The following is a 1,024,581-nucleotide window of genomic DNA, read 5'->3' on the forward strand; positions in this document are numbered from 1 at the left end:
ACTAAAATGGACGGGAATGGGCGAATTCAGTTCGGATGAGCATCATATCTACTACTGTGGGCAAGATTCCCGTAAAAGAAATGGAGTGGCCCTCATAGTCAACAAAAGAGTGGCAAAGGCTGTACTGGGATGCAATCTCAAAAATGATAGAATGATCTCGATATGAATCCAAGGCAGACCTTTTAACATCACAGTAATCCAAGTTTATGCACCAACCACTGGTGCTGAAGAAACTGAAATTGACCAATTCTATGAAGACTTACAACACCTTATAGAAATGACACCAAAGAAGGATGTTCTTCTCATTATAGGGGATTGGAATGCTAAAGTAGGACGTCAAGAGATAAAAGGAACAACTGGCAAGTTTGGCCTTGGAGTTCAAAACGAAGCAGGGCAAAGGCTAATAGAGTTCTGCGAAGAGAACAAGCTGGTCATCACAAACACTCTTTTCCAACAACACAAGAGATGACTCTACACATGGACATCACCAGATGGGCAGCATCGAAATCAGACTGATTATATTATCTGCAGCCAAAGATGGAGAAGCTCTATACAGTCAGCAAAAACAAGACCTGGAGCTGACTGTGGCTCAGATCATCAGCTTCTTATAGCAAAATTCAAGCTTAAACTGAAGAAAGTAGGAAAAACCACTGGGCCGGTAAGATACAATCTAAGTCAAATCCCATATGAATATACAGTGGAAGTGAGGAACAGGTTTAAGGATTTAGATTTGGTGGACAGAGTGCCTGAAGAACTATGGATGGAGGCTCGTAACATTATACAGGAGGCAGCAACTAAAACCATCCCAATGAAAAGGAAATGCAAGAAAGCAAAGTGGCTGTCCAATGAGGCCTTACAAATAGCGGGGGAGAGAAGGCAAGCAAAATGCGAGAGAGATAGTGAAAGATACAGGAAATTGAATGCAGAATTCCAAAGAATAGCAAGGAGAGACAAGAAGGCCTTCTTAAACGAGCAATGCAAAGAAATAGAGGAAAACAACAGAATGGGAAAAACCAGAGATCTGTTCAAGAAAATTGGAGATATGAAAGGAACATTTCGTACAAAGATTACCATAATAAAAGACAAAAGTGGAAAGGATCTAACAAAAGCAGAAGACATCAAGAAGAGGTGGCAAGAATACGCAGAGGAATTATACCAGAAAGAAATGGATGTCTTGTATACCCCAGGTAGTGTGGTTGCTGACCTTGAGCCAGACATCCTGGAGAGTGAAGTCAAATGGGCCTTAGAAAGCACTCCTAATAACAAGGCCAGTGGAAGTGATGATATTCCAGCTGAACTATTTAAAATTTTAAAAGATGATGCTGTTAAGGTGCTACACTCAATATGCCAGCAAATTTGGAAAACTCAGCAGTGGCCAGAGGATTGGAGAAGATCAGCTTACATCCCAATCCCAAAGAAGGGCAGTGCCAAAGAATGCTCCAACTACCGCACAATTGCACTCATTTCACACGCTAGCAAGGTTATGCTTAAAATTCTACAAGGTAGGCTCAAGCAGTATGTGGACCGAGAACTCCCAGAAGTGCAAGCTGGATTTCGAAGGGGCAGAGGAACCAGAGACCAAATTGCAAACATGCGCTGGATTATGGAGAAAGCTAGAGAGTTCCAGAAAGACATCTACTTCTGCTTCATTGACTCTGCAAAAGCCTTTGACTGTGTCGACCACAGCAAACTATGGCAAGTTCTCAAAGAAATGGGAGTTCCTGATCACCTCATCTGTCTCCTGAGAAATCTCTATGCGGGACAAGAAGCTACAGTTAGAACTGGATATGGAACAACTGATTGGTTCAAAATTGGGAAAGGAGTACGGCAAGGCTGTATATTGTCTCCCTGCTTATTTAACTTATATGCAGAATTCATCATGCGAAAGGCTGGGCTGGACAAATCCCAAGCCGGAATTAAGATTGCCGGAAGAAATATCAACAACCTCAGATATGCAGATGACACAACCTTGATGGCAGAAAGTGAGGAGGAATTAAAGAACCTTTTAATGAGAGTGAAAGAGGAGAGCGCAAAATATGGTCTGAAGCTCAACATCAAAAAAACGAAGATCATGGCCACTGGGCCCATCACCTCCTGGCAAATAGAAGGGGAAGAAATGGAGACAGTGAGAGATTTTACTTTCTTGGGCTCCATGATCACTGCAGATGGTGACAGCAGTCACGAAATTAAAAGACGCTTGCTCCTTGGGAGAAAGGTGATGGCAAACCTAGGACAGCATCTTAAAAAGCAGAGACATCACCTTGCTGACAAAGGTCCGTATAGTTAAAGCCATGGTTTTCCCAGTAGTGATGTATGGAAGTGAGAGCTGGGCCACAAAGAAGGCTGATCGCCGAAGAATCGATGCTTTTGAATTATGGTGCTGGAGGAAACTCTTGAGAGTCCCATGGACTGCAAGAAGATCAAACGCATCCTTTCTTAAGGAAATCAGCCCTGAGTGCTCACTGGAAGGACAGATCGTGAAGCTGAGGCTCCAATACTTTGGCCACCTCATGAGAAGAGAAGACTCCCTGGAAAAGACCCTGATGTTGGGAAAGATGGAGGGCACAAGAAGAAGGGGACGACACAGGACGAGATGGTTGGACAGTGTTCTCGAAGCTACAAACATGAGTCTGGCCAAACTGCAGGAGGCAGTGGAAGACAGGAGTGCCTGGCGTGCTCTGGTCCATGGGGTCACGAAGAGTCGGACACGACTAAACGACTAAACAACAACAACATGTGGGATTTTGTGTCAGCGTCATTTGTGCAGCTTCTGTGCTATTCACTTGTGTTCCTTTGGTGGTGAGAGAGGTTGGGGTTGGCCTAGGGTGTAGTTGTTCATTTGTGGTTGGCTGTGGTGGTCTTTGTTTTTATGTGTGAGTGGGGTGGGTGGGTGTTTTGGATCAGGTTAGCCATATTGATTTGTATGCTGTTGGTGGATTTTTGTCATTGTCTTGTTGGGCTGTGTATGTGATAAAGGGGAGCCATACCGGGGTGAAGGCGTCTTCTATTTGTCCCCGTGTCAGTTTCAGTTTATTGGTTAATTTTTCTAGTAAGGCTGTTTCCCATACTATTTGGTACCATTGGTCCATGCTTACTCCTGACAGGTCTCTCCAGTGTCTGGTTATGGTGTTTCTGGCTGCTGAAAGTAGGTAGATTATGAGTTTTAAGTATTTCTTGTTAACATTTAAATTCCACCTTCCCTCCAAGGAGCTCAAATTGGCAGGTGTAGTTCCAGTGGGTTTTTTTTGCTTTTTTTAAAAAAATGTTTAGGGGTGCTCTCATTTTCCGACTCATATTGAAATACTGCACCTCAATTAAGCCAAACTTAGATTCGCAAAATGTTTAGGGGTATGTGTACCCCTGCATCCCCCCAGGGAAAAAAGCACTGCGTAGTTCTCTCCTCAACCCTCTCCGTTTTATCCTCACAGCAACCCTGTGAGGCAGAGGTTCAGCTGAGAAAGTAGGAACTCTTGACTAGCGCAATGGCATCCAGTGAGCTTCATGGCTGAGTGTGGATTTGAACCCTGGACTCCAAAGTCCTGATCCCAAATTCAAGCCGCTACACCACTCTGGCTCTCTAATAGGGCTGAGAGAGATATCAAGATATCGTCCAAAACTGGTTTGGAGTACGTACTGTGATACCGGTTCCATAATTTTTGACCTGGCAATATGGCGTGAATCATGGTGTGTGTGTGTGTACACGCACTATACAAACATCACAATGTGGGTAAAACCACGAAGCCAGCCAATACTTCTCTCGATTCCTGCAGCCCCTGTTCACTCTGCCAGCTCAGATTTCCCCTGCCTCATGCAGGGGGGCAGAAAATCACAAGAGCGGGCGCTGGCAAAAACCACGATGTGGGGAAAACCACGAACCCAGCCAATGCCTCTACAGAGCTGCATTCTTATTTCAGACATCGTGATATATTGGTGTATTGCTATGTGTACCTGGTGATATATCACAATACAGTAGTACCTCGGGTTACAGACTCTTCAGGTTACATACGCTTCAGGTGACAGACTCCACTAACCCAGAAATAGTACCTCGGGTTAAGAACTTTGCTTCAGGATGAGAACAGAAATCGTGCTCCGGCGGCACGGCGGCAGCAGGAGGCCCCTTTAGCTAAAGTGGTGCCTCAGGTTAAGTACTTAACCCGAGGTACCACTGTATGCTGAAAACCAGGTATTGCCCAGTAAGTAGGTTTTATTGAGACAAATAGGGTTCCAGTCTTTTTCCTAGCACAGAGATAAGGCAGTGAAGCCACACACCATGTGTTCTCTCTCTCTCTCTCTCTCTCTCTCTCTCTCTCACACACACACACACACACACCAATTTGCATGAGGCAGAGATGACAGTCCTAAATGGAACACAGTACAGTAGTTGAATTCTCTCATCACCCAAACAGGCTGATATCCACCTTATGGTCTCAGGTAAGACCTTGTGAGTTTCAGCTGCGATGGGAAAACCCTGATCATATCTGGGAGCAGGTTTATGTTGGTCTGCACTGGGTGTGCCCAGGGCAGGAACAGCAGGACCTTAGCAGACGGGATCTGGAGACTACTGGCACCAGACCACCCCCTCAGTGCCCTAGCAGGAACCAGCCCTTTCACGAATGCTAAATTTTTAATTCCGAAATTTAAAAAGGAACGAGAGAAAAGTCCTGGGGGTTTCAAGCTGCTCCCTGATTGAGTGCAGGCAGACACAGTGGCTGTCAAACAAAAGTAAACAGCCCTCTCCCCTTCCCTAATTAAGAGTACAAATCATTACCTCTTCAAGCTAGTCAGCAGTCTAGATTTCCCAAGGTCCTCAAGTGCTCTCCGTTTTGCTAAAGGGCTATTCATCATGTTCATATATTATTATACCCACCCACCCCAAAGCAAATGAAGTAGGAAGGAAGGAGAGCAGGGGAGTGACTAGGAGAGAGAGGGAGCTGTACTCTGTAAGGGAGCTGGTTGGAGGTGTGAGCGTCGAAGGCAGAAGCATTAAGCTACGGCACGGTTACCACTGGTCCCCTTTCAGCCTTCCCCTTCCTCTTGGAGCTCCTAGACCTTTTAACAGCTGTATGGCAGGCAGAAATTCAACCGGTGCAGCTTTTTCTACCATGGAGCTGCAGTGCTGGGGGAAACTGAAATGGTGGCTGCTGTGATAGGAATTTTATTTTATTGCGCAGCAGCAGCAGGAGGCCCCATTAGCTAAAGTGGTGCTTCAGGTTAAGAACAATTTCAGGTTAAGTACAGACCTCTGGAACGAATTAAGTACTTAACCCGAGGTACCACTGTATAAAATTGCTAAATACATATTTAAAAAACAAAAACAGCCCAGTAAACACCCCCAACCCAAACAAGCTTGCTCCATCCTCCGTGTGACAGCCCTTCAGATATCTGAAGATGGTGATTATCCTCCTCTCTCCCATGCTAAACATACCCAGCTGCTTCAACCGTTCCTCATCAGGTCCCTCCCATGTATCTGTGGGAAACGGTTGTCAAGGCTACTCTCTCTCATCCACACATATTTATTCATCCACACAACAGCCACCAATGTATATTTTCCAGTAGGCTGTAGCTGGTTGCTGAAGGAGACAGAATGCTAGGCCAGATGGGTCCTTGCTGCAACCCAGCCCTGCTCCTCTCGCAGTCTTTAGCTCCTCTCGGTTTTAGCATTCCACTCGAGTCCAGGCATCTGGCTCTTGCTGCCTGTGGCCATGTATTTTTCCGCCGGCACAACAGCCTGCGGGGCTCTGCTGGGAACTTCCTGCGGCTGACGCGCCACCGACGACCTAACCCTGCCTTGAACTAGTCAGCTAATTAGTGCCGGGGTTAAACAAGAAAGGAAGGAAGCGCCTCTCTCCAGTGAGCAAATGGCACGACAGGCTAGAAAGCCTCGGTCCTACAACACCTCGACACCCACATATGCCTGACACAGAGATGATCAACCTGAAATATCAGCAGTGAAGCTAATGAGACGTGGGGGGAATGGCAGACAAAATCACGATCGTGAGCTCCCTGTCTGGAAGGAATTGCTCAGTGAAGAAACACTGATCCAAATGTGTGCACGGTTATCATGCACCCCAGACTTGAATCCTGGCCACTTTGCTGTTTTCGAACCAAGTGGAGGGCTGCAATCTGAATAATATTTGGGAGGAAATATGTTGGGGACTGCACCCCTGAAGTGTTCAACTCTAACGGATTTTTTTTGTCATCTGCATAAATATTAAAACAAGACACAGTGTTCTGATTTTCCAGCAATACCCCATGCACTGCTGAATGGCAGAAAATGTGGTTACCTTAGTTCTGGTAGCAAATCTGTGCAGCTATTGGGGCATACCCTGCATAGCACAATTGCAAAGAGAGTTCCAGTTCCTCTTGCCTCCCACCCCACAAGGGCTTGTGCAAACTCCCTCCATCTGACTTTCCCCACGGTAGGTCCCTCACCCCACCCCCACTGCTACTGCAGATCTCTCATTCCTCCAGAAAGTGTTTGGGAGCATTCAGGGGATAAGGGCAACATTCTTGTACTGCCAGATATAACCTATTGACCAGAGATGTATTTCAACGACTTGCTGCTGTAACCTGACTTCAATATGCATAACAGGTTTTGTTGGATTGCACCTAAGGCGGAAAAGAACTCTGTTTATCCAAATGCTTAGACAGTTAAGGAAGCCAGACAGAGGGAACCTGGTTTGTCCCAACTCATTTATGAGACACAGTAGTTCTATTTAGTTATTTATTTCATAAAATTTATGTACCGCTCGATTGTTGTTAAAAACAACCAAAACCTCAGGCTACTGGATAAGGCAGCGTTATAAGGTTGCTATTCATAGTTTCTGCCCAAATATTTGTTGCTAAAGCAGCGTTTGCACAAAGTGAATTCCCCTCTCTTTGCATGAGCACAGCACTGGATTAACTGAAAAAGTATTCAAACGGTTTTGAATTTGTATTTTTAAAAAGAAAAAAATCAACTTATCCTCAACTGAATAAATCTGTACTGTATTGAAAAGCAAAACAAGATCAGGTAAGCATTTATATTGCCTTGTCATCAGCCTTCCTCAGCTTGGTGCCCTCACAAAGTTGGAAAAGCTACACTATATGAATCTTCAGGTGTAACTGAATTATTTAACTAAGTGAGCAGCAGAGAGATCCTTGGATTAACTAGTCGAAGTTAATGCAACCTCCAGATCTGCTCAAAAAGATCTCTCCCACTTTTAAGAAAAGGAAAGGTAATCATCTTCCATCCAACAATTGATTGAGGAAGAACAGAACAAACATTCCCCTCTATTTGCTTCCCCTACATTAGAGCTGCAGGAAACCAACGTCTCATTAATAAGCGGGTGGCATTAAAAAGGCCATTTTGCTATTTCCATTGTGCAGAAGTTGTGGGAAACTGAGTCTCGAACCTTCCCACTGGTTTATTGTGCTGCTTGCACCAGAGATTGCTGGTACTGTACTCGAGCAGGAAAATGATCCGCAGGCCTGTTGTACGCTGTCCACACAGGTTCTCCGACAAACAGCCTCATTGCCTTCACATAATTCTGGGAACAGAAACACAGAAAGTTCACACTTAACATGGTTTACTTCTGAAAAACAAGAATGAAAACCCTGAAAGGAGTGGGGTTCAAAGTACAGGGCTCGAGTCCAACTGAAGGGTTGGGAAACAGCCAGCTTTGGAGAAACGCTGGCTACTTTATTTGAAATATCCATTCCCCAATCCCCATAGCCTAATTGTGTTTGGATTCCTTCCAATATTCACATTTTGCAAAGAGCAGACACTGTAAAGTGAAATCGCTTCGCCTTGTCCCTGCTCTAAGGCAAAAACACCCAGAAACCCATCATGGAAAAGAGATCATGAACAAGTCACAAAAGGGGGAGCCCCTTTTGGAACAGCCTGACACACCAAAATTTAGCATTTAATGCTTTCCCCTCCCCCCTCCCTTCATATTAGCTCTGTGTTTGGAACAGTTTCTCAAGGTGAATTTTGGCTCTTTATAAAAAACAAAAATGAGTACTGCTCAATGCAAAACCAACTCTGAACAAGGCTTGGGGCACACACAGAAGTTATTGCAATGCTAGCCTATATGAAATCAGTATGATTAACATTTATAATTCAATACATGCAGGTTGGAGGGGTAAGAAGAGAAATCTCTTTGCTCGTTCCTCATTTTTAAAATTTACACATAAGACGTCTGACTCCAGTTTCTGTTGCTGATGCACAGCAACATCTCTGCAGTTAACACTGCATGTTTTGCTTTGTTTTTCAACACTGAAGCGCCCTTACTCAGAGTAGACCCTTTGAAATGAACAGGCCTAACTCAAATACGTTAACTTTAACGGGTCTACTCTGAGCAAAACTTGGATGACTGCCACCTAATCTTTCCGGCGATATTAACAGCAAGGCAAAACGTCTCAATTCGACAAAGCACATTCAACAAAATTTGGGGGTCATGATATTGTCACTCTGTCAGGGCCTGCACCTGTTTTCCTACGCAGAGGGAAACCAATAGATTGCAGAGCTCATTCTAAGAGCCGGCCAGAGGCCTCAGACCCGTAGCAAGACAGCGACCTTAAACTTTCTATATCGAATACTTTATACATCCCTCACAACAAGCCAGAGAACAGGACGAGCAAAGCAGATCTCCCAAGGCTCCACTGCATAGTTGCTATGGCAACACCAATCCCTTACTAAAGATGGATTTTGTGACAAGGCCGAAGACACGAGTGCTCCATTTAACTGCAAAGGTAGCAGCAGCAGCGCAGAGCAGAGAAAGCGCATGTGCTCTAAATACTATCCCTGCCTGAACCTTGAGGAATTGATTTCTAATCCCAGAGAGTTGGGAATGGCAGCTTGGAAGACAGGTGGGCTTTATGACCGAACTGAGGTTGAAGCTGCCATGCTTTGATTACCTACAAGGTGCAGAAACGTATGACTTCCAGTCAGTACCAGTGCTTTTTTTTCTGGGGGGGACACAGGGGAACACATACCCCTAAACATTTTGTGAACCTAAGTTTGGCCTCATTGAAGAGCAGTATTTCAATGAGTAGAAAAATGAGAGCACCCCCTAAACATTTTTTTAGGGAAAAGAAAAGCACTGGTCAGTACTATCAACAAAAGTAGGACTGCTGGATTACTGGGGGCGGGAAAATCTGTGGGGAGAAGCGTTTTTAAAAGCTGTTTTTTCTATACTAATAAATGCAGGCAATTTTAGATGAGGAGAAATGGAGCCAGGGCGTGGTCCGCTGAGAAGAAGGTAATTTGTACAAGTGGTCCTTCTGTCCCCTTCACCACGAACCCCTGAAAACCCCTCTCAAGAAAGCAGAGAGGGATCCTCACCAGAGTTGCACAGAGAGCAAGACATTGCAGAGCCCGTGTGGTGTGGTGGTGAAGAGTCTCGTACCCGGGCCTGCAAGTCCGGGGTCAAGATCCTCGCTCAGCCCTGAAGCTCATTGGGTGCCCTTAGGCCAGTCACAGTCTCTCAGCCAAGCCAACCTCACAGAATTGTTGTTGAGGAACAGCTATGTACCTTGAATTCCTTGGAGATTATGGTGGTTGTGGTGGTGATGATAAAAATTAGGGGAGGGGGAGGAATCCCTTCAATGAATTTCAAGTGACTCTCCCCACCCTACTCCACAGGTTTAATATGGCAAAACACAGGTTGTGTTCACACCAGGCGTGTAAAGCACATCTCCCCCCCCCCCCACACACATAAAAATGAATTCTGGTAAACTGTAGTTTACCCCTCACAGAACTACAATTCTCAGTACCCTTAATTCCCTGGGGGAAATGGCATGCTTTAACTGTATGGTATGTCTGTATGTCTGCAGCCAGAGATGGTCATCTTTCTAATATAATGCCCTGTGTGAGGCCAGTATTTTGCTCCCCCAAATGGATCGTCTCAATTAAGGATCTTCTCAATTTTGAGCCCTGCTCAGCTCAGCGCCCTATTCATGGGAACCACTCACAACGCTCTAAATCTGGCACTGATGCAGCCCCAGTTCCCACTGTTGAGATGCAGCCCTAAATTCCTTTTTTGTAAAAAATAGAAAAACAAATAAAAGTGGTCACAGGCTCTGATTTTGTACCCATTGCCTGTTCTTCCCTCATTATCCCACCCACACATTTTTTAATTTAGCAGATTACACTGCAGGTCTCAAGAGTTTTGTTATTAATATGCTGTTCTACAGCTGCAGACAATTCTGTCAACTCTGTGTAGATGTTTATGGGGGGGTGGGGGTGGGGAAGTAATTTCATACAGATTCATCCAGCGTAAATCGGTGATAGATGCCAGCAGGAAGCGTGATCATGTCTCCCTTTTCCATGGCAATCCGGATCCATTTGTCGTCTTTATCGCGAACGTCAAAATACCCACTTCCTTCCAGGATGTAGCGAATCTCATCATCCAGGTGTAAGTGCTCTTCATAAAATATTTTTATCTGGGAAAGGGGAAGGGAAGAGAGAAGGAAGAGGCTTTCAATTTCGCGAATCTTATTACAAGCGGCAAAGCATGTAAAGATTGCAAGATGTTGCGCCAGGAAACCTAAAGCCCCTCTCAATAATGCAATATTTGGCACTGAAAGGAGAGTCCTTTGAGCGCTCTTCAAGCTCTTTACCAGCGTTCTCTAACAGCAACCTTGCAAGGCAGGGCAGAATCATTAATCTCATATTGCAGATCGCTCTTTTGAGGAACTTCCCAATTGAAACCCATAGTCCTTATTCCAGATTTAGTCTGAGAAAATAATAATAATAATAATAATAATAATAATACCTTTACTGTCATTGTACAACCTGTGTATAATGAGCCTCCTCCCCAAAAAACCACTCAAATCTCTTATCAAACAACACACCACCTCGCAAGTCATTTTCGCTATGTTATTTTTCGTTCAACAGCCTAACAGCCCATGGATAGAAGCTATTTTTTAGCCTGTTGGTACGGCTGATTATACTTCTGTATCTCCTGCCCGAGGGTAGAAGATTAAAGAGGTGATGGCCGGGGTGTGAGTCATCCCTGAGAATTTTTCTCGCTCTCCTCAGGCAACAATCCCTTGCGATGTCATCTAGTGGACTCAAGGGACAGCCCATGATATCATGTGCTGTATTCACCACCCTCTGTAGAGACTTTCTGTCCATGGCTGTCAGGCCAGCATACCACACTGTGATACAATATGAAAGGACACTTTCTATTGTGGACCGGTAAAAGGAGTTCATCAGTTGTTGTTTAACATTATTCTTTCACAAGACCCTGAGGAAATGGATTCTCTGTGGGGCCTTTCTGACCACCTGAGTTATGCTGATTTTCCAAGTGAGGTCCTCACTAAGGTAAACTCCCAACTCCCAGGAATTTAAAGGAGACTCCCTCCACACAGTCCCCACTAATATACAACAGGGCAGGTTCCCCTCTCTTCTTCCGGAAGTCCAACACCATCTCCTTTGTCTTACTAGTATTTAGGTGCAAGTTATTCTCTAAGCACCATGTAGATACTAATCACACTGGATCTATCATCCTGAGCAGATTTTGTATATCAGCATCAGCATCATCATTTCTATTGTGCTTTATATTTTAATGGAAAAAAAGTCTCAAAGTGGTTCACAACACATTAAAAGATCAAATCAAACAATCCAGAATAAAACAAATTCAAGCTTCAAGGAAAATATTTCATGTCCTTCTCGAAGTGACATTCCGCTTTCCCCATGTTGAGTTACTTGCCGAATTTATATAGCTGACCTATAGCAGAAGTACTCTAGGAAGCCAGTGTGGTGTAGTGGTGAAAGCGTTGGACTAGGACCTGGGAGATCAGGGTTTGAATCTCCACTCAGTCATGAAGCTCGCTGGGTGTCCTTGGGCCAGTTGCAGCCTCTTAATCCTTAACTGAGGATGGGGGTGAACCATGGAGAACTTGGAGAGAAAGGTGAGAGATACAGTGGTACCTCAGGTTAAGTACTTAATTCGTTCCAGAGGTCCGTTCTTAACCTGAAACTGTTCTTAACCTGAAGCACCACTTTAGCTAATGGGGCCTCCTGCTGCCGCGCCGTCAGAGCACAATTTCTGTTCTCATCCTGAAGCAAAGTTCTTAACCTGAAGCACTATTTCTGGGTTAGCGGAGTCTGTAACCTGAAGCGTATGTAACCTGAGGTACCACTGTAAATGCAATAAACAAGCTCTTCTGCTTAGCTGCTTAAGAAAGCTGGAGGGGCTAGCCAGGTGGAGGTGTCACCAACCAGGCATCCAGAAATCTCCACGTGGTCACAACTGGACCCATGCCAATCCCAAACACACCTGGATGATTGTTAGCTGACTACAATTCCCATCAGTCATGTTCCTCAAGGGCGCCAGGTTGCCCAAGGCTACGAGGGACAGATCTACACTCACGGTTTTTAATAGGGATAATGCTTCTCTCAAACCTATGTTTTTTTCATTGTCCTATATTGAAATATTTTTGTCAGAAGGTAACTGAAACCATCAGCAGGGACTGTATGGAACAACCTCACATTTACAGAGCAAAATATCCTTTTGAAAGATATGCCCAGCACATGGAACCTTACGAAAGGACAATATGAGCGGACTCTCTGGGCCCTTACCATGGCAAAAAGACTGAAACTGATGAATTGGGAAAATAAAAATGCGTCTCCCTTCTACGATTGGATTGAAGACGTATACAAACTCGCAACATATGAACAACTTGCATATAAACGCAGACTTGCCATGGACGAAATTCAACGATATTTGGAATGCATTCTTAAAAATACTGTAATAGGTTAAGCTCTGGTGAAGTACAATAACAATAGTATAGAGTTTTAGGTTTTATTTCCCTCCTCTCCCTTTACTTTCCCTTCTACACAGGTGCTGTTTCTCTTTTTATTTCTCTCTCTTTTATTTACGTCTGACCATGTTTAGTGCACATATAACTATGTACCTTTTAACTTTCAATAAAGATGTCAGAATAGAAAGAAATAAACAACGTGGTTTTTAATGTTAAGGAAGGGTTTTGCTAAGCATTATGGACACATGGCATCCTCCTTATAACGTTCGTAATGCGTTGTTAAAATGTGATACCCAAGGGTGCTGCAACCAGCAGTAGGCAGATAGCCATTTTTGATGGGGGGGGGGGGAGGTTTAAAAAATGCTCTATTTTACAAGTATGCCCTGTGACATTTTAGAACGATATACAGTCGTACCTTGGATCTCAAATGCCTTGCCTCCCGAACAAATCAACTCCCAAATGATCGAAACCCAGAAGTGAGTGTTCGGTTTTTCGAACAATTTTCAGAAGCCAAACATCCTGCATGGCTTCTGATTGGCTGCAGGGCACTTCTGCAGCCAATCAGAAGCCACGCCTTGGTTTTCAAACGGTTCCAGGAGTCGAACGGACTCCAGGGAAAGCATTCTGTTTGAGAACCAAGGTACTACTGTATCTAATAATGTTAAGCAGGTCATTGTAGATCCAGCTCAGGAATCCATGACTGGTGGTTTGTGGGAAGTGGTGGCCCTTTCACCTGCCCTGAATCTCCTCCTGTCAGCCAGTTTCACTGAGCGCCCAGCTATTCAATCTTACCCCAAGAGGACCTGTGGCTATGGTGATGTTATTGTCCTCCAGAACCCATGCTGGCTGGGATGGAGGTGATTCAAGAGTCCAACGAAGTCCAAACCACAGCTCTGTATCAGAACTCAACTACTCTTTACATGATGGATCTGCAAGTAAAATTACCTAGGTGCACCTGAAGTGCATGGAATTGCCAATGAATTATTCTCTTTCCCAGCTCCTCCCTCTGTAAAAGCCTTTTTTTTTTTAACCAAAGGTGCCACCACAACTGACCCGCTTCCTCAAGTGCTTAGTCAGCTCTGGAGGTAAGAGGGAGGGAGAGGAGAAAAACCTAAATTTAGTGGCGGAATGATTTTGCGAGCCGACAACAGCTGAAGTGCACTGGAGCTTTCAGGAGGGTGCGTCAGCCGGCGCTGCCAGGTTGATAATGCTCTTGAGACATGTTACAGGTCAGGGAGATCGCAGAACCTGGCAGAAATAAGCTGGGGAGGCATTCAGACTCCACTCCAGTCGCGAAATTACTAAAATATTCATAGCACTTAAAACGCATCACCTTGACAACCAGACAAGGAGAGGCAGAAGAGCTCCCTCTTTCTGAGAAGTCTGAATAATGACGACTAGAATAGAACCAGCCGGTTTTGTTGCTTTCATTTATAATGTCCCAAGGAAGCGGTGTGGCCAATTGTTCAGAAGCTTAACATACGTCCTTCTGCCAGATAAGTAGGGTGGGTGGTGGTAGTGGTGGGAGGGAGGGAAGGAGGGAGAAGAGGCTCTCCTGCACCTTTAAGAGTTGTGTAGAAGAGGCAATTTCAGAACATATAAATAAGCCTGTTCACTTCAGCAGAATCATGGCTTTGTTAAAGGTACAGGAGCCCTGCCTTCCTTTTTCACCTGGTCACCCCGGAGGTAAAACCGTCAGGGGAGTGTGCTCAGGTCGTATCTCCTCATCTCAGTGTTCACAGAACAAGAGAGACACAAAACGGCAGAAAACATATATTTATGTTGAGAGACAAGGTGTTTGGCAGCATTCAGTCTGTCTTGCCTTCTGCTGGCTCCAAACAGATATGTCGATAGAGGAAACCTGTCTGGCTCGAAATCCTGAAACGTACAAGGCAATGAAGTTTGCCCAATTAGTAATATCATCAGCTCAGGAGGCAGTGTGGTGCAGCAGTTAGCGATCCAAGTTCTAGCAAAGAGGAGTTCAGGGATATATAATAAATAATAATAATAATAATAGTTTCGTGTCCTTGTTTCTCAATTTGATCATTTTATATGGTTTTCTATGTTTTGTGGTATTTTCCGCATTGTGACTTACCATTATTTTTATCGATTATAGTTTAGTAATTCTTTATTGTAAGTGATAAGTGGAAGCTGTTTAATTATTACTCGCTAATATTTAATTTTACTGTTTACTATTGTCTTGTAATTGATAACTGAATATTGCTTTGTTTGATATCAGTTGTTTATTTTGAAGTACAGTGGTACTTCAGGTTAAGTACTTAATTCGTTCCGGAGCTCCGTTCTTAACCTGAAACTGTTCTTAACCTGAAGCACCACTTTAGCTAATGGGGCCTCCCACTGCTGCTGCGCCGCCGGAGCACGATTTCTGTTCTCATCCTGAAGCAAAGTTCTTAACCTAAAGCACTATTTCTGGGTTAGCGGAGTCTGTAACCTGAAGCATATGTAACCCGAGGTACCACTATAGTTGTGACGTATTTTGTACTGGATCAGATTGTTATTACATGTGTGATCTTTGCTGCCTATTTTGTTGTTTCTCTGGCTTATAAACTTGCCTTGTGTATAGTAATATAGAAAGGCAGTATACAAATTAAAAGTAAAATGAACGTTAAATGAAATGGGAGTTCCGGAGTGGCTTTCTCTCTGCCTGTCCTACCTTGCAAGGCTGCTGTGAGGAACAGAGAGGGTGGAGAGAACCACATATTGCATTAAGCTCCTTAGAGAAATGGTGGAATATAAGCCAAGTGATATTAACTTTGGATACTGTAATCCCATTCACTGCACCGTGCCATTGCCAGACGTAAGGTGGAGGAGTGTACTCTAGGGGTTACCAATAAGCAGCAAAAATCACATCAAACTACGGTTTTGCGTGGGAACGAGGAACCTCTGCCCTCCAAACATTACTGGACTACAGTTCTCATCATCACTGACCACACTGGAAGGGGCTGGCAGGAGCTTGATCTAAACATCTGGAGGGCTAGAAACCCCCCACCCCAAATTTAGTGCAATATCCCTGCATTGCAGGGGGTTGGACTACATGACCCTTAGGGTCCCTTCCAACTCGACAATTCTACAGTTCTATCCAAAGCAGGCCAGTGAGAGAGCTCATGCCTACAACCAAAACTTCCCAAATGCTCACTTAACTGCATGTTAAAAGGCAGAAGTGATTCGCATGCATGCATCTTGCTGCCAGCTTTCTCCATTTTTTCTAGTACATTTGCTGTGCCTTTTCACAGCAGCATAGGAGGCAGAAATCAAACAGGTGCAACTCATTGTATCCCCCAGTCTGCACTCCAGAATTCACCAGCTCTTAAGAAGGTACAGGAGCCCTGTCAGAAAAATAACAGGCAGCAACCGAAGGGAAGCACATATCTTCCCATTATAATTTGTTTTGAAATGCACTAGGGCAGGAGGGAGAACAACTGCATGACGGACAGCAAAATCCAGCCATGTCTACTCCGAAGTCAGCCCTATTTAATTCAATTTGGCTTATTTTCAGGTTAAGTAGGGCTAGGATTTCAGCCTTAGTTCTCAGGAAAGGGACAGCCAGTGTTCAAACAGCAGAATCAGACAACTTCTGAAACTGGCACACACTCTAGTGGCGAGTTCCAGCATTTGCAACCCTTGCAAGGCCCAAACAAGGGACAGAATGTATTATACCTTGTCTTCGTAATTCGGAAGCTTATCTTTGTGTATCGTTATTATATCCATCCAGTTGTAGTTCCTTTCTTTCCGGATCTCTGCTAAGACAGGATCGGTCTCATAGTTGTCAGCATCCAGCTGCGGAATTAAGAAAAGGGTTTTGGTGACAGAAATGTTCAAAACGAGGCAGTCATTGCGATCGGCTGCATCCCAAACACTCCTTACGTACAAAACGCTTTTATGACTCTGCAGAGCAGGTTGTTGTGGGATGTGATACAGAAGTAGCAGTCAAGTACAACATTCCTTGTTTTCCTAGATTGGACATGCGGGGGAAAGTTTGGTCCAGCCAGTCGAAAACTTCCTGTTTCCTCCTGGGCTGGGACATACTTCCTTTGCATCTGACTAGAGGTGGGCGTGACCTTACCTGTCCAGGTAACAAAAGGACAAGGCACGCAGCACTCTCTCTCTTTGACTTCCTCCGTCGTTGGAGCAGCATTTTAACTAGAAATGCTCTGTTGGCTGAAAGCCAACAGAGGACACTGGGATTATCCCCATATGGGATAGATCCACATGTATACACTTTGTAATTAAGTCTGCCTTCAGGGATCCAACTGTGAAGTGATGATGTGAGTAAACTTCTTTTATATACTTCAAAGAAGATTGTGGCATGTTTATTCTTTTAAGAGGGATATTAGAGAACTTACCAGGAACCTAGTAATGAAAGGCTTACACAAGCCTGCAACCAGCTATCTGCTGTGTATTTAAAAGGTGAATTTAAAACTCTGCTAAGTAAAGGAACTTGCTAGTGCAAGTTAGGAAGGATATTAATAAGCAATATATCCTCTCCTGCCTCAATGAACATTCCCACAGTTGTCAGTCTTTCCACTGTACTGGTGAGGAAATAATAATAATAATAATAATAATAATAAATTTTATTTATACCCCGCCCTCCCTGGCCAGAGCCGGGCTCAGGGCGGCTAACACCAATAAAATTTCAGTAAAAACATAGCAAGAAAATGAGAAGAAGAAAAAAAAAATCTAAAATACAGGTTAAAATGCAATTTAAAATGCAGCCTCATTTTAAAAGTCAAAACCATAAGGGGAGGGAAACATAAGCGTCAGACTGAGTCCAAACCAAAGGCCAGGTGGAACAGCTCTGTCTTGCAGGCCCTGCGGAAAGATGTCAAGTCCCGCTGGGCCCTAGTCTCTTGTGACAGATAAATAAAGCCCTGGTGCTATTACCTGCTTAAGTCCCGTGTAAGACACTCAAAATATATAAGCCAGGTGCCAAATGGCTCCTTAAACCAAGGTTATAGTTGCCAAAATGGAATGTCTAGTTGCCATTTTGGGGCCAGGCGGCTCTAAAGTCTTATTTTTCAAATGATGTGATTGACTCTCAGTTAATCAGGCTAGGTCAGATGACAACCTTGAGCATGCCCAATGGTTGGAGGTGGTGGGGATTCACAGTCCAGAATTGGCTACTCTTGTTCTGGAAACCGGCAATAAAGTTCTGAGTTTCTGAAACCACTTTTGTTCCTCAAAAAGGGATCGTTGAAAAGCTGGCCTTCCACTGTCAACAGTAGAGCAGGGTTCCCCTAAAGGAAGACTGCTACACCAGCAAGAAGCCTCTGTCCATGAAGAGCTCTCAGCTGTTTTATACAACTTTCCCTTCCTGGATTTCCCTCCAGGCAGGCTGCCATCTTTGGCAGAGCAGCCTTCCAAAACAACAAAATTAGCCTTGATAGGGGGAGCAGCAGGGACGCAGCAAACAAACGAGATTAAATTTAAACGCCGACAAGAATCAAGGGGTCTTCATTGATTATTTCACAAGTTTAACTGTATTTGTTCCGTAACTGCAATGGGTTGCACCTTGAGGGAAGCAGCGCAGCACTCGTGGGAGTCCAAACGCAGGTCCACACTGCTCACTCACCACCCATCCTGTCTAGGATAATCAATGGTTTGTACTGACATTGTAATGTAAACTACAGCAAGCGCTAGAAACTCCTTTGCTGATATGTGTTAAATGAGCAGCCCCAAAGGTTTATGCTAAACCCTAAAGCAGAGGTACTCAAGCTCCGGTCTGCAAATCACTTTTGGCCCCCACAAACTCCACTCAGGTGCTATGAGGAACAGACGCAGAACAGTCAAGAATAGCTGTACATGGCCATGCAATTGATTTTTTTCTTCTTCTGACAACAGAGACAGAGGATGTTTTTTGACCAGAGCTGGATTATCGAACAGGCAAATAAAGCCATAGCCTGAGGGCCATGATTTTCATAAGGGAAGTTTTTTTAATGTTTAATGTTTTATTATGTTTTCATATGTTGGGAGCTGCCCAGAATGGCTGGGGCAACCCGGTCAGATGGACGGGGTACAAATAATACTATTATTATTTTTTATTATTTCTTGTTGCAAGGTGAGATTTCCATCCCCTGCCACCCTCAAGTCCAAATATGGAAAAGGAATGCTGAATAATGTCCTGAGACCAAAGCTGACAAACATTACACTCACCTTGGGATGTCAAGGAAATCTATCTGACTTTTAGAAGACAACTGAAGGCAGCCCTGTTTAGGGAAGTTTTTTATGTTTGATGTTTTATCACTTTATCATTATTATTCTGTTGGGAGCCGCCCAGAGTGGCTGGGGAAACCCAGCCAGATGGGAGGGGTATGTTTAATATAATATAATATAATATGGGGGAATTTTCCTTACACGCAAAGCTGGCACATCCATCAGATTAGAAAAACTATTTTTAAAAAATGTAAGAGATGTGCTTTGATTTCTAGCTTGCATACACACACAAAGTGGTCCTCTGAGACCCCAAAATTTTCAAGTGGCCCATAAAAAAATTGTTTGAGAACCACTGCTCTAAAATAAACTGTAGGATAGAGAGAACACTTAGTTTAAAATACTTCCACGACCTTTGCTTTGTAAACAAGATGTCCCAGGTAAAGAGCCTGCAAAATGTTTTGCTAGCCCATCTGTCTACATGTGCATCTTTAACCTCTGGGATAGCTCAGTTGGTACAGCATGAATCTCAGGGTCAGGGGTTTGAGCATTGCAGGGGGTTGGACTAGATGGCCCTCATGGTCCCTTCCGACTCTACAATTCTGTGGTTCTGTGAGCTAAGCAAATCAATCATTTGTGGTACAGCAGAAAAGATACTCCCAATCCACTTTAGTTGAGGTATGCATCGGTACACTCCACCTATTCAAATATACAAGGGAAGCAAGGGCCTAACCTTTTCCCCAGCCCCAATCTCCACATATTTCAAAAGGAAACAATAGGAGCTTTCCACACTCAATGCTTTTGTATTTCACGCTCTAGTGTCTGTAGTCAAATGTGAAATACAGAGTACTGTAGAAGGTCCGGGGGCACATCATACAGCCACCATGCTGAAGCTAAGCAGAAACAAAGCAAGTGGCCAGTGTAGTAGAAAAACACTGATCAGGGACCACGTGACCGGCATGTGATATGGGGATTTCTGGCACTTACAGGAGGGTCAAGAGTCGCTGTGCTTGACTTGGGCACATGGAAGCTTTCCATACAATTATCACAGGCTGTAATTCTGCATTTTATGGCCGCTGGGCCCAGCAGCTTACGGCTGCTTTTCTCCACACCCGTTGGGGATGGCGATTCATACATTGGAAGAAGAGGTAGCGCTGTGTCATGGGCAGAGTGCTGGAGTAGAGCCAGGAAAGCCAGGTTTAAAAGCCCTCACTCAGCCATGAAGCTCGCTGGGTAAACTTAAGCCAGTCAGTATCTCTTGACCTCACACCAACCTCACCAAGTTGTGGGGATAAAATAGAGATCCGAGGAACTATGTATGCATTCAGCTCCTCAGAAGAGAAGCAGGATCTAAATGTAGTGAATTATTATTATTATTATTATTATTATTATTATTATTATTTCTTATTTCAAAAATAAGGTGGATTCTAGTCCAGGAAAGCTTATGCAGTAATAAATGTTACATCTTTAAAGTGCCACACAACTCTCTATTGTTCTTGCTACCACCACGTTAACAGAGTTACTCCTCTGAGAGTTATTATCAACAACAACAATAAAAATGCTATTATTAATGATAACTACAGCTGTCTCTCCCTCCCATGAGCTCAGAGGGGGCACAGATATGGACTGTGTCGCTTTTATACTCACAACAGCCCTGCGGGGTGGGTTAAACCAGGCATAGGCAAGCTCCGGCCCTCCAGATGTTTGGGACTACAATTCCCATCATCCCTGACCACTGGTCCTGTTAGGTAGGGATGATGGAAATTGTAGTCCCAAACATCCGGAGGGCCGGAGTTTGCCTATGCCGGGTTAAACCATGAGAACATGACAGGCCCAAGTTCACCCAGTGATCTTCATGGCTGAAGGCATTGGCCCTCATAAAAAATACTAATTAACTAACTGACCAATTGCGTCGCAGATAACTCGGTTCTGCACACACCCCTAAACATAAAATAAATAATGGCTGGAGGTGGTCCGGATGCATCTCTCCTCATCCCTGGACCTGATGGCAGCTAGGAGTCCAACAAACGCCCACCACATTGCAAGCGCCTCGTCTCTGCTTGCCGCCCAGCTCTGGCGACTGGAAACCGAACTGCAGCAGTGCGCACCTTCAAAGCACATTCCTCCCCTCAAAGAATTCTGGGCGCTGTAGTTCGTTAAGAGGGGATGGGAGCTGCAGCTCTGCGAGGGGTGGACTACATCCCCCAGATTTCTTTGAGCGGGAGAATGTTGAGTGTGTGCGTACGCGCAGCCTGCGCCCAAAGCGCACAGCCGGCTGTGCGCAGGACTCCGGCTGCTGCGCCCTGGACAGGAGGGAAACGCAGCCCCGCCTGGATCCTGCTCCCCTTTCCAAACCGAGCCCTGGCGCCAGGAATGGCTCCCGTTCCTGCATACTTTCCAGTAGAAGACGCCCAGCTGCTGCAGCAGCGTCAGGCTGACGGGCTCGTTGGGCTCCCGGCGGTGCGCCTGGCGCTGGTCCTCCGCCGACTCGTCCATATACCAGGCTTCCACCATGGCGCGCCCAGGCCGAGCCTCTCCTTCTTCCCAGCCAGCCAGGCTCCCAGTCCCGACGGAGGGAAGGCGGCTCCGCCTCTCCGCTTCCCTGGGAGGGGAAACCACACGCGGGGCTTTCTGCGCAGGAGCAACCGGGTCTGGCTGTGCCAAGAAGGGCAGTTCAAAGTGCGCACTAGCCTCCTAGACCCGCAGCACTTCCCCCCCATCCCAATCCAGTTAAACTCCGGAATTTTTTATTTTTATTATGAGTTAAAGAGATTTTTTTTTAGACCCGTGGAAAAGGAGCAGCGGCCGAGTCTCCACCCCGAGTCGCGTAGTAACTGAACCGTTTGTGCACGTGTGAATTGGCCTGTTGGGGCAGCTTCCCACGGTATGGTGTGTTTCACACCAGCCCGCGCTAGCTGTGTGATATCCGCACCGTGGAAAGCTTAGTAGGGCGAGAGAATTAAAACTTTTCCCCGTTCTGGCTTTTGTTTTCGACCCTTGAAACAAAACAAAACGCATTTCTTTCTGCCAGCCCATTGTGGCTTGGGGAACACAGCCAGATGGGCGGGTGTAAATAATAAAAGTATTATTATTATTAGATCAATCTCCCATAATGTACTCTGAAAATGGAATGGTTCAGAATTAAGCTGGAGAGACCTGCATGTGTCTGCCTCATCTTATTTGCCTGGTAAAGATCTGTATTTGTGTGTATATTTTGTTAACCTGCCCAAGCTGGTACAGGCAACTCTGCTAACACAGGGGTTACATTCCTGGGATAGGACATGAAGCCAAAATAGTGTATAGTCAAAACACATTGGGCACAATGGTGGGTGGAATTGTCAAAGTCGTTGTCGTCGTGTCCCCCCCCCCCCCCGGTGCCCGCTCACTTTTTGCTCCCTTTAATTTTTCTATTTTAAAAAATTGCCAAACATATAAAGCTGAATGTGCACAAGTTAAATGCTTGTAGATTGTGAGTTATCTGTACTTGCACCACAATACAAAAGATCAGTTTGAGTACATATGTTTTGGTACAATAAATGCTTCTCATACTTGTTATTAGATGGCATTTGCACATCGCAGCATCAACCCAAATTAGCTCTCTCATGACGAAACAGGAAATGCCCTGGGCTGATTTCACAAAATCTGAAAATACATAATCTGCTCCTGGAGAAAACTGAACAGCAAATCTTGGAGAATTTGGAGTGTCTGCCAGGGTAGATCAATCAGCGGTTCCATTTTTCAGAAGAGAAAACACAAAAGGAAAAAGGCAGAAACCGAATTATGTCGATTTTCCCCTGGCTTTTTTTTTTTAAAAAAAGTTAAATTCTAATCTAGACCCATGAATTTGATGATGACACTCATAATCAAGTTTTTTAAAAGGAATCAGGGCTAAGAATCCTGCGCATATCTACTCAGAAGCGCAATTTGTTTTCGATGGGTCTTATTCCCAGGTAAGTGTGTGAAAGATTGCAGCCTAAATTCAGTCATAAAATACCGAGAGAGGTCATTCATAATAGACGCATAACATGAGTTATCGACTGACCCTAATAATGCATTCTTGAAAATATATCCCATTGATTTCAGGGGACTTACTTCCAAGTAAGCACCCTTAGGATTTCAACCCTGGTGGCAAATGTCCTGCTGTATAAAAACAAACACCTGAATTGCAGAGATGAGTAGTGTGATAGGAATTTTGAGGTCTTAGATATATGGTAATGTTCATAAGCGTACCAACCAAGCACATACATAGATCAGCACAGGAAGACCAACCTCGAACCATTCTGATTCCTAAACTGAGGAAATGTTTCTCTGCAAGGTCAAAGTGGGAAACCTCCCCTTTGTCTCTTTCCTCACAAATCCTGTCTTAAGGGCACATTTAAGATATGAATAGGGTGTGAGCCTGTGACCTGGCTCAGGAACTAAGTATTTATCATTACAAAAGACTGGCCAGGCTCCCCAGGCCTGCCAGTCAAGTAACCTGCCAGACAGGAGATAAACAACGACTGGAGAAAAACAACATTCAAATTTCTGTTTTAGACCGCCTTTTCTGTGATGTAGGTGTGATGTATCTGAGGGGTGGTCTTAGGTTACACCCCTTCTGTGATGTATGTGTTATGTTTCTGGGGGTAGTCTTGATCTACAGGGTGGCAATTTCAAAAGTCTTTATAAGGCCTTGCGCGCCATTGTTCTGGGTTCCTCCTCTCCTGCGGGTGAGGGGAGCACCCTGTTGCAACAGATCAATAAAGATCAAGCTTACTAGCTGATTTGCTTCTCAGTATTCTCTGGTTGGCCTCTGTTATTTTCTCCTACCAATAGGGAACCTATGTAAGGACTCTATATGGGCTCTTGGATACCCCATAAGGGAAAAGGGCAATTTTTGTTTACAACAGTCCTCAAAATTATTTGTAAAAAAACCCCTGTTCTTCATAGTCCCTGTGCAGTTCTGTTCATGTGAGCTTGTAGCTTGTAGCATCAGATGCTCCCACCTGGAATAATGTGTCACCCATTCAGCTCCTTTTTGGAAAGGCTATTCCTTCCGTCTGAGCTATGCTCAGGTTGAGCTAGTGTTCTTCCATCTATTTTCTTGCCATCTCTGAAAAGTTATTTCATTCTGTTGCTGCCCCTTTAGGGAAGTGATGTTGCCAGATGTTCTGCGAGAAGACTCAGCACGACTTCCAATAGCTTGTGGGAGGTTTACCTTGGCATGTGCGTTTGCAAAAGAAAGACTGGCTTGGTGGGGTTAAGCAAGATTTCTCCTTCCAAGTGGATCTTATCTCCGGTCTTTGTTTGGAAGGTAGGTCAGCCTGAACCTTGGGCGGCTTTGCAGAATTAATTGCGGAAGCTGCTTGTTCTCTCATTGCAATCAACAGTATGCTTGGCAGTGTTAATCTGCTGCTGGCTAATTTAATGGTCTCTGCCTGCATAACTTTAGATAATTGCTTTTGTTCCTTGGGCAACATGTTGAGGAAAGTTGTCATTTGCTCCCCTAGGAAATACCAGGGTGAACAAATGGGCCCTGAAGCAGTCAATCCCGGATTGACTCTTCCCACCCACCCCCCAGCATCAGAGAGAGAACCCAGTGTTGCCGCAAGACAGAAAAAGATTCTTTTTCAAATCCACTGGTCATGGTCACCAGTGGATTATAGAAATATCTAGACACATGTCTAGCTACGTAATGCTGAGTCAGACTGTTGATCCATTTGGCTCAGTACAGTGGTACCTCGGGTTAAGTAGAGTTTGGATTTGATATCCGGCTTGATCACTACCCTAAGGAGTCTCAAAGCGGCTAACATTCTCCTTTCCCTTCCTCCCCCACAACAAACACTCTGTGAGATGAGTGGGGCTCAGAGACTTCAGAAAAGTGTGACTAGCCCAAGGTCACTCAGCAGTTGCATGTGGAGGAGCGGGGAAGCGAACCTGGTTCCCCAGATTACGAGACTACCGCTCTTAACCACTACACCACACTGGCTCTCCTTATTAATTCGTTCTGGAGGTCCGTTCTTAACCTGAAACTGTTCTTAACCTGAGGTACCACTTTAGCTAATGGGGCCTCCCGCTGCGGCCGCTCCGCCACCGCGCGATTTCTGTTCTCATCCTGAAGCAAAGTTCTTAACCCGAGGTACTATTTCTGGGTTAGCAGAGTCTGTAACCTAAAGCGTCTGTAACCTGAAGCATCTGTAACCTGGGGTACCACTGTACTGTCTACACTGATTGACAGCAGCTCTCCAGACAGGGCATGTTCCCAGCCCTACCAGGAACCGAACCTGGGATCCTCTGCATACCAAGGAGATGCTCTTATCATTGAACTGTTGCTTTTGGTGGATGATTTCAGTTGATAGCCAAGACCTTAGCAGAATTGGATGACTGCAATCAACAGTAGTCTCTGCATGGCCCAGACAGTCACGACAACTTCTACTGAAATAACTGGCACAGTGTTGGATAATACCCTGCCTTTTAATAAGATGCATCATGCTGTGCCCACTGTCTTACGGGACATTTTTGGGAGAAGAAAAGGCCAAGGAGTAAACCCTACACCAATACGGAGTGGAGTCCCTAAGACGGTTGGATGACTCCTTTTACTCCTCCTTCCGGCAACTCCTGCAGCCAAGCTTGTGCCAGACGTATTGTTCTGCTTTTCTTTGGATCGCATCAGCGAGGCCAAGAAGGGGGACTTGTTGTTTGAGCAACACTGCCCAGGCTTGCACACCAGAAAGGTCATTTCGGTGCTGCTAGCCCAGCAAAACAATGTGGGAGGCAGCAGTTACAAGTTAACCCAGGGCATAGGCAAACTCCGGTCCTCCAGATGTTTGGGACTACAATTCCCATCATCCCTAGCTAACAGGACCAGTGGTCAGGAATGATGGGAACTGTAGTCCCAAACTTCTGGAGGGCCAGAGTTTGACTATGCCTGGGTTAACCGGTTTCTGCAGCCACAGCAGGTGCTGTGATTCTACAGTGGTTGGACTTCACTCCCAGAGGCACACTCCATTGTTCCTCGAGACAGATGGATGCCAACAATTGTGCCGTGATTTCTTCTTCTTTTTTTTAATAATTTTTATTAACAGGCCAATCAAATCACATTATTTCCAAATCACATTAGTTCCAAATTATACAGCCAGATTTTTTAATTTTGTTGGGGGTACCCATACATCAAGCTCCGAACGGGGGTCCAAGCATCACTTATATTGCTGCTTTAATTAAACAGTTCTATCCAGTTCTATCCAGATAGTCTCTTTATTACTTTCTTCATCTTCTTGTTGTTATCATATATTCCTTTCTTTGCGATCTCTGATAATCTTCACAAGCGGGTTTGAAACAGACATCCTCTGTGTGGGTTTTACACTCTCCAAAGATCTTAGGGACAGCCATTCCACACTTCCATAAAAAAATTATCTTCGGTCTGTCCTTTAATTTTCTCAGGCTTGCCAAGTATATCAGGAGGGCTCTGTCAGGTTAAGATCACATTCCAATAATTATTCACATTCCGGTGATCCTGATCCTCCTCCCCCCGTCTTCCTCAGACAAGCCTGTCTTAGCGAGACGCCATTTAAAGCTGCGTCATAAAATTTTCCTCCGTTCTCCGTTGTTTACCAGTCATCTCTTAATCTATAATCCACTCCACACAGTTCTTGAATTCCTGCTTGTGATTAATAAAATGCAACGATCTTCTTTCCGGGGTGGAGGGTTATTAATATTCACATAAGGCAAAGAAAAGAAAAGTTTTTTCCTCCACCCCCCTTCTATTTCACTCCAAACATACCAGTCTCTTAATGGTGGTTCGTCACTTGATTTATTTGTCCCATCCGTCGCTCCGGTCACAGAGATCCATTAATCAGCAGTCTTATCTCCCGAACTTTGCTTGATGTATGTGCTTTAGCTTCTTTCCAATTATATGTTTCCAATTATATTTTCGAGCTAAAGCGAACCAGCACGCGCTGATTGGAGACAGCGTCAGGAAGCGCCGACCTCATCGAGGGCTTGTGCCAAGTGACCGACACCCCCTTCTTTCGAATCCGGGGGTGCGTTATGGACACCGCTGGCAAGGCAGTCCCCCCATCTCCTTGGGGGGGGGGCGGGAAGGCTGCATACTTCCCATAGCAGCCTCTTAATTACCTCGTATGGGTCGGAGAGATGTTATTGTCGGCCATCTTCCAATGCGCCACCCGGTGGCCCCCCGAATTGTGCCGTGATTTCTGCCAAAGCGATAACAGCAATTACAACTCAGTCTTTATTGTAACCATTCTTGGCTATCCTTGCAGTGCCGGCAAATAATACATTGTAGTTTATGAATATGATTTCTATTCCCACCCCCACCCCACCCCAGTAATGGGGTTGAGAGATGACCTAACCTGGGTCCGGAAAAATAATCTCTCAAAGGACCTGTTGATGGCATTTTACCATTGTACTGTGGGGAGCGTATTAACTTATAGTCTGTGTGTGTGGTTTGGGAGCTGCACGGTCAGGGGAAAAACGATGCTGTCCAGGGTTGTAAAGACTGCGGAGAGAATAATTGGGTGCACTCTTCCCACCTTGGATCAAATCTATGCTTCCAGGTGCCATAAGAAAGCTACAGAGATAGTGCAGGATAGTGCGCACTCCAGAAATGATCTCTTTCAGCTTCTGCCTTCTGGAAGAAGGTACAGGGTTATAAAGACTAGGACTAGCCGCCTCAGAAACAGTTTCTATTCAAATGCGATTTTGGTTTTAAACGCAGTGTAAGGTAGTCTCTATGGGAGTACATTGTATTTAATTATGGGGTATCAGAGTTTTTAGGGGGCTAACCAGGCTGGGATAGCAGGCTTGTTGGTTTTTGAATGTCTGATGTAGATTTTTTTCAACTTCGTTGTTCTGTATGGGACAATAACAATAAAGATTATCATATCATATCGTAGTCGTCACTGTGTTCCGGGAGCGGGTACACAAACACAGTCCCCCACTACAACAGATTATGTAGTCAAGTTTCCTGCATTGGGAGATTGCAGGGGGTCAGTACACCTGGAGTGCAGTAGATGAACCTCACCTGTGGTCCCCCTGCCAGGTAAGTGTGTGTGTGTGTGTTGATTTTGTTAACTGAAATGTCTACAAGTGGAACTTTCATGAAATGTACTAAGGTGTTATGCAACATACACAAATTTTAATAGAATCAGTAAAAGTATCTCAAAAAGCATAATAAAAAGCATCGGTTAAACAGTAGGTACAGGTGGGTTAGAGAGAAATTCACACTGTGAAAGCCCACCTAAACAATTACCATTTTCAGAAGACATCTAAAAGAACGTCGGGATGGTTCCTACCAAACCTCTACTAGTTCAGCAGGAAGTAAGTCTCACTTTATTCAGTGGTTCTTAGTTCCAAGTAAGCGTGCATCAGAATGATTCCTCCCACCGAAACACACACACACACACACACACACACACACAAAAACACTGTGGACTAAGCCTTGCAACTTGTAACATTACAGGCTTTTAGCATGAAGCTAGAAGGCAAGAGCGAGGCTGGAGAGAGACAGGCCGTGCATTCCTGATGCCAGAAGGCAAAGATCAGGTATTACAGCTTCACTGCAGGGCATGTGTGTGTGTGTGTGTGTGGCTTATTCCTTTGATTCGGCTGCCACATAGGCAATCAAGTGGAAAGCTGTCATCATATTGGGCCTGCTTGCACAGAAGAAAAGTCGGGTAGCGTTATTGCCTTTCATCTAGCAGGAGAGAAGTAGGGCAGGTTGCCAGTCTGAGCAGGACCCCACAAATTTATTACGCTCAAGGCTCAATCTATATACACACACATCTCCTTGAACATTAAATTCCAGACGGACATTGCTCACAGCAGGAGCCTAAGGAAACACCAAATGTTGCATCTCGGTGTTGTTGTCGGGGTTTTCCTCCCCTTTTCCTTTTCTCAATTATTTTTAATTCAGCTCCCCTCTCGTTTGCGGATATCCAAGCATATGCCAAGCACAGCTTGCCACACATCAAATGATTTTTATTTTGCTGGTGTATCCAAAACTGACACAGGGCAGGATCAGAAGCGATCAGCAGGAGTGGGGTTTTTTCCCCCCCTCTTGTAAAACCCCCTCCCCAAAAAACCTGCCTGCTCCCACGGATGCCTGGAGGCCTGTATTTTCTCCAGCTCCCCAGACTGCTAGAAACGCACCACGCGAAACACTCCGGCAAATGAATTCTGAGTCAGATACTCCTCACAATGCTCCCCTCGGTCCCTCCAGGCAAAACTGAAGGAATTTCTTCTAAGCTAAGCAGGCCAGAAGGCTGTCTGAAAAAGACAGATAGGCAGAGAGAAAATGAGCTCTAAAGGTGCAAGTAATGGAAGGCTTTCTTAAATCTCTCGGCTCAAGCTAGAAGGCTGGTCAGGGGGAGCTGAGAAACAACAGTCAGCAGTAGGCCATCTTGAGTTCTTGTTTTCAGGTCTCAGAGCTCAGGTGGAGAAAGTTAAATACTGCAGTGGTAATCTTTTTCGTTTCTTTTCCTGGGCTAACGTTCTTTGAAACTATTGCTGGAGCGCTGGGCTTTTTGGGAAAACAAGGGAGCCTTAGTAAAGGTAAAGGGACCCCTGACCATTAGGTCCAGTCGTGGCCGACTCTGGGGTTGCAGCGCTCATCTCGCTTTATTGGCCGAGGGAGCTGGCGTACAGCTTCCGGGTCATGTGGCCAGCATGATTAAGCCGCTTCGGGCGAACCAGAGCAGCGCACGGAACCGCCATTTACCTTCCTGCCGGAGTGGTACCTATTTATCTACTTGCACTTTGACATGCTTTTGAACTGCTAGGTTGGCAGGAGCAGGGACTGAGCAACGGGAGCTCACCCCGTCACGGGGATTCGAGCCACCGACCTTCTGATCGGCAAGTCCTAGGCTCTGTGGTTTAACCCACAGTGCCACCCGTGTCCCAAGAGCCTTATGGCACTTAAAAAAACTATGGGTGAGATTCATGTAATGAGCCTTGTCAGCAGAAGTCCCACACAAGGACTTCAATGGGGCAACGGGGCTTTGCCCCTTCTTCCCCTGTGCATCCCCCAAAATTGAGCAGGGTGCAAGGAGGGATAATCCTGAACAGCAAATGGAAATGCTTGTGCAGATGGAACAATTAGAAGCGCACAACATTTGATTACCCCCCCCCCCTAAGAAATTGTGGCATAAGCCAGCGGGTAATGAACATGTTGCCTGGCAGCTATTGTGACATTTCTTATCCCCGTCCCCTGGCCATGCTACCTGATGGCAGCTGTAGTCCAATGGCATCTGGAGGGACTGAGGCTCCCTATAAGCTGTTGTGGACCAGAGTGCGCCTCATCAGATGCCAGAAATGTTATCCTAAGACGGCAAGCGCATGCACACACACTCATTGTGTTCCGTGGAGCTTTTACCCAAATAAATAGGCATTGAGTTACAGTGAAGTCCTTATTTTATTCAGCATTCTTCAGTTACAATGCAGATTTCATCCCTCAGTGGTAGCTTTGCAAGGGAGAGCGCGGGAGAAATTGCATTTCCAAAAGATCTTCCACTTTTTAAAAACGTTATTTAATAGATGTTTCATGTTCCTTTCAGATATACGTGAACCAAATCCTGTATTACAATACTGTTCCTTGCCTGCCTTTTCCACATGTAAAACTACCATGTGACTAGTGCCTTTTAAATAGCTAGCTATAGTGGCTAAGTTCACATGTTTATCATAAGCTAGGCTTAATAAACAGCAATGAGAATTGGTAGCATGCTGGTGAGCGAAGCCTATTTACTTCTTCCTTCATGTGATTGAGTAAACAAACCAGGAATCACTTCCTGTGGTGTCCAAGCTGGGATTTTGTTGCTCCCCAAAAGGTCAGATTTGTAAGCCAACAACCTCTGTTTAAATGCTGTTTTTTTCCTAATCCTGCCTTATTTGGATGCAACAAACCAAAATTTCAGGTTTGGACATTAAGCAAAGTTCTCCACTCTAACTAGTTGCATGAGCTAACTACAGCTCCCATTCTCCTTGACCATTTGTCCTGCTTCCTGGGGCAGTTGTAGTTCAGCAAAATCTGGAGAAGCAAAGGCTCTCCACATCTAACATTGTTGGCTGACATCCGATAGGTCACATTTAATGTTGTGGTTTATTAAACCAGGATTCATGGCTTGTGTGTGAACATACCCATTAAGTACACAGGCTTCTATTCTGAGTTTGCTCCTGCTGACAGAAAAGGAGGCAGCTTTCACCAATTTCCCCTCCCCTTGCGGCCCCTTGGAAATCTGTTCTCTAAGGTTGAACGACCCTCCAAAATATTGCAGCAGGCTGGAGGGAAATATTATATCGAAAGCTGTTTTCTTCTTCCACCAGCAGGATTCTCTGCTGGATCTAAGGCATGGGTAGGCAAACTAAGGTCCAGGGGCTGGATCTGGCCCAATCACCTTCTAAATCCGGCCTGTGTACGGTCTGGGAATCAGCGTGTTTTCATGTGAGTAGAATGAGTGCTTTTATTTAAAATGCATCTCTGGGGTATTTGTGGGGCATAGAAATTCATATATATTTTTTTCCAAAATAGAGTCCAGCTCCCCCACAAGGTCTGAGGGACAGTCTGCTGTAGGGACAGTCGGCCCCCTGCTGAAAAAGTTTGCTGACCCCTGATCCAAGGCTTCCATGAATGAAGAGTCTTTCCATTTGCAGAAGGCACACTTACAACCAAAGCCTTAATATTTAGAAGATGTGTCATGTGGATGTTTGCGACTAGTGACATACTAGCATGACAGAAGGCCACAAGCCTCCTGGAAGATGGAATTTCCCCTCAAATCTCTCTGGGAGAAAAACTTCTTATTGTTTGAGAAAATAAAAGCTGCTGAATGCATAGGCAGCCTTATCTCTACTAATGCACACACAGAAAGATCTTATTTTATTGTGTATTTTAATGATGTGTGGCCATGTTTTTATAACTGGTTTTATATTTGTATACTGCTTGGAAGTCATTGTGGCAAGTAAGTAAGTAGAAATGAAGGCTATAAACACATTTTTTAGAGTCAAATATACAAGACAAGACAATCGGGAAGCTTGAGGTGCTTTTATTTATCACCTACCCTGATTACATACACCCTGATTCTACGCACATGTACTTGGAAGCAAGACCCAGCCTTTTCACTGTGGTAACATGCCCAGGATTGCAGCCTCAGATCTTGACCAAGGCTCTGATCTGGGAATAAGCTCCATTGAATTCAGTAGGACATCTGAGTAGACAGGGTTACCATTGCAGGACAACCTCCAGACTTTGTAGCCGTTCTCTATGGTGTATATCAGGCATAGGCAACCTTCGTCCCTCCAGATGTTTGGGGACTACAACTCCCATCATCCCTAGCTAGCAGGGCCAGTGGTCAGGGATGATGGGAGCTGTAGTCCCAAAACATCAGGAGGGCCCAGTTTGCCTATGCCTGGCATATATCCAACCTTTTCCACCTTTGTTCAGATCCATTTCTAATTTGAAGCCATCTTTTGCACTACCTGCAGTGATTGTAAAATAGCCTTAAACCAGGAAGGCTGCACTAATGGGCCATAAACAATGAGAGCAAGCTGCAGAGAACTCCAGCCACTTCTATAGGAAGTGCCTGCCTTTTAGAGGTTGGGTTGAGCCACATTTCTGCCTTGACTGCATTACATTCTATGGGGCAAGTCAAAATACAATACCATGCCCCTTAAGCCTGTATGACATTAGCTGGGACATAGAAGCTGGTGACTAAAACTGGCAAAACATCCCCTTCCTTCTGCCAGATGTTTGGTTGACACGAATCATTCCTGGCCTCTTTTAGACATCTAAAAACAAACGGGCCTTTGCAACGTCAGTTTCTTTTTATCAGCCAGTATTTATTATCAATGTTTGCAATTTCTATCCTGCATTTTTATGGTAGTATCGTCTAATTATTTCAACAAAAAGAAAAATAAATTAAAGTGTATCAGGCATGGGGGGGGGGGGAACAAACTTTGTGGGTTGTTTCTTGTTTTGCATTGCCCAAATAAAATAACGTCGTAAATATGCAGAAATTAGACCACTGAAGTCGTCCACGAATCATAGTGCTTCTCGTGGTTCCAGGTTTCTTGATGACAATACAACATCTCCGCCTCCTGGCAAAATAAGCAATAACCTCAGCAGAAGGGGAGAAGCTCTAGGAGGGAGAAGAGTCGCGGAATAAAACATCTGCTGTGTATTCTGAGCCATCACCTCCCAGGGAGATTGGCAAATGACTTCTGCCTTGCCAGTTCAAGGACAGACAGATCAACAGCACCATGCTCTCTGATGGATGAAGGGGAATATGAAGAGAGGACTGGTCAGGAGAGGTCATTAATAATCTCAGAGAACCATGAAAACTGTCAAAGTCAAATCGCAGGGCGTCTGGGCAGGGGAAAAAAAAAAATCAAGACTTGGAATGCATTTCTCTGCACTATTATTGTCAATCCATTTGGAGAGGAACACAGCTACATAAGCAATGGCCACAACACAGTTGCTGGGATCCAGTTGGTGCCCTTGAATTTCCTGGAGGGCTTTTAAACCAGCAGTGGTCTGCTAACTCTAGAAGGATATTTATTTACCATCCCCAATACCAAGTTTGTGCTGGGTGGTAACCCGTGAGCAAATTTTCCATGGCCCCAGGGAACTGGAGGGGGCAGAATCTCCTCGTCCTCTATTGGCATAGGTCAAAATGTGACTCCCGGGGCCTTTCTTATCAGGCCCTTGGGACTCTCTCTGTACGGCATACCCCACCAACCCTACTTTACCCTCCTCCAGTGTTTCTGTGACTGGAGCGCACTTCTGAACTCCAACAATGCCTCTGGGTTGCCTGGTGGATTCTGTGCAGAAACTACCTATCTTAAAAAGTCAGAAATGTAGATTTGCTGTTCTTCCCATTTTTGCTTCTGGCCCCACCCACCAACAACTTGGTTAATAACAGGCTCCCCGCATGTGGATTAAAGTATGACTTGGAGCAGTTTTTTGGGCTGATTTGAGTATATTGTCTTGAGTTTGCTACTGATGTGTATTTGGCACATGCTGTTGTCACCTATGATTTTGGTGTTTGTTGTTATTATCTATCGCAGTTGAGATGCCAAGATGAAAAACAAAAACTTTTATTATTATTTTTTATATAAAACACAATTCTTGAATGTACAACTGTGAAAGAAATGACATACTCTGGCAACACCTTACGTAAAATTCTGCAGTGTTGTAACTCTTCATAACCAGAATGCATCAAAAAAGCATTTTGTTCAAATATCTCTTGCCGTCTTTCGAATATTCCTAAGTATCCAAACCTGAGGCTTCTCAATATCAAGAAATTGGATACGAGTCAGTAAAACGCACATTTATCCATCACAATCGCAGCCTGTTAGTCAGAAATGTTGTGAGTCTGCCCCCAAAGTCAATGGATATTTCTAACACATTCTAGGACAAGGACTTCCCAGCTCCTTTTTTTGCTAGTCGATCAGCCGCTTCATTTCCAGCAAAGCCAGAATGACCTGGAACGTGTTTCTGTTAACAGTAAATTGAACCAGTTACTGCAACTCTACAACCATCTTCATTTTATGACTATCTCCCCACCCTCCACATCTCACGAGACAGCTTTCAGTTCAAAGTGCCAAAAATGACTCTTAAAAAATGCCAATACTCAGTTCTTGTTTTTATCAAAAGCTAGAGAATAGACATGCAAACGGTATGCTATTGTTAAGGCAGCGTGTTGGTAAGACACTTTTTTTCCAGCCCCGCAAAGAGTTAGAAAGCAACATTGTATTTCAATTCCCCCCAAAAAACTAGTGAGAAAAATACACAGGTCAGAATAAAGTGCTGTTTTCTTGTTCAAAACGTAACAATACACTGGCCTTCCCCTGGACTGGTACCAAACACTTGCACATTTCCATTACTATACAGAATTACTTGCATTATTTTGTTAACACCCATTTTTAACAGTATGCACTTGCTATTTATGAAGTCTGCCTTTTCAAACCACATAACTTACCCACTGGATATCCATGCCTTCCGAAAGATTAGCAAGCCTTTCAAAGTCCTCTCTGTTTGTTACATCTGTTCCTTTGTATGTTTTCCAGTCATTCTTCTTCCAGTTTTTAACCCAGCTTGTCATACCTATGTAAGAACAAGATGCATCTGTTGTATCGTGACTTTTTTTTAAGGACTGCTGAAATTGTCCTCGGATTCTACCGCACATCTGCAAAATGCCATCCAGTTGTGTTGTTCAAAGAAGTACACATGGTGGTGAATCCAAGCTAGGTCTAGGCAGGCACTGAATGTTTGCTGTAATAAATTTGCAGCCCATTGTAAGTAATGAATATTCCATTTGACTTTGGGCCTACCATTTTAAGCACCGGTCAGCTTATAGCTGGTCTTGCCTGCCATAAGTAGAAGCTGAAGTCCAGATCTTGAAGGGGTCATTTGCGGACAGGGACCCACTTCAAGCGTAGATAGCGGGTAACATCTGCAGATGTTCAGGTCTCTCTCAAAATAAAAAGTTAAAACCCGATGTGGATTCTAGAGTTACCAACACACTTCTAACCTTTGCTTTTGAGAAGGAAGTCATCTTCTGGGTATATACGGGTATTTATTTATCAGGTTTGTTGGATCCCTGCCAATATGGGTTTTAAACACAGGAAATACCAGTCCCTAGCTTGGGAATAAATGTATCCAAGTTGAAAGAGGATAAATCCAGAAAGGCAACGTTGGCTGGTAAATCTTGGGGCTGGGGTTTGGGTGGAAAAGAAACAGTGTATGGAGAACAGCCTCCCTTGGCCACAATTCTATTATTGATTAAGTATTCTCCGCAGAGCAGCATTTGTTAGCTTTCAATGTAAACCCTTCCCAAGCCGCTTTTAATAGAAAAACACCCAACACTCATTCACATGCCTGCTTACCACCAGGATCTACTTAAACATCAAAAGCAAACATTCATTATATATTACATGCTAAATTCCTAGGTCTTGATCATTGGAAAGTTATTTATCTCTAGCCCACCTTTTCCCCAAAGAGCGCAAGATTGTACACATAGTTCTCCCCTCACTCTCCATTTTATCCATGCAATGCTGTGAGGTAGGTTAGACCAAGAGAATGTGACTGGCCCAAGGTCACTCTGTGAGCTTCATGGCCAAGTGGGACTAGAACTCTGGTGTCCCAGAAAGGTGCTGGAAGCGTCTGGTAAATAATCAAAATACCAAGTTCCATGCCCTGCACAAACTTAATTTCCTTTCAGAAGGCCATTTCACATGCTTCTTGCCTTATTACTTATTCCCAATACACAATGACTTACCTTCGATGGTGAACTTGCTGTCAGTATAGATTGCCAGTTTATTGATATTTTGACTCTTGGCTTGCTCTATTGCTTTGCAAGCTGCCTACGGAAAACATTTAGAATACACAACTCAGCAGAAAGGAAGTTGAACCATCAATACTGATGCCAAGTTTCAAAATTGTAACACAAAAGCAACGTAATCCAATTCTAGCACTATTCGTCCAGAAGTTGATGCAAATTATGTTAAAGACAATTGGGGGGGGGGGGAGCCATGGCCAATTACTTAACTAGGTTTTATGAATTTTCATAATAGCTACATAATTATTCTGCGTCACTAGCCTATCAATCATGCAATCTCTTGTTAGGATTTATGAGATAACTTTTTAAATTGTTCTTTCAATTTCTCCAAACTACGCTCTCTCTCTATATATATATCCATGCAGTTCCTCCCTTGAAACAGACGTGCATTTCCATTAAAATTAAAAGGCTCAAGCACTCAATTGTGCCAATTCTGTGTTCCATTTAACTTACATGTATTTCAGCCCTTTGATTAGTCTGCCGCCCAGGAAGTCTTTCACTACTATTTCTGTAGGAGTACAAAATACATACAACATTCAAGTAATTTTTCTCATGCATGAAACATTTCAAGGCTAATATAGGGATCAAAATATATCTGTGACCTGAAAGACAGTCTCCATGTTTATAAGAATAGGAAAACCAATGTTGTTCTTCCTTCAAACCACAGATTTTCAAATTTAGTGCTACACCATGTTTGTTTCTACCTGAATTGCTCATATTGGATTAAAATAAATGCCAGAGGAAGGCTATGGTCCTCCTGTCCCCAACAGCTCCTGCCAAAAACCCATCCAAGGGTTAGGAAGCCCTGTTGAGTGAGATGGGCTGAGGAACTATGTATGGCACCGAGGGATGAAGTAGAAAGGCCGAAACTTGGACAGAAGCACCTCCTGGGAATGGAAATCCAATCCTTGCTATTTTAAAGTCTTATGTTTTATGTTATTCAGTCAGGCAGACCTCTTATTGCTCCACTTCGGGAGGAAAGTAGGGAGCCAAGTCGGCCACTGCCAGATCTCACATTTCCCCCAAGAGCAACCGGAAGGTTTGAATGGCTTCTCATGCTTTCAAGGCTGCCAGTGCAAGATGTGATGAGTGGCTAGTGCTCTTGGTTCTGAATGATTTAGAGAAAGCCCCTGGGAAGATGACCATGTATTTTTATTATTTTTTTAGCAGTCACTACTTTCCTTTGGTCCACACATTCGTCAAACAAGCCATTTCCTTCAAATGTGACCAAGGAAAGGACAGGATTGGTAGACAACAAATTGCTCCATCTCTGACCACCCACCGGAAAAACAACAGAGGCCATACTTTCCCTCTACATATCACAAGCCCTGAAGATCTTCAGCTGGACAGGAAGACACATTATACTGAGGACTCCAGAAGCAAATTCTGACAGATGCTCCTGGCATTAATTGCTTCTGCCAGGGACATCTCAGTAGCTATTTTGGACACCACTGTGCTAGCCTCCATAATGTGACTTCCTACCAGTCTGGTTTCTGGACATTTGCTTTGGTGGGCAAGGAGGCAGCCACTTTATCCGTCTGAAGAAACATGAACGAGACGGCACCATGAGGCTGACTCAGGCTCCTCTTTGTTGATTAGGAAAGCAGTGGACAGTGGACAGATGCCATGCACACTTTCTCTTCTTCTTACAGCCTGGTCTGCAACCAATGAAACTGTGCTTGGACTGGATTCACCTGGCCAAGTGGATGGGGCCAGGAACCTGCAACTCTTCACAAGAGGCAGAAGATTGGATCAAGAGAGAAGTGGGTCCACCCTCCAGCCAGAGTTTTCTTCTGAAAATAATATTAGTGGAAGGACGGGAAAATACTGTGTCCAAATGCAAACAACAATAGGGATCACTGCATATATATATGTGTGTGTGTGTGTGTGTGTGTGTATTTATATGAATGGTTTTTATAGCAAGTTATTAGACCATTCATTTCTTACTTACAAAGGATGATCGGGTCCCCAATAGACACCAGTTCCAGCACGTGCTTTACGGCGCCCATTACTTGAGCAACACCCATCAGTATAAACAACTGCATAATCTCCTAAAAATGCAAATGGGACAATTAATTCAGCAGGAACATTGCCAGCTGGATGGACATCAAGTATTTTAGTTCTGATATTTAAGAAAGGTGATCAGGACAACCCAACTTACTGCCAAATTAAAGTCTTATTGAGGTTCCCACAGGACATATTTTAGAACAATGGATAAAAAAACCATACAAACAATCCATGTGCTGCTCCCAATGCAGACTAGCTTTCAAGGGACATAGCAAAACTGAGCCACTTTGTTTTGAATTATAGTATTCAGAAAAAGATGGTGAGCTACCAAAATAGCTGTATGTCACATTAACATTATTGTTATTTATTCGGTTTATATACTGCCCTTCATCACAAGATCTCAGGGAGGTTCACAGAATAAAACGAAAGATAAAAAACACAAGCTTTTGTCTCCCATGGGTCTTTGACTCCATCAAAGAGTTATTTCATCTATTTACCAGGAGATATAAAGTGCTTTGTTATACTAAGGGTCATCATCTACTAGAACCTATTACACAAGTTTGTGAATTATTATATATAGTGCAGAAATCTGCAGTAGCTTAAGCAGAGGATAAATTGGATATAATCAAATATAAAATCCTATGTGGACTATTTAAGAGCTCCACACAGAATGTCTGGTACATTACTTTGAACTGTGAAGTAGCTCTCCTTTAAATGGAGGCATTCATATATCCCCAATTCAGTACAGTGGTACCTCCGGTTGCAGATGGGATCAATTCCGGAGGTCTGGTCGGATCCCGAGGTTTCCGCAACATGGGGACCACTTCTGCGCATGTGCGTTGGGCGAAACCCGGTAAAATACTTCTGGGTTTGTCGCGCACACATACCGAAGTTTAGGTTCGACTATACTGGAAAAGCTCTCAAGTGTAAAAATTGTTAGCAGTCAATGTGTTAAGACCTGGATTCCAAACGCTGTACAGCCACTAATGGTGCAGTTCAAAACCTGGACTACTCTGGTTTAGTGCTGGGGCCACTGCCGAATCCACAAACTTGCTTCACACAACAGCAGGAGTGGAAGGTGATGGGGGAAGCAAATCACTGCACCAGCAATTGGGCCCAATGCACTCATGTGACAACAGTGGGGCCAACTCAGGTCCCAAGGGATCCTGGGAAGGTGAAATCCTTCCCTTGGAATACATGTTCCAGCAATTTCTACTGGCTACCGCTGATATGAAACCCACTAGTGGCACTTCTGCTTGCATGTCGACAGGGACACCTCCACCCCCACCCCCAGCAAAGAGGGTTTGGATTGTGTCATAACTTACTAGGCAACAGCTAAGTCAATTTCAATAGGAGTGACTTGTGCATTTCCAAGAGTAAGAAGACTGTAAAGCTCTTTTGCATATTAAATATATATGCAAAGAACTTCCAATGGGGGGGGGGGGACTATTGGTTTTCTTTTTGCTTTTGTTTTTCTTAGGTATTTTGGGGTTTGTTATCTTATATTTTTTATGTTGTGAACTGGATAGAGGGCGGTGTACAAATTTAATAAATAACAACAGCTTAAAAGCCCTATTTAAAAATTTTAAGGAAACGACATTGTTTAGTCACCTGCTACAATAAAGGCACTTACCCATATATGAGAATTCATCTTTGCGTTCTGGAGGTGTGTAAGGTACTTCGGTATATTTTACACGCTTTCTCTCACGTTGGTTCTCTGAGGGCTGTTCATATGGTTTCTTGTATGAACTATAATCTGACCACGATGTTGTCTTCTTACCCCTGAACCTATTATTTGTTGGTCTTTCATAAGCTGCATTATCGAAACCATAGAAGAAACGAAATGCAAAAAATAAAAAATCACATTGAAAGTATAATATTCATGTTCAAGAACCTTATACACCCACAATCACATAAATGAAGTCCCTCTAAAGGAATTAGAAATTAACTCATAAATTAACTGTGAGCAGGACTGCAGAAAAATGCATAACCACACACAGAGAGAGACACAATATACTACAAGCCTAAAGAGTGAGCAGTGCTAACTTGCAGAAGTATGCTTTCAGCGATTAAATGGAGAGCAGCACAGATCCACACAAAAGATGAGCTCGTGGAAATCCACTGGCAATTTCTAAGACTACTTAGCTGTATCTACTACAAAACAATTAGGACATGGTAGTTTTTCCACATATTAGGTACATGTTACAAGTTGTGAGTGGCTTATGTAGATCTGTATTGCCTACTATACAGATAGGCAACAAGTGTGCCAGCTTCTCAAATGTACCAGAAAGGAATGCCCTATTTGGGCTCACTTGATACTTTGGATTCTCAACGAAGTGACACATAATGTAACTCTTCCATTGTTTGGTGTAATGTATCTTGTTGTGTTAAGTTGCTTGGAGACCTTTGAGTACCAAATGACTAACAAAGCCTAACAAATTGCCGTAATCAATTAAGTTTTGTATACAAAACGTACAACGAAACCTGGGGAATATTTTCATGAATCTGTAATTTGTCCTGACCTATCTGAAGCACTTGCTTATTTTTATAGTCCCAACTCTTTCCATGTCCCTTCTCCAAGCACTCAGTCCATGACATTCGGCCACCAACAGAAATATGTGGAAGCACTAAACCAGTATCCTGGGCGAGAGCAATCCAGCGGTGGCACTGAAACACTGAATCTCTCTTTCTGGCAAATACCACACTGAGCAAGAATGAGAGACGGTCAGGTTGCAGTTTAGTAATGCAAAGCACATTAGAAAAGCTCCAGAATGAAAGCACAGGGGTGTGCAGCCTGGCACATTATGCGTCTGCTACAGCACTACAAACACCAAGACAAGTATGAGGAGCACCTTCTGTAACAACCGCTGGGTCATTAGGTGGTGATCCATCTGCATCCCCTGCCAGTGTGCCTAGTTTAAAGGGAACACATTGTATTATGTGACAAAGCAATTGCCAGTACAAGTTCTTCCTGTGCTAGATGATCTGCATACAAAAGTCACGTGGACCAAGCTCCAATGCAACTGTAGGTTTATCAAAACTGCAATTTGATCTAACACTCTCATAAAGCAAAGGAATTATTTTAGTTACAAGGTCTTTCAGTCCCCTTATCTGTTGCCTTTCAGATGTTGCTGGACTCAAACTTGCATCAGCCCCAGACAGAATGACTAATAGGCAGGAATGGTTTGAGTTGTAGTCCAACATCTGGAAAGCCATATTCTCTCCACCTCTGATCTATTGCAAAACGAGATATGCAAGGGGTCTAGACTTTCCCTTCTTTCAGTTGTAACTTCTCACCGCTATTAATGCAAATCCACCACTTTCACTTAAAACCAAGCCAGATCCTAAATCGTCGGTGGAGCAATAACCGTATTTTTCATTCCATAGGACGCACCTACTTTTTTTGGGGGGGGGGGGGAAATAAAGGAAAAAAAATTTTCCTTTATTTTCCCCCCCCCCAAACCAGGTCGGGGAACAGTGGGATGGCGGCGCTGCGCCTCCCCGTTGTCCCCCGAGCTTGTGGGGCTGGCCGAAGTCTGCCCGGCGTGAGGGGCGCTCTGCTTCAGGGTGCCCCACGCGCCGGGCGGCAGGCTGCGGACACCTGCGCGAAGCACGGGGCGTCCTCCGGAGGGCGCCCCATGCTCCGCGCTGCCGGCTGCCGCCCGCAAGCCGTGCGCGCCTGGGGGGAGTTCCCCCAGGTGCGCAAGGCTTGCCGACACCTGCGCGAAGCACCAGACGTCCTCCGGAGGGCGCCCTGTGCTCTGCGCTGCAGGCTGCCGCCCGCAAGCCTTGCGCTCCCGAGGGAGATCCCCCGGGTGCGCAAGGCTTGCCGACACCTGCGCGAAGCACCAGACGTCCTCCGGAGGGCGCCCCGTGCTCCGCGCTGCAGGCTGCCGCCCGCAAGCCTTGCGCTCCCGGGGGGAGATCCCCCAGGTGCGCAAGGCTTGCCGACACCTGCGCGAAGCACGGGACGTCCTGCGGAGGGCGCCCCGTGCTTCGCGCTGCAGGCTGCCGCCCGCAAGGCTTGTGCTCCCGGGGGGAGATCCCCCGGGCGCACAAGGCTTGCCAACACCTGCGTGAAGCACGGCGCGTCCTCTGGAGGGCGCCCCGTGCTCCGCGCTGCCGCCCGCAAGCCATGCGTGCCCGGGGGGGATCTCCCCCCGGGTGCTCAAGGCCTGCGGACACCTGCGTGAAGCACGGGGCGTCCTCCGCCGGGCGCCCCGTGCTCCGCGCTGCAGGCTGCCGCCCGCAAGCCCTGCGTGCCCGGGGGAACTCCCCCCGGGTGCGCAAGGCTTGCAGATAGCTTCCTGGAGCCTGGAGAGCGAGAGGTGTCGGTGCGCACCGACGCCTCTCGCTCTCCAGGCTTCAGTGAAAGCCTGCATTCGCCCCATAGGACGCACACACATTTCCCCTTCATTTTTGGAGGGGAAAAAGTGCGTCCTATAGGGCGAAAAATACGGTAGCCTACATAAAAAAAAAATCCCAGAACTGAGAACTCAGCCTGTGCCATCTGGAAATACAGCCGACCAGTGACAAGTATATCAAGCTTTCTGTGGGAAGCATTTAGCACGCCCACACTAATTACCAGAAGGCTACTCTTAAAATTTCTGCCAAGCACCAACCCTTTACAGAGTGCTTACCACTTGAATGACAAAATGTACCTGTTGATCCATCATTTACGAAGTCCCAAGCATCTTCCTCTGTTGAAAACTTCTTGAAGCTAGCATATTTATATTTGTCAACTTGTTCTTTACATTCCTCCCTATAAAAACATAAAGCTATTATTATTTTTTAAAAATAAACGTGTTATCTCCAATGCCACCTACTCTTCATTCAAGCAAATCTGGGGACACAAAGCTTTCCCCTATATCAGCTGAAGGGCAATCCTCACACAGTTCTTGGAAGGAAAGTTTCCCAACCTCAATAATCCACCATAGTTTTAGCCCTTCAAAGGAGAAAGGTCGGGGCAGGCTACGCAAGCCACTTTGGGGCCTGGAAACATTACATAAACCTAACCAATTTTTGTTTCTAAAGTAACTTAAATGCAAAGCCCCACTGAACTAAGAGCATTGAACTAGTGTGAGGAAGATTTGGGTTAAAACCTGCACACAGTTATGAAGTTCGCCCGGAGCCAGATACCTGCTCTCAGTACCACCACCTGACAGGGTTGTTAGGAGAATGGGTTCTTTTTTAATAAAAAAAAGGGGGGGGGGGAGTGAGAGATGATGTTTGCTGCCTTGAGCTCTTTGGTACAGGCTCAGTGGGTAGAGAACAAGACTTTTTTAATCTCAGGGTTGTGGGTTCGAGCCTTGTGTTGGGCAAGTATGCATCACGGATATAGGTACAGTCATACCTTGGGTTGAAGTAGCTTCAAGTTAAGTATTTTCGGGTTGCGTTCCGTGGCAACCTGGAAGTAACGGAGCACGTTACTTCTGGGTTCCGCCGCTCGCGCATACGCTCAAAATGACGTCACGTGCATGCGCAGAAGCGGCGAAACGCAACCCCCGCAGTCGCGTGTTGCGTTTACTTCAGGATGCGAACAGGGCTCCGGAACGGATCCCGTTTGTATCCAGAGGTACCACTTTTCCTTTCTCCTCTTGTGATGAGGCTGCATTTTAATATTTAAATGTTTTAATATTTTAATGTTGTATTTTAATCTTGTTCTTAAGTTGTATTCATTCAACTTGTTTTTATTATTGCTTGTTAGCCGCCCTGAGCCCAGCCTTGGCTGGAGAGGGCAGGGTATAAATAAAAAATATTATTACATAAATTTGATTCTCTCTATACTTTCGACAGATCAGTTACATCTGTTATTAATTAATATTATTATTGAGAGACAAAAGGTCCGTATAGTTAAAGCCATGGTTTTCCCAGTAGTGATGTATGGAAGTGAGAGCTGGACCATCAAGAAGGCTGATCGCCGAAGAATTGATGCTTTTGAATTATGGTGCTGGAGGAGACTCTTGAGAGTCCCATGGACTGCAAGAAGATCAAACCTCTCCATTCTTAAGGAAATCAGCCCTGAGTGCTCACTGGAAGGACAGATCGTGAAGCTGAGGCTCCAATACTTTGGCCACCTCATGAGAAGAGAAGACTCACTGGAAAAGACCCTGATTTTGGGAAAGATGGAGGGCACAAGGAGAAGGGGACGACAGAGGACAAGATGGCTGGACAGTGTTCTCGAAGCTACAAACATGAGTCTGACCAAACTGCGGGAGGCAGTGGAAGACAGGAGTGCCTGGCGTGCTCTGGTCCATGGGGTCACGAAGAGTCGGACACGACTAAACGACTAAACAACAACAATTGAGAGACAACGCACACGCTCTGGTAAATCAAGAAAAAAATTAATACAATTTTTTTTTACTAAAAAGAAAAAAAAATTCCTCCATGTGGGGGAGGTGGAGCAATGACCCTCGGGGTCCCTTCCAGACTGGGAGGAATACGAAGCCTTTTAGCCCCTGGGAGAGGGGGGACGAGAGACATTGAACACTCCAGATGTGGCTTCGCTTACCAGGTGCGATACACGCCGGTCCTCCTGCCCTTCCGCACCGCGTAGAACATGTTGCCGCTCCTGACGGTTCCGGGGCCGCTGCTGGGGAGAAAACAAGGATGAGCGAGTAAGGCCAGGATCCGGCGCAGCATAATAACTGCCGACTTCGCCTCTCCTGACCTCCCAGCTCCCCCCGCCCTCTCTGCCCGTCTTCGCTGTTCTCCTGCTCTTCCGCTCTCGGGGCAGCCGCGCAGGCGCATAACTAGTTGCTGGAGTTTGAGGGTCAGGCTGAAAACAAGAAAGGCAGCCGACACTTCCGGATCACAAACGGAAGAGGGGGGAGGGCAGACGCAGCAAGTAACCTCCTCCGCCCCTCACATGGCAGCTATTTAAAACACGGACCGACCGGAAGAGGGGTGCTTTTCGAGTCTTTTCTCCCCTAGGGTCCAACCGAGGAAGTGACGACGCGGATGAAAGCAAACAGTGTTGCGCGCAGGCGCGTTGCCACCGCCGCGGTCTCCGCCTCCCCTCCTCAACCGCCTTGCAAAAAGCGGAGGGTGGAGAGGAAGGAAATCTCAAAAAAGGAGACAGAAGCCTTAAGAGTGCGCATGCGCTGGCGCCGAAGGCGGCAAAATGAAAAGCACCGGTGTTAATTCAGTGCACCTTACTCAGAAACAGCCAAATGGGACTGGAGACTTTTTTCACCAACAGCAGCTAATGGCTTTATTCTGCAAACGCTTTAAAGCCAAACTTTCTAGTTCCTGGATTTATTGAGCCTCTGTGATGGACAGTAATTCTACACGTGTTTGCCCAGAAAGTAGTCGAAGTTTACTCCCGGGTAAACTCGAATATATTATAGTCGTAACTTTAGGGACATCACACCAAAGGACAGCAAAAGCATGATAGAAAAAAGGATATGAGCCCCAAAGACATGCTTCGCCAATCTAACCCACTTCTAAGCGCCACTGCACTGCGATAGTAGAATAAGGCTGCAATCGGCCACGTGCTAGAAACCTTTGCCGAGCAAGCCTTAAAAGCCATGGCAGGCTCTGGGCTGCAAACCCAGTGGCTCCACTTCGAACTGAAGCCTCCCTCCACCATTTTCGGCTCATCCGCCCATGCATCCGCTCACCTGCCTTATCTCGCAGATCAGGATAGGCGTGAACTTCTCTCCCTGCGCAGGCACACAAACCGAATGGCGCTTCCTGGACTTCCCGCTCTCCTTAGGAGAGATGGGGAAAAACCACTGGTGAAACAAAAAAGAGGGGGGAACATGCACCAGGGTCTTTGAAAGGTCGACTGTACTTCCAGGACCTTCCATGCATGACCCCTTTCACCAACAATGGTGCTTTCTTACTACCTATTTAGCAAATGCTGTAGGGCAAAGAGCTTCTATTGAAAAGAGGAAATGGTCCCCCCGCCCACTCTAAAATGTAATTTTGGAATGAGCGTATGGATCTCTTGCAACGAGCAGCAAACTTGCATTTTCCGACCCACCAAATACCCTACCTCAGCCTCATGGTTATTGAGGCTCATGGCGATCATTTTAAATCTCCATTTGAGGCTGCAATCCTTTACAATAAATATACACAGTTACCTTGGGGTTCAGTCCCATTCAACAAAGTGGGGATTATTTTTCTAGCAGGTGTGCATAGGGTTGTGATGCATGCTAATTAATTCATGCCTTCTTGTTGTTTAGAACACTGTCCAACCATCTCGTCCTCTGTCGTCCCCTTCACCTTGTGCCCTCCATCTTTCCCAACATCAGGGTCTTTTCCAGGGAGTCTTCTCTTCTCATGAGGTGGCCAAAGTATCAGAGCCTCAGCTTCACGATCTGTCCTTCCAGTGAGCACTCAGGGCTGATTTCCTTAAGAATGGAGAGGTTTGATCTTCTTGCAGTCTATGGGACTCTCAAGAATCTCCTCCAGCACCATAATTCAAAAGCATCAATTCTTCGGCGATCAGCCTTCTTTATGGTCCAGCTCTCACTTCCATACATCACTACTGGGAAAACCATAGCTTTAACTATACGGACCTTTGTTGGCAAGGTGATGTCTCTGCTTTTTAAGATGCTGTCTAGGTTTGCCATTGCTTTTCTCCCAAGACCAAATACCCTATGCAGCTCTAATTTTGCTTGTACAGTACCACGGATCATAAATTATATTTGCAAAGCGCCTAAAGCGGTATTTTGAAACGGATTGCTAAATTCTACCTCTTACTGAGCAAAAAATCAAACCGTATTCTTACAGGTATAGGCTCAAGTAGGCAACTTCCGACTAGACAACATTGGAGCGCTTTTTAAAAAAAACACCCATTAATGCGTGCGTATTTGTTCCCTTGGTGGATTTGCAACTTGGAAGAAGGAAAGGCATGGAAAGTTTACTTTTATTAATACAGCCGACACAACCACTTACTCCCAGTTCCCCAAAAGGGCTCTTCAATACAGCACAGTATTGCCGTTTGGTGAAAGCAGCGCTTTATCCTCTGCCAGGAGTTCCCTCCCGCCGGGAAGCTTCAGATGGGCGGAAGTACCCTTTCAATCCCAAGCTCCCCGGGACGAGAAGTGGGCGGTGTTGCGGCCCTTCCCGGCAGAGAATCTGTGGTGCTCTCGCGAGAACTCTTCCTCTTCCTTAGGCCGGCGCTGAGAGAGGTAGGCACGGCCAGCCGGGGCCTGCTGGGCTGCGTGGGGGCTTTTTCCCGCGGGGGCTCCGGTGATATTACTCCGGGGCGATGGATGCCCTCGCGCCCGGCCCAAGTGTCCAGAGATGCGTCCGATTCGCCGCCCCTTAATGCCCGATGGCTTCCTGGCACGGCGAAGGAGACCCATTTCGGGGATGGGGCAGGGGACGGTGGAAGGGAGGGGGAAATGACCCCCAATTCTCTTTCTCTTGGCTGCTGGAGTTTCCACGGGTCTTCCATGTGCGCCTGGCTTTCGCCGAGTGTTGCACCGAGCACACTGCTTGGGGGGCTCTATGAAGTCTTATCAGTAGCTTTAACCACTAGGCAGGACTGTCTTCCGTGCTTTAGCTTTCCCGGGGGAGGGGCGCGGAGGCCAGTTCTACCTCCCTTTCGCTCCCCCTTCCGCAACCTCCAAGGGCAGCACATGGTCCGTAAACTCCCAGTATTCCCTGCTCGAATAAGAGAGGGGTGCAAAGCAGGAAGCTTTTGCCCCACAGTTGTCATATCTTCCCAATACTGCAGTGTGTGTGTGTGTGTGTGTATCTGTGGAAGTTGTTCAGACGTGGTCCTGCATGAATCCTATTTAAGATGAGGAGCCTGTGTCCCCCTAGGTGCTAATGGGCTATGGCTCCCAGCATTGGCCGTGTGTCTGGAAGCTGCTGGGCTGCAGGTTCCCAAAACCTGTTTCAGATGTAGCTCTGCCTTCCCCAAAAAACTATTTCAGATGGTACCTCTGCCTTGCCACTTAGCAATTCCGGAAAGCATGCTTACATCAGGAAGAACTTAATGATGGTAAGAGCTGTTTGGCAATGAAACAGACTCTCAGAAAGGACTCTCCTTCCTTGGAGGTTTTCTAGCAGACGTTGGATGGCCATGTGTCATGGATGCTTTAGTTAAGATTCCCACATTGCAGGGGGTTGGACTAGAGGACCCAACCGGGTCCCTTCCAACTCTCCAGGTCCATGGTTCTATAACTGTGGCCCTTTGATAAAGCTTTAATAAGATGCTTAAGACTGGGGTTCTCATGTGCTTCTCTAGAGTCGCTTTGTAAGGGTTCTGTGGTAGCTGGAAAATGCATGTTGCTGCTCGCCTTCTGTGTGTGGACTGTTCCACATCGTATTAATCTTGCATTTTAGTTGAGTGCTTCATATCTTAGTAATTGAGAAAAAGGCCTTGTAATATACACTGCTGTTAATGAGCCCATATTGTAGATGTGGGGCCTGCAGTTCTGAGATTATGTCCTCCCCACAGACCTCTAATAAGATCCTGGCTAAACTTAAACAAGCGTGTTATTTTGCTCATAGTAAATACTTTTAACCACTACACTCCTCTTTGTGGTACTTCTGCTAAGAGTGCATACAACATTTTTTAATGTGTACTAAGACTAAATCTATCACTGCTTTTTCCTTAAGTAATATGACTGAGCCAGCCTTTAGAATTGCTTCTTCCACCATCAAGGCTTTCCCTAATTTGATGTCATTGTGATAGGTGGAAATCATTCTTTAAAACAGTACATTGAGATATTGATTGTTTCCTTTGAAATGCAGAAAGGCCATGTTCAGTTCCAGCGCAAAGATTGTGAAGCCCAATGGCGAAAAGCCAGATGAATTTGAGTCTGGCATCTCCCAGGTAAGTGCTCCTTTCAGTTGGTAATATAGGCTGTAATGTGTACAGAACATGTGAGGGTTGGAATCTTGAGGCTCCAATATGATGTCATAGCCCTATATTTTAGTATAGATGTTGTGCTAATTAACATTCAGCAGCTGCAACCAGAGTATCTTTGTAAGCTGTTTGTTTGCAAACTCCTCTACTGTTGACCAATGTTTATGGGAACATTTGAACTATATGTATTTGATATGTAACTGAGGTAGTTGTTGCAGATCCTGCTACATCAACTTGTTGAATATGACTTTGACAGAAGTCAAAGGAACATAGGTATTCAGTGATTTCCCCCTCAAAACGTTTTTTACAGCCAAGAACAACTACAGTTATTTTAGAATTGGTTTGTTGCAGATATTTGTTAACTTTCCTTTTAACTTTCCTCCCTCAAGGCTCTCCTGGAGTTGGAGATGAATTCTGACTTAAAGGCTCAGCTGAGAGAATTGAACATCACAGCAGCAAAGGTAGCTTAAAAACGGTGTTTCTCAATGGCGCAGGCTCATTTTATAGGATGCTTGGTGTATCTAAGCTACCATGTTGGTATTGAAAGTGATAATTTCAGTGTGTGTTAAGTTCTACAGCGTTTTTCCGCCTGGAAATGTCTTTAGCGGACAGATGTGTAACTTCTTGTTGTCTCAGAATCCAACATGGGCATCCATTGAGGTGGCTCTCGCATGGCTCTGCCCAGGTGGCGTATGGGAGCGTAGCCCCGTAAGGGGCAATGATGTATAGTCCTATTCCACAATGTTGGACATGAAGCTTTCCCCCCCCAGACTGAAAAGGCTGGTGTGGGAGGCATCCTGTATATTCCTATAACTTCCCAGCTTTTACAGTTGCTGTGAAGACAAACCATGCAGGACACAAGTGATCAAACTAATTGGATGTGTTCAGGATGAGCTGCATTCATTCATTCATTCGGTTCATGGAAACCAGGAATGTTGTTATGTGCACTGTAGTAGTTGTGTTTGCAGAAATTAGGGAAGCTGTGCTGCTCACCGAAAACAGGTATGGAAAATCAACACACCACTCAAAAGTTAGGAATTTAAAAATTCCTGGTCATGTGCAGTATAAGTTATTATCAGCTTTCTCTCAGATGAGGAATCTGAAATAATGGCTATTTCATGAAGTCATGGCCAGGCTTTCATGAGTTCAGTGAGCTGTGTTGTTTTTCCATCCGTTGGATATATCACATTACACTGTTATTTTTCCTTTGGTGATGTATACTAAAAATGCACACAATCATCGGTTATGTTCCAGTTTTGAGAATCACTGGAGATTATATCTGGAACTGAACAATTATCTTTTTCTTAAACAGGTAAATTGGACTTCCATCCTATACCTGCTTACTTGTATAAAAGTAAAGATGTGTAGGGTTGTGGTAAAGGCTGCCTTAAAGGATTCTGGAATAGGCTACACCGGGTTTGATACTTACGTATCCTGTGACTTCCTCTGAATTATCTAGTACTTGCCACTGTTGGCGGCTAATAAGCCAAGTGGATGTTGGTCTAACTTTTTGTTGGAGTTTATACAACACCCGAGGTGTTTGTAACCTGAGGTACCACTGTAGTTTGTTGGACAAGCGCTTAAAACACTTGGAGGTTTTCAGGTGTGCTTTCCTAGTTGATTTCTTTAAATATATATATATAATTAAATAAGATATTAATGCATTTAATATTGAACTTGATAAATGTGGTGCTTTTCTTCCATAAAACTTAGTGGTGCTTGTTTCTGTTGGTCTGGCCTTAGGTCTACTGCAAAAAGGTGATACTTAGAAGTGCTTCTTAGGTTGTTACCTTAAGAGCCAAAGAGTTTCATTATTGATCCTTTTATTTTTATTATTTATTTATTTCTTTTATATACCATCTTTATCTTCTAAGGATCTCAAGGTGTGGCTTACATGGCTTTCCTCCCCATCTCATCCTCACATCCACCTTTGGTAGTTTAGCCAAGAGGGGACATAATGTAGTGGTAGAGCCCATGCCTTGCATGCAGAAACTCCAAGGTTCAGTCTGTGGTATCTCCAGCCGAATGACCAAGCTGCAAGCACTTATCTGTGACCCACCGCTGGTCAAGAGCAGATCATAACTGAGCTAGATAGACCAATGGTCTAAAGAAGATCCGTGTTTCATGACTGGAAGTAATCCTGCAAATGCTGGATGGTATTTAAAAACTTAAACCATGTTCATTCCCAGTTCTGTTCTTGCTTAGGAAATTGAAGTGGGTGGCGGTAGGAAAGCAATCATCATATTCGTGCCAGTCCCTCAGCTGAAATCTTTTCAGAAGATTCAAGTGCGGCTAGTTCGTGAGTTGGAGAAAAAATTCAGTGGCAAGCATGTGGTGTTCATTGCTCAGGTAGGTGGCAGCTTGTCATAACTTTCTACAAAATGCTGGGTTGGGAGTGTTAATGGAGGTAGAACAATTATTTGTCTGTGAAAGGTGTGCTAAATTGAATCAGAACACTGCAGCCTTGTACCAGTGGGTAGGGAGAGCACTATTATGTTCAAGACCTGCTTGTGAGCTTCCCGTGGGTATCTGGTTGGCTCTGGTATTCTTTACCTTAAATCTGGTTTGTTAATTCCATTCCTAAACATGAGAGAAATGTGCTGATACATGTCATGCTATCGTCTTTTAACAGAGAAGAATTTTGCCGAAGCCAACAAGAAAAAGCCGCACAAAAAACAAGCAAAAGCGTCCCAGGAGGTAATCTCAAATTTATATTATATGTGTAATAATCATGCCTTAATCCATTCCTTTCCGTTTGCCATGAGTGCACATTTTAAACCTTGAAGACTCAAGGGAGAAGACTGTTTTAATCTGACACTTGTGGGTCTCTGATCCTTGCCAGGCATTAATCTTGGGTAGACCCATAGTTCACTGATAGATGACATGTTTTGTGTGTAGAAATTCCTAGCCTCCTGGACTAGGTGGGGCAGTGGTTAGCCTCAGTATAAGGTAGCTCCATATTTATTTATTTTATACCTAAAACCTAAATGCTGCTAGATTTTGTTCACTACCTTATTACTGGCATTTCATAAGGTTTAGTCACCAGATCTGTCTGTTGTACCCCTGGGATTGGGTGAGGGTAGAAGAATGCATCCTGTGGGTGTTTACATGCTACCTACTGTGTTAGTATCCAGTCCACAGAAGTATCCAGTCTTTCTGCTTCTCTAATGATTCTCTGTGGTGCAGATGAAGGGAAAGTTGGCATTCGTAAAAGCATTTTAATTGTACATAATATTTCTGTTTAGCCGTACACTCACTGCGGTGCACGATGCCATTCTTGAAGATCTGGTTTTTCCAAGTGAAATTGTGGGCAAGAGAATCCGCGTAAAACTGGATGGCAGCCGGCTCATAAAGGTTCACTTAGACAAAGCGCAACAGAACAATGTTGAACACAAGGTAAGAAAGGGCATCTCTGTGGCGCGGTGGGTCTGTGTGTCTACCTGCTAACCAGAAGGTTGGTGAGTTTGAGCCCACCCAGGGATGGCTTGTGGGCAGGATTCCTGCATTGCAGGGGTTTGGACCCAAGCACTTCACGAAGCAAGCAGAGTTGAAACTGGCAAGGTAAAGGTAAAGGGACCCTTGACCATTAGGTCCAGTCATGACCGACTCTGGGGTTGTGGTGCTCATCTCGCTTTATTGGCTGAGGGAGCCGGCGTACAGCTTCCGGGTCATGTGGCCAGCATGACTAAGCCGCTTCTGGCGAACCAGAGCAGTGCATGGAAACGCCATTTACCTTCCCGCCGGAGCGGTACCTATTTATCTACTTGCACTTTGATGTGCTTTCGAACTGCTAGGTTGGCAGGAGCAGGGACCGAGCAATGGGAGCTCACCCCGTCGTGGGGATTCGAACCGCCAACCTTCTGATCGGCAAGTCCTAGGCTCTGTTGTTTAACCCACAGCGCCACCTGCGTCCCTTTTTGAAACTGGCAAAGATTACTGCTATTCCGGCTGCTGTGATTAATCTGTGTTCAAGCTGTTTGACAGCCCATCCCCTTGGGGTGCTCCAACGAGCCAGGTTTTCCACCAGCAGTATCTTCAAACAGGAAGCAAAAACTTGGGGAAATGTGCAGCTTTCCTTGGGTGTTCAGCGCTGTCCTTGCTGACTCTGTAGTACACTGCAGTACTGCATGAGAATTTGCAGTTTTAACAACTGGCATGCTGGCACATCTGTACTACCTGATTGTTAGTAGAAAAGATAGTGTTGGTGTGTGCACCTGGCATCACAAGATGGAGCCATTTACGATGAACGATGGAATACAAATGGCAGAGTGATACTGGTCCACTTATTTATCAACACAGGCATTGTTCAGATTTTCTCATAATTTTGTCTGGAGTTTAAAATGCTGTGCTTCTATACAAGTGGAGTGACACAGTTCCATTTCGCAGTACGGTATGGAAGAGGGACTTCACCTCCAAAATTCCATATGGCAGTGCCATGTCTTTTGTATGGCTTCGTGAGCTTTTTTGGGAGGAAGAATGGGATAGAAATTCAAAGAATAAACATTTTCTAAGAAGTAAAGCCATGTACAGCACCGTTTTGAAACTCGCTGTGTATATTTGTACATGAACTATTGTGACTGTAGAAAATGATAGTTTTCTGTTTACCACTTTTATGACTTCTGTTCCTTCCCTTTGCAGGTAGAAACATTTTCTGGTGTCTACAAGAAACTCACAGGCAAAGATGTCGTCTTCGAGTTTCCAGAATTTCAGCTGTAAAGTACAACAAATGATTGAATAAAACAGTTCAGTTGTTCATATATCATAAAAGTAATGTGTTTTTATTAAAACATTTGGAGAGAAAGAAAGGGGAAAAAAACATTTGGAGAGAATGGGAGTCTCTGCTAGGGTTTGGTTGTAGAAGGTTTAATGTCCCACACAACAATCTTGCTACTGCCCAAGGTAGGTAACTGAAAAAGAGTTCTGGCATAATCTTTAAGACCCTTGATCCCTGGCTTTTCTGATAGAAAAAGGAACCAGAACAGTTTCTGATCCAGTGTTTCTGTATGAAACGACATTGAGCATGTCTTGATCTGTAGACCTTAGACCTGCCTGACTGTATTTCTGATATACAGCAGGATGCCAATGTACTTTTAAATGTTTACTGATTTTTAGTCATTTTGGGCATTTTAACAGTAAGCGAATTGTTCAGCAGCACTAACAAGATTTCTGCTTCAATGGCTTGGGTAAAGGGAGAACTCTGGGTACCTAGGGTAGAGTTGAGCTGTCTTACCTTACTCACTGCATCACATTATTGCTGATAAACTTTGATACTGACCTGAGCCAGTTTTGCTACACAAACTTCACAGAAGAATGTTGACCTGTGAGCCATTTTTACAGTTTGGAATGGCAAATAGCTTTAGGTTTTAACTATTGAACTGATGCTGTAATGAATTTGAGGCTGCAATCCTGTACCCACATACCTGGTAATATGCCCCATTGAACTCAATGAGACTTGAAATAGACATGTTTAAGATGATCCATGAATGTAGTTCATGTAGGGGGAATGTCTCTTTATAGTAATGAAAATTGCCTTTTAAAAGTGTGAAGTCTATAGCCTGTTCGCATATATTCTGCATCCCATAAATGTCAAAACAATATAACATAGATCTCATCTATGGCTAGATGTACTTAATTCTGAAGTAATTCTAGTAGAATGGGATATATCAACATTCTGTTCTACACACTTTTGTAGAAGAAGAGGAGTTTGGATCTGATATCCCGCTTTATCACTACCCTAAGGAGTCTCAAAGCAGCTTACAATCTCTTTTCCCTTCCTCCCGCACAAGAGACACTCTGTGAGGTGGGTGGAGTTGGGAGACTTCAGAGAAGTGTGACTAGCCCAAGGTCACCCAGCAGCTGCATGTGGAGGAGTGGGGACACAAACCCGGTTCACCAGATTACGAAATAGTGGCTGCTATCCAAAGGCTCATCCAAAAATTTGCGCACTCCAATGAGGTTTTTTATGCTTTCTATTTTAACGTTGGACCTCTGTAGTGTATCACAAGCTACTTTTGAAAGGCAGCTTAGAATCGAAAGCAAGTTGCTGTGTGTGCGTGGGGGGAATTACTATTTAAAAAGGGCAAGACAAACCCCTCCTGGCACATAGAATTAGCAGGCTATGATCCAAAGAGCTGTCCTGTGGGTTTAGTGTCTTCAAAATTTTGGTGAATATCAGCAGTCTCTTAAGTCTTTAGACACCCACATAATAAATTGGATTGTGAATTATCTCAAGGTCATCACCATTCACTGACATATGCTTAGTAAGACAGGAATACTTCGGACACTAAGATTTATGTTGGATTGTCAATATGGAGGATTTGCATCTCTCTAAAATTCCCAGGCACCCTTTTCTGTATATAGGATCTTCCTAAACTCTCAGCTCTGTAGCTACCCTACCACACTTTTCTCAGGCCTTTACTAAATATTCTACTTATATTGGACATGAATTTAGATAGGTTACAGCAAAACTTACCATAGAGCTATCCAAAACTGGCCAATCTACTCCCCTTGTGATGCTTCTGCTATATTCTTTCCAGGAATGTTCTATTAAGAATGTGAGAGGAATTTGAACTTCAACTTGGGTTCTGCTAATCGTTCTAATAGGGTTAGCTGGCCATGTTTTCTCCTGCTCTCTGCACTGGGTGATCAAAGAATTTCAGATCCTGGGTATCTGAATTGGAGAAGGAAAGATGCATGCAACATGAACTTGTCATCTTTCCCAGAATCACTGCCAAAAGAAACTCTTCCAACCCAGCTGGCTGGTGTTTTTTTTAGACTTCTTCAGTGGGAACCGTCAAGATACATCTTTGAATAAAAAACATGTTGCAAAAGAATATATCGGCAGTCTCTCAATCTGTAAAACTGATTGTTTTGTGACATCTCTCTTATCAAATGGGGTAAAGGGTTATATTCCTACGTGGATGGTTGTCATATTACCTGCCTCGAATATTCATAGTCTTAAAATCCACTGAAGGTTCATGGTGGCGCTGTGGGAAATCAATTATCTGCCCAAGTTTTTAATGAGTCTACTGGGAATGCTGCTGTTCTGCAGAACCTTAGAGTCCATTACATAGCTGTGCCTTGACCTTACCCGTTTTAAAATAAAATCTTTAGGCACAAAATCAAGAATCTGCAGGAAAGCAATTGGATTCTTGGCACATGGGTGGTTTGAGCAACTTTATAATGACGTCCCGTGCAAATTCTGCATTTCAGAATTATCAGTCGGTGCTGTTTGGATAGTGTACATTATGAAGAGGGACTGAAATGCACAGGATTGTCAAAGCATTACGTCATGATAAGTTCAAGTGATCGGTGGAAGAGTTGCGTGTAACCTCCAGCTACCTGTTGTTCTCACATTAACAGTTAATATGCCCTACTGAAGATTCTTTTCTTTGAAGGTGGTTGTTTTGAAGGATGTCCTGAACCTGTAACAATTTTATTTCAGCTTGTTAGGCTTTAAATAGAGGTATCAATTCTACCTAACCTTTGGGTGGTTAATAATAAGGGTTGTTAATAATAAAAAGTTGCTTTTTAACTCTCTTGAGGGATAAAACTAGTCCACCTGGAATGAGACACTCCTTCAAACAAAATGTGTGATACTGGATTGTACTCATACTTGTGAGTAGACTCATTCTACTTGGTTGAGTATCACCCAGATATTCTCTTAAGTTTCTTCAACATCCAAAGTATATCATTTTTAAAAATACAATATGCATTACTTTGAAAACGTCAACCTGTTTATTAGGTTCCCTCTACGCTTTTTAAAAAAATATTTTTGTCTCACTACTATTGCACCGTTTATGGGCAGAGAGATCAATGCACTGGTGATTTGTATGTAACAGAGTCTTCAAAGAGGGGGTGAATGGGGACTGAAATAACCCTGTCACATTCTGTACATCAAACATTCCTTGGTTGCTTGTGAGTGTCTTCTGATTCTTTAGGAACTACTTATATGAATAAAGGGAAATTGTTGCTTTCCAGCTTGGCTCAGAGTTCCTGTGTATTTGAAACTACCGTATTTTTTGCTCTATAAGACTCACTTTTTCCCTCCTAAAAAGTAAGGGGAAATGTGTGTGCGTCTTATGGAGTGAATGCAGGCTGCGCAGCTATCCCAGAAGCCAGAACAGCAAGAGGGATTGCTGCTTTCACTGTGCAGCGATCCCTCTTGCTGTTCTGGCTTCTGAGATTCAGAATATTTTTTTTCTTGTTTTCCTCCTCCAAAAACTAGGTGCGTCTTTTGGTCTGAGCGAAAAATACGGTAATTGCTAGAAAATACAGTAGCTCCCCAGTGAATGCTTCCACTAAGCTGATGCATATGGTTAACAAGTATTCACACTATTTGACTCCTAATTGAGGACCATGTCTTTGACCAGGCTTGCAACCATCAGCTACCAGACAAATAACGACGGTAAGGAAGAGTTTTTACTTGCGTTCAGAAGCTGTTTTTATTTATTGTAATATCCTTTTTCTAATTCCACATTACTGCAGATACAATTCAACCGATCTGCATGAATCCACATGGGCAGATAATAACTTTCTTGGGCCAACAAGCAATGGACCTGATTCAAAGATTTCCTGAAGGGTAGTGAGAAAGAGTACTGAGATCTCTGTTCCTCTTCCATTTCACCGGCTGTTATATCTTGGATGTTCTGTGCTGGCCCCAAACAAGACAGATGGAGACTTGGGACTTAAGCCCCTTGCGGGGGGTACCGCAAAACCAAAGGCACCTCAGTTTTATCTTAGCAGTTCAAAGCCTTCCAGAATATCATTACTATTAATCCATCTACTCTGAGAGATGAACTACTGGAAACCTTGTTCATCAAGAGAACATGTATAATAAGGCCTTTTTCTTATGTAAGTCTCTACTATGATCAATTAATACCACTCAGGAGTCTCCAAACATCAGCTGCTGACAGGACAGTCGCTCCTGCTGATAATAGCCTACTATAATTTGGCTGTGCTCATGGTGGAATATGAGCTGCTATAATCAGTTGTTTCTGGGAGTTTCTTGGTGCATAAGCGAGGTTTTCCCCCTACTGTGCTCTTTCAAGATAAGGAGAATTGGCAATGGGTGTGGTTTATTAAAGGGTCAAATAGTAGTTTTCCACAAATATTTTGTGTCTCTATTTTTAGATGGCCATAGCAAGAGCCTTGGGCTCCAGTCCAGAGGTCCTAGAGCAGTTAGTACTAGGGATATATGAATACGCTGGGGCCTTTTAAAACGTTTTCTCCCAGCAGTTGCCATTATAGTAGTACACCCTCCGAGTACACAAAGGGATCTCTCTATTCTAGGTTATATTCTAGCTTGTGAAGACCTGGGGGCTTCAGCATTGCTTATTGGTTTTTAATCCCATGCAAATTGCACTGTGGGGAGCACGCCTTTATTATAGTATAGAATAGGGTTTCCCAAACTTTGGGTCTCCAGCTGTTTTTGGACTGCAGTTCCCATCATCCCTGACCACTAGTCCTGCTAGCTAGGGATGATGGGAGTTGTAGTCCAAAAACAGATGGAGACCCAAGGGCCTGCTGGAGCCTGTCAGTGGCCCATCTAGTCCAGCATCCTGTTCTCGCAGCAGCCAACCAGATGCCTGTGGGAAACCTGCAAGTTTGACCCAAGCACAAGAACCCTCACCCTGAGATCTCTAGCAACTGGTATTCAGAAGTATTACTGCCTTCCAACTGTGGAGGCAGAGCAAAGCCACTATGGTTAGTAGCCACTTGATAGCCATATCGTCAGGAATTGGTCTAGTCCTCTTTTAAAGCCATTTTGAGTTTTTGGCCGCCGCTGCCTCCTGTGGGAATGAGTTTCACAATTTTGACTGTGCAGTGGTACCTCAGGTTACAGACGCTTCAGGTTACAGACTTTGCTAACCTGGAAGTAGTACCTCAGGTTAAGAACTTTACCTCAGGATGAGAACAGAAATCATGCGGCAGCGGGAGGCCCCATTAGCTAAAGTGGTACCTCAGGTTAAGAACAGTTTCAGGTTAAGAACGGGCCTTCAGAACGAATTAAGTTCTTAACCTGAAGTACCACTCTACTTCATTTTATCTGTCCTGAGCGTTCCAAAATTCAGGAAGACAAGACACATTAATGGCACTATATTGGTTCCAGGGCCTGTACCCAATGCATAAGACTAGTAACATCATGGCAGTACTCTTCTCCACTGTGTTGGAGAAAGGGACTGATTAGGACAGTGGCTTTCATCTCGGGAGGTGAAAAGGCTTTGACTCGCCTTGGAAAACGCAGCTACAAGTGGTGTGTTTGCATGTGGCACAGAACTAACAGCTATTCCCACAGGAAGTGCCTTCTCTTAGCAGCCAAGACAAGCTTCAGTAATGATATGATTATTGCACTTGATTAGGTTTTATCCTTGCTACTGCCTTGTCTTAGCTGTTGTTGGGAGAAGGCAGTCTGAATACAGTTACAATGTCCTGCAAGCAACATGGGAAACAGCAATTGCAAAGTCTCTGTGGCCAGGCAGAAATAGTGCTGGTCAAGAGTTGCAGATGAAGTACAGCCTTCCCCACAATTCAGTTATCTCCAGTTTTTACACTATAGGGCCTTTTTAACACCTATGGTCTGAAGTGGTACAATCCATAATTCCACTACCTCGCTGTGTTTAATGTGTAGAATGTCTCTAAGCCACGTGCCAGGATTTGATGAGAACCATGGCCACGATGCATTTCTAAATATCCCGTCCGAAAACTAAAGGGAGGCAGCAGAAGCTTTGCTCTAGCTGGATCCTGTTTACATTACTGCAACTGGCCAGACCTAAATGGTTAACCAAGGATTTCTCTTCATGGGAAGGAGAGTTGTGAACGGAGAAGCATTCTGCATTCCCCAAAAAAAGCGCATTGCCAAAAGAAGCAGCTTACATCATGGGTCGCTGTAGCGTTCCCACACATTTTGCTCCTAATTACTGTCCTGCTGGACAGCTGAGCTGTTTCAAACAGGAAGCTGTTTATAGATAACGCTTGCAACTGTTGGGTCTGATTTGCTGGATGTCGAAGAGCAGGAGACGAGTTCGCTTCAAATTAAAAACTATCAGGCTTTTGTAAATAGTAGCAATGAGGTTCATCTGCAGAGTGTCCCTCCAGGCAGAGGTTGTGCTGCGGTGCCTGTTTTCTCAGCAACTGTAAGGTAGGCGATGCTTCAAAAGCCTGAGATAAGAAGATAGATTGTGGGGCCACATACACTTGCTCAGTGGAGTGGGTGGTAAACCTAAGGCTGGATTAACAGTGGTGTAGCGTTTATTTTTAAATTTTTTAATGGAAGCTAAGCTAAAGAGAGAGCATATTATGTTCAGTAGAGGAGTATAGCTTCTGGATTTAGTTTTTAACAGTTTTTGAAAAGCACGCATGCTGCAGTGTCTTTTTACAGATGGCGTAGTAGTCACTTGAATATTTACTGCAGTCTGTAGAGAGTGTAAAGTAAGCTCATAGGGTGGAGTTTGTGTTGAGGGGTAGCAGACCAAAAATGAGCTGTCTTCACAGCAGCTAACTAATAAATCTAAGGGGAAAATAGCACAGATAAATGCTAAGCAAAACCTTTCCCAACTCGTAATATGTCCTTCTAGCGTTGCAAAAGGATGGCAGCAATGTTCTCTACATTGCTGAGCCGCAAAAATAATACTGTTCGGCTTTCTTTTTTTCTTTTAAAACAAGAGTAAGGCATACTGAATATGCTTGGCTTAATTTTTTGCCTGCCACGCTGCTGTTAAAGACAGCTAAGTCTTGCCAGGAAAAAAAGGTGGCAGTAATTAAACGGTATTGGCCAACATCTTAGAGGAAGGCGTGGTGTGATCTGCATGGGTGCAAAAAACATTGGAAACTTTTGGAACCGGTGAGATTTTCTAAGAGTCAGATTGGAGGGAGAGCGAGAGATGGAAACGGAGAGGGAAAATGCTCTTTCCCATTGGTGAGTTCTGGTGGGTTCCCTTCCTGACCTGGCCTCTACACACCATCTTCCAGGCAGTACTTAATTAAAAAGTGACAGACTTCAAAATTATAGCCTCTGACTGGGAAATGATTCCAAGAGTGGTTGCTGGCTGTGAAGAACTATCTAGGAGTGAGGGAGAAACTCTCACAGTCATCCTGCTCATTTTCCAGAATGGAGTCCAATGCTTGAAAGGAGCTTTGGAGGTGGTTCTAGGAAGCCCTGACTTGAATTAAGCTCTGCTTCTGAGAAATACCTATGGAAACAAAAAAGGGGGGATGGAAGGCCTAATAGAAACCCCCCCAAAACAAGATTAAAAAAAGAGTTAAAGAGGAAGGATGATGGGTGAGTAGGGTTGGTGGTGGTGTCAAGTCAAAGAAGAATAGAAAATAATAATGGCCACGGCAGTGGGGTGGTTAGTTGTGGAGAACTGAAAAGTGGAAGGAGAAGAGGACAAATGTATGTGGGAACAGGAAAAAAGACAAACAAAGATCCCTTAAATGGTCTCTGAGGTGTGGGAGAGATGCTGTGATGGCACTGCAAGTATTTTTGAGGCACCCAAGTCACCTCAGAATAATCTCCCAGTTCTGGGCGCCGTCTAGTAGCCATTGCTGATGGGAGCTACCTGGACTAGGAAGACTATAAAGGAAAGGAGGTAGGATCCAGGGCTCTGCTCCTAGCAATCTTCTCCTCATCTCACATTTGCAGAAAGCAAGCTTGATATGTTAAGCTGCTCTGGAAGTGCAGTGGGACCGAGGGAACTAACAGACTCGGGGGAAGAAATGAAGTTGGGATTAAACCATCTTCCCCCCAGCCTGGTGCTCTGCAGATGTTTGGCTTGCATTTCCCTTCAGCCCCAGGCAGTGCATCAATACTTGCTGGAGTTGGTTGGAGCTGTAGTACAAAACATCTGGAAGGCACCAGGTTGGGAAAGGATGCGTTTAAAGAAGGCAGTGGTCAGCTCCTACAAAAGCAAGGAGGAAAAGTAAGTTGCTTCTTGCTCTTTCCAGCCATCTCATGGCCAGGCCTAATATTAGGTACCAGTGGTTATTGGACACTTTGAGCCCTGCAGCAATGATGCTGAGTCAGTAGCCCCATTATTCAACCACCTGCGCCATCTATATTTTTGTGGACAGTCTTAACCATCCTGGATGGGCAGCAGCGCAGCTCTCCATATATGCTGCTCACATAATATTTCAGCTGTGTGCAAACGATATTTTAAGCCACTATTCTTCAACCTCAGGTCTCCAATTGTTGTTTTTCAACTCCCATAATCCCCAGCCAATGGTAAAGGATGACGGGAGTTGTAGTCCCAACAACATCTGTTGACAGGCTGAAGAACAATGGTTAAAGCAATGTAGAAGGTTTAGTAGGAGGCAGAGTTTAGTCCTGAAGCCTGTTTCAGTGTCAGGGTTCAGACCTTAAAGCAACTTTATCAAGAAACTGCAACAGTAGTGAGTAACTGCACCAAGCCCTTTACAGATCTAGGATTAGCGAGCTGGGCCTCTCTAGAAGTTTGACAGGTGGAGGCAGAACAGAGAGTTCCAGTCTTTTCTCCCAAACCCTACTCCATCTTCATTCCCTGCCATTAGTGATGCCAGTGCCTCTTTTATCTCATAGAATTCAGTGGAGGCCACCTAGAACCAAGACAGCCCCAATCCATTTTCCCATGCTAATTCAGGAAGAAATTGACGTTTGTTCTTCCTCTTGAGCTTGCAAACAAGAAAAGCAGTGGAAAACAAAACAATTTAAGGCAGTTTTTTCATTAGGTTCGTCTCACCCAATGCATTTGTACTTCTGATCTGTTCCTAAGCGGCTTTCATTTCCCTCAGTTGAACTCTCATAGCGGTTTTGAAAATGCAATTCGGGCCTCCCTAAGGGAACCGTGAGCTGACCTCTCCCACCGTATGCATTGATTGGGCTCGGAGACTGGCTGCCAGCCTTTTCCTCCCAATCAGTGCAGTATAGGACTCTGTAACTGCCTGCTGTGTTGTCTATAGTGTGCGAGTCCCGCTCTCTCTTCGCCCTCCTTCCCTGGGGAACCTTAAAACCTCTTCAGCCTTGCGTTTCCATTTCTTTTGATCTGTTAGTCTGAACTTTTTTCCTGGGCTGAGGACAAGAGTGAGCTTTGGCTTGGCAAAGGCCCCTTTTCTCAGTTGCACTTGGGAGGTTTCGAATATTTCTTTGCTTTGCAAAGACTCTCTGACCAAGTCTGAGAACCCCCGATATAGCTTTCCTGCACAGTTAAGCAAATGACGTCCTGTGGAACTCTATATACCGCATAACACAAGGTACATGATAAGCTGCTTACATGCTGCAAAAGTAGGAGGCACTGGACTGTAGAACACTGCAAACACAGCCTGGAACTACTGGAAGTCTTTGGAATTCCTTTTAACTGTTTATTCATTCTTTCCTTTTAGGAGTAAGGGACAAGCTCATTATGAAGAGTGATCTGGTTTTCTTTGTCTCTGTAATTAGCCTTGCCTTCCTGTCTCTGCCAACATCTGGATATGCTCAGCATATTGCAGAAGAATCCTGCTCTGTTCAGATTCTGGTTCCAGGCCTAAAAGGTAACGGGTGTATCTATTTTCATGACCAATGAAGTTCCCCCGATCCCACCCAGTCATATTTTTGTTTGCTGAGGTTGCTTTCGGGATTGTTAGGTGTTTTCCATTGGCTAAATAGAAAATGGGTTGTACCTCACAGCGGTTGGCTAGAATGCGTTTACCAGGAGTTTCACAAACTTGATCAGAGAGTGTTAAACTGAATCCTGAAAGTGGGAGATAATATTTTAGAGGACACATCAAGTACTAGGGACAATAACTTCATTGGTGTACAGGAAACTGGGTCAGTAGTACAGGAACTTGCTAATGGGCAGGAAAAACCAATAAGGAAGCAGCTGGAGGAAATGATTTATGGTTTTAGTTGTCTTTATACTAATGCACAGAACATGGGGAATAAAAAAGTTGAACTTGAGCTCAGAAGGTAGTAGACTCTCCTTCACTGGAGGCTTATTATTATTATTATTTAAAAAAACTAGATCGTCATCTGTCAGGGATTCTTTAAGCTGTTATTCCTGCATTGTATGGGGTTGGATTAGATGACCCTGGGGGTCATTTCTGACTCAACAATTCTGTGATTCTATGAAATTACATGTGCATATTTGTTTTTCTAAGGCTTCGCCTCTGTAGGGGAAGGAGCTTTTAGTCTTATGGTAGGGAGGTAAAGAAATCAACCACTGGAATTGTAGGCAAGACCTGGGAGAGTTTTTAATGTTGGTGGTGATTAAACATCACTGCATACCCACACCCTTAGTTCTCTGTCAAACCAGGGCTGAGAAAGCTGTAGGTCTCGAGATGTTGCTGGACTCCAACTCCCATCAGCACCAACCAGCATGACCACTGGTCAGGAACGATGGGAACTGTAGTCCAGTGGCATCTGGCTTCAGGCATCCCATGCTTGCTGTAACCTGCCTGATACTGGTACCGTCATACTTTTTATTCATCCCACAATCCTAGTACCTGTCAAAATTCAAACACCGCCCCCCACCAAGGATTGTAATGTGAAAAGTGTTGTGAAATTTGGAAGATTTCCTGATGGCAGAATTTCAAGGGGACCTGCACAAAGGTGTGCCTCCCTATTTCCATATAGGCTGGCATGTAGCCTGTTCTGGAATTCTGCATACTGGTGCTAAATCCAATTTGTTGTTGCATTTCCAGATCACTTGTTAAGAATGCTGTAGAATTTTCTTTTAGGCCTGCATTATATATTTGAAAAAGGGATGCGGGTGGCTCTGTGGGTTAAACCACAGAGCCTTAGGCTTGCTGATCAGAAGGTTGGCGGTTCAAATCCCCACGACGGGGTGAGCTCCCGTTGCTCGGTCCCTGCTCCTGCCAACCTAGCAGTTCGAAAGCACATAAAAGTGCAAGTAGATAAATAGGTACCGCTCCGGCGGGAAGGTAAATGGCGTTTCCCTGCACTGCTCTGGTTCGCCAGAAGCGGCTTAGTCATGCTGGCCACATGACCCGGAAGCTGTACGCCGGCTCTCTCGGCCAATAAAGCGAGATGAGCACCGCAACCCCAGAGTCGTCCGCGACTGGACCTAATGGTCAGGGGTCCCTTTACCTTTATATATTTGAAGTGAATTTGTCACTTAGATCACTGCTGATCAGCTGATGCGTTCTTTAATTCCACCGGATCCTGGACTGCATCTCTGGGGATTTAGAGTTGCCCACCGACTAGGAAAAAATAGATGCCTCCTACATGGCTGTTTCAGTGCATTTAACAATGGCCTGATATGCATAGAACAGTAGATGAAGCTACATGGAAACAAGCACCATCTTCTAAAGTTTGTGCACTGAGCTGCTGTTAAAGACACAGCTGCAGTCACCTGTAGAAAAGAATGACAACCTATTATGATGGTGCAACGCAAGGAATTCGAGTCTCTCTGAAGTATCCTTTTGGATCAACAGTTGTAGTGCTTGCGGAACATGTTTTTCAGAGAAACTACTTGGCATGTCTCTTGACTTCATTCTCCCTAGGGTTAGTTAGTATGGCCTACCAACCCTCCTTCTGCCCTCCTTTTAACATTTCCAAAACATTTTCTGGGAACTGTCGTGCCTGAACATTCTGCCTCTGACCTTAAGGCCGCTACACTTAAAAAAGAGGGAAAGTAAATAAAGGGCCAGTTGGAATAAACTGGAATTATTTAAGAAATGTGATGCCAGATCCCATGCTTTAAGCATTATGGCTGAGTGCTTTTTTTTTACCCAGCCAGATGGGTGGGATATAAATAATAAAAATATTATTATTTATTATTACTACTACTACAAGAAGTAAACACACCTAGCTAGCGTTGCAGCAGTTGTTAAATATTCATGCTTTGGTATTTTAGCAAATGAAGGAAATTTACATTTTGGTTGCTTAATGTCGTCAACATTTCATTCCCAAAGTATAAGGACGTCATTTTTTTGCATTGCTATTCTTGCCAATTGCCACCTAGTTTAATTTGTTGTCCCAGTGTACTTAAGCACTAATGCCTTCTCATGCAAATGATAAAACAAATTCAAGCCAATAAAAAGGTAGCACACAAAAAGGCAGCTTACATCTACAGTGTGTACCCCTTGGGCATATATGTACCGTAAGCTTATATCGCTGTTATGCCATTGTTATGGATTTGCCACAAGGGATCTTTGGAATTGCAGTTTGAGGCAGAGTTTTGCTCGAGTTACCGTACTCCTTACAGATCTACAGTTCAAGAGGGAAGGATTATTCAACTAAATTTAAGCCTAGGACTTCCGATCAGAAGGTCGGCGGTTCGAATCCCAGTGACAGGGTGAGCTCCCGTTGCTCTCTCTCAGCTCCTGCCCACCTAGCAGTTCGAAAGCATGTCAAAGTGCAAGTAGATAAATAGATACCACTCCGGCGGGAAGGTAAACGGCTCTGGTTCGCCAGAAGCGGCTTAGTCATGCTGGCCACATGACCCGGAAGCTGTACGCCGGCTCTCTCGGCCAATAAAGCGAGATGAGCGTCGCAACCCCAGAGTCGGCCACAACTGGACCTAATGGTCAGGGGTCCCTTTACCTGTACCTAATGTGTAGCATGTGGTTGGTGGCATAATGGCACATGCATTATATAGGTATGAGAAAGGCCCCTAAAACACTATGCAGTGGAAGACAAATGTCTTTTGCAGTGAAGACAGGGAAAGGTAGAGCTGAGTATAATGTGGCTGCTCCTTCTGCAGGAGGAAAAGGTGGCAATGCTCTGTCCCTGCCTACTGTGCATAAACTGGGCTGGGGTATGAGTCACTCTTGTGAAGGAAGAATGGTATATACTGAAATTGTGTGTGTGCGGGGGGTGGGGAGAGGGTGACAAAGAGACAGAGACCTTGCCCATTCTGCCTTTATATTTCAGAATGCCATTGCCCAAGCCAAAATCCTGATTTCAAAACCTTGGGGATGAAACTATCCAAATGCAATGTCTGAATTTAGTAGGATGCTTTTATTCATACAGGTAGCACAGCACCCTAGAGAAAATGGAGAGCAGTGTTAAATTAGGACTGGTTGTCTCTTAACTAGATTTAATACAGTGCATATTTATAGAAAGGAATAGTCTATTCTGCAGAGCACAGACTAGGTAGATGGGGGCATTAATCTTGATCTACTGATGCCTTCTTTGACCTTGGAAGAGCATCTTAACTACTCTATCTTAGTTTCCCTGTTTGTAAAGTCAAAGCATTACCACTAGATAAAACTACAAAACCACACAGAGTATGAACAGTTAGCTTACGTTTCAGGGGAAAACCCTTCTATATATTGTCGCACAAATGCTAAAAATGATGGTTGTTAGCATACACAGGTCTGACTGTTTAATGAGTTCCAACAATCTCATATTCCTCAAATGATCAGAAAACACTGAACTATCTGTCTATCTCTGCCTGAGAAAGAAAGGGAGATGGGTCCCAAATCTGCTCTTGGTTCCACATATCCTACCTAATTAGAAGCTATAATCATAATAGTGAAGGAGATTGATGAAGAAATTCAGTGAAGCACAAAATGGCCTGCGAAGGCCACAGCTAATATAAAATCTCTAAAAAGCCATCAGTGCCTGATCTAAACTGTCAGGGGGGGGTAGCTGGCTAGCTTAGAGGAGTGCTAATGAGATGTGGAGCCTTTCATCTGTTGGCTGAAATCCAGCTCATGCCCTCAGCTTCTCCGCAGCCTTGAGTCTTAGTACTTTGGAGCAATCATATTTCTTTTTCTGGAGGATGTCGGTGAGGTGCCTTTGATGCTACAGCAAAGTTCAAAAAAGTACCCACTTCACATCTGGAATGGCCCTGTGGCAGAGGCTGCATTCACACAAAGGCAAAAGGTGTCAGGTAACCTTGTTGGAGCAGTGGCTAAGGGCATGGCTATTTTTTCTAAGGGCATGTACTGTATACACAGCAGTACATTATCCACATTTTCCTTCACAAGGAGGGCTATTGATCAATGAAGACATTTGAGAACATCCTGGAGTTTCCACTGCTACATTTTCTAGTGACCTATGGTACCATTTAAATGTTGCATTTGTCTAGTGGTTAGTGCTTTATATTAGTTTGTGTGTGTGTGTGTGTGTGTGTGTGTGTGTATCCGTATGTCTTATCATGTATTGTTGCTGTTGTTTTTAAGTTGATAATAGAATGGAAACCATGACTAAATGCAAAGTTCTGTCCGAAGTTTACTAACTGCGTTCCCATTGCATGGGTAACATGTATCTGAATGTTCTGTGACCATGCTGTTCTTGTTTTCCGAAACTGAACTTTCTGCATCTTTTTTTCTATTCTCTTTTGCCGTTCTCAAGACCTCATTAGATTCTGACAAGCCAGTTCTTTTCCTCTTGCATTTGTACTCTCTCCCTTTACCTTTCGCCTTTTCCCATTGACCAGGCTTGAGTGTATTTACCTTAGGGAAGAGACCTAGTCTTCATTATATCTTTTTAACTTTTATCTGGAAAATCCCTCTGAAAACTTAAAAAATGGTGGCGTTCAAAAGCCGAGGTTGCTGAGCAAACACAACCAACCAGACCCTTGACACCAGGTGGTTCTTCTTATATCTAGACATATATGCACACACTGACACCCAAATGACATTGAGTGATCTTATAATCAGTTATGCTCAGAGTGGTCCCTTTGGTATCAACTGCAAAATTATTTCAGTGGATCTGCACTGAGTTTGAATGCTGTCCACTCCTATTACTTATTGTAATTTTCACTACAAATCAAGAGGCTTGTTCATATTGAGAATTCAAGCATGTTGTTGTTGTTATTATTGTATCTCCTTTTTAACTACAAAACAGGGGATGCTGGAGAAAAGGGGGAGAAAGGTGCCCCAGGCCGCCCAGGAAGAGTTGGACCTCCAGGAGAAAAAGGTCAGTATTTTTTAAAGAGGGAGGTGATGGAGGTTACTCTTCATAAAACTGTTTATTTCCTAGTGCCGAGTAGAGGGTAATCATGTATATCAGGCTTTCTGGCAGTATTGTTGGGTCCAGTGTTCTCAGAAGAGAAGAAAAGGCTCATAGCATCAGGAAATGGAAGAACTGAGAGCCAGGAACCTAACATTTCTTCTGCCTTAAGTTTTCCTGGCATCATAATTCCATCTTCTGTGATGCAATCAAAACCATGGGAATTCCTGCCCTGTTCTCTATCACCAGAGGGAGTGCTGCTAGATAAAGCCGCTTATACCTGTAGAAGCTATAAAATATGTGGAAATGATGCTGCTTTCCGTTGGAGCAAATATTTCTTTGTTTGAATACGGTTTCCATCTAATTTTTTCCTGGAGCATATGGGAATTATGGCTGTTCATCATGAATCCTAAATATCTGTGATGAGAGCTTGTTCAGAGATGGTCTGAATACCAGTCGTGGAGAACAAACCACCTGCTCAGTGGTGTAGCTTGGCGGGGAGCCACAGGGGAGGTTGCCCCGGGCGCAAAATTTCAACACCCAGTGCTGCCTCAATACAGCTGCCCACTGCTGTCACTAGGCTCCATTGAAAACTGCTTCTCCATGTGAACCAGGAAGTGATCTCTCCAGAATGACTCTTTTCTTATTTCTGCGGCTGCAATCTCCTGGGCGACACGGATGCCGTTAGGCAGTTGAACGCATATGCATACTCCGTCTTGTTTCCCTCCCTCCGCATGGCCCTGCGTGCTGGCAATCCATGCTATGCCACTGCCCTGCTTGTTGGCTTCCTGGATGCATCTGGCTTGCAACTGTTGGAATCAGGATACTGGGCTAGGTCAAAAGTGGGGAAACCTCTGGTCCACAGACCAATTTGGCCTGGCAGGCTGTTGCTTAAAAAACACACCCCACCTGATGTCAGCTGAGTGACATGAGTGGTCCCACCCACTTATCAAAGTTGACCTATAGGTGTGGTGGGAGATAGTGACCAAGCAGAACTAAACTTCCAGTGGATCTGTGTGCATCAACTGATTGAGCAGGTACTTCAGTTCTGCTTTTTGCAGAGTTCTGGCATGAGGAAGGGTTCTCAAAACCAAGATCCAGCAGGACCCTGCTTTCTTGTAATACCAGACTTAGCTAAGGAAAGGTATTTTTCACATTCAGGAAGCAGCCAGAGTGAACAGACTGTATTGCTGGGGCCAGTAATGCCTGGAGCAAAGGGAAGGGTGTGTGAAAGTAATTCCTTGGCCGATCTGGCAATGGTTTATGTTTATAATGATGCTTTGGGACTTGCACAAGCATTTCTGTAATTCCATTTGTGCCAGGCCTGTAAGTTCTAAAATACTTAGGCTCTTTGTGAGTATTATTAAAAAGACATAAGAGGCTATTTTCATTGCAAAGAAATCTTATGAGAGAACAATTGCACACCAGAAACCAATTTATCTGACCCCTTTTATTTGACCTTTCTTCTGGACTTAGAGCACTGGGAGCTCTTTGAGAGAGACCTGGAAGGAGTAGTTAGAAAATAAATACAAAAACTAAATGTGGCATTTGGCTTTAGAGAAGGTATAAAGGTTCTTCCCCCCCCCCCACACTCAAGCTCACCGTAACAATGGCAAATAGCTTTGCAAGAAACGAAAGAAATAGTTAAGAACCTCTGAATACCAGTTAATGTTATACTTGTCAATTTTGTTGCATTATGATTTTTTTTTTAAGAATACACATACAATAATTGTTCCATTTTTAAAAAGAAATTGGATAAAACAGTAAATAGCAATCTTAAAACACAGGGCATCTGATTTCATCACCATCAATAATAATGATATTGATTATTATTCTTATTTATTTTTAATTGAAAATTTAACACCTACTGTTGGGTACTACTCCTAAGAAGAGTGAAGGCTGCTTCTGCATAGAGTTCCAATGTAGAGAATGTTAGGTGACCCTCTGACAGGTCTAAGGATGGGGGAATCTTCCTGCCTTCCTTCTTTTGAATTTCCATTGCACATTTCAGCTTGACAGAAGAGCTGCCTAGGCTTAAATCAATAAGTGATACGAGTTTTAAGTGCTTTATGTTGAGACCCAAAGACGTGAGTGAACCTCAAGGATCAGAAAACATAGGACTACTGAAAAACAAGTTCTTTATTAAGATCAATCACAGTTCAGAATGCATGATGCAAACTCTCAGGTTGGACAGACAAGGCAAGATATTTCTATAATGGTTTTTGTTTGTTTAAAGAGGGGGATGTTTCTAAGCCAGAGATCCATGAAGGATCATGTTAGTATATTGTTCTATTGTCTAATGCAGAGGTTTTCAACCTTTTTGAGCCCACAGCTCCCTTGACCAACTACAGTGGTAGCTCGGATTAAGTACTTAATTCGTTCTGGAGGTCCGTTCTTAACCTGAAACTATTCTTAACCTGAAGCACCACTTTAGCTAATGGGGCCTCCTGCTGCCGCTGCGCCGCTGCTGCACGATTTCTGTTCTCATCCTGAAGCAAAGTTCTTAACCCAAGGTATTATTTCTGGGTTAGCGGAGTCTGTAACCTGAAGCGTATGTAACCCAAGGTACCACTGTACATTCTTTCTGCAGCACCCCTGCGGGGCTCAGGAGCCGAGTTATTTCATCTCTTGTCTGCAGAGATGGCAGCTTCTCACCCTTTTTCAAACATCCTCCCTTGTGGAGTGTTCTCTCAGTCTCCCCTCCCCTCTCCTTGGGAGTCCTCTGGGCAGCCGCTGCTGCCGCCCCTGGTCTCTGAGCTGCCCCATGCCTGCCCCAATGAGAGGTGCTTCCTTATACTGCCCCACAGGGGCCTGGGACTTGTCTGTCTAATCTAATCTCAACAGCAAGGGCTGGCAGACTGGCTGGCTAGGATCTCTCGCCCACTTGCTTGCTCACTCTGAGGCAACCTCAGCTCCTGGCAACAAGCACTCCTTGACCAGCCCCAGAAGCAGCAGTTGCCTGGGGAACTTGTAGCCAAGGCTGCTGCAACAAACAGCTGTGCGAGGCAGAGATGCGAGAAGGCATCAGAGGAGAGAGGGAAGGAAAGAGAGACAGAGGCCAGTGTTGCCCGTGGCACCCCTCAACATCATTCAAGGCACCCCAAGGTGCTATGGCGCACTGGTTGAAAACCACTGGTCGAAGGCACTGAACCCTTTCACACAACTCAATTTTGTATTGAATATGGGGATTATTTGGTTGTATCTGTCATAAGAGCTTCCGTCTTCCTACATACAACTCACCCTGTCATATGTACACAAGCGTCCTATATAATCACTCTAATTTTTCCACGCATGGATGAGAGCTTCAAGCTGGGTACCAAAATGTTGGCTGACGAGACTGCTGCTTCTGTTATCTAGTCACAGAAGACTGTTGTGAATTTTTCCTGCGTTCATGATGAGCATTGCAGCAGCCTCAAATATGCCCGCCAGAAGATGCCACAAAATTAGTATTGGTATCTCACAGCAGGAACTGAGATGGTTTTTCGGTTTTAATGGCAATGCTGTACAGCACTTTTTACAGCAGAGTTGTGACAAAACGAGCCTCTTAAAAAATTGGCTGTCTCAGCTATTTGTCATGAATAAGGGACATATGCAGAATAAGGCACAAACTGGATACAAATATTGCTAGCAATGCTGAAGTATTTGTTTTGTGTCCTTTTCACCGTTTTTTCCAGGTTGACTCGGGGCCTGAGGTTGCACCCTATACATGCTTACTTGGCAATGAACCCCATACTTCTGAGTAGACATGTACAGGATTGCATTATAAAACAATTCGAGACTGAGGAGGGAAGCGTCCATGCACCCAGAAGCCTCAGGATTACTGTAGCAGCTACTGGTCAAGTGGAAAAAACCATTCAGGCGCTCTGTTTGCACATTCTGCCTGTTCACTTACAATCTGCCACTACAGGTCTTGTCCCTGCAGCACCAAATAAGAAACAAGATGGTTGTAATGGGGGTTCTTGGAATATAGCTCACCAGAATCCATGGTTGCTACAGCCTGCTGGGAGCTTCTGAGCATGCGGAGGTTATTCTTAGGCAACTTGTGTAAACTGGCTACCTCTGTACTAGTGTGTGCTCTTCTTGGAATGAGATATACACAAAACAATCCATGTTTTTTCATTCTTCTGCTCATTTTGGGTGCTATTGAACCATGTTGTTGTTTAGTTGTTTAGTTGTTTAGTCGTGTCTGACTCTTCGTGACTCCATGGACCAGAGCACCCCAGGCACTCCTGTCTTCCACTGCCTCCCGCAGTTCGGTCAAACTCATGCTGGTAGCTTCGAGAACACTGTCCAACCATCTCGCCCTCTGTCGTCCCCTTCTCCTTGTGCCCTCCATCTTTCCCAACATCAGGGTCTTTTCCAGGGAGTCTTCTCTTCGCATGAGGTGGCCAACGTATTGGAGCCTCAGCTTCAGGATCTGTCCTTCCAGTGAGCACTCAGGGCTGATTTCCATAAGAATGGATAGGGTTGATCTTCTTACAGTCCATGGGACTCTCAAGAGTCTCCTCCAGCACCATAAAAATCAATTCTTTGGTGATCAGCCTTCTATATGGTTCAATAACATACATTAAAGGTACACACACACACACACACACACACACACACACACACACAGTGAATCTAAGCTCCTGCAACCATTTCTGTTGCATGCATAATAGAAAACCTGGGCAAATAATGAAAAAGATGGTCAGATACTGAAGTGTTGTTGACAATATTTATATCTGATTTGTGCTGCAACGTGCATATTTATCTCTTATTCATTAGAATTTGCTGAGGCAGCCAATTTTTTAAGAGGCTCGTTTTGCCACAGCTCCATTGTAAAATGCTGTATAACGCTGCCATTAAAACTGAAAAACCTTCTTGTTTCCCGCTGTGAGGCTCCAGATAGTTATTTCGTGGTATCTTCCTGAGGCTGCTGTGCACTCCTTGTTAATAAAGACTTTGAATGCATACAGGGAAAAGATCAGCCGTGTAGTCTGCTTAGCATAGATGAAATGAAAGGGCTGTAATCTCAGACCTGTGGTTGTGAGGGCATGATCTATTGATTTCAGTGAACTAATTTTAGTCTCTGGCAACTCTGACTGAGGACTACATGATGCTTTCGGGTATTTTTTTGATACATCAGTGAGACCAAGAGGGGGGGCATTGTGGTCTGGGTAGCCCAGGACCCCTATACATACTGCCCAGGCTTGTGCCCCAGGGAGATCACTTTCGTGTTGCTAACACAGCAGTTTGATTTCACCCCTCGAGGCACACTCCATTGTCTCTCAAGGCTCTCTGACTACTGAGGGTATATGTAAAAATTTACATTTAATTTTTCTTTTATTTTGACACCCCCCCCCCAGGAGAAACAGGGGACAAAGGACAGAAGGGAAGCATAGGGAGACATGGAAAAATTGGCCCCATTGGTTCAAAAGGTATGTTTTCTTTCAGTATTTGTTAGGCGGTTATTTCTGAAAAGTTGTTTAAATTACATGTATTTTGAGTTTTTTTCTGCAAGGAACAAGAGATGATTGACCATGATTACGACAAAGCCATATGTGACGATCATGACAAATAAATGAAGTTGAGTTTCCTTCACATAGGTCAGCATTGGGAAGGCTTAAAAAAACCCATACAACTAGTGTTTCTGGTGTCAGTGTATAAGATAAAGGCTATTGTTTCTACTTGAAGCTATCTGCTGAGAAGCTTAACTTTATTTTCCCTTTCTTAGGAGAAAAAGGAGATAACGGGGATGCAGGCCCACCTGGTCCTAATGGCGATCCAGGTAAACCAACCATATTAGCACTGGTTTTAATGTATTAACATCCAATTTAAGGTCCTAATTAATAAATGTGAAATTATGTATAGTTTGTATAAGCTTGTATAATACGGTTTTTTAAGATAGAATATTTCAGCAGCCATAATATTAGATTAACCACTGAACTCGAGTGATATGCATACAGATGTGAATTAGCCCTTACCAGTCCAACTCATCTTTTGTTGTACCGATGTGTACTACACGCTCTCAAATTCAGCTCATGTCTATGAACCAGTCACACCCCCCACCCCAGCACAATTCCTACTTTGTATGGGATGACCCTGCAGAATCTTAGTTTGAATGCAATTGTGAATGGATATGATTTTCAACAGCCATTTCTATGATCTTAAATAGTTGCAGGAAACTGTGGGCTCTGTTTGAGCGCAGCCAAGATTTTATTGGCTTACTACACGTGGTTGTTCAGGAGAAAAAAATGATGGTTTGCATATCATGCTAAGAGCAGGCCTTGTGGTTTATATTACTTGGCTGCAAAGTGGGAGCAACTGAGCAGCATCTACCAGCAAGGTGTTCGTTTATAGTCTGCCATGGTTTATTCCATACTATGGTTTACTGTGATGTACAGACCATCCCCTGTGATCCCTTTGTGCTGGGATGGACCGTGTTGAGCACAAACAACTGTCTTATATGTATGTACCAGCAGCCAGTCTGGGGGGTTCAATACCTGCAATGCAGCGTTACTGGTATTCTCCAGAGCAGGGGTCTGCAAGGCTTACCGGGCATGGGCCGGATCACTCCCACAGAGATCCAGCACGGCGCTGGAAATCGCATCTGAGCATGCCCAGACGCCGAAACTTGCGCCTGCGCAGAAGCGATTTTCGGCGACTGGGCATGCACAGAAGCAATTTCTGGAGCCGCAGAAGAGAGTCCCTGCGCCATGCTGCACCACTTTAGCGCAGCGCCTCCCTGAGCGGGCGGCTCGGTTCATTGGTGGCTCGTGGGTTGGCTAAACGGCCTCCGTAGGCTGATTCCGGCTCATGGGCCTACCCCTACTCCAGAGGGTTGGAGTAAGAGGATAGTAAGTTAATGGATAAAAGCTGTGAAATATGCACTATTTTGGGACTCGGGTGGTGCTGTGGGTTAAACCACAGAGCCTAGGACTTGCTGATCAGAAGGTCGGCGGTTCGAATCCCCACGACGGGGTGAGCTCCCGTTGCTCGGTCCCTGCTCCTGCCAACCTAGCAGTTCAAAAGCACGTCAAAGTGCAAGTGGATAAATAGGTACCACTCCGGCGGGAAGGTAAACGGCATTCCCATGTGCTGCTCTAATTCGCCAGAAGCGGCTTAGTCATGCTGGCCACATGCTGGCTGTACGCCGGCTCCCTTGGCCAATAAAGCGAGATGAGCGCCGCAACACCAGAGTTGGTCATGACTGGACCTAATTGTCAGGGGTCCCTTTACTTTTACCTTTATGCACTATTTTGGGTAGCCAGCAAACAATGCGAGACGTTTTGTGCAAATGCCCATATGTAACTTGTACACGGGTTTTCTGCAGGCATTCCTTGTGAATGTGGCCAGCTACGAACAGCCATTGGTAAAATGGATAACCAAGTGACCTTGCTGACGACCGAGTTGAAGTTCATTAAAAAAGGTAAGAATGTCCAGACAAACATTCTCCCCTTCCTTGCATGTGGGGAAATCTTGCTTGCTTAATCACTGGTTGATTGTGCTATGCATTAAGTTGGTTTATAGAAATGCAAGTGCTCACTTTTCAGCACTGCCCTCCCCCGCAGCTGTTGCTGGTGTGCGTGAGACAGATAATAAGACTTACTTGCTGGTGAAAGAAGAGAAGAGGTACATGGACGCCCAGCTCTACTGCCAAGGAAGGGGAGGAACGCTGAGCATGCCCAAGGATGAAAACACCAATAGCCTAATTGCTGCTTACATCAATCAAGCTGGCCTCAGCCGAGTTTTCATTGGCATTAACGACCTAGAGAAAGAGGGCCATTTTGTTTACTCCGACCGGTCCCCAATGCAGACCTTCAACAAATGGAGCAACGGAGAGCCAAATAATGCTTATGATGAAGAGGACTGTGTAGAAATGATAGCCTCTGGGGGATGGAATGATGTCGCCTGTCATATTACAATGAATTTTGTTTGTGAATTCGACAAAGAAAATGTGTAGAAATATAATTCCTGCCCCCCACTCCCAGCTCAATTTTTGAATCAAGCTTTGTGTGCAGGTTACGTTGTATGTCTGCACTATCGGTTATTTTATAAGCTGGTGCAGTCCACAAATCCTGAACCGCTATCTGTTTATGGGTGTTTTTTGTGTGTGTGTGTTTGCACATAACACTAAGCTATGGTTGGTTTTAACCATGATTTATTTAATAAGCCATGGGTTGTCTCAGTTTCTTTTGTTTCTCCAAAGCTTGGCTTGTTTCCCAGCCACTCCTGCCTTGTGATTTGTAGTATGATGAGCATTTGGGGTGGGGTGCCCAAGCAAGCCATGCTTAAGCAAGGTTTTCACATAAAGCAAACCATAGTTAAAATGAGTCATGGGTTCACAAGCATATCATGTTTGTTGGCAGAAAATAAACCAGGGTTTGTTTGCTGGGTTGGATTCACCCGTTCAAACAAATTTATTTAGGCTAAACAAATCATGGTTTAGCAGTATGTGCAAATCAGCCTTTTATCTGAAAGTTAGTACCTTGTTGATGAGGTGCTAATCTTTCAACAAGCTTCATATTAGTCTGGACAAATATCCCAGAACACCCTCACCTCTGCCAGTGTTACAAAGTTCTTCTATCACCAAAAAAAAAAGGAACACGACATTTTTATGTGTTTAGTTCAGGTTATGTGGATCTCCATCCTGCAAAAAATCCTCATATCTGATCTGTGTGTGTGTGTGAGCGAGAGAGTGAGTGAGAGATCAGATATGAGGATTTTTTGCAGGATGGATATCCACATAACCTGAACTAAACACATAAAAATCTCTCTTTGTGTGTGTGTGTGTGTGTGAGAGAGAGAAAGAGATGCATACACATTCAAGATTAAGCCACGGCGTATGTCAAGCTTCCCATTCCATTTGTGTGTGTGTGTGTGTGTGTGTATTCTTAGCAAGGGTTTTCTTCACTCATATTCAGCACAGCTTTTTCTTTCTTTCTTTTTCTTTTAAGCCCTGTTTCATGTATTATACTTGCAATGCTCCCTCCCTTCTGTCATGCAGGTGACCTCATGTATGAAGTGGAAATTCACAGCACATGCTTCCTTTTCTTCCACAAAAAAGGAATTCCAATACAGTTTGCTTGTTTTAGCCATAAGGATAGCTACCTTGTGGAAGGAATAGGGACATGCCCACTGCTATTCCATGCAATGAAGAATGCCTCCAAGCGCAACCTTTCACTGAAATGATGAGACTCATTCATTTTAACAGGGCTGGCACAGGAAATCTTCCTAACAGATTAAAGAACAGCACATCATCCTGGAGAGTAGTAGGCATGTTAAGAATAGGACACAGGAATTAATGAAGGACAAACTTCAACATTAAGATGTATAACACAGGGTGCTGGTGTCAATCAACTCCAAGACCTACCCTAGTTACTTTTGTTGATAAAGTATTATAGTGGTATTTTTTAGAAGTATATTATATTAGTATTGTACAGCTGTAAATATAATCTAGGTATTTCAAATATCAATATTCACCCTTCAGAAGGGAAGAGCAGAGTTAACAGAGACATGGTTTAAAGAACTATGGCTGTAATCCAACACAGAATTAAGTATAGGTAAACCGCTTGAAATCGTTGGGCTTAAACTCAGTTCTGCGCAAGATCTTTACACAGAAAATATCCATCAAATCGCTTGTTGAGATTAATGGAGATCTACAACGAAAGTGGAAGGTATAAATGTAGATTTTAGGAAGCTATTTTTGAAGACCTATAGCCACCATTTCTATCTTTTAAAAATCCTACCCTTCTATTGCTGGTTATTAAGTCCTGTGTTGGTTCATAATGATAAAATGTAAACGTTATCTTTTATCACTTTCTGAATCCTAATAAACTATTTCCTTAGCTCTTCCATTACACAGTTGCTAAAGTGGGAATACAGCACTGATGTAAGCCAGTTCAACTCTTTAGGCAGTATTTTAATAGATTATAAATTGAGTATTGCAAAATTATTTACAGAAAACACGAATGCAGGTATTACATTTTCCTTATGTACCCTTTGGCACAGCTGATCATTGTGGCTTGATGGCCAGCACAATTTAGCAAAGTTAATCAAGTCCCAGCCTGTTGCAGTTTAAAGCAATCTCAGTAGCCACAATCCTACTCTGAATTACACATGAATCAGATTGTTCCATTAAATCAGGAGTACATTTTGCACAGAACTGCAACCTAGATAGCTGCCATGATTGTGTTTAGATATTTGCATGCTATTACTGTTTTCTTAAAAATAATAATAATTATCCAAGCAGGTCTTTGTAAGTTGTCATGCAACTCACGAGAACTTTTAAGTTATTCATATTCTGAAAGATGCTTTAAAATTCATTTGCCCATCCTTCCGTTTGTCACTGTAGGCACATAGCTAAATGAATGCTAAGATTTTGTGGGAGTAAGTTGACTCTACAGACTTAATGAATGTTATCCATTTACAACAGAGGATGCAGCTGGTTTCACCTGACGTTTGGCCCTTCATGAAGTTCTATAGTTTTAATTATTATTACTGAGGCCTTAATCCCATGATAGAGTCAATCCAATTGAATTTCTTCTAGCCTGGTTGCAAATCAAGGGAGGTAGCACATGAAACAGTTGAAGTTAAAATTAAATTTGCATTTTATTTCCCAGTTCATCTGCACAAACAAATCCACCTGAAGCCAGATACAAATCCCAGCACTCAAGCAGTGGGTATTAATTCAGGTGGCTTCTCAAGATTGCTGGCGCTGGAATTAAACTGAGAAGTTCATTAATAATGGGTGAACTACAAGACTGAGTCCAGCACATGAACAAGAGTTAAAATTGGTTCACCATCTCTTTTTGACTTTAGGAACAAGATTTATGCTGTTGTTCCCCACAGAGATAGTCATTGGTTTAAAACAGGCACCACCAACCTTTGGCATTCCAGATGTTTTGAACTACAATTCCCATCACCCCTGACCACTGGTCCTGTTAGCTAGGGATCATGGGAATTGTAGGCCAAAACATCTGGAGGGCCACAGGTTGGGGATGACTGGTTTAAAACTTTACAGAAGCATAGGGCAGCAGTTCACTTAACAAATCTATATTTCCAATCCTGCCTATGCATAAACAACTGCATTCACTTATTTAATAGATATAAAAAATGTGGCTATTTGTTATGACTAGTTCATTTCTGCATTAGACTTGCATTGCTATGCTGGTAGTAGAGTGTTTTCCCAAATCTGTTGTTGGGATGTTGTAACTTCTGTGCAGCACAGAGCTATTCCAGAATTCGCTAGCAGACCACCCATCACTAAGTCACTTATGATTCAAGCCCTTTCCCCTTTCTCATTGAGGTTTGTAGAATTTCAGGTAGGGGTAAATAACCTTTCCCCATCCAGACACTGTTGGATTTCACTCCCATCACTACCAGCCAGCAGGAATGATGGGACTTGCAGCCCAACACCATTTTGGAGGGCCACAAGTTCCCCATCCCTGGTTTAAAGCTCTCTGCTGCTTTGCTCATTAGAAAGAACTTGGATACAAAAATGAATGTGGAGGCATGCATAAAATAGTGAATACTGGCCCATGTGATAACTTGGAATAACTGCAGTCTTATGCATAGTTGGTAGTGTATTCTGCTGAAGAAAGCAGGAGTTCCTTCTAAGGCAATACACAGGGGATCAAACTGCAAATCTAATCTTGCCAATGTTGATTCAATGGGATTTCTATGTAAGCAAAAACAACAGGGTTGGGTGTATAATAGGTTTCCTGATGCTGTAACATCCCAGAGACTATGACAAAAACAAGAGTGGATTATCTGTAACTTGATACTGACCCATTGATTTACAGTAGTTCCCAACATTTAAAGCTTTGAGGGTATACGTTTCCTGTTGCGTTCTTCAATATTTATGTTTAATCTAACGATAAGCTTCCTGGTAGCACACAAATGCAAGTACGTAACTAATTTATAGCGACTGGATTGATAAAGGATTTTTTGTTTGTAGCAATTTTGCTCTCAAAAATAAAAGTATGGCAAGCATTTGAAATCATTGTGTATCGTTTTGCGTTAAAGGGAAATAAATAAATAAATTTTATCCCAACTTTTGTTTCCTCTGAGCTTAATTTCTTTTCCCTTGTTTCTACCAGCTTCCCCAAAGAGGTGGAATCCCTACAGTTTAATTACAACTCTAGAATTTTAAAAGACTTTAAGGGGGGGGGGGCGTAATATGTTTGACTCTACGTAGGGTCTTTTTCTCTGTTAGGACGTAAATTGGCTGCAGATATACAGGTACCATGCCTTGGAACCTCAGATAAAGTTAAGCTGAATAAATTAATGGGAGGAAGTTCTCCCTGCTTCCAGGAAGTTATCTGTGGACTCCCCCACCCTGCCAATTTTGGGTGTTTCTTTACTCCCCCAGAAACACCCCTGTGTTGCACCCCCACCCTCTAGAGAGGTGCAGTGTTCACCACTGTGCATAGGTTGCCATGTCTGAAATGTGTTTGTTTAGTAGACAGCGGTTCTCAAACTTTTTTCTGTGGGCCACACTTTCAGAATAAACATTTGCTCGTGCCACACCAAGTTTTTAATTGATAAGAAGCACATTGGAAAACAAAAAGGAACAACTCCTAGCATTTATATTAGGTCTCAGCTCTTCATAAACACAAAGAAGCCTTTCTTTTTCTGATCTTTCATATCTGTCAGAAAAGATATTTTGAAAAGATATCTATCCATTTCCCTACAAATAAATAAAAAATATTTTGATACTACACTACACTACACTAAAATGTTTACCGTATTTTTCGCTCTATAAGATGCACTTTCCTCCTCCTATCCTAAAAAGTAAATGGAAATGTGTGTGTGTCTTATGAAGCGAATGCAGGCTTTGCGGGCTATCCCAGAAGCCAGAACAGTGAGAGGGAGCACTGCGCAGCGCTCCCTCACGCTGGTCTAGCTTCTGGCTTAGCCGCATGAAGCCTCCGCAGGGCAGTGGGGAGCCTTCATCCTGCTGCCCTGCGGAGGCTTCGCACGGCTCTCTCACTTTCCCCACCTCCCGCAAAAGCCCCCAAGAGCTGCGCTCCCTTTAAAGAGCCGCACAGAGTGTGTGTGTGGCTCTTGGGGGCTTTTCCCCGAGGAGGGAGAGGGCAGCCCGTCACTGATGGGCTGCCCTTCTCCCTCCTCGGGGAAAAGCCTGCAAGCGCCACACATACGCTCCACGCGGCTTGTGAAAGGGAGCGCTGAGCAGAGCCTGGAATGCATACAGGCTCTGCTCAGCGCTCTCTTTAAATATATTTCCCCCCTTGCATTCCCCCTCTAAAAATTAGGTGTGCCTTACGGGAAATGTTTCTTTGATTGCCCCTGAACGTTTGCCACCCTCTTCTGCCACACCAGTGGTCTAGAAAAGCTTTGATAACATTCCAAGAGATAATGCACTACTGAAAAAAAGTCCCTTTAGAAGTTATATGGCAGAGGGTTTTCTAGCAATGCCTGTGCAATGCACACCACTGTGTTTCAAAGTGAGATGTGGATACATGGTGGTGGACACGCACCACGTCTCTGTTGCCAATTGCGTCTTCCCAGCACACTAGTACTATGTGTCCCTGTGTGTTGGCAGGTAACTGCTCCCGCCCCCATAGAGACTATAATGTTGTCACGACACATCTGTCTTATATGCTACAAACATGTCAGCAGTGCCAGCCCTGACTTAATCATCTTTGTCCAACATGCAGTTTAATCATCTCTGCACTACCATACTGCCCTCTAGTGCTGTACTGGAAGCAGTTTTTTGAGTTTGCTATATTGCAAGCAAGGCAGCCAGAACACTGATTTGAAATGTGGTGTTAGCCTTGTGTCACTGTTTTTCCTCGTTGCAAGTGCCACTTGGACTGGCTGCTAATGCATTATGCTGTCTCTCTGGCCAGTATATATATTTTTGTGTGTGTGTGTGTGTGTGTTGGGGAGGAAAACACTAGTCTGTTTCAAATGCAGAAACGCACACATTATTTGGAAAGCTAAATTATTCGTTCTAAGCAAATGGCAAGATTTCGACTGCCTGGATTAATAAGTGTCCTAACTGTTCTCTGCTCTCCTGCAAATGTGTACACACATATACCCCTACCCTTTTGAACCTGCTACAGTCGCAGGTATGTGGTGCAACTAAGCAGCAACTTTCAAAAGGAAAGTAAGATGGTATACTTAAATAACTAACACAACAACAATAACGGCACAGGCAGACACATTTATGTCTGAATCCAGAAACAGACCTGGTACTATTATAATCCAAGCTCTAAATGGCAGAAGAAACCTTCAAGTTACGAGTTAGGGCCAGTTAATGCCTACTGTTGTCAAGCAAGCATTTCTAGCGGCAATATAAGTATGCTTTGAAACTCTTAACTCAGCAGTAGTTTCTGGTCCTCAGGAACTTGCAAGGCAATGGATCATCTAGAACAGGGGTTCCCCACTGATAGTCATCGTAACCCACCCAGGGGGTCCGTGGCACCATTCACATAGCAAAGACTACCAAAGAGATCATTTTTTTTAAAAAAACTAGGGGGTCCATGGCTCGGCTTTTGAAAAACAGGGGGTTTGCAGCACTTAGCTAATTGGGAACCACTGGTCTAGAGGTCTGCATACCAGTCCCTCTCCTCAAAACAATATTTCTCTCTTCAGCCCCAACTGATTTTGGACCTGAAACAGGCCTTTCTTCACATCCTAGCCTCTGCATTGTTTTGTAGGGGCCATCTTTACCAGGAGTGAAGAATTGGATGAGGCAGGCAGACTGCATCCTTATTTCTCCCAGCCACCGTAGGCCAGGTTTGACCGGTGAGTGAGGCCCACCCCTCCTGACGTCACAGCGATGTCGCGTGATCTGTTTTCATACAGCGCTCTGCGTGGTGCTTTGCAAGCTCCAAAGATTACTAGATTTAAATGAGTGAGGGAGCCTCTAAAATGCAGGCTGAGGCACATAATATTCAGGAGGGGAAGCAGCAAAAATTCTGATTTCCTTTCCAATGTTACTGTAAGGGTGAAGAGCTCTTTTAAAATTAATTATGCAACAACATTTCTTAAACACTGGTTTTTTATATATATATATGCAAAATGGGTGCCCAATAAAAAAAAAGTGAATCAGCTGTCATTCACATCAATCCAAAGAAACCAATGAATTACTCAAGCTGCCAGAGTAAATAAAAAAATGTCTGCTGTTTGCTCCAGGAGACACAGCACAAAATTGATGGCAGAGACAGAACTGGTGGTAGGTAGAAGAAACCAAATTCAGGTAATGGGCTTGGATCCTGAGATGTCTTGTGTCGGCAGAAAAGCACTTCCACTTGCGCAAGCCTGGTCCCTCTGAATTCGTTCAGCATAGGGCCCTGCTCCACCTCATTCCACACCATTCAAGTGGCAGTGGATATAATGGGCAGAGGGAGTCAGGAAAGCCCTTTTTCATGAGAGCTTATTCGTCTCTGGATTCGCCACACTGACTCCTTTGCAAGGTATCACCCTAAAACAGTTCTGGAAGACCTTTGGCAGGTTTAAAGAATTGAAGTAAAGCCAAGAGTCACCTCCAAAAAAATCATAGTTAACACTAAACTAATATTTGGAAATTAGTTTTAATATAATATAAAATAGATTTAGGAGCCCATTTGTACCCGTTACGGCAGTTCAGGAGATCTGTTGGCGCACGATAGAGAGTACCTATGCATGGCTTATTACAGAGGAGTATGCCATAAAAATAAGGATGAATTAAAGGCAAACACTCAGCAGGAAGGAGCAGAATTAAATAAGCCCATTATTATGCATAGGTGTTGCCTTGAAAAGAGGAATGAAAAAGAAATGCAATACGATAAGCTGTTTAGTTTAGCCATTTTTCATTTAAAACAGGCAGTGGAGGATATAATTGACTTAATATTTCGTATTTCATCAAGTGGTTGGATTTTACCTTTAATGGCTCTTAGCTAGCTTCTGATGGAATTTTGTTTGTGTTAAATTTTTCATTTTATTTATTTCTGGATTTTTTTAAAACATGCAATTAAATTTTATAGGCACATGTGAATAGAGAAGAGAAAATAGAAGCATGAAGGCTTCTCTTTTCATAGCTCCTGGACAATTTTTGGTTTTATGTCAGTAAAACATAAGTCTCTCCCCGCCTGCCCCAGCCTTTTTTTTAAAAAAAGCTGTCTGCTTTAGAGGCAAACTCAGAAGAAATAAAAAATATATAATATAACATTAATAAATTCAAAGAACCTTGGACAAATCTTGGAAATCAAGAGGGATTGCTCGTTGCAAACAGAATGGGAGCATGCAGGGAACCATTTGCCGTGCTGATGGTCTTAGGGCCCTGGCAACTGACCAGCTTCTGATGCTGTCAATTTGCTATTAGGAGAAAAACTACCCATGCCTCCTGTTTCAGCAGATGGGATATGTTGTGCATATATGCACTCACACAGTATTACTACAGGCTTTCTGCCAAGGTAAGTCCACCCTACATGAGAATGATCATCCTCTGGCTGTTGTGGTGCTAATACTGCAAAAGAGACCTTCCATTCCAGGCATGGTTCCAGGAGCAAAGTTTGTGAAGGCCAGGATCGTGGTAGAAAATATGAGTTTAAAATGTGTCACAAACACCATGCTTCGTGCAATTTGCGAGGTTAATTTAAAATACGCTGCTTAAGAAAAATATATATTTTAGATTCATAAAGAGACTGCACATTCTTTTTGTATGTTTGTTTGAGGAAGGGGGTGGGCGTTTACATAGATCCCTTACAGAATCAATAAAGTCTAATGATTGTCTACCGGTTGTGTAACCTGCTTATCGGGGATTGTCCACCAATCCTTTTGAAACACTAGTAGTCTCTTCACAGTGCAGATTATTCACGGCTGTCGTGGACCAAAACTACTAATAGAGTAAGACTAATTGATTTTTATTCATTTCTCTTGAGATGTTATGGCAAAGATATTTTAGACTGAATTATTTAAAATTATCCACAGGAATGTCCATATTTCATGTTTTCCAGTGAACTGTGAAAAGTTTCAATTCAGTATAATTTAACTATTTTGTTCCCATTATTGCTGGTGTGCCAAGATGACACAACTTGGCTATTTTGCCTGTAATTGATTAGCATATAGTTATTAGAATATATAGCACTAGCTTTTACAACTGAAATGCCATTGCTCTGCTTTGAAATAATTATGGTAGCACAATTAATCACATCTTATTTGCAACCTTGTAATTAAAAACAAAAATCAGCATGGTTTTATATTAATAACTGAAGAAAAGTAATCTTTTAACGGTTTTTACAAAAAAGAAATTGCAACCTTTCAGCAGTTCCACTTGGTCAGGAGGACGTCCAAGTATATAAACATAATATGCTTGGACCTCGAAAAAAAGATACTGACAAAACACTCGTGAGTAACTCTGCAGTAATAATATCTTCTCAGAAGTAAGTCCTATTGAATTCTGAGGCGCTTACTCCCAGGTAAGTGGGGTTGGGTTGCAGGCTAAACCTAGCAAACGTGGTAAATAGAGCTGTTCTTTTTAGTTCAGTAACTGGCTAAACATAAAGCAGATGGAAGGAATAAACTTGTTTCAAAATGGAGGCAAGTAGGCAATGAACTGTACAAGGATCTGTATTGTGGATGTGGACCAGTATTTTTATTTAACACCTATAAATGAGCTGGGGTTAAAGAGTGAACAGTGAGGTAGCCAATTTGCAGATGACACTTGATTATTCAGGTGAATACTCAAGGAAAGAGCTCCAACATAATTTCTCCAAACTGAATAAATGGGCAACAAAATGGCAAACAAGATTCAGTGCAAGTAAGTATGTAACACTCATTAGGGGGAACGATTACCAACTTCATATATACACTGATGGGATGTAAGAAAGCTGTGAAAAAGGGAAATTCCATACTTGGGATCATTAGGAAAGGGATTAGAAATAAAACTGCCAGGATCGGAAGACATTTATATATATCTATTGAGTTGCCAAATTGTGGAATGCTGGGCACGCATAAATTAAATATAATTGAGCTGGAAGCAGAAAAGGGCAAACCCAATGAGCAAATGTTAGAATTTCTTTCATAGGAGGAAAGCCTAAGGTGCTTGGGGCTCTTTTTCTTAAAAGGCAACAAATAGATGATCGTGAATAAAGTCTTAGAACATTAGGCACGGTTTTGATGAGGTAGGTATAAAAAATACTGTTCTCCCTCTCTTTTAAACCTAGAAAGTGGGGGGTCACCCTGTTAAACCAGTTCGCCATAAATTCAGAACTGCTGTTAAATTACAATAAATGTACAGAATTTGCTGCCACAAGATATGGTGACACAGCCCACTGGCTGAAATGGGTTTCAAAGAGGATTTAAATCCATGAGGTGAAATGATACTTCAGTTCTAATGGCCACAGCTAAAAGGGAACTGCAGAAGGCCAGCCACATGGGGCCATTCTGCATTTACCATTTATAGTGGTGTAGTTGCTGTTTGATCCAGCGTTTGCCTGCTCCTTTTGGGCACATATCGCTGTTATTAGCGAGTGAGTATGCTGCTTTCCTTTCCACACAAATTGTGGGTTCTGCCTGTACTGAGAAAATATCCATACCTGTAGTAGCCTTGTGTCCCTCCAACCATTAAATTCTGGAGTTATTTATTTGATCACTATTATTTATTTAATCAAATTACAAGTTTGCTTTTAAGAAAGGGGGAGCTTAATGTGATAAGGTGGGGATTTTTGATTTACTTTATTTCTCTTTCCTTTTAGAAGAGTAATATATTTTAAACAAAATTCAGTGTGATCTTTTGAAGAAAGATGACCGTTCATCTCTCAGAAAAGAAGGGCAATGTTTTACCTGACTTTCTGCATCTGAATGACTTGGGATGTGAATCTGTAGGAGGGAAGGTAAATTCAAAGAAATTCACCGAAACAACAGAGGTTCATAAAAGTAGATGATGTTTAGCTTTTGTGCAGGGATTTTGAATTTTTTTTTTTATAAAATCTAACTTCTAGAGATATAAAGTCATTATCCTAATTATTTATGATACCAAGACATGTTTGTCTGTTTGAAAATATTTTGGTAATAGAAACAATAGATTTCCATAATTTATTTTGATAGCATTTTAAAATAAAAGTGCTGCATAAAATATTAATTCAAAAGCAGCTCCTTCCTGCAGGGCTACAGACACAACTGCACACTTTCAAGTGTAATGTTGGTGTTCTTGTGCAAATGATATCACAGGTGCACAAGTTTAAGCGTTATTGAGTGCAATAATAATAGCAGTTGAACTAGGATTTGTGTAGCCTCTTTCTCACATACAAGACACCCATTGGATTTTCCTTTTGTGTTATGTGGCGCGAGCAAGCTGGTGCAATTGGATATCATCCTACAGCACCTTAAGCAATTTAAAACCATATCAAATATAGAACACGATAAGTATAATAGCAATAATAATAATAATAATAATAATAATAATGATAATAATAATTCATCTGTAGCATTTGATTCATTTCAAGATATCCAATGTATCCAGCAAGCCATTCTGGTAAAGATTAAAAAACAGAATTCACTACTCATTGAACCCCCCCCCCCCCGCACTAAAAGTCATTTTGAACAAATGCAGTTTTAGAGCTCACGTAAAAAACCAAGGTGAGGGCTGATAGTATGTCTCAGGGGAAGGAATTCCATAACTTGGGGGGCCATCACTGAGAAGGCCCTGTCCCTCATACCAGCCTGCCTAAACTCGAAGAGAGATTTCCAATGTCGCATGTAAAATAAAATTAGTAGTTACATGTGAATTGTAGCTGTAATTCATGCTGCTTCTTTTTTTGTAAAGGTTTTATTTGCAACGGATGACTTTTTTGCTCCTGCAGAAAATCTCTTAAAGGTAGGTATGCAATATCTATATTGCTCTTCTTTGGATTGCAGATGTATTCTGCTGATAAAGGCCACTGCGATCCTCTGATGAAGGGTGGTGTATAAATTTAATAGATAAATAAAGGCCAATTAACAGTCTAATGCTTAAGGTAAAGGTAAAGGGACCCCTGACCATTAGGTCCAGTCGTGACCGACTCTGGGGTTGCGGCACTCATCTCACTTTATTGGCCGAGGGAGCCGGCGTACAGCTTCCGGGTCATGTGGCCAGCATGACTAAGCCACTTCTGGCAAACCAGAGCAGCACACGGAAATGCCGTTTACCTTCCTGCCGGAGCGGTACCTATTTATCTACTTGCGCTTTGATGTGCTTTCGAACTGCTAGGTTGGCAGGAGCAGGGACCAAGCAACGGGAGCTCACCCCGTCGCCGGGATTCGAACCGCCTACCTTCTAATCGGCAAGTCCTAGGCTCTGTGCTTTAACCCACAGCGCCATCCACGTCCCTCAATGCTTAAGGTATTGCTGCACAACTGCCTTTTCCAAGCTGTGAAAAGTTTGGAGGGGGCACACACTACAGAGTTTCGTTTCCTTTGTATAAGAATAAGCATTTGGCCAATTGTGGTAGTGATAATATACAGTAGTTAGGTATTTTCAGACTCTGGCCTTAATGGCTGTACATGGAAGAGTGTCTCTTTAGGTGGTAATGGTGTGCAATGTCACTTATTTCAAATGGCCTTACATTACAAGGGCTCCCCTTATAAACTAGCTCTGCTTCATTTGGGGTTGTAGCCCACCGGATTTCTGAACTGAATTCCATCCTCAATGGCACCACTATATGGTAGATGCTGTTCAAGTGCTAGGCCTTTTTCAGACTGACACCAATCTCAAGGGAATGGCCATAGGCGGCTAGCCAGCCCACTAGCCCTCCCCTTGCCCAGTTCACTTTTAATTGGGTTCATTTCACATAACAAACACAAAACCCCGAATCAAGGCATTCTGAAGCATCTACAGTGGTACCTCGGGTTACATACGCTTCAGGTTACATACGCTTCAGGTTACAGACTCCACTAACCCAGAAATATTACCTCAGGTTAATAACTTTGCTTCAGGATGAGAACAGAAATCGCGCAGCAGCGGCGCAGGAGGCCCCATTAGCTAAAGTGGTGTTTCAGGTTAAGAACAGTTTCAGGTTAAGAACAGACCTTCAGAACGAATTAAGTTCTTAACCCGAGGTACTACTGTACTATAAACATATAGGTTTGTACTTCTGTCAGCTTTAAACCTTATTATAATGAAGGGCATAATGCAAGCACTACCTTGATCTTTTTTATATTTGTTTGCTTAGAAACAAAGACCAACATATCATGCAGACCTATTCACCGAGTTTGGAAAGTGGAGGGATGGATGGGAAACCAGGAGGAAGCGCAGTCCAGGTAAAACAGCTGAACCGACATTTATTTATTTTTAGAAGACTTTTCTTTTCTGAGAGAATTTCTGAGATTATGGCGAAAGGTGGGTAAGGAATCTTATAAATAAATAGGATGGAAAATTTCCTAAATCTACATATATTAACTTTGGTTGGGTGTTGCATTTTAAAGCTTCTTCCTTTGCGTCTTAGGTCATGATTGGTGCCTCATTCAACTGGGGGTGCCAGGTACGATTTATGGGTTTGAGGCAGACACATCTTACTTTGCTGGAAACTGCGCTCCTCAGATATCAATCCAAGCTGCTTGCTTGAAGCCAGGTAACTTAAGATCTCAAGAACTTTGTAGAGGTTCTGATGATGCTGTATTAAAACATGGAAAGGTGACAGGAAAGGGATCCTAGCGGGAGCAACATCAGGAGAACAGTCACGTTGCCTGAAACCCAGTGGGAGATGAGCATCATTGAGAGATACCATACTTTTCTTCAAGGCCTAGGGCCATAGCTGTCAACTTTCAGATTTGAAAATAAGGGATCAGCAGCCTCACCTGTCCCAGGGACAGTATACAGGATATCTAACAATCCAGGATAGCAGTGGGAAGCAGCGGGAAACGGTGCTGGAATAAGGGAATTTCCCGCAAAAAAGGGGAAGGTTGACAGCTATGCCTAGGGCTAGAGCAGGCATAGGCAAACACGGCCCTCCAGATGTTTTGGGACTACAACTCCCATGATCCCTAGCTGACAGGACCAGTGGTCAGGGATGATGGGAATTGTAGTCCCAAAACATCTGGAGGGCCGAGTTTGCCTATGCCTGGGCTAGAGGTTACGAAAAGTCATGGAGGGGGCAAGGAAAGCCAAACATGGACCCTCAGCAGGAGGGATTGGCTATTGGGAAAGTGTGAAGGAGACTTTTTCAGGTTTAGCTGCCAGGCACAGGATATCTAGGGGCTAATATAGGCACTGGAGATCAAAAAGCCATAGTAATGTTTCACCATTCATGACTGCTTGTTTCTAATCTTCTATGTGGATAGTTACTGGCACAGAGCTATGCTGACTATAAATGAACAGCTAGGGTATCCAAATACCTCAGTTGGTAGAGCATGAGATTCTTAATCTCAGAGTTGTGGGTTCGAGCACCACGTTGGTCAAAAAGATTTCTGCATTGCAGGGGGTTGGACTAGATGGTCTCTTCCCACCATACAATTCTACGATTCAATGTCTGAAATGGCACATATGTGATTAGGATTGTGTGTACTGATTATGATGCATTCATCCCACATGCTGCTACACTGTGCTAATCCCAACCTCATCTGTATCACAGGGACATCCTGACAGAAGCTTTCTTTATCCCAACAGTATCAATGTAGTAAACGGCAGTGGTCGTGTTGGCAATGATGGAAGCGGGTGTTGTCTCTCACAATATCAGCAGCTTTTCATTTTTTATGTTTCTGCAAGTGGTTTCAAAGTCATGTTTAGTCTGCTCTTTAGACTCCCCAAAGGACCCCCTCCCCCTTAGCCCTACAGTAGATATCCTTTTGCTAATATAATATATTACGAGAAAAATAGTGAATCTAAACAATTAGCTTTTCGGAAGTGGATGTGGAAGAGGTTTTGATTATGCCCATATTATCTACTTAAATTTCTGTTGGGCATATTGTCTTTGCAGAGGAGTTACCAGCGCTGCTAGCAAGAGGGAACAGAATAGGCACAGCCGCTTCGGATGAAGAGCTGAGGATTGTCAAGGAGGTAACTGGGATGCCTGTGTAGGAAAAGCACCAGATAACACTGAGTTATTGCGCTAAAATTGCTATGTTTTATCAAAATGTTAAGGCACATTATTTTAGACTACCTTCACCACCTATTAGTGTGGAGTGGTACCTATTTATCTACTTGCACTGGCGTGCTTTCGAACAGCTAGGTTGGCAGGAGCAGGGACCGAGCAACGGGAGCTCACCCTGTCACAGGAATTCGAACCGCCGACCTTCTGATCGGCAAGCCCTATGCTCAGTGGTTTAGACCACAGCGCCACCTGCGTCCCTATGAAATTGCCTCTTGGCATCTGCAAAATACGAAGGTGGGGAAAGGGGATAGGCTGCACTATGTAGGTGCCACATATAGGGAGTGACTAGCAGCAACCAATGGGGATAAAGGCCTATTATGCTTCTGAACTCTATACTATCTTCTGCTTCTCTGAACCATCTCCCACATATCCCCTCTTTCTCAGTTTATTTACCCACAGCTGTCTCTGCAGCCCCAATCTCTAAAGCCTACTTTACAAATAATGATAAGGAATGAGTTGTTAAACCACAAGTTAACTATGAGTTATCCCAGACCACCAAACAAGCCATGGCTTGTTTCTCCAAAGAGAGTCAGTGTGGTGTAGTGGTTAAGAGTGGTAGACTCATAATCCAGTGAACTGGGTTCGTGTCTCTGCTCCTCCACATGCAGCTGCTGGGTGACCTTGGGCCAGTCACACTTTTCTGGAGTCTCTCAGCCCCACTCACCTCACAGAGTGTTTGTTGTGGGAGAGGAAGGGAAAGGAGAATGTTAGCCGCTTTGAGACTCCTTCCGGTAGTGATAAAGCGGGATATCAAATCCAAACTCCTCCTCCTCCTCCTCTTCTTCTTCTTCATGGCTTGTTTCTCCAAAGTTTGGGTTGTTTTCTAGCTGCTCTTGCCTCATGCCTCATGGCTTTTATAATTCAGTGAGTGCCTGGGGTGCCAAACAAGCCAAGGTTAAGGAAGGGTGATGGGTTCATACATATCACCAAGCCATAGTTAAAACAAACCAAAGTTAGTAAGCTACCAACAAACCATAGATTCAGAATGTGCTTTGTTGGCAGTAAACAAACCATTGTTAAAGCTGCTGGCCTGGGTTCACACATAACACTATGACATTTTTAAAATTAATGCAACATTTGTAAAGAAGAATATACAAGAGTTTGTGATAGGGTATAAGCCTATGTGCATACAATTGTTGTATGTGCAAAGGCTCTTCTTCAGTCTGTGGATATCAGGGGTGGGGCTAACAGAGAGAGCAATGCAGGGGAGTCCAGGAACATTTCTCACTATGCACAGAATAAATACATAAAAGAGAGCATGTAAATTGTGATGAAAACATTCTCCTATTACCACGCCTGCTTTTGATGCACTTAGGTAGACCTTAGATACTTCTATACTTGAGAAAGGGCTATAAACAACGGGTATTTGGAATTTCCCTGGAGTAAACAAGTAAACAGGATGGGGAGAAGTGGCCTACGAGGCTGTGCTATGAATGGCTGGTTTACCAGATCACACCTATCTACAGGTTTGTTACATTAGTCACCTACTAAGCTTGCTCAAAAGCACATCAAAGTGCAAGTAGATAAATAGGTACCGCTCCAGCGGGAAGGTAAACGGTGTTTCTGTGTGCTGCTCTGGTTCGCCAGAAGCGGCTTAGTCATGCTGCCCACATGACCCGGAAGCTGTACACTGGCTCCCTCGGCCAATAAAGTGAGATGAGTGCCGCAACCCCAGAGTCAGCCACGACTGGACCTAATGGTCAGGGGTCCCTTTACCTTTAAGCTTGCATTAAAGACGCCAATTTTAGTGGCACTGCACATTTCAAAAGTTTTACATCTGAGTTACGTAAGCACCCTAAATATTTTAAAGGTAGTCTTGTTATGGGCGTGGGGCCACCTCTATACCAGCTCAGGTGTATTAAAAAGAAATCTAAGTAAAGTTATCATTTCCTTGAAAGTTAACCAGCTAATGAATATTTATTTTTAGATGAGGTCAGATGAATGGACTTCCTTAGTTCCCATCTCAAAGATAAAATCAGGAAACCTTGAGGCTGCCCGCAACTATTTTGTGGCAACTTCGAAGCAAAAATGGACACACTTAAGACTCAACATATATCCAGGTAAGACCCTATCAGAGGAAATGAACCTGTGACCCTCCAGATGTTGCTGTCAGTTATCCCTGACTATTAGCCATGCTGGCTGGTACTGGTGGGAGTTGGAAGACAATGAACATCTGGAGAACCACAGCGATGAAGCTGTACCACAGCTGTATATGTAACACCATTTGCTCACATTCTTTCCTTGTTATTTCTGTCTCTCCCTTAACAATAATCATAGCATATATTAAGTTATATCCGCCGTATATTATTGTAAAATGTAACTACTAAAAAATATAGAAATGTGCATATGCATTATTTTCTCTAATCAAAATATGTGCATCCTTTTCGTCTGGCATGAAACCAGAATTAAAACACTTTCCCCCTCCCAGATGGTGGAATTGCACGTTTAAAAGTGTACGGTACAATGCAGAGAGAATGGCCACTCTCTGGCCTGAACCACTTGAGTGATTTGGTGGCAATGGTGAACGGAGGTGTCTGTGTTGGATACAGTGATGCTCAGTTAGGCCATCCTGGGAATATTTTAGGTAAGAATCACACCAGGCTTTGTTTATAGCCATTGATTTGGTTTCATGTAATGCAGTCTGAACGTGATGTTTTCGTGAAATTAAGCTGTCAACTTTTTAGTGAACCGCTAAACAATCCCTCACAATTGTTGTTTATGGGAATAATCCATGAAATACTATGCCCATTAATGGCACTTATGCTCAGTAAACCCAAGTGAAATAAACAGGCATGGTGCAAGCAGTAGTGTTTGGTGAATTCCATTCTGTTTTAGCTGAGAGTCTAATGACATTGGTTAAGCATGATATTTTGCCCAGCTGAAAATAGTTTCTCCAGTTTATAGGTACAGTAGATGAATGGGCAGAGCAAGGCAGAGAATTTTGGATATAATTTTTCAGATATATTTTTTCACACTCCTCATTTCCTCTAGCATCAGGAAATTGCAGTGGGTAGTGGTTCAACAATTCAGCTTCCTTCTGAGGAGAATGTAATTTGTGGTATTTCTTTTTTCCAAGACTTATTACAAAGCAGGGGAACAGAGAACCACTAGTCTTTAACACAGTACAGTGGTACCTCGGGTTACATATGCTTCAGGTTACATACACTTCAGGTTACAGACTCCGCTAACCCAGAAATAGTGCTTCAGGTTAAGAACGTTGCTTCAGGATGAGAACAGAAATTGTGCTGCGGTGGCGCGGCAGCAGCAGGAGGCCCCATTAGCTAAAGCGGTGCTTCAGATTAAGAACAGTTTCAGGTTAAGAACGGACCTCCGGAACGAATTAAGTACTTAACCCGAGGTACCACTGTATTGGTTCCCCTAAACAGCCTGTTCTTGGAGTCCTCTTGTTTCCCATGACTGCTTTTTGCCTGGCAGTTATAAATCTTCAGACTCCTTTGCTATTTATAGTAGAATTCCAAACACATGGTCATAGAAAATGAAGGAAAATATATATATATAAAGGAACAGAGTAAAAATCATGTCTAGATGAAGGATTTGTATTAGAAAGACCCAGCTAAATAAGGTATTTATATCTATCTGCAATATGGATGAAAATCAAATGTGATCTGCCACGAACACTAAATTCTGGGTTGCAATATTTAGTTATTGAATTAGTTTGATTAATTAATTGAAAATGGTTTTGTCAGCTACAAACATGCCTCTTATTAATTAGGGAACCCATAAGTACAGGAATGTGCTTAGTGAAAATTTTGACACCCTTGTATTTGAACAGCAGGTCGATATGCCATATCAGAAACTCATTTTGAAACTTCACTCGAATTAATGTTCAATATGCACAAGTCCAAATCCCTATTGGGTATGCAGAACTAATTGTGTGGTTCTTTGGAACCTGGCTAAAACATTTTTTCCCTTGGAAGCTGTTGTTTTATTGTTAAAGAAATTTAATTTAAAAATCATCATTAAGTGACCAATTACAATATTTAAAGTTAATTAGCTGAGGTTTATCTCATCAATAGATAGCCCTACTAAGTTCAGAAAAAAATCACTTTAGAACATATAAAATTAAGGAATAAGGTGATTCATAGTTAAGACTTTTGAGTTATTCTCTCTATATAGTGTCTCTATTCTTTTGTTTTGGTGACGGGTTAGGACCAGGAAGAGCAAAGTCCATGAAAGATGGATGGGAAACAAGCAGAAGTCTGCAAAGGCCACCCATTTTAAAGGTAAGAAACAAATTATTTATAACAACTCCTATCCAATTCCTAAACATAATTCATACACAGAAGAACACTGATCTTTAGAAGCTGCGATGAATGTAAGATTTTCAGTATTCTTCAGCTATTTCCTGTCATTAAAGTGTTTTATTGATCTTTATGATGCTTCCCATAACAACGAACACACACAAGAGTATATTGAAACAATATGTTTCCAGACAAAATGCAGTTTTTTGAGCGAAGGAGATAACATTGAAACTGCTGCGTATTGGGATCCCCCACAAATGGATATTAATATACGAGTGGATCACGAGGGGGAATCAACCACTTAAAAAAAAAGTCTTCCTTTTAATTCCAGCTTGGTGACAAAGGAATCTTACTTGTACCAGGAAGTGAATGGGCAGTCTTTCGATTGGGACATTCAGGTGTTATAACGCACATAGAAATAGACACCAGTCACTTTAAAGGTACAAATTTCTTGTTATGTTAGTCTTATGTCAAACCCTCTTTACCTAGATAACTCTGTGAAAAGTTTACTACTCTTCAATGTGTTTCCAAAGATTTTGGTCCAAATAGATAGATAGATAGATAGATAGATATGGAAGATTTTGTTAAAATTCAGCAGATTTTGTTATATTAAATCGAGCATAATGAATGTTTTAAAAATTTGTCCCTCCTTTCAAGCTGTAACAATCAGGCAGATGTTTTAAGAAGCAGACTGTAGTGGGTAATATTCATATTTCACCTTTGAAAATGCCACAGGCTATTACTATATAATCTGTGCAGTATGATCCTAAGCATGTTTATTTGGGGGAGGGGGGACCCTCTTATCACTGAATTCAGTGGAGTTTTACCCCAGCAAGTGTGCAAAGGGTTCCAACCTTAAAATGCAACCATATATCTCTTTACTCAGAAGTAATACTTACTGAGTTGAATGGGACTTCTTCCTGGGTAAGTGTATATAAGATTGCAGCCCTAATTTATTTGGAAGGAACTATTAGTATATCACATTCAATTATTTTATTATATTTTACTATTAGGAAACTTTCCAGATACATTTAAACTTGAGGCCTGTATTTTGAGTATAGAAGAAGAAAATGAATATAATGCACAGAAGTGGACTTTGAAGCAAGGTCCAAAATGGAACACTCTGGTACCTGCAACAAAGGTCAGCTATGAATCTCTAGATCAACTGAATATGAATATATCTGTATTATGGGTGGGAAGCACTTTACAAAAAGCAATATGAGTTCCAGAAAAACAAAAACCACAAACATACAACACCCACAAAGCGTGTTCTCCTTCATGGAGAGCACGTATTGCAGTAGGGTCTAACAGGACACCCCCTCTTGGTTGCTGGGCGGGACCATTTGGATGGCAATGACTGTGATTGGGCCAATTTGGGTTGTTGGGGGGGATTTTGATGCTACCATTTAGGGGGTTGGCCCGAAGGTTATGTATTCTTGGCATGTAGCCTTTTTCAGTCTCTTTTGCTGCGTGCATCGGATCGCCCGCCCACCCTCCCTAATTTAGGGTTGTTGTGTTTGACATTGCTAAGCGTGTCATGGGGTCGTCTGCGTTTGGGGCAGGGGCCCAGTAGGAATTTTGTCCATTTGGCAGATTGGCTGGTGCTATTTGGTCTTTGCCTACTGCGTAGCAAATTGTCACAACTCGTAAGGTTGCGGTTAGGAATTGGTTAATTTTTGGTTGGTGGAGGGGATGTGGTTGGCAGTGCCTGCCCCTCCAATGCTGCTGCTGCAAGGGAATTCCGTTAAAGGAATCGAGGGGCTTGCCATGCTTTCATCCAAATCCCTAGTCTGGGGCTTGGGCCGCCCAAGCCCCCGGGAGCATGAGGGGAGAGGTTAGGGTCTGGTGCCCAGCTCCATTCTCTCCCCAATATTGTTTTCTCTTACTGGCTTTCGCTGGAATCTGGAAGTCAGTTCTGTCCCTGGACGGGGACAGATAGTCGGAACCAATGCCTACACAACCACTCACATTTATGTATTTTAATAAAGTTGTGGCCAAAATTATGCCAAAAACCTTAAACAAAAATTTTGTGTGAATTGTGATTTATTTAGGGGGTGGCTTGGGGACCTTGACACGCAAGTAGACAAAAAGTATAAGATTGGAATGAGAATCTTTTCTGCAACTACTATTACCAAATTTATTGTGTTCTTTCTCCCCCAGCTTAAACCTCATACGAGACATTTTTTTGATGGTACTGCCATAAAGATGCTGGATGTGTTTACTCATGTGAAACTTACTTTTGCTCCTGATGGAGGTGTAAGTAGGATGCGTCTCTGGGGATTTCCACGGGCCTTGCCAGACATGAGGAAGTAAAAACGTTCTCAGGAAAAAAGGCTCTGCAGAATTTCACTCATGGTTAATACAAGCCCGAATACAATTCATCTATCTGCATTCATTGAATTATTCCATTTTTCCACATCATTGGTTCAAATGCAACAATTTGTTACGGTTGTACAATAACATCATTTCTCTAGCTGAATGAATAATTTACATATATATTTGCTAACAGGTTATCGGATTTGGAAAATGGTATTATTTATTAAACAATGTTAAGAGGCAATGAATGCAGCTCTCGAACAGATAGAGCACATAAGGTAGAAAGGTTTTGTTTTTGTTTTTTAAAGCGCAGTTACATATCGAGCCGGTTATATTGTTTAGAGTGTTGGATTAGGATTTGTGAGACCCGGATTCAAATCTCCACACAGCCATGAAGCCTACAGGTTGACACTGGGCCAGTCAGACATTCTTAGTTTCTTGCCTCGCAGGGTTGTTGTGAAGATAAAACAGGGAAGCTGCAGAACTGCATTTGCCACCTTGAGCTCCTTAGGTGAAAGGTGGGATATTAATGTAATAATAAATAACCAGAACTGACCCAAGGCAGTTTGCTGCCTGATGTGTGGCACTGCAAAAGGCATCCCCTGCCCTGTCAATGTCAATAGTACCCAAAGCAGAAAATCGCACTTCTCCCCTCCCTGGCAATAAGAATAAAATTTTAAAAACTAAGAATTTAATGGCACCCAAATTAAGTTACCTGAGGTTTTCCCCTCATTCTGCCTTGTGTGAGGACCAGCCCTATTCATTAAAAATAAAATAAAATCCTATGTGTAATCTAATTTTCAGTTTTGCTTACATTAGTCCGGAATATCCAAAATATGTCCTCATATATGCCATTTATCACATAGATGCCATTTATCACAGCCTTATTCTATGTTAACTTGGAAGTCATTCCTGCTTGATTTGATTGAAGAATTTGAGCAAGTGTGCTTAGGAGTGCAATGTTAAGTGATGCTGATCACAAGTAGCTGAGAGATTCTGGAACTATTAATTATAAAAACAGAGCAAAACTGTATTGAACATCTGTGCAAGAATATGCTTCAGTATGTTTGAAGATTGTGTGCTAAGAATCAATCTTGCATTATTATTATTTTTTGCTTAGATAGTTGTGCCTATCTTTTCCGTTTGCCATCTAAAATTGAATTATGTTATAATAAAAGAATACTTACCCTTCCTGGTTCGTACATTGCATACTTTATATTCTGTGCTTCCATCTTTTCCTATTGACCCAAATTTATTTAACTTTTGTTGGTACTTCTGGTTGTTTGTTTGTTTTGTTTTGGAGAGTGTGTGCTTTTCAGGTGTTGGGACACACCACCAAGCTAGCAGATCTCCTACTCAATCATCTTTGTGGTTAACTTTGCCCCAGACATGGGTAGGCAAACTAAGGCTCGGGAGCCAGATCCGGCCCAATCATCTTCTAAATCCAGCCTGCGGATGGTCCGGGAATCAGTGTGTTTTTACATGAGTAGAATGTGTCCTTTTATTTAAAATGCGTCTCTGGGTTATTTGTGGGGCCTACCTGGTGTTTTTACATGGGTAGAATGTGTCCTTTTATTTAAAATGCATCTCTGGGTTATTTGTGGGGCATAGGAATTCGTTCACCCCCCCCATATAGTCTGGCCCCCCACAAGGTCTGAGGGACAGTGGACCGGCCCCTGCTGAAAAAGTTTGCTGACCCGAGCTAAAACAACGGTGGGAGTTGGAAAAAGGATGTATAACACCCCTGCCCCATTTCTAGTAAGAATAAATGAAAAGATTTGATGAAATAGGCCTGCTTCTCTGAGTGAATGGGAGAACAACGCCCCTTTTTAGAGCCAAGTCACATGTAATAATAAAATTAATATATTTTAAGAAAACATGGTTAGATACTCAGGGTGGTATTGAACTGGGTTTGATTTAAGAGTAGACCCAATGAAATTAATAAATAGGACTAAGCTTGGCCCGCTTTGGGTAAAACAGAGTTGAATCCTACCCATGGTGATATCCTAGGCATATTTACACAGAAGCGTATCTCCAATGGGGCTTCCTCCCAGAGTTATTGGAGGAAGCAGTCAGGGCCGGATTTAGGTTTGATAAGCTACTGAAGATAATGGGACCCTTTATATGTCCAGCTGTCCTTTGCCAACAACAAATTGTCGCTGTTTTTTGTGTTGAATATATGCTATATGGTAATTTATGGACCTAATAGGTATCTAAAGCCATTTGCCACTGTTGCTGTATGTAGGTTTTATTTTATTTGTTTTTTATCTTATATTTTGGAACTGTACATCGAGGATTTTTTCCTTTAAATTTTTTGGGGGTCCCCCAAGAGAGTGGGGCCCTAAACTATAGCTTATTTAGCTATACATTTAGCTTATGCGGTTATCGAAACAAATAATAATAATAATAATAATAATAATAATAATATTCCTTCCAGTAGCACCTTAGAGACCAACTAAGTTTGTTATTGGTATGAGCTTTCATGTGCATGCACACTTCTTCAGATACGGCTATGCTAGTTTACCTAGGAGTCAGCCTCAGTGAACACGATTTGGCATCGCACTGGGAGGTTTAAAAAACGTTTGATTGCTTGTATCCCTCTCTCTCACAAAGTCACGCCCTGAGCCGGTCTCCCCTTCCAATATCTTGCTTTCCAAACGATCAGGTCCCAGCTGATGCTTGCAAAAGAAAAAAAGGGCGGAAGATCTGTTTCCTCCTTATTTTGAAATGCGCTCCCTTTCCCACAAGTGCATTTGCGTTGCTTTGAGAGATCTGCTGAAGGTTGTGCAGATTTAGCAGGGCTGGCTCGTCGGTTCTTTTCTCGGTTCTTTCAAGGAAGGCGGGAAACACACAACCTGGGTTTTGTTTTGTTTGCATCAAGGAGAGGGCATAGCAATAAGCCTAGGCGGGGCGCGAGGCGGCAATTGATCTGTGTTGTGTGGGGAAAAGAATCAGGAGACGGTGACCAGGAGGAGAGGGGATAACTTTGCACCCCCAGAAGAGGAGGGGTGCGTAGTTGCAACTCTCCGAGGAGACAGCAATGAGGAGGAAGAGGAAGGCGCTGCGGGGTTTTCACCCTTTTATTTTAAACTGGATATGAAGCGCGCGGTGAATGAGGACTTCTAGATAATGGAGAAACTCCCGAGGAACGGGAGAGTCCTTGGTTTGAGGGAAGCTGGTCGTTGCTGCTGCATGTGGCCATTTTCCTTGACCCATAATAAGTGGGGCGGGCGGGTCACTCGGTTGGCTCCAAAGGAAAGCCGCCGTGCGAGGAGGCGCGCGCCCGCACAAGTCTCGCGCTTCCCGCCTTCCAAGGCTTCGGGATCGCGCGCAGCCCTCAGGGCGCGCCTGGGAATCCCTTTGCAGCCTGAGCCACCTCCCTCCCTCTCCCAATGCGTTTCCAGGGAAACCCTTGTGGGGACCTATTTTGTTTGCTGAGGGCTGCAGTCACAATCCTGCTACACACAGCGTGATGTCAGGCTTTTATGTATTGGGGGTGTGAAGCTCAGGTGGGAGAGAGAGAGAGAGACAAAGTTGCCCCCTGGAAGACTTTGGGATGGGGTGGGGGTGTCCCCACTTTGGTGCCACTATGAAGTAGTTGGTTAGAGGTCTGAACAGGAGATCTGCAGCCACCTCCTCTTCTCTGCCCCAGTTCCCTTTGCTTTGGGGTGTATGGGAGGGGTCCTGGATTTGTTTATTGGGATTTCCTTTCTTTTTTAAATGCACTGCTGTATATTTTATGTTCTTCCCCAAACGCCACTCCTCCCCAGCCCTCGCTGTCTGTCTGAACTGGTGACTTCAGTATGGTGGGAGCGACTCAGCCTCGAGCCGTCTATAGCTTGACGGATGTCACCCCTGCCCGGACGATTTGGGTGTACCGTAATGGCGACCCCTTCTATTTGGGAAGGAAGTTTGTGATCAACCACCGCTACGTGCCTAACTTCGAAGCCTTCATGATACAACTCAACGAAGGCGTGGCCACACCCTTTGGGGTGAGGAACATATACACACCCCGCCAAGGGCATTCGGTTATTGACCTGACCGACATTGAGCAAGGAGGGAGATACGTGGTTGCCGGCAGGGAAAGGTTTAGGAAACTGAAGTAAGTATGAAGAGGTTTGAACGGAGGCGATCAGGAACAATTTGGGTGATGCAGATCCTGTAGTCTAGTGTATCAAAATGCGCAGGAACTTGAGATTTCTCTTCAATTGGAAACCGGAGTGGCTTTCCAAGACATGCATATTGTAGAGAATTTTCAGATGTTAGTCTTGCATATGAAAGGATTGTCCCTGTATTTCCTAAGAAGATAGAATTGTAGAGCCTGGAAGGGATCCAAAGGGTCATTCCTGTGCAGTGCAGGAATCACAGCTAAGGAATCTCTGAGGTTGACAGCCCAGCCACATTCCATTACCTAGGCTTGACACCTGAGTGTACTACACCAGAAAAAAGTGCCTATGTTGCAAAAGGTTTTGTCTCCCCCTTTCATCATGTGGACATTGCTACCTTGATTTGATTTTGCAATTCTGGCCTTTCAGATAGCTTACACTCTTTACAGAGACTGAATGCATCCAAACCATACCTGTGTAAAGGTAAAGGGACCCCTGACCATTAGGTCCAGTCGTGACCGACTCTGGGGTTGCGGCGCTCATCTCGCTTTATTGGCTGAGGGAGCCGGCGTACAGCTTCCGGGTCATGTGGCCAGCATGACTAAGCCGCTTCTGGCGAACCAGAGCAGCGCACGGAAACGCCGTTTACCTTCCTGCTGGAGCGGTACCTATTTATCTACTTGCACTTTGACGTGCTTTTGAATTGCTAGGTTGGCAGGAGCAGGGACCGAGCAACGGGAGCTCACCCCGTCGTGGGGACTCAAACCGCTGACCTTCTGATCGACAAGTCCTAGGCGCCCACAGCGCCACCCGCGTCCCTGTGTAGACATACCCAAATACAGGACTGAGGAACCTGTGGCGCTTCAGATGTTTCAGGACTGCTACTTCCTTCACTCCTGATTGTTTGCCAGGCTAGGGCTGATCAGAGTTGAATGTAGTCCAATAACATCTGAAGGACTCCCTGTTCATTACTCTTAACGCAAACAACTTCTTTTCCTGCTTTGTGTCTTCTCCCTTTCCAGTGCTCTTTGATGGTGTTCACTATTCTGCTCTCCGTTGCCAATCCTCTTTCCTTCCCTCCTTCATTCCCTTGGTTACGAGCCCAAAACAAGTCTGCAGACTCTTATGATTACTTACTATTTCACTAAAGGGTGATTGAGTAAAAACATCTAAGATTTCCAACTTAAATGTGAATCTCCTGTCTGGAATACAACAGTAAAAAGCATTATACCAACGTGTTCCTGACATTGTTCTTGCTTGGTGAATTTAATTGAGAGAAGTGCAGGCAGAAATTGGAATCACTCACAGATAACAATTCTTTGAATACTGAAATGCAGCTTTCAAGGCCATTTATTTTAATTCTGAGCAGCGGTTTTGAGTAGGCTGTGTTTACATTCTTCTCTGTGTTGTAAGTGCAAACCCGTTTGATCAGATTTTTGTTTGAACCTACTTATGCCCTCACAAATGCAGGATGACTGCTGTTTGCATTTGTTTATTAGTGTTTCAGGGCAGAGGAAATAAACTCCATTTCCTTGCTCTTCTCAGAGTTCAATACATTTGGAGTAAACATGGAATGCAGAGGTTTCACTGTAGGTTACAAGTTTGTAAAGTGCCTATAAATTTGTGAACTTGGATGCCTGTGAAGTGACTCTTCTTATACATTTGAAGAATTGAAAATGACACCACACCACAGTAGATTTAAAATAAACTGAAAGATCCCAAGCACATTCTGTTTATGGGTATGGTAAAGTACAGTAACTTTACAGCATCATTTTTTTATTATTTATGCTTACGCATTTTCTATGAGGCAGTCATTTGTGGAAAACTTGAATGTTTCTAAAACAACAGTCTTGTGGAACCTTAAAGAGTAACAAGTTTATTATTTACTTTACTTTATTTATTTATTGAATTTATATACCACTCTATACTCCCAAGTCTCAGGGCAGTTCACAGAATAAAATCAGAATATAAATACCACAAAATACATAATCAAAATAAAAACAAAACCACCCAGGAACCCTCCCCCTCAACACATTTCAAAAGGGCATAAGATGTCAAAGGAATGTTTTTGACTGGTGCCTAAAGGTGTATAATGAAGGCGCCAGGCAAACTTCCCTGGGGAGAGCATTCCACAGATGGGGAGCCACTGCAGAAAAGGCCCATTCTCGTGTTGCCACCCTCTGGACCTCTCCTGGAGGAGGCACACGAAGAAGGGCCTCAGAAGATGATCTCAGGGTCTGGGTAGGTGCATATGGATGGCATATAATGGCATAAACTTTTGTGGACTTATCCCTACTTCATCTAAGTCAGTGAAAGCTTAAACCCTTTCTCTCCTGCTCTGAGACTTCAAAACGAGTTGCTCTTTCAAAGTCAGATGCCTGTATCTGCTGGTACAGCAGCCTCTTTTTCTGGTATTAATTTGGACTAAGAAGATTCAGATAAATCAAGGTCCTGTATTCCGTGAGGCCAAAATGTTTAACTGAATTTGCAAGCTGTTGAATAACATTTTATTTATTCTGATTGTATTTTTCCTTTTAAGTTATTTCAGTATAGGGGCAAAGAAACCTCAACGAAAGAAGAGGGATGAGGTGGTGAGTATTTGATCAGTGGCGTTTTCATTTATTTGGCAGCAAGAAACGTTTGCTCAGTCTTCCTAACACCAATTCATTTAAATAGCGAAGTTCAAGGCACCTTTGAAGTTATGCTAAAGTCATGCTCAACTTCCATAAGCCCCAGCCAGCATTGCCCCAATGACCAGTGATTTTTAAATCCCTGGAGGACCGCAGGTTCCCCACCCTTCCTTTAGACCAGGGGTAGTCAACCTTTTTCGTGGGTGGTGCTGTGGGTTAAACCACAGAGCCTAGGACTTGCCAATCAGAAGGTCGGCTGTTCATATCCCTGCGACGGGGTGAGCTCCCGTTGCTCAGTCCCTGCTCCTGCCAACCTAGCAGTTCGAAAGCATGTCAAAGTGCAAGTGGATAAATAGGTACCGCTCCGGCGGGAAGGTAAACGGCGTTTCCGTGCGCTGCTCTGGTTCGCCAGAAGTGGCTTAGTCATGCTGGCCACATGACCCGGAAGCTGTACGCCAGCTCCCTTGGCCAATAAAGCAAGATGAGCGCCACAACCCCAGAGTCGTCTGCGACTGGACCTAATGGTCAGGGGTCCCTTTACCTTTACCTTTAGTCAACCTTTTTATACTTACCGCCCACTAATGCTTTTTTCTTGATGGTAAAATTTCCTTACCGCCCACTAGTGCTGCAGTAACATGTGGTGTAGAACCCCCTACCGCCCACCTGGAATCCTGAAACGCCCACTAGTGGGCACTAGGGACCAGGTTGACTACTCCTGGTTTAGACTAACCATGATTTGTTCGAGTTGCAAAACTGCAAACAGTGGGTAGTTTAAAACTGGAAGCAAAGAAAAGAACCCCCACTCCCTTTCGATGCTGTTGTTTGCCCATAGAGAGACCTATAAGTTTGGCCATGGAGTAAATAGATAGCTGTTTTAGGGAGATTATAATCAGGAAGACAGTATTGGGGTGGAAAGGCTAACCTCTCTCCTCCCGCATACCTGTGGTCCCAATCCAGATAGTTCACATGCATGGAACATCTGTTTTGCCTTGAAGGGAAGGAACTTCCTCATTCTGCCTGATAGTGACTCTCCTGTGACAAACAGCAACTTTCAAAGGTTGCTGAAAAGGCAGTGGTTGTGACACAGTGTGTTATGAAGTGCAAATCATATATAAATTGGGACTTTAGGATCCTGGTAGATTTCTCCAACTTCTGACCAAGTGTAGCAGCTTAAATTATATCATTTTACTTATATATACTGCCTGCTTTAATTATTAAATTTTAGAAACATGTTGCATCATACAATTTGAGTTTCACTGTTTTTGCAGATTCGACCCGTGGTCCACAGTAATATAAAAGTACCTTCCAAATGGCAATCAAACTATAATAAGCCACTAAATATTAGGTAAGTATATGGTTATTATTGTTGTTGTTTAAAAGTAGTGCATATATTATTAACAAATCCTCAGATGTTATCAATGTTCTTCTGAAATAAAAAATAGCTATAAAGATGGCTAGAGTGTTTGACTAGGATCTGTGTTCAAATCCTTAGTTAGGCATGAAGTTAACCAGGTGACCTTTGGCTAGTCATTGCCTGTGTCCGAAACATCACCGCTAGGCACGTCCAAAGTCCACTTCGGGGGCCTAATTCAGCCAGCCGGCTAGTTTAATCTGGCCCCTGTGGCAGTTTATTTCCTGGGGTAAAATCCTAAAAAAAAAACCTCAACAACTTAAATCCTCAACAACTTTGGTTGGCCCTCACGGCCCTTCACTTCATCAAATCTGGCCCTCTTTGAAAAAAGTTTAGACACCCACTGCGTGGCATAAACCATGGCTCGCCATGCACAAAGACTGGGGACAAATAAACAACAACCCCCAGCTTAATGTTACCTATGAACAGGTGCAGGTAATCTTGGGCCATCTAGATGTCCCTGAGCAATTCGCATCATCCTTGGCTGTTGACCATGTGCACTGGTCTTACGGGAGTTGTAGTTCAGTAACATCCGAGGGCCTGAAGTTTCCCACACTTGCCTCAGAACAAGGGCTTCAAATGGGCACGACAGTCTTTGCTTCCTTTGTGTGCTAGTGGGAAGGAGCAAAACCATTGGGCACATTCATGGTAAACGATTAACTGTGGTTTACCATGGTATGCAGATGGGGCTGCTACCTCTCAGCCTAGGATGGCATAGGATTGCTGTGGACAGTGCTTTTTTTCTAGAAACCTAACTCACCATGATGTTACAGTAAGTTCTACTCTTTTTAACAACAGCAAATCAGAGGTTCCAGTACTGCGTACTCTTGAGTGCTCCTTAAAATAAAGCACTGGTTGTGAGGAGAGAATCATGTATACCGTCCTGGGCTCCTTGGAGAATGGGTGGGATAAAAATACACGGAATAAATTACAGAACTTAAGTTTGTCTCCATGTGAGAGAGGTTTTGCAGAGCAAGCTGCTGTCTTTAGTTCTTTTGTAGGACAAGGAAAGTAAGCAGAGTTTCAGCATTCACAGCAACTAGTATTTGAACAATTTGTATTGCTTATCTGGATTGACGAGGATCATGTAAAGACGATCTAATTCTCACTTTTTCAGACTTCTGAGTTATGTAAAGAAAAATGGCAGGGATGGGTGTGTTTAAAAGTACTTGAAAATGGGTTGGGATATCCTCGACCAGAAGGACTAACAAATACTTTCTTTAGACTATTCATATTTATTATTGGCCCAATATATTTGTAAATAAAATTCATTTTAATTTAGGGTCCATGGTTTGTATCTATGCCCTGAGAATTCCACTAGATGGCCCCAAATATCCTCTGATAGCAACCTCTGTGGCTTGTAGAATTTTGTTTTAAATATAAGCAGCCAAATATAAATATTTGACTTGAGAGTTAATCTGAAATCAAGCTGGATTGGAGTTTGTTGGTGTCTCTGGTAACGTCTCTCTCTTACATAATAGATGGTGGTTCATATTTATGGATGGATGTTCTGTATTATTTTGTTAATACTATTGCTACAAGTCTCTCATTGCCTTTTGCTTGAACAATAAACCTATTTGTTTCGAGACCAGAATTGTATATCAGATCATGGAGGTTTGTACCTTGCAATTTTGGGTACATAGCTGTGCTGTGGATGATATTTGAATATTTATAAGATAAAAATGCACTTGTAACCACACACACACAATAACAGTTCTTGTAATGTGAATTAAATATCTGTTGAGGTCCTATTACTTGTGGTGTTTAGGAACTGTATTCAACTAAGTTGTTACCTTAATCAGAGTAGACTCATTGAAATTAATGAACTTAAGTCTGTGCACACATTAGTGGCTTAAAACACATCGAGGTTGCTTTCTCTCTGTGTTTTTCAAGTTCAGTTTGCCTGTTGCTGTGCAAATTAGCATGGCTTGATGTGTATTGAAGCCACGTGTTGTATGCCCACACCAGTAAGTGGAAACTGGGTAGTGATGTCTTCACCTTATGAAATTGCCGAACTGTTTCCCCACACAGTTTCCACCCCTGGAAATTCATAAGGAAACCTCAAATGTACAGACCCAGGTTTCAATGTGTTCAAGTTGCCTTTAAGGTGGCTTGGGAGAAAGAACACCAATACACAGTATTTCGCTAGAAACTACAGGATAATTCTGGGCAAATTTATGTGTACACGGATTCAAAAATGAGTGGTTGTGGCACAAAAGAACCAGAGTAAAATCATCATGTCTGTTAACTTCAGTGGATTTAGTAAATAGGATAAAATGGGAGAGGCAGGGGCGTTTCTGCTGACTTAATTTCTTTAGAGGAAAAGGTGGAATATAATTGTGATAAATTATTAGCTTAGAAAATCATGCAGCGCTATTCTTTGGAATGAAGCAGAGAGCTGTAATATCAAATCCTCAAATATACTGCTAACTAGCCAGATTGTGATCTTTGCTGCCCCAGAATGAACCTTCTCATTTTCTGTCTTATCTCTCTGCAGCCTTTAGGCCAGGGGGTAACAGGTTAGAAGCAAGTATGAAATACTCTATTAGAAGCCAAATTAACCAGCTGAATGGTTAGCAGAATCTTAAAAGCTTGAGCTTTGCAGCTCTCTTAGTTTCTGTCAAGAAAAGCCAGTTTATGCATAAAAGACTTCTGGAGCAGGGTCGGCTGTAATGGGAATACTGTAGACTGGAAAGAACACCTCTGAGTCAGTCTCTCACCCCAAAAGTAATGAACCATAGCACTTGACAGACTTAAAGAGGAGCTTCATCCAGGTGATGATCAACACTGTGTCTGTAAAGATACAATTAAAAACCAGGCAGCATCTAGCACAACATGTTACTTTTGCTACAACAGCATATAATTAAGTGGTCCACCAAGACCCTCAGCAATTCTGAAGTGATCTGTGGGGAAAAGTTTGAGAACCACTGCCATAATGTAGTTTTATTGATACACTCTGTGATGCTAAAGCAGGATGTGAAAGTAGGTTGGGGTCAAGTATACAGATCTTTAGCACTGCTTATATTATTGTAGTCATAGTTAACCCAGCCTTATATATCAGATGTGTTGTTTAGCTTTTCATATGAGAGAGTAGAACTACTACCCCTTTTGTGTTGCCCTTTCGTAGTAACATGCTTTAAGGAAGTTAACAGCAGTGTTTAAGAAAAATCCTTTCAGCAAATCTTGTTGCTGTATTGTGTGTGTTGGCTCTTCGTTTGATTACACTATTACTGTAGGAGGAATGATGCCCCACTACACAGACACACTTTAAGCAGGGGAAAATAGAGAAGTGGAGATTTGGAATAGCCATTCTCCAAAAATATATAGGTACTTCAACTGGCTTAGTGTCTGTCTGTGATTTATCCAAACTTTTGCTTCTTTTCAAAGCTTTTGCAGCCCAGTTCCTAATCATATTTACTCAGAAGTAAGTCCCATTGATTTCATTTATACTTAACTTCCAGGTCAGTATACTTAAGATTACAGCTTTAGTCTCAAAGTGGTTCCATGGATCTTTGCAGGTAGAGGAAGAGCCATTTTCTAATGTGAGCTTCACTGAAGAAATCAATTGATTCTATTATCTCTTTAAAAGGATTGTGGTTTATTTCCTCTGGGAATTGTTGAGGACATCTTTTGTCGGTATAGGAGAAAGTAATTGAATTTTCAAAGGCTGTATCTTCCTTGGGTTCTCCAACTGAACGTATTTCACTTTTGTTTCCCCTATCATGTCAGATGGAAATGGGTGAAAATATACAATACTATCTGATGAGTTAAAATGTTTTCTCAGAGAGGTTGAGATTTGAAGCTTGTCCCTGAAATGTAACTAGCTGGATTCCTAATGAAACATATCCTTATCAAAGTAATTTTCTAAATACAATATTTCCCCCCAGAAGTTTCCATACTTAAAATAGTTTGTTCATATGTCTTTTTGATAGTGTTTTCACAAACGGAGACATGTTGATATCGCCTGTGAAAATTCTCCTCCCCAAGTTCACGCTGAAAAGTTGGAACGGTGTCCTTGGATTGATAAATGAAAAAGTATCTTCTCGCTCTGGGGGTATCCACAGGTAAGCAGTGCTTATGTGGCTAATGTCATGTGTACACAACTTCTGAAGACAGTGGTGGGAGTACACTAGATGCAGAGTAGATGGGATTGTATACACAGCCTTAGATTACTTTAAAAGCAGCTGAGTCACATTCATAGTGTCTACTGGCTATTGAAGCAAGACAGCAAGTATCTGAATGCCAACTCCTGAGGAGCAACAGCAAGAGAGTTATATTGCCCACATGCCCTACTTGTGGGCTTTCTATAGTTATTTGGGTGGCCAGCATTGTGTCTGCACTGGGCCAGTGTAGTCTTCATGGGTGTAGCCAAGATTTGGGGGGGGGGGCAAGCCTTTTGTTAGGCAGAGGGCCTTCTCGGTGGTGGCGCCTGTCCTGTGGAATGCCCTCCCATCAGATATCAAGGAAATAAACAACTATCTTGACTTTTAGAAGACATCTGAAGGCAGCCCTGTTTAGGGATTTTTTTTAATGTTTATTCTGTTTTTAATCAGTTGGGAGCTGATTATTGAGGGCAGGACTCTTGTTTGGGACGGGGCAGAACCTCAGTTATGTATTTTTATTTATTTGTATTGATTCAGGAGGAGCAGCTGCCTTTACCTGCCTCCCCCTTGGCTACGCCCTGGTAGTCTTTGAAAATTGCTTCAGAAAAATGGAACCGATTTTCTTGGTTTTTCCAAAGTTATAATTAAACAAGCTGCTAGTGGAGCTGATAATTATGCACACTGGAGGGACTGTATTCTGTTGATAGGTATAATATACTTACTTTTTCAATATTCATTTCTTACAGACTGTTTACGTTAAATGGCCAGTCTGTACATGGGTCTGATGAGCTAGAACATAACCATTTCTACGTTGCATGTGGCAAAGAAAAATTTCAGCCTTTGCCGTACTGGCAGCATCCTAGAGTTCCAGAAGATATTCGGCGGTGAGCAGAATATTAATAATTTAACTTAATTGATGTTACATTGCTGGGATGTTAAAAACTGACATTATACCTCCTGTCACCCCCCAAACCCCGCCCCCCCTTTTGCTGGGTTTAGTATAAGTATTTTGCTGATTTGCATTTCAGCCCTTTTAGTAGAAGTTAGTGATGCTAAATTGTTGCTAAATTGTTCCAAATTCTATTGAAATCTGTAAACATTAAGCACCTGAGTCCTGTGAAACCATCTTAGAATGTTGCTTTCTTTATTGTAGGGAGTTTTTAGGGACAGGACGAACTCTTGTTTTCTTAGGCATTCGATAGATTCACTTTCATATTCATGTCACTTAGGATTTAAGTGCTAAACATTTTTTGGGGTTTCTTTTAATGGGAAAGGGCAAACGCTACAGGACAAGTGACTTCATAATAGTTGAGAAGCACAGGAAATATGAAATGGTTTGGAAAGGTTTACATATATTGAAAGCAGCAGCTTGAGCCCAGAGCAATCCCATTGCCTCAAATGATTGGTTCATAGCACTTCTATTTTGCACCAGTGGTATTTATTTATTTATTTATTTTATTTTTATTAATTTTCCATTTCCATTTTATAACATTTAAATACATCCTTGTTATTCACATATGTTTTTACTCATATGAGCTAATCGACTTCCCTCCCTCCCGTCTAATGGTTTCCCTAATTCCCTAATGGTTGTTAATTGTTTACAAATTTCCTTCAAATATTGTACAAATTTACTCCAATCTTTTTGGAAGGCTTGTTCGTGCTGGTTTTGGATTTTCCCGGTCAGTTCTGCCAGTTCTGCATATTCCACCATCTTTATCTGCCCCTCTTCTATTGTTGGTAATTCCTGCTGCTTTCATTTTTGGGCTAAAAGAATCCTTGTTGCCATTGTTGCATACATAAATAATTTCTGATCTTTTTTGGGGGATTTCTTTACCTACTATACCCAATAAAAATGCTTCTGGTTGTTTTTTTTAAACAAATGTACTTTAGTAAATTTTCTTTAACTCATTATATATCATTTCCCAGTAAGTTTTACTTTACTGCATGTCCACCAGATATGATAGAAATTTCCATCCATTTCTTTACATTTCCTTATTTCTAGTCTTATACATTTTAGCAAGTTTAGTTGGTGTTATATACCATCTATATATCATTATCATAACCTTTTCTTTTAAAGCACTACAGGCAATAAGTTGAATTCCTTTGTTCCATAACTTTCCCCATGACTCTAACTGAATATTATAACCAAAATCCTTAGCCCATTTATGGATATGTTTACATTTCATGCTAAACCATGTCTTAGCACTGCACACACTGGTTGGGCTTCCGCCCTACCCCTGCCTTTCCTGCACTCCTTGCATCCACCCATAAAAAAACACACACAAATCCAGCCACTGTAGTCTGTTAAGGATTTCTGGGAATTGTAACTGTGAAGAGAAAACTACAATGCCCAGAATTCTTTGAGAGAGAATGTGCTTTGAATGTGCTTTAAAGGCATAGTGTGTACACACTCCTAGTAGGAGCACTTTGGCAGCTTTGGGTGCATTTAAATTTACTCATTGCATTCAAACCCAGGATCGTGGTTTTACCACTAACCTCTGTGGTTTACCACTAACCTCTGTGGTTCTGAAGCTGGCTTGTTCTTACAGAGAACTTACATTTTACTATTTATATCAGGCTTCCTCAACCTTGGCCTCCAGATGTTTTGAGACTACAATTCCTATCATCCCTGACCACTGGTCCTGCTAGCTAGGGATCATGGGAGTTGTAGGCCAAAAACATCTGGAGGGCCGAGGCTGAGGAAGCCTGATTTATATCATAGAGGTGATAGATCCTGCATGGTAGTAAAATCGATGAGGAGTAAATTATAGATCTACTTCAGTGCAAATCTTCAATGAATAAAGTGCATCATGGTTTGATTCCTCCCCCTTTTTATTTTTGCGGGAAGAAGTTTTTAAACTGTTAAAAGTTTTTAAACTGAGCCTAGTTAGTAGAAACCACTAACTACCATCAAAGTAACAGGGTAGGGGGTGCAAAACAAACCCAGAAAACTAGAGGGAACTTGATCTTGCAGACAGCGCAGCACAAGAGATACTACTTTGTGAAAGAATTGGAGAACGTTGGATTCATTTCAGTGGATTTGTCTACTAGCCAGCAGCTGTTAGGATCTCTTCTTCTCTGTTTTCTTTTCAGTGCTACCCTCCTTTTTTCCCCTTTGTGGAAGAATCAAGCAGTGAGTCTGAGCCATTGCGCCTGCTCCTCCCCCCTTTTCAGAGCTTTTGCTCTGACAGGACACAGAAAGGGAGCTGGATGTGTTGAAAGCATAGCACAACTCTTGTGTTCACTGCTCTGGCCTGGCCGCCTCTCTGAGTGAACTTGCTTGAGGAACATAGGATTCACAGAACAGTTGGAAAGGGGATCCCAAGGGTTGTTGAGTCCAACTCGCTGCAGTGCAGTAATCTCAACTAAAGCATCCATAACAGATGACCATTCAGCCTCTGCTTATGAAAGTACCACCTAAGTCAGGCATCCCCAAACTTGGCCCTCTAGATGTTTTGGGACTACAATTCCAGTTCCACCACTGGTCCTGTTAGCTAGGGATGGTGGGAGTTGTAGTCCCAAAAAAGCTGGAGGGCCGAGTGTGGGGATGCCTGACCTAAGTCAACAGAAATGTGCAAGAGATTTGTAGGCTTCTTTCAACCTGGCCAGCATCCTTTGCAGGCACACTGAAGGCATGTTCTAGAAGCCTCTATGCCATAGTGTCTATAGTGTTGCGCCCTGCAGAGCCAGAGGGCTCACAGGAGTTTGATTTCGTAGAAGAACCAAGGAAAAAGTCTAAAACGCCAGAGTGACCACTTCTGGTGCTTTTATTGAAGACCACCTGTGGGACGGACTCCACAGCAAGAGATGGCTTAGTCTAGAGATGGACTGTCCGCACCCAAGCTAAGATGCATACATTCATTATACAATGGAATAGCATTTGTCACACGGGAAAACAGGTGGCAAATGCCCAAACATTGCCAATGTTTCTCCTCTCTGTGCCCAACCTCCCAGGCCCACAGATAAGGGTACCATCCAAGCAGGCCAATTAGTGGAGATCAAAGCAAGCTGTGTATGAGCTCCATGCTACAGCTTACTACCAATTAAGGATGGGGTCATCTTGAGTACCAACATGGCGTAAGCAGAGCACCTGGAACAGTCCACCTTTGGTTCAGCACATGTAGATGGCACCTGGTGGGAGCTCTTCTTTGCTCTTTTGCCCCTGAGCAACTGTTATCTAGCCATGTTGACTTCAATTACCGTAGTTCAGATGGCCAAGTATTTTCCCATTGTTTTTATTCCATCCCACAGTAATGTTTGTTATCTCACCACAGTTTACTTTCTGTGTCTGAAGCTGGTTTTGAAGCGATTAGGCATCCTTGCATCATATGTCAATAACTCTCCCACAATGTTGGGAGAGTTTTCTTGGTCTGTGGTTCAGGTTTTCCCCCCAGCTTTCATACTGATCCAATTAGGCTTGTGTAAAATAAAACAGATATTCTTAGTGTTTGTTCCCCAACCTAAATGCCTTCATCTCTTTGCTTATGAGGTTATGGTTGAGGGCAGCTCGTTTTCAGGAAACACTTGTCATAGAGCATTCTTTAATGTATTTCCATTTGCTCTGATTTAGCTCAAGAGCTAAATCCTGAAGGTCCATTCCTGAAGGTCAGTCAGACCATCTTGTTAGAATGCTTTTTTTTTTTTTTGCCCCAGTCACTCTCTATCAGATTCCTTTAGCTGAGAGACATCAGGTGACTGACTTCTTGGAGCTCTGCCCACACTTTCATTAAGCCTCCTTATCTTGATATAGGCCTTGACTTAGATCCTTCTTTGTAAAAGTTATTCACATTCTCTCGCTCTCTACTTAAATACAGTCATACCTCAGGTTACAGACGCTTCAGGTTGCATTTTTTCGGGTTACGGATGCGCCAAAACCCGTAGTACTGGAATGGGTTACTTCCAGGTTTTGGCGGTTGCGCATGCACAGAAGCGCTAAATCGTGCTTTGCGCATGAGCGCCAAATCGCAACCCGTGCGTGCACAGATGCACCGCTGCGGGTTGCGAATGCTGCGGGTTGTGAACATACATCCCGCACGGATCACGTTCGCAACCCGAGCGTCCACTGTAATGGTTATTCATTCGTTTTGTACTCAGGGTTATGCCCAGTGTGTTTTTGTTTTTGTTTTGTTTCTTGTTTTTTTTTGTGGGCGCAACTTTTGTGCATAAGCTCTGGACTTTGTAGAAAGCTACAAAGGGGCCGAGTTGCACAGTTATGCAGATTACAGCCTTACTATTTTCAGCCATGGTTATAAATAGAAAGGCAGTCTGTCCCACCAATTAAGCTTATTGCTTCAGCTGAGTGTAAACTCTTCCTAGAAACTGCAGTAGTGAGCGACAGTACAGGATCCAGGCAGGCAGTAGCCTTGTTTCTGTAAATATAATAAGAGCTGCATTTTTATTTTTATTTTGTTTAAAACTTATGGCAGAATTATTGACAGCAGATCTGCTTCACTTAGCAAATGCTTCTGACATAGAGGTCAACAGCTTTCTCTTTCTATTATAAAATAGAGCAGTATTCCTTCTTTACAACCACAGGTTTGCTGCATTAGACAGAAAGTTTGGTCTGTTATCTATTCCAATATCCTGAGTAAATTTGTTTTCATGTTTAAAAATATATAGCATACATACTTTATAGAGAAGCTTTTGAATATATCTTCCTTCAACCTTCCTTTTTCCTGTTTCTCCAACTTCCCTGCCCCATTTTTTTTTATTAAAAAAAATGAATCATGGATATAAAATCAATTATGCCTGATCAATAGATGGTATGAAATATTCTTAATTTGCACAGTTTATTCCAACTGCAGAATTTGGGGTCCTTTCTTGCAGAATTTACAAAATTTGAGGCACAGAATACATAGGCTGACTGTGTGTAGTCACTCCCTGCTTTTGGCACTGCATATGATAAATAAATTGTAATGCTGTACCTATCTGCGCAGACATTTGTCTCACTGGTCTATCAGTTTGAAGCCAGAAACCATGGTTGCCTGCCCTAAATTATTGCAGCCCTACTTTTGTGTTCAGTTTCAGGAATAAAGAAAATGTTAGAAGATGGTTTGTTTTTTTTGTTCTTTTAATTGCTGCTGCCTAACAAGTGTCTAAACATTACCTGGCATGGTCTCTAGTAATCACTCCCTTCAGAAGCAAAATGTTTGCACCCTTAAAAAAGTAGTATATCAAACACCCATTGAGAATTCAGTGACATTTGTAACTTCCAGAAGCCAACTGGATGTTGGTGCCTCTTAGAGGAATAAATGATGGTGGAAGCATTTACATGCCTCCAGATATCGATAAACAGTTTTCTAAGCAGAAAGAACATGCCTAGGGGAAGTTGTAGGAAGGAAGCTTCTACCCATAACTACTCATCACATTGTTTGTGGACTATGGAAGTTAAGCACCAAGCACCAAAGGATTTGAACCAGGAGTGTTAGAGACCAGGCAATAGTTCCTTAGTTGTTATCACCAGGAGTGCGTGAGCTGCAGGTGCTTACAGCCTGCAGAGTTTTGAATTCGCTTGATTTCCGAGTCTTTAGGGGCAGCCCATCTTATTGGTCCACCATCCTGGCTGTTTTCAGACCAGTGCAAAACATCAAACCAAGCAATACGTCCTGGCTTGTCTGTGGGCAATTGGTTATTGCCTGAGATAGACCTGCAGTTATCATGTAGACGAGGGTTGGCTAACCTGTGATTCTTCGGATGCTGTTGATCTACAGCTCCCATCATCCCTGACCATTGGTCATTCTGGCCAGGGCTGATGTGAGTCAGAATCCATATAGGCAATACTTAAGTTTGTACTACCTTTAAAGATAATGGCATTTTAAAACAAGATGGTTGTCCTAACAATATTGAGCTTTACACTTATAAATATTCACATTAAGTAAATTACACTTTATACTTTTAGGTATTATTCTAACACACCTGGACCTCTAGAAAGGCCCCCTCCAAAAAAGGTAAGATTATTTATAATGGCTTTTAAACATTCTTATATGCTCTCCTCTCCTCCCATTTAAAAACGCGGCATCAAAAGCTGCTCACTGTCGAACAAACAAGTTTCGGATGAATTCAAGTTGGGCACATCCAAATGGATTTCAATCTCTGGCCCAACTTCAAGGATTTGCAAGGCTCTGCAGTCTACATGGAGCTCTGCATGGACAATGTGTGTGAATTACTATACAGTGGTACCTCTGGTTACGAACTTAATTCATTCCGGAGGTCCGTTCTTAACCTGAAACTGTTCTTAACCTGTGGTACCATTTTAGCTAATGGGGCCTTCCGCTGCCGCCACGCCGCCGGTGTGTGATTTCTGTTCTCATCCTGAGGTAAAGTTCTTGACCCGAGGTACTACTTCAGGATTAGCGGAGTCTGTAACCCAAAGTGTTTGTAACCCGAGGTGTTTGTAACCCGAGGTACCACTGTAGTTGGGATCCAATGAACTGCACGGCTCAGTCTGTGCTGTGAAGGAGATATTTCCTCCCTTGCCACAGTGCCAGCTGCGTTCATTACTCAGGTAGCTTTGAACAGCAGATTGTGATATGCCAGAGATCTCATCTTCAAAGGGGCGTGTGTGTGTACGTGGAATCAAAAATCCTAGGGCATGCTTAAACTGTTAAGTGTGGTTAAAGTACCATACTTTTCCGTGTATAAGACGATGCTTTTTTACTCTAAAATAATGTTCAAAATCTGGGCTCATCTTATACATGGATAGCATTTTCTTAAATCAGAGTCCCCCAAAATAGGGGACGTCTTATACATGGGGGCGTCTTACAGACAGAAAAATATGGTAGCTCTTTGAATCCTATCCATTGTCATTAGCAAGAAAGGCAATGACCATTCATGCTTCTCCAATATGTGCGCAACCGTTCAAGTGCGCATCACCGCAACCTGGAAGTGGCCAGAAAAGGGGGTGGGACAGGGGCAGAGCAGGCTTATGCATACTCCACTGGTGTGTGTGTGTGTGTGGGGGGGTGTCTGTCCCCCCACCTTGTTGTTTCATTTTCCTTGTATTGTGTGATTTGCAGTACATTTATCACAGTCTGTTTCCCTGCAAAATTTCTTTGCGCTACAATAATACTTTATTTCAAAATTGTCTCCTTTTAATAGCAAATGCGCAAATAAGAAGGAAAAAATCTCTTTAAAATACCTTCAATTGTGTTCGAACGCTGTAGTCTTGTTCTTTATATTATTATAGGCTTTGGGCCATTTTTTTTTCATGTGGGTGAATCTTATATTTATCAGAACTACCTGAGTTTGGAATTATCTGTAATAAGAAGAAGTAAAACATGAAGAAGAAATGTTTTTAATGTGAGATGGGAAACAGTAAAAAGAAGCAACTTTTATTAAAGAATGTGAGTTGCCTAAAGCCACCAAGTTTTGGGTTGAACTGAGTTTGCGTGAGGTATTTTTTCTCAGTCCTAATCATGCCCAGCCGCTATACTAGGGGGTCACCAACTTTTTGAACCAGTGAGCACATTCTGAGTTTTGAGAGACTGCTGTGGGCTCCAGTCACAAAATGGCGGCGGGGGGGGGGAATAATTCAATATGGCTGCTGTTGGGAGGTGTCTCACACAAAATTAGAGAGGGGACGGTCATGGTAAAGCTTTCCCCTAATGATCTATGGAGGACTTCCGGGGTGGCGCCATCGGTAATGGCGGATTCCCTCTGACTCGGAGGGTACCGGCTCTGCGGAAATCGGGTCTGCACCGCTACGGCGAAGCGGGGACCCTTCAGAAATCACAGGCGGGTGAAGCCTGTGACCGTGGGACTCGGCGGGCACCTTTTGCGCCCCCCCAACTCGCAAAGGAGCCCGATTACGGGTTCCGGAGCGGAGCGGGGAAGTGGCGCGGTGCTGTGAGTCAACTGCTTCTTCCGTGGAGCGAAGCCGCACAGCCGTTACCGGAGAGCGCTGCCTTTTTCCTGGGACAATTTGGCTGCAAAACAATGATCCGTGAGTAGGCTAATTTCGGAAACAAAGGAACTAAGAAATAATTTGGCACCGAAGCGGAGAGGCATAAACAGGAAGTCTGCCTTCCGTTCTTTGTAAATGGAGTAAAGCAATGAACCTGTAAGCGGATACCTTGAAACACGTTGGAAAAGGATTATAATTCGAACATCAAATAAGCGACTTTCCCCCCTTGATTGCAGGGGAGGAGGGGGGAAAGGTCTGAACTGTATTTCCCCGCAAAAAGAGAGAAAAAGAAGCTAAAATCCACCGCTCAAAAACCTGGGAACGGGTTGCCAGTGAACAGTAAGAATGCCGTATTGTGAAATGCGCTGCTGCTGAAAGTACTCTTTGACAGTTAACTCTGCATCTGAGATACAAGTAAGATACAGTATTTCTGACTGGCTTCTCCTGGTTTTAAAGTAACAGAAAACAATTGAGATTGAAACTGTCGTCCTTTCTGTGAATTGGGGGGCTAAAGGAAAAAAAGTTAATTACTTTAAGACATTTTTGACTGTTACTGTGTCCCCCTAGAGGAAGTTTGAAATTGTTACAATAGCAGCTGGGCCAGGGGAATTTTCCACTTCAAAACAAATTCTGATCGTGAGACTGACCTTGGACCTTATCTAGAGTGTTATGGCAGATGGAAAGGAGAAAATAGATTTGCTACAGGAAAAAGCAATGAGGTCTGGCAGACTATTTCGTACAGACGGTGGGCTGCAGCGAAGAGCATCGACATCTGGCCCTTCTGGATTACCAACAGGAGCCTCATTGGCACAACCTAAACCCAAAGGAATGGCAGCTGAAGATGCTTTGGCTCAGGCACTTGGTAAAATTAACGAATCTTTGGAAAAAATAAGTAAACAAGTAGCCGAAGCATCGGGCAAAATTGACCAAAATACCACAAGTATTAATAATTTGGGACAGAAGGTAAATACCAACACAGAAACTATTCAGAAATTACTACAGGAATCTACCTCGACACAAAAGACAGCTGAAGAGGCAAAGGATATAGCAACTGCTGTAGAAGAGAAGATACCACCGATACACAAACAACTTGAAGATCACAGGTCAATATTGTCTATGATTGAGTTGAAGGAGAAGCAAACCAATTTAAGAATCAGGGCTGTACCTGAACTTGAGAAAGACAACTTGATTGATTTTCTTACGCAGGAATTTGCAGACTTTTGGAACCCAGATTTGGAGAAGGACAACTTCAAGATAGTGAGTGCTTTTAGGCTTGGAAGAGGAGGGAAGAAGAACAGGGTGAGAGACTGTTTGATCACCCTCCAAACAAAAGAGGAGAGAGACAAAATCTTGAGTCTGCATTTCCAGAAGACTTTGGAAATTCATCAGTCAAAAGTAGAGATATTTAAGGACATTCCGAAATATCTTTTGGACCTTAGGTCCAACTATAGAGATTTGTTCACCCTGTTGAGAAGCAACGGAATCATTTTTAGGTGGGAATTCCCCCAAGGCCTATCCTTTAGTTATAAAGGGAAGAAGATAAAAATAAGATCAGGGGACGACAAAGATAGATTTTGGAGAGACCACGGAGAAGACTTGCAGAAGGAAGCTGCAGAAGAGTTAAGAGCACTAGTAAGTGAAACTTTAGACATACCAAGATTACCTCCTGAACTAAAAGACCGCCTGGAGAAGGTGATACCACCGACAGATCAGGAACAGGCACTGGGTGCAGTTGGAGGAGAAGCAAAGTAACTACATCATGGCTCTGCAACTATTAAGCTGGAATTGTAATGGTTTGAACTCCCCTCAGAAAAGGAAATCTGTGTTTCATTTATTAAAAAAGGAACAATTGGACTTGATTTGTTTACGGGAAACACATGTAACAAGGCTACACAGGAAAGTACTGATTAATAAAAGATTGGGTCAGGAGTTTATTTCTTCGGACAAGGTTCAAAAAAGAGGGGTAGTGATTTATGCAAAGGAGAGACTATTACCGAAATTTATCTTTAAAGATGACCAAGGAAGATTCGTGGCAATTGAAATTCAAACACAAGGAGAGAAATTTTTGATAGTAGGAGTTTATGCACCAAATGAGGGGAAATCTGAATTTTTTTAAAAGTTGCATGAGACCTTGATGGACTATTTGGACTATAATGTGATTTTGATGGGAGACATGAATGGAGTGGTATCTACACATATGGATAAGGCACAAAGACAGGTAGTCACTAAGGATGGCAGATTACCGAAAACTTTTTTTGAGATGACAGACAACTTGGACTTAGTTGATATTTGGAGAACAAAGAATCCCTTGACCAGAGAGGGAACCTTCTTCTCTGAAGCCAAACTGACATGGACAAGAATTGACCAAATATGGGTAACTAGAGGAATGGCACCAAAGATAAGAAAAGTGGAAATCTGCCCAAAAACCTGCTCCGACCATAATGCTGTAAAGATGGAGATGAAGCTAACACCAACTGGTTTCTTCAGATGGAGGATGAATGACACCTTATTTAGAGATGAAGAAGTGTATAAAAAGGCCCAAAAAACCTTGAGAGACTATTTTGAGATAAATATGAACACCAATGTGGAAAAAAGAGTAATCTGGGACTCTAGCAAAGCTGTTATGAGAGGGTTCTTGATACAACAGAACACATTAAAGAAGAGAATTCAAAATGAGAAGAAGGATAAAATTTTGGAGAAAATAAAAGAAGGTGAAAAGAAATTGAGAGCAAAACCGAAGTCGCAAGAGATTTTGAGAGAAATATAATTATATCAAGTACAATATATGAAAATGATCAATCAGGAGATAGAATGGAAAATTAAACAAATGAGACAAAAAACATTTGAGTCGGCTAATAAGTGTTGGAAATTGTTGACTTGGCAAATGAAAAAAAGACAAAAATTAAATACAGTTACAAATTTAGAAGTGGAAGGAAGGAATATACAGAACCCAGCCGAGATAGAAATTGTTTCCAGAGGTACTTCAAACAACTATATACACAAGGACCACAGAAAGAAATTGATCTAGATCAATTTTTGAAAACAAATGGATTACAAAAAATCTCTCAGGAAAGTAAATCAATGTTGATCTATAAAATAACTGAACAGGAGATAGAAGGTGCCATTCAGAATATGCAACTAGTTAAATCTCCGGGACCGGATGGACTGACCTCTAAATATTACAGATCCTTAAAAGAATGGTTGGTACAACCTTTGAAGGAAGTCTGTAACGAAATAATGGATGGGAAAAGGGCACCAGAGTCGTGGAAAGAAGCGTATATTACACTTGTACCGAAAACAGAGACTGAAAAGACACAACTTAAGAACTACCGTCCCATCTCATTGCTTAATGTGGATTATAAAATTTTTGCAGACATTCTGGCTAAAAGACTAAAAAAAAGTGTTAGTGGAAGAGATTCATAAAGACCAAGCAGGCTTTCTCCCGGGTAGACACTTATCGGATAATGTGAGAAACATAATTAACATCTTAGAAAAATTACAAGTGAACATAAATACTAAAGCAGTTTTGATGTTTGTGGACGCGGAGAAAGCTTTTGACAATATTTCCTGGAGCTTTATGAAGAAGAACCTACAGGGGACGGGGGTAGGCCAAGGCTTTGAAAACGGTATAAGTGCAATTTATTCAGAACAAAAGGCTAAACTAATTGTAAATAATGTGGTGACGGAAGATAGAAAAAGGGACATGACAAAGTTGCCCAATCTCCCCATTGCTTTTTATATCGGTCCTGGAGGTTTTGCTGAATATGATTAGAAGGGACCAGTTGGTTAAAGGTATACAAGTCGGAGCCAAACAGTACAAGTTGAGAGCATTTGCAGATGACTTAGTATTGACGTTACAGGAGCCAGAATCTAATACCAAAAGGGTTTTAGAACTGATTCAAGAATTTGGTCAGGTTGCAGGATTCAAACTGAATAAGTTAAAAACCAAGGTTTTAGAGAAAAATTTAACACCGATTGAGAGAGAGAGGTTTCAGAATGAGACAGGCTTAACAGTGGTTAAGAAAGTGAAATACCTGGGGATTAACATGACAGCAAAAAATGGGAATTTATTTAAAGACAACTATGAAAAATGCTGGGCCGAAGTGAAAAAAGATTTAGAAATTTGGTCAAATTTGAAGCTTTCACTGCTGGGTCGTATTGCTGCGATAAAAATGAATGTATTGCCTAGAATGTTGTTTTTGTTTCAAACATTGCAAATTTTGGACAAAATGGACTGTTTCAAGAAGTGGCAGAGAGATATTTCTAGATTTGTCTGGCAGGGCAAGAAGCCTAGAATAAAATTTAAAATACTAACAGATGCAAAGGAAAGAGGTGGATTTGCCCTGCCAGACCTTAAACTTTATTATGAATCAGCAGCTTTTTGCTGGTTGAAAGAATGGCTGTTTCTGGAAAACGCAGACATTTTGGACTTAGAAGGTTTTAACAATGTATTTGGGTGGCATGCATACTTGTGGTATGATAAGGTCAAAGCACATAAAGCATTTAAAAACCATATTGTCAGGAAAGCATTATTTAATGTTTGGATAAGATATAAGGATCTACTTGAAAATAAAACTCCAAGATGGCTGTCACGAAGGCTCTGAAAAAGCTCAATATGGAGGCCAAATGGCCGAAATATTGGGAAATTTTGGAACAAGATGGAGATAGATTGAAACTGCAGAGTTTTGAGAAATTAAAAAACAAAGTGCGAGACTGGCTTCATTATTATCAGATAATGGAGGCATATAATTTGGATAAGAAAATTGGCTTCCAGGTGGAAAAATCAAAATTAGAAACAGAACTGTTAGAACCCAAAACTAAGATTTTGTCAAAGATGTATAACTTGCTGTTGAAATGGAATACTCAGGATGAAACGGTGAAATCTGCTATGATTAAATGGGCTCAAGATGTTGGACATAACATAATGATGGCTGACTGGGAACAGTTATGGACCACAGGTACGAAGTTTACGGCATGCAATGCCTTAAGAGAGAATTTTATGAAAATGATATACAGGTGGTACATGACACCAGTTAAGCTTGCAAAAATCTATCATTTGCCCGAAAATAAATGTTGGAAATGTAAAGAAACTGAAGGTACATTCTTTCACCTTTGGTGGACATGCCTAAGGATTAAGGCTTTCTGGGAGATGATCTATAATGAATTGAAAAAGGTATTTAAATATACCTTCTTGAAGAAACCAGAGGCCTTTCTCCTGGGCATAGTGGGCCAATTGGTGTTAAAGAAGGATAGAACTTTCTTTATGTATGCCACAACAGCAGCAAGAATACTTATTGCAAAGTATTGGAAGACACAAGAACTACCCACTCTGGAAGAATGGCAGATGAAGGTGATGGACTACATGGAATTGGTGGAAATGACTGGCAGAATCCGAGACCAGGGAGAAGAGTTGGTGGAAGAAGATTGGAAGAAATTTAAAGACTATCTACAGAAATATTGCAAAATTAATGAATGTTAGAATGATGTTAGAATGAAGTTAGGTGGTTTAAGCAGTAATGCTATAAAGGTGTATGTAAAAATGGATTGATAACAGGTGAAAATTTAAAGTTATAGTATATTAAGTTAAAGGATTAAGAGAAAATAAAGAGGGAAAGAAATTGCTGAATTAACTAATTGAATTGGAATACAAAAAAGGGAGGTATGAGGAGGTCAGGGAAACAAGGATATGAATGTAAGGCATGGAAAGATTGATCTATTTTTTTTAAAGTGTTTTTTATTCTTTTATTCTGTATTTTGTATTTTTCTTGTATTTTTATTTCTGTCTTTTGTTTTTGCTTTTCTTGTTTTTATGTAACTCTTTTCTGAAATTTTAATAAATATCATTATATAAAAAAAAGCTTTCCCCTAATTGCATTTCTATACCAGAAGAGGCTTAACCTGTTGAATTTCTGCCTGCCTGTACAACTGTTAAAGGCAAATCCGCTTTTCTCCAATGCCAACTCTGAACCAAAGTCCAGACTGCCACTTAAATGGGAGGAATCCCCGTAAAACGTGAACTTACTTCTGAGTAGACCTGGATACCACTGGACTGTAACTTAACTGTACAGTGAATACTTAATGAGTGCTTGGTCTTTAGCTGCCTAAAGCTCTCTGCAAAGTGAATCACATTTGCCTTTTGTGGAGATTCGTATTGCCTGGCGTTCAAAAGCCTCACTTTTAAAGTGCCTTCAGAGTGATGAGGGTATTTGGTTCTAGTGATGTCATAAAGGCACTAGCCAGCAGTCAGCCCTTAGCAGTCAATCATACACCTGTAGTCTTCCATTTGGGATATGTTTTCACAGCCACCAAAGCAAAAACACCCACCTCATTCTGAAAATGCTATGACTAAACAGTCGGTAGTTGCAATCCTGTATCCACATACCTTGGAGCAAGCCCTGCTAAACTCAGTGGGGCTTATTTTTGACTTGATATATAGGTTTGCTTGCTTTGTTGGGTCAGACTTGCATGTGAAACCTTATTTGTCCTATAAAAGACATCCTTATCAATATTGCTTTTTATTGACTGAAAGGAAGGCTAGTTGTAGGTCTTCTCACCCAATATTTGCTTGTTTTCACATTTTGTTTTAACCTTTGTATACTGCTTTTCACCAAAAAGCAACATTTGCGTGGACAGGCGGAGTCCCCAGATCCCGAGCGCCCCCCCCCATGTGGAATAATGACTCAAGACAACGTGCTATGGAATTAAATTGGCCACAACTTTATTAAATTTCAAATGTGGGTAGACCTTGGCTCAGGCATTGGGCGTTCTCTCTCCCCAGTCCCCAGCCGGGGACCTAGGGAGCATCAGGGTTATCCAGTGTGTGTGGGGGGATGGGCCGGCTCTGGAGAACATATGTTCAAGCAGAGATAGCCACCCCCGTTACGCCGCCGCCGCAGGGGAGAGCAATGACGACCTTTCGGCGTACGGTCAAAGCCTCCCTTCAGAAACCCCTTTAACGGGGAACCCTGGTATCGCCGCCGCAAAGAGGAAGATGGACAAAAGGATTCCGCCCAAGGCCTGATACTGCCAAAGTTGTGACGTTTTGCTACAGGAAAGGCGAAACCTGCCAATGCAGGGAAATTCCTTTCCGGCCCTTTGACAGCGACCTTAACGTAGCAGCGCCCGCATACCTGTAAGAAAAGTTAACCTGCAAAACCTGTGAAGAAAAGTTAACCTGCAAAATAAGGCATTAACTGAGGGTGGGTAGGGTGGGAGAAGCTCTGGAGCCAAGTGAGGATTCCCAGGAAAGATCCTCCCTCTATTGTGTGGGCAGGTAATCCCTCCCCTACCTGGCCTGGTCTCCTTGGCAACGCTTCCCCCAGGTGGGATTGGACAACTGACTGGGGTAGGCGGAGACCTCCAGGTATCCCACCTGAGGGAAGGCAAAGCCAAGCCTATGCTGAATGGAGCCGCTCCAGATCCAGGGGCTGCGCGTGTCCACGCAAAGGTCACCCCCCGTTTTATGCGGGGAGCGGTCATTAACTAAAATAGTAACATAATGTAGTAATATAACACTTTGTCATTTTCTTGGAAAGGAAGTAAAGAGTTACAACTTGTTTGCTTGTTTGTATGTTCAGATATATAGCCCTCTTATCATATGGGCTTAAGATGGATAGTAATGTATTAGGTTTTAAAAGTTATATAATTAAATTCAGAGCAGCAGTGGGGAACTTCTGGCCTGCAGGCCTAATCCAGCCAGCCACATCCTTCAAGCTGCTCTGCCAGGCCTGTCCCAGAGCCTCACCCACCTATTAATCACCCCATGTGATTTTATGGCTTTTGGGGGGGGGGTTCGTTTTATGGCTTTTACCATTAGTCATCTTGCCATGACTAATGGATCATTTGGTGCATCTACCATGTTTTAATCATTAGATTGAAAACAAGCCCTTAAAGAGCTGGCAAAGTAATAATGTTATCTCTGATCTTAGCACTAAGCACCACAGCACAGCACTAAGATAAGAGAGATAAGCGCTAGAATGAGAGTGGTGGGAACATAGTGCTAAGATCTGGAGAGAAAATTCCTCTGGCAGAGAGATCTTTGTAGCCACCTGCAGACATGTGCTATAGTGGAGAAAGAGCTGGAAATGTGCTCTGTGCGTGTGTGTGCATTTTTCTTTTTTTAAGGATTCATTTTGTTTCGCCCTGCTCACCACTGGAATGTGGCCCGCATTGTCACAGATCGTGAAAATGATAGAGATCTTCATCAGGTTTTGCAATGGATAAAGCAGGCTGTAGCTCATGTTGCAGAATATGTCGGTCGTAGTTCATGCCACAATAAATGTGTTAAGGTTGTATGTGTGTGTGTTTAATGCAAAAGATCTCTTACAAGTAAATTTATCTTCTGTCTTGAAGTTGAGTCATGAGAAGAATTTCCAAACTATGTAATAAAGATGGTGGTGATTTATATTGTGTATCAGGGGGCCCTTTAATTTTCTCTCTCCACATGGTGTGATGTATTATGTGCCACAGCACTGATACTACTGTACCCTCCCTCATGCCAGTGCAGGTAGCCAAGCCTAGGCAAATCCCAGGCATATGTAAGAGACAGATATCATTCAGCTCACAGGCAGTGAATCTGTTATAGACTCACTCTGCGGCTCCTGGCTTTGGATTGTAATGTGTTGGTAGTTGCATAAAGTGGTATTGGGCTCTCATGCATTCTTTGAATTGTATGCCTGTGAGGTTGAGAAGAGGGTAACATAAATGCAGCACGTTCTCTTTGCGAATCGAAATCTAATTTGTTTACCTGCTTATTTCAGTTTTGTAATAGGTATTAGAGTCATGAAGCTAGTGGAAGAGTAATAAAACAGTAGTTAAAAAAAGGCTTTAGGAAACAGCAACAGGGAATAATTTGTTTACATGTCTTCTGATGCTGCAAAATGTCCCTGTTAATATTAAAACCTGTAATAAAAATGCAAATAGTGGTGTTTGCATATATTTTAACACTTTTGTTGATTTATTGAATGCATGCATTTTTACATTAAATACTAGACCTAATTTGAACACTTGCCTGCCTGCCTGCCTCTCTCAGTATAAGTATATATGTGTTTGTACACAAACATACCGGTACATACATACATACATACATACATAACATAAGTACTAAAGAGAAACTGTAGAAGGTGAAAAAAATAACATTAAGGGAAGCTTCCGTTTCAGTTAGTTGGGGAAGAGAGCTATATCATAGGAACTTAACCAATAAAACCCAGCAGTTTAATGCTTTATGCCAGATACGTAAAGTCCAGAGAAGAATGTTTGCTTCAGAGCTGACATTTCAGATTAGTAATTCCAGGGACAGGGCTGTATCTCACAATAAATGTGAAACATTCCCTGTCATCAGTCAAGATCACGAAGAGGCTGCGCTAGGGTTCAAATGTTAGCCAGTCTTCCATTTTAATAAATACTCAGATTAAATGTGCACTGTATGATGAAGTATGTAGGCTCCCACTCAAATGATGAGATTCACTTGGGAAAACAGCCAAATGTCTTCTGGTTCGCCTTCCACTTTGTTATGGCGAGAGAGAGATTGATTTTCAGAATAGGCTGACACTTTCCTTCATGTAGGCTTGCTGAATACCCCAGTCACTTGGCCCTTGAAAAGCTACTTTTCTTTGCTGTCTTGTACAACTTTGGTATCTCATACAAGCTTTGTGTACTTTTTGATGTTTTGAATGTTTATGGCTACTTTTGTTATGCTTGTCATTATGCATTTGTTAAATGTGTTGTAAGCCATCTTGAGCATGGTCTTAACTTTGGATAGGCAGCATACAAATAAAATAGTTGATTGACTGATTGATAATTTTAAAATGTATTGAGATTATTGCAGTACAGTGGTACCTTGGGTTAAGAACTTAATTCGTTCTGGAGGTCCGTTCTTAACCTGAAGCACCACTTTAGCTAACGGGGCCTCCTGCTGCTGCTGCACTGCCGCTGCACGATTTCTGTTCTCATCCTGAAGCAAAGTTCTTAACCCAAGGTACTATTTCTGGGTTAGTGGAGTCTGTAACCTGAAGCATCTGTAACCCAAGGTACCACTGTAGGTTTGTATAACAACTGTGCTTTGTTTGAAGCAGTGTTAGAAACTGAGATATGAAAGCTAGGAGCTAAATGGCACCTTAAACCTAGGTTAGGGGCAAAATTCCTTGTCGCAAAATGTGCCTAGAACAATGGGAGTTTCAGACACTGAAGTACAATGTCTCCGTCAGCTGCAAAGCTATGAATTTTCACATAGCAGCTTCTGGATCAGTCCATTGTTCCATAAAATGTTAGTTTATAGGAGAAAGAAAAACTGTACCAGGCAACTCACTAAGGACTTGTGCTCAGTAGGTTCCAGGATCTATGCCAGCCATGATCCCTAGCTAACAGGACCAGTGGTCAGGGATGATGGGAATTGTAGTCCAAAACAGTTGGAGGACCGAAGGTTGTCTATGCAATGTTGCTGAAAGCCGCGTACCTGTTGAAACAAGCCCCCGACCCAAAAGGAAAAGAGAGTGTTGGGGAAAGGGCACTTGCCTTCCGGAATAGCTCATATAACCAGAGGCAGCTTGAGATATTTTGCTGCCCATGAATACTGAACTGTATTAGTTTCTGAATCTTTTAACAATGTTGGTAGAGTAGTCGTTTGCTGCAGATCTAAAGGAATAGATGTTCTTTGGATGTTTATTGAGTGTGTTACCTTTAGCCTCCTACAGAACGAGCAAAACGGGGAGCCGGCATGCAGCCTGCCATACCACCATCAAAACGAGGAGCAGGAGATAGGTCTTCAGTTTATTACGCAGAACCCAAGAAGGCAAGTCGTGATGCTGAGGCTAATAAGCACCTGACATCTGATGATGGTAACACAAAATATTGTATCTGGTACCTAAGACCCCATAGTTAAATGCAGGCAGATTTGGTATTGATGTCCTGGTTTACATATTATGCTTATCTTTCTCCGATTGTAAAATGTACTGTATTTTTCGCCCTATAGGACACACTTTTTCCCCTCCAAAAATGAAGGGGAAATGTGTGTGCGTCCTATGGGGCGAATGCAGGCTTTCGCTGAAGCCTGGAGAGCGAGAGGCGTCGGTGCGCACCGACCCCTCTCGCTCTCCAGGCTTCAGGAACCTATCCCCAAGCCTTGCGAGCCCGGCGGGAGTTCCCGCAGGAGTTCCCGCGGGCTTGCAAGGCTTGCGGGCAGCAGCCTGCAGCCCAAAGTACGGGGTGCCCTCCGGAGGACACCCCTTGATTCGTGCAGGTGTCCGCAAGCCTTGCGTGCCCGGGGGGAGTTCCCGCGGGCTCTCAAGGCTTGCAGGCAGCAGCCTGCAGCCCGAAGCACGGGGTAACCTCCGGAGGACGCCCCGTGCTTCGGGCAGGTGTCCGCAAGCCTTACGTGCCCGGCGGGAGTTCCCGCAGGCTCGCGGGCAGCAGCCTGTTCTGTGGGCTGGGGGGGGGAAATAATTTTTTTTATTATTCATTTCCCCCTCAAAAAACGAGGTGCGTCCTATGGGCCAGTGCGCCCTATAGGGCGAAAAATACGATACATAGTCGCTTAAGCCAAAATACTTGTATTCAGTGTAACATGTGCACCAGAGAAACTAAGAGAAACTAAGCCTTAAAAAAAGAAGAAGCTTATTAAGAAGCAATTGCAAACCAATGCATATTTGCAGACATTACAGGTCTTTTTCAATGTTCTCAGTGAAAAAGTTTTTTAATTTACAATTACAGCATAATTTCCATATTCTTTTACTAGATAAAAGCTCAGTATGTAGTAACTGTTAATGTCTCTCTTATTTATAACACGACTCTTGCAACTTCGCATCATATCATCTTCTGCCTCCTTTTTATTATTACTTAATACAGAAGTAAAACATTTCAAAATGATGAAATTTATCAGACTGCTGTTATTCGAAAATATTTATTGTATACAAACATTGCCCTTAAAGAAGTAATTGCTTTTTAGCTACGCCTAAATATTGTTATAATTTATTTATGCTGGTAGTTTTCACAGTGTGGGGTAGATAGTGATTAATACAGATATATTTTAATCCTGTTTATTTTCAGGACGTGGGGTCTATAAAGCTCGTACACCCCCAGAAGAAATTAAAGAGGCTCAGCAAATACAAGAAGATAAAAATTTGCAAGTGGAAGTACCTGTTGACCAGGTAGATTTAAAGTACATTTCTTCCTTCTGAATGAATTGATTATAACACCTCTTTCTCTCTTCCATCTGCCTGTGCATAGAAACAAATATTGGGCATGATTGATTGGCCGCAATCCAGCAAATTTCAGTGCATTTAAATCCCATTGACTAGGATGGATGCAGACTGCCCTGTGTAAGGGCAGAAAGCAGTTCTGCATACACAAAAGGATGGTGACTGCAATTTTACCTTCTGGCTGCTTCCCCATCTACTATGTTGAATTCATCTCTCAAGGGTCCTCCAGCATCTAGTGTTGGGTTTTGGGTAGAGCAAGGGGCTGCAATGGGAAGGATGAAGAATAGAATAGGCCTGGTGATATGCAGAAGTGCCCTTTAAAGGTGAAGGGACCCCTGACCATTAGGTCCAGTCGTGGCCAACTCTGGGATTGCGGCGCTCATCTCGCTTTATTGGCCGAGGGAGCCGGCGTACAGCTTCTGGGTCATGTGGCCAGCATGACTAAGCCACTTCTGGCGAACCAGAGCAGTGCACGGAAACGCCGTTTACCTTCCCGCCGGAGCGATACCTATTTATCTACTTGCACTTTGACATGCTTTCGAACTGCTAGGTTGGCAGGAGCAGGGACCGAGCAACGGGAGCTCACCCCGTCACGGGGATTCGAACCGCCAACCTTCTGATCGGCAAGTCCTAGGCTCTGTGGTTTAACCCATAGCGCCACCTGCGTCCCCTTTAGAAGTGCCCTTTAGATTTCAGCTATTAGATTTCAGCTGTTAATTTCAATGGAAATCTTACGTATATACTTAAAGCTTATTGCAATTGGTAAGACAGAATTGCTCAAATCTGGCTAGATTGTAGTTCTGGATATTTGAATGTGTGTTTTTGTTTTCTGCCAAAAGTAGAGCACTATTTCCTGTTCTGTTAAACCATGTGTTTTCAGTCTTTCCAGATTCTGGAAGCACCTTTAGCCCCAACCTGAAATGTCAGGCGAAGTTTTAATTTTAAAATAAATAAATGTTTGTGTCCCTTTTTTCTCTTTCTGTATTTCCCCCTTCACTCACTGTCTTTCTCAGAACAGATCTGCACTGTGGATATACTGGTTTTAAAGTCAGTAAGGGACATGGGTGGCGCTGTGGTCTAAACCACTGAGCCTCTTGGGCTTGCCAATCAGAAGGTTGGCAGTTCGAATCTGAAGAGTGGGGTGAGCTCCCGTTGCTCTGTCCCAGCTTCTGCCAACCTAGCAGTTTGAAAGCACACCAGTGCAAGTAGATAAATAGGTACTGCTGCAGCAGGAAGGTAGACAGCATTTCCATGTGCTCTTGTTTCCATCACGGTGCCCCGCTGCACCAGAAGCGGTTTCGTCATGCTCACCACATGACCTGGAAAGCTGTCTGTGGACAAACGCCAGCTCCCTCGGCCTGAAAAGTGAGATGAACACTGCACCCCATAGTCGCCTTTGTCTGGACTTAACCATACAGGGGTCATTTACCTTTTACCTTTACCTTAAAAGTCATTCCTTCCTTTTAACAAAACTGGGAGATGGCACTTGTGTGTGCATCAAGAGGGAAGGAAGTAGAATTCCCTTCAAAAGATGTTTAACATCCCTGCTGTATAAACGTATACTTACCCCCAAACCACATATACTCAGTCCTTCTACTCTTCTTCTAAAAGGAAACTCAGATTTTATGATGCCACGGATGAAGCACTCCTTATGACCCACTTATTGAAAGCCAATGTACCATTACAGAGCAGGTGATGGAAGATGCCTTTGTGAAGCCACCATCTCATCCAAAGCCCTGCTGACTTACTGTGTCCAGGGCAGAAGAAGCATTCAGTTGTGAACTCTCACCTGTACTCTGAAGTGAAGCAGTCTAGTTAGAAGTTTACCACCTCATTTACCATTTGCAAAAACGGGACCTTAGGTTCACTTTACTGTTTGAGAGGACTTTATCCATTTCCAGGCTGTCGCATTAAAATAAAGGTAAAGGACAGTTAAGTCCAGTCGCAGACGACTCTGAGGTTGCCGCACTCATCTCGCTTTACAGGCCGAGGGAGCCAGCATTAATATTGTAACACCAGTTTAGGATGGCAAGCTTTCAGTAAGGCATAACTAGTTTGTTTTCAAGAGTGGGGAAATGGGAAACAAGTTGATTGCTTGATTTTTTTTTTCTGATTTGTGATAAAATTACATAAGAGCATTTTTGCTTTCTTTCCTTGTGTTCATGCAAATCTTTATTGGAATGCATCATACTCAAGGCTCCTGCTGAGGTTGTCCATGATGAAGACATTTATGCAAATTGGAGTACAGAAGAAGAGGTTAGTTTTGTTTTTGCAGTATTTGAGAACTTTTTTATACAGTTAAAGTGGAATCTTGATCCTGGGGTGTTCCTTGCCAGTTTTTACATCAGTCAAACAAATTAACTTCTTAACACCCAAAGCCATTCATATTGTGGCATTTGAGATGGGTTAGTATAGCACAGGAAACGGCATTAGTTCAGATCTGCTGAGATCAATACTTTTATTTAGAGGTGTAGTTGTATTATTTAACGTAGACAATAAAAACATTTGTAACTACTAAGTATGCTTTCATTGCAGGGAATGAAATAAGGGAATTCTCCTTTATGCAACTTTAATAATCAAACTTCTCCACCCCTAAGTACATATATAGCTGGAACGGCTGAGCTCCTGTCGCTGTCACTCAGAATTGTGTAAAGTTCCTAAGATATAATGTCCATTCTCATTATGACAGGCTGCAACTACATTTAGGTTTTGTTGGAGTCCTTTACTACCTGTTTGTAATATGTTTGTAAACACAATGTGTAAACACAAATATTAAGCCTTTGCTTAATTTTAAGTAACTGCCAGGCCATGATGTCCCGGCCATAAGCATTGCTAGCATACCATTCAGATGGTTAGAGGGCAAATAGGGTAAGAGCCCCATTTTGTTACAGTGCACTTTACAGTTAATTTGAAACTGAATTTGAGAGGGTAAGAGACCTGCTGGATTTTTTTGCGTGGCGGGGCACAATCTAGTGCTGTCCTCTGTTTTAAATGTGGCCATGCAAATGCCTCTAAGAAAGCTTACTTATATCTAGAGATTTCTTGATATAACCTTCCGGAAACAAACCTCCTCTTTCACTATTATGGAGGTTCCATTTTAAGCACATGCATAACTTACTTTTTGAGAATTTTGCTTCATTCTCCGTTACCTTTCGATTATTAAAGTACTTTTAAAAGTAGTACTTTAGTAGTAGTAGTACTTTGATAGTAGATGTAGCTAAGAAGCTTGTTCATAAAAAGAACCTGTATTAAAATAAAAATTTGTACTCACACAGGTTTTTTTTGGTGTGTGTGTGTGTGTGTGTGTGTGTGTGTATAAATTTATTTTGACAAACTAATCACCATAAATAAATAAGAATAAAAATGTGCACCCAACAACCGAGACCATTCCATTGTAACTATCCAACCTCCCAAAATTTCAACACCTCCTGCGATGGTTTGACCCCTTTCTGTTTTAACAGTACAAATTCTACAAACAACCTCCATATCTCCTCAAAATCATTTCTCCTGCATATTCCCTGTCTTATCTAAATGTCACATGTTAATTTATCATTAATAGCCATACCCCACACCTCTTTATACCATTATTCCCTTTTTATAATCTGTATATATTGTATAGTTTAGCAAAGTTGTACATTTTAGTTGTATGTTTAGATAACAGTAGAATGAAGGATTAATGATTGCTTGTGATTGTTATCATGTAGGCTGAAGAATATTATCAAGACGTGAAACCTGAGAAAAAGGTCTGTTTTAAATACCCAAATATTTCAGTGTATAGAAACTATGAAACAGCAAGAGCTGAAGTACTGAGTAGGGGAAATTGGGGTGCCCCCTTTCTTCACAACAAGCATTTGCTCAAGTGAATTAGTTTATCAATTCAGGAGGTACAAGACCATCTTTCATGTCTCCCCTACTGTACAGAAATGATGGAGCCCTTTATATAAAATATATATTTCTCCCATCTATTCAGGCTCAGATAATAACAAAATAGGAAAGTGCTTATAGTGTGGTCTGGTCATTTGTAATACTTATGTGGACTTAGGGGAAGCACTTGGGATAGAAATTGCTTAGGAGCACAGCTTCCTTACACTGATCTGAACTGAGCTCAGTATTCCCATTTATCTAAGCCACTGACTTTCTCTGTATTATATTTTGGACTTGGCTTGGGGCCTGACAGGGGTGAATAAAATATCATGGGGGGCCCAGGTAAGCCCGCCCCACATAACTGGTCACATGATGCAGTGCATCCACACCATTTCAATGGGAATACCCATCAACTTTGTGGGGGCACGACCCCCTCAAATATTTTATTGTGGGGGCTGAAGCCCCCACGGCCCTTAGAAGTTGGCTCCTATGGGGCCTGAGTTGTCCTTCAATTTCCCATTTCTCTTGTGGCCTCCCATATCATCTCTCACGCTGTTTTTCCAACCCTCCTGAACAAGAGTTTCTTGGGGCTGAAGGGGGAAGAAAAGTTTGGTGAAAATTGCCTCCTCCAGTGGCAGCATCCCTGAACAGAGTTCCGATCATGGGAACATGGGATCCAGTTCATTTATTTCCACCTTGGTCATGTGAGACAACACTAGTTACTCTACTAAGAGATGAGAAGGGATGGGAAATACTGGTTCATGCTGCTGAAATGGAATCACTTCAACATATCGGTGTAGTTAAGTACGCCACATTAATATCAGACTTAGAAAATTAAGCACATTGTTAAAGTTGAAAAATCATGAGTTCTTGGCTGAAAGACAGTGAAGAGCAGTGGGCAATATTGGTAAAATATGTTACAGATTTGCTCTGGAAGCAGTTATGAAGTATAAACTGCTAACATTAGATTAAACAAGCTGTGGGTTTTAATATATGCAAAGATTTATAGTAATAATTTAGTGCTATTGATTTCTTTAGCAATCAACTACCAGCAAAAGAGTTTTTTTTAATTAATAATGCCCGAACTGCCAATAAAGTGTATATTAAGTATTTTCTCCGCCAGTGAAATTTTGTAAAATCAAATACGCATTGATTTTATAATTGGCTTTCTTATGCATTGCTCACAAAATATATTTACGTTAATATCTCTTCTTACTTTCTTGATACTGTTTTGTGGCTATGGTTGAAGTATTTTAGAACTTCGCTTGAAAATAGGATTGATATTGACCGAACCAGAAGTATTAAATGCTGTCGAACAGGAATGCATTGGGGAGAATCCTCAGTGTTAATATTTTTGGTCCAGGGCTGCAACTTTGCAAACAGTGGGATTTATAGTAGAATCCTATGCTTATCTACTCAGAAATAAGCTCTGTTCAACGGAGCTTGTTTCCAGTGCCTAAGTAGATGGGTATAGCAGGCAGAGGCAAATTCGGCCCTCCAGATGTCTTGGGACTACAACTCCCATCATCCCTGACCACGGGTTCTGTTAGCTAGGGATGATGGGAGTTGTAGTCCCAAAACATCTGGAGGGCTGAGATTGCCTATGCCTGGTGTATAGCATAGCAGCCTTAGTAGTGTAAGTATGCAGAGAAAAAAAAAAGGAATTTAGCCAGTGTGTAGCAGGACTGCTGCCTATGGCTTTATCTGAATACTTTGCTTTATAACCATGGAAAATGATTAGAACTGTATTTATTATATCTGATGACTTTACGTCAGGAAAGGTTGATAAAAGGTGGATAAATGTGTTTTTACTCTGAAATGCAGTGTGTCCAGATATATCTGCTCCCAAATATTTTAGGGTAGGAGTTCTGGTACACATGACCAAAGGATTACTGGATTTATCCCCCATGTTAGCTCAAAACATGTCATTAATTTTAAAAGTTACTAGTTTGTCTGGAATTCAGGATGCCTCACACAATATTTTAAATGCTACTACGTTCAAAAAAAGTCAGTTCTCTCACGCACCCAAAGCTGAATTAGTCTCTTGCACCCCCGTTCAACAAATCTTCACTTCCTTTTATCACTCTATTCATTGGGCTTTGAAGAACGGAGTCTTAACTATTACATAACAAGCATACATTAGCAATTTGTCATTTTCTAGCAGAGAATGCCTCAGTGCTATAATAAATCTTACCAGTTTTTAACTGCAGGTGCACCTTGTTTAAGACATTACAAAAGTGGATTTATTACGGCAATTATTATGCTGGTGTCTATGAAATATACTAAAATTTCATAGGGATTTGAATTGCTAGATTGTTCTACCCTGTGGTGCAGTCTGTCACCTTTTATCACATTTGAATAAGTTGGACTTAAAATCTGTACCTTATGAATGACTGCTAGCCCATATCTATCTATCTATCTATCTATCTATCTATCTATCTATCTATCTATCTATCTATCTACAGCTACTCTTGCCTCACTCTGTCACGTGGTAACAATTGTCATGGCTTGAGCTGTGTGGAATTCTAAAGAAATTCCGTACAAAGTGCAGAATATGTTCCGCTTCCTCACCAAAACATCATCAGATGATTGAATTAATTGGTTACAGATGTCAGATGGTTTGATGTAGACGTTGAGTGTGTATCCTGAAATCAGCCGCCTGACTCCTGCTTGGTGGTTGAATAGGGCTGACCAGGCTTAAGGTTGTTCTTCAACACGCATCACCTCTGAGTGGCCCACAAGATCACTGGGAGGGAGTGCTAAGGACCGTCAGCCCCCGAGTTTGGCATCTGGACATGAAGCACCCCACAGGCCGCCTTAAGGGAATATCCCATGACAGCAAAGCGGGAGGTTGGGGGCAGCCAATGACTTTTCTATTCCAATGCCTTCTCTGCCAACTAGTTGTGGTGATTGTGATGAAGTAGTAGGCAAAACCTGCAGAGGTTAGTCTGCAAGAAGAATTCCTCCCTGGCCTCTTAATACAGTGACCAGTGTAGTCCATAGCAAGGTCCAGCAACAGCTTTAGGCGGCTCGTAAACCACAGAAATGGTAACCCTGGCAGTTGGCAGAGCCACAGAAACACTTCTGTGCCTCTTTGCCGTATCTCTGGAACTGGTAGTCAAAAGGTTTAGCTCTGAGCCTGACGGAACAAGTTTTGTGGTGAAGAAGCCAACCCACAGCTGCCCGTTCATTGTCCATTTCTTCGTCTCACTGTTTGGCTCGCAGCTGTGGTTCATAAAAGGAGAGCAGTTTCCTTTCTGGGTGGCATCTATTACCTCATCATTTTTTGAATGACATGAAATAATGATGGATATTCTTGCCTCGGGCATACTCCTTCACTCGGGCTTTGAACTCTTTGTGCTCGAGCGCTTCACCAGAGTATTCCTATACAAAGGTGTTGGAGGGTAGGTCTTTTGCTGCTCTCCACAACGCCCCCCCCAGCCTTTCTTTTCTGTCAGAATGACTTCAACATCTGCGTGTTTCTTCCTCTGAAACCACCGGTTGGAGCAGTACTCCCTACTGAGGCATCTTGAGGAACATTCTATCATGAGTAGACGGTTAAGACAGTCTTTTCCAAACGCCACCTCTCCTTGAGAAATGTGGAAGGAGAATAGGAAATCCAGCCTGCCTGACTGGCTGCCGAAGCCACGGCACTGCTGGCCTTATCAGGGAGTGGACCAGAAGGAAGAGGTTCTCCCTCCCCAGCCCCTCGGAGTGGCGTCCGCAGCCCCGACAGGCATGTTCCCCAGCAGTCAGTGCAACAAGAGGAGACAGAAGCGCCCTCTCCAGCCAACAGCTGGGCCCACAGCAGTTGCTTCCAGCAGGAATGAGCCTTTCTGCACACACACACATATATAATTAATATTGCTATTCCATACTGATGATTATACTGTATTGATGATCTAGAGTATTTTAGAACCTTAACTGATGTTGATTTTTGTTTCAGGAAAGAAAGGGCGTTTTCAAAAAAATGTTTGGATTCTTCTTCAAATCAAAGAAGAAAGGTATGTCATAAATTTATTTGCAATACAAATAAGAAATAGCAAATATACTCCATGGCTAATCTATTCTAGGGTACCATTATGTTGGGATTACAGTATTTCTTTTGTGTGTGTGTTTTTGAAAACCAACAATGTAAGAATTACCATGCTTGGCTAGATCTAATTCTGCCGAGCTCAGCATTCTTTCTGCTGACATTGGACAACCAGATATATGCTAAGCATAATTCTTCAAGCAAGACGTAGTTCCGCTAGTCCCCCTTTCTTGGTTACTCCCCATCATCTACAGAATTTGACTATTTCTTAATATGAAAATTATGCTCGTGGTTCTTAACATGAAACTGTTCTTAACCTGAGATACCACTTCAGCTAGTGGGGCATCCCGCTGCCACACAATTTCTGTTCTCATCCTGAAGCAAAGTTATTAACCAGAGGTACTATTTTTGGATTAGCGGAGTCTGTAACCTGAATCATCTGTAACCTGAAGTGTCTGTAACCCGAGGTACCACTGTACTAATGATTGTCACGACATTCTTTGGTAGTAGGCTCCACTGGTGAATGTGTGTGTGTGTGTGTGTGTGTGTGTGTGTGTAAAAACTAACCAACCCAAACCACCCTCCATTGTTTGCCCTAGATTCACTGCCTGTCAGTTTCATCAGAAATGTTTTGAAAGCAAATACTTTTACACTCTGCACATCATTCATGATTTATTAACCTCTGTCCTTAGGGCAGTTTTTGATGCCTCATAAAGGCAAACCCAGATCTGCCATTGAATTGCATGCTCAGCACAGCTACAGCCATTCATGATTTCCTGATAAGCATACATGCATTTGTCACTTTAACTCTTTAATTGTTTGCGTGGGTATTTCAAAACAGAGGTGCATCTAAAAGTGAATTGTGTGGTGTGGCCCTAAGTTGTCTTTTTCGAAAGTCAGACCAGCTGTTGAAACTAGTGATACTCAACATGTTTAGCTGCTGAGGCTAGAAACCTCAAAACAACACTCTCACTGTCATTGATCAGGAAGGAGACTTAAAATTTGGCCTCTGAATTTTCATGCACAACTATTTGCAGCTGGTATTTGGAGCTTGAAAATATGGTTCCCTTTGTGCTGAATTAGCACTAGCAAGGCTTCCACCAAATCATAAAACCCCGTAGCTGGTGGATCTTGGCTGTGGGCTTGTGCCTTAAATCTCACTGTTATTTTCCTTTCCTTTCCTCTCTTCATTTTTTGGCTGATAAATCAATATGCCTAGAATATACAGGCAACCCCCCTTTTACACGCATTTGATATGTGCACAATCGTGTGTACGTATATCGCGCCAAACCTGGAAGTGACCCAGAAACATCATAACAATACCAATGAGACATCACTAAAAGCTGGGCAGAGGTGGGATGGGATGTTTGCTCAATTTTTCACTTATACACGATTCCGCCAATGCATGCGGTACCTTGGAATGTACCGTATTTTTCGCCCCATAGGGCGCACCAGCCCATAGGGCGCACCTAGTTTTTTTTTGGGGGGGGGGAAATAAAGAAAAAAAATTCTTCTTCTTACACATGCATGCTATCTTTTTTGGTGAAGTTATATTCATTAACTGGCTTTTCATTGAAAAGCTGCTGTAGCTTCTGAACTACAAAAGCCTGAGAAATTCATTTGGGTAATGCTAGATGGCTAGAAGTCTACATTTTCAAAAAAGTCTTGGTTTTAAGTATATGGTCTAATGCAGTTTCTTTCCCCTTTGCGTGAGGTACCTTTGGTGTCTTTTTTGTGTGAGAGAAAGCTGTCATATATACTTGCAGGGGGAAACACATATATAAGAAGTCAGGCTGAATAATAATGCAGTTCACTGAAAGCAAATGGCTGAAAGGAAACTTAAAAACCCAAGGCTTAGTCTATCCTGGCAATGCATTCCCTTGATAGTATCACTGGAGACTCAGCCAGACCTCTGGCATTCCTTTTGCATTTTGTTACCTTGCTTCTGCCCTCCCTGAACAGTGGGGACAGAGGGAAGCACGAAGCCTTGGCCTGCAAGCACACAGCCATGGCACAGAGTACCACCACTGTAGAAGTTGAGTCACGGAAATTTGCTCACTGTCTCTATGTCCCGTCTTTGACATATGGTGATATTTCTTTGATTACCAAATTGCCTGGGTAAGAAGCAATGTTGTATATCCATTATCATATTCAGCTCCCGATGAGCTAGCCCATCAAATATGAAAGATGCATAGGTAAGATGTCAGGATTCCCATGACAAAGCATTGCGACTGTAAATGCTCGGTGGTTTTTAACCAGTTATTTGCTTCACCATCAGTCATGAATATACAACATGGTATCAACATGCATTGCATAGTGGTGAGCTTACAACCAGCAGCACATTGCTCAGCCAGCATTCTCCCTGCAAAAAGCTGTGCCAAACCAACAATAGTTATTGATGCATTAGGGCAGTGATGGCCAAACTTGGCCCTCCTGAAGTGAAGGACATGAGGCAGGAGTTGATAATGCAGGTGAGCTGCGCACAGGTGAGCTGCAAGCAAGCTGCTGGCCAGCTCTGTGGAGGCTCCTTTTATTGACACAATATGCAAACCCAGGCAGATACATTTTGGGCTTTACACATCTTCCAGTCCCGAGATCGTGGGGTAGTACAAAGCTATTCTGGCACGTGTTTCCACCGTGTCATTTCCCCATGTCATTTTCCACCGTGTCATTTTCAGTGTATAACGAAGGAGACAAAGATCTCAGAGACAAAGGTCACAGACAGGACACCACAAACCACTGAAACCGCAAAAGGTTAGACAGAGGGCAAGATGTTCAGACAGCTGCAGCTTTATTTGTGAGGGGGAGTGTGCCCCACACCCCAAGGTCACGTGTGCAGGCAGCTGAGGCTCCCTGCGGGCGGGGAGTGTGCTCCGCACCCAGCGATCATTCCTACACCCTCCAGCTGTTTTGGGACTACAATTCCCATCATCCCTGACCACTGGTCCTGTTAGCTAGGGATGATGGGAGTTATAGTCCTAAAACAGCTGGAGGACCAAGTTTGGCCATCACTGCATTAGGGCATCACCTCACAGGGAGACTGTGAGAATGCTACAATGCAGTGAGAAGACAATGTCAAAACTAACTGACTAGATAAATATAAAAAAATAGATAAACTGAAGTGTGAAACATGGGCAATGTTATTGCTGATTGGACAAATATACTCAAGGACTTCACTGACATCCTTTATTCAACAGCAGAGGGAAGCTGAGTCCATGTTACAACATTGTGTAATCCAGAACGTGCAACACTTGGCAATTCGAAGCTATGGGTCTAGTACCTGCACTACTGCAGAGATTACATCCTTGTGGAAAATATAGCATGTGTGATACATTTCTTATTATGGGACACTGTGGAGTGGATCAGCCGATATAGTTATCGCCTTACCATTCAAATGAACACATCTCAGAGCAGCAGTGGATTAGCTGTTGGATGCAACCACACCACCTGATGATGGATGATTTTGGAATGGATGTTATTCATTCATGTGCCAGTTTAGAAAATAGTCATGTGGTCTTTCAGGGGTGGTCTCTGACCTACGCTTGTGCCGTCTCAACACGCTCGATCACACTTCTCTGTGCCATTACAACTTTGCAAACCTTCATGCATGAAAGTTGCTTGTCTTACTGAATGCCTGGACTTGAAACTGCTGAAGATGAAGAGCATACGGCTGTTGGATTTCAGTGCCAGCAAGCAGCCATTGTGTCTCCTGGTCTTCCGAACTATAAATATGCCCAAGAGGTGGTATATCCTGTCTTAGCAAAAGAAACAAAAACCAGCAGAAGCTCTCCACTTGAGACATTGCTCTCCAGCCCATCCATTAGTTTCATACCAAAAAGAGTACCACGCTTAGAGAAATCCAAAGAGCTCAAACTATGCTCTGTTTGAGAGCAGTGGCACACTGGATAATTAGTTACCTATTTGTCATTTTTTCCTGGATGAATCTGGGCACCATTGCATAGTAGGGGCACTTGGAACTGGCTCAAGAAAGCTTTGTTTGATTCATCTAGAATTCCTAGAAAACCTCAATATTACAGGAGGACCAAGAACATCAGAAAGACTAATAGACCTTGCAGAACTGGTGGAACTAACAGGAAAAAATAGGAAACCAACATGACGGACTATTCATGGAAGGATGAATATCTGAAAAAGATAGCATACATGGATGAAATGGCTAGCAGGATTTGCAATACGAGCAGTGGAAGGAAAATGATAACATATGAAATAGAAGATATGTCTTAGGAGAAACTTGTATTAGAATGCAGTATGCAAATAGGATGGGATTAAGAACAGCATGCAGGGAAAGGTGGGAAGTCAAAGTTTAAAGAGAAATGTATAACAAATTTGAAATCTGGAATTTATATGTTAAAGATTTTAAAGTTTAATAAAAATTTGACACACACATAAAGAACATCAGTAGGGCTGCTGGGTAACATCAGTCCTTGATCATCATGACCTAGTGAGATGAGGGTTCCAGAACCTTGCATCACTGCACCACTTAGCTCTTACTTCCTCATTACCTGGACTCCATTTCATTTACAGTTACATTTTTTGTTCACAGGTGAGGAGACTTTATTAGCTGGAAGTGCTGAGTCTGTGGTAGGAACTGATAGCCACACAAGTAATGTCCGTGGCACCACTCAACCACCCCCTGTAGCTGAAGTGCCACAGAGTCCCTCTACCAGAATGAACAGTAAAGAAAATGAGGGAGATACAGACAGCATTAGTTCCCCAGAAATGGAGGGACAAGACGCACCAGCACAACTTGTACCTAAGAGGAGGGAGATGCAGGAAGAAGATGAACCATCACACCTTGTACCCAATGAGAAGACAGGACATAGTGATCAGCCAGAGGACCAAGCAGACTCTGTCAACATGCCAGAACAACAGCTGATGCAGAATGATGCAACTGGAGATGTAAAAGCCATCAGCCAGGATGGTGAGTTGCCACATACAGGGAGAATGCGCTGTGCTGTCTGCCAGAGCAGAAATGGGATGCCACTATGCATGTGCTACGACCTTGGTCCCACCCAACTCTACAACTCTATGATTCAGTGATTCTAACTGTTATTGACAACTTTCAAGTGAAGACTGTGCTCATTGGGGAAGTTGCTTTGTTCCCTCTCTCATGGGTTTTGTTTCAACCAAAACTTGCTGGAAACTCAGCTCCAGCACCTCTCAGGTGGGCGCCATTGCCATTATAAGAGAACAAGGGAGGTGTTCATGGTGAGCTCCAGCACATCTTTCTAGAAAAAAATGACACTGCTCTCACTGATGGCCAAATCAAACTATGGGAGTTGGCAAATCAGTCTGGTTCGGAGTTAGGAATTAGCATGCATTTGGAACTCTTGTCCCTTCCAGATACTTTGCCTCTTGTTAATGATGATAGTTAGTTTACACCAGACTTGCTTTCTCTGTACGGCTTTGCACAGCCACCTGTAGAGCAAACTTGAAGGAGCTTTAAGAGTATGCTTGGGGTGCCAGCCAGATTGGGTACCTAGCTAGCACTCTGGACTTCTGACTAATAATGGTACACAACAGCTTCTCCCCTCTTATTTCGTTTTTTGCTTCTAGTGTGTCGAATTGAATACGGGTATAATAAATAGATCAGCTCAGAATATATTGTAGTGCATAACGTTTACTTTTCTGAGTAAAAGTCTCTATTTTCTTCCTCCTGCTCCCTACCCCAAAAATTCATTGCATTCCTTGAAATATCTCTAGTGTTGGTAATCAGCGCGTTTGGTCTGCTGGCTTAGGCAGAGATGCTAAAATACCCCCAAAATTCATTGCATTCCTTGAAATATCTCTAGTGTTGGTAATCAGCGCGTTTGGTCTGCTGGCTTAGGCAGAGATGCTAAAATACCCTAAAGTTAATTTTGTAATTCACGAAGCCTCACTATGTTAGAATCTGTGTAATAATGACAACAGCCTATTTACTCTTCCTCTCACACATAGTTTTCATTTCTTGGTTGATTAACTTTAGGTAGATAACTGAGTATTATGAATGTAATGAGAAGAAGAAAAAATCCATTGTGCTTTCAATTACTTCCAATAGTGAAAAGGTATAATTATAGAAGCTAGGAGGGTAAGTCCTCTGTATTATTTTGTTTATATTGCAGATGAAGCTGCAGTACTGTGTTTTCCATTAGAGCGGCCTAACGCTTTCCATCAGAACATCCTATTTTCATTTCCGTCACCATGTTGTAGAAGCATTTCAGGTCTGCCTCAGGCTGCAAACTTCAGCAATAATGATTATGTCATTTCCAGGAATGTGATTATGCGTAAAAAACCCCAAACCTTCCTCCTGATAGGCATATGCCTTCTTTCACTGAGCTCTCACGCTTCCACCCATTGGATCATGGATTTATTATTTATTTCATCTCACTTTCTAGCTTCTGCCATCCCCAGGCCTTGGGGCAAATCACAGCTAAATAAAAAGAAAAGAAAGCTTTGCCACACCCAGGGTGTTGTGCGCAGATGTTTCCAAGGCTGCATTCTGTGTGTACTTCAAAGTCCACTTAAAAGGCATGGGGCTTAACTACAAATTACATATACTTATACACTAGCATGCAAGTTTGCTAATTTTTAAGCATAGATGGGAGAGGGTATCGACCGTTCTTGCTTATGTGTGCTGCTATAATGATTTTGATTATGGGATTACATTTCCCCCTCTAAGGGATCACAGAGATGTTCTGCAAAAAAGGTATTAACAATAATCTGGGAATGAATTAGCATTTTATAATGAATGAGCTGTCAGTTGAAGGATTCTGCCTCATTTGTTGAACATGCTGGAAGGTGTGTAGCAGATGAAATAGGAGACCGCATGGGCCGACGGGTAGTGGCTGTTTGTAGGTTAGAGATGTGAACGGAATAATGTAGTACTGTATTAAAATCCCCAGTCCCATTGACAACCAACCTACAGAGACCTAGGTTGTTCAGTCATGAATTTCTAGGTAGAAGTAGACTTCTTTAAAAAAACAACAACTGAAAATCAGTGCCCTGCTATGGCATGTAACACAACTTATCCCATGTATTGATATTGTTATGCTGTTTTTCTCTGCCAAAAAATGGCCAGTGATTGGAATCAAGGAAATCCACAGTGTTGTCAGGGCGTAGGGTAATTTTTACTAGGCATTGCATGAAGCTGACATCACACTGTAGACACACTGTTAACAGGATCATTAATTCTCTTGTCTCTGGTGATCTTGAGTCAGCAGCTGTCTCCCAACCAAAATTATCCTCACAACAATCCTAAGAGTTAAAATTGATTAACACACCATCTACACCACCATTAGGTTGTCTGGAGCAAAGGCAGAATACAAAGGAACAAATCAATAACTCAATTTCTAATTTTAACTGATATTTATTTGCATTGTATTGAGTTCCTTGAACACCACTTAGAGACGACTATAATTAAGTAGTATATAAATTGTTTAAATAATAAAAGAATTAAAAATATTGCTAAGCTTGAGTACAACAGGGAAATTTATTTAATTCAGCTTTTCCTTGTTTCTTCCTCACGTCCTCCTGGATGCCTAAATATAATGTGGGACTTTCCCCCCCTGAAGTTTTGTTTACAACTAGACATGTAAAGTCGGGGGAAGGAGGTATTTTTTGTCCGCCATTTTTCAAAATATTCATCCAAAATATTTTCTCACGGAATGAGTGAAATGATTCGTAACGTAAGACTCTACCCATTCCAAATCTATAGTATTAAAGGATGAGAATTGCTGTGTAGATATATACAATAGTTAAATCCAAATGCTTTTGTCTACCCAGAGGGTTATTTTTGTGAGAGGAGCATATAGGGCAGCGGTTCTCAATCTGTGAGTCACCAGATGTTGTTGGACTACAACTCCCATCACCCCTGAGCTCTGGCCTTGCTAGCTAGGGGTGATGGGAGTTGTAGTTCAACAACATCTGGGGACCCACAGGTTGAGAAAGGCTGAAATAGGGCCTTCGTTTTCTTGTGAATTACTACTTTCCTTCTTCTGGTGGCCTTTGATCTACTTTGTAAGTACTGTCTTACATTTCTTGCCCTTTTGATCTGTCCCCTCTTCTTGGGATGGTAACCCAAGCAAGGGAAGGTCAGAAGTTCCTTGGAGATGAATGTGTGTCAGTTCAGGACCACAGACAGTGCTCTTAACAGCTGAGGCCACATTGCATCAGCAAGGCCTTGAAGTAACTGGCTGAGTTTTACAGCAGGGCTGGGTAGATACTGACCGGAGCCCTTCCCCAATGATGACTCCTGGCCAGTTAGATGGGCTGATGTCTTATGCAGCCATTAGCTACTTCAAGGTAATGGGGTTTTAACCTCTGTGGAAGTCTCATCAGGGCTCCCTTGATCCTTCAAGGAGACTGTGGGTGTTTAATCATTTAGTCGTGTCCGACTCTTTGTGACCCCATGGACCAGAGCTGCCAGGCACTCCTGTCTTCCACTGCCTCCTGCAGTTTGGTCAAACTCATGCTGGTAGCTTCGAGAACACTATCCAGCCATCTCGTCCTCTGCTGTCCCCTTCTCCTTGTGCCCTCCATCTTTCCCAACATCAGGGTCTTTTCCAGGGAGTCTTCTCTTCTCATGAGGTGGCCAAAGTATTGGAGCCTCAGCTTCAGGATCTGTCCTTCCAGTGATGTCAAACTCTGCACTGTAAAGCTTCCTAGCCAACCAGCAGTACATGGACGGAGAGGGGTGGGAGCATGCAGGACTGGGCAAAAGCAGCTGGCCTCCCAGTGCTCTCACCACAGCCACATGGAGAAAGAAGGTGTCCAGTGGGAGAAAAAGAGGAGTTTAGAGTGAGGTACTAGTTGGGAGTTTGGGAATGGAGGTATAGCAGTAATAGGAATGCTGTACAAGAGTGGTCAGGAGAGTCTGGGACAACAGTTCTAACATTAGAGGAAAGATGGGTAAGAAAGGTAGGGAAGACAGGCTAAGGAATCCTAACACCAATGTGGTATTTATGCTGTACAGAGGGTCACAGTGATGATGAGGGTCTCTGAAGTCTCAAGTCAGTGGTAGGAACTAACTGGCACTACTCTGAAGCAAGGGTGTGGCTTGGAGTCTGAGAACTTTCCATTCATGTAAGGCTGTTTATGCCCCCCACCCTGCCCAGTTGTACTTACAAGCTACATACATAAAGTGGATATTGGCTGTAAAAAGTTTCCAAAGAAACTCGCAAAGTCTGGTGCTGTTCTCATAGAAAAAAATATAGTTTTGGATGGTAGCAAGCAAGGCTCCTATTGCCTGAAACCAACTGAAGGCGTATGCACCTTTTACTTATAGAGTTACTTGTGTTGTGAAATAATCTTCATGTTAATTTATTGCATTTACAGTTATCGAGAAATACAGTTTAGTCAATACTCGGAAGCACCGAGTTCAGAGGAGAGACACTGTTAACTGCAAGACCAATGTGAAGCTGGCTTTCATATTTGAATAAACACTTATCTAATTTTTAGATCAAAATGAAGAAGCAAACGAAGATTCAAGAAAATTAGATACAAAAAAACCGTCTTACGATAAGAAAAACGAAGATTTTGATGCATATGATTACAACTGAGGGGGCTATTTTGAACACCTTGCCATCTGTTACAAAGGTACAGTATATACTCATTGTGTCTCACACACAATTTGTAGGAATTTCCTACATTTCAGTTACTAAATCTAACTTTTAACTATAGATACAGATATTGCTTAATTATTGTTAGTGATTTAGTATAAAGATGTAGGGAATGGCCCATAGAACTGATTTTCATAAGTGTTTTCTTATTCTTAAAACAATTATGGGTGTATTTTAAGATGGCACTAGTCTAGCCCTAGTCACTGAAACATTGTCATTTGTATTTTAAGTACTGAGGGTGCACTGTATGGCAGTTAAATCTGTATGAAATATGACAGTAAAATATGAATTAGTAGCGGTGTTTTGTGTAATGCCATTTTTCCCCTTTTTTTAAGGATTTTAATGTTGGAGCTCATGAAACATCTTGTTTATCACTGGAGGTACCATCACTATCATTTAAATATATTTAAAGAGTGCCATCTTTCCAGCACAAATAGAAATGTAAACTTTAATTATGGGTTATGTTTTCCTTATTTGTTGGTGAATATATACTGCTCCCCATTAAGGTATGGTGAGAATGAAGGTCTTAAAATATATAGCAAAACTGCAGCATGCAGTGATTTTCACTATCCAAGTTGTTGACGATTAATTCTTTTTATAATTTCCTGATGAATTATTTTTTTCTGTCTGCCTAATCAGCTGTCCTGCTGTGAAATATAATTGCACTTGCACGAAAATTACCATCTCATGAGATGAACGAGTTTGATGATTAAATTTGGTAGAATGAAGTAATAACATTCAAACACTAAAGTAGAATGGCATGCTGATCCCTTTGCCGCAGTTTGATGGCATTTCTAAAAGAACAGAATATGTTTTAGGAACAATTCAGTTTGACTCACAACAGAGCAGAGAAATTTTAAAGTAAGCCACAATCTCTTGGAAAACGAAAGAACTTCACCTCTGTTAAATTAAAAAATACCAGCCTTGATTTGTGGTCATCCAAATATAGCTCACCAAGGGTGTTTGTTTTTTTAAAAAAAACCAAAACCAAAATCTCTCAAGTCTGATAACAAAACATATTTGCTGGTATATGCAATTACTAAACTGCATCTGAAGTACAGTAGCAGCCTGGCATTCGTATCAGTAGGAGACAGACTTCTGTTCAAATAACGTGAATTATCTGTTGTTTTATCCACAGAGAGCAGATACAGTTTTCTACCCATATTTTCCCGAATGATAAGCCCTAGTGTTTTTTCTCCTTGTCATTTTTTAACGAAGTTCATTATTTTTGAACTTGTAGCTCTCTCCCCCCCCTCCACAAATGAAATACAAATATTTGATGCAGAGCTAGCCAAATCCTAGATGAGAAACAACAGGCTCAAGACTACAGATGTGAACAGCTTTTGAAACTATTTATTTCTCAAGCTTGTCTGTCAAAATGTCCTTGGTATCTACAGAATAAAGCGAGTGGCCACCATGTTTCATTAGATAATGCCTAGGAGACAGAGCCAGACTCAATACTTCACACAATCTAGCTCTTTCTTGCTGATTATTCCCCCTGAAAGGAGAATATCTAAGAGCAGTGCCAGAAGGAAGGAGGGTGAGACAAGCTAGTAGCTGCTCTTTTTACTTGGAGGGCATCATTTTCACATAAAAATTGTGACTGAATCAGGAATAAGACTGCTGCGGTCCCAAGATGCTTCTTACTTTTCTAGTTAACTCCATCAGAATCGAGTAGACTTCAGGGAAAACGTGTGGGTGGGTGGTTTGCATACCCAGGAGATGGGTTACTCAGGAGTGCCTTTTAACAGATTTAGGTGTAGGACATCCAGAGCCATTCCTATGCCGAGATAGTTTGGCTGTTTTGGGCCCTCGCAGTAGTAACTCCAAGTTTGAAACCAGTTACCAGCAAAATTTAGACAGGCGCCTAACATAGTGTTGTTTAGGTACCTATGAAACACACTTTTGTTTCAGAAGGCATTTTCCGTGAGTTGTGGCCCAGTCGTGTTTTGGACGCCTGTAGAAATGGTCTTGTTATTTTTAGAAGTTGGTTTTGTGTATGTGTGTGTGTTTTATCTCATTTTTATCTTGTATATGGCTTCAGATCATAGAAGCCAACTCCTTGGAGCTGAGATCCCTTTGCATCCCTCCAATAAAATATCTGAGGCACGCCCCCCAAAGTTAATGGACATTACCATTCAAAGGGTGTGCACGCACCACATGTTGTTATCGATTATGAGAGGTGGGACATACTTGGGTCCTCCCCCCAATATTTTATTCAAGTTGGCACCCCTGCTTCAGATTATGAATGTGAAAATATATAAGTATACTACCTTGGCTCTTACAGAAATCTAATGTTTGGGACAAAGCTTCTCTATCTCCAAAATGCACTTTCCCCTTCTGGACCTGCCTTCACAATATTGTTTTCTGTATTGAACAATGTTTTCAGGCTTTCTCAGACTGCTTTTGTGTATGAGGTCCAATGTCAGGGTTAGCTTGGCAGTAAAATATGAATCAGTGAAAGCTTGTGTCAGGGAGTAAGCCAGGAGATGAAAAACATTGCCTTACTGACCAAGCAAAGTGATGCTTTTGGTATAACACATCCTGATTGGCATCTTCTGTTTCGTTTCCTCATTTGTAAATAAAACATATTATTAATTTATTTTATATTTCTACACTTTGCAGTCTCAGGGAAGAACACAGACCAGATCAATAGCCAGCTTAGCTCATTGTGTGAGATATAAAAATAAAAACAATATAAATTTAGAACAAATTGGCAAGTCATACCTTACTTGTAGAACTTAAGCTGTTCCGGGAGTCCGTTCGACTCCCGAAACAGTTCGAAAAGCAAGGCACGGCCTCCAGTTGGCTGCGGGAGCTTCCTGCACGCAATCAGAAGCCGTGTCGGACATTCAGCTTCCAAAAAACATTTGCAACCCGGAACACTCACTTCCGGGTTTGCGGCGTTCTGGAGCCAAAACATCCGAGTACCAAGGCGTTTGACAACCAAAATACGACTGTATAGCAAGGACTTCTCCCCCCCGCCCCGCCCCCTTAATTTTTGATTTTGTAAATTCCCTTTGAAATAGAATGCAATTTTGCATTTAATTTTGCAGACATTTTGTAACTAGTTCTGCAGATGTTCTATTTAATTCCAGTCTTTTAAACATTTTGAAAAATCGTAACTATTGGTGTTGTTTTTCATAAAGGAATTAAAAATCAATATAAAGCATAATTAAAACCTACAAGTTAAAAGCTAATCTGATAACAGTGATGACAGTAGGCCTGTAGAAGCACTTACATTTTTATTTTCCACACTTCAGACAAGTTTGAACTTCTCAAATCAAACACACACACACTCATGAGAAACAGATAATGTAGCAGGGTCTCTAATTTATAAGGTCGTCTCACACTTAGTGACGTGTTTATTAAAACTATAAAAAAGTCTTACAATAATTAAACATTAATGAAGTGAAAATGCTTCCATGCTGTAAGAAGGATACCCTTTTGTGTGCATTCTGGATAGCCTTTAACAGCACGTATGAAAAAGCTGAGTATGCAGTTGCTGTTTTTAAATATCAATTTATTGGCAAAGTAAATGTGGGAAAGCTATTGACACATCAGTGGAGTAGTCCTTGCAGCTAGATAATGCTGTTGGGAGTCATTGTAGGTGAAGAAGGACTTTCTGACAAGGTAGCAGAGATAAACAGGATTATGAATTATCTATAGAGCTCAGTTGGCTCAAAAGCAGGCTCACCTGACATTAGCATCTAAATTCTGGGATGGAATCTGAATGGGAAAACTGAAGTGGAATGCAAGGACTATATATATATATATTATCACTGATTGACCTTGGTGTGTTTGAGGCTAAAAATTGGGCCTGAGCATATGAAGGTGATTAATTTGGCAAAAATAGTTTGGAGTTGCACATAATGAGCAACCTGTAGCAACATTTCCTTACCTCTGGTGTTCCATGCCCTGCATCTGTTTCTTTGTCAGTCAGCAGTCACCTGTTTGTTTTATTATCTGATATATTTCTTTTCAGTACAGTGGTACCTTGGTTTAAGAACAGTCCGGTTTAAGAACGATTTGGTTTACAAACTCAGCAAAACCGGAAATAGTGTCCCGGTTTGAGAACTTTACCTCGGTCTAAGAACGGAATCCGAACAGTGGAAGGGAACCAGCGGTGGGAGGCCTCATTAGGGAAAGCGCGCCTCAGTTTCAGAACGGTTTCGGTTTAAGAATGGACTTCCGGAATGGATTAAGTTCGTAAACCGAGGTACCGCTGTATTTGTATCCTTCCCTTCAGCACAAGGTCACAGGGTGGGTTACAGCTTAACACAATGTATACAATAGGAAATACCAACATACCTAGCTTGACGAAACTTAAAATCAACCATTTCAAAATAGCTTGCATATCTTGAAGCATTGGCATCATCTTGGCAAGACTAAAATTTTAGTTTCCACTTGCTGCTAGAACCCACTCAAAAGTAGGAGCTTGCCTGATCTCGTGCTAGTGCTCCCTGCTTTACCCAAATCTTTTTGCTTGCCATCAGCTGCCAAAATTAGTGTACTGATTGGTTCACAATAAAAGAAGCCAGTTGACCTTGCTGTGCTGGAGTTTAAATTCCCTGTGGACATGCCCCCCTTCGGCGCTGAATGGTTGGAGAAGCTCGGAGAATCATTGGAGAAGCACCAACAGCACAGGGAGATGACGGCAGGGAGCCCACCAATCTCCAGCCCTTGGCCGGATGACGCAGGACCCAGGGCCTGGCTGCAACGCCGCCCACCAAATAAGGTAACCAGACACATCAAACTATCACCTTTATACAGATTTACAGAATTCTTTTCAGGAGTTGGGGTTGGCTCAGTTCAAATGATTTAAGTGTGGTGGTGATTAAGCCTTGGTGATATTTCGTTATGGAAACATTTTGCATCTGATGAGCTCTTAATAAAACTTAACTTCCATGTGCTCTCAGGAAAACGAGTTTCCAGCAAAGCCGCCCTTTTCTGGGGTGCCAAGCATTCTCACTGACACGTTCAGATAAATTACAAAGGGTTTACCAGCTTGCCTTGTGTCATAATGTTCCTTAAGAAGTGCAGTCTGGCTAGCTCCTCCTTGGTCAGCGGTTCTCAACCTGTGGGTCCCCAGATGTTGGACTACAACTCCCATCATCCCTGAGCTCTGGCCTTGCTAGCTAGGGATGATGGGAGTTGTAGTCCAACAACATCTAGGGACCCACACGTTGAGAACTGCTGTCCTAGGTGATTGGTTGGTGTATGTTTGGTGCTGGCAGTGTTACAGGTGCCACACAAGTCTTGTTCTGCAGTTGTAAGAAATTTAACTTTGAATATGGCAGCAAAGGTGCCAGCCTGATGTCCATGGGGAGTTCCACTGGCTGGCAACACTGCTGTCCTCACTGTACCTGCTTGGAGCATTTTTGTTAGGTAAGTCCATTAAGACATATGCTGAGAGCCAGAGTGGTGTAGTGGGTAAGAGCGGTAGTCTCGTAATCTGGGGAACCGGGTTCGCGTCTCCGCTCCTCCACATGCAGCTGCTGGGTGACCTTGGGCTAGTCACACTTCTCTGAAGTGTCTCAGTCTCACTCACCTCACAGAGTGTTTGTTGTGGGGGAGGAAGGGAAAGGAGATTGTGAGCCGCTTTGAGACTCCTTAAAGGGAGTGAAAGGCAGGATATCAAATCCAAACTCTTCTTCTTCTTCTTCTTTAATATATTTTAATGTTAATTTTAATTATTTCAAAATGCTTTTATTGGGTAGCAGTTTTTATTGCCGATTTTAATATTTATTGTAAACCAGTTGGAGAATTTATTACAATCACGTGGTATGTAAATTTTCTTAAATATACTAAATATGTCGCCGTGTCATCTGAAATTCCTTTTAGCAATTCATTGAGAAGACAAATACTTCTGGTGAAGCATTAATGCTTACTACCTTTCTCCAGTAATTACTACAGATCTAGGAAAACAGGACAAGAAGTTTTGGTTCCCAGGAGAAATAATTTATCAGAACAGCTCCCAGTGATTTCTGAAATTGATTTTGAAAAGAGGGCTCACAGTGGCATATTAAACTGTTTTGAAGTATTGTTAGCTGTGAAATTTAGTTCCAGCGGGAAGTTCGGAATGCCTCCCCACACCCCCAAGTAATGCAATGGTATATAGTCTTCTGCCTTCACCCAAAAGGAAATCAGTGCACAATCTGGTGATAACAGAATACATGATGCAAGGAGGGAGCTGCAGCCCACGATAGGAAAAGAGGTGGCAAGGGAACACCTAGCTATGTTAAATGAATTAACATCTCCAGGGCCTGATGAGCTGCACTTTAGGGTATTTAATGAGCTTGTGTATTTAATCTATAGACAGATTACATCTTTAAGGGGGGGGGGGAAGAGAAGACCTAGATAACTACCAACCGGTCAGCTCGACATTAATACCAGGAAAGGTCCCAGAACAGATAATTAAACAGACAGTCTGTGAGCACTTCGAAAAGGATGCCATAATTACTAAGACCCAGTGTGCCCTGTTGGAAGCTTACAGCGCCTGCTGTGGCCGCAGAGACCGATACAGGAGAAAATGTTTTGTTGCAGCTAGGGCAGATGAAGGTTGAGCTGCTGCAGATGCACCGTGGCGTTTTTTTCTCTCTGCGTTCCTCCCAGTGGTCATTTCTCCTCTGGTCATTGCTATGGATGATGAACCTGACTGTCTCCATGCACTGCGGTCATCTGCAAGGGATTCTCACATGGTGGAGTTGAGGTTGCCAGCCTTCATGTCATGTTTGCAGAAATATTTGTAATGCAGAGTTGGTCTGGTGCCTGAAGCCAGCTCCCTGTAAAGCACATCCTGGGGGTGGGGGTGGGGCAGGATCCTGCTATCTTCCATTGTGTGGATGTGACCTGAGACAAGAGTGTGAACATACTGTGAATGTGTGCTTGGGAGAGCACATCTTTGACAGACCGTCCTGCCACGTGTTGCCCAAAATCTTTACCCATGGGGATTTACAGCTATCCCACATGGTACAGGAACACCATTCCAAGATGCAAACTTTGAATAATATGCTGCAAACTGTTTTGATAGCCTCTGGAACTTCCCTAGAGAATGTGTGCGAAAAAATAACATTCTTCATATCCATTATGTAGGTCACATTCTGATAATATTAAATTAGTGTGTGTGTGGGGGGGGGGGGGGAAATAAACATATGAGTCACCAATTAGCCAGTTAGATTAAAGACCCCTTACTGGTGTGAGTATAAAAGGAAATGAGGATATATTTTCATTTTTTATAGTCCCTCCAGTGAATGGTCAATTAATCTTGATGATGATAAAACTGCTAAAGTGTAACAGCATAAGAGTCCTTGCTCAGTGATGTATGCATTTCACTCCAACCTAGTTCAAACATAGGCTCTCTTCTGACTGATAACCGTCAGTTTTGTGATCAGAGCCAGATACATCACCACGTCGTTAATGACGAAATATCTAGCTCAGTCGCAGACAAAACAAATCTTTTAGATTAGTTTAAACAAGAATCCTATCCAAAAAAATAAACACAAGGAAGCTGTAAGCTATTTAAAAATAAAATCCTGAGAATTTTGGAAAAGAGCTATCCAGTTGTGTCCTGTTTATTGCAGGATGCAGTAGCAATTCACTGGGGGCCCTCCAGATAAATTATCGTAAATGACATTTATTTTCTAGAGTTATAGAAAATGTGCTGCCATCAACTTGGGAAGGTAGCCCGTCTAGGAGAAGGAAAACTCTGACCTTAAACCTTGTGGGATATCTTCGGGAGAAGAAAAGGCTAAGGGGTAAATCCTACACAAATCCAGAGTGGAGTCGCTAAGATGGTTGGATGGCGCCTTGTATGTCTCCTTCTGGCAAGTCCTACAGCCAAGCATTGCTCTGCTTTCCTTTGGACCACATTTGGGAGGGAGGGGGAGATCTTGTCATCTGGGCAGCCCAGGACCTCTGTACACACTGACTAGGCTTACACCCTGGTGGGTAAGTCTAATGCAGTGGTTTGACTTCATCCCCCCTCCCCACTGTCTCTTGAGACTGACGGATGCCAACAAGCTGTGATGTGTAACTGTTCTAAATAGGTTGCACCCTTCTTTAGAAACGGGGGTGGGTGGGTCCATAAATACATTTCCTGCACATAGAAATCTGGCACACCAGGCTCTTCTCTCTGATATGCTAACTTTCCACGGGCAGGATATTTCTAGTATGTGAGGAGCTTGAAGCATAGAAACCTCCGCTTGCATTAAGATGTGGTGCAGTCCGATGGGGAGCCTAGCTTCAGGTATTTTTTAGGATGTCCTGCTCTGAGACTTGCCCACATTGTTTGTGCAGCTTTCACAAACATAGAAGGCAATTTGTGCATAGTTTTGGGGAAGAGTAGGTTAGGTTGTGTGCGTGCATGCGTGTACATATCTCTGCCAATTATTCTGATGAAATTGCTGTGTTAATTCAGCTTTAGTCTCTCATCTGCAATGAATTGCATTTGTTTTCGCTCTTGATGCTGCTGCTTGATCATGCTTTCACACACTGTTTAAATATGAAGCAAAATCAGCATGCACAGACTCTGACAGATAATCTCTTGCATCCAGAAGCAAGTAAGATGGAACAGAGAGGAGCTATATTCTGCCATACAGAACTAGATTTGAACAGCGCTAGTTGCTGTTTGGTTAATAGATTCGTATCAGGCATTTTATTTACCGAGTAGCTACTTTTTACATGCTGCATTCTAAGATAAAGAAGGAAGAACGGTGTAACAGCTACCAGCAGTCAGTTTCCAAAATCCCAGCCTGAACCAAACATTGCTAAAGCTGAGCATGTGGATTCTGGTGACAAGAAAATAATAATAATGGCTTTGGGATGCTTAAGCTACCAGGTAGCTCTTTTGGTTATGATCTGAACATTTTCCTGAAAATGTACCCTAGAGGGGGACCACAATCCCACTCAGTCCCTAGGTCAGAAAGCAAGATTCTACCAAGATAAGTTAAAGAGAAAAAGAAATGAGATGCCACCTGCCTTTGAAAAAACATTTTAGCATTTTAGAGTTCATCCTCTACCAGGTGGCTCTGAGAAGAAAAGTGTACCTTCAGAAATCCAGAGGAAATGCAGTATGAGATGAGATGGCCTATTACCATTTCTTAGATATTAATAGAATTAAATATGAGCAAAATTGGGAAAGCAATATATTTCTCTCATATAGTAGCTTAGGGCAAAACGGACCTAATGGAACTAAGTGTTTGCTCTCTCTCTTTGGATTGGGTGCTTGTTCAACCAGAGGAGGAAGAGCTCGTTTTTCTAAGGGTCATTTCTGAAGTTAACTGGTTTTCTTTCCCACAGCTTACCTTCACAATGCACACAAATACTTTCACATTATTTTGTTTCACTGAGAAATGACAGATGCTCATTAACATGCTATTCGGTCCCACAGTTTCCCAGGGATCATTTTCTCTTCATTTCCCCCTTCCGCAAAGAGCTTTATAATCCACGAGGTACTTACTCCAGGACAGACTTACTGTAGTCAGTAGGCCTCCCCCTGCATAAGAAATAGGAGGTTTTCTGTTTTCTCTAGTGTATCTCTGCACCCTTTCACATCCATGCCAAGCACACAGAAACTGTGGAATTGTGAAATCCGATCAGTTGCCCAACATACGTTCAGCTTACCTTTGAGAAGTATGGTCAGATCACGTTGCAGGAAGAGGCTAATTGGTTACCTCACTGGTGTGTGTGACTGTAAAAGGAGTAAGGTCAGGCAATTAGATTATGTTATGAGTCACAATTTCTGCGCTGGCTTCAGCATTTTTAGAATGTGCAATCATCCATTTCAGCATCTGCGAATTGAACATTATAGGACCAGAGTTCCCAAACTGGTCAGCTGTGTGTCTGTGAAACTAGAGTGGAAAACCATACAACATCTAACACTTTGGGGGGGGGGGGAGTTTGGGAACCAGTGTCACAGTATATAGAAGTGTTTCCCAAACCTGGGTCTCCAACTGTTTTTGGAGTACAGCACCCATCATCCCTAGAGAGCAGTACCAGTGATCAGGGATGATGGGAACTGCAGTTCAAAAGCAGCTGTTTGGGAAACACTGGTTATATATAATCGAATCCGCTCGATGGTGGTGAGCTCCTGTTGCTCTGTACCAGCTTCTGCTAACCTAGCAGTTCAAAAGCACACCAGTGCAAGTAGATAAATAGGTATCATTTTAGCGGGAAGGTAAACGACGTTTCCATGCGTTCTGGCACTAGTCATGATGTCTTGTGCCAGAAGCAGTTTAGTTATGCTGACCACATGACTTGGAAAGGCTGTCTGCAGACAAACGCTGGCTCCCTCAGCCTGAAGTGAGGTGAGCGCTGCACCCCATAGTTGCCTTTGACTGGACTTAACCATCCAGGGGTCCTTTACCTTATATGTTCAGTGTATTTAAAGTATGCCTTTAAAGGCTTATTTTACCATGGGGTAGGCGCCCACTATTTTATCACACATTTTCCTTACATGTAAGTAGAGTAGCTCAAGGCATCTGTGCTTTACCTATCTGTTCTACTAAATAAGATGCAGGTTGCAATGAATTCCTTGTTATCTTGAACAATCGAACATGAGAACCACTCGGGTCCACTGGGCATAGCATGTGACCTGGGTCCACATTCCTGTCCCTTCCCATCCTTCTCTTCTGCCAGTCTTGCACAAATCTCTCTGCCACTGTTTACCAGTGCCTGGTTGTATTATTATTATTAGTGATAAATCTCCAACTAGTTTGGAAGTCACACTTGGATTGTGAGGGCATTCTTCCCCATAACAAACCTTTTTAGCCCAAGTGTTACATTTGATCATTTGTTATGCTGCTGACATTCCTGAGTTCTGCAGATACCTTTGCTAATGCTCTAATATTCTCCCTTTGCTCTTACCCAAACTGCATAACCCAGAGTTTCTTTCTAAATAAGATGGAAGCTATGATTCAGCAATATCCAGATGGCCTGCAGGTTGCTCACCCCTGCTCTAGGCTGCCAGATGCAACTCCCTACCCTGGGGCCATCAGCACAAGATGGAGAACTTGGCACTGAAGTGTCAGCCAAGAGAACTGAAACCCTGATGTGACCATCAATCTCTCATGTCTTTTAAATGCTCAGCAAGAGCTGTTTTTCAGCGTTTAGGGCATGGGTAGGCAAACTAAGGCCTGGGGGCACACTAAGGCCCAATTGCCTTCTGAATCCGGCCCGCGGATGGTCCGGGAATCAGCATGTTTTTACATGAGTAGAATGCGTCCTTTTATTTAAAATGCATCTCTAGGTTATTTGCGGGGCATAGGAATTCGTTCATTTCCCCCCTTCAAAATATAGCCTGCCCCACCACAAGGTCTGAGGGACAGTGAACCAGCCCGCTGCTGAAAAAGTTTGCTGACCCCGGTGTAGGGTTAAGCTAATAATGGATGCTTATATATTATTATTATTTTATAGAAAGCACTACTGATGAATTTTCTGCATTTCAGATTTGGATTCTGTTTGAAAGAATTTCTACGTGCCTCAAGCCCTCTTTGAAGTACTAGCAACCTCCATTAAAAATCTTATTTAACACAAAGAAAACCCGTACTTTAATATTTGCTGAGAGTGCAGTTGAAATTTCCAATAGTTATTAATCATGGTGTGTGTTTTGTTGTTGTTTTTTAAAAATATAACAGTAGCCTTTGAGCATGTACACTGTGCTCACTTTGTCTTCAAGGTGTCTTTGCAATACTAATTAATCCTCACATGCTTGAGATTTTGTGCTGGCTAAGTGCCAATCACCACCAATCCCAATAGGATGCATCTTCCAAAAGCTTGTTTGGAGAAGAAAAGGCAGCATTCTGTGTGCAGAGCTGCGTCTGAAGTGAAGACTGTACTGGTGGCTGAAAGCTTATCTAAAAAGCACCATTATTTGCACCATCCTTATGGAGAGAACTTGTATTCTGTGGCAGATTCACTAGGTGGTGCTCAACTTCGTTGTTTTTTAGACCGCTCTGCTTTGTTCTGTATTAAGTATGCTGAAATTGGACATTTTCATCAGAATGCTTAAGAAGATCAGGAGCAACCTTTGAAACTTGAAAACGCAATACTGAATGGATGAATAAAATCCAGCAAGGCACTCATTATCATAAATACGCCATTTTTAAAATTATGAATGGGAAAAGAAAGCCCATAATTTGTACTTAAATGAAGAGGTGAAGCCAACAAGCTAAATTAACATTTGGGAGACTTGTATACCTGAAGGAGCGTCTCCACCCCCATCGTTCAGCCCGGACACTGAGATCCGGCATCAAGGGCCTTCTGGTGGTTCCCTCACTGCAAGAAGCCAAGTTACAGGGAACCAGGCAGAGGGCCTTCTTGGTGGTGGCGCCCTCCCTGTGGAACGCCCTCCCACCAGATGTCAAAGAGAACAATAACTACCAGACTTTTAGAAGACATCTGAAGGCAGCCCTGTTTAGGGAAGCTTTTAATGTTTGATGTATTACAGTATATTAATATTTTTTTGGAAGCTGCCCAGAGTGGCTGGGGAAGCCCAGCCAGATGGGCGGGGTATAAATAATAAATTATTATTATTATATATACAACAGTGATTTCCAAATCACACAAGACATCTGTGCACACTTCCAGCAAGGCACCTGTACACCCTTTGTAAGTATTTCCAGGAGAAGTCAGTGTTAAATGTTAATAACAAGCTAGCCTCGGGGAACTGAAAGAATCTGTATAATTTGCTCTGACATTTTTACAAGTGCCTACATAATATGCAGGAGTTGCGTGCTTGTTTGATGCAGGCAGGTATTTAGGGAAGGCAATAGTTTAATATAAAGGAATCAGAAATGAATGTCACTTGTGTTTTCATAATGGCAAACATACATACAAAATTAACTGGCTTAGAGAAAGATAGGCTTTTCCCCCACCCACCTGCCTCATCCCGCTTAAAGCTGACCATGATCCATTTTGAAACGCCAGAGAACATATATATATATTTTTACATTGCCAAGCAAAATCCTAATGGTTTTTGAGAGATGGGAAGAAAACGAGTTACCTATGAATATGCTTCAGTGTGTCCATACAGCCTGCATAATGTTGCATCATGAAACTATGTCCTGATGCAAAAATATTGTCTGCTCTGCAGAAAACAAATACTTTGGGGTGGGGCTCAGGGACCATTCTGCCAAGAAAGCATTAAAAGTCCAAATACAGCTCCAGTGGGGGTTGCGGGGGGGCCAGCCGCACCGGGCGCAACATCTGGGGGGGGCGCTCGCACTCGCAGCTCTCAGCCCCAGTGGCGTAGCGTGGGGGGTTAGGGGGCGCACATTTCTTTGCCTTGCCCCGGGTGCTGACAACCCACGCTACGCCACAGTACAGCTCCTGAAACTGCAAAAACCTTACTTATCCATTACAGGCAAATAAATGGGACAGCTAGGTGTGGGTTTGGATTGCAACATTTTTGTTCCATGCCATGGTGGTGGGATGCATTTTGTCATATCCTTTATTGATTTGTGATGAAACACAGTTTAGGAACACTGATGGCTGATACAGGTTTACAGAAAGTTATGCAAGTAGCATTTGCTATTTAAAACATCTTGGGTCTCCCAGAGGCTGCTTATTTTCCAGTGTAGCAGTTTGGCAATTTGAGCAATGAGGCTCATATTTCTTTCTCTTTCTCTTTCCAGATGGAGCAAGCTGTATTTCAGTTTGCTCTTGTTTCTGTAGCAAGGGCCATGATATTTCTTCTCTACTACATGTCTCTGTGCTCATGTGCATATCTTCAGGGAGTTCTACTGAGCTACTGACATCCTAATTTTTAAAACACTTGAAGCATGGTGAGATTTTCTTTTTAGAGGATCTCTGGAGCTTTTCCATTACACTGCTCATAGATCCACCCCGATGCCCTTTAAAAAAAAGGGGGGGGGGAGCTTTTTTCCCTTAGGAATGCTGCATGTCTGGATACATTACTTTCCATAGTTAGGGCAACTTTCCTAGAAACCTATCCTGTTTTCGAGGATAGCATCAATCTTGTCTCCCCTCCCCCACAGCATACCAGTTTAGAGTAGAATGTACAAAACATCTTAGTTTTGACAAAAAATATATCCTGAAGATTACTAGGCCTTGGGATCCTGGGGTGAGAGGATAAGAGAGGAAGGAAGATACTGAAAAGAAAGAAGTAGTAATGAACGTTATGGCTATAGAACATAGTGGACCCTCCGGATACGACCTTAATTCGTTCTGGGGGTCCGTTCGCATCCTGAAAATTATGTAAATAGAGGCATGCTTCTGCGCACGCGCGAGGCACGATTGAGCGCTTCTGCACATGTGCGCACGGTGAAACCCAGAAGTATACACTTCCAGGTTTGCCATGGCTATAACCCGAAGATTCCATATCCAGAGGGATACGTAAGTAGCCGTACGACTGTACTTCTCCCATAGGCTTAGAAACACTACCTTGTTTGCCACAGCATATACGAACAGATTTCTAGCAGATCTACCATCCAATCCTAACGAAGGCTGCAGTCCTATGGACATTTAACTGGAAGTAAGTTGCCAGGAAAAATTGGCGCCATGAGTATATTATTTTCCTAGGACACCTAGGAAGCCAGGTGCCCTGGGAAAATTACATTTCCCTTGGCCCCCGATGCTGGGAATGCTGTCGCAGGTATTTCATAGCTTGTTCATGGCATGCAGGGAACCATGTACCCTATATATTTGATGGGACAATTGGCATGTGAATGTGCCCTTTGCCACAAGCAGCATGTTATGTATGCATTTCACTCATATTTCTGAGAAGAACTGCAGGGCATATATAGTACATATATTTCAGTTACATTATATGAGAGAAGCTGCAGATATGTTTGCATGATGTACTAGCCAACAAAACTATCCAATAAATTCACAAACATGATAGACATGAAGAACTTTCTGTCATTCATTCCCATTATAGTTATTTGCCGTAACTGTTCCTAACAACAGTTATTCCCTTCTACACACAATAGATTGCTGTGTCAAAAGATCTTTTCGGTGAGCTGAAGATGAACTTAGATTTTTGACAAATAATTTGCCTGGAGTTATCCCCTTGGAGTCTCGGCACTTGAGTACATTCCTTCATTATCCTCATTGATTGCTGATTTCCCATGCACAGCTCTGGTTTCTCTCTCTTCAGTCTGCTTGAGGTGAATGGTACTTGACAGTGTTGCACATTATTTGTATTTAACTTCAGGCAGACATTGCTGCCTTGGAGACACTTATGGTTGAATAAAGGTTGAGATGACTTAAGAGAAGAACCCTCTTGCCACAGACAATCCTGCTATAAGTTGTTTAGAAATATCACATTGTGCAGCAACTCTTGGACATTCTTCATCAGATCACTGTTGTGGCAGTGAACTTAGTGGATGGTTGTGTGGCATTGATTTTGGGAAGTATGTGTGTTGGGACAGTTTACAGCTACAGAAGACTCTCGAAGATCAGAAACGTTTGATTTTTGCATGGGTGGAATATAGCCTACTGTACTAAGGTAAGTGAGACGCGGGTGGCGCTGTGGGTTAAACCACAGAGCCTAGGGCTTGTCGATCAGAAGGTCAGCGGTTTGAGTCCCCATGACGGGGTGAGCTCCCGTTGCTCGGTCCCTGCTCTTGCCAACCTAGCAGTTCAAAAGCACGTCAAAGTGCAAGTAGATAAATAGGTACCGCTCCAGCAGGAAGGTAAACGGCATTTCCGTGCGCTGCTCTTGTTCGCCAGAAGCGGCTTAGTCATGCTGGCCACATGACCTGGAAGCTGTACGCCGGCTCCCTCGGCCAATAAAGCGAGATGAGCGCCGCAACCCCAGAGTCGGTCACGACTGGACCTAATGGTCAGGGGTCCCTTTACCTTTACACAGGTATGGTTTGGATGCATTCAGTCTCTGTAAAGAGTGTAAGCTATCTGAAAGGCCAGAATTGCAAAATCAAATCAAGGTAGCAACATCCACATGATGAAAGGGGGACACAAAAAATAAAGACCAAGCAGGCTTTCTCCCGGGTAGACACTTGTCTGATAATGTGAGAAATATAATCAATATATTAGAAAAATTACAAGTGAACATAAATACTAAGGCAGTTTTGATATTTGTGGACGCAGAGAAAGCTTTTGACAGCATTTCTTGGAGTTTTATGAAGAAGAACCTACAGGGGATGGGGGTAGGTCAAGGCTTTGAAAACGGTATAAGTGCAATTTACCGTATTTTCCGCACCATAGGACGCACCGGACAATAGGACGCACTTTGTTTTAGAGGGGGGAGAACAAGAAAAAATAATTCTCCCCCTCTCTGCCCAGCGCCCCTTCAGCGAAGTGGCAGGAGGCGCTGTGCAGAGAGGGGGAGAACTTTCCCCCTCTTGTTTTCCCGCTCTAAAACAAGGTGCCGTTTAAGGTGCGTTCAGGCGGCTACCTTGGAAGCCTGGAGAGCGAGAGGGGTCGGTGTGCACTGACCCCTCTTGCTCTCCAGGCTTCAGGTTCCTTTCGACCTGCTCTTTGGGGCTGGCGGGGGGAAGCCCACCACCAGCCCCAAAGAGCAGTTCAGGGAGCAGCGGAGAGGCTCCTGCCATAGCCGTGCGTCACCTCTCCAGCCGGGAGAGGGTCGCGGGGGGCTGCTTTAGCCCTGCGCACGCTCTCCCGGCTGGAGAGGTGACGGGCAGCTATGGCAAGAGCCTCAATAGCCGCCCGTCACCTCTCCAGCCGGGAGAGGGTCGCGGGGGGCTGCTTTAGCCCCGCGCGCGCTCTCCCGGCTGGAGAGGTGACGGGCGGCTATGGCAGGAGCCTCAATAGCCGCGCGTCACCTCTCCAGCCAGGAGAGGGTCGCGGGGTGCTTCTTTAGCCCCGCGCGCGCTCTCCCGGCTGGAGAGGTGACGCGGGGCTGTAGAGGCTCCTGCCATAGCCGCGCGTCACCTCTCCAGCCGGGAGAGGGTCGCGGGGCTATGGCGTCTTCGCTCCATAGGATGCACACACATTTTCCCTTCATTTTTGAAGGGAAAAAAGTGCGTCCTATGGAGCGAAAAATACGGTATTCAGAACAAAAGGCTAAATTAATTGTAAATAACGTGGTGACAGAAGAATTTAAGATAGAAAAAGGGACACGACAAGGTTGCCCAATCTCCCCATTGCTTTTCATATCGGTCCTGGAGGTTCTGCTGAATATGATTAGAAGGGACCAGTTTGTTAAAGGTATACAAGTCGGAGCTAAACAGTACAAGTTGAGAGCATTTGCAGATGACTTAGTATTGATGTTACAGGAGCCAGAATCTAGTACTAAAAGGGTTTTGGAACTGATTCAAGAATTTGGTCAGGTTGCAGGATTTAAACTGAATAAGTTAAAAACAAAGGTTTTAGAGAAAATTTTAACTGTGATGGAGAAAGAGAGGTTTCAGAATGAGACAGGTTTAACAGTGGTTAAGAAAGTGAAATACCTGGGGATTAACATGACAGCTAAAAATGGGAATCATTTAAAGACAATTATGAAAAATGTTGGACTGAAGTGAAAAAAGACTTAGAAATCTGGTCAAATTTAAAGCTTTCACTGCTAGGCCGTATTGCTGCTATAAAAATGAATGTATTGCCTAGAATGTTGTTTCTGTTTCAAACACTGCAAATTTTGGACAAAATGGACTGTTTCAAGAAGTGGCAGAGAGATATCTCTAGATTTGTCTGGCAGGGCAAGAAGCCTAGAATAAAATTTAAAATACTAACAGATGCAAAGGAAAGAGGTGGATTTGCCCTGCCAGACCTTAAACTTTACTATGAATCAGCAGCTTTTTGCTGGTTGAAAGAATGGCTACTTCTGGAAAACGCAGACATTTTGGATTTAGAAGGTTTTAATAATGTATTTGGATGGCATGCATATTTGTGGTATGATAAGGTCAAAGCACATAAAGCATTTAAAAACCATATTGTCAGGAAAGCATTGTTTAATGTTTGGATAAGATATAAGGACCTACTGGAAAATAAAACCGCAAGGTGGCTGTCACCGATGGAAGTGAAGGCTCAGAAAAAGCTCAATATGGAGGTCAAATGGCCGAAATATTGGGAAATTCTGGAACAAGAGGGAGATAGATTGAAATTGCAGAGTTTTGAAAAATTAAAAAACAAAGTACGAGACTGGCTTCATTATTATCAGATAATGGAGGCATATAATTTGGACAAGAAAATTGGCTTCCAGGTGGAAAAATCAAAATTAGAAACAGAACTGTTAGAACCCAAAACTAAGATTTTGTCAAAGATGTATAACTTGCTGTTGAAATGGAATACTCAGGATGAAACGGTGAAATCTGCTATGATTAAATGGGCACAAGATGTTGGACATAACATAATGATGGCTGACTGGGAACAGTTATGGACCACAGGTATGAAGTTTACGGCATGCAATGCCTTAAGAGAGAATATTATGAAAATGATATACAGTCATTTTGCAGTCAAGCATGCAAAAATCTATCATTTGCCCGATAATAAATGTTGGAAATGTAAGGAAACTGAAGGTACATTCTTTCACCTTTGGTGGATGTGCCCAAGGATTAAGGCTTTCTGGGAGATGATTTATAATGAACTGAAAAGGGTATTTAAATATACCTTTCTGAAGAAACCAGAGGCCTTTCTCCTGGGCATGGTCGGCCAAATGGTGCTAAAGAAGGACAGAACTTTCTTTATGTATGTCACAACAGCAGCAAGAATACTTATTGCAAAGTATTGGAAGACGCAAGATCTACCCACCCTGGAAGAATGACAGATGAAGGTGATGGACTACATGGAACTGGCGGAAATGACTGGCAGAATCCGAGACCAGGGAGAAGAGTCGGTGGAAGAAGATTGGAAGAAATTTAAAGACTATTTACAGAAATATTGTAAAATTAATGAATGTTAGAATGATGTCAGAATGAAGTTAAGTGGTTTAAGCAGCAATGTTTTAAAGGTATATGAAAAATGGATTATTAACAGGTGAGAACTCAAAGTTATATTATATTAAGTTAAAGGATTAAGATAAAAACAAAGAGGGAAAGGAATTGCTGAATCAACTAACTAAATTGGAATACAAAAAAGGGAGGTGTGAGGAGGTCAGGGAAGCAAGGATATGAATATATGACATGGAAAGATTGATGTTTTTTCTTTTTAAATGTTTTTTATCTTTTTTCTGTATTTTGTATGCTTCTTTTTTTTTTTTTTTTTGTCTTTTTTTTATTCTTTTTACTTATGTAATTATTATTTTTTTCCTTTGAAAACTTAATAAATATCATATATATATAAAAAAGTAAGGGATCAATTTTTCACTTTGGCAGCACCAACACTTTGGAAACTCGCTGCTTACTGACATCACGTGGACACCTCCATTGTAATTTTTTCAATGCCTGCCTAAATCTTAAACTACTTTATTTTGTTTTAGCAAGCCTGTCCAGACACGTGGTTGTTGATGTGTTTCAATATTAATTAAGAGATTAATGTAATCTCTTAATTTTAATTATCTTTAAAAGTTTTAATTTGTTTTTGCTTTTATTGGGAATTTTAATATTTCTTGTAAAGCGCTTGAAGGTTTTACTACTATCAGGTGCTACATTAAAAAAGAAATGCGTAAAACAAAACTTGTTTCTCAACCCACTTTTACCTCTGGCACTGGCACCATGGGCATCTGAAAGGTTGCCCAGAAGGGAGTGTATCCCTTGGGCTGATAAAGATCCCCATGTGAACATTCAGAATGTCTACATAGGAGAGGAAGGGGCAGTGTAAGAGAGGGTTACTAACAATTGAGACTCCCTCCTTTTACAGAAATTAGAAGGTGGCTGGAACAACACCCAGCTCATCCTTGTTGTTGTTTAGTCATTTAGTCCTGTCTGACTCTTTGTGACCCCATGGACCAGAGCACGCCAGGCACTCCTGTCTTCCACTGCCTCCCACAGTTTGGTCAAACTCATGCTGGTAGCTTCAAGAACACTAACCATCTTGTCCTCTGTCGTCCCCTTCTCCTTGTGCCCTCCATCTTTCCCAACATCAGGGTCTTTTCCAGGGAGTCTTCTCTTCTCATGAGGTGGCCAAAGTATTGGAGCCTCAGCTTCATGATCTGTCCTTCCAGTGAGCACTCAGGGCTGATTTCCTTAAGAATGGATAGGTTTGATCTTGCAGTCTATGGGACTCTCAAGAGTCTCCTCCAGCACCATAATTCAAAAGCATCAATTCTTCGGCGATCAGCCTTCCTTATGGTCCAGCTCTCACTTCCATACATCACTACTGGGAAAACCATAGCTTTTACTATACGGACCTTTGTTGGCAAGGTTATGTCTCTAGGTCATCCTTAAATGATCCACTAACTATCCTGGGATACAGTTGCAGTTTAAAAGGATCAGGTTATAGCCAGTGATAAAGGAGGACCTCTGCCTCGTTTCCTGGGGACCCGTTACAAGCCAGAGGACTCAATACTGAGCTTTCCTGGACCAACACTCTGACCTGGTACCAGTGGTTGAACATGCACAAGATCTGTCTATGAATCTTTTCTTTACATGGTGTTTTCATTGTGGAAATCATGGAAGGTGACCAGATGGCCTCTTGCCAACTTTCACACAGCAGCAATCAAATGGCAGCTGGTTCTACAAAATTCAGCTCACGTCGCCAGAAGCTTTCTCTGTTTCTCAGCACTTCGTGTGCTGCTCAGGTGAGATCACAAAGACTATTTGAAGGGCTCGCAGGTTGGAGCCATGGAAATTCTCCACTCAACGTGTTGAAAGCAGACACATGAATGCTTTTGATTAAATATGGAAAAGCTACATGGAAGCACTGCAGGCATTTATTTTGTTTCAAAGTGTAACCCAGGGAAGGCAGAAGTCAGTACCTAGGACAACTGATAGCGAGGATGAAAAGGCTATTAGGCCACACAGGAACATGCTCTTTTTCCTACTATGTTTGAACACAACGAGCTCCTGAATTTGGAATATGACACATTGTAAAATCATTGGGTGGTAGCCAATGTTCCTGTTCCACTAGTGCAAGAGGATTTCACTTGTGGAATGGAACTTTCCTCTCCCCTGCAGCACACCTGCACACCCTCAAAATCAGCCCCAGGGGGTTGGGGGACCCTCCGAAGGAGATTTTGTAGGTACACAGGGGAGGAAGAAGAAGGGGAAGTCCTCTTGCATGAGTGGAGTTTGGCTTGCAGACCTCAGAGCATTGGTTTTATGTTATACTACAAACTAGATGCTTCTCATTTGTCATAGAATTACGGGTTGAGTCTTATAGCAAACAAGCGGGAACTGCAGCAGAATATGGCAATACAGAGTGCTCCTGTCCAGGAAGCCAGCAAGCCATGTCCCCTCTCCCGGGATACTTCAGCCAATTCTGCTCACACCCGCTGATTATCCAGTAAAATGATTACATTGCCTGCAAAGCCCAAATCTGGGCAACAAAATGTGAATCTTGGTGGGTGGTGATCAAGTGTCTCTTTTTGGCAACTACCAGACAGCCAAATTTCATGGTGAAACTTGAATTAAAGCATAGTGGTTTCATGGATGCAGTTTTTAGCAAACTTTTGCACTGCAACATCCAAGTTCATGATGCAGAAACTGAGGCTACAGAAAGACAACCACATCCCTCCCTGGAGAGCTGCAGGTAGTTTGAAGGAAATGGCACTATTTGTGTAGGGCATCATTGCAGATTTTTGTAAGCTCTTCCCCAGCAGGTCTTTTGCCCCAGGAACTCTTACATCAATCACATGAAGGGGTAGGGTGGGCGAATACATGTATGCCTCTACCCTTTTGCATGTAATGCTGGAAAACAGGGAGCCCCATTCCTTTCCACATTTCTCCCTCTGATCTGATAGGGTGCAAAGCTAAATTTTGTCTGTGCTCCCCGTGAATTATCCAAGTGATAACCCTGGATTGTTTCACGCTGCTTCACCATTTGGATTAAGCATACGCCTCATCCACTTTTACATTTATATTGATTTTATGCCACTTTAACTGTCATAGCTTCCCCCAAAGAATCCTGAGGCCAGTAGTTCGTTAAGGACATATCCCCCCCCCCACAGAACTACAATTCCCAGAGTTTCTTGGGTAGAGGGACTGGTTGTTAAACTAGTCTGCAGTGTAGATGTGTCCTAGTGTGAATTGACGTGTAACGATCTCATTGAAGTTAATGGGTTTATTTATGAGGAAAGATATATTGAAGAGACATCTGGCATATTCTTGGGGGCCGGTAATTCAGTGATATGTTCCCAACCCCCTTATTTGTCTTTCTTTTACTAGCAAGGCAAGCCACCCGACTTAAAATGTGGAGTAAAGTTTCAGGAGCCTTCCCCCCGGACATTCTCTTCAGCTCAAATGCACACAACACAATAAACACTATGTCATATATAAGTTCAGAATGGGCCTCTGGGAACTCAGCACCCAACCTGACAGAGGAGGAGACGCACACTTTTGCCTTCAGAGCAATTACTTTTTTTTCTTTCTCATTTTGTCCTGCTAGAGTAATAAGGTTCTTCATTTCCTCAGTGTTGCAGATAGTAGCCGCAGGTATCGATGTGATCCATATTGCATCCCGTCCTCTTGCACCTGCTGTATATCAATCCTAATTAATATTGACTTAGTCTGCCAGGAGCTCACCATACAACTCTGAGAATTTATTCATCCACGGATGCACAATTTTAAACGCGTCGGTTTTTTAGCAAAGCAAAGCAAAGGCCTAAGCCCTCTCTGTGGGTGCTGGATTCCTCGGCCAGCCACCTCCTTCTGTTTACTTGAGCCATCATGCTATGATCAGCAGTTAAAAGTTTAAGCGGCTCCCTACTTTCAGGGGCACAGAGACCCTAGAAATGAAGGAGACAAAAATGATACACTAACATACAACTCCATAGGGCTGACACCAATCTTGAGGGGCCGGGCCTCGCAGTGACAGGCCTCGCTGGGACCCCCATGGCAGCAGGCCTTGCTTTACTGAACGCAACATTTATCATTTTTGAGGGCTTAAGTCCTGCCTAAGGTAAAGGGACCCCTGACCATTAGGTCCAGTTGCGGACGACTCTGGGGTTGCGGCGCTCATCTCGCTTTACTGGCCGAGGGAGCCGAAGTACAGCTTCCGGGTCACGTAGCCAGCATGACTAAGCCGCTTCTGGCGAACCAGAGCAGCGCATGGAAACGCTGTTTACCTTCCCACCAGAGCGGTACCTATTTATCTACTTGCACTTTGACGTGCTTTCGAACTGCTAGGTTGGCAGGAGCAGGGGCCGAGCAATGGGAGCTCACCCCGTCGCGGGGATTCGAACCGCCGACCTTCCGATCGGCAAGTCCTAGGCTCTGTGGTTTAACCCACAGCGCCACCCACGTCCTGCCTAGCACCTGTTAATTGGGTGGCAGATTGTGTGTGTGTGTAAAGGTGGGAAATGTAGGGACTGTGGAAATCCTAGAGCTTGCTACCTCAGGAGTAACTCCCAGTAATCTCAGTGGGTTTGGGCTGCCTGGTAGATGGACTTGAGGCAGCCGCTGCAACTTGGAATGTTATAGCAAGGTATATAAATGTGTGGTGCTGTAGTTTTGAAAATAAATAAACAACAACATGAACTTCATATATCGGAGCTCTCAGAGGGATGTGAACTCTTGTCAGGATGCTGAAGGCAAAACTCTGTGAGGGAGAGAAGGAGGAGAAGAAGAAGAAGAAGAAGAAGAAGAAGAAGAAGAAGAAGAAGAAGAAGAAGAGTTTGGATTTGATATCCCGCCTTTCACTCCCTTTAAGGAGTCTCAAAGCGGCTAACAATCTCCTTTCCCTTCCTCCCGCACAACAAACACTCTGTGAGGTGAGTGGGGCTGAGAGACTTCAGAGAAGTGTGACTAGCCCAAGGTCACCCAGCAGCTGCATGTGGAGGAGCGGAGACGCGAATTCGGTTCCCCAGATTACGAGACTACCGCGCTTAACCACTACACCACACTGGATTTGTTGCTCCCCCCTCCCTCCCTCCCTCCCTCCCTCCCTCCCTCCCTCCCTCCCTCCCTCCCTTCCTTCCTTGCTTCCTGCATTTTTCAGTCTTCCGACAGGCAGAAATTCAGCAGGTGGGGAGGATGGGAGTCATTCAAATCAATGCACATTACTAACGTAGATCCATGCATTTCTTTGGCTCTGCTGTATGAGCAAGGCCAATGCAGGGAACAACCCAGAGCAGTGGATCGCTTTGACGTCATTTCCAGCAGCGAGTGAAGAAAAAAGTTTGTTCCCCACCCCAACTCCCCTGGATCGGCTGCAGAGGCGGGAACCTGGCCTGACAGCACTTGGGACTTGGTGGCCTGCCAGAATATGCACTAGCATCTGCTGTGGGATTGTGCAGTCCTGCGAGACTTGCCACCAGGTACCCTGTGGTTCGGGACATATCCTCATATACTTTGTGTACATATTATCTGTCATTTAAGCACTTTTAAAACACATTCATGCAATGTGTTTAGTTCCCCTCCCCGATTCCCCCCCCCCCGGGGACATTATCTGCTTTCCAACTGCATAATTTTTTTCTTAAAAAAAAAATAACTGCACATTTTATGTCCAGCTGCATTTCTTTTTTTAAAGAACCCTGCTACCTGGAGGTGTCATGTCAGGCTAGCTTATGTCAATTTTAGATCGTGAACACCTGCTGCATGAAACTTCTTCCTTGGAAGGAGAAAAAGTGGAGGGGCAGGCAGGTTGTTCATCCATTTATTGCTGCTCCCAGGGTTGTTTTGATCAGAAGTCCAATTTTCCCATAAAAAAACACACTAGCCCTTTTTCTGGAAAAACAAAACAAAAATAAATTTCAGGAAATGACTGGTACTTGAGATGAACTTATGTAGTGGAGGCTATGCCAAACAAAGAAACTAACCCTAAACCACTAGCATTTTATTTTGTAATGTTCATTACATTTGCATTCCCTTCTTCCTTCTGGGGGCCTCTGGGGTTGTCAGGTCCAGGCCTGCTTAGCTTCAGAAATGGAATCCAAGGCAGATATCACTCCCAGTTCCATATTAAAAATGTCTGTGGGAATTCCCAGGGGAGAACCATTATTTTATGAGCACCGCTACTGAAACTCTTCATCTCCTCCTTTTGCAGTTGTCTGAAATAAACCAGCGGTACTGTGAGTGACAGCACATTGCAATATACAGCAGACTGCAATTTGAACTTGAGATCTCCCAATGTACCAAGCTTCCCCTAAGGTAAGAGTTCAGAATATGCTGGCTCTGGAATTCTGCTTCAGATTAATGTGCATTTGAAACCTCAACAAAAAAACCCACCATGTGTTACATCATGTGACTTTTCAAAATATGACTAACTCGGGGCATTGCTGTGGAATTTACACCATACCAGGCATTAAATGCAAAGAGAGAAAAAGAGCTTTGTAGAGGATAATTTTTTGTTCTGATGTCATCTTACTGGGTCAGAAAGTCCCCCGTGTTTCTGCAATGTTGATCTTGAGTTTTCTATCCATTTTCCCTGGAGCATCCGGTACTGCCATAGTGAGAGACAGAATGCTAGATTATGTCCCAGTATCATCTGTTTGGGAAATAAATGTTGTACTTGGAGACATAGACCATGTTAAATGTGGGATCAAATTGTTGTATGTATGCATTACTGTTGTTACAGGATTATTAAAATAACAGCTGCAAGGGGACCCAGTTTGGATCTGGACCATAGCACTGGTGGGAGTTTAATCCTTTCCCCTTGCACTATTCTCACTACGAAAATTATCTCTTCCCCTCCCCGAAGCTGCTATTTGAGCTTGAAAGGGAAGGGCCATGGGTGCAAATAGCAATTTAACATGACAGCTTTGGCAGGCATTGCCTTTATTTATTTATATTTTTTTAAAAAAATGTTTTTATTAAATATTTTCTTGGATTACAAGAAACAAACTTAGTTGGTCTCTAAGGTGCTACTGGACATTTTTAATTTTTTAAAAAAAATATATTTTGACTGCGTCAGATCAACACAGCTACCTACCGGAATCTAAAAGTACACACTGCATCTCTGCTTTTAGTTCATAGGGCCCATTATACAGATCAGTTATAGTTGATGTGACACGCTAACGTTATAGATGCTATAAGGTTGGGGGAGAAGAGAGGGGGTGTTGGAAGAGAGGGGAGGTAGGAAACTTTTGTTCTTTTGCATAGTGTATGTGCAAGATATTTGTGTCAGCTTCTTGTGGGTAGATTAATATTCATTTATAAGTTTTTGTTGGTGGTGGGAAATATTGGGGGTGCAGAGCATGGTAGGTCGCCTTCAGTTGACTGTAGTGAGGTTTTTTTGTGTGTGAGAGAGAGAGGGAGGTGGTTGCTAGGTCAAGTTAGCGATATTGATTCGTATGCTGTTGGTGGGTTCTTGTTGTTGTCTTTTTGGGCTGTGTGTGTAATAAAGGGGAGCCACACTGGGATGAAGGTGTCCTCTTTTGTTTGCCCCCGTGCTAGTTTCAGTTAGTTGCTTAGCTTTTCTAGTAGGGCTGTTTCCCATACAATATGGTACCAGTGGTCCATGTTCACTCCTGGCAGGTTCCTCCAGTTATGATGCTCCTGGCTGCTGAGGTTGGATCTACACACATCAAAAAAACATTTCATGAAAATGCATTGTAAACATAATGGGAAATCACTTTGCCGAAAGACAGAACTCCACAGCGCCATCTGGTGTCCCAGTGTTATAATAAATCTAAAACTTTTTTTTTATATATACTAATGTAGCTGAGTCCTGAGAGTAGGTGGCTTATGAGTTCTTTGTAGTGTGAGTGTGTGTTATTGTCTTGGAAGATATTCCAATACCTGCTTCTAATACCTGCTTTGTTATTTTGCATATTTCTTGTAAGACAGATGTCCAAAAAGGTTGGCTTTGGGGGCAAAACCACCACTTGTGGAATTATTTTATTTTATAGGCTGCCTTTCTGGGCAATGCCCACCCAAGCTGTTTTAGAACAATATAAAACAAACAAAAGAGGAAAATGGTGATAGAAAAGTGTAAACCATCCAATGCTATCAGCTGCCCAAAGATAAGAACCAATGTGAGCCAACAAAACATAAGATTTTTAAAAAGCAGCCGCAACCACAGTCCACCCAATAATGTGTTTTTTTTTGTCGTTAGAAATGTGGTGCTTACCTTTCTCCCAGCAGTCACATATCCACTATTATATAGAAAAAGACGTACAGGTGTCATTAAGCATTTAAGATATTGCACTATTTAGTAAGGTCTGCTTGATGGATGTATTTGGGGTTAAAATGTATTTTACTGCAAATCAGATTGTGTCATGACCAGAGTCTCTCTCCTGCATCCAAACCATATCCTGAAGCATAAGGTTTTGCCATTTTTGCCCAGAATTCTTGGAAGGAAATGATGTGCTTCAGTTGTACCATGCTTTGAAGGTGTTGTGTGTACCGTTTTCCAGAAGTATTACTACACTACACTACACTACACTACACTTGATCTTAGCCAAAAGGCTATTAATTTTCCTTCATTTCATGTTGGCTGATAACTAAGCCTAACAGGCCTTACTATTGTAACACAGACAGACAGTAGGCCTCAGAATGTGTCCCAGAATCCTTTGCAATATATTGCATGCATGAATCGCTATGGAACTGGTTACGTGAGACAACAAATTTGATTCCGCCCCCTGACCTAGAGGAAGGTTTACATCCTTCTATGAATTGGTGAGGCCTCGTGTATCTCGTGTACCAGGGACGCAGGTGGCGCTGTGGGTTAAACCACAGAGCCTAGGACTTGCTGATCAGAAGGTTGGCGGTTCGAATCCCCACAACGGGGTGAGCTCCCATTGTTCAGTCCCAGCTCCTGCCAACCTAGCAGTTCGAAAGCACGTTAAAGTGCAAGTAGATAAATAGGTACCGCTCCGGCAGGAAGGTAAACGGCATTTCCGTGCACTGCTCTGGTTCGCCAGAAGCGGCTTAGTCATGCTGGCCACATGACCCGGAAGCTGTACGCCGGCTCCCTCGGCCAATAAAGCGAGATGAGCGCCGCAACCCCAGAGTCAGCCACGACTGGACCTAATGGTCAGGGGTCCCTTTACCTTTACCTTTTACGTGTATCTAAATTTTGCAAGTCCCTTTCATCCATCACTTTTAATTAACTACTCTGCTTCCTGTTTCTGTCTTTACACAGTCATGAGCTGGTAAGAGAAAGAAAGGATTGTATAAGAATACAGCCCAACAGGGAAGCATCTCTACAATTTTCCCTCTAGGCATGTGGTTTTGTTTTCTGGAGAGTTGGGGTCTCTAGCATGCTTGATATTTTAAATAGCCAACGGGGAGGGGGTAGAGGGGTGCTGTACCTGTTATGGTCACAAGGTGTCAGTGTTTCTCCACATACATATCAGCCTTTGCCTAGCCTACTTCCCAAGAAAGTTCATACAGTAAATCTGTAGATTTATGTCAAAACATGTCTTACAATTATTTAATTAGGAAGTGAAGTCTCAGTGTGGATCAGAATGGTGCCCTTCTTAAAGTCAGAATTGTTTAAAGAGGTTGACATACATGAACAGTATTTATTTTTGTATTAGAAAAACTCTTTTTCAGCTAAAAACAATCCAACCAATGAAGCTAATTTGCCACAATGTGTAGCACATCTTTTAAAAACAACAAACAAACAAACCTAAACCGAGGATGAAAAAGAACAGAGGTAATATGCATTTTTACAGTCTAACATAATGCATATATTGGGCAGTTAAAAAAATAAATAAATTGAACAAGGGCTACAGCCTCAAATGTCAAGCTTTTATGTCGAAAGTTAACTCAGATTTCCTACGACGTCCCATGACAATTGTGGCTATAACTCAATGAAGAAATTTACTGTGACAGCCTATAGATTGTTAACTTTCTTCCAAACTTGTGTCTAAAGTTTCTGTGGTTAATGGGGAAAACATTAGGACTAGTAGGTTCAACCAGTGAAAGAAATTCTCTCCCCATGATTTCCCAAAGGGTTATGGTTACTGACTCCTAAAGTTTGATTAATTCAGCAAATGTGCATTACCGAGCGAAAGGCAAGCTTGCAGCCGCTCACCCAGTACTTACTTACAGTACTCTGATTTTTGTGCAGCGCACTTCAGTGGAAGTGAGGAGCTTTTGGCAACAAGGATAAATGGGAATGTTACAGTGGTGGAAAAAGCAGAATGCAAGGGTCAAATTACAATGCGGCACTAAATGCATCCTCTTTGAATCCCATGGTTGGGATTTTCCCCTTCTCTCTTTTTCACTTACAACAGCCATGGGGGAGCCACTAGGGACTGCAGTGTATGGAAGCAGGGGGTTAACACCCCCTGTGCCATTTTCCCACTGGAAATGGCCCTCTGTCAGCCCCTGACAAAAGCAAATTCAGGTGCAAATACAGTGGTACCTCGGGTTAAGTATTTAATTCGTTCCGGAGGTCCGTTCTTAACCTGAAACTGTTCTTAACCTGAGGTACCACTTTAGCTAATGGGGCCTCCTGCTGCTGCTGTGCTGCCGCTGCACGATTTCTGTTCTCATCCTGAAGCAAAGTTCTTAACCCGAGGTCCTATTTCTGGGCTAGCGGAGTCTGTAACCTGAAGCGTCTTTAACCTGAGGTACCACTGTAGAATTTTAGGGTAGGGAACTCCCCCTCCCCCGCAGTTATTTTGATATTTGTTTTATTTTTTAAGTTTCGAGGATAATAAAAAGGCCAAACCCAAGATAATATAATACTTATCATGCCCATTTTTATCAGGTTTACAGTGGGAAAAGACAAGTTCAGATGTTGTTTCTATAGGTTGTGGACGGAATCAAAGATGTGTTTATTGTCGTGTGACCTCAAATCATTCAGCCCGAGCAGGGTGTTTCAGACTCGACTGTTTATTATGAAGCAAATAAATTTCAGTATAGCTTTTTGCCCTAGCCTATCCCTGCTATGCTAGGAGCCAATGAATAGCACTGTTCAAGATGTCGTAGCTCTGCCCAATGTCTGCATAGGAAAGGGCAAGTGAACGGCTTGGTTTCAGGATACAAACATAAACCATAATAGGTGACTTGCAACAAAGTCCATATCCAACTATGTGAGCTATGTGAGCGTTCCATCAGCATAAGGACTCCCCCTTTCATCTCTCCGCATACCCCTAAATCTGCTCCAGAGGCTCTCCAGAATCTGTTATGGGGCTCTAGGGGATGGGGTAGGGGGTGTGCAAACAGGGGGAATGGGGCTGTGGGGGCGGGAGTCTTGGTCCTTGCACTGGTGGGATGTGTTATTGCCCAGATCCTCTATGATGTTGTGGTGGCCTGGGACTGGGGCTCGGACTCGGAGCCAGAGGAGTCTCAGTCTGCACCAGATCCTTTGCCTCAGGCATCATCTAAACCAAGTCTGGGGCCTGATCCTGAAGAGTCCCAGTCTGCACAGGTTTCCCTGCAACAAACACCAGCTGAGCCGAGTCAGGGGCCTGAGCCTGCCCTGGCTCCAGATGCGGGGATTACCTTGTTGCCTTCAGCTGGGCCATCACTTACAGCTGCTCCACTACCGGTTGGGTCAGGGGAGGCTGAGGCAGCCCCTGGGTCTAGTAACCCACTGACGTCTCCCGGGCTGCAGAGACTGAGGTCTGAGAGAAGGAGAGACCTGAGTACTCGCCGGAGGAGTGCTCGCCTTCGGGCGAAAGAGGGAGGTGAGTTGCTAGGGGATCAGGACCGGCCGTTACCCCGACAAAGATAAAAGGCTGTCGGACCCTGCCCCAGGTTGCGGGAGCAACATTGCTGTATGCCAGACCCTGCCTGAGATCCTGTACCTGTCATTGCCTGGTTTCCTGCCTCATGCCCTGCCTTGACCCTGTCGGACTGACTCCTAGTGGAACCTACGGATTCTGGACTGGACCTGGACCGCGGTTCTCGGGTTACCCCCAGGCCCAGCACAGATGTGTCTGTCTGGGGAATAGTCGTTTGGAAAGGAAGGTGATTTTCAGTGGAGAAACTGTGATGGGGCTTGCTTAACTCTTCACCCTGTTACTTCTCTCTTGGAATCCCCATAGCTTGCTTACCCTTAGCCAAGAGCTTTCTGCAGGCTTACGTTGTTATCATAAGGCTTGCCCAATCAGTATGCGTCTCTGGAATGTGGTCCAGGGCATAGAGCAGTAGTGAGCAACTTACCGTATTTTTTGCTCTATTGGATGCACCGGACCATAGGACGTACCGGACCATAGGAGGGGGAGAACAGGAAAAAAAATTTTTTTTTCTTGTTCTCCTCCTCTAAGTCAAGGTGCGTTCTGTGCGTTCAAGGTGCCTTCACCCGAAGCCTCCGGAGCCCAGCGGGAGTTCCCACTGGGCTCTGGAGGCTTTGGGTTCCTTTCAACCTGCTCTATGGGGCTGGCGGGGGGGGGTGAGCGCTGCTTTCCTCCACCGCCAGCCTCCAAACCAGGTTGGGGAACAGCGGGAAGGCAGCGCTCCGCCTCCCCGCTGTCCTCCGAGCTTGTGGGGCTGGCGGTGGGGAGAAGCGCTGCTTTCCCCCACCGCCAGCCTCCAAACCAGCGCGCCCCAGGCTTCGGGATGCAGGCTGCTATCCGCAAGCCTTGGGAGCCCGGCGGTCACTCCTGCCTCGCTCCGAAGCCTTGCGGATAGCTTCCTGAAGCCTGGAGAGCGAGAGGGGTCGGTGCGCACCGACCCCTCTCACTCTCCAAGCTTCAGCGAAAGCCTGCATTCGCTCCATAGGACGCACACACATTTCCCCTTCATTTTTGGAGGGGAAAAAGTGTGTCCTATAGAGCGAAAAATACGGTATTTCTTCTGAGGACATCATTTCCACATGTGCAATCTCTTAGTAGCCCCATGCCACCAGTGAAAGAGAGGCTGGAACCAAAAGTGGACGAGACCCATTTCCTTTTTCTTCCTCTCTCTGCCACCCCCATTTCCCCCTCCTTGCTACCCGCATGAAATTAGGCAGCAGTTTGTCGAGCCCCGGCATAAAATTTGGCCCTTAGATCTGGGGAGATCACAAGGTCATGCCTTTCCTTAGTTATAAGCTCATTATGAGGCTGAGGTGAATTTTGCCATCTGAACTTTTTAGCTTGCGATCTGTGAAATGGGAATAATAGTGACTTACCTCGCCAATTTGCTATGGTAATAAATAAAAGGAAAGCTGGAAAACACATTTAAAAGTACTGTATAAATTATTATGCAGAGCAGATGCTTCGGAGTTTTACTACCCCACAAATTGGAGGAATATCATTGGCATCACGAAATAGCATAAATGTGAGCGAGTGCAGTTCTCAGTAACCTTGCACAAAGGGCAGTTTCGTCTTCCACCTTTGATAACATCCTCCCATGCATACAAACCAATACAATGCTTTTTTAATCCATTTACTTCTAGCCTTTTTCTTTCCTTTTCCAGGAACATTGCTGGAGGTAGTAAAGAGAGAGCCCAACGTTTTACCTTGCCGCTTCTCGCTTGGGCACCTCATTCCAATGAAACGTACCACTATTTATAGCTCTTCTGTGTTTACTGGCTGTTAATGGGTCTGCCAGCCACTCTAAGATCCATTTCAATCTAATTTAGCCAATATATCCTATGGCTTCCAATATACTGTGCTTTGCTGAAATCTAGTCCCAGTTAGCTTATTATGGCCCCTTTGGTCACTTCTTAAAATCAATGCAGCCAATAAGGCTTTCCTTGTGACTCATGATGCTGCTGTTTTAGAAGGCCCTGTGAGGCAAGCTAACACCCACGGAATCATAGAATCATAGAGTTGGAAGGGACCCAAGGGTCATCTAGTCCAACCCCCTGTGATGCAGGAATAAGGGTCAATTGCTCTGCATGGGTGTTGGCATGCCAGTGACAGGATGACTATCATTTGAAGGCGCTGCTTTGACATCTGTAGTTCAACCTCAGGACCCTACGTATTAGGACAGGCATAGGCAAACTCGGCCCTCCAGATGTTTTGGGACTACAACTCCCATCATCCTTAGCTAACAGGACCAGTGGTCAGGGATGATGGGAGTAGTAGTCCCAAAACATCTGGAGGGCTGAGTTTGTCTATGCCTGTATTAGGACGATAGTGATACTACTGCTAACTACTACCAACCATATAGCAACAGCAAGAAATATAGTGTTTATATTGCTTATATCTCATAGCCACATGCTCTCCAACATCTATGATGGCATTCATTTTGGGCCGGAGAAAGGAACTTTCAAATGCTCAATCTCTCAGTCACTTTGCTTTTCAAGGGAAGACGTGAAATTTACACACACATACAGCTAAATGTAGCAGTTAAGAGTGTCAGATAAGGACTGGGAGACCAGATCTCAAGTCCCCATGAAGTCCACTGAATAAGTTTGGGCCGGTCACTATCTCTCAAACTAGCCTACCTCACAGGTTTGTTGTGGGGATAAAATGCCACCTTGAGCTCCGTGGAGGAAAAAGTGAGATATAAATGTAATAATACAAAAGGTAAAGGTGGGTAGGATGTACACATTAACATGACCGAGAAGACATTACAGTGGTGCCTCGCAAGACGAAAAGCATCCGTTCCGCGAGTCTCTTCATCTTGCGGTTTTTTCGTCTTGCGAAGCAAGCCCATTAGCGGTTTAGCGGTTTAGCGCTATTAGCGGCTTAGCGGGCTTAGCGGATCAGCTGATAAGCGGCTTAGCGGCTTAGCTGATAAGCGGCTTAGTGGCTTAACGGATCAGCTGTTAAGCGGCTTAGCGGATCAGCTGATAAGCGGCTTAGCGATCAGCTGTTAAGCGGCTTAGCGGCTTAGCGGATCAGCTGATAAGCGGCTTAGTGGCTTAACGGATCAGCTGTTAAGCGGCTTAGCGGATCAGCTGATAAGCGGCTTAGCGGCTTGGGAAAAAGGGGGGGGGGAGGGAAAAAACCCTGCAGGAACTCGCAAGACATTTTCGTATTGTGAAGCAAGCCCATAGGAAATTCGTTTTGCGAAGCACCTCCAAAACGGAAAACCCTTTCGTCTATCGGGTTTTCCGTCTTGCGAGGCATTCGTCTTGCGGGGCACCACTGTACCCAAAATCTCTTTTGATAAGAGATTTGGACAATAGCTGCAAATTTCTGGGGAAAATAGAAAGAAAGGTAGCAGTGCTTTATAACCTAGCCTGCTTCGTATCACATGGTTGCTGGGAATCGGCTACTGTGCACTCAGCATCTTAATTTTATGAGTAGGGGGGAAAAAACTTACTGAGAAGGAAGCTGGGAATGTTAAAGTGATTAAAACAACTACCTCTTTATTAGTCTACGTGGTACTAGTTTTGTATAATGAGCTGCATAATTATACAGTGCAAAACCCCTGATGCCTTACATTATAGGAATTAGATGCTTAAATTGTAAAATAGATCTGATCAGCCTATGAAAAAAATATTGCAGAAATAATCTTGGTTTTGGTTAAAAATAGTGACGGCTTCTTTGAAACCTTGTAGGCTGAAGACCATGTGGGTTTAAGTATTTTAACAAAGGTTGACCCACCAAGTGGAGCTTTGTCTTTGTTCAAAACGCAGCTGTAGATTCAGGTTGTCAGGAGCACCAAGTGTACTGCTTTCACCAGTGCTACTGGTTCCTGGCTCACTGCCACCAGAGCAGAAGGAAAAGGTGGGTGAAGAAAGGAAGGAAGTGATAGAGAGATTGAGACCTTCTTTCACCCCACTATTTCTGCAACAACTGGGAGGGAGCAGCTGGTTTCTTCTCTGCCACAGGTTGAAATCTGCACCAGAGGAGCACTTGAGGAAGGGCTCATAGCATACACCTAATATACAGGCTAAAGACTGTAAGCCACATCTGACTATTACCGTATTTTTTGCTCTATAAGACTCACTTTTTCCCTCCTAAAAAGTAAGGGGAAATGTGTGTGCGTCTTATGGAGCAAATGCAGGCTGCACAGCTATCCCAGAAGCCAGAACAGCAAGCTTTCACTGCGCAGCGATCCCTCTTGCTGTTCTGGCTTCTGGGATTCAGAATATTTTTTTTCTTGTTTTCCTCCTCCAAAAACTAGGTGCGTCTTGTGGTCTGGTGCGTCTTATAGAGCGAAAAATACGGTAAATGTTTCAGCAGCATCTCTACTGATCTCTGCACTGGAAGAGAGAATCCCTTAGCATTTATCTTAGAGCCCCACTTTTGGCATCCTGGCAACATATTCATAATAATAATGTAATAATAATTTATTATTTATACCCCGCCCATCTGGCTGGGTTTCCCCAGCCACTCTGGGCAGCTTCCAACAAAAGACTAAAATACAAAATAATCTATTAAACTTTAAAAGCTTCCCTAAACAGGGCTGCCTTCAGATGTCTTCTAAAAGTTTGGTAGTTATTTTTCTCTTTGACATCTGATGGGAGGGTGTTCCACAGGGTGGGCGCCACTACCGAGAAGGCCCTCTGCCTGGTTCCCTGTAACTTGGCTTCTCGCAGCAAGGGAACTGCCAGAAGGCCCTCGCCGCAGGACCTCAGTGTCCGGGCAGAACAATGGAGGTGGAGATGCTCCTTCAGGTATACTGGACCGAGGCCGTTCATAACAGCCAACTTCCAACTAATTGGGAAGTACCAGGTCAAAACGTGGAATGAGTGGATGAATATTAGGGTGGATCTACACACAGGGGGGGAAACCCAAGTATAAATAAATTTGATCATAACAATAGGAAAAAAAATCCCTATGGAAATTTGCGTAGAAAAACTTTCTGCTCTTTGGCACCATCTGGTGGTGCATATTTATAACACATTCAAATCGTTGTTTCTTTACTAACGTAGCTGAGTTCCTAGTCACTGAACCATGGGAAAAGTCGGTTGTGGCCCAACCGAGTGGAGGTTGAGCTAAAATGGGTGGAGTTTGCCGCTCTGCAGAATTGTATAGCTCTGTTGTAATTCTGGGTGCTACACCACCTCTCTCTTACCCCACTGCCCTTCACACACTTCTCTGCAGACAACATGAAAATGGCTTCTTCATGTGAACCAGGAAATGATATCTCCAGACAATGGAACAACTCTTCATTTCTTATCTCTGTGGCTGCAATCTCCTGGGTGACGTGGACCCTGTTAGGCAGTTGAATGTGCATGCGTGCGTTCCCTCCATCCCACTTGCTCCCTTCCGCATAGCTCCGGGCACTGGCAACCCACGCTACACCTGTGATCTGATTGGCTTGACTTGCAAGAGCAAACTACCGCAAAAAACTGACACCGCTTGCCTCTACTTTCAGCCAGTTGTGATTACCTTCTACCTGGGATGCAGGCATACTCTAATGCTGCTTATAAAAATTCACCTGTATTAAACAAAAAGTGTATGTAGGTGTGTACAATTCCCCCACTCCAGTCCCAGAATGCACAATTAAGGACACCAGAAAACGCAAAACGCTCCCCCATCTATGCAAAGAAATATGCCCCTCATTTTGGATTCCAGTAGACCAGCTAGCTATTTCTGTGTGCCTTTGCTTTGAAGAAAGTGGTGTTGGAGCATGCATATGATTTGGTGTCAATGAATCTGTACGGAGTAAGATGAATGAAACAGGCAGGATGTGATGTGATGTGGCAAGGGAAAATTGATATCTGACGGTGGCATTTCCTATTAGGTGCTCCATAGATCTGTCTAGATCAAGTATGGGGAACCTCTGACCCTGCAGATCAAAGAACCATAGAACTGTAGAGTTGAAAGGGACACCAAGGATCATTTAGTCCAACCCCCTTCAATGCAGGAATCTCAGCTAAAGCATCCATATGGATGTTGCTGAACTACAACTCCCATCATCCCTAGCCGTTGGCCATGTTTACTAAAGGTGATGGGAGTCCGATTTCAGCAACATCTGGAGGGCCAAAAGTTATGTACTCCCGATCTGTATGTTCCCAATGGACTATAGTCCACTGTCCATTACTTCATTTCCAAATAAGTGTCTCATTTTATATAAATGAAAGAGGCTAATTTGCTCCCCACCAAATATCCAGTGTTATGTCCTCTGATTCCAGTGCCTTACATTCTTTTTGAAAGTAGCTTATTCAATGAATTCTGCAATGCCATTCTTAAACCAGTTTTCATCAGCTGCACGGCGTTATGTCATACTCAGTATATCCATATTAGTCATTTCATCAGTTCTATGTTCCAATATGTTCCAGTTCTGCTGAAAAATCTGAGTTGATTGAGTGCCTGACTTTCTGACTCATCGCCAGTTCCTCTTGCCATCAACTCCCCACTCCACAAGTGTCAGCCACATTTCTTGCCGCAACCCCTCTGCCATGTTAGTACAGAGGTGGCTTGGCCATCATATTAAAAGGTACCATGGCAGTAGCTTTGACACCCATCCAAGAAGGAAATAATCATGAAGATGTAGGCCTTCTACCCAAATGCATTTCAGCCTTCATGTGGCAGGTAGTGCTGGATTTTGTTTAAATTAATTCTAGAAGATGAAATATACATTGGTACCTCGGGTTACATACGCTTCAGGTTACAGACTCCGCTAACCCAGAAATAATACTTCGGGTTAAGAACTTTGCTTCAGGATGAGAACAGAAATTGCACGGTGGTGGAGCGGCAGCAGCAGGAGGCCCCATTAGCTAAAGTGGTGCTTCAGGTTAAGAACAGTTTCAGGTTAATAATGGACCTCTGGAACGAATTAAGTACGTAATCAGAGGTACTACTGTACTTTAGCGAACGGCCAAGGTGGTTAGCCAGTGTGCAGGGTTGAAGGAAAGCCAAGAGATTGTGTCATGAATTTTGGGGAACCCTTTGCATACAATAGGGGCTAAATTCATTTATTTTTTGGATGGGATCTTGATCTGTGGTGGAAGGTTTCTTGGAATGGTGGTGAGGAACAGTCTTGCAGCTGTGGGGAAAATGGCAGAGCTGGATCCAGCTTTACAGCTTGCAGCATAGGCAGAATGACACTTTGCAAAATGAAAATGAAATTTAAAAGCTAACATTCTTATTAAAACACGTGTTGGCAAGGGTGTACCTGTCAGATGCTTACTTCATGAAATAAACAGCTTATAATTCATAATGCTAGACATTATTACTCTATGATTTTGTAAAAATTAATAACTATAATCTCATAAAACAAAGTTTAAATGGACAGAAAAAGCTGTATTTGGCCAAAAGTGTATACTGTTAGTTTGCAAGCCCCCCCACCCATAGAGGCTGGCCCCCTCTCACTGTCCTCGGAGCTTGCTTACCGGTAACCTCCTCTGGCTGATATCTCGGACAGACCAGGGAGATTTTGATAGGCGACATTTTCCCAAGCGTGGGTAAAATGCACAACCCCTCCCTCCTGCTTCCGCAGGGGAAAGAAAATAAGTCAGAAATCTGTTTACATGATGTTTATTTCTGACATTACAGCACTAGAGAAAAACACGTCCTTTCAGTTCAGTTCTTCTAGCAAGTCTGACAAACTTCCTGAACATGCGCAGTCGGAAGGTTTCAAATTACACTCTTCACAAAGACTTATCCAGCCTGTGAACGTCCGGGGAAATTCTTTCCCACAGATAGGTGCATCATGTGATGTCAACAATCTGGCTGTCTGCAGCTGTGATGTTTCCATATACTGACATATACCATGCCCAAGAAAAAATAATTGTAAACAATTGTTATTTCTGAGTTCTTCAAAATTACCTGTAATACCTAGTGCAAAGAAACAAACGGCTTAGCGCAATGAGTGCCAGATCTTCATTCTGCTATCCAAAACCTGCTTCTTAGCAGAATATGCTCCAGAAATCCTCAAACTCAGATGGTGGGGTTGAGGTTCAAACTGCCTGGAGGAATGAGGAAGAACAGCAGGAATTAAAAATGAAAAAGCACAAAATGTTGCAAAGGAAAGACATGCTGGTTTCTTACATTGATTCTAATTACGTCTTTTCATTTTCCAGTGGGAGGGGGTACTGCTTAAAAAAGAAGAAGAAGAAGATAGGCAGGACTGGGCATACCCTGAGAAATGTTGGATAGTCTCAGTTTACCTGAGCCCACTCTGAGATTAACACCTAGCAAATGAAGGAGTTGGGGGAATGGTTGGTAAAGTGTTAATTAACTCACCCAGACACAGTTTGTACCATTAGACACATTAAACCTGTGCACCGAGATAGTTCACAAAGATTCCATAACCTACGGGACCACCTCTCCTGGTATGCCCCACGGAGGACCTTAAGGTCCATAAATAGCAACACCCTAGAGGTCCCGGGCCCTAAGGAAGTTAGATTAGCCTCAACCAGAGCCAGGGCCTTCTCAACACTGGCTCCGGCCTGGTGGAACGCTCTGTCTCATGAGACCAGGGCCCTGCGGGATCTGATTTCTTTCCACAGGGCCTGTAAGACAGAGTTGTTCCACCTGGCCTTTGGCTTGGAATCAGTTTGATTCCCTCCCCCTCTTTCTTTTTCCTTTCTCCTCCTGTGAAGAGGCTGTATCCTAATGTTTTAATGTTGTATTTTAACCTTGTTTTTTAAATTGTATTTTAATCAACTTGTTTTTATTATTGGTTGTTAGCCACCCTGAGCCCCGTCTTGGCTGGGGAGGGCGGGGTATAAATAAAATTTATTATTATTATTATTGGGGCGGGGGGGGGGGGGAAATACCTTTATTAGGCCAACCAAAATGTCACAAAATATTTTGCAAGCCTTTGAGCTCTCCAGAACTCCTCATCAGGCTAAATGGTTAACAGAACAAAGAGAGAAGGGAATGGAAAAGGTTGGCTGGCGCTGAAAGTACAGAGTCTGCATCTGGTCACAGCCTCAAGGTGGAATGTAGGAGGAGGCAGCAGACATGCAAACAAGGCGTTGTGAGGTGCTGTGGAGGCTTCAAGTTGTGCCAAAGGCTGCTGGGTAGAAGAAACACACAGCAGTTGACAGCATGTTACAATTTCCTCTGCCGCTTTGAAGGGGAAGTGTCCAAGAGAAGACACTTCATTACTGTCACCAGACGAAAGCCTGAGTATAGGGGTGCTGCAGAAATGACGGATTGCGAATGTATGTGAGAAGGTTGAAACTACTGCTGTGCCGGAACAGGCGCTCCAGTTTCTCTCCCGTTTTCTCCCGTTGCGAATGAAGCTTGCATGTTTCTGCCTCACCCTTGGAACACATAGGAAGTTATTTGGAATTTTGGTGGGTGTAGGTGTTTGAACTTACCTGGAGTAGTCCGTGGGGTTGCAGGTAGGGTGACATTGTTCACCTGCCTGCTGAACACCAATACAATACGGTATCTTTATTGTCATTGTCCCTTGCGGAACAATGAAATTGAAAACTACATAAAACTACATAAAAACTACATAAAACTACCACAAAACTACATAAAAACTACATAAAACTACTACAAAACTACATAAAACATTCAAAAACCCCTAAAAACTCTAAAACCCCATTTTAAAACACACTATACTACAGAAACCCCTTATGCTGCGTTTAGAACCAGAATTGCATTAGCGTAGAAACTGTTTTTCAGGCGGCTAGTCCTGGCCTTTATAACCCTATACCTTCTTCCAGAAGGCAGAAGCTGAAAGAGATCATTTCCGGGGTGCGTACTATCATGTGCTATCTCTGCCGCTTTCTTATGGCACCTGGCAGCATAGATTTGATCTAAGGTGGGAAGAGTGCACCCAATAATTCTCTCTGCAGTCTTTACAACCCTGGATAGCATTGTTTTTTCCCTGGCCGTGCAGCTCCCAAACCACACACACAGACCATAAGTTAGTACGCTCTCTACAGTGCAATGGTAGAATGCCATCAACAGGTCCTTTGAGAAATTGTTTTTCCGGAGGATTCTCAGAAAATATAACCTCTGCTGTGCTCTCCTCACCAGGTCTTTGCTGTTCTCTCCCCAGGTTAGGTCGTCTCTCAACTCCATTCCCAGAAATCGAAACACTGAGACCTGTTCCACGCACTTCCCCTCCATAATAAGTGGCTGAATATTCAATTTACATTTCCTAAAGTCCACAATGATCTCTTTTGTTTTCTTTAAGTTAAGCAGTAAGTTGTTTTTCCTGCACCACTCCCCCAACTGCTCAACTTCCTTCCTATAGGCCGTCTCCCCCTCTCCAGCTGTAATTAAACCAACCACCGTTGTATCATCTGTGAACTTAATGATCTTATTAGTGGGGTATTTGGGGGCACAGTCAGCTGTACAGTGGTGCCCCGCAAGACGAATGCCTCGCAAGACGGAAAACCCGCTAGATGAAAGGGTTTTCCGTTTTTGAGTTGCTTCGCAGGACGAATTTCCCTATGGGCTTGCTTCGCAAGACGAAAATGTCTTGCAAGTCTTGAGATTTTTTTCCCGCTCCCCCGCCCCTTTATCTAATCTGCTAAGCCTTTAATAGCCTTTAATAGCCTTTTAGCAGCTAATCCGCTAAGCCTTTAAGCCTTTAATAGCCGCTAAACCGCTAATAGCGCTAATCCGTTAAGCCGCTAATAGGGTTGCTTCGCAAGACGAAAAAACCGCTAGACGAAGACTCTCGCGGAACGGATTAATTTTGTCTTGCGAGGCACCACAGTATAGAGCGTGTATAAAAGTGGGCTCAACACGCACCCCTGAGGGTGCTTGTTGCTCACTGCTTGTTCCTGAGATGGGGAGGTGCGTGGAGTTCAGCACTGTGACAGAGCCAGTCTGTTGCTAGAGAGAGAAGGAGCCATGTTGAAGTGCTCTGTGTGTGTTTATATGTAAATAAAGTAGATTAGCCAAAATGCTGAGTTGCTGAGGTCTGTTATGCGAAATGCGCAAACTCTGCGGATCCCTAAGTGTGCTGGTGTCGGTTGGCATCGGTCGCTGTGATGTTCGGGCTGAAGAAAGCTTTTGAAGCTCCTGAACGATTGACCAGGAGGGAGAAAACATGCCAGTCGGGCATGTGTCTCTGCCAGGGTCCTACTTGAGTGTAGGCTGAACTCATGACAATCTCTTCCTCAGATACCAGCAGTGATGCTCGGTGTTTGGAAAGCAGGTGAGAAATGCCACTCTACCTGCACCACCTACCAACAACTACTGCTGCCCTTTTATGTGAGAGACATGAACCCCCACTGCAGAATTAAGCCACAGGTAGCACCCACAAAACCACCCACTGCTCTCTTCTTTCTCTCGCGATGCCATGCCCTGGTCCTTTCAGGCAGCAGAAAGAGACAGGCTCCTGTTGGCTGCTCCACAATCACTCACTTTGTCCTTTCCAGATAATTGGGCAGATGTAACATCGCCGTCATCAGTCCTAATGAGTGCAGGTATTCTCTTGTGTTCTGCAGTTTTGGAGCAAGAGTATTATGCCCATTGCGAAGGAATTGTTCACACTGCCTCTTTAAAGAAAAGAACGAGGTTTTGCCTTCCGCGGAGCTGCTTCACTGTAGTTCACTCTTGGGCAAGAAAGAAAAGAAATGAATAATCTGGACACAGATAAGACCTCTGACAGCAATCAAAGTAAATACTTGTGAGTTTTGCCCCTGGAGCTATAACCAGCCGCATCTGCTTTTTCAGGATGACACCACAGGAGCAATTATGTACTAGCCCCCTGTGTAATGCTCAATCTAATGACCACTCACAGGGAACATTACAATGTTACCCCTATGACATTACATTTCAAAAACGGGCAGGAAACATTCTCTTTTTATTTGCTGTAATGTTTAATGATTTGTGAAATCAACAGCCACAAAATCCAGCCTTTATCCATCTCTCCCCCCCACCCCCGGTCAGGTAGGAAGTTCAGATTATTCTTTTTATATGCATTGCATGGCCTTTTTATCTGCTCAGTTTGAGAGTTTTACGGAAATGCACTGGGACCTAATAACCTTAAGCTCACTGTATGTGGGTGTCGGGTTGGGGAGAGATCTGTTTCCACCAATATTAAAAGTGGGTTGGAGAACTCATAAATGCTCTAAAAAGCAAAACAAACAAGCAAACCACACAAAAGAGAAGGCATAATATACCAGGCAGGTACCTGTGTTAATGGTTTGGCATCACAGACTATTTAGCTTTTCGCCTGATAAATCTCCTTGTGGGTGAGAAATGACTGCCATTTGGGGTTTAAATAAGTCCTCTTTCTAAAAAAAGAAGATGATAGGGTGAGGATACTGAAACTTCAGACTGAGTCATGAGCTGAAGTCTGGAAGAAGAGAGATACAAATTGGGCAAGAGTTGCCACCAAAATTTGACCTGAAGCAAAACTGTTGGAGATCCTCTTGAGGCAAAATGGCTGAAGAATTTGGAGGAAAGCTTAAAGGATCTCATTGACTAGTAAAATTTCTCAGGAAAGTCCCTCCTGTCCCTAGCTTCTCACAATATTTTACCTAAAACAAAATTTGAAATGAATGCTATTTCTTTTCAGGTGAAACAGTCGAAAGATTAAGAGAAGCCGAAATACTTTATTGGGTGTAAAAATGGATCAGGTACATTTGGCACATCTCCCTAGGCAAAATCCAATACGTGTGTATGCAACATGGTATTCTGCATAATGTTAGATAATGCCCATATCATTTATGCTGCTTCTAATATATGTGACTTTCAACTTTCTCAGGGGTTACATTCTGGGGATAGCATATAAAACCAAAATTGTGAATACGTAGTCAAAGCATATTGAGTTCAATGGTGGGTGAGATTACCAGAGTTTCCCCCCCTAAACACCCCCTGTGACTGAAATTGTGTACACATCTGTTTGCAACCAGTGGTGGGAGTGCAGCAGTGTAAATGGGGAGTGTGTATACTGCCTCAGACTAGCCTGAAAATGAAGTGGTAAAACATAAAAAAGGTAAAGGAACCCTGACGGTTAAGTCCAGTCGCAGATGACTCTGCGGTTGCGATGCTCATCTCGCTTTACTGGCTGAGGGAGCTGGTGTTTGTCCGCTCCGCAGACAGTTTTTCCGGGTCATGTGGCCAGCATGACTAAGCCGCTTCCGGCACAACAGAACACTGAAACCAGAGCAGCTGTGATGGCCTGGGAATCCGATTCAGAGGCTGAACCGGAGGAATCCCAGCCTGCACAGGAGTCCCCGCCTCCAGGGCCGGCTGAACTGGGGCAGGGCCTTGATTCTGAAGCGCCTGCACCTGTGCCGGATCCTCAGGAGAAGGCACCAGGTGAATCCACTCTGGCTCCGGAGGTGGTTGAGGACTCAGTGCCTACAGGTGAGTCTCCCCCTGGGTCCAGTAACCCTTCAGCCTCTCCTGAACTGCAGAGGCTCAGGGCAGAGAGGCGAAGGGAACTGGTTTCTCCTAGGAGGAGTGCTCGCCTTAAGGCCAGGAGAGGCGGGTCTCCTGGGGGCCAGGACCGCCCCTGGCCTCAGAGAAGATAAAGGCCAGTCAGCCTGGTCCCAGGTTGCGGGAGCAACGTCGTTGAAGAGCTGTTTCGGCCAGCATCCAGTCCTGTTCCCCCAGAGTTCCTGTCCTTGCCCGGCTTCTCGCTGTGGACCCCACTTCGCCCGAGGAGGACTGTCTGCCGACCCTCAACTCAGGTCCTGGACCTCGCCCCACGGTAACCTCCCCCCTGGACCAGCACAGCAGCGCACGGAAACGCAGTGTACCTTCCCGCCAGAGTGGTACCTATTTATCTACTTGCACTTTGACATGCTTTCGAACTGTTAGGTTGGCAGGAGCTGGGACAGAGCAACAGGAGCTCACCCCGTTGCAGGGATTCGAAGCACCAACCTTCTGATTGGCAAGCCCAAGAGACTCAGTGCTTTAGACCACAGCGCCACCGGCATCCCTTTGGTAAAACATAATGGACCCAAATACATCTTTTCTAAAAGCTACTATTTCTATGTGTACTGAACGTTTCCAGAACAGCTGGTTATCATTTACTACTATTATTATTAGCAACAACGACACTCTGGTCTACTTTCCAGGCTAGGTACCTCTGGCATATGCTAGTCTTGAGACTAAATTACATCCTATGTGGCAGATATGTGATTGTTTTTTCTTGAATGTTGATGTTTGTTTTAAACAGCTGGGGTGTGTCTCCCACATATGATTGGTTCCATTTTCCTGATCCTTGGGGGTACAGGTGTGGAGATACCTTTTCTTCTGCAGCTTGAGGTGTGTATGCACATGTGTGTGATTTAGACCAGGGAAATGGCAAAGGGGAGGAGTTTAAAGCCACACACCCATGCCTCTGCACCAATCACACGTGGACCCTTCCATTGCAGCTGGTTAATGTATACCAGGAAATCCAGCTTTCCTGTCCAATGGCTTGTGTAGACACAAATGTCATATATATACATATGTGAGTATGCTGTTGTTTCTGGTTTTTCAATAATTAGTCTGTTTAGACTTCACCCATGGAGCTCATATTGCTTCATGAAGCTCTTTGGCAGGAAACCAATGTTAGGTTCTTGGTCTTTTGATTTTTATATTGCAGATTAAAAACGAAAACGACTCAGTCTCTCTACAGTTAAGAGAGGCAATCAGCTACTAATGGAAATGTTTTGCACCTGCCAAACGCTGATAGTCTCTGTGTCTCGACTGTCGCCGTAGTCCTTCACAAGAAGGAAAAGTGGGAATAAATTGAAACCATGGGGGGGGGGGTGAGCTCTTTTAAAGCTGGGAAAGGAAAAGTGAGTGGTTAGTAAATGAGGCAGCCTTGAGCTTAGGTATAGCTTGTTCAGAATCCCAGGCCTTTTCTGCCTGTTTCACTATATTTCCCTTCACAGCTGCTGTTGATTCTGGCTCTTCAGTTATGGAGACATAAGAAACTTCTGTGACCACTTTGGCCATTGTGGGAGCAAGATGGCGGACTAGACGGGCCATTGGCCATATTCAGCAGGTTCTTCTTATGTTCTCATGATCCCCATGCTGGTTTATATTTGACTTTGATGCCATTTTATAGCACAAAATCTTGCACTGAAACCCCTCTAGCCTCTCTGTCACACGTTAAGGCATGTGCCTCTCCAGTCAACTCACATCCAAGCTGCACTTTCGTATAAACCGATCTCCCATTTTTTTAAAAAATAAATAACGTGAACACAACTTGAACGGTAAACAACTTATTAATGCAGATGATCAAATGCTTAGCTGGAGAAGAAGGCTAAATGGATGGCTGAATCTGACTGAGATAAAAGAGATGGTTATAGATGAGGTGGAAAGAAAAAGACCAGACCCTCCAGGCTGCGACTCAGATTGGCAGAGAACACAGCGAGGAGAAGCCTTTTCTTCTGAGGAAAATTGGTCTAAACAGGATTAGATATTCTATGTAGGAACAGCCATGATAACAGATATTAAGACTTAAGGAGCTGCTAATCGATCTACAAAGGGGAAATTAAATCAGTTCTAAATTCAGAGCTGGGTGCACATTGAGGCAGTAGTTTTTTCTTACTAATCCGCACATAACCAGGACCTACTGCATATTTTATGCCCCTGGAAAGTGCTTTTTCACAAACTAGTTTCATGAGAGGTAGACCATAAAGAAGGCTGATCGCCAAAGAATTGATGCTTTTGAAGGAGGAGACTCCTGAGAGTCCCATGGACTGTAAGAAGATCAAACCTATCCATTCTTAAGGAAATCAGCCCTGAGTGCTCACTGGAAGGACAGATCGTGAAGCTGAGGCTCCAGTACTTTGGCCACCTCATGAGAAGACTCCCTGGAAAAGACCCTGATGTTGGGAAAGATGGAGGGCACAAGGAGAAGGGGACGACAGAGGATGAAATGGTTGGACAGTGTTCTCGAAGCTACCAGCATGAGTTTGACCAAACTGCGGGAGGCAGTGGAAGACAGGAGTGCCTGGCGTGCTCTGGTCCATGGGGTCACGAAGAGTCGGACACGACTAAACAACAAGTTTCATTTTGAGAGCAGATTTGTTCAGCGCTACCCCTGCCTTAATTAAACCCTATGTCTAATTCACTCTCAAAGTGATTTGACAATAAATATATAATCAGTAAATGCAATTTTTGGCACCTGTCTGTCTCAGGAGACAATAGAGGGGTGTGCCTTGGGGGGTGCAGTCAAACTGTTAGAAGGTTACAGTGCCTGCTGTGGCTGTAGCGACAATCATAATCATAGAGTTGGAAGGGACCCCAATGATCATTTAGTCCAACTGCAATGCAGGAATCTCAACTACTTCATCCATGACAGATGGTGGTCCAGCCTCTGCTTAAAAAACTCCAGTGAAGCAGAGTCCACAACCTCCCAGGGGAATCCATTCCACTGTTGAACAGCTCTTAATGTCAGAAAGTTATTCCTGATGTTTAGTCGGAATCTCCTTTCTTGTAACTTGAAGCCATTGGTTTGAGTCCTATCCTCTGGAGCAGGAGAAAACAAGCTTGCTGCATTTTCCATGTGACAGCCTTTTAGATATTTGAAGATGCCTATCATAGCTCCTCTCTGTCTCTCTATTTCCAGGCCAAACATACCCAATTCCCTATGCTGTTCCTCATAAGGCTTTGTTTCCAAACCCTTTATCATCTTGGTTGCCCTTCTCTGCACACATTCCAGCTTGTCAATATCCTTCTTAAATTGTGGTGCCCAGAACTGGACACAGTACTCCAGGTGTGGTCTGACCATGGCAGAACAGAGTGGTACTATTCTTTCCCTTAATTGGGACACTATACTTCTGTTGATGCAGCCTGGAGTAGCATTAGCATTTCTGCTGTTGCACCACCCTGCTGACTCAAGTTAAGCTTGTGGTCCACTAAGTCCCCTAGAACCTTTTCATAGGTACGACTAGTGAGCCAGGTGTCTTATATTTGTGCACCTGGTTTTTCCTGCCTAAGTGCAGAACCTTACATATGTGCCCACTGAAATTCATTTTTTTACTTTGAGCCCGGTTCTCCAATCTGTTAAGGTCACTTTGAATCCCAGTTCTGTCTTCTGCAGCATTAGGGACCACCCCCAGTTTTGTGTCATCTGCAAATTTCTAATGAGCAGAATTACACGATTTCGCATATAAAAACAATTATAGCAATGAAAACAATGAAAACTTCTCGCATGTGTACAAACAATTAAAAACAATTTCATGTGTAAAAGCAATTTCAAATCCAGTACAGACACAGACAGGAGTAAAGGCACCCTACTGAACAACTGAAGGTGCTCAGAGTATGATTCAGAGATAATCTCACTTTCCAGTTCCAGAGCTCTGGGGGAGGACTGGTATTTATCTTTATGCTGTTGCACTTTCCGCAGTGCTTGGAAAACCTTCCAAAGCACAGTGTGATGCAGATAAATCCCAGTCCTCCCAAGCTCCCTTTGATGCCTTTTGCTTTAGGACCAAATTAGATGTAACCTGGGAAATCCACAATCAAATCCCTTGAGATCTTTCCTTTGCTTAAAAGCAGCTGTGGTGTGGAGAGTGGACCAGGAGCGCAGTGGGGAGGAGGTGATGCTTAACCCTTTTCCCCTGTACCATTTCCCCAATGAAAATCTTCCTCACACTGTTATTAGTCCCTAAAGGGGAAGCATAAAGACTACTTGTATTATTATATCTGTCCTTTTCTCCTCTGTGGCTAATAATTGGCGAATGGTATGGAGTAAAAAAAATCCACCACTACTATGTGGTCTCTCCCTGCAGGTTGCTCCCGCCGTCGCTGTTTTCTTTTTAAAAATGCAAATAGAAAGAAAAAAGAAACAAACAGTGGCTCACATCAACAATAAGAATAACCCATCAGTCCTAATTTAAACATACAGTGGTACCTCTGGTTACGAACTTAATTCGTTCCGGACGTCTGTTCTTAAGCTGAAACCACTCTTATCCTAATGGGGCTTCCCGCTGTGTGCGCGCCTCTGGTACGCGATTTCCATTTGAATCCTGGGGCAAAGTTCGCAACCAGGAGCAGCTACTTTCGGGTTAGTGGAGCTCATAACCTGAAGTGTTCGTAACCAGAGGTACCACTGTACATATTAATATAATCAATGAGAATAGGCTGACCTGGGCTTTTGGCTCTTAATCTGAAGGGTGGCATTGTGGCCTCTTTCAGTGAGGTGGGACCAGTAGTCCTCCTGCCTTTTATTTGTATAGCTGTGCTTTTAGCTTTCTATTGTTTTTCTTAATTGCTTTCAGTGTAAGTTGCTTTGGGTCAATATATGAGAAACATGGCCAGGAAATATAATAAGTGTCACCTATAATGAAATCATCACAATATTGACAACAAATTATCAACAATGATGCTGATAAAAAATATGTTCAAATGGATATCCGAACAAGATGGATGGTGATAAGATAGACCTTCACATGTAGAAACATAGCTGTTTTCAGATAAATGAGGGGGAAAACACCCATGTCATGTCTAGTTTGGATCTTAGGTATGAAGCTGATGTTTAATCTCTCTTCTTGCCTGCTACTTTCCCAATCCTAATGCACCTCAAGCCACTTTGCCCCCCTGAAGGGTCTTCAAAAAGTTTCTAGTTATAAATTCTACCCCGTCTGCTTTTCCCTTCCTCAAAGGTTACTATTTCTTTGAGGGGGGAAAATGACCAATGGAATCCTATTACAACAATACAGTTTTGCTGTATCAAAGCTTTGTGGAAAGAGATTTAATAATTTAAATTCTGAAGCGGTTACTTCATCAAATATGATTTTTACTGCCGTCCATCAATGTTTTCTTCAGTGTAGCAGCCTTATTTTTAATTATACTTGCTTGGACTAAGAAATCCTTGGCATCTCCCGATGCTTTGAAGCCATTATATTCCCAACAGAAAAGAAATTCCATAAATTCAATGGTTAGTATGAATCAGTAATATAAAAAAAACTTGATTAAAAATAACTGTCAGGGGTTTTAGCTTCTGGGAACAGTAGCCCAAGACGTGGTAGCTTGGTTTTCTTTATTCTTTTGCCTGACTACACTTTTTAATAATTATTAGGTTTGTTAATGTAAAGCCAGCCATGAAGGATTTTGAGAAAGTTTTTTATTTGCTTGAACATATAGTAGCAGTAACAAGACCTTTTAGAAAAAGCTTTTGGGCATAGCCCATATTCTAGAGATATTTATTTTTCTGGAAAATGTTTCTCTACTATTTGGGTTTTTTTAATAACTTTTTTGGGGTCTTATAAACAAATATCATTTGAATAATAAATACTACAAACATTCCAAGTCTTCTCATGTCCCGAAAATGGCATACCAAATTTGCAATAATATCTACAGCATATGGTTCATCATTAGAGGGCATTGTATAGGTTCTTGGTTCATGAATTGGATAAAACAAAACAAAAAGGAAAAACAGGATAGAACAAAATTAACAGGTAACATTCAACAATTTTTACTAATTTTATGATGGGAATTAACTGTGGTGTGAGCAGTAAAAATTCTAATCCAGATTAATCCAGATTGGGGACCATACAATCTTGAATGAAATGTAAAACTGAAATCTTTTGGATTTTCTTCACTCCATATATCGTATGTTTGGAAGAGTTGTATATTTGGTTTCACTGCACCAAAGGGCAAATTAAATCAAAACTTTTAAGAGACTTAAATTTTAATATCACAATTCACAAAATTATTCAGAATGATTTGGGCACTAAAACATTTTCTTTTGCATTTGAGAAAGATAATCAAAGATCGTTGTATTACTTAGTCTTGCAATTTAAAATAAATTTAGCAGTTTCAAGTTTCGTTCTTTTCATTTTTTTCTACATGACATCTATTCTTGAACATTCAATGTGTGTGTGTGTGTGTGTGTGTGTGTGTGTGTGTGTACAAGTAGTTAGCCTTGCTTATGGTGCAAAATAGCCTGGCAATGGGCCCCTGGAAAATTATCTTTGAAAAATGTTCCCCATCCTTGCTTCATCCTTTGACCAGACAACCTTTCACAGGGAGGACACCTTCAAACAGAAGACTGTCCTCTGATATACCTTCAGACAGAGGAGTGTCCTCTGTAAAGTAGGATACATGTTCACCCTAGTTTTCAGCCACTAGTTGGCCTTCCTACATGGCTTGGAATGGGACATAACTTACCCAAGTCTGGCGTGGGGTTATGAGGATTGCTGTGTTTAGCTTACAGGAATCCCATGAGGATAAATATTAATTTATGAGGTGACTGGTTATTACAGCAAATGGTACCATATAAATCGCCTTCCTAGACCCCCACCCACTTGAAATAAATGGTGAAGAACTCGGCTTGTCTTGTCCCTTAATGCTTTTTCTGCTGTTTGTAGTAGTAGTAATTTAAATCTTTCTTTTTCAAAAAGAAAGAAAGAAACCCAAAAACACAAGCTATAAAAATTAAGCATCTCTGTGACGAATTGACCTGTAGAATATAGGCATAATATATTGGAGGAACAAATTGACATTTACTGTTTTAATCATGTTATCACCCCAGTGGTAAAACAAACAGGAGTGTAAAATGATAATCTCAAGCCTTCTATAAAAATGCAGAAAATATGCAGCTGTGTTAATGGTTTTAGAATGCCAGCAGGCATTCGCACAGGGGGAGCCAGAGGAAGACGCCACCACTAAATGTCAGTTTTATTGACGAAGGAAATAATATCTTTAAACACTCCCCAAAAAGCGAGACTTCAAAGACTTTAATTAATATGCCACTGAGGTGCCACACTGGAAAAGTTTCTACAAAAAAACAAAGCAAAACAATTACTTTATCCAATTGTCTCATAAAAAAACAGAAACATCCCTGTAATATACACACTACATCCCACTTGCAAAAGGGGACACAAGCTCACTAAGTTAACCGCAAGGTTTGATTTTGTATGAATTTTAGCTATTGGCAAAGGCAAAGTTGCAAATGTGTAGTTATGACCCTGTTTATTACTACTGCTGTCCAGATCCCTAAACAGATATGGTACTTTATGTTTTCTTTGAGCCTCTCAGCTTGGAATCCTTCAGGTTTATTGCTGTCGTTGCCAGAAATGTTGAAAACAATCTGTACTGCACTGACATCCATAGGAAACTACCTACGAATTTTAAATTGTTAGATTAGACATTTTCTGTATAACTAAGAGAGGAAGGGGGAAACTGTTTCTCAGTGATAGGCAAAGTCCAGCAGAGTCTGGCCAGGTTGAGTGGAGGGAGGCTCCCCCTGCTAATCAACCCTCTGCTGCCCAGGGCAAAGGGGTTTGGATTCCTCTACCAGGGCTTAATTCTGCTCCAATTTGTGTTTATTTTAACAAAGGAGTTTACAATCTGTCAGGTGTGCGTGCAGGAGCCAGGCCCTGTGACCAATAGGACTCTGCAGGACTGGGGCCTTCCTAAGTTTGTTCTGAAGAGGCACAGGTGAGGCCGATTGGTAACTCACAGCACCTGGTGGCAAGAGCTGGGAAGGGATATAAGGTCAGCATTTCCCTTTGGCTCTTTGCCACAGCAACACACTTCCTGCCTTGCTGCATTTGGCTTCTTGCTTCCTGATCCTTGAACCTTGGCTTCTTGACTCCCTGCGTCTTGATCCTCGGACCCTTGACTCCTTGACTCCTTGCTTCTTGATACTTGGACCCCTGATTTCATGACTCCTTGCTTCCTGATCCTCGGACCCTTGGCTTCTTGACTCCTGGCTCTCTGACTCTCGGACTCTTGGCTTCTGACTCCTGGCTTCTGGACCCCCGTTCCTGCTCCCACTCCGCCATCTTGCCCGTGGTACTGACTTCCCCTGCCAGGACTTTGATCGCCCGTGAACCAGACTGTGACACAAACTTGCAACACACCTCTTCTGTTTCTTCCTCAAGGCTTCCTTGAGGAATTTAAGGTAACACTGGGAGATCCAATGTACCCTAATAGCTTTTGTGTTAGATTATTGGTGTGAGTTTTGGGGATGGGTAGTCTGTATGCCTGAGCCCCCTTCTAATTCTGGGATCCAGCACAGATTCAGTTCACGGAATAGCCTGGTGAAGTAAGATAACAAAGGAAGTGGCTTGGCACCAGAGGTGAAACGGGTGGGCCCCCTCTTTCAACTGCCTGGTACTTAGAAAGACAAAAGCAAAGAGTTGAGTTGTGTGAGCTAGAAGTAAGAAGCTGCAGGCTGGGCAGCTGAGAGACAGACCCATTCCTATTTTCTGTTGGAATCCAAGGCTGTGGCTATGAGAGAATCAAGGCCTTCTTGCAGTGTTAATGTTGTGCAGCCCTCCATCATAAAAAGGTAAAGGTAAAGGATCCCTGACAGTTAAGTCCAGTCACGAACGACTCTGGGGTTGTGGCACTCCATCATAGGCTCAGGTTATATATATGTGTATGTGTAAATAAACTAATAAAAACACAGCAGTTTTCGCTGCCCTCATCCCAAGGAAACTGACCCTTGGGAAGGTGCCTGGAACCTCTGGAATCTCACACCACTCAGATTCAAGTGGTTTGGAATGTGATCTATTCCCCCACCCTCTTGAATTGGGGTCATTTTGAAATGATAGGGCGATATCCAGTGTAGTGTAAGCTGATGTGAGGGGGCTGCAGTGGAGAAGAGAGAAAGGGAAAGTCTGTTCTGTTTATTGATGGCAATGTTTGGATGTCCCTCATAATCATTATATCCAGCTATGACATTAAAGGGGTCTCTAGAAGACCTCAATAGTCAGTGGGTTGATAATGTCTCCAGTAATGGCACAGGAGGGTTAGACTGGTTTAATGATTATCCTTCTTCCCATGAAATTGTGGTAATTCTGTGAGCTGCGGATGGGCAAGCAAACAGCCTCACCAAACCATAATTCCCAGAATTCTCAGCGGTGGCAGGGGTGGGATTTAGTGGTATAGCACAGATATAAATGTGGGGCTGAAAAGGCCATGGTAGATGTGTTCCAAGTCCAAGAATAAGAAACTGCTTGTTGGTTTTCTTTGAAGTCAGTGGATGTTTCATCTTTCAACTCAAAGCTGTGAGTGGGCTCGGGCTTCTTCTACGTCCTGAAGAAGAAGAAGAAGAGGAGGAGGAGTTTGGATTTGATATCCCGCTTTATCACTCCCCTTCAGGAGTCTCAAAGCGGCTAACATTCTCCTTTCTCTTCCTCCCCCACAACAAACACTCTGTGAGGTGAGTGGGGCTGAGAGACTTCAAAGAAGTGTGACTGGCCCAAGGTCACCCAGCAGCTGCATGTGGAGGAGCGGAGACGCGAACCCGGTTCCCCAGATTATGAGTCCACCGCTCTTAACCACTACACCACACTGGCTCTCAAAGAAGTTTAAAACACTTGAAGCAGTTTGCTTGGATATATGAGTTTGTGGGTGCCAGACCCCTTTAATCCCTGGATATGACAAAGGCTAAAATATAAATCGGGCTAGCTCCTGATGAGGTAATCACCTGGGTGACGGGCCATTATGAGGCCAAAGGTAAAGGGCACCCCCTTCAATTCTTAGATAGTTAAAGGACAAAGCCTGAGTTTTTTTTTTAAAAAAATATTTATTGCTTTTATACCTTACAAAGAGAAAAAAGAGAAAAGAAAGAAAAGAGAAAAAAGAGAGAAAAAAGCAAGAGAAAACAATACAATACAATATATAAAAATACAGAATGCAACATTAACATTAACCAAACAAAAACAAAAACAATTCAAAAAAACCACACACATCGTACCATCTCAATATCCTCTTTCATTCCCTTGTTTCATCGACCTCCTCTCACCTCCCTTTTTGTATTCCATTTCTACTAATTGTTTCAGCAAATCCTTTCCATCTTTCTCTATTTTCTGTCATGTAATTATCTTAACATATTTTAACCTTATTTTCCATTAATACTATAGTACTTATTTATACTTAATTCCTTAAAATATTTCTACTAAAGCCATATAATTCCCTTCCAACATTTTTCTAACACTCATTAATTTTACATTATTTCCATATATAGGTTTTAAACTTTTTCCAATATTCTTCCACCGTCTCTTCTCCCTGGTCTCGGGTTCTGCCAGTCATTTCCATCAATTCCAAATAGCCCATCAACCTGGTGATCTTCTGTCCGAGGCTCTTAACTCTTTTCCAGGTCCCTTCTGCAGGTTTTTTTCATATTTATACGTGCTCTTTACTTTGTCTTCTCCTGATCTTGTTCTTATTTTCCTTCCTTTGATGCTGAAAAGTAAATCTCTGGGGAATTCCCATCTAGCAATGTTTTTATTCCTTCTTGACAAGTCAACCAAATCTCCATAATTAAAACTGAAATTCAAAAGATATTTCCAATCGTGTTCCAAAGTTCCTCCAAGTCTGGCAGTCCCCACAACTCCAGTCTCCTTCTGACCCAAGTCCAGGTCCCAAAGGTCAATCTCCAGTCCAAGCGGGGCTCCAATCCTAAAAGTCTGACTTTCTCTAAATTCAGTCTTGGAAGGCATCAACTTATAATCATCAAATTGCAACTGTAAGGCTGGAACTCTCTGCCTCACCACTTGTGCCACTTTAAGTTCCACAGCGAAAACTTTCTCCTCCGCCTTCTCCTTGATTTGCCATGTCAAAATAGATCCCTGTGTCGTTTCCTGAATAATTTCTGTATTAATATTGACTTTTTGTGCCAAATTAGTCACTTTTTGTTCCAAGTTATCAATTTTTATAGTCCTCGCATCCGTGTGAGTCGTTATTCCAGTGAGTCGTTAATCTTGCAAAATGCAACCACTAAGGCTTCTTCTGTCAACATTCTTAACGTATCAAGGTCAATCCCAGATTCTCACAACTTTATCTTGCAAGTGGAAAATTCCCCCAGCTCAGCTCTTGTAACAATTTCAAAGGTTTCCTCTAGGGGGAAACAATTTCTATTTGTATCAATCCTTTTAGGCGCAGTTCAAACAATAAAGTTTGTTTCGATTTTCAGTTACTTTTACTCCTTTTTAAACGCAGGAGGAGACAATGGAAACAATATATTTCCCTTCTTTGACTTACTGCCAGCAGACAATCTTTTCACAGTCAATGAGCATATCCAAAACTTCAATGCTTGCTAGCAGCCCATTTCCAGGTTCAGAGCAGTGGTAATTTGACTTTCTTCACTCTGTCCTGCAGGCTTACACGATCTTAAATCTCCCCCCTCTTCTCCTGCTTCCAAAGGGGGTTTGGTAATTTAACCAATGGAAGTTTAATCCTTTATGAGAGACTTTCCAAGGCTTTAGCTTGCAGCCTCTTTGCTTCAATCTATTTACAAAAGGGGGAGGCGGACTTCCTGTTTGAAACCTCCCCGTTTCGGTGCCAAATTAAGACGTTTAAAAATCCAATTTTCCGTTCTACTCACAGGTTGTTTTAAGATCAAATTGTCAACAGGAAAAAGTCAGTGCTCTCCTGCAACAGCAATGCGGCTTCACTCCATGAAAAAAGCAGTTGATTCAAAGCACTGCGCCACTCACCCCACGTCGCTCTGGATCCCCGAAACAGGGTTTCCCCGCGAGTAGGAGAGGCGCAAAAGGTGCCAGCCGAATCCCACGTCCACAAGCCTCTCCCGCCTGTGGTTTCTAATGGGTCTCCGCCTTCGCCGTGGCGGCCAGATCCTAATTTCCACGGAGCGGATTCCTCCCGATCAGAGGAATCCAGCCATTGCCTGAGTTTTAAGGCAGAGCTTTGGGGTTCTGATGTGAATTTGAAGCAAAGCAGAGAGAGGAGGAGTGAGGGAGTACCATGCCAGATCTCTGATTGAATCCAAGGCTGTGGCCATGGGAGAAGCAGGACCTTCTTGGGATGTTAATGCTGTGAACCTTTCCATCGTAGGCTCAGGTTTTATATGTGTGTAAATAAGCCATATATCATAAAGACACCACAGTTTCTACTGTGGTGCATTCCCAAAAGGAAATACAAACTCTGAGTGAATTCCTGGCATCTCACACAGCTCAGAGACTGGAGTGGTGTGCACCAATATTATACAGTGTTTCGTTTAGCTCATCACACCCGAAGTGTTCTCATGACTGTATACTTTTAAAATCCCACAAACATCACCTGAGATGAAATATCATACAGTTTTATGGGAAAGGTGCACTAAAGGTCCACAATAGCCTATTTGAGGATTATGGCACTGGAGTTTGAGGCTGGTGATTTATAAGGCTCTATCGCATTTGAGCTCATAATTATATTTGCCAATAAATTTCCTGGGCAAGCATCATTTGTAATGTTCACATCATTTTATAACAAATGTTGTTGTAAATGGCACTTTCCTCCCCCTCCCTAAATGAGAGACTGGCTTGTCAGAATGATCTAAGATAACATAAAAATGAAAACCACCACCTCCCATAAAAAATTACCACTAAAATGATATACAATAAAAGTCATTTGGGCCTTTTCAGGGTCATGAGATGTAGGAAGTTCCATGGTTTTTCATTCAAGTTATTGAAGGAGGTAAACATTTCCTCTAAATATACATATATTTAAGAAAGTTGGGAGAGAAAATGAAGCATTTGCGAATTGCTTTATACATTTCAAGATCTCTAATTACCTTTGAAATGTAATTCCAGCCATGAAAAGTGGTTATATATTACTCTGACTTTTTTTTAACCTATGAATTTGAAGTGGGATGTAATTGCATATTGTTTAAAGAACAATTGTTTCTAAATCGGGAGGACACTTATTCTCAGGGGCTTAAGTTGAGAATTTCTTCAAGCATTTCTGTATTTAAACTCAGTTGCTGAGGTGTTATAAAGGCCAAAAAGTCGAAGTCTAATAAAACAAAACAAACAAACAAAAACAGTACCGTAGATCACATGTTCAATTTGTGGCATCACTGATAAAAGGAACTGCAGTAGCAGTCCTGGACAATAACTTCATCCTAGACTCATATGATCAGGCAGGTAAAAGTAATATTTCATAGATAACTTATGGAATTCATTGCCAGAGGATAAGGTGATGGCAACAAACTTAGATGGTTTTTAGAAAATTAGACAAATTAATGGTGAATAGGTTTATCAACAGTTATGGCAGGTACCTGGAACCTCCCTGTCTGATGGTAGCATTATGTAGGGCTGTCCACAGAAACAAAATACTCACAGTGGAACTGAGTTTGTTGGCTTGCAGAGGGGTTGTGTGGCTCAGTGGCTTGGATTGAGGCAGAGGGCCGCTTTACCTCATATTTTGTTCTTGATTGATCACAATGGGTAATTAACCAATGCATATAACTTCTTCATATATTGGCAGAGTTGAATGAAATTTACAGACATAGCTGCTCCTTCTGTGATGATAAAAAAGGTAAAGGACCCCTGACAGTTAGGTCCAGTTGCAAACGACTCTGGAGTTGCGGCGCTCATCTCACTTTACTGGCCGAGGGAGCCGACATTTGTCCACAGACAGTTTTTCCGGGTCATGTGGCCAGCATGACTAAGCTGCTTCTGGTGAAACCAGAGCAGCACACGGAAACGCTCTTTACCTTCCCGCCGGAGCTGTTCCTATTTATCTCCTTGCATGTTGACGTGCTTTCAGACTGCTAGGTTGGTAGGAGCTGGGACCGACCAATGGGAGCTCACCTTGTCGCGGGGATTCCAACCACTGACCTTATGATTGGCAAGCTCAAGAGGCTCAGTGGTTTAGACCACAGCGCCACCCGCGTCCCTCTCTGTGATGATGAAGCCTGCCAAATGTCAGACAAATAATGCATGCCCCCCCCCAAAAAAAACTGCTAGGCACCTTTAAAGATCAGGTTTTTAATTGACTTGCATAACAGCAGACTAAGTACAAAGTGCTGGTTTTGTTGTATAGAGCCCTACCCAGCTTGGGAGCAGGAGACCTCACCTCTTATATACCCAATAAATAGCTGTGTTCTGCAGGTCTCCTGCAGATACCATCTTATCAGAAGGTCTTTTCCACAGCATATAGGAATCAGGACTTTAAGGCTGGGGCGCTTACCCTTTGCAATTCCCTTCCCTTGACTATGGCAGGTATCTATTCTCTTTTCAGCACCTACTGAAGACCTTCCTCTTTCAAGAAGCCTTTTAACTTGAGTTCTTTCCCAATGGTTTTTTTTTTTTAATTTTTTTACAGAACCGCAGAATTGTAGTGTTGGAAGGGACTATGAAAATAGTCCAACTCCCTGCAATACAGGAATCTTTCACCCAACATAGGGATTGAACCCTCGACCCTGAGATTCTCATGCTCTACCAACTAAACGATCACCAACTGAGCTATTGTTTTATCACTTGTTGTTTGCTGCCCTGAACTCCACCTTCTCTCTGCCTGACATTTTTCATTTATGGAGAACTTGAGGGAAGTTACGAGAATAACTTCAAACTAGTGAAAACAAACCTTAGAAACTTTCCTGCAGCACCGAAGAGGTGTCAACACCTTGAAACTGGCCCACTTCACGTTTGACTGTCTCTGATCCGGTGTTAAAGCGAAGGCTTTGCAAAATCACTAATTACATCAAGAATGACACCCATTAGCCTGTGAAACACATGCAAACCAATTTACCCAACATTCACAACAATAAAGAATGCGCTGATTGGGTGGGAATAGTACATTTTTCATAGAACAGCACTTTGGTGGCTGGAGCCATTCAGTATCCCACCGACAGAAATGTAACCTTGAACCGGGACAAACAGAGCTGCACAACAGTAAGGAGCCACTGGTCATTACTCATTTTACTGCGCAAATGATTGATTTAATGGAGAGTTAATTAGGCACTTTGAAGTCCATTTCTACCTGTAGGAGAGTTGGCCCATCATCTCTTTAATAAAGTTTGTTGACATTGCAGACTGATTTATTTTATTCGTACCAGGAAAAAATAATACCCCCTTTCTGAACCCACACGACATTCCCTTGTAATATTTTAGGAGCTTTGCACCCTAGTGCTGTTAAGCGTGGTAATTATGTAATTGCACATCATTACACATTTTGGTGACATGATCACACATGGGTTCCACTAATTGTGTAATTAGACCTAATTACAGCAATTGTGAAAATATATGGTAATGAGGTAGGGGGTGGGGTGGGGGAGCTTAAAAGGCAGGGGGGAAAGTGAAATCAAAACCAGATTCCATTAATTTGCATATGAATACTTCAGAGAAAAAGATCATCCTGTACAAAAATAAAAGGTTTTGATTTGATCTTTGTTGCAGGGGTGGGCAGAAGGTAGATCTGGATCTACTGGATGATTTAAAATTGAGTGGCAAAGATTTCTAACTCTCAATGAAATGTCTCCCCTGTTGCCCTAAATAATTGTGCTGAAATGAAGAAATTGTGTAAAAGGAGTGTGGGCTCCTTCCAGTTCTGGTGCTCAAATTCCTGGGCTCATAATTATTTATTGCTATGTATGTATGTTTTGCAGAAAGCTCTGGTTGGTGTATCTCAAGAGTTCTATTTTATTTTTATTTGTTTTATGAAAAGCTCTCACAAGTCTACCTATCCCTCTTCTATAGCATGCTGTACTTACAGTGAGTGCTTTCAACACCATCAGTGGTGCTGTTTTTCCAGAAAAAGAGGTGCTGGAACTCACAATGAACACCTCTTGTTCTCTTATAATGGCAATGGCACCCAACTGAGAGGTTCCAGAAGTGAGTTCTGGCTGGAAAAAAGCCTGACCATCAGCATCTCAAACGTTCTATGTTTACTAACAGAGACTAAGATGAAGATTTCAGGATTGTGATTTCAGGAGAGAGTGAGAGAAGGTTAGACATAATTTTGAACTTTTTATCTGACATCCCTCCTGGTTCAAATGTTATGAATCGCCTCTGACATGTGCCAATTGCTGCTCATGTGAGTCCATCACCCATTGTGTTAATGTTGGAGAAGCGTATTTAAGGAAGCTGTAGAGGGTGCGATGAGGAAGCAGAAGTTCCAGATTGCAGATGTACAAGTGGTTGCCAAATGTGAATTTCAAAAATATTTCCAGTGGTTATAGTCAGGGAAGCCAGAACAAGGCCAGTGCCTGGTGGCTTATGGGCAGAATCATGACAGAGAGCACAACTTAGAGGAATCTAGCTAGGCAGGAGCAGATTTTAATTTGGAAAATCAGCAGCAAAAGCCAGGGCTAGATCTGTTGCGTCATGGGTGGAATGTGTCAGGATCTGGGTTTAATTAGCTTTCCAGACCCCAGTAAGTGCCAGCTCTAGGTTTGGGAGATCACTTGGCCCTTGGTAGGTCTCCCTCTCTGAGGAGGCCCATCAACTCATAGCAGCTCATTGCTTGCCCTTTCCTACTGGGGCCGAGGCACACTACTGCACAGCCAGAGAGATACAGTGAGAGACCGACACTCATTTTCCTTGCTCCTGTCACTTGCTCAGAAGGGGCAAGTGAACAAATGGTGGTGGCAGTGGAAGAAGAGAGTTCTGGAATGGGCTCCTACCAGGGTGTGGACCTTGCCTCCAGCCCTGCAGTGCTGGACGCCTGGCAGCAGCCCTACCAATATTGGTTACTTAACAGGACACTTGCTGGTAATTCTGCATGAAAGCTGCTACTGAATCTTCCTCAACATACACATGGGAATAAACTGCTGCTTCCTGCAGTTATTAGCACATCAGTCCTATGAAGGCAGCCCTGTATCAGGAAGTTTTTAATGTTTTATGTTTTTATATGTGCTGGAAGCCGCCCAGAGTGGCTGGGGAAACCCAGCCAGATGTGCGGGGTATAAATATTATTATTATTTATCATTTAGAGACTGAAAAGGCTGTCTAAGACTCTGCAATGCCACACTGTCATTTAGGATTGCCATATATTGTGTATTATTAGAGGTACCCCTTATTCTAAAATGCTACCAAAAGTTGAAATTTCACATTTTGAATCTATATATAGCCCCCCCCCTAAAAACACTCAGTCTTTATGGGGGAATTCCATTGGATATCTGGGGATTTTTTAAAAGCAGTACAGTATGCCAGTATTCACTAGAATTATTTAGAGTTTACCCATTTCTCCCTGCCCCCCTCCTCAACTCCCATGTCATGTATAAAGGAGTTTTTTATTTGTACAGTGTTACTAAAGATAGCTAAGTAATAATCATGGTGCAGATAATCTTTTGTGGGAGCTGAGGGCCTGTTTCCCCCTTCAGCTTTATTCTGGCAGTCAGACATGTACTCTTACCGAGGTGAGAATGCCTTGGGTTTTGTTTTGTTTTAATCTAATTTTAATTGCATCTTCTGCTGGAGATCCAACCAAATAGGAGGTTTTAATTTCCTTAAGGAACACATCCCAGCTCTCCCAGCATATGGAAAATGTCTCCTGCCTGATTGTATCGGCTAGGAAATGAGAAGATTTAATTCCTCTGGTAGCAGCTTTCTCTTTCTCTCCTCTCATTAAGCTTAGTCAGGAAATCTAGCTGTGAATTCCTTGGCCCCCTCATTTGTCCACCCTAAGCAGGTGACATGGTAGAATCTACCAGCAAGGAAATGCAACCTTTTGCAGGGCCCATCATTAAGCTGTTCAGTGACGTTTTGTCCCGGATTCCATTTTGTGTGTGACTGAATGCGAGTGTGTGGCTCTTCCGTTTCATTATAGCCGGAGGAAAGAATACGACAGGCCAAGAAGCTTCTGTAGTGTAAGCCCTGCGATGGCAATGTGGTTATACCAGGGATTAATTTAGCTCCCTGTATGCAGCCTGGCTCCCTGCTGTGTAGGAGTGGAAGTTCTTGGTGCTTTTATTTAGAAGCTGCAGTTTCCATTAAATTTAATCACTTCTCCCTGTGGCTGCAAATGGAAGGTGGCTCTGGTTACATTTAATTCTCTTCCTTGGCAGCTTGCGTGATGAAGGTGGGGCTTCTAAACAAGGGTGTCTTCGAAATGGGAACAGCTAATATGCACCAATGCTGTCTAGGTGAAGCTGAAAGTGCGTTAAGCCGAAGCCAACTGCCACAAAAATATGAAGCTTGCTCTTTTGTTATGTGTTTCATAAAAATAGACGGCTCCTACACAGCTATCGGAAGGGGAGATGTGGCCAGGATGTAGAAAGACATCATTATCCCTTTCTTCTAATCTGAAGTGAGAAAACCCCTACACCAACAAGGGAAGCGCAAATCAGGCAATTTAGGCTTCTCTGTTTCTTTTTCCAGTCTGAAGTTCTGTACATTCCCACATTTCCGTATCATTTTGCAGTTTAACAAGCAAAAAAGCTCATCAGATTTCTGGTGCAAATTTCTTCAGTGGAGAAGGACATTTCCCCCTCCTTTCAACTCAGTACCCTCTAGACAGTGTCTGATTCCTTCTCCAGCACTCCTTTGCACCTCTGACACGGGGCGGATTGGAAAGGGTTGAAAGGATGAGCATGGGGCAGGTTTTGCTACCTTTCCCAAGCTCCAAACTTCCAACACTGTTGTCCAGATTTGGACATGTGGGCAGTGAAGCCAACCTGTCAATCATGTGGCATCAGAGTTATGTCATGTGATTGACAAACACCTGTCAGAGTTGGCCCATGGAATGGAAGCCAGAAAGATTTCTCACCCCAAGTGTAATCAGTTAGTGGGGGGTTGAGGGTGCAAGGTCTAGGGGGTGGGTGGGGTTAATGAGGGATGGCTGGGGTTTTCTGGGGTTGGCAAGTAATTCAAGCCACATTACTTGGCTGGAGAACTGCATTGCAAAATTCAGGGAAATGTGAATTTCTAAGGTTTGGTTCTCTTACAGTTTCAGAAAATGCAGGTTAGGAAGGTTCACCTTAAAGGCAAACTGAATTGAATTCCCCCCATCTCTAACACCAACCAAGTCTAGGTATATAGACACCAAGATTTAATATGCATGCATATGCCCTTATTTTATTTTTTAAATTCATATACCACCCTTCATCCGAACATCTCAGGGGGTTTACAAGCGTGTTTCACAGTTAATGAATGTACATTGTGGAGATACGGCAGCATGATTCAAGAGTTCAAAACAATTCATGAGAGCTTAAATTGCTGAACCCACCCTAGTGTCCCCTTGTGTGCCAGACCCCTCCTCATCTTAGCCTCCCTAGAATATCTGAAGGGAGCTAGAAAGTGAACTCGACTGAACACACAAATCTCCTTCTGATCAGGGACCCTGATAAGACAGGGTGGGCACATCCAATTTCCCTCTCCAGTTTAAACTCTTGTGGGTTCTTTTGGGGTCTTGAATTGGGCTAATGTAGAGCCAGTCAGTTGCTGGTTGTGTGAAGGAATATATAAAACAAACTTGAGATATTTGGGGAATTTCCAAAAATAACTGAATAACAATGACCATTTTATTCATATGCTGCCCATCTGACTCACAACAATATATTAAAAATACAATAAAACAACAAACATTAAAACTTCCCCATACAGGGCTGCCTTCAGATATCTTCTAAAAGTCAAATCATTGTTTATTTCCTTGACAACTGATGGGAGGGCATTCCACAGGGTGGGTGCCACTACTGAGAAGGCCCTCTACCTGGTTCCCTGTAACTTTACTTCTTGCAGTGAGGGAACCGCCAGAAGGCTGTGGACTCTCCTTCCTTGGAGGCTTTTAAGCAGAGGTTCAATATCCATCTGTCATGGATGCTTAAGTTGAGTTCCCTGCATTGCAGGGGGTTGGACTAGATGACCCTTGGGGTCTCTTCCAACTCTACAATTCTATAGAATCATATGATTCTATTATCTTGTTGTAGATGGAAGTTCTTTGAAATGGCAGATGGCAACTCAGTAGGATCTACTTGTAGCAACATAGCTGTCAACTTAGATTTGAAAAAAAGGGACCTGCAGCCTCACCTGCTCCAGGCACTCCAGTCTTCCTGTCCTCCTGCAGTCTGGTCAAACTCATGCTGGTAGCTTCGAGAACACTGTCCAACCAACTTTGTAACCAGAGGTCTGAATCACATGCACCACAAGGCCTATGCAACCTCAACTTAAGATGGCTCCCCGGCCTGACTTTGCACTGCAAAGTTTGCAGCAGCATGTGCAACAAAATGGCGTCCAGCATTCAAAAACCCCCTCAGCTTGCATTAACTAGCTACACACAAGGCATGCAAGCTCCACCCCCCAGTCGTTCTTAGACTTCTTATTGGGTGAGCAACACAGCCAAGCAACACAGTTGGAGCCTCCCTCCTCCCTGGCTGGCAGGGAGGGAGGGAGAGGAGCTGCTTCATTTGAAATTTAAGGGACATCATTTAAGGGACATCCATCAATAAGGGACAGCAGCAGGACATGGCGCTGGAATAAGGGACTGTCCCTTCAAATAAGGGACACTTGACAGCTATGTGTAGCAAGCATTCTGGGATGCAGTATGGAAGTGGAACCTTAATTAGAGATGCTGCTTGGGACCAAGCGTAGATCGCCTCAGCTGTTCTTGCCATGTTTAATTGACAGTGGAGCATTGTATTAAAAGGGAGGGTACCTCCCCAGGAAAACCCCAAAATATTGTTGTGTATGAAATGTAAGCACTGAGATAATAGGCAAAGTTACAGAGCCAAACAGGAGTCACTGTAGATAGCATTCACTGGATGAGAAAGTGACAGAGTTAGGAGTTGCAAAAGCCACATTTCATTAGAGATTTTCCCCAAAATGTGGCCATGTAGCCTCAAAGGTTAGATGTTATACTCCGATCAGCTGACCTTTGAAGTGGGCATTAGCGTAAACCTCCCTTCCAGCTTTATTTGTTTACATTCTTGGGGCAGACACCTGAGGGATTTTATAATAGGGTTTTGCTTGCAAAGTAGCCAGTGGTAGTTGAATTATAGTTCTGCCGAGGCAGACAAAATTGTATAACTCCAAACCGAATTTTCAGCCATAAATCATCATAAATATTCCAAGACCAGTACCCACTGGCTATAATACAAGGGCAACACTGTTATTTTTTTTCTTTTAAATGAGATATTAAAAATGTGTTCTTTACTAGTAAGACATGTGGTTATTCTTTGATATAGATTCTGCTCGAGCTGATTGGTTGACATTTATCTGAATCCATAAGATGTAATAGCTGAATCAGATTTATAATTGGTGCTATAAAACTACAGACACATTGTTTTGAAATATTTTGTAGTATGCAACTTCATAGCCAGAACACAAACAACAACAAAATCTTGTGGTACTATAAAAGATGAACAAAATGGTTGCAGATTGAGATTCCTTTGGCAACTGTTTGCTTTATTAAATGCATTATAGGGTGCTTCTAAATAATAATATAATAATAATTTTATTATTTGTACTCCGCCCATCAGACTAAGCTGCCCTAGCCACTGGGTGGTTTCCAACATATAAAAACACAGTAAAACGTTATACATTAAAAAGCTTCCCTATGATTAAATGGGCACAAGATCTTGGACATAACATTATGTTTGCTGACTGGGAACGGTTGTGGACTACAGGTATGAAATTTACGGCTTGTAATGCCTTAAGAGAAAATATAATGAAAATGATTTATAGGTGGTACTTAACCCCAGTCAAGCTAGCAAAAATTTACCATTTGCCCGATAATAAATGTTGGAAATGTAAAGAAAATGAAGGTACTTTCTTTCACCTTTGGTGGACGTGCCCAAAGATCAAGGCCTTCTGGGAAATGATATATAATGAATTAAAGAAGGTATTGAAATACACTTTTCTAAAGAAACCAGAGGCCTTCCTCTTGGGCATGGTGGGCCAATTGGTGCGAAGGGAAGATAGAACTTTTTTCATGTATGCGACAGCAGCAGCAAGAATACTCATTGGGAAATACTGGAAGACACAAGAATTGCCTACCCGAGAAGAATGGCAGATGAAAGTCATGGACTATATGGAACTGGCTGAGATGACCGGCAGAATTCGAGACCAGGGAGAAGGGTCGATGGAAGAAGATTGGAAAAAATTTAAAACATACCTTCAAAAATATTGTAACATAAAAGAATGTTAGAAAGAGGTTGGAAAAAGAATATTAGGTCTTATTCTTATATTATTTATTCGGCTTTACGCCCATCATAAAGCACAACACACAAATCAAATAAAACAGCGGTCTCGTACAAGCCACAAGTAATATGACACAATTCACAGCTCACAAGAACAAATATTGGCAAATCAAAACAAAAATTTAAGATTAAAGTTAAAATTTAGGCACTATGCTAAAATCAATATCTGATGTCAATATCAAAAATTCTTATAACTATCAATAATCAGCTAACATTCCATTCCGTCTCTTGTACGAGAGGACGGCTGTTAGGAATTTAGCAACCTGTAGAGTAATATAAGGATCTACATCTTGAAGAACCCAGACAAGCTGTAGGTCTACTGGTTTGTCAGCCATAGGCTGGATTATGGAGTTTAGTATACTAGCACGAGCTGAACTGTACATAGGGCAGATAAACATAACATGATGTAAAGATTCAGATGTTTTCATTTCACAAGCACACATTGAAGGGACTTGGCCCTTAGTGAATCTATGTCTCAGCACGTTTGTTGGAAAAACATTGAACCTGGCTCTAATGAAGGCATATCGGTGAGATGCGGCTATAAGCGATGTTAAGTAGGACGGAGCACGATAGGTAGGGGTTATGCCGAGATTTAACGGCGAGCAGGCTCCACCACCAGCTAAGAAATTTTGGTATAGCTCCACATCATCCAGCCTTTGATTTATACACCTTTTTGCCGCGTTTAGATCCAGTTTGAGCAATTCTGTGGGCGAGATCTCATAGGACAGCAATTTGGCATGGATTTTTCCTGACCACAAATTTGTGAAGTCATCCCGCCACATGCATTGAATGAGATAGTGGTTCGGGAGTTTATGCCATAGGGATATCCAATAAATCAAAACTCTCCTCCATAAAACTAACTCCACTGAGGGGATCTTCATTTCTAAGCGAATAGCCGCATTACTTACGCATGTTGGTAGTTTTAAAAGTCGGCGTAAGAATTGGCTTTGAAGCGACTCTAAAGGTGAGAGGTTTGCAAAGGCAGCCCATAAAGGTGCAGCATAGGCCATTGTGGTCATCACTTTGATGCTATACACTTTCAAGGCCGCAGGGATGAATAAGGCCCCCTCAGAGTAGAAAAAACGGAGGAGGGAGTGTGATAGGGCTTTTGTCTTGTTTTGAAGATATTCAACGTGCGCTTTCCACCCTAAATTATATTGAAAATAAATTCCTAAATATTTAAATTTATGTACTTGTTCGATTTTCGTGCCCTCCAATTTCCATGAATATAATTTTCGACTCCTTGAAAATATCAGAACTTTGGACTTGGTGTGGTTGATAGATGATTAGAATGGCAATATGACGCAAAAATCTTTAGTGCCCTCCTTAAACCCACTCTGGAGTAAGAGAGTAGTACCGCATCATCTGCGTAGAGAAGTAAAGGACAACGATAATCTGCTATACGGGGGGTGTGGATAAATTTTTGTGAGTCAATTAATGGGTTCCTCATATCACTGATAAATAAGTTAAAAAGAAGAGGCGCTAAAATACAACCCTGGCGTACACCCTTATTTACTGGCACTGGGTTAGTTAGGTCTCCAGCAGGGGATATTCTTACCCTGGCCACGGACCCGACATGAAGTTGGGAGATAAGCCACAGGAGCCTTCTATCTATTCCCCAGCAGGCAAGTTTATCCCATAGTAATTGCCTCGGAATACTATCAAACTCAGCTTTCAAATCTATGAAGGCTGCGCAAAGTTGGCCCCGTCGAGGTGTCGAGTATTTCCGGGCTAAGTGATAAAGAATAATTGCCTGATCTGTTGTGGATCGGTTTAATCTAAATCCAGCTTGCTCATGCCCAATCAGGTCAGCCTCAACTGACCACTTCATCAACCTTGCCAGCAAAAAACGGGCATATATTTTCCCAATGGACGATAGCAGACTGATATTCCGGTAATTCCCTGGGTCACCGGGAGGGCCTTTTTTGTAGATAGGAATTATAATGGCCTCCTTCCACGTTCCTGGTATTAAGCCCGTGGCATTTATTGCGTCAAACGTTTTAGCTAAAATCCCTGCCCACCATGCAGAATGTAGCTTTATAGCTTCAACAGAGACCAAATCTGGCCCAGGGGCCTTACCAGTTTTCAGCTCAGCTATCAATTCTAGGATTTCAGCAGGGTCGGTATTGGGCCAGACGGGAAGGGGATTAGAAGGTCTCCAGTGAGTGGCCGGAGCTTCTGCCACTGAGAAATATTTTCTCAGGAACTGCTCCCATGTAGGGGCCGGGATCACCGTTAAGGGGTATTTCGTGTTTCCTCCCTTTATTAAGGACCAAAATTTCCGGGAGTTATGAGATTTTGAGGCAGAAATTATAGTCTGCCAGCGATTTAAATGCCATTCCCGTTTGGCCGATTTCTGGGCCTGTTTGTATGCTTTTTTAGCCAGGGAATAAGATGGAGGTAAGGCCAGAGTGCCGGAAAGTTTATAGTCATTATATATTATGTGGAGATGGAGTCTGGCTAGTTTACAAGCAGAGTTGAACCAAGGGGCGCCAAATTTAAAATAATCGTTTTTAACTCCATAGCTTGGAGAAGTGAAAAAGCGAGTTAAAACTTCTATCAGGCAAGAGAAAAAATTCATACAGGTAATAGGATCACGCGGGACTATTCCTACGTCCGGCTGATCACCAAGAAACTTTTCTCGGATAAAATCCGTATATCTATGGGCGAGGGCAGGGGACCATCTAATCCCCTTTATTTTAGTGGACGGCTCCACAATCACCGGGATTGGGTGGGAGCGCTCGAGCAGGTGCCAGTCAACACATAACTTGGTTGTCAGGGGAAGATGGTCACTAAATTGGGCATTATCAATTTTAAAAGAGGTGACATTCAAAAATAGATCCCGGGAAACCAATACATAGTCAAGAACACTGTTTGATTTTAACCCCAGGTGGGTGAACTCTCCTGGTATATCTGGAGGACACCTGCCATTTAATATAATTAAATTAAGGCGTAAAGCCATCTGATAAAGCATCACTCCCGCCTTATTGACTTTTACATCCTTTGATATTCTAGTGGGGATATATACTAGATCGTAGGTTTGAGCGCCGGGGTCGACCCACCATTTAGACTTTATAAGAGCCTCCCGATTTGAGGCTATCCAAGCGTTAAAATCGCCTCCGGTAATGGAGGGGACATTAGGATATTTAAGATAACAAGAAAGTAAAAAATCCTCTAGGGATTCCCATCTAGAAGTAAGATCAGCTGCTAACCCTCCCGGGGGGAAATAGACATTTGTAACCAATAAAGAGAAGTTTCCACCAGAGATCAGTCCGGTAATAGCATAAGGCGGAAATGCGTGCACTAGTGAAAGTTTAGCCTGAAGTTTAAGGGAGATACCAATTGTAAGGCCACCTTTAGGGCGGCCACCATTCATTGACGGGCTAGCAGGCAGACATATAAACTCAAAGCCATTTAACTCAATTTCCTCCTCCACCCAAGTTTCTTGTAATAGTATGATAAGAAAGGAATTAATATATTTTTGGAATTCTAGATCTGATTTTTTACTTTTCCATCCAGCAATGTTCCAACTTAATATTGAAGGCTGGGGTTTCCTCGTTCCTCCAATTGACTGTCAATCGGAAGGTTGGCTCAACTTTAATACGGGAAGAGGGGAGCCAATAAAGAAATCAGTTATCTTCCTCTGATGAAAAACCTCTCGTAAAAGCTGAGTGGGAGGATTTACAAGGTTGTCTGACTGTTGAACTTGGCCACTCGATCTACTAGGAGTAGGACCTTGAGCAGGGGCAGCCCCCTTTTCCAAAAGAGTTTGGTGGGCCACCCGGTGTGGTCCATCTATCTCGTCAGAAGTTTGGTCTCTCTGTAGCCTGCTACTGGTCTTTTGGGCTACTTGATTTATGTGGCCTGTTGGATCTTCAATCAGTTCCGTCACTGGTCTTGCTGTTGAGTCCATAATACTCCGCAAAAAGGAATAAGGCTGGGCGAGTGGGCTATTTGGGAAGGTTGGCAAAGGCACCTCTTCTCTTGATTGGTCAGTGCTATAAGAAGGTTCCAGGTCTGGCATCGATGAATGTGTAGAAGGGGATTTTTCCTGTTGTGTGCTGCTTTCTTCAGGTATGTTTATCAAGGGACGGTCATGTAAATCTATTAAGAGCACGGAGGGTTGTTCTGGTTGGAGGGAAGGACTGGTAGTTGCTTCTTGGGGTTGTATCTTATCCTCCATTACCGACATACATTTAGCATTAGATATTGCGATATCCATATGAACTGGTTCTTCTAGGATGTCATGCTTGCTGTACATAGGTATTCTGGTGCTGAGCTTCCTGATAAGTTGGGTTTTAAGCGATTCGAGCCTATTAATAATTTCTTTTTGTTCCACCGCTGGTAAATCTGCAAAGGAGGCAATGAGTTCGATCTCTTCTGGTGGTGTCAGGCCACTTTCCGGATGGTCATTGCTCTTTGCTAGGGGAGTGGAGGCCACATGACTCATCTCCTGGGGGAGAACACCCACTCCGGTGTCCACTGGTGGATCGGGTTTAGCAGATTTTAAGCCCTCTTTGGTTATTGCCTCCAACAGTAGGGGTTTAGGCGTAGGGTCTATAAAGGCTCTCGTTGGTGCTATCCCACAGCGAAACAAAAATGCTTTCCTTCGTAATATGATAGTGGGAATTTTTGTGGATTGGAACGCAAGCAGGACTCTCTGTGATTTATGATGATAGACAAGGGGGAGGACTGCACAGAGGTCAATTTGTGTTGCCTCCATATTTAAAAGCACCATTAGGAGTTCCTTGGCACCGCCCAGAGTTCTCCATCTTGGGTCCCCATTTTGTATAGTTAGGCACACTTTCCTTGGTGTTAAAATCAAGGATTGATGACCTAATTGAAGGTTAAGGTTGTATTTAAATTTGTCAGTGCGTTTGTTATTTAAAGACAAACTCCTCGTCCCCTTCCTCTCTTCAAGAGACTTAACACCGGCTGACGCTGGAGAAGTAGTAACTAGCTTTTGTTGGAGGCTGTGCAGCTGGGACGAAAGATCATCTACTCTTTGGAATATACAGTGCAAGGTTTGGATTATTAAATGGGACTGTTCAAATATCATATGATTGGCTGTGCCAAGGACCAGTTCCTCCTTCTGAGGATAGACTACACTCTTACTGTTGCCCACATTGCTTGTTATTTGAGGTATTATTCGCTCTTCGTCTTTAAGTGCTGACACGCAATCAATCAGAGGGTTAAAACGGTTCTTAGTTTCTACCGTGTAGGAACAATCCAGTAGATTACTCCCTTCCTTAAAGTGACATGGTTCCACCCTTGTTTGCTTTGATCTCGGAAAGGGAATGGGGACTGTCTCCTCCGAATCTCTAAGACGTTTCCCATATCCCATAATTCAGATATCGAGTAGAGGGGGGATAGTATTTTAACGTCAACTAAATATTTCCTTCAAGCCTGCCAGCACTTGCAGTGGGGGTATATTTCACTGCCTGTTCATATGAAAGTCGGCGTCTTTACCTTCACCCTCACAGTCCGGCAATTTAGTTCGACAAGAAGACTACCGGTAAGCAACACAGACCATTCCTTTGAAGTCCTACTCCCACCAGGACTAAGACAGTAGCGTTGGTTTGACTTTCTTCCTCTGTTTGGCCAGCGCTCTTTTCGGAGGTAGATAGTGGCTTCCCTCGACCTGCTCTGCTCCGCCGTACTCCAGTAAAACAATAAAACAATAAAAACAATAAAACAATAAACTAAAAGCAAAGGGAAGCGAGGAGGTGATAAAACAGCTGATAAGACGTTAAAACTGCGAGTTTAAAACCAGGAAGTGGCTAAAAACTACTTTAAAAACTACTTAAAAGCTTAACTAAAAGCAGAGGAGTCTGACTAGGCTGCTGTGTCCGTCGCCATCTTGGCTCCTCCTCCAATATTAGGTCGTTTTGGCAGATATGATATAATGAATTAAGTAAAAATGAAGTATAGAAATTGATGGGAAAGAGGAGGATTAAATATATTATTGAATGTTAAAATAACTAAATGAAAAGAAGGTTAGAAGGATCTGCTGGAAATACGATTCAAACTAGAATACAAAGCTGGGAGGTGAAAGGAGGTCACGGAAATAAGTAAAAGGAAAAAAGGTTAGGTAAAGATTTAATTTGTTTTTTGTTTTATTTTAATGTAATGTATTTTCATATTTTTTGTTAAGTTTTTACTTTACTATCTGTTTTTTGTTATATGTTTATTTTATTCTGTATGGTTTTTCTATTTTTCTTTGTAACTTTAAATTTGGAATAAATATCATTAAAAAAAAAAAAAAAAAGCTTCCCTATGCAGGGCTGCCTTCAGATGTCTTTCAAAGGTTATATAGTTACTTCTCTCCTTGACATCTGATGGGAGGGTGTTTCACAGGGTGGGCACCACTACCGAGAAGGCCCTCTGTCTAAACACCTAATCACTAGGTGTTTAGTGTGCAATTGCCATCTGTGAGTCGCACACATCTGTGTGGCATCATAACCCAGTCATTGTTATCTTCTCTTTTCCCTGTGGAACTTCTAAATTTTCTGAGACTTTGAAAAGGCCACCATCTATCAGTAGATAGATAGAGGAGCATGACCTCCACAGGTGTAGTTGAATTTAGCTCTGCTCTTCCAACTTCCAACTTTTTAAAAGGGCAGATTAGATATATCAGGATATATCAAGAAAGTGAACCTACCATGGCTCTACACATCCTCACTTTAACATTTGTGATAGCTGCCATTTTATGACACTGTTTTTTTCTTACAATATTTTTGTCATTATTCCTCAACCATCTTTCAGCTACAATTTGTTTGAATGGAAGAGAGGTATAAGACTACAACTGAAATATTTTATAATACATATAATCTCAATGACTAGGGGCTTCCAGATTTCACGGTCCTGCCCCCATAACCATTTGTTGATCACCATGGGACGCTTTTAGGTTTGGATGGGTTTTTGGAAGATGCCTGTGCGTGAATTTGTTTTATGTGTGTAGATCAGTGCACACTGATCAACACACAGTCTTTGCAGTAAGGCTCTATTGCAATGGTATGAGTATCACAATGACCGGTAGTTTCTTATCTGGTGCAGCCTTCATCTGCCTTCACAGCCATTGTAACATACCACTTCTCCTGCCAACCTAGCAATTCGAAAGCACGTCAAAGTGCAAGTAGATAGATAGGTACCGCTCCGGCGGGAAGGTAAACGGCATTTCCATGTGCTGCTCTGGTTCGCCAGAAGCGGCTTAGTCATGCTGGCCGCATGACCCGGAAGCTATTCGCCGGCTCCCTCGGCCAATAAAGTGAGATGAGCGCCACAACCCCAGAGTCAGCAATGACTGGACCTAATGGTCAGGGGTCCTTTTACCTTTACCTAACATACCACTTGTTATATTCCACCTGTTCTGTTGTTGAGGACTTCTTGAATCATTATTTGTATAGCTCCTCCCCACTGACCTTACCGCCTTGGGTGACCCTGCTGGGAGTATGAGACTCCCGATGCCTTCACTCACAAGGGTCATAGGAACACGCAAGCCCACTCACCACGACAAGGTGATGATCCAGCGAGTGAGTGTAAATAAATACTGGGTGCTGGGTGCTCTTCATATGGATGCATTTTTGAGACACCCTTATGATGGAAGTAATCAGAGCTGGGTAAAACCTTGGCAAGCACATCACAGGTTAAATTAGAAATTTAAGTTGCGTGCAGAAGGTCTCTGGTTCAATCCCCAGTGTCTCCAGGTAGGGCTGGAATATCCCCTGCCGGAAACCCTGGAGAGCTGCTGCCAGTCCGTGTAGACAATACTGAGCTAGATGGAGCATTGGGCTTAATATAAAAGGGCTTTTTGCGTTTTTGTCCAATATCTTTGAGGGGTAGTGAAGAAATCAGGATACCTCGGATCATTTTTTCTGAACCAAGCCAAGGACTCAGAAACCCTTCTTGCCCATGCTTCCCAGGGTTCATAGTCCCCAAAGGCCCTCCCCACCACCCCCCTCCCCAAACTCCTTTTTCTTCAATTGCTGATAGTGTGAGCAGCAGCAGGGACATCACCTGAATGTGTTGGGGTGCAAAAGCCAGCAGGAACTGTAGATCTCCCAAGGGCTGCTTCGTATATAAATCCCCCAACATTATGGTACTTTTTGGAGTGACTTCTGGTTATTCCTTTTTGCATGCAGAATAGTAACTCTGAGTCCACAAATGTGCTTCAGTGATTCCCCAACCTCTTTCTAACCAAGGGCTATAAGTGGTTGTTTTTTTTCTGAATAAAGGTAATCTCAGTGTAGAGGAAAAATGTATTTGTTTTTGAAGCATGGGCAAAAGAGTTTGTTTTCTCCAAGTGCCCAGGTTTGTAAGCCAAGTGTCTTGGGAAACCAGCTGTCCTGGGAGCCCAACAGCAGAGGCTTGGCTCTAGTAGATTATTTAGCACATTTCTTAGAAGCATTGGCAATGTTGTATAGTTGGAGGGTTAAATACATGAACAGGAATATTTTTCTAAATTTAAGAGCGGGAAAATCCCAGCAGGTTTCTCAAACAGTGTTAATCTATGCAGCGCAAGGCTTCTTAATATACCCACATGGCTCCTCTTCCTTTAATTAAACTGGCTTGCAACGCACTTGGAAGAAGCAAATATTTGTATCCACGTGCACCTATTCTTTTGACACAATTCCTTAAAAAGGAAAGAAAAAAAGATTGCCGACACAGTTCCTAGTTACTGGCTTGCTTTGAAATGCCAGAATAAAATCTGATACTGTTTCTTGCATAGAAGAACACTTTACTCCTGGGTAGCTCTGTTGGAAAATAAGTGCACCGCTTCCAGATTAATGCATTATTTCGCAGGGGTATGTGTTGGCCAGCCCACACATACGACATAGCAGATCTCAGTAAACAGACCTGCAAGTAAACAGGAATTTTCTTCTGTTGGAACAACTCATATTTCATTTAATTTTATAGCTAGCAAATAAATACATGCTGTCTCTTCCAATACCCAGGAGGAAATTAAAAAGGAGACCTTATAAATATAGCTACATAAATAAAATGCATTGTAACTCTAGTGCAGATGTGGTGAACCTTTCCTTCCTGGCCTCCGTTGAGGGCTGATTTCTCTCTGTTTGGGGCTGCATACCTGCGGTGGGGGAGACTTAAGCCAGTGGAGAGTGAAGGCATTGCAAAAAAGGTGGATGTAGGTAGGGCACTCCCCCCCCGCTCTCTCCTTGCCATTCCCATTCACCCTTTTTTGCCTCTCTTGCGAGCCTCATAAAACCAGACCAAGGAAGACATTGAATTAAGCTGAAGGCCACATGTGTCCCTTGCGCTGTAGTCTGCCAACCGCTGCTCTAGCATTGCGTTCTAATGTGCACAGGAAGTAGAATGAAGGGAAGGGATAGGCTGATTAAACGGGGGGTGGATTTCCAATGAATCCATTAAGTTGTATGGGGCAAAGTTAATGGCCAACGCTTAGCAAGACTGCAGAACCTGTTCCCTGTTTTAAATAATAAATGTGGTACCCTGTTTATGACATTAAGGTAGCATAGCAGTTTTGCACAACCACCCGAGACACTGTGATCACTCAGAGCAGGGGCCAAATTTAGAGCTATCCTCAAGGCAATCACACCTCTTTATTTTCTCTGTTTAGAAGTGTCTTCATTGCAACGGAGAGCTGCATTTTAGGGCACCAGAACAAACCTAGATTAAAAAAGACAAGATTTCCATGAAACATGATTTCTATATGTAACTCACCTCATCCCTGCTATCAAAAAAGATAGATCAGCTCAACTGTTTAAGGTAAATGTTATGCTTTGGATGGTGTGTGTGTGTGTGTGTGTGTGTGTGTGTGTAGTCAAAATCCCAGATCCTGTCAGAATGCAGTCAAAAATCCACAACCCTGCCCTCATCTGACAACTACAGAAATATGATTAATTACTGGCTGAGAAAGTTATTCCTGGATTAAATTGACATTTGTTCATTCCCACCTCTTTTTTTTTTTTTAATTCAGATTTCTGGATGATTAATAAACTTAGAGCCACGTAATTAAATAATGTTTTACCATTCACAGAGCTGCTGCAAACAGTTCAAAAGTGCTATGTTGCTAGCTAGGGATTCCTAAAGTCACTGGCTGTCAGAGGATCAGAGCTCACAAAAGAGGTGGCAAGAAGCTATGCAGTAGTATAAGCTCATTGGAGTGAGTGAGGTTAACAGTGTGGGATAGGTAAAGGGACCCCTGACAGTTAAGTCCAGTTGTGGATGACTCTGGGGTTGTGGTGCTCATTTCGCTTTACTTGCCGAGGGAGCCGACATTTGTCCGCAGACAGTTTTTCCGGGTCATGTGGCCAGCATGACTAAGCCGCTTCTGGTGAAACCAGAGCAGCACACGGAAACGCTGTTTACCTTCCCGCCGGAGTGGTACCTATTTATCTACTTGCACTTTGACGTGCTTTCGAACTGCTAGGTTAGCAGGAGCAGGGACAGAGCAACAGCAGCTCACCCCGTCGCGGGGATTCGAACTGCCGACCTTCTGATCGGCAAGCCCTAGGCTCTGTGGTTTAGACCACAGCGTCCCCCGCGTCCCCAACAGTGTGGTATCACCAGCCTTAAATAACCAACATACTAAAGTCTAATGCATGAGTAGGTTAGTAATAACATAAAGTTTTCTACACAGATTTTTAAGTGTAACCCTTATCAAACAAAGGACTCAATTAGATATATAAATATGGAAACCAATTAATTGGGAACTGGAGCTTCCCACATTAAGAAGAACTATCTTTGTGCATCTGAAGACTATGACTTCTCTCTTGTCATAGAAAAAGTACTAAAAAGTAAGTGCAAAGGACTTTTTTAAGCATCCTTTCCTAAAGCAGTGTTAGCCAGTTCTTATTTATAAACCAGACTTTGGCCCTAAAATTTTATTTGCGTCATAAGGGGAAATGATTTCTCTGGGTGTTTATGTGTTTGAGAGGTCAGGCTCATGACAGACATAAGCATGAATGGGCCATAAACAGGGTATTGCAGCAGTGCCTGGACATCTAATAGTCTTGTGTCCCTAACCCATCAGAACAACCAGTGTTAAATTAAGGTGATTCTTTTTTCACACTCCTAGACCTCAAGACATTAAACTGACCGCTTCTTCCTTCATGCTCAAAACTCCTACTTTTACATTATTTGGAAAGGGATCTAAAATCCCATCACTGTTGAAGGAACTGGAAAAGAAAAGGTGGGACAGTGTAATTTGCCCAGTCCTCAGGTTGCATTTCTGTACTCTTGGAAAAGTGAAGCAGGACAGGTGTAACAAACTCTTCCCCTCCTCCCAACCATTCCATCTTTTGACCGTGAAAAACAGTGAGGTGTGATGACCTTCCTCTGGTACTTGGCAGGAGCAGAGATGAAGTACCTGCTGGAAATTACACAAATTAGGGATGTTAATGTAGCATGTCTGAGTTTTGTAATTAGAGTATCTGGTTGCATTTAAGGGTCTTGCATATATACGACAACCTTGCTGACTGTATGTGGACTGAATGTGTGTTTGGAAAGGTTTTTCAGAAATCATTCCCTGGATTAATTTGTGTTAGGGGTCACTCATGCTACAGTATGACACATTTCTGATCCAGCAATGTGCTTTCCCATTCATTCCAATGGAAAAAAGCAGTTTTCAATTGCATTGTTGAAGAAGAGAAAGAGGCAGAGCACATGTGTGGAAAGCAGAACATTCCAGGTTGAATTATTTCTCTGGACAGAAAGGGCAAAGGAGCAAGAGATAGGAAGACCTCTGCCTGATACCTTAGAGAGCTGCTGCCAAGGAATACTGGGCTAGATCTACAAATATTCTGATCTGGGGAATGGCTGGGGAAACTCAGCCAAATGGGAGGGGTATAAATAATAAAGTTGTTGTAATAATAATAATAATAATAATAATAATATTATACCCTGCCCACCTAGCTAGGTTTCCCAGCCACTCTGGGCAGCTTCCATGTTAAAAACACAATACAGCATTAAATACAGCATGTTGTTGTTGTTATCTGGAATAAAGACTCTTCATATGTGTTCCATTCCCCAATATTATTTATCTGTCTCTTCCTGGTGAGCTTTCTGCAGTAGCAATGTGTACACATCTGGAAGCAGCTAGTTAATTAAAGGTACACGGAATGGTTTCCATGGTTATGCTTTCAATGGTTAAGATAGCTTTCTAGATGCCAAAAGGATTTTGATTAGGATTAATAGAATCACCAGTTAACTGTACAGTGGACCCTCGGGTTATGTACTGCTCTGGATACATAATCTTCGGGTTCTGAAAGCGGCAAACCTGGAAGTGTATTCTTCCGGGTTTTGCCGCTTCCACATGCGCAGAAGCGCTCTATCACGTGGCACATGTGTGCAGAAGCAGCGCCTCTGCTTACGGATATTTTGGTGTGCGCATGGACCCCTGAAATGAATTAAATTCGTAACCAGAGGGTCCACTGTATTATTACATTTGTAATGACAACAGTGCCCTCCCTGCAACTTTGTCTCTCTGTGTTTATGAGGAATTGCTAAATTGTGGCCCTCTAGATGTCGTTGGACTACAATTCCCATCATCCTGTTGGCCATATGGGTAGAGACTGATCAGAGCTGAGCTCCATCAGTATCTAAAGAACCACAGGTTAGCTACCCCATATGTGTGTCTGCACAGACACCAATTTATTTCTTCATTTGGTCAAAAATACTTCAATGCAGAAATACTATTGGGCTGCAGTTCTAGGCAGCACACGTACCTGAGAGAAAACACTACTGAACTGAGTGCAGCTTGTTTTGGAGTAACTGTGCATAAGATTGGGCTGTGTGTCAGGTTTTTATTTGTGATCTTATTGGCCAAATACAACCAGGGGGCTCTTGAAAAGAAAGAAGTTGCTATATGGCCATAGTCCCTCTTTGTGGTTCCTTCTCTCTCTCTCACACACACTGCTATTTATGCAAAATTTATATAGGAAATTGTTGTAATTGGTAATTGCAGTACAGTTTTGAGTTCTCTCACTATTAAACTTGTTTCTGCTTGTATCCTGTTCAGTTAATTGCAGTCTGGGGTTTGAAAGCCCCAGAAGCTGAAAAGTGTTATTAGCGTGTATTGTCCCCTTTTTTCAAATTAAAAAAGGTGAATAAACTTCATTACACAGCTGGAAACATCACTAATTAGATACAGAATCAGTAATGGCTGCTAATGGCCACTAATGGTCATCACTAAAGGATTGTGAAAGATGCCAACCAGAACATATATCTGTGTCAGATTTTTTTTTTACTCATATCAAATACCCATTCATGTAAAGAGATTTTGGAGGACCATCAGATTGATAGCTCTCTATATCAGTGGGAGGAGTGATTCTTAGGAAGGGTGTTATGATTTGAAGAAACCCCCCATTTAAGGTTTGGGAGTTATGTATCAATTGAATTGAAGACATATAAGGTTTTAGGGAAAACTTAGACATGACATTAACCTACCTGAACATCAGACTTCTGCCTGGTGTAATTAAAATTTGAAGGATAACAATATATTTCCAATAATACAATACTAACAAAATTACAGTAACAGTGGGTACAGTGGTTCAGGGAGGCGTTGTTCACACTTCAAGTGGAGAATATATGCACCAGATTTAACAATGATCCTGGGGAGAGATGGAATTGAGGGGTGTTTTTATCTTTCCTGTCCTGCTTGAAAATGGGTGCAGGATTTGAAGGGTGCAAGGATTGCACTGCAAGAATAAGTTATTTTCTCTTGTTAGCAGGCACCCTGCAGGATTGTCAGGAACAAGTATAAAAATCTTAGTCGTTAAACTTTTAATTATCCGACGAAGAAGAAACCATGTAAAAAAATGTTCCCTGTTTGCACCTGCAGTTATTTTTTGGGTGTGGGAATGGATTTTTTGCTTTGGGCAGATAAATGTGTTATACAAACAGACCACATCATTTTAAACTAAAAAACAACCACAACTCACAGCAAAACAGAGTGAAGAACAGGTGCCCAGGTGTCATGGATCATTAACATTAATCTTCAGTGCATTATGAAGCATGTGGCAAAGTTGGATGAGTTCATTCACCAGTAACAGTAATTATGGCTCATTATGACAGCATGAGAAAATAGTCACAAAGTACTGAACAGCCGTAGCTTCATGGATTCTATATATACCACCTGGATCCAAGCTTAGCTTTTGCTGTTAATAGTTGTGTAATCATATGATGGTTGTCATGGAAGGCTTAGAGGACGCATTGGTTAGGAAATGGGAAAAGAACTAGGATTGCCTTTCTCAAACGAGCAGAACAGCAAAAAACTCCCATCTCCCTCCAGATACAACCTAAGTCTTTTTGGGGGTGTTATTTCCTCCCCTTGGGAGCAAGGAGCAGGGCTGAACTGAGTAGCCTCACCCCTGATGGCACATGCGAATCTGTGCATACTGTACACTGTGAATGCCTGTATGGAGGGGACATTTGTGCATATCTGTAGGTGTGAAGGATTCTCCACTATCTGGAACACTTGCTGATTGGAGTTCTAGATTCCAGGAATGACATTGAGGGTGCAGCTATACATGTCTTCAAGCTGTATGTGCAGATGTTGGGAAAGGAGTGTATTGAAGTGGTGGCATGAGACAGGAGTTGGTAATGCAGGTGAGCTGTGCAGAAGCACGCTGGCAAACATGCTCCAAGCAAGCTGCCGGCTAGCTCTGCCGAGGCTCCTTTTATTAGCAGAAATCAACAATTAGAAACAGTAGTGAAACCATCCTGAACTTAATGTATTCCATCTACGCACATTTCCAGCATTAGCAAATACACGTGTCAGCAGGTGCTTCCCTCGAATGTTCCCCCCAATACTTGATTATGTCTGTGTTCCCTGCCATGCTCCAGCCAAGCAGTATGTCTAGCAAACAAATTGTGAAAGGACAAAAGGTCAGGGGGAAAACCCTGTATTCTAGCCAAGAAGGCAAAAGGTCAGGGAAAGCAGGTGCAATGCTCCTTGACATACTGTTGCACGTCTGGTGTGCCCACTCCTTGATAAACCGCTTAATGGCACTATAGCTACACAGTGGTTCCTGCAGCAGTAGGACAATGGCAAGGTGAAAATGAGCATTGATGTTTCTCACACTTGTATACTGTACAAACTTTCAGTCTGCCTGGTAGAACCATTATAGCTTTGATATAAAATATAGATTTTGTTCTGTAGCTTTCATTAGAAATTTACAGAGGGTTCTGAAGTAATGACTTTGCTTAATAAACTATGGTTTATTCGGCTAAGAATGAGCAATGGGCCTGCCTGTGTGATAGCAATGGCACGTCTATCCTAATTACTTTAAATACCGTATTTTTCGCCCTATAGGACGCACCGGCCCATAGGACGCACCTAGATTTTTTGGGGGGGGAGGGAAATAAAGAAAAAAAAAATTCCCCCCCCAGGCGCGGGGCTGGGGCGGGGGTAGCCCGAGCTTCCCCCGTCCCCAGCTCCCAGAACGGGACCCAGAGCTATGCCGAAGCTGCGTGCAGCTTTGGCATCACTCTGGGAGCTTGCGGGGCTGGGGGAGGGGGAAGCCCTCCGCCAGCCTCCAAACCAGGTCGGGAGACAGTGGGATGGCGCGCTGCGCCTCCCCGCTGTCCCCTGAGTTTGCGGGGCTGGCGACGGGGAGGAGCAGGCTTCTCCCCCCCGCCAGCCTTCTAACCAAGTCGGGGGACAGCGGGATGGCGGCGTTCCGCCTCCCCGCTGTCCCCCGAGCTTGTGGGGCTGGCGGTGGGGCTCTCCTGAAGCCTGGAGAGTGAGAGGGGTCGGTGCGCACCGACCCCTCTCGCTCTCCAGGCTTCAGCGAAAGCCTGCATTCGCCCCATAGGACGCACACACATTTCCCCTTCATTTTTGGAGGGGAAAATGCGTCCTATAGGGCGAAAAATACGGTAATACTTTTCATTTACATCTGAATTGGGAAACTGCGCCTTCATGCTCCACCATGGCCAGGCTGATCAGAACTGAACGTGGGCAGGCTGCAAGTGCTGTGTTGATTGGTAGTCTAATGCACTCTCACACCACTGTGGCTGCATAAAGTTGTGGCCAGCATGGGGGAGAGAGACCAGCAGCAGAGATGGTACCATTGGACCTCTTCCATGAGATCCACACTTCCATGTTTTAGCGCTGAATTAGAGCAAACAGCACTTGGGTTTTCATTGGATTGCTATTTATTCCAATTTATCACTAAAGAGTGGGTTTTCCATTGGAAAGCAGTGAGACAAAGGCAAAACCACTTGAACCCATGCCTAGATTTCTAGGCAGAGGACAAGTGGAAGTGTGAATGAGCCTTCATTTTCAAAAGCTTTCCAGGTACCGGTACTTTTCCTTTCCTTCTTTCACCTCTGACCTTTTCCTCCGAGACAATTACATCCCTGTTTCTTCAACAGAATAACAAACATTGGTTCAGCAGCAACAAAAACACACTTCTACTGTTTCAACTTTATTCGCTTTTGTGTATTTCTCTTAATTTCATCTGTCTTGCACTTCAGTTTCTTTTGTTTGGCAGGTGCAATGTTGTATAGTGTGCTGGGACCAGTCTTCCTTGTGATGAATTTCAACCCCCGGGGTTTTTCTGACATTATTTTTCTCCGAACCTTTCATTTTAAAACAGGATCTGACCACAGAACAGCAAAACCATGTAGAACCCTAAGTGCAAAAAGGTGACATGTTTTCCTGACTTCCTCAAAGCTAGTTGGAATTATATGTTTAAAACATGCCTATGTATTTATTAACAAACTGGAGGAGAGGATAGAGGAACACAAAAAGATGCTTTACAGCAAGTCAGACTTTTGGTTCATCTAGCTCAGTATTTTCTAAGGAGTTCCCTACCATTTCTAACAAGTATCTGTCTATCCAAAGATACGTGGGATTGAACCTGAGACCTTCTGCATGCAAGCCACATGTTCTGCCGCTGAGCTACAGGACTTTATCTCCTTTGATAAGATTTTTGGTGGTCTGTATTTCTGAGCAGGTGACTGCTACAATAACTTTGAGCATATGGAGTTCCACCTCTTTGTTCCAGCCTAGTGTTGGTTTGTTGCTTTGTTGCTCTTGGACCTAGGTTGTTGAGGTTCACCATGTCACCAAGCCAGGAGCTGCTCTGATGCCCTGGTTGCTACCAATCCCCTTTGCTTCATGCCTTGTGCAGCCAGGTTTTTGAGGATATGGGGGCAACTGTGTAATAATAAGTTATTTCCCCGGCCATTGTTGATTTCTCATGTTCTCCACACCTGTTCTCGGGTGATCAGGTACCCCCTGCTTTAGCTTGTCATGGTGTGTATCAAGCAATTTCATCCCTCAGAGGTTCAGACAGTAGTGAGGCTTGGAGGTCATGATTAAGCATCATTATAACAGTCTGTTAACTGCCTCACAACTGCATCTACCTTGTATCGGATGCTAACTATACAAAGGCAGAGAATGGGCATTTCTCCTGACCATGGCTAATTGGCTGTCGGAAAGTAACGAGGAGTCCTAATGAACAAGGATTTAGCTATCAATTGTCTTAATTATCTGAGTGCAAACTGTGGCTGGAGGGTAGTTCTGTTGTGGGGGCGAGTTCTTTTGTGTTTCTCCATCACCACCAATATCGCCCCACTGTTTCCAGGATTGCCCTTCAATAAGATGCTCTTTGTCCATGTTTGGACACCAAGGGGGCTGTATTGTCTGACACTGAAAAAATCAATTGTGTGTACACCATGTATGTTTAGATTAGTTGTTCCATATGGTTGTCATGGCTACGCTTCCAAGGTATTGATTCATCCATTGGGGTCTCAGAGCTGGGTAGTGCTTGTATTGAGGCAGGAAGGAACCCTTTGTCCTGACAAGCCAAGTGTGCATTTTTCCACAAGCCTTCTGTATATGAGCTCCTTTTCTTTCTCAAGTGCTTGTTCTTAAAGCCAGCCTGTCTTGTTACCATTCTTGAGTCCTTTATATATGAAAAACCCATTCCTTCATTATTATTTTTATTGTACCATGTTGATGTGTTCAGGTAAGAATGTATTGTTGTTGTAACAGAACACATTCCATACACACTAATATGAAAATGCCCTGGCAGAGTGGGTTAGAAAATCTGTTCTGTTTGTGTGTTTGGCCATAAGTGTTAGAAAATGTGATACAACCTTATATGAAATTTAGAAGTGGAAATATGGAAAGGAAACATTCAGGTTGGATCAGTATGAATAGTATAAGTGAAATAACACAACCTCTGTTGGAAACAGCCCTTTCACATAAACAAAGCAAAACAAACCAGTCAATATTTATTTTATTTTTTTTGGTCAGACTAACAAAGTCTGTTGTCTATACTGACTGGAAGTGGCTTTCCAAGTTTTTTAGGCAGGGGTCTTTTCCTTCGTCTCTGAAACATGGAGGTGTCAGGATTTGCCTGGAGATGTCAGGATTAAACCTGCAGTCTTCTGCATAGACTGCATTAGTTTTCTCGACCATTAAACTAAGATTCCTCTCTTAATAACCAGAGTCTTGTGGTGAGGTAGTCAGACTTGTACTGGAGGTCATCCAGGAAGAAGGGACAGCTATTATTTTTAAAATATAGACCCCACCTTTCCTCCCAAAGGACCTCGGAGCAATTATTCCAGTTCCACAAGAGATTATGCAACTTTTTCCGTGAGCGGAAGCATAAAAGTTGACCTACAGCCAGTGGCCACCTCTCCGATGGTGCAGGGGCGGTGCACTTCCCCCGCACCCCCATCCCTCTGCCAGTGCCTATAGCCTGCCATTTCCCCCCTCATGCACTGTCCCTGCAAGACTCTCAGGGACTCTGTACAAAACAAAAGGCTGCTACCACAGGTCCATCTTTTTAGCGGCATATCATTCATAGCTATCCATGTAGGCTTCTGATAAGATACTTGTTTAACATTTCTGTGTAGGATTTGATCAGTTTCATGAAGTTTCTTGCCTGGGGAAAGCATGGGATATGTAAATGCAAGTATTTAAGTGTGAGATAGTTCTGGGCCATCTTGGCATCTATTGCCAAGGAATTTAGAATGTTGGGAATAAATTATTATTATTATTATTATTATTATTATTATTATTATTATTTATACCCCCCACCATCTGGCTGGGTTTCCCCAGCCACTCTGGGCCACTTCCAAAAAACCACTAAAATACAATAACCTGTTAAACATTAAAAGCTTCCCTAAACAGGGCTGCCTTCAGATGTCTTCTAAAAGTCTGGTAGTTATTATTCTCTTTAACATCTGGTAGGAGGGCGTTCCATAGGGCGGGCGCCACTACCAAGAAGGCCCTCTGCCTGGTTCCCTGTAACTTGGCTTCTTGCAGTGAGGGATCCGCCAGAAGGCGCTCGGCGCTGGACCTCAGTGTCCGGGCAGAACGATGGAGGTGGAGACGCTCCTTCAGGTAAGGGCAGGGAAAAGGACAATTGTGGCGGCAGTGACAGCAGAGGGGAGTTAGGCCTGATGGAAGGAAAAGAAGGAATGGGTGCCTAGTGAATGAGAAGAAAGCATTGTGAATTTGCAGAGTACGTATATCTGGTGTTAGGAGGCTGTGATCAAGTATTGGGGGAGGATAGCGACAGACCAAAAAAGCAGTGGGGGAAGGAACTGCTGTAAGGTGCAAGAGGGTCGATCAGCCTGCAATGCCAGCCATGGGAGAAGCATGAGAACATCATCCCACAGCAAAAAAACATGGCATCATATAGGATTCAACTGGGGGAAATGACTGCAGTGTTGGTTCACCGTCTAAGAAAGGATACAGCCTTGTAAGGGTATTATATGCTAGAGAGAAGTCATCCTCTCACTTACAGTAACAGTTGTTCGACAAAGGTGCTTCTGTATGCTTCTTTTCCAGAATGCAAACTTGGGAGTGCGGCCTTCTACCTATGACATAAACCATACAGTGTTCATGCAAGGAACTTAACACATCCAATCACTTCCAAAGTGGCATTTGCTGCCCTATTTGTATCATGTGTGGCTAGCTGCTGCCCACCTTTTTAACCTCTCCAAGAGCTCATTGTCTCTTTAGAGGAAAAAAATAAAATTAAAATAAAGGAAGCCCTTGCTCACCTCACCTCATTAGTATTTTTTTAAAAAACTTAATTTTGTACAGATTATTTTTTATGATGTGTACATTAAATGCAGAAACAAATGAGACTAGGTTTGACTGATCCATCCATTCCATGGGGATTCCATCAATCTACTGTGCAAACTGTCTAAATGAGTGTATACGAGTGGGTGTGTGGGGGGGGTATGTGATTGTGATTCCCTAAATCATATCCACTCTTCCAGAATTGTTGTTGTTGTTGTTGTTGTCTCTCTCTCTCTCTCTCTCTCTCTCTCTCTCTCTCTCTCTGTGTGTGTGTGTGTGTGTGTGTATAGAGAGAGAGAATCATCAATAGAATAGAACCTTCTCCTGCTTCTAAAATAAAATGAAAGAGTAAGTTTCATTACTGACAATGAGTGTTTACCTCCTAATTTGTACTGGTTCTTAAGAATCATCCTAAAATATGCAAGTGTTTAAAGCAGGGAATTGAGACAAATGAAAAGCATTGTGTATGTGTGTTAGAGAGAGGGTGGGGAGAGATCTATGTTGGAGGATTAATTCATGAAGCCTTTTTCAAATGCAACGCTCCACTGTTGAGCAATCCTTCATTATGCCATGTCATTCATTTTGGATTACATCTTTATGCATCAAGAGCATTTTGTAGTACATAAAAAAACTTTTACAAAAAAATAAAACTGACGGCTTTAACAAATTGTGCTCCAGATAATACTAATCCGGTTTGTTCCCCTTTAAAGTATTACATTCCTGTTCAACAATGTGTTTCTACACTTCTTGTACCAAGCTAGTTAAGAGATATATGGGTGAAAAGACAGATGTTGATGAATGGCTTAAATCTGAATCCATCTCATTATCTGTAACAAGTAAAGAGTGAATCTTCCTGTAATTTTAGTGTCTTGGCTTACAGAGCAACGTCATGAAAAATATTCTAGCCTGAGGTGATGATGATAACCCCCTTAAGAAGAAAGCGTTGTGTAAACAACCAGGTTGTAACCACCTCCCATGTACCATTTGCTTCTGTCCTCATTTATAGTTGTTCATTTGGCGTTCAAGACTTTCCAAGAAATAATTTTGTACAGTTGGGGACTGCAGCAAAATGCTATCCAATGGTGGCCTTCTATTCAGTGTTCTGGCCAACCAGCTATGCCCCTTCCCAGCATACTCCATCCCATATCTTCTGGTTTGCCAGAAGCAGCTTAGTCATGCTGGCCACATGACCCGGAAGCTGCACTCTGGCTCCCTCGGCCAATAAAGCAAGATGAGCGCTGCAACCCCAGAGTCGTCTGCGACTGGGACCTAATGGTCAGGGGTCCCTTTACCTTTACCTTACTAGGATCTGTAGCTCTGCAAGGAGTAAACTAGAGTCCCTAGGATTTCTTAGGAGTAGTAGTGTGTTTTATATGTATGGTGTGGATGTGCTTCCAGTTGCAATAGGAATAGAGAGGCATCCAGTAAAAGAAAAATAGCAATAGCTTTCATGCAGCTCCTGTTCATGTCGGTGAGACTTTAAACAGGAGAAAAATGCCAGTGGATTGAACCCATTTTATACAGTGAGCTCAGGAGAAGAGCCCCTTATATTTCCATACACAATAGCATCCACTTAATCCAAATCGGTTCCTGAGAGAAACTGTTAAAAGTTTCATTTTGGAGGTTCTGGCATCTGCATCTGCTGAATGATTTATTTCCAAGACATTAAGTGAGTATTATAGAGGGGGAAACACTGTTTGACCTCAGGCAAGCGAGTGTGAGACACGAGCCTGTTCCAGGTTGAATGTTCCTTTTTAAATTTTTCATGAAGTTCTCTCAGCAGGGGCTCTCTTTAAGCTCTGGAAAGAAGGGGAGCCTAATATCCTTAATGGTTTTCAGCCCGGCTATCAAAAAAACATTTATTTCATCAACTTCTCCCTCCGCCCTTTTAATGCAGTATAATAACGCCAAATAGGTTTAAAAGCCGTCAATGGCAAAATAATCATTTTCCACCAAACAACGTTATATTAAATGCTTAATTATTCATTACTAACGCTTGTCATAGTGAAATATTGGCTCTGGTCATATTTAAAGCACCAGGCTGAATTTTCTTCCCTTGAAGGTTAATGGTTGAGCCTCTACTTTCATTAGCCTTCCTAAATGTAGCATACTTCATATGTCATAGTTTAGCTTTACTTCCCCCTCGCTCCTTCTCCCCCCCCCATCCCTCTGGCATCTTAAGGACTGTTTTTTAAGGTCTACTGCTTGATGTCCCATTTTGATACTGATATTGGGTTGGGATATTGAGGAGACAGGGTGGCAGTGAAGGTGAAACCAGATAAACAGAGCCATTCTTGGGCAAGATGTTAAAAATTGCAGTGTTAAGTTGAACATGCACCATAGAGTTTATCAGCAAATTATGCAACTTCCGTATCCATAATGCCATCTACTTATCTGGTATTGCATATATAAAATATGAATGGGGTGAGCATTTTGCCTTATTCAGGGTGCGGGGAGATGATTGGGACATCTGTCCCAGGTGCAAAATGGCCTCGAAGCACACATATGTGAAACTGCCTTATATACGAAGCCAATCCATTAGCTTTTGTAGAATTGTACTATGGACCTACAGTATGTGGACAAAGTAGTACTGTACCGTTCTTGTCCCAAAGGAGATCCCACTGGGCAAAGAAAAGCAGGTTGGTTTTTTCAGCACCATAGAGAGCTCCTAGTGAACAACTTGCTCCAATAAGGGTGACTTTTGAGCCTCTGCCTCACCTCTATGTTGGATAACTGCAGACACTTAAAGGGCCAACCTTCTCTCTTGAACAGAGGCACTTCTTTCTTTTCATAGCCTTCCGCATGGTATGCTACCTGCACCAGTTGACAAGGTAATGTGGGAGGCATTACATTCTACAGGCTCTTGGGGAAGGAGCCCATGAGGGTCCTGGCTGTGATTTTATGGTCTATGGTGCTGCAGAATTTGGTTTGTGGGCTCCTGCCTGCAGGCCTCAGGTTCAATGGAATACTGATCCATCTCAGAGCTTGGCAGCTGGTCCACCTCCTCAGCCAGTGGCCCTGAAGTCTGTGATTTGGCATCCCTGTTGGATTTGGGGATCACAAGAAGTACTGCCAGCTCTGACTGGAATACACTCTCCCAATGCCTAGACTTGGTCAGAAATCTCCTCCACTTCTGAAAACATGATATACAGCTCCTGAATTAGCTCCTGAGCATATCATAATATGAGAATATGAAAATGGCACCTTTGCTGTTTCTCATTGGTTCTGTGTCTGCAAGCAAACAAGGTTAAGCACATTCCACTGCTGAATGTTGTTGGTATAGAAGAAAATCATAGTGAATTGTGGCCACTTTTGGCCTGATTCATTCCATCCAGCTTCTGTTTTTCAGAAGGCTCAGATTAAGAGGTCAACATTTTAGACTGCAGCACTAAATGCACCAGGAATCAAGACTGATTATTTTCAAAGCAACCACATTGGAGGATGTCTCAGAAGAAGAGGGCTGGTCACCATTGCTCCCAGGGAATAGAAAACCAAGAAATGTTGCAATTTGTGGAAATATTCCCTCAAGATTCCCTATATGATGGGAATCTGCTGACAATTTTCTATGCTTGAATATGACTGGGATGCCCAACTTATTACTTCAATGTCTACTCCAGCACACTTCAAACAGACATAAGTCATAACTTTTATCAAGGAGAGCTCATCACATAAAGATTCACAAGTGTGTCATTGTTATTCCCCTGCCTTTTCATTATCTAAACTTCTAACACTTTGGCCACTTCCAGACTGTCACTATTTTTAGATGGGATTCAATCACATACCAGGAAATTCAGGTTGCACAATTTTGGCACTTCTGTGCAGCATACCTCATTTCCCCATAACTGGACTTTTCCTGATAAAGGAATTGACAGAAAAATGCACTTGAAAGTGTGAGATAACAATTGTTTGATGCAGCAATGCATCATATCCCCACAAACAAATCAGAATGAATGTTCAATAAATAGCCAGTGTCCTCTAACTTCCCCGTAAACTTTGTGCAAATAAATCAGTATGTTCAATAAACAAGTCATCTGGAAGTGACTTGTCTCATTTGCTCCACCAATAGCAAAAATAGCATGGCATTTGAGACTATGGGATGACCATTAAAATATGGGATCATTAAAAGGGTTTTTTGTTATCGAATGTTCTTCATAAGTGTTTGTTAAAGACAAAAGTTGAATGTAGTATTTTAGGCAAAACTAATGCAACAATGGGATGCGGGTGGCGCTGTGGGTTAAACCACAGAGCCTAGGACTTGCCGATCAGAAGGTCGGCGGTTCAAATGCCCGTGATGGGGTCAGCTCCTGCCTACCTAGCAGTTCAAAAGCACATCAAAGTGCAAGTAGATAAATAGGTACCACTCCGGCGGGAAGGTAAACGGCATTTCCGTGCGGTGCTCTGGTTCGCCAGAAACGGCTTAGTCATGCTGACCACATGACCCAGAAGCTGTACGCCGGCTCCCTCAGCCAATAAAGCGAGATGAGCGCCACAACCCCAGAGTCGGCCACGACTGGACCTAATGGTCAGGGGTCCCTTTACCTTAATGCAATAATAGCCTGCTAGTAAGGGAAGAGAATAATAACAACAACAACAACTTTATTGTTTATACCTCGCCCATCTGTCAGACATTAAAAACTTCATTGAACAGGGCTGCCTCCAAATTGTTGGAGCTATTTAACAGTTTGTGTGCCTATGCCCTGTCAATAAATAAAATGGAGCTGGCTTTCAGGTGGCTTACATATTTTCTTCATCTTCAAGTGGGTCAGGAACCACAAGTGGGCCATGACCTGACTTAAGATGGATCCCACTAGAAGCACTGTAACTCGTACACACTCACATGAAAGTGGGCAAGAAAAGGAGAAAGGAAGAGGGTAAGTCTGTGTTACAAACTTATACCACTTCTGAACTAATTTTCATTGTCATAGCTCAGCGGTGGTTAAAACTTGGCCCTCCAGATGTTTTGGGACTATAATCCCCATCATCCCTGACCACTGGTCCTGTTAGCTAGGGATGATGGGAGTTGTAGTCCAAAAACAGCTGGAGGGCCAAGTTTGGCCACCACTGTATAGCTGCTAATGCCCACTCTATATCCTGAAAAACGTGGCTTTAAAAGATGTTGATAATTCCTGTAGCGATGACCCCCCCTTATTCACTTTTAACGTTTTGTATGAAGAGTACTTAAACCTGTATGTCTGCAATGTAGACATTCCATGAACAAGATAGGGGGGAGGGGAAAAGAGAGGGAGAATATAGGGATATATCTGATGAAAAATATAAACTAGGTCCTGTGTTTCCAATTAGCATTAAAGATGGTCCTTAGATCTGAAAAGTTTAAAAATGGCTAGTTCAAACTGTGTAACATTAGTGGTTGCAATTCCTATTTATTTTAGTGGTGGTAGAAGAGATAACCCATTTGGGAATCTGGCTCACAGGATACAAAAACTCAAGATGTTCTCTGAGCCCTTGTACATAAAACAGTCATGTTATCCTGTAGAAATCCATTCAATGCCTTGATCTATGATTCATACAAAAGGGAAGGAACAAAGGAAAGCTTGCTTTGAGGTGTAAATCTTTTAAAGAGTTTACCCATACATTTTTAAAATAAGAGTTAAATATATCCTTTGCTGGGCTCAGAATTGTTTTCTTAATCACCAATCTGCAGGCTTCATAATTTATGACATGCATAATGTTTAGGAAATGGCTGTTTTTTATTGCTAATTATAGAATTGGGGGGAAGAATCACAGGAGCATTTTACCATTTTTAGTGCACACACATCCTGCTTTTATTATTGCTCTATGCATACTGTTTGTGCCATGTTTGGGGATGCTGGGAAAATTAGGGTTTCTGTGAGAATTTTCCAGTAAGAGATCATCTAAGCATGTCTTCCCACAAGTAATTGGCCAAATTAATCCACTAGTCAAGCCAATGTACTTCTATTTAAGCTGAATCCAGTCCTCTTAAATTGAATTTTAATGTCTTCCTCATAAGGCTTAGTTTCCATACCCTTGATCATTGTGGTTGCCCTCCTCTGCACACATTCCAGCTAGTTAAAATCCTTCTTAAATTGTGGTGCCCAGAACTGGACACAGTACTCCAGGTGTGGTCTCACCAAGGCAGAATATTACTTCTCTCGATTGAGACACTATACGTCTGTTAAAGCAGCTGCTGCATTATCCTGTTGACTCATGTTATGCTTGTGGTCTACCAAGAACCCTAGATCATTTTCATATGTACTATTGGCAAGCCAGGTGTCCCTTATTTTATATTTGTGCAGCTGGTTCTTCCTGCCTAAGTGCAGAGCCTTACATTTTTGCCTACTGAAATTTATTTTATTAGTTTTGGTGCACTTCTCCAATCTGTTCAAGGCCATCTTGAAACTGAACCCCAATTCTATCTTCTGTGGCATTTGTTACCCCTCCCAGATTGGTGTCCTCTGCAAATTTGATGAACATCCCCTTAATTCCTTCATCCAAGTCATTTATAAAAACGTTGAACAACAACGGGCCCAGGACAGAACCCTGTGGCGCCCCACCTGTCACATTTTTTCTAGGATGATGAAGAACCATTAGTGATCACTGTTTGGGTTCAGATAGTCAAAGAGTGCTCACTTACGGTTCATCATCATGTCTTTATAAACGACATAAATGGCATCTGTTGCATTGTTGTGATTTTCCTTGCCTTGACATGCATCTTATTTCCCAATTTCTGCTGTTTCTCTCTTACAACTATGTTGAAATAAGACACCATCTGTGACCTGTCTGCCACTTAAATAAACTGCCCAAATGTGCATATTATTACACTGTAGTCCTGTAAGGATGGAGTGGAATAGCTTTTTTTTTTTATGGATGGCTTCATGCTTTAGGCCAAAGTCAGACTCTTGTGAGGGAAACAGGGGTTTAGGGGTTTTTTTTGTTCTAAGTAAGAAGCCTTGGGGTATCTTTTGGTGTTCTTGTAACTGTTGTTAATTCTAAGAGTTCAGTTGCATTCCCCGCCCCCTTCCCCATTGATAGGTTCTCAAAATATGGCTTTATATTGTTAAGGTTGCTTTTCATCTTCAGATAACTCCTCAGATTGAGTCCAGGATAAAGTTGCCTTGATTATACCTTTTATGTGACTTTTGCCTCCCTCTATTCCTTTTTGACCCCACTTTCAATCTGATAAGCCAAGCTGCTAAAATGTAGCCTTTTTGCTGGGGGTTGCCTCTAACTGGCCAGTTGCCTTAAAATCTCCTTCGGAATGATTCTACTCCTATATAAGATAGGCTGCAGAACAGCGTTTCCCCATCTATCTCTTTCATCTTTTCCTGGAACTGGGCCTCCAGTAGTTTCACTTTCTCAGAATAGTGATTCTGCTTTGGTCTCCTCCTCGGCTGCAGAGCTGAACTCTGCCACCTGATCTCTTACTTTCATCCTGTCATCCTTTAACTCTTTGTTCAGCTGCATTGAAGTATGCACTACATACCTGAGCAAAGGAAAATGAACCATGGTTGTAATTTTACTGTAATCTGCCCAAGAAATTCCTAGAAAAGCACACAGTCGTCTATCCTTCCTCCTCCATAAGTTGGCTGTCTAATTTGCTATTAGACATACATGGGATCTTATAGTGAAAGGTATGTAATAAATCAAATATGAAAACGAAAGAATAAAAGTTAACGATACTGCTTCTGATCAGTTAAGTCCTTGGCAAGGCGTTATTAAATTCAGGGACATCTGGGAGAAAGCCATTTCCTCCAGAGCTTTGTGGGTTCATCTGCCTCAGAGAGTATGGGCTTCTCAGTCAAACCAGGAAGTGCTGTTTGGGTGCAGCAACGATGCTAATCGCAGACCCTCCAAGTGTCCCTATTTTTCCTGGGACAGTCCTGGAGTTACAGAAGCCGTCCCAGTTCTGATTTGATCCTGGAATGTCTTACTTTACCTTAAAAGGTAAAGGGACCCCTGACCATTAGGTCCAGTCGTGGCCAACTCTGGGGTTGCGGCGCTCATCTCGCTTTATTGGCCGAGGGAGCTGGCGTACAGCTTCCGGGTCATGTGGCCAGCATGTCTAAGCTGCTTCTGGCGAACCAGAGCAGCACACGGAAACGCCGTTCACCTTCCCGCCGGAGCGGTACCTATTTATCTACTTGCACTTTTGACGTGCTTTCAAACTGCTGGGTTGGCAGGAGCAGGGACCGAGCAACGGGAGCTCACCCCGTAATGGGGATTCAAACCACCGACCTTCTGATTGGCAAGCCCTAGTCTCTGTGGTTTAACCCACAGCGCCACCTGTGTCCCTTACTTTACCTTAGGACGTCCCTATTTTCATCGGAGAAATGTTGGAGGGTATGGAGTTACGCGGCCCCCGAGCCAAGGAGATAAGTAACTATACAACCTTTAAAAGACATCTGAAGGCAGCCCTGGATAGGGAGGTTTTAAAACGTTTAATGTTCTATTTGTCAGCATCGCCCTAGAGCCAGTGCACCAACTGGACTCTTGCACCTCAACCCCGACTGGGCTAGGCGAGCTGGGTAGCACCGCCAGAGACCTCCTTCTCACAGGAAACGGTCACAGTGCTGTGGACTCACAGCTCAGAGCTGAAAGCACTGGATTCACTGTCTCAATAATACAGTCGTTGCGCAGCAGAGTTTTGCAGAGTCTTGCAGAGTATAAACCACTCGGAGAGCAGCTCTGTAAACTATCTTCCTTTTATTCTATAACTACAACTATGATACAAAGCTATATACAGAGCTGAATATTCTAAGCATAAATCAATGCTACACTGAGAGTCTGCAGCTGCTCTAACAGCAATCTTATCTCTAGGATCTCCAACACTCTCACTCTCTCCGATACACTGACTGACTGACTCTCTCTCTCTCACACACACAGATATGTCGCTGGGCAGAATAAGTAGATAGGCAGGACACGCCTCCTTCTCTCTGGAGAGTCAGCAGAGACCATCAGGAGATGATCAGGAGATTCTTGTGTATGGGAGGGGTGAAATCTCCTCATCCTCCCCCATTTCATCCGACCATTTCAAGAATCTTTAACATAACTGCAATTTGCACATACACTCCAAAAGTTGTTCTCTGCTTACAACCTTGGTTAACATATCTGCAGGTATCTCTCTCCCGGCATATAAAACACTTTTACAATACCATTGAATAAGCAGCTTCTGGAAAAATCTTCACACACATTTCTTCCTTTCAAATACAAATTGACATTTCTAATTAGGCAGATTTGAACAAACCATTTTTCAGAACTCAAATACACGCTTTCCTTCAAATATCAGGTAAGGAAATAAATAAAGCGTTTTGTGCTACTACTCTCAGCACACTTCATGCTAGGTTTGAAAACCCCACCAGAGTTGCTCGTGACCGCAGTCTTTGCAAACTCTTCAGAAAACCTTTTCGGTGGTACACCCTTGGTTGTTCTCTCGGACCTGCGCAGAACTCTTTGATCCTCTTGTTCTGGTGCTTCCTCCTCTTTGGGAGAATGGGGAGCTAAAGTATATGAAGCTGCTAAGTCTGAGTCAGCGTCAGACTCACCTGAGGCTTTTGGGCTCTGATAATCTGTGCCATCATCTGGAACTACATTGGCATCAGGATTATCACCACCAACAACACTTGCCTTCCTCTTAACTTTCTTTGCCCCTTTTGCACCATCATCACAAATGGGATGGCCCTGAAAAACGCCAACTCTGTCCCATTGTGGATTGTCATCAATACTCCTGGTCAGCCTTATGGTTTTCGTGTCTGTGATCAGAACACGATAAGACCCTTTCTCATATCCTAGGAAAACACCATGTTCTCCACACTTGCTCAGTTTGTCACCCTGCGAGGTGTGCACCCAAACCTCCGAACCAAAAATTTTAAAATGCTTTACACATGGCTTTCTTCCGTGAAGCATCTCATATGGGGTGCAATTTACACTAGACTGGTATCTCCTGTTATACACATGACAGAAAAACGAAAGAGCTTCAGCCCAAAAAGGATTGGGCAGCCCTGAATCATGTAACAGCGTTCTGATTCCTTGCTGCAGAGTCTGGTTTACTCTCTCACATAAACCATTCTGCCAGGGTGATCTGGGCGTGGCTGTCCTATGCTCAATGCCCTGTTCAGAAAGAAAACTCTCAAACTCTTCTGAACAAAACTCTCCACCCTTGTCTGTGAAAAGAAAACGTACATTCTCATTATGTACATTTCTGAGCCATTTACAAAACTGGCGAAACTTGGTAAAGGCTTCAGCCTTTTTCTGCAGCATATAGACCCAAACATATTTCGAATAGGAGTCTATCAGAACCATGAAAAACCTTGAATTGCCTCTAGAGAGCGCTAGAGGCCCCACTAAGTCTGCATGAATGGCTTCATATGGTTTCTTGGCCTCTCTCCCAGACTCTGTACCTTTGGGAGCTTGCCTTGCCTTACTCTCTGCACAAGAAACACATTTCATGTGGTAGGGACATTCTTTCAACTTCATACCCTGAACCATATCAGGCATTTTTGCCACAGCCTGGAAATTCAAATGACCATAAACGCGATGGTAATAATGAATACATTGGTCATGCAACTTCTCATTCTTATCTACAGTTAAATTGCAACACTTTTTCTCAGTAGCTTCTGCAGTGCCTGTACCTGAAACAAAAGGCAATTGGTACAATCCATTTACACATTTTGCATACAGAATGAGCTTGCCATCTCTAAGAATTTCACAGTGAGATTTAGCAAACACCACCTTAAACCCATGACGATCAAGCTGGGAAACACTCAACAAATTGTCCTGAATATCAGGCGCATACAGGACATTCTTAATAGTTGCATTCAGGCTCTTTAAGAACACAGTTCCCTGAGCCATACTCGTGAGAACTGTCCCATCTGCTTGATGAATTTCTTTCTCTTGCTTCTCAAGCTGAACAAAGAGATTCTTATCTTTGGCCACGTGGTTTGAACAGCCAGAGTCGACCACGAAGAAACTCCGCCCACGTTGACTGGAACAGCGAGAGATCAAGGCCTTTGAAGTAGCAGGTGCATGGGGATTTCGTCCTCCTCCCCCTCTGCCTCTGAAGTTTCCCTTCTTCTTTGAAGACTTCTTACACTGGAAACTCAAATGGCCTTGTGCTCCACACGAAAAGCACCGCTTCAATTTCAAAGCTTTAACAGCAGCAGTTTCACTTTCACTTTCCCCTGCTGAAGACTCAGGCACATTTTCAAGCATATTTTTAACAGCACAGTTTTCCCGGCTTTCTCTAACAGCCTGTCTGCGATCCCACTCATTCAGAAGCACGCTAGACACATAATCTTCTGTTAGCCGGTCAGAAGGCATTGTGGAAATCTGGGCAGCCACTCCATCATAAGACTCATCTAGGCTATTGATCATCAGCATTGCAAATACAGCCTCTGAAATAGCCAGGTCTCGCTGAACAAGGTCCTGTCTGAGACGCTTTAATTGAGACAGATGGCTAGGCAAATCACCACCTTTCTCCAACTGCAGCCTGCACAGCTTCTTAAAGAAAATCACACTGGAACCAGCATTCTGCCTCAGATGCATATCTCTCAACTTATGCCAAACAGCTTGTGCAGTCTCTTGACCCTCTAAGTTCACCAGCAAGTGGTCTGAAACACTCAAAACAATTGTCCCTCGGGCTTTCATATCTGCAGCATGCCACTCAGCCCAATCATCATCATCCTTATCTGGAGGGTCATCTTCTATCGTGTGAAATAGCTTTTCCCTCTGTAAAAGCGCTTTCATCTTTACTTGCCAAACTGCATAGGTTTCAGGCGTGAGGAGAGGAAAGGACAGAGCCATCTGGCCAGAATGTGCACAGGCCATGTCTGCTATTACTTAGAGCAAGACACTTCCCTCGTGCAACACAGATAAAGCCTTGACTCCCTCAGCGACTCTCTCTCCCACTCAGAGCGCAATTAACAGGCAAACAGGGATGCTATCTTCTTCCTTTGGCAGTCAGCAACATACCTCCATAAATCAAGCAGCAGCAACAGCAACAGCGGCAGCTTGAACACTCTGCTCCAAAACAGCTCTGCTTCTGGGCACCGCAAATCAGTCCAGCATGCAGCGTCCGTTCCACCGTCCGGCAATCAGCAACAGAAACCTCTGGCGACTGGGACGCCTGGGACGCCTGGGATGACTGGAACAACGCCAGGTCAGACGACTGGAACAACGACTGGGCCCATAACCGATGTCAGCATCGCCCTAGAGCCAGTGCACCAACTGGACTCTTGCACCTCAACCCCGACTGGGCTAGGCGAGCTGGGTAGCACCGCCAGAGACCTCCTTCTCACAGGAAACGGTCACAGTGCTGTGGACTCACAGCTCAGAGCTGAGAGCACCGGATTCACTGTCTCAATAATACAGTCGTTGCGCAGCAGAGTTTTGCAGAGTCTTGCAGAGTATAAACCACTCGGAGAGCAGCTCTGTAAACTATCTTCCTTTTATTCTATAACTACAACTATGATACAAAGCTATATACAGAGCTGAATATTCTAAGCATAAATCAATGCTACACTGAGAGTCTGCAGCTGCTCTAACAGCAATCTTATCTCTAGGATCTCCAACACTCTCACTCTCTCCGATACACTGACTGACTGACTGACTGACTCTCTCTCTCTCTCACACACACACAGATATGTTGCTGGGCAGAATAAGTAGATAGGCAGGACACGCCTCCTTCTCTCTGGAAAGTCAGCAGAGACCACCAGGAGATGATCAGGAGATTCTTGTGTATGGGAGGGGTGAAATCTCCTCACTATTATGGTTTTATATATGGTGGAAGCTACCCAGAGTGCCTGGGGCAACCCAGACAGATGGATGGGATATTATTTATTTATTTAGGAATAGGAAGTCCTATTCATCAGAGAAATGTTGGAGGGTATGCAATCCAATTCTCCCAAAGCTGTGCCTACACCATGCCAAGCTCCCCTCTGCCTTGCCTCTCCTCCTCTAAGTAACCGGCAATGTGACATTGGGAACCCAAATGAACAACGTAGCCCTGACTGCTGACTATTATTATTTTTTTGCACATTGCTGCCGATCCTAGTGTGCCTTGTTGCCTATTCATTTAAAGTTGCAGGGTCCTTCTACATTGTATTTTAATGGAAGAGCATATATGCACAACTGACATAACTGTTTTGGCATTGGGAACGGGAGGAAAGTGCCTTAATTGTGCAGGGCACCCCAGTAACTTATGACCAACTTGCTTGTGCTCATTTCGTTCCTCACTCTGGATTTCTGGGTTTCATCCAGCAGAAGTACTTTTTAATGTAATTGTTTAAGACACTGGCTGTTAAAATGCTCCCCTGCAGGGCATCTACTTCGCATGCAGAACATTCCCAGGTGGGTTGGGAAAGAGCCTGATCTGACACCTCTGAGAGCTGCTGCCAGTCAGTGCAGATGAATGTTAGGTCGATCAATGGCTTGACTCGGTGTACTTCGGCAGCTTCTTGTGTTCCTAGGAGTTATAATCTCACATGTTGTTTTCTTTTCAAGTCTTGCCCTCCTGGCAGTTTTTATTCATGTCACCATTTCACCCTTGACACTTAAACCCTGAAAGGTAACATCTGTGCTGCTCCGAGTTCCATTCCTGCTGCCTGTAAATCCTCCCATCTTTTTTCCCCACTGAACATTTCCTATGGCAAAGGTGGCTGCTCAGGAGGGAAAAATGGGAAACCAGAACTGACAGATTAGCTTATCCCTACCACTACCCGTAAGGGACGCGGGTGGCGCTGTGGGTTAAACCACAGAGCCTAGGACTTGCCGATCAGAAGGTAGGCGGTTCGAATCCCCGCGATGGGGTGAGCTCCCATTGCTCGGTCCCTGCTCCTGCCAAGTGTCTCACACGTCATGCTTAAGGGGGGCTTTTGGGGGGTGGTCTTGAGGAAGCAGTTGCCCTGGTAAGAGGCTCACACAACTGGAGATACATTTATTTTCCCTATAAGTTAGCAAATGGCCTCCTCCTTGCATCAGAAGTACACAGCAAGATAGCAGCGCTATTCATTTTTCACTTGAACAAAGCATTTAGGTCCCAGCTTATATCCTCCATGAGAGCATAATACACACGTATATTTATCATTTGGTAAGTTAAATTTATTTTTCCTTCCAGTGCTCACTTTTCAAAAAGGGCACGAATAGAAATATTAAATCAAGCAGAATCTGGATAGACACTATGAGATGCTGTACCATCAAGGCAAAGCCTTTTGGAGGCCACAGGAAGCACACTACGCAGAAAAGTGTTCAAAATTCCCCAGTGCTGCTTCAGATACCAATAAGCATCTTCATGAAGCATTTCAATTTTGCTTTTCTAGAAATACTGACAACGCTGCTGTTGAGCTTGACAGCGTTGCCATCCTGAAAAATACTTGCTAATAGATTTGTTCTTTAGTCAAGTTGTTTTTAACATGCACCATCTATAAATCAGTTTGCCAGATATGAAGTTTCAGCTGTCCTGATGTCACTGCCTTGCCATTTCATAGAAGTACAACATGGAATACACACAAATGGAAAGTTATTTTCGTATTTGGAAACGTGAATTTTCATAAGCTTTACAGGTGGGAAGCTTCCACAGGTGAAAGAAGAGGCAACTATTTTTGCCAGTTCCTTTCCCTCTGCAGCCCCCAGTCCCACATCCTACACTGATCTGGAGGGTCTCCCAAAGCTTTTGGGGATGCAGAGCAGTATACCTGTTGGAGTTCCTACTTGTATGTAGGAAATTTTCCCAAGGGTGTTCACTGCATTTGGATGAGATGGGATGCAGCTGAAGTTCTTACAGGACTAGCTAGAGAATTGGCATGGCAGGGGCACGTGCATTGTTCCTGCATACCTGTGTGAAATACTTTGGGACAGGTCATAGATCACAGAGCAGAGCATCTGCTTTGTATGCAGAAGGTCCTAGATTCAATCCCGGGGTCTCCAGGTAGGGACTGGGAAAGATCACTATCTGATACCCTGGAGAACCATATCAGTCAGGTAGACAATACTGAACTAAGAGGACCAATGAGCTGACTCTGCATAGGGCAGTATCCTACGCTGCTCTGACCTGCACACATGGGAAATAGTTGTGTGCAATTGTAACTTGCTCATAGAGCTGCCACAGATACCAAGCTACATGTGTCAATGTGCCAACTTTTTAACTGCTGTATTTTTCTGTGTATAAGATGCGCCCCCATGTATAAGACGACCCCTATTTTTTTCCAACCCAAAATTAAGTTGCTTAGCTTTTGGGGTGTGTGTGGAGGAGGTCACTTCCACCAGTCGCTCACCCGTCTGCTCTCCACTGCTGATCGCTTGCCACAGCCACTGTCGATCGCACACCTCGCCGCAGCCGCTAGTTGTCTGCCTGCTCACTGCCACCAGCAGGCCACCCGCCCACTTGCCGCAGCCACCAATTGCCTGCCCAATTGCCACAGCCACAGCCAATCACCAGCAGGCCTTGCCGCAGCTACCAATCACCCACCCAATTGCCACTGCCAAGCTCCTGCTTGCTGCTGCCATTAATTGCATATCTCCCCCTCTGCATTTACTATCCGTGTTTAAGACGACACCCAATTTTGCCTAATTTTTTTATAGCAAAAAGCATCATCTGATACACAGAAAAAATATAGGACTTCCTATGTTTCTAATACACCTTTGCTTGCAATTGATACAAAATGCATGCATGATATGTTGTCAGCCAGTGACTTGTAGCTAAGAGATGCTGCCCCCATTGGAGGCTGGCAGACAAAAAAAAAAAAAAAAAAGGCTGAAAATTAGAAGCGAAGCAAATTTGTCAAAACCTGGAATGAACCAGAAGAAAAGAAGATGTGTATGGCATGTTGGAGATGTCAGGGCGGGGGGTAATGAGGGGAATATTAGTCCCAGTTGACTTGGGGTTCCAGAAAACCAGTAATTTTCCAGTGAGCAGTAATTGAAGAGAATATTATAACCTTTCTTTCATTTAAGAGAGACACTTTTTCACACAGACGCTGACAAAGATATTCATGCCTTCATCCTGCTTATTACATACCATGTAATCAGTATAGCATTTCCTCAACAAGTAGCACGGCATATGAATCTTGTCTTTAGTCTCTTTTTACTAGAAGGATGGGAACATAACTACACAAAGAAAGGAGGAGAGTATAAAAATAAGGAGACAATGGGGAAAACTAAGCAAGAACCCTGTAACAGGGTGAGCTCCAGTTGTATTTCTACAACACAAGGTGATACTTAGGCTTTCAAAAGGATCCTCTTGGTGTCCAGGATTGATCTGCCCATTCCATTTGACAGGAACAAGCCAGCAATAAATCAGTGGATTAACTCCTCATTAGAAAGAACAGGATATGCACAGGAGTGTCAGGCCTAATGAGCACAGCAACTCTTCTTCGGTAGGTCTTGCTCCTATGAAGCAGTTGCAGAGACTGAAGTCCCTTCCTCTCCAGGGTTTCCCTACGCAATCTAAGACTGTGCCTGTGTGATATTAATTTTCCCCTCTGCCCTCTTCATGCCTCTTCTGGTTCTGGGAGTCAAGGGTGAGGGGAGCTTGTTGCAGCAGGAGGGGGAGACACCTGTGCCTCTTCACTAGCCCGCCTCATTCTCTTCCTCTTGGCCTCCCTCACCCCACTCTCCTGCTTTTACTTCAGCTTCTGGACTTCTCTCTTCCACAGACTCTCTCTGGTGAGCCAGTGTGGTGTAGTGGTTAAGAGCGGTAGACTCGTAATCTGGTGAACCAGGTTCGCGTCCCCGCTCCTCCACATGCAGCTGCTGGGTGACCTTGGGCTAGTCACACTTCTTTGAAGTCTCTCAGCCCCACTCACCTCACAGAGTGTTTGTTGTGGGGGAGGAAGGGAAAGGAGAATGTTAGTCACTTTGAGACTCCTTAAAGGGAGTGAAAGGCGGGATATCAAATCCAAACTCCTCTTCTTCTTCTTCTCACTAAACCCTTTTACCTCTTCAGTTTCCAACCCCTTCTCTTTCCAGTCTTTCCCCTCTTCTCCTAGTGACCATTCACCATCACCTTCCTACCACCAATCCCCAGGCTCTGGGCCTTCTTCCCTTGGGGGTTACCCAGCTGATTCTTCCCACTATTCCTCTATGTCCAACAAGTCCCTGACATCATTGGTCAAGCCTTCTTCTGAACGGACTGCAGAAAGTCTGGGAGCTTGCAGCAGTTCATGTTCCCATTTAATTTGCATCAACCTCATGATGTTTTCCCAATTCAAGTGGCAGCCCTCTATTTTAAAATAGTAAACTCAGATTTTAATATTACGGAGGAAATTTGAAAAGGATAAAGGATATGTAAATCTAATGTAAAATTGCTTGTGTGCCAGGCCTCGTTTTTCAATTTCTGCATAGTTTCTCTCTCTCACTCTCTCTCTCGCAGCAGTGGGGTACCCATGACCCTTTGAATGCCATTGGACTGCAACTCTCATCATCTTTAAGAAGATAGGAAGCTGCTTTATGTTGACACATTTCAAAATAAGCATGTTGTAAGTCCAGTGTCCAGACTATAGCTGTCAACCGTCCCTTATTTGGCAGAAAACTCCCTTATCCCAGCACCGTGTCCCGCTGCTGTCCCTTATTGATGATGTCCCTTAAATTTCCTGGGTTTCATAGGAAGCAGCTCCTCTCCCTCCCTCCCTGCTGGCCAGGGAGGAGGGAGGCTCCAACTGTGTTGCTTGGGTGCATTGCTCACCCAATAAGGAGTCTAAGAACAACTGGGGGGTGGAGCTTGCATGCCTTGTGCCGATCAAATCGGCCGCGTTGCCTGGGGACTCGCCTTTGCTCAGTGCTTCCCAGCGGAGAGGTGACGGTGGTTTTCCTTGCTGCATCCCCTTTGCTGGGTTGCTGTTCTGTGGGAACCACAGCTTGAGGCTTTGTTTGGCTGCTGGCTGGACTTTCTGTCTTTGGCTCAGAGGGACTCAGAAGTTGAACATGCCTGTGCTTGGAAAATCCCTTATTTTGGCTGCTGATCCCTTATTTTCGAGGCTGCTAGTCCCTTATTTTCAAATCTGTAAGTTGACAGCTATGGTCTAGACTGGACCACAGTATTGATGCAATTCAGGTTTGCATCATCCCTTTTGCCAAAGTGCATGTGTTTCTTCTCGAAAGCGACAGCTGCTTGTTTCTATTTCAAATATCCTGAGAATTATTAAGAAGGAAGCAGTTTGTTTTAGAGTTGGGACAGAAGATAAGCCTTAGATCAAACCTAAAGAGATGTGAGATATCAGATGGTAAACAGTCTCCCTTGACTTTCCATTTTGAAATGTTGACACAAATAGCTTTCAGTTTACCTGACTTTTCCTGTCAGATTCTGAAGGTGAATGCTCTCTCTTTCTCCCTCCACCCTCCCAAATCAGTTGTGATCAAAAGCAATCTGAGGTCAACCATGGGACAGCGATTGAATGGATTATTAGCAATGTTGAGTGAAAGTGATTTGCTCCAGCTGCTGCATCTCAGAACCAGAGCCAGAATTCTGCAACATCAAAGAGACAGGAAATCTCCAGGAAGCCATAAGAGTGCGCTAATTCCTGCATTAAAATAACACGGGTGGTTCTCCCATTTTGTTTATTACATTTTAGAATGGTAATGGCAATTCTAATAACCAAACAGTTAAGATTTCTTCTCTCGCGACAAACGCATTTAAAAATTGAACCTTGCCAAAGCAAAGACCCTGTAAAAGCCAAGGTTAAAAAATGAAATGCTGGTCCAAAGAACATAATGCATAAATGCAAAAGTTCACAGTTGTATAAGAAATGTCCTGTGGATGGAGCAAGTAATGCAGTTACAACTTGTGCAATGAAAATGTTCTTCAGAATGCTAAGGTGCTTCACATGCTGAGTAAGCAGGGAATGTTAAGCTGAGGCCACTTAAATAAGCAATTTTATACAGATGATGGGCTGGATCTAGGTAAATTTAATTGCCCATAGGTCCCATAGAAACCATTGCAAAAAGCTATGCATGACTTCCCTGAAGTCCCATTGATTTCAATAGAAACTGAGCACAACCAAGCCAGTAATTTTATTTTAATAGGTTCTGTTTTTGTTAGTTGATGGCATCTAGGACTGAATTCACCTGCACATATTGTTTTATATATTTACAGTGTTTGTCTGCCACCCAGCAAGCAGTCTTCTTGGGGTGACTCTCAACATTAAAATGCAATAGCAAAGTGATCTTTAGAAGATACACAACATCACAAGCAACATTAAAAGTGAACAGATCTGATAAACTGGGGGAGGGAAGAGTCTTCAACTAGCATTGAAAAGAATATAAGGAAGGTGTGCCAGGTGAGTCTATCTGGGAAGAACATTCCATAACCAGGGTGCCACCACTGCACAGACTCTTCCCCCAGAATCCACCTGTTGTGCCTGGCTTGGGAGTGGAACCCAGTCAATGGCTTTCAAATGTGACCAGGCTATACCCTTGTCCTATAGTTGGATTACTTGCATGGGCAAAACGTTCATCACAAATCAAACACCACCGTGAGAGGTATAGGTATCCCAATACATGAGAGATGGAGAATTTACATCCTTTGAGGTTGCTGGATTATAGTTAGCATCATCCCTGACCACTGGGTATGCTGGCTGGAGTTGATAGGAATTAGAGCCCAAGAACCATCTGAAGAATTGCAGGTTCATCCTCTGATCTACACCATCATCAGAAGTAAGCTCTATTGATTTCAGTGGGCCAGCCAGGTTTGTGCATGTTAGAGTGCAGCCTCAGTATGCTTTCCAATAATTTGTGACTATGAGAGAGCTCCCTGCGTTGGAGGCGCTGTACTACGAAAATGGGTCCCAAAGTAGACCAGTCTAGTTTCCGTGGGCAGATGCAAGATATCTTGTGTCCTCTGTCATTTAATAACTGGACACTAACATGCCACGGTGAGCAATGGACCAGAAAACCACTGTCCTACCAGCTCTGAATAAAAATCTTCAGATTATGCCTGTTTACCCATTCCTGTCCACTATATTGCAGCTTTTTTTTTATCACAGCCATTAATCTCTGTGGCAGTGGGGAAACATTTTCAAGTAGCTATTGAAAACATCAGTATATTTCACCCTGCTGAATTTCTTTTGTGCAACATGGCAAGGACCGCAAAGCAGGCTAGTTATGCATGGCTTGCCCTGTCTGATTCCCTTTATCCACTCTGCTCCCCGCTCCTGATACCTTCTTCCACCCATGCTGTTAAGATTCTTCCCATAGCTGCTCTTAACTTCACTGCAGTCTTGACTTTTCACCTCTTTGAAAAGTATGCGATTCCTCAATCCATCATAAAGCTACTGAACTTTTAGAAAATATAATTTTAAAGTTCACTAGTTTTCTGCCTCTTTTCCCTATATTTGCTGATGTATGTGGCATGGCCTTCATTTGCTTTAGCAGCACCAGTAACTAATATAGCCATTCATTTATTTTTTCTTAGTAGATGGTGATCTCTGGCTACATGCATCTCAAGCTCCTAATTATTATGGCTCACCCAGTGAATGAATCTTGGGGATTCTTGGGCTCGCATGCTCCCTGCTTTCTCCCTTTCCACATATCAATCCTCAACTTCTGATTCTTGTTTGTAGCAAATCATCATTTACTGGTTCATCTGAACAGGAAAACTATGGGTTTCTGTTTGTCTGCAAACCACATATCAAAGCATGGTTTGTGATTTGGTTTGTAGGCAAGATCAAGCCATAGTTTGCCGATTCAGATTTACTATGGTTTGCTGCAAACAAAGATTAGAACCAGGATTTTTTGCACACCAAGAGAAGGGGAGAATATTAACCCAAAACTTCTCAGGCTCGTTAATGTAATGCTTTGACATGGCTCCTGAAGGGGAGTACTTTCACAGTGATTGATTCTTCTCAAGATCTAGTCACAAAGCCAAGTCTGTTGCAGTCATGGAAAAGACCAGCCTGTGATTTCTTGGGTTCTACCCACAGCAAGGTCATACATGATGCATGTCATGTCCATAATATCATGAATCTTATCGGATAACAATGGAGTGACTGACACAGCAATTGTGTTTACAAAAGGTAATAAAATAACATTAGTTTATATAGGAACAGTTTATATGAAACTAATTTCAGGACTTCCTCTGACAGTGGGAATACAACATAGCCAGCTTGGCAAGTAGCCACTGAAAAACTTATCCTCCATGAAAGCTTAACAAGTGAGGTCCTCCTTGTGAGTAGGCAGCTCTGTGTGATTGGGATACACAGGTAGATTCCAACTCCAGTAGAGTTAGGCATGCTATTTCAGTGAGCTTAAGAATACCTCTCTCTGTTCTGGAATGTGGACTCTGTGTGTGCATACATGGTTTGTCTGAAACATTTGTATTTACTGCACCTGGGAGCTGACTGTCGTCTTCATCAGCTCTGTTGAGAATCAGACATTTGTTTCTGAGCAGGAATTCAGAACAATGAGCTCATTTTTTCTCAGTGGCATTTTCGGGACTGAGGCGCTCAGGAGCCCTGGATAAATTCCCATCTGTTGACTATACTGAGGCCATTCTTTCAGAACCTGTCATGTCCAAAGACCTTCTCTTTAGTCTTCATACACTAACCTTATATAGGACACAGTAAACACAAGGAGAGACCTCAAGGAGTGCAAGTCAATTACGCAAGGCAAGAAATGCAGCCATTGAAGACTACTGGGAATAGTCCATTTATAGCACAGCCGCCGCCTCACATCCGAGGGATCTGTTTAAGATACACTCAGCAGTCTAATCAGTCTAACAGTAATATCTGATGCATTGCATAGTTGCTGATAAATAGAGTAAAAGCATGAAGGCTGCAGTCCCAACCCACTAACCTGGGGGTAAGCCTTGTAGAATTCAAGAGGACTTGCTTCTGAGGTAGGATCACATTTTATAAATATGATTCTAGAGTCAGAGCATATAAGCCCTTTAAAAATACATTTTATTAGGTTTTGGGGTATTATCTGAGCGTCTTCCTGATCTTGAACATCTTGCTCATCATCATATCCTTCATTTTGTCTTGATTAACTGCTGTGTGATATTAAATGACCCCCAAGGATTGTCACAGAATCATAGAGTTGGAAGGGATCCAAGGGTCATCTAGTCCAACCCCCTGCAATGAAGGAATCTCAGCTAAAGCACCTGTGACAGGCAGTCACTCAGTCTCTGCTTAAAAGCCTCCAAGGAAGGAGAGTCCACCACCTCTTGTGGGAGTCTGTTCCACTGCCTATCAGCTTTTACCATCAGAAAGTTTTTCCGAATGTTCAGTCAGAATCAACTTGAAGCCATTGGTTTGAGTCCTATAATGACGAAGGGGAGCTTACATTTTCCTGTTCAGCCTCAATTTGCTTTCTACCATTTACTTTAGGGGAGCCTATACCAACAGATTCATTTAACTTAATGAACTAAATCCTCACAGTATTTTTCCTCGCATGTGGCAATCTTTTCTTTAATGGATCTTCTGTCTAGACTTCACATTACATCTGTGTGGGTTTAATGCACCAACATGGGGCACTTCATTACAAAACTCCCTTGGGGTGCTTAAGGAGATTTACAGTTCTGGGAATTCATGGATTCCTTTTGGTGCTAGCAACAAAGAATTTTATTCAGTACTTCCAATTAATTCCAAATTCTCTTGCATTGAGCAAGTTGGAGGAAGGCCAATCATGACAGAGCTCATATGTATTTAAGTCTTGAATGAATGGCAGGCAATTGATGAGGACTCATCAAATTGTGTTTATCACAACAGTCATTTTACATGCTTATCTAATGTTCCAATGAAAGGTGAGCTGTTTGAACTGGCCTGCACAAGCTTTCCACAACTCCTTGTCAGAATCTATCCCAGGTTCAGCAGGTGTGCAGATAAGTGTCATAATATTTAGTCATTAGGTGGCACTAGACTTAGTCGGGACATCCTGGAGAGCACACTGCCCCAAAATGTGAGGGACTGGGACTCTGAAAGAGTCAGGGCCATTCCCTCAATCAGGTCATGTGACTTGCATGGGAGACCACCCAAGAAGACGGGCATCCTGGATTCCCACTGCAACACATTGGAGGGTATGCATTACAGTGGTACCTCTGGTCACGTACTTAATTCGTTCCGGAGGTCCGTTCTTAACCTGAAACTGTTCTTAACCTGAAGCACCACTTTAGCTAATAGGGCCTCCTGCTGCCGCCGCTGTGCGGTTTCTTAACCCGAGGTACTATTTCTGGGTTAGCGGAGTCTGTAACCTGAAGCGTATGTAACCTGAGGTACCACTGTAGTTCTTGTCTAGCTTCCTTACTGGTTTGTCTTTGTAGGCCTTCCATGACAGCAGCGAGTATTGTCATGACCTTTACAGTAGCCCTTGAACAAAGAGCAGCAATAGATGATTCATGGGTAACTTCAATCATGCTAGTTAAAAGCAGAGGCATAGCAAGGTCAGGTGATACCCGGTATGGAAAATTTCTTGTCACGTCCCCCATTCAAGTTATTAAAAGAATGAAAAATAAGATACAGTTGCAAGTGTTGTTTTCTGGTTTATTTACTGAACATTGTGAGCATAGCAGCTTTGGCTTAGAGGCCCAGGAGGTCATCCACGGCACCTGCATGCCCCAGAGCCCAACCGTTGTTGGTGGCCGTCTCAACCTCTGCAGGCCGCCTGAGGCTGCCTTGGCCTCCCTGCGGGCCGCTGCTTCCTCAGCAGGCTGCTGCAGCGGCCCAAAAAACCCAACCTCTGCTGCCAGGGGGCTAGGGAAGTCAGTCTTAGCAGCATTGGGAAGTTGGTCTTGGCAGCACCAGCCTTTTCCTTTCCTTGCCTTCGCTCCGCCCCAGCTCGCAGCCGATTGGCCAGCTGGACTGGGGGCGGGCAAAGGTCCCAAGGCAAGGAGGATGGCATCCGGGACCTGGGAAGCCCCGCCCACCTCTCGGAGAGGAGCTTCAATAAGTTTATTTTTAAAAAATCATTAAAAATCCCAGTTTGTCAGCCCCCTCAGCGGTGTCATCCAGGGTGACCCGCCCCTACCGCACCCCCCTTCCTACGCCACTGGTTAAAAGGCATCACAAAGGCAGCTGGTGATCTCTCAAGCACACTTCCTCAGAGCTGCAGGTATGGTGCTCAAGTGATACAACCACTCAAGCTGCCAGTCCTTCAGCTACAAGGATCATATGGGAGTCCTGATAGAAACCTTTTCTCATTGCACCAGCTAGTTGATATATTAAGTGAGAAAAGTGTTTGTCATTTCGTTGTTGTTGTTTAGTTGTTTAGTCATGTCCGACTCTTCGTGACCCCATGGACCAGAGCACGCCAGGCACTCCTGTCTTCCACTGCCTCCCGCAGTTTGGCCAAACTCATGCTGGTAGCTTCGAGAACACTGTCCAACCATCTCGTCCTCTGTCGTCCCCTTCTCCTTGTGCCCTCAATCTTTCCCAACATCAGGGTCTTTTCCAGGGAGTCTTCTCTTCTCATGAGGTGGCCAAAGTAGTGGAGCCTCAGTTTCACGATCTGTCCTTCCAGTGAGCACTCAGGGCTGATTTCAGGCTAGGCATGAAATATTTGTAGCTACAGCCTTTTCCCCTGACTGTGCAGCCAGTTAGTATTTAAACAAGTGTACGTTTATATTTGCCTTCTTTGAATAGAATTTCAAAAAAATTGGATTATTATAAACAGGTGACAACCATGGAGGGCCATGGATGCCAAGGCACCAACAATTTTTTTTACTGTGGATGCCTCACCAGGCAACCCAATGCATTGCACTATGGTGAGGTGTTCCATTAGGCCTTCCTGCTGCGGGAACAACGTGTGATGTCACACGTGCGCACTGGGCACCGACAATGTTGGGTGGAATCCAGTGCGCCTGTTTCAGGATGTGGGTCCGTTGTCACATGTGAAATAGGACATTTCAGATTGAATCTCGGACCTCCCACATGCAGAGCATGTCTTCAATTACCTTCAGTCCCTCTCCTTTGCAAAGACCTGCAGAGTACTACTCCCAAAGCTTGGCAGAAAATGCATTTTGTTCCATTATGAAAACTGCATTCCTTTCCAATGGAAAGGAAGATAATAAAATGGAAAGAGATTAGCTGAGAGACTGAGAAATCTGTTTCTCAGTTTCTCCTCCAATCTGCATCAGGGGAGCAGCGTTGTTGGCAACTGTACAATCAGACCATTTGCACTTCGGGCTGAAAAGCTGCTGCTACAAAGGTGGCGTCGGTGGTGTTTTCATCTGCCTTATGAAAGGCTCAGCAGCCCTCCATTCATTGTGCAGCGGCAGTGGCTATAGTAAGGAAAAGTCATTCTGCCAGCGCTAAGTGGTACAGCTGTTCTTCCTGAAGTAAGGGAAGAATGAGGTTGCGCAAGTAGCTCTCTTGCAATTTTTTTCCACCCTCAGCATACTGACACTCTTAATGGATTTGGATATGGAGGCGACAATTGGTCTAGTAAGAGCTTTGGGTACTATTCAACTAAGCTTTACTCGGAACTAAAAAACTGGCCACCCAGATGTCTGTGGGAAACCCACAAGCAGACCTGAGCGCGGAAGAGCACTCTCTGCTCCTGGAGTTTCCAGCACCTGGTGTTCAGAAACATTGCTGATAGCCTTATCATCCATGAATTTGTCTAATCCTCTTTTAAAGCCATCCCTCGCTCCTGTGGGAACTAGTTTACCTATGCACTGTGTGGCGGGAGCATTTTCTTTTATCCGTCAGGAGTCTTCCAAGTTCAGCTTCATTTCATGTCAATGAGCTCTGGTGTTTTGAGAGAGGGAGAAAACCTTTTTTTCCATCCATTTTCTTCATGCCATGCGTAATTTTATAAATTTCTGTAATCACCTTGATCATGTCGGTTGCCCTTTTCTGAACTTTTTCCAACACTGTTCACGGTATTCCAGATGTGCTTAGATTTCTATAATGTAACGACATTATGATATCAGCGGTTTTATTTCTGTTCCTTTCCTTACCGCCTATGCAAAATTGCAATCTGAGTCCAAATGCAATACAATCTAAAACCATTTAAAATATCCTTTTCATAACACAAGAAGTCTAACTGCCAGCACAGAAATTAACTAAAATATTGTAACAGTAAAATGCAGCCAGACTGTGGCACAACAGCCCTAGTTTATAGCATCTCTTTATTTCAAGCAGCAAGTCAGCCTTGGGGGGAGGGGGGTAAGATCTTCAGGACCCCTTTAAAGGCTACAATGGATTGCGCTTTAACTTTTGGCTGGTGGTTTTTTACAAAAGACTCTGAATAATCTGGAGAGACCCTGGAATTCAAAAGATGCATTTGGCATGTCATCCGAGATCAGTTAATAAGGCAGTTGTCTCATTATGTAATTAGGCCTAGTATCCACATGCCATTAGGGATTAACTTAATTACAGAATAAGGTTCCAGAGATGGGGGGCGGCGGTGGCGGCAGCGCGGGGGCGGTTGGAGAGAAAAGAGCAACCTTAAGAAGGTGAACTTTTGTTCCCTGGCTCTTAGGTCAGTTTGACAGATGTTTTGGGGAAGAATGCAAAGCAATTGGAAGATACCACTATTGACAAAGGTTTGATGGCTGTTTTCCCCAGGGAAAGAGGTGGTGGTGGGGTATACTTAACCCTTTCTCCACCCACCATTTCTCCTGTCTAAATTCTCTCTCTTCTTTAGCTGGCTTTCTTAGTATCATAACTGGTTATCATACGTGGTATGTTTGTGTTTGTATCAGACAAGCACTCTCATTCATCCAAGCACATGTGAAGGGACTGTGGAGGTTATGTCTTCTAGACCCTCCAAGTGTCCCTATTTTCCAGGGATGTCCTTGATTTAGAGAAGCCGTCCCGGTTTCTGATTTGATCCCGGAATGTCCCACTTTTCCTTAGGGTGTCCCTATTTTCATTGAAGAAATGTTGGAGGGTATGGAGTTATGAGACCCCCAAGCCGCCTGAAGGCAATCCTGTATAGGAAAGTTTTGTCTAATGTTTAACCTTTTCATATATGTTGGAAGCTGCCCAGAGTGGCTGGGGCAACCCAATAAGATGTGTGGGGTATAAATAGTAAACTTATCAGTATGGAATGGAACGTCCTTATTTTCATCGGAAAAATGTTGGAGGGTATGTGTCTTCTCCCACCCTCGCAATAGGTATGCTGGTCATTCTCCCTGCCAGTGATACATTTGGTGAGCATGAGAAGGTCCTGTGAGCATACCAATGTGTGTATGTAGAACTTCTTCATGTAAGGGGCGGTTCTGGGGGTTAATCAGGATTCCCCCACTATGGCTACGCTCTTTGTGTATATGTTGTTGCATGTGTGGTTTCTCATGCCCACTGGAGGATAGTGGTTTTTCAAGGTCGGAGGATAGGGTAGCTGACACATGTGCAGCTTGATGAGAGAGGTGACACTGATGGACATCTCTCCTTCTCAATGCCTCTTGCTCGGTATGGTCACCACATTTCCAGCTCGGGCCTCAAAGAAACGAATGGGGGGGGGAATCAGTATTTTCCCTATAAGTAACAGAAACATCTATCATTTGCTCAGCAAGTGTCAGTGAAGAGCTAGAGACAGAAACAATTAACTTGAATAAGAACAGTTATTTTTAAGTTCTGAAGCTTTTAGATTCTTCTAATTAACACCTTCCTTAAGTAAATAATGACTTCCTCACCTTATCACTGCAAGACCCCTGCCATGCTCACAGTAATAGCATCTAAGAAATGTGTCTGTTTCATAATCACTTAAGCATAATAAATATGATAACGGTGATCTTGGGGGAAAACGCGCATGTGAAATCTTGTGGGACCAGAAGTGGGTGAGTGGGTGAGATAGATGGTGTCTGGAGCTTTGGGAGTTTTAGGGTGTACCATCTGCCACTGTTTTTTTTAAACTGGAAATTTCCCTATTCCAAGAATTAGAAAAATAAATATTTAAATAGAAAAAGAAACTGATTTAAAGTATGTTGTTGTTGTTAAAAAGTTAGGAGCATTCTCCAGGTGGAGAATTGTGTCAATTGACTCCATATTGATTACAGTGGTACCTCGGGTTACATACGCTTCAGGTTACATACGCTTCAGGTTACACACTCCACTAAGCCAGAAATAGTGCTCCAGGTTAAGAACTTTGCTTCAGGATGAGAACAGAAATCGGGCTCCGGCGGCGTGGCAGCAGCGGGAGGCCCCATTAGCTAAAGTGGTGCTTCAGGTTAAGAACAGTTTCAGGTTAAGAACGGACCTCCGGAACGAATTAAGTACTTAACCCGAGGTAACACTGTACAGCCGTCTTTGGCTATAGAAATATACCGTATTTGGATGATTAACCCCAGGATACTTTAAGGAACCACAGTTTCCCTGTTCTTCCAAATTGGGAAACTATGTTATGAAGTTTGGAACAATTTAGTGTTTAAATCATGGTTTAAGATCTTGGCTTGTTCCAAACATGGTAACCATAGTTCTCCATTTAGGACAAAATGGGAAGCTATGGTTAACTGAAGTTTTCCTGCCTTATTGTGGCATGCCAAGAAGGGAGAAGGGAACAGGCAGTACAACAATGGAGACTAAGGTGGCTTGTAAGCTATCTTTGCCTATGACATGTTAGCTTTGTATGTTCAGGGAGGCCAAAGCCTGGTATGGCCTGCTTTTTTAAACTGAATGGGCAGGCCTGGTCCACAGCCCCTCCCAGTGCCCTGCCTTACCTGATTGGCCCATTCAAACTGGCTTTTTGTGTCATCCTGGCCAACCACAGGGGAAGGCTCCTGCATTCCTCAATGGTCGTGCTAGAACAAAGATGGCCCTGGGAGCAGGCTGCAGCCATACCGAGTCACAAACCATCACACCCACAGAGTCCCATGTAAGCAGCCATTTTATGCAAGGAATCTGTCTTCACCAGCTGTTAAATATAATTCAAGTGAACATGAACATAAAGGGATATGATGACACAAAGTCAGTGTACTCCCAGAGTCAAACAACCTTATTCATACTTTAAAAAACCCCCACAACATTTTAAAAACTGGCCATTTTTATTTGGAGGGAGGAAGCAGGCACTCAACTGTGCTCCTGAAAATGGTCTTACTCTGGTAGGAGCCCCAGATGTGGGGCAGAACTGGAGCCAATGACAGACATAGCCAACACTTTTTAGTTGTGTGCCCGGTTGACTTGCAGCGCCACCCTCTGCATGTGGGAGCTGGTTGGGGGCAGGCTGAGGTTGATGAGACAGTGCCCCATTCACCCTTAAGAACTAATCTCTGCTGAAAAGAGAGGTGCTCCATTGAATCAGACTTTTTTTTTTAAAAATGTGAATATTATAATGCATAGTTTGGCCTTAAGTGAGCAAGTTTTTCAGCCTTGAGACTATGCACACCAGTGGAGCATCTCGCATACATAGAAAACCTGTGGCTTTGGAGCACGGTAAATACATTCTGAGACTTCTGAGTTTTCTTCCAGCAGACACTTGATTACTTGGCCCTACCCTATAACTTAGACCCTGCACACTTACAGTCCTCCTAGAGGATGCAATTCTGTCCAATTTCTATCCAGTTATGTCCAATCATTCCATCCAATTTCATGGCTGTCTGTCACAGGCCAGTTGTTGAAGATGACTATAGAAAGTCGGTGCCAATGGGAGGCATGGAGAAAGGCAATTTTATACTCTAAGAAACGTGTCCAATTTCACAAAAAATATTAAGTCATGCTGTTCTGTGTAATAATTTTGTACAACATAAATATGAGAAACAAAAAACGATGTGGCCATTTTTACAGGTGATCTATAAAGAAGGTATCTTTGTTTTTTTGTTTTTTTAAAAAAGGGGATTCATAAAATTGGCTAAAATCACAAGCATATTCCACACGGCCCGATTTCATTTCAGTATTGCTTGTTAGGCTCTATTTTAGATAGAAGCTTGCCCCTCTATGTGTCTATCAAGCAGCCTGCTCAGACTTGCCAAATGCAGAGGGCTAATCATTAGTAATGCATCCACATCTCCCAGGATGCTCTTAGTCTTATACTTTGAACGAAACCTCTCTCTTGTGCACTCCTTTCAATGTATTTGCTGCTGAGAATTCAAAAGAGTTGCCTTGCTTTATGACTACATTATTTATGTCCACAATCTATTGATAGCCTCCAGTAACTCATGAGTGGCAGAGCAAAGAACAGCAATAAATGAGCAGGTAAAGATCATTAATAACGATGGGGAAGACCCTAAGAAAATCTGTATATCTCCTCTGCAATCAATGCAGAAAAACTGATTTACAGTGCTGAAAATTGTTACCCACCGGTGTTTAAGGTGTCTCCTCAGCCACACATTTCTTCCACTTGTTTTAATTTGCTTTTAGCAGATGATCCTCTTTTGGTTGCTGCCACCTTGCTTCCTTTGACCTTTAAAATGTGTTCAACTAGCATAGGTAGCAAATGAAGTTGCTACCTTCTCCTAGGACAGAAATGCTATGATATTCACAGGGGAGCAAAAAAAGGTGGCAATTATCCCTTCATAGTACTGGAATGAGGGTGGGATGAGAAAAGAAAATCTCCATGGGACAAATGGCTAATGCTCTGGCCAGCTGTCTTTGCTTAGTACCTGTGAGCCTGGTGTGCCACATTCAGGAAACAGGGTCAAGGAACAAGACCAAAGGCTAGCCAAGGATATAGGCACACACCAGAGCTCAGGAAGAAGAAGAGGAGGAGGAGTTTGGATTTGATATCCTGCTTTATCACTACCCGAAGGAGTCTCAAAGCGGCTAACATTCTCCTTTTCCCTTCCTCCCCCACAACAAACACTCTGTGAGGTGAGTGGGGCTGAGAGGCTTCAAAGAAGTGTGACTAGCCCAAGGTCACCCAGCAGCTGCATGTGGAGGAGCAGAGACATGAACCTGGTTCACCAGATTACGAGTCTACCACTCTTAACCACTACACCACACTGGCCTCTCCACACTGGCAGACTTTGTTGCGCAAACACTTAACTGGGAAAGGCGGCCCTTTATATTCCTTTATGCCTAGGAGGTTCCAGTTGTCAGCCTGGATGGGTGAAAGCCGTTTAGAGGGTTCTTCAAGGACTCTGTCACCTGCAGTTCAGGGATTCACTGCACAAAGTGGTCCCAAGTGGATTCTAGCAGCAACTGACATTGCTTTCCTGTAACTAACCCTGGTGGAGAAGCTTGTAAAATGAAAGGCATGAAGAAGGATGGACAAATATGGCAATTGTTCCTAAGCATTACAGCAAGGAAGGGACACGGGTGGCGCTGTGGTCTAAAACCACTGAGCCTAGGGCTTGTCGATCAGAAGGTCGGCGTTCGAATCCCCGACTAAGCCGCTTCTGGCGAACCAGAGCAGTGCACGGAAACGCCGTTTACCTTCCCACTGGAGTGGTACCTATATATCTACTTGCACTTTGACGTGCTTTTGAACTGCTAGGTTGGCAGGAGCAGGGACCGAACAACGGGCTCACCCCGTCGCGGGGATTTGAACCACCAAACTTCTGATCGGCAAGGTAGATATGGTTAGGACTGCACTATTACATTTCCTGTTGAATCAACAAATCTTCACTTTTACTGGATCGTGCTCCCGCAATGACCCCACTGGGAGTGCAGTGAGGTTTTTGCACAGACTGGGGCCAAGCTTAAATGAATTATTTTGAGCTCAATTCAAATGAAGCCCTAAAAGAAAGCATTTCAGACAGGCACGTTTTGAATCGAACTGGAGGGCTCGCCAATCAGTGCTTGAGAATAATGCCTGACCCTCGCTGACAGGGATCCTGCAAATGTAAATTGTTTTTCTCAGCTTTAGAATACTAAATCACTTTATTTCAATTATAATGTAATCCCTAAACTCTGAGAGGGCAGCATTGATTAACCAGGACGGGAAATGTTAAACTTCTATGCACAGTAGCGGAATCTAATGTACACCAGTTGAAGCCATCAGGGGCAGCAGTAGAAATACCCTTGTCTTACACTTTTCAAAAGCTTCTGGTTCATTAGAATTCTTGCACTTCCCAAGGAAAAATGAAGGGTCAGAAATAACCAAGTGTAGCAGTTAAGTCTAAAAGCCGTGGTACAAATTACAGTGAAATAATGCCTGCGAGATTTCTTTCAAAACAGCTCTTAAAATACACAGCAGATATTTATATCTCTAACCCCTGCTGTGATGCCTCCCCCCTCTTTTTTAATGTGATGACTAATTTAAATGTTCAATTTAAAGAGCCCCCCCTTTGTGAACAGGAATAATGGGAGTTGATGGGAGCCCTGCTCTTAACTGACCATATTCCTTGAAGGTTATTAAATATTTCAAAGCCTAGCACAGAAATTTCAAGCTTCTCTTTTTTCCTTTCTGCTGCTCATTAGAATTCCTTCAAACTGGGCAAAATATGCTTATTTTCCCCACACAAAGCCCTAATTCTGGTTTCTACAGGTTCTTGCTTTTAGGAATGCTATTGTAAGTGCTAACATTTTCTGCATTTCTTTTTTATGCATACAGGTGGTTGTTCCTAAGGACTTAAAAATAATAAACGGCTCCACACGTTTTCTCTGTTGGGGCTGTTTTACAATTGCAGTGGTCTACTGCTTCCCTTTGTCTAGTACACATAGATTATTTCCTACATTTAACTGCAGGATTCCACTGTAAAAATTAAACAACTATGGCATTAAAGGCCTCCCTGCCCCCAAACCCTAACATGAACTATTGGCTGCTTTTCTTCTTTCTCTGACCCTCCCCTTACATTCCATTGCATTTCCTGTCTTGAGACTCAGCTACAAACTGCAAATAAAACGTTTTGAGTATGTTGTAAAGTGCAATATACAATTGTGGCACTAGGCGGCAACTGTGAGCTATAGCAAATTCAAGGCATTTTTCAAAATGATTTTTAAAAAAGCATTTTCACAACGTTTTTAACGTGTGTAGATTTCACCACAGATTCCGCCACAGGTGGGGAGCCTGTTGTGTCCAGATGTTGCTGGACTCCAGTTCCATCAGCCCTGGTCAGCATGGCCAATAGTCATAGATGATGGGCGCTTTCGTCCAGCAACATCTTGGGAGCGCTGCAGGTTCTCCGTGACCTAAGCTCTGCTACAGTGGCAGGGGACAGGACTGTCAGGAACCGGAAGGCCCTCTTCTTCTCAAAAAACTCCTTGGCACAGCTTCCTGAAGAACAATGGAAATCTGTGACCAGTCCTCCTGTGTTGAGAATAGCTGCAAAAAGCAGCCATACTCATCTTAGGACCATGACATGCACTTAGAGAAATGGCTTTAACACTTCTCCCTTCATTATGTTTTCATACCCTCCAACATTTCTCTAATGACAAGAAGGACATCAATAATAATAATAATAATAATAATAATAATAATAATAATAACAATAATGCCTTGCCCATCTGGCTGGGTTGCCCCAGCTACTCTGGGTGGCTTTTAAGATATACAACATTAAACCTTAAAAAAATGCCTATACCGGTGCCTACGCTTGTGGCACATTCCTCTGACCCAGGCAGAATTCCAACAGTCATACCTCGGGATGAATACGCTTCAGGTTGAGCGTTTTCGGGTTGCGCTCCACAAGTAACGGAACACGTTACTTCTGGGTTTCGCTGCTCGTGCATGCGCAGACGCTCAAAATAACGTCACGCGCATGCATGGAAGCGGCGAGACGCGACCCGCGCATGCGCAGATGCGTGTTATGTTTACTTCAGGATGCGAACGGGGCTCCGGAACGGATCCCGTTCACATCCAGAGGTACCACTGTACAGGGCTTCCTTCAGATGTCTTCTAACGGTTGCATAGTTACTTATCTCCTTGGCTCGGGGGTCCCATAACTCCATACCCTCCAACATTTCTCCCATGAAAATAGGGATGTGCTAAGGAAAAGTGGGACATTCCGGGATCAAATCACAAAGCAGGACAGCTTCTGTAAATGTAGGACTGTCCAGGAAAATAGGGACACTTGGAGGGTCTTTGTTTTCCCACTGAAAATTCCTTCCCTGCAGACTGTTTTTTTTTCACCCTGTTGAGGAGTAATGACAGATTCATGGAAGTTTTCCATAATAGGACAAATAGCAGCCATGAGAGAAGAGAATTTTAATCAGAAATTCAACATGGGTTGAAAAGCCATGTTTGTCATGATCCTGATCCAAATCAGTCCCTCCCTCACACCCAATGTCTGCTTTTTTTTTTTTTACGAAAAAATGTTTTAATAGAGATGAGAAATACAATCACAGTTCACCGTATAGCCTCATCTAGTTTGACCCCGAGTTAGATAGCTGACATATATAGATAGCACCTGGATTCATTCTAGCAATTTCCAGGCCTTGCAGTGCCGAAGTTATTGATAAAACAATGTGCTGATACCCTTCACGCAGTTCCTAATTTCAAGGTGTGATGTTCCCGATTTCAGTGTCCTTGGTGATTGAAAAGTATGCCAGATGTGATCTATAAACAAAGCAACTCTGTTAAGAAGACAAGGCCAGCGTTATTAGGTTTAGCCAATGATCCAGTGCAGAAAATCCAGTATCCCTGTGTGCTGAAGGACAAATACTATTTTAGAAAGGCGATCTATAAGACTAGAGCAAACGTCCATGAAGTCAAATTGCTGGTCAGTGTAGAATGCTCGCCAGATGTGGAGGTAAAATTAGCAAAGCCTTAACAATGGCTGTGACGCTGGAATTCTGTATATAATTTACTTTTACAATGCAAAGATATGCTCTAATAACATCCATGTAATTGCTTTGAACGAAAAGATCACATCAGAAAAGGCTCTGGTGTTTGAATAGAGCAGAACTGATGGCGCTGCTCTGGTATAATATCTTACTAAAACACGCTGTAGTATCTTGATAATTCTGATCATGAATTGTTCTTAATTACTTTAGTAGCTTGGAAGAGCACATCTTCTAGAACAGGTTGGAAATGCCTGCTTTAAACTGATACATTGGCACCACCTTTAAGGAAAGATGTATATTTGTAAATATGGCTGCACTAGTTTCCAATCAGACCCTCTTTAAGGTATTAAATTAGCTACCGGAGTTGCAGAGTTGCTCTTCCAGTACCAGGATTGCTGAACTTTACCTGCGGTGGGGCAGAATGGTGGTGAGGTCAGGACCATGCAGGCACTCTGGATTACACCTGGCAACTCCCTTTGTAGCAATAAGGGTCCCCCCCCCTTGATTATTTGCAGAGCAGGGGCAGGTAGAATGATACTGAAATGCCAGTGGATGGGGTGGAAAAAGTCAATCCATTTTTAAGTCTGACCCAGTCTCGAATGAGTCTGTATTGAAGTGGACTGGCATGTTTGAGCTGTGGAGGAAATTTGTTTTCTGAGCCCTTGTTTGAAAACACCCTATCTGTACTCTTAACTTAATAGCAGGCATAGGCAAACTCAGCCCTCCAGCTGTTTTGGGACTACAACTCCCATCACCCGTAACTAACAGGACCAGTGGTCAGGGATGATGGGTGTTATGTACTGAGTTGAATAGGATCCAAAAGGCAGCAGTCTGATTGGTCCTAGAACAATAGGATTCAGAATGCAGCAGTCTGATTGGTGCTAGAACAATAGGATTCAGAATGCAACAGTCTGATTGGTCCTAGAACAATAAGGTCCAGAATGCAGCAGTTTGATTGGTCCACAGCAGCCACCCAATCCAGCTCCAGGTGGAAGTGAATCCGCAACCTGATTGGCCTACAGGTGAATCCTGGAATTAGCCAATCACGTGGGGCCCATTGTGTAAATAATGTATATAAAGCAGACATTCTGGGGGAACTTCCATTCTTCCTCACCACTATGAGCTGAATAAAGAGCATGAAATCCAGTCTCGACTCCGAGTATATTTCAATGGGAGTTGTAGTCCCAAAACATCTGGAGGGCCGAGTTTGCCTATGCCTGCTTAATAGCATTGTTGTGAGGGTGAAGTGAGATTAGACCCCTTTTATGTTGCCCTGGGCCGCAGTGGCACAGCATGGTGCTCAGGGCATGTGTGCATGGGCCGGGGGTGGGTCAGAAGCATGGAGGGTGGCTGTGCCAGCCCAGGTCCTTGCCGCTCATCAAGCCGCGACGGTTTGAGCTGGCAGTCTGAGGTGAAGGGAGGAGAAAGAGGCTCGAAGCTGCCCCGCGATGAGGGCAGACCTGGGAGCTGTGGTGTCCTGTTTGGAAAGGAGGAGGTGACTGCCAGAGCCTCTCACCTCTCCTTGGTGGGTGGCAGTGATGGCGGCACCCTTCCCCTCAGGGGTGGGGCACGCACATGTTTCCCTTCGCTAACCATGAGGAGGCGCCGCCATTGTCCCAGCTCTGAAGTCCCAGCCTGGGTGTGACTTGGCGAGTGGGAGAGCCTATCGTGGGGGTGCCTGGTTGTGCCCCCTCATACCCTTTCAAAAAATGGTGCCTGGGGCCACAGCCCCTCTGGCCCTCCCCATGCTACGCCCTTTCTGAGCCATACATTTTAAGGCAGTATCATATAACTTTAAACAGTCATGGTTTCTACCACAGAATCATGGGAAGTATAGTTTGTTAAGAGTGCTGAGAGGTGTTAGGAAACCCCTATTTCCCTCATGGACCTGCAGTCCCCAGAATCGTTTAACAACCAATCCCTCTTCCCAGGGAACTCTGGGAATTGAGCTCTGTGAGGGAAACAGGCAGAATACACACATGATTATTAATAATAAACATTGGCTTCTATTATTAAATAAGCTTTCCCATTGCTTTAGTTAGAAAAGAATGGCTCAGTCGATAATATATCTTTGAGCTGAAGTTGGCACCAGTTCAAATCTGCACTACAAGGTACACATATGGGATTTCTTTCTGCGAATTGCTCAATCATCTTCATCGCTCTTTTTCTTTTAGTCCAGTCACGCTACATGGAATATAATGCGGTGTGGTTTTTCTCTGGGTGGAAAAAGAAATCCAGTTTCTTGTAACATAACTTGCAAGGGAAAGGAGGGTATTGTAAAGAAGAAGAAGCATCTGCAGAAAATGAGGTACTTTAGGATAATGGAAAGCAGATTACAAATAAGCCATCTGGCACACACATTGATTTGTACAGTACCTTTTTGTCCCCCTGCCAGCATATCTTACTGGGTGCTGAAGGTCTATTCACAGAGATAGGCACATACTTTCTGTGGCTGATGACTAGGTTCTGAAACTGCCCAACTAATTTGCATCGGCAAAGGTTCTCCCCTCCCCTTTTAGCCTTTTTTTATATACTTCCAGAATAGGCAAATCTGTGTATGTGTAACAGAGCAATCGAACCCTGCTTTGTCCTGGACTGGGGGTTTGATTGACTGGAGGTGTCCCTCTGACCAGCTTTCCTGCAAAGTCAACTTCTGCCAGCTGTCCTGATGGAGAATCACTCCATTGCAGAGGCGCCAATTTGCATTGAGGGGCCCCAGTCAGCATTGCATGTGTTTGACACCATGCACCTGGTGTGCACGGGGTGGGGCTGAGCTGCTCCAGGATATGTTGGATCCCGAGACAGTCTCACTGCTGTCACGTGATGGCACTGAGCCACTTGATTGGACAATATAGTCATATATTTACATGTGGCACTCAAAGCCTAGATAACTATTTTTATTAGTAGCCCTAGTTGGTGGGGTTTTATTGTTTGGAAATTCATACTTACTTTCATACCAAACAGTTTTTCATGTAAATACACTAGAGACCACCAAGGTAAAAATGTGTTTGGGTTTTCTGATACTTTGTGAGTTTTATCTGTTCACATTGTTGATATTTTGTCACTATACGTTGTGTGTTAATTCCTTTGCTTTGGAAATAAGACGTGCATTGTTTTCAAGTATTAGATTTCATAAAATTATTTCATACCAATTTATTTATATTAGTTCGTAACAGTAAATTTTGTGATCTCAATTCCAGCCCCAAATTACATCTTCAGTTTGTTGCAATTTATTTCCCTTTTTGTTCTGTGTATATGTAGCTGTTAAACTGGGGAGAGAATTGTATTGCTCTATATCCTGTATATTGGCATATGAAATATATAATATGCATATTGATATATGCCTTGTTTCACCCACTGCATAAATGGGATGGGGGCCTGGGGAATTCTTCTATTGTAAAAATCTCAACCTTTTCAATAAGCAATAAATACAATGAAAGCTATGGCCTGCAGGCAATGCTTACATAGTTTAATTTGACAGAAGCTGACATGTCTCCACATTAAAAGTTCCCATGGTCTTCCTCTTTGACATCTGAGCAGCCAATCCAATGGCAAGTGAAAGAGACCATGATACATGTGCTTGCCATGTAGAGAGAGGAGATCCTGCCAGATAACATTGGGAGCCATGGGCATGTTACAAAAATATGTTACGGGAAATGTGAATTCTGACAATTCTAGAGAAACTTCATCAGCATCTGAAAACCCAGTGATACTCTGTAAATGTTGACAGTCACTTAGGTGTGGCAGTCAACCTTCACTGGTGTACATCCCCCCAAAAATGAAAAAATGAGTATCTATTTTCAGACTTTCACAAAGGTAATCAGAAATCACATTTGAAAGCCAACGTTAATGCAGCATACATAAAAATAAAATCCTGGAACCAGAGGCACCAATTTGCACCTCAGATTGGAGGGGGCTGGTGGTGCAGGTGTGTTTGTGAGATCATGTGCGTGCGGGATGTCACACGTGTGATGTTGTATTGCAAAGTTGGGAGCAGCCAGGGGCTCCTTCCACAACAAGAAGAGGAGGAGGAGGAGGAGGAGCTGGCCATGGAAGCTGCACCGTGAATGGCTCCGTGCTCAGCTCCACACTCAGTCTTCTCTGCCCCTGATTTTTTGGAACATTGGGGAACTTCCCTCCAATATATATATATATGGGCAACATAGCTCAGCCCCCATGAGATGGCGCCCCTGCCTGGAACCATAGATTGGTCCATGTGATTTTCCTGCACCTAAGGGCTGATTCTCCATGGTAATAATAAAAATAAAAATAATAATTTATTTATTATTTATACCCCGCCCATCTGGCTGGCTTCCCCAGCCACTCTGGGCGGCTTCCAACAAATTATTAAAATACAGTAATCCATCAAACATTAAAAGCTTCCCTAAACAGGACTGCCTTCAGATGTCTTCTAAAAGTCTGGTAGTTGTTGTTCTCTTTGACATCTGGTGGGAGGGCGTTCCACAGGGCGGGTGGGAAGAGGGCGGGAAGGCCCTCTGCCTGGTTCCCTGTAACTTGGCATCTCACAGTGAGGGAACTGCCAGAAGGCCCTCAGTGCTGGACTTCAGTGTCCTGGTAGAATGATGGGGGTGGAGACACTCCTTCAGATACACTGGACCGAGGCCATTTAGGGCTTTAAAGGTCAGCACCAACACTTTGAATTGTGCTTGGAAATGTACTGGGAGCCAGTGTAGGTATTTCAGGACCGGTGTTATGTGGTCGTGGCGGCCGCTCCCAGTCACCAGTCTAGCTGCCACATTCTGGATTAGTCGTAGCTTCTGGGTCACCCTCAAAGGTAGCCCGCATAGAGTGCATTGCAGTAGTCCAAGCGAGAGATAACCAGAGCATGCACCACTCTGGCGAGGCAGTCCACGGGCAGATAGGGTCTCAGCCTGCGTACCAGATGGAGCTGGTAAACATCTGCCCTGGCCACAGAATTAACCTGCGCCTCCATGGACAGCTGCAAGTCCAAAATGACTCCCAGGCTGCACACCTGGTCCTTCAGGGGCACAGTTACCCCATTCAGGACCAGGGAGTCCTCCACACCTGCCCACCTCCTGTCCCCCCAAAACAGTACTTCTGTCTTGTCAGGATTCAACCTCAATCTGTTAGCCGCCATCCATCCTCCAACCAGTTAAGCATGTGTGTATGTTGAAAAAGTGAACAGATGCCAGGCATCAGCTGTGGAACCATCAGTGTTATTAGGAAAGCCAGTGTGTTTCTACCTCAGTTCTCCATAATGGGAAGACTAATGGCCCATCTCAGGAGTGTTGCGAGGATAAATGAAATAAGGAAGTGTTGTTACCTGCCTGGAACTTTATGGATCAGGTGAGCCGTAAATTAAAATCATGGCTGAACTTGTGAACTCCGGCAGATTTTAGTGGGGTTTAAATCCACAAGGTTGTTAGGTATGGAGCAGTAGTGGGAATCACTCTTTTACTGTAGAGAAATCTCCTTTAGCAGCTTGGATTTAGAGGCATTTTTCTGCTCATTTGTGGCTTGTCTCTGCTTCCATTTCAATCGGATTTTGAAGGTTCACAGGAGGGAACATTGATCTGAGGATCATTTGAAAATGATGGCAACTGCCAGGAGAGAATAGGTAAAAGAGGTGTTTGGGGCAGTATTTTGCCTTTTCCCTTCCTTCTTCACTCTTTTCCTTCTGAGGCAGAGCGAAGATACATCTAAACATAAGAGCTTCCTGTGGACTGAACAGGAGATGCAGAATGTACACACTTTGCTCTGCCTCTACTGCTGCTGTTGTTTCCTGTGTGGATTGGCAGGGGAAAGTGTAGGGTTGTCACTCATTCATACATTTCATGGATTGTCCCTTTGCCCACAGTTCTGTCTATAATAAGTAGAATATTCATATGAATGAAGTCAATCTGTATGTTTTTGTAATGGTAGAATTCTTTGTCCAGACTGTTTTAATCACCAGTATCCTCAATTTCAATAATACATGTTTTGAAGAAGAAACGGCTTCTGGAGAGCAGCAGAAAACGTTCTTTCTTTCTTTCTTAATTTTACAACCCTCAAAGTAAAGTAAAAAATGGCTATTAAATACAAGAATAAAGAGACTATACAAGAATAAAGAGATAATTAAAGTTGTACTATGAATCAGCAGCTTTTTGCTGGTTGAAAGATTGGCTGCTCCTTGAGGATACAGACATTTTAGATTTGGAAGGGTTCAATAATACCTTCGGATGGCATGCTTATATATGGTACGACAAGGTAAAGGTTCATAAAGGTTTTAAGAATCACATTGTTAGGAAAGCTTTATATAATGTTTGGATTAGATATAAAGACTTGTTGGAAAACAAAACCCCAAGGTGGCTGTCGCCAATGGAAGCTAAAGGGTTGAAAAAACTTAATATGGAATCGAAATGGCCAAAATATGGGGAAATTCTAGAGCAAGAGGGAGATAAGGTAAAACTACAGAGCAATGAAAAATTGAAGCCTAAAGTTCGAGATTGGCTCCATTATTATCAAATAATGGAGGTTTTTAAACAAGACAGAAAAATTGGCTTCCAGGTGGAAAGATCCAAATTAGAAACGGAATTGTTAGAACCCAATACTAAAACTTTGTCAAGAATGTATAACTTGTTGCTGAAGTGGAATACACAGGACGAGACGGTTAAGTCAGCTATGATTAAATGGGCACAGGATTTCGGTTATAACATTATGTTTGCTGACTGGGAAAAGTTATGGACCACCGGTATAAAGTTTACGGCATGTAATGCCCTAAGAGAAAATATTATGAAAATGATTTACAGGTGGTACATGACACCAGTCAAGCTTGCAAAAATTTATCATTTGCCCGATAATAAATGCTGGAAATGTAAAGAAACTGAAGGTACATTCTTTCATCTTTGGTGGACTTGCCCAAGGATTAAAGATTTCTGGGAGATGATTTATAATGAATTGAAAAAGGTATTTAAGTATACCTTTCTTAAGAAACCAGAGGCTTTTCTCCTGGGCATGGTTGGCCAATTGGTGTTAAAGAAGGACAGAACTTTTTTTATGTACGCCACAACAGCTGCAAGAGTCCTTATAGCAAAGTATTGGAAGACACAAGAACTACCCACACTGGAAGAATGGCAGACGAAGGTGATTGACTACGTGGGACTAGCTGAGATGACCGGCAGAATCCGAGATCAAGGAAAAGAGACAGTGGAGGAAGATTGGAAGAAATTCAAAGTTTATCTTAAGAATTATTATAAAGTAAATGAATGCTAAAACGCCAAGGTTAGGAAATTATGAGGTTACTGCTGTAGTGACTTGGTAATGACAAGAGGGTTTAAAGGTCAATTAATTAAAATTTGAAGAGAGGATTTGCTGGAAGAAATTTGAAAACAGGGATGCAGAAAGGGAGGGTATGGGGAAGTCGGAGAGAATAGGGTTATGAAAAGAAGGATTTGAAATTTTACATGTTTATGTGTTTGTTTGTTATTGTATTGTGTTTTGTATGTGTTAATTAAGTGTTAAAAAATCAATAAAAATATTTAAAAAAAAGAATAAAGAGATAATCAACAGATAAAGTACAGCGGGACTAATTGGAAGTCATTTTTAATTTCTTGTTTTACAAGTTTTACGATCGTTCACGTCATTGGGAGTGCAAATGATGTTAGTTATGAGAATTGTGTTGTTTCATATATTGCTATTGTCTGTTTGTCAATTTATAGTTTGTTTATTTGATTGTATGTTTGTTGGCTGGTTTGTTTGCTTTCCTGGCTATTTTAAAACAATAAAGATTATATATATATAGAGAGAGAGACACTACCACTCAACTATCTAAAACGTGACAGGTGCCCCTGTCCCTTCTTGACTTTCGGATTCCCCCCCACCCCCCAAAAAGATTTTATTGAGTGATGCCCTTCAACATTGTGACCCTCTAACCTTAGGAGCTCCAATGACAAAAAGAATTGTTTTGAGGTTTAACTTCTATCTGTGACTGGTTCAGTGCCTCTGATGTGAAGGAACAGGTTTCAGTCCACCCGCTCCAACCCTCCAGGTGGTCCTAAGTCCTAAGTCCTAAGTGATGACTGGAAATATTAGTTTGGTGCAAACCTTTGAGATGCCTGACCCTTCAACCCTGATTCTAAGGAACAGGTTTTGAGTCCTTATTGTGCATCTGGTCCTCCTAAGGCCACTGTAGGGTGGAGTTCTCCCAATGTACAGGTTCACATTAAAAATTTCCCAGTGTATCAAGTCATGTTGAAGTGGCCACCCATTGTAGGAATATAGGGTATGAAGAGCTTACCATCCTTGCCCTATAGGAGCAGGTCCTGTTGTGCAAACAGAAGTCCTTGAGTAGAGCATATCCCGCACTGTCCTTTGGTGCTACCAGATGTATGAACTGGGACCATATGTGACTGGATATCTGGGATTACACTGTGCTTGTTCTTCTTGTTTTGTGTCATTGACACCTTGCATGGGCTGGGCTGCCCATAATATACCAGGGTTAAGAATGCCAAATGAAGGGACCTATCCCAGGATGGATTTGTAGAAAATGCTTGGGTGTACATGTGTTCTGAAACAGCCAGAGAGAGAGAGAGAGAGAGAGAGAGACTTGTAAACATGTGGAAGAAGGGCTTAATTGAAATGAAAGGCAATGAGGATACTTTTTAATTAATTAAATGCTGGTAACTGCCATGATTCATGATAAACGTAGCAGTTGCAGATCGGTCGTGGTATAACTCCACAGAATCCTGCTACCAATGCCCTACAGCCAAACCACCTGGTGAAGTACTGATAAATCTAGCTGGAAAGTAGTGATTTGGTTGGTGATGAGTCACCAAATGACATTGTTATTACCTGTGTCCTCAGCCATTCCCCCATACTTGTTCCCGTTCAGATAAACATTTGGAAAAGAGAGCGAGAGAATGAGAATAATTATGATAATTCCATAATTTAACTCTGCTTCCTCTCTTACCCAACCTGGAAAAAGAGTATTATTTATTTTTAAAGCCCAATACTTTTATATCTATGGAGCCAAGACGTTTCTGTGTTCATTCAATCTTCTGCAGAACCTTCCTGGCAGATATCAGCTTGAAATGCCCATTGTTTCTCGTCTGCAATGTCTCCCTTGCCACACTAGCCCCTTCAATTAAGGTGAAGAGGAATGATTTTCTGCCAATGAAAAATGCTGTACAAGGAGGTTTGCCATAAGCCTCTGTTTTGGTGCAGGAGAAACATTAAATCTAGTAATTGGACTGAAGATTTCTGTGTCCTTTCAGATGAGCAAAATATATTGATCTCCGTAGTGTTTTTGCATCTGCAATAAATTCTTCAAAATCAGCACATACGATATATGTTCCTGTTCTGCAAAAATTGATAATTGGGCTCTGGGGCTTTAGTAAATGCAGAGGCCCAGCCTATTAGTGGACATCTGGTGACTGTGTATTACTATTGCAAGTGTCACATTTTAAGAAAATATCTGAATTGCTATGATTAGGTTATCATACCACTTTCAGTATTCCTTGCGAAGATCTGCTGCTGAGTAAGCTTCAGAAATTCAGGAATGTTGAAGAGTAACAACATGAAGTTTTGGTGCAAAATAATGCTAAACTGATAGGGGACCTTGTTTTCATCCAGTTGGTTTTGATCAAGTGGACGCCTCTCCCAATGGAAGAGGAGCGGGGGTGATTTTTGCCTATTCCTCCTCCCCCTGCAACCCAGAGTGCCTCCCAGAGAGTTTGGGGACCATTCAGAACAGGGTGGAAAATCAGAAGAACATGAGAAGAGCCTGCTGGATTAGGCCAAAGACCCATCTAGTCTAGCACATTTAATAAGGTGAACCTATCTAATTCACCTAGACAGCATCTTAAAAAGCAGAGACATCACCTTGCCAACAAAGGTCCGTATAGTTAAAGCTATGGTTTTCCCAGTAGTGATGTATGGAAGTGAGAGCTGGACCATAAAGAAGGCTGATCGCCGAAGAATTGATGCTTTTGAATTATGGTGCTGGAGGAGACTCTTGAGAGTCCCATGGACTGCAAGAAGATCAAACCTCTCCATTCTGAAGGAAATCAGCCCTGAGTGCTCACTGGAAGGACAGATCGTGAAGCTGAGGCTCCAATACTTTGGCCACCTCATGAGAAGAGAAGACTCCCTGGAAAAGACCCTGATGTTGGGAAAGATGGAGGGCACAAGGAGAAGGGGACGACAGAGGACGAGATGGTTGGACAGTGTTCTCGAAGCTACCAGCATGAGTCTGACCAAACTGCGGGAGGCAGTGGAAGACAGGAGTGCCTGGCGTGCTCTGGTCCATGGGGTCACGAAGAGTTGGACACGACATAACGACTCAACAGCAACAAATCTAATTCACACTTTTTGAAACAATATGTGAGCATAGCCATCCTTCCGAATTTGCATTTCTCTGGCCAACTAATGTGTACAAAAATGCATATACTAGGGTAAAGTGTGTTTAAAAATGCACATATTTGTGAAAAATAGCATATAGAAATGGGCTGCGTTAGGGGAAATATAACTATTGGGTAAAACAAACTTGGCAAAAATGTGTATATTAGGCAAAAAATGTATAGAAAATTGGAAGAAGTTTGCACTAAAATACTGATTAATTTTTATGAGAACCTTTTTTAAAAAATCAACCAGATGTGGAAATGTGGAGAACTTTATTTAGGTTTGTAAAACTGAGAAACAGAGAAAGCAAAACACATTCCCAGTCCTGTGTTAGAGGATTTCAGATTTGTGAAGGTCATCACCATGCGGTGGGCTCCATGCGATCCACATGTCACTGGCAGAAGTCAAATGTCTGAAGCATGACAGAAGCCCCAGGCATGCATTACTCATGTATACATTACATACACACACACACACACACACACACACACACACACGGTGCTCATGTATGGAAGAAAATGAGGTGCCAGGCAGCCCTAACGTTGAACGGCTGTGCTTTGAGTATCCCTGCATTGTGAATGCACAAACACATTGCGGAAATAAAATGCCACTATCATGCTGAAACACAAACGGATAATGTTACTGTACATTATATTAAAAGATTTCTATTTGTCTGCTTTCATGTCACAAACATTTTGCATTTCCTACTCCACAGATTGATTCCTGCCCCTCAGTCCTTTAATTTCTCTCTCTGAGAAATAACTGCACTTATCTCATGAATATGCAAAACTCTGGAGCCTTCTTGTGTCGAAGCCCATCTGTTCTGTAAAGCTTTCTTGAATGCTTGTCACATCATGCATCATTATAAGTATGCATATTGCATGCCTGTTGGCAATCGTAAGTAGGTAATCTGTATATGAAAATTTAAGGTATTTGCTTAATACCTGTAAATGCCGTCGCTTTACAAAGCCCGAGTTCTTGGAAACATTTGGAGCTAATAGATAGTGGGTCAGAACTACACCTGAGCTGATACGGTGCACCCATTTCCACGTTGGTTTCCATCAACTGAAGAAGAAAAAAAAGCAAGTTATATTTTGGGGTCTTTTTCTGGAGGGTGAGCCCCAGTTGAATTTGTAGTCTACATTCATCACTGGCAAGCACAGCATGATAATGAAAATGCATAGCATCAGGTCATAAGTGCGCAATTCCATAGTATCTGGATCTTCCCATGATTTGGCATCTTTTTTTTTTATTTAAAAAAAACACCATTTAATCTTTTTTTCAATACAAACAACAACCGCAAAAGACACATACAACAAAAACCATAATAACAATAATAACACAATTTGACAATTCAGATTTGAATACACTGATATACCTATGACTACACCTTTTTTGGGGGGGACGACGCAGGTGGGGCTGTGTGTTAACCACAGAGCCTAGGACTTGCCGATCAGAAGGTCGGTGGTTCGAATCCCAGCAATGGGGTGAGCTCCCGTTGCTCAGTCCCTGCTCCTGCCAACCTAGCAGTTCGAAAGCACGTCAAAGTGTAAGTAGATGCAGTGGTGCCCCGCAAGACGAATGCCTCGCAAGACGAAAAACTCGCTAGACGAAAGAGTTTTCCGTTTTTTGAGTCGTTCCGCAAGACAAATTTCCCTATGGGCTTGCTTCGCAAGACGAAACGTCTTGAGAGTTCTTGCGAGTTTGTTTCCTTTTCCTTAAAGCCGCTAAGCCGCTAAGCTGTTAATAGCCGCTAAGCCGTTAATAGCCGCTAAGCCGCTAATAGCCGTGCTTCGCAAGACGAAAAAACCGCAAGATGAAGAGACTCGTGGAACGGATTAATTTCGTCTTGCGAGGCACCACTGTAAATACTTCCAGCGGGAAGGTAAACGGTGTTTCCGAGCGCTGCTCTGGTTCGCCAGAAGCAGCTTAGTCATGCTGGCCACATGAGCGAGATGAGAGCCGCAACCTCAGAGTCAGTCACAACTGGACCGAATGGTCAGGGGTCCTTTTACCTTTACCTTACACCTTTTTTAAAACAATATTTTCCCACCTCTCTCTCTCCTCCCCCTGCTTCCCACGACTTGGCATCTTGAGCCTGTACTATTCCTGTTCTGATAGCACAAGAGCCTTAGTGGTGCTGCTTCTTCTCATGGCCGCATGGGAGGCACCCACCGTGGCTCATGCTAGGTTGCCCCTCTTTACCTTTGCATGAGGAAGAGCTGCAGCATGGACTCCTCCTCCATGGTCCACAATGGACTTACATGCTGAACCAGGCCAAAGACCTACCTCTAATTCAGCATCCTCTTGTCCATGACCTGGATACACCTGGGAAGCCCACATAAGGGCAACCATCTTTTCTCACTGTGGACTGGAGGCCCCCCGATGCTGACCTTAACGTTAAGGAGGCAGTCTGCACATGTTTAGTTATTGAAATAATGATAAACTAGGATTACCGCTGTTTGTTAAACCTTGTTTAACATAACACCGGTGTTAAAAGACCTACATTGGCTCCCAGTACGTTTCCGAGCACAATTCAAAGTGTTGACCTTTAAAGCCCTAAACGGCCTCGGCCCAGTATACCTAAAGGAGCATCTCCACCCCCATCGTTCTAACCGGACACTGAGGTCCAGCGCCAAGGGCCTTCTGGTGGTTCCCTCACTGCGAGAAGCAAAACTACAGGGAACTAGGCAGAGGGCCTTCTCAGTAGTGGCGCCCACCCTGTGGAACACCCTCCCATCAGATGTCAAAGAAATAAACAACTACCTGACATTTAGAAGACATCTGAAGGCAGCCCTGTTCAGGGAAGTTTTTAATGTGTGACATTTTAATGACCGCTTCCCACATTAAATGGGGGACACCCTTTGCGTGGTCGCACGCAGCCCCCTGGACCCTATGTGGCACCATTAGCACAGGCTTGGCTTCGCCTTCCCCAGGTGGGATACCTGGAGGTCTCTGCCTACCTCAGCCAGTTGCCCAATCCTGCCTTGGCATTGCCAAGGTGATCAGGCCAGGTAGGGGGAGGGACCACCTGCCCACACAATAGGGGGAGGATCTTACCTGGGAATCGTCTTTGTTGGAAGCCACCCAGAGTGCCTGGGGAAACACAGCCAGATGGGCAGGTTACAAATAATAATAATAGTAGTAGTAGTAGTAGTAGTAATAATAATAATAATAATAATTTATTATTATCTGTTGGGATAGAGGCTCCACACAAGTATAGGTAACTTATTTCTTTACAAATTTATATGCAGATTCCTGGCAGGGCTCCTAACACAGGTTTGAAGCAGGGGTTTCTCGCAGTCTAAGGGATGGGGCAGGGGACATCTGGAGGATGAGTTGTCCTTAAAGAGAGAGCATAGCAGTGTTTTATTTTAAGTTTTTCTTTTTTCTGTAAAATAACATTAAAAACACTTAAAAATGCAGCTACAATCAACAGGAAACATACCAGAGGAATAAAAATGCACTCAAAAGCCAAAAAAAGAGGCAAAACAAAGTAACGAAAGACCAACGATCAATACAGAAAATACAAGAAAAGTCAATTTTTGTCACTATTTTTAAAATGAATAGTTTATCCTATGTTAGTAAAGGTAAAGGTACCCCTGCCCATATGGGCCAGTCTTGACAGACTCTAGGGTTGTGCGCTCATCTCACTCTAGAGGCCGGGAGCCAGCGCTGTCCGCAGACACTTCCGGGTCACGTGGCTAGCGTGACGAAGCTGCTCCGGAGAACCAGCACCAGAGCAGCACATGGAAAGCCGTTTATCTTCCCGCCAGTAAGCGGTCCCTATTTATCTACTTGCACTTAGGGGTGCTTTCGAACTGCTAGGTGGGCAGGAGCTGGGACCAAATGACGGGAGCTCACCCCGCCGCGGGGATTCGAACCGCCGACCATGCGATTGGCAAGTCCTAGGTGCTGAGGTTTTATCCACAGCGCCACCCACGTCCCTCCTTTATCCTATGTTATAAACCACTTAATTTTTTAAAAATTATTGCAAGTCTTGCTAAATAAAATGAAATGAAATGCTGGACAGCCTGGAGGAATAAGAAAAAACAACAACAACAAGAGAGTTGCTGCCAGGTGAGTCTCATAGAGAGGTAATATTTGTACAGGAGCATGCAGGAGAATAAATGACCAAAGCAACAACATGAGAACAATATGCACTTGAATGAAATAACACAAAGGGGCACCTTTTCACGCCAAAGGCTGCATTAGCCCAGCGCGAAGATGTCAGCGCTGCATTCCAAAAGTAAGTGGGGGCATGCATGCACAAAACATACACTGCTCCCGTATACAATCACAAACAAACTGGATTTCTTCTGGACTTTTTGAACACATCACGGCTATTTTCTGCAAACATGGACCACAAGTACTTGCTTGAGGTTCTAACAATATTCCCAAAGAACCCTCCTTATTAGTAGTTCCTTTTGCTGCAAGTGAGAGCTGGACCATAAAGAAGACTGATCGCCGAAGAATTGATGCTTTTGAATTATGGTGCTGGTGGAGACTCTTGAGAGTCCCATGGACTGCAAGAAGATCAAACCTCTCCATTCTTAAGGAAATCAGCCCTGAGTGCCCACTGGACAGATCCTGAAGCTGAGGCTCCAATGCTTTGGCCACCTCATGAGAAGAGAAGACTCCCTGGAAAAGACCCTGATGTTGGGAAAGATGGAGGGCACAAGGAGAAGGAGACGATAGAGGACAAGATGGTTGGACAGTGTTGTCGAAGCTACCAGCATGAGTTTGACCAAACTGTGGGAGGCAGTGGAAGACAGGAGTGCCTGGCGTGCTCTAATCCATGGGGTCACGAAGAGTCGGACACGACTAAACGACTAAACAACAACACAATTGCTGCAAGAGAGCACAGCTCCGGGAGCTTGCAATTGCTGCAAATGAACTAGGTTGCGCTTTTCTCATCTGCGCAGCAGGCAGCTGCTTCTGGTGCATCATAGACCCCCGTTGAGCAGTAGTGACTGCAGTTACGAGTCCCAAACAGAAATTGCACATGGCAGATCTGAAGATGGTGGTGGTGATGACAGGTATGGCTGAATGGAGTTGGTGCGGCCTGGGGAGCAATGGGGGTGTGGGATGTTGGCTGAGACACATGAACTGCATCTTTCCGTCCACAAAGGGATTTGTCCTCCTGAAGCTCAAACCCTCTTAGAAAGCATTTTCTCCCTTAAAACGCTTCACAGCTACCACATTGATTTGAATGATGTTTCTAAGGCATGGAAGTCAACTGCTTTGGTGTGAATCCAGCCATTAATGAACACACAGACCAATCAATGGTAAAACTTCAAAGGTCACTGAATTTGCCTTTAAGGTCGATGCAGGGAATGAAACTATTATAAAAGCAGCCAGAGTTCAGGAGTCAAATATTTATTAACACCGAAGGAAAGATTGAGTTGATTACATAGCTTCCAATAGGAAGGGAGTCTCTTCTTTCAAATAAAATGCAATCAATATCATCTAACAAAGTAGTCCTCAATTTATTAGATTTCTCCCCACTTAGGAGGCCTCTGCAAAGTTCAATTTGCTTTATTGGCTCTGTGTCGATGTGCTGAAGTGGATCTGTGACACTGTCTGTCTTTAGTTGCTAACCATAGTACTGCACAGTCCTCACTGCCGAAGTGCCCTTCATATTCCACAAAGTTCTTGGAAGTAAAGCAACCAACATTGGCTGGATCTTTTGGATGTGTAACAATCTATTCTTCAAAGCATGAACTCATTGTTTAAAATAAGGAAGAGCAATCTCTGGTCCTCCAGATGTTGGGCTCAACTCTGATCAGCCTCAGTTGGTATAGTCAATGGGCAAGGATGCCAATGATGGAAATTGTAGCCCTGGAACATCTGTTGGGGGCACCATGTTGGATAATCCTGGTTTAAAATTACTTTTTTTATAGCCTCTAATTCCTGATTCTTGGAGTACTGCAGTATTGTGGAATACTTAGAGTGCAAAGGCCAGCAAAGAAGGAAGTGTTCAATTTCTGCTTATGTGAGATTTTATCTTGAGAGCATTTAGGATGTTGCCTTGCACGACACAATTAAAACTGTAATTATACTTTGTAATAAAATATTATTATGCAAATTTGCATGTGCTAATTACATGATTAGACCTACACTAATTGCATTATCTGCAAAAGACAACTATCAATGTATTATTATTTTTTTACAACCAACAACAAACGCAAGACAAATTATGATAAACTGTAAAGGCATGATCCAATCCAGTAATAATGATAGAACAAAACAAGAGTGAAAGGTTTAATCTGAGGAGGTATTACTTGGCACTGAAACATATTCTTATCGCTGTATTTTTTCAGTGCAGCTCCCCTTGCTCCTTTACAATAAACAAGGAAGCTTTGGTTATGAAGGGTTTTTTTCCTGCCTGCTCAGGTTTCTTAAAAAAGAGGGAAGTGTCTTCTAGATAATTTTGTAGATGTTTACGCAGGGAATGCAGTAACATTGGGTGGGAGGAGGGAGGCTGGGTTAATTCCATTGTACACAAGTTGTACATTGACAATAAAGGTATTATTATTATTATTATTATTATTATTATTATTATTATGGTGTAGGTGGAGAAGGAAGTTTATCAAAATACGTTTGAGGAGGGTAAGAGATTCTGAAGCAAATTTTCCTAATTTACATTTGTTGGCCAACACATTTGAATGTGTTTTTGGCTGGATCCATTTCTTTCCATAATTAGCTGCTACCACTGCTTTTTGGATTTATGTTTTTTTTGTTTTGTTTAAGGGAATGTGTGGCATTGGGGGAAGGTAATATTTAAAGTTATTGGGAATAATTCAGAGTAAGCTAGTTGAACTTAGTTCCCTTTGAAAACCGTGAGACTTAAGACCTGTCTAATTTGTCCCAATGATTTCAATGGACCCAAAGTCAACTAACTCAGTGTGAGTTCGGCCTACTGTCTTCCAACTTCTTACCCAAAAGATGCCACCATGACAGTAGAAAATATTGCTTCTTGTCCTGGTGACTCTGTGATGATGCCATATGGTCAGCAGTGGAAATGTGCTCACTACCGCCGCCACCAGGATGACATAAACAGCAGCATCATTTAAAATAATGTGAATGTGTGGCATGATTTTGTGAAATCTCTGCCTTACACCCTCAACCAGGAGAGCAAAAGGGAGTAAAAAAAGAGGGGGGCAAATCAACTCTTCCCAGAGTTTATAGAAATAAAAAAAAAAGAAATGTGCTTCCAAGCAAAGAGACAAACCCTGCCACAGAAACAAAGTAACGATCACAGAGGCAGAAAAGATATTGACTTGGGGGGCAGGGAGGGTAAATGTGAGAGGCAGCTATCATACCATCCTGAAAGCCCCCAAAGGTGAACCCCAAAATAAGAAGTGGATGGAGACTACAATACAGGCTGCACCGTACCAGCCAATAAAAACAGAAAAAAAACAGGTACTGCCTGACCAGTGCCTTTTTTCCCCAGTCAGAATTTGATGGAACTCAGTTCCGGCACCTCTCAGGTGGTTGCCATTGCCATTATCAGTGAACAAGGGAGGTGTCTGTGGTGGATTCTGGCACCTCTTTTTCTAGAAAAATAGCATTATACATGACTCTGATAGAGGTCAAGCAATATAATGTGGTGAAGGATCAGGGAGAAATCTCCTTTCATGGGAGACTGCCACCTGCTTCAAACTGGCCACCAAAGGCTTGATGAACTCCATAGCCTGTCTTCTAGCCAGAGGAAGCCTCATGAGCCTTCCTCTCTTAAAAAGGAAGCAGGGACAAAAACACTTCACTCACAAAGGGCAATGGAGTGACAGAGAAAAAAAAGATGTGTTGGTACCGATTACTGGTCAGTTCTGTCAAGGGAAAAAACCACTGGGGTTGAGGACCCCCACCCTGTCCTAATTCTCTTCAGCCTTTTTCCAGTCTGCCATTGTGGAGCAGAAGAGGAACTTTTATTTATATAGACACACATTTTATTTTGCTGAATCTGGTGTTATTTATTTTTTATCTATAGCAAAAACGTGAAGCATTATGAAGTCGCAAATCTCCCTCTGCCCTCAACAAGGAGTTGTGTGTCGCATACACAGAGAAAGCTGAAGTCATTTGTTCAGCTTTAAAAGCTGTAAATTTAACAAGTGCCATAGCCATATATGGAGAAATTAGCGTAATGCAGCTAATGTGTTCATATCCGCACAGTTCAGGCACTTTATGCAAAGGTCGGAGGTTGTAATAACTCCTGTTTATGGTATTTAGAAGTATCGATCACTTTATATTGTGATACTCTAATCTGATGTGATGAAGTAAAGATGAAGGCAGGAAGGCATCATGCTGGTCAGTGGAGCCATTTTACTTCAGTTTTAGCATAATCACCAGAGCAACCAAAGTGTCTTTATTTTTCACAAATATATTCTTAATACAGTGGTAACTCGGGTTACATATGCTTCAGGTTACATACGCTTCAGGTTACAGACTCCGCTAACCCAGAAATAGTGCTTCAGGTTAAGAATTTTGCTTCAGGATGAGAACAGAAATCGTGCTACGGCGGCAGCAAGAGGCCCCATTAGCTAAAGTGGTGCTTCAGGTTAAGAACAGTTTCAGGTTAAGAACGGACCTCCAGAACGAATTAAGTACTTAACCCGAGGTACCACTGTAACATAAGAAGAACATTAAAGCTTGCTGGATCAGGCCAATGACCCATCTAGCCTAGCGTCTTGTTCTCACAGTGGCCAATCAGATGCTTGTGGGAAGCTAAGTCAATGTAGCATTACAATTGAGGAGACCATGTGAGCCAGGAGTAAGTATAGCACCAGAGAATTGCTAATGTAGGAAGTAAATGGAGTACGAATGAGTAACTTAAGTCAAAGACTTAAATCAGACTTCCTTCTTGGTGAGCATCTTTGATTTCAGTGAGTATGTCTTGAAAGAAATGTACTTGGTCCTAGTTCCTATCTTAAAGAGGAACTGTGTTATGATAAAAGGGAATATTTGATGAGTAATAACTCATCAAATCCTAGAACTACATAACTAGAACCAATTTGCTACCCAGAACAGTTTTTCATTAAAGACTGAGTGATATTAATGATACCTCCTTCTGGTGAGAATCTATACCATATATAATATAATTGCCAATTATGTCCCATTGGTGGAAAAGACCAATATTCCTGCATCTGTGTAAAAATATTTGTTAACAACAGTTTACTAGGTCTAGGTGACCAGATTTTATGGTATGGATTTATATGTCGCACTTAAAACTGAAATATTGGGATGAGAAGAAGTAATTATGAAGAAATGTTTGGAAGCAGTTTATGTCTGGCTCTTAAAAAGCTTAAGTACTCTTCCCCCTTCACAAAGTAATGGATGGTGCATATCAAATGTTCATCATGGGGAAAAACATTCTCCTTAGTGAAACTATTTTTAGAAAAATTAATTAAAAATCCACTCAGTAGGCTGAAAAGGCAACTAACATAGACAGATTACCTGTTATGCTTATAATGTCCACTGAAATTTGCCAGATACGTTGTATCTAGAAACTTATCCACCTCAAGCAGGTGGATTTCAATAATAAAATTATTAAGATAAAACAATAGTTCTTCTCCAGCCTTAGCCGTGAAGATACCTGTTGGGGGTTTGATACCTGGAAGCCAATTCTCACTTTCAGGGGGAAAGCTATCACTCAATTAGGAAGTCTTGACCTCTAACACAAGACCCTAATACATATAAATTGGTGCCATATTGCACTCACAAGCATAATCATTGTATGAATTGTCAATGTTGGATTATCATGTTTATGAGTACAACATATCACCATTTTCTATGCATTATTATATGTTTTGTATTTATGTATTTGTTGAAGAGAGAACCTCCATTGCAGAATATGCATGTACTGCCAAATTTAAATTTAAAAGGCACCATACACAAGCCCCACTTGCCAAAGAATAATCAGGAACACACTTTAATGCTGTGGGTTATTCATTTGCAGCTGTGTCTTTTCCTGCCCTACACCCAACACCTTACTCTTGTTCTTATCATTTGCCTCCCATACACATGTTTCAGGGTGATGAACAAATCGCACTCAAAACACCTTTAAAAAGCATTAAAAGGAACACAGGAGATGACAACAGATAAAGTTTAGAGCAATACAAAGTAGATACCCATAGCAGACATATTTATTCAGCTTGGAAAGCTTCTTGGAACAAGAATATATTCATTTGTGGAGATAGTGGTGCCTGATGCATCTCAACAGAAATACTGTTCCATAGAAAAGGGGCTGTCACATAATTTGTTTTGGAAAAATCTGAGGTCTTACTGTTCTTCCATATCTAAGTGCCTTAGCACTCTACTCCACCGTAAGGAGTAGGTGGGACCACTTAAGATCCAGAAGGTTGAAAGGATAATTTATTTTAGGCAGCCTGGGGGGGGGGGAATACCCATTTGGTGTCAGTGGAGAGAACAGAAAATGGTTGGTGTGGCTGGTTGGTTTGCCTCCCATCCATCTCACAATGTAGTCTACTTTCTATGCCACCACAGAGCCTGACCTGAAACTACTACATAAATTTGTAAAACTGATGGTGATTAATGCTTATGATTCAAATGATGTTGTGGGATTGTATCAGGAATCAAGAACCTGTGGATGATCAGATGTTGTTGGACTCCCAAACCCATCTGCCCCAGCCCAGTAATCAGGAATGATGGGAGTTGTAGTCCCCCTAATACGTTGGCTGGATCTGTATATATAAGGCTGGGCTGTATATGTGACAGATAAATAGGAACTATTTTGAATTTTTGACCTGTTCTGTCCTTGTAGGCAACTAAAGGGAGAGTACCAACTAGAAAGGAAACCTTTCCCCTCTTTCATTTTGTAAGCACAATTTTTTTTTTCTAAAATGAAAACAAAACATAACCTTTTGTACATCTGGTAACATAATGCTGCCTTCAGAAAAATATTTTTCAGTCCAGCCTCTGACTTTGCTTGACTTGTAGAGTCAGGACTGGAAGAGTCAAAGCTGGAAGAGGCCACAGAGAACATGTTTCTCGATATTCAGATTTGGCAGACAGACAGTGCCATTAAGAATTTGCTGATGGCGAACTGTAGAGAATGTGTTGAAAGAATATGTAAAGGGCAGCATGTAGTATACCTAGAATCAGCTAATTGAAATTTCATGGTGATTAGAGGTGCCTTGTTCATGCTAATAATAGCTGTTTTTACAGGGGGGTGGGGTGGAATACATCTTAAAGATTTTAAAAAAAAAAAATGGAAGCAAGGATTACCATAATATGTGACAGCCATGAGCTTAAATGACTTTTAAAAAGAGGTTTAAGACAAATTCATGGAGGGCAGATTAGATTTTCGCAAGGATAGCAAAATGGAACCCTCATGTGAAAGTAAGTATACCTTCGGGTATCAGATGGTCATCACATTCATGCTTTGCTCACAAGATTTCCAAGGGTCCAATCATAGGCTCCTGGGCAAAAAGAGAGAGAGAGCGCTTCATAAGACGTCTGAAACTACTGATAGTTGCTGCTTCATGCATGGCAGATAAAAGGGTATTCCAAAGTACTGGGACGACAGCAGCAAATGCTCTGTCACTTGACATAGAGGGGGTGAAAATCTCCCAGTGAAATGAAGTGAAGTGAAGAGGTTTCCAAATTTCCAAGACACGGCCCACGCTGGAAATTTGTGCGACCACCCTGCCCATTAAGGCACAGCTATGTAGATAACATCATGTGTTGTTGGCCCTCAGCTGTGTATACTCTCACCTCATACATGTGAGTATTCTTAAAGTAGAATTATAATTTAAGGCTAAGGCAAAGAGGACATACAAGAAGACAGATGCTAGAGAGATGTATTCTGATTTATAAGCTCAGCAGGAGGTCACATGAAGCAGTTGTCAGGAAGACATAAGCGGGGGTGGGGGAGGGAATAGAATAAATGCACTGGCAGAATTTAGGCTTGCAGCAGACCTGCATCTAAGTGGATAGAATTCTTCCCACTGTCACCTTCTGAACTTTCTATGATAACCGCGAGAAACAAATTTAAGATTTCACTCCTTATGATAATTAGAGGCCATTCTACTTTCCGTTTTTGAAAAGGCCTTTCGTGGATATAATGAAACCTAGAAGATATTTAGACTTACCAATGACTAGTAATTTAGAAATTAAAGTGCAGCCTTAGTAAATGACACAGCACAGTGCTAATAAGATTAGAAAGTGTGAGCCAATTTTCATATGCAGAAACATGTGGAAAATAATTTCTAATCCACAAAATGCTAGAAGGGCGTATTTAGTGTAATGGAAATTTGTATGTATATCTGCTCAGTCACACATCCTGTTGTCTCGTTAGCACCCTTTGGGTTCTGGACATAATTATATAATTAGAGGAGAGAGGAATTGGAGCTGGCTGGAGAAGGTGTGTGTGTGTGTTTGCATTTGCATACGTAATCAGGCAACATTTTTCCCCAGAGTACTCATCAAACTTAGAGCATGTACACATTACGTTCCCTCCTGAGTGTTCTACTACAATAGATGTACATACTCCTATATGTTTCTGCTAAGGGATGAGTGGAAGCCCCCCCCCCTTTCCTAATTGTTTCCTTCTTGTTGCTGGCAACAGCAATAGCAATAACGCAAAGCTGCATACAAAGGAGCTTTAGCCATTTAAACGCTATACTGCTACACGTCTGCCTTCTGGTTTACTTTTACAAAATTATTTGGGGGACTCGGTGATACACAGTTTCCTGTAGTTTGCAGTTTGTATCTCACCCCGGAACTTTATACTGACTGGTGCATTTAAAAGTGCATTAAATTAATGGCACATGAGGCTTCAGAAGAGGTCTGAGGAGGCAATTTAAGTAGATATGACTTTTGCTTGAGAATGTGGGAGATTTGACTGGAAATCTAAACCAGTCTCAACGTCATCTCTGAGCTGCAATATTAATGGTGGACCTAACTGCAGGACTGCTTTAACTTACACTCCCTCAGCTCAGTCCAATAACTTGCAGTAGGGGGCTAACAGTGAGCTACACTGCAGGACTGTTTTCTACTACAGTGGTGCCTCGCAAGACGAAATTAATTCGTTCCACGAGTTTTGTCGTCTTGCGATTTTTTTCATCTTGCGAAGCACGGTGTCGGGAAAATTTTGGAAAAGCTTCAAAAACCACCAAAGTCTTTAAAAACCTCAAAAAAGGCTACCACACCGCGTTCTATGAGTTGCTTCTCGAAGTCAAGTCGCAACTGTATTAACGGTGTTAAGAAAAAGGAAACAAACTTGCAAGACGTTTCCGTCTTGCGAAGCAAGCCCATAGGGAAAATCGTCTTGCGAAGCAGCTCAAAAAGCCCTTTCATCTAGCGAGTTTTTTGTCTTGCGAGGCATTCGTCTTGCGAGGTACCACTGTATTGTCTGAGCCCAAGTTGCACAGTGGGGATAAGAGCAATGAAAAACACTGCAGAGTTGTTGAAGTCCCTCAGTTCAGCCAAACATGCAACAGGGGTTTTAATAAGAACTTAGGGGAGGGATTCAGTGTCAAAGTCTTCCAATCGTTCAGTCAGTGCAAGCATTTCAGAAACAAAATATTTGCCCATACCTCATGGATTAGTCTTGGAAAACTGGGCTATCTCAGGCGTAAACATGACTCAGTGTTCAACACCCAACATGATTATCTCCACTAGATTTTTGACCTTGCACACATCAGTATGGTTATTTCTGAAGCTGTCTTTTTACAAATAATAATAATAATAATAATAAATTTTATTTATATCCCGCCCTCCCCAGCCAAAGCCGGGCTCAGGGCGGCTAACAACAATAAAACAGTATAAAAGTATAGCATAAACAACACTCTAAAATCATTCATTATAAAATTAATTAATTCAGGCCACTGGCAACTATTGGGCCAGAGCTCCGCGAAGATTGCCGAGGGAGGGAGTCAGGCTGTGCCCTGGCCAAAGGCCTGGTGGAAGAGCTCTGTCTTGCAGGCCCTGCGGAAAGATGTCAAGTCCCACAGGGCCCTGGTCTCTTGTGACAGAGCGTTCCACCAGATCGGAGCCACAGCCGAAAAAGCCCTGACTCTAGTTGAGGCCAGCCTAACTTCTCTGTGGCCTGGGACCTTCAAGATGTTTTTATTTGAAGACCGTAAGTTTCTCTGTGGGGCATACCAGGAGAGGCGGTCCCGTAGGTACGAGGGTCCTAGGCCGTATAGGGCTTTAAAGGTTAAAACCAGCACCTTAAACCTGATCCTGTACTCCACCGGGAGCCAGTGCAGCTGGTGTAGCACCGGGTGAATGTGATCTCGCAGCGAAGACCCCGTAAGGAGTCTCGCTGCAGCATTCTGCACCCGCTGGAGTTTCTGGGTCAGTCTCAAGGGCAGCCCCACGTAGAGCGAGTTACAATAATCCAGTCTGGAGGTGACCGTCGCGTGGATCACAGTGGCTAGGTCAGGGCGAGAGAGGTAAGGAGCCAACTGCTTAGCTTGGCGGAGATGGAAAAATGCCGCCTTTGTTATAGCTGCAATCTGCGCCTCCATGGAAAGGGAGGTGTCGAAGATTACACCCAAACTCTTAACGGATGGTGCTGGCACTAATTGCGCCCCCGCAAGAGATGGGAGTTGCCCCCCCAATCCCATATCGCCCCGTCCCAGCCACAGGACCTCTGTCTTCGAAGGATTTAGCTTCAACCGGCTCCCACGTAACCATCCAGCCACAGCTTCCAAACATCTGGTCAGTGTGTCTGGGGCCGAGTCAGGATGGCCATCCATCAACAGATAGAGTTGGGTGTCATCGGCATACTGATGGCAACCCAGCCCAAAACTCCGAACAAGCTGGGCGAGGGGGCGCATAAAGATGTTGAAAAGCATCGGGGAGAGTATCGCACCCTGAGGTACTCCACACACCAAGGAGTGGCGTGATGACAATTCCCCCCCAAGCGCCACCCTCTGTCCCCGACTGGAGAGAAACGAGCGCAGCCATTGAAGGGCTGTGCCCTGGATCCCCACGTCGGCAAGGCGGTGGTCCAGAAGTTCGTGATCGACCATGTCGAAAGCTGCTGACAGATCTAGAAGAATCAGCAGCCCCGACCCGCCTCGATCCAGCTGTCTACGAAGATCATCTGTTAGGGCGACCAGAGCCGTCTCGGTCCCATGACCAGCGCGGAAGCCGGACTGGAATGGATCCAGAGCCGATGTTTCATCCAGAAACCCACCAAGCTGTTCAGCAACCGCTCTCTCAATCACCTTACCCAGGAACGGAAGATTCGAAACCGGGCGGTAATTGGATAGATCTAAAGGATCTAATGATGTTTTCTTTAAGAGCGGGCGCACCACTGCCTCCTTCAGTTCCCCTGGGAATGTCCCCGTGCCAAGGGACAAATTGATGATATCCCCCAGGAGGGCCCGCACCTCGTCTGGACACGCTCTAATCAGCCAAGACGGGCACGGGTCGAGAGGACAGGTGGTGGGCTTTCCAGCTCGGAGGAGTCTGTCCACATCGGCTGGGGATATCCGGTCGAAGTGGTCCAATACTGGACCCGAGGACAGTCGAGGGGCCTCCAGTTCCTTTATTGTATCCAAATTGGCAGGGAGGTCATGGCGGAGCAACAAGACCTTCTCTGCAAAAAAGCTCGCAAATGCCTCACAGCTAAGTGTCAAATTGTTATTTAAATTTGGCTGTCCCTCAAGGAACGTTAAAGACCTGATTATACTAAATAATTGCGCCGGGCGAGAGCTAGCGGATGCAATGGAGGCCGAGAAGTAAGACTTCTTAGCAGCCTTCACCGCCATCTCGTAGGTTTTCATAAAAGCCCTATAAGATGTTCTTGAGGCTCCGTCACGGGCACCCCGCCATACTCGCTCTAGCCGTCTGAGGTCCCGCTTCATTTTCCGGAGCTCCTCGGTAAACCAGGGAGCCCGGTTTCTGCGGGGTCGCAGAGGGCGCTTAGGTGCGATCTCATCGATGGCTGCCAGGAGCTGGGTATTCCAGCCCTCAACAAGCTCAGTCAATGAGTCGCCAGGGGGAGCAAGGTCCCGCAAGGCTTGGCGGAATCTATCAGGGTCCATCAGCCTCTGCGGGCGAGCCCAAATTGGCTTGCCACCTAAGCAGGGTGGGGGCGGAAAGTCAATCCTGGCTTTCAGAGCGTAGTGATCAGACCATGGCACCTTCATTGAAGGAGACATGATCACATCTATACCTACGCCAAAGATCAAATCCAGCGTGTGGCCTGCTTGATGTGTGGGGCCCGAAACAAACTGGGAGAGCCCTAGTGTCGCCATGGAAGACACCAGGTCCAGAGCCTGTGAGGAGGGAGTGGCATCAGCATGGATGTTAAAGTCCCCCAATACCAATAGGTTAGGGAACTCCAAGGCCCAGCCGGCCACCGCCTCCAATAGGCCTGACAGGGTGGCTGCTGGTGCGCTAGGTTTTAGAAAATCATTATCTTGAAGGGAACAACAACCATTGGCCTGGCCTTATGATCCAGAGAAAACATAGTGGCACGCCTATGTCAGGTCTGTGGGATTTAACGGTGGGGACATTTTGCTATTTTTGAATGAGTCCCTGCATTTCCAAGGAAACAGGATGACTACATCCTGTTTTGCTGTGAGGGCAGGAAATGAAAACGGCATAGAAAAACGTAACAAGACAGGAAGTGTTGCCTGGTTGCCTTGGCAATGCAAGGACACATTCCTCTCTTGAGGACACCTGTTCCAATGGGTGAACATTTTTTTCCTTTGTGCTCCTCCCCCATCTAAGGAAGGTGAATATTAGCCGCAATTTCTGCACAGCTCTACTAACAACTCAAGAATGTTTATTCACTCTAAAAAATAAAAATAGAATTGCACAGTGCAATTTTATGTTACCTCATCACTTTTATATCATGGCCCATCTTCTCTACCCTATTGTGTGTTTTGTTGTCTCTTTAGGCTGAGTACTTTCTCAAGCAATGACTGTAATGTGCCTGGCTCAGTGGTTCTTGTTTTCAATTGGTCCCCAGATGCAAACACAGTAAACATGAGTAATATTATTAATAAAATGGCAGTTGGCACCCATTAGTACAAACTATCTTCTCTCCAGGCTATTAGGTCCCAATGGGCTGAGGTAGTAGCACAGGCTGACCAGCCAATAGGGAGGGAAGGCAAAGCCAGAGGTACAAATTTGGCCAGCAGAGGGGCAAACAGGGAATGTAGATTGAACCTGAGGGCAGCTAGCACCTCAGCATGAGCTAAGCATATGCACTGAATTATATTGAAGGGCGTTGTCCTTTTTAAAAAAATCTCTCAGGTATCCTTGACAGGATGAAACATGGCAGGCTACAGTTTAAATTGTGGGAAATGGACATTTCAAACTCTGATACTGATGACAAGTATGATTGTTATGGTATCTTGTGTTTTATTATACCTGTGTAGATTGCCTTCAGATTTTAAATGAGTGGGCTGTCTATAAATATGCTTTATTCCATTATAAATAAATGGAATGTGTAAGAGTCAAGATAGCTAATTATCTGTTGAGGTACCCACAAGTGCAACAAAACAGCTTGTTGGCCCCCATTCATTTAATGTTTCTATAAATGATAGAATAACAGAATCATAATCCTATTCAGGCATTCCTTCAGTCACACAGTTTCAACTGGCCAGGGGGAGAGCAGGTGTGTGCTCCCTGGTCCCGTCCCTTCTGCTGGCTTCCTCTCCTTCCATGAATTAGGGGTGTAATTTCTGCATCAGGGAGGTTTCTCTACACAGGAAGGCTCCCCAGAAAATATAGCACTCTGGTGCTATAAGTGCATTTAAACATTTTTAAAACCATCAGATGTTGTTGTTGTTAAGATGGCTGTTGAACTATTTGTAATTTCCGGGTTTTGTTATTTAAACCTTTTCATTTTTTTCATTTTGTATTTATGGTTTTTATATTACATAATTTGTTATGCACTGTCCTATGAGCCTTCAGATTCAATGGCAGAATATGAATTTAATAAATGAATGAAATAAAATGGATTGCCTGGATTCACTGTAAACAAAACAAAGCAAAGAGAGCAGCTAAAGTTTAGCAGTTCCAGAGAAATGGGCTATTGTGGAAGCAATCATATGGGTCTTTAGATTAGTTTTCTATGTAATACATGATGACTTGACCAACAGAACTGTGAGTCATAGTAGCTGGCTATTGAATCATATATATATATATATATATATATATATATATATATATATATATGAAACACTTCCTTTATATGCAACAAAATATTATTGGGTTTTCAAGAATAAGTAAATACATAAGAAGAGGAAGTTACCTGTTCAGTTATGTATGTAGATACAACTGCATCACACCATTATATTTCTCTCGCTCAGCAAACAAACATGCATAGAACCACTATAACAAATAAACAAACTTTATTAAGCACTTCCTGACGCTGCAATCCTAAATGCAGTCATAGTGAAACCAGTGGGATTTATGCCTGAGTAAACATTGCTTGAAAAAAGTAATAATCCAAAACTGTTCGTTAAATAACAAAAAGGGCAGTACATTTATGACATTTACACAGCTGGGAGGATGGCTCTCCCTTCCCACCTAAGCGTAAGTAGCTTGCTCTACACAAGGAGTAGAATGAAGCGGGAATGAGGTGCTCAAGCTTTGAAACATATACTTATTTTGTTTGTGGAGCAGAAATTATATGCCACTTTATCACAAAATATATCAGAGCAGTTTGCGTAAAATAGTATAAAATATTCATTGATAGCAATAAATACAGACTTAAAACAGTAGACGTACACACACAAAAATTATCAAAATGTTAGAAGGAGACATACCAATTCAGACTTCAGATAGCGGATACAGTTTTTGAAAGCTCCTGTATATGAAAGAGCTAGCAGAAAACTACCACAATGGGGAGTGGATTAGATAGAACCATTCTCCCTGGCATGCAAGGTCCTCCCCGCTCCCACTAGCAGTGTGTTGTTGTTTTTTAGTAGAGAGAGGAAACGGCATTCAAAATGGCATTCCTCACATTCAATCTGCCTGAAGTGTCTCAAGTCTGTTTTCCCAACACGTCCTGCACACCCATCTCCATCTCTGCTGGCTCTGACCATTCCTCTTCCCACCACCATGGCTGCTGCCTTGCAAGTGACTCCAAATCCCATAAATTGCTAGCCTCCTCCCTTGGGGCTTCCCCTGGCCTCCTGCCTCCACCGCGCACTCACCAGAGCCTGGCCAGTCCCATCTAGTCCAGAATCCTGTTCTCACAGTGGCCTACCAGATGCCTGTGGATAGCCTGCAAGCAGGACCTCCCTTCCTATAGTTTCCGACAACTGGTATTCAGAAACCTATTGCTTCCAACAGTGGAGGTAGAACTTAGCAATCAGGGTTAGCACCCATTGAAGAAAGAGACAATTCTCATATCAGTGGGGGGAAAGTCATGGGTTTCCCCAAAGATTTGTATTGGCACCTATGGCAATTTATTCATAAGTCCAGAAGTAACATGTAAGAAACATTAGAGGAGGGCTGATACCTTCAGGACCTAATTAGATGCATCTCAGAAGCATCAGCTGACCACTGGATAGAGGATGCTAGGGAGAAAATGCTGTCTTACAGTCCTTCCAAACCTGGGACCCTCTAGATGTTTTGGAATCCAACTCTCACCAGTCACAGCCAGCACGGTCAGTCATCAGGGATGGTGGTTCTTGGAGCCCAATCAAGTCTAAAGGACACCCAGTTGGAATATTAGATGGACCAAAGTGGTTCACCTCTGATGTCCTTGAGAGATTCTTCATGACAGCAACGGCTACAGTGAAGCTCAGCTGTTGAATTTTAAAGTAAGTCCTAGAGGCACAAATGTTTCATGCAAAACCTGCTATGTTATATTATTTCTTCAGGAACGGGTTCAGTAAAAGATGTTAGTAGCAGGGTCCAAGAAGAGAAATAATTGGTTGAGGAGGGAAGGTGGAATTTGTTTGAGAGGTCCATCTGGTCTCATTATTAGTGATGTGCACAAGCTATTGAGCAGAAACCAGCTCTCTAAACTATGACTGGCCTGGGCTTAAATGATTTACTGCTAAGAGAAGCCCAGTAACAAGAATTATTAACATGTGTTGATGATACCGTGCTGAAATTTTTCAAAAGTAAATTTTGTCTTGGACATTTGTTCAGCGCATGCATTTGCTGCAAACTTCTATTTGGTGGAAGATGAAAGCTATTTCCCTCCCTGCCATTTAATAGGTTAGATTACAAGTGGTTTAGTCATGCTCAGCATATGTTCTTTGGTCTGCAAATGCTTTTGCTACCGGGGCTTTCCAGACTTCTGCTTTTAATTATTTAAAACACTGTGTGGCTTCCCTTGATGATTTATGCTTTCTCTTGGAATGAAATGGCTTGAAGGAAGGGGTTAGACATATTTCCTTTTGGAGATTATGGGCTAAATAACAATCACACTTAGCGTTCATAGAGCACATTTCAGGCATTCAAAGCGTTTCACATATATTATCTCTGTCTTGCTGCACACACATTGCAGATTGGGGACTGAGACGGAGAGAACAGTGGCTTGTAAGGCTGGCTGTTTCCTACACCAAACATATAATGTATGGGCTTAAGGAAGAGCCTTTTTAAATCAAACCAATGGCCCATCTAACCTAGCATCCTGTTCCAAATATTAGCCTACTAGATGCCTAGGAGGAGGAGGAGGAGGAGAAGAAGAAGAAGAGTTTGGATTTGATATCCCGCTTTATCACTACCCTAAGGAGTCTCAAAGTGGCTAACATTCTCCTTTCCCTTCCTCCCCCACAACAAACACTCTGTGAGGTGAGTGGGGCTGAGAGACTTCAGAGAAGTGTGACTAGCCCAAGGTCACCCAGCAGCTGCATGCGGAGGAGCGGAGACGCGAACCCGGTTCACTAGATTACGAGACTACCGCTCTTAACCACTACACCACTACACCACACTGGCTATGAAAGCCCTCCCCTCTTGTTTCCCCTACATCAGGAGCAAGGAACCTCCAGCCCATTGTCACAATTAGACTATTTCCCCCAGCAACACCCACCTGCCCCACACCTGATGTAATAGGTGATGTCTGGTGCAGGACAAGTAAGAACATGGCTACAAAGTAACCCTTGGAGACATTGGAGCCAACTCCTATGGGCTGAGGGGTCTCTGGGCCCCCCAATACAATATTTCAGGTAGCCGACTCCCCCCCAAAGTTGCTTGGCATTGCCATTCTTATTTATTTATTTATTTATTTATTAATGTTATGTTACATAGGTAAACATTATCACATTACATCACAAGGCTTATTATAATATAATTTTCAGCATGTATACAAAGTTTATATATCTAAAGAAAAGAAACAAGGACAAAAAACTATTCCAAAATCATATATGTACCAACACATTGGACTTCCTGTCTATCCCGTTGTATATCCTTCTTTTTACAAATGAATGTACTCTTATTATTGTATATTTCTTTACATTTTAATCTAATACATTCCTATATCTATATGTACCCAATGTGTATGATTGGCATTGCCGTTCAAATGTTGTGCGTCATGTGATTGGTTATGCAGGGTGGGGCTTACCTGCCCCCCCATATTTTATTCAAGTTGGCACCCTTGCTTGGAGACTTAGAGTGAACTCCCAACTGTTCCTTTGCAAGTGGGGCTTGCTGACAATGCTCACCAGCAGATTAGTGCAGACAGTGAGTCACAATGGGGTTCGCTGCACCACAGAGTTGCCTTTGCCAGCTAGCTCCACCTTTTCCATTTGCAGGGGCAGTTTAAATCTAAAGAGACATGTTGAAGCTGCTGATTGGCAGCTATAGTGAGCCCCTTTGACTTCCTCCTTTGTCTTTTCTATTTGAGATACAGCTCCTCAGATGCCTTGTCTGAAGGCAAAGGTGTGTATCTCTCGACCCTGAAGACGCTTGCAAAGAATTCATTGTGCAATCTCCCTGTTCTCCTTCAAAACTGCTGTCACATGTTTGCTGCCCAACAGTGCAAGCCTAACCATGTCTACTCAGAAGTAAGTCCTATGAAATTTAATGGGGCTTACTCCCAGATAAGGGGATACGGTTGCAACCTTCAGGTCCTAATGCCCTCCTTCTTATTTTTCACACTACTCAAGTATAGCAATAATTGTGGGTTGCTTTAAACCTTTAGGTACCTACTCCTCAAATTCCTTCCTGGCTCGCTTTATCGTGAACTAAAAATTATTTTGCCAGAGTCTCTTTCCTCCCCCCTTCATTTGGGCTTGCCTTCCACTTTTCAAAGGAAGACTTTGTGCCTTTTATGACTTCTTTGACACTGCTATTTAATCATTCTGGCATCCTTTCAGATTTGTTCCTACCCTTTCTAATCTGTAGCATACATTTTATGTGAGCTTCTATTATAGTGGTTTTAAATAACCTACAGGCTTCCTGAAGGGATTTGACCTTCCTGACTCTTCCCTTCAACTTCCTTTTAACTAATCTTCTCATTTTTTGAGAATTCCCTTTCCTGAAATTAAATGTGTCTTATGTTAGATTTTTCTAGGCAAGTATTGTGTGCATGTGCTCACACACACACACACACACACACACACTGAATTGAACAGTGTTGTGATCATTGTTCCCAAGTGGTTCAGCTTCTGTTACATCCCTAGCCAGATGGTGGTTACCACTCAGCATTAAATTAATTTTTTTACCTTAGATCCATAGTGAACTGATCTAAGGTACAATCAGGTGCCACATCTTAAAAAATTTGTCTCTTTGACATGACTTGAATGTACATTTAAAGTTATCCATGGTTTTTTAAAAAATGTATTTATATCCGTGTTTACAAAATTCATCAAACTCTACAGCCAAAACTAATAATAATAATAATAATAATAATAATAAATTTTTATTTATATCCCGCCCTCTCTAGCCAAAGCTAGGCTCAGGGCGGCTAACAACAGTAAAATAATACAACATTCTAAAATCATTTCATTATAAAATTAATTCAAATCAAATTGGTGGCAACCATTGGGCTAGAGTTCTGTGAAGATTGCCAAAGGAGGGAGTCAGGCTGTGCCTAATAAAACTAATAAAATGTTAAACTAATAAAATGTTACAACAGCTATTCCAGTGTGAGGTCACGGTGAGAGTTGGTGATATTTGCTAGTCATCTCTTAAATTCTACCTTATGCCATACCTTATTGCCCTGTGGAACGCCCTCCCACCAGATGTCAAAGAGAAAAATAACTACCAAACTTTTAGAAGACATCTGAAGGCAGCCCTGTTTAGGGAAGCTTTTAATGTTTAATAGGTTATTGCATTTTAATGTTTTGTTGGAAGCCGCCCAGAGTGGCTGGGGAAGCCAGCCAGATGGGCGGGGTATAAATAATAAATTATTATTATTATAAATTATTATTATTATACATCACTTTCTCTGCCACTCTCTTCCTGCTGAAAAGCCTGGTTCCATAAGCCAGGGATGCCCTTCTACATTTTTGTGCTGTGTTTGATGAAAGGGCTATACTCCTGCTTCCACCCAAAGCTTTCTTTGCACATGCAGTTCCACTCAGGGGCTGCTGGCTCTGCTTGCCAACCCTGCCTACCCACCACACACCCCTTGCCAGCCCCTATCCCCTCACAGCACCTTCGTCCTCCATTCCTCCTGCTCCCCACACAGCTTGACCAAAAACTCCTTCCTTCACAGATCACCCCCAAGCACACTCCCCTCCCCTCACTGATTGCACCAGATGCACACCCTGGATGACTTACAAAAGTAGTCAAGATCTTAATCTTTAGAAATGTCCAAGGGTAGCTTCCCCATTCTCCATACTAGGGTTGCTCAAGAACAGTTTTGTCCCCTTTGCCCAATATTCTAGGCTACTCAATACAAAAGCATACTTCTGCAAGGTTACATTAATCTAGTGCTGTAGGATCAGTGCAGGCTGAGTGTCCGGTGCTGGTGTGGTTGCTCGAGAGCAAACAGGCAAGACTCCGACCTGTCTTTTCCAGGCTTTATTCTTAGTGCAAACTATTTACAGTGAAGAGCGTCGTAAGTTCATGTCTGGCTCAATCGCTAGCAGAATCTGGGAGTGGTTGGTCCTTGTACCTCCCCCAGCATAACAGTCGCGTGACCCCCAAGCTTCTCCTCCCCTCTCTGCGCCGAAACCTATTGCGCAGAATGGGCGCTGGCAAAGGGGTACTTCCCTTCTCTCCGGTTTGCTCAGGCTCGGTGTTGAGGCTCTCATTAACATCTCCCGGTCCCTGCACCTCCTCTCCACTGGAGGTGGGGCTTTCCTCCTCGCCAGAGGAGGAACTGCTTCGCAAGATTTTCGGAGGTTCCCTATAACACAACTGCCCTTCCACCTCTCGCCTCTGAGCTGATGGCAGTTCCCTGACATTGAGCTTTACAGGCCTTCTTGTTTTCCCTTGTTGCACCTTTTCTCCCCTCTCCCACAGCAACCAGTGGCGGTGACAGCAACAGGGGGAGAGCAGGAAGGCTTGCACAGCCTGCCCATCACTCTCTCACCCTCCTGCTTCCTTGTTGCCTCCTCCTGCTGTGTTGCTGTCTTGCTTCATGGCAAATTATTGTACGGTAATGCGGCTATTATTTGGCACCTGCCAGTTCTTTTGCTCGAAGTTGCAGACCATCTACAGAACTCCAGAAGTCAAACAATCAAGAAGGGTCACAATGGAATATTGTGGTTTGAACAAATCACAACCTTCTTCCCGCACATAGATTTGCAGCTGCTGTTCAGGTTCTTTTTGCTTCCTCGTGTTATGAAGCATATTAGTAAAGTGGGTCAAGATTTTTGGAGGCAATCAGCCACACAAATCTGCTTTTAAAATGCTGAATAGGTGCTACTGGGACACTTGCCGGTTGTCATTAGGCAAGATTTACTTCAAATCAGGTGGACCGAGCATCTGGCCTTACGATCACAAATCCAAAACAACAAGCCTCCCATAGGAATATAACTAGGATGTAAAATAATATGTGCCTGAGCTAAATTGACTTCCTTATTTAGACTTTCTCTTTTTTTGCTGATTACAGATAAAAAGTGTATGTGTATGAGTGTGTGTGTGTGTGTGTGTGTGTTAGAGTACACTGTGCCCCCCCCATCTGACTGGAAATATAAAGCGCTGCTGTTTGAAGTACATCTGCTGCTCATTTCAAATGTTAATGAGAATAGACTTTTATACTGCCACAGCCCCACAAAACAAACTATGAATAGTAGTTTGGTTTTTCAGTTTTCCCTCCAACAGTTTTCTACATTCTGTTTAGTTGTCATCACTTACACTCTCTTCTAAGCATGATCCCTAAATTTAAAGAGGCAAAGAAGAGGTGAAATGCTGTCTGAGGAACCTGACAGTTGTGTGAGGGAAACTTTGGCGACTGAAGGTATATATTTAGACCAGGGATAGAGAAGATGTGGCCCTCCAGATGTTGTGGAACAAAGTATGTGAGAAAACAAAATATCCCTATTTTTTTAAATGAAGAGCTGATCCAGAGACATCAGAAATGCAAAAAAGCAAAAACAAAGCATAGCCCCAAGAGCTGAAATGGCCTAGGAGTTTGGAGAAGGCAACCATAATTGATTTATCCCGGACCACACAATCATTTTGTGCTAAAATCTTTGCTTCAAAGTCCTATTTCCCCCCTTCATCTTCTAAGCTTCATGTGGCACGAATGGACAAAAGGCAATCAATTTCTCATTCATTGAGTTTTACTGTAGGTATTATTGCTTGTCTTAAGCAGGGCAAGCGTTGCAGCTACTCCTTCCTTTCTGTAGGTCGTATTGACCTGTGTCGCCTGCAATTATTTCCTCCTCAGAGATGCACATTACCATTCAAGAATTTCTTGCAGGCAGAAAACAGTGGGTAGAAGTGAGCAATTGCCTTGCTTTCAAAAGTAGCAGCAGCAGCCGCAACAGCTTAACTTCATCCAGTGACACACACAGAATGGTCCCAGCAGCATGCATGACTTTTAAGATCATGCGTCACTTACTCACCCTCAGGGCCAGATTTAAGTTTGATGAGGCCCTAAGCTACTGAAGGTAATGGGGCCCTTTATATGTCCAGCTGTGCTGGTCCCGGGGGGGGAAGGTACTAATACCGTAGCCGAAGTTCAGTCCAGAGTCACTAGCAGGGTAGACAATCACTAGATGAGACGCGAGGTCCGAAACAGGGAGCCGGGTGGGGGAGCAGGAACGCTGGTAGGGCAGCAGCAGGAAGCCAGGCGGGTAACAGGAACACTGGTAGAGCAGAAGCAGGGAGCCAGGCGGGGAACAGGAACACTGGTGGGTCAGCAGCGGGCAGCTGGGCGAGGAACAGGAACACCGGAGAGTCAGGAGCAGGAAGCCGGGCGTGGAACAGGCACACTGGGAGTGCAGATCTAGGTCTGGGTAAAGCAGGTACTCCACAACGACGTTGCTCCCGCAACCTGGGACCGGGCTGCCTGACCTTTATCTTCTTCTAAGGCTGGGGGCGGTCCCGGCCCCCAGGAGCCCCGCCTCTCTTGGCCTTAAGGCGAGCACTCCTCCTGGGAGAGACCAGTTCCTTTCGCCTCTCTGCCCTAAGCCTCTGCAGTTCAGGAGAGGCCGAAGGGTTACTGGGCCCCGGGGGAGGCTCACCTGTAGCCACTGAGTCCTCCAGCACCTCTGGGGCCAGAATGGTCTCACCTGGTGCCTGCCCCTGAGGATCTGGCACAGGTGCAGGCTCCTCAGCATCTAGGCCTTGCCCCAGTTCAGCTGGCCCTGGAGGCGGGGACTCCTGTGCCGGCTGGGATTCCTCCGGTTCACTCTCAGACTCGGAATCCCAGGCCATCACACCAGCTGTCCTTTGTCAACAACGAATTGCGGCTGTTTTTTGTGTTGAATATATGCTATATGGTAATTTATGGACCTAATAGGTATCTAAAGCCATTTGCACATGCAGAATGTAGGCACCCTATATATAGAAATGAGCAAACCAGTGATATTTTAGAGAGCAGGCTAGCAGGCGGGGCCCATTACTTACATCATAGGAGCCTACAAAACACTGCTGCTGTATGTAGGTTTTATTTTATTTGTTTTTTATCTTATATTTTGGAAATGTACATCCAGTGTTTTTTCCTTTAATTTTTTTGGGGGCCCCCAAGAGAGTGGGGCCCTAAGCTATAGCTTGTTTAGCTTATATGTAAATCTGGCACTGCTCACCCTGCTTCTGTACCTTTTAACAGCTGCCTAAATGTAAAGGGACCCCTGACCATTAGTTCCAGTCGTGACCGACTCTGGGGTTGCGACGCTCATCTCGCTTTATTGGCTGAGGGAGCCGGCATACAGCTTCCAGGTCATGTGGCAAGCATCACTAAGCCGCTTCTGGCGAACCAGAGCAGCACACAGAAATGGCGTTTACCTTCCCGCCGGAGCGGTAGCTATTTATCTACTTGCACTTTGACATGCTTTTGAACTGCTAGGTTGGCAGGAGCAGGGACCGAGCAACGGGAGCTCACCCTGTCACGGGGATTCGAACCACCGACCTTCTGATTGGCAAGTCCTAGGCTCTGTGGTTTAATCCACAGTGCCACCCGCGTCCCTGCTGCCTACCCCACCAATAATATTAAGTACGTGACACTTTCTTTGCACGGAAAGGTGCTGAGAAGAGATTCAACTGCCCAATGCCTTTATGCTAGACTGGGGTGGAGGGGCCCTCCAAGGGCCAGATTTTAATGTGGCCAGCCTTCCGAGGGCCACATTCCAACAGTGGGCGGGGCTCAAGGCTGAAGTGGGTGGAGCAAACACGAGCAGGGAAAGGTCAAAACAAAAGCAAATAAATAGAAAAGGGAATGAATATATAACAAATGTAAAAGTAGAATGAAGCAAGCAGCCAGGCACACACATGTGCATGCACGCACGCACGCACACACGCACACACACTCCAGGTTAAAATAATGCAGATGCAGGGATAGCTCACTGCCTGCAGCTTTCCTTTTCATGAAGGGTCTTTCTCTGTTTGTGGAACACTGGCTGCAAGTGAGCAAGCCGAATTGGTGGTGTGGGATTGGAAGGGGAAATTATGTGTCTCTCCGCTCCTCTGCAGACATGTAGTCTCTGCCAATAGGAGAGAGGAACATATGGGAGAATACCTTTGCTCTAGTGGGGACAGGACAAAACAGCATCTTTCATTGTCCTGGGAATAGTATTTCAAACTGTGAAGTTGCCTGGGATCCTTAGTGCTTTCTGCTTCAGGGGTAGTCAAGAGGGTGGTCTCCAGGTGTTGCTGGACTCCCAACTCACATCAGCCCTGACTATTCCAGATAGGCCTTCCTGGATAGGGCTGATGGGTGTTGGCATCCAAAAAAATCTGGAAGGCACCACACTGGATCCCTTGGTCTGCTCTGTTGGAATCATCTCTCTAAGGTTTTGGGCAGAAATCGGTCCTGTCCTGTTACTTGAGACCTTATCAAATGGATCTGTCTGTCAGTGAACCTAGAACCTTAGTGTCACAGGGAAGCTTGACAGGAAACACAATTAGCGAAAAGCAGTGAGGGACAAGGCCATGCAGCAAACTTACTGCTAGCAGCTTTTATTTAGAATCAAAACAGAAACACATGAAGACATGCCGAATGTTTCCGCAGCGTGAGCTGTTGCCCAGAGCGTCTTGCTTCTCTCATCTAGTCTATTTTCTATGTATCAGATCCCTGCCTTTGGCAAGTCCCTAGGGACCCTCTCTGTTTCGGCCTGGTTTTCTGTTCTGTTACGTGGAGCAATCGTCTTGTTTTCGGGGGCGGGGAGGTAGAGATGGCAGACTTTCAGCAGACACACTATCAGCTGGTGCTGGTCTATTAAGTCTGACTCCTATCCTTGCTCAGGGCTTGTTTGCCCCTGTTCCTTACCCTCCTGACTCCCATCTTCCAGTATTTCTCTTCCAGTTCTCTTCCTCCTTTGGGGTGTGTCCTGTCTCCCACCAACACAAATCTGGGTCCCAACTGCCCCCTCTTGCAGTTGCCCTGGGGGCCTCTTGGTCAGGTGGTCTCCAGCATTCCTCCACATCTAGCCCGTCCCTGACACTTAGGCATGTGGTCCACGAAAGACCTATGGCATCTCTGTTTGCATCTTCAACCCATGCTGCCATTGGTTACTTTGTTTTTATAGTTTGTGGGGTGGGTAGGGTATTTACTGTGACATCATATCATCCCACGTTCCTTTTGCACAACAATTTGCAAATGTAAACAAGGCAGAGAGATTTTATGAAAACGGAAGCAAACACATTTAAAGGCTCTATCAGCGCACTGCCTTTATTGCATAAAGCCCATGCATGCCGTACATTTATTCTCAGAAAATGGCTTATGTTATGGCCTAAACAATTATCTTTCCTGTTGTCTGGGCCATTAAATTCATGGGAGCATTAGCACAAGAGGCACAGCCTAGTTTTTTTTTATCACATAATTTTACCTGTTGACATCCCCCCACCAGCCCACCTTGCTGGGTTTTTAGTTTCCCGAAATGAACTTCTGTCCCTGCCACAGTAAACTTCTCACACTGTTTTGACTGCACCCTTTGAATAAGATAGTGAACCGCACTATAGGATTATATGAGTAGAATTGGTGTTTTATGTCAGATATTTTCTCAAAACTGAGATACTGTACTGAATGGAGGAAAAAACCATTGTATTTCTGTCTTGCATTTTAGTCCTCATGTAGAAGCTCCCAAATGCTGATGACAATTGTGTGGGGGAAGCAAAATTTATGACTACACCTTATCAGCAAAGCTCATAAAACACAATCAACAAGCTAATGCCTCTATTAAAAGAATATGTCAAAGGCTTCTTCAAAAATTCTTTATAAGGCGAGGTGGTGGTGAGAAGCCTACTGACCTGACACCTGCTTGTCAAAGCTGATAACATCTTAGTTCTTAATTCAGATCGACTTAATTTGAACAGTTCCCCTTTCTTTTCCTCTCAAGTTCCTGGGCATTTTAAATGAGTGCCTGTCTCGTAATGTAACATGCTTTTCATAATTACAACTTGATTTCTAATTAGGGTGTCCATGTGCCTTACTTTACAGAGAACAGTCTACTTTTTGAAGGCCAATTAAGACCGAGTCTAGTTCAAAATTTCTAAAAAGCATAACATAGGAGAGCGGGAGCCTAGAAGTTGCTCCTTAACAGTTAGGACCTGGACAGCAGGCGCTGGATTTCTCTTTAAATTCTACGAATGATTTCTAAAGATGTGCAATTTTTATGCAAATCTGTGCTTTCTTTTGTCCACCCACCCACCCCCTTTTTGCTGATGTGTAAGTGGTCATCCTGCTCCTGATGTCCTCCAGGACCTGCCAAGCCGTAAATGTCTGGATGGAAGGTCACTGAAACACAGAAAGCATTTCTTAAGGAAGTAGCTGATACGAACTTCCATGAGGATACCCTTTGACAATAAGCTGTCTACATAGATAGACAGCTTGCATTAGCAACTAGAATTTGCACAAATGAGTTAGAGTCAACAATATCCCAGCTAGCTCTGTGGCTATCACCAGAGACCAACATCCATGTATGAATAGATGCTGAGGATGAGAGAGAGCAAACACCTAAGCTAGCCAAAACAGAAGAGAATACTGGCGCATGAATTTTGTAATTGAAGCCATCACAAAAGTCAACTGAGTATGCTAAAGATGGTTGAGAGCAACTTTTTAGGTTTTAAAGCCATGTGCTGATGACCTTTTGTTGCACCATTCCCAGCCACAATGGACCGGCTCAGATGTAACAATCTCAGCTTAATAAGTCAACAATTTATAAAGATGAGATGGAGTACCTTGGCCTCACACTTCCATCTTTCCCTCCTTCATCTCCTCACATCCCTGGCTCCATCATTTCTGTTTTGTTTTGTTTAAACCACAGTTTCCTGTTACACCCCAACTGTGGTATGGTTTACTAACCAGAGTGTGAAAACAGTAAAGCAGAGACCTTCAGTGGAGTGATTTGGGCACCTGGATACAACTGCTAGACCAGGTCAGTCTCCTCTAAGGCCAAAGGGCATGGAAAAGGGGCAAGCTGCTTTCATTTGGGCCACTTTTGATTCATAGGCTAATCTTTGAGGGCAGGGGGTAGAATGGGGAGCAGCCTTGAGCTCAGTTATATTTCATAATGCTCTGTGCTGATATGGGACTACTACAACCATAATTAAAGGGGGTTCTGGATCTTAACACGGCAACAACTGGATTGCTTATACTCTGATGGACTATCAGGAGGGAGAGGGAAATACAAAGAGCAGAAATTAATTCACAGGCTAATGATTTTTTAATTAGTATTTAAAAACTCAAACTTCAGCAGTATATGTCCCTGTAGGGAACTGTATAGAATAATCCAGGTAATTATACCAAGTGGAGATACTAAAACAAACTTATGGATATATTGCAATAAAAGATGTTTGAAGGTCAATAGAAGCAATCAAAGCAAGGGTATAAAATTATTCGATGATGATAAGCCCTTGATACCATTAGGGCTTTTTCCTCCAGAAACTATTCAAAAGGTCAGAGCTTTCAAAACAGAAGATAAAACATGTATTACTCCCCCTCTCCCCATTTTGGTTAAGGGTCCTGCTGAACTTTAGATGAAAGCAGGCAGCAATACCTATTTTAAAACATTTGTTGTTGTGAATTTGTTTCTTTCATCATTTGCAGGGGGTGGGGAGTGTGACTGGTGCACAATTTCTTTGATTGTGGGATAATTATGTGCATTTACAATTAGCTAACCAAAGTGATCAACAATAATATTGCCTTAATTCTGAAAATTGTGTTTAGGTTTCCTCTCTCCTTTACGTTGTTGTTATTGAAAGGATGCTTTGTAAGTGGAATGTGAAAGGAATATTGCAACAACAGCAGTATTGGTTTGGGGAAGTTTACAGCCAATCAACACTACAGTGGTACCTGGTTTAAGAACAGTCCTGTTTATGAATGACTCAGTTTATGAACTCCGCAAAACCGGAAGTAGTGTTCTGGTTTGTGAACTTTACCTTGGTCTAAGAACGGAGTCTGAACGGTGGAAGGGCACCGGAGGTAGGAGGCCTCATTAGGGAAAGTGCGCCTTGGTTTAAGAATGGTTTCGGTTTAAGAACGGACTTCCGGAACGAATTAAGTTCGTAAACCAAGGTACCACTGTACAACCTTTAATAGTTACTCCTCCAGAGTGATCTCCAGGAATAGTCAGTTTGTGGAGGAGTGGGCTAGGGATCTCTAAAGTTTATTCATCAGTCCGTGGTTGTGCATGGTTATTTGTTCCTTTTGTTTGGGAATGGGGATCCTGTGATCTTCCAAAAGTTGCTAAACTGCAGCTCCCATTATCCTTGACCATTTGCTGTCCTGGTGGGGGCTGGTGGAAATTGGGAGTCCAAGAACATCAGGATGGTCACAATTCAGCCAACTCTCCCTTGAATAATTAACATAACAGAAAGTGGCAGCAAACCCACAGCAGCCCACACAATCCACTCAGAAATCCAAGCTCCGTTGAGTTTAATGATGCTTTAGTGCTTGAGGTAAGCAGGTGTAGGCTTTACAGCAGAATCCTCAGTGATTTAAGTGGAAGTACAATTAAACCTATTCATCAGCTTCGGTTCCTATAACAATCATGCTAATTCCAAGAGCTGCATAAATACACAGAAGAGCACACATGACCGGGAGACTGAGATGGTGCTTGCCTGGGGAGTATGGATAAAGGGAAGTCGCTGCCTTGTTATTTTCCATTACGTATATCCCCTATTACACGTGCCTTCTGTTTATCGGATCTTATCTGATAAGTCGTAAGACCACACAATGGAGCAGTAGCTCCCACACTGCTAAGGTTACCCCTGGATCATGCCTCCCATGTGTCTAAGCTTTCCTGAAGTAGGGGTGGAGTGGGGGATTCAGTCCAGTTCTCATTTAAAAGCAAATCTGTCTTATTAACATTTCCTGAAATGCACTTTGCAGAATTTTGCAATGTGGCGCTGTGGGTTAAACCACAGAGCCTAGGACTTGCCGATCAGAAGGTCGGCGGTTCGATTCCCTGTGACGGGGTGAGCTCCTGTTGCTCGGTTCCTGCTCCTGCCCACCTAGCAGTTCGGAAGCATGTCAAAGTGCAAGTAAATAAATAGGTACCACTCCGGCGGGAAGGTAAACGGTGTTTCCGTGCGCTGCTCTAGTTTGCCAGAAGCGGCTTAGTCATGCTGGCCACAAGACCCGGAACCTGTACGCCGGCTCCCTCGGCCAATAAAGTGAGATGAGTGCCGCAACCCCAGAGTCGGTCACGACTGGACCTAATGGTCTGGGGTCCCTTTACCTTATACTATGTAAAGGGCCCATAAAAAAATTATATCGGTGAAAATAGAAATGCATTATAGTATAGAAAACTGCTTGCAAAATTGTATACATTGGGCAAATGCATACAAAAACATGTCTATTAGGATAAATTCGTATTAAAACATGGTGCTACCCTTGGCTTGGTGCAGAAGCTCTAGCTGGTGCAAAATGCTATGGCTGGAGTGTTAGTAGGGACAGACTACTGCCAGCACATTACTCCAGTGCCTAAATGTTTGCACTGACTACGTATATGTTTCTGGAGCAAGTTCATGGATCTTACATTAATTTACAAGGCCCTTGCAACCTAGGATCTAGAATGCCTTATGGAGAGTTATTTTTCCAGAAAAAGAGGTGCTGGAACTACCCATTAACGCCTCCTTTGTTCTCTTAGAATGGAAATGGCGCCCACCTGAGTGGTGCGCTCATCTGAGAGATGCCGGAACTGAGTTGCTGTGAGTTCTGACTGAACAGACCACCTGATTCCTTATATTTCTGCCCATTCACAATGGTCTTCAGGGGAGTCACTCTTAGTGCTCCCATATGGCTTGGAACGCATGGCTCGAAACCCCCTGGAACCATGGATTAAGTATGGGGCTCCAGTTCTGTGGAAACCACCCCCCGCTCCAGCTGAGATCAGACACGCCACCTCACTGTTGAACTGCTGCCGCCTAGTGAAGACCTTTTTATTACAGCAGGCATTTTAAGTACATTTTCACATTTTTATGGTTAGCTTTAACTGCTTTTACCTATATATATGGCTCACTGTATGCTGTTTAGAGAGTAAGATATTGAGCTGTATATAAATGGTTGCATATATATCTATTTAAAATGCTGACAATTTTCCATGAGGACTTAAAAAAAATTACAAACTGATCTTGGACGCTTTCTGGACTTTCCTTACTACCGTAGTTGAAGGGTAATTCTGTGCCTTAAGAAAACACAATTAGCATTTTCAGTGTAGAAAGCAATGAGCAATTAGATATTCTGATTTTATTTTTTTTACTGATATTCTTTTCTTATTCTTAAGCTGAAACATTTATGTGTTAAATTATCGGGATGATTACAATCAGTAGTGTGGAAACTGCTTTAATTTATCTTACCTTTACATTAAGCAACTGACACTGTAATTATTACTCCCATTTTATAGATAAAGAACTGAGGCTGAGAGGGTCAATTTTCCTAGCCCACCAACTAAGTGACTTTAAGGGTGGGTGAAGAATGCATTTAATTCTCTATAGTCCAAATCAACAACCAATAATTCATTGACCCACACTGATTTTACTCCTACTATTTATATTTTAGTGTGAGAGAATTTGTGATCATTTTAAACAAACTTGTGTTAAAACAATGAAATACTGTTTTGATCATTTTGATAGCTGACACACAAGCACTGTACTATAGTTTACAGGGTATTACATTAATATAAGAGTTTTTAAAAAGCCTACAAGCCAAGTTGTCAACAGCAATCAGAAATACGCTTTTCAAAAGTAAATTTGAAAGCAGTGTACAAAGCCAAGCGTTTTATCCATTTTTTTGAAGTGAGGCTTCTTTTAATCTGACTCCAGCATTCACTGCCACAAAAAAGAGAAAGAGAAGTGTCTGTATGGAAATGACTGAGATCATCAGTTCAAGGTCAGCTATCTAAAATAGCTAATGCTCCAAGGCATTAAAAGGAGATGAAGGGCCAATTAAGATTAAAAGATGATGAAAACCAGAAGTAGTCTCTTGGCTGAAAAGGAATAATTGCCTTTCTAGGGTTATCCTTTGAAAATGTCACATTTAGGCACTGACTCAAGTTACACAGGTTTAGAAGAGGGCACCTTTTAGACAGCTACATGGACATTTATATACCATTGCAGAAATAAAACTTATCTCCTGTGTTGAACCTTCAAGGGCTGCAATCCTATGCACACTTACTTAGGAGTAAGTCCCAGTGAACTCGGTGGAGACTTCTGATTAGGAATGGGCATATCTATCACTTTCTGTGTCTCTTGGTGTCTCATTTTCCCAATCTTAAGTTCAATTATCCGTGTTTCCCCATCAGTTTGTAGAATTTTCTTTAAAAAATGTCCTTCTGAAAACTCATCAGCATTTTAGTGTGAATTTTCTCTACCGTACACATTTTTGTGGCCTATCACACACATTTTTGCAAATCAATTTTCATTAATGTAGTGCATTTTTATTTGTTATTTTCACTAGTATGTGGATTTTTTTTCACATTCCCCCTAGCATATGCCTTTCTGTGCACTTTGCATGGCTGAAGAATTTTCTCTGAAAAATTCAGAGAGGTGTGAGTTTCTAAGGATGGCAGTATTTGGGTTCATGCATTGTTTACGAGAGTGTGAATTAGATTTTGTTGTTGTTTAGTTATTTAGTCATGTCCAACTCTTCATGACCCCATGGACCAGAGCACACCAGGCACTCCTGTCTTCCACTGCCTTCCGCAGTTTGGTCAAACTCATGCTGGTAGCTTTGAGAACACTGTCCAACCATCTCGTCCTCTGTTGTCCCCTTCTCCTTGTGCCCTCAATCCTCTCCAACATCAGAGTCTTCTCTTCTCATGAGGTGGCCAAAGTACTGGAGCCTCAGCTTCAGGATCTGTCCTTCCAGTGAGCTCTCAGGGCTGATTTCCTTAAGAATGGAGAGGTTTGATCTTCTTGCAGTCCATGGGACTCTCAAGAGTCTCCTCCAGCACCATAATTCAAAAGCATCAATTCTTCGGCGATCAGCCTTCTTTATAGTCCAGCTCTCACTTCCATACATCACTACTGGGAAAACCATAGCTTTAACTATACAGACCTTTGTTGGCAAGGTGATGTCTCTGCTTTTAAGATGCTGTCTAGGTTTGTCATTGCTTTTCTCCCAAGAAGCAGGCACAAACTGAACCTGCTATTTCTTCCTCAGATTGAACTGGATGCTCTTGAACTGAAGGGTTGTGTTTTTGGGTTGGATAAGTTGAAGTGTATTTTTCTTCTTCTCCGGATGATTCTATTTCAAATATTATCTCATTTGTTGGTGAATAATCTCTTTGGCAAGTGCGCCGCAAGTCAAGTCCAAAAGATGACAAGGTGCTGCTGTAATGCACGTTGTACTGCACATGCATCAGGGTTTTACCCCCCCCCCACTGAGCCACAGATCATGCGCTAAAGCTGTGGTAGACAGCTAAATTTGAAAATAAGCTTGATTCTCTGATGTGGTACATTTCATGGGAGGGATCTGACTGGGTCTCTTTCAGATATCTCAGGTGGATAGATCACTATTCCTTCTTGCTTAAGGAAGCATCCATTTTGTGGCCATCACAAATGGGATAGTCATTTGCACGGTGATGCCAGAGCCATTATGACACTCCTTCAGTGATAACATATTAGATTCTTAATACAGTGGTACCTCGGGTTACAGACGCTTCAGGTTACAGACTCCGCTAACCCAGGTTAACCTCCGCTAACCCAGGTTACCTCAGGTTAAGAACTTTGCTTCAGGATGAGAACAGCTATGACTCAAATTTTAGTTTTGGTTTTTGGCAGAATTTAGGCCACAACTTTATTGATTACAGAAGGTGAGTGGTTGCATAGGCTCTGGTTTGACTAGCTGCCTGCACTCTTGCAGGCAGCGCTGACCCAGGGCACCAGCATACGTCAGCCAAGGGTGAACACCTGGGAAGGTAAAAAGCCAGGAACAGACTATGTTCATCACCCAGATGCCCCCCTGGACTCAGGTACGGGCACAACTCCCTCTCAGGGGTTGACCAAACCAGTTGGGTCCCTGGATTCCTTTAACGGAATACCCTTCATATAGGGATGGTGAGAACGCTCCCCCATCCCTATCACCTGAACCAGTGCCTATCCACCACATGAGCACTGCCCTCGCCGCCAACCACTCACACCTGTAACCAATCCCTTAATGCCACTGACATGGAGGTCAGCCACAAATCCTTCCCAATCACAGACAGATGAACCCCATCAAGCCTGTAAAGGGATGTATCATGGAAGGTAATGCCCGGGTGACGGTTCACCATCCCTGCCCAAGGTCACAACCTTTTTGGCCATAGTGCTTTGGCCCTCTCGGTGGTTGCTGGGCATTGGCTACCTCGCCACACACGTCACTGCCATCAGTGACCAAATTTTGAGTCCAGGAAGAGCTGCCTTCAACTCTTCCAAGTCCTCCTGCATGTGGGACTGCAAGCTCAGACTGGTAATTATTCCCAGCTGCACCACCACCACCGTGGGCGTGCCTCCACAGACACCTTCGCCCACACCGCTTGGGAGAAGCTCCTCCGAAGGCATTCCTCATCTGGACATGTAGAAGATGTGCACATGGTCAGGAAGTCCGAGCCTGTGTCCGAATCCAGACTCCGCTGCCCTCCTGCTGGCCCAGTGGACAATGCTTTGCCAGACTATCCAGACGTGCAGGGCAGGGGAACCTAGGAGTGAACAAAACAACATTAATAACTGTGCCTCAGTGCCACATCCGAACATAAGAGTTTGGATTTGATATCCTGCTTTATCACTACCCGAAGGAGTCTCAAAGCGGCTAACATTCTCCTTTCCCTTCCTCCCCCACAACAAACACTCTGTGAGGTGAGAGGGGCTGAGAGACTTCAGAGAAGTGTGACTAGCCCAAGGTCACCCAGCAGCTGCATGTGGAGGAGCGGAGACACGAACCCGGTTCACCAGATTATGAGTCCACCGCTCTTAACCACTACACCACACTGGCTCTCTGTACATAACCCCTGTATGCGTCAGATTTCCAGCGGCCCAGATCATTGATCCTGTTGACGGACAGACCCCAATGCGCAGCGGTAGTAGCTGTACCATTGCAGAAAGAATGAGGTGCAAACTCATTGGCCAGCAGGCCACACGCTGCCAGCGCCTTGCGCATTACTGAAGCAAATTGATGCCTCTTTAACAGTGACTCATCCTCGTGAACCAGGAAGGGACCATCCCCAGGCGGGTGAAGTGACAAATATCTCTTGGCATCCTTCACTGGACAAGGGCCGGGCTTACCAGTAGCAGGCAGCCTCATCAAGACGCCTCAGCCCAACTGGTCCTTTTTAGAATTTTGAATAGTGAGCACCGATTCAGCATCCGAAAGCTGAATGACCTGTAGAAGCAAGCCCCTGGGAGTTCTCCCCTGTGCTGACTCCAGCACCACTTCACCCACACCAATCAAAGGACTTAACGACAGGGCTACAGGAGCGACAAACACACTTGCCCAAAGTTCAGTATTAAGCACAAGGCTGCTGCCGCAGCTAGAAAAACCAGCCGCCAAAATGAAAGGGGAGAACAGTGGCAAGCTCTGCAACGGGAGCGCCCGGGGGCTGGAGCCCCAGAGGGGGAAAGCCCGTTAAGAGGAAGGGAAAGGGAAGGAAAGGGGGAAAGGACAACTCAAAAGGAAAAATAAAAAGCAATAATGAAAAAGGGGCAATAAAAAACAGAAATAAATCACCTAGACGATCTGTCGAAGGTAAGTCTCTCGACTGCACAGAGGACATGCTGTTAGCTTGTTCTGAATGCACGAGCTGAAAGAGGAAGCTGTGGGTCACGCACATGGGAATAAATAGGTCCCTCGATCCGTTTGGACTGGACCCCATTGGTCAGATTGAACCCAACAAAGAGGGACCTACCAATCGTGTTGTGGCAAACCAATCCGACCCACCCACAACACAGGAGGTCAGTCTCCAGGTCTCACCGCAACATTTGCCCTCTTTTAGGGAGGACACGATCTATCAAGAACAGAAATGAGTCTGGAATAACCTTGTGAAGTGAAAGGATAAGAAAGAGGGGTTTATATCTAGATGTTAGGATAGAGATGATAAGGAAAACAGGAAGAAACAATGAGAGATATAGGAGATGCTGTGGGATTGGTGGAAGTCAATTTTTTTTTTCTTTTTAGTGTTTATATTATTAACTTGTAAGATATGGATTTTTTTTGTTTTTTGAATGTTGGTTTTTGTGTTTTGTGTATTGTTATTTTTCGATATTTTTCGTGTTGTTGTTGTTGTGTGGAAAATACTAATAAAATTTATATTATTATAAAAAAAGAACAGAAATGAGCACGCATCATTTTAAATATCATTGCATGACTGCATTAAAACAACCAATACAAGAAGCATTGCAAAGTTCGTTGCTTTGTTTGTTGCAATAGTTATAAATAAATCCACACGTACGGAATTTGTTTTTATTTTAGCTAGTCTTCAGAAAAAGATAGGTAAATGTATTCTATGAATGCAAGTCTGAGGAGGCAAGCAGGAGAAATCAAATTCAACCATTAGATAATTATAGTATCTGCATTTTTGCAGTTAACAGAAGTACTATTCAAAAACATGTTAATGCTTTTAATAAATTCTGTAATGTGTCATTATTGCAATGTATCTCGCAAAGCTCTGAAATACTTAAGCCTGTCATTAAATCTGACAGCAGAGTGCTAGCTTTCTTAGTGGTGTTAAATGTATGTTTTTTGTTTTGCTTCAGGTATCCTCTTTTCAGATAGCTTTCTGCCTTGCCGTCCTTAAGACAAATTCTGAACATAACAGGGTTTTATGACATAGTTTATTGCCTATTAATCAGCTTGAGTGCTAAAGGAGGTTCTCTTGCCTGCCAATATATCTCCTTCTATATCCAGTTCTGTGTTTTATGTTTCGCTTAAATTGTCAGATAGCTTTCCCTTAGATCAGCTTTTCTTTAGATCTGCTAGTTACTAGGTAATGAGAAAATATGAAGCAAATTTTTATTTCAAATTGATTTAATCGAGATGGAATTAGTTCAGGGGTATTCCATAAATCCAACAAAAAGATTCTTCTTATAAAAGTAATCTTCCCGCAGAGCATATTTACATCCAACACAGAGTGTGTCACTAATGGATATATATGTATAAGATTTGTTATGTGTTCTCAAGTCCATGTCAGTGAGCTGCTGGTGTTTGTGGTCCTGCGGTCTGCACTTAGGAATCAGTATTACATCATAAAAACTGTGTTATTTTACCTTTAGGACTTGGGTATGCTGCAGCCTCACCGCACACTAACCTCTGTTTTTCGTGTGCATTTATTGTGTGTTTTACCTGGAGAACCTGTGCAGCTGGGATTTGGTGCAGCCGTTTGGTTCTGACACTAAAACTGTCCTAGACCGAAGGGGAGAGCCAGTGTGGTGTAGTGGTTAAGAGCGGTAGTCTCGTAATCTGGGGAACCGGGTTCGCGTCTCCGCTCCTCCACATGCAGCTGCTGGGTGACCTTGGGCCAGTCACACTTCTCTGAAGTCTCTCAGCCCCACTCACCTCACAGAGTGTTTGTTGTGGGGGAGGAAGGGAAAGGAGAATGTTAGCTGCTTTGAGACTCCTTAAAGGGAGTGAAAGGCGGGATATCAAATCCAAACTCTTCTTCTTCTTCTTATACTGCTTCAATTCGCAGTCCACCAACCTTTTTGCTGACAAGAGTTTTGTTTTAATCTTGGGACTGCCGCATATTGGAAGATGCAACAGTGTCCCTAGGGGCTGTCCTACCTTCAGCTTCCCACTTTGGCCGTGAGTCCTGGAAGGTGGCGTAATAACCTCCTCCAAGTGAATCTATTTTCTGGCTAGGCCTTTGGCTGATTGGCTTTCTTGTTCACTGTATCCACCAGGACTCACCCCAGAGTTAACATGAACTCTCAGTTCCGTCTGGCAGAAGCCCCCCACCACTCAAAACTCCAGGTTGTAGCAAACATGGGGCCAGCATGAGCTGCACAGGAATCAGCTCAGCAGGGAGGTGCACAAACAATTTGCTCCATATGTTTTCTGCATTTACAAGGTGCTCACTCGATTCACTTCGTACTCTTCAGGTTCAGTACATCTCTCCAATGAAAATAGGGACGCATAATAATAATAATAATAATAATAATAGTATCTTCCTCTAAGAACAAAACTAGGAAATAATATCTGAAGAGAGCAGTTGATCATGCAGAGTATTATTCCCCTGACTAAATGCACACTTTTGAACTGACATGCTGTGGAAAGATGTGTGTTTTGGTGATTCATTTACCTCTTCCTACTCTAGTGAATAAAAAGGAAACCAAATGATAGTTGAAGACTGGGAGATGTAGTGTGTGTGTGTGTGTGTGTGTATACTGTATTTTTTGCTGTATAAGACTCGCTTTTTCCCTCCTAAAAAGTAAGGGGAAATGTGTGTGTGTCTTATGGAGCGAATGCAGGCTGTGCAGCTATCCCAGAAGCCAGAACAGCAGGAGGGATCGCTGCTTTCGCTGCGCTTTTCGTTGTTCTGGCTTCTGAGATTCAGATTTATTTTTTTTCTTGTTTTCCTCCTTCAAAAACTAGGTGCGTCTTATGGTCTGGTGCGTCTTATAGAGCGAAAAATACGATGTGTGTGTGTGTGTGTGTGTATGTGTGTGTATGTGTGTGTGTGTCCAAAATTGGGGGGTGTCTTATACACGGGGCAATTTCCCCCCATTTTCTTAAATCGGAGTCCACAAAAATAGGGGTTGACTTATACATGGAGGTGTCTTATAGATGGAAAAGTGCCAACGTTGATGAAATTCACAGTATCTTCTCTGAAAACAGAATTCCTTCTATAAATAATACTACTAATAAAAAACGTTGTTGAGCTATAATATTAATTTTCTATCCTTTCAGTACAACCACCTTCCAAACAGCTATATAAACCTTCTTTATCAAGGAGTTCAGATTTAGAACTTTACTCAAAAATCCAATAGATTTATTGTGTTGGAAAAGGTGAAACAAACAAGCTAACAACACCTCCCTCGCTCCTTTCATAACATTAGAATGGCTTGTCAATTCCACCGCTTGAAAATGAAAATTGATCTCTGAAAAAGCTTTTGGTGTGTATTCACATACACGCACATACACCTTTCCCCTTATGGAATGCTGATCGATAAAATTAACAGGTTGGCTTCTGCCAAAATCAGATGGCAGAAGTTTTGCGGTGGCTGAAGTCAAGTGAAGCCTCTGGCATCTCTTGACTGAGTTGTTAATCACACATATTTATTGTTGACCAAATTGATCACAGCACAAGAGAAGGATGCAGTCACAAGTTAATTTGGGATTTAAGAGAGAGAGAAACGTATTAAAAGCTCAACAAGTCTATTATGTTCACAACACAGAGGACCCATCATAGGGAGAAGCTGAACATGTCTAGGTTTCTTATATCAACATTGGCAGTACAGTCCTATGACTGTCTACTCAGAAGTAAGCCCCACTGAGTTCAATAGGGTGTAGTCCCAGGTAAGGGCATACAGGATTGCGGCCATAAAACAATGATATGCCAGAAATTTGTATAATTATATTGAATTACACTACCTACTGCCATGGGGAGTATATTTGGGAGAAGAAAAGGTTAAGGAGCAAACCCTACACAAATCCAGATTGGAGTTCTTAAGACAGTTGGACGGCTTCTTGCACACCTCCTTCTGGCAACTCCTGCAGCTAAGCTGGTGCCAAGCATATTGCTCTGCTTTCCTTTGGACCACATCAGTGAGGCCAAGAAGGGGATTGTGTTGTCTGGGCAGCCCAGGACCTCCATACACACTCCCCAGGCTTGCCCCCCAGAGAGGTCACTTCAGTCCTGCTAAAGCAGCAAAAACAACCCAGGAGACAACAGCTACGAGTTACTGATCTCTGCAGCCACAGCAGGCACTGTGATTCTCCAGCGGTTTGAATTCACCCTTGGAAGTGCACTCCATTGTCTTTTGAGACAGACGGATGCCAACACCATACCAGAATAATGTATCAAATCACTCTGGTGCTGTAGATGGGCAAGCCCATGGGTTGGTGAGAAAATTATATCAAGAAAGCCAGGGAACTGACATTTTGCATAGCCTTCCTGTCTGTTGTAAACACAAGTAGCTAATCAAAGAATACACTATGGTCTACTACAAAGGAAGTTTATCCATTGCAAACACAAGATCAGTTTTTATAGACTGGCAACACTGCAGAAGTAGATGATCAGATGCAATGGCAGCAGCACAATTGCTGTGATTTAACACTGTGTACATTTCCTTTGTGGTAGACTGCAGGGTAGATATTCCTTGATTAGCTTCTAGTAAGCATCTTTGTGCTGCTGTGTCATTTCCCTGAACACAAAGTATAGGCAGTGACAAATCTCATCTAATATCCTAGTCTTCATTACCCCTTTCCAACTTGCACAAACGGAGAACAAATTATTTAGTTATGTTTAATTTGATATGGCCTTTAAAGGGATGATACAACCGTTGTAGTTTCTTTGAAGAAGACAGAATGATCCCAGTAAAAATGGCTATTGAATTATCCCAACTGTAATGAGTTCAAAGAGCACTGTGCCTGCATGATCTTTAAATGTTTGGATTTGCTACATGGTACCTCTTTGATCTGTGAACCTAAGAGATGATGGAAATTCTCTAGTCAAGCTTAACTGTACTGCCATTATGCTTCCAATTAAATTTATAGTCGTGTGAAACTTGCAGAACCTTATCAGTAAAGAAAGGATGCATTGGAAGATGTAAGTTATATAGCATGAGAAAAATGTGATATTTATGGAGTGTGTATCCCTGCTATATGTTAATATGTCGGCCATGTCTTTTCAAAATGCCCTTACTCTGTTCCTAATCTGGGTTTTCTGAGTTTCTCAGTTTTCCAGTCCTAAATTGAGTCCTGCACATTTCTGCAACACTTGGTGATGCAGAAAAAAATACACATTTCCGTGTGCAGTTTTGACTAACATACACATTTTAGCAAACAATTTTCTCTAATGCATTGCATATTTTTATCTTCATGGATGTAAGCATTTTCATGTCAATTTCCCCTTATATATACATTTCTTTACATATTTTGCACACATTGCTTGTATATACTTTAAAAAAATGGAAATGTTGCAGGTTATTTGGGGATACTCCATTCAGTTCCCTCTCTTGCTGGGTTTCCATTCCACAGAATCCACACCCAGCACACACTGTAGGCTGCTAAAGGTTCCCCCATCTTAGTTTCATTTCTATTATTTAAATAAATCACTTTCTGGAACCAGGGAAAGAAGGCAACAACACAACCTCTTGTGATCAAAAGTTCCACAGAATGGTGGGGATACTACAGAAAAGGTATTCTCTTTTTCATATATATAATTTTTTATTAGTTTTTTTAACATATCATTTTCAACAGTAATTAAACATACTTGTACATCTTATTCAAATTTTTGACTTCCATCAATCCTGCCTGAAAATTTTCCAATCTAATCTCTCAGTATACATTTCTTATCTTCCCTGTTACATTTCAAACTCATAACCAATATCTCTATCTTTTTCTACTTTGTAACACTTCGTATATTTCTCCTTACAAAACTTCTTGTAGTCCTACTAGCGTAATTTGTTGATTACAGTTGCTCTTCAAATAATTCATATACTTCTTCCAATCTTCTGTAAATCTCTGGTCCTGCAGGTTTCGAATCCTTCCTGTCATTTTGTCCAATTCTGCATAGTCCATTAATTTCATCTGCCATTCTTCTTTCCAGAAAAGGCATTCTCACACCTTCTATGTTACTGGCAGAATGCAAAATGACATTATCAGATGACCTTAAAATAGATTTATCTTGACTTTGATGAAGTAGTGGTCCACACAGTTTTGGGATGTGTGTGTGTGTTGAATGGACTAGGCATGGCATTCTTTTCAAAGTGATACAGGTGAAGCACAGGCACATTCAATGGCCGGTGGGAGAGAAAAAGCAGAGAAATGGCAGAACAGATGAATGCTCAAACCCTTTCTCCATCAGACTCACTCCAAATAGCTCCCTTTACCTAATAGCAGTCCTCAACAAGGTTTCAAATGCATGTTTGTCAGGGTAAAGATGTATTTGAAATTTTGTGGAGGCTGGATCTTTTGCAGCAGGGTAACCAGAGGCAGGGAAATAGTTAAGCATTCCTCCTCCTTGTTGCTTTTCCACTCCCAACTGTACCTCCCAAAGCAACCTTTTCAAGTTTAAAAGAGGGCATAGGCTAATTTACATGTAACAAGTTTTGACCCGGGTTCGTTGCTGGGAATGTGGCAATGAAAAGTAAAAAAGAAAAGAAAACTATGTATTTATTATCAATTCTTACCAACTCGAAGAAACTACTCATATTTCAGTATGTGGCCCATCACTCACGATCCTTTGTGCTAGCCATAACACGGGGGAAATCATTCTTTTATGCTTGTTCTGATTGGTAGACAGTCACCCAGCATTATGGCAGTCCCTTTACACAGCCAAAACAACACGGAGTTGCAGCCAAAACCTGCTGTTACTCATTTGTGGATGTGACAAGGACATGCTGAAGGCTTATGCTGTGTAGGTGGTTTCAGAGAGTAATGGCTCAACTCCTGAACCAAGTGTTCTTGGGAATAATGTCAATGTTTCCCCTTTTCTTTTTCCTGGGCAGTTGTTATTTTCTGACCTTCAAAGAAAGCTAGACTTAATGGGCAACTGTTAACAAAAACAGGTGCTTTTGTCATATGTTATTATGTAATTCTTAAATTCATAGATGCCCATATGTCTATGTCTCTATGGCAGGGATGTCCAACCAGTAGAACACAGGATCATTATCGTATATAAAAAATTATAAGGAAAAAGCTAAAAAACTCTAGGCAATCCACCCACCCCACAAACGCTCCTCCCTTCAATGGCAATGGGTAGATCACTGCCAGTTTTTTTATACTGGGAGTAGATCACAGTCTCCTGGGAGTTGGACATGCCTGCTCTATGGCATGGATCCCTTCTTTGTGGCTATGGGCAAGGGGTAGTCTACCTTTCCAGATGTGCTCCGATCCTGAGATGACTGGTTTTCCTCATCAAGCCATATGGCTTGATCGAAAGCCAACTGTGGATCCTTGGCACTACAATATTGTTACGTTTCTGGAACACGCCACCCCTGCTATTTCCCTTGTTTGCTAATTGATCCAATTAACGATGAGAATGGGGCACAATTAAAAGCAAAATAACACATTTGTTAGCTTAATTTCAAAGCAGATGTATTCAAACGAAAAATGTTTTGCAGATGCTTCTGGAGGAAAAGGAGGCGCTGAACTTCAAGGGTAAATAGGGTGACTTGCTTCACCAAACAGGTTTCACCTGAATGACTTTTCTCATGAACTGTTTTTAAATGTGAGAGCCAGTGTGGTGTAGTGGTTAAGAGCGATAGACTGGTAATCTGGGGAACCGGGTTCGTGTCTCCGCTCCTCCACATGCAACTGCTGGGTGACCTTGGGCCAGGCACACTTCTCTGAAGTCTCTCAGCCCCACTCACCTCACAGTGTTTGTTGTGGGGGAGGAAGGGAAAGGAGACTGTTAGCCACTTTAAGACTCCTTCGGGTAGTGATAAAGCGGGATACCAAATCCAAACTCCTCCTCCTCCTCTTCTTCTTCTTTTTCTTCTTCTTCTTGCAATTCCGCTTGGTTTTATTTCCTGATAAGGTCTTGTGGTGGTCCACCGTCTGCAAGGTAAACTAATGTTTTCCTGAGGCCCAAGTCTGTGATTAGAGGAAAGTAGCAGCATATGAGAGAAGGGTTAAGCCCCCTCCCCACCACTTCTCCCCTTCAAATCATGTTGCAGCATGATGCTTTTCAGATGTCTGCTGAGCATCTGGTTTCACAGATTCAGGTCTGGCACTGAATGATTCCTCAAACTGCCAGGTTTAGCAGCTGCTGTAGACTTCAATCCTGACACTATCTATCTATCATCTATCTATCTATCTATCTATCTATCTATCTATCTATCTAATCTATCTATCGCCAGTAAAACTAAAATCATTTGACATTGTGAATACCCAATGTTTTGCCATACATTGTTCTACTGTGCCATAGAAGTAAATGCCACATAATTCAACATGACAGTGTGAGATGCAGAGGTGGCAAGAAACAAAACAGGTTGGTGCTGTAATGGAGTGGAAATCCAGGAGTTGTTAAGCATCTAAGACAATCCATAAAGTAAAGGTAAAGGGACCCTTGACCATTAGGTCCAGTCGTGACCGACTCTGGGGTTGCGGCACTCATCTCACTTTATTGGCCGAGGGAGCCAGCGTTTGTCCGCAGACAGCTTCCGGGTCATGTGGCCAGCATGACTAAGCCACTTCTGACAAACCAGAGCAGCGCACGGAAACGCCGTTTACCTTCCGGCCGGAACGATACCTATTTATCTACTTGCACTTTGATGTGCTTTCAAACTGCTAGGTTGGCAGGAGCAGGGACCGAGCGACGGGAGCTCACCTCATCGCGGGGATTTGAACCGACTTTCTCATCGGCAAGTCCTAGGCTCTGTGGTTTAACCCACAGCGCCACCCGCATCCCTTAAGACAATCCATAGGTGGGTATATATGAAAAAAGCATGGACATATTAGAAACCTCTAAATATATGTAAAAACTGTTAGTAGCAGTAGCAGTATTGTGAGGTGGGGATATTGACTAACTGGGATCCGAATGTTTGCTTGTATGTTGTGCATCAAAGTTTTTGATGGATTCGGTTTGATCAACATGGCTTCAGAGTAATTGTACACCCCTATATAGTACATCTATCTAAAAGTATACATTAGCTTCCATTCTAGCTGCTTTATTTCAAACTTGAGGTGGCCATAGATATGTGTATTACATGCCAACAGACCATACAGAGGATCAGTAACCATGACTGTCTTGTTGTGACACAAGTCAATTTCTTTATCAAATAGTCATAAATATATGAACACGGCCAAATCAAATTCTGGGTTTTCTTCCATGTAATATATACAGAATCCTTTGAAGTGTTAGCTGAAATGCATCACCAAATGAAAGGGCTATTCATGAGTTATTCTGGAGGAGAGACCTAAAAAAAGAAAACAAGCTGCAATCAAATTTGAATTTCTCCAAAAGAAAGTGAAGCCTCTGATGAGACAAAATGCACTGGACTGAAACTAAGCTTTCGCTCTGTTGTAATTGAATGAGTTTAGATCGGTTCTTCCATTTGCTCAGCTACATTTCAGCATCTTCCAAGCCCTACTGATTAATTCAATAATTTCAAAGAATAAATATTAAAAGTAATGGAAAGCAATAAGGCTTTATGTACATAATTAGAACCGATGAAAGATGGTGGCTCTCGTTCTGACTTTCTACCCCCAAGATAAAAGCTTCCTTGGAAATCTCAAGAATCACATTGTATGTACTGTACTAACCATTCACAAATGGACTAAAGTAAATTTCTGCAAGTGATCTGCACTTTGGCTGCTTGGCCCAGTGGTTACTCAAGGCTTCTCTGTCGAACTATTGTATTATCTCAGGGACAAATGCTCCAAAAGTTACTTTGGTAATGCAAATTTGAATGCAGGGAAGGGGGAAGAAGAAACCTGAGCCGTCCTTTCATGCCACTGGGTGAAGAGGGGAGATTAATGCTTCCTCCTGCTTAGTGTGTTTCCAGTGCTGACTTTTTAATCTGCAATCCGTGGCACTGGATTATGACTGCAGTTCCCGAAACAATCTGGGGACAGGGTTATGGTGGTGTTTTGTTGGTTGGTTGGTTTTTGTTTTGAAGTTTCAGGGGTCTGGATGAGCATCACAGTCTCCTAAATAGTTGCTGGAGATGGAGCCAGATGTAAAATGGTAGCTTAGGGGGCAGGAGTCATTGACCTACTGCACACCACTTTCCCCTGAAATGTGCCTGGATATATAAGTGCAAATCAACGTCGGAGTTATGACTAACACAAAACTCTGAAACTGGCCGCCCAAGCTGCACAAAGACCTGGCTAAAACTTGCCATTTTCTGGCTATTGTTAAAGCCTTGTCATCTACTGCAAATCATGCAAAGCTCATGCCAGGGGATCCTGATCTACCGTCTACTCATCCTGCTCTAAACTTTTAGGCCAAATGCTATGCCACTGACGTTTTTGAGAAACCCAAGCTACATCCTTCATTATTCCAATCCATCTTGCTCTGTCCTCTGAATCTCAGCTGCCCAGTGACAGTGTAGGGGTCGGCTGAACTATGTAGCCATTGCCTCTAATGGAAGAGGGAGCCAGTATATTAAACCATGAGCACTGCTTGATGTTGGAGGAAGAGGGGCAGAGGATTATATGGTGCAGAGTTTGGGCAGGGGCCTGTGTCTTCACTGGGGAGTATCATGTAGTGAAAGCCAGGGGTATCTGGGACTACGTAGTTCCGATGTGCTGATTTTGATTGATTAACATCTTCCAGCTGACAACATCAGCCTCTGCCAAATTCTGCCACTCAGCAACACTTGCTGCTAAGGGCACATGCTCCCTTGCCACTTGGCTGTTGCTCAGAGCTAGTGCCCACATCATCTTCTGAACCACCAGTTCCCACTGCATGCCATAATAGTCCATCTTTTTCCAGCAACTGGTAGTATATGGTTGGAAGCGTCTTGCCTCTTGTTTTCATCTGAAGATTTCCTGACCTCACATCAGCTGCTCTGCATTTCTGAACGCCTTCCATTTTGAATCTTCATAATGCGCTAGCATTATTGCAAGCTGCTTAATATGTTCATTAGCTTGCTGCCTTAATGCTGAAAGATTAAGTCCATTACATGGCTATGCAGCTTTGAATATTAAATCTAGCCATGAATATTGATTCCCCAGCACACCCCCTGTTGTGCTTCCAAGTAGAAAAGTGTGACAAACCAACTATATTTGTAACATGTATTTTCACTGCAACAAAACTGATAGCATGAAGATTCCATGACTGCAGATCTCTTTGGAACATAATAAGGACCGAGGGAAAATTTAGCAAATAAATGCTGGGGATATAATAGATACAAAGGGTGGAATTCACCTAACAAGTCCCATCAGCATAAATCCTGTGTGAGAGCTTCCTTTTGTACAGTGGGACTTTACCCACACTCCTGCTCCCCACCCCCCACCCCCAGGGCCCTCTCTGAATTGGTTCATGGGGCGTTGGGAGAACTCCCTAGAACAGCATATGAAAGAACTAACCTGCTAATTTTGATTTCTCTAACTTTTTTATTGTTTCCATTTTTAAGTTCAGTCCACCCCATTTCTGCATCAGTTCATGATTTTTAAAAAAATAAAAGTACAAAGATTTGTATGCATTCCTGCAACCAATTTCTCTATTGTAAGTCATTTTATGTTCTTTTCCACTAATAGATCCAATTTTGTACATGTATTTTTAAATTGGGGAACTGCATCACAAAATTTGGAGAAGTATGGATTTTAAAGGATAGTTGCATTTCAGTTAATTTATTGGTTTGGGAAGGACATATCACAATGAAACGAAAAAAAGTATATCTCCGCATCTGAATATTTTGCTGAAGATTTTCTCAAGTAAGTTTTTCATCAGTGTACACACAAAAAGAAAAAGGAAAGGAAAGGAAAGGAAGGGCACAACTGCATTATAATGAAAGGTGTAATTCATAGTAATGCAACAGTGGAAGGGAAACCAAGTTACAGTATATTAGTTGCAGAGGTAGTAAATGAAGGAGTAATAAGTAGCCTGCCAATGCTATATATATCAGCCTTCCTACACTGTATTTCTGCTGTGTGATGATGACAAATACATAAGTAAGTCATTCCTGGTTGGAAAAAGGAGAAAGCTTCTCCTTCCTTTGCTTAAGTCTGATTTTAAATTTGTTTATGTTGTTAAAGTTCAGAGCAAGAAGCTCATGTTTCCTTGTTGGGCTTCTGAATTTTCCTGAGCAAATCATAGAGACAGATGCAACGAAAGTAAGTCTGCGGAAACAAACAGCACATAAATAACAAGGCATTGCCCAGAATTCATCGGGAAAGCACTGCTGAAAGTTATATAAAGCACATCTGAGATACAGGGGCAAATTCAAAGTAGATTTTCTTGACCGAGAAATATTGCCTGTCATCACCAAGCATGACTTTGTTGTGTTTGGATGACTTCCCAGGCAAAGTTCCTCTGAAGCAGAACATTAACCTATGGCTTAACCCAGACAATCTCCCCAGCCCATAACAATAAATGCACAGTTCTTACTTAGCTGGTGTGTAGGAGCCAGATGCCACCTTCCTATTAGAGCATTCATTGTAGAAAAAGCCAGTTTTTTCTTGCTGGGAAAATGTGATTTCTCCCCTCCCCCCCATGCCAAATGAGTGCCTATGTTGTGATCAAGAGCGCTTTGTGGTTGGTGGTTGCAGATCATGTGCACCTGCTGGGCAACACCTGTAAATCATGCATGGTAAGCCACAAAATTCTGCTTTCCCATCAATAAACACACTGTTTTGCAGACTTTTCTATTAATGTCCAGCATAATAATAATAATAATAATAATAAATAATTGTATTCTCATTCGGTGTGAACATCATCCTGCCATGTGCCATACCAATGAAGCACTAGCTACCCTCAATTGCACCCAGATTATCCACTTTCCCCTGACGAGGGTACACCAATAAAAAGAAACCATCATTAAGGAATCATAGGATTAATGTAATCCACCCGCCCCCCAAAAATTGGGGTTTGGGGCATATTCCCATAGGATCATATGAAAAAAGCTTCTTAACCACCAATATGGAAGCAAGACCAGGGCAGCCATCACTATGTAATCAAAGCTTCCAGAATATGAAGATCCTTTTAAAATCTAGAATTCAGTGCACCATGTTCTGCATCAGTACCTTTTAATTTTAATTCAGCTCAGACTTGCCTGAATACCATACATTCATAGGTCTTCTTGGCAGTAGTGTGTGTATTCCCTGCTCCCCCAGTATGGGTCTGGCAGAATCAGATATTGTCCCCATCTTCTTCCTGGGTCTTTCTATTCTGTTAATTGAGCAGATTATGCAATGGGGCTTTTACAAAAATATCCTATGTGGCTAAGGCTTATTCCCCAAAGAGTTCCCAAATAATGGCAGCAAGAAAAGGGTGCACGGTGTGCGTCTGAACATTACTAGTACTTTTATTAGACAATAGCTCATCCTTGTAACGCAGGGGTAGGGAACCTCATGTCCAAGGGCTAAATGAGCCCCTCTAGCCTAAGACGCCTGCTTCTTGGGAGAAAAGTGATGGCAAACCTAGACAGCATCTTAAAAAGCAGAGACATCACCTTGCCAACAAAGGTCCATATAGTTAAAGCCATGGTTTTCCCAGTAGTGATGTATGGAAGTGAGAGCTGGACCATAAAGAAGGCTGATCGCCGAAGAATTGATGCTTTTGAATTATGGTGCTGGAGGAGACTCTTGAGAGTCCCATGGACTGCAAGAAGATCAAACCTCTCCATTCTTAAGGAAATCAGCCCTGAGTGCTCACTGGAAGGACAGATCGTGAAGCTGTGGCTCCAATACTTTGGCCACCTCACGAGACGAGAAGACTCCCTGGAAAAGTCCCTGATGTTGGGGAAGATGGAGGGCACAAGGAGAAGGGGACGACAGAGGACGAGATAGTTGGACAGTGTTCTTGAAGCTACTAGCATGAGTTTGACCAAACTGCGGGAGGCAGTGGAAGACAGGAGTGCCTGGCGTGCTCTGGTCCATGGGGTCACGAAGAGTCGGAAACGACTAAACGACTAAACAACAACAACAACAACAACAACAACAACAACAACAACAAGCTCATCCTTGTAATGCAGGGGTAGGGAACCTCATGGCGCAGGGCTAAATGAGCCCCTCTAGCCTCAGGGCTGCCTAGGCCCCGCCTCTTTCCTAAGGCACACCCCTAATTAGTTTTGCTCTGTGCCTTGTGTCCATCAACTGGGATAATGCCTCTTGCCCGCCTGGGTGGAGAATGCAGGATGGAGAGTTGTGTGTCTGGCTGCCATACCCTCCATTGGAATGTGGCCCACCAGGGAATGTGATTATCAGGCTGAAAAGAGATTTCCCACCTCTGGTGTAAAGATTTAAATGTAAGTTGCCTTTTGCAGCTACACGACATTTTAATGCAGAACAAGGAACAGTTCCTTGAAATAAGGAACACATGATATATGTATGTAGCTATGATTCCATTGCCCGGGCTTGCTCTCAGTATTCCCACTCACCCATGCCATTTTAAATTCTGTTCAGATTGAGCTAAATGCACAGCATCTCCTTTCAGTCTCTGAGCCACAAGTTCAACCTGAGGTCAAGTGCATTCTTGCTCTGTTGAGATAAAAACGGGTATGGCTGGACCACATGATATTGCTCTTCCCAGCTTTCGATCCTTTTAAGTTCTAAGGATACAGACTAGAAAAGTGCAAAAGAGAAACTGATAGATATTTAGGATTTTATACTTCGGTTTATTCTTCCTAAAGTTTATGCTTCCTGCATGAATACTTATGTAAAATCTTCAGAGAAAACTCAAATGGAAAGCATGTTGAAAGCTGAAGCAATGGTGATTATATATTTCTTTATGACCCGCTTTCCCCCCTGATGGGACTCAAGGCGGTTTACAGATAAGAACAAGAATCCTTTAAAAAACAGGGCAACCAAGCATTAAACATGAATAGAATCAGAACTATATACATATATGCAGTGAAGTCTGTTTAAAACTTATAATTACCAAAAAATAAAATGATCCCTTTATGTTTACCCAGAAGTAAGTCTCATTGAGTGAAATAGTACTAATTCCCAAGTAATTGTGCCTAGGATTGCACTGTGAAAGCTATGGTCCTAAGAAGCCTTATCAATTTAGATCAGTCACTCTTACTTCTGAGTAAACAGATTTATGAAGGTGCATGGTTTTGTATGGGTTGGATCTAGAGTTGCTCTTCTCTGAATGGAAGAGTTTCTTCCATTTTTAGGAGGGACTGCAATCCAGTGAATGCTCCTACTGGAGTGTCCAAGGTGTGGGACAATTATTCTCACCAATTTCCATCTTCCTTCTGCAGCCCTAACACCATCTTGTATACAAACCCCCAAAGCTGATTTTCAGGTGGCACAGACGGCAGAAGGCAAAAATCATCCATTACTCTCTCCCGCTTCCTGCATTGCGAGCATCTCATGAATGGATTCCTGCTCACAGGAGCTCTGGATCAAAGCTTATGTCTTGAACAGATGAAGTCTTCAAAGTTCATTACCGAACTTTACAGTCCTGAAAAAAAATGGTGGACTGTTCCAGGATCTAGTACAAATCATTTTACTCCCTCACGGTAGTGGAAAGCAATACAAATTCTATTCGGTGGCTATATTTGGCATAGGTAATTGCATTACATGGAATAAAATGGCAACCGGGAGTGAGAATCAGAAAAATATTTCTTTGGGTGCACGAGACTAATCGGGTGGTATGCTGGGCCTCAAGATTAGACTGATGCTTGTGTTTCTATAGATCTTTGACTACCTAATATGTTTAAGTGTTTTAAAGTCCTTGGATACGTTGTGTTAACTACTGAAGTTTTTTTCTTTTGCTAAATTGCTGGATTTGCCTCTTTTCAGAATAACAGGAGTAAGAAATGCAAAACAATGACAGTAAAGAAAAAGCACAAAGTCCAGCAATGATCAAGCCTGCTATGAGTATTAGATGCTATTATTTTTTCAAAGGAGTTTGTTGTATTGTGATATTTACCACGACAATATTATCAATGCTATGGTATGCCTATCTGCTGAGCAGGTAAACAACTCAGCCAATCTGTGGGGTGCATCTAGCTGCCAGATGACATACCTAGCCTTGTCCCTGATTCTATATGTTACCACCTCCTTGGATAAACAGTGGAAGATAATACATGATTTATCTTAGTGTGGGAAACTGTTGAAGGCAAACTGATCACTCCAGAACAAGTTATGTTACACAAACAACAGTGCCTGCAAGAGCAAAAAGGTTAAAGATAAGATAGGGAAAGCAGTGATGTGTGGTTTTTTTTAAAAAAAGGCCAAAAAAGTTCAAAATATTAAAAGGTTTGGATTCTTTTGTTTTAAAAATACGCTCAAGAGAACTCTCTTTCAGGTGTTGTCCTGGAGGAGCTCTGCAGAATTTAGTGCAATCCCACCAAAGTTCCTATGGACTAATATCTTTGTAGAGGACTCTGGGGTGGAATCTATGCACATATAAAAAAAGTTCTGAAAATGCTTTTTCTTAAAAAACGGTTTTTTAAAAATACATTGAATTTTCCATAAGGCTCACCATCGCCATCTAGCGTCTCATTGCTTATTGCATTTAAAACACACTTAAAATGTTTTGTTTGCAGCTCTATAGCTTGGTCCTTGGTCTCTTTGTATGTTACTGCAGTGAATGAGAGGGTTCTTCTTATTCTGTTGTGATTGCATTTTGAATCCCAGAGCCACAAGGGCATGGCTTAATTGGACAGATCACTCCTAATCATTATCCTATCCTTCCTCCCAGCAGAGTGGCAACCAGGTAGAGAAGATCTTTGTCCTTGCTATATTAGTGATATGGGAAGAAATTGCAAGGAAGCATCTCCCATGCCACTGTGGCTCGCTCTATATCTATCTATCATCTATCTATCTATCTATCTATCTATCTATCTATTATCTATCTATCTATCTATCTATCTATCTATCTATCTATCTATCTATCTATCTATCATCTATCTATCTATCTATCTATCTATCATCTATCTATCTATCTATCTATCTATCTATCGATCATCTATCTATCTATCTATCTATCTATCATCTCTATTTATCATCTACCTACGTATGTGGCAGAGAATCTGTGGCCCTCCATATGTCATTTTGCTTCATCTCCTATAATCCCTGGCCTTTGGTGGATGTTGGAGTTCAGAAACACATAATATCATAGAATCATAGAATCGTACAGTTGGAAGGAACCACAAGGGACATCTAGTCCAACCCCCTGCAACAGAGGAATATTTTGCCCAATGTGGGGCTCCAACCCACAACCCTAAGATTAAGAGTTTCACGCTCTACCAGCCCCTTTGTTATATATGTACAGGCCTTCATTTACATCCAGAGTTATTTGAAGATGAGTGCCTGGGAACCAAAACATATAGCCACCCCACGAGTCTCGTTTAACACAAACAAACCCAGTCATTATCAAAGTTGTGTTTCATTGGGTTCTTCAAACAGCTCAGCCCATAATTTAGACAAATGAAATTGGAAAAACATAGACATATTGAGTGTGAAAACAACCTACAGTTTCACTGTTTTTCATTTGTACTATCTTAAATTCAGTGCATCCAATTTCCACATCAGTCTGAGATTTTTTTATTTAAAGTGTGAACCAAAATTGATATGCATTTTTGTGCACATTTTCCTCAAATGCACATTTTTTGTGAGTGATTTCCCATATCACATAATGCATTTTGTATGCCATTTCCACTAACAAGTACATTATTGTGTGCATCTTCCCCTCATAAATGTTTTTGGTATACATTTTTTTTATTGGACTGGATAACCGTTCTGCAAAATTTGGGGAAATGTGAATTTCAAAGGATACCTGTGTTTGTTTGTGTAAAAAATAAAGAAGTACAAATTAGATAGGCATGCACTGAAATACTTTCCTCTTCCCCTTGTGGGGTTACCTGCTATATGCACAGGTTTCTTTTTACTCCATGGCTGGGATTTGCAAAAAAGAGATTGGCTGTGGTGGCAAAAAATAAGTGACAGAAAGAGATGGTTGAGGAGCATCTCTTGTTGTGGTGCCACTTTCGTACTTTGTAGATTATTGATTTGTTTGAACCCTGTATTATTTGCTTTTCCCACACTGCTGGTTGCAGAGCTCAAGGTTTTGCCCAGTCAGGGATAAACATGAACCTCCACTTTGCATCATTCTCTTCCTGCACAGGACCACTCAGCAAGATAATGCAAGGGGCAATGCACAGTCAATCACTAAGGGGAAAAAAAACCCTTTAGGATTATACTTCAGATATAGTAAGTGAAAATAGGGTTGATTAAATCTCAAGGATTGAAATGCTAGTAGGGTTCCGCCCCTCACCACGGCAATTATTTTAATTAACTATCAGAACTCTTCTTAGGTGCCACTTCCCACTAGTCCATTACAGTGGTACCTCGGGTTAAGAACTTAATTCGTTCCGGAGGTCCGTTCTTAACCTGAAACTGTTCTTAACCTGAAGCACCACTCTAGTTAATGGGGCCTCCTGCTGCCGCCGTTGCACGATTTCTGTTCTCATCCTGAAGCAAAGTTCTTAACCCGAGGTACTATTTCAGGGTTAGCGGAGTCTGTAACCTGAAGCGTATGTAACCTGAGGTACCACTGTACTGTCGCTATTCTTGTTCCATGCCCTCCTCAAATGACTTTGCCTGAAAGGAATTTGTCTATGAACTGTGACTGTGCCTTTTGCTTGCTTGCCTGGATGGAGAAATGGGCATCACGTGTTGTTGTTGTTGTTGTTGTTGTTGTTGTTGTTATTATTATTATTATTATTATTATTATTATTATTATTATTAGAATCTAGCAACACCTGGATGTCCACAGATTTCCCACCTGCTTTAGGGCCTATCGAAAGGCGCTCCAATTTGCACTCTTCACTTAACTGCCAGAGCAATTCTTTGATGCTCCTAGATCATGTTCTTGGAATTTTCAGCCACAAAAAGAAAAGATAAGAAGAAAAAAAGATTAGCCTTCTGGTCCTTGTACACGTTCTGAAAAAGAGACATTCCTTGGCCATTTCCCCAATCACGTTAGTTGCGGGTAGCAGTTTTGCATAATTGCATATTTTGTTTCATTTGCATCCCTGTTTGCTATAGTAATAACAACAGTACATTTTAAAAGTGGCAAGCCAAGCAGGAGAATTTCTTCTGCGGTGCTTCAGGATATTAAATGACAATTTGGTAAGCCGATGTGCTTCCTACTGCATATAGTAAATTACAAGATGTTGTTAGTATTCCAGACACAGTTTCTTCTTATTTGAATAATGCAAAACCTCGAGAAGAAGCCGAGTGTAAATCATTCATGAATAGAGCCTTTCCTGTTTCCCCTCTACTTTAAGCTATTTACTGTAAATAGGATAGTATAATCTCTCATGTAATGTGATCAGCGCTTAATTGTAGTACAAAACAGCAGTGCTGAAGCATAATGTAGTTGAAGTTATGTTAACAAAACAAGATATTCTCAAAGCAAATTGTTTTACATAAAAGATCTGCTTTTAAATAATTTTGCTACTTAATGCTCTTATTAAAGTTTGCTTCAAGCAGCAAATCAGGTTTCTTTTTAAAATCACAATCCTGGAAAGATATTACGCTTCTCGCCTCCTGCCCCACTGGGAACCAATCTCACCCTTATAAGCTTCTGCAGAATTTTGCAGATAACAAGCTGCCCTTCCTGCCTTAATATTGATTCATCTGGGGTGATTCAGGTTCCTGGAGGGCAATTTATTACAAGGAACATAAGAAGGTAAAGGTAAAGGTAAAGGTACCCCTGCCCGTACGGGCCAGTCTTGACAGACTTTAGGGTTGTGCGCTCATCTCACTCTATAGGCCGGGAGCCAGCGCTGTCTGCAGACACTTCCGGGTCACGTGGCCAGCGTGACGAAGCTGCTCTGGCGAGCCAGCACAGCACACGGAAACGCCGTTTACCTTCCCGCTAGGTAAGCGGTCCCTATTTATCTACTTGCACCCAGGGGTGCTTTCGAACTGCTAGGTTGGCAGGAGCTGGGACCGAGCAACGGGAGTGCACCCCGCCGCGGGGATTCGAACCGCCGACCATGTGATCGGCAAGTCCTAGGCACTGAGGTTTTACCCACAGCGCCACCCGCGTCCTGGTTCCTGGAGGGCAATTTATTACAAGGAACATAAGAAGGCACCTTTTATCAAGTCGGACCACTGGACCACCTGGATTCTCTGGGATTTCAGGCAGAGGACTTTCCTTCCAAATCCTGTTGGTGCAAAGACATTTCATCTCCATGATCCCATGCAGCTGTTTGTTCTGGCAAGCATCAGTTTCACTTGCCATAGTAGTGCAGAGGTACTTGCGTGCCAAGGCCCAGTGACCCGCTAGTGATTAATAAACACATGGACACAAGTATTTAGGTTTATGGGATTAAATAGGCTACAACGTATTGGTTACAGATGTGAGTGGTTTGGCTTAGGCATTGGGTGAAGCCAGGCTGTATCTCAACCCCCTGCCCATCTGCAGGGAGTCCATCTAAGGGTAGGGAGTGTTAGAATTCCTGCTCCATGACTGCAGTCATGGGATTTTTGTCTTTCACATGACGGTGTATGTTTTGACTCCACAAAGTGGGAAGTGACGGAGACAGGATGTTTGTGTTACTGTGTTCCATGAAGTGGGACTATTGTACTTTGTCCTCTCTCTCTGCTGTCGGTTGTCCTTTGTCCTCTCTCTCTGCTGTCTGATGCTAGAGAGAGAGGGAGCCATGTTGCAGTGCTAAAGTAGATTAGCCAAAATGGTGAGTTGCTGAGGTCTGTTACGCAAGCTGTGAAGACTCTGTGGATCACTAAGTGTGCAGATGTCTGTTGGCATCGGTCACTGTGATGTTCGGGCTGAAGAAAGCTTTTGAAGCTCCCGAATGATCGACCAGGAGGGAGGGAACATACCAGTTGGGCATGTGTCTCTACCAGAGTCCTACTTGAGTGTAGGACAAGCTCCTGACAGGGATAGCCCTATGACTTACATCAAATATGGGCACCCCGAGAGGTCCCCGTTGGGGTAGTGGCATGGCACTAGCACATGTCCGGGCATCGGACAGGAAGTACACCCCTGGATCACTTTAGCAGTCCCTTAATGAGGAGGGGCAGGTGGAGGCTACAACCTTCCCTCCATCCAAAGAAAGGCTTACCCAATGGCTAACCTCACAAAGTTGTGAGGATTGCTACAAAGTAGGCAAAAACCAAATGGTTGGTGCCAATTTGCCAAGGGGAAAAGAAACCTACCTGACCCCAATAATGTGGTGGCCGACATTTGTCCATAGGAAGGCTGTGTCATAAAGGTAAAGGGGACCCATGACCAGTAGGTCCAGTTGTAACCGACTCTGGGGTGCGGTGCTCATCTCGCTTTATTGGCTGAGGGAGCCGGCGTACAGCTTCTGGGTTATTTAGCCAGCGTGACTAAGCCGCTTCTGGCAGACCAGAGCAGTGCACGGAAACGCCTTTTTTACCTTTCTGCTGGAGCGGTACCTATTTATCTACTTGCACTTTGACTTGCTTTCGAACTGCTAGGTTGGCAGGAGCAGGGACCGAGCAACGGGAGCTCACCCCGCCATGGGGATTCAAACCGCCGACCTTCTGATCGGCAAGTCCTAGGCTCTGTGGTTTAACCCACAGCACCACCCGCATCCCCGGCCATGTCATAGCAAAGCATAAAAAAGAGGGTGGGTGGGTTGGGAGATCCGGTGAAAGGAGGAGAGAGGAGAGCCTCCTGGCCACACCGCAGTTAAATTTCCTGCAGCCGTGCCACCTACTGGCGCTTTGGCCAGCAGGGCCACACTGGGTGTGGCCCCACCCAGCTCCAGTGATGCGGCCGTGATGCAACGTGGGGGTCATCAACTCCCCAACCCCACACTAAATTATTGCAGGGGCCCAGATGCCCACCGTTCATCACTAAGAAAAACACAGGAGTCGTGTCCCATATTGACTCTGGCACCTATAGTCTAGTAGATGAAGATGCTAAGCCAGTTTCAATTGCTCAGCCATGTAAGGCTGGGTTCTCTGACCACCTCTAGGTTGATCAAGGTTGGCAGCGGGAGTGAAGGAGCTCAGCAGCTGCAAAACCAATAAGTTTGCAGTTCACTTAATTCAATCTATAATCACTATTCAGTGTGCCAAATGAAACCCACTGCTGCCTTTTGCATATGTATGGGAAAAGAAAGGGTTGGGGGAGGGGGAACAAGCTATCTAGCAAAGAATTTGGGTCAATCAATTTTTTACAGCCTTTTCTTAAGCCATCCAAGGGCTTAGCCACTAATGAAGCCAGTAAACACACTGCTTTTGTATTAAAATAAATTGGAATCTCTCTCTCTGTGTATTAATCTGTTGGTTGATATTCAGCAGCCATTTCAGGATTTGACAAAGATCCTTATTTGAGGACTGAAGTGATAGATTAAAAGCAGATATGAAAAGAAGAGATATATCAAGACCACCCATGTTCTTGACAACCTGATGTTGTAATTCTGTGACTTGTTTGCATTGGTAGATAGTAAAACCATGTGGGATTTGAATGTGAAGGATAAGTAGCAGGTTCAGCTACTTTAGTCATTAGTGGAGAATGGTAGGGAAGAGGCGAGTGATAACAGCAGCAGCCCCATTAATACTGCAGTGAGGAAATCCCCCGTAATTCTGACAAACTGGGAGTGCCTCCTAGCTGGGAGGGAGTGCACTCTTGGCTCTGTGTCCTGGGCCACAACCTACCCTTCCACGGGTTTCTTCTCTGAGGAGCCTGGGTCAACCAGTTGGTGGAAGGTGGAAGATAGCGTTGCTCCCAAGGCAAACTGTTACGTACTGAAGTTCTCACCCTGGGCCAGCAGGGGATACTGTAGATAGTTATGCAAACAGAGGATCGAAAGTGACGTTCAGTGATTGGATAGTTTGTATGCAAATGAAGGATCGAAAGTGACATTCAGTGATTGGATAGTTTTAGAAAGTTGCTACAGTTACGTTGTTCTGGAGCTCTATATAAGCAGGCTGACTGAGCTCTTCAGTTCAGTTCTGTTCTGGCCTCTGAATAAACAAGAGCTGTTTGAAGAATCGCTGTGTCGTCTGATATGTTCACCCACAACTTAACACAAACAATTGATTTGTTTCTCAAAACAGGAGAAGCAAAGAGCCATCCAGACACGTCCATTACTGTAAACCTCCGCTACTTAGAGGGCCAAATGTATAAGCCAATTTAGGAGAAATGTTGCAGCTTAATGCAGAGCACGTGCTTTGCACACAAAAGGTCCAAGATACAGTCTATAGCACCATCTTCAGGAAGGACCCTTTCCTGAAAACCTGGAGAGCTTTGGCCAGTCAGTGGGTGACAGGAGCGAGCCAGCAGTAAATCACACTGAGCAAGTTGCAAGTTGGAGTTAACTCCTTATTAGCAAAAGCAGGATTGGCACAGTAGTGTCAGGCCTAATGGGCACAGAACTCCTCTCTGGCAGGTCTTGCCCCCATGAAGCAGTTGCTGAGACTGAAGGCCCCCACCTCCTCACAGCCGCCTAAGCCCTCTTCTGTCCAGCATTTCCCCCAACCAATCTGATATGGTGCCTGGCCTGCGTGAAGCTAACTCTCCTCCTTCCTCTTCATGCCTCACCTGGTTCTGGGAGACCAGGGGGGAAGGGAGACACTTCTGACTCTTCATTACCTCTGCTTCTTGGCCTCCCTCCTTTTCTGCCTCAGTTTCTGACCCTGCTTTGGGACTTCTCTCTGCCAAAGACTCTCCCTGCCCACCAAGCCCTGTTGGACACTGGAGAGGTCTCCAGTGACCATTCATTGTCATCACACCACCAATCTGCAGGCTCTGAGCCTTCTTCCCTTTGGGGTTCCTCAACTGGTTCCTCCTACCATTCCTCTGTGTCCAACCAGTAAGGAATCTCTCTAGATGTTGCTGGAATACAACTCCCATCATCACTGACTGTTTGCCATACTTGCTGGGGCTGACAGGGATTATATTCTGTCATCTTCTAGAAAGCCAGAGGTCCCTCACGCCTAGTATGGACAATACAGAACTAGATGGATCAATTGTCTAACCTGGTGCAAGGCAGTTTCCTACGTTCGATACTGTTGACAAACCAGTTATGGGGATCAAAATGACTTAGGCATGACATTCCGATCTGTGGATAGAGACGTTCATGGCTTGTAGGACATTTATCAACTATTTTTGCTTGTACATACCACAGGTTTGCTTGCTAGCAGGATTATTCAATCCATATAGGGATGGGAAATAAAGTCTGTGTGAACTGCAGACCAACTTAGTTGGTCTTTAAGGTGCTACTAGAAGGAATATTTTTTATGCAGACTACAAGACAGTAATGTGAATCCATCTAGAGTCAGCCTGAGTACCTCTTTTGAACAGGCTTGTTCCATGAAAGTGGTAGTTTCAGTAGATCAATAACAATCTAAGATAGTAACATTTGTATTGACATATATATCAGAGTGCTTTTTACTTCCATAATGAGCACTTCCTCTAAGAGGTGCCATTTAATACAGCAAACAATTCCAGAGCTGGGTCTTTTACTCTTTCTCTTAACAGCAGTGAAAATTGTTAATAATTTAGCAGTAGTTTAGTAGGCTGAGTAAGATTAAAATTAAGCCATGGCACTAACGTTTAAGCCACGTCATTTAGGGCTTAGCTGGAATGGTAAAGAGAAAGCGATTTATATGTGTTGTATGTGCGATATAGCATGGTGCCACCAGGTGGCGACGTGGAGTCCCGTTTTTCTCTACCCGTTTTCCCTGTTTAAGTTTACAGCTCTTTAAAACCGAAATGCTTCTTTGATGCGTCTAGATCCAGCCTTGCTCTCTCGCCCTTCTGTAGATGAGGCGCACCATGTCAAAGTCCTGGGATATGTGTGATAAGCACAGAAGTTCCTTTCCCTAGGAAAATGCACAAGTGTACATTCTCTCCTTCTGTGTGGATGGAGGATATTATTATAGGGCAACCAACCTAGACCCTGCAACCATAATCTAAGGCTCTTCTTTGTGTTCTTCCTCCATGGGCCTTTTCTGCAGGGCCTTTTCTGTGGTGGCTCCCCATTTGTGGAATGCTCTCCCCAGGGAGGCTCACCTGGCACCTTCATTACATATCTTTAGGCACCAGGCAAAAACATTTCTCTTCTCCTAGGCCTTTGGTTAATTAAACAATCTCTGGCCTTTTAAATTGTGTGTGAATTATTGTTTATGTTTGTTATTATGGTATGTATTTTTGTGTTTTTATATTGTAAACCATGCTGTGATCTTTGAATGAAGGGCTGTATTGAAATTCGATGGCTATACAAAGATTGGCACTAGGAGAACCAAGTTTACCATTTGTATATACAGTGTTAAAGCCTTGGAAGGTGGAGGTCCTATTTATGTATCTCGGCCAATAGCTATGAATCTGTCTGATCTTCTTTAAGGCCATCTAATATAGTAATCATCACTTTATTTTGTGGCAGTGAATTCCATGCATTTAAAGTAAATGTTGGGTGAAATCCACCAGGAACACTTTTTTTTTTTTTACACCAGTCGTATTCCACAGTTCATTTTTCTTTCACTGGGCTTATGGAGGGGAACATCCCAGCAGATTCTGTCCTCGGCTTGTGGAGAAAATCACCATCTGCTAGCATTCATTCCTTTTTCAAGCAGAAAAATAGCCCAGGATTCACCAAGTATATTACTCATTGTGAATTATTCATTTGGTAATGTTACTATGGTTACAGCTGTGATACATACTTTCACATTATTTATTATCATTACTTCTTTTTATTCATTATGGCTTCACCATAAATAGTGTTTTATTTTTCAAAGCATGCTTTTTTTCCCAAGCGACTACAAAATGGCATTCATAAGCATATCAGTATTGATTTAATATTCAGTATGGTTTTGGAAATGACATTAATGTTGTCACTGTGTAAGTGCCAACCAGTCCTTCAGCATTCCTTCACCGCCTTTGATTTCCATTTTGCTAAAGAAAAGGAAGGTAAACCAATGGCTGCACCATAAAAATATTGTCCGCTCTTATTTTGCCACCTGTTACTGACATATATTACTACTACTACTGATACTACCATCACCAACATCCATGGCTGTTACTATTAGTACTACCATGACCAACAACAATAATACTACCAAAGGATCGCTGCAGAAGTGGAATTTCTGCCAGCTCTATATAATAAATGTGTTTCCTGAGATTATTGATGGTATGTATTTTAAAATTATTTGTATAGTCCACACTGAGATTGCAATACAGCTTTTTCCAATTAATTCCCCTTTTTTCCATTACACATTTTTGTAACTGCATAATGGCCTTTCTTTGGTTGATCAGTTAGCTTACTCTCCAATAGTGAAAGAAAGGTGAGCCAGACATACATCCATCATAGTAAATAAACTCTCTCTCTCTCTCTCTCTCTCTCTCTCTCTCTCTCTCTCACACACACACACACACACACAGCAGCAGCAGGCTGTTTCCTGCTTCTTAGAAAATCTCCATATTAATACTTTGCTTCTTTCTGTAAGCTTTAAGGATCTTGGAATATGCAAAAATGTGGTTTAAGCAGAGTCGTTGTCTTCTTTGGCGATCACTCGTAGTAGCTGAGTAAGATTGTCTTCCGTAAACATGGTTTTAACAATGAGTCTGTAGGTGACTGTGGAGGCCAATTCTGGATCCACACATCCTTCCACAGTGGGGACATTGGTTTGTGGGCGAGAGTTGATCACGGTGTGGATTTGCCAAGCGTGCCTTCCTCTTAGCGTGTTTCTCCCTTGCATCCTGAGTTTGAGTGTCTTCAAAGCCCATGACACCTTTGGTAAAGGTTGTTCTCCAATTGGAGTGCTCGCAGGCCAGTGTTTCCCAATTGTTGGTGTTTATATACTTTTTTTAAAAAAAGTGCCTCAAGACAGTCTTTAAACCTCTTTTGTTGACCACTAGCATTACGCTTTCCATTTTTAAGTTGATAATAGAGTAGTTGCTTTGGAAGATGATAATCAGGCATCTGAACAACATGACCAGTCCAGCGTAGTTGATGTTGAAGAATCATTTCTTTGACACTGGTGATCTTTGCTTCTTCCAGTACACTGGCATTAGTTCACCTGCCTTCCCAAGTGATATGTGGAATTTTTTGGAGACACTGTTGATGGAATCTTTCGAGGAGTTGGAGATGGTGTTTACAAGTGATCCACGTTTCACAAGCATACAGTAAAGTTGGTAGTACAATAGCTTTGCAAACAAGCATTTTGGTTTCCCTGTGAATGTCCCAGTCCTCAAACACACTGCAATTCAGTTGGGAGAAAGCAGAGTGTGGCTTTATTGAAACAACTTTGGTAACAACAACAAACCGGGGTCTTTCATGTCTCCCAGACCAGAACTAGCTTGCAGAAAGGAGGAAAAGGCCCATTTAGACATTATTACTCCATACTGAGCACATGGGAGAGGGTGGCACTGAATAACTCTTCTGCTGATATTGCATGCATTGAATAGCATCTCTTCCAGCATTCATGCAAACATCTGCGGGGATGAGATATCTACCTAAAAGCTTCCTTCAGACCTGGATCTCTGCTCTTTACCTCCTCTTTGCACATGTTTATGCTACATATGTGGGTGCAAGGGGGAGGAACTATTCACCATATGGGGTGTCATGGGTGGGGCTATTTGGCATGACCTTGCACCCTGCTTTTGTGTTGGGAAAGCTAGAATAATTCTGGTATGTTAGAACTGCTACCTAGACATGGACTGAACTTCTAAAAAGACTACACTTTCTTTATCTAAGAGTATCATTCTGGTACTTGTATGAACATGCCATTTTGAACTCCAGCCAATGAAGCAATTAGCACCTAAAAATGACTGAGATTTACAGTGCAATCTGTGCAATATCTTTTACAGTACAATATATTCTCAGAAGCAACTCTGTTCGTTGGGACTTATTTCTGGGTAACGGAGCATAGGATTGCAACCTCTATCAATTTTGATGGTTGAGAATGCAGGTATAGTGAACATATCATGGGGCAACATCTTGTGTCTACCTTGGAAATTCCTGACCCAGTTTCTTACCTCAGGGGCTGCCTCGTGTTCACAAAATGAGAATCACACATCTTTACCCATATGTGAAGAATCCGAACAATGTCAGCTTGATAATATGCAGACCCTCCAAGTGTCACTATTTTCCAGGGACAGCTCCAGATTCACAGAAACAGTCCCAGTTTCTGATTTGATCTTGGAATGGCCCGCTTTTCCTTAGGGTGTTCCTATTTTCATCAGAGTAATGTTGGAGGGTATGGAGTTATGCAACCCCCAAGCCAAGGAGATAAGTAACTATACAATATTAACCATTCTCTCCACCCCACATTTTCAGTACATTTCCCCATATCTTTCCTAACAGCAAAATGCCAGGCTTTCTCTCTTTTTTTTAAAGTGGATTTGTTGTGCTAGGGGTGCATAAATCCCCTTTAATTGCACAAACCTAAATTTCTGGTATGCACATGAATCCCCCCTCTGACAGTATGGAGGTACTCAGACTGAGCATAAGAAAAGAATAAAAATGAGAAAACAGGCTGCAGAATGAGATTGGCAGTATTTGACATCAGAAATAGAAATCACATTTAGAAAAGAGAAATTGTGTACAAGCTGGGGATGATTTGAAATAGAGATGGATAGATAGATGATAGACAGATAGATAGATAGATAGATAGATGATAGATATAGATATGCCCCCCCTTTTATATATATAAAAATCCGTTTAGCTAAAAGTGACAGCAGGACAAAAGAAACAGAAGTTAACCGTATGGGCATCAATGCCTCTGAGATGCCACCACCCCTCAATTCTCTTAACAAATAAATACTTAACAAATAAATACTTTTAAAAAATACTTTGAATGGGGACCAGAAGCTAACCAGAAGCCTGTGAAGATGTTGTAGAACTGTCAATATAAAGCATTATGCACCCTGCTCCCATTGACTCTTGGTATCTGCATTCTGAACATTCCTCAAAGGCAGAACCATGTAGAATGCATTACAGTAGACTAAGCCGGATGTCACTAAGACAGAAATTATCACGATCAAGTCATATAATGAATTATGATGGTTTGGCAACTTTGTGATTCAGAATCCAAAGAAGTTATCAATCAAAAAAACATGCGTATGAACAGGGGTCGCTAAGTTTTGGCTGGCCTTACCAACTGTGGTGAATTAAGAAGTTTGAGGTAAAGTATTGTTTAAAATGTTATGTAAACATAGAAGTTAGAATGGGTATGAACAGTGAAAGGTGAAGGTAATATCTAATTAAAAAATGTGTTTGTGGAAGGGGGTTTGTTTTCTTCTTGTTTTCATTATATATTTTGTGTTTTTATTTTGTATTTTTGTGCTGTGAACTGCACTCAGATTTTAGGATGAAGTGCGGTGTACAAATTTAATAAACAAACAAACAAACAAACAAACAAACAAACAGTACCTCACTCTCATTTTACAGAATCAAGTTACAAGTCAAACAGTATAATTACCTCAGGCCATTCCCTAGTCGCTCTACACTTAAAGTGAATTCTGAAGTATTCCCATGGTCTGTGTATTTGTTTTTATGAGCAATAAAATGAATACATGGAATATCTGCAAAACAAGAAAATGTCATTTCAAGTTATGAAGATTTTCAGAAAAAAATCTAATGGCTTTATTATATATATATATATATATATATATATATATATATATATCTGTGGCTTTTCACTTTAAAATCTTGTAAAAGTTGGATGGACATTTTATTATTAATCCAACTGTTTATTGGTCCCCCTGCAATAATGAAAATACTCTGGAATGAGTTACATGATGATTTATGAACGCTTCATGAGGATAGAAAATATATGAATTTTAGTTCTGTCCTCTGTAAGCATAATTATTGCATTTATTTACTTGTATCCCACTCACTGAATCCGCAATCCCTTCAAATTGTGCTGAATCTAGTCTTGGATCCAAACCGTCTCAGAAACAACTGAAAGCTAGGAGAAACTCAACTAAGATGATGTATTTCACACCACACAGTAGCCATACCAACCAGAATTATGTTGCATATTTTAAGTGGGCACCTATAGATATAAGAAGCAGATGCAATGAACATTTTGAAAACTCATGTATCATAAGCTTTGCTCAGGTGCTCACCAACCATGCAATTGGAATTGCACAGGTTTCTAAATCGTTTGAGGAAACGTTAGCTCTCCAATACATGAAGAATGATGGAGCTGAGCAGTAAGAATGCAACATAGGGAAGCAGGGCCAACAATCATGCCTCTGCTCTCCCTTCACGCCATTCAGATTGTGAGTTTGTGAACCCCTGAAAAGGGCTTTAGAAATGTATTCCTCCGAGAGTAGAGTAGAGATGGGTGAGAAATTCCATTCAGTTTACATTTAAAGACAAATCTACCCACTTTGCTTTTTTTCTACAAGGAAGCTGTGTCTTTCTGTTTCTACAAGGAAGCTGTGTCTTTCTGTTTGTTGTACATCTTTGGACAGGTGTCTGGTTCTTGGAGGGGATAATAATAATAATAATAATAATAATAATAATAATAATAATTTATTATTTGTACCCAGCCCATCTGGCTGGGTTTCCCCAGCCACTCTGGGCGGCATCCAACAAAGATTAAAAATACATCAAAATGTCACACATTAGAAACTTCCCTGAACAGGGCTGCCTTCAGATGTCTTCTAAATGTCAGGTAGTTGTTTATCTCTTTGACATCTGATGGGAGGGCGTTCCACAGGGTGGGTGCCACTACCAAGAAGGCCCTCTGCCTGGTTCCCTGTAGCTTTGCTTCTCACAGCGAGGGAACTGCCAGAAGTTCCTCGGCACTGGACCTCAGCGTCCGGGCAGAATGATAGGGGTGGAGATGCTCCTTCAGGTATACTGGGCCGAGGGATAGTGTTATGAGTTTGTGGGTGCCAGACTCCCCTGAATTCCTGTGTCCAGTAGGTGTTAGAATTTAATCAAGGCTTGGGGTGTCAAATTGGATGCTAGGCTTATAAACCCTGAACCCATCTTCCTGTGTTCAGGAGATTTCCTGGGAGATGGGCCATTAAGAGAATAAATGTACGGTAATGAACCATTAAGAAAGCAAAGGCTGTGTGCCAGATGACAAATGGGTGCCTCCTTCAACTCAGAGTTAGTTAGAAGACAAAGCCAGAGTTTGAGAGTTGGCTGTGATTTGACCTAAGAGGGGGGAAAGGTTGCAGGGTGGTAAAGGCAGCAAGCTAGAGAGAGGGTCCGAGCACAATATTTGATGTCTGTTTGAATTTAAGAATGCGGCTATGGGAGAAACAATACCCTTTGGGGGTGTTACTGCTGTGAAATCTCCTTCATAGACTCAGGTTATATGTGTGTGTGTAAATAAATTATATATCATTATTATATTATATTATATTATATTATATTAATAATATTATATATATATATATATATATATATATATATATATATATATATAAATAAAACATATCATTTCCAACAATCATTTAACATAATTTCATATCTTATACAATTTTTAGACTTCTATCAACCAAATCTGAAGATTTTTCAATCTTTTTCACTTAATTTACATTTCTTAATTTCTCTATTACTTTTAATAATCTCTAATAACTCTCTCCATAATCTTCCTTGCAATATTTCATATAGTCCTCCTCACAAAACTTCTTGCAGTCCTACTAGCGCAATCTGCAGATTACAGTTGGTTTTCAAATAGTTTGCATATTTATTCCAGTCTTCTGAGAATCTCTGGTCCCGCAGGTTTCGAATCCTTCCTGTCATGTTATCTAATTCTGCATAGTCCATTAATTTCATCTGCCATTCTTCTTTCGTCAGTAGTTCTTCTTGTTTCCATTTCTGTGCCAATAGTATTCTTGCCGCTGTTGCTGCATATAAAAACAATTTCTTGTCCTGTCTATTTATACCATCACTTACAATGCCTAGTAAAAATGCTTCTGGCTTTTTTATAAATGTATATTTCAACATCTTTTCCATCTCATTGTATATCACTTCCCAGAAGCTTTTCACTTTCTTACATTCCCACCACATGTGATAAAAAGATCCTTCTTTTTCTTTACATTTCCAACATTTATTACTTGTTTTATACATTTTAGCTAATTTCACTGGTGTAATATACCATCTATACATCATTTTCATCACATTTTCTTTCAAAGCATTGCATGCTTAAATAAACCATATATCATGAAGACACCACAGTCTCAGCTATGCCTCCTTTCCAGCTTCAGCTCAACTGATGTGGCGCTGTAGTTTACAATGACTTTGGGGTGAGAACACCCTGGGGGAAAACGAACACCATGGCATAATTAGGAGGTTGGGAAGCACACAAAACCTTTTTTTTTCTGGAGGGAGGGGGGCTGCATATAGTCTGTGTGCTAGCCCCCTCGTAAATGTTAACCCTTAAATAAGTTCCATTAAATGCTGTGGAGTTTTCTCCAGGTAAGTCATGATGGCTATAGATTAATGCCTATATTTGAGGCAGTATGCCTCTGAATATGAGCTGCTGGGGAACATGAAAGGGAGGGTCTTATTGGACTCATGTCCCCAGAGGCACCTGGCTCTCCGCTTTTGAAACAGAAGGTGGGATTAGATGGGCTATAGCTCTGATCCAGCAGGACTCTTCTTATTCCTATGATGTGTTGCTGATTCAAGGCAGATGATGGGCGATAAAAGTAGCAGCCAACGTCTCCTCTGTCCTGGAAGATGTGTAGTAAAGGAGCTTTTGTGATATGGTGCCATCACACTCTTGAGTTTCCCTGCCTCCGCTCCCATTGGCTGCCGGGAAACTTGGATTACAGTGATGTCACACCACAAGGTCTCTTTTACATCACATCTGGCAGAAAAGCACGGAATGGCTGTTTTGGGTGGCAGCTGTGTCTCTGCCAAAATGCACACTCCTGTCTTCTGATGGACCACCCTCTGAAGCAGGTATGAGGGTCAACACGCTCCTGCTTTTGATTTTCCTATTGACATTTCACACTATTGAAAACCTCTATGATAATCCTGTAGACATTTCAGAATCTGAGAGAAGGGTTTGAAGTGTGAAGAGTTCGGAAAGCACCTACTGACAGACAGGGCTATGTTATCATGCAAATATGTGGTAAATAGAAGCTAGTTATTTATGCAGGCCGTATCTCAGAGGGTTGTCATACATTTTCTTCCTGAATATCAAGTCATACAACTATTGAGTAAACAATGTAAATTATTGATACCTTCTGATCCAGAGTTCAGGAAAGATTATTTATTTATCTCTGCAGTTTCGGTTTCTTCAGGAAAAAACAAGCTCATCTTAGTTACATTGTCTGATTTCACCAGGGTCACTGTTTCACTCAATTTTCTAGCCACCTTGACTGACGCGGAGGGAGGTCAAGTGATTAGCCCAGGGTCACCAGTGGCTTGGTCAGATAGGAAGGCAGCATCCTACACACGCATGGACATTATTTGAGGGAAGATAAAGATCGTAATGGGACAGAGATACCTTTCAGCACATACTGAGATTGTTAAAATTATTATTTAGGTGGTGTTTTGTTTTTGTTTTTAAAAAGCTTTATACTGTACTAGGTTTCCTTCATTTACTGCAAGAAGGAAAAAATAGAGTTCCATTCCCTATAGACTGTAGGTGTTCCATTTTCACTTCAGCTTACTGATATTTTACCAAAGGGATGCTTAAATATATATTTTTAGATATACATATTAAAAAATAGCGGACCTTATCTGGCTCAACTCCTATTCAGTAAGGGTTATTGCACCTCACAAGGCTAATTAATTGATGTCAGAGAAGGTGGATGTAATGATAGACTAAAAATTGCCTGTTTTAAGAAGCCACTCTGTAGCTACTTAAGTGCAGTATTCCTTCCCTTCCCAACACATGCACACTTCTTGCCCATTTTTTGCACCCACAAGTCAATATTGTTGACTATTGGTGATTATATTGGGAAGACACTACAAATAAGAATGAATGCAAGAAGAATAAACCCCCAAACTCACAACTAGGAAATACCTTTAATAAGGTTAATTATTAAACAGACAAAAAAAAAAAAAAAAAAAAGTACAAAAACTGGCCAAAGGACAGAAGATTTAGGACTTCTTTCCCCCCATATCCCAACACTTGCTTTGTGCAGCACCTCACCTGACGAAGAGTTCTGGAGAACACAGAAACTTGCCACTATTTTGTGACCATTTGCTTTTCTCACTTATGGACAAGACCTTTACATTTTAGAAACGCCTAAGAATGCTTCAGAAGATCAGGTTAACCAGCCGATAATTCTCATGAAATGCTATAACAACAACGCCAATCAGGATGGTGGCCATTACAAATCTCAAAAGTACTGTAAAAAGGATATTTTTATGCAAGGTGCATTATCAGCTCAGCCCAGACCACAAATGACAGTGCCATCTAGCGATTAAAGTGCAGAACATTCCTCTCTCACCACACAATGATTTGCATCAACAGCCTGTTTTTGGTCCTATGAGCTTCCAATTATGTTTGAGACAGAGATGCGTATATTTTTCAGTGAGAGTGACATTGCTATTCTTTCTCAACTGGAAAAGGTTAACATTTGCTGCACTTTGATAATAAAATCTGATGTCCCGATTTGTAACGCATTTTTATGCATGAAATTTTATTATTGATTTTATGAGGTTCACCACCATTGATATTTTTTCCTGTAATGGTAATGGCTTGGTTTTTATGTTTTCTGTTTTGCAAATAATTGTTTGAATGCCATGAAATCTTTTATCTCAAAAAAGAATGGTAACCATCTTTTCTTCTTTGCATTAGTACAGGATTCTTAACAATATTTTTGCGGAATTAGAACTGTGAACTGTTATTATTTTTTTATACAGGCTTGGGCTGCAATCCTAAGGTGGTGATGGTGAAATTTAACCACCATATCCACAGCCCTGCTAGGGTCTTGCTGGCAGGTGGAAATGAGTTTGAACAACACTGTTGCCTCCCTTTTACCCCTTTTTATTTTTTGGAGGGGGGATTCGGGGTTTTGGGGGGTTATTGTTGAACAGCTTATCCAAGTCCTCTCTGACATACCCCCAAACAACCCCCAATACAAGCATATTTTGGCTCTATAGGCAACTCCCCATTTATGCAGGAGTTTGTTTTCCGAGCCACCGTGCATTTAAGTGAAATCTTGTACATTGGGAACACCGTTGAAAAAGCCTGCAAACACCACAGTCGCTCCCTTCAAACCTCCTTGCTCAAACTCCAACTCTCCACAGGCCTCAAAGGGCTCCTGGTATTGCAGTTGCAAAGGCTTGTGGGATTGCTAGATGCTGTTTTCACTATTACATTAAATTCCCAATCAAACAGTTTCTGCTTATAATGCCGGTGGCTGCAGCTAGGCACTCCTATGCAAAGCCCTTCCTCTAGTTTTCCATGCTACCCAATTAATTCTTAGATTGGTTAACTGTTTGCCCAGCAGGTGGAGTTCTCGCTCAGAGACATGAAGGCTTAGTAGATCCCTTTTATTCCACGGAAGAGAGATCCCCGAAAGACTGACAACAACTCCAGGCCCATTCTAAATTCCCTTCATATGCAGCTTTTGCTGGGAACAATAATATTACGAAATATATTTTACTCACAACGTTCTGGTATATTGAGAACGTGGCTAGAGTAGTGGTGATGGCTTCCAAATGGTACATCGGTAATGGACACAGTAAAATATGTACCGGTAATTCAGTGTTTATTAAAGTGTTGAGGTCATTGAATAGATGGGATGTTGTGGGACACATTCCTCATTAGATAAGTGTATTAGAAGATTTTTGGGGAAGGAGAGCGGCGGCAGCATCAGCATCGTACAGAAAACCATGTGTGCCGATTTGGATAGTGTTTCATTTTCTTGAGGCCCAGCAACTAATATAGATTTTTATCTACCCTAATGTGGCCAATCTGTAAACCAATAAGTATTGTGCCCAGAAAGTGCCCTGACATTTGGAAAATGCAAATTCAGTGGAAGTAAGAAAATATGCACAAGAGAGATAAACTTCTGTGGTAAATTTAATACAGCTTCTGAGCTGTTTCTGGAAGGGGTGAGCTTGAGGTCATGGGGATTTATTATTTGTTTATTTCATTTATGAACAGCTTCCTGCAAAATATCCTAAAGCAATTTAACAATAAGATTGACATCTATCTATCCTAGCTATCATTTTATTCCAACGCAGCTAAAAATTGGGACAAGCATCTTCACTTGACAGGGTTGTGTTGTTGTTTTTTAAAAATGTCTTCAATAGTCATCCAAAAAACAGAAAAGATGTTGCTTATCTGATAGGTAATGGGTGGGAGTTTGATGCAACAGGAGAAATGCCATCACAATGTTAAGGGACTTGAAAGATATAAAAGAGATTTACACTTATTTCCCATGAAATAATAGATAGATCCTTGAGAGAGTGAGTTTATGCAGTGTAGGAGGGAAACACACCAGGCAATTGTCTGGAGGGGACAGGTGGAAAAGGTCTGATAGGCAGAGAATTTGTATCCTCCCACAGGTCAAGTAGCAGAAGGAAAGAGAAAAGGTGGCTCAGAAGAGTTAGGGCATATTTTCCTCCACATCACATTGCAATGCCTCACTGGGCAGAGTGGTTTAAACCTCTCTGTCCAACCCCTGAATGGAGAAGAAAACCATGCTTGCTCCAGATGATCTGATTTAGGACTCAGCTAGATTGGTAAAGAAAAAGCAGTTTATATGCATTGTATATGCGATATAAGGAGCTGTGGTCTAAACCACAGAGCCTAGGGCTTGCCGATCAGAAGGTCGGCGGTTCGAATCCCTGCAACTGGGTGAGCTCCCGTTGCTCGGTCCCTGCTCCTGCCAACCTAGCAGTTTGAAAGCACATCAAGGTGCAAGTAGATAAATAGGTACCACTCTGGCGGGAAGGTAAACGGCATTTCCGTGTGCTGCTCTGGTTTGCCAGAAGCAGCTTAGTCATGCTGCCACATGACCCGGAAGCTGTCTGTGGACAAATGCCGGCTCCCTTGGCCTATAGAGCGAGATGAGCGCACAACCCCAGAGTCATCTGTGACTGAACCTAACAGTCAGGGTGCGATATAACACTGTGCCATCAGATGGCGCTGTGGAGTCTCATTTTTCCATACCAGATTTATTTGTTCAAATTTACAACGCGTTTAACTGAAACGCCTCTTTGATGTGTCTAGATCCAGCTGGGGTGTGATTTCCCTCCCTTTTGTGAAACTGGGCTGGGGGTGGGGAGAGAGGTTTAAACCTAGCACTGTCACACTACCGACCATCAGAGGTTGCAGCATTGGTGGTGCTGGCAGTGAACAAAGCACCAATCCAGCGCTGGTTTGAGCACTTCAGAAGTTGGAAGGAGTGACCTGCTGCTGTTTCTACGTGACTCTGATCTGCAATGGTGGTGGTTACAAGGAGAAAAGTGCTTCCTTCACTCCTGCCTTCACTGCTGCCACTGTTGGTATAAGACATTCTCACAATGTCTTTCAAAAGTTTCAACAGAAGACGTCTCAAAAGTTTCCAGCTGATGAAGACTATTACAAAACAGTAGTATCATTCCGGAGACACTGTCCTTTTGAGGCTTTTGAGACGTCTTCCATTGAAACTTTTGAGAGACTGTCCTTAGACATCTGCTTTGAACACATGGCTTGATGGTCCTCGCTACCACTCTGTTATATTGTATATATGAAGTTTGATTGGCTTACTCCTATAATTTGAATGATATCATTATACTATTATGTATTTTCTACTAACTGTTGGCCTACGTGTTGTGTTTGTATTGTTGTGATTGGTTCTTATTGCAACACAAGGGGTTTGTTTTTGGTTCACTGTTGGTATAAGAAACTGAAAGGGGGGAAAAACATCAGAGTTGCTAACGTTTCTTTACAAATATTTAAGCAGAACTTGTTAGAAGTAAATAGGCACTCCCACAACAGGCAGCAAATCTATTACACTATATCAAACGCCAGGGATCAGCTGTGGAAATCCTTCTTAGTTTACAAAATCCAGTTTAAGCTCTCTTCTCCAGACTCAAACTGAGAAGTGGCTACAAACCATTTGCCCCCTCCCAGTATCTGGAGGCTTTTACCTTCCCAAAAAACTGCTGGGTATTGCATTCCAAAAAGCAAAGAGAGAGATTCCAGCTATCAGAAGAACATTTCCTGCCATTAGCTCTCACTGATGAAACATCAGCCAGTCATGTTGGTCCATTAGCAAGCAACCTGCATCACAAAGGCTGGTCAGCCAGCTTCTATAACCATATAGTTGCTGACACACACAGGCACAAGTTACTAAGCACACACATAATCTGGATTTCAGGTCAGGTTTTGAAAGAAACTATTGATCAGTTTGTTGCTGTTGTGAAAATAAACTGATTAGCTAGATCAATATCAGTTTATAAAAGTACTGTAGGGTAGACAGAGGTTAAATCAGCTTCCTTTAAGACATTTCTTCTTTTTCCTAGCTTATTCAGGTTACTGCAACTCACTTTGTTATCTCTTTGATTACTAAAGTGTCCATCACTAAATGCCAGGTTCTATGGCTATTTACATATACGACCAGTAGGTTTAAATAGTACTTATCTTGACCATTTCAGAATATCACTTTGCTTGGCAATTCCAATAAACGCTTATCTGTAAGGGAAGCTTTGCCATTAAACTTCAAAGGAAAGTACTCTGGGGATAGTATTTGACCTGTGTAGTTTCTGTGTGATCTTCCAGTGCAACCTTGGTGAATACAGTGCCCCCAAACAGGAAGGAACTGTAAGGGAAGACTCAGCCTTGTAAAGAGGCAAAAAGAAGGGATAACAGTACAGTGGTACCTCGGGTTAAGAACTTAATTCATTCCGGAGGTCTGTTCCTAACCTGAAACTGTTCTTAACCTGAAGCACCACTTTAGCTAATGGGGCCTCCCTCTGCCGCCGCTGCCACGCCACCGGAGCACGATTTCTGTTCTCATCCTGAAGCAAAGTTCTAAACCCGAGGTACTATTTCTGGGTTAGCGGAGTCTGTAACCTGAAGCGTCTGTAACCTGAAGCATCTGTAACCCGAGGTACCACTGTAATGGGAAATGTGGGAGCCAGGAAGTCATGAAAAAGGCTTGTAGCGCCACCTGGTGCCTCGCTTACCTCAGTGACCTGCATGTCCGTGCCTTGCAGTGTATTAAGTGCATGACCCTATAAGGCGATGGGTGGGTTAAAGCCATGACCGGATGTAGGTAATGTGAGACGTTGGCAAACGGCCATGCGAGAGGAGAGAACAAAGGATAATAAAAGTTACGGGAGAGAAGAGAAGTTCGAAAGGAGCTGCTCATACCATCCTGAAAATATTGCTGGCTCTCTGTGTCTTTAGTTAATGCTATACAGCACCATTTAATGACGGCTGGACTTCCGTCAGGGAAAGGGCTGGGTGCAGAACTCAGTTCACCCAGGATGTGGAGGAATGGTTCAGATGGTTGGCAGAATGGTATGACAGATAAGATGAAATAGAAGGCCAAAGGAGAAGGCTGAAGTGGAGTAAAGAAGAGATTTTGGAAGGGAGGGGAGATTTCTTTCACAAGTCATTATATCTGGTTAAGGTTGGAACAAACATTTCCCACATTTATTGTTCACGGGATATTCGGGGGGGGGGGGGATTCAAGGGCCTTCTCAGTAGTGGCGCCTGCCCTGTGGAACGCCCTCCCAGCAGATGTCAAGGCAATAAACAGCTATTTTACTTTGAAAAGACAACTGAAGTTTGCGCTGTTTAGGGAAGTTTTTAATGTCGGATGCTGTATTGTTTTTAATGTTCAGTTGGACGCTGCCCAGAGTGGCTGGGGAAACCCAGCCAGATGGGTGGGGTAGAAATAATAAACTATTATTATTATTATTATTATTATTATTATTATTATATAGGGAGTTGTGGGGTGGGGGCTTATTTGTAGCAACAGCTCAGGCACATTCTATACACACTACTGAAGGTAAACCTGCTTCTGATGGTGGCGAATTTGTCCCCCCCCCCTAGAAGAAAATAAATCTCCATCCACACTTAACCATCTTTGAATGGGTCCATTTTGGTATAGGCCAATGCTTTGTCTGTTTATTCCCTCCAACCAAGGTAAAACAATAGATTAAAAAAATAATAAAAGCAGGAGAGGGTGTTGCAAAATGTGTCCCCCACACCCCACTTTAAAGATAGCACAATCAAGGGTCGACTGTAGCCTAGAGCATGTTGGGTTATTTTAGCTATCATAGAATCATAGAGTTGGATGGGAATCTGAGGATCATCTAGTCAACCCCCTAGGAATATGCAGCTGTCTCATGCAAGGATCCAACCTGCATTATCAGCACCATTCTCTTACCAACTGAGCTATCCAGGCTCACTCAGGCACACAGAAACAGATCCTCGATTTGTGGTAAAATGTACATCTTTCTACATTGGTTGAACATCCTATTTGCTTAAAAAAAATGAGGCTGTGGAAAAGTTAACCATACCTTTTGATCTCTGTATTAGTTCTCCTGCTGCAGTAGGAAAAACAAAATCAAACAAATGTCATAGAAAATTGTATGATCAGTATAGGTAGTGCTCCCCCCCTTAAAAAATGTTTAGGGGTACTCTCATTTTCCTACTCATATTGAACTACTGCCCCTCAATAATGCCAAAATTAGATTCACAAAATGTTTGGGTGTATGCGTACCCCCACATTACCTCCCCCCAAAGCACTGAGTATGGAAGACTACAACAAGGTATTATTGGTAGGAAAGCATATTTAGGGCGATTTACAAGAAGTTAAGTAATTATTATGTGATAAAGATTTGATAGTTTCCTTTCTTTTCCTTTTTCTTTATGGGTTGTTTTTATCAGCAGAAGCAAAGAGAACTTAATGAGCGTGCCATATGTCAAGTGAGGAGTCAAATTATTATTGTTATTGTTTTTTAATAAATCTGGATCCCTTTTCTACCAAAACAGATTGTGATATGTTTGTTGAAAGAAACTGAATCGAGCGTACCATGTTTTGATAGGGGATGATAAATCAGACTTGTATATCAGATTTAGGGATTGGGTTACTACACTCATACGGAGCATAGCTTTTGACTGCTGATTCACGCCTCCAGAAATGGCCCATTGTTAGCTAAGCAAAGTGAAATTGTACATTTGGACAGGACACGGAATGCATCTGGGTTTGCATAAGCATAATATATTTGCACATACACCTTTGTCCCATGGGGACATGGATGCACCCCTCGACTGTGGCTCTCTCAAACATCATGAAGTTAGTAGCGCAACCACCGGATAAGTATATTCCACTCATTTCTTGCCAATAACATGCCCATATCATGTTCCACAATGTGGCGCACACAGCTGCTGGGAAGCCTAACTTCTGTTTTTTGGCAACTTGCCATATGCTAGATAACATGTGCCTATGTTTTTAGATCTGCGCATTGGGGAAAAGGGTGCCAAACTAGTAAATAATGAGTTGTCTGTTTCACTCCCAGCGGATAAGAGTGAAAATTTACCTTGGCCTGCTGGCTTTCTGTTTACCACTTCTGACACTGGAATACTTTGGACCTGAGGGAAATATCCTATTACCTCGCCACAAAGGAAGGGATTTGTGTGAGTGATGCAATGGATGTTTTTGCGAGGTTGCAGAGACGATTGAAAAAGGAAGCCTTTGGGCTAAAAAATAATAATTAAAAAATATATGCTGGGACATCGAGGAGCAAAATCCTGTCTTTATTCAAGCCTGCTTCTGTGTGTGTGTGTGTGTGTGTGTGTGTGTCTGTGTGTGTTTACAGGTACAGGTTTTCACCACAGTCCTAAAGGTGAAAAATGGAAAGGTACATTGTTGTAATTGAATTCATTAACCTGCACAACTTTCTTGTGATCTGAGTGGGGACTGTTTCCATTTAAAGCTTTCCATTAGACTAAGGTAAAAGTAAAGGGACCCCTGACCATTAGGTCCAGTCATGACCAACTCTGGGGTTGCGGCGCTCATCTCGCTTTATTGGCTGAGGGAGCCGGCGTACAGCTTCCGGGTCATGTGGCCAGCATGACTAAGCCGCTTCTGGCGAACCAGAGCAACACACGGAAACGCCGTTTACCTTCCCGCCGGAGCGGTACCTATTTATCTACTTGCACTTTGATGTGCTTTTAAACTGCTAGGTTGGCAGGAGCTGGGACCGAGCAACGGGAGCTCACCCTGTCGTGGGGATTCGAACTGCCGACCTTCTGATCAGCAAGTCCTAGGCTCTGTGGTTTAACCCACAGCGCCACCCGCGTCCCTTCCATTAGACTACTCCTTTACAAAAAATACAGCCACAGGAACACAGGAAGCTGCAGTATACCAAGTGAGATCACTGGCCCATTTTGCTCAGTTTTGTCTACACTGACCCGCAGTGCTTCTCCAGGCTTCCTAACACTATGTGGAGTTGCCAAGGACCGAACTTAGGAGCAGTAGTGTCCCATCCTCCTAATGCTGCCATTGGTGCAGATTTCCTGGATGGGGCTGGGGCAGGGTAGCAGCTGGTATTCAGACATATACTGCCTCTAATGTTTTTGACCATTTTCATGTTACAGTAAGTCACAAACCATGGCTTACTGTGCATGAATGACACCCACCCACTTTGCTCTTTCCCACTCACTCTGGGATGGAACGAACCAACAACTCTGGCTTAGTGTTACATCTGAATGAGCCATGTGATCCCCGGTTGGGGTGTAACACCAAGCCAAGGATGTGGTTTGCATCCTCTTTACACAAGTGTGGAGGGGTGAAGCGGTTGTAATTCATGCATGCACAGTAAACCATGGTTTATGGTTTACCATCTTGTTTTTGCTCATTACCAATATTCCCATCCCTGTCTATCAGAACTAAGAACTGCTTATCTGGAACAGATGAAAAAATATTTATTATAGTTTCCAAATACAGTGGTACCTCAGGTTACATACACTTCAGGTTACAGACGCTTCAGGTTACAGACTCCGCTAACCCAGAAATAGTACCTCGGGTTTAGAACTTTGCTTCAGGATGAGAACAGAAATCGTGCTCCGGCGGCACAGCGGCAGCAGGAGGCCCCATTAGCTAAAGTGGTGCTTCAGGTTAAGAACAGTTTCAGGTTAAGAATGGACCTCCAGAACAAATTAAGTTCTTAACCCGAGGTACCTCTGTAAGTCTTTGTAGATTTTTTTAAAAAAGTTTTATTTATTTTTCTTTGCAAGTTAAAATAAATCTGCCTTTTTTTCTTACTTGCTTCCAGACTGCTGTTACAGACAACTCATTTTCTACTTTTCAGTACAGTGTTTACATACTCCCTAAGACTTTTCTGCTTCAGATTTTGAGTGCTGTATATTTCAAGTGGATTCTGCCTAATCCCTCCTCACCTTAAATGTTCTTGCCACTTCTGGATCACTATGAAGCTGCAGGGGAGAAAGCCAGGACAAGCGCTAGACATGTTTAAAATTAAACTGGGAAACAGGTTTATATATGCAGCCCCCCTTCCTATTATGCTATAAATGCTGATCTTGAAAATAAAATAAAAATCTCGGCATGTGCGCTAGAAGCAATACATTTCCCTCTGCCAACTCAAGCGTTTGTACCTGAATATTTCTCCTCCTAAGCTGTTAGGTAATCAAGTAGTATCAAGATTTTGCTTTTTTGAGTGTCATAAAAAGAAATCGAATGTCTCTCCAGCCATTAGTAGCTAAAATTGCTGACACAGGCCATCCAGTGCAATATAGGCATTTGTGAGCACTGTGGATAAAGCAACACACATTTTAGCTAACTAATAGCACAATCCTATCCATGTCTATTCAGACACCAGTACCTCCATAGCTGTCAACTTACAGATTTGAAAATAAGGGACCAGCAGCCTTGAAAATAAGGGACCAGCAGCTAAAATAAGGGACCTGCAGCCTAACCTGCTCCAGGCACTCCAGTCTTCCTGTCCTCCTGCAGTCTGGTCAAACTCATGCTGGGTAGCTCCGAGAACACTGTCCAACCAACTTTGTAACCAGAGGTTCAACTGAATAGAATCTGAATCACATGCACCACAAAGCCTATGCAGCCTCAACCTAAGATGGCTCCCCAGCCTGGCTTTGCACTGCAAAGTTTGCAGCAGCACGTGTAACAAAATGGTGTCCAGCATTCAAAAACCCCCTCAGCTTGCATTAACTAGCCACACACAAGGCATGCAAGCTCCACCCCCCAGTCGTTCTTAGACTTCTTATTGGGTGAGCAACACAGCCAAGCAACACAGTTGGAGCCTCCCTCCTCCCTGGCCGGCAGGGAGGGAGGAAGAGGAGCTGCTTCCTTTGAAATTTAAGGGACATCATTTAAGGGACATTTAAGGGACATCCATCAATAAGGGACAGCAGCGGGACATGGCGCTGTAATAAGGGTCTGTCCCTTCAAATAAGGGACACTTGACAGCTAGGAGTACCTCTGAGTTCAATAGGACTTAGTTTCAGGTAAGTGTGTAGAGGATTGCAGCTTAATGCTATCATCACACTAACAACTTGCCCATGTTCAAGATGTGCATTACCTGTTCCACAAAGACAGGTATAGCCAATGACCAACAGAATACAAAAGCAAACTGGGGCAACAAAATGGAGCGATGAAATACATTTGTACAGAATGCTAACATGGTATTTCCCTTGACAAAAGAACTGTGTTTGGCACTTCATTGATCAAAGCTGAACATAGGGAGATGAATGGCGGAGACTCAAAGGCTTTTTTTATTTCTCAAAAAAAAAAGTCGAGGCAGTGCAGTCAAAACTGTGTCAGTGTTCTAGTGCCAGGAGAGATACTGAACATAAATGGTCTGTTTCATTTGCTGTAGTATAAAGGAAGACATTTAAAATAAATAAATCTTGGCCTTCTTGCTTTGACTCATTTTTTCTTTCTCCCTCTGAGCTTGCAGTTTCTCTTTTTCCCAGATATTTTTGGCTTTTGACCCGGTATGGCTTCCAGGCTTGGATTTTGGACTGGCTTAGATCAGTATAATGTCTGCTTACCTGAATTTGACTTGGCACAATTATATGTTTTTGACCTTGGCCCTACCATAAGAGTGCCTGTTTTCTTGCTGACCACCCAGTGTAGTCTGTTGGCTCAACAATTAAAACTGGCCTTGTCTGAACCAAGATTTTTTTATCTGTTGTGCCCCTGCATTCCAGGGGCACAGAACACAACTGCACACTAAGAATATATGGAAACTTTTCTGAAGGTATGTCATGCCTAATATTAGGCTATACCCATTCATGTATTTTGACTCATAGTAACTATTTCGACTTTGTTTTTGGTAAATCTGTTCTTTTCACGGCAGCGATTGATAACAGCCTAATTATTCCAAGCTGTGAATGCACTAATTCAGGCTTGCTAGGCAATAGTTTACCCAGTAGTTAGAAAGATGGTGAATGGACTAAAGGCTTATTTGAGACTGGAAATGAAATTTGAAATGAGCTCATCCTGCTTCCTCCCCCTGTTTTTTCCAGCATTGCACTGGGCTGAATCAAAATGTTCAGGTTCTGCTTACACCTTTGCCTTCAGACTTAAGTACTGTACCTGTCAGTTGGATCCCAGGGACACATTATGCTGCTCGTGTGACATGCAGCTCAGCTCTGCTTGTATAAAACATCCAGAAAAGTGTTTTGAGGCAGGGAGACCCAGAGAGGCTTGAAACCCTTGGTGCCTCGAACTCTTAAAGCAACATTCAGTTAAATAATTGTGCGTGATCAGGGATTATTAGGACTATGGGGCTTTTCCCTTTGCATAAAAGGTGATGAGAAAGCCCATCTGCCTGCAACGCTAGAGAGCTGTTGCCAAACAAAGCAGGCTATTCTGGGTTAGATTGAGAAATTGTTTAGCCTCAAGTAAGGCAGAGAGCCATAACTGACACACTTTTGGCAGAACAGCTACTTGTCAGAGGAGAGACAACAACTTAAAAAATAATAATCTTGCAATTACTTCTTGCAGCTAATGTTTAACATGTGGGAGGTGGAGGACCAGAGAAAATGAGCAGTTTGAGAAAGCCTTTCTCCTTTGCAAGCACTCCTTTCTGAGATGGGCCTTCCTTCCTTCCTTCCTTCCTTCCTTCCTTCCTTCCTTCCTTCCTTCCTTCCTTTCCAGGTGGGGTGGGGGTTAACAACCATATTAAAACAACCAACAAATAAATTACAATAAAAAGGAACAAACAATTAGTAAATCCAGTAAAACGATCAAGAATAAGAACAAGTTACATAGACCCGGCCATTGTGCAATCATTACATAATGACAGGTAGGTCTTAGCACAGGACTGGAATGCTAATAAATATTCTGCCAGGCACATCTCAGGAGAGGGAGGCACTTTGAAAGTCGAGGTGCCACCACAAATAACTTTAGTTTCCATAATATACAAGGAGAGGCTCGCTGCATGTCAGAAGAGCAGAGCAATGTATAACCAGACTGTAAGACACAATGCAAAAATGGAAGGCTTTATCTTTAAGCCCACCGTTTTTTGTTCCTTAGGGGACAAACTGGGGTTCTCTTGTAAGTTCGGTGCATGACCATATTCCAAAAGGCATCTGAATTCTGCCTTTTAAGAGCTCTGTGGAAGCTTCAGGTTTCACAGGTGCAGTTTTTGCTCATCACCGTTTTGCATCGATGGGCGAGATACAGCTGCCAGATATTGCTCTGCTAGTATTGCTTGTGTTCATTTATGTGACATAGTTACCTGAAGCAGGCCGACTTTTCTCTTCTCTTTGTCCCTTGTCAGAAGATGAAGAAAATAAGCCAGTCTGAAAAACTTAGCTTGTGTTAGCATGCGTGATGAATGATATAATATAAAATGCCAACGCAAATCCCATCATTGCATAAATCAGAACATTTGTTAATTCATCTGGTTGTCAAGGATGGGCCGGGAGAGCGATAGGTCTGAGTTCTGAATGATATTTTGCACACAGTGCCCTGAAATGAGGAAATCTGGCTTGTCAGATTTGCGAAAGACGTGTCATCAAAAGGTGCCTACAGCAGTAAGGAAAATAATAGCCAAAGCAAGGTGCGAACAGGCCAGCTTGCATCCAGGGTGCAGGGTGGCAGCAGGCTAAATAATTCATAGTGCATAATTTAATCAGTGAATAGAAGTCAGAAGTTTCAAATTTGGATGCAGAAGGAGAGTGCGGGGTTTCATGCACAGACAGCTCTGGGTTCTATTTGATTTTCTAAAATAGTTTTGTTACCATGTGTCAGTGAGAGAGGATTGCTTTTGGTACTCATAGTTTTCCTTTTCCGTTTATGTCAGGAGTGGCCTTCCAAATGTTGTTGGTTTGCCAGTCCCATCATCCATGGCCAATGGCTGGGACATGAATAGATGACTTCCACACTGTCCCTAAAGGAGACCCTGAGGTCAATCAAGGTGCCCCATGGTTTCATCCTCAGAGCCAGTGTGACATAGTGCGTGAACTGTTGGTTCAAATCTCCACTCACTGTTTACGGGCTTTGTTTGTTTGTTTAGTCATTTAGTCGTGTCCGACTCTTTGTGACCCCATGGACCAGAGCACGCCAGGCACTCCTGTCTTCCACTGCCTCCCGCAGTTTGGTCAGACTCATGTTTGTGGCTTCGAGAACACTGTCCAACCATCTCGTCCTCTGTCGTCCCCTTCTCCTTGTGCCCTCCATCTTTCCCAACATCAGGGTCTTTCCCAGGGAGTCTTCTCTTCTCATGAGGTGGCCAAAGTATTGGAGCCTCAGCTTCACAATCTGTCCTTCCAGTGACCACTCAGGGCTGATTTCTTTAAGAATGGATGTGTTTGATCTTCTTGCAGTCCATGGGACTCTCAAGAGTCTCCTCCAGCACCATAATTCAAAAGCATCAATTCTTCGGCGATCTGCCTTCTTTATGGTCCAGCTCTCACTTCCATACATCACTACTGGGAAAACCATAGCTTTTACTATACGGACCTTTGTTGGCAACCTTTGTTTACGGGCTTGGGACTATGCAAATGACCAGTTCTTAAAGATGTATACTTACTGCCAATCCATCATTGAGCCCAATTCAAGTGCTGAAGTATGTACAAAGTTTTAAACAGCTTAGGACCTAGCTACCGGAAGGAAATACTCAGCCTATACTGCCAAGCTTATGACTTGAGATATGTTGGGTCATGGTGGTCATTCCTTCATCTAACACAAACCTTGATATCAGGACATATAATAAAACCTTCTTGGTCGCAGCACCCCAGCTGTGGAACACCCTCTGCTCCTGCCAACATCATGCTAGCACTAACATTGTCTGGTTTTTGGCACCAACTGAAAACATTCTCCCACTGCTAGGCTTTTGGAGTGACAGTGGGCCTGTTTGCTGAAGTGGAACAAACCATAGTTTTATTGAACTGAACGTTGTGATTTTTAATCTTGTGTATAAAATGTGATTTTATAGATTTGTATATTGAGAGCTGCCCTTGAAGCATGGTATAAATACTACTACTACTACTACTACTACTATTACTACTGGGATGTGGGTGGCGCTGTGAGCCTAGGACTTGCCAATCAGAAGGTCAGCGGTTCTAATCCCCGCGATGGGGTGAGCTCCCATTGCTTGGTCCCTGCTCCTGCCAACCTAGCAGTTCGAAAGCATGTCAAAGTGCAAGTAGATAAATAGGTACCACTCTGGCAGGAAGGTAAACAGCGTTTCCGAGCGCTGTTCTGGTTCACCAAAAGCGGCTTAGTCATGCTGGCCACATGACCCGGAAGCTGTACGCCGGCTCCCTCAGTCAATAAAGCAAGATGAACGCCACAACTCCAGAGTCAGCCACGACTGGACCTCATTGTCAGGGGTCCCTTTACCTTTACTACTACTACTACTTTTAAATAAAATGGGTCCTGAGGATCTCACCTATGGATTTGCTCTAATCTCAGGCACAAGTCATGCACAAGATTCCACACTTTATCTTCCACAGAACCCCAGTGTTCCCAGGAGCATAGTTTGAAAACCACTAATCTATGAGATGCTTTTAACAGAATAAGTTGTCTCATATGGAGAAGCTCAGCTTAGAAGCAGAATCTAGGGAAGCAATGTGTGGGGGGCTATCCTGGAGAGGAATACAATGGATTTTGAGATACCTGTGCTCCACTAATGGCAGTCCAAGCAATCGCTGTTGAAAAACAGACAGTGTTGGTCTGTAAATCCAAAGGGAGAATTAGGTTGACATCCATCTCTCCCTGCTTTGTATTTCTAACATTAAAGGTCAATCCTATACTTTTAAGTATATGCATGTAAGTGTAAACGTGTGCATGAACTTAATTCACTTCAGAGGAATTTCCAGTGATGCTGACTGTCAGTCTGATGCAGAGAGAAATGGTGTTGATGGCACTATGAACTGTCACTCTGAAGTAAGCAAGGTTTAAAGTATCTGCTTCTGCTTTAGTGTTATTAGCAGGGTTGTAAATGTTTAATGGGATGCAATCACTGATTTTAGAGGATCTCTTCTTTACAGGTTCCTTGTTCCTTTTTTTCTTTTTTGCCGCTTACTTGTAGATAACCAAATCCTTTTCTTTATTGCTAGGCATAAGCCGTAAAGGCTTTACAGGTGGACTCAAACACGTTTTGTTAACCCAGTCTCGTAAATGGATCAACATATGTTCTGAATCTGATTATGTGCTGTGAAAGACGCCCTTGCCAAATGCAGCACTTTTTGGCAGTTGACAAACTCTGCATCAAATCAACCCTCAAGCTTTTTGCTCTTGGGTTTTCTACATTGGTAACCTGAGAAATAGCATCTGTAACAATGGGACTTGCCACCGCACTATTCTTTACCCCTCTGGAAAAGTTCTATGACACACCTACTGATCCAGGAGAGCTGTTGCCAATCAGTGTAGACAATACTCAGCTAAATGGGCCAATGGCCTGACTGATTCTAAGGCAGCTTCCTATAGACTCCCACAACCTAGTTCCCTCTAGATGCGTTGGACTCCAACTCCCATCAACCCTAGCCAGCAAGGCCATGCTCCGAGCTGCCCCATCATCTTACAGGTGAGCTGGCTGAGGCTTATGGGAGTTGTACTCTCAAACATCTGGAGAGCACCACGTTGCTGAAGGCTGCTATGGACAAAAACAGAGGGGCATTCACTAGAACAGATGCAGCAGCATCATGTGTGAAGCAAATAGGGCAGGTCAGTGGGGACTCGCTACCAACAGATGAGCCATTATTTGTTTTGACATGGGCAAGGCCTTCTTAAAAGACAGCAGTTGAGATGATGATCCCCACACTTGGCTTTTGATATGAACTTTTTATGAGTCACAAAACTGTTGTGCGTGGTGCAGGACAGGGTGGTGGTATGTGGCCTCAGGGCCATTTGTGCCAGTCCATTGAGCCACAAAATGGTTTTCACCAAGAAACTGAAGCAGAATTTTTCAGTGAGAAAATACTGATTTCTCTGGGCTCTGCTTTCTCTGGACTACTGAGTAGATGTGCTAGCAGGAGCCAGCAGAACGAGTTCCACTAGTATAATGGAACTTCCCCCTGGAGAACCCCCTGAACTACACACTGGGATATGGGAGAAGAGGGGACATTGTTCCATTAGGTGATCTGAAATACCTGCAATGATAAAACAATTGGAAGAGTGTGATGTTAAATTCTTCCCTCTGAATCAGAAGTTGCTCTTGGTAGAACAGTCTTTTTTTTTTAAATAATATTTATTACTTTTCCAACAGTTTAAACACTACAAAAAAATAAAAATAAACAATACAATACAATACAAAAACAGTACATAACACTAACACATCAAACTAACAAAACAAAACAAAAACAGCTCTTGGTAGAACAGTCATTCATGTGAGTGCCCTGGACATGAGCTTATTCTGAATTACCAACAAGAAGGTGAATACATTTTCTTTGGGTGGGGAGAGTGGTTAAAAATATTTACGTGTTACACATTAAAAATAAACAGGCTTTAGTACTTCTTTGTGATCCAAAGTGCTCAAAATTTTCAGACCATATCTTTGCACAATGGAATGCATTTTGGAAAATTAAAGAAAAACATTGTGTGGAGAAGATAAAAGTCAAGCTGTAAGAAAGACCAGAACAGCTTGTTTATTTAACCTACGGTAGCTTTAGATTCTATGGATTTCGGGTTTATGTAAGTTTGTAGTCATATCAGAAAAGTCTGTAGAAAATTTGTAGTCATATCAAAAGTCTTTGAGCTTTTAACACAATATGCCTGCTGTCTCATGTAAGAAGGAGCCTCTAGATTTGCTTTGTATTCTGCTTCTGGTGATATCCTTTTGTGAAATTTCCCAGAGAAATTTGAATAGCCTTAGCAAATCTTTTCCATTGCCTCAAAATGCATCAGGTGTTTTGCCTGATGAGAATTGACCCTTACAATAACATCAGATTTAGACAAAGTTCTACTGGCCACTCTAAACTGGCCTTTGGCCTGCTCCATGGGTGCTCTTAATTTGCATGTGCAGTGTCCGTGGAGGCTCTATGGGCACATAGGTGACGTATTGCAGACAGCTGTTCTCCATGTTACAACAGATAGCCATGCCCATAAAGATTACAGTGGTACCTCGGGTTACAAACACTTCGGGTTACAGACTCTGCTAACCTGGAAGTAGTACCTCGGGTTAAGAACTTTACCTCAGGATGAGAACAGAAATTGCATTCTGGCGGCAGCAGGAGGTCCCATTAGCTAAAGTGGTACCTCAGGTTAAGAACGGACCTCCGGAATGAATTAAGTTCATAACCAGAGGTACCACTGTACTGTGTGCTGGCTTATACTGAATCACTCCATTTGTCCATCAAACTCAGTATTGTCCACATTGACAGGCAGCATCTCTCCACGATTTCAGACAGGACATTCCAAGCCCTACCAGCAAATTCCAGGGACTGAACCTGGGACTTCCTGTGTGCAAATTATATAATCTACTCCCGTGCTGTGGCCCTTCTGCCCAAGCCTCTGTGTGTCAAAGCTTATACTTCGTCAGGGCATACTATAGTAAAGTCCTTTTACATACAGCAAATATTGGAGGGTTTTTTGTTTGGCTTTTGCACAAAGGTTTCCATTGCTTCCCCCTCCCTCTACCGCACTGCACAACAACTCCAATCAAAGGGGTATGTGGAAGAGTTGTTAACATTGGTTTCTTGGCTTACGTGGCTAAGGGAATGATTTTTAATCTCTCAAGTGTTAAAACCTACATTTCTTTTATCCTTCCAGATAAAACTAGCACCCTGATGCAGTTTTGCTCACAGATAAGAGAGCAATATTATGCTTTCTGTCTTAATTCAAGTGTATTTCACACTCAGATACGAGATAGAAGGAAATGCATACCTCACTTTCCTCTTTGCTGATGCCTAGGGATCCCCCCTCCCCAACTCAATATTTTAAAAGCTTGCAAAATCCATGGTGTGTTTGCATAGCAAAATCTGCAGAACCAAACTATAATCCTTCAATTTATAGGAACTGCCAGGTCAGCTAAAACTCTTGCTGTCTTCACCAGTTTCTGCATTGCAACAAATATAATCTTTCATGCTGAATTAGACTTTAGAAAGCAAGCAAGTGGCATAAGTCTTGGTTCATCTCATGCTCACTCCTGGTTTTTATTCTGTAGTCTAGGTGGACTTTCTCATCCCAGGGCACGAGTCAGCTAATAGCACACAGCCCATGTATTGTTTTATCTTTTAAGCAGAAGGGACAGCATGTTACTTTCTTCTGAAAGTATGCAAGCTTTATTCCATATTCATCACCCCTGCTTTTGCTCTTACTTAAGCGTGTTTGCCCTTTTTCAAAATTTTCTGAATACGGAAAGCATGTCCCTGAGACTGTGTAGAGTAACTTGGAAGCAATATTAAAGAGCCTTCATTGCATAGAAGTGGAAGGCAAACCTATCAGATTTGCAGTTTGTGAAATAAAACACAGACTGAAAAGCAGTCATTCTTCAAAATTCGCAGTACTCCGAATTTTGCAATGCAGTTCAAAGGGCCTTACCAATTCAGATATCATAAAAGCATGTAAACTCACAGTATCAAGCAATTCCTAAAAGAACACTAATAGAAGTACAGAATTAAAATGCCAAGCTAAGAAACAACTAACTAACAATTTTTTTACAGTAAATAAATAAAACAAAATAGTGACAATTCAGAAAACAGTGATTATAATGGGAGCAAAAGAGGATACTTGGCCAAATGCACTCCTAAAAAGCTGTTGTTGGTTTTTTTTAATGCAAATGTATACAGCGGTACCTCTGGTTGCGAATGGGATCCATTCCAGAGCCCCGTTCGCAACATGAGCAGAACACAACCCGCGTCTGTGCATCTGTGCGTGCGCTGGTTGCGATTCGCCGCTTCTGCACATGACGTCACTTTGCGAGTCTGTGCATGCGTGAGCAGCGAAACCTGGAAGTAACCCTTTCCGGTACTTCTGGGTCACCGCGGGACGTATCCTGAAAGAATGTAACATGAAGTGGACGTAACAAGAGGTATGACTGTAAAAGCACAATGTCTGACCAGTCTCACTTGGCAGGTGCTGCTGCAGAAAAGGCTATGCAGGTTATCTATAAGTGGATGGGGAAGGCGGTACAGTTCTCTCAAGTGTCTATGCCGCCTCTGAATGTACAGACTATGCTTCCTGTTGGAAAGCACTGCTGTGCTGGAAATGTTCTGCGTGTGAAAAGCATATAGAAAGCGAGGAGCCTTTTGCGTGTCGAGGTCCCCAGGTCCACCCCAATAACTCACACATCACACAGAAATTTTTGTTTAAGATTTTTGGCATAATTTTGACCACAACTTTATTAAAATACAAATTTGTGAGTGGTTGCGTAGGCATTGGTTGCGACTATCTGCCCCCACCATGGGGGACAAACTGACATTCCGCATGATGCGAAAGTCAGAATGGGGGAATACACTTGGGGGTTACGCGGAGCAGGGAACCTGCCCTCACCCCAAATGCAGCCAGGAGCTCTTGCAGTGGCCCAAGCCCCCTTGACAGGGTGGACAAGCAATAGTTAGCTCCCAATTCCTTTAACGAAATCCCTTGCAGCAGCAGCATTAGAGGGGCAGGCACAGCCAATCCATGCCCCTCAACCAACCAAACCATAAACCAATGCCTAACCGCGAACCTTACAAGTTGTGACGATTTGCTATGCAGTAGGCAAAAACCAAATGGCCCCAGCCAATCAGCCAGATGGACAAAATTCCTACCAGGCCCCCGCTCCAAAGCAGACGACCCCATGACAGGCATAGCAAGGTCAAAGCGAACAACCCTATTCTAGGGAGGGAGGGACGGGCAATCCGATGCACGGGCGAAAAGAGGAAGCCCTAGCCTCGTGCAAGGAGTTATAGTATTTCTGGCTGTCAATCAATAAATGGCAACATTAACTTCTTTCCAACAACAAGGGAAGCCCCAATCGCATCAGTGGCCAACGATAAATTAGCCCGCCCCCCCAACTTTGGAGTGTCCTGGCGGCCCCCACCGCAACACGTGCTCTCCATGAAGGAGAACACGCTTTGTCTTACACAAGAGGCATTCCCGATTCAGAGAGATGGTTATGTGGACTTCCTTTTAGACAAGCAACACACACGTATACTTTCTGAGGTGGTGCTGTCATGTGGAGGACTGTGCCATCGCCTCACGCAGGCACTTTCATTGGCTCTGAAGCACATGGCACAGCATCAGCATGAATCTCCAAGATTTGAACACGAAGCATTTCTGGAATGTGAAGAAACCAAGCCAAAATGGTCGCTTAACAGAAGAGCAGCTTTAGTTTTGAAGAACAATTCATAACAGCAGCATGTCTCACTGCCTCAGTTGGACACAGCACCACCTATAGTTCAAGCAGCAGTATTACAATTAAGTCTACATCACAGCACGTATTTCTAGAAAAATGATAAATTAAGTCTAGGACTGGGATGGGGAACCAGAGTCCCTTCAGATGTTACTGGATCCCCAAGTCCTACCTTCCCTGTTGGCCATGTTGGCTGGACCTGTTGGGAATTGCTGTGCAAGAGAAGAAATATATAAATTTAGACACAGGGAGTCCTATTATGCCCTGCTGTATAACTCTCTGAAAGCGCAGGCAGTTTACACCAGGTATGAATTTGGTGTTGGATATTATGCTAACTATATACGGTGTGCTTGCCGCCTTCTTTTTCTGAGATGATGTTTTATTTAAATGGTATTGTCGGGAATAATGTTTGTGTTTGTTAGGGCTGAAATGACATAACCTCTGAGTATGTTTCTCCCCCCCCCCCGCCCACTTCAGTCCATATTGATGGTTTCAGCTGAACAGATGGAAGTGGAAATGCAAAGCTAGTCCCTCAAGTCATTTCTTGTGCCATTTCAGCCGTAGCAACATCAGAACCTGCTCAAATTGTTTCCAATATTGCCTTTTAAAATTGGATTTCAATTTTCTAGTCTGTCTGAGCACACCTGTGCACACCAGAAATAAGATTCCCTCTCCCTTCCCTTTGAAAAGTAAAAACCCTGTTATGTTAAAACAATCTGTTTTCTGGTGTTTAGTCTCCGGGAGTTAGTTAGATAGTACCTGGGATGCGAGAGCAGAAATTTAAGCATAATGCAGAATGTTAGGAGTAATGCATACATGGAAACTCCATTAAAATGTCCACTCTTTCCGGAACAACACATTTATTCCACTTGCGGTGGGAAACCTATGGCCCACCAATGGTCAGGGATGATAATTTGCTTATTTCCTCACTTGTTTATATTTGTAGTCCTGCCTTCATTCTACGTATCTCAGGGTGATGGACAAAACAAAGTAAGATAGCAAACAGTTTTTTTTTAAAAAAAGCATCAGTAATATATCTGACCATAAGCGGAATCGACACTCAAAATATATTTTGGACTAGAGCCCTCTTCAGACATTCAGTCTGAACATGTGAGGGGAGAAAGTGCTAGAGGACAGGCAGGAATGCACCCCACTTACAATATCTCCATGCATGTCAATAAAAACATCCGTTTGAACAGGGATCAATAAGTTGTTTTTTTTTCTGGCATTGCTGGCTATGGTGAATTAAGAAGTGTGAGGCAAAATATTGTTTAAAATTTGATAGAATGGTTATGAATGATATGTTCTTGGGTTTATAAGTGGATAACAGGGAAAGGTGAAGGTCATCTCTAATAAATTAAAAATCATGTGTTTGTGGCATGGGGGTTGTGGGTTTGTTCTGCTCTTGTTCTTATGATGCATTTTATGTTTTTATTTTGTCTTTCTATGCTGTGAGATCTTTAGATGAAGTGTGGTACACAAGTTTAATATAATAATAATAATAATAATAATAATAATAATAATAATATCAGCCATGCTTCTTCACTCCTAACCTTCACACCTTTAGTGTGGCCTTTCAAGTGCATGCAGGTGAAATGTTAAGCCAAATGTATTCAGAAGCCCTCTTCAGACCTTTCTGCTCCACATAGGAGAGTTGAGGTGGAGTGGACTCACTGAGCATTTGGGGGGGGGGGCTGTGATTGCACCCCTAGTCTCTTGCACACTTTTGCCCTCTTGTGTTTAGGCTGAACACTTGAAGAAAGCATAGATCTCAAACTCTTGAGATGTGTTGACAGTAGTGGATAGACAAGGGGGTATTTGACTGGACTCTTATGACTGGAATCCTTATTATTTCATTCTCTCCCGCCCCCAATCCTCTCTTTTACATCAATAGAGAATAACTAAATCTCACACTTTTCAGCTGTGTGAAATCACAGTTTAAGAGCGGACCTTTACTATGGTCCAATGACAACTCAAGCACAAGACTCGTCAATACAGACAAAGTGTCCACGTCTGGTTGCAAGTCTTCAGGTGTTACCCCGTCAGGTGATTGCCATGCAGGTGTAAACTTGTTCATTGGCTGTGTGTGGAAGGTGAGGTCCTTTGAAGCTCCTGACCAATAGCCAGAGAGACAGCTGAATGCAGCGAGGATCAGTGAAGACTCTAGAAGGTGGAGCCTTGATGATAAAACAGCTGGAGCTTATTCCGAATGAACAAACTTGTTCTGAAGAATCTGTCATTCTCTTCGGTAAAATTACCCTCCTTTTCGGGGGGGGGGGCACAGAAACATATTAATAAGTCAGGAATCCATTTTACTATGTCAGCCCAGAGAAAGTGTCGCTTGTTTTTCTAATTGATTCTTGCGATATGTCAGCTGTCTCCCTATGGCCTGTGGTGAAGATTATAACTACATCATTGCTACTTTTAAAAGTGACTCTTAAGAGACTGGTCCCTTGATGGCTGCGCTGACAGGTATAGTTGTGCTTCCCCATGTTGTTTAACATATCTGTGTCACTTCGTGCATTAAACTGAAATGTGTGTCAAGACCTAAGATTCAAAAACCTGAAGGAAATGCCTTCAGTTAAGAAACTGTTCTTTTAAAATAAAATTGTGAGCCAGTAGAAGACGATAGGCACTTTGAAGCATGAATGCGAACACGGTTTGGCGGAATCTTCCGGTAAAGGAGTCTTGGAGAGGGAAAACAGGACGGAAAGGGCTGTGTGCCAAACAGGGATGCATGTTGATTTCTAACTGACCTGATTTGCACCTCCTGTACTAACATGTGGATTGCAGTGTACATATCCTTTGGAGGCAGTTTGGTGTAGTGGTTAGAGTGTCGGATAACGATCTCTGAGACCAGGGTTCAAATACCCACTTGGCCATGAAGCTCACTGGATGTCCTCAGGCCAGTCTCCTTGAGGATTGTTGTGAGGAGAAATAGACAACTGTGTATGCCCTTTGCTTTCCCATTAATGGTGTTCAAACTGGAGGTAATATTTACTTTAACGTGTGATTAAAGCCTCCTTAGATGTTGGAACAGGGTCATGCAGAGTCCTAGCCCCTTTGTGCTTTCTGGTGTGTGTCTTGTATATGTGCACAAGGTATGATTTCCTGTCAGAGTTTGCATTTGGCAGGCAGAACAATAGGTATGTAGTTGTTTTCTGTATGGACCGAGATCCTATTAGGAGCTGCACATTTGGTTGATATCATTGGCATTGGATAATTGACCTTGCGGTATGTTTTAGATTCATTTAAGCTTTCAGCCGTCTTATGGTATATATCATTCATTGTGCCTCTTATTGGGTAATAGCCATTGCTGGTCGTATTCAAAGTTGACCCACTGAATGCAACAGGGTTACTGTTTACATGGGCCTTGCAGTGCTCACATTTGCTGACAGTCCATACAAGCACCAAAAAGGGACTGTAACAAGCGGGCATAAAACCTGCAGATAGCTCAGTTAGTAGAGCATGAAAAATTTAATCACGGGGTTGTGGGTTTAAGTAACATGTTGGACAAAAAGATTCTTGCATTGCAGGGGTTAGACTGGATGGCCCTCTATAATTCTATGATTCTGTTTATGATTTTGTTCTATGATTTATTGCTTTCAAGCATGACTAAGTCTGGATCCAATGCTGATTGACATTTTATGTGTTATTTTGCTTTGGTTGTAAATATGGGGGGTGGGGAGATCCAATGAGAGAACCTAGGTTCTTCCGAACAACCTCTTTATAAACTCCCCCGGCACAACAATGATTTTTTTCCTCTGTGCTTCGGTTTATACTGTCTGTTTCCTTGCTTGTTGTTTGCAAATAAAAACTGTATTTGGAAATAGTAGTTTGATGAGGCGGGGTGGAGAGAGTGAGTTCCTGATTTAGAATGTGAAGTGGTACTTTAGTGGTAGAAACTCCACGCGACCGGAAATCCACATGACCTTAATCAGCTCAATCAACAGCTTTGTTTTTTGTTTTTCCTTATTCTGTCTGCCTGTTTTTTACTGTCACTATTTAGAGATGCATCTGTACAGAACCTAGCACAGAGCACTAATGTTCCCCGAAGCCCTCTAGATGGCACCATCATTGCATAGCCACGCGACTCGTGTTCTCCTGACTCCTACATTTACCAGCTGTTCATGCCTGTGAGTCCCACCACACACAGAGAAACCTTTTCATTTGGCTCTGTGCAGTAGACTGACCAACCTCCTGAATATTTTGGCCAGCTGCACAGCCAACATCAGTCATTTCTGGTCCTGGCACAGCTGGGGAGACCATGGATGTCTCTTGTTGGGAGAGAGCCCAGTAACGTTGGCCTTGACTATTCAGCTTAGTTATTAAACACTTGATTCTGACTCTGCTTCCATATTCAAGACTCAGTTCTGCAATGGGATTCTCCCACATTGAGAAGGGCCTCGTGGCTGATAAAATAACAGAATAAAGTGCTCAATGAACAAGTCACATACTTCATCTGTTCTACACCTAGGCAATTTTGTTGTCATTGAGAAAGGTTGTTTCTTAATCTTATGTTTCCTTTAAAAAAATAAATCATATGCCAACATGTCTAGAGGGGACAGTGTGAAAAACAAAAACAAATAAGTGTGTTCGGGATGGAAGAATCTGTCTATTTCAGTTTCCAATCTTAAATCTGATTCTACACATTTCTGCAGTGATTTGTGATTTTTAAAAAATACCCATGAAAATTCTTCAAAAGTTAAGTGTGAATATAAATTCATTTTATGTGCAGTTTTGACTGATATTAGCAAGTGATTTCTCCTAATCTAATGCATTTTCGCATGCTGTCTTCACAAATATATTTATTTTTATGCACACATTTACCTAAAGCATGCATTTTTGTACACATAGGTTGTTTGGGGAACTGTAGTGCAAAATTCAGTTAAATATAAACAACAACATCCCTGGGCTGCTGTTGCTTTGTGTCTCAGGCATGGGCGTTTGTTTACCCAGGGTGTGATGGGCATTCTTGTTCTCTGTCTGGGTGGCTCCTCCTTCACTCATAATAATAATAATAATAATAATAATAATAATAATAATAATTTATTTATTTATTTATTTCTACCCCACCCATCTGGTTGGGTTTCCCCAACCACTCTGGGTGGCTTCCAGCAAAATATTAAAATACAATAATTCATCAAATATTAAAAGCTTCCCTAAACAGGGCTGCCTTCAGATGTCTTCTAAAAGACAGATAGTTGTTTATTTCTTTGCCATCTGATCGGAGGGTGTTCCACAGAGTAGGTGCCACTACCGAGAAGACCCTCTGCCTGGTTCTCGCAGTGAGGGAATGGCCAGAAGGCCCTTGGTGCTGGACCTCAGTGTCCAGGCTGAATGATGGGGGTGGAGACGCTCCTTCAGGTATACTGGGCCAAGGCCGTTTAGAGCTTGAAAGGTCAGCACCAACACTTTGAATTGTGCCCAGACACATACTGGGAGCCAATGTACAGTAGGTCTTTCAGGACTGGTGTTATGTGGCCTCGGCGGCCACTCCCAGTCACCAGTTCCTACTGGAAGTTCCTGTCCTGCAGCCTGGATTTCTGGGAGGTGTTGATAAATTGCTTTAAAAAAATGTTTTGAAAAATATATTGAATTTGCCATAAGCTCACCATCTCCATCTAGTGTCACATTTGTATAATGCTCGTAACACATTATATTTGCAGCTGTATAGATGTATAGTCCTTTGAAACAGGGTTCCCCTCCCACTGGGATGGTTGAGATATGCTGGCATATCTCCAGCTGAACAAGGTCAAGAGATTCCTTTCAACGTAGCCCTACTGAGCCAAAGACCTGCGGCATCCTGAGCTGCTCAGCCTAGAGGAACTGAGCTCAGGGTTGTAGCTTGTACTGGAATTGTTCTAAAGATGTTTTTAGCACTTGTTGTTTGCCACTGTGGCCTCGTTTGGGCGATGACGGGGGGGGGGAAGGGTAGGATAAAAAATTAATAAATAGATCAAATAAATAAAAGCAAGGCTGGAACTGCTGAATCTGTGCATAAATACATTTAAAATGGATTCTTCCTCCATCTCTACTCAAGGCTAAGGGGATGGAAATGCCTCCAACACAGACAAAACTCCATCTTTATGTTAGATGCACTACAATTTCACGGCGCGATTGAATTATGTTTCTTCGACATTATCTGGCGAAAGCAATACACTTTTAGTTTGCTGCCTTCAGTTTTCATCCCTTTTATAATTTCACCAGTAGGTTTTGTTTTGTTTTGTTGCTTTTGAAAGGGTGGGGAAGGAAATCTCTATACAAGATACAGATAATCTGAGGTGATTTGGTGGAAAGCAATTCGCAGCTACTGGATTTTCTCTCCATCAACAGCTCAGTGATAAAGCACATGCCTTCCATACAAAAGATCCTAGAATCAATCCGTTCACATCCCCAGGAAGAGCTGAGAAGGATTCCTGTCAGAAAACCAGGAGAGGCTGCCAGGGCCGTCTTACCAATAGGCGCTAGGGGTGCGGGGCACCCGTGCGCTGGGCTCTCAGGGGCGCCAGGCTGAGAGTCCGGGGCCAAGATTTGGAGTCTGGGGATTGGGAAGAGCCGACAGCCGCTGCTGAGCGGAGCAGAGCCCGTCGGAGCGCCGCAGCTTTTCTGCTGTGGGCGAGCGAGGCACTGAGGCAGTTGGCCAGCTCAGTCCTCCTGCACGCCTGGGATTGGCAGAGGCCTGCCCAGTGCACACTGCTCACACGAGCCTCAGGCTCGACTGTTGTTGCGTTGGGCTCTGCTTCGCCGGCCCACAAATTTGGGCCGGCGACAACTTAAAGGTCAACAACTCTGGGCAACCTGGGGGTTGACAGGCGCCGGGCGGATCTTTGCACCCCAGCGCCGCATATACGTAAAACGGCCCTGGTGGCTGCCAGTCAGTGTTGACAATAATGAGCTAGATAAATCTTTTTTTTAATTTTTTTTATTCAAAATTAAAACAAAACATATTATCCAGAAACATATCATCCTTATTCCCCCCATTTTTCCTCCCTCCCCCCTCCCACACAAAACCCCCTGACTTCCCTCAGTTCCAGTCTTTGATTTCTCTGAGAATGCTGTTTTCTGCATGTTACAAAGTTGTATAGATCCTCAAACTGTTTAGCTGATTATTATCAATAAAAAGTTTGTGAATGTTTATTCAAAGCCAGCCAAGGGGTCCAGATCGCTTTGTTGCATCTTCAAATACTTTGTAAAGGGTTCCCATTCATCTTTAAAGTCACAGTTATCCTTGTCCCATAGCTTGTATGTCAGTTTTGCCAGTTTTGCATAGTCCATCAATTTTTCTTGCCATGATTCTTTAGTTGGGGTTTCTTCAGTCTTCCATCCTTGTGCTATTAGAACTCTCGTGGCCGATGAGCTAGATAAATCAATTGCCTGACTCAGTAAAAGCACTTTTCTATATTCCTGCCTTGCCCACTCCTGCCCACTCCTGAATTTTTTTGGTGGTGAGCAATAATTGGTATTACCTTAGATCAGAACTGGGAAAGCTGCAGTGCCCCCAAATGTTGCTAGACTACAACTCCCATCATTCTTGATCATTGGCCACACAGGCTGGGGCTGATGGGAGTTGTAGTCCAACAAGAATGGTCACCGGTTCCTATTCTTGCATTAGATGCATATTACAAGCATCACTAGAGTGAACAGAGGCTATGTAATGTCCCTAACTAACATGGCTGTGCTAGTTCAGTGCTTTTTTTCTACAAAAAGAGGTGCCAGAACTCACTATGAATGCCTCCCTTGTTTAATAATAATAATAATAATAATAATAATAATAATAATAATTTATTATTTATACCCCGCCCATCTGGCTGAGTTTCCCCAGCCACTCTTTTAAAAACAATACAGCATTAAATATTAATGCAAATATAATGCAAATGGTGCCCACCTCAGAGGTGCCAGAACTGAGTTCCAGTGAGTTCCAGCTGGAAAAAAAGCCCTGTCATTAATAATTGCCATATTGGGGAAGTTCACTGACTTTTAGTTTAGCTATAGTTTGCAAGTTCTATATGCTTCTAAAGTCCTTTATCATCTTGACTACTTAATTAAGTTAGTGTCTCTTGTGGCTTCAGCAGAAGCAACACGGAACATATTTGTCCTGTTGAAAGTATTCCTTCTGAAACTCTTAATAAAAAGGGGAAATTTAAACTCAAGTTAACCATTCGTGCTTATTAATTATTGTGCTTATTGCCCTCATAAATACAAAGCACCAAAGTGCACTGACCTGAGATTTCCTAAGTTTGTCAGACTGTAGCAGCATAGAAAACCTTCCAAATACCTTTTCCTTCCAACCATGCAGTGCTTGTTTCCTTTTCTGAAGATGCGATTTTTCTGATATTTAACTTAGAGCTTGCATTTCATACAGAACCTGGTCTCAGTTCCTGTTTACTTGTCTTCTTCGGGGTGGGAGAAAACAAACCTCGCCAGGTGGAGTCGGAGGCAGGATGTTTATGGAAATAATTTCTTAATGGCTTCCCAGAATTTCCCCCCCTTTCCATTCACTACGTCTCGGGAATAATGAGGTTGCCAAACCTACCAAAGCATCTGAAATGGTAACTCTGTCCCTTCCAGATTGCAGCACTAACTCATTCATGCTTTTGCACAAATAGAATCTTTAGTGGAGACTGTACTTAGATCAAAGGCGAGGTGTTCGCTGAAGACCAATTGGGTTCCTAAGTCTTGCTGTTTTCTGACAGCTTTTGGCCCTTTGATCAGACACCTATCAACTCCAACAGGCACCTGTCCCCCCCCCTCCATTTCTGTGCGGAAATGAGAGAGCTGATAGCAGCTTTCTGGGCCATAATCCACACCACTATGCTTGACAGGAGATGAAAGGATCACTGGTTATTTACCAGTAATAGCTGACTAGAGTCTGCCTTCATTATAATAACAAATTATACACTAAGTCTCTCTCTTTCTTACCTGTGATTTGTAGAAGTATGACATGCACAAGAAAAGAGAGGAGAAGAAGAAGCATCATTACTTACTTGTAAGTTGCAGAAGATATTAAAGTGATTATGCTGTTCTGATGTATCTGCCTGATTTTTGGAGTGAGGGCAGGGGTTGGAAATCTAATCACGATGCTAATGGATAAGGTATAAAACCTTAAAGTTTATTCCAGGGAGTTGTAAATGATTGCTATGGTTCTGTGACAATTGCTCGTCAGAGAGGACCATGGCCTTATAATGAAAGACTTACTATGAAGAAATAATAATAATAATAACACCCCACCCATCTGGCTGGGTTGCCCCAGCAACTCTGGGTGGCTTCCAACACATATAAAGACATCATAAAATAGCAAACATTAAATACTTTCCGATACAGGGCTGCCTTCAGATGTCTTCTAAATCAGATGTCTGCTTCAGAATTAGTAGGATGGCATATTGTGAGAACAAAAGTGCTTCCATAGGAACAGAAGAAGCTGCTTTACCCTGAATTAGACCACTGCTCCATCTAGCTCAGTATTGTCTACACTGACTGGTAGCAGCTCTCCAAGGCTTCAGACGAGGTGCTCTCCCAACCCTACCTGGAGATACTGGGGGTTGAAGCGGCGACCTTCTGCATGCAAAGCAGGACCTGCTGCCATCCACTAGGCCCTGGACCCACTCCAGAAACACAGGAAGTTATCCAAGGCAGGGAGGAGGAGTTGCCTTGTCTCATGTTTGGAGACCTGGTGGCATGCAAGGTGGAGGACCCACAGCTGGAAACCCTCTCAGCTGTTTCAGACCACCTCTAACCCCTTGGGGAGGAGGCTTTTTTGAACTGAAGACTTTCCTTGATAAGATCAACAGAAGTAGATCAAGGGAAATAATATTCTGCCTTGGTCAGACCACACCTGGAATACTGTGTCCAATTCTGGGCACTACAATTTAAGAAGGATGTTGACAAGCTGGAACATGTGCAGAGGAGGGCAACCAAGATGATTAAAGGTCTGGAAACAAAGCCTTATGGAAGGAGATGGGCATGTTTAGTCTTGAAAAGAGGAGACTGAGAGGAGATATGATAGCCATCTTTAAATACCTCATGGGCTACATGGAAGAGGGAACAAACTTGATTTCTCCTGCTCTGGAGGGTAGGACTCGAACTGATGGCTTCAAGAAAGGAGATTCTAAGTAAACATCAGGAAGAACTTTGCGATTCGAGGACCCTCTCCCCACGCTTGTGGATAAGAAAGACACACGGACACAGATTTAAAGGTTAATGGGCTAGAAAAGGCCACAACTTTATTGATTACAGCATGTGAGAGGTATTGGCTTAGGCACTGGAAGAACACCAACATTCGACTCTGCCCTCAGGGAGGGGCAAGTCTAACAGGGGTTAACCACCAGTAGGGGGAGCCTGTTGATGCAAATACAACTGTAAGCTCTCCCCTGATGTCACCGGGGGTCGTGCCATGGCTACCAGCCACACAGGGCATCGGACAGGATCCATGACCGCCGGATTCCTTTAATGGAATCCCCATAAGGAAGTGGTAGGCGATGGCCACCCCCTGCCCTTCCATGCACCAACCACAGATTCCAATGCCTAACCGCCAAATACCGGAAAGTTGTGAAGAACTTTCTGACAGTAAGAGCTGTTCGGCAGTGGAACAGTCTCCCTTGGGAGGTTGTGGACTCTCCTTCCTTGGAGGTTTTCAAGCAGAGGTTGGATCGCCATCTGATATGGATGCTTTAGCTGACATTCCTGCATTGCAGGGGTTTGGAATAGTTGGCCCTTGGGTCCCTTCCAACTCTACGATTCAAAGATGTGCACCATGCTCCATAACTCTGGAGGAAAGGTCTGTGATGCTACAAAATTCTACCCAATCACTGTTTTGAAATAGGGGCATTTGGATACAAGGGAAGGGTTTAGCACTAGACTGTTCATCCCGTGACTAGTGAGGAGACAGTGTTTATTGGCTTTTCAATACCTTATAGGCTTTTGCTCCCTGGAATCTAGAGGAAACTTGACATCCTGGACGCCAGCCATTCAGTTTGAGCTCTATGAAAACTGCTTTGAAATTGATCTGTAATGGTAAGTGGTATGGAAACATATTTATTGAAATAGAAATAAATAATCAGGGATAGAAGAAAGTGGGGAGGAAACATGAAGCTTCTTAGGAAGCAGGCAGTGGGGAGAAACGCTTATTTGTGAGAGTGGTTCATACCTGAGCTATTTTTCCATACGGAAAAAGTTATACATTTTGAGTCAACCATTGGAAATTGCAAGTATACTGCTGAGTTGGCTCTGACTGAGCATCCTTTTCACATCAGGCAGCAGAGTTTGGGTTTCTAAAGTTTTAGGGTAGTATTCAGCTAAGGCTTACTCGGAATAGACCCACTGTCATTGGGTCCATTAATTTCAGTGGGTCTATTCTGAAATAAAGGGACGCAGGTGGCGCTGGGGTCTAAACCACAGAGCCTAGGGCTTGCTGATCAGAAGGTCGGCGGTTCAAATCCCCACGACGGGGTGAGCTCCTGTTGTTCGGTCCCTGCTCCTGCCCATCTAGCAGTTCGAAAGCACGTCAAAGTGCAAGTAGATAAATAGGTACCGCTCCAGCGGGAAGGTAAACGGCATTTCCGTGCGCTGCTCTGGTTCTCCAGAAGTGGCTTAGTCATGCTGGCCACATGACCCAGAAGCTGTCTGCGGACAAACGCCAGCTCCCTCGGCCTATAGAGCGAGATGAGCGCGCAACCCCAGAGTCGTCCGCGACTGGACCTAATGGTCAGGGGTACCTTTACCTTTATTCTGAATAAAACATATTTAAAGACCATCCTTATTCCCCATCTACTTAGTACTCTGACACTCTCCAGACCACCATTTTGTGAAGCCTCCCTCAGTCTACAGTCCACACTGGCTTTGTCTTCATCTGCCTTTGCTTCAGCTCCCATCTCTAGCTAAAAATAAGCTTGAGTCTGTGCACCTGCATTCACATTTGCTGATATTCATCCTTGTTACCTTTGCCTCCTTTTCACAATCACCTACCCCATTGTTGCAAGGTAGATTTTAAACGCTTTAAGGCATATATATCTCATTCCCCAACCTCTTCTGATGGCCCTAAACTTTTAAATCATTCCTAAATATAAAACAACTTTTAAATAATTCATTTTAGTATTATTGCAATGTGGAACGATACCTTTTTCTCTACAGTTTAGTTGTCAAGTTTGTTTGCAGGCTATGGGTGAATAAATGAATGTAGGCATCTCTTGATTAAACATCGATTTGCATTGATCTTTATTCAAATGGATTGAAAGAAACCTCCTCAAAATTGAACTATTCTGCCAGAGAACACCCTATTTACTTCATGTTCTAAAGTATGTGCATGTATACAGGCCCAGAAAATCTTTTTTTTAATCGTTTCATATTTTACCTTCAATTGTAGGCGTTTTGAAGAATGCATACCAGAATACGTACCTATCACTTACTAATTATGTTATTATTAATGAAGCAAATGGCTAAGTTACAAGACTTATATGTGGGCTAACTTTGTTCAGTTTGTTTTCTTTTGGTCCAAAATACTGAATAGTTATGGAGGATAATATGCTGGAGAGACTCTTTAAAATTGTAAAAGTTGGTTTCTGTTTCATACAGACCCCAGGTACGTAGACTCATGTAGGTAGGATAGGGCATTGGGGCAAGTGTCCAGCTTGAACCTGGATGTTCACATACACACAAGTGTACACAAGGACATACCCACCTTTTGAGCTGCTGTGAGCAGGGGAGTTGTGTATGGAGGAGACATACATGTTTCCTACATGCACAGATGGTGTTGAATTCAGGCACACTGAACTTTTTGCTTGAGCACTTGTACTTCCCCTTGCTCCAGTGTGAGAGCCAGTGTGGTGTAGTGGTTAAGAGCGGTAGACTTGTAATCTGGTGAACTGGGTTCACTTCTCCGCTCCTCCACATGCAGCTGCTGGGTGACCTTGGGCTTGTCACACTTCTTTGAAGTCTCTCAGCCTCACTCACCTCACAGAGTGTTTGCTGTGGTGGAGGAAGGGAAAGGAGAATGCTAGCTGCTTTGAGACTCCTTGGGGTAAGTGATAAAGCGGGATATAAAATCCAAACTCTTCTTCTTCTTCTCCTTATCATATGAGAAAACCTGCTGCAGGCCTTCATTAAGAGCCTTTTCAGGGAACCTTATAGAACTTTGTTAACAAAGTTACCAATGCTTATGTGGAATTCAGTACGCAACCTTTTACAGACACCCACGATCCTTTTTTGTGGCGGAAGGATTGGGCAAGTGTGTGTGTGTGTGTGTGTGTGTGTGTGTGCATGCATATATAAAACTTGCTACATTTTTTTCAAATGGTTCTATATTGACCCTTCAGTTAGCTGGTCTTCTGCACTCACCACTATCAAGCTACCCCGTGTTCGGCTCGCGTCTGATCTTGTAAGTGCTAGTTTTACTCTGAGCCCATAAAACTGTATTTTCTATATGGCCTTCTTTGTGCTTCATTACAGCCAGTGGTGTCCTATTCTAGTGTATTCTACAGTTGCCATATTTCAAAAGGTGGAAACCTGGACTCAACACTTGTAGAGCTTTTTGCAAGATCTCCTCCCCAAAATTGAAATTTTTAAGCTGTTTTTGTTTTGTTTTGTTTTTACAACCTTCCCCCAAATAAACACTTCTAACATGGGTTGCCGTTCGCCTGGCTTTTCCTGGACATTTTTACCAATTTTCAGAAATTCCATCCAGACGCTATTTTTGAGGGACGAATCCTGGATAGGTCAGGGAAATCCGGGCATATGGCAGCCCTAGACTTCCCCTTTATAATTATGCGTGTACCTTTGCTAATTGATGGTGCAAGTCTTATAAGATGGTCAGTATGTTTCAGGCAGCAGATTCTGCCCATAGGATGCTCTCTTTGATAACACTAATTTGGCAATATGTGAGTTGACAATGTTGCCGTTTGGTCTGGGTGGGTCACCAAGAGACCCATTGCAGTTTCCCCCAGATGTTGTTGAAAGACAACTCCCATCATCCATGATCGCTGTCTGGGGCTGATAGAGATTGTAGTCCAAAAAAAAGATCTGGGGAGTCCAGGTTGAGGGAGCCTGACCTATTGATACAGTACACCAGAAGGCAAAAGGTAACCTCTTGACTGTTCCAGGCCATTCAAAGATGGTAAGTTTAATTTCCAAGCAAAGGGTCTGCTGGTTTCTCTTTAAGGTTTCCAGATTCAAAAGAGAGCAGGGCAATTAAAGGCACAGAAGTCCTGTCCTCTATTGAGTCTGGCAACCCTACCTCATTCCCTGTAATTGCTGTCAGGTATTTTATGTATAATTTATTGGTCCCTTGGAGAGAACATCCTGGTAAACAACCCTGGAACTGATTGATTAATTCTCTCAGATAAGTGTCAAGATTGATTAACTAATTCCATAATAATTTATTCCCCCATGAATAAAAGATAGACCAGGAGACAAGAGGCATAACAGCAGGGTGTAAGTGATTATGGCAACAGCAGCGTCTGCAATAACAAGAGCTGCAGTTTATTATTACATCATCACACTCTATACCAGAGAGGTAAAGGTCTTTTAAGTGGGAGCCTGGGAGCAGGGAATTATTGAGAAATATTCACCTGACATTTCAATGGCTTCTGGAAGTGGAGATGACCTCGGGTTTATTCCATGGATTTCCATCTTTGTCTTATTTATCTGGTTTTTTTTTAATTAAGTGACATTTTTGCATTTCTGGACTAAGAAACCTTTGAATCTTTATGGAATCCATTTAGAATGATTATTCTGCTGCAAAATTGTGTTGGTTGTATTCGGTTTATTTTCCAGGTTAGCTTATTAAAAAAAGAAAAAAGAAGTGCATTTTATTGAAAGCAGTTTAAAGTATGTTTGCCAGTGTAGAATGAACTGGTGCTATTCAGCAATACCTGTACCCCTAGGAGTTGAACACACTGTTTATAATCTGTGATGTCTAGAAACCCCTCTGAATAATGGACACGATCCAGAAAAAGTTAATCACATTGAGTCAGTGAAAGAGTTTTAAATCTCTACTATTGGGATCACTAAAACATGCCATGTGACCCTATTCATGCTTTATTCTTGCTTGCTTGCAACATGTTACTTAATGCTGTAGTCACTCAGAAGGGGCAAATTGGTGGGGCCCTCCCTTAACTCAGAGTTAGCTAGAAGACAAAGTCAAAGTTTGAATTAGAGTCTTTAGGGTTGGCTGTGATGTGACCTAGAGGAAGAAATGTTGCAAGCTAGTAAAGGCAGCAAGATGGAGAAAGACTCAGAGCACCATGACTGATTTCTGTTTGAATCCAAGGCTGTGGGAGAAACTAGACCCTTTTGGGCTGTTAATGCTGTGAACTCCTCCATCATAGGCTCAGGTTGTATATATGTGTAAATAAACCATATATCCTAAAGACACCACAGTCTCCGCTGTGCCTCATTCCAAGAGGAAACACGGACCCTTCACTTCTTGCAGTGAGGGAACCACCAGAAGACCTTCAGAGGTGGACCTCAGTATCCAGGCTGAACAATGAGTGGAGATGCTCCTTTAGGTATACAGTGGTACCTTGGGTTAAGTACTTAGTTCGTTCCGGAGGTCTGTTCTTAACCTGAAACTGTTCTTAACCTCAAGCACCACTTTAGCTAATGGGGCCTCCTGCTGCTGTCGTGCCGCCGGAGAACGATTTCTGTTCTCATCCTGAATCAAAGTTCTTAACCTGAAGCACTATTTCTGGGTCAGCGGAGTCTGTAACCTGAAGCATATGTAACCCAAGGTACCACTGTACAGGGACTTTAAAAGTCAGCATCAACACTTTGAATTGTGCTCAGAAATGTACTTGGAACCAGTGTCGATCCTTTAGGTCCAGTGTTATATGGTCCTGGCGGCTGCTCCCAGTCTAGCTGCTGCATTCTGTATTAGTTGTAGTTTCCGAGTCACCTTCAAAGGCACCACATAGAGTGAATTGCAGTAGTCCAAGCGGGAGATAACCAGAGCATGTACCACTCTGGCGAGACAGTGCGTGGACAGGTAGAGTCTCAGCTGGCGTACCAGGTGGAGCTTGTAGACAGCTGCCCTGGTCATGGAAAAAGACCCCTGTTCCAGACAGCTCCATTGCAGAAACTAGCACACAGAGAAAAAGCAGAGCCATGCTATGAGCCATGCTGAGGGAAGCAGGCCCATCTGAGGGACAATGCCCATTCTCTGCCAGTAAAGAGGGGAGGTTGATTTTGCTCTCTGCTGCATCCTTGAAGGCTGTGATCTTGCTGCTGGCTCATGAAGCTTGTGAGGCTGGAAAGTGTTTGCTGTTTTCGGAGAGAGCCCAGCTTTTTGCCATTGCAAGTTAGAACCAATGAGAAGCTCTAGGCCAGGCTTCTCCAACCTGGTCCCTTCCCTATGTTTCGAGCGCCAACTTTCGCATGCTGTCTGGGGAGATGGGTGTTTGGTTCAGGATGGGGAAAGATGCTTCCACCTGAAAAGCAGGGGGCATGACATGCTTACTCTCTTTCCCTCCTTGGCCTGCAGATAAGATACTTAGCTAGTGAGGTAATGTTATATCCAAGGGGCAGGTTGATAATATCACACACTGGAGGACAGTATTGGAATTCAAAAGTCAGTCTTTGCAAAATAAGGATGGCATGACTAAGTCTTTCTCCCACACCCAATATTTGAGCAGAGAGCTTGCAAATCTCTTAAATGGCCCGTGGAGGTAAGAGCATCAACCACTGCAGGAATGAGTTTGCTTTATCGGCAAAGCAATGGTTTTTTGCCAGAACGATGCCTGTAAAATCATGAATCAGAATACTGCTTTTGGGAAATGCTGGGTAAGGAAGTTCTTCCTGCCAATGGGTTTACGTGCAATGACTGTGCAAAGAATCTGACACGGCGGTTGGGCTTGAAGAACCCTCATTCACTCAGTGATGCAGCATAGTTGCACAGAGAAAACATAAACAAATGTCCCCTTTAAGCAGATGTGTTCTGTTTCTTACCTAGTTTGGTACCACCATAGATCTGGTAGGTTTTAGGAAGGAAACTGGAAGTGCCAACCAATCAAAATGGCAGGTGGCTGTGTTGCTGTTTGGGTGCCAGCTGCTTAAGAAAGGAAGTCTCTTGCACAGAGACTTACATACTACAGGCCAAAGGATGGTATAATTTTTTCCACGTTATTCTACCATGGACCATGCCAGTGGCGTAGCGTGGGGGGTGCAGGGGGGCCCGGCCGCACCGGGCGCAACATCTGGGGGGGGGGGCACGCTCACACTCACAGCTCTCTGCCCCTACCTGGCTCACTCACTCTCTCTCACTGCAGTGCTGGCTGTGCGAATCCGATCTGAGCCGCTGGGTCGCTGCCCACTGTGGAGGGGGTGGGTGCCAGGCGTGCGGTGCGGAGAGAGAGCGAGGGACTATCTGGGGGAGGGACAGTGCAGCGGCCGCCCAGCGCAGCGCTGAGCGTGGGAGAGAACCACACCAGACCAGACCAGGCAGCAGCAAGAAGAAGCTGGCAGCGGCGGCAGGTTAGGGGTTAGGGGGCGCAAATTACTTGCCTTGCCCCGGGTTAGGGGGCGCAAATTACTTGCCTTGCCCCGGGTGCTGACAACCCACGCTACGCCGCTGGACCATGCTCTACCTATAGCATTTTGACATGTTTTTTCATAGGCTATGCATCTCTTAAAAGACCCTTATATCTGGGTTGGTATTTTAGGCCAACAATGCTGAGGGAATCAATACTTTAAAAAGAAATAAATAACACTGCGTTTGGGAGGTGCACATTTTCATTTAAGGCCACTCTCTTCAGTTCTCTTCTGGTTTTTCCAGAGCTCTTTCCTGGCTTTCTGCCATGGTTTCTTGTTTGTGTTTTTTCATACTAAGTTTTAATCTGGTTGCTATGAAGTTTCTGAATTTACTCTAGACAACATTTTGGGCCTAGGGACACATTTAGGAATGTATTAAAATGCCCCCTTCACACTGGAAAAACAGGCAATGCTCAGAACTACCGTTCCCACCAGCAAAAGGCAAATCGCCTACACCCAACTCAAAGACATGCAAAATAAAATAAAATAAAATAACAACCCAGGCAGGCAACTCTCCCTTCAAAAAGCCAAGAGCCCCATAATTTAAAAGCAGGTATAGATTGCAACAGCTGCTGCCTTTTCTTCTTAAGTGGGTGTGTCTCTCTCCTAAATTCTGTTAGAACTGATCTCTTTGAATAGTCTAAGTGGCTAGATTTCTCTGTAACAGGGGTTGGTCATGTGGGGTCAGTCATGCAGATTTCCTGCATATTGGGGGGCATTGTCTGGTAATACAGAATGTTGGGCTTCATAAACTGAATTTAATTAATAACACGAAATCCCACAATCGAATTGTTGCATTAGCTTAAGGACGTGATTAATGACACTTGGTTAATGACCACAAAATTCTCTATGGCTGCCAAAATGTGCACAACAGTCCGTTGGAAGAAAGCATAGATAGCACTGTTGGATTTCTGAATGGCATGGTACCACATGGAATATTGCCATTTTGTCTAAAACAGACTTGCTGAAAAAAGTCATCTAATGGACAACAGACCAGTAAGTTTACTGGAAGATGGATTTAGTTCTTTTTGCAGTGGCTTTCATCCAGACGAAGTAAGTTGCCTTGGTTCCCCTCAAAGGTGCCAGGTTGCCTTCAAGGTTGAGGGGCCACGTCATTCATCGTATGCATGTGATATCACATACGCAAAGCTGTGTCTTCTGGAGGAGGCTGAGCGCTCTGACAGAGCCGGGCACTGAAGCTGTGATACGAAATGTGCATTGTTCAATGCACTCCAGGCCCCCTTCAACATTGAGTGGGCAGACCCCTTTCAAACAAATACTGAGGGGGTTGAAGACACCTCGACATTGAGTTGGCATGCCTGGTTCCCCTTGAAATCAATGGGTCTTAGCTTAAGTCGTTGTGACTAACTTGTCACATTGGTTTCAGGTTCAGTTAACTTAGTCTGGATCCAGTCCAGTCTTCTGCAACAGCAAACATCAGAACAATGTTCAACCATATATTTTCTTTTCCCTGTTGTTGACTTTTCCCCCTTGTGCACTGTATTTCTTGTGGTTTATGCTTATTTGCCTTGTATTAATCTGAATGTAAGTTTATATAATAAGCAGAAATAAGTAAAATCATATCAAGAAAAGGGGATAATTGACTCCTACCACTTTTGGCAGTCTACCTCCCTGGTCGCATCCCTATGCAGAGTACAGTACAGTATATCTAGGCTTTCATTGTGAGATCACTACAGATTTCTAAAAGATTCATAATACAGGTCAGACCAATGATACGGCCTAAATAATTTGCTCAGTCACTGTAATAGGGGTTGAGGCAAACTCAACCACTGTGAAACGTGCTCTATGAGACAGATATCTGAGGTAGGGGATAGGTGCCATCATGATTGCAAATATATTTACCCAGTTTCTCCTTGGTTGCACAAGCATTAAAAATCTAAGATTGCTTTTTGGAAAAACTGAAGTTTTTTGGGAACATGTTTATGACCCAAACTTTATGTAGCAAGCATTCAAAGCTGAAATGTGCGGCAAAGACAATGCTTTACTGAGATGTTAAACGGTACAGAGAGGTTATTTTATTTCTTGACCTCAGCCTAGCAAAAGATAGTCCATAAGCTCAACAGAGATGAATGAGACTGGGCTTAACTGCAATTTACTTAATTTCAGTGGATCATAGGCAGCCTTCCTATGCCCACTTACCTGGCAGTAAGTCCCATGGAGCTCAATAGGAGCTTCATCTCAGCAGGGACAGGTGAATTTGTCAACTACAGTTTTTGCAATTTCCAGTTCCGTTAACTCCATTGAGTCCATTACTTTGTTTTTTTTAAAATGCACAAAAGTTCAGTTGCATTTTCATGTGCATCCCTCTGGATCTGCACATTTTTTGTCAGCAATGTTTGTTTGCCATTTTCATTAATATACTGTACATCTCCTTTTTGTGAACACATCCACTTTGGGTTCACATATTGGTTCAGGAAGCGCAAATGAGGCAGGTTCAAACTGGAGACTGGACAACTTTCTTCCTCATCCCGACTTCTCAGTGCATGTTGCCCTTTTTAGCAGAGCTCACTTTTCACTGGATTTGCAGCTCTTGTGCTTTGCTTCCTTAGGTACCGTACAAACAGTTGCCTTGTGGGATCTGCTTAGAAATGCTTTTCCAAAGTTATTGGGAAAATTTATACATACACAGCACATCCACACCAAAGATTTAAAGTTCCTCCTCCTCCTTTGGCAATCACTCGTGGCTGTGTAAGATTGTCTTCCATGAATGTGGTCTTAACAGTGAGTCTGTAAGTGACTGTGGAGGCCAATTCTGGATCCACACGTCCATCCACAGTGGGGACTTAGGGTTCCGGGTGGGAGTTGATCACTGTAAGGGTTTGCCAAACATGCCTTCCTCTTAGCACAATTCTCCCTTTCGTCCTGAGTTTGAGCGTCTTCAAAGTCCATTACACCTTTGGTAAAGGCTGTTCTCCAATTGGAGCGCTCGCAGACCAGTGTTTCCCAATTGTTGGTGTTTATACTACATTTTTTAAAGATTTGCCTTGAGAAAGTCTTTAACCCTTTTTTGTTGACCACCAGCATTATGCTTTCCATTTTTAAGTTCGGAATAGAGTAGTTGCTTTGGAAGACAATAATCAGGCATGCATACAACATGACCAGTCCAACAAAACTGATGTTGAAGAATCATTGATCTTTGCTGGTGATCTTTGCTTCTTCCAGTACACTGGCATTAGTTCGCCTGTCTTCCCAAGAATTACAAAGCGTTTCCTAATGTAAAACTCTGTTTGAGGAAATGATCATGCTTTTATTAGTTTCATCCTCCATCTACAGTTCTGTGGTGTGTGGGGGTGTGCTGGGGGGGGGTCATTTCTAGTTATTGGTGTCTCTTGTTTTTGCCTTGATCACCATAATTTCCCTTCCTGCTTCCATGAAAGAATTCAGTCCAATGCAATATCATAACCAGGGCTTACTGAAACTTGAAGAGAAGGATACCTGTGGCTGATTTCTTTGTCCCTGAGCTCAGTGAATGACTTGTTATTCCCGACTTGTTATTACTGTGTTTGAATATTGTTCTTTTTGTCCCTGCCTACCACCTCCCTGTGAGATATAGGTAGGTGTGTGTGTGTGTGTGTGTGTGTGTGTAAGAAGCAGATTGTGAATAATGCCCTGCATGAAGGAAATAGATTTTATTTTTTAAAAGTAATTGCACCAAAGCTGTTTTAAAGATTATGCTTTGGTTTGAAAAACTGGCTATTTCTACTGTGTAATTCTGAATGTAATTTTTGGGTATAAATCGGTACCATTTACACAATATCAGGAGAAGAGTCCACACAGTCTGAATTCCAATGATTATTCGGCTGGGTTCACAAAATGTGTCTTAACCACTATTAGAGATTTGGTTTTAAATATTACTCAGAATAGTGCTAATATATGCAAACAGTCCTGGTTACAGATTGATTGATTGATTTGATTGATTGATTATTGCCATTATTCGTTACCCTCCCTTCACCCTGAGATCCCAGGGCGGGTTACAACAATTAAAACACAATATTCAAAGCAGTTTAAAACATCTTACAGTCACAGTGTGTGCTAAGAATATTCATCTCAGGTGTCAGGGTAAAGGGGTGCAAGAAAAGCAGTTTTTTTTTTTTTTAAAATAAGATTTATTAAAGTTTCAAAGGAAAAGAAAAAAAATCACATTAGTAAAAAAAAAAGTTTAACAATGAAAAGGAAAAATACAAAGTAGAAAAAAAGAAAAAACAGTTAAAAACAATTCCATCTTTTCCTCACTTCTTTTACGTTTACTTGTTTCCCGGACCTCCTCATACCTCCCTCTTTTGTATTCCAATTAAATTTGTTAGTCCAACAATTCCTTTCCCTCCTTTTTAATCCTAATCTTTAATCTTGATATATTATAACTTTAAATTTTTACATATTAAAAACCAATTTTTCCATATTCTTTTGTACCTGTGCAGCTAGAAACCACTTAACTTCAATCCAACATCATTCGAACATTCATTAATTTTGCAATATTTCTGTAAATAGTCTTTAAATTTCTTCCAATCTTCTTCCACCGACTCTTCTCCCTGGTCTCGGATTCTGCCAGTCATTTCCGCCAATTCCATGTAGTCCATCATTTTCATCTGCCATTCCTCCAGTGTGGGTAGATCTTGTGTCTTCCAATGCTTTGCAATGAGTATTCTTGCTGCTGTTGTAGCATACATAAAGAAAGTTCTGTCCTTTTTTAACACCGATTGGCCGACTATGCCCAGGAGAAAGGCCTCTGGTTTCTTCAAGAAGGTATATTTAAATACCTTTTTTAGTTCATTATATATCATCTCCCAGAAAGCCTTAATCTTTGGGCACGTCCACCAAAGGTGGAAAAATGTACCTTCAGTTTCTTTACATTTCCAACATTTATTATCAGGCACATGATAGATTTTTGCAAGCTTGACTGGGGTTATGTACCACCTGTATATCATTTTCATAATATTTTCTCTTAAGGCATTACATGCCGTAAATTTAATACCTGTGGTCCACAACTGTTCCCAGTCAGCAAACATAATATTATATCCAACATCTTGTGCCCATTTAATCATAGCAGATTTCACTGTTTCATCCTGAGTATTCCATTTCAACAGCAAGTTATACATCTTTGACAAAATTTTAGTTTTGGGTTCTAACAATTCTGTTTCTAATTTTGATTTTTCCACCTGGAAGCCAATTTTCTTGTCCAAATTGTATGCCTCCATTATCTGATAATAATGAAGCCAGTCTCGTACTTTGTTTTCTAATTTCTCAAAACTCTGCAATTTCAATCTATCTCCATCTTGTTCCAAAATTTCCCAATATTTCGGCCATTTGACCTCCATATTGAGCTTTTTCAGTGCTTTTGCTTCCATCGGTGACAGCCACCTTGGGGTTTTATTTTCCAATAAATCCTTATATCTTATCCAAACATTAAACAATGCTTTCCTGACAATATGGTTTTTAAATGCTTTATGTGCTTTGACCTTATCATACCACAGATATGCATGCCATCCAAATACATTGTTAAAACCTTCTAGATCCAAAATGTCAGTGTTTTCAAGAACAAAACTGCCTTGTTGCTTTTACAGCCCACTTGCTTCTCCAAGGAGCTCAAGGTGGCGAACCTGGTTCTTCCCCTCCTCATTTAATTTCCCACAACAACCCTGTGAGGTAAGTTTGGGTAAGTGGCAGTCACTGGCCCAAGGTAACCCAGTAAGCGGTACTGACGTGCACCATCTAATGAGTAAATACAAGGGGGAGGGGAGATATACTGGATTTAGACACTAGGAGAGGATATATTATTTTATTATTCCTTGCTCACTTGAATGAGACCAGCAGAGTTGCATAGCTGTCAACGTTTCCCCTTTTTAAAGGGAAATTCCCTTATTCTGAATAGGATTCCTCACAAGAAAAGGGAAAAGTGGACAGCTATGATCCTTTGCAACTTTAAACTTGGCTTCCAAGACAAGGTTGATTTAACCTTCTGGGGCAATCATTCAGTATGCTTTTAAGGCAGACTTCATTTTGCATGCTTTCTTTTCCAAGTCCTAGTGGATCAGGGCAAGGCCCATCTAGTCCAGCATCCCTGTTCCCACAGTGGCTTGCCAGATGACTATGGGAAGTCCTCAAGTAGGAACTGGGTGCCACAGCACCCTCCCTGCACTGCTATGGCCATCATTCCTTCCACATGAGCCAAGTGACCTACAGAGCCACTTCCGACCTCAGGAGGAGGTGGTGTTGCGGGATTCACGCCCCCAACACTCGTGCGGAGGCTGGCTCCCAGCCCCGCGCGATCAGGGGAATCCTCATCTCCCTGGCCAGCCAATCGGCTGGTTCAGGGGGTGTGGCTTTACGCATTTAAGGCAAGCGTGGCAGAGGAGCGTCCTCTTTGCTGCCGATCAGCTGGGGATTTTCCCACCCACCCACCCTTCAAGGTTCCTCCTTGACCTTGCTATGGACTTCGGTTGGTCGCCGTTAAGGGGCCTGATAGGAATTTTCCCACTTGGCAAATTTGTACCAGCCATTTGGTTTTTTCACCTACCTCGTAGCAAATCGTCACAACTTCCTCGGTTTGGCGGTTAGGCATTGGTAGAGGTATTGTTATGTAGATGAATGGGGGGGGAGTGCCATCACCTCCCCCGGATAGTGAAGGGTAGTCCGGTAAAGGATTCTGGGGGGCATGGCCACGTCAGAAGCCTAGGGAGGCCAGGGCCCAAGGCACGCCTCCAATCGGTGACCCCTGGGGGAGTGCCTAGTTGATGTGCATCAGCAGGGCTCCCCCTGCTGGTGTTAACCCTTCCCGGCCTTCAGGCAGACAGACTGAAGCCGGATAGTTGAGTAGGACCAATGCCTAAGCCAATAACGCTCATCACCTGTAACCAATAAAGTTGTGGCCAATTGTAGCCCATTAACCTAAATAATGGTGTCTTGTGTCTTTATTTCTGCTGGTGGGAGGCGGGAACTCGCCACGCAACTGATTAAATTAAAACCTCCATTTGGAACTGTGATCAAAAAAGTCAACAAGGAACAGTGTGGATGCTCAAGCAGAGCTCCTTTCGGAAGGGCAGGCCACAGGCGACGTGGAATCTCTAATTGCTCCGCCCCTCTCCCACTCCTCGAGGAACACTTGCTGTTGATTCCTTTCATTAGCTACCACTCAATGGGCAACCTTCCCTTAGGAGCCTCCTCCCTGAGTCTGTGTGAGAGATTATAATTACTATTGTATTGCCCTTCAGAGGTGCAATTTGGAGCATATCTCACTAGGAATGGCTCGCTCTGGGTGTGCTGCGGCTAGAAATAACGCCCGCATCCTCTTGATTCCCAGTCCTGTGCTCGAAGCAACCTGCCAGCCTCTCTGTCTGTCAATGATTAGGCTGGCCTGTGACTAGTAGCTCTCATCTCCTGATAAAATTGCTAATGGGAAAGCTATGAAAAAAAGCCCCATCAGGCTAATCAAACTCTCTGAGCTCGCAAGCCTCATTAAAACAGAGTAAACGGCTTTGGGAGGAAAAGTTCTTTAGTCTATCAAGTGCAGGCTCTGCTCCTAAAGCCTTGAAGGAATTTGTGTAATAAGCTTAATGGGCTTTACATGGAAAGAAAAGTAATATGGCTTGTTTCTAATTGTCCCCCTGGAATCGTCTAATTTAGTGCCATGTTTATGAAATAAATAAAAAATGACCATATTCCCCAGTTTCCTGCTGGTTGATTGGAATTCTGCCGCTGGGAATTAGGAGCCCAATTTCCCGCTATTGGGGTGCAGTGTTGTGACTTGTACCAGCTCCATTAATGACAAACTGGCTTATTTCTTTATTTCTAAATCTCTCGCAGGCGTGCCAGTAAGAGTGGAGACACACACACACACACACACCTCCTCCCTCTACCACTGCCTATTTTGCTGTCCAGAAAAATAAACACTGCTTCCGTTCACAGAGCTTGTGCTTAGCTAATGGGAGTGCTCAGCAATACTGGCTAGGATCCAGAGAGCTACTAACAGCTTATTCTTATGCCCGTCTTTCTCAGAAGTAAAGTCCATTCAGTTCAATTGAGCTTAATCCCACCAGAGAGGGCATAGTACTGCAGCCTCAGGCTTACACTTGCCCAGCATGATTGCTCATCTTCCTGCCCTCCCACAAATCCTGGCCCTGTGCCAGGTCGCGAACTACTTTTAGCCATTTCCCTTCATTTCAAAACAAACAAACAAATAAACAAACAAAAAACAGATTTCCCACATGGCACAGAGCTCCGCTGTTAGACCAGAGCAAGTCTATTTTTCTACTTCTAGCCACAGAATTAATTATTTGTTGTAATGCTGGCCAGTACAGGAGTTCAAAAGAGGGCCCAGAGGGCAAGATGCTGGTTTTCTTTTCTGTACAGCACTTAGAAATGCTGATAGGAGGAGACAACTTACCTGTGGATGTGGCTGGAGACCAGTGGGATTGCACCAACTTTCTCCCCATGATCAGAAGAGCTGATCATGTATGTGCCACTTGTATTTTAACAGGGTGTGTTCAGAGCTTCAGTTTAAGGCATGGGCAGAAAAAAGGGGTGGTCCAGTGAATAAGATTCCACATTTCCCTATACACACATTCACATCTTGGGAAATAGTACTGATACTGTGGTACCTCCGGTTGCAGATGCTTCAGGATACAGACACTTCAGGATACAGACTGCTATCCCAGAAATAGTACCTCAGGTTAAAAACTTTGCTTCAGGATGAGAACAGGAATTGCATGACGGCAGCGCGGCAGCGGGAGGCCCCATTAGCTAAAGTGCTACCTCAGGTTAAGAACAGTTTCAGGTTAAGAATGGACCTCCAGAACGAATTAAGTTTGTAACCAGAGGTACCACTGTACATTGTTACTACCATAGGAAAGATAAGAGAGAACTCTTGAGGCACGGATGGGGAACCTGCAGCCTTCTAGATGTTGATGGACTACAGCTCCCATAATGCCATGTTGGCTGGAGCTGATGGGATTTGGAGCCCAACAACACATGGCAGGTGCTAATTTGGCGAGCCCCAGTCTAAATGGTAATTCATTTAACTCAATGCGTTACCAGCCGAAGTGTTCTCCATGCGCTTGGCACAAAGGAATTCCAGAACATGTGTAGCAGGCACTTAGTTTTCAGTTGGGTCATCAAGTTGTCATGAATGGTTCATTGCAATGGGGTGTCCTTTCCCCTCCCCCCACTTATTAGATTTTTCACAAAAAGGGTAGAGCTTCATAAAGGGGGAGGCATATTGATGTGAATGACATTGTGTGGATTCTGCAAATACACACACGCACACACACACGCATGAAAAGCAATGATCCGCCCACCTAGAAGCACCCAGAATGCCATGGAGAATGTTACTTTACCATCCCCTTGACAAAGATCTTAATCAAAATGTTAGAGGGTTTCTTCTTACTATTATTCCTCCACTGGGGACTACCCACTCCTCTCTTATTGTCACTGCAGCTCAGGGACAAATATTTGTTATAATTGTGTGGTTAGCAACCACATCTGGATTTTCTTTAAAAAGAGAACACCAGGCATAGAGCACCCTGATTTTCATTAGGTTTACAGGATATAGGGAGGGGGACATCTATTCCTTCCCTCCCCAGCCATGATCCCAATGAAAATTGCACCTGTGCTGGACTTAGCCTTGGGGGGTGGGTGGGTACGGGGGCTCCCTCCTGCCACATTAAAGGCTGCAGCCTAAGATAGTTTAATATTGAGTATGATCTAATATGTCAGCAAGACATCTTGAGCAGTAAATAGGCACTCCTCTACCTGTTCAGTGGGAAATGCCTTTTTGTCTTTCTCTAAACTCATATTTTCAAGATGCCACGAAACACACAGACTTCTCAACAGCTGCCCCCTAAGAAATATAAATTAGATTACACCCAAAATCATACTGTCTAATATTTCCTCTGGGTCAAAATGACCTTAAAAATCTATGCAGACTTTTTCTTATGGTTCTTATAAACACTTGCTGTTAAGAGCTGTTACTTTAAATGATGCCACCACGGAAGAATTGAACAGCAAAAGAGGAACCTTTTGACCATTAATCTGAAATGCGCACACTTCACGGCAGTCTCTGTTAACCCTAGTTGCTGTATCGAGTCAACATAAAGTAGCTACCTGTTTTTGTTCCATGCCACAACCATTAAAGTCCTGACTTCTATTATTCGTTTTTCTGATGATTCACTTTGACATCACCATGGATGCTTCTCAGATACATGTATAAGTGGCCTTATTCAAAAGCACTCATTTTAGAACAACAAATAACTCAAATTAAGATATGATGTTATAATAGATGAGTGAAACTATGACTTATTTGAGAGTGAGCTGCCTTGCTTACCTTCATGCACCAGCATTGACAATAGTAGTGTGGTTTGTTTAAACCACAGTTTCCTGTTACATCTAAACCGGGAAACTGTTTTAATACCAGCTTGATAAGCAGGATATGGAACCATGGTATATTTGAGCTTGTTGTGTCTGAACTAGATTAACAAAAGAGTGACCACCAGCTGAGCATGCAAAGAGGGTCTTTTTTCAATACCTGGAACTGTTTTCCAAGACACCTAGGAAAAATTGAAGCTGCAGCCGACAATCAGGAGAGAACTGGGCAGGGGCAAATGCACCCTGCTCTCCAGTCCTCCCTCCACATGTTTGCAGTGAGCAGGGCTGTCAAATCCCTGAGCATCTCCAGTTAATAGGATCTCAGTTTACAGTACTGGTGAAAGTCCTTGGAGAGTTGCTTCCGGGCCGTGTATATGGAGAGAGCCAGGCAAAGAGGGGCCTGGGTGCGTTGAAATTATTAGCAGTCATGTCTATTATTTCCAGTGGGCCTACTCTGAGTAGGAGTAGCACTGGCTGCAACCTGGAATGCCTCAATTCCTATTCAGGTGCTCATGATGGGCTTGATGAAGCACATGAGGATGAGCATCATTCACATCACCCTCCATGTATTTGAACGTGGCTTTTCGCTGTGGGTGTGTTAGGTAGCTTCCTGTATTCAGAGAGGCACCCATGCATTTGGGAAGCCTGGTTTTCCAGGGCTCTAAAACACACAAAAGCTATTGTGAGTCCCAGAGGAGGGCCAAAGATCCCTCTGGTGCCCCCCCCCCCATTTCTCAGAGTTGTTGACCTTTTCCCAAGCCTCTTTGGGGGGATCCCAATGGTTCTATCCCAACTCTATCCCAATGGTTGCCATTAATTTGATTTTGAATTGATTTTAGAATGCATTTCAATTAATTGATTGTGATTTTATGTAAACTGTGTTACTTTTATTGTAGTTAGCCACTCTGAGCCCGGCTTCGGCTGGGGAGGCTGGGATATAAATAAAAAAATATTACAGTGGTACATCGGGTTAAGTACTTAATTCATTCTGGAGGTCTGTTCTTAACCTGAAACTGTTCTTAACCTAAAACACTACTTTAGCGAATAGGGCCTTCTGCTGCTGCTGCGCCGCCGGAGCACAATTTCTGTTCTCATCCTGAAGCATACTTCTTAACCCGAGGTACTATTTCTGGGTTAGCAGAGTCTGTAACCTGAAGCGTATGTAACCTGAAGCGTATGTAACCCGAGGTACCACAGTATTATTATTATTATTATTATTATTATTATTATTATTATTATTATTATCACTCTCCTTCCGCGGAGGCTTGAGAGGCAAGCTGCACGCCTGCCAGCCATATAGTTGACGGGGCACAGCTGGCAGGCGTGCAGGGAAAGGGGAGACCTCCAGCAAAGCCGCGCAGCTCCCCCACTCGCGGGTGCGCCCCTGAGAGGCCAGCGCCCTGGCGCAACACACCAGTAAGCCCAATAGGAGAGACGGCTCTGGCTTCTTCACTGCAGAGAGTTGCCCTTAAGCATGTGATGAGTGAATATTGATGTGAATGGCGATGGGCTGTGTGCTAGCAGATTTGTGTACACATGTTAAGCCCCATCACGAGCACCTGAATATGGTTTAAAGTATACCAGTACATTATTATTGAGGAACACTTACACTTTGATATTTGTCCTCCAGGATCCTGTGAGAGGAAGTGCAGCATATAAATTTAGTTAGTTAGTAGTTTGTTGCCATTGTTGTTAATCAGCAGCCATACAATCCACCATGTTTTGAGGGTGCTACAGAGTGATAACGCGCAACTGTTTAGGAGAAGGGTTTTAAAAATTTGCAAAGTGTGCAAAAATAAAAAAAAAATCTGCATGGTGGGTTAGGATTTGCCTTTGCCCATTCATCGGCTTTGTACTCTGGGCACTGGCTGTGCTTCCGTCTTTCTGAAGGTGTAGCTGTGACAAGCAGCCTCTCTGTCTTCCCGCACACCAGCGTATCTCCAAGAGACTTGCTCGTCCCGCTGCATGTAATGTCTGTTAAGTGCATTTGTACATTGCAAGATCCGGGGTGAGATTTAACAGCGGCAAGCGGTTGCCAAGGGGGAGCATCTCTGCTGTAAGCAGTCTGCTCGGTCTCAAGCTACATCATGTCTTTTCAGCCTTTCTCAAGTTTATCAGAGTTATGCAGCTGTTGCCTCTGCTGGAGAGAGTGCCAAGGAGACATAATGAGGTTACACTGAACTCTAAACAGTGGTGTGTACGGTGGGGTTTTGTTTTTTTTAAAGGAATAAAAAAGGAGGGGGAGGGGAGACTTTCAGAGGAAATTACAGAGTACGACAGCTGAAACCACAGCCAGTCTTCTTGGTTATTTACATAACATTATTTTAAACGATTTGCATTAAGTTTTTCCTTTGAAAAGTGGCCCTTGCTGGAAAAAGCTTAAGTGTTCTGACCGTGATCCATAAATTGCTCACCCGGAAAATCTTTATTAATTTGAAGGCTGTTTTCCTTTTTTCCCCTTCCCCCTTTCTTTCTTTCTTTCTTTCTTTCTTTCTTTCTTTCTTTCTTTCTTTCTTTCGCTGCTGCATAGCATGATGGGAGCTGGACTTCCTTTCAATGCAGGAATGAGAAACTTGTCTCCCTTCAGGTGTTTTTGGACTCCATCTCCCATCAGCCCCAGACAGCATGCCCAGTATTCAGGGATGATGGGAGTTGTAGTCCAACAACATCCAGAGGGCCCCAGATTCCCTATCCCAGTGTTACTATAATACCTGTAAGGTTTGACTTAAATTGTGTAACATTTAAGCTGCAATCCTGAACACAGTTACCTAGGAATAAGTCCAGTGGAACTCAGGCTTACTTTTAAGACTCTAAGTAGACAAGTGTGGAATTGTGTGATTAGGTCAAAAAACTATACACACACACCCTCTCAAGTGCCCATATTTTCCAGGGACAGTCCCAAAATTACAGAAGCCATCCCAGCTTCTGATTTGATCCTGGAATGTCCCTATTTCCCCCGCCAGTGCCACAGTCAAATTTCATTTGTGGAATGTTGGAGAGTACGTACACAACAACCTTGGATTAAGTCCCATTGAATATAATGGGACTTCATTTGGAGTAACCATGAACAGGATTGCACTGCTACTAGTTGTTTCACTCCAGAAACAAAATTAATGTTATGAGCTAGCCAAGTCTTAAGAAACTTTGAGCATCAAGTGCATCAAACGAGTGAGTTGAACCACTGCTCAGGTATTTCCCCCTGAGATCAGTGGACCTTAAGCAGGGCTCCTTTTTGCCCTAAGCATTTGTTGCATTAACATAGTTCAACCCACACCTTCAATCAGTAAATATGAGGGCCAGTTTACAAGGCGTCTCTTTCTATCTGCTACCATCAGGGCAAATGTAGTGCCTGTAAGGTAGAGGGTGGGTAATGCAAAACAGACCTGCCATTCCATTAGCACCACTCATGGCCAGATGTAAGAGTGCCAGGCAAGAGTATCAAAACCTTCTATGGATTTTCCATTTGTTGCAACATCTGACCATACACTAAGTTCAGCCAAAAACAAAATGACACACTCTGCAAATCAGGAACTGGTGGTTTCATTTTCATTTGTTTTTAGGAGGTCTTGCAAACTGATGCTGAATTATCGAGAACTTGAGATTTAAGGCTGAGAAACAGAAATTGTCCAATTTGTCCATCTCTGCTACTGCCTGCTACCAGCCCTGACAACACCAGGTTTTGTAGATTGTGACTCAAGATGTTCAGATGTTCAGTTTTCATTACATTGCGGTGGATATTCTGTTTCCAACAATACTATCCCCCCCCCCTTTTTGCATCAGTTCAGATTTTGCATAAAAGTGGCTAGGGAAATCTAGCCAGATGGGCAGGGTATAAATAAAATTATTATTATTATTATTATTATTATTATTATTATTATTATGCATGTGGGTGAAAAAGGATTTAATCATATTGTGTCGGAGTTAAAAAAGTGGAAATGAGAAGGTTTCTTTTTCTTTCAGCCAGTATTTCTCTATATACGTTTAAACCTATTACAAAACTTTTAGTGGTTCTGAGATTGTTCCGTGTTGTGTTGAAATTTAATACAAAGAAAGCATTTCCCTTAAGGCTTCCTGCACTCTGCTCTTATGTGGATAAATGGAAACCTTAATTCTGTTACTAAGCATTTTTCATATGGAGTCAGTTAGAAGACAGGACGGTCAGCCAGGAATCAGAGGTTTCAAATATTCATCCAAAGGTAACGTTGAGATTGACAGTGAACATAGACTTTCTATTGCTTATTCAGATTTCATTACTTTCTGTATTTAGAAACCATACCCTCTGTAAGATGAAGAGGCAAATTATGTTCAAATTAGCATTCTTTCAGAGTTAGTATTTATGGCAATTATGGAGTAGCATAAGCCAAAAGCTGAGTCAGAACCAGATTTATTATTATTATTTTAATCCTTCCGGGCTCTTTATATTCTCTTAACTTAAGATTTCAGTTTTTTCCACCCTCTGTTGCTGGCTGGAAACCTAAAACCTTTTAAATATCACTAATGGCATACAGACTCAGAAGTGAGTTTCAGGCATGAATGAGCTGTGCTTTTTCATAAGTCTCCTATGTTCAGAGCTACTGACCTGAAGGCACTCTTAAATTGATCCAGGTCACTGGAGTCACTAATTTGTAGTGTGAAGTCCTGAATCAGAAATCTTAGGGACAAAAGAGGGATGGCCTTGTAGGATTAACTGCTCCACTCCCAGCAGCATTGAGTTAGGATCTAACAAAATTGTTAACCCCTGGACCCAAACCCCCTGGCAGTTCTGGGCACAGCACATATATCCCACCACAGAAGACATTTACATCACTTCATAGGAAGATGCCATTGCGAGGGATTGCTAAAGATGATCACATAACCATCCTATATTAGAAATATCAGGTGTGATTCTCAGGTCACAGTTAATGTCAATGTTCTCTGGCTTGCAGAGAAAAGAACCTTGTTGTTGTTGTTGTTTAGTTGTTTAGTCGTGTCCGACTCTTCGTGACCCCATGGACCAGAGCACACCAGGCACTCCTGTCTTCCACTGCCTCCTGCAGTTTGGTCAAACTCATGCTGGCAGCTTCAAGAACACTGTCCAACCATTTCGTCCTCTGTCGTCCCCTTCTCCTTGTGCCCTCAGTCTTTCCCAACATCAGGGTCTTTTCCAGGGAGTCTTCTCTTCTCATGAGGTGGCCAAAGTATTGGAGCCTCAGCTTCAGGATCTTTCCTTCCAGTGAGCACTCAGGGCTGATTTCCTTCAGAATGGAGAGGTTTGATCTTCTTGCAGTCCATGGGACTCTCAAGAGTCTCCTCCAGCACCATAATTCAAAAGCATAAATTCTTCAGCGATCAGCCTTCTTTATGGTCCAGCTCTCACTTCCATACATCACTACTGGGAAAACCATAGAACCTTGTAGTTTCCTTATTTTGAGGGCGTTCTGCAGAAAAGTGTCTTCCTTGCAGAGTTGCTCAGGTTTATGGCTCATCTTCTCCTTAGTTGTAGACTTGTTATCTGAATGCAGTTTTGAACTAGGAGAATAGGCTCTTTGAAATCCTTTACAAGAGCGACACTTAGGGAAGACTGGGACAGAAAGGTGGTTGCGGGCAGCTGATCTCTTGTGTTGCAGCTTAAGGACAGCCTTGCATGATGAGGCCAATGCCCCATCTAGTCCAGCATCATCTTCTCACAGTGGTCAACCAGATGCCTGTGGGAAGCCCAAAAGAAGCACCTGAGCACATCAGGGCTTTCTGCATTTGTGCTTCCCAGCACCTGGCCTTCAGAGGCACATTGTGGCTTCAGGTTTGTGTTTCATTTTTGAAACGTGGCATTCAAATAGGTTATTGGTTATTATTGTAACATGCAGCTCAAGTTCCTCAGTACCCACAGACCACCCTGGTGCTGGGCATTTTAGAACACATGAGCTTGGAAAGAATGCCAGAATACATTAAACTGTATGCGCTCTGCCGTTTTTAGAAACTGCTCAACAGCACCTTCCTTCCATGCATATTGGTTTCAGTAGGTTTCATTCTTGACATTGACCTTTCTTTATCGTTGCTTTTGACAGTTTCATTTCCTTTGTTTAATGTAGTGTATAAGTTTTTGTTGTTGTTAAATATTAACTTCTTAAACTAGTCCTGATGAGAAGTGAGGGGGAAAGTCCAGTTGATATATGCACCCCTTAGCTTCAGCTTTCTACATTTGGCTAAGATGGCAACTATTCAAATCCACAGAGTTTAGGATGATCCCGTAGCTTAGTGGCAGAGCACATCCATCACATGTGAAAGGTCTCAGGTTCAGTCTCTGCTGTCTCCAGGTACTGCATCTTCCTCTTTTTCATAGTGTTTAGTTGAATGGAAAGCATAGTGAGATTAGTGCTGAGTGGGGGGCGGATTCAGAATTTCAGGGTTGTGAGATGTGAACTCCCCTGGTTTAAAAAAGCATCACCCCAGTTTGAACCAGGCATAGAATTTGATCGAGCTTGAACTGGTCCTGTTACCAGCCCAGCCACCCTGCCCAGTTCCCTGTTCCCAAGCTGAAAATGCACACCAAGCTAACACTGAGGAGAGAGAAGGCAGAAGCGTCAGAAGGGAGAACTAAAAAAATACATGAGCAACCCTGTTGACTTCTCTATCTGGAAACAGAAGATCGTTTTGTGCTTGGGAGCTTGGGGTTTGCAATTCCCTCTGCCTCAAAATCTGAACTGGGAGGCAGGCAAAAATATAAGCTACAAGCTATCTAGCTGTCATTTTCTCTCCCTCACTATGTGTGAGATGATCATGTCTTGCCCAAACCTGACAGTCTGCGATGTGATGCCTCATGTTCTGCTCTGCTGTGGACACTATCACATATGTATTTGGGTTTAACATTTGTTTTATTAAAGGTATTTATTAATTCTGCCTCCCATAATGTTTATTCTAAGCTTGCTTACGACGCAATTTAAACAAAAAGATAATAACGCTAGATATGCAGTAAAGCTATTAAAAGCAATCAACAAACAACATAACCAGCACAAATTAAAAATAGCAATTATAGCAGCAAAGTAAAAACAAGGAAACAAACATTCCATGCCAGTGTTTTCAAATTACATCATCCTCCCAGCACTGTTTGAAAAGTAGAAGCTGCTAAAACACCTGAGTGGCTAAACATGCTTTGTCCTGAAGCTGAACAGATAATAAAAGTGGCACCAGGTAAGTCTCCTTGGGAAGGGAGTTCCAGAAACATATATCACAGATGAATAGTGTTATGAGGAATGGGCAGGGATGCCAGGTAAGCCCTGCCCCACATAATTGATCAGAAGACGCAACACACACACACACACACACACACAATTTGAATGGGAATATCCATCAACTTTGGGGGGGTTTGGGCTGCTCAAATATTTTATTAGGGGCCCAAAGGAATCTCAGCCCCTAGGAGCTGGTTCCTAGGGGAGCGGGAGAGACACGGGATGCTGTCTTATCATTAGTTCATCTAATGATACCCTGTCAGCCTACCCTGACTGACAGCTCTCCAAAGATTCAGATGTGGGCCTCTCCCAGCCCTACCTGAGGACTGAACCTGAGACCTTCTGCATGCAAGGCAGATTCTCTTACCACTGAGCTATAAGAGTAGCTACCTCTTTATCTGTCTCCTGAGAAATCTCTATGTGGGACAAGAAGCAACAGTTAGAACTGGATATGGAACAACTGATTGGTTCAAAATTGGGAAAGGAGTACGGCAAGGCTGTATATTGTCTCCCTGCTTATTTAACTTATATGCAGAATTCATCATGCGAAAGGCTGGACGGGATGAATCCCAAGCCAGAATTAAGATTGCTGGAAGAAATATCAACAAAGTCAGATATGCAGATGACACAACTTTGATGGCAGAAAGTGAGGAGGAATTAAATAACCTCTTAATGAGGGTGAAAGAGGAGACTGCAAAATATGGTCTGAAGCTCAACATCAAAGAAACTAAGATCATGGGCACTGGTCCCATCACATCCTAGCAAATAGAAGGGGAAGAAATGGAGGCAGTGACAGATTTTACCTTCTTGGGCTCCATGATCATTGCAGTTGGTGACAGCAGTCACGAAATTAAAAGACGCCTGCTTCTTGGGAGAAAAGCAATGGCAAACCTTGACAGCATCTTAAAAAGCAGAGACATCACCTTGCCAACAAAGGTCTATATAGTTAAAGCTATGGTTTTCCCAGTAGTGATGTATGGAAATGAGAGCTGGACCATAAAGAAGACTGATCGTCAAAGAATTGATGCTTTTGAATTATAGTGCAGGAGGAGACTTTTGAGAGTCTCATGGACTGCAAAAAGATCAAACCAATCCATCCTGAAGGAAATCAACACTGAGTGCTCATTGGAAGGACAGATCGTGAAGCTGAGGCTCCAATACTTTGGCCACCTCACGAGAAGAGAAGACTCCCTGGAAAAGACCCTGATTTTGGGAAAGACTGAGGGCACAAGGAGAAGGGGTCGACAAAGGCCGAAATGGTTGGACAGTGTTCTTGAAGCTGCCAGCATGAGTTTGACCAAACTGCAGGAGGCAGTGGAAGACAGGAGGGCCTTGTGTGCTCTGGTCCATGTGGTCACGAAGAGTCAGACACGACTAAATGACTAAATAACAACAACATCCTCTGGTTTTCTCATAATATCTAGTTATGGCACCTTCCCCTCCCTCGCCATGCAGGAGAGGGGGTTTGGGGGAGGTGGGAGTTATAGCTGGAAAGAGAAGGATTAAAGCTCTTCTCTCCATTGCTGAAGTCCAGATCTGGATTGGGCCTCCTGTGCTTGCATTTGAGTAGGCCCCCCCCCCACATACATAGCCCCAGGCTGCTAAAGACATATCTCTTTAACTTGGCCTTTAATGCCTGTGAGGGGTATATTTTAGGGCTGTTATTCTGAGGGCCCACTGTTTTTAACTGATTTAATGTTGCAGCCCACCCTGGGACCTTATATTGAATAAATAAACAGACTGCAAGTCATTCTGGCAGGGAATTGTCTGTCCTATTCCATGTAGTGTGAAACAGAATTTAAAGTACTTAATAATTCCCACCACTACTATGAAGTCAAAACTGCAAATGTGAATGTATTGCGGGGAACGGGAGGGAAGGGAGATGTCTTCCTCATCTTTCTGGCTTCTTATCTCTGTGATAGCAGTATACACATAGCTGCATCTGTTGAGCCAACCAACAACACCTGCTGCAACTTTTAAAAAGCGTGAATTTGTAACGCCACCCAATCCTTTTGCACCAGTCATGTCACAGACTCATCTCCTTCAATATGCACACGCCCAGAATTGTATGATGAGTACAAAATGTTGACCAGTAATTGCTTTGTGCCTCAAGGATACAAGAAATGTTGGTTGTTGTTGCTTTTTTAAACAGCAACAACAACGCTTTGTGCTTCTTGGTATCACAGGTGCAGAAAAGCCATGTGCATTTTAAGTCTGCTAAAACTGTGCCAAAATGAGGGTGAAATCATTACACTGATTTATTTATTTTTTAGGAGGGACAGAATGAAGGCCAATGGTAGAAGGAAACCATTATTTGGTTTATTTCATCTGAGGAGCACAAACTTGCTATTTTTTGTTCTGTTTTGTTTTGCCATCCCGGGTCAAAAGATGGCTTAAAACTATGCTAGAAGCAGGCCGTGGGCAATGCTATTTAAACACATTTTGTTGCTATGCAGAAAGGCAGAATTTTGTTCAGCTGGATTCTGTTTGAGAACAGGAACACATCTAATGTGCCTGCAACATCAGGGCATTACAGAAATACTAATAAAACCGGTGTACGTTTTAAAGAGTAGAACACAGCCACATCAGCTGTGGTTATGGGTTTGATTTGCAAAGCAGGAACCACAATAAAGCCCATTTCCTTCTATCAGATGTGATGATTAATATGTGGTAGTTTGAGACTCTGGGGATTTTTTGTTTTGGGGTTTTTTTTTGCTGCTCTTTTAACTGATCAGGAGCCAAAGCTTGTGGCTATATAATTACATTAGCTGGAAAATTAATGCAGGAAATGGCTTGTTGATTCAACTGGATTTGAAAAAAAGAAAAGTATCTTTGAATGCACTTTTAAAATCTCCAGCCCCCACTCCTCCTCAGTTTAACTTGGTGCCAAAAAAATTAGATCTAACTACTTCTTTGCAGTTTTCTGACCTGAGGGAATTCTCCCCACCCCCACCCCAGCCTTTGCTATGTGTGGTTTTTATACCAAAATACAGGAATCTCGGGGGGGGGGTGTGTGTGTGTTATCCATCAATGGCTTTTGCACCAGTGCAAAACATTTCTGCTTGCATAAGGCAGGACATCCCATTTTCACCACTATCCTCCCTTATCTACTTCTGCTCCTTCCTCCAAGAGTCCCAAAACCTCCAGGGTTGGCTTTTAGGGTGTACATGGTGGTTTTCAGGAGGCAATAATAAATTAACAACAACAACAATGGTATTGTCATAGGTGATGAAGTCTGGAGGATTTTGTATGCGTGCATTTTGGGATCTCATCGTGGGTCTGTACAGAATTGTGTTGAGGAAATGGCGAGATATGTGCAAGATTTAGTTAGTTCTCTCTCTCTCTCTCTCTCTCTCTCTCTCTCTCTCTCTCTCCCTGTGTGTGTGTGTGGAGTATTGTTTTGTCATTGGCATAAGTTATGCCAGATAACTGTGTGATGGGAGTGACTGTTTTGTCCCTCAATGAAGTCAGTATTTTATTTAAGTTTTTAAACTTCTATAAAGGATGGCCACAGGTTCCTCTGTCCTATTCGGGGCAGACCTGCTGAAAGTAATGAACCCAAGTTGGTCATGTATAGTAATTTAAACAGGTCTATTTTGAGTAACCCTAGCATTGACTGCCACCCTAGTTGTCTGTTCTGATCAGAAGGTCAGTGGTTCTAATCCCTGCTCAGTCCTTGCTCCTGCCAACCTAGCAGTTTGAAAGCACGTCAAAGTGCAAGTACATAAATAGGTACCGCTCTGGCGGGAAGGTAAATGGCATTTCTGTGCGCTGCTCTGGTTTGCCAGAAGCGGCTTAGTCATGCTGGCCACATGACCTGGAAGCTGTACGCCGGCTCCCTCGGCCAGTAAAGTGAGATGAGCGCTGCAACCCCAGAGTCGTCCACGACTGGACCTAATGGTCAGCGGTCCCTTTACCTTTTACTATATTCAGGCAAACAGCTTGTTTCAACAGAATGGGCATTCTGAGGATGCCCATAAAAAACCCCTCTTCCATCTTTTCAGGCTGAATTTTTAGGTATACCTAACGTGTAGGAAAAGCAAAATTTGCACATCAAAACCACCTCATTACAAAAAACCATGGCATAGCTTGATTATGGTTGAGGTGGTCTCCACATGAACATGACATGGAGACCACCACAAGCCTAGTCATCAGGAGTGAGCACAAGCACTCAGATTCATTTCTCATTAGGTTCCTCATAAGAGCATGCACAATTTTCCTTGGACTTTGGTTCACTTTGCTACATGGGAATTAGCAAGTGGTATTATGCCTGATGGACTGGTGACCAAGATATAGGTCCTACTTGAGGAATTCCCATGTGTACAACTGGTTGACCACTGTGAGAACAGGAAGCTAAACTAGATAAGCCTCCAGTCAAATCAAGGAGGTCTCTTATGTTCTTATGTACATCCCTTTTTTAAAAAACCCTCCAAGCCAACATTTGAACTTCTGTAAAGGTATGTGGAATTTATATATTATATATCAGAATGACTGCACGTGGCATATTTTTCTGTACTTTTTATCATGGTCCCTGTGGGAAAGCTAGAAATAGATTCAGCTACTCTTTCAAGTATAGCTGGTAAGGTGACAGAAATAGAACATTAGAAAAACAAAACAGAGGGCTTACAGAGCACATAAACATTAACTGTATTTATTACCTCTCTGGGGGTTGTTTTGTTTTTGCTATTTTCTTCCTTCCTCTAAAACTGACACCCCCCCCCCCCATAGAGAAATGCATTTCATAGCTTTCAGGAAAACTCTGTTCAATGGAACTGAATAGCATCCATACTTATTTCCTCATGGCTGTGCGTGTAGTATTCACCATTATAAGTGAGGACCTCTTTTACATGCACTTGGAGCTGTGTAATGGATGATTGGAAGAACAAGCCAAACAGTTAAGAGCGGCTTCTAGCATCCCACAGGAAGAACGTGGCCTCTGGAAGTCTGTTGGGCCACTTGGCCCTTGGTATTGTGGAAGAGCTGGAGAAACCGTTGCTTTAATTTTCCAGCTGCATTTGTAAGATACAAATGGTAGTGCCCATGGTTTCTGAGCAACTACGCAAACATCCTCTATACTATAGCTTTGGATTTACGGAATTGGAGCAGAGGTAGTGAGTGACGGTGAAGGAGGCCTTCACATCTAAAGAGTTGGACAAGTATAGGTGATGTCTTGTCACGGCAAATGGTGAAATACGTTGTTGGAAGCAGTTGTGGTCTGTTCAGAGAGTTACCATGATCATGCCCCTGTTTTGACATCAAAAATGTCCTGGTACTGCATACTGGTGTGTACCGCCAGAAAAAAAGCACTGGGCGCAACAACAATATTGTTGAACGGAACACAAGAGGCAGTGGGTGTGGGTGTGGGGGGTGAATTTTAGTGCACAGGGCACCACTGAAATTTGAGATCCCCAAGTCCCCCACTGCCCTGTGTCAGGATGGTGTGTGTGTGGGGGGTTTCCTTAGTTGTGGAGCCCAAATATTTGGCCTCAGGGTCCAAGCCTAATGCATGGGGGGAAGCCTGTGGACTACAGTTCCCATCATCCCTTGCCATCCTGGTTGGGGCTGATGGGAGTTGGAGTCCAACAATATCTGGAATGCCATGGGTTTCTGCCACTGATGAGCATTAGAATTCAGCCCGCAAAACTCAGATACTTACCGGCCCTTGGAAGTTCACTGGGTGTTGCTTTAACCTGCATTGCAGGGGGTTTGATTCTACGTTGGGGCAATCATTTCTCTCTGATGGCTGAAAGTATGAAATTGAGGAATGTACAACACTGCGTAATCTGAACTTTTGTTGAATCCTGGCCATTAGGTATATCAGGCTTGTGTGCTACTATAGGAGGAGAGCTGTTCTAGATGGCAATGTGTAAACCTGCATTGATGTGGAGGAGACCTTTTCGTTTTACGTTTTAGGACTTGTCAAATCGTGACAACCCAGCTGCTTCGCTGTCACCTGCCTCTGGGGATATGGTTAAACATTGCCTGTGCATCAAAGCGCCTGGGAAGATTTTAATTCCCCGCCCCTTTTAAAAGCTGATGTTTAGAAGCAGTTATCACCATGTTTCAAGTGCTCCAGGGGGCAGGCTAGTCTTGTTCAATGTAGTCTGTGACATTTCTCCAGCCTCCCCCTCCCCTCAGCAAATAATGGGGGGGGGGGCAACATGAGACAGTGGCAATAATTTACACAAATAAAATAAAGCCCAAACCTCTCAACATCCTCAAAAGGAAAGAGGGGAAAAGGCCTGCAGCCAACATCCCCCCTCAATAAAATCTAGAATGATGTGTTAAATCAGCAGCCAAAGTGTTATATAAAAACATTACAGTATTGCCTTATTTAGTCACATACTTTTATAACAAACCTCCCTAAGTAGCTTTTCATTAAAATAATAATAAAAAAATGGTATCAATTTTCGCATCGCACTGTGAGCTTCAGGCTGAGATTTAACTTGGTCTGTGCTGTTGCGCTTTATCCCTCAGAGTCCCCCCCCCCCAGTCCTCCCCACACAGTCTGCCTTCCTTTTTTCTTCTGGGCAAAGCCTACAAATGATCTGAAGGAAGGATTCTGGTGGATACGGTGTTGCTAATTTACAAAATCTCTGCCTTTTTAGAGATTATTCTGTTGAAATTAGTGTAAGCGTTGGTGATCCCAGATAAGAAGAAAGAGCGTTAGCCTGCTTATACGTTTCTTCTGAAGTCTGAAAATCCAATTTAGAGTCCAAATTTAACATGATTTAGGGGGACTCCTGCTGAGTTATCGGAAACTTCATAACTAAGGATTGAAATATCACAAATGGGCTACAACTCAGTATTTGGTTTCCCCGCCCTCTTTGGTGCATAGAATTTGGAGGTGGAAGAGGATTGGTGCTAACTTTTTCGAAGCTGATGGGTGGCCTGTGTTATGACAAAGCGTGTTCCCCTTCATGGAGAGCACGTGTTGCGGTGGGGGCCGCCAGGACACTCCAAAGTTGGGGGGCGGGCTAATTGATCGTTGGCCACTGATACGATTGGGGCTTCCCTTGTTGTTGGGAAGAAGTTAATGTTGCCATTTATTGATTGACAGCCAGAAATAGTAAAACTCCTTGCACGAGGCTAGGGCTTCCTCTTTTCGCCCGTGCATCGGATTGCCCGTCCCTCCCTCCCTAGAATAGGGTTGTTCGCTTTGACCTTGCTATGCCTGTCATGGGGTCGTCTGCTTTGGAGCGGGGGCCTGGTAGGAATTTTGTCCATCTGGCTGATTGGCTGGGGCCATTTGGTTTTTGCCTACTGCATAGCAAATCGTCACAACTTGTAAGGTTCGCGGTTAGGCATTGGTTTATGGTTTGGTTGGTTGAGAGGCATGGATTGGCTGTGCCTGCCCCTCTAATGCTGCTGCTGCAAGGGATTCCGTTAAAGGAATTGGGAGCTAACTATTGCTTGTCCACTCTGTCAAGGGGGCTCAGGCCATAGCAATGAGCTCCTGGTTGCATTTGGGGTGAGGGCAGGTTCCCTGCTCTGCGTAACCCCCAAGTGTATTCCCCCATTCTGACTTTCGCATCGTGTGGAATGTCAGTTTGTCCCCCATGGTGGGGGCAGATAGTCGCAACCAATGCCTACGCAACCACTCACAAATTTGTATTTTAATAAAGTTGTGGCCAAAATTATGCCAAAAATCTTAAACAAAAACTTCTGTGTGATGTGTGAGTTATTGGGGTGGACCTGGGGACCTCGACACGCAACAGTGCTGTGCATAGGTGTGTGAGAAGGCAACTCCATAAATCAGAAAGGAAGAATTCTTGTTACACAGAGAGGCTGCCACACACACCATACATTTAAAAGTGCTTGGCTTTCTTTAAAAGAGCTATAATTCCCAGCACCCTTTACAAACTACAGTACACATAATTCTTTGGAGGAAAGTCCCCTCTTGCCATAGGTTGAACTGCCTCCCTAAGTCGTTTTTATTTACAGTCATACCTCGGGATAAATACGCTTCAGGTTAAGCGATTTCAGGTTGCGCTCCGCAGCGAACCGTAAGTAACAGAGCGCGTTACTTCCGGGTTTCGCTGCTTGCGCATGCGCAGATGGTCAAAATGATATCACGTGCACGCACAGACGTGCTATCGCGTCTTAGGTTCTGTTCAGGATGCGAACGGGGCTCCGGAACAGATCCCGTTCGCATCCCAAGGTACCACTGTATTTCGCTAACTTAAACTGTAGTTTTCTTCTTCCCCTCATAAATACAACTGGGATAATAAAAGCATTGTTGAATGTGTTGTGTACACTCATTCTGCTTTTGTCTCCGTTCATGGATTTTCCCATTTTCATAGTGCTTCAGAACTGAGGGTGGCATTCAAGTAATTCTTTCTGTCAGCGCAAGGATTTTTGTTTGCACAGTGGAATTCTTCCTGTCTCTTCTCCTTACGTTCCCTCACCAGATCTGCCCTGGAGGGTTTGGGGAACCCCCAGAACAGATTTAGGGGGCGCATGTGGGCAGGAGAGAAGGGAAAGTTCTGTTGCGCAAGCAGAAATATTTACATTGGTGGAATGAGTTAGTTGGATACCACTGATTGGGGTAAAAAATGTGCTGTGAACAATGTCCATTTCAGGCCATTTTCAATTTCCCTGCCAGCCTGAAATCACTCTAATTGAGAGTCGCTGTTCTCTTATGACAGGAATGTGTATATAGGCTCCCACTGTTTCTCCATGAGAGAGTTTTTGTTTTTGTTCTAAATCGGAGACAAATTTTGTTGCACTGTTGGTGTACTTCATTCAAAATATTAGAGGAGCAAAGGCAAATTTTGTGGCAACTTCAAAACAAACAGTTTTACTGCAATCCCAGCAAAATAATTAGAAGCTGCCCATATATTCCTCAAGGAACTATTGTGTGGTAAGCATTCTTGAAATTCAATGGAAACCTATCATTCTTTCTTTAGAGATTTCCATGCCAGTTCATCTCTGCCTGCATAGAGGGTGACAGTGGTTTGGTTAACTCTGCTTTAAATACTGTGTTGTTGTTTCCAGGATGTTGATACTGGATATTGAAGAGTCAGGTTCTTCTTAGAGCAGGGGCAGGGAACCTTTTCTCCCCCAGCCAGAGGGCTATCTCCAGTTTGGGGCAGCTTTTGAAGGTCACACTCTCTGTTCCAGAGGCTAGGACTCAAAACAATGACTTCAAAATTACAAGAAAGGAGATGCTGATGAAACACCAGGAAGAACTTTCAGACAGTAAGAGCTGTTCAACAGTGGAATGGTCTCCCTCAGGAGGTTGTGGACTCTCCTTCCTTGGAGGTTTTTAAGCAGAGGTTGGAGGGCCATCTGTCATGGATGCTTTAGCTGCGATTCCTGCATTGCAGGGAGTTGGGCTAGATGACCCTTTGGGAATATTACAACTCTACATTTCTGTGATTCTAGGATATACTAGTGGTGGGCAGGGCCAATGTGGGCAAAGCAACTAATGTAAATTTTACCTCTGTAAAGTAGGCTAGATTAAACACACACAGACCCACAGAGCCAGTGTGGTGTAGTGCTTAAGAGTGGTAGACTCATGATCTGGTGAACCGGGTTCGCGTCTCCGCTCCTCCACGTGCAGCTGCTGGGCGACCTTGGGCTAGTCACACTTCTCTGAAGTCTCTCAGCCCCACTCACCTCACAGAGTGTTTGTTGTGGGGGAGGAAGGGAAAGGAGAATGTTAGCCGCTTTGAGACTCCCTAGGGTAGTGATAAAGCGGGATATCAAATCCAAACTCCTCCTCCTCCTCCTCCTCTTCTTCTTCTCTAACCTCCTCCATCTAGGCAACCCAAGAGGCATTGACAGAGTTCAAAGACACATCCTAACCTAGCAAAAGTACTCAGAATACAAAGAAGGGATAGTGATGGGCGTGATCAAAGGAGAGGAGGTGTGGCCTGGGGAGAATTCCAAGGGCCAGTTAGAGAGCTTGGAGAGTGGCATTTGGCCCCTGCCTGTCATTTCCTACCCCTGCCTTAATGACTAACTGTTGATCTCCCTCTCTGCTTCTCTCTCTCTCTGTCTGTCTCTCTCTCTGTCTCTCTCTATGAAGTTAAGGAGGTGCAAACCATTCGTCCTACATTTGCCTGGGAGTAAGTCTCACTGAACACAAGAATCAAGGCTTGCCAGGCCACACATGCTAGAAATAAGAAGTTCAAGTTGCCTTCATGAAGGTCTTCACAAGAATAAACTAAGACAAAGTCCTTAAATGCCAAGACATATAAGGTTGGAAAGCCTGCTACTTTCAAACAACTCGTTGGTCTAATAAAAGATCTTTTCTTTTTCCCTGTTGCCCTTTCTTAGCTTCTCATACTGAAAAACGTCACTCCAGTCATAGATAAGAAAAGATTAATGGAGTCTCTGGGAGACCCAGGAAAAGACCAAAGGCAATGACACTCTTCAGTAGTCAGAGCAAGCAGCTGAAATGTGGGAAGATTATTTCCAATTACCCATTGATACAATTATGGTCATGTCTACCAAGGCTTAAGCTGGGTAGAGGTAGGTCTTCTTATTGTGACAATTTAAAAATGAACTAAATCTCCCCATCCCTGTCTCACTAAGTAGGTGTGAGGTAAGAATACTTTGATTAACTGCCCAGGCAAAATATATTTGAAATCTGTTAAGTTGGAGGATGTGAGTCACTGTGAATAGTTTATGCCTGTGGGTGCTCTCTGAATTATTGAGCATATTCTTCTCTTTCCTAATATTTTTCAGGAGCATCTTTGGAATGGAATAGCTGTGTGTGCTGCTGCAGAATAATAATAATAATAATAATAATAATAATAATAATAATAATAATAATATTCCTCTTAATGGTGGTCCATGCAAAACAACTGGTAATATCCAAATGCAGCTCTTACTTCCATGCACCCACTCAAATGGATGCTTTTCCGCCCCCTACACAAGACCCATAAAGTAATAGTTGTGAGGGTCCAACAGTGATTTGTTTTATCATATCCTTGCAGATATTTCTGCTTAAGACAGAGGTGGCCAGACTTCAGGTTTGTGGGATCTATTTTGTTTTTTCTCCACACTGAAATCTACCAAGGAGCTGCAAAATGGTGGCTATGAGTGTGGAGACAAATGCAGATGGTGACTAGGATGGAGACAATTTCTCCCTGCACCCTCCTAGCCACAAACTGAAATAGCTTGTACAGACAATTGCAGCTCTACACAGGAGTTACTACAGATTGGGAAGTGTAATACAGAGCTTTAAAATCAGCCAGTACAGCTGCACAAAACCAGGTCATAGCCAACAGAGTACAATTCCTGTTTTACAGGTGAGAAATGCTGAGTTTGAGAGAAACATACAGCAAAAGGTCAGCCATCTCGGAGATTTTTCTTTATTTTAAAATGTGGCTATTGTTCAATTATTGGGAGTGAGATACACAGCAAACACCCAGAGAACTATCAGCAGATTTTGATCTAACTTGCACTCACCCTGGTTTACAATGTGTTGCGTGACAACGTTTGTGACGTACAATAAAGATTTGATTTAATTTGACCCCCGTATTGTTAGGAGGACCCTGTTCCCCTCACATTGTTAAACTGCTCAGAATTGTAGTTGATTGAGGGGAATTGGGGGTCTCCTGAGTCAACCTCATTTCCTTGAATAAAGGGTTAACTGCACTGACACCATGTGATTTATTGCTCACATGCTCCTTAAGAAGTAGAATTAGGGTTCAGTTTTAAGTCCTGGTTCTGGCTGTGGAGGAAGTACAGTTGGTGGTGACTTGTTTTAGAGGACTGAGGCCTATCAATATTAAACAGCTGGAATGAAGTAGCTACTAGAGGAGTAGGACTGCTGTATCCCATAAAGGTAAAGGGACCCCTGACCATTAGGTCCAGTCGTGACCGACTCTGGGGTTGCGGCACTCATCTTGCTTTATTGGCTGAGGGAGCCGGCGTACAGCTTCTGGATCATGTGGCCAGCATGACTAAGCCACTTCTGGTGAACCAGAGTAGTGCACGGAAACACCGTTTACCTTCCCACTGGAGCGGTACCTATTTATCTACTTGCACGTTGACGTGCTTTCGAACTGCTAGGTTGGCAGGAGCAGGGACCGAGCAACGGGAACTCACCCCGTCGCGGGGATTCGAACCTCCGACCTTCTGATCAGCAAGTCCTAGGCTCTGTGGTTTAATCCACAGCACCACCCGCGTCCCTCTGCTGTATCCCATACCCTCCAACATTTCTCCAATGAAAATAGGGATGTCCCATTACATAGTGATAATTTTACTATTTATACCCTACACATCTTACTGGGTTGCCCCAGCCACTCTGGACAGCTTCCAACACATATAAAAACATTAACAACAACAACAACAACAACAACAACAATTTATTATTTATACCCCGCCCATCTGGCTGAGTTTCCCCAGCCACTCTGGGCGGCTCCCAATCGAGTGTTAAAAATACAGCATTAAATATTAAACACTTCCCTAAACAGGGCTGCCTTCAGATGTCTTTTAAAGATAGGATAGCTGCTTATTTCCTTCACATCTGAAGGGAGGGCGTTCCACAGGGTGGGCGCCACTACCGAGAAAGCCCTCTGTCTGGTTCCCTGCAACCTGACATCTCGCAATGAGGGAACCACCAGAAGGCCCTCGGCGTTGGATCTCAGTGTCCGGGCTGAATGATAAAACAGTAAACATTTTTTTTTAAAAAGAACCTTCCCTATACAGGATTGCCTTCAGAAGGCTGAGAGGTTGGATAACTCCATATCCTCCAACATTTCTCCAATGAAAATAGGGACATCCTAAGGAAAAGTGGGACATTCTGGGATCAAATCAGAAACTGTGAGGGCTTTTCTAAATCAGGGACATCCCTGGAAAATAGGGACAATTGGAGGGTATGGTATCCTGAGGGTTCCCATTACCTGTTTAGCTCAGCAAAGTCTACTGGTAAGTTCTTCTGGGTTTCAGTCTCATCACGCTGCGTAAAAAGGCAAGCCTCTTTCAAACCCTTGACTTTAAACTCAGCATTGCACACTGAACCCTGAAGGCTTCTTCCCTACTCCCTTCACCGGTAAAACAGCATGAAACGGAATGTTTTTCTGTATCCGCCACTTTTATACTCAATCCCCCCCTCTTGCAAGCTGCTCTTCTGCTTACGGGGTTCAAAATGTGTCTGCAAGAGCAATCGTGAAGTTGAAACCAGGAGGTGTGGGTGAGAAATGAGTGCTTTAATAGGGAGGGGGGGAAATGGCTGGTGGGGAGAGAGTTAAACCTTCCGATTTCCCCCCACTCTAAATCGCTCCCTCCTCAAACAGCCTTTCCCACTCCTTCTTTATTAAAATGTCCACTAGGATTTAGTTGCACTCAAATGCATGTAATGTTTTATTAGGTCCTTAGTATGATTAAATAAATTGAGAAATTAAGCTTGCTTTCTTCTTTTTTTCTAATCCTCTTCAGGAGAACTCATGCTAGCATCACAGTCTGAATTAACCTGACATGCTTAAATAAAACACTTCACAAACAGTTCTGACCTCCAGCATGTTAATCTTATTCATGGAATGTTTACCTATAATTATTCCTGCTGCCATCCTTCCCTGAGAGCATAAAACACATGGAAGAAAGAGGAGCTCTTTCTACATTCCCCCCATGTCAATACGCAGGTTTAGTTTAACCGTGACACCTGTACTAGCTTATCAGCAGTTTACACATTAAAGAAATGAGAGAGGGGATATTTTTGGGTGGGTGGGTATGTGTGTGAGAGAGATCACAGTTCAAATTGATTCTTAAATCAGTCTTGAATGTGAGCATAAACTTGTTGAAAAGCTGGAAAATTTCCCCTTAATTAATCCCTTAGAGAATAATTAGTGTAGCTGAAAATGTAAAATTTAAATCTCCCAGGTGGATTTCTTTATATCAGTCTCATGGAGCACTAATAAAACTTACTACACTTCCTAAGAGCTAATGCACTTGTAAAGTGACCAGAGCATAAAATATTTGTGTAATAATCCAAAAAATATAGTGTGAATCAAGAAGCCCACTTAAATAAACACACCAGAAGAAGTAGTCACTTCCTGATTCTGTACAGTGGTTGAATTTTAAAATATTCATCCTGCCTCCCTTAGTGATGTGGTCATTTATTTAATGGAAATTCATTTATTTAAGATTAGGAGGTGTGCAGAAAAGTCACACCCTTTCTGCCCTGTTCTAAAAAGGAAATGCAGAGATTTTACATGTGTGAATTCACCTACCTCTTAATGTGTCATATACATATGATTTATGCTTTAAACCATATATATGTGACACAGAAAGAGGTAGACGAACCTGTCAGTTTCAGTTTCTCATTTTTGCAATTTTCAGTTCTCCACATTTTTCTTTTTAAGTCATGAAAAATTGTCAGCATTTTCATGCAAATTTCTCTTAATATACACATTTTTCTGTGCAGTTTTCCCACATATAATGCATTTTATGTTACATTAATTAAAGCTTCATTTTTGTGCAGTTTTCCTTAATATATGTATTTTGGAGAACTGCATCATAAAAATTGGAGATGTACAAATGGAGGAGAGCTGTACACATATTGTTTTGGAAACTGCACATCAAGTGTATGCTACAGAACTTTGTGCCCCGCCATGCTAAAGGTAAAGGTAAAGGGACCCTGGGCCATTAGGTCCAGTCGTGACCGACTCTGGGGTTGCGGCGCTCATCTCGCTTTATTGGCCAAGGGAGCTGGCATACAACTTCCAGGTTATGTGGCCAGCATGACTAAGCCGCTTCTGGCGAACCAGAGCAGCGCACAGAAACACCATTTACCTTCCCGCCAGAGCGGTACCTATTTATCTACTTGCACTTTGACGTGCTTTCAAACTGCTAGGTGGGCAGGACCTGGGACTGAACAACGGGAGCTCACCCCGTTGCGGGGATTCAAACCGCCGACCTTCTGATCAGCAAGCCCTACGCTCTGTGGTTTAACCCACAGCACCACCCACGTCCCTGCCCTGCCATGCTAGGTTTCCACTAATAAGGAATGTGTGAGGTGATGAAGCATTGAACATTTCATTGGTTCCTCAACTACATTCTAGAGAGAACGTCCCATCTGCTTATCTGTAGACATCATGTGAAGTGATCGTGAATAGGCACACATGCCACCCAACTCTATGCATATTTATTTGTGGATTAATGGGTGCAAGACTTGTTAAGTCTTGCAGCTCACAAACAAATAGGAAATATGAGGGGTGGAAGATAAAAGGAGAACACGCTTTGTGGTGTTGAATTATTTTCTTTTTCTTTCCTTTATTCCCCATTAACAAAAATTATTACTAGAATGGCCAATCGGTAGATGTATAAATGGGCTGGGAACTGCTGCTCTGAGAGGGGTCTCCTTGCAAACGACAGCACCCAGGATTCTTTGCGGGAAGCCATGCCTGTCAAAGTGGTATAAAAGTGCTATAAATGAATTGGTGTGTATGTGACCTTAGAAGGTGTCCATTGTCACCTTAGTTCACTGGTCTTCAGCCCTGTGTCTACAGTTTCCATCCTCCCAAGCCAGCTTAGCCAATGGTCAGTGGTGATGGGAATTGTAGTCAGACAGAACCTGGTGACCCAAGGTTGAAGAACACTGCCTGAGCTGTGCTACTGGATGGTTGAAGAAAAATCCCTAGTGCCTTTACTTGGCATTCCATTTCTTAGAAGTTTCTTACCCAAATATGCTCAGTACTATTTTTTAATTTTTTATTTCCATATAATTGTACCTTGCCACAAAACAATGAATGGATGGGGAAGCAGACAAGACATGGGTGACCTTTCTTAGAAAGAGTAAATGAAAGTAGGTTTCCTAGAATTTGGGGAATGTTACCTTTTGATTCAGGCAAATAAGGATTAAGTGTGTTTTTTTATTTTTAAAAAGACTAAGCTTTTGCTCTCAAGTAAAATTCCTTTAAAAGTATGTAGTCAAAGGGGAACGGTAATCTTTATAGCCGGAGGGTTTCATGACATGTCTGTTTTATTGCTTAGAAACAGTCAGCTCAACCTAGCCTTGGTGGAGCTTCACTTAAACTAAGTGAGGCACACACAGGAGAGAGATTTAGATCAATAGGCTTGTATTGACATAAAGTAATGCTTATATGTGTGCCATTAAACCAATGACCCCTTTCCTCCTAAACTTTGTATGCTTAGCTGCAACTGTATTCGGAGGGACAAAATCCAGACTGGAGAACTCTCAATAAAGCTAAAACGAAGATAATAGTAACAATAGTGGCCACAACAAAAATTAAAAGTTAGTAACTTTCACCCACTTAATAGAAATATTTACCTGCGTTCACCTCTATCCATACATACACACTCAGAAAGCAGTGACATCAACGGGCAATTACAGGCCAGTAAATCTTAGCTTCAGAGTGCAAACTGACCTTCACCTGCTACTCATTCCACTGATTAAATGGACATATTTACCTATGACGCAAGATTGGTCTAAGCTTTGTTTAACCTTCTTTTTTGGGGTACTCATTATCCCATACATCTCAACAGGCTGTGAAAGAGAGTTCTGGGTTAGGCACTGGAGATAAGTGGATGTGAACAGGGAGGTTTTGAAGGAAGGTTTTCAAAAGGGGTTCAACATTTCTTTGTGTGAAACATATTAACATACATACGACACAGTTAGATGATCCGAAGGTACACAAACCAGTTCATCTGCTGAATCTAATCTGAGTTGACTTGATCCTGTCTATTGTCTGTGCCGGATCCTGCCTGGGAATCCCTGTGTAAAACACTCTGAGCTCTTTAGGGGAAGGATGCAGTAAATGAGGAGCTATGCAGATGGTGACAGCAGTCACAAAATTAAAAGATGCCTGCTTCTTGGGAGGAAAGCAATGACAAACCTAGACAGCATCTTAAAAAGCAGAGACATCACCTTGCCAACAAAGGTCCGTATAGTTAAAGCTATGGTTTTCCCAGTAGTGATGTATGGAAGTGAGAGCTGGACCATAAAGAAGGCTGATCGCCGAAGAATGGATGCTTTTGAATTATGGTGCTGGAGGAGACTCTTGAGAGTCCCATGGACTGCAAGAAGATCAAACCTATCCATTCTGAAGGAAATCAGCCCTGAGTGCTCACTGGAAGGACAGATCGTGAAGCTGAGGCTCCAATACTTTGGCCGCCTCATGAGAAGAGAAGACTCCCTGGAAAAGACCCTGATGTTGGGAAACATGGAGGGCACAAGGAGAAGGGGACGACAGAGGACGAGATGGTTGGACAATGTCCACGAAGCTACGAACGTGAGTTTGACCAAACTGCGGGAGGCAGTGGAAGACAGGAGTGCCTGGTGTGCTCTGGTCCATGGGGTCACGAAGAGTCGGACACGACTAAATGACTAAACAACAACAACACATTTTGTCTGCTATTTTAGACACACTTTATCCAAGTATATGCAACCTGTACACATTACTTGGCTGGAGAACTGCAGCTCTACGCCAGCAGAGTGATTCTCCCATCTCTCATTGGGCCGAAACTGACATCCAATCTACACTGGATAGGGAGTTTGGATTGCACCCTGTTACGTTGGGAGCAATCAACTGAATGCATAGAAACTCCAAATGATACACAAATGCCCGACTCATTCTCTCTGCACCAAACATGAATATCAAGCACATTCAGGCGAACAAGCTTAGATAGAAGCCTTCCTGCCATAAGGAACCCTGTAGCATTCGCTTCAGAATTTACTCAACACTCAGAAGTCAAGCCAGTACACGCAGAGATGTTGGGGTGGGTTTTTTGGGGTGCTCTCCACTCCATTTCTGTTTAAGCACACAAGTATTCACCTAAATGCATTAAAATGGCTACCGAATAGTGTGAAATGTGGGAAATGAGTTCAGTCTAGAATTGCACCCACCTTTCTTTAGAAGTGCAACGTCTGATTTATTTTGTCAAAAACTGTTATTCTGTAGAGGATGATTGCAAATGTTTGAAATGCTCTAAGTCTTTTGGAGACGCAGCAGAGGGTGACTAAAATTTCCAGAGTCCATCTGGAAACTTAGCAAGATAAGCATATTGTTCATGAAGATTGAACTCGCTCTCCAAATTACCATTTCTCAGAATACACCATCTCATAAATTAGAAGTCTTCTAAATTGCATGTTGCCCATGTTTCTGTAATGTAGCTTAATTGTGACAAATGTTTTTAATTGTTTTCCAGCAATTGAAAGCATCTCGTTTTTGTGTGTGGAGACATCTCTGTCTGAATTTTTTTAAAGGTAATGTGTGTTAGTGTTAAAAGATTTGTCCTTTCCTTTTATGCCAGGATCTGTCAATCTGCTTCTTGAAAAGGTTACTTGCCTGGTTGCTTGACTAAATTATAAGTTAAAACATCTGTATTCGCTACTTCATGAATGAAGGCTCTAACGCTATGAGCTAATCTATTCCAACTGATTCTTGTCTGGAAAAATAAATTCCTTGTTCGGTGGTGAATGGAAAGAAGAAAAATGGAGAAGGGGAGCATTAACTACTACTTGCTTTATAGCTTTAACAATTTAGCTAATTCTCTTGTTTGGCAGTTGATGGTGGCCAATTAGATTTCAAAAGGCTTCTTGACGTTTCTGCTGTGCTATTCTCCTACAAGTGTGAAGTGAGCTATAACTGCAAAAACTATTTTCTTAGCTGTTGAGCTGGCCTATAATTGTTCTTCCAGATTCCCGGGGGGAATCTAGTGGCTGGGCAGCCCTTTCTCCTGTTTTCCTTCATTAGCATATGGCTAAAGCTATACATGGCAGACATTTTGATATGGCCCCAAACAGTGATCCAATAGGGCTATACTGTTTTATTGCCTTTTGACTTATTTGGTGGCATGTTGGGGGTAAGGGTGAGAGATATAACTTTGGCAGTCTATCAGAATATAACAATGGGGACATCTCCCCACTTTGTTCCTTTGGAACAGGTTCCTCAGGTTCATGTTGGCCATAGGGCTTTGGATTGACTTGGGTTTCTATGTGAATTGAGTGCTGTAGATCAACTCTCCTTTCACACAAGGACTTTTGACACTGCAAAGGGACTTTCCCTCCCTCTCCTTCCTTTGTACACCCACAGAACATATTTAGGTGGTACACAGGGCAGAGTGTGCAGGGAAAGGAGAAATAAGAAACTTCTGTTGCTCAATGAAAAGTAATTACCTTAGTGGGACTGTTTTGTTGGGTACTGCCCTAAGTTTGGTTGCTGGAAGTTGGTGCTAAAAATGAGTTAGAATGAAATTTTGCATGAATTGCTCAAAATAATGCAAGTAATGATAATAAGTAAATAACAATAAGATGATGATCATGATGACAACTACTGCTACCACTACTACTAAGAATTTGGATTATGTATTGTGAAGTGTGTTTGACTCTGAAGGCAAGTGGAGTCTTGTTAAATTTTAAGGGAAATGAATTAAGTATCAGCTTGCCAAATTCAGTGTTTCACATTTTAAACTGTATCCGTTACTGGTAATGTTGAGGTGAGGGGGATGGCAAATTAGAAGGAAAGGCCCTTCAATATAAACAGCTACTATTCCATTCAACTCTTCACTTCTACCCCCAGTTTTCTATTCAGGCCTGGTTTTGTACTGGTCTGTATTCAGAAGCCAAACCGCTGATCTGTAGAGTAGAGAGGGAGGAGAATTCACACTTTACAAAATAATACACGAAACCGAAACACAGTTTTTCTTTGAAATATTCACTTCTCCAAATTTTGGAACAGAGCTCAACTATAAAAAAAAAAGTTTAGAAAAAATGCAAATGAAATTTTGTTTGCATGTGGCAAACGTGGATTTGCCATACATATATCAGGCAGGTAAGTGTATATTCCTCCTGGTGGGGAACACAATTCTTTTAACAGGTAGACAGGATAAACAAACGAAAGGGCTTGCCAACATGCCACATCTGAGAAAGGCCCAGATCCACTTTGGAATTCCAGAGCACCACTTTCAGCAAGCCCAAATGGTGGGATTCATAATCCAAGAAAAGAGAGATAATGTCTTCCAGATGACAACTTTCTGCATGGCAGTCAGGAGCCTTAAGCAAGAGAGAATTTTTCATTAACATTCAGATTACTTGTCATTTTGATTCACACTCTCTAAGGAAGCTAATTTGGACTGCAGCCATCCTTACAGTGTGATGACAACACAACATGTTCCCCCACCTCTCCTTCGTTGCTAATGATTCCTTGAATGGCAGCTGTGGTCTCTGAGCTCAGCATGACACGTTTTACCCACCGATGTCAGAGCTGCTGTAGGCTTCGTTCTTGTCCTCTCCTCATCCTGCTGGTCTTGCACTGCCTCCTGATCATGTCTGTGCCTGCACATGCACCAGTCGCATACATATGTTTCGGCTTATCTGTTGTCTGTCATAGTGTAGGGTATGCAGCAAGAGATGACCGTTTTCAAAACTACCCATGCTAGCTGTTATGGCCACCGGAATCTGAGGCAAAAGTATGCAAAGCCATTCTCAAACTTTGAATTTTTTATGCACAGTTTTTCAATTGGTATCCTATGACTTCCAAGACAGGCATTTGCTGTAAGTGTTACTAGGGTTAAGGCCTCAAAGCATTCCTCTGGCAGTCTAGCTCAGGCAACCAATGTCTAACCCAGCCCTTTGCCCTTTGCCAACCTGGTGCCCTCCCAGAGAGGCTCCCAGAGAGCCAGTGTGGTGTAGTGGTTAAGAGCAGTAGACTCGTAATCTGGTGAACCCGGTTCGCGTCTCCGCTCCTCCACATGCAGCTGCTGGGTGACCTTGGGCTGGTCACACTTCTTGAAGTCTCTCAGCCTCACTCACTTCACAGAGTGTTTGTTGTGGGGGAGGAAGGGAAAGGAGAATGTTAGCCGCTTTGAGACTCCTTAAAGGGAGTGAAAGGCGGGATATCAAATCCAAACTCCTCCCCCCCCTATGTTTTCAACTACAACTCCCATCAGCCCCAGTGAGAAATATTCTGAAAGGGGAAGATCAAAAGGCCTTCACTCTTTAGAGGATGACAATTGTGCATGGATTCCATCAGTGTCGTATTGGAGCTTTTCTTATCAGATGTGGAAATGAGTGAAGGCTCTGTATCTTGAAGGAAAGCAAGTTTGGAAAGCCTAACTCAACAGTTCACTCCTCCTTCCAAGCCCATTACAAATTGGGGCCCTGGCCTCTTTGAGGATCAGCCCAGGTAAGGGCCATAACATCTGCCTTACATGCAAAAGAGCCCAGGTTCAATCCCTGGTGTCTCCAGGCAGGCCTGGGAGAGAACCTAGTGGCATAGTGTGTGGGGGCACCACAGGGTGGTTGCCCTGGGCTCAAAATTGTTAGGGGTGCAAAATTTCAACACCCGGTGCTGCCTCAGTACAGCTGTGCACTTTTGCTGCTGGGCTCCATTGAAAATGGCTTCTCCGTGTGAACCAGGAACTGACCGCACAGAATGACTCTTCTTTGCTCTGCAGTTGCGATCTCCCAGGTGACACAGATGCCATTGGGCAGTCGAATGTGCACGTGTACTCCATTAGTTCCCCCCCTCCCTCCCAGTCCTTTGCATGGCCCTGGGAGCTAGCAACCCGTGCTATGCCACTGAGAAAACCTTATCTGAAATATGGGGTGCCAGTCAGTGGCAACAATAGTGAATGAGATGTACTAAATACCGTATTTTTCGCTCTATAACACACACCTGACCATAACACGCCCATAGTTTTTAGAGGAGGAAAATCCGTAGGCATGCCACCCGTAGGCATTCCCTCCATAACACGCACAGACATTTCCCCTTACTTTTTAGGAGGAAAAAAGTGAGTGTTATGGTGCAAAAAATACGGTATGTATCGGGATCACCTCTCTGAAAGCCCTTCCCACCACTAGCATGCCCACCATTGACATTGTGTCCCACCACCTAACGAAAGATGTTTAGAGTGATAAAACAGTGTGGGTGGGTGATAACGACTCGACAGTTCAGCAATCCAAGGCAGAAGATAGAGATTGTCTGTGTATCTCCCAGGTAATAATTTGTGGCTCTTGATGAATCTTGGCTTGCTTCCCTGACTCTCGGTGTGCTATTAATATTTTGAAGTTGGTTTAATTTTGCTGATCCTCTCATGCACCTTTTTTTATGTAAATGCCCATAAGCCTCTTTCTGTGTGAACAAGAATTTTTACATAATAAAAGCACCAGGGTGAATCCGTGGTTACTGGCACAGAGCAGAAAATTCATCCATTTTATATCAGGATTTAATTTGAAAGTCTGGATTACTTAAAATGCATTTTTTCCCTACATCTGACCTACTTTTTAAATCTTTAATATTCCAATTTGATTTCTTCACAACATGGTGCTTGAAGATATGCCCGCTCCAGCCAGCTTCTAACTAGTAACGTAATTCTGTGCTGGGTGGAAGAAAAAGAGAGTTTACAACAGCACATGAGAAAGATCAAGCACTGCAAAATCCCCCAAATACCATTTCAGCACTGATATAAAATTCACATTTTGGCCACAAAAAGTTCTCTGATTTTTGAAGATGATCTCAAGTGGAGACTAGTGAGGGCTAATTAATAACTAGACAACCCCCAGTTTAGTATAGACATTTTTGTTGTTTTTAATAACACCTTTAGCTACTAATGAAATTGGGCCAGAGCTCCAACTTTCCTTTCTAACCTTCCTTCTGACTCAAAACTAAGGAATCTGCCCATACTGAATGAGACCACTGGTCCATCTGGCTCAACCTTTCCCAACCCGACACCCTCCCACTATTTTGGACTACAACAACCAACAGACCCAGCCAGCATGGCCAATGATCAGGGGTTACGGGTGTTGTAATCTGTTCCCAGGCCTCCTAGGAGGTGCTGGGGTTTGAAGTTCTGTATGCAAAGTGTATGCCCTACTGCTGACCTATGACTCTGGCACTAAAGGATAAATAAGACAGTACAATATTCCCGCTATTCCTGACATTTAGGCAGGAGTACGGGTGGCACTGGGGTTAAACCACAGAGCCTAGGACTTGCTGATCAGAAGGTTGGTGGTTCTAATCCCCATGACGGGGTGAGCTCCCGTTGCTTGGACCCAGCTCCTGCCAACCTAGCAGTTCGAAAGCACGTCAAAGTGCAAGTAGATAAATAGGTACCGCTCCGGTGGGAAGGTAAACAGCGTTTCTGTGCGTTGCTCTGGTTCGCCAGAAGTGGCTTAGTCCTGCTGGCCACATGACCTGGAAGCTGTACGCCAGCTCCCTTGGCCAATAAAGCGAGATGAGCATCGCAACCCCAGAGTCAGTCACGACTGGACCTAATGGTCAGGGGTCCCTTTACCTTTACCTTTACAAATGCTTACTATACTCCAAAATTGTATTTGGAATCACTGCGATCAATATCCCTTGTTAACTGCTCCTTTTATAGTAAATTTCTCTCTCTGCCTCTCTCTGCCTCTCTCTCTCTCTCTCTATCTCTATCTCTCTCTCTGCCTCTCTCTCTCTCTCTCACTCACACACACACACAGAGAGAGAGAGAGAGAGAGAGAGAGAATAAAGTGGGATGTGTTGAGGAGTCTTCATTTTCTTACCCCTTTCATCTAGTGTTAGGCCACTTTACATGATACGATTTACAGGATGTATGCTACAGATGGATGCTGTAGCTAAATTATAATATTTCACACATGAGGAGACATGATTTTATTTTGTGGACCACCTGGAGAAGTTTGATTAACTTAATATATGCCGCAGCAGCTAAATAATAATTATAATTGTAATAAAAAATAGAATTGGTCAAGTTCCCTGCCATGTGTATTCTTAGCATCTGTACGATTATAAAGACGATACGGGACCATTTTTAACTTTGCTGGCTTCAGGATATGCAGCGGAGGTCTGCATTCGTTCCTGTGCTAAAAATGTGACATGTGCAGCTGCCTTCTGTCTCCAGTCTATTGAACTGAATGTTGATAATATGAAACATCTCTTTTCTTTTTTTAAAAAAAGTCCCTGGCTGTACTACTGTAAGAAGCTCTTGCAATATATTTTGCACATCAGATGAGATCCATTGTTCAGCTGTTGATGTGTATCTGGAGACACGTGGATTACAAGTAATGGAGTTATTTGTTAGGCACATGTCTGGTCATATGAAAGGTGTTGTTTGTTAAGGTTTCTCCACTGGTTCTAGTGGGCTAGAGCAAGCAATAAAAGTGCCTCAGGGAGCTCTCAGTTTGTGTCAGTGTACATGTTCCTGTTCATAAGTTGATATATTTTCAATGGTTTCCCTAAGAATGTAAGTTATAAACTGCACACCTTGGAGCTAAATACAGCTTGGAAAATGATGTTCAGCATACAGCTGCATTGAAGGAGACTTAACAGCACAATCCTAACCATGTCTATTCAGAAGTAAATCCTCCTAACAGGACTTACTCCCAAGTAAGTGGAGTTTTTTGCTCTCAGCATTCTATCTGGGTAGCCATGCCCACTTAAGCTCACCCCATTTGCAAAAAGAAGAAGTTGGGAGTCTGAGTCAGTTCCTTTGCGCAGTGGACTCTGACTTTAAGTTAACAATTTTATTAATTTTTTTCACAACGAAGTAAGCTTTAGGAAAATGACTTTACAGCAGGAGCACCCAACTTTTTTTGTCTTTCCAAAAATCTAAGAAATTGACGTGTGTGCCACAAAATACCCATTTCACAGAAGGAAATAGGGCAATGCTCAGTTATCCCCATGGGCAAAACACACCCACCTGAAAATGAAGAAAACACAGACGAAAAAAATGCAGGCACCCCCTCTGCCCCCAAACTCTCATTTTAAAACATTGGCAGGGGGCCTTAGTAGTCACCAAAAAGGAGATATTTGAAGGCACAGTGGGTATCCCAGTTCTATAGAGTCTTATTTGGTCCTATTATTTCAGTAGGTGAAAGCCTTTGTCACACTGAGGGGCTTCAGATTCTGAGTTTTTAACTGAACTGTAAGAGATTCCCCCCCAACCCGCAACCCCAAAAAGGGCACAGGAAGAACCTGGGCTGTGGCTTTGGGCATCTCTGGTCAGTCTGCATGGCTTTGTCTTTTGAGTTGTCTCCGAAGGGCTGGGAAAGCACTTACATAGCAGAGCCTTCCCAGTCCTCTTTGCCCAGCTCTAGCATCAGCTTCTGCCCCTCCCTTTAAAAAGCGACAGTATTTTCAGCGCAGTTCCACGGCCAACTAATGTGCATAAAAATGCACGTACTAGGGCAGGGGTCTGCAACCCGCGGCTCCGGAGCTGCATGTGGCTCTTTTACACCTTTGCTGCGGCTCCGGGGTGGGTACTAGTGAGGGGAGGAGGCGCACTGTGCGCCCCGACACTCCCCACTGTGGCAGGCGCTGTACTGGCTGTGACGTCGCATGGGGCGGTGCGTGCGTTAGTCACGCACCGTCCCGACGTCACCTTCCCGCCCGCCCGCTACATTGTAAGGGGCATGTACGCTGGTCACTGCATCGAAAGGGGGCATGTACGCTGGTCACTGTTTTGAAGGGGAGTGAAGAACACACACACACAAAAAGGTAACTTGTTAATTTAACGTTTATTTCTATGAGGAGGAGTAATTCTGAGGGGTCAAACAAAGAAATAATAAAAAAGTGACAAAAAAGTTATTTTTATAATGACGAGTTTTGCGGCTCCCAGTTTTTTTTTCTTCGGAAACGGGTCCAAGTGGCTCTTTTTGTCTTAAAGGTTGCAGACCCCTGTACTAGGGTAAAGTGAAGATAACATGCATTGCATTAGGGAATAAAATGCATTGCATTAGGGAAAATTGCTTTGCAAAGCTGTGTATACTCAGCAAAATTGCATTCAGAAATGAACATGCTAGGAGAAATACGTACTGAAATGCTGGTGAATTTTCACGAGGACTTTAAAAAAACAAACAAGCCACAGACTGATGCAGAAATATAGAGAACCTAAGGCTGGAAAAATGAGAAAGCAAAACTGATACATTTTCCCATTCCTTGCACACCTGGAAGCAGTAGAATGAGTTTGTGAACCAGGATGTGCAACTTCCAGGCAGTCTGAAGTTCTGGCACTACTCTCTTTTCCTTTTTCAAATTAAGTAGTAGCTACACCCAAATAGCATATATCTGCAAGCTCAAATATCGTACTATTATTCCAGCTATGACATAATGGTGAGCGAAACAAACAGATGGGGGCAGGATGAGATAACAGTAATTTAAGCATGTTTTTCCTTGGCTGTCTCACCCGAGAGACAGGTAATCTCGCTGGGTAAAGTTTAGTCCTAATTAGAGTAATGTCAGCGGAACAGTTATTGTCACAATCAGGGGCACCAGCAGACAGGTGGTGGGAAGGAACATGCTATAAAGGATATGTTTCACATAATAAAGTCCTCTGAGATTAGGATGATCTTGGTGCTCTTTCGAAAATTGTCCTTTTCACTGACAATCAGGTCCCAAACCCGTCTCTCTCTCTCTCTCTCTCTCTCTCTCTCTCTCTCTCTCTCTCTCCTCCACTCAAAGGCGTAGCATGCAAAATACCTTTGGTACACTTGGATTTGTGCATAGAACTGTGTTTGCTGATGCTGAGAGAATGTCAAATATAGTCAAAAGGAAGTGAAAAGGAAGCAAATAGATTTTTCTCCCCTGCTGTAGTGGGTCAGCATGGCCATTTGATGGGAAGGGCAAGTCTGTGCATGAAACGGGCAACTCAACTGCTCCAGTCCTGGAAAAATGCTTGATGGCATAGACCAATAGGTTGGTCGTGATAGATCGCCGTCGATCTCTGGCTCCCTTTCCTTAGCGTCGCTAAAACTGACTCCTGCCCTGCTCCCTTGCCCCACCCTCCATTGTTGTTTGATCTCTGGAAGGGAAGATGGAGCTTTCTCTGTGCTGCTGATTTCATCCATAGCGATCTTTTTGTGATCCATTGTGATCCATCCATAGCAATCTTTTACCCCTATGTCCCTTGCCTTTAACCTCCTCTATGTCCCTTGCCTTTAACCTCCCCAAAAACAGAAGTCCCCCCCAAAGTTTTTTAACCCCCCCCCAAAATAGGGCCTCGAGCTGAACCCCCCCCCCAAAAACGGGGGTAGATCACTGCCAGTTTTTAATTCTGAAAGTAGATCGCAGTCTCTTGAGAGTTGGCCACCCCTGCCACAGACCAAGGGCAGGATTTTTTTTCCCAGCCCGAGGGCCACATTTATTTCTGGACAACCTTTTGGGGGCCACATGCCAATAGTGGGCAAGGGCAGAAGGAAAACTGGGAGGGGCAATGAATGTAAAGCTCACCTTTGCACAGTAGGCTAGTTTCTGCACACACTCTCACACTTACCTCTCTCTTCCATCCAGGTAAACAAAATGGATCACAGTGGCGTGGTTAGGGGTGAGCAGGGGACAGATCTCCCCAGGTGACACTTACCTTTGAAGGCGGCACGCTGGAGCCCAAGGTGGCGTGCAAGACCAGGTGCCCCCAGAGCCCAGCATGCCACTCACAAAAGCAACATGGGACTGGGCTAACAGCACACCTGAGCTACTGCGTACCCCCCAGCTGCCCTCTGCCAATTGAGAAGGATGCAACAGGCACACACCGGCCCCACAAGTGGCTCTGGGCTTGCAGGGTGCCTGAGCTGCTGCATCCCTCCCAGCTGCCCCACCTATCTGACTGGGTTGCTTCAGCCACCCTGGGCAGGTTGCAACATGGATAAAAACATAATCAAGCATTAAACATTAAAAAACTTCCCTATACAGGGCTGCCTTCAGATGTCTTCTAAAGGTTGTATAGTTACCTATCTCCTTGCTTCCTACCCTCCAACATTTCTCTGATGGAAATAGGGACGTCCTAAGGGAAAGGAGGATATTCTGGGATCAAATCCCAGTACGTTTCTGAGCACAATTCAAAGTGTTGGTGCTGACCTTTAAAGCCCTAAACAGCCTCGGTCCAGTATACCTGAAGGAGCGTCTCCACCCCATCATTCGTTCCAGACACTGAGGTCCAGCGCCGAGGGCCTTCTGGCGGTTCCCTCGCTACGAGAAGCCAAGTTACAGGGAACCAGGCAGAGGGCCTTCTCAGTAGTGGTGCCCGCCCTGTGGAACGCCCTCCCACCAGATGTCAAGGAGAACAACAACCACCAAACTTTTAGAAGACACCTGAAGGCAGCCCTGTTTAGGGAAGCTTTTAATGTTTAATAGGTTATTGTATGTTAGTGTTCTGTTGGAAGCCGCCCAGATGGGCGGGGTATAAATAATAAATTATTATTATTATTATTATTAAAATCAGAACCTGGGTCGGCCTCTGTAAATGCAGGAATGTCCCTGGAAAATAGGGACTCCTAGAGGGTCTGAATTAACCATGATGTATATTGCATGAAAGCAATAATTATATTTTTTTTACCAAAATATAAATAGCAACAAGGACCCCTGAGCAGGTTGGGACCAGGAAAGTAGGGAGGGGAGTTTAACCATTCCCACTCCCCACCATGCTGAGATCCCAATGAAAATTGCATCCCTAGAGCTGCTTTTAGCTTCAAGAGGGAAGCCTCTATTGATTCTAATGCAGACTTCATTCCAAAGTCTTTTTGCAGCTAAGGGTGGGATGAAGGGGTAGGGTTAAATCTCCCCACCTGCTACAGTTCCTCTTCTGTTGTCTGTGTACAACAATGCAATGAATGCCAGGTTAGGTTTGGCCCCCATTACAGTCACCTGTGCTCCCTGTGTTCCATACAGGACCAGTCCAATACTTTTTGATGCCTGAAGTGAAAGACAAGATGGCTTCTTTCTCCCATTCCCCAATTCCATATGTCAAAGCTGAGCATACTGGCAATTGAATTGCATTTTAACACCAAAATTGGGACACCACACCTGAGGGCAACATGCTAGTATAGTGGGTTTGGTGCACACAGTTTTGTTCTCTGCTATCATTCACTGTTGCTGCCTGCCCCCAACATTTGATGCCTGAGGCAACTGCCTTGCTCTGGCAAATGGTAGGGCCAGCCCTGCTTGGGTGCTTTCTGTCACATTAACCAACCCACAAGCATTGTGAAGTGAGGGCTTCAGCTTTCCTGCTAAACATTTGCAGTTTTCTCCTTTCTTAAAGAAAATAAACTTCCTTGGTACCTGACGCTTCTCTGCACATTGCAAGGCCTGTATTTTTATTTGGAGGAACACTGAGACTGCCTGGTCACCTGGCAGGCATTTCTTAGTTCATAGGCAGTCAATTAAAGCTGGCACTGAAAGGAGAGTTTTCCAGAGACTCTGAGCACGGTTGTTGTCTGGTCAAAATCAGAAATTCTGCAGATTGCTTAAGTGTGAGATGTTTTCTTAAGGCTGCATCCTTGGACCACAGTTTTGGTGGAAGCTGTAACTTTTTGTTACTAGTCACAGGCTTAGAATCTGTCTTTCTGCAACAACATTGAAAGGAAGCAAGTTGAGGTGAAATGGGGGGGGCACTTTCCTGTTTCTTTCTGGGAGGAATACTGGGGGGGGGGGGGGAAACACGCAGCAAATTATTTAAACCAATCTGTCATATGTAATATTCCAGGCAGCTAACAGGACTCTTGATGATCTCAATGAACAAGCTGGGTTATAAGGTCTCAAGTTTTTTCAGAGCTTTTTTTGGTATCAACACACGAGCCTTCCCTGTCATTTCAAATAGGTTTTTGCAAATCTTGTTCAAAGAGTTAAACATGAATTTTTCTAAAGCTCCTGACCCTTTTTGACTGTGACTCACCTGTGGTTGTGCTTCAGTTTCTCTGTGGTTGCTTCACAATGCTTTGAACACATTTTATTGGGAGAAATTCCAACCGGACATGTTCTGGAATGCCATTAGCTCACCGTGGTGAATAAGCTTGACAGTCATTCGTTCAGTTTACAGTACGGGAGAGTGATGAGGTTTACCTTCAGCTTCGATGATGAGGTGATATTACAGAGTTCCTGCTCAGCAAACATTTTTGGTGGAAGACTTAAGGAAGGAGTGAAGGGAGATGGACCAAGGCAGGCTATTAGAAAGTACCATGGCCATTGTTGTTCTCTCCACATACTCCACAAATTGCGGCGTGCCCTTTTGGCAGACAGCGGACACAATCTGCTAAGACAGTGTGATGTGATGCTTGCTGCCAAAAGGGCACGCCGCAATTTGTCTGCATGTCAATATGTGTGTCCCTGATTTTAAATCCCCCCCAACACCAAATAAATAAATAAAATAAAAATGTGCATGTGTGACAATTTGTTGGCATACACAAGAGTCCAACATAGATTTCCGCTTCGGTCATGAATATTCAGTTCTCTTTTCTTTTTAAGAAAATATATGATTTTTTTCTTCTTTGGTTTTTTGTTTTGTTTTGTTAGCACTATAACTATTTGCAGTGTGCTAAAAGGATTAAGTCCAATCCATACATCAGCCTCTCCCCTTGAAATCAAGGGGCTTTCAAGTGCTTAATTTTGATTGCCTCCCATTATCCTCCAGAAGTTGTGTCCATGGTAACAAAATTAATTCCAGTCCACTAACTGTTATTTTTAATGCATTAAAAAAAAACCCTTGGAAAACAAGTATCATTTTGCCATTATCTGGCCTTTATGGAACCCCTCCCCAGTTCACAGTTATGTCTTAGCTTTACATTGAGTAAGTGGTCCATGCAACTGCAGGACAATGGGATGGTTTCTAATCAAAATACCCCAAGTTGCGACTTGGTTGGTGTCTCCCAGTCTGGCGCTTGGAGAAAAGCAGCAGCAGCAGCCCTTTCAGAAAGAATTACCGCAACAGTTGTACTTCATAGAAGTCCAGCTGGGAGTTAGTTATTTAAGTCTCAGACACAGAATAAAAGATGACACTCAGAGATACATTATTCTGTGAGGTCAAGTATCAGAACATGGTAAGACAGATGACAGGAAAGCTATCAGTCAGGATGGGAAAGTGAATTGCAAGAGCAGGGTAATAAAAGCGCTGGGAAATTGAAAGCACTGAAGAGCTCTTGTACATCAGGCCCCAAGCCTGGCAGTATTTGTATCAAGTACTCCAACCAGGTTTTGGGGGACTGGGGTATGAGTTCAAAAGAATAGCTTGATTTTCTCATCTTCTTTCCATACAGTATTCCCCCCCCCCCACTTAGCATTTATAGAATGCATTTCCACCTGTGCAAAGTGGTTCTCACTCAGACCTCGTGGACTGGTCCTTATTCCACCGTGGTGGTTGCGTTGCAGAAATAAGTGTGAGTGGTCTGCATGTGGGAGTGGTGGAAGGCCAGAGCTCACGTGGCCCCATGGTTCTCTTCTTGTAAAATAAGGAAAGGGAGAGGGCAATGGGTGACAGCACTTTCCTCTCTCTTTGCCATAGCTGTCAACCTTCCCCTTTTTTGCGGGAAATTCTCTTATTCCAGCAACGTTTCCCACTGCTATCCCGGATTGTTAGATATCCTGTAGACTGTCCCCGGGACAGGTGAGGCTGCTGATCCCTTATTTTTAAGGCTGCTGATCCCTTATTTTCAAATCTGAAAGTTGACAGCTATGCACTTTGCAGATGAGGATTACGAATGTGCATGGCTTCATGGCATGCCTAGCATGTCCGGGATGAGATTTAAACTGCAGCAATCCCAATGCACACTCTTTTAAAGCACACTACACAGCACTATGGCACCTGGAAATTTGGCATTACCCCCAAGTGCTGCGCAAGTGATCAAAAGACTGATGTGGGAATTTGGTTAGTGTTTACGACTTTGCTGCTCACCTGCCCCATTGTGTTCGGACAACAGATGCTTTGAGAGCCTTGGTGCTAGAGCAGATTTGGATTACATTTCTCTTCAGCCCCAGCTAGTATGCCATTGAGTTGGATCAAATCACAGTGGGAAGGTGGCTCCTTCTGATGGCCTCAGAAGTGGTGGTGGCCAGATGGAGGGGGGAATGTTCTCAGCTGGAGCAGAATGGAGAGGTGGGGCTAAGTACTGCTTCCCACAGATGCCTTCAGGCATGATAGCTGGTAGCAAGAGGGAAGGGTATGCATGGAAACACAAGAAGACCATTGGTCCGGCTCAGTATGGTCTCCATTGACTGGCAGTGGCTTTCTGGGGTTTCAGGAAAAGGACGTTTCCAGACAGACGTGGAAGATGTTGGAGATTGATCTTCTGAAAAGCAGAGGTTCTACTACTAAGCTACAATCCTCACCATGAGTCTATGCATGGTGTCCACCCAGGGGGCACATTTCAAATTTTGGGAGAGTGCAAGGGCTGCCAGTCACAAAATGCCATGGAGGGTGTGTGATGAAATACAAAATGTTTGCTGTGGAGGCATGGGTGCCATGGGGGATGTGGCATAACAGAAAATTAGAAGGGGACACACACACACACACACACACACACACACACACACACACAGTCAGCAATCTCCTGCAGGTCCAACACAAACTGCTGGTCTCACTGTCTAATAACAACAGGGACCATTCCTCATTATCAATAAAAGTATGCAATGCAGCAGCTCCACCACTCTTATTCCTCAGGAATCACTTAAAAGGTACCTGCACGTTTTGTCCCAAAACTGACTTTCTAGCAGGGCTAGAGACATTATTATTTTTTATAAGAAAGCTCATAGTCTGGAGCACCTGCCCAGCAGCACCACTGGAAGTCTTCACAGACATCTGCCCTTAGCCATCTTCTTGACTTGTGGGACTGCCCTAGCTCCCATGCCACCTTTCTGCTTCTATGCTGACTACAGAAAGAAATTTTCTTGCAGTGCTCAGACATACATCCACCTTCCTTCCTTCCTTTTCTCTCCTCCTGCCACCTTCCTGGCATAGATGCCAAATGTTAGTTGAAAGAACAGAGGCTAGGAAATAGTCCAGGGGTACACAATAGGGAAATATGAAAGAAATAAGGTTATGGATGCTTCTTTATTTTCAGCACTCTCACAGAATAGTGTGATCTAGAGATACAAATTGCAGGTTTCCAAGGGAGGACTTAGGGTGATAACTCAGAGATAATAACTTCATAATGCAGTAACCGTCTTCCTATCCTTGCCTACCACTTCTGGGAATTTTTTTTAAAAAACACTGTCTCATGGTGAGTCATGGTATGATGAAAGGACTAAATAGTCAGGTTATCATGTGATGACTGCAACCATCAGATTAATCACTTGGTGCCTGAATCCACGCTAGGAAGGGCAGAAAATGTATACTTTGAATTACCTGGTTTTCACTGCTTGCTATATTCTATTTTCATTTGTGAGATTATACCCACATACCCACATACCTGCAGAGTGAGACAGGAAGGATTTGCATTGGACTAGTCTTCAAGCATCCAAATGAAGACAATAGCTCTGTTCAGGAAATATCCTGCCATCTCTGTTTCAGACCTTCTCACACTGAGCTGCAAAGAGCTGTAGAGCCAGCGTGGTGTAGTGGTTAAGAGCGGTAGACTTGTAATCTGGTGAACCGGGTTTACTTCCCCGCTCCTCCACATGCAGCTGCTGGGTGACCTTGGGCTAGTCACACTTCTCTGAAGTCTCTCAGCCCCACTCACCTCACAGAGTGCTTGTTGTGGGGGAGGAAGGGAAAGGAGAATGTTAGCTGCTTTGAGACTCCTTAGGGTAGTGATATCAAATCCAAACTCCTCCTCCTCCTCCTCTTCTTCTTCTTCTTCTTCTTCTTCTTCTTCTTCTTCCTCTTCTTCTTCTTCTTCCCATGTTTACTTGCTTTATTCAAGGTCCCAGTGTCACAGGGGCGTCTCTTGGTGTTCAGCTGAATGAAGGGTAGAAGCACCCTTGCGATCTTCCCTGCTCAACGCTGGGAATGGATGGGTGGGTTGTTGGGAATGGGACTGACATGCGCTATGCCCCTCCCTCGTATGGATGCACGCATATTTCCTGTTCAAGCATAATGCTTGTGCTGGACTACTGTTGAAAGGCTGCAACCATAAGCCTTCCCCCCCCTCTCTTTTAAGCAGCCATAGCCCACACTACTGTTTGGAAAGTGCAGTGTTACACAACTATGTAGGTAGCAATATTAAGCTGAGTGTTTAGAATTCTGCCCCATGGATGTTTCATGAGCCACATGTTCCTGGTAAAGCAGCTATACACATGCTCACATGACAATTCCTGGCTCATATCATAGAAGAGGAAAGTATTTCTGTGGAATTACAAAAAAGGAACATCTCCATCTCAGACTCAAACATTTGTCAAAAGACATAACAAAGTAAGCAATGTATGCAAGCTACATAATGCATGGCATATCGATTCCAACCCTTATAAATGCCCATATGCTCCAATACTGTGGTTTTAGTCAATTCCATATGCTGCTCTCAGTCAGTTCCACATACGTTGATGCAGAGCTTGTATATGCTGCGCTGATATTGTAGAGATACATGGGGGGGGGGGGATTTCCAGACGTTTTCCTGAGCCAAGCTGGAACTGCAAGGCTCTACAGTTGGTCCCACAAAGGATGTGCTTTATCCATTCCCTTGATCTGATTTGCATCCACTGGTCTCCATTCAGCACTGACATTTCCATTATGTATCCAGCTTTTATGACCATGAGGGATACTGAAAACGATTTCTAAAAATGTGTTGAGAAAAGGCCATAAGCACTTTGAGGAGCACCCACAGGAACTTGTATTAATAAAATCATAGAATTGTAGAGTTGGAAGGGACCCAAACGTCATCTCATCCAACCCCCTATAATGCAGGAATCTCAACTAAAGCATCCATGACACATGGCCATCCAACCTCTGCTTAAAAACCTCCAAGGAAGGAGAGTCCACAACCTCCTGAGAGAGTCCATTCCACTGTTGAACAGCTCTTACTGTCAAAAAGTTCTTCCTGGTGTTTAGTCGGAATCCTGCCATTTATATGAATTGCTCTCCTTTTCTCACATAAGTATTTCACTGCATCCCTCATCCCTCATACTGAGATGGGTTACTACCTGGATGAAACAGAATAATGTGTGTGTGTAGCTCTGCATACATACTGAATGCCATCTAGGCTGTTGTCGCCTGCAGGCATTTAAAGGTAACTGTTCATGTTTGTTTTGTAGCAGTTCCCTCTGTTTCTGCTGTGTGCCATACGCGGTCCTCTTTAACACCTCTCAAACGAGGTCAATTATGACGGGATTATTTTAATTCTCTTAGATGTCTTTCCAGAATTCGTTAGTTTAGACTGATGATCTCACTCCACATGGCTGGGCACCCGGAATGTGCAGTAAGCTTCCTGCCTGTAAAGGACCAGCTATTCATAGATGCTTTGAGAAAACACCGTGTCAGCTGATGTTGTGTAATGGAAGGAACACTGCGGTGGTGATGGAGGAATGTGAACCGAGGAGCCCTTCAAGGTTCTGAGAAAAGGATGTGAATGGAAAGCCACTAAATTATGTTTGGAAGTAGCTTTCTGATTCATTGAAATGCCAGAAAAACAAAACAAAAACCCAACAACAGCAACTCAAGCCCACACTATTGTAAAGGCAAGGTGATTACTTAAATTAAAAGTGAATGGATGTTTGGTTCGAGAATTGGAGATATCAAGCAGCGACCATAAACATCCAATCCCCTCAAATTTAGGGGGATTTTACACATTAATCGGTATGTATGTATGTATGTAGAAATGTGTGTGTGCTGCATATCCAGCTATCCTTAACATGCATATTACTTTATTGCTCTGTGCTGCTTTAAAATGTGGGGTTTTGTTTTGTATTTTTGTGATTTATTTATTTTTAAATGCTGTACACCACTGATAGACTTCTTTGAAGTATGAAGTAGTATATAAATTACATTATTATTAATGGTTATTTTTGCCCATTATTCACCTTGAGGTCCCAGAGCAAGTTACAACAATTTTTAAAATGCAGCATTAAACTCAGTTTAAAACAAATTGAAAATTATAATTATAATTATAATTATGTACCCCACCTCAGCTGTATGTGCAATGTATCTTTTACGGCAGCAGGTGAAATGAGGATGCTGACCTATGATACTGGAATTCACTTTACTGAAAAACATGACTGTACAGCAGAGGCAACTGACCTGCAGCCCAGAGCCCAACTCTCTCCCTGCTCTGCAAATTTTCTGGTTCCTTAAGACCTCACTGATTTGGGTGGTCAGAAAAGGTTAAAAACCCAAAAGTGGCACAGTGTATTTCATCCCCTCCCCAGTGATCAGATTGATCATTTGATGAGTAGGAAGGGGAGAACACACCTCCTCCTTAGCAGATCTGCTTTCAGTGTACATCAGACAGATCACACTAACACACACTGTCCTCAGCAATATCGAGAGGAAACTTTCTCAGCAGTCATTCACACACACACACACACACAGAGAGAGAGAGAGAGAGAGCGCAGAACAGAAAAGCAGTTAAAAATGATAGTTACTTGAATAACAGTCACAACAGAATGGAATGCCTCGCTCATGTGACTCACAGTCAGCCAATCACATGAGAGAGCTACTGCCAAAGAAAAAACCCCATGCTGAAAATACACAGCAATTCAACACAAGCAGCATTCCCATTTCAGGAAATTAAGCCATTATCCTTAACATTGCTGTTGGTATAGTACAGAAACCACATACCACAGAATCCCAGGAACCTCAACAGGAACTGAAGCATATGTTCAAGCCTTTGGCATCTTGTGTGGCCCAGGATCATATGACCACATTTGCCTCTTTTGTGAAATCAGTACTATATCTGAAGAGTGGGTTCTAATTTTAAAAGAATAGGAAAATGATGATGTAATAATATCAACATCCTGATTAAGGTTGTCAGATGAGGTTGGTCGCTGAGATGTCATTTTAATTAGTTGGCTCGATTTGTTAATTTACTCAAAATTAATACAATAGTCGACGCTTGCAGATGATAATTGGAAGTTACATTATGAACAGGAGCGTCTGATGACACTGCTTGCGAAATGTTCTCGTGTACCTGTGAATAATTGGGATACATTGTGTGTTACGTCTTGCATTTCCTTTAGACTTTTAGCCTCAGTCTGTGAAATTGGTGGGGCTTTCTTTTAATCTGTACCATGCACTTAACAACTCCCTATAAAAGCTTTGCGGCCTTATCTGCCATAAATCAGAGTGGCTTTCTAAAATAAAAAGAGAACACTTCATGCATCTGTTCTAGCACATGAAAGCTTACTTTCCGCAATACGTTTGTTTGGTCTTTAAGGTGTCACAGATTCTTAGTTTTTGTTTTTTTAAGCTCGAATATGTTGCCTCCATTGGGGTATATGCAGTTTGCTTTTTCCACTGCCTCTTTGAAACCCAGCATTGAGCCCTGAACAGAGGGCAAGTAAAATGTGATGTATTGTTCATTTATTTATTTTAAAAGCTAAATATTGAAGTTCCAGCCTCCTCTTTGTTAAAAGGGTAATTAAGTAGGAAAGAAACAGGTTGAAATTCCTTACTGTCAAGTCCTCTCTCTTTCTCCCCAAGTTATCAACTACTCAAACAGTCCTTTTGCATCAGCTTTAAGTAATGCCCATTTTGGGGGCAACATATCTCATCTGCTGTGTCTTCTACGAAGAGCCTATTCTGTTGTAGGTATTTCTGCCAAACACATTTTGGAATGGTTTGAATTACACTGAACAATGCACCTACCAATTTTCATTCTCCTTCAACCTGTTTTTAATAAAGTCAACATGGCTTGTTCATCCGTTGTAAGACCAGCAAAAATACATAAATAAGACACACACTCTTTCTCTCTCTAACATAGGGAACGTCTGCAAAATCCATTTAAAATCATGACCCAGTACAAACGAGAGAAAGAGAGATTGAACTGGGTCATGATTTTAAATGGATTTTGCAGACTTTCTCTATGTAGCCTCCCCCTTCCCAGCAAAGGGCTGTCATCCGAAACACAATTATGGGGTGTATGGGAAATGGGTTCTGTAAGGGATGTTGGTGCCTCTTGACTGCAACAGTGTGGAAGTTGCTTCCCTGTGGTATCTTCTCACACGTGAAAGGGCCATAGCTTAGTGGTATGGCGTCTGAAGGTCCCAGGTTCAATCCTTGACCTCAAGATAGGACTTGGGGAAGACCCTACCTAAAATCTTGGAGAGTCAATGCCAGTCAGTGCAGACAGTTATATGCTAGATGGACTAATGGCCTGACTCTGTATATAAGGCAATTTCCTATGTTCCTATGTCAATGAGGCCATCAGTGAGGTGTCTTCCCATGTGAACATTGCCTGGCTTGAAGGAATGCCAAAATTGACATAGCAAGGCAGCTCATTCATAGCCCTGTCATTGTAGTTCTTGCATCCAAATGATACTGAAGTACTGTGGGGAGAGAAAGCATGAAGACACAGATCCCATGTTGCCATAGGAACATAGGAACAGGTCCTGTAATTTCATATCTGAAGTCATTCAAGGTGATCTCTGGGCAGCAGAAACAAAGGGCCTATAGAGTAGTTTCTTGTAACTCAGAGCAGAACAGACACATATGACCCATCCAAATAGCATGAGTGGAATTTGACAAATGAATCTTGTCAGAGGGAGCCCTCTGCAAGGACTTCTGTTTGCGCGATGGGGCTTTCCCTTCCTCTCTTCCCAATGTGCACCTTTTTGTTGTTGTTGTTTAGACGCTTAGTCGTGTCCGACTGTTCGTGACCCCATGGACCAGAGCACGCCAGGCACTCCTGTCTTCCACTGCCTCCCGCAGCTTGGTCAAACTCATGCTGGTAGCTTCGAGAACACTGTCCAACCATCTCGTCCTCTGTTATCCCCTTCTCCTTGTGCCCTCCATCTTTCCCAACATCAGAGTCTTTTCCAGGGAGTCTTCTCTTCTCATGAGGTGGCCAAAGTATTGGAGCCTCAGCTTCAGGATCTGTCATTCCAGTGAGCACTCAGGGCTGATTTCCTTCAGAATGGAGAGGTTTGATCTTCTTGCAGTCCATGGGACTCTCAAGAGTCTCCTCCAGCACCATAATTCAAAAGCATCAATTCTTTGACAATCAGCCTTCTTTATGGTCCAGCTCTCACTTCCATACATCACTACTGGGAAAACCATAGCTTCAACTATACAGACCTTTGTTGGCAAGGTGATGTCTCTACGTGCACCTTTGCCCCCCCTCCAAATTGGCTCTGAGTGGTCAGGAGAGCCCCCAGAGCAGCTCATGGGGGCAGGAGAGGGGAAATTGTTCCATCTGGGAAGCCAGAATGCTTACCCTAATGAAAGTATAGCCTTAAGGCAAGATTGAACTCCTCCCCGTATGTTTAAGTTCTGCTGATTTCAACAGATCGAAAACTTTGGATGGATTTTGTCCTAGGGCTATAGCAGCCAATGCTATAGTTCCATTTATAGCGCCTTATGTTTGCAGAAGACAATGTCTGGATCCCTCCTACTGCTGGTCACTTCTTTACTTCCTCTTCTTCACAGTTATGCCCTGGGTATCTGATGGAGGTGAAAGACTCGCCCTAGAAATTTTTAAGATTAGCATTGGCATGATGATTTGCTAAACTGCCTCATGGCCGTTACTACAGTGGTTCTTTCTCTCTTACATAGCTGAAGCAGGTGCTCCTGGGATTTTGACATCTCAGGTAGTTGTCTAGTTTATTTCTATGGATGGATCTGGTCTTCCTGCTAAGCTACAGCTGCACACTACAATACAGTCTGCCAACTGAAATTAACAGGGTTTACCTGATTCTATCCAGCCTCTCTCTTTGTTCTTTACAGTCTCCACTCATTCTGACATATTTTAATCACACAGGTGTGCTAGTGGCAAATGCTTTCACAATACCTTTTTGCTATTCAATAGGGCTTGTTTTCCAGGTTAAGTTCATAGTTGAGGTCTAGTAAAAACTCTCACATCCTTCTTAACATTGATTCCAACCTGGAATGTTTGATAATTTGGTCCTCCTAAAACACTCTTCTTCTTCCTTTTTATTTCTCAGGACATCTGTGGCAACAAATAAATGCATGTTTTGAAATTACTTTGTTTTCCTAGTCTGTTGAATTGTAGTTTTCCTTTATGTCACCTGCAAAATGCAAAACGAGATCTCAGCATTACAGGCCTATTTTTTTTAAAAAATCTTCTAGAATTCTTCCTCCGTAGGGAGCATTGTTTATGTCAAAGGTACTCATCACAAGCAAAGGTTTAATTCTGAGATCAGAGGCTGCATTTTCATCAAACTTTCTCCAAACTGGAAGGAGCAAGAGTTGTCTTGTTCTGGCTTTAGCACAGATTAAAGCCCTCCTGCCACTTGCCTGGGGCTTGTCCGTTGATGGAATCTTTAAAGAATAAAGCAGCCAAACCCAAACAAAGTGGCCTTGAAAACAGGCAAATTGATTTTCTTCTGCAGATCAGAAATTTCAAGAGGTTTTCAAGGATCTGCTAAAAGCCACTTCTATGGCGCTGACCTGGCTTTGGTGTCCCATGTTTTCTCTTCCCCTTATAAAATACTGCTTGGGGAGCAAGAAGAAAAATAGCCCGAATATTTAGCATTGACGCAGGATTGTAGACCTTTTGAACCATTTGCTTGAATATCTATGAGCTAAAAGCAGAGCATGGGTAGGGGAATGAACTAATGCTCTACCCCCCAACATCTCTGACTCCACTTCAGACTAGGGATGATGAAATCTGACAGTGTTGGTTTCTCGTTTCTTACTTTTTTTTTACACTTAAGTACAGTTTTCCACATTTCTGCTAGTTTCTGAATTTTTCAAGAAATAAGTCCTCATGAAAAAAACCACCAGTGGAAATTTCTCCAAATATACAACTTTCTCCCCCAAAAGCAATTTCCCTTCACACAATGTATTTTTGCATGCTATCTTCACCTATACATAAGTGTTCATGCACACTTTACCCTCATATATACATGTTTGCACATTGTACATGGCTGAAGAACTGCACTGAAAAATATGGAGATATACAAGTTTCAAAGGGTGGTTCACACGTTATTTTGGAAAGTGAAAATTAGGAAGGTCCACCTGTAAATGCAAACTGAATCCAATTTCTCTCACATCCCTACTTTGAGCCTTCATGTGTTGAGAAGAAAAGCCTAAACAGGGATTCTAAGTGTATTGGAGTGAATGTGCTCAGAATTCTCCCCCCACCCTGGAACCCCGATAAGGCAGAGTTCCCCTTCATGGGGTGGAGGATTGTAAGCATGCTCAGCTGACTGGAACTTGTATGTGACAGTAGTGACCAAGGCCATTTTTCCTGAACTATTCTCCAGCACAAATTATACCGAGGAAACATCATGCGTGGGCATTTTGGCATAATGCACATATACAACAGGAGTAGCAAATGTAGCCTGAAAGCATTAGTTCATTAATCAGCCTGCTTAATTCATTAGCTATAGGTTAAAAGCTGTAGGTTTTTAATCAACAGATTTTAATTGGAACTGTTCCTCCTCACACTGTGTTTTTAAGGGTGTTTGGAATCCTTGTTATAATTTTGTAAGCAGTTGTGAGTCATTCCCCGATTAAGCAGTGTCAGGGGTGGGATAATTTATTGCCGCACTCTAGGAATTGTTGCTCCTTTAAAACCAAGCTGCCAAGGTAAATAGGAAGTTGCCTTATGCTGAATGAGACCATTGGTCTATCGAGCTCAATATTGTCTCTATGCCATGGGTTTGGAAATCAGGACTGGGGCCCAAATGCAAGCCTCTATTGGGTATACCTGAAGGAGCGTCTCCACCCCCATCGCCCAGCCTGGACACTGAGATCCACCTCTGAGGGCCTTCTGGTGGTTCCCTCACTATGAGAAGTGAGGTTACAGGGAATCAGGCAGAGGGGCTTCTCAGTATTGGCACCCAACATGTGGAGTGCCCTCCCATCGGATGTCAATGAGATAAGTAACTATACAACCTTTAGAAGACTTCTGAAGGCAGCCCTGGATAGGGAAGCTTTGTAATGTTTGATGCTTTATTATGTTTCTGTATATGCTGGAAGCCACCCAGAGTGGTTGGAATGACCCAGTCAGAAAATAACAAATAACAAATAAATGAACAATAAAACAACAACAACAATCTGACTGGACCTTGGAACAGAACCCAGCCCATAGCCCTCCCTGGTCCTGCTTTGCACCTTTCTCAAGTTGAATTGGATAGCTCAGTTGGTTAGAGCGTGGTGCTGATAACACCAAGGTTGCAAGTTCGATTCTCATATGGGATGCAGAGGGTTGGACTAGATGATCCTCAGTGTCCCTTCCAACTCTACAATTCTATGATTCTAAGTCCCTTTGCCTGGCTGCAATGTGTCCCTGAACGCTCCTGCTTCTTGCTTGCCTAGGTGGAGGATAGAGCCAGGTGTTTTGAGTTTGTTGTTGCTCTCTCCATTTCCCCATCTTGCCCAGTTTCCCAGTGGCTTCAGGAAGGTTGCGCAGAAAGGCATGAGACCCTCAGTCTGAAAATGCTTCCCCATCCCTGGCCTACACTAATGGCAATGGTTCCTCAGAATTTCAGACAAAGGCCTACCAGGAGAGACCTGCAGGGATTGGACCTGGAACCTTCTGCATGCAAAGCAGGTGCTCTCCCACTGAGCTAAGGCCCTTCCCTTCAGGTACCAGTGGCATATAGCATGAAAGAGCTCTTAAATGTGAGAAAATCAGAGCTCCTGTTGTCTCCTCATATCTGCTGAGGGCTAACTAGATGCAGTTTCTCTTTCTGTCACAGTATCAGGCTGATACTATTGAGTAATCAGTAGCTCAGCCCAGACAGTCCCTCCACCTGGGGGCTGTCTCAGTAACACAGAAACTAAGGTGTCTCACTGCTTGGCTTTATTCCCTGGTTCAAGCCCAGTGGGGCTACCAGATGTGGGAAAATTCATCACACGATGGACAGGATTAATGGTGAATCACACTAAATTACTCAGAAGCATGAAGCTGGACATGAGGAGCAGCATCTAGAGGGGCTATATAACAGTGTCATTTTCATATTTTTCAAAGTGACAATTCCCTGAACAAAGGCTGCCCTCAGTTCAGAAATCATGTTTTGGTTTTATGCAGTCCTCTCCCCCCCTTCTCTTAATCCTACAGACTGATCAGGAAAGTAAGGGGAGGCAGGTTTTTTTTGCTGGGTTTTGAGACCCAAAAGAAGGTTTGTTGTTTAGTCGTTTAGTCGTGTCCGACTCTTCGTGACCCCATGGACCAGAGCACGCCAGGCACTCCTGTCTTCCACTGCCTCCCGCAGTTTGGTCAAACTCATGCTGGTAGCTTCGAGAACACTGTCCAATCATCTCATCCTCTGTCGTCCCCTTCTCCTTGTGCCCTCCATCTTTCCCAACATCAGGGTCTTTTCCAGGGAGTCTTCTCTTCTCATGAGGTGGCCAAAGTATTGGAGCCTCAGCTTCAGGATCTGTCCTTCCAGTGAGCACTCAGGGCTGATAGAAGAGGGAGGGCAGGAGCCTTATAGCCTGCTCACACTTTAGAAAAGGGCTATATTCTCAGCAACATCAGGGGTAGGCAACTCATGGGCAACTTCTTATCTCTCTTCCCTGCCTGCCCCATGGGCCAACTTTGACAGGTGTCAATCACCTGCCGTTACAGTGATGCCAGATAACCTGCTTTCCTCCTATCCCCATGATTCAAAATCAAAATGCATGGACAAAGTCTGGTGATCAGCTGAGATTCAAGACAAAAAAAACCACTGGCTTATTGCACTAAAATGAACCAAGGCTGCAATTCAATACATGCTTACCTGGAATTAAGTCCCACTCAGCGTAGTGAGACTTCCTCCTGAATAATCATGATTTATAAGATTTCACTGACTGTCAATGAATGGTTGAAACCTAAATACAATCCCTTTGGCCAGGTCAGAATTTCTAAATACTGGTGGTGTGGCAGGAAGTCAAAGAGATTTGCTGTCAGAAGATAAAAATCTGACCTGAAGAGCACACCACAAATTGAGGCAAATGCAGGAACTAACCATCTCAAGTGTGTGAGTAGTGACTTCTTGTCATTTTTATCTGATGCTCACCAAATTGCTCTTAGAAGACAGGCAGTCCCTCTTCAAAAGAGTTGAAAGCAACCACACTGGTTTTTTGAGACACCTCCTTATCGAACCCTTTATCACACTCTTCCACGGAGGTATTCTGCATAGTGGTCAGGGGGTTTTCCAAGTTGTGGTGCCTGATTCTCAAAGACTCTGCTTTTGACTCCCTCAGGCCAGCATGTCTTCACAAATCATTACACTACTTTGGCTGCTAAGTGTGACAAGAGGGACTAAATCAGCAATCATGAGATGACTCATTCTCTCTTTATTGCCTCACTAAATATAGGACTGGTGGTTTTGTTTACTCTGGTTTCTTCTAAGAATTTCCCCTCCTTTCTCTTAATCCTGCAGGCTGGTTTTCTGGTACAGCAGGAAATTGAGAGGAGGCAGAATACAGGCTTGTTGTGTGTGTGTGTCTGTGTTGAAGACTAAAGTGTGGAGGGGTGAGCGCAGGAGCACGGAAAGGGCGTGAGAGACAGAGACAAGCAAGAGGTGAACAACCCTGATCAGATAATGAGTAACAAGAAAATTGAGTTGGCAGATAGTCGCAAAGGTAGCTGTTATCAGCAGGTGGCTGTTGAGCAAAGCATTACTGCTCTAGACGGAGCAACAACACAAGATACATATGAGGTAGCACTAAAATATGTGAAACTAAGAAAGCATTTTCTCATGCGTTTGGCATGAGGGACAAAGCACTTTTCAGCAGCTATAGCAAATATGAGCCAAAGGGCATACCCAAAGTCCAAATCAACATTCATGACCCCATAAAACACCACCAGCAGCTTATTTTTTAACAGTATTTGTCCCCTGAACATGCCGGGAGACACTGTCCATTTCCTCACAGAAGCTCTTGCTGGGGATCCACTTTCTTACAAATGATCTGAGAAATGTGGACTTGGGCTCCTCCTTGGGGCCTGGCACTCTCCCTCGTGCAACAACTAACACTTGATTGATTTGATTTCCAGCATTTCTGCGCTGCTTTGAATCCCAAAGCGGCTTACAAACAATAGCAATAACCTAACAGAGCATCAAAAGTGCAGAATAAATCATATGATACAGTGAGCAAATCATCAGTAAAACCTTTGCAATCTACAAAACGCTATTGACAAACCAGCAACTAAAAGAATATGCTGAACATCACAATTACAAAATAAGTCATATTATATGAGTAATAATAATAATAATTTACTTATTTATACTCCACCCATCTGGCTGGGTTTCTCCAGCCACACTGGGCGGCTTCCAACAAAATATTAAAATACAATAATTAATCAGTATTTGTCAGTGAGGGAACCACCAGAAGGCCTTCGGTGCTGGTCCTCAGTGTCTGGGTAGAACGATGGGGGTGGAGACGCTCCTTCAGATATAAGGCATTTATAATCTATAAAATAATATTAACAAAATAGCAACTAAAAAAATAAGCTTAGCATACTCTCCTTCCTTCAGTGACTCAATCTTTCACTCTCTTCAGTTCATTAAAGTACACATACACATCCATCATACAGGAGGACCCCGATCAAAGAGAAATACCAATATGGAGATACTATGTGTTCTCCTTTCATATGCCTATACCTCGGGTTAAGAACTTAATTTGTTCCGGAGGTCTGTTCTTAACCTGAAACTGTTCTTAACCTGAAGCACCACTTTAGCTAATGGGGCCTCCCGCTGCCGCCGCGCTGCCAGAGCACGATTTCTGTTCTCATCCTGAAGCAAAGTTCTTAACCCAAGGTACTATTTCTGGGTTAGCGGAGTCTGTAAACTGAAGCGTATGTAACCTGAAGCGTATGTAACCTGAAGCGTATGTAACCAGAAGCGTATGTAACCCAGGGTACCACTGTAAATCCATCTTGAATAGCAGCGAAAGGGAAACTCCCTCCTGCAGCTGATGCTGGGAGAATGGCAGAATATCCAGTGCTGACACAGAAAGTCTTTGGGTCTTCCCCTTTCATACGTGGAGGAAAACATTCTGCTGGAACACAGGTTATCACAATGGAGATTGCACACCCATGGAAAACAAAGCGGGAATGCCCCTAAAGGAACTGCAAATTTGGTGGCATTTTGTTTTCCTCTGCCCGCCTTAAGCATTGCTAACTGCTTCCTCTGTGTCGTTCCCTGTCTTGGCCTGCTCCTTTACTATTCTTGGCAACTGACGACATCAAGAGCATTTGAAGGGATTCATGTTGATGTCTCTGTGAAACACTGACCCTCTTGTCCTCTGCCCTTCTCTTGAATTCCTGGCAAAGTTTGACAGAACAAAAGTCTACGTTGTTTCCTCTCACCCCCTGAAATGCACAACTTTTCTGGGGATATAAATAATCTTCTGACTAGTTTTGCCAAGCAAAATCCAGAGCCTTATCACAACCATGTCCAGAAATGGCTGGAGAAAGTTGGAGAAATGGAATGTTGTGGGTTTTTTTTTTAAAAAAGGTAAACATTAATATTCAATGAAAGCTAACTATATATATATATATATATATATATATATATATATATATATATATATAAAAAACTTCTCATGCCTTTCAGAAGAGCCTAAAGGACAGTTGAGGTATTGTCCAGGCTTGGACCTGATATGTATTAGCATACTTGCTGCACCATGGGCCTTCTAACAAGTCCCAGGGCAGAGCTACACTCATGGTTTTTAATGCTAAAAAAGAGTTAAGGAATGGTTCCGATAACCATATAGCCATAGGACATTCTTTTTTGATGTTAATGATGCATTATTAAAATGTGACACCAGAGGGCGCTGCAGAGCAACCCCTTCCAAAGACCAGGCAGACCTTGTGGAATAGGACTATTTTTGTCTTGACGTTTTAGAACACTCTTTTTTAATATCGTTCTAATAACGTTTAAAATGTGAGTGTAGATCCAGCCACAGAGGTCTGTCTCATTATATGAACCAATGGGCTGCAACTCTTGAAACTGTTCCCCACAAGTATCTTTTAGTTTGTTTTTAAAATGCTAGTTTTATTTTGAAATAATAGGACACCATTTGTGGTGGACAGGTTGTGGTGACGTGATGGGCCATACATTTAGGCTTGACATATGCAGAAGTGAGTTGCTGGGTGGTGTGGAGCCACTATGCTAGTTTCCTGGCAGCAGGATCATTGTTACTTACCAAGAGGAGGAGCAGCGAGGCAGGAGGGGGGTTGGCACAGTGGACACACACCAGCAGAACCTCTGGATTGGTTCCACTGGTGTGTTTGCACTGTGCCAACCTCTCTGCCACTTCCAGGGGTGAACGAAGACTAACTGACACCCGGGACAGGGCAAACCGCCGGCTGCGCATGCGTGCATCGCTACGTAGGGCGCATTTGCACTGTTACTACGTACAGCGCATGCGTGTGACACCACGCATGCGTTGTATGTAGCGGTTTGCCAGTGGCGCTGCCCGAGTGCTGTACGGATGGTGGCAGGATCCTCTCCTCGCGGCCGCAGCCACAAACAGAGGATCCTCCACATGCGGCTGCAGTGGCGCGATGGCTGCTCGCGCCGCTGTGCCCAGGGGCAAGCACCCTGCGGGGTGCCTTCTTGTCCCCCTTCCAGACATAGCACCCGCCCCCCTTGCGACGCCACTGGCCACTTCACCTCCTCCTCTGCCCTAGTAAGCAACAGGGCTCTGCCTGCCAACAAGCTCCAGAATGGTTCTGCCTCACCTGGCAAGCTGCCTCTGGACATTTGTGTATCTTAAAAGATGCCACTGTCTCATGTGACAGCATTGTACCATGTGACTGCTTGTGGTCACGTTTGAGATTAGAGCGGGGGGGGGCCACTTGATCGACTGCCCTTCTCCCTTACGCCAGTTTTGGGGTAGTCAGAACATCCCCGCCCCCAGTACACCTCAGTCTGACAAATTACAAAAATTCCCTTTTCTAATGATACTAATCTGGGGAGAGTAATCGCTCTTTCTCCATGGCTTAGCATTTTTAATCCCTCCCAAGTATACGTAGACTCGTAAGTTGTCCTTCCTCTATCTTGCCATCTATCCAATTTCCCTTTAGCATTTTTCATGCCGTCTAAGATCTCAGCCTGCTGTAAATAAGCCTGCAGTGGGAGACGCCGGATGCCTGATGATCCATACCGGGAGGGTCATCCCTCAGAAAGAGATACCACCTGCACATTCCTGCCAGCTATGGGAAACTGGAAGGCTTGTGATTTACTTCTCGCTCAACCCTTCCTCCTCTTGTACTCCTGTACAAATATGTGAGTTACCCTGTACATATACCAGCAAATGAATAGCTCACCCAATTTCAACCCTTCAGTCTCTATGCAAAAATTCCCCAATCAGAATCCTGGTTCCTTCTTTATTTCTTGCTTCTGCATCCCCTTACATTTGCTTTTATTTTCCTTCACTTAAAGGTTTATTTTTTGGGTTTTTTCTTTCTTTGCTAAAGGACTGCAGCAGGTAAAGCTGTTAGCTTGCCATCTACCCACATTCCTTTTAGCATTTCTCATAGGTTGTTTCAGCCTCCTATCAGTAAGTCTGTTGTGGGAGAGTATGGATGCCTGAGGATCCCTTGAGTGACTTGGGCTCCTTTGGCAGGAAGAACAGGCAGACAGGAATTATTAATTAATTCATTAATAATAGCTCAACACATCATAAATTTCAGTTTCTCTCAGTTTCTTATTTCTTCCAATCTTAAATTTAGTTCTCCACATTTCCACATCAGTTTGAGATTATTATTATTTTTTGGTGGGGTGGGAGGGAATCCCCATGAAAATCCACTAGATCTTAGTGCAAAATTCTTCCAATATATACATTTTCACCTGAATTTTGCCAAATATACACAATTTTGCAAGGCAGTTTTCACCAATCGAATTTTTTGTATGTTATTTTCACTAATTTCCGCATTTTGACGGACACTTTACCCAAATAGGTGCATTTTCGAATGCACTACTTGGCTGGAGAACTGCACGGAGAAATTTGGATAAGTTGACATTTCGAAGGAGGGCTGTGCTTCGGTTCACATCTAAGGGCAAATTTGAAAGGTTCGTCTTTAAATGTGAACTTCGTCAAATTTCCTCCCCACCTGTAATTATGTGATGCTGATTTGTTCAAACATTTGCTCATATAGTTCTTACAGTGAACGAGCAATGCCTGTAGAGTAGCGTAATTAATCTGACTGTTGCAAGATTAAATGGCCTCTCCCACTGCCCCACCAGCCAGTTTATTTTTTAACAGTAAGGAAGAATGATTCAAGGGTAATGGATTTGGCATGTACGATTTTGGAGTGTCGAGATGAATATTTGGTATAATCTCTGCCTTCACACTCGGAGAAACTGCCAGCTGGCAAAGTATGCTAGTAGTCTGTTGCTCATTCTGTTACACCTTCTGCAGTCTGCCACCTTATTTCCTGCATTCATGCTCCCAGCAATAGTTTTTTCAGCTCAGTAGTTTGTTCCGTTTAAAAAAGGAATCATCTTTACTCTCACCATGGAGTAGCTCTGGAGAAGCTGCCTGGCTTGTGCAGTGTGGCGTTGTTGCAAACTTCCTTCCTCCCCACCCTGACTTGGTTTACACCTCCTTTGCAACCTGAGAAACCTTCCAGGGTTTGGAAGCTCTTTTGCTTAAGGCCAATGATGTAACGGGATGCTAGTGTAGCATTTTCCAGTTTGGATGGGTTGCAAATATTAATTGTATATATTGAAGTAGTTAATTGGTGTTTTCTTAATTTGGGGCAGGAACCTAGTAGAATCATAGAATCATAGAGTTGGAAGAGACCACAAGGGCCATCGAGTCCAACCCCCTGCCAAGCAGGAAACACCATCAGAGCACTCCTGACATATGGTTGTCAAGTCTCTGCTTAAAGACCTCCAAAGAAGGAGACTCCACCACACTCCTTGGCAGCAAATTCCACTGTCAAACAGCTCTTACTGTCAGGAAGTTCTTCCTAATGTTTAGGTGGAATCTTCTTTCTTGTAGTTTGGATCCATTGCTCCGTGTCCACTTCTCTGGAGCAGCAGAAAACAACCTTTCTCCCTCCTCTGTGTGACATCCTTTTATATATTTGAACATGGCTATCATATCACCCCTTAACCTCCTCTTCTCCAGGCTAAACATGCCCAGCTCCCTTAGCCGTTCCTCATAAGGCATCGTTTCCAGGCCTTTGACCATTTGGGTTGCCCTCCTCTGGACACGTTCCAGTTTGTCAGTGTCCTTCTTGAACTGTGGTGCCCAGAACTGGACACAGTACTCTAGGTGAGGTCTGACCAGAGCAGAATACAGTGGCACTATTACTTCCCTTGATCTAGATGCTATACTCCTATTGATGAGGCCCAGAATTGCATTGGCTTTTTTAGTACAGTCATGGAAGAGCATGTTTGGCTTTGCAGAAGGTCTGAGGTTCAATTGCTGGTGTGTCCAGAATTGTTTTCTGTTAGGGATCATATAGCAGATGATTGAAAGGACCTTCACTGGAGAAGGGCCTGGGGAGAAGATGATCAGACTGACAGTTTTCTGTGTAATTTTAGCTTCTGTATGTCTTAAGGTTTTACCTTTTTAAAAAAAGTGTTACATGCATGGTTTTAATGTGAGCTATTTCTAATAATAAAACAAGAGTGCACTATTGTCCACATTGTCAAAATTGTGTTTAGGGACTTTTGCTCATGTCAACAAATTTGTCTTGCAATCCATCTTGACATGATTTTATTCAAGGTTAAACTATGTATGTTGGTGGCAGGCCTCTGTCTTTTTAATTCCACAACCACATGCAAAGAGTGGGTTGGGAGGTGCAAGGCAAAATTAGAAATGGATAAAGGATCATGCAGTGTGTGAGTCAAAGGATGGAGGTGGTTCTGAACCTTCAGCCTCCTTGATACTTTCCCCAGACAGAGTCTCTCCTCAATCTCTTTGCTGTCAGTTCAGGTACTTTCTGATACCTGAGACCTCTTTTGGGGTAGGGTGGGAAACTTGGGGAAAGAGTCCAGGGAAAAAGCAGGAGATGGTGAAGGAGGATGGTGTAGTCTATTTGCACATCCTCATCCTCCATATTATATTTGTTGTATTTCATGCTTCCTCACACAGAGCCCAGAGCAACCAGCAATATTAATAAAATACAGTACAAGAGCAAAATCAACACTGAAATTTACAATAAAATACAATAGCATGTGACAATCAGTAGTACTGAAGACACAGGAACAGGTAGCATTTTAGAGAAATAGAAACATCCCTGCTATATTCTGAAGGCCTGCAAAAGCTACAGCTGAATGAATGTAATGTGTGGATCTGAACTGGGATGGCGTTCCATAGATGGGATGCCACCGTTGAGGAGGCCCAGTGGTGATACCTCGTAGGTATCACAAGCAGAATTTCACCCACAAATCTCAAAACCTAAGGGAAGCTTCTCTTTGAAGCATTTGAACCCTAAGCTTTCGAGGGCTTGGGACCAACACCTTGAATTAGGCCTAGTGTCTTTCTGACAGCCAGTGTAGCACACTCAGAACTGGGGTCTTGTGATCCCAACTCTCTGCCCCAGACAGCAAATGAGCAGTAGCGTTCAGTTGCCAGAATGTCTCCAAGTGGAGCTCCATACAGAGCACACAGAAGTAGTCCAACTGGCAAGTTAAAAGAGGATGGGTTACTGGAGATATGTTGTCCTAGTCCATATCTGGTGGACCAGCCTTAGCTAAGCATTAGTACTCCTCAGCACCAAAGTCCAGTGATAGATGGGATACTAGGAGTGCTCTCAAACAATGCACCTGTTCCTTTAAATGGAGTGCTACCACACCCAGCTTTATCGTTTACATGTGGTTATGGCAGACCCACATTGAAAGATATGACCTGGAATTCTGAAAAACCTACAGTTCCAGTGACATTTTGGTCTGCTATGATAGTAAGTAAAATTCTACGAGAAGTTCTAATTTATGCCAACTGGTATGTCAGCTGCTGTCAATGAGAATGTTGCCTTGGGTTTTATAACATAAATGCACATTAGATGGAAATGATTAATGCATAGTTCCCAGGGAGAACTTATCTTATTATGGAACTAAGGTTCATAGCACAACTTGGCATGTTCTTACTGTTTCCTGTAAAGTCGGTGCAGCATGCTTCCTGCAAAACCTTGTTGGAGCAGAGCTCTGGTTTCGAATTTGTCTTGTTATAATGATTCTGGTGATACCCTGGTCTAACCTTCAAGATGAATATCAGTGAGGCTGCAGTACACATATGCCACATTCACATGTTACATCTGATTTATTTAAGTTTCACTGAGATAGTTTGCCATCTGGACTTACCTGCAATGCGGACTGCCTCGCCAGAGTGGTGCATGCTCTGGTTATCTCCCGCTTGGATTACTGCAATGCGCGCTACGTGGGGCTACCTTTGAAAGTGACCCAGAAACTACAACTAATCCAGAACACAGCAGCTAGACTGGTGACTGGGAGTGGCCGCAGAGATCACATAACACCGGTCTTGAAAGACCTACATTGGCTCCCAGTACGTTTCCGAGCACAATACAAAGTGTTGGTGCTGACCTTTAAAGCCCTAAACGGCCTCGGTCCAGTATATCTGAAGGAGCGTCTCCTCCCCCATCGTTCTGCCAGGACACTGAGGTCCAGCTCCGAGGGCCTTCTGGCGGTTCCCTCACTGCGAGAGGCCAAGTTACAGGGAACCAGGCAGAGGGCCTTCTCGGTAGTGGTGCCCGCCCTGTGGAACGCCCTCCCATCAGATGTCAAAGAGAACAACAACTACCAGACTTTTAGAAGACATCTGACGGCAGCCCTGTTTAGGGAAGCTTTTAATGTTTGATGTATTACAGTATTTTAATAGTTTTTTGGAAGCCGCCCAGAGTGGCTAGGGAGGCCCAGCCAGATGGGCGGGGTATAAATAAATTATTATTATTATTATTATTATTATTATTATTATTATTATTATTATTCTGACCTTGCATCTAGAATAGAAAGGGACATGGTTAAATGATAAATGCAGGGGGGAAGAGAGTAATTGGGTGGCCAAGGTTATGTTGATCATGTGGCAAATATATAGCAAAAAAAAGAGGGGGAATAAAGCCAATTTTTCTTTGATTACTTTGTTCTACATCCATTATCCCCAGGGTTGCATCGTTTCTGAGCCAAGGGTGTAGCAAACCAAAGTACATTTGGAGACTAAGCTTGACTGCATTTCAGATAATATTAATCAACGCTTTTTAGCACACATTCCTGGGGAACAGTGTGATACGAGAAATATTTGTAGTAGAAATGTTTTCTGCAACGTAATTTGCATGTTCTTTCTAAATCCTGTCTCGGGGATGTTTTGTCCTTCGTATTTTATCTAAAGCTCTGTAATTACATCGCAATGACTTGTATGCACCATCTTCTTTTCTTTTTAAAAAAATCATGACAGATTCCTTGAAATGCATTATACATGGGTTTTGGTTGTGTGGGGGGGGGCCCATTTATTAGGTGACGAGCTTGGCTGGAAATATTTAAACATTTTGCCTGGGCAGATGGACAATGTGGCCATTTTTAAAAAAATGGCAACACATATATGAATTCAATTAAAAAGTGATTTGACAAGCACTTGTTCCATTGTTTATATTCTTCTGGAGGGAGGAAAGAACAGAACATTGTTTTGTTTCAGAAATAATGTTACCACGAGCATTACTATGCCACCTCACTTTTGCATAATCTGACACTGAAAATAGTGTAAAGAATGGCTACTGAAGTCCACATTTGCATAACCTGACACATGCCACCCTGGACTCCTTAGGGAGGGAGGGCAAGAGAGAAATGTAATAAATAAATGGATGCTAGGAACTGGTGCAGCCTGCACTCATCACTATTCTTGTCCCTAATTAATATTCTATGTTCTGTTTTCTTCGAGTGAAAGTTAGTGCCTTGTTGAATACGTACCAACTTCCCTTCAGATAGTTTGGACAAATTGAGCCAGGGCATCAGGGAAATATTCAGCGCTCTCTCTCTCTCTCTCTCTCTCTCTCTCTTTTTCCGTCTGACATGGGATCTTTTCTGATATCAGAAAGGGTTATCAGATGTACAGTATGGCCCTTGGATGCCTTTTCAAAAGCCACAAGATTGCACCCCAAAACTTTATGACTTTATAAACTATATGACATTTGCAAACCGCTTTAAGAATTTTTTTTTAAAAAAACCAACAACAACAATTAAGTGGTGTATAAATGTTGTGAAAATCAATCGATCGATCGATCGATCAGAAATCTTTACCAGAATGGAAACAATTTTTTAAAAATTCCTTCCAGTAGCACCTTAGAGACCAACTAAGGTTGTTCTTCATATGAGCTTTTGTGTGCATGCACACTTCTTCAGATACACACTTCTTCAGATACTGAAGAAGTGTGCATGCACACAAAAGCTAATACCAATAACAAACTTAGTTGGTCTCTAAGGAAGGTCTCTTAGTTGGTCTCTACTGGAAGGAATTTTTTTATTTTGTTTCGACTACGGCAGACCAACATGGCTACCTACCTGTAACTTTACCAGAATGGATAGTATTCAGATAAATAAATGTGCAAACAGAGTGACTGCTGCCTTTGTAATGAGGATTTCCCCCCTTTCCTCTCCTCACATGCACCATGTGTGGTCTTGAAATCCACTCTGGAGGGTTGGGGTAAACCCCAGAACTGATTTAGGGGCTGCGTGGGAGGAGAAGAGGTGGGGGTGGAATCCTATTGCATAAGTGGAAGTTGTTCCACTCTTGCAAAGTGCTACATAGCGATACGTTGAATACAACCGAGCTCTGTGCTGGAGCCAGAGCTGGGGCTTGGGGCTTCCCTAGAAACCTAGCAGGGTAGCAAGATCTGTTTTGAGTGTTAATGCCATGAGCCCCTCCACCCTATGTTCCGGTGTAAATGTAACCATATATCCTAATGACGCCACAGTCTCCACAGACCTTTATTCCAAGGAAACCAAATCCTGGGTTGGCACAGGAACCCCTGAAATCTCTTACTGCTCAGAGGCTGGGGTGTGTGCAACAGTGCATTTAGTATTGATTAAATGCACATAGCTCCCTTCATCTGACGATCAGAGGGAAGTTTTAAACATAAAACATAAAACAGGAAAAACAGGAAAACACCACTGCCCACTTATTCCAATAAATATTTAAATGTTTGTTTATTTTCTTACTTATTTTGCTTCTTAGATTTATATACAGTGGTACCTCGGGTTAAGAACTTAATTCGTTCTGGAGGTCTGTTCTTAACCTGAAACTGTTCTTAACCTGAAGACCACTTTAGCCGCTGCACGATTTCTGTTCTCATCCTGAAGCAAAGTTCTTAACCCGAGGTAATATTTCTGGGTTAGCGGAGTCTGTAACCTGAAGCGTCTGTTGTGGTTCGAGGACCCGACCCCCGCGATGTGAAATGAATACACAAGGACACGTGATATAAGGTTAATGGGCATGGAAAGGCCACAACTTTATTGATTACAGCAGTGAAAAGGTATTGGCTTAGGCATTGGATCTCTAAAACACGTGGGTTTATTCACCAGTAGGTGGAGCCTGTTGATGCTAATCCAACTATAGGCTCCCCCCTGATGTCACCGAGGGTCGTGCCATGGCCTCCCGCCAAGCAGGCATCGGACAGAACACACGACCGCCAGATTCCTTTAACGGAATACCCAAAAATTGAAGGCATAGGCGATGGCCACACCTAGCCCTTCGACACACCACAACACATTATTCCAATGCCTAACCTACCCACCAATACCACAAAAGTTGTGACGATTGCTACGAGGTAGGCGAAAAAACCAAAAAGCCTAATGCCAAATGGAAAAACTCCTACCAGGCCCCCTGGACAACCAGGGCGACCAACCTAAGGTCCATAGCAAGGCCAATGACCTAAGCCCTAACTCTAAGGGAGTGGAGGGTGGGTGACTCGCGACGAGACGACGGCGAAGAATGAGGCCAGGGAGAGGCTGGCACCGCAGCATAAGGCTGCTGAACACGCCCCCTCCGAGGCACCTGGTTGGATGCCTGCAGAGGGGGCGTGGGCGCCAGCCAGGTGAGGTGGAGGCAGGGGGCAACCGCCCCCTGCTAGGGGCGGTGCTCGGGCTCCCGCCCACAACCACTCCCCTCTCTTCCAGGGAGGAGAGTCTTTGTGGTTCGAGGACCCAACCCCCGCGATGTGAAATGAATACACAAGGACACGTGATATAAGGTTAATGGGCATGGAAAGGCCACAACTTTATTGATTACAGCAGTGAAAAGGTATTGGCTTAGGCATTGGATCTCTAAAACACGTGGGTTTATTCACCAGTAGGTGGAGCCTGTTGATGCTAATCCAACTATAGGCTCCCCCCTGATGTCACCGAGGGTCATGCCATGGCCTCCCGCCAAGCAGGCATCGGACAGAACACACGACCGCCAGATTCCTTTAACGGAATACCCAAAAATTGAAGGCATAGGCGATGGCCACACCTAGCCCTTCGACACACCACAACACATTATTCCAATGCCTAACCGCCACCCGAGCCAATAAGGCTCGCCGCCAATACCCTCACGGCTGTAACCAATCCCTAATGCCGCTGATGACACTATCTAGCCAAATGTTGTTCCCCTGGTCAGAGGGAAGCACCCTGTCATTCCGGTATAAGGCCCAGCCGCCGATCCGGATTTGGTCATGAATAATGACTCGGCCATTCATGAAGCGCACCCAACGGGCCACTGCCCGATTTACGAGTTTCCTGGTTTTTTCAGTGGCCATACAGCTCAGCGCACCGCGCCAAAAAATTCTCTTCAGGAAGGAGGACCAGAACACCGTTGTTCTGGGGCACAAGGCAGCAAACGCATCCAAGACTCTTTTTATATTCCACAACAAGTCCGCACTCCTTCTGTAAGCAAGGTCATTTTCCCCTAATTGAATGACAAGGATGCCGGGAGGGCCGAACGTGGCGACTTTTTCCCACAACAATGGCATAAGCTCTTCCCAGCGCATGCCTGTTCTCGAGAACCAAAGAATGAGGCCAGGGAGAGGCTGGCACCGCAGCATAAGGCTGCTGAACACGCCCCCTCCGAGGCACCTGGTTGGATGCCTGCAGAGGGGGCGTGGGCGCCAGCCAGGTGAGGTGGAGGCAGGGGGCAACCGCCCCCTGCTAGGGGCGGTGCTCGGGCTCCCGCCCACAACCACTCCCCTCTCTTCCAGGGAGGAGAGTCTTAACCTGAAGCGTCTGTGACCCGAGGTACCACCGTACCACCCTTCACCATAAGACGAAATGCGAATTTCTGCGTGGTCTGTTTTCGTTAATAATCCACAGATAGATGTGAGCATGGGATGTAATGGGCTCACGAGTGAACACATCAGATTAGAAAGTGAGGCACAGACACTGGTTCATGGGGTCCCAGTTTGGGCTATTGCAGCTGCAGCCAACCCTATAACAGGCTTTAAATTAAAATGTTTCCCGAGATGAACTTTTCTCAATGGCATTTCATTTCCACTGTTCATCTTTGCCCTGATCATGTTAGAGGCAAGGGCCAGATGGCCGTGCATAGATTTGCTGCAGAAGGGAGCTGTGACTTACATGTTAATGAGGCACTTTTTTTTTTGTTTGGTTTGGTTGGTTGTGTGTCTCTCTAAACAAAAGACACTCGAGCAGGTTTACCAAAGAGTTTTCATAAAGGAACAAAGCATTCTTCTAAATAAGAGACCTATGTGTAGATCACAGAATAAAAGTTTTTGTTTTGAAGTTTCTGCTTCGTGCTGAAAAGCATTGGGGTGGCCAAGGATTCGCCGGTCCTTCAATGTCAAGAGCTCAACCATGCTGAAGTATCCACTGATGTGGAAGGAAAACACAGCACAGAAACTATCTTGTAGAAGTCCCAGGGAGCAAGCATTATTCCTAGGATGCATTTAATGAATTCGGCTCATCATTTAAAACCTGGGGTTCTAGGTGCCTCTGGACTGCCAATATTTAGTGGAATAGATATGTGCGTATACTTGGACTTCAGGTTTGCAAAGTTAAAGTGGATTAAAAGGCTCTTTCACCTTGGTGCAACAAACACACTAAAGGAGAATCAGACTTTTTCCTGTTTAGAAATTGAGACGTGTGGGATGAACGGATGATGAACGGGAAGCCGTATAAACAACCTGCAAGCAAATCATGATAAATGCTCATTGGACCCATTGTCTTATATCTGCATATCTAAGCAAGTAAACAGAATGACTACATCAACACACTTGTGTTTACACACACAGACAAATAAGCACTGTCAATCATATTCGCCCGCTTTTTCACCCACTGTTGAAATTTAAAGTAATGTGCATGTTACCCAAACCTCAATATAGCTGCGGAAATTAAAGTGTAAGATAAACAAATGGCTTTAGTTGATTGATCAAGCAATTAAAATATCAGTCCAGTCACCTATAGGTGATTCTCAGCATTCACCAGTGTATGCATGGAAAGAAATGTCTTTTGAGGTAGCCACAAGATTCCCCTCAGATTGGGACCATTCAATATGTGAACGTTGACAGTCACTAAATTTGGGCGGTTCACTGTAACATGACAATATCAGAAGAAAGAAAAGGCTTGTGTGTTAGTTAATATGGAATGTGTGTTAGTTAATATGGAGTGTGAGATAGGAGTTGGCTGAAAGCTTCCAGTGCTGACTTTCATATGATACAAGTCCCTAGCAAGCACGTTGGAGTGTATACCTTTAAAATACCTGCCAGTGTATTGACTTTTTGGTTGCATGTGCAACCATTTTCTGTTTGCGACAGCATCGTAGGACTGGTGCAAACTTAGTTTCTAGAATAAATGTGTGTAGTTGCCACAGTGCATGTCCGTTGACAGTACCAAGCAATTTCAAGGGAGAGGAGGTGAATATGCCATCTGCAGGTATATGTTCTCATTTAGTCCTTTGACTTGTGCTGTCAAATCACCATGATGTGTACTGCCACTTGGAGAAACAGCTATATTTCAACAGCACAGCCTCCTCTCAAGGCTGTAACTAGGAGAACAAAAATTCATTTTTGGCTACCTGAGCCAGCAAAAGAAAACAACAACAACAACAGCAACAACAACACCAACACCCTGCCCATCTGGCTGGATTTCACTAGACACTCTGGGAGACTTACAACATCTCTAAAAACATAATAAAAACATCAATCCTTAAAAACCTCCCTAAACAGGGTTGCCTTCAAATGTCTTCTAAAAGTCAGATAGTTGTTTACATATTTCCTTGACATTTGAAGGAAGGGCGTTCTACAGGGCGGGCACCACTATTGAGAAGGCCCTCTGCCTGGGTCCCTGTAACTTTGCTTCTCGCAGTGAGGGAACCGCCAGAAGGCCCTCGGCGCTGGATCTCAGTGTCTAGGCTAACCAATGGAAGTGGAGACATTCCTTCAGGTATACTGAGTCAAGGTCGTTTAGGGCTTTAAAGATCAGCACCAACACTTTGAACTGTGCTCAGAAATGTACTGGGAGCCAGTGAAGATCCTTTAGGACCAGTGATCTATGATCCTGGCAGCCACTCCCAGTTACAAGTCTAGCTGCTGCATTATGGATTAGTTATAGTTTCTGAGTCACCTTCTAAGGAAGCCCCACGCAGAGCCCATTACAGTAGCTGAAGCGGGAGATAACCAGGGCATGCACCAGTCTGGTTAAACAGTCTGCGGGCATCACTAAGAGGCTTGCCAGTGGTGCTGTGTCTGGCAGCCCGACCCTTAAACATCTGAGTGCAGTAGGGGCTGGTGGGGCATTGCTGTTTTCCCAGCTTCCAAACACCATGTGTCACTGAGGCTCGTTGGAGGGAGACGAGTGGGGAGCAGGGCGTTGTACACATGCATAACAGCAAGGGCATGTCATGGGCCAGGAGTCAGCTTTTCTTGCTGAACAGCAGTCTGAAGCAGGAGTGACTCCACCTGCAGCTAATCAGCATTCAAGGACACAGAGGAGAAGGTCTGGTGAGACCCACCTGGCTCCAACCTTCTTAAGCAGAGCTTCCAGCAGCAGGCAGGTGCTGGTAACAACGCTTGTAGTTCCTGGCCCAACCTTTCTAGTTTTTGCTCGTCTTGATCCTTGACCCCTGGATTCCCCCATCCCTGGACCATCTGACCACGTGGATTGCTGTTTGCCCGACCCTAGGATTAGACCTGACTTCAGATGCAGACTCTACCTCCAGGCAAGTACACCTCAGAGATTCTTCTGGTTGGCTGGCATCCCACTCCACTGAGCTCTGCACGTTGTTGCTCAATGGCGCGACTACGGCAGAGCAGTGGCTTGGCTGCACTGCACCACATCACACAATGTCAAGCTCCCCCAATCTCTCTGGCAAGTGTCAGCAACAGGCTGTGTTTGGAAGCTGGGAGGGCAGTGGCGCCCGACCCAAGCCACCAAACCATTGGCTGAATGGAAAGGAGTGGGCGGTCAGCAGCTAGCAAACAGACAAGCAGAGGGCAATAAACAAAAGCTCCATCCAGTCCCCCTCCATATCTGGAGAAGGAGGCTAGAGAATCAGATGTGACCCATCATTTGGAATTGCAGCACACAGTGAAATCTGGCTGTGCAGGAAGACTCAAGGCAGTAAGTGGTCCTACAGACCTTGCTCAGAGTGGGGTGTTTTTAAAGGTATCTCCAATAGCATCTGTTTACCACTTCCTTGTATAACTGCTTAATCTTGTTCATGAAACTGAAAGGTCATTCATGGAATTGCCATGCAATACACTCCCCATCCCACAACCCTCCTAGACTCTAAAAAGTCTATATTGCTCTTCCCTCCTCCATCCATTCTGAAAGAAGCCTTTTAAGTTGGTTTGAGGCTCACCTGTCGGAGAACAGATGCTATCAGCAATGCAATGTATATGCGAGAACACTGGAATGTAGTAAGTTATCCAGACTGAAAAAGAGAAACTTTTGCACATATAATCCATTTGGGAGACACAGGTCTCCACCATTGTTTGACAGGAAAGCCTCTGGGCATTCAGAGCACAGAGCTCTCTCTTGTGACTGATAAACTGAAAACAGTCTGTTGAATGTGAATTCTCAACCCCACCATCTGATTAAGAACTCTCTTTCTTCTCTCTCTCTCTCTTTCTCTCTCTCTCTTGCTCTCACTCTGCCACCTCCTCCTACATCTCCTAGAAATACAAAATTACAGAGCAAGAAGGTGATCCCTAGTAATCTGTAATCTGTAAATTTGGAGACCAAGTGTAATCTGACAAGGTGTATGCTATGGTGTCCAGCTTCTTCAGCAAGCACACCACAAGTCAAGTCTGTTAGCAAAGTCACTTAAGTTTTGTGCATATTACTGGGCTGAAGAATTCTGCACTGCAAAATTCAGATGCAAATTTCAAAGGTTCCAGCAGCTTCTGAAGGATATTAGATATTGATAGCAGCCCTGGCTTTAACAGTCCAAAACATGTTAACAGCACACAGGTGAATGGAACATAATGGATAGGACTTATTTGCAGAATCTTCACTAACACAACGAGTAAAAGCAAGAGGAACAGGGCCTTTTGGGCCCCAGTAGACCCCAGGCATTATAATGCGGGCGGCTGTGTTGGTGATTTCTGTTTCTCTTGTTGCCCGTGAGGAGTCAGGCTTCAGTCTGACCAGTCTCCTACCTAAGGACAGCAAAAGGGGTGGTCAGGAGAAGCAAGAATGACTGCAGCTGTAGGAACACCCACCCCAACGCTGAATGCTTGGATAAGAGGCAGTTCACCATTGCTGCGGCTTCTCAGCTCAGTTAAGCCAAAGGCCATTTTATAACAGAGAAACTCAGTTCTACAATCAAGACTCGGCAATAGTGCCTTCTTGCTTTATCTTTGCCTGCTGGCTTCTTCTGATCTGCTCAGTAGGCATCCAGTACAGTTTTCAGAAGCACAGTGCCTTGCAATAGTGACTCAAACACTGAAATCCTGCAGAATTTTTATAATTTCTTTGGACCTTTGTGTCATCAGCAGAAATATTTTTAATGATCAATAGAGCATAAAGCACTGTACTTTCATTTGGTGTCCCTCATCAACAAATTGATTCCGCATTTCCATATGATTTAGGAAACAGGGCCTTCCTGTCAGGGGAATTGTTTTAAAAATCCTAAGCAAAAGTAGGCAGGCAGAGTGAGAAAAATCACAATGGTTACCGAAGACCCATCTGATCTGGAGATGCAAATAAAACACAGCACCTTTCTTTATCAATACATTTTGTATTATTGATGGTTGCGATTATATGAGCTGTACTAGCATTAGAAAAGCCATCGGTAGATCACTGTCTTCTCACAAGTGTTTCTGATATATGAATCTTTCAGAAAGGGTTGAAGGAAATTGGCAAATCCTACGATCTAGAATCATAACCTATACAATATGTTTCCTCAAAATCATATGTTAGATGAGTGTTTGCATAGCGAGACAATAATTTCCATTGATACCCGTGGGGGAAATTCTCATGCGTCCCAGACCATGGAATTTTGACCCTTCAAAGGCCAACCCCCTGGGGAAACTCCCCCTCCTTCCCTCAGCCAATCAGCCAAAGGCAAACAAGGAAGCAAAATATTCTCTCTGTTTGGATACCTGTGGTATGTATAGTGAGGCTTGGGTACTAATTCCTTGTGTTTGGATAAGTGAATGTTCTCATAGTGAACATTTGTAATGTGGCACCTCCATGTATCTTTCTCCCATGCAAGAATGTTATATTTCACTTAGAATAGTGGTGGCAATGATGGTGGCGGTGGCAATGGAGCCAGATTGGGATGAAACACTTCGCCATCATCATCTGCACCATGGGTAGGCAAACTAAGGCCTGGGGGCCAGATCTGGCCCAATCGCCTTCTAAATCTGTCCTGCGAACGGTCCAGGAACCAGCATATTTTTACATGAGTAGAATGTGTCCTTTTATATAAATGCATCTCTGGGGTTTTTGTGGGGCCTGCCTGGTGTTTTTATGTGAGTGGAATGTGTCCTTTTATTTAAAATGCATCTCTGGGGTTTTTGTGGGGCATAGGAATTCGTTCATTCCCCCCCCCCAAAAAAAATATAGTCTGGCCCCCCCACAAGGTCTGAGGGACAGTGGACTGGCCCCCTGCTGAAAAAGTTTGCTGACCCCTGATCTTCATCATGATACAACAATGACTATTATTGTTATTGTGTTACTATCTCAATTATTTTCTCATGAGAGTACAGTGGTGCCCTGCAAGACGAATGCCTCGCAAGACGAAAAACCCGCTAGATGAAAGGGTTTTCCGTTTTTCAATGCGCTTCGCAGGACGAATTTCCCTATGGGCTTGCTTCGCAAGACGAAAATGTCTTGCGAGTCTTGAGATTTTTTTCGCTCCCCCCCTTTTTCTAAGCCGCTAATAGCCTTTTAGCCGCTAAGCCGCTAAGCCTTTAATAGCCGCTAAACCGCTAATAGCGCTAATCCGCTAAGCCGCTAATAGGGTTGCTTCGCAAGACGAAAAAACCGCTAGACAAAGAGACTCGTGTAACGGATTAATTTCGTCTAGCGAGGCACCACTGTACTAAAAAAAAAGGCTTATAATTGCAGCCAGTGTTCATCCAACTTTACTTGACACTATGCTATATAATAATCATTTAGAAACAATGTTAATTTCATAAAATAACCAGCAGCGCGAACTGCAATAGGTAACGTCTGCCTCCCTGACCTGTCTGGAATAAGTATGCAGGTTCTCATGCATGTAATTTAGCTACTTGATTCATTAACATTTAAACAGGCTGCTAGGCTATGACCACCAATTAGATGCTTTTGCAGAGTCTTGGCAGAACTGTATTTAACAGCCACGGGCATAGCAACACCTTGTCAGGGAGAATAATATAACAAAGGTGGGTGCTGGTTCAAGGCAGGTAGAATTTGCATTCTTTTGGAGATGCTATCTACTTTCGCTAGTGTTTGCAACTGGCATTTCTAATAATATCGGGCACAAATAAATTATTATAGGAGAAGACTGAATTGTTATCACTGGAGGTGCACAACACCAAAGAGTTTACTCCATATATTAGTGAAGCTCAGTTACATCACCAAAGCTTGTCGTGCTGTATTGGTCATAAGCAGGAGGTGGTTTGGACTCCAGGGTTGGCTTTATGGTGAAGATATTGGATGGCCACCTCGGTCATCACCATGCATCCTCTTGCCACTTTAAAACAATTATGGGAGGACAAAAGGAGAGGCATAATTTGAAGCAGATATTCCTACATTTTTAAGGAGCTTGTAATTTACGTGAAATGTGTTCCATACAGATCTGACTGTGCATTAAGTTCTATGGGAGATGCCGTCCTGGTACTGCCTGATCCATCTGAAATACTTTGTGTACAGACCCAAGGGAGGGATCTCTTGGTGGGCATGTCCCAGTTATGGAATTCCTCCTCCTCTACCTTTCCTACCCAACCTTTCTGGCTTATATCTTGGCCTCTCCTTCCGGCTTCCTGAAGCAGTGTTGCACAGGAATTGAATTCTCCTGCTTACCAGCTGGTGAGTATATGTCAAAACATTGAGAAAACCCTGAGACCCCCCAGTATATGGAGGTATATAAATTCAATAAATAAAATAAATAAATAATAAATTCCCTTAAAAGAAATCACATACCACCACAATTGCTAGTTCAAAGGTTGCCATGACCAGTATCTTTCAGCTATCAAATACCTGGGTAAATTTTAAGCAATTTGTGTATTCTTATTTGTGTACTATACTCCACGCTGGGATATAGTATGCTGAAGGGCAAGTTACAGCTATACCCTATAGCACTGAGTGTTATCCAGTGTCATATAGGAGAACTTTCCCTCCTCCTCCTCCTCCTCCTCCTCCTCCTCCTCCTCCTCCTGGGGGAGATCTTAGTGGCACCAGGGGCAAGGGCTGCAGGTGCAAGGAGAGGAAGACAAAGCGATTGTACAAGCAAATATCCATGCACAAAAGACAGGCACCATTGGCACCCAACCATTATTAAAATGAATTTGGCCCTCCAGATGTTGCTGAATTACAACTCCCAGCATCCTTGGCCATTGGCCATGCTTGCTGGGGCTGATGGGAGCTGTAGTTCAGCAACACCTGCAGAGCCAAATTTCCCCATCCATACCTACTCTAATGGGCTACATAGACTGGAGGAAAACAACAGGTGTCCATCCTCCCCGCGCCCCTCCTGTGTTGAAGGTGCTTTAAGAAAGTCATACACACCCATCCCAGGACAAAATCTGGTAAACTGGTTTTGCAGGATTTTTGTAGCATTTCAGTAATCTGAAAAACTTGTTCTGTTATAGTTGAGAGGATTTAGAAGCGGGGAGGAAGGGTATGCACACAAAGACATGCGAGCCTTGATTATAACACTTCTTATACTACGTAAAATGTTCGTCTGTGTCCAGCCATAGAAAGGTTGTTGCCAGTATATACAATCATTAAAAATGTGAGCTATAGCTGGCACTTATCATTTCCTCTGACTTATCAAGTTTGATGGATCATGAGAAAATAGATCATCCATGTTATAACCATATATATATGTGGGTATATATAAGTATACCATCACAATATTATTCTTTATTTTTGAAATCAAATGGTAGAGCATTTGGTCCCTTCCAAACCTTTGGGGGGCTTTGCTCAATAGTTTGCTCAAACATTTTATTAGCTATTGTATACAAAGCATTAAAGGTGATCCATTGAAGGAAAAATGAGCCACAATTCTTTGACTACATGCTCAAGAGTGGCAGATACGGGATCAAAATAAATTATTAGGATTTCCGTTACCTCTTTACTTTCTTATATATTGTAATTACAGTATTGATTACGGCTTTAAGATTAGTCCATGACCAAATGAATGTAACCTTCTCTGACTGGTTAAATCGGTAAACGAGAAGACCATATTGATTGCTGGCATTTTGTACCAATTAGTAATTAGGAATTAACCTACACAGGGATCCCTCAGTACTTCTGGATTTATGGGAACTGCCTTCAGATGCTAAATCTCAACAGCAGTTTGTATGTTTGCAAAGGAGAGTGAACGTTTGGGTGTAGCTGTCCTATGCAAAGTATTACTCTGTTAATAGTGTGTAATGCTGAAACCTTTAAGTGGATTTACTGTGGCCCTATTTGTTCAGAAAATGCACGTGAGCATAGATTGTGAAGGGAGCACAAGCCCATGTTCTTCAGCTCCACCCTTGAAACTCTCAACTCCATGCCTGAACGGTCTCAAGGGAAATTCTAAGCACGTCCCGATGTTGTGTTTGTGATGTCAAGATGTTGGAGGAGCCAGGGATAGAATGTGGCAGCAGTGCAACTTCAGTGGCCGTGGTTCCTCTTAGGACAGATCTGCACTGCACATTGAAAGGATATTCAGTGCACTTTTAAAGCACAAAGAATCATGGGAAGTGTAGTTAAAGTTGCTAGAGATGTTTGCTCTGTGAAGGGGAAAATATAGTTCCCACGATTATTTGGGAGAAGACATGCACTTTAAATATGCATCGAATATGATTTATATGTGGATCTACCCATAGTTTTTTAGGGAAGTGGGTGACGCTGTGGGTTAAACCACAGAGCCTAAGAGTTTCCAATCAGAAGGTCAGCAGTTCGAATCCCTGCGACGGGGTGAGTTCCCATTGCTTGGTCCCTGCTTCTGCTAACCTAGCAGTTCGAAAGCAAGTCAAAGTGCAAGTAGATAAATAGGTACTGCTCCGGCGGGAAGGTAAATGGCGTTTCCATGCGCCGCTCTGGTTTGCCAGAAGCAGCTTAGTCATGCTGGCCACATGACCCAGAAGCTGTACGCCGGCTCCCTCGGCCAATAAAGCAAGATGAGCGCCGCAACCCCAGAGTCAGCCACGACTGGACCTAATGGTCAGGGGTCCCTTTACCTTTTTACCCATAGTTTAAAACTGTTGACCTTCCTTCCTTCCTTCCTTCCTTCCTTCCTTCCTTTCTGATAGGTGATGAAGACAGAGAAAACAGTCCACCATTTTTCTTTGAGCTGTGCCAGTTTCTTTTCTGTGCTCTTTTTGGGATGCTGGTACAGTGGTACCTCGGGTTACAAACACTTCGGGTTACAGACTCCACTAACCCAGAAGTAGTACCTCGGGTTAAGAACTTTACCACATGAGAACAGAAATCGTGCGGGGGCAGCAGGAGGCCCCATCAGCTAAAGTGGTACCTCAGGTTAAAAACGGTTTCAGGTTAAGAACGGACCTCCGGAATGAATTAAGTTCGTAACCAGAGGTACCACTGTATTTACTTGCAAAGCCCTACACAGGTTAGGACCAGAAGACCTTATTGAGTGTCTTCTCCCCTAAAACCATTCTCCACAGCTGAGATTATCAGACAAGGCTCTGCTCTTAATTCCATCTGTGACAGCATCATGGATGGTGATGGTACAGAGTAGGACCTTTGCTGTAGTGGTGCCACAATTATGTAACGGCCTTCTTAGGGGAGGCCAAGATGCATTGCCTTGCTTGCTTATTTTACTTTATACACCATCATAGTTTCATGGGTTTAATGGCCAGGTCAGTTAAAAGAGTACTCACCTTCAACTACCTGAGTGCGGTTGATGTTGTTTTAATGAATTTAATGAATTAATGTTGATAATTGCTTGCTGTTTTATTGTCATTCTGCCACTTGTAATGTTGTGAAACAGAAGAAGATGGATCAGAACGAAGGCCCAGCTAGCCCTGCATCTCACATTAGCCAACCAGGTGCCTATAGGAAGCCTGCAAACAGGGCCTGAGTCCCACCTTGTGATTCTCCTCACTTGTGATTCCCTGCAACTGGTACTCAGAGACATACTGCTTCCGATATTGGAGTTAATAGCTCAGTTGGTTAGAGAGCATAGCTGTCAACCGTCCCTTATTTGGCAGGAAGCTCCCTTATCCCAGCGCCGTGTCCCGCTGCTGTCCCGGATTGATGATATCCCGTAAATTTCCCGGGTTTCAAAGGAAGCAGCTCCTCTCCCTCCCTCCCTGCCAGCCAGGGAGGAGGGAGGCTCCAGCTGTGTTGCTTGGCTGCGTTGCTCACCCAATAAGGAGTCTAAGAACGACTGGGGGGGTGGAGCTTGCATGCCTTGTGCCGATCAAATCGGCCGCGTTGCCTGGGGACTCGCCTTTGCTCAGTGCTTCCCAGCGGAGAGGTGACGGTGGTTTTCCTTGCTGCATCCCCTTTGCTGGGTTGCTGTGCTGTGGGAACCACTGCTTGAGGCTTCGTTTGCCTGCTGGCTGGGCTTTCTGCCTTTGGCTCTGAGGGGCTCACAAGTTGAACATACCTGTGCTCGGAAAAATCCCTTATTTTGGCTGCTGATCCCTTATTTTCGAGGCTGCTAGTCCCTTATTTTCAAATCTGTAAGTTGACAGCTATGTTAGAGAGTGGTGCTGGTAATGCCAAGGTTGCAGGTTCATTCCCTGTATGGTACAGCCGCATATTTTCTGCATTTCAGGGGCTTGGACTAGATGATCCGACCCGAGACTTCTGGGTGTATAGCGGTATATAAATTCAATAAATAAAAAAATACATGATCCTCAGGGTCCCTTCCAACTCTGCAGTTCTATGATTCTATGACTAGTAGCCACAGATAGCCTTATCCTTCATGAATTTATGCACAGCTGATAATCACTTCAGTAATTATGGAAGCTTATGTTGAAGGATGGGTAAGAAATAGTAATAGTAGTAGTAGTAGTAGTAGTAGCAGCAGCAATAGTAATAGTAATAGTAATAGCAATAGCAATAATAGAATCAATAATAACTGTTGAAAATGGTAATGCTATGTTCAGCCTTCCTGTTCACTAAGGTTGAAATTAGAGATACATGAGGAATTTAAACTTTGCAGATTCAAATTTGATCTCAAACATGATCTCTTCCTCCTGGACTAATTTGCCTACCAGAACTGAGATATCCCGCACGCCTTGAAAACCAGTCAAAATACATTTTAAATGGAAAATACATTTTAAAAACATGCATTTTGAGACACATATTTTTAAAAGATCGCATTTAATTTCTTATTTAAAGGTTGATTTTTTTATTCCGATTTTTTTTTTATTAAAAAACAAACAACCATCCTTTACAGAACAATGTGGAAATGGGAAGACAGAGAGAGGAAGACTTGTGAAAGTCACAGGGACCAGAAACCGACTGATTCCCATCTCCCTAGTTAGAATAGTAATTGGGGAAACCTCCTTGAATGAAATGAGGTGTGCTAAAGGAGTTGTGGGGTGGTTTTTTTCCTTTGCTTCTTAATTTCGGTCCTGGTCTTTTCAAGACAGCTTGGCAATTTAGACTCCAGAAAGGGAAGAACAGATGCCACGTTTGGAAAATATGGGGATAAATAATAAATCAAGGGAACTAAGGTGATGTGAATACCATTTAGAAAACAAATAGCTGCCGGTGGTGAATTTAGAATGAGAGAAGATGGGGAATCAGAGGAGGTGTCTCTCTGCTGTAGCCAATGTAGCCCAGGGGGAGCTGGAGGAAAAGATAGGACAGAACTTGTCCCACACTGGGGAACAAATCAAATTGCAGTGCGTTTCCATCAGCTGTCAGAAGGAGACGGATATTTCTACAGGGCCAGGCAGGAAATTAGGCTATTAAATTACAGCTTTTATTCTCTCTCTGTCTCTCTCTCTTCCACCCCACCCCCCTTTTGTCATACTCTTCTCGTTTACTACAGATGTTCTATCAAAGCAAGTCATTGTAACCATTTATCTTTCCAAACTTAAAATACCTTCCCCAGAACTAATTCCACCCCCCCTTCAGCACTTGAGGTCTTTGTACTTTGTGCCTTGCTTCCCTGATCTTGTATGGATCTGAGATTAATTTGCACCAGCTAGGAGTTCAACAACAAAATCAATTTCAATTGGGTCAGCCAGGGTCACCAGCAACTCAGTAGTGTGAGGAGAGAAATAGATTATTACCATTCTGGGGACATACGATTATGCTGCAGTACACACACACACACACACACACACACAATAAGGGGGCGGGGAGGAAATGTTCCTAAGGGAAAGTATAATTATTATTTTTTTAAAAATCTGGCATCTTTGGCTATAATATTCAGCATAAATGTTGCCACCAATATTCACCAAAGCTCTCCCCCACAAGCTTATTATGATCCCAGAAAATGATGGAGTAGGAATTGTTATTATATTGGTAGCTTTCACTAGCAAAATCCTGGCACTGTCAAACCAATATAGCGGTACCTCTGATAGAGGCTTTTGATACTCCTAACACGTAGCAGGTGTAAATTAAACAGCGTTCTGTCTGTTAGATATTCCATGTCACAGAAGGATGGTTGGAGCTGGACTTAAAGGGGCAGTGCCCCTAGAAATTCAGCAAAATGCAAAGGCATTTAGGTTGGGAAATTTTATAATTAAAATGCTGAATTGCTTGTCGCTGTGTTAGAAGAAATGGCAGCTATTATCCACAGCATTTGACCACTTTATTTATGTGTTCTTTGGGGATGTTCATGGGAAAAAACACATGCTACATATGTTCATATTTATCAGCAAATATTTACTTATTACTATTTTGTACACATACAAACACACACACAGGTCTTTCTTACAACTGATACCTGTAACTATATCATAGGGAGGGGAGAAATGAACAACTAATAGGTTTGGACAAATGAATTTAGGGGATAAAAACTGATGATTATGATTATTTACGCTGTGGGATGTGGTCCATAATTTTAGACTGGGCTATGATCTCATCGAAGATTGCCTGGCTAGGCCCTCACTTAAATTTCAGCTAGATTCCATTTCCATTTCGATTGGATGGAAGAGATCTTCAGTATATAAGAAGCATTGTTTCAGCTGGAATCTATAGTCTGCTACCAATGGGTTAGCATACTTCAGAATTTAGGGGTGCAAATTCTTTCATGAAAACAGAAACTAGTAAATGCTTGGGAATAAAATAGTGGATGTAACTGAAATAAAATGGGCAAACCCCCTCCCCAATCTTATGCTGAGAGTAAGACTGGCTGATTAATTAGCAGTGACTTTGGTATGCTTCGGCATAACCAGACTATTAAAATATTCTGGGCCAATTTAAATCCCTAAATCATCTTTCTGGGAGCTACAGAAATGATTGATTTGGCCCAGTGAACTTCCATTACCCTGTCAGATAATCCTGTCTGCAGGATCCAAACATGCTAAATTAGATAATCCTAATAGTCATTTCTTATATCTTGGATAAATTATTTCATTTATTCTGAAATAGCATGGAAATAGCATGGATATATATGTATGCACATTTAATTAAATATTTAGAAGAGTCCCATTAGCTCAAGTACACAACAAGGTTTTGTTCCCCATTACCTGGTTTTTGTCCCCACCCCCCCACCCAAGTGCTTAAAGCTATATTGCTGAACAACAGACAACCTCAGATATAGTAATTTCTTTTTTTTTATGAAGCTGCTTCTATGGAACAGCTAATCCCTCGAATCCTTTAGTCAAACCTTCTTTTACTGCATAATATTAAATAAATCCCTCTTCCCCGCTGCCGTTGGACTTCCTACGACACGGGATAAAGTTCAAATGCTTAACCCTTTAGTGGCAGCAAGCAGGGCCTGAGTTAAATTTTCATTACAATGAACACAGTTAATGTCACAGATTATTATTAATGCACATATCACAGTAAATGTAGAATCCTGTGGAATTTGGGTAGATAAAAGGTGGGACATCCCGTGTGCACTCTCAGATGCGCCACTGATGTGACACAGGGCATGTGTGCACATAGGCGATACACTATATCTCAACTTCTGGAATTCTTAACCCCCCCCCCCCTATTTTTTATACACTCAAAATGAGTGTATTTATTTAACAAAATTTAGATGCCACTGGATTATAAACAGAACCTCTTAGCGGTTTACAAAACAACAACAACATTAAATTTGTTAATAAAAGACCATATTAAAAACAGATGTTAAAACATTACAAAATATAATTAGAATCAGTGATAAACTAAAACACATGTTAGTTTTATATATGCACAATGTTTTTTTAGTATGTGCCAAAAATAATTTTGTGATGGCACCAGCTGATATCAGTAGGCAGGGAGTTCCAATATATAGATGTTGCCATGCTAAAATATTTTTTTTGTTTCTTTTTTTTACAAGTGCAGAATATATACTATGTGGGGCAGTGCCAGTTCTGCAGATTGATGTGGCCAAGAGGGCACATGTGACCCATGACACACAATGCAGCATACACATGAATGGGATGCCCCTAAAGTAAAAGCATATCAGGGCTGGAGTCAGATGCAGGTCAGCACAAAGAAGCACAGGGAGTTGTCAGTGAGGTTGACTATCTTCTAATCTTCTACAGTGTGATATTAAATTTACTCTATATTTTGGGATGTGGTTTGTTGGTCTATCCTCTATGCATTGGGATATCTCTGAAGATATGTCACCCAATTTGACATGATGGTTCTCGAGATGGAAGAGTGGGCTTTTGTCTATGTTTGGTCAAAAGATCTCTTCCTCTTCTTCCATAGCACCAGCAACCACTGTAGCAGCAAGACGCCTGCCTTGCTGTCCCATCTGATTCAGCCAACTGGTGGACACTACCCCTAGGAAGCTTTTTGCAAACAGCAGCACCACTTCCGCCATATTTGTGGTTGTTTCCCTGGTGGCCTCTGGGGAAGTCATGCACCAGAATCTTCCCCTCTTCTTCTTGCAGTTGGAGAAAGGGATAGCAGTGTAATCTATTTTCAGATTAGCAATTTCAGTCCTGTCCCCAGGGATGTTACTAGAGTTAGTTTCCTTATTTTAATATTTGCTTCCTGTTGCCTAATGCAACTTGCCTTTAGTTTGTGTTTATGCATTCTTAGGTACCAATAAAGCGAAACAGAAGAGCAACTTCTGTGTAGTACTCCTGGGTTTCCCTTCTTGCAAATCCCAGGTGAATTAGGTATTTATGGGTCCTGGGTACCTGTTAAGTGATAAGTAGAGTCTAGAGTCACCAACACTCAACTTGGTTCATTAGAGTAGATTTCAATCTGCTCCAGCCTGAACCTGAGATCTGGTGACTTAATTCCAATGGCTTTCAGCCAACTCTAACATAATACAGGTTAGTGTTCAAAGGTCTGACAAAAGCTGTCCTTTGAGGAGTCTTACCTTTTTGTAAATGTAACTGTTTTCCATAAAATTCTGAGTTGTGCACAATGTATATGTTTTACTCCTGGAATGATTTACAAAGTGCTTTTTCATTAATCTTGCAGAAACATTAACTTTCAAGTTATCATGATTCCATGGTTGCCACTTAACAAGAGTGATCTTCAGAGATTTCACTGTAGAAAAAAGCTTCTCCCTGCGGTTTTGATTTTCTTCTAAATTTACATCACATCTTTTTAACCATATACCCACTTTACTTGAGTAAGCTTGATTTATAGTAGAGATCAAAGGCATTTTGTTTCTCAGTGGAACAAATTATCTGAGGGGCAGATCCTCAGCTTGGGTAAATCAGTTTAGCCTCACTGGATCCTGTAACTGAGATATCTGATTCCTTACATAATTAAGTGTCCCTTGTTTACACAAAAAGAAAGAACTTTCCAATTAGTGTAGCTGTTTGATCTAATTCTGAAATTTATTTAGTCAGTATTAATATTTTATGGTGATATATTGTTTCCTGCTTTGCTGGTCTAATGTTAACTGCTTTGGACGGCTGTTTAAAACTACCTTTATATAATAGCCATTAATGTTAACATTTGAAAGAGGAAAATAGATACATGTTTGCTGTTTTAAGTGAAGAAATAATTTGTACCAAGTTAAATAGTAAGCTGAAACAGAATGTCTTTTCTATGTAGGCTAGTAGTATGGAGAAAGCATAAAAACTGGAATAAAATAAGACAGGACAAAAGGAGAAGAGAGGGATGTGCTGATGATACATCAGACCAACATTTCAGGAAAACTGATTTGGGGATGTATCCAACTAGAAGCAGATCTGCTAAGCCAAATCCCTGTGGACCATAGCACACGCCCTTTAAATCTGTTCTGGGTTTCCCCCTCTGGGGAAGATTTGGTGAGGGCACGGGAAGCATGAAGGGAGAGGAGAGGAAGGAGAAGTTCCATCACACAAGCGGAAATCCTTGCACTAGCAGAAGCACTTCATTGGTTGCCACCCTCAGAGCCTAACTAGGCTTCCACAAGCACTGGGGTGGGAACCTTTTTGTCCCTTGTTAACAGTCCTGTGTGGCATCTTTAAGGCTAACCACTTCAGGCCTACAAGACAGTTGGGTGCTAAGTATTAGTAAAATGGCAATGTTCAATTGCCCGCTGTTTCTTCACCAAGGAAGAGGGGGATAGGGGGGAAACCAGACAAAGCGAAGTCCACACACCTTTTCTCCCAGCAGTGACGTAAATGTGGCAGCAAGGACACCTTCTAAACAAAAGAAAGACACCTTTCAGTTTGGCTCGGTGCCAAACATTTGCCCAAGTGTAATGCTTAAGGAAATCAGCCCTGAGTGCTCACTGGAAGGACAGATCTTGAAGCTGAGGCTCCAATACTTTGGCCACCTCATGAGAAGAGAAGACTCCCTGGAAAAGACCCTGATGTTGGGAAAGATGGAGGGCACAAGGAGAAGGGGACGACAGAGGACGAGATGGTAGGATAGTGTTCTCGAAGCTACCAGCATGAGCTTGACCAAATTGTGGGAGGCATTGGAAGACAGGAGTGCCTGGCGTGCTCTGGTCCATGGGGTCACGAAGAATCGGACATGACTAAACAACACAACAACAACAACAGTGCTTAAGTGGCCACATTATCTTTGCAAGGAAGGAAGATGGGGTGAAAGTACTGAAGATGGGTTTAAAAAACAAAACAAAACTGCTGCTTTATTATAGAGATACATCAAAATCATGTAAATTGTGTGGCAGGAGAAATGTTCACCACACATTTCTCTCCCCACTCCCCACCCCCCACCCCATTTGTCCCAGCTTTTCTAAGTAGCAGCTGTCATTGGGGTTGAAAGCCTGATCTGCTGGCAGAACGCTGGACCAAAGCCAAGTTGACAAACTCACTGGGAATCATTGCCTTCTATCTCAGTCCAACTTTTGATGCATTCCATGCTCTGTTTAAGGAAGACCAAATTCCTAATATATACTCAGCTATATGCTAAAGGGGCAAATTGGGGATTACTAGACAGCCTTCCCGTCCAGCTTTGCATTCCTGAATATTTAAAGCAAGCCTTGGGTCTTTTTTGGTTGGGGAGGGGGAGAAGAAGAAGCTTGAGGTTCATTCATTTCCCAACTCCCTTGCCTCTCCATGCCAAAAATGCATCTCTTCATAGTTGTAGTCACTGGCTACCATGTGGCTGCTCTCACAGTTCTCCTGCCTTCATTAAAGAGGTTGAGCAGTGGCCAAGAACTGGTCTGTTTTGGAACCAGGCTAGATTTGAGGAAGTAGGAACTTCATCTGTCTTCGCTAAGAAGAAGAAAAATCTCCCTCATCATCTGAGAAGAATGTTAAGCTTCCTTCCCCCTTGGCTACTTGTAGAGACAACCATGATTGAAAAGAGATGAAAGATTTAAGAAGTTTACAATTTGCATGGCTTAGGACACTTGGAGCTTTATATGCATTGAAACTGCATTATGCCTACATGATCAGTGGCCCTAATTTTGTTTTGTTTCCTTATAATAATAATAATTTATTATTTATACCCCGCCCATCTGGCTGGGCTTTCCCAGCCACTCTGGGCGGCTTCCAACAAAATATTAAAATGCAATAGTCTATTAAACATTAAAAGCTTCCCTAAACAGGGCTGCCTTCAGATGTCTTCTAAAAGTCTGGTAGTTGTTTTTCTCTTTGACATCTGATGGGAGGGCGTTTCACAGGGCAGGTGCCACTACCTAGAAGGCCTTTTCGCAGTGAGGGAACTGCCAGAAGGCCCTTGGCACTGGACCTCAGTGTCCAGGCAGAACGATGGGGGTGGAGACGCTCCTTCAGGTATACTGGACCAAGCCCGAATATCCTGGGATATTCGAAGGAACCCACCCTAATATTTGCCACAAAGATTCTCTCAACGGAAGGGGTTGTCTTGGTGCTCTCTTACTGAACAACATCGTTTTTTGAAACTGAGGGTTCCTGCTGTCAGTTTCTTTTGCTGTAGTTGATTCTTTTGAATTCAGGGACCTGCTCAGGCCAAGCATCTGTTGGAGTGCAAGAAAACCAGCAGACAATCTCAAGGTGGTTGAGAAATCTCAAAATGAGCACATAGGGCAGGCATGGCCAAACTTGGCCCTCCAGCTGTTTTGGGACTACAGTTCCCATCATCCCTGACCACTGGTCCTGTTAGCTAGGGATGGTGGGAGTTGTAGTTCCAAAACACCTGGAGGGCCAAGTTTGGCCATGTCTGACATAGGGGAATCACGTGTAGGGTGCTCTTATTGATCAAGAAGAATCATGAACCTGTCAATTTCTGTTTATCTCAGAGTCTCAGTTTTCAAATCCTACATTCAGTTCTCCACATTTCTGCAGTAATTTGCCTTTGCATATTTTGTAATTTTAAGTTGTTTCAAACTGTGTTTTTTTATTGTGTTTTGTTGTCACCCACCCTGGGACTTTAGAGTGAAGGGTGGGTAATAAATTATTGTAACAACAAAAAATAATATTTTATTTTATTCCCTGTGAAAATTCACCAGCATTTTATTTTATTCCCTGTGAAAATTCACCAGCATTTTAAGGTCAATTTGTCCTAATATATAATTTTTCTATGCAGGTTTGACCAATATATACATTTTTGCAAGCTGTTTCCCCTAACAAAATGCATTTTTAAAATGTCATTTTCACTAATTTATGCACTTCCACGCTTATCTTACCCCCAATTCATGCGTTTCTGTTGTTTGGCTGGAGAGCTATGCTGCAAAATTATGAGAAGTGTGAATGTTGAAGGACTTGTTCCAATTTGCGGATTGCTTCAAAGAGTGTGAATTGGATAGCTTCTCATTAAAATGCAAACAAAATCAAATTTCTTCCCTGTCCCTAGTTATGGGTCCTGCTGGGCTGCCTTGTCTCTCCCCTCATTGCTTCTCAACCTGACACATTCCCTACAAAAGGCAATGATTTCATAGGCTGCTATGCCAGCCTGAATTCGCCAGTAATGAGCAACGCACAATGACACGGTAGTGAGGGCAGCATTGCAGGCTGTTGCTGCTGTATCCTGGTGAGGATGGGCAGCTGCTGAGTCATTTCTTTTGCAAATGATTCCGCTTGAAACAAAGCTATGGTACAACCCTCCAGGGATTCCGGCTGGTTCCTGGACAGACTCGTCCGTGTGAAGCTGTTTCTCAGGGTTTGCCCCAGTGCACTGTTTCATTTCTCCTGAAGCATTAAACATATGGGACTGATGTCTCCTTGGCATAGCAAGTAATTGCGAGGCAGAGGCTGCTGACCCTGATACATAACCTTTGCAACCTTGACTGAGGTCAGGTGGCTGGAGCCAGGCAATAAAATTTTCAGATTTTTATAAGCATGTTTGTGTGATGGGGTCGTATTAGAGCTGCCATCACTTGAGGCGCATACGCTGCAATAGACTCTGATCTGAGTAATATCCTTGTAAAGCTACGTAAGCTGGCTGCTGCCAAGAGAGAAGAATGCACTATATAGCATGCGTCCTGTTGAGGCTATAAAATGTACCGAGTAGTATAAATGCCAGAGAGACCAGCATCACAACAACACCCCCTCGCCAAATGAAAATATCTGCTTTTTGCCAGTGTCAGAAATGGCTATTTTCATCCAATTGTTTGTTGGTATGAGAAAGATCTTTTGTAGGCAGAGTTGTACTAATGGTAACCCTGTGTTTTTGTGTGTGTGTGTGTACACACATAAATCCCTTCTTAAAACCTTCAGTCACTTATGTAGTTTAGCTGTGTGTGTGTGTGTGTGTGTGTGTGTGTGTGTGTGTATCTATAAATACGAATTCAGTTTTCATAAACAGGATTTTTCTTTTCCTAGTGCATGAATCTTCTCTAGGAGGAAGGAGCGGGGTGTGTGTGTGTGTGTGTGTGTGTGTGTGGAGAAGGCGGTGGCTTGTTCAGTGTGAGAGTTCAACTTAAGGCCAATAATCCAATATATATGTATTCCAGAGATGGAGGCGGAGGAAAGGGACGATACAAATCCTGCCTTTCACAGGAAGAGAAATAAAAATAGCTATGAATGTTATCGCTTTCAAATGGTTCCTAGGCATGAGGAAGACGTGAGCCAAATAACAAGCGACAAGCTACATGCATACATTGGTGCGAGATAAAGACCCCACATAGGAATTTGATTTAAGTACTATCAGGCCCCATAAAAGAAATGGCAAGCAGCCAAGCAAGCGTTCCGTTTTCCTGTCCATCTGCATGCCTCTGGCTGGTTGCTTATGCAGGTTGTCATAAAAACTAATCGGCAAGACGCACTGCAGATCAGGTAGCGGAGGGAATGTTTGCTCCATAAGGGGTTGTCTTAAACATTATTTTCATTGTCGCTTGGGGTGGGTGGGCAGGAGGCAGGGAGAGGCAGGCTTGTTGCTTTGAAGGCATCAGCTTGCTGCCTTTTTAATAGTATGCTGACAACCTAAGTAAATTTGATGTTGGCTTTCCTTTATGGCGGCTGGAGGATTTTAAGTTTGCATGGATGCACACGTGTCTGACATGTAAATTTGGAAAATGGGGGGCTTGTTCACATGTTCAACTGAACATAGTTGTGAGGTATTTTCGTTAATGAGTGCACACTCATTGGCTGATTCTAGTGTGTACAGCAGAACACATAAGCTATACTCGTTGAACGTTGCATGTAAATAACCGTGTGAATTTACACGGGCCAGCTTTTGTACATGCAGGCACACAGACCCCACACTCAAATGTGACGTGTGAACATCCTTAGAGCGAAACTTACTCATTGCTAATTTAAGGGCGTTAGAAAGTGGGTGCATTGAAGTGGAATGGCTTATAAAACCGGGAACAATGTGGAGGGCAAACATGGAATCGGAAGGTTGCCAGGAGATTGGTGAGCTTGTAGATAACAAGGGAATCAGAGAATCAGAGAATTGTCAAGTTGGAAGGGACCATGAGGGTCATCTAGTCCAGGCTTCCTGAACCTTGGCCCTCCAGATGTTTTTGGCCTACAACTCCCATGATCCCTAGCTAGCAAGACCCAGTTGTCAGGGATGATGGGAACTGTAGTCTCAAAACATCTGGAGGGCCGAGGTTGAGGAAGCCTGATCTAGTCCAATGTGGGAATCTTTTGCCCGATGTGGGGCTCGAGCCCATGCCCTTGAGATTAAGAGTCTCCTACTCTACTGACTGAGCTATCCCAGGAGATGGAGGACAATTTTGTTTGATCTGCATCTTTGACTGATCCAACCTAATTTGCACCTCCTGGTTTAATTCATGGATTGAAACATATCAATCCTATCAATTTTGCAGCTCCTCTAATTGTGTGATATGGTTCTTGATTAAAAAACTTTCCAAAAATGCATACTGTAGGATAGAAGTATATTTATAAATGTGTGCATTGACATAAAATACATTTTAAAGTACATTTTTTACAGTGTTTTTTTCATATCACAGACAAATGCAGGAATGAAATTGGGACAGAGTTAGGAATGAACACCTGCAAAATTGGTGCAAATCGGAAATAGACTGATTTGTCCCTTGCCATGTTCAGGCTCTCTACAATTCTGATAAAAGCTATCAACTCTCCCCAGCCTTTGTTCGTTCAAGAAGGACTGAGCAGCACTGGCGATTTCTACCTAAACTATTGAACTTGGTTGCTAAGTAGTATTTTAAAATTGCAGCATGACTGATGGTTTGTTAAAATTCCACGGCATCCACCACCATTCCTCACGGCATGAAACATTTAACAAACCTGAAAGAAGGTAATAACGTCGAGAGCATTGTTATATCAGCTGTTCTGAGATTACATTTGAAACTGTGGTAAGAACAATTTGCTAGGTTTTTCCTTCTACATAAAGCTGGAAGTAGGCTTCATTATGCGACAGGCAGGCTGTCCATCCTCCATACAATGCAAAGTGGTAACAGCTTCCATCTATTTGGTCATTGCTTTCCCTCTGCGCACTGAAACTGTATCTCAGAGTTCCATTCTGCCAAAGCCCCCTTCAGATGGCTCTACGTTCTCAATGAATATGTGTAGGTACAAGAGGAACATCTTAAAAAGCAGAGACATCACCTTGCCAACAAAGGTCTATATAGTTAAAGCTATGGTTTTCCCAGTAGTGATGTATGGAAGTGAGAGCTGGACCATCAAGAAGGCTGATCGCCGAAGAATTTATGCTTTTGAATTATGGTGCTGGAGGAGACTCTTGAGAGTCCCATAGACTGCAAGAAGATCCAACCTCTCCATTCTGAAGGAAATCAGCCCTGAGTGCTCACTGGAAGGACAGATCCTGAAGCTGAGACTCCAGTACTTTGGCCACCTCATGAGAAGAGAAGACTCCCTGAAAAGACCCTGATGTTGGGAAAGATGGAGGGCACAAGGAGAAGGGGACAACAGAGGACGAGATGGTTGGACAGTGTTCTCGAAGCTACCAGCATGAGTTTGACTAAACTGCGGGAGGCAGTGGAAGACAGGAGTGCCTGGCCAGGAGAACTCCCCACACAGGTGTTCTGGGACATGTCTGTGGTCCCTGTGGAGAAATGCTGTTGCATACATAGCAACTCGCAGTTCTGCTTCAGAATGCACATACAGCGCTGGGGACGGTGGGAGGTTGGGTCAAGCTGGCCCACCGCATTTCATCCTGTGGTCTTTGTGTATTCAGTGAATGCATAGAGCCCCAGGCATACCTCCGAAAGGGCCTCAATTGCGACTACAGGTTTGACACACTGAATAAAAGGCCTACAGGTGATTATCCTCCACCAGGGCCAGGGCCTTTTCAGTGATGGCTCCGACCTGGTGGAATGCTGTGTCCCATGAGACCAGGGCCCTGCAGGATTTAACCTTCTTCCGCAGGGCCTGTAAGACAGAGCTATTCCGCCTGGCTTTCAATTTGAACTTAGCCTGATCTTTTATTCCCCTTCCTTCCCTCCCCCTTCCCTTTTTATGAAGACTACCTGCTCTGGGATCCCACAGCTAATTCTCCCCTGGCCTCCTCGCTGGCCCAAATAGGACTAATTTAGCCAGCTAGCCCTGGTGATCATCTAATGTTTATTGGGTGGATTTTCCCCAAATTGATTTTTGAACTTTGAACTTATTGTTATTCACGCTTTTATACTGTTATTTTATGCTGTTTTTTGTTGTAGCACAATTAAGTGTTTTAAATTTGTTGTTAGCCACCCTGAGCCCGGGTTTTCTGAACAGGGAAGGGCGGGGTATAAATAAAAATTTGTTTTTATTATTATCACACTGCACGTATATGGGGCAATGGCGTATCATGGGAGGGGCCACAGGGGCAGTTGCCCTGAGCACAAAATTGTAAAGGGCGCAAAATTTCAGCACCCGGTGCTGCCTCAATACAGCTGCACATTTCTAGTGCTGGGCTGTGTTGAAAATGACTTCTCTAAGCAAACCAGCAAGTGACCTCTCCAGACAACAGAATGACTCATCTTTGCTTATCTCTGCAGCTGCGTGGTGGTGATACAGATGCCATAAGGCAGCTGAATGCGCATGTGTACCCTGTCCGTTTCTCTCCCACCCACCTCACCCCTTCCATGTTGCTCTGGGCACTGGCAACCCACACTATGCCACTGATTGTGTTTGTGTGATAGAGATAGGCACAGGAGAACTCAGATTCTGGGCTGGTCCTCACCTCTGTTTTCTCTCCCACTTCCCACTGGGCAAACCTGTGTTTTACTGCCAAATTGGACCAAACAGCAATCTGGTTTTCTGTGTATTGCTGCTTGTTCTGATTCAGCAGTAAAGTCTGTTTTCCAGGGGAAAGCAGCAAGACAAATGCAAAACTGCTCGGACCCAGGCAATTGGAAACTGCTCACAGGACAAGCGGAAGTGTGGATGAGCCCTCTATCTAAGTGCCTATAGTATTCTGCCCCAACAGATTGGTATTGGGCTAGTGCTACTCCTCATGAGAGTACGATGGTCTCCAGCACTGAGCAAGAGAGGCAGCCTGATCCAATCCAGGGTGTCATTCCCCAAACTTCTGATCAGATGATTGGCGCAGTGCTGCTTTCAGGATGCAGACACTCGGTCAGTGATTTACTTCTGAAGCGTATCAGTCCAGCCAGCGGTGAAGGCAAAGAAAGCCTGGGCTAACTGGTCAACAGCTAGCCAAAGAGCAACGCTGTGCATTGCATTGCACAGTTCAATAAAATGCCACACACACACATCTGGAAGAGTTGTGTTGATTATGTCAACCTCTGTGGATCCCAGGGAAGAAGCACGTCATGCTCAGGAGCAGCTTGGCTCTGCCTCTTGAGGGTCTTTGCCAAAAGGCAACAAAATCTGGAGGAGATAACAGGGAAAGCAGAGCTACTGCCCAGCTTTCTCTGTCTGCTATTCATCTTTGGTTATCTCTCTTCTTATCAGCTAATTTTCCCCAGCAAATGGGATGGAGGAGACACATGGAAAAGAGGGATAAGAGGAGCTAAACAATGTCCCCTTATTTCTCTCTCCATGTGGGGGGTTTTAATCACCTCCAGCTTTCTTTGCCTGTTGGCAAAGAGCATTTAAAATGTCAACAGGTAAAACCAGAGTGCTGCTCTCTCTTTGTGGCAAGTGTAATGTGTAGCTCAGCTTGAAATTCCCGGAGAATCCCTAACCTTGCCTTTACACTGGCATGCTGTTGTCACTCCTAATACAATGCCAGCTATTGGGAGGTTTTCTGCTATGTGCGGTTTAAAAGAATAAGAATTTGCATTGAACATTTTGGTGGCCGATAACATGGTAGCAATGTGTGAATTACTGTGGTTGTGATTCCCTCCCCACCACTCAGTGACATCTGGTTTACAGCTGTGGTTTTAGCTTAGCGGTTTAAAACGTCTCTGAAGCTAAAGTCTGAGAAGATGAAGAAATGTTATCAACACCTTTACATGATATCAAAACCAGAACAGTTAAATTCCATCAAATGCATTATCAGTCTGCTTGCGTGGATCCTGAAAAGCATTTGGGATACATATCGTGTTCCTTTGACTCAGTTTCTGTTCTTGCCTTGGTCCTGGTGCAACTAGTACTTTTCATGAATAAGGCATGCTGAAAGCAATGTAACAAGTGTGGAGTCAATGTGACTTCCTTCTGAACAGATCTGCATAGGATTCCACTGTTTGATTGAAGACCTAATTACACTTGCCACCTATGAGCTGATTGCTTATAAACGTAGACTTTGCATGGATAAGTTAAATGAAAATTGGAACTCATTTATACAAACTACAGGTTTAAAATTGTAATGGTTAACTTAACAATTGTTATTGTGATATACTATACCTTTCTTTCTTTCTTTCTCTCCCCCCATCACTTTTGAAACTGAAACCACTTTTTATACGTTGCATTTAAATTTAAAACAAACAAACAAATCAGGATTGAACAGCTAGTTGTGATGACTAACTTTAGATAGATTGGGGGCCTAAAAGATTCCTTGCTATGTTGCCCAGATTACATAATTTGCCTAATCAACATTCATATCTGAGTGAGGCTACAATCCTATACAGTGGTACCTCTGGTTAAGAACCTAATTTGTTCTGGAGGTCCGTTCTTAACCTGAAACCATTCTTAACCTGAGGTACCTTAGCTAATGGGGCCTCCCGCTGCCGCCGCCCGATTTCTGTTCTCATCCTGAGGTAAAGTTCTTAACCCGAGGTACTACTTCTGGGTTAGCAGAATCTGTAACCCGAGGTGTTTGTAACCCGAGGTACCACTGCACCCACTAAAACTGGGAGTAAGTCTTATTGAATTCAATGAGCAGACTGCATAAGATTGTGCTAGACATGTCTTTTGTTTTATTTGGCCATTTAGGACCATGGAAAGCTGTCTTATACCAAGTCAAACCATTAGTCCCTCTAGATCAGTTTTGTCTACACTGGATGGCAGTGCTTCTCCAGGGTTTCAGGCAGAAATCTCTCCCAGACCTACAAGGAGATAGCAAGGATTGAACCTGCATGCAAGCAGATGCTCTTGGTTTGTGGAAAATCCTAACTTCCTGTTGGGAGGCAGATTGATGGAGACACAGCTTCTTCCAAAGCCTTGCTACTTTGGCTAATTAAATAATATATGGCCTTTTAAACTTTGTGTGTGGCGGGATATTGCTTTGTTTGTATCTATGTTATGTATTTTTTGTGTTATATTGTAAACCACCCTGTGATCCTTGGACGAAGGTTGGTATAGAAATGTAATAAATCATAATAATATTAAATACCTATCCCAGCCAGGGCAGAAGGTGACGACAGGTTTTAACACAACTTTCGGTGTAGCAGCCACTGTCTGACACAACAGAGAAGTCCAGATTGTGTGCCTCTCTCTAAAACAGGCTTCCTCAAACTCAGGCCTCCAGATGTTTTTGGCCTACAACTCCCATGATCCCTAGCTAGCAGGACCAGTGGTCAGGGATGACGGGAATTGTAGTCTCAAAACATCTGGAGGGCTGAGTTTGAGGAAGCTTGCTCTAAAAGATGGGCCTCCAGCGGTGCAATAGGTCAATGTGTCTAGCTGTTAACCAGAAAGTTGGGGGTTTGAGCCCACTTACGGATGGCTGTTGGCAGGATTCCTCCCTTGCCAGAGCTTGGACTAGATGACCCTCAAGGTTCTTTCGAAATCTACGATTCTGTGATTTAGCATCCAATATTTCTTTGGTCAACCCTTCACTGTCACAAAACTATGCATTTTTACATTGCCAGTGGGGATGCTTCTATCCTGACCATCTGCGTCTGCAGCAGACACAGGTGGAAGGACTTCTCTGTCTCATCCTAATACTCAGTGCTTTTTTTCTTAAAAAATGTTTAGGGGTAAGCATACACCTGCGTCCCCCCCCCCCCAAAAAGAAGCACTGCTAATACTCTCCCAGCAGCACATATTGTGGGTTAGGATTTTTTTTTGTGTGTGAATTATTTTGGCCTTTGGCTTTTCTTTTTTTATTTAATGCTTTCCATTTTCTTCTCTCCGGGTGTTTTTGATTCTATGCCGCAAACTGAAATGCTAAATCTGCAGTAAGGTGAGATGAAAGGAAAGATAAGTCCCACTGTATAGTCTTGACTCTTTTAAGTTCAGTTGATTCCAGTGGCAGAGGGTTACGCAGGCTTCTCTTTTCCACCGAAACCAGGGTGGCTTAAACATACTTGGAGTGGGCTGTGTGTGCCCAAATTGATTTTCCTTAATAGATGTTCGCAACAGTCCGGCATTTTTAATCAGCCGTAGCATATTGTAAATTTTCTGTAAGTTTAGAATAAGGGAAATGTTTAATGGAAGATGGAAGGAAGTACGCTCGAAGCTGAGCACCTGCAAGTCTGGGATTCTTGCCAGATGAATGCAGCATTATCCAAATTAGGCTTCTACCTCATTTCTTTATCAATCAACAAATGACAAAACTGAACTAATAAGGTTTTAATGCCGTTAACAGCAAACAGCCCTTGAAGGGCTTTCTTGAAATGCCTTTCCCCTCCCTGCTCATTTAACAAAAGGTGGGGAGGGTACTTTCTTAGCCTGAACTGGGCAAGCAGCAGCTCACTAACGCAATTCAGATGGCTAAACAACTGAGCCAAGCTACATAATTTAAAGGGAGACAATCCTTCTGTAAACACTTGCCAGTAATCATTGGCCTGGCAGACCATTCTTTCTCAGCAGCAGTTGTAATGATCCTGGCACCAGTTCAGGTCTCAGAAGGCAGATCGGGGGCATACAGAAATCACAGCAAGGTTCAAAGTCCTAGACATGGATATATTCAAGATTTGTTTTGTTTGCTTGTTTGCTTTTAAAACTCACCTCACATACTCCACAAATGTCCCAGAAAAACCAGGACATCCCATTTTTATCGCAAGAGAACGGCCATTTTGGTTGCCGTGATCTCTCGTGATTCCTCCCCTGGAAATAGTGCTTTTTTCAGGGCTGTGATCTCACGTAATGCCCCAAAACACATGTTTTTGGCTGCTGTACCCGAATCACAATGTGAAAACATACAGGATCACAGCAGTCAAAATGGCCGCCATGCTCTTGGGATAAATAACGAGAAGATGGTGTCCGGGAAGATAGCGCCCTGGATTTAAAAGTGTTGGAAGGTATGACCTGAGTGTATTTTAGCAATGCTTGTTTTGATTACTTTTTAATGCCACTGCTAGGCTGCATCCCATGCAGTCCAGGAAGATCATCATGACCAGGGAGAGACCAACTTGGACCCATTCATATCAGCCAGTGAAGTAGCTGACCCAATGCTTGCTTCCTTCTTCCCTCCACATTCCTTTTTCCTTTTGTACCATGCTTATTAAACCAACAGCCTTTGAGTAGGGACTGCATCACTGATAGATGTAAACTTCCCCAGCTTTGTGGGAAGCATGATAATTCAGCAAGATCCCCTTTTTTTTTTTTTTTTTAATGATATTTATTAAGATTTTCAGAAATACAGAAAGTAAAGATTAAAGTACATTCAAAGCCTTATTTTCATAGATCCACTTTCCGGGACTCCCCCCTTCCCCCACCCCTACCATATTCCCATTTCATATTGTTGGCTCCACAAGCTCTCAGTTCTAATTGAAACTTAATTTGTTTAGACCATTATTCGAATTTAAAATTTATACACTCCTCATCAATACCCCTAATAAAAAACAAAAGTTCTCTCCCCAGGGCCCACCCCATTTTCATTCCACAATTTCCCTTTTTTTAATGATAAGGACACCCCACACAATAGAAATATAAAAAGTAAGAAATAAAAAGTATAATAGATGAAAAAGAGCCAATTCAGAAAAAAAAGTTGACGAGCCTTTGGATTTTAGTTCTCCCCCCCCTGTCCCCGGTTTAATTTCCCCCTGACCACCAAACCATGTTATCTGCCTGGAATTCTTAAAGTCCATAAATCACCTATTTCCACCAACTCCTTGCTGGCTTTTTCTTTTTATAATTATTTTTTAAGACATTTAACTTCAAATCTTTAATAAAACTCCCCCCATTGTTCTTTCCAAGTTGTAGTCCAATTTCCTCTTGTTCCGCTGCTGAAACGTTCTAATTCAGAAGTTTAGTAACTCTGCAGGGATTATTGTTATTCAGGAACAAAAACTTGCGTTCAGTCCCTTCCTTTCTTCAATAGAAAATTCTATTGTCTCCTTTAGCTGAACACCCTGTAGACAAAATATTATTTCCGTTTTGCAGCTTTCCCAGAAGATAACCAGTCCTGTAAAATTCCAATGGTATTTTTCCACTTACGACCATCTTTGTAATGTCCCGAAATTCCTCTAGGGGGATTGTTGTAACTTTGTTTTCTCTAGTCCAAAAGTCCGATTGTTATCCATGTTTTCGCCATTTTGTATCCAAGTTTTAACGGGTTATAGCAAATTATAACAAATTTAACCAGCAAAGTTCTCATAATAAAATCCTCTCTGCTTTCCGACTTTGACAGCTACTTTGACAGCTGTCAAAATCTCCGACTCTTTTCACCAGGCTCTCTCTTCAATCACCCCGGTTCACAGGGGGGGGGGGGTTACGTTTCCCTTCTCCCTCAATTCTTCCTCCAGCACAGTTCTTGTAGTTCCCCATCGTGGAATTCTTAGTTTTTATCAGCAATACAAATCTTTTTGGACCTTGGTTTCCCCATCCTTGTTTTGGAAGGTTTACAGTAGGGAGGGGGACTGACTTCCTTTTTGGACCCCCCCCCCGCTCGTGTCCAATCCGAAAAAAAAATTTCTTTTTTTCTCCTTTTGAACCCGGTTTCCAAATTACTCACGGGTTATTGTTAAGAAGTCCGAATTTTCAATAGAAGAAGTCAGCGCTCTCCGCCGGATGGCATGCGGCTTCGCTCGGCAGGGATAGCAGAGGACTCAAAGCACCACGCTTCTCCCCGGCACCCGATCCGTAGCCTTTAAAAAGGCTCCTTCACGAGTCGGGAGGGCGCTAGCGGTGCCAGCCGAGTCTCCATGTCCACGGCCCCCGTGGCCGTGGTTTTTAAGGGTCCCCGCATCGCCGGTGCGGTAGGACCCAGCCCCTGCCGAGCAGGCTCCCTCCGGAGCTCGGAGGGAGTCCGCCATTCGGCGATGGCGCCAACCCGGAAGTCCAATTCAGCAAGATCTCAAAGATGATGATGATCTTTGGGGGCTGGTTTTGCCTCACCCCTGAATACTTCAGCCCAGTGCTGAGCTAAATCTCACTGGCTGCTTGATATGGTTCTATAACAATAACAGAGTGGAGGCAGGGAGAATTGATCTGCCTGAATGTTCTGTGCAAGTAGTTTTTTAAAATAATACATAAGCCAAAGTGTAGCTTGTTATCTAGCTTTCAAGTACCAGGTGGAGTGTTTTTCTTGAGCAAGCCTCTCATTTAAATGGAGAAGTTGGAGAAGTTTCAGCTCAGCTCTGATTCTCATTTGTGTTTGTCTCACTACTGAATTAATGAGCAGTGTGTGTGTGTGTGTGTGTGAGAGAGAGAGAGAGAGAGAGAGAGAGAGAATTCTTTCAAACATGCGATGAAAACCAATAGAACAGCTGTGATTTTCTCTTAATTTACATAATGCTGCACATAATGATAGGTCATTAAACTGCATTGTTTTAAATTGAAACCTTGCTCATTTCAGACGATTTGATAACTTGTCTGTGATTTAGATCATGCTTTCTTGGCTGTTGCTGATTATTTCTACGTAATTTGTTTTATGTTTCTGCCTTTGTGGATGTTTGATTTTTTTTTTTTTTAATGTGATTTTTGTGCCCCTTTGAAGTGTACATTTTTTTGCAGTCATAGAATTGGACTAGAATTCTTATAGCTGACCTGTTGGCTATGAGAGCAGATGGGATCCAGTAGATTTTGGACTAGCTCAGACCCACCCTGCTCTTGGAATGCCCCCCACCCACAGGCAGCTCCCAGAGTGGAAAGCAAGCAAAGAGATGCTTCTGCTTAGTTTTAAACTCTCCATAATCTGACCTGAGCAGGTGGTGGTTGCGGTTTGGATTCCATCCTTTGAGTACAGTCATACCTTGGATCCTGAACACCTTGGATCCTGAACACCTTGGTACTTGGACGTTTTGGCTCCTGAACGTCGCAAACCTGGAAGTGAGTGTTCTGGTATGCGAACATTCTTTGGAACCCGAACGTCCAAAGGGCTTCTGCGGCTTCTGATTGGCTGCAGGAGCTTCCTGCAGCCAATCAGAAACTGTGCTTTGGTTTCTGAACGTTTTGGAAGTCAAACAGACTTCTGGAATGGATTCTGTTTGACTTCCAAGGCACAACTGTATTATGAAGTGTATATGAGAAGATGAAGCTAACATTGAAATCAAAATACTTATGTCTAATAGCCCCTGGATTTTCTGGAAGGCTTTAAATAAGAGCACATTTCAGTGGTCTCCTCCTTTGGTGTTGTCAGCGCTGCCTCAGGTCCTAGCTCACAGAGGACCAACGCCAGTTGCTCTTTATAAACAAAAGTCTTTATTGTGGTTCATTGTTGGTTTGACATCCGTGGCGCGCAGCGCTACGTCTGAGTCCTTAGACCGGCGAAGCTCCGTCTGACTCCTCCCCTCCCCTACACCAGTTCAAGACCCGAGCTTTGCTCCACCTCTTCCTCTCCTCCTTCTGCTCCTTTATCCTCCGGGTCCTCCTGTCCTCTGGGGTTACCTCCTTCCTACTTTCTTCGGAGGCGGATTCTTCTGACTCCTCCCCACCCTTCCGGCGGGCTTTAGGACCTGGCGCCCAATCCGGGTTTTCTGCTGGCCCGCGCGCCTCCACATTTGAACTTGGCGCGCACGCCCAGCCGCCTACTTTCCTCCTAATGGCTACACTGCTCCCCTCACTGCTTTCTCCTTCAGGGAGACTGGCCGGACCTGCTCTTCCCTCCGCCCCCCCACTCTCTGACGGAGGCGTGGTCAGTCCAGCCTCACTCTCTCCTCCTGCAGGAGGCTCTTGTTTTAATCCTTGGGATTCTTCCCCCCCGCTACGCTCTGGTGGGGAAGCTACCCCTGATTTCCAGCTGCCGCTTGGAGACTCCCCACTGGCCCCCCTTGCCCTGCCTCTGGGGGCCCCCTTCTGGGAATCCTCTGATTCGCTGGAGAGACTCATGGAATCTCTCTGATCACTGGCATACCCTCCTGAGCTCCCCTCAGATTGTTCCCCTTTGCTCTCCATCTCCTCCTTCCCCTGTGGCTCAGCCCCTGAGCCCATGACATCCACCCCCCCTCGAAGCCCCCCCTTCCCCCTCCCCCTCTCCGGGCGTGGGTTCCGGGCGCTCCAGTGCTTCGGGGGCGAGAGCTGGATACTGTTCGGTGCCCCTGTCGTGCAGCCCTCCCGCTGGCTCCAGCCAGTCCGTACTGTGTTCATCGACGTCTATCTCCTCCGCTTCCATCTCTTTGCATTCGTGCTCAAACCCCTGTTCCTCACCCCACTCGTCCATGTTTGTCCCACCCTCCGATACCTCGGGTGACTCTGCGTGCCAAGGTCCCCTCAACCATTTCCGCCTCCATTGCTCCTCCGGTTGATCGTCCCACCAATAGGAGCGGTCTGTGTCGACCCCCGAACAAGATCCCCTTGGTGTGCTCCATCCCGGCTCCGCCTCCTCGTCTGATGAGAACCCCTGGAACGTGCTGGCCAAAAGTGTGGGTGTGAAAAGCCAGTCGTCGAAAAAATCTGCTGGCATGGGTTTTTGGGGGAAGAGTGCATGAAACTCGTCCTTGAGATAGCGCTCTTCCAGGGCATAGTCCGGTACCCATCTGTTGGCGCTAGCCGGGGTACCCTCCCTGGCGGGGAAATATTCTACTCCCTCTTCCCCCCATCTCGAGTCCAAAATCTCCGTGACCTCGTTGATTGGTGTCACCCTCTGTGACTCCCCCCCTGCAGGTGATTTTCTGCTTGGGGCTGGTGCTGACCCTTGTGCCTGAAACCTGTGTGGTGCCTTGTAGGGTGTGAGCACCGACCTATGAAAGACCGGGTGCATCCTGGAACCCTCCGGAAGCGCCAACCTGAAGGCTACTGGATTGATTTGTGCCTCCACTTGGTAAGGCCCCAACTGCTTGTGTCCTAGCTTCTGCTTGGCTAACGATTTGGCCGGCACTGCCTGGGCCGCTAGCCATACCCAGTCCCCCACCTGGATGTCTTCCCCTACCCTCCTGTGCTTGTCTGCCTGCACTTTGTAGGCGTGTTTGGCTAGTTCCAAGTGCCTCCTGAGCTGCTCATGGACCTCTTGTAACTCTGCTGCCAAGTGCTCAGCTCCCCCTCGTGACTCCCCCTCTCCCTTCTTCTCAAACCCCGGGAAGGTTCTGGGATGCCGCCCATTGTTGGCGAAGAACGGTGTCACCCCTGTGGACCCGTGCTTCGTGTTGTTGTAGGCAAACTCGGCCAGCGGCAGGTAGTCCACCCAGGTCGAGGGCTGTTGATTCGCGTAGCATCGTAGATACTGCTGCATGATGGCGTTGACCCTCTCCGCCTGCCCGTTGGTCTGCGGGTGTCGCGCCGACGCTAAGTTGATCTTGACGTTCAGGATGCCCAGGAGCTTCTGCCAGAAACTCGAGATGAACTGGCGCCCCCTGTCAGACAGGATGGACCGTGGCAAGCCGTGAACCCGGAACACGTGGTCTATGAACAGCTTGGCAGTTTGTTCCGCCGTGGCTACCTTCGCGCATGGGATGAAGTGCGCCATCTTGGTGAACAGGTCTACGACCACTAGAACCGCTGTCTTGCCTCGCGAGCTGGGCAGATCCGTGACAAAGTCCAGGGCCACCTGCTCCCATGGTTCGAACGGCGTCTGTAGCGATTCCAGCAGTCCCGCCGGTTTCCTGTGCACTGGTTTGGCTCTTTGGCACGTGTCACACCTGGCGACGTAATCTGTGACCTTCCCTCGCATCTGGGGCCACCAAAAGTCTCTGGCCACCAATTCCGCCGTCTTGTCCTTGCCAAAGTGTCCAGCACTGGGCGCATCGTGCAACTGCTGCAGGACTTTCGCGCGGAGGTCATCTCCCGGCACGTAGAGCGCCCCTTTGCGGGTGAACAGTCCGTCACGTATCTGGAACTCGCCGTCCTTCGCTGTGCCCCGTCGCACCTCCTCCATCTTGGATTGCGCGAATGGATCCGTCTGTAGCGCTCGACGTACCGCGTCCAGGTCGACGGTGGCTGCAGAGCACGTCCACACTGCCGGTGTGAAAATGTGTTTAGCTGCCGCCGGCGCCGCTTCCTCCAGATACTGCGGTTTCCTGGAAAGTGCATCCGCCATGACGTTGTTGTCTCCCGGGATGTACTCTATCCTGAAGTCGAAATCCGCAAAGAACTCTGCCCAGCGGATGTGTCTCTGGTTCAGGAACCTCGCCGTGCGCCAGTACTCCAGGTTTTTATGGTCTGTGCGAACTTGCACGGTGTGTCGGGCTCCTACGAGGAAATGCCGCCACGCTTTGAAGGCTGCATGAATGGCCAGCAACTCCCTGTCCCAGATTGTGTAGTTCTGCTCCGACTTGCTGAGCTTCCTGGAGTAAAATGCGCAGGGTCTCCAGTTCCCTTGCGGATCTTGCTGCAACAGGACCGCCCCCACCGCTCTGTCTGATGCGTCAGTCTCAATCCTCAGCGGGTTGCCGGGGTTGACGTGCAGCAGCTGTTCCTCTGATGCGAAAAGACGCTTGAGCCTCTGAAAAGACTGCTCCGCCTGTTCCGTCCAGATGAACTTCTTCTTCTTGGAGCTGAGGGTGTCCGTGATAGCCGCCGTCTCCTTCGCAAACCCCTTGATGAATTTGCGGTAGAAATTGGCGAAGCCGACGAACTTCTGGACTTCCTTCCTGTTGCGTGGGCTCTTCCAGTCCAGCACCGAGCGGACTTTGGCGCTGTCCATGGCGAGTCCCTTGTCCGACAGCTTGTATCCCAGGAAATCCACTTCCGTCACGTCGAACTGGCACTTTTCCAGCTTGGCGTAGAGCTTGTGCTCCCGTAGTCTCTGCAGGACCTCCCTGACGTCCTCCTCGTGAGCTCCCTGCGATTCCGAGAAGATCAGGATGTCGTCTAGGAAGCAGACGCACTTCTTGTAGAGGAGCCCCGCCAACACGTGGTGCATAAATTTTTGGAAAGTGTGAGAGCCATTTTGTAATCCGAAAGGCATGACTTTGTATTCATAGGTGCCTAAGGGTGTAAACATGGCCGTCTTCCACTCATCGCCCTCTCGCATGCGTATCAGATTGTATGCGCCTCGCAGATCCAGCTTGGTGAAGATTCTCCCCTTCCTCACCGTCGTTAGCAGATCGTCTATCTTGGGCATGGGGAATGAGTGGGCTTTGTCCTCGAGTTTAAAATTCTGAAATCCACCACAAGTCTCCGTTGGGGCGTGTCTTTTTTCTTCACGAAGAACACGGGACTGCCCCCTACTGATTTGGATTCTTGGATGAATCCCCGCTTCAAATTGAGCTCTATGAACTCCTTGAGTTCTTGCATTTCGTCCTCAGACATGGAATACAGCTTCCCCGTTGGTAGCTTCGCTCCCGGTAGGAGGTCAATCGTGCAGTCGTAGGGCCGATGAGGAGGTAGCTTGTCAGCTTCTTTCTCGCAGAAAACGTCCAAAAACTCCTTGTACTTGTTGGGTACCGCCTGCACCATGCCGAGATGTAGCTGTTGTGCATCCTCCTTTCCCTCCTCTTCCTGACTGGTCTGGATGCAATGTTCCGCGCAGTAAGAGGAGCAGAAGGTCAGTTGCCTCTGGTACCAGGCTAGCGCTGGGCTGTGCCTATCCAGCCAACTCATGCCCAACACTATGGGCGTTTCGGACAGGTGGGTGACATTGAAACTGATGACTTCGCGGTGATTCCCAATTTGCATCACCATAGGTGGTGTCTGCTGTACCACTTGCCCCCCCAGCAGCTTCCTGCCATCGACTGTGACGACGTTCAGGGGCATCGTGGCAGGTAGGAGTGCTATGCTGTGCTGCTTGACAAATTCCACCCCCACAAAGTCTGCATTGCTGCCAGAATCGATGGTAATAGGAACCTCCAAGATGAATCCATTGGGCAGTTGAAGTGATGCAGTGAGCTGCACCACTGGTTTGGGCGGGAGGGGGTCTTTGGGCTTCAGAATCTCTGGGGACTGCTTCAAAACCTTGCCTGGCTGGGCCCCAGTGCCTCTGCTTCCAACCAGGCTTGGTCGTTTCCCTGCTGCTCCCCCTCCTGCTGAATTCCCCCTTTAATAATTGCGGAGGCTGCAGTGTGCTTCTGGATCCTCTGGGGACACTCTTTGACCATGTGTTGTGCACTGTCGCATAAGAAACACTTCCTGTTCCCTCTAGGATTTTTCGGCTTGACTGCTCCTGGCGTTAGGGCTCTGGCCGCTGTCTGAGCCTTAGCAACACCCAACTCCATTGGTTCTACTCCCTCCCCCAAAGGAGGTGTGGAGTGGGCGCGTCCACTCTCCCTGGGCATGAAAGGAGGTGCTTTGGCCGGTGTGCGTGCTAAGCGACCCTCATCTCTGTTCCATGGGCGTTCCTCCATTCTCACTCCTATTGTGAGTGCTCTCTGGACCACTTCTGCAGTGGTGCTAAGTCTATCGCCCCTGGCCAGCTCATCTTTCACGGAAGCGTTTAGCCCTTCCCAGAAGAGATCTCTTACAACCACAGAGTCCTTTTCCCAGCGCAGCGTATTTACCAACGCAAAAAACCGGGCATGGTATTGTCTTACTGTTGCCTTCCCCTGCCGCAAACCGTGCATCTCCTTTCTAGCCACGTCCACATCAGTGGTTGATTGGAAACAAGCGTCCATAGCCTTTATAAAGGCGTCCGCATTCTGGAGGGCTGGATCATTGTCGCGCCACAAATTGTGCAGCCAGGATCTTGCTTCTCCATGCAAGTGCGTTATGATAAATCCTACTTTCTCCTCCTCATCTCTAAAGTCCTTCCGAAGCAGCCTGAGCGCAAAAACTACATCTGCTCTGAAGTTAGGATACTGCTGCAGGTCTCCGTCAAAGTGGGCTACTAGGCTGCCCCCCCTCTTTCCGAGGCCAATTCCCTCTGTTGATCTGGGTCCCGGCAGCCCCTCCTTGCCCAATCTTTCCCACCTGGTCTGCAGATCCTCGCAGAACTTCGCTGCTTCCTCCTCTCTCTTCCTGGAAACTGCCAGTTCTGCGTAAAGCGCCTCAACTGCTTTTTCCAGCTGTTCCATCTTCCCTTCTGAAGTCATCTTTGTCTCTCTTCGTGAGCTCGCAAAACACCAAGTTTTGCCCCTCGCTGCGCCAACTCGCGCTGCGAGGGTTAACTTTTAGCGGAGACGGAGCTTACTGTCAGCGCTGCCTCAGGTCCTAGCTCACAGAGGACCAACGCCAGTTGCTCTTTATAAACAAAAGTCTTTATTGTGGTTCATTGTTGGTTTGACATCCGTGGCGCGCAGCGCTACGTCTGAGTCCTTAGACCGGCGAAGCTCCGTCTGACTCCTCCCCTCCCCTACACCAGTTCAAGACCCGAGCTTTGCTCCACCTCTTCCTCTCCTCCTTCTGCTCCTTTCTCCTCCGGGTCCTCCTGTCCTCTGGGGTTACCTCCTTCCTACTTTCTTCGGAGGCGGATTCTTCTGACTCCTCCCCACCCTTCTGGCGGGCTTTAGGACCTGGCGCCCAATCCGGGTTTTCTGCTGGCCCGCGCGCCTCCACATTTGAACTTGGCGCGCGCGCCCAGCCGCCTACTTTCCTCCTAACGGCTACACTGCTCCCCTCACTGCTTTCTCCTTCAGGGAGACTGGCCGGACCTGCTCTTCCCTCCGCCCCCCCACTCTCTGACGGAGGCGTGGTCAGTCCAGCCTCACTCTCTCCTCCTGCAGGAGGCTCTTGTTTTAATCCTTGGGATTCTTCCCCCCCGCTACGCTCTGGTGGGGAAGCTACCCCTGATTTCCAGCTGCCGCTTGGAGACTCCCCACTGGTCCCCCTTGCCCTGCCTCTGGGGGCCCCCTTCTGGGAATCCTCTGATTCGCTGGAGAGACTCATGGAATCTCTCTGATCACTGGCATACCCTCCTGAGCTCCCCTCAGATTGTTCCCCTTCGCTCTCCATCTCCTCCTTCCCCTGTGGCTCAGCCCCTGAGCCCATGACAGGTGTGATTAGCTGGACAATGATTAAAACAGCACTTTCTGCATAGTTTTCCTATGCTTGAAGCTGAAACCTCTCCCACAATTCACTAGAGCTCAAGGAAACCTTGTTTCAGCAACAATTATTTGACGAATATTTACCACAGTTTGACTAAGGTGCCTTTTCCATAATTCACAGCTGTGGTGCTCTGGCTTTCCGAAATTTCATTTCCTCTTATGCTAACAATCGCAATGAGTTTCATTAATCCTGTGTGTACTCTGTACGGAGACTGAAATGATTCAAGTCCAGCTATTAAAGTTGTACCTGTAGCCCAAAGGCGAGCCAGGAGATGACACATTTGCCGTTAACTCAAATCCTTCAGGCTTAAAGTTGGCTCAGTCTTTTGAGCCTGAGGCAGGGTGGATGATGAGAGAATTGGATCACAGCTGGCAACAGGAGGAATATATGTCTGGACTTTTGTTATGTGCTGTTTGTGGGGGTTCCCTTGCAGCTAGTTGGGAAGCTGCAGCCCGTGCAGAATGCCACAGCCTGGATAGTAGGTGGTGATGCTTGTCGGGTACATATTGCGCCAGGGTTACAGAATCTGTACTGGCTGCCTATCAGCCACCAAGCCAGTTTTAAGGTTCTGCCACTCCATACCCTGCAACATTTCTCATGAAAATAGGGATGTCCCATTCCATAATGATAATTTTACTATTTTTACCCCCCGCATCTTATTGGGTTGTCCCAGCGCTCTAGCCAGCTTCCAACATATATAAAAACATAATAAAACATTAAACATTTTTTTAAAAAACCCTTCACTATACAGGATTGCCTTCCGACAACTCAAGGGTTGGATAACTCCATACCCTCCAACATTTCTCCAATGAAAATAGGGACGCCCTAAGGAAAAGTGGGACATTCTAGGATCAAATCGGAACCGCTTCTCTAAATCAGGCATGTCCCTGGAAAACAGGGACACTTGGAGGGTCTGGCTCTTCACATACAGAACATCAAATAATTCTGGACCAGGGTACCTGAAAAGTTTCCTTACCCTCCACTGCCCAGTAATAGCACTATGATCGGCTTGTAAGAATCCCCCTTAGTTTTCCTAAAGCTTAATGATTATTGGTTTGTGGCACCTAATTCCTGAATTCACTTCTTCTCTAGGTAAAGGTAAAGGGACCCCTGACCATTAGGTCCAGTCGTGACCAACTCTGGGGTTGCGGCGCTCATCTTGCTTTATTGGCCGAGGGAGCCGGTGTACAGCTTCTGGATCATGTGGCCAGCATGACTAAGCCGCTTCTGACGAACCAGAGCAGCACACGTAAATGCCGTTTACCTTCCCGCCGGAGCGGTGCCTATTTATCTACTTGCACTTTGACGTGCTTTCGACCTGCTAGGTTGGCAGGAGAAGGGACCAAGCAATGGGAGCTCACCCTGTCACAGGGATTCAAACCGCTGACCTTCTGATCGGCAAGTCCTAGGCTCTGTGGTTTAACCCACAGTGCCACCCGCGTCCCTTCTCTAGAGGCAACAGTAATTTCCTCTCTCTATTTCTCCCTCCATCACGGCTCCCAATCCAGAGATTCCACACCATCCCCTAATACTATCTTGCATTTTACTCCATCACAAGACCTCTGAGTTGCTTGCTGCGAGTTTCCCTAATTTGCTACCAGGTAATCTTCCATGGTATCACCACCTTTCTTTAAGAGGTTATGATCCTCTGTCTTCCTTTTGAGTTCTCACCAATAACTTTCATCATTTGTTGCTTCCCTAGTTTAATGTTCTGAGCCCTTCAGATTATTCTTCTGTTTCCTGCTTAGTATGGGAATAGCCAACTGCTGCCTGCTTCATAGGCATCTGACACTCTTGCAGTGTTCCTTTTCGAAGTCAGGTCAACAAACAGGTCAGTCTATTACTATCTGGAATCAAGTCTCCTTTACTGGATCGATCATTGCCCAGGCAGCCACATTTGTAGTCATTCTTTGCCTCTGCTCCTCTAAATTTACCTTGCATTTTTGCCAAATGGTTTAAGTTGAATTACCGTATTTTTCGCTCTATAACACGCACCAGACCATAACACGCACGTAGTTTTTAGAGAAGGAAAACAAGAAAAAAAATATTCTAAACGAAATAGTGGATATATGATTTTTGTGGTTCATGCTGTGGCCACAGACATGTGATCTGACAGTGAGTTTGGAGTAGCCCAATGCAAAAGTCCTGAGGATCCATGTGGATCCATGCTTTGTAACCAAAGCAGGGAAGGAAGGGGAACCATGGATCCTCTGCTCACGACTGCAGCAGATCCCCACCACCACCCGCAGGCATTCGCTCCATAACACGCACAGACATTTCCCCTTACTTTCTAGGAGGAAAAAAGTGAGTGTTATGGTGCAAAAAATACGGCACTTAATTGAAACCCTTATGTAAAATACCACTAGACTTTAAAAAAACAAAAACAAATGGGGTTTGCTGAATTTGAATCCCTGGAAACCTTTCCCTGTGGTGACAGAAGCACATTTAGAATAATTAGGCGGTTGATTATATATTTATATATCACTCATATGCCAGAATGGTTTCTAAATTGCAGATTACAGCTATAAAATCGATGTGTAGTTAAAATACACAATAACAAATCCTATAGGGCATTAAAAACACCCCTGATTTTTTAAAAAACACACACAATAAAACAAACAATTAAAATTGTAAAATTAAAACAGTTTATTAAAAAGTTAAAACAATAACATCACAAATTCATTTCAGGGGAATTAGAACATTACATAAGAAAGGCCTGCTGGATCAGGCCAATAGCCCAACTAATCCAGCATCCCTCACAGTAGCCAACCTACTGTTTGTAAGTATTATTGCCTCTATCTATGGAGGGAGAGCATAGCCGTCATGGCTAGCAGCCATGGATAGCCTTTCCCCTCCGTGAATTTGTCCAATCCTCTTTTAAAAGCATTTAACTTGGTGGCCACCACTGCATCTTGTGGGCGTGAGTTCCACGGTTTAACAATGTACTGCAAGAAGTGCTTTCTTCTGTCTGTCCTCTAACCTTGTTAGACCCTAAAGTTAAGAATTTGTCAAGAATGTATAACTTGCTGTTGAAATGGAATACTCAGGATGAAATGGTGAAATCTGCTATGATTAAATGGGCACAGGATGTTGGACATAATATTATGATGGCTGACTGGGAACAGTTATGGACCACTGGCATGAAGTTTACGGCATGCAATGCCTTAAAAGAGAATTTAATGAAAATGATTTACAGGTGGTACATAACACCAGTCAAGCTTGCAAAAATTTATCATTTGCCCGATAATAAATGTTGGAAATGTAATGAAACTGAAGGTACATTCTTTCACCTTTGGTGGACATGCCCAAAGATTAAGGCATTCTGGGAGATGATCTATAATGAAATGAAAAAGGTATTTAAATATACCTTTTTAAAGAAACCAGAGGCCTTTCTCCTGGGCATGGTGGGCCAATTGGTGCCAAAGAAGGACAGAGTTTTTTTCATGTATGCCACAACAGCAGCAAGAATACTTATCACAAAGCACTGGAAGACACAAGATCTACCTACCAGGGAAGAATGGCAGATGAAGCTGATGGATTACATGGATTTGGCAGAAATGACGGGCAGAATCCAAGACCAGGGAGAAGAGTCGGTGGAAGAAGATTGGAAAAAATTTAAAGTATATTTACAGAAATATTCTAAAATTAATGAATGTTAGAAGGATGCTGGAAAGAAGCTATATGACTTTAGTAGAAATATTATAAAGAATTAAGTATGAATAGATTGACATTGTGTAAAGGTGTAAATTTAAGGTTAAATTGTGTTAAGATAAATTATGGAACTAAATTTGAGAAAGAGGGAAAGGTCTTGCTGGAATAATTAATTGAACTAGAATACAAAAAAGGAGGTGTGAGGAAGTCGAGGAAATAAGCAAATGAAAGATAAGGATATGAAAATACGGGGTTCTTTTTATTTTTGTTTGTTCTTTTTTGGGTTTTTTGAATGCTTTTGTTTTTCCTTTTTTTTCCTTTTATGTATTGTTGATGTTTTGTATTACTGTATTTATTTTTGTTTTTGAGGTTTTGTAATTGTTTATTGCTTGTATTTTTCTTTTGTTCTCTTTTCTTTTCTTTGTAATGTTTAAACTTTAATAAATATCTTATAAACTTTAAAAAAACAACAAAAAAAACCTTGGTGGCCACCACTGCATCTTGTGGGCGTGAGTTCCATGGTTTAACAATGTACTGCAAGAAGAAGTGCTTTCTTCTATCTGTCCTGAACCTTCCAACATTGTCTGACTCATTGTGCTGAGACTCACTAGTGCAGCTATTTAGCTGAATCTGGCCCATTGCATGCCTACAAATAATAATGGATAACAAGTCAAATACCCAAAGCAAATAAAGAGAAAATAAATCAAAACACTCAAACTGAAAAATGTGCAGTACTGATCATTTATTTTCCTCCTTGTGCCAAAGGTTGCTCACTTACGCTTTAATGCACATTTGATTATTGAGCTGTCTGCTGCCCCTCCGAACTTAAACCTTTGGCCATCTCTGCTCAGAGGTTAGAATAAGCCCAGGACACACTACCAGCATGTTTCTTTCAAGTGACCTTCTGAAGAGCTTCCCACTGCTTGAACATAAGCACAGCACAGCACAGCTTGACTTTGTCCAGCTGGCTGCTTCATGGTCCTATTTCTGCAGCTGTCTTTGCCTACTGAGTGGCAGCTTGGAGCTCAATCTCTCTTTCTCTCTATCCTTTATAATATTCCTCCCAGCTGCACTTCTTCCCTTGTTTTCTGTGTGGCCCTTGTGGCTGCAAGGGATGGTAGTTGAGCTGCCTCTATCTAGCTTTGCTTACTAAATTCTCAGTGAAACAGGGGTGTGATGAATACTGCTATGCAGTTAATGCAAGATCCAATGTGTTATTCAGTGGCTTACTAGCATATTGAGTATGGAGCTGTTAGGCAGTCTTTTAATTTCACAGAGACTATAATAGGACCGGCAAAATCTGTCGTAGTATTTTTGAAAAATCACTAAGTAGTAAGGGTCAATGGGAGGTTCAAATATTTGCTAATAAGCAATCACACCCCCTTTCCATATGTACACGGGGAAACATAAGGGTATTGCATAATTTAAAGGAATTAAATAAATCTTGGTCAATTGATGCCATGGGTTTTAATCAGTTCATTGATTAAATTTGCTTGCAATTGCTGATGAAATCTTGTTTTAAAGAAAAAAGCATGTTTTCCAGTTTTTTAGATGATGGATGGGTTGGTATGCAGCAGCTGACACAGAAGAGACATGAGAAAAGGCAAGAAGTCTTCTCCTAAGATGACACCTACTACTTGCAGTTTTTATTAGTGCCAAGTCATTTTATTTATTGAATTAAAAATGTGATTTTTAATTTTTTTAATCTTTTTTGTGCTGAATCACAATTAGTAACGCTCACACCCACACACCCTGTTTTTAAAACTTTGCAATAACTACGTTGGCAAAGAGACAAGTGTTTTCTTTCTGCTTGGAGGGGTGATGATGGAATATTGGGCACGTCTTTGTTTCGACGTCAACCAGACCAATGGTCCTTTACCCTGGTATCATTATGTATAGTCATATGTGAGTTGGTGGGACATATGATTATATGCACATCCAATTTAAAGTAATGTAGTAGTATAGGGATGTGGGTGGCACTGTGGTCTACAACACAGAGCCAAGGGCTTGCTGATCAGAAGGTCGGCGATTTGAATCCCTGTGATGGGGTGAGCTCCCGTTGCTCGGTCCCTGCTCCTGCCAACCTAGCAGTTTGAAAGCACGTCAAAGTGCAAGTAGATAAATAGGTACCGCTCTGGCAGGAAGGTAAACGGTGTTTCCGTGTGCTGCTCTGGTTCGCCAGAAGCGGCTTAGTCATGCGGGCCACATGACCCGGAAGCTCCCTCGGCCAATAAAGCGAGATGAGCACAGCAACCCCAGAGTCGGTCGTGACTGGACAATGATCAGGGGTCCCTTTACCTTTAGTAGTATTAGCAGCAGCAGCAGCAATAGTAGCAGTAGTAGTAGTAATTTTTTTATACCCCACCCATCTGGCTGGGTTTCCCCAGCCACTCTGGGAGGCTTACAGCATATATAAAATGTAGTAAAACATCAAGCATTAGTATATCAATGGCTGCATTTCCATATAATGTGGATCCATGGTTTAGCTCTAAGGGAATGAAGTGGAATGAGCAAAGTCTTGGACTTGCGTGCTCCCTCCTGTCTCCTCCTCCTCCTGTTTGTGATGGGAGGAGAAGAAGAGTTTTGACTTGATATTCTGCCTTTCACTCCCCTAAAGGAGTCTCAAAGCAGCTAACAATCTCCTTTCCCTTCCTCCCCCACAACAAACACTCTGTGAGGTGAGTGAGGCTGAGACTTCAGAGAAATGTGACTAGCCCAAGGTCACCCAGCAGCTGCATGTGGAGGAGCGGGGAAGCGAACCCGGTTCACCAGATTACGAGTCTACCGCTCTTAACCACTACACCACACTGGCTCTCCTACACCACACTGGCTATCAGGATGGGATGGGAGGTGGGGTTTTGTCCATGGAGGTCCTGCCCCATCACGCCAGTTATGTGGTCATAGTAGTTAATCATACCACTGATTTCCTTAATCTATTAAATGTCAAGCTGGCATACACAGAGCTTTCAGACACAGATTCTATCAGCAAAATTAACTCAGCATAAACTCTCATTTTGTATAACTTGCACCTAAAGCTCAGTAAAAATGGGGGAACCATCACAAAAGATAAAACAAAAGAAAAAGAGAGAGGAAAGAATAATATATCTCTTTTAGCATCCTTTTCTACTCATATTTGTTTGTGTAATGCTAAAGGTGAACTCACGTAGAAATTAAGTTCTACAGTCAGGCAAAATAAGAGATTAAATGATTAAGTTGACTATGCATTCTTAAGGTTGTGCCCTTATATAAAATTGTGTGACCCAGTGAAACTGGAGATCCTTGAAAAGATATCTGTATCAATGCTTTGATGATAATTGATCTTCCTCTACTTCCCTTATGGATGATAATGTCAAAATCTCCAGTCCTAAGTTACAGTGATCAATTTAATCATAGATAGGTGTGTGCTGATAGGTAAGATCATGCTACCTGATGTTGATCTTTGTAAACTCTAAAGTCATTCCACCACTGATTTTCTCTTAGACCAAAAAGGACTAGGGCTGAGGTTATCCTCTCTCTCCATATCTATCCACCTGACTGTTAGGATCTTAAATCAAGAACAGGGAACCTGTGGCCCTTCAGATATTGATGGGCTGCACCTCCCATCAGTTCCATGGCCATTGATGATGGCAATTGCAGTGCAGGTATAACTGGAGGGTCACAGGATTCCCATCCTAAGTAGAGGGCCTTCTACAGATTTCCTCACCATCTGATGTGAGACAGGTGGCTATCAAAGAGAGGGAGTGGATCTGTTCAGTATTGGTGTCCCCATTGTGGAACACATTCCCCAGAAACATTTGGTGCCTCTCTTATCCTAGTCATTTGGCAAAGACCTTTTTAGATGCAATTTCAACTCTGCATCCTGTTTTGCTTTGCTTTTATGATTTTTGCAGCCAATAGCTTATTGTCGTATTTTTCGCTCCATAAGATGCACTTGACCATAAGGTGCACCTAGTTTTTCGAGGGGGAAAGGAAAAAAAATAAAATTCTGCGCAGAGCATGTAAGCGGCTCTCACTTTTCTTGCTTTAAACCCTTCCGTCCCTCCTCCCACTTCGCTGAGAAGCCAGCAGAGCAAGCTGCACAGCTCTCGCTGAAGCCAGCAGAGCAAGAGTGATAGCTGTGCAGCGCCTCTTCTGCTGGCTTCCCAGCAAAGAGGGATGAGGGACAAAAGGGAGCCCTTACAAGGGAGCGCTGAGCAGAGCCTCCCACCTGCATTCACTCTATGAGACGCACACACATTTCCCCTTACTTTTTAGGAGGGAAAAAGTGTGTCTTATGGAGCGAAAAATACGGGATATGTTTCATATTTACATTGAGACACTGTTAGTGTTTGCCTGAGGAGTACAGCTGAAAGGCAGAATAAAAATACACGAAATAAACTTGTTTACAAGCCCTTTTTCTTTGTGGTCAGTTGTGGTCTGGTGGTGCAGCTACAAAGTAGGTGGTGTTTTCCCCAATCCACTTTATCTCCATGACAGTAAATTAATCTCCTGTTAAATTCTTGCACATCCTGCTGCTGATAAAGTAACGTGAGAAGGACCAGTAAAAAAATAAAAATTGGCAACTCAGTGGTTGTTCTACAATCACAGCAGCATGAATACTGCTGGGAGGGGCTCTGTAGATTCGGGAGAATGTCTCGATTTAAATAGCCTGCTGATGAATTTACATTCAGTCACATCTTCTACATCTAAAGAGAAAGTATATAAGCACCCTCACCTGCTGTCACCTTCCTACATTGTATCCCAACATAGCCCTGATTTGCTTTAATAAGGAGCGTGGATTATATTTCATTCTGGTGCAAATGCAAAACGATTTTGGCTCTTGTTAAAAATAGCATGACATTTTAGCGTTTCATTATTATTATTTTAAAAAAATACATGCCAATACTTCTGATATGTCAACTCTCCCTTCTAAATCAGGCTTTATGCAATTATTGAAATGTCAGAACTTCTCACATGTGGCACAATTTTGAGCAGCAGCAGCAGCAGCAGCAGCAGCAGCAACAGCATCTCAAATCTTTTACTTAAAGCAGGGGGTCAGAAACATTACATGTCTCCCTCCATCACGTATGAGACAGTAGTACTTACTGTACATCAGCAAAAAGGACCTGCCTGTCCCTCCAAGCTTTAAGGCCTACACCCCTGCTCTATTTGAATAAACTCACCTAAATGTGTTGCTGGTTGCAGATGAAAATATGATGGTTGCTGTAGTTCCTTAAAAGACAAAACAAAATATTCTTGTGGGTTTGCCAGAGCCATCTTACGAGCCACTGAAGCAGCAGAAGGCTGGACTAGATGGGCATTTGGTCTGATGCAGCAGGTCTAGTGTTCTTTATCTTTTCTTCTTCTTCATATAAACAACATGTACAAAACTATATTACATTTGAGTGTACATTTGTTTACTATGGGATGCTAGTAAAGGTAAAGGTAAAGGGACCCCTGACCATTAGGTCCAGTCATGGCCGACTGGGGTTGCGGCGCTCATCTCACTTTATTGGCCGAGGGAGCCGGCATACAGCTTCCGGGTTATGTGGCCAGCATGACTAAGCTGCTTCTGGCGAAGCAGAGCAGCGCACGGAAACGCCGTTTACCTTCCCACCGGAGCGGTAGCTATTTATCTACTTGCACTTTGAGGTCCTTTCGAACTGCTAGGTTGGCAGGAGCAGGGACCGAGCAATGGGAGCTCACCCCATCGTGGGGATTTGAACTGCCGACCTTCTGATTGGCAAGTCCGAGGCTCTGTGGTTTAACTCACAGTGCCACCCACGTCCCTATGGGATACTATGTTGGTTACGGTATATATAAACATTTCTTTAAAACAAAAGAAGTATAGTTCACGTATCTCCTGCTTCCCAATACCTTAGAAGAATAAAAATGAACCAACAAGGACATATAGAGAGCAAAACATAGCAGTTGTTCTTTCAAGGCCTCTTGTTTCCAACCATATTTTGCATGTCTGAGGGCATGATGTTTACATGCAGAGTGTCCCAAGTTCAATCCCCAACATGTCCAAGGTAATAATAATAATAATAATAATAATAATTTAATTATTGGTATCCCACCCACCTGACTGGGTTGCCCCAGTCACTCTAGGCAGCTTCCCGCACATATAAGAACATAATAAAACATCAATCATGCAGATGTCTTCTAAAAGTTGTATAGTTCTTTACCTCCTAGACATTTGAAGGGAGGGTGTTCCACAGGGCAGGTGCCACCACCAAGAAGGCCTTCTGCCTAGTTCCCTGTAACCTTACTTCTTGCAGTGAGGGAACCACCAGAAGGCCCTTGGAGCTGAATCTCAGTGTCCGGGCTGAATGACGGGGGCGGAGCCGCTCCTTCAGTTAACCTCTCTGAAACCCCTGAGGGCTGTTGCCTGTAGCCAATTACTGAGCTACAGGAATGCCTACTTGGCCCCGTGAACGTGGGTGCCCGGGGCAATGGGTGCAATGCAATGTGCATGGCCCTAGCACCAAAATTTGTGGGTGCCTGATGCCTTCATGGAGAATTTTGTGTGCGCTCAGGCACTCAGGGCCCCAGGGAGTTGGCAGCTATGCTGAGCTCGTTGGATCAATCTCCTGACTCAGTGTAAGGCATCTTACTACGTTCCTGTGCAAGGTCTCTACACCACACTTCTATTCTTTATAAGGTACATGCGAACCTTAAATAAGCCTGGCAGCAGGCTTTGATCCTGGTCTAGGGCTACTTGCCTTTGTGGAAAACTTTTAAAAGTGCACACCCTCCAGCATTTCTCTGATGAAAATAGAGACATCCTATTGAATAATAATAATAATATTTATACCTTGCCCATCTGACTGGGTTACCCCAGCCACTTTAGGTGGCTTCCAACATATCCCGAAATGGTTCGAAAACCAAGGCGAGGCTTCCGATTGGCTGCAGGAGCTTCTTGTACTCAATCGGAAAACACTTACTTCCAGGTTTGTGGCATTCAGGAGCCAATTTGTTTGGCACCCAAGCCATTTGACTGCCAAGGTACGTGTGTGTGTGTGTGTGTGTGTGTGTGTACACCATAAAGAAACTTCCCTATACAGTGGTGCCTCGGGTTACATACGCTTCAGGTTACAGACTCTGCTAACCCAGAAATAGTACCTCAGGTTAAGAACTTTGCTTCAGGATGAGAACAGAAATTGTGCAGCAGCGGCGTGGTGGAAGCGGGAGGCCCCATTAGCTAAAGTGGTGCTTCAGGTTAAGAACAGTTTCAGGTTAAGAACGGGCCTCCAGAACGAATTAAGTACTTAACCCGAGGTACTACTGTACAGGAGTGCCTTCAGATGTCTCGGTGGTTGGATAACTCCATACCTTCCAACATTTCTCCAATGAAAATAGGGATGTCCTGAGGAAAAGCGGGACATTCTTGGATCAAATAAGAAACCGGAGCAGCTTCTGTAAATCTGGGACTGTCCCTGGGAAATAGGGACACTTGGGGAATCTGAAAGTGCATGGAGGTAAACAAATGACTGGAAGCAAATAGTTCCCGTCCTCAGCTTCTTACCAGCTTACTCTGCCTGACCTCTGACTAACCCTAGTTCAGTCAGAGGATAGTAATCCCTCCTTCTCTACTAAACTGCATTAGGCAGGGATACTACCAAGAGACAAACTGTATTAATTGCCCCTGTCCGCTAGCCACAAACACACATGCAAATATGTGAAATACACACAAATTAGGAATATTTTGCCTTGAGCTTCTTATTTAACAACCTTTAAGTATTTATAACCTCGAGCAATTAAAAATGATGGCTCATCCATATTTAAATCTACAGCAATGTCTTAATTATCCTCTTGTATGTGCGGCACCCGCACGCTGTGCAACATTGTAGCTGCATTTGATATCTTGAAATCCCTCGTGTGACATAGGGAGCCCATCTGTTCTCTGATTTACAGGGGCGTTGTAGATCACCTTTACGTAGACTGTTCACATTCAGAAGTGAAGGCACTAGAGAATCAAGCTCTCTTGAATTTTGCGGGGAAGGGAGGGTTTGGAAGAGGCACATGGGGGGGGGGGAAGGGCACAGATGGCTTTCCTTCCATTGCCACGAAAGTATTCAAAGGGGTGAAATCTTATGAAAGATCTGCAGGGAGTCGTGTCTAGTGGGGTGTGAAACCAGGTAGACTATGGTTTGTATTTGACTAAGTTATGCTCAGAGCGGCCAAACTGTTAGTCATGTCACTTATTTCCAATGGGCCTACTCTGTGTAGGGTTAACATTGCATACAACTCTAAAGCATAAAGGTCAGACTAGCTGTGACTTTAAGAACATCTTTTATTTTTTATTTTTTTCTTCCAAATTTTTTTATTCATTTTATAACACAAATAAACAACACAAACAGAAGAACAAACAATACAAACAAATTCTTCTCTTATCCTTATTTTTTCTAAACATTGTTAGGTGAGCTTCCCCAAGCCCCCCCCCCATCTGATTTTCATTTTACCTCATCTTTAGCAGTTTACATATATCATAATTTTTAATCATTTTTTAATCACACTTACTTTAACCATAAAAATCTTCACATTTTATCCCTTACAAATAATACTATTTTAAAATACACTATCTTCTACTTCTAACCCTACAGCCTATATCCACTTCCGAAGCTATTCTAAGGTTTAAATGTTAACATATTTTTTCAAATATTCTTTAAACTTCTCCCAATCTTCTTTCACCGTCTCTTCTCTCTGGTCTCGGAGTCTCCCAGTCAGTTCGGCAAGTTCCATATAGTCCATTAAGAACATCTTTTAAAAGTGTGATTACGTCTGGCCATATCTAATTTTCCCAACAGCAGTTATGGGAGGAGGCGGGATCTGGATTTGGGGCCATGGTGTCTGGGAAGGTAAGTACAGTGGTACCTCAGGTTACATATGCTTCAGGTTACATATGCTTCAGATTACATACTCCACTAACCCAGAAATAGTGCTTCAGGTTAAGAACTTTGCTTCAGGATGAGAACAGAAATTGTGCTCCGGCGGCGCGGCAGCAGCAGGAGGCCCCATTAGCTAAAGTGGTGCTTCAGGTTAAGAACAGTTTCAGGTTAAGTACGGACCTATGGAATGAATTAAGTACTTAACCCGAGGTACCACTGTAAGCCTTATCTTCCCCCCGCCATTGTATCCCCTGAAAAATGTCTTCCAAAACTGTTGTTTGCCCCATTTTTTTATATTTTATTTAGAGCATTTGTGCCAGCCTTGCCTCAAAGCAACAAATGAAATAAAATTAAGATTAAGGTGGTTAACAATAAAACTTAAACATAATTTTTTAATGCAGCAGTGTAGCAGATTCAAACCAATACAGTAAAACAATGTACAACCCCAAAGCTCCCCTCCCACTCATTTTTGTAATCTTTAATTCAGTTTTTCACCTTTCCACATCAGTTTGCTTTTTTAAAAAAAAGAAAGAAAATCCATCAGCAATACTGTGTGAATTTCTCTTACCGTACACATTTTGTGTGGAATTTTGCCTAATATACACATATTTGGAACACAATTTTCCCCAAGATAATGCATTTTTGTTGTTACTTCCACACACAAAAATTGTGTATTTTTATGCAGACGTTGCCATTGTATATACCTTTTTTATAAATATTATTTGGGTGTATTTCAGTTTGTACGTTGCTTTAGGAAAATTGAATTGAATATTCCTCCCATCCCTATTTACAACACCAGCCTACACACGCTTACATGGAAGAAGGTCTCACTGCATTCCGTGTGGCTTACACCCTAGTAAGTGTGGTGAGGATTGCAGCCTTAAGCCTCACTTGCAGAAATGTTCTTAAGTCAAGATGACAGACGTGCCCAGATTATATTGAAAGATGCCCTTACCTTTAAAATGGACACATACACTTATGCTGAGGAGCAGGGGCAGGGGAGATATTTTTTTCCCTCTGGAATGATGGGTATTTGCCAAATTTAAGCATGTGAGTGGGTTTTGAAACTTTGTGATATTACATTTCCAAAATGGTTAGTGATGATCAGGGGGTATTCATCTGCTCCCAGACCCCTCAAAAGAAAAAGCGATGGGAAGCTAAAAGAGAGAAAAAAGAGAACACATCTTAGATTTTCTAGCCGATATCGGTTCAATAAGCAGCGCTCAAAATTAATAAGTCTTATATAATTTGAGTGTGAATTAGCAATTCTGTTGAAATGGCACTGAGAGAAGAAGCTCTTTGAACTTCCCCCTTTGGAGAAGCATGTAGGTGGCAGATGTTTCTGATGCATGTAATTCTGTGATGCTGTCTTGATAGCAAGCTCAAAGGCCCACATTTAGGCTGATATATTGCTGTTTTGATATTATGCTGCCTTTGATAAGTGAGAAGTGAGACAAGAAATGGATCACATTAAAAAGCAATAATAGTAGTAGTAATAATCAGAGAAATAGGGAGCATACACTGGAAAATTCTACGCATTGCAGCAGTACTGCTAAGTAACATCATCACCTAAAAAAAAAAAAAAAGTCCCATTGAGCAATGAGAAATCAAGGCCATCATATTTATTTCTGCATTTGTATTTGCAAACTTTCCCCTTTGTGTTTGGCTTAGGTCACAACACAGTGGAATAAAAGAGGCAAGACATATAAGATTGGGTGAACTGGGGCATATTTATTTAAATCAGGCTTCCTCAAACTCAGCCCTCCAGATGTTTGGTGACTACAATTCCCATCAGTCCTGACCACTGGTCTTGCTAGCTAGGGATCATGGGAGTTGTAGGCCAAAAACATCTGGAGGGCTGAGTTTGAGGAAGCCTGATTTAAATAGTTCAACCCCACCCTGATCTGCGCCGGAGGAACAACGTGCAGGACCTAGCTAAGAACCAGACTCTGGGTGAGCCAAAACCACCAGCCTATTGTTTACCTGCCTCTTTTAAGCTCCATCCGTTCAGGTGAACAGGAACACCTTCCTGCTCCACCCTCTGATGTTGTTGGAGTCCATCTCCCACTGTCCCTGACCACTGGCCATGTTGGCTGCAGATGTTGGGAGCTGGACTTTGGAAGGTCACCATAGGCTCTGTTGTACTGGTCTAATCCCCTTCTAGAGCCACTGGCCACCAGCTCACAAGATATTGTGGGGTTGAGTTCCATAAACTAATTATGAAGAAGTACTTCATTTCATCTGGCCTGAATTTATTGCCAATCAATCTCATTGGGTCAACCCTAAATCCTAGTACTATGAAAGACACCCTCACCCTAAAATCACTCCCAGCCACTCCCTCTATAGTGTTCATTCTAAGCCTCTATCATTTCCTGCCCTGAGTCATCTGTCTTCTAGCAATCTGTCTCCTTCATGCCCTGTCTGTGACCTTCCCAGACACATGCCCTTGGGAAGCTCATAAGCCAGGCACAGTCAGGACAGCCATCCTCCGTTGTTTGCATACGCTGCCTCCGAATAATGTGATTCCCATTTTTAATGGTATTTATTTAATAATTTGGCAAGGCATAGCCCCTCAAAATCTTTAAGTAGGTTACATAAAGTGTTATAAAGCATTCATTAAAATTAGCAATGAAAGCAGACTTTAAAAACAGTAGATAAAATCCACAACCGTACCTAATAAATTGACATTTCTGGGTAGGCTTGCCTTAAACCAAAAGATTTTTAGTAGGCATCAAAAGCAGGAGAACAGAGGTGCCTGCCTAATATCAATAGGCAGGGAGTGCTGCCACACGGAACAATTTATTTCTGGCAAGTGAGGAACAAACGTTATGTGTCACTGGTAGACATGCAAGTCCACACTGAAGCAGTTGAGTGGCACCTGAGGTAGACCCCAAAATGGCGCCCTACAGCTGAGGGGGAGGTGGCAGGTGGACCATTTGGAGCAGTGTGGAGCCTGCGGGTGCATAAGCCACTACCTCTATCCCAAGAGAGACGCGTGGCTCGGGCACGCTGCAGGCCCTGCGGTGAGCGCCACCCAGCATTTTGTCACACCCCTCAGTGGTGACACCTTGAATTAAAGCTGGTAACAAATTGTCAGGGATGTGGGTGGCGCTGTGGGTTAAACCACAGAGCCTAGGACTTGCCGATCAGAAGGTTGGCGGTTCGAATCCCCACAACGGGGTGAGCTCCCGTTGCTCGGTCCCTGCTCCTGCCAACCTAGCAGTTCGAAAGCACGTCAAAGTGCAAGTAGATAAATAGGTACTGCTCCAGCGGGAAGGTAAACGGTGTTTCTGTGCGCTGCTCTGGTTCGCCAGAAGCAGCTTAGTCATGCTGGCCACATGACCCAGAAGCTGTACGCCAGCTCCCTCAGCCAATAAAGCGAGATGAGTGCCGCAACCCCAGAGTCGGCCACAACTGGACCTAATGGTCAGGGGTCCCTTTACCTTTAACAAATTGTCAGCTAGTGTAGGGGTTATAAAGTCTTGTCTGCAGTGTTCTGCACTAACTGCAGTTTCTGGACCGAGTGCAAGGGAAGTCCCCCGTAGAGTACATTGCAGTAATCCAGTCTTAAAGTTGCGAGTGCTTGAACTAGACTGATCTAGGAACACCTGCAGCTGCCATACTGCTCAAAGCAAATAAAAGCAAAGAAGCAGAGCTAATATATGGGTCTATGGATGCAACCCTGATCGTAGGTTGTAAACGGCAACCAAGTGCCTATTTATGCACACCGTTTCTCATCCAGCTGCTGGAAATAATGTGCAAGGCAACTCCAGCTTTTGCCCATCTATGGCTCCTACAGGGGATTGTGGTGCTATACTTCACTGGCTATTTTTTAAGCTGCCAGTCATGTGTTGAATTCTGTGTGGAGATTTTAGAATAGGCTACATCCCTGAAGCAGTGTGAGCTAAGCAATCACTAGTATGGAATTCTCCAGAGCAGGTCCGAATCCCACCCATGCTTTCTGTTACCTTCAGGGGCTAAAATCCCTTTTAGGGAGATGCCATTTGGCAGCTTGCTAGTTATAGGGGTTCCATTTTCCTTTTCCTGTTACAAAATCAAAAGGAAAGAAATGCAACACAATTTCATTTCATTTCATTTCCTTCTGTTGTAAACAATGGCTTGGGGAAGTGGAAAGGATACATCAACTTGATTTCTTTTTGTCATTACTTAGACAGAATAATTTCCTTTTCACTAGAAGCAAGATGCTTAAACCCAGTGCTTTGCAATGAAGGTAATGTGTGGCCTTTGGCTTTCACAGTCTTAATGATTTAATTATTATTATTATTATTTTATTATTTATAACCCTGCCCATCTGGCTGGGTTGGGCAAAACTTTGAAAAAGATGGAATCATTTTGGTTTAATCTACCTTTTTTAAAAAAACAACCCTCATCATCATTCTTCTCCCCCCCCCCCGCCCCCATTTAGATCAGAGTCAACAGATTGATTAGAGGGGAAAGAAATACCAAATAAGCAAATTCAGATTGTATGTATGACCTTACTTAGAAATAAAAACCAGTCTGGGGAATAAATCCAGTCTCCTGTGCACCTTTAGAAGTTTCCGTTCATAACCTTCCTTGATCTGTTTCTAATTGACATTGACGGGCATGTGGATTCTGCCCTTAAGCCAAGGGTTAATAACTACAATAATGTGTTTACAAGTGTAATTCAGTTTTCACTTCTATAATTAAATATGCATTATGATCCTTATAAATATTATATAATCCCCCACCCCAAGTAAAATCTTAGTGAGCTCATGCAGCGACCAATTCCACAAGTTAATTATACATGGTATTAAAAATGTTTTCACATTTAAGTTTGATGTCTAACAGTGTCACTGAATAGGCCTTGTAATGTGAAAGATGCTTGATGCGTTTAACCTGGGGCGTAGGGAGTATAAGGTTCTATCTGTAGCATCTCCCTTTCCTTACCAAAACAGGTGAATTTGTCACTGAACAGCAATGTGAAGATGTATCACCATGGCTGGCCCACACATGGGGCAAGGTGTGGCAACTGCCTCGGGTGGCAGGATCCAGAGGGGCAGCAGGTCCAGCCTTCAAGGAATGCATTGCCTGTTGCTGCAGTGGCAGTGACAGCGGTGGGACATTTCTTGGCCACCAGATCTGCCTCCTCCTCAGCAGCAACCCTCCCCCAATGTTGCCTCTACCCTGCCTCTTGGAGAAAAGCAGACCCTCCAAGTGTCCCTGTTTTCCAGGGACAGTCCCGGATTTACAGAAGCCATCCCAGTTTCTAATTTGATCCCGGAAGGTCCTGCTTTTCCTTAGGGTTGCTGCTGAGGAGGAGGCAGTACCTCAGGTTAAGAACTTTACCTCAGGATGAGAACAGAAATCGCGCAGCGGCAGCGGGAGGCCCCATTAGCTAAAGTGGTACCTCAGGTTAAGAACGATTTCAGGTTAAGAATGGACCTCCGGAACTAATTAAGTTTGTAACTGGAGGTACCACTATATAGATCTTCACTCACCCCTTCTTCCCTGGCAGGGGGAGTGCCACTTATATGGTTCACCCTGGAAGATCCTAAACATGCCGGCTTGCATCATTTGAACTGAAGCAGATGAAATATTTGTATGCACAACCCTTTTCCCAGGAACAGTTAATGTGCCTTAATTCACAATATGATGTGCGGTAGGAAATCAACTGAACAGCGTACGTATAAGCTGTATGAACCTTCAGTAGGATGAAGCAGATGAAAGCGACACATCTGCTTGTCATCCTGAGATGCCATAAAGTTGGCTTTCAAAGCTTTTGCAAAATCTTTTAGCACCGTAAAATGCTTAAATGGCGTTTTATCCCCTTGTATTTCCCTCGTTTCTAAGAAGGTTGGAGGTATATAGGGGATCTTTGACCATAAACTATAATGTGCCTGAAGTTTTCTGGTGACAGCACTGGCTATTTTTCATCTTAATTACGAAATACATTTTTGTGCAGAGAAAATGCAGCAACGAGGTTCAGTGCACTCCTTAAGCAGGCACCAGAGCAGTGAGAATGTGATGCGAATATCCTGACTTCTGTGAATAATTTTGCACTGGAATTCAAAGTTGCATGGCATTGTATAATATTCATTCATTACGAAGATAGGATTTCTTGGAAGATAACAAATGCAAAGGGGTTTGTGTGTGTTTACACGTGTGTATGTATGTGCATATTTGAATAAAGCAATATATTAAATCAATAATCTATCAGATTAGAAAGTAATATAAATTAACACCCAGAATCTTTCAGATTTTTTTTTAATGCTTTGCAAAACAGCCAGCCACTTTTTGACTCAATGCGCATACTATCCGGGTTAATCAGTGAGCATCCTTAACACCTTTCAAGGTGATGGACATCTCTGGAGGCCAATTGCTGACGTTGTGGGGCCCTTAGCATGGATATAGAACAGGCTTCCTCAACCTCAACCCTCCAGATGTTTTGAGACTACAATTCCCATCATCCCTAACCACTGGTCCTGCTAGCTAGGGATCATGGGAGTTGTAGGCCAAAAACATCTGGAGAGCTGAGGTTGAGGAAGCCTGATATAGAACATCCTTGAGGCTAACCTGTCTCAGCTGCCCAGAGTTGTGGGACCCTGGGTGGGTTAAGGAAGACCTCCCTTCACACCTTAATGGTGTGGTCCAGGTAAGGGGGTTATGGCCCTGTGTTAAGCATAGTTTGACTCACCCAAGTTGGCATTTGATGTAGGTTAGCTCCCCGCACTGCTCATTTTCCCCTGCAGATGTTTGATTTAAATAAAATTCGACCTGAGTTCAGCTCATACTGCTGTGTCTCGCTTCCTGTTTCCTGGTTCTGGTCACAAATGCTGGTTTGTCAAGATAACTGCCTGGTTATCTCTGCGAACAGTGCTAAGAAACCATGGATGCTGAAAGAGTGTCCCATGTGTAAATATTTGCTGAGGACCACTCACTTTAACTGGCTTTCTAGGGACATTTTCTTGTTTGGCGTTTTAGAGGGTTGTTTTCCCGTTCTCTCTTGAGCATTTGGCTGAGTCCCATGGGACATCTCGGATAACTGCCTCCCGAAATGTGGCTAAATAACTACAGCAGCATGTAGCCCTCACTCAAAGATTCTCTGCCTGGTGCCTCCACAGAGATGTGGCACAGCAATCTTGGAAATATAAAATTCATGGAGAACTTTGGCATTTAAGGAACCGGGCTTATCTAGAATATAGAATATACAGAGGCAGAAATCTCACCAGGGCTTTTGAAGCGATGGATACTTCATTAGACTGTTAGACACAGTTGTAATAGCAGATTGAATTACTTTTGCAATCTGATGCAATAAAGTTCCGTGAGACCCGATGGCAAAATAGAGAGGCAGACACAGAAGCTGGGATGAACCAGGGGTGCTTTATTTAAGAATAAAACCCATAAAAAAAACCCCTCTACGGAGGAACAACACTATCAATGCGGGAGCAAACCTAAACAAACTGCAGTCTCTAGGGCCGTGGTTCCCAAAGTGGGGCAATTTGATTTTTAAGGGGGGGCAATTTGAGAATGAGTTATTAATTGTTAATGGCCTTTTAGGCTTCCTCCACATGGAGAGTAGTTCACTTTTTGAATAATAAGAATTATATGTCACTGGGGGTGGGGTGGGCATCAGGATTTTAGAGATTCTTAGGTGGGGCATGGCCAGAAAAAGGTTGAGAATCACTGCTCTAGGGTGACCAAACAGCCCACCTGCAGCCTGTGGAGGCACTGCTGTTCAGCCTGCATCCCATTCCCAGGCCACACCATGAAGGTGGTTAGGAAGGCCTATGGTGCTCTTCTCACCCCTGGAGCCCCATAGCTTCAGGTCAGTGAAGCAATTTACCATCCAGGGCAGCCCCTGTCCTACTGCAGGGCCCAAGAGCAACAGCTTCCACCCATGCGCCTGCCTTCTTGATCTGGGGTAATGGACATAATTACTATAATAAGGCCATTGCACTAGAGATATTCACATGACCTCCATCCTCATGAGAGGACGCATGAAGGAACCATGGGGTCACACCATGGGCTTTTTGTCCCATGCATGTTCAGTGGCTGTTTATGGGGGTACATCACAAGTATGTTCATGAGGTGTCTCCGCACAAAAGGAAAACTTGGCCAGTCAGGATTACACTTCACATGCAAAGCCCATGGCACATATGCCAGCGCTCCTTCATCTGGCCATCAAGTGTGTGGCAGCTATGGCTTGCACAAGGGATGGTGAAGACTTCAGACAAACATAGAAATATGAGCGGAAACTACCAGTGTTTGCTTATTTGTCCCAAGTCCAGAACGGAAATCAATCCAGTGAATAGGTTTGGTATTTGGTGTTGCTGTTGTTTTCAGCCTGCAAGTGATACACAATTAATTACATTACCCACCTCCTCATTTGCATTACATTTCCTTTGCGGTGAACGGTGTAGAATAGTGTAATGACACTGCGGTGAACGGTGTAGAATAGTGTAATGACAATGAAATTTGCATAACTGGTTATATAAATTGCATAAGTTACATAATTTTATCACAGCGGACAGCGAGATAAATATTGTAGGTTTTTTTGGGGGGGGAGATGAACTGCAGTGGAACAGAGACAGCGCTGTATGCAACAAATATAAGGCGGAACAGAAAACGATGCCTTCTTACAACCCCACGATCTTCTCATGTGCTTTTGATGCATGAGGGAGGCTGTGGAAATCCATCCTCAAGTCCTTTACTCTTATTGGACTGCCCAATTTGTTTCACAGATCAACCACAGAAAGCCTCACACCAGCTGTTCACAAATGTTTCCTTGGAGCTATTGCTGTCGTATCTTTTCCTGTCCTGAACTTGTATCATCGGAAGCTGTCTCAAGCTGGGCCAAATGACTGGTTCATGTAGCCAAGCAACACTTACTCTGACTGGCAGCAGTTTTCCATGCTCTCGGAGAGATTCTTCACACTGAGATCCCATAACTGGATCCCAAGCCTGGGCTTGGACATGAGACCTTGCTCATGCAAGGCATGTGGTCTGTCACTGAGCTACAACCGCTCTCCACCTATGAGCATCTAAGGCTCCATTTGTACAGGGTTTCCCTCCTTGCATCTAGTATGAAGCCTGAATTAGCAGTCTTTAACTGTTTGCCCCCTTGCACAAAAACTCCCTCTTAGACCCAGCAGAGTTGATTTAGGATGAGCACAGTAATTGAAATAGCCTAGAGTCTGAAAACAACCACCCTGGAAGGGATGCTAAGCAATTACCATTTTCAATTACTGTTGACATTTCTACTCCATGTATTGAATGCCCAGTGGCTTATGGGAATATATATATATATATATATATATATATATATATATATATATATATTAAAGCTTCATAGGGAATGCTTGGGTTTTAGTTCTACACCCTTCTGGTGCTCTGGTAGATTGTTTGCTTTTTTGCAAATGGCATGTTGAGCTTTGCTCTCATTCTTCCATAGTGGGAAAGGGGATACATGTGGGGTGCCTACTTTTTCAGGCCTAGCTGAACTTGCCATAGTTTTATGCAAATACAAAACTGCCTGAAAGTGAACCCAAAACCCTACTGAGAGAGGGGGGAGGGGAGGGAGAGAGGGGAAAAAAAATCCCACATGTAATGTGCTGATAATTAAACTCCTCTGACAATTACATCATGCACTATCAGGCTTAGCCAGATCCATTACTCATGATCGGTGCTTAGGACAAAACAAAGCTGGTTCACTGGGGACTGTCAGCTGAGCAGATGCTCCTATAGAAGAAAGCAGCCAAGCAATGTTTATGTAATATGAGAGACCCAGTATGCTGAGGCAAGATACTGCTTCAGCTCGTGGAATATTTGGGCAAGATAGAAAATGAAGCGGGGGTGGGGTGGGGGAGCGAGAGGAAGGCACCATATTGACTGTACCACATGCGAATGTCATTCTATGCACATGTTTGCTTGCTGCTACCATTTGTGTGTGTGTGAAATCCCACTGCATTCTTTAAGAATAAAAAAAATTATGATTGTCTCTCCTACAATACCAGCTTTAATTTATTTATTTTAAAAAAATTCTAGTGGCTTTAAGGAAAAACTGAGGAAAAACTGACACAACAGATTTTTATTCTTATATGAAATTCTAAGAAACAGCCTTTGGTGCCTCAAGGAAGCAGGATTCATAGCTGTCAACTTTTCCCTTTTCTTGCGAGGAATCCTATTTGGAATAAGGGAATTTCCCTTAAAAAACAGGAAACGTTGACAGCTATGGCAGGATTATACATTAGTGGTGGTTCCCCCCCACCTTCCCATAATGCTTTGCAATCCCAGAAAATTGCTGGATGTAGATAGAAACATAGAGAGACCTTTTATCTACAGGTATCTAAACTTTCATAAACCCAGCAAAGGACAAACATATCCAGATACAATGATACCTCTGGTTACAAACTTAATTCGTTCCGGAGGTTCGTTCTTAAGCTGAAACCGTTCTTAACATGAGGCACGCTTTCGCAAATGGGGCCTCCCACTGCTGCTGCGCCGCCAGCGTGTGACTTCCGCTCACATCCCGGGGCAAAGTTCGCAACTAGGGGCGTCTACTTCTGGGTTAGCAGAGTGTGTAACCCGCAGCATTCGTAAGGGGGACGGTACGTAACATGAGGTTCCACTGTACTGCGGTTTTCTTTAATAATACCAAATTTAACAGATGGATTGAATATGTGTTTTGGTTATTCGTTTTGTTATGAAACAAATGCATTTTCAAAGCATAGGCAAAATTGTTGTCTGATGGTCTCTGTACAGTGATGTGCTTGGGAGCCAGGAGAAAGATGTTGTAGTGTAGTAGTTAACAGTGTCCACTGTGATTTCTCATAGTCCTGGTTGTCATTAGGTAGGGTTGTCATATGTCCTCTTTTTCCAGAACATGGGGTCCTCTTTTTCATGGGTAGAGTCATCATAGCAATCCATAGTTAAAAGCAGTAGTCTGCAAATGTGCCCTCTCCCATCCGTAATATGCTTAGAATATTACTGGCCTCCCATGCAGTGTTGTAAAGATTAGGGATGGTAAGCACTGTCTATTTATCCTCTCTCCTCTTCTATTTATTTATCTAAAAACATATGTGCACAGCCTTTCTTCCAAAATAGCTTACATGTTTTAAAATTAAAAAAATACAATATCAATAACATTTCTTTAGATTTCCCCACCCCATAAAACTTATATCACATCATAAACAAAATGATACATCTGCAGAAGGGTCACTTCATACAGAATCGTTGAACAGAAAAAGTTTCCAGTCACAGAGGGTGTTGCTTATGTAAAGACTACCTGAAATAAATAAGTCTTCAGAGCCTCATGAAAAGATTTCTTCCATTTTCCTGCCTTTGTTCTATTCCATCCTGTTTCCACACTGAAAAGAACTTTTTTAATTGTGTGAAAAAATGCACTAAAATATGATCAAAATGCCACACTTTTCCATATTCTGCACATTCTAAACGTATTTTACATATTTATTATTATACGTTGTTGTTTAAGCTGATAGCCGCATTGTGAAATCTGGAGAGAAATTCTGAATAACCATCTGATTGTTTGCATTAATTACATTTCATGCAGTAGTTTGGGCAAGGGAGGTATGAATTGGTTCGATCTGCAACAAAAAAATGAAATCCTCAATCACCCTGGTAAAGATTCTCTCGATGACCTGTGCAGCTGCTGAGCTACTCCTAACATACCTGAATATAATTGCAATTTGGCTTTCTTCCAATCTGTCCTTCAGGAGGAGACATGCAAGCTCTAATTTCTCCTAAAGAGCCAAGCATCCAAAACCACAAAAGTTTAAAACATTCACCTTCATGCTTTACCTTTAGTTATGATCAACATTCTTTGACTGATTGTAGTATGCTAGACTGAAAGAATATTACCCTTAACAGTTGGCTCTTTAACATGCCCCTTCTGTTTCTGCCCCCTTTCAAGCCTACCAGTCTGGCCTACAAATGGGTGAATTTGCCAGTTTTGGTGTCTCCCCACCAACATCTCATTTTTCTAGTCTTAAATTCAGTTGAAACTTCACCGATGGAAACTGGAGGATCAACATAGGTTTGTATTTTATTTTACTTTTTTGCAGTTGGCTTTCCCCCTTTCTTCAGAGGCTTTTCACTCTATTAAGGAGTCTGTTGGAAAGCTAGTTTAAAACCTAAATAAATGAAGCTTCTATTGTATTTCCCATGAAATCCAAGCACGGCTCCTGTGCTTACATTTTCATCCATCACAGTGATATATTCTCTCATCTCAGAGTCAAAAAGGCTCTAATAAAATCCTGTTCAGCTAACAGATGCTGAAATAAATTGGCACCGTGCGATTTGATGCTGTCCAGCAGACACAGAACGTTGTCTCTGGCTCTGTGGAACCTGCACATGAGAGCGCCTAAGAGTAGCCCACTCGGTCTCAAGTGTGGCTTCCAGTTGTAAGATGTAAATGATTGCCGCAGAGAATTCACATCATGTGAAACACCAGGAAATAAATCATGGGGTGAATGGTGTCAACACTGGCGAAAAAGCAGCGTGGAGACGTTTCCTTGCCTGAGCTTTAGATCTTGGGGCTCCAGAAGCTGCACCTACTTTGATTGCAAACCCCATGAGCCCTTCCATGACAACCCCTTTCCTCCTTGCATGTCCTGCAAAGAGGAGAGCAGCTGTTTAATCTTCTGCCTTTCTGTTTCCCCGTGCTCTTTTATCTCTCAGGGTGTTACTCATGCTCGTTTTACACCTGACACACAATTTACGTGACTGGTGGAGTGGAGACAGAAGCCACCGTGGGATTTGCTGCCCCTTTTATACACTGGAGCCTCCTTGGTTCTCTGGTGCTCATCTGCTGAGGGCACTGCTGTTGCCCACGATGTCACTTGCCCCGGTGTTAATCACGAATCCTTCAGATGATGTTAGGCTGCTTGGGGGCAATTTCCATCTTATTGTTGTTCCTTAATTAAACAGAGAATGATGAATTGTTTGTGTCAATGGTGCAGTCTACAAATGGGCACTTCCTGGTTCATTATCATTATCATATGACACATGAAAGGAATAAGAAGGGATAGATTAATGGAGCCACGCACCGATCACAGACTCTGCTGGGAAGCCCGAGATAGCTGTAATCTGGGAGGCATCCGTAAAACTCTGCATCTGGGCTAATCAGATGAGCTGGAGCTAGTGAGCTATGACCAGAAAGCCAAGGCTGTTTGATTGCATCGCCACATCTTTCAAAATCATACGTTGAAAGGGATTATTGGTTATTGTCATGTAAAATCCTAATAAATAATTATCAGGCTTTGTTTTCGGAAGAAGGGGCTGGGGCCAAAGCCCGAAAAGCTTCTGAAGGAAACTAAAATGCATACTAAATCCATCTCTTAAAATCCACTCCTCTTTTACCTCTGGGATTCTGCCAAAATTGCTGGCAGCAGGCTCAGAAGGCCATGGGGGTCAAAAGATAGATAACAAAAAAACCAACAACCCTAATACTAGCTAGATAGAACATTTAATTAAAGGTTTGGTGACCCCCGTGTTTGAACAGAAGGGTTAGAAATAAATACAAGGTCAGTTTCGGACAGAGTTTGCATGTGTTCTGTAGCTAAAGATGACAACAATCATGTCAGCTGCCCCTTAACTGTCATGCATAGAACATTGCGGCTCTTTATGGAAGAGGGTCACAGCTCATAGGTGGGCCCCCAGGGCTTCATTTGCAGAAAGTCTTGTCCCTAGCATCTCATATAGCAAAGATGAGAAAGCTCTGTTACCTTGGAGAGCTGCTGCCAGCCAGTCTAGATAGTCTGATCGTATTGGTCTGAAACACAGCATTACACGTAGGCTCATATACGACCGACATAGTAAAAGGTAAAGGAACCTCTGACCATTAGGTCCAGTCGTGACCGACTCTGGGGTTGCAGCGCTCATCTTGCTTTATTGGCCAAGGAAGCCGGCATACAGCTTCCGGGTCATGTGGCCAGCATGACTAAGCTGCTTCTGGCGAACCAGAGCAGCACACAGAAACGCCATTTACCTTCCCGCCAGAGTGGTACCTATTTATCTACTTGCACTTTGACATGCTTTCGAACTGCTAGGTTGGCAGGAGCAGGGACCGAGCAACGGGAGCTCACCCCGTCACGGGGATTCGAACCACCGACCTTCTGATCGGCAAGTACTAGGCTCTGTGGTTTAACCCACAGTGCCACCTGCATCCCATGACTGACGTAGAAAGCAATATAAAGATAGTTGTTTTCCATCCACACTGACCTTTCCCTTATCTTACAAAAGCTGCTATGTTTGTGAACATTCTGCCTCAGAGCCTTTAAACGTATTTCCTAATATGGAAGGAGGGTTTTTTTATGGGGGTGGGGGTCTGAAGACAAAGAGTGACAATTTACACCTACACTTCTAAACCCACACGATATAAACAGAAGAATGATAGAATTGTAGGGTTGGAAGGGACTACAAGTCCAACCCCCTGCAATTCAGGTATCTTTCACCCAGTGTGCGGCTCGAACCCATGACCCTAGGGTTAAGAATCTCATGCTCCACCTACTGAAGTTCAGCTTCATTTGAAAGAGGATATATGTGTGTATGCACTCTCCCTCTCTCTTAATGGTAGATCAAAAAGGAAATGGTATGCATTAACTTGATCCTAGGCTGCCCCTGACCCTACCTTGGAACATCCAGTAGCATCCCATTCTACCACTGGCAGAAATTAGGATACTGGGATGGAGATGTACCATGTGAGATGTCTGCTTGTGAAAAGGCACTTTTGTCCCCTCTGAATCCTCCCCAACTGAGGGATCTGGGGCTTAAGGTTGTTCTGTTATGCATTTCCTTCACTTTCAAACTGTGGCATCATTGTGCAGTTTTTAATTTTTTTAAGCCTTTTGTGGCCTAGGACCCACGTAGCTATGGGACCGCCTCTCCTGGTATGCCCTGCGGAGGACCTTAAGGTCCACAAATGACAATATTTTGGAGGTTCCAATCCACAAGGTGGTTAGATTGGTCTCAGCTAGGGCCAGGGCCTTTTCAGTACTGGCCCCGACTTGGTGGAAGGCTCTGTCACAAGAGACTAGGGCCCTGCAGGACTTGACATCTTTCCCAGGGCCTGCAAGACAGAGCTGTTCCACCTGGCCTTTGGTTTGGACTTGGTTTGACCTACGTTTCCCTCCCCTTATGGTCTTGATTTATCGGCTACTTTAAAATGAGGCTGCATTTTAAATTGCATTTTAACCTGTATTTTAAATTGTTCCCCCCCCTCTCTTTTTCCTCTATTATGTTTTTACTGTGATTTTATTGGTGTTAGCCACCCTGAGCAGGGTGGGCGGGGTATAAATAAAATGTATTATTATTATTATTATTATTATTATTATTATTATTATTATTATATCATTTTAGAAGTGGTTGCTTTCCCTTAGAACCCTTTTCTCCCAAAATTCTGTTACCTGCACTGTTTCATTAGCCACAATGGATAAGTCATCAGATGCACATCGGATGTTGAAACATACTATTATTAAAGGTTTATCATTAAATGCAAACATCAGCAAATAAATTACACATTGTGAACTCTGCTGGATTTGATACGATTACTTCTTGAGTTCAGTATCTGTAAGTAACATATCAGAGATGCTAGTTTTGATGACTGCAATCCAGAAATAATGACTTTGTGTTTACAACAAGTGAACTGGAAACCTATGAGCAAAAAAAGGGGAAAATGTATATAGCATGCAAATGAATTCACTAACTGTTAGACAGTCATGCTGCAACCCTATCTATCTAGCCATGTAGCCATCCATCATATTATCCAACCAAGTAAGGGGGGGGGGAATTGTGGGTGATGGACAAATGATCAAAATTGAGATTTGCCTTCCTGAATCCAAAGAGAAAAGCTATAAATTGATCCTAATGGAGAGAATAGATTTCACCACTGCTATTGATCTTGACTGAAAGCCAGAAGAGCCGTCCTTGCTGTATGCTTAATTATACATGGTGCAAGGGGAACAAAGTCTGGAGAAAGAGATTGTGTGAGTGTGCATGTTTTTAAAGGCACCTGCTGTTCCTTTCTGCTACAGTTCACAATGTTATAGATCTGCACGCTTAATCTTTTGTATGTACCACTTCATACTGTGACCTGGCAATTGCCCAGAGGGTACCGGTATAACAAGGCAAAGTTGGATGAAATACAGAATTAGTCATGAGATGCTATGATCATGGTCTTGAAAACAAGCCCCATGCTCCTCCTTTGGTTGAGCCCACAGATTAACTCCATTGCACTACTTTTTACTCTGCTATCCCTGGACAACTGCTCTAGGGGTAGTAGATTGAATAATAATAATAATAATAATAATAATAATAATAATATCAATTAAACTGTAATGTCCATAAATCTGCTTCACTTAACTGTGGTTTTCTGCAAAAGGGGTCTAGGTCCCATGTCTAAATATCATGCCCTCCAACATTTCCCTGATGAAAATAAGGATGTCCTATTCCATAATAATAATAGTCATAATTATAATTATAATAAATATACCATGTCCACCTGAGTGGATTGCTCCAACCACCCTGGGTGGTTTCCAGCACATATAAAAACATATATATATATATATATATATATATATATATATATATATATATATATAAATATATATAATCTCCTTCTCTATACAGGGCTGCCTTCAGATATCTTTTGAAGGTTGTATAGTCACTTATCTCCTTGACTCAGTGGTTCTTTAACTCCATACCCTCCATACCGGTGGCACTGTGGGTTAAACCACAGAGCCTAGGGCTTGCCGATCAGAAGGTCGGCAGTTTGAATCCCCGCGACGGGGTGAGCTCCCGTTGCTCGGTCCCTGCTCCTGCCAACCTAGCAGTTTGAAAGCACATCAAAGTGCAAGTAGATAAAGAGGTACCGCTCTGGCGGGAAGGTAAACAGCATTTCCGTGCACTGCTCTGCTTCACCAGAAGGGGCTTCGTCATGCTGGCCACATGACCCGGAAACTGTATGCCAGCTTCCTTGGCCAATAAAGCGAGATGAGTGCTGCAACCCCAGAGTCGTCCGTGACTGGAACTAATGGTCGGGGGTCCCTTTACCTTTACCTTTAAGGAAAAGCAGGACATTCCAGGATCAAATCAGAAACCGGGACGGCTTCTGTAAATCTGGGACTGCCCCTGAAAAAATAAGGACACTTGGGAGGATCTGAAATATACTGGATAGAAACCATCAGCATGTGAACTGTTTCACCATGGTGCATGTCCATTTGTAGTTAAGAATTTGAGTTGGGTTTCTAAAAGGGAAGTGTCTCACTGAGAGGGCAGTGGTCAAAGCAGAATATCACCTTTGTGGCTGTTGGGACTACAGTATCAGCACGGGGTTCAAAGCACCACAGATGAAAATTAGATGGGAGGGAAATGTCAGGAAGGGAAGGCACTGGACATTTCATGTTGAAGGGACAGCTTTTGAGGCTGACAATATAATTCATTCCTGGGATCCCAAGTATATACTTACCAGCTTGAGAGAGTGAAGCTGGACTGAAAGACAGGGCCCTATACATTTCTAACATTTTCTTCCAAAATTTAAGGTTATTGAAAAAGTTCTGCTTGGTCTGGAAAAATAATTTCACAGGATAGCCCCCAAAAGTCAACGTTTTTCTACAACAGTCCACAAAAATGCACCTCAAAAATATTCTTTGGCTTCTCAGTGAGGAAAGCCTTTGTCTGTTGACATCTTAAGCCAGTTGTGATGTAAGTGCTGCCTTTGAACAACGAAAAGATAAAAGCATGATATAAATTACTTTAGGAAGACAGGAATACCATTAGCCTTGTAAATGCTGCCTAAACTAAATCATGCCCCCTTCATAACAGCTTTTGGGCAGACATAAATTTAATCCTAAAATATACAGGCCTGCAATCTCTTTATTTGGTGTAATTTATAACGAGGTGGCCTTCTGATGACTTCTAGTTTTGACCCTTGGTTTCCTATTAATTACAGCATCTACTGCTATGGCTGTAGATCCATCGCAGAAAGGGCCAAACTTGCTTCTTTTAATTATATTAATTTATATAACGGGCTGGATAGGACTTTCTGTATTGTCACATATAAGATGGAGAATCTTGGAGTCCATTAGAAGCACCTGACATGACGTCTGCAAATGTACGCCCAGACAAATTGATTTACTGTCGTCCAAGAATGACCAAGAGCAATTTCACAAATTACTCAGCAATAAACCCAGGTTTTGCAGCAAGGTTTGAGTGCCAGGTTTGGTACTCAACAAGGAGCCACAGCCAGTTCTGCATCTCCTACTACAAACATTATTGATATTATTATTTTACATTTGTTTGTTGCTTTATACAAAACAAGTACTAAAGCGACTTAACAGGATGAGTGTATCTTGTTGACTAATGAGTGTACCCATGCAATTGATGTGTTTTCAAAGACCCTTCGTTCACATCTTTTTTAAAAAATCTGAGATGTGCACCTAAAACTATAATTATTTTATTTTCTTCATTTATTAAATGTGTATATCCCCCTTCTGTAGATTTCAGGGCAGTTCACAACATAAAAATACAAGATAAAAAAAATACAAAATACACAATAAAAACAAAACCAATAACCTCCCTTCCCTCGCCCCCTTGCACAACACATTATTATTTATTTATTAAATTTGTATATTTGGATTAAATTACGAAGAGGGTTCATGTTCTTGTTCTCTTCTGCTCCACTTACAGTACACGGGGATTGTTATTCTTTTAACCATGCTCTTTGGTTAGCAAAACAGTCTTCCTTTTTGAATTTTCAATACAAACCACTATTCATTGGCCGGCTTTGGATGTTTGATATCCCAAAACACTGGCATTTGTATTCACTTACATCTGCTTGGTGGTAGTTGAAAAACTGAAACGTGCTCTCTCTCTCTCTCTCTCTCTCTCTCTCTCTCTCTCTCATTTCCAGTCTTGAATTTGGCCACAAAGCAACGGCTTATTGGGGAGGTATGGAACTTGCTGGAACATCTCCTGCTTGGTGAAACAATTTCTGAGTATTGGGATGCTGGACTGATACTACTTTAGGACAAGTATTGTCTAGGACCAGGCGTAGGCTTACTTCCAGCACTTTTTTTTCAGCCGGAACTCATCAGAACTCAGTTCTGGCACCTCTCAGGTGGGTCCCATGGCCATTATAAGAAAATAAGGAAGGTATTTGTGGTGAGTTTTGGCACCTCTTTTTCTCAAAAAATAGTACAGTGGTACCTTGGTTCTCAAACTTAATCCGTTCCGGAAGTCCATTCCAAAACCAAAGCATTCAAAAACCAAGGCACACTTTCCCATAGAAAGTAATGAAAAATGCTTTAATTCCATTAAAAACAACCCCTAAAACAGCAATTTTGCATGAATTTTACTATCTAACGAGACCATTGAGCCATAAAATGAGAGCAATAATCAATGTACTGCAGTCACACAATCGATCAATCAGTAGCTGAACTGGGTCCCACACAGTCACAAAAACAAAACAAAAAAGAGCCGCAAAAACAAAAATGCAAAATAAATAGCAGAAACAGACAGACCTCAGCGTAACACTCAAAATGGAAGTGCGACACTCAAAATGGAGCACATTCAGCTTCCGAAAAATTTGCAAACCAGAACACTTACTTCTGGGTTTGGGTTCCAAGTTGTTTACGTACCAAGGCATTTGAGAACCAATGTACCACTGTACTGTTTGCTTCTCATATGCTAAGCCTGTGTGTTAGTTTTTAAGCAAAAATTACAAAAAAACAACAACCCACAACAAGTATCATGTGCTCTGTCATCTCACAAGAAAGCCAGCAATTCCTTACTACTTGAAGCGTTATGGTTAACCTATGTTTGATTGTATTCTGTAATCCGGAGTGATTTTAAGCCTTAGATTTTCACAGGGAAGTTGAAAAAACTCTAAAGCAGGGTGGGGACACCAGCCTGGGATGGGGCCACAGGTTAACCATTCCTGCTCTAAGGAAACACTGCCTCTGAAGAGACTTTGTACTAATACTGCAGGCTATTACGGCAAAGGCCTATGTGAAATCCTCCCCATCTGCTTTCCATTGTGCAGCTGGAAAGTTTGACCAAAGGGGAATGAATGAAGCCCACTCCCTTCCCTTTCCTGATCAGCATTGTACCCAGCACTCCTTATGAAAGGTCGCACGCTTGGGTGTGACTCCCCCCACAAAAGTGGCTCCTAAAATACACATGAGCAGGTGCTCGCTTGTATTTATTTTAAGGAAAAATGGGAATATAAATACCCCTGATTCACACACGATGCAACACCTTGTATTCTGTACTCAGAGATTCACACCTGGATCCAGCTTCCAGGCTTGCCTTGGGATCTTTATATACCGTAGCACCTTTTAGTAATAGCTAAAAGTAACCCCTTGGGAAGAGAGGGAACCTTCTTTTCTGAAGCCAAGATGACATGGACTAGAATTGACCAAATATGGATAACTAGAGGAATGGCACCAAAGATAAAGAAAGTAGAAATCTGCCCAAAAACCTGCTCCGACCATAACGCTGTAAGGATGGAGATGAAACAAATATCAACTGGATCCTTCAGATGGAGGATGAATGACACCTTATTTAGAGATGAAGAAGTGTATAAAAAGGCCCAAAAAACTTTGAGAGACTATTTTGAAATAAATATGAATACCAATGTAGAAAAAAGAGTAATCTGGGATGCAAGTAAGAGAATATGAAAAAAGGGTTATAAATGGGTAAAAATCTAATGGTAAGGATTTGCTGAACCAATAAATTGAAGTGGAATACAAAAAAGGGAGGTATGAGGAGGTCTGGGAAACAAGCTAAAGGAAAATAAGTAATGGAAAACATGTGTGTTTTTAACTGTTTTTATTTTGTATTTTTCTTTTCTTTTTTCATTTTTACTGTAATATTTCAAAAAATCTTAATAAATATCTTATTAAAAAAAAAGTAATAGCTAAAAGTAGTTTAAAATAAATTAAGCAGAAAGCCTGGACCAGATCCTCAAGTGAATGATTGCTGTGCGGTTCCAGGTACCATTGGAGTGACTGTTCATCTGGGTCCAATTCAATCAATATTTGATTTTGGCACAGAAATTATCTCAGAATACCCTTTCTGGGAGGACAGCGAGTTGTAGTCCTCTTAATTTTTCTGGACCTCTCGTCAGCCTTTGATACTAGCAAGCATAATGGCCTTTCTGGACAAATTGGGGGGGGGCTGTTTCAGCTTTTTGACTTCTGCCTATCAGGCTGAATCTAGAAAATGATGCTAAGAGACTGCTGCTCAGCCCCTTAGTAGTTTGAAGGGTTAATTTCCCATGAGGCCATTAGGGAATTTTGGAGCTACTTCTGATTCAAAAGTACTACTTCTGATTCAGGTGAGGCAGTCAGTGTGCTAAATTAGTGTCTGGCATCAAGCAATACTCACGATCATTTATTATTACCGTTATTGTGATTACAGTCGTACCTCGGGTTAAGTACTTAATTCGTTCCGGAGGTCCGTTCTTAACCTGAAACTGTTCTTAACCTGAAGCACCACTTTAGCTAATGGGGCCTCCCACTGCTGCTGCGCCACCAGAGCACGATTTCTGTTCTCATCCTGAAGCAAAGTTCTCAACCCGAGGTACTATTTCTGGGTTAGCGGAGTTTGTAACCTGAAGCGTTTGTAACCCGAGGTACCACTGTATTGATTTTGTGGTTTATTGCTGTTCTCATTCTATTATAAACTGCTTTGAGCTTTTTTGTGTGTGGACATACATCTATACAATATCATATGTAGTGCTTTTATTTATTTGTTTATTTCAACAATTTGTATCCTGCTTAATCATAGTCATCTCTAAGCAGTGTACAAGAGCCCTCAATTGAAAAAAAAGACTGAAAATACAACCTTCTACTTACTCTGAGGTTGGAGTGTAGAGGATTGTAGCCTTGTGAGTTCATGGCAGAGGTGAGATTTGTACCAGAGACTTCCTGAAACACAGTTCACTATTCACAGCTCACCAATAATGGACTATGTTACACTAGTAATGGACAGTATGAGGGCAAAAAACAGACTCCTCCTAAAGTTCTGTACAGACAAGGCGAAGGTTATGTTGCTGGGTGTTTCATCTGTTAAATATATAACATAAATAAGATGTACAGTCATACCTCGTGTTGAAGTAGCTTCAGGATGAGTATTTTCGGGTTGCGCTCCACGGCGACCTGAAAGTAATGGAGCACATTACTTCTGGGTTTCGCTGCTCGCACATGTGCAGACGCTCAAAATGATGTCACACACATGCATGGAAGCGGCGAATCACGACCCGTGCAGACGCAGGTTGCGTTCGCTTCAGGATGCAAACGGGGCTCCGGAACGGATCCCGTTCGCATCCAGAGGTACCACTGTAATGGTTTTATGCATTGAAGTTTGAAAAAAAGACCTTATGTGGGGGTTTGAATTTGCAAAGAGGTTTGCATTAGGTACAAGTGGTTTGTCTCTAGCTAATGCAGCAAAGGAAAGGGTGGATATTTCTGTTTCAGCTTAATTGATTACTCATCCTGGAAACCTGAGCAGAGATCTCACAGTAGGAAGATGTAACCTGAGACCTCAGTGCCTTTGCCAGGTGTTAGAGCCAGCAACAGTAGCAGTGGTGGCTAAACTCAGGGATGAAGAACAAGCAAGTTACTTAGAATCTCTCCCTCTCTCTCGGATTAGAGAGAGGAATGTGTATTGAACTGTATCAAGGACTGAAAAGAAGATGGGACCACATTGCTAGTTTGTTTAAGAGCAATGCGCTATTTTGTATTTTTGCCAATGTTTATTTTGTAACTAGTTTAAGACAGTTTGCAGTCAAGCTTTTAAACTAATTCTTGTGGTGGAGAGGTCATGCATTTCCACTCTTGCACAAGCTCCAGATCAGGGATTCCATTTGCAGCAACTCTAAGATCATCTGCCTAGCAATGTGGCATTTGACCTCTTGTGTATGGAGCTATACTTCTCCTTAAGGACTGGGTTTGCAGCTTGGGGTATTCATAGGTACGACTCTGAGATATGGCAGCTTTCTGGATTGGCAGTGGGAGTTGGCCTTTGGGCAGGATGGGTGAGATTACATATTTCAGGGGCAGATGCATTCAGGGTCAGTGGAAGTCCCCCATCTTGCTCTGTTATGATGCAGTGGTGTGTGTGTGTGTGTGTGTGTGTGTGTGTGTGTGTGTGTGTTGGTGTGTGTATGTTTTTCGACTGTGTACTTAATCAGAGACAGGGTTCTTTTATAACACCATGTACATTCGAATCATAACGAAGAAACAGCAGCAGAAATTTTCCAAGCAAGTAAACATTAGAAAGAGATTGTCACAATCCTTCAAGCAATCCTTTCATTATTAAAAACAAATGAATGCTTTTTCAGAGATATGAAAGTCAAATATTTAGGCAGAAGGTAGGAGGTTTCTAAATTATTTGGCATAAGGCTTATTCACTCCTGACTTCTAAATGCCTCAGCCTACCAAACTAGCAAGTTTATATAATGTTTTAATTAAAATCTGTTTTAGGAAAGATTTTTTAACCACTGGGGGAAAGAGTATCTTTGCACACCTCACCCAGGGATTAGTGATTTATATTGCTTTGAGCATCCCAAAAAGGCATTTTATGAGGAAATCTACTGTTTGTTTTTTATTCCCTTTGAAATTCAGCTTTGATAATCATTATTAAAGCATTGTATAGCTTAACAGCTTAGCAGTAAAATAATAATAATAACAGTACAGTGGAGAGGAAGAGAGAGATTTATTGGAACTATAATACAAATAAACAGATCATTACATCATTTAGGCTGTTTGCAAAGTTACAATATGATCTTTGCAGCCTGAGGGAAACCAGATCTCATTCTGGGTGTCGTCTGGTATCATCTCATGCTTCCCCTTAAAATGGTACAACATGCATTTGAAGACAATACATAAGGCAACAGCAGAAGAGATGGACAAACTCTGGGGCCTAAACCCTCTGAAATGGAAAAAACACCAGCCTTCCACTTTCACCTAGAGTGGAACCTCTCGCTTAGTTGCAAACTTCTCTGCTTTGCAAATGCAAGTCTTCACATAAATGTCAACTTCAGTGCATGCAATTGTTGTTGCTGTTTTGCACATTAAACTTTTAACTGTAACATGTCATCCTCTGCATGTTAAACCTGGAGGGCAGGCCCGCTAGCTTGGACCCAGCACCATGGGGATCCAGCTGTGGGTGCACGGTCGTCTGATGTCAGCATGCCCAGACCACAAGCTCCCTCATTGGAGCCTGGCTCCTCGCTCACAACTATCAGGAATATCTAAGGCAACACGGTGACCAAGTAAGTTACCGTGTACAGTGGTACCTTGGGTTAAGTACTTAATTCGTTCTGGAGGTCCATTCTTAACCTGAAACTGTTCTTAACCTGAAGCACCACTTTAGCTAATGGGGCCTCCTCCTGCTGCCGCACCGCCAGAGCACAATTTCTGTTCTCATCCTGAAGCAAAGTGCTTAACCTGAAGCACTATTTCTGGGTTATCGGAGTCTGTACCCTGAAGCGTATGTAACCTGAGGTACCACTGTATATGCAGGTCATCTTTTCAACAATTCATTTGCAGTTTATGAAGCATTTCTGTATCCTTCTGCTGTGCTGAAGAAGAATTCCACGAAACAGTGGGTATACTCGGAATTACTGTTCACTACGTCTGCTTGCGGACCACTTGTTGGACGTCATAAAACAAAGCTTTACGGCTTGTTTTCCTCAGATAAGAATCTGACCTATTGCTTCTTTCAGAGACTTGCATAGTCTACAAAGACATTCAGAGACTTATAAGACTTATGTTTATTTGGTTCTATGTTTATCTCACATATTTCATATCATTCATTGTTTCGTATAGATTATATAAAGAGTTTATACTGATATTGCATTGTCACTTGGTCATTGCGTTGCCTTGGATATTACTGATAATTGTTTGCAACACAGGGGTTTAATTGTTTGGTTACTCCTCGCTCACAACAGCAGCTCCACTTTCGGGTCAGGTGGAGAGGAGGAGGAGAGTCATAGCAGCATTGCCGCCCCTCTCCTTGGCTTGGCAGTGCCATGTAAGGATTCTCCTATCGGGCTGGGCACAGCAGGCTCCCTCCGTGTCCTTCCCTGTTGGCGTGCAAAAATTTCTTGGTGCCCGGCCCCTTCATGAGGAATGTTGTGGGGGCTGGAGCACCCGTGGCCCCCACACTCAGTGCTTATGCTGAATGGAATGTGACTATAATAATATATAATGCATATAATATGCAAAAAAAAACTGTTTAAATTTTAAGCAGAATTGGGGTACGTACAGTCGCTTCTTGTCTGGACTAAGGAGCAAGGTGGGAATTAGAAGTGGGGAAAGTTGTGTGGATAAGCTGGGCACTGATAAATCCATATCAGATTAAAAATTAAATGTTTAAAACCGGCTAAGCTGTTACTTAGGACGTGGGTGGCACTGTGGGTTAAACCACAGAGCCTAGGGCTTGCTGATCAGAAGGTAGACGATTCGAATCCCCGCGAAGGGGTGAGCTCCCGTTGCTCAGTCACAGCTCCTGCCAACCTAGCAGTTCAAAAGCACGTCAAAGTGCAAGTAGATAAATAGGTACTGCTCCGACGGGAAGGTAAACGGCATTTCTGTTCGCTGCTCTAGTTCACCAGAAACGACTTAGTCATGCTGGCCACATGACACGGAAGCTGTACGTCGGCTCCCTTGGCCAATAAAGTGAGATGAGCGCCGCAACCCCAGAGTTGTCCGCGACTGGACCTAATGGTCAGGGGTCCCCTTTACCCCCTTTAAGCTGTTACAGATATTTGAAAAAGAAAAAAATTCCAGGAATCCAGTGTTGGGCTGCAAACTACTTTGTTGTGTTTCTTTAAAACTTTCCTAGCTGCTTCAGATAGAAACCTGGCCTTTTGTTTGTCTTGGGCCTGTTTATTTTATTTCTTTTGGAAAGGGAAAGAGTAAAGGCCTTAATGGATGTTACCCATTCCTCACTTTATCCTTTCCATTTAACAAAACAGGTTGGTGAGTAAATTTTGAGAGATAATGAGTAATATAATAGGTTGGCCTCCCATTGCGCTGATTTCAGTGGTGCCAAAAAGAAGGATCTGCTGACCTTAATTCTATAAACTGCTCTCATATTGCCAAACCTCATTGGTAGAAACGGAGAGAGGGTGCCTGTTCAGTGTCACAGAACGACAACCGTCTGACAGATGTTAGTTTTGAAAACTATTTCAGTAACAAAATCCACCACAGTCCCGAATTTTTTTCCTTCTTAACTGTTTAAACTAATCTCCATTATTTACAGAGTGATCTGCAAGAGGTCTAATTATGCTGGTCATTCTTTCTCAAAGGATATCAACACAGGGCTATTTTAGAGTGATATGCAAGTCCTTGCGTAGGGTTAATATCTGGCCAAAATCTACACGCTGGCTAGAAATTTTATTCTCGCAAACAGCTGTTGTTGGCACTCTGTCATCAGGGCCATGCTTGGAAAAAAACACATGGTAGATTCATTTCAGATGAAAAGATACTCTGTGCATGCTCAAGGACATTCTACTTTTCCTTCCATGGTGTTCATAATCAAAAAGGGGCACATCCTCGGACAGTAAACTGTGCCTGCACTAGCTGGCATGGATTATGTTCACCCACATTTTTTCAGCTGTTCCAACCCAGTGGCTCAGCATAAGGTGTGACACCTAAAACAGCAGTCCCCTAAAACTAGTAACTAATGCCTACTAAGATATAGTGGGACGCGGGTGGCGCTGTGGTCTAAACCAAGTGCAAGTAGATAAATAGGTACTGCTCCGGTGGGAAGGTAAACAGCGGTTCCGTGCGCTGCTCTGGTTCGCCAGAAGTGGCTTAGTCATGCTGACCACAGGACCTGGAAGTTATACGCCGGCTCCCTTGGCCAATAAAGTGAGATGAGCGTCGCAACCCCAGAGTCATCCGTGACTGGACCTAATGGTCAGGGGTCCCTTTAACTTTTACTAAGATATAATAAGTAATACAAAAATATAGTACTCATTCCTGCTTAGTCTTGGCCAATAAAAACCAGCTTAAGTGGGATATATATATATTTACAGATGTTTTGCTTCTGCACAGAACAGGCTCTATCATTAGGAAAAAATGAGGCAGCCACATCAGGCAGCAAATTCTTGGGGGCAGGGAGTGGCAGTAAAGTGTTGAAGGACAAAGTTGTTTCTGCCATGTGGTGTGCCCTGCACCTCCTAAGCTAGCCTACTGATCTCCGAGGGAGACTGTCCCATTGCCAGCATTGAAGTTAGGCCTGGTACCAGCAGCTGACCAGGTTGGGCTTTGACCAGGAGCTCAGGAAGACTCCTCACTGTCCCGGCCATTCTACATTCCCTTTCCTGCCCTCCCTGCCAGACCCTGAGATTGTTGCTTTAGCAGTGGGTGGGCAGCAGTGGGTGTGTTTGGGATTGCTTTCCACTGGTACTTCACAGGTTAAGCCAGTAGGTATGGTCTTGCTCCTTGCCTCACCATCACATCTCCTGTATATGTGGGGAGAATCTGTGGAAGGGGAGTTGTGGGTGTATACATGATTCTGTGCAGAAAATGTGTGGGATCCTCACACATCTCCCCCCCCCACCCCATGAACGAGGAAAATTAGTTGGAAAATCTAGGGCCAAAGCTCAGTGATCAATAAATAAACTCACCAGGAGATTTTTCTGAGCTTCCTTCTGTGCCTTGAATAACACCTTGCCTCCTCCTACATGATGGGGGAAGAAGAATAATTTATGCAAAACAAATAAACATATTGAAACGCACATACTTTGCAAAGGCTGTAAGATGCAGCTTCTGTTGGTTCTGGATTCTGGAACTGGTTTTTTTTTTTTGTTTGTTTTGTTTTAAAGCAAAGTGTACACACTGCCCCAAGTTTCTGCCTGTTTCTGCTTGCCTGCTGCAGTGCCAAACCAGGAGCACAGGAAGCGACCATGTTGACATGTTTTATTGCTGCTTGTTAGTCCATTTCTTCTCACTGCCAGAAGTATTTGCTGTTTGCAGAGTCACCCAGTATCAGAAACAAGGACTGAGTCCACGGCTTTTCCTATGGAAAAGTTACACACGACCCTCAGAATTTGAGAAGGGGCTGGCAAATGAAGGAAGCAGTCAGACTTGCATCTCTTGTGACTTTTAAAATTCAAGTTAGCTTACAGCAGAAGCTTCGTTCGGGGAAAAGAAAGAGACGCAGAAGGAGCTCAGGTTGCAGACATGGGATAAGCTGCCTGGTGAAATAATGTAGTTATTTAGAATGAAATAATGTCATGTGGGCAATCCTCTGTTGACCTGGCTCATTGCTGTGGGGTCGCCATTATCTCATCAATGATCTGACTGTGTGGAGGTGGAAGACGGAAGGCATTCAGCAAATCTCTCTCTCTCTCTCTCTCTCTCTCTCTCTCTCTCTCTCTCTCTCTGTGTGTGTGTGTGTGTGTTGGCAGGGGGACTTTCTTGTACCAAGTTGGCTGGAGAGTCTATAATCAAGCAGAATAGTCTGGCATTAGAGTCATTCTTCTGGCACAAGTTTCCTCCGGAGATTTACTCTATCCAGTGCAGAGCCCTTCAATACAGCCACACAGTTTAATAGAGAACTCCACTCTTGAAAGGTTCTTCAGAGAGCAGTGGTGTCCAAACTTTTTTCAAAGAGGGAAGTGAAGGGCCGTGGGGGCCGACCGAAGGGCCAACCAAAGTTGTTGACCTTTTTTAGGATTTTACCCCAAAGTTGTTGAGCTTTTATTAGGGTTGGAGTTGTTGAACATCTTTTAGGATTAAAGTTGTTAAGGTTTTTTTAGGATTTTTTACCCCAGGAAATAAACTGCCACAGGGCCAGATTAAACCAACCAGTGGGCTGGATTAGGCCATCAAAATGGACTTTGCCTGGTGTAGTGGCTGCAGAAGGTGGGCAGAAGAGTTGCATGAGGTTCCTACTCCTTGCACAACCATTGGATACGGACTGGTTGCACATACTATCATATGTAGCTGACCCATTTTACATCCCATGTCTCTCTGCATCAACCACATAGACAGAACCCAATCTGGCACAGAATGAGATATGTTTATTCCCCTTGAAATCTGTGGCTGTAATGGCCAGGTACAAACAGAAAGGAAGGAGAGAGTGATAAAGGCACAGCTGCGAGGACATTGGCTGTTTCCAGATGTCATGCTTCCAAAATCGGCATGATCATCAGCAGTGGGTTGGCCTATGGGGGCAATGCCTTGGGGGCTATCGTCGCATGAGACAGTAGCCTCACCCTACCTAAGGGCTGGTTGGGTACCCCAACTATTTTGGTAATTCACCTCTGGAGTGATCAGCAATGTACGCATCCATGCCAAACAGGTAATGGTGAAGGCAGGCTTGCAAGTGAGTAACAAAATGAGGCAAGAAAACCTTGGAAGGCTTCTGGGAATTTCAGCTAAACGGCATATCCTCCCTAGGCTGAGAAGCCTGAACTACCCTGAACACACCTGAACATTCCCCCCCCCTTACCCATTTTTCTATCAGAGAAATTATTTCTGAATCATAATGTTTAAGTAATTACTTATCATAATTACTTTAGGCTATGAAGGATATTTATACCTTTTAAACATCTAATCCTTAATTAGCATATTTTCATTAATCAGAGAAATGAATAATTTAAAAATGGAGTAACAGACAAATTATTCGGGGAAAGGGCTTTTCCTGGAAATAATGCTTTCTCCAGGCTGAGGGTTGCAACTTGCTTGGGAACCTGGTTGCACATCTCTCTCTTTCTTCCCGCTCCCCATAATAATCCTGGGGACTATAGTTAAGGATACTGGGAACAGCAGCTTTGTGAACTATCATTCCCAGGATTCTTGTGTCGTGTGTATGTGCCTTAAATGTATGGGATGTGTGCTGCCTAAGGATCTAAATAATGCCAAACAGAGTAACTTTAAAGACCTTGTAAAGGGGCTCATTCTGTCTCCAATATGGGAAAATAAACTAATTTAAAGAACATAAGGACAATACACTTTCTGGCAAAGCTGCAGAAAAAAATACATCTGTTCAACATGCATTATATTTTCTGACAGAATGGATAAGCTGTATGCAGCCTGCAGCAAGAAATGGAGAGCCAAGGAATTTGGTTGGTTGACATTTCATTGGGGGTTTTTGTTCTTTTTTATATAAAAAAATGTGATCTACACTGCTCGTCTTTTTATAGGAAACCAGTAAAACACCATTATCATCATTTGGGGATATGAAGCACCAGTGGCCGTTAACTCTGGAGGAATATGTCTTTTCTCATGGTATCTAAGCAATTATTTTACAAAGGTATAGCAACCCTCTCCAGGCTTCTACATGGCTAAAACCAGTGAAATCAATGGAGTTAAAGATGCAATCCTATGCACACTTACTGTACTTAGGAGGAGTGCATCCTGTTTGACTCAGAAGGACTTGCCTCTGAGCAGACATGCGCACCTTTGGACTGTAAACGTAGGATTGGGTTGTGAGTTACAGAGCATTGGGTGTTGAGCACTATTCTTGCCCCCATCAAGATACTGGAACAAATCTATTGATTTTCATAAATATAGCCAGGTCATTTCACAGTGCAAACCCAAGCAGGTTTGCTGAGAAGAAAACCTTATTAAGCTCAACAACACTTACTATCTAGTAAGTATATTTACTTGGCACTGCATTCTTAAATTTTATTATGTTCACCTTTGTATTTCACTATTCTTTAAGATGCTCCAGACAGTGAAGATAGCAACAATTTCAGATAGGCCTGAGAACTCCTTAATGATCCCATGGTGTCCAGAGCTGTTGATATCCATCTGTCTCAGGAGACAATGGAGGAGTGAGCCTTTGTGGGTGAAGTCAAACTGCTGGAAGGTTACAGTGCCTGTTGAAGCCATAGAGGTTGTTATAGAAGGGACATGTATCGTTGCAGCTGTGGCAGATGAAGGCATCCGGTTGTGCTGATGCAGGTGTACCATGACATTTCTTCTCTCTGCACTCCTCCCAGAGGTCATTCCTCCTCTGATCGCTGCTCTGGATGCATGACCTGACTGGCTCCAGATACTGCGGTCATCTGCAAGGGATCCCACATGGTGGGGTTGAGGTTGCTAGCCTTCATGTCACGTTTACAGACATCTTTGTAACACCGAGTTGGTCAGCAAACAGTCCTGGTGCCTGAAGCCAGCTCCCTGTAGAGCACATCCTTGGGGACCCTTCCATCTTCCATTCTGTTCAGAGATGCTTAATGCATTAAGCTATAGCTAAGTTGTTTAGTCGTGTCCAACTCTTCGTGACCCCATGGACCAGAGCACGCCAGGCACTCCTGTCTTCCTCTGCCTTCGAGAATACTGTCCAACCATCTTGTCCTCTGTCGTCCCCTTCTTCTTGTGCCCTCCACCTTTCCCAACATCAGGGTCTTTTCCAGGGAGTCTTCTCTTCTCATGAGGTGGCCAAAGTATTGGAGCCTTAGCTTCAGGATCTGCCCTTCCAGTGAGCACTCAGGGCTGATTTCCTTCAGAATGGATAGGTTTGATCTTCTTGCAGTCCATGGAACTCTCAAGAGTCTCCTCCAGCACCATAATTCAAAAGCATCAATTCTTCAGCGATCAGCCTTCTTTATGGCCCAGCTCTGACTTCCATACATCACTACTGGGAAAACCATAGCTTTAACTATGTGGACCTTTGTTGGCAAGGTGATGTCTCTGCTTTTTAAGATGCTGTAAGCTATAGCATGGGTAGGCAAACTAAGGCCTGGGGGCTGAGTAGGCAAACTAAGGCCCAGGGGCTGGATCTGGCCCAATCGCCTTCTAAATCCGGCCCGCAGACGGTCTGGGAATCAGCGTGTTTTTACATGAGTAGAATGTGTCCTTTTATTTAAAATGCATCTCTGGGTTATTGTTGGGCATAGGAATTCATTCATCCCCCCCCAAAAAATATAGTCTGGCCCCCCACAAGGTCTGAGGGACAGTGGACCGGCTCCCTGCTGAAAAAGTTTGCTGACCCCTGAGCTACAGCAGCCTCATGTCTGCCAGCAAGTGTATACATAGCAGGAAGCTACAGCCAATTCTGATTTCCTCTGTGCCCACATGATGCACAGATTTGCAAGCATTCCTTTCTCTGTTCCATACATTATATTTTTACAGGAACATGTAAAACATGTTTCCCCCTGGATATAATCAGAGGGAAAGCATATGCTGAAACAGGGACCGCTTGTGCTTTTCCTTGGCTAAAAATTCTGATTCAGCAGCAGGACTGTGTTGGCACATCCTGAATCAGGTGGATTTAATGCCTTACTTTATACCAAGGGATGGGAGATAAATTTGCTCATTTCACATTTTCATGCGAACGCACCTAATTCACACTTCCTGAGCCAATAAAGCGATCTGAAATGCAGCTATCCTTTGAAATCCAAACTTCTATGGGTTCTGTGAAGCATTTCTCCAACCAAAAGAAAATCCAATAAAAGGTTTATATTAATAAAAATAATGTACACAAAACAACATTAAATGAAAGGAAATGAAAGTGGCTTGCAGAAGGCCACTTCCTCCTTAAGGAGGAAGTGGTGTTGTGGGCTCTCACACACACCCCCCCCCACTTGCGCAGGGGGTGGGTAGCCAGCTCTGCACGACTGGAGGATTCCTGGCTGCGTCATTGGCCACGCCAACCAATCCAGTTGGTCTGGGGGTGTGGCCTGTCCCATAAAGGCAGGACGCAGCCAGGAGATTCGAGTAGCGGTTAGGCATTGGAATATTTCTGGAGAAGAGGGGAGGTAGCGCCATCACCTGCCCCGCATATTGAAGGGTATTCTGTTAAAGGATTCCAGGGGGCGTGGCCCTGTCCGAAGCCTAGAGAGGTTAGGGCCTAAGGCACGACCCCTATCGGTGACCCCCGGTGGAGCTCCTAGTTGATGTGCATCAGCAGGACTCCCCCTACTGGTGGTTAACCCTTCCTGGACTCCTTGCAGATGGACTGGAGTCAGATATACAGTAGTCGGTTAGATCCAGTGCCTAAGCCAATACAGCTCATCATCTCTAACCAATAAAGTTGTGGCCTTTTTAGCCCATTAACCTTAAATATTTGAGTCTTGTGTCTTTATTCTACCAAGGGGGTGTGTGTGCAAATTAATGCAGAAATAGGGTGAGCAGAATTTAAGGCTGGAGAAAGGAGAAACTGAAATTGACATCCTCCATCCCTACTTATGACATGTTAATTTAATGTCACCAGACCCGCAGAGTTCCACAAAGCAAATCCTTCTTTACTCCACTTTCATAAATGTCACCTGTCATACCACAAGGATACGGTCATACAGAACAAAACGTTCACGTTATAGTAACTCTGTTGTTGCAGAAGGCAAGTCTACTCACCTTGGAATCTTGGGTGCATTCCAAGGCACTTAGAAAAAGGTCAAAAAGACATTCTCTCCTACATCTACTTAACACTAGCCATGGAGGAGAAATGTGAATTGCGAATCCATTTTATAGAAATGTTGGTCTACACATTAAGTTGGCTAACCACATGAAAGCTAGATAATGAAGTTCTGTTGTGCTGGCTTCTTTATGCTTTGAGCATTATTGGAAAAGTGGTGTGGATTTTTCTCTCAAAAGTGGGAAGATACCCCTTGGATTCTCAAATGGTGTGTTTGCCAGAGTCCTTTAAGGCTGTGAAGATGAATTGATCTACCATCAGGGGAGACTAAGAGGCTTCCAGAATGATTATGTAATTGATGATGTAACTAGCAGACGCAAAGCCCTCTATGGCCTGGCAAGGTGGGGGACAGTTCCCGGAACCTAGATAGGGGCACTGCTAGGAATGGTTAGGGTAGTCTGAATATCATCGAGGCATGCCTACTAGTGCAAGGAAATGTGGGTGAGATGCTATGTTGACTCCTGTAAATATAGCACCAAATTTGGATTTTTGTTCACGTACCATGTAATGTGGAGCCTGTGAAAAGTTAGTTGTCCACAGACCTAAAAATCCACCATTTAATTCTGGGATTTTCCAGAATTTGGTGGCAACTTTAGATGTAAGAAGCATTGTGGTTGCTGGCAGCAATGTAAAGACTCTCAATGCAATGCAAGGAATCCATGAAACAAGCTGTATACTATGCCCAGATTGTGGAGAAACACCCCACAGCAGCTGTTTTATGGCAGGCATAACAGAAACCAGGTCTATATTCGCAGAGTTTGCTACAGAAATTAAATGCTGTCCATTGTAGCACCTTATTTTTAAATAGGTTTAAGGTAGAGGTTAAGGCTGCAATGCTATACACCAGGCATAGGCAAACTCGGCCCTCCAGATGTTTTGGGACTACAGTTCCCATCATCCCTGACCACTGGTCCTGTTAGCTAGGGATGATGGGAGTTGTAGTCCCAAAACATCTGGAGGGCCAAGTTTGCCTATGCCTGCTATATATATCCTGGAGGAACTGATGACTGAACTGTGCAAAACGGAAAGGGGAGAAGAAGGGGGGGGGGGGAAATAGCCTGAATAGAATATGTACCCTTTTAAAAAAGAGAGAGGAAAATGTAGGATTCACATTGAGTGTGGAAGATATACAGTAATATTGATATATTAATTCCAAATGTCTGAGAAAAGGATATTTCCCCTTCCTTTCCTCTTCTCAGAGGCCTTCAACTTCTGGCGTTAAGTAGTTCAGTGGCAAATAGTGCAAGCTGTCCGGAAGGGCAGGGTCTACAATACAACTTTACCATATAGGATATAACAAAGGAGTAGGGCTATTTTTAGAGCAGTGATTTCCTGCACATTCCGCATATGTTATTCTGGTTGCATATGAAACTTACTCTGAGCCAGCAAATTAAAATACATTTTATCATTAAACAGAGCTCTTGGGTTCCTTTCCGTTTTCACGTAATAAATCTGTAAAACAAAGATACAGAGGGAGAAAATGGCTTTTAGATTCTCCCATTTTAAAAATAGAGTAGAATATGCGCAAAATATAAGATGGGTTTCGGTGTGTGTGTGTGTGCAGGCGCTGAATTCATCAGCTAAGTTCATAGCAGAAGGAGAATTTGTAAATCCATATTAATGACATTATTGCCAAGCATGGTGGCTGATTGAAATGGCTGTTGGCTACACTGCTAATGATTTTAATATTCAATGGACTTGACTCAATATTGTTATACTGTTGGGCTGTGATCTAGAATTTATCATACTGAGATCAGGCTCATTCAAACCAATGGACCTGTCCATTTATTTCATTGGGTCTGCTCCAAGTATGATTTCAGATACCATTTAGAATAAAATAAATAGTGGAATTTCCATGAGATCTTAGGGTTGGGAACCTTTGGCCCGCCAGATGTTGCTGAACCACAGCTCCCATCAAACCCAGCAAGCATTTCCAGTGGTCAGAGAAGACTGGAGTTTTAGTTAAGCAACTATATCTGGAGAACCAAAGATTCTATGCCCCTGATATAATCCATTTGTTATTTTCCTTTTTTTTTTTTAAATCATATTTATTAAAGTTTCCAAAAATATAGAAATACAAAGAAAAAAGAAAAAGAAAAAAAGATATTTAAAAACCTTACTTTCATTGCCTACTTTCTGGGACTCCCCCCCTCCCCCCCCGACTGTATTCCCCTTTCCTTAATTTGGTTCTACAAGCTCTCACTCCCAATTTGAAGCTTAATTTGTTTAACCCACTATCCAAATTGAATTGTACAAATCTTACCACCGTCCCACATCATTAACAAGAAAAGAAAAAAGATTTCCCCCAAGATCCACCCCAGTTCCTTCCACGAATTCCCTTTTTTTAAACACGTCCAATCAAAATAAAATGACATGCGTAAGTTATGTAAAGAAATAGAAAATAAGAGATATAGAAAAATTCAAAAGATGGTTACACAGCCTTTGGATTCCAAATCTCCCCCCCCCCCTTCCCCGGTTTGAATTCCCCATATCCATCAGTCTATACATTATCAGCTTGGAAGTCTCAATTCATAACCAGATTTCTCCCCGATTCCATCTTGCCGGTTTTCTTTTAATTTATTAATTTTAATAATATTTAACTTCAAGTGTCCAATCTAACAAAGGCCTTTAATTTCCTTGATCTTTACCACTCCTCCCGTTGTTCTTTCCGTGTCGTAATCAGTCCTTTGTTCTTCTTATTCCTCACTTTCTCAGGTTTCTTGTCCTGTTCAGCTGCTAAAACTTTCTAATTCAGAAATCTGGTATCTCTACAGAGGTCTGTTATTCAGGAACAAAAACTTACGTCCAGTCCCTTCCTTTCTTCAATAGAAAATTCTATTGTCTCCTTTAATGTAAATACCTCTGTAGACAAAATACTATTTCAGTTTTGCAGCTTTCCCAGAAGATAACAAGTCCTGTGCGAATCCCAGAGTATTTTTCCACTTACGACCGTTCTTGTAATGTCCCGAAACCCCTCTAGGGGGATTGTAATAACTTTGTATCCTCTAATCCAAAAGTCAAATTGTTGCTTATTTTCCAACAGTTTATATCCATATTATAGCAAATTGTAACAAAATTAACCAGCAAAGTCCTCATAACAAAGTCCTCTTTATATTCTCCAGCTTTGACAGCTACTTTGACAGCTGTCAAAGTCTCCGTCTCTCTTCACCAGGCTCCGCGAATCGCCCCGGTTCCCAGGGGGGGGGTTGCATTTTTCTTCTCACCCTCCACTCTTCTCCTCCAGCACAGTTCTTATAATTTCCCATCGTGAAATTAATGATTTTTATCAGGAGTATACTTCCCTTTGGACCTTGGTTACCCAGTCCTTGTTTTGGAATGCTTACAGTAGGGGGGGGATTGACTTCCTTTTTAAATCGCCCCCGCTCGTGCCAAATCCGAAATTTTGAACCCGGTTTCCCAATTACTCACGGGTTGTTGTTAATAGTCCAAATTTTCAATGGAAGAAGTCAGCGCTCTCCGTCGAATGGCATGCGGCTGCGCTCGGCAGGGAAAGCAGAAGACTCAAAGCACCACGCCGCTCCCCGGCACCCGATCCGAAGCCTTTAAAAAGGCTCCTTCACAAGTCGTGAGGGCGCTAATGGTGCAAGCCGAGTCACCCATGTCCACGGACTCCGTGCCCGTGGTTTTTAAGGGTCCCCGCGTCGCCGGCGCGGTAGGACCCAGCCCCTGCCGAGCAGACTCCCTCCGGAGCTCGGAGGGAGTCCGCCATTCGGCGATGGCGCCAACCCGGAAGTCGTTATTTTCCTGGCTTGCACTAAAAACAACTTAATATAATGAAACAGAACTGGTGGGGTGAATAGCTTAATTAGAAAGCATTAATAATAATAATAATAATACCCTGTCCATCTAGCTGGGTTTCCCCAGCCACTCTGGGTGGCTCCCAACAGAATATTAAAAACAGGATAAAACACAAAACATTAAAACTTCTCTAAATATAAATTACCAGAGTGGTATTCAGCTAAATAGTGACTAGCAGAACATCTTCCACCACTTGTCCAATGGGACTTCCCTGCCCCATCCCCTACTAGACTAGTAAATAAAGAAAAAGGACTGTTTTTCAACAAAACCATCATAATCTGCCCTTTCTTACCGGAGTCAGATTAGTCATCATTTTCAATATAGTGGTTAAGTCCCAAGCTTTAGAAGAGGAAGAAGAAGAGTTTGGATTTGATATCCCGCTTTATCACTACCCTAAGGAGTCTCAAAGCGGCTAACATTCTCCTTTCCCTTCCTTCCCCTACAACAAACACTCTGTGAGGTGAGTGGGGCTGAGAGACTTCACAGAAGTGTGACTAGCCCAAGGTCACCCAGCAGCTGCATGTGGAGGAGCGGAGACGCGAACCCGGTTCACCAGATTACAAGTCTACCGCTCTTAACCACTACACCACACTGGCATTGTGGGGAATTAAAAATGATGGTTTCTCATCTGCTTGCCACTGGGCATCAGGTAAGCCTGAAGCCAGGGTGGGAGGAGTGATGCAGGAAGGGAGCCTGCCAAATGACATGGTTGCTGAGGGCCCTCTTGACCCTGGAGCCAGCCACAAGCAATACTCTTTTTCTTTCTTTCTTTTATTGTGTTGTGTTGCTCAGGCAATATGGTTCCACTCGGAGTCTTGAAGCCTTTCGAGATTCATAAACAAACGGTGCCCCAGTGGACAGGAATGCAAGGCATGCAGACTTGTCTCTAGGAGGTAACAGCCGAATAACATACATCCCAAAAGTCCGGTTGCCATTGCGGAGGCAGGACGGTGACACGTTTGAGGCATTGCTGCTGACATTGCACACTGCTAATGAATGACAGTGCCAAAATGCCAGCACTTACCTTGTCACCGCCAAAGAGTTACAATTAAATTCCCCCTTAAAAAACTGACAAGTGACGAAAGAGGTTTCGATGAAGGTCACGAGTAGCTAGGATTTCTATTCCCTTTGAGCTCTGCTGTAATTTCTAGTTTCCCACAAAAGAAATCACAAGACAAATGTCCTCTCATAATCTAGAAGGTTTCCAAGAGAAATATTAGATCGCAGAGGCAGAGTTTCATATTAGAAGTGTAGTGGGGAGACATGCTATATTGTGAAGTAAATACAAATGCTGCTATAACTCTCCTCTTTTGTAGTTTTGGGTTTTTTCCTCTTTGAAAGTGGAAACTGGTTACTTTTCTCCCCCTTTGTTAGGAAAGGCCATCCTTTGTAAAATTATTTAGAAATGTGTACATTAAAGTGAAGCTTCACAAATGAAATGGGGCTTTTATATTTCATTTTTCCAACAAATGTTGGAAATGTAAAGAAACTGAAGGTACATTCTTTCACCTTTGGTAGACACGCCCAAGGATTAAGGCTTTCTGGGAAATGATATATAATGAACTGAAAAAGGTACTTAAATATACCTTCCAGAAGAAACCAGAGGCCTTTCTCCTGGGCATAGTCGGTCAATTGGTGCCAAAGAAGGATAGAACTTTTTTTATGTATGCTACAACAGCAGCAAGAATACTCACTGCAAAGTATTGGAAGACACAAGATCTACCCACTCTGGAAGAATGGCAGATGAAGCTGATGGACTATATGGAACTGGCAGAAATGACTGGCAGAATCCGAGACCAGGGAGAAGAGTCGGTGGAAGAAGATTGGAAGAAGTTCAAAGATTATCTACAGAAATATTGTAAAATTAATGAATGTTAGAATGATGTTGGATAGAAATTAAATGGTTTCTAGCTGTAATGCTTTAAGGGAATATGAAAAAGGGGTTGTTAAGAGGTAAAAATCTAATGTTACTATTTTAAGACCAAAGATTAGGATAAACAAAGAGGGTAAGGATTTGCTGAACCAACAAACTGAACTGGAATACAAAAAAGGGAGGTATGAGGAGGTCCGGGAAACAAGCTAAAGAAAAATAAGCAATGGAAAATCTGAGTGTTTTTAATCATTTTTATTTTGTTTTTGTTTTTTTCTTTCCCATTTTTTATCTTAAAAAAAATCCTAATAAATATCTTATAAATATATATATATATTTCTCTTCCCATATGTATTGAATTTCACAAGTTTTGTATCATTCAGGCAAAAGCAACAGTCCTCTTTCTAGATTATTTCCATCTGATTTCCTAGCAGTATATGTGAAAAAGACCTAGGGGTCTTAGTGGACCACAAGCTTAACATGAGTCAGCAGTGTGATGCAGCAGCTAGGCTCACTCTATTCTGCCTTGGTCAGACCAAACCTGGAGTGCTGTGTCAAATTATGGGCAGCACAATTTAAGGAGGATGTTGACAAGCTGGAACGTGTGCAGAGGAGGGCAACCAAGATGATTCAAGGTCTGGAAACAAGGCATTATGAGAACGGTTGAAGGAGCTGTGTATATTTAGCCTGGAAAAGAGGAGACTGAGAGGAGATATGACAGCCATCTTCAAATATCCTAAAGGCTGTCATATGATGGATGATGGAGCAAGCTTGTTTTCTCTTGCTCTGGAGGGTGAGACCTGAACCAATGGATGCAAGTTACAAGAAAGGAGATTCTGACTAAACATCAGGAAGAACTGTCTGACGGTAAAAGCTGTTCGACAGTAGACTCTCTTTCATTGGAGGCTGAGATTCCTGCATTGCAGGGGGTTGGACTAGATGACCCTTGGGGTCCCTTCCATCTCTACAATGCTATGATTCTATGAATTTAACAACAGCAGCTTTTTAGGTGCGCAACTGGTACACACTTTGAGCATAAAGCTGCTTGACTTTGAAGTGACCTCTACAGTTGTTGCAGTGCCAGATGAAGTACCACCATTGGTGGTGACATGTTGTGGGAGCAGTTTCAGTTTATTAAGTGGAGTGGAATATGCTAAGCTTCAGTTGCAGCAAGCAGTTGGGCCGATCATATTCATGCACATACCATATATTACTCTCCATTTCAGAAAAGGAACGAGCCCTTTACTTCATCTTACGAATAAGTAACTGTGAGATCACGTGCGCCGGCTCTGTGGTGAACTAGTCCTTTTCCTCTGGAGTCATTTATTCTGAAAGCTTAGTATGTGCAAAAAGTGATGCGTGTCTTTAAATGAGACTACCCTTAATTCTAAAAATCTTACTCATTAATTTACAATAATGAGATGTAATGAATATTTATAGAAGATTTTATCTATACCTATTAATTTGCCACGATGTGATACTGGTATCCCTTCTTTCTGAATTAATAGCATGGGAAGGGGTGGTGGTGGATGGAATGAAAAGCTGATTAAACTAAAGTCTTGCATTTTCTGGTTAAAAGAGTAATATGTTCTGCACAAATGGAGGTTTACTGGAAAATTCATTGAACCTCCCAAAGGAGGCCAAGCCATTCTCTATGCACATTCCCATTATTGCTTGCAAGTATCATCATCCCCCCCCCTCCCGTTTCTTCGGCACTCTCCTGTCCCCACAAATATCTTTCTTCACTTTCTGGAAACCAAATGCCTTCTCTTCTTTAACTTACCACAAGGCTCTCATTTGGATTAAAGATCAAAGGAAAAATCTATGAGTGCAGATAGTCCTTATTTTCTCCGGAGTGTTGGAGAAATGTCTTTGCTGTTAGATACCAAATACAGTGGTACCTCAGGTTAAGTACTTAATTTGTTCTGGAGGTCCGTTCTTAACCTGAAACTGTTCTTAACCTGAGCACCACTTTAGCTAATGGGGCCTCCCACTGCCACTGCGCCGCCGGAGCACGATTTCTGTTCTCATCCTGAAGCAAAGTTCTTAACCTGAAGCACTATTTCAGGGTTAGCAGAGTCCGTAACCTGAAGCGTATGTAACCTGAGGTACCACTGTAGTTTAAAAAAATAAAATAAAGACACACACAACCTTCATGAGGTTTTGTTTAGCTAGACATTATTATTATTATTATTATTATTATTATTATTATTATTAATACCCCGCCCACCTGGCTGGGTTTCCCCAGCTACCCTGGGAGGCTCCCAAAAGAATATTAAAAATAGAATCAAACATTAAAAACTTCCCTAAACAGGGCTGCCTTCAGATTTCTTCTAAAAGTCAGGCCATTGTTTATTTCCTTGACATCTGGTGGGAGGGCGTTCCACAGGGCAGGTGCCACTACCGAGAAGGCCCTCTGTCTGGTTCCCTGTAACTTGGCTTCTCACAGTGAGGGAACTGCCAAAAGGCTCTCAGAGCTGGACCTCAGCGTCTGGGCTGAACGATGAGGGTGGAGACAATCCTTCAGGTATACTGGGCCGAGGCCGTTTAGGGCTTTAAAAGTCAGCACCAACACTGAATTGTGCTCGGAAACGTACAGGGAGCCAGTGTAGGTTTTGTTTAATTTTGAATTTCAGATCAGCAGCCCATTCTGAAATATGTTTATTCATGGACTAAGGGCTCATCTACACTTTGATTGCCCTGTGCCCAGAGAGCCTAGGGCAGAGTGGTTTTGCCTTGCCAAATTCTTTGGGAAAATCCGCTCTTTAGTGCTGAATCAGAGGAAACAGCAACCCAAGGAAAACCCGATTGATGTTTGCTCTGATTCAGCGGTAAAAATTGAGTTTTCCAGGGGGATAGCAGCTGAAGAAGCAGAAGTCTGGATAAGTCCTAAGTCCTGCTGCGTTCAGTGGGCTCACCTTTTGCTAAGCAAGTACAGTAGAATCAGTGACAGTCTTTGAGCTCTCAAATTTCAGTGGCACTTTGTGCAACGCTAAAATGAGGTGCCCCCCGCCTCTCGTGCTCCATTCTACAGGAGTGTTTGGGTGCCCCCTACAGGGCAGTGCCTAGCACAACTGGAGCAGTCACGCTACCCTAAAACCGCCTCTGCTGCAGTGTGGGTTACGTTCTCAGCAGGGACAAGTCTTTTTACATTGCAGTTCAGATTTACTACATTGTAGCAAATGTACCCCAAATGGCTCTATTTGTAATGCCTAGAGCAGGGGTGGGGAACTGATGGTCTTCCATATTACAACACCCATAATCTCTGACCATTCACCATATTGTCTGTGAGCTGACAATTAACAACACCTGGAGGGAATGTTTTTTTATAAAAGAAACCTTGTTTAGCCCCTTAATCCTATGATGATGATGATGATGATGATGATGATCAACAACAACAATACTTAATTCTATGAGTTCAGTCCTCCTTTCACAACACTTTTTACTGTTTATCTGCCTGTCCTCCTAACGTTGTTAGAATTTGCATCATGCGCCTCAATCAAACTACCATGCTGGTGTATATAGAAAGATGTATAAGAAAAGAAAACATGCAATAAAACCTATAAAAACAGCAGTTCTATAAAGCAGCATAAAAACACATGACATCAGCTAAAGGTAAAGGGACCCCTGACCGTTAGGTCCAATCGCGGACGACTCTGGGGTTGCAGCACTCCACTTTATTGGCCAAGAGAGCCAGCTAGCATGACTGAGCCACTTTCTGGCGAACCAGAGCAGCGCACGGAAACACTGTTTACCTTCCCGCCAGAGCGGTACCTATCTATCTACTTGCACTTTGTGCTTTCGAACTGCTAGGTTGGCAGGACTAGGGACCAAACAATGGGAGCTCACCCCATCGCGGGGATTCGAACCGCCGACCTTCTGATTGGCAAGCCCTAGGCTCTGTGGTTTAACCCACAGTGCCACCCGCGTCCCTCTATGACGTGAGCTATAGTGAAATAAATCAATATAAGTTAAAAGCTTTGCAGGGTTGCTCACATGGCACAAGGACGACAATTGGCTCCAGGTGAGCCTCTTCCAAAGACAGGGTGTCACCACCAAAAAGGCTCTTTGCCCAGTAGTCGCCTGCTGTGAGACATCTGGAGAAGAGTCTCGTCATAACTTTTGTATATGGGTAGGCACTGGTGGAGAGAGGGTATGGGAAAGCCCAAAGCACAACATTGCCCTTGCATGCAGAACATCTTGGGGGCAACCCCTGATGTCCCCCAATAGGGCTGGGAAGAGTTTCTGCCAGAAACCCTAGAGTAGAGTAGAAAATACTGACCTAGATTGTCAGGAGTGCGTGCAGGAGCCAGGCCCTGTGACCAGTAGGACTTTGCAGGACTGGGGCCTTCCTAAGTTTGTTCTGAAGAGGCAAGGCGCGGCTGCACAGGTTAGGCCAATTGGTAACTCACAGCACCTGGTGGCAAGAGCTGGGAAGGGATATAAGTTCAGCATTTCCCTTCAGCTCTTTGCCACAGCAACATGTTCCCTGCCTTGCTGTGTTTGGCTCCTTGCTTCTTGATCCTCAGACCCTTGACTTCGTGACATCTTGCTTCTTGATCTTCGGACTCTTGGCTTCTGGATTCCCGTTCCTGCTCCCACCCTGCCATCTTGCCCCCGGTCCCGATGTCCCCAGCCGGGACTTTGATCGCCCGTGAACCGGACTGTGACATAGATGGACCTATGGTCTATCTTGGTATAAGTCAGATTCCTATGTTCCTCCGTATCCTGCTCCTACACTTCGCAAAGGACAACCTCAAGAAGGAACAACCACTGGAGGTGGGATAAGGTACTGAAAGAGTCAAAGCCTGATAGTGCTCATCGTATTGAAATGCAGTCTTGTGAAGAATGCTGAACCTACTATGATAAGGCCTAGGTATGTTGATATACTGTAAATACATAGTGCGAAATATTTCTCCTTTCTTCTGGAACGAGCAGGTTCTTCCAGGTTAAGCAGGTGGCATGTTCAGTGGCAGCATGGTAGAATTTGGAATGGTAGGCACAATCACCCCCTAAAGTCTCAAACTGCACTAAATTTGTAAGTCATTGACCTGATTGCGAATGATGCGGCCAACATTAAGGGCATTTAAGTAAACCAATTTCATTGGAAGAGATAAGCATGTGCTTGGCTCTCAGGATTGGTTTTATCACAGCAACTTTCCCTGCTCCTCCTTTTGACGAAATATGAAGACCAATTTGTACCTGAAGAAGTGTGCATACGTACGAAAACTTATACCAAGAACAAACTTAGTTGGTCTCTAAGGTGCTACTGGACATTTTTAAAAAATTTTTATATATGAAGACCAAACATCACCTTTTTTCCAGCATGGGAAGGAATATTCTGCAGGTATTTTGAAAACCATACTCTACTTTCCTCTGAAGTGCAATGAAATGTAATGTTTTATGACAGCCGGCTGTAAATGCAACTGCTTTTTGAGCATAAACAAATTATGCTTTCCCAGCAAAATTATATATATATCTCTGGAAAGGAAATGTGAAGTTTTCAGGTGCAGCTTCAGCTGAGCTGGACAAATACTGTGATATCAGAGTTCAGAGATTTGTATTTGAATGTTAAGTGGCTCTTTGCTGTGCTTTCATCCATTCTGCTTTATGCTTGCTAACTTCACATGAAGGGGCAACTGCTCATGAGAGGAAAGAAGAAAATGGGCTCTTAAGTCACCTGAAAATAGACAGTCATGCGCAAAAGGCTTCCCAGAGCGAATGGTGGTAGGGAGTTGATTATACTCAAATTGCTCAGAGCCCCATCCACATATGTTGTCTCTGATGTGGAAGATGATGAGATGCTAGGTCTAAATGGACTGTTGCCCGAGAACATCATGGAAACTCTTGACTGTGTTTATTTATTGTGATAGGTAATGAAGAAGGGGCTGCTGTGACCAGGGTTTGTCTCAGAATCCATGCAGAGAGGGGAAATGTGTATTTGATTCAAACTTTGCTTTCCCTTTATTTTAATTTATTTATTTATTATTGCAAAGAACTTTAGCGGTTCTTACTGCCAAAGAGAAAAGCCACTTAAAAAAAATAGTGTGCCGCAGCTTGCCTCTTCAGGAGTGCGAAGGGCTCTGGTCGTCTCTACTCTGCTGTCTGAGGCTATATGTACACACTATAACTTTAACACACATTCGGAGCGCATTCTTTCCATCAAAGAATCAACTGTACAGTGGTACCTCGGGTTACAGATGCTTCAGGTTACAGACTCCGCTAACCCAGGGTTAAGAACTTTGCTTCAGAATGAGAACAGAAATCACGCGGCAGCAGCGGGAGGCCCCGTTAGCTAAAGTGGTCTTCAGGTTAAGAACAGTTTCAGGTTAAGAACGGACCTCCAGAATGAATTAAGTTATTAACCCAAGGTAGCACTGTACTTTGTTGTTGTTGTTGTTGCTGCTGCTGCTGTTATTATTATTATTATTAAGTCAATTTATAAACCACCCTTTATCAGAAGAGCTCAGGGTGGTGCACAACATTAAAAACACATTACAGAACATCAATGATAAAAACGTAATAAAAAACATAACGACAGGCAGCATAATAGTAAAATAATCATCATAATAAAAGTCCACTTTCCCACACTTTCACAGGCCATAGATTATTTATAGGCCTGGGTTGCTTGGAACTGCAAATTTGTGTGGGGTAAATTACGGTGCCCAAAATTATTTGAGGGATAGAATGTGCCTCAAATGTGCTTTGAAGTTATAGTGTGTCCACAGCTTACTTTGTGTGGGCCACACTAGATAGGAGAATAAACATGTCATTTTTCCTTGTAGCTGTTTGGTTGTGGGCAATCAGCCCTGCTCCCTAGCTGGCCAGGTGGGGCTTACTAGCTCTGGGAGGAGGGGTGTGGTTCCTCAGCTGGAGTAGGCTCAGGACAGGTGAGGGTCACCTGCCTCCTCAAGCCCAGATGCTGCAGTCAGCATGCAAAGTATAAAAGGGAAGCAGAGCTGAAGGGCTGTGTCTACTTAACTGCCCATGTTGGTGGGCCTCAGCTTGGATGCATGAGGGTCTCTGCAGGACTTTGGACACTGGACACAGATTGACCCTGCACTGGGAACTTGACATATTGACTTGCTGCCAGGTAGGCCAGGGGTTCAGGACACTCAACCGCACATGAATATTAAATAAATGCATGGATGTTTTACATGAGGCCTAGATGCTTGGTTGACTGTCACTGCTTTACCTTGCATTTCAACATGGTAGACCTTGGAGAGGATGCTAAACCAATGGCAGGAAATATGGGCAGTTCTCAGCACACCACACAAAGTCTAAGCTGTGGACACACTTCTCAGAGATTTATTTGAAAATCGGAATCAAGTAATGAGTGAAAAAGGAAGGTGGCTGAGTAAGGGGGGGGGAGGGAGGGAAGGATATCCTGTTGCTAGTGAAATGGGGACTGGAAAAATTCCCTGCCCCAGCCCCTAAATGAAATCATTGAAGAAAAAGGCGGCAGCTCTATAATGAGGCATACATGCTATACAAAATAATGTCTTTGTAAATAATACTTTAATGAATGCTGCTGGTTGAGGGGGTTGGGAACATAATGACACAGCTGCAGAAAAGTAACCTAGTTAGAGGGAGCCTTCTAAATAGACTCTCTTCAGCAATGCAGTCGTCCGGCAATTTTGATGCCTTCCCTCAGCTAATCTCCCATCACCAACATCAAGTCTGTCATATTGATTTCTTGCAGGGAGGTGGTGGTGGGGAGAGAGCAGAGGTTGGGGAAAATGGTAAGGTGCCCTGCCTTTGTCAATCCAGGCCGCGGTTGCCAGGCAACGTGATGAGCTGACTCACTGGAGATCGTTTTAGTGGCCTGATTCAATGCCCCAATAGTCACCTGAGGATTTTTTTTATTTTTTAAAAAAAGAAAAGCATGGGCAACGTTGAATTATTAATGCAATAAAACCAAGTGTTATGCTTCTTGTTTGTTACTGACAAAAGGACAGTGTCGGAATGAATTGATGGTTTAATGTAAAAAGGCGAGGCGGACAACTCTCTGTGCCAATTAAAAATAACACAGTGATCCAGATGATGGACAGACAGGACTCTCTTCCTTAATGAAATCTGTGGAAATGTATGTAGCATCCAGTCAGTGAAGCTGGCTGCTGCTGGCAGTTAAATGCATTCTACTGCGGTGTGCAGTGACCTCTCAGACCCACCGTCCTAGTGAAGCAGAAGGTTAGGCTAACTCAATGTCACTTCTGAGGGATTTTAACAGGCTGTACCCCAGTCCTCTCTCTGTGTGTTGATCTGTCTGTCTATCTATCTATCTATCTAGCTATCACTTGTATGTAAAATGTTGAGACTCGCTGGTGTATCCTCAGAACTGTACTGATTGCTGATTTTCTAATCATTTCTTGCAAAACCAGCAGTCTGCCAAGTGTGTGTAGACGAAAGAGGGAAACAATATTGTTCTCCTATGGAGGGCTTATCTTATTCAATTATAGAAGAAGAGGGAAATAAACTGTGAAAATCCTAACATGACATTTGCTGGCAGTGTCAGGCATATGATGAATGCAGGGCAGTTTCATAAATAATTAGAAGTTAGCTTAAAGACCGTCTTTCCAATCTGGCAAGTTTGATGTGTGTTTATAAGTAGCTCTTCCAGTGCTTTTTTGCTGGGGGTAGTCAAGGGCATGCAGTACCAGAATCAAACCCCCCCCCCCATGTTAAAAGTGTGGCACTTACTGTAACAACTTCATGGTGAGTACCGACCCCCCCCCCCCTTTTAAAGGACTGAGCCATTTTGTATACTGCTAAGATATCTCCAGTGTTAAACTCATCCAAGCACTATTCGCTCGGTTGGATGGGCCTGTGGATGTGAGTGGGGCTGTATCTGGAGATACCATATAGTCACATAGCATAGATACAGCAGAGATATGGGGACCACATTGGGATCTGTAGTGGCTTGAAAGCAAGGCAATCCATCTGCATCTTTCTGCAAGAAAATAAATAAGCTCTATCTTAAATAACAAATAAACATGAGAAAATAAATCGTAAACAAACTTTGATCCCCCCCCCAATAAACAAATTGTCTGCCCTTTCTCACTGGGGTATATCAATTACTTGCACTGTATATGGTACTTCCTGTTTTCTTTCTAAAAATGAATCTGTGTAAGTCATAGTTATGACGATATTGTGTTGATTGGTAGAACCAACAATAGCACTGTACTTTTTGGTACACACACACCCAGCCAAAATTTTAGTGGAAGAGGTTAAGCACATACTGCAGCTCTTATTAAAATAAGTGGGACTTAACTTCCCTCAGTACAATTTCTCATGCATCAAATCTTATGAACGGGCATAAGAAGTTCATTTCATTTAGTATACAAACACATGCTAAAATGCACTGCAAAAAGTCTTCCCCTCTGCTTTTTTGGGTGTGTGTGAAGTAAATAGCCATATGTTATTTCCACTTCTGCTGCCTGTTTTAATTGGGATTGTTATTAATTTTATGAATGTTGAGTTATTTTGTTTCTTATTGTTAATTGTGATTTTGATTTTAATCAGGAAAATAGTTCAGGGGAAGGGATAGCTCAGTTGGTTACAGCGTGGTTTTGATAATGCCAAGGCTGCAGGTTCGATACAGCTGTGTATTCCTACATTGCAGGGGGCTGGAGATGATCCTAAGGATCCTTTCCAACTCTATAATTTCTGTGATCAAAACTTCTTCCCTACAGCATATCTCATATTAGGAAAATGGCCCGTAATAAACCCATGTGTGTGGTATCAAAAGAAAAGTGCTTATGTTTGCCATAGGGACGTCTCTCTACCCCAGTACTTCTTATTGGCTAGCCTTAGACAGAAAGCAATTATTATTGGCTAGCCTTAGACAGAAAGCAATGCTATAGATTTATTGGCATATGTCTTAGTCAAGGTGTTTTATGGATCATTTTGTTATCCCAAAAGGTAACATGGGCTGGGACCATAAGAAGAAGAATAATAAATAGTAATAAATTGCACCCAAAGAATGTAATTTGGGAACCACAATGGGGGGGGGGGACCCAAAGGTCATGTTGAAACCAACTACAAACTGTTACCTACAAGAAGCACTAATTATGGAATGAATGTTTTTCTTTCTTTCTGTTGATTACATTGTGTTGTGTAGGTTTTTTTTAAAATCAATAAAGCATTTAAAATCACCACCATAAATAATAATAATAATTGCACCCAATAGCAAAAACTGATAGATTTCGTGGGATATTTTATGTACTATGCATTTGGGGTGGGGTACATAAAGGAAACTGTTAAGTGACTGACATTTGGGGATATTGTTTACTGTGGTCATACTTCTGTAGTAGTACAGTGGTACCTCGGGTTACAGACGCTTCAGGTTATAGATGCTTCAGGTTACAGACTCCGCTAACCCAAAAACAGTACTTTGCTTCAGGATGAGAACAGAAATCGTGCTCCGGCTGCGCGGTGGCAGCGTGAGGCCCGATTAGCTAAAATGGTACCTCAGGTTAAGAACAGTTTCAGGTTAAGAACGGACCTCCAGAATGAATTAAGTTCTTAACCTGAGGTAACACTGTAGTGGGATTTTGTTCCAACCCCAGTTGGTAAAGAATACAGAGCACGGACAATTTCCCCACTCTCTCTCTTCCCCCATTGGTATGATGTGTGGTGTGTTTTGCACCAATATTCAACTGCCAACCCTGAAACCCTATTAGATGCTAAAAGGCTTTGATCACCAGCTGGATCAAGGCAGTCCAAGTAGGCCAGTAGATATCTGGAAATCTAATAATCATGCTTAGCATTTATATAGCGCTTTTTGAACATTCCACGTGCTTCACATACATTATCTCGGTAATCCTCAGGCTTTGTACTGGCAATCCACTATCTGGAAAGTTCACAGTTTGTAATGATAACATATAGTGCCTTGCTAGAAATGAGATACAAAGACACCTATTTATTACATTCTGAGATTTATCAAAATATTACTGCACTTGCCACAGTGGTAGGTAGACAGTAGATTCCTTTTTTAAATGGATTTGTACCTTTTTTATGTGCCTAACACTGTACTAAACATCTATGTTTGAATCCTTATTAGCATCATTAATAATAATAATTTTATTTATACCCTGCCCATCTGGCTTGGTTGCCTCAACCACTCTGGGTGGCTTTGAACACATATAAAAACATAATAAAACATATATGTTTATATATAATATACGTAATAGTATATGCATAATATTTATACCTGCATTTGAATGCCGATCCTGCCATCAGTTGCTGAGCTGCTGTACACCTTTTTTTTTAAATTACAGCAGTAGAATTATTATATTTTCTGCCATTAAAAATAAATATCAGTCCCCATCACTTTTAGTGTCAAGAGATATATTGCAGATATAACATAATACTATCTGTAGATCTCACCTATAGCTTACGACAGCAGGTGGATGAGCTATGCAGAAAAATAATGATACCATTCAGAGCAACTTGGGGAAGGGTTGGGGTCAGCAGTTTTCCTGGCATTACAGAGTCATACATACATCAGGTTACTCATTCTTCCAGAGATGAGAAAATCGAGCCATTGCTCATTTACAACCTGCAGACTCATTTAAGTAATGCGAAGTCAAATTGTCCACTGGTAGTAAGGTGAGTTTTAGGAAGAGGAAACTAGCAGAGGGTGTCATCAGCAAATTAGAAAACCTGGCTGTAGGCACCTGAGATGTGTGCTTTCGGGACCCTCTATTCTGGTGAATGTACTATGTTTAAATTCTCAGGAGAAATGGGATGCCCCCCCCTCCACCTTCCATGATGTGACATTGTAACAATGAGTGTTTTCTGCCTTTATCAACCACCACTAAATTTTGCATCCCTAGATACTGCAGGAAAGAGACGAGGAGATGAGGGAGGTCTGCTTTTGGAGACAGCCCCACATCTGCCTTAACGTCAGTTTGTTGCTTCAGAGTGTATATGTATGATTGCTGTGGCTGCTGCAATCCTGTTCCCCCCCTTTCATTCTTGTAACAGCTTCTCTCGGACCATAGAAACCAGGCCATCTGACTCATTGGGTGACCAGGCGTGTGCTGAGTCGTGACACGCCAAGCGGCAACATCTGAGTCAGAAGACCTGTTCGTTAGGGGCAGCTGCAGCAAGCCCCTAACAAAAATAACCCTGTGGTCATGTGTAGCAGTTCATTCAGAGGATGGATCAGATGTAGATTCACTGCAGGGAATTGATCTCTGGATTACCTTACATTGCAGAAACTATGGAGAATCAAGCTCATAATCTCATTGAAATTGCAAGAGAGGTAGACCAAGAAGTTACAGAAAGGGAGGGTTCAATTCATCCAATCTTTAAAGTCCCTCGGTTTGAATGAGAAATTGAAACACAGGCATAAACCTCTCCCACTGAAACCAAAGAGATTTAAATGAGCATTCCACCAGAGCCAGGGCCTTCTCAGTGATTGCTCCGACCTGGTGGAATGCTCTTTCCCATGAGTGGAATGCTCTTTCCCATGAGTGGAATGCTCTTAACCTCCTTTCGCCAGGCTTGTAAGACAGAGCTATTCCGCCTGGCCTTTAATTTGAATCCAGCCTGATCTTTTATGCCCCTTCCTTCCCTCCCCCTCCCCTTTTTATGAAGATTACCCGTTCTGGGATCCCACAGCTAATTCTCCCCTGGTCTCCATGCTGGCCCAAATAGGACTAACTTAGCCAGCTAGCCCTAGTGATCATCTAATGCTTATTGGATGGATTTTCCCCCTAAATTGATTTTTGAATTCTGAATTTATTGTTATTCATGTTTTATGCTGTTTTTTGTTGCACCAGTTAAGTGTTTTGAATTTGTTGTTAGCCTCCCTGAGCCCAGTTTTCTGAACTGGGAAGGGTGGGGTATAAATAAAAATTTATTTATTTATTTATTATTATAACCTTGTCTAGGTAAATGCATACATAAGCATGGCAACATTTTGTCTCTGCTACTCATGTTAGATGGGAGATTCCATACAGAAGGACTTGGAAGTTTGCACTGAATAAATAATAGAATTGTAGTATTGGAAGGGACCCTGAGGGTCATCTTGTCCAACCACCTGCAATGGACTAAATTAAACTAAAGCATCCATCACAGATGGTCATCCAACCTCTGCTTAGAAACCTCCAAGGAAGGAGAGTCCACCACCTGCCAAGGGAGTCCCTTCTACTGCTGAACAGCTCTTACTTACAGAAAGTTCTTTCCGATGTTTAGTCGGAATCTTCTTTCTTGTAGCATGAATCCACTGGTGAAACTTTATGCTGGTCCTTTGATCAGTAGCCCCTCCCCCTGCCTAGACAATTATTTGCTCGCATGGCAAGTCGTAGAATGAAGGGATTAGGCCTGTGCGATAATCTGCTAAATCTATTACTTCTGTGTTCTACAGGCAGAGGTTCACTGTCTTCTGCGGACCCAGTAATTACAAAGAGTGCATGCCACTTCAGAGAGAAAATCTAAACAAAGCTGGCAGACGGGTGACAGTAGCTGTGTTCACTGCTGTTTCAGTTGCCTGAGTGAAAATTCCTTGCTCTGTGACTGAGCTGTGTCCATTCTGGGCAGATCCACACCATCTGATGTGCGTCTAAAGCACATGGCTTCTTCCAAAGAATCCTGGGACCTATACTTTCCTCCTAAAGACCTACAATTTCTAGTACCCTTAACAAACTACAGTTCTCGGGATTCTTTGGGGAAAGCCATGTGCTTTAAAATGCATTGTAAAGGTAAAGGGACCCCTGACCATCAGGTCCAGTCATGACCAACTCTGGGGTTGGGGTGCTCATCTCGCTTTATTGGCCAAGGGAGCTGGCGTACAGCTTCCGGGTCATGTGGCCAGCATGACTAAGCTGCTTCTGGCGAACCAGAGCAGCGCACGGAAACGCTGTTTACCTTCCCGCTGGAGCGGTACCTATTTATCTACTTGCACTTTGACATGCTTTCGAACTGCTAGGTTGGCAGGAGCAGGGACCGAGCAACAGGAGCTCACCCCATCTTGGGGATTCAAACCGCTGACTTTCTGATCGGCAAGTCCTAGGCTCTTTAAATATATATCTTCCCTCTCCTTTTATCAGTGCATTAATGAATACATTTAAAACAAAAACAAGCAAAATACCCACCCGAACCCTGTATTTTTGAAATGGATTACTGTGTCAATTTTGTAGCTATAGGGGAAAAAACAGTGTAAAAAACTATTTTCTTAGTCTGAGCTTTTACCTTTTTCCATGTTATCCTTAAGATACTTTGCTGTGGTATTAGGGAAAACTGAGTGGCATTTGATTTATTTCTTAAGAAATGTGCCTTTCTTGGGTTGCTTTCAATGTTCAAAACATTGTGTCTGAAGGAAGAAATGTTTGCAATGTAGCAGATAAAATTAGATGGAATGCAGCCTCTGACAATGAAAGTTCATGTCCCCTAGAGCAATCTCAACTTGTATCTATTAGGGAGAACGGATGGCTTCATTTTAAACATTTCTGATTCTGTTCACCTTAAAAGTGATGCACTGCTTAAATTGAACTGTAGACCTGCGGTCCCCATGGTCACAAAGCAGGCTGAAGGTATCCATAAAAAGTGACGGGCCTTTGCTCTCATTTTCACAGCGGTTGTGTGGGGTTGACTGTGAAGTCTGTAAGGTACCTAGAAAGAGAAATTGTATTATCACTGAGTTCACACCATACATTTAAAGTATCCCCTTCCAAAAAAAATACTGTCATTTGTTAGAGGTTCTGGGAATTGTTGCTCCGTGAGGTGGCAAACTACAGTTCCCATGATTCTTTGGGGGGGTGATGTGCTTTAAATGTATACAACCATATACTGAACAGAAAGCAAGTAGAGGGATCCCAACCCATCTGCAAAAGGCAGTGGGATTTAACTCCCCATCAAAATCTGAAAACAACTTTTATCGTCCCTCCCATATGGTGTGGAAAATCATGTGTTATAATTAAATTAGCCCCTTTACTCAGTCTTTACTGTTTCTTGGCACTGTTGATAAGGAAGTTTTGATCTATAAAGCCTAAATGACTTGGGCACAGCCCATCGTATGCAATAGGCTGCATCCCCCTCTCCTGTCTGATCCACAATTACTTGAAAATCGAGTAGGAATACCCTCCTACTAGTGACATCTGTGAGGGAAATCAGGCATCAAATGGGGGGGGGGGGGAGAGGCAGCCATTTGACCTCTCAAGTTGAACACATGGGTTATAGCAATCTGTTTTTACTCCAGCATCTGGTAGTCAGAGGTATACTGTCTCCAAATATGGAAACCTCATTTAGCTATCATGGATAATTCTAGCATCCTTGAATTTGTCGTAACACTTTTCGAAGCCATGAAGCTAATGGGCATCACCACCTACTCCTGTAGTAGTAGTAATAATAAATTATTAATAATAATAATACTTTTATATGGCACCCATATGATTGGGTTGCCCCAGCCACTCTGGACAACTTCTAACAAATAAAACACAGTAAGACATCAAACATTAAAAACTTCCCCATATAGAAGGCAGATGTCTTAGAAGTTGTTTATTTCCTTGACATTTGATGGGACATGCCAGCATGGGCCAAACCTTTCCTATATATTTTGCCACATATGTATGACATTCCTTACACAGGTTCCCTGGAGCTGAACAATGGAAGTGTGTTCTAAAATCCTATGGCCATGGAGCGGGGAGCACGAACCAGGGATGGGAATATCCTGATGGGACAAATATCCAAAGTGCAAGTCCTGTGCGAGTACCTTCTTGACTTTTTTCCATATGAAATTCAGGTTCCAGTATACCACCTTGTAATGGAATGATAACTGAAGGAGGTTCTGCTTGCGCCTTTGACACTTGAATCCAAATGGATCGGAACATTTTGCTTAGTGTACAGCACTGAGTCTGTGTTCCCACACATGTTGGCCAGTTGAAGCACACACGGGCCACTTTGAGATGGTCTAGCGAAAGCATTTATAAATGCTACCATGCATTTCTGCTGCCCATCTACTCTAAAGCAAAAAGAGCTTACTTATTTCAAGATTACAGAAAGGTGCTGCACTAGGTGGCAAATAATTGTTTTCCCAAATGCTAGATGAAGCTTAAAGCAAATGCATAGGATAAACTGATTTTAATATATTTCGAACAGCACATATTTGGCATGCCTCCTAAAATTTGGGTTGCCAGCAATCCCCCCCACCCACTTTTAAATCTTTTCTTCTAACAGCATTAGAGAGTGTCAGCCGATGTGCAGTGTATATACATGGAATGTCTGGGTCATAAGGTGCCATTCAGTGAAGGGAAACTATTTCCACTAACTATTGATGGGTAAAACAGAAGATAAAATATGACTTCAGAAGCTTATTCAAAGGAAGCCACTCAAAAGTCAGTCCCTCACGCTGGATTTAAAGCCAGAGGTGGAGGCAATTCTACACCAGTAGCAGCAAATAAAAGGTACTTTAAAAGTGTAGGATTAAAAACAAGACATAAAAGGGCCGCAATGCCCTCTTTTCAAGTAACAGAACAACCTACATTATGAGCAGCATTTTGAAGTACACATCAAACCGATTCCTCCCTCCTTTATCCTTTTTAATCTCTACCAGATGCACTTTCTTTAAATTCAGGTTTTACATTCCTAACCACAACTTGTCTGGACACACTGGGAAGAGCATTGAGGGAGACATGAGTGGTGTTTCCCGTTTATTTTCTCACTTTAAAAACTGCCCATTGAAGGCTTAACTTCTTAAATATCTCCGCTTTGTAGGATTGCATTAATTTATTTTGATCCTCACTTCAGACAATCTTCTACTCTCCGTTCTAAGGAACAGTGAAGGAACACTGGGCTGATACGATACCAAAACGAAACAAGGAGAATCGATTTTAACAAAAAAACTTGTTGTGTGTGTGTGTAAAATCAGTGGATCAGGTTCAACTTTGGCTGGACCGTGGCCAGAATATTTAAAATTTACAATAGCTGTTTGAAATCCCAGAAGGAATTTTGTAGGTGAGTCTTAATTGCCAGTATACATAGTCTCTCTCCCCCTCCATTTTTCTGATCCCCAGAAATTTCTCAGAAACTGGTAAATGTGGCTTTATACAGAGGTATAGACGTGTGCCTTTTTACTTCTATCAATGTCTGGTTTATTTAGATCTGTTGGATCTGTGTGGTACAAGCTCTCTTGCTTCTTTCTCACAGGGAGGGGGCATGTGTGAATCTTGTCTGACTGAAGCTAGGCCTCTCAAATCAATTTTATGCATTACGGCAACATGGTATGTCTTTAATGATATTTAACAGACTTCTCAAAAATTTGGCAAGCCCTGACTGTTGACCCTTTGTTATAAACATCAAGCCACCTTTAATTTTTTTAAAGGTTATCTTTTGTAGTTGTGAATGTGCAAAGGGAACTAAAGCAACTGCTTTTGTTTTGCAACATATGTGTAAACAAGGTGGGAATGAATAATAGCTTTTTTTTTAATGCTTCACAGCAAAGTGCAATACACTCCTATAAAGCCAATTTTGAGACAAAAAAGGTGTTTTAAATCTTCTCCTTCACCCTCTCCAGATAGACAGACAGACAGATACTATTCAACATTTTCCCCCTCCCCCATTTTCCCTTCATGTTTCTAATGCATGGGCAAAGAGCATTTGCCTTTTCCCAGGATGCATCTCTTCCATATACCAGGGAGTTAGCCTGAGGCCATACCTATATATCTGATCCATGCATAATGAAGCATGAAGCTGCCAATTGTCGAGAGCGTCTGCTGTGTCAGAGACTGATAGGCATTTCATTTGCTCGCTCCCGAGGGCCCACCACACATCTCAGGGTTCATATAGTATTTATTTTAGGCCCTCGCATTTCTCATCTGTGAACTTCGCACCATGTGTATGATGAGCAACCCACGCTCCAGCCTGAAGAAAGCTCTCCAGGTAGTTTCAAATGTAATTTGAGAGAGAGAAAAGAGAGAGAACATGGCGCCAATTACGAACGAAGGCTTGCATGGGAAGCGAGGGAAGATTAAACCTCTTGCACACAACAGCTGTGTGGGGCTTTCAGAGGCTGATGACAGCAGCCCTTGCCTCTTATTCTAATCGGGGATGGATTCTAATAAGAGGCCCTGTTTAATAAGGAGACTACTTTGCATATGGGCCAATAGGGATTGTGCTGTGCTGTGCACCGAGCAACTGTGCATTTTGCAGAGATTATGACAATTGCATTGTGGTCTTTTGGTGTGTTTGTGTTTGGCAGAGGGGCAGGCTAATCTAATGAACAGCAGGTCCAAATTCTGTGCTCCTTTGAAATCTGAGCAGGGAGTAATGATCCTGAAGTAATTGCTTAAAACTGCTGAAAATGTGATCTTACCACACCAGCCAAGTGAACACTGTATTGGTTCCCTAAATATAGGCTTGCATAGGATTTTATATTTGAAGATGTGCATGCGCTTTTACACCTGCATTCGTCATACTGTGGAATTGTGAAAACCTCTTGTTTGAGTTTGTCGTATGGCCCTCCATATTAGGAAATGGAATAAATTCTGCAATCACTCACCAGCCCTTTTGTTTGTTTTGTTTTCATAACAGTAGGAAATTGAGACGGGACATGTGATCTGAGCCTATCGATAGAGGGAAAAGTAAAAGACATGTTTTACACATGTTTAGGTATCAGAAAATATGTTCAGAGAATGCAAACAAAATATTCCATTTACTTCATATTGTTGCTTTGAATATGTAGGTCCTTCGATATTATGTATACCACCTATAGCACAATCCTGTTGAAGTCTACTGGTCAGAAGGAAATTCTGTTGAGTTCAATAAGGCTATATGACTGTAGCCTTAGGGTTGAATCTAAATTTACTCAGAGTAAAGGTAAAGGGACCCCTGATCATTAGGTCCAGTCGCGGACGACTCTGGGGTTGCGGCGCTCATTTCACTTTATTGGCTGAGGGAGCTGGCGTACAGCTTCTGGTTCATGTGGCCAGCATGACTAAGCCACTTCTGGCGAACCAGAGCAGCGCACGGAAATGCCGTTTACCTTCCTGCCAGAGCTGTACCTATTTATCTACTTGCACTTTTGATGTGCTTTCGAACTGCTAGGTTGGCAGGAGCAGGGACCGAGCAACGGGAGCTCACCCTGTTGCGGGGATTCAAACCGCCGACCTTCTGATTGGCAAGTCCTAGGCTCTGTGGTTTAACCCACAGCGCCACCCATGTCTCTTACTCAGAGTAGATCCACTGAAATTAATGGATCTAGTTCAGTCATATTTATTAGTTTCAGCCAGTCTACTCTGGGTATAACTAACATTGGACTCTTAATGACTGTAACAAAAGCCTATTCGTACATTGCATCAAAGGCATGAGAGCAGATTGTTTATATGAAGTATAATTACACGAAGAACCAATGTAGTGTAGTGGTTAGAGTATTGGACAGAGACCTAGGAGACCAGGGTTCCAACCCTCACTTGGTCATGAAGCTCACTGGATGACCTTGGGCCAATCACTGCCTCTCAGATCAACCTACCTCCCAGAGTTGTTGGGATTAAATGAGGAAGGAGACAACCTTGAGCATTTTGGAGAAGAAGAGGGTATATAAATGCAGTCAAGCAATAATAATAATAATAAGATTCCCATGCAGTTCAAACAACATGAACTATGCTTGCACAAGTCTCCTCTTTTTCAGGCTGGTTGACATCAGCTCAAATGCTGGGGAACACAGAACTGTGGTTCTGTGGGTTCCATTTATACCTTTCATGTGTCATTTGTATGGCCTAAGCTCTACCAAGGGAGTCACAGCCAGGCCAAACGTTGTACCTTGAAAAAGACTAGGGCTACATTCCTGAAAAAAGGAAAGCACATAGAATTCCTTTGACATGAATGAAACTTAAATATACTTTTAGTCCAGATGGGCTCATTTGAGTGCGTTTAGGTTTCATTCCTATTAGCACACCCACCTAGGGACCAGTGCTCAGAATGAACTAGTTCGGTTTAATGAAATTTACTCACTTATTTAAGATTTTTATATACTGCTTAATCATTAGCACTTCTGTTAGCACATAATAACAAGCCACGCAGAAAATTTAGCAATGAAACAATAAAAAAATAATAACTTGAAACAAAAAGCCTTCATAAGATGCTTGCTGGAGCAAGAAACTGCAGCAAAGATGGTTCCTGTCGAATCTCCGTTGGGAGGAAATGCCACAGCCTTCAGTCCACCACACCGAATGCACTGGATGATAGTTTACAGAACTTGGGGGTGAACTAAATGTGAATTAAGTTCATATTGAGATAGAAATTTAGATGATTTCTAGTTCATTTTCAGGTTCATTTTATAATAATAATAATAATAATAATAATAATAATAATAATAATAAATAATAATATCTTTATTGTCATTGCCCCCTTCTGGGACAACGAAATTACTTGACTGCTCCATAAAAACACTAATTAATCAATACAGTATAATACAGCAAGGGAGATTAGATGACTTTTCTTACATATGTTATTTATTCTTTAACGTGTTGAAAAAAATAAAGTTAAAAACCCACACTCCTCTCTCTCTCCCCCCCCCCTCTCTCTGTGTGTGCGCGCATTTGTGGTTTTTCCTAGTCTTTAAAAGAATATTTTATACTTCGGTGCAGCAGCTTGTAACATTCTGAATGGCAAATATTATTTGGTGAGAATCATTAGGATGAACTTCAAACGGAGCTGTGATCTGAACATGAACTGGATGAGTTCATTTTGTAAAGGGGCAGAAATGAACTGGAATTATTTCCCTTTTGGACATGTTCAACTTGAACTAGTTCCTTTTTTAAAAAAACTTTCCAAGCTCTGCCTAGGACGTAACTTTTTAGATGACTTGCATAGTAATTTATTGATAGCTTGCTTCAGATTGCATGCTGTGTAGGCATTTGTAGATCTAGATATTTCACATTTATACAAGTGCATATGGCAGATTGAATCTAAAATAGATGGCACACAAATAGATTCTATGTGAGTGTCTTTGTACAGTGGTACCTCGGGTTACAGACACTTCAGGTTACAGACTCCGCTAACCCAGAAATAGTACCTCTGGTTAAGAACTTTGCTTCAGGATGAGAACAGAAATTGCACTGTGGTGGCACGGCAGCAACGGGAGGCCCGATTAGCTAAAGTGGTACCTCAGGTTAAGAACAGTTTCAGGTTAAGAATGGACCTCCAGAACAAATTTAGTTCTTAACCCGAGGTACCACTGTATTTGGTGTGTTTAAATTAACACATAATGGGGCAAGTCAAATCAGATCCAGTCACTTCCCTGTATGTGATGGGAACAGAGATAATTAACACAACTTAACATCCTTGGTCACCTCTTATATTGCGCGCGCGCATACACACACACACACACACACACACACAGATTAATGTGAAAATGCGTCTGAAAAGCATTACCACTGTACACTTGGGAACATGACCCAGACTGGAAATTGACTAACTTGCCTGTCCCTACAAAACAGAGGTACACTGCAGAATATTTGCTCAATGTCCTTTAAGTAGGAATTTTGCTATGCTCTCTTTGTATCCATACACTTGCTTTCCAAGGGTATGTTACATGCGTAATTTGTAGGTGGTTTTCTTTTTTTGATGCAATCCAGCAAAAAAATGAGGGTGAAGTGTAAATACCCTGCTTGCTTCGTAATGCAGCAGGACTATCTGCATTGCAGGCCTTCTCTCACTCTGCTAATGGGATTCAGCCATGATGAGGAGGGACCACCCTCTAATGGAGACAGGCAGTAGTTCGGCTCCGGCAAGTCATTGTAGCATTGGCTTTCAACCGTGCCTTTGTAGCAAGATGCAACGAAGCAGAGACTCAAGTAGTGCCTTTGTAATGTAGCAAACTGCTGTCCAAAAACGATTTCAGCGCTTTTGCCAGAGAACAGCTCCCTTTAGCCTCTATTTGCATTGGAGCAGATATATACACACACACCTTCTGCCAAAGAAGATGAAATATTTCAGATTTAAATGGTGGGGACTCGTACGAATCGCCAAAGTAACAGAAATATTGCTGGTTGTAGTAATTCAGACCCATTTGCCTCAAAAGAGATTTTGTTGACGTGGCTTGTAAATGTAAAGAAATATGGTCTTTTTGCTTCAAGTCTTTATTTTTATGCAACATTTCATGAAGCTGCCACGTTTAATATCTGTAGCAAAAAACTCTTGTTTTCTGCAGAAAACTCTGTTTCTTCTGTTAGTAAAGAAGGATATTGCAGAATGACAGTGAACGAGAGATATACAAATGGCTGTTTGGGTTGGTTTTGGGATGCATATCTAAATCCATCTGTTATCTAAGCCTCCAGTAGCCCCTCTAGCAGGCATTGAAACTTCACCTATAGAAGAATCTAAAGCTAGATGGCCTTCTCAAGGGGTGGTGGTTCTGCAGGAAGCCAGCCCCACAAGATATATGTAAGCTTTATTCCTTCATTTGTTTTAGCACTCAAGCTGTAATGCAAGCTTTTAAAAGGATACATAGATTCTTCAAATGCCAGGGTGTGTGATTCAAACCTCTGCACTTGCAAGACCTGCAGAGCTGCTGAAATTGGAATCATTTTCAGCACCAGATCAATAATGTCTAATTGTCCTCATTTGAATAGGCAATTATTCATATTCTACTTTTGCTAAAATTCATCTGATTAAAATCTGGCGATCCTCTCTCTAGCTACCATGTGGTGTTGCTGTATTTTTTTCTTTTCTTTTTTTAAGAGACAACTTATTTCAATGGGGAGGTGCAAGGTAAATAAAGTGTTATTACAGGCATCACCTTCCCTATTTTGTGACCTGTTCCGGGGATGGGGTATATTTACAAGTGAAACTGAGAGCTTTGATTCTAAGGTTGCAATCATGAGGCGATGTATTAAGGTTTCTTGGGAAGTGAATATAGCATATCTCCAAGACAGATCAAAACCATTTAAGTGGTTCAGTAAAGAGCTTTCTGCACACAGTGATATCCCTATTCAAAATAAGATTCTGGGTTTCCTTACTGATAGAGAAAAGTTAGTCACTTAAAGAGATTTTGAGGTCAAGAATAATCAGCAGTATTCTTGCAGGCCTCTATTACAAAATTTCACCAACTTTGAAGATAGAAAGATAAACGTAAGCATGACAGGAGGGTTTTGTTTTTTTAAATGAACCTGTCATATTAGGGCAGCTTTTCTATAGGCAGAATTGCTCCGATATAACCCAATATTCTGTTGCATTCTGGGAAATTGTCTCAGTGTAATGGCTGCCAGCTAGGAGATGTGGGAGGTTAAAAAGCAAGGTTGATTCTTGCCAATTTTCATGAAGGAGGCCAATGGAAAGTGGGTCCTTTGGCCTATTAAAGTTGTAAGATGATTTTTTAAATCATATCCAAAGATCTTCTGAAAGGTAGGGCATGTTAAATCCATAAAATAAATTTGGCGACTGAATGAAATTCTGACATCAACCCTCTAAAAAATAAAGTAGATTCCCCTCATGTTTATTTATGTACGGATCAATCCAAGTACGTTGGTTGCCACACTGATTAAAGGAAGTATGTGTGCTGCTCCATCTTTTAACCTATCTTTTGTCATCTTAGCATTTTCCTGCACTCAAAATTATTTTAATGCTGGGTGCAACGTGCAAAGCCAATAAAATGGACATTCACAAAACTCAGTGAGGAGATTAAAGCCCCTGATTAACAATTTACATTTCTAAGGATGCTTTTATCTAGGATTCCAAACTTTCCACATGTTGGAGTTAGCGTTGGCATCAAGATTCGATAAGATCTGATTCACAATGTGAATCTACCTAGCTTGCAGTATGCAAATATATTTCTTGGTGCGCCTGGAAATGGAATTCTGCTCTCAGTCTAAATTGAGAATACGGTGACTTTTCTAGGTGCCCAGAAAGGCAGTTGCTTTGTTAGTGTGTGACTGGCAAATTTCATTACTGAAATTAAGTTAGAGAAGTATTTAGGAAGCACTTTGAGGATGAAGCCCCAGGTTCCACCCCCTACAAGAGAGAAGCAGTTCCTCAAAAGCCATCCTCTTCTGCACTTCATCTGCATTCCCTGGTCTCCCATCTGATGCATTTTGTGTGCCATTGGGCCAGTGAGGTAGGTTGGGGTGCACTTCATTCCTCAGGCCTAGGGGAGGGTGCCCATGAGTCCTATAGCTCTGGCTTCATGTGCCCTGGGGCTGCAGGATCTGGTGAAGGGGGTTCCTGTCCACCAGTCATGGATTCAGTGCCCCCTCTCACCAGCCTCAAGCTGAGAGTCAGATATCCAGTTTGGTTCTTTGGGCAGTGACTTCGTAGTCTCTGTCTCTGTGTCTCGTTGCCCCTGGCCTCTGGGACCATGAATACAGGTGACTTCCCCTGGGGACGAGGAGCAAAATCCTCCCATGCTATTTTGCCAGTTCAACAGTGCAAGGAGCACACCATAAAGCGAAGCTGAACACCTGAATCATTTACACTTTAAGGGTCTGCAATTGTCCTAAAAAGAGAACAGAGTATAGTAGAGGCAGGCTGGAATCAAGGAGGCTCAAAAGGTCTGAACTCACCTCCAGGCCTTGAGTGAACACATGCAAAAGTGGCATAGACTGATCCCTACCCTAGGCCACTCTGAGTTCATGGCTGGATAAGGTTTGAACTGATGACTTCTCAGCTCGCATTCTTAGCCACTATGCTATGCTAGCTCCCTGCACACTGAGAAAGTCAAAGGAGAAGAGGGCCCCAGGACAGGAAACTGCTGCACATAGTTGACAGGAGAGTGCAGGGGAAGAAAGACGTGTGAGTGTCAGAAGGCTCCAATAATGCTGGGAAGATCGAGATCTATCAAAGATTCTACTGCTGTTATTCTGAAATGAGACCTCTCTCTTGAACCATGTGATTTACTAGTTTATATAATTTAATTAGCTCTGCCTTTGATGTACAAACCACAGATATGCTGCAGTTCCTCAAATAGCCTTTTTTTCCAGGCTATAAAAGAAGCAGGTGCTGCGTTACTGGGCTTGAAATCACATCTGATGCTTAACTTATCAGCTGTACTGATCTTGTACATAGTTTCCCCGTGTGTGTAAAAGTGTGTAAAATCTTAGGGAGCTTTATGTAGGGTGTTTACAGTGATTGGCCAAAACAGAGATGTCACTACCAAGCAACAAGGGAAGTTACTGGTTGTGCATGCACCTGGTGATTGTCTAAAATTATGGTATTACCCTGCATTCACTGGTCTACCTTCATATTTCCCAACATTCACTAGATGTGTAGGATCTGTGATACTTGCTGACAGTTCCTGCATTTTGGACATGCATTAATTGTGGTGTGTGTGTGTGTGTAAAAATCAACATATAAATGAATATGTAGAATTTAGCAGATTAGCTATGCTTGAGCAGCAGATTCTGCTCTTAAACTGGCCAGTCTAACATTTGATTAGGGGTTAGCCTGATGCAAGGAAGGGCAGGTCTCTATGGGCAAGAGGAAATTATGACCTCTTGCTATGCAGTGGTGAGAAAAGAATTTAGTCTTCCATGCTGCTGTTAAACCTTCAGGAGCCTTAAGTTCCTTTGTTACCTGACTGCCTTTCTTTTAACAAGAGCTTGTAAATGACTGGTACACTGATTTCCTGAGAGAACACTTTGAGCGAAGGAGAAACTTAATAACTAATAGGTGCCAGTGAAATGCAGTGATGAAATTTAGCCATGTTTTGAAACAGGCATTTTAGCTTAACTAACATTTAAACTATCTAATGAATATTTGTTTGTTTGTTATTAAATTTCTATATCACCCTTTAAACTACAACAGTCTCTGCTGCGTCTTGATTCTCAAGTGCCTGAACCCCACCCCACCCCAGAAATCTTGCTGTCACTCAGAAGACAGTGGGGTGGGTGACGTCCAGATTTTGTAACAAAGGTAGGAGTGATGTCTCTTGACAGGGATTGTTTTTGTCACAAGTATTTTCAGAAACGTGGAGGTTCGGGCATGCAGAAATGTCTGCTTGAGACAAACATTTTGAGTTCCACATCCTTTGAATGCTTTAACAAATACTGCGGAAACGTAAAAGAGACCCAATGATCTGCATTCTGGGATGCTGAGAACAAGCAGTCCTTAGCAATTTAGATGCTGATGTTAACGTTTAACCATGAAATTCAACATTCAGGTTTCCATAATTAAAATCGTGACATCAAAGTGTCAGAATGGTAGAATGAATATAGACTATAGAATTTACTAAATTCTATTGGGACTCAGCTGTCAAATAGCAGTTGGTAGGGCATGTCAGCAGTCGCAAGCCTTGCTTCCCTTGTCACTTACTGGGAGATGGAGGCAAAGGGGTGAGATGGGCAGGTTGGCACTGTATGAGCACACTGGTGGAGCCAATCTGGTGCTCTTGGCAGTACCTCTTCCCCTCCCCCTTCACTAGTTGGGAAGCTAGCATTGTCACCCAGCAAGTGAGCTGCTTCTGCCCACATTTTGATATTTGACATGCTTACTGCTACAGATGATGGCATCAAATATTTGAGGAATAGTCCTCCAATATACCACGACCTAGCAAATGTCGTTTGGGCAAGATGAACCATCAAATTCCACAGAGGAGAATTCTGAAGATAGTTTTAGAGCCAATTCTTTCCAGGTGTTACCTGTTCCTTTCAGCAAATGCCCAAGTCACATTTTCTCTTAAGCTCTCCCCCTGTTTTTAATAAATGCAGTCAGATAGCTTCGTGTTACTTCCCTCTTAATGTTCTTTGTGGATTCCCACTCCACATTGCTCTCTATAAATTTATGCCACTAGTAAAAGAACTTTAAAATGAAGCTGGACTTGCAGGCGAATACATTTAGCTTGATATTAACATACACCTATCAGGCTGTCTTCTTTTTCCTTTTGATCTCTTTTTATGACTAGCCGAACAGGAATGTACTTGAAGTCTTACTCCGGTTTAATGTGTTACTGTAATCAGAGCTACACTCTATCATTATTTGAAAGTTTTCGGCGAACTAAGAGCTCTTTCAAGTCCTGATTTATGTTTAATAACATCCCTATCATGAAAATCGTCAAAACTTTATTATTTGTGTGCACTTTAAATCATGTTTATTAATTATGCCTGCTGATGGAACGCAGCATTCAAGACCTCTCCCTCATCTCCCTGTCCTCTCATCTCGTCCTCTTCAGTGTTTTACAGCTTGCAATTCCCTAGCCTGCTTTAAACCAAGGTAGAAATGCACACGGAACATCCTCAATCTCGACATCTGAATGCAGAATATGTGAAAATGCAGCTTAGCAAAACAAAGTGATTTGTTTGGTTGCTTGACACTCGGTTAAACCTGCTTAATTTGTGTTGATAGGGTTGTAGCCAATGCTCAGATTATAGGGGAGTCAGAAGAGGACCAGTCCGTTAACTTCTGTGGCAGCCCCTTAGCTACTGTTTTTAAAATGCTCTGGGAAGCATGAATTGGCTACACCTAGATGGAATCAAGGATGGAACTTTGGATTTAGTCTCCTTTACCTCCATAACTTGGCCACTGAACGTGGCCACTAAATTTTATCCCATACATGTGGAAAGGCATGTTTCTGGCATGTTTATTCCTTCATCACATATGTTACATACATTTGCATGCCTTAATTACAATTAGGACAGGTATTGAATATATGGTACTGTGGCATTCGTACACAGCCCCTGGTCGTTTCACGGACTATTGACCTGTAACACCACTGCTTTATTCTTCCGCTGCCACCAACCAGGTTTCTTCTGGTGAAATACTGAGTCTCAGTCAGGCTGTAAAGTCAACAACGAAGATTAAAGTTTATTGAAGAACAAACAAGATTTAAATATGTTCAGAACGGTTTCTCAAATGTGCGCCCTTAACTAGATGTGGCACTATCTCACACTGTCGCAGCCTTCTTTCTCAGTTATATCCCTGTCTCTCACTCTAACTGTCACAACCACTATGTACAACTTTTACTGCCTCTGTCTGACCCTCACTCCTCTATCTCTTCCTGATAAACGCCTGGGCTGAGCCTCAAAGCCAGGTAGGCTCCGCCTCTGAGCTTTCTCATTGGTCAATCTACGTCAACCATTTCCATGTACAAACATAATCACAAGGAATGGGCAAACGCCACAGGTACCTATATGGACATTTGTCATCATCATCATTATAATTAATTTAATATTTATACCCCGCCCATCCAGCTGGGTTTCCTCAGCCACTCTGGGCAACTCCCAACAGATTAAAAACAGAATAAAACATTAAACATTAAAAGCTTCTTTAAATAGGGCTTCCTTCAGATGTCTTCTAAAAGCCAGATACTTGTTTATTTCCTTGACATCTGTTGGGAGGGTGTTCCACAGGGTGGGCGCCATCACCAAGAAGGCCCTCAGGTGTAGGGAGCCTATGGCCCTCCAGATTTTTCTAAATTACAACTTCCCTCCATCTCAGCCACCATGGCCAGTGGCAAAGGATGGTGGGATTTGTAGTTCAACAAAAATCTGGGCAGCCAACTATTTCCCATGCCTCTTCTAAATGGATCACTCAGTTTCTAGTACTTCCCTCCAGTAATTTTTCCAAAATTGAAAAAAGCATGACTATTAGCCCCAGAAGAATATCCCATGGATAAACTAAAGCTGTGTACATGCCATACATTTAAAGCACCCCTGCAAAGAATCTTGGGAACTGTAGTTAACTGTCCAGAGATCTAAAATTCCCAGCACCCTTAAGAAACTACAGTTCCCAGAATTTTTTGAGAAGATTGCTTTAAATGTATAGGGTTCCGAAGTGTATCATAGCCATTATACATTCTATGTAACACTGCAGAACTTGCTCCCACCTGCCATAACCTACCTGACTTCCAAGCTCATCAGTGCATCAATGCATATATTGTGTACTTTACTGTAGGTGTTGTCCATTCAGCTATTGGACTGTCGTCAGCTGGCTTTGTTTCAGACATGAAACCACAGAAGGTATCTTCAAACCATTGTGAAGTTTCATTTTAGACCTTTGCTGGATGAATGTGGGTATCAGTGCCTCTTTTTTTTGTAAATAACAAATGAGGTGCCAGTACTCATATTTTGATAAAAGTGCTGTGGGTGCCAGCACAAAATGGCTGCCCTGGGCAGCAAAAACAAAACTAAACACCAAGGCATCTGTACTTGGGTACTAGTGAGTACTGCCATGAAAAATGTGGGCATGGTGGTTGAAGTAAAAGGCTAACTGAGCCCAGGTTTTACTCCAAAGACTCTTTATGGCTTTCCAAGGTCATCCTATGAGTATATTTTTGCTATGCACTTTTCAATCTAACATCTGCAGGGATGTTCTCACATAGCAAGATCCTAGTCTGTAGGTGGATCCCGATCACTGGAAGCTGTCTCCTTCCACCTCCACCAATTATAGTGCGGCTAGTGTCTTCCAGTGTAATTCCTCCCCACATTGTGTCCAGGAAGTTGTCCCAGGAGTTCACTATACAGTGGTACCTCGGGTTACAGACGCTTCAGGTTACAGAATCTGCTAACCCAGAAATAGTACCTCGGGTTAAGAACTTTGCTTCAGGATGAGAATAGAAATCACGTGGCGGCAGCGGGAGGCCCCATTAGCTAAAGTGGTACCTCAGGTTAAGAACAGTTTCAGGTTAAGAATGGACCTCCAGAACGAATTAAGTTCTTAACCAGAGGTACTACTGTATAGAAATAGCTCCTTGAGTATGATAAGCTGACACTTAAACTCTCTCGTGTCCTCAGAATTCGGCACGAGGAACTTAAGGGAGGATTTTCAAATGTCAAAATGTGTATTTGCATTGGATACATTGATTTAAATTAAGAAATGATAAAATCAAAATACATCCTGTCAGGTTTCATCTAGAAATGTAAGTACTATGAGATGGATACGGTATATAGATAAAAGTAGTTTCAAAATGACAACCGAATTCAAAGTAATTTTATGGAACATAACTGTCAGTAAAATAAAAAAAAGTTGAATGATTTAAAATCTTGATTTTCTATTGCATAAAAAACCCTCCTCATATATGGGAGGACATGATCTTGTAAAACAAGCCAGTAATAATCACTATTTACTCTCTTCAAAATAAATATCTCAGACCTAGTACTTGTGTGCTGCTATTATTCTCTCTATGAAATAAGGGAAATAATATTTTATCTCCTCTTGATAGCCCTGCTCTGTATTTATAGTGGATTATAAACAGACAAGACAAATATCCTCTGTTATGAATGTTTCAAATATCACTTGTTGAGCTGACTGCTCTAATCAAGAGAGGAGTAAAATAAAACTCTGTTTCTGGAAAGGATTCAGGTACACTATAAAGCAGGCATAGGCAAACTCGGCCCTCCAGATGTTTTGAGACTACAACTCCCATCATCCCTGGCTAACAGGACCAGTGGCCATGGGTGATGGGAATTGTAGTCTCAAAACATCTGGAGGGCCGAGTTTGCCTATGCTTCCTATGAAGTGTAGAAACATTGAAGAAGAATTAATCATTCCAACAACTGAGAGTTTGCAAACTTCTCTTGGCTGGCTGTCTGGGTTTGATAAGGATCAGAACCCTATGAAAGAACACAGCAGTTTCTAATTTTTCTGGGGATTCTATGAAAGTATATTAACTAGGGGTGAAGGGAGTGAAGGGGGGAATGGTATTCATTTAAACTTCCCTGAGGGGCGAACCCTACTATGAACTGCCACCTCTAGCAGCAGAGATGTGTGTGCCACATAGAGATGGGCAAAATGTCAATTTCACTTCTCTTTATCATTTTTTTTTCTTATTTTAAGTTCAATTTCCCATATCAGTTTGCTTAAAAAAAATATTGCATGAAAATTATTCGGCACTGTAGTGCACATTTCTCATAATACAGTGGTACCTTGGGTTAAGTACTTAATTCGTTTCGGAGGTCCGTTCTTAACCTGAAACTGTTCTTAACCTGAAGCACCACTTTAGCTAATGGGGCCTCCTGCTGCCGCTGCACTGCTGGAGCACGATTTCTGTTCTCATCCTGAAGCAAAGTTCTTAAGCCGAGGTACTATTTCTGGGTTAGCGGAGTCTGTAACCTGAAGCGTATGTAACCTGAGGTACCACTGTACACATATTTTTGCATTCAATTTCCCCTAACATGCATACAAATTTTCTTTAATACAATGCATTTTGTATGATATTTCCCCTAATATATGCATTTCTGTGCACACTTTGCCCTAACATATGTATTTTTGTACATGTAACTTTGCTGGGAAAGGGCATTGCAACATTCAGAGAAGTGCAAATTTCAAAGGGGAGCCCGTATTTCAGTTTGTGAATTAAATAAATTCACCTTTAAACGTTAATAGAACTTCTCCCCCATCTCTCGTACCTTCAGGTGCAGGGGAGGAAGATTTCTTGTTGCCAGTGTTGAAACAAGATCAGGTTTCTAGGCTACATTCCCACCATGACGCCATTTTAAACCAAAATGGTTTCCACAGAGAATTCTGGGAAGTTGCAGAGTGCTGAGGGTTGTTAGGAGATCCCTATTTCCCACACGGACCTACATTTCCCAGAGTTCCTTGGGAAAGGGGATTGATTGTTCAACCACTTTTGCCCTAAGGAGTTCAAGACATCAATCTTCACAACAACCACCCTGTGAGGGAGGTTAATAGTGATTAGGTCCAAGGTTAGGGACCCAGGGACCCTCATGCTGGAGTGAGGCGTTTGTGCTTAGATCTCCCCAGTGCTGATCGGACACATTTATGGAAGACAATACTCTGGCTCTTCCCAAAAGCAAGGTTTTTTTAAAAAATAACAATGTTTGCTTTCAAACATTGTTGGACACGAGCACTTGGAGTTTGAACAAGGAGCATTTTGACAAAATAAAGAAATGAAATAAACAACATCTACAATTACTATTTACAAGGATCAATTGCTATTTAAAATACAGTAAATTGTAGTTTGAGGATAGCTGTGCAAATATCATGCAACACAATTTGTGATTAGTCTGAGCAAACATTCTGTCCTTCCCACATCTGGAAAAAATATATATCAGTATTTATAAAGGGAGGAGGAAGGAGTCAAAGTTGCATTTAAAGAGGTTAAAAAACAAAGAGATCATTTGCTATAGTACTAGTCGGGCAGGAGAGGCTTATGAATGGCCCAGATTGGGAACTATCAAGCTGAACCTGTGGCTTGACAGATGTCCATTGTCTGATGGTACTTTAGTCGTCACATTATTTTCAGATTATGCGCCACATCTCCTGTAATAAAGCCGAATAGTGATTGGAGCGATGTTATTTATTCATTTTACACTGAGTCCGAAAGCCATAAAACATTGCTCTGATGGATGTAAATAGTCTCAGGCAATTAGCTGTGACTGTATTGTAGCAAATGCCAAGTCTCTGCAGTTTAATAATCAAGATGCCTTGAGTTTCCTACCAGCATTTTAAAACAAACACACATGACAAAAGGAATGGCTTGTGCCGGGCAGGCAGATGCATAATGTCCAGGGTGTGACTGGAAAACATTGTTAGGTTCATAAATCTATGGCTTAGGACATTTTGCCCCGCACAAACACTACTAATCAATGGAACAAATGCACATCTGTTGTGGTTTATTGGCTGCTAACCTGCTTTTAAATAAGCAAAGGACGGTGTTGCCTTGTCCCTTATATCGTTCCCTGTCATTATTGCAGCATCTGCATTCCCTATAGTACATGGAGTGGACAGAATAATGGGATTTGGACTGGACGCATTCAAACTCTTGGCCAGCTTCAATAGACCAACCCAGTTTACTCCTCTGAAATTTACGTTAGCTCACTTTCCTTTTCTTCTACCTTACCACAATTGGTGGGGATCAAATGGGATAGCACTATTCCCTGCACTTTGTGGAATGGAAGATTCAAATGTAATAAATGAATCTTAAGCTGCAAAGCAAACACACCCTTACTCCTACCGGGGTGATGGTGGTGGGGATTAGGGTGTCACCTATTGCATGACCACCCCTAAGTATCTTGTGTATGTGGGGAAAAATAAAGGCTTGAGGCCAGGATAGGTAAAGGACTGCCTCTTCTTGAAGGATCTGTCCCAATCACTAAGCGCTTCTGGAGAGGCTGCTATGTGCATTGTGCTAACATTTGAGTTATGTGTTGCTGCATCTTATCCTATGCTTGCTCCTAGTCTGAGTAACTCCCATCTAAGGAAGACCCGCCTTGACCTGACTCTGATGGTCTCCTTTTGACTCAAAAATCCAGGCCCAATTCAAAGTGCTGGCTTTGACCTATGAAGCCTTAAAAGGTTCAGGACCACAATACCTCAAGGGCCACCTCTCCCCATATGAACCGATCCAGATCCTGCGATCAACATGTGAGGCCCTTTTTTGTGTGCCGCCTCCATGAGAGGTCTGTAGGGTCGCAACACAGGAACAGAACTTTTCTGTGGTGGCTCCCCACTTGTCGAATGCTCTCCCCAGGGAGGCTCCCTGGCACCTTCATTACATATCTTTGGTGCCAGGCGAAAACATTTCTCTATAATTATGCCTTTGACTGATTAACAATATATGGCTTTTTAAAACGTGTTTGTGGGTTATTGGCTTGTTTTTATTCTTGTTTTATTATGTATTTTGTGTTCTCATTTTGTATTTTTATGTTGTGAACTGCCCTGTGATCTTCAGATGAAGGTCTGGATGATAGTGATAGTAGTAGTAGTAGTAGTAGTTACCATCATCATCATCATCATCCAAATAATCCAAATAATAATCTAGGGCTGGTCCTACCATTAGGCAAAGTGAGGCAATCACCTCAGGTGACAGCTGTTGGAAGCAGTGGCAATTGCCTCTTTGCTATTCCTCCTAAACCCACCAGAGTTTTCTGGGATGAGGGACTGAGAATCGTAGCTCTCTGAGAGGGATGGGGGTCTTTTAACAACTCTCAGAACCCACAACAAACTACAATTCCCATGAGTCTTTGGGAGAAGGCATGGCTGTTTAAAGTGGTATGATACTGCTTTAAATGTATAGTGCAGATGGTGCCAAATACTTTTGGCAAGCATTGGACTTCTTGGTTTTTGAGTCTGCTGTTTCCTAACCATTGAACAAAAAAAGTATAGTTTTTATTTCCCCTTTTTGCTATAAACCACAAACACAGTCCAATAGGGAGATGATCTTCCGCAGCCTTTGGCTACCAGACACCCATAGAAAACTTGGTAAGCTGGACAGAAGCCAGTCATGTGGGATGTTTTGTGATGACTATGTGGCAAGTAGTTCTTCTAAACCCTCAGGTTCAGAGTAAGGAATTATAGTTTTTTGTGGTCTGTGGATATCATTTTCGCGCCCCATCCCCCATATCATGTCTTTCAGACTGTAAGCCTGCAGGCAAGGACTTGACTTGTTTGTTATCAACCTTATGTAAGCTGCACTGGGAACTGTTTTCAGCTGAAGAGAGCAAGGTTTTTAAAAAGCCCGAAACAAATAAATTAATATCCATTAGTACTGGGCAGCTTTTCTTGATGATTGATAACGGTGAGCCATAAATGTGCTCATTTATGTGTTGGATTCTGAACAATGGGTGTATTTTGATTATCTAGGTCTCATTACATTTTCTGTGTATTCCACCAAAAAAACTCCATCTTTACACAAAGCTACAGAGATGATCCCCCCCCCCCCCCCCCGGTACTGCTGCACTATCTGAGCTTCTGATTATCCAAATGTTACGTTAATATCCCAGGTGATTCAAATGTGCAGGACCATCAAGTTAGTTTCCTGGTTTATCCACTGCATTCAAAATACTGTTTCAGATCTCTGTATGCCTCTCTAGGAGTCTTTTTTGGCCAAATTATGGGATATGGCTGAACCTCTGACATGCTCAGATGCACAGAAGGTGGTTCTGCATGTTCAGACTATCCACACTCTTTCATTTTGGTGAGTATCGGATGCATATGTGTCCTGAAGGCCAAATGCAGCAGTTCTCCAGAACTCTATATCCAGCCCTTGAAAACCCTCCCTAGGCTACACCCTTCCCCAGACCCCATCCCTCCCTGGCCCTACTACACACCCTGAATGTGTCAGCTGAGATGGCTCAACTGGTACAGCATGAGACCCTTAATCTCAGGGTTGTGGGTTCAAGCCCTATGTTGGGCCAAAGATTCCTGCATTGCAGGGGGTTGAACAAGATAACCCTCTCGCTTGGACTACTGCAATGTGCTCTGTGTGGGGCTACCTTTGAAGGTGACCCAGATACTACAACTAATCCAGAATGCGGCAGCTAGACTGGTGACTGGGAGCAGCTGCCGAGACCATATAACACCGGTCTTGAAAGACCTACATTGGCTCCCAGTACGTTTCCGAGCACAATTCAAAGTGTTGGTGCTGACCTTTAAAGCCCTAAATGGCCTCGGTTCAGTATATCTGAAGGAGCGTCTCCACCCCCATCGTTCTACCTGGACACTGAGGTCCAGCGCCGAGGGCCTTCTGGCAGTTCCCTCACTGCGAGAAGCCAAGTTACAGGGAACCAGGCAGAGGGCCTTCTTGGTAGTGGCACCCACCCTGTGGAATGCCCTCCCACCAGATGTCAAAGAGAAGAACAACTACCAGACTTTTAGAAGACATCTGAAGCCAGCCCTGCTTAGGGAAGCTTTTAATGTTTGATGCATTACTGTATTTTAATATTTTGTTGGAAGCCGCCCATAGTGGCTGGGGAAGCCTAGCCAGATGGGCGGGGTATAAATAATAAATTATTATTATTATTATTATTATTATTATTATTATTATTATTACTTGTGGTCCCTTCCAGCTCAATTCTGTGATTCTATGTGCTTTTGCCTGGCTGGAATGTGTCCTTAATAATGGCTCTTGCTGGCCTGGATGGAGAACGGAGAGATGTGTGCGGGTGAAATATTTGGCTTCTGTATAGCTGGAATGTGCAGTGGTAAGAGTCGTGTTGTTTGCCCCACTGGCATGTGGCTCCCATCAGGTTGCCCAGATGGGAATGTGATTCAGGCTTCAAAAAGTTCACTGAGCCTTATTGTAAAGGGAAGAATGTGCAAAAGTTGTTTGTTATGTTGAAGCAAATGAGGAAATCTTTGTGAACAGGGTAGTGCAGATCTTTCAATCTCATAGCAAAATCGTTACAGTTTGGTCAGGCCATTTGCATGAATGGAGTTCATGTCAGAATGAAAGCTACGGTCTGGTTGCATTTTACCTTCAATGATGTACATGTACACCTGTAGACATTGTCCTAAATGAAGGTTGTGCAACTGTCTGTTGTGCTGAGTGTACCAATTTTGGTTTCTCAATGACTCTTTCTCTCTGGCAAAATGCACACTTGTTCCTTCTTCGCATATACCAGTGTACATGAGTAGGCAGTAAGCCTACAACTTACAGCCATTTAACTTGTGTACATTCAACTTCATGCACTTGGCAAAATAATAATATATATATATATTATTAAAAAGGGGGTGGAAAGGGGGCAGGCGTCCAGAAAAAAAAAGACATTGGCAATCACACCCACAATGTGTTTTGATTACACACAATTTTGGGTTTAAGCATCATCCCTAGAATGTAACTCCTGCATAAAGTGTGAGTTTACTATACCTGGGTTTGAAGAAAGCGCCAACAAACACTGGAAATTGCCAGTTTGGTTTATGAGTGTGTTATATTTGGATGTTTTAAGTGTCGCCTGTGTAGCTAGCCAACCATGGTTTATAAGTCTGATTTCAAGTATACCCTTTGCATACTTGGGGCCAAAATATTCCACTGATAAATGTCAGTATCCAGTAACCTCACAGAGAAGCAGTTATAACGTGTCTGGGAATCCTGATGATGTGCAAGGCAGAATAGGAATTCGAGAGCATAAACGGCTGCTAGAAGTAGATGCTTTTTTAAAACCAAGCTCCAAGTTATGCTTCCAAGATGCAGAGGTCACAGATACGGTGATGAGATACACTGTGCAGTATTTATGAAGTATCATGTTCCACGACCTCTCTCCATCTAAAACATCTGGGAACAGCCCAGTGAGAGCTGACAAAGTTGGCTTTTCACTGTATTTCCTGAAAGTATTTAACAGATCAAAAGAGAGAATGAAAGGCTAGTAGTATCAAGTGAGGCTTTTGCTCTCACTCTCTGTTAACATTCGTGGATCTGTCGCTGCACCACAAAATTCAGTATAAGTGCAAAATGCAAAGGATGGCTTTGTTTCAGTTCTCATTGTTTTGGCAAGTGTGAATTTGATAAATTTGGCTTTACATTTGAACTGAATTGAATTTAACTCCTATCCCATCTCCCAGGTAACTATGCACAGGATTGCAGCTTTACTTGATTTGCAGTCTCCTGTCTACCATAGCCTGCTTGTTTATCTCACTTTAACACTGGTTGATAATGCAAGTTTTTGAGTAGTCAAGCACTGGGTTTAGATTGTTTCAAATGGCAAAACAATATTGGTTGGTGCTTATTAATTTGTATGGGTAAAATAGTTTCTTTTAGTGCTCCAGATTTTGATAAACCATTACTATAAATTCCATTTTGCAACATTTGTGTAGGGGTGAAATTTCACCCGGAAGAATTTTCTCAGATACTGAAATACTTCACTCAGAAATCTGAAACATTTAGCAACATTTCCCACCACAACTAACCACTCAATAACTGACATTCGCACAGGGGGTTTCAGCTGAACTCAACAGCCATGTTCTGAAGAACCTTAACTCTGTTACAGACCAGCAATACCGGGTTTCAATTGTCATCACACAATGAGTTGTTGTTGGTTTTTAGTTTTGCAAAACAAAGGTATCATATTGAAATCCTGTATAGATACTGTGAATGTTTCCTACCTGCCTCTTGCAGACCTCCACCTACTGGATGACTTGTGATGTTATGGAAATAAACATTTTGATTGTTCTATGGGGAAGGGTCAGCCCATAAAATGTTGGCAAATAAGGTGAATTCTGTGGAAGTAGTGGCAGGAAGTGAGTCACGTTAGGTGCAAGCAGAGTGACTGAGGTTTGGAAGCTAAGTGGAAACAGGCACCAGGGCCGTCTTTACCCAGGGGTGCAAGGGGTGTGGGGCACCCAGGCACTGAATTCTGGGGGGTGCCAGGCGTCCACCCCTGAAGCCACATAAGCTCTTAACTATCTACCTGTTATGAAATGATAAATAATTTTAATCAAGCTAGAAAAACAAAATACATACATACCGTATTTTCCGGCATATAAGACGACTGGGTGTATAAGACGACCTCCCAACTTTTCCAGTTAAAATATAGAGTTTAGGATGTACTCACCGTATAAGCCTACCCCTCTTCCAATGCACATCAAATAAAAATTTAAAAAACCAGTCTCCAGTCCAGCTTGGAAATCCGCACCACTTCCCAGTGGCTGGGGGCTTCTGGGGCCAATTTTCAAGCGTATTTCTGCTTCATCTAGAGAGCTTGGTGTCCTCTGATTTAATTTGCTGTTGTTTTATCCTTTGGTGGGGAGTTGCTGCAGGAGCTGCTGCTGTAGCCGGCGTATAAGATGACCCCGACTTTTGAAAAGATTTTCCTGGGTTAAAAAGTAGTCTTATATGCCAGAAAATACAGTACTTAGGTATTACCGAAATGTATACCTACTGTTTCACTAAAGGACTTTTGACTTTGTGCGCTCATTTACCAAAGAGGTGCCGCACCAGCGGCGGTGCTGTCATTTACAACGGTGGTCCTTGACTCAACGGCGGCGCTTGTCATTCACAACGGCGCCGTGCACGCGAAATTAACTCTTACATCAAAATATTATGTTACGTATTATATTGAGCTATGCTGCTATGCAGCAGCGGGGTCAGCGGCACCTTTGACACGACTGATGTTTCTCCTAAGTAGGTGCCTAAACAATACTTATAAGTTTAAGTGTGGTGGTGTTGTATACTTAAGTATAAGTGTATTGTAAATAAATGAGCAAATAAAAAAGTTTGTTTCTTTTCCCTCCCTTCTTTTGTAAACTAGAGATAAGGCGTAAGCGTGGTGTCTGACATAAGCATAATAAAAGTTAATTTGGGGGCTAAACTAAATTTGGGGGCGCAGGGTGGATCTTTGCACCCCCGTGGCGCATATGCTAAAGACTGCGCTGACAAGCACCTCAAAATACAGCTGCTAATGGTCTAGAGACAGACAGGCTGGAGGAAGAGAGACGCTAGGCTGAAAAGCAGAGACACAAGAGAAGACAGGTTAGTGAAGGCAAAGATCTTAAAGAAAGAAGTGCAACACAAAGGGTTGAAGACCACTGATCCCAAGGGAAAGGGGAACAGAATAGGCAGTAGACACAAAGCAGAGTTTTGGAAGCAGGCAGTGCTATTTTTCTAGAAAAAGAGAAACCTTGGAAGCAGGGAGATTATGGGCTAGGCATTTAAGAGGTCAGGTGGTTGAGATCATGCTTAGGTTGGGACTTTGTGTCTATTGATAAGCTCAATATATTCACTATATTCATTTGAATCTCATGGCAGATTTCCACTGTGATGGAAACTGGGAAATGGAGTTTGGTCATAAAGTGCATGTTACTAATTGCTTAGGTATCAATAATCCTGGTACTTGCAGTTTGATATTTGCTTATGATCTTGTGATGTTTTTGCCAATAAATGACAAGTTACCTTTGATTGACTCTCCTAGTTTAAATGTCTCATGCAAGTTCCATTGAAATGAATGGGAGGGGCACAAGGGGTTCATGAGCAGTTCTCAGTCATTACAAGGGAACTGTGTATATAATTGTGGAACTGTGGATTGTCTCCTTGGGGGTGCATGGGTGTATTCTGTGATATTCAGCATAGACTGCCATAGTGTGTCCTTAAAAAATACCTTTGCAAATTCAAACTAATATGATCGCTTCTACAAGTAACGGATAAACAGTGACCTATCTGCCCGATCTGTAATGCATACGATGTGGTGTCAAAGTTGTAATTAAATACAACACAATGCAAATCAGGTCCTCCGAAGTTAATCTCATTATCACCTTATCTGAGCCTCTTGCCAGAGAAAGTAACAGCCATTACAGCTTTGCTGCTCATCCAATCAGAATATTAAATTAATCAGTATGATCCTGACACAAATATTGCCAATGCAGTTAATCTTGCTTTGCACATATCACAAGGGTGGGGAAGAATCACAACATTATTCATGAAGCAGGACACAATTTTTCTAACATTGCAGGGTGCTTATAAATGGGAAGAGTTTTTCCATGGTTATTCCAAATTATTCCAAATTGTTTGCTTGTTTTCCTGATTTATTTCTCTCTCTCAAATATTGTATTAACATGTCTCTACTGTTTTCTCAGGCTCCTTTCTCATATTACTTAGTGCCACCCAAAAGAATGATAGATATTTTAAACTAGACAAGTGGTTTTTAACAGTTCTGTTTGGGGAGATCCATTGACTTATTATTAGAGCTGTGCCCTGGATTCAGCCGGAGCCCAAGTCAAATCAGGCATATTTTGAAGGACTTGAGCTTTGGACATGTTTCGTATAGACAGCCACGGATCACTATAAGTTGGGTTGGATAACCGAAAGAAATATGTGGCTGTCAGGGAGCAGGGCATCAGGCAAGAAGGAGAGGCAGGCAGGTCGGAAAACCAGGACTGCATCTTCCCAGGAGAATATAGTCTGAACATGATGTTTCTCCTTCCTGCTCAGCACCCTGTCACACCTTTAGTACACCCTTCCCTGGCCTTCTGATAGAGTTTATATCAAGAGAAAAGCTCCTCATTCCACAAGGTTTCTGTTACACCCACTATATCAATGCTGTCCACAAAGACCAACTAGCATAGGGAGAGCAATGCCCAAAGATGGTTTTTGCTACAGACCAGGCATGTCTCTTAAAGAGACAGGCTATACACATCACATTTTTGGCCCTCCAGATGTTGCTAAATGACAGCTTCCATTATCCCCGACTGTTCACCATTCTAGCAGGGTCTGATGGGAGTCCAGCAAAATCTGGGGAGGACCAGCTTGCTCACCTCTGTCCTAATATTTTCTTCTCCTTTGGCAATCACTCGTAGCCGAGTAAGATTGTCTTCCATGAACACAGTCTTAACAGTGAGTCCGTAAGTGACTGTGGAGGCCAGTTCTGGATCCACGTGGCCTTCCACAGTGGGGACATAGGTTTCCGGGTGGGAGTTGATCACAGTAAGTGTTTGCCAAATGTGCCTTCCTCTTAGCATGTTTCTCACTTTCATCCTGAGTTTGAGCGTCTTCAAAGTCCACCACAACTTTGGTAAAGTTGTTCTCCAATTGGAGTGCTCTCAGGCCAGTGTTTCTCAATTGCTGGTGTTTATCCTACATTTTAAAAAGATTTGCCTTGAGAGAATCTTTAAACCTCTTTTGTTGACCACCAGCATTACGCTTTCCATTTTTCAGTTCATAATAGAGTAGTTGCATTGGAAGACGATAATCGGGCATCTGAACAACATGACTAGTCCAAGGAAGTTGATGTTGAAGAATCATTGCTTTGACAATGGTGATCTTTGCTTCTTCCAGTACACTGGCTTTAGTTCGCCTGCTTTCCCAAGTGATATGTGGAATATTTTGGAGACACCATTGATGGAATCTTTTGACGAGTTGATGGCGTTTATAAGTGGTCCATGTTTCGCACACATACAGTAAGGTTGGTAGTACAATAGCTTTGTAAACAAGCATTTTTGTTTCCCTGTGAATGTCCTGGTCCTCAAACATTCTGCACTTCAATCAGGAGAAAGCTGCACTCACAGAGCTCAGGCGATGCTAGATTTTGGCATCAATGTCGGCCCTTGTGGAAAGATAACTTCCTAGGTAGGAGAAGTGACCAACACTTTCCAGCGCTACACCATTGAGTTGGATTTGTGGCACTGCAGAGGGGTTGTTTTGTACTTGTTGGTGCAGCCCTTTGGTTTTTTGGATGCTGAACAATAGGCCAAGCTTTTCAGAAGCTTCTGCAAAGATATTTAGGATGGTTTTAAGGTCATCCTCTGCGTGTGCGCATTCTACGTTGTCATGAGCATACTGAAGTTCTATGACGGGAGTTATGGTAACCTTACGCTTTGCTTTCAGCTTACTCAGATTAAAGAGCTTTCCATCTGTTCAATATATCATTTCTACTCCGATGGGGAGTTTCCCTTCAACAATGTGTGGGATCATGGCAATGAAAATAATAAATAGAGTTGGGATGATAACACAACCCTGTTTAACCCTGATCCCACTGTAAATGGTTCACTTTGAGAGCTATGTCCTAATCTAGGGCATGTTCTACAGCACACATTCAGTTCATGCATATCCTGTTCTCCTGGGCCTTTGTGCCCACAGCGAAAGTGGTAATGAATCCCAGAGCTTCTTCCAGTCCTGGTTCAGAGACAAGGTGAGGCAGCACTCAGTGGGCCCTGCTAACTGTGTTTGGAAAGGCAAAGTCTCAGCAAAGACTCAGAGTCATCTTTAAAAGGCTGGTAGAGTCTGACCTGCTGGTGGCACTGGAAGTAGGGTCCCTTCTGCCAACTTCAGAACACAGACTGCTTGGTATTGGAAGGGGCACTTTGATAACAAATACCTCATTAAGGGTTTTATTCCTGAACAGCGCTTTAATTTTAATGGGGTGGGGGAGGTATCTATCTATCATCTATCCATCATCTATCATCTATCATCTATCTATCATCTATCTATCATCTATCTATCATCTATCTATCTATCTATCTATCTATCTATCTATCTATATCTATCATCTATCTATAGTCCTATATGTTGTTGAAAAAATGACTAGGCACAATCCAGGCAAGATGAATGAGAAGTGTTTGTTTACTGGTATTTAACTTAAACTATTTCCAACTGCCCTTTATTTGAGGATTCTGAAGAGGTGATCAATAGGCATAAATAGACATCATTCCTGTCATAATACAAAATGCGGCAAAGACAACAGCAATAATAACAGATTAACAAGATGAAAGGCAGCTTTGAAACGACAAAAAAATGTAAACAGGCTGGAGCTATCTTTAATAGCGCTCAGCTTTGACTGGCTCATGCCCAGTGATGTTTTATCCTTGATACAGTAAGACATGAAAAAGCAGTAGCATGTTTCATTAGAAACAACAACACATTGTTCTTTGGGAGTGAAGTATATTATTATTATTGTTGTTGTCATGGTATGCCCCACAGAGGAACCTACGGTCTGCAAATAAAAACATCCTGAAGGTCCCAGGCCTCAGAGAGGTTAGGTTGGCCTCAACTAGAGCCAGGGCTTTCTCGGCTGCGGCTCCAATCTGGTGGAACGCTCTGTCACAAGAGACTAGGGCCCTGCGGGACCTGACATCTTTCTGCAAGGCCTGCAAGACAGAGTTATTCCACCAGGCCTTTGGTCAGGGCTCAGCCTGACTCCCTCCTCTGGCAACCTGCACAGAACTTTGCTTAACGGTTGCCATTAATTTGATTTTAATTAATTTTATAATGAAATGTTTTTAGAATGTTGGATTATTTGATTGTTTGATTATTTGATTGTTGTTAGCCGCCCTGAGCCCGGCTTTGGCTGGGGAGGGAAGGATATAAATAAAATTTATTATTATTATTATGGTATTCCGTTGTGCCAGAAGCGGTTTAATCATGCTGGCCACATGACCCGGAAAGCTGTCTGTGAACAAATGCCGGCTCCCTCAGCCTGGAAGCGAGATGAGTGCCACAACCCCAGCCACCTTTGACTTAACTGTCCAGGGGTCCTTTACCTTTACCTTTTACCTTATTACGTATTATTTGTACTCTGCCTTTTTCCCTGACGGGATTCAATGCATATGAGAAAACAGATGCTGAAACTATTGTTCCATCTTGCATACTTCCTTTAATCCAGGAATCCATATCTGTATGAATAAAAATACGCCTTGAGAGCCCTCTGCTCTGTTTCCCCAGTGATAGCCACAACTTTTCTTGGTTTCTGTTAGCCTCCGTCCTAGACTAAGCAAGATGGACACACAAGACTTGAGCCTAGAATCTGCAGAGTATACAAATAATGGAATTACAGTTTATGTGAACTCCTTATCATATGGAAGCTGCTTCCATAAGGATACCCGCCTATGGTCTGAAATGCACACACAACACACACAGCAGTTTTTGAACTCTCTAGCTCTAGACTGTGGGCCATGGCCATATGCAGCTGATAAGCACACACACAGGCCATTGTGCAGCAATAATAATCAATATTCATGTGATCCTTTTAATAATTTATCATAATAAATATTTATACAACATACATGATGGGGCAGTATAAATGTTTTAGTGGCACGCATCGGAGATCGCTGCATTATTTAGGAGCGATGAAGTCACAAGTAAGTTGTGTGTGCCACCCCCAATATCTCCTGCAAAAACTTTGACGTTGCAGTGCTTGCCTATGTGCCATAAAGGTGCCCGTCTTTGCAAAGCTGGCACCTGACACAACGAGACGTTTCCCAGAAGACCTTTGCAAATGTGAAGCTCGCACTATTATCCTCAAAGCCACTCTGTTGGCGAAAACCACTCTCCGAGTATTGTATGAACTTTGGTTATCATAGCCTCTTGCATACAAAGAGAGTTCGAGTAAATTGATTTTTTAATTTTTTTAAAAAAAAGAAAGAGACAGAGAGAATGGACATAACAGGGGTTTGATCGGCTTCACTTTTAAACCCAGTATTTTTCTGTATTTCAGATAAAATATCACATGAATTCAGATAAATATCACATGACATTAGTGATAATTTGAAGAGACCTAAATGCATTGCACGTATCTCAAAATGCATTGCAGGAATCAATAGAGGTGCCTTCCTTTTTAGACGGACATTGGCATTCCAGTTGCGAGGCTCACTTAGCAGGAAGTACAACCCATTGAAATCAGTGGTGCTTCCATGTAAAGGTGGGCATGTTTGCAGTGACACAGGGGGAAGTATATTGCAGAACCATAGAGTTGGAAGGGACCCACAAGGATCTTTTAGTCCAACTCCCTGCAAAAAAGGAGTACCACCTCAATTTACAAAGTGATATGTGTTCCTTCATATTAAGCAACACTTTAGACTTCGCTTGTCTCTTTCTATTCCTACCATTCCAGTAGCGATGACAGATTATTAATCACTCACTATGATCAGTATTAGTCTCAGAGAATAATGAACTCAGGTGAATAGGGAGAAATTAACACTAGAAAGTGGCAGATATAGATGCGTGTATGTATGTATATATGTGTGTACACACACATATTTTGTTTTATTGCATTCTCTCTCCCACCCCCCTTCTTGGAAATTAGTTGGTGCGTGTTTTCACTGCATTGGAAAGTATTTTTGTGTCAAGGTTTTGCAGTGTGTCTCATTTATTTTTCCTTTTCCTTTTCTGCTTTTACAACTGCATGGCAGCCAAGCGAACATGCTACTTACAAGACAGAGCAGTACTTAAAACGATCGTATGGGCAAATAATAATAATAAAAACGCTGATGCCAATACTTCGCGAGGGACCTAGAAACATAATTCCAATATCTCTGCCTGCAAGCCCCCAAGCATGTGTGCATTTTTTTAAAAAGAATTATAACTCAGAGGATATGGAGAGTTTCTTTGAGGTGACAGGCAAGCAGCAGGATACCATGAATATGTATAGAATGCTTGGAAGAAGAAAAAAATTAACAGGGGCAGGCACTCCGGTGACCCACTTACTTAGCCTGTCATTGAGGAGTGTGGCAGGAAGGTTCTCTGAGACTTGAATCTTGGTGGCAAAATCCCCCCCCCCCCCCAATATCATCTCATTTACCCTCTACATTTAGATAATCTAAAGCGCCTTTCAGCAGCTAAGCATGAAACAAGACATTCTGGTTGAGCATCTACGCAAAACTCTTAAAGCAGAAAGAACATTTTTTATTTAAAAAGATGAAGGATTTCCTACCCCTCTATTCACAGCAGCAAAAAAGGCCTCAGATCACAGATCATGGCGTGTTCTGGTATATTTCTAATACACACCATACTACTACACTACATACTAATACACACTAATGTTTCTAATACACACCATACACACTAATGTATGGCGACGAAGCCGGAATATTGTCTTCTTTCATGTTGGCTTTGATGCATTTCCCCCCCAAAGGGTTTGCTTTCTATTTTTAACGCAAAGAAAGTTGGGCGTTGCCCTCCCCCAAGACGGCAAGCCCTTTCCCAAATGCCAGATGTATGGAGGTTAGTCATCATGATTTGGCAGGGATGGCACTCTGCATATGCTCAATGACACTCTCTTGGTTATCACTACTACTTCAAGCATCAAAAGCAGCCCCAAGGGCTTTGTTGTCAGCTGTCTGTAGTGTCACTTGACATCTGGAATATTGAGAAATATGGATTTAGTGCACACACAGGAATGGCTGCAATGTCTAGCTATGTGATCTGCCTTTCCCAGTGTGGTTTTTTTTAGAAATTTGTTTGGCTTTAGTTGTGTACTAGTTATCTTAAGACAAACGTTTGCATCTACTATTTGTCCTCCTGGTGTTTTCTGCTTTTGTCTTACATTAATATTATTTCAATAATTATTTATAATTTAAAAAGCAAAACACAAAATAGTCCGAAAGCTAAGTTTTGAGCTTTGCTTCCAGCAGAATACTGGCCGAAAATTCAGGTTATGCAACATCCAATATGGTTTTCTATTATTTACAGCATTTTGTTACTGTTTTAGGCTGCTGGGACTTTCTTTTTAACCTATTGAGAATATGCAGAAGATATATATCTTTCTCCACTTGAGCTAAAACACAGCTGCAGCTGTTACATCATCCATGAACAACTTCTTCCACCCTCACCGCTTTATGTGACTTTTCAGGAACTGATTTAGACCTATGGTCAATTTTTGTGGGTGAAGGAAGTGGGCTGCGATCTCCCTGTACCCGAGCCGAGTTCTCTGCAAGCCTGTGTTCGAAAGTTGACTATAGCCACTATGGAAAAACTTCAGTTCCATGGGAGGACATGCCTGTTTAGCGTCTTCATGAAGAGCAGCTTTTGACAACCTGCTGTGCTCCAGATGTGTGACCATGGCAGGAAGAGTTGAAGTAGTTCCCCTGTGGTTCCCAGTTTCATAATAATAAAAAATGCACTTTCTTTAAATTTATTCCATTTAAAATTTCACAATGAAACCCACTGGCAATAAAACAATTTCTCTCACACACATATATATAAAGGTAAAGGGACCCCTGACCATTAGGTCCAGTTGCGGATGACTCTGGGGTTGCAGTGCTTATCTCGCTTTACTGGCCAAGGGAGTTGGCATACAGCTTCTGGGTCATGTGGCCAGCATGATTAAGCCGCTTCTGGTGAACCAGAGCAGTGCACGGAAATGCTGTTTACCTTCCCGCCGGAGTGGTACCTATTTATCTACTTGCACTTTGACGTGCTTTCGAACTGCTAGGTTGGCAGGAGCAGGGACCGAGCAACGGGAGCTCACCCCGTCACAGGGATTCGAACTGCCAACCTTCTGATTGGCAAGCCCTAGGCTCTGTGGTTTAACCCACAGCACCATCCATATATATATACACATATGCAAAAAAAAAAACCCATACGCATATATATATATATATATAACGGTTTCTTTAAAAAATGAAAATGAAAATGAAAAATGAAAAACCCTTTTGTATGTAAAAACAATTTCATACATAAAAATCATTACAAATCCAAAACGGGTACAGTCTGGGGTGCAAATCTCCATTTAGAAGCAATGCTTTTTTCAGGGGGGCAGACGGAACGCAGGGGTACGCATACCCCTAAACATTTTGTGAATCTTTGTACTTTTGTCCATTTACTGTATTTATTTTTCTGGATTTGAACGATAAACTGGTGATTTTAAAATGAGAGTACCCCTAAAGATTTTTTATTTTATTTTTTAGAAAAATGCACTGCTTAGAAGACTTGTTAACTGCATTAAATGCAGTTTGTGTCATGCCCAGCTTTGCTCATGGGAAGCCAATGAATGTGCTGCCCTGCAGCAGTTTTTGGGCTCCACCTCCCATCAGCAGCATCCTGACTGGCCAATGGTCAGGATCAGTGGAAGCTGCAGTACAATGGCACCTAGAGCTCACCCTGTTGCCTTCCTTTGCCTCAGCTGATCCTTAAGTGAATCATTCGTTCCCAGCTCAAGTGCGCCACCTTGACCTGGTGTTTGATATCTAACAGCAAGTTTCCACGATTATTTCCTGATCCGGGAACGGATGTGATCCAATAAAGTCGAGATTTGCATTTTAATACCTCCTCCTGCCGTTTACATGTACATATTTCAAAGCGCCTCGCCATTTATCACGGTTCGCGTTTTATTGCTAATGTGCTGATTTGGTTTTTAACCCCCGGTCAGCGAATACTATCGCAATTATTAAAGGCATCCTGTCAGAGGTGCTTGCGGAATTTGTTCTCTCGTCGTTTTTTATTATTATTTTGTAACATGATTTACAGGGAGGATGGCGCAATCTGTGCTCTCCGATAAAAGATGTTAAGGACCTCTGCATAAAACCAAGGTTAAACTGGGATAAAAGTGTGAACTGCTTAATCTTCAGAAGCTTGTTCCCTATCACCGGCTTATCGGGGCTTAATATGAACCAGGGGGTCATTGGGGCTTCGCTTCTGAAACTAATTGCGCCGCCAATTATCAACCCTGTGGCATGTGAACTCATAATAAACAGGAGGTTGCTTTGGGGCAGACAATAATGATGGTGATTTATTTCATTTATGAATCACTTCCCACGAGACACCTCAAAGCATTGTACACTGTAAGGACATATATAAAACACATACCCTCCAACATTTCTCTGATTAAGATAGGGACGTCCTATTCAATAATAATAATAATAATAATAATAATAATAATAATAATAATATTTATATCCTGGCCATCTGACTAGGTTGCCTCAGCCACTCTGGGCAGCTTCCAACATACAGTGGTACCTCGGGTTACAAACGCTTCAGGTTACAGACTCTGCTAACCCAGAAATAGTACCTTGAGTTAAGAACTTTGCTTCAGGATGAGAACAGAAATTGCGTGGCGGCAGTGGGAGGCCCCATTAGCTAAAATGGTGCTTTGAGTTAAGAACAGTTTAAGGTTAAGAACGGACCTCCGGAACGAATTAAGTACTTAACCCGAGGTACCACTGTATATAAAAACAGAATAAAACATTAAACAACTTTCCTATACAGGGTTGCCTTCAGATGTCTTCTAAAGATTGCATAGTTACTTACCTCCTTGGCTCGGGCATCACATAACTCCATAGCCTCCAACATGTCTCCGATGAAAATAGGGAACTCAAGGAAAAGCGGGACATTCTGGGATCAAATCAGAAACCGGGACGGCTTCTGTAAATATCTTGGACTGTCCCTGGAAAACAGGGACACTTGGAGGATCTGAAAACAGTTACCTGTGGTATATAAAGACAGTTAAAAGTAATTGCATGTAAAAATAAAATTTAAAAAACCTTATTAAAAAAACAGTTTAAAGCGACATACATAAAATCAATTCAGATCCAGGACAGATGCCAACCAGTATAAAAATTTCACAAGACTTGTTCAAAGAGGGACACCCTTAGCAGGTGTCAAAAGGTGCCTGTGTGATGTGCAATGGGAAGGCGTTTCAAAGGTAGGTTTTGCTGCACTAAAGGCCCAGTTCCAATATTGTGTGCCACAGATCTTTGGATAAGATGGCACCTGCAGGGCGACCTCACCTGCAGAACATAGTGTTTGGGTATTTAGGGCGCAAGGCAGTCTTGTAGGTTTCTTGTATAGGGCTTTGCACACCGATACCAGAACTTTGAACCTAGCCTGGGAGATGCCGTGTTTCTTGTTTCTTGCACAGCTCACTGAACAAGACCAGCCCCCAGATGTCTAGGCCCCAGAGCACATGGCAAGGGAAACATGAGCCTCCCAAATGTGTGGAGAGGGAATCATCCGCAGTACGGAGCTGCTCAACTTCCTACCAGCCACCTTTCTGCTGCAAGTGCCTCTTGGAGAGCCAGCATGGTGCAGTGGTTAAGAGGGGTAGTCTCGTAATCTGGTGAACCGGGTTTGTGTCTCTGCTCCTCCACATGCAGCTGCTGGGTGACCTTGGGCCAGTCACACTTCTCTGAAGTCTCTCAGCCCAACTCACCTCACAGAGTGTTTGTTGTGGGGGAAGAAGGGAAAGGAGAATGTTAGCCACTTTGAGACTCCTTTGGGTAATGATAAAGCGGGATATCAAATCCAAACTCCTCTTCTTCTTCGTCTTCGTCTTCTTCTTCTTCTTGTATCCTCCACTCACTGCCCACGGCTCAGACGGATTTCTTTCAGGCTCAGAACCCATCTGGTGGGGGAACAGCTTTGAAAACCTCATGGCGGGGCACTTTCAGGGGTGAATCAGGTGGCAAAGCGATGGTTTAGCAACTCTCCTCCTGCCTTATTGATCCTACCCTGAGAATGTGTCCTCCTCCATTAGTGAACATGTATTTGTAGCCGGGCCGACTGTGCCTTATTTTGCAGGGGGCATTCCTCTCTCTGAAGTGTTTCCTGATCCGATCAGGTTGAAAAATAATGAACTACCAGACGAGAGGGCAGGAAGGGCCTCGAAGTGGCCAATTGGCATTTGGCACCTGGGCAGCAGAATGAACAGGTTGCCTGCATTGCCTTTCTGCACTTACCATAGATGTTTTCATTTGTGTGACGTGTACGCGCATCATTCCTGCTTCTGTGTGGAGGGGTTGGTGGTTGGTGGGAGTGGTTTGGTTTGGTTTGGTTGACATGGTTTCATGCCACTTCCCTCTGACCGGTGCAAGCTGTCAGTCTGCGAGGATAGAGACAGTAGATAGAGACGAGGACACAGACTCGGTAGTGTTCTACTGACATTTTGTACAGTAGTTAATTGTTGCTGAAACATTGCGATAAATTAATATATGTTAGTATGAGTTTAGCATGGGAACATATGATGCTGCCTCATACTGAGTCAGGCCATTGGTCCATCAAGCTCAGTACTATCTATACTGTATAGCAGCAGACATTCCCAGTCCTACCCAGAGATGCCAGGATTTGATCCTGGGACATTTTCCATGCAAGGCAGATGCTACAGTTGAGCTACAGCCTTCGTCCCTGAAGTGTGTGTTGCTGTTTTGAAATTATTGCTGTGAGTTAGATTGTTATTGGCCCATTTTGAATCTTCCAAAAAAGAAAAGAAAAGAAAAATAAGTCATGACTGACTCTGGGGTTGCGGCCCTCATGTCGCTTTATTGGCCGAAGGAGCCGACGTACAGCTTCTGGGTCATGTGGCCAGCATACCTAAGCCTCTTCTGGCGGACCAGAGCAGCGCACGGAAATGCCGTTTACCTTCCAGCCAGAGCGGTACCTATCTATCTACTTGCACTTTGACATGCTTTCGAACTGCTAGGTTGGCAGGATAAGGGACTGAGCAACGGGAGCTCACCCCATCACGGGGATTCGAACCGCAACCTTCTGATCAGCAAGTCCTAGGCTCTGTGGTTTAACCCACAGCGCCACCCGCGTCCCTGGGATATAAATAGCTGCTTGCTATTTCTATCCCACTATCCCTGCCCCCTGCAAATCATCCCAGTTGGTCTCTTTTGTTTCCCAAGAAGCCAGGATCCCCAATAATCAGTTTTCTTGCCTATGTGAAATATTCAAGAATTGGGGAAATGTGCCGATAAATTTGGCTGATCGCAATGTCATGTGCACATGTGATGTAACTTTTTAACCTACTGGTTTATATTTGTGCACGATATCATGTCATAAAACACTCACCAGCCTCTTAAATAGAGTCAGAACAGTATCTGCCATAATGAAGTATAGTTCCAGTGGGCACCAAATTACATCTTAGAGATTTCGTTAGTCACTCTTTATGAAGCAAATGTAAAATTGTAGTGCGAGTACTGACAGACTCTATAATTCAGCTGTCTGGTGCTTTATCACTGCTCTCAGTAGGTCTCTAATGAATAATTCTGTATGCATGTTTCTGACTGATAATCAAACTCAGAACAATTCCTAATTGGGTTTTTCAGGGTGCGGAGAAGTGCCTATATTAGCTTGGCAGATGTCCCGACCAATGTTAAATGAAAAGCACAAACATAACAGATTTCTTTTAGTTTTATTCTTTTTGAGAAGTATAAGTGCTTAAAAAAAACCCCCCAAAACACCCACCAAGTTCTAAGAATATAAAAAAGAACAAAGCAGCACAAATGTGCATTGTGGCATAAAGTATTCACATGGGCCAAGAACAAACAAAGAGTGAAATTAAATGGAAACATGAAATGGTTGCAACTGGCTAGATTATTTTCATGTTTACACCAATATGAATCAGAAGTTACCATACTGGAGTCAGATTGGTGTTAATAGAACACATTTGTGCGGTGATAGTGGCGGAGGAGATGCCACGTTTGTTGTTGTGTGTGCATTGCGGGGCAAAAGATTCCTGCATTGCAGGGGGTTGGACTAGATGACCCTTGGGGTTCCTTCCAACTCTACAATTCTTTTTTTTTATTTTATTTTCAATGCAAAATACAACAAAAATTACAAACATTGAATCCAAAATAAAGCAGTACAAACAAGCAAAAACAAAACACTAGAAAAAAACAAAAACAAAAAAACAAAAAACAAAAACACATCTACAAATAAATCCATATCATTCTGATCATTACGTACGTATACACATATTGACTTCCTTCCTTTGTTCTAAGACCTCGAAATTTTTACCCTTTCTAAATTGTTGTGTCTAATGTAGATTACCTGTATCTTTATACTTTTTGCACCATTTTTCTCTTCCTTTAACCCTGCAAAGCTTCATTCGTTACATACCGATATACTTACTCCAGAACAATGTTTTTTTATATACTCTTTAGCACATCCCCATTCTTTTAATAATTTTTGGTCTGATTGTCCCCATATGAATGCTGTGAGTCTTGCCAGATGTTTATATTCACAAAATTTAATTTGCCATTCTTTCATTGATGGAATTTTTCTCCCTTTCCAATTTTATGCCAAGTCTACAATTCTATGATTCCATGTGATGTGGTTTCCAGAAGATATGGGAGGTAGGAGGTGGTTACCAAATGCATTGATGTGGGACAACATTGCATGATCATGCAGTGCCACTTCTGTGGACATTTCTGTCCCTGTTTTGAAAGTACACTACTTTGTATCTTCCTGGAGATTCTTTTAGCTCTAAGAAAGCTAAAGAAAATAGAAAGGGTGATGCTTTTAAAAGCCCTCATATCACTTTGCATAACTAAGTTTAAGTTTGAAGATACTTTGATACCTCATAAGAGCAGAGAACTTTTGACTAAATTTAGAATGTTAGATTTCTAACTTGGGGACTAAGTGGCAAATTATGAAGAGGTCAACTGCCCATCCCCTAAACCATTAAGGGAATTAAAGGCAGAGATGTGGTTCAGGGGAAAATATAGGATAGTCGGTGGATTTCCCTGGGAAGTCAGTGAGTTGAGGCCTTCATGTTTGCTTGTGGTAAATCAGCAAGAAGAAGTCAGAGAACGAAGAAAATAATAATAATAATAATAATAATAATAATAATAATACAGTGGTACCTTGGGTTAAGTACTTAATTCGTTCCGGAGGTCTGTTCTTAAGCTGAAACTGTTCTTAACCTGAAGCACCACTTTAGCTAATGTGGCCTCCCGCTGCTGCTGTGCCGGAGCATGATTTCTGTTCTCATCCTGAAGCAAAGTTCTTAACCCGAGGTACTATTTCTGGGTCAGCGGAATCTGTAACCTGAAGCGTATGTAACCTGAAGCATATGTAACCTGAGGTACCACTGTAATAATAATAATTTATTATTTATACCCCACCCATCTGGCTGGGCTTCCCCAGACACTCTGGGCAACTTCCAACAAAATATTAAAATACAGTAATGCATCAAACATTAAAAGCTTCCCTAAACAGGGCTGCCTTCAGATGTCGTCTAAAAGTCTGGTAGGTGTTGTTCTCTTTGACATCTGGTGGGAGGGCGTTCCACAGGACAGGCGCCACTACCGAGAAGGCCCTCTGCCTGGTTCCCTGTAACTTGGCTTCTCACAGTGAGGGAACCACCAGAAGGCCCTCGGCGCTAGACCTCAGTGTCCGGGTAGAACGATGGGGCAGAGGCTGGACATTCTTTCCTTTCCTTTGCTGAGGTTTCTATTTCAACCTGAGACAGCTTCAGACATTAGGATATTGTCAGGAGTGGGTGCCAGGAACAGGTCAGCAGTAACTCACACGGCTTCAGTGAAGTAAACTATTTATTCAAAGAAACAAGACAGCCCAGGAGGCCAGGCCTAGTGAGCACAGCAACTCTTACCCATAGAACTTGCCCAGTTGCCAGGACTGAAGGTCCTCGCCTTTCCACAGCCCCCTATGTCTCCTCCTTCTCTGGTTCCTTCCCAAGCTATCTGTCTTTGCTCCACTCTCTTCATACCTCTTCGGGTTCTGGGAGACCAGAGAGGGCAGAGGAGCTGATCATCGCAGGAGGCAGAGACAGCTAGACTTCCTCACCATCTCTGCCTCTTGGTTCCCCTCCTCTCCAGCCTCCTCTTCTGCCTCTGGTTCTGTATTGCTCTCTGCCACTTCCTGCTGTTATCTCTCCAGCCTCTGATACCTCTTTCCTCCTAGTCTCTTCCCTCTTCTTCCTCTGACCACACATTGTCGTCCTACCACCGATCCTCTGGCTCTGAGCCTTCTTCCCATGGGGATTCCACAACTGGTGCCTCCCACACCCCCTGCATCAAGCCAGCCCATGATGAACAGATAGATAAAAACTTTATTCACATTAGCCAATGGCCATAGCAACAATAAAACATTACAGTGTACGCAGAAAGGGAAATTTGATATAAGAGCACAATTTAAAGTCCTGAATCAGCAATCAGTTAGTGGCCCTTATTCTGATTGCCCCTGCTAAGAACCTAGCAACCTTTGCTGTTGTCTGCTGCGTTTGGTCTGACAGGAGAAAGGACACTGTGGCAGTGTTGTGCACCCTGGGATGCTCAGTACGAGTGGGGTGATGATCTCGTTCCTCAGGTCTTTGTAGAGAGTACAAGACAGGAGGACATGTGCTGCTGTTTCGGTGCTACCATCTCCACAGGGGCAAAGACGTTTCTCAGGCGGGATCTTTTGGAATCGACCCTCAAGTACCACAGATGGCAAAACTTCCAGTCTTGCAAGTGTAAAAGCACGTCTGAATTTTGGGATAATAAGTTTGTGCAGATATGGGGCCAGAGAATCAAAATGGAAAGGTAGAAAATGAAAATACCAAGGGCAGAATTTCCTTATAGTGGCCAGGTTCTTCTGATGCTTGATATCTTTTAGACGTTGACCAGTTAGACTGTTTGCTTTGGTTAGGCCCATAGTGAGTAGGTGTTGTGGGGACAGGCCACAAGAGTGAAGTTTTTGATAGACGGTTTTAAGCAAGGCACTTTTATGGGAGTCTTGAAGTACTAAGGATAGTAAACCGGGGGGATTTGAGTTTAGGCAGAGCCAGAAGTTAAGAGTTCTTTGCTAAGTCCGCATTTCTACTGAAGGGAGACTTGCCTCCAGTCACAATGATGCGTTTGGGACGCATGGCGGTACAGAAAAAATCTGCCTTAGAAACTTTGATTGAACAGCTTCCAAAGTGCTAATGTGGTTGCTAGTCCAAATCTGAGCCCCGTATAGTAGCTGTGCTAGGGGTTTAGCTTGGAAGATTTCTAGGGCTGATGGTATATTTTTGCCACCCTTTGTATGGAAAAAGCGAGTCAAAGTCTTGGCACTTTGGGATGCTTTTTCTTTTGCAAATTTTTGGTGTGCTCCCCATGACCTCGTGGACTGGAAGATAAGGCCCAAATATTTGAAAGAAGAAGAAGAAGAGTTTGGATTTGATATCCTGCTTTATCACTACCCGAAGGAGTCTCAAAGCGGCTAACATTCTCCTTTCCCTTCCTCCCCCACAACAAACACTCTGTGAGGTGAGTGGGGCTGAGAGACTTCAGAGAAGTGTGACTGGCCCAAGGTCACCCAGCAGCTGCATGTGGAGGAGCGGAGACGCGAACCCGGTTCCCCAGATTACGAGTCTATCGCTCTTAACCACTACACCACACTGGCTCTGAAAGCTTTGACCTGTTCGATTGGCCCATGATGAACATGTAATGAGAACAGGAAGCGCATGTCACCTGCACCTGCTGTGCTTGTGCTTCCTAAATGGGGGTTCAAGCATTTCCCCCCAAAGACCGGGGCTTTAGAATCTCCCAGGACAGGATCACATTAATTTGGTGTCTTATCTGGTGCTGGCGTATCATTTTCACCTGTAAGCAGGCTCCTCCTAAGCTAAGAAAGGCATCTTGCCCCCAAATCATCTAGTGAGCTTCAAAGCTGAGCAGGGATTTGAATCCGAGTCTAGTACATGGCAGAGGCTCTATTATTCCACTGTATTATGTGGAATCTCAAGCAAAACCAAGCCATTCAAAGCATTCCCCCCCCCGCCGCCACCCGCTCCCCGCCACGTCTCTCCTGTCGCCTGTGATGAATCATTTGCATAACACTTGATAATAGCAACTTTATCTACTGCCAATGGAAGCCATAAAGTTAGTGTCAAAGGGGGTGCCTCCTCTAAAATCTTTAATGACTCCTTTGGATAGGTGCAATAAAAGAGATCAGCATAACCGCTAAATGTGAGCAGTGCATAAACTTGGGCTTTAGCCTCTAAATTTAGGCTCAGAAACAACACTCCAGGCTGGAGCAGCTAAGGCACCAGATCCCCAAGAAGTAGAGCTACTTCTATATAATTGTTCAGACTCACTGATAGCAAAAAAGGGGTTTATTATTATTATTCTAACAGAGCATCGGTGAGAGTAAAGGCGCCGGTCTCTGGTAAATTCCCCTAATTAAAATGCTAACAACTTGGTTGGCAATTGGCTCAGTTAGGAGACAAGCATATTGCAAGACCTCACCAAAGAGTTAGCAGGAAAAGTCCTTTGGGTTAAAGCATGTTTGAAATAACTAATAAATAAACAAAACAATATATGCATACTCTTTTTATTTTATTTAAAACTTAAGAATTAATAGATAAATGACCCGCTTTGTAAATTACAAGTCCCTCTCCTTTACGTTGCGACTAATTGACAACTATGTAGACTTTTTATTTTTTATTTTTTAAAGGGAAGGGAATGAAAGGATTTGAGTTGGCTCTGCTCCCATTACCACAATGTTGCTGGAGCGCAGCCATCTGCCACAGCTGCTGCTCGTTTTAACTGCCACTCTAATTGACAATGAACCCGGAGACCTGTAATAATTGTGTCTGCTCTGTGACTTCAGCAGGTAATGCCTCCCTTTTAGCATCCATCAAGCCCCATCTGCGCCCCCAAACTCTGCCTTTCTCCCAAGATGCGGAGTCCCTTCAGTGTTTGTTCGGATTTGAGAGTTGGGAGAGATCATCTGCTTGCTTAGGGAAAACCCTGAGGGAAGTGGCACCTGCAGCATCCAAGCCAAACAGTTCTCTGGCTTGTTGTCCAATTTTAATCCCAGGCTTCCCTGCAATGTTTGCTGTGTGCAGGCTTTGCTATATCAACTGTGGAGTTAATTGAAAGGCACTCTTAAATGATAGCTGCTTTCCATGTAAATTTCAGTATCTCATGTAAATGGTTTCTTCATGAGATAATCTCCGATCGATTGTCCTTGCTGTTCCACAGAGATAAGGGCTACACACACCTTAAATCACCAGGACCTTAACATAAAATTATTATTCAATTGTGTTTGCAGTGCAGAGGTTCAGGTACTTTTGAGACATGAGATCTGAGCTAATCTGGAACGCAGAAAGCTGCTGTGCACCTTGTTTCCTGCGCTGACAGTGTGGACTTGAGGACCTATGAGGACCTTTCCAACTCTAGGATTGCTCAGCTAAGCCAATAGTGTCCACTCTGACTGGCAACAGCTCTCCAAGGCCTCATGCAAAGCTCTTCCACAATACCTGTTATCTCATTTTTTTTCAACTGAAAAGGTTGAATATTGAACCTCTAACCTTCTGCATGTAAAATATTACCCCTTTCCAATGAGCTATGGACTTTCCTTTAGGAAAAGTCTTAAGATGTATGGACAATTTGTTTTCTCCCGATTTGCTGTTTTTGGCACCTGCTAAAACATTTTTTTCTTTAAGCAAGCCTACCCAGACACAACTATTTGACATGCATTTAAATATTAGTTAATCATATATTCTTTAAAAAACTGTTGGGTTTTGTCTATATTTTGGAAAACATAAGTTTTTAACTTCTGATTTGATCAGTCATTTTAATGCATAAATGTTTTAGGAGGAGTTTAGATTTGATATCCTGCTTTATCACCACCGGAAGGAGTCTCAAAGCGGCTAACAATCTCCTTTTCCCTTCCTCCCCCACAACAAACACTCTGTGAGGTGAGTGGGGCTGAGAGACTCCAGAAAAGTGTGACTAGCCCAAGGTCACCCAGCAGCTGCATGAGGGGGGAAGTGAACCCGGTTCACCAGATTACGACTCCACCGCTTTTAACCACTACACCACATAGCTAAAGTGCATAGAGGTTTTGATGATTAAGCAGTATATAAATGATATTCTTTTTTTTTTTTTAATGTTTTGGAACCTAGCAGCCTGTTTCCAGTACTATGAGACAAAGCTTGAAGCAATCAAATGCATGCCATCCAACATTTCTCCAGTGAACATAGGGACATCCTAATCCATGCCACTACTAATAATAATGTTATTATTTATATCCCACCCATCTGACTGGGTTTCCCAGCCACTCTGGATGGCTTCCAACATATATAGAAAATATAATGAAACATTAAAGACTAAAAAACTTCCCTATACAGGGCTGCCGTCAGCTGTCTTCTAAAGGTTGTATAATTACTTATCTCCTTGGCTCCATATCCTACAACATTTCTCAGATGAAAATAGGGATGTCCTAAGGGAAAATGGGACATTCCGGTATCAAATCAGAAACTGGGAAGGCTTCTGTAAATCGGGACTGTCCATGGAAAATAGAGACACTTGGAGGTTCTGAGCTACCACTACATGTTTCAGCATTGTAGCTGTTTATTGTGACATTTATTTTAAAAGGTAAAGGTAAAGGACCCCTGACAGTTAAGTCCAGTTGCAGACAACTCTTGGGTTGCAGCGCTCATCTTGCTTTAAAGGTCGAGGGAGCCGGCGTTTGTCCACAGACAGTTTTTCCAGGTCATGTGGCCAGCATGACTAAGCCACTTCGGGCACAATGGAACACTGAAACCAGAGCAGTGTATGGAAACGCTGTTTACCTTCCCGCCAGAGCGGTACCTATTTATCTACTTGCACTGGCTTGCTTTCGAATTGCTAGGTTGGTAGGAGTTGGGACAGAGCAAGGGGAGCTCACCCCGTCACAGGGATTCGAACCACTGACCTTCTGATTGGCAAGCCCAAGAGGCTCAGTGGTTTAGACCATAGTGCCACCTGCGTCCCATTATTTACCACTGTCCAAACTGAAAATCCAATGAGCATAAGTCTGTTGTGACAGGTCTGTTTTCCTAGTACTGAGGGGTTTCAGGTTTTTTAATGAAACAGTTGAATGACATAAAGCTCATCTGAGATCTCAAAGCCCTTTGAGGGGATTCAGACTTCATACGACTTGTTTTGATACTTCCTTTACAGCACTTGGTACGAGCTTGTGTAACATGCCCATACAAAGGAGAAAGAAGTCTTGGGCCTGCCCCATGGGAAGAGCTGGTTAGATCTAACTATGGCAAATGCTTAATGTCTTATTTAAATAATCACAATCAAAAGAAAGCAAATCCTGCACATTATTCTTTCTGTTAGGATCAAAGAATTCAGAGGGACACTGACTATCAAACTACACACATGAATGATCACAGAAAAAACAAAAGGCCACATTCTGTTTGCAAGAAACAGAGTCCTTTGCACAAGGATTAACTATTTTTAACAAAACAAAACAAAGCACACCTCCACCAAAGCAATTTTGAACATCACATGTTGCTGCCATCCAAATGCCAAATCTAATTTGAGATCAGTCTCTTGGCTGGATTAACAGGAAAATCTAAATAATATTATTGATTCAGAATCTAGTCGCAAGAAAAGAAGCCTTGAAAAGGTCAAAAGTAGTTTCACATTGACTTTAAAATCCATTTGCACAAATTATGGAAGTTTCCATTGATGTTGCATTTCAGATGTTTGTGTGTGTGTGTGTGTGTGTGTGTGTGTGATATTTGCACTGCTTTATATATAATTTGCAGCACCATTGTACCGCCTGATCACATTCGAATAGAAAAGAGTTTGGATTTTATATCCCGCTTTATCACTACCCAAAGGAGTCTCAAAGCGGCTCACATTCTCCTTTCCCTTCCTCCCCCACAACAATCACTCTGTGAGGTGAGTGGGGCTGAGAGACTTCACAAAAGTGTGACTGGCCCAAGGTCACCCAGCAGCTGCATGTGGAGGAGCGGAGACACGAACCCGGTTCCCCAGATTACGAATCTACTGCTCTTAACCACTACACCACACTGGCTATCTATGGTCTAATCTCCTTTTCCAAAACAGTTAGGTAATTCTGACAATAGTGCTAAATACAATAACAACATAATGTTGTTGTTTTTTGATACAAATGAATAACAATTAATAAAACCCAGTAAGGTAAGACTAATGAACACAAATTCAGTGATTTCTAACTTCAGCTTCTGGCTTTTGGTTTATAGAAAAGTCTACTATTGATAAAGGAAGATTACTATCTGTGGTAAATAGATACAGCAATCAGTATCTTAAGAACACTTAAGGACCTTCCGGCATTCCAAATGCAGCTTTGAATTTGATTAGAATAATGTAAATAGGCATGAAGCCACATTTCCGTGGTCAGAGCAATTTGATGCTATCTCCTTTACACAGACATGAGGGAATTCCTGGTGTTTGTGTGCCAATCCAAAGGAAGCCACTTAAAGAGAAACACATTTTTTGATGCTAAACACGCTGGAGATAGTTGTACATGAGGAAATTAAAAGTACTAAAACTCAGTTCATTAGTAATTATTACTCCGGGTTTGTACAGTTGATTAAGCATTTACAAAGTGTAAAGAAAAGAAACATCGGATACTGAGCACTGAGGGGAAAGCATGTTAAGGACTCTCAAACTATGATCCATCAGTACATTACACCTAGATAGGAGAGGGTTTTTTATTTCCCCAATTAAGTACTGTATTCTTAAAATATATTAAATACGCTTCAGGCAATGAGGTGGATGTGAAGGGTCAGGAGACAAGATTTCAGAGGCCGAAGCAGGTTTGAGAGAGAGGCAGGCAAGATTCGATTCAGACCCCCACTCCAGTGATTTCTGGGCATAACCCACAGCCTCCGAGGCCAGTGAACCAGCCCCCTGCCCCAACTGCCAGGGCTGGGTGGTTCAGGCCCTCCAGCCCCAGCCCCAGCCCCTCCATGTCCAGAAATTCATTCTCTCTCTCTCTCTCTCTCTCTCTCTCTCTCTCACACACACACACACACACACACACACAGTTTCTCCTGGACCAGCAATCTTGGTCATATCCTCACCATACATTTAAAGCATTCCTCTCCTATACCACTTTAACAGTCATTGTTTCCCCCAAAGAATCCTGGGAACCGTAGTTTAAGGGTTGTGACTAAACGGACCTACAATTTGCAGCACCCTTAGCAAACTACAGTTCCCAGGGTTCTCTGTGACTGTTAAAATGGTGTAAGAGTGCTTTAAATGTCTGCAGGTAATGGTTATGTGGTAGCAGCAGGCAGGAACTGCCCAGCAGCTCAGTGTGGTCTGTCTCCTTTTTACTGTGGGTCCTTAAAGAGAATAAAAAGTTATGCTGATTGAGGTAGGATCCTACCTAACGTTATTGGGTGCCAACACCAGACCCTCCAAGTGTCCCTATTTTCCAGGGACAGTCCCGAATTTACAGAAGCCATCCTGATTTCTGATTTGATCCCGGAATGTCCCCTTTCTCCTTAGGACATCCCTATTATCATCGGGAAAATGTTGGAGGGTATGGAGTTATGCCTAGCCAAGAAGATATATTAACTATATAACCTTAAGAATACATCTGAAGACAGCCCTGTATAGGGAAGTTGTTTAATATTTTATTATGCTTTAATATATGTTGGAAGACGCCAAGAGTGGCTGGGGCAACCCAGTCAGATAGGCGGGGTATGAATATTATTATTATTATTATTATTATTATTATTATTATTATTATATAGGACATCTATATTTTCATCAGAGAAATTTTGGAGGATATGTAACACTGGGCTTTTTTGGGGGGGGAGGAATTGAAATGTGCATTTTGGACGTGAGTGTCATACTTGAAGTTGATGTACAGTGGTACCTTGGGTTACAGTCGCTTCAGGTTACAGACTCCGCTAACTCAGAAATAGTACCTCGGGTTAAGAACTTTGCTTCAGGGTGAGAACAGAAATCAGGCGGCGGCAGTGGGAGGCCCCATTAGCTAAAGTGGTACCGCAGGTGAAGAATAGTTTCAGGTTAAGAACAGACCTCCAGAACGAATTAAGTTCTTAACCCGAGGTACCACTGTAATAAGAGCTAGGAGTCTTGCAGAGGGTGTGGAGAAGCCTAGTTTCAAACCTCCATTGAGCCCTGAAGCTCATTGGGTGAACTGTGGTCAGTCACTACCTCTCAGCCTATCCTACCTCTCAGGGTTGCCGTGAGAATAAAATGTGTGGGAGGGATCCATGCATTGTAACCTGGAGCTCCTTAGAAGAAAAGTAGGATCTAGTTGTAGCAAGTAAAATAAAATGTGACCAAGCAGAATAGTATCTATGTCCTGTTTTAAGAAATGTTTATTCCACCCTTCAAACAAATCCCAGGGCAGTTTGCAACAGTGAAACACAACTTAATAATAATAATAAATGCATTAAAGCAAGGTAAATAAAATCATATCACATTAGATAGACAAATAGACATGTCTGCTTGAAAGTAGCCCCATTGAGTTCAAAGGGTCTTACTCCCAGGTTAGAATTACAGAAGAAGTCTGGTTTGCTCAGTTGGGTAGAGTGTGGTGCTGATAATGCCAAGGTCACAGGTTTGGTCCATGTAAGGGAGAGCTGCCTATTCCTTCATTGCAGAGGGTTGGGCTAGATGATTCTCAGGGTCCCTTCTGACTCCATGCTTCAAGGCTGCAATCATATACCCACTTACCTGGGAGTAAGACTCCTTGAATGCAGTTGGGCTTACTTTTAAGTAACCAGACAATTTCCGAAAAACTGATATCAGTAACCTGAATAAAATGCTGTTTCAGCAGAGTTGGCTCCTGCCTTATTTAATGGGGAGGGTGGTTCCACAACAGAACCCTCCTCCCCAGATGCACTTCAGCAGGCCAAAGCCCAACCAAAAGTCCCTCTGCTGAATACTGAGCCAAGTGGGAAAGTGTGCCACAAGTAATCGAGAAAGAGAGAGAGAGAGAGAGAGAGAGAGAGAGAGAGAGAGAGAGAGAGGATCAATCTCTCAGTCTATATGCAATGCCCTGGCCCTCCCTGTCTCAGGGGTGGGGAAGGGGGCAGTTTTGCCTGTGGCCTAATGAGTTGGAAAGCAAGCTGTAACACAGCGTGGGTGAGAAAAGCAGGAGTCCAGGCCTGCCTTTATGCGGTAACCGATTATCTGGAAGGAAAAGAGGACTTTGGCACAATAATGGAGGCTCCGTTCTGAAAGACTACAGAAAGCAAGGGGCAGCAAGGATGGGAGTGAGGCACACCGAATGTAGGATATGCCACAACCAGTGGGGAAACTGGGATTCAATCCAATGGGCAGTAAGGAATGCAGGGAGCACAGGACTAGGACAGTGTCGGGAGACATGGGAGAATGGAAGAATCTCAGAGCAAGCGTCCTTTACCTAGTTTAAAAGAATTTAGAAGAACGTATGAGGGGCCTGTAGAAAACTACAGTCTTGCTTATAACTGAGTTAGCAAAATTCACCTCAGGGTCATCTACACATACAAAGAATGTGTATATTGTGACCTTTCCTATGGAAGCACAGGTATAGAGGGTTGCCATACATCTGGGATTTCCTGGACATGTTCTGTTTTGGGGGGCCAGCAGCCCCATCCAGGCAGAATTTTACATTTTGGATTAAATGCCCGGGTTTGGGGGTTGGCAGTTCCCTCATTGTGAGAAGTGAGGTTACAGGGAACCAGACAGAGGGCCTTCTCGGTAGTGGCGCCCACCCTGTGGAACGCCCTCCCTTCAGATGTGAAGGAAATAAGCAGCTATCTTATCTTTAAAAGACACCTCGGCCCAGTATACCTGAAGGAGCGTCTCCACCCCCATCGTTCTGCCCGGACACTGAGGTCCAGCGCCGAGGGCCTTCTGGTGGTTCCCTCATTGCGAGAAGCAAAGCTACAGGGAACCAGGCAGAGGGCCTTCTCGGTAGTGGCACCCGCCCTGTGGAATGCCCTCCCATCAGATGTCAAAGCGATAAATAACTACCTGACATTCAGAAGACATCTTAAGGCAGCCCTGTTCAGGGAAGTTTTTAATGTATGATATTTTAGTGTATTTTTGGTTTCTATGGAAGCCGCCCAGAGTGGCTGGGGAAACCCAGCCAGATGGGCGGGGTACAAATAATAAATTATTATTATTACTATTATTATATCTGAAGGCAGCCCTGTTTAGGGAAGCTTTTAATATTTGATGCTGTATTGTTTTTAACACTCGATTGGAAGCTGCCCAGAGTGGTGCTCAAAAGGTGCTGTGCCCCAGAACAGGAAGTGTGCATTGAGTGGCCTGGGACGGCCTCCTGGGGGTTGCGCTATGCCTGGTGATGTTCCTGGCTGCTGCCAGGCCTTCCATAACTTTTTCGGGGCCCCGCTAGGCTATGCGCTGCCCCCAGCAGTCGCCAGGCATTCCGCGATATCCCTGGGGCCACTCAGCCTCCCTTTGTGAGCAGGAGGCCAAAGACGGCAAAAGTAAGAGAGGGCAAGGAAGAAGGGGGGAGCAGGCAGGCGAGGAAGGAGTTAGCGGCAGGGAGGGGCGAGTGAGGGAGATGCAGGATGGTGGTGGTGGGGTGTCCCGATGGGGGGAGGTGTCTGGGTTTTTGAACCCTAAAGGCATATTGAATTTTTGTTAACAGAGAGCACATCCTTCTCATTCACATCCTCTCTCCAAAGACCACACCCCTTAACGACCCAGGTCTGAACCTTCCTTAAGTGTTTTCCCCTGAACTATGAAAATCCTCCTTGCTTTCCTGGGTAGAGGATTGAGAGAGGGGGGTGTATGAGCATGTGAAATGCTAGGTAACAGTTGCACGTTGTTTCATGCCTTTTGCTTCAGGCCCTGCTTGCCCCATCATGTGGCCCTTGTAAGATTGGCCAGAAGGAAAGGAGGCCCTCAGTCTTAAAAGTCCCCCTCTCCTGAGTGCAGCTGAAGCTTTCTTTGTATCACTCAACAGAGCAGAAGCAGGAATTAGAACAACAGCAAGTGAGGAAAGGATATAAAGGCAAACTACTCGGATAAGAGAGCCCACTGAGCTACGTTTAGTGTGGATAAAAGCTTACTAACTAAGATTAATGTATCTGAAAACAACTCGGAGGGTAGGTAGTCTGGCATTACAACATCAGGAGGGATAGAATGGAGAATAAGGTAGTTGTAAAGCGGCAATGTTATTGGAAGAGACAAGATAAGCGGAGAGTTATCAAGTAGGCTTAAAATGGATAGGAAGCGAGGCAGGAGATGAATGGCCAGGGAGAGGCAGTCTTTCTTCCAAGGACTGAGGACACCCAGGAGATGCTGGTTCAATGGCCTATTCAGTTGCCAGTGTTTGTAGGGAGAGTCCAGAAGAAGTCTTCTCCAGAACAGGAGTGCTGTCCAATTCCCCAGGGAAACAGAACAGAGAGGCACTATTTAAACAAGGAATTAATGAGTTCCTGTTTGGATAGGCATTCTCTTGTGGGAAGAAACAAAGAGAAAAACTGACTGTTCTTAGGGCTGATTCACAGAAAACTCAAATGCTTGAGTTGATATGAATTCGGGGAACACAGATGCAAAATGCCCCAGCTGGTAATTGGGGTGATGTTGCAAATAATGCATCCAACACAAAGTTCATTTCCGATGCAACGAGAAACCAATGGAAACCCAGGCCAGCCACTTCTGTTGGCTCCCGCTGGCCTGAACCAAACCAAAGTCTGCTATGTTATCCAAGGCTAGGAAATCTAAGTCTTTCCGTTGTGATATTGCATTCTGGTGCGTTAATTACTGCATCTTCATTCACCGAGTGACACTCAGGGTTATGTTTCTATTTTGTGGTTTTAATTTGTCACTATCCTGAGATGTTTCTGAGGAAGGGAGGTGTCCATGTCTTTTAGGTTCACGTGTGAAATTGCTGCTGAGCAAAACAACTCCTCATAAGTTTATCAGTCTTCAGAGGGCCACCGGAGGCTGTATTATCCCTGCCCCCTTGCAATATTTTAGTTACCTGAATGCCAAGCCCTCTTGTGTTGCTCTTCTGCAAGTTATCAAACCATTCCTTATTAAATTCTCCTGAAAAGCCTTTCTAGGACTTCTTCCTGAGAGATGAATTGGTTTAAATACTGTCTGTGCTCATCTGATAGTGGCTGAAAATTTACCACTGAAAGGTAACCATCTCTTAATTTTTGAGGCGGATTGTCAGATAAGTACAGAGAAGCATAATATCCTCTGAGTATGTTGCTGATCAAAACCAATACCAACCGTTCAATCTTCTCAGCAGAGAGGTCATGTTAAGTCATAGGTTTGGACATGGGATGTACACCATGAGATGTACAGTTAGATCAGTGTTTAATGGTTCTTGTATTTGTTTAAAAACCAATAAATATTTGTTTGTTTGTTTTAAAAATCATACCTTATTGCAGGAGGAGATGTAGACCAGGAGTAAGCAGCTTGTGTGATCCACCAAGCTGAATATAAGCCACCTTGCATGACAGCCCATCAGTCTTACAAGTACAGTGGTACCTCAAGTTAAGTACTTAATTCCTTCTGGAGGTCCATTCTTAACTTGAAACTGTTCTTAACCTGAAGCACCACTTTAGCTAATGGGGCCTCCTGCTGCTGCCGCGCCACCAGAGCACGATTTCTGTTTTCATCCTGAAGCAAAGTTCTTAACCCGAGGTACTATTTCTGGGTTAGCGGAGTCTGTAACCTGAAGCATCTGTAACCTGAAGCGTATGTAACCCGAGGTACCACTGTATTGTAAAAACTCCTGTCATTGACTAAAAAAACAGTACAGTCCTCAAGCTGCTGATAGACCCCAATATATGGCTGGTGTGTGTTGCCCTCAGCTTGGCAGGTCATAAACTGGGTGGGCCTGTTCCAGGTCTTCAGAGGTTTCATCAGATACTGCTTTGTTGACACTCCGGTCGTCTTTCCCATTTGTTTCCTTCCTCTAAATCTCGCTGGATGGAAACACAATGTCCAACGTTAAGACAACAAAGCCTGTCTGACTGCTCAGGGATCTTTTATTTATTTGTTGTCTTTTCTAGAAGAGGTCCCCCGCTCTTACTTGGATCGCCAGTCAATGCACTGTTTGCAGAGAACATCCAATGGAGATTTAATGGTAATGCGGGAAATGGCTGAGACAAGTGGAACCACGGCCAGGTAGGACAGATTAAGCAGTAATGTGTTTGTTGGAGGTTTAGTCACCAGCTTTCAGAGATCAGATATGGCCTTCCTTCTGCTCAATGCAGAGCTTGTTTTGTTAGACCTTGGAGGGCAAAGGATAGGTAGATCGCTTGAGCCCATGCTCAAATTGCCATGCCTGATTACCATAATGTTTATGGGGTGACATTCGTAGAACAAATTATTCTTTATTGTTGTGTCTTCCTTCTCTTGCACTTCACCCTAAGGTCCCAGGGGCATTGTGTCAAAATGTCAAAAACAGTTCAAAACTACTTACAATCGCAGAAATAAGGTGTGTCCTTAAAGTTTATATCTCAAGCATCAAAAGGCAGGGTAAAGAGGTGTTCTATACATTTAATTACATGTTGTTTCCAGGAGGTTCGGCTGTGATTCCTGGGCAGTTCAGGGAAGAAAATAAGAAACAAATTTGGGGAAAAGAAGCTTAAAATATCATCTGTTTGGAATGCGATTAAAAATGCCATTTCCCACCTCTTTCTCAACCATTTTCAATGTGAAAGAGTTGCCACAAGGTGCCTTCCTGTTGTTTTGCCAAATTATAAAGTGATCATGTGAAAATATCCATAGGTTTACAAGTGCATTTTTTTATTTTTGTCCTGGGAAGTGCTTTTTATCCTTGTGATTTTCAGAGCATGGCTACTTGTGATCAGTTATATCTGCAAAACTCTTGCCCTGATTAAAAAAATAATATTCAACCAACTGTGTTTATGCATGTAGATACTGTACAGCTATAGATAGATCTATACAGCAAAGAACAGAACAGAGAGATTAAAGTCTTAAAGGTAAAATGTTTTGGCTTCTGCCTTCTTCTGCTCTCTCTCTCTCTCTCTTTCTCTCTCACATACACAGAGAGAGAGAGCAAACATGAGCAGAACATAATACCTGATATATTAGGAACAGCTAACAGCTCTAGAATAGTGAGCTAACAAAGCGTATCAGAATTTGACTGGAGGGATCTGTGTTCAAATCCCTGGATCATGTGGTATGAGTTCAATCCTGTTCCTAGTTTCCTGGGAGTAAGCACCACTGAACTTAGTGGTACTTACTTCAGACACATTGCACTCGACAAAGGATCTTCAGTCAGCTGCAGCGCAACCTCTAACTTGCAATACAAACAATCTTGCAAAGAAGGGTTACCGTTTAAACTCCTAGCCTCTGCTTGATTATTTTTCTCATTCTCTGATTTCCTCCATGTTAATCTAGCTTAACATTTAAAAGCCTTGTTATCACCTCATTCCCTTGCTGGAGCAAGAACACTGCATCAGTTACTCTGGTGCGCTAATAAATGACATAATCACTCCAGCTAATGATGATGATGATGATATCCTGCCTTTTTTCCAGGCTAGAATAATCTGGGCGGCTTCCAACGCATATAAAAATAATAATATAACATCAAACATTAAAAACTTCCCAATAGAGGGCTGTCTTAAGATGTCTTCTAAAAGTTGTGTAGTTCTTTATCTCCTTGACATCTGATGGGTGGGTGTTCCACAGGGAGGGCACCACTGCCAAGAAGTCCCTCTCTCTGGTTCCCTGTAACCTCACTTCTGGCAGTGAAGGAACGGCCAGAAGGCCATCAGAACAATGGGGTTGGAGACACTCCTTCAGGTATACAGGGCAAGGCCCATGAGGGCTTTAATGGCCAGCCCCAACCGTTTAAATTGTGCTCGGAAACATAAGGCAGCTTACACGGATTAAAACAGCACAGATAAATTACAGAAAGCTAAAACCACATTAAAAATAATAGAATTAAAACAATATAAAAACAAATCTATTAAAATACAGATAATAAAAACAGGGCAGCAATAATAAAAAGCCCTTTCCTTAAATAGCAGTCAGAATAAAAGAGTCTTTGCCTGCCAGTGACAAAGAGGGAGCCAGTCAGGCATGCCTAGGGAGGGCATTCCAAAGTCGGGGACCAGCCACCAAGAAGGTCTTCTCCTGTGGCCACATATTGCTTGAATCGGGAGACTTAGCATGGTCAGGGAACGTTGCTATGCTGTGCCATGCCTCACCCACACAGCGACGTTCTGCGGTCTGTCAAGTTCTTAACAACTGCCATGCTTCCACACTTCCAGGTAGCAAAAGCAGTTGTATCAAGTCCCTGACAGGCCACCATTTGGCTTGCCAGTTCTCCAATTCCAAGAACGATTTCGTTCGTTTCAGGCAGAGCAATAGTTGGCTTCCCTCAGAATGACAGCTCCTATGTCTCAGCATAGATCAGTTGCCTTATATACAGTGGTGCCCCGCAAGACGAATGCCTCGCAAGACGAAAAACTCGCTAGATGAAAGAGTTTTCCGTTTCTTGAGTCGTTCCGCAAGACGAATTTCCCTATGGGCTTGGTTCGCAAGACAAAACGTCTTGCGAGTTCTTGCGAGTTTGTTTCCTTTTTCTTAAAGCCGCTAAGCCGTTAATAGCCGCTAAGCCGCTAAGCCATTAATAGCCGCTAAGCCGCTAAGCCGCTAATAGCCGCTAAGCTGCTAATAGCCGTGCTTCGCAAGACGAAAAAAACCGCAAGACGAAGAGACTCGCGGAACGGATTAATTTCGTCTTGCGAGGCACCACTGTATATGCTGCTTGATGCATGCTAGCTCAGAACTTTATTTGGGACACAAAAGTGATAAATTTCTGGTTAAGTATCCATTCTAGGGAAATCAGCACAGGGTCGAGATGAGAGGGGAATTACAGATATGCTGCAAATTGTGTGTGTGTATATATATATATATAGAGAGAGAGAGAGCCAGATTTCAGAATAAAGTTAACCGCACACAGTTTGCAAAACATTGGCATTTCATCATTTTTTATTTATGGAATGCATTAAAATGGGAGATGCTAATATACCGTGCACTAAAAAGAAATCCTATAAACAATTCTCCTCTGTGCCATCAAAACCATTAACCATACGGCAAGAGATGGGCAAGGGGAACAGCTCATATTCCTATGTCCAATCCCTTAACTCCAAACAGACTGCAAGAGCACCTTGGTAGTTATTTTTCACATAAGGTACATTTAGTTTCACTGTCTTGTCAGGATAAGCCAAATAAAACTGGAAGGGAGATGGAAGGAGCAGGAGAAAGAGAGACCCATACATTTGGGTTATAGCAGGCTAGATGATATGTTTATTTCTAAAAGCCCCCCAGAGCAAGTCTTTTCCCAGGCACACAATATATGCATAATCACCCAATTTCAAGGAAGATTAAATATACACATCAGGATTCTTGAAATGCGGTAATGCCTCTTTGGGGATCTGGTGGCCTTGGAAATTTGCCACCAGTGGCTACCGTTGAAGTCAATCCAGATACTCCTCTTCGCTATCTCCTTTCTCGAATATACCTGCTGGGGATCAGCAGTGACTAGCCACTTCCCCCCTTTCCTATTTTCCTCGTGCTCCTATTCGTCTGACACAAAATGGGATTGTTCCAAACAATCAATTATAACTTCAGATTCCACACTTTCCTTTAACATTGCAAATTCCAGATCAAGCTCCAAATTACATTTCTTCCATCATTTTTCCAGTCCCCCCATTCAGCTCATTGATAGTTTAACATGGTGGGTGTGAGCATTTTGGTCATGCTCAGCGTAGATCTTGCACTGAACACATTGCTCTTGTCGGATCATCAGGCTGAATAGAATTTGCATCCAACGTAACGAGCATTAACCTAAGCACATTTTCTAATAAATGCCTCTGTGTGTGTGTGTGTGTGTGTGTGTGTATCACATGGCATCTTCTGGGTCATAGAAATCAGTTGCTCTAATAAAAATGCAAAGGTCCCCAGAACATTTATTCTGTATACAGATAAGTAACTAACAACTTGATGATTCCTATTGCTATGCGCCGGTCGCTTCAAACAGATTCCAGGACCCAGTGATGCTGCCAGCTACAAAATTCTCCTACCTGTTGAACACCAGAGTTCTTTTAAGGTCAGCATAGCTACATAATATTTTGTGGGGAAAGGGCAGCTTAAAATGGCTCGTTATCTTGTTTCCTATAGTCAAGGAGTAGTACGTTTCATGTTCTCTTGCTCCAAATGGAAGAGTTTAAATGCCTACCCAGAGGGCATCATATCGTTAAGATATTCAGGGCAAACCTATTATGCTTTTAATAAAACCATCCTATAAAAGGTAGTGGATGGCTTAAACGTTTTTTTCTATTTAAAAAAAACTGGCTTATTTTACATTGAGAATGTATTAGTAAAATGAGTTCAGGGGAGGCACACAGAAAGCTTTGGATTCTGGTTATCATTTCTCTGTGGTCTGTTTGTGTGTTCAAAAGGTACTTACGTATATTGTGCCGTAATCTAAAACCCAACTGGTTGTTTTTTCTTGTAACAGAAGGGAGTTTTCTTTATTTTGAAATGAAGAGATACACTGGCAAGGTCCAGTGGGCTCAGGCTCAGAAACAAACTTCCGGGACTTGGTAACATTCAGTAGTTAAAACCCATCAGTTCTTCATGAAAATCTCAGCTGGAGAAAGTATTCTCAGTTCCTGCCATACACTGAAGTACTGCTCTCAATTAAACTGCTCCAGGGTGTTTGGGTGGGTGGGTGGGTTGTTTGTTTGTGGGTATAAAAGCCCACCGTTCTATGGGACACTGCTGCTTTCAACTTTCACTTTTGCAGTGGGTTTTTGCCGCAGCCTCGGTTTCCCCAGGAGCAGAACTTCAAAGCAACTCCCAGACCATTCACTGGAGCTGTTTCTCTCTTGATGCTTTGCACAAGGGGCTGTTTTGAAAAGCTGACCCTAGTAAAACAGCTTCTCGGGGGCAAAAGCTCTCCCCTAATGTTCACACATTGGGGCAAAATGTCCCCCCAACAGTGGATAGGCTGTAGCCCCACAGGTTTCCCAGGGACAACTTTTCAAAATAGCTTCTTTCCAGTCTGACTCACCCCTATGGTTATGAAACACTATGAAGATTTTTGGAGATGTTATGATGTGGCCGAAAAGGGAGCCATAGTGGGCGAAGAAGGGCTTTTGCATAGTTACAAGGGTAGCCAATGTATGCCTTGCAGATGCATCAGCCCTAGACAGCAAGGTCAATGTTTAGGGATGCTGGGAGCTGTAGTCTGACAAAAATCCAGACGGCAGCATGTTAGCTGCCCCTGTTGTAGTTAACATAGCTGTCAACTTTTCCCTTTCCATGCAAGGAATCCTATTCGGAATAAGGGAATTTCCCTTAAAAAAAGGAAAACGTTGACAGCTATGCATTAACAATATCATTCAATAATAACAATAATGTGTGGGGAGGCCAAGAAATTCACCATTGTCACGATCACTGGAAGGCTCACAATCCATTCTAACCCTAATATTTTGTGTGCATGCCTCTTTCATGTGCCTTTTCTCCCTTACTGAATGTGTGCCTTGGTTTGCTTCCAAAGCATTCGAAAATGATTATTTTCATTAGCAAAATAGCATTACGGTATGTCTTGTGCAAAGTCATTTCAATCAAGGGAAAAGTCAATGTCATCTATTATGTGGCAGATAGATTGCATTTGTGCTGACACAGATGAGTGGTTCATGTTCATATTCAGATGTCTAGGCACAATAGGTCTCTTCTAAGCATCCTACCTCCATCTGGTATGTTGTTTGCACCTCAAACATCTGAATACAAAGAAGGCTAGATATGCTCAGGTTAGCGATATCTGCATATGCCTCGTTTAATTGGAGTTGAATAATATCGCAGGGCTGTTTAGCCGGGAGCTTGAAATAATGAGCATAACTACTGTTAGGCTCAGCGACTGAGCCTGCATAAAACATTTCTTTTCTAAGGGTTCAGTTTTCTGATCAGATTATTATTGGACAATCAGAATATAAAGCAGTAGCTGATCTCTCCCCCCACCTTCTCTCCACACAAGCATCTCTTTTATAAATATTGCATGTTTCTGATACATGTGTACTTTGGTGTAGGATTAAAAGCATGAGCCATTCCCAGCAGTCTCAGTGATTGTAAAAAAAAAAGCCACCGTTTCCCAGCCTTGCTTCTTTCTCCCCAGTGGTATGGGCATAAGGGTGGTCTACCTTACGAAGACGTTGTGTTGAGATACCATATTTGTAGTAAGCTCTACGTACCTCCCGGGAGAGAACCATGCATACCACCTCAAGCTCCTTGGATGAAAGATGGGAGATCAATGCAATAAATGAATGAATGGAAGAACTGAAATTAAATGGTCAGGCACGGCTATGTTATGACCAGGAACCTTTAAATCCCTTCATTGTTGATGCGATGTGATTTGTACATCCTAATAGGGTAAAGGAAGAAAGATAGATTAGTAAATATCTAAACAACTGAGTAAGGAATAAAGTATCTGGTCAGTTGCTACAGAAGAGATTTCCTTGTTCCTAGTAGCCTGGTGATGTAGTACTGAATTTGGCAGGGATGTTTAGTTAAGTGTAAAGTAATAGGGTACAAATGAAGGGCTAATAGTTTGGGCTTCTTGTCCAATACTGAGATAACAGGTTTTGCCAGGAAACATAATTTGATTTGGGGAATATGTCCTTGGATCCAGTTAGGGGTTTTATGTGTCAGGAGCTCGTCTTACACTCGAGTAGGACTCTGGTAGAGACACATGCCCGACTGGCATGTTCTCTCCCTCCTGGTCGATCGTTCGGGAGCTTCATTAGCTTTCTTCTGCCCGAACATCACAGCGACCAATGCCAACAGACATCGGCACACTCAGGGATCCACAGAGTGTTCTCAGTTTGCGTAACAGAACTCAGCAACTCAGCATTTTGGCTAATCTACTTAATTTACATATAAACACACACGGAGCACTGCAACATGGCTCCCTCTCTCTAGCATCAGACAGCAAAGAGAAAAGAACAAAGGACAATAGTTCCACTTCACGGAACACAGTAACACAAACATCCTGTCTCTGTCACTTCCCATACTGTGGAGTCAAAACATACACCGTCATGTGAAAGGCAACAATCCCATGACTGCAATCGTGGAGCAGGAATTCTAACATTATGTACACAGAAGCAAAACTGCACACACATATCCTATCTCGTTAAGAAACCCCACATCGCTACAAGTGTGGTACGCATGGTTACTGGCTCTATCCTACTGCACATGTCTTTGTGTGGAAACTGTGGTGAAATGTAGTCACTACTTTTCCTGCATCTCACAAATGTATCAGTGATAATATGACGGGAGCTATGTGCTCTCACTGGTTGCTGTGATTGGTGCAGCCTCTTAAACATACATATTTCTAAGTCACCCACTTCTCTTTATGTTGCTATTTACTATTCTGGTCAATTGCTTTTTTTGTAAAACATTTAACAGTACCTTACAGTGGCCATTCAATAGCCCTGGAAATTATTTCGAGTCACTATTTAAGAAAGGATTTCCTCTCTCTCTCTCTCTCTCTCTGGGCGCATCCATTTACTGTGAAAATAAAAAGTAGACCACAGCTATTTTCAACATAGAGGGCTGTTCACTATTTCCACATCATCAAATGCTGCCTTGCCTTGCCAGCTTGACACAAAATGAGTCTTAGCAGATGGTAAGTGGAATGTAAAGTGAGCTCTCGCCTATCTGACAGACAGTGTCACTTGCTGACTGCCTAAATGTGTTAGGTATGTTAGCACATCTCTTCTTCCTGTTCTGGAAGCTGGGAGGTGGAGTGGGCCTGTGGGACAAGCGGGAATGGAAAGGGAATAGCAGACAGGCAATTAAAAGGCAAGGGGGAGAAACGTGATTTCTCCTAATCAAAATATCTAGGTGCTTGTGTATGTGTGTGTGAGTGTGTGTGTGTGTTAGAATGCCAGGTTAGGACTTGGGAGACCAGGGTTCAAACCGCCCACTCAGACATGATCTTGGGGCAGTTACTGCCTCTCAGCCTAAACTACCTCACAAGGTGTTGGATTTCCCCACAATTATATTTTATGAAGAAGAAGAAGAAGAATTACTTATACCCTGCCCATCTGGGCAGCTTCCAACAGAATATTAAAAACACAATCAAACATCAAACATTAAAAACTTCCCTAAACAGGGCTGCCTTTAGATGTCTTCCAAAAGTAAGATAGTTGCTTATTTCCTTGACATCTGGTGGGAGGGCGTTCCACAGGGCAGGCGCCACTACCGAGAAGGCCCTTTCTGCCTGGTTCCCTGTAACCTCACTTCTTTTAGTGAGGGAACCACTAGAAGGCCATCAGAGCTGGACCTCAGTGTCCGGCTGAACGATGGGGGTGGCAAGCTGTTCAACCCTCAGGCAGTTTCTGAGGAAAGCTTTTTTTTTTTTTTTGCAGCAAGAGGTTCCTTTGGAACCAGCACCGCCTTCCTATGTGATTACTTCTATGCCCCATGTTTGTGTAAATAACAACAAACTGATTATTATATATAAAACAACCCCCACTTCATAGGAAACTGACCCTGTAACAACTGCCCTAAATGCCCTCTTTGGGGAAAGGGGGAACCACAGACAGCGGCGTAGCGTGGGTTGTCAGCACCCGGGGCAAGGCAAGTAATTTGCGCCCCCGAACCCGGGGCAAGGCAAGTAATTTGCGCCCCCTAACCCGGGGCAAGGCAAGTAATTTGCTCCCCCTAACCCCTAACCTGCCGCCGCTGCCAGCTTCTTCTTGCTGCTGCCTGGTCTGGTGTGGTTCTCTCCCGCGCTCAGCGCTGTGCTGGGCAGCCGCTGCACTGTCCCTCCCCCAGATAGCCCCTCGCTCTCTCTCCGCACCGCACGACTGGCACCCACCCCCTCCACAGTGGGCGGCGACCCAGCGGCTCGGATCGGATTCACACAGCCAGCACTGCAGTGAGAGAGAGTAAGTGAGCCAGGTAGGGGCAGAGAGCTGCGAGTGCGAGCGCGCGCCCCCAGATGTTGCGCCCGGGCCCCCCTGCACCCCCCACGCTACGCCACTGACCACAGATCAGTATTGGGTAGGTGTAGGGGCCTTCAATGCGAGAGAATAGATTCATAAAGTGTGGTATCATAATGTATCATTTGCATTGTGTTATCTTGAGATGGAATAAAGGATCAACCATGTTAATTTGAAGAACACCAGCATCATTAAATGGTGAAAGTGCTGTTGCAGTATCTGAACTAAAATCTGTGGGTCGTGCTACAAATCGTATGATTATTTTCAGATTCTGTGGGTTTTGTTTCAGTATATTATCAGTTTAATTGCCTTACATGCAGCCGTGCAACACATTAAGCAAGGCGCACTGTGAGGCCCTGAAAATATGTATAATAAAGCCCTTCATTATGGCAGCATAAGAATCTCCATCATTATTGTGTCAGAGGAATGGGTTTGTTCCGCTACGATTGTTTTTATATTTACAAAATCTCAGATATATTAAGGTTTAGTAGACTAATTAGATTGTACATTACAGTACCTGTACCCGCAATTTTATTTCTGTTCACAGCTGGCAGATGGTGTGCTGCATATTATTTTGGTATTAAGAGATGAGGAATTTCAAAGCAGCGAATGTAACAATGCGCACACACAATGTCTTTTTGACTTCCATCATGTCTTTGCAACAGCCCTTTTGTTCATGTCACAATACGAAGAGCAACTTTGCATTTTGGGTCTTGCAGTTTTAAGGCGAAATCACACATGATCGATTCTCCTGAGCCCTGACTTTAAATGGTTGAAGTAGCTGGAGGGCTTATTGGCACAATAGCCCCAGGAGGTATCTCTGTGAGGGGATGTTTACTGTTTTCCATGTCCCATGTCATTTTCTGGATCTAAAATGTGACACACACACATTATGTGGGAGAGTTACAGGTACTTTACAACAGCAGACAACATAACAGGGCACTGGCCAAATATGGCAATTTCAGTTTCTCGCGGTTTCTCATTATTTCCAATCTTGAATTCAGTTTTTCCACATTTCTACATCAATTTGCAGTGTGTGTGTGAGTATGTGTGTGTGTGTTATTAAGCCCTCATGAAAAATTGTCAGCATTTTTTGTGCAGCTTTCCCCTTTTATATGTTTTTATATGCCATTTTGCCCAATGCACCTGTTTTTGCAAAGCAATTTCCCTAACCTAGCAGGGCGTTTTCCATAAAATGTGTATTTTGGTAGACATTTTATCACTGTATATGCATTTTTGTGCTCATTCCTTGGCTGAAGAACTTTATATAGGTGGAAATTTAAAAGGAAGGGCTGGATTTTGTTTTGCATATTGCTTTGGAAAATGCTAATTTAGTAAGTTCATCTTTAAATGCAGGCTGAATTTAATTTCTTCCCCATCCCTACTGGTAGGTCTTGTTGCTGCTGCATACCAGAAGATATAGGCAGCAGTGAGGTCAGTGCAGTGCAAATGCACTGGTGGAGTTAAAGCAGTGCTCCTGCCAGTCTCTGGGTTAGAGCATCTGCTTTGCATGGAGGTAGGTTCAATCCCCAGCATATCCAGGTCGGGCTAGGAGAGACCCTTGTCTGAAATTCTGGAGCTTCCACAATGCTGAGCTAGATGGAACAATTGTCTGACTCAGTAAAAGGCAGCTTCATATGTTCTGAACACATGCCCTCCAACATTTCCCTGATGAAAATAGGGACGTCGTCTTCTTCTTCTTCTTCTTCTTCTTCTTCTTCTTCTTCTTCTTCTTCTTCTTCTTCTTCTTCTTCTTCTTCTTCTTCTTCTTCTATACCCTGCCCATCTGACAGAGTTGCCCCAGCCACTATGGGCGGCTTCAAACATATATAAAAACAGAATAAAACATTAAACATAAAAAAAAACACTTTTCTATACAGGGCTGCCTTCGGGTGTCTTCTAAAGATTGTATAGATACTTATCTCCTTGGTTCGGGGGTTGCATAACTCCATACCCTCCAACATTTATCCGATGCAAGTAGGGATGTCTTACCATGCCCTCCAACATATCCACAATGAAAATAGGGACGTTTGTGATCAAATCAGGAACCAGGGCAGGTTTTCTAAATCCGGGACTGTCCCTGGAAAATAGGGAAACTTGGAGGGTCTGTGAACATCGTCTTTGAAAATATATGTAAGTTACTGTTGCAATGGTTTTATTATTCTCGAGGAAATTCCACTCATCGCTGGGCCTTGCGCAGGCACCAGACCTTCCTTTGGAATTACAAATGAAGAGGCGGAGAGGGAGTGCGTTAGGAATACACAGTTGGGAGCAAATATTATACAGTAATAAGTAATATAACTTTGAATGGTATCATGTTCATGCAGCATGACCAGATTTAAATACCTAATTTACTAAGATCCTGGAAAGAAAGAAAAGAGGAGCACTTTTAAAGCAAGTCCAATGGCTTTATATTTATTCGCTCGAAATGGACGTTGAAAATTCCTCTCCATTTACTCAAGCCTCCTTATTTCAGGGTTTCAATTTGTCACACTACAAGTAGTAAATATGCATAGGGGGGGAATTAGCATTTCCGGTCATGGTATCCTTCTGAATTTCTTTTGAAGGGGAAAATATATCCTACTTGTGTCTTCAGAAGATTTGCCTGCCCCCCCCCCCCGGCTTTCACAGGTAATCCTTCTAGGAACCAGCACTTTATGGCTGCCATCAGATAAGTGGGCTGCAGCAGCTTCAATTCTCTGAGAGGGGCTCGAATATCTAGGTGGGTTTTATGCAACTCATGAATAAATTCCACCATCCTTATCGGTGTTGAGTAGTAGTAATACAAAGCTACACTTCTAAAAGAGCTCAGCGATGTACCAAAACAAAAGAGGAGTTTTTCATGTTCTCTGAACATGCTATCTAGTACGGCCTCAGCTCTTTTCTGACAGAAAGGAAAAAACTGTGGGTATATATGGGAGGTATGAGCCCTTGCTTTAGCTGAATGTGTGGAGGCCATTTGCAAAGCATGTCCTAGGAGATTACCTCACTAAATAAACTGGGACATCTCCCCGTGCAATACAAGTGACTGAATGTGTTTCTCGGGGTGAAAATAGTCACTTACCATGGGGTCAACACATACGATCCAGACCTGCTGACAAAGTTTCCAGAATTTAAAATTCTGGACAGATATTGCTTGTCTAATAATTCTGAGTGAGTCCTCGTCTAAAGATTGTGGAGCTCATTCTGAAATCCACTGTGTTGTTTCCAAATCAGCCATCATGATATGTACTTTCATGATAACCATAATCCTGTGTCATTTTAAGTTTTTCCTTACAAAACAGCTCCTGATCTTTTAACCTCCTTCCTGTCAAATCATATCCTCTAATCAAATCTGATCATGTGAAATTGTGCGTGGTTATATAAAACCTTGGGGTTTTTTTAATACAGCTTGAAGACTACAAATCCTATGATGCTATGTGTCTATGAGGTAAAAACCACACATTTGAAAACACCCATGAATGGATGTTATGAATGGACACTGATGAATGAATACAACATAACAAAAGGAAGCTCAAGCTGAGCAGGATAACATTCAAATAGCCAATGGATTTTCCATGAAGCTCCCTTTCTTGAGGCTGAAAAAAACAAGAGATAATTTTTTTCTGGAGTTTTCCCAAATGACTATTAGAATCATCCAGTGTGGTACGGGATCTTGGATAAATTCAGTTCACCTTCTTGCCACACCCTAAAAATGGCTTGATTTCCACCATGTGGAATGCCTTATGCCAGCGAAAATATAATTCCTCTAATAGAGCAGTCATGAGACTGCAGTTCTGTTGTTGCCTGGTGTGTTAAAGAGCTATTATTTTGATATTGTCCCTCAAGTAGTATCAAGTCACATGCTAAGTCCTGAGGGTAATCAGCCTGAACAGGTTTGGACGACAGAAGACCTGCGTGAGAGAGAGAGAGAGAGAGAGAGAGAGAGAGAGAGAGAGAGAGAGATGCAATGTTCAGATTGCATGAGGTGAGTATGCAGCAAAATCTCAATCTGATTTCTAACCTGAGGTACGTAATTGATTTGAAAAGGCCAGAGAGCCAAACCCAATGTAAAAGCAGAGTAAGGCTAGAGGATGTAATGAAGCTGAATAAAATAAGATGCGTCATCAGGAGACCGCTGCCTTCCGCTTCCCAGAAGAACCAATAGATTTTATAGCTTTCTTTGAAGGATGAGTTCATTCATACAGATCTAATGATGCTGATTCATAGAGAGCATGAGGTAATTTGCTTAAGATAACGGGCAGGATTGCATCACCTCAGCCAATCTCAGCAATGTACAGTACAGAACAGAATTTCTCGGTGGCATCAGCTTTTACTGTAACGAGAGACCATACGTTATGACTTAAGCAAGACACAGGGTGAGACAGTGACAGAAATATGAGTCTTATGTTCAGCGTAATGTGCGGCGGGAGGCACAGACCTTCTTTCACTGCTCAGTCACACATAAATGTTACATTAGCAGTTCTTTTTCTTTCTTCCCCTTTTATTGAGTGGTTGTGATTATGGGAAGGAAGGATGGGAGGATGGTTGGTTCGTGAACACAGCACATTAAACCACAAACAGGTAGCATGGTGTGGGGAGGGTTAGAGAATGCAGTGGGGAGTGTGGTGGTGCAGGGTTTGGGCACTGTGCTGTGATCTCCAGATCGGAGTGGCGTTGCCCTGAACTGTGGTTTGGAAACTTCAGCGGATAATAGAGTAAGAGAGCAAGAACGCTAGTAGGAGCTAAGCATTCAAACAGTATGATAGCAATTCTATACCAGTTATACTGGCTGGCATGCCCAATTTAAGGTTCACATTTAAGAGGAAATAGGGTGTGTGGCCTAAGGAGAGTCTTGAGGAGTAGATAGAAAGGCCACATTTAGGCCCAAGGCCTGAGGTTCCCCAACCCTGCACTAAATGCTTTGAGAGGAAGCCATTTGAAGCACCATCTATGCCCGTACAAGACTGCTTCGATTTCACAATCAGCCTCTCAGGTGTTAGCAGGAGATATTAGGTTAACAGGTATCATAAACAGGGACTTTTGGTGGTGGCCCCACACTTATGGAATCTATTCCTTAGGAAATACAAGTGGTCCCATCTTTAGAAGTTTTAAAGATCAGGGCAGCCAAGGCTGTTTCAGTCCTAAAACCAGGTTTGAAACCAGACTGGAGTGGACTTATATAGTCTGCTTCATTCAGGAATACCTACAGCTTGCCTCCAAGCTCTCAATCACCTTGCTCAGGAAAGAAATATTACAGTCTGGCAGAAGTTTTCTAAAAGCTCCGGACTTGGAGAAGTTCCATCACCGTCTCCTCCAAGCTAGTGAGCATCTTTCCTTCCATAATCAGGCATCAACCACTCCTTAGACCTCTACTCCTAGATGTTATCAACCATGAGAGGCAAGGGTCGAGAGGGCACGCTGTTGATATCACCTGTGCGTCCACTTTTCAATATTTACATCTTGCCCATCTGGCTGGGTTTCCCCAGCCACTCTGGGCAGCTCACAGCACATATCAGAACATACTAAAACATCAAACATTAAAAACGTCGCTAAACAGGGCTGCCTTCAGATGTCTTCTAAAAGTCAGATAGTTGTTTATTTCCTTGACATCTTATGGGAGAGCATTCCACAGGGCGGGCACCACTACCGAGAAGGCCCTCTGCCTGGTTCCCTGTAGCCTCGCTTCTCACAGTGAGGGAACCAGCAGAAGACCCTCAGAGGAAGACCTCAGTGTCCAGACTGAACAACGGGGGAGGAGATGCTCTTTCAGGTATACTGGTAGCAGGCATCAGCATTTAAACAGGCTTTTCCTTCTAATGCAGGCTACATCATGTCTTAATGACTCCTTTGGTTTTGGTTTGAAACTGTTTCGTCTTATTTTCCTGTATTATTGTATTTTAACTGATTGCATTTTTTTTGGCCTGTTTTTGCTAGCGATTTTTAATTTCTGTATTTGCAGAGGAAGGAAATTGCAGGGCACATATTGTAAATTAATAAATTTCAGTGGTGCAACCTCTGAATAAGCATGTGGAATGATCCAGCCAAAGCAAAGCACGGCATTCATTATATTCACTCTTCAGATTGAAAGTTTCTCTGAACACAGGGAGTCTTTCTTCTGAGTAAACATGCGTAGGGTTATACTGTTAGTCTCATTGGTTTAATGGGAGACAGAACCAGAGAATTAACTTCTGCTGGAATCAAAGTGCTTAACTTCTACTGGGTTATAGAATCAGAGTCTAATTTTGCTTCTTTAAAATGCAGTCATTAAACAGCAGCACTTTAACCCATACCCATTAAAATTGACAGAAAGTTTGCTTGTAACTGCAGGGAGATATGAAGTCGATCCACATTTTTCTGTAAGTTGCCAGGACACACAAGCAGTCTAGTTGTTTCAGGCATGGTAAATGTATACAGAATGAGAGCTTTTATTATATCATGTTACATATAGGGGGCAGAGAGAGCCAGATAAGTGACATTTGGGTATCTATGTTCATTCATTCCATCATAGTATTTAATTGCCTATTCATGTGAAACAATTATCCTTCTGTATTCATGAGGCATTGCTTAGAAGGATATTTTCTCATGCTTTTATACAAATTGCATACTTTTCAAGTAAAGGTTAATACCTTAACATTTCATTTTTACAACTATGTTTTTAAAATCATTACTCAAACAAAAGTCATTTTTAGCAATGTATTATTGTTGCCTCATAGTGCTGCAGTTGCAAAGTGTGTGTGTGAAAGAGAAAGAGAGAAACAGAAAGACACAGACACATATTCTATAAAAAGCAAAGAAATTAATTGTGAATCGAAGCCTAATGGGCTGGATCCAGAGTAAATTTAGCTCCAATGAAATGAATGGAAGATAAGTTAGTCATAACTAACTTCCCCCCCATTTATTTCAATGTGACTAAAGTGTGACTGTTGGCATGAATTGCTACTTTTGAGTATTATGCAACAGACAAGGTCTGGTGTGTTCTTGGGTTATAAATACAGATTTATTCCATAGCATAATGGATGACAATTGAACTTTTTGAAATGAGTAGCTCTCACTCAAATGTTGCAACAATATTCTAATACAGTGGAGAGCAGGGTTGCTGTTGTCCCCCCCCCCCGAACATTTAAATATGCTAGTCCTCCAGCCCTCCAATTTCTATAAATCCTGGAGAACCTTGATGTGAAAGTCCATGCGTCCTCTAAGCCAGGGTGAGGGACAAGTGATATTCATCCCATTAGAGTACTGCTTCCTAGAAATAGGAACATAGCAGGTATCTTGCTGTGAGTCCTGAAGGACCTGCTCCCTGACTTGCAGGCCTTTTTCACCTAGCCTGGGAGGCTGGGGGCCCTGACTGACTCCAGCTACAAAAAGCTGCCGTGGCTGAACAGACTCTTGGGTTGGGGTATTGTTTAGGGGTTTTGTTGTTGTTATGGGTGGTGTTTCTGTTGTTGTTTTATTGCCCCAGCTGTTTAAAATGCTTTATATTTTCTTTAACTTATAACTTGTGTGTGTTTAAATTTGGGGGTTTTGTTGTTTTAAATTAAGGAAAATAGGCTGCCTCTCGGAAGGGATGAGCTGGGGAGAGCAAGCTGGTGAAAATGTTTCTCTTTGACCAGGCCTTTGGCTGATTAACATTCAATGTCCTTGTAAATGTCTTCGTGGGAGGGGGGTTATTGCTTCGTGCAGATCCTCCAAGTGTCCCTATTTTCAAGGGACAGTCCTGGATTTACAGAAGCCGTCCCAGTTTCTGATTTAATCCCGGAATGTCCCACTTTTCCTTAGGATGTCCCTATTTTCATCGGGATAGTTCATCCGTATAGTCAAAGTTATGGTGTTCCCAGTAGTGATGTATGGAAGTGAGAGCTGGACCATAAAGAAGGCTGATCGTCAAAGAATGGATGCTTTTGAATTATGGTGCTGGAGGAGACTCTTGAGAGTCCCATGGAATGCAAGCAGATCAAACCTCTCCATTCTTAAGGATATCAGCCCTGAGTGCTCACTGGAAGGACAGATCCTGAAGCTGAGACTCCAATACTTTGGCCACCTCATGAGAAGAGAAGACTCCCTGGAAAAGACCCTGATGTTGGGAAAGATGGAGAGCACAAGGAGAAGGGGACGACAGAAGACGAGATGGTTGGATAGTGTTCGCGAAGCTACTAACGTGAGTTTGACCAAACTGCGGGAGGCAGTGGAAGACAGGAGTGCTTGGCGTGCTCTGGTCCATGGGGTCTGTCACGACTTAACGACTAAACAACTAATTTTCATCGGAGAAATGATTGAGGGTATGGATATATGCAACCCCCAAGTCAAGGAGATAAGTAACTATACAACTTTTAGAAGACAGCTAAAGGCAGTCTTGCATAGGAATGTTTTTTTTAATGTTTTATTACGTTTTTATATATGTTGGAGGCCACCCAGAGTGGCTGGGGCAACCCAGTCAGACAGGTGGGGTATAAATAATAAAATGATTGTTACTATTATTATTGAATAGGTTGTCCCTATTTTCATCAGAGTAATGTTGGAAGGCATGTTTGTTTTTGTTTTTATTATGCATTTGGTTTCCTCAGTTTGTATTTTTATGTTATGAGCCGTCCTTTTATCTTCGGATGAAGAGCAGTATACAAATTCAATAAATAAAAATGGTAATAAAATATTAAATGCAGCGTCTTTCCAGGGTTTCCGATAGAGGTGTTTCCCATCCATAAGTGGAACTTCTGGGAACTGAACCTGGGATATTCTGTATGCAAAGCATGCACTCAACCACTGAGTAATGGGGCAAGTTCTTGATTAAAAAACAAACTTATGAGCTTGGCACATGTAAATCAGTGAATCAATGAAACCATATTATATTACCCCAGTCAGTTATCTGACCCTCTGACTTTTATGACTTCTTTCTTTTCTCTTCAGGTGAGATGCTAAATTTGAACAGCATCTATCTTAAGAGATACATTGATAGAGCATTTTAAAAACAATCACTCCTTTCCACAGAAGGTGTCCTGCCACACTCTGAAACTCTTGCACGGTCAAATGCATGAATGAGCACACACAATGAATGCGTACAACCAGACATTGAGCTGCATTTGGCAAAATATGTGTGCTTTTGAACTGAGTGCATAGGATGCGCATTTGATACTCATAGATTAAGTTTATGTCTGCTCCCCATGGTAATCTAATGATATACCACTTTATATCCATAAGTGACTGGATGCCTGGGGGACGTATTAGCATAGTTGTTGCGTACGTCTTATGAAGAACCCAAGAGGCAGGCAGTTTTTCCACATGACGAAAACAATGAAGTCCTATAGCAGCTTAAAAGACAAATGAGTATGGCACAGTCTTCAGTGGGTGAGAACTCACTTCGTTAGATGGATGTTTGACACTGTGGGCTCCACCTTACACAAGCTTATGCCTCAGTAAATGTATCGTCCTTTAAAAATGTTGCTGCTTTGGCTGCCCCAGCAGATTACTATGGCCTCCGTTCTAGAATCTGACCCCTCAAAATGAACATATTAACATATAGAAAAGCAGGAAATTACTTAAGTGGACCTGTCAACTGATTAAAGAGTAGACTGATAAACCACCTGCCCTTTAAAAAACACTAATTAATCAGTTTATTAAATTTCACTAACATTTACATGACTAACTGCGCAAGCCTATCCATGCCTACTCAGAAGCAAATTCTATTGAATTCAATTAAGCTTTATCCCAAGCAAGTGGAGTCAGGGTCGCAGCCTGAATCTTCAATATAGGCCTCTTTCTTAGATATTGGTAGGAGTGAGAAATAAATATATGTGTTTCATGGCTTATGACAGGAGCAAATCAGAGTTTTAAAAAATAAACAAATGTTCCCTTAATTGTGATTCCTCCACACAACCTATCAACTTGCAGTTTTGGTGATTCGCCTACCGATCAAACTGATGAAAAACCATATCCCTAGTTTCAAGACGTTGGGCTTGAAGAAAGAGTTTTCATCTACTGGAAATAATTGGTGTTAGCTTTACAATCTCAGCGCCTACAGCTCACGCATCGTATTTTATTGATGTTAACATTGTCAGAGTGCTCTAATAACCATTTTAAAGGTACTGACAAGTTGGCCTCTACTTTGAAAAGAAATATCAACCCTGTGTGGCAGCAAAAGGATTAGCTGAGGAGAAGTCGGAATTTGGAAGTGAGCAGGCTGGTACAGGGGATTATAGCAATGTTCTTACGAGTCTTCAGACCTTTTACTAGTAGAATTAAATCTACTTTGGGCCAGAATGCAACCAGTCACCTGGTCCTGGTAATGACAGTAATACTGCGAGTGGATTTGCTGTTTCCAAAAGAGAGAGGGCAGGCTTGCTTTCTGCAGATTAGAGGATACTTTAGCACAGCATCCTCGGAAAACTCCCTCTTTTAATGGCTACAATCCTTTTCACTGGGATCCTAGAAATATCATTTAGGTTTTCTGCAGGCACCTCTTTTACAGATACACACACACAGCAATTTTTGGTTTTTTTTTAATCCGCTTGGTATGTGACAACTAAAATGCATATATAGATATATATATTCTCTGTAATTTTGCTGAGAATCCATTTAAGCTTTTAATATATTTAATTTCTCACATCCAAATGGTAACAATTTGGCTGTCACTCATGTGTGAACTTACCTAGTTATCTGGTAAGATCGACAGCTACAATCCAGGAAACTATGTGGTTATTATCTCTATGTGTCCAGAGGGACTTAAAAAAACAACAGCCAGCCTACCTGAACATTGTTTATTGGCACAGACAAGCCATTACATACACAAGGTGGGCCATAGATTGTGGACACAGTGTATGTGGCTATAGGCTGAATGTAATTGACTCTTTAATTTGGTGAGTTTGGTGGTACAACAATACTGGTTTCCTCTAGTAATACGTACAGGAATTGTTGTTGTTGTTTTAAAAAATACAAATTACATTCTGTTCCCTTCTTTCTCTCCTCCCAATGTAATTGTATCAAAGGAGGGAGTGTTTTCAATTCATACAGGCTTTGCTTGAGCCCCCGCCATTTTAATTGTACTGGTCCCATCCCTATTATGCACATGTTGGAGATCTGTGGCAGACTTGGCAGACCCAGCCTGGATCACGATCTCCAGCACTACTGTGTGCTGGTGCCAAGGCTGAATTCATGCCACCAAAATTTCCAGGGAACATTTTATGAGCTATATACAGTATGAACTATGTTTGACTATTATCTATTTTCAAAAAACGTTAAGATACTGTATATGTAAAAGGTAAAGGGACCCCTGACCATTAGGTCCAGTCGCGGACGACTCTGGGGTTGCGGCGCTTGTTATGTACTGAAGTTCTCACCCTGGACCAGCAGGGTGATACTGTAGATAGTTTTCACTCAGGTCCACATATGAAAATAAGGAATTGAAAGTGACGTTCAGCGATTGGATAGTTACAGAAAGTTGTTACTGTTGCTTTTGTAGTTGAGCTCTATATAAGCAGGTTGGCTGAACCCTTCAGTTCAGTTAAGTTCTGGCCTGTGAATAAACGAGCTGTCTGAAGAATCGCTGTGTCGTCTGATATGTTCACCCACAATTTAACAGTGCTCATCTCGCTTTTTTGGCCGAGGGAGCCGGTGTACAGCTTCTGGGTCATGTGGCCAGCATGACTAAGCTGCTTCTGGCGAACCAGAGCAGCGCACGGAAATGCCGTTTACCTTCCCACCGGAGTAGTACCTATTTATCTACTTGCACTTTTACGTGCTTTCGAACTGCTAGATTGGCAGGAGCAGGGACCAAGCAATGGGAGCTCACTCCGTCGCAGGGATTTGAACCACCGATATTCTGATCGGCAAGCCCTAGGCTCTGTGGTTTAACCCACAGTGACACCCGTGTCCCAACTGTATATGTAGACGATAGTTAATAATCTAATAATAATGCGCACAAGGGGTCTTTTCAGACATAACACTAAACTATGGTCCTCCAGTCTTGTCTCTGTGGCTACGCTAGAGGAGCAGAGGGGATGGAGGCATTCATGAGCTTAAAGTTTTGTGCCAAACTTTAAACACCAAATAATTTTTTTCTCTCCAAAAGATGACTCTTTCTCTTCTTTAGGCCATAAACATGTGGCTATACGTGCTAATAAACATTTTCATGACCTGCTAGCTTTTATGGATTTATCTGCAAAAGTGTGTTTAAAAATCTAAAGGGCCATGTTTTAAAGCTATATTCTTTAAATAACATCCTGGCTATGGAGCTTCTGAATTACAATGGTGCTTTTTTGTGTATTGGTAATGTTATAGTTTCTAAATAGTTGTTACACTCTCTGGGATCATGAAGGTGATGAAGTGCAGGATATAAACTTAATAAATAAACAAAATCTAAGGGAGAAAGGTAGCACATCCTCACCTTAAAATATAATTATCAGCCTGCTTTGGTGGCATGTACAATTATTATATGTCTGTGTCTTGGTGGAATCATCTAAATTTTTTACTGCAAGTAAAGCTTGTAGTCAGAACAACAAAAAGACTGGAATCCACACAGATACAGTAATAATTCGGTTGTCACCTTCTGGATTTTTCGTTCTTTATACATTCTATACCTTGAAATTATTCTTGAGAATAATTTAGATGGACAAACACAACAATTCCTGTTGCAGCAGATGACATTAATAGAGGTGCTGAGGGGTTGCATCTTACTTAATATGAATCAAATCAATTTAAATGCCACATAGGAAGTACTGCTCTGGTTTAAATTAACCTGCCCATTTTTCTAAGAGATTGGAGGGGTTGTTAGGGGGGGGGGGAACCCCATACCACTGGTTCAATGGCTTTGAAAATAGCTTTTAAATGCAAGTCGTGTTGCAATATTTTGATCGGCTCACCTGACCACACTTCAGAACACTCACACACTTGTCGTCCCAAAGCAATTGACAGCGCTGTTTCCAAGTATTGCAAGCAGAATGGAAAATACAGACTCACAAACCATTAATAAAATAATAATAATAATAATAATAATAATAATAATAAAATTTATTTATACCCCGCCCTCCCCAGCCAAGACTGGGCTCAGGGCGGCTAACAACCAATCATAAAAACAAGTTGATTAAAATACAATTTAAAAAACAAGATTAAAATACAACATTAAAACATTAGGATGCAGCCTCTACACAGGAGGAGAAAGGAAAAGGAAAGAGGGGGAGGGAATCAAACTGGTTCTAAGCCAAAGGCCAGGTGGAACAACTCTGTCTTACAGGCCCTGCGAAATCAGATCCCGCAGGGCCCTGGTCTCATGAGACAGAGCGTTCCACCAGGCCAGAGCCAGTGTTGAAAAGGCCCTGGCTCTGGTTGAGGCTAATCTAACTTCCTTAGGGCCCGGGACCTCTAGGGTGTTGCTATTTATGGACCTGAAGGTCCTCCGTGGGGCATACCAGGAGAGGTGGCCCCCTAGGTACAAGGGTCCTAGGCATATTCTGCCCCATATGCTGGAGAAGATGCAAATAATGCCAAGTGTTAAGTTTTGTTTGTAATGTTGAGAACGTGGAGTCTGATCACAGCTCTTCTGAACCGTAAGGAACTTCATGGGCACCTTCCAAAGGATCAAGGAGGGACATTTCCACATTGCGATGTCTGCAGATGGTTGCACTACAACAGAGACACCATTTGAGCGAAGCATATGGCATAATCTGATCTAATTCTTGTATTCTCTCCCCCCCCCCAATGTCAAGAAGAAGATACTAGCAAATAGATTTGTTTGTCATCTCTCAATCTCTTCCTTTTATGATAAAAGAGGTTTTAAAACATTATAATGGGTATGGCCAACATGGAAGTGAAATGGCACAGGGCTTTTGCAATGGCGGTGCCTCGGTTGTGAAATTCTCCAATGCTGTCTACTTGCATATGTCAATTGAAGACATATTTATTTGCCCTGAGTATTTGGGAGATAGATTTGATGTGAATTTAGCATAGTTGGTCTCCTGCTTTTGCGCTACATTGTTTATTTTAGTTTATTTTATTGTTGTAAATAGTGGTGATCAGTGCTTACGGCTAGCCTGCTGGGATCAGCACTTACAACAAGCTGTAAGTAAGCACAGATATTCCTTCACATCGCTGTTTTGAAACGAAGTCCACAATGCAAAGGATCTTCATCTGCAGGCGCAATTTGAGCTGGACCCACAAAGTTTTTTCTTAGTAAGTTTTGGTGTCCTGGTGACATTAGATGACTGACATTTGGGAGACCCTACCTACCTTTCAAAAGGGTCTGCAGACGGTAAGCGTATCGACCATAAGCTATTTGGTCAATAGTCCAACTCAGTATGAGGCCCCTTCCTACATTTCATTGGAAATCTGTACATATGCTAGCAAAATGGGCCAGTTTATGGAAATCCTTGTCCACTGCCAAGACTGGGAAGTGTTTAAATGTGCCTTTCCATTTCCAGCATCTTTCAGAGGGTGGGACGGGAGACGAACTAGGATTTTAGCATTCAGTAGCAGCTCAAACATGTACAGTGGACAGTGATTGCTAACTGGCTTGGTTTTATCCAAAGATTCAACCCGCTTTCTCTGTGACCTTCAGCAAAGCTCACCGTTTGTCTTGTCTGAGGCTGAAGGACGCCGTAAAGATACCAGAGATAGCTGGAACCTAGGTGCCTTTTGAGATGTCTAAATCGTTTTGAGACTAGGCAGCTGTCCTGCAGCTCTCATTTTTATACTGTGAAGGAAACGCAAAGCAGATTAATCCAAGAGGATGATTTACCATAGCCATTTCCCATCCTCCCCCTATATCTCCGTTGCTGAAAAGTAGAAACAGGAACAAAAAGATATTCAGATATCCTCTTCCAGCTCTCAGGAGCCGTTCTCCTCTTCCTTTTCCCTAATATCACCTTAACCCCATCTTTGCCTGCTTTTTTTTTTTAAAGCCATCCACTTGTATGGGTGTGTGTGGGTATATATATATATATATATATATATATATATATATATGACGCCAGGCAGAGTAAATTCAGTCAGTTTGTCAGTGTACCCAGCCACATTCTCAGTCTCTGCTCAATGTTCCATGACAACAAGGTGAGACGGCAGAGGTTATCCGAACAGCTGCTTCCTAAGCTAGAAATTCCAGGCATTGAAAACCATCTGTCTATACATTCACAAATGTATATAAGGACAATCTATCAGGCTGCAGTCCTGCAGCTGCCACTCGATCAGGCCTCCTTCCTTTCTAGATGCGGAACAATAAGACAGAGTTCCTCACTTTGTGTCACACAGAATGGCTGATTTGATTAAGTCCCCAACTCTCATTATGCTAGGTAGGGGTGTAGAATTTCAATGATAATCCATAATGCATGACCAGTTTGTCGCCATGGCAACATAAATTCAAGGTTACTAGCTCAGACGCATAATTGGGCGCGCATTGAGTGCTGAAGAAGGGCTGTTAAAATTCTTGTCATAGAAGAGTCACATCCATCATGCTGTCTAAAAATTGTGAAATGCTCATAATCAGAAGTGGGGGGGGGATATCCTTGGAGAATAATGTTAATAAAATAATGATTATATCTAATAGAATTGTTTAAGGTTCTTCCCCCCCCCTTTTTTAAAGCACTTTGGTTGTGTGTTGTTGTTTTTTTTAAAAAAAGCATTTTCAGGCAATAATGGTCAAATAGGCTACTTCTTCAAAATTAGGTAGCTTTGGTCCTGCATTCATTGTCCCCCAAAATATTTGCGCAATAAGCCAGGCCTAAAACATTCCTTTTCCACATATGATTGATCTTGAGTGAATCTAAGGATATGCAAAGAAGGAGGCCATTGTGTGGCTCAAAGCAGTTTGGGAAGTCATGCTAGCCACGATTGGACATTTTTTATGTCCTCAAGAACGTTTTCAGCTTGTAAAAAGGGAAGAATATGGAGGAAATAGAATTTTGCTGGTTTGCTTTTTTTTAAAAAGGGGGGATACACTGGCAGCCATTTTAGGTTTTGAAGATGAAAATAGGCAGGGTTGGGGAGCAGATGGAAAGGAAAATGTTAAAAATAGACAGGAAAGGGTCTCTAGACAATATATACAGCAGATGAACAAATAGGTGGTCTGCTTTTTAACTTCCCTTCTCCCACCATCTGCATCTACAGTTCTGGAACTGTTATCTGATAACTGTCAATCAGAATGGATTGATTTTTTTTTTGTTCTTTTGGCATTTTTGGTGTGTTTTGTGTTTTCATTTCAAAATTTAGTTATCTCTGCAGTATAAAATCATCTTATTTTGATGCTTACATGCTTGCAACATGACATGTTTATTGCATGAGATCGTGATTGTAGTATGGTATCATTACTTGAAGTATTCTCTATATAAGAGGCTGAATGCAGTCCTAATATAATAAGATCTTTTACAGATTCAGACCATGCAGTCTAAGGGGTGTGATCCTGTTGGCTTCAATGGGAGACAAACATATGTCTAAAGGGATTTAATTTTGGCTGGATCATGCCCCAGTTGTTTACTTTCAAGTGTGATCTAGTATAAATTGAAGTGAGTGGTCCACATAGGGCAGAGAAAGGATAATAGCTAAGCAAGTATAATGAAAAAGCTGACACACAGAGCTGCAGGAGTATCCTAGCTCTTAGTTGACTTCCTGGCCGCAATCCTATACACACACATCTGGGAATTAAAGGGGGCTTCCTTTTCAATTTGCATGAACAGGGTTGCACACTCACTATTTATCCAACCAGTGCTGCTTCACTGTGAAGAAATATCCTTCTCTTCCTTTCCCCTTCCCTGCGTTCTAGTCCAATTCACCTTCCGACCAGGTATGTCTTTGATCAAGCTACTGAATGATCGGATAGGCCTATCCTCACCTCACACGTTGTGGGGTTTTTTGTGTGTGTTTTTTTGGTCATACAAGATGCCATGACTTTGCTGCATAATCCTACTTCATTGTGGTGGGTTTGTCACGTTAGTTTCCTTCACTGAATTGGCCAGCTGTGGCCTAAATTTTCACAAGCAGCAGACAAGGTGTTAATCCGTTTCTGCCACAGCAGCCCCCATTGTGAAAGCGGAAGTCCTTGCCCAGGTCTTCCACTGACAGGGCTGGGTGGGTGAATCCTGCACCATGTGTGGAATTTTGTTGTGTGGAAGAGCATTTCACCAGGTAAGCCTGCATCAGCAGTTTGAAGTGCTATAATCCAAGCACAACTGAGTCATGTGAATACAGTGGTGCCCCGCAAGACGAATGCCTCGCAAGACGGAAAACCCGCTAGATGAAAGGGTTTTCCGTTTTTGAGTTGCTTCGCAGGACGAATTTCCCTATGGGCTTGCTTCGCAAGACGAAAATGTCTTGCGAGCCTTGAGATTTTTTTCCGCTCCCCCCCCCTTTTTTCTAAGCCGCTAAGCCTTTAATAGCCTTTTAGCAGCTAATCCGCTAAGCTGATAAGCCTTTAATAGCCGCTAAACCGCTAATAGCGCTAATCCGCTAAGCCGCTAATAGGGTTGCTTCGCAAGACGAAAAAACCGCTAGACGAAGACACTCGTGGAACGGATTAATTTCGTCTTGCGAGGCACCACTGTAATAATAATACAATCACATGCTTACCAGCTACCTCATTGTTTTCTGTTGTCGTTGTCTTACTCAAATCCTGCGAGAACAGAAAGATTGGAGCAGAGTACTCAAAACTCACATGTGTGGTTGTTGCCTCTTTCTACTGAGATTCTATGTCGAATACTAATGCTAAGGATTTGTCCTCCAAATCAGCTGTTTATAGGTAATCTGCCAATGATCAGTCTTCATCCCATCCTATGACTGTTCCTGAATAACTTTCTGCTTCCATCCACTACCACCCCCAAACTAAAATATCATATTTCATTAAAGATACTAAAGGGAAATGTCCTGCACAGTCACTTTTCTACTATCTAGATTGCACAGTTTATGCTTCTGCTATTTAAACTATTGCAACCTGTTCTGAGGGTTTTGAGATGGGATGGGATGTAAAACATGCTAAATGCGTCGACACTCCTGTGGTATTTGCTTGGTTAAATAGATACAGAAGAAGAAAGAATAATAATACAATAAAAAAATGCTGTACAGCTTTAATAAGATCCGTTGATGAGATGTGTTTTTATTTGAACACAAAGCTGCTATGATACAAAGCTTTCAAATATCACATCTGGAAATATACTCACTTCTTGATGTGTGCATGTAATTCCAATTAATATTATGTAAATGAGAATAAACCCCCATCAGGGGCTATTGAGGTAGGGGAGAAGTGCAGGAGTAGCTTTGCAGTTCTGATTTAAATAACAAGTGACTTTTGTGAAGAATGCCAGCATGTGGCCCCATGCACTCGCATTGTAGAAATACAGCAGCTCTCACAGCGAACGCCCAATTTATATATTGATGCTCAGTGGTGCTTAGCCAAGTGAACCCGTCGTTAGGGGCAAATATTAAACCCCCAATGTGCTTGCTTCAGGAAGGAGTATTTTCAAAAGGGCTCTCCTCTATTTAGGAGCAGGCATCAAAGAGCTTACTGGGAAAGAATGGCTTTGTGAATAAGAGAAAAGGAGACTGGTTGAGTTCAAAGGTGTGGATCATTTGTATTTGTGTGTGGCAGTGTGTGCATGTGTGTCAATAGGATATCTAGGATATGTCAGGCAGAATTAAGTGTCAGGCAGAATCAGGGGTTGGAGACTGAAATTATTGTGCTCATCTCATTGACTAATTACTCTCTTTTGGTTCCACAAGCCTCGGCCTTTGGAAGTAATTTTTATTATTATTTAAAAAAAACCATGTTTTCTAGTTTTAGTTTTTTACCTTTGTGTTGTTTTGTGTTTATGGTGAATTGGAGTAAGGGCAGCATATCACGTCCTCTGCTACCTTTGCAAAAGAGAATGAGCATATATTAAAATGTGTAGAGGTTTTGGCAACATGCTCTGTTTATGTAGGTTGGAGCTCCTGCCTTGTTGCGTGTCGAGGTCCCCAGGTCCACCCCAATAACTCACACATCACACAGAATTTTTTGTTTAAGATTTTTGGCATAATTTTGGCCACAACTTTATTAAAATACAAATTTGTGAGTGGTTGCGTAGGCATTGGTTGCGACTATCTGCCCCCACCATGGGGGACAGACTGACATTCCGCACGATGCGAAAGTCAGAATAGGGGAATACACTTGGGGGTAGCAACGGAGCAGGGAACCTGCCCTCACCCCAAATGCAACCAGGAGCTCATTGCTATGGCCCGAGCCCCCTTGACAGAGTGGACAAGCAATAGTTAGCCCCCAGTTCCTTTAACAGAATCCCTTGCAGCAGCAGCATTAGAGGGGCAGGCACAGCCAATCCATGCCCCTCAACCAACCAAACCATAAACCAATGCCTAACCGCAAACCTTACAAGTTGTGATGATTTGCTACGCAGTAGGCAAAAACCAAATGGCCCCAGCCAATCAGCCAGATGGACAAAATTCCTACCAGGCCCCCGCTCCAAAGCAGACGACCCCATGACAGGCATAGCAAGGTCAAAGCGAACAACCCTATTCTAGGGAGGGAGGGACGGGCAATCCGATGCACGGGCGAAAAGAGGAAGCCCTAGCCTCGTGCAAGGAGTTTTACTATTTCTGGCTGTCAATCAATAAATGGCAACATTAACTTCTTCCCAACAACAAGGGAAGCCCCAATCGCATCAGTGGCCAACGATCAATTAGCCTGCCCCCCAACTTTGGAGTGTCCTGGCGGCCCCCACTGCAACACGTGCTCTCCATGAAGGGGAACACGCTTCCCTGGATACAGTGGTACCTCGGGTTATAGACGCTTCAGGTTACAGACACTTCAGGTTACATACGCTTCAGGTTACAGACTCCGCTAACCCAGAAATAGTACCTGAGGTTAAGAACTTTGCTTCAGGATGAGAACAGAAATCGTGTGGCGGTGGTGGGAGGCCCCATTAGCTAAAGTGGTGCTTCAGGTTAAGAACAGACCTCCGGAACGAATTAACTACGTAACCAGAGGTACCACTGTAACCAGAAGTGCATTACTTCCTTTGGCCATTTGGCAGCATAGAAAACTTGCGTTAGATATATTCAGGTGAAATGCAAGCATGGGGGGGCTAGACCTAAGGATGATCAGTGAGCAGAGGAAGTGTGGGGGGCATAACACTACAGTGTGGTGACTTGGTAGCAGCAGCAGCTGCGGGGGTTGCTTTTATGTCTACTCTCCTGCCTAGTAGCTCCAGGGTTAGCCCTAGAAGTCACCTGCCCAGCAAGCCAAGCTTCTCAAGTTCCAAGCACAGATATCTGAAGAGGAGATCCGATGTATGAGCAGCTGCTTGCATGGCCCAGGATTACATGTGACTGGGACCCCCCCTGTGCAATTGGGGATCCCAGTCATGCAGTACAGCTTCACAGCAACACCTCCTCATGCCTAGGCTCCCTTCTCTAGATGCCTGCGCTCTTGGCTGCGCATTGGGGGCAGGACCAATAGCATGGCCCCACTCAGTGCTGGATCTACATATAAGCTAAACAAGCTATAGCTTAGGGCCCCACTCGCTTGGGCCCCCAAAAAAGATTTGAAGGGGGAAAAACCCCTGATACTTCTTCTTAATTATATTTCAGTTCAACAATTACTTTGATAAAACACATATTTTGTTATGGGCAAATGGCTTTAGATACCTATTAATAATAATAATAATAATAATAAATTTTCATTTGTATCCTGCCCTCCCGGCCGAGGCCGGGCTCAGAGTGGCTAACATCATAAAAACAACCCAATATGCATAGAAACAGACATCAATTAATTAAAATACATCTTTAAATTAATTAATTAATTTTAGGTCCATAAATTACCATATAGCATATATTCAACACAAAAAACGGTGACAATTTGTTGTTGACAAAGGACAGCTGGACATATAAAGGGCCCCATTACCTTCAGTAGCTTAGGGCCTCATCAAACCTAAATCTGGCCCTGGCCCCACTCTCCCTTGCATATAAGTGCACCACACATGAAGAGGTTTACATTCACCCCACTTTAGAATTCAAGTACAAGCTTGCCTACCACATAATAATAATAATAATAATAATAATAATAATAAATTTTATTTATATCCCGCCCTCCCCAGCCAAAGCCAGGCTCAGGGCGGCTAACAACAAACAAATAATCAAACAATCAAATAATCCAACATTCTAAAACATTTCATTATAAAATTAATTAAAATCAATTTAATGGCAACCGTTGAGCAAAATTCTGTGCAGGTTGCCAGAGGAGGGAGTCAGGCTGGGCCCTGACCAAAGGCCTGGTGGAACAACTCTGTCTTGCAGGCCTTGCGGAAAGATGTCAGGTCCCGCAGGGCCCTAGTCTCTTGTGACAGAGCGTTCCACCAGATTGGAGCCGCAGCCGAGAAAGCCCTGGCTCTAGTTGAGGCCAGCCTAACCTCTCTGAGGCCTGGGACCTTCAGGATGTTTTTATTTGCAGACCGTAGGTTCCTCTGTGGGGCATACCAGGAGAGGCGGTCCCGTAGGTACGAGGGTCCTAGGCCGTATAGGGCTTTAAAGGTTAAAACCTTTAAAAACATCTACCATCACTGGCCATAGGACGGCAGGGCGAAGTTTTTCAAACTAGATCTGCTCCTGATGAACCCTGCCAGCCTCTCTCTCCGCTGTCGTTCCTCAAGGTTTGCTGCAGTGCTACCATCCTGACTCTGGCATTGCTGCCGCCTACTTGGATGGTGGCATCCGAGGCATGGTGCCATCCCATCCAGGTAGGTATCCGTGACACTAGTTTAAGAATGCATTGCCCCAGAGACTGTGTCTCAGACCCATTCCAAATGAAAGAATTCCCCATTGGCTCTGGTTTTCATTGCCCGGGGCATATCTTAAATTTAGATTTCAGAATAGATCTTTACATTCATTCATGAACACATTTCACACATTGGCAAATCTACCCAACTGCTAGAATTTTATAAAATCTAGAATCGCAGAATTGCCGAGTTGGAAGGGACCCTGAGGACTTGGCAGAGAGACAACATGCGGCCTTGGGTGGTTGTTTTTTACCAGCAGGCAGGAGCAAACACAGCGGCACAGCGAAGCTCTCATCTCCAAAAGGGGTGAACCTCTTTGAACTGCCATCGTGAGGGTTATAGGAGGACCTGGAGTGCAATTTCAAATAATAATAAACAAAATACGATCATGCTATCCTCGCTCGTCACATACCACTTACTGCTGCGAGTGAGTGCAGAACTTGATCTAAAGTGCGTAATTTATTGTCTCTTTTGCTCAAGGAGCCCTATGTCTTTAAAAAAAATTATTCTAGCCACATGCGCTATTCACTTTGCACATTTTGAGGCACTGCATTTCATTGTGTAAAGTGGTTTCTGGGAATATGCCACACTCACAGTCCAGAAGAACACGCTTCAGGTGGAGAGTTACACTGTGTGTGTGTTTGCAAATAACAATTTGAGTGAGATAAAAGCTGTTGCAGGAAGAAAAGTTATATGCATTAACTGCACACCAGTTACATTTTCTCTTTATGTTATTTGCCATGGGGAAAGGTGCTTAGTCTTGTGTTTAGTGTGGGAAGTATTTGTGTCATAGCTTTTTGCCATGTGCCAGCACTTCTTGATTGAACCTACCAGCAGCAAGCAGCCTGGCAGTCATGAATAAGCCAGCAAGCCCCGACATTATGTGCCTGGGACCTCCCCCAACATCTACACCTACAGCACAAATGTCTGTAAGAAGGGGGCATGCAGCAACTACAGTGGTACCTCTGGTTACATACTTAATTCGTTCCGGAGGTCCGTTCTTAACCTGAAACCGTTCTTAACCTGAGGTACCACTTTAGCTAATGGGGCCTCCCACCGCCACGTGATTTCTGACCTCATGGCTGCAGCATCACCCTAATTCTTGTATTATTATTTTAAAAGACCTTGCTTCTTGCTTTGTTGTTCGTTTATTTGCCACTTGCCAAAATGACCGCCAATCAGCTTACAAGTATAAAATAAACAAAATCCATACATAATTTAAATGCTCAATAAAACATTTCCATCAAAACATTACAAAAGCACATTTTTTAAAAATACACCATCTTACAATCCCATTAAAACACACACACACAACAATAAAAGGAGGAGCAATTAAAACAGTTGGATGAGGAAGTTCATGTTTGGGGGGATGTTTTCTGTAGCATCTTACCTGATGAAGAATTTAGGAGAACCTGAAACTTTGCCACACTTTTGTCACATGGGAACCATCCCTAGGTTGCTGGACTACAGCTCCCATCAATCTCTAGCTACTAGCCATGCCAACTGGGGACTCAGCTACATTAGTAAAGAAAAAGCGCTTTATGAGCGTTATAACACTGTGACACTAGATGGCGCTGTGGAGTTCTGTATTTCGCCAACGTGATTTCCCCACTTTGAGGTTTACAATGTGTTTTCCTGAAATGCTTTTTTGATGTGTCTAGATCCAGCCCCAGGGCTGATGAGAGCTGCAGTCTGACATCCTCTGATGGCAGTTCCCCTGTAAATAAAGTTCCCCTGTAAATAAAGATATTGCCTTCTCCTTCCTCTTCCTCTTCCTGGACCAATCTAGCTAGCTTTGGCTGTTTCTTGTATGTATTGCTAGTGTTCTCAAGTTATTTACTAACATTTCGAAGGTATACCAATCTTTTGCTGCACTTTGATCCGGACAGCGTTCTCTGGCAAGGTGGTTGCAAAACAACAACACTAAAATATTTTAGAAACAGCTATGCATTATATACGTGTTTTAGAGGTTTGGAATGTGCTTGTGCTAGAATTTCTTATTTGTCAGATCTGCGGGATTTCGTTCTAAACTTCCTGGTATAGTTATTATAATTTAGAGGGTGGAATGGTACTTGGGGAAGAGGGGGGAGGTGAGGGGAAATCCCAGCTATGAAGAGGTGGATTATTTTGACATAAAGTGGTAGGAAGCCAAAGCCAGGCAGTTAGAAAGCCTTCTCTAATGACGAGCTGCTATATTTAGGATCTGGTTAACATTTAGGAAATTTGTAGGCCGAGGCATTTCCGGGCTGAATTGCCAGTGCTTAAAGTGCAGCTCAGCACTGAAGGAGAAAAAATGATGTTTTCCCGGGAATAATAACTCTATCTGCTTCTGTGGTGGCTCCGTTTCCCCCAAAGATTTGAAAGGAACAGATGTAAAAATCATAGACATTCTCATTAAAATGTAACAATATGGCATCTCATTATGCCAAGACATAAAACCCAGCATCAGAGATGACAAGCTACCGTCTTCTCTGCTGTGTTATCCTCTTCTCATGATGAGAATGGAAGACATACAGGAGGAGATGCATGCAGACAGAAAGATAATAAGAATAAATAAGGTGGTGGGTTTTAGTTTTAGTTTTTTGTTTTTGTTTTTAAGCCTTAAGCCAGCAAATACAAAGCTCCATTAGCATGCTAGATGCAACTGGCAGTGTGTTTGTTGACAAAGGCTGCCGGGATAAGCAAGCACTAAGGCAGTGTAAAGCATCCAAGCTTTTCATGTGGCCTCAGATTACTGTTAAATCTGGATGTCGGGTGGTGTGTGTGGGGGGGTAACGGGGTGGAATCAACACCACAACAAAATGGTGCTAATCACTATCGTCGCCTCTTTCCTGTGTGTAATATTTCTGCGAAGTAAGGTAGTTGTGTGACTATAATGGCCATCTTGGGGGTCTTTTTAGTTCCTTGAAATCCACATGTCACTAAGAGACCCTCCAAGTGTCCCTATTTCCGGTTTCTGATTTGATCCTATCATGTCCCACTTTTCCTTAAAGGTAAAGGGACCCTTGACCATTAGGTCCAGTCATGGACGACTCTGGGGTTGCAGCGCTCATCTCGCTTTATTGGACGAGGGAGCCGGCGTACAGCTTCCAGGTCATGTGGCCAGCATGACTAAGCCACTTCTGGCGCACCAGAGCAGCACACGGAAACGCCGTTTACCTTCCTGCCGGAGTGGTACCTATTTATCTACTTGCACTTTGACGTGCTTTCGAACTGCTAGGTTGGCAGGAGCAGGGACCGAGCAACAGGAGCTCACCCCGTTGTGGGGATTCGAACCACCGACCTTCTGATCGGCAAGTCCTAGGCTCTGTGGTTTAACCCACAGCGCCACCCGCGTCCCTCAATTTTCCTTAGGATGTCCCCATTTTCATCGGAAAATTTTTGGAAGGTACGGTAGGATGTCCCTATTTTCATTGGTTGAAAATGTTGGAGGGTATGGGGCTGTGCGACCCCCTGAACCAAGGAGATAAGTAACTCTGCAACCTTTAGAAGACATCTGAAAACAGCCCTGTATAGGGAAGGGTCTTTTAAATCTTTAATGTTTTATTATGGTTTTTTTATATGTAGTAAGCCGCCCAGAGTGAATGGGACAACTCAAGTCAGATGGGGCAATCCAGTCATAATCATAATCGTAATATTATTATGATTATGATTGAATAGGGCATCCCTATTTTCATTGGATAAATGTTGGAGGATATGGCACTAAACTTTAGGAACAAAAAACAAAAATCGGAGAAGAGATTTAGTGCTTGGAGCGATTTCACTGAGGTAGAAGGAATCAATCCAGGGAGTGCCCCATTCATCTGAGTTGAAATGATGACTTTTTCAATATTGTCAATGACCCTTGTCTAGGCTCTCAGTGCATCGGCTACTCTCATGTGGAACACGAAGAGCGTGTGTGCCAGGGTCTGAGGCAGACTGCTGGATACCCAAATGTTTGATAGCCAGGCACCATGCTGTATGCGTAGTATAGGGGCAGCATAACCAGGAAGGGGCCAGTGTGGAAGGGGAGTGGAAGGTTCCATAATGCTGCTGGGGATTCCTTTATGTTCATAGAGTGGAGTGGAATGGGTCGCATTGTGTGTGCTCTTTCTGCACAGAAGGTCCTAGGGTCTATCCCCAGCATCTCCAGGTAGGACTGGAGAGACTTCTGCTTGTAACCCAGAAGAGCCAATACCAGTCAGTGTGGGCAGTACTGAGCTAGATGGAGCAATGGTCTGTCCTGCTAGGAGGCAGCTTCCTAAATTCCTTCCTGTGTTAGCGCATGCAAATGCTTAAGTATAAACGTATAATTGATAGCCCGAGGAAGAAGCTGTGGACAAGGTCTTGCCGTCATACCAACAACAAGAGGTGATGTTGCACCATTTGTGAGTTTTGGTCCGGTGATGGCTGGCAGTGTTTTGCACCGAGTTGTAGGTGCTTCCAGAGAAGGTGTGTCAACGTATAAGATCAAACCTGCACGATTACACCTATCAAAAGTTGTTCTTTCCAGTGTCTTTGCATCTGCCAGTTGATTATTGCCCAGTTCCAGTGATATGTCCTGAACACTGTTCCAACAGGACTTCCTCAATCTGGTGCCTGAAGTGAGTCGTTGCAATAGCTTCCCCTCTTGCACATGATGTCTAAGTGACACAAACAGAGTAGCATTTCGTTGCAAGGATGGCTCTGTGCAGATCTCCATTCACATCAGTGAAAGGGTGAAACTCTACACACGAGAAAGTGGCACGGTTATGAAGATGTACTTCAGTGCATCCGATAAGGAAGCTTTCCTGCTCTTGGTTAACATTGCAGCCGCCGTGTCAATGCAACTCTTCTTGCGTCCCGGGCACACTTTCCAGCTTGAGTACACAGGAAATTGTAAGGCATCGCCTTGCTCCTCCGAAGCAACATGTAAATTAAAGCAGGGGCGGGCAGATCGCTCAAGGACTTGCACAGAGATTGGCAAGGGTTTCTGACTCCCAGGTCTTTAAAAATAGTAATGCTAACAAGGCGCTTAGCGCTCCTAAATTAGGCTGCTTGAAATCTCTGGTATTATTATTATTATTATTATTATGGAAAAGGACGTCCCTATTTTAATCGGAGAACTGTTAGAGGGTATGTGCTCAGATACTGCTTGCTGCTTTTCCATGAGAACAGGATGCTTGCCTAGATGGGCCTTTGGCCTGATCCTGCACAGCTGTTCTTACTTTCTTATTTCATGTATAAAAACAATTCCAAATCCAGTACAGATACAGACTGGGTTAAAAATCTCTGCTTAAAAGTCTGGGAAGATCTTCAATAGGTGCCAAAAAGACAAGATAGCACCTATCTGATATGTGTGTGAGGGGAGGGGCATTCCAGAGACAATACATGGTGCCTACAGGGATGCTGTAGAAGTGACATCTGGATCTTCTATATCACCTGCTCCATTATTTCCAGCATTCAATATGTGCAGTAAATCCTGTGTATTTATGTGATAGAGGCTGAATCCTGCTAAGTACTGTTTCGGGGGGACAGGAAGCAGGTGGATGTGGGGGAACTCCCTGGTCTTGAATGGGGTAACTGTGCCCCCAAAGGACCAGGGGCACAGCCTGGAAGTCATTTTGGACTCACAGTTGTCCATGGAGGCACAGGTCAGTTCTGTGTCCCTGGCAGCTGTCTGCCAGCTCCATCTGATATGCTGGCTGAGACCCTACCTTCTCCCCCACTGTCTTGCCAGAGTGGTACATACTCTGGTTACATACTTGGACTACTGCAATGCGCTCTATGTGGGGCTACCTTTGAAGGTGACTCGAAAATTACAGCTAATCCAGAATGTGGCAGCTAGACTGCTGACTGGGAGTGGCCGCCAGGACCATATAGCACCAGTCCTAAAGGATATTCACTGGCTCCCAGTACATTTCCAAGCACAATTCAAAGTGTTGGTGCTGACCTTTAAAGCCCTAAATGGCCACAGCCCTGTCTGCCTGAAGAAGCATCTCCACCCCCATTGCTCAACACTGAGGTCCAGCTCTGAGGGCCTTCTGGCGGTTCCCTCACTGCGAGAAGTTAGGTTTCAGGGGACCAGGCAGAGGGCCTTCTCGGCAGTAGTGCCCTCCCTTTGGAACACCCTCTCATCAGATGTCAAGGAAATAAACAACTACACTGTATCAGAAAGTTTTAAATGTTTGATGTTTTATTACGTTTTAATACGTGTTGGAAGCTTCCAAGGGGAGCTGGAATAACCATCTGGCTGGGGTTTAAATAATAAAACTATTATTACAGTGGTACTTCAGGTTACAGACGCTTCAGGTTACAGACTCCGCTAACCCAGAAATAGTACCTCAGGTTAAGAACTTTACCTCAGGATGAGAACAGAAATCACATGGCAGTGCAGCGGCACCAGGAGGCCCCATTTGCTAAAGTGGTAACTCAGGTTAAGAACAGTTTCAGGTTAAGAATGGATCTCCAGAACGAATTAAGTTCTTAACCCGAGGTACCACTGCATCCTGAAATACATGTGTTGGTGCATTCACAGAAGTGAGGGGACAGCTTTTAGGCTGCAATCCTGCACATACATACCTGGGAGAGATCAGTTCCTTCTGAGTACACTTATTTAGGATTTCAGTTTCAATTTTGTTCACCAAGGTCTTCTCAACTGAGTCAATAAGACTCACAGAAACACAATTATTTTCTCCTTTTTGCCTCAGCATCTCATTTTATTAACTTACAGAAAACAAACCAACAATGGTCAATAAATAAACAAATAAATAAATCCTCCTTGTACAATCAATGGTAGCAATGTCAATAACAATGCTGAGATGAAATGAAGCATTATTCTCTCCACAGGGTTTGGCTTAATTCCCCTGACCGGTATGTTTATTTGTTTTGCATGGTTTATTATTAGGCATGTGAAGTATTGCAGGTTGTAGTACGTGAAACACAAAATTAGAAGGGGGGGGGGGATCAGTAAGGAATATGTTCTTCAAAAACAATAAAGAAAAAGAAAATAGAAGTTAGATGTTTACTACAACAGTAAAAAAAACAAAAATCCATGAAGTTTGTATGAAATATTTTCTTTTATAAAAATATGTAGTAGTTGGAGGGACGAGAAACAGCTCTGTGCTGTGATTTCTTTTCTTTCTTTTTTTTTAAAACCCACTTAAAATGTTTTGAATTACACTTTCCTGTAATTCCCAAAGATTTCTTTAAAACCTATAGAAAGTCTGTGTCACCATGTGATTGCTGTAATTAATATATTTAATATGGGAAAATGAAGACATTTGGGATATATAATTTCATGATTGGATTGGTATGTGAATGTTGAACTGACATGATGTGCAGTTGAGCTTCATGAAACAATGCTTGCATAGAGAGCAGCAAAGAGACCTTGACTTGCAAATGCCCCCGGGGTTTATCCTATTCTTGAAATGTTGAGTGTACCTTTTCATTCTGAATCATCTCCTTTGTAAATACAGGTAGAATTAAGCAGTCATTCACATGGCTCTGATCTGGAAAGTATACCATTGTGCTGCCAAACCTCTGCCCAGTTCTGCAGGACTCCCAGTGCCTCATAAACCTGGAGGACTGGAACCCAGTGTGCAACTGGTGGCAGGGCTTGTGGTGGCGGCAACTTTTTTCTTCTGCTCAGAGTGGCATTCGGCTTATGGAAAGTGGACTGTAAATAGTGAGCACCCCACTGGCTCTTTATTTTTTGAAGGAAGGTTCAAGATTACTGAGTGCCCTCTGAGAAAGCTGGGGAAGATCAAGCCCAGGATGTGCCTCACCTAGTGGTGTGGAGGAGCACAGCTCCAGTACATTGTTCCCCAGAAGAAGGATAACATTTTGCTAGTCTTGTGAGCTTGGGGGGGACACGCCGTCTTCCTTTATTCACTTGGCAAGAGTCTTTTCTGAACTATTTCTTTTATTGTTACTTCCTCTCAAAGAAGGCTCCATTACAAATTGTACCTGAACATTGAGAGAGTTGGGACTCAGCTTGTATTGTTTCAGTGTTATCCAAATTTCTGACCACTTGAGCCCCAGTTCTTTCAGCGCCATCTACATGGCTTTAAGACTTTAAGCTTGAGACTGGCATAAAGTGCTGAGGGCATGGAGCTATCCTCTCTGCTGAATCCAAAGTTGCGTACGTGTCTGCTGCAGTGTAACGACATCCATGGCCCTCTACTTTTGGGACAACAAATTAGAACCTGCCACTTTCCAAGGAATTCTTGCCTGAGCCATTAGCCCGTACCTAGACTCAATGTAGCAGTGAGCAACTCAGTTGTTTAGCGTGTGATGCCCATGCTGCATAAACAGTTCATTTCAGATGATATGACACTACCCCCAATCTCTCTAAGCATGCCAGTTTAAATATGTAGTCGAAGCATCGGTATTGTAATATTTAACTGGTTGCTACTTTAAAATAAAATTGTTGATGTATTTATTTCGAAAAAGTTCATCCTTGCAAATCCTGATGTCGTGGTTTGTTTCTCCCTAGCTTGCAGGCGTATTTTGTCCTATATTATAAAAGCAGAATAAAGGCTTTTAGAAACACACCAATATCGGCTCTGTAGGTCTGCTGCTGGAACAGGTTTCAGAATGCTTCTAACATTTCCTCAGAAATTGTACGTTGTTGTCAACCTACCTTTTCATCATGTGGTGAAAGCCTCGCTCCTTCTCTAGATAGGTAAAGAAAGCGCGCGCGCGCACACACACACACACACAATCATTATGAGCCGAGCTACAAGTGGATAATTTCAGGTTTACCCACTTTAGTCCCATTAGCGTGCTCCAAATCAGTATTAATTGCTCCAGCAGCAGTGACTGCATCCTCTGAGAACAAGAGGCTCCTTTGTATTTAAATTTTATTGCAATCAGACATCCACATATACTAGAAAGCTACACGTATAAACCTGAACAAGGAGCTGTTTGTTTCAATGGGATCCTGGGGCAAAATCATATGATTTAGAAAGAAGGGGGGTATGGGAATGTCACAAAACAGCAGGCCGTAATAAGGTAGGCACCAGTATTCGAGGAAAAGCTAAAAGCATGGTTTGTCTGATTGTAGGACTACTTTTAAATGAAAGAAAGCCTTGGGGGTTGTTGTTGTTTTAAAAAAGGAACACTTTGCAGCCAGAGGAAGGATTTTGTGTCTCCCAGAAGCTTGCCATCTGAATGTTCAGTAGTAAGTGCAGAAAGTAAACTCTCCATGCCCCAGTTCAGAAATTCAAACTGAAATAAGAAGTGAAACCGCAGTACTCATAATGAGTCAGGCCAAGCCCTGTTAACCAGGCAAGCTTGGGGAACTGTGCTATTCCCCTGCCACTACTATTCTCAGAAATAACTTTCAGGTTAGAGTTTTTTATTAGGCAACCTGTGCCCATATCAGCTGGGGTCTTTCTGGAACAAAGAGGAGAAAGCTGTCCCTTTGGTGTTCCCAAGCATTCCTGATGCTGTCTTTGTAGCCCCCAATGCAAGCAGGAAGTGCCCTGGCCAGCAATGTCATGGGTAGACTGCTGAGCTCACCCACATGGAACTTGCCTGGCAGAAATAAATCATGGAGTTTGGAGCCCTTTCTCATCTGTGGATCTACTTGAGGCAGCAGCAAGGAGCATTTACTTGCGCATTGATTCAAGTGTGAGTAAGCAAAGCACACCAGCTTGCTTTACGAACAGAAGGTTGGAGTACATACTCACAAGCCAGCCTACTTGTGAGCAGGCTTGACATTTCAAGTTTGCAGGGAAGACTGCTTTTCCCCATGCCTGTTCAAATTTGTCCACAACCAAAGTGGAGCTCGGGGCAGGGACATCGGAGCCAGGGCGAGGTGTAAACATCACAAGCTATTCTTGGGATGTTCCCCACTGAAAGCAATTGGTTTCAGGCATTCTTGCAAATGTCAGCAATCTGGCAATGAGAGAGACCTTTTCTTGACATCTCTGACATGCAAGGGCGTGACTACTTTGTTTCAGTTTTATCAGTGGGTGAGATGCTCTTAGAGAGAACTTCCCTTTCGAAATGTACATGATAAATAAACTGACTTCAGAACAAGGGTACAGGATATCCACAGACTGAACTGCCTGTCTGGATTTGTCAGTTTCAATCTGAAACAGCGTTCATACTCAAATTGCAGGGTGGGCTTCCTCAGCCCTCTAACTTTTTGTGATTACCGCCTTTGCTTTTCTCCCCCTCTCTTAACACTAGGGCTGGATGTAGACACATCAAAGAAGCGTATCAGTTAAACGTGTTGTAAACTTTGTATGAGAAATCGGATGGGCAAAAACGGAACTCCACAGCGCCATCTGGTGTCATGGTGTTATAATGCATATACAACGCATATAAAGCGCTTTTTCTTTGCCAATGTAGCTGAGTCCTAGAACTCATGGACTGGAACTTAACAACATCAACCATTTTATTATTTATACCCTGCCACTTGCCCCAGCCACTTTCAGCCTATATAACATAGTGTGTGGAGTAGTGGAGCTTTGCTTGTTGGCTGGGCCTAACTAGACCCATAGCCCACCCCTGTCTTGGCCTTTGCAATGGGGACTCCCATTTGGATGCTAGCACTGCCCCTGTGCCTTGAATAGCCATAGAAGAAATGAGAATTTGGGGAGATGCATTATTGCGCAGCATTTCAGCACTGTGGTGCTACAATTATTAAATGCGCATTAACCTTGTATTGAACTGAAAAATGTAAAGCCCAACAATTATAACTTTTTATCTCTGCAGTTCTCCACTGGGAGGTAGAAGCTCACAGCTCAATGAGGGCTTCCAATAGCGGAGGATTTGAAGGTCTTCTAGTAAAAGGAGTAAGGAAATAGATCTTTTCATGTAGCAAATCAAAGGCTAAAATGACAGGCCACTATGGAATCATGAGAGCTAGCAACCCTGTACGTCCTTCCTTCCTTCCTTCCTTCCTTCCTTCCTTCCTTTTTTCCATTTTTCTTTTAATAAGGAGTGAATGGTCCCTTTTTAATGGCTGGCCCTAACCTTAGGCAGAGTGAGCAACTGCCCATGAACTCTCTTTTAAATGGCTGACCCAACTGTTAGGAAAAATGAGGCGATCATCTCAAGAAGCAACTGTTGGAAGGGAAGGACCAGTAGCCAGGTGTTGAAGGACAGAACATATGTGCACAGCTAGCTTGCTGTCCTCAGGTATGGTGAAGGACATTGAAGTAAGATACAACCACCAGTCTAGTCATCTTCTGTATGTGGCATGGGGGCAGGTGGAAGGCCCATCTTGCCCTTTGCCTAGGCAGCAACTGCAGCTAAATAACTGTTCAAGTGAAACAACTTCCATTTGCACAATAGAGCTTCCCCCTCTTCTTCCCTTGCTTGCCCTCTAAATCTGTTCAAGGGGTTTCCCCAGTCCTCCAGAGCAGATTGGTGCAGGGGCACACAGAGTGGAGAGGAAATTTCCACTGGGGAAGCGGACCCACGTGTTTGGATTCATAGATGAACCCACCCAAGTTCTAACTGATTAATCAGTAGGACGCATTTTATTTGGTTGGCTGGCAAGTTAGAAGCTTTACTTCTCAGTTTTCTGAGACTATTTCATTTTGGAATGTTGCTGAAATAAGGAATGAAAAAATAGAACACTGAATTCTTCTGAGAATGAAAGGTAGCATTATGTTTGTTCAATTGTTTTCCTACTTCCTTCTGTCTTTCAGAAAGGCACCTATATTGAGACTCTAGGGATCTGCAAATATATTTAAATTTAATTGATTGATCCATTAATCAGTTGAAAAGCAGATGATTAATCAACTAAATATTCTTTAATCAATTTACAGCTTTAGTTTAATTACAAACAGGCTCATTTAAATGCGTAACATAATAAGTCATAATTTACCAACTTAATGTCTCATTAACCAACTATTATTTTAGAAAATGTGCAAATAATATACTATAAAGAGGGCTTTGTTGGATCAGATTTCAATATTATACGTAAGCAGCAGCTAAATGGTACTTTTCGCTTCTCAACTCTTAGCAAATATACGGGAAGAGAATTAGAAGTCCCAAGGAGATTGGAAAATGAGTACAAGAAACTGAGAGACAAAGTAGCAGAGCTACCCTACCTAGACAGTACAAGGTGGCAAGGAAGGGGGTCAGGGCTGTGAGACGTGATGGCATAAGCAGTGGGTTGGCTCTGTTGCTGTATCCACACAGCCCCAAGCTTGTCACTGCCCTGCCTCACCACAGTCCCATCTGCAACAACACAGGTATTGGGATGGTGGCGCCACTGCATGGTCTCCTCCTGCCTATAGATGTCTACTCAAAAGGAAGTCCCATTGAGTTCAGCTCGCAGGTAAGTGAATATACAATTGTTGCCAGTCTGTCATCGTATAGTCCTGGGAGGGTGTCCAAAAGTCCTTAAAAAGCATTAGGTCTCTGTCTCTCTCTGTCTCTGTCTCTCTCTCTCTCTCTCTCTCTCTCGGTGCAGGGCTGCACCATGGCCAAAACTTCTGCAGCCCTTGCCATCTTCTGTTGGAGCTTTGACATCAACAGGGTCCTAAGGGAGGCATGTTGAGAGCGAACTGGGGTCTCTTCCAGGGAAGACCAGGGAAGGCATTGCTCAAAAGAATTTACCGTATTTTCCCGTCTATAAGACGTCCCCATGTATAACACGCCTGCTATTTTGGGGGACTCCGATTTAAGAAAATGCGGGAAGATGGCCCCAGTGTATAAGACTCCCCCAAATTTTGGACATTATTTTTTTTTGGGGGGGGACTAGTCTTATACATGGAAAAATATGGTAAGTTGTTTTTTATTTGTTTATTTGTTTATTTATTTGTTTATTTATTTATTTATTTATATATACATACTCCGCCCATGTGGATAGGTTTCTCCAGCCACTGAAAATATTCCTGAACCTATTCCATTATTGCCACATCTCCTAAAATATCAATAGGTCTACTGAAATATATGCTGTTCTACTGATGGTCTGAAAAACACATCTGCATAACACAAATCTACTGATATTTTACCTTATATGAATCCCACAATGAAGCAGCAGTAAACTCTGTACAAGCTTCTCCTTAAACCAGGGGACTCAGTGGAGTCAAAGTAGAGCTGGAGTCAGGTTGACAGTTGTGTTTGGTATGCTCTAAAATGGTCTGGATGGTCTGATGAGTTCCCTCTCCCAGAGGGCTTGTATTGCCTGCAGAATCAAGTTGTTAAACAATGAAGCTTTTCCAGAGGGTTTCTAGATGCTCTGTTTCAAACTCAATACAGGCCTATGATTGGTCTAGTTCAGTGTTCCCAAACTTGAGTCTCCAGCTGCTGCTGGACTACAATTCCCATCATCCCTGACCACTGGCACTGCTAGCTAGGGATGATGGGAATTGTAGTCCAACAGAAGCTGGAGACCCAAGTTTGGGAAACTCTGGTCTAGTCAGTCTGAAAGGCTTGACTAGGAGGTGAAAGAGTTTAGTGAGCAAAGCAAAAAGGGGTGAATATATTACTAATGGTTTTCTGTACTGAATCTTTGCTGTCTCTCATACCCACCTGAAGTTCTCTCTCTGTTTTTGTTATCTCTGCATGAGGGGAGGGAGGGGGAGACCCCAGTTAAGTTGTTTTGCATTGGCTTCAGGAGAAGGAATGTAGGGTGCAAGATAGGCCTGAAACACAAAATCGGAATACTGTTCACAAGGATGTGATGAACTACCCAATGATGAAGGTTTTGTCCAATAAGAAGATGTTTTAATACAGTTTGGGCAGTTTAAGTGTGGAAGCAGAGTGCATTCTACACTTATATCATGTGGGTACATATTGTTCCCAAAATGGACTGTCATTTAAGTGCTTTTCAAACACATCTAACATGTCTAGTCCCCATCCCATCTTCCCAACTACACATTATCAGTTTTCCAACTGCATAATCTTTTCCCCAACCACACATGTTACGTCCAACTGTACACTAAAATAATAAATGCCCAGGAGATGGGGATCCAAAGCTCAAATCAAACCCAACTTTTGAAACAGACCCATAGCATTGATTTTGGACCAGACAACTCACAATGGCTTTTTGGAGACTAGTTAGACTCCATTCCCCTTTCATATAAAGTTCAAGAAATCACTTAGCAGTGACTGTGTTGATGAGAATTACCTTAATGTGAAAGTTACAATGGCAAGGCAGGCAGTCACAGACTGAGCTACAGGAGTCTGTTGGCTACAGTTAGCCCCTGCAGGCACACTTAGCTTCCCCCCACAAAACAACAGATCTAGTTTGTTGAAAAAAATATTGTATTTCCTGTAGTGCTCAAGGGGGTTTCGGGACAAGTTTCAGCTACTTTACGGCTTACTGAATAAAAACCAGTGCTATATAACTCAGATTGCTTCTATGCATCTTCTTTTCTAAAATTGTGAACTTGGTATTAAAGTTGTCAGGATACTAAGCATTTTTATGATGATGAAATAGCAAGCTATGATCAAAATGTGAGCTGTAAGAGGGGCTAGGCGGAGTGCAATTGCATTATAATGTTCCTTGTTTATAAAATTATATTATTATAATATAAAAGAAGTGGGTGCAGCTTTTAGTTTTCCAGTAAACATAGACAATGCTATACTCAGACCTTCCGAGTGTCCCTATTTTCCAGGGACAGTCCTGGATTTACAGAATCCATCCCGGTTTCTAATCCTGGAATGTCCTGCTTTTCCTTAGGGTAAAGGTAAAGGGATCCCTGACCATTAGGCCCAGTCGCAGACGACTCTGGGGTTGTGGCAATCATCTTGCTTTACTGGCCGAGGGAGGTGGCGTACAGCTTCCGGGTCATGTGGCCAGCAGGAGTAAGCCGCTTCTGGCAAACCAGAGCAGCACACAGAAACGCTGTTTACCTTCCCACCAGAGTGGTACCTATTTATCTATTTGCACTTCATGCTTTCGAACTGCTAGGTTGGCAGGACCAGGGAGCAAGCAATGGGAGCTCACCCCATTGCGATGATTCGAACCGCCGACCTTCTGATTGGCAAGCCCTAGGCTCTGTGGTTTAGACCACAGCACCACCCATGTCCCTTTCTTTTCCTTAGGACGTCCGTATTTTCATAAGAGAAATGATGGAGGGTATGGGGTTAGGCAACCCCCGAACCAAGGAGATAAGTAGCTATATAACCTTTATAATATATAACCTGAAAGCATCCCTGTATATGGAAGTTTTAAAAAATGTTTAATGCTTTATTATGTTTTTATATATGTTGGAAGCTGCCCAGAGTGGCTGGGGCAACCCAGTCAGATTGGTGGGGTATACATAGTATAACAATAACAATAATAATAACAACAACAACGATAGAATAGGATGTCCCCATTTTCATCAGAGAAATGTTGGAGGGTATGTAGATGGAGCAATGGCCTAACTGGGTACATGGTTCAACCCTGGCTCAACTGCACTAGCTGCCTAACCCTGTTTTGACCCTTAAATGGCTCCGGTTGTTTCCTTTTTTTTTTCTGGGAAAGGTGGCATGTTCAGATAACATGGTATGTCACCTGGCCACAAGCTCCCATTAACAGCTACACACAAGATAAATAAGTCAATAAATATTGGTCCCTAATGCTGTTGAAGTAAAACAGAGCACAAAAGCATGTCTCTCTTATGTCGCTTCCCTGTCCTCCTCCGCACCTCTTTTCAATGAAAAGGATATGATGAAGACCACCAGTATTAACAGGAGAGAGAAAGGAAAGGCCCAAGTAAAGAATCTACAGTGGTACCTCGGGTTACAGACGCTTCAGGTTACATACGCTTTAGGTTACAGACTCCACTAACCCAGAAATAGTGCTTCAGGTTAAGAACTTTTCTTCAGGATGAGAACAGAAATCATGCAGCGGCATCGTGGCAGCAGCAGGAGGCCCCATTAGCTGAAGTGGTACCTCAGATTAAGAACAGTTTCAGGTTAAGAACGGATCTCCAGAACAAATTAAGTTCTTAACCCGAGGTACCACTGTATATCACTTTTCTCACTTCATTCAGAATGCATCACCTCATCATCATACCTCACAGAGCAGGACCGTCCAGACTGGGAGTGAAACTGGGGGTTTGCCGACACTCAAAGCTGAGTACTGTGCAGACGCTCGAAGACACAGCTTGTGTCCTCTCTCAACTCAGTTCTTCTCACCTTGCAAAGGCCTCCCAGTTACACACTTAAGTGAAAATGCAGTGCTTAAAGGGTCACATGGACCTTCATTCTGCTTTTCTTTTTCTTTTTTCTTTGTCTGGCTGGAGAGTGCGTTTGCCAGCGCCTCAGACCTCTCCTAAGCAGCTGCGCACACACAACACCCGTGAGGAAAAACACCCTCGCATCTGCTGTGTCATGACATGGGGTGAGGAACGGACAGCGACGGGAACAAAAAGAGACTGCCACATGCCCTGAACCTCTGCCAACAACAGCCTCCTCTCCTCCCCACCCACTCGAGCAGCCATTTCTTCTCGGTCCTCACTCTCAGTCTGCCTTTCTTGCTTGCACCAATTGCTGAGCCAGTGGACTGGCAATAATTAATCTCCTTTTGTGCAGGATTGTGATGTAGCCATTGATCTTGCAGGCTGCAGAGGGCTTTTGACAAGTGTTGTACAACCCAAACCCCACAGGAGGGGGAGGGAAAGCACCCCTCCTTCATCGCAGTTCATGGGTTTTTCCTCCCTCTGCCACATAATTAGATTTCTGGCAGATGAAAGCTGTTATTTGTTTGCAGCGTGTGTGTGTGTGTGTGTGTGTGTGTGTGTGTGTATACACACACCCCCCCCCTTTCGGAGGTTTTATTTAAAATTACATATAAAAATATTTATATGCTACCAATGCATATAAAATATCAAGGTGATGTACAGCAACTTATACAGTATATGCAAGTGCAATAAAAAATAAAACACCATAAAAACAATACAAAACAATCATTAAAATGAGTGGCAAATCAAGAAACTGAAACTGCATAGGCATTTCAGCGTAAAGAGGTTGAGAGTTTCCTGAAGGTCACAGACAAGGATGTCTGCTGTACACAATAGGACCAGGGCAACACTAAGTTTTAGTGTTTTAGATACTCAAAATGTTTTGAAACGTTTTAAGTTGGTTTCAATGGTTTTTTAAATAGTTTTTTGTTATTTAAAAAAGGTTATTTTAAACTGTATTGTTTCAACATTTTGAATGTTTGTCACTCTGGACTGCTTTGCAAGGAAAGGCAGGAAAGAAATGTTGAAAGAAGAGGGGGAAACCAGTTGGGCCCCTGGAATACAGGAGATAACCAACAACGCTCTTCCAGATGATCACAGAGATTGAGCTTTGATGTTGCTGTAAGGGTTACTTTGCCAACGCATATGAAACACTATGAACACTTTTAAAGTGCCATATTAATGCTCGATATTATATTGAGAGTAAAATTCAGTTTGCAACTGCAGGGATATTTGGGGAGGGTTTCTTGTTTTGCTTTTAAAGCATCAGTATACAGATATTCGGGACGCGGGTGGCGCTGTGGGTTAAACCACAGAGCCTAGGACTTGCCAATCAAAAGGTCGGTGGTTCGAATCCCCACAACAGGGTGAGCTCCCGTTGCTCGGTCCCTGCTCCTGCCAACCTAGCAGTTCGAAAGCACTTCAAAGTGCAAGTAGATAAATAGGTACTGCTCTGGCGGTAAAGTAAACGGCATTTTCGTGCACTGCTCTGGTTCGCCAGAAGCGGCTTGGTCATGCTGGCCACATGACCCAGAAGCTGTATGCCGGCTCCCTCGGCCAATAAAGCGAGATGAGTGCTGCAACCCCAGAGTCAGGGGTCCCTTTACCTTTACTTTTATACAGAATACCATATTCAGGATCCATGACTCTGTTATTTGGCTGCATGAGCATCAGTGATGATAAGTTATTATTTATATGCCACCTATCTGACTGGGTTGCCCCAGCCACCCAACAAACAAAAAAATAGTAGAAACACAATATAACACCACACACTAAGAATGTCTCCGAACAGGGCTGCCTTCAGGTGTCTTTCAAAAATCACATGGCTGTTTATCTGTTGGGAGAGCGTTCCACATGGTGGGCTTGGCTACCGAAAAGGCCCTCTGCCTGGTTTTCCTACTGATTTTAATAACAAGGGCAGCTCTGTAGACATAATGGGGAATGCCCATTTGGAATTATCCCCAGTAAGGAAGCCAATGGAAAAAAAACTAGCTTATGTGGGCACTTTGGTGTGCAGTGAATGTTTAGTGCTTTGGTATGCAGACCCATAATTGCTTCCTACCAACCAAGCTTCCCCATATCAGCCTTTCTCACCTTGTGGGCTACAAGTCCCATCACCCCTAGCCATTGGGATGATGTACAAATCTAGATAGAATGTATAGATCTGATAGAATGGGATCTAGAGTCCAACCTTGTATGGGGGGCCACTGGTTCTCCATCCCTCCTGTAAGGTCCTTTCCCATTTCTTCTGTTGGTGCCACTCTCTGCAGAAGATATGCATCTTCTCCAAGATACTAGGTTGTTGTTGTTGTTGTTGTTGTTGTTGTTATAGCAGAAGGAGATTAGCTTCCTTCCAAAGAGGCCCATGGAGTTGCCCTTTAAGCATCTACCATAACTAGGCAGCTTCAGAATACCTCGTTGTGTTTGTACGTTAATGAAAATAAAGTGACTTGGCCATAGGTGGAAAGAACAATTGTTCTAATAAGTAGAAAATGTGTGTCAGTCCCCTCAGACAGAATTACGATAGATGTCTCCCACCCTTCACACAAATACTTCTCTAGGTATTTGGTTGCCTCCCTCCCCACTTCACACACTGCTTTCTCAAACGCTCACCTCTATCTTGTTTCTCTGCATAATGTCGCTTAATAATTCCCAAAGGGGAAATGTCACACTTCCTGCCTTTGCTTTCCAGTTGGAACCCAGAATCCAATTATAAACCCATTAAACAGTGGTAAAACACTCTCTGTTGGGAGTATGTCTTTTCCCCCCCAGAGCTACATTTGCAGTATCCATTTACAGCAGGATCCTGGAAGAACCGTTGTGCCAAGAGGTGTAGGCAAAGTTTGTAAACGAATGACTGCCAGACCTCAAAATTACGAGGCAGTCCCTCCCCCCTGACCCCCTTGTCCCTTTCCCCTCCTCACTCACCCATCCCCCCCCCCAAAAAAGTGGAGAGGTTGTGTTAAATGATGATTCTGTGCCACCCAAGCAATTAGGAAATATGTTGAACAATTAATTAGACTGGTGTTATTTGGACCATAAAGAGAAGAAAGACCCCAAACATTACTCTTTTAAGTGGTTCTAATTGAGAATAAGGACCCTCCATCGTTACACTCCAAGGTCACATCTTCACTTGAAGCACGTCTTTCCCCATGGCTTTCCCCCAAATATCCTGGGGACTATAGCTTGTTACGTTCCCAGGATTTCGGGGGAGAAACTATGTGCTTTAAAATGGTGTGGATGTGTCCCAACTCCTATGAGATCTAGCCCATACGGCTAGTGATAAGAGATTATGGAAGTTGGGGTTGAGGAACATCTGGCAGACTGCAGGTTCCATATCCCTGGTGTAGTTCCATATCCCTGGTGGCTGGCAGTGTATTCCTGTGTTTGTGTGTCTACCTAGGTGACAGCCATTGCTTGAGGAAATAAACTCTGAGGTGGGAAGCATACCCTCCAACACTTCTCCAATGAAAATAGGAACGCCCTATTCAATAATAATAATAAAAAAAATTATTTATACCCTGGCCATCTGGCTGGGGTTCCCCAGTCACTCTGGGCGGCTCCCAACAGAATATTAATAAAATAATAATAAAAAAGCGACAAAACATCAAACATTAAAAACTTCCCTAAAACTTCAGATGTCTTCTAAAAGTCAGATAGTTGTTATTTCCTTGACATCTGATGGGAGGGTGTTCCACAGGGCGGGTGCCACTACTGAGAAGGCCCTCTGCCTAGTTCCCTGTAGCCTCACTTCTCACAGTGAGGGAACCGCCAGAAGGCCCTCGGCACTGGACCTCAGTGTCCAGGCTGAATGATGGGGGTGGAGACGCTCCTTCAGTTATACTGGGTCAAGGCCATTTAATAATAATGATGATGATGATGATGATGATGATGATGATATTAGTTATATCTTCCCCATCTGACTGGGTTGTCCCAGCCACTCTGGGTGGCTTCTAGCATACATAAAAACATAATAAAACATTAAACCTTAAAAAACTTCTCTATAGAGGACTGCCTTCAGATGTCTTCTAAAGGTTGTATAGTTACCGGTACTTATCTCCTTGGCTCGGGGTCACATAAGTCCATATCCTCCAGAATTTCTCTGATGCAAATAGGAACCATACCATCCATCCAGCATTTCTCCAATGAAAATCGGGAACCCTAAGGAAAGGAAAAGTGGGACATTCTGGGATCAAATCAGAAACCAGGATGGCTTCTGTAAATGTGGGACCGTCCCTGAAAAATAGGGACACTTGGAGCATCGGAGAAGGGATTGGTGAGCCCCCTCACTGGTGAGCCCCCAAATAGGAGATATATGAGTGGGATTTTTAGTAATTAGGTGCCACACATGCAAATGTTTGGGAGACTGGGAAAGTGAAGTGGTATTCTTGGAGAGAGAAAGAGTATTTAACCCTTCTTCCCTTTGTCCTCTCACCCCCACCCCCTTTGCTATTTTCTCTTTGTGGGGAAATATGACAAGCATCTCACTCCCTCTCCAAAGAGTTAATAGCAACTGGTGGAGAATCATTTAGCCTGGGAAAGGGAAAGAAAGAAAGAGTTAAACACCTTCTTCCAAGAATGCTGATCCCCCAATTTCAAAGTAATCATGCACTGTGTTATTTAGCTTTTTTTAAAAAATGCATCTCTCAGCCTCATTCCCCCTCACACCTGTGATGTGAGAACTGTCCTACTGGCCTCTCTCGCAGCATTGTTGTAAGAACAATTGTGAACAATGTTTATGAAGTGGTTTGAGTGCTTAGGAAGAATGCTAATCAAATGCTGCGTTATTCGCCACTGAAATAATCCACCCCTCTGGTCCTCTCACGACTGAGGTTTAGCATTCACATGGTTAAGCGGAGAGTCGGGAGAACAAACACCTTTCGTCGACTTTAATGGGCTACCACAGTACAGCCCATAAAGGTAAAGGGACCCCTGACCATTAGGTCCAGTCGTGGCCGACTCTGGGGTTGCAGCGCTCATCTCGCTTTATTGGCCGAGGGAGCCGGCGTACAGCTTCTGGGTCATGTGGCCAGCATGACTAAGCCGCTTCTGGTGAACCAGAGCAGCGCACGGAAACGCCGTTTACCTTCCCGCTGGAGCGGTACCTATTTATCTACTTGCACTTTGACGTGCTTTCGAACTGCTAGGTTGGCAGGAGCAGGGACCAAGCAACAGGAGCTCACCCCATCGCGGGGATTCGAACCACTGACCTTCTGATCAGCAAGCCCTAGGCTCTGTAGTTTAACCCACAGCGCCACCCACGTCCCAGTACAGCCCATAGCAGCCCATAAATGCTGTGCAAGGATGCCTCGTGGGGGGAGGGGAAGCATACTGCAACCACTTGCAGGCGGGATCTGCTTCTAATAAGTTTTATCTAATCTTATCATCTATCGCAGTTGCTGCCAAGGCCTCTTCCAGCCCACGTGGCAGCATGGCCTTCAAGAGCCTTGCAATACAGAATTGCATGCCAAGCCTCTACATGAGCATGCAAACCAGATGACCGTCTGGTGTAATGAAGCCCATTCACCAGGTGTCCCCCACCTGTGCAGAACCCCAATCCCCTAAGGTTCCATGTTCCTACTTTGCTCAGATTTCATTTCCTTCCCTTTCCTGTTGCTGCTTTAGGCTCCTCTCAATCTACATCTGGCACTGGCCCGACCACAAATTTGCATTGATCTCCTGCAGTAAGAAGTTTTCATTACTTGGCTAATAAAACGCAGCCCGCTCGTCATATCTACAGGCTTTTCGGCATTTGTGACATTTTCTGTGCAGGAAAGCAGCACTTGCTTCTTATCTGTGGTGCGCAGTCCAGGCAGCTGCCCTCAAGGATCCAGGTCTGTTACAGGGGAGCATCACACATTCCAGCACTCAAGGCACCGTATTTTGTACCTGACGGAAAGCGACGCTTCTGTCTTTTCTGTTCTTCTTGAATTCTTGCCGATAATCAGCTACTTTTTAGGGGAAAGCACTATAAGTATTATATTTATACCAGTCAGTCTTCTCTACCCCTGCCCCCCAAAGTATCTTGGGAACTGTAGTTTGGTGAGGATGCTGAGAGTTCTGATAGCAATGTAGTTTTGTCATCTAAAAGTTTTTCCCCAATTCTGGGGCTGCAGAATTACTGTTAAATCAATTTAATTCTACAATGTAGATAAGTCCTTAATCTTTCTTCTTCTTTTGGTGCTGTTCCTTAACATCATTGAACTTATGTGCCTGCTCACAGGATAAAAGGGTAGATCCAAAAGTACAAGGAAGAAACAAATTGCTCCCTCAGAGTGACCAAATTGGGTAATTTTAGACGGTGTGTGGTATTCAATTTAGGGCTCATCCACTCTTCTGCTTTCCCTGTGCCTAGAATACATAGTCTGAGAGGTTTCCCAGTTGTCCTGTGCCTTCTAGGCATGGGTCCAAGTCATTCTCCGTTTGCCTTGCCACTTTCCCTGGGAAAACCTGCTCTTTACCTCTGAATTGGAACAAACGTCAGTCTGTGGGAAACCCAATCGACATTTGCTCCAATGCAACAGTAAAGAGCTGGTTTTCCCAGGTGGGGGGGGGGGGGATGGTGGGAGAAGCCAGTCTGGATGAGTCCTAGATTTTACTCAGACTAAATCCACTGACATTCATAGGCTTAACTTAGCCATTAATTTCAATGGGTCTACTCTGAGTAAAACTTAATTGAATACCACCCTGTGAACTTTGTGGCCTTACAGGGATCCCTCCTTCTTAAGGGCTGTGTACACAACCTACATTTAAAGCACATGGCTTCCTGCAACGAATCCTGAGAATTGTGGTTTGTTAAGGGTGAAGGGAATTACAGCTCCATTGGGGGTAAATTACAGGTCCCAGGATTCTTTAGGGGGGTGTCATGCACTTTAAATGGACTGTTGTCTACATAGTCCAAGGTCACAATGCGTGTTCCTTCACTGTCTGCAAAATGTGGTAAGCCAGCAAAATCACTAAAGGTTGAAAACAGAAAGAACTATTCCAAATACACTGAACTTACACCAAAATTTCTAGTTTTGTCATTCACATTTGGATTGAGAAATTTCAAAAGATTTTGAATGTACTGTTTATTGATCACTACATTCATAATGTGGGTGCTATACATTTGATTGCATGATTTCATTGTTTAGATTTTACAGAAGTTAAATATGAAACATCGCGGATTGCTTACCTTCACATAAAATTATACACTCTACACTCACATACTATACCTTCTCCCACTAAGCAACCTTTTTCACCTTCTGTCAAATTTTGAAGCCACCATCCTCTATTATTCTGCTGCCCCTTTTGCACCTCTGCTTTCACTTTCACCCCAAATCCTGTGCCACTTCCTTCCTCCATTTTTGCACCCCACTTTCACCTTCACCCTCCTTTCCCTCCTCTCTCCTTTTCTCAACTCCTCCTTGCAGAAATACCTCCTCCTCTCTGCTCTAGCCAAAAAGAAGTTCCAAGAGCAGTGGTATGAATTTTCCCTTTGATTCTGGAGAATTAGGAGATTTGCAGACTTGGTTCAGCAGAGAGGAGTGGAATGTCTTTCCTATCCGATAAAACCAGTTGTCCTATGATGAGAATTCTGACTGTTGCAATGCCAAGAGTTTTATTGTTATTTTTTATTTTTAACAATGAGATCTTTTCATTCCTTTGATCGTAAGGCAAGTGCTATAAGTCACATAGATTTTGAGGACCGTTTCATATTCGAAAAGGATACAAATCTTTGATAAAATAGGGTTTTTTACACAGAAAATTAAAACAAACAAGCAGGAAAGAGTGACATTATTTCTTTCTTTGAGATTTATTTCCTGTAATTTCAAGGAACCCAGAGTTTAACTCTTGTTGCATTTGTGAAGTAGCATTGATGTGAAAGGGCAACTTCATCCACTTAAAAACTAATTTGAGCATTACTGCCCAGTAGAAATGTGAGTTTGTATAGATACAGATACAAACACACATTTATTTGGAATACTGATATGACATGTTATTGCCCTGAAGCTCTCAACATGAATTACAAAAGCTTCTGGCCAAAAAAACTCCCCACATCCAGGCCTTTTATCAGAAACAGAAATAACATGATCCCTATGGTGCCAGAATTTTTCAGGTGGCATTTCTTACCCACCTCCCTATCCTCTGCTGTTGACCTTTGCCCTCTGCCTGTTAGGCAACAGCACCCACTCATGTCCTCTGGGGTGAGCGAGTGGGCCTTAGCAAATGAATCTTGCTTAGCCCAAAATGGAGGCAAGTTTTCCATTGCTAGCAGTTGCCAGGCAACCGCTCCCACTCATGTCCTCTGAGGGACGGGAGTTTGGCTGAGCAGCTGGATCCCACTCTTTGCTATACTTTGAATATATATATGTACTGGCACTTTTCAAGTTTTTGGGTGACTCTGGGGCAGGTCTGATGTGACCCTTGCAAGCTAGAACACACCTCACAAAGCACATCTGTATGTTAGTCCACCAATACCTCAGTACAATCGCCTAATTTTCCTGTCTTTGTGAAACTCTGAAACGGGTGTTGTCACCGTCATCTAGCACCTTGTAAGTCGGAGGTTGGCAGCATTTTTGCAGGCCCAGGGGCACATCTGGAAATCTAAGAAATTGTTGTGGGCACCACAACATTTGCATTTTGCAGAAGAAAAACTCAGAACCCCCCTTGTCCCTCAAATAGCAAACAAAACACCTACACAACCCCTAAAACAAAGACAAAAAAGCAGCCAACTCAAATAACAAACAACTCTATATCAAACATATAAAGCCCTGAAAACCTTTTTATATAATACATAGCTGGAGGCAGACTGTGGTGGAATCTACACACGTATAAAAGACACACGGTGAAAATACTTATCTAAATAAACGTTTTGAAGAATACATTGAATTTTGCTTTGCCATCTAGTGTCAAAGTTGTATATTGCGCTTTAGAACCCATTTAAAGTGTTTTATTTGCAGCTATGTAGCTGAGTCCTGTGTTTGATCTTAAGTTATGCGGGCCTTTTTAAACTGCACAAGCTACAGACAAACCATAGGTTGTAACCCAGGTTTGTTCTTGGTTTACAGCTCTTCATTTGCCTGGAGGAGACAACCCACAAGCTAGGGCTGGGATGACATGCTAAGACAAACCATGGCTTGTCTCACAGGGCAGTAGCAGAACCGGAAGAGGACCACAGTCTCCTCTCTGGGAACCTGCATGCTTGCATGAAGACTGTGGTTTGGTTTAACATTGCATGCGAGCACTGCAGCGATACTTCTGTATACCATTTTGTATTAGTCCAGAGAGTAGGAGTTGCTACAGTACCGGGAGGGGGGACACTTGTATGGCAACTCCCCATATATCACTGTCAGGCGGAACCTTTTTTTAAAGCCCCTTTGTAAATACGGAACAGTCCATAATCAGTTCCATTGTTGCAGAGGTGCCATTTCAGGTATTAAAGAGAAGCAAAAAAGAGATTTCAGTAGTGGAGGAGAACAAAGACTCTCAGAAAGGTCGAAAGACCCACTCCTGGATATCAATCCGGATGAAATTTCAGGAAAGTGGTGCATTTATGAGCACTGTTGTGATTTTTTGATACTTCATATGCACTAAAGATATATATGCTCCCGAGAATAAACATGTGGTCTAAAACATGGCTTACCATGTTATCTGAGTGCAAACTAAGGAAATCCATTCAGCTTCTGTTCTGCAGTGTGTCCAAATTCCATACTTGCGCTGCAGTTAATACTGCTGCAAATTTGGCATTAAGATGCATCTTGGTTCTCCTGCACCTATTAAATGCCAGCCTCCTGGATCTATTGGACACCAAGACTGTGAAGCTAAAATGGGAGGCAAGTTTTAAAAGTTAGGTCTGACAATGTGATTGTCACTATTTTATGTGTATAATGCACTTCTGGAATTCAATTATTGGAGCTGCAAAATTTAGCATTCCATTGGATAAATAACTTAGTGGGAGAAATATGCCCAGTGTTGGAAGGTTCATTGATCCAGCAGACTAAGCCTAGTTGGATGCTAGACTATACCTGATTCAAACACTTTCTCAGAGAGTGGATTATAAACTATTTTAATGGGCAATGGAGAGGGGCAGTTTCCTTCTCAAGTATAAGAGCTAGAACATTGTGGGTGAGGAAAATATATGTATGTGTGTAAATGTGCATTAAGGGGGAAAAGATCAAGGGAACATTAGATTTTATGTTTCATTCTATGCTACAGTCAACTGAAATCTTTAATTGATTATAAACCAGTACTACCAATAAATAAGTAAACCGGGAAGCTGTAGTGGCAAACCTGAGTTAAAAATATACTCAGGACCGCTTATGCACATTATAAAGAAACAAAGATGGGTTTGTCACCAACTGAACTCAATAAGAAGCTACAACCAAACCTAGTTCTCGTTTGACAGGTATACATTTATGGTCCACAGGCTTTTCAAATGTCTGTTTGCCACATCCATCCTTTACATTAGGCACATCTAAAACATCTTAGGAGTGTGCCTAACAATATTGTGTATTAAGAGACCATTACAAATCTGATGGGCTGTTAAGGTCTGTAGAGGCTGTAATCCCATACCCATGTGAGTAAAGTACCATTGAACTCATTGCGACTTACTTCTGATTAGACATGGATAGGTAAGTGAATTTTGTTTTGCAACATTTCGTTGCAAATTCACACTTGCCTATTGGTCCGAAACAAAAGCAGTTTTCCATTTTTGTAGGCATGGTTCTGATTTTTTCAGCATTTTTTAAAATAAAACTGAAACTGCTTTCCTAACTTTGGAAAACTCTATAATCCGGTTGATAGCTGGATTTTGATTTGCAGACCAGAAAAATTGGCTGATTTGTTTTAAATTGCAAACCAAACAAATTTCTCCTCTATCACGAGTCTAGTGTATGTTTCCCTTTGGCTACAGTTACCAGGATCCTTGAGGGGAATCAATGGTTCTTGACCTAACCAGTTTCACAAGATCGGGGGAGGGGGGAGTCTGTATAAGCCCCCCTTTCATGGTCTTTGGAGGAAGGGTGAGATAAAAATCAGGTCTGCTCTGATATATATGTTAACAACAAGCATGATTAAAAGTAATATCTGGAATGTTTTCAATAGACAAACTAAGGATAAAATAGAGTCAAAAGTTCACCAAGTGCAGCTGTGGAACTGTGGTTGTGATCACTGGAATAAACCAGGCACCACCAAACTCTGCCCTCCAGATGTTTTGGGACTACAGTTCCCATCATCCCTGGCCACTGGTCCTGTTAGCTAGGGATGATGGGAGTTGTAGTCCCAAGACACCTGGAGGGCCGAGTTTGGGGGTGCCTGAAATAGACAGTATTGTAAATAAATATTTCTTGCATTTCTGGCATAAAGTAGCGACTTCCTATTATGCAAAGCAAACAGCATAGACTACAAGAGCATTTTACAATCATAGAATTGTAGTGTTGGAAGAGGACCATGAGGGTCATCTAGTCGAACCCCCTGTAATGCAGGAATATTTCACCCAATGTGGGGCTCAAACACACAACTCTAAGATTAAGAGTCTCATGCATGCTCTACTGAAAGCTATCCCTGTTTATCAGATAAGTCATTATTGAAGCACTGGACAAGTTGTTATTGAAGCACTGAAGTCTCTAGGTATGCATCAACCTGAAAGTATAGATATATTTTGGGTTTTATTTATTTTGATGCATAGAAAAGCATCCGTCTGCAATTCAGAATTAAAAGAGAGAGTATTGTCCCAGCAAAGAAGCTGAGCCTGAGAAATCGTTAAAAATCGTAAAACAGTGATTGATTATATCTGTTAGCCAAACAAAGTTCTTTATTCAATTCATGAGATCCCTTGGGACTCTATTCATGTAACAGAGCGCCTATCAATGACTATTCACTATTCAAAATGCTTCAGTCATATGAAAATTGGGGTGGGTGTGGAATGAATGGGATCATCTGACTTTGTTGAAATAGCTAGTATTCACCACGCCAGTGTAATCTATCTTGACATAATCAGGTATTTCATAAAGTTCAACATGACATCAGAACAAACAATAAATTTAAGAGCGGCCTTCTTGCTTCTCAGACCAATTGTCAATATAGACCAATATCCTGTCTCCAACAGCAACCAATTAAGGATTTCTAGAGGAAATGTATAATAGCAATCTATTCCAGACCTTGGCAATTGCCCCCATTCTTATGGCAATGGTTTCCCCGTTCTGCTTTGCATTTCCTGTTCTTAAACTGGGAACACTATTCAAGGACTTGTGAGGATTCAAATCATTCTCTCCATGGCTGGCTACCAGTCATGAGGGTTGCCATACGTCTGGAATTTCCTGGACATAGCTGGAATACAGCAGTCGAAAGCAGTGTCCAGGCAAAAAAATGCTGAAATATCTGGGAACATCCGGACATATGGCAACCCATGTCGGTAGATTTTGCTGAATTTCCTTAAAAATAGCTCAAAAGTTGGGGAAATGTATAACAGTGTGTCAAATATATGTTGGAAATGTAAGGGAAAAGTGGGTAATGTTTTACACATGTGGTGGTTATGCAAAGTGGTAAAGGGCTTCTGGGAAATGATATATAATGAATCGGTGGGAAAAGCTTAGGATAACTTTTATTTTTAAAAAATAAAAAAGAAGCTTTCTTATTAGGTATAACAGGAGATGAAATACCAAGAGACATCAAAAGACTTTTTATGTATGCGACCACAGTTGCAAGAATGTTACTGGCCCAGATGTGGAAAGAGCAGAAAGTACTAACAAAGTAAGATTGGATTTTAAAAATGATGGACTATGCAGAAATGGCAAAGTTGACCATCAGGATGATTTAAAAAACTAACAAAGACTGGACAAAATTTGTAGAATACCTAAAAACCCATTGTAATTACATAGAAACATTAGCAGGACTATTATAACATTTGTGATGCAAAGAAAATACTAAGATATAAAAATGGAAGAAGCAAAGAGTTAAGAAAACATAATCAGATGCATGGAATTAAAGTTAACTTTGGAAGCCAGGGAGGGGCGGGAATGTCTTAGTATTGTATAAATGGAAATATATGAAAAGGTTGGAAATAACATTGAAAACCTGAAAATAAAAAAGCTCAAAAACCTCTACAGCTTTGGTCAAAAAATTGTGTCCAGATTTTCACTTTTTTAAATATGTCAACCCTAGGTTATGTATTATGTATTAGACTAGTCGCACCAACAGGGTAAAGAACAGCTTCTATCCATGGGCTGTTAGGCTGCTGAATGAAAAGATAACAACAGGGCAACTGGCTTTCGGGTTTGGTGGGTGTGCGACAGTAAATGAGGGGAATTAAGACTAAGAGAGCTGAGTGGCGGGTGCTCATGTAATCTCACTATATACAAGTTGTACAAGTGACAATAAAGTATTTCAATTTCAATGTACTAGTATATTCAGCATTGGAAGCAGGAGACCTCTAGATATAATTGCTGAAGAACACAAGTAGGTTGGGTGCTCTTGTGTTCAGGACTGGGCCGTTGTATTGTGTAAATCACCACTCCACCTGTGTTGACATTTCTTATTTGGGCATAATGCCTCAACAGGGCTTAAATTTTCACAGAATCTCCCTAGATGAGTGTGATGGGACGATGAGCTGCTTGTGTGTAAAATCCAAGTCCCTCAGAGTTTGGTCAAGTTTGCAAACCTCTGTCTGTAACGGAGCCCCTTAAACATGGCTCCGTCAGTCGCTGGCAGATTCCGACAGTGGTTGCTTTCGGAATCGCTTCCAACATAAAAGCTCCTTAACGGAAACACGTCTTCTGGACTCTCTGCGTGACAGTTTCCGGCGAGGAGTGGGTGTCCCTACAGGAGGTCCTGAAACCTCCCCACTGTTTTCGCTGGAAGTGTCTCTGAGCCATCCCTCCAGCTCACTTTCCCTCAGCTCACCTCCTCTCCCCCTACTGGTTCCCTCTTCAGCTGCTGAGTCTCTCCCAACCTGTGTGAGCCCTTTCACTTCCCTTCCTTCCGATGGCAGTTCCCTGACATCCACCTCCCCTCCAGGGCCCCCTTCATCCCCTCTCGCCCCCTCCTCTACGGGCGGTGAGGAGGCAAAACCCCGGAATGAACTTCCTTCATCTTCTGATGTCTCGAACACTTCTCTCCACCTGTTGCGGTTCCTGGTCTCGAAGTACTCCTCCTCCTCAGAGTCCATCTCCCCTTCCCCTTCCGAGTCCAAGAATCCTTCCAACTCCTCCTCCTCATCGGTGGTCCCAAAGTATTCCCTCCGGAACCTCTCCACAGGCTGAGGTTTCCTTGGGAACCTTTGATGGAACGTTTCTATCAATACCTCGTCATTGATATCTTCTGCCATTACCCAAGTGTTTTCTGACTCCGGTTCTCCTTCCCACGCTACCAAATACTCCACCTGATCCCCCTTCCACCTGGCGTCGAGGATTTCTGCCACATGGCTGCTGCATTCCCTTTCTTCTATGACCGGTCCCCGAGTGGCCATCCCTTCTCGTCCCCCCTCATACGGTGACAGTAACGACCTGTGAAATACTGGGTGCAGTTTCATGTGGTTGGGTAACCGGAGCCTGAAAGCCACTGGGTTGACCTGTTGAATGACCTCAAAGGGACCCAATCTCCTGGGTCTTAATTTCTTACAACCTCCTTTGAACGGCAACCCTTGGGTTGACAGCCACACCCTATCTCCCACCCTTATGGTTTCACCTTCCCTTCGGTTCTTGTCTGCCTGCCTCTTGTATTCTTCCTTCGCCCTTTCTAAGTTGAGTTGGAGCTGACGATGGATTGCTTCCATTTCTTCTACAAAATGCTCGGCTGCCGGGACGCTCCATCTCTCCCCTTCTCCCCCTGGGAAACCCCTGGGATGACACCCATAATTAGCCAAGAAGGGGCTCATCCCTGTGGACACATTCTCGGCATTGTTGTAGGCAAATTCCGCCAGCGCCAACTTTTCTACCCAGTCATTCTCTCTGTCATTGATATAACACCTCAGGTATTGCTGGAGGACACCGTTTGCTCTTTCCGCCTGCCCGTTGGTTTCAGGGTGCCGGGCAGTCGAAAAGTTGACCTCCACCTGCAGTAAGCTCATGAGCTTCCTCCAGAACCTGGAAGTAAATTGTTTTCCTCGGTCTGAGACCACCCTCAATGGCACCCCGTGCAACCTAAAAATGTGTTCTACAAATAACTTCGCTGTTTCTTCCGCCGTGACTGCATGCGAGCAGGCTACAAAGTGGCACATCTTTGTTAGTAGGTCTACCACCACCATGATGGCTGTTTTCCCCTTGGACTTCGGCAGATCAGTCATAAAATCTATCGACACTGCCTCCCAAGGTCGTTCTGGGGTTGGTAAGGGTTCTAATAGCCCCGCCGGTGCCCGCCTCTCCCCTTTGGCTCGCTGGCATTGCTCACACCCTCTTACATACTCCCGTACATCTTCCCTCACCTTAGGCCACCAAAATTCCCTGGTGACCAACCACATGGTTTTGTGTTGTCCAAAATGCCCCGCCGTGGGGCTGTCGTGCAACTGCTTGAGTACCCTCCCCCTTAAGTCTCCTTCAGGGATATACAGTGCCCCTTTGTAATACAAAGCTCCATTTCTTTCCTCGAAACCCCCTGGTTCCTCTCCCTCACCCCTAAGACCTCTGAGCTTATTCTGGGCGTATTCATCATTCTCTGTTTCCTCTACCAGTTCTCTTTGTCCCACCAATGCCGCCCCACACACCCAGCGGTCCTCTGGAACGACATGTCTCTCTTCGGGTGCTCCCTCCCCCTCCAAATATTCAGGTTTGCGTGAGAGAGCGTCCGCCCTAATGTTCTCTGGGCCTGGCACGTAACAAATCTCAAAGTTAAATTTGGAGAACTCCTGGGCCCATCTCACTTGCCGTTGGTTGAGCACTCGTGCCGTCCTCCAATACTCTAGGTTCTTGTGGTCAGTGCACACTTGCACCTTATGTTGTGCGCCAATTAGCAGGTGCCTCCATCTCCGGAACGCCTCATGAATGGCTAGTAGTTCTCGGTCATACACCGTGTAGTTCCTCTCGGATTTGTTCAGCTTTCGCGAAAAAAAGGCACACGGTCTCCACTCTGACTCCTCCTCCCCTGGCTGCAGAAGCACCGCCCCAATCGCTCTGTCTGATGCGTCAGTTTCCACTCTCATCGGTTTTTGTAAATCCACATGCAGGAGTTGTTGTTCCGAGGCGAAGGCCCTTTTTAGTTCCTCAAATGCTCGCTCCGCCTCCTCAGTCCAAACGAACTTCTTCTTACTGCTGAGACAGTCCGTAATGGGCGCCGTCAGGTGGGCAAAGTTTCGGATGAACTTACGATAGAAGTTCCCAAATCCTAGGAACCTCTGCACATCCTTCCTTGTTTTGGGTGTTTTCCATTCCAGCACCGCCTGGACCTTGCCGGGATCCATGGCCAATCCCTTGTCTGACAGGCGATACCCCAGGAATTCCACCTCCTTGGTATGAAACTGACACTTCTCCAGTTTCACCCACAGCTGGTTGGCTTGCAGCCTGCTCAACACTTCTCTGACGTCTCTCACATGCTGCTCCTCATTCTCAGAATACACCAACACGTCGTCTAAGAAGGCCACACAATTCTTGTAAAGCAAAGGCCCCAGGACGTGGTTCATAAACGATTGAAAGCATGCGGAGCCTGCTTGTAGGCCGAAGGGCATAACTAAATATTCAAATGCCCCTAAAGGGGTGAACATGGTGGTTTTCCATTCATCCCCCTTCCTTATTCGTATCAGGTTGTACGCCCCCCTTAGGTCCAGCTTTGTGAAAATCTTTCCCTTCCGCACCCTTGTCAAAATGTCGTCAATCCTGGGCATAGGGAAAGCCACTGGTTCTGACACTGCATTTAAGGCCCTGAAGTCACACACCAGCCTCGGCTTGTTCGTGTTTTTTTTATCCACAAAAAACACTGGGCTGCCCCCCACCGCCCTGGACTCTCTGATGAACCCTCTCTTCAGGTTCTTGTCAATGAACTCTCTTAGCTCCTGCATCTCTCTGTCTGACATGGCGTACAGCTTGCCTACAGGGAGCTGTGCCCCAGGGAGTAAATTGATTTGACAGTCAAAGGGTCTATGCGGAGGTAGTTGGTCAGCTTCCCTTTCGCTGAAGACGTCGCGGAGATCTGCGTATTGTCGTGGTACCTTCACGTTCTCCGTTACTTCAGTCCCTGCTAGGGTGGCTTGGGCCCCTGCCAAACCCTTTCCCTCTTTGCAGTGTTCTAAGCAATGTGCTGAACCAAAAGAAACCACTCTCTGATGCCAGCCCACCAGCGGATCATGTAACGCTAGCCAGCTCATCCCCAATATAATGGGAGCTCCTCCCAAGGTGGCCACATTAAACGCTATCAGTTCGGTGTGCCTTGCCACCTTCATTATCATTGGGACGGTCTGCAAGCTGACTTCTCCTCCCAACAGCTCCCTGCCATCGATCGTGGTCACCTGCAGGGGGTTGCTTAAAGGGATCGTCTGTATCTGGTGTTCAGCTGCAAACTCTTTGCTCATGAAATTGCAGGAGCTGCCTGAGTCCAACAGCGCCTTTATCTTTAGAGGGTGTCCGTTTGGCAGCTCTAGCGCCACTTCTATCACTAGGGTGGGTTTAGGAGGTTCTGGCGTGGGCACTTTCACTGCTCTTTGGCCTGGCTGCTGTGCCCCGACGGTGGCAGCCAGGCGTTGGCTTTTACTTGCTCCGGTATTTCTTCCTCTCTTCCCTCCACAGCTCCTACCATCCCTTGCCATTCCTTCCTCTGGGGGCAGACTCTGGCAAAGTGACCTGGCTGTTGGCAGAGATAGCATTTCCGGGTGCCTTTTCCCTCCTTCTTTCCCCCCTCACTGGGCTTTGAAACTGCGCGCGCGCGCGCTGTTCCGATTTCCATCGGCTCTGCCGGCGGGAAAGTTGGCTCTGGAATGTCTGGAATGCGGAACTCCTTCCAACGTTCCCCCTTCCCTTCCCGCCTCTCCAATGCTCTCGCCTCCTGGCGCGCTCCTATGGTCAGCGCTGATTTGGTCAGCTGGTCCATAGACTCCGCCCTGGGCGCCCGGGAAAGTTCGTCTTTCACAGCCGAAGAAAGCCCTTCTTCAAAGAGCATTTGAATGGGTTCCGCCGATAGATCCCACCCCAATTTATGGATCAACATGGTGAACTCAGTCCAGTACTCACGGACAGATCGGCTCCCCTGTTTGCAAGCCATTAACTGTCTGCGCACCACTCCCTGTTCAACATCGCTGGAAAACATCAGATCCATGGCGCGAAAGAACTTCATCGTGTCCTTTAGGACGTCACTATTCGCTGCCATCAGGGGTCTAACCCAGTCTCTCGCCCCCTTTTCAAGATGCCCAATCACGAAAGCCACTCGTGATTCCTCGTCAGGGAATTCATCAAACTGCAGATTGAGGGCATATTGCATCTCTGTCCGAAAGCCATGATAGTCTTTGGGCTCCCCCCCAAACTTCTGCACCAATCCTGGTACCTTTCTGGCGAGCTGGGTGTCTTTCCCCTTTTTGTCTGCATCCTGAGCCCTCCTCTCCTCAAGCCTCGCCGTCTGCAGCGCTAGCTGGACCTCCAACACCCGGTACCTTTCTTCCAGGCTTGGACCCGCTCCAGCTCCTGCTTCTCCGGTTCCGGCTGGGTTGCTCATGATGCCTTCTCCTGCACAAGCTGCTCACGGAGACTGTCGGAATGCTGTGATGGGACGATGAGCTGCTTGTGTGTAAAATCCAAGTCCCTCAGAGTTTGGTCAAGTTTGCAAACCTCTGTCTGTAACGGAGCCCCTTAAACATGGCTCCGTCAGTCGCTGGCAGATTCCGACAGTGGTTGCTTTCGGAATCGCTTCCAACATAAAAGCTCCTTAACGGAAACACGTCTTCTGGACTCTCTGCGTGACAGTTTCCGGCGAGGAGTGGGTGTCCCTACAGGAGGTCCTGAAACCTCCCCACTGTTTTCGCTGGAAGTGTCTCTGAGCCATCCCTCCAGCTCACTTTCCCTCAGCTCAGCTCCTCTCCCCCTACTGGTTCCCTCTTCAGCTGCTGAGTCTCTCCCAACCTGTGTGAGCCCTTTCACTTCCCTTCCTTCCGATGGCAGTTCCCTGACAATGAGTAAGTTGCCACCATCTGTACATTTGCCCAGCCTTCTGCTTAAATATCATGGAATCATAGAACCATAGAGTTGGATCATCTAGTCCAACCCCCTGCAGTGCAGGAGTAGGCAGCTGTCCCATATGGGGATCGAACCTGCAACCTTGGTGTTATCAGCACCAAGCTCTAACCAACTGCTATTCAGTTTGGAAACTTTGCATTCTAAGTATCTTTTTTTCCATGTCTCATTGATATCTGTAGACCTTTAGTACACAATGACCCTGCTTCTATCCGCCATGAACTACCACAGATATGTTGCCTCTGGGACTGCCTAGAGGTAAAGGTAAAGGGACCCCTGACCATTAGGTCCAGTCGCGGCCGACTCTGGGGTTGCGGCGCTCATCTCGCTTTATTGGCCAAGGGAGCCGGCATACAGCTTCCGGGTCATGTGGCCAGCATGACTAAGCCGCTTCTGGCGAACCAGAGCAGCGCACGGAAACGCCATTTACCTTCCCGCCGGAGCAGTACCTATATATCTACTTGTACTGGCGTGCTTTCGAACTGCTAGGTTGGCAGGAGCAGGGACCGAGCAACGGGAGCTCACCCCATCGCGGGGATTCGAACCGCCGACCTTCTGATCGGCAAGTCCTAGGCTCTGTGGTTTAACCCACAGCACCACCCACATCCCTCTGGGACTGCCTATTGGAGAGTAATTGGAAACTTCACTTGGGACAAAAGATAATGGCTAGGTTACTAGTACGTTGGCAGTAGTGCTAGGAACATAGTCACCAGTGTGGCAACAGCTCCACAGGCTTCCCATCTGTTTCCATGAATAGTTTGAAGGGTGGAACTTAACATTTCAAGCCCTTAGTGGAAGGATATGAACCTTTTTCAGACACATTTGGTTGCCCACCCCTTTAAGAAGGGAAGAGTGTGGTGACCAGGAAAATAGTGTTTTGGGGATGCTGCTTTCCTGGGTAGTCTGTCTGGCACTGTGTGGTAAAGCAGCCAAATTTATTTTATCAAACTTCCTTACCGTTTTTAGTGCAATTGCCTCACAGGACAATGGTTAACAGACAATCCTACTCAAAAGCAAGCTTCATAGATTCCAGGTGGACTTGGGTGCCAGGCAAGTGTGCACAGGATTTCAGCTAAACAGATTTGGCATTTAGTAAGCAGCAATTTTATCCGCTGAGATGTTTTGTCTTTTCAAAAATGTGTTTTATAAAACAGCACGTGCAAGCAAACACAGCCCACGTTGCTTTGGTTGCTGGTATTTCTGTTCCGCTGCCATTTGGTTTTCTTTTTATATGTTGTCTTTTCAATTTGTCCTTGCTTTTATTAATATTTACTGCATACCGGTTTGAAAACATTTAAAATTCAAAAAGTGCAACATACATTTTCTGAAATGTATTAAATGAATAAATGAATCTATAAAAGGTGAAGGGACCCCTGACCATTAGGTCCAGTCGTGACCGACTCTGGGGTTGTGGCGCTCATCTCGCTTTATTGGCCGAGCCGGTGTATAGCTTCCAGGTCATGTGGCCAGCATGACTAAGCCGCTTCTGGCGAACCAGAGCAGTGCACAGAAATGCCGTTTACCTTCCCACCAGATTTATCTACTTGCACTTCGTGCAAGTTACCTATTAATCTACTTACACTTCGTGCTTTCAAACTGCTAGGTTGGCAGGAGCAGGGACCGAGCAACAGGAGCTCATCCCGTTGCAGGGATTTGAACCGCCGACCTTCTGATCGGCAAGTCCTAGGCTCTGTGGTTTAACCCACAGTGCCACCCGCGTCCCTAATGAATCTATAAGGAGGCATAATTTCCCACTGAATTGAGCGGACTTGTTCCAAACTAAGTTATATACATAGGTTTGAGGACTTGTGCTTCCTTGCCACCAGCCACTTGGAGCACTCATGAGAGATTATGGGCTGTATTCAGGGCTTTTTTTCCAGGGGAAACTCGCTTGAACTCAGTTCTGGTACCTCTCAGGTGGGTGCCATTGCCATTCTAAGAGAAAGAAGGGGGCTTCCATGGTGAGTTCCAGCACCACTTTTTCTAGAAAAACAGCACTGGGCCTGTATTCAATAAAACCTAACCAGACTAGACCTGAAAGTAATGAACATAAGTGTGCCACGCTACTTAACTTCAGTGAGTGTTCTTTGAGCAGAATACAATCCACTCTCTCCAAGTTATGGTATCGAAATCCATAGACGTTACTAAATTAAGTCCATTGACCTCAGTAGATCTGTTCTGAATATGGCTTAGTTGGCTACAAACCAAATATATCAAATGAAGCCTGACTTAATGGTACATGATGTGGTTGGGTTCTTGATGTACCAAATATATGGGGCACATCCTTTTTCTTTATGATAAGGACAGAACCAATACTTGGTTTCTGCGTCCTTTGGAGATGGTTCCTGAACTTGGAACAGCAAAATCAGCCTAACAAATGGGAAATGAATTTGCAACACACACACACCCTGGACTAATCTTGCACATTTCTTCTTCTTTTGTAAAATAATTATTAAAGACCATAATCTTATTGTGAACTGAGCATGTGAACTCCCAAAGAAGATTAGTTGAGTTCCATTCATAGAAGTATACAGCCTGTTCCAGTAATATAAACTGACCCCTGAAGCAAAAAGGTTCAGACTCATTAAGAAAGCTCTTCCCCATCACCCCTCCCAAGAGGGAGATGTACATAGCTTTCCACGCTGTGCTCATCTAGGAAGGAGGCAGTGGAGACACGAGCCCAGAATAACACTGTCGTCTGCAATCTGTAGATATGAGTATATCAAATAATTAACCTTTCCCATTAATGGCTGGGTTTATCAAGAAAACACAGTGAGTTAATATTTGTGCTGTTTAAATATTCATTTATCCATATCTCTGTTTGCTATTGGCCCTCCAAAGAGCGTGTGTCGGATTTGTCGTACATCCAGGCCAGATGCGTAATGAATGACCAGTTACGGGCATTCTTGGGGCAATACTGATTTGGACCACTTCAAGTCACACGATTTGCCTTTTTTGTCACTGGAATTAAAGTGCCAGTTTGATTTGCCACAGATTAAAATCCCCCTCCTTAACTGTTTCATGTCTACTGTTCAGATTTCCGACCAGTGCGGCAACTTTGCAGTTCTCAGTGGCAAATGATTATTATGTTGTTTGGCTGACTAGAGAAAAGAAGAAGAATGGATTGGGAAGAGGTTAACCATAAATGCCAACAAGGAAGAGACCAACTTTGTGCAGGTCCTTATAACTCTATCCTGTGTAGCATCCTAGAATGACTTTACACGTATTGAAAATAATGCTCTCCAAAGTGAAATTTGTCAGGTGCTGTTTGTGTCTTTTGCCAGAAACTGAAGGCACTTTTATTTTCATGGGTTTATAATGTGGAACACCTAGTTTCATTCCTGCCAGTTTAAATGTGTGACATCTTTTACCTCTGCCCACGTTTTAGGTTTCTTTCCTTGCTTCTTCTATTGCATATCTCTGTTTTTTTTTAATTGTTTGTTGTTGCACTTGCAATTTTATTGATTATAGTATATGGTCTTATTATTGTTCTGCACACTGCTCTGGGAACTTCTAGTAGAAAACACACACACACACACACACACACACACACACACGGCTTTAGGTCAAAAACTGCATTGCAGTTCAGGCTTTAGTGAGGATAAACAACTGTAGCATTGTTAGAGCATTACAGTGGCAGTCTTATGCACGTTTACCTGGGAGTGAGCTCCTTGAACACATGAGGTCTTACTGTGGAGTAAACGTGCATAAGTTTGCACCCCATGGTTGCCACTCAGGGCCATCTGTCTCTGAGCTCTTTGCTCTCCTACTTTTAAGGCTTGCCAGGTTCTAGGAGATGGTGGGTCCGGAATGCTTTCGAGTGATAACGTGTCAGCCAGCTGCTCTGCCTCTGCCTCCATCTCCTCCTCTCCCATTCCTTCTCTGACCAGTCCCTGACAAGTATCTAGACCAACATCCAACCAGCAAGGATATCCTGAGGGGATATGGGAGATTTTCACTCGTGCTTGGTGCAAGTTTTGACTCATTGCTCCATTATTGTATGTCACCCGCCTAGAGTCAAACAAACAAGACAGAAAATACAAGCCTCGTGTGACATTTCAAGGTGTACTCAGCCTCCAGGAAATTGAAAAGCTTTAGTTTGGGCATAGATTCCAGCCCCCTTGAATTTAAAGCGCTATAAATCTTGGAAGCTGAATCACTGGCTCACCCAGGCTTATTTTTCCTAGGGGACCAGAATCTTTATTGGGGAAGCTTCATAAGCTCAGTGGGAGAGCACAAGGTTTAATGGATCTCAGGGCCAAACTACATACTATACCAGAACTCCTTATATGAAACTTCCAGAGTCTTTTTCTTTTTGTATAAGTGGCTGCAAGGCCCTCAAATTGGATGTCGGGGGGCAAGGAAAGCTGTACAGCCATGCTCCCCCCATGAATACCTGCACCATGCCTATGACATGTGAAGAGAGCTACACAGAGTCAACTACTCAACTTGGAAGCTGCACCCCAGAGCCTCATTTTATTCTCTGAATCTCACCCGGCAGCAGCCTGCATTATAAAAATGGGATCTGCCAGCGCTATTTTAAATAAAGCCAGTTGGAAGGCTTAACACACACACACACACACACACACACACACACATTCTGATGCTATTTGAAGTTAAGAACATATTTTATCTTGTTTGTTTGAAATGCTTTGCCTTCATGGCTGAATCAGAGACCTTTTCTAAACAGAGATGCAGAAGCTCAGGAGAATAGCAATTATAGCCAACAGCAGACAGCAGAGAACGTTGCTTGTCTAAAGCAGACAGGCTCCAGTTTCAACTTTCAAATGCCAATATAGCCTGCCTGACCCCGGCGATAAAGGCCTTTGTATGGAAAGGCTAAGCAAAATTTCTACTTGCAATTTTTTTTTGGGGGGGGGGGGTAAAATGAATGCTTTAAATGGACTCTTAGTTTGTGACATAAGTTGAACATTTCCAGGGGAGTAGCGGTGTTTATAGTGGTCTTTTGCAGCGGAAACTACAAAGGGTCCCTCCAGACTGGTGTGTCTCCCCCTCCTCACCCCCTACCGGGGCACATTCTGCACCATGTCATTGATGCAGTAAGAGTGCACTGATGGTAGGTGCATACTGGACCCCAGACCCTCCAAGTATCCCTATTTTCCAGGGGCAGTCCCTGATTTACACAAGCTGTTCTATTTTCTGATTTGATGCTAGAATGTCCCGTTTTTCCTTAGGATGTCCATATTTTCATCAGAGAAATGTTGGAGGGTATGGTAGGAAGTCCCTATTTTCATCGGAGGGTATGGAATAATGTGATCACTGGGCCAAGGAGATAAGTAACTATACAACTTTTAGAAGATATCTGAAGGCAGCTCTGTATAGAAAAGTTTTTAAATTATGTTTTTCTATACAGTAGTACCTCGGGTTATAAACATCTCGGGTTACATTTCAGGTTACAGACTCCGCTAACCTGGTAGTACCTTGGGTTAATAACTTTACCTCAGGATGAGAACAGAAATCGCGCATCGGCGGCAAGGCGGCAGCGAGAGGCCCCAGTAGCTAAAGTGGTACCTCAGGTTAAGAACGGTTTCAGGTTAAGAATGGACCTCCGGAACGAATTAAGTTCGTAACCAGAGGTACCACTGTATGTTAGAAACTGCCTAGAGTGGCTGGGGAAACCCATTCAGATGGGCGGGGTATAAATATTATTAATTATTATTATTATTTCTTAAACAGGACATTCCTGTTTTCATCAGAGAAATGTTGGAGGGTATGGGATCCACACATCATTCCATTTTATTAGTTGTTCTGTGATGGTTTCTTTTAATGTTAGTGTAGTTTTCCTGCATTGCAGGGGGTTGGACTAGATGACTCTACATTTCTATGATTCTATTGCGATCTGGAGTGTATACTCAGGGCGCATTCAAATATTGGGTTTATTGCGTTAGTTTTATAAGCTAGTGCCTGCCTTGGTTTCTCCTGTTCCTTTTTACCCTGCACTATATGTTGCATTAGGGAACAATGGGTTTTTGAAGCTAAACATGCTAAACCTTTCAGACCAGTCGATGTGATGTGACACAACAACGGATGCTATCAAGACATGTTGCCATCCTTTATTTGCTTGTGCACTTCTCCCATGACTTACCAATGCAAATGGGGTGAAAAGGGTTCCCTACCCGTTTTATGGTCACACATGCACTCACTGCTGAAAATTCTTTAAATCCACTGGCCCATTGAAAGTCTCTAAATCCCCCCCCCCCTTTCACTTTCATGGGGGACAAACAGTCCCGGGAAAGGGTGGACTATTTATGCACAACATTTCTGGCGCAACATCCTTTTTTATTGTCTGTGTAAAGAACTATGAAGGGGACGCGGGTGGCACTTGCTGATCAGAAGGTCGGCGATTTGAATCCCCATGACGGGGTGAGCTCCCGTTGCTCGGTCTCAGCTCCTGCCCACCTAGCAGTTCAAAAGCACGTCAAAGTTCAAGTGGATAAATAGGTACCACTGCGGTGGGAAGGTAAACGGTGTTTCCATGCACTGCTCTGCTTCGCCAGAAGCGGCTTGGTCATGCTGGCCACATGACCCGGAAGCTGTCTGCGGACAAACACCAGCTCCCTCGGCCTATAGAGCGAGATGAGCGCCCAAAACCAGTTGTCCGCAACTGGACCTAACAGTCAAGGGTATCTTTACTTTACCTAAAGAATTATGCAGAAATTCTGGTTTCAGTATGCTGGCTGTTTGCCGTAATAAATATTGATGATTATGATGATGATGAACATCTTTGGGTGCAACAGTTGCTGAAAGGAGGGAGATTGCGTGCGGGCATATGAGGCCTTCTTCCCCGATTCCTTTACAAACTGTGAAAAGGCAATGTCCAGATCAAATAGATTTACAAAGTCTGATCAGAACTGCACAACATCAGGGCGCGCAAAATGTCTTACAAGTCTCCACGAATGTCCAAGCTAATGATTTCATTACCTTGCTGATTAGGAATATTGGCGGATTCCCTTGCGTTTTGCTGCTTTAATAATGAGAAAATAATAAAGATTTTGCATTCATGCAGCAGTTTCCATTGAGGCGAGGATTTTCAGTTAAGCCTTTGAGTAACTCCCTGGGGAAGACAGAAAATATCCTAATTAAGCAGATGGCCTGGTGAAGTGCAGGCAGGTTAGTGGCACCAGAAACGCACACTACAATAGGCCTGTTGTTCAGCTGCGAGGTTTTCTGACCTTTCTCATTTTGAAGGGTTGTCCCTTGTCCCTCAGCCCATGAGCCTCAGAAGGATGCACCAAATCTCCACAGTATCCCTTAATTTAAACATTAACCAGGAAATCCTAACAGCTTCACTGCTTCGTCATTGGGGAGTGGGGGGGGGCACAGCTGGGTAGAATTTTGCCAAAGGAATTAAGAGCATAAAACCATATAGTGGTGGGAAACTTTGTTAGGTAGGCTACATGTGACACCATTCAATTTTTGACAGACATGTTAGGATGCTAGGGATGTTTCAAGACAATACTGAGGCACTAGCAGACATTATTTCCTTATATCGGGGTGGGGATATTTCCCCTTACATCTAGGTAAAAAGGTAACGTCTAGTGCTTCATTCATTCAAGGGTAGTGCACCCAGAGCCACATACCAGGGCTGCGAGGGGTAGAAATGCAATTGCGTTCACATTCAGATCTTATCAACTTATCAAATCCGTGCTTTCCAAAACAATACACGAACCAAAATAAAAATCTCCCCCTTTAAGAATTTTGCAATGTAGTTCCTGAGCCAAGTTATGTGTACATTAATGCACATACAATTTTTGTATTGTTTCTGCAAAACAATTTTTGTATGTTATTTTAACTTCGTAAAGTCTCCTACAAATGCATGTATTAGTTAAGATAACATACAAAAATTGTTTTGCAGAAAATGTTTGTGGTAGGGAAAATTACCTAAAAATGTGTATTTTAGGAGAAATTTGCACTCAAATGCTGCAGAATCATCATAAGGACTTTTTAAAAAAACTAAAACAGACCAACCACATACTGATGTGAAAATGTGGAGAACCAAACTTAAGACTGGAATAATGGAGAGGAAACAAAACGGACAGATTTGCCCATCCTTAGCAGCCACCCCCTGTCTCTGCCCCCTCTTTTTTGTTCCTGCCACCCCCTCCCTCCCATGCATCATGGAAATAGAGGGGGGGCGTCTAGCACATAGAAAGAGATTGCTTTGTCCCTCCTGTGGCAGATCAGTTTGCTTCCATCCTTCGTAGAGGAGACAGAAGCTTCTCTTTCACCTGACCCTGATCTTAGAAATGCAATGAAGAGGAGGGCTTTGGCAGGAAAAGAAAGAGGCAGCACTGAACAAGAGGGATGCTGAGGCAGAGACGCCAAGGACAATGCAGGAACACATTGCAGGCTGGATTTGATCTGAGGGCCAGTGATTCTGCACCTGTGGCTCAGGCCATAGTTCTTTCTTGCTAAGAGTCACTCAAAGGCATGAGTGTTTTGGGTGGGAAAGTAGCCGGGCCTATTTTTATGTGCCAGTTCCGTTGGCATTTTGATAAAAGGAGAATTTCCAGGATGCTTAGATCCAGATTTGAGGCAAATACTCTTTGGTGAGGGAACCCTAGCAGAAAATTATAATCACAGAACAAGTAGAGATGTAGGCTGTTAGACCTTTAAAATATCCCCTTCTAAGTTGTTTCCAAAGTTTCCCACTTCCCTTAGCATAGAAAAAGACCACATGTTTGGTAAATTAAAAATGGTTTACTTACAAACTCTTCAAAGGTCTGATTCATGTGCTTTTCCATACAGCAGCAAGAAAAGAAAGCTTAGTTTCAAAAATGAAGAGAGTTTCTAAATTATTTGTATAGAAACACAAAGATGACAGTAGATAATTTTAATAAATAAGAATAATAAAACCACATGGTCTAAGCTTGGAGCATCTAGCTCAGGCATCCTTATAGGAAGGGTTCACATGGAGTAATTGTGGGAATTGGGAGAACAAATAGTTTGGTAGCTTTTCCACCCAATGAACAATTGAAAAATAACTGGCCTACATTTTCTGGTCAGCTCTAGGTTCCCTCTCTGTCAAGCCACTAGTTTTCCCACTCCATCCTCAGATGCAATGTGAGGCTTTTCAGCATTCTCTCTGTTCTCCTTGCCTTTCTGCTTCCTCCCATGTGTCACTGGATAGCCTACCTGGAGCACTAATTCCAGTCAGTCCTTAGGCCTTTATGGAGGTTAGCTCCTCAACTCAGCTGGTGGCGGTCATAGTAGCAACAACTCTAGCAATAATACACATACCGTATTTTTCGCTCTATGAGACGCACCAGACCACAAGACGCACCTAGTTTTTGGAGGAGGAAAACAAGAAAAAAAATATTCTGAATCTCAGAAGCCAGAACAGCAAGAGGGATCGCTGCACAGTGAAAGCAGCAATCCCTCTTGCTGTTCTGGTTTCTGGGATAGCTGCGCAGCCTGCATTTGCTCCATAAGATGCACACACATTTCCCCATTTTAGGAGGGAAAAAGTGAGTCTTATAGAGCAAAAAATACGGTAATTCACAAAGAGCCTAAGGTTCAACCTCCAAGCAGCGCTTCTAGCTGGGCCTGGAAAGACTTCTCACTGAGACTCTTTCAAAGGCACTCAGTCAGTGCAGACATTACTGAGTTTAATGGACTTGGTATAAGGCAGTTTCTTAAGATTACTGTGCCATTCAATGACCAGTTCTTCCCTGTCAACAGCTAGCAGGTATTTACGCATTCTGTGACATCACTGTAACTCATGAGAGGGAGATCTGAAGAAGGCAACAGTACCTTTTTAGTTTATTACACACACACACCAGTCTATGGATTTTTCATGACAGGACATGAGTTTCTGACCTTTCTGGTGGAAAATAAGCTGCAGGCAAGGTGGAGAGAGCAACCCCCCCCCACACACACACCAAGTGTGATTTTCTTTTTATCCAAACCTTTATAGAGCAGTTATGCTGGCTGGAACAGATCTGCTCTTCCAGATCTACAGTTTTCTTCGCTGGTCAAATTATGGCATTTCCAAGATGACATGTGGCTTGATTAGAAGATCCACTCACCCTCCACATCACCTGTCATCATAATAGCCATTTTGCAAATTATATATTTATATTTTGATGTTTATATATTTCTGATTTCATGCTTATTTTCACAAGGACCATACCACTCCTTCTTCCGTATTATTGACGCCGTGTAATTTCTGTTCCTCTACTAGATTTGAGCTCAACCTTATTTCGAGGATCTAGCCTTTCAAGGCTATAAGCAGTATTCCAAATAAATAAATGTTTAAATATTTGCACGACAATGCACAGTAGGCAAGCAAGACAGTTGCTTCCCATATGCCTGGTGATCCTGTGTTCCCTATATGAAATTATGAACAAATGAAAGAGCAAGAGGAATGTGACTTTCCTCCTGCAGACTGTATCCACCAGCCCCATGCAGCTGCTTTTGGTTGGGCTAAAATATCTTGAAATTGCTATTGTGTGCAAACACATCCAAGATTCTATTAAAGATCTTGCCATTTGCAGAGAGGGTGGTGGTGTATGTCCCCCCACCACCACCACCACTTTAATTGATGATATGGTCTATATTTAATAATAAGCTAGAAGACCGGTTTCTTCTGTTGTTGTTGCTTCTCCAAACCCACCACCTACCCCGTAAAATTGTGTGTATGTCATTTGCTGCTTGTGAAAAGCAGGTGTTCTCAAGCCAATTGGAACAAATCCTTGTTTTGAAATGCAAATGACTTTCACAGCGTCTGCATAGTTTGAGATAAAGCAGGCCCACAATGAATTAATCCTAGTTCAATGCAGTTCATTATCTGGAGACTATGACCAGGGCAGCTTTATATTTGAATCAGAACAGTGGGACACCAACAGGTAGAGGTCTCCTTCTCCCTCCAACCAGCTATTCCAATGAATCTGCTTTTGGAAAACTGACTTACAGAGAAATAACTCTCTCTCTCTCTCTCTCTCTCTCTCTCTCTCTCTCTCTCTCCCCCTCTTTCTGTCTCCTGTGTCTGGCCCTCCTGATATAAATCTACTCCCAAAATATCACATTCAGATATGACATAAAGGGCATTACTGTTGAAAATGGGCCATTGGAGATGAATAATGGTCCTGTTACCTAAGGATGATGGGAGTTGTAGTCTAAAAACGGCTGGTGACCCAAGTTTGGGGAACTCTGGTGTAGACGGTAGTGAGTTAATGGTCTTACTCGACAGTGGTTTGTTCCTGTGTGCCCTTAGAATGAGGGAATAGGTTGCTTCTGAGCTAATCCCAGGAATTTGTTTTCATTTACCAGATCTGAAATCACTGTCCTGCCACACACTCAAAAAAATCCATGTCTCATTCATCTCCACAGCCTAATTTAGAAGAAGAAGAAGAAGAAGAAGAAGAAGAAGAAGAAGAAGAAGAAGAAGAAGAAAAGCTGATCTGTGGCAAATCACTCAGAAATCTGCCAGTAAATCCCAATTGTGCTCTGCCCATCCTTGTATTACACTAACCATGCTGTATGAATCAGTGCAATTGGAGGGCAAATGGATTCAAATATAATGAAAAGCAGGTCTTTATTATTACAAGTAGATGTTTTATTACCTTTTATAGCTCCTTTGTACTTCTACTTGCCTTAGAACATCTGCCCATCTGCTTGAAATGCGCATATCAATCAGATGTTACAACTCTAATTTTACACAAAAATGGAAGCGTAGGTTAATTCTGAGCACTGATGAAGAAGAGCAAATGAGAGAAGCCAGTAATGCTCTACTGGTGGAAAAGGTGCCCAAGGAAAGTAGCAAACAGAGGTAATATTGAGCAAGACACATTCACTACAGGCAGATCATACATTTAAAGTACATTTGATGCACATTTGTTGTTGCTGTTGTTTTAAATTATATTTTTATTAAATTCATCCAAAGATTACAGGGCGGTTCACAAGATAAAAATACAAAACGAGAACACAGAATACATAATAAAAGCAAGAACAAAAACAAACCAATAACCCCATTCCACCCTAACCATACAATCCGATGCGTAACTATTCAATAGAAAATCCCAAAGTATTTTCAGGTAAGTATTATAAAGCTGAGGTAGGAAATCCATGGTTAGCAGGCTGGATCTGGCCTGTGAAACCACTACTAGTGGCCTTCCACTTGGGGATGGTCCAAGACATTTTGGCACCTGATGCGAATGACAAAATGGCAGGACCCAGAAATTAGGGGTGATCGAAGATCTACATCATGAGCAAGGCGGAAAGTAGTATCTACATTGGGAACAAGGGAGAGGTAATCAAATCAAATTTACCTGACGGCAGAGGAAGAGGTACAGTCTGAATGTGTGTGAAGTTGTGGGTGTTTGGTTTGTGGGTGTGGAGTGTGCATCTTTGCTATACAGACAGTGAGTGTTTTAGGTGCGTTCGATATGAGCATGATCAAGCAGACCCAAAAGCGTAACAAAAAGGGGCGGAACGGGGTGTTTTCAGGCTTTTTCCATGGTGTTTCAAATACAGTGGTACCTCTGGTTACGTACTTAATTCGTTCCAGAGGTCTGTTCTTAACCTGAAGCACCACTTTAGCTAATGGGGCCTTCCGCTGCTGCCGCGCCACAGCCACGCAATTTCTGTTCTCACCCTGAAGCAAAGTTCTTACCCCCAGGTACTATTTCTGGGTTAGCGGAGTCTGTAACCTGAAGCGTATTTAACCTGAAGCATATGTAACCCGAGGTACCACTGTATAGACAATTTCATTTAGATGCATGGTGCCTTGGAACGGAACCCCTGGGTAAATCGGGAGTTGCCTGTAGGTGTGCGAAAGAGCAAATGAGTGTGCTTTGGCCATGCACACTGCTGGCAAGCGGTCCTTGATGGGTTGCCCAGCTTGCAATATGGCCCCTTGGCTAAGAAAGGTTAGCCTTCCCTGGTGTAGAGGATCATTGCCTAAAGCAGGCAAGCCTGTGGAATAGCTACGTTTGGTCACAGATGGGGATTTGTTTGTTTGTTGTTTGCTCAGACGCAGTTTTCTAATAATGAATACTTGCAATGCTGTGCCTTCTCTGCAGCTGTGTAAAATGGAGTTGAGAAATTTCAAAAAGGCTTTGACACGGGAGTCACCTTTCTTCTGAGCTGTAAAAGATAGCCCTGATAAGCAGCTACTTGGCTGTTGATTTAAGATCCAGAGATACAGTTGAGGGCATGGGGGGAAGAGAGAGGAAGAGAGAAGGTCCTCGATGTCAGGTGATACTTTACTGCTCATAAAAACCACTTCAGCCAGAGGGGTCCGTCTAGCTATATCAAGCACTCTAAAGGCAAAGGCATCTTATTTTAACCCTACACATGTTGTGAAACAATTCATCTTTTAGAACATCAACCAGAAACACTTCCAGCAGGTGAGGCGGGAGGGAAAACAACCCTACAAGTGCATTTCCACCTGTGCATGATTATACCATTAGCTATAAATTGAATTTGCTTCCTTTACTAGTTCCAGAGGGGCAGTTGTGTTAGTCTTTTGAAGGAGATTTGTGGCGCCTTAAGGGGTAACACATTTTTTTTTTTTAATAGAAATTTATTGGGTTTTACAATAGAAATAAACATAATAAACAATGTAACATATATCTTAACATAATTTCACATTTTCTTTGGACTTCCTCACACCTCCCTCTCCCACTTTCATCGTTATAGCATTTTGTCAGCAATTTATTATCTTATTTGCATTCTTATATCCCTTCTATGTTTCATAATCTTCTAGTTCTCAAAAAGGGTTATATTTTCTCAGTCTCACTTATTTTCTTAAAGTCATCTAAATTTAGTGGTGCTCAGTTATATTGATCTAGCATCCTGTTTAGCATTCACTCAAGTTGCAATGTTTTTGTAAATAATTCTTAAATTTCTTCCAATCCTCCTCAGTCCTCTCTTCTCCCAGGTCTCGAATTCTGCCGGTCATCTCAGCCAGTTCCATGTAGTCTATCAGTTGCATCTGCCATTCTTCCAGTGTGGGTAGATCTTGAGCTTTCCAATGCTTTGCGAGTAGTATCCTTGCTGCTGTTGTTGCATACATAAAAAATGTCTGGTCCTTCTTTACCACCCCTTGGCCGACAATACCCAAAAGAAAGGCCTCTGGTTTCTTAGTGAAGGTATATTTAAATACCTTTTTCAGTTCATTATAAATCATTTCCCAGAACGCCTTCACTTTAGGGCAAGTCCACCAGAGGTGGAAGAATGTTCCTTCACACTCTTTACATTTCCAACACTTATTGTCAGTCAGGTGGTAAATTTTTGCAAGTTTGACTGGGGTCATATACCATCTATATATCATTTTCATTACATTTTCTTTCAAAGCGTTACATGCAGTAAATTTCAATCCAGTACTCCACAACCTTTCCCAGTCCTCAAACATAATATTATGCCCAATGTCCTGCGCCCACCTTATCATAGCCGATTTAACCATTTCGTCTTGTGTGTTCCATTTTAACAGCAAGTTATACATCCTTGAAAGTACCTTACTCTTAGGTTCTAACAATTCTGTTTCTATTTTCGATTTCTCCACCTGGAACCCTAATTTCTTGTCATTTTTAAAAACTTCTTTAATCTGAGCATAATGTAACCAGTCTCGCACTTTATCCTTCATTTTCTCCAAACTCTGCAATTTCCAATTGTCTCCATCTTTTTCTAGAATTTCCCAATATTTTGGCCATTTGGCCTCCGTATTGGGTCTTTTTCGGGCCTTAGCTTCCAAAGGTGAAAGCCACCTTGGGGTTTTATTTTCCAGCAAGTCTTTATATTTTGTCCAGACATTAAACAGTGATTTTCTGACAATATGGTTCTTAAAGGCCTTATTTGCTTTAACCTTGTCATACCACAAATATGCGTGCCATCCAAAAGCATTGTTAAACCCTTCCAAATCCAACACATCAGTGTCTTCAAGAAGTAGCCAGTCTTTTAGCCAACAGAACGCTGCGGCTTCATAATACAGCTTTAAATCTGGCAGGGCAAAGCCCCCTCTTTGTTTTGCATCAGTTAATATCTTAAACTTAATTCTGGGCTTTTTGCCCTGCCAGACAAACTTAGAAATATCTCTCTGCCACTTCTGAAAGCACACCGTCTTGTCCAAAACCTGAAGTGTTTGAAATAAAAACAACATCCTTGGCAATACATTCATCTTGATAGCAGCAATTCGGCCTAACAAAGAAAGTTTCAATTTTGACCAACTATCTAAGTCTCTCTTAATTTCTGCCCAGCATTTTTCATAATTATCCTTAAATAGACTTAGGTTTTTTGCTGTTATGTTTACCCCTAGGTATTTTACTTTTTTAACCACATTAAGTTCCGTCTCTTTCTGAAACCGTTCTGACTCTGTATCTGTCAAATTTTTTCCCAAAACCTTAGTTTTCTGTTTATTTAATTTAAATCCAGCCACCCGACCAAAGTCATTAATCAGTTGTAATACTCTTTTCGTACTAGGCTCTGGCTTCTGCAGGGTCAAAACCAGGTCATCTGCAAAAGCTTTTAATTTATATTGTTTCTGTCCGACCTGAATTCCTTCCACCAACCGATCCCCTCTAATCATATTCAATAGCACTTCCAGAACCGAAATGAATAACAAAGGGGAGATAGGGCAACCTTGTCGTGTCCCTTTTTCAATTTTAAACTCTTCTGTAACCACATTATTAACTATCAATTTAGCTTTCTGTTCTGAATATATCGCCTCAATCCCATTCTCAAATCCCCGTCCCACTCCCATCTCTTTTAAATTTCCCATCATAAATTTCCAGGAGATATTGTCAAAGGCCTTCTCCGCATCTATAAAAATTAAAACTGCTTTTGTATTTATATCTGTTTGCAAAAGTTCCAAAATGTCAATAATGTTCCTTGTATTAGCAAACAAATGTCTACCTGGGAGAAAGCCAGCCTGGTCCTTATGGATTACTTCATTTAAAACTTTTTTAAATCTACTTGCCAAAATGTCTGCAAATATTTTGTAATCCACATTTAGAAGGGAGATGGGACGGTAGTTCTTAAGTTGTGTCTTTTCAGCTTCCGACTTTGGTATTAATGTGATAAACGCTTCCTTCCACGACTCTGGTGCCCTCTTCCCCTCCATAATTTCATTGCTGACCTCCATCAAAGGTTGTATCAAATAGTCTTTTAATGTCTTATAGTACTTGGAGGTCAGCCCATCTGGCCCTGGAGATTTGCCCAATTGCATGTTCTGAATGGCTTGTTCAATCTCCTGTCGTGTTATTTTAGAGTTCAGGATTGTCCTATTTTCTTGTGACAATTTGGATAGTCCATTTTTTGCCAAAAATTGTTTAATCTCAACTTCATCTTGCGGCCCTTGGGTGTATAGTTTTTTGAAGTATCTCTGGAAACACTTTCTAATGTCCACTGGATTCTGAATGTTTTTTCCTTCAACCTCTAAGTTTGTAACCGTATTTAATCTTTGTCTTCTCCCTAAGGTACCACTTTAGCTAATGGGGCCTCCCGCTGCCGCCATGCCGCCGGAGCACGATTTCTCTTATCATCCTGAAGCAAAGTTCTTAACCTGAGGTACTATTTCTGGGTTAGTGGAGTCTGTAACCTGAAGCGTATGTAACCTAAATATCTGTAACCTGAGGTACCACTGTATATATGCACATACAGTGGTACCTCGGGTTAAGTACTTAATTCGTTCCAGAGGTCCGTACTTAACCTGAAACTGTTCTTAACCTGAAGCACCACTTTAGCTAATGGGGCCTCCTGCTGCTGCTGCGCCGCCAGAGCACAATTTCTGTTCTCATCCTGAAGCAAAGTTCTTAACCTGAAGCACTATTTCTGGGTTAGCGGAGTCTGTAACCTGAAGCGTATGTAACCTGAAGAGTATGTAACCTGAGGTACCACTGTAGTTTCGGGGGTCCCAACTTGAACAAAATATCGGAAGAGGGCCAGGTAAGCCCTGTTCTTCATAATCAATCACATGATGCGGCACACGCACACCATTTGAATGGCAGTATCCATCAACTTTGGAGGGGGCCCACCCTCCTCAAATATTTTAGGGGGGGACGAAAACCCTTGGGCCCCTAGGAGTTGCCTCTTATGCATAGTTTTGTGTGTGCATGTATGTGAAAGAATTGTACACAGTGAAGTCTGTGGGAAACGAAGAGTTTTGATGCTAACATTTTGGGATAGAACTGAAACCAAGAATCCTGAAAACTGCAATTTGTTCAGGGTGCTAAAAGTTGTTAGGAGACCCCTGTTCCTCTTAGAGAAAGGAGAGCAACCTGTGAAAATGGATTGATGGTTGAACCACTCTAAGAACTGTACTAATGAAGCTATCTGGTAAAATATACATATACAGCGGTACCTCAGGTTACAGACTCCACTAACCAAGAAATAGTACCTCAGGTTAAGAACTTTGCTTCAGGATGAGAACAGAAATTGTGCGGCGGCAGCGGGAGGCCCCATTAGCTAAAGTGGTACCTCAGGTTAAGAACAGTTTCAGGTTAAGAACGGACCTCCAGAACGAATTAAGTTCTTAACCCGAGGTACCACTGTACTGGAAGGAAAGAATACGCAGGAAGGCATATACTACTGAAAAGAATATGCAAAAGGTGCGTTATAATATTGAAAACTACTTTGCAAAAAAAAAAGATACAAGAGGTAAATTGCATACAACAGCATGCATGTTGGGGAAATTCACGCTATAATATGGAGGAATTTTCACGAGGGCTTTAAGAAAACCACAGAATTATGTGGGGATCTGAAGAACTGAACTTGAGACTGGAAAAGGAGAAGCTGAATTCTTCAAATTCACCCAGTTCTCCTATCCATCCACAGCTTAGCCATTTCAGAAAGTTGACCTGCCAATGTGTACATTCCAGAAGCAGTCACAGTTACATGACTAATTCAAGGCCTAAGCAAAAGAGAAGACTAAAAACTCCTGTTGCAACCCCTGTAAGATGTCTTGTGTCTTCTCCCTTAAAAAAGCCATTTTTCAAATTGTTCAAATGTTCACTGCTCTCTGCGTAGGTGTAGACTGACTGATTCAATTAGAACTAGCTACCAGCAAACTATGGCTGCCATTCTGCTTCCAATTATAAACACACATGAGGCTACAGTCCCTAAACTCCCTTTTTAGGGACTGATCCTAGTTGAACTCCATTGTACTTAACTTCCAACTAAACACTTTTAGGATTACTTCCAACCAAACATCCCCTGGAAATGAATGGAGAGGAAATAGCAGGTCTGATTTCTGAAGCAACATATTTTTTTATTTTTTTTACCGAAAGTGGTACATGGTTTGATCATTCTTTTAAACTGGAAAACAATTATGGAAAAGAAGAAGCTTTTATTGCCAATTAAAGGGTTTTGTGAGGTCATAGCATTTGAAGCCACCCTGCCATTTGAGGTCTGGAAGGCAGAATCCTGCCATTAAATGAAGGATGTTTGACTAGGACTTGGAGCAGGGATTCCTCCTGTGGGCCTGAACTTTCATATCATTTCATTTATTTGGGGGTTAAATGAATATTCTCCTCTTCCACCCAAAATGACTCCTGGAGAAGCTCATATAGACATTCTGAAACAATACTGAAACAACATAGGCTTGGGCAATTCAGTCAATTTTTGCTCCTTGGGATGCTTCTCATTTTTTTTCTTTCAATTTTACATTAATGTCAAAAGCAATGTGCTTTTTTTAAAAAAAAACCATTCTGAAAATTCACCAGCTTCTTTGTGAACAATTATTCTGTTAACCATGGTTGTGTGCAGTTTTGACCAATATATGGCTTTCACCTATTATAATTCTTTTTATTGGTTATCTTCACTAATATATGCGTTTTTATGCATACTTTCCCATAATATATTCATTTAGGGATGTATTCATTGGTTGGAGAATTGTGTTGCAAAATTCAGAGAAGGGTGACTTTTGAAGGATAGTGGCCTTTTGGTTTGCATATTGATTCGAGAAGTGTGAAATGGGTAGTTTCTCATTAAAATGCAAACAAAATAGAATTTCACCCCCATCCACATACAATGCAATGCATTTGGCAGTTTGGCAATGTCAACATTAAAACAGATAAACGGGACCTATATAAAACTGTTGAAGTAGGAGTTCCTATTTGGGCTTCTAGCCAACCAGCCATGCCTTTTTTTTTTTTTTTTTTTTTTTTTTTTTGGTTACTCCATGCCACTAGCTTATCTCTGAAGCTAAAGGGGTGGAAATGACCAGTATCTGGAAGAGAGCCTACTATGTTGTGTTGGCAGCTCTGAAGTCTTCTGAAGGAGGTTGGCATACAAATGCAAGGCATGAAGAAATAGGACACTACTCCTAAAACTGTCATTTCGGGTATGCTTTGTGCCTTTTTTTAATCTTGAAAAATGTCACAGCATTTGCTTCCAACAGCAGTACAGGCTTCCCAGCATATTTGAGCAACTTCTGCTGCCAGACCAGGCGGACTCTGCATTTCTGCTGGAATTTCTGGAGTCCCACAGTGGTTGGCTGCTGTTCAGCAAAGCTGTGAAGGTGAAAATCTCAGCCTTTCATAGGACTGCTGCTCATTATGGTACATTTAGAGCAGCTGCCAGTAGTCAACCTTGGCTGCTTGCATGAGCTACAGATGTTCTTCTATATCCGAGGAAGGCTGGGTGTGTAGCCCTGATAGGATAAGAGAGAACCTTCTGTCTTCTGAACTGGTTCCCTGATCTTTCTATGATCAGGGAAAGATCTTTCTCTGATCTTTCTCTTTCTATGTTTTGGATATTTTGCCCCCAGCCTCTGCTATTATGGCAAGCAGCCAACTCAAAGGATGGAAGAAAGGGCCGCTGTACAACCATAAGACCTTTCAATCCATCAGATGCATGACCAAAGTGGTGGGATTTGGGGTTTAAAGAATCTGGTCCTCGTTTCAGCTGAGAATGTAAAAAGCCCTGGTAGCAATGTTAACAGTGAATAGAACCAGAACGAAATCCCTAAGCAATGCCTACCTGCCCTAAGCATGGGGCTGGCAAATCCCCTGTTTCTTCCTAGGTCTACATCACCACTCCTTAAAGTGTCTACATACAGAAATTCTGGTACTAGAACAAGAGCACCCATCTGAAACAGATTAGGCCTGTTTCAACCACACTGGGAGAAATGTTATTATTTTTCCTTGTACTAGTAGAGACATCTACAAAAGCAAGTCTTTGATGAATGGTTTGCCACTGTATTTGCAAGAATCGTGCCCATATGAATGGAGTGTAAATCACGGAATGTCTGGCCTGTGGCTGTTTAATGTACAGGGCACCTTGCATTTGTTGCTCTGCGCAAAGTCAGGCCAACAAGTAGTTAAATCATTTCTCTTCCCCTCATTTAGTGCCTCTTGCACACAAGAGATCCCGTGCTCCTTCACCTTTTCCCCATGCAGAACCTATTACACACACATAGGCCTTTCATTCGCTCCATATGCTCCATGGTGCTTTCCAGGAGAATTACAATAACGTGGCTCCCACTGCCATGCCTGTATAATTAACCTCTGGTCTTTCAACTGTATTTTGATACACTTGAAATGCTACCTAGAATTCCAAATCCCCTACACATTAAGCAGACCATGCTGACAAGCCTGGCTTCTCTGCTCATTTTATCAGAGTTAACTTCCAAATCAGCACTGACTTAAGCAGTCGGCCCAATTTAGGGAGCTAACGAAACCATCCAGGATCCAGTCTGTTCTCCCCACCCCCGTGGAATCAATCAATCAGTCAGTTGTCAGTCAAGGAGGAGAAGGAGACACCATAGCACCTGCCCAGAGAAAGGAGAAGGTATCTTCTCTTAAGGCAACCTTACACATTTCAGAGGCTCTCGGCCGGATGGTTAGACCCCATTGCTCATAAATCTCCTCCATCACTTGCCTTTCCTGCTGCTGCCTACAGTCTGCTGCTTTGCCTCCTAATGCATTTTCAAGGTGGCATGAATGTTGTCCCATTCAGAGGACAATGTCGGCATTCTCGTTTTCTTTGCTCAATATGTTCTCCAGCTTCTTGGAAGGTATAGGAGCAACAGTAGTTAAGGGCATAGGATAAAATTGGGCATCTTCTGAGCAGCTGAAAGGGTTTTCCACTAGTGCAAAGCGGCCATTGGCTACAACTGGGAAGGCGGAGAATGACCCGTTCACATTTTAAAGCCAAACTCCCTAATCTGCACTCCCTGAAACAATATGCAAACCAAAATGCAGCAGTCCTTCAGAAGTCACACTTCTGAATTTTGCAATTCAGTTCTTTGAAAATGTACCGTTCCCCAGCATTTGGTACTGGATGCCCATTCTTTTTTGTATGACTGAATTCTCTCCAAGGCCAAGTGCTACCAAGTTGGCATTATTGAAGTTTTCAAAATGAGCCCACCTCAGAGTTCCAGCTGCCCCAGCAGTTAACATGGACTGTCTCTCTTCCAGGTCTTGCGAAACTTAAGCAGCTCTTATTACTATATTTGGTATCACGCCTCTGCTGGTGGTCCCCTTTGGCTTAGATGCATGGCTTCTAACTACTAGAAGCTGTTCATACAGGATTGTGGACCCAAGCCGGTGGAATTCTCTCCCAACAGAGGTTATAAAAGGTGTGGGACAAAGACTTCCTTAGTCCAGCAGGCATTTTAAGGTGGGTGGGTGGGTTGTCGCGATGGTGGGTTTTAATTGTTCTTTAAAAAAACATTTTATGTACACAGATTAGAAATTCTGAATCCTAAGTGGCATAAAAATAAATACAGAGCAAGGAAGTTAGACCCCGTGATTACCTTTAATTAGAGTGGCCTTCCTCAAACTGCTGGTCTCCACGTGTTTTGGACTACCCACCAGCCTCAGCCAACATGGTTAATGATTGGGGATGATGGAAGTTGTTGTCCCAAACTTCTGGAAGGGAGCAGGCTGTGGAAGGCTGAAACAGAGGATCAGTCTTCTCTCTCTCATCTCATGTCATATAGGTTATATGTTATGCAATCCATGATCATCCATCACCTCCCACCCCTCTCTCCCACAACCATGCATTTTCCTTCACGTTCCAGCCCCCATTTCATTTGCTGCATGTCACCTTTGTATCTTGGTTTTCTTTAATCCTCCTATTGACTTCAGGTTTCCTCCCCACTCACCCAAACTATACACTGACGTGTGACTCATGTATCACTCTTCAAAACAGGCACAATATGGCCAGCACAGTTAAAATTATTCCCGTGAGTCATGTTCCGGCAGCTGAAACCACCACCATACTCCTACTTGGAGAGGAGATGCAAGTCACATGGAGTGTGGAGGTTGTCATTTCAGGACAGCCATAATTGTATGGGATACAGATCTTGAAGAGGTCCCACAATGGATAGTTGATGTATCCACAAATACTAAAGATCTGCTCCTGTGTAGAAGAAAAGGGCATGGCATGTGTTTAATCTAGGAAATATTTCCGCTCACAGTCACTGGAGAGAATTCAGAGGAAGACAACTCACAGCTAAATGTGGGGCACACATCTAGCAGATGCCAACAAGACTTGACCTATCTCAGAGTCTTGGTTCTCAAGATACAGAGATGTGTGCATCTCTGTGGATGCTCAAGTAGTTGGATGGAGACCCATTGCTGGTTGACTAAGTATTGCATGCACCATGTTTCAAAGGGGACGAGGAGGCAAAGGACAGAAAGTGTTATTGGACTGATAAATTGTATTTCAATGTTGGTTCTTAATGTTTTGATATATTTTATCTAATTTGTTTTTATTACTCTGTAATTTACAATGATTGCAAACACTTCGAATTCCAGCTTGGGAGAAAGGTGGGCTATAAATACATTAAATAGACAAATAAATAAACCCATTTCTGGAAGAAAAAGAAGAAAAACAGCTTTCATTTTTAATATGAACATTTCTAGCCCTTGAGCAAATGAAAACCTTTGGGCAACGTCAGCCAAAATGTGCTAAATTTTATAAGATTGAAAGACGCCTTTCTGAAACAGTTCCAAAGTCTTGGGACCTGCCCGTTCCACCTCATATCCAGAAGTGGCTGCTGCCACCATGATTTTGTTCTCTGGAGAGCAGCATTGCTGACATTTGCCACAACAGTGGGGAGGTCAGGGTGGAGTCGTCACACTGCGGTGGCACCAGATTGGCTCTGCTGGTGCATCCACTGTGCCCCACCACTCTTAGCCAGACCACTTCTGACCAAAGGGCCCTGCCCTTGCCTCTTTCCACCTGGCTTGGGGCGAGGCTTGACAGGCTTCACAAGGACTGTGGCTGCTGCTGAGCACTGAGGACTCCTCTTTTAAATTGTTTTAAATTTTCACCTGTGTTGTTTTAAATGAGACTGTGGTGTTTGCCCACTCATTAGGGAGATGTCGTGCTGGGGAGAGAGAGGGGGGGGTTAATAGGCTGACCAATAAGAAAGCCCAGGGGCGGAGCCTAACTGTGTTTAAGGCTCAACACAGGGGTTTGGGCAGTTAGTTTGGTTGGTTTCTTGTGGATGGGAGGCATAGGAGTCAAAGTGAGTTAGAGACAGAGGGGAGACGGAGAGAGTGAATCAGATTACAGTGTTTCAAAGTATTTATTGTTATTAATTTTAGCAGAAAACAACAGTTTATTATGAATTCAGTTAGAGCTCAGAGAGCCCATTCTTGTTTCAAAGTATTTAAAATTTGTTTGCGTTCACAATAAACTGGAATCTTTGTTAATACGTTACAACCTGACTGAGTCTGAATATATTACCGGGGAAACCTGGTTGGTGGCAGTGGAAGAAATAAGCCGTAGTGGTTCAGGCTCAATGGAACGATTGGAGGCTCTGTGCAAACGCCACAGAGACCATCTTGGCTGTGAGCCCTGGAAGACCTGCACCCTGCCTTGCTGGCCTTTTCCCATCTGGCCTGGGAGAGTGGAGTGCTGACTGACTCCAGCTACAAAAGCTGAGGCTGTTGAACAGATTCTTGGGCTGGAATATTGTTCACGGGGGGTTGAGAGAGCTTGTTGCTGTTATTGATATTCTTGTTGTATCTTTAGTTTTAGATCTTATGATTTATGTGAAAATTGTTTCCATTAGGCTGTGTACTTTTTGATATGTTATTTATTGTTTATGACTTCTTTTATGTTTGTAATTATGTAATTCTTGCCATGTCGTAAGCCGCCTTGAGCATAGTTTCAACTATGGAAAGGAGGCATACAAATAAAATGATGATGGTGATGATGATGATGATGATAATGATGTCAGCTCAGATTCAGGGATGGTCCAAATATCTCTGAGGCAGGGCTATTCACTTCGGCTCTGTGCCTCTTCCAAGCCTTTTAGCCATTGAAAGTGTTTTTTAACAAGCCCGAGAAAGGTATAAAGTGCTCAAAAGGACAGTATGACCCCGAGAGGCTATTGAGTGGACAGTAACAGGTTTGTGAACATGAGTGTCCTAATCTAGCAAGGAATATCTGTAACTGAAAACAGGTGCGCTGACAACCTAGCTGTGGATGCACCTCCAAACTTACCTTCTGCACTCCCTGAACTAGCTGGATGCCTCACTTGACATGGGCAGAACTACAGATCCCCATTCAGAAACATTAGCTGGACATGACAAAGGCTGCATCAAGGCAGGCAGATATTGCCCTTGATTGGCATCAGGTCACATGCACCATCCATGGCTGCGCTGTAAAATTATCAATTAAAATATCTGTGCGTACAGGATTTCCTGTTATCAGTAAAGTGTCAGAAAAGAGCTCACTATATTGGTGGTATGTTCTCTCTTTCCTAGAGAAAGTAATAAGTACCCTGTTCAACAGGCAAACTGAGAGCCAGTGTGCCTAACCTACTTTGCAGGGTTATGAGCATAAAATGGGCTTTCACTGAAATTCAGCTCCAGCACCTCTCAGGTGGGCACAATTGCTATATTAAGAGAATGAGGGTGAGTTCATAGTGAGTTCCGGCACCTCTTTTTCTTGAAAAATAGCATTGGGTGGAGATGGACTGGAGAACCAGGTATGGTACCTTGGGATATGATTTAAAAAGCACAGGTTTGGGTTCTGACTTAGACATACTTAAGAGTAGTCCCACTGACTTCAATAGACCTATTTTGACTAAGTCTGGCTCAAACCCACGTACTTTGGAAAGCTGTTTGTTCACTGTGCATTTGGGCACCCTTCATGATAGTGTGGCAGAATTTTGCACTATGGCTTCTGAGATCAAGAATTTTTTTGCCTATCTCTGGATATGATGGGATGCCATTTTTAATCAAGTTGGTGGACTAAACCTTTTGAGAGTGAACTGATTTTCACCACTGATTTCAAAACTGCTCTGTTTTTTGTAGAGTAATTCCTGGGCAATGCTGGGTATCCTCTTTTTCAGGGTTCTAAATTTATTTATAAATGGTGCCATAGTTTTGAAGGCGGCAGGTAGGTGATGCCCACACTGTTGTCAACAGAAGGATAAAATTCTGCAAGGACCTGCTGCTTTCTCCTAGGGGAGGGTTGGTTTCCCTTCTGGTTCCGTCTGCTGGGTAGTGTCTTGTGTATTTTAAGCAGCTCCTCTAGCTTTCACCTCTTCCATCTTGATTTCATTACTTCAAAATATTTAAATGCACAGAACTGCATTTTTTTAAAAAATAAAATAAAATGCCTGTGTTACATCACTACTGCCATTACAGTGTAATAGATCTTCAAACGAAAGAGCTCTCTGTTCTGGGTTTTGATTAACTTCTCATTTGTCTAAAGAGTAAAAAAAAAAAATCCTTGGTAGACACAGTAAATCTCCTTCAAAGTGGTTGCAACCGCTGCTCCTCTATGTCCTCTTTTTTTGCATTCAATCCATCCATGCAGGTGTGAGGCTGCTCCCTCTTCCTCCTCCCTAAGGTTTGGCTTTTGTGATGCAGGGCTAGCACTGAGGCACCCACACCTGCTTTATGTTTTGCAGCTGTACTCTGCAACATCTCAGCGACACAATATTAGACCCGTGGTAGTAGATTTATGCTGGACTGTCCTCACATTGCTCTATTTTAATAGTCGGTCTGCAATGTTTTTCCCAAGTTTGCCACGCTATTGCCATTTGGAGCAGCCGTCTTGTGCAACACACACACACACACACACACACACACACACACACACACAACAAACCCAGGGCATTTGTGGAGCTAAACATTACAGGACCTCAGCGGGAAGTTATGGGACCAAGTGGAAATGAAGCAGTAGGTCTGCCCCAAAACTTTTGGAGGTTATCCACGGTGTTGAAAGCAGGGTCACATCTCACCACCCCAATACCATCATGAGTAAAAATTTATCACAAATGCACTTTAAGAAGGACAATTTGGGTGTCCAATTTTTCCAGGTCATGTCCTCTTTTTCAGGGGTAAAATTTATGTTTGGGTGGATTTTTTGTCAAAATGTCTCTGGCTATACTTTCTGGATGAGACATAGACATAACTGGTGATTGAAGACTTGGTTTCATCTTCTCTTCTTCTGCCCCCCCCTCGCAATATATCATAGCTTCTACAGCCTACATATAGTAGGGGCATTAAAAATCATAGCATCCACTTTTTTGCTCTTCAAAATATGGCAGCTCTAGGAGGCCCAAAGAAACTTCGCTATAGCGATGGTAGCTTGGCTTGTGGGGAACTTGAATGCCAAGTAAAATAAGGTTTTAAAACCAGGGGGCTAACCTTGAACAAGAGAGACTGGTAATAACTCTTCTGGAAAATAAGGTTCTGTTGCCCCTGCTTTGCATTAATTTAGATATTTGTTGCAAAAAGTTCTTTCCTCAATTTTTGGCCATGCACAGTCACTCCTCAATTAATTGTGAATTGATTTTTTTAAAAAATCTGCTCTCTCTCTCTCTCGCTCTCTCTCTCTCTCTCACACACACACACATCTCCATATGAAAACCAAGGGCAGTCAATCTTTCATTAGACATGGGGTGACAGAGGGTCAGCAGACACTCTTGCCATACTAAAAATAAAGGCCCCACATCTGGTATGGAATGATGTCTGGAATTGTAATGCACATGCATCCACTTACTTGTCAGGCTGAAAACACAAACTCAGGGGCCGGTTGCCTGTTGAAACATGAACCAGTGTAATAGGAACCTAAGCCCTGAAACAGACTGTTTGTGTATGCAGCCAGTTTATTAGCAAAATGTGCAGGCCCAGAGTACAAGGACCTCAGTTTCAAGTCGATCCGTTGCACACTTAACAAGCTGTTTGTAATATAGTCCATTTCAGGGTTTTTTTAAAAAAAGATTGGGGTAGCGGGAGGGAGGGAAATGCATTCCCACAGTAGAAGTAATGCATGATGCTTTTACCATATGGCTAAATTCTGGGTTTGCCACAGAAACTGTTGACACATGTCAAAACGACTGTAGCTTGTTTATACACTGCATTTAAAAATCGGTTATGCATAATATGAATGAGGCCTACCTGGATCCCAAAGCAGCCGCATATCAAAACGATACCAATGTTTATGTTAACAGAACAAGTGAAGGGGAGAGGGCCTCTGAGCTCACAAGGAAGACAGCCGAAACACCAGAACAAGCAAACATAGCTTCACTTATTAGGCCTGTGCACCGGATTAGGCTGAGGCCCGAATCCCAGGCCAGATCAGGCCTATTTGGTGGGGGGGATCCGGGCCTCAGTCCAGTTGGGTTGAGGTAGTCCCTGATACCTGGGTCAAGGGCCCAGAGAGGCAGGCATGAGGCTGAGAAACTGCAAAAAGAAGAGACCTATGTGGTGGCTTTTGAATTATGGTGCTGAAGGAGACTCTTGAGAGTCCCATGGACTGCAAGAAGATCAAACGTATCCATTCTTAAGGAAATCAGCCCTGAGTGCTCACTAGAAGGACAGATCCTGAAGCTGAGGCTCCAATACTTTGGCCACCTCATGAGAAGAGAAGACTCCCTGGAAAAGACCCTGATGTTGGGAAAGATGGAGGGCACAAGGAGAAGGGGATGACAGAGGATGAGATGATTGGATAGCGTTCTCGAAGCTACCAGCATGAGTTTGACCAAACTGCGGGAGACAGTGGAAGACAGGAGTGCCTGGCGTGCTCTGGTCCATGGGGTCACGAAGAGTCGGACACAACTAAACGACTAAACAACAACAACAACATGGGGTGGCTATATCTCTGAGAGAAGATAGAGGGACACTTTTACTGGCAAACCTCTCCTTTTTCCTGTTTCTCTCCTTCTTTCCACCACTGCCAGGCTTTTTCTCCTTTGCTTCCCATCTGGGCTTTCTCTTTTTTCCAGTCTTCAGTTCTTCACATTTATACATCAGCTTACAATTGGGGGGGGGGGGGGAGAGTCCACCTGAAAATTCATCAAATGTCTCCTAATATATAATTTTGGCAAAGCAATTTCCCCTACCCAACGTAATGCCTTTTTGTATGAACCTAGTATATACATCCCGCCCCCCTTACACCTTACTTGGCTGGAGAGCTGCATTGCAAAGTTCAGAGATGCACAAATTACAAAGTTCTGGTTTGCTTATTGTTCTGGAAAATGTGCATTAGGTAAGTTTGCCTTTAAATGTGTATTTCTCCATCCCTGCCAGTGCCGTGGACCTCAGACAGCTCGTCTCCCTTCCCCACAGCTGTTATTTGCAAAATATTAAAACAGGGATGAAGAGCCCAGCATAACCAATGGTCAGGGCTGTTAGGAGTTGGATCAATGATATCCTGAGGATCACAGGTTTCCCCAGCCCTGGTTTAATGCATTCACGCATCTCAGTCCTCATGTTTAATTTTGCCCAGAATTCCATCATCCCAGAGCATGTTGTAGAGATGGATTTATTTTATCTTGTTTAAAAATACTAAATACCTGTAACTAACTTCGCAGGCAGATGATGCTGCCGCCTTGGCTGAAGCTAAGCAGTCTTGGGTCCAGTCAGTGCCTGTGTAAAATGTGATCACCTGGGCATCCCATTCTCCCTGTTTTTGAGTTGCACTACAGGAGAAAAATGTAAATAAATAACCATGGCTGCCTCAGTTCAGATATGTCAAAAACCTCATATCAACTCATCATATAATATAGTTAGGTGCAGCTATTCAACATGAAAGGCAAGAAGAGCGTCGCAGCAAACAAAGCTATTTACTCTCTGATCAGGCTGCAGGAAGAGGCAGCGGGGAGTAAGCCTGAAGCGGCTGCATCTGGCTGAAAAACAAACACCATTTTGTTGCCACTTTATGGAGCTTCCATAAACTGACGGCAAAAACAACAGCAGCACAAGTCCAGCCGCCCATTTGCTGTCTGGTTTTGATTTATGAAGGCGGCGGACAGCTTAGCAAACAGGGCGATATCCCAAACCTTTTGGTTACTGTTCGGGGCTGGTCCGTGGCTGCTTCCAAAGCCTGCATTTTAACGATACCTTTTGCCTTTGTGGAGTACATATTTTCTCTCTCACACATGCACACATGCAACCCCTGAGAGACTGTAGCTAAGCCTCTCCCCGATGTGTACCAATGTACACGTGTAGCACACCTCCTTGTGCATAGGACTGCTTTGCACACACAAAGCAAATGTGCAGCCAATGGGGGCATGGTTGGAAAGCACAGAAGTGGGAGGGGCTAGTCTTCTGGACCCCAAACCCTTCCATCCATGTTTTGACCTGAGTGATATTGGGGGGGGGGGGAGGTCAAAGTGAAACACTAAAAGGGGGAGGAGCAAGCTAGATTCTCACGAGAGAGAGAGAGAGAGAGAGAGAATAGAGCCTTTACTTTTTGCCTCATATCTTAGCTGTGTTTCAAGGACAATTGCCATTGTGGTTCTTTTGTTAAGCTCCTGAGGAAGCAGGGGATTCCCTGGGCTTCCGTTTGCAGACCACTGCCCTAAGGGAATGCATCATTTCAACAACCTGCATAGAACCTGCATGGTTAACTTAATGCAAAAAAGAAAGCCAATGGAATTAGAGTGGGGCACAAACTGGGCCTTCAGCTATTATGTGTACATCATTGAATAATCTATGCACAAGATCTGCAATTTATTACGAAAGCAGGAACCGCTTGCTTCACTGTGTCGTTCAGCAACTCACCTGAATCTGATTACAGTGCTGATGTCCATTAGTCAGAGAATGAAGGGGGGAAAGGCATCTCGAGAGTAATGGACTTCTGAGAAGCCAACATTTATTTAAGCAGATGCAAATAAATCTATTGTCTTTTTTGCTTTGATTGAAATAGATGCACCTCCACTGAAGTGAATTGATTTATACAAGTTAATTTTTTTTCAGAAAAACAAAAAGTCACAAATGGGTTTCCAGGCATGCAAATGGATTCCCCCCCGCCCCCCCATGCCACCCTGAATCAAAAACTTGGAAAGGAGAGCTGCATTTGCACTATGTTCCATTAGTTTTCTGGAAGCGACTTTTACATCACGTGAAAGCTCAAATATAACACGCACATTAACAGTTAGAGACACGTCAGGAAAATGGAATAGACTCTCGAATGAGACAAACCATGAGCCTAGGTTGAGACAATGTGCTGAGTCAAACCAAGGCAGTGCCGGACAAGCAGCAGTACTGAGGGATGCATAACACTTCTCTGGGAACCCAAATGCCTATGTGTTCACATTATGCTATGGTTTGGCTTAGCATTACATGCAGATAAGCTCAGTTAAGAAGTTTAATGCTGTCACTTGTGGATTAAAGGTAAAGGGACCCCTGACCATTAGGTCCAGTCGTGACGAACTCTGGGGTTGCGGTGCTCATCTCGCTTTATTGGCCGAGGGAGCCGGCGTACAGCTTCCGGGTCATGTGGCCAGCATGACTAAGCCACTTCTGGCGAACCAGAGCAGCACACGGAAACGCCGTTTACCTTCCCGCTAAAGTTGTACCTATTTATCTACTTGCACTTTGACGTGCTTTCAAACTGCTAGGTTGGCAGGAGCTGGGACCGAGGAACGGGAGCTCACCCCGTTGCGGGGATTCGAACCACCGACCTTCTGATCGGCAAGTCCTAGGCTCTGTGGTTTAACCCACAGCGCCACCCGGATTAAATGTACATAATTATTTTTTATCACAATACATGTGTTTAACTAGTTTACCAATGCCAGGGTGTCTGCATTATCAACTACTGGTTTTTCTGTGAACAGTCGCTCTTAGTACCATAATGGTCACCACCCGTAATTTTCTGCATTTCCCCCTCCCCTTCTGACGTCCCTCTTTACAGCTCCCTCAACCATGTCTAGATGTACTCAGGAGACTCTTCAGGCACCTGATGGAGTGGACTGTAGTCTGTAGAAACTTATGCTAGCCTTCACCAACCTAGTGCCTGCCACATGCTTTGGATGACAACATCCCTGACCATGGGCCATGCTGGCTGGAGCTGATGTAAGTCAAAGTCTAAAACATCTAGAGGGACCAAATTGGTGAAGGCTGACTCATGTCATAATAAATGTCTTAGCCTTTAAGGTGCCAAGAGTCTATTTGTTGTTCCTGGTTATGTTCAGAGAAGCACATTCCTTCTCATAAACTGCTCTTGGAACCATATATCTCAGACACTCTCTCTTTCTTGCTCTTGTCTCTGTATACCTGTTGGGAGTAAATCAGCAGCTCTTGCGAAAGACAGAAAAACCATCTATTCTTCCTGATTCCTTGTAGATTCTCAGGCTTTACTTCCTTCCTGCTTCTTCTCCTCCTCCTCCTTATGATGCCATGATGACCACATGTAAGATTATACTCAGGCTGGCTTAAATAAAGCTTAAGTTTATTTATACTTTCAACCAGCAGCCTTATCATCCTATTTATTTCTGCAGTTCACAGCAATATATATACCAAACCCCAACAAAAGCATGGGGGGTGGGGGGGTGGGGGGGTTGGTGTGAGAGAGAGAGGTTCTAGGCTAGCATCTGTTTTCTTGGCTAAGGAAGGAGTATTTCATTGCCGGAGGTGGAACCGAAGGAGCACGACACACATACCACAACTTTAGTGAGAAACCAGAATGTGGGTGTTCTTCCCACACTCCCTGTTGGTTTGTTTATTTATTTATTTATTGCAAAATCTGGTTTCCTCTTGCCTCATTTAGCCTGGCATAGTTATTTCATTGTGTGCTATTTAAAGTAGAGGAGCAGATTCTGAGTTCCTTGGCAAGTATCTCAGGAAAAGAAACTGTCGTCGCAAAGAGATGATGATGATAATACAGTGGTACCTCGGGTTAAGTACTTAATTCGTTCCAGAGGTCCGTACTTAACCTGAAACTGTTCTTAACCTGAAGCACCACTTTAGCTAATGGGGCCTCCTGCTGCTGCCGCGCTGCTGGAGCCCGATTTCTGTTCTTATCCTGAAGCAAAGTTCTTAACCTGAAGCACTGTTTCTGGGTTAGCGTAGTCTGTAACCTGAAGCGTATGTAACCTGAAGCGTATGTAACCCGAGGTACCACTGTAATAATAATAAATAGCACCATCATAACGGAAGACTTCCTCACCACTGCCAAATATCAAGCACTTCCAAATGTGAGTTGCACCCAGTGGCTTACTGATATCAGATCTAGAACTCAGCAATGTCCTGGAGCAACTCCAATTTACCAACCCGAAAGGATATGCCATTTTTTTTTTAAAGAATAACTCAAAAAGAATTCCCCCGTTAAACCTTTGGAACTGCACTCCCCTCTTCTGTCCAAATAACCTAGCACTGCCTTTGCCAACCTGGTGCCCCCCCCCCCCCGGATGTTTTGGCCTGCGTTAGCTCTTCCAGCTGGCAGCAGATCTCCAGGGTCTCTTAGTTCATCCACATCATCTTCCCACTGAGGAATGCCAAATTCTTAATATGGTTTCAATAGGCTTCAGCAGAATCTGAAACGTGCTTTATTTGCCATGCGTTACAAAAATAGAACGTGCTCTGTTATCCAGAAATGCATCTGTTGTTGAAAAGATGTATAAAAGCTAGAAAGTGCAAAAATGTTGTAAAAATTAATTGTGTTATTGAATACCAGTGTATTTTACATATATACATATTTATATTATTATGGCGTGTTCATATAACAAAACACACTGTAAAGTTTCTTTTCTTTAATATGTGCATTCGAGGTACAGTCATACCTCGGGTTGAAGTAGCTTCGGGATAAGTATTTTCGGGTTGCATGCTGCGGCGACCCGGAAGTAACGGAGCGTGTTACTTCCAGGTTTCACCACTCGCGCATGCACAGACGGTCAAAATGACATCACACGCATGCACAGAAGTGGCGAATCGCGACCCGCAGACGCAGGTTGCATTCGCTTCTAGATGCGAATGGGGCTCCGGAACGGATCCCGTTCGCATCCATAGGTACCACTGTATTTTAGTGTGTTGTGAAATTTTACTGAAAATTAATAAACCAAGGGCAGGATTCAATTAATGAGTGCTGTCAGAGGAAGCCCCGTGCAGGGACTTTCCTGATGCCCCCTGCACCCTTCACAGTTGGCTTGAGATGCATCAGAAGAACTCCAGAACAGCAACCTGGGAGCTGTCGTTTGCTCAGGGTTCTAAGCATGGACGCTCCTTCTCCTCCTCCTCTTCCTCCTGCCGTGGAGGAGAAGGAGGTTCAAAGCAGCCTCCTGCCAGTGGCTACGCCAGGAGGAGGAGCCACCGGCCACTGAAGCTGCACGGCTGCCATGTTTGGCTCCTAGCATTGTGATGTCACACAGACGATGTTGCCTCCCCACCCGCCAATCGCTCTCATCAGCTGGCGCCTCTGGATACGACCATGGCTTGCTCTAGCCCGGGGTAGGTCAGTGAGCTTTTTGACACCCAGCATATGTGAATGTGCTAGCCTCACATTTATAAGCCTCACCCCTCTCAAGAAAGCTGCACTTTATTGACCAGAGATTCCAGACATCTTTGGAGTCGCCCCTTCCCTTCCCCCACCAGTTCAACAAATCCTGCTGCATGTTTGAAGATGTCTCGAGTACTTAACTGCTGAGCTCACTTTGGCATTTGGGAATCCGGGCTGCGGTCTACGCTGGCATCGAGCTAAAAGAGACGGCCGAAACGTTTGCTAAGCAGCTTATCTCATTTCTGGGTTTGTTTTGCTTCGTTAGCAATTTTCTTTTTTTTCTCTCTCTCTCTCTCTCGTTTTCTTTTTCTTTTACTCCCTCGGTAAGGTATTTTCCTTGGATGGTTACTTGCAAATTCACCGCTGGCCTCAGCATGTGTGAAGCAAGCCAGCCTAGACAAACACAGCCAATTGGACGTGCTCTATAAATCATCATCCACATCCTTCAAGCTGCAAATGGGGGGGGGGGTTTGTCTTATTTGTTAAAAAAAGGTTTTAAAAAAGAGGCAGAAGGTGAGGGTGGGAGAGAGAACAACTGTTAAGTGTTCCACAGCAGGAACCGGAGCCTATTCGCTGTGTCCCCAAATATTCAGAGCGCTGATAGGGAATGTATCCCCATGAGCTAACTTCATACCAGATATAAATCAAATCAAATAAAATCAAAACCCCTCCCTTAACCTTCTCATATTTTACCAGTCTTGCCTGGTGTGTAGGTAAAGAGCTGACTCAAAACACAAATCCAACAGAGAAGAGGGGGTTTCCCATGCAAAAAATGCCAACTGTTAAAATGTACACATTCTGACCCGCTATTCGAAATGCGAATCTTCTGCCTATTTTCCCCACCCTGGAGCTGGGTTCATGAGATCAAGTGCACAAATCCCAGCACAGAGGCTACGTAACCAATGTACAATTAGAACAAATCTCCCTTCAAAGAATCCAATGAAATGTAGTCTACTCCATAAAGGTAAAGGTAAAGGGACCCCTGAACATTAGGTTCAGTCGCAGACGACTCGGGTTGCGGCGCTCATCTCGCTTTATTGGCCGAGGGAGCCGGCCTACAGCTTCCGGGTCATGTGGCCAGCATGACTAAGCCACTTCTGGCGAACCAGAGCAGTGCACAGAAACACCGTTTACCTTCCCACCAGAGTGGTACCTATTTATCTACTTGCACTTTGACGTGCTTTTGAACTGCTAGGTGGGCAGGAGCAGGGACCAAGCAACAGGCGCTCACCCTGTCGTGGTGATTCGAACCACCGACCTTCTGATCGGCAAGTCCTAGGCTCTGTGGTTTAATCCACAGCGCCACCTGCATCCCATAGTCTACTCCATACAGAGCTACAGTTCCCAGCACCCTTAACAAAACACAGTTCCTAAGTTTCTCCCCCTCCCTTTTCACAGGGATGAGATAGGAGTGGTACCTTGGTTTTAGAACAGCTTAGTTTATGAACAACTTGGAAATAGAATGCTGCAAACCTGAAAGTAGGTGTTCCGGTTTGTGAATTTTGCCTTGGAAGCGGAACATGTTCCGCTTCCTGTTGAGTGTGTTCTGTTTGTAAACTGAGTCCCTCACTGCTAATCAGAGGCTTCCTGTTAAGTCGGTCGGCTGTTGAGTCCCGAGCAGCCACACAACACAGAGGTGATATTTGGAGCTTTTGTTTTTGCTCTCTTTTTTGCATTTTTGTTTGTGTGGCTTTTTCGGGGGTTATTATTATTATTATTATTCATTTTATGGGACTGACTTGTGACTGTGGCTTGTGACTTCGTTTTTGTGACTGTGTGGAACCCAGTTCAGCTACTGATTGATTGATTGATTGATTCTGTGACTGCAGAAATGGATAAACCTCCCCCTCCCATCCAAACAATGACTATCATCAGTGCACATAAGAAAAAAAATATTTTATTTTTATCATCTACAACACTGTCTTATTTATTTTATAGTACAGTACAGTACATTGATTATTTCTTTCATTTTATGGATCAATGGTCTCGTAAGATAGTAAAATTCATGTTCAATTGCTGTTTTAGGGGTTGTTTTTAAAAGTATGGAACATATTAATCCATTTTGCATTACTTACTATGGAAAAGCACGCCTTGGTTTTAGAACGCTTTGGTTTTGGAACAGACTTCCGGAATGGATTAAGTTTGGGAACCAAGGTACCACTGTAAATGGCATCATTTCGCATTTAAAGATGAACCTAATGTTGGTTTCTGCTTTCCTTCACTGTGCAGCGAAAGGGCTTGTCACGAGACAGGTGTTTACATTCCACAGTCTGTACTGTTGGAGTTTCTCACGGGAAAGGGAGACTGGATGTGACGTACACTGGTTTCCTGTTTTTCACTGTGTGATTCTCTCCGAGCTGTCGAGGAGAGAGGATGCATTTTCTGCTCCGGCAGAGGCAAGATGTCTTTCTGTAATATACCAGCTTTGAACTGTAAATAAAGCAATATAGAGTATGCAGCACGTACTCCTCATCCTTCCGCTGGGCACGAGACTCTGCTTTAAATCAACACGTGGTTATGGGCTCCAGAAGTCGAATCGGAGTGCCGGCAAAGGATCGGAATGCAGAGGGACAGATCGGAACGGAATCTGCTCTGCGCGTAAAAGTGATTGATGAGGTATGTGCTACTGCTCCGGGCAGCCTGCCAGCTTCTAGTTAATGGCTTTATGGCTGGACTTTGAACTTTCAAAGCCGTTTTGCCGGGAATAGGCAAAAGGCTCCCAGGCACAAGTTACTATGCTGGGGAAATCGAAAGTAACTTTTAAGTGCGCTTTTGGAATAAGGCAGCTGCAGCAGTGACGCAGCAAGATTTAAAGCAGCATATATGACGCTGAAGGCTAATGCCAGAGTCATGATGGCCCTTCAGGATGCTTGTGGGATTCCTAAGCTCAACAAGAAAAATTACGCGGACTGGGTTCTGTATGCAGAGGCAATTCTGCGGAAAGAGGGTTTGTTTGAGGTGATTACAGAAACCCCCCCAGTTCCAGTTACAGATGCATGGGAAGCTAAGGATTCCAAAGCAAGGGGAACTCTTACATTGATAGTATCCCCAGAAGAGCTCTGTCTATTGCGTGATAAGACCTCAGCCAGAGAAATTTGGGACGCTTTGAGAGAAGCTCACTTAAGGACAAAAGCTGGATCCACTATGTTTTACTTTAACAAGCTGCATAATATGGCTCTTGCTGAAGGTGGAGATGTGCGTTTACATCTGATGGAGATGCAAAATCTGAGACATGAGCTGCAACAGAGAGGACTCAACTTTCCAGAGGCTGTGTATTCTTTCATGATACTACAATCTTTGGGTTCAGGTTGGGAGTCTGTTGCAACCCAGATTGCTGTGCAACCAACCGCTCAGCTGACAGTGGACTTTGTAACTGCTGTGATTCAAAATGAAGCAGATCGCCGGGGTGCTAGCTGCATGGGCAAGGGGGAGTCTTCACAGACGTCATCCCATAGTGCAGTGGAACCACCAGATGGCACCAAAGCTTTGAAGGCAGTGAAATGCTACTCGTGTGTGGACGTCTAGGCCATATGAAGAGGGAATGCAGATATCCCAGGGCCAAGACAGAACAGCGCAGCGATAGCTCATCGCGCGGAAAAGGCCGAGGCAAAGGCAAAGGTCCGGTGTCTAGGACAACGCAGCACAAGGCTATGGTTTCACGCTTCACTCCAAAGGTTGCAAAGGTCCAGAAGACGTCTAGATCTTTCTTCGTTGTTGATTCAGCGGCGACCCACCACATGTGCAATGATAAGAGACTGTTTGTGTCTTTTACACCGCAGGAAGGTGCGATTCACCAGGCGGATGACCACACTATTCCCAGTAAAGGCTACGGAACTGTTGTTCTTCACAGTTTGGACTTATCGATACAGAATGTGCTTTACGTGTCAGACGCCAAACATAATCTGCTCAGCGTTGGACAGCTGAATGAGCGGAACATTGACGTATCCTTCAAGAACAAGAAGTGCATCATCACAAAGAAAAATGATTATGTATTGCATGCTGAATATGTTGATCGTTTGTTTGTTTTGTATTATGATGATGTTGAAAAGGATGACACTTGTTGCATTGCAGGTTCTAACAAAAGTTTGCATGCAGAATGTATTCATGATTTTCACCGAAAATTTGGTCATTTGCATTTTGAGGCAGTATCTAAAATGCCTGCCTTGGTTGAAGGTATGACTATTAAACCCTGCAGGTACCACATGAAGTGCAAAGCATGCGCAGCAAACAAGGTGAAAATGGCTGCGAAAGGTAAGGTGTCTAGTAGGCAAGCTACAGAACCATACCAGGTTGTTCATGCTGATTTAGTTGGACCACTAGCGCCCTCTTTGGGTGGAAATAGGTACTTCATGGTTCTCATTGATGCATTTTCTAGATATATTTTTGTGTACAATCTCAAGCAGAAATCAGAGGCTTTTCCTAGGTTCAAGGAATTCTGTGCTTGGTTGGAAAATGTGCACGGTAAGAAGATAAAGACTCTTTTCAGTGATCGCGGGGGGGAATTCACTTCTCAGCAGTTTGAAGCTTTTCTGACTGAGAAAGGAATTCAACACGATTTGTCTAGTCCTCGCTCGCCATGGCATAATGGACTTGCGGAACGGGCAAATCAGACATTGCTTCAAGGGTTAAAAACCTTGCTGCATGATGCCAATCTTCCAGAGAGTTATTGGGCCGAATCTCTCTCGTGTTTTGTTTACAGTTACAATCGCAGGTTATCTTCAGCGATTGGTTGTACCCCCTATGAGAAGATGTTTGGCAAGAAGCCATACATCAAACACATGAAAATATTTGGTTCTGACATGTGGGTTCACTCACCACAAAATTCCAAGTTAGACAAGCGTGGATTGCATGGTATCTTTCTAGGTTATCAGAAAGGGTCTTACAGAATAATGATGACTGACTCTAAGACAATTAAGCTCACGAGAAGTGTTGAGTACAATGCAAAGTGGGGGGAGAATGTGGGAATTTTCCAATGTTATCCTGATGACGGTGATGAGACTGAGGATAGTCAAAAGCAACCACAACAACCCACTGATGAAGGTTCTGAGTCTGAATCTGAAACTGAATCGGGTGATTCAGAGGATTTCAAGAGTGCGAAAGCCTCTATGCGACCCTCTGAAAGCTCTGATCAAGAATTGGAGGAACCATTGTTCACAGTAGATCGTTTTTCTCCTAAGAAGGAAGAGGAGAGTGTTGAAGACTTAAGGCTAATTCGTAGGTCACAGAGAGCCACAAAAGGCAGACCTCCAAAGAGATTTGCTGATGAGTTTGCTACGATAGCAGTAACAGCTGTTAAAAGCTCCAAGAAGGTATTTGAACCTTCAAGTTTCCAAGACATCCAGGGTTTGGATTCAAAGGAAGCTGAGCCATGGTTAAATGCCATGAAGGCTGAGCTTGATTCCTTAGAAAGGAACAAAACATGGGAGCTAGTTCCAGTAGTTCCAGGAATGAAACTGCTTGGAAGCAAATGGGTCTTCAAAGCGAAGACAGATCAAAATGGCAAGATAGTCAGACACAAAGCCAGATTGGTAGCCAGAGGTTTTGCACAGGTACCAGGTGAAGACTATCACGAGACCTATTCACCCACAGTGAGATATGAAAGCATTAGGCTTATGCTCAAGCTAGCTGCAGAGGAAAATCTACACATTAGTCACCATGATATTAATACAGCTTTTCTGTACGGATCTCTAGATGAATCACTTTATATGCTTCCACCTGATGGCGTACAGGTAAAACAGGGATTTGTTTGTGCTCTGAAGAAATCCCTTTATGGTCTCAAACAAAGTGCACGGTGTTGGCACACAAAACTCACTGAAGTATTGTTTTCTCTAGGTTTTCAGCAAGGGAAAGCTGATCCATGTGTATTTGTCAAAGAGGAGGGGCAAAAGAAACTGTACTGTTTGTTTTATGTTGATGATTTATTATTCTTTTGGAAAGATGTCGCAATGTACAATAACGCCCTAGCTCAACTGAAAGAGCACTTTGACATGAAAGATCTTGGTGAGGTAAACAACTACCTATCTCTGGAAATAGAGAGAGATCAAGATGGTAACATTCTAGTACACCAGTCACGGAAAATTGCTGATGTGTTAAGCAAACTAAATCTGATGGATGCTAACCCTGTAGACACACCGATGACAACAGGTTATCAGGTAGATGACACTGAAGAAGCATTTTCTGACACTACACTGTACAGAAGTGTGCTAGGCAAGCTAAACTTCATTGCCAGATGTTCAAGACCAGACATTGCTGTTAGCTGTAATTTGCTAAGCAGACAAGTCAACAATCCTAGTGTCAAGGATTGGAAAGCTCTGAAACGCATAGCGCGGTATTTGAAAGGCACTATGCATTACAGACTGAGATTTAACAATCAGAAGTCTGGTGGTCTTGAGATATTTGCAGATGCAAGTTTTGGAAGTGACACTACAGACAGGAAAAGTACGTCTGGAGTTTGCTACATGTACAATCAGGGTCTGTTTGATTGGTCATGCAAGAAGCAAACAACAGTTAGTTTAAGTACTTGTGAAGCCGAACTGAATGCACTATCGTATTCACTTAAGGATTGTGAATGGTTAGTACAATTGTGCAAAGATATGAAAATTCCTGTCAAATGTCCAATCCAGGTTTACCAGGACAACAAAGCATGTTTGGCTTTGCTGAAGTCTGAAGGTTTTAAGCAAAGCATGAAGCACTTGCAATTAAAGTTGCAGCATGCTAGGGAATGTATTCAGAAGGGACTCGTAACGGTGTCCTATATGCCAGGTAATGAAATTCCTGCTGATGTATTGTCCAAGATTGTATCGAGGGATCAACACTGTACCTATGTGCAGAAGTTGGGTTTGTACTGATATTGTACGAACACGCTGCCCAGTGATGTTCACAGAAAGGGGGAGGATGTTGGTTTCTGCTTTCCTTCACTGTGCAGCGAAAGGGCTTGTCACGAGACAGGTGTTTACATTCCACAGTCTGTACTGTTGGAGTTTCTCACGGGAAAGGGAGACTGGATGTGACGTACACTGGTTTCCTGTTTTTCACTGTGTGATTCTCTCCGAGCTGTCGAGGAGAGAGGATGCATTTTCTGCTCCGGCAGAGGCAAGATGTCTTTCTGTAATATACCAGCTTTGAACTGTAAATAAAGCAATATAGAGTATGCAGCACGTACTCCTCATCCTTCCGCTGGGCACGAGACTCTGCTTTAAATCAACACCTAATACATATGTGCTTTCTGAAAAAGCACATGAACTGAAGCACCACCATCCTTCAAAATTCTCAGAATTCCAGATTGTTTCTAACCATAATTCAGAGTGATGGTTTTTAGACCTACACATGTCACCCAAGTTGCCTTCTCCAGTGTAAACATGGCTATCAACTGAGATCCTCATTGGAGGTGCTTCTCCAAGTATCCCAACCAGTGGAAAAGAGGGCCTTTTCTGAGTAATTGAGAGCTGTGGGTTGACTGGCTTGTAGGTTGTAGGTTGGCTGGCATCCGTCTGTCTTGGGAGACCATGGAGGAGTCCGTCTTTGGGGGTGAGCTCAAACCATTGGAACATTGTGTCGCCTGCTCTGGCTGTGGAGACCAATGTGGGAGAGACATGTATTGTTGCAGCTGGGGCAGATGAAGGCGTCCAGTTGTGCTGCTGCAGATGCACCATGGCGTTTCTTCTCTCTGCGCTCCTCCCTGGTATTAATGTATATCTTTAAAAGGTCCTTAAGGGAAGGGCTGTTACCATAGCTCAGTCCCAGAAGGTCCCATGATGCAGAGGGTTCCAGGTTCAAGTCCCAGCATTTCCAAGTAGCGCTGGGGAAAGACTCCTGCCTAGAGAACCACTGCCAGCTAGATGTGCCAATCATCTAACTGTGTAGAAAGCAGCTTCCAATGTCTACATGTTTCTCTGTTATGTCCTTGTTCTATGTAACATCTGAGGTTGTTTTGTGGTCTTTGCTCACAAGTATTTTATTGCTGGTTTTTTAAGTTGTAAGGTTTTTTTTATGGGTTTTGGATGCCCCTTGGGTGCCTTGCCTGAAAGGCAGACATGATGAATGTTTTTAAAGTAAAAAAAAAAAGAAGAAGAAGAAGCCCTATAGCATTGCCCCTAGAACATCTCAGTACTTGGAAGAACTGCAGAACAGTTTTATCCGGCTTCTAGGTTTCGGCTTTCAATCCATAGAGCTCCAGTATGTTTTTATAAAAATAGCCACAGAACTGTATATCCACCCACCAGGATGTAAAGGGTGAAGGAAACTAATCTGGAAGTGTAAACGGAAATGTCAGACAAGTGTTTTGTGACAAAGCCTTGCTTTCTATAAAAGTGTCGTGAAATTTATATGCGGCAGCTAATAGATTTCTATTTTAGAGGTTCTTGGTAATAAGTTTTCCATTACTTCTCTCTCTCTAGCACACACACATGGGATGGGGAAGAAATACCTAAATTGCACTTTCTGAAATAATACACAAACTGAAACCCAGCCATCCTTCAGAACTTCTCCAAATTTTCCAGCCACGTAATGTGTACAGAAATGCATATACTAAGGCAGTGTTCTTCAGCTGTGGGTCTCCTGATGTTGCTGGACTATGACTCACATAATCTTAGCTTAGTTAAGGCTGGTGGGAGTTGTAGTCCAGTGATAATTGGGGACCCAAGGTTGAATAAGACTGTGATAAAGTGTGGATAAAAATGCATATACTGGTGAAAATAAATATTTAAAAAGAATTTTAGTATGGGAAATTGTTTTGCAAAAATGTGTACATTAATCAAAACTGCATGCAAAAATGTTTATATTAAGAGAAAATCACATTGATGAATTTTCATGATAGCTTTTTTTCAAAAAACAAAAGCAAATTCATTACTGTGTAGAACTGAATTTACAACTGGAAAAACGAGAAACATAAAGAAACCAAAATTTACAGATTTGTGCATTGCTAACACAAATACACAGTGTTTGCACAAAAGGTGTAAAACTTCCTCTCTGTAATTTCTCTCTATTGTATCTCTTAGGTAAATATACCATATTAGGATGATCCTCCCTAAAGGTAGAAAGGTTTGATTGACCGTTTCCTTCACTGACTTCCTACTCACCAGTCCACTTTGGACATTTCTTAAACACCCAAAACTTAAATCAATACCACCAAGCAAACTTTGTACAAAGTTGTCAACATTTGAGTCTATCCTGTTCCCTGCTCTGTTTGCTTTTGCTTAGCTAGCAAATGGTGGCTTTTGATGACTAGAAATAGGACCATTGTGGCTTTACCACAACCTGTGTTTAGAGGATGATGCAAAGATCCATTAATGGATGGATCATCTAAAAAGGGTGTGGCAACACCGGTGAAATTTTGTGAAAGCTACAGGCATCGGTCACAAAGCATGCACAGAGGCAGGATATTTTCATAAGTAAACCGAAAGTCATATTAGTAATATTTTGTGACTAATTGATGGACACTACTCCAGTGATTCATATCACCTCTATTCACAAGTGAAGCTTTTCCACAGTCCAAGCCAGAGCATCCCACCCTTCTGGCTGATATTGTTGAGGCTTTCCCCCCTGTGCCTTGTCTGGAAAGTATAGAGCTGTGCAGAACTAATGTTGAATGGAGCAGCTGTTTTGTGTTTCAGGAGGAAGCCCACCACCTTGTGTGGTGTGAGCCTTATACATGTTATAAGAATGCTAAAGTTGATATTAAAAATGATTACTAATCTGTTGTAATAGTAAAAAGTAAAAGTAAAGGACTCCTGACAGTTAAGTCCAGTCGCAGACGACTCTGGGGTTGCGGCGCTCATCTCACTTTATTGGCCGAGGGAGCCGGCGTACAGCTTCTGGGTCATGTGGCCAGCATGGCTAAGCCGCTTCTGGCGAACCAGAGCAGCGCATGGAAATGCCGTTTACCTTCCCGCTGGAGCGGTACCTATTTATCTACTTGCACTTTGACGTGCTTTCGAACCGCTAGGTTGGCAGGAGCTGGGACCGAAGGTACTGACAAATTTTGGCGAAACATTGCAGTGCTTCTCCTGAATGAATATTTATCGCCTTCTAAGTACAGCTTGGACTGGTTGGACACAGAGGAACAGTGGGAGGAACAGCTGGTGAACGAGCAAGGGGGAAAGGCTCAGAGGCCAGGAAGTGATGGTGGGACAACAATGAGTGGGCAGAGGGAGAAGACTGGAGTGAGGTATTGGAAGCTGAAGGGGCAACAGGGCTTCGTGAGTTGGGAGTGTCTGTGGCAGTGAGAAGTCCAGAATCAGAGGCAGAAGTTGAAGTAGGAGAATGGGAGGAGGGAGGTCAAGAGGCAGAGATGAATCAGCCTGGTGAAGAGTCATGGGTGTCTCTCCTCCTGCTGTGACAAGCTCCCCTCCCCAGTTGTCTCCCAGAACCAGAAGAGGCATGAAAATGGCAGAGGGGAGGTTGGCATCAGGGAGCTGCAGTCTCTGATTGCTGGGGGAAAGGTCTGGAGAGGAGGGGATTTAGATGGCTGTGAGAGGGACTTTCCATCTTGACAACTGATTTTCATAGAGTAAGACCACCCGGAATGAGCCGCTCTGCTCAGTAGGCTTGACACTCAACCAAATCTGTGGAGAATGTGTTCTTGTTAGTAAAGAGTTAACTCCAATTTTGAACTGTGTGAATTACTGACTGGCACACTCCTGTAACACTTGCATTCTGCAAGCATATGTATTATTGGTTGTCACTAGAACTGGTCACCACCTTTAGACAGATGTTCCACTGATTTCAATGGAGGGCATAATTGTCTACATAATTTGGGCCAATTCTAACCACCCCAGTCAAAACTCTTCCAAAACTTAGTGGAAGAAGTACCGAAATTTAATCTTAACTTTGACAAGGAAGTCCACTGCAACAAGAAGTATACTTTTAGAGCGGAAAGAAAGACTCTGTGTTCCATCTCAATGCAGCATACGTCGAAGGCATATTCATGATTTATAATTAGAAGAAACTGTCTGGTGGTGATGACAACATATTTTTGCAATGTCAATCTCTCTAACTTGGTATTTGGGTTCTTTATAGACTTTCATCAAGCAGGCACATTAATTCTTGGAAATGTAACAGGAGCACAAGGAAGACTCCTTGCTTCTATGGGAGTGTTGGTCACATGGCCAACAGCGGGGACATGCATAGTCCATTAAACAATGAAATAGCTGCAGCATATCAAATAATGTAATTGCAGTTCGGGAGAGAGACAGGATCACATCACACAACAGAGCAAAGAAAACACAACAATATTGCAAGTTCACACTTCAACCTGAACCACAAAAAAATACATTTTGTGAAGAAGAAAGGCTGGTAAACCCTTATCCCTTGCCTTCTTTATAATACAGTGTTCAACCTCCACGAGAGTAGGAATGCTTGAGAAATTCATTCTTTGTGAATTCTGATATGACCTGACCTGATCCGCATTTCCTAGACTAATGTGTGGATCCGAGTAAAGTTATCCACCAGCTTCTGCATTTCTTAACACTATTTAAATGTGTTTTTCTTTTCTTTTCTTGCTTTTAAGTAGAGATTAATGTGCGAAAGGAAAGTATTGGTTTTTGAGTGAACACAGGCAAAAGGGACACAGATAGGCTGAAATGTCCATCCCTATGTTACAGTGAAAATAAAACAATACTGGAGAGAAGATTCTATTTTGAGTTAGCTGTGAGGTACAGGTGGTGGTTAGAAGGGAGACAAGGACCTTTTTGAAGGTATTCAAGTCCTATTAGTATATGGACAAATCATAGCAACACTATCTGAAGCATTGTGTTAGCCATGGCTTTGGTACCAATTTTGAATCCTCCATTGGGAATCTTTCATTTCTGAGATCCATTTCTGAACTACTTTGAAATCCATTGATATTTAGGCTCTTTTGCATGCAGACTTTGAAAAATATTTTAATTTCCCACCTTCAATTTTTAATTCTTTCCTCTTAACCACTCTGAAATTTCAATGTTAGTTTGCATTCTTTTTACACATGCCTTGAACCTCACTTTAATTTCCATGTGTGACGTCACCACTGCACGGTCTTTTTCACATTTTCCAAATTCATGAATGACGACTTGCCCAGCTTTCTAGGTCCATATACCCCAAATAGCACTGAAAATTTTCTGCTTTACAGGAATCATAGTACAGTGGTACCTCGGGTTACAGACGCTTCAGGTTATAGACGCTTCATATTACAGACTCTGCTAACCCAGAAATAGTACCTCGGGTTAAGAACTTTGCTTCAGGATGAGAACAGAAATCGCGCGGCGGCAGCAGGAGGCCCCATTAGCTAAAGTGGTGCTTCAGGTTAAGAACAGTTCCAGATTAAGAACGGACCTCCAGAACATATTAAGTTCTTAACTCGAGGTACCACTGTAGATGAGGATCGATGATGTGCTTAGAAAGGCACACCTGCAGAAAAGAGGATCACCAGTGTTCTTTGTGAAATGTGTGACGTCACAACTATGTTAAAAACGTACATCTGTTTTCGACAACTGAAACAGACAGGCCTTGGCTTCCCCTAAAGCAGAGATTGAGGGACCTGTGGCTTTTCGTTGGACTCCAACTCCCATCAGCCCCAGCCAGCATTGGCCAGCAATTTGGGATGATGTGAACAGATGGGGATGATGTCCAACAAAATATGGAGGACCACTAGTTCAGTGCTGGATTTAACCCTGTGGAGGCCCCTTGGCAGTCGAAATCTCAGGGTCCCCCTTGCAACTTATTTCCTAATACGTTTTTGTAATTTTCTTTCAAGATCAATATTATTTTGAGCCATTGTTGGGGGGGGGGGTATTAGCCTAATCTGTTAATCCGGCACTGCACCAGTTCCTCATTTCTACCCTAAATAACACCTTGTTCCACATCCCCTGTCCAAAAGTATCCTAATAACTGTGATTGAGGTGCAGATCATTCCCCCCCCCACAAGCCCTTAACACTTCTTCCACAGTACTGCCATCCCCACAATTCCTTGGTATACTTTAGCTCTTTGGTTCAAGAATGGTGAGAGTCGCATTGGGAGAGGCCTAGGTCCTCTCAGCCCTGCATTAGCAGTTAACTGCCAAGTTTCTGTGAATATGGTTGCACACACAGAGCAACGGGGTTATGATAATCTGACTCACTGTTCCCCTAGCAACCAATCAGGCATGCCACATTCATGTAATTTCTTTTACTTAAGGTTTTTTTGGCCTTCCAGAGAAGCTACCTCAAAAGAAGTGGTCATTGGCAGTGAGAGAAACTGAAAGAGACAGCCAGATAACTGTCAGACTAATAATTGGCCTTTGAGATAAAGAATTAACGCCTCCAAATGTATTCCTGACTGAAAAGGTGCCCTGTGTGAAGATTCAATAATCAGTATTATGTGCTCACGGTAAGCCCTAATGGCCAAGCCCAACACCAGACAGAACATCTGGCACCTCAGTCACACATTAAAGCCATACAGCCACTGCCAAGCATTGCTCCGGGATAATAAATGTGGCAGAACTTCTTTCTAATTAATAGCCACAAGGATGCTAAAACCTTTCGCAATACAGGGCATGTTCAATGAGGGCAGAAGGGAACATGTTACAGAATTTAAATATTCTGTTATATGCAAACAAACAAACAAACCACCATGCACAGCTAAAAAAGACCCCTCCATTTTTCCAACTGTGTTTTGAATGTCAGAGTCGATTAAGAGGTAAGGTCACTTATTGCAACACCATTTTTACTTTGAACTTTCATAGTGCCTATGGCACTATTGATGACTGCCACAACGTCCAAGAGTGCACCATTTTGTAAAATAATAATAATAGTTATTTGTTTGTTTTTCTTTAGAGACAAGACAACATGGTTCCTGAAATGTACCACTCAACTCAAGAGTAGTTAAGCAGACCATTAAAAAAAAATTGCAACAAAAACGTCCTATATATTGAGAGTATGAATGCTAGAGAAATATGATATCCCTGTGACAATGTGACAGGATTAATGTGGACACAGGAAATCATGTCTGGAGCCTCCATAACAAATCCAGATTTACTGCACTTTAAATGGATGGTCTGGAAAAGTCCTGAGTGGAATGTATAAGTAAATGTGTTTATTATCTGGGTTGAAAATGATCCCTCCTTTCCTCAGCATTTTGATTGTTAATAGATTGCAGCTACATGAAATTGCCTCTTGGAAGGGCCTTTGATTTTTCTCATGGACCTTTTGACTTTTCTCAAAGGACTTTATAAACTCTGCAGCTCACCCAGAAACATCAGCTGCCAGTGAAATGTGACCACTCCCATTAAAAGAGCCTTGATTACATAATCTAGTCAATGAACTTCTGACAGCTTTCTGTAAATGATTGTCTGTCTGTCTGCCCGCCTGCCTGTCTTTCCTGGTCCATAAGGGTCTCCGCCATTCGTAGAAACATTATACATTTGGAGGACTCTCTCAACAAAAAGACTCTCTTTGGAGCCAGAGTGCTGAAGCCACATGCTTCGTGTCTAGTTCTGCTTTGTGAAAAAATTGTAAGCAAAGAGAGAGAAAATGGGCTCCAAGGATAGCAGACAGAAGCTAGGGACCAAAGTGAAACTTCAGACGTGCTCAGTGGCATTTTGGGCTTGTTAAAAATCCTGGGGGAAGAGACCACATTGGAAGCCTTACGTATGATAACCATCTAATAGCAAATCTGTACTGCTGTGGGGGTGGTATAGTGTGCTTTCCCCATCCCTAGCAGTACTTGTTGGTTGAATCTGGCATAGAGAGAGGACAAGGAAAGAATTTGGTGAAATGTGCAGGCAATCATGTAGCCCCTTCTGAGGAAATGACTCCTGCTGGATTTCAGAAGGATCGTTGCTGCGATTCTCCTGCAAGAGAAGCTCTTCCAGTTCTGGTTGCTTAAAAGAAAAGGGATTCACTTAATTTCCCTTATGGTTTTGCAAGTAATTTGTGTGAAAATGGCATACTTCATAGATGCATCCTGATGTAAGAAACCTGCCAAATTTCAGAAAGATAAATGTGGAGGGATTTGTCCCAGGTGTCTTGAAGGCTGGTTTGCAGGGCAGAGGCCCAGAAGGAATTTGCTTGCCTACCTGAGGTCTTGTGGGGAGTAGTTTTAAGAAGAAAATGGCATGCATTGTAGCTGTGTCAATTTGCCCTCTTTCTTTTTTTCTTTTTTGTCTGCTATTTCCCCCTCTATTCTCATGATCTATCTGGATATGGGATCATTCCCTTTCCCCATGTTTTGAATCACAGCACTGCGCCTTGTTCGTTTGTCCCTATTCCTTTTAAATGGTTTGTTACTGCTTACAGTTCTAATAATATTTACATGATACTGAAGTTTTCCTTCCACCATTGTGGTTATCTGGAAGCAAAAAGGTGTGGAACAACATTGCTTCATTTTATAAGTTAAGTGTGAAAGCTGATCTACTAGACCCTCCAAGTGTCCCTATTTTCCAGGGACAGTCCTGGACTTATAGAAGCAGTTGAGGTTTCTGATTTGATCCTGGAATGTCCTCTTTTTCTTTAGGACATCACTGGAGAAATGTTGGAGTTATGCGGCCCCCAAACCAAGGAGGTAAGTAACTATACAACCTTTAGAAGTCATCTGAAGGGAGCTCTGTATAGGGAAGTTTTAAAATGTTTAATATTTTATTATGTTTTTATATTTGTTGGAAGCCACCCAAAGTGGCTGGGGCAACCCAGCTGGATGGGCAGGGTGTAAATATTACTACTACTACTATTATTATTATTCAATAGGAGACCCCTATTTTCACTGGAGAAATGTTGCAGGGTACATTTTATGCAGAATAAAGCTGAATAATTACGGAGTGTTATCACTGCAGATACGTTTGTGTACTTTGCATTTTTGAATGCACCTCTATATAATAGACTTTCTATATGTATTTAACACTAGCACATTGGGATGGGGAGTTTAGCACAGCCCTCTTCCAGATGCACCACTATAATATACTCGGAGAGCTTTTCATGTGGCACCTACCTTAATGTTGAAGCAGTACAGTCCCAAATTCTGCTATCTCAGTTACCAATCTTATTCTGTGTAATGGGTACCTTGGCTCATATATGCAAACTGTTACCACCGGGCAAGACATTAATTTGTGGGGCAAGTGTCCCCACTGCTTCCCCTTTACATTCTTTTCGCTTGACAGACTCCCCCCTATTTGCTGAATTTCAAGTTGCAAGAGCAATGGGGGATTCAAAGCAAATAAACATAGCATTTGATAATGTCTGTGTTTTAAGATTCCCTTGGCTGATTCCTCTTTATGTGTGTTCTTTCACTGTACAATGATAAACTGTCCCATGCAAAGATATTGGATAACAAGGCTCGGAGACCTGGATAAGAAAACATTAGGAGTCATAAATTTGCACAAGCTCTTTAGAAAACAATATTCACTGGGAAAATTCCAGAGTGAAATGAGTTTACGAGAGCTGCGTGTAGACGTGCGTCAGTCAGCTAGGAGCATATGCTGCTCTGGAAACTAGAACGCGTTTATGAAATGATTTGTAAATAGATGAGAATTACAGCAAACAAATGAGACCTGCAACGAAATGTTGCAGTGTGGAGTATGCCATTTGATTCACTCTCCCTGCCTAGACTCATGGCTTCCTCCTCTGCAGAAAAAGCCATTTTGCATTTCCTGCCCACTGAGCATGCTCAGTCCCCTAGTTAAGCTTCAAAAACTGCCTCAAGCCTCCCGAGATCTCCTTTTGGTGCATGGGTTGTACCTAAATCACTGAGCCTCTTGGGCTTGCCAATCAGAAGGTTGGCGGTTCAAATCCCCGCAACGGGGTGAGCTCCTGTTCCTCTATCCCAACTCCTGCCAGCCTAGCAGTTTGAAAGCACACCAGTGCAAGTAGATAAACAGGTACTACTGCAGCGGGAAGGTAAACTGCATTTCCATGCACTCTGGCACTCATCACCGTATTCCGTTGCACCAGAAGCAGTTTAGTTATGCTGGCCACATGACCTGGAAAGCTGTCTGTGGACAAACGCAGGCTCCCTCGTCCTGAAAACGAGATGAGCCCCATAGTTGCCTTTGACTGGACTTAACCGTCCAGGGGTCCCTTACCTTTACCTTTTACCTTTACATAGGGACTAGGATTCCAAGAATGGAGTTCACTGCTTATATGACCACAGTAATTCAGGCACTGGGGGTTTCAAGATTTGGTTACTACAATGCGCTCGACTGGGACTTCCCTTGCGCTTGATCTGGAAGCTGCAGTTAGTGCACAATGCTGCAGCATGGCTGCTGAGAGGTGTCAGGCTGCTGCCAGCTACTCCCACATCTGGTTGCCCTGGAACGTACAAAGACAAAGAATGTTCTAAATCTAAACTCTTCCTCTTCTCTGGAAGGGTCAGGCTGGGGAGGCAGTTTCCACTATTCCTCCTCTGACAATAGGAGTGAGACTTACTGTCCCTGACAATAGGAGTGAGACCTTGTCGGCATTTAACACTGTCCTCAGAAATCTGCACTAGCTTCCATTTTGCTCCTGGGCCAAGTTCAAGGTGTTACTATTAGTATAAAAAGCCCTTAACAGTTTGGGACCAGCTTATTTGCAGGAACACCTTACCCATAGCCTCCAACATTTCTCCAATGAAAATAGGGACGTCCTAAGGAAAAGCGGTACATTCCAGGGTCAAATCAGAAACCAGGATGGCTTCTGTAAATCCGGGATTGTCCCTGGAAAATAGGGGCACTTGGAGGGTCTGCTTACCCCATAGATGCACACCCCTGTGATTTTTTAAAAAAGAATATTAATGTAGTGCTTATTTAGGTAGGAATATTATTTTGTGCAAGATGCCAATGGAAACAGTAAGAACTACAGCAACGAGCAGCCATTTAATGACAGGAGATGCTCCCTCAGCAAATCCTTGTGTTACTCCACAATCTAGACTGTGCTGCCAATGTCTGATAAAATCACCCAATAAATTCAAAAAGTGCAAGGCTTGCTGGATGATCATCTCCGATCCTAACCCTAACTTTAAAAAAACAAAAACAAAAACTGATGGCTCAGCCTTTTTATCCAGCTATTCTCGCTCATCTCCAAACACTTCCTGTAACACTCACCATTTTGTTTCCTGCTTCCCTCTAGAGCGATTCTTGTACGCTTCAAATCTGTTCCTAGTTAAGGACAGGAAAAGAATGGAAAGAAGTTGCTGCTATTTGTTGTAGATGTCAGTTCCACAAAAGATCACAAGGAGTTTGTCTACATTTTTACAATGTGGTTCTGTATTTGCAGTGTTTCCCGTCTGTCTTAGTTCCTGCTCCAAATCCCAAGGTTACAAGCAGGGTTCATAACAATTAGACCTTTGCATCGCTCACAGAACTTTAAAAATGCATTAAGATCTTTAAGCTCTCCACATCATGTGCTGAAATTAGAATCAGTTTCTTCTCTCTCTCTCTCTCTCTCTTTCATGTTTAAAATGACTTTAAAGTTTGTTCCTGTTTCTAAGCATTACGTAATAGGTAAGGAGATCTGGTATCTAGCAAAGTATATATATTTTTCCAAGTGAGTTTTTGTGTGTGTGTGTGTGTGTGTGTGGGTGGGTGGGTGGGTAATACCTCCATATGCCAGAACTTACTGGACCACAGCTTTAGGAAAGTAGTTTTTAAAAGATGATAAGATAAATAGATAGATAGATAGATAGATGATAGATAGATAGATGATAGATAGATAGATTAGATAGATAGATAGATAGATAGATAGATAGATAGATGATAGATAGATAGATAGATAGATGATAGATGATAGATGATAGATGATAGATAGATGATAGATAGATACAGATTAACAGCGTGAAGACTTAAGCATAAATCTAGCTTCAAAGCAAAAATTAGTTGCACCCAAGCCTGACTCTTTTGTTACATGTCTCCATCCTTAAAATAGTCTACAGTAGAATAGGATGTGGGGCTGGCAACCTCATTAGTGTATACTTAAACGACAAGACTTTTAGCATGGAAACTCATTTCAGATGGAATATATGCCACCCTACATTTGCACCTTGCAGAGTATGATCTGAAAAGTTGAGTGATGAAAGTATGTCCCCATGGTTGTGCAAAGTGCATCCTCCACCATTTTTTTTTAAAATAAAAGATACATGCATGCTCCTTTGGCAAGGACTTCTTGGAATGTTATATCTTGCTTCCATGAGCTCGTGGGTTGTGTGCTGGGTATGTGAAATGTGAAGGCCAGAAAGAAGAATGAAAGTTGTACCATGACAGGGTGTGATTATAAACAGAGAGGTTGCCTCTCTGACGTTCACATTTGTGCACCCTTTGCCCCCTGCTCCATAGCTTCACAAGCACTGCGAAATGTTGCTGCTCAGTAAAATGGCACGGATACTGTGGGAATGTGAGGTTGAAGTAGCTCGTCTCCGGGGATATCAGGGGCACAGGTGTCCGTGGCCTCGGTGCAGCCATCTTCAAATGTGCAGCACTTACTATAGCAGTAGAAAGCATAAATGGAATAGAGGGCATCCCATTTGCTCAACGCTAGCCCAGTTTTGTGACAACGGTGCATAGTGTAAGCACAGGCTGAGCAAAGAAGAGCAAGGAAAGGTAGACAGCAATTGCTGCCATCACACTGGACACTGCCAACCCTAGGATTCTTCCGTTGATCTGCCGAGATGATGCCTCCATTCCATGTACACTAAGCATGAACGGTGCTTCGTTCATTGGGAGGGATGTGTGAGACCTGCCTTATATGCGTATAGTTACAAAAGTGGGGTGCCTCCCCTTCTCTCTGCCAAGCGGTGGCAAGAGTCCACGGTCTGTGGTCCTTTGGAGAATTGAGACACGGCGGAGACTGTTGTAGCTTTAAGAAATATGTTTATTCACCTTCGGTCTGCATGGAGGGGGTCCAGATCTTACAGCATGGTCATTTCAAGAGGGATTTGTCCCCTACAGCAGTGCAGCCAACCTTCAGCCAGCCTACCCAAGATGGATCCCTTCACTTTTTCCTGCTGCTTCTTCTCAGCAACCTTTGCTCAAGACTCTCTTTTCCTGTCACCTCACACCCAGTTACCCTGATAACTTTCCAAACCCCTGTCTCTTCAATGGCCCTTTATTCTTTCTTAATGGCCCCAATTTGGCCAGGTGGTTTTGCATAAGCTAGCCCAAGAATTCCTCTGTAACCTCTGCAGTTTGTATTTCTTCTTTCACATCCCCAATCATCAAAATTCTCCCATTTATTAATTTCTAGGGTTTAGCCGCCCAACCCAATCTATAACAGTCTTTTTAGGTTTTTATACTGTTTTGGTTTTATATTAGTTTTAATTCTTGTAATGTTTTGTAAGTGGCTTTTGGTTATGTTTTGCAAAGAAAAATTACGAATAAGTGCAAATAATAATAATAATAATAATAATAATAATAATAATAACAATAACAATATCAAGTTATGTGCTTCACCCACAACTGAAATGCACTTACCCATGGGATGGAATTCAAGGACATCTGTTTTAACTACTTAGCAATTAGGACTAAGAATATCCTGCCTAAGTGAAATGGCAGGATTTATTTAAGGAGGCAGGTTGTAACAACACACACTGGAATTTGACCTAAATGCTAGCTGATCCTTCTGTTGTGAAAAGTGCCATGGGATAGTTAGACTTCATAGATCAGCACATGGATATACACTGTATTTGGGAAAGAGCTTGGTGGAAAGAACTGGAGATTTTTTCCGATGGGCATTTAAAATGAATATGGCAGAAATTCAGAAGTGGAACTTTACATTCCAAAACATACTATACTGATGCAAATGTGTGGGGTGGGGTGGAATTGACGGGTGGTAAGTGTCAGGTGAATAAATTAAATTCTGCTTTGTGTTAATTTCATATGCAATGTTAAATTTAGGCCTTAATATGCTTGCCATCTTGATTCTATATTTTTTACTGTGTCCTAATCATATCCTTATGTTCACAGAAAAGAAACCCTCGATAATTAGTGGAAATTATAAGTAATAGCTTCATATAACCTCCCCACCCCCAGCTTCTAATTAAAGCATTTTGACACTTACCACACAGGTTACAATCCTCTCAGCTATATATGGAGAAAATCCAGCTCATGCAGAAAAAAGGCAAATGGCATACTGGAAAATCTCCTTGGTGTTTTTTTCTTTCTTTTTTTTAATGACATGCTATAGCTTTTAATGAGATATGATTTTTATGTCCTTTTTCCAACAGAGTTTCCATATGCTTCAAGTACTGGCAAATGTTGAACATATGTAGGTCAAAATCTCTCTTTTATATCATTTCTCCCCATTTCCCCCCTATAATACAATGTATTCTTCTTTCCAAGGACGATTGTCACTTGAAGTCTAGCTCTGTCAGACTGGCTGTTATTGATCCTATTTGATATGAAAAGCCATGTACTTTGTGATGTGTGCTGAAGATAATGGGTTTGGAGCAGGGAGTGGTCACATGTTGTGAGTTGCAACATATCTGCACAAAAAGAATGGCATAGATTTCAACAATAAATCTCGGAAGCGCACCTGAATGAGTGGAGGGGGTTAGGCAGCCCACCGCTGCTTTGCAGAATTCACGTTTCTTATATACAAAACCATATGCAGTGCTTGAAAATGCACATTTTGACCCAGGCAAAGCCACCCTAGCTCTGTAATGGATTATTTATTCTCTGCCTTGCCATAATCTCTCTTTGAACTGATTTTGTTGTTGTTTGTGGCACTTCAAACTTGAACAAGAAGAGTTTGGATTTGACATCCCGCTTTATCACTATCCTAAGGAGTCTCAAAGCAGCTAACAATCTCCTTTCCCTTCCTCCCCCACAACAAACACTCTGTGAGGTGAGTGGAGCTGAGAGACTTCAGAGAAGCGTGACTAGCCTAAGGTCACCCAGCAGTTGCATGTGGAGGAGCGGGGAATCAAACCCAGTTCACCAGATTACGAGTCTACCGCTCTTAACCACTACACCACACTGGCTCTCTTTGTATGTGACCAACACATATAACCTTTGTATGCGACCAACACTGATAAAATAGATGTGTTGTGTTGTGTTGTTTGTTTGTTGTTGTTGTTGTTGTTGTTGTTGTTGTTGTTGTTGTTAAGATTTGTATAAAAAAGGTAAAGGTACCCCTGCCCGTACGGGCCAGTCGTGTCTGACTCTAGGGTTGCGTGCTCATCTCGCTCTAGAGGCCGTGAGCCGGCGCCGTCCGAAGACACTTCCGGGTCACGTGGCCAGCGTGACGAAGCTGCAGCTGGCGAGCCAGCACCAGCGCAGCACACAGAAACGCCGTTTACCTTCCCGCTATAAAGCGGTCCCTATTTATCTACTTGCACTTAAGAGTGCTTTCGAACTGCTAGGTGGGCAGGAGCTGGGACCGAACGACGGGAGCTCACCCCGCCGCGGGGATTCGAACCACCGACCATACGATCGGCAAGTCCTAGGCACTGAGGTTTTACCCACAGCGCCACCCGCGTCCCATTTGATTTGTATACCACCCTATAGGTATAGGTCTCAGGGCGGTTCACAACATAAAATCACCATATAAAAACACAAAGTAGATAATAAAAATAAGAACAAGGACAAGCCAAAAATCCCCACCCGCCCCAGCCAAAGGCCTGGTTAAAGAGGGATGTTTTCGCCTGGCACCTAATGAAAGCACCAGCTGAACCTCCCTGGGGAGAGCATTCCACAAAGAGGAAGCCACAAAGCGGAAAAGGCCCGTTCTCATGTTGCCACCCTCTGTACTTATTGTGGCAGAGGCACACAAAGAAGGCCTCAGAGGATGATCTCAGGGTCTGGGTAGGTTCGTATGGAGAGAGGCTGTCTTTCAGCACTATTGCCGCAGGCACCTATTGGGTAATGTAGGACAAAGCTGTAGCACCTCAAAGCTATGTGTTCTCTTTAAGATTGCCTTCACGTGAAACTGACTACATCAGCTGGTGTGGTCAGTTTCACTATACTATTGACTTGTATGGAACTAGGGCTGGGCTTCTTAACCTGAACTTCCTGGGCCTGTGATGTGCTTCAATGGGTCTGTGTCCCAGCTGCAACAAAGGGGGATATTTCCAATGCAAGAATATTGATTGTATGCAAATCTTTGTGTGGGCATGTTTATGTGCATTTTTACTGGGGAGTAGGTCCGTAGCTTTCATCAGATTCTCAGATGAGTCCATGATCTCAAAAATGTTAAGAGCCACTGAACTGGGGGGAAATATATTTACAAGCACAAACAAGGATAAAAGATCAAGTGGGCCTTTTGCATGACACTAAAGCTGTGTCCTCATTGTTTTTTAACTGCTAACCTGTATTTCCTGGTGCTGGAAAGAGAGGAATGTTGCTCCTATTCCTCCTCAGAAAGAATTAGATATTCAGAACTTCTGATTACATATTCAAAAAGCTTCCCCGCCTTTTGCCGGATCTTACGTATCTCTTCAGCTTCTGCTTTCTCTCTCTTTCTCAGAAGAAATCACTTGGAGAGGCGACCTCTTGCTTCTCTTTAAGCAGACTGTTTTACCAAGCACTGAAACTGTTTAGTCAGAGCAGGGGAAGTAATCCAAGGATAAAGATCAGCCCAAATTACTTCCTAGGGAAGAAAGCCCAGCCTTTGTAGAGAAGATATGCCTTGTCATCATGTCGGGCAGAACAGGAATTGCAACCATATTTGTGGGGTCTTTGAAGTAGTAATATGCCAACCTCAGCCGAACAGATTTAACACAGAATTATAACAATGTAGAATAAGACTATTTGCCCCCACAGGGCTGCTGTGAAGTGAGGCTTACAAATCACGGTGAGATTAAAGGACCAGGGCAGGAAGTGAGGCGGGAAGAGAACTATACTGAATCATATTATGGTACTCCAACAGTGATGAAAGTGGATTACGTGGTATTTGGAATTCCTGTAATGTTTTGCTCTACTATGTGAGCTGAGTGACCACAGTTGATAAACTGTGATTAACTCCAGACCAGTCATAAGAACATAGGAATAGCCTGCTGGATCAGGCCAATGACTGGATCAGGACCTGAGCACAAGAACCCTTTCCCCTCCCTTGGTTTCCAGCAACTGGTGTTCAGAAACATTACTACCACAGGCCATGGAAGCAGAGCACAGCCATCAGGTCTAGTAGCCATTAATAGACTTGTCCTCCATTAATTTGTCCAATCTTTTCTTAAAGCCATCCACTCTTGCTTGTCTCCTCTCCTCCACACACCCTGAACTGCATGTTTAATAGGGTTTTAAACATGCGGTTGGGACACGGGTGGCGCTGTGGGTTAAACCACAGAGCCTAGGACTTGCCAATCAGAAGGTCGGCGGTTCAAATCCCCACGATGGGGTGAGCCCCCGTTGCTCGGTCCCTGCTTCTGCCAACCTAGCAGTTCGAAAGCACGTCAAGTGCAAGTAGATAAATAGGTACCGTTCTGGCAGGAAGGTAAATGGCGTTTCCATGCACTGCTCTGGTTCACCAGAAGCGGCTTAGTCATGCTGGCCACATGACCCGGAAGCTGTACACCCGCTCCCTCAGCCAATAAAGAGAGATGAGCGCCGCAACCCCAGAGTCAGTCACGACTGGACCTAATGGTCAGGGGTCCCTTTACCTTTACCTAAACATGCAGTTGCTTGAATATCAGACCCCCACCTCTCACTTTGGAGAGCACTGCATCACTCTAGGTCAGGGTTTCTCAAACTTGGCTCTCCAGCTGTATTTGGACTACAACTCCCATCATCCCTAGTGAGCAGGACCAGTAGTCAGGGATGTTGGGAATTGTAGTCCAAAATCACTGGAGTCTGGGGAAAACAGCTGGAGTTTGGGAAACCCTGCTCTAGGTGGACCCAGCCTGAGCCAGGATGTTCTGGGGCCACCTCAGCCCATGAAAAAACCTCAGCTCAACCCAAATAAGTCCGATTCAGTTCTCTGTCCAGAATTTGTCTAGATCAGATGCACAACTCTATTAAATGCAACTTTTTGCTAAATGGCATTGTTAGAACGTTTATGGTGCATTTCCACTCATAGACAAGTCCCATTAGGACTTACTGTTTTAGGAAGCATGTTCAGGTTGCCTATAGAAATGAAAGGGCTTCCTCTGGGAGCCCATCAAGATTTCCCATGAATCTTAGAGATTTCAGGTGGCTATACTTGACTCCGTGATGGTTTTCTGACTATCGCAAATGCAAACTTGAGTTCCTTGTAAATTCCAACCGAGGTCATTACATTCTGAGCTGTACCTGCACCATGTAGGTGTGAGGCATGAAACGTGATGAGCAGGATAGATAGCACAGGGGAACATGATCCTGCATTAATCAGATCATTGATGTATGCCTGACAAGCTGCACCTTCCTGGGAGCAGGAAGGAGGCTGAGACAGGGCACATGGAGCTAAGTGGCTCATTTGAATGCTGAAGAGTGAATCGGAGCCCGTCTGCCTTCGTGGGCTCTCCAGCCACATCCTTCCCCTTCCCCTGCAGTCTTGTCAACATGGAAAGGTGCACACACCATGGATTTGGCTCAGCTTGGCACAGAAGGCGACGTGGCTCGTTCTTAACCTTACTTCTGGCTGTACATTACTTGTGCATATGTGCTCCTCTCCACCCTATCTCTAGGCAAAAGGAGGGGTGGCAGGGGAAAGGAAGAAATGAAATGTCTCACTCAAGGCTTATATTTCCCGTATAGTTTCAGCTGGATGAACCTGATATATACCGTGCAGCAGGATGTCTGGGGTTCACCTGCATTCCTCTTGAACAAAGAGTGCATTCTACTCATTGACTCCCTTGCCTTCCCGCACCCACCCAGCCTGGCCTCCCCAGCATCAAAGCTTAAGGGCTTTAAGGTGGCAGCGGAAGGACTTTTAAAGCACACAAATGAGACTAAAAGGCCAAAGAATCGATCCTCCAGGTATAATTAGCATGGAATCGTTTGGGGCTGGTTTGACCAGCTTTTTGGAAAAAAACCTTGTGCTAAAAATAGTAATGATGATGCTTTCAAAGAGAGCATATTCATGTTCAAGCTTGAGTCTGCCCCTTCCGCCACTGCTTTTGTGGTTACATGGGGCAAGGGATTCAAAAGCAATAATGATGGTCTGTATGTACTACCAGAAAACAAGTGTCAAGGGGGATAACCAGTCTAGGTAGATGAATATAGTAAAAATCACATGTGAAATAAAGGGAGTGAATCCAAAGTTAGGTTTTATTCATTTTAAAGATCAGAGATGCTTCACTTGTAGGACATCTGCCTTGCATGCAGAAGGTCTCAGGTTCAATCCCTGGCATCTCCAGCTACGGCAAGGAGAGACTTTTGCCTGAAACCCTGGAGAGCTTTTGAAGACAATATTGAGCTACATGGACCAATGGTCTGGTTTTGTATAAGGTCGCGTCCTAAGTGCCTATGTTGTCAGCTGAAATCAATTTGAGTTGTTGCTGCAGGGTTTTTCCGTAATGGGTTAGCTCTGCCTCTGGGGACTTTCAGATAGGCCCTATTTTGGGGCGGGGATTCAATCACATACCAGCAAATTCAGCTTGAATCTGGTTGGTGCTCATATGCAACAGCCCTCCGCCACAAGATGGACTTGTGATAAAGGAAAGCAATGGGGAAATGCTTTGGAAACAGTTTCTTGATGCAGCATCTTATGTTGTTGTTGTTGTTTAGTCGTTTAGTTGTGTCCGACTCTTCGTGACCCCATGGACCAGAGCACGCCAGGCACTCCTGTCTTCCACTGCCTCCCGCAGTTCGTAACTTCGAGAACACTGTCCAACCATCTCATCCTCTGTTGTCCCCTTCTCCTTGTGCCCTCCATCTTTCCCAACATCAGGGTCTTTTCAAGGGAGTCTTCTCTTCTCATGAGGTGGCCAAAGTATTGGAGCCTCAGCTTCAGGATCTGTCCTTCCAGTGAGCACTCAGGGCTGATTTCCTTCAGAATGGATAGGTTTGATCTTCTTGCAGTCCATGGGACTCTCAAGAGGTTTTCTTGTGTGTGTGTGTGTGTGTGTGTGTGTGTGTTTCTTTGTGGCTGATTAGCTGCTCTCCCTGTGCAAAGGTCAGAGGGGGCAGGGTTTCTGTTGAGGCAGGTGATTAGCTGTGGGAGGAGCTTATCAGTTTGATCCATCTTTTCGATTTAGGGGAGCTAGTCTCAAACATTTGTTGGGGGAGACCTAGGTTTTTTTTGTGGGGGGAGTTATTTGTCCTGTCTTCACGCTTTTTATGATGGAGGACCACTGTAGCCACCCCCAACGACACGTTCTCAAGATGGAGGGGGAGGGAACAGCTGCAGTCGCCTGCGGTTCCTGTGCAATGTTTGCCATCTTGCCAAAGGTTGCAGGCAGCTTTACCTGCAGCAATTGCATGTTGATTGCCCTCTTAAAAGACAAAGTCCAGCAACTGGAGGAACGTGTAGCTACGCTCCAAAGAATTAGAGAGCTGGAGCTCTTCTTGGAAGCAACAGAGCACACCGTCTCCACCAAGGAGGGACTCCCCTGAGAAGGAGGCTAGTTCACCAACACAGGAGCCAGATATATGGAGAAACGTGACTCAAAGAAGTAGGAGGCCCAGGGTTCGCTCTGATTGTTTAGAAATACACAATCGCTTTGAGGTCCTCTCCCCTAGCATGGAAGACGAAGAGCAGACTCCATTTGAGGATTTCTCCCTCATTACAGTCGATCAGGTATATGAAGATGAGCAGCAAAGTCAGTCCTCAGGGAATGTGCAGGCGACCTTGGAATGGACAGCTCACGGAAGAACCCCGACCAAACCTAAGAGGAGGTGTGTAGTGGTGATAGGGGATTCCCTACTGAGGGGAACAGAAGCAGTGATCTGTGGGCCTGACAAGATGTCTCGGGAAGTGTGCTGTCTCCCCGGGGCTAAGATCCAAGATGTAACTGAACGACTGCAAGGAATCATAAAACCCACTGACAAATACCCCTTCCTCTTGGTTCATGTGGGAACCAATGACACTGCAAGCAATAGCCTCCAGAAGATCAAAAGAGACTACGAGGCTCTGGGCAGGAAATTGAAGCAATTAAATGCACAAATTGTCATCTCACCTGTCCTCCCAGTTGAACTGGTGTAAACAGGAACGGTTACAAATGGTGTAAACAGGAACGGTTTGGATTCTTAGATCAAAGACTGCAGTTTCTTGAAGATGGACTTCTGGCAAGTGATGGGCTGCACCTCACAACGGTTGGGAGAAATGTTTTTGCCAAAAATCTCAGAAACCTCATCAGGAGGGCTTTAAACTGACTAATGTGGGGGAGGGAGACAGTGCTCCTGAAGGTAGGAGTCTATCACTTGATGAAGATGATCATCCAAATGTCATAGACCAAATGGAGCAAACAGCACGCAGACCTAGTGGTGGGAGGAAAAAATCCTTAAATAAGAGACACGGGGGAATGATTAATGGACTTCAATGTCTGTACACTAATGCACAAAGCATGGGAAATAAACAAGATGAGCTTGAGCTCTTGGTACAGCAAACTAAATATGACATAATAGGCATCACTGAAACCTGGTGGGATAAGTCCCACGATTGGAATGTAATAATGGGGGGATACAATCTATTTCAGAGAAACAGACCAGACAAGAAAGGAGGAGGAGTGGCGTTATATGTCAGGGATGTGTATACCTGTGAAGAGATCCAAGATTTAGAACCTCAAAGCCAAAGTGAGAGCATTTGGGTCAAAATTAAGGGAGAGAAGAATAACAGTGACCTCATTGTGGGAGTTTACTATAGATCCCCAAGCCAAACGGAGGACATAGATGATGCCTTCCTGGAACAGATGGCCAAGCATGCAAGTGGGGTAGAAGTGGAAGGATCATTAGGCGCGAGTGATCATGCTCTTCTGAAGTTTACTATACAGCGGAAAGGAGCAGCCAAGCATACTAGGACTCAATTTCTTGACTTTAAGAAAGCCGACTTCATAAAACTTAGGGAAGTGCTGGGTGAGATCCCATGGACAGTAATACTAAAAGGAAAGGGAGTTCATGATGGCTGGGAGTTTGTTAAGAGGGAGATAGTAAAAGCACAACTTCAGGCAATACCAATGAGACGAAAACATGGAAGGTGCCTAAAGAAGCCAGGGTGGCTATCTAAAGAACTTTTAACTGAGTTAAGATTAAAAAAGGATGTGTACAAAAAATGGAAAAGGGGGGAAACCACCAAAGAGGAATTCAAACAAATAGCCAGCACGTGTAGACACAAAGTCAGAAAAGCTAAAGCACAGAATGAACTCAGGCTTGCTAGAGAGGTTAAAAGCAACAAAAAAAGGCTTTTATGGGTATGTTCGTAGCAAAAGGAAGAACAAAGAAACAGTGGGGTCACTCAGAGGAGAAGATGGTGAAATGCAAACAGGGGACACGGAAAGGAGTGCTCTGATGGTGTTTCCTGCTTGGCAGGGGGTTGGACTCGATGGCCCTTGTGGTCTCTTCCAACTCTATGATTCTATGATTCTATGATTCCTCCAGCACCATAATTCAAAAGCATCAATTCTTTGGCGATCAGCCTTCTTTATGGTCCAGCTCTCACTTCCATACATCACTACTGGGAAAACCATGGCTTTAACTATACGAACCTTTGTTGGCTAGGTGATGTCTCTGCTTTTTAAGATGCAGCATCTTATAGCAATTAGCAAATAAAAACCTTCACCAACTCCTGAACTGTTATGAGTATGATCTATGGAATGTGTGAATGATGCATCCCTAACTTATGACCTGATCTTACTCCTGTGCTCTGCAATCTGATTGTTCAAAGGATTTACTTAAACGTAACAACCGAGGTTCATGACCACCAATTGTTGCATTATGGCACAGTTGACTTCTTATAACACCAGTAGTACAGTGTGCATTCTTGAGTGTCCTTGAACCATTCTTATTTGTAGGAAGAGCTAGCAGAATTTTGAACATTAGAATGGCAGAATACAGGAGTGGGATCAGATATTTAAAATATGTGCATCATAGGCACAACTGAGGTTGCTTCCAGACAACCTGTTTATTGAGCAGTCATCCTGATGGTTTGTGACAAGTTTGCAGGAAGGTTAGGTGATGTTGACTATTCACGGTCCTTCTGACCATCTCAGCTTCTCTAACTAGGACACATACCTATCAAAGTTGCCCTTGGGTGTGTGTGGAGATTATGATCTGGCCCATTTGGACAAAAAGGTTCCCCACCCATGGTCTAAATACACAGGGAGGAATTTAACACAGCACTAAGGAGATCACTCCACCAGCACAAGCACTTTCACTCACCTGATGGGAAAATCTCCGCCCTCCTCCTCATGCACACTCCTTTGGGGGTTCTTCTGAACTATTCCCCCTTGAGCCAATTGGGAGGCACAGAGAGTATCCATGGGAGGATAGGGGAGGGGAAGAAAAACCAAGTTGCACTAATGGAAATCCTTGCATGGGTTTGTGCTAGTGAGAGCCATTAGTTGACTCTGGCCCACAGGTCTGTTGCCATCACAGGTACCATATTGGCTCAAATAAAAGCCGCACTTTTCTCCCAAATTCTGACCGTGAAAAGTTAGTGTGGCTTAAATTTGCGACCTTACAAAAATGGGCTTTTATGATATTGCTGCTCAAACAGACATACGGTAAAACGGAGCGGGTGTGAGTGCCTGCGGAATTTTAAGGGAGCGGCTTATATTTGGGTATTGTCTTTTCTCTCTCTCTCTCTCTCTCCCCACCCCCCTTGAATTTTAAAGGTGAGGCTTATATTCGGGCGCGGCTTATATTTGGGTAATACGGTAGTTTGAACCCAGGTCAGAGAATCATGTCTCTCGTATGACATTAACTGCCACTGTGTGTTCACACAAAATACATTAGTGGGAATCTAATGTTTACTTTGGACCACAGCTGTTGAGAATTTTAGCAGTTAACTTCCACACAGAACACCCCTATTAATATAATGCTACACAGCCAGTTCTCACACTAAATAGAGGGACATCTTTTTCTTCCAAACACTCAATATGGTTTTGGTAAGTTCTGAAGAACCATCAAGTGTTGTTTCCAAACATCTCATGTATGTATATTGGCTGTAATAAAAAGACAATGAAACAAGAGTTAGAAAGTTATGCAAACTAATAACCTTAGACTCTATCAACATGGTTTAGAGTTATTCATTAATGATATGTTTATATGACAGAAACAAACTGTGCTTTAGGTATATTCATCACTTTTTTTGTACTTCTAATCGATGTATGCATTGTCTTGAGAAACTGCTGGAAATTAATAAAAGAAAAGAAGCTCCCTGAGGGAAGAACAGATTGTTGGTGAAAAGAGCTGAGGGAATTGCAATTGTAAAATAAGCCTCTCTTTTATCTTTTTTATACTTTTCTTCTTATATACACACAGAGAGAGTATATGGTCAGAAGTACACTATCTGTTGGGGGAGGACTGCCTGAACCTCCACTGTAAATCTATTCAATTTCCACAGTAGCAGTCCCCAAATATTGACTTTATTCCCCCAAATCTTCATTTTGGATCTCTCACTTAGAAGAAAGCAGCCAATGAAGAAGTGGTTCGAAAACACACCTCAGCAATTCCATCACTTAACTGAGTCTTTAAACTGGGCCTTGAGAGTGGTGGGGATGGGGAGGTGGGCTGCGGAGGAAAACATTAATCCCTGCACTTGGTAAATAAACCTGCCTCCTTTGGCCATTATGTGCACTGAACAAAGCCAATGATAACACAAGCCTCAGTATGTACAATGACCAAGCAGGACCACAAGTGAGACTTGACAGCCCCCTTGCTTTTTGTGTTTGCCCAGAGACGTTTTGTGGGTGAGATAAAGGGTTCTCCTCTGCAGACGTATTTGTGGTACTGCTTAGTGTCATGAACTTGGCCAAATTTTACGATGGAAATACCGCCACGGTGACCTTGCCTGGGGGCCCCTATGCACTTACAGGTCTCCTCATAAAAGACTTCTGGTGTTGACTCTGGAGTTAGACGCTAGAATGTGCACACTAAACCCAGTCAATTTTCTACTTATCACCGGAATAGAAACTTGAAAAGTAAAGTAGGGTCTGGTTTTATTCCTCTAACCTACCTCAGGCAATGGGAGAAGATGACTAGCACTCCTTGGAATATAGTAATCATTAGAATTACAGCACACCTTAATAGCATAACACTGCTTGGCACATTTCATCTGTTTATCCTACGCATGATCCTCTCTCATTCTCTCTCTCTCCCCCCAAATTTGTCATTTGCTTTTCATTTCCTGTCTCAATTCTCTCTCTTTTTTTAAGACAAACCTCCGGTTGCCTTAAGGCGAAAACATGCACATGCAGGGACTGAACAATGAAAAGGCAAGGAACTCTCAAATTATATATATACTAGCTTCTTTCTTTCTTTCTTTCTTTCTTTCTTTCTTTCTTTCTTTCCTTTGACAGGTACAGACAGTAGCTTACATACAAATGATCCAAAAGCAAATCTTGCCAGACCAAAAGACTTGCGGTGTTTTCATACATAAAACCATATCCGAGGTAATTCATGTTTGCAGTTTGAATGTAAAGCTCACATGGTCCAGAGCGCACATTCCATTTTTAAAAAAATTCACTTCCGCTGTTTGTCCCATATTGGTGATCAAACTGCAAATTGCCAATCAAATTGCCATTTAGGTTATTGTCATTCCAACTGGCCTTTTAAGAGAAGAGAGCATCTAGAGCTTGTGGCTGGTTCGCAAGGGAAGCTGCCATGCCAAATTAAGCAAGTAGATAAAAAGATGCCCACCTGAATATATTCAGTGTAACAAATATGAAAAGAAGCAAAAGCTTTGTACAGGACAACTGATCAGTATTAGTGTCATTGCACTGCAGCATTTTGTATTCAAATTCCCTGAGATTCAGTGGTTACAATTTTGATGTGGCCGCGGATTTATTTTTAACCCAAGTATTGGTAACGTTGCCATGGTGCCTGGTTCCTTTCAACCACAGTGACACAGAGTAGCCAAGGAATCTGCTTTCACATGTTATTAATGGCCCACCCAACAAATATGGCTTTTATTTTTGCCATGTGAGCAGCTAATTAACACTGTGGGCCTGACATCATACTAGAAGCTGCCAGACCCAGATGAGGAGTAAGGATGGGGGACACTTTAGGGAGCACGCATTGGGACTGGCCCACAAGAGTGCCACAGATGATCTCAGCTATCATAAAAGAGCAAGGAGAATATGGTGGCATGAGGCTGCTTGGAGTTTTCCAGTATTTTAATCTGGTGTCTGAACTGCATTCAAGTCATAATTCTCAAAAAGCATTGCCTGTCTCCCTCTAAAGGTTTGCTGGAATGAGTGGGAGCTCCTATCTGAGAGCCCCTCCTACAACCTAGATGTTATTTCCTTACAGTTGTGTCCAGCATATTCTCCAATGTGCTCAGAGCAGACCCTCCAAGTGTCCCTATTTTCCAGGGACAATCCTGGATTTACGGACATCATCCCGGTTTCTGATTTGATCTCAGAATGTTCTGCTTTTCCTTAGGATGTCCCTATTTTCATCGGAGAAATGTTGGAGGGTATGGGGTTATGTGACCCCGGAACCAAGGGGATAAGTAACTATACAACCTTTAGAAAACACATGAAGGCAGCCCTGTATAGGAATGCTTTTATGCTTTATTGTGTTTTTATATATGTTGGAAGCTGCCATCATCCCTAGCTAGCAGGACCAGTGGTCAGGGGATGGGAATTGTAGTCCAAAAACAGCTGGAGACCCAAGTTTTGGGAAACCCTGGACTAGATGGTCCTTGTGTCCCTCCCAGTGCTACAATTCTATCTATAGATGTGACGTGAAAATGTTAGAGTTATTGAGCACCTAGCAGGTCACAAAAGATGGCTGGAGGTTTGCCATTTGTTTCTTAGTCCACAAGTTGTGCATGCCTGATCCACTTGGCATGAAAGTATCATTCTGTACCTCTGGGGTGAAATTGGAGACTGGTTATATGGTACTTTGCTTTATACAATAGCAGAATATTTTTTGGGAGTGCCTTTGCTGTGCCCCTTTGGCCCAGCTTGCTTGACATAGCGAAGCTCCCAGGGCCTAGTGAATGAGTCCCTCTGTGTCTTTCTCCAAACAACAATTTGCGCCTCATTTTACTGCAGTTGTAAGGTAGAAGAAATCTGAGCTACATTGCTGCTAAGGTATTCTGTTGGGAGTTTAATCTGAAGACGGGTAAACTAAGATTTGTCCCACAAAGCCCCTTTATTTATGTATTTATTTAAAGGGGGGACACTCACCGACAGCATATTTCTCCATGTTTCCTTTTCCCTTTTTCGTTTTCTCCTCTCACTTCTAATCATTTAGCACACAAGTCCTTATAATAACAAGGGTTTAGGATCCTTACTGTTGTCTAAGAAGGAATTAGGAACTGGCCTCGCTTTAAAGCTTCCAGTGCTCTGCTTAAATCCCTTCCTTGAGATCCTTTGAACTATTTCATAAGTCAAGATTGAACATGTCATGTACTTTCCCCGAATGTTAGAGGGCCTAATTGCAAAGACAGAAACAGTACCAAGAGCATTTTACTGCCTTCTCTCCCTTCATTTCACAAACGTCTTCCTCTTGCCCAGTTGGCAGGTGTCCACTGCATATTACACCTGAGTTTCAAAAGAAGTTGGACCACATTGCAATGCAGGGTTGCAGGTGCCACTGTTCCAGAAGCACCACATCTCTTTGGCATGGCTTTTTCCACCTTCCACCCCCCCTTCTTTTGGGGAGAGGGGTGCAATCTTTGCCTGCATTAAGCTATCTACGGCTTCTCACCTGTGACTTACAACATGGGAATAAGTCCCACATACTTGTTTCTGGGTGAACATGTATAGATATGGGATGAGGGAACAAATCAATCCAGTTCACATTTAAAGTGGAACCTACCAAATCTGCACTTTCTGGAGCAATACATAAGCCGATAGTTGAGGTGGTAGGGCATGAGTTTGAGTTTGAGCTCGTGAGTTTGAGCCCCACATTGGGTGAAAGATTGCTGCATTGCAGGGGATTGGACTAGATGACCCGCATGGTCCCCCTTCCAACTCTACAAGTCTGTGATTCTGGGGAAACCTGCCATCCTTCAGATTTCACACTTATCTGAATTTTGCACTTTAGTTCTCCAGTCATGTGGGGGGGGGGAATTCATATACTGCGGTTAAGTGTGCATAAAAATGCAAACATTAGGGGAATTTGCTGTGCAAAATAATGTGTACAGTGGTACCTCAGGTTACATACACTTCAGGTTACATACGCTTCAGGTTACAGACTCTGCTAACCCAGAAATAGTGCTTCAGGTTAAGAACTTTGCTTCAGGATGAGAACAGAAATCGAGCTCTGGCAGTGCAGCAGCAGCAACAGGAGGCCCCATTAGCTAAAGTGGTGCTTCAGGTTAAGAACAGTTTCAGGTTAAGAACGGACCTCCAGAACGAATTAAGTACGTAACCAGAGGTACCACTGTATATTGGTAAAGGTAAGGTATTGCCAGGAATTGAGTGCTTGTTGGGTATATCTGGAGAAATTTGCACTGAAATGCTGGTGGATTTTTGTGATGTGGAAGTGTGAGGAACTGAACTTAAGAGGAGAAGGTATGGCCTGGACAAAGAGGGCCATAGGTCCCCCATTCCTGTTTCAGAGGGATCCTGTTGCCACCATCTTTGGAAACAATCCTGGATTAGATAAGACTTTTGTCTGATTCAGCACGGTTATCCTTATATCTTTACCCCTCCAGCTGCTGTTGGACTCCCATTATCCCCAACCAGCATGGCCAATGATCAGGGATCATGGGAACAGTTAAGTATGAAGACTAAGGGAAAACATCAACTACCATCACCACTATAAAAACACTGCCAGCACTTTCCCAGGAAGCACCTCACCAATGAAAGTTTATATATTTTCACACACACACACACCTTATCTGAAAAACCCACCCAGCTAAATGCCATCACTTCCACAGTCTGGGAATGAGGCCATCAAAGTTGGAGGCATTTTTGACTCAGCACTACAGTGGTACCCCTAGTTACAAACTTAATTCGTTCCGGAGGTCCGTTCTTAAAACTGAAACTGTTCTTAACTAGAGGCGTGCTTTCGCTAATGGGGCCTCTTGCTGCTGCTGCACCGCCAGCATGCGATTTCCATTCTCATCCTGGGGCAAAGTTCTCAACTCAAGGTAACTCTTCCAGGTTAGCGGAGTTTGTAACCTGAAGCATTTGTAACCTGAAGTACCACTGTAATTGAAGTTGTCACCCTATGGGCAAGTCACTCAGGGCGGCCTACTCAAGCCTATGTGTCTTATCCACATATAACAACCCAACCAGGTAAGCTGGGCTGATGGAAGGTGACTTTCCTGAGAAGCCAATCCGTTTTGATTTGAGTCTGGGTTTCCTACTTCCCAACCCCAAAGTCAAGCCACGACACACCCTTGCCAAAAATGCTTCTGGATTAGGGTCACCTCACAATTGAAAACTCTCGCCTGCCACAGTATAAATGGAATAGCTGAGTTGTGGGGTCTGTTCATTCTCCCCTCTGTAAATTACTGCTCACATCACTATTGCACATGTGATAGTGAAGTGTTTGTTTTGCTTACTTGCTCAAAGAGCAGGTGAGGTGCTATTTGAAGTTCATACCACAAATATATTCCATGCTTATCTTTAGTCAACATTTAGTAATGCGTTTTCAGCGGCAGTGAAACTCCCATTATCAACAGGAATTGTGTACCTAAATCTCTTTCTCCCCCCCCCCCCCCGAACCCGGCTAATGTCATTAACTCCCAAGCTGATAAAGTGTTTTCAATTACAACCCCCTTGTCACAAGGAAAGACACATACATATGAAAAATGTGTGTTTTGATTGTGACACAGAGAATCCGAACATAACATTGCATTACACGGCTCATAATAAAACTGAGGATGAAGGATGTGAATACTAGAATGAGGACAATGTAAAAGACTAGTGTTCATTATTGCAGCATCTGCTGGTGCGGCTATAAATAAAGGCCTCTCTCCATTTCCCTATTATGAACCGCTAATTTCATGAATTTATAACATGAGTGAGAAAACTCATTCATGGCCGAGGCCCGGAATATGTTGTCTAAACTGTGGAACAAGGGGGGGGGGGAGGCAGCTGCACTGAAAGCTGGAAGCAAGCCAGAAGCCAACAAGACATTGCCGTTAGTTAATATATAATAATAATAATCCCAAGGCAATTTGTCGGTCTTCACTGGGGAAATTTGTTCTACAGGTTTGTGCAACAGTAAAACTTTACTGCATATCCAGCAGTAAACACATTGCCAGTTGACAGAACGTAATCTGTGCTAGGCAGTATCTAATGTTAGTCATACACAGAAGGCAGTATGCAACTAAGTTTTACTCAGAGTAGGCGCATTTGAATTAATGGATCAGATTTAGTCAAGTTCAGGGATTTCAATGGGTCTACTCTCCACTGCCTTGTGAGATATCTCTGGCGAAAGAAAAGGTAAGATGGTTGGACGACATCTTGTACTTTTTCTGGCAACTCCTGCAGCCAAGCTGGTGCCAGATGTATTGCTCTGCTTTTCTTTGGACCACATTAGTCTTGTTGCCTGAGCAGCCCAGGCTTGTGTCCCCAGGAGGTCACTTTGGTGCTGCTAACGTGACAGTTTGATTTCACCCCTGTAGGCACACTCCATTGCCCCTTGAGACAGATGGACTTTGAGCAAACTATAACTGAGTACCACCCAGAGTCAGAAGGCAGCTTAAAATGTGCTGATAAGTTTATTAAGCCAGGGAGGAGAAGTATGTACACCTGAGGGCCACAAAACAGTGGTGAGTGGGGCCAAAGACAAATGTGAACAGACCAACAAATGTGGATGTTGCATTTGTGCAGTAGGCTAATTTGCACACTCCCTCACACACCTTGCCCTCGGTCTAGATGGGCAAGAGGCTTTATCAGAGTTTGAGGCAGAGCCGTAGCTAGTGGGGGGGGTCTAGCCAGGGTTTCTGCCCCGGGTGAAGCCTCCAGAGGGTGCCAGGGAGGCTCCCAGCATATCTGGGCTTCAGCCAGAGAGAAAGATGAAAAAGAGAATGGCAGCCACGAGCTCCGTCCTTCCCCTTTCCCGATGAAGCTGAAGAAGAATCATTTACAACGCGATGCAGGGAGAGTTGGAAAATCTGGAGAGGCTGTGTGGCTCCCCCCAGTGAAGCAGAAGATTGGGTCCCTTTTGGGTTTGCTACTGTGTGAGAAAGAAATTCTGGAGGGACAGAGGGAGTGGCGGAAAGCTGAAGAAGAGAATCAGTTGATCCTTGGGGTCCCTTCCAACCCTACAATTCTATGATCCCTTCAGAACTTTGAATGTGCTTAAATAGCCACGGTTGAGACATTTTACAGACTATGCATGATCTACACACAAGAAAGTAAGGGGTGTGTGAGCATTTATCCTGCCAGAAGCAGTTCCCTGGCAAGCTCCAGTCAGCCCAGCTGCATTAGGATTATAATGGGAAGGCTACTTTAGACTTGCAAAAAGCATTTCTTCACCTTACATGGAACCTAAAATGACTACAAGGCTTCCCGATTGGAAGATCGGCGGTTCAAATCCCCGCGACAGGGTAAGCTCCCGTTGTTTGATCACAGCTTCTGCCTACCTAGCAGTTTGAAAGCACACAGTGCAAGTAGATAAATAGGCACCACTCCAGCGGGAAGGTAAACGGCATTTCCATGCACTGCTCTGGCTTTGCCAGAAGCGGCTTAGTCATGCTGGCCACATGACCCAGTAAAACTGTCTGAGGAAGCGGACAAATGCCGGCTCCCTCAGCCTTTAAAGTGAGATGAGTGTCACAACCCCAGAGTCATTTGCGACTGGACTTGATTGTCAGTGTCCCTTTACCTTTACCTTTAAAATGAGTAATCAAACAAAAGTAAAATGGAAAGGAATCTCGTTGAAGCTATGGAATGTTTCCATCCAGCCATGTTGCTATCATACCGCCCAACATTTCTGCGGTGAAAATAGGGACGTCTTAAATAATAATAATAATAATAATAATAATAATAATAATAATAATACCCTACCCATCTGAATGAGTTGTCCTAGTCACTCTGTTAGGCTTCCAACATATATTAAAACATAAGAAAACTATGCAGGGCTGCCTTCAGGTGTCTTCTAAAGGCTGTATAGTTACTTATCTCCTTGGCTCAGGGATTGCATAACTTCATACCCTCCAATGAAAATAGGGACAACCTAAGGAAAAGCGGTACATTCCAGGATCAAATCAGAAACTGGGGAACCTGGTAAATAGGGACACTTTGAAGGTCTGTGCTATGCAGCACCACTAAAACTAAGTTAACACCCCTTTAAACCCTCCAGGTATTGGTGGATTACATCTCCTATCATTATCATGACCAAAGGCCATGCTGCTGGGGCTGATGGGAGTTGAAGTTCAACAACATCTGGAGGGGTACAGGCTGCTTTCCAATGCTATACATGTCAGGGTGCTGCATCAAGCAGCTGCCACGTGGAGGCTGTTTCCCACATGGCTGCCATAACATGTTGCTAGATGTATGAATTATACATGTGCCAGATTCCTGGCTTGATTTAGGGGCAAGGATATATCAAAGGTCCATCCTTAATATCAACATGCAAATCTTTGCCATGTATATAAGTCCAGAGCAGCGTGCAACAGTCATATATTTAACAAGAAGATGAAGACAATGTTTCTGTCTTATAAATTACTGTACAAGCTTTAAATCCCTAGAAAGAAGAAGAAGAAGAAGAAGAAGAAGAAGAAGAAGAAGAAGAAGAAGAAGAAGAAGGCCATTTAAAGAGAAAATGATTGCTATCAACTTAACTTCAGCCAAGACAGCGCAGATGCATTGCCATAATACGGATGGTTGTGGATCCATTTGATTTACAGCATGATGCAGCAATAAAACCAGTTGTAAATTTTGATGGTAACTAAAGGATAACTACAACTCTCACACACTCACACCATAATTAGCATGAGCAGTGATTCTGGTCTACAAGGGTTGCTTTCACTTGCTTGTTCAAAAATAAAATAACAAGCCAAACAGAAAATCCAAGTATACATGTTTAACGAAACCATGTTGCCACAAATTACATTTATGAAAAGTGTGTCTGTACTGGTCGGAAAACAAAATGGTTGAAAACCGTGAGCTCTCATTCTCTGCAATATTCTAGACTTGGGCTCTGCAGTTCCATCCTACTTTGGGGCCACAAGCAACAGTGTGTATATATATATAAGTCCACATATAACACACACATACCGGTAGTTTAAGTAGTGTGCTTAAGATTGCAATCCTTACATAGGAGTAAGCCTCATCGAACACATTCAGACTTACTTCTGAGTACCCTTACATATAGCATTGCCCTGTAAATGTAAAATTGCTGTTGGGGGGCTGATAGTGAAAGGGTCTACACTTGCGGTATAATAGAAATGTAAGCATTTGTACCCGGTCTCAGTAATGTGTGCATGTTTTGTTGGAGTCCTTCAAAGCATCTCCCCCCACCCCACAGCCCAACCTTTCTTCCTTGCCATGAATAAAGGGGTAAATGATTAAATTTGCTTCACTGAATTGAACTTACACTGCTTCCTGCTGGGTGCTGGTTAGCATTTACGGAACACCAACTGGAGACCAGCTGCTCTTTTTTATTCCGCTCTTGCATATCATTAGATTTCAGCAGCTACATGAGGGACACGGAGGAAATTTGGGCTTGGAAGGCTCCCTTTGCTCAGGGTTTCCAAGAAACATAGAAAAGAAAGGGTACCCACTCAGAGAGAAGCAGCACAGGATGTCCTGTTCCTGCCTCGCCTCGCCCCATCCCAGCAAACAGGAACAAAATGGGAACATCCTTTTTACCAATAAAATGAAATAAAATCTGGGGCCATATTAGGCAGTTCAAAGCTTGCTTCTCCATTATCAGGCTCTTCGCATCGAGATAGTCGGAGAGTCCCAATTACAGCAGCCAGCAGAGAGAGCCCCTTGGCCTTCAGGAGATCTCGTGAATGGGGCTGCACTCAGTTGTCCTTTGTGCAGGCTTGGACAGTTAATGCCTGCATTGTAGCCCTGCCTATTTACCGTCCTTGTTTGCAGAGTGTCTAGGTTTAAGAGAGGGGCAATCATCCCTAATCTTACCTTGAATGCTAGGATGACATTGGAGCCTTTTGAGTGTCCCAGGAGCCTATTTTCCTAACCAACCATCTGCAAGTGTCCCTATTTTCCAGGTCCCAGATTTACAGAAGCTGTTCTGGTTTCTGATTTGATCCCAGAATGTCCTGCTTTTCCTTAAAAAGGTAAAGGTACCTCTGACCGTTAGGTCCAGTCGCGGACGACTCAGGGGTTGCGGCGCTCAACTCGCTTTATAGGCCAAGGGAGCCAGGGTACAGCTTCCAGGTCATGGGGCCAGCATGACTAAGCTGCTTCTGGCAAACCAGAGCAGCACACGGAAACGGCGTTTACCTTCCCGCTGGAGCAGTACCTATTTATCTACTTGCACTTGGACGCACTTTCGAACTGCTAGGTTGGCAGGAACTGGGACCGAACAACAGGAGCTCACCCCATCGTGGGGATTCAAACCGCTGAACTTCTGATCAGCAAGCCCTAGGCTCTGTGGTTTAGACCACAGGGCCACACACGTCCCTTTGCTTTTCATTAGGATGTCCCTATTTTCCTTGGAGAAATGTTGGAGGGTATGGAGTTATGTGACCCCTGAGCCAAGGAGATAAGTAACTATACAACCTTTAGAGGGTCCCCCTGTAGAGGGACATTTTTTATTGTTTAATATTTTATTTATGTTTAATATTTTTATTATATATGTTGGAAGCTGCCCAAAGTGGCTGAGGCAACCCAGTCTGATGGGTGGGGTAAAGAATAAAATTATTATTATTATAATTATGGAATAGGATGTCCCTATTTTCATCAGAGAAATGTTGGAGAGTATGTGTTTACCTAGGTCTACCACTGGTAAATTAACTTGTAAGAGAATGTTGCTCTTTAAAGTGGCTTTCCATATTTGGTGCAGTTGCTAGAGTCGGACCTGGGAGACCAGGGTTCAAATCAGCACTCACTCACATGACCCTAGATGAGCTTGGCCCAGTCACCATTTCAACCTAACCTCACAGGGTCGTTGTGAGGATAAATGAATGGGTGGGGCTGGGCTGGGCAGGGGAACTATATATGATACCTTGAGCTCCTTGCAGGGCAGGTGAGAAAAAAATGTAATAGACAAGACAAATAATGGTAGCGTCATGATGCTATTGGGCAGTTTGATGTGATCACAAAAGGTGAACAAGTTGGCGGGCAGAGGGTGGATGCCATTACATCCGTGAGGGATGTCTTTGCAGCTGTGTCCTGTCCTGTGATTGCGCCGCCCTCTGCCTGCATCTCTCTCCATGCTATGCCTTTAAGGCCACCGCTGCTCTTTGTAACTTGCTCGTAGGGACCCGGGCATTGACCTAGCCACAGAAGAGTTTGGATTTGATATCCCGCTTTATCACTACCTGAAGGAGTCTCAAAGCGGCTAACATTCTCCTTTCCCTTCCTTCCCTTTCCCCCCACAACAAACACTCTGTGAGGTGAGTGAGGCTGAGAGACCTCAGAGAAGTGTGACTAGCCCAAGGTCACCCAGCAGCTGCATGTGGAGCAGCGGAGACGCAAACCCGGTTCCCCAGATTACGAGACTACCGCTCTTAACCACTACACCGCACTGGTGGTAGGAGAAACCTCATCTTGCACACAAAGTTTGGGGAAACTGTCTTTTTTAACTTCCAAAGAAATACTATGCAACGTGTTTTACACTATTCTTTATCTTCAGTGTGTGTTAACTCACTAACTTTGTATAAAGGATCATTTGTTGTATAAAAGATCATTTGTATAAAGGAGTCAAGGTAAAAAGCTGTGTGCATAGCAAAGGCTCACCCCCAGACTGGTGGGTGTTTTTGTGTGTGTGGATTGACAGAATCATTGTGTTTGTTGTGGACCATCCCCACATCATTCTGCTTTATTAGTCATTCATTCCAGCTGAAAAAAAAGCTCTGGTAATAATAATCTTTTTTTAATGCTACGTTGAATACAATCACCTGTCTCTCTTTAACTGCTGAACTAGGAGAGAGTCATGGTAGCCAAGAGAGTAAAAAGAGCTGTGAAGCTGGCAGCTGAATTTGAAGCCAGAAAAATCTTGATGTACAGAACAATCCAATTTGGGGGGCCAATTCTGCCTCTGAAAGTCAATAAGGAATGTTGAGTTCAGTATTATCTAGAGTGACTGACTTTCCAGGGTTTCATGCAGGGAACATCCCCAGTCCTCACTGGAGATGTCAGATATTGAACCTGGAACCTTCTGCCTGCCAAGCAGTTGCTCTTCCTCTGCACTATGGACTTTCCCAGCTGTAGTAACTGTACGCATCATGCCATCCTACACTTGTGTAGGCTAATGTTGTTTCCTGACCTCAAGCCGGGCACATTTTTGTTCGTGATTAACCAATGAACATGGAAAAAGAAGGCGGCCAAGGGGCGTTTTATATGCTCCTTGCCAAAGGAATTAATGGTCTAGCACATATTTGGAAAATGGGAGCCTGGATCAAGGCTATGGGGAGGAAGAGGAAAGGAACAAGTGCATGAAGGCGAAAGCCCTTCCAGCCCAGGATGCATGCCTTACAATGCTGCACTTATACACTAATGTTTGCGGTTTGTTTCTTTATCCCAGCTGCATCCTCAGAAATTCTCAGAGAGTTCAGCTATGGGGCACTCAGTCTGAAACAGCACAGATTCTGCCCCAGCCTGCTCTGCCAGGAATGGGCAATACATTGCCGAGGGGCTTGCAGAACAGCATATTGTGAAAGGCATTTGCTACATCTTGCTCAGATCCCTGGAATTGGGTGGCGATTTTTCCTCTGCAGTCTGACCCGTTGAAAGCTTTTTTCTTTTCGCCTTTTCTCCTTGCTGATACACAGGGGGAAGCATAGGATTTCCTGAAAGCTGTTTCAAGGTAGCAGCTATTCCTTCTGCCTCAAGTATGTTTTATCTTTCCGACTCAGTATAGTTTGTTATTATTTGAAGTGCAAAATGGGTGCTGTGGGCATGTTGGAACCCAACTTGACTGGTTGAGTTGTTAATTCTGTAGGCAACCCTGAGGAGCTGTAGTTCAGTGATGGATGGTAGGGGAGAGAGATGTTTTAACAGAGCATCCTTGCAAAACTCTAATTCCCAGGATTCTTTGTAGGAAGTCATGCCTGTTGGTGTGAAACTGTACAAATGGCTTTAGGTAAAGGGACCCCTGACCATTAGGTCCAGTCGCAGACGACTCTGGGGTTGCGGCGCTCATCTCGCTTTATTGGCCGAGGGAGCCGGCGTACAGCTTTCAGGTCGTGTGGCCAGCATAACTAAGCCACTTCTGGCGAACCAGAGCAGCGCACGGAAACGCCGTTTACCTTCCCGCCAGAGCGGTACCTATTTATCTACTTGCACTTGACGTGCTTTCAAACTGCTAGGTTGGCAGGAGCAGGGACTGAGCAACGGGGGCTCACCCCGTCGCGGGGATTCAAACCGCCGACCTTCTGATCGGCAAGCCCTAGGGCTCTGTGGTTTAACCCACAGTACCACCGGCGTCCTGCTTGATTGGCTTTAAGTGTGTGCTAAAATAAATAAATATAATAATATAATATAATATAATATAATATAATATAATAATAAATTTATATGCTGCCCATCTGACTGGGTTACCCCAGCGACTCTGAGTGCCTTGCAAGAGATGAAAACACAATACAACATCAAACATTATATGACATCAAACAGTTTTTCCTTAAATTTCAACCAAAATAGAAGAGACCTTGACTGTCATCACAAACTAGTATAGATATGCAATACACTGCTGAGCACTCTAATTGTAGCCTGCCAGTCATTTTACCATTGAATCCGCTACTTGTTCAATAAATGAGCAACACAAGACACAACTAGCTTTTTCTGGTTCTTTCATAGCATCTGGTGTAGCTGCACATGAAGCTCAAGGTGCAAAGGCACCAGCACATCGCAGCAGCCAAGGCTGCACACTTTGTGCGAAGTCCTCGTGCAAAGTCACATGGTCTTGCACTTCGTTGGCAGGCACCACTGTGCCCACCATCTGGCTGTCATGTCCTTTTCTACGTTGAGAGCCGGAACTGCATAGCATCTAAATCAATTTCAGTTGGCTCAGTCTGCACTGCAACATAGGGTAGGATGGGGCGACAAAACATGGCACCCTTCCTTCGAGATCTAGTTTCAAGTTGCCTTCATTTTCGTTATCGCTACTCTGGACCAAATGACTTTGTGGCTTGTACCCTCACACAATCCTGTCCTCATAACTCATGTAAGCTGTGTCATACTATGTATGCCACCTTGAGATCACTGGAGGAAAGCTGGGGGTGTAAATGTTGTTGACATCCATCTGTCTCAAGAGACAGTGGAGTGTTTCTCTGGGGGTGAATTCAAATCACGGTGTTAGCAGCACTGAAGTGACCTCCTCAGGGCACCAGCCCTGGAGTGTATGGAGGTCCTGGGCTGCCCAGATGACAAGACCCCCCTCTCAGCCTCACTGATGTGGTCCAAAGGAAAGCAGAGCAATACGTTTGGCACCAGCTTGGCTTCAAGAGTTGCCAGAAGGAGGCATACAAGAGACTCCACTCCAGATTTGTGTAAGGTTTACTCCTTAACCTTTTCTTCTCCCAAAGATATCCCACAAGGCAGCAGAGGTTTAGGATTAGAGTTTTCCTTCGGTTAGATGGGTTACCTTTCTAGGTTAATGAACCCCATCTACCCCTCAGTTCCCTCTACAGCACATGCAGAAACCACCTTCTTGACTGTTGAACCCACTATTGGTCTCGCCAGCTCAATCCACCAGAGCCTGTCTTCACATGCGGGGAAAGTCGCTGCCTCACTGAGGTTTTGAGACCCATCGGTTACCCTCACCTGGTTTAGCCGGCCAATCAAAGCTGTTTCCTAGGGTGTGGCTCCTGTTGAATGCTGACAACTTCTAGGAGCCGCAGGTGAGAGCTGAGTGCAGGCTGGGGACCAAAAGTAGACAAACTACTCCAGAAGGAGCATATTTTCCCCACCCAAGGTACTTCCCCTCCCATAGCATCCCATAGGTAAAGGTAAAGGGACTCCTGACCATTAGGTCCAGTTGTGGACGACCCTGGGGTTGTGGCGCTCATCTCACTTTATTGGTTGAGGGAGCCAGCGTACAGCTTCCGGGTCATGTGGCCAGCATGACTAAGCCGCTTCTGGTGAACCAGAGCAGCGCACGGAAATGCCGTTTACCTTCCCGCCGGAGCGGTACCTATTTATCTACTTGCACTTGACGTGCTTTCAAACTGCTTAGGTTGGCAGGAGCAGGGACCGAGCAATGGGAGCTCACCCCGCTGTGGGGATTCGAACTGCCGACCTTCTGATCGGCAAGTCCTAGGCTCTGTGGTTTAACCCACAGCGCCACCCACGTCCCATAGCATCCCGTACACCCCAATAAAAGTAATAAATTTTTAAAAAGGGAATGGTGGACATTTGAGCCCTGGCCTCCCTTGTCCTAGTCTAACATGGTAACCACTGCATAACACTGACTCTCATGAACTAATGACTAAGCATTTTAAATGACAGTTTGCAAAGTAAGGAATGAATTTTCAGTCCTCTGAGGAATAGAGAGAACATATAGCAGCATGCCTTTCGTGTGGCTCCCAATTCAGTATAGACTGAGCTTTAGCATTCAGCTCAATGGTTAATAGTGTGCCTTATCTCTGTATTTCATCTGACACAGTCAGGGAATTTGTCCATACTTTTGGGAGTCCTCCCAGTCCTGCTGAAAATGAAAACCTGCCTGTGCTGAACAGAAAATAATGGGTTTTCAAACTAGCAATGAAATGAATTGAAAAAGGAGATATTCTTGGGCAAGAGCAGTCTCCAGATATATGCAAATTCTCTCTTTCCATGCAGTGAATCCAAGTCAATCAAAATGTATACAGTCAGTAAAATATATTACCAATATGGTACATGAATGCCAGAAACAGAGGCCAATATTTCTATCCTGGTCCTCCTAGGTAATATCCTATGGTTATCCCTCTTCAGAAAAAAAAAGTTATAAATTCAGCATTTCTGTGGTATACACATATTGTAGCTGGGTCTGGGAAAGATAGGGCTTTTTTATACATCATTGCATGTGACATAGTTAGCACCCTGTTGTTGCTATAGAAATGTAAGGTGTTGGTGATGATGTCAGCAACCTGCAGTGCAACCCTATGCGTTTTTAATCCTGACTATGTGCAACAGGACTTATTTCCAGGTATGTATGTGTGTAGGACTGTAGTCTTTGATTGACATGGGTTTACAGCCAGTTTCTGGTCCTGCACCTGGTGTGTATAAGGCAGGGGTGGAGACAACCTCCAGCCTAGGTGACAAATCCAGCCCTTGGTTGGTTCTCATCCCTCCAGCAGGTCCCCCAACCCCCTGGGCACTTTTGCTGGCTGCAGGTGGATGGGATTCTCTTCTTCCTCAACTAACGGGGAGATGAAACAGATTGCAGGTGCAGGGGGTGGGTGGGAATCTGATCTGGACCAGGGAACAGGTTATGTGAGGAATTCAAGGGATTGTGGCATGCAAGGCTACTATTTTTGCTCAGAATGGCCATTTTACACACCTGCTTTGCCACATTCATCCCATCCATTTGGGATGGGGGGGGATATGTGTGAATGGTGAAAAAGGCACCCCCAATTACTTCTTTGTGTACTTAAAGGTAATGGTAAAGGGACCCCTGACCATTAGGTCCAGTCGCAGACGACTCTGGGGTTGCGGCACTCATCTCGCTTTATTGGCCGAGGGAGCCGGCATACAGCTTCCGGGTTATGTGGCCAGCAGGACTAAGCTGCTTCTGGCAAACCAGAGCAGCGCACGGAAACGCCATTTACCTTCCTGCCAGAGCGGTACCTATTTATCTACTTGCACTTTTGATGTGCTTTCGAACTGCTAGGTTGGCAGGAGGTGGGACCGAGCAACGGGAGCTCACCCCATCGCGGGGATTCGAACCGCTGACCTTCTGATTGGCAAGTCCTAGGCTCTGTGGTTTAACCCACAGCGCCACCCGCGTCCCGACTCTTTGCGTACTTATACTACAGCAATTCATTGTCAAAATCAGTGTAGATACGTTTGATTTCATCAGATGTGTTCATAGAGTGTGGTGCATAGCTGTCAACTTACAGATTTGAAAATAAGGGACCAGCAGCCTTGAAAATAAGGGATCAGCAGCCAAAATAAGGGACCTGCAGCCTCACCTGTTCCAGGCACTCCAGTCTTCCTGTCCTCCTGCAGTCTGGTCAAACTCATGCTGGTAGCTTCAAGAACACTGTCCAACCAACTTTGTAACCAGAGGTTCAACTGAATAGAATCTGAATCACATGCACCGCAAGGCCTATGCAGCCTCAACTTAAGATGGCTCCCCGGCCTGGCTTTGCACTGCAAAGTTTGCAGTAGCACTACAACAAAATGGCGTCCAGCATTCAAAAACCCCCTCAGTTTGCATTAACTAGCCACACACACACACAGCCTCCCCCCCTCGCCACGAGATTGCCAGTCACCCACCATTTTAGTCAACCAGCTCCTTTCTTTTCCCCCATAAGTCAATCGAAGGAACCTCCAAAACAAATTCAAAAGCCCCCCCTCCCACGAGATCTCCTTTCCTTTTCCCCCACCATGTGCCCCCGCTCCAGACAGACCTTTTCGCCGGCAAGGGTGAGTGGGCCATCGATGACGTATCCATCCGATTCTGATCCGAGCACTCAGCACAGGTATGTTCAACTTCTGAGCCCCTCTGAGCCAAAGGCAGAAAGCCCAGCCAGCAGCCTAACGAAGCCTCAAGGAAAACCACTGTCACCTCTCCGCTGGGAAGCGCTGAGCAAAGGCGAGTCCCCAGGCAACGCAGCCGATTTGATCAGCACAAGGCATGCAAGCTCCACCCCCCAGTTGTTCTTAAACTTCTTATTGGGTGAGCAACACAGCCAAGCAACACAGTTGGAGCCTCCCTCCTCCCTGGCCGGCAGGGAGGGAGGGAGAGGAGCTGCTTCCTTTGAAATTTAAGGGACATCATTTAAGGGACATTTAAGGGACATCCATCAATAAGGGACAGCAGCGGGACATGGCGCTGGAATAAGGGACTGTCCCTTCAAATAAGGGACGCTTGACAGCTATGGTGTGGTGTTACATTTACTCAGAAGTAAATTCTGCTGCCTTCAGCCGGGTTTGTTCTCCAGTGAGTGTGCTGCAGCCTTTGGCATTTTGGTACCTGTCTCTCTAGCAGCCCACTCCTTCAATATATGTTTACCTCTCTTTGCTGGACCTGGTTTCCTGGATCTGGTGAAGATAGCAGGGATTCTAAGTAGGGCAATTGCAGCAAATGAACCAATCAATTCTTTATAAGGATAGACTCATTTAAGGGCTGAACATGAGACAAGGACTTAAGGCTACCGGCAGTTTTAATGTGTGTTTTAGACAGGGCAATTTGAGGATCAGGAACCTATTACCAAATGTTTGGTAGTAATAGCCCTCTCTGTGAGCAGAGTTTTTCATCATGCAGAGCACAGTCTGAATCCAAACTCCTACCCAGAGTATATATATTTAACTAACTTTTTTAAAAAATATTTTTATTCATTTTTTCCATGTATACTTCTTCTAACCATTTATCTTTAACAATTTTTCATATTTCCACCCTCCTCCCCTGGACTTCCCTCATACTCCCATTTTGTTTTATTTCCATATTATTATTCACCCTGCATATTGTTTCCCCAAATTTTTCCCAATACATATAGTCTGTGATTGTTTACTCCAACTCTGTCAATGAGTCCATTTCTTTATGTTGTCTCTTCATATATATTGTATATATTTAACTAACTTAAGCCCATGAAGCAGACTCAGGCTGCGACCCTGCATTCACTTTCCAAGGAGCAAGCCCCTTTGAACTCCATGGGAGTTACTTCGGAACAGACCTGCATAGGATAGGATTGCATTAGAAATAAAATGATAGCCATGTTCAAATATATAAAAGGATGTCACATAGAGGAGGGAGAAAGGTTGTTTTCTGCTGCTCCAGAGAAGCGGACACGGAGCAATGGATCCAAACTACAAGAAAGAAGATTCCACCTAAACATTAGGAAGAACTTCCTGACAGTAAGAGCTGTTCGACAGTGGAATTTGCTGCCAAGGAGTGTGGTGGAGTCTCCTTCTTTGGAGGTCTTTAAGCAGAGGCTTGACAACCATATGTCAGGAGTGCTCTGATGGTGTTTCCTGCTTGGCAGGGGGTTGGACTCGATGGCCCTTGTGGTCTCTTCCAACTCTATGATTCTATGATTCTATGAAATGTTTATATTAAAAATGAAAGAGGTTTGCACAGAAACTTGGATCAGAGCAGATGGGGTGCAGTTCATCCTCCAATCAGATTTGCTAGAATTTCACAGCATTATCTGCCTCGCAGAATACAACCCAGCCTTAATGAGCACTTTCCATTTTGCTTCTGCTTTGATTGACTTGCAGCTTCTTGTGCAGGGGGGAAATGAAAAATTAGATTGGCTCTATGCTGACTTATAAAAAATCATTAGTAACCAGGTCTTGTAAGTAGGAACTGGGCTTGGGCCATGCTGATACAACACAATCAGTTTTTCTGTGCATAAAAGCTGCTGTAGCACAACAGAGTAAAAATGAAATTTCGGGCCTTACTAGGCTTGTCATGTTGCTGTGTTGTCATCACGCCTTGATAGAGCATCAGGGAAAATCCCCAGTTTTAACGAGTCACTGAATAGCCTATTGGCCCCAGCTCTTTTCAGGTTTAATGACAAGAGGAAGCAAGAGAAGAGGAGCTTTATGATCAGTTTCTTTCAGCTAAACAGTATTATTGTTTTTATGCATAGTTTTAGTACAGCCATTAAGTACTTTGCATAGTTTGAATTTTTCACACATCTACAGGTTTGTGCCCAAACCATTTAGGAGAATGACTAGGAATGAAGAAATCCGCTTTATTCTTCTTCTGAAGAAAAGGTTCGAAGGAGCTGCTTTTTGCATTCCTCAAACCTTGCCTGTCTGTCCTGTGACTTTATTTTCCTCAGATGTTTGTCTAAGAGACGAGAGACCCACTTGAATCATTTGGCAAGTTTTTGTCAAGCTTTAAAAATGGTCTGCTAATGAAGCATTTGGGCCTCTCAGTGGCCCACAACAGGCTTCTTACCTTACCCCACAAGTTAACTCACCATTGCTCATCCATTGCTCACAATTGCTCAGATCCCACAGAGCTTAATAAGACAAACAAGCTATACAGGTAGATGCATTCTTCCCCAGGTTAACTCTTTGTCTTTACAGCTAATCAGTAGACAGTCAACACAGCCTTCTCCCTTTCTTCCTCTGTACCAGTGTGATTAAGCTGTGGCCCTCAAGATGCTGACGGACTACAATGCCCATCAGCCCCTGCCCAATATCCATAGTAGCTGGGGCTGATGGGAGTTGGAGTCCAAGAGCATCCAGAGGGCTACAGATTTCCCACCGTTACTCTATGTCAATATCACTTGCACAACCTTCTCATTACCACTTCTATGCTGGTGGTTTTTATCTATTCTGTTTTTAATTGCTTATTGCTTGTATTTTTTTGTAAATATAGAAAATGTGGCTGATAAATTATACTGTTCACTACCCAGAGAATGATAGTTCTTGGAGGGTAAACAAATGTTTATAGCAACAGAAGACAAAATTAACTCATCATTTATGAACAATATGAGGAATGGAAAATCTGTACGCATTTTATGCAATATGGTGCAGTTTGATTTCCCACCCCCGTTGTATCGATCAACATTTTGATTCAACACAGACAGACGTGGTTTTCAAGATAGGAGATCCTTAAGAGACTTGACTTCAGAGCTATCTTGATGGTCACCTGTCTTTTCGTTCCAGTAGTATTGCCTTTGTGAGAACGAAGACATTGCGGGGGCAGCATAAGCATACAGCTACTATGTTATGTTACTATGTAGAATCTCTTTGCTTTGCACGATAATCAAAGAATCTTTTTGAGGTTTCATGGTCCTTTGAACATACAGCTTATGTGTTGCCTTTCCTGCTGTGTTATGAAATCCCAAATAAATTAAAAAAAACCCAACCCACATATATTACATCTCCATCCCACTTTTCTTCCATCACCAAACCCCAAGGTAGAATATATGTTCTTCCCAGGAGGTCTCCCATCCTGACATTGACTGGATGCAGACCTGCCTACTTTCAGCAAGATGGCTGACTTCAAATCATGCCCTGCACACACTCTCTCTCTCTCACAAACGTGTGTGTGCGCGCGCCCGCCAAAAAGTGTCCATATGCCCATTAATAATCTTCCAAACACAGGCAAAGTAGAAATAGGCTAGTTGTACCATGAAGCAGTTCTGTTTTTGCTGTTCAAATGTTATTCTGCTTTTGCCCATTAGCAGATGATCTTTGGCAGCAGAAAGTGAACCAGAAGTGACTCATCAGGAGGTGAGAATAGCAGCAAACCTCTTCTAAAGTGGACTCAGAAAATACTTTGGGTTAGGCTGACTAGGAAATGCTCCCGAGGAGAGTCATTCTTTCTCATCCCCATCTCAGATGATGAGAACTGCAGTTTTAAGTCTCCCGGTGCCGATTTGCAGCTGTGGGTGCCATGTGCAGATGGAGATTTGAGCATGCCAACAGGGCACGATGAATCCAGCCAGATCAGCTCATGCCACAGTGAGGATTCTTGATGGACTATGGATGCTCCTCCAATTAGACATTCAGTGGGGGCAGAAGAGATCAAGGTCCTCAGTGATTAATGACAGTGATATCAGGTCAGCATGTGCAAAGCCACTTTAGCTGATGGCAAGATGACTGGAAATCAGGATGGGCTGCCTGAAAACCATGGCAGGTTGGAGTCTGGTTTACACTCTCATCATGTGGTTTTTAAAACTTTACTGTGCTGCCACAGTTCCAAAGAACCAATATCAAGACTTGGACCGAGCAATCTCTCGAAAGCTGGGGAAAAGATCCAGAGCCCATTATGGATGAACTATCTCTTCCTAAAGACTCTGGGCTAATGCTGGCCAGAGCAGAATGCAGGCATCGCTTTATCCATCTTCTCCTTATTGGAACAGGCAACAGCTTTTAAATAATACCCACCATATTGAGAACAAAAAAGGCACTGATGGGTTAATTGGGAGGAGGCCAAGCAGCTTTCCTGGCTTGCAAGGTTGGTTTCAGTTTTCCGTTGCTTGTTTGCTTCTTTTGCAGTCAGTAATGACTGATCATCTTAAGTAAAGGAAGCTTTTCAGACCTTATATTGGTGTCTATCTTCCTTGGCATAAGACAACTAACTTACTCTGTAGCCTCCAGGGGCAGATTGAGGGCTGTCTGAGTGGTGTGCATGCACTGAGTGCTGAGCTGAGGGGGCACCATCTCAAAGCCTGGTAAGAGAGCTGCTGGGGTTTGGGTGCCTCCTTACCTGCCTTTTGGCCTTGTAAGGGGGGCCATAATACCCAGGTCTGCCACTGCAGTCCCCCTTTCCTGTGCTTAGCCTTCTCCTATGAATTATCCCTCCCATCAGTTTCCATGTAGGAGAAAGTAACTAGGTAAAGGTAAAGGGACCCATGACCATTAGGTCCAGTCGTGGCTGACTCTGGAGTTGCGGTGCTCATCTCGCTTTATTGGCTGAGGGAGCCGGCATACAGTTTCCAGGTCATGTGGCCATCATGACTAAGCCGCTTCTGGTGAACCAGAGCAGCACACGCCGTTTACCTTCCCGCCGGAGTGGGATTTATCTACTTGCACTTTGACGTGCTTTCAAACTGCTAGGTTGGCAGGAGCTGGGACCAAGCAACGGGAGCTCACCCCGTGGTGGGGATTCGAACCACCAACCTTCTGATCGGCAAGTCCTAGCTCTGTAATTTAACCTACAGCGCCACCCACGTCCCTAGAAAGTAACTACACTGACACAAAAACCCCTTTCTTCCTCTCTTGGGGACTTGTCAAAGGAACAGGAGGGCTTTGGATCCTGTCTTTCTACACCCTGACTCTCTCACACACATACCAGCCTGTTCCTTTTAATCCCCCGACTAAGCTGCCAACAGTAAAGGGACGATGGCAGCAGAGGTTGCCACTAGGGCAGCAGGATGTTGGCTTTCCCAGTTCAGGAAAGCTGGAGCATGGAACTAATGGTAGATGTTGCTTCAGCAATGAAACAATTCAGGCTGGGAAGTAATCCAGCAGGCATGGATCCATGCAGGTGCTTCCAGGATCTTTCCCCTTCTCTTCACAGGCAGCTAGCTGGGCACAGGAAGGTGGTGGCTCCTTCCTGTTTGGTCCACCATCTTCTCTGCACCTATGGTTCCAGGCGATATGCAGGAGAGTCTGAGAGCCAGCCAGGAACCCAATCAGCTGGTGTGAGGAGCTCCAGTCCTGGGACAGGGACTTCCAGGTCCTATGGCTTCCAGGCCATTGGCAGTGTGTAGATCTGTGGAGGTTCCAGCTCCCCATCTAATGAGACCTCAGGTTCAAGGTCTCAGCAGGGCTGGATCCTGACATCTGGCAGTCCCACGGTGTTGCACCTGTGTGGATCTCCACAGCAGCATCTTAGCAAGAGGGAGACCACATGCTTACTGAACAGAGGTAGTGGCCTTCAGCATAAGACAACACTTCTTTAAAAGCTGTTACTTTTGCAGGAAGGCAGCCAACCTATCTCTCCCTAATAACGTATAGGGAATATATCAACATATCAGTTAGCTGCAGCAGTCAATGGCTTCTGTTGCAACAAAAAACAACTTTTTCTGATTTAGTGCAGGCTGATCTTAAAAAAAAAATACAAGACACATAAAAAATATGTTGTTACCGGCTAAGCACGCTATAACTTTTTACATGGTTTCCTTTGGCTTTGCAATTCAAATGATCAGCTGCTGTAAATCAAGGGCCCAGCCCTTTCAAAGTGTGCCTCTGCCTTTGCAAAAATGGCATGGCAAAGGTCCAGATTTATTATCTCATTTATTTCCATATACAATGAGCTCAGTTTGCAAGTAAATTTCTAAACTTCCAGCTGCATAAACTCTGTCTGTGCTTTCATAGTCACACTGGATTCCTTCCATCTCATGCATCACTCCCTGTAATAAATATCATGTGGGCCAAATCCTGTGCAGGAACGCAATCCAGGGCAAGCTGTAGCCATTGGTGGGTTTCCATTAGTGCGCCTGGTATGATAACACAGGTGTAATGAGGGAATTAGTTGGCCGGTGGAACATTTATTACTGCTTTATGTGATGTGCAGGATGGAAAGCAGTCAGCTTGAATTTTAAGAACTTAGGCTGCATATATGAGGCATGCCGAAAGAAAACAAAATACTTGAGAGTGGGGAAGAAGAAGAAGAGTTTGGATTTGATATCCCACTTTATCACTACCCGAAGGAGTCTCAAAGCAGCTAACATTCTCCTTTCCCTTCCTCCCCCACAACAAACACTCTGTGAGGTGAGTGAGGTTGAGAGACTTCAAAGAAGTGTGACTAGCCCAAAGTCACCCAGCAGCTGCATGTGGAGGAGCAGGGAAGCGAACCCGGTTCACCAGATTATTACGAGACTACCGCTCTTAACCACTACACAACACTGGGAGACATGCAAAGATGGCAGTCAATTCACATCTTTATAGTTGTCATGTCATGATCTGAGGCTTAAGGGACGAGGCGTGAAGGATTCAGAAACATCCCATCTTAAGAACAGAGATATTTTATTTAAACTTGACCATGTCCACAAACAAATGGGCCACTAAGAAAAAAATGACAGCATTCCAGAATCCATTGATTGTGACATTTCAGACTGCTGCTTACAAAATATCAGTACAGATTACCAAGCATGATGGTTCATGCACAATCCTGAAGAGGGGATAACTGCTCTCTTCTTTTTTAGTGATGCCTCTGTATTGCAATGTGCACAGAAATACCCTTCAGTGACCAGGAAAGCCAGTGTGATGGAGTCATTAGAGTGTTTAACTAGGACCCAGGAGACCAGGGTTCAAATCCCTACTGGGTCATAAAGTTCACTGGATGACCTTTGGCCAGTCATTGCCTCTCAACCTAATCTGTCTCAAATGATTGTTGTGGGACTTAAATGATGAGGGGGACAATCCTATACACACCCCATAGAGCTCCTTGGGGAAAAGGTGGCTATATAAATGCAATCAATCAATGGGGTATTTTACAATACTTTCAAGGCTACCAAAATTTAGTAAGGTAAAAAAAAAAACCATTCCATGCTGGCCTCTGAGTAAGCTGTCCTGATTGGGAAGCTTCGTTGGTCCAATTCAGAAAAAGCTGAAAAGGAGAGGATATGGATGGAGAAGATCCTGAGTGAGAACCCTTTGCTGAACCTCCCTGGTCCAGTTCAGCCTCAGGCAACCTTCAAAGTGAACAGGAGATGGGACAATGATGTGGTCTTCAAGAACTGTGGAAAGGGAGTCAATGAGATGAAAAAACACAAAAGATTTGTCAATGACACATTGCGGTCTGAATTTCACAAAAAATTCATGGAGAAATACATCAAGTACTGTAATACTTTTCCTCTCCCCCCCCCTCCTGTTTTGAATGTGCTGTGTCACGGATGGACTGAATGGAGCAAGCCTTTTCCTTCCTTCTGAAAAATGTGATTAAAGTGAAAATCTGGCAACAAGAAGCAGTTCTCCAAGTCACAGCTACCTTCTTAACATAAAATGACCCTGCCTCTGGAATACTTCCTTGTTTACTTGTTTTAGCTTGGACAGTTAATTTCCCAGAATTTTTTCGTTTTGTTGCTATGAAATTACTTGTACAGTGGTACCTCGGGTTAAGAACTTAATTCATTCTGGAGGTCTGTTCTTAACCTGAAACTGTTCTTAACCTGAAGCACCACTTTAGCTAATGGGGCCTCCTGGTGCCGCTGCGCGGCTGGAACACGATTTCTGTTTTCATCCTGAAGCAAAGTTCTTAACCCGAGGTAATATTTCTGGGGTAGCGGAGTCTGTAACCTGAAGCGTATGTAACCCCAGGTACCACTGTAATGACCTTTCTGTAAATGTTTTGAAAATGGTGTACAATAAATCCTTCTCTCTAAAAAGAAAAAAGGTGGGGGTCATTCTCTGTAGTCTGACCGTCACCTGCAGCACCTGATCCTCAAAGGTACGCAGACACTGAGATGTAGGATGCATGGCCAAGCGTCTCAATAACATTTGTCCAAACTTAGTATAGGGAAAACAGTAACATTTAATTCCCATGCAAAGGAACCAAGAGATGCTGGCCAGGGAGAAGTGAGGACAGGAAACAGAATGAAATGTGCCAGCTCTCTCCCCGCACCCCACTCCGTCTGACAGATTACTCTAAAATGAGCTAGTGCAGACACATGCTTAGTTCATAGGCCCATCAAAACTCAATAGTCCAGCGCACTCAAACATGACTATAAATCTGCGCGTGAAGGTTGTTAAAGCTGAGGTCTCCCCATCCCATCACGTAAATGTCTGTGTTAATGTTAGTCGCCAGCTGTGACCCTTTAGCTGATAACACCATGTTGTCATCACATAAGAATAATTAATAAAAGCGAAACAAATAAAGCCTATTCTCTTGCAAAGTGCCTGTAAAGATTCGGTTCAGCCAATTTTCAAATTTCCCTGTGAACATCCATTTGGAGCGCATTCCAAATTTCACTGTAAATGAATTCAGAGATTTGGTTTCATTGGGGTTTTTTGTTTGTTTTTGTTTTAACTGCATTTAGTATCTAACCAAGTTATCAAGCGTATCATTATTTTCCACCACAGAAAGTCCCATTACAAGCTTCAGTTTAGAGGTTTGTGGATTACAAGTTGGAATTAATATACATGTATAACGACTCATTAGGAAGTGGGTGGCGGTGTGGGTTAAACCACAGAGCCTAGGACTTGCCGATCAGAAGGTCGGCGGTCCGAATCCCTGTGATGGGGTGAGCTCCCATTGATCAGTCCCTGCTCCTGCCAACCTAGCAGTTCGAAAGCACATCAAAGTGCAAGTAGATAAATAGGTACCGCTCTGGCGCTAAGGTAAATGGCGTTTCCGTGCGCTGTTCTGGTTCGCCAGAAGCAGCTTAGTCATGCTGGCCACATGACCTGGAAGCTATACGCCGGTTCCCTCGGCCAATAAAGTGAGATGAGCGCCGCAACCCCAGAATCATCCGCGACTGGACCTAATGGTCAGGGGTCCCTTTACCTTTACCTTATAACGACTCATTAATTTTTGGATTCATTCCTGTGAGGCTCACCTAGTATCTTGTGTCAAGGGGCGGATTGGAAAAGGCAGTCGAACAAGCACCTCTTTGCTTGCCTGCCTGAGACCTGACTATTCTGGATGAGTCCCCTTCATTTAACTAGCATGAAGGCACCATTGCCAGCCACTCTTGGGCTGCTTGAGCACTTGCTTGGCCAGGCATTCCACACCCTTTTGGGATGTGGAGCTCCCACTTTGAATCTACCACACAAGAGGAGGTGGGTGGCAGCTGTCGCCAAGCCAAACACTCCTTGGCTGTCAGCATCTGACTAGGCTGAGTGGCAGCTGAAGCACCAGACTGGGCAACACCCATTCACAGATACAGTAGAGGCCTTTAAATGGGCCTCCTCTCAAGCCTTGCCCAGTCAAGTCTTGCAAGAAAACGCAAAGTCTCGTGAGATTTAGCAGTGTCTTGTGGGGCTTAGCAAACAAAGCTCCACAGTATTTGAGGCAACCCCCCTGCACAAGGGTGGGGGAACTGGATCCGGTCGGACTCCTCATGGGCCAAGTTTGACAGGGGGTTGGAGGAACCCACCTGTCAATCACCTGGTGCCGCAGTGACATCAGGTGGCCTCTTTGGTTCACAGGGGTCTTCAGAAGCCCCTTGCAAAGAGCTGTCTTACAGTAAGTAATGGCTCTTAGTGAGGCAGGGTGTGATGTTGTCAAGGAATGGCGGTGCTGGCAATATTAAGGAGCTCTCTATCAGCTGGCATAATTATCTGGAATAGTCCTGATATTATGTTGTGGATACTTCTCTCTCTCTCTCTCTCTCTCTCTCTCTCTCTCTCTCTCTAATCTAACCAAGTAGCCAAACAGTTAAATATACTATGCTATCTGATTTCATTTTCCCTCTCTTCGTTTTGCACAAACAGAGGGAAATGTTTCATTGCTTGCATTTCTCAGAACAGTGAGTTCCTGTATATTTCATAAAGTCTCGGTAGAATAGGTTAAAGATAGAACTGCATAATTAAATTTTTAATTTTGACAAACACCCTGGGTGTCTGCATCATGCCTTGTGGCAGTTATGTTAACCTCTTGCCAGCTTGACAATAAAATTATATAATATAGCATAGCAGGCAATTTGTGATCCCAAACTCAATTATATTGGCATGTTTTTGCTTTAGCAGACAGCACTTGGTGTAAAAGAAGTTGTTTATGGAGGCAGACTATGGGAGCTTCCACATATTGACAATTTTCTCTCACTCCTGTCTTTTGCTGAGAATCCAGATGACATTCCTCCCAAACCATTGCATTCCTGCTTCCCAATTCTAAAACGAACGAACAAAATGTATCACTCTGTCTCTTTAATTGCCGATTTTATTGTATTTTTGGTGTTTTCACTGCAGATGTTCTAGGATATCTGAACTGAATTACTTTACTGAGTTTGGAGGTATGGTTTGTGATATGTTTGTTGATGGTGTGAAATACTACCTCTGTCCATTTTCTGAGCACCTTCCCACCATTACAGTCGTACCTTGGATGTTGGACAGAATCCGTTCTGGAAGTCCGTTTGACTTCCAAAACGTTTGAAAACCAAATTGCAGCTTCTGATTGGCTGCAGAAAGTTCCTGTAGCCAATCAGAAGCTGTGGAAGCCCTGTCAGACGTTCGGGTTCCTAAAGAACGTTTGCAAACTGGAACAACCACTTCCAGGTTTGCGGCATTCGGGAGCCAAAACATCCAAGTTCCAGGGTGTTTAGGGTCCAAGGTATGACTGTACTTGTTTTATAATGCAGCCCTTTGGGTAGAAGTAAAACTGTAGGAATCCCATTACAGCTAAAGACCAAAATAAAAATAAGACGAAGTTAACATAGGGTCTGACAATTTCACCTTCTTTCCTTTTCTTACATTGAAACTGTAGCAAAACTAGCTGCAACAGTGACAGAGGGGAAATCTTGTCAATGTTACTTCTTTGTTACAAAATACACCCTGTTTTTGATGAAAACTGAAGATGTAGCAGATCGTCTTTCCTTCACCCCTTCATCCACTCTGACTTGAGTTTCAAGGATTGAAAGATGGGAAACGGACAAACCAGCCACTTTGATGCCATAGGAGCTTTTCCTGGGAATGGAGAGAGAGAGGGGGGATTTCCTTCTGCAATTTTAGTTAATGATATCATGTATCTTCCCTTGCAGTGAGAAAATTCCTCCCTGCACCCAACACACACACACACACACACACACACACACCTCCAGCCTAGAAAACAAGTAGCTTTATTGCAGTCCAATGACACATTCCTGCCAGGAAAAAGCACTGAAGGAGGTAGCAGGGAAGGTTGTGGCTTGGCAATGGGTGTGGCCTGCAGAAAGTCTTGAGGGCCAGAGAGAGAGGCATGGAGGGCCATATTTTATCCCTGCAGCTGAGGTTCCCCTTCTCTGCTTTTACAGAGAAAAAAAGAGTGACTGGTTCAGGTTCCCCAATTGTTGCAATGGTGCCTGCAGGTGCTTTAGTTAAACGGACTGGTGTGGATAGCCAAAGTCTCCCCAGCACAGCGTTTCCCTTCTAAAAAAAGAAATTTATGTGGGAACTTCATTTTGGGCAGTTATCATTGGAACAGGCTAGTGCTTGTATGCTACAGTAAGACCACAACTTGCACTGATTTTACTTAGTTGATCACAGCTTTCTACAAAACACCAATAGATAGATAGATAGACAGATAGACAGACAGACAGACAGACAGACAGGATACCCTTGTGCAGTGGTCCCAGAGGACTGACTTAAGAGCTTTTTCTGCAAAAGGTTTTCCCACTGGGCCTTCATAAGATCTCATGGGGTCTTTGTGAGATCAAAGGCCATCCAAGATCTTGTGAACACCTCCAAAGTGGTAGGAATGCCCTTTGCTTCTAGAAAGCATTTTTAACCCCTCAGTCTTGCTTACAAGCCACTGTGAGGGTTGTGAAGTATCTCAAACGGCCCCGAATCTCACAAGATCTTAGACAGTGGGGGCGGTTCTGGGGATCATTCTGACTTTACATGATTTTGCATTTACATGCAACTACTAGGAATGTAACACTTGCATAAGTTGTGTTCATACTGTATTAATAAACGTGGCATTTTTTGTGTGTCAGAGTGTTTTGTTATTGGCCAGTACAGAAGTCTGGGAAAACATGTAGTATGCAAACCACTGTTTACTGGGAGGGAGAGGCCAAGATCTGCTCACTTCAGGAGCTGTGGGTGTGTGGTCCATTCTAACCTTGACCAAGAGGCCAGCATGTTAAGCTTACTGATAAAGACTTATGCTTGTGTGTACTCATGTACATTCCTCCTCCATCATTCTACAGTGGTACCTCGGGTTAAGTACTTAATTTGTTCTGGAGGTCTGTTCTTAACCTGAAACTATTCTTAACCTGAAGCACCACTTTAGCTAATGGGGCCTCCTGCTGCCACCGCGCCACTGGAGCACAATTTCTGTTCTCATCCTGAAGCAAAGTTCTTAACCTGAAGCACTATTTCTGGGTTAGCGGAGTCTGTAACCTGAAGCGTATGTAACCTGAAGCGTATGTAGCCCGAGGTACCACTGTATTACCAAGTGCCCCGATGACTTTTTATATGTTGATATTCTTTATTGTGGGGTGTTTGTTGTTTTTTTTAAAAAAATCTTGTTTCTTGTAAGCAGCCTTGGTGGGTTTTGTATCCTGAAAGTTATGAAAGGTATGGCATGAAAAGAATTCAAACAAAAAGCAAGATGGTCCTCTCTCCATTCACTGGAGAGAGCCAGTGTGGTGTAGTGGTTAAGAGCGGTAGTCTCGTAATCTGGGGAACCGGGTTCGTGTCTCTGCTCCTCCACATGCAGCTGCTGGGTGACCTTGGGCCAGTCACACTTCTTTGAAGTCTCTCAGCCCCACTCACCTTACAGAGTGTTTGTTGTGGGGGAGGAAGGGAAAGGAGAATGTTAGCCGCTTTGAGACTGCTTAAAAGGGAGTGAAAGGCCAAATCCAAACTCTTCTTCTTCTTCTTAATTAACCATTATGCAGTTTTTTTATATAATGCATGCTACTTATTCACTTGTGTTTATTGAGTCACCAAAGATCTGTGAACATAAATGCACCCCTCTCTTTTTCAGAATTGTGCCCCCAAACTCTCATTCCTTGGAGGTTTTAAAGCAGTGCTTGTATGGTCATCTGTCGTGGATGCTTCAGCTGAGATTCCTGAATTGCAGGGGGTTGGACTAGATGACCCTTGGGGTCCCTTCCAACTGTACGATTCTATGAATGCCTGTAGCACTCTCATTAACATTGCTGCAACATTGGAGTTACATACTGTTTGATGATGGACCTGAGGTTGGTTGTGTTAGTACCGTATAGTCAGTCCTAGTTAAGGGCCATAAATCTTAATTTTCCAAAGTGTCATTATGCCCTAACCCTATGTGGCTTGTAAATACAAGCACTTTGGCATTCATAACACTCAAAGCACCTCTGAGCCTCTCTTGGGCTATTTGCAGAAATGTGTGAACACTGTTCATGCAGAACGAAAAGGAAGAAAGTTTAGACTGAATGTCTATTTTACGTTTTAATCACAAATGTGGGGCAGTCCAGATTTACACCAGAGGTGGGGCTCGGGACATTGCGCTGCCTTTGACATGGCTCACCCTCTCCTGTTTTGCCAGAGTTTGGATATGGCGTGGGTAATCTTACATTTCCGTTATTATATTATAAAGCATCCCAACTTGCTTTGGATTCTTCACCCCTCCCCCTCGCTCACCAAGGAGAATGATAGGTTAAGGAAACGGAGAACAAAACAAGTATTAATGGGATGCATTTCGTTGAAAGGGGGTAGTGATAAGATATGAATAGAGGTAAGCACTTGGTATTAGTTGACGACAATTGGATTGTGTAATGAAGACAAACACGAAAGCGAGTTTTAATACTTCACTCCTAAAGTCTACCAACAAACAGTCCCTGGGGCATGAGAAACGCCTACAGTGTTGCTTTCAAACGGGCGCCACTGACATTAACCTATCAAAAGCGCGCGGCCGCTAGTCTGTTCCGCCTGCTATTTCTTTTTGCAAGGCAGACGCGAAAGGCACCAATATAGCTCGACTTTGGGATCTGGTAGGATGGGAGGTCCGGGGAGGGGGGGGTTGGGAAAGAGGAAGGAAATCAAACAATATGCAATCCGGAGGATGTATATAATAATTGTTTGTCTCGCCAAAATGAGATGAAATGAAAGGCGAGCCTCCCTTTCAGAAGCTCGCGGTACTCAAGCGCCACCTACAGCTGCTGCGCGAAAAGCAAAACCCCGAAGCAGGAGACGATGCCCCGAGGACGCGCTTCGATTCCTACAAGCCATGAGCTCACCCAGGACGACACCCGGCGATGTGGGAATCATCTCTCACCAGATTCACCTTGGCGGATTCTGGTAAATAAAATAATCACCGTAAATGCTCTGCAAAAGCGTCCGGGCTCTAGGAAGCCGAAGGAGAGGAGAGGGTGAAATCATTAATCCAACTCAGCTTTAATGATCCATCTACGAGCCAGTCGCTGGCTGTCTCCCCCTCCCCACGAAGCTGCAAGCCCGGCCCCCTTCGCACTTCCACCCGTTTGCAAGAGCCGCGGCGAAGGGGGTGTGTCTGCAGACATGTGGGGGAACTTAATAAAGGCCGAGGGGAGGAGCCGAGGGGCGGGGCGGAGCGGCGCCATTGGCTGGCCCGGGGAGTGATGTCACCCATATGAAACCCTGATAACTAGTTCGGAGAGGACCCGCAACTTTTGCAGAAGGGGGAGTGTGATCCAGCGACATCTCTGGGTCCGGGCGGCTGCTGTGGCTGCTGCAGGGGGAGGGGAAAGAGCCGGAGCGAGTCCTGCTTCTGCCGCTGCTGGAGGAACGGCCAGCGGCAGCAGCCCAGGGAGAGGAGCAGGAGAAGGAAAGGAGGAGGGGAAGGAAAAAAAGCCGCTTGCAACTTGCACACCGGGCGTCACCTTGCAACCGCTCGCTCGAGGTGTGCAAGCAGCCGGTGGGAGCCAAGCAAAAGGAAAAAGAACATTATTATAATTTCCAAATAAAACGCGACAAGGCAAGCAACTCAAGCGAAGCGACACACCCCCACCATGGTGCAGCAAGCGGAAAGTCCAGAAGCCGAGAGCAACCTGCCCCGAGAAGCGATGGATACGGAGGAAGGCGAGTTCATGGCTTGCAGTCCGGTGGCGCTGGACGAGAGCGACCCGGACTGGTGCAAAACGGCCTCGGGCCACATCAAGCGGCCCATGAACGCCTTCATGGTGTGGTCCAAGATCGAGCGGAGAAAAATCATGGAGCAGTCGCCCGACATGCACAACGCCGAGATCTCCAAGCGCCTGGGCAAGCGGTGGAAAATGCTGAAGGACAGCGAGAAGATCCCGTTCATCCGCGAGGCCGAGCGGCTGCGCCTCAAACACATGGCCGACTACCCCGATTACAAGTACCGGCCGAGGAAAAAGCCCAAAATAGACCCGTCCGCCAAGCCCAGCAGCGCCAACAACCACAGCCCGGAGAAAAACACACCCACCAGCGGCGGCGGCGGCGGAGGAGGAGGCGGCAACCACGGCAGCGGCAGCAGCAGCAGCAAAAGCGCCAAAAGCTCCAGCAAGAAATGTAGCAAAGGGAAGACGTCGTCGTCTCCGCCGAAGCCCGGGACGAAGCTGGCGGCGCACCCGGGCGACTACGGCGGGGACGAGTACGCCCAGTTCGGCGCGCTGAAAGGGGGCGGCAAGGCGGCCAAGTGCGTCTTCCTGGACGACGAGGACGACGACGAGGAGGACGACGACGACCTGCAGCTGCGGATCAAGCAGGAGGACGACGAGGACGACGACGACGAGGAGGAGAGCCGCCGGCAGCAGCAGCAACAGCAGCAGCTGCGGCGCTACAGCGTGGCCAAAGTGCCGGCCAGCCCCACCTTGAGCTCGTCGGCCGAGTCGAGCGAAGGCGCCAGCCTGTACGACGAGGTGAGGGGCGGCGCTGCGGCGCACGGCGCCAGCGCGGGCCGCCTGTACTACGGCTTCAAGAGCATGCCCAAGAGCGCCCCGCAGGCCGGCCTGCCGCCGGCTTCCTCCCGCTCGATCTCCACTTCCTCTTCGTCGTCCTCCTCCTCCAGCAGCGGCAGCAGCAGCGGCGGCGAAGAGGCCGACGACCTGATGTTCGACCTGAGCTTGAATTTCTCGCAGCACCCGCACGCCGCCTCCGAGCTGGGCGTCGGCTCGGCCGCCGGGAACCTGTCGCTCTCGCTGGTGGACAAAGATCTGGATTCGTTCAGCGAGGGCAGCTTGGGCTCCCACTTCGAGTTCCCCGATTACTGCACCCCGGAGCTGAGCGAGATGATCGCGGGGGACTGGCTGGAGGCGAACTTCTCCGACTTGGTTTTCACCTACTGAGAGAGCAGAAGGACGAGGAGGAGGAGAAGGAGAAGCGATGGGCAGGTGAACAAGCTGAGAGCGATCAAAAGGACTGGGAAGCAGAGAGAGGGGCAGATGGGGAAAGAGAGATGCTTACACGCTGAAAAGTGGTGGAGTTTTGAAGTAACGACGACAAAAAAAAAATGTCTTTGGGTTTTTTTTTTCTTTTCTTGTTTTTTTTCTAAGTCTTGAAGTTAGTTCCAAACCGAGTCTGGAGTTGTGATTTTTTTTTCCTTCCCGTTTTTGTTATTTTTCCCTTCTGATTTTAATTGGTGGTCGCAACAGCAGCAGCAAGGAGAGAAGCAGAAAAAAGCAAATGGGACTGGGGGTTACAAAGATACAGAAGGCGCTGTTTGAAGCTTGTGGGTCTTGCGATTGAAGTCTGGAAGATGGTCTGCAAAAAAACGAAGAAGAAAGTCTTTTGGCAGCACAACTATTACTCAAGGGGGTTTGTGGATTTTTTTGTTTCTCCTACAAAGATTTTTAAAGGACCGTTCTGATTTTTCTGATATATTTCTCTCTCTTTCTCTCTTTTTTTATTTGTAAAAGGGACCATTGCAACTGTTTTTGTTTGTTTGGAGGGAGAAAACTGATGTCTTCTATGCATCCGATTCTTAACAAAGCTGCAGGGAGCTTGGAAAAAAAAATGCAGACTGTACAAACGCTTACAAAAAACAAAAACTGTGAACTGACTTAAGATCAGAGTTTACTTTTCAGATCAAATTGTTTATGGTTTTACAAATGTGATTTCTACTTGCCAACTTTTTTTTTGTAACTTGTTCCCTTATACCTCCTTGATTGAATACCAGACAGCCTAGACCTCAGTACACAAAGGTATTGAAACATTTTTGATACATAACAGACCTCAGTCTTTTTTAAAAATTAATATATTTTCAGGCGTATTTTTGTACAGTGAAAGGGAACATTCTTGCTGTGTTTTTTCAGTAAGACTTTTCAGGCACTTCTTCCCTTTTATTTTTATGTTTTATTTTTTTTCCTCTGTTTTTAGCATGCAAGTTATATGGGTACGTTTATGTCCTGGTTTTAAAAGGATTAAAAAAAAATCCTTGCATCTAAAGGCCTTGTGGTTTAAAAAGAAAAAAAAGAAACACTTTTTTTGTACAGCTATAGTTCAGATTTGTTCAATATTTGTAGGTAAAGATTTATTGAAAATGGTGATATAGACCTCAGAGCTGTTATCTTAGTTTAAAAGATTGTATATGTACTGTACTATAGTAGGAATTTATGTATCTCATACGCTGTGATATGTGGATGGGGGCCCAGATGGAAGGTATGAAACTGGATTCTCGACTTTTTTTTTAAGCAAAAAAAAAAAGATGGAATGGGAAAAAAGAAAGGCACATAGTAAAAGTTTCTCATTTTGTGCAATATAGAAGTACAGACCATCTGCGTATTTTGTAGCAAACAGTGGCAAAAAAGCAGACTTGTGCACTGTCGACATCATTGCCTGTTTTTTTTTTTTTAAAAAAAGAAAGAAATGCTGAAAGTCTGTATCTTGACAATTTTAATAAATCAGCTGGAACTGATAGAAACTCGATTCGCTATTAGTGTCTATAGAAGGGGCGCTGGTGGAGACGCCATGTATAATAGCCAACCCCTCCCTCACCCATGGAGGAGCCTTAGCTGAGGCTTCAGGGAGTCTTAGGGGGGGAGGGGAGCGAAGAGAAAAAAAGGGGGAGGTTGAAGGTAGCATATAGACTTTTAAAGGGCTGATCCTCCTCTTTTTAGACCTCTTCCCTTGCTTTCTCTCCCTCTCTCCCCCCTTCCAATATCCTCTTCTCCCTCGCGCCTTCTCCCTCTCTCCCCTCAGTTATCCCCTCCTTCAGGCTTTTTCGTCGGAGGTACTGAGTGGGCGGAGGCGAAGCAGGAAGGCTGAACCCGGGGAGGGGGAAGGGGGGAAAAAAGAAAAGAAAAAGGCAAGGCGGTCTGGGCTCTCTGGTTCAGCCAGTGCGTGTTTTCGGGCTGTGCGTTTGGGCGGCGCGCGCGGGGGGGTTTCTTCCTGTCAAGAGAGAGAGGTGGCAGCAGGTACCAAGGATGCTCGCGTCCTTGGGAGCCGGCAGGGAAGAGATATTGTGTGTGTGTGTTTGTGTGTATGTGGGAGCTTCGTGTAGCTGTGCTGTGTTGGAGGCGCGCGGGTCGCCTTCAGACTCTGTGTGTGCGCGCGCGCATTTCTGTGACTGAGGCGAGAGGTTTATTTCTCACAACGGTCTTAGATATCCATCTCGCCTCGGACTCCCTCCCCGCTCTCCACCCTTCTCTCAGGGGAAAAAAAATTTTTTTTATTTATTTCTCTGAGGAGAAGGGACGCCTTTTTCCTCGCCCTCCCTCCCTCCTTTCTCGACGCGCTCTCCTTGAGGTGCTTTTGCGGGAGGCGTGAAAAAGGAGGGACGAGGGTGCCTTTCCTTCAGGCAGCCTCCCGGACTGAGGCGAAGGGGGTGTGTCTTGACCATGCGCGGCGGGCGCTCGGTCTCCGCTCGGAATGCTTGTTTGCTGCGTCGCCTCAGGAGCGCGCGGCTGGAGGGGGATGGGGACGAGGAGTGACGTTGTCGGCGTGTGTTGTGGGGGGGGGAGGGAAGAGGTTCGTGCGGTCAAATTATCAGTCTGAGCCGTGCCTATTTTAGCCGTGGATAGTTGGAAGAGTGCGCCGCTTGCCTCCCAGACCGTTCCTTCCGTTCTCCTCCTCCTCCATCCTAATTTCCAGAGGAGAAGGGGGCGTGGGGTGCGCGCCGCCGTCTGGCGCGCCAGCTCGGAAAGGGAGCGAGGGGGGGTGCTGTGCGCGTGAGAGAGTGAGTGCGCGCGGCCGAGTGTGTGTGCGCGCGCGCGCCGGGATGGAGGAGGGGAGGCGGCTGGCTGGGGAGACAGCAGCGTGAGCATCCATCTCCCCTCCCCCTTCCAGCCTCTGTATGCGCGAAGGGAGGCTACCTTTTCTCTTGGGGGGGGGGAGGAGGGCTGCTCGTGGCTTCTCTCATTTTTCTCCTCCTCTTCTTCTTCTTCCCCCTCCCCTTCAGCTCCAGTTCATCCCACAGCCTTTCGACTGGATATAATTGAAGAGCCGTCTGGGTGTGTGTGTGTGTTTTATAGGCAACTTGGATGTAGTCCTTCGCTTCCAGGCTCCCCTCCCCCTTTCCTTTCCAATGGACTTTTATATTGCGCCTGTGTAGAACCCAACCGGCAGCCACCTCTTGGAGCTGCGGTTGTGGCTCTTGCTTTCCTCTCTTTATTGGCCTGGGCGGGACCTCTGGGTAGCTGTAAAAAGATGCTCTGGAGGAGAGGAGGCCTTTTGCATCTCCCTTGCCTTATTACACTCTTGCTTAATCAGCAGCCAGAGCAGCAGGAAGCCGCTTTACCAATGAGACATGCTCCAGTTCCCTTTTCTTTACTGAGACCTGGGCCTATAGATGGGCCACAGGCAGGGGGGCTTAATCTTCTGCCCCAGATTGATAGATATTTTCATGCATATTGGAAGGGGGAGGGGAAACAGCAACAACGTGCTATTGCATTTCAGTCTTACACTTTGGACAACAAAAACGGATGAATGTTTTAAGTAGACTAAAATCCTATGCATGTTTTCTGAAGAGGTGAATGCCGTTGAGTCCCAAGTTGGTATAGGATTGCAGCCTTAGGTAGAAGGATGGCCTGTGGTGGCAGGCCATCCTTTTTTCTTTTTAAGTTTTACAAATAAATCACTTGCACAATTGTCAGTACACTTGTGCTGGCAAACTTCAGTGTAACCAGCCCTAACTATGTTTTACTCAGAAGTAGGTCCAAGAAAGTTCAATATAATTTAGGGATAAGTAGGTGTGATTACATTCTACCTGCTCAAACAATTAGGACTTGCTTTGGTGTGTGAAACGTACTTAGGATTGGGTTGTTGGTAGTTTACATGGGCATTTTACTCTCTTGGCAACTCTAGAAACCAGTACTGTAGGCTTTCAGGCTTGCTGAAGGTCAAGTCCTGCCTACATGTTTGTATGGCATAAATAGAGCATTAAAAAAATAATTATGCTTATAATCCTTGACATCTGGGCATCTAAATTTTAAAATTAGTTTATTGAATGTTTTAAAACTCTCCAAATCAAGATCTTCTCATTCTAAATGGGGGGGAAAAGTTTGGCCTAAAGGTTTGTTGGGCTAAAAGATCTTGGCATAACTAGAAATTGTAATATATCTTTCATTGTGTAAGTATGAGTCACTGTGTTTAATATAATACCCAGAAATACACTTGGCTATTGAAAGCCTTCAATAATACAAAGATTCTTTGGTGGTGGGGTTGGTCCTTACATTATTAGTGTATTTATAGCTTCTTTCAAAAATTGTATTGCAATCTGTTGAAATATTTGAAAGCAAAAGAAGCAGAAAGAGAACTCTGCTCAGCAATTTAGCCATTAATTTTGTAGATGAACACCACCAAGTTCATCCACTGGGCCTGATGAAATCCCAGACTTTACTTAGCCCAAACTGAGCTAAAAGGTTATCATTCTCTTAACTATGGTGTATGTTCATTGGTAGAGATGGTCTCCCAGTCTCTCTATTTTACATGCGTCCTTGTTTATGGGCAGCGGGGGTGGGGGATGGGGGGGAGCAGTGGGATTGTTGCTGGTATTTAGTAAGCTATGTATTAACTGCATTAAAGTTAAGAGTGCTCTGCATTGATAGCAGGAACTATGTTCCTAGCCTCTGCCTCTTCACTTCTTATATGTAGTTTGTATGTGTGTGTGCGTGCATGTGTGTGTCTCTTAATTCATCTAGATATGAACTATTTGGATTGAGTAGTACAGCTGCATTTGTTCTATTGTGGGAGTGGGTTGGAAACAACTTTTCCAAAAGCAAATCTGAAATTGTGTGGGTTTGATGGAGGGACTAAGCTTAGGGTTTGAATGAATGTGCAATATACAAGGAAGAAGAACTTGCATTTTGTCTGGAAAGTTTTGCTTTTCCCCGCCTTCAATTTATCCATTTGATGGGTAGGTTTTTTTTTTTCCGAATTCAAGAAGAGAATATTGCCATTCAGTCCTATGAAACTATTAGTTTTTGCTGCTGAAATTCATGCCAAAATTCCCACTGTTGGTGGGTGGAAAGCAATCTTGCTGTCAGTAAAACTGTCACTGGGGCAGGCTGCTTTCCAGTGCTATCATTGCAACCTGAAGCACACTTACAAAGAATTGAGATCCATTTGGCTCAGTAGGACCTGCTTCCAAGTAAACCTGCACTGCATGTTTACAATCATCATAGTAACATACAAGTTCCTGATTCTTCCTTGTTGAAGTGTACATGTGATCTTTGCAGACTGCTTCAGGCATAGAAACCCTCTGCTGCCACAACCCTTGGCTGTTTTATTGCTGTCTTTTTAATAGTTCCTCAGCACTTTTCTTCTCTGTGGGTGAGGAGATGCATAAAACAAAATGTTTTAACGATTGTCAGCTTTTTAATATATGAAAATTTCCTGATCTATAAAGGAAAACATTTAAAAAAGGCAACCTAAGATTTTTTTTAAAGACACTTTTTGGAAGGTGAAATCCAGTTTGTATCTTTCCTTCTGGCTACGTCCTCTCTAATGTTAGAAAATCTAATTCACAAAATGTTTAATTCTTTAAGGGCAATATATATGACAGATTAAATAGAAAAGATTGATTAAAAATGTCTTTTAAAATTGTATTTACTCAAAATATGTAGATGTCCATACATGCAAAAGGTAACTTTTTCCTAGTGTAGTAGCTACAAAAAGTGATTCGAACCTATGAGGCCTTAACGGCCACTCATGCCAATGTAAATTGGTTATAAAAGTATAGTTAGACCAATCTCTATTGAATGTGAAGTCAGAATCAGACACTGAAGACATTTTAGTCTTTGGAAGTCTACAGAACTCTCTTGGTTCTATATCTCCACCTTTGTCACACATTCCTATTTTATGGCCTGGTAAGATCCTCATACTGCACTTCTTTGAGTCTGATTTGTAATTTTCAGTGTTTTGAATTTTGGGGCCTTGATTCTCCAGTAGGTTGAAACCATAGTGTTTTGTTTTTGTTTTTCACAGCCTCACCCCTTATTCTTCAATAGTTACAAGAACTAGGGAGAAATTCCTAACTTTTATCTTTGTATTTCAACCTTTTGACTCCCAATCTCTCTATCTTCTTCTTCCTCCTCCTCCTCCTTCTCCGCACACAGTAAGTTGTGGAGATTTTTCTCCCCTCCCCTTTCCACACACTACCTATAGCAATTAACTGCCTACTTGATTTTTACCCTCCCTTCATGGATGCAGTGAATTTTTAAGAGAATTTCACAAGCAAGTAGTTTTTTAGTGAGTTTAAAAGTAAACAGAGTTTTAAAAGCCTATTTTTATATTCAGTATAAAGCACAAATGTGCAGAAAGTGTAGAATGACTTACAAAAAGGGAAGTAAAAGTCCATAATATTTCATGTATAAAAGTAATACCTTGATCGGGTATTGATCCTCCTAGAAAAGCCCAGTAGTTATGCCGGTGCAATGCTAGGATTATAGAAACATCTAGAAAATGACGGTGGATAGCTATTTCAAAGGAATGACTTCTATGAATAAAAGCAACCCCAAAATCACTTTGGCCAAGAAGGGGTTGGTGGTTCTCAAGGATGCACAGTCAACCTGGAAGTTTGAAAGTGGAGTTCCCTGTCTTTATTAAGTCATCACACACCTCTTCGTATTTGTGGGTATTATTCCATGCCCAAATGTTTCCTGATGTAACCTGAAAAGACATATTCTTATTGGGCTCTCTGGTTAATTATGCTTTCAAGAAATCAAATTCTAATACGGTTTACTTTGCTAACATGTCCCATTAATTTCAATGGAACTTCTGTGTACCTCAGTAAATCTCAATAAATAATCTCAATAAAGTTGGGATTATGTCCATAGTATTTTATCTTATGCAAAAAGAATGTGATGATGTAATAAACACTAACACAGGAACTCTCATCCTTACTGTTAATTTTTATTTACATCTCCCTGCTTATCTTCAAACGTAGCTTATGTCTACTCCTGGTTACACCAGGAATGCAAGGTAGCACCATTGCCATTTCATTTGCAATTTCTGGTTTATGAACGTGTACCCACACATTGGAAGTTTGGAGTCTACATAATGCTATGGTCTTTTCTTGCTCTTTCTTTCTTTCTTTCTTTCTTTCTTTCTTTCTTTCTTTCTTTCCTGGTGGGCTGTTTTAGTTTGGAGGCCTATTGTACCAGTGTGGGAATCTTGATGGTTACAACATTTTAACGAGATGTTGCATGATGGCCACAGGTGGAGTAAACTGAATGTCTTTAGAGCAGTTTTATTTCTTCTTCCAGCATGACACTTTTTAAAAAAATAAATAAATATGTAATTTCAAAATAAGGAGGGGGAAAAAGAGTTTTCAAAGGCCACATGAGAAAAATAAAGTTTTCCATAGCCACTCCAGGTATGGGGAGGAGAGGAAAGCTAAAAAGTACTTTTGTTTAGAAGTCTGAATGATGGTGGTGGTTTGTGGGGGGGAAAGACCTTTTTAAAGGTTTTTGCATGCCAGTGCACGGGCCTATTGCTGTGGGAAGGGGGGGGAAAGAAGAGAGTACGGTTTGCTTGAGGCAATGCACTGGAGGACAAAAGTGTTTTCTAGCACTAGGAAAAAAAGAAAATGCATGGCAGAGTTTCGTCTTCTAGTAGACTATATAGCATGCAGAGTTTAGTATGTGTCAAAACAGTGTATGACATTGCTGTATCAAAGTTGTAAAGTTAAGCATTATTTATTGAAAACTATGTATTTTTTTTTTTTTGTAAAAACCTGATCACCTAGAGGATCAATATCATTCACTTGTGCTAGTACTACATTCTTAACCAGCTTCTTTACTACAGTACTTGATATGCAGTCTTAAGCGCTCAGGGTTGAAAAAACAGTCCACTGCAATGTCTCTTCTCTCTTTTTCTTTTTTTCTTCTTTGGGCAAGAATGTCAAACGAAGGAGCAAATTCATACAACAAATTCATACAAGATATACATAAAGCAAAAGAAAAGTCTAATATAGTGGTGTGATTAATCCTTACATGTGTTTTACATGTGGATTTTCCCCCTGTCCATCCAGTTTTGTATTCTATATCTATAAAGAGGGTTCTGCTCTTCGTTTTGTAGGGCAACCAAAATTCTCAGTCATCTGTCTTTCCAAACAAACATAGCTCATTGTCCCCCCAGTCAGGATAGCCTGGGGGGGAAAATGGTATTCTGTGCCCATCTGTCTCAAAACAAGGCAAATGTAATTTCTGTTTCCTGCTTTTAGCACTTTGGGTAAAACCAAAGTATTCTTTTGGCTCATCAGTTCATGCAATGTTTTAAAGTTGAACATGAAATAAAGAAATAAGAGAAGTTTCTACTCTTGGATTAAATACCAGCAAACTCCATTTCTCTGTATCTTTTTTCTACAGACAATTTACACTGTAAATGTATTTTGACATAGAAATAAATCATTCTGTATTAAGATTCTTGATATGAAAATGTTTTTATGAAAATCTGTAATTGGAACTATAATATGTTTATAAAATGTGTTTATGTGGTGGAAGTTTGTTGTATATTAAATATGGTTTTATATAAATGATTGTGTTATATTGTAGAAATTTCAAAATACACAATTAACACAACCCATTTACGCTGTTCAAACCTTGACTGTCTAAAACTCCTTTTAATTTGGTTTTTGTGTACATTTTCTCATGTAGCCCCAAGGTCAAAATAACCCATGTAAGCTTGCCTATTTAGCAAAGGTGTTTGTATAAGCAGAAATTCAAATATTTCTGCCCACCTCCTAACCACTGGAATAAAAACAACAACAACAACTTTTCATCAACTACTTAAGCCTACTTGAATGTAAGCTAATTCCACCCCTTTTTAAGTCAGCTAATTGACCCTGGCTTAACTAGTTCATAGATGGCTAGTCTTGTCTTACATAGTGCTCATCTCATAAAAGTAAATAGCATATTGCTGTATTTTCATTTGTGCCCAACACGGCATACATGCGGCTATACTTCAATAGTGGAACATAGATGTTCTCCATCAGCTTTGGAAGTTCTTAGAATAACATCTGTTAATTTAATTGGTACAAATTATTTGGTATGTCTGACAACGTGCTGCACCACGATTACCTGTAGATATGAAACTGAAGAGTTGTCATCATTTGTGTTCAGACTGAGGGATTAGACAAAGTGTTTTAAGGGTCTGTGTGCAATGAGGAAGTACTCACAGAAAGAGGTACCAGGTCGCAAAAGGGTGACTTCCACCTTTACTGGCCATGCTAGGCCATTTGGACTAGTACTACTTGGCAGAAGGGCTGGCCAAATTCCTGCATGGCTTGTAAGTGCAAAGTGGGTCATTTCTGCACACCTGTCACTTGAAAGCCCAAAAAGACTCAAGCCAGTACAGATCTTACAATCTGTCATCCTGTAATGAAACTCTTCACACAAGCTCATATAAATTTCAAATGATCTTTTACGCATTTGTAAGCTATTTGCCCCCAAAAGGATAATAATTCTGCTCCGGATATGTTGTTTATTGGTGTAAGTATGTCATTCATTCCCCGCCTTTTAGAACATACCTTCATATGGTGGCTTCCCATAATTAAAGCAAGAATACAGTACAACGTGAAATGCATTTTTTTAAAGAAAGAAAAGCACCAAATAAAGCTAGCCATAAAATAAATGGCCAAAAAGGGGGGTGGGGTTCCCACTTGAAGGCTCCAAGAGAGGTATCCAAACAAAGTCCTCTTAGGAGGAAATTTGACAGATTTCACAGAAAAGGTTCTGTCCATGGTACCTACCAACCTGACTAACTTTAACTGCAGGTTATAGGACAGGGACGTACCGGTAACAGGCAGCTCTTATGGCCTAGGTAGGTTCATATGGGTATAAGTACTCCTTCAAATAACCTGGTCCCAAACCGTTGAGAGTTTTAAAGGTTAACGCCAGCACTTTAAACTGAACCCAGAAAAGCATAAGATGGCTACTTCTGCTGAACGTAATATTGGTGCAGTACAGGCAAGTCACTTATCCTCCACAAGCATTTGGACGGCTGAATTGTCTAGTTTTGGGAACTATCTGACAAGGCAGGCTGAGCTCAATGAGAGACACATTACAATAACCTAGCCTGGATGTAACCAGCTTATGTGTGACTGAGACCCAGGCTGTTTTCTTCAGGTAGGGTTTCAGCTAGGTAAGCTGGTAAAAAGCACTATTCTTTCTTGATTTCAAAATGCCTTGAAGCCTGACTACTCACCATACACAAATGCATGCAACCCAAAAGCTGATGCATCTGCTCCACAGAAAGAAAACTGATTTGGGAGGAGGGTGATTTTGAGCAGATCAGTTGAAGGAGCTGTGTAATCTTTCCTCGTGCCCTCCACATCTCAGATCCAAATTAACCACATAGTTTGTTCTCCCCGTGGCATTCCAGATGCAGGTTGGTCTTTGCGGATGCAGCAATAATCCCACAGTTGGGGGAGGGTGAATTGAGAAGGGATTGGGAGCAGAGAACTGGTGGAGAAAGAGTTAAGCCCTATACACTGCTGCTCCATTCAAAAGCACACTCTCCCAACAACTTTGCCACATTCTCTTGTGTTATCCGCTTCCCACTAGATGACTTCTTGGAGGAAAATTTGTGCTTAGTGGATGCTGGAACAATTGTGCTTAGCTGTTACAAGGGGAGAATAGGGAAATGAAATAACAAATCAATAGTAATAATAACTTATGTACCTGACGGTGATGTGATCAGAGTTTTTAATTCTTGTGAGGTTATTCTTGTGAGGGAGTCACACTTTATAACCATCCAGGCAGCCTTTCACAACGCCTCTGATTAAGCAAATATTTCACAAAGAGCTATGAAGCCATAAAGTACACCATAGTTTTGTACTTGGTCTATTATAAATGTTCAAATGAAGAGAAAGATTTCCAGAAATATATATGCTTTTAAATCCTGATTCCATTCCCATTGCATACAGCCAAAAAGCAGCACTAAAATCCTCATAAAACATCCAACATAAACATTATGATTCTTATTCAAGATTAATATCCTGAGTTTCTCCTTGCCAGTTTTGGAGCTGCCTCTTTGCCTTATGACAGGCTTACACAGTATTAGACATCTCATTTTTTTATTGCTCCAATATCACACATTTACTACTCCAGGTTCTGATTAAGGCCGGCTCTATCATTAGGCAGAGTGAGATAGCCACTTCAGGCAGTAGATACTGGGGACAGGGAGTGGCCCTTAATAAATTAGCCTGCTAGCCTCAGATGCAGTAGAACAGTGGTGGACTTTGGACTTTCAAATTTCAGCAGCACCCTGTGCAACACTAAAATTTGGCAACCCCACCTCTCACCTTTCTTCTTCTTAAAAAAAAACATTAAGTTTCAACGTTTTTAACATATACAGTCTTAACACAATTTCATCTTTTCTCTTATTTTTGTCGACTTCCCACCCCTTTCCCCATGCAGTTGTTTTTTCTCCCCTTCTGCTGCAGTCTTATCTTCTATCTATCTAATCACAACCACAATATTGTCATCTAATTACTTCTGTTGCTCATAAAATCCAGCTTCTGAGTTCATCAAACTATAATACAGTCATACCTTGGAAGCCAAATGCCTTGGCTCTCAAACGTTTTGGCTCCCGAACGCCGCAAACCCAGAAGTGAGTGTTCCAGTTTGCAAACATTCTTGGAACCCAAATGTCTTGTGCGGCTTCTACGGCTTCCAATTGGCTGCAGAAGCTTCCTGAAGCCAATTGGAAGCCGCACCTTGGTTTCTAAACATTTTGGAAGTCGAACGGACTTACAGAACGGATTCCATTTGGCTTCCAAGGTACAACTGTAGTCTGAAAAATAGCATCTGTTCTTCCACAAAACACTCATCATTAGATTCTCTTAATTTTGCCAGTTCTGCATAGTCCATCATCTAACTTATCCATTCTTCTTTGGTTGGAACTTCTTCTTCCTTCCATTTTTGTGCATATAAAATCCTAGCTGCTGCTGTTACAGACATAAGTAACTTTAACTATTTTTTTGCAGATTTCTGCTCCTATAATCTCAAACAGAAATGCTTTGAGCTTTTAAAATATACTTATTTAAAACATTTTTTTTTTATCTCGGCATGTATCATTTCCCAAAACACCGTCCATTCTAAGTCATTGTTGTGGTCCCTCTGTAGCACCCTCTCAGCTCAGTACCCAGTTTGGGCGAATCAGTCACATTACCCTAAATCCACCTCTCTGTGGGGGACACCACTAAGTAAGATTCAGCTGCCAGTCTTGTCAGTTTCTGTACATGAGAATGGGAGTGGGCCACCATCTTGTCATTTGCCTCAGGCAGCAACATGTCAGAGGCCAGCCCTGCTTCTGAGGAGTGTAGTTGCCGGAAAGGATTTTACATGGATTCAGGTTGTAGGAGCTGTGTACTATTTTACGAGAACAACTGTTCCAAAGGTGGGCTTTCAAAGACAATTTGCAATATCCTAGTGCTGATTCACACAGACGTCTTGACACTGTGGTGACATGGCGAAGTCACCACAAGTTCCTGTTGTTGTTGTTGTTGTTGCTGTTGCTTGTTTGTTTTTAGAAAGTCAAACAGCCATGTAATTATTCTGGAAGACCTCCAAATCAAGGCTGGAACAAGGAATTGGTTTTGTAATCTAGACAAGCTGCAGTACTGTATTTACCTACGTTTTATCATTTGCTAGACTATTCACTATGCTGGACAAATACTCATTTTCAACACAAGGAAAGGGTCACGTCAGTTCCTTGTTCCTCCCTGAAATTCGGTTAATGTCACAGACTCATGGGAGTGTTCACTGAGTTCATCTGGAATGGATTTCAGCAAGCAGTTCTCCAAACAAGGGCAAACTTTTAATTACACATTGGTAGAGTAAATTTGTGCAAGCTGGACAGTTCTGTTGGAAGCATCAGTGCCAGCTAGGTTGATAACCATTCAGAAACTGCTTCCAGAAAGTGGTGCCATAGGACATGCTCTTTGTTTCTTATACCACTTTGCACTTTGATACTTTGAAGGCTGATAAGGCAAGGAGGATTCGGCTGCAAGGAGCCTCTTACTAATAGTGTCCTGTTTCACTGTCTCGTGAAGAAGAAGAAGAAGGAGAAGAAGAAGAAGAGTTTGGATTTGATATCCCACTTTATCACTACCGAAAGGAGTCTGAAAGCGGCTAACATTCTCCTTTCCCTTCCTCCCCCACAACAAACACTCTGTGAGGTGAGTGGGGCTGAGAGATTTGAGAGAAGTGTGACTAGCCCAAGGTCGCCCAGCAGCTGCATGTGGAGGAGCGGAGACACGAACCCAGTTCACCAGATTATGAGTCTACCGCTCTTAACCACTACACCACGCTGGCTCTCATGCAAAAGCCTCTATGGATGTGCTTTCTCCAGAGGCTCCAGCTTGCAAGGGCAATTGGGGAGAGGGCCAACGCTTCAAGATGTTGCACTGCATGACATCCTGATGTTGCGCATGCGTCATCCCGACATCATACACATGATGTCAGGGGGAGCCGGGGAGGAGCTGGATGCAGAGGCTCTGCAGCTTCAATGGCCGGCGGCTCCTCCTCGGCCTCCTCTTAGCATTGCTGCTGGTGGGAGGCTGCTTCTACCCTCCTTCCCATCCACAGCAGCAGAAGGAGAAGGATCTTACCACTGGGGCCATGCCATGCTTGGCTCCATGCTTTGCTTCCACAATTTTTGGACATTGGGGGACTTTCAGAAGAAAGGAGTGAGCCCATGCTTTGCACACAAACTTTTAAATATATGTACAGTGGTACCTCTGGTTAAGAACTTAATTCGTTCTGGAGGTCCATTCTTAACCTGAAACTGTTCTTTTTTTTTTTTTTAATGATATTTATTAAAGTTTCCGATAAAAAAAAGAACACACCAGTAAAAAAGAATTAAAAGTAAAAAAGAAAAATACACAATACAAAAATACACAATACAAAATACAAAAAAAAAAACCAAAAACAAAAGAGAAAACAGTTAAAAACAATACCACCTTTTCATCACCACTTTTAAATTTACTTATTTTCTGGACCTCCTCATACCTCCCTCTTTTGTATTCCAGTTCAATTTGTTTGTCCAGCAATTTCTTTCCCTCTTTTTTAATCCCAATCCTTAATCTTAATATAATATAACATTAAATTTTTACCTATTAAAAGCCAATTTTCCATTTCTTTTAACTTTTTTAATCCTAATCCTTAAACTTGATCTATATATAACTTTAAAGCCTGTACAGCTAGAAGCCTCTTAATTTCAATCCAACATCACTCTAACATTCTTTAATTTTGCAATGTTTCTGCAGATAATCTTTGAATTTCTTCCAATCTTCTTCCACCGACTCTTCTCCCTGGTCACGGATTCTACCAATCATTTCCGCCAGTTCCATATAGTCCATCAGTTTCATCTGCCATTCCTCCAGTGTGGGTAGCTCTTGTGTCTTCCAATACTTTGCGATGAGTATTCTTGCTGCTGTTGTTGCGTACATAAAGAAAGTTCTATCCTTTTTTAACACCGATTGGCCGACTATGCCCAGGAGAAAGGCCTCTGGTTTCTTCAAGAAGGTATATTTAAATACCTTTTTTAGTTCATTATATATCATTTCCCAGAAAGCCTTAATCTTTGGGCACGTCCACCAAAGGTGAAAAAATGTGCCTTCAGTTTCTTTACATTTCCAACATTTATTATCGGGCAAATGGTAGATTTTTGCAAGCTTGACTGGGGTTATGTACCACCTATATATCATTTTCATAATATTCTCTCTTAAGGCATTACATGCCGTAAATTTCATACCTGTGGTCCATAACTGCTCCCAGTCAGCGAACATAATGTTGTGTCCAACATCTTGTGCCCATTTAATCATAACAGATTTCACCGTTTCATCCTGAGTGTTCCATTTCAACAGCAAGTTATACATTCTTGACAAATTCTTAGTTTTGGGTTCTAACAGTTCAGTTTCTAATTTTGATTTTTCCACCTGGAAGCCAATTTTCTTGTCCAAATTAAATGCCTCCATTATCTGAAAATAATGAAGCCAGTCTCGCACTTTGTTTTTTAATTTTTCAAAACTCTGCAATTTCAGTCTATCTCCATCTTGTTCCAAAATTTCCCAATATTTCGGCCATTTGACCTCCATATTGAGTTTTTTCAAGGCTTTCGCTTCCATTGGTGACAGCCACCTTGGAGTTTTGTTTTCTAATAAATCCTTGTATCTTATCCAAACATTAAACAATGCTTTCCTGACAGTGTGATTTTTAAATGCTTTATGTGCTTTGACCTTATCATACCACAGATATGCATGCCATCCAAATACATTGTTGAAACCTTCTAGATCCAAAATATCAGTGTTTTCAAGAAGCAGCCATTCTTTCAGCCAGCAAAAGGCTGCTGATTCATAGTAAAGTTTAAGGTCTGGCAGGGCAAATCCACCTCTTTCCTTTGCATCCGTTAGTATTTTAAATTTTATTCTGGGCTTCTTGCCCTGCCAGACAAATCTAGAAATATCTTTTTGCTACCTCTTGAAACAATCCATTTTGTCCACAATTTGCAAAGTTTGAAACAAAAACAACATTCTAGGCAATACATTCATTTTTATCGCAGCAATACGGCCCAGCAGTGAAAGCTTCAAATTTGACCAAATTTCTAAATCTTTTTTCACTTCAGCCCAACATTTTTCATAATTATCTTTAAATAAATTCCCATTTTTTTGCTGTCATGTTGATCCCCAGGTATTTAACTTTCTTAACCACTGTTAAACCTGTCACATTCTGAAACCTCTCTCTCTCCATTGGTGTTAGATTTTTCTCTAAAACCTTAGTTTTTAACTTGTTCAATTTAAGTCCTGCAACTTGACCAAATTCTTGAATCAATTCTAAAACCCTTTTAGTACTAGATTCTGGCTCCTGTAACGTCAATACTAAACCATCTGCAAATGCTCTCAATTTGTACTGTTTAGCTCCGACCTGTATACCTTTAACCAACTGGTCCCTTCTAATCATGTTCAGCAAAACCTCCAGGACCGAAATAAAAAGGAGTGGGGAAATTGCGCAACCTTGTCGTGTCCCTTTTTCAATTTTAAGTTCTTCCGTCACCACATTATTTACAATTAATTTAGCCTTTTGTTCTGAATAAATTGCACTTATACCATTCTCAAAGCCTTGGCCTACCCCCATGCCCTGTAGATTCTTCTTCATAAAGTTCCAAGAAATATTGTCAAAAGCTTTCTCCGCATCCACAAATATCAAAACTGCTTTAGTGTTTATGTTCACTTCTAGTTTTTCTTAACCTGAAACTGTTCTTAACCTGAGGTACCACTTTAGCTAATGGAGCCTCCCGCTGCTGCCAATACGTGATTTCTGTTCCCATCCTGAAGCAAAGTTCTTAACCCGAGCTACTATTTTTGGGTTAGCGGAGTCTGTAACCTGAAGCATCTGTAACCTGAAGTGTCTGTAACCCGAGGTACCACTGTATATATATATATATATAGAGAGAGAGAGAGAGAGAGAGAGAGAGAGAAATAAGAAATGTTTCACTAATTAGGATGCATAAGACAAGAATGTCTGAGCTTTGGTCTTTCAGACGTTGCTGGGCCACAATTACCGTATTTTTTGCTCTATAAGACTCACTTTTTCCCTCCTGAAAAGTAAGGGGAAATGTGTGTGCGTCTTATGGAGCGAATGCAGGCTGCGCAGCTATCCCAGAAGCCAAAACAGCAAGAAGGATTGCTGCTTTCACTGCGCAGCGATCCCTCTTGCTGCTCTGGCTTCTGAGATTCAGAATATTTTTTTTCTTGTTTTCCTCCTCCAAAAACTAGGTGTATCTTGTGGTCTGGTGCGTCTTATAGAGCGAAGAATACGGTGCTTGTTGTAATTGGTCATGCTACCTGAGACTGATGGGAAGTCTAAGAACCTCTGGAGGGCCACAGGTTCTCCATCCTGAGGAAAAGGGATGCAACTCATCGTTATTTTTTGCAATCTTTTGGGTCATATAGTGGAACACTCAAGTCTGAAATTTCTTTTTAATTTCTTTTTAATTTTTTTAAAAAATTAGTCCAAACTTAAAATATGTAACTTATGTGAAACCAAGTACCCCTGCAAAAACAACAACACCCTGTGTACCTCATTATAATCAGTGCTAATAGATTAATTAATTTTGCCATTAAGGAATATGGCCCACTCCTTCCTAGAGAAGAGAGTTCCATTAGTGAAAACATAATGCATACTTATTTATAAACAACATATTTTTGATTAAGAATTGGGTATAAAATCTATTGAGTCGTCATATATTCAATGAAGAGATACCGAGCAGCAGTTGGCTTGCCCATTAGCAAATTGCACAAAATGCTAATGAAATATTTATTTAGCTATTGCTTTTCTTGACCCGTCAGTTGGGTTCACTAATGGATCCCGCATTCCCATGCACAAAGTTGCACACTCATTTCAAGGTTCACCGAGCAATTGTTATGCACAATGTAAGCAGAGGCTGATACCTGGTTAAAAAAATAGAGCAAAAGCTACACTGTGGGTGTGTGAGAGAGATTAAATGACTTAGAATTGCCGAGCAGATAGATAACTCTCAACCCATTTGCTCCTTCAGAGCAGAGGAGGTTGAGAAATGTTGGGAAAGAACCTTGCCCTGTGCTAGACCTTCTCCTGCTCCAGAATAACACTACCTGCTCAGTATGTGGGAGACCTCAGAGCAGCCAAGAGGAGCTCTAGGGTAGGACCACTTTTCAGAATACAGCCTTCTGCTTCTATGCTAGCTGTCCCAGCCATAGTGTGGCACATGACTTCTAGGGACCAAGTCTCTTTGCCCCCCCTAAAATATTTGACACCCTCCCAAAGTTAATCACCATTGCCATTCAAATGGTGTGTGTGTGCCATGTCATGTGATCGATTATGTGGGGCGGGGCTTACCACCCTCCCCCATATTTTATTCAAGTTGGCACCCCTGACAACCAGTCATTCAGCCACATAAAGTTTGAGAGCTCTGTTGTGGCAGACACTAAATGTAATCAAATGCAGTCTTGCTTCCCCTGTTACCTGATAGCATCACGTTCTGAAAAGGAATTTCATGCGTGAAATGAGTGAATAGCCACAATGATGAACTCTTTTCGATACAATGAAAGGTTAGCCTAAAACCTTTTCGGAACTCAGTGCACCATTGCCTTTTCCTGGTGTAGACTGATCCCTGCCCTCGTATTTACGGGACAGCCTCTCCTGGTATGCCCCACAAAGGACCTTAAGGTCCATGAATAATCATAGTTTAGAGGTCCTGGACCTTAAGGAAGCCAAACTATCCTCCACCAAGGCCAGGGTCTTTTCAGTGATGGCTCTGACCTGGTGGAATGCTCTGTCCCATGAGACCAGGGCCCTTTAGGATTTAACCTCCTTCCGCCGGGCCTGTAAGACAGAGCTATTCCACCTGGCCTTTAATTTGAATCCAGCCTGATCTTTTATTTCCCTTCTCTTCCCTCCCCCTCCCCTTTTATGAAGATTACCCACTCTGAGACCCCACAGCTAATTCTCCCCTGGCCTCCTCGCTGGCCCAAGTAGGACTAATTCAGCCAGCTAGCCCTGGTGATTATCTAATGCTTATTGGATGGATTTCCCCCAAATTGATTTTTGAATTTTATTGTTATTCATGCTTTTATACTGTATTTTATGCTGCTTCTATGTTGTACAGTGGTACCTCAGGTTAAGAACTTAATTCATTCCAGAGGTCCTTTCTTAACCTGAAACTGTTCTTAACCTGAAGCACCACTTTAGCTAATGGGGCCTCCCGCTGCCGCTGCGCTGCCAGAGCACAATTTCTGTTCTCATCCTGAAGCAAAGTTCTTAACCCGAGGTACTATTTCTGGATTAGTGGAGTCTGTAACCTGAAGCGAATGTAACCTGAAGCGAATGTAACCCAAGGTACCACTGTATTACAATTACTGGTAAGTGTTTTAAATTTGTTGTTAGCTGCCCTGAGCCCGGTTTTCTGAACCGGGAAGGGCGGGGTATAAATAAAAATTTATTCTTACATTTATTATTGCCCCCACCAAAAAAGGCGATTTCTAACTATTGGGGTCACTGAAATGTAAATGTGAGCAATGGAGGTGTTGCACAGTGGCAGCGAAGGGGGCTCACTCGAGCATAGCTAAATGTGGCAGCCTGCAAGGAACATCGCTGGTTTCCCTTCCACCCTCAACTCCCTGGAGCACGTGTAATAAATGAGGAGAATGACATCATCTCCAAAAGGGACTTGATTCACAGACACGGCATAAATAAATCATCCATTCAACAAAACGAGGAACCAGGAACTGAGGGCAGATGGAGTCATGTTCTTAAGCCAATGTATTATTTACCTAGTAGTCTCCACCAGCTCCTCCAGAGCCCATTCAGCCTCTCGAGTAAACACAGTCAGTGGTGCCGTCCAGGGAAAAAAAGAAAATGTAGTATGTTAGATAACATTTCCTTTAAAACCATACGTCAACACTGAGATGTTTTCTGTGGCTGCTGCACACAGATGCGTCTTTTAAAAAGGAGTGGCTGCAGGCTTTTCTGCTGCTAGCCAAGATCTGCTCTTCCCACCTTGGTGCCTCAGAGGAAAAATGTATGGTCTCCAGGTTAAATGCTGTCTACCTATTCACTCCCCACCCCTATTTTTGTTCATTTTGTCTCCCCCTCTCCCCGTGAAAACACCTTGCACGTTTTAGCTGTTCAAACATAGCAAGCTGCCCAATAACCCATCCCCATTGTAAACAATTTTTACCCAGTGTTTTTTTTAAAACCCCAAACAATTGAAGCAGGAGGTCCTGTCACAACTGAAAGCACTTCTGGCTCCAGACTAGAAGAATTAGAATAATTCTTCAGCTCGTGTCAGAAGAGGAGATTGGGGGAAAATAAAACAGGACACATTTGTAAGAGGCTCCGTGCTGGAATCAATCAATCAGTCAATCAGTCAGTCATTGCATTTATACCCACAATTCCTCCAAGATGCTCAAGGTATTGTACATTATTCTCCCCCTCGCCATATTATCCTCACAACAACCATGTGAGGTAGGTCAACACCAGAACTCTGTATGCAGGCATTGGTTCCAGCACAATTAGGCTCAAGCTGCTGGTGTTTTGATAGAATAACTTTTGATGGGCAAAACAGAGGTCAAAATAACATTATTCACTCCTAATGAAAGGCGCAGATGAAATTAGGTTATGGCCCCATCATTATCAAAGAGCCAGTTTCTCCTCCTTTTCCTCCCATGTGAAATATTAGATCACACTTTCCCTATACACCCAGCTAATTTCTCTTTCTCTCCTTCCCCTGCAACAAAAAGGAGTCTTTTGATTGGCTGTAGTAATGAAAAGGAGATGGATGAGGTGGGGCTCCCCCCCCCTTCTCTTTCCCTTTTCACCAAAGTGAACTTTCAAGCTTGTGGCAGATGCTAGATTTACAGCACCAGAGGCCCAAAGAGTCTGAAATTCAGCAGGTATGGCAACAGTGCAATTTCCCCATCTGTCATTATGCCACGAACCAGTGGGAGCACCAGCAGCTGTAAAACGAAGAGGACATTACTGTTTAATCCTTTCTTCTCGGGGTGGGGTGGGGTGGGGTGGGGAATACTGAATTTTAGAACCAGCACCTTTTCTCTCTCTTTCAGACCAGCAAACAATTGGTTCTTAGGCTGGGGGCCAGCACAACTGCTGGAATATTGTGGAACAATCAGTATGGAAACAATGCCAATGATTTCAATACTTCGTTAGCCCAGCAAGATACTTGGCTTCCAAGCTGGGCACGAACTCAACCACAATTGCACAGCTAGCGGCTTCTGTGCCATTTTTAAGTGAACCAAACTGAAGTATACAAATGCAATCTGTATTTATTTCCTTAGCACATTTTATGCTCTTTCACAGATTTGCATATACCTCATGCTAGCCTAAGCACACAATCAATGGAAATGCAGCTTCCCCAGTCCTATTGTCCACTCTGTCTTACCTGTCACATAGCACACCTGGAGGGTGCAAACAGCACCGGGAAGTTTTAAAGGAAGCATCACAATAATTTTAAGGTGAGGCTCACATGAGCATCCAGAGGAGGTGCAGAGACCATTTGCGCTCCAGATGCTGCTAAACTACAACTCCCATAACCCCAGGCTGTTTACCACCCTCCTGGAATTAGTGGGAGTTGTAGTTCATCACACCTGGAAGGCCAAAGGTTCCCCATACCCAAGTCACAGTAAGGGAGATAGGTAAAGGTAGCTCCTAATGCTATCCATTCATTGCTCTTCCACTGTAAGCTTCCTGTGGAATTGCAATGGGCTTTCGTCACTACTGGGGTTATTGTGTTTTTTGTGAGTAAACATTCTGCTTTGCGATTTTGATATTTTGCAATAAAAGAGAGAGAATAGCCCGGTGCTATTTGCTGTTTTCATGAGATCAATGCGCCCACTGCAGTAGGATCAAGCCTTATACGATGAACAAAATTTATTGCCTTTTAAACTGTGCTATATTTTAGGCTTTTGTGAGTGCGTCTTTCCAAACAGAGCAGCTTGCCAAGCAAGTCAAGTGTCTCGTAAAACACAACGTGTGAAAATTTAACAATAAAGTGAGCAGGCTCCTGTTTCCTCTGGCTGAATGTTGCCATCTCAGTCGTAGGAATATGCATTTTGAAATCACATGTGTAAGGAAAACAGCATGCCATACATCCACAGCAAACCCACAGGGGAGACTATTGAGTCATCAAAACTGAATATACAATATTTGGCAACAGTTTTCTCATCTATTTCTCTATGGAGAGGAATTCCCATCCCCTCATGACAGACTTTGCATCAAAGCACATGTGCTTTCCTCCTGAATTTTTCAATTGATAGCGCTGGAGAAAGCATTGTATGGGCCTACACTTATGGATATGTGGGCTGTCTGAGACACGATGAGTCATTTCTGGCCTCTAGTGTTTATGGTGGATTCTTTCTTGATTGTAGCATGGTTCCAGAAGACCTCAATTGCAGCAAATCCATTTCCGGTTTTCTACTTGTCTAGTAGGTTGGCTCTTCTGAGAAATAGGAAGTACTTCAATGTGTGCCTCTAGAACTTTAGAGAAAACACAACCGTAACTATGGCCTGACTTCTAGCTTTGATGATGCTGAGTCCTGATGGCACATGCTTTGGCGATCCTCTGATATGTACTTGGTGCATATTTCTTCCCCCCACCATAGTATGTGCCTCTGGTGTTATTTCCTTAATCTTTGAGAGCATTACAAGTAGCGACAGAACATGTAAATGCTGGTTAATGCCCAAGAGATCTGGTAAGATGGTGGTGGTGGAGATGGCAGTGCGTCGTACCGGCATGTACCACCTTCGAAAAAAGCAGTGCCTTTAACCACTCAAACATACTTCATTTGGACCTCCTTTACTTGTAGGACACCTTGTGAAGGTCATGCCCTAAAAGGCAAAATATAATTCCTTTAAATAAATCCCTGCCGCCTCCAGGTAGGGCTGGGAAAGGCTTCAGATTAAAACCCTGGAAAGCCACTGCCAGGGAGTGTTCTGAGCTAGAAGGAAGAAAGTTCTCACATGCTGTAAGGCAGCCTCCCAATTTCTTAAGACACAAGAATGTAGCTAGAATACAGTATACTCGATGGGCTTATTTGCACCCCCCTCCTCCAAGGATACACCATATTTTTTGCTCTATAAGACGCACCAGACCATAAGACGCACCAAAAACCATAAGAAGTTTTTGGAGGAGGAAAACAAGAAAAAAATTATTCTGAATCCCAGAAGCCAGAACAGCAAGGGGGATCGCTGTGCAGCGAAAGCAGCGATCCCTCTTGCTGTTCTGGCTTCTGGGATAGCTGTGCAGCCTGCATTTGCCCCATAAGACGCAAACACATTTCCCCTTACTTTTTAGGAGGGAAAAAGTGAGTCTTATAGAGCAAAAAATACGGTATATTTTCTTTGAAAAAAGGAAAAATTGTACTTTTACAAATGTTTGAGATCCTCCAAGTCTGCTGATCCCTCTCCCCTTGTGTTCTGGGTAACAGTGCTTTTGGTCCATAGGCATCTAGGCTTGGAGAATGAGTTTGTTGTTAATACATAGCATGTTAACAGCAATAAGTCTGAAAATGCAAAGGCAAATTTTCTGTTCAGCCTCCCCTTGTGCAGTGTTTTAAAATCCTACGTCTTATGTTTTCACTAAACATTTAGACGGGGGGGGGGGGGAGCTTGCAATTGCTTTTCTTCCCAAGCTACCAGTAGTCTTGTCATAGTCAATAAAGAGCCCATATGTTTTGTCCTTTGTTTAACCCATTTTGGTGTTTCTAACCATATAGCTGATTATGGGAACTATGTATTTGAGGTCTAAAGGAAAATTTCAGTCTATTGAGTAATCGGTTTCTTAGGTTTGCAGCTGAACCGCCAAATATGTGTGTGTTTCAGTTTTGTCTTGCTGCTGAAAATCTGCTGGCATGCAGGCAAGTTGGCCACTTTTCCAGCTAAACGATGAGCATAACATCCTGTCCCCTTTTGGTAGGGTTGCCGTATTTCAAGAAGTGAAAATCCGGACACAAAGAAATTGTTGACCTTTTTGGGAAGGTTCCCAAAGTTGTTGAGCCAAAAAATAAAACAAAAAACCACGTGAATTTTTGGTTATGTTGCTGAAAATCCAGAACGAACTGCCACTTTTTGGCAATTCCCCCAGATATCATTTCCACCTTTGAAATCCCAGTAATATGTGGGGGCGGGGGATCTGGACGTATGGCAACCCTACCTTATGGCATAGCTCTGTCTGTAGAGTGCAAGACTCTTACTCTCAGTGCCATAGGTTCAACTCCCACATTTGGTGAAAGATTCCTGTCTTGCAAGGGGTTGGACTAGATGACTCTCAGGGTCCCTTCCACCTCTACAATTCTATGATTCTATGATAAAAACCATTTGTTTTTAGTGCATCGTTATTCTGCCCTGAACACTAGCTAGAATTATGGATGGCTCGTTCCTGAAGGAAAACTATATATTTTAACAGAGCTTATTATAAAGGCATTTTCTAAATTCAAGCTATTTCATTCAATCTTGGCTGCTGGGAAAGCACCTTCGAGATGTGTCGATAGCAGCCTGGGCATTTTGTGTTTAGTGCAGTGTTTCACTTTATCCTTAACCAGTTTCCACTTCAGCCTTCCCTGCTGCAAGTTTATTAGTAGGAAAGTGTTTTGCAAATGATGATTTATGAATGAATTATGCTGTCTGAGAATATGTATTGATTTGGAATGCAGTTGCAGACCCCACAACGAAAGCACACTGGGGAGAAATGGCAAGGATCAGGCTTCCATTAGCTGAAAGTCATCAAAGATGGCCACCCCACATGGTTCCTCCCCACCCCGGTTCTTAGTTTTTCTTAGATTTCACATCAAGGGAAGTGGTAACATTAGCTTTCTGCACCCGAGGCTTGTGATCTGCATTCTTCAACATCACAATTAGTGCGATGATTCTTTGTTGACTCCTTTCATCCATTCAGAGTGGAATGACATTTACTCTAGTAGCATTTTAAATGAACTAATCAATACCTAGATATTTGCTATTAAGACTGATGAAGAAAGGTCAAGTAGGAGACAAATGAGGTTGGCTCATATCCACTTTTCATGTCTTGCCGAACTCTTTCCTATGCTGAAGACTAGGATGTGGGCTTCTTTTCTCTCATTCCAATACACAGTCTTGAAAATTTCCCACTTTTGAAATTTCATTTGTTTCTTAATACAGCGGCAGAAAAACACCTTGCTGCTCATTTTGTGCAACTAACTCTGCATTCCCTGCATGTTGTGGTGCTATTAAGAGATGAGAGAATGTGCCCAGAATGCAGTGTTTCAATTCTGGGTTTGGCTCTGCCCAGAACGATGCAATCTGGGAGGAGTTTGGTGATAGAACCAGGTGGAAATATCTCCCTTGCAAAATAGTAGTCTCCTCCAAATGACCTGTTAATTGAGCACTCATTCTGATTTGTTTGTGGGGAAGTTACACAACAATGAGCATTCATTCTGATCGACTTGCACCTTCCCAGTAATCATTAGTTCATCACATCCCAAACTTCTTAATCCATTTCTCTTTTGCTTTCCAAAAAAACCTTTTTAATATGTGGATTTGTCCTGCTATGGTGACAGGGCACTTTAATCCACTTTAATTGCACAAACGGAAAGAGGTGCCAGAATGCCTCTCAGAAAACAAGCAATCTGGAGGCACCTTATTCTGGTAACAATATATTTTTAATCAAGCCTCTGCTGTCTTTTGTTTGGCATCTAAAGATTATTATCTTTATTGGGTTGTTATAGACCCAATATGCTGCTTCAGAACTTTTAGATGTTTTGTTTGTTCTACAGTACCAACCTATAGTGCTTTTATTAAAAAAAATGTGCAGTTGGACACAAAATGTTCAGTTGAGGGGGGGAAAAACCCATGGAGTTCGAAAGCTGATAATATGCAGTTGGCAAAATGAGCAGGGGAACTAAACAAGTTAGGTGGCAGGCAATGCCAGGGCAATATGTGCAAATTGAGAGTGGAAGGTTTCCATACTCCTAAACCCTGTTAAAAGACTTCTTCACTTTTTTCTTCATGCAAGTAATGCTTCGTCACATCCTTGTAAATGGCCTTAAAGTACTTTTGCTTTTGCACCTCAGGCCTACTCTCCACCCTACATTCCTTCCGCTATAGCAAAATAGTTGGTCAGGGGTATTATTCAGTCAGTGGTGGCATATTATGATGCGTGCAAATATAGAAGTTTTCTGTTTCCACAGATAGTTGGCCCCTGCTTTTATTTTTGTTTTATTTTTTCAGCCGGAACTCTCCAGAACTCAATTCTGGCACCTCTCAAGTGGGTGCCATTGCCTTTATAAGAGAACAAAGGAGGCATTCGTGGTGAGTTCCAGCACCTCTTTTTCTAGAAAAACAGCACTGCTTATAAGCCTTTCAATGCCAGCACCATGGGATTTGGCAGAGAGCATGCAGGTGAGGAACACAGCAGTGTTCTTGTAAGTTGGCAACCCTGAAAATAATTCAACCTTGTCCCTCAAAGCCATGGAGAGCACATTCTCAACACACTCAGGGCCTAATATTTTACCATACCATACCATAAAGAAGGCTGTTCACCGAAGAACTGATGCTTTTGAATTATGGTGCTGGAGGAGACTCTTGAGAGCCCCATGGACTGCAGGAAGATCAAACCTATCCATTCTTAAGGAAATCAGCCCTGAGTGCTCACTGGAAGGACAGATCGTGAAGCTGAAGCTCCAATACTTTGGCCATCTCATGAGAAGAGAATACTCCCTGGAAAAGACCCTGATGTTGGGAAAGATTGAGGGCACAAGGAGAAGGGGTCGACAGAGGACGAGATGGTTGGATAGTGTTCTCTAAGCTACGAACATGAGTTTGACCAAACTGCGGGAGGCAGTGGAAGACAGGAGTGCCTGGCGTGCTCTGGTCCATGGGGTCATGAAGAGTCGGACATGACTAAACAACAACAACCATACAATGTCAGGAGTTATCCTGTTTCCTCTGTAAGCCAATAGCAGTCAGTACTGAAAGTCTGCACTGCACTGCATTGTAAAACAGACCATTTTAAGCCACCAGGTGAGTTGTGCTTGATAGGCAATCTTGGCAAGAACTGGAGAAGCCCACTGTTCCACAGGTACCAGTTTTGGCAGTGCAAGCTTGATGATGCAGCAGAAATAGATAACTTTCAGGATGACCCAATGGCCCTTGCACCAGTGGGTCACGGAGTTGGGATTTACATCCTTGCAAGAACCACTGGATTGTCTTGTTAAGAACTACTGACATCTATGGAGAAACCATGGATAAACTACCACTGGTGCAGGGTGAGGACAAGCGGCAAAGCATGCTTTGTGTTTGTTACAGCCTTTTTTCTGTGAGGTATCTGACAGGGAATTTGTGCAGTTGGAAAATCTGCTTTAAAAAACACAAACAAACCCTGCCAACCAATCTCCTCCTCTGCCCCCACACCTGCAATTGCAATCAAAATGTATTGTATAAATGTTCACCTGGAAGCGTGTACAGGATTGCAGACTATTATTATTAGCCACTTCTTTTCAGAATAAAGAACTCAAAGCCAGGGCCGTCTTATGCATATCTGGCACCGTGGTGCAAAGCTCCCTCTGCCCCCCCATATTTTCCAGAGTTGTCAACCTTTTTTTTACGGAGTATGGCGCTGCCAGCAGGCTGGAGAAGAATTTGGATTTGATATCCCGCTTTATCACTACCCGAAGGAGTCTCAAAGTGGCTCACAATCTCCTTTCCCTTCCTCCCCCACAACGAACACTCTGTGAGGTGAGTGGAGCTGAGAGACTTCAGAGAAGTGTGACTGGCCCAAGGTCACCCAGCAGCTGCATGTGGAGGAGCAGAATCGAACCCAGTTCACCAGATTACCAGTCCACCGCTCTTAACCACTACACCACACTGGCACACTGGAGGAAGCGGGCAGTGACTGGAGGGCAGCTCCTTCAGTGGGGAAGAGGTGGAGGCTGGACGCAGTGCCTCCCGGCTCAGATGACCACTTCATGCCATGGTGGCCAAGGCAGACGGAGGCTCCGGGCGCAGCGCTGCTTCGGCGCAGCATGGTGGAGGCGGGCGAGGGCGGCGAGCTGATGCTGGGAGGCGCCGCATCCAGCCTCTGCCTCTTCCCTGGTGCCCTCCAGAACTTGGCACCCTGGCATCCAGCGCCACTAGCCTCTATGCGTAAGACGTCCCTGCTCAAAGCGACTTACAAAAAGCAAGTGTATAAACAATCTAAAGTACAGTGGGACCTCGGGTTAAGTACTTAATTCATTCCGGAGGTCCGTTCTTAACCTGAAACTGTTCTTAACCTGAAGCACCACTTTAGCTAATGGGGCCTCCTGCTGCTGCTGGAGCACGATTACTGTTCTCATCCTGAAGCAAAGTTCTTAACCTGAAGCACTATTTCTGGGTTATCGGAGTCTGTAACCTGAAACGTATGTAACCTGAAGCGTATGTAACCTGAGGTACCACTGTACACTAGTAAATCACACAGAGAGATCCCCTGTTTACAGCTTTCAACAGCTTGCTTTAACCTCAGCTATGAATGGGTTAAGAGAATTCTTCCACTCCACCTCATGACAATCATATATTGCCAAGAGGATGGGAGACGTTGATATTTTGGTCAGTCACTCAGCACATTATTTTTTAAGCTTTCAGTATCAAGGTCATAAATGACACCAAGGACCAATACATCCACCCATACATATGCACACAGATGCAACATAGAAGAGAGTTTTGTGAGAGTTGATGTGATTATTCTCCAGGAACTTTGTTCAGTTTTTAGCCTGTCAAATGAGCTGCGCTGTGTTTCCATTGTAAGGCAATATCCGTGCTTCTGTCTTTACAATCCATAGAGCACAACAGCAAGGAAATTAAATCAAGACTGAGTTTGACCAGATGGTGCAATTAAAACATACCAGTTTTTGCCTGCAGTGTACAAAGGAGGGAAGAGGACAGCATCATATTAGGTGCCTTTGATCTCCCCAATATAGTGTATCAAAATACCCATGTACGGGTGGATTGCCAGTCAACCTAAGAACTTAAGAGCTTGTCTAGAATAATCCACTTCACAACAATGACAGTGAAAGACTTGACAGAAGAGGGCTACATTTTCCAGGAGTTTCACAAAACAGCTGGGAGGGGGGGAGAAAGGCAACCCCCCCAAAAAAAACACACATTCTGCTCATTATGCAATGACTCCCCAATCCCTGGACCAGTGTTTTCCATCCTTGGACTCATATTTCTATGTACTTTCTAAAGCAAAAGTTGAAGGAAAATACAGTGGCACCTTGGGTTACATACACTTCAGGTTACAGACGCTTCAGGTTACAGAATCCGCTAACCCAGAAATAGTACCTCGGGTTAAGAACTTTGCTTCAGGATGAGAACAGAAATCGTGCGGTGGCGGTGCGGCAGCAGCGGGAGGCCCCATTAGCTAAAGTGGTGCTTCAGGTTAAGAACAGTTTCCGGTTAAGAACGGACCTCCAGAACGAATTAAGTTCTTAACCCGAGGTACCACTGTATAACTATAGATGATAGGCTACAACAGGAGTGGGGAATTTGGGTGTCAGGACTGGAGTCTGCCGCAGGTCAGCAATAAAAGAAGCAGATCTTCATCGCCAGTGAAGTTATAGTAACTCTATTCAAGGAAACAAACATACAACTGGTCCAGTGGCCTCAGCAACCCTACCCAGCATGGGAAAACCAGGTTTTTTGGGGGGGTGGGGGCAGGACTTGGTTAGGGTAGGCAGGACTTTTGTTAGGAGGGCAGAACCGACGTGATTGGTCAGTTAGTTAAGTATTTCTATTGTTTTACTTGACCGGGGGACGACGACGAGGGGACAGACAGCTCCCCCTGCCTCCCCCACTATGCCTATGTTTCCTAGTAGAACTTGCCCCTATGGAGCACCTGCCAAGACTGAAGGACCCTGTCTTCCATTCTTTCTAAGGCTCCTCTTCTGCTGGATGTTTCCCAAGCAGCCTCAAACTGTGTCTGCACACCTCTGACCTCTGTTCTGCTCTTCTCATTACTCTGCATGTTATTTCAACTTGCTTTGCGGGGGGGGGGGTTGGGGGGGAGGGGTGTCTATCTGTATTGCATTTGAAATATTTTTTAAAAAATAATTAACAGACAATGCATAAATATTGGAAATAAGTCAAGAATTTTATCACAGTTTATCATTCATTTCATATTCATACAGCAAGCAACTCATTTTGAAATTGGTGGGCCCAACTTGAAACCATTGATTTCAATGGGTCTGCCCAGTATGGCTTAGTTGGATTTAACCCACTCAGCCAACAAAAAGCTTTGTCAATTAAATAAATTGGCTAATGAGTAAAAATACGGGCCATGAAGACATACTATAATGTTAGTCATTTGGTAGGTATTTAACTATCTCTGCTAACGAAACAAAAATAATTTGGAAATAAACGTTGACTGCTTCAGTTTCTAGTTTTGGTTTGATGGGACTCTTAATTCATCAGAGTCAATATCTGATGTAGAGGAAGCTGTTAAAGGGCCGAATATTTAATAAGGCCCTTGGGCCTGATGGCCACTTAATTAATTCCTAAAAGGCCACATAACTGGAAGTTGCTCCCTGCTGACAAGGGTGTTTTTCAACATACCGGGTCCTCATAGTCTACAGCTATTAGGGAAAAGGCCATTATTTCAGATTTGTTAATGGAGGCCAGCTCATGAATGCATCTCCTCAGGAGGCAAAGGTGACTCACACAGTGCAGCTTTACCTCCTGAACTGCCCAAATACCAGACACAGACATTTTCTTCTTTAAAAATAATAGCCATGGTGAAAGTATCATGAGACAGATTGTGCGTAGCTTCAAGTTTAGTCTGGGTTTTGACTTTGGGCTCCTTGTGTAATTTCACATGATTATCTGTGAAAGAATACTCATTCATGGGCCTTTATCTCAATCTCCCTGCTTTCTGTTACATATATGAGTTGAAAATATTACATGTAGAAGAAGAAATGTTGGAGGGTATGCAGTAGTTTGAGAGGCATCTAAAGCTGAATTTCAGCACCCCTTTACCTGGGAGAAAAGCCCTAAGAGGAACAAAATTATCCATTGGGTTTTGATAAGACACAGTCTTGGATACCTTCGTGATCACATTACTAAAAATGTGAGAGCATTTTTGTGGTTGTGTTTGTAGACCACGGCCACATCATCAATACAGGTCAAACAGTCACCTTTTGGGAACCAAGGAGGTCCGTGCCTTTGGCATGCCTACAGAGAACTATTTCATTTTTATTGCAGGTCTTTTTTAAGAGCAATATTCTCCCGGTGTGAGTTGACAGAAGGTTCTTTGTGAGATGCCCTCATGAGGCTCTTCTGGTGGTCTGGATGGCCTTCACTAGGGAGTAGGCCTTTCGTGTGGTAGGCCCTGCCCTTTGGAGCTGCCGACCAGTAGAGGTTTGGCAGGAACCATCTGTGCCTTCTTTCAGATGTCTTCAGAGAACCGTACTGTTTAGACAGACCTTCACAATATGAATTTCTCTTTTTTGCCAACCAGTATCTCCTGATATTTTTTTACTGATGTTTTAGATTGGGTTTTATTGATATTTAGGGTCTGAATTTATTTTATTTTTTCATGTTGTAAGCTGCCTTGATAAGTGTGGGATATAAATATTTTTAATAAATAAATAAAATAAGGGTATAGGTACTCCTGAGGACAAATCACACATGCTCTGTCTGAAACAACCAAAAGTTGTGGGAGGAGGTGTTGAAACCCATCCCGAAACCAGAACTGTCTGTGCCAGCTGCTATTTGCATTAATGTGCATTAATGGGGCAGGTGGTGAATTAACTTACTGAGTAATCCAAAGGGGTGTGTGGAAAGATCCCATGGCAGTGGAAGGATCCCATGGCAGAGAAAGCACCATTTCCAATGCAGGAATCTTTTGCCCAACCTGGAGCTCAACCCCAGTATGTGAAGAAGTACAGTCATACCTCGGGTTACGAACGCTACGAGCCGCGTGTTTTCGGGTTGCAGACCGCACCAAACCCGAAAGTACTGGAATGGGTTACTTCTGGGTTTTGGTGCTCGCGCATGCACAAAAACACAAAATGACGTCACACGCATGCGCAGACTCAGCACTTCAGGCTACAAACACTGTGGGTTGCGAATGTGCCTCCTGCATGGATCACATTCGCAACTGGAGGTATGACTGTGCTTTCTGTTGTGTATCCTGAGTCTTCCAAATTTTAGTTCCATCAAATGTCCATGAATCCTTGGGTCTCACCTCTGCCCCTTGAAGACTGAAGTGAGATCAGGGACTTAAAAGGGAAGCAGGGGAGTCTTGCAAAGGGTTCTCCATGCTTCCTCTTCCTTCCTTTTTCAGTCCCTGAGATCAGGAACTTAAAAGGGAAGTGGAAGAAAGCTTGCAAAACTCTTTGCCAGTCTCCCCACTTCCCCTTTAAAATGGGAGGACAAGGGAATTTGTCAGGTGAGCAGCCCAATTCACCTGGCAAATTTGACTCATGGGGTAGATCCAGATGTAGCCCTGGAATCTGCAAAGGTTCCCCACCCATGCTCTTCTGAGACAGGAAGGCTTCTTATACTCCTTCCTGCCAAGAAGGAGCCAATTGCCAGCATGGGCGGAGTCAATTTGGAATGTTATTCACTGAGAACCTGTGGTGGCATGCCTCATGGGGCCACAACCAGCAGTTTCTGAAGAAGAGAAGAGTTTGGATTTGATATCCCGCTTTATCACTACCCTAAGGAGTCTCAAAGCGGCTAACATTCTCCTTTCCCTTCCTCCCCCACAACAAACACTCTGTGAGCTGAGTGGGGCTGAGAGACTTCAGAGAAGTGTGACTGGCCCAAGGTCACCCAGCAGCTGCATGTGGAGGAGCAGAGGAGCGAACCCGGTACACCAGATTACGAGTCTACCGCTCTTAACCACTACACCACACTGGCTTTCTGGGTTTTATCCTTGTGCTAAGCCAAAATGGATGGGGGTGGAGCACTCATTTTAACTAGCGACCCGTTGTACTCCTACTCACATTCCCTGTGCTCTGTTAAAGGCAAGTTGTTTCACTCATAGAATTCTAACGCAAGGCTGGAAATGTATTCATTAATCCAAGGCTAATGCTTGGCTTGTAATTTCATGCTGAACGTCTGCACAAGTTCAACACATAGTACTTATCCCATGGTAACTGGGGTTTTCCCCAGACTGTCCCTATTTATGCATAAATGAATCAGTACATATAATAGACTGTGACATGTAGGTGACCCACCACATAAGATGCCTCAGTTAGGTACAGAATTAAACATGAGCTACTTCTCCAGTTTGCTGCATGTCAGACAATATACAACAGTATTATGTTAAGATTCTCTCCCCCCTCTCCTTTATTTGCTTTTCTTTTGCTTTTATATATATTTACCTAGTCTTCTCTCTCTCTCTCTCTTCCTCCCCATCCCTCCCTCCCTCTCCTCCCCCCCCAATAAAATAACACTGTGAAGAGATTTAAACTCACTAGTCTGCCTAAAGCATGTTATAAACTCTATCTTAAAGGTAGCACATGAGTTTAAAGTGCATTTTAGAAATTCTCTGACAGCTTTCTGGAAACCCAGCTAAACATAAGGGACCAAATATTGACTCAAGGCATAAAATGACAATAAAAATCTGTGTCAGATGGAGCTGCCAAGGAGAGGCACAGAATCTTTGGCTCCTCAGATTCGTACTGCCATCAGAGCAGGGCTTTGGGGTGGAAGTTTAGGGCCCCACTCAGCAGCATGGGGAAGAGACCCCAAATATAGCAGGAAAACCTGTGGCTCTCCACTGCTAAACCACAAGTCATGTCATAACTGACTGTTGGTCATGCTGGCTGGGGCTGATGGGAGCTGGGCTCCAGCAGTATCTGGAAGACCACCAAGTCCCCATTTCTGAAGTGAGTGAAGTCATACCCAATGCTCTCAGAAGAAGCCACCACTGTCAATAAAGCCATTATGTCCAGAGTCTAGAATTGCACTACTGGATCAGCGCTGAATTTAGAGGTGCGTGCAGTTGGTTCCCTTGCGCAGGGTGCCGAGTCGAGGGGACACAAAAAGATGATCCATAATGGAGAAGATCCATTTGGGGGCACCAAATTTTGGCCTCACATAGGGTGCCATGTTACAATTATTTTTTTACCCAAGTCTTCCCTTTCCTGTAGAATCCCTGCAGCAGAATGGTGTTTTGCAAGAACATCTACAGAATCAATGTAGGAGGATGTGTTCACATAGAAACAAGAGATTGTAGCCCAAATTTCACTCCAAGTAGACCCTCTGAAATTACCACACCTAAGTTAGTCATATCCAGTGGATCTAAGTGTCCACAACCCAATATTTGTGAACTGGCTGCTCCATCTAAGCAACCAACTTAGGTTAGTCTTATGCACAGAAGACCCAATGGCCATACATGCACTTCAGCACTCAACTTCCTTTGTTTAGCAGAAGGGTCTGAAGGAGGTTTCTAAGCATGTTTGTGGCTAGAAGGCTCATTGAAACCAGGAGCCATAGCCACGTAGCGGGTTCCTGTTCATGGGTAGGCTTCTAACCCTGCACAACCAAATGATCTTGGGAACCACTCTGCCCCCCTTTAAAATCTTCCCACTCAGAATAGTGAGGTCAGGGACTGAACCAGCACACAGAGGAATGTTGGGGGCAAGGCTTTGATGTGTAGCTCCAAAGCCCCTACTTGTGTTCCGTTGAAGCGTAATCCCTGAACAGGGCTTCCCATCCTTTCTGGTATGGTGCAAATTGCCCTACAATGTTAAGACAGCCTCCAATGCAGCAGCAGCAGCAGCAGCTGCTGCTGCATTTGCAGAGAAGCCAAGACCAGCATCAATGCACAAAGACATGTAAGCTGAGGTTTTGCTCACCAAAATGAAAGTGTGTGCATGTGTCAGGGCGGGGGAGAGCTGGTGTGTTAGAGTTGGCCTTTTGACTCTATATTTTCTTGAATTATTTAGGCTCCGTTGGGGATGGCCTACACTAAGAGCAACCACTATCACACAGGCTCTGGTGTTGCTTTTTGCCAGTTCATAATGAAAACATAGAAACATATTGATAAAAGCAGCTATGGCATCCAGTTTCACATACACGCTTGGGGGAAGATGGAGAGATCAAGAGGGAAAGATGGAGGAGAAGGCCAAAGAAAAACCCAGATACTGAGACACGAGAACACCCCAAGACTCAATTGTCATAATTTTATACCCTCTGCCTGTATACACATTACCAACTTAGAACACAGTTAGGACATTCTTTTTCTCGATTCAGGCTGAAGCTGGTTTTGGAGGAAATGCAATAAAATGCAGTATGTCGTAAGGAATGGCAGGGTAGACCTGGATCATGGCTGATGTCATGAATTCACTGCACTGGGAGCACACTGGATGTAAATGTAAGTGTGTACACATCCCATGTTTCCACAAGACCATTTACAGAGATTGCACTGCAGATTGCCAGATTTATGGTGGTGTAATGAGAGAGGGATGCGGGTGGCACTTTGGTGTAAACCACTGTGCCTTGGGCTTGCCTATCGGAAGGTCGGTGGTTCGAATCCCAATGACGGGGTGAGCTCCCGTTGCTCGGTCCCAGCTCCTGCCAACCTAGCAGTTTGAAAGCCCTTCAAAGTCAAGTAGATAAATAGGTACCACTCTGGCAGGAAGGTAAACAGCGTTTCTGTGCGCTGCTCTGGTTTTGCCAGAAGCAGCTTAGTCATGCTGGCCACATGACACGGAAAAACTGTTTGTGGACAAACGTCGGCTTCTTCGGCCAAGAAAGCGAGATGAGCGCCGCAACCCCAGAGTCGTTTGCGACTGGATTTAACTGTCAGCTGTCCTTTACCTTTTTTAATGAGAGAGAAGAAACACATCCAAGATGTGAGCCCAGTGATTTTTTATTTTATATTTTTGCACTCGAACCAAGGGAATGTGGGTGCAGAAATAGCCATCCCTGTTAAGCGTGATCAACAGAAAACACACCATAGATCTTTTTAACAAAACAAGCTGTTGCTATTCACTTCTTCAGAACAAGAAAGAAAAAGAAAAAAGAAATCCCTAGCTAGTCTGGCACCAGTATCACTGCTGGATACCAAGAAACAGAAGAGCGAGGTTTTGCTATTTGTTACCTCTGGCCTCACTGTCATTGTATGTGATTTTACAGCCTGAACAAAGGGCTAAGCTGTAATTATATGCCCTGCCCTGAATACGGTTTGGTATGTAGCTGCATCATTTGGGGGGAGGTGGGGGGGGTGACACCAGCTAATCACTTGTTATTTGACACCTTCCTGAGCTGGCTCTCTCTTTGCTCAAGAGATGGAAAGTTAAAAAGGCCCCTTTAGCTGCTTTGGGGAAAGCTTCCTATTTTTCAGATTACCCAACTGCACTGGCTGGCAAGTGAAGACGTAAGGGCCAAATCAAGCTGCCAAGGTCAACTAAGAGGAATAGGAAGATTCACCTTCAGCAGGTGACAATATGGAAACAATGAGGAGTCACTGGCTCCTTTCCAGTGGACCATTCAGCTGCCATTCTTTTGGATTAGCTCCTGAGTCCTTTGGGTCACTTGAATTCCATTCCTTACCTCAACTAGGCATTTATTTGGAAAGAAAAATGGGTGGGTGGGAGAGAAGTACAAACTTTCCTGGAAGCCATTCCCTTTACCCAAAGTGAATTACGTTGTTGTTGTTGTTGTTGTTGTTGTTGTTGTTGTTGTTACTTTTTACAAAACTTCCATAATGTTATAATGCCACTGATATATTAGTGATGATCATGGGTGAGATGTGGACCTCTGGAATGTCTTTCCCATGCTGTCTCTCCTGTGTTGGATTTTGGTGATGGGATGAACAGGGGATGGGTCTTGGGTCTACAGGTGTCTACATAACAGCCCCTGTCTGAATTATGGCAAAGGAGACTATATGGCTTATTGATCCATTAGATGAGAGCCCTGCTATATGATGCATCCCAAGACCCTGACGTCCTTTCTCTTGCCAGGATTTATCACCTTCCAAGCAAACGTCAAATATGTCTACCTACCTGGGAAGCCAGGCGATGAAGAATGCGTGGTGAATTGACGTTTGAAAGGTTAACAATGGGAGGCTTTCCAATGGGAAAGATGCTGCAGCCATACAGGAAGTGCTTACGTAGCGAATGCCACTGACAGTGATGAGAGGCATATAATGTCACTTCAAGATGAGAGGCCACTGAGTCAGAAAGAGCCCTGCACACAGATCCCTAGGCACCACTTAACAGCCTCGATGTTCCTAACTGAAAGATGACTATATAAAAGGCCAAATGCTGCATACGTTGACAAATTGTTTCTTTCTCTCCCCAAGAGACCTGTGTGTTTTGACAAAGCCTCTGCCAATTAGCTGCCATTTCTTTCCCTGGGAAAGAAATCATAATTATGATATTGCTAGAAGCCAAAACAATTAAAACATTATATATAAACACCCACTGGAGGAGAGTGAACAGGGATTTCAGTGAAGTTAGCAGCTATTCTAGCAGTGACTATGAATTTTATATCATCTATCTATTTATTTATTTATCTATCTCTCATCTATTGCAGACACTCCAAGTGTCCCTATTTTCCAGGGATAATCCTGGATTTACAGAAGCTGTCCCAGTTTCTGTTTTGATTCCAGAATGTCCCTCTTTTCCTTAGAACGTCCCTACTTCATTAGAGAAGTGTTGCGGAGTATGGTAGGACGTCCCTATTTTCATTGCAGAAATGTTGGAGACAACATCTCTATTTTCATTGGAGAAATGTTGGAGGGTATGCAATATCTATATCTATCTATTTATCATCTATCTATCATCTATCCATATCTATCTATCTATCTATCTATCTATCTATCTATCTATCATCATCTATCATCTATCATCTATCATCTATCATCTATCATCTATCATCTCTATCTATCATCTATCTATCTATCTATCTATCTATCTATCTATCATCTATCATCTATCTATATCTATCTATCTATCATCTATCTATCTATCTATCTATCTATCTATCTATCTATCATCTATCTATCTATCATCTCTCTATCTCTCTATCTCTCTATCTCACTATCTATCATCTATCATCTGTCTATCATCTCTATCTATCATCTCTATCATCTATCTATATCTATCATCTATCTATCTATCTATCATCTATCTATCTATCTATCTATCTATCTATCTATCTATCTATCTATATCTATCATCTATCTATCTATCTATCTATCTATCATCTATCTATCATCTATCTATCTATCTATCTATCTATCTATCTATCTATCTATCATCTATCTATCTATATCTATCAACTATCTATCTATTCCACTTGGAGGCTATTTCTTCTTTTAGTTCTGCTGTGGCCTTTTGTTTAGTGAACCACACAACTGTGACATTAAGTTGAGCAGCAGCAAAGCACAAACACCTGATAAACAAATAGAAGTCCATTGTTGCCATCATGAAGTGCTGGGACTGAATTTCCATTTTGCGAGGCAATATGTTTCCCTAAATGGCTTGATTGTGTCTCAGCTTAGAGTTTCTTCTCCCCTCCTGTCAGCATTTGTCTTGCTCAAGAACACAGAAAGTATTGAGACAGACATAATGAGATGCAGTTGACTGAGAGCTAGCAGGCTCCCTCTTCTAATGTATAGGCTCCTTTGCATTACCACCAGCCGTACATACAAGACTGGAGCTATGGGCGGCGGCGGTGGGGTTTGTGTGTTAGCATCTCAACCCCTGGAATTTCTGACCACTGCAGGCTTTTCCCTTTTATGTCCCTTCCATAAGCTGTTTCACTTGGCTGCACCTGTGAAATGCATGGATTGTGGCTTCCAAGTTCTTTGTCACGGTTTCTTTTGTAACTACATCTGGCGGTATAAATTGTAAAACTTTGCGTGTGCGTGTGCTGTTTCAGAAAATGTGTTATTTTTCTCCTTTTGAAGTTGGCACCTTGCAGAAAAGTTGTGCATAGGATTTTCCCCTGTGCTGATTGGCTGAGGCATTTCTGAATGCTAACATATTAAGCCGTGGATTGCTTGAGGAAAAAGAAAAGGCATCAGTATTATAATTTGCCGCTCTTTATGTGGTAGGGTTGAGTCAACCATTTTAAGTAAGCAAAGAATCCGAAATGGGTTTGAGTGTCTCAAAGTGAGTAAGAATGTTGCATAAATAACTGAAGATATAAAATGTTAACAATGTTTCTTTTACTCTTTAGTCTAGGGATCAATAAACCACATATTAGCTCAATGATTTTTGGACCTAAATTTGGCTTTCTTTTATTATTCCAGAAAGAAAAAGATCATGCATATTTAGTACCTGCAGCAGAATCTATGCTTTCAGAGATTGTGTGTGGTTTCGAGCTGTGATGTGCACTGAAACCATTTTAAATAGGTCTGTGCCAGGAATACCAGGACAAGTCAGCACTAATATTAAACAGTATTCCTGACCACCTGCACTTGACAAAGCACACATCATAAACATGAGAAGCAAAATGAAGCAGAGGGAGGGAGAAGGAGGGATCCCAGACTGACTTTCCTGCAAACATGTTTATGTTCAAGAAAAATGCAAATCTCTTTCAAGGGTGCTTGAAAGAGATTGCCCCACTGTGGCTATTTGCGACTGCATCATTATTATTTATGAAATTTGTATACCTCTCCCCCTTACATCTGTAGATCTCAGGGTTGCTCACAACATATTAAATTGCCCCACTAAGTAAGCATAGTGGAAAAAAGTGGGAAAGCACAGAAAATGGCCACACTTAGCCAGTAAGAGAGATTCATACATGGAAAGGCAGCCTTCTGTGGGCACATACAGTGGTACCTCGGGTTAAGAACTTAATTTGTTCTGGAGGTCTGTTCTTAACCTGAAACTGTTCTTAACCTGAGGTACCACTTTAGCTAATGGGGCCTCCCACTGTCGCCGAGGCACGATTTCTGTTCTCATCCTGAAGCAAAGTTCTTAACCCGAGGTACTATTTCTGGGTTAGCGGAGTCTGTAACCTGAAGCGTCTGTAACCCGAGGTACCACTGTACGTGAATGCAAATGCATTTCTGCATATCTGCATCACCATCTACAATGCAGTGAGCATCCAGACATCTTGGGCTGGATGCACTTTCTAGAAGAATGTGGATGCACATCCGCAACCGGGGTTACTGGTTCTTATGCATGACTAAAGCTGGATTGAGGCAATAAGCTTTGGCTTTTGAGTATGTAAGGCTTTTCAAGAAAGCTGACACACTATTTGCCTCAGGTACCAGTTTTGATGGAAGGCTGCTGGCCTTCTGCTTGAGCACCACTAAATATCTCAGAGAGTATAGAAGCCCCACAACCAGAATCTTCCCCAGGTGCTTGTTTGTGTTGTATGAGAGGAAGAGGAGGAAGGTGAAGGAGGAAATTGTTGGTAGAGATATGGAATAAGGGGAAAGTGAGCCTGGGATTAGGGGGAAAGAGAGGCCAAATGGTACCATTTAAGGATGGTGGTGGCAGCAGCAGACCCTCCAAGTGTCTATATTTTCCAGGGACAGTCTAGGATTTACAGAAACCATCCCGGTTTCTGATTTGATCCCAGAATGTCGTGCTTTTCTGCTTAGGACATCCCCATTTTCATCGGAGAAGTGTTGGAGAGTATGGAGTTATGTGACCCCTAAGCCAAGGAGATAAGTAACTAGGCAACCTTTAGAAGACACATGAAGGCAGCAATGTACAGGGAATTTTTTCAATGTTTAATGTTTTATTATGCTTTCACATATGTCGGAAGCAGTCCAGAGTGGATGGGGCCACCAAGTCAGATGAGTAGGGTAATAATAATAATAATAATAATAATAATAATAATAATAATGGAACAGGATGTCCCTGTTTTCATCAGAGAAATGTTGGGGGGTATGCAGCAGTGGCAGCACAATAAGTGGGAGGACAGCTGGAAGTTGGCTTAAGAGGTTGGGAGGGGAGGAGCTGGTGGCCACGGCAGTGTACATTGACTGGAGAATGTTAGGGAGTTGGCCACACGGCTATTTATTTATTTAAGTTCCTTTCCATTTCCACCCCACCTTTCTTCCATCTTGAAGGCTGCACATGTGAAGTCCCCAAGTGGTTTCCTACCCAGGCATACTCCTCCTTGATTCAGCACTGCTTTTCATCTTATGTAGACATTTCCAATAGGGCTGCTAAATTATGCTGGGTAACATTCCATCCTTATGTGGTATAGCTGTTTGCAGAATTAATGAGGTCTGAGGACTTACTCTCCTTAAAGCCATGACTGCCTGCCAAGGAAGTGTCACCTTTTCATTTTCTGAGGCCGATCGTCTCCTCTAGCATGTTCAACTATCCTTCCCAGTGTGCCATTCTTACAGACATGTCATGGCCCAAATTGTAAGGGATTATTATTGAAGGCATTAATGGATGTTAGCTGACTAAATGAAGACTTGGATTCCAATGTTGCTTTTATTTTCAGGTTTTGCAATTCAAAAACAATGACTCCTAACATGTGCCAAATTCCACAGGCCTGCCCAATAATTCAGTTCATCCAAGAAAAATAGAATATAAGTCTACTGACATAAAAAGTAATGGACCCAGCCTTCAAAGTGAAGGGGAGAAAAATATTGGGCAAACACAAGGCATACAAAGGTCAAGCCGATTCCTCATCAAAGAAGTTGCACCTATGATAAATCAAAGTAGCTAAACAGTGAAATATAAAAACCAGCAGATTTACTAATTCTACCCCTTCAGCTCCCATAAAATCAAAACCACAAATCAAAAACAAAAACAACAAACTGGAGAAAATGAGAAGCAAAAAGATGAAAAACGTTTCTTGCTGACAAAATCTTTCCTATGAACTCCTACTCCTGCTCCATTATGGGAGTCACTTGCAAGTATTTGGAAACAGAGGAAGTTTTCAAATGCAACAACAGCAAATACGCCATGTAGAGTTGCTTTAACCCACCCCACCCCACCCCCAAGCTCATACTTTTCCAGTGGCAACCCTAATAAGTGGCTTATGTTGCCCGCTTACTTTTACAGCTAAGCTAACAGAAGCATGTAACTCTTTCAGGGCAGGCATTGGTCTCTCTCTGCCTGTCTCTCTGCTGCCACTGAGAACACCAGGGTCTGCCTTTAAAAGAGTCTGCAGTAGAAACTGGTTAGTGCTGTCTCACATGTTTATCTGAACAATAGCCCTGAGCTAGATGGACAACTAGCTAGATCTAGCACTGGCAGTTTCCTATGTGCCTATACTGGGATGCGGGTGGTGCTGTGGTCTAAACCACTAAGCCTCTTCTGATCAGAAGGTTGGTGGTTCGAATCCCTGTGATGGGTTGAGCTCCTGTTACTCTGTCCCAGCTTCTGCCAACCTAGCAGTTCGAAAGCATGCCAGTGCAAGTAGATAAATAGGTACCGCTGTGGCAGGAAGGTAAACAGAGTTTCTGTGCACTCTGGCTTCTGTCACGGTGTTCCATTGCACTAGAAGTGATGTAGTCATGCTGGCCACATGACCTGGAAAGCTCTCTGTGGACAAACACTGGCTCCCTCAGCCTGAAAAATGAGATGAGCACCGCAAGCCCATAGTTGCCTTTGCCTGGACTTAACTGTCCAGGGATCCTTTACCTTTACCTTTTACCTATGTGCCAATATACTGCCTGTCCTTATATATGTTTGGACTGGTGGTATAAACTCCAAAGGGTAGGTTGAACTCCTGACTGTTGCCTATTCTGCACTCTTCTCTACTCATTTAGCACATTTGCTTCAGTGAGCTACATGTAAGGATAGGGGAGAAATTCTATTCAGTTTTGCATTCAAAAGTGAATCTCCCTTATTCACAGTAGGAGAACCAAAACGTAACCATCCTTTGAAATTCACACTTCACCAAATTTTTGCAAATCTGTTCTCCAGCCAAGTAATGTGTCCAAAAATACATACAACAAGGTAAAAGCCGAATAAAAATATACACAGTAGTGAACATAACAAAAAAACAAAAATGCATCGCACTAGGGATAATAGCAATATTAGGGGAAACTTGCTTTGAAAAAAATGTGTATATTTGGAGAAATTCACACTAAATTATGATGAATTGTCATGAGGACTTAAAATAATTCACAAACTATATGAAAATGTGGAGGACTGAAGTGTAGGTTGCAAAAACGAGAAACTGAGAGAAATCAAAATTGGCTAATATGCCCATCCTTAGCTATACATCATCTTCTCTATCCTGCAGCCAGGGAAGGAGATTATTTATCTATTTATTTAATATATTGACAAGAAAAATGATGAGAAGAAAGGATTGGCAAGGCACCAAAACAAGAGCATTTCCCCTTGATATACTATACTTACCAGTTCTATTTGTGTCAAAATGAAGACTTTCAACTGATGTGGTTGGCCTCAGAAGAGCCACTTTGATGTTCATTAGGAATCTGGTTGGGAGTAGGAAAAACAAATTATCTTCAGAGACAGGGCATAAAAACCGTCAGCCTTAAAAAAAAATAGAGGAACCCGAAGAACGGCAAAGAGGTCTTGGTTTGTTATAGCAAGTTTGTTGGATATTGCCCAGTGTTTTCTTGGAGTGTTGAGGTTTCATTTTGGGAAAAATTGAATAATCTATAGAAAGCATAATCTAAGAGCATAAGAAGAGCCTGCTGGATCAGGCCAATGGTCCATCTCATCCAGAATCCTTTTCTCACAGTGACCAATGAGTTGCCTATGGGAAACCAGCAAGCAAAGCCCTAACACAACAGCACTTGCGATTTCCAGCAACTGAAATTCAATAACTCACTCCCTTTGATATTGCTGGTATCCACTGATAGGCTTATCCTCCGTGACTTTGTACAATGCTCTTTGAAAGCCATCCAAATTGGTGGCTATCATTGCTTCCTGTGGGAGTTTGACTATGACTATGAGAAGAAGCACTTTCTTTTCTCTGTCCTCAATCTTTCAACAATCAGCTCTCCTTAGATGCCCACAAATTCCAGTGTTAGAGAGAGAGAGAGAACTTTGCCCATGTACACCATACTGCTCTTAATTTTATAAATTTCTATTTATACAAGCTTAGCAATATATGGCCCGTGAAGCACCTTTATAGTTCATGGTGGTTCTTAAGAGTATTTAGCAACAAACTTTCCAAAGTTAAAAAAGAAGTTCAGTAATGTTTTTAAGAGGCCTGTAAGGTTGTAACCAATTTTATTCTCCTCATATTGCAGATTTGGATGGCTGGGGTAAGATTTGAACTTCCCATACACACTGCAGTTGGCCTTATATTCTTTTAGCCTTCAAGTGAGTGAGCTTAACATTGGGTCTTAGAATATTAGGAAATAGCATGTCAACCCCAGTGCCTCCTCCCATGATATTTCTAATAAGGTTGGCCACATGTCCTGTTTAACAAAAGACACTACTCTATTTGAAGCAGTGTCAGTCCTCTTTTTGAAAGAGCCCTTTGTTTGAAGGACTGTCCAGTCCAAATCCAATATTAAAACGGCCTCGGTCCAGTATACCTGAAGGAGCATCTCCAGCCCCATTGTTTAGCCTGGACATTGAGGTCCGCCTCCAAGGGCCTTCTGGCTGTTCCCTCACTGCAAGAAGTGAAGTTTCAGGGAACTGGACAGAGAGCCTTCTCAACAGTGGTGCCCTCCTTGTGGAACGCCCTCCCATCAGATGTCAAGGAGATAAAGAACTACACAGGTTTTAGAAGACACCTGAAGGCAGCCCTGTATCGGGAAGTTTTTAAAGTGTGACTTTTTAATTTTATTTTTATATGTGCTGAGGAGTGGCTGGGAAAACCCAGTTGGATGGGTATAAATAATAAAATTATTCATTATTATTATCATTATTATTATTATTAAAGAAAGAGCAGAGACTGAAAAGTCTGCCATCAACAGCTAGGTCATCTCGTCACTCACTGTCTGCTTAAACCATAGTAATCCTCACTAAATTTGCACCGATACATATATTGTCACATGCTAATTCTATGCAAATCTGTGTCCTTTTTTTGGGGGGGGGGGGGTACCTTTTTATGAAGCATAAGTGGCCGCCCCATTTTCAATATATATTTTTCCTATCCAGAGGATGTCAAAGCCTTCTTTGGGAGCTTTATTTGTGCCATTACCAGGCAACTAATTTTGCCTCTGTGAAGGAGGGGGAGATGGCATCTCTTTCAAGTGTGCTTATACTGGTGTCAGCCATCTTCTTTGTGCTTAAAAAGCTGATTGCAATCATGAGGTTTATGGGGGCCGCCATTGTGTGCTTCGTTCTCCTGCCCCTATTCACTGCTTGCATGCTTCCGAAGTGTTCCAGGAAAATTCCTGTTGGACATTTTCCTCCCCAATCATTCCCCTCCTTCCTTTTGCTGATCTGTGGAACACACACACACACACACACACACACACACACACACACACACACTTTTCAAAAGGGGAAAGAAAGCCTCTCTAATGGCGGTGCAATTGAGAGATTCTGATTGTGCCACTCAGTTGCCAAGGTAACGGACTTGTGGATATCTAGGTTTATTCCTTCATTACTGGAAATGCCATTTACTGTTGATACCCCCCCTTGATGTGAATGTGTCACTAAAGGGACGGAATAAAGCAGCTTTCTAAAAACACGTCCTATAAGAAGATTTCTGCATATCTGAAGCACAGCCAGAGAACTGAGGCTTTTTGATAATGCACGTTAGACCATTGTAACGATTGGCAGTCTTGAGAAGCCTTATAATTAATATAATATACACATTTTAAGTGCAGCGGGGTATTTCAGAGATGATGTGTAAAGCAATTCAACTCTTCTGAACAGAGTTGACTTTGGCTTTTGCCCACAGAGAGCTATTTAGTGTGGTGGCTGACAATACGTATAGCTTAGACCTTTCCAATGACTTTGGGCTTTTCAGCTCTGTTGTGAATGTAGACAGTCCATTAACAATGAAGAAGTCCCCGTGTTTTACCTCGTCCACCAGATGGTGCCCTGACAATGGGGCTGTTACCAAGAGCAGTCAAGGCATCAGCACAGGGCTTATGAAAACATACATGCATACACACAATAAGGAATTTGGCAGAACCAGCCAAAGTGGATGCAAAATATAGCCATAGATAAATCTTAAGGAGCAGGTGCACACCTCGCCAAAAGCCGCTGTTGCTTTTCACATTATAGAAGAACCCTTTGCTCAGATTTATGATTCTGAGGTATGTAATACAGAGAATGTCATCAGGATTTGAGGTGTTTGTGTGTGTTGGGCATTTGAAGTTCCTGAGTCAAAACCGTTGGGTGGCTATCCCTGACATATATTCTTGGGAGACTTATTACCTTTCTGAGATGATGAAGAGAAAACTCAGCTCTGCTGCAGAAGGAAATGACAGGCTTTAAAGTTATGCAAAGCCTTTGGAGTGATGGTGCCCAGGGTAGCAACTGGGGACCCGTAAGTTTCAACACAAAGAGAAGTGCTGTCCCAGAGCTCATTAGGTTGCTCAAAGTTCAGGGCCAGCTCGTCATGATCTCTCCCTGGTGCTATCACTCCATGCCATACTAGCTCCTTTCTCTTCTTGGGAACTTACATGGAGCCTTTGGTGATGGGATAATTTTTGAGGGACTTTCATTGTCCCCTGGCTCATGGGGAGCTGAGGAGGCATTCAGGTTCCATCATCGTGACGTCATCTGCAAAGCAACAGGAACCAGGCTTCAGAATGGGTTCAATGATATGTGTTCCTTTCCATTTTGTGGAGGAAATAGCATGCTAGTCTGTTCTAAGTTGAAATGGTGGGTGGGAGGGAGGGTCTCCCATCGCAGCATTTCATTGGAACAAATGGTAAACAAGCTTAACAGAGGTTTCCAATTTAGCTTCCTACACAGTCTGTCCTGCTGTGTGTGTGGGGGGGGGGGGTGATATTTACAATGCTGTCAAACCAACAATGCATGTTTGCTAGATAGGCACATGATAGGTGCTGAAGCTCAGAGTTTCCCTGTAAGTTTGCTAGAGAAAACTCTATGAGACACTCCCACTGTGCCCTGATAGGGGAAGGGCATAGCCATCTCCTTACCTGGCTTATTCTTCAACAAGCATTATTTTGTTCCCCTTTTTTAAAAAATTGCCCATAAATTATTTGTTTATTATGATTTAGCTAGTTTTTTTGGTTTTTGTTTCAAATAATTTTTCTTAAAGATTTTCCTCGTTTACAAAAGCACATGCATTGTCTCTTTCTTCAGGTTGTGTATTCCACGGATCAGTTACATTTGTCTTCAAGAAGTATTCTAAGTGAGTAAACATTCTTTTTACCTTTAACAAGATTGTTTCTGTGACCTTTGTTTTAAGGGGGAGAAAGGGGGGAAATACCAAGAGAATTCAGTCTGCCCTAAAGCATCCTGGATTACTTAAAGGCTAAAACTAGCCTATCTAAGCTTCCTTTTAAGCTGTACAAATGTGAGGAAGGAAGAGCAATATATATTAAATATATCCTTTCTTAGCACGTATACACATCCCAACAATGTGGGGCCTTCTGTGCTGCTCTATGTTCTATACCACTAGGGACGCGGTTGGCGCAGTGGGTTAAACCACAGAACCTAGGACTTGCCAATCAGAAGGTCAGCGGTTCAAATCCCTGTGATGGGGTGAGCTCCCGTTGCTCGGTCCCTGCTCCTGCCAACCTAGCAGTTCGAAAGCACGTCAAAGTGCAAGTAGATAAATAGGTACCACTCCGGCGGGAAGGTAAACGGCGTTTCCGTGTGCTGCTCTGGTGCGCCAGAAGCGGCTTAGTCATGCTGGCCACATGACCTGGAAGCTGTACGCCGGCTCCCTCGGCCAATAAAGCGAGATGAGCGCCGCAACCCCAGAGTCGGTCACGACTGGACCTAATGGTCAGGGGTCCCTTTACCTATGTTCTATATCACAGCTTTACCTACCCGCTCCCTCATTTTTGATAGACTTTTGTTGTACAGTGGTACCTTGGGTTACATATGCTTCAGGTTACATACGCTTCAGGTTACAGACTCCACTAACCCAAAAATATTACCTCGGGTTAAGAACTTTGCTTCAGGATGAGAACAGAAATCGTGCTCCGGCAGTGCAGCAGCAGCAGGAGGAGGCCCCATTAGCTAAAGTGGTGCTTCAGGTTAAGAACAGTTTCAGGTTAAGAACGGACCTCCAGAATGAATTAAGTACTTAACCCGAGGTACCACTGTACAAATAAATTTGTAGCCACTTTTCTTTTTTAATTCCATTGCCAAGCACGGCCAAGAACCTGCAGCATACCCAGTCAGATTTTTGACATTTCTTGCCCTAAACCAAAGACCATTCACGCACGCATGCACTCACACACACAAAAACCATATCAAAAAATGCTTTTGAAAATCCCCACCATTTCGAAATGGTTTTGCCACATGGCATGGGAGGCTGCTGCCTGAGAAACACGAGCCCAAAGCTCCTGGGTATGCAGAACTACTTGCATGGTTCTTTGTATCTGTGTCTCCATTGGATTAAAATATTTTTGTAGAAGGCAAGGCAAAAAGCAGGAAGAGAAGGTGAAAGAAAATGAAAGTCTCGTTGTTGTTCAGAACAAACCCCAGAAGATGTATGCGAAGTTTATTACCAAGTCACTGTTGTATGTGCAGTTCGTTGAGTATTTTCAGGCCTCAAACAAACAAAATATATGGGGAAGAAATATTTAGCTTGTTACCAGGCTAACTTCCTAATAGCTTCTGCTTAGCAAGGGTGACCACAACAAACAGAAGTCACAAAACAACTGTGCCCACTTGAAAGGAGCCAGAAGGAATGAGGTTTCTGAAAAAGATTACTGTTTCCGTGAGACAAATCAAAACACACTGGAGTCTCTGGAATGGGAGCTGAGAAAAGAAAACCGAATCACTATTATTACTAGCACAGGACTGAACACGAGGAAGAATCTTAACAGCTCCCACTAAACCAAATATACCAAGTACTAGGACTGAGATCAGCTAATAAAAGTCTAGGGCCAAGCGAGAGGGTTGAAGACTTCAACCTGTCAAAAAAAGGGCAGGTGTAAAGTTAAAAAAAAGTCCCATTGGACGAAAACTTATTTATGGTCAAGTGGGCTGATGTAGACACCCCCTACATTTAGATTTTTTTAGAGAGATGGACTGTTGTGAAGTTTCTAGGTACTTTTCAGGAGATTTGTGTTAGCCATCTTTATTCAAATTTGCATATTTTGGGGGGGGGGGACCTTTGAAAATTCATATTCCAGCACAAGTGTTATATTTTGGTAGAAACATATCAGACATTATTGTGATTGGAGGGTCAGGGAGATCTGCCATCAGGATGCTCATTCACACTGGCTCAAGCCCAGATCATGATGTCCTAAAATGGGCCTCCAGTCAAGTTAGATTGTTGATATCCCAAATAATAATAATAATAATAATAATAATAATAATAATAATAAATTATTATTTATACCCCGCCCATCTGGCTGGGCCTCCCCAGCCACTCTGGGCGGCTTCCATAGAAACCAAAAATACAGTAAAATATCACACGTTAAAAACTTCCCTGAACAGGGCTGCCTTAAGATGTCTTCTGAATGTCAGGTAGTTGTTTATCGCTTTGACATCTGCTGGAAGGGCGTTCCACAGGGCAGGCGCCACTACCGAGAAGGCCCTCTGCCTGGTTCCCTGTAGCTTTGCTTCTCGCAATGAGGGAACCACCAGAAGGCCCTCGGCGCTGGACCTCAGCGTCCGGGCAGAACGATGGGGGTGGAGACGTTCCTTCAGGTATACTGGACCGAGGCCGTTTAGGGCTTTAAAGGTCAGCACCAACACTTTGAATTGTGCTCGGAAACGTACCTGGAGCCAATGTAGGTCTTTCAAGACCTATAAGCTACATTGGCTAATAGGGACATTGAACAGTTGTGTCCCATTCAATTATTCTATCCTTTAGTTCAGGGGGAGGGAACCTTTGGCCTGCCACAGATCCCAATTTGGCCAATGAGGCTGTTCTCCACAAGCCACAGCCACCTGCTCCACCACGTGATATAACCTGTGATGTCAAATATGAGACAGGTAGAGAAGCATGGTAGTCTATGGATTGTGTCCATTCCCTACACGATAAGCCAAAAATGAAGAGTAGATGCCCAAGCACACTGACTCAGGCAATAGACTGTGAAACTGCATTTTAAAAAACACAGAAGTCTTATAAATAAATTGAGAACATGATGGAGAATCATTCACACCAGATAGCTTTTTGACAGCTATGTATTGCACACTCCTTGCACTGTAATAACCTTTGCAGCTGTTGGAAGGTTCATAAAACCCTTTCTGTGAGCACCTATGAATTTCTCTGAACAACATTTTTATTTTACTTTTAACCATGGGAGAAATAAAAAAAAATTAATAACATGGTATAGCTTTAAAAAAATGGATTGGAGTAATTTTGCTTCTCAAAAAAAAGACAGGAGAAGGGACAAGTAACGTGAAGATTTATGGATGTGTTGGGCATGCTTCTGACAAAAGACCAAAAAACCCCCCACCAATTTATGATAAGGGAAGATAATATGATGGTAATTTTTTTGATAGGTATGGCGGAGCATATGCTCTTAGAAAACTCAAGGGACCTGAATCAGTTTTTTTGAATAAACCTGGTAAAAGGAACATTACTGGTTTTTGCTTATTTACCCTTTTTAAGAGGGGGGGATCAGACAGAAGCCTTTCTATAGTCGCCTTAGGACCTGTGGGTACAGGGCAGTATACAAATTTAATAATAATAATAATAATAATAATAATAATAATAATAATAGAGCCTTTCCTTGCCTTGCCTGGAATCGCCAGGGATTGAACCTCTATGCAAAGCACATGGTCTCTCACTGAGCCCTGGAAAAAACCCCTCTCTCTTCTGAACAGGAACATAATTAAACATTTCTGTTCTTTGGGGCATATTTAAATATTCTCACACAAATCCTTCCTTTTTTTAAAAAAATAGCAATTGTAATTTTACATGTATAGAGTAATGCACTTTGGTTCTGTCTCACATACAGATTTGAACAAACTGTTTGTGTGGCAGCAAAGCATGGTCATTGCCAAGCAGTAAACGCGGCATGGCATGGCCAATTCTCTTCACAGAAAGTTAAAAGCAGAAACAACTTTCCTCGCAAAGCTCCTGCTGTGCCCTGGGCAGCTGCACCTGTTGTTCTCCTTCGCTTCTTGAAACCAAGCAGGGTTTTCTTTGTGGAACTCTGTAAGACCAGCCTTACAACTACTTACTTGTGAGCAGTATGGATTAGACCTGTGGGAGAATGTGCTTCAAGCTAGATTCAGGATAGCAGCCATCGTTTGTGTGGTGTGTTTTTTTAATAAATAGCTTTTTAAAAACCAGACTTTGCACCTCTTGGCTCACATAATATTAAATACAGCACACTGAGTAAGAACAGCTGGAATTAAGGCCTTATTCCCTAAGGCATCTTAAGAACTTAGGGACATTTTATACTGTCTCCTGATGAAACAAAGCAGTTAGGGCACATTCTTCAATGTCTCTACTTGCAGTGGCTCCTTTAGAAGTCAATGGGGCTATTAATTGTGCTTCTAATTCTCTCACTTTTATTCATGGGGCCATCCAGGTGATTTAAATAGAAAATACGGAAAATCAATGCCATTTGAGCAGTCTGCGACTGCAGGAGCTGTTCCCCAGAGGTTTGCGCATATGTGAGCAGGGAGGGACAGCACTGCCAGGAAGGGGGATAAATCAACCAATCTTATATTAATTGTTTTAAAAGTTGATGGGAAGGGAAGAATTGACAAATGGAAACTGTCATTAATGAAATGAATTTGGGGAAGGGCCAGTGCGCAACAGCACAGTGTCTGCCTTGCATGCAGATGGTCCCAAGTTCAGTCCCACCATCTTCAGGTAGGGCTGGGATAGGCCCTTGCCTGAAACCCTGGGGAACCACTGGCAGTCAGTGTAGACCAGTAGTTCCTAATTAGGGGTCTGGAGACCCCTGGGGGTTCGCGGAACGCACTCAGGGGGTCCGCAGTCCCATCCCTTACCTCATCCCAACTAATTGTTTTGTGATTTTTGCATGGTAATATCACAAATTTTATGGGTTGTTTTTTTTAAGTATACCTTTGCTTTTTAGGGGCTACCCTGCATTTTGTTCAAATAATTGCTTTGCAGGGGTAACTACTATAGAGTTATCAAAATTGTCAAAAGTAGTAGAAGAAGAAGAGTTTGGATTTGATATCCCGCTTTATCACTACCCTAAGGAGTCTCAAAGTGGCTAACAATCTCTTTTCCCTTCCTCCCTGACAACAAACACTCTGTGAGGTGAGTGAGGCTGAGAGACTTCAGAGAAGTGTGACTAGCCCAAGGTCACCCAGCAGCTGCATGTGGAGGAGCGGAGACGCAAACCTGGTTCCCCAGATTACGAGTCTACCGCTCTTAACCACTACACCACACTGGGGATCCTTAGCTTGGCTTTTGAAAAATAGGGGGTCCTCAATAACTAGCTAATTGGGAACCACTGGTGTAGACAATGCTCCACTAGATGGGCCAATTGTCTGACTGAGGGCTTGTCCACATTTCTGCTTGTTCCATGCCTAGAAAGCCCAAGCAGTTTTCCACTTGACAAGAGATTTCTGTGCATGGGTTTGAGCAATTTTACCTTTGCCTTGCTACTTTCCTCTGGAAAACTTGCTCTTTGGTGCTAAATCAGAACAACAATCCACGGAAAACCCAATTGCCCTTTGTTCCAATTCAGCACTAAAGATCAGTTTTACCCAGAGGGGAAGTGGTGAGATAAAGGTGTGTGTGAATAATGCCTTCCATATCAGGCAGCTTCCTGTCTTCCTATGTACTTGTGAGGTGGGGAGAGTGATTGAGGGATAATTCCAGAAATTCAAACAATAGATAATCAAAGAATAATATTAATGGAGGGAAAGGAAGGTGGCTAGACGTTTAAGGAGCAGCCTTTAAAGAGCAGCCTATCCCACCACAGTTAATTAGGTGGAACTTTTTCAAATTACTTACCGGTAATTGCCTGCCAGAAAATACAACACCGGCTAAATTTTTGCACTTCCGTGCTGTTACAAATATAGTGGTACAGCCATGGGTCATAGCAAGCAGTTGGCAGTTCTATTAGTAGGTACCTGGAAGTAATATAGTTCCTGCCCTAGTTTCAAGAGTATTCTGGTGCTAAATTTGGATTTGGCAGGGCAGGGGAGGAGAGGGATGAATCTACTGGGAAGTATTTGTGGCTAAGACATAGATATCCCTGTGGTACTGGGCTTGGCTTTCCTTTCCTCTACTTGGGTGAACGGTTAACCTCCTGGTTCGTTCAAACAAGTGTATAGTTAGTATAAAATGACCCTGAAAAAGAAGTCACGTTACTGAAGAACTTCCTTTTGCCCCTCTGCAAAAGGGCACCACAGGCATAATCCTTCATAGAAACTAAACAGGGCACTGCTGCCCTCTCAGCTGCTCAGTGGCAGCTATTCACTATGACAATGCAACAGGTGCAAGTTTTTATGGAGTGAAACCTACTCAGCGAACGCTCAACCTGGCACCCATGTTAGGGTTGCCAAACACCCAGAATTTCCCGGATATATCCGGTATTCAGCCCTTGTAAATAGCGCCTGGGCGGAAATTGCTGAAACATCCGGGTGTATGGCAGCCCATGTTGGTACAATCATACCTCATGTTACATTTGCTTCAGGTTGCGCATTTCAGGTTGCGTCCCGCAGTGACCCAGAAGTACCAAAAAGGGTTACTTCCGGGTTTCGCCACTCGCGCATGCGCAGACACGCAAAATGACATCATGCACATGCGCAGAAGTGGCGAATCGCGACCTGTGTGTGCGCAGACGTGGGTTGCGTTCTTTTCAGGTTGCAAACAGGCCTCCGGAATGGATGCCGGTCGCAACCAGAGGTACCACTGTAATGTACATTTGAGCGATTTCAATGAAAATAGCTCAAAAGCTCTTTCTTTTTTTTTTTTTTTAGATTTTCAACAAAACAAAACGAAACAAAACAACCCCCCCACAAAAAACCACAAAAAAGCTTTCCAGTAAAGTAACTCTTCTTGCCTCAGAGAAATGTAATGGGTTGCCATTTGGAGCTCAGAATGAAAGGCAGTGAGCTCCAACACCCTCCTCAGTAGAATGAGCGCTTGTGCATGCCCATGTGAACCAGACTCCCTCTGAAAAATTCATTCAAAAACAATGCCCCCCCCCCCGCTAGCAGTGTAATCATAGGGGTTTTTCAATCAGTCAATGAATAGTTAATGGGTTTGTTTCCTAGTTTATGAGCCTTGAAATGGGTTTCAATTAGTTTAGCTGCATGGGGGAGGGGCTTGCAGCATGGCCTCACACACTTCTCCTCAGAAGTAAGCCCCATCAAACACAACCAGACCAACTCTGAGGAAAGTGTGTCTAGGACAGCACCCTTACCCGTGCTAAACTTTGTTTTCATCCATTCAGGATAATTCTTTCCTGAAGTGATTTCATTAGTTGTTTGTTTCACGTGATTTTTTTTTTTTTGATTTTTTTAAAATGATATTTATTAAGGTTTCCAATAAAAAGAACACATCAATAAAAAATTAAAAAGAAAAAAGAAAAATACACAATTCAAAAATACACAATACATAATCCAAAAAAACACACCAAAAAACAAAAGACAAAAAAGAAAACAGCTAAAAACAATACCGCCTTTTCATCACCATTTTTAAATTTACTTATTTTCTGGACCTCCTCATACCTCCCTCTTTTGTATTCCAGTTCAATTTGTTTGTCCAGCAATTTCTTTCCCTCTTTTTTAATCCCAATCCTTAATCTTAATATAATATAACATTAAATTTTTACCTCTTAAAAACCAAATTTCCATTTCCTTTAACTTTTTTTAATCCTAATCCTTAATCTTGATCTATATATAACTTTAAAGCCTGTATAGCTAGAAGCCACTTATTTTCAATCCAACATCACTCTAACATTCTTTAATGTTTCACGTGATTTAAAGCACGAAAAAAGGAAACAGGGGAGGGCCCAAAATGGAGCAGTTAGTGACATTCTTGTGTCCGGTCGTGGTAGAAATTCGTTATTTAAATGACATGAAATTTGATCCTCCCTTATCCGGGAGTAATTGCTCCACTTTAGTGAGCTTTGTGTTATCTGCTACACTTTGGGGCAGAGCAGGCAAATGGGAAGTAGCAGCAAAGCAAGCACACAAACCCCTTTATTTATGTGCGGGATTTGTTCATGAACTTCCTGCTCCCAAATAAAACGAGGGCACAGCCCTTAAACACCCATGCACAAGTTGGAAATTCGCATGGAACGCTATGATTTTCAATAATGGCCTGCCAACCCCATCATTGCTTTAATGCGTCGTGATAATTAAAAGCTAGCAGTTTGCTCCCTATTCCCACAATCCTTTGCAATCTGAGCATACTTGTCCTGAGACAAGTACAGTTCTGCCTTCCCTACTTCATTCCCAGTTTCCTAGGCAATTATATATTTAATAATACTAATGACGGTGACGACTATGGTGTGCCATATATTTCAGACATCTAAACACACACATGCCAGATCCACCCAAGGGAAATAAATCACATTTTCACAGGCATTTTCCATCAGCATACTGTTCTGTCACCGGCGGTATCTCTGTCACAGCCACAGCCCTCGGTTAGAATTTTGTTAGGCCGGGGGAAACTCCAGCTGACACCTTCCGAAATACAGCTGACACTCTGCATATGCTAATCATCTCTGCGAATGGAAAAACAAAGCCATTGTACTTGACACAGAACGGTTACAAGAGCTTTGGGTAGACAGCTGACGGCCCTGACCAGCCTTGAACCTTAGAAACTTGCCGGGAATTCTTCTGGATCCATTTCGTAAGCTCACAGAAGCTTCTGGCATACTTTTTTTGCTAGAGGCACCAAGTTGCTGCTTGCTAGCAGCCAAAGGTGAATGGCCGAGACAGCTCTCCATCTTATGGGGTTGAATACAGTGGTACCTTGGATCTCAAATGCCTTGGCTCCTGAACAAATCTGCTCCTGAATGATCAAAACCCGTAAGTGAGTGTTCTGGTTTTTGAACGATTTTCAGAAGCTGAATGTCCGGTGCTGCTTCTGCGGCTTCCGATTGGCTGCAGGACGCCCCTGCAGCCAATCGGAAGCCGCACCTTGGTTTTTGAATGGTTCCGGGAGTCAAAAATTTAAATATTTTCAATCACATATTTGTATCAGGAGGGGGGTGTCCTCATTTTATCATCACAACAGTCCTGTAATGTAAGTGGCCCAAATAAATCTTCCAGTTAGTTTACGGCTGGTAAACTAACTGGAAGTATCTTTTTTTATAATACACTGAAATGCTTAATCTTAAAAAGGACAGAGGCAGAAAGAATATTTTTTTAAAAAAAGAAATAAAGGAAGGAAGAAAAAGTGGGAGCAGAGGAAAAGAGATAGAAGAATAAAGAAAAATAAAAAGACTTCCGGTTCTCTGTCCTGCAGCTAAGTACTGTATCTACTCATTAACATCCAACTGTTCTATCTTCTATAAGCCAGTATTTTTTCAGTCTTCAGATCCCAATATTGCAAGTTTATTTTCTCTTTCATGCTACCCCTTTCTGCAAACATGGGGGTACTATGCAATACTTACGGGAATCAGGTTGTGCCACTGGCCCAATCCCCATTACCTCACATCTCCCTGCCCCTATAATGTCTTTGCATTGACAATGGACTTCTGAAGATGGGGACTTCTATGCAGGTAGGCTTCCTTGGAACCTGGAACCCCGATCAATTCTATTCTATAGGTCTCCTTTCTCCAGAAACACATGCTCAAAATGCAGGCATCATGGGTGGGGCTGAGGAGAGATGTGTGACACTGTGGTGGAGCCAACAGTGCAGCTCTGCTTCTCATTAGCCTTGTGGAGTCCCTCCATGTATCCAAAGTATGAAGGATCTCTGGAAGCCAGCCAGGGTGCTTCAGTGAGATCAATTATGGTACTCTGAAGCCTCATGAGTACTGGATCAGTCTCCAAAATGTTTCTTGGAATGGCAGGATTAATGTGATGGCATGGGCCAAAACTACGATCTGAGCAATCCCTTCAATACAGGCAATAGAAACTTAACTCGTTTGCTATGTATGGACAATGCAAATTAGAGGCTTGCAACAATGGACTCCACCTCCCCAAACATACAGCCACCCCAAATGTGGCTGTATAAATGTAGTATAGACACCGACAACTGGGAAACACTGGCCTGCGAGTGTTCCAATTGGAGAACAGCCTTTACCAAAGGTGTCATGGGCTTTGTAGACACTTGAACTCAGGACAAAAGGGAGAAATGTGCTAAGAGGAAGGCACGCTTGGCAAACCCTGACCTACCCGGAAACCTATGTCCCCACTGTGGAAGGATATGTGGATCCAGAACTGGCCTCCACAGTCACTTACGGACTCACTGTTAAAACCATGTTCATGGAAAACAATCTTACTCAGCTACGAATGGTTGCCAAAGAAGAAAGAAGACAACCAGATATTTTAATTTACAAACAGACATCTAGAGCCAATTCACAAACCAAACTTGTGTGTTGCAAATATGAATTGACCAATAGGATGTGCTCACAATATGGAGGGGGGGCAGTGTTGCTACCTGTGAGCATACCACAGAATAATTTGCGCTACCTCCAGAAAGTGGTATGGTTTCATACTTATTGCCTTGGATAAGCTGCAATAGCATATAATCAGTACCTGAAATAAGGTCCAGACAAGAAGTGAAATAAGTGGTGCCCATTTGATTCAAACAGTTGCGATGCATCTTAATTAGGAATGCCCCTAAAATTACCTCTGTGCAATTCATTACTCATAAGTTTCAGCATTTATAAGTGCTATTTCCCACCCACCCTTCTGCTCCCAGCTACCACTTATTTATCACATTTTGTGGACTGCCAGGTTTTTCTAGCTACAGATGGAGCTGCAGACCTGAATCTCTAGAAGATGCGGAAATCTGAGGTGAAATATGTGAATCCTGGTCTGAACTTCATGAGTCATGAATCATTAAAGTCTGAGTCATTAAGTTCAGTTGAGGATAAAAGGAAGGCCTCAGATTACCTCCTGAACTCAAAATCTGAATTCATCTGGAGTTTTACAAGAATATAAAACCTCCCATTTTCCCTAAAAGCTCAGCATTTCAAGGAGATGGGATAGAGGGAATACTGCCAGAATGTGCATACATTTGTCAGCTGATAGACAAGGAGACCTATCTGCTTTGTTCCTTGAATTACGGAATGAAGGTAGAAGCAACGGTAAATTCACAACAAACGTTTTATTGGGGTTTAATACAAGAGACCTCCATCTTGGACAACCATTCCAGATTGACCTTTCTGCAACTGACCCCACCCTTTCACTCCTTGTTTCTTCTGATCCATTTCTTGGTGGATCCTTGTTCCCACACACTTTCGACAAAGTTCTGCCTTTTTCAATCCTGTTTATCACAATGGGAGAGAAGTAAGTGCATTCTGGGTAGATCAACTCAGGACACTTCCCCTTATGCCAGATCGGAGGGCGGGATTAAGAAGGTAGCCCCCTCTGCCCAGGTCTCTCAACTAAGCACCATGCCTTCAGTATAGACCTCTGTCTTCTATCCACCAAATGTGCAGACAGGTCCACTGGTGGAATCCCCACCATAGGCCTATTTAAGGGAGTGATCTAACCAAACAACATTTACCAAAAGTGCATAGATTAGGGGAAAGTGTGCATGAAAACGAATTAATGCATGAAAATACAAACATTAGGCAGATTTGCTTGGGGGGGGGAAAATGTTCTCAGTTGAAACAAAGAGGATGAAATTGCTACAGAAATAAGATCGGAAGAATGAGAACTGAAATGAACACATCTGTCCATCCCTATGCCCAGCTGTACCTGGAAATGCCAAGCCTTGAGACTTTCTGTCTGCAAAGTAGCTGCACCACCACTGAGCCACAGCCCTTCCCAATCTTTTTTTTTTTTTTAAAGCAATTTATTAGGTTTTACAATAAAAATAAACATAATAAGCAGTGTAACTTTGATCTTAACATATTTTCACATTTTCTTTGGACTTCCTCACATCTCCCGCTCCCACCTTCATCGTTATAGCATTTGGTCAGCAATTTATCATCTTATTTAAATTCTTATATCCCTTCTATATTTCATAATCTTATAATTCTCAGAAGGAGCAAAATTTCACAATCTTACTTATTTTCTTAAAAACTTCTAAATTTAGTGGTGCTCAGTTATTTTGATCTAGCATCTTATTTAACATTCACTCAGATTACAATACTTTTGTAAATAGTTCTTAAATTTCTTCCAGTCCTCCTCAATCCTCTCTTCTCCCAGGTCACGGATTCTGCCGGTCATTTCAGCCAGTTCCATGTAGTCTATCAGTTGTATCTGCCATTCTTCCAGTGTGGGTAGATCTTGAGTTTTCCAATGTTTTGCAAGAAGTATCCTTGCTGCTGTTGTTGCGTACATAAAAAATGTCTGGTCCTTCTTTGCCACCCCTTGGCCGACAATACCCAAAAGGAAAGCCTCTGGTTTCTTAGTGAAGGTATATTTAAATACCTTTTTCAGTTCATTATAAATCATTTCCCAGAACGCCTTCACTTTAGGGCAAGTCCACCAGAGGTGGAAGAACGTTCCCTCGCACTCTTTGCATTTCCAACACTTATTATCAGACAGGTGGTAAATTTTGGCAAGTTTGACTGGGGTCATGTACCATCTATAAATCATTTTCATTACATTTTCTTTCAGGGCGTTACATGCAGTAAATTTCAATCCATTACTCCACAACCTCTCCCAGTCCTCAAACATGATATTATGCCCAATGTCCTGTGCCCACCTTATCATAGCCGATTTAACCGTTTCGTCTTGTGTATTCCATTTCAACAGCAAGTTATACATCCTTGAAAGTACCTTAATCTTTGGTTCTAGCAATTCTGTTTCTAATTTCGATTTCTCCACCTGGAACCCTAGTTTCTTATCATTTTTAAAAACTTCTTTAATCTGAGCGTAATGTAACCAATCTCGCACTTTGTCTTTCATTTTCTCCAAACTCTGCAATTTCCAATTGTCTCCATCCTTTTCTAGTATTTCCCAATATTTTGGCCATTTAGCCTCCATATTGGGTCTTTTTCGGGCCTTGGCTTCCAAAGGTGAAAGCCACCTTGGTGTTTTATTTTCCAGCAAGTCTTTATATTTTGTCCAGACATTAAACAATGATTTTCTGACAACATGGTTCTTAAAGGCCTTATTTGCTTTAACCTTGTCATACCATAAATATGCATGCCATCCAAAGGCATTGTTAAACCCTTCCAAATCTAACACATCAGTGTCTTCAAGAAGTAGCCAGTCTTTTAGCCAGCAGAACGCTGCGGCTTCATAGTACAACTTTAAGTCTGGCAGGGCAAAGCCCCCTCTTTGTTTTGCATCGGTTAATATCTTAAACTTAATTCTGGGCTTTTTGCCCTGCCAGACAAACTTAGAAATATCTCTCTGCCACTTCTGAAAGCACTCCGTTTTGTCCAAAACCTGAAGTGTTTGAAATAAAAACAACATCCTTGGCAATACATTCATCTTGATAGCAGCAATTCGGCCTAACAAAGAAAGTTTCAATTTTGACCAACTATCTAAGTCTCTCTTGATTTCTGTCCAGCATTTTTCATAATTGTCCTTAAATAGACTTAGATTTTTTACTGTTATGTTTACCCCTAGGTATTTTACTTTTTTAACCACATTAAGTTCCGTCTCATTCTGAAACCGTTCTGACTCTGTATCAGTCAAATTTTTCCCCAAAACCTTGGTTTTCTGTTTATTTAGTTTAAATCCAGCCACCCGACCAAAGTCATTAATCAGTTGTAATACTCTTTTCGTACTGGGCTCTGGCTTCTGCAAGGTCAAAACCAGGTCATCTGCGAAAGCTTTTAATTTATATTGTTTCTGACCGACCTGGATTCCTTCCACCAACCGATCCCCTCTAATCATGTTCAATAGCACTTCCAGAACCGAAATGAATAACAAAGGGGAAATAGGGCAACCTTGTCGTGTCCCTTTTTCAATTTTAAACTCTTCTGTAACCACATTATTAACTATCAGTTTAGCTTTCTGTTCTGAATATATCGCCTCAATCCCATTCTCAAAACCCCGTCCCACTCCCATCTCTTTTAAATTTCCCATCATAAATTTCCAGGAGATATTGTCAAAGGCCTTCTCCGCGTCTATAAAAATTAAAACTGCTTTTGTATTTATATCTGTTTGCAAAAGTTCCAAAATGTCAATAATGTTCCTTGTATTAGCAAACAGATGTCTACCTGGGAGAAAGCCGGCCTGGTCCTTATGAATTACTTCATTTAAAACTTTTTTAAATCTATTTGCCAAAATGTCTGCAAATATTTTGTAATCCACATTTAAAAGAGAGATGGGACGGTAGTTCTTAAGTTGTGTCTTTTCAGCTTCCGACTTTGGTATTAATGTGATAAACGCTTCCTTCCAAGACTCCGGTGCCCTCTTCCCCTCCATAATTTCATTGCTGACCTCCATCAAAGGTTGTATCAAATAGTCTTTTAATGTCTTATAGTACTTGGAGGTCAGCCCATCTGGTCCTGGAGATTTGCCAAGTTGCATGTTCTGGATGGCTTGTTCGATCTCCTGTCGTGTTATTTTAGAGTTCAGGATTGTCCTATTTTCTTGTGACAATTTAGATAGTCCATTTTTTGCCAAAAATTGTTTAATCTCAACATCGTCTTGCGGCCCTTGGGTGTATAATTTTTTGAAATATCTCTGGAAGCACTTTCTGATATCCACTGGATTCTGAATGTTTTTTCCATCAACCTCTAAATTTGTAACAGTATTTAATCTTTGTCTTCTCTTCAACTGCCAAGCTAGCAGTTTTCCACATTTATTCGCCGACTCGAACGTTTTTTGTTTCATTAATTTAACCTTCCATTCAATTTCCTGATTTATCAATTTAGAATATTGTGTTTGATAAAGTTTAATTTCTCTCAGAGTTGGCTGTGACTTCGGATTCACTCTTAATTTCTTCTCTAATTCTTTTATTTTATCCAGGATCTTATCTTTTTTCTCATTTTGTGTTCTTTTCTTTACTGCATTCTGTTGTATCAAGAATCCCCTCATTACAGCTTTGCTTGCGTCCCAGATTATTCTTTTTTCCACCATATTATTCATGTTTATCTCAAAGTAGTCCTTCAAAACTTTTTGGGCCTTCTTGGTAATTTCCTGATCTCTAAACAAATTGTCATTCATCTTCCATCTAAAGGATCCAGTTGGTAATAGTGTCATATCCATCTTTACTGCATTATGGTCGGAACAGGTCTTTGGGCAGATTTCCACTTTTCTGACCTTAGGTGCCAGGCCTCTAGAAATCCATATTTGGTCGATTCTTGTCCAGGTCAGTTGGGCTTCAGAAAAGAATGTTCCCTCTCTTCCTAGTGGGTTCTTTGTCCTCCAAATGTCAATCAAATCCATATTGTCAGTCATTTCAAAAAAGGTTTTAGGTAGTCTGCCGTCTTTTGTAACATTTTGACTTTGTGACTTGTCCATGTTAGTTGATACGACCCCATTCATATCTCCCATCATTATGATGTTGTTGTAGTCTAGATAGTCCAGCACTGTCTCCTGCAACTTCTTGTAAAATTCCGATTTCCCTTCATTAGGTGCATAGATTCCTAATATCAGCAGTTTCTCTCCTTGATATTGTATCTCAATAGCCAAAATTCTTCCATGTTCATCTTTAAATAGGAATTTAGGTGACAGGCTCTCTTTTGCATATATCACCACACCTCTCTTCTTAACTTTGTCCGACGATACAAATTCCTGGCCCAATCTTTTATTTATTAACACTTTTCTGTGGAGCCTCGTCACATGTGTTTCTTGTAAGCCCTTCCCAATCTTTGGTAGGCTTCAGAAAGGCCATTCATATGTCCATATTTATGGATGTATTTGGACAGTAATTGGGGGTGGGGAGCAGTAGTGCCAGTACAGTGTTGCCTCGCAAGACGAAATTAATCCGTTCCGCAAGTGTCTTTGTCTAGTGGTTTTTTCGTCTTGCGAAGCAACCCTATTAGCGGCTTAACGGATTAGTGCTATTAGCGGTTTAGCGGCTATTAAAGGCTTAAAGGCTTAGCGGATTAGCTGCTAAAAGGCTATTAAAGGCTTAGCGGCTTAGATAAAGGGGGGGGGAAGCGAAAAAAAAATCTCAAGACTCGCAAGACATTTTCGTCTTGCGAAGCAAGCCCCTAGGGAAATTCGTCCTGCGAAGCAACTCAAAAACGAAAAACCCTTTCGTCTAGCGGGTTTTCCGTCTTGCGAGGCATTCGTCTTGCGGGGCACCACTGTATATTTAATGTTGTGTAGGCATGTGCAAGAGATGTGGGTGGTGCTGTGGGTTAAACCACAGAGACTAGGACTTGCCAATCAGAAGGTTGGCGGTTCGAATCCCCACAATGAGGTGAGCTCCCGTTGCTCGGTCCCTGCTCCTGCCAACTAATAATAATAATAATAATAATAATAATAATAATTTATTATTTGTACCCTGCCCATCTGGCTGGGTTTCCCCAGCCACTCTGGGCGGCTTCCACAGAGACCAAAAATACACTAAAATGTCACACATTAAAAACTTCCTTGAACAGGGCTGCCTTAAGATGTCTTCTGAATGTCAGGTTTATTGCTTTGACATCTGATGGGAGGGTGTTCCACAGGGCAGGCGCCACTACTGAGAAGGCCCTCCTGCCTGGTTCCCTGTAGCTTCCTTCTCGCAATGAGGGAACCGCCAGAAGGCCCTCGGCGCTGGACCTCAGCGTCCGGGCAGAACGATGGGGGTGTAGACGCTCCTTTAGGTATACTGGGCCGAGGCCGTTTAGGGCTTTAAAGGTCAACACCAACACTTTGAATTGTGCTCGGAAACGTACTGGGAGCCAATGTAGGTCTTTCAAGACCAGTGTTATGTGGTCTGAGTGGCCGCCCCCAGTCACCAGTCTAGCTGCTGCATTCTGGATTTCGAACCTAACAGTTCAAAAGCACTACCTCCGGCAGGAAGGTAAACGACATTTCTGTGCGCTGCTCTGGTTCGCCAGAAGCAGCTTAGTCATGCTGGCCACATGACCCGGAAGCTGTACACCGGCTCCCTCGGCCAATAAAGCGAGATGAGCGCCGCAACCCCAGAGTTGGCCACGACTGGACCTAATGGTCAGGGGTCCCTAGGCATGTGGAATTGCACAGGAAAGGACTGTTCTATTTGAAATTCAGCTGCAGATTCACACTTTAAAGCTTACTAAAGCTATTTCCCAGCTTGTTGATAAAACCAATATGGAAACTTCTTAGCTTTGTTTTGATGGAGATTTACAGCAGCCACACTAAATGCAGATTTAGACAGTGCTTCGCGAGGTGAGACCTGGCTTAGACTGCAGTGAGCAGAATATTCCAAAACACTTTGTGTAACTTCAAATATCAATAGTAAACAATAAAAGAAGGAATGAGGACTCTAATAAATTCACTGAAAATGTTAGAATCCATTAGTCATAAAAGTAGCATCTTGCCAACAGGAAGGATAATATTATTATCTAGTTGTGAAGGTTGTAGAGAATTAAGTAGCAAGCAGCCATGAGTCCCTCTCCATTGCAGCATTTAGCGTTTGTTTGTTGTCCATTTTCAACATTTTAAACCTTCCTTTAGGAATATTGAACATGGCAGACACATGTTCAGAACTATAAGAAATAACCAAAATGTTAAAGTTAATCAATTGCACTTAAAATGTATTAGAAAATTCAAATTCAAACAACAGCAATCAGAATCCTGTTTTTTTTTTTTAAAAAAACTCATACAGAAAAATGTTTGCAAAAAAGGTAAGTCTTGGCTGCCTGCCAAAAATTGGCAAAGTACTGGGTGTACTTCCGTTGGTAGAGCATTGCAGCATTTTGGTGTCACCCCCAGAAAAGCCCTCTTTCTCATGTACACCTGCCCTAGTTCAGATGCTAATGGGATCTGAAGCAGGGTTTCCGAAGAAGACTTCAGGGTAAAGGGTAAAGATCACATGGTTGGAGGGGATCCTTAACATACTTCAGCTCTAAACTGTTGCTCAAAAACTGTGCTTTGAAAAGAGCCCAGAAACAAATAGCATTTTTATTTTTAAACAAATATCAGAACTAAGAGGGGGTTTTTTTCAATGGGGTACAAAGATCAGTACTGCCCCTGTGATCCCAAACCCATAGAAAATGGTTAAAGCTCGATTATGCTGTTTTCTCACACATCACAATATAAAACTCACTCATCCTGTGAGTTTGCGAGACTGATTTTAAGACACACACACACACACACACGTGTGTGTGTGTGTGTGTGTGTGTGTATATATTAATATTATAGCAAACAGACCAATAGTGAGTCCAGTGATCAAGAAGGTGGTTTCTGCATGTGCTGTATGGGGGAGTAAGGGGCAGATGGGGCTTGTCAACTGGGGATGGTAGCCCATCCAGGAGAGGAAAAACTCTGATCCTAAAAGACTATGCTGTCTTACAGGATATATTTGGGAGAAGAAACGGCTAAGGAGTAAACCCTACACAAATCCAGAGTGGAGTCCCTAGGGCAGTTGTGGGGGTGCTAACATGAATAAAATATGGGAGGGGCAGTTAAGCCCCACTTCACATAATCAGTCATGGGGTATGGTGTGCACACATCATTTGAATGGCTATGCCCATGAACATTGGGGGGCCTACCTTGGCCCCTAGGAGGTGGCTCCAGTGGGCAGTTGACTGGTGCCCTGTATGCCTCCTTCCATCAATTCCTGTGGCCATGCATATTGCTCTGCTTTCCTTTGGACCACATACTGTAAGTGAGGTTGAGAGGAGGGTCTTGTCTGGGCAGCCCAGGACCTCCATACACACAATGCCCAGGCTTGTGACGCAGGGAGGTCACTTCTGTGCTGCTAACACAGTGATTTGACTTCATCCCTGGAGGCCCAATCCACTGTCTCTCAAGACAGAAGATGCCAACAACAACAATATGATAACAACTGAATGAAACCACCTGCTGTGGTGAAGGAAAACCTAAAGAAGGAAACTTAAATAAGGTATGAAGGAAGATTTAACTAATTCTGCAGATGTTTAAGGAAGGCCCTTATAAAAAAAACCTCCCATCTCCTTCCAATCCAGTATATCTCAACAGAAGGCTCTTAGTGCTCAACCATCTTTTTGCAAACAAGAAAGGGGAATGAGAAGCATCTGAGCTGGGTTGTAATTTGAACTTTTTGATGGCACAGCAGAAGTATCTGCCCTTCCCTCGTTTTATGGGCCTCTCTCAGTTCACTCTTTGGCATGACATAACATGTCACATAGCTACAACTCGTAGTGCAGGGCTGATGCTGTTGTGCGGTAAGAACTGGCATGCAGGGGAATAGTTCGACCACATATCTCCATTTAACACTTGCTAAAATGGAGGAGTTCATCTGGATTCAGAAAGGGCTAGCCCAAAATGTTAATAAGTCGAGAAATAGCAAATGGCACCTTCATTCCTTGATAAGCAAAAGTAAAAGCAACTTGGTATGAGCCCTCAGAATTCAGCTTGAACATTCTGCCTGTCTGTTTTGTTACAGCCATAGTCTAACAAAATGTGGTTATTATTTTGTCAAGAAAAATATTTTGTGGGTATAGGAATATTTCTTGCTGGACAACTCCAACGTTTGTGCTTCCAGAAAGTGGTCATTTGAAGAGGAGGTGAAACAAGTAGGGTAGCTACTCATGCATCGCCAAAAAGAAGTAGAGGAAGAGATGCAGAAATCTGGATAAAATTCACACAATCAAATTTACATTCTGTAATATCTGTTTAGTTACAGGTTCAGGGGACCTTGGTGCTTCTTTCATCGCTAGCTGGTTTGCCAGCTCCAGCCCCTTTTGGACAGAGATGATGGTACTCCATGCTCTGGGAACTTCCAGACTGGAAGTGCTCTGTGTGGGGCTGCCCTTGAAGACGATTCAGAAACCGCAATCAGTCCAAAATGCAGTAACCAAATTACTGGCTGAGGTTACCTTTCGTTCTCACATAAGCCCTGTTAAAATAATATACAAAAGCTACACCTGTTGCCAGTTCATTTCCATGTCCAAGGTGCTCGTGTTTAAAGCCCTAAATGACTGGATTGCAAATATATGAAAGATGACCTCCTTCCCTACACACCCTCTTGCAAGGCCGGCCCACCCATGAGAAAATGTGAAGCAAGCGCCTCTGGTAGTAGGATCGGCTGCTGCAGCGGATCCTGATGTACATCTTGATTCCCCCGCTCTTGTCCCTGATGTTGATCTTCACTCCCCCTTCTTCCTTGGTGGGGAGGAGAGGCACCACTTTGTGGTATGCCTCAGGTGTCAAAATGTCTTGGGCTGGCTCTGCCCTCTTGGGTGCTAAGATCAGCGGAGGGGGCCCTCTTGGTTGTTCCACCACTCTCAGAAGCTCAGGAGAGGGCATTTTCCAAGGCAGCCCCAACTTTGTGGAAGTCCCTCCCCAAAGAGATGTGTCTTGCACCTTCATTATACAGCTTTCAGCGGGTGCTGAGGACACACCTAGTCACCCTGGCTTTTGACAACTGAGACATATATATATATTTAGACAGCCGCTTTGGCACCTCACAAGGCCTTCCACCTCCCAGTGTTTACCCCCAGTGCCCCCCTCTCTCTATGTGTGTGTGTTTGTGTGTGTGTGTGTGTGTGTGTGAGAGAGAGAGAGAGAGAGAGAGAGAGAGAGAGAGAGAGTGTTTGTTGGAGTGTTGCCTGCTTTTGTTCAGCCCGGACACTGAGATCCAGCGCCGAGGGCCTTCTGGTGGTTCCCTCATTTCCCTCATTGCGAGAAGTGAGGTTACAGGGAACCAGGCAGAGGGCCTTCTCAGTAGTGGCGCCCAACCTGTGGAACGCCCTCTCATCAGATGTCAAGGAAATAAGCAACTATCCTATTTTTAAAAGACATCTGAAGGCAGCCCTGTTTAGGGAAGTTTTTAATATTTAATGCTGTATTGTTTTTAACACTTGATTGGGAGCCACCCAGTGGCTGGGGAAACTCAGTCAGATGGGCGGGGTATAAATAATAAATTCTTATTCTTATTTGTTTTATTGGGGAGTCATTTGGAGGGAGGGGCTTTCTGGTCTCTCTGTGTGTGTGTGTGTTCCGTGCATTATTCGTTAAATGGATATTTTGTGCTGCCCATGACAGTTCCTTAGATTTTTCAGATGTGTCCCTACCCCATGCCCGAAAGAAAGCTTGGGGGATCCCCTGCTGCAGACATTGCAGAAATGGCAGCTGTAAGACAATGCACCCATGCTAAATAAAGAGGCACAGCTGGGACACACACACACAGCTGACATAGCATGTCCTGACACTTCCTTCCAAAAGGAATGAGGTGGGGAGGTTGTGGGCTGGGGAGAGAGCGGAAAACGACTGCATTCCTAGCCTATAACTAAAAGGCAGGGCACCATTCCTGGAAAACAACAACAACCACCAAACAAGGGGAGGCACATTGATCCTGCTCCTCTGCCTCAGCCTTGTATCTAACGAACCAAATCTTCCGGAGGAGAGCAATCTCTCGCAAAGGCCCACGCAGCTACAACTGTGTGGTGTCATTCTTAATCATGCCTTATGGGCACTCGGTTTATATATCTAGGGAGGGGTGAAGCGGACTGCTTTGGAGACAGCTAATGGAAACATTCTGCCTCAAGGGAGCAGAGCGCACACCTGCTGCTCCCACCTGCACTTCTGGCTGGTAGACAAAGGTAGTGAGGAGAGTGGAGGGGAGTGGGGACAGAGCAATGCTGCTAAGCCAGCCTATCTCAGACTTGCTGCTCCAGAAAGACGGGAGATTAGCAGGAGGAAAGTGTGCTTTTGAGCTTCTGGGAGTGCAGGGGTGTCAGTGGTGTGCATGTTTTCAGGAAAGCGAGAGAGAAAGAAATTGAGAAATTGATATCAAAGTTGGTGTTTTCTACAGTAAGGGTAAGAGCAGGAGAGAGACAGAGTTGGAACATGGGTGAAGGGAACACAAGCAATTTATCCAACACAATCCTAAACTTCTTAAATCCCTCTGGGTTTAATGAGCTTTCTCTCCCCTTCTCCTCAATGTGTTTAGGATTTGCAGCCTGATTTGCTTTATTGCTAACAATGAGGCCTAAGGTTTTCCAAGTGGTGAGCTTTGTGACATAACTTGGATTGTGAAAAGGGAGCTATGATGCTATGAGACCTTGAATTGTGCAGGGCCAATGACCTGCCAATGAATGCAAATTACGTCCAGGAAATTTAAATGTGTAACTATAGCTCAGTTGGTCATGGGTTTGAGCCCCATGTTGGGCAAAAGATTTCTGCATTGCAGGGGGTTGGAGTAGATTCTTGTGGTCCCTTCCAACTCTACAATTCTATGATCCATCTCTAAAAAAATAAAATAAAATCCAAATCACTTTGCAAGCTTCACAATTACACAAGGTAGGTCACTATTATTATTTCCAGTTCAGAGATGGGAAAAGGTGTCTGAGAGATTTTGATTTCGGGAAGAAAAAGTCCTCTCCAGAGAGGGCATCTAAGCACAGCTCTCTCCTAGACCGAATCCAATGGACTATCTCTAAATTATGTCGGGAAAGTGTTTTTGTACTGAGAAGGTGTTGCAGCAAAGCATAAATCTCTATATCTCTCTCCAGGTGTGATGGCACATGTGAGCTTAGGGAATCACAGATTTTAACTTCATGGAATTTTTGGTGGTGCTTGCATGTGTTTGTGTGTTTAGAATTTTGCATGCAAGCAGGGATGAAAAATTAATGGACTATAAATAAATGAAATGGCGGAAAGTGTGTCAGTTAGCTCTCACTTAAGAAAATAGTTCAGCACCTCCCTCTTGCTAATTATGGGTGCAATGTGCAGACACGTCATGCAGAGCATATAAATCACGTTGCTTTCATCTGAAATGCATAAAGCACATGCTTGCAGAGCCATCCTAAGCGTAGGAGTGGGCCAGACTAAGCCTGGCCAGGGTGGGGGGGAGCCTTTAAAATAAGAGTTTGACTTACACTGCCCTTTTTTGCTGTATAAGTTCCACCAGGATGCCATGTGACCAAGCTGAACAGATCCAGCATGAGCTCCCCCCACCCAGTCCTGCCCCTCCCTTTCCCTCCCCACAAAATACCATTTTTAAAGGGCTTATACTACCATTGGAGGGACATGGGTGGCGCTGCGGGTTAAACCACAGAGCCTAGGACTTGCTGATCAGAAGGTCGGCGGTTCGAATCCCCATGACAGGGTGAGCTCCCGTTGTTCAGTCCCTGCTCCTGCCAACCTAGCAGTTTGAAAGCACATCAAAGTGCAAGTAAATAGGTACCGCTCTGGCGGGAAGGTAAACGGCGTTTCCGTGTGCTGTTCTCGTTCGCCAGAAACAGCTTAGTCATGCTGGCCACATGACCTGGAAGCTGTATGCCGGCTCCCTCGGCCAATAAAGCGAGATGAGCGTGCAACCCCAGAGTCGGTCACGACCGGACCTAATGGTCAGGGGTCCCTTTACCTTTACTACCATTAAGATCTGATATCTTTGGCTCAGTTGCCTGAGCATTGGCTGAGCCAGAAAGAAGGAGTCACCTCAGCATATATCTGACTGAGCTGGAAGGCTGGGCTTGCACCAGCAGTGCCAGGAATCATCCCGCTGATCAGGCGATCCATTAGATCCTAACTTGTTCATCCCATCAGATCTTGTGTTCGAACTGGGTTATGCCTGGTGTGTGTCTTGATATCATTCTCTCAATTTAGAATGGTGGACTTTTCTGATCTTGGAGTGACAATCTGTGAGAATGTAACAGCAGTCACCTTTTCTCTCACTTTTACAGGTATTTAAACTAATTTGTTTCCCATTTGTTTGTTTTTCTTCTTAAAGTCAAAGATACCAAAAGACAAAAGAAAAAAAGATTATGTCTCTGAAAGCCAAGAAAGACCTATGTTATCGTCCAGATATGCGATATGCACGTATAATATCTGTCTACAGTGGTACCTCAGGTTACATACGCTTCAGGTTACATACGCTTCAGGTTACAGACTCCGCTAACCCAGCAATAGTGCTTCAGGTTAAGAACTTTGCTTCAGGATGTGAACAGAAATCGTGCTCTGGTGGCGTGGCGGCAGCAGGAGGCACCATTAGCTAAAGTGGTACAGTGGTACCTCGGGTTACATACGCTTCAGGTTACATACGCTTCAGGTTACAGACTCCGCTAACCCAGAAATAGTACCTCTGGTTAAGAACTTTGCTTCAGGATGAGAACAGAAATTGTGCTCCAGAGGTGCGGCCCAGCAGGAGGCCCCATTAGCTAAACTGGTCCTTCAGGTTAAGAACGGTTACAGGTTAAGAACGGACCTCTGGAACGATTTAAGTACTTAACCCGAGGTACCACTGTATTCTATTCCAATATTACCTTTGGAACAGATGCTATAGCAAAAAAAAAAAAAAAAAGAGGCAATGAGTTCATGGACTATTATTAGTTTTAGTATAAACAGCATCAAAATGGGCTCTGAAAGTGAAACAATTATTCTGAGCTGCTTGATTGGCTATGAAATGTTAATTCTTCTTAAGCCATGGAGCAAAAATGACTTATGAGGATAAATCTGTCAGACCCTCAGTTTGTAGTTTGTGCCTTGGTGGAGACTTGGCAGGGAAAGTAAATTATGGTTCACCAAATATTAGAGTTTATGTTTTTCTTTTCAATTTCTTTTTGTTTTTTTTGTTTTTAGTGCCTTGTGGTTTCCCTCCCCCCCCCCAAATGCAGTGAAACAGAAGACTATTTCAAGCACTCTGTTCATTACAAATTGGGTCCATGTACAGCTTGATGTTCCCTGCGGATTCTGATGCCAGCTTTTACGAAGAGGTTTATAATGGAGGAACTCCCCGAAAGGATTCTAGCTGCGTTCTAATCCACCTTGGGTAGAGGAGAAGAATTTGGTGGCAAGTTGCAGCGCACTCCTAGCCACATTTACTCAGCGCTGTGGGTAAAACCTCAGTGCCTAGGACTTGCCGATCGTATGGTCGGCAGTTCGAATCCCCGCGGCGGGGTGAGCTCCCGTCTTTCGGTCCCAGCTCCTGCCCACCTAGCAGTTCGAAAGCACCCCTAAGTGCAAGTAGATAAATAGGTACCGCTTTATAGCGGGAAGGTAAACGGCGTTTCCGTGTGCTGCGCTGGTGCTTCGTCACGCTGGCCACGTGACCCGGAAGTGTCTCCGGACAGCGCTGGCCCCCGGCCTCTTAAGTGAGATGGGCGCACAACCCTAGAGTTGGACACGACTGGCCCCTACGGGCAGCGGTACCTTTACCTTTACCTTTAGGCCCTATTGAATTCAGTGGGCCTTAGGTAAATGGGGTTAGGATTGCAGCCACAGTCAGTAAGTCCCAGTAGTATACAAACACGGGTGGCACTGTGGTCTCTTGGGCTTGCTGATTGGAAGGTCAGCGGTTCGAATCCACGTGATGGGGTGAGCTCCCATTCCTCTGTCCCAGCTCCTGCCAACCTAGCAGTTCGAAAGCATGCCAGTGTAAGATAAATAGGAACTGCTGTGGCAGAAAGGTAAACTGTGTTTCCGTGCACTCTGGTTTCCGTCACAGTGTTCTGCTGTGCCAGAAGCGGTTTAGTCATGCTGGCCACATGACCCGGAAAGCTGTCTGTGGACAAACACCAGCTCCCTTGGCCTGAAAGCGAGATGAGCATCACTCCTCATAGTCACCTTTGACTGGACTTAACCGTCCAGGGGTCCTTTACCTTTACCTTTTTACAGTGCTCTTACAGCCCAATCCTACACATACACACTCAGCATTAAGACCTAGTAAGTTACTTTAAAAAACCCCCAAGAACAACCACATTTCTTTCTTCTTCTCCCTCCTCCAAGGACCTTGGGACCTCAGTGACTCTCTGAGCACTTCCAGCCTGTCAAAGTGAACCTGTGAAACAATGGGTTAGTGTGGCTGACTGTTAACCAGAAGGTTGGTGGTTCAAGCCCATCCAGGGACAGTTGTGGGCAGGATTCCTGCATTGCAAAGGCTTGGATTAGATGGCCCTGGGGTCCCTTCATAGATTCCATGATCTATGATTTCTATTATTATTTCTGGGTTGGATACAGACACATCCTGCCAAATCCAAGTTTCACAATTATAGTGGATTGGATTGTTATATACTGAGCTGAATCCTAGAACATCAGAATCCAGAATGCAGCAGTCTGATTGGTTGGTCTGCAGGAGCCACCCAATCCAGCTCCAGATGGAAGTGAATCAGTGACCTGATTGGCCTTCAGAAACAGCCAATCAGGCTTCTGGATGAAGTGAGTCTGCAACCTGATTGGCCTACAGGAGCAGCCTGGAATTAGCCAATCATGTGGGGCCCATTGTGTAAATAATGTATATATAGCTAGACGTTTTGGGGAAAGTTTCATTCATTGATACTACAAGCTGAATAAAAAGCATGAAATTCACACTCGACCAAGTATATTTCAGAAGATCTCACGTTTTCCCAAAGACTGGCCTTTTTGCAATAAGGGAAGTTATGAAGAAATGCACTGGAAGGTGTGGCGTTTACCACTTGCTTTGACACAGCAGTCATCTAACATCCCCACAAACACATCAGAGAAACAGCTCATCAGAATACTTCCGGGGTGGCGCCATCGGGACTCCCTCTGATCCGGAGGGACCAGCTCCACGGAAAACGGGTCTTTCCCGCTACGGCGAAGCGGGGACCCTTTCAAAAATCACAGGCGGATGAAGCCTGTGACCATGGGACTTGGCGGGCACCTTTAGCACCCCCCCAACCCGTAAAGGAACCCATTTACGGGCTCCGGAGCGAAGAGGGGGAAGTGGCGCGGTGCTGCGAGTCAACTGCTTCTTCCGTGGAGCGAAGCCGCACAGCCGTTGCCGGAGAGCGCTGCCTTTTTCCTGGGACAATTTGGCATTTAAAACAATTACCCGTGAGTACTTTAATTTCGGACAATTGGACTTTGAATAATGACCTGCGAGTAGAAAGGAAAATTGGACTAAGAAATTTATCTCAATTTTGCACTGAAACGGGAAGGTCTAAACAGGAAGTCAGCCTTCCGTTTCTTGTAGATAGATTAAAGCAAAGACATGGCAAACTAGAGTTCAGAAAATCGCTTGTAAAGGATTAACTTTCATCATTTAAAATTGTTGAACCCCCTTCGGAAGCAGGAGAAGAGGGGGGATTTTTCCCCCGGACTGTTTAAACCTGCAGAAAGAGTGTAAAGCAAAGTAATTTTCCACCGTCTTGATCCTGGGAGCGGGTGTCAGGACTGACGTTCTTTGGGAAGCTCATTGACCAGAGACAAACACTTTTGACAGATAGTTAAAAGAAGAGAAACATAGTGATTCCATTGTTCTCCTTCGTATTTTAAAGGAACAAATATTGACAAAATATCTGAAAAAGGAAACTTTGTTGTTAGATCTGCCTTTAAAAGAAAAGAACAAATAGAAGTTTTTCTCCTAGAGGGAGCCTGTGAAACTGTTACTAAATCTGAATCGGGGAGTTCTGCAGCTGCAGCAGATTACGATCGTGGGAATAGACTTCTGACCTTGCAGAACAATGTATTCAGAAGCCCTGATGCGTGCTTTCTGCAAAACAAGTGCCCTACTGGAGCAGCTACATGAGAAGACGGACTTGATGACTGCTGCGATCGGAAATTTCGGACAGGTAGTGGGTAACTATATAGAGCCCACCCAGGAATTAAATCAGGAGTGTGCTCTGACAGATCAGATGAGGGAAGAGGATGTTGTTCAACCTCGGGCGCCAGAGATGGAGGGAGCTGTGGCCCAGCAGGAACATGATATTTGGATCTGACAAATGAACTTGGAAAAAGCCAGATTTGGAAAGATAAAGTTTGGTTTGGTTTGGAAATGGGGGTTGGATAGATCCCCCCATGCAGGGATCTTTGAACTTTTCAAGTCTGGCAATGGGCCGTGAGATGTTTGGGGTTGTGGGGGCTCTTAATTCTGGAGGGACTTTGAAACATGTTTTTAAATACCACATGGAGTTTAGTGTGGAGCATGGGAAAGGGATTGATTTGTCGAGAAGGGTCAAAAACACTGTTAAGTTGGAGTTCCCACGAGTGAAAGGAGCAGGAGACAAAGTAAAGTACAGGTATAAATATGAAGAAGAGCTGCGGGAGGGACATGGAAGAGACTTAAGGGCCTCGGACATAAGATTACCAGGTTAATGCGCTAGATTGATGGGATAGAAAGGACTGACAAAACCCGGGACCAGGAGGAAGAGACGCTGGATGAAGATTGGAAGAAAATTTTTTTTATTAGGATTGTTTTATAAAATTGATGAATGTTAGAAAAATGTTGGAACGAAATTATTTGGCTTTAGCAAAAATGTTAAAAGAATTATGTAAGAATATGTTATGGTTATGAGAAATTGGTATAAATAAGATCTAAGTTTTAAGTTTTAAGGTCTTTTATAGTAAGATAAGGTTAAAATAGATTAAGGTAATGTAATGACAGAATATTATGAAAAATGGAAAGGATTTGTTGTGACTATTAATAACTAGGATACAAAAAAAGGGAGGAGTGAGGAGGTCAAAGAAAGAAGGTAATGACAGTCAAGGATATGAGAATATTGGATTTGTTTTTAAATTTTTGTGGCTTATTTTTGCTTTTTGATTGTGTTCTGTTACGTGCTTTGTTCTTATTTTTTGATTTTGATTTTTATCAATTTGTATTGTTTGATTGTGGTTTGTTTTTCTTTTGTTTTTTCTCTTTCTTTTTCTTCTCTGCTTTTTCTGTAACTTTAAAACTCTTAATAAATATCATTTTTTTAAAAAACAACAGCTCATCAAATAGCCAACATTGCCTGTTGTTGTTGTTGTTTAGTCGTTTAGTCGTGTCCGACTCTTTGTGACCCCATGGACCAGAGCATGCCAGGCACTCCTATTTTCCACGACCTCCCGCAGTTTGGTCAGACTCATGCTGGTAGCTTCGAGAACACTGTCCAACCATCTCATCCTCTGTCGTCCCCTTCTCCTTGTGCCCTCCATCTTTCCCAACATCAGGGTCTTTTCCAGGGAGTCTTCTCTTCTCATGAGGTGGCCAAAGTATTGGAGTCTCAGCTTCAGGATCTGTCCTTCCAGTGAGCACTCAGGGCTGATTTCCTTAAGGTTTGATCCCCAGCAAACCAATCAGGATGAATAAACAGATTGAAGTGCCTGCAGTAGCTGGCTCAAACTCTCTTTGTGAGCTTCATGGCAGTTCAGGGATGTGAACCTTGACTGCCTCACTGATCAACACCCAAAACTGCATCCACTATACCACACTGGCTTTAAACTTAATGGGGCATGGCCACACGGCGAAACCCCAAGAATGTTTGTTTTAGAAATGGCCTTTATTTCTCCTTAGAGAGGCATGCTTAAGACTGCAGCCTTACTTCCAAATTTAGTGTTTACTAAGCACTGGATTCGGCTAAGGCCCTAACTGAATTTGGCTGATTCAGGGGAATCCGGGCATCGGTTGAGATCTCCCCAGATTACCGTGAGTCAGTTTGCAAGGCCTGGAGTGACCAGAGGCTGTCAGAGGGCAGGGTGTCAAGCAGGAAGGAGAGGAAAGCGTGAGCAGACAGAAGGAGAAACTACGTCAAGGAGGGGCTGACCAGGCAGTTGTATCTTCATGGGAAAAGGTAGGGGGTGGGTGGATATTTTAATCCAACAGCAGCACTGTTATGTACTGAGTTGAATAGGATCCAAAAGGCAGCAGTCTGATTGGTCCTAGAACAATAGGGTCCAGAATGCAGCAGTCTGACTGGTCCACAGGAGCCACCCAATCCAGCTCCAGGTGGAAGTGAATCCGCAACCAGATTGGCCTACAGGTGAATCCTGGGATTAGCCAATCACGAGGGGCCCATTGTTTAAATAATGTATATAACGCAGACATTCTGGGGAAACTTCCATTCCTCCTCACCACTATGAGCTGAATAAAGAGCATGAAATCCACTCTTGACTCCGAGTATGTTTCAAGCACCCAGTACTGCAGACATTTGACCCACACACCCTCTTTTGTCTCTCAGTTATTGGCTTACACAGTGGTAACGGCTGAGACACCACAGCCATTTTGTGAGGACTCAAAATGGAGGTTGGCTTCCCAGGCCCCATCCACTGCTGTTAGTTTAGCTGCCTGAGCACCCAATACCTATTTTTGCACTTTGTTTTGATACCATCTTTTACACTGGCTTAACCTCAGCGCATGCCAGGGACCTTTATAGGAAGCTACTGTCTGAGGGACAGCGACCCTCAGTGTGGGGAGGAAGGTGGATCTTGCATTCGTTTTTGGCAAACCAACCTTCAGTAAGCTATGAAAAGCAGACTGCACCAGCCCTGTTGGAAGAGATCCTTTGTTGCCTGGATGTTTGAAGATTGAAATTTGGAGCTAAACTATTGGATATAGATGCGTTGTCTGGCACATGGTGATGTTTTATCATGCTTATTGTTCGTTTGATATGTTACGAGTCACTCTTGGGGCACAATTTTGTGGAAAAGTGGCATACAAATGAGCAGATAATGATGAATAAAATTATTCATTTGAAGAAGACGGGGGGGGGGGAACCAGGCACATGTAACACTATGATCTCTGCTGTCCACTGAAATCATCCCAAGCCACTTCAAATTCAAGCAGGACAACTGTCATACATGGTATTAAACATCTTCAATCATCAGACTGTGCTCTCTCACTTGACAACTTCCAACATGTTCTCCCTTTTCCTCAGACAACAGGCATCTTCTTCCCTCCTCCCTCGCATTTCACACAGTTTCTGTCTTCATGAAATGGCTTCTCAGGACTCTAAGAATCAATTCATACACACACACACAGAGAGAGAGAGAGAGAGAGAGAGAGAGAGAGAGAGAGAGAGAGAGCTTTATTGTGGTCCATTTACATTAGGACTCTCTTCGAATCACATCTTATGTTGAGGCTTGGCCAACCAAGGCAAAATCCAGTTCCCACCAAACGCCAACCAATCCTTCCGTGTGTAATGCTTCATATATTCTAGATGTTTCCCAAACTTGGGTTCCCAGCTGTTTTTGACAATTCCCATCACCCCTGACCACTGGTCTTGCCATCTAGGGATGGTGGGAGGTGTGAGACCCAAGTTTGGGAAACACTGTTCTAGATTATGATTCATGCCAAAGGATACTTGCTACAAATACTCACAATTATGTGTAAGGCAAAAAAGAATCATCCTGTCAGACAGAACAGCTTTTTTAAATGAAAAGAAACAAGCCAGAAACAACAACAAAAAACAAAACACCATTTATGGTTAGATTGACAGGAATGTCCCTATTTTCTTCTAAAAGTAGTTTGATGACATTTAACGAGCTGACAGACTGATCCCCCTAAGTGCCCACTAGCTGGGAGATGCACCAATGCTAATAAAGGCACTGTTTATTTGCTAAAAAGTCAATTTCAAGGGAGCGATTTCCTGCTCCCAAGGAAGCTTTTGTGATGTAAGGCCATTTCACACATTATGCAGAGGCACGTCCGCATTTGCCACAGCATGTTTGGTAGATAGCATGCCACTTGCTATCATGTCACTGCTCATACTTTCTGTTTTAGTTTTGAACCTTTTATTGAGAAAGGGCTGTAGCTTAGAGGAAATTCATCTGCATCACATGCAGAAGGTTTTAGGTTCGATCTCCAGCAGCATAAGATAGGTGAAAGACTCCTGACTGAAATCCCAGGGAGACTGACCAGTTGGTGTTGACTATACAGTGGTGCCTTGGTTCTCAAACGCCTTGGTTCTCAGATGCTTTGGTTCTCAAACTCAGAAAACCCGAAAGTAAGTGTTCCAGTTTTCAAACATTTTTGGAAGCTGAACATCCGATGCAGCTGTCGGCTATTGTTTCCGGAGCACCTGCACCAATCAAAAGCTGTGCCTTGGTTTTTGAACATTTCGGAAGTCAAATGGACTTCTAGAACTGATTAAGTTTGGTGCTTTTGTTTTTGCTATTTATTTTGTGTTTTTGTTTTTGAAGCTTTTCAATTAATTTGCTTTTGTGAGGGTGTGGAACCCAGTTCAGCTACAGACTGACTGATTGATTGATTGATTGATTGATTGTGTGAGTGCGGAAATGGATAAAAAAACCCCATCCAAACAATGACCATCATCAGTGCAGGTAAGAAACAAATGTAATTTAAATTTTTATCATCTACAATACTGTCTTATTTATTTTATAGTACAATATATTGATTATTGCTTTCATCTTATGGATCAATGGTCTCGTTAGATAGTAAAATTCATTTTAAATTGCTGTTTTAGGGATTGTTTTCAAAAGTCTGGAAATGGATTGATTCGTTTTCCATTCCTTTATATAGGAAAGCATGCCTTGGTTTTGGAACGCTTTGGTTTTGGAACGGACTTCTGGAACGGATTAAGATTGAGAACCAAGGTACCACTGTACTGATCTTGATGCACCCAAAAATCGGATCTCTTATAAAGCAGGTTTCTGGTTTCCTACTGTTACGCTCCTGAACCAAGCAGAGGCTAGAATCTACAGATGTCTCATGTCAACGTTATTTTACCAGCACGGGCAATCAATTTTTATTTATTACAATATTGCTTAAATGTATGTCTTTGCTAAGTACAGCAATAAATTTCAGTGGATTCGATGCTTATTCACCCTAGACAACTTTTACAATGTAATAATATAGGGCACAATCTACATGCACAAAATGTAGGCCCTAATATGAACTGAAGTTGGCCAATAATAATAAAAGATATTTTAGTGGCCAGTAATTGTAGGCTATTCCATGTGGGGATTGGTGTTTGCTTCATGCAGCTCGAGAGCGGATGTGGTTTTGCTTTAGAGAGGGCTCCTTTAAATACAAAAAAGCCAGCTCTGCATCTCTGTAAGGGTATGAAAAGCAGGTCTGACTTAATCAGTGCATTGATTTGCTTAACAACTCCAGGTATCCTGGTCTCTTGCTGTTGGCAATGAATAGTTAGCACCACCATTAGAAGATGTATTTCCTGCCAATTAGAGCTTTACAGAAGTGGTTTAGCTGCTTTGAAGAATGCCCATAAAAGAATCTATACTTATGGCTGCCTTCCATCTGGGTACATGGGTAACTATGCGCACAACCATTTATTTCTCCAGCGTTGCTCCATTTTCTTCCTCCAGGACAACACTGCAAAATTGGAAATAATTTCATTTGTGCAAAAAACTCCCCCAATAAGACAATATCGCAAACATCTGAGAGCGCGTGGATTCAGCTGGCTTTGGTATCGTGTCTAGACACAGCAGCAGCTTCAATCACAGGTTTTTAGAGTATACAAGTCCCCAAAGTGTAAGTGTAAATTATTTTCTCTGGTTCATTTCCATAGGGATATAATGATGAATTCAATCTTTCCCACATTTTCACTGAGGAATGCAGTGGATTCAAGCAAATAAGGGTACCCCTATACTGTAGTTTGTGTTCTCTTTGTGTGTGGGGTTGGGGAGTCGAATACATTCTCAGGCATGGTTACTATGAAACATCCACATGGGCTTTACTCTGGCAATATTCGGAAACAAAATCATCAACAAGCTTGCAGTACAGTGTAGCAGAACTTCATAGTTCACATTCATTGGCAGAGTATCAAAGCGCCTGGTGGAATTCCGCTTGAAACTCCTGACAACTGTAAGATCATTTTTGATAAAACAGTCAAATGTTTATTGTGTCGGACAAGACTAGCACCTGAGCTGCAGAAGCATCTTGTTCATTTCATCAGCGTGAGCATAACAGGAATACCTCCAGATGGGAGGTGGTGGAGCACACTGTATATAGCTAAAGCCAGTTGGCTTAACTGGTATGTTTCTTATCCCCAGTCAAGCTTCCCCCACCAAGTGAAAGGTGTCACACATAGTCCATTTCATTATAGCCCACATTCTCTTTTCAGCTTGCCACAAAAGGCAGTGACATCTAGAGAGCGTGAGGTCATGCATGACTGTTGCCAGGACTGAAACTGAATGATGTTGTCGGCAAAAAACCTGCCAGATCTTCACCATAAGCTGGCATTTAAGACCCAGCAATAGAATCTGTCACCCTGATTCTGCACATGTGCTCTCCACATGACCTATTAACTGAGGATTCATCCTGATTTGCTTGTACATGGAGGTTAGGCTATATTCAGTAGTAGTAGTAGTAGTAGTAGTAGTTGTTGTTGTCAGACATCCAATATCATAACTGAGACAGAATGTATAATGTAAGGTAGAATAATGGCATAAGTCATGTTGTTACCAAACCAGTCACCAGAAATGCTTAGGAAATACACTGGACCATAAGGGCCTTTGCAAAAACCCAAGGAGGTGATTTATATCTTGTTTATTAATACGTTGGGGCGGGGCAAGCATCCCCAGACTCCTGGGTGCTAGATTCTCCCCATAATTCCTGGATTTAGTAAAAAGAAGAATTAATCAAGGATTTACCTTCCCACAGCAGCGGTACCTATTTATCTACTTGGACTGGCCTGCTTTTGAACTGCTAGCTTGGCAGGAGCTGGGACGGAAGCTAACCCTGTCGTGGGGATTCGAACCACCGACCTTCTGATCAGCAAGCCCAAGAGATTCAGTGGTTTAGACCACAGCGCCACCCACATCCTAAGGCATTAACCCATCAATAAAGTCGCTAGAAGGGTGAAAGCTATACCAGATGAGGAGGGGTAGGGTCCCTCCTCCAGCTGAGTGTTAGTGGACAGAGACAAAAGGGTGTAGCATTTCAGTTTGGAGGATGTAAGTGAACAGGAACAAAGTGCCTGTTTCACAAGCTTGAGAGAGGGGCCAAGACAGAAGGCGGGCTGTTTTGTGCTGCAGAGAGGGTCAGATGTGCTGTCTGGGGTCTCTTGGAATTGGAGGCTGCAGCAGTGGAAGGAACGGGACCCTCTTGGGATGTGAATGCTCTGCCCTCCCTCTATCTAGGCTCAGGTTGTATATGTGTGTAAATAAACCATATATCATAAAGACACTACAAACTCCACTGTGACTCATTGACCAAAAGGAAACACAAACTCTGGTAAGTGCTCATGGAATCTCATACCGTTCATGGAGACTGAGGTGGTGTGTAACAATATAAGCAATGAAGGGGTACCGAACAATGGAGAAAGATTTCCACATTTTGGCTTCTCTAGCCTGTCCCTTGCACTTTTCGATTTCTCCACCACAGCTAACTCCCAGATTCTACTCCAGCAACCCTATAGAATAAAATACTTGTGGTTACTCCAAATTAATGGAAGATTCATAGCTATCAGTGGAGAGTAGCCTGAAGGCAGTGATGCTTCTGGATACTAGTTGCTGGAAACTGCTTTTGTGCTTGGGTCCTACTTGCAGGTTTCCCCTAAGTATCTGGTTGACCCCTGTGAGGACAGGACGCTGACTAGATGGCTCCCTGGCCTGATCCTGAAGGCTCTTATGTTCTTCTAGGATCGCAGCTTCTTGAATTCAATACGCTGCAGGGGATGAACAGCCCACCTCCAAGGATTTGCAAAGGCACCTATCTCCTTGTGGGTGTATCCCAGATGCAGGCTGCCTCTGTGGAAACAGAACAAGGAAGAAGGGCGGGGGGGGGGGACTTCATTTAAATTGTTGTTCGGCAAGTACATAGAGAAAGAGCAGGTGGCCACACAATACAAAGCAGTTCTGCATTCAACGGTGCATTCAGTTTACCCAGTTTGCTGGAGGTGTGAATAGGCTTCACGCCACTTTTACATGGAGCGGGATTTGTGTGAAAGAGCCCCCAGATGGAAAAATGGGAAGTTACCACATCAAGAGAAAACCCTTGAACGCCAGCTGTAATCACAGCGTTCCCTTAATTCAATTGCAAAAGTCGCCTTTACCGCTTCCTTTAATCTTCATGAGTGAGCACATTAATCTTTCCCTTTATACCTTTTGCAGTTACTGTGTGTCTAATCTTACCCCCAACTTTGTGCATTCGAGATCACTGTCAGGTTGCTGTCCGTCTCTCTCTCTCTCTCTTTACTGGAAGATGAGGCACCCAGTTACTCCAGTTACTCATGCACAGTGCTGGGTTCTAAATTAACTGCAACTGCACAGGGAGAAATACTTTCATGTCACTACAGACAGCTTGATGAAAGCCTCCTGTCTGCATGCAGCCAAAGAAAGCAAACAGAGTGAGAGGATGCACAGGGAGAGAAATAGAAAATTGCTAGGAATATACTAATGTCGTGTAAATCCACAATGCAAACACATTTCAAATACTGTATGTTTTCCTATATGCGCCCTTCATCTGGAAGGGCAAATTATACATAAGATATTGAAACAGGGAATGAAACAAGAAAAAAAGAACATATGACGGGAGGTTTGAAAAGCTAAGGTTGTTTTCAGAACGGAAACAAACAACAGGGAAGTTGCCATGTGATAAGGCAGGCAACAGTGGAAAGGTAAATTGTCATGTACTAATGACTATGATCCAGTCCAAGATAAGCATTTTCCCCCCAAAGTTCTGTTTATTTCAGTGAGGGAATTTTAGCACATTGCTCTACCTCTGAAATAATTGGAAGGTAAAATTGCTTAATGGGTTAGATTGTGGTCATACAAATGCAATGGGTGACGCATATGTTCATCAGCAAACTGTTGTTGTTGTTGTTTTATTGGATTTCTTGCCTGCCCTTCAGGGACATGGGTGGCGCTGTGGGTTAAAGCACAGAGCCTAGGACTTGCCGATCAGAAGGTCGGCGGTTCGAATCCCCGCGACGGGGTGAGCTCCCATTGCTTGGTCCCTGCTCAAAAGCACATTAAAGTGCAAGTAGATAAATTGGTACCGCTCCGGCAGAAAGGTAAACAGCGTTTCTGTGTGCTGCTCTGGTTCGTCAGAAGTGGCTTAGTCATGCTGGCCACATGATCTGGAAGCTGTACGCTGGCTCCCTCGGCCAGTAAAGTGAGATGAGCGCCGCAACCCCAGAGTCGGCCACGACTGGACCTAATGGCCAGGGGTCCCTTTACCTTTACTTTTGCCTGCCCTTCATAAGGTCCGAAGTCAGGTGACAACAATATAAGAATGCAATATTAAAATCAGTTGAAAACAATTCACAATTGGAAGGATAGGGCAAGTCATAATATATATCTCTCTCTTCAGGTATCAAAGGAGTATTTCTTCAGCACAAACCAGAAGCTATACAATGCATAAACTAGGCACACCTATCTGGCAGCCACAGAAGAAGTCCTCTTCTGGGCTTCCTCTACCTGCACTTCTTACGGTGGAAGTACTCTGCCACTCTTAACAGGTGTGACTGTTTCTCATTTGGAACGCCAAATAATTTGGTGTGGTGATTTTTGTTTTCATTTTTTTCAATCTTCCTTCAAGTTGCTCTGGATAGCAGGCATGGGAGCCATTTCCTTCTATCCTCAGACATACCCAATGAGTTGGTCTGGTGATGGTTGGTTTGAAGTCACCCTGTGAGGTTCATGCCCAAGCTGAAATCCGATCCCAGGCTTTAGCGACCCAAATCCAACACTGCTTGTTCCTTGCTTTTGTTTCCTTTCAATGTGCCACAGATTCACTTCAATGCGCTCACCTTCAGTGTACCACCCTAGTTAAGGAACACATGGCATGAACTGGAACAGAGCGTGTCTTCTAAGTTTAAATGCTTTCATAAAGCAAGTGGAATTCTGGAATTGGCTATGTGACAAAACAAATCTATCTTTTGCAGTCCCTTACAGCGTCACTTCACATTGACTTTTCCAGCTTCTTAATAGGGCCTCAGGGCACAATCAGGGCTTATTTTGCCCAATAAAATTGTATTTGCTGCCATTTGCTGTGTGCAGTCTCCACACCTTCCCTCTGGAGTAGCCCTTCTGCTGGAGGAATCAAGGCACAAAAGCTGGAAATGGAAGAAGGGTGTTAACACAATGTTAACTATTGTGTCCTATTGTGTCTGCCGTGAGGAATGTGGCTGCAAGAGTGCATAGAATATGGGGTGTTGTTTGTGATGTAATCTGTGATGAGTGACAAAACTCCCCTCCCCCCCCAAAAAAACACCCCAAAAACAAACCACCTATACATTTTTGCTATAGTTTCTTAAAACATAACAAAGCACGGGTGCTTAAAGGAGACATGAACCCCACTATTCTTCTATGCAGGAATTAACATCTGAAAAGCAAAACACAGTTTATGGGAAAACAAGGCCATTGCTTTCAGCAGGGGAAGGGAACCTGTGACCCTCCAGATATTGTTATACAGTGGTACCTCAGGTTACATACGCTTCAGCTTACATACGCTTCAGGTTACAGACTCCGATAACCCAGAAATAGTACCTCGGGTTAAGAACTTTGCTTCAGGATGAGAACAGAAATCATGCTCCAGTGGCGCAGCAGTAGCAGGAGGCCCCATTAGCGAAAGTGGTGCTTCAGGTTAAGAACAGTTTCAGGTTGAGAACGGACCTCTGGAACGAATTAAGTACTTAACTCAAGGTACCACTATACTCCAACTCCCATGAGCCCCAGCTAGCATAGCCAATGGTCAAGGTTGGTGGAAGCTGTAGTCCAGTAACTTCCAGAAGGTGATATATTTCCCCAACCTTGGTCTCTACAGTGCTGTTCATGCTATTTGCTTTATCTGCATTGGTGAAAAAGAATTATTTTGGGGTTGTGCGCCTCCCTCCTGCTGCAAGACTTATGTGGGGCAACATCTAGACAGATTTTTGTTTTTATTTTTAATAAGGCTATATGGAAACACATTTATTCTCCTCTCGCTTCCTCCAACCATTTTGGTCTTTGACATCCATCTATTATTATACATATAACAATTACATTGCATGGCTGTCAATTAAAAATCATGCTACAATGGTCAAAACATACTTGTTGTGACCTGTTTTGAAAAACGGTGCACCCTCAGGTAAAAAGTATGTACATTCATAGTCCACTGAGCTTCATAGGAATGGGAATGCAAATCTCCAGCTGATATAACAAGGACATGAACAGTGCTTGACCTTTGCCAGGTCATGCCTACTGTATGGAATTGGGTGCTTTTAGTGTATAGCCTTGGTTTTGAGTTTTGGCGTGTGTGTATGTTTTAAAAGAAAAGAAAGGAATGCTGTCAAGAGCTTATTTTAATTTTATCACCAATCTGCTCCTAGGGACAGAATACCTGATTGGGGATTAATTTGGCTTCATCTAATACCTGATTAGGTATTAAGGTGGCTTCATAAAAGTTTTTTAGTGCTGCATGATGAACGTAAAACTGACACTTAATACAATGCTCCTTTTCAGTGAAGGCTATGATATACCTCTTTGTGTGGAAGATCTCTCTCTCTCTCTGAGCCCGTGTATGTGTGTTATGTGTAGAATCAGGATGTAATGAAGGAATTGTATGCCATTTACCAGCAGTTGCATAGTCAGTGCTGAAAAGTTGCCCTGCAAATTAACTCTCCAGCCAAAGGTAAACTGATTGCCTTCCTAGAGTCTTTCCTTCCACACAAACATCTGGTTCTACTTAAGTGCGTCCACATTTGCAACTTACAGTTAACATTTTTTGGCACCGGGAGCAGCGTCTTGCAATTATGCTAAGTCTAGAAAGGAGATTTGCTTTTACAGCAGAATTCATAAAATTAAAAAAAAAAAAAAGTTTTAGCCCAATTTATTAGCTGCAACAAGCCTTCCAGAATGCAGACGTCTGGTCTGGTGGAACTCAACAGATTTCTGTTCATAGCTCTCCACACACTTATGTGCATGAAAATATAACCACTTTGTGAAGGGGACCGTATGCATTAAAATGCAAAATCATTTAAAATTCAGAGGCTATTCATCACCTACGGCAAATGATTACAATATATAAAAAGGTAAGGCTGATAACGATGCTCTTCATTGTTGTTTCAGAATTCAGGTGTATCTTTTATTAGCATAGGCTAGTCTTTCACTTTAGGAACATTGTTAGGGTTTTCATAACCTTATTTTACAAAGAATAGATGAAGCTATTTAGCTATTGCTAGGCTTCTCCACTGAGGAACAGGCGGGAGGCTGCTTTGCTGAATAACATGGGGCAGGGAGAATCCCTGCACATGCAAACTGGCAGACCAAGATGAAGGATAGTTTAAAACAAACAAAGCCTCCACTTCCCTCCCAGCCCCTTGTTTTCAGGTCACTCATGTGTTGTTCTGTATCTTAAAAATATTAAGCAGTGTGCAGGTATCCCATATGTAGGTACATCTTTCCCCACCCATTTGCATACCCTCCAACATTTCTCCAATGAAAATAGGGACGTCCCCTTTTACTATTTATACCCCACACATCTTACTGGGTTGCCCCAGCCACTCTGGGCAGCTTCCAACGTATATAAAAACATAATAAAACATTAAGCATTAAAAAAACTCCTTCCTTATACAGGATTGTCTTCAGACGACTCGGGAGGTCAGATAGCTCCATACCCTCCAACATTTATCCAATGAAAATTGGGACATCCTAATGAAAAGGGGGACATTCTGGGATCAAATCAGAAACTGGGACGGCTTCTCTAAATCAGGGACGTCCCTGGAAAATAGGGACACTTGGAGGATCTGCATTTGCTGTGCAGGGTGTCTGGAACATGGAATGAAGCACCTGTAGTCTACAGTGGTACAGTCAAGCGACTGTGTTGCCCTCTGTGAATCAGCTCTCAGTTGTGACATCATGCCTTTCCTGGGCGCTCCAGCCAACAAGATGTGAAATGGGCAGAGTAAGACTGTTTCTGGCAGAAACGGCAGCTTACCAGCTCTCTGAAAAGCACGCTCTTGATGAATATTAGCATGAAGCCTCATGGGAAAGAAAAAGAAGCCATGATCCAAAATGCAACCGCACTCAAGAATAGGTGCATCTTGTTGATTCTGTGGAATTGTACGCCCGTCTCTCCTTCATTCCATTATTTAACCATGAAACCCTGGAGAACCACTGCCAATTGGTACTGAGCCAAGTGGACTGACTGAGGCCATCCCCAGAATGCCAGTAGTTTGAAGGAGCGAGCCGAGCACAAACCAGAGCTTTAGATTTCTGCAGTTGAAGTGTATTGAAGGACACTGTCACCCTAATGCATAAAATCCCAGGATGTTGTTAACCCCACTGCTTAGACAGTTTGGTGATTTTGTTGGAAGCTGCCCAGAGTGGCTAGGGTAACCCAGTTAGATGGGCAGGGTATAAGAAATTTACTATTGTTGTTGTTGCTGTTGTTGCTTAAACCATGTACAATTAATAAACAAATACATGTTTTGAATAAAAATAAACATACACAACAATGCACCTTTGTGTGGTTTGTATAGTGCATTTGTAGCCTGGGTCCCGGAGCAACACAGTTTATTCACTGTACAGTCAAACCTCAGTTTTCGAACGTATCAGCTGCCAAACATTTCAGAAGCTGAATGCTGAAAACCCGGAAGTGAATGCTTCTGTTTTCGAACGCACCTCGGAAGTCGAACGGCTTCCGAGGCGTGTTTCTCAATTTCCCACATTGAACTTGCTGACAGCCCTTTGAACCTCAGTTTTCAAACATTTCAGAAGTCAAACAGACTTCCAGAATTGATTACGTTTGAAAACCGAGGTTCCACTGTACTGCAATGCCCCATCATTTCCCCCAGCTAATACCAGCTGCCTGTCCATGGTTAAAACCATGTTCAAGGCGGCTTGCAGCATGAAAAAGATTTACATAGTTACAAACCTAACAAAAGTCACCGGAAGCAATAAATAAAACACATCAGAAAGTACACAACCAAACTGAACGATTTCCACACAAGTCATAAGATCTATAAAAAAAGGAAGATACAAAAAATAACGTCAGTATCAGCAACAACCCACCCCAAACAAAAGCCCCTAAAAAAATACACCATCCCAAGAGTCCTTTCAACAGCCTCAGCTTTTGTAGTTGGAGTCAGTCAGGGCCCTGCCTTCCCAGGCCAGGTATAAAAAGTCTTGCAAGGCAGGGAGCAGGTCTCCCAAGATTCACAGCAAGTAAATGCTGCAGAGGGGCCAGCTAAGAAATTAGAGTTTGGAACCTCAGTCGCAAGCTGAGCAGGCCTGGACTAGACTGAGGAGCTGAGCCCTGGGAATGCCCAGGTTTACATATTTCTTGACTGCACAAGCAAGCAGAAGGAATTCCCTACAAGAGGCAGCTGCCTACACTGTTCTTCACTCTCTGAAATGGGAAACAGGGTCCTTAGAAGCCTTGCCACATTCCCCCAGGGCATTCCTCCTTTAGATCCTACATGCAGGACTAGGGGTCCTGTTATTACAGTAGTTATGCAGCCCAGATGCTTTTTATAGAGAAGGCACAATAGAGGACTGGGACTTTAGGGGGGGGGGAACAACAACAACTCATGGGAGCCCTAGTTTTCCTTAACTTGGAGGTAGTTTTTGAAGCTGAATCTCCTTAGCAAGGCTAGATTAAGGTGGCTGGGGACTCTGGTGCAATTCCTAAAATAACCCCCCCCCCCTTTCCCCCAAAAGAAACACATGAAACAGGGTAACACCAAATAAGGCTTGAGGTATCTGAAAGGCTAAAATGTATTATGGTGTAAGCATTCATGGGCTGGATTTTTTAAAAAATTTTTTTAGTAATAGTATTCTGAGCCTGCACAGATGGAGCTGTGGTTTAAACCACTGAGCCTAGGGTTTGCCGATCGGAAGGTCGATTTGAATCCCTGCAACGGAGTGAGCTCCCATTGCTCGGTCCCAGCTCCTGCCAACCTAGCAGTTTGAAAGCACGTCAAAGTGCAAGTAGATAAATAGGTACCGCTCCGGCGGGAAGGTAAACAGCGTTTCCATGCGCTGCTCTGGCTTCGCCAGAAGTGGCTTAGTCATGCTGGCCACATGACCTGGAAAAACTGTCTGTGGACAAAAGTCGGTTCCCTTGGCCAATAAAGCGAGATGAGCACCGCAACCCCAGAGTTGTTCGCTACTGGACTTAACTATCACAGGTCCTTTACCTTTATTCTGAGCCTGTAGAATTTCACAACTCTCAGCAAAACACAAACAAAAAACACACTTTGCCAGCCTTGAAAAATAGAAATGAAAATACTCTGAGCATGTGCAGTTTTGCATTTTAAACTCACATTCACTCAACACCTCGTTCTTTCTGCTCACTTCCTGCCTTGGGCCACTTACCAACTCTCAGGCTAGACTACCTCACATACTTGCAAAGTATTACTTAATGCTGCAAAGGAATTCCTGCAAAGGAATGCTTGTAGGCGTCAAATTTTGGCTCATTTAACCAGAGTGATGCATCTTTGTATTATAAAGGACCATGCATTGCAAGGGACTGGACTGGATGACCTTTGGTGTACCTTCCAACTTTGCAGTTCTATGATTCTATGTTTTTCTTCCTCCTCCCACCCAAATTAGTGCAGCTCCAAGGCTTCCACCTCAGGCAAAAGGAACACAGGCTTTGGTTGGAATTGAGTTCAGTGGTGTGTATTTGTGTGTGAGTTTTCATTTAAAAAAATAAACAAAACTGGAGTATATACTGGGGTTCATTCCACTGTTTAGAAGGGAGAGTGGTATTGGTGTGACCCGCTGCTCAAGACAAGCTCTATTTTTTAAAGTGGCTGACAGATTGACGTTACGAAGATTTAGGGGTTGACTAATAAGATTTGAAGTTTACAGGCCTCTCCTTGCTACTATCAGATGAGATTTTAAGGCCTGTCTAGACTAAGAAAATCTGCAAGTACATTAATGTCATAGACCAAATGTCATAGACCAAATGGAGCAAACAGCATGCAGACCTAGTGGTGGGAGGAAAAAATCCTTAAATAAGAGACACGGGGGAATGATTAATGGACTTCAATGTCTGTACACTAATGCGCAAAGCATGGGAAATAAACAAGATGAGGTTGAGCTCTTAGTACAGCAAACTAAATAAGACATAATAGGCATCACTGAAACCTGGTGGGATAAGTCCCATGATTGGAATGTAATAATGGAGGGATAGAATCTATTTCAGAGAAACAGACCAGACAAGAAAGGAGGAGGAGTGGCGTTATATGTCAGGGATGTGTATACCTGTGAAGAGATTTAGAACCTCAAAGCCAAAGTGAGAGCATTTGGGTCAAAATTAAGGGAGAGAAGAATAACAGTGACCTCATTGTGGGACTTTACTATAGATCCCCAAGCCAAACGGAGGACATAGATGATGCCTTCCTGGAACAGATGGCCAAGCATGCAAAAGGAAGGGAGATAGTAGTAATGGGGGACTTCAATTACCTGGATATTTGTTGGATGTCAAACTCAGCCAAGAGCATAAGGTCAAACAGATTCCTCACTGGCCTTGCAGACAACTTCATTGTCCAGAAAGTGGGAGAAGCAACAAGAGGAACAGCCATTTTAGATCTGGTCCTAACCAATGTTGATGACCTGGTTAGTGGGGTAGAAGTGGAAGGATCATTAGGCGCGAGTGATCATGCTCTTCTGAAGTTTACTATACAGCGGAAAGGAGCAGCCAAGCATACTAGGACTCAATTTCTTGACTTTAAGAAAGCCGACTTCATAAAACTTAGGGAAGTGCTGGGTGAGATCCCATGGACAGTAATACTAAAAGGAAAGGGAGTTCATGATGGCTGGGAGTTTGTTAAGAGGGAGATAGTAAAAGCACAACTTCAGACAATACCAATGAGACGGAAACATGGAAGGTGCCTAAAGAAGCCAGGGTGGCTATCTAAAGAACTTTTAACTGAGTTAAGATTAAAAAAGGATGTGTACAAAAAGTGGAAAAGGGGGAAACCACCAAAGAGGAATTCAAACAAATAGCCAGCACGTGTAGACACAAAGTCAGAAAAGCTAAAGCACAGAATGAACTCAGGCTTGCTAGAGAGGTTAAAAGCAACAAAAAAGGCTTTTATGGGTATGTTCGTAGCAAAAGGAAGAACAAAGAAACAGTGGGGTCACTCAGAGGAGAAGATGGTGAAATGCAAACAGGGGACACAGAAAGGGCTGAACTCCTCAATGCCTTCTTTGCCTCAGTCTTCTCCGATAAAGAAAACAATGCCCGACCTGAAGAATTTGGAGCAAATGATTCAGCAGAGGAAACACAGCCCAGAATAACTAAGGAGATAGTACAAGAATACTTGGCTAGTTTAGATGTATTCAAGTCTCCAGGGCCAGATGAACTGCATCCAAGAGTATTAAAAGAACTGGCAGATGTGATCTCAGAACCACTGGCAGTCATCTTTGAGAATTCCTGGAGAACAGGCGAAGTCCCGGCAGACTGGAGGAGGGCAAATGTTGTCCCTATTTTCAAAAAGGGGAAAAGAGAGGACCCAAATAATTACCGCCCAGTCAGTCTGACATCAATACCAGGGAAGATTCTGGAGCAGATCATTAAGCAAACAGTCTGTGAGCACCTAGAAAGGAATGCTGTGATCACCAATAGTCAGCATGGATTTCTGAAAAATAAGTCATGTCAGACTAACCTGATCTCGTTTTTTGACAGAATTACAAGCCTGGTAGATGAAGGGAACGCAGTGGATGTAGCCTACCTTGATTTCAGCAAGGCATTTGACAAGGTGCCCCATGATATTCTTGTAAAGAAGCTGGTAAAATGCGGTCTTGACTATGCTACCACTCAGTGGATTTGTAACTGGCTGACTGACCGAACCCAAAGGGTGCTCATCAATGGTTCCTCTTCATCCTGGAGAAGAGTGACTAGTGGGGTGCCACAGGGTTCTGTCTTGGGCCCGGTCTTATTCAACATCTTTATCAACGACTTGGATGATGGACTCAAGGGCATCCTGATCAAATTTGCAGATGACACCAAACTGGGAGGGGTGGCTAACACCCCAGAGGACAGGATCACACTTCAAAACGACCTTGACAGATTAGAGAACTGGGCCAAAACAAACAAGATGAATTTTAACAGGGAGAAATGTAAAGTATTGCACTTGGGCAAAAAAAATGAGAGGCACAAATACAAGATGGGTGACACCTGGCTTGAGAGCAGTACATGTGTAAAGGATCTAGGAGTCTTGGTTGACCACAAACTTGACATGAGCCAACAGTGTGACGCGGCAGCTAAAAAAGCCAATGCAATTCTGGGCTGCATCAATAGGAGTATAGCATCTAGATCAAGGGAAGTAATAGTGCCACTGTATTCTGCTCTGGTCAGACCTCACCTGGAGTACTGTGTCCAGTTCTGGGCACCACAGTTCAAGAAGGACACTGACAAACTGGAACGTGTCCAGAGGAGGGCAACCAAAATGGTCAAAGGCCTGGAAACGATGCCTTATGAGGAACGGCTAAGGGAGCTGGGCATGTTTAGCCTGGAGAAGAGGAGGTTAAGGGGTGATATGATAGCCATGTTCAAACATATAAAAGGATGTCACATAGAGGAGGGAGAAAGGTTGTTTTCTGCTGCTCCAGAGAAGCGGACACGGAGCAATGGATCCAAACTACAAGAAAGAAGATTCCACCTAAACATTAGGAAGAACTTCCTGACAGTAAGAGCTGTTCGACAGTGGAATTTGCTGCCAAGGAGTGTGTTGGAGTCTCCTTCTTTGGAGGTCTTTAAGCAGAGGCTTGACAACCATATGTCAGGAGTGCTCTGATGGTGTTTCCTGCTTGGCAGGGGGTTGGACTCGATGGCCCTTGTGGTCTCTTCCAACTCTATGATTCTATGATTCTATAATACAATTAAACGAGTGTCCTGTAGTATGTAAAACCAGAGCAGAACACACCTTAACTAGACACTCATTTCTTCCAGGTTAAGGATCAATAAGACGAAACATCTTGATACTGATAGGGGAACGGTAAAAAATTGAGAATAGGGCAGGATATAAAGCAGAGTTACTGTCCCCCCCTCCACCCTAGCAATAGGAAACAAGGCATCATAGAAAAGGACAGTCAGCTAAGATTAGCTACGAAACAGCTCAGTATGAATCTTTTTGTGGGAGAGTTGCAGTCAGACTTAACAATGCTAGTTAGTATGTGAAGAGGTTAAGGAAGACAGAGTACTGAATTACTCTGTGATGTCACATCCCCTCTTCTCCAAGGAGGGAGGAAGTAAGGCTTATTTCCGTTTCCTGTTCCTTCCCCGCCCCCATGCTATTTGAGATGGAGACAAATGAGCCTTAATATAGCTCTCTGCCTTAGATATGTATCTGAGCCTGCCTTGCTGTATATTTTGCAAGTGAGGATATTTACACTTACGATGAAGGAAGATGCAAATCTGAGACCTAGTAACTGTAAGTAAACCATTTTAAACTTACCTTGCAATCTGTGGTCTGTTTTATTGAAAAAGGGGGAAACAGGGACAGCTGCCTTAAAGAGCAGGAACATATTTAAAAGATTTTAAAACATATTCCTATGTGTCATTAAATCTAAAATGATGGGATTTAAACTCTGCTACTAGGGCTCCTTATGTGCAAGCCCTATATTTTAAAAACAGGCACAAGACATTTTTCATTTGTGTTAACTCCCACACATGGGTCTGTAGAGGATCCGTTATAATCAATATATACTCTTAGTAATACCCATCATATCTTCCTCAGCATGAATTTGAAATGAAATCATACTCAAGAAGAAGAAGAAGAAGAGTTTGGATTTGATATCCCGCTTTATCACTACCCTAGGGAGTCTCAAAGCGGCTAACCTTCTCCTTTCCCTTCCTCCCCCACAACAAACACTCTGTGAGGTGAGTGGGGCTGAGAGACTTCAGAGAAGTGTGACTAGCCCAAGGTCACCCAGCAGCTGCATGTGGAGGAGCAGGGAAGCGAACCCGGTTCACCAGATTACAAGTCTATCGCTCTTAACCACTACACCACACTGACTCAAGGTTTTCATCCTGCTCCTAACTTGCCCCTCTTTGTATCAGCAAGCACGACCTCCCTTCTTCTTCTCCATTGATAAAATGCCGTTTGATTGAAGGCCCTTGAGGGCCAATTTTGACATATTATTCTGAAAACATCCCTCCTTCGATGAACACAGAGCAGCTTGCTTAAGTAGCTTTCCTCCAGAGCAGCAAACCATAAACAATCCAGAACAGTTCAACATTTAGATCAGGAGAGGTTGTGAGCACAACTGAATCTTGTGATTTTTGGGAGTGTATTAAGACTAGCGACAGAGTAGAATTCAGACGACCACTTCCTTTCTAGCTCAGAGTATTGCCACACACATTCTGTGTAGAACATGAGTCCCCTGTAGGTGGAGAGAGGAACTGCATGATCCCTGCCCCATGGATGTGAGGGAGGAGGTGCTTTTGCTGTATTGTTTCTTCATTTCTTTAAGCAAGCTTACCTAAATATGTGCATCTGACATGTATTTTAAGACATAATTTTATATTGCACAAACTGCTGATTTTATTCATATGAGGGGATAGGTTGATGAGTGTGCTGTCCCCTTAAGGTTCCAACAAGATGCGCAAAATGCTTGCTCATGCCTTTTGAGTAGATTTATAGTTACTGGCCTTTGAGAGTATGGGGAATCTGTGGTCAGAGCTGTTGTTCAAATGCACATCCTGAGTCACAGTGCAGTCAGTGCTTGAGCTACAAGAGAGTTCTCTACAGCTTAGAGATTTCTTGGTAGCAGGCCCACATTTTTCAAATTCATTCCCCTCAGAAGTGCAATTAAGCTTCCTCTTGGTTATCTCCGAAAAGTGTTGCCAAACACACACCTCTTCCCTCAGATTAGATTGTGAGCTGTTAATAGTCTAACTCTGCCCTGTATGGTTTCTAACTTTTCTCTCTCTCCTTGAAGGGCTCCTGTGCCCCATGACGGGTAGAAATTCAACAGGTGAAGCTTTTGCTTAACCATTGTGCTCTCATGCTGCGGGTAAGCTGACCTATTGAACTTCTGCTTTTACGCAGCACTGAAGACTTATCACTTAGAGAAAGAGAAAGAAAGAAAGAAAGAAAGAGATAGACAATGCTAAGCTGCAGGCAGCAGGGGTCTAGTGGTTAACCTCTCAAGCTGTCTCATTTGGTCCTTGTAATGTTGGCAGCTAGCAACAGCATTAAGAAAGCAACTGCAAACTTTAAAATGTTACTATTTATTTACCACATCTGCATTTATTAAAAAGAAGAAAGAACTTGAAAGCAGATCATTTTCCCCTCCGAAAGGAGGGAATGAGTTGCTTACTTTCCACAAGAAGTCAAATTCCAGTCTCTGATCATTTATATCTGTTAGCTCATTTCAATGCATTCCAGTTTAGAATTATCCATTCCCTAGCGCTGAGCTGAACTGAGCTGAGGGAAACGTGAGGAAATTAGCTGAGTGCAAGAAGAAAGGCTGCTTTTCTTTTTTTGCAAATGTACTTTGCAAATGTTTCCAAAGAGGTTGCAGTGTTTGTAGAGACCTTGACCCTTTCAGAGACACTTGAACTCAGGACGCAAGGGAGAAATGCGCTAGGAGGAAGGCACGCTTAGCAAATCCACACTGTGATCAACTCCTGCCCGGAAACCAATGTTCCCACTGTGGAAGGATGTGTGGATCCAGAACTGGCCTCCACTGTCACTTACGGACTCATTGTTAAAACCGTGTTTATGGAAGACAATCTTACTCGGCTACGAGTGATCGCCAAAGAAGAAAGAAGAAGAAAGAAGAAGAAGAAGAAGAAGAAGAAGAAGAAGAAGAAGAAGAAGAAGACAAAGACACAGTTCCACCAGGTATGCCTTTCCCCCCATCACAATATTGCAATAAGCATAAGAGCCACACATCGCAGAACAGCAGTTAACAATACTTCACTGTTGATGAGCCATGTCTACCACACCCATGTGCCCTCCTTTACAAATGGCAGCCTTCTATCTGGAGGGCTGCCAGAAGATAGTCCTCTGTTTGGAGGAGTCCTCTGTTTGAAGAACTGTCTGGTCCATGTCCAGATCATAAGGGGCCTTGAAGTCGCCCATCAACAACTGACAGCTCCTAGACGGTGCTAAGCAGGCCAACAGGTCACCAGACCACTGTCTTCCCTGCTATGGTGAGGTGAATTGTATTTCTGCATAATAAATCTTTTTAAATTTGCATGACCACATTAATGGTAAATGAACATACACAAATGTCCTCCTTTTTTGAGGGTGCATTTTGTTTGGCAATGTGTAAGTGGCCACATGAACTATGCCTGAAGGTATGAGTTCATTGCAGTCTGAAGGAGCATATTCACCCATACAAATCTGCCCGGTCTCTGAGATTTTGGGGGGAGGTCCTTCTTTCAGTCCCACCACACTCACAGGCACGCCAAAGAGGGCCTCCTTGGTGGCTGCTCACAGATTTTGGAACCCCCCCCCCCCAGGGAAGCTAGACTGGCTTAACTAGGGTTACCAGACGTCCCAGGTTCCTGGGGACAGTCCCCGGATTTGCAAATATGTCCCCGGACAAATTCCGTCCCTGGAATGTCCCCAGATTTGCAAATCTGTCCCTGGGAAGCATGGCAGCGGCAGCCTCAGCAGTCTGGAGCCAGCCTGGTAGCGCAGTTGGCTCTGGCTGGCTTCAGGAGCTGCTCGCTGCCGTGGCGCCCGCCATTTTTCCTCACCAGAAGTCCCCATATGATGTGTCTTGTGCGATCTCCTGCCCCCTTCCCCCTTTGTTTTGACTGATCTGGGGAGGCTCAGGAGTCACGGGCAGGCGGCTGTTGCCCAGTTTTTTATAAACTCTGTGCATTTATGTTTCACAGGGTGCGAAAGAAGGGCTTTGCACCTTTATACAATATGCATGTATACTTGGGCTTAGGGTCTTTTGCCTCACCATCCCCACTACTAACTCCCTGTTGCTACTCAGCTTCCCCCCCCCCCAAAAAAAAGTGTCCCCGGATTCATTGAAAAAAAATCTGGTAACCATAGGCTTAACTACATAGTCTCTTAGCAGTGTATAAGCTACTTAGGGACTATTGTAGTTAAGCGGTATATAAATTAAGATGTGGTATATAAATTGTTCAAATACCTAATACATAGTATGGGGGGGGAGAAATCAGTCTGAACTATAAAACTAGACTTATTAAAATGCCTGCTGGAATAATAACATTAAAAGTCTTTAGGAGGTAATGGAAATTCAACAGGGAGCGGGGGCCTGTCTGACCTTAACTGGAAGCGAATGCCAAAAAAATGGAACCCCTCTTCTCAGTATGAAGTGGCCAACTTTCAGCCCACCTCGGAAATAGCAGGATGGCCTGTTTGTGTGGTGCTTTGTGTTGCTAAATGGGTTTCAGCATTATACATTATACATTATTTGTGAAATGCATGGAGGGGAAAGAAAATGGTTGGAAGTGTACTTATGCAAATAGAGTGCCCTAATTATGAAAGCTAACACAGCCGCTGTTCAAGCATTGCTTTTCAAAGTGTGCAGTCCTACCAATCAGAAAACATTATCATGCTGATACAAGTTGCTTTGCTTTTAATTAGCCAGATGTGGTGTGTGTGTGTGTGTGTGTGTGTGTGTGTGGCAATTTTCACTAACCTAAATACAGCATGTTTAGTTTTCTGATTATCTCCATAAAGAGCGAAAGCAAAAATAACTCTAGGAGACTGACAGGTCCTCTGATCCTTGCCCTCGAGTGCTTTTTCTTCTCAGCCTCCTTCAGAAACACAGCCAAGGATAATTTGTTGCTGGGAATGGGTTATTATGGTGATGATGGGAGTGGATGTTATTTACTATTTCTGTGCATGCCACCTTTCCTTGCATCTACCTGATTGCAGGATGGACTGCGCACAAGGGAAGGCAATTTGAGGTGCAATTCTTTCCATCTGAAGCCCCCATCTGAATTGCAACTTTGGGCCGGAATGTGTTGAGTCCAGCACTTGCGTTGTGTTTCTCGAGTCTGGTTAAAAAAACAAACTTTCTGCACTCACTGGATAGGTCAGTTGGTAGAACATGAGACTCATATTCTCAGGGTTCGAGCCCCACATTGGGCAAAAGATTCCTTGTGAGGCCTTCCAGCTCTATAATGAAGAAAGACTGCTACTCATCCCAGAACCATTGGGGCTGACCGCTGCTGTTTGCTAATGAAGGCAGCACACTTTGCACATGTCCAGAAGTCCCACAGTCTTTTTCACATTCTGGCATGCATTTACATTGCATTTTTAACCTCCCAGTAAGAAAAGCCATACTGAATCAGAGTTACTTACAAGGGTTCCTCTACTTTGAAAGTTTATTCACCTCCATTGCTAGGGGATTAAGGGCAGACCCTCCGAGTGTCCCTATTTTCCAGGGACGTCCCTGATTTAGAGAAGCCGTCCTGGTTTCTGAATTCATTCCAAAATGTCCCACTTTTCCTTAGGATGTCCCTATTTTCATTGGAGAAATGCTGGAGGGTATGGAGTTATCTGACCCCTGAGCCATCTGAGAGCAATCCTGTATAGGGAAAGTTTTTTTTTAAGGTTTAATGTTTTATTATGTTTTTATATATATTGGAAGCTGCCCAGAGTGGCTGGGGCAACCCAGTAAGATGTGTGGGGTATAAATAGTAAAAATTATCATTATGGAATGTGACGTCCCTATTTTCATCGGAGAAATGTTGGAGGGTATGTAAGGGTGCCTCCTCTCTCTCTCTCTCTCTCTCTCTCTCTCTCTCTCTCTCACACACACACACACACACACACACACACACACACACACAGAGCTATCATTATTTTTTGCTAATGCTATACAAGTGCTAACCTGATTCACTGCTAATTGCCAGTCTGGCCTCTGTACACAATAGATTGCTTTCTTTAGGAGGGTTAGCTAAGCAGGGGGAAAACTCCTCTCCTGCAAAAGAAACCCCCCATCCCTTTCCTATTTTTTAAAAAAGAAAATCACCCCCTACCCCCTCTGCAGCTGCTCCTGGGAAGGGGAAAGTCATTCTCTCCTTTTAACTAGAGTTCCTGCCAGCTGCTGCTATAGGCTGAGGGGACTTCTCTGCACCCCTTTCCAAGTTAGATCTCCCCTGCTAATGCTGCCGTTTTCATAGAAGTCGAAAAGCGAAACTTTTGAAGGTGTTTGTCAATTTCACCTCATTTTTACAAAAATGAAAAGGAAAGAAAGAAACTGTAGGAGATCTTGATTTAGAGGTGAAAGTGGGGAAAGTGTTGGTAATTCCATTTCCCCCCTCAAAAGCATCCTAAGTGTCTCAGCTTTATAACTGCATACACTTTAATATATAATAAAGTGTTGGCAGTCCCCTCGTAGTTTCCAGGCCAAAAAATGAAATAAAAAATAGTAGTGTAATTGACAATCAGGTTGTCAATTTCAACTTCTTTCTAAAAACTTTACTGAAAGGGTAGTGGATTTGTTAAGGGGAAAAAGTCAAGGGGGAGGATAACAAATAGTGAAAGAATGAGGAAATAAAAGAAAAAGGTGAGGGTTGCACATCATCACCAAGCCTGTCAAAACTCACACCTTCTAATGAGGGCAGAACAATAGGGTGTAAATTCAATGGTCTACCCATAATATGTGGCCTTTACTAAAGTGTGTTCAGGTTTTAAATGCCCTGGTGATCTCTCACTGGCTATGCTTCAGCAAAGTCCAAGATAGGGGTCAGCAAACTTTTTCAACAGGGGGCCGGTCCACAGTTCCTCAGACCTTGTGGGGGGGCCAGACTATATTTTTTGGGGGGAAATGAACAAATCCCTATGCCCCACAAAAACCCCAGAGATGCATTTTAAATAAAAGGACAAATTCTACTCATGCAAAAACAAGCTGATTCCCAGACTGTCCTCGGGCCGGATTTAGAAGGCGATTGGGCCGGATCCGGCCCCCGGGCCACAGTTTGCCTACCCATGGTAAGAGGTAGTGACTGGGATATGATTTGTCTGGAGTATCATATTGAATTGTCAAATGTTGCCTGGACTTGCCTTAAGGCTCCGACTGAGTTTCCCCCCTCCACCCCAGCGATTTATTTTGGAAATCACCCACTTGGAAGGAGGCCATAAGATAATAAATTTATAGCACAACAAATGTGTCATTGCCAGTGTGGTTCATTGTGAAGCCTCTTGAACTCTTAAGAGGTGCTTCCTTGTTTTGAGAATACTGTCCCTCCCCCCCTCCCAATACTCAAATCACATATTTGTTTCTCAGAACGCGCCATTCTTTCCCAACCAGTGGGATCCTATGCTTATGTGAGATTCCTCTCCCTGCCATGTTGTGATTTAACACATGCATAGCCAACTGGCTAACTAACTCCCTGCTCAGAGGAGTCCATTGCCAATTTCACACTGTAGCCAGTCTTCAGTCTTTGGAATCTCTGGGGAAATTTATAAAAGAGATGTCAATGGATGGCTGTTGGCTATAACAGCTAAATTGAACCTGCTTGTAAAGCAGCGGCATATTTTTGAATACCAGAGACTGGGAATGGAAGCCCTGCTTGTGAGAACCCAGCAGCTCTAAACAGAACACAGGGCTAGGTAAGTCTTAGTCCAACTTGCCATACATTCTGTCATGCAGATGTTGTGGACTACAGTTCCCATAATCCCCCATCCCCATGGGGATGATGGAACTTGTAGTCTACAAGATCTGGTGGGCACCACATTCCCTACTCTAGTTCAATGTGATGTTTCAGCTGAGCTCCTTGAGACCATCTCTGTGCAGTCTGGGGCCAGAATTCAGAATGCATTTCTGCTTGCCCAATGGAACGAGCTCCCCTCTCCTCCACGTGAGCACTGTTCTGGGGCTTCTCCCAGATTTGGGGGGCATGCAGGGGGTGGAGAAGGGGGAAAGGCCCATTCGCTCTAGCAGAAGTCCTTGTGCTGGCTTCTGTTGTCAGATCTGGCAAATGACTCCAGTCCCAAGTATTCCATCGGTGGTGGCTAGAGTCAGGGACGAGACATCAGCCCTTCATTTGCCCTTACAGACAACCAAAGGTTTCCCCCCACGTGTTTCAATCAGACACATGAAAAATCCATTGTGTACACGCTAATCCAGTACTGCTTCCCTCTATTCCAAAGTTCCAAAAACAAATCATTGTGCAATGGTATGATGTTTCCAATCCCAAGGGAGTGGGGCCAGTTTCATGCTAGGAACTCAAGAATTTGTAAAACCTGTCCCCATTCCCCATTCCCCATGGGAAAGATACACCATCAAGGTCTGGGGGAGTTCAGACAAGACCTTTCAGTTCAGCCCTAACTTTGAACTCACCATCCTAACCTTAGAAGTACAATATGTGGCAATCTGAGCTCAGAGGCAGAGGTAGTAGAAGACAAGGGACACGGCCACTTCAGAACTTTTGAGCTCTCTCTTCCACCTAGGAAGCTCAGGGCACGAAGAATGCTAGCAATTCAGGAAAAAAGGTGGCAGCACAGTGCTTTCCCTGCAACCCTGCTGGATCAGGCCCAAGGCCCATCTTGTCCAACATCCTGCCCATGAGCACAACAGCACCCCAGCCACCAGCAGAGATGGATCATATCCATTGTGGCCAGTAGCCATTAATAGCAAGGTTTCCTTATCCTTCCTGTTTTCCCCTTGCAGGGAGTTGTGTTTCATAGGAGAGCAGTCCGAGATATCACAGAATTGTAGAGTTGGAAGGGGTCCTGAGAACCATCTTGTCCAACCCCCTGAAATGCAGGAGCACACAGCTGTCCCATATGTGGATCAAACTTCCAACCTTGGTGTTTTGAGCTCTAACCAGCTGAGCTACCCATCTCCACCTACAGCCTAAATACATACAATCCGTTCTACCACATCAGGACTCTACGGAATCTTGCCTTATGCCAGGTCAGACTATTTGTCCATTTTGGGTCAGTATTTCCTGCTCTGAGTGGGAGCAGCTCTTTAGGGGGTCTTAGAGAGAAGTCTTTGCCATCATCTGCTGCTTCTTAAAAAAGAAACTTTGAGGACTGAACTCATCAGGACTGGCTGCCTGCAGCTTATTCCGTTAACCACTCTGCCCGGCATGTGTGGATCGAGGCACCGCAGGCAAGGACTTTTGCACACCATGTTGCTCCTTCTCTTTCCACAAGGAAAACAGACCCTAGAAAGGCCCCCTAAACTTCCCAGTGCCCTGAGGTGGGGGGGAGGAGAGTCATATTGGCTGTAAGGAGAGGCAAGTATATACATGCATAATGCATTCCATTTGTAATCCAAGAAGCACACACACACAAAATTGCAGTGCACCCACATTCTGTAAAAAAAAAAAAGACAAGGCACTGTGGAAAATAATAATAATAATTAATTAATGTATTCATTCCATTGTACAGAAATATAATTAATATTCCATTAGAGAAGAATTAAAGAAAGAAGGAGTATGTGTATGGAAAGTAACTCAGAGGAAAGATCACATATCTGCCCTGGTTGAAACAATTAGTTTTGCTTTGCCTGAGATCTAAAACATAAAGGACGTGGGATCGCTGTTGACTGGCTGTGTCAATCTATAAAGTTGCTTTGATCCCTTTCAGCGCAGAAAATGACTAACAGAGACTGGAAAAGTGACCTCACAGCACTGCAGAGAGGGCCCTCCCCACACAAGTGAGCACAGTCATAAAGCACTATTGATCTGAAGCAGCCTCATAAAGATCAAGAGATAGCAGGCCATCGCATAGAGGCCTGATTCACCAGGCGTTGTCCGTCCACCAGACAAAACCCTACGGAACCATTTTTGACCCTTTTGCCACAGCAAGGCCTAAGGTGACATAAGAATCTCTCTCTCTCTCTCTCTCTCTCTCTCTCTCTCTCTCTCTCTCTCTCTCTCTCTTTCTCTGTCTCTGTCTCTCTCTGTGTGTGTGTCTCTCTCACACACACCTCCAGAATATTGGGCAGATCATGATGGTGCCAATTATTGCAGATCCTCCAAGTGTCCCTGTTTTCCAGGGACAGCCTTGATTTAGAGAAAGCTTCCTGGTTTCCGATTGGATCCCAAAAATGTCCCGCTTTCCCTTAGGATGTCCCTATTTTCATTGGAGAAATGCTGGACCATATGGAGTTATCCGACCCCCCCCCCCAAGCCATCCTGCACAGTGATTTTTTTTTTTTATGTTTGATTGTGGTTTTTTATATATGTTGGAAGCTGCCCAGAGTGGCTGGGGCAACCCAGTAAGACATGTGAGGTATAAATAGTAAAATTATCATTATGAAATGGGACATCCCTATTTTCATTGGAGAAATGTTGAAGGGTATGGTATTGCTATCTAATTTTTTTTTTTTAAGTATACTCATGGCTCTGTTTCCAGGCCAGCATCCGTTTGGGCATTCCAAATGGGCTGGTTGTTTTAAGCATCTGCTATTGAAAAATTCTGTGCAGGGCTGATGTGGTTCACACCCCATCTCATTGTCAGTCAACCCTTGCATTTGGGTTCCTGACGCTCACCAAAAAAAATCTGTCGCACACCATGCAGTGTGGACAGAAGTCTTGCACTTTCCCAATTCCTCGCAATTCTGTTGTCACCGTCAGAATTTCTTTTTCTTCTTTCATGTGTTGTCCTAGTTTGCACATGACAGTAAGCCACAGTCTAGCTTCCCATGACTGCATGAATGTGGCGGCTCTAAAAGGGGAGCTTCTGCCTGTTTTTTAGATCATCACAAAATGGCAGTGAAGGGCTTGTCCACACCTTCATTTGAGTGAGTGGAAAAGTGCCCCCCTTTCACAAGTATCTGGAGGACTTGGGGGTTCCTTGGAGGAATGGCATTTTCACATACAAATTACGGTATAAGTAAATAATGAACTGGGAATTAAAATCAAGGTTACTTGAAAGTTAACTCTTTCAAAATCTGTAGGTGATGTCCAATGCTAAACCCCACCAAGAATGGACTTAAGTCCATTGATTCATTGGACTAGTATGACCTAGTTGGATTCATTGGACAAGTATGACCTAGTTGGATACCACCAAACTCACTGCAGAGAAAACAAGCTTAGGATGAGAACGTTAAAGGGAAATACACTATTACCTCTCTTTTGAAAATCTAGGAGGTGGGACAAATAGGTTTTCAGACTTACAAGAGCCCTCATCTGTGCAAGTTATGTAGGAGTCAGGAAAGGAACAGGGATTTCTGGACTAAGTTAGTGATGCAAGTCTTTGTCACTGCCAGCTGGCTCAGCCAGCAGAAGCAAGCAAAGGGATATCTCCATTCAATCCAAACGCCTTGTAGCCCTTCATGGGGTGTGTAGAGTACATCCCTAGTCACTGCACCAGATTTAAACCTGCTGCCAGCATGTTGCCAGTGGCTCCTGGCTGGTTGCCCAGAAAATTATAAAGACAAGGAAAAGTTTATTACCTGAAGGAGTGTCTCCACTCTCATCGTTCAGCCCGGACGCTGAGGTCCAGCGCTGAGGGCCTTCTGGCGGTTCCCTCACTGTGAGAAGTGAGGTTACAGGGAGCCAGGCAGAGGGCCTTCTTGGTAGTGGCGCCCGCCTTGTGGAATGCCCTCCCAGCAGATGTCAAGGAAATAAAAACTGTTAGAAAACATCTGAAGGCAGCCCTGTTTAGGGAAGCTTTTTAATGTTTAATGCTGTCTTGTGTTTTTAATATTCGGTTGGGAGCTGCCCAGAGTAGCAGGGGAAACCCAGCCAGATGGGTGGGGTATAAATAATATATTATTATTATTATTATTATTATTATTATTATTACTACTACTACTACTACTATTACTTACAGTCCTTTTTATTTCAATCTTTACACAGAGAGGCTATAGAACCTGGCCTTTTAGATAATGGCATTGACCGGAGTGAATCTCCACCCCCGTCTCTCCCACTTCCTCATTTGTCATTCTCGTCATCTCCTCTATGGGTGCTGCTATGTGCCCTCTGTCTTTGAGCTCTTTGCCCTCCTACTTTTATGGCTCGCCAGGTTCTGGGAGATGGAGGGTCTGGAATGCTTTCTAATAACAATGTGTCAGCTGGGTGTTGCTCTGGCTCTCCCATGATTTTCCAGCTTCCCCCCTCATCTGCCACTGAGCTGCGACCTCCCTCAAACCCCTGTTGTAAATCTATGCTGTCTTCCTCTTCCTCCTCCCTGGAAGGGTCAGGCTGGGGAGGTGGTCTTCACCATTCCTCCTCTGCCCAGTCCCTAACACCCACCCCAGTTCGCTGGGGGTTCTTCTAGCCCTTCGGAGCAAAAATAGGGGTGATGCGGGGTGAGGTTGGGGAAGGAGGAGGAGTAGAAGAAGGAAGGGAAGTTCTGTTGGACTCATAGAAGTCATTCTGGACACACAGTAATTTGGTTGGATACACCTCAGTAATACTCCCAACAATACATACCTGTGACTCCTGCATTGTAGGGCATTACACTAGATCAGCTTTTCTCAACCTGTGGGTCCCCAGATGTTGTTGAACTACAACTCCCATCACCCCTAGCTACCAAGGCCAGAGCTCAGGGATGATGGGAGTTGTCATCCAACAACATCTGGGGACTCACAGGTTGAGAACTGCTGCGCTAGATGATCCTTGGGGATCATCTACAATTCTAGGATTCCACTATTCCCATATTGCTTATGGATGGTTTTGTTTTGTTTTTAAAGAGCAAAGTAAGATAAATGAAACTTGAATGTGCTTGATTATATTCAAATGATTTGCTATTAATTCCAGTTATTGCTTTCTGCAGTGGTTAATGTTTGTTTTGGCATTAAATTCCTTTTGCTTCTGTTGTGACTTCAGATGTTATGCTTTGGATGAATCTGCTAGTTTTCATTCTGATGCCCTCAAAGAGACGCATGTCCATATGAAAAGGTGTTTAAGATGTTTGTTAAAAAGAGGGGAGGGGGAGGCAGCAAAATCAACCAACAGCTTCAGCGTAACAGCCAAAAATTGCAGGTGATTGCAAAAGGTTATTGACGGAGGAAGAGCACTTGCCTTGGTACAAGCCTGCTCACAATCTGATGGTGATCAGCTCAAGCCAGACGTAGCTGTTTCTGTTTTCGTAAAGCTCTTTTGCGTTCAGTCGGCAACTAGATGTGATTAACACTAACCTCTCGTGTTAAAGTTGCCCAGTATAACAGCTAATCTGGTTAATGCAGTTGTTTCCAAGTTAACCCATGCTAGGTAAATATGACACAACAGTTGTATTCAGAAGGCTTTTGTAAAACCAGTTTTATCACAGAAATACAAATAGCAAAAGGGAAGTGATTGAGCAGGATGGAGAAGCAGAATGTCTACCGGTAAACCATAGAGCAATTCAGTTTTGGATGTGTGAACTCAGGCCAGCCAACAACAAATGTAATTTATTTTAATTTGCTGCATTACCAGAATAACGAGTTGGGGAAAAAGAAAGGAAAAAGGAAAATGGAAACAACTTAGGACCAGGGTATTTGGAGACTGCTTTTCCCAGTTGATTTCTACCATTTCAGATCCCATTGTTCAGTATTTTTGTTTTAACGTTCCGTTTAGCGTTTTATTGAATTTCTGTGGTATTCTTGTTATGATGTGGATATTCTCTGTTGGCGATGTTATTGCTGTAATTTTCGTGAAGTGCCTATATTAAGGGAAATCTACGTAAATTGTGGGAATGCAAATGAATAAATATATAAATGACACGAAACGACGAGAGCTGTAGTCCAGGAACATCTGGAGGACCACAGAGTTTTCTCTGCCGCTGCACAAAACATGATACCTTTTCATCTTCGCCATCAAATCATGCACCACCATACAGGCCCATTCACATGTTATGGTGGCCCGATTCCACATCTGCATCAACTTTCTTGTTGGGAGAGGCATATATAAGGCGAAGGGAAGATGCAGTGTCATAATGGGTGCATGGAAGCTACCTTCTACTATGTCAAATAATTTGTTCCTCCACTCCATTATCTTCCAGTGAGTAGCAAATGGCTTTCCAGGGTCTTGAGGTTTGGAAAGATTGCATGCAAATATTTAAATAATTGGATAGATAGTGCTGCAGATAGGATAAACCTAGAAATTAATAAATGCTGGGATTTTGGTTATTTGTGGTATGAATGGAGAATGCAAACTTCAGAGGAATTCTTGGGCTGGCTTATGCAAATCAGCCTGGTTGGCTGGGGGAAGTTAGCATTACAAAAAGGTGTTGATGGGCCATAGAAGGATTCTTTGGCCTTGGGAGTCAGGTGTCATGAAGGTTGCTGGGGTAACTGTGTGTCTGTGGAGATAGGAAAAGGGAGTTTTGAAGCAGGGGCTTCTGGACAGAAGGAGAAGGAAGTAAGACAGAGATCCCACTTGGAAAGGGAGATGAAAAGTCACCTGCAATGTCGTGAGCCATGCTGCACATTCTGGACTCCCTCCATGCAGACTGAAAGTGTCAATAGGCGAATAAACCCTATTTCTTAAAGCACAACAGTCCCCACCATGTCTTCTATTCTCCAAAGGGATACAGACTCTCTGTGTGTGCCTGTGGTCCAATGCGCTCTTGCAGAGAGAGGGGCAGGCACTGGGCTTTTCTAACAATATTACTGACTCCTGTTCCACATCCAGATATGGCAGGGCCCTCCAGAATATTGTTTCCCACCTCTATATACATGGTATGATCATCCTGATTCCTTTTTAGCTCCCAGTTTTGAGGCATTCAATCTTCTTCCATGTCTGAGATGGCGTTCAAATTAAAGCGTGTCAATTTGGCATTCATTTAGCCTAAGGAAGATGCATGGCAGCCGCAAAGTGCAGAATCCCCACTAAAATATTACGCCTTAAATATTACCTTCCCTGTGCAGGGCTGTATATTAGCTGATATAGGTAATCAATGTGAGGCTGACATATATGCATCACCAAGGTAGGCTTCTGCTGTGCTAAGCTTGATCTCTGTTTAGGTAAGCAAAAGGATTTCAGAAAATGGGAGCTTTGCTTTTGATAGGCTTTCCCCTCCCCTATGGAGAAAAAGGTAATGGTTCAGTCCTGTGGAATGGACAGGGCATAAATTTCCATTGCAAAATGTGATTTCAAACCCCCTCCCTTTGTTAGTTCTAAATTTTAGCATGCAGCATCTTGAGGAAACAAAATTACTTTTTTGTAATCAACTCTCTGCATGAAACATTCATTTACTCATCCCCTCCATGGCTCCGGGACTTACGTTATTCATTAGTTTTTAATAAAGTTTCCATCGGAAAATGTTACATTTGCTGCACATTCCATTGTCTTTAACAGCAGTTTCCAATATTACACTGGAACGCTAGTTCACGCGAACAACGTAATTTGTGAAGCAGAGTTCCTAATCACATGAAGGTCTCTTTAAAGGTGCTGAATGTCACAGTGACCATCTTTCAGTGGGCCAACATACACTTTACAGTGGTGGATGTAGTCGATGCATTTGACCCAGTGTTATCTACCAACACATCTGCCGTCACTTGGGGGCAGAAAATGAATCCTGTGCATCTAGATTCTCATACTCTGCAAGTTCCCTAGAAAAAAAATAGGCATCCTGTTTTCCCCCCATGAGAGCACGGTGGCTATTTTGGCCGCCGTGATCTCATGCAATTTCATGCCAAGATCTCGCCCAGAAAAAAGCACCTTTTCAGGGCCACAATCTCACTCAGCACCCCAAAATGTGCATTTTTTGGGAGCGTTACAGCATAGCCCCAAAAAGTCCATCTTTTCGGCTCCATTATCTCCTGTGGTTCATGTGACTTTCCTGGGAGCATGGATGGGGAAAAATGAGTCCCAGTATTGACGGTATGGATTCTGAGGTGTGTACAAGAGGATGAGAGAGAAAGGTGGTGCACACACGCATGTGTGTGTGTGTGTGTGTGAGAGAGAGAGAGAGAGAGAGAGAGAGACCATAGTGTTTTTTCATGTACATAAATGTATGTGTGTGAGTGTGGGGCTTCACTCACTTTGGTCCTGTCTGTCTTTCGGCCACACTCACCTTCAGCAAGCAGCCCCTGGAGGAGTTTCTATACGCCAACACAATCCTTCATCAAAAAAAGAGAGAGAAATAAATTAGCCAGAAGGTTGTACCGTCAGTGTCTAGCATCTCCAGCTTAAAGGCTGAGGCAGAAGGTGAGTACACATACAATAAAAATGGAAGAGCCATTTGAGACAAGTGGCCCTCTGGCTGAAAATCTTTCCCCACCCTTGGAGTCTAGGGTCACAGCCTAAGAGCCCAAGATCATCAGCCCAGGATACCTGAGTGATTGTTTCCCTACTGTATAGTACCTAAAATACCGGTACTCTCAGGCACTGTGCAAAGCACGGAAAAGACAGCTCCCTGCCATAGAGGGTTGTAGACCAATAGATAGAACCCGAGGAAAGTGGGATGGTGAGGGAAGTTGAAGATGAGTTGCTTCAAGTGACGAAGACAAAATGAAGATAACGACCAGATGAAATGGGCAATGCAGGTGTAGAAGGGGGTGAAGTCAAATGATGGTTTTCACAGACAGACCACTTCAGTGCAGCCAGGTGACTACGAATGAGGTTGCATCAATATGATCTCCTCTCTCACCCCCAAAATGGTCTGGAGACAGAGGCAGCGTGCTTTTGACCCAAACCAAGAAGATGGGCCAGGAGGGAACGATTTGTTTCCAAGTACTGAAAAAAATCTGTGCCACACATGACTGCTCTCCTTCTTCATCCTAGGCATTTTGAGAATGCTGTTCCTGATTGAGTTCAAGTTCTTACTCAAGCAATTGTGTGCTCAGAGAAGGGCAGTTGTGTTCATTCTGATAGCTGCATGGCACCTTTGCTTCAGCTCAGCAGCTAGAGACCACGTAGTCCTCGTGTGGCAATGTCAGCTTCAGCTTTTGTCCCCCTCCTGTTTGGAGCTGAATGTTGGAAATCTGTGAGAGAGGGCCTGCAGAGAAGGCCTGGGATCCCACGATTCTGTCCCAGGCAGGAAAATCCCCGCTGCAGCTGCAGGAGGAGAACAATTTGTCCAATCATCAGCTCAAGCGGGAGGTCACTGCTGATTTGGGCTGTACCTATTATTATGTACTTAAGAGGCTTCTGCAGCAACAAAGAGCCATACAGAGGGAAGAAGGAGATGGCAGAGGCACCTGCTGGCCTCACCTTGGCCTGCTGGAGGCTCATTGGTTTCCTCTCCGCTAAAATCCTTGCAATGAAAAGGACTCATTTGTGAGGAATGTGAAAACCATGTCCCTTGCTGTATACCAAAAGCAAAAAAACAAAAACAAAAACCAAAACAAACAAAAACAAACCACCACTCACCAGTTCAGGGCAGTCATCAAAATACCTATTTTCTGCCAAGAAAACTAGAAAAGTACAAGTGGATATTAGCATAATGCCACAAAGGATGTTACTTCCATAGTGTTGTGCTGCATTTCTGCAGATAACCTGAAGTTCTAAATGCAAGATCAGCAATTATGTCTTCATCTTCCCACCCCCAGAAACACAACACACAGGGCTCTTCTAACTCTCTCGCAGAAATAAAGATGCATCTGCTGCTGCTGCTTCAACATTCCAGAGAGGCTCAGGATCCACAGAGTCCTTCATTCATAGTGGACTCTTTGGGAAGAAGAATGGCTTCACAGTTTCAACAATGGCTTGGTGAAGTGTTTCTGTTTATTCTAACAAGCAGTCGAGCCAGCTGAAATCCTTCCAACTAGAATGATGTTTCTGTGACAGTTAGATAATAACTGGGCATTCAGTGTAAGAACATAAGAAGAGCCTCTTGGATCAGGCCAATGGGACATCTAGTCCAGTATCCTGTTCTCACAATGGCATAACCAGAAGCTCAAAAGTAGGACTAGACCACAACTGCACTCTATCCATTTGTGACCGCCAGCAACTGGTGTTCAGAGTGAGATTATGTGTGAAAAGGATGGAGTGTTAGAATTCCTGCTCTGTGATTGGAGTCATGGGATTTTTGTCTACCACATGACGGTGTATGTTTTGACTCCACAGAGTGGGAAGTGACGGAGACAGGATGTTTGTGTTACTGTGTTCTGTGAAGTAGGACTATTGTCCTTTGTTCTTTTTCTCCTTGCTGTCTGATGCTAGAGAGAGAGGGAGCCATGTTGCAGTGCTCTGTGTGTGTTTATATGTAAATAAAGTAGATTAGCCAAAATGCTGAGTTGCTGAGTTCTGTTACACAAGCTACAAAGACTCTGCAGATCCCTAAGTGTGCCGATGTCTGTTGGCATTGGTCGCTGTGATGTTCAGGCAGAAGAAAGCTTTTGGAGCTCCCGAACGATCAACCAGGAGGGAGGGAACATGCCAGTCGAGAGTAGAACGAGCTCCTGACATGGAGATGAGATGGTAATTAACCAGAACAAAGGGTCTTGAGGAAACTCTTGAAGATCAAGTTCATGGGTGGAGATACTAATGTTGTTGAACTCCAACTCTAATCAGCCACCCTTAGCCAGCATGGGCAGTTGGAGTCCATCAACATCTCAAGGGCCATGTGTTCCTCATCTATGAGCTTGTGTATCTTCTCAGGTCCAGAAAGCTTTTCCGTTAGAGACCTTAACATATTCTGTGTGAATGACTTTGCAAGCACCACACAATTTAGCATTAACACTTGGAGTAATGCATACTCCTCAGATTGGGGTGGATAGTCCTTGGGGAATTTTTCCACCCAAATATCTGAGGGGATATTTGGAGCCAGCGCAGCCCAGTGTCCACTACACCACACAGACAATCAAATGTGCATCCATTACTTTCCTAATATGCACCCACCGCATATTGTAAGACAATGCTTCCTTGATCTCATTCACTTTGCAATCAATCAGGAAACTGAAGACTGACTGTTAGCATATGTGCAGAACATAATAATTGTTTCAAGGGGTCCCTTGCTGAAGCACACCATGAACCTTCACTTCAGAAATCAAAAGGCTTTGATCCAGCGATACCCACATTCAGAAAGATGCTTCATGCAACAAGTATTACATGTGCAAAACGTCCTGCCTTAAGAGAGGGCAGAATGGCCAGTTACTCTGCACTGCCAATGTGTGGAAATGGAAATTCCTTTGTGAAGCCATGCACAAAGGAATCCTAGTTAGGTTCTTCCATTGCAGGGGTGCCAACATGAATAAAATATGGGACGGGGGCAGGTAATTGATCTGCGTAATTGATCACATGATGCAGTGCACGCACACCATTTGAATGTCAATGCCCATCAACTTGGAGGGGGTGGCCCCCTCAAATATTTTATTGGGGGGCAAAGCCCCCACAGCCCCTAGGAGCTGATTCCTATGTTCCATTGATTGGAAGACAAGAGCAGTGAGTCTGGTCTTATTTTTACACAGGGAGATCCTGTACGATTTCTTGCCTGGATTGGACTTGCTCCTTTTCCTAAGGTGGTTTACTTCTTCTTTTTTCTTTTTCTTATTGCCAGATAACACTGTCATTCTGACAGCCTGTGCCACTGACAGCACAATCTTACACTCAGAAATAATTCCTACTGAGTTCAGTGACTTACTCCCAGGAAAATGTAGTCTCTGTCTCTCTGTCTGGCTGTTGTTTGTCTCTCTCACACACTCACACACAGTTTTTCAAAAGGCAAATAATCTTGCTTCTTGTTCCCCTTTCTCTCTCTTTGAAAAATAAATAAATACAGGTACATAAAATAAATAAATAAAGGTACATAAACAGTGTTGCTCCTCCTCCAGTGTCTTCCAAGATTGGATCTCAGCCTTGAAAATGTTAAGCCTGATACACAAGCAGTTCCAAAAAGAGATGTGAGAGACTGTAAAATGTTCAAACTGCCAGACATTCTGCTATTAATATGTATATATTTCCAAGCATCAACATGGAATTATAACTTCCCCAAAGTTTTATTTTCCACTAGCTCTTTGAGGAATTATTGTACCTGAGTTTAGAACATGACAATAAACTTCATGGCTCTGTGCACACTATATGTTTCTATCTTTTACAATGTAACTTGGAACTGGAAGCTCCAATTATTCAGAACAGGAAAGGCTATAAACTAATTGATGAAATAGTAACTAAAAATATGTATCCTTGTTTCAGGGCCCCTTGTTAGAGAGGGGAACTTTTAAGACTACTATGAAAAGAATCTGAAAAAAACAAAACTTTAATCCTCTTCAAGTCCCATAGTTGGCAGAGTGATCAATAGCAAAGGGCACAGGAGACTGCCTTTTTCACCTTTTAGTTCTGCTAAACCAGTAACATAACTGGAAACGAGATAAACAGAAAGACTAAGAAAGTCCCCCCCCCCTTCACTACTCCTGTTTTAACTGGCAATTTTCTCACATGTTCTCTCTCTCTCCCTCCCTCCCTCCCTCTCCCTCTCCGTCTCTCTAATCCTATTTGTCTAATTCCCACAAGCCATTGGAGGGAAAATAGCATAAATTCTGCAAATAACATGCTGAAACTATGCAATTTACCCTGAAGTAAAAGTAGAATCTCTCCCTGTCCACACCCCTTTTTTTACCTCATCACCAAACGGTGGGTTTCAGTGTGAAAACCTTCCTACCGCACTGCGGACCCATTTCCCCCTATTCAACACTAGACTGCACACAATAATTAAACCATGGGGGCTTGGAGATTTTTGGACGAAAGCATAAAGAAATGCAATGTGCAGGCCTCTTACCTCTAACCCACATCTTGCTGTGAGGGTTTTCTTTAGTTATACATGGTTTCAAAGGTAAACATGCTTGGGGGTTGGGAAATGACTGGAGGGAACGGAATTAGCACCTTCAATGTTGCTTGTAATGGGTCCCCTTTGCCTAATGAGAGGAACATTATTATATTAAAAAGTGCTGCGGAATCAGCTTGGGACCACCTTACTAGTTAAGGGAGAAGCTCCTTTCCTAGCAATGCTCAAATTCTGCCGTGATGGTGTGGCCTATAATTACAATGAAGATTTCAGCCAGATGACTGGTCTTTTGACTCGTGGTCCACACTTTTTCTCTACGTAACTTCAAACCTGACAGAGGAACCAAAACTGTTTTAATCAGAAAACAGTTGAATTTCCAGTTGACCTGGTTTGACCAATGGTGAGGAAGAAAGCCCTCACCAATCCTACATACTGGTTGCTCTAGAATATTAGGCTATTTCAAACTTGACTTCCAAGGCATGCAACTATTCAATCTGGATTGTATAACTATGACTGTTGGGGGGGGGGAACCTAAAATTTTCAACAGAGAATATTCTCCTGAAGCAAATACCTACTATATTGAAGTTAACAACGGGACAACAAAAATGGATTTTACATGCTCTAATGGTAGCCAAGAGGCTGATATTGATGAACTGGACTACAGATCCTGACATCCCTGACTTTGTCTGTGTTGTCTGCAACTACAATGCAGGGAGTTCAGCAACATCTGCCATCATCACACTGCTATGTGATAGTGGCTGAGCTGTGAATTAGGAAATCCCTGGTTTCAATCTCACCTCTGAAGGAGCGTCTCCACCCCCACTGCAATATCTGAAGAGCTACGCAGGTTCCCCATATCTGTTTTAAAGACTTTGAATTGGTAACCGGTGTAATTCGGTCACAACAGATTGAATAGCTGCATGCCTTGGAAGTTAAGTTTGAAATAGCTTGCCTTCCTGAAACATATGTTTATAAGGTGTTCTATACTAACTAAGCTTGGGACGCGGGTGGCGCTGTGGGTTAAACCACAGACCCTAGGGCTTGCTGATCAGAAGGTCGGCAGTTCGAATCCCCACGACGTGGTGAGCGCCCGTTGCTCAGTCCCAGCTCCTGCCAACCTAGCAGTTCAAAAGCACATCAAAGTGCAAGTAGATAAATAGGTACCGCTCCAGCGGGAAGGTAAATGGCGTTTCCGTGCACTGCTCTAGTTCACCATAAGCAGCTTAGTCATGCTGTTCACATGACCCAGAAACTGTACACCAGCTCCCTTGGCCAGTAAAGCAAGATGAGTGCCGCAATCCCAGAGTTGTGCACGACTAGACCTAATGGTCTAGTTAAAGCCATGGTTTTCCCAGTAGTGATGTATGGAAGTGAGAGCTGGACCATAAAGAAGGCTGATCGCCGAAGAATTGATGCTTTTGAATTATGGTGCTGGAGGAGACTCTTGAAAGTCCCATGGACTGCAAGAAGATCAAACCTATCCATTCTGAAGGAAATCAGCCCTGAGTGCTCACTGGAAGGACAGATCCTGAAGCTGAGGCTCCAATACTTTGGCCACCTCATGGGAATAGAAGACTCCCTGGAAAAGACCCTGATGTTGGGAAAGATTGAGGGCACAAGAAGAAGGGATGACAGAGGATGAGATGGTTGGACAGTGTTCTCGAAGCTACAAACATGAGTCTGACCAAACTGCGGGAGGCAGTGGAAGACAAGAGTGCCTGGCATGCTCTGGTCCATGGGGTCACGAAGAGTCGGACACGACTAAACAACTAAACAACAAGCCCTAATGGTCAGGGGTCCCTTTACTTTTACCTATACTTACTAAATTTTGGGAGAAAGTGGTGGTTCCAAGAACTCACTCTGTACCCCCTCTCTTTCCCTCCCTCACACCATGGGGGGGGGGAGAATAACAATGCTAATGCTAACTTATCTTGCTGTAAGGATTACACCTAGATGATGGATGTGAAGAGCTTGGAATACTTGAAAGCACAATGCAAATGTTAAGTGTCATTATCATCAAACATCAGTCAACCAAGATGCCTTTCAATGGCGGCAGTTCACACTTCCAGTAAAGAGTCAACAACAAGCAACCTACATTATAGGTATGAATAAGAGCTATGGCTGAATTCCAACAAGATCTCTACTTTTAGTAAGCCAGCAAACTAATCAGTGAATCACACTAAGGATGTAGTTCAGGGTCAGGTTTTTCTTCACAGGTGTACTGTTTATAGGACCAATTTCCCCACCCTGAGGGGTGGTATTTTAAAATACTAGTGTGCATGTATGATGTGAGATGATAAACAGACAGACAGGTATTGTATCTATAAAATATGTATATGACACATTTACATGTAAAACAAGTAAAAGAAAAAGAAAACAGTGGAAACTGTAAATCTGGATTAAATTGAGAACAATATGGATGACATTTTGATGACGACTTTCTTTATTACATTTATTGTCCACCTTTCCTCCTAAGAGCTCAAGATGGCAGTTCTTGCCCCTCACCCCTTCAATCCCCACAACACCCTTGTTGTGGGTCTAAGAGGGCTAAGAAGCACTGACTAGCCAAAGGCCACCCAATGGCTGAATGGAGATTGGAACTCTGGTCTCCTGGGTCCTGGGCCTCCCTCTGACTACTACACACTATGCCACACTGCCCTGTGGAAAAACATGTGCACATAAGCAGCTGCAATTAAACTGCTAGTACATTTGCAAATGGGACGTGGGTGGCGCTGTGGGTTAAACCACAGAGCCTAGGGCTTGCCGATCAGAAGGTCGGCGGTTCGAATCCCCACAACAGGGTGAGCTCCCGTTGTTCAGTCTCTGCTCCTACCTGCAGTTCAAAAGCACATCAAAAGTGCAAGTAGATAAATAGGTACCACTCTGGCGGGAAGGTAAACGGCGTTTCCGTGTGCTGCTCTGGTTCGCCAGAAGTGGCTTAGTCATGCTGGCCACATGACCTGGAAGCTGTACGCCGGCTCCCTCGGACAATAAAGCGAGATGAGCGCCGCAACCCCAGAGTCGGCCACGACTGGACCTAATGGTTAGGGGTCCCTTTACCTTACATTTGCAAAGCTAAGCAGGATCTGGTATGGTTTCAAGTTGGATGGGGAACTGTGTGTTGAGATTCCTGCACTGCAGAGGATTGGACTTGATGACCCCCAGGGACACTCATGGTCCCTTCCAGCTCTACAATTCTATGATATTTTTTTTAGCCCTGAGTTCCCAAAAAGGTGCCATGTGGGAACAGCACCCATCCTGCCTGATGAAGAGCCCCAGTTTTGTGACAATTAAATTGGTCCCAAAAGCATTGTCCAGCTGCAGAATTACTCCTGTGTGTTAAGTGTGACTTACATGGAAGTAAGTCAGACTGTAATCAGGGTCAGACGGTCATCCTGCACACACTTGCTTTGGAAATAGATTTCACCGATGATCGGGCTTCGTAGTAAACATGGACAGAGTTAGATATGCATGGGGTTTGAATGAGCCCAACGGATTGTTTATTTATGTATTTATTACATTATTGGTTTTTTTTTCTTCTGTTAGGCATTTTGTGTTTTTTATATTGTGTTTCTATGAGACCTTCAGGTATAGGGCAGTATATGATGATGATGATGATGATGATGATAAAAAATCAATCCCACCTTTTCTCCAGTGCACTCAAAGTGGCATACAGAATTCTCTTTCCCCCTACCTTTGAGGTAGGTTAGGCTGAGAGATAATAATAATAATAATAATAATAATAATAATAATAATAATAATTTATTATTTGTACCCCGCCCATCTGGCTGAGTTTCCCCAGCCACTCTGGGCGGCTTTCAACAAAGACTAAAAATACACTAAAATGTCACACATTAAAAACTTACCTGAACAGGGCTGCCTTAAGATGTCTTCTGAATGTCAGGTAGTTGTTTATCTTTTTGACTTCTGATGGGAGGGCGTTCCACAGGGCGGGCGCTACTACCGAGAAGGCCCTCTGCCTGGTTCCCTGTAGCTTTGCTTCTCGCAATGAGGGAACCGCCAGAAGGCCCTCGGCGCTGGATCTCAGCGTCCGGGCAGAACGATGGGGGTGGAGATGCTCCTTCAGGTATACTGGGCCGAGGCCGTATAGGGCTTTAAAGGTCAACACCAACACTTTGAATTGTGCTCGGAAACGTACTGGGAGCCAATGTAGGTCTTTCAAGACTGGTGTTATGTGGTCTCGGTGGCCACCCCCAGTCACCAGTCTAGCTGCCGCATTCTGGATTTGTTGTAGTTTCCGGGTCACCTTCAAAGGTAGCCCCATGTAGAGCGCATTGCAGTAGTCCAAGCGGGAGATAACTAGAGCATGTACCACTCTGGCGAGACAGTCTGCAGGCAGGTAGGGTCTCAGCCTGTGTAGACAGCTGCCCTGGATACAGAATTGACCTGCAGGACAGCTGTGAGTTCAAAATGACTCCCAGGCTGCGCACCTGGTCCTTCAGGGGCTCAGTTACCCCATTCAGGATTAGGGAGTCCTCCACACCAGCCCACCCCCTGTCCCCCAAGAACAGTACTTCTGTCTTGTCAGGATTCAACCTGTAACTGGCATAGTGAGTTGGGACACAACCCAGTGAGTTTCATGGCTGAGCAAAGATTTGAACCCTGGTCTCTCAGATCCTGTTCCAACCCTCTAACCACTACACTACACGGGCCCTCTCTCCACCCCACCCTCTTTGAACAGCACTTCCTGTCTCTTCCTCCCTGCTTTCTTTCACACACACACACACACACACACACACACACGTTAAGAACCCCCTATGCCACTCTCCAAAGTTTCAAAGCAGTTAGTCATGTTCACAGCAGCTGCCCATTCTAGAGAAAGAAGTTGTGCGGTGCAATCTAATACAGGACAACTCAGAAGCAAGCCACCCCTAAGTTTATTTATGTATCTGAAAATGAATAATCTGGTCTATCATAAAATATAAGAAGGTGGCTGACAGCAGTGGAGACTGTAGCCTCCTTGCACCCTTACCAGAGAGTAAACCCCAACTGGGGAGTAAGGCCTGATTTCCAAGTAAACCTGCATTAGATTCAGGCTGTAGATCCCCTTCAGACTGAGGCACCTCTCTTCATGGGAATGCCTAGTCCAGTGGTCCTTGCTTATCTCTCAAGAGGTATGTATTTAGTTCCTCTTGTTGACTGAAGTCATTGTTGCACAAAGGAATTCTGAAACACCAAATGGCTGCATAAAGTGGGTGTCAGTGGTGGCTGCTGATTGGGAGATGGGGGAGTCACTTTAAGGAGGGGCAGGCAGGCAGGAGGTGAATGGGTAGTGGAACTGGTTGACAGAGTTTTGTTTTAAAGCCCCCAACTTTAAGCTTTATCTCCAGGCCCTCAGCTAATTTACCTCTCACCACCTGCTCTTCCACCCCAAGTACCTTCTTATCTTAGGTAATCAGGATGCAGGAATTCCCCTCTCTATCCCTCTTTACAGTCCCTCTCTCTCTCTCAGCTTGCTAGTTGAAATACATACTTGCTAGATAAAAGGAGCTGCTGCCATCCCAGATTCAGGAAGTCAGCTTCAGGTCGGAAGCAAATATTCCAGTTACTTAACAGCCCATATAGATGAACTCAATTACATCCTTCATCTCTCAAGATATGAATTAAAGAAGGCTTGGCTTTGATCTGGAATTAAGCAAACCTTACTTTTAAATCAGCCTACCATGGGGTTTTATTAGGAGTCGTAATTAGAGGTTAACATAGCCAGGAATACGGCACTGGGAAGCTTTAAAATGCTGCGTCGGGTTGGGTTGGGACACAACTTCTGCGCTGCACACACATACTTGACATTGAATTAAAGAGCAGCCTCAGATCCACAAGGCACAGGAAGGATATGCCGGAAGTATTTTCTCTCTCTTTCTCTCTCTCTCTCTTTTTAAAGGTTTTATGGGAGAAAATGTTACACACCTTCATTCTCCATTGAGTTAACTGCAGCCTATTTAGTTTAATGGGTCCTAAAAACAAATTAGAATAAAAAGTTACAGGGAGATGGTTGCATACCAAAAATCTTAAAACAGATGTGCATTTTTAAAAAACACACAAAAACAATCAAGAAATCCAAGTAGGCACCAGCAGACCTTTTTAGTATAAACGCTCTTCATATGTTGCCATGCAGAATGTAACGTCTGTATAACAACTTCTCAAATGTCCAGATTTCCCCTTACTCTCATACTGCAGAACAGATGTTGTCCTGCTTTTTATTACTTTAATTTATGAACCTTGCATATGCTGGGTTTTGAAACCAAAGCTATGGAGAGTTTCACTTTGACTTGGAGTCTTACAGTGGTTCCCTCCGTCCTGACTTTTGTTGGATAGATCATTATGGGGGCTATTTTCTCCCCTCCTTGCTGCTATAAATATCGTATTTCTTACTAATAGGTTAAAATACAGATGATCCAAAAGAGCCCCGCTTTGGAAAGGGCCAACTTTAGAGATCCGAAAAGGCACAGTTGCAGGAATATATGAAACCCATAGAAAAAAGGTGGGGGGATTCTTGTTCAAATGATCTAATGAAACAAAATGCAATTAAAACTAACAAGGCAACAAAGTACCCCCTCATGGGGTTCATAAACACGCCTGTGGGAGCTCTGAATTAAGGATAAGAGACCAACATGCCTCTAATTGTGTCTTGTTTAACTTGACCATTTAAACAGCCATTTCCCCCCCCTTCTTCCAGAGCGAATTAGTCCAGGGCCCAGCTCCTGTTTAACTCAACAGATACACACAGATACTGCTTCAGTCACAGAGACTTTTCGGAGAATAAGGCAAGATATGCGAATCAATCGGCAGGTTTGCAGTGTTTTCCATTTATGCCTTTAAATTTTGCAAGCCAAATTCTTTTGCACTCGATACTGGAAATACCTCGTACGTCGCTTCAGGCAGCGTAATTGAAATCAACAACTCCAAAGGAAAAAGCAAGGTACATTGTGCGCCCGAACCTGCTTCTGAGTACAACATGCACTCACTTTATGAATGGAACATATATCCACATACCCTTCATCCCCAGATGTTGTTCAGTGCAAGCGAAGTGATGAATATGCACATTAACGAAGATCATTCTGCATTAGCCTTCGCTTTTTCACAATGGCGTTGTTTTCTCTCAAGGAGATCTGGGTGATGGATGTAGAGTTTGTCCCATTTTATGGGGCAGATAGGTTCCGTGGAGAGAGAGCAACTAGCTGAAGGTTGCTCAGCTAAGTTTTTTCACTAAGTGGCACCTCAAAATCTGATCTCTTCACTCCAAGTTGTACACGGCATCCACCACACCTCATGAACGGAAAATTGGATCTGGCTCAGAAAGTCTTGGGTCCAGGTCAAAGTGTTACTAGTAGTATACAGTGGTACCTTGCTTTACGAACATAATCCGTTCCGGAAGTCCATTCTTAAACCAAAACCGTTTTTAAACCGAGGTGTGCTTTCCTAATGAGGTCTCCCACCGCTGGTGCCCTTTCGCCATTTGGATTCCGTTCTTAGACTGAGGTAAAGTTCTCAAACCGGGACACGACTTCCGGTTTTGCGGAGTTTGTAAACCAAATCATTCTTAAACAGGACTGTTCTTAAACCGAGGTACCACTGTATAAAACAACTTGGGACCAGTTTACCTGCAAGATAACCCCATATATATTCACTCGACTGTTTCAAACAGTGGGACTGGCACCGTTACAAAGGCCACGTAATACCCATTCTGTATTTGTAAGAACTCAGTCTTTTAGTGTGGCAGCAGCTACTCTTTGGAACTCCCCGCTTATTGATAACAGGCAAGCACCTTCAATGTGCTAATTTCTGCCCCTGCTAAAAACATTTTTGTTTGTTTAGAAAGTTGATATAAATTTTGATTTGTTTTTAGTTTATTGCTATTTTCTTTTGTAAATCTTAAATTATTGTTATTATATATATACATTGTTACATACAACCTGGATAGCTCAGTTGGTTAGAGCATGGTGCTGATAACACCAAGGTTGCAGGTTCGATCCCCTTATGGGACAGCCGCATATTCCTGCAATGCAGGGGGTTGGACTAGATGATCCTCAGGTTCCCTTCCAACTTTACAATTCTCACTCTTCTTATTGATATATTTATTGTTTTATCTTTCTCGCAAATCACTTTGAGGGTGTGTGTTGTTTTCCTTTCCCTTTTTACAATCAAACCACACATACATTATAATTTCTCCTTGTGCCAGGGACTCACTGTGTGGCCTTGGTCAAGTCTCTCTCTCTCTCTCTCTCTCTCTCTCTCTCTCTCTCTCTCTCTCTCTCAGCTCCCCATGCCCCATCTGTAAAATGGGAACAACAAAGACCTACGTCACACAGCTTTTACGAGGGTGGTCACAATAAAGGCTGCAAAGCGCAGCACGACGTTAAAAGTCCCACATAAATGATATGTAGTAGCAATGACTAACAAAGTGTCTTTGAATGCAAACATGTGTGTACCGATGTCATTGCTGTGGCTTTAATGTGCACAGTGTTTGGAGCAACAGCCACATGTTTGTGTCAGCGCCTTGGCCATATGTCTATGGCAAAGAAAATTGAAAAATATTGCACCCCAGATGTTGCATCCAGCACATTAAGTAGCATATCTGTTTGAAAGACCTCTTCTCCTCCCTGTCAAAAGGTCGGCCCCTGTTGCTATTCATGTGGACCCTTGGAGGCAGACTCCTTTTCAGCAGATGGGCGCAATCAATGGCAGAAAGGGTCTATCCCACCACCTGTATGTTTATGTGCATAACTAAACTCTGAAATTTGCTCCCACACGAGCCAGTGATGGCCACCAACCTCAGATGGCTTTGAAAGAGGATTCAACCAATTCATGGAGGATGAGACCTTCTGTGGCCACCAGCCATGATGATGATGATATTTATTTATTTATACCCTGCCCATCTGGCTGGGTTTCTCCAGCCACTCTGGGTGGCTCCCAACAGAATATTAAAAACACAATCAAACATCAAACATTAAAAGCTTCCCCAAACAGGGCTGCCTTCTAAAGATATCTTATAAAAGTCATATAGTTGCTTATTTCCTTGACATCTGATGGGAGGGCGTTCTACAGGGAGGGTGCCCCTACTGAGAAGGCCCTCCGCCTGGTTCCCTGCAACCTCGCAGTGAGGGAACCGCCAGAAAGTCCTTGGAGCTGCTCCTCAGTGTCCGGGCAGAATGATGGAGGTGGAGATGCTCCTTCAGATATACTGGGCTGAGGCTATTTAGGGCTTTAAAGGTCAGCACCAACACTTTGAATTATGCTCAGAAACAACCTGGTTATGATCTACTTCCACTGTCACAGGCAATATCCCTGTGAATGCTGGTTGCTTGAAATCCCAAGTGGGAAGAGTGCTGTTGCTCTCGGGTTGTATGTGCAGGCTTCTGGTTGGCCACTGAAAACAAGATGCTGGATTAGATGGGTTCTTGGTCTGATCCAGCACAGCTCTTCTTATGTTCTCAAAGGGGATGGCTCTTGTGAATTCAACATATCTCCTCATATAAGTGCTGGCTCCCTGGGGCCCCTAGGTGCCCGAGCACCCACACAATTCCCCACGAAGGGGTGGGATACCCACAAATTTCAGAACCATGCATGCTACATAGCACCCACGGCCCCAGGCACTCACAGTCGCGGGACCAAGCTGGCGCTCCTGTCAAAGTCTCCTCTCTGGCAGTCATCGTTGTACTGGAATTAAAGCTGGTTCTTTTTTGCTGATCATCAACCCAATGAGAGGAAGGAAGTGTAATCATAACCTACTCACTGTGAACAGACTTCCCACTGGACAAACGAAGATGTTGCTAAGTTTGGGGGTCTGATACCCTACCCCTTTTTTTAGTACAGTGGTACCTCGGGTTACAGATGCTTCAGGTTACAGACTACACTAACCCAGAAATAGTACCTCAGGTTAAGAACTTTGCTTCAGGATGAGAACAGAAATCGTGCGGCGGCGGCGGCAGGAGGCCCCATTAGCTAAAGTGGTACCTCAGGTTAAGAACAGTTTCAGGTTAAGAACGGACCTCCAGAACGAATTAAGTTCTTAACCAGAGGTACCACTGTATTTCTAATCTCAAATATAGTTTCTGATGATTGCATCACTGCTGTCAGCCTCAGGAATTCATCACTGGACCTCAATAACTTAAGGATTGGCTCTCCCCCTATGAACTGACCTGGACCCTGCGCCTGTCATCTGAGGCCCTTCTCTATGTCCCCCATCCCAGAGAGGTTCGGAGGGTGGCAACAAGACAGCGGGCCTTTTCTGTGGTGGCTCCCCAATTGTGGAATGCTCTCCCCAGAGAGGCCCACCTGGCGCCATCATTACATGTCTGTAGCCGCAAAACAAAAACATAACTCTGGCTATTAAATAATCCATGGCCTGTGAAAGTGTGCGGAAGTGGACTGTTATTATCAGTGTAGGGTGGGAAGAGACACCGAGGGTCATCTAGCCCAACCCCCCGCAAGGCAGGAACCTGCAGCTGTCCCATATGGGGATCCAACCTGCAACCTTGGTGTCATTAGCACCATGCTCTAGCCAACTGAGCTATCCAGTTAACAATGATTAACTTATGATTAGGTGGTCTGTTGTTATGGGTTTTTTATTATTATGCTTTGGTTGTTGATGCTTCATAATGTGTTTTTAAATGTTGTACACCGCCCTGGGATCCTATGATAAAGAGTGGTATATAAATTGAATTATAGTATATTATACTGGATTTTATTAAAATACAATAAAATTATGCACAATATTGCTGATAAGCATCCTTATGGCCTCGGCCCAGTATACCTGAAGGAGCGTCTCCACCCCCATCGCCCAAACACTGAGGTCCAGCGCCGAGGGCCTTCTGGTGGTTCCCTCATTGCGAGAAGCCAAATTACAGGGAACCAGGCAGAGGGCCTTCTTGGTAGTGGCACCCGCCCTGTGGAACGCCCTCCCACCAGATGTCAAAGAGAACAACAACTACCAGACTTTTAGAAGACATCTGAAGGCAGCCCTGTTTAGGGAAGCTTTTAATGTTTAATAGATTATTGTATTTTAATATTCTGTTGGAAGCCGCCTAGAGTGGCTGGGGAAACCCAGCCAGATGGGCGGGGTATAAATAATAAATTATTATTATTACTATGCAGGCTTTTGGAAGCCACAGCCATTTCTGTCTTTCCCCTGCATGAGCATTAGCCATAGGAAGCCTACCTCCAGAGTTGTACTCGGGGACCCAAACAGACATTACAGCAGCACAGCACCTGTGCCCACAATGCAAATGGTGCTGAAATCCTATAACGCATAAGGCAGCTTTTGCTAACCTGGTGACCTCCAGATCTTTTCCAGGACAATTCACATTACCCCACCAGCAGGTCACCTGGTCAGTCACTATGGTGAGATGGATTGTATTTCTATTCAAATGATGGGAATTATTTATAAATTTGCATCCGTACATATAAATCAGGGTATTGTGATTTGTATGCAAAGCTTTGTTTTCTTTTGTCCTCTGTTTTGATGGATGCTCGAAGGCATTTCCTCATTTTTCCAGGGGGGTGGCATGCATAAGTGGCTGCCCTAGACATACCCCCCCCCCCAGAACTCCTTAATACTCTGCCTGTGAATTTATTCTCAAAATTAATCTCCTAAACAATGCACCATTTATGGAGTCTCATCAAGGATGGAGACTTTAAAAAACCAAAAACAACCGAGGTCTTTCAAACAACAGACTTTTTTTAAAAAAAACACACACACACAAAGCAAAGTTACTCTCTGTTTGCCAGCTGGTCTGAAACTAGATTCCCTTAGAGAGATCAGCAGGAGAAAACAAACTTCAAACAGACTTCACACGCCATCCCTTAGTGACAGGGGCTTCACAAGGGTTGTGCGACATGCAATGGTAACTTTAAAAAATGGGAGAGAGAAGAAAAGAAAAAGCTGGATGCTTCTAAACAAATGTCACAAATTCTTCCAGCAACGCAGTTTTCAAAGTCCTGCGCCAGACGAGCAAACGCCGCCAAACAAATGACTGTGAGTTTCAGAGAGAGACGAATGTCAGGTAGACAGAAGGAGGGACCCAGAGGTAGCGAGTCTCTTGGTGCACACGGAAAAGAAGCCACGGAATGTTCAGAATGACTCAGAATCTGAGTGCGGAAATGCGGCTCCACCGTGGAAACCTGAATATAAATAGCCGGAAATCTGGATGAGAGCTCTGAGCTGTTTATAAGAGCTTGCAGTTAAAGTATAATCATTCTATAGTCCCCAAGCCCTTTGATTTTCAACGTGACTCACCGGCAGTGAGGTTTAAGGCTGATGCACATTTAGAAATGATCACTGCGATCTAAATAGAAATGCAATACAACCCATCGTAGTGGAGAAGGTAGTGATCTGAGTGCCCGTTCGCTCCACTACACAAGCAGTAACTGATGAATGGCACCTATAAGGCCCCTACTCTCGCTCCTTCCCCGCTTCTTATGGATCTCTATGTTTAAACTGGTCATGGGGCAGGCTGCCCCCCAATGTCCTGCAGGGGGGCATGTAGCCAGAAGGATGGCAATAGGAACAATGCAGGCGCTAAAGCAGAGCTTTCCAAAATGTGCGTCGCAACATGTTAGTGTGTCGACTGCAGTGTGTAGGTGTGTCGCGCCGATGCTCTGGAAAGTGGTTACTTTAACTTCTGGTTAGGCTAGCGAAATTGAATTACTTTGTTGTGAAATGATGCATTACTAAAAAAGTGTGTGGCCAACATGGAAAGCTCTGCGCTAAAGGAAAAATGGCACAGGCCAAAGCCAGCTAGAAAAAGTGAAATATACTCAGAGTCGCAAAGTGATTTCATGCTCTTTATTCAGCTCATAGTGGTGAGGAGGAATGAATGGAAGTCCCCTCACAGTATCTGCTTTATATACATTATTTACACAATGGGCTGCACATGATTGGCTAATTCCGGAATTCTACTGTAAGCCAATCAGGTTGTGGATTCACTTCTATCTGGAGCAGGATTGGGTGGTTCCTGCCAACCAATCATACTGCTGCATTGTTCTAGGACCAATCAGACTGCTGCATTCTGAATCCTATTGTTCTAGGACCAATCAGACTGCTGCATTTTGGATCCTATTGTTCTAGGACCAATCAGACTGCTGCAGTTTGGATCCTATTCAACTCAGTACATAACACCCCTCCCCTCTAAGTTCCAGTCCTGCCCGGGAGGTCACATTCATAGTCCTCAAGGTATGCCGGCGGCCTACGTGTGCGTTGCGGCCTGGGGTGTTCCCTGGTCCGGGCTCCAGGTTCTGGCTCGTGTTCCAAGGATGCTGGCTGTGATGGGGCTGTTTGGTCTGGTGCAACCGGCTCGCTCAGTCGTGGTTCTGGTTCCGGTGTCCTTTCGGCCTCACGGGTCCTCTCTGTATTTACTGGTTCTGCCTCTCCTGCTGGCCCCTCCTGCTCTATGGGCCTCACTGCCCCGCTGTTCCCTTGGGACTCCTCTGACTTGTCCTCCTCCCGGGAATCGTCGCCGTATCTGGTCGCAGTGGCAGCGCCAGCATTGCCCCCCATCCGTTAGCACCTCGTACGACACGGGGCCAGTGACCCTGGTGACTGTGGCGGGTACCCATGGTGGCCTGCCCCAAAATTCTTTGCGTACACTGGGTCCTGGGCCTCGAAGTTCTGGGGGTTCCTGCCTTCCCCCACCACTACCTCATCCTGAGCTCTATCGGGGTGAAGGCGGTCCAATCTGATTGCAAGGCGCCTCAGCGGGGCTCCGGCCAGTCGTTGAGCTGGGGGTGCTGTGCTGTGCTAGAAGGAATGTGGCAAGGCGGTACTCCCAGTCCCCTTGCATCATGCGGCGAAGGGTGTCCTTGGTGGTCCGCACCATGCGTTCTGCTTGGCCATTGGTGGCAGGGTGGAACGGCGCCGAACAGATGTGGCGGATGGCGTTCTGCGCTGTGAAGGTTTGGAATTCTCCTGACGTAAATGCAGTCCTGTTGTCTGAGACGAGAGTGTCAGGGAGCCCGTGAGTTGCAAACAGCCTGCGTAGTACCCGGATGGCTGCGGACGTGGAAGTGGACGGTACCAGTGCGACTTCCAGCCATTTGGTGTAGGAGTCCACCACTATGAAGAATGTTTTCCCCTGAAAGGGGCCAGCGAAATCCACATGCAGGCGTGACCATGGTGCTCGGGCGGACTCCCAGGACTGGACTGGGGCCCTTGGGGGATCTGGGTGGGATTCTTGGCAGGCCTGGCAGTGTTTGACCCAGGCCTCTATCTCTCCATCGATCCCCGGCCACCACACATAACTCCTGGCAAGGGCCTTCATTCTTACTACCCCTGGATGTGTCTCGTGTAGGGCTGTGAGGACCCTTTTGCGGAGGGGCTGGGGAACAACGACTCTGCTTCCCCATAACAGGCACCCCTTGTGGGCCGACAGTTCATGTTTGCGGGTTGTGTAGCCGGCGAATTCTGGCCCGGGGCTGCTGCTGGGCCATCCCCTCCACACCCAGTCCAAGACCCGGGAGATGACCCTATCTTTCTTGGAATGGTGTGCAACTTCTTGTGCCTGAATGGGGCGGTCGGGAAGCAGCTCCAGGCTCATAACCTCTTGTGCAGGTGCTGGGTCAGGGCCTGTTTCCGGTAGTGGTAGCCTGCTGAGGGCGTCCGCATGGCCCATCGCCTTCCCAGGTCGGTGAATCAGTGCATACTGGTAGCTGGCAAGGAAAATTGACCACCTGAGGATGCGAGGAGACAGCACTTGGGGGGGTCTGCTTTTCGGGGGCAAACAAGCCAAGCAACGGCTTGTGGTCAGTCACCACGGTGAAGGGCCGCCCGTACAAGAAATCATGGAATTTTTTTACTCCCTTCACGATTGCCAGACCCTCCTTGTCGATTTGCGAGTTGTTCCGCTCGGTTGCGTTGAGTGTCTGGGAAAAGTACGCCACCGGTACCTCTCTTCCATCCGGGAGTTGGTGCCCCAGGACAGCGCCAATGCCATAGGGTGAGGCGTCGCATGCTAGCACCACCGGCAGCCTCTCGTTGAAGTGTGCCAAGACCGAGTTTGAGACAAGCACGTCCTTGACTGCCTGGAATTCGGCCTCCTGGCGCTGGACCCATACCCAAGGGGCCCGCTTGTCCAGGAGTCTGTGTAGGGGCTCCGCTACCGCCGCCTTGTGGGGAAGGAAGGAATGATAAAAGTTCAATAGTCCCAAGAAGACCTGAAGTTCAGTCTTGCTCTTGGGCGCTGGGGCATCACAAATGGCCCGTACCTTGTCCCCAGTCGGGTGGACCCCTTCTGCGTCCACCATAAATCCCAGAAAGTCCACCTGAGGCACTCCTAGTAGACATTTTTCCCGCTTAACCTTGAGACCCGCCGTCTGGAAACGGTGCAGAACGGTGCGGAGGCGGTCCTCAAACTCCTCTGGTGTGGGCCCGGCAATCAACACATCATCGAAGAAGGGGGTGACGCCAGGAATCCCTTTAAGGAGAGAGTCCATTAGATTCTGGAATATGCCTGGTGCCACGCTGACACCGAATTGCAGCCGCTTTACCCTGAACGCTCCTCTGTGCATCACAATCGTCTGTGCCTCTGCTGTGGCCTCATCTACTGGCAGCTGTTGATATGCTTGGGCCAAGTCCAGCTTGCCAAAAATTTTCGACCCAGCCAGGGTGGCAAGGACATGGCTGACCACTGGCACTGGGTATGTGTGGGCCGTGAGGGCCTTGTTTATGGTACATTTGTAGTCTGCGCAGATGCAGACCGAACCATTAGGCTTGAGGGGTGTGACGATTGGGGTTTCCCAGGGGGCATTAGGCACCGGCTCCAGCACTCCTTGCTCCACGAGTCGGTCCAATTCCTCGTCTATACGGGGTTTCAAGGCGAACGGGACCCGGCGGGCCTTGAGCCTGACCGGTCGTACTGCGGGGTCAAGCTGTAGCGCAATGGGGGGGCCCGTATACTGTCCCAATTTCCCATCGAAAACCCCTGGAAATTCCTTGCATATGGCGTCCACGTCCACTTGTAAGCTAGTGTGGTTCACCCCGGTGACAGCTAGCCCCAGTGGTCCAAACCATGCCAATCCCAGTAAGCTAATGTAGGGGCCCTTGACCACAAGCAAGTCCAGTTGCCGTGTCCGCCCTCGGTATTGCACCCTGAAGGTCCCCACCCCCATTGTGGGGACCTTACGTTTCTGGAAGTCCCGTAGGGTGAATGGGGCCGGCCTGAGTTTGGGACCCCCAGTAGGACACAGTTTCCTTAAGGTCCTTGCCGAGATTATGGATAGAGTTGAATCCGTGTCAAGCTCCATGCAGCATGGGGCCCCCTCTATCTGTACCTCTACATAAATTTTCTCTACGTTGGGGTGGGGCAACTGGTATACCTGGCAGTCCGTGAGCTCCGTCGAGTTGCCTTGGTGCGTTGGGCCCCGGGACCTGGGGCTCTTGGATTGGTCATCTGATGCCTGGTGTCGGGTGGGCCGAGCCCGACACACCCGGGCGATGTGTCCCGATTTTCTGCACTGCCTGCACTCTGCGTTGCGGAAACGGCAGGTCCTCCTCTCGTGACTCTCCCCGCAGCTTGCGCAGTTCCCTCCTTCTCGTCGAGGCAGCTGTGGTCTGTGCGCTGCTTGAGTGCGCTGCTGTACTCGGTGCACCTCCTCCCTGTCGGATCCTGAGTCGTCGGTGAGGTCTTCGTGGTGGACCCTCAGTTGGGATGGCAGGCTCGGCCGTGCCTCTTGCGTCGACCTCTCGGCAGCTTCCGTTGCCAGGGCCTCCTCCAGAGCGACCTGGAACGTTAGGTCCTTCTTAGCTTAGAGGCGTTGTTGCACCTTCTCATCCTTCAGGCCACCGACGAGGCAGTCACGAAGCATGTTCTCCAGCTCTGAGAAGTTGCAGAACCGGGCGGCTTGGCGGAGAGAGGTCACAAACCCAGTTATGGTTTCCCCAGGGGCTTGCCGCTTTGCGTAGAAGGCATTTCGACGAGCCACCACTGAGGGCTGCGGCGAAAAGTGCCCCTTCAGCTGTTCCATTATTGTTTTGTATGGAACAGTAGCTACGTCTTCAGGCGCAAGGAGAGCCCGGGCGATTTCAAACGTCTCCTCTCCGCAGACGCTGAAGAATATCGCCCTCTTCTTGGCGTCTTCTTCGTTGGTTACCCCTTTGGCTTCTAGGAGGAAGGTGAAACGGGAGGCGTACGCTTCCCAGTCTCCAGATGCTGGGTTGAATGGCGAGAAGCTGCTGTTGGCTGCCATTCTGAGTTCCTTGTGTCCTGGAGCTAAAGCCTGGATACACGGTGCGAGGCAGCGGTGCGGCAGGTGGCGGTGCTGCGGTGCTGTGTGTGGCAGTCAGCTCAGCGGGATCCCACCTTCGTCGCCAGTGAAATATACTCAGAGTCGCAAAGTGATTTCATGCTCTTTATTCAGCTCATAGTGGTGAGGAGGAATGAATGGAAGTCCCCTCACAGTATCTGCTTTATATACATTATTTACACAATGGGCTGCACATGATTGGCTAATTCCAGAATTCTACTGTAAGCCAATCAGGTTGTGGATTCACTTCTATCTGGAGCAGGATTGGGTGGTTCCTGCCAACCAATCATACTGCTGCATTGTTCTAGGACCAATCAGACTGCTGCAGTTTGGATCCTATTCAACTCAGTACATAACAAAAAGATATTGAGGTCTCATGGAATCCAGCAACCTACTCTGCTGCAGAACGTATTTCCATAGATAGTTCTGCTATTTGGTGGACATCTTGCTAGTTGTTACTGTTACAAAGCACCAGAAATTCAGCCACATGCTAGGGTAACCTGATAGCTTTTTTGTTTTTGTTTGTTTAAAATGCAAAGAGGACTAGAACTAGAGAGGGGTGGATCAACCAGTTTTCATTCTATTTCAATTTTGCATGCATTCAGTCATTACGTTTGATCCCCAGTCGTCAGAAACCAGGATGGCTTCTGGGACTGTCCCTGGAAAATAGGGACGCTTGGAGAGTCTGCAACCCACACTTTAGACCAGACATCCCCAAAATCGGTCCTTCATATGTTTTGGGACTACAACTCCCATCATTCCTGACCACTGATCCTGTTAGCTAGGGATGATGGGAGTTGTAGTTCCAAAACATCTGGAGGGCCAAGTTTGGGGATGCCTGCTTTAGACCAGGGGTCAGCAAACTTTTTCAGCAGGGGGCCGGTCCACTGTCCCTCAGACCTTGTGGGGGGCCAGACTAAATTTTTTTTGGGGGGGGGAATGAACGAATGCCCCCCCAAATAACCCAGAGATCCATTTTAAATAAAAGCACACATTCTCCTCATGTAAAAACACCAGGCAGACCCCACAAATAACCCAGAGATGCATTTTAAATAAAAAGGCACATTCTACTCATGTAAAAACATGCTGATTCCTGGACCGTCTGCGGGCTGGATTTAGAAGGCGATTGGGCCGAATCTAGCCCCCGGGCCTTAGTTTGCCTACCCACGCTTTAGACTCTGTGTAATGTGTTGCCTGTGGAACAGCCCAGAACACAGTTTGGAAACTGAACTGAGTTCAGAATATAGCCGCTAGGATGTTAACTTTGGCTGCGTGGGGGAATTGTATCCTGCCAGTATCGGAACAGCTGCATTGGCTCCTGGTCCATTTCCAAGCTCCATTAGAAGGGCTGGTGCTGACTTTTCAAGCTTCATGTGACTTAGGGTTGGGCTCAAGTGCTTGTCATCTAATAGCAGCTTTGGGGTCGGGCGGCAGCTTCTGGAGGAAGGGGTGGCAATTTTTCAGCAGGAACGCAGCATGAGAAGGAAATGCTTCCTTCCCATATGGGGTGGTACCTATGCAGTTCGGACAAGCACTGAATTGAAAGATGCACTCAACATATTGCTGCCTGACCCTTACATTAATTGGCGAGCTGGCTTTAGCAAAGCATTTTTTTTTTAACGAATAAATTATCCCTGGCCTTTAAGCAGGCATTTAAAAAATATATCCTTTCCCCTCCTTGTCCTGCCTTCATCCAACCTGCCTCCAGTTCTCTCATTTCCAAGCCTTGCTTCCAAGGGCTTCTTGCATATTTGCCAGGTTAGTTTTCATTGCAAATACGGGTTGGGGGGGGGATGGGGCTTTAAGCTGCCCCTAAAAGTAAAGTTAAAGCTGAGTTCAAAGCAATCCAGCTGCTTCCTGAAGCTGGTGAGCAGAGAGGTTGGACAGGGAGGAGAAGCCGTGGTTTCTCTTTGAAGTTGGGCTGTCGAAGTCTTGCTGCAAGATGGATGCTGATTGTTTCATATTACGGTGTCATTAAACTTAAAAGAAACTTACACGCATGCACACACACACACACACACACACACACACACACGTATGGAGGAGCCTGTCAAATTAAAGCTGATTTGAAAATCCCAAGCCTTTTTTGTTTTTGTTTTCTCTCAAATGGAAATGCTCTCTGTCAGGAAAGGGTATCTGGGAGGGCAAGGGTGAAAGGGAAACTTCTAGTTTAAAAGGTTGGGAAGCAAATGAAGTAAAAACCTATTTTTTATTATGTATTTTGTGTTTTTATATTGCAATTTTATGTCGTAACGGCACTGAGACCTGCGGATATAGGGTGCTGTAGGAATTTAAGAAATAATAACAAATACAGTGGTACCTCAGGTTAAATACTTAATACATTCCGGAGGTCCATTCTTAACCTGAAACTGTTCTTAACCTGAAGCACCGCTTTAGCTAATGGGGCCTCCTGCTGCCGCCGCACCACTGGAGCACGATTTCTGTTCTCATCCTGAAGCAAAGTTCTTAACCCGAGGTAATATTTCTGGGTTAGCAGAGTCTGTAACCTGAAGCATATGTAACCCGAGGTACCACTGTATGGGGGGGGGGGGACACCAGGTATTTAATAATAAAAAAAACCTAGGTTAATCAGCCCAAGACCTGGTTGAAGAAGAAGGCACCAGACAAACTTGAAGCATATGTAGCCCAAGGTACCACTGTAATACCAAAAACATATGAGCAGTGGCTGAAAATTTATCAGTCTCGATTGAATAGAGATGGGTTTGGGGCATTGGCTTCTTTCCCTTCCTCTGTAGATGTCAGTTCTAGATTGTAAGCTTCTTGGAGCGGTGAGCTGCCCCCTTGTATTTTGCAAATTGCTATCTATGCTGGCGGCACTATATAAAACCAATATGAAACAACCTGCCTCATAATATAAAGTGATGTGCGAGGATATGCTCACATTATCACTTGCTTCGCATCCAGTCAGTGGTGGAGCTTCGTGCTCTGGCACTGGGGGGCAGAGAGCAGGTGGGGGCAGGGCTGGCCTGCGTCCTGGGGGTGTGACGCGCCACCTGCAGGGGCGTGGCAGCCACGATGGCACCCCACCGGGATTGCGCTGCCGGGGGCGGTGCGCTCCCCCCGCATTCCTCTTCCTCCGCCAGTGCATCCAGTGTGCTCCCATTGCTAGTTTTTTAAGCCACATAAACATGGCATTAGCCACAACCCACATCGACCCTGTGGTTTCTTGACAAATACTTCTTTTGGATGTGTTTCCCCCCCTTCAAACATATGCCACATTCATTTCCTACTTATGAATGGTGTGTACACAGCCGCCGCGCATGCTCAGATGAGCACGCATGCGCAGAAGACATCTTTATGAATAGGAAATCCTAGGGGACTGCATAGGCAGGGAAACTGAAAAGGCTGTGTATGTCAGGTGAAGACATCCCCACCCCCTCTTTGATGTCTCCAAGGCCATGCAAATGTGGCTTGCAATGGCCTTTCTGAGAGATTATCCACACTTAACTTTCCTCTGCATTTCCCAGCCTGGGAGGAAGGCAAATGGTCAGCTGCAATATAACTGAGTCTATATATTCTGTGTCTGACTGGTGGGTGTGAACCAGCCAAATTCAGCATTCTACAGGCCCATTGATTTCAGAGGGAGCATTAAACCTGTCCTGATCATCCTCCCACCGATATCAGTACAATTTTAAAAATTTAACACACGTACAATGTATGTTACTGCAGCTCTAGGACATATGCTTAGTATTGGGACTGCTTTTTTTATTATTCCTGCTATTACTGAAGGCAGTGAGAATAGAATAGAAGAGTGCTTTCCCAAAGGCATATAAGTAAAGATAAAATTGAAATTGAACTGAAAGTAGTTGAAAGATCCGTATAGTTGAGATGAATCTGAAAGATTTAAATCTGCTGTGGTGACTCCCATCCATTTCCCAGCTGTTCTTCCTAACTCCTTAATTTTTGCAAGGATGTTGGCTGGTGTTGTATTGATGCCCCCCTGATCACAGGAACTTCAATGCACACAGCCTGAACAGCCACAATGCAATAGCACCTGTGCAGTCCTTTTCAGCACTTTTCCCTCCCTCTGATTGGAGAATCATAGAATTGTAGAGTTGGAAGGGACCCAAGGGCCATCTAGTCCAACCCCCTGCAATGCAGGAATCTCAGCTAAAGCATCCATGACAGATGGCCATCCAACCTCTGCTTGAAAACCTCCAAGGAAGGAGAGTCCACCACCTCTTGTGGGAGTTTGCTCCACTGCTGAACAGCTCTTACAGTCAGAGCGTTCTTCCTGGCATTTAGTCGGAATCTCCTTTCTTGTAACTTGAAGCCATTGGTTTGAGTCCTAATCTCAAGGACAGGAGAAAACAAGCATGTTCCCTCTTCCATGTGACAGCCCTTAAGATATATGAAGATGGCTATCATATCTCCTCTCAGTCTCCTCTTTTCCTGGCTAAACATTCCCAGCTCCTTCAAGCACTCCTCATAAGGCTTAGTTTCCAGACCCTTGATCATCTTGGTTGCCCTCCTCTGCACACGTTGCAGCTTGTCAACATCCTTCTTAAATTGTGGTGCCTAGAACTGGACACAGTACTCCAGGTGTGGTCTGACCAAGGCAGAATAGAGTGGGACTATTCCGTCCCTTGATCTGGACACTATACTTCTGTTGAGGCAGCCTAGAATAGCATTATAGAGAAACATGAGCAAAGGTTGTATATCAGGCATAGGCAAACTCTGGCCCTCCAGATGTTTGGGACTACAATTCCCATAATCCCTAGCTAACAGGACCAGTGGTCCAGGATGATGGGAATTGTAGTCCCAAACATATGGAGGGCCGGAGTTTGCCTATGCCTGTTGTATATGCTTCAGGGAGTAAGTGAATGTCTAGATATGGGGATGTATGTTTATAGGTTAGCTGAAAGCAGTCGGCCATGCTAGCTAAGTCCAAAAGTATGCAATTCAATTGGCAAGTGTGGAGTCATTTCCAGACTAGCGGTATTTTTTTGTAGGACGAATTCAAGCACATACCAGGAATGGAAGTTTGCACATTTAAAGTGGATTAAAGTGTTCGGTCACCCTAGTGCAACAAATTCAACGCAACAAAAAGATGTTTTGCAGTTAGGAAAGTGATGGAGAAAAATGCGCTGAAAAATGTGGGGTGAGCAAATGATTAATGGGAAAATTTGCACAGGCAAATGAGAATGAATGCATATTGTCATATAACCTCTCCCAAAACAGAACAGAACAGATACAGGCTATACAGACATCACCTAACTTTTGTGTAAAATTTGTGCAAGCAAATGCTCAATAAACATGCGATCTGGAAGAGCCCACAAAGGAAACGGAAGTTACAATATGTAACAATCAGTCAATCTTGTAATGTCTACATTGTGATAAAGGCAAGATGGAGTGACTGCAAAGGTGGTCTCTTTTCTTTCTCGAAGACAGCATTTAGAGTCATATGGATTCTTCAGGCTACCTTTCTGATTCATAGAGATTATTTGCCATTAAAGGAAATGGATTGAATACCAAATTGGAAACGTATTATGTAACAGCATCTGGCTAGAGAAGAAATTAGATTTATTGACTAAAGAGAGGACTTAATTTTTTTGTTTAATAGTACCTTCCATGGAAATGTGAAGCTGCCTATTGGTTTGGCTGATTGCAATCATGGCCCATTAACAAAGGAATAAAATGGTTTAAGCATACGAACGCATTTGCAAGATATACTGAGCAGCGCTAAAATAAAAGATATCATAAATTGTACACTGCAGCACTTTGCAAGCACTCATTTGCCTCTCCTGTGAACCTTACAGTATTTTAATTGCCAGAGCTGTTCTGTTATCACAATCTCATTCTTGGAAAGCAAAGCCAAGTTCACCCGTAGGTTATGAACAGAGCTGATAATTTTTCAACACACCGCTGTTATTAGATGAGATAACCTACTACGGCATGACTTCCCTGAAATGGCCATGATGCCAAATTAAATTAGCGTATTTTTCTGGCCTGCCACTTCTTTAGCTCAAGTACATTTTTCCCCCATACTAGACAGAGATAGATACACATGCAGTAAAGGACTGGAAGGACAAATGAGTAGATATTAATAAATATATTTATACAGCATCATCAATGTACACAACATTTTACAATGGTATAGGCAAAGAAGACAGCTTCCTGGTCAATTGAGTTTAGGATCTGCCATGTGGTGTCTTGGCTTAAATGTCACAGCAGGACCAGACAGACCCAGACGCAGCTTCCCACACAGCCAAGAAACTCACCTTGGGCCAGTCACTGTCTCTCTGTCTAACCTATCTCTCCTCCAAGTGTCCCTATTTTCCAGAGATAGTCCTGGATTTACAGAAGCCATCCCAGTTTCTGATTTGATCCCAGAAAGTCCCACTTTTCCTTAGGACGTCCCTATTTTCATCAGAGAAATGTTGGAGGTTATGGTAGGACATCACTATTTTCATCGGAGGGTATGGAGTTATGGTTGTATAAATAAATATACAACCTTTAGAAGACATCTGAAGGCAGCCCTGTATAGGGAAGGGTTTTTGTTTAATGCTTAATGCTTTTATGTTTTTATATACCATACTTTTCCATCTATAAGACGCCCCCATGTTTAAGACACCCCCTGTTTTGGGGGACTCAAATTTAAGAAAATGTGAGGAGATGGCACAGAGTTGTTGAGCTTTTTGGGGGGGATTGCCAAAAATTGCTCAACTGCAGGCATTGCAAAAACTGCCTCCTGTCTGTCCCATCACCAGCAGAAGCTGCCAATCACTCGCCCAACTGCCGGAGAGTCAGCCAATCAATGCCACCCATTGACGCAGCAACCAATAACACGCACAATAGCTGCTGACAGCCATGGCAGCAACCAATCAAACATCCACCCTATGCACTATCCATGTATAAGACGACCCCCACTTTTTAGCATGATTTCTGAAGAAAAAAACATAGTCTTATACACAGAAAAGTACAGTATGTTGGATGCCGCCTAGAGTGGCTGGGGCAACCCAGTCATATGGGCGGGGTATAAATAAATAAAATTTATTATTATTATGGAACAGGACATCCCTGTTTTCATTGGATAAATGCTGGAGGGTATGTAGGTAAGATTGGGAAGAGCTGTGAACAGACTTTGAAGCCTAGCTGCTTCTCAAAATATTGAGAGAGGGAGCCTGAATCACATCCACTCTGGACATAGTGCCACAAGCTAGTTGGAAGTTGCCCCATGTGTCTGAATTTGGGGCTCAAGTCCACCTCTCTGTCATGGACAGAGAGCCATTCAGTTCCAAGGGATGGGGAAGCTGGGACCGACCGCAGTGTAGGATTCTGTACCATATCAATATCATAGGACATGTGTAGCCCTCAGCTGCTGTCCTTTCTTGGCATTTTGGAGCCTGTGTGAACATGGAGAGCCTAAACACATGTTAAACTGACTGGTTTCCTGTTAACTGATTAGAACAGAAGAGTGGAGTATGAATTCATGCTGATAAATAACTGAATAAATTCTATGCCACTCTGGGTATTTGTGAAAAGAGAATTGGATAACACCTTTGCCTGCCACCTTAAGCTCCTTGGAGGAAGGTTAGGATACAAATAGGATAAACAAATATTTTGCTCTCCGTCATCCTCATTTGCATCCACAGCGGACTGCATACATCCCCAAAGTAGTTTTCATAAAACCTATATTGGTTCACAGTTGTCTTGTAATTTTTTTTTTTAAAGGGAATTGCAATATGTTCTTCCTTCTGAACATGCACAGAGTGGGCTGGGCATTAGGGTGACAAATTATGCCCCACCAGAATAAAACAACACATAACTGCATAAAATTTGCATGTGCTAATGAATTGGGACATGGGTGGCGCTGTGGTCTAAACCACAGAGCCTTGAGCTTGCCAATCAGAAGGTCAGCAGTTCGAATCCCCATGACAGGGTGAGCAGCCGTTGCTTGGTCCCAGCTCCTGCCAACCTAGCAGTTCGAAAGCACACCAGTGCAAGTAGATATATAGGTACCACTGTGGCGGGAATTTAAACGGCATTTCCGTGCGCTGTTCTGGTTCGCCAGAAGCGGCTTAGTCATGCTGGCCACATGATCCGGAAAAACTGTCTGCGGAAGCAGACAAACAGTGGCTCCCTTGGCTTTTAAAGTGAGATGAGCGTCGCAGCCTCTGAGTCGTCTGTGACTGGACTTAACTGTCAGGGGTCCTTTACCTTTACCTTTACCTTTAATAAATGTGTATAGGTGCAAATTTAGACATAATTACTATAAACAGTAATGCAGTGCACACCTAACCATAGCAGGGAAGACTTTGAGCAGGTGACCTCAGTGTTTGCTCAGTCTCCTGTCCAGGTATGGACTTTTGATAGGCAGCTTCAGGACCACTGCTTCCCCTCCTTTGGTTTTTTGCTTTCAAATCAGGTTTGGATCTTCAGATACATGGCGCCTTCAAATAAAGGTCTGTCATCTGACAGCCCACACGACTTACCTAGTGGGCCTAGCTGAGGGACAAAGCAGGTGATAAAGCCTTTGGTTTAATCCTTGGCATCTCTGGGTTTAAAAAGGATCTTAAATGGCATGGCTGGGAAGGAAGACCTCCCCCCACTCTCTGCCTAAGGCCTTGGGGGAGACTACAGCCAGCCAGAGAAGATTGCACTTGACTGGACCGGCCATCCGTCTGGCTCGATTTAAGACAGCTCCTTAGTAAATGAGCTATAGGTGTGCGCCATGAACCGCAGCCCAGTGAGAGCCCACCGGGTGATGTCATTTATCAGTTGCCTCTGCAGAAATGAGCAGCCCAGGATCAATAATAGACCCAGAAACTGTAAAGCAATATAAATTGGCTATGGTGCACCTGGGGTATGTGTGTGTGTGTGTGTGTGTGTGTGTGAGAGAGAGAGAGAGAGAGAGAGAGAGTGAGATGGATGGAGGTCTTGTTTTCTGCCTTGCCACCCATCCTCAAGTGAAGAGGTAGCACTGCAAAGTCTTTCATACCCACAAGGCTATTTGTATATATTTGTATCTCTTTCCCTTTTCTCGTCCTGTGATAAACACACACACAACTGGGAAAGAAAGAAAGGATTGGTAGCAGTAAGCAGTAATATATTCTGCAAACTGAAAAAGAAACAAACAAATAATTAGGGGGTACAGTCCAACCATTAAAGCATTTTATTATCCCATCTATTCCAATGGGACAGCTAAGCATGTGTACTGATTTTATATTGTAAGCCGTCCTGTGTTCCTTGGATGAAGGGGGGTATATAAATTTAATAAATAAATGAATAAATAAAACCTATTTGTACCATGGAAAGAAAGGGAGTGCTTAATTTTCTCTATGTCTCTAATTATGGGTTTTGAAATGGAGACTCTTTCTTCTTCTTATCAGTGTATTAAGTATTTTATAATAAAATATGAGTGTGACCCCCTCAAAGTTAATAACTTTCAAGTCCCACTGATGTTAGCGGAAAAGTTAAACACATGCTTAACAGCAGAACCTTAATCATATTGACTCAGAAGTAAACCCCACTAGGATTTATTCCCTAGTAAGTATGCAGAGGATTGCAGCCTGAATCTCACGGACATCAGAGGGACTTCAAAATTATTATTATTATTATTATTAACAACAACAACAACAATAATAATTTATTTGTATCCTGCCCATCTGGCTGGGTTTCCCCAGACACTCTGGGTGGTTTCAACAAAGATTAAAAATACACTAAAATGTCACACATTGAAAACTTCCCTGAACAGGGCTACCTTCAGATGTCTTCTAAATGTAAGGTAGTTATTTTTCTCTTTGACATCTGGTGGGAGGGCGTTCCACAGGGCGGGCGCCACTACTGAGAAGGCCCTCTGCCTGGTTCCCTGTAACTTTGCTTCTCGCAGTGAGGGAATCGCCAGAAGGCCCTCAGTGCTGGACCTCAGTGTCTGGGCAGAACGATGGGGGTGGAGACGCTCCTTCAGGTATACTGGGCCGAGGTATACTGAAGAATATTTTGGCCAGATTTTGCCCTAACAAATGTACATGTCGGTCTTGGATGGTCAGTGTGTGGATTCTCATTCCTCACTCTCCAAATTTTAGTATACCTCTCCAGGTTGCTCTGCTTATATCTTTTGGGAATTTACTAACCAACACTCTCACACACCGGTTTAACTTCTGGGAATGTGCTAACATTAAGTTTTACTGAATTTCCCCTGGTTTTTATAGATCCCCTGACACACGGCTGCTCTCAGAATATTGAGCATTCTTTTATGCCTACTTCTGTTATAAAACCAAACTTGGGCAGAGCAACAAAAACTGCACTGCAATTTAATGCAAAATGTTTCGATTTAGCATTGAACATATTTTCCCTGGTGTGGTAGCGCAATAAACAGTCATCTTAATCACTTAACAAGAAAGAAAACAACTTCGCATAAACAAAAAAGAATAAAATAAAATCTGCTCAGTTAGCAAAATTGTCGCTACCAAAAGAGGAGAACATAATCTATGCCTGCAAATTGAATTACAATGGTTTTCTCGTTTATAATCAGCTTCTGGAATTGTGAATCATTCATACGCTGAATGCTGAGACAATTTTATAAGGGAAGTAACACTTGTTTTCCCTGAGGGAGAGGAATCATCAGATCCATTAAAATGCACTACTTATGGAAGATTGTGAGATTATGTAAGGATTGCCTGGAGAATGTTCTGATGGACACGATGATTTTATACTGTTAAAGTAAAGCTATTGTTAAATATAAGAGGTCCCAAGGCCTTTTCACACATTACTGAGACATTTTAACTGTACACCTCGAAATATGAAGTGTGAATGCAAGAGATGATTGAAAATGCATTCTTCATACAGATACTTTGACAAAGAGACAGGTCTTTTCAGAGAGCCTGTTGAATGGCAGACCTGTTAGTTGCTGGTTACTGTGTGAAACAGACCTACACCCCCCTGCCCAGCCTGGCATAACCTCCAACATTTCTCAGATGAAAATCGGGATGTTCAAACAAACAAACAAACAAATATTAATACCTCATTTGTTGTTGTTTAGTCGTTTAGTCATGTCCGACTCTTCGTGACCCCATGGACCAGAGCACGCCAGGTACTCCTGTCTTCCACTGCCTCCCGCAGTTTGGTCAAACTCATGCTGGTAGCTTCGAGAACACTGTCCTACCATCTCATCCTCTGTCATCCCCTTCTCCTTGTGCCCTCAATCTTTCCCAACATCAGGGTCTTTTCCAGGGAGTATTCTCTTCTCATGAGATGGCCAAAGTATTGGAGCCTCAGCTTCATGATCTGTCCTTCCAGTGAGCACTCAGGGCTGATTTCCTTCAGAATGGATAGGTTTGATCTTCTTGTAGTCCATGGGACTCTCAAGAGTCTCCTCCAGCACCATAATTCAAAAGCATCAATTCTTTGGCGATCAGCCTTCTTTATGGTCCAGCTCTCACTTCCATACAACATTAAACCTTTTAAAACTTCCCTACACAGGGCTGACTTCAGATTTATTCCAAAGGTTGTAGAGTTACTTATTCCTTGGCTCATGGGTCGCATAACTCCATACCCTCCAACATTTCTCCGATCAAAATAGGGACATCCGAAGGAAAAGCGGGACATTCCAGGATCAGCTTAGAAACTGGGACGGCTTCCGTAAATCTAGGACTGTCTCTGGAAAATAGGGACACCTGGAGGGTCTGCTCTGGTCTGTTGTCTAAATGGGAGAATGCATGGGAGACCTACATAAAGCACTCTGAAGACTGGGTCACCAGTGTAAAAATAAATCATTAAAAATAAATCCAAGGAATAAAATGTTAAAAATCATTTTGCACTGATGAGGCAACTTATCAAAGATATAAATAAGATATAGAAGTAAAATATCCTTAACTTAACTAAAACATGTAAGGGGAAAAATGAGATACATTCCAAAATTCCATTGAACACAGTGGGGTTTACTTCTCATGAGGCAATTACAGGATTGCACTGTAATTAATTAAAACATTCATATCCTACCTTTCAGCTGCTAACAGGCATTCAAGGCAGGTTGAATTAAAATTGCTCATTGAAAGCCTGGGGAAATAATACCATTTTAAACTGTGACTGGAATGAAGAGGTGAGACACAAGAGATGGACTGAACTAGGAACACCTTTTATTATAATATATGCAGGATAAATGAGGAGTGTGGGAACTGAACTTCAACCTTGGGCAAGCCAAGCTGTGTCCCTGCCAATAGGTATGGAAAGGCATGAACCCAAAGCCTGAGCCTCACATTATGGTGAGCTGGAATGCTTCCTTGCCCCATCCCCTCTTGGGGCCCCATAACTCTAGGCTGAGGGCCCCCAAATCCAGAGCCACTGGCCTCTGGACAATGTCCTTCACCTTCAAAGGTGCCTTCAAAGCAACTCGCCTGTTCCCTTAGTCTTTCCGGCACCTTCCTGCCAACGATGTAACCAAATTAGCTATTTAATTGTGCCGACCCCTACATTCTGATCAGAGGCGCTGATTTGCACTCAGGATTGAGGGAGCTCTGTTGTGCATCGTGCATGCATGACGTCATGTGCGTGACACATGTTGTATCATTGGGAGGAGGTCGAGTGCAGAGCCCAATATGACGCAGTTTCAATGGCCAGCAACTCCTCCTCTCTTGCGCTCAGGAGGAGCCAATCAGCCTCCTCAACATTGAAGGGCCCTGGCCACCTCCCCACAGTTACTGGTGGGGGGCAAAGACACCTCAGGTCTATAGAGTTGGTGTCAGTGATTCTGATATCCCCCAGAATCCAGTGCAGAGTAGATGACTGGTAGATGACTAGTATACCGGAACAGAAAGTCAGGTGGCAGGTGCAAAAAGGATCCAAAGAAGCATAGCCAAGACCTAAGAAGCCTGTGTCCATGTGCCCAGAAGACTCTGCCACCACAGAGAAGGCCCTGCCCACTGTCACCTCTCACCTATCTTCACGATATCTCTAAAAATTATCTTCATGAACGGGCAGGCTCCTAGGAGAGAAGACAGTCCTTATAGTACATATATGTAAATTCATATGCATGACTTCATCATTTGAGGTTAAAATCACCTGTAGGAGAATCCACTGCTCGAAGCAGGAAGCAATGCATTTCATCGAGGTGGAAAGACAAGGCCGGAAAAGTAATACCTTTTAGGGGAACCATTTCTGTTGCTGAGAGTGTTCAATCTTTTGAGCTGAACTGGTCCAATAAAAGATATCACCTTTCCTGCATGTCTCATTCTCCTGACGCAGCACAGTAATTGCATGCCAAATAAGCACGGACTTCCCCCAAGAGAATTTCTTCTGAACTCCAGATTCCAAACACTGCTGCGGTGCCCAAATAGTGTTTTCAAAAGAATTAACTTCATAAGGTAAACAAGACTTTTTCAGAGTGTCAAGGGAGGCTTCTCTGAGCCAAGCCACAAAACAAATGGCTTGATTCTCCCTAGGTCTATTTATTATTAAACATTATGTATCTATCATCTATCTATCTATCTATCTATCTATCTATCTATCTATCTATCATCTATCATCTATCTATCTATCTATCATCTATCTATCATCTATCTATCATCTATCTATCATCTATCTATCTATCTATCTATCTATCTATCTATCTATCTATCTATTTATCTATCATCTATCTTTCTGCAATAATTTAGTACCTGATCTTTCATCACCAACACTCTCAAAATGCCGGACAATCTTGATAAACAGCACAATTCAAACTTTATCTTTGCAGAAGTAAGTCTTGCCGAATTCAGTGGGCTTACTCTCAGGTAATTGGGTTAGGATTGGAACCTAAAACAAAAAATAATAATAAATAAATTGCAGTGCTTTTTCCCCCTGGTGGAATGCTCCGGGACCTTTTTCTTTCCCCAAATCAGAGCCTCACACCTCTTCCCCAAATCCCAGGAAGCTTCTATCAGGCTTAGGGATGTAGGTATGATGCTCTAGCAGGGTCCAAGATCCCTCCTACATCGGGAAGGAGGCAGGAGGGCTGCAGGATCTTGTCAGAGCCATCAGGTCTTATGCTGGCCACCTGGCCCAGGGCGGGGCCTGACAGGCCTGTAAGAACTGCTGCTGCGGCTGCCACCCAGAAGGACTCTGTTTTGTTTTGTTTTTTGTTTAAATTGCTGTTATTTTTTTACCTATGTCATTTTTAACTGTGATATTAATGCTGTATTCTTAGTTTTAGATTTTGATTTATGTGGAAAATGTTTCCCATTTGGTTGTGTATTTTTTTGATGTGGTTTATTTATTGTTTATGACTTTTGTAATTACCGGTATGTAAATCTTCTTATGGACGCAGGTGGCGCTGTGGGTTAAACCACAGAGCCTAGGACTTGCCGATCAGAAGGTTGGTGGTTTGAATCTCCACCACAGGGTGAGCTCCCGTTGCTCAGTCCCTGCTCCTGCCAACCTAGCAGTTTGAAAGCACGTCAAAGTGCAAGTAGATAAATAGGTACCGCTCCAGCAGGAAGGTAAACGGCGTTTCCGTGCAGTGCTCTGGTTCGCCAGAAGCGGCTTAGTCATGCTGGACACATGACCCGGAAGCTGTACGCCGGCTCCCTCGGCCAATAAAACGAGATGAGCACTGCAACCCCAGAGTTGGTCACGACTGGACCTAATGGTCAGGGGTTACCTTTACCTTTAAATCTTGTTATGCTGTAAGCCGCCTTGAGCATTGTTTTGTAACTCTGGAAAGGCAGCATACAAATAAAAAATTATGATGATGATGATGATGATGATGATGATGCTGGCTACATGTTCCAGTGGATCCCAGTCAGGCTCAGCCCCGCCTGCAAAACACCCCATTTGGGGGATTTCTGCCAGGCTCCGCCGTCAGGAATACTACTGGGCGGCTTTTTGACTGCATGTTCAATAGGCGCAAGGAGGGTTTATGCTGCCAGAAGCAGGCATAGAGATGCTTCTACTCAACTCAAACATCCCACCAGCCTGGTATGGAGCATGAGGCAGCTGCCCTGGGGATGTTAAATGCCCAATGCAAATGCACGCTGTTAGAAGCTGCCAATCTTGCATTCTCACCAAAGCATGCTTCTGTGCCAATGTGCTTCTTCTTTTTCGCTTAGAGGAGCTCATTAGATATGCTTTCGCACTAGACCAATCCAATACACTTCTGCTTGTTATCCTTAGGAGAGCTTGGCGGATGTAATTTCTTATGGACCTAATCTTGTTCTGTCACTTTCTCAGAATGCCTCCTATCATGGGAGTACAAGCTGACGGGAGATACGTGATATATTTTGACAACCGGCCTTTTCTCGCCTGCAACTGCTGCTGACTCCAACTGCTGCTAAGGGAGCCCTTTCTTAGATAGGAGACACAGCAACAACCGAGTAGACTTGAGGGTACAGGGCAATGGAATATAAAACAACGCAAGGTGGTTCAATGTGGAATCGGTCCCAGCCGTAGGTGCCCCCAACATCACCTTTCTCATCACATCTTCTAATCTCTGCTTTTTATATGTTGGTCTGAAATGCCTTTCCATATCTATCTATCTATCTATCTATCTATCATCTATCTATCATCTACCTATCTATCATCTATCTATCTATCTCTATTTATATCTATCTATCCATATATATATGGATATATATATATATATATATCCCCAATACTCTCAAGGGGGTGTACATTATCTTCCCCCTTCTCAATTATTTCCCACAAACCTGTGAAGAAGGTTAGACTGAGGACTCAGCTACATTATGTAAAGAAACAACAATTTGAATGTGCTATAAACATGCAACACCAGATGGTGTCAGAAAGCAGGAAATTTTAATTTGTGCTTTTCCATAGGGTATTTTTTAAAAAAATTGTTATAACGATCTAATTTTTGACTTATTTATAACATTTTTTCCTGTGTGTAGAGGCAGCAAATGGCCCAAGGTCACCTAGTGAGCTTCATGGCCGAGTTCAGGATTTGAACCCTGGTCTCCAAGGTCCTAGTCTGACACTGCTACACCGCACTGGCTCTCAAATATCCTGGTCTGGGGAAAAGCCTAAAAAAGTCTCAAGGAAGTAGTTATCTCATGACATCTTCCCCTGAGCTTTATTTGAACTTGTAACCCTCCAGATATTGTTGGACTACAACTCCCGTCATTTGTAAACATTGGTCATGCTGGTTAGAGTTGATGGGAGATGGAGTCTAATTGCATTCAGAGAGATACAGGTTCACCATTCCTGCTTAATCAAAATATGTTGCCTCCCTGAATTCAATTTTTAGCCCATTGACTTGCCAAAAGACATAATAAGCTGATAGAAGAAGCAAGACTTCAAGCTTGGCCTTTCTGATTCAAGCCTAGTTCTCTTACCATTGAAGTAAAATGGCTCAGTAAGACTTCCCTGGGCTTGAGCTTAACCAGAACAATGGGAAAAGGAGCTAATCTCACTCCGTGTGATGCAACAATTTTTATAGGGACAAGCTCTCTCTCTACCATGGTATGCCCTGCAGAGGACCTTAAGGTCCATGAATAATCATAGTTTAGAGGCCCCAGGCCATTAGGAAGTTAGATTATCCTCCACCAGGGCCAGGGCCTTTTCAGTGATGGCCCCGACCTGGTGGAATGCTCTGTCCCATGAGACCAGGGCCCTGCAGGATTTAACCTCCTTCCACAGGGCCTGTAAGACAGGGCTTTTCCACCTGGCTTTCAATTTGAACTTAGCCTGATCTTTTATTCCCCTTCCTTCCTTCCTTCCCCCTCCCCTTTTTATGAAGATTACCCGCGCTGGGATCCCACAGCTAATTTTCCCCTGGTCTCCTCGTTGGCCCAAATAGGACTACCAGCTAGCCCTGGTGATCATCTAATGTTTATTGGATGGATTTCCCCCCTAAATTGATTTTTGAATTCTGAATTTATTGTTATTCACGTTTTATACTGTATTTTATGCTGTTTTTTGTTGCATCAATTAAGTGTTTTAAATTTGTTGTTAGCCGCCCTGAGCCCAGTTTTCTGAACCGGGAAGGGCGGGGTAGAAATAAAAATTTATTATTATTATTATTATTATTATTATTATTATTATTACCATAGTCCTTAGCCTCATTGGGGCCTACCCATATCAAGTATATCTGTCTTAACTGTTCAGCAGGTGAGAATCACAATTCAGTAAAGTTAGCACATGCTATGGAGCAATAGCCTTCTTTTATGGCAACTGTACACTTGGATTCAATTTATTATGTAATGCAGCTTCTAAATGCATGCTCTTGAAAGTAAATCCAAACTAAGTGTGTCAGTAGGAGAGAGCCTGCACTGCCCCCTAATCTGAAATGATATTGTATGAAATGTGTATGGAATGATAAAACGTTCTGCTGCGCAAATGCATTCCTGACCTTCCCTGGGTATGGAGGAATGCAGTGCAGAGGGCCCAGCCCTTGTCATCTTGGAAATTGCTGCCAATTATATCTGCGAGTGGGCAGTTTGCATATCTTGTGTTTTTTCCACATGACTCCATGTGCCAAGGAAGGGCCAGGACTACTTGTGGGGAGAAGACATTTTTTTGGTGTGAACCAGACCCGGCGAACAGAGGTTCAGGAAGCAGCCCCCAGCCCCCTTCCCATATGCTCAGTCTAAAAATAATAGCTTATCTGAGCAATGTGCCGATGCCATTGCACCAGGTATGTGAATTACAAACAGTTTCTTAAGGGGGAAATAGTTTCAACAACTGTGTCTTTGTTAACATTCTCATACATTAAGAGCACCTCTTATCGTCACATTCCAATATTACACCTGTCTAAGCCAATGTACACAGAGACAATTCCTATTGATACCGGCGGAACTTGTGTACAAGCAAGCGTACTTTGGATCACCTTCTCCATGAGAAGTTCTTTCCTTCGAGGTCTTAACATGCCGATTCATTATACAGTGGTACCTCGGGTTAAGTACTTCATTCGTTCTGGAGGTCCGTTCTTAATCTGAAACTGTTCTTAACCTGAAGGACCAGTTTAGCTAATGTGGCCTCCTGCTGGGCCGCACCTCTGGAGCACAATTTCTGTTCTCATCCTGAAGCAAAGTTCTTAACCCGAGGTACAATTTCTGGGTTAGCGGAGTCTGTAACCTGAAGCGTATGTAACCTGAAGCTTATGTAACCCGAGGTACCACTGTACAGTGGTACCTGGGGTTAAGAACTTAATTCGTTCTGGAGGTCTGTTCTTAACCTGAGGTACCACTTCAGCTAATGGGGCCTCCCGCTGCTGCCGCCCCACCAGAGCACAATTTCTGTTCTCATCCTGAAGTAAAGTTCTTAACCCGAGGTACTATTTCTGGGTTAGCGGAGTCTGTAACCTGAAGCGTCTGTAACCCGAGGTACCACTGTATTAGATGGTTGTAACAACAAATAAAATCAAGCAATTGAATATATTCGATTTCTACAACAGCTGAGCCAATATCCTCTAATCTTCAAGGGGTCTCCTTTTTTGTAAGGCTGCTAGTTCCTGCCCTTCTGTCTTTGCAGAAAGCATCAAAGTAGCAGGGAGAAGAGGGCATTTGAATGTTTTCAGGTCCTTGGCACATGGAACGGGTAGCCTTTTTACCTATTCAGCCATCAGGATATATTAGTGACACTCTGTGCCCAGCTACTACCTATGAGAGCCAGTGTGGTGTAATGGTTAAGAGCGGAAGTCTCGTAATCTGGTGAACCGGGTTCGTGTCCCCGCTCCTCCACATGCAGCTGCTGGGTGACCTTGGGCTAGTCACACTTCTCTGAAGTCTCTCAGCCTCACTCACCTCACATAGTGTTTGATGTGGGGGAGGAAGGGAAAGGAGAATGTTAGCAGCTTTGAGACTCCTTCGGGTTGTGATAAAGCGGGATATCAAATCCAAACTCCTCCTCCTCCTCCTCCTCCTCCTCCTCCTCCTCTTCTTCTTCTTCTTCTTCTTCTTCTTCACATAGACACACTGAGGGCAGAAAAAGGACTCGGTGACATGCCGTTCCTTGTTTGAGGCAGCCAAGAGGCACTCCCACAGTGCAAAACTCTGGACCCAAAACCATAGGTAGGGTCCGAATTACAGGAACACGGTGCCTCCCATCCTACAGAGGCAGTTCAGAAGGATATCATGGTCAATGGTATCAAAAGCCCCCAAGAGATCAAGAGGTAACAAGGTCACATCTCACCTGCCCCTCTCTCAATAAAGCACATCCATTCAGGCGACCATTTTGTTCCCAGACTGGACTTGAACACAGGAACTGGGTTTGTTGCAACATAAATCGTCTGATATATTTGCACTTGAATTACTTATCAGCACACCACTGGGCAGCAAAACTGACAATAATAAAAGTCATTAATACTAGCAGAAATAACAGCTGACATTTCTGGTCAGAGTACTGCCACACTGTTTTTATTTTTTAAGCGATCCGTATTCCAGCAAAACAAGAGGATTAGGAACATCAGATGTGGAAACAGCTTTTCCTGAGAAGAAGTAACAACAACAAAAGTTATCTGTTAACTCGTCACATATTAAATACAATGTCCCAAAGCAAGTTACAATTGCAAAAACAAAGAGGAAACAACAAAAGTTTAAAGCAACATCGAAAGAATAAAGCAACATCACTCACTAAAAGTGCTCATCATATAATAATATTATAATATAATATAATATAATATAATATAATATAATATAATAATAATAATAGGCAAGTCATAGAATCATATAATTTTAGAGCTGGAAGAGAACCAAGGGACATCTAGTCCAACCGCCTGCAATGCAGGAATCTCAGCTAAAGCATCTATGACTGATGTCCATCCCCTAAAAGTCTTGCCCCAACCCACTAAAAGATGACCATCACAACAAGCTAGGGTATCATCACACCATATGATCCCTATTAAAAAGCCAAATGCCTGGGCAAACAATCCGGTTTACATCTTCTTTGGGCACCTTAAAATTTGCAGAGATGGGGACTTTTTATCCTCTCCAATCCACAGAAGTGAATTTCACTCATTTTAGTGAAAGGTAAAGGCACCCCTGACCGTTAGGTCCAGTCGTGAACAACTCTGGGGTTGCGGCACTCATCTCGCTCTATAGGCCGAGGGAGCCGGCACTTGTCTGCAGACAGCTTCTGGGTCATGTGGCCAGCATGACTAAGCCACTTCTGGCAAACCAGAGCTGTACCTGTTTCTCTACTTGCACTTTGACATGCTTTTGAACTGCTAGGTTGGCACCTTCTGATCGGCAAGCCCTAGCCTCTGTGGTTTAACCCACAGCACCACCTGCGTTACATCCCAGTTATTTCCAGCCTACTCTCTCCTTGCAACCGTACAACCTCCAAATGAGAGGGGGTTTCTTTCCTTCTCCTGGGCAACAGAGATAGCCTAAAGATAACAAAACTCCCGAATTTTATCTGAAGGGTTAAGCAAAGGCAAACAGCTAAACAATGTAACACTCACCTTTTTGTGGGGGGTGGGCTTCTCCCCTCCGCCCCCCTGAGGTAATTCCTACCTTTAGCTTAGTCAATAGAGATAATCATTTTCAGCCGATTAACCCAATTAAAATATGTGTGCATCACAATAGCCATTAGCAGCTCTTGCTCTCCCTAGCAATCCTGTTTACAGAAAACAGTTTCTGCTAATCTGGACCTGACTGCTTGGGATGCAGAGGGGACAGTCTGAAGTCAGTTGTCAGCTTGTGCTGTACTGCCCTCTCTGACCTCCTCTACAGAGAAGGAAATTGCAGCCTGGCTGAGTTCAGGGCAGGGAGAGTTTGCTGGGGAAGGTTTTTTTTGTGGAGTGAGGAACATAAGCTTTGTAAAACTCCAACAGGAGTATTGCAAAATGTAAATTTTGTTGTTGCTGTTTTAAAAAAAAACGTTCAATCTCAGTGATCAATTAACAACAACAACAACAACAACAACAACAATAATGCAGTGCTCTATGAGGCTGTTTAAAGTGGTCCTAGGTAAAAAAAACAGGGGGGCCAACTGTTCTGCCTCCCTCCCCAAGTGTTACTAACTAAGGTATCTACATCCAAGCAGGCAATCTTGAATTAGTACTGAATATATGAACAGCTGCATGGTTAGAAATAGCTTTTATTTGGAAGAATTCTCGAGTGCTGTCAAAAAGTAAATTATTATTAAAATGTGGAAGAGTTCCAAAATTATCAACTTAACATATTTGGCAACAGGGTGGGATGGCAGGATGCTTTGCATATGAAGTAGGGGCTCTTTGATAACTATTGGAATCAGTTCACTAGATACCAAGAAGATATTTCTCTGAGATGTAGTTTTCCTATTCTTTGAGAGGGTTTCCTTCCTGCCCTCCTCCTTTTTTGCTCATGTTTATCCTTAAAAATTGGGGGGGGGGGAATGTTTTAAAGGATTTGGCTTTTAATTTTTTTAATTTTTTCTAAATATTAATACAACTGCATATATAGGCTGTACATTTTTATATTTTTAATCTTAGTGGCAGAACTAATCCTAATAGTTCCATCAGTTGATCTTCCAAGTTCTCCATGCTTTATCGATGTAAATAAATACACTAGTGTCTAAACAATACTCCGGTCTATCCCAACCTCTTAAATTAGGTTTTATGGCATGTTTTATTTATATTTTTGGATTTCAGCTATGCCTTATTTGAACATGTTTCAAAGGGTATGACTAATATTTCCTCTATTGCACATCACTTTGATTTAATGGGAATGTTTCATTGTATATTTTAATTATATGGATGTTTATATTTTAATGTCTGAATAGGACTCTTTAATTGTTTTTTATGGTGTATTTTGAATTATTGTGTATTTTAATAATGTTGTGCAATTGGTTTTTATATTCGGTAGATGGCTTTAGAAGCCTATTTTGGTATTAAGCAGTATATAAATAAAGCAATAATACTAATAAATCTGCTCTAAACAATATTATCTAAATTTTTGGGTGGTGCCCAGCTAGGTCATATGCAGAGTAGACTCAATGGAATCAACAAACTCAAGTTACTTAATGACTCACATAACTAATGTTGGCTGTCATCCCCTATATTTAAAAATACAGGCCCTAATCCTGTATTTTATTCTGATTCCCTTGTCCTTGCTGCTGCTAAAGGATGCTGAACTCAGGGTTTGATCCAAAGCAAGCTCCAGATGTGCTGCTCTGCTCCTCAAACACATCTACTTTAGGGTAAGGTAAAGATAAAGGGACCCCTGACCATTAGGTCCAGTCGTGGCCGACTCTGGGGTTGCGGGGCTCATCTCACTTTATTGACCGAGGGAGCTGGCGTACAGCTTCCGGGTCATGTGGCCAGCATGACTAAGGCACCTCTGGCGAACCAGAGCAGCGCATGGAAACGCTGTTTACCTTCCTGCCGGAGCAGTACCTATTTATCTACTTGCACTTTGACGTGCTTTCGAACTGCTAGGTGGGCAGGAGCTGGGACCGAGCAACGGGAGCTCACCCTGTTGTGGGGATTCGAACCACCGACCTTCCGATGAGCAAGCCCTAGGCTCTGTGGTTTAACGTAGCCAGATGCAAAAGAAGGCAGGATACCTGTACCCTTAGAAGAGAGAATATCAGCAGATTTTGTTTGTCCTGGTGGCTGCTGAAATGCCCTCTTTTACACCACTATTAAAGGTGTAGGAATTCTGGCCCCTCTTGCACCCAGTCCTCCAACATCTACTGTGGCACACCGATGCTTCCTTTCACATTTATACCTAAACTTCCCATGTCATGTTATAACAGTTTTCTCCCAAAACGTATGACAGTTACTATCAATAAAACAAAATGTGGGGACACATGGAGACGGAAAGACCTTGTAATGGATTTGACTGGATCATAGAATCATTGAGCTGGAAGGGACCACGAGAGTCATCTAGTCCAACCCCTTTGCAGTGCAGGAATCATTTGCCCCATGTGGGACTTGAACCCAGGACTTTAAGAGTTTCACGCTCTACCAACTGAGCTGGAAGTCTTTGTCAAGCATACGAATGGTCAAGCAAACCATAGAAAAGTCTGCGATTCTCAAAGTTGGTTCGACTGTTACGTACTTGTTACATTCAGGATAAAAGCGAAGTTGGTTTGTGTGAGGCATATGTTATGTAAAATTTGGATGTTTCCTTTTTAGAGTTCTGATCCTGATTGATGGAGAGTTGCAATATTCTTTATTGTGCGCGTACGAGTGTGTTTTGCAATTACGTTTTCTTTGGTATCAAATAAAGTTAATCTGAAACCATCATCACACATCTTTTGTGTAATATCTGTACATAACTGTTCATGCACTGCACACATAACTACCTGAGAAACATTGCCCAAATGCTACAGCCAGTCTTAGTTCAGAGTACATATACATATCGCGAAATTGACACATGCACAGTAATGTGATTGTTCTACACAGTGCTATTTTTCTAGAAAAAGAGGTGCTGTAACTCAACATGAACACCTCTCTCATTCTCTTAGAATGACAATGGCACCTATCTGAGAGGCGCCAGAACTGAGTTCCGGTGAGTTCCGGGTAAAAAAAAGCCCTGCTTCTTCTACCCATGTTGACTTTCAAACTTTCTCCCTCACACAGAAGTGATTTCTCCGAATGGAATGCGCACCGTTTGAAGCACAGCCTTTCTGTGAACTCACACTAGCTGAAGTCAATAGCAACACTTGTTTAAATGGACTTACTCCAAATTTACAACAGTGTTGCTGACTTCAGTATATAACTCTTGGATTTTTATGGGATTTACTTTATGCCCTGAGCAAATCGGCAGTCTCAGTGGCCTGAAACGTACCCATTCATAATTCACCATTGGCTGAGGCAATTTACATCCAAATTATTTTCCTGCTAATCTGCATTAGAGTGCACGGACATAAAAGCAAAACAGCAAGACAGATGTAATCGTGGAAGAGATCTAGGGTCCTTTGGCTTCACTTATGGGCATGGTAATTTTTCTCCTAGCATATCTTTAATGCTGCTGCTGCTGCAGGTGCTGCTGGGAATGCAATTTGCCTGCTTAAAATAAAGGCATTATTTAAATATGATCCTAGAGGGGAGAAAGGGGGAATTGACATATTAAATGCTTACTATCATGCTAACTAAATCGAGTTGTGATGCAGCAACCAACAGTGCTGTGGCAAACAAAAGAATAGGACGAGTGGGTTGACAATTCTTGAAATAAAAAAATTATGTAGGAGAGGGCACAATACATAAAGAAAAACACTCCATGCACAAGATTTGCAACTATTGCTTATGCTTACAGATCCCCCGGCATGAAGCAGTACTGCTGACACATGATGTCAAGTTCATACAGATCACAACATGATCCGGACTACCACTGTGGCGCAATCAGAAAACAGCCTACATGTTGAGAAGGTAGCCCCATGAAAGCGAGCTAATACATATGTATTAAGGAGTTCGGGAATCAAGCTTCTAGAAACTATTGACCCATTTTACAGATGAGGAACACTGAGGCTGGGGCCAGCCACAAGGGGATTTCATGGCAGGGAACTCAAAACACATGTCACCACTCCAGACTGCGAAGCAGGCCCCCAACACCTGGCATGATCTGCTTGGCAGATCTGGGGACGTGACAATGGTTCCGCTGCTCCATTGTGATTGCATAGAACCATGGATAGATGATATACATAGATGGAAGCGCATTTGAAATCCAGCAACCAATGACTCAATGACACAGGAGTCGTAGCTGCATGAATATGAAAGTGTACTGTGTCTCTCCTCAGGCTGTTCCCCTCCTTTAGCCAATGTGTGATAACACAATGAAGAGGCAAGTCTTCTTGCTAGAAGCCAGAATCTGGATGGATGCTATCTGTCCCTATGCTCCAGCCTAGCGGTCACACAATACAAATGAAATACCGTGAAAATACCTGAAAGGAGAAGTAATCGACTATAAATATTATCTTGTGGAAATCAACTAAATAATAAAAATCAAAAAGCTTAAGGGGAAAAAGTAGAAAAACCTGAAATAGAAAATACCGTGGATGTTAAAGACTGATGCGTTTGCTTTACCTAGGTCAAGCTAGGATCATAATACTTCAGAATTTTTGGGCTTCTACCCTTGTTTGAATTTTGGTCATTTAAAGTTTATGATTTTTCTATTGCCTTCTGAGGAAACTGATTAGTTCAGTGAAACGAGGTTTGTAGCTGGCATCCCATTAAGGCTTTGTTCTATTTTAGGTTTTTCTAATTTTTTTCACTTAGGCTTTTTGATTTTTATTATTTAGTTGGTTTCCACAAGATAATATTTATAGTTGATTACTTCTCCTTTCAGGGATTTTAAACGGTATTTCATTTGTTTTGTGCAATCTCTCAGTTCCGTGACTCTTTTTTCTATTGATTGCCAGCCTAGGGGGCGGCATTTTTTTTAGCCGTGGGCTGGTCCACTGTCCCTCAGACCTTGTGGCGGGTCGGAGAAACGGCACTGGGGGGGGGAGAGAGAGCTGGAAGAAGAGGCAAGGGGGGCAAGTTGTCCTCCTCCCCATCTCCAGCCCCAGCCGCTGCGCTTACCATCCCAGGGGCTGCTGCCACCACCACCGCTGCTGCTTCTTGTGAGTAGGCAGAGCGAGCTCGTCCACTCCACTCTCTGGCCCACAGGAGCACCAGGGCGGCGATGGCGGAGGGAAGATGAGCAGCACTAAAGGGCTGGCTCCGGAGAGGGGCTGCTTAAAATGGCGCTCAGCCAGCTCAGCCTAGCCCCCTTCCCCCTCTAGGCAGGGCGAGGAGAAGGCAGGAGGAGGGAGGGAGGAGGCGCTGCCGCGGTGTGTGTGAGGGAGGGGCGGGTGGAATGGCGTGGGGGGGGGAATGACGCAGCCCAAAAGAACAGAAACCCCACGCTGATCCACGGCCAGATCCTGAAGGCCATTGTGCCTGATACGGCCCTCGTAACTTAGTTTGCCAAACCCTGCTTAAGCCCCACAGGCTGCGTCCATCCCATCTTTGTGCACCAGCACCCCCACTCCACAGTTTATGTAGATGGAAATCCTCACGAAGGCTGAAATTTACCAGTTTGAGGTCTCCGATGTGTATTAAAATGAAAGGAGGGAAAAGAATCTAGCTGTGTTTCTGATTAGGACGCATATTCACTCTGGCAAATTCCCAGTTGCCTCATTGCCTTGAGCAGCCGAAAGTTTTACACGTTAAGAATATTTATTCCAGTACTGGGGGGAAAACATACATTTCATTTGGTGAAAACATATTAAAGTTCCTTTGACAGAAATCTGGTCTTGGGTTTGGAAGCCCTACTATTGCTTTAGACTTGGACACATTTTGCCTTGGTCAAATTAACCTTTCTCAGCCTTAGGTCCCCGTTGTAAAACAGGAGTACCACAGTAGTGGCCTACTTTGCAGGGCGGTATAATTGTAGAAAATATATATATTTAAGGAGAACCATCCTTAATTTTATATATATATATATATATATATATATATATATATAATTAAGGATGGTAAAGTGCTTCAGAAATTAAGAATGCTATATAATTGAATTCAACAGCCAACTTCGAGCTGCAATGTTCTAGCTCTTGTGTCAGTATTTCAAATAAGTTTCCATTCCATATACTGATCTATATTCAATAATATAATTGGAAAGGGCTGGCTTCCCTTCCCTAACACATTGTCACTGTTACATTTCACACACAAACTTCAGGGGGAAGCTCTTTTTCCCTAGAGGTGAGATGAAATTTCTCAGAAATTACCGAGAGAACTTCTGAGAGTCTTCTTTTTTGTTTCCTCATGCAAGAAAGAGGCCATGTTGCATGATTCCCCCTGGATTGTCTCCACTGTTATATGTGGCAACACAGGAGCCAACTCTTAGGGGCTGAGGTCCCTTCGGACCCCCAAATAAAATATTGTGATCAATTATGTGACCAAATATTGTGGGCATAATGTGATCAATTATGCAGGGAAGGGCTTACCTCCCCCCCCCTATTTTATTTAGGTTGGCATCCCTGTGTGGCAGCCACCATTTCCCTCTCCTCCGCCCCACAACAACCCAGAAGAATGCCAGGCACAGAGCACTTGTGGACCATGCAAAATGGCGGCCAGGTTGTCAATGCAATTGCTGCTGCTGCTGTTTTTGCAGCTGCAGGAAACCAACAACAAGTCATCAGAGGGAAAAAGAAAGAAGCTGTATTACTGCCACTGCTAATGTTGAGAAACTTGAAGGATTTCTCTTCTCCCTGAAGAAATTCAGGGAAATGTTTTTCCTCTTCCCTCGTTCTCTGCCTGCAAACAGGATTGAGAGGCCACATTAAACTAGAACATTCATTTGCAACAATTCATACAGCCCCAATATGCTGAAATATGCCCACTCCTCAGTCACTCAGAGAACAGCTTTCAGTGTGCTTGCCTCTGAAATATTCCTGTTGGGATATGACAGGTGCCCATTAGTAGCACTTTCTGGAAACAAGCAAAGACTTTTTTGTTTCAACGAAGTTTTCCAGGTGGATGAAAAGGTGTTCATTTTGTTTTTAAACTTATCTCAAATATTGTTGTCAAATAGGACAGAAATTACATTGCATTCCAGGAACAGCTGATTTATTAAAAGCCGCTTTCTGCCTTAAATGTTTGATTTATTTTTTTCAAAGACTGAGAATTTAACATCACATTCAGATTCATTGATTTGTATCTGTTCATCATTTGGATCATCACAAAGCAATATTTTAATGAAGAATACTACACATCTGAATAATAAAAGTGACGCAACTTAGTAAAAATTAATGACCCTAATAAAACTATATACAAGATAAACAAATGTACAAATTTGAATTTTCCTGGCAAATCCTAATATAATCTCAAATTACTCCAAGTTATTTGTGAACCTTGAGGTTATAGAGGAGTGCACCTCTCGGCTCCATATGATTGGTAGCTCCCCCTTGGGCCGAAACCCACACATGTGTGCTCACAATTTCCTGCTAGTGCAAATGCAGAAAATATTCAAATGTTCTACTGCTATAACTGCTATGATTACTGCTGCATAACATTCTTCGTTGCCAAGAGTGTGCGCTAATATAACAGTGAAATGGCAAGGTTTCAACGCACAGTATTTACAACTGGGGTCAGAAACTGATGCAAAAGCAATATATATTCCCCATTCATTTCAGTCACTGATTAACACAGTCAGAGGTGCTACATGGAATCACATTTGTATATTTTATTTGTGAATTCTATGCACTTAAATCTGGAGACATTAGTAAAAACAAGAGAGAGAGAGAGAGAGAGAGAAGAAAGAACGGCTTCCTGTAAAATATTTTATTCCATGCATTACTTTTGTTAACAATGTAATTGTTATTCATTGTTTGCATCAGTACATGCATAATCATATTCTCTGGAGAGGAAAACCATGTACTGTTTCCTACATTTGCGCCTGCAAGGCCTGACCTTGAATGGATAAAATGGACTTTCTGTTTTCACTAGCCCTTGTTATGTACACCAGGAACAAATCAGAAAAGCCTGCCTCCAAGAAAAGCGTCGTAGGAGAGGCTTTGCCTTGCATGCACATGCAGGAGTACAATTCATCCCAGCTGGTTTTGGAAGGTAAAGAGAACATGATGTGAGAATTTCCTTGGTGGTGGAAGAGAATAACTGGCTGTGCAGCTTCCCCAACTGCATCCTAGGCCAAAAAGCTCAGGCACATTTCTTCCACTAGGAACAGGCCTTTTATACTTGTACATCTGAGGAAGTAACTTGCTCAGCGTGGTTATCCTGCAAACTTTGCCCAGCACAAGAGAAGATAGATGATAAATTCCAGCAGAATATTAAAATACAATGATTCATCAAATATTAAAAGCTTCCCTAAACAGGTTTGCCTTCAAATCTCTTCTAAAAGTCAGATAGTTGTTTATTTCTTTGACATCTGATGGGAGGGCGTTCCACAGGGTGGGTGCCACTACCGAGAAGGCCCTCTGCCCGGTTCCCTGTAGCCTCACTTCTTGCAGTGAGGGAACTGCCAGAAGGCCCTTGGAGCTGAACCTTAGTGAGGTGCCTGAACGATGGTGGTGGAGACGCTCCTTCAGATATACTGGGCTGAGGCCGTTTAGGGCTTTAAAGGTCAGCACCAACACTTTGAATTGTGCCTGGAATCCTACTGGGAGCCAATGTAGGTCTTTCAGGACCGGTGTTATGTAGTCTCGGCGGCCACTCCCAGTCACCAGCATTCTGGATTAGTTGTAGTTTCCAGGTTACCTTCTAGATAGATAGATAGATAGATAGATAATGCAATGTTATTTTTCTGGAAAAAGAGTCACTGGAACTCACCCTGAACCCCTCCCTTGTCCTCTTACCAATGGCAATGGCACCCACCTGAGAGATGCCAGAACTCAGTTCCAGTGAGTTCTGGCTGGAAAAATGCCTTGGATAGAAGGATGGATAGTTGATAGATTAGACAAAAAGACATTTCGCCCCCCAACTTTCCATGCTAGGAGGCATGTCTGTTCACTTTGCACATTTCAGCCTGCACTGGACAACACAGACTCGTCGTTATCATTTGATATTGCAATAACTCTTGCTGCCGTCCGAAAATAACACGGAATCCACTTGAAATAATACAGGCGAGCATAAATCTTTGAATGGTTTTATCCCAGGACAATTCCAAGTTTGCCCTTTGTCTGGGCTTTCTAGGCGAATCCTTGACCTTGCAGCCCTCACGCACTGAAAAGACCTTCTGTTTTGGTTATTATCTAGCCCACAGCCAAGTGGCGAATGGGTTAACTGTTGTAACAGCAGCAGCAGCACTGCCTGTCTGCTGGATCAAATTCTTGCAGGAGGTCACTCTCCACCGTTTGTTTCTTTAACATTTAGGATGCTTCCGGCAATGGAAGACGAGAGCCCCCGACTATTGTATGGTCTGTGGTCATATTTTCCATGCCAAGAGTCTCTCCTCTGCTGCTAGTAAAGGGGGTGTGGGGAGGGGGGGGGGCTTTGCTGTTTGTTTGAAGGAGACATGAACAATAATCTCCCTCATTCAGCTCCCTCTCCCGCACCCCCACCCCATCACAGCAACCTGAAGGAAGAAGCCTCTGCCCCTTCGTGGCCCCTTCAGCTCATGGACAGCAGTATCCTTTGTTTAGGTCTGGTGTGTGTGTGTGTGTCCCAATCCATGCATTGCGCTGCCACAAGGGGGGGAAAGGCCAAAGCCCCCATTCCAAGCAGATGCCACAAAGCAGGTTCAGAAAAAGCCCTTCTGCACCCTCTTGTGAGCCTGATAATCTTTTCCAAACTTGTCCAAGCACACATTCTTCACGAATCAGGAGGACCACGCTGAGAGAATGGGAGGAGAAAGGGGAGGGGGGAGGAAGAATGCAAGGGACAGGAGTCTATGGTGTCTTTTGTTTGGCTGTGCACCAAGAGTACTTTTATTTAAATCTCATCTAGAATAGGGAGGCAGCGCAGGGAGGGGGCAGGGGAAGAGACAAGAGATCACTTTGCAGCTGGTTCAATCTGGCAGGGACATCGCTCTATTTCTTGACTGGCTCCCCTGAAGAGCACCGGGTTTGCGGAGATATGGCAATTCCATATGTGGCGCCGTATCTGCGCCCGTCCAGCCATTCACACATGCATGTCGTCGCTTGAAGTTCTGGCCGCTGAGTAATGAATAGGCATGGGGGAAGTGAAGCCACCAGCCCTTATGTACTTATACTATACAAGAAGACAAATCTCCTATGCTTAACTCTATACATGCTCCACCTTCTCACGCTGCTGCTGTTTTAAATATGGCGCTCACTGCTGACCTGAAAGTTACTTATGCAAGTTTCTGCATCCCAGACGAATGATAACAGCATGTGATTGTGTCGTTCCCATTCTGTGGACTTCTGAAGTTGCAGCTGCTGCTACTGCTCACGCCATGACTGCTTACTTGACAATTTACATGTTAATCCTGATGCACCTTTCCTATGAAAACCCATGCCATTTATTTCATTTATGTATGGGATTCTGAACATAGGGAGCTGCTTTTCACCAAATCAGACAATTGGGCCACCGGTGGCCCCAGGCTGAGATTTCCCAAGATCTTTTAAGTGGGGTTATCCTTTGCAACTGAAAATCCTGGGGACAGGACCTGAGCTTGTGCCCGCCCCCCACTGATTTATATAGCTCTTTCCTATTTTATCTCATTATTCCAGTGCTATTTTTCTAGAAAAAGAGGTGCTGGAACTCACCATGAGCACACCCCTCATTCTCTTAGAATAGCAATTTATGTGTCGGGGACCATGCTGAGGAGGACTGCACTGAGGAGGAATGGTTGGAGCCATCCCCTCCTCCTGATCCTGAATCTTCCCAGGAGAAGGAGGACAGTATAGATTTGGAACAGTGGTTTACAGAGGGGCATAGTTCAGAAGGCAGAAGCTGGGAAACACTGGATGGGGAACAGCTAGCAGAATAAACACTAGAAGAGAGAGGGTTAACAGATTCACAGTCTCTGGACAGCATTCGCCCCCTTCCTCAAAGACAAAGAGAACTCAGAAAGTGTTAGAACAGAAAGCTCAGAGGGTACAAGCTCAGATTACAAGATGTAGGAGTGACATAGATTACCGTATTTTTCGCTCTATTGGACGCAGTTTTTCCTCTCCAAAAATTGAGAGGAAATGTGTGTGCGTCCTATAGAGCGAATGCAGGCTTGTGCCATAGCCGCGCGCAACCCCTCCGGCAGGGAGAGGCTGCACGGGGCTATGGCTTCTTTAGCCCTGCGCAGCGTCTCCCGGCAAGGAGAGGCTGCACGGGGCTAAAGGGGAAGCCAAAACAGCGAGCGGGATGGATCCCGCTCGCTGCCTTGCCTGCTTCCATAGCTGCGCGCAACCCCTCCGGCAAGGAGAGGCTGCACGGGGCTAAAGGGGAAGCCAAAGCAGTGAGCGGGATGGATCCCGCTTGCTGCCTTGCCTTCTTCTTTAGCCCCACGCAGCCTCTCCCTGCAAGGAGAGGCTGCACGGGGCTATGGCTTCTTTAGCCCCACGCAGCCTCTCCCGGCAAGGAGAGGCTGCATGGGGCTAAAGGGGAAGGCAAAACAGCGAGCGGGATCCATCCCGCTTGCTGCCTTGCCTTCTTCCATAGCTGCGCGCAACCCCTCCACAAGGAGAGGCTGCACGGGGCTATGGCTTCTTTAGCCCCACGCAGCCTCTCCCGGCAAGGAGAGGCTGCATGGGGCTAAAGGGGAAGGCAAAACAGTGAGCGGGATCCATCCCGCTTGCTGCCTTGCCTTCTTCTTTAGCCCCACGCAGCCTCTCCCTGCAAGGAGAGGCTGCACGGGGCTATGGCTTCTTTAGCCCCACGCAGCCTCTCCTGGCAAGGAGAGGCTGCATGGGGCTAAAGGGGAAGGCAAAACAGTGAGCGGGATCCATCCCGCTTGCTGCCTTGCCTTCTTCTTTAGCCCCACGCAGCCTCTCCCTGCAAGGAGAGGCTGCACGGGGCTATGGCTTCTTTAGCCCCACGCAGCCTCTCCCGGCAAGGAGAGGCTGCACGGGGCTAAAGGGGAAGGCAAAACAGCGAGCGGGATCCATCCCGCTTGCTGCCTTGCCTTCTTCCATAGCTGCGCGCAACCCCTCCGCAAGGAGAGGCTGCACGGGGCTATGGCTTCTTTAGCCCCACACAGCCTCTCCCGGCAAGGAGAGGCTGCATGGGGCTAAAGGGGAAGGCAAAACAGCGAGCGGGATCCATCCCGCTCGCTGCCTTGCCTTCTTCCATAGCTGCGCGCAACCCCTCCGCAAGGAGAGGCTGCACGGGGCTATGGCTTCTTTAGCCCCACGCAGCCTCTCCCGGCAAGGAGAGGCTGCACGGGGCTAAAGGGGAAGGCAAAACAGCGAGCGGGATCCATCCCGCTTGCTGCCTTGCCTTCTTCCATAGCTGCGCGCAACCCCACTGGCAGGGAGAGGTTGTGTGCAGCCTGTACGCTGCTCTTTGGGGCTGGGGGGGGAAAAATATTTTTTTCCTTGATTTCCCCCCCTAAAAACTGGGTGCGCCCTATGGTCCGGTGCGCCCTATGGTGCGAAAAATACGGTAATAGGGACAGAGGGGGGTGAGCCTTAATTGGGAGCACCACCATTCTAGGGAGATGGTTTCTTTTGTCTCTTGCTGTGTTTATTAAAAAAACTAATGGTAAGAATTTCCTTTCATTTTGATCTGCCTATTTACTGCCACGGGGAAGGAAGCCGTTTCCGCAAAGCCTGACATTGTGGCACCCACCTGAAAGGTCCCGGAACTGAATTCTGGCAAGTTCTGGCTGAAAAAGAGGCTTGCATTATTCTTTTTAATCCTCACATTGCCAGAGCCTTTCACGTTCCAGAGTCAGATCACAATGTCCATGTCAATTAGGGATTCCCTAAGCTTCCAAGTCTCTCTGTGGTTTTTGCCCCCCCCCCACATCATACCACTCAGTAGGGGGTGGGGTGTAGAGGAGGGGGACCTTTAGTTTTGATGGACAGGTTTAGCTTTTCGTCACACTGAACTGTAACCTCGGTGTACTCCAATCACAGTGATTTTGGGGAGGAAGAAACAGTTGTTCTCTTAACTTAGGTAGTCATTCTCTGAGTTTTGGCTGTAACAGCAGAGTGTAAACAGACTACAGTCGTGGCCGACTTCTTTCCCAATCATCATTTTTTTCCTAACGAACAGTTCAAAATCATAGCTTGCTCTCTTTTTGATTCATGGAGGGTACTTGGGGAGGGGGAGAAAAAAGCTAATTTTTCCAGTTTTTAAAATAATGGAGGTAATATCACCTGGTGGAATAGTGTTTGGGCCTATTTGTTTGAACTTTGGCAGATTTCTTAACCAATGGCATCTCCCTCATGTCTCCAAGTTTCAAACTTTTCTTCCCCAATTCCCCTGGGGGGTGGGGAATGATTTCTATTTTCCCACCCAAGAATGGTCATGTCTGTCCTTGTGGGACAACCACTGTACTGTACCTATTTTTCTGAAATTTGGCAGGCTTCATCCCCTCAAATGGAGCGACAATGCATGCAATTTACATCCATTTTCAGCAGCAAATTACATAGCTAGAGGCTATTTCTTTTAAAAAGGAAAAAAAGGAGGTGTGTACAAAAATCCATGGCTGGATCTGGCTGACCTTTGGCAGGCTTAATCCATTCTGGAGGGACTCATTTTTTGGCAAATTTCATCCACTGTGAATAGGGACACAGTTATAACCATTGTTGTGTTGTATTACGGTGCATTGCATTGCATCATCTATTTATTGATTAAAAAATTTACATACTGCTTTATCATTAAAAAAAAAATCACAGTATGAAACCAAACAATAAAATCATAATTTGTTACATTCCCCATTGCAGTCAACAGAGTTGAAACAGAGCTTTGGATCGGGTTCAGACACAAATAACAAATTTAATCAGGATGATGCAGAACACGACAAAGACAGATCAAGATGCTTTCAGGTGATGCAGATACAAGGCAAGTCTTAGGTTGCTGGAAGTTTTAGGTCCGTGGATCAGCGTGGATGGCACAATGACTCTTGTGGCGAAATACCAATGATAGCACCCAATGCCTACGCTGCCTAGTAGCTCCCAATCCCTTCTGGTATGACACCAGATACGGCATTTGTAAGTGCCCTTGCAGTAGACAGAAGCAACTGGAAGCCCTCAGGTACTTGCCAAGCCAAAGGCAAAAGAGGAGCGCAGATGAGCAGCACTGAGGTCTTCAAGAACAACTTCAGCTTTGCGTTATAAAGCAGTGAAATTGCCTGGATAACTCAGTTGGTTAGAGCATGGTGCTCATCATGCCAAGGTTGCAGGGTCGGTCCCTGTATGAGGCAGCTGCATATTCCTGCGTTGCAGAGGGTTGGACTACATGATCCTCAGGGTCCTTTCCAATACCACTGTTCTATGATTCTATGACTCTTGGATGTACTTGGTATTATTCTATGATGCATCTGCCTAGCTTTGAAATGTTTATTATTTATTTTAAGCATTTTTTTTTTACTCCTGATTTGGGCTTAAGTCAATCAAGACAAGCAATCAGTCCCTACTTGCAGGTTTACAGTCTAAAAGACATGGCAGGAAAAGAAAAAAGGATGAAGAGGGAAGAGGAAAACAACCAGACTCATGCACATAAGTTATAATTGGCAGGAATGGAGGGGCGGAGCCAAATGGAGTTAGTCTCTCAGCAGAGCTAATGGAATAACTCTATTTCACTTATTTCTGCTGTAACCTGATAGAATGGATGATCCCAGCTGATCATGGATGTAAGAGATAGTTGTTCACTGTCCATTCCTCTGAATTTGTGGCAAGGAAGTAAAGTGGTACCTCGGGTTACATACGCTTCAGGTTACATACGCTTCAGGCTACAGACTCCGCTAACCCAGAAATAATACCTCGGGTTAAGAACTTTGCTTCAGGATGAGAACAGAAATCGTGTGGTGGCGGCGCAGTGGCAGCGGGAGGCCCCATTAGCTAAAGTGGTGCTTCAGGTTAAGAACAGTTTCAGGTTAAGAACGGACCTCCGGAACGAATTAAGTACTTAACCCGAGGTACCACTGTACTCCTACATTGAGCAGAAACTCCATCCTGCATGCTTCTTTCTCTGGCTATATGCTGTAATCAAAATACGTAGCAGACATGTAGCTTGAAGTTCTCTTATTTGTTAGGACCATCATTTATCTAAGATCACTGGATGTGGATGTATATTGACAGGGTACATACTTTAAGTACCTACCCAATAAGACTTGTGTGAGTTACATTCCATGCTAGAACATATTGCTCAAGTTACATGGAAGCCAGTTGGATTCATACATGCATAGCCACTCAGTGGGCAATAATAGCAGGTTAATTATTATTATTATTATTATTATTATTATTATTATTGGGATTGCATTTATGATTCTCTGTATATATCCTATGAATGAGTTCAGCAGAAGGAACGCATGCAATTGGGAAGAATTCCAAGCAAATTCACCCTCTCTTCTTTCTCTCTCATATATGTGTGCGTATGTGTATATACCAGCCAGAGAATTTGCATTGGAAATGTAAGTGCTCTGTTCTTCAGGCCACCAAAAGGGATTTATACCCGACAAAAACCTGTGCACGATCAAAGCAGCATGAATTGCAAATATTTTACTATTGCAAACCAATGGCTTCTGAAGATCACCAGGAAATATCTGCGGAATTATCTTCTGGCACATAACTTTACTGGAGGAATAAATCTCCAAAGATCTTCTTCCCACTGAGGCAGCATTTCTATTTGAATTTAAATTTTAATGCAACTCACATCTTGGGGGGGGGGGGAGGGAGATCTATTTATTCATATTTTTTCGCCCTTTAACGCTGTGAAGATTTAGGTCTTTCTTAAGCACCAGCAGCTGAATGCATCTTGCAGGCTCACAGATGATCAATTACCCACTACAAAAGCAGGTTCCACAAGCTCCAAATCAATATGCACCATGCAATCTCTCAGCTTTGTTATATTCACAACCTCCCCCCCCCCCCCTTTCACTTCGTTGATCTGGCACTTGGTGTCTGGCATCCTGGTAGCATTTTCTGCACCTTTTCCATCAGTGGCTCTTGATGAATTTAAGATTAGCTATCATACAGTCTGCAGATTTAGAACAAATACCCCTTTCATTTAGTTAATAACAGCAGCATGGCTATAAAACGGCAATAGTTTATGGGTTTCAGGACCTAACCTGCAACCACAGACAATATAAATTATATTGCCATGTGCTTTATTGCTATTCAAGGGACCACTGCGAGAGCCACACCAGAGAAGGATAGCAGCTTTTATTCTCCTACCTTGTGCAGGGAAATGCTTCCATTCAATAAGCCCACACTATCAGACAGGGGACCTAAGACAGCCACGTTCAGCTATTGCACAGTGGGGAAAAAATGGTATTGTAGACAAGCTGTTTACAGAAAGTCTGCGCTAGAATCCTGTAACAGTTAAGTAAACAGGCCTCCTAGTGATTTCAATGGAAGCAGGGCCACATCTTAAATTCATTAACAGGAAGGGGGAGAAGAGGAAACAGTAAAATGGTTCTTGAATTTTTGTATATGCAAATAATCCAGTTGATTTTCACAAGCTAGCACGCTCTTACATAATTCTCAAAAAACCACTAAGTGTTATCTCATAGGAGACATAGGTTTCCGAATCAGGGCAGCAGGTAAACACACGTATGCATTATTTTCCAGTGTTACATTTACGTTCCTGCTTTGCATTAGAGGAACAGACCAATAATTTGCCTGCGAGAACAGCTTCTCGATCCTGCTCCCTCCCCCTCCCCACCCCACTTGCTTTTATTTCCTTGTGGCCTAGGGTTAGGGTATAGAAAGGGGCATAAAGGATGAGCTTTGCTTTCTTGGTAAGGAAGGCTGAAATAAAAAACAACAACAACGTGAAGATAATAGAGCTTCAGGAGCTGTGAAGGACCCAGAGAGGGGGTGGGGGTGGGGACGAGTGCTCAGGACCAATTTTGGCTTTAAAATGTGAGAAAAGGCCCATGCTGCACCTGCTGCCAGAGCAATTCTGTATTGGAAGGAGGGCTGCTGCCGCAGCCGTGCAATCTGCATATCAAATAGCCGATTTAGAGATGAGATCATCCATTTTGTGGTCATATGTTTGCTGTGGCGGGGATGGGCGGTTGCTTAGCAGTGGGCCACAAAGTCCCAGCAGGATTCCTGAGTCAGCACTCCTTCGTCAGGTCCCGCCGAAACCATTTCATTTGGAATTCAAATCCAGGTTTTTGACATTATTGGGGTTTTTTTAATAAAAATAAAAATAAAAATAAAAATAAATTATCAGTCCAAGAAGCTGCTTGGGTAACATGCAGATCATCTTAAAAGTTCAAAGCGAAAATGACATATTAGGAGTCGGGTTTCTTTTGAGGGTTCCTGTGCGATCAAAGCACCTACATTTCTCTGAAAAATAGGGATGTCCCATTCCATAATGATAGTTTTACTATTTATACCCCATACATCTTACTCAGTTGGCCCAGCCACTCTGGGTATCTTCCAACATATAGAAAAACAAAATAAAACATTAAACTTAATTTTTTTAAAAAAACCCTTCCCTACACAGGATTGTCTTCAGACGGCTCAGGGGTCGCAGAATTCCATACCCTCCAATATTTCTCCGATGAAAATAGGGACGTCCTAAGGAAAAGCGGGACATTCTGGGATCAAATCAGAAACCGGGACAGATATTCTAAATCAGGGACGTCCCTGGAAATAGGGACACATGGAGGGTCTGCTTGGCAGATATACATGGCATATTAAATCAACAACAACAAGAGCAACAACGGATCAATGCCCTATTTCGTTACCAAAACACATCAGTTTTGTAGGAAGACCTTTCTGCCCGTTACTACTTTTAGGAGGTTCTGTTTAATCCAGTGTTAAAACTTAGTTTCCAGCGCTTAGACAGTGGAATGATCATATGTATATTAAGATGGTTCTTTCAATTAAAGCATCCTAAGCGAAAAACCCCAAAACGCTAAAATCCTGTAACAGTTAAGTAAGCATGCCTCCTAGTGATTTCAATGGGATATTCCCACACTGGGCAGGACCACATCCTAAATTCATTAAGGGGGAGAAGAGGAAATAGCAAAATAGTTCTTGTATTTTTGTATATGCAGATCATCCAATTGATACATACCAGCTGTAATATTATGTAAATAGAAAGTGTATTCATCCATGTAGCATTTTCATTTCAGAGGCACAATGTAAAAGAAAATGGACATAACCCAATGACAGTTAGCTGTGTTTAAGACTGCAGCCCTGTAGATACACTTTGTTAGGTGCTATACTATTGTGGGGCTTACTTCTGAGTAGACATGCACAACATTGCGCCGCAAGTCCTATTCACATCATATAACTTTGCCCGCAGAACTCAATGAAACGTCAACACAACTTGTTGGATCAGGGCCAGCATGTGACCTATTCTTGATGATGTGCCCAGTAATACTTGAAGTAATATTTGAAGCAGCATTTCTGCCCAATTCTCACCCCCACCCCACAGAAAGCAACAAGGGTATCCCCCCTCCGGTCTCAAGCAAAACTAGTTATTTCAACATAAATTGGTGCCTCCGCCATAGCTCAAAGGAGGAAACAAATTGCAAACATCTATTAGAAGCAGGAAACATCTAATGGAAAGCTTGTGAACATCTGATAGATGAAAGGGAAGGAACAAATCAGGAAAGCAAACAGAGGAATGTACAGCTAATTGAGAAGATTCTACGCAGCTCATGCTTACACACAGCAGGGCATACCAGCGAGTCCAGGGGCGTATTAACCAGCAGTAATGCAAAACTGGAAGAACTGACAGTGGGTGATTTCTTCTTCTTCCTTCCTTTTTTTTTTAAAATGAAAGCATTATTTCTAACTTAAACCATTGCAAGAAGTTTCTTCCTGAGACTAAGATAAGAGTTTTGGTGGTTGCCGCGGGCATGCTGATTTAAACCAGTCTCTATTACGCATCTATACTCTAGCAGAATGATTTAAGGATGTGTGCCTAATGCATTTAAAGCATTTAAACGACTTCCAGGTTTCGAAATAAATAAATAAACACCGCCCAGATACTGCAAAGATCACCAATGTGTTGTTGTTTTTTTAAGCACATACAGATTGAGATCTGGCAGCCTTCTCATAATTGAAAACTGCATTCACACACCAGTTTCCCCAAAAGCGTTAACGTCTGGGATTTCACATGCACACATAGTGTGTGAGTCAAGGAGTGCATTGAGCTGATCATGCCCTGATTAAAAAAAAAAAAAAGGTCCTATGTTGGTGAAGCATTTGGCCCCTGAGAAAGGGAAACGGCAACAAAACCAGCAAAGTTTGCATTACTGAGGTCCTGCTTGTATAGGGCCATAGCTCAGTGGTGGAGCATCTTCTTTGCAATGCAGAAGGTCCCAGGCAATGCAGAGAGGGCTGGGAATGTCTCCTGTCTAAAACCCTGGACAGCCACTGTCACTCTGGGTGGACAATACTGAGCTCGATGAACCATTGGCCTCACTTGGTCTAAGGCAGCTTTTTGGGTTCTACATCCCTAACACAGAAACTCCATGGTGTCTCTTTCCTTTTATCATTTGTGCATATTCTTAGGGTTGCAACCTGTCCTCTATAAGCCAGGATTGTCCCGTATTTCAATGTTGAATGCTACGTTCTGTTGATATAGTTTTGTCCTGTATTTCAGGTCCTCCCTCTATCGCTACCAAGTTGGGATCCTCTCCAAATGCATGTGTTTGAAAGGGTATGTGAAATGTCATGCATTTAATAGGGTTGCCATATTAGGAAGACCCCAGAATTGTTGAGCTTCTTTTTAGGAAGCCACCCGAAGTTGAGGTTGTGTGTGGTTTTTTTACAAAAACAACAACAAAAAACCATGTGATTTTGCAATTGACTCTGGGTAGCCAAGCACAGACAGATTTACAAATTCATGTGTCTGTGTGACAAATTCCAGAAGGGCCATTGTGTTAGGCTGATTTGAAGTTGCTTCAGCACCAGATGAAGAAAAAAATAATAATCCTGCAACTGCCCCACACCACCCTGTGCCGTATTTTGCCAGAACCAAGCTGGCAACCCTATTCAGAATTAACCCTTTTCTCCACGCTGGCACTTGGTATCCCAATTGGCACCAGTGGAAGCTTCTCCCCAGGACTACTAGCAGCTTTCGGGGGGGGAGCATTTATTTATTTATGGCAGAACCATGGCAGGGGGAAAAGCTCCCTCCACCCCATGTCAAAATTCTGATCATTTATGGCTGCTATTTACAATTTTGAAAATGTACACAGTGCCCACATTAATGTATATTTTAACTCCTAGTATAGTTTGGCTTTTGGGGTATAACTAGATGCTACCCAAAACACGACTCCCACTAAAAGCCAGAGCCCCATCTCATGTCTTGTTCACCCTCCTCTCCACTGTGTCAGTTGTTTATGAAAATAATATGTTGTACATTTCCCAGCCCATACTCAATATCATAAGCTCCCATTTGCAGTGGAGTTATGAGAATACACAAAGCGATGCCATCATGTTAGGCATTTCACCGCAGATGCACACCCAGAGATGAAAATTTAAGCTTCAGAGCAAATTAAGATGGTGGGTGACTGGTATCTCACTGGCACTTACAGCCTGTCCATCAGCAGTGGTGACGCCAAAATTCAGAGCCTCTAGTCTTCCGTTGTTTCGGCATTGTTACGGCGCCCCCTGCAGCACCATTGTGGATGAACCAGTTGTGCTACCCTCAATCTGCCTCTGCCAGCAGCCTTGTAAGCAATGTTAAAAAAATAAAAGGGGATGGAGAAGGGACAGGTCTGGAGCCCAGTTCAAAAGATCAAGGGTTCCCCAAGCCGCCCACCATCGCGGGTGGCGCTGTGGTCTAAACCACTGAGCCACTTGGGCTTGCCAATTAGAAGGTCGGCGGTTCGAATCCCTGCAACGGGGTGAGCTCCTGTTGCTCTGTCCCAGCTCCTGCCAACCTAGCAGTTTGCAAGCACACCAGTGCAAGTAGATAAATAAGTACCGCTGCGGCGGGAAGGTAAACAGTGTTTCCGTGCACTCTGGCTTCCGTCACGGTGTTCCCTTGCACCAGAAGCAGTTTAGTCATGCTGGCCACATGACCCAGATAGCTGTCTGTGGACAGCCGCTGGCTCCCTCGGCCTGAAAGCGAGATGAGTTTCACACCCCATAGTCGCCTTTGACTGGACTTAACCGTCCAGGGGTCCTTTACCTTTACTTTTTTTTTACTCCATAACATTGCTCTAGAAACCATGTATGAATCTTGGTTCAGTGTCCCTAGACTTGGCCCCTGCTCTTATAACATATTTCCTAGGCAATGACGGATGATTTGGGTATGTAAGCACAGACTGCAATACTAAACAGGGTAATCATTAAAACCTGTGTTCCAAAGGACTTGAACACCACAGTAAATGTTTTTCGAACAGGTTTTAGCCTCCACACCAAATGTAAGCATGAGATTCCTAATTCAGACACTCAAGTACTACCCAGAATAGGTTCCTGGGTAGATGGAAATAGAGTCAGATCTAATATGTGGTGCTAGATTGTAAGTACATAACACTCCTGTTCTTTCCATCATGCAGAGAAATGAAGCTGCTGTATAATGAGTTAGACCACTGGCCCAGCCTTCTCCCATCCTGGTACCCTTCCGATTTTTTAGGAGTACGACTCCCATCAGCCTCAGCCACCCTGGCCAATAATGAGAGGTGATGGGAGTTGCAGTACAAAGGGTGTGTTCTACCCATGCGCCTTGTTGCCTCTCTGAAGGCAAATATATTTCCCATCAACCTCCCAGTTGAGGGAGGGAAGCCAGGGGTTTGAGTGTGTGGATGAGAGAATCATAGAATCATAGAATCATAGAGTTGGAAGAGACCACAAGAGCCATCGAGTCCAACCCCCTGCCAAGCAGGAAACACCATCAGAGCACTCCTGACATATGGTTGTCAAGCCTCTGCTTAAAGACCTCCAAAGAAGGAGACTCCACCACACTCCTTGGCAGCAAATTCCACTGTCGAACAGCTCTTACTGTCAGGAAGTTCTTCCTAATGTTTAGGTGGAATCTTCTTTCTTGTAGTTTGGATCCATTGCTCCGTGTCCGCTTCTCTGGAGCAGCAGAAAACAACCTTTCTCCCTCCTCTATGTGACATCCTTTTATATATTTGAACATGGCTATCATATCACCCCTTAACCTCCTCTTCTCCAGGCTAAACATGCCCAGCTCCCTTAGCCGAGAGGCTGGATCACACCCTGTATGTTAGGATACATATATACATTCTAACCAAATCCCCCAAAAGCTCACAATAAGTTAAGCAATGTTTTCAAGTAGCAGAATAAAAGAGCCTGACAGTGACAGTAAGCAGTTTAAACCACTAGCTGACACAACTATCTCATAATGCAACCCTGTAAGCCAAAATAGGAGAGCAGTGAGTTAGAGCAAAACCTTGGCTGATGTGACTGGGAAACCTTTCTGCTACAGCCATGATTTATTCTTCAAAGTCTAACCTATGAACACAGATCATATACATGCAAAAGAACTGCAAGGTAATTTGAAACATGTGTTAGAAATGGAAGAGCCAGCCTCAAGTCTAGTGCCTGGCTATACATCTGGCTGAAATGGTTAATTCACTTACAGGGATAAGAAGAAAAATCAAATAACGATTATCTTCTGTACTTTTACACCAACCGCACAATTACTTTGGGAAACACGCCATTGTTTTCAATGGGATGTACATCAAACCAAGACTTTAAAAATTGGGGTATTAATTATATTTTAATGTATCAAAATGCAAAGAATTTCAGAGCTTGTTTACTTTGTATCCCTCTTTTGGCAATCATTTGCATGGGAAGCAAGTGAAGAAAATATTGTTTCTTTATACCTTCTCATTTCTACCATAATTCTAAACTTTACATCGCACAGTAAAACATACAACTTTTGATTATCCAATGGAAGATTCTTATATGAAACTGAAATACAAAGTTCAAAAGGGTGTTTTATTATGCAAAATAGACAGTCATTGTACAACGAAAGTAGGATTAACCATTTATTGTATGCATTTAGTGTGTGTTCAGAAACACAGTGATCTCTTGAAAAATCATGCGTTTGTTTATTAAAAAATGCCCCTTGTGTTTGAACCACAGAATATTGCTCCCAAGTAATTCAAACTGTTGAATAGCAAATTTACAATCTTTTGTTTTATACTCAGTTATCCTGCACAGTAATTGTTTATATTCCCAATGCATCTTATGTTCCACTTCATTTGTTTTATAAAGGCATTTTTTATTTGCTTATATTTCTTAAGAAACAAGAGAAAAAGAATAAATTTGTCCCATTCGAAGAATAACAATAAAAGGCAAAATAAATCTGATACTAGGAAGGAATTACCCATTTATTGTGTTTAACCTTCAATAAAAGACAGTACTGTGTGTGCTGTCACCTTCCAGATTTTTTTTTTAAATGTTATTTCCTTCACTGCCAAATCCTCCTTTCCTGCTCCAGAAATAGTGTCCTCATTTATTTATTTTTTTAAAAAAAGAAACAAAAATGGTGGGGAAGAAAAATCTTCCCATAAGGAATATTATTCTAAAAAGCAAGGGATGCATCTTTAAGACATGCCCAAATGACAGGCCTTGAGAGATGCAGGAGCTGCGCATCGTTGTGTGTTGTAAAAACCACCCACCTCCGTTTCCATGCGTTCACTAGCATATAAATGTCAGCCATTTTGAAGCACATACATATCATGTACAGACTGGAACGCTATGTCCACCATGACAGCCACAATGATTTTTTCCCCTTTCTCTCTCGTCTCTTCTTATTTGCTACCGTGTTCTCGGCTAAAGCTTGGGGAGGGCAGGGGAGGGTGGTGGTGGTGGGGAAGAAAACCGAGGCAACATTTAAAGGTGATTTATCTTTAAAATCTGAAGAGAAACCATCTCATTTCACCAAGAAGATGGGGGGTGTGGTGGGTGAGTGTGAGGGTTATTCTCTATGCATCTCTTTAGAAAGCGTCTCTGCATTCAGGAGTTTGGGGGGAGTGAGGCTGTTGTCACACAAAGGACTCGTGTTGAGCTGAATCTTTGATTGAGGGACGAGTGCCTACATTAGGCCCCCTCGGAAGGCTTGCATTCTGCACATGCGATTTGCACACACACACACACACAAAATTCTGAGCGACTCTTTTGTGAATATGGACCCCAACCTAATCAAAAGACAACCTATTTTTTTTCTTTAAGAGAAAGAAAGAAATGCCTTTTCCTTCCTAGAAACCTTTCTTTCCCCCACCTTCCCCCTCAGTCTTTCCTCCATACAATCTGAAATGAGGTAAACTATACAATATGGATCCCCCCCCCCCAAAAAAAGCCTCCACCAAAATCTAATGAATGGAAATCCTTAGAAAGAGAGAGCACTTTGGATACTACCCCCCCCTTTAAAAACACCTCTCTCCCCCACCACCTGAAATTCGGTGGTATAGCTTACACAAATGTGTATGTAAGCCCTTCTGCTTTCTTCCCCCCTTAATTGGATTTATCCTTGTCAGCGTTCGAGATGGGCTGCCACATTAGATAAAAAGAGCCCTGAGTTCCTGTTGTAACCATGGCCACTCTTAAATTTCAATTGTTGGCGAATTTCTCGCAGTATAAAAGGCTGCAGATAAGAAGGCATGCTGGCCAAGATACACAAACATAATAGGCAAAAGCTACCTTTAACCAACATGACCACATCTCTCTCATCTCAGCGTCCAGTCTGAGTGTGCAGCTATTGTGCGGGAGAGATGTTTTATTTTATTTTTTAATGCCGAAAACCTAAATCTCAGTAGGGCCGCAGGTTTCTGAGTTTAAAAAAAAATAAAACAGAAAAGCAAGTTGTAACCAGATCTGCCACTGCAGTTTATGCAGGTTTACTCAGAAGTAATTAAATGGGGCTCAATCCCAGGTATGCATGCGTAGGATTTTAATGGGTTAAAAAAAAATGTGTTGCAGATGGGGGCGCCTCTGACCAGCTCTGAACACAGAATTCTTTATGCATCTGCTCAAACTGAAAAGGTTATTTTTGCTGTCTTCAAAAGATGACTCTTGAGCTGATGGCGAAGCAAAGGGAGTTTGCTGTCCTGAAAGAAGCAGGAAAGGGGGGGGGGTGGAGGAGTTGCTAGGAGATAAGTCCAAGATTTCTGAAAAGCATTGCTTGGAGTTATCTCTAATTGACAGCTGCTTACCCTAAGGGTCTAATTCTAACCTTGAGACCCAAACTATAATGAGAGGGCAGCTTTCCCTCACCCCTGTTTTCTGGCTAGGGCAAGGAGATTACTGCAGGCCTCCTTCTCTCTCAGGTATTTTTTCGCCCCTTCAGTGATGCAGCCATGTTCTTGCTGAGGTGAAAGTTTGCATTGGTGAGCCCTCTTTGATTCATGCCACCTGAATAAACTTTCAGCTACAGCTGAGATGGTCCAAGAGGTTGCTGTTTCTCTCTTAAGGGAGAGAGCAGAGGCGAGGAAGAGGTATTTTTAAAGCAAAAAATGATTAAAGGGCTTTTTAAAAAAAGAAATAAAAATGCTGCATGAGATGTTCTTCCTTCTGATACTTTTCACTGGGTCCTGCATAGTTTTAAGTCAAGCCAGCGCTGTTAGCAAGTTACTATCGCTTAAGACTTTAAGGCAAATAAACAGTAGCTTTCAAAAGAAAGAGATAACTAAAGCCTTGTAAATACGGTTTTTCTGTGTGTTCCGACTTTCTTCTTTGTTGATTTATGTAAAAAGTTGCTGAGAGAGGATCAGCTTCTATTTTGAACAGAAGTTCAGTATAAACAGTTCAACGGTATAATATAAACTCAACCGGATGGAATTTGACTCGCTTTAAAACAAAACACTTTTTAACAACCAACAGGAATCCTTAACAGAAAACTATTTGAAAAGAAATAGGGCTATTAAAACGTATTTGGAGCAGTTTGTTTGGCTTGTTGTTATTGATAATTGTCCAGAATTGGGCATTTTAAAATCCGGGAATAAGAATATATAGTCAGATGCTATCCACATCTCATTTTAGGCCCAATGATTTCACATCCCACGCACAAGAGTGGTGGTGATGCAGTTCTTTTAAAAACTCCTCAGTGCCCCTAGATATCAAAATCCTTGATGTTGCAAACTGACACATTTACAAACAGAATATTTACATTTCTAAAATAGGTTCCTGCTCCCTAGTGATTATGAAAAGACTTGTAAGGAGCAAGAATACAGCAAGTCTTCTTCCACTAACATAAAACAGTGCTGCTGGGGGGGGGGGGCGGGCAGAAATTTAATGAATAAATAAAAATAGGAAACATCTCTCAGGAATTTATTTGAGTCAGTCCTCAATGGAACACAGCCCCCGGATTTCTTTCCCAGTGCCATTTCCCCCATACATATATTAAATCAAAGAAAGAGTGCTCCTGGGCATGGGCAAAGTGCATTATCTCTGCATTGGATAGCTGTACAGATCTGGAAAAGTGCATTGCAACTGCCTGTAAAGTCTCCACCTAATTCTAACCAGCTAAACATGGAAGTATGCCTCACTGATTTCCGTGAGATCCACTTACAGGTATGTATGCTTAGGACTATTCATTGTAGGGTGATGCTACATGCTTGACTCACAGAGAGACTGTATCCCCTTGTCAATTCATTTAGCCGGACTGCTGATGAGATTTATGTGGAAAGGATCTGTGCCAAACTGGGTGAGGTTAGTTGGTGGGATGATGGGACTGAGAGAGCACCAGGAGGTGACATGCAGGGTGTGGGATGGTGTTCAGATTGACACAGTGTGTTTTCTTAGGGATACGACTGCAAGCTGATTCCATGGGCTGAGTGATTTGGAAGTGGTTTCTCGTGCCTCTTCCATCCTACCCACCCAGCTTGCCTGAGGGAGGTTCTAACTCACCTGGCACTTGCCCTGTGAAAATGGTGCACAAAATTTGCTTTCAGTCTTGTTGGCAATCCTGCGCACAATTCAAAAAGTGCCACATTTTTAACCTATAGAGCCTTAAATGGCTCAGGAACACAATATCTCAAAGCCCACCTCTCTCCCTATGAACTGACCTGGACCCTGAGATCGTCTTCTGAGGCCCTTTTCCATGTGCCTCATCCACGAGAGGTCCAGAGCATGGCAACTTGAGAGTGGGCCTTTTCTGCAGTGGCCTCCTGTTGTGGAATGCTCTCTCCAGGGAAGTTTGTCTGGTGCCTTCCTCTTCAACCAGGCCTTGGGCTGATTAACCTAGTTTTTTATTATTATTAAATACCTGGTGTTTTTCCCCCCTATACCGTGTTTTTTATTATTAAAAAAACTATTGAATTTTCAAATTTTACACATTTTCCCATAGACGTTACATTGAACCCTCCTTGTGACCTCTTATCCACCTGTCCGAGTGGCAACTTCCCAATAGAAGGACTTTAAAAACATCCTATACCCTTTTAAATGTGTTTGTGGGAGGGGCAAAGGGGGTGTTATTGGTTTGTTCTTGTTCTTTTTATTACGTCATTTGTGTTTTTTACCTTTTATCTTTATGTTGTGAACCACCCTGAGATCTACAGATGAAGAGTGGTATACAAATTTTAACAACAACAACAACAACAAAAAACCTGGTTGGGGATGCTATGCCACCTTCCAGGCTTGTGGATCACTGTTCTTACTAGGAGGGTGAGATGTCAGGGTCATAACTGTGGTGCAGAAACACCAGCAGAGCCAACCTGGTACACCTGCCAGAGGATATATATCTTCCTCCCAGTAGACAACAGAGACCCACCGCTAGAAAGCTAGTGTGGTGGCTCTGCCCCACTCAATGAGATGCTTCTACATTCCCTCCCCAACTCAGAAACCATTTCCAGACTTGTTCCTGAGCCTTTAGACCAGGAGTCAGCAACCTTTTTCAGCAGTGGGCCGGTCCACCGTCCCTCAGACCATGTGGTGGGCTGGACTATATTTTGGGGGGAAAATAATGAACGAATTCCTATGCCCCACAAATAACCCAGAGATGCATGTTAAATAAAAGGACACATTCTACTCATCTGAAAACACGCTGAGTCCCTGGACCGTCCGTGGGCCGGATTGAGAAGGCAATTGGGCCGCATCCGGCCCCCGGGCCTTAGTTGCCTACCCCTGCTTTAGACTCTTTATTTTCTGCCAGCATACTAGACCATACAGCAGAGGACATTAGGGACGGTTGGCACAGAGAAAATGAATGGCCATTGTGTGGAATTTCAACGCTGTTAGGTCTTTCCCTACTTCCTGATTCACCTACGGTTTTTACCACAAAGTCAATGGTCAGACTGTTTTCCTTACAATGCCACACCAGCCGCGAGTGAATCTGTCATGCAGTCAACTCTAACAGAAGTTCTCCCTACACCTTGAAAAGTGACAGGAGGCAATTTACCGTATTTTTCGTCCCATAGGACGCACCGGCCCGTAGGACGCACCTAGTTTTTTTTGGGGGGGAAATAAAGGAATTCCCCCCCCTTTGTTTCCCCCCAAAACCAGGTCGGGGAATCCAAACCAGGTTGGGGAACAGCAGGATGGTGGCGCTGCACCTCCCTGCTGTCCCCCGAGCTTGTGGGGCTGGCGCTGGGGAGAAGTGCACTTCTCCCCAGCGCCAGCCTCCAAACCAGGTCGAGGAACAGCGGGATGGTGGCGCTGCGCCTCCCCACTGTCCCCTGAGCTTGTGGGGCTGCCCGATGTCTGCCCGAAGCACCGGGTGCTCTGCTTTAGCGCTCCCCATGCTCCGTGCAGCAGGCTGCGGATGTCTTCCTGAAGCGCCGGGCGCTCTGCTTTCGGCGCTCCCCGTGCTCTGGGAAGCAGGCTGCTATCCGCAGCCTAGGGAGACCCACGGGAACTCCCGCGGGCTCCCCAGGCTTGCTGATAGCTTCCTGAAGCCTGGAGAGCGAGAGGGGTCGGTGCGCACCGACCCCTCTCGCTCTCCAAGCTTCAGCGAAAGCCTGCATTCGCCCCATAGGACGGACACAGATTTCCCCTTCATTTTTGGAGGGGAAAAAGTGCGTCCTATAGGGCGAAAAGTACAGTAATTGGAACACTCTGGAACACTCATGAACTCTCATGCCTGTCCTCCGAACCTGAAAACATTCCTTACAATTGGTGCATCATCTATCTGGACCTTATTGCAGCCGATGTGGCTTTTGCTATGCAAAGCTCTGCTCTTCTGTTTGGCACCATGTCTCTGAAAACTGACATGCAGTCAGCATCCCAACTTTTAACCGGCCTCAAAAATTACTTTTTTTTAATGCCAAGGGAAAAATAATAATAATTTACTGACTTTAGATCCTAGGCTGTTTTAAAGCCTTAATGGTGAATGAAGGTCCCATTCAGATCTCTGCTTTTCTTGCAATGGGAGACCCTCACAATTGGTAATGAGGACAGATTCAGAATTGTTTGTGAGCAGCTGCTTAGTAGGTAACAGCATGTTTGAATTCAAGCGAACAGTGTTTTTAGAAGCAGTTACTGACCCCTGACCCTTCCTACAGACTGGGTTGATGGGATTAGGGAAAGCTAACGGTTGGTTTACACTTGGCCATAATGAGCTGGCAAGAGATAACATACTTTTTAATTATCAAGTTGCACCTCTGCCAAAATTAGCTGGTGGCAAATTTACCAAATGGTTCAGTGAACTATATAAGATGTGTGTGTTTTTTGTGTGTGTGTGTATGCACATGTATTTCCAAGCAGGCATGGCCACAGGATAATAGTTACATATTTCACGAAATTTGAAACAATATGTGATGATTATAATTATACGATGCTTCATTCATGTTTACTTTATGTTTAAAACTTTATTGTCTCTGTGATGTATGGTAAGTGGACAAAAATGCTTAAGCCCCCACAAATGCAAATCTGAACGTTTCTCTGTATGTGCAGAAAAACTTGGCAATATACCATATTGCTTCTAAGTTTTGGAAGAAAGTATTTAAGGGTGAAAAATAAGTCGCTTTTGTTTTACAAGTATTGGGAGTGAGTGAATACCAGGTCACTTGTTATTGTTTAACTTGAGTTCAAAAACAGTATTATTGGTGTAAGGAAAGGACATCAAACCTATTATTTAGAAAAAAAGTGTTTAAGTATCAGTTGTAATGCAATTCAGTTACAGCAAACTTCACAATGCTCTTGATAGAGCCCACATTTGCAGCCATGGCCACTTCCAGACAATGTACACAAGTTGCACAATTATAGTTCATTGGGACGTCTTATGCAGCAAACCTGCTCCCTCAAAATATCAGATGTTTTGTGATAAGGAAAACTATGGGAAAATGCAGAGGAATGTGTGGACAACACCTAACTTTTACGCAATGTTATCTAACCTCCGTACAAACAAACAAATCCTCATTAAATAGCCAACAGTATCTAATCTCCCTGCAAAGGAATCAGGATGAATGCACAATAAACAAGTCATCTGGAAGCAGTGTAGGATTGGCACCTTAATTCTGGCAGGCTTCTTGCGCCTGTGTAACATAGAGAATTGCGATAAGTGAAGTGTATCCAAATGATTTAATCCTGAAGGGCGGGAGGTTTTCTGATAAATAATTGTTGGGAAGAAATACACCCCACAAAGGACCCTTGCTCCCACACCCTGCAAAACACAAACTTGCTGGCACTACAGTGTCACATGATGGTTACACACACACACACACACACACACAAATCAGCAATGGAGGACTGACTGCTTTGTGTTCAGTCCCCGTGTCAAATTCCCAACACTCAGCAAATCTCAGATTTGCAGGCCCTAGCTTCCTCAAGCAATGCCGTCTTTGTATGTCCCCCACCTTATTGCATAGTTTACATTTGCATTTGACTCTTAATCATAGGGTTGTGGGTTTGAGCCCCACGTTGGGCAAAACGATTCTTGCATTGCAGGGGGTTGGACTCGATGACTCTAGTGGTCCCCTCCTACTCTACAATTCTGTGATTCTGTGATTTACTGTAGCTTCAGCGGAGGAAAAGGGACAACGAATAGCTGCCATTCTGCAAGCTCTCTCTGCCGTGATGCTGCAAGGCCAAGCACAGCGCATCATCAATCAATATTAAAGCCAGCTCCCAAGGTGTTATCACTTTTCTGAGTCACCTCAAGAAACAGAGCCCAGTGCCTGGATATGCAGATGAATAGGCGGAGCTTAACCCTAGTGGTGTCCCTGGGTGTAACATCAAACTTTTCCCCCATATCAGTAAATGGCTGTCCATTCATGGGCAGCATGGTTGCGGGGGGGGGGGGGGCAGCATAATGTACTCCATTTTTAAATGAGTGCACAACATCTGCCACTTGGTAGTGTGGAGCTTGGGGTTTTGTAAAAATACGCACACACACACACACACACACACACACACCAGCAATTTCAAAAGAATTTAGATCCCATGCTGATAAAAGGTAGATTTTTCGAGTCCAGCTTTTTAGCCCATTGACAGATAATGTTTATCATTGTTATTCTGAACTTCCTACTTCTTAATGAATAAAGGACAAAGGTGCAGTTGGATTTGATTTGACTAACCAGTTTTTGTACACCAAAATTGCATTGCACGTTGAAAAGGAGCAAAACAGGGAGAAGGGTTTTAACTAGTTTTGTCCTGAATACTGTACAAGCTTTTTTTGTATGTAGGGAAAGTGTTTGTTTATACATTTGGGAACATTCACCTGGGCAGAATACCACCTTAATAATAATAATAAATTTTATTTATCTCCCGCCCTCCCCAACCGAAGCCGGGCTCAGGGCGGCTAACAACACTAAAATAGTGCAACATTATAAAAACATTATAAAAATTAATTAAAATCAAAATTGATGGCAACCATAAACTAAAGTTTTGTAAAGATTGCCAAAGGAGGGAGTCAGGCTGCACCCTGACCAAAGGCCTGGTGGAACAGCTCTGTCTTGCAGGCCCTGCGGAAAGATGTCAAGTCCTGCAGGGCCCTTGTCTCTTGTGACAGAGCATTCCACCAGGTTGGAGCCACAGCCGAAAAAGCCCTGGCTCTAGTTGAGGCCAGCCTAACCTCTCTGTGGCCTGGGACCCTCAAGATGTTTTTATTTGAAGACCGTAAGTTCCTCTGTGGGGCATACCAGGAGAGGCGGTCCCGTAGGTATGAGGGTCCTAGGCCATATAGGGCTTTGAAGGTTAAAACCAGCACCTTAAACCTGATCCTGTACTCCACCGGGAGCCAGTGCAGCTGGTATAGCACCGGATGAATGTGATCTCGCAGCGAAGACCCCGTAAGGAGTCTCGCTGTGGCATTCTGCACCCGCTGGAATTTCTGGGTCAGTCTCAAGGGCAGCCCCACGTAGAGCGAGTTACAATAATCCAGTCTGGAGGTGACCGTTGTGTGGATCACAGTGGCTAGGTCAGGGCGAGAGAGGTAAGGAGCCAACTGCTTAGCTTGGCGGAGATGAAAAAATGCCACCTTTGTTATAGCTGCAGTCTGCGCCTCCATGGAGAGGGAGGTATCGAAGATTACACCCAAACTCTTAATGGACGGTGCTGGCACTAATTGCACCCCCGCAAGAGATGGGAGTTGCCCCCTCAATCCCATATCGTCCCGTCCCAGGCAGAGGACCTCTGTCTTCGAAGGATTTAACTTCAACCGGCTCCCACGTAACCATCCAGCCACAGCTTCCAAGCATCTGATCAGTGTGTCTGGGGCCGAGTCAGAATGGCCATCCATCAACAGATAGAGTTGGGTGTCATCAGCATACTGATGGCAGCCCAGCCCAAAACTCCAGACAAGCTGGGCGAGGGGGCGCATAAAGATGTTAAAAAGCATCAGGGAGAGTAGCGCACCCTGGGGCACTCCACACACCAAGGAGTGGCGGGATGACAATTCCCCCCCAAGCGCCACCCTTTGTCCCCGACCAGAGAGAAACGAGCGCAGCCATTGAAGGACTGTGCCCTGGATCCCCACGTCGGCAAGGCGGTGGTCCAGGAGTTCGTGATCGACCATGTCGAAGGCTGCTGACAGGTCTAGAAGAATCAGCAGCCCCGACCCGCTTCGATCCAGCTGCCTGCGGAGATCATCTGTTAGGGCGACCAGAGCCGTCTCGGTCCCATGACCAGCGCGGAAGCTGGACTGGAATGGATCCAGAGCCGATGTTCCTCTATTAAAGGGAAGATCTCCAATGTCCTACCCTTTCACACTTGTGGTTTTGAATATAGCAGGATCATGAAAGTGTATTATGAGATAATAATAATAATAATAATAATAATAATAATAATAATAATATATTATTTATACCCCGCCCATCTGGCTGAGTTTCCCCAGCCACTCTGGGTGGCTCCCAATCAAATATTAAAAACAATACAGCGTTAAATATTAAAAACTTCCCTGAACAGGGCTGCCTTTAGATGTCTTTTAAAGATAGGATAGCTACTTATTTCCTTCACATCTGAAGGGAGGGTGTTCCACAGGGTGGGTGCCACTACCGAGAAGGCCCTCTGTCTGGTTCCCTGTAACCTTACTTCTCACAATGACGGAACCGCCAGAAGGCCCTTGGCGCTGGATCTCAGTGTCCGGGCTGAACGATAGGGGTGGAGACGCTCCCTCAGGTACTAACACATATTAAATTACTCCAAGTATACATGCAGAGATTTCAATTTGCATAATACTGCTAGCACACTCTGTTTCAATACCTACATGCATAGGTGGAGTTCTAGACACATTTACCTGGGAGTAAGCCTCACCAAGTACAGCAAGACTTACCTCTAAGTAAGCATGTATAGCACTGTAGCTTCAGAGTTCGAGTATGCTATTTTGTGCACAGAACGTAAAACGTACACAGATTGAAAGGAGTGAACACCACATCCCTGTGGAGCATTTTTGTGCAGAGTATTTAGTTAGGTTACACTTGGAAATCTTCAAAACTAAAAAAGTTCTCAATAAAACTCTTTAAGCTGCCAAACACCCCCCTTGATGCAATACTATGCACAGAGTAGGCTGCTTAAATCCCACTAAAGCCACTGAGCGGGGTTTAAGCGGCCTAATTGTGCGCAGGATTGCAAGCAAAGCCAATAACAAACACTATATCATTTAATGTCATTAGATATTTATATTTGTGTTCTAGGCAGCATACAGTATTCATAACAGGCTTTAAATCTGCATGTCACCTGAGTAATCATAGCTCTTTCATTTTTGCACCTGAAGTCGTGCATCGCCATTTGAACGAAAGAGCTATACACCAATGCTTGTTTGTTTTTCATCTCTTTGACACAGCAGAGTCAGTGCAGTTACGACAGCAGAGAGAAAGCAGTATCATCAGTGTATCTCGGTTCCATCTGTCATACCTTCACAAGCCTAGTGAGGGCAATGGAGTTTCACATCACAAAGTAGCAACCGTGAATGAGTTGTAAACAATGGAAAAGACTACTCACGTGTCCAGTTTTCTCACAAGCTGGTCAGCTGTAGGTTTTTAACCTTCAAAATCAGAAATATGGCAAATGCAATTTAAGGACCTGCTTTTTCTCTTTGCGGTGGAAGGCAGGGGGAAGCAAAAAACCGCACACTTATTTCTACCGGCCAATCAATACAGAAAATGTGATTCCAGTGTAGTTTAAGATTTATATACACTCCTATAAATAGAAATGTGCTTAGTCTTAAACCTGAATCAGATACCTTCTATCTCGTACAAGCAGTGTTGGAATGAGTTTTAATTATGTTGTGCTCTGATAAGGCAGTGAATTCTTCTCATGGTCAGAGGCAACCTCATTGTCCACCCAGAACATCTGTGACAAAGGAAAAGAGCTGAAAATCATGGACTTGAACTCAAGCTTTGACATTTTCCTTTTCTTTTTTTTGTGTGGTTCTTTTAAAAACAACAACAACAACACGATTTAATTCACATAACATGTACAGTATGTATAAAAAGGGCATCAGGATACACCCTGTGAACAACATACAAAATCATAGAACGCAGAAGCAAAACTATGATAAGGGTATCAATAACTAATACTAGTGGCACAGCCAAAAAGGGAGGAAAAACTCAACAGGCACAAAGAGGAGACAAAGGGCCAAATAAGTTCAACCATTCTTTCAGATAAAATCATACTTGACTAGAACAAGGCAATTCATCACGTTCATATGAGTCAGAAAACACCTCCATATGGCTGCAAAACCTTGTGAAGCAGCAGAACCTTTGGTGACTGTAAGTTCATGTCTTAGCTTCTCCCAAAAAACAATACAGTCTTTTTATACCGCATGTCGAAGAATCCTTCTAACCCTTCTGTGATCAGAAGGAATATAATCGAAGGTTTGAACAAAAGGGCCTTGTTACTGTCTCTTTCAAATATGTAGAGCAGGCATGGCTTTGGGTCTTTGGCCGCCAGTTTACCAATTCTGGATGTTATTTCGCCCAGCACTTGGTCCCAGAAAACAGAAACAAAATGGGAATCGCAGAACATGTGCCAGTACGTGCTCTCAGCTGTTGGTGGCGCATCCAAGATATATGGGCAAGCCTGGCCAATGTGTGGGACCACTGGTGCACCACTTTGAGGAAGTTATCACATATAATGGCAGGAACCAAGGAGAAGAGCTTAGGAGACCTGATTTTCCCCCATAACGCTGGGTCTAGACTTCCCCACAGATCTCCCCATGATACTACCTTCAAATTGTCAAAAAACCAGGGGCAATTGGCTTCTCAAAAGCAATTGAAATAAAGTGGAAGCCAGCCCTACCTAGCTGTTTGAATAATTTCAGCTGAGCAGGACCTACATGTCAATTCCCAAAATCACATCTGGAAAAAGGATAATATCATCATAATCATATTCATCATCATCACCAACAATTATTTATATGCCACCCATCTGACTGGGTTACCACAGCCACTCTGGGCTTCTTCCAACCAATTAAAACACAGTAAGACATCAAACATTAAAAAAGCTTCCCTATACAGGGCTGCCTTCAGATATCTTCTAAAAATCAGATCGTTGTTTATTTCTTTGACATCTGATGGTAGGGCGTCCCACAGGGCGGGCACCACTACTGAGAAGGCCCTTTCCTTGGTTCCCTGTAACCTCACTTCTCACAGTGAGGGAACCGCTCAGAACTGGATCTCAGTGTCCAGGCTGAACTGTGTCCAGATGAGCAACTTTGGTTCTGTTCTGAAATGTTTTGGTGGAGAGTAGATTACTTTTCACTCCACTCAACTCCGGTAGTGTAGTATGTAGAATGACTGCAGTGATGCTGATGTTTCTGGATGCTTTGGGGCATGCAAGAAGGCCTGTCCTGAGACCCTGTGCCTGCTCTTTTCCAAGTGGGGAATTACCTTCTTTATCTTTTGCCTTCACAGGCCTTCAGGTAAGACCTGTCACACTCAGAAGATGTGCCCTGCTCATGTTATGCCTATTCCTGGTATGGCTACAAGTTCCCAGCATGGCAATGAGCATAAAATTATCACAATTTTATTTATTAAATTTATATATTGTCCTTCCTCCCAAAGAAGTCCAGGGCGGCAAACACTAGAAACCAAATCTGCTTTATATAATTCAGTAGCAAGCAGACAAGTTAGATTTTGGAGTCCCTGTTTGAGGGATGAATGGGGACAGGAGGGAAAATGAGGTATTTATCTCCTGTGCCGGAGTAATGTGTGTCATGCATCTCCTTAACCAGAATGATGGGTGGAGCCTTCCCACCTTCATCTGCCCTGCTTTTCTCGACTCCTATAGGCAAGCAAATGCACCTTGTTCAAGCTCATAAATTTTGCATGTTAAAAAGGGGAAGGATATAAATATAGCTGCTTTTGCTTAGCCAACGTTATTTTATGAGCAGAGCTCCAGTGTTATGCAAATGGACAATGACTGTGCTTGGGAAAATAGGATTAAAGAGCACATTTATCATGCTTCTAATATGTGGACACAAAAGCTTATTGCTTACAAATTACTTGACGAAAGGTGATTTGAACTTTAGAGAACATTAATTGGAACTTAAGGGATATTATAGTGTACATTCAACACTAAGGAAAGGAGATGGTGTCTTTGAGAAAAATCCTCTGAGTGATCTAAAAGGTTCAATAGAGTAGAGTTGCCATATTTCAAAAAGCGAAAATCTGGACAAAAAGCTAAAAAAAAAGTTTTTGAGTTATTTTTAAGGAAATTTGCCAACATTTTGACTTTTGACCACGGTTGCCATACGTCTGGATTTGCCCAGACATTTCAGCAATTTCTGCCCAGGCGCTGCTTCCGACTACAGTATTATTATTATTAGCCCTGTTCAGGGAAGTTTTTAATGTGTGACATTTTAATGTATTTTTAATCTTTGTTGGAGGCCGCCCAGAGTGGCTGGGGAGACCCGGCCAGATGGGCGGGGTACAAATAATTTATTATTATTATTATTATTATTATTATTATTATTATTATTATTCCAGCAACGTCCGGGAAATTCCGGGTGTATGGCAACCCTACAATAGGGTCACACTCCCCCTGTTCCTCTCTCAAAAGAGGACACCTATAGACCAAGCCAAAGCTGTCACAAAACTTGAACTCCAACTTAAATAACTCTAGATCTCAGTCCTTCAGGCTTTAAAGTGGATTACTCTTCATCCTTTTATGTACAATGAGGGCCATCATTATATATCACATTATGTGGATACTGTTGTTATGCAGTCTCTTCACCAAACAACAGTTCCTCAACTTTCTTTGAGGGAAGCCATCGCTGAGGCAGACCACGCACAACTATTGTCTGGTGTGTCCTTTCAAAGTGAATTCAGATGACCACGATGCCTTGTGCCCACCATACATCTGCACACCTAAAGTGTGGCAAAATCTTCCTTACTAACATAGCAAACAATACAAGCAAGTAGCCTACCCCGGCGAGAGAAAGTGAGCCAGTGTGGTGTAGTGGTTAAGAGCGGTAGACTCGTAATCTGGTGAACTGGGTTCGATTCCCCGCTCCTCCACATGCAGCTGCTGGGTGACCTTGGGCTAGCCACACTTCTCTGAAGTCTCTCAGCCCCACTCACCTCACAGAGTGTTTGTTCTGGGGGAGGAAGGGAAAGGAGAATGTTAGCTGCTTTGAGACTCCTTCAGGTAGTGATAAAGCAGAATATTCAATCCAAACTCTTCAAAGCTCATCCCAGGGTAGTTTGGTCATCTGTGTGGGTCTTTGTAGCACATTTCACATTTTGCAACGTTTTTCAAGTATGCTAAGGTTACTGGGAATACGGGGAGAAAGAAAAGATTATAAACAGAATATTGGCTGGATTAGATGGCTGGATTATAAATGAATTCTTTTCTGCAGAGTGGAAGCCATATGCTCACACTGACTGTTTGCTTAGGACAGAAACGAAGCACTGAAGAAGAGTCTGCCTGTGGAGGTGTCATTTTATAATCAGTGTGATGAAAATCACCATCTGTGTTTCTTAAAGTTGATAAAATGTATTCCCATGTTATTATTATTGCTGAACCTCAGGGTAGTTGAATTTGTATCTTCCCCCCATCTTTAGCCAATCCTTTACCATCTAATTATTTCCCTCACATTACCAGCACAAACTCCTATACAGTTTTAACGGACTGAGTGGCGATGGAGACGAGCACTTTCAATACTCAGCCTTTATCCAGTTTATTCCCCCTGCCTCCATATTTCTGACAAGGGATTGTCACTCACTACTGAAGATTTGAAGGTTTTCTCTCTCAAATTTCCATTGGTGGACTTCAAATTTCACAAATCTTTCATGTGCTGGTTTTGACCTTTAAAGCCCTATGTGGCCTAGGACCCACGTACCTACGGGACCGCCTCTCCTGGTATGCCCCGCTGAGGACCTTAAGGTCCACATATAACAACACTTTGGAGGTCCCAAGCCACAAGGTAGTTAGATTGGTCTCAACTAGGGCCAGGGCCTTTTCAGTACTGGCCCCAACTTGGTGGAACGCTCTGTCACAAGAGACTAGGGCCCTGCGGGACTTGACATCTTTCCGCAGGGCCTGCAAGACAGAGCTGTTCCATCTGGCCTTTGGTTTGGACTCAGTCTGACCCTTATGTTTCCCTCCCCTTATGGTTTTGATTTATGGGCTACTATTAAAATGAAGCTGCATTTTAAATTGTATTTTAACCCATATTTCAATAAACTGTTTTTTTGTTTGTCTGTTTGTTTCCCCCTATTATGTTATTGTAATTTTATTGGTGTTAGCTGCCCTGAGCCCGGCTCTGGCTGGGGAGGGCAGCGTATAAATAAAAAATTATTTATTTATTTATTTATTATTATTATTATTAGCCTCTGGACGTTTTGTTGCTCAGCACAGAAGCCATTTTATTTCAACTGCAGTAATTCCGAACATATGCTTTGAAGGCGAACAGTGCACGCTCAAAAAATAAATATAGCACTTTTCAGTCCTCTCAGAATCCATGCATAAAGAATGCACATTTGTGGGCCAGACTGCTTAACCCTTGACCAGTATTCCAGATGTATGCTTATCTAGGATACTAGATGGCAGAACTCTATTAACTGACCTGGACTGCATCTACACAGCTATAAAATGCTCTGAAAAGAACATTTTGAAGCGCACAATAGAAAATTTCATGGAGTTCCGATTTCAGCTCTACAGCACTATCTAGTGTCACGGTGTTACAATGCATTTATAACTATAAAAAAAAACCTAATGTAGCTGAGTCTCTAGTGTTCAGTGGAAGCATACCAAGACTAAGGGCTCGTCCCCACTTCCACTTGTGCTGTGCCTGGAAAGGACAGGTCTGAATGGTTTTTCCAATTGATCCACACTAGGCACGAGTCTGAGCAGTTTTCTTTTTGCCTCACTCCTCCCCAAGGGAAAACCTGCTCTTTAGCAATAGATGGGAACAAATGTCAATCCCGGGGGGAACCTGAATTGCTGTTTGCTCTTATTGAGCACGAAAGAGCCCCCAAAAGTCTGGTTTCTTACCACTTGGTGGCACAAATTCTGTGACGGAGTCCGACTGTTTAACATCCAAATTAGATGTGATACACAGTAGCGTGTGCATTTTTCTCCAGCTGCGTGTATCAGATTCAAGAGACTGAGAGTTAGTGGAACAATCTGGAGGTGGGGGCTGCTTCAATACAAAGCATTTATATCGAAGAAGAGAAAGAACCGTCTATGGATTTAGTAAAGGGAAAAATCAATACACAAGGTTCTTCTGAATTATGAGTTAATGTGAGACACAGATGTGCTGTGTCGCTGTTTGGATTGTGTAAGACTGAAAAGAGAGCAGCATGTGAAGCGAAAGATCAGTTGCCTCACGGTGAGGAAAATCGGCTCTTGATAGATGGCTGCTTACTATGGCGGTATGATTTCAATCTATTTTTTTGACTGCCTTAGCCTGTACCTATTTACTCAGAAGGAAGTCCTAATGGGATTTTCTCCCAAGTACGCATGTATAAGACTGCACACTTTTTTGCATCATAATTTTTATCATGTTTTTAATATTCTGTTGGGAGCCGCCCAGAGTGGCTGGGGCAACCCAGTCAGATGGGCAGCATACAAATAATAAAATTATTGTTATTGTTATTCATCTATGTACACATTAAGTGCCTGCTTTTGATTGGCTCAAGCAAGTTTCACAAGAATTAACAATTCAGGTAGGTAGATGTGTTGGTCTGACGCAGTCAAAATGGTGCTGTGGGTTAAACCACTTTGCCTCTTGGGCTTGCCTATCAAAAGGTTGGCAGTTTGAATCCCCGCGACAGGGTGAGCTCCCGTTGCTCAGTCCCAGCTCCTGCCAACCTAGCAGTTCGAAAGTGCAAAGTGCAAGTAGATAAATAGATACTGCTCTGGCAGGAAGGTAAATGGCATTTCCATGCGCTGCTCTGGTTTCACCAGAAGCGGCTCAGTCATGCTGGCCACCTGACCCAGAAAAACTGTTTGCAGAAGCGGACAAAAGGCGGCTCCCTTGGCCTGTAAAGCGAGATGAGCGCCGCAACCCCAGAGTCGTTCGCGACTGGACTTAACTTTCAGAGGTCTCTTTACCGTTACCTAAGTTTGTTCTTGGTATAAGCTTTCATGGTATCTGAAGAAGTGTGCATGCACACGAAAGCTTAAACCAAGAACCAACTTAGTTGGTCTCTAAGGTGTTACTGGACAATTTTTTTATTTCTTTAGGATTTAACAAGAACAGGATATGCCACTCTGATGCAGAGAAATGAACATACTCAGGCCTGATTTACAATTTAGCCTCTGTTTTGTCCTCATGTCTGGTGACGGATTTGTAGTTGAAGCTGAAAGAGACCTAGACTAGCAGAGTCTAGTGAAATTCAACTAGCTAACTTCAGTACAGTGGTACCTCGGGTTACATACGCTTCAGGTTACATACGCTTCAGGTTACAGACTCCGCTAACCCAGAAATAGTGATTCAGGTTAAGAACTTTGCTTCAGGATGAGAACAGAAATCGTGATCTGGCAGTGCGGCAGCAGCAGGAGGCCCCTTTAGCTAAAGTGGCGCTTCAGGTTAAGAACAGTTTCAGGTTAAGAACGGACCTCCGGAACGAATTAAGTACTTAACCCGAGGTACCACTGTACTAAAAATATCCTCCCTCCCTTCCGCCCAAGCCATTAATAGGCCCCGTCTTCTAATCGAAGCTTTGATAGGAAGTGAAACGATTGACTTAGAGAGACAGATAATTTATTTACTAAATATGTGAACAGTCACATCTCTTGCCTTCAGTTTTTCTGAGAATGACACAAGTATATTACCTACGTATATTACATAGCTACTGCATGTTATTTATAAATGTGTATAGTAGCACAAAGTCTCTTGCCAACCAGTTTGCAATAGCTAATCTCTCTACCAAACAATCTGCAGGATGATAAATAGGGCAAGATATGGGAAGCGATCCAACTCAGTAGCTGGGTTTCTGCCCATGTATTCCTTTCGTAAAATTAGCAGTCATACTGATCCGCTGGTTTCTTTTTTGGGGGGGCAACACAATCCTTTGCATGTCTGCTCGCAAACAAGCCCCACTAAATGTAAAGAGGCTTACTCCCAGGTAAGTGTGCATAGAGCTGCAACCTAACTCCTGCTCACGAGCAGTTGATGGGCACTTTGTATAAGCAGCCCATTCAGGCCAGATCTACACAGCTATTAAAAAACGCTCTGGAAAAGCTCTGGAAAAAACCGTTGTAATGCTCACAATGGAAAATATCATTGAGTTGCGATTTCAGCTCTACTGCGCCGCCTGGTGTCACAGTGTTATAACACATTTATAACATCATAATTTGACTAATGTAGCTGAGTCCTATTTCCTATTTGGGAAATAATACTTCTTGAGTGGCTCCTGATTGCATGTGCAGTACTTTATCCAGCTGTGGATACACATGCCAAAGACGGCTTTCGGGAGATCCTGGCTGGATTGTGGGTTTGTCAAATTGTCCTAATATCCTTAATTATTTTTTCATAAGAATTAAGACTGCAGATTTTTTAAAAAATTTTTTTAAAGACTAGAGCTTGAAGAATTTTCTTTAACATAATTTCAAGAGCAGAACAAGGGCAGAAGAAAGAGTTTGCCTTTTCTTACTGTTTAGGGAAGCTTTTAATGTTTGATGTATCATAGTATTTTAATATTCTTTTGGAAGCCGCCCAGAGTGGCTGGGGAAACCCAGCCAGATGGGCGGGGTATAAATAATAAATTATTATTATTATTATATTATTATTACTTAAAATTAGGAAGTGTACTTTTTCCAAGATTTTCTTTTTAAAAGCTAATTTGTAGAAACAATAAATATCTTGCCAAATATGTGCCTGCCATTTCCTTGCAATTTTCTTCAGTAAATGGACCTTAATCCCACCATTTTCGCAGCAATTTCCTAGCGGCTTTGCTCATTACAGTCCCGAAATTGTTATCTCATGGACCTCATCAGGTCCTTTTCTACAGATTTGGTATCATCTTGCAAGACAGAACAATTGTGTGCTTCAATCATCTTTGCTTTTAAGCTCACAAATATCCAGACACATTTATTACACTTCTTTTTACTTGGCTTTAAGAAAAGTGGAGCGGGTGACATGGCTTCTAAAGTTCCTATCTTTAAAAGATGTCCAACCTGCACATAATTGAAAGTTTTAAACTTTTTACATTTCTTTGGTTTTCAATTCGCTCATCACAGTTTGAATGAATGTTTCCTTCAGGATTTTTTTATTGCTGGAGAGATGGAATTTTAATTCTATGTCAGTTACACCACAAGTTGATGGTTTCCCTCTTGGGTTTCTCTGTTTTAAGATTAAAATAATACTTATTTCAGAAAGGTTCTTCCCTGCCCCCTTCCAAAAAGGCAGCAGCAATCTTCATCACAATGTCTACTAAGGTATTACATATGCTCCACATGACTTTTATTATTCTCAGGTACCTGTTCTTCTCAAGCAATTGCTTTCTTCCCTGCCCCCCACCTCCCAGAGAACATAGGAAACAATGTGTGTGTGCTGCAATTCTACCTGAAAGTAGGTCCCATTGAGAAAGCATGTGTAGAATTGAACTGCACATCAAAGGAACACATCTAACTGGATAGCATTTGTGTGTGTGTGAAAGCTGAAATAGATTCCTGTGTTTTTGGAATGATTGTCATGAACAAAGTATTATTTGGAGATGATAACTTTTCTGTAGAAAAACGTTGGCAACCATTTGCTGTATTTTTTGCTCTATAAGACTCACTTTTTCCCTCCTTAAAAGTAAGGGGAAATGTGTGTGCGTCTTATGGAGCGAATGCAGGCTGCGCTGCTATCCCAGAAGCCAGAACAGCAAGAGGGATCGCTGCTTTCGCTGCACAGCGATCCCTCTTGTTGTTCTGGCTTCTGAGATTCAGGATATTTTTTTTCTTGTTTTCCTCCTCCAAGAACTAGGTGCATCTGATGGTCTGGTGCATCTTATAGAGCAAAAAATACGGTATTTTGCAAAGTGTATAGCACTAAGCAGGTTTCCCAAACGGGTCTCCAGCTATTTTTGGACTACAGTTCTCTTTATTCCTGACCATTGGTCTTGCTAACTAGGGAAGATGGGAGTTGTAGTCTAACAACTGCTGGAGACCCACGTTTGGGAAATCCTGAGTAAGGAGATCCCTTGTCGTGTTCAACTGCACAGAGTTGGCTGAGGTGGTCCTGGCATCATACTGGAGGATTTAAGGATGATAGCCCTCAGTGACTTAAATGTCCACATGGAGTGGTCTCAAATTAGTCCAACACACCAGTCAGGGGGATGGACAGAGGGATGGACAGACGGTGCAGAGGGTAGGGATGGAGTCCAATGCACTGTCTTGTCACGGTTGGAGGTGTAAACGGTTAGTATATAAAGCCCATAACAGTTTGGAGCCAGTTTACTCATGGGATTGCCTCTTCCCATGCATGCCCAGTCAACTGTTTTGATGCGTGGAACTGACATTGTTCCAGGTACCACATAATACCTGTTTTTACATTTGTAAGAAATGTATATTTTAGTGCAGCAGCATCTACACTCAGGAACTTCCTGTCCACTGTCATCGGGAAGGCACCTTTGCTGTACAGTCGTACCTTGGAAGTCAAATGGAATCCGTTCCGGAAGTCCGGTCAACTTCCAAAATGTTCGAAAACCAAATCACGGCTTCCAATTGGCTGCAGAAAGCTCCTGTGAAACCTATTTGTTAAATGGAAAAGTCAGTGCAAACAGGAAAAGTTTGTGTTTCTGGTTGTCTGCTATAGTTGACCTTCGGGCAACTAACTAAGGGCCTCTTCACACATTATAGGTAAAGGGACCCCTGACCATTAGGTCCAGTCGTAGCCGACTCTGGGGTTGCGGCGCTCATCTCGATTTATTGGCCGAGGGAGCCGGCGTGCAGCTTCCGGGTCATGTGGCCAGCATGACTAAGCCGCTTCTGGTGAACCAGAGCAGTACACGGAAATGCCGTTTACCTTCCTGCCGGAGCAGTACCTATTTATCTACTTGCACTTTGACGTGCTTTCGAACTGCTAGGTTGACAGGAGCAGGGACCGAGCAACGGGAGCTTATCCTGTCGCTCGGATTCGAACCGCCGACCTTCTGATCGGCAAGTCCTAGGCTCTGTGGTTTAACCCACAGTGCCACCTGCATCCCACAGCACCACCCGCATCACACATTATACTGTACTTTTAAAGTCTTTACCAAAAATGCAAAATGTGAATTTGACAAATTGCTGCATGAAAACTGTTGCGACATAGAGATATACACTTCAGTATACACTGATGGCAACTCCCTGTGGTAAACTGAGGACGGATACTCTATGAAATGTTGCATAATTCTTTTTGTTGAATTCTGTAAACAGACACTGGATGCTGAATGGGGGGCTGGGGAGGGGCATGTGTTGCCCTTCAATTACACACATCCATTTGCAGGTAATTTTCTATGGCCTACTTGTCAGGGTGCCATAAAGATGAAGAACCATAAGAAGGGAAATAAAGTTGCCCATCAACAGTGAAATGTCTAGACCAGTCATAGGCAAACTCCGGCCCTCCAGATGTTTGGGACTACAATTCCCATCATCCCTGACCACTGGTCCTGTTAGCTAGGGATGATGGGAATTGTAGTCCCAAACATCTGGAGGGCCAGAGTTTGTCTATGCTAGACAGCAGACTGAGCAGGCACACAGGTCAGCTGAACACAATCTTCCCCATTATGGTGCATTGTTGTTCAAATTATGGCCAACATTTCTATATTTGCATCTATATATATTGTCATAGGATTGAGAGGTTGGTTTGGCTAATGCCTGACAAGCTTGCGATTTAGTATTTGTAAAAAAAGAACTGCTGAACTGTTCGAACCAGTCTCTTTGTTAAGGTAATGGGCTCTGCTAAGTCTGTCAGGCATCCATTTACATGTCTAAAGGCCTAGTCAAGTACAGATCTGTTGCCATGGGAACAAATGGGTGGCCATGCTCTTCCGAGAGGGGAGTAGGCCTCCCCATCACCTGGATAGGTAAGAGAACAATAGCCCAGGAATTAGTTTTTTGTTTAGGTCTTAAATATGAAAAGATACACAGATGCTGAGTTTGTTCTCTATCTTGAGATGAAGGTGGAATCTAGACACATGTTAAAAACATTGTGAAAATGTGTTTTTTTTAATTGTTTTGAAAAATGCATTGAATTTGCTATAGCTCACCATCACCATCTAGTGTCACAATTGTATATTGCACTTTACAACACAGTCAAAACATTTTATTTGCAGCTGTATAGCTGAGTCCCAAGGCTTTGGGGACCCCACTGGAAGGGGAGGCAAACTCTGTTGGACAGTTAATGCTCACGTTGTGTAATCTGTGTGTGAATAAAATCATATATTGTAAAAACACCACAGTCTCCGGTGAATTTCATTCTAAGGAAACCAAACCCTAGGGAAGTGCTGGAACCCTTGAAGTCTCTTGCTGCTTGGAGACCGGGGTGCATGCAACAATATAAATTAGCTTATGAACATGTGATTTGAAGCTGTGTCCTCTTCTGTGTCCTTTTTTGGAGGGATGGGATTCCTAATTTTTGGTGACACGTAAGTCATCACTCTGTCAGCAGCCTTAACATTGCATGTGGAAGTCTCTGCTCCTCTCGCCAGGAACCAGGAGCAAAGCTCAGTGTTGGGAAGGCAGGTGAGCAACGCTGTCCTGCCTGCGCCATCCTGCCAAACACACCACAATCTTGCCCTAAAAAAAAAAGCGCTTTTTCGGGGCCGTGATCTTGCACAGGTCATGAGACTCGTGTGGGAGTCCAGCCCTGGAAGACGCACATCCAGGTTTTTCACACATTCCAGTTGGATGGTATGGCATGATGCCAAATCGTTTTTCAGAAAAATGACAAGGAGTTGGGTTAGGATGGCACCCTGGTACTCCAAATGACAGCATGAATGAAATGTGGGTTGAATATGCTTCAAGCCAACTGCTAACAGAAAAGAGTGAAAATTGAAACCCTCCCTATAGAATTTTACACACACACCCTTGTCCTGAACCATGCAGCACTTGATGTTGCTAGGGGCTTTATTTATCATGCCCTACATTCCAACTCCAGCTTCTACTTAAAGCCACTAGCATATATCTAAAGATCTGCAAGCCCGGTCTTGTTCTACCCAAAGCTGGAACAAATAGAGCTTTATTGAGGTTAAGTAAATTCAAGCGTTTCCGATTGCTGGAAACCAACAGTTACATCACTAGCGTTTTAGACTGAGATATCCGTGAAACTAATAAACTACTGCACATCAACAGGCACCTCTTTCAACTGGCCTCTTTCGGCAGCCATTTTGGAATGCAATAAGAGAGGGAGAAACGAGGCTGCAGGGCCTTCTCCATCGGCTCTGCTGAAGGATCAGCAACATGTGGCTTACCCTCTTCTTGGAATATTTCCATTCCAGCTGATCATGACTAGAGCTAAGAACTTGAGTTCTTAGAAATGACCTCCTGGGGAGGTCATTTCGGTCTTCACCTTGAGAGGCGTACTCCATTGTCTCTTGAGACAGGTGGATGCCAGCAACAGCAACATAGTTAAAATATGGAATTCACTGCCACAAGGTGAGGTCCGCTTACATGGCAGGAAGAAGAAGAAGAGGAGGAGGAGGAGGAGGAGGAGGAGGAGGAGGAGGAGGAGGAGGAGTTTGGATTTGATATCCCACTTTATCACTACCCGAAGGAGTCTCAAAGTGGCTAGCATTCTCCTTTCCCTTCCTCCCCCACAACAAACACTCTGTGAGGTGAGGGGGGCTGAGAGACTTCAGAGAAGTGTGACTAGCCCAAGGTCACCCAGCAGCTGCATGTGGAGGAGCAGAGATGTGAACCCGGTTCACCAGATTACGAGTCCACCGCTCTGAAGGCTACTTATCAACAGCTACCATGTTGAAACCCAAGAGACATGCTGGCAATCAGTGTAAAAGGTAAAAAGGTAAATGACCCCTGTCCGGTTAAGTCCAGTCAAAGGTGGCTATGGGGTTGCGGGGCTCATCTCGCTTTCAGGCCGAGGGAGCCGGTCTTTGTCCACAGACAGCTTTCCGGGTCATGTAGCCAGCATGACTTAAGCCACTTCTGGCACAATGGGACACGGTGACGGAAACCAGAGCACATGGAAACGCTGTTTACCTTCCCGCTGCAGAGGTACCTATTTATCTACTTGTACTGGCTTGTTTCGACCTGCTAGGTAGGCAGGAGCTGGGACAGAGCAACAGGAGCTACAATGCTGAGCTAGATGGACCAATGGTCTGACTTGGTATAAGGTTTTTGTTCTTATGCTGAGGTTCTAGTGACACATGTAAATGACCCAGCCATTCAAGTTTCTAAATTGTTCTTTTCCTCATACAATTATGAACTGCTATAGCAGCCATCAAACGTCATTTTACAATAACTCAACCTTTCCCCCGTCTCTTACAATAGGGCATCAGCTATTTATATTCCTTGATGACTAAATCAGCTAACAAGTTGTGGCTGTTTATGTTAATCAGTTCACCAAAGAGTGTGCAAGTGGCTTGACTGCATCCCTTTTCAGGACTTGCAGGGTTGGAGCAGGAAGATAGGTGTTTGTTCCCTCATAGTTAGTGGGCAACAGAAGTTTAAAAAGAAGTAATGTAGTCTGCCTTTTTTTTTACCAACAGTAACCAGGTGCTTTCAAATGAGAGTTTCCACCCCCATTGTTCTGCCCAGACGCTGAGGTCCAGCGCCAAGGGCCTTCTGGCGGTTCCCTCACTGCGAGAAGCAAAGCTACAGGGAACCAGACAGAGGGCCTTCTCGGTAGTGGCGCCCGCCCTGTGGAACACCCTCCCATCAGATGTCAAAGAGACATGTGTGACATTTTAATGAGCCCAGCCAGATGGGCGGGGTACAAATAATAAATTATTATTATTATTATTATTATTATTATTATTATTATTATTCTGAGATTCCTTTTCAGATAGCATACACGAGGCTAGTGTGTGGTTGGCCATGCTTAACCTCTGGTTTAGACTGACTAACCTTCTACCCATGCAGCCTTGCCCCTTTCATTATAAAGGATGACTTTCAAATGGCATGGAAGCTGACAAAAAGCTAACTCTAGGTCTTACTCCACAGCTTTTACTTGGCATGGGCTATGAACAGGCCAAAGAAACTATTAAAACAGTGTGTGGGTGATATAACATAAGTCACATCTAGCCGGGTCCCCAAATTTCATCACCAGTGAAACTAGTAGGTATTTTACCTCCTCAATTGAATATTTAACTAATCTTGAAATACCAAAACAGTGACGAGATTTCACTCTGGCTTGTTGCCAGGCTCTCCCTTCAGCCATCCAGAAAGGTCGTTTCAGGAAGACAACTTATGAGAAGAAAAAATGTCCCAATGGCTCTGAGCATATAGAAACAATTGAACATGTTTTTGTCGTCCCCCCTCCCCCATTGCCAGTATTATACAAATATACGTGCCAGGTTTATTATGCCGATAATGCACAAATTCCCAGGACACACAGGGCAATTCTATATCTTTAAATTGCTCCAAGATATAAAGCCTGATATAACATATTCAGTCGCTAGATATTGTGTTGCTATGATTGACAGACATCGGAGGATGGTGTGTGCCACACAACAGGTCTAAAACTGAAGGTTTACATCTACAGATTTTATATTTTACTTGATTTATGTTCCTTATGTGTTTTTATCTTATCCTGGTCTATCGCAATTGAGAAAATGAGCATGTGATTCCCTTACCTCTATAGCTGCCCTATTGCCTATTTAGCAAGGTCTGCTTATTTATGTAAAGTAGGTGCTTTTACCTTGTGTTGGCCTATAGCTGTAATAAATATTTGAATGAGAGTTAGACACATTTCCGTCAGTTGATGTGCCAGTTTGCAGTAACCACTGCCAGTGTTGACAAGCTAACAGAGCTCTGCTTGAAACCTGCTGTTTCTAGAAAGCAGCAAGGTATGATCTGAGGACAGATGATTCAGCCACCTTGATGACACGAAGCAAGTGGTTGGTACCTGCATGGAAAATGGCCACCGAATCTCATATATGTCTCCTGATGGAAGAATGATAGATCAGAGGTGAATCTAGGGGCACTGCAACTTTGACATGGTGAACTGAGCGGAATGGAAAGCGAGAGGTGGGGGTGCCAAATTTTGACCTCAAACAGGGTGCCACTGAAATTTGAAAGCCCCAGGTCTGCCCCTGGATGGATATAAAGGTACTAAATAAGATACAGAACATGTCAATTGTTGGGTTCGCCACCTGACAGTCACGTCGTCTCTGGTTTCAAATGCAGTTAACGAAGATGCAACTCCAATAAGAGCAACAATACTTCTCAGAGAAGCATGAGGAATATGGCATCAACAAAAGGGCTGTCTTGGGTAGCACAACTTAGGACAAAGCACAGACCAAATATCCATATGATTCTAGAGCGATCTTTGTAAAATAAAAACACCTACCAATAATGAATCCAAGACCACAGAACTGGGGTGTGTGCATGTATACTGAACTAGAGAAGACCTAATAATTACGTAAATGATGTTTGGAACTTCTGAGGTTTTGGAAAGTGGAATGGGATGTGGAATGGGATCAAAACAGTCAGCTGCACCAGTTTAAATTTAGGCACTGACAGACTCAGGCCGATAGTTCTCTCCAACTAAATAATTGAGTTGACCCAATGAAATAAATGGATTTAATTAGCCACAAGTAACTTATGCCTATTGATTTCAGTGGTGGCATTGTGGGTTAAACCACAGAGCCTAGGACTTGCTGATCAGACGGGGTGAGCTCCCGTTGCTTGGTCCCAGCTCCTGCCAACCTAGCAGTTTGGAAGCACGCCAATGCAAGTAGATAAATAGGTACTGCTCCAGCGGGAAGGTAAACGGCATTTCCGTGCGCTGCTCTGGTTCGCCAGAAGCGGCTTAGTCATGCTAGCCACATGACCCGGAAGCTGTCTGTGGACAAACACCGGCTCCCTCGGCCAATAAAGCGAGATGAGCGCTGCAACCCCAGAGTCGGTCACGACTGGACCTAATGGTCAGGGGTCCCTTTACCTTTACTATTCTGAGTACGGTTTAGCTAGATATAACCCAAAGAGATGATTGCTCACCTGGCATATCCCCTCCCCCCCTTTACCTTTGCTTTCAGGATTGTGAAGCAGAACCAGACGTTTTGCTGCCTATTGGGGCGAGGCCCCATTTGCTTTCAATACACTCTGTTTGCATAGTTGTAAATAAATAAAGTAAATATTACATGTCACCATAAATATCTAGTGCTATCTCATCCAAGGAAAACAAACCCTGTAGCAATACCCTTGGACCTCTCAAAATGGAGGAAGTGGGAGGCACATAATACAATTATCTGAGGATCCTCGGGATGTGAATCCTAGCCCCAGGCTTCTGTGGTCCACACCAGACTCTGGCTTGTGCCTGCCATTTCCAGATATTAAGGCATTCAAATATACAGATGTGACATGCATTAAACTAGCGATTTGTTTTTAGTGACTTCGTAGTAATTTTTTATGCTTCACCAATTAGCATTCGACAGAAGTTAGTTACTTAAAGATATTTGGATTTTAAAGTGTGGGAAACTGCAGTTCAAGAGGCTTGTTTGGTTTTCCTCATGATTTGACAGTAATAAAACCCTGTGGACATTTGTTCCATAAATGTGTATTGAATTACTCTGTTGCATCGCCCTCTCTTAATGAAATCTTAGCACCACTGAGAGTTGACAAGCTTTAGCCACGATTATTTCGGCAGTGGTAGTATGAGGGAAAGCAAACTGGAAGAAGCAGAAATGTGTTTTGATATTTATTTTAATCGTGGAATAACATAATTAGAGATGCGGCTTCCAGGCAGATGTTCAAATCAAGTGGGAATTCATATGCCAACTATGAGATTAATGGGCTCACATGTTAATGAAGCACTGATTCTGTGACGAGGAATAAGAGCACCATCCAGTGATGAGTGAAGTGTTGTGTTTTTAAAATTTCAAGGTTCTACACTTCAAGCGAAGCCACATTTCCCCCCAGCTCATTTTACTCCTTGTCCCAGGCAATAGTCAGGTCTGGGACATCAGCAACAGTCTGGAGTAAAATGGGAGTCTGGACCAAAGAGCAGCCAGAATCAGAGGGAAATCTAGAAGGCAGGACTGGAACAATCTGAATCAGATCCAGAGTCAGGACTGCAGAGCAAAGACTCAGCTACATTAGTTGTTTGTTTGTCTTTTTAAGTGTTTTTAAATGCATTATAACACTGTGACACCAGATGGCCAAAAAGGAAAAACGTTACAGTTGTTTTTAGATTCTCCATTATGCAGAACCTGAATGGCAAATTCCTGGAGGACAAGGCTATCAATGCCTACCAGCAACGATGGTTAAAGTTTGACCTTCCCTGTCAGAGATAGTATGCCTCTGAATACCAGTTGTTGGGGGACTTCCGGGTTGGCGCCATCGCCGAATGGCGGACTCCCTCCGAGCTCCGGAGGGAGTCTGCTCGGCAGGGGCTGGGTCCTACCGCACCGGCGATGCGGGGACCCTTAAAAACCACGGCCACGGAGGCCGTGGACATGGAGACTCGGCTGGCACCGCTAGCGCCCTCCCGACTCGTGAAGGAGCCTTTTTAAAGGCTACGGATCGGGTGCCGGGGAGAAGCGTGGTGCTTTGAGTCCTCTGCTATCCCTGCCGAGCGCAGCCGCATGCCATCCGGCGGAGAGCGCTGACTTCTTCCATTGAAAATTCGGACTTCTTAACAACAACCCGTGAGTAATTTGGAAACCGGGTTCAAAAGGAGGAAAAAAAAGAATTTTTTTTCGGATTGGACACGAGCGGGGGGGGATCCAAAAAGGAAGTCAGTCCCCCCCCCTACTGTAAACCTTCCAAAACAAGGACGGGGAAACCAAGGTCCAAAAAGATGTGTATTGCTGATTAAAACTAAGAATTCCACGATGGGGAACTATAAGAACTGTGCTGGAGGAAGAATTGAGGGAGAAGAAACGTAACCCCCCCCCCCTGGGAACCGGGGTGATTGAAGAGAGAGCCTGGTGAAAAGAGTCGGAGATTTTGACAGCTGTCAAAGTAGCTGTCAAAGTCGGAAAGCAGAGAGGATTTTATTATGAGAACTTTGCTGGTTAAATTTGTTACAATTTGCTATAACTCGTTAAAACTTGGATACAAAATGGCGAAAACATGGATAACAATCGGACTTTTGGACTAGAGAAAACAAAGTTACAACAATCCCCCTAGAGGAGTTTTGGGACATTACAAAGATGGTCGTAAGTGGAAAAATACCATTGGAATTTTACAGGACTGGTTATCTTCTGGGAAAGCTGCAAAACGGAAACAATATTTTGTCTACAGGGTGTTCAGCTAAAGGAGACAATAGAATTTTCTATTGAAGAAAGGAAGGGACTGAACGCAAGTTTTTGTTCCTGAATAATAATAATCCCTGCAGAATTACTAAGCTTCTGAATTAGAACGTTTCAGCAGCGGAACAAGAGGAAACTGGACTACAATTTGGAAAGAACAATGGGGGGAGTTTTATTAAAGATTTGAAGTTAAATGTTTTAAAAAATAATTATAAAAAGAAAAAGCCAGCAAGGAATTGGGGGAAATAGGTGATTTATGGACTTTAAGAATTCCAGGCAGATAACATGGTTTGGTGGTCAGGGGGAAATTAAACCGGGGACAGAGGGGGGGAGAACTAAAATCCAAAGGCTTGTCAACTTTTTTTTTCTGAATGAGCTTTTTTTCATCTATTATACTTTTTATTTCTTATTTCTTATATTTCTATTGTGTGGGGTGTCCTTATCATTAAAAAAAAGGGAAATTGTGGAATGAAAATGGGGTGGGCCCTGGGGAGAGAACTTTTGTCTTTTATTAAGGGTATTGATGAGGAGTGTATAAATTTTAAATTCGAATAATGGTCTAAACAAATTAAGTTTCAATTAGAACTGAGAGCTTGTGGAGCCAACAATATGAAAGGGGAATATGGTAGGGGTGGGGGAAGGGGGGAGTCCCGGAAAGTGGATGTATGAAAATAAGGCTTTGAATGTACTTTAATCCTTACTTTCTGTATTTTTGAAAATCTTAATAAATATCATTTAAAAAAAAAAATGAATACCAGTTGTTGGGAATCACAGGTGCTGTTGAGCTCAAGTCCTACTAAGCTGGATTCCCATGGGCATCTTGTTGGTCAATGTGAGAACAGAATGCTGGACTAGATGGGTCTTGGGCCTGATCCAGCAGGATTAGATGACCCTCAATGTCCCCCTCCAACTCTACAGTTCTATGATTCAATGTTCTTAAGAGTCCACACATTTTGTACTTAAGCACCTAAATGATGCCTCACATCAGTTGCTGTAGGTGCCTACAAGAATTAACCACCAGAGTTTTTAGCAGTGCCTTGGAGAGGCACTCTGTTCTTTCCTGGTTTCTACGTCTGTGTATTTTGCCAAGGAGAACATCTTTTTAAATGTCTGTGTGCCATTCATGACTGACACAAAATGCACAACCAAAATGTCAAGTGACCTACAAATACAGCTGTTTTCCATTGGTGCATTATTGACATTTGCCAACACATGCAGGCCTACATATCAATGTCTGATGTGGCTGGATGTCGCCCTTCTTTATCTCATGGTAGAAAGCTGCAAGAATCCACCGTCAGTAGGGAAAACATGGATGGAAACCTTGTTAAAATATCAGCAACACATTGTCATCACTTTGGATTTGCACGAGTGGAATTATTTCGAAGTTATTTTTCAAACGGGCTCTCCCTCTCTGGAAATAAATGAGGGCAATTTCTCTGATGTAAGTGGCATTATACACCGAGCTGAAAATGGACAGAAATATTACCGAGAAACAACAGTAAGAGATGTTGTTTTTAATATGGGGAGTTAAAACCAAGGGTGTTACTGACATCGCCCAGAAACCATCCATTTTGGCTACCTGTTTCCCCAGCAGAGTAATTGCTCCGTTCTGAAGATGTTGTATTTCAAGCTCACAGAAAGCAGAATTTTCGACACTTTGAGATCATCAGCTAATAATAAGCTGCATGGCCCAGGCAAAGTCAAGCCTCCTAAATCCTATCGATTTCACTGGTAGGATTAACCACATGCTATAATTCTCTCCATCTGATATTGTGTGCAGTCTCAAAACTGCTTATGTTTCTTTCTCTTGGTGGAACCTAGATTAAGAATTATTGCAATGGTGCCAAAATTCAGAATTAGGTTAAATGAACTGCCCCTGGTTTGATTTGGTTTTTTAAAAATGAGCTTTTTGTAACCAAGTCCCAAATCCTTCTGATGTTTGAACATATTTTTGTTCAAGAAGGCTTTCCTTGAGGTGTGACCCAATCACTTATGGAGCAATTGTATACCTGAAGAAATTTTAGCATTTGTAAATATGGCTTTGCTGCTTTTAGAGTTTGCTGAAATGGTTTTATTGCTTTTAGAACTTGCAGTTTTGTGTTTTATTCTAGTTTTATCTTGTACACTGCTTTGATGTCTTTATGTGGTGAAGCAGCCTATAACTTTGTTAAATGAACAATAATAACTTTAGTTTCTCAGCATCCATGTTCCCCATTGGCAGATAGCCCTGGTATTGGCTTCCTGACCTCTCCCAAAATTTAGACAAGTGAAGGCCAAGGTGACAAACAGGCCTGCTATGGAAGGTTCAACAGGATCCTCAGGAAACCTGGAGGGGAAAAGAGTTTTAGTGAATGTCTTTTTAATGGATGGATTGAGGAGGTAGAGTTTTGTGGTATATTATGTTCCATTGCATTTGTCAAGATTGCTGTGAACCATCTTGATATTGCATATGAGTGGGTGGTTTGTAATTTTTCTTAATAAATAAATCTGACCTCATGAAAAATTCAACTCAGCGTTAGTTCTCCATTCCTCCTGACTGTAGGACTGAGACATTTCCCAGGGTACATGGTAGCTGTCGATGCTCAGCAGTCGATGCTCCACCTTAAAGAATAAGGTTAAAGGTCTCCTCATCACCATCTTTCCTTATCTCTGCTCCTCTTTTGCCAAAGTAAGTTTGGACAAAGAGAGAAAAAAAGGTAGAGAAGACTGGGGGTGAGTTGGCCAACACTGGGTTTTTCGCAGCTCTCTCCAAAAGAATACTCAAAAAGGATTTCCCTAGAAACGATACAATACGATAACCTTTATTGTTATTGTCCTATGCAGAACAATGATATTGTAAAATCTACATAAGATATTCAAAACCCAACAAGCCTGCTATCCCAACCTGGTTAGCCCCCTAAAAACTCTGATACCCCATTTTAAAATACAATATACTCCCATAGAGACTACCTTACACTGTGTTTAAAACAAAAATTGCATTTGAATAGAAACTGTTTCTCAGGCGGCTAGTCCTAGTCTTTATAACCCTGTACCTTCTTCCAGAAGGCAGAAACTGAAATAGATTATTTCCAGAGTGCACACTGTCCTTCACTATCTCTGCAGCTTTCTTATGGCACCTGGAAGCATAGATTTCATCCAAGGTGGGAAGAGTGCACCCAGTTATTCTCTCTGCAGTCTTTACAACCCTGGACAGCATCGTTTTTTCCCTGACCGTGCAGCTCCCAAACCACACACACAGACCATAAGTTAATAAACTCTCCACTGTACAATGGTCAAATGCCATCAACAGGTCCTTTGAGAGATTGTTTTGCTGGAGGATTCTCAGAAAATATAACCTCTGCTGTGCTCTCTTCATCAGGTCTTTGCTGTTTTCTCCCCAGGTTGCGTCATCTCTCAACTCCATTCCCACACACAAACCTTGGGAAAGCCAATTTAATTATGAAGCAAATCAGAGTGTGTGAAGGGAGAGAGCTCACCCATCAGTAGGTGTTTTTAGCAGGGGCATAGCTAGCTGCTCCAACACCCATAGCGGCGGGGGCAGGGCAATCCGCCCACGGGGGCTGGGTGGTGATCCGTCCAGGGGGGTGCTGCAGTGAGCTGCCCACAGAGTCTGCCTGGAGGACGCAAGCCCCACACTGCCATTTTGGCCATTTCAAATCTTTAGCTTTTAGTTACAGAAGTCAACTTAAGAACCAAACGTTGAGTGATTACTGTTCGGGATTTCCACGAAGTTACGACCGGGAACATGCACTCCTTGTACTTTTCCCTTGTTCCACTTGCTCATTGTTCTAGCAGAACCGAAATTACCTTCATTTTCATTGAATCTCATGGAAAGGGAAATAAAGCAACATAAAATATTGCTCCCAACGGGGCGGTTACATGGCATAATCTGCATTTCTGTTCTATTTCAGGCTGCCTCAAGGGGACGGTGTGTTGCCAAGGTTATACTGCTATAATCATCATGTATTTATGCAAAATAAGAGCTATGTAATGGTGCAACATTAAACATGATGAGATTTACAGGGAGAGAGAGAGAGGAGGGGAAAGGGATGAACAAAGCCTTTTCTTCTCATGTTACCTTTTAAAACCAATTTCAACCAAAGGTTTCCCCGGCCGCCCCCTCAACACCTGCAATGGCCTATTCCCAATACCTAAATAACTCCATATAGATTAACATGATTAATATTGTTGCTAATGTGTTATGTACTGAGTTGAATAGGATCCAAACTGTAGCAGTCTGATTGGTCCTAGAACAATAGGATCCAAAAGGCAGCAGTCTGATTGGTCCTAGAACAATAGGATTCAGAATGCAGCAGTCTGATTGGTCCTAGAACAATGCAGCAGTATGATTGGTTGGCAGGAACCACCCAATCCTGCTCCAGATAGAAGTGAATCCACAACCTGATTGGCTTACAGTAGAATTCCAGAATTAGCCAATCATGTGCAGCCCATTGTGTAAATAATGTATATAAAGCAGATACTGTGAGGGGACATTATTCATTCCTCCTCACCACTATGAGCTGAATAAAGAGCATGAAATCACTTTGCGACTCTGAGTATATTTCACTGGCGACGAAGGTGGGATCCCGCTGAGCTGACTGCCACACACAGCACCGCAGCACCGCCAACTGCCGCACCGCTGCCTCGCACCGTGTATCCAGGCTTCAGCTCCGGGGCACAAGGAACTCAGAATGGCAGCCAACAGCAGCTTCTCGCCATTCAACCCAGCATCTGGAGACTGGGAAGCGTACGCCTCCCGTTTCACCTTCCTCCTAGAAGCCAAAGGGGTCACCGACGAAGAAGACGCCAAGAAGAGGGCGATATTCTTCAGCGTCTGCGGAGAGGAGACGTTTGAAATCGCCCGGGCTCTCCTTGCGCCTGAAGACGTCGCTACTGTTCCATACAAAACAATAATGGAACAGCTGAAGGGGCACTTTTCGCCGCAGCCCTCAGTGGTGGCTCGTCGAAATGCCTTCTACGCAAAGCGGCAAGCCCCTGGGGAAACCATAACTGGGTTTGTGACCTCTCTCCGCCAAGCCGCCCGGTTCTGCAACTTCTCAGAGCTGGAGAACATGCTTCGTGACCGCCTCGTCGGTGGCCTGAAGGATGAGAAGCTGCAACGGCGCCTCTACGCTAAGAAGGACCTAACGTTCCAGGTCGCTCTGGAGGAGGCCCTGGCAACAGAAGCTGCCGAGAGGTCGACCCAAGAGGCACGGCCGAGCCTGCCATCCCAACCGAGGGTCCACCATGAAGACCTCGCCGACGACTCAGGATCCGACAGGGAGGAGGTGCACCGAGTACAGCAGCGCACTCAAGCAGCGCACAGACCACAGCTGCCTCGACGAGAAGGAGGGAACTGCGCAAGCTGCGGGGAGAGTCACGAGAGGAGGACCTGCCGTTTCCGCAACGCAGAGTGCAGGCAGTGCAGAAAATCGGGACACATCGCCCGGGTGTGTCGGGCTCGGCCCACCCGACACCAGGCATCAGATGACCAATCCAAGAGCCCCAGGTCCCGGGGCCCAACGCACCAAGGCAACTCGACGGAGCTCACGGACTTCCAGGTATACCAGTTGCCCCACCCCAACGTAGAGAAAATTTATGTAGAGGTACAGATAGAGGGGGCCCCATGCCGCATGGAGCTTGACACGGGTTCAACTCTATCCATAATCTCGGCAAGGACCTTAAGGAAACTGTGTCCCACTGGGGGTCCCAAACTCAGGCCGGCCCCATTCACCCTCCGGGACTTCCAGAAACGTAAGGTCCCCACAATGGGGGTGGGGACCTTCAGGGTGCAATACCGAGGGCGGACGCGGCAACTGGACTTGCTTGTGGTCAAGGGCCCCTACATTAGCTTACTGGGATTGGCATGGTTTGGACCACTGGGGCTAGCTGTCACCGGGGTGAACCACACTAGCTTACAAGTGGACGTGGACGCCATATGCAAGGAATTTCCAGGGGTTTTCGATGGGAAATTGGGACAGTATACGGGCCCCCCCATTGCGCTACAGCTTGACCCCGCAGTACGACCGGTCAGGCTCAAGGCCCGCCGGGTCCCGTTCGCCTTGAAACCCCGTATAGACGAGGAATTGGACCGACTCGTAGAGCAAGGAGTGCTGGAGCCGGTGCCTAATGCTCCCTGGGAAACCCCAATCGTCACACCCGTCAAGCCTAATGGTTCGGTCCGCATCTGCGCAGACTACAAATGTACCATAAACAAGGCCCTCACGGCCCACGCATACCCAGTGCCAGTGGTCAGCCATGTCCTTGCCACCCTGGCTGGGTCGAAAATTTTTGGCAAGCTGGACTTGGCCCAAGCATATCAACAGCTGCCAGTAGATGAGGCCACAGCAGAGGCACAGACGATTGTGACGCACAGAGGAGCGTTCAGGGTAAAGCGGCTGCAATTCGGTGTCAGCGTGGCACCAGGCATATTCCAGAATATAATGGACTCTCTCCTTAAAGGGATTCCTGGCGTCACCCCCTTCTTCGATGATGTGTTGATTGCCGGCCCCACACCAGAGGAGTTTGAGGACCGCCTCCGCACCGTTCTGCACCGTTTCCAGACGGCGGGTCTCAAGGTGAAGCGGGAAAAATGTCTACTAGGAGTGCCTCAGGTGGACTTTCTGGGATTTATGGTGGACGCAGAAGGGGTCCACCCGACTGGGGACAAGGTACGGGCCATTTGTGATGCCCCAGCGCCCAAGAGCAAGACTGAACTTCAGGCCTTCTTGGGACTATTGAACTTTTACCATTCCTTCCTTCCCCACAAGGCGGCGGTAGCGGAGCCCCTACACAGACTCCTGGACAAGCGGGCCCCTTGGGTGTGGGGCCAGCGCCAGGAGGCCGCATTCCAGGCAGTCAAGGACTTGCTTGTCTCAAACTCGGTCTTGGCACACTTCGACGAGAGGCTGCCGGTGGTGCTAGCATGCGACGCCTCACCCTATGGCATTGGAGCTGTCCTGGGGCACCAACTCCCGGATGGAAGAGAGGTACCGGTGGCGTACTTTTCCCAGACACTCAACACAACCGAGCGGAACTACTCGCAAATCGACAAGGAGGGTCTGGCAATCGTAAAGGGAGTAAAAAAATTCCATGATTTCTTGTACGGGCGGCCCTTCACCGTGGTGACTGACCACAAGCCGTTGCTTGGCTTGTTTGCCCCCGAAAAGCAGACCCCCCAAGTGCTGTCTCCTCGCGTCCTCAGGTGGTCAATTTTCCTTGCCAGCTACCAGTATGCACTGATTCACCGACCTGGGAAGGCGATGGGCCATGCGGACGCCCTCAGCAGGCTACCACTACCGGAAACAGGCCCTGACCCAGCACCTGCACAAGAGGTTATGAGCCTGGAGCTGCTTCCCGACCGCCCCATTCAGGCACAAGAAGTTGCACACCATTCCAAGAAAGATAGGGTCATCTCCCGGGTCCTGGACTGGGTGTGGAGGGGATGGCCCAGCAGCAGCCCCGGGCCAGAATTCGCCGGCTACACAACCCGCAAACATGAACTGTCGGCCCACAAGGGGTGCCTGTTATGGGGAAGCAGGGTCGTTGTTCCCCAGCCCCTCTGCAAAAGGGTCCTCACAGCCCTACACGAGACACATCCAGGGGTAGTAAGAATGAAGGCCCTTGCCAGGAGTTATGTGTGGTGGCCGGGGATCGATGGAGAGATAGAGGCCTGGGTCAAACACTGCCAGGCCTGCCAAGAATCCCGCCCAGACCCCCCAAGGGCCCCAGTCCAGTCCTGGGAGTCCGCCCGAGCACCATGGTCACGCCTGCATGTGGATTTCGCTGGCCCCTTTCAGGGGAAAACATTCTTCATAGTGGTGGACTCCTACACCAAATGGCTGGAAGTCGCACTGGTACCGTCCACTTCCACGTCCGCAGCCATCCGGGTACTACGCAGGCTGTTTGCAACCCACGGGCTCCCTGACACTCTCGTCTCAGACAACGGGACTGCATTTACGTCAGGAGAATTCCAAACCTTCACAGCGCAGAACGCCATCCGCCACATCCGTTCGGCGCCGTTCCACCCTGCCACCAATGGCCAAGCAGAACGCATGGTGCGGACCACCAAGGACACCCTTCGCCGCATGACGCAAGGGGACTGGGAGTACCGCCTTGCCACATTCCTTCTAGCACAGCACAGCACCCCCAGCTCAACGACTGGCCGGAGCCCCGCTGAACTACTAATGGGTCGGCGCCTTGCAATCAGATTGGACCGCCTTCACCCCGATAGAGCTCAGGATGAGGTAGTGGTGGGGGAAGGCAGGAACCCCCGGACCTTCGAGGCCCAGGACCCAGTGTACGCAAAGAATTTTGGGGCAGGCCCAGCATGGGTACCCGCCACAATCACCAGGGTCACTGGCCCCGTGTCGTACGAGGTGCTAACGGATGGGGGGCAATGCTGGCGCCGCCACTGCGACCAGATACGGCGACGATTCCCGGGAGAAAACCAGGAGGAGGACAGGTCAGAGGAGTCCCAAGGGAACAGCGGGGCAGTGAGGCCCATAGAGCAGGAGGGGCCAGCAGGAGAGGCAGAATCAGTAAATACAGAGAGGACCCGTGAGGCCGAAAGGACACCGGAACCAGAACCACGACTGAGCGAGCCGGTTGCACCAGACCAAACAGCCGCATCACAGCCAGCATCCTTGGAACACGAGCCAGAACCCGGAGCCCGGACCAGGGAACACCCCAGGCCACAACGCACACGTAGGCCGCCGGCATACCTTGAGGACTATGAATGCGACCTCCCGGGCAGGACTGGAACTTAGAGGGGAGGGGTGTTATGTACTGAGTTGAATAGGATCCAAACTGTAGCAGTCTGATTGGTCCTAGAACAATAGGATCCAAAAGGCAGCAGTCTGATTGGTCCTAGAACAATAGGATTCAGAATGCAGCAGTCTGATTGGTCCTAGAACAATGCAGCAGTATGATTGGTTGGCAGGAACCACCCAATCCTGCTCCAGATAGAAGTGAATCCACAACCTGATTGGCTTACAGTAGAATTCCAGAATTAGCCAATCATGTGCAGCCCATTGTGTAAATAATGTATATAAAGCAGATACTGTGAGGGGACATTATTCATTCCTCCTCACCACTATGAGCTGAATAAAGAGCATGAAATCACTTTGCGACTCTGAGTATATTTCATAATGGATCAAATATGTTGGCTTTTAGATCATGAAGTGATTCTTCTTGGAAGCATTTCTTTAACATCAGCAATACAAGGGGCTTTGTTCCACAAACTTCAAAGCCTGTATCTTGGATATTATTTTTTTTGCGGCCTGTCATGCAAGCATGCAGTAGATACTAATCCGCACATCAGCCTCTCCTGCCTTCGGATTTGTTTGCATAACTGGAGGTCCCAGTTCAGTCATGCAGTGCGCTTTCTCGTCAGAGATGCTAAAATTGTACGTTTTCTGTTACTGGGGATGAGACGTGCATTGTCAGTCCAAAAAAATTTAAAATAATGTATTTTACAAATGGTGTAAGTGCATCAATATAGTTTGGACACTTAGTGAGTGAAATCCGATAGTTTATGCTGGGAATGGGGACCTGATCCAACACTCCTGAACTTGCTTGCAGATCAGAACACACATCTCTCTCTTTACAATTTTTAATTAGTTTTTACAATTACATTTATATTCAAATAGTATTCATATAATCATACACATAAAGGACCCCCTGAATCCCAGGATTTCTCTCTGCCCCCCAATGGGTTCCATTTACTTCCCCTTTTTCACCGCATCTTATAATTTCTCCCATTTTCTTAAAATTCTCTATTTTCCCATAGTTCTCCAACTCTCATTCCTCTGGATTTTTCCAATGTATTTCCGGTGCACAGAAACAGAAATTTTATGTAAAAAAAAAAAAAAAAGATGTATACAAAATGCATATTTGACTTAGTGAATGCGCTGAAAAGCACTGAAGTGTGTATTTTATGCAAATGTGTGTATTTTATGTAATTCATACAATGGGCTGGAAGGGCACACACTGAAATGGAACAGGGTGCAAATGGCTTACAATTAGATTGATTTAATCTGGAGGGTTTTTGATATTCACGGCCTCCTTCAGTGTGTTTTTTAAAAAAGAAATATGAATGTGTTTTTTGCTTATACTCATTTTAGTTTCATGTTGGTTTTAATTTATGCCCTACTTTTTTGTAAGCTGCTTTTGAGCTATTTTTTAATAAGTGTGATAAATAGTAATAATAATCTGTACTCAAAAGCAAGGCCCATTGAGTTCAATGGGGCTCGCACCCAGAACAGTGGCTTATTTCAAGGATAGCACATGCAGTGCCCTGCAGAAAGTATGGACTACAACTCCCATCAACCACAGCCAGCATAGCCAATGGTGAAGGGTGATGGGAGTTGTAGTCCAGTAATATCTGCAGGGTTCCATTGGGCTATATTCAATTAAACAGTCACATTAGTAGCAGGAACTAGCACAGCGAATCCCAGTTCAACTCTGGGGGGGTCAGGAGAAATGCTTGTGTTTTCGGAACAATCATATTAATGTGATGCTGAATTTCCCCCCCTTATTTTGTAACTCTTTAAAATAATCGCCTGAATAAATCACCATTGTGCCCAATTCTCCATAATTATCTATACAATACCAACACTGGACACAATCCAACCAAAGTGAAACAAATGCACACTCTGGGGAGAAAATCGATGGGACTGAAAGGTGTTTAACAATGGCTGGATCATGCCCACTATGATTTTAAAAAATGCAGTAGAACAAAGAAGTTATGACTGGTATTGTCCTTTTTAAATATAATATGAAGCTCTGAGTGTGACGAGCTCGTGTTAGAAGATAATCAAGTATCAAAATGTGTTTGGTATTTGCTTCCTTTGAAAGAGGATTTCATATCTCGTATCTCTTCTATGAATAGTGAAGAGAGACATGCATTCTGAAGTGTGGTGGAACTGGCCTGAGCAAATATTCGGTGCAGTTGTTTTCAGGGTACTGGGTGTGTATTCCCAACCACACTTTAGAACAGATGCTTCTTTTCACCCAAAGATTAAATATTACGTTGTGGAAAACAGAAATCCTTCCAGAGAGACTCCAGGGAATGGAACAGGAGAAGAGCCTGTCATTTCCATGGAGCAAAATTAAGTTTTAAGTGAAACCAGAGGGAAGCAGGTCAATTGATGTGACCTTGCAAACTTGATAAATAAGTCCAATTCCTTTCCAGAATCCTTTTGCTGACCAATCCAAGCAAGGAATTCCTTGAAATGGTGCCTGGCGGATTTCAACAGAATGTGTGTGTGGTGAGATTTGTTTTGTTTCGTTGCTCTGTGACCTGTCACACGAGATTCAAGCAGAACTTGTGCAAAAGTGACAAAAAGCATTCTATAGAATGAAAAAAGGAAGAAAACAAATGTACAGTGGTACCTCGGGTTATAGACGCTTCAGGTTACAGACGCTTCAGGTTACAGACTCTGCTAACCCAGAAATAGTACCTCGGGTTAAGAACTTTGCTTCAGGATGAGAATAGAAATCGCGTGGCGGCAGTGGGAGGCCCCATTAGCTAAAGTGGTGCCTCAGGTTAAGAACAGTTTCAGGTTAAGAATGGACCTCCAGAACAAATTAGGTTCTTAATCCAAGGTACCACTGTACTCTTATTTACATTCATTGCCTTATTTCCCTATCATGGCTTCCTAAACCACTGCTTTCTTCATGTATTCCATAATAGGAATAGACATATAGACCCAGACCCAGAGATCCTTGCCTGATGCAATAGCTGCAAGCTTTAGGTCAGTGTGTCTGGCCATTAAGCAGAAGGTTGGTGGTTTGAGCCCAACCGGGGATGGCTGTGGGCAGAACTCCTGCATTGCAGGGGGTTAGACTAGATGACCCTTGGGGTCTCTTCCAACTCTAGAATTCTCTTCTATCATTCTGCACAGCAGGATGACCTTTGTTCAGCAGAGGTTCTAGACTGCCAGCTCCCATTCCCCCCAAAGCACAATTTTGTGCTGCCCTGAATGCGAATTGCTTTCACACTCTGTGTGCCTGACCAGGAAGAGTGAGGTGTACATTGGCGTCTCTCTCCATGTTCAAATTTTGATCTGGATCATGCTGATCACACGGAGTCTTGAAGCATTTTCCTTCCAAAGGGTTAATTTTCATTGAATACTTAACCATCCGTAATATGTAAAATAAATAAATAATGCAATTTACGTATGTTTCAACGTTATATAAATCAATGTTGTTGTTTAGTCGTTTAGTCATGTCCGACTCTTCATGACCCCATGGACCAGAGCACGCCAGGCACTCCTGTCTTCCACTGCCTCCCACAGTTAGGTCAGACTCATGTTTGTAGCTTCGAGAACACTGTCCAACCATCTCGTCCTCTGTTGTCCCCTTCTCCTTGTGCCCCCAATCTTTCCCAACATCAGGGTCTTTTCCAGGAAGTCTTCTCTTCTCATGAGGTGGTCAAAGTATTGGAGCCTCAGCTTCACGATCTGTCCTTCCAGTGAGCACGCAGGGCTGATTTCCTTCAGAATGGATGTGTTTGATCTTCTTGCAGTCCATGGGACTCTCCAGTACCATAATTCAAAAGCATCAATTCTTCGGCGATCAGAGTTCTTTATGGTCCGGCTCTCACTTCCATACATCACTACTGGGAAAACCATAGCTTTAACTATACGGGCCTTTGTTGGCAAGGTGATGTCTCTGCTTTTTAAGATGCTGTCTAGATAGTGTATTAAAATGGCAGGAAGGAATAACATAGTTTCCCCCAACCTGGTACTCTGAACTACAACTCCCACCAAGTGAAGCCAGCATGGCCAAAGATCAGAAATGATGGTATTTGTAGTCCAAAAGTATATGTAATGTAGCTCATCTAGCAGGCCTCAGGTTGGGGAAGGCAAAAGTAACGAAAGGAGATGAGGGAAGGAAACATGTTGCAGCTCTCTAATTAAAGTTCATTTAGTACCCTTATGAACATTACTGTTACTGTTTCTATTTTCTCCGAACCTGGAAACAGGCTGCAATGGCAAATTTTATTGGATACTGTGTCTATTCTGTAGAACCCCTTTTATGTAAACCCTGGAAGTGCCTTCATGGTAAGGTTACCAGATCCCCCCCCCCCCCCCAATGAATCCGGGACACTTTTCAAGTTCCTACTAAATAGATGGATTTTGTCAGGGGACTGATTTGTAAATCTGGGTACTGTCCCCTGGAAATGGGGATGTCTGGTAACCTGGCAACCGCATAAGCGTCATAATAGAAATAAATCTGGAAGCCATAATAATTTTAAAGCATTATACCAAGATTGTACAAGGATATATAAATAGGGATAATTGATCTTTGGGTCAGCTTCATAAAAAACCCCAACCCTTTTATAATACTGTTGATGATAATCTTTTAAAATCCTTCACCTGTTGTTGTCTGAAAAGCTGAAGCATAGCTTTAAATGAAGAACATCAACTTTCTGAAAAGTAAAAACTGACTGTGTTTACTGTCTGAAAAATGACCAGGTACAAAAAAATTAAGATTTCTAAAGCACACAATTAGTTATGTGCAATGTAGCTGAGAGTAAAATTATATGCATCAGGACTTGATGTTCTAAAAGCAGACACAGTGAACAATTGACCCCTCATTTGTTAAATTATGTAATTGCAAATAATGACACGGCGCACAGATGGAGAAAGTATCTCCTTTATGCAATTTCCGTCCACTCATAACATTACAAGATCAAAACCCCCTAAAATGTCCAAACAGGAAGTTGCTTCCAAATTGTCTCTTCCTTTGAACATGACATCCTGGCTTTCCAGTTCATTTTGAACAGGAATAATTGGAAAGGCTCAGGTTACAGAGTCCAGTCCTTTTGAAAGTGGAGCTGCCTTAGTGAAGGTTATTTGCTACTCAGGGTTTAATCAAGGACTGAAATTTCCATGTATATATTACTGCTGGAAGACGGTGGGGGGAGGGGCAGGGGAAGGAAGTGAAAGATTAAATACTTCCCTTTACATATGCATAGGATTTCAGTCGCCGCTGTTGATTGTCATTGATAACCATTTCCCTCCATTTTTCTCCTTCATGGGTCTCGGTCTATGTCACTAGAAACATGTTAGGTGTGCTTTCTTTGACAATGTAAGGCTATATAGCAGGGGTCAGCAAATTTACCGCGCTTTGGGCTGGTGTCTCCCGCGCTGATCGCGTTGTGGGCCGGAGGGCAGGGGAGCGTGTGCCCATACGCGTGCACACACGCTATTTCCGGTGCACTTCCAAGTCAGAGGAACACTGAAAATAGCTTGTGCGCATGTGCACAGCCCTCCTCTGACCCGGATGTGCATCAGAAATAACGCTTGTGCATGCGCACAATGCTTGCGCATGTGCACAAGCTATTTCCAGTGCTCCTCCGACCCGGAAGTAGGCAGCCGCACAGCACAGTGCTGGTAAGAGCAGCCGACAGCAGCAGGCGGCAGTGGTTGCCACGGGCCGGATAAACGAGTCCCTCGGGCCTTATCCGGCCCACGGACCTTAGTTTGGGGACCCCTGCTATATAGTAACAAACACCACCTATACTTAAACTATCCCAGTTCAGCTGGGAGAGTCCTGTTTTTTAGAGCTCCTTCTCCAGGGAAAATCCAATCATGCTCATTTCATAGAAGCAGCTATGATATTTATTTATTTAAAAAAACTTGCAGGATATAAACCCAGAGCAACTAGAGCTGAGGCCCGAACCAAGGACTGTATTCAACATAGTACTAAGCAAACTGTTCAGTCTGTGGAAGGAATCCTCCTGCCATGGGACATTCTCCCCCCTCTCCCCCACTGTGTGCCCCTTAAATTTGTTATGGGGGTTTCTCAACCCTCTAGAGTTGGTTTGGGAAAGCATGTGGGATATGCACAGGGGAAGGAGAGGGAGAAGTTCCATTGTACTAGCACTATTCCTTATTTACTTAAATACTGCCCCAGGCAACGAAAGAAGCCACCTACCAAAGTTTGATACAAACTTTCATCCAAGTTTATATTAAGTCATCTGATGGCAAACCATGTAACTGCCGATAACTAACCGTACGTTCTCACCAAAACAAACAGCAATCACGCTGGCATTCTCCTTGAAATTGCTGAGTGCACCGTTCCCTTCTCCATCACCGCCTTTTGAACCTACCTCCCCAAAGCCACACTGTTTAATGCAGATTGGATGCTTTTGTTATTGGCTGGTTTTCTTTGCTTCTCACAGTCCAATGAGATCAGAAGGAAGCCGAACTGGAACCTCCAGGGTAGAGGCTGGAGCACAGATTGAGTGTGGGGAAAGGAAGTAGTTGGTGCAGCCTCCCACCTGCTTTCTTAATTATAGAGCCACAGATCTTACAATCAGATGAGTAGCCTTTTCTGGATTCTATTCCTTGGATCTGGGGACCTGCAGCAAATCACTGTGGCACATATGCTGGCAATCGACTGGTTTCATTGAATGAAGGATAGTTTAATCTGATGCGAGGGAAACTCTGGATCCTCAAGTGTAGAATTGACTGTACTCTTTTCCCAGGAGGGCTGTGCAAAGTGCTCCACTTTTGTCGGAACTTTTTTCTAAACAAATGTGTGCATGTGAAATTCAGCGACTTTCATGGGGGATGGGGAGTGGGCATGGAAATCATTAATAATGGAAATCATTAAGCCACCCTGGGCGGTTTCCAACAAAGTACTAAAATACAGTGGTCTGTTAAACATTAAAAGCTTCCCTAAACAGGGCTGCTTTCAGATGTCTTCTAAAAGTTTGGTAATTATTTTTCTCTTTGACATCTGGTGGGAGGGTGTTCCACAGGGCAGGCGCCATTACCGAGAAGGCCCTCTGCCTGGTTCCCTGTAACTTGGCTTCTCGCAGCGAGGGAACTGCCAGAAGGCCCTCGGCGCTGGACCTCAGTGTCCGGGCAGAACGACTTCCAGAAGGGGTAGGCAGTGCTTCCTGTTGTTTACAAGGGAGTCTGAGGGTTTTTCACTCTTTCTTTATTTCTTTAAAAAAAATTAGCTGTGCACTTGGCAGTAAAAAAAAGGGGGGGAGGTAAAGGACCCCTGGACTGTTACGTCCACTCAAAGCAACTATGGGGTGCAATGCTCATCTCACTTTTCATGCTGAGGAAACCAGTGTCGACAAACAGCTTTCCGGTTTAGCATGACTAAACAATTTCTGGTGCAATGGAACACCGTGATGGAAACCAGAGCGCATGGAAACACCATTTACCTTCCTGCCACAGCGGTAGCTATTTATCTACTTGCACTGGTGTGCTTTCGAACTGCTAGGTTGGCAGAAGCTGGGACAGAGCAACGGGAGCTCACCCCGTTGTGCAAATTTGAACCACTGACCTTCTGGTGCTTTGAAAGGGAGCCACTAATGTTTCCAAGAAGAAGAAGAGTTTGGATTTGATATCCCGCTTTATCACTACCCGAAGGAGTCTCAAAACAGCTAACATTCTCCTTTCCCTTCCTCCCCCACAACAAACACTCTGTGAGGTGAGTGAGGCTGAGAGACTTCAGAGAAGTGTGACTAGCCCAAGGTCACCCAGCAGCTGCATGTGGAGGAGCGGAGACGCGAACCCGGTTCACCAGATTACGAGTCCATCGCTCTTAACCACTACACCACGCTATCTGATGTTGCAACATTGTTTCCAGGGACACCATCCTAAAAAAAACATGGCTGCCCATGTTGTGGCGGGTGCAGGCTTCACTAAGGTTGACCCCTGATAGATACATTCTTGCTCGGAAGTTAGTCTTCATGAAGACTCCATGGCAAGTCGGATTCAAATTTCTAGCGCATTTCCATTTCTATTATGCAGGGCGGACAAATGGAGAAATGATATATGGAAATGGCTCACAGCTCTAAGAGCAAATCACAGCTGGAAAAATCTTTTCAGCAGTAATACCTTTGGTACTGCTGACAAACACAGAACACTTGTGTTTCAAATGCTCATTAAACTGCAGTTCCCTGAAGTCAGTGTTTCCTGAACAGCTGAGCCACACTAAGTTTTTTTTTGGGGGGGGGAGTAGGTAGGGATTAAAACTGGAGGCATACTTAAATCTGAATCCAAAAAGATTTGGTTGTAGAGTGTAAGACGGAATGAATTCTCTGATGTTTTAATTAATCATTAAAGGAAACGATCAAATTAGTTAAATTAACAAAGCTTAAACGTAAAGCATTTACTTTCCGCACACATCCAAACAAAGTGGAACTTGATGGAGAGGAGGTACACCCACATCCTCGGAGTGGTCTTTAATTAAAATTAAACTTAAATAATTATTTTGATTTAATTATTTCTCACAGCAAGCAAACACCTCTCCTCACACTAGGGTGGCTCCTGCCCTGGTACACAGTTTGGGAACACTGCCTTTCATAACAAAATTTCACTCTGTACATGCTTTACCTTTAAAGCACATTTGAAACATATCATTTCCCTCAAAGAATTCTGGGCACTGTAGTTTATCCCTCACAGAGTCACAAGAATTATTACATTACAAGTGTTAAATTAATCCTGCTAACGTTTTTAACTGTGTACAGTGTTCTTTAAGATAATCTATATATTTTCTCCCCATTATTTGTTAAATTTCTTATCTTCTTGGTTTCTGATTCTCCCTGCCAGTTTTGCCATTTTGGCATGGTCCATCATCTTGATTATCCATTCTTCTCTGGTTGGAACTTTAACTTCTTTCCGTCTCTGGCAGTGGTGTAGCGTGGGTTGTCAGCACCCGGGGCAAGGCAAGTAATTTGCGCCCCCTAACCCAGTAGGGGCAGAGAGCTGTGAGTGCGAGTGCACCCCCCCAGATGTTGCGCCCGGTGCGGCCAGCCCCCCCTGCACCCCCCACGCTACGCCACTGATCTCTGGGACTGCCAGATACTGAACTGGAAAATAGTATCTTACAATGATAACCCTTCTTATGGCTCTCTGTATTTAAACTGGACTTGGACTAGGCAACTCTTAAAACAACCCTGAAAAGGAAGTAGTCCTGTATAGGTAAACTTTTGATGTTTGATGTTTTATTATGCTTTTATTGGTTGGAAGCTGCCCAGAGTGGCTGGGGCAACACAGTCAGATGGGCAGGGAAGAAGAAGAAGAAGAAGAAGAAGAAGAAGAAGAAGAAGAAGAAGAAGAGTTTGGATTTGATATCCCGCCTTTCACTCCCTTTAAGGAGTCTCAAAGCGGCTAACATTCTCCTTTCCCTTCCTCCCCCACAACAAACACTCTGTGAGGTGAGTGAGGCTGAGAGACTTCAGAGAAGTGTGACTGGCCCAAGGTTACCCAGCAGCTGCATGTGGAGGAGCGGAGATGCGAACCCGGTTCACCAGATTACGAGACTACTGCTCTTAACCACTACACCACACTGGCTCTCTACTAACAATATTATTATTATTATTATTATTATTATTATTATTATTATTATACATAGGGAAAGGTAAAGGGACCCCTGACCATTAGGTCCAGTCGTGACCGCCTCTGGGGTTGCGGTGCTCATCTCACTTTAGGGAGCCGGTGTACAGCTTCTGGGTCATGTGGCCAGCAGGACTAAGCCGCTTCTGGTGAACCAGAGCAGTGCACAGAAACGCTGTTTACCTTCCTGCTATTTATCTACTTGCACTTTGATGTGCTTTTGAACTGCTAGGTGGGCAGGAGCAGGGACCGAGCAACGGGAGCTCACCCCGTTGCGGGGATTCGAACCGCCGACCTTCCGATCGGCAAGTCCTAGGCTCTGTGGTTTAACCCACAGCGCCACCCACGTCCCTATTATTATACATACTGCCACCCTAATAACGATGATGATGGTGATGATTTTATTATTTTTACCCCGCCTATCTGACTGGGTTGCCTCAGTTACTCATCAGATACAAAAACTTGATAAAACATTAAATATTAAATTGCATCAATGTATTTTCCTTAGCACCTTCTTTCGTTACAGAATTTTGTGATTTCCTTTTCCTGTGACTGGAGGAAGCAAAATCTCCATTGTATGGAATATCAGCTCATTCCCTGTTGGTTGGAGGACTGAGCTGAGGAGGGGTCTTTCTGGGTAGAATCTGGGCTTTTCACCATTTAAGACCACCATGTGGCTGTCTTCTCCCAGGAATGGGATCCCTCTACTCCAATGGAGGATTGAGAGCAGTGCTTTATTTCTAGAAAAAATTAGGTGCCGGTACTGAGTACCCCCAGGAAAATAGCACTGACTGAGAGACCTTTCACTAGTGTGTAGTTGATAAGGAAGGAACTATTGTATGAACCTGGCATTCTCAGGCACCAGGGCCTCTTCTTCATGCTGACGTTTTGGCTGGGATAAAAGTATGAGTGCGTTCATCATTTTTGGATTTTTGTTGGGTGAGGAATGCAACCTTCAGCCTATATTAATTGATGAGGGGGAAGAGCGAGCTCTAAATTAATTAACTAATTTAATGCTGCTGGTCCCAGTTATCAGTTGTACATGTTGGGAGTGACTAAAACCCTCACAAACTGCACTTCTATAAAGGTAAATGTACCCCTGACCGTTACGTCCAGTTGCGGACGACTCTGGGGTTGCGGCGCTCATCTCGCTCTACAGGCCGAGGAGCCGGCGTTTGTCTGCAAACAGCTTCTGGGTCATGCGAACCAGAGCAGCGCATGGAAACGCCGTTTACCTTCCCGCCGAAGCGGTACCTATTTACCTACTTGCACTGGCGTGTTTTCGAACTGCTAGGTGGGCAGGAGCTGGGACTGAGCAACGGGAACTCACCCCGTCGCAGGGATTCGAACCACCGACCTTCTGATTGGCAAGCCCTAGGCTCTGTGGTTTAGACTACCTACCCAGGTAATAAGTCCCATTTGATTCAATGGCATTTATATCTAAGCAGACCTGTACAGCATTGCTTCTCGCTGCCTTCTCTGAAGCTTCTGTGCATCTGTTAGCTTTGAGAAGGCTGGCAGGGCTTCAGATAGTGGCGGTGGTAACAGCCTGAGGGCTGTGGAACATAGATCTAAAACAGGCCAATTTGTGTCTCACTCTAAGCTGCATTTACAGTCCTAGTGCATAATCTAAAATAAATTATCTGATGAACACGCAAGGGGCTGTTTAAAGTCTTGTGGTTTGGATGCACATGAATTGCTACTGTTCCATAATTTCAGGTTGCCACACTACTAAATCTTAGCTATGGGACGAAATTCCCGATATGCGGCAAACCTACCAGGCAGATTTGTGTTCTGATTTTATGCAGGATGCAAGTATCCAGTTCCAGATTTAGCTTCATCTATTGTGCCCTAGAAATGTTCCATAGCACACAAACATGCCATCCATAAAGGCTGAACCTATTTGTGATTACCCAGAAACCAGACACACTAAGTTCAATGGAGACTGTGCATAGGATTGCAGGCGCAAAGTGTTTGCTTCTATGTTTTTGTTTCTGTGATGGCCTGGGAATCCGATTCAGAGGCTGAACCGGAGGAATCCCAGCCTGCACAGGAGTCCCCGCCTCCAGGGCCGGCTGAGCTGGGGCAGGGCCTTGATTCTGAAGCGCCTGCACCTGTGCCGGTTCCTCAGGAGCAGGCACCAGGTGAATCCACTCTGGCTCCGGAGGGGGTTGAGGACTCAGTGCCTACAGGTGAGTCTCCCCCTGGGTCCAGTAACCCTTCAGCCTCTCCTGAACTGCAGAGGCTCAGGGCAGAGAGGCGAAGGGAACTGGTTTCTCCCAGGAGGAGTGCTCGCCTTAAGGCCAGGAGAGGCGCGTCTCCGGGGGGCCGGGGCCGCCCCTGGCCTCAGAGAAGATAAAGGCCAGTCAGCCCGGTCCCAGGTTGCGGGAGCAACGTCGTTGAGTACCTGCTCTTGCCCGGACCCAGACCTGACCTTCCAGTGATCCTGTCCCCGCCCGGCTTTCTGCTTCGGACCTCGCCTCGCTCCTTGTGAACTGTTTCCAGACCAGTGACCCAGGACCGGACTTTGACTACGTCAATGGTAACCTTCCCCCCGGGACCAGCACAGTTTCAATTGCAACATCTCATTCTGGTGGTTGTTTGTTTCTTCCAACAAGGATCACAATGTGAGATTATCAACAATGCTGCCTGCAAAGTTCTGGAAACCTTTGGAAAAGGGGACAAAAAACAATGGGGATTTTGCCGTTGTTGTTAAAGGAGAGCAATATAGGATTGTATTTAAACCCTTATATGAAGCTTTTACCTTTTTTAAAAAATCACCCATTACTATATAACAACAACAACAATTCTAAGCTCTTGATTGCCTGGCAGGCAGCATTTTGGACATCCTCACTTATTGCAAAGAAAAACAGACACATGGGAAAATACAGCAACAGAGCAACATGAGGCTTTGTGAGGGCCTTGATCCAACTGTGGCAGGAGTTACTGACATTGTGTTTTAACCGGTGGGTGGGGAGAGATCCCCAATTCACCTTGTCATTAATTCCCTCCCCCAAGGTTGCCACTTCCTGAGCTTTCCAAAGCTAACAAGTAAGAAATACTACTAAAATAGCAGAAATCTCTAGCACTCCATCCTTGCAAGGAAACTGGTCCAATCAAGCTGTCCCAGAGACTTTCTTCTGCTCAGTAAAGTAGAGCAGAGCGTGCTAACTAGTTACATGAGGAGGAGGAGGAGTTTGGATTTGATACCCCACTTTATCACTACCCAAGGGAGTCTCAAAGCGGCTAACAATCTCCTTTCCCTTCCTTCCCCACAACAAATACTCTGTGAGGTGAGTGAGGCTGAGAGACTTCAGAGAAGTGTGACTAGCTCAAGGTCACCCAGCAGCTGCATGTGGAGGAGCAGAGACACGAACCCGGTCCCCCAGATTACGAGTCTACCGCTCTTAACCACTACACCACACTGGCTCTCAATGACACATACCTAGAAGAGGGGAGGCACTGGTACGACTCTCTGATAGAACTGTTAGGATATTTCCGTTCCACCTTAAAAGGGAGCAGGATGTTTGTGTCACAGCCTGCATATTTCCTGTTCACAGGATGTTTCTGTTGTGTCTATGCTTTCGTTTTCTCTCTGTGCTTGAGACACCGAAGCAGGCAGTCATGTTTTCTTTGTTCTGACCAACGCTGAATAAAATTGTAAACAATGCTCTCCTGCATGCATCTTTCGCTGTGCGAATTCTGCTGATAGAGCGTGCACCAGCTCTGGAATGTGGCAAGCTATTTCTGGAGCTCGTGTCGCTAATTGAATGATACTGCGTGTCTACGGGAGATCGATGGATCGTCCGGAATCGACGTGGGGCCTTGATGGCTGATGTCTCCCTGGCAGTATCCCAACAAGAACTACTAGAAAGTGATGCATTTGGAAAGTGGAAAGTGAAATGAATGTAATAGGAAAATGAGAGGGGGGGGGCTCAGGAAATGACTTGAGAAAAGTAATATTTTAAAGAAGGGAAGGGAAGAAGAGAGGAGCAGGAAAATGAGAAGAGGGCAAGAGGGAAGCATGGCCAGGAGCTGCAGAAGGGAGGGTTCACATCTTGATTTGGAAGAACCAGCTAAAGCTTTTGCTGCAGCTCTCCAGCGGAGATGTACGGTAATTTTCTTATTAAGATTCCTGTTCAAATGTGTTCAAGGCCATGCCATTTCCCACTTTCCAGAAATATGTCAGGAACAAAACACGGCATGCCGCATATGTGTGTATGTATAGACTGCATATAGAGACACACGCCATACAGGCCTCTATATTTACAGAAGCCTCCTGTAATTATGGATTACGTTCTGTCAGCAATTCTACTATAAACATCATCTTTGGGATTTGCTCTATAGCCATAGGATTAGAGATTCCAGCTAAAATTTGGCAGAGGAGGACTTGGCATGCATTGCAAAGACTCCCCCCCCCCCCCGATTTCCTTTTTTAAAGGATTGGCTTATAACATATACAAACACAAACAGAAACAGCTGTTTGCCAAGCCTTATTTGCATGTGCATAATTATGAAACAGCTCACGTCCAAGGAAGAATTCTGATCTGGTGGGAAGCCATAATATATCTAGGTCTATATCTACATCTATATCTGTATTTGTATCTGTATCTATAGCTCAGTCTCTAACTGCATCTGTATACAGTACACACACACACATATAATCTCCCACTCCATAAATCTATTACTGTTCCTTATCTATTATTTCGGGAGAGGTGGCTTTCCTCTCTTGTTAACTTGCTTTCATTAAAATGCACCGTTAAGTTGCTTTCATAAAAATGCACCATTTTCAATCCAAGGAAAAGCTTACGGAAGTGAGGCAGAAAAATACCTCTAAGGAACCAAAGTATATAGCCCAGTGGTGATATAACTGCTACCAGCTGCAGAACAGTGGCTTTTCAACCCTAGCCATCCAGTATGTTTCTCGGGGAAACAAAAAACAAATGTGTTGAAAAGTATTTTGAGTACATCAGATCTGCACCAACTATACTGAAGGCTTTTAGAATTAATGCAGTATGATACAGCTCTAGAAACTGATCGATACAGCTCTAGAAACTGGTTTGCGACACTGCTTTAGCAAGAGCATTTACCCAGGGTGGTGGTGGGGAGAATTTTCATAAAGGCATATGTGACTGACCAGTTCCATATCATAGCTCCATCCCGATCTGCACTGCTTTCCCTTCCCTTTCCATTTCTTGTGTACTCTGTTTCGCCTCTCTAGTCTGTATTTGACAAGGAGAGGAGAGGAAAAAGGCAAGGCTGGATTTGAGTTGACTACTGGTGGCGCCTCTCTAGACCAGTAATGCAATGTTTACCATCACAGTCCAACATAATTTATGATGCTTTAAAAATGTGCTTACAGAAATCCTACCTTAACAATAGGAAAGTGTTTATTTATTTCCATGGATGAACTGCATCCGATAAAATATCTCAAAGCAGTTCAACAATGAAAACATCACCAATAAAAGAAAGTACAGAAAATTGATATGTAAAAGCAAGTGAAACAAATGTATATAGTGGTACCTCGGGTTACATATGCTTCAGGTTACATACGCTTCAGGTTACAGACTCCGCTAACCCAGAAATAGTGCTTCAGGTTAAGAACTTTGCTTCAGGATGAGAACAGAAATTGTGCTACGGCGGCGCGGCGGCAGCAGGAGGCCCCATTAGCTAAAATGGTACTTCAAGTTAAGAACGGACCTCCGGAACGAATTAAGTACTTAACCCGAGGTACCACTGTATTTACCAGGGGCTTTGGCCCCTGCTTGCTCTGCTCTCCAGTCCACCTACTTCTTTTCCAGCCCCGCTTTACACCTCATCCAGACTCTTGCCTGTCTCCTCACAACTCCCCCAAATATCTCCAGCAAAGCTCACCTAACCCTGTCCTCTCACAGATCACACCAAAACCCTTCCCACACCTTACAGCTTGACCCAAACCACTTCTCCTCACGTTGGTCCAACCTCAACCCCCTTTTAAAGGAGGGTAGGAGGGACTTCTGAGAGTGGTTTGCGAAACAGCTCTCTGAAGCACCCCCTTTCTCTTTTAAACACCAGTGCAGCTATGTTTAATGGAGGGTGAATGGTTTAGATAGCGGTTTGCCAAGCTGCTCCCTGAAGTGCCTCCCCCTGTTAAACAGCTCACCTGGGCCACCCGCACTACTTGCTTTCTTGCCTGCCTGCCTGCCTGCCTGTTGTACCACCATTAAGCTAAAGATGCCATGGCAATCTATTGTTGGCCACAGAAACTGTAGCATGATGACAACCTTACAATTTTATTATATAGTAAGATATCTGTACAGTGGTAGCTGGGTTAAGTACTTAATTCATTCCGGAGGTCCGTTCTTAACCTGAAACTGTTCTTAACCTGAGGTACCACTTTAGCTAATGGGGCCTCCCGCTGCTGCCGTGCCGCTGGAGCACGATTTTTGTTCTCATCCTGAAGCAAAGTTCTTAACCCGAGGTACTATTTCTGGGTTAGCGGAGTCTGTAACCTGAAGTGTCTGTAACCTGAAGTGTATGTAACCCGAGGTACCACTGTAATTTAAAATCCAATACTGATATAGACTGGGATAAAAATCTCCCTTAGAAAAGCTTGCTGAAAAAAGGAAGGGGGGGGGGGAGAGAGAAAGAAGCTGCTATTGGGTTGTAGTTTGTGTTGACATGGGAGCCCTCTGGGAGTCAGTATGGCATCACAAGCTAAGTAAGCCGAGCCTGTGCCCTTGATAGGGCTTGGGAGCCAGTGACTTAAACCCTGAATAAACCTGCAGTGCAAATCTATACACATTTAATCATATTGCAGAAGATCATTGCAGTCTGGTTACTGCATCATGCCCTAGGTGGGTCATCCCTTGACATGATGTGACTGAAAAGCTGAGCAGAGAGAGTGTGGTTCACACAGTGAGAGTGGAAGATGGTCGGAACAGAATGGAATGAAAAACAAAATTGAGGAAAAGCAGACCAATGAAAGGGGATTTCCAGCAGAGAAGGAAAACCCAAACACAACTCAACAAAGCATTCATTTCTAACTGGCAGCTGAAATCTAGTGTATTTTTGATCAGCAAGTTTAGGGGGGAAGGAAGGAAGGAAGGAAGGAAGGAAGGAAGGAAGGAAGGAAGGAACATCTTTGCCTTACAAAATCTAGAAATACATTTCCTAAATAAATAAATAAGCATGTATATGAAATAGCCTGCTTCAGCACATGGAGTAGGTTCGTTGCATGCATGCTAAGGTGCAGATGAGCCCTTCGGGTTGAAAATGAAAGGTCATCAGCAGCAGCAGCACTGTTTGTGGCCAAGATGGAAATGAACATTTTTGCTGCAGGCACAATGCTGGTTTTGTGTGTGTGTGTGTGTGTGTGTGTGTGTGTGTGTGTTTTGTGTGTGTGTGTTTTTTTTTGGTGTGTGTGTCATTTCCATTGAGCTGGAACCATGAATTTGGCAAGCTCATTCATCAAGGGCTGCTGAGTACAGGCAAGGGGAGGGGATTCAAATCTGAAAGTGAAGATTCCTATTCTGTGTGACCCAAAGGTTCTTTATCTTAAATGTTTCTAGATGGCATTTAATTGTTTTTGATTGCTTTTGATGTGATCTTATATTATTTTAAAGCAACATTTTGCTATTTGACACTCTGGACTCCTTTGGGAGGGAAGACTGCATACAAATGCTGTTGTTGTTGTTAATAATAATAATAATAATATGCAACATAAAGCAAACAAAACCCCTGATTCTCATGAGCATTACTACTACTACTACTACTACTACTACTGTATAAAGGACAGACACATGTCCTCCAATATTGAGTACTGTCTCACTGCAATGTGCTGAATGAGAAAGCGGTGAATGGTGTATTCTGGCCCAAATGAAAAAAAGAGGGAGCAAGAGAAAAACCCTTCCATGTACCGCCCTAAAGAGGCTCACTCACAATTGGGTGTGTTGGGTTACAATCTTCAGATTTGGTCAGGGACATCATTCTGAGCTTGAGGAATTGGATCTTTCTGAATCCCTGTACAAACTGATCAGACCAGCACCTCCTGGACGAACGTGCAGGTCAGAATGTAGCTCTCTGCCAAATCCTAAGCTTCCAGAATGGTCCCACACAGTTTTCAGGTCAAAGAGCATATTAAAAAATGTTTAAAGGTGCATATTTGGAAAGAAATACTGCTACAAATGCATCTATGGAGCGAAAATATAATATCAAAATGTGGCTTTAAAAACAAAAACAAAAGAAACCCTTGGCAGGCTACTGTGGAAAGGAAACAGGTTGGAATGGGTTTTGTAGTTGTTGTTTAGTCATTTAGTTGTGTCCGACTTTTCATGACCCCATGGACCAGGGCACGCCAGGCACTTCTGTCTTCCACTGCCTCCCGCAGTTTGGTCAAACTCATGCTGGTAGCTTCGAGAACACTGTCCAACCATCTCGTCCTCTGTCGTCCCCTTCTTCTTGTGCCCTCCATCTTTCCCAACATCAGGGTCTTTTCCAGGGAGTCTTCTCTTCTCATGAGGTGGCCAAAGTACTGGAACCTCAGCTTCAGGATCTGTCCTTCCAGTGAGCACTCAGGGCTGATTTCCTTAAGAATGGAGAGGTTTGATCTTCTTGCAGTCCGATATGCATGCAGCAAACCTGGAAGTATACTTTCGGGTTTTGAAGCGCGCATGTGCAGTAGTGCTCTCTCATGCCACACGCATGCGCAGTAGCACTCTATCACGCTGCGTGCATGCACAGAAGCGCTCTATTGCGCCGCACACATGCGCAAACAGGCACCTCCAGTTGCGGAAACCTCGGGATCCAACTGGAGCTCTGGAACAGATCCCATCCGCGACCGGAGGTACCACCGTATAGAAAAGAGCAAGGGCAGCCAACATCATGCCCTCTAGTATTTGCGACCCACAACTCCCATCAGCCCCAGCCAGTGTAGCCAGTGCTCAGAGATGACCGGACCTGTAGTCCACAACATCTCCACCACGTTTGCTACCATTGTAATAGAGAAATGGCATGTGTTGATCAAAAATAGCAAGAAAAGCTATCTCCAGTTTTCCCAAAGGGGTGTGTGGATGGTTTTTTCGCCGCCACCCAACTGTCCAATAAGAACACTGGCTATTTATTGATTGGCAGTATATTATGATACCTCATCCTCAAACCTGCAGGTATTCTTGTCACAGTGCTTAAATCTGAGCAGTCATAAATCCTATTTATGTTAATGTGATTCACTTTCCATTACAGCATGAAAAGGTCTCATGACAACTGCTTCCTCTTCATGTTCACCATATATTAACGCTCAGGATTGGTATCAGCAGAAGGCCAGGGAAGGAGGGGTGGGGGTGGGACGGAATCTGCATATTTATGACTTAGGGATAGGTGCTTAGGATAAAAGCTGCCCCTTTATCACAGCCTGTTCTGTTTAATTAAAAGCCATAAATTAAATAACATCTCTCAGCACTTGGGATCTCAACAAGGAGGGTAGATAGGACCGGGGAATGGCAGTCAGTGGCAACCACAACCACTCGAGTGAGGTCGCATCCTGGCAAATGCTGCAATATGTAGGAGAGCCTGATTCCAAACCTCCAGGTGCCTAACAGCATTTTCCATTTGGTAATGGATTGTGGTTTTACTTGGACAGTTTCTAAGACGGGTTCCAAAGCAGATTCAAGGACTTAAAAAACAAAACCAAATCCAAACCACAGCAAAACCCACCCTTTAAATGCTGCGGAAGTGTAGCTTGTGCTCTGAAGCATTGCTATCCCAAGACACATATTGTTACACTGTATTTCGGAAATGTGAGTTATCTTTTCTTTTTTAAAAAAAAATCCCTTTGACTGCAAATTTTGCAACCATATGGTGCAACGTGGAGACACGGGTAGACAGAACAGTTAGCAGTTGCTACAGTACCACTGGCTTATTTCCACTTTACAAATTCATACGAAGCTAAAATATCATGCTGGCGACATATGCTTACTGGCTCTCCATTTACTGCCTGCAGCTATGGGCTCCTGTATTCTAATGGTAATTCGACAATCTGTTCGCTGACAGCTCAGGGGGCTGGAGATGATATGCACACTACTGACAGGGATACCACTTTCATGAAACATTTACTTCCCTGCACCTGAATATTGGAGCAATCATATAGGGAGTCGACACACCATGAAATAGAGTTAGACTGAAAATTTGGAGGGGAAAATAGCCGGCTGTCACTCAAAATAAAGTTCATTTGATACCCAGCAGAGCTATGTGAAAAGACATTTCAATGTACGGCTTGCATGCTCAAAACCCCAAGGTCGCCGTTTCGAAAAAATATATATAATTTCTTTTCTCCTATTTTGCTCCAGTGGCCCTTGGGATAATTGCACTCAAAGCCATACTTGAAGAAAGTCATGTTGTTTGTTTTGCCTTGCTTGATCCAATACACAAATTCTTTTACATTGGATGGTGGCTTTTATTGTGATGCGCTGCTGCTCACCATCCCAAGTCAGCTGCAGTAGCCCCAACTACCAGTATGTGTGTTTCAGAGGGGAAAAAATGCAATTTTTTAAATAAAAAAACACAACCCATGTGGGAAGTTAAACTTGCTGTTACCTGAATATCCTTCTTTTAAAAAATCAGAAAAGAAATTCTGCCTTTGCTTAATGAATATGCATTATTCATGTAGCCAAGCGTGCTTGTCATAAAATAGATTCTGAGGGTTCTTTCTTTACATTTTCATAGGTGTTCAATTGCTATACTCCCTGAATGTTTAATATATATTTCCCTCCCTGTTATATTCCTTTCGCAACACCCTTGTGAGACAGAAAGCTTCTGTTACTCCTTCCTTCCTCCGATAGAAAGAAAAACCTTAAGGGAAAATGCAAACGCACACTGCACACATACAACAATCTGGTGCTGGGAGGGGTATCCTTCTCTGCTTGTTCCATAGTTATTCCAACCTACGTTTTTGGCCCAAAGAATATGCAGTCACCACAGAACTATCAGGGGTATGAACCATGTACCATATTCCAGTATATCTGAAGGAGCGTCTCCACCCCCATCGTTCTACCCGGACACTGAGGTCCAACACCGAGGGCCTTCTGGTGGTTCCCTCACTGCGAGAAGCCAAGTTACAGGGAACCAGGCAGAGGGCCTTCTCGGTAGTGGCACCCTCCCTGTGGAACGCCCTCCCACCAGATGTCGAAGAGAACAAGAACTACCAGACTTTTAGAAGACATCTGAAGGCAGCCCTGTTTAGGGAAGCTTTTAATGTTTGATGTATTACAGTATTTTAATATTATTTTGGAAGCCGCCCAGAGTGGCTGGGGAAGCACAGCCGGATGGGCGGGGTATAAATAATAAAATTATTATTATTATTATTCCCCATCACGGTGTTCCATTGCGCCAGAAGCAGTTTAGTCATGTTGGCCACATGACCAAGAAAAGCTGTCTATGGACAAATGCCGGCTCCCTCGGCCTGAAAGTTGAGATGAGCACCACACCCCATAGTCGAATTCAACTGGACTTAACCGTCCAGGGGTCCTTTACCTTTTTTTTACCTTTACCTTTATTAATGGGGAATAATCTTGTACCAGCCAGACAATACAGTTTGTTTATTTGCTTATTTATCTATTACCCAGGCCTTTTTTTCAGCCAGAACTCAGTTTCAGCACTTCTCAGGTGGGCAGCATTGCCATCATAAGAGAACAAGGGAGGAGGTCATGGTGAGTTCCGGCACCTCTTTTTTTCTAGAAAAATGGCACTGCTATTACCCTTTGGAACTCCTTCCTGCTGCATATCAGACAGGCATAATCTCTCTTGTCTTTTTTGGCGTTTCTCTTTCAGCAGACCTTCTGGGTGGAGATATCTTTCTCAGTTGGTACCTGCATTGTTTTTACATATATAATTGTTTTCATGCATGATGTTGTTTTAACTGTTTTCATATATGCAATTGTTTTACACTATGCTTTTATTATGCTGCGAAATTCCTTCAAGGTGCTTCCTAAACGAAATCATTATTGTGTAAATGAAATTATTGTTATTGTTAACAGCAAGAACAATAGTAGCAGTAGCATTTTGAATCTGTCCTTCATCATGGGCGTCCCAGGGTGGGCGATACATGTAATCCTTGTTTTGTGCTGGGGTTACATTCCAGACCCCTGTGTGTGTCAGTGGAGTGTGAGTAAGCCCATTCCACCCCTTTACATGACATCTGCCCCCATTCCACCCCTTTACATGACATCTTTATGACATTTGGAGGCTACTTCTGGGTTTGGTGCCATGCACACATGCGTGATCGCGTGTCATTCCGATACCAACGAGAGGGGCAACCCAGTCAATTGTTCAACAAATAGTAAAAATGCCAACCATGTTTAACTATCCTCTAGCACTTTTCAAGCATTTACGTCAGGCTTGTAACACTTGTGCAGCTTAAATGTGATTTATTTAATTCACTCGAGAGGTGAAGCTTCTTCCCTTAGAAATCCGCAATCTGAAGTGCTCTTTCCCCCCTCTTTTGTGGAATTGAAAATTCTTTATGTGTTTACTCTGTGCATGCCAGATTCACTGCAGAGAGCGCTTAGGGATGGAAATATGAGAGGGCAATTTTGTTAACAAAAAAAAAAGTGGGGTGGAGTGTAGAATTATATTCGTGGCGTTGAGGATTATTGCTTAACAGATTCTGGCTGTGCCTAAGGTAGGGAGCCATCTGTAGATCTATGCAGAGGGCAGGGCAGA

The 1,024,581-nt window shown here is 43.5% G+C and overlaps 7 protein-coding genes and 2 long non-coding RNA genes across 35 annotated transcripts; 6 read left to right on the forward strand and 3 right to left on the reverse strand.

The window, feature by feature from the left end:
* Positions 1–6,710: 6,710 nt before the first annotated feature.
* On the reverse strand, positions 6,711–21,514 carry ADI1 (acireductone dioxygenase 1). Its single transcript, XM_080999443.1, has 4 exons — positions 21,313–21,514; positions 16,429–16,548; positions 10,246–10,425; positions 6,711–7,529 (listed from the first exon to the last, which is right to left on the reverse strand). The coding sequence occupies exons 1-4, from the start codon at positions 21,430–21,432 to the stop codon at positions 7,407–7,409; spliced, it is 543 nt and encodes a 180-aa protein (XP_080855569.1). The 5' UTR covers positions 21,433–21,514; the 3' UTR covers positions 6,711–7,406.
* Positions 21,515–33,983: 12,469 nt separating this feature from the next.
* On the reverse strand, positions 33,984–46,075 carry RNASEH1 (ribonuclease H1). Of its 7 annotated transcripts, none has more exons than XM_080998610.1 (10): positions 45,876–46,075; positions 44,761–44,841; positions 42,911–43,011; positions 41,102–41,161; positions 39,883–40,062; positions 38,194–38,293; positions 36,696–36,750; positions 36,183–36,267; positions 34,884–35,008; positions 33,984–34,399 (listed from the first exon to the last, which is right to left on the reverse strand). In XM_080998610.1, exons 1-10 carry the CDS (start codon positions 46,058–46,060, stop codon positions 34,313–34,315), a joined length of 1,059 nt encoding a protein of 352 aa, XP_080854736.1. In that variant the 5' UTR covers positions 46,061–46,075; the 3' UTR covers positions 33,984–34,312. The 7 variants fall into 7 exon arrangements, with proteins under 7 accessions (XP_080854736.1, XP_080854735.1, XP_080854734.1 ...); XM_080998609.1 differs by having other exon boundaries at positions 42,902–43,011; XM_080998608.1 differs by having other exon boundaries at positions 42,890–43,011.
* Positions 46,076–47,314: 1,239 nt separating this feature from the next.
* RPS7 (ribosomal protein S7) lies at positions 47,315–53,847 on the forward strand. Its single transcript, XM_080999394.1, has 7 exons — positions 47,315–47,389; positions 48,966–49,047; positions 49,470–49,541; positions 51,286–51,429; positions 51,713–51,777; positions 52,326–52,476; positions 53,719–53,847. The coding sequence occupies exons 2-7, from the start codon at positions 48,973–48,975 to the stop codon at positions 53,794–53,796; spliced, it is 585 nt and encodes a 194-aa protein (XP_080855520.1). The 5' UTR covers positions 47,315–47,389; positions 48,966–48,972; the 3' UTR covers positions 53,797–53,847.
* A 6,075-nt stretch (positions 53,848–59,922) lies between these two features.
* On the forward strand, positions 59,923–80,990 carry COLEC11 (collectin subfamily member 11). 6 transcript variants are annotated; one of them, XM_080999336.1, is made up of 7 exons: positions 59,923–60,220; positions 63,436–63,585; positions 68,852–68,923; positions 74,302–74,373; positions 74,670–74,723; positions 76,269–76,364; positions 76,489–80,990. In XM_080999336.1, exons 2-7 carry the CDS (start codon positions 63,456–63,458, stop codon positions 76,896–76,898), a joined length of 834 nt encoding a protein of 277 aa, XP_080855462.1. In that variant the 5' UTR covers positions 59,923–60,220; positions 63,436–63,455; the 3' UTR covers positions 76,899–80,990. The 6 variants fall into 6 exon arrangements, with proteins under 6 accessions (XP_080855462.1, XP_080855465.1, XP_080855463.1 ...); XM_080999339.1 differs by having other exon boundaries at positions 59,925–60,220; positions 76,507–80,990; XM_080999337.1 differs by lacking the exon at positions 59,923–60,220 and adding an exon at positions 62,906–63,337.
* A 4,712-nt stretch (positions 80,991–85,702) lies between these two features.
* ALLC (allantoicase) lies at positions 85,703–98,656 on the forward strand. 4 transcript variants are annotated; one of them, XM_080999258.1, is made up of 12 exons: positions 85,703–85,792; positions 87,643–87,780; positions 88,713–88,763; positions 90,097–90,184; positions 90,370–90,495; positions 91,840–91,919; positions 93,941–94,073; positions 94,442–94,597; positions 96,184–96,257; positions 96,607–96,715; positions 97,289–97,416; positions 98,436–98,656. In XM_080999258.1, exons 2-12 carry the CDS (start codon positions 87,691–87,693, stop codon positions 98,586–98,588), a joined length of 1,188 nt encoding a protein of 395 aa, XP_080855384.1. In that variant the 5' UTR covers positions 85,703–85,792; positions 87,643–87,690; the 3' UTR covers positions 98,589–98,656. The 4 variants fall into 4 exon arrangements, with proteins under 4 accessions (XP_080855384.1, XP_080855385.1, XP_080855386.1 ...); XM_080999259.1 differs by lacking the exon at positions 85,703–85,792 and adding an exon at positions 86,230–86,364; XM_080999260.1 differs by lacking the exon at positions 85,703–85,792 and adding an exon at positions 86,406–86,705.
* Positions 98,657–101,318: 2,662 nt separating this feature from the next.
* DCDC2C (doublecortin domain containing 2C) lies at positions 101,319–161,827 on the forward strand. 6 transcript variants are annotated; one of them, XR_013984097.1, is made up of 16 exons: positions 101,322–102,693; positions 105,237–105,288; positions 106,596–106,672; positions 110,671–110,802; positions 111,588–111,725; positions 117,740–117,788; positions 130,425–130,578; positions 131,786–131,886; positions 134,134–134,193; positions 135,642–135,680; positions 139,748–139,805; positions 144,396–144,773; positions 149,288–149,425; positions 149,784–149,828; positions 153,945–154,186; positions 160,896–161,827. XR_013984097.1 is itself a non-coding variant. In XM_080999171.1 (14 exons), exons 1-13 carry the CDS (start codon positions 102,395–102,397, stop codon positions 149,386–149,388), a joined length of 1,638 nt encoding a protein of 545 aa, XP_080855297.1. In that variant the 5' UTR covers positions 101,319–102,394; the 3' UTR covers positions 149,389–149,425; positions 160,896–161,826. The 6 variants fall into 6 exon arrangements, 3 of the variants coding, with proteins under 3 accessions (XP_080855297.1, XP_080855296.1, XP_080855298.1); XR_013984098.1 differs by lacking the exon at positions 153,945–154,186 and having other exon boundaries at positions 160,896–161,826; XR_013984099.1 differs by lacking the exon at positions 160,896–161,827 and having other exon boundaries at positions 153,945–156,579.
* Positions 116,317–126,148, reverse strand: LOC308473717. 2 transcript variants are annotated; one of them, XR_013984238.1, is made up of 3 exons: positions 125,766–126,148; positions 118,979–119,095; positions 116,317–116,381 (listed from the first exon to the last, which is right to left on the reverse strand). It is a non-coding gene; the product is annotated as an uncharacterized lncRNA (long non-coding RNA). The 2 variants fall into 2 exon arrangements; XR_013984239.1 differs by lacking the exon at positions 116,317–116,381 and adding an exon at positions 117,266–117,399.
* A 202,539-nt stretch (positions 161,828–364,366) lies between the features above and the next one.
* LOC308473638 lies at positions 364,367–867,992 on the forward strand. Of its 7 annotated transcripts, none has more exons than XR_013984124.1 (5): positions 364,367–364,562; positions 427,313–427,370; positions 623,846–623,960; positions 835,660–835,708; positions 867,782–867,992. It is a non-coding gene; the product is annotated as an uncharacterized lncRNA (long non-coding RNA). The 7 variants fall into 7 exon arrangements; XR_013984125.1 differs by lacking the exon at positions 867,782–867,992 and adding an exon at positions 855,260–855,319; XR_013984126.1 differs by lacking the exons at positions 427,313–427,370; positions 867,782–867,992 and adding an exon at positions 855,260–855,319.
* Positions 787,247–790,294, forward strand: SOX11 (SRY-box transcription factor 11). The gene has a single exon (XM_080999234.1). It carries the CDS (start codon positions 787,604–787,606, stop codon positions 788,900–788,902), a length of 1,299 nt encoding a protein of 432 aa, XP_080855360.1. The 5' UTR covers positions 787,247–787,603; the 3' UTR covers positions 788,903–790,294.
* Positions 867,993–1,024,581: the final 156,589 nt, after the last annotated feature.

Source organism: Podarcis pityusensis (assembly GCF_964106645.2).
Source record: "Podarcis pityusensis genome assembly, chromosome: 3".
Lineage (NCBI taxonomy): Eukaryota > Metazoa > Chordata > Lepidosauria > Squamata > Lacertidae > Podarcis > Podarcis pityusensis.

Excerpts from the sequence above, each read along its gene's own strand:
- RNASEH1 (XM_080998608.1), bottom strand. The coding sequence starts at position 46,060 with ATGGAAGGTCCTGGAAGTACAGTCGACCTTTCAAAGACCCTGGTGCAT. Across the intron at positions 40,063-41,101 it reads CCCAGCGGTTGTTACAGAAG|CTTATGAAAGACCAACAAAT; the intron begins GTGCTCCTCATA and ends TCGATAATGCAG. Across the intron at positions 36,268-36,695 it reads ATCAAAGGGCTGAAATACAT|GCAGCTTGCAAAGCAATAGA; the intron begins GTAAGTTAAATG and ends TGTTTTCCGTAG.
- COLEC11 (XM_080999336.1), top strand. The coding sequence starts at position 63,456 with ATGAAGAGTGATCTGGTTTTCTTTGTCTCTGTAATTAGCCTTGCCTTC. Across the intron at positions 74,374-74,669 it reads TGGCCCCATTGGTTCAAAAG|GAGAAAAAGGAGATAACGGG; the intron begins GTATGTTTTCTT and ends TCCCTTTCTTAG. Across the intron at positions 76,365-76,488 it reads GTTGAAGTTCATTAAAAAAG|CACTGCCCTCCCCCGCAGCT; the intron begins GTAAGAATGTCC and ends CTCACTTTTCAG.
- RPS7 (XM_080999394.1), top strand. The coding sequence starts at position 48,973 with ATGTTCAGTTCCAGCGCAAAGATTGTGAAGCCCAATGGCGAAAAGCCA. Across the intron at positions 49,542-51,285 it reads TGAACATCACAGCAGCAAAG|GAAATTGAAGTGGGTGGCGG; the intron begins GTAGCTTAAAAA and ends GTTCTTGCTTAG. Across the intron at positions 51,430-51,712 it reads ATGTGGTGTTCATTGCTCAG|AGAAGAATTTTGCCGAAGCC; the intron begins GTAGGTGGCAGC and ends GTCTTTTAACAG.
- DCDC2C (XM_080999171.1), top strand. The coding sequence starts at position 102,395 with ATGGTGGGAGCGACTCAGCCTCGAGCCGTCTATAGCTTGACGGATGTC. Across the intron at positions 106,673-110,670 it reads AATAAGCCACTAAATATTAG|TGTTTTCACAAACGGAGACA; the intron begins GTAAGTATATGG and ends TCTTTTTGATAG. Across the intron at positions 111,726-117,739 it reads GTTCCAGAAGATATTCGGCG|GTATTATTCTAACACACCTG; the intron begins GTGAGCAGAATA and ends TTATACTTTTAG.
- ALLC (XM_080999258.1), top strand. The coding sequence starts at position 87,691 with ATGACCGTTCATCTCTCAGAAAAGAAGGGCAATGTTTTACCTGACTTT. Across the intron at positions 90,185-90,369 it reads CAGGAGGAAGCGCAGTCCAG|GTCATGATTGGTGCCTCATT; the intron begins GTAAAACAGCTG and ends TTTGCGTCTTAG. Across the intron at positions 96,716-97,288 it reads AGACACCAGTCACTTTAAAG|GAAACTTTCCAGATACATTT; the intron begins GTACAAATTTCT and ends TTTTACTATTAG.
- SOX11 (XM_080999234.1), top strand. The coding sequence starts at position 787,604 with ATGGTGCAGCAAGCGGAAAGTCCAGAAGCCGAGAGCAACCTGCCCCGA.
- ADI1 (XM_080999443.1), bottom strand. The coding sequence starts at position 21,432 with ATGGTGGAAGCCTGGTATATGGACGAGTCGGCGGAGGACCAGCGCCAG. Across the intron at positions 10,426-16,428 it reads TTCCGAATTACGAAGACAAG|ATAAAAATATTTTATGAAGA; the intron begins GTATAATACATT and ends CCCCTTTCCCAG. Across the intron at positions 7,530-10,245 it reads GATTTACGCTGGATGAATCT|AATTATGTGAAGGCAATGAG; the intron begins GTATGAAATTAC and ends TTCTGTTCCCAG.